The 1,128,384-nt window shown below is 40.3% G+C and overlaps 7 protein-coding genes and 3 long non-coding RNA genes across 28 annotated transcripts; 5 read left to right on the forward strand and 5 right to left on the reverse strand.

The window, feature by feature from the left end:
- Positions 1–24,133: 24,133 nt before the first annotated feature.
- Positions 24,134–34,102, forward strand: LOC132396711 (uncharacterized). Its single transcript, XR_009513084.1, has 3 exons — positions 24,134–24,223; positions 25,959–26,075; positions 28,051–34,102. It is a non-coding gene; the product is annotated as an uncharacterized LOC132396711 (long non-coding RNA).
- Positions 34,103–57,170: 23,068 nt separating this feature from the next.
- On the reverse strand, positions 57,171–199,000 carry sv2ca (synaptic vesicle glycoprotein 2Ca). 6 transcript variants are annotated; one of them, XM_059974517.1, is made up of 12 exons: positions 198,430–199,000; positions 141,065–141,245; positions 136,693–136,844; positions 95,652–95,785; positions 89,159–89,248; positions 84,900–84,966; positions 81,653–81,791; positions 80,416–80,580; positions 79,865–79,998; positions 77,542–77,745; positions 67,273–67,432; positions 57,171–57,419 (listed from the first exon to the last, which is right to left on the reverse strand). In XM_059974517.1, the coding sequence occupies exons 1-12, from the start codon at positions 198,998–199,000 to the stop codon at positions 57,236–57,238; spliced, it is 2,181 nt and encodes a 726-aa protein (XP_059830500.1). In that variant the 3' UTR covers positions 57,171–57,235. The 6 variants fall into 6 exon arrangements, with proteins under 6 accessions (XP_059830500.1, XP_059830504.1, XP_059830503.1 ...); XM_059974521.1 differs by having other exon boundaries at positions 81,653–81,776; positions 84,894–84,966; XM_059974520.1 differs by having other exon boundaries at positions 81,653–81,771; positions 84,886–84,966.
- Positions 84,871–88,363, forward strand: LOC132396712 (uncharacterized). 2 transcript variants are annotated; one of them, XR_009513086.1, is made up of 3 exons: positions 84,871–84,984; positions 87,350–87,488; positions 88,063–88,363. It is a non-coding gene; the product is annotated as an uncharacterized LOC132396712 (long non-coding RNA). The 2 variants fall into 2 exon arrangements; XR_009513085.1 differs by lacking the exon at positions 84,871–84,984 and having other exon boundaries at positions 86,893–87,488.
- A 128,345-nt stretch (positions 199,001–327,345) lies between the features above and the next one.
- On the reverse strand, positions 327,346–396,503 carry LOC132396309 (uncharacterized). Of its 2 annotated transcripts, XR_009512942.1 has the most exons (4): positions 383,610–383,651; positions 342,536–342,646; positions 330,145–330,203; positions 327,346–327,490 (listed from the first exon to the last, which is right to left on the reverse strand). It is a non-coding gene; the product is annotated as an uncharacterized LOC132396309 (long non-coding RNA). The 2 variants fall into 2 exon arrangements; XR_009512943.1 differs by lacking the exons at positions 327,346–327,490; positions 330,145–330,203; positions 342,536–342,646 and adding exons at positions 378,233–378,790; positions 396,301–396,503 and having other exon boundaries at positions 383,610–383,691.
- A 161-nt stretch (positions 396,504–396,664) lies between these two features.
- Positions 396,665–520,354, forward strand: poc5 (POC5 centriolar protein homolog (Chlamydomonas)). 3 transcript variants are annotated; one of them, XM_059974524.1, is made up of 13 exons: positions 396,665–396,980; positions 415,015–415,098; positions 421,351–421,474; positions 425,766–425,870; positions 433,355–433,563; positions 446,534–446,710; positions 449,838–449,942; positions 455,403–455,582; positions 456,299–456,461; positions 486,004–486,125; positions 500,517–500,639; positions 511,778–511,948; positions 518,778–520,354. In XM_059974524.1, the coding sequence occupies exons 2-13, from the start codon at positions 415,015–415,017 to the stop codon at positions 518,901–518,903; spliced, it is 1,689 nt and encodes a 562-aa protein (XP_059830507.1). In that variant the 5' UTR covers positions 396,665–396,980; the 3' UTR covers positions 518,904–520,354. The 3 variants fall into 3 exon arrangements, with proteins under 3 accessions (XP_059830507.1, XP_059830509.1, XP_059830508.1); XM_059974526.1 differs by having other exon boundaries at positions 486,007–486,125; XM_059974525.1 differs by having other exon boundaries at positions 425,769–425,870.
- Positions 520,355–530,258: 9,904 nt separating this feature from the next.
- LOC132396310 (ankyrin repeat and death domain-containing protein 1A-like) lies at positions 530,259–607,766 on the reverse strand. The gene is made up of 15 exons (XM_059973830.1): positions 607,652–607,766; positions 595,908–596,011; positions 590,876–590,974; positions 582,299–582,397; positions 575,650–575,751; positions 573,674–573,772; positions 573,046–573,144; positions 565,211–565,309; positions 562,198–562,296; positions 561,984–562,082; positions 559,898–559,996; positions 558,117–558,212; positions 545,457–545,658; positions 541,618–541,749; positions 530,259–531,062 (listed from the first exon to the last, which is right to left on the reverse strand). Exons 1-15 carry the CDS (start codon positions 607,716–607,718, stop codon positions 531,004–531,006), a joined length of 1,554 nt encoding a protein of 517 aa, XP_059829813.1. The 5' UTR covers positions 607,719–607,766; the 3' UTR covers positions 530,259–531,003.
- A 3,877-nt stretch (positions 607,767–611,643) lies between these two features.
- On the reverse strand, positions 611,644–688,732 carry polk (polymerase (DNA directed) kappa). Of its 5 annotated transcripts, none has more exons than XM_059974527.1 (16): positions 688,595–688,726; positions 679,705–679,901; positions 671,084–671,287; positions 666,251–666,370; positions 660,670–660,822; positions 655,554–655,685; positions 648,762–648,900; positions 644,881–645,156; positions 642,715–642,839; positions 639,952–640,118; positions 635,447–635,479; positions 630,700–630,796; positions 630,356–630,527; positions 628,039–629,154; positions 617,061–617,112; positions 611,644–615,509 (listed from the first exon to the last, which is right to left on the reverse strand). In XM_059974527.1, exons 3-16 carry the CDS (start codon positions 671,228–671,230, stop codon positions 615,425–615,427), a joined length of 2,814 nt encoding a protein of 937 aa, XP_059830510.1. In that variant the 5' UTR covers positions 671,231–671,287; positions 679,705–679,901; positions 688,595–688,726; the 3' UTR covers positions 611,644–615,424. The 5 variants fall into 5 exon arrangements, with proteins under 5 accessions (XP_059830510.1, XP_059830512.1, XP_059830511.1 ...); XM_059974529.1 differs by having other exon boundaries at positions 679,650–679,901; XM_059974528.1 differs by lacking the exon at positions 679,705–679,901 and having other exon boundaries at positions 688,595–688,732.
- A 230-nt stretch (positions 688,733–688,962) lies between these two features.
- On the forward strand, positions 688,963–815,722 carry LOC132396718 (ceramide transfer protein). 6 transcript variants are annotated; one of them, XM_059974533.1, is made up of 19 exons: positions 688,963–689,097; positions 689,805–689,939; positions 729,449–729,565; positions 767,398–767,505; positions 771,145–771,180; positions 775,682–775,820; positions 781,704–781,784; positions 785,904–786,061; positions 786,903–786,995; positions 787,806–787,892; positions 788,781–788,873; positions 790,154–790,228; positions 802,657–802,752; positions 802,911–803,043; positions 805,358–805,428; positions 808,155–808,283; positions 808,518–808,647; positions 811,482–811,617; positions 812,452–815,722. In XM_059974533.1, exons 1-18 carry the CDS (start codon positions 689,005–689,007, stop codon positions 811,607–811,609), a joined length of 1,902 nt encoding a protein of 633 aa, XP_059830516.1. In that variant the 5' UTR covers positions 688,963–689,004; the 3' UTR covers positions 811,610–811,617; positions 812,452–815,722. The 6 variants fall into 6 exon arrangements, with proteins under 6 accessions (XP_059830516.1, XP_059830517.1, XP_059830519.1 ...); XM_059974534.1 differs by having other exon boundaries at positions 808,521–808,647; XM_059974536.1 differs by lacking the exon at positions 790,154–790,228.
- A 52,207-nt stretch (positions 815,723–867,929) lies between these two features.
- hmgcra (3-hydroxy-3-methylglutaryl-CoA reductase a) lies at positions 867,930–911,347 on the reverse strand. Its single transcript, XM_059974532.1, has 20 exons — positions 911,192–911,347; positions 902,643–902,829; positions 900,182–900,293; positions 899,970–900,057; positions 899,480–899,564; positions 898,873–898,978; positions 898,428–898,534; positions 898,105–898,224; positions 889,898–890,058; positions 887,425–887,657; positions 886,233–886,423; positions 885,631–885,825; positions 880,012–880,170; positions 879,724–879,881; positions 878,763–878,868; positions 877,504–877,674; positions 877,223–877,363; positions 876,094–876,252; positions 872,917–873,071; positions 867,930–871,672 (listed from the first exon to the last, which is right to left on the reverse strand). The coding sequence occupies exons 2-20, from the start codon at positions 902,805–902,807 to the stop codon at positions 871,618–871,620; spliced, it is 2,667 nt and encodes an 888-aa protein (XP_059830515.1). The 5' UTR covers positions 902,808–902,829; positions 911,192–911,347; the 3' UTR covers positions 867,930–871,617.
- Positions 911,348–969,158: 57,811 nt separating this feature from the next.
- Positions 969,159–1,107,114, forward strand: LOC132396483 (ankyrin repeat domain-containing protein 31-like). The gene is given in 26 exon segments (XM_059974024.1): positions 969,159–969,301; positions 973,316–973,395; positions 974,602–974,687; positions 982,725–982,771; positions 994,105–994,184; positions 1,008,619–1,008,692; positions 1,017,199–1,017,912; positions 1,022,566–1,023,098; positions 1,025,775–1,025,959; positions 1,028,800–1,028,985; positions 1,041,162–1,041,304; positions 1,043,718–1,043,844; positions 1,049,798–1,049,874; positions 1,059,744–1,061,556; positions 1,063,736–1,063,918; positions 1,068,995–1,069,137; positions 1,073,240–1,073,399; positions 1,074,733–1,074,748; positions 1,074,750–1,074,817; positions 1,075,587–1,075,675; positions 1,075,805–1,075,904; positions 1,087,467–1,087,563; positions 1,092,337–1,093,543; positions 1,098,612–1,098,752; positions 1,103,828–1,103,972; positions 1,106,768–1,107,114. Coding segments are annotated over 26 exon segments (6,747 nt in total). The 5' UTR covers positions 969,159–969,200; the 3' UTR covers positions 1,106,920–1,107,114.
- The last annotated feature ends 21,270 nt before the right edge of the window (positions 1,107,115–1,128,384 follow it).

Here is a 1,128,384-nt window from a genome sequence, read left to right on the forward strand (position 1 = left end):
CATAAGTTTTCAATTGAAAGGGGAAGGATTTAAAGGCGACATGAGGAACACATTTTTCATACCCCTCGTGTCATTGCAGTATTTAAGAAGGCATTTTAGACAAGTAGATGGATATAAATAGTTTAGAGGAATATGGATAAGTGGGAGTCGTCTGCAGGAAGTGCTTAACAATGATCTACAGAGGTGAAAGAGGAGCAAGGAGTCAAATATGCAAGTGGAAATGATGTGAAAAAGGATTCCGCTGGCACCTGAATGAAAATGATGCCCGAAGGATTTGGTTAAACATGCATTTGATATTATTGCTGGTTTTGATCAAAGTTTGATGCATCCCTTGAAGGAGTTTTTTTTAAATAACTAATTCTGTGAAATACTAATAAAACTACATGAAGAAACTATCCAAACTGAACCAAAATATGATAGAAACATTAAAGCACCTGTGATAATATTGGTAAATTATGGAACTGCTTAATTTCTGTGTTCAATAAGTACTGTTCATGCATGTTTTCCCAAATGTGATATGCTGTATATATCTGAAAGTATTCAAAAATCATGTTTAGGTGTTCAGATTGCTGTACATTCAGAGCATGCTACTTTGTAAATTAAAAAAAAATGATACACAAATGCAAATTACATGTAAATCTAATTTTTAATCCACAATTTGACCAGCGTCGTAAGCAGAGGCTGCATGTTCTGCAGCAAGTGACTCACCTCCTGAGTCACCCAACCATTCAACAATCCAAAAGATTCAAGTCAGGTAAGTGAAACACTTACACCTTGCATGGAAGAGTGTTTATCCACTGGAATTTAAGCAGCTCCATATCATTCTGGACAAAGTACCCCACTTGTCTGAACCCATCTATCCACCGAGCACTCACTCTGACAATGGTGTGCAATAGGTGAAGTACACCACATACAAAATTCACTTCAGCAGCTTCTCAGGGATGTTTTGGTAGCACTACCACTTAGAATGATCTCTGTTGTGTGGAGATGGTCCCTGAGAGTGCCAACACTTGCTCCTCCAAATCCCAATCCTCCCTTGGATATCAATATTCTGTCATGTTTTTGTTTTTGTGCTACAGATACTAGCACTCTGACCAGCAACTCTGGGTTCAAGACCAAAATTAAAAGTTCAAGTTCAAAGTAAATGTTATTACCAAAGTACATATATGTCACCTTAGAGAATCCTGAGATTCCTTTACCTGCGGGCATACTCAGAAAATCTATAGAATAGTAACTATAGCAGGATCAATGAAAGATCTACTAAAGTGCAGAAGACAACAAACTCTGCAAATGCAAGTATAAGTAAATAGCAATAAATAATGAGAATGTGAGATAACAAGATAAAGCGTCCATAAAGAGAGATAACTGGTTGTGGGAACATCTCAATGGATCAGCAAGTGAGTGTAGTTCAAGACCCTGATGGCTGTGGGATAGCAACTGTTCTTAAACTGGATGATGTGAGTCCTGAGGCACCTGCACCTTCTACCTGATGTTGGCAACAAGAAGAGAGCATGGCCTAGGCGGTGGGGATCTCCGATGATGAACATGAGGCATAGGACCAGAATTTGGCCAGTCCTCCAATCAAGTCAGCACCACCATTCTATCATGGCTGATTCATTCCCTTGCCTTCTTCCCCAAATCTTTCATGTCATGATTTACCAAAAATATATCAAACTCTGCTTTAAATATATCCAATGGTTTGACCTCCACAGCCATGTGCAGCAATGAATTCCGCAGATTCACTTAACTCTGGCTAAATAAATTCCTTCCCATTCTGTTCTAACTGAACATCCCCTAATCCTGAGGCTGTGCCCTCTGGTCCTAGACACTTCCACGAGAGAAAACATCTTCTCCAGATCCATCTGTCTAGGCCTTTCAAGATTCTGTAGGTTTTAATGAGATCTCCTCTCATTCTTCTAAACTCCGGTGAATGCAAGCCCTGAATCATCAAATGCACCTAATACATTAACCCTTTCATTCCAGTAAACCTCCTCTGGACCCTCTCCAATGCCAGCAAACCTTCTCAGTTAAGTGACTGAAAGCTGCTCACAGTACTCCAAGTGCAGTATGACCAATGCCTTATAAAGTCTCAGCATACCTCCTTGCTTTTATATTCTAGTCCTCTTTAAGTGAATGTTAACACTGCATAGGCCTCTCTTACCACTGACTCAACCTGCAAGGTAACCTTCAGGGAATCCCACACCAAGTCCCTCTGCACCTCCTCGCTGACGATCAACACTGGCGCACCTCAGGTGCGTGTGCTCAGCCCACTGCTGTACTTTCTCTATACCCATGACTGTGTGGCTAGGTATCGCTCAAATGCCATCTATAAATTTGCTGATGACACAACCATTGCCAGTCGAATCTCCAATGGAGATGAGAGGGTATACCAACCTTGCACTCAGCGTCAGAAAGACAAAAGAGCTGATTGTGGACAAGGGAACACAAACTAATCCATAGAGGGATCAGAAGTGGAGAAAGTGAGCAGTTTCAAATTCTTGGGTGTCAAGATCTCTGGGGATCTAATCTTGTCCGAATATATTGATGCTGCTTTAAGAAAGGTAAAACGGTGGCTATATTTCATCAGGAGTTTGAAGAGATTATGTTAGCTACCTAAAACACTTGAAAACTTCTATAATGTACCATGGAGATCATTCTGACAAACTGCATCACTGTCTGGTGAGGGGAGGGGAGTGGGAGGCAACTGCACAGGATCAAAAGAAGCTATGGAAAGTTGTAAAATTAGCCTCCAAGATATCTTCAAGGAATGGTGCCTCAGAAAAGTGCCATCCATTATCAAGGACCCCAACATACAGGACGTGCCCTCTTCCTATTGTTACTATCAGAAAGGAAGTACAGAAGCCTGAAGGCACACACTCAGCAATTCAGCAACAGCTTCTTCCCCTCCGACATATAACTCCTAAATGGCCATTGAACCCATGAACACTATCTCACTTTTTTATATTACTTCTGTTTTTACACTTTTTAAAATCTATTTAATATACATATGCTGTACATACATACTGTGATTGATTTACTTCTTTTGTTTCTTTCTATATTATCATGTATTGCATTGAACTGCTGCTGCTAAATTAACAAATTTCACAAAACATAGGAACGCACAAAACCTACAGCATAATACAGGCCCTTTCGCCCACAATGCTGTGCCAAACATGTACTTATTTTAGAAATTACCTAAGATTACTCATAGCCATCTATTTTTCTAAGCTCCATGTACCTACCCAGGTGTCTCTTAAAAGACCCTATTGTATCTGCCTTCACCAACGTCACTGGCAGCCCATTCCATGCACTCACCATTCTTTGCATAAAAAAACTTACCCCTGACATCTCCTCTGTACCTACTTCCAAGCACCTTAAGCCCTCTCATGCTAGTCATTTCAGCCCTGGGAAAAAGCCTCTGACTATCCACATGATCAATGCCTCTCATCATTTTATACACCTCTATCTGGTCACCTCTCATCCTCCATCGCTCCAAAGAGAAAAGGCCGAGTTCACTCAACCTATTCTCATAAGGCATGCTCCCCAATCCAGACAACATCCTTGTAAATCTCCTCTGCACCCTTTCTATGGTTTCCACATCCTTGTAGTGAGATGACCAGAATTGAGTACAGTACTCCAAGTGGGGTCTGACCAGGGTCCTATATAGCTGTAACATTACCTCTCGGCTCCTGAACTCAATCTCATGATTGATGAAGGTCAATACACTGCACACCTTCTTGACCACACAGTCAACCTGCACAGCAGCTTTGGGTGTCCTATGGACTTGGATCCTTGTGATCCTCCACACTCCCATGAGTGGTACCATTATTTATTTATTTATTTTAAAGAAAGGCCTGGTGTCCCGAGGAGGGGCCGATGGATGGAGACGGGAACCCGGGCCAGCCAAGGAGCTGTTTCTGAGGAGGCGACCAGGCGCGAGAGGGGCCTTTCGGCGGGATTGAGTGGTACCATTAATACTATATTCTGCTATCATACTTGACCTACCAAAATGAATCACCTCACACTCATCTGTGTTGAACTCCATCTGCCACTTCTCTGCCCAGTTTTTCATCCTATTGATGTCCTTCGGTAACCTCTGATGGCCCTCTACACTATCCACAACACACCCAACCTTTGTGTCATTAGCAAATTTTTCAAACCCATCTTTCCACTTCCTCATCTAGGTCATTTATAATAATCACGTAGAGAAGGGGTCCCAGTACTGATCCCTGAGGCATACCACTGGTCACTGACCTCCATGCAGTATATGACCCATCTACAACCACTCTTTGCCTTCTGTAGACAAGCCAGTTCTGGATCCACAAAGCAATGTCCCCTTGGATCCCATGCCTCCTTACTTTCTCAATAAGCCTTGCATGGGGTACCTTATCAAATGCCTTGCTGAAATCCATATACACTACATCTACTGCTCTTCCTTCATCAGTGTGTTTAGTCACATCCTCAATAAGTTAAATCAGGCTTGTAAGGCACAACCTGCCTTTGACAAAGCCATGCTGACTATTTCTAATCATATTATACCCTTCAAATGTTCATGAATCCCTCATCTCAGGATCTTCTCCATCAACTTTCCAACCACTGAAGTAGGACTCACTGGTCTATAATTTCCTGGGCTATCTCTACTCCCTTTCTTGAATAAAGGAACAACATCTGCAACCGTCCAATCCTCCATAACCTCTCCTGTCCCCATTGATGATGCAAACATCATTACCAGAGGCTCAGCAATCTCCTCCCTCGCCTCCCACAGTAGCCGGTGGTATATCTTGTCCAGTCCCCGTGACTTATCTAACTTGATGTGTTCCATAAGCTCCAGCACATGCTGTTTCTTAACGTCTATGTGCTCAAGCTTTTCAGTCTGCTATAAGTCATCCTTACAATTGCCAAGTCCGTTTCCATTGAGAATACTGAAGCAAAGTATTCATTGACTACCTCCGCTATCTCCTCCAGTTCCATACACACTTTTCCACTGTCACACTTGGTAGGTCCTATTCTCTCATTTCCTATCCTCTTGCTTTTCACATACTTGTAGAATGCCTTGGGGTTTTCTTTAATCCTGTTCACCAAGCCTTCTCATGGCCCCTTCTGGCTCTCCTAATTTCATTCTTAAGATCCTTCCTGCTAGCCTTATAATCTTCTAGATCTCAATCATTACCTAGTTTTTTGAACCTTTCGTAAGTTTTCTTTTCTTTTTGACTAGATTTGCAACAGTCTTTGTACACCATGGTTCCTGTACCCTGTCGTCCTTTCCCTGTCTCACTGGAATGTACCTATGCAGAACACCACACAAATATCCCCTGAACATTTGCCGCATTCCTGCCGTATATTTCCCTGAGAACATCTGTTCCCAATTTGTGCTTCCAAATTCCTGCCTGATAGCTTCATATTCCCCTTACTCCAATTAAACTTTTTCTTCACTTATCTGCTCCTATCCATCTCCAATGCTATGGTATAGGATTGTGATCACTGTCTCCAAAATGCTCTCCCACTGAGATCTGACACATGATCAGGTTCATTCCCGAATACCAGATCAAGTACAGCCTCTCCTCTTGCAGGCCGAAACCTAAATTGAATAAATATCAGAAAAAATTTATAAAAATTGTATTGGCAGTAGCCAAAAAAGCTATTGCAGTTACTTGGAAATCAGATTCATACTTAACTATGGACCGTTGGAATAATGAAATATTTAGCTGCAATCCACTTGAAAAAATTACTTGTAACTTAAAAAATGAATACGATATATTTTTGAAAATTTGGCACCCTTATTTACAAAAGATAGGATTAAATATATAGGTCCTTCGAAGATAAAATTATTAGCTATTTGGGGAAAAATATAAAGATATATACTAAAGCTATTTTGAACTCCATGGAGTATGTGGGGATCTTTCAATATCTAGCCAATCTTTCTTTCTTTCTCTTTTTTCCCCTTTTTTCTTTCTTTTTTTTAGATAGGGATGTTAGGGGGAAGGGTTAAGGGGAGGGGGAGGGCTGATATTAATTTTCATTACTCTATTATTCTATTCATTTTATGTAATTCTCTTAAAAATTTAATAAAAAATATATTTAAAAAAATAAACCCCTTGTTCTAGGGAGATGCCAATCAATATCAGGGAATTAAAATCTCCTATCACGACAGCCCTGTTATTATTGCACATGCCAGTGATAATAAACTTGATTCTGATTCTGATCTTTGATTTTTTTGTATTTTCTCCCCACTTAGAAAATAGTCTTTGCCTTTTGGTGGCATTGTGGATACTGAAGTAGGTTTTCAAAGTTTGCAGAGAGATTTAGTCCAGTTAGAAGAGTGGGCTGAACGATGGCAGATGGAGTTTAATGCTGATAAGTGTGAGATGCTACATCTTGGTAGGACTAATCAAAATTGGACATACATGGTAAATGGTAGGGCATTGAAGAATGCAGAAGAACAGAGTGATCTAGGAATAATAGTGCATAGTTCCCTAAAGGTGGAATCTCATGTGGATAGGGTGGTGAAGAAAGCTTTTGGTATGCTGGTCTTTATAAATCAGTGCATTGAGTAAAGGAGTTGGGATGTAATGTTAAAATTGTACAAGTCGTTGGTAAGGCCAAATTTAGAGTATTGTATACAGTTCTAGTCACCGAATTGTAGGAAAGATGTCAACAAAATAGAGTACAGAGAAGATTTACTAGAATGCTACCTGGGTTTCAGCGCCTAAGTTACAGAGAAAGGTTGAACAAGTTAGGTCTTTATTCTTTGGAGCGTAGAAGGTTGAGGGGGGACTTGATAGAGGTATTTAAAATTATGAGGGGGGATAGATAGAGTTGACATGGATAGGCTTTTTCCATTGAGAGTAGGGGAGATTCAAACAAGAGGACATGAGTTGAGAGTTAAGGGGCAAAAGTTTAGGGCTAACACGAGGGGGTACTTCTTTACTCAGAGAGTGGTAGCTGTGTGGAACGAGCTTCCAGCAGAAGTGGTAGAGTCAGGTTCGATATTGTCATTTAAAGTAAAATTGGATAGGTATATGGACAGGAAAAGAATGGAGGGTTATGGACTGAGTGCAGATCGGTGGGACTAGGTGAGAGTAAGCATTCAGCATGGACTAGAAGGGCTGAGATGGCCTCTTTCTGTACTGTAATCGTTATATGGTTCTATTTATTCTTTCTTCTAAATTGCAAGCCCATCCACTTCCCTACACTATATTCCATCCGCCACTTCTTTGACAATTCTCCCAATCTGTCTAAGAACATCTGCAGACTCCCTGTTTCCACAACACTACTGGCCCCTCCACCTATTTTCATATAGTTGGAAACCTGGCCACAAAACTCTCAATTCCATCATCCAAATCCTTGACATATTATGTGAAAAGAGGTGATCCTAACAATGACCCCTGTGGAACACCACTAGTCACCGGCAGTGAGACATTTGGACGGATGAGCTGAATCCTCCCTTCTGTGTTATATGATGTGTAGCAGGAGCATTATAGTTTACTCTCACATCCTGGTCTAACTAGAATCATTATCTGGTTTGGTATCACTGGGCATAAGACATGAAATATCTTGTGGCAGCTGTTCATTGCAATACATGATAATAAAAACTATAAATTACAATAAGAGGAATGTACAATAAAGAAATTAAATATCTAGTGCAAAGAAAAGGGAGGAAAAATACTGAGGTAGTGTTCACAGATTCACTGTACTTTCAGAAATCTGATGGATGGAAAGAAGCTGTTCCTGAAACATAAAGTGCGTGTCTTCAGGCTCCTGTACTTCCTCCTTGATGGTGGCAATGAGAAGAGGGCATATCCTAGGTGAGGCACTGAATGATGGTGTCCTGGATCCTCGGGAGTCTCAGGTCCATGACGGAGCTGGCTGAGTTTCCACCTTACTGCAGCTTTTTCCGATCCTGTGCAGCGGCCCCTCCATACCAAACGGTGATACAACCACTTAGAATGCTCTCCACAATATATCTGTAGAAATTTTGCGAATGATTTTTGTGACATACCGATTCTCCTGAAACTCTTGATGAAGTATAGCTGTTGTCATGCCTTCTTTGTAATCACATCGATATCTTGGTCCCTAGTTAGGTCCTCAGAGATTTTGACACTCAGGAACTTGAAACTGCTCACCCTTTCCACTTCTGATCCCTTGATGAGGACAGCCATGTATTCCCTCGACTTCCCCTCCCTTGGTTTTACTGTTGTTATTGAGTGCAAAGTTGTAGCTGCGACTCCACTCCACTAACTGATCTATCTCGGCCCTGTATGCCTTCTCGTCACCAACTGAAATTCTGCCAATAATAGTTGTGGTCTGCAAACTTGCTGTTGTTTGAGCCACACAGTTGTGGGTGTACAGAGAGTAGAACAGTGGGCTAAGCACACATCCTGAGGTGCAGCACTATTGACTGTCAGCGAGGAAGAGATGTTATTTCCGATCCACACAGACTGTAGTCTCCCGGTGAAGAATTTGGGGATCCAGTTGCAGAGGGAGGTACACATACTCAGGTTCTGGAGCTTGTTGATTAGAACTGAGGGTACGATTGTGTAGAACGCTGAGCCATTTCAATAAACAGCAGCCTGGCTTAGGTATTACTATTGTCCAGGTGATCCAAGGCCGAGTGAAAAGATAGTGTGATTGCATCCACTGTAGACCTATTGTGGCAATAGGCAAATTGCAGCAGGTCCAGGTCCTTGCTTAGGCAGGAGCTGATTCTAGCTATGAACAACATCTCAAAGCATTTCATCACAGTAGATATGAGATCCTACTGATCATGCCAGGTCTTTTAAAGACTCTTACATACATGCAGCTTAGAAAAATAGAGGGTTATGCGCTAGGGAAATTCTAGAGTAGGTTACATGGTTGGCACAGCATTGTGGGCCGAAGGGCCTGTAATGCGCTGTAGATTTTCTTTGTTCTATGTTCTACTGGTACCACTTATGATAGTTGTTGAGGAAGTTCACCCGTCTACTTGGGCACTGATTGTCACCCCTTTGAAGCTGGTTGGAACCTGCGACAGCAGCTGTGCCTGACTGAAAGAGTCCTTCAACACTCCCGCCGGTGGATTGGCACAGGTTTTCAAAGCCCTCCACCAGGGCTTGGCCACCTTGAGAGCATTCACCCTCTCGAAAGATGTTCTGACTGAGTGACAGAGATCGCAGGGCCACCAGATGCTGCAGGGATTTGCACAGGTGTAGTTTTAAAAATTGGGATCTAAGGGAAAAATCTGAGGTCTGTGATAAATTTGCCGATATTATTTATGGCAGTGATGAAAGTGGGTTCCCTTCCATGCCCTTAGGCTAGAGGAAGGATTCCATTTCAATTACTGTTTAATGCTTCACACAGAATTAAGTGGGCGTGTAGCATCAGGAGACAGGATTAGAGTTAGCTATCAGGTTCTTGTGATCAAATATCATATCACTTCTTCCCATTAAGAGCTTATATATGTTATTTTCATGATACAAAAAGAATACTTCCTGTTGGCAATTAGTGTCTCCAGGAGGTTTATAAAAAAAGGAAGAAAGAAGCAATTATAAGAATAATACATAAAAAGGACTGGCATTCAAAGTGAGCAATTAATGATCTATAGCCAGCATGAAGGGGGAAAAAAGCTGCTGCCTTCAGGTATAAATGTGCATCATGTGGTGTGTTAATAATCTCATGAATCATAAAAGCTAATCGTGCCAGGATTGGGTAGAACGTGGAATAAACCAAACAAGTACAATTGAGAGCACAAGGGATTCTGTAGATGCTGGAAATCTTGAGCAAGACACACACACTAAATGCTGGCAGGAGACAGCAAGGTCAGGCAGTAGCTATGGTGGGTAATAAACAGTCCATGTTTTGGGCCTGGACTCTTCATCGGGGCTGGAAAGCAAGGGGGAAAGAAGCCGGCATAAGAAGGTGGGGGTGAGGGTGGAGGAGGACAAGATGGCAAGTGATAGGTGAAACCAGGAGAGGAGGAGGTAAGCGGTTGGGCAAAGGGGAATGAAGTAAGAAGCTGGGAAGGAATCCATCTAACCCCTCCCAGCTTCTTACTTCACCCCCTCCTCCATTTTCCCCTTACCTGGTCTCACCTATCACCTGCCAGCTTGTACTCTCTCCCCACCCCCACTGGCTTCTGCTCCTTCCTTTCCAGTCCCAATGAAGATCTTGACCCAAAATGTAGACTGTTTATTCCCATCCATAGATGCTGCTGGAAGTACAATTGAGAACTCCTTTATGAAACAACCAAGAAAAAGATCATGATTTAATATCAATCACTAAAGTATAATTCTTATTCTAAGACTCATTGCAACCTTTCCTCCTGCATCTAATCTCTTCAAAAAATATTTAGGTCATATGCCAAACATTTTTATCAGAGGTTTCTTTTTATGTAGCCGAGAGGTATCCTGCAGTTGGATAGTGAGTCACAGAACTTTTTAACAATAGCTGCACATTTAATCCTTCCTATGGTTCACCCCTTTGGTTAGAGCACTTATAACTCCTACAGAGAATTATTATTAATAAGATGTAGAACAATACCATAGGAATAAGATACCCAAAAACTGAATCAGCATGTAAAATTGAATCTATGAGTTGCTCTACAGCAAAGATGTGTGCCAAGAAATTTAATTCCTTAGCCTAATTTTTTGATGAATTTCTTGGCCATGAAACCTTGCAGCATTGTAATCTGTGAAGATTTAATCACTTTCTTTTCTTTGAAATAATTAAAGGAAGAGCTATCACCCATTTTGGAAATATTCTAGACCTAAAACTCATCTAAAGCAAACTGTGTTAACTAGACAGGTTTATGAATATTGTGATCACCCTGGTGATACTGACTTCACGTATCAGTCTTAAACCCATTGAGTGACAGTGTTAGTCATCTTGGAAGTGGGAATATTGACTCACCACGTCCGAGGTGACATTTTTTTACCATTGGCACATATCCCGTTGGTCCATACTAGGTCTATATTTTGGGTATTTAAGTGCCCATCTAAATGCCTATTAAATTTTGTATCTGACTCCATCATTCCCTTTGGCAGGAGTTCCAGTTACCAACCATGCTCTGAGTAAAAAATCCCTTCCCTTCAATTCCACTTTAAAGTTCCTTCTTCTGACTTTAAACCTGTGGTCTCTTGCTTTTGATACCCTTAGTATGGTAAAACAATTCTATCCACCCCATCCATGTCTCTTATAATTTTATAAGGGCAGCCCATTAGCATAGTGGTTAGTGCAGGCATGGGCAAACTACGGCCCGCGGGCCATATGCGGCCCGTTAAGCTTTTTAATCCGGCCCGCAGAACTTGATGAAATTATATTAATAAACCTTGTTAACGTTTTTTCCCCGCAATTCTGGCGTTTTCCCAATAGATGACGCACTCTATATACATTGACCTTTGTTGAGGTGCAGCGTATTACTCCACATTTGCGCTTTACTTTGTGACCTTGTGGCGACCCATTTCCTGGCACATCCGAACCGGCTCACAATTAGCCAGCGTTCCGGCTAAGGGAGATAGCCTGCGGGGATTTGCGAGCACAGAGCTCCGCATACTGGTGCGCTCTCACTGTTCTGTCATTGTGCGGGTCGTTGTTGAGTTTTGGCACAGGGGACAATTGAATAAGAAGGAGCAGGACAAGTAGACCCGCATCTCCTACCATTTTTGAAATAAAGACAGTCAGGAGGAGAGTGATGATGATAATACCTTGAAGGATAACTGAATTTTCAGTGCTTTAAAATAATAACTGTTACTATTAAAAAAAGCCGTATTTTATTCATTTAATTTTCAGTGTTTTAAAAGTCATTTCAATAAATAGCTAAATACCATGGGACTTCAAAGACAGATATTTTGTTGTAATGCATTTGTTCATTTTCAATTGAAATTAAAGCACATGTTTTCTACATATCCCATGATATTTTATTTTCTCTTATGAGGTGTATTACCAAAACACTCCGTCCATCTGCTCCTGGTCCGGCCCCCCTGTCAAATTTTAGAACACTTTGTGGCCCTCAAGTCAAAAAGTTTGCCCACCCCTGGGTTAGTGCAATGCTGTTACTGCAACAGGAACCCGGGCTCGATTCAGCCTCTGTCTGTTTGTACGTTCTCCTCACGACCTTGTGAGTTTTCCCTGGGCTCAATTCAGCCTCTGTCTGTAAGGAGTTTGTACGTTCTCCTCACGACCTTGTCAGTTTCCTCCGGGCACTCTGGTTTTCTCCCATATTCCAAAGATGTCTGGGTCGGTCAGTTAATTAGTCACATGTGTGTAATTGGGTAGCGCGGGCTCATTGGGTCAGAATGGCCTATGCTGTAACTCTAAATAAATTTAAAAATATATAATCTATGCATCTATCAAGTCACACCGTGGCCTTTACTCCAGGGATATCAAGCCAACCCTATCAATGTCTCTCCGTAACTAAAATGTCCACTCCAGATAATGTCCCGGTGAATGTCCTCTGCACTCTCTCCAGCATAGCCATATCCTTCCCATAATTATTGACCAGAACTGCACACTACACACCAAGTGCTGTATGACCAGTGTTTTGTAAAGTTGCAACATAACGTTTTATATTCTCTGCCTCAACTATGAAGGCAAGCATGCCATGTGCCTGCTACAAGAGATATACCTTTATCCTATTCCTCTTCCTTCCAACCTTCCCTGGAACTTAAAATTGTTTTCTCTCTTACCCTGTTATGATGAAGTTTGAATTCAATGTCACTGCCTTATCAGATTTATCTAAGAGAAGAAAGAGCTTATTCATTCTCAAGCTCTGACATTAGTTCCCCTCCCTTTTCACCTCACCACATCTGATTTACTTTTCCTGTTATTACATTTTCTTCTTCTGCCACTGCTTTGCCCTATCTTCTCTGAGACCCTTGGTGCTCTGATTCTTGCCTGATGTGTTGCTTGAGAATATCACTTAAGCCTGGGATGAAACTTGGAAGAGATACGTAAGGAAAAATGGGGATCTTAAAGGTCAATTCTCTGGCTGCTTGGGGAAGATATGATAAATGAAGGAACAGCTTTCAGAAAGCAGACGCTGTGATATTCTGTGCAACATTTTATTAATTACTGTTTTTTTTTGTCCACTGGCATTGGCTTATTTTTTATTCCCAAGCCTCCACACTAACCTTTGTTCTCAGGCTTACACCTCTCTGTTTGGACACTCCCTGCATACACATACAACTCTGCAAATCTTTTAATGTTTGCGTTAAAGTGACTCATTTTCTGATGTAGAAACTGCACTGGTCAGAATGGTAAATCTTATAATTTGATTTTTTAAAATTCTGTAAATATAATGCAGTGAAAGCAATGATTATTAGAATGAGAATGCTTAAATCTAATATTAAGGAGAAGTAACGTAGATCATGCAAATAGTAAAGACAAAAACAAAAATCACTGTAACCCTCTACATTTAATTTGAGGTGGGCTAAATGTCCAAAGTTAGTTGAGAAGACCTGGTGAACAGTCACCATGGGTTCAAAACTCACAATAATGATGGAGAAAGGGACGAGCAATTTAGATTTTTTTAACCGAAGGAAGGCTTACTTTTAACAGGATGAGAAGAGAATGGGTGAGGGTAAATTGAACCAAACTAAGACCAAGTAAGAGCTGTAATGAAACAATGAAATTCCTTTCAAGAGCAGTTGAGGTATATTACTAGAAGGGCAAAGAAGAACAACGTTCAGAACTCTATGAATGACTCATAAACTATGATGAATCACAAAAGGGGTTATATGACGCATAGTAGGTGAATAATTCAAGTGTACACAGTAAGCTTCAAGGGCATTGTAAGCTTAAGCAAGTAAATAAATCAAGCAAACAAAGAACAAGGATGCTGAATGTTAGTTAACGTAAAATGGAATCCAGAATCCTTTCACATGACTGTAAATAATATGCAGATAATAAAAAGAGTGTGGCTGACAGCAATTTAAGATAATCTATGCATACATGCAGAGGGCAAGGCCAGAGTACTGTATTTAATGTTTTGTAATATTCTTTACCACAATAAGAGGACACTGTATTATCTTAGTGGAGAATGACTTAGCAGGGATAATGGGTGTGGTGAAAATGACCAAGGAAAAAGCATTAGAAAAGTTGGCTGTGCACAAAGTAGATAAACCACCCAATCCAGATGAAATGCATTGTTGGTTGTGGAAGGACCCAGGGTAAAGGTCCATTATCCTTCCTAGGAGCAGGGGAGGAGATAAAGAACTGGAAATTTCAATATTGGTGTGGCAGGAAATGCCAGGCAACTAAGGGCATGTCCATTTAACCCCGGTGGCAGAGAAATGTTTAGATGTACTGTATTAGTATTCCAACAATGGAAATATAATAAGCGCTTTTTGAAATTTGAGCCAATGGGAGACAGACAGCAAGGAATGGTTAAAGATAAATCACATTTGATAAAGTAATGAAGAAGACTGATGATTGCAATGTAGTAGATACCACCTACATGGGTTTTCAGAGGGTATTTGGCAAGATTCCTTATAAAAGGTAAGCAAACTGATGATAAAGTGTGTAAAATGGTCAAAGGCAAAATTCATTTAAAAATGTCTTAAGAACAGAAGTTAAAGTAATGAAGCTATTGTTTGCCGGGCAAGAGGATTGTATATAATTGCGTTTGCCAGCATCAGTGCTTTTTTAAAGATACGGTAATGGCCTGAATATGAATGCAATTAATCTAAAATTTACAAATGGCATTAAATTCAGATGTATGGTAAACAGTGAAGAGATTATAATAACAATTCTTAGATTTTATAGGACCACATAGAAAATTAAATTATATTTGGTAATCCTGCCAAAATAATCTATATTAATAATTAATTACTTTATATAAATAATCAGTGCTATGAAGTTAGGTTATATACAATGACAGCTCAAATTCCGTAAATAAGATTATTGGAATCACCAAGACATTTTGTTACATTAATGTGACAGATAATCAACTGTCCCAGCATTGCTGGTTCTTGTCCTGGGCCACACTTTTTCTCACACTAGTAGCTGAGGCACAATTTTCCACTCGGAGTCCAGCCCCCAGCATTTCAGCAACTTCCCCAAACTTACTGGCCCACAGAAATGTCACAAAGTCTCAGACATTCACAAACATTAAAAATCATGCAGAGACACACTTCCCTTTTTAAATGTAAAAGTTAATAGATCAAAGTAAAAATACACATAGGTGATGGGACGCAATTAAATAAATCTAAATTAACTTGAAAGCTAATTTCATCTCTTCATTTCTTTGGGTATGCAGTACAGGCACAGGGTTAAACCTGGCACAAACCTGGTAGGAATTCACCAGTAGATCCCAGTGGATCTCAGTGGAAAACCTGCCATGGTGTAATAGAAATAGTGAGAGAGGGAAAAGGCACTGTTTAAGACTTTTCAAAGTGAAAGTTGCAAATCATTGTGAAGAGTACCTTCACTAAATATATAGACAGCAGTTCAAGCGGATGGATCACCATTAGCTGCTCAGGAGCAATTTGAGATGGAAAATCAATCCTGGCATTCCAGTAATAACCACTTAGAGAAGCGTGTTCGAATCTTGCACCCACCTTCCCCACTCCAGATATCGTTCCTGGATACCAGGTGGCAGCTGAGAGCTTGGCAGCATGTAGTTTCCAAAGCTCATCTCTATCCAGTGATACTGCTGTTAAAGCACATTTATATAAAGGCAGTTGGGTTAACAGGAATAAAATTTCCAGCCTCTGTCATGAGTTCTACTCTTCCATCCTCCATCTACCTCCCTACTTCACCAGGGCTGATAAGATATACTCGAGGCTACTGGATAGGCAAAAAAAGGGGAGATGGATTTTGAAATCTTCCCTGGTCAAAGTCGCAGCAGATAACTGGAGGAAGTGAATGTGGTACCTTTATTCAAGAAGGGCAGCAGGGAAAAGCCATTTAGTCAGAGAGGAGGGAGTACAATGATTGTGCTAGCGAATTATCAGAAAAATTTAGAGAGGCAAGATTAATCTGTAAATAGGGAGGTGGAGATTCATCAAATGTAGTCAGGACGGGTTTGTAAAGGGTAGATTCTGTTTGTCTAATTCGATTGAATTACTCAAAACCTTAACATTGATAGTGTTGATGAAGATAGTACAGTTGGTGTGATTTAAATGGACTTCAGTAAAGTCCTTAACAAGGTCTCACATAGGAAACTAGCTCAAAGGAATAAGGGCCCGTCGGACGCAGAACAACTTGCCAAATTGGATCCAGTACCAGCTTAATAATGGAAGTCAGAGGATGATGTTGAATGCTCTTTTGCTATTGGAAGCCTGTGATCTGTAGCATATGCAAGAATTGTTGATGAATCCATTATTCCATGATAGATGGATTTAATTCCAAGAAAATATGAGTGGTTGTGTTTTGGGAGAACTAATAAAGATTAGGAAATACCTAATGACTAGTAGGACCCTAGGAAGTATGGAGACAGGAGCTAAGGTAGATAAAGTGGATACCTGTTTTCATTATGTATGTCATTAGATGTATGAGCATGGGAACACCACCATGTGGAAGTTAATCCCATACTTCCACAACTTCAAAATATATAATTGTTTTTCACCAGCACCAAGTCAAAATCCTAGAATTCTGTCCAAACAGCATTGTTTGTTTACCCAAACCTCAAGGTCTGCTGCAGTTCAAGAAGACAGCTCACCACCTTCTTAAGGGCAAGTAGGGATAAGTAATTAAATGCTAGCTCAGCCTATGAAGTCCACATCCATCCAATGAATAAAGAAAAACAATAATCACTATCAAAGAAAGCCGATAGAAGGCAGATTACTATCTAAATGGAGTCAAGTTAGGAAAAGGGGAAGTACAACAAGATCTAGGTGTTCTTGTACATCAGTCAATGAAAGCAAGCATGCAGGTACAGCAGGCAGTGAAGAAAGCTAATGGCATGCTGGCTTTTATAACAAGAGGAATTGAGTATAGGAGTAAAGAGGTCCTTCTGCAGTTGTACAGGGCCCTGGTGAGACCCCACCTGGAGTATTGTGTTCAGTTTTGGTCTCCAAATTTGAGGAAGGACATTCTTGCTATTGAGGGAGTGCAGCATAGGTTCACAAGGTTAATTCCTGGGATGGCGGGACTGTCATATGTTGAAAGATTGGAGCGACTGGGCTTGTATACACTGGAATTTAGCAGGATGAGAGCGGATCTGATTGAAACATATAAGATTATTAAGGGATTGGACACGCTGGAGGCAGGAAGCATGTTCCCGCTGATGGGTGAGTCCAGAACTAGAGGCCACAGTTTAAAAATAAGGGGTAGGCCATTTAGAACAGAGATGTGGAAAAACTTTTTTGCCCAGAGAGTGGTGGATATGTGGAATGCTCTGCCCCAGAAGGCAGTGGAGGCCAAGTCTCTGGATGCTTTCAAGAGAGAGTTGGATAGAGCTCTTACAGATAGCGGGGTCAAGTGATATGGGGAGAAGGCAGGAACAGGGTACTGATTATGTATGATCAGCCATGATCACAGTGAATGGTGGTGCTGGCTAGAAGGGCCGAATGGCCTACTCCTGCACCTACTGTTTATTCTCTATTGACTATTGTCACTGTTATTTTTAATAAATTACATGCAGAATCTCTCATCAGAATTTCCTTCAGGCTTGACAAGAAGCTCAGAGGCCTTGGTTTTCACCGTCCCCTGTGCATCTGGATCCTGGACTTCCTGTCAGATAGCCAACAGATGGTAAGAGTGGGCTCCCTCATTTCTGCCCCTCTGACTCTCCACACAGGAGCCCCCTACGGCTATGTACTAGGCCTCCTCCTTTACTCACTGTATACCCATGACTTTGTCGCCACCCAATCTGTTAATTAAATTTGCAGATGATACTACATTGATTGGCCTTATCTCAAATAATAATGAAGAACTCATCACCCTGACACAGTGGCGTCAAGAAAACAACCTCTCCCTCAATGGCGCAAGAACAAAGGAGCTGGTTGTGGACTACAGGAAGAATGGAGACAGGCTAACTCCTATTGACATCAACTGATCTGGGATTAAGAGGGTGAACAGGTTTCAGTTCCTTGGCATACACATCACTGAGGATCTCATGTGGTCTGTACATACCGGCTATGTGGTGATAAAAGCACAACAGCACCTCTTTCACCTCAGACAGTTGAGGAAGTTTGGCATGAGCCCCCAGATCCTAAGGACTTTCAACAGGGGCACAATTGAGAGCATCCTGACTGGCTGCATCACTGCCTGTTATGGGAACTGTACTTCCCTCAATCGCAGGACTCTGCAGAGAGTAGTGCGGACAGCCTAGCCCATCTGTAGATGCTATTCAGGACATTTACAGCAACGGGTACATAAAACGGGCCTAAGGATAACTGGGGACCCGAGTCACCCCAACCAGAAACTGTTCCAGCTGGTACCATCTGGGAAACGGTGCCACAGCATAAAAGCCAGGACCAACAGGCTCTGGGACAGCTTCTTCCACCAGGCCATCAGACTGATTAATTTACACTGACACAATTGTATTTCTAAGCTATATTGACTGTTCTGTCATATATCTTGCTGTACAGACTGTTTATTACAAATTACTATAATTTGCATATTGCGCATTCAGACAGAGACGTAACGTAAAGATTTTTACTCCTCATGTATGTGAACGATGTAAGAAGTAAAGTTAATTCAATCTCTGTAGTGCCAGTTGCCCAGTTCCAACAATGATTTTGTTTGTTGTAATATAGAGGTAATTCAGAGTAACATTATACCATACTTAATTTTCTTTTGCATTAGTGTATCCTCATTCTAACATCTTGAGGTCTCAATTTTCAGCTCTGCTTATAAGACTCTAGCTTCTCCTTGACCATTATGAATTCTCTTCGGGATTACCCCTACTCCCTGTTTGCAATCAGAAGCCTGTTGATAAATGTGCATTGTGCACAGGAAATTGGACATTGAAAACATTGCTGCTTCTGCAAATGATAGTGTGCAACGGAGATGACAGAAAGGACAGTCAGGTGATGAGGCATAATCACAGCCAGTGCGATGAGTTACAGGGCAATAGAGGCATGGTGCAGTTAAAACAGAAAGCAACAAATACAGGACTGAAAATGTTATATTTGAATGCACTCAGCATAAGAAATAAAATAGACAATCTTGAAATTCAGCTACAGATTGGCAAGTATGACGTTGTGGCCATCTCTGAAACTTGGCTAAAGGATGGCTGCCATTGGGAGTTGAATGTCCAAGGATATACAGTGTATTGGAAAAATAGGTTAGTAGGCAGAGGGGTTGGTGTAACCCTGTTTATAAGAAATAATTTTAAATCATTAGAAAGGGATGGCATAGGATCGAAAGGTGTAGAGTCTCTGTGGGTTGAGTTAAGAAATGGCAATGGTAAAAGGACCCTAATGGCAGTTGTATACAGGCCTCCAAACAGCAGGGTGGGATGTGGATTACAAATTACACCAGGAGATAGAAAAGGCATGTCAGAAGGGCAATGTCATGATAATCATTGGGGATTTTAACATGAAAGTGGATTGGGAAAACCAGGCCAATACTGGACCTCAAGAGAGAGAATTTGTAGAATCTAAGGGATAGCTTTTTAGAACAGCTTGTTGTTAAGCCCAATAGGGGATTGGTTGTGAGGAATTCGGTGTTGTGCAATGATCCGGAGGTGATAAAAGAGTTTAAGATTAAGGAACCCTTAGGGAACAGTGATCACAATATGATCGAGTTCACTTTGAAATTTGAGAAGGAGAAACTAAATTCCAATGCATCGGTATTTCAGCGGAATAAAGGAAATTACAATGGCATGAAAGGGGAACTGGCCAAGATTGACTGGAAAGGGACACTAGCAGGAAGGACAGCAGGGAAGCAATGACTGGAGTTTCTGCAAAAAGTGAAGGAAGTGCAAGACAGATATATTCCAAATAAGAAGAAATTTTCAAATGGAAGAAGGACACTACTGTGGCTGACAAGTGAAGTCAGAGCCAAAGTAAAAGCAAAAGAGAGGGTATGCAAGGAAGCCAAAGCTAGTGGGAAGATAGAGGATTGGGAAGCTTTTAAAAACTTGCAGAAGGAAACTAAGCAGTTCATTAGGAAGGAAAAGATGAATTATGAAAGGAAGCTGGTGACTAATATCAAAGAAAATAATAAAGGATAAAGAGCATGGAGGGTAGATATAGGACTGATACAAAATGACGCTGGAGATATTGTAATGAGAGATGCAGAGATGGCAGAGGAACTGAATGTGTATTTTGCATCAGTGTTCATAGTGGAAGACATCTGCAGTATACTGGACATTCAAGAGTGTCAGGGAAGTGAAGTTTGTGCATTGAAAATTACAACTGAGAAGTTGCTCAGGAAGCTTAATGGTCTGAGGGTGGATAAATCTCCTGGACCTGATGGAATGCACCCTCAGGTTCTGAAAGAAGTAGCTGGAGAGATTGCAGATGCATTAATAATGATCTTTCACGAATCAATAGATTCTGGCATTGTAGCTGATGACTGGAAAATTGCAAATGTCACTCTGCTGTTTAAGAAGTGGGGAGGCAGCAGAAAAGAAACTATAAACCTGTTAACCTGATTTAGTAGTTGGGAAGTTGTTGAAATCCATTGTTAGGGATAAGATTACAGAGTACCTGGAGGCACATGACAAGATAGGCCAAAGCCAGCATGGTTTCCTGAAAGGAAAATCTTGCCTGACAAACCCTCCGCAAACTTTTGAGGAAACTACAAGCAGGGTCAACAAAGGAGATGCAGTAGACATGGTGCACTTGGATTTTCAGAAGGCCTTTGACAAGGTGCCGCACATGAGGTTGCTTAGCAAGATAAGAGCCCATGGAATTACAGGGGAGTTACGAGCATGTGTGGAGCATTGGCTGATCGGTAGAAAAAAGAGAGTGGGAAGAAAGGGATCCTATTCTGGCTGGCTGCCTGTTTCCAATGGAGTTCCACAGGGGTTAGTGTTGGGACTGCTACTTTTTATAAAGTATGTCAATGATTTGGACTATGGGATTAATGGATTTGTTGCTAAGTTTGCCGATGATACAAAGATAGGTGGAGGAGCGGGTGGTGTTGAGAAAACAGAGAGCCTGCAGAGAGACTTAGTTAGTTTAGAGGAATCGGCCTAAAAAAAAAGCAAAAAAGAGATTTTGGTTGAAGGATTCATTTGTCATTAAACCCATCGTACGTTGTATAAGGAAATGGAGTTTTAATATCGTCCTGCTATGAATTGTTTTTATAGCATCAATGAGTAAATGGAAGCAATCCCAATGTGACCAAGCTTTGCCTACTTACTTCATGTGCCTGATATTGAAATAAAATCAACTTACATCAGCAAAAAAGGCTTCTCATGGTAGGCAAACAAAATAATTCTCATTATTGTAACTGCAAAATTGTAGCTAAAGAGTAATCTAGCACTGAGTCCTTTCATGCTTCACAAATACAATAAGAAATGTTGTTGGGTGATGTGTGCTGTTACGAATGTGCCGCAACTCTGAGGGGCCGAAGGGTACAGAGTCACCCCATCCTTTTTGAGAATTGCAAGATGTCTATTAATTCGGGTCTGGGACCCAGGAAATGAGAGAGAGACATCTAGAATACGCAAGGTTTGGAATGTGTTCTGACCTCAGCAAAACGGAACCGCTGATAACGGCCATTGTCTCTTGGAGACGGAATTGTGTATTGAGTACTGTACTATTCATTGAAGCCCTCAGGGGACAAACAGAGTGGTCTGGTTGAGGGATTGCATCATCCCAACCTGATTGACATCTGAGACCCCGTGAGTGAGGATAAAAGAGGGGTCTGGGGAACACCCCTCAGACGCACCAGGAGAAACGCTAGAAATCCAGTGACAGCGTTTTATAGCAAAAGCCGGTGAGAGCTCATGTGTGTCCTCCCTTGCCTGGGTGGCGAGCTCACCACGGAAGAATGGTTTAGCTAAAGGAGAGGCCACAAGTGAACGGCCACACCAATGGGACTCCGACGGATCGAAATCATAAAAGGAAAATCGGCAAGTTTTTCTCCAAATCTCTCTCTCTCTCCCACCATTGCAACCCAGTGGTCCCCAAAGGCTGCAGCCTGCATGAACTGAGTGAACTTCATATTTCCATCGGACAATACATTATCCCTTAGACAAAGATAGAGCTCATTTCTTATGGATTAATATTATACCCGCACTTTTAGATTTAGTATTGACGATGTATATTATCTGTATATTTGCATTGATATTATTTTTGTGTATTTTTACTAATAAATACTGTTAAAAATTGTATCACCAGACTTCAACAGACCTCTATCTTTGCTGGTAAGTGACCCAGTTACGGGTTTCATAACAACGTGGGGCCTCGTCTCGAGATTTGATACCAAATTGGAGGGCCAGTAAATCGGGCTTTTAAGTCCAAACTTAGATCTGGTTGCACGGGCAACCAGACGGAAAACCAACAAAGATGGACATAGACGAATTTATAGAAAACCCAACTCTGGAGGCACTAGAGGTGGCCACAAAGTCGGACTTGATAAATATTGCGAAAGGACTAAATCTTGCAGAGGTGAGATTGTCGATGAAAAAGTGGGAGGTGCGGATCAGTATTATATTGTGAAGAATGTGTTTTTGGCTGAGGTATTGGAAAATATCCCTGAAAAGGCACCAGCTAGTGGGACGGCTCAGTTAGAGTTCAAATTAAGGTTGGAACATGAAATTAAGTTAAAGCAGCTGGAAGCAGCTGAAAAGGAAAAAGAAAGAACCGAAAAGCAACGGAAGCATGAGCTCCAGCTAAAGGAGTTAGAGGTGAAAAGGGAGAAGGAAAGAGCTGAGAAGCAGAGGGAGCATGAAATTAAGTTAAAACAGCTGGAAGCAGCTGAAAAAGAGAAGAAGAGAGCCGAGAAGGAGAGGGAGTATGAGGAGAAGGAGAAACAGAGGCAACATGACTTGGACATGGAGAAGCTAAGGCAAGAGCGAAGAGCTCAAGGGTCAGACCGAGAGGAGCGGTTTAATGTTAGTAGGGAGTTTAGGTTAGTACCTCCGTTTGAGGAGACGGATGTTGATAGTTATTTCTTGCATTTTGAAAAGGTGGCAGTGAGTCAGAAGTGGCCCAGAGATCAGTGGGTGGCGTTGTTACAAAGTGTGTTAAAAGGGAAAGCACAACGTGCATATGCGGCATTGTCTGTGGACGAGGAGGAGTCTGAGAATTATGAGGAAGTAAAGCAGGCCATTCTTCAGACCTACAAATTGGTACCTGAGGCCTATAGACAAAAGTTCAGAAATTTAAAGAAAGGGTGGAATCAGATGTATGCAGAGTTTGCCTATGAGAAGGGTGTGCTCTTGGATCGTTGGTGTGCAGCAGAAATGGTGGAAGAAGATTTTTGGCGTCTCAGGGAGTTAATTCTGATTGAGGAATTTAAAGGTTGTGTTTCGGATGATACCCGGATGTATTTGAATGAGAAGCCGAATAAGTTCATATCTGAATTTGCTAGGTTCGTTGATGAATATGCCCAAACCCACAAGACAAAGTTTTCCTCAAATAAAAGTTACCAGAAAGACCGTAGGAACGGTAGAGAAACCCCGCTGGCTGAGGCAGAGATCCCGCGGGGAGCTAGCGGTAAAATTAAGGAGGAGGAAAGGCAAGGTGGCAGGGGAGGTCCTGGCTTGACCTGTTTTAATTGTGGAAAGGTGGGTCATATTGCATCTAAGTGCTTTGCTCCAAGGAAGGAGGTAGGAAAAGGGAGAGCAGCAGTCCCTACAGGGTGTATTGTGGTGATCAGTAAATTGACGAGAAAGCCCCAGGTAGACAGAATACAAGAGGAGCCTGAGAAATTTATTTCAGAAGGAACCGTGTCTGTGAAAGAGGGAGGCACATCAGTTCCAGTGTGGATCTGGAGAGACACGGGAGCTGAGCTGTCATTGATTCACAGTACGTTACTAGATTTTGGTCCTGAGACTGGAGAGGTAGCTTTGAAAGGCATAGGAAAAGGGACAGAAGCCGTGCCTTTGCGTAGGATCATTATAAATTGTTAGCTGATATCTGGACCAGTTGAAATAGGGGTGCGATCAGAATTTCCAAGAACTGACGTAGACATCCTTCTGGGTAACGATTTAGCTGGTGGTGACATTTGGTCGGCCATGGAGCTGACGAGCCAGCCTGTAAGTGTTGAGGACCCACCCCTAGATTCCAAGATCTATCCCGCATGCGCGACCACTCGCAGCGTGTCGAGAAAGGCAGCTGAGAAAGAGGCCAGTTTAATTCAGGCTAGTATCATCGGACTTCAACGGACGTCTCCATCTTTGCTGGTAAGTGACCCAGTTACGGGGTTCGTAACAGTACTCAGGAGCGAATTCTGATAACCTGATTACTTGGATGAATCTGCAATAAAACTGAATAATTCCATGTCCTTCATACAATCAACTGAGTAATCTAATGGTAGTCATGGAGATTATAACTTGCTGGCGAGCTTGGGCAGAGAATGAAGCCTCTTGATTTATTATGTCCGTACTAGCTTCCAAGAGAGCAACCACATTCTTTGCTACATAGTTATTTTTGTTCTAACGCTGTAAAGTATTCTCACACACATGCCCTTAAACTTACATTTAATGCTTTTCCAACTTCTCCTAACTTTAATTGACAGCAGCAATGGGTTTGCCCAGTTCATCATAGGTAAAGCCCTCCCAACCGTTGAGCAAATCTACATGAAACACCGTCATAGGAAAGCAGCGTCCATCATCATCACCCAGGCCATCAGGTACAGGGCATAAGAGCCCCTGTATTTGCACCACCAGGTTCAAGAACAGTTACTACTCCTCAACCATCAGGCTCTTGAACAAAAGGGGATAACTGGATAATTTCCCTTAACTTCACTTGCCCCATCATGGAGATGTTCCTGAACCAATGGACTCTCTTTCAAGGACTCCTCATCTCATGTTCTCATTATTTATTGCTATTTATTTATATTTGCTTTTTCACAGTCTTCAACACTCTGGTTGAACACGAGAGTTGTGTGGACTTTCATTAATCCTGTTACACTAGTGGTCACCAACCCATCAATCGCGATCAACTGGTCGATCTTTGAGACTGTTCCAGTAGATCCCGAAAAGTCATGAAAAATAAATACACAAATACTATTGAGAGATTGTTTCCAGGTTGCGGGGTTTTAGTTCCGTTCTTTCTGCCCAGTGCGCGTGTGTGTAGCTCCCCTGCCACGCACTAGTCCCCACCACCGGGCCGCGAGGAAACAATATGAGTCAGCTGCACCTTTCATCATTCCCTGTTATGCCCACTGTTGAACTTGAACCCACGCGAGGTCATTACCAAAGCGCTTCAGGGATCACTGGTTGGCCTTGGGTAACCAGTCGCTTTGTGCGGTCGGTGAGAAGTGCCTTTGCTTCTGACCTGGAGTGCAGACAGATGGGTGACACCTCTAAACCTGTTTAATGCACCGAATGTTCGTGGGGAACCCGGTGCTAAAATATTTGCAGACGATCTAATTCGGGCTCAGGGTTCCGTAAGTAGCAGAGCAGCTACCTCGCTGCGATCTACTGAAACAAACTTTTGTCAGCCGATAGATCCTACAAAGGAGGCAGGCGCCTGCCTGTCGCACCCCTCGCTCGCTCGGTCACTCTCTCCGGACTGCGACCGCCGCGGCCCCGGTACAGGAACAGACGCACCTGGGCAGCGGGCAGGCTGGCGGGAGGCTGTCTAATGAGGCAATGAAGCCCTCAAAACTGCTTCGGTACCTTGAGTCCAAGCACCCCGCACTTAAATACAAACCTGCTGAGTTTTTTTCCAGCGTTAAAAATGTGAGCAAGCGGGAAGCAGGACATCAGGTAAGTGCTGATAGCCACGTAAACTAAATTACAGAATAGACTGGACATAAGGAACCTGCTTCAAGTATCGTTGTATTCCAGTCGTGTTTAAACCCCCCCACCCCCCCATCGGCCGGTCTGCAAGAATATTGTCAATATTAAACCAGTCCGCAGTGCTAAAAAGGGATGGTGACCCCTGGTGCTCATACATTATTTCTACTTCCAGGTTGCGGGGTTTTAATTCAAGTCTTTTCTGCCCCGGTGCACATGCATGTAACTAATCGATTTGGAGTCAATCTTGCCTTTCACTGAGGCTGAGGTAGGGGATCTTGGGCTTCAAAAGGTTGGTGACCACTATGTTACATAGTAGTGACTATTCTATAGATTTGTTGAGAGTGCCCACAAGAAAAGGAATATCATGGTTGCATATGGTGATGTATTTTTACTTTGATATTAGATTTTACTTTGAACTTAGAACTTTGAACAAGTTAACCTACCTGCATGTATTTTGGCCGTAAGATAAAACATAAACTGAGTTTTGCCTTGTATCAACAGGGAAATTGGTTTGCCAATATACAGCTTTCCAGTCAACATCACTGAATTTAAAGTAGGGATTCGGCTTTAATAGAATTATTAAAATGTTCCTTAAGTTTGAAACAGCCAGGGAGGATGGGTAGTGGGGATAAGCTCCCACTACTTATTAAATGCTCCCAATGGTGTGCGTCTCAAGTAGCCCCTGACTACCAAGTCAAGCTCCTGACTTTCGTCTGTGGTTTAGCCCAGCAGAACCATTTCTACTGATTGGAGAAGGGCAAGGGCATGTTACTGGCTCCTTAAAACCAGTCACTTTGGGCAGATGGGACTTGCCAGCTGTGGCTGGCAGCTCATCTAGGAGAGGGAAAAATCTAACCTCAAACCTCCGCTGTCTTGTGGCTCTACCCACTCATAGGAAAGGCAGGCTTCTGAATTAAATTCCCAAGGAAAACTCCAGAGCGGTACTCCCTAAGGCAGTCCTACGTTGAGTTCAGTGCTGGCTGGCATCTTCTGCAATGCCACTGGTGCCAAACTGTATCAGTCTCTGCCGTTCCCATGGATTCATCAGTTGCATGGAGAGGAGACCTACTGCCCTGGCTACAAACCAGACTGCCCTGGCTTGCAAATTGGCTGGATGTAGACCGCTTGGATGTAACATTCATGGTTGACTCCAACCAACAGAGGGGCTCTTCCAACTTTAACATAATCTTCATTTGAAACGTCGGGTCCAAAGTACATCACTGTGCATAGCTAACACATGTTAAAAACTTGCAGAGTCAGCTGATTATCATGACTGATAATTTTGATGCTAACAATGCAACTTGTTCAATGTGGTGCCGCAATAACAACCTCATACTCAGTGTCAATAAAACTAAGGAACTAATCATTGACTTCAGAAAGGGGAAGCTGGGAGACCGCGTTCCAGTTCTTATTTGTGGTTGGAGATGGAGAGGGGTAGCAGCTTCAAATTCCTGGATGGATTGTCCTGGCCCAGCATGTAAATGCAATCATGAAGAGGGCTTAATTGCCTCTACTTTCTTGGAAGCTTAAGGGGAAGCAACATGTCACCAAATTCTGTAACACACTTCTGCAGATGCAGTGTTGGAAGTCTCCTGACTGGCTGTATCATGGCCTGGTCTGGCAATTCCAACATCCTGAATGCAAGAGGATGCAGGGAGTAGTGGACACAGTCTGCTTCTCCCCACAACTGGAACCATCTACATGTGATGCTGCCTCAAGAAGGTACCATCTATCAAAGGTCACCAGCGTCCAGGCCATGCCCTCTCCATAGTGGCCACCATCAGGCAGGCAAATCATAGCTTGAAAGTTCACACCAGCATCTTCAGAACAGCTACTTTCCTATGCCTAAACCTTACCCAACTTGAGCAACAAAACATAAAAGGTCATCTTTGGCACCACCAGGGATTATCATGGATTGTGTCTTTTTGTGCTTTACCTTCTTTCACAAGCTTTTTCTTCACTGTCTTGTGTAATCCATCTTCTACGCATTGCCTGAATCCGCATGTCTGTCAAACTGCTGCAAGCAAGTTTTTCATTCTGCCTGTACCTCACTGTACTTGTGCATTTGTCCATAAGCTTGATTTGACTTGTCTTCATTGTGCATGACTGAACATGTGCAAAGCAACTGAGAGGGGAAAGCCATCACCCAGTGCTGTTGAACTTTCTCATGGATTACTTGCAGGTTAGTCACTGGATCATTACTTAAGACTTCCCTTGAATTAAATACACTTTGAGTTATTTTCTTTCCTTGTTAAACTTTTTAGGAGTCTCCATGAAATGGTCTGGTGGTAATTGAAAGGTTTCTGGAAATTGAGCATGACGAAGAAAAACTGAGGAAATCCAAGGCATGAAGAGGAAGAGGCAGAAGAAACACCTAGACATACCTGTAGGGTCCATACAGTTGGAATGCTGAGATGCACAAAGAGCCCTTTTACATACCTGTCCAGTGTCACAGTGACAGCAGTCTGAAGTTGCATGCCCCCAGTTATCTCTGTCCTTCTGTTGGCTACATGGATTGTTCTTATTCCTAACTTTCTCTTGTAGCAGTCCCATGCTCTTTCTCTGTTAAATTAAATACTACATAAGTGCTGCTTCCAGCACCCATGTGGAACTCATCAATTGTATCACTGTGCTCTCCAATTCACTTGGACAATTTATGGCTCTTCAGTCCCTTGTCTGGCAATTTCTGTCTCCATCTCAGGAGATGAATTGTCCATTGACAATACTATTAACCTGCTGACTCCCACAGCTGTGGGAGTCTCTTCTCACCCAGTATCTCGTAAGGATGCCATCCCTTTCTTGAAGTTTCTCTATCTCCGTAACAACTGCACTCAAAGTGAGGACTTCTATTCCAGGACATTTGAAATGTCCCCCTTTTTCATGAAATGGAGCTGACAGAAGTTCTCACATAGTTCTTCCATTTTCCAGACTCCTACTTTCACCGTGTCTCCCTGTGAGTAGAACGAAAATGGACTTTCCCTACTCCTCGTCTCTGACTCTCCTATTCTCTATTTCTGCCAATTGCAGCAACTATCCAGACCTTTTCTCCCCCACCCCTTTCTATCTTCCAAAGGGATCAGTCTCTCCTAGACATTCTCATCTTCTCAACCCAACTCACCAATCCTTGACCACTGGTACATTTCTTTGTAACGGTTCGCATAAGTCCTCACTTATCACCATCGGTCACCTAAATAACCATTCTAGGTGATACAAAGATTCACATGTGCCTCCTCCAGCTTTCTCTACTGCATTTAGGGCTCCCAATCTGGCCCTCTACATTGATGAGACCCAAGCACAGAATAGATGACCGGTTTACAGGCAATCTACATACTGTCCACAATGAACTCCCAGTTGCATGCCATTTCAAATCCCCTTCCCTTTCCCACTACTGGTCACCAGACTTCTCCCTTGCCAGAGTGAGATATAATGCAAAATAGAAGAATGTCGCCTCATATTCCATCTGAAACTCTACAACTCAATGGCAGGAACACAGCCTTACCTCCTGTGTTTTCTCTCTCTCTCTCTCTCTCCCACCCTCCTGAACAACCACCCATCCTCTCATTTTTATCACCCATCCCTCATCTCTCCCCCCCCAACATCTATTACCCATTTTCAAGCCCTTCCACTCTGCTTCCATCCAACAATCACCCACATGTTTTGGTCCAGATGGAGGGTCTTGTCAGAAAACTTTAACTGCCCATTTTCTTCTACAGATATTACCTGACCTGCTGAATATCTTGTCTGTTGCTCCTGATTCCAGCATCTTCAGTCTCTTGTGTTTCCAGAGTTTTTTCGAAAGCTGGAGAATTCAATATTGTTGGTTCGGTATCATACCAAATATTTCTTAGAAAATATTCCACTGATGTCTATAAGCTTAAGTATTCAGCCAATTTACAAAATCAGTGGTAAAGTCTTGCTATGATAGAATTGAGATGCTAAAATACTCGGGGTTCCTGGCTTATGTAAGAATTCGGTTCCAGAGAATTTTCCATAAAATGAATTTTCTGTAAGTCAGAAATGAACAATTCCCCCAAAGTCATGATATGAAATTTCAACTCAAGTCAAGTCAAACTGAGTTCATTGTAATATGCACAAGTTTTGTTTGCAACAGCATTACAAGCATGTAGAATCAGGCAATACACAGAAAATAAATTATATATTATCCATACATAAATTACACAAAGCAGTAAAAAAGAGACTGTGTAAAACAAGACCTGGATGTAAAACAGCCTCAACAGCCCTTGAGGACATCAGGATTAATAGACCCTTCCAACCCAACAAGCTTGTATTGCCTAATTGCACAGATGTGACTGTTTAACCCACTAACCCATATGTCTTTGGAATGTGGAAGGAAGCTGAAGCACCCAAAGAAAACCCATACAGTCACGGGGAGAATGCACAAACTTCTACAGTCAGTGGCAGAATTAAACCCAGATCGTTGGTGCTGTAATAGCATTCATCTAACTACTTTGGTAGCATGTTTCTACGGGTGATCTCTGCTCCGTTTCCTGGTGAAGAGATTTGACTCTGGTTTCTGAGGACTGAGTCTGGGTGAATTTGTTACATTTTTTATAAATCAGGGTTTTGTAATCTTGCATCAAAACAAAAATTATCATTCAAGAGCTCCCTTCAATCCACATGTAAATCACTTGAACTCGTAGTTGCATTTATTTCTTCCTCATTCAGATTTGTTAAACAATCAGATCACATGATGTAGCAACATGATGCTAGATCACATGATGTAGCAACATGATGTACTTTCGGAAGTGATCCAATGAATTCATATAGGAAAACAACATTACTTGCGTAGCAAGCTGAGAAATACCTTCCTGAAAATTCATCTGCCTTGATTTTTCAGCGTTAAAATTATCTGCATGATCTTTATAAAACTTGTAAGAAAACAATGAAATTGGTGAATGTGTTTTCATAAGCAGCATGGATTACTCATTGAATTCCTCACATATCCCCACTGCTCTATCCTTGATGTTCAGCACTTAAAGAGGCACAACAACACTGTAGCAGCAGCACTCTTACATGTCTTGTTGAAAAGGGATGACAACATGCTGGAATAAAGGGAGGAATGGAAGAGTCCTCCTGCTGGGATAAAAGTGTAGCGAATCTACACAGAGGTGTCGTTGGAGAGCAGTGGGGAACAGTGTAAGATGGAAGCATCTTTCTCGTACATGCACTGCTGGCAGGTTGCTGTCAGGGAGATACCTGTGAGACATGAGTGCCCTCTCTGAATTCTTGCAATGCACATGGAGCATTGAATCCAAATTACATTGCAAACTATAGCTTGCTACCGTAGGACAACTACAGAGTAAAGAAGTAATTCTCAATTGGCCATTCACTCATATCCCTGAGTTCAATTCCATTGCCTTCAACACAGTGGGTGATATCAATCACTGCCAATCCAATCAGCGTGTAATCAATTATACACACAGAGGACCAAGGGCAAATTTAGAGATCTTTTCAATGCATGCCAAAAGAATTTGATAGTATTTTGGATTTTTGTTTAAATTGCTATACATGCCTATAGAATGCTTGTGCCAATCAAGTCATATTCCTCAAAATCCTTTAATTATCTTTACGAAAGTTTTCGTCAATAGGAAGATATTATTTTTTAATTTCCAGTTTTCTTAAGGCTTTAAAATAATTAGTCTCCGTAGAAAATAATTAATGAAATAGGGAGGTGTCAGGGTTAGCATGTTTCAGCTTGTGACAATTTTTTTTTTGCTGCCCTCTGTGAGTCTTTCTTTAATCCTGTCACATTGATTTATTGGGTAACCTGGTTGTCTGATGGCTTTCAGTAAGATAGGTGTGAATTGACCACCCAGTAATCTATAGTTATGAGTTTCAGGAAATTTAAAACCAGAATTGAGGGGAGCCCTTACAGTTTCAGTACCAGAGTAAATAAGAGACCAGAAAGTTTCAACATTGTGTAACATTGATTCAAGAAATACTTGGCAAGAAAATCAAACTAAATAATAGAGTGACAACTTTTTCATCACAGCTACAGAAATGTAGGCTTATCTTGAGATATTTCATTACTGTGCTTGAGTTTTTCATTCCTTCACTCATCCATTTGCCAGACAGAATTGAGATTTTCAAATCACATGGTCTGGATTTTTACCATTTACCATCCATTGTACTTTTCATTACTTCCTCTGCAGAGCTGAGGGAAGCAATCTTCTACAAAACCTGCCCTTTTGTCTTACCTCATAAAGTCACCTTAAGACCATAATAGGAGCAGGAGTGGGACCTGGCTGTACTACCTCAACACCATTTTCCATTCAACAATACTCAGTCCCTCACCATTTAAAACCATTCTGATTTGTGTACCAGTTATATTTGCCATGTTTTATCCACTCAATTTATTCATAATCCTTTTATATCCTCCTCTTCCCTACTCACTCTAATCTAGATTTGGATCTTCAGCAATTTTGAAATATGACAGTTGGTTCCCCTCAAGCCAAGTCATTGACATAAATCTGAATGACCTTGGCCCAAGCACTGACCTCAGACCAAAATCAGAAACATGGATCCAGGACAAAATCCCATACACCATAAACTGTACTTATATACCCTCAGTGGCCAATTTAATAGATGCCTCTGCTCATTAAGGAAAATTATAAATTGTGGCAGCAATTCAATTCGTAAAAATGTGCAGAGTTTCAGTTGTTGTTCAGATCTACCATCAGAATAGGGAAGGAATGGGATCTAAATGACTTTGACTGAGGAATGATTGTTGGTGCCGGATGGGGTGGTTTGAATATCTCAGAAACTACTGATCACCTGGGATTTTCATGCATAACAGTCTCTGGAGTTCACAGAAAATGTTGCAAAAGACAAATCAAAACAAAAATAAATAAAGCAGTTTTGTGGGCAAAAACACTTTGTTAATAAGAGAGGTTAGGGGAGAATGACCAGATTGGTTCAAGCTGACAGGAAGGCGACAATATCACAAACAACCACGTGTTGCAACACTGGTATGCAGAAGAGTATTTCTGAATGCACAACACGTCAGAACTTGAAGTGGATGGGCTACAGCAGCAGAAGACAACGGGCATATATTCAGTGGCCACAGGGTGTAGGTTCAAAGAGTTTGGAACATATGAAGCATAGATGAGCTTTAGAACACATTTGCTATCTGTATTTGGAAAGCAGGTTATGTTGTGAGGGCATTACAATGATCAATGTCAAGGAAACTAGCATGCTGACTAAGCTGTGAGAACACTGACTGTCAGTATAACATTTTGAGAGCTGGTATCCATTTCAGCACTGCTATTTACCTTCACCTCATATACAAAATGCTTAGGTTTCAGTTTTCACCTGAAGGTGAATCCCAGAACGTGAGTGTACTAGAATTACATGTAATAAGATAGATAACTTCTTCAATAATCTATATCATTATTCAGAAACAAATATTGGGAATTGTTTTGAATTATTGCTTATTGTTTGAGCTGTCAGTTTTCAGAGTTGGGGGGATCATATCAACTTTTGTTAGTTTACTTGCTTGTTGTACAAATACCTGACTGGATAATCGTTGTAAAGCATCTCCAGAAATGTTAACCACGCAAAAGCATATTATTGCTTTCAAATACAGTTTAAGCTGACACCAGAGACAGCAGATGATGGAATCTGGAGATAAATTCAAGCTTCAGGAGGAACTCATTGGGTCAGACAGCATGTGTGGAAGGAAATAGACAGTCCACTTATCTCTACGTATGCTGCTTGACCTTCAGTTTAAAAAAAAATTATTCTATTGAGATACAGTTATTGAGATAAAGGCCCTTCCAGGCCTTTAAGTCGCACCACCAAGCAACCTTAGCCCAATCACGGGACAATTTACAATGACCAATTAACCTACTAACCGGTACATCTTTGGCCTGTGGGAGGAAACTGGAGCACCCAGAGGAAACCCGTGCGGTCACAGGGAGAGAACTGCTTGTAGACAGTGGTGGGAAATGATCCCAGGTTGCTGGCATTGTGAACAGTTTTGCTAACCACTACGCTACCATGCTGCCTCCGGCTTTTCATACTGGGAAAAATGGTTTAACTACATAATGCCTGATAGGCCTGATTTTATTCTCACAAATCAATGAATCTGTTGTAAAAAAAAAATCACTCCCTACTTGTACATAGTTCTTTCCTTTTGCTTGTTTTTTTCTTTCCACTCTTTTCTATAAGTGTATACCCCAGATAAATACTTTGTGGAGATTTTGTGATATATATGATTATGTGATGTATATGTACAATGTCTGAAATACATCTTATAGAAATGTTTGTTTGATGAACTTCAATAAAAAAATAAATTACAAAACAAATTTCATCACAAACTCTCTTTCTTGACCACATCCAACCTGCACCCTAGCAACAGTCTTTCGGCTAAGCTAAACCATCCACAACATCTGCATCCTGTTAGAGAGCAGCTCTGGTTGAAATGTCCCAGCCATCAGTAACACTGTTAACTTGTGTCTCTAGCATTCTCTGACCACCTCACATCTGCTAATACTTTGCTGATTATTGAAGAAGTTACTTACCTATCTACCTTACCACATGTGATTAGTGTCCAGTAAGACGGTGGTACGTTCAGTCGCAGCAACCTCTCTGGGTCAAAACAAAGGTGCAATTGTGTATCCTTTACATCTTTTTTATGATCACAAGGCACTCTGAATATTAAGAACATCATGGACTGCAGGTCTACCCCATTAGCAAGTTGTTCGACAGCAGTGAATCTGGACTTGTTGCAAACCGTGTTGCTGCCTGCTCTAGGAATGTGTCAGTCCAAAAAATGGTGCAAATAATGGTCTTGGGCATTTTTCTTGTGATTCCTGTTGGACTTTGGTAATGCAGAACACTGCAAGTTGGGTCATTGGAAAAACCAATGGTGGGGAACTGCGTGGTCTCGGTTTCTGTGCGGACCAGGCCCTCATGCCACAGGGTTGCCTAGTGGAGGCCATGCAGGAGGTGGTGAGGTTGGGAGCAGAGGCACCACTGGAATCCATACAGGGTTGAGGATTAGCCCCTCCTACTCACGCTGCTCTCCAGTGGTTGCTCGGTGAAGGCAAGCTGGATTGTGTTCTTCTGCGACTGCACTAGCACGCGACGCTTGTCCTTGCAGAAATGTGGCTCCAGGACAACATCCTATACACCACCAATCTACAGGCCATGATACAGGGACTTGGGCTATATATATTTTTTAATGTTTTTTTACTATTGAAACTGTATGTGCTGTGAGCTCTGTGTGACTGTTGGTGCTGTGTTTTGTACCTTGGCTGCAGAAGAAAGCTGTTTTGTTTAACTGCTTATATGGTTAAATGGCAATTAAGCTTGAACTTGAAAACTATCATTTTTATCCTTTATCCACAAAACTTTGGTTTCAGTAGTATGCCAGTATTTATTGCCCTAGCCTAAATGACTTTCAGAATTTGGTGGAAAGCTGCTCTGTTTCATGTGGAGAAGAAAATTCTACAGTACAATTAGGATTTTGATCCAGGATGGGTGAAGGAACAACAGTATATCTCCAAATCAGAAAGTTACCCGGCTTGATGTGGCCTTGAAAATGGTGGCAGTGTCATGGACAATACTGATACTTCAAATAGGTATTTACACTGGGGGCAACTTACTGCCTCCAGTTAACTCACCAACCCACATAGCGTGAGGATGTGGGCACAAATGGTGAACTGGAGGGAGTTTCATACAGTCATGCTGTGCAAGATCTATACAGGAGATGAAAAGCTGCCCATCACTCCCTCTCACACCTACTAGGTACTGGCCCTTGCAAACGACTTTGTTTTCTCTCTTTCCTGGATCTAACCAAGGGTTTGCAATCTGAAATAGGGTCAGAGTTATATAGCATCGATATATAATCCATTTCAATCCATTTCACCTACACCAACTATCAGGCACCCAGCTATGCTCATTTTTGATCCTTTCTACATTCCCATTAATTTAAGAACTCAGATTATCTATAGACAAGGTATTGCCTATTGAGCACTGTGAATCACCCCTTCCATCATTTTATTATTGGTGTACTTTATTGCTCGAGGGACACCAGGTAATTCTTTAGATAGATGTTAATACTATGTCTGCACTGGAAAAGGTTAGCTCTGGAGCATTTTTTCAGCACTTTATTTGGAAGATCTCAAAGCCATTGCCCTAACTTTATCCAGTGAGTCATTATGGATATATAAAGGGTCTCCTCTCCTCATTGATCATTGTATTTTCTACCATTATCCCCATCTGTAGATCTTTGATTTGGTTGCTTAACTGGCAACATTATTGTTATCCACTCAGTGGCCACTTTATTAGGTACACCTCTACACCTGCTCGTTAATGCAAATATCTAATCAGCCAGTTATTTGGCTGCAACTCAAAGCATAAAGGCACACAGAGGTTCATTTGTTGTTCAGACTAGACCGGAATGGGGAAGAAATGACTCTGACCGTGGAATGGTTGTTGGTTGCAAACGGGGTGGTTTGAGTATTTCTAACATCTACAGAACAGTGTGAAAAACATCAGTGTCTGGCACTTCTCTGGGCAAAAATGTCTTGTTAATGAGTGAGATCAGAGGAGAATGGCTAGACCAGTTCAAGTTGACAGGAAGGCAACAGTAACTCAAATAACAATGGTGTGCAGAAGAGCATCGTGGAACCCACAACATATTGAACCTTGAAGTGGATGGGCTACAGCAGAAGACCACAGACATACACTCAATGGCTATTTTATTAGGTAAAGTGACAACAGAGTGTATTTCTACACGTGAATTACTTTTTGTCACAGATTTAATGAATGCCCAAGTAATTTTCCTAACTTCTTTCTGTTGGTTTCCTTATCTCCCATTTGATCCCTCGTTTTATCCCTGGTGATTGAACGCCTCAGCTCAGCAATTTAGCAGAGACCCCTTGCTGGTGTTTTTGCAGTCACCAGGCCTGCTGCTCTGCAAGTATTTAACAAGAAGAAACGGAGGATCTGTAATCAGTTTTGCTTTGTGAGTTAGAGTGACGGTGTGCCTCTGCTGGAATTCGGCATTCGCTGACAGAATCACTCAGACCAAATGACGACTGCATCATCGTTCTACAGATGTATGGTGGATAATATTCAGACTGGTTGCATCACAGCCTCCAATGCACAGGGTCATAAGAGGCTGCACGGAGTTGTGGATTGTGCCAGCTCCATCCTCCCCGCAATTGCGGTCCTCTTCAAGAAGGACCCTCTCTATCTGGGACACACCCTCTTGACATTACTGTCATCAGGGACGAGGTTCAGGAGCCTGAAGACCTATGATGCAGATACACCTTCTTCCTCTCCACCACCAGAATTTAAGACAGTCCATGAACCCATGAACATGAACACTATCCCATTATTCCTTTTGGCACTGTTTATTTTTTCAATTATAGTAATTTTACGTCTTTATACTGTACTGCTGCCACAAAACAATAAATTTCACATCATGGCACAGTGTTAATCAACCTGATTTTGATTCTGATTCTCAGTCTTGTTTTTCTGTTTCAAGGCTGCCTGCGGGAAGACGAATCTCAGGGTAGTTTACTGCGTACGTACTTTGATAATAAATGGATTCTGAATCTCTACAACTGTATAATTGGAGTTCCATTCAAGTTATTAATTTTGACCACTGACATTGACAAACAGTTTAAGTTCACTGCCCTTCTGCTATTTACAGCTGTTGCCTTGCAGCCTGTTGCTTGTTTGTCTCTCAGATTCTATTTCCCATTTGTCTACTTGACTGCCAGTTTGCATTCATCAAGCAATGGCAATGACAATCCTCAAGTCAGTTCTTCATTTAGTATATTAAATATTTACAATAGTAATGTAATATTGATACAGTTGTATTTAAATTAATAATTAATAGATAATAACTTTGAAAGTGTGGAGAATGGAACAATTTGGACCATGTGCAGGCAGAAGGGATTAGATGTCATTACTGTGTACAACATCATGGGCTGCAGGGCCTGTTCCTCCACTGTACTCTGCTGCTTTGGGAATATTCATTAGGTAATTAGACATAAACTGTGAAAGTCTATTGGTTGCTGAAGACAGATCTATCACATAAACAGGTGTATTGACAATGGAACATAGTTTTATCATTTTGATTATATACCCTGCTCTTATGGGAACACGTGATCAAGTCTACTTGGCTGCTCTGCTAGAGTCCAAAACTCCAAAACAATTGGTAAAAAGGACAAGAGCAATATGTTTGTTTTCTCAACAATCATTGGGAATCCCCATTTTGCATTCTAAGAAGTAAAACATCAATCCATTCCCTGATGGCTAGTTATTGTGATATGATGTGGCCAAGCTGAAGATCTGTTATGAGGGGAGTATCTGTTTTTCTGGTTCTAAGTAAAGTAATGGCACTTTCCCATGACTGGAAGAAACTGAGATCACTGCAGACCCCTCAACTTATAATAGTTACAATTTGGGAGCTTTTTTAAAGTCGAAAAACTGTGTGAGCCATTGTCTTTTATGAATGATATGAAACTATGTATTTCAGATTAATTGGTATAAGGTCTGTTGTTAAGGAGTGACTTTAAAGAATGAGAGAGTGACCCAACATATTGAAAATTGTTCTTTCATAAGGGAGAACAGCAGGGATTATTTGGGTCAATGAACGTTCCCTTTAATGTTTTTTATAGTTGCGTGGACCATCGATTTACACAGCCTGAACACTGTGACACTTAATTTTTTTTGTAATATGCACATCAAACAAACACAAATCACAACTCACAACACAAATAAGCAATGTGAGGCAGTCAAAGCAACTGGCAAGCACAATGGCAGAAATAAAATATTTTGACCAGATGGTATCGATGTTCAGTGAGCCAGCACTTCATTAACAGTGAACTACTGACTTCCATTCTGTGTTTATTGTTACAATTTTAACAGTGTTGTAACTTGAAACATTGGCAATGTAAAAATGTTGAAGCTCTGAAATGTTTCAAAGTAAAGGTTGTGGATTATATTCATTTACACATAATTAATGACAGGGTATTTCACAATTATATTAACATAGATTTCAAAATATTAACAATATATAAGAGAGAATTCCAGCTGTTAGCCAACAAAGGGCCATGTGTGAGGGAGCATTTTAGTGTGTGGCTATGCACCCGTGCAGCTTAGAGGGAACTGTGGTGCCAGAGGAATTTGAGTAAATTTTATGAATAAGTGACATAGCTTGTCGGGGAATTAATGTCCATGGATGTTATTTTTATGGAATTTCAGAAGAGATTTCATAACTTACCTCAGAAAGGAGCGATGGCTTGAGTTGGACCTTTGGAAGTGAAAGACATGAAGGACTGGGAGTCACCTAACATTCCTTATTTAAAGGGACAGGCAGAAGATCACCCATATCTATTCAACCAATCAGAATGTTAACTATCTCTTCCTTACTCCCATCCATACCCCCCTCCTCACATTCCCCAATACCTTCCAAACCCTCCCCGCTCCAAACTTTAGTGGTTTGCTGGGCAGAAATCTGAGTTAATCTAAATTCTCAAGTAGGAATTTTGTGGTCAATGACTCGACACTTTTGCCACTGGGGATGAAATTGCTGAGACTTATCCTATTTGTGTTATGCTACTTGTGACTTGGAGTTACGGTGCATGGAAACAAGCCATTCAGCCCTGGATCTCCATGCTGGTTCATCAACACCTGTCTGTCTGCATGCTCTCATGTTCAGGCAATTGGCCTTTAGCCTGCTGTGTCTGGCAATTAAAGAGCTCATCTCTGGTACTGCACTCTCTCTGGAACTGCATTCCAAGTAATTACCACTCTCTGGGCAATGAAGATTCCCCTTCAGATCCCCTATAAATCTCTAATGCCTTACCCTAAATCAAATTCCTCTCATTTTAGTCTCCTCTGATAGAGGAGGAAGTTTCTTACAATCTGCTCTCTCTATACTCCCCATAATTTTATATATGTTAATCATGCACTCCCACAGTCTTATCTTTTCCAGGGAAAACCAACTTTAGCCTCACTGGTAACCTTATATCACTGAAACATACCATCCCAAGCAATATCTTGGTGAATCCCCTCTGCACCCTCTCCTTCTCCCTTTATAGTGTATTTCTAATGAAGTCCTTTTAATCCACAAACCTTATTATAAGATGTCCATAGCTATCCTGAAGCCTTTAATATCAATGGTGTCCATCTTAGCACCACAATCTGTCCTCTGAAATTGATATTTACAATTGTTGCATTACCATCAGATGGAACCAGAAGAGTGCTGTTTCTTAAATCATCCCTTTCATAACAGTTTGAGAGATATGTTTTCAGTATTCAATATAATGAAAAGTTCATACCTCTGACGTTCCAATAAATGCAAGTGAATTTACATGCACTGGTGGATATGCAACTTGCCTCGCATTTATCTAGAACTTCTGGGTTTCTAGCAATAAGTCTCAGGTTTTCAATCCAAAAGCACTGACATCATCATCCTGTAAGATGTTATGGCTGCCAAATGGTTGTCCCAGATGTGGTCACCACTGGTAAGTCCATTCTTCAATTTGGCTTGGCTCAACTGCTTTGCATCAGAAGATTCTGCTGCATTATGGCATTGTGATATGTCCTCTAACAGTTTCACATAGCTTTCAGTCTTTTTTTGGTGCCAATGTGATTATACAAAGCATATCAATAATGCTGGTTTCTATACAGACTAGTTGATGACCTATTTTGCCTGTCTGTTAATTGCAGTTAACCACAGTGTCATAAGTCAAATAAATAGTTAATCATTGTTGAATGACATGAACAATGTTGCATGGCACAACACAATACACCTCTGGGAAATAATGTGGATGTGCAATCACGTATTTTTTGCATTCTCAAGAATGATGGAAGGGTTAGAACTGACTAGGTATGTTATCTCTGGGGTTATCATGACTCCCTTGCATTGCACAGATGGCTACTCGGTGTAATTTAGAGTATATTTCTGTTAATATGAGGTCAGTGAAGTAGATTTCATTCTGTTAACAATTATAGGGCTCAGTCTTCACGCCTTATGTAGTAATGGTAGACTTTTACTTAACTGAAGCATTCCTGCTGACTTGTAGTGTATAGCTAGCCAGGAGCATAACAAATTGACCTGATTTGATCACTTGAATATTCATAAATCATCCTTGTAGTTTTAGTCTCGTGATAGAATAGAGGGGAATGCGGAAAATCTCTCCCAGATAAACTTAAAGATTGTGTGCATTGAAGATAATTAGCTTGAAGTAGAATCAAATGTTTTAATTGCCTCTATAAAAGCAGAAGTAGTTTTACAAGACTTGTCAAGGTTGTTTTGTATTTATGAGGAGGAGGGACAGAAACAGAGAATTTGTTCTGGAAATAAGTGCAGAATAGATGCTGTTAGGGGATGAACCACCAGAACAGTGCATTGTCATGAAGTTGGAAAGGGCAGCTATTTATTTTGACATTTTTCCCTAAATAGCAGCACAATATTTATGCAGATCAAATGTAATGATGTGTATAATATCTAGAAAACCTGGGAGAAGGTGCATTAGAAGGTGGCATACTTTAATAAATTGGCAAGTAATGATAAATAGGCTGGCTTGACAATATCACAGATTGGACAGATGGCCCAAGTTTGTATTCCATGAAGGCAATAAACACGTATCATATTTACTGTTTGTAATCGTTCACAGAAATGTAAACCTTTTTCAATATATCTTATGTACACTTGTGAGGTGCATCTTTAAGATACAAAAGACAAGTGAAACTGTTGCCATATTTGCACTTTCCAAAGGCACAATGTCTTCTGAGTCACTGTAAAACAGTTTAATTGCATGGTATATAATCTGATGCTCAGGTTGTCTGTCATTGTGTAATTGCTCCTTACAATTTTCAGCATTCCAAGACTACTTAGCTTCTTGTAAAAGTGAGTATCACTGAAACACAGAACAAGAGTAATCTTCTGGCCTTTTGAGACTAAGAAAAAGAATCTACCATTTATCTTGCATGTTTCATGACTTTTGGGTGTTCCAAAGCACTTTATACTTGATTAAGTATTTTTTGAGGTGTAATCATTGTTTGTGGTTAATTCCACATTCAATTAGACAATGTCCAATCTCTATCAACTGCATTAATCTGGCCACATTTGCCTTGACAATGACCTAACGTAATTCTATTAATTTCAATCGTAAAACATACCCAAAGTCTAAATCATTGCTAATTTTCTATATGCACAAAAAACCAAGCTTCTTGTTTTCCTTTCTAAGTTACCTGAATCTAAAAAAGTCCTTATTTTAAAATTCTTGTACTAGAGGAAGTGTTTTCTCTGTAATTACTCTATCAAATTCTTAATCATTGTGACTACACCCACCCAACTCCAGGGAATACAGTCTAAGTTGCAACCCCTCCTCTTAATTTTGCCTCAAACGCAATAGCATTCCCATGAATTTGCTCTGTTGCTTTTCCAAGACCAACGTAACATTCCTGAGATTTGGTACACAAAACTAAATGTAGTTTTACTAATGGGGTGCAACCAAGCTTAGAACAACAGTACCAGTTTGCTAGGGGCTTCACTCTCAGTATAGCAGATGTGATACATTTTAGTATTCTGTCTCTGCAAGGTAGCTGCATTTAAATGAATGGAACAGCATTTTAAGGCAGATTCTAAAACATTGTTGCTGCTACTAATTGAGCTCATTGCTATTGTCCAGTAATGAACTCTGTGCAAAATTATTTTCTTTTGAATTATAATTGGTTTGAGATAACATTGAATTAGCCTTTGTTGCTCAATTTTTGTTAAAATGGACTAGCCCTTAATGGTTCATCTGCATGTGGGCCTAAATCCTTATCACCTCTCCATATTGTCCATCGTTAAGGAAATGTCCTGTTTGTTTTTCTCACACTTCTGGACTGTGGTTTTACCCATTCATTGGGCTTACCAACTTTTAGGTTATACCTAACATCAATACAACTTACCCTTGAAGTAGTAAGGAAAATGCTGTTATTTTGTGAGGACATTTCTGTTTCTCCAGACTTGAGATGTTGTGCATTTTTCTTTTGTTCTACCATTAGCTTCTGTTACAAAGACTTTCATCTTCCTCAGCCATAAACTCCAGAATTACCTTCATTAATGCTCTTTGCTTATCTCTACTTCTCTCCTATAATCATAGAGTCATAGACTTTTACAGCATGGAAAGGGAACTTTGGCCTATCACATCCATGGCAACATTTCTAACTATCTACACTAATTCCATTTGCCTGATTACTTAGTTATCTGATGCAGACTTTTGACTTGAAATGCTGTCAATTTCCTTTGTCCCCTAAGTGCTGCTTGACCTGCTGAGTTGGCCCAGGAATTTGTTGCTGCAGATTCCAGCATCTGTTGCCCTGTGTCTTTCTGATGGGGCATTTGGCTAGACATCTCTCAAACATTGTAAATGTGTCTGTTTCCAGAACTTCCTTTGGTAAGATATAAACCACTCTTAGGAAAAAAATTGATCCTCAGATCCCTATTAAAACTCCTTCCTCTTACCTGAGGCCACGTCTACTTATTTTTTATGCATCAACCATGGGAATCCTTTAAGACCTGAGACCTCTCTGACCAAAGTTTTAGTGACCCAACTAAATCCTACATCGTCAGTGCATTTCACTTTACTGGAACTGCTGTATAATTGCAAATTCAATTTCCTTTGCTGTTTTACCCTTACTATCAATTACAAAATTAGATTGTATGGTTGCATTCAATTCTATGTGATCTAATATTTACAAATTATCTATTGTGAAAAACATCATTGTGATCTAACGTTTACAAATGATCTATTGTGAAGAAGTACACTTCCCAACCAAAAAACTTGTTAATGATTTTAACTGAGTTGTCAGATCTTTCCTTACCAAGATGATTTTGTCTGATGATAGACTGGAAGACACAGGAACAGAATTAGGCTATTTGACCCATCAAGTCTGTTCCACCATTCAGTCAAGGCTGATCCTTTTTAGACCATAAGACAAAGGAGCAGAAGTCGGCCATTCGGCCCATCGAGTCTGCTCCGTCATTTCATCATGAGCTATTCTAATCTCCCCTTTAGTCCCATTTCCCCGCCTACTCACCACAGCCTTTGATGCCCTGACTACTCAGGTACCTATCAATCTCTGCCTTAAATACACCCAATGACTTGGCCTCCACTGCCGCCCGTGGCAACAAATTCCATAGATTTAACACCCTCTGGCTAAAAAAACTTTTTCGCATCTCCATTCTGAATGGGTGCCCTGCAATCCTCAAGTCATGTCCTCTCGTACTAGACTCCCCCACCATGGGAAACAACTTTGCCACATCCACTCTGTCCATGCCTTTCAACATTCAAAATGTTTCTATGAGGTCCCCCCTCATTCTCTTAAATTCCAAGGAGTACAGTCCAAGAGGGGTCAAACATTCCTCATATGTTAACCCTCTCATTCCCAGAATCATTCTAGTGAATCTTCTCTGAACCTTCTCCAATGTCAGCACATTCTTTCTTAAATAAGGAGCCCAAAACTGCACACAGTATTCCAAGTGAGGTCTTACCAGTGTCTTATAGAGCCTCAACATCACATCCCTGCTCCTATACTCTATTCCTCTAGAAATGAATGCCAACATTGCATTCGCCTTCTTCACCACCGACTCAACCTGGAGGTTAACCTTAAGGGTAGCCTGCACAAGGACTCCCAAGTTCCGTTGCATCTCAGAACTTTGAATTCTCACCTTTTTACCCCTCCTCAACCCCATCCCTTGGCCTTTTCCCCATAACCCTTGATTCTGTGTTCAATCAATCTCTGCCTTAAATACATCCAACAACCTGGCCTCCACAGCTGCAAGTGGTATCAAATTCCTCAAATTCACCACCCTCTGGCTAAAGAAATTTCTCAGTATCTCTGTTTTAAATGGATGCCCCTCTATCCTGAGGCTGTGCCCTCTTGTGCTTGACTCTCCCACGATAGGAAACATCCTTTCCACATCTACTGTCTAGGCCTTTCAACATTTGAAAGTGAGAACACACTCACTGCCATCAAATATTCCTCATATGATAAACCTTTCATTCCCGGAATCATCCTTGTGAAGGCCCCCTAATCTTAAAAAAAAACCATAATAATTATGCGGTTTCTTCTTTCTCTTTCCATAACGGTAGCATTTACACTTTACAGTGCAGGAAAGGTATCATTAATGTAGAGAGGTTTCAAAAACTTTGCTTATTTTATCTGCAATTTTCCATTCATCTTCTGTAATACTAAAATTCCTTCAATTTGCACTATTTATTAGTTACCTTTGCTTAAGCAGTCTCATTGTGGGCATGCTATGTTGGCACAAGAATGAAAGGCTGCCTACAGCACATCCTTAGGTTGTATTGGTTGTTAACACAAATGGCACATTTCACTGTATAGTGTTGTGCAAAAGTCTTAGGCACATATATACAGCTAGTGTGCTTAAGAGTTTTGCACAGTACTATAGCAATTTTATGTATTGCATTGTACTACTGCAAAAAAAAATCCTGACATATGTGAGTGATGATAAACCTGATTCTGATAAGGGTGTGTAATGTGGACTGAGAGTGTGGTGGGGGCAGGGAGAGGGGATTCGTGGTTGGGAAAAGGAGAAGGGAGAGGGGAGGGAGTGGGAAGCACCAGAGAGACATTCTGTAATGATCAGTAAACCAATTGTTTGGAATTAAATAACTTTACCTGGTGTCTCAGTCTCTTCTTTTCTGCCACCATTTCCAACATCCTTTGCGCCTACCAGATTTACAAATATGCCCTCTGCTCCATGTTGACAAATACAGTACAGTGTAAAAGCCCTAGATATCTATCTATCTCTATACCTGCCTAAGACTTGTGCACAGTACAGTACTGTATAATTCAATGCACCTGTGATAAATAAAGTAATCTGAATCTGAGAATAGTATCAGTTGCCTGCTGCCTATTAGATTGAGGATGCAAACAATTTTGTTTTGAAATGGCCTGCTATTGGTCATTTGAGAATTTTACTTTTCTCAAGAGTTGGTCACTACTAAAATAAAAATTGCTTATAGATGAAAAGATGGCTTATATCTTACCTAACTAGAATGCATACAATATAAATTTCAAGTCAAAATATGGATAATTGAAACCAAACATACCTGCCAAAGGTATGATTAAATTTCAATCATGCTCAAATATATTCTGGGGTTGATGTACCTCTTCAATAAATACAAACTTCATACAGTTTATGGCAGTTGTCCTTCTTTAATTTTGAGTTCTAAGTCCAACCCACTTGTCAGATTTAAAGCAAACAGGCGCCTCCAAATCCCATGAGCATCTTTTCAGCTAGAATTGGCAATCAACCTGAAATTCTTTTTAACTGCATTGAGCCATCCAAAAGTCGTACCACTCTGTTTCTTAATCTACCCATTGAAATATTTGCTGTTGGTTTAAATATTGTTGAAAGTTTCACGTTGTCATAGTCCCCTCAAATGTTTTCATCATTTTCGTTCTCTTTGAGGCTTTCTTATAATTTACAGCCTGGCTTTCTAGTTTTACATGCACATGTCAGCCTTTTCATTTGGAAATGTCTTTTACTTAATTCGTTTTCCTGTTTGGTTAACTACACAATTGCACATCAAGGCGGAAAGGTTTGTGGTGAAGTGTACAGCAGTAAAGGCAGATCATTTTCGAAACAGTCATTGGTTCTGTGTATCATGTAGCACTTGTTTAAAAATAATCCTTCTCTCTTTGTTAAAACAAGGATTTGACGTTTTCAAGTCTCAACTGCACTGGAATGCAGGCACAACAATAATCTACCTACATTTGCAGCCAGATACTTCGTGAATGAACAATGAATGCATTCAGATTTTGCAATCTAGTTTGTGCTTTTTAGGAAAGTACCTGTATACTGAGGTGTGCAGTTGGTGCAAGTGCCAGTGAAATTGAAGAAGCAGCCACTCATGCATATTCACGTACAGAAGGTGCTTCAGATAAATAATTAAAATGAAAGAGAAAATACTTGCCAATTGGTGCTTTTATATTTGAATTCCATGTGTTTAATATTAACTTCCTGGCTTTGGGAAATGGACCACTTATGGGTATTCAGAGAAACTCATTACAATTACTCATTACTTCTTCATTCTCATTCTCCCATTCTCAAGCATCACAATTGCTGAACCTAAATGGGTTTCAATGCTGCTGACTGAGAATCTCCCTGCAATATTCACTCTCCTCCTGATGGTTAAAGGTGTAACTACTGCTGTTGAATCCACTAAAACTCCTTGGTTGTCCACGTAGGACCTGACAATAAAATGGTTTGCATGGTTACTTAGAGATGACTGAGTAGACTTCTTTCCCAGACTGGGCCCACTTCAATTATTCTAATAAGTAGGAAGACTGGATGTCGGGTTATCAAGCATTCCTTAAAATAGTACAGATCTTTTTCATTCTGTTTGCCACTTAGTTCAGAACTTCAGATTCAGATTCATTTATTTGTCACGTGTATATCAAACCATACAGCAATCTGCTTCATTTGTGATAACAACCAGCACACCCAGCGTAGCATGCCCACAGTGCTTGCAGAACAATACAGAACACAACAACTGCAAAACAAGACCCTTTCCTCCCTCCCACTCATCTGCCTGGGTTGGTCATTCAGCATCGCTGGTGCTCTCCTGGTAGGGAGTTTGACAATTTCAGAGTCGAGTAAGGTGGTTGGAGAATTGTAGTGGCACTGCAGAAGAGAACCTCAGAAGGGGCTGCCAATATGGTGTTGGGGACAATAAGGTAGGAGTGAAGATGAGGGAGAAATTATCGTGTTAAAGTCCCATCAACTTGGTGTATCAAATCTAGAGTATTAGTTACCGAGGCAGGAGAAACCAATGGTACAAGGGTACTTCTCCTGTCCTGATGAAGGGTCTCAGTCAGAAAAGTTCGTCATTTATTCTCCTACATAGATGCCACCTAACTTGCTGAGTACCTCTGGCACTTTGTATATGTCACTTCAGCATCTGATATTTTTCTCCTCATTTACAGAGTAGAAAATCAGATAATTGCAACGTAACTAGTTGACTCCTGAGCTAGGCACTATTTATGTGTGAATAAAGAGTAATAAACAAACACAAATGAGTTGATCTTGCCCTCTGACACACACTTTCACTGGAAGCTACAAGACGATGATCAGAAATGGAAGCTCAGATCTTTCTTTCCTTCCTCAGAAAGGGGCATTTTGGAGTTCTTACTGTGACATTTTTTTTTTGGTTTATTTTCCCACTGAAGGCACGGTGTATAAGCTTAATGCTCAGCTTGTTTCTTAATGGTAAAATGGATACAAGTTTCTTAGTTTTAAAATTACCTTAGTAGACATATTTACAAAAGTTATTTTCTTTTCTGCACAAATTAGATTTAATTTCTATGAGTCTAATCCTTCCTGTGATCTGTGCCTCAGGAGATTCAGTATGTGTCAGACCATTTCTAGACTGCAGTTCCAAAGGTATTAAGCCAAGCAAGGCTTGAGACTGTCCAGATTCAGCTACTTATAAAATCCTCTAAGGACGTCATTTACAAATTTATACTCAGTGGCCACTTCATGAGGTGCAGCTGTCCAACTGCTCATGTTGCAAATATTTAATCAGCCAATCATGTGACAGCAGCCAACTGCATAGAGGCATGCAGATGTGATCAAGAGGGTATGGCTGTTGTTCAGATCAAACATTAGACTGGGTAAGAAATGTGATCTAAATTACTTTGTGGAATGATTGTTGGTGTCAGATGGAGAGGTTTGAGTATCTCAGAAACTGCCCATCTCCTGGGATTTTCCACACATGACGGTCTCTAAAGTTCACAGAAAATAATGCAAACAATAGAATAAAACATCCACGAGTGGCAGTCTATGGGTGGAAATGCCTTGTTGAAAGGTCAGAGAAGAATGGCCAGACTGGTTCAAGCTCTCCAGAACTCAAACACCACACGTTCCAACACTGGTGTGCAGAAGATGGGCTACAACAGCAGAAGCCCCTGAGGATACACCCAGTGAAACTTCATTATGTATAGGTGGTACCTACTAATGTGGCCAGTGAGTGTATTACTTTAATCTTAAAGAAATATTTGGAGCTGTTCAGTAATTGTTACCTACCAGGGCAGAGATAGCATTTTCATAGACATAATTGAAACTGAAGTGTGGTCTGAAACCTGAAAGGCAAGAGAGAGCCAAAAGGGAAAAATGTTTACCTTAACACAATGGAATAAATTAAAACACATCCTGGGCAGTTTGTTGCTTTTAATGGTAGAGGTCTTATTAATGTTACAATTTAGGGCCGACGAAGGCAGCTTTTTAACATTGCCTTCATATTATTATATCCTCAGATCTTAAATGTCTATTAACTGCTGAACATGATGTAGTTTTACAGCCTTTTAGCGAGCTTTGAACCAAATTATATGTGGCTGTGTGTTTAAGATTTCTTCCACACATCTGGCAATTGCATGCAAGTGCTAACATTCAGTTTACTGCAGAGTGACCTAAGTTTGATGGCAGGATGTACTGCTCAACCACTGAGATCAAAAAGCAAATGTGATGCTGGAAAAATATGATGTGTTTTAAGTAAATAATTAGAAAAAAAATAAAAGCACATAATTAAAAATATTAACCAAGAACAAATTGAAACCAATGTCTTGAATATTATTTACACAAAAAATCAAATTAGCTTAATTTCTGCCCAAACAATCTACTCTCAAGTTTTTCAGTGATGGGTGGTGTTATTGACTCTGCTAGCAAACAACATTTACTTGACAATGGTATATTCATTGTTGTGCAGTTTTTGTTTTGCCTAGACTATTTGGCTCCTGGCCTCATCACAGCCTGGGTCCAAATGAGAACCAAAAATCAGGTTGAGAGTGGTTTTCATCAAAGTGATATTTAATCAAATGTGGCAAGCCTCAACGGGCTGAAGTAAAAATGATGTCAATGGGCATCAAATGGAAAACAATTCACTGCTATGAGTCATACCTTATGCAAAGGCAGATGGATGTTGTTGTTGGAAGTCAATCAATGCAGTCCCAGGGAATCATTGTAGTGTGGTATCTTGAGCTGGTTCATCAAGTGGTTCCAGGATAAGGGCCAAAGTGGATATGTTTATCAATGATCACATTATTTTCAATTTCATTTGGAGCTCCTCAAAAAATGAAGCAATTGCATGCCTACATGCAGCAGGACCGAGGCAACATTAAGCATGGGTTCATAAATGGCAGTTTCATGCCACAAGAGTGTCAGCCAATGAATTCATAACAAGACTTAATTTTAACATTCAAAGGCTAAGTAGAGAATGGAAAGGAGAATCTTCATTGATCAGCAAGTCGGGTGACCCAGCCGCATACGCACAGTGACTGCAAGAGCAGGTCAAAGGTTGGAAGACATCTGGCACGAGGTTCAACCTCCTGACATTCTAAAGCTTTTTCACCATCTACCTGCCGGACTCTTTAGAATGGTTATGAAATACTTCCCACTTGCCTGTATTAGTGCTGCTCCAAATGTCTCTTACAAAGTTTAACACTATCCAGGATAAAATAATTTTCTTAATTGGTACTTTATCGATCACCTAAATCACTGGACAACAGAGGGTGTAGTGTGCACCATTTATGAAGTGCACTACAGTTACCCATTCAGGTTTCTTGAATAGAACCTGCCAAATCTATGGACATCACCACCAATTAGAATAAAAACCCCTGAATATTCCTCTCCTATTTTGAATATATACATTTTGAATGTATGCATTTCAACATTTGACATGTCCTTCTGCACACCATTGGTGTATTGCATGGTTATTTGAGTTACTCTTGACTTCTTGTTAACTTGAACTAGTCTGGTCATTCTCCTCTGACCTCTCTCATTAGTAATGCATTTTCACCCACAGACCGCTGCTCACTGGATTTTATTTTCTGTTTTTCACACCATTCTCTGTAAACTCTAGAGGTTGTTAAAAATCCCAAGAGATCTGCAGCTTCTGAGATACTCAAACCACCTTCTCAGGTACCAACAACCATTCCAAGGTCAGAGTCACTTCAATCACATCTCTTCCCCATTCTAATGTTTGGTCTTGACAGCAAATTAACCTCTTGCTCACATCTGCAAGCTTTTATGCATTGAGTGGCTGCCATATGATTGGCTGATTAGCTATTTGCAGTAACGAGCAGGTGGGCAGATGTACCTAATAGAGTGGCCATCGAGTGTACATTTTGTTCTTATTTATCACTGGATCTAAAACTTGAAACTCCTTTTCAGGCAGCCTAGTGGGAATATTAGCATTGGAAGAACCTCCAGCAATTCAAAATTGTACCTCATCACTGCCTTCTCAAGGGTGATTACAGATGGGCAAAACATGCTGGCCTTGCTACCAGTGCTAAGATCTGAAAAAATTTAAATGTCGATCTTATTTACTTTTTAATACAAATAGACATCTATTACAGAATGTATTCAAAAGCTTGTCCTGAAGATTATAATAATAGGAGACAGCTGTGGAGGCCACGTCATTGGGTATTTTAAAACTGTGATCAATGGGTTCTTGATTAACAAGGGTGTCAAAGGTTATGGGGAGAAGGCAGGAAAATGGAGTTCAGAGGGATAATAAATTGGCCCTGATGGAATAGCAGAGCAAACTCGATGAGCTGAATGAATGGCCTAATTTCGCATTTATGCCTAATGGTACAAGGACCAATGAGAAGAAAGTTTCTAATATTTGGTGTAGCAAAATCATAAAATAATTGAAAACGAAAATAGTTTAAATTTCCCGTAAATACCTTCCTTCCTTTATGATTCTGTTTTCAGGTTATTATACAGCTAATTCACGATGAACAAAAACACTGTTTCAAATCTTTTCTACTTAGAACATTGTTGTTTTTATTTATTTTAATACCATAGAGCAAAAGTGCTCTTCCTTCCATATGGCTCACGTTTAATCGTTTTATTCATGACATCACTGATATTTATTTGGCAATTGTTTTTATACACAGTCCCACATTTTTGAATTTACACTGTACATACAGTCATTCTACATTTGACATGCCCTTTCACAAGTTTTGACACAGCTTATGATATTTATGATTAACACACTGTCGTCCCAGTGTGCTGAAATCCCATTGATTCATTGCAGCGTACAAGCAATGTGCATCTCAGTTTTTGGATAACATTAACAGGGAAAAAAATTAGAATTGTACACAATCAGCTGACACACAATAGCAAGCATATAGAGTTGTTGATTGGGGGTGTTTTTTTTTTCAAAAATTTACTATGGATAGATGTATAGACTTAAATGTCAGGGACATCACCAACATTAAGAACAGGAGAGTCAAATACAGCATTTTTTAAATTGTTATTCATGAGCCCCTTACATCATCTACTTTGTTTCTGTCCTGTCCTGCACCTATTTAAATATAATTTAAGTAGGTTATATTTAAGCTCTTGTTATTCTTCAATATTACATCATGAGAAAGAATACAAAGATTATGCATGTTGGAACCTCATCTATCATCAACCATAAAATAGAACAACATTTGTCAGCTTCAGTCAAGGTTAAACTAAATCATTGCAGAGCAAGGCTATTGCTGGAGGCAATAACCAACTTGATCTCTAAATTACCAGACATTATCTTTGAAAATGATCATAAATTCTTTTCAATATAATCTATTGTACCTATTCTAAAAGACTAAATTTTATGTCATATCACTGTGGCATCATGTCTGTAAACGGGTGTGGAGACAAACTTTTCAATAATGTGAAAAAGCATATATCCTTAGTACTGAAAAAAAAACTTGAATTACATTTTGGAGAACTCCACTTTTGGGAACACTCAAAACAATTCCATTGATAATATATAAAAATATTGGCATATCTTTTTGTTTCATTGCTTCAGCTGTTTCATCCTTAGAGGCACTCCCTCAAATGCTCTGATACACCTAGCAATGGCCTGATAAGACTGATCGTCTATTTTTGCATTCCCCTTCAGGTTTTGGATTCAATTGTACCATCATCAGATGGTGAGGAATAGAAGTTATTTAAAGGGTGGGGATGGATTCTATTTCTTCCAGATTAAATTTCATGGCACAATCTATGTGGTAACTATCAATGGACTATTATCTACTCCTAACAGAGCTTTGTTGATGTGCTTAAATTCAATCTCTCAAAGTACAGGAAACAGAATATATATTATTTTGATAAAACTTTGCCCATTATTACTAAAGTGTCGATAGACACAAAAAGTCATTTCATCAATGTACAAAAGTTGCATCCATTTTATCAGCAAATGCACCCCAGATACCATACAAGCAATTGCATGTAAAGTGACTGTGCTGAACTACTTACATCAAACATTAGATTAGTTTTACAGAGGCATTCTGATTAACAAGTTAAGTTTTTTTTGTTAGAGCTACAGATATGTTTTCTCCATCCTGTTGCATTTGTAGAAAATGTCCTAATAAGACAAATGGGGGTATTGCATGGTTCTATCTATATATACAAGATTTGGCATAGAGCCTGCATAGGCAATACCAAGGACTCCCAAAGGATTTTTCACTTATCTGATTAGATAGTATTTGATTTAAGTTATAAGAATCTAAAGAGGTTACATACAATTTATGAAGAGTTTGCCTAATGGATATTTAGTAGAACATGTATCATGTGTTAGAATCCATAGGAGCCAATAATAGTGTTATGAATTTGTACACTACAATCATTTCATTTTTGATTTATTAGGCTATAGTCATTCTAAAGAGCTTTATCTCTCTGGCCTACTAAATTCTGACGATGGCCCTGGCAGAGATAAAGTTCACAGATGTTGAGAAACATCTACAATGAGTTTTCACATTTACATACTAGATCTACAAACACTTACACATTTTTAAAACACTAAGACACTAGAAAGATACAGACAAAAAACTCCAGTTTTTACACAGAGGCAGGAAAATATAGTACAATGCAGAATAATGCTAATTTTGCAGTAATTGTTAAATTTCTCAGAAGACAGCTCCTTATCCCATAAGACCTTAACCTGGTAATAAAAATGAAGGTTCACATATTTAATGGAAATACAGTATTTAGATTGAACCTTCTGGATGTGGTGGTCAGAATGAGAATCAAATATGCAAATCATAGATGAGAATTCCAAATTTGGATGTTGTGTCATTTCTTGGATCACTCCCATTTTGTCAAACAGCTTTGATCTATTTCGGCTCCTTAAATGGTTAGGCTGGAACTGTGATATAGTTATTAAGAAATTACATCCCAAATACAAAAAATGGAATTCATATACTGCAGAAGTATGTTTACAAGAAAGTGAATCTTTAGCAAAAAGTCTGAATGATGTTCAGATAGAGGAAGAATTAGGGGAAAATGTTTTTTAAAATTCTATTTAGTCTTAAATATATATTTAATAAATGATGGGGAAAATGACAGGAGGTAGTTAGCTTGACAGTGAATTTGCTATAAAAAATTATTGAACTGCAAAGTATTGTCCATGTAGGGAAATGCTTTGCTGATGTGAGTGTATTTTATGACCTGGGAAATTAGCCAATTAATTGCCATGTTTATTTTGTCCACTGGAGGTCAGACTCAAGCAGATGTGTGCCTCAAACTGATCCCCGTTGGTGTTGCTAAACACACTATGAAGTCACATCAATACTTGTATGCATCTTTGCAAATTTGTTCTGCTGAAGTCTCAAAAGGCTCAGCAAAATGTATTTACGTAACTACCGGTCATTTTCCCTTGATTTCCATTTTCAAACGACAGTAGTGAAATGCAGATAAACCCAACATCCATTTCCAATCAAAGCACGAGATGCACATCCAGACCAGGTTAACATATTATGGAGAAGAAGAGCAGAAAGAGAAGAAGTATGCTTTTCATTGGAAGAATCTTTGCAAATTGTCTATGTGGATCCAAGTTAAAGAAACCAAATATTCTGAAAACCAATAATTTTCAAGAATAATGCCCAGTTCTGCGTGGGTAGGAATATTTTGCTGTTGTGTTGCCATATGTTGCTGAATGTTTTCAGTTCTCAGGAACATTTAGTTGCATTCCCCCGCTGAGAGCTATAATCATCAGATTTCTGCTGATAGCTTGCATCAACAATTTTCTGTCAATGATCTTGCAGTTTAAATAAAGGACTGGGTTAATAGGCAGTTCTTGCAACCTCACTGAGATGGAAAAGAGGTGATATTAGATCGGTAGCCTTTCTCAACTCAATCAGATTCCTTTCATGAAAAAGGAGAAAAGGAAAAATCATGTAAACACTCAGCAAGTCATGAAAAATCTGTGGAAGGATTAACAAAAGTTAACATTTCAAATAAAGACCTTTCAATGGAATATTCAAACTTCCACCCAAAATCAAACTTTCAGCCAAAAAGTTAATTGGCCCTGTCAATTAATTTCTCTTTGGAAATGCTTTTTGAGAAGCACCTAGATGTGCTTTTTTTATTCTGTAAAGTGTTCCAATGAAGGGTCTTTGACCTGAAACGTAAACTCTTTCCACACCTGCTTGGCCTACTGAGTGTGTACAATATGACGGTTTTTATTTCAGATTTCCAACACCTGCAGTTTAAAAAAAAATCAGTCACTTAAAAAAGAGAATGCTTGATGGACAAGCTGATATGATAATAGAAATCAGCCTGTTGTATTGTGAGGATAAACAATCAACAATAGGGAAATTTAGTCCTGCCCTGGAAACTGGCGTTGTGTTCAATACAATGGCACGAACAATGTACAGTTAGTGGGTTGGAGTGATCCCCATTTGCTAATTTTGGTAACAAAAAAATCAGACTGCTTTAACTTCGTATTTAATTTTCATAAAGCAATAGTGTGCAAGGAAGAATTTACAGCAATATTGCATCAAAGGAGAAAGTCCAAACCTGACAACCAAGTTCACTGTGGCTAATCGATGATATAATTTGGCAAGTGCAATATTATGATCAGATATTTCTTCATAGCTGCCTCTACAATTTCTGTCATACTTAAAAACCAGGAGAGGAGCACAGGAGTTGCTTTGAGGAAATCCCTAGCCTATTTTTCACTATTCATTACAAAACCAAACTCTGAAGGAATTAAATGTGAGATAAATGTTGGGATCATTGTGAAATTGTAGTAATAGATACGCATTCATATTCAGCTCTGAATTTACAAACTCAGTTGAAATATTTTATATATACTTCAAACTACAAGAGGCACACTGCATATTTTACAAACATGAGGTCAAAGGCCATTTAGGTTTCAAATGACACTCTATAGGGTTTTAGTTGCATAATCAATTCTTTTCAACTGTTCTAATTAATATTTTGATTTTCGAAATTAATTAAGAAAGATACCTAAGGTAATAATACATGAATGTTGTGGTCTGCGTCTGAAACTTGCTTCCATTGGCTTCAATGGAATTAGTTTTCCATTAACCAAAGATAAATTTCTAAATAATTAATTTCATCTAAGAAAAGAATGCACAATAAGATTACTTTGCATACAGAAAGATATGTAAAATGATGTAATTATTTTAATGTCTGTATATTCTTCACTTAAAATTACTTATAGTGCAGTTACAGTTTAAATTTTTCTGGGTTCGCATAATATGGTACTGGCAAATGTACAACAACCATCTTATTCTAATTACTCATAAATCTAAAATAACTTACTTTAATCAAAATGTTTGATGTTCCATATTACTGTTAATAAATATGTTGGATATGGGGAATATGTCATTAGAGCATGGAAATGAAAGTATACTGTACAAGTCAACAGTTTTCATTTCTTTGGGACACTGCTTACAATTGGCAACATGCTCAGTCAAAATCACCACAATACTGAAATCTACAGCCATGAGATGATATGCAGTCTCAAATGATATAACATTAGCAGAAAGGTTTGCAGATGGTGATTGAACTCTGCATTCCCATCTAAAGCCCCTCTATTCCTTTCTAAATAAAACATCGTCCATTGAAAACATAATTAAAAATACAACTTACTGATTTAATGAACATGAAAGGAATGGAATTATTTTACATTATAAGTCTATAAACACCTTTATGAACTATGTGTCCTTGTTTGCCATGAGCATTATCTCATAATTTTACTAAAATGACAGATTTGATAATTTATTGTGACAGAAGACTTTCGATTGGCTTAGTTCGATAAAAAGGAGGATGAATCTGAAAAGTGGTTACATCCCAGCTAAACACCCCCCAAACCCCACTGTCAGACTAATGCAGCTGTTCCTTGTTGGTCCCTCAGCCATTCAAACAATCATGTGCTGCAGCCTTATTGAACACGTAACTTTAAGTAGAAATTAGTTTAGTCTGGAAAGCAAAATTTTAATAGGATGGAATGTCATGGGAAAGCAAAGAGGAAGTACTGGTGTGTAACAGGTTGTTTGTCTAATCAACAGATCTTGTTATCCAAACATTTCACTTGACCACTGCCTTTGGGCACCAAACAAAATCCAGTGGATGGCTTTACCTAATCACATGAGCACCTGGTTCCTTGTGTCAGGGAGCCGGAGTCCCACAAGGCCTCCACAGACTAGCACAGTGGATGCCAACAGAATCGGGATTGATTTGGTTATACCAACCAAGGAACCAAAAATTAAATTTCCAAGTACAGTTGCGGCTTTGCACAGGGCATTCAAGAATCCAAATCCTGTGGCTCTGTTTAAAAGAAATAAAAAGAGTATTATTTTCAATTAAATATATTCACAAGAGCTGAAGCAGAAATTAATTTACTGCAAGTACATATATAGAAGTTGTTCTGGGTCATTCAAAGTTACACTTTTAGTTAAAGGAAAGGTTAAAGTTAAAAAGCCATGGTTAATTTAGTCTCCATAAAGATGACTGTTGATCAAATGATTAGATTTTGGCTGCCGCTATTCAGACAACACTGAGTTCTCCACCTTATCAGGTTTTACATATTACGTGGCACAGAAATAGAGCACGTAGACCAACTGTTCCAGGCTGGTGTGGGCAAATAACATCGTTTCTTTTAATTTTATGGTTTGGTGCATTCTAAGGAGTTAGTGGACAGTGTGACTGGCCACTTTGCCTGACACCAAAAGCAAAAAACCTGGATCATTTTGATGGCTAAGCTTCTCTAAAAATTCAAGTAAAATTGCAGGCCGGTTAATGATGGGAATGTTGGTTGGGTCTATGTGAAGCAGAGGTTCCCAAACTGGCATCCATGCATGGAAGGAGTCTGTGGCATAAAAAAAGTTTGGAAACCCTTGACTTAAAGTAACTCAATCCTCTTAAAGTAATTTAAATCTGTAATAAGTCTAATATTTTCCCATGTTATTTTCTGTGACACTTTTCTTGAAAGACCTCTGCAGTACAGCTGTGAACGCTTTTATGAAGCACAAGAGGATCTGGATATAGAGGGGAAGGATTCTTCATCTGCATTAAGCAATGTACTAATCAACGTGAGATAAATGGAGTGAATTTGAAAAATAATGTGCAACTGCCACTATACTCTGTAGGTAGTAATGTATTTCAATATGAGTAATTTAATACTTCATTTTGACAGCAAAATGGGACTCATGTCTAACAATCTCTTTTACTCATGGTGATGTCTGGTCCATCCATTTCCTGCGACTTTGTACACAACCTTACTCAATGGACAGCATAAGTACTTCCTGCTTAAACTCCAAAGGTTTCTCTTCTAACTAACCAGGCAGCACACTGAGACAACACTCCTCATCAGTCTTGCCTCACAAGAGGCAAATGACATTTAGCTTCTTGTTGGTAACAATTAGAAAACCCTAGCAACTGGTTTCGTGTTTGTCTTACTCCCATACAGGAGAAGGCTACATACCATCCATGCCAGTATCACCAGATCCAAAAACAATTACTTTCCACAAATTGTAAGGTTAATCAACACTTCCACTTACTAACCCACCCCTCCACCATCACTACATTATCATTTCCTGTCAGAGTCACCTTATGTACAAACACTACCGTTGTAAGCATCACTTTATGTGCACAAATCAAAGTAGAGGCTACCTTATGTACTTACATGCATAGTTATTGTTTTTCAATTATTGTGCTCTTTATCTTACTGTGTTTTTCATGCAGCATTGGATCTGGAGTAACAATGACTTTGATTTACTTTACACTTGTGTACTGGAAATGCCACTGAACAATCTTGAATGCTGAATGTTGAGGTCACAACCTTACACATTACCATCTTCCCAGCATGCTGAGACCTTGTTCCTTTACGCCCCACCGCGCATGCCATATAACACATCTGCATAATCCTTTGCAAGAGTGATGACGAATTCCCACATCTTCCTCAGGGCAAGTTGGCTCACAATGAAAGACACGAGTAGAAAGGTGAGATTTCTAGAAAATTCTCTCACAAATGAAAGGGGAAGCCTGGGTTAGGCAGCTGGAGAAACATCAGGGGTTTGGAACCGATGAGGCTGGAGGCCAGTCACAGTTGGGTGTCTCCCTTTCACAAGTACTTTCTCATTTTATGAGAATCAGCATGCAGGTAAGAGCAGTCACTTACAGCTGGAATATTGCATAATCAGGTGCAATCACAGAACCTTCCTGTTATGTGACTAGTGGATTTCTCTTTCGTACTTAGTGGCTTTAGCTGTGGTGTAAAACTGATGGGGGAGGACCACACTTAGTATGAGGTAAGGTTCTAATCACAAGAGTGTTTCCAACTTGATATCAATTAAAGTCAAAGTAAATTTATCATCAAAGCATGTGATGTCACCATGTACTACCTAGAGTTTCATTTTCTTCCAGGCATTTACTGGAAAACAAAGAAATACAATATAATTTATGAAAAACTACAAGTAAACAAAGTCTGACAAATAACCAATGTGCAAAAAAAGATAAATTGTGCAAATTAAAAAAAATAATAATGCCGAGAACATGAATTGTGGAATCCTTGAAAGTGAATCAGTTCAGGTTGTGGTGAGTGAAGTTATCCACTCCAGTTCAGGAGCCTGATGGTTGTAGGGTAATAGCTGAAGCTAGAGGTGTGAGACCTAAGGCTTCTGTACTTCCTTCCCAATGGTAGTAGCGAGAAGAGAGCACGGCCTGGATGGAGGGTGTCCTTGATGATGGATGTTGTTTACTTGTGGCTGCACTCCATGGCAGGAGGGAGGGCTTTGCCTGTGTTGGATTGGGCTATGTCTACAATTTTCTGTAGACTTGACTTGTTGTGATGTGGCTTTTGCCAAAGCCGCAGAAGTGATGAGGCCCCCTGCACTGCTTCATTGAATACAAGACATGGCCAACTGCACCAAAGTTAGTTGAGGAGTTCTTGCTGAGGCAGGCATTCATTCCAGATTCCCAGGGCACAAACATGATGTTTTCTTTCTTCAATCAATATTTCAAACTTCAGTTCTTCGGAGCTGACTTTGACCAAGGACCAGGGCTCTACGATGCCACATTTGGGTATATGCTACCTTGCTCTTCCTCTCAGTCTGCCCACTCACAGGCTCCAACCCCCAGCACCTCTTTATCAAACTGAAGGTTGTAAACTCGAACCAATGTGGGAGATGACAGTCTTATCCATCCACTGCCAGGTCTGGCCTGACAAACAACAGGGCCTGTTTGTGTTTGCCAAATCTGGTCACTAGGCCAGGATTATCTTGGACTGTGAAGCTAACACCTAGCTTCTTTACACCATGACAAAATCTGCTTAAACCCACTGTCACCTTGTCACATTCAGCAAAGATGGAGCTGATGCACCATCAATAACTCTCGGAGACGGGAGGCGAACGATAGGCTTTTATTAGCTGCAAGAGACCACGATTAGCAGCAAGAGACCACCACACAACATCCTGGAGACTGAGGGAGGAGCAGTGCCTCCAATCGCCTTCATACAGGGGTCTGTGGGAGAAGCCACAGGAGCAGTCAGTAGAGGGGCGTGTCCAGACAGGTATATATAGTTCACCATATTCACCCCCCCCCTTTGTTTTAAAAGAGAGTCCCCATGGGGTGAAGTTTCTTACAAGTATATTTACAGGTTAAGTCTATCAGGCGGTCAAATCTGTCGCTGCGATTTACGTAGCACCGGTGGTAATTGCACCGGTGACGGTGGGTGTGCTGGCTCTGGGCTGACTTGAGGTGTCAGCCCATTAGGCATCAGTGATCCCTCATGCGTGTGCGAGGCGCCCGGTATGGGAGTGTCGTGAGGAGTCTGTGCAGGGCTTGATGTGCGCAGTGTCTCGTGGGTATACACCTTGGTGGGTACGGGGTTCATAGTTACCGAGGAGTGTTTGAGGTAGGGGTCTGGTGCCCCTGCGGGCGCCAGGTCACAAACAGAGACCGTGTCCTCCCGCCCATTGGGTAAGATCACATAAGCATACTGGGGGTTCGCATGAAGTAGGTGAACCCTCTCAACCATCGGGGAGTATTTATTTCTCCTCGCATGTTTCCAGAGCAGTGCTGGCCCTGGGGACATCAGCCAAGCTGGGAGGGTGGTCCCAGTGGCAGACTTCCTGGGAAAAGAAAAGAGTCGCTCATGAGGGGTGGCATTGGTGGACGTGCATAACAGGGAGCAGATGGAGTGGAGCGCTTCGGGGAGGACCTGCTAGCGAGAGACCAGCAATCCCTTTGACCTAAGGGCTAAATGTGTGGCCTTCCACACAGTGGCATTCTCCCTCTCCACCTGTCCATTCCCCCAGGGATTATAACTCATGGTCCTACTAGTAGCAATACTCCTAGCCAGCAGGTACTGGCGCAGCTCGTCACTCATAAAGGAGGACCCTCTATCACTGTGGATATAGCAGGGGTATCCGAACAGAATGAAGAGCTGGCGCAGGGCTTTTATGACGGACGTGGCAGTGGTATTGGGGAAGGGGATGGCAAAGGGGAACCGCGAGTACTCGTCGATTATGTTGAGAAAGTAGACGTTGCAGTTGGTGGAGGGAAGGGGGCCCTTAAAGTCGACGCTCAGTCGCTCAAAGGGGCAGGTGGCCTTGATAAGTTGTGCCTTTTTAGGACGGTAGAAGTGCGGTTTGCACTCAGCACAGACTTGGCAGTCCCTGGTCATCATCCTGATGTCCTCAAGGGAGTACGGCAGGTTCCGGGCTTTCACAAAATGTTAAAATCGGGAGACCCCCGGGTGGCAAAGATCTGCATGGAGGGCATATAGCCGGTCGAGCTGCACGCTGGCACACGTTCCCCGGGATAGGGCATCAGGGGGCTCATTGAGCCTTCCAGGCCAGTACAGGATATCATAGTTGTAGGTGGAGAGTTCCATTCTCCACTGCAAAATTTTATCATTTTTGATTTTGCCCCACTGTTTGTTTCCTAAACATGAACACAACGGTGCGCTGGTCGGTCAGCAAGGTGAACCTTTTGCTGGTGAGATAGTGCCTCCAGTGCCTAATAGCTTCCACTATGGCCTGGGCTTCCTTCTCCACTGTGGAGTGCCAAATTTCAGGGCCTTGAAGGGTACGAGAGAAGAATGATACCGGCCTTCCTGCCTGATTGAGGGTAGCAGACAGCGCAAAGTCGGAGGCGTCACTCTCTACTTGGAAGGGAATGGTCTCGTCCACCACATGCATCGTTGCTTTGGCAATGTCCCCTTTAATGCGGCTGAAGGCCGCGCGGGCCTCGGCTGAGAGGGGAAATGCGGTGGACTTGACCAGGGGGTGGGCCTTGTCTGCGTAGTGAGGGACCCATTGGGCGTAATAGGAAAAGAAGCCCAGCACTGTTTGAGGGCTCTGAGGGTGGTGGGAAGAGGGAGTTCCAATAGGGGGCACATATGGTCGGGGTCAGGGCCAATGACCCCGTTCTCCAGGACATACCCAAGGATAGCAAATCGGGTGGTTCCAAACACACACTTGTCCCTGTTATAGGTAAGGTTCAGGGCTTTGGCTGCTTGGAAAAATCGTTGGAGGTTAGTGTCATGATCCTGCCAGTCGTGACCGCAGATGATGATGTTATCCAGATATGGGAATGTGGCCTTCAGTTGGCACTGGTCCACCATCTGGTCCATTTCCCTCTGGAAGACAGAGACACCATTTGTGACACCGAAGGGGACGCGCAGGAAGTGATAGAGACTGCTGCCCGCCTCGAAGGCGGTGTAGGGGCGGTCCTCTGGGCGGATGGGGAGCTGGTGATAAGCGGATTTCAGGTCTATGGTCGAGTACACCTTGTACTGAGCTATCTGATTGACCATAACCTCGATGTGGGGTAGGGGGTATGTGTCAAGCTGCGAGAACCTATTGATGGTCTGGCTATAGTCCACGACCATCCTATTTTTCTGCCCGGTCCGAACAACAACTACCTGGGCCCTCCAAGGACTTGTGCTTGGCTCAATGATCCCCTCCCTGAGCAGCCGCTGCACCTCCGACTGAATGAAGGCCCTGTCCCCTGCGCTGTACCTCCTGCTTTTAGTTGCCACAGGTTTACAGTCGGGGGTCAGGTTGGCAAACAGTGGTGGGGGAGGGATCTTGAGGGTGGAGAGGCTGCAAGTGGTGTCAGTAGCGCAGCTGTCTGCATGGTGCTGGGTGGGATGTGCAGGTCGGTGTGTGTGTGCAGTCAGTAGCAGGGTATATGACAAAGCCCCACAAAACTTAGGATTTCTGACAGTGATTGGTGGGAGGGGCCCGTCATACTCCATTGTCACACTTTACAGGTGGCTCTGGAAGTCGAGCCCCAATAGCACAGGCGCACACAGTTGAGGCATGACTAGTAACGCAAAGTCCCGATATTCTGTGCCCTGCACCACCAATGTCGCTACACAACTCCCCCGGATGTCTGTGGAATGCGACCCAGAAGCCATGGTGACCCTCTGGCTTACTGGCTGTGTCACGAGTCCGCAGCGTTGCACCGTGTCCGGGTGAATTAAACTCTCAGTGCTACCCATGTCAGACAGGCAGCTTGTCCTGTGCCCCTCCACCAGGATGTCCTTCATTGACCTTGCGAGCTGGTGTGGAGCGCTTTGGTCAAGGGTTACGGAGGCCAGAGTTGAATTGCCGTCTTGGTGCCCAGTCAGCACCCGTGGGTCAGAGGCGGGGCGAGGTGGCGCCGACAAAGATGGCCGCCCCCATGCCTCGCACGAGGCAGGCAGGCAAGATGGCGGCGACCAAGATGGCTGCCCCCATGCCTCGCATGCGGCGCTGCTTGATCCCGCTCGTGGTTTAGACTTACAGGCCTTGGCGAAGTGGCCCTTCTTTCCGCAGCTGGAGCAGGTAGCTTTTCGGGCTGGGCAGCGATTTCGGGGGTGCTTTTCGAGTCCGCAGAAGTAACACTACGCGGACTTGCAACTGGCAGCAGCTGTGTTCAATTCACCGGAGGGTTGCGGGGAGTTCACAGACTCGCGAGTGGCAGCAGCTGTGGTCGATTCGCCGCTGGGTGGCGGGGTCTGCAGCGTCCATGGGACCGGTGGGAGATTGCGCGGCTGGACAGCGTCAGTGTTGTGCAGAGCAGCCTCCAGCATGTCGGCCAGCTCGATCGCTGACTGTAAGGTAAGATTGGCTGGCGCACGTACACTGACCTGATCCCCGTAATGAAGGCATCTCGTACCAGGAGCTCCACATGCTGTTCCGCCGTCAGTCCCCTGCAGTTGCAGGCCCTCATGGGTGTCTGTAGGGCCCGGACAAACTCAGCGCTCGACTCTCCGGCCCGCTGCTGCCACGTCGCTAAGCGATGTCTAACGTAGACGGTGTTCACCGGCCTCAGGTACTGTCTTTTGAGGGCGTCCAGTGCCCCTTGGTAGGTCAGCAGGTGCCGGATTAGGGAGTATGCCTGCGGACTGACCCTGGAGAGGAGAACTCTGTGCATGACAGCAGGCTCAGTCACGCGAATCTCTTCCAGGTGTGATTGGAAGCACGCAAGCCAGAGTTCAAAGGCAATAGCTGCTTCGGGAACTTGAGGATCAATATCCAATTTTTCTGGACGTAAAATACTCTCAATGTTTTAAAATTGCAGCTAATAAAATTGATGCACCATCATTAACTCTCGGAGATGGGAGGTGAACGATAGGCTTTTATTAGCTGCAAGAGACCACAATTAGGAGCAAGAGACCACCACACAACATCCTGGAGATTGAGGGAGGAGCAGTGCCTCCAATCGCCTTTATACAGGGGTCTGTGGGAGGAGCCACAGGTGCAGTCAGCAGAGGGACGTGTCCAGACAGGTATATGTAGTTCACCACAGGAGCAAATCAAGAACCTCTTCGTCACTAACAGCATTTGATCAGCTGCCAAGCCTGCTTTGTCCCTTCCCCCTAACAGAGCAGTAAGATTCCTATGGTTCTTCTAGCCCCACCCCAAATCTTTCTCCACTTTCTCCCTTATTCTCCCTCAGGCATTCTTTTCCATGAACCCCTGGCTGGGCTCTATCAATCATATTTCCATTTTACTCCTGACTACCCAATTACTTTCTCAGGCCTCCACATTTTATGGTATTAGTAACTATACTTTCTATTCAGCCATATTCTCCTCCCTTTTAAACCAGACACCATCAGCTCAATAAAAAGATAACAATTGTCCTTTGAATTTCTGAATTTTCTTCCCAACATTTTATTCAAACTCCTTGAATCTCAATCGAATTCATGTCCATCCTACCAGATATCCTTGTCTAAGCCCCTTCATTGAGGATTCCCTCTCCTCCAATAATACCTAAACAGTTTTGATCAAAATTGTTCTGTGGTTTTAATGAAGGTTATTCTTCCTTCTTTATCCTTCTCAACTTGCCAGCAGTTTTGGCACAGTTGACTACTTTAAGCTCTTAAAAGAACTTTACACGTTCATCTCATTGAAAATTCTTGTGTTGTTTTTCAGTTCATAGCCGTCCATTTGTAGTCAGTAAGGCAGAAGCAATATTTTTTCTTCCACCCTATCTCTTTGGAGCTGCTCAATAATTCATCTTCTTTCTCTTCCCATTTTTCATTCACATGCTGCCCCTCTACAACATCCTCTGCACAGAGTCAGTTTTCAGATCTTCTAATGACATCCAGTGACACCAGCTTCAATGACTCCAAACTGGCAGAAGCTTTGTCTAACAAAGGCTTGGGAACAAAGGGTTCCATCTTCTTCAAATATCATGTTGGAACCAGTACCATTGCTTTTTATTGGAAGGTATTCTCCAGCTGTGGGACAACCACTTGGTAATTAAGTTTAATTGGCTGACAAAATATCATGAGAGGAGACTCAATGAAGTAGTATAAATATTGGTTGATCACCCTGGTGCAGATTATATGAACAGATTAAAAGCCAGCAGGATTAAAATAAAAGTGGATGCACCCAAAGTAGTTGCATATTTATAGATTGTACCTCCTTTCTCGTCTACTCTAAGATGCCATTGGGTGAGATTAATGAGTGAAGAACATTCCCACTCCACCCCGGTGGATTTGGAGGAACAGAATCACATCTGTCTGTTGAAGCTATATCTTTGAAAGAGTCATCCATTTAAGAATTACCACAGAATTTGCTTCCATCACAGGTTCAGACAGAGCGTATTATAGATTAATGGGAAACAGCTTGTGGAAAAACTTACAGCTGGTTTTCACAGAGTGAGATTCCATATACAACAATGTGATAATGACCAGGTGGCCTGGTAGCTTAACAGTACAAGTGACCTGAGTTCAATTCCTGCCGCTGTTTGTAAGGAGTCTGTAAGTTCTCCCTGTGACCATGTCAATTTCTTCCGGGTGCTCCGGTTTCCTCCCACAGTCCAAAGACCTACCGGTTGGTAGGTTACTTGGTCACAGTAAATTGTCCCCTAATTAGGCTAGAGTTAAATCAGGAGTTGCTGGGTAGTGCAGCTTGAAGTGTCAGAAGGGTCTACTCTGCACCTTATCTCAATAAATAAAATAAATAAAGAATAAAAAAAAGTAGTGGGAGTTCAGTAATTTGCTTACTCTTCAAAATAGTGGTAAGAGACTTCTAACATTGACAAAAGTGTGGAAGGAGTGTACTTCTCATTCAAAGACAGCTCCTACAACCCCCTGTTCTGCACTCAAGTGACAGCCAACATTTTGTGCACATTACTGCTGTAGGACTTAAATCACAGCCTTCTGAATTGGTTACTGGTTCAGCAATTAGTGGAATATATGCAACACTACCTTTGAATGCACCAGAAGCAAAGGACTTTTATGCAGACCTTTTTTCCTTAGTGATATGGAAGTTAGATATGAAAACAAAGCTGCATTTATGCAGAAAGACGCTTGAAACACCACTGTAATCAAATTAAATCTTGTACCCTGAATGAGCTTTACATTGCGAATGTGATTTTGGTGGACTGATATTAATTCCAGTATGGGGAGTAGCTATTATTTTAACAGCATTTTCTCACAGAAGTATAATGATAAGGCATAATGGTAAAATTAGATTAGCAATCACAATGGTGCTGTTCATTGGGCAATATGATCAAAAGCTTTAGATTTTGTTATTTCCACAAAGTACAGCTGCTTTTCAGGAGGTTCAGGTCACTTAAATGCCAAGGCCCACGATTTGCTAACCCACATCCTATTTTGAAAGATGCTTAATCTCAGGGAATGACATGTTTGCAAAAACAAAATAGGTTGTAAACCCACCTCCGGTCAGTTGGCAGAAGTTCTACAGTGATCACATCGAGAGAGTTCCATGCTGAGATGGTCAGCCCATTGTACAGGCACAGCATTCCAATCATCATGGCTTCACTGGTCCCAAACCACAGGAAAAAGCAGCTGATCCCAGACAAGACCATGGAGCCACCTGCAGAGGTTGATGGATCAATGACAGAAAATGCTGAAATATATAAATCACCATACATAAGGAGCAAAAAACAGAGTAACTTGCAAGGCTGGAAATTATTTTAATGAGAACAATGATAATTCACAAGACATACAAACAAGCTGGATGAACTCAGCAGGTCGGGCAGCATCTGTCGAAATGAGCAGTCAACGTTTCGGACCGAGACCCTTCATCAAGACTGAAGTGGGAGGGGGCAGGGGCCATATAAAGAAGGTGGGGGGAGGGTGGAATGTGCCAGGTGAAAAACCAATCAGAGGAAAGAACAAGGGGTGGGGGAGGGGAAGGGGGGGTCTTGTTTGTACGCCTTGATTTGACCACAGCATCTGCAGTATACTTTGTGTTTATGATCATTCACAATCCCGCCTAAACGTGAGAAAGTAAAACTTCCATCTATGCTACACTTTGCAAGACATCAATGGTCCTAAAATGTATTATAACCAGTGAAGTACTTATTAACTCATATTCACTGTATTTATGTAGGAAACTTGGAACCCAATTAACATACAAATTATGTCCCCCAATTTATGATGATGCATGAAAGATTAATGCTGGCCAGAACACTGGAAGTAACTTCTCCACTCTTTTTCAAAACCTTATCCATTCACTAGGCAGGACAAACAGGCTCCAACCTGAAAGTCAACCAATCAGCAGTGCAGTGTTCCTGGAGTACTGCATTGCAGTGTCAAGATGAATTTGTGACTGTCTCTGGTGAAAGATATGGATGAATAATTTTCTGATAATAGATATGAATTTGCAGCCAACAGTTGAGAACAGGTGAGAAAAAAATACTTATTTAATACTGCAAGCTAATAAGATGTTACTTTAATGAAATACAGCCTAAAATGAGTAAAATATCCACATTATTTTACATCACATCATTTTCCTGCACTTGTGATCTCTAAATTTACTCTTTGCTGATAAGCAACAGTGCACTATTTCCAATGTTTCTGCTACTGTTACCTGAGAGTCTGCATAAGCAGCTTGAGGTATTCCATTTCGATATTCCTACTACCTCATCTAGCTTTTACCGTCTAACCCTGGCATTTTGACTAGAGATTTACAAGGCCCTTATTGTTGGCTTTCCAAAGAGGCACATTGATCATTGCTGAATGTATAGAGCCCAGTAAGTGAAAGTAAAAAGGTGGTTAAGTCCCCAGGGTCTGATGGAATATATGCCAGAATAATGAGCAAAGCAAGTGAGGATATTGTTGGGGCTTTCACAAAGATCTTTGTATTTCACTAACAACAGGCTGGGTCCCAGAGGACTGGAGAGTAGAAAACATTATGCCTTTGTTCAAGAAAGGATACAAGGATAATCTATGTAATTGTAGGCCAGAAAGCCTCACGTCAATGGTAGGGAAGCTACTGAAGAGGTTACTGAGGGATAAGATTTATGTACATTGGCCTGTTTACAGAAAGTCCATAAGACCATAACACATAGAAGCAGTATTAGGCCATTCAGCCCATTGAGTCTGTTCTGCCATTCTATCATGGTTGATCACAGATCTCACTCAACACCATGTACCTGCCTTCTCGCCATATCCTTTGATGCCCTAACCGATCAGGAAATTATCAATTTCTGCCTTAAATATACCCATGCACTTGGCCCCCACCTCAGTTTGTGGCTGAGTATTCCACAAATTCACCTCTCTGGCTAAAAAAATTCCTCCTTACCTCTGTTCTAAAAGGACACCCCTCAATTTTGAGGCTGAGCCCTCGAGTTCTGGATACCACAACCAGACAAAACATCATTGACCCTATCTAGTCCTTTTAACATTCAGTAGGTTTCACTGAGATCCACCTGCATTCTTCTAAATTCCAGTGAGTATAGGCCCAAAGCTGCCAAAAAGCTCCTCATTTGTTAACCCTTTCATTCCCAGAATTATCCTTGTGAACTTCCTCTGGACTCTCTCTAATGACAACACATCCTTTCTGAGATATAGGACCCAATACTGTTGAAAATAGTCTAAGTGTGGCCAGACTAGTGTCTTTTAAAGCCTCAGCATTTTCTCCTTGCTTTTATATTCTATTCCCCTTGAAATAAATGCCACATTGCATTTGTCTTCTTTACCATGGACTCAACCTATAAATTAACCTTCTGTGTGTCTCGCACAAGGATTGCCAAGTCCCTCTGCATCTCCAGTGTTTGAATCTTCTCCTCATTTAGATAATAGTCTGCACTATTGTTCCTTTTATCAAAATGCAGTAATCGTATTGCTTCCTCACCACTACCTACCCCTCCACCTATCTTCGTAGCATCGGGAAACTTTGCCACAAAGCCATCAATTCCATTATCCAAATTATTGACAAACAATGTGAAAATTATGGTCCCTGTACTGACCCCTGAGGAACACCATTTGTCACTGGCAGCCAACTAGAAAAGGCTCCCTTTTTTCCCACTTGCTGCCTCCTACCTGTCAGCTATTCCTCTAACCAAGCCAGTATCTTTGCTGTAATGCCATAGGATTTTATCTTGTTAAGCAGCCTCATGTGTGGCACTTTATCAAATGCCTTCTGAAATCCAAGTAAATAACATCCACTGCCTCTCCTTTGTCCACCCTGCTTGTTACTTCCTCAAAGTACTCGAGCAGATTTGTCAGGCAAGATTCCCCTTGATAAAACCATGCTGACTTTGACTTATTTTATCATTAGTCTCCAAGTACCCCAAAACCTCATCCTTAATAATAGACTCCCAACACTTCTCCAACCACTGAGGTGAGGTTAGACTAACTGGCCTATAATTTTCTTTCTTTTGCCATCCTCCCTTCATAAAGAGTGGAATGACATTTGCAATCTTCCAGTCCTCCAGGACCATGCCAGAATCAAGTGATTCTTGAAAGATCATGACCAATGCATCTGTTATCTCTTCAACAACCTCTCTCAGGACACTGGGATGTAGTCCATCTGGTCCATGTGACTTATCCACCTTAAGACCTTTGAGTTTGCCTAGCACCTTTTCCTTTGTAATGGCAAATACACTCATTCCTGCTCTCTGACATTCATGGACATCTGGCACACTGATAGTCTCTTCCACAGTGAAGATTGATGCAAAGTACTTATTCAGTTCATCTGCCTTTTCTTTGTCCCACCAGCATAATTTTCCAGTTGTCCAATATTAACTCTCAGTTTCCTTTTACTCTTTTTATAACTGAAAAGCTTTTGGTATCCAGCTTTATGTCATTGGCTATTTTGCCCTCATATTTCATCTTTTCCTTTCTTATAGGTTTTTGAGTTGTCTTTTGTTGGATTTTAAATGTTTCCCAATGATCCAACTTCCCACTCACTTTTGCTTCCTTATATGCACTTTCTTGTCTTTTATGCAGTCTTTAACTTCCCTTGTCAGGCACGGTTGCCTACCCTTGCTATTTGAGAACAACTTCCTCTGTGGGACATATCTATCCTACTCCTTGTGAACAATTCCCAGAAACTTCAGCCATCTCTGCTCTGTCGTCATCCCCACCAGTATCCTCCTCCAATCCACTTGAGCAAGCTCCCCTCTCATGCCTCTGTAATTCCCTCAGTAAGTCAGCATGGTTTTGTGTGGGACAGGTCATGCTTTGAGGAACTTGATGAAGATAAGGAAGTGGATGTAATCTACATGGACTTTACTAAGGCTTGTGAAAAGGCTCATCATGGTGAGTGATTCAGAAGATAAATATGTATGAGATCCAGGGTGAACTACAGGTTTAGATTTGGAAATGGTTTATCAATTGAAGACAAAGAGTAGGTGTGGAAGGCTATTATCAGTGGTATTCCATAAGGATCGGTGCTAAGACCTTGTTTATGATGTATGTCCATTAGTCGGATGAAAGTAAAGATCAGCAAAAGAATAAGTTTGCAGATGGTGCCAGGATTGCCGGAGTTGTGGATATTGTAAATTCTGCTTAGCAGAAAGTACAGAATGATATCGATCAGTTACAGATATAGGTGGAGAGGTTAACCCAAGCCTGTGTGAGGTGTGCTCCTTAGAATCAGAATCACTGGTAAATGTTGATTTGCAGCAGCAGTGGAGTGCAATGCATAATAAATTACTGTAAGTTACAATAAGAAATATAAAAGTAAATAAATAGTGCAAAAAGAGAGCAAAATAGTGAGATAGTGTTCACAGTTCAAGGACCATTCAGAAATCTGAAAGTGGAGAGAAAGATGCTGTTCCTAAAAGATTGAGGGTGTGTCCTAAGGATCCTGTACCTCCTCTCTGATGAGTAATGAGAAGAGGGCATGTCCTGGACGGTGAGCATCTTTAAGGATAGGTGTTGGTTTCTTGGGTCCTTGCCATTTTGAAGATATCCTTGATGCTGGGGAGAATTGAGGATGTCAAATGACAAGAGAAAGTATACAGTTAATGGCATTCTCCTTAGCACTGAGGTACAGTGGGATCTGAGGGTCCACATCCATATTTTGCTGAAAGTGGGTACACAAGTGGAATAGGTGGTAAAGGAGGTGTACATACATAATGCTTGCCTTCATTGTTTGGAGAGTAAAGTTTAAGAGTAAGGAAGCCAGACCACACTTGGAGCATTGCATGCAGTACTCTGCAAGCATGCAACACGTGCTGCATCACTGTCTGGTATGTGTGGGAGAGGGTGGGGACTACTGTACAGGATTGAAATAAGCTGCAGTCAGCTCCATCATGGCCACTAGCCTCCTCAGTATCCAGGACATTTCAAGGAGCAGTGCCTCAAAGGCGGCGTCCATCATTAAGGACCTCCATCATCCAGAAAAAGCCCTGTTCGCATTGCAACCATCAGGAAGGAGGTACAGAAGCATGAAGACACACACAATGATTCAGGAACAGCCTTTTTTCCCTCTGCCATCTGATTTCTGAATGGACGTTGAACCCATGAACACAATCTCACTACTTCTTTGTTTCTATATTTTTGCTCTACATATTTAACAAATTACACAATACATGCTGGTGATATTAAACCTGATTTTCCTTCTGAGTTCTGGTCATTCAGTTGTAGGAAAGATGTGGAAATTGTGGAAAGGGTACAGAAGAGCTTTATTAGGATTCTGTCTGGATTAGAGTGCATGTGCAAAAAGGAAAGGCTGGATAAATTTGTTTTGTTCTCCCTAGAGCAGCCTTTCTCAACCTTTTTGCCCTGGAGGAACCCTTGAAATAATTTTCAGGTCTCAGGGAACCCTGTGTAAATATTATTATGCCTATAGCTCACGTAACATCAGTGTGATCAGTAGATTGTAGATATAATAATCTAAAAATAATTGTTAATCCTCCTTTAAGTAGAGAATGAATTTTTAGACAAAATTTCTAGAAAAAAAACCAGGTAGTTAAGCTTCCAGCCTCCAGGTCCGACATATAATTCTCCATTACTTCCGCCACCTCCAACGGGATCCCACTACCAAGCATATCTTTCCCTCTCCCCCCCCCCCCTGCTTTCCACAGGGATCGCGCACTACGCAACTCCCTTGTCCACTCATCCCCCCCATCCCTTCCCACCGATCTCCCTCCGGGCACTTATCCTTGGCAGTGGAACAAGTGCTACACCTGCCCTTACACTTCCTCCCTCACCAACATTCAGGGCCCCAGACAGTCCTTCCAGGTGAGGCGACACTTCACCTGTGAGTCGGCTGGTGTGGTATACTGCGTCCAGTGCTCCCGGTGTGGCCTTTTATATATTGGTGAAACCCGACACAGACGGGGAGACCGTTTCGCTGAACATCTACGCTCGGTCCGCCAGAGAAAGCAGGATCTGCCAGTGGCCACACATTTTAATTCCACGTCCCATTCCCATTCTGATATGTCTATCCATGGCCTCCTCTGCTGTCAAGATGAAGCAACACTCAGGTTGGAGGAACAACACCTTATATACCGGCTGGGTAGCCTCCAACCTGATGGCATGAACATTGACTTCTCTAACTTCCGTAAATGCCCCTCCTCCCCTTCTTACCCCATCCCTGACATATTTAGTTGTTTGGTTTTTTCTCTCTCTCTCTGCCCATCACCCTGCCTGTTCTCCATCTCCCTCTGGTGCTCCACCCCTCCCTTTTTCTTTCTCCTGCTCTGTATCACTTTCGCCAATCACCTTTCCAGCTCTTAGCTTCATCCCAACCCCTCCGGTCTTCTCTTATCATTTTGCATTTCCCCCTCCCTCCACTACTTTCAAATCTCTTAGTATCTCTCCTGTCAGTTAGTCCTGATGAAGGGTCTTGGCCTGAAACGTCAACAGTGCTTCTTCCTACAAATGCTGCCTGGCCTGCTGTGTTCCACCAGCATTTTGTGTGTGTTGTTTGAATTTCCAGCATCTGCAGATTTCCTCGTGTTTGCTCTTTAAATTCACTACTGCGAAGCCTCGACCAGTGATGCCTACACCGAAGAAGTTTAAATCTTCTCTTCGACGGGAGTTCAGTGAAACCCTCTCTCGCTGCTCACATCTATAGTTTCTTCATCCCTTCAACTTTTCGATCACATTTTGACCCAGACCCGCTATTGCAGCCACATATTCTTCCTTGGAACGTGTCTCCGCCGCCAACTGACTGCAGTTGGCTTCAGGATCTGTTTTCGAGCTTCTCAATTTGGACCTTCTGAGGATCCCAGGTGCCCACATTTAATTGACTCTGCCTCCCGTTGAGCTCTGAGGGTGACACTCTCCGCCATGAGAAGGTACCTGGCGTCCCTATCACAATCCCTTCCACGCCTCCGGGACACCTTTCTCTCCGTTTGCAATGGACCTGTCCGTTATTTCATCCTCCGTCAGATCCACGCGTGCAATCGCCGTTTCTTTGACTTTATCACGTCCTGCAAGGATGGCAAGATCTTCCATCTGCAGACCCCAGAGCCTGCTGGCTCCACCACCAGCAGGCATGGACTTCATATCGTGGCCCCGGGCCTGGCCGTCGATCTCGGCTGCCCCAGCAACCCAGGACTCCAGCACCATCACCGCGGGTTCCAACGACCATGGACAGCTTCAAAGCGATTGCGCAACCACCGACTGCGACTCCAACCTTGAACTCCAGGCCGGGTCTTCACATGCTGCGATTGTGTCTCCTGTCTCCCCTTCCCCCACCACCACTCTGCAATCTCCTCTCCCTCAGATCCCATCGTCAGCTCCTGGGCCCTCAGAGGCTCCATCTTCCTCTCACCCCAACCCTTCCCTCTCCACTGACACTACTAGCCTCCCTCCCCCCTCTGATTCCGTCTCTCATCCATGCCGGGTCTTTACCATTCCTTCAACTCTCTGAGGCAGAGCGCTCTGTCCTCATCAAGGGCCTCACCTTTGTCCCCTTTCACCCACACCTCAGCGAGTTCCGCGTACGCCATGATGCTGAACTCTTCTTCCGCTGACTCCATCTCCGAGCTTACTTCTTTGACAAGGACTCTCCTACCCCCACTGATGACCCCTTCTCCCATCTTCAACCCTCCTCCTCTTTATGGACACCCTGCTCTGGTCTTCTGCCTGCTCTGGATCTCTGTATTGTTAATTGCCGACGGGACATCAACCGTCTCGACTTCACCACCGCCTGTTCCAATTCCAACCTCACTCCTTCCAAACACTCTGCTCTCCGCTCCCTCTGTACCAATCCCAACCTCACTATAAAACCTGCTGACAAGCGGGGAGCTGTTGTTATCTGGCCTACTGACCTCCACCTGGCCAAGGCACAGCGACAACTCTCTGATACCTCCTCTTATTTATCCTTTGATCATGTTCCCACTAAGGAGCAACAGGCCAATGTCTCCTATACCATCACCAACATCAGCTCTGGGGATCTCCATCCACTACCACCAACCTCATAGTTCCCACACCCCACACTTCCCGTTTCTACCTCCTACCCAAGATCCACAAATCTGCCTGTCCAGGTAGACCCATTGTCTCAGCTTGCTCCTGCCCCACGGAACTCATTTCTGCATACCTTAACATTGTTTTATCCCCCCTTGTTCAATCTCTTCCCACTTACGTTCGAGACATTTCTCATGGGTATTGTACTCTTCTATGTCCCATGGAAGTGCTGGCAGCTGGCATGATTTCAATCCTCAACTCAAAAATGGGCACATTGTGTAAGTCTTCAGCAGCATGAAAATCCAAATGATGCAGCTGACTGACCCTCCCTGCCTGCTGCTCATGAAATCAGAAGGATGTGTGGTGGGGGCTCTGACACCCGGTGTAAAAGAGAATACGAAGAGCTCCCTGTGAACACTATGATCCAAGTGAGTAGTGAAGGAGATTCGAGGGCTGAATGGTTTACCCCTGGGTCTATTACAGTATCCCAAACAGAGATAAAGTACCAATAGTCAATGAATTGTGGCTATCTCCCATCCATCTGAGTTACATTTCAAATCATATTACTGGCTTTGCTCCATCATGAGAGTCAATACTGTGACATCCAATAAACAGGTTGTTTAACATAATTGATTTTATGATACATGGAAAAGATTGATAGGAAATTATTAAGGATGTTTACTAAGTCTACATTTGTGTTTATATTATGTAGTGTTAACCAACCTAAAAATTTATGTATCCTCAGCAATTTAATGTTGATCTTTTCAATACTCATCATGTATCAGTATGCTCAGAAGGCCCATCTATTACAACATAATGAGACATTCTGATACTTGCCAGATTACTGAAACTACCTGTATCTGAGCAGGATACCAATTGTCCATAACCAGCATGAATGGGAAGAATGCCGACAGGTGATAAGCATGATAACGTAGAAGTATGTTTTTTTTCCTGAAAACTGGTAACTAGGTCATGAGATTATTTCTGATAGAAAATGATAGAGTATTAATAAATTAGCTGTTTATAAAACAGTAATATGAATCAGACGTAAGACTCAGCGTACACTATCATTAGACACATTACATAAGTCAATAACTACTGTCCAACTTTAACTCCATAGTTTTTTCCATGCAAGGAACATTCTTATGTTTCCTTCTGAAATAAATAATCAATTAGCTGATTAATTCAGTGGCAAGTTTTCTCATCATGCTTCATGTCGCATTTATCAGAAGATTGGTGAATTCATCTTTGTGCCGTGCTTCCACCTGGTGGCAAAGCACTTAAAAACCGGCAGTCTTGCTTAGATATCCTGCAGTTCTCAAAAGAATGCAGTTGGGTTATGGGATGATGATACTCTTCCTAATGCAAGTTAAGCAAAATGGTAACATACCGGATTCTAATTATACGGGATGACAAATTTTGAGGAAGTATTGTCAATTCCCTGACAGTGAAGATAATATGCAAAAAAAACCCCAATTCAAATGAATGAATTGTGAAAAGTACATTTATAAATAACACAGGAGTATATTTTGAATTTCTGATCATTCATTTTGGACAAGAAATGTGCACACTGTGCTAAGATGCCATCCCTCTCGATCCACTGCCCTGCAACCTCCCACGTTTTCTGGTAGGCTTGCACTTGGCAAATAAATCATCAACATAGGTCAAGACATAGCTGATAAAATTGCAGTCTCAGCTTACTTGTGCCCTCTGAACAACTCCCAAAGCATAGACTCCCTAGTAATATAAGGAAAACTGTGTCCTATGAAAATCAATGCAGTGCCTCTGCCCCCAGGCTAATAATTCGATGATACTCCCAGACTAATTCATTTGAAATCTCAAGTGTTTTACACACCAGAACCAAGAAAACCCACAAAGTAAGCAAAATATAGCAAAGTAGAACTTTAACAATGTTCTCTCCAACTAATCGACCATATTCTACTGGAATGCATTATGCTGCATGAAACATATATCTCAAAGTCAGAGCCACGAATTAAAATCTTCACCTATTTTGTTCTTGCACATCTTGGAACTAGAAGTTTCATTATTAATTGTTTAACTACGGCCCTGAGTTAACTTGGCTAATTCAGAACGTATTAGAAATCAAACCTGCTGCCTTCCTGTTTAATTTGTTCCATGGCAAATTAAGAACAACAGTCTCTTTCCAAATATCAAGCAGAAGAATTTTAACAAGATGCTTAGCATCAGACCAGAATCAATTCTGTTCTCTATACTACATTAAATGAGGTGGAATGTGATATCAGCAAATGATCACTACCAAGAAGGTTTTAATCTGCAAAGTGTTTGTAAAAAATCAAAGAGAAATTTTACCTAACATTGTCAAGCGTCCAATCCTATCCATGAGCAATGCAGATACAATGTTGCCCGGCAACACTGCTAGTGTTCCTAAGAAGTTGACAAAGTAAATCCAGTAGGCACTGTAGTCTTCATCAAAGTTAATCTGACAACCTTTCTTGTTGTGTAGAAACGTGGTATTGATAAACTGACAGTCAATGAACTTAGACTCTTCAAGATCTGAAGAAAATCAAGAAATGCATATAAATTTATGGTTGGCATTGTTTCAAAGATGAAATTATTAATTAAATAACTTAATGCTTGGTACTTCCACATTATTCCTCATTATCATTATCTGTTTAAACTGCTGCCAAGAAAAATCAAAGAGCATAAGCACAGAAAGGAAGGCTGGAAAGCTATGCGGTTAATTATGAAAATATTTCCTCTCAAACTCCGCAGACGACATGCAGGTTATGTTTCAAAAGGCTGCTTATTGAAGTGAATGGCAGTGTTATATTCCCCTATGGCAGAGGTATGGTGTGAAATAACTGTAAAGCATCCAAACATACAGAATTCCTTTAAAGAAGATGAATGTTAAAGTGGTTTTGTCTTTGTTAAAATAGCACACAGTGTAATATCCTATCTTTGCATCAAAGGATACATTTTAAATTTGGACGTCAAAATCCTCACCTCCCCTCATATCAACACACAAAATGACTCTATTTCCATGCACTTTCATTCCATGCCTTCAGAATAAGTATAATATACTGACAATTTCACATTTGGGCATGGCAGAAGCTACTAATATACTTATGATGTTGAAATCAGGTCTAATTGTATTCAAACTCTTAACTGGAAGTGAAATGTGACTGTTCTGAAACACTTCAGAAGTCCCATCCATTAGAGTCATAGAAAAGTACAGCACAGAAGCAGGCCCTTTGGCCCATCTAGTCCATGCCAAAACCATTTAAACTGCATACTCCCATCGACCTGCACTGGCACCACAGCCCTCCCTACCCCTGCCATTCATGTCACGCTAGCCAAACTTTACTTAAACATTGAAATTGAGCTTGCATACACCACTTGTGCTGGCAGTTCATTCCATACTCTCATAACCATCTGAGTGAAGAAGTTTCCCCTCATGTTCCCTTTAAACTTTTCAGGTTTCACCCTTACTCCATGACCTGTGGCTGTAGTCCCACCCAATCTCAGTGGAAAAAGCCTGCCTGTATTTACCCTATCTATACCCTCATCATTCTTCACTATTTACCCTGGGGCAAGGGCATGGAATAACTTCTCAGACCACCTTATTAGATATAAACCCTTTGCCTGCCACTGATAAATGGGAAAATGGGCTGGAGTTTTCCGGAAGCAGTGTTGCCTTGGTAGCTGTAAATTGGCTGAGTAGAGGCTAAATGCATCCACAAGCATCATGTCAGCCTTGGCACTGAGGGTCCGGGCCTGGACTCATAAATAGGTAACAATGTTCCACTCAGCAATTCTCAGGAATGCTGTGGTTAAGGTTGGACTCTGTGGTGGAATGAGCTGCAGAGATGTTATTTTTCTGGTAGTTTAACATTCCAATGCTTGTTCATGCTTTTACATAATTACCTATAATACATGTCATTGTTCATTGAGTTTTTCAGTGGTTACAGTGGCCTCTGTAATTTTCTGGAAACTTATTGATTTCAGAGCCGGGTGTCACATTGTTTGAATCTGGCTACTTAATTGGTTAACTGTTGTCTGTTGGAATTGCAATGGAATTCCATTCCATTCCGTTTTATTCATTTGTTTTTGTGCGGGAGGAGGAATGTAGGGATTGATGTACCTGTTCCACTTTTGCTAATTTTTTTATGCGGTTGGGGGGACTTGCGGGGGGGGGGGGGGGGTCAATGATTGTGCTGCCTTTCTTTTCTCTCTTGGTTTCATGGCTACCTGGAGAAGAAGCATTTCAGAGTTGTGTACTTTGAACCCTGAACTTGGACTCAGTGGTCTGATATAAGAAGACCAGATCACATTTGTTTGCTCATTTTTCTGCTTTCCCTGCCTGTTCTTTCCTTTAGCTCTCTTTTCCTCTTTGTATCTCACCATGCTTCTCCCTTCATCTTCTTTGTTCTTGTAACACTTAATAAAATTATTGGAAGCAACAAAACTTTTGCCTCACTTTCAACTTCCAAAGTCCGTGTGGATTGCATCAGGATCCAACACTGGCAACATCACTGAAGCATATCTTACACACATTGATGAGTTATCAACTATGACAGCATCAGTGAACATGATTATTGTGCAGTAAATATCAGCCTAAGGACATCAGGATCTGTCTCCTCAGCCACTGCAAATTCATAATTTACTCACTTACCTGTATTATAGAAAAGGGTTTCTGTAAATGTGCAGTTCTTAAAATAAGTAGATAACGATGTCACGTCTTCAAAATAACAGTTCTTAAAGAGGGAATCTTCAAATGTTACTGCTTTAAACTTCATGATGGTGAACCTTTTAAAAAGAATTTTAAAACTTTCATGCTAATGGGGTAAGGTAGTAGTCACGATCTTACAGAATGGCAGAGCAAGTTTACGAAGCATGGGCCATCCTTGCTTAATGAACACTTCTGAAAATAAATCTGGCCCATCCTATTGAGTCTCTCTTTAACATAGTCATTCAAGCTGTCTATCTTCAGAAATCCATAACCCCTGTATCTCCCTCTTTATTGAAGCTGCAATCTCCAAATTACAATTAATAAAATGTTTAAAATATGCACTTAGCAAAAGTGCACTGATCACCATATATCTCCACCTCCTCTTACGTGAGTTAACTAACTGTTGAATCAAAGAGCTGACATTCTCAACTGTTTGCCAAGCACGTGTTTTACCTTTAGCATGCATTGAGATGAACGACCTAACCACTCCTAACCTGTCTCTGATGTATTCTCCATTTGTGTGGATCTGGTTTTCCAGTGTAAAGTTGAACACAAAATCTTCAACTCTTTCTCCATAAAACCTTTTCACCCGGGATGCATACTCATCAGCTTGAAGGTGTTTGATGACATCAGGGAACCAGACAGAGAGGCCATAGTAACTGAAAAGTAACAGAGTGAGCTTAGAAACTTACGTCGCCAGAAAATGCTTCAATAAGAACAGAAGGATGTTGTTCTCACATCAATTGAAGCACGGGAAGCAATTTACTCCAACTCTGCTGTTTATGCAATTAAATCTGTTTAGTAATGCTTGAGAGAAAATAATGGAATGCATGATGTGATAATACACATAATGGATGGTTTCATAATTGATTAATTAACCTACTACTGAGAGTCATTGGTAGGAATAACAGCTTAAAATATGCTAGCACTGGTTCTTTCTACAATTCTATCAATGTTAAGGAAAAGTGCAAATAGCTTTTGATGGGAATATATCCCCTCGTATGCTGCAACTTGAGACAACTCTTCAATCTTTCATCCACTTTGCTCAAAGAGGTGAAAGTGCTAATTGCTGTGGAATAAAGTTACATCAACTTTGACAGCACAGCAGTGCATTTCACATCACTTGGGATGTTCGTTTCTATGTGTCCAGTATGATCATTATCATACTGTTATTAGCATCAATTAAATAGCACGCATCAGTAGGAATACTGACTGACTAGCCCAATAATAACTGGACAAATATGGTATCCCTTATGTTAGTCTACACACATTGAGAATAGGTCTGGACAGAAAGCTTCTTCTCTCTCGTGTGGCATCTTTACTTCCTGAGCAATGTGTGGGGATTTTATTTACACTCTAATTATAAATACTCAATGACTGGGCTACAAAAATGCAACAGGATTATTTCTAGAGATTTGTTTTGTAATAAAATTCAAATGAAAGCAAATTATAGCCAACCCAAACACAAGCTGACCCTGAGGACTTACATTATGTTGGTATTTGACCTAAACCTGTCACATATATTCAGGTTCTGTTGGGCTAAAGTAGCCAGAGTCTTGCTCCTTCCCAGTTGTATACATCAGTCCATCTTGTTGCACCAAAGAGATGTGGTCAGCACATTTCTGGCCATGACACATCTGCTCATAAGGCAAGTAAATTGCGTAATACAGTTGGAAAGTTTACTTTACCGGTAGGTCATGTTCAATTAATTTTGACTACAGGAAGCCTTACCCAAATGACAAGGTTGTCCAAACTACAACAAGCAGAATGGTGTTTCGCTTGACAGGATAGTTAAAACATCTCATAAATGTCAGCCAAATCTGTGAAAATAAAAAAAACAATTTCATAAAACCCCACGGATATTTAATTATAATACCAGCTGCTAATACGGGGAGTTAAAAAACCATCAGTGAGGGCTGCAAGTTCACTGTTCTCAGATATGAAGTGGGAGATGTTACTGCAAATTGCTCCTGAGGTGGGATGATGAAGCAAAGCAGAGGATGGTCTCATTAGCACTAATTAAGTAAATTGCTAGAGTATGCTGTGCCTCCAGGGCACATCACCCATTTGAACAAATAACAGTATCAGCTTCCTACCTAACTGACACCCAAAATCAAGTTCAACATAATGACATTGAAGGGTAACATAATGTGATATTGTACAGTCCGAGCTTTTCTGGTCTTCACTGTGAACCATATTCTTTCTTTTCAATCAAGTTTTCCCAGCAACCTGCAAATAATTCTGAGCCCCCCTCCTCAGAATGCAAAGAGGCTTCAAGATGATTTAGACAGATTTAGCCTACAGACAAATATATGGCCTGGTAGAATGGACGTGTAAAAGATGGTGGGAGAGTCTAGCACCAGAGGGCATGGTCTCAGAAAAGAAGGGCATCCCTCTAGAACAGAGATGAGGAGGAGTTTCATTAGATAGAGGGTGGTGTATATTGGAATTCATGCCACAGACAGCTGTGGAGGCCAAATCTGGGTATATTTCATGTGGGAGTTGATAGATTCTTGATTAGTAAGAGTATCAAATGTTATTGGGAAAAGGCAGGAGAATGGGGAAAATAATTAAATAGTAGAGCAAACTTGATGGGCCAAATGGCCCAATTCTGCTCCTATGTCATGATCTTATAGTATTGCAGGCAGTTTTACTCTACATCCCTGAAGTACCTGACAAAAGAAGTGCAGCAAAGTTTCACCTGTCTGATTTCTGGATGTCAGAATTGCCAGATGAGGAGGGACTGGGTTGACTTGGCCTATATTCATCATGGTTTAGAAGTTAAGAGAAGCTCTCAATGATACATACAAATTTGTCAGAGGTGTTGACAGATTGGATGCAGGGAGAATGTTCTCCCGTGAAGGGAGGAAGATGGGGGTCAGTGTGTCAGGATACAGGATAAGACACTTGGGACAGCCAAGATAGTTCTTTTTCTCCCTCAGGAAAGTGAGACATTGGAATTCTCTACCACAGACAAGATACTGAACAAATTTCTAGATATAGAAGGATTCCGGGGTAAGGGAAGAGATGGGGGATCATAAACAAACATACTGAATGGAAAAAGATGCTCAAAGAGCTGACTGGCCTCTTCCTGTTCCTGTTTTTCTGTTTCAAATCCTTTTGTGGAGTTAGCAGTAGAAAATGTCATATAAATGTAAATATGTCAGTGGCATCCTACCGAGTCAGTCATAAATGAAGCCTGAAAATTAACGAGGTAGGATGATTCATGCTGACATAAATGGTGTGGTGAGGTCTAATTCTACCACTGTCTCTTTTGTATTGTTAAAGCACATCAAGCAAGTGTGGGTTCTCCACATAGTAATTTTAAGATTAGGCTGGAATTTTCAGGATTTAACATAAAACCATTGTCACAAAGAGATCTTGTGTGCTAAATTCAGCCATAATTTTAATCAGTTGCAGTACTTTTATGCTAAACACATTTAATCACAAACCAGAATATTGCCTAACTACAGCAGTTTTTACAATCTATTTACCACAACTCAGTAAAGGGCTTCCAAGATACATGCTATGATCAAGAACCCTTAGTTTTGGATAGCTACTAAAGCCCATCTGAGAGCCGTGGGGAGCACTCTCAATGTCTTCCAGGAAACAAGGGTAAAATTTCCAAGCATAGTCTTCCTTGATGATAAGGTTCCCAAAGTTGAAGAAACATTTTGATCAACTGGCAAGTTGAGTGGAGCAATTTAAACTCAGTAAGTGCAAGGTGATGCATTTTGGGAGATCAGATAAAGGTAGGACATACAGCACTGTGCAAAAGTCTGAGGCACCCTATCTCTCTCTCTCTATATATATATATATCTGTGTGTGTGTGTGTGTGTGTGTGTGTGTGTGTGTGTGTGTGTGTGCATGCCCAAGTCTTTTGGACAATATTGTACAACATGATTGTTAGGGCCTGAGGAAATACAAAGGGAAAAAAGGAACCTTGATGTACAAATTCTTAGATCCCTAAAGGTGGCTGCATTGGTACATAGGTGGCGAAGAAGGTATATGAGATACTGGTCTTCATTAGCTGAAGAATACAATATAAAGGCATGAAGGTCACGGGTCAACCTTATAAAACATTAGTTAGGCCACGGCTAGCATGTGGAGAAAGGACGTGACTGCACTGAAGAAGGTACAGAGGTGATTTACCACCACATTGCCTGGGATGAACATGTTAGTTATGACGAGAGACAGAATAGGGCTGGATTGTATTCCCTGGAGTGAAGGAAACTGAGGGACATAAATAGAAGTATAGAACATTATGAAGGGCTTTGATAAGATCACTAATGATAATTTTTCCCCATCTGGAGAGAACTAAAACTAGAAGGTTTAAATATAAGGCCAGACATAAAAGAGTTTGAGGGGACCTCAGGAACAGAGAGTGGCTGCAACAAAGAAGGCTTTGCCTGAGAATATGGTGGATGCCATATATAAAGATACTCCCATAACTTTCAGTAAAAGAATCTGGATAAATGTTTGTGTCACTGAGACAGACTAGGGGCTGGTAACTGGAAATAGTATGATGGGAAGCTGATGGAAGGCATGGACTGGAGGGTCAGAGAGTCATAGATCACCAAAATAGGGTCTATGAGTCCACATCCCCATCCTGACAAGGGTAGGGTGGTTACACTACATTTTTTGTCTGTGGCATCTCTCCAACTGTATGGAAATAGGATCTTTTGTTCAGTTATAAACTCACAAGATCCCAAATGCTTAAGCCAAATAGAAATCTCTCCCACATTCCTAAACCTCAAGCTCCGATTTTTACCTGTTAGGGTTATCCTTTGCCATTTTGTTGTGTAATTTGTCTACATTCAACACAGATCCCACAAATCACTGGTGAAATGTTTTTCTCTCCCAGTGCACAGTATCAAATATCATCAGAATGAAAGATAATGTTTTATATGAAATCACAGGGCTGTTTTACTTACCCCATACATTTCAGTTTTGATTCGAACAAACCATCTCATATACCAAGTGCCAGTGTCTGTCTGGATCTCTATTAACTCATCAATCAATTTTGGAGTCTTGATTCTATTAACCTGTGGAAACAAATAGAGGTAAGTAAAATCATTTTGCTAGACTACATTCTTTCTAAAGTAGATATATTTTCAACCGTAAATGAAAATTAAAAGCCTGCAGATGCTAGTGAATCTCTCTGAAACAGGAGGGACCTGGCAAGTATCTAATGTTCAATTATTCAAGAAGCAAAAGAGGGATAATCCTGGATAACGTAGGCTTATGAGTTCTCTCATCAGTGGTAGTGAAGCTATTGCACTAGTTCTTTAGGGATGGGATTTATGAACACTTGGAAAATTATGACCTAATTAGGGACAGTCAGCCTGGCAAGTTGTGTTTTACTAGGTTGATTGAGTTTTTTCAGGAGGTGATGAAAGTGATTGATGAAGCTAGAGCTGTGGAAGTTGTCTACATAGATTTTAGGAAGGCATTTTACAAGGTCCCTCATGGCAGACTCATGCAGAAGATTAAGAGGTATGGGATCTATGCTGAATCACTGTTTGGATTCAGAACTGGTTTCCCTTGGATAGTGGTCCAAAGAATCTATTCTGGCTAGAGGTTGTGTTTTGCAGAGATCTGTACTGGGACCTTTGTTATGCGTGATATATATACATGACCTGGATGAAATCGTGAATGGGTGGATTAGTGAGTTCTCAAATCATACCAAGATTGGTGGTGTTGTGGATAGTGTGAACAATTGTCAAAGAAAACAGCGGGATAATAATCATTTGCAGCTATCGGTGGAGAGATGGCAGTGGAAACTAAATGGAGACCTGATTGAAGTATGAGAGGCAGATAGTCAGTATCTTCTACCCACAGTCTAACTCTCCTATACAAGAGGACATACATTTAAACTGAGAGGGAGTAAGCTTAAAAGGGATGTGTCATGCCAAAGGGTCTTGGCCCAAAATGTTGACTGTACTTTTTTCAAGGATGTTGCCTGGCCTGCTGAGTTCCTCTTGCATTTTGTGTGTGTTGCTTAGATTTCAAACATCTGCAGATTTTCTCTTGCTTGTGAAGGGATGTGCAGGGCAGGTTTCTTACATAGAGAGAGGTGGGTGCCTGGAATATGGTGGTAAAGTAGGCAAATACAATAGAGGTGTTTAAGAGGCTCTTAGATAATGCATGAATGTGCAGAGAATGAAGGGACATTGTGTAGGAAGAAAGTATTATCTTAGTTAGACATTTAATTACTACTTTAATTAGTTCCATATTCTATGGAAATGTGAAATAAAAACAGAAAGTGTTGGAAGGGTCTGATGAAGGGTCAGGGAGCTGTTTAGACTCAGAAGCTGCCCAACCTGCTGAGTATTTCCAGCAGTTTCTGTTTTTATTTCATATTTTCACCACCTTTTCTTATTTAATCAGGATGTAACTTTGTCACTGAAGAATCATTTTATTTTCACTTTGGATCAATTCAGAAATCATGATAATTAAAATGAAAGTTGGAAGCAGGATACAGCATGAAGACAGAATGATGCAGTGTACACACGGCCAGTGATCTCAGAGCAAAATTAATTGTCATAGTTTACTTCTCCCTTCAAATTTGTTGGGGCAACATTAATTACAATCCGCATTTTCAGACGGCAAAAAGCCATCATGACCACGATAATAGATGATTGAGAAATACAGTATAAGACTTATAATTATGAAATACAGCTTTTAGAGTATATTACCTGAAATAGCTCAAATGGTCATCATGCATCCCTTGGCATCTGGGGTGTACTTTGTGAGATAACTGAGATATGCCCTGTAATAGGCTCAAGTCCAATATCGCCCACGATCTATTAATGAAATTTGAGGGCCCACTCCTCTGTCATGAGCAGTTGCGTTAAAAGAAAAACATTTCATGCTCCATTTTGAAATGATCCACTCAAACTGACTCCCATTTCACCAAATGAGCCAATGTTACCTTGATAATGGCTTCACCTTCCATTAGGTGCCATGTATGTGAGCATTCCTCTATCTGTAAGAACTGAGTGCACCATGTTGTGAGCACTGAGTACCAGTCACTGTTAGTTGCTTTCAGAAAAGAATGTAGTAATTCTGTCTTTACAACTTGACTTAGTTAGCAGTAAAACCAAAGAAGCCGCAGGTACTTAATCAGTTTCTGCCCTTCACAGCTGGGGCACCCAGCTACTCTCAGATCCGTCATGTGCATACCAAACACCAGTCTTGTGAAACTTCCAGTGATGTACAGCAAGGATAAAATCCAGAAACTTTAAATCAAGGGGATTACACTGGACGGTGAAATAGCCTATAATTAGCTGGGGAAGAGCATCATAAAGCAATTTCCTTTCCCTAGACGGGTTTTTCTTATGTTTTAGCTTTCTACATATTTTGTGATGCTTAAACACAGTGAGAGCAACAGGTCTAATCTATTTTGTTATCCATTCCTGTATTCAGCACAGCAACAGACACAAAATGCTGGAGGAACTCAACAGGTCAGGTAGCACCTATGGAGGAGAATAAAAATTAATGCTTTGGATCAAGACCCTTCATCAAAACTGGAAAAGAAAAAAAAAACAGAAGACAGAATAAAAAGGTGAGGGAGGGTTGAAGGTGATAGGTGAGGGGGGAGGGGGATGATGGAAGAAGCTGGGAGATGATGGGTGGAAGAAGTATCAGGCTGAAGAAGGAGAAGAGAGTTGAACCATGGGAGAAAGGGAAGGAGGAGGGCCACCAGAGGGAGATGATGGACAGGTAAAGAGAAGAAAAGGTGTCAGAAGGAAGCCAGAATGGGGAATGGAAAAAAAATGGAGGAGGGTGGAGAAATTTCTGCAAGTTAGAGAAATTGATATTCATGTCATCAGGTTGGAGGCTTGTATTTCTTTTCAGGCATTTTTAAGAATCAAGTGCATTGGTAGATATGGAGTCACATATACCTGAGATGTGGAAAGGATGACTGGTTTTCCTACCTGAAGAGCAATAATGATCCTAACAATACAGTAATTTCAACAATACCATCACTGTTAACAGTCGATTACTGTACATTTACATTTGTTTTCAATAGTGAGAAACAAGCTCCAGAAGAGAACAATGTTTTCCAATGTAAGGGATTTTTTGAAGACTATCTATCTCAATCCACTCTTATTTATTTTCTATTTGCTACCTTGTAGGGAGATAATGGCTGCAAAAGACCCAGGAAGCAACAGAACATCAACTTGAGCAAAGTGCAAGGAGATCTTGTTTCCAAGATGGGTTTCCCATAAAGGAAATAAAAGACCAACTAGTTGTCCTAAGTTTAATCTCTCAAGTCTCTAAATTGTCAATCCAAGCTCATCCTCTACCCGTGAACACTTCGCCCTCTACCCGTGATGTGAACACTTCACCCTCTCCCTGTGACACATCCCCCTCTATCCGTGAACACTTCATCCTCTACTCGTGAACACTTCGTCCTCTACCCTCTACTCATGAACACTTCACCCTCTACCCGTCGACATTTCACCCTCTACTCATGAACACTTCACCCTCTACCTGTGACACATCCCCCTCTATCCGTGAACACTTCGTCCTCTACTCGTGAACACTTCGTCCTCTACCTGTGACACATCCCCCTCTACCTGTGAACACTTCACCCTCTATCCGTGAACACTTCGTCCTCTACTCGTGAACACTTCGTCCTCTACTCGTGAACACTTCGTCCTCTACCTGTGACACATCCCCCTCTACCTGTGAACACTTCACCCTCTATCCGTGAACACTTCGTCCTCTACTTGTGAACACTTCGTCCTCTACTCGTGAACACTTCGTCCTCTACTCGTGAATACTTCACCCTCTACCTGTGACACATCCCCTCTACCTGTGAACACTTCACCCTCTATCCGTGAACACTTCGTCCTCTATCCGTGAACACTTCGTCCTCTATCCGTGAACACTTCGCCCTCTATCCGTGAACACTTCATCCTCTACTCGTGAATACTTCACCCTCTACCTGTGACACATCCCGCTCTATCTGTGAACACTTCACCCTCTATCCGTGAACACTTTGCCCTCTACTCATGAACACTTCACCCTCTACCAGTCGACATTTCACCCTCTACTCATGAACACTTCACCCTCTACCTGTGACACATCCCCCTCTACCTGTGAACACTTCACCATTCACTTGTGAACCCTTTACTGATGAACACTTCGGCCTTTACCTGTGAAAATTTCATCATTTACTACGACCACTACACCCTTTACTATGAATATTTTATATTTCAAACTTACTGTGAAAACTTTCTCTGGTTGTCCCCGTGCTCTCATATTCGTGTCGTGAATTTGTTTCAGGATCATCCAGGCCTCATCATGTTTTCCCACCTATAAACACAGACAAACCAAATTCACGGCAGGTTATCTATTTCAGAAATAATAGGGTTCTTTGTCGATAAATTTGCTGAATAAATTATTTCTACCAAAATCGGGAGAGCTTAATGAAGTCAGTTTTATTTGCTTATTTATTTAGAGATACAACACAGTCAAAGGCCCTTCTGGTCAATGAGATTCTGCCACCAAATTACACCCATGTGACCAATTAACTTACTAACCCACATGTCTTTGGAACTGGGGAGGAAACCCACATGGTCACAGGGAGAACATACAAATTCCTTGCAGACAGTGGTGGGAATTGAACACGGATTGCGGGTGCTGGAAAGAAATTGTGCTCATCGCTACACTACTGTGCTGTCCACTACTGTACTGTTTTGATCAGTTTAATAAGGTCAGAAGTTTATTCTTCATTCTGATCAAATGGATAAGTGATTGATGGAAGTGCTTTGTGGTCGAAAGATTACTTCTGAGGTTCATAAATCAGGAAGGATCAAGGTTTCTTCTTTTATGTTACTGCTAAGGCTAATAAAATGGTTTCTTTGTTATGTTAAAAATAAAAATACTTTTTTGTTATGTTAACTGCTGAGAAAGTGCTTCTCTCTCGCAGCTTGTTTGGGTTATAATTATTGTTAACGAAAATTGTATTCATTTGCTAACCAATTGGGATAGATGTTATTCTTTCTTGCGTGTCTGTAAGCTTTTGTTTCACGGACTTTGGGGAGAAGGCACGATGGGGATAGAGAGAGGAGACATTATGCTGTAAACTGGACGATGGAATGGACCCCAGGCAGGAGTCCGAGGCCCAGGGGCTTCGGCAAGGAGAGGATACGAGGACAGACTTATGTGGAGCGTCTGGTTGACCACCGTGGTTGGTCCCAGGCAGCGGGTCGAGGAGGTTGGAGGGGATCAAATGGTGGCAAGAAGACTCCATTAATTGAGCTCCAACGGTTGTGCACAAAGTGGTTGAACTTTGATAAATTTGGCGCCTTTTACTTTTTCCTTTTATATTGTATCTCTTTTAATTACATAGTTCCAGTAAGATCTATAAAGTGTAATCATTTAATCACATGTGGTGTACTGTCTGTTATTTGGCGTGTTGGGGACATCACACAGCATCCACACCAGCTGATTACCCAGTTTGGCGGGGCTGAAGGCTGCTCCCCCTAGACGGAAGTGAGCTGAGCGAGCCTGAGGCGACCCAGGGGGCTACAGTTCTATTTCTTCACTCCTTGTCACACTCGCTCACCTCAGCCTGGGCCATTATCCTGAGCCACAGATTCCTGAATCTGATTGTGATTCAGTGATGCATTTCAGAAGCCAGAAAAAGTACTGGAGGAACTCAAGCATTATGTCTACAGGGAAATGGACAGTTGATGTTTTAGGATGACAGTGTGGAGAGACACCAGCTACCAAAAGACCAGGGAGCAAAACAATATCAATTTAAGCCAGGGCTCAGGAGAACCTGGAAAAAAAATCCCTCCACAGATGTTATAGGCGAATTCATCAAACAGATTGCTTTCTGCTGCACATTGCAGCATCTGCCATCTCCTCTGTCTCCATGCACTGTTGAAAGATGTGCATGTTAAATGCCAAAAGCTTTGGACTCAATTATATGTCCAAATTTATTTGCTGCCACACAGAATCAGAACCTAGCATGGCTGTAGAATCTCAGAGTCTTGAGAAAAGTTGGAGTGACAGGACAATGGAGAGAAGAAAACAGAAAATGGTGTATAATTGGTAACTTTTCCATGACTATAACCCTCAGACATTATAGGTTTACATCATAAAATACCAACAGAACTGATGGAAATACTCAGCAAATCTCAAACTGTTAAAAGTTAAAACCCTGAAATGTTATCACTGCTTCTTTCTCCATCAATGTTGCCTGACTTTCCACGTATTTTCAACATATTTTGTTTTAGTCCATAGGACCTTAAGACCAGAGCAGAATTAGGCTATTTGGCCCATCGAGTCTTCTCTATCATTCCATTATGGCTGATTTATTATACCTCTTAATCCCATTCTCCTGCCTTCTCCCCATAACCTTTGACCCCCTGATTAATCATGAACCTGTCACCCCCTGCCTTAAATATACCCATTGATTTGGCCTGCACAGTGGCCTGTGGCAATGAATTCCACAGATTCGCCACCCACCAGCGAAATAAATTTTTCCTCATCTCTGTTCTAAATGGATGTCTCCCTATTCTGAGGCTGTGCCCTCTGGTCCTACACTCCCATACTATAGGAAACATCTAGTCCATGTCCACTTTATCCAAAGCTTTCAATATTCAATAGGGTTCAATGAGATCTCCTCTCATTCTTCTAAACTCCAGTGAGTGCAGGCCAAGAACAATCAAATGCTTCTCATATGATAACCCTTTCATTCCCAGGATCATTCTCATGAACATCCTCTGGACTGTCTCCAATGCCAACAAATCTTCCTCAGGTAAGGGGCCAAAAACTGCTCATAATATTCCAAGTGTGGTCTAACCAATGCCTTATGAAACCTCAGCATTACATCGTTGCTTTTGTATTCTAGTTTTCTCAAAATTAATGCTAATATTTTGAGAATTTGCCCTCCTTACCACTGACCAAACCTGCAAATTAACTGTTGAGGAATCTTGCACAAAGACTCCCAAGTCCCTTTGCGTCTCTTAAGGAATCTATGCTGACTTTGGCCTATTTTATCATGAACTTCCAAGTACCCTGAAACCTCATTCTTAATAATGGATTCCAACATCTTCCCAACCACTGAAGTAAGGCTAAGTGGCCTAAAATTTCCTTTCTTCTTCCTCCCTCCCTCAAAAAATGAAGTGACATTTGTAATTTTGCAGTCCTACAAACCTGTTCCAGAATCCAACGATTCTGGAAAGATCATTACTAATGCCTCCACAAACTCATCAGCTACTTCTTTCAGAATCCTGAGGTGTAGTCCATCTGGTCCAGGTGACCTATCTACCTTCATAGCTTTCAGCTTCTCAAGCACCTTCTCTTTAGTAATAGCAACAACACTCACTTCTGTCCCAACACTTACAAGTTTCTGCTATACTGCTGACATCTTACGCATGGAAGACTAACACAAAATAAGTTTATCCGCCATTTATTTGTCCCCCAATACTACCTCTCCAGCGACATTTTCCAGCAGCCCAGTATCCACTCTCGTCTTTACTCGCCATATATCCGAATATGTTTTTATCCTGAATGCCTGCAAAGACTAGCATTTCAGGTTGTATTCTGTATGTATTCTCTGATAATAAATGGAACCATTTGATATTATTGGCTAGCTTACCTTAACATTTCAGTTTTTCTCTCTTTATGGCTTTTCCAGTTACCTTTTTTTCGGTTATTAAAAGCTTTCAAATCTTCTAACTTCCCACTGATTTTTGCTATATTATATGCCCTCTTTTTTGCTTTTATATTGTCTTTGACTTCCCTTGACAGCCACGGCTGCCTTACCCTCCCTTTAGAATACTCCTTCATCTTTGGGATGTATCTTTCTTTTGCCTTCTGAATTGCTCCCAGAAACTCCAGCCATTGCTATTCTGGCATCATCCCTGCTAGTGTCTCCTTTCAGTCAACTTTGGCCAGCTCATCTCCCTCGCCGCTGAAATTCCCTTTATTCCACTATAGTCCGTAGTTCATAGATAAACTTTAATTATCATTTGACCATACATGAATACCCATGAATACAGCCAAACCAAACAGTGTTACTCTGGGACCAAGGTGAAAAGCACAGTACCAATAGTCACACACAGCACAAAGCACATATAGCATATATATATAAAATAGTAAGCACATGTAAGGTATTAGTAAAATACAGTCACACAAAAAATAGTCCAAACCCCTGAGTCCATGAATGTTGCAGAAATCTGCAGTTGAACACAATACGGCTTGTGTTCTGCTGAGAGAACAGCACACCTCCTTTGCGTACTGATGCCTCTCTGATGCAGGCAACAGTACAACCAGCTCCTTCTGTTTCTCCAGCAATGAAAAACTCACTGATAGGGTACACCTGCAGTACTTTAAGTTCTTAAAGTCTAACAGGGTCTTACGATCATTTAAATATGTTTAAAAAAGACAATAACACCTTTGGTTGACCCCATAGAAGTGGTTGTGATTGAATGTGCTGCCATCTTATTGAAAGTACTGTAATATTGAAGCATCTGATTTTAGCTTCTCCTTCTCAAACCACAGGGTAAATTCTATCATATTATGATCACTGTCTCCTAAGGGTTTCTTTGCCTTTATCTCCCTAATCAAATCTGGGTTATTGCATAACACTGAACCCAGAATTACTGTTCCCCTAGTGGGCTCAATCGCCAGCTGCTCATAGGCATTTCTATAAATTCTTTTTCTTGAGGTCCAACACCAACCTAATTTTCAGAATCTACCTGCACATTGAAATTCCCCATGACTAAGGTAACGTTGCTCTTTTTATATGTCTTTGCTATCTCCCATTTTAAATTTATATCCCACATCCTGGCTAATGTTTGGAGGCCTTTATGTAACTCCCATTAGGTCTTCTTACGGGTGCAGTTTCTCAACTCTACCAACAATGATTCTACATCTTCTTCTCCTATGTCATCACTTTTTAAGTATTTGATTTCATTTTTTATCAACAGAGCCACTCAACCCCTCTGCCTACCTGCATGTCCTTTCAATACAATGTGTATCCTTAGATGTTAAGCACCTGACTATGATCTCCTTTCAGCCATGAGTCAGAGATGCCCACAATACCTACCAATCTCTAACTGTGCTATAAGATCATCTACCTTATTGCATATACTGCATGCATTCAAATGTAATACCTTCAGACCTGTATTCATCACCCTTTTTGATTTTGGCCCCCACTATACTTCAACTCATCTCACTGACTGCAATTTTGCTCTGTCATCTGTCTGTCCTTCCTCACGGTCAAACTACACACTGCATCAACTTGAATAACAACTGCCCCATCCTCAACCCTACCACTCTGGTTCCCATCCTTCAACCAAATTAGTTTACATCCTCCCCAACAGCTCTAGCAAACCTGCCCAAAAGGATATTTGTCCCCCTTGGGTTCAAGTGTAACCCATCCTTTTTGTACAGGTCATATCTTCCCCAGAAAATACCCATTGATCCAGAAATCTGATACCCTGCCCCCTGCACCAATTCCTCAGCGATGCATTCATCTGACAAATCATCCTGTTCTTACCATCTCACTGGTGCATAGCAGAGGCAACAATCCAGAGATTACTACCCTGGAGGTTCTGTTTTTCAGCTTTCCACATAGCTCCTTGCATTCTCTCTTCAGGACCTTCCCCTCTTTTTTCTGCTTATGCCATTGATACCAATATGTTCCACAATTTCTGGCTGTTCACAATATTATTGAGGGAAATGGCCACAGGGGTACTCTACACTGGTTGCCTATTCCCTTTCCCTCTCCTGACAATCATCCAGGTACCTGCCTCTTGACTCCCTCCCTGTAGCTCCTGTCTATCACCTCATTTTCCTGTATGAGCTGAAGGTCATCTTGCTGCAGCTCCATTTCCTTAACACGGTCTCTAAGGGGCTGTCACACCTTTATGCAGATGTACACAGTCATCAGGGAGAGTGGAGATGCAATCTCCCTGTTAACTGTCCATCTCATCTATGCCCCTCATAATTTAAAACATTTCTACAAGGTCATCCCTCATTCTTCTACATTCCAAGGAATAAAGAATTAGCCCAGCCAATCTCTCCCTTAACTCAGGCAATATCCTTATAAATCTTTTCTGCACTCTCTCTAGTTTAACCACATCTTTCCTCCAACAAGATGACCAAGACTGTACACAGTACTCCAAGTGTAGCCTCACCAACGTCTTATGCAACTGCACCACACTCTCCCAACTCCTGTACTCATTTCCCTGACTGATGAAGGCTAGCATGTTAAATGCATTTTTCACCACCCTTGTAATTACTTTCAATGAACTATGCATCAATACTCTCAAGCCTCTCTGTTCCACTATCCCTGCCCCAACCCTACCATTAATAGCACAAGTCCTGCACTGGTTTGACTTTCCAAAATGCAACACTTCACACTAATCTGTAATGAAATGCATTTGCCACTCTTCGGCCAACTTCCCTAACTGATCAAGATGCTGCTGTAATCTATTATAACCCACTACATTATTAACATCAACTCCTCATTATATGTCATCTGGAAACTTACTAATCATGCATTATGCATTTACATTTAAATCATTTATATAAATAACATAGACCCAATACCAGTTCTGGCAGAACACGACTCAACAACAGCCTCCATTCTGAAAAACAACCTTCAACCACCAAGCTCCTCCCAGCCAATTTTCAATCCTGTTTTGAAGATTGTTATTGCAGGCAGAAAGAAGAAGCCCCCTGCCAGGGACCTTACCTCCAGCAGATATCGAGGACTTTCAGGCATGAAGGTAAGTGCCACAACTGAGGAGACACAGGGAAGAGCACAGACAACGACAAACACTCGCCAGCTGTGGAACTGGTATGCAGAACCCATACTGAAACTCCAACCTGTCCAAAAGAGAAGCAAATTCAGAACCAGAATCAAAATCAGATTTAATATCACCAGTATAAGACCATAAGATATAGGAGTGAGTTAGGCCTTCTGACCCATTGAGTGTGCTCCACCATTCAACCATGGTTGATCCTTTCTCCCCTCCTCAAACCCATTCCCCGGCCATCTCCCCAAAACCTTTGATGCACCATCAATAACTCACTCTGAGACGTAAAGGCGAGATATCGGCTTTTATTGACTGGAAGAAGGAACAAGTAGTGAGTGACCACCATACTACATCCTGGAGACTGAGAGGCTGGGCTCAGACCTCAATCGCCTTTATACAGGGGTCTGTGGGAGGAGCCACAGGAGCAGTCAGCAGGGGCGTGTCCAGACAGGTATATGTAGTTCACCACAACCTTTGATACTGATAAGACCGGTATATGTTGTGAGATTTGTTAACTTTACAGCAGCAGTACAATGAAATACATAATTAATAAATATAGAGAAAAAAACTGAGTTGCATTAAGGGTATATGTTTTTATTAGTTAAGCTGAAGTAACTAGTGCAAAAAAACAGAAATAAAAACGTAGTGAGGCAGAGTTCATGGGTTCAATGTCCGTTTAGAAAGTGGATGGCAGCAGGGAAGAAGCTATTCCTGAATTGCTGAGTGTGTGACTTCAGGCTTCTGTACCTCCTTCTTGAAAGTAACACTGTGAAGAGGGTATGTCCTGGGTGGTGGGGATCCTTAATGATGGATATTGCCTTTCTCAGGCACCGCACCTTAATGATGTCCTAGATACTATGGAGGTTGGTACCCATGATGCAGTGGACTAGTTTTACAACTTTCTGCAACTTACTTTGATCTTGTGCTGAAGCCCCCCCAAAACCAGACGGTGATGTAGCCAGTCAGAATCCTCTCCACAGTACATTTGTAGAAGTTTTCAAATATTTTAGTTGTGAAACCAAATCTCCTCAAATTCCCAATGAAATACAATCACTAATGAAATATAATTCATAGAAAATTAAACAATTATTCCAGATGAATTTCAGTTCTCATTTCATCAGTTTTCTTCTGAACTCCCAGCCTTTTTTATGCCATGGTATACCATTAAGCAAGTGGTCTGTGGACCACAGGTTGGGACCCCCTGCTATAAATCTTTTGGAGATGCAATTCATGCAGAAGCTTTTTAACATTTCCATAGCATTATTGAAGAGGCTCTACAACGGGTATCAAAACTGTCAAACACATCACTGGCAACAGCCAACCCACTATCTATATATACAGAACGGTGCTGGAAAAAAGGCCAGCAATATCATGAAGGATCCTACCCACCCTGCTAATGGACTGTTTGTCCCACTCCCTAGGAGAAGGCAATGCAGCATCCATACCAGGACAACCAGAGTCAAAAACAGTTACTTTCCCCAAGAAATAAGGCTGATCAACACCTCCACCATCAGACACTCCTGTGCTTGGCATCACATTACAGACATACAATCTATGTATATAAGTGATCTTATGTATTTAAATGTATTGCATTTTATAATATTGTGTTATTTTGTGCTGCATTGGATCTGGAGCAACAATTATTTTGTTCTCCTTTACACTTGTGTACTGGAAATTACATTAAGCAAACTTAATTTTTGAATCTTGAATAGGCAATATTCAAAACATTGAAGGTCAATCACCTGAGAATTCCTTCTTCATGTCAAATAGCTGTTCAATGCAATGTTCACCATCAAATGCAGCATCATGCAGCTCATACTAAAGGAGACTATAATATATTGTCCAGGTTACAATACACATTAACAAAAATTTGCCAAAGTCTGATCAAGAAAATCAGAATAAACTGACTCATGTCCTCAAGATCTGGTAATTCAACAGATGCAGAAATGTATTATAAAAATAGCTCCATGAGATTTGTAGTAAAAACTGTAAACATTTTTATGCCAGTATTTAAATACATGAAATCCAATTGAGAAAGCCACACACTGAAGGCAGTAAAATAGTAATTCATTTCAAGAGAGACACAAGGTTTGCTCTCTTGACAGATTCTCAATTTGTATATTGAAATTATATATCATCATCAGTAATTCATTTTCCATTGCTTGCAATCCTCCACCTCACCTGAAATCTTCCACATCCATTGCCCATCACCTCCCTCTGGTGCTCCTCCTCCTTCCTCTTCTCCCATGGACCACTCCACTCTCCTATCAGATTCCTTCTTCTTCAGCCTCTTCCCTTTTCCACCAATCACCTCACAGCTTCTCACTTTATCCCCTCCCCCACCCACACACTCACTTTCCCTCTCACTTGGCTTCTCCTATCACCTGCCAGAGTATACTCTTTCCCCTCCCTCGACCTTCTTTCTCTGGGCTCTTCCGCCTTCTTTTCCAGTTCCAACGAAGGGTCTCGGCCCAAAATGTTGACTGTTTATTCCCCTCCATAGGTGTTGCTTCACATGCTAAGTTCATCCAGCATTTTGTATGTTGCTCCACATTGACCAGATCTCTCTCATCTATTGAAATGGTCACATCCTCAAAGAATTTAAACAAACCAACCTAAGATTACTATTGCTTCGTAAATCATGTTGACTGTTCAATCCTATTATTCTCTTCAGATGTTCGGTTATTACATTCTTCAATATAGGTTCTAGGAATTTTCCTACCACTGACAGATTGCTAATCCCTGTCTTTCCTCTCTTTTCTTTCCTGAAATAGCAGAGGCTCACCTACTACTCTTCAGTCTGCAGAAAACAATCTCAGAATCTACAGACAATAACTAGAGCATCCATAATCTCTAAACCTATCTCTAACACCCAGGGGCCAGGAACCTATGGCACGCATGCTGAAGGTGGCACACAGAAAATTTTTTCGGCACTGATCAACCAGCACCACTCCTTAATTCATTAAACCCCACTCATTATAATAAGATACATAATGATGATCTTTTCTGCCAAATGAAGAGTGAATTTTTTTTTTACAACCTGAGAGCAGAGAGATGTTTTCACAGGAAACATTTTACACCAGCTAGGTGCCAGCTGGTGGGAACACATGATATTCATTGATATCTTTTGAATTCCTTGCAGACCTGGTGTATGTTAGTATTGGGACAGCCAACAGTTTACAAAAATGCTATTTAGAAATACCATTTTTCAATTCTTTTAAAAAAAATTACTGCTAATAGCTTTTGAACAAGTTTTCTAAAATGCTTCATTTATTTCCATCTATCCCTGCTGTACTTAATTAATAATAAAACAATGAGAACATGCAAATAAGCACCAGGACTCAGTCTTTTTCCTTAATTATTGTTGCTAATTCATTAATCAATAATAGACTCCTACTATGGTAGGTGAGAGAATTTTTTTAGATGATTATCAGCACTTTGGGCACACACTCTCAAAAAGGTTTGATACCCCTTCTCTAGGAGATACATCCTTGCAATTTACCAGGTTTCAACCTCACTAATTCCTCTAGTATTATTTTTTGAGAAAATTTATTTCTTTCATTTCCCCTTTTTCACCAGACCCTTGATTTTCTAACAGATCCAGCAGGTTTTATGTGAAGACAGTTTTTGAGCAGCGGCCAGTCGGAGATCCGAAGCATGAGAAAACGTAGCTCACTCAGGTTCACCAACTAAATACATAAGGCATTGACTCAATGGCAGTTTGGTGGCCAATCAGCAATGGGGATGGATTGGCAAGAACAAATTAAAATAAGGCAGGGGCAAGCCGAGTGGCCTTCATTGGAGTGGACAGTGTTAGAATGGGGATTTTGAGGCTTTAGCTCCTCTACGCTTCAGCGAGCGGAAGTTTTAGTCAAAAAAAAAGCAAAAAGTTGTTGGTAGATTTTTTTCCAACTGTTTATTTATTGTTTTTTTCCTTCTTTATATCTACTTAGTTAGAACAGTAGGGATGTTAGGCAGGATAGATGAATGCTCGTCTTGTGGGACGTGGGAAGGAAGGGAGACCTAAGGGATTCTACAGATATATTAAAAGGATTGCTAGGGACAAAATTTGTAATCTGGAAGATCAGAATGAATGAATATCAGGAATGCAATGTTGTGTGTTTCACTGAGAATGGTTACTCGAGCAAATCCCAGATTCCAACGCTACTGTCAATGGATTTTGAATGATATGAGCAGACAGAGTTAATCTACAGCGTGGTAAGAGGAAGGGGGGTGGGCTTGCTGTGTTTGTGAACAATGGATGGTGTAATCCCAATAACGTTTCTGTGAATGAGCAAATCTGTAGTCCGGACATCAAACTGCTTGCTGTAAGTTTGTGTTCGTATTGTCTACCATGTGAGTTCAGCCATGCCATATCGCTCGCTGTGCACATTCTGCCTTCTTGACACAGTTCCAATGCTGTGTGTGATATTACACACACCACCATCACGAGATTCCAGAATCAATGCTCCAATGCGCTCATTGCAATATTGGGAGACTTCAATCATGTTCCTCTCTTGCCAAGCCTCCCCATCTTCGATCAGTTTGTCAAGTGTCACACAAAAGAGAACAAAACACTGGACCTCTTCTATGAAGCACACAGCTCCATAGCTTTCCCCCCACTTGGAAGATCAGATCACAACCTGGTTCACTTCATGCCCTAGTATAAGCCCAAAGTACAGCAACAGCTAGTTAACTCCAAGACAGTAAATTAATGATCTCCAGGGGTTATCAAGGCCTTGAAGGGCTGCTGTGAGGTTACTGATTGGAATGTGTTTGTGAACCATGTGGGAAGGACATTAATGGACTTGCTGATTGCTTCACAAGCTAAACCAGCTTCTGTGTGGACACTGTAATACCATCAAGGACTGTTAATTGTTTCCATAACAACAAACCATGGGTCACCAGTGATCTAAAGGTTCTTTTCAACCACAAAAAGAGAGCCGTTAGATCAGAAGACAGGGAAAACTTGAAACATGTGCAGGGGGAGCTAAAGGAGAAGATCAAGGTGGCTAAAGAGGAATACTGAAGAGAACTGGAGAACAAGTTTGGCAGAGTAGCACACAGGAGGTGTGGAGAGGCATGAAGAACATCACTAGCTTCAATCAGCCTAGCTGTAGAGGCTTGGAATGCAGCTGTGACTGGGCTAATGAGTTAAACCAATTCTTCAATAGGCTTGACAATTGCCCTCCTGTTCACACCCCCCTCAGCAAACCAGCCCAGGTGCCAAAGCACCCAACACTCCCTCAGCAACAATGCCTCCCCTCCAGTTCAACACATGGTTGAACAACACAGGCTACCACTGTCTACATCCCCTCCTTGCCCTGCACCTACCATCCACACCTCCACATACCAACTGCTATCGTCACGATCTTCACCTCTCTCCACCCCCACCTTCCATCAACTCCCCAGTCATCATGGACTCACTTTCACTACTGAGCAGATGAGGAGGGCTCTGGGGAAACTCAGCATTGGGACCGGATGGTGTGAACCCCAAGGTCCTGAAGGAGTCTGAGTTCTGCAGTACACTTTCAATCTGACGCTCAGCCTGAAAAGGGTCCCAAGTGTGTGGAAAACATCACGTGTGGTCCCAGTGCCCAAGAAGGGCCAACAAAAAGTCTTGAATGACTACCGTCCAGTGGTCCTAATCTCACACATCGTGGAGAGCCTAGAGAGGCTGGTCCTGGCTTAGCTCCAACCCCTGGTAAGATCAGCCCTTGAACCCCTGCAGTTTGCCGACCAGGGGTACATTGGAGTTGATGATGCTGTCCTCTACCTGCTGAACAGAGCCTACTCCCACTTGGATAAGCAGGCCAACACTGTGAGGATCGTGTTTTTTGATTTCTCAAGTACCTTCAATACCATGGAGCCCTCATTGTTGGGGGAGAAGCTCTGTTAAATGCAGGTTGGCACTTCTGTTGTATTCTGGATAATGGACTGTCTGACGGGCAGATCACAGTATGTGTTGTTTCAGTGCTGTGTGTCAGACATGGCGATAAGCAGCAATGGGGTTCAACAGAGGACTTCATTTTCTCCCTTCCTGTTTACCCTGTATACCTCAGACTGAGTCAATTCTCTGATTACTCAGCAATAGTTGGGTGTATAGAAGGAGCACGGGAGGATGAGTACAGGGCTCTGGTGGAGGATTTTGTCAAATGGTGGAAGCTGAATCATCTGCAGCTCAACATCAGTAAGACAAAGGAGATGGTGAATGACTTCGGGAAGACTAAGCCTGCACTGCTCCCTGTTACTATTGATGGTGATGGTGAGGATGTGGATGTGGTGAGGACCTACAAGTACCTGGGGGTACACCTGGATGACAGACTTGAGTGGAGCACCAACACAGAGGCTGTGTACAAGAAGGGCCAGAGTCGCCTCTACTTCCTGAGGAGACTGAGGTCCTTTGGAGTATGCAGGCCTCTCCTTCACATGTTCTACCAGTATGTTGTCACTGGTACAATCTTCTATGTGGTGGTGTGCCGGAGGCAATGGCATCAACATGGGTGATGCCAACAGGCTCAATAAACTGATTAGAAAGGCTGGCTCTTTTATAGGAGTCAAACTGGGCACACTGGAGGCTGTGGTGGAACAAAGGACCCTATGGAAAATCCTGACATTTCCAGACAATATTACACTTTTAGTAATAGGCTAAAACAACTGTGCTGCTCCAAAGAGTGCTACATGAGGTCATTCTTACCCTTGGCCATTAGGCTATATAATGAGTCAACCTATAGCCAGGGAAGTGATGACCCCCCCCCCCCCCCCGTTAGACTGTTTGAGGTAACTTAATTTAATTCTTTCATACTTTTCTTCTAATATTTGTATATTTGTATATCTGTTAAATTTTAATGTTCCTGTGACACTGTAATTTCCTCTGGGATCAATAAAGTATCTGTTTGTCTATCTAATCCATATGTGGAGCCAAAAGAAATGGAGTAGATCTTCAATGCAGTTTTTGCATCTGTATTTACTCAGGAGATGGTCACAGAGTCTATAGAAGTGAGGCAAAGTAGCATCGACTTCTTGGACCCTGCACAGATTACAGAGGAGGAGGTGTTTGTTGTCTTGAGACAGACTAGGGTGAATAAACCCCAGAGCCTGGCAAGGTGTTTCTTCGGACCCTGTGGAAGGCAAATGCAGAAATTGCAGGGGCCCTAGCTGAGATATTTTAATCAATCTTTGCAACTGGGGAGGTACTGGAGAATTGGATGTTAGCTAATGTTGTTCCACTCTTTAAGAAAGGCACTGAAAATAAACCAGGTAATTAAAGGCTGGTAAGCCTGACCACAGTAGTGCAGATGTTATTGGAAGGCATTATAAGAAACCAGATATATGAGTATTTGGACAGATGTAGACTGATTATGGATAGTCAACATGGTTTTTTGTGTGCAGTCAGGCTTGTCTAACCATTCATGTAGTTTTTCGAAGAAGTCATTGTGAAAGTTGATGACGAGGCAGTGGATGTTTTCTGCATGGACTTTTGCAAGGCATTTGACAAGGTCCTGGTTGGGAGGTTAGTCAAGAAGGTTCAGTTGCTCAGCATTCAAGATAAGGTAGTAAATTAGATTAGAAATTGGATTTGTCAGAAAAAGTCAGTGTGTGGCAGTAGATGGTTGCCATACTGACTGATAGCCAGTGACTAGCGGAGTGTCGCAGGAACTGGTGCTGGGTCCGTTGTTATTTGTCATCTGTATCAACAGCCTGGATGATAATGTGGTTAAATGGACCAGTAAATTTGTGGATGACACCAAGATTGGGGTGTAGTGGACAGCAGGATTGGACTAGTTGGAAAAATGGCTGAAAAATGGCAGATGGAATTTAATGCAGACAAGTGTGAGGTGTTGCCCTTTGGGAGGACCAAACAGGGTAGGTCTTACACAGTGAATGGTAGGGCACTGAAAAGTGTTGTAGAATAAGAAGATCTGGGAATACAGGTCCATAATTCATTGAAAGTGGCTTCATGGGTAGATAGGGTCATAAAGAATGCCTCTGGCACATTAACCTTCATAAATCAACGTATTGAGTACAGGACATGGGATGGTATGTTAAAGTTGTATAAGACATTGGTGAGGCTTAATTTGGAGTATTGTGTCCAGTTTTGGTTACAATTACAGGCAAGATGTAATTAAGGTTGGAAAAGTACAGACAAAAGTTACAAGGATGTTGTCATGACTAGAGGACCGTATAGGCTAGGATTGTATTCCTTGAAACAGAGAAGATTGAGGGAAGATTTGATAGAAGTATCCAAGATTATGATGAGTATAGATAGGGTAAATGCAAACAGACTTTTTCCATTGAAGTTGTGTGGGACTACAACTGGAGGTCATAGGTTGGGGTGAAAGGTGACAAGTTTATGGAAAACATGAGGGGAACCTTCTTCAGTCAGAGAGTCATGAGAATGTGGAAAAAGCTGTCAGTGCAAGTGGTGCATACGAGTTCAATTTCAATATTTAAGAGAGGTTTCGATCAATACGTGGTTGGGAGGGGTATGGAGAGCTATGGTCCCATTGCAGGTTGATGGGAGTAGGCAGTTTAAATGATTTGGCACAGACTAGGGCCTGTTTTTCTGCTGGACTTTTCTATGACTCTAGGTGCTGAATTATTACTTAATTCTTCTACCAGATCCTTATATCACATTATATTGTTCACTGTTTTTGCCTTGAGTTTGAAATTCCATTAACCTTCATGGCAGCTGAGAAGTTTAAGTTAAAGAATATAAAGAGATAAATGCATTTTGGAATGGTTTTGGTAATGGAATAAGAGTCATAGGAAGATACAACATAGAAACAGGCCTTTCAGCCCATCAAGTCTGTGTTGACCATCAACCACACGTTTAAACCATTCTACGTTAATCCTATTTTGTACTCTCTCCACATTTCCATCATCTCCTCCCAGATGTTATCACTCACCTTCACTCCAGTGGCAATTTACAGTAGCCAATTAACCTACCAGCCTGCATATTTCTGGGACATGGGAAGAAACAGGATCACTCATAGGAAACCCATGTGTTCACAGGGAGACAGTGTTAACTCTACCAGAATAGTGTCCAACGTTGGGACAGAACCCTGAATTCTGGCACAATGGCTCTACTAGATGCTCTGCCCTGTCACACAATGGTGACCATGGAACAATTGGACTGATTGAAGAACCCAACTGGAACACTGATGTTGTTCCAAGATGAAGATCATCCACCCTAACACTAAGCAGCTTTGATATAGTTTCCAAAATGCACAGAAATCCCATTGACATTTACCTGCCCTCACACATGGCCTAATAAGTCATTCAACACAAGAGCACTTAAGACCATAAGACCTTAAGGTATAGGAGCAGAAGTAGGCCATTTGGCCCATCGAGTCTGCTCTGCCATTCCATCATAGGCAGATCCAATTTTTCCAGTCATCCCCACTCCCCTGCCTTCTCCCCATACCCTTTGATGCCCTGACCCATCAAGAACCTATCTATCTCTGCCTTAAATGCACCCAATGACTGGCCTCCACAGTTGCTCATGGCAACAAATTTCACAGATTTACCACCCTCTGACTAAAGCAATTTCTCTGCATCTCTGTTCTAAATGGACGTCCTTCAGTCTTGAAGTTGCTCCCTCTTGCCCTAGACTCCCCAACCATGGGAAATAATTTTGCCATACCTAATCTGTTCAGGCCGTTCAACATTTGGAATGGTTCAATCTCCTGAACTCCAGGGAATACAGCCCAGAGCTGCCAGACGTTCCTCATACAGTAAGCCTTTCATTCTTGGAATAAAACTTGAGAATCTTCTCTGAATCCTCTCCAATGCCAGTATATCCTTTCTCAAATAAGAGCCCAAAACTGCACACAATACTCTAAGTGCACTTAGGGATAGACAATAAAGGCTGACTTTACTAACAAACATCTATATTTTCTGAATAAATTAAAAATAAACTTGTAATTCCATTGTAAGTTATGGAAGATGACTTGAATGCTGGAAAAATACAAACTACCCCTCTGCCCTTTTATCGTCCTCTCCCATGCCCTTGCTATAAAGTGTTGAAAATTGGAGTTCCTTGTCTGTGCAGGCTAACTGCTTTCTGCTGATGCGTCAGGTGATAAACAACCTTTAAGTAGGATCTGCATATTCCAAATGTAAGTAAAATGTTAATTTGTTCTGGAATTAAAGTTCCAAATATTGATCTGTAGAGAAAAAAACTGACTCATTAAATACAAGGTCACTCAAAGTTACTCTCTCATTCAACTGCCTGTCAGCCAATTCCGTGCAAGATAGAAATTGCACAAAGAAAGATGGACCACTTTTGCGATCAGCAGGTTGACTATGGAGTCAGCTCCTCTCCATCAGACTGACTGCAAAGCTGATTTATTGCATTACAAACATGCAAACCTGTTGAGTACTGTGCTGCAATTGTGCAATACCAAAGAATTGACAAAATTATCTGGTGTGGATGATGACTGCATCACATTGAGTTCTCCTTGTCTCTGTCCCTGTCTAGCCATGGAAGAGCCTTCCGGAATGAGAAAGCTCCAGCCTTTGTTCATCATCATTGTTACAAGAACAACATCATTTTATGTATAATATATAAAATATGAATTGTACTGTGTACAGTATGTCAATATACATTGTCATTAAAGATCTTGTTGCTTGAAAATGGTATTGTTCCCTTTAGAAATATTTCTTTTCTAACATTTCCCTCAGCCTCATCTTCTCAATAGATTATTCTGGTATACAACACATCTCTGTTAATATCTTAAATGGCTGATCTTCATGACTGGACACCAGGAAACCAAGTGAGCCAGGCAGGAGGTACAGAAGCCTGAAGTCCCACACCACCAAGTTCAGGAATAGTTATTTGCTGCAGTCATCAGGTTTTTGAACCAACCTGCACAACTCTAATCTTACCCCAGCAGAGCTCTATGGCCCACCTCTTGCACTGTCAAGGACTTATCTCCAGTTGTATTTTGCACTAATGCCTCATTTTGCACGATTTTTATCTTCACTGTTTTGTATAAGTTATGTTTCGTGTGTTGACCGAGCATTCATGCCTGCTGCAAGTAATGTTTTCATTGTATCTGTACCTCACCATATAAACATGCATTTGGCTTGAGTGATTGGATCTGAATTCTGTTCTTACATGATGTCATGTGATCACAACCCCAAAGTGGATTTTTCCACTTCCTAATCACAGGAATAGTGACCAACAGTAACATTTCTACTCCTTCCCATTCAGATCATCAAACTAAAATCAATACCAGAGATCACACTTGAGATTTCCTTGGCCTGAAAAGCCAAAATACACTTTTACAAGCATTTTCTGATATAACCCTGAAATTGAATAGGAACTTTATGAGATGTCATACCTCTCATTTTAATTCTTTAAATGAAATTGAGTTAATACAGTCTTACATAAGAACTAGGAGCAGGAGTAGGCCATCTGGCCTATCGAGCCTGTTCTGCCGATCAATAAGATCATGGCTGATATGGCCATAGACTCATCTCCACCTGCCTGCCTTTTCCCCATAACCCTTAATTCCCTTACTATGCAAAATCCTATCCAACCTTGTCTTAAATACTGAGGTAGCCTTCACTGCTTCATTGGGCAGAGAATTCCACAGATTTACCACTCTCTGGGAAAAGCAGTTCCTCCTCATCTCCGTCCTAAAACTACTCTCCCAAATCTTGGGGCTATGTCCCTTAGTTCTAGTTTCACCTACCAGTGGAAACAACTTTCCTGTTTCTATCTTATCTATCCTTCTCATAATTTTCTGTTTCTATAAGATATCCTTTCATTCCTCTGAATTTCAGCGAGTACAGTCCCAGACAATTCAATCTCTCCTCATAGACTAACCCATGAGTGGTTAGTCTATGGAATCAACCTGGTGAACCTCCTCTGCACCGCCTCCAAAGCCAGTATATCCTTCTTCAAATAAGGAGAGCAGAACTGCACACAGTACTCCAGATGCAGCCTCACCTTTAACCTTGTACAGTTGTAGCATAACCTCTCTGTTCTTAACTTCAATCCCTCTAGCAATGAAGGACAACATTCCATTTGCCTTCTTGATGGCCTGCTGCACCTGCAAACCAACCTTTTGTGATTCATGCACAAGCACTCCCAAGTCCCTCTGCATAGCAGCATGCAGCAATCTTTTACCATTTAAATAATAATCTGCTCTTTCATATTTCCTTCCAAAATGGATGACCTCACATTTACCACATTGTACTCCATCTGCCAGACCCTTGCCCACTCACTTTACCTACCTATATCTCTCTGTAGACTCTCCATACCTTCTGTGCAATTTTCTTTTCCACTCAATTTAGTATCATCAGCAAACTTAGATAAACTACACCTTGGTCCTCTCTTGATCATTAATGTATATCGTAAACAGTTGCAGGCTCAGCATCGACCCCTGTGGCACACTGCCCATCACTGATTACCAACCAGAGCAACACCCATGTATCCCAACTCTCTGCATCCTTATCTTATGGATAAGTCTTTTATGTGTCACCTTATTGAATGCCTTCTGGAAATCCAAGTAACAACCAGGTCTTTATTTTCTATTCATTAATTTAATAAGGCAACTGTTACTATAGTGTGATTGTGTAGAGTAAATAACGTCCATCTGTTCCCCTCAATCCACTGTGCTCATAATGTCCTCAAAGGTTGTGAAACCAAAATATTCTTGTCCCCCCCAAATGACTGTTTCAATAGTCCTTCCATGGAGATCAAATTGGACAGGTGTTAAATGATGGGTTAAATCACCTCTTTCTGGTGTAAATTGATTAGTCAGTGCAGTATCACATAATCCATGAAAGACAAATATCAGAGTTGTATTGTATATGCATACTCTGCCAATAAAATTAATCTTTGAACCTTTGCATAAATTAAGATACCAAATGTTGGTACAGAAACACTATAGGTATTGCATGATAAACATATATTTGTTGGTGGTAGAGTTGCATAACATTGAAAGTGCCCTACAAAGGAAGAGTTCCTTAAAGAATTGTATTGCTGCTGGTGAGAATACAACAATGGTTAAAACAATTAATATAAGTTAAGTTAGGTAATAATAAATAAACACTTAACCGCTGGAGACACTCAAATAGCAAGGACTTATTTTTAAGAATGAGTTTATAAAGTTCAATGTTTTAGCTATATTACCAGTCAGCTTTGAGATGTTTCTCCTGCATTGGAAAGCTCTGAAGCAGTTAAAATGCTGCATGGAGCTCTTCACTTCTGTCCTTTTCCTGTCTGATAGCACATTGTAGTATGTACATAGGTACAAGGGAAGAATAATGGTAATAGTAATTCTCCACTTTCCTCTCTCTCTCTCAATAACAGAAAGTACTGCCTTACTGGAAATAATGGAGCCAAGAAGTCAAGAAAATAATATTAAATACACTTTTTTTCCACTGTGAAGGTAATATAAAACAGGAAAATTTGAGGTTTGTAGCTTTCAAAAGAAGAAGCTCCCCAATAGCTCAATGACAGGTGAGACCCGGAGGGTCTGATGTTCAAATCATGAATGTACTGAGTTTCTGGATTCTGTTGGTTTGCTGGAAGGACATTCTAATTGGAATCATAATATTGGATGTAAATCAATCAAACATCCATGCAGTTCTCTGTTTCAATTGCAATCTAATCAATCCTGTCAAGAGTGTGTCACTGATTGAGGCAAGACCAGGTCTGGTTTAATGCCCATCCCTCCTTCAACTTGATGGCCATTCATTATTCACTGCCCTATTCTTCTACAGAAGCCTTTCGGGAGCCCTGCTAAGGGAATGAACACACCTTTTAATAGTATCAACCAAGCTTACAGAAGAGGAGTCGTCAAAATCATAGAAAAAGAGAAAACTAAAGTAGCCTTATGATTCTACTGCCACAATTCAAGCTCTGCTAACATAATTGAGATAATTATGATACCCTATAATTGTTGTTTCACACAAATCAATGAAAGGAGGATAAGATCATCATAAGGAATATAGACACATGAAAACCTGCAGATGCTGGAAATCCAAAGCACCACACACAAAATACTGGAGGAACTCAACAGGCCAGGCAGCATCTATGGTAAAAATAAGCAGCTGACATTTCGGGCTGAGACCCTTCATCAAGAAATAGCGCTTGAATTGAATCACAAGGTTACTTTAGTTTTCTTTTTTCTATCATTTTGACTCTTCCTCTTTTGCAAGCTCAGTTGATAAAGGGTCTTGGCCCGAAACTTCAGCAGGTTACTCTCTTCCATCGAGGCTGCCCTGGCCTACTGAGTTCCTCCAACATTCTGTGAGTGTTCATAAGGAATATAGACCAGTTTTGTTCATAATAACACCGTCTTAATTACTTGCAATCTCCTTACTGACCTCCCTTTCATTATCATCAACAGCTCCACCAAAATTTTGCTGTTCATATCCTATCTTGCTTACGACCTGTTTACTCATCAGCTCTTATTCGCATTGACCTACAATGGTTCTCAGTCCACCAACATCTCAGTTACAGCGGTTTTTTAAGTCTGTTTTCTACTTCTGTAATTTAAGTCATTGGAAAGGGAAAGCAAGAAGGGTAGGTTACCAGCTTATTATCACTCATTTTGTACTAATGCTGCAGACTAATGTATTCCTATTCCTTGCCACAGTTTAAAAGTCAGAAATGGGTCTTGAGTATCCCTCTCTGATGTCATTCAATTCATCAATTTGTGTGAAAGCTTTTCTATAGGCTGAGTAATACACAGATATACGATAAACAGCATTCACACTGTAATTGCTTTTTCACACAAATCAATAAGAGGCAGGAAAAGCGTGTCATAAGAAGTGCAGAGCGGTTTTGTTCATTCATGGTTCTCATTACAATGACTGCTAATGGGCATGTTGTTGATGTAAGGTGATGGAAACACATCTGTCAGCCTCAAGATGGTAATAAAAGCCAGCCCTCGATGGACTTACAGGTCTTGTCAAAGCAACCGGATCCCCCTCCGAAACAAAGACTGCAACACAGGGTTAAATACCACTGTTGCTGTTTGTAAGTGCCGCAGTATATACATACTTGGCTAGTCATTAATCTTCAGTCGAGCCCTGAATTCCTGCATTGTCACAGATTGTTAAAGTCATTGGTTAGTCTGTATCCAGGGAGCAATTTCCATGGACCACTGCGCAGAACAGAACTCGAGCAACCTCAGACAAAGCCCCAGCATTCTGCTCACTCAATATCACCTTTTCACTCTAGTGATTACCCAGAATGACCAAATGAATCATTGTGTCAGAGATGCCTGCAGTACATTGTGCGCAGGTCTGATCGAATACTTCATTAAAAACAGCCCTATGAATTGCAATGTATTTGAAAGTTCCCTGCTCTGAAGGCGTGGTTCTTTCCCATGGGACATGTTTATATCGGCTCTGCTCTAGCTGTTATTCATGTAAGCACTGAATGAAGGCAAATGATTCCAACTGAATAACATCAAGGTAAACCTGACTTTATCCTCATCACACAGTAATCAAGAATGGAAATACCATCTCCATCCTTTTTCTTAAATATGTATGTGAGGATTTCAAGGCTGACCTCATCATCACCACAACCCTGACTGACTCAGGTGTGAAGCAGAATGGGCTGCAAACTTAACACCCACCAGGTGCATGTGAACCACCATTATCTAGGAACCATCAGGCCCAATACAATTATGAATTTTTGAATGCTGTACCATTTAAGGTTACACTAAAAACCTCACAAAAGTAGATAAATTGCCACCAACTCTGCTGTAAGAAAACATGAGAAACAAAACATGAAAAATCTCAAATTAATCTCATCAAAAAGAGAGCTTGTAACAGCTGGGAATATTCAAAACTGCACATGTCTTCCCAAGTTTTCTGAGGTAAATGGGTAATTAAAATCACTTGACCACACTGCCAACAGCACTTTCCATCACTTTGATGCTAATTGAGAGTAGGCTGATGGGTGATAAATAGCTAGATTGAATTTGTTCTGCTTTGTAAACAGGACAGACCCAAGCAATTTCTAATGTTGTCAGGCAGCTGATACTGGTGTAACTGCACTAGAGCAGGCTGGATAAAGGTGCACCTAGGTATGGAGAAATGATCGTCAGTTCTCTAGCTGGGACGTTGTCAGGTCCTGTAGCTCTTGCTGTATCTGATGTTCTCTGTTTTTTGATGAGATTAGGTGGAACGTACAAAAATGCCTGAAAACATGAGCACCAAGCTATCTGCTCATTTGTTTGATGATATCATGTGGAATGTTTCAAAATGGCTGGTGACATGAGCAACAAGCGATCTGCTGAATGAACAGTGGGGTGAGCTACATCTGTGGAAGGAAAGGAAATGTTGATACTTTGGGTGTTTCATTAACTTTCAAAGAAACTATTCCATTTCAACATGAAACATCAATAATTTCTTTTCTCACATAGATGCTGCTCAATCCATTTAGGTCTTTCAGCAGATTGTTGCTCCAGATTCCAGCATGTGCAGTCTCTCATATCTCCTGTGGCTGAAGACATGTTTCTGTGATGGTGGCTGTTCACATGAAATGGTCGGATAGGAGAACTGTGGTCTGAGAGGCTGGTTTCAGAGCCTCTTATCTCTGTTCATTTCATGTTGCTTTTGCTGTCCAGCATGCATGTTGGCTTGGTTGTTACCACATTTTTAGCAATACCTCTTGCTGCTCCTGACATGCCCATCCACATTCATCATTGAACCAAGGTTGAACCCCTGGCTTGATAGCAACAGCAGAGTGAGTGATGTTTTAAGCCATGAAGTGGCAATGTATATTTCAACTGCTTTTGATAGCTTTCAGATAGTCAGAGATGTCCAGTTTTGAGCTGCTAGATCTGTTCTGAGTCTCTCCTATTTAACATTATTGTAGTGCCAAACTGATGCACCATCGATAACTCACTCTGAGACGTAAAGGCGAGATATCGGCTTTTATTGACTGGAAGAAGGAACAAGCAGTGGTTGACCACCATACTACATCCTGGAGACTGAGAGGCCGGGCTCAGACCTCAATCGCCTTTATACAGGGGTCTGTGGGAGGAGCCACAGGAGCAGTCAGCAGGGGCGTGTCCAGACAGGTATATGTAGTTCACCACACAAACAATACAAAGGAGCATGTGTGAAAAGGGAACTTGGTCCTTCCATGGTCATTTCTACAGATATTGTCAAGGTCAGGTAGGATTATCCCTTATTTTAGTTCACTTACTATCAATCACAGACACAATCTGGTAGTCATGTCCAATAAAGATCCTTGAGATGCTTTTAATGCTAGCAAGCCACTCTTGCTGAAGGACAGTGAAGTCTCCCACCCCTTGCTACTTTCAGTACTTCTTCCGCATGGTATTCAAGATAGAGCAGTACTGATTCATGCATTGAGATAAGATGGTGAATAGTGGTCAGGTTGTGGCCGTTTTGTGAGCTGGTGCCAGAAGACACCATTGTATCTGGGGTCAATGTTGAAGAATCACAAAATTACTCTATCTCACTGCTATACACCAGTGTGTCACCCCTCTGGTAGAAGTGGCTATACTCGGGCATTGTGATGGAGGAGTCTGGAGCTGAGATGGAGGCATCTGTGAGATATGATTCTGTGAGAATGATAAGTCAGGCTGCTGATTGACCGAGCTGGGGGTGGTGGGGGACAACTTTCCAAATTCTGACATCCAATCCTGCATGCTCTTTCAAGGTTAACTATGACCCAATTTGATAGGCATAATACAACAGTTAGGATGGCAGATGGCTTCCAATGGTGAAGCTGGTGAATTTTTACTATAATCTGACAGTTTTGCTGGTGACTAACTTGTTTCTATTGACAACAGAGTTTAAATCCTACAAATGCCATGATGAGATCTCAACTCAGATCCCTGGACTCTAAACCCAGGCCTCTTGGATTACTAGCTTTATAATTTAACAATTATAATGTCACAATACATTATACCCACATTAATATTCCTAATGATTTCAAAGATATTGAGACTTCAACCATAATACCTTAAAACAAAAATCAATACATCAAGAATATGTAAAACAGATGAAAGAAAAAATCAATTTTTTTTTGTCCTTAGCAACTATTTACTTTGCTGGTAATCATTGAAGGAGGACTCTGTATGCCGTTATTTGAGACTATTCACCAACTGAATACCTGCTGTTACTTTGTCATTACTGGATTGTTGCTAGTAGATTGAGATTTTCACATTTTGCACATCTAGGAAATGTGAGTCTGCTTTAACTTCCATTGAGAAACATCTGCATTTCCCTGCAAGTTCTGGCCCAATACTTGTAATGGTCTTTGACCAGGTTCTGGCTTTTGGTGTAACATAGCAAAAGAGAAAGTGTAAATGGTTGTATATAACGTGGCACATGCTGCTTTATTTTATCGCATTTCTTCAAATTAATGTCAATATTTAAATTCAAACATTTATAGACCCGAGATGATAAGTTTGTAGGTTCTCCCTGCGAATGTGTAGGTTTTCTCCAGGTGCTCTGGTTTCCTCCCACAGTCCAAGAACATACCAATTGGTAGGTTAATTGGTGATTGTAAATTGACCTATTAGGGACTGCTGGGAGGCATGGGCTCAAAGGCTATTCTGCACTGTACCTCTGGAGTTGTACAAATTAGGGTTTTCAGTGTTAGTAATTACATCTAAAGCAATAGAAAGTTAAGATAGCTGAAGAGTATGTGATAGATCAGGAACACACAATCAACAATAACTTAATGATAAAAATTACTAGTTCATTCACCTCTTAGTGACAATATTTGATTGTAATTTGCTGTTAATATTTTCTATATTAACACATCACTATTTTCCTTTCAGTTTTGTGATCTCAGCTATCACAATATATTTCCAACCTTTGCCACTGGGTTGAACTCTACCCAGACAGAATATGAGATATTGCTCTCCCAGCCTGAGTGTATCCTCATCACGACAATAGTGGAGGAGGTCTCCTCCACCTTCTCATTCTGGCTTTTCCTCCTTTCTCTCCATAAATGTTGCCTGACTTGTTGAGTTCCTCCAGCACTTCCTCTTGACAGGTGAACTAGTTACTGAGGAGGTAATCATTTCATCACCATCATGCTTATAAATAGAAGACTGTTAGTTATGTTGAAGAAATCTTACAATTATGAGATGAAGACCTTCACTACTGTACTTTACTCTGCTTGTTGCATAAGTGTAACTGCAATTACCCCAGACTCTCAATGCTGAAGAAGGAATTAGGATGCATCAATCGAGTGAAGGAAGTTTGGGACAGGATACATTTAATTTTACATTCAGTGGGCACAGAAATATATTTTAGATTGCTTGGCTACTTTACGAATAAATCTTGTATCAAATAGAAAGCTTAAAAGAAATATTGATTACTTGCTTCTCTACAAACATTGAGGCAGTAAGGGAATAACTAGGAAGAATGGACATATTTTGAGTTGAAAGAAACCTTTTGAGAATGTGTTTAAAAGGTAGAGAGAAAGATGCATATTCATCTTAGAAGGAATTCCCAAAAAATAGAATCAAGGCAGCTGAATACTGTCCTTCAAGGCAGCTGAATACTGTTCTACTAAGCCTGAGTAAAAGCAATGTTAATTCATAGAATGCCAAGGGAAGATGTTGAACTGAGAAGATTTTGATTCTAGAGTGGAGCAAAACTACAGGATGTAGATTATTTTACAGCTGAAGACAAGAAACTGAGGTTTTGGAGGTTATCCTGCCTGAGACCGAGTGCAGCTGAGACTTCTTGTTGAGTACAGCAGCATCAGAACATACAGGGAAGACTGGCGGCAGTTCAGAAAGGACAGCATTCAAAGGCATGCAGAAGGGATTCATGGCAGAAGGGCTGGGATAGGAGAGAGGGAGATGCAGCCATGGATTAGGAAAGTTGGGATCCATTTAGGATCCAATGGCTCAGCACTATGGGACTAATCAGTGGATCCAGAAAAGGGGTGGAGAGACAGAAATTGCTAGATGTGATATTGATATAATAGGCAGCATGCCAAGAAAAGGATGGGTAGCTTATTAATGTTTCTATGTATGGGAAGTGAGGGGAAAAGGGTAACAATTAAGAAAGAGAATGTGATCAATTGAGTCAATAGAAATGTTGGCGAGGCAAAAGAGGAACCCTGCATCACAGCTGGATTTGTCATTTTGGAGCAATCCAAAGCTGAAAAACTGAATCATTGGGATTCCAACTGGGAGCTCCTATAGAAGTAGGTTTGAGTAAGTGGGAATGTGTTCAAGGACTTTACCAAGGGAAGCATTGAGCATACAGCATTGTAAAGAAGCTAGAAAAGGAGAGAATGCATCAAGTATATAAGTGTTTAAAACAGGAAAGGAAATGTTTCCTAACAAAGATAAATCTCAAAAAAATTAACAAGATGTGGGAGAAATAAAGGAAGTGTTATTGATTTTATCAAGAACTTCAACAGAAGAAAGTCTGTTTGAGCTGATAAGGACATGGAGTTGATAGAAGATGTGGGCTGGATGCTCATGCGAACAATGGAGAAGGTGGTGAGGAACACGATCAGATTGCCAGAGGACTTGCTCAGTCTAGAGGTTGAAGGAAGAGTCAGTAGTGGGATTTTTATAGTGTGTTGATGCAATTGAGCAGTGGATGAGCTATGCTCCAAGGATACAAAAAAGACCTGTATATTTCAATCTTTTTTAAAAAATTGCACAGATTGAGACATGTATACCTTGGATTTGTCCGTCCTTTCTGACGATAGAATCCTGTAAATATTACAACCACCGTTATGACATGATTTCCTACAAATCAAGTACCATTGGAACAACAGCCAATGAGAACATATTACAGTCATCATCGTTACGACATAGGTAATCATGGTCTCATGACCATGATTGTTCTTGGCACTTTGTTCTGCAGAAGTAGTTTGCCATGGCCTTCTTTTGTGCTGTGTCTTTACAGGAAGCGATAGCTCCAACCATTATTAATACTCTTCAGAGATTGTCTGCCTTGCCTCAGAGGTCTTATAACCAAGCTTTGTGATATGCGCCAGCTGCTCATATGGCTATCCATCGCCTGCTCCCATGTTTCACATGACCCTGATTGGGGTATTTCAGCATAACAGGTCAGTGAGAAAACAAAAATAATAAGTTGAACAAACTTTATTTTACTAAACTCTGCACAAATGATAATTATGGACACAAAAAAGAAAAGCACTTTTGTAGGTCATTGAGGTTTACCATTCCAGCTGATTCCCCATAAAATCTCATTATGTGGATTATCGTCTATAATTGACTTCAGTGCAAGACTGCTTGAGTCAGCAACAATGAGATTTATGCCAACACATTACTGTATGAGCCTTTGATTGGAGGTAGATCTCTCTGACTCAACATCCTCATCCAGTAAGCTGCACGAAGCAATTTAAATTAATCTCTGCACATTGTCCCTGAATTTGCTTCAGTAGTACTGTGGACACGACAGAGCTCTACAACAATACCAATCATACTAATGAAGCTCCTAGCTCAGGACAGAATCAATGATAAGTCTTTGATATCCATTCTTTATAGAGCATAAAAGTTTATTGATCAATAAAACTCAAACTGCTCAAGTGGATTCTCTGAATTAATGGATATTGAGAAACTGGTTTTACTTTTTACCTTATGTTTGTAATACACTTTACACCAAACCCAATACGTTAATTTCATCTGTAGTAGGTACCAACAGTCTACTTTTCATGATAGTCATATACGAACATTTTGAAGAAAGGAATTGAAATGCAACTTTGTCTAGATTTGAGGTGAAACTTCATTAAATCTCCTGGCATACGTCTGTGCTTATTTTGTACTTGTGGAAAAAAAAGATTGTTTTTTTTAAATCATGTATTGTATATCTTAAAATGGTTTATAAAATAAGTATAGATGCCTATCCCTCTGATTAAACACAAACAATGCTTGCAGCAATGTTTCATTTCGATTCAGCTGGGAATAGAGAAACTCAACACCACATTTTTACTAAGACTTTCATTGAAAGTTTGAGCCCTGAAGCCATATTTACCATCCACAGAAAATGAATTGGAAAAATACTGAGAATCATGTTTGCTGATCAATAAGTACAAGGAGCTGAGCCTGTTATTTTTCAAAAGGCACTTTCCCCTTCCTTTTAGCACTACCATTTTAAATCCTTATGGATTTCAATGCCTCTACCTTAGCCAAGTAAAATTCTTCTAATACTGCTTGTTCTCTCTGAGTTTCTCCTGCAGTCCTTAATTTTCTATCAGCACGCAGAAGATATTAACCATTCATGGCTCTAGGTGGCAAGCAGTGGTGGGTTAGAACATAGAACATAGAAAACCTACAGCAAAATACAGGTCCTTCATCCCACAAAGCTGTGCCTTAGAACTATCTAGGCTTACCCATAGCCCTCTATTTTTCTAAGCTCCATGTACCTATCCAGGAGCCTCTTAAAGACTATCATTACCGCCTCCACCACCACCTCCGGCAGCCCATTCCACACTCTCACCACTCTCTGCATAAAAACTTACCCCTGACATCTCCTCTGTGCCTACTTCCAAGCACCTTAAAACTATGCCCTCTTGTGCTAGTCATTTCAGCCCTGGGGAAAAGCCTCTGACTATCCACATGATCAATGCTTCTCATTATCTTGTACCCTCTATCAGGTCACCTATCACCTTCCGTCACTCCAAGGAGAAAAGGCCAAGTTCACTCAACCTATTCTCATAAGGCATGCTCCCCTATCCGGGCAACATCCTTGTAAGTTTCCTCTGCACCCTTTCTGTGGCTTTCACATCCTTCCTGTAGTGAGGTGACCAAAATTGAGCATAGAACTCCAAGTGGGGTCTGACCAGGGTCCTATATAGCTGCAACATGCTGCTCAAGCCAATTGTTTTCCTGTCTTCCTGGTTTATGTCCATGGCTTGTGCCCCTGAAGAGGAAGCAGAAGTATTTATGAGTACAATGGTGCACTTCTGGGACTGGTGGGCATCACAGGGGCTTCAGTACATTTTGGGTAGTGATTACTCTATATTTATTTGAAACTGTAACATTAATGTTACAGACCATAAAACACAGGAGCAGAACTGAGACCATTCAGCCCCTTAAGCCTGCTGCACTATTCAATCATGGCTGATATATTATCCCTTTCAAACCCATTCTCATGTCTTCTCCCCATTACCTTTGAGGCTCTTACCAGTCAAGAATCTATCAATTTCAATGACTTGGCCTCCACAGCTGCCCTGTAGCAATAAGTTCCACAGATTCACCACCTTTGGCTAAAGGAATTCCTCCTCATCTCTGTTCTAAAGGGACATCCTCATATTCTGAGGCTGTGCTCTCTGGTCCTGGTCTGAATCATGGAGCACTGTGACAAGATGATGCTGCTGCATTCAATAAATAATTATCCTTTGGGAGACCAAAAAAGAACACAAGATGTTGCTGGCAAGAGACATCAGAATGCCATGTAAACACAAAGTACACTGCAGATGCTGTGGTCAAATCAAGACATACAAAAATGCTGGATGAACTCAGCAGGTCGAGCAGCATCCGTTGAAAGAAGCAGTCAACGTTTCACGTCGAGACCCTTTGTCAGGACCTTCATTCATCCAGCTTTTTTGTACGTCTTGAGAATGCCATGTGCATTATGACTCCTATTCTTTCAGGATAAACAATATTTCATGAATCATATCACAGAGAGGAATCTTATGAAGCATTAATGTAAAAGAAGTCCATTGGGTCATTAAACTTTATTCTCAATGATGTAAAATTTTCCTTATCATGGACTTTTACTTGTGGAAGCTTTCCAAATTTTTAATGCCATGGAAGACAATATTTCAATATAATTGTCTCATTTCACAACTTGCGTTGTTCACCTTTACTTAATGCTTTGTTATTCTATGGCATATTCTTGCTTCCCGCAGTCCTGTAGTCCAGACAATTATTCAAACGCTCCCAACCCCACCCCAAATGTTGAATGGATTCCTCTTGCACCCATACACCTCAAAGGGATCCAGGGAAGTTAACTTAAAAATGACAGGTAGAATTGGTCACAAATAATGGAACATGCAATAATGCTACATATAAATTATAAAGAACGGAACAGTTGATCTGCTAATAGAGCTGCTGCCTCACAGATTATGTGATCCAGGATAACTTTTGTCCACTGGTGCTGTCTTTGTGGAGTTTGCATACTCTCCCTGTGACAATGTGGGTTTTCTCTAGATTCTTGGTTTCCTCACACATCAGATCATCTGGTCGCTTCGGTTAAATGGGTTAGCAAGATAGATTCAGAACTGGCTCGGTGATAAGACGTAGAGGGTAATGGTTGAAGGTCAATTCTCTAAGTTGAAGCCTGTGGCAAGTAGGTCTCCCAGTGGTCAATGCTGGGACCTGTTATTCAGTATTTAAGTAAGAGTTAAGGATATGAATCTACATGGCATGATTAACAAATTTGCTGATAATACTAAATGTGAGGGTTTGTTGATACTGAGGCAGGTTACAATAAAGAGACCTTGATCAGTTAGGGAGATGGGCAAACAGTCAATGACAAACAGACTTCAACTTAGGTAAGTATGAGGTGATGCATTTTAGACATTAAAACGAGGATAGGACTTATGATGCGAATGGCAAGGTACTGCTGAGTGTTGTGGAACAGAAGGGAGCTAAGAGTTCAAGTGCAAAGTTCACTAAAGCAGCCACGTACAGACAGGCTGGTATTTAGCATTCTGGCCTTCATCAGTCAGGGCATCAAGCTTAAGAGGCATTTGGATAGGTACTATCAGGGAAGGGTTTTTTACTTATTTATTGAGCTATGGCGTGGAATATGTCCTTCCAGCCCTTTGAGCTGTGACACCCACCAATACCTGATTTAATCCAAGCCTAATCACTGGACAACCCTCAATGACCAATTAACCTACCAACCGGTACGTCTTTGGACTGTGGGAGGAACATGAGCATCTGGAGGAAACCTACGCAGACACAGGGAGAACTTACAACCTCCTTACAGACAGCAGTGGGAATTGATCCCGTGTCGTTGGTACTGTAAAGCATTGTGCAACTGGGATTAGCAGGGAGGATACTGTGGGACAAAGGGGCTGTTTCTATCCTGTATATCTCCTCAATTTTATGACACAGCACAAAAATGTTCAGATCGGTGGATTAATTGATCACTATAAATTGAGTTTGGTGGTGGAATCTGACCGATGGACGGGAGCAGATGATGGTCTGGACCAAAGGCCTGTTTGCATGCTGTATGTCTCTGTGACCCAACACACACATGGAATTGTGTCCGATGGCAAAAAATGAAAGAGGAGAGAGAGCATGGTGTGATTAGTGACAATATTTGGTTCACATGAGGGTGTTACTGACAAAACTGATCTAATTTCAGGATATAATCTCTCAGAAGTACTTTGACAACTTGTCTAAACTCCATTTATCTCATTAAAAAGAAGCCTATGCAATCTGATTGGAACTCACTGCAGTCTACATTTGGAGGTGAATTTAAGGAATAGTTCTAAAGGGTAATAGAATTGAATTAATTCTTATTGCAAAAAGACAAATGACATGACATAATCCAGGTGCTGAGTTGATGGAAATGCAATGATAACAATGATGTAAACATAGTTTCAGCCAAGAACACAGAGAATTAGAAAGGCTCAAATTAAACAAATGAGAATTTAGGATGTTGTATCAATTGTCTTGTGTGACAGGCTAGTAATTATACATCAATCAACTCCAGATAAATACCTTGTCAGTCAAGAACTTAATGGTTCTAAGGATGATAAATCAAAGATAATCCAACACTTTGCAGCTGTACTGCTATTGGCATTGGGATTGTCATCTACAGGAAATTCTGAAACAGGGTATGTATGTTGAGTGATTTGATTAATAAATTGAGCATTTGCTTGTCTATCTCCTGATATAGAGACATACTTTTCTTGAAAGCTGTACCTTTTGAATAGCTGTTGGCCTCAAGCAATTAAGTAATGTAGGTGAGCTTGTGTGAGGGAAAATTTAATAGATTTCATTGCAGCGAACAGACTCATCCATCCACCATTTGTTCTCATGGAATTTTTTGACCTTGTTAATAATCTGATAATTCATGTATTTTGACAGAAGCAAGGCATTGATCCAGTGATGTATCATTAGAAAGGCTGTCAAATTGCAGAGGGTATGTGTTCCTCATGTTCTAAGTTAATTCTGATTTATTCTTTCCAACTTACTTTCCACAATACTGCTCATGACAGAAATCTGTTCAAATTCAAATTTCAGGTTTTTGCCAAACAATGTTAACTCCACATTTGCACATTTGCAATACACCATACAAATAGTGCGAAAATAAATTATCAACAGAGCCTGGACAACATCCAGATGGGATTTAACATTGGCCTTATAACTCATATTTTGAACAAAGAAAATTCCATCCAGTTTCCTCTGATATTCGATACATCACAATGACTAAAACTCATACCTTCCAAGCCTTAATTAGATCAACTATTTCAAAACATGGCAATTGTGTGAACAGTGCAGATAAAGTCAGGTAAAGTTTTTATCTGTTAAATAGTGAACTATATTTTTAAAATGTTGGTGGACTGAACCTAGGATGCAGTAACAACTAATCAGAAGAAAGTAATGAAAATATACTATATGTATTGATTAATGCCAAATCTGAATTGGTTAACAAACAGGAATGTGCTCTAACTAACAGATTCTGAGTATCTCTGCATCTAGAATAGATGTTGAGTGAAAATACAGTGCATTGTTTTATCCATATGAGAGTTAATATGGGTCAAATGCTGATCAGTTTAGTTACAGTTGCACATAGAATTTCACAGTAGAAATGCAGCGAGTTTGGGAATTACGTACGAATGCTGAGGTTCTGAAATCACTGACTGAACTCTGCCAGCATTTTCCCAGTTGCATTCCCTGGAGTTAAACTTATGCAGGGAATCTACTTTCAGATTCTGCACCAGATTTGAGCTGGAACAGAATTCATGAATCCATTCATTAGAAGGTAGATTTTATAACTGCATGTGAAAATGATAAGAAGGATTTGTTGCAGCTTTTTAATTTTTTTAAGTAAGGATTTTATATATTTCAAATTTTAAGGTTTTTTAGTTGATTTTATTACTGTTATCAGTCATATTTAACCGTATAACCATATAACAATTACAGCACGGAAACAGGCCATCTCGGCCCTTCTAGTCCATGCCAAATGCTTACTCTCACCTAATCCCACTGACCTGCACTCAGCTCATAACCCTCCATTCCTTTCCTGTCCAGATACCTATCCAATTTTGCTTTAAATGACAATACCAAACCTGTCTCTACCATTTCTACTGGAAGCTCACAGCTACCACTCTCTGAGTAAAGAAATTCCCCCTCATGTTACCCTTAAACTTGTGCCCCCTAAGTCTCAACTCATGTCCTCTTGTTTGAATCTCCCCTTCACTCAATGGAAAAAGCTTATCCATGTCAACTCTTATCTATCCCCCTCATAATTTTAAATACCTCTATCAAGTCCCCCCTCAACCTTCTACATTCCAAAGAATAAAGACCTACCTTGTTCAATCTTTCCCTGTAACTTAGGTGCTGAAACCCAGGTAACATTATAGTAAATCTTCTCTGTACTCTCTCTATTTTGTTGACATCTTTCCTATAATTCGGTGACCAGAACTGTACACAATACTCCAAATTCAGCCTCACCAATGCCTTGTACAATTTTAACATTTCATCCCAACTCCTATACTCAATGCTCTGATTTATAAAGGCCAACATACCAAAAGCTTTCTTCACCACGCTATCCACATGAGATTCCACCTTCAGCGAACTATGCACCATTATTCCTAGATCACTCTGTTCTACTGCATTCTTCAATGCCCTACCATTTACCATGTATGTCCTATTTGGATTAGTTCTACCAAAATGTAGCATCTCACACTTGTCAGCATTAAACTCCATCTGCCATCACTCAGCCCACTCTTCTAACTGGCCTAAATCTCTCTGCAAGCTTTGAAAACCTACTTCATTATCCACAACACCACCTACCTTAGTATCATCTGCATACTTACTATTCCAATTTACCACCCCATCATCCAGATCATTAATGTATATGACAAACAATATTGGACTCAGTACAGATCCAAGGCACGCCACTAGTCACCGGCCTCCACAAACACAAACCTCACAAACAGTTATCCACCACTACTCTCTGGCATCTCCCATCTGTTGAATCCATTTTACTACTTCAATATTAATACCTAACAATTGAACCTTCCTAACTAACCTTCCGTGCGGAACCTTGTCAAAGACCTTACTGAAGTCCACATAGACAACATCCACTGCTTTACCCTTGTCAACTTTCCTCGTAACCTCTTCAAAAAATTCAATAAGATTTGTCAAACATGACCTTCCACGCAAAAATCCATGTTGACTGTTCCTAATCAGACCCTGTCTATCCAATAATTATATATACCAATATACTCTAAGAATACTTTGCATTAATTTACCCACCACTGATGTCAAACTGACAGGCCTATAATTGCTAGGTTTACTCTTAGAACCTTTTTTAAACAATGGAACCAGATGAGCAATACACCAATCCTCTGGCACCATCCCTGTTTCAAATGACATCTGAAATATTTCTGTCAGAGCCCTTTAAGATACTATTTTAAATAGTATTTTCTAGATTTTGAAAGTTTTGGAGCATCAGGGATGATTTCAGTATTATTTTAAAGCTTGATGTCTTTCACAAATGGTAGAACTGAGAAACTGGCTTCATTATCAAGAATTTCACTGGCTGGTGCTCATTTTGGCCTGCCTATCTGATCCGATTATGGTGCATAAGGTGCTGGCACAGCTTAAGGCCTTGTCCACTTAGTGTCTCAGCCAGCACAATTAACTTTCCAGATGTGAACCAGTGCATGTATGTCAGTGGCAACTTGAGTCAGTTGAGCTCACTAAGGGACAATATTTACCAACCTGTTTCCATAGAAATTAGCTGCACTGAAAATGACTTTTCATTTTAAGTTTGATGAGAAGTTTAAGTTATTATTACTTCACATTGTTTATTGCCTATTTCTTGCATGACTTGTTTCAAAGCCACCACATGGGTAGGAACTAGTTGGTGCGAATAAAAAATACGATGCTAGTGTCTCTGATCTATACCATCACCCACAGCGTTTCCTTGAATAATCTATGTGAGCTTTTGAAGAGGAAATATGCCTACACATTAACTCATTTTCCCTGCAATAGATCAGTATTATTATTTTACTGGCCTTCAGCATGTACTCCAGAGTCTTTGATTTGCTGTTACTTCAGCACCAAAGTCTATGGAAGTTATTAAACTTAAATAAGCTTTTATTTACTCTCCACTCCCTTCTTCCCAATGTGACATCTCTATGTGGGGGAGTGAAAGACACTGGAATCATAATGTGATTTAAAATATCAACAGCACCACCTTCTGGAAGGATGTTCAAAAAAAAAACAAACTTCCTTTTCACTTCCTGTGGCACTTGTTAATAATTGGATTGTCACAGATCGGAAAGAACCCAGATTTAATCTCAGAGCTACATTTTCTGATTTTGGCTTTAACGAAGCTGGCAGTTCAAAGCCTCAGCCATCTTGGGCTGATGAAGGAAAGAAATAAACTAGTGTTTGTAGTTTATCCTTTGCCAAACGTTAGGAGTATCAGCGTATCTGGGAAGGAGTGCACTTGCCTGCAACAAGAGCTAATGGGCTACAGGGCTAATGACATAAGACAATAGGACCATTTGGCCCATCAAGTACACCAATGGGAAACTGCTCAACTCATTTTGCCTACATTCCTGTACCTGAGTAGGTGAGCTACAGTATGACAATGACACATGCATTTGGAGGCTAAGTTCCAATTTACCATCAATTCATTCACTGAAGCAAATGAGAGGATGGGATTATGCTCCACTTCCTCTAAACAAATGTCCTCTGTGAGATAGTAGTAACCCACAACAGCAGTGATTTATAACGAGACACCAGAAACTCACTACTATTTGTTGTATCTATTTTTAATGATGAATTTCATCACTGATCTCTTTAAGCAAAGCCAGATACTAATGATAAAATTTGTCATCACCTTTAATGTGTCAATACAGAGTCTAGTTGATTGAGGAAAAGCAAATCTAGCACAAAAGGAATTATCCTCTGGCAGTAGTGATACCTGTTTTCCTTATGCTTCTGGGACTTGAACTACTTGCTGCAGACCTCTCCAACTATCACAAATGTCCACCAAATCCACTAGAAGGATAGATGAATCAATGTCAGTGTCCTCTCCCAGCAGATGAAGCATTTGTGATGGCTCAGCTTCTAGTCCATGAGTAGGAGCATAGGGACTTCCAACATGAGAGATAGAATGAACATACCATCTCACAAGCTACCATCCCACCCATGCCATCAGTCACTACCTGGGACGTCTGCGGTGGAGTCCTTGGGTCCCCATTGGTATCGTCCAACACTAAAACAGGAGTGAAAGTAAGTCACCTTGTTCCTGAGGAATTGCCTCAAAAGAGCTAAGTTTTTTACACAGGCGGGTGCATGGAATGCCCTGCTGTTGGTTGTGGTAAAGGCAGATACCTTAGTGACATTTAAGAAATTCTTAGAAAGGCACATGGATGATAGAAAAATGGAGGGTTATGTAGGAGAGAAGAATTAGATTAATCTTAGAGTAGGTTAAAAGGCAAAATCATAGACCAAAAGGCCTGTAATCTGCTGTAATTTTCTATGTTTCATAAGAGTAGATGAACAAAAGATAGAGAATCCTGAAGATGTGTTGTCTGTCAGCTGCCAAGGTTAAGGACATGTCTTCTCAACTGGAGAGGAACTTGAAGAAGGAGAAAATTATCCAGCTGTTATGAACCATGTGTAGACACTACCAACATAGGTAGGAGAATGAAGGTGATTCTACTGAATGATTATAAACAGCTTGTGTCAAAAGTGAAAATTAGAACAAGTTAGGTAATAATCTCTGAGAAGTAGCAGAGAGTAAATAAGATTAAAGGAGTAAACACATGGCCAAGAGGTTGATGTGGGAGAAATGGGTGCTGATTGATTGGGTACTGACAGTTGATTTGGGAGAAAAGGAAGTTTTAGACAGTATTTTAAACTTATTAAAATTTGAAAAGGTTCAAGTGATAAGAATTTTAACATATCAGAAAGAAATGAGAGAGTAGTGAAGGGTTGAATGGAAATTGAAATGACAGAAAGTATAAGCAAAACTGGAACAGAAATTAGAATCAGATTAACGATTGTAAAAGGTCAAAGCTGAAAGGTTTTTTATCACTACTCAGAACAAACTAGATGAGCTGACAGCACAAATAGAAATAAATGAGATTGTTTTAACAGATGTTACGGGATGGAGGGTGACCAGACTTTGGAATTCAGTATTCATTGGAGATTTATCCTGATCAGGAAGAGTGACTCAATAGCAAAGATGTATGCCCCATGGTTAACAAGGAAAACATTTCCTCAGAAACTACAGCATGCAGACAAAAACTGGTGATAGACCACCCAACTGGTGGAGCCAGCAGAAAAAAAACTAAAGAGCGAGAAAATGAAGATGAGAAAGCCCAGGCAAGTAATGCTAAAGCAAACAGCAAGGAAGGAGATAGTCACAATCAGTGCAAGATACCGGGAAAGTGGGACTGGGGAATTAATGATGGGAAACAAGAAAATAGTAGACAATTTGAAAGAAAACTTTGCATTGTTCTTCATAGTGGAGGATAGTGCAATTATCTCAAGTGTGTAATTACAAATAGAAGGGAAGAACATTCAATGATCCCCATTAGAACTCAAAATATTGAAAACACTGAAGCATCTAAAGACCGACAATGGTCAGGATCTAATTGCCTATATCCCAGAAAGGAGCTGCAGAGAAAGTAGAGCCAAGGCTTTTTCAAAACTCCTTGTTCCAGGATGGTACCAGTGAATTAATCTCCCACAAATGGGAGATTAAACGTAGGAAAGGATAAGCAAATTCACTTAATATCTATTGGGAGGGTGCTAGAGTCTGTAATCAAGGAAGAAATAGCCAGTTATTTAGTGAACACTAATACCATCAAACCAAGTCAACATAATTTTATGAATGGGAAATGCACAGAAGGGTCCAATTCCATAGCTCCCTGGAAGAGATTGCATAGGTTAATAGGACTGGAAGGAAGTCATACTGCATGTTTGTTTTTACTAATCAAAGCATTGATTTTTTATGCTTATAAACTTCTAGTTAGACCACATCTGGAATACAGCATTCAGTTCTGGTTGCTCCATTATAGGAAGGATGGTGAGGCTTTAGAAGTGGGTGCAGAAGAGACTTATCAGATCTGCCGGGAATAAAGGAAATGTGTGATAGGAAAGGTTGAACAAATTTCTTCTCCGGAGTAGGAAAAACTCTTTTCTCTCTTTAGTCTTTTACTGCTGCTCCTACCAGTTGTCTAATCTACCACCAGTTTTTTTTCTTGGGGAGACCCAATGTAAGTTTATAAGATTTAGAGTAGACATCCTGTATCTTTACCATAGGGCTGAAATGTGGAACTACAGGGAATGAGATTAAGGTGAGAAGGGTTAAATTCAAAGGAGATGTACAGGGCAAGATTTTTCTGGAATGATCAGTGTCTGGAATGTGCTGCCAAGGATGGTGGTGGAGGCCAAAATAATGAAGTGTTTAAGAAGCTCTTAGGTAGGCACATGAATGGAGAGGTAAGTATATTGTGTAGGCAAAAGGGATTCGTTTACTTAGGCATTTAATTTGCCACAACTTTGTGAGGCTATGGGCCTGTCCATGTACTTTACTGTTCTATATTCTATAAAATAGTTTTTGCCAAATTTCTAGTGTTCTTTAAGGATACAATAAGCAAAATTGATAAAGGGGAAGCTACAGTGTATTTGGATTTCCAAAAAAATTTTTTGATAATGTGTCACATACTGCATCAGTGTGTGGTATGGAAACTGCAATGCGGCAGCCAGGAGAATAGTTAAAACTGTATCAGCCTAGCCACCTTCAAGAACATATATACAGAAAGGTGCCTATTTATTCCTCTCCATAGATGCTACCTGACCCACTAAGTTTATCCAGAATTTTCTGTGTGTTACTCTGCAGACTCTCTTGTGTTGGTACTTTTTTTGAAAGATTTGGGAAGCTGAGGGCTACAGGAAACTGGCACAGTGGAGGTATGGGGCAGATCAGCCCTGATCATATTGAACTGTAGGGCGGGCTCGGGGGGTTGAGTACTCCTATTTTCTTATCTTCTTATTTTCCCACCTCCATAATGGGTCACAAATGAGGTGAATTCAGTATGTTCGATCTTGTGTAAATTTGTTGCTACACAGGAATTTTCAGAGGGTAAGCAGTTCCACCTGTGGTGAAACATGACAATCACTGATGCTGCTTTAACACAAGTAACATCTGTTAGCCCAGCATGAAGTATAACCTGAACTGGTTCTTGCAATGGAGAAGAATGGTTTCTCAAAGGCCATTTCAAATCCTGGGATCTAATATTTCCTCAGTATTTATTATACAATTTGGCACAGTTTGCTTATTCATCAGCCATTCACACATGGTTAATAAAGCCTTATCAGACACACACAGCGCAGTTGCCTGATATCTCCAGTAACCCATGGACAATCCTGCACCTTCTCCTTATGACTGTGAGGGTTTCTTCCAGGTGCTCTGGTTTCCACTCACAACACAATGAGGTGCAAGTAAGTTAAATAGCTGACGTAAACCGTCCCTTTGTGTACCATACTGGCAGAAAGAGTCAAAGAAAATTAGAGAAAATAAGCTACAGGGGAAAAAATTGGAGAGTCAATGGCTTTAATGTCAGCTGGTGGCATAGTGGCATCAAAGCCGGACTTCAGAGCAAAGGCTCCAGAGTTCAAATCCAGCCGGTTCCCTTGAATGTTCTCCGTGCTGGGTTGAGCGTCGAGCTATCACCTCAGCCTCGTAAAAACAAGGAAGCCTGCTAAAAAAAAACCGCCATCACGACGGTGTCCCGATGACTCCACTCTGAGTTAAGGGCTTTCTTCTTCTTCTTCTTCAATGGCCTTAATGGGATTGTTTCCCTAAGAGCCAAGAAAAAGAATAGCCCCCTTCTGTGTTCTGGCTGCCCACTTTCAAAAAGGGTGCAGAAACTCCATGCTTTCTGCTTTCAATTCTGTCAAATATTACATGAGTTAGATGTTGTTGCCCCAGAGATTAGCTCTGTCTACTATTACATGAGTTAGATGTTGTTGGCCCTACGTGCATTATCTTTCAGTGAATTTTGAAAAACTGTAAAGTCTCCATGAAGTTCTTTGTAGCTCTTTAGTTTTAAAATTAAATTTTAAGATTTTTAATTGTCAGATTCATTCTATGAGTTGTAAACTACAGGGAAGGTCTTCCCTAATACTTCGGTAACCAATTCATTCCAGGTGGGAAAGGTAATTGGATCAAAGCCAACACATGCTTTTTACCTCAGCAAGTTAATGCGCGTGATAAAATCAATGGTTTCCCCAGGATATTCTAAATGGCACTAGAAATCATGCAAAACCTATTAAAACGTTTTCCTCCGCTGAATTGCAAAATTACATGATATGTCAAACTTTGATGCCAAATGCACAAAGGTATAAAAAAAATCCACATTAAGTAAAAGAAAAGTCAGCAGATTATTTGATTACCTTTCCCTGTCAATCTAATGTTAAAGAACATTTTATTGGGAGAGGTCTATACTGTTTATTAATGTGATTATTTCATCTATCCATCTCTATTTTTTTTATTTGGTCTTCACTGCTGAGACCACAGTAAGTTATTAGCTCCATATTTTCAGTTTGACTTGTATTCTGTTACACTGTTTGAGGCAATTTATTATTTATTCTTTCTTACTTCTCTTCTAATATTTATATATTTGTATATCTGTGCACTTGTAATGCTACTGTGACATTGTAATTTCCTTTTGAATCAATAAAGTATCTATCTATCTATCTCTTCAGTTATTATGATGTGACCACCTAGATACCAAGAAGCTTAAATTTCCACATTAAAATGGTGATTCTCCTGGGCTCCAGAAGTAGCACTTGCAATAGCACCATAGCTACACATATTGGTCTCTGTCCTCAGAAAGTATTTTGTTCTATTTCTGAGGTAAAGGAAGTGCCTTGTCCTATGTGGGGAAAATGAATTATAATTGAGCTATTCTCAGTGGAGTGTAGAAAATGAGTGCTGATTTTTATTGAGGAATGTGAGCAATAATTGACATTTTCTGTTTTTGTTCAAGATTTGTAATCAGAAGAACCTCTTGGGGTCAAACACTGTGAAGTTGTGAACACTCTGGTTCAGCATCAAATAGTTGTCCATGGATAATCAATGGATCATTTCCTAGATGCTATTCACTAACTGGATGTTCCAAATCACCAATATAAAGTCTACATACTTCTTTATTCTTGTCAATTCTTTTATTCATACATATCTATAATTTTGAGGTAGGGATGGCCTCTTTGCATAAACAGTGTCGTTTTCCCTGCAGGAGGTACAAATGAAATGTGAAATTTAACACCTACAGTGACCATAGCATGGTTGGGGTTCTGTTTTTGCATAACGATTTTAATTCACCGTCACTATTATCCCAAACAAGAGAATATCTACAGATGCTGGAAATCCAAACAATCAGCCGGAAGAACACTGCAGACCAGACAGCACCTATGGAAAAGAGTACAGTCAATGTTTTGGGCCGAGACCTTCACGCAGGACTGGAGTAAAAAAGATGAGGAGTCAGAGCAAGAAAGCGGGGAGAAGAAAGGAAGGAACACAGGGTGGTAGGTGAAATTCGGAATGGGCGGAGAGGTGAAGTAAAGAGCTGGAAGTTGATTGGTAAAATAAATACAGGGCTGGAGAAGGGGAATCTAATAGGACAGAAGACCATGGAAGAAAGAAAAGGTGGGAGGAGCACCAGAGGGAGGTGATGGGCAGGTAAGAGGATAAGGTGAGAGAGGGGAATGAGAATGGGGAATGGTGAAGGATGGGGGAGTACTATCATTATTATCATCTCATTTTTGATTCTCATTTTGAGTTCAATGTAGTTTTACCAAACAGGTAGAATATGAGTAACACTTCAATACTGACATTTCTGCAAGAGAAGAGTGATATTTGATAAGGTCCAATACATTTTAGATTGTGGTCTGGCTGAGAGCCACCAAATGTCTTCCCTATAGAGACAATCAACTCCAACAACAAATTGTTCTATGGCTTAAAATAGCCATCATCCACTATAGAAGAAGGTGCAGGACCTTTGCAGCTTTGCTCTCCTGGATTTTATATGTACGAGTAGTTTATGAAGCAAAATTACAGACAGAACAGCTATACAACACAGCGTTACAAAGGGGATGATATGATTCTGATTACAGTCCAGCAAAATAGTCTGTAATTCAGACATAAAGTACTACGAGTGCAACAGTGCATGGATAATCAATTATGACACAACTCCTGCTAAATGGAAAAAAGTGCTTTCAAAGAAAATGGATTACATTTCGAATGGAGTACTATCCTTTTACCTCCAGCCATGGTTTCAAATCCACAGTGGGTACAAATAATGAAAGATTCTATTATCTTTTGGTTTTTAAAGGATCCTAAATAAAATGTAATCATTCTGATTCTTGTAACAGAATAAAGGTCCCCTTGTTTCATAACATTGGCAAAGAAAAAAATGCCCTCACATTTAGGAGGCTGTTTACCCTGTCAAGAAGCATGGTTGCAGACAATCTTCAAAGAATGGATCTGGCTGTTCTTGTCTAATAACTTGCTTCTGGTTCCAAAATGAAATCTAATCACTATTGATGTTGTTGCCATACAGCCTTTTATATGAATAGTATCTATCAGAAATGCTGCTCTGACATACAGTGCTCCATTCTGTTGAGTCATCAAGAATACTGTTGATCTTTAATTTTAGCACCTGTCACTTTAATGCTCCAACTTCGACATCTGTGTCTTTGGTCTCTTATAGTGTTCCAACAGAGTCAAATTCAAACTTACTGAGTAGCATCTCATTTTTTTTTTCCACTGAGCACATTAAAGTCCCTTCAGCACTTAATGAATTCAACAATTCCAAATACATTGATTGTATTGAAACTGGTTAGTTCAGATAAATGGTTATCAAACATTGTCTTCTTTTCTCTCTCCATGATGCTGCCTCATTTGCTAAGAACTTCCGACATTCTCTTTTCACATTTCACATTTCCAGCATCTGAAGTGTTCTGTATAACACACTGTTTTATTTCTTCTTTCTCCACTTGTTTTTATCTCCTATTTCAGCTCCTCCAGACTAGAAGAGATTAATAAGCCTTTATCATCCTCTTTGCCAGCGCCACCATTGTTATGTCATTCAATTTCTTTGTATTACTATAGCACAGGCATTCACGTTGTTCTGTTTATCTATCCAAACTCCAGCACCACCACCTTTTCCTAACTCTAACATCAATCCTGAAACATTAACACTGATATGATTAGGGATAGTCAGCATGACTTTGACAAAGGCAGGTCATGCCTTACGAGTCTGATTGAATTTTTTGAGGACGTGACTAAACACATTGATGAAGGTAGATCAGTAGATGTAGCATATATAGATTTCAGCAAGGCATTTGATAAGGTACCCCATGCAAGGTTTATTGAGAAAGTAAGGAGGCATGGGATCGAAGGGGATGTTGCTTTGTGGATCCAGAATTGGCTTGCCCACGAAAGGCAAAGAGTGGTTGTAGACAGGTCGTATTCTGCGTGGAGGTCGGTGACCAGTGGCGTGCCTCAGGGATCTGTTCTGGGACCCCTGCTATTTGTGAATTTTATAAGTGACCTGGATGAGGAAGTGGAGGTAAGTTTGCTGATGACAGAAAGGTTGGAGGTGAGGGCTGTCAGAGTTATAGCGGAACATTGATAGGATGCAAAACTGGGCTGAGAAGTGGCAGATGGAATTCAATCCAGATAAGTGTGAGGTGGTTCATTTTGGTAGGTCAAATGTGATGGCAGAGTATAGTATTAATGGCAAGACTGTTGGCAGTGTGGAGGATCAGAGGGATCTTGGGGTCCGAGTCCATAGGACACTCGAAGTTACTAGGCAGGTTGACTCTATGGTTAAGAAGGCATACGGTACATTGACCTTCATCAATCATGGAATTGAGTTTAGGAGCCAAGAGGTGATGTTGCAGCTACATAGAACCCTGGTCAGACCCCACTTGAAGTACTGTGCTCAGTTCTGGTCACCTCACTACAGGAAGGATGTGAAAACTATAGAAAGGATGCAGAGGAGATTTACAGGGATGTTGATTGGGGAGCATGCCTTATGAGAATAGGTTGAGTGAACTTGGCCTTTTCTTCTTGTAGAAACAGAGGATGAGAGGTGACCTGACAGAAGTGTATAAGAAGATGAGAGGCATTGATCTTGTGGATAATCAAAGGCTTTTTCTCAGGGCTGAAATGGCTAACATGAGACGGCACAGTTTTAAGGTGCTTGGAAGTGGGTACAGAGGAGATAGCAGGGGTAAGTTTCTTACTCAGAGAGTGCTGAGTGTGTGGAATGGGCTGCCAGCAACAGTGGTAGAGGCAGATACAATAGGGTCTTTTAAGAGACTCGTGGATATGTACATAGAGCTTAGAAAAATAGAGGGCTGGGGTAACCCTAGGTAATTTCTAAAGTAAGGACATGTTCAGCACAACTTTGTGGGCTGAAGGGCCTGTATTGTGCTGTAGGTTTTCTATGTTTCTATGTTAAAGGCAACTAGGAAAAGGGCCGGAGATGGTGCAGAATGTAGCGAGAACCTAAAGAGAAATGATCATTTACCTTTAGGTTGTGGAGGCAGAATAATCTGTGGCTTTCAAATGAGAATTAGTTCATTACCTGATTCAATAAAACTGCATGGCCATGGGGAAAGTACAAGTGAGTGGGATTAACTGCAATGGCTTGGTAGTGAGCCAGCATTGACTCAAAGGGCTGAATGGCCTCCTTCAGTACTAATAATTTTGTTTGTAATACTGAAGGAAAGCAGCCTTTTCTCTAATCTGTTGCTCATAATATTTTAATGTCTTTTATAGAGACTTCCTTTTTCAAAGAAAATAAAGTCTAGAACTTGATTTAGATATTTTTAAGCCCAAATTTGAAATCTTAAATTAAACCAAACAACATTCCTAATGATTGGAATATCCAGGGTCAAAATCCAGGGTCAAAATATCTGTGTTTGTGCCTTCAAGAACAATGAATAAACATGAAATGCTGGCAACGCAGTTTAGTTTCCTAAGGAATATCACATATCATATCTCATCAACAATGGAATATTCCCTTTAAATCCAGACCCTTGTCTCTCAAATGCTAACCAATGACTAACATCATAATTACTTTTAACTCATCAGAATCACCTCTAATTGTGTACAGCTTCGTTTCAACAATCTCATGAATTGCTTTCTGAAAGTCAATAGAAAGAACACTCACAGACAACTCCTCCACTTCTCTTACCACACCAGCTCCTTCTCTGTGGCTTGTTCTTATCCTAGTGCTTAGTCAGTCATGCATTTTATGACCGATTCCAGTGACTTTGCCACAACTGATGCTGGGCTGACAATATTGTTGTTACCTGAATTCTTCCTCCACCACTTCTCAAATGATGGTGTAATATTTACAGCTTTTCAATCCAAATGTGCAGTTTGGAAATCTAAAATGCTTTGAAAAAGTATTGAATGGTACATCTGTAATTTCCTGTTCTTTTTCTTTTCATAGCCTTACCTGCAAATTCTGGAAGCTTTTATGACGATGTATTACATCTAGGTTACTTACCTAAAGTTCACTCAGTTCCACTTTTAGTTTCTCAATGCACCGTTAGTATGCTATTTATATCCACTGTGAAAATGGATATAAAGTACATAAAATGCTTCCATTAGTTCCTTATTATACATTAGTCTCACAGTCATCCATCTTTCATAATGCCCCATTCTCTTTCTTGGAACATGTTATGCAAGCTCTTTGCCATTGCTTTCATTTTGTTTTTAACATTTATTAAGCTGCTTGTCCCACTTCCATCCAGGTAGAGGCTATGCAACATCCATGCCAAAACTACTTACTTCTAAGAAACACTTACTTCTCCCAAGCCATCAGGCTGATCAACATTTCCATCCATTAACACACTCCACCACCCCGCATGTCAAATGCAAACATAACAAAGAAGGGAAAGGAGATGACCTGAGTAACTGGTACTCAAGCTATTCATTTTGTCCTCCGACAAAGAATTTCAATCCAATCAGTCTATGTTTATAAGCTAATTTTATGTATATTTGGCCACACTCAACAGTTACTTGTAAATTGTGCTTTATAGGACTGCTTTGATAATTATATGTATTGTGTTTTTATGCTTACTGTGCTTTTTATTGCTGCATCGGATCCGGAGTAACAATCATTGTGTTCTCCTTTACACTCGTATATTGAAGAATCATAACAAACAATCTTGAACTTTGCCTGCTTACTGTGAGTGGTGCACCTCTGTTGTACTGACTCTAATTATTGTCACCAGCAAAGTTGAAGACCATTTTCTTTGGGTAAAGGGCTGTGCCCATTCTCTTAAATACCAATTCCCAACTGAAAAAGAATGATCAGTCATGATATCACTGCAAGGTAAAAGCTGACAGTGTGTCATTGAATTGTCCACATGTCAAATGCGAACATGACTCTGTAACGGAGAAGTACCTGACTAACTGGTACTCAAACTATTCATTGCTTCCTCTGATAAAGAATCTCAAATGCAAATGTAAGTACACTGCTTGTTATAGAGCTGATATTAATGAAAAAGTAATTAAATGCCCTGGTTCCCTGCACCAGTTAGAACCTTCTTTAAAAAAAAGAAGTGCACCCAAGCTCACGGCAATGCCAGAATCCAACCTTCTCAGTTGTGTACATTTCCACACAATTCAGAGTCGATCTTTGCATTCAGCCCAACATTAAATTTCATCCCGTAATCTACAACAGCATGCCAGGTCTTGGCAATTACTATTTAGTTCTCTTACCATAGTGAGGGATGATGGCCCAGGCCATGGCGGACGCGTAGATCCCTCCGATCATCCAGAACATGCAAAGCCAGCTCAAGTGCTCACCCCGCTTCTCCCGGGCCAGCACCTCAGCAAAATAGGAAAACACAATTGGGACTGCTCCTCCAATCCTATGTCCATAAAAGAAAATGCAGGCCACTTATTACCACCCTTAGTACAGAAACCATCTATTCTGGTAAACAAAAAAGCCTTGTTTTCCCATCTTAAGTCCCTAGTTTCTGTAAAACAGAGACTGAAATTACTGCTCAGTCAGGTTGAGTTTCATCCTGACATTGTTTCAAAAGCTTTTGAATGGTTGCATTCATTGATATTTATGATTACCTAATTTATGACAGAATGTTTTCTGAAAAATACTCTTTAAAGTAGTTGAATTTCTTTAAACTGGCACTCATTTAAATTTCTTCCTTTTTTCTGTGATGAAAACACAATTAAATTTTAATATAATTGCACCATTACACCTTTTAAAAACAAAAATTGCAATTTAATGTATTGTTGAATTATGTTGATTATTTGACTTTGGCTGATGTATAAATCTTCTAACTAGCATGACCACAACAGTGACACAGCACTAGAGGAAGAGGTTAAAGCCTTGTAAAGGGTTCGAATGGGTGTACTTGGATAATTTCAGGAATTGTTAATTTGGATAGGAAGCTTGATTTATTTCCACAATTCTAGAAGGAACCTGATGAGTATTTACCGTACAAACAAGAGAAAATTTGCAGATGCTGGAAATCCGAGCTATACACACACTAAATGCTAGAGGATCTCAGCAGGCTGGGCAGCATCTATGGATTAAAATAAAAACAACGTTTCTTGCTGAAACCCTTTGGCATGAGTGGAGAAAAAAAAGCTGAGGAGCAGATGTGAAAGGTAGGGGGAGGGGTAAGAGAAATGCCAGGCAATAGTGAAAATTGGAGGGGGAGGGAAATTGATTGGTGAAAGAGACAGAAGACTTTGGAAGAAAGAGAAATGAGGGTTGTGGGGGGAGGAGCACCAGAGGGAGACGATGGGCGGGCAAGGAGATAACATGAGAGAGGGACAAGGGGATGGGAAATGGTGAAGAGGCAGAGGAGGAGTTACTGTAAGTTTGAGAAATCGATGCTCATGTCATCAGGTTGGAAGCTACCCAAATAGAATATAAGGTGTCGCTTCTCCAACCTAAGTGAGGCTTTATCCCACCTGTTCTGACAGACGGAGCCTAGATGCTTGGCAAAACGGTCTCCCAATCTATGTCGGGTTTCACCGATATACAGGAGACCACACTGAGAGTGCCGAATATAGTATATGGCCCCAATAGACTCACAGATGAAGTGTCACCTCAACTGGAAGGACTGTTTGGGGCCCTGAATGGTAGTGAGGGAGGAGGTGTGGGGTCAGGTGAAGCACTTGTTCTACTTGCAAGGTTATGTGCCAGGAGGGAGATCAGTGGGGAGGGACGAATGGACAAGGGAGTCATGTAGGGAGCGATCCTTGTGGAAAGCAGAAAGTGTGGAGGGAGGGAGAGATGTGCTTGGTGGTGGGATCCAGTTGGAGATGGCGGAGGTTTCAGAGAATTATGTGCTGGATGCGGAGGTTGGTGGGTTGGTAGGTGAGGACAAGAGGAACCCTATCCCTGGTAGCTTGATGAGGGGATGGGGTAAGAGCAAACGTGTGAAATGGAAGAGATGCAGTTGAGGGCAGCGTTGATGGTGGAAGAAGGGAAACCCCTTTCTTTGAAAAAGGAGAACATCTCCTTCATTCTAGATTGAAAAGCCTCATCCTGAGAGCAGATGCAGTGGAGAAGGAGGAATTGAGAGAAGGGGATGGCACTTTTACAAGTAGCAGGGTGAGTCGAGGTATACTCCAGGTAACTGTGAGAGTCCATTGGTTTATAATAGACATTGGTGGATAAGCTGTCTCTGGAGATAGAGACAGTGAGATTGAGAAAGGGAAGGGAAGTGTCAGAAATGGACCAGGTGAATTTGAGGGCAGTTTGGAAGTTGGAGGCAAAGTGGATGAAATCAATGAGTTCAGCACAGGTACAGGAAGCAGTACCATTGATGTAGCATAGCAAAAGTGCAGGGCGGTCAGCAGTATAGGGTTGAAACATAGACCGTTCCACATAGCTGACAAACAGCAAGGCATAGCTGGGTCCCATGCAAATGCCAAGGCTACCCCTTTTGCTTGAAGGAAGTGGGAGAAAGCAAAGGATAAATTATTTAGAGTGAGGACGTTCTGTCAGGCAGAGGAGAGTGGTGGTGAAGGGGAACTGGTTGGGTCTGGTATCCAGAAAGAAACTGAGAGATTTGAGGTCTTCCTGGTGGGGGATGGAGGTGTACAGGGACTGGACATCCATAGAAAAAGCAAGATGGAGGCCAGGGAACTTGAAATCATTGAAAAGATCTAGAGCGTGTGAGGTGTCACGGACGTAGGTAGGCAGGGACAGAACCAGAGGGGATAAAACTGAGTCGAGGTATGCAGATATGAGTTCAGTGGGGCAGGAGCAAGTTGAAACAATGGGTCGACCTGGACAAGCAGGTTTGTGGATTTTGGGTCGGAGGTAGAAACAGGAGGTGCGAGGTGCAGGAACTGTGAGGTTGTTGGCAGTGGATGGAGATCCCCAGACTCAATAGGGTCGGTGATGGTGCGGGAGACAGTGGCCTGGTGTTTCTTAGTGGGGTCCTGTTTGAGGGGTAAGTAAGAGGAGGTGTCTGAGAGTTGGCACTGGGCCGCAGCAAGGTAGACATCAGTTCACCGGACGACTACAGCACCTCCCTTATCCGCTGGTTTGATATTTACTGTAAAAGGAAAGCATTTCCAGAGCTTCGGGGATAAAGGTGAGATTAGCTGGGTCTACTCTTGCATGAAGCCATCATTGGGATAAATGATCATGTTCTGAACTGTAACCTTGGTGATCTGTGGAATGAGACTGAGCATGAATTCAGAACGGCAGTAAAGCCAGAAGTGGGTAAGGGAGGTATTTTTCAGGGCTCATACATTGTGGTCACAATTTGTGTTGAAATTGTTAACTGTGGATAAATCTCTAACTCGGGCTCTAGGGACAGTATTTCTTCACAATCCATTGGTAAGGTACAAGGCATAAAATACAAACTCTCGTCATTGCTTAAACTGATCTCTTTCAATAAGCAATAAATTGCTTCCCCATGTTAGCCACAAGAGATTAACAAATATTTGCAAGGTGAATATGATGTTGTAATCTTTCAAATGTGACAATAATGAGTGTACAGAATCCAATTGCTGGCTAAGACTCCACTAAACACTGCACACAATATTTCTGTAGCTATGAGATGACTCTGTACCATCCATTCCTGGGAAATTTATTTTTTATTGTAAATGGATTCTAAGTGATCATTTAAGTCAATTGCTGACAAACTGGATGGTATCAGATAAAATTATTTTTAAAAAACTTTTAGCGCAATGGGTGGAAGAGGGAGAGAATGTGTGAATAATTGTGAATGAAAAAGTGAGAGAAAGTCTGCACGTGTGTATGACAGTGTGTTTGTGCAAGAGTGTGTGAGTGTGAGATAGGGTGTGTGAGGGTGAGAGAGAATGTGTGTGTGTGAGAGAGTGTGAGAGGGTATGTGTGTGAGTGTGAGAGAGAGTATGTGAGTGAGAGTGTGTGTGAGCATGAGAGAGGGAGTGTGTATGTTTGAGAGAGAATGTGAGTGTGAGAGAGAGCATGTGTGTGAGTGTGAGAAAGGGAGTATGTGTGAGTGTGAGAGAAAGTGCGAGAGAGAATTTCTGAGAGAGAGTAAGTGAGTGAGTGTGTGTGTGTGAGATACTCAGATCCAATGAATGAACAAAAGAATTTTGAAGAGCCTTCCTATCCTACTTTATTCATGTAATGCTATCAATATACAAAAAGCACTCTGAGAAATCATTCCAATTTGAATCATTGTCAAATCATTGGCAATTTGAGCCTGCTCTGTCAATCAACGCCACAATGGCTGAACTTCCATCTTATTCTCCCACCTCCTCATACATTATGATGATTTTTGTGTTGAAGTTCAACCATCTCCTTCATAAGCACATTCATCGAATTGGTTTTACAGCCTCCTGTGGCAGGAAATTGCTCAAGAACACTTTTTATTAAAAACCCATTTGGATTTATCTAAATTCTACATAAATGTATCAGTTGTACCCCTTTTTAAAAGATTTTTGTTAATAAATAGTAAAATTATCAGAGTAAATGCACCAAATAATGATGAACTATGTATTAACAGTTGGTATTGAGTTTCATTTTTTAATCAGATGTTTCCATTCATAAACTAAATACAGTTAAAACTTAACAGCACCTATAGGAAAGTTATAACATGGCAGCTGAACTTACCCAAATCCAGCAAAGAACCGGCAGAAGAGGAAGAGGCCGTAACCCTGGACAAAAGATGACAGAAAGGCGAAGAATCCATTCACGGACATACAGATAATTAGTGCTTGTCGACGGCCCATCTTGTCTGCCAAACCACCCCAGAAAAAGGCGCCTAGCATCATCCCAAGATACACTATGCTGCCTGCAATAAAATGAAGAGGATCTTTATTTAGTCAAGTTTTGCTCGGTGGAGATGTTCATCAAACATAGACAGTATTTTGAACAGCTTCAGAAATCTCTAACAGAACAACATTAACCATTTTCAACTGCGCACAAGAGTGCTGAAGCATAAATCTTTAAGAAATAAAAATCTGCTTACGCTAATCACAGTTTTTATATACAACATGCTAAGTGGTAAGTTTCCTGGAGCTTGAGTCATATTTCCATCATTCAGCCTCCCCTCACCTTGAGAGGAAACATTGTGGAAGAGGAACACACAAAAAAAACTGGAGAAACTCAGCAGACCAGGCAGCATCTACCATCCCCACAGTAACGTGTCTGCCCTTGGCCTCCTGTATTGCCAGATTGAGGCTAAGTGTGTATTATAGAAACAGCACCTCATATTCCACCTGGGTACCCTCCAACATTGAATTTACAATTTTCAGTAACATTCCCTCTCTTTCCCTGTTACCTCTGCCCCTTATCACCCTATCTCTTCCCCACCCCTGCCCTTTCCATTTGCCCATCACCCACGCATACTTCCCACTGGTTCCACTCCCTACCTTCCTCCCTTTATTCCAGTCTCTACCTGTCTTTCCTATCAGTTTCCATAATCTTTACCTCTTTGTAACTTCCACCTATCACCTCCCAGCTTGAGACTGCTGGAGTCGTCTATTGCATCTGGTGATCCCGGTGCGGCCTCCTCTACATCGGTGAGACCCAACGCAGATTGGAGGACCACTTTGTCGAGCACCTACACTCCGTCCGTCACAATAGACGGGACCTCCTGGTTGCCACCCACTTCAACTCTGCCTCTCATTCCCATCTAGATATGTCCATACATGGTCTCCTCTACTGCCATGATGAGGCCAAACTCAGGTTGGAGGAGCAACACCTCATCTACTGTCTGGGTAACCTCCAGCCTGGTGGTATGAACATTGAATTCTCCAATTTCTGGTAATTCCCTCCCCCTACCCCAGGTCCCTCTCTGCCTCTCTCCCCTTTCAACTTTCTGCTTCTTTATCTCTACAGTTCTTTCATGCTTATCCCCTCCCCCTATCTTTCCTCTGATTGGTTTTCCACCTGGTGCCTCTAGGCCCTACCCCCTCCCCTATCTCTGTTACTGAGCTTCGGCCCTCTCTCCCCCCCCCCCCCCCCCATTCCTGATGAAGGGTCTCGGCCTGAAACATTGGCTACTCTTTTCTCACGGATGCTGCCTGACCTGCTGAGTTCTTCCAGCGTTGTGTACGTATTCTTTGATCCACAGCATCTTGTGGTGAACTACATATACCTGTCTGGACACGCCCCCTGCTGACTGCTCCTATGGCTCCTCCCACAGACCCCTGTATAAAGGCGATTGAGGTCTGAGCCTGGCCTCTCAGTCTCCAGGATGTAGTATGGTGGTCAACCACTGCTTGTTCCTTCTTCCAGTCAATAAAAGCCGATATCTCGCCTTTACGTCTCAGAGTGAGTTATTGATGGTACATCACATCTGCAGTTGTATTTTTGTGTTTTGAAATGCCATTCCCACTCTCCCCTCCCCCATTTGTCTAACTGCAGCGTCCTCTCTGATCTGAATCCACCTATCACCTGCCAGCTCTTGCTTCACTCCTTCCCTTACTATTTCATGTGGGAGGACTCCTTTTTATCAGATGAGGGCTCTCGACCTGAAATGTTGCCTGTCCACTTCCCTCTGTAGATTCTGCTGAGCTCCTCCACTTTCTTGTGTGTTGCTCTAGATTCCAGCATCTCTAGTCTCTTGTGCCTCCTATTTACACAGGAGTCTATGTGTGCTTGCATGAATTAGAATCAGGGTTATTATCACTCACTTAACCAACTAACTGTTTTAATTATGGCTATTATTCTATTATGGATTTATTGAGCATATTCACAAGAAAACCAATCTCAGGGCTGTAATGGTGACATATATGTACCTTGATAATAAATTTACTTTGAACTTTGTTTTGTGTCAGCAGTACAGTACAAAAAATAAGTTACTATAAATTACAAAAATAAATAAATACTGCAAATAAAAGCCAACTCAATTAACTAAATAATCTGGAACTTTTAAGAAATTTAGTCTTAATACTGGTGATCACGAAATTGCTAATAAAAACCATTCCAGTTTTTCTAGTGTCCTGAAAGGGAGGAAGTGTACTGGCCAGCCTAAGAACTAGATATTATTCGGGGCCCCCAGAATGTGATTAGCTCTTAGCTACCTTACACAATAGCCTAGAAACCAGGAGGATCACTGTGTACAAACAAAATAAGAATTAAGCCAAAACCTCCTGCCAAATTCTTCTCTTGAATATATATATATTCAAGTGGGTATAGGGGTATCTGTTGCACAGACCGGTCAAGTAACAGCTTGACTTCAGTTTAATCGCAGAGTCGTATCTACAGAATCTGTTCTCCCAGGATACAACCTCTCCCACCAGCAGGACAGACTCACTCAAGATGCTGTGGGGGAAGGGATGGTGCAGGATGAGAGATAAATGGGAAGCTATAGACTTGGGAGTCTTTCACGTTGGCTCCAGACCACGTGAAGTCTCATACAGGCAGGCAAAACATAGCCAAAGAATCGTCTTCCTGAAATGACCTATCATCCTCCCTCACATAATAAATCAGTCATTCTTCAAATGTTCAAAGTAACTGTAGTAGCAAAGTATATTAATGTTATCAAATACTATTTTGAGATTCATCTTCTTACAGACATTTACAGGAAAAAATGATATACAGGTGTTTCCCCCCTCTTTACAAAGCTGGAGCATTCCTATGAAACCTTTCTTAAGCTGAAATGTCATAAAGCGAAGAACCATTAATTTATATGGGAAAAATTTTTGTTAAAGCAAAATCTGCAATAAATGGCAAATTCTTCCCTTCCTGCAAGTAGGAGCCTAAATTCTCACCTTTGACATTCCATTAGGATCATCATGTGCCGATTATCAGTGTCCCGGGTGATACTGTTGATTAGAAACTATACCAGATTATCTAGGTGAATTTTATAGCTACAAGAACATGCCAGTGGTTGGACATCTTGTGACATGTGACTCAGTTTCTGACACCAGCTGCAATGTGTAGCCTGAAGTGCGATGGACTATACTGGGCATGAGAGTGCAGTACCAAAAACCATGAATAAACTCAACATCATGCCTCATAAATCAGCCTGCTTGACTTGCACTCTGTCCAATATCCTAAATGTATTCCCTCCATCACTAGTGTACAGCAGCTGCAATGTATCATTACTTCTCTAGCTTACTCTGAGGACAACTGCCTCCCCCTCCCCACCTCCCTCATATCTGAAACCTTGTTCAGCAAAAAGGAAAAGGAGTGTTGGAATACCACTCTTTGCATGTTCTCCAAAACACCTTGACGTTGGAACATATTGCCATTCCTTCATCATTACGAGGTCAAAACCATGAAGGATTGTTGAAAAGCATGGTGAGAGAGTCATTACCACAAGGACTGCAGCAGTTCCAGCTGGCAGCTAACCCTCACCACCTCCTTAAGGGCAATTTAGGATCAGCATTGATGTCAGTCAATTGCACACCTACATCTCCATCATTTTACCATAGTGTAAGTTACAGGTGTGCAAGTGTGCTGCAATGAGGGAAATGCACTTTTAATTTGCATTTACTGGATGCTACTCATTGGAGCCAACAGCTTGACCCAGGGTCAAGTTGCTCAGATCTCAAGTCACAAAAAAAGAATAGTGACTTTTGCATTGAACTTTTTCTTTCCTTAAATTGACTGTGATACTTACCTAACAATACAGAATTTTGACACTGAAGTTGTTCGTGATGACCCAAAACTTCTCCGGAAATACAAATTCACCTGTTTATTTTTTCTACTTTCCTGACAATCATTGTGAGTTTCAGGGATAATACATTTGTAATATGAATGACCATTCACTATCCAGAGATAAAAGCAGCAAGAAAAGTTCAAAGTTTTCAAAGTTCAAAGTCCAAAGTCGGCTGTGGCTGACGAGGGAAGTAAAGGGCAGTATAAAAATAAAAGAGAAGAAGGATAACATAGCAAAGATGAGTGGGAAACTGGAGGACTGGGAAGCTTTTAAAGAGCAACAGAAGATAACAAAAAAGGCAATATGCCAAGAAAAAATGAGGTACGAAGGTAAACTAGCCAAGAATATAAAGAAGGATAGTAAAAGCTTCTTTAGGTATGTGAATAGCAAAAAAAAGTTAAGACCAAAATTGGGCCATTGAAGACAGAAATGGGTGAATTTATTATGGGGAACAAGGAAATGGCAGATGAGTTGAACAGGTACTTTGGATCTGTCTTCACTAGGGAAGACACAAACAATCTCCCAGATGTAATAGTGGCCAAAGGAACTAGGGTAAAGGATGAACTGAAGGAAATTTATATTAGGCAAGAAACGGTGTTGGATAGACTGTTGAGTCTGAAGGCTGATAAGTCCCCGGGACCTGATGGTCTGCATCTCAGGGTACTTAAAGAGGTGGCTCTAGAAATCGTGGACACATTGGTAATCATTTTCCAATGTTCTATAGATTCAGGAATAGTTCCTGCTGATTAGTGGGTGGCTAATATTGTCCCACTTTTCAAGAAAGGAGGGAGAGAGAAAACAGGGAATTATAGACCAGTTAGCCTGATGTCAGTGGTGGGAAAGATGCTGGAGTCAATTATAAAAGAGGAAATTATGACACATTTGGATAGCAGTAGAAGGATCAGTTCGAGTCAGCATGGATTTATGAAGGGAAAATCATGCCTGACTAATCTTCTGGAGTTTTTTGAGGATGTAACTATGAAAATGGACAAGGGAGAGCCAGTGGATGTAGTGTACCTGGACTTCCAGAAAGCTTTTGAAAAAGTCCCACATAGGAGATTAGTGGGCAAATTAGGGCACATGGTATTGGGGGCAGAGTACTGACATGGATTGAAAATTGGCTGGCTGACAGGAAACAAAGAATAGCGATTAACGGGTCCCTTTTGGAATGGCAGGCTGTGACCAGTGGGGTACAGCAAGGTTCAGTGCTGGGACCGCAGCTGTTTACAATATACATTAATGATTTAGATGAAAGGATTAAAAGTAACATTAGCAAATTTGCCGATGACACAAAGCTGGGTGGCAGTGTGAAATGTCAGGAGGATGTTATGAGAATGCAGGGGGACTTGGACAGGTTGGGTGAGTGGGCAAATGTATGGCAGATGCAGTTTAATGTGGATAAATGTGAGGTTATCCACTTTGGTGGCAAGAACAGGAAGGCAGATTACTATCTAAATGGAGTCAAGTTAGGAAAAGGGGAAGTACAACGAGATCTAGGTGTTTTTGTACATCAGTCAATGAAAGCAAGCATGCAGGTACAGCAGGCAGTGAAGAAAGCTAATGGCATGCTGGCCATTATAACAAGAGGAATTGAGTATAGGAGTAAAGAGGTCCTTCTGCAGCTGTACAGGGCCCTGGTGAAACCCCACCTGGAGTATTGTGTGCAGTTTTGGTCTCCAAATTTGAGGAAAGACATTCTTGCTATTGAGGGAGTGCAGCGTAGGTTCACAAGGTTAATTCCCGGAATGGTGGGACTTTCATATGTTGAAAGATTGGAGCAACTGGGCTTGTATACACTGGAATTTAGGAGGATGAGAGGGGATCTGATTGAAACATATAAGATTATTAAGGGATTGGACATGCTGGAGGCAGGAAGAATGTTCCCGCTGATGGGTGACTCCAGAACTAGAGGCCACAGTTTAAGAATAAGGGGTGGGCCATTTAGAACTGAGATGCGGAAAAACTTTTTCACCCAGAGAGTGGTGGATATGTGGAATGCTCTGCCCCAGAAGGCAGTGGAGGCCAAGTCTCTGGATGCATTCAAGAGAGAGTTAGATAGAGCTCTTATAGATAGCGGGGTCAAGGGATATGGGGAGAGGGCAGGAACAGGGTACTGATTGTGTATGATCAGCCATGGTCACAGTGAATGGCGGTGTTGGCTAGAAGGGATGAATGGCCTACTCCTGCACCTACTGTCTATTGTCTATTGAAAGTAAATTTGTTATCAAAGTACATTTATGTCACCATATACAACTCTGAGATTCATTTTCATGCAGACCAAAAGAGTGCAATAGAGTCAATGAAAAACTGCACACAAAGACTGACAAACAAGCAGTGTGGAAAGGCAGACAAACGGTGCAAGTGCAAATCATAAAGAGAGAAAAAAAGAAAGAGATCGATGGATAAATAAATTCTGAGAGCATGAGTTGTAGAGTCCTTGTCAGAATAGTTAAAATAATGATTGATAATTTTCAGAATAAATGACACCCAATTTAGTTAAAAAAATTATCATAAAACTATAGTGAAACTCAGCAAGCCTTTGAAGATCACACGAAGTGTCTCCCTCACATCTGTCATCTGTGGCTTGGCGGCATTGCGTGAGTCTGATTTGTATTTATTCCAGTGGTTTGAAGCTTTAGCTGACATGATTTACACAGCTTTGGAAATTTGCTGCCCTAGAATTAAGGTAGATTGGAAAGGATGAACTGACTCATCATTTTTCATTTGCTGCCTTCCCTTCCTAAGAAAATAAGCAATAGAAACAGAAGTAGATCTTATGGCCTCTCTAGCCCCAGCTCTGTCATTTAATTGAATCAGAAATTGATAAAGAAAGGCATGATAGAATATCAACGTAGACTGGTATGAAACAAAAACTGACACTAACGGATTTTATCGATAGATAAAAAGGAAAAGACTATCGAAGGCATACATTGAACCATACAGCTTGAAACACATTAATTTTTAAAGAGGAATATAGAAATTAATTATCTGTACTCACAGAAGGCACGTAAAAACTGCCAGATATATTAAAGAATTAAGACTCTTGTCAGTGAGAATTAGAAGCTGAGGGAAATAAGTATTAAAAAAGTACTAGTAAAGCTGGTGAAACAAAGATGATCTACATCCCAGCTTTGAGGAGTTGTGTTGTACATAGTGGAAGCTCTGGTTATTGTCTTCCATGACTCTGCAGAGCCTGGAATTGCATCTGTGAATTAGTGGATAGCAAATTGAGCCATAGAGCACTACAGCATAAAACCAGACCCTTTGGCCCATCAAGTGTGTTCTGAACTGTTATTCTGCCTAGTCCCATTGTCCCACTCCTGGACCATAGCCTTCCATAACTCTCTTATCCATGTATTTACCCAAACTTCTCTTAAATGTTGCAATCAAACCCCCAACCACCACTTCTGCTGGCAGTTTGTTCCACAGTCAAACCACCCTCAGAGTGCAGAGCTCCCCTCAAGTTGCCTTTAAATAGTTCACCCTTCACTCTTAACCTATCATCTCTAGTCCTAGTCCCATTCAGCTTCAGTGGAAAAAGCTTGCTTGCATTTACCCATCAATTCCACTCATAATTTTGTAAACAGCTATCAAACCTCCCCTTATTCTCCTACACTCCAGACAACAAAGTCCTAATCTGTTCAACCTTCCCCTATAAGTCAGGTCTGCAGATCCCAGCAACATCCTTGGAAATTTTCTCTGTACTCCTTCAATCTTATTAATATCTATCCTCTTGGCAGGTGACCAAAACTAGGCACAATACTTCAAATTTGATCTCACCAACGTCTTATATAATGTAAACATAACATTCAGGGTCCTGTACTCAATTCTTTGATTTATGAAGGCCAGTATACCAATAGATCCCTTTGCATCCCGATGTACCTGTGACGCCTCTTTTAAGGAATTAGAGATCTGTTTACCTGGATCCCTTTTTTCTACCTCACTCCTCAATGCCCTACCAGCTGATCACATGTGGTCCACACGTGATTAAATCTGGTCATTTATGAACGGAGCAAGCAGAGACTGTTAGCCTAAAGTTAGTGGATGGAAAATTCTGGAATCCATAGTAAGAGGAGCAACAACAAAACAACTTTCAAAGAATAACAGGAAGAGCAGAGTTAATATGGTTTTATGAAGGGAAAATTATTTTTGATTAACGTGTTAGAATTCTTTCAGTATGTGAGAAGTAGAGCAGATAAGGAGGAATCAGTGGATGCATGGTATTTAGATTTCTGAAAGGCTTTAGATAAGGTCCTGCACAGAAGGTTGCTTAGCAGGGATAGTGCATACAGAAATAGAATGATGTGCAGACATAGATAGGGAATTACTTATTGAACTTATTGCTTGAAGACAATTGGATAGGTATATGGATAGGAAATGTTGAGAGGGCTATGGGCCAAATGTACTCAATGGCACTTACATGGCTGTCTTAGTTGGCATAGACTACTTGGGCCAAAGAATCTATTTCCATGCTGTGATCCTAACAGAAAGCAGGGTGGAAGGATAAACATACCCTTCTCAGGGTGTCATATTGCGTGGGAACTACATAGACTGATCCTTGGGCTTCAGCTGTTCACGATCGATAACAATAATTTAGTTGAAGGGATTTTCAAATTTGCTGACAATTCTAAACAAGGTAGGATTTTGGGTACAGAGGAATTTTATAGAGGCTTCACAGAGATATGAATAGGAGGAGACATTGGTAAGAAAATGGCAGATGGAATATAATGTGAAAAAAATGCGAAGTTATCCTCTTTGGTGCCCATGACAAAAAAAAGTGGAGCATCTATTAAATGGTGAGAGATTGTGGTGTGTTGATGGTCAAATGGAACCAAGTTTTCTTTATACATTCAATGAGACTTAATGTACAGGGCAGTGACAACCAATCTGCTGAAGGAACTCAGCGAGTCAAGCAGCATCTGTGCAGCAAAAGGAACCGGGATTTCAGCTTAACCCTGAATGATATATCACCTTAATATACAGTACTTTCAATGGCCACTTTATTGCTACACCTGTACACCTACTTGTTAATGCAAATATTGAATTAGCCAATCATGTGGCAGCAACTAAACACATAAAAGGATGCAGACATTGTCAAGAGGTTCTGCTGTTGTTCAGAAGAAACATCAGAATGGGGAATAAATGTAACCCGAGCGGCTTTGACCATGGAATGATTGTTGGTGCCAGATGGGGTGGTTTGAGTATCATAGAAACTGCTGATTTACCGGGATTTTCATGCTACGGAGAATGGTGCGATAAAGAAAACACATCCAATGGGTGACAGTTCTGTGGGCGAAAATGCCTTGTTGATGAGAACGGTCGGAGATTGGCCAGACTGGTTCAAGCTGACAGGAAGGTGACAGTAATTCAGATAGTATTACAACAGCATTGTGCAGAAGAGCATCTCTGAATGCACAGCATGTCAAACCTTGAAGTAGATGGGCTACAGCAGCAGTAGACCGTGAACATGAATTCAATGGCCATTTAATTAGGTACAGTGAAGTGGCTGTTGAATGTACATTAATAAGAATCAGGTTTAATATCACTGGCATGAAATTTGTTGTTATGTGGAAGCAGTACATTGCAATACATAATAATAAAAACTATAAATTACAATAAGTTATATATATATATATATATATACAGTGGATTCTGGTAATCGGTCTATTGGTTAATCAAGTCATCTGCTTATTTAGGACAATTCTTAAGAAAATTTCATTAAGAAAATAGCTGGGACTGCCTTTGTTTCTTTGGAACGAACACTATACTACTTAATTGGGACAGCAGACTGTTGCCGAACAGTTTCGAACCAGTCCTTATGAAGGGTTTCGGCCCGAAACATTGACTGCAAGTTTCTAACTAGTATCAGTCACATCCACTTGTGTGGCCATTAGTCACTACACTGTACTTATAGTGAACAGTTTATAAATAACATTGGTTGCATGTGTTTATGTTGGAAAAGCAGTGATTTTTGTCACTGATAGTTAGCGAGGAATAAGCAGTAAGACAAGTCAGAACTATTTTGCTCACTGCAATTTTAAGCATTCAGACTTGGAAATGCCAGAAAAAGCCAGGAGTGAAAATTAGATGATTTGACTACTTCAACAAGATAGGACTACAAAGAAATTGAAGGGATCTACATTCACCTTGAATGTTATGTTTGGTCCCCACCAGCAACTCAGCTCTCACCTTTGGCTCCAAGTAGCTGTTTGCAAGTGAAAGTAGCCACACCCCAGCACACTCTCCAAAGATGGGCTAAGCCAGGTGAGTGTACCCAGCAGGAATTATACCCAGTTCAAGAGGGACATGCCTGTCCTAGCAGGAGAAGTCAGCTCCGGCAGCCTGGCTGGATGAGATCCAAAGGCCAGGAAGGTTGTTCTGCAATGCCACGCAGAGAGAGAAAGGCATGAGAAGGCACAGAAGATGTCATAGTCATCCACTGCCACTAGGGTAGACCCCAGTCGTGATGTCTACTCACACCATGAGACCCAGACTTCCGAGGTCAAGCTATTCCTCTTTAAAAACTCTCCCACACAGGTTTCCTGTCATCACTGGATACGAGGAACAACCACCAGTAATATTGGTAGTGTTCTAATTTGCTCTGTATTTCATTTAAGTAGATACTTTGTTACCCAGTTAATCTGTCTTTTTTATAATTTTTTAACTATTTCCAGGAAACTTTGGTTAATTGGGGCAACCGCTTAATTGGGGCAAAATGCACCAGCCCTGATGTGCCCACATGAACCAGAATCCACTGTATATATAAAATTAAATTAAATAAGTAGTTCAAAAAGAGTGCAAAAAAAAGGAAAAAATAGTGAGGTAGTGTTTATGCATTCATTGTCCATTCAGAAATCTGATGTTCCTGAAACATTGAGAGTGTGTGTTCAGTAAACTGACATGGATGGAGAAATCCTGAAGTTGTTGACCTTTAGGTAACTTGATTTCTATCTACATCAGCCATCAATCTGTGTTATTAATTCAGCAGAGGATATTTCCAGTCTGACCTGCTGGCCATTTATTCCTGCTCTGCAAATCACAAGCCCTGCAATGGTTTGTCTATGTTTTCACTTTCTAAATGCTCCCATTCACTCACTGGCCAGGCAGAAGTTGTTCTGCATTATACTGTTAATGAGTTATATTTTAATTCAAATCATTCCGTATCGATAATTAGGCGGAGTGACGAATAAACAACTCCAGAACATTAGTTTCCCTGCAGGGGCAGAAGAGATGCAAATAATATTTTGCTTTGAGAGTAAATCAAAAAATAACTTTCAGCATGACAGGAGAAACAAAGAGAAAGCATCTGGTTTGCTTTGAAGGTGATGCTGTTGTACATAAACATCACGTCAATAAAGGAAGTTTTGCTTGGAGTCTTTATATGAGATCACAGCATGTCCCTGGTGTATATTTCTAAACAAACTTTTTGTTTGGAGGGAGGCCCCTTCAGGCTGCAGTGATTCCATGACAAGCAGCAACTAGACTGCAGCTGCTGTCATGAATAACGGATTGCACAGGAGAACGAAGACCCGGCCAGGCACAGCTGTAAGCAGTGATAAGGAAAGAGATTGGAGGATATCTCCGAAAGCCAGTGGGAAGACAGAGTATCACGGCAAGCAGAAATGAAAGGCTTTTAACTTCAAGGCATCCTGCTAACACATTTTTTTTTAAACAGTGATTAAACTGAATAAGAAATTTGCAGCCTTTCTTTTTATTCAAATAATGGTTCAGCATTAGACAATTTCCATTTCAGCTTACAGTGTGTGCAGATTTTGTGCATTATATTTCTGAAGCGAGTTTCCAATTGAAAAAATAGCCAGGAGGCAATGGGCTGGGGATAAGATTTCGTCCTACAATCGCCTCCCCACCAATGTCATCATCGAAGAGGACACCATGCTGACAATTGTTGTCCCCAAACTCAGATATGTCAATGGAAAATCAAGAAAAGATGCTTTATCAAGACTACTGCTTGAAATCAGCAACAAGCAACAAAATGTTGCATTGTATTGCCGGTTAGAATGACAGCAACTTGAATAAAATGTCATGATATCAAGCTCATGAGGAACTCCCATCATTTTAACACCCTTCTACTGATTCATATCAGTTGTCTGCTATTCCCCCAATCCTACTTTAAAATTTCTGCAGTCATTGTCCACAATTTTGATCCTTGGTTGGGCTTTAACCTTCACTAGGGTGGGGATCGGTCTGCTTTTCATCCAATCTGGGAAGTCAGGCTACACTTTTAGTACAAGGTTCCTCAGACTCCAAGTCTGAAGAGATTCCTGAACTGGGACACCTTACTGGTAGTGCCTAGGCCATGTCACTGAAGGAAGTCCTGCCTCTGGAAAGCTCTGCTGGGACTAATTATTCCCTGCTCCTGGAATTTCTGTGGCACTGTGCTTTATGAGTCTGAAAACTCAACCCCATCAGATTTAAGCTGCATATATTCTTGAGTAAAATGATGTAAAAAATTATAAATGATCTAGATGAAAGAGACCCTTTACATCCAGTAAGGGGTCAGTGACAGGCAGCACAGATTCAACTTCAAAGATAAAAGAATTAGAGAGAATATGAACAAAATATTTCACTTAATAAACAGTGGGAATCTGGAACTCATGACATGAAAGGCACTGGAGGCAGAAACATTCTTTTTAAAACAACTTTAGGACTAATTAATACTCTATGGACAAAAAGCCAAGGGAAGGTTCAATCCAGTATCCACTTTTGGCTGGCATGGATACAATGGGCCAAGTTTCCTGTTTCTACACCATAAATTTCTTTGATTTCAATGATGCTACAACACTAAATAGGCTGGGAAGACCAGTGTTAATGCCCTGTAAGCAAACAATTTATAGCAGCCTGCTAATATTTTTGTGTAAGACTGAAGTTAAATGGCAGCTATTTGGCCTGGGGAGTTGGTATTATCATATAACTTTGAACACCTGCTGGGTGGATATTACTAAAATTGTGTCTATTCATTCAGATTTGCTGGTGATAAAGTTCAGAGCTTTTGTTTCTACTTTGTTCGGTGTACTTCTGTCAAATTTTGTTTGCTAACAGCCCAGTGAAGCACATTTGGATGTTTGGCTATGTTGAGGTTGCTGTACAGGCTTCTGGTGTTGGCTGGAAACAAACCAGGAAAGGCTGTTTCTCCAGCATCAGAGCTGTGACATTGTGGAAGGGATGCTTCCTGGGTGAACGCCAAGATCATGCTCAGAAATGTATCAAGGCTCCTCCTTTGGCATGCCATTGAAGAAGCCTGGATGGATTTTGCCAGTGGGTGTGTTCACCAACTGTGAAACCTGGCAATGGGTCAATAAATATTTAAATGATCTGAGAAATCATCTGTAGGAGTTGGCCTAAAACCAAGCAAACAAGCAAACGTACTGATGAAGACCTCAAATGTGCATGCATGTACGACTTATTTTAAAACTAATGAGCATAAACAGATATCCCTATCTTTGGCTTATTATTTTCTTCTTATTTTATTGACATAAGCATATGTGAATTAGCATCATTAACAGGAATCACCTCAGTAGTGGGTAGCATGACGCTGTTACAGCTCGGGGCACCAGAGTTCAAAGTTCATTTCTGGCATCCTCTGCACGGAGCTTGTACATCCTCCCCATGACTGTATGGATTTCCTCTGGCTGCTCTGGTTTCATCCCATGGCACAAAGACATACCAGTCAACAGTTTGTAAATTGTCCTGCGTTTAGTCTAGGATTAAATAGGTGGGTTGCTAGGCAAAGTGGCTCGTTGGGCCAGAGGAGCCAGTACTGGTCCATATCTCTCAATAAATACATAATTAAGTGGACATTGTTGCTCCAATAAAATGAAAAGAATAAGCTTTGCTATTGCAGCTGACATACTGTATTCAGATACATCAATATACAGTCTTTGTAGTCTTTCCAAAAGGTGTAAGGTTTAGTGTGATTAGATTGCTATTGAACCTTGCAAGCCAATTTATTACATTTCTCATTTTGTAACTTAAAACTCCCCTGACAATATGAGTGGCAATCAGATTCTCCCTACGTTCTTCATTATTGTTCTTTCTGCTTCTTGAGGTAACTTGCCATTTATTGCAATGCTTCAGCAGTAGTATCAGTTTTCTGAGAACTTGGTTTTATTTATTTTTCTAAGATTAAGATTAGCTTTATTTGTCACATATACATCAAAAGATACAGTGAAATGCATTGTTGGCGTTGAATCCAATCAGCAATGATTGTTGTTGGAAGCCCGCAAGTATCAACAAGGTTACGGTGTCAACATAGCATGCCCACAACTCTGTAATCGAACCATATGTCTTTTGGGATGTGGGAGGAAACGGAAGAAACCCATGTGGACAAGGGAGAATGTACAAACTCCTTACAGACAGAGGTGGAACTGAACTCGGGTTGTTGGAGCTGCAATAGCTTCATGCTAATCGCTGTGCTGCTGTGCTGCCCCTTAGTGTACAAAAGCTTTGCCACTTGTGATATGCAACAAGTTTCCAGAACCTTTATAATTGACACCTTCTTCATAAGCTGTTCCTCAAGACAGAGGGTGACCTGCTTCTTCTCTAGTTTTAAGAGTCCAACGAAGTCAATGTGGGTGCCCAATACATGGATTCAAGCTTCCCACCATTAATAAAAAATTTTCTACCTTGAGCAGTCATGGACCAGAGATTCTCAGGAGTCAATGGGGATGTTGCATTTCTTGAAGGAAGTCTTGAGCAAGTCCTGAATCTTTCCCCTGTCCTCCTGATTACCTGCCTTTAGGCAGAGCTTGGAGTAATCTGTTTTGGGAGTCTGGTTTTGAGTATGTGAACATCGTGACCTGTCTGATGTGCCTGACAGAGCATAACTAGGCCCTCAGTACTGGTGATGATGCCCAATGCTGCCATTTATCTATCCAATGAAACTAAAGTACTGATCTAGGGTATAGCAATACATTGGACAAATATTTAAATAATTAAACCAGAAAGTTCTGAAATCTGAGATACAAGTAGAATTCTGATGAAAACTGACTTGTCTATTTAATCATCAATAAATCTAATATGTTTCTATTTAATTTGTTACATAACATTATAAAAGATACCGCCAATTTAAAATGATGGCCCTGCAGCAAACCTTGACCAGGATTCAAACCATCCACCAGTGGACCTTGCTCAAGGGTTCAAACTGCAAGAGATGACACGGACCATTTATCTCTTTATCTAATGTCCCCAGTGAAATTTCCAACCTTCTCCTAGTTTCTAAAACTATATTATTACATTTCAGTAAATGACTGTTACTGTATTTGGTTACTCCTAACATAGAACCAACAAATTTCATTCATTGGAAGACCCAGTGTACTTGATAGACTTGCAACATGTTTGATACTTGTAAGCAATTCCTTCTACCTCGATCTCCTGTAATGGCTTTTGTTTCAATTAGCTTTCGGGCAGAACTTCTGGTAATGAAACAACACATAGAAGGGTTAGCATGCTTCATTTGAGTATAATATCTAAAGGAAGTCTAATCAATATTTTTATTAGAAAACTTAACAAATTTAAAGTCTGGTGGAGTTTTTTTAATGTTCATTGAATTCCATAAAGCCATCTGCCTCGAGGCAACTAAAACCAGTGGCAGCAGGTTTCTGTCAATGCAGCACAGAACAGTGGATTTCTGTGTGTAACCACCATGTCCCAATGGCAACACTGCTGTCATTATGTGCAATTGAACAAAACCCTTCACTGCTACAACATCTATCATTCCAATCTGTTCAAGGATACAACCCTCCGATTTAGAAATGCAGTCTAATTTTTTAATTTATTGCTTCAGTTATCCATTTGTCAACCAAGAATTAAACAGAATGAGCTACGGTCATGAAAAAAGAAAAAAAAACTCATCTATAAATGACGTTGGGTTGGAATAGTTGGAGATCATCCACTATTCCCTTATTGAGATAAAGCACAGAGTAGGCGACTCAGCAGCCCCCAGTTTAACCCTAACCTAATCATGGGACAATTTACAATGACCAATTCACCTACCAAACGGTACATCTTTGAACTGCGGGGGTAAACAGAAGTACCTGGAAGAAACACATGTGGTCACAGGGGAATGTACAAACTCCCTACAGAGAGTGGTGGGAATGAGAGGATGCATGCAAGGATAGATGAAGGAAAGACTTAAAAATGCGGCAACATCAACGTTCAATCAACGTGGACTCCTGAGATGAAGGGGTTGACATGAAGAAAAGATCACTGGAGTGTAGAAGGCGGCAATCTTATTGAAACATATCAGATTCTGAGAACAGACAGGGTAAATGCAGAGAGGTTGTTTCCCATCATGGGGGAATGGAGAATCTGGGAACCATTCAGAGTAGTGGTCACCCATTTAAATGTGGAGGAATTTCTACCTCAGATCCCAATGAATCTTTGGAATTATCTGCCACAGAGAGCTTTAGTGGCCAAGAGGACAACACAGTACCATCGTGGTTAGCTTAACACTATTACAGCACCAGGAATTACCAATCAGGGTTTGATTCTCACCACTGTCTGTAAGGAGTTTGGATGTTCTGCTGGGACTGCATGGGTTTCCTCTGGGTGCTCAGGTTTCCTCCCCTCTGCAGAGATGTACGGTTATGGTTAGTAAATTGTGGACATGCTATGTTGATGCTGGAAGCAAGGTGACACTGCTGGGATGCCCAGCACAATCCTCACTGAATTGATTTGACACAAATGATGTTTTGATGTACATGTGACAAATAAAGCTAACCTTAAAAATCATTGAACCTACAGTATTCAAGGATGAAAACTTTTCTATAGGGATGTTAGGGGGGAGGGGCTAAGGGGAGGGGGGGGAAGGGTATATATTTTTTTCTTTTTGTAATCATTTGAAAACTCAATAAAAAAAGTTTATAAAAAGGATGAAAATGAGGGATTTTGAACTATCATTGAGTCTAGGATTACAGGGAACAGATTGGAAAGTGGAACTGAGAGCATGACCTTATTGAATGGTGGTGCATGCTCAAGGAGACATGTGGCCTATTCCTGGTCCTATTACTGAAGATCTAAAGCTGGGTTTATCAAATGTCAATCAAATTTCCTTTCTAATGCATTATACAATCATATACCCTGCAGTAAAATGAGGCACAGTACTCCAAAATCACTAATTTTATGCTGTAAAAATAACATGAAATTACACAGATATACACTCTGGCGACTTTATTAGGTACCTCCTGTATAAAGTAGGGACTGAGTATAGGTTCATGATCTTCTGTTGCTGTAATTCATCCACTTCAAGATTCAACATATTGAGCCTTTAGAGGTGCTCTTCTGCACACCCCACTGTTATAACACACAGCTGTCTGAGTTACTGTGGCCTTCTTGTCAGCTTGAACCAGTCTGGCCATTCTTCTCTGACCTCTCTCATTGATAAGGCATTTTCACCCACAGAAATGCTACTCACAGGATTTTCCTTTTGTTTTCACATCACTCTCTGTAAGCTCCAGAAACTATTGCGTGTCAAAATCCCAGGAGATCAGCAGTATCTGAGATAGTCAAATCACCCCGGCTGGAACCAACAATCATTTCATAATGTTCATTAAATCACATTTCTTCCCCAGTCTGATGTTTGGTCTGAACCATTTGACTGTGTCTGCATGCTTTTATACATTGAGTTGCTGTCACATGATTAACTGATGTGATATTTGCATTAAAGGGCAGGTGTACCTATAAAGTGACCACTGCGTGTGTAATGAGAGGCTATTCTTCAACAAATTCAAAAGAAGTTACGGATTTTGGAAGAGCTTTGAACAATTTAGGCATTTGCTCAAGGGGCTCAGCTTGTGCTAGGTTCAACTTAAGCAGATTCAATGAGAAATATAAAAACAAGTCACTTAGCTTTGATTGGTTATCAGTCTTGTATAGTTATTGAAAATTAGTCCATGGTCTGTCAAACAAGATAATGTCTACTGGAGATGGTTATTTTGGGGTGACATTTCAATAGGATTCTCATGATTAATCCTCATAAGGGTATGAGATCAGTTGGCCTTCTTTATTGTAGCCAATATCATTGTCAGTTTCAAGGTGGGGAGTTCATGGTTATCTTTGTTACACCCAGAGGCCTTAACACAAGGATGAACCAAAGCAAATGGGCCTATGAATACAATGAATTCTTGGTGTGAAGGTGTCATTGATCAACCAGGCCGAGCAGCCAACGGTACTATCGTGGAGGGGTGGAGATGCAACCAGAACAAGCATTTGACATTACAGTTCATATGCACTCGCAGAGCAGTTATCAGGAAAATAACATGCCCACTAATTTGACACTGACTTTCACAGAAGAGGATGGCAGATACAGTATGTTATCCTTACAATGATGTAGTAGGACTTATAATCTACAATCACATTTTCCAAGTGGAACAACACAGGGTCATGGTCATGGTCCTTGATGATGGATGTTGCTTTCTTGTGGCAATCCTCCTTGTAGATGTGCTCAATGGTAGGGTGGGGTTCCCCTGTGATGGATTAGCTGTATCCATGACCTTTGTAGCATTTTCCATTCTTGGGCATTGGTTTTTCCATACCAGGCTGCTTTTCCATTTTAGAGCATTGGTGATGCCATTCCTAGCCTATATATGCCTCGCATAATTTTACCATGTCACCTCTCAGCCTTCTTTGCATTAGGAAAGCAGACCTAACCTTTCTAACCTTTCCTATATAACTCAAGTTCTCCAGTCCAGATTGCTTCGTTTTGAATCTTTTCTGCACTCTCGAGCTTAATCGTAACACAATACTGACTGATCAGGCATTAACTCTCTCTCCACAAATACCGCCTGACCTGCTGAGCGTTTCCAGCAAGTCTGCTGAATAATTTAAACTTCAGGTCGTTCATCTTTTGATGGATTTCAGGCAGTGAGTATTGTGCAGGACATCAAAAGCTGTGTTTGTTCATTGAACAATGTCACTATCGGAACAGGCAGCTGGGACCTTTTGTCACCATTTAATTAGGAAAACAAAGATCTCAAACAATACACTGTTCTATAGAGGTAAAGTAATTATCTACATTGAATTGAATTGAATTGCTTTGACTTTATTTTGTGTTCAGGTCCATATTGATCGTATCTTTTGACTGAATGGAAAGAGGAGCATCAAAGTAAGTAAAAGCACTAACAGCTGGCATATAACTCATCTTCGGAAAGATATAATTGATTATATGCATCAGAGGAATATTAAGGTGCGTCTTGGTATTCCCTAAAGAGGCAAAAGGATCATTATGAAAGCACAATAGGAAATTCTGCTGTCTTAGAAACTTTCCATATTCTATCCCAATATATTCAGAAAGTCAGGGCAAACTGTATAAACTATAACTGTTTAAATTTTGCACATGTGTTTAATTTTACAGACCACAATGTAACCAGTCCTGCTGAAGAGACTCGGCCCAAAACGTCCACTGTAATCTTTTCCACAGATGCTGCCTGACCTGCTGAATTCTTCCAGCATTTTGTGCGTGTTGCTTGGATTTCCAGCATCTGCAGACTTTCTCGTTTGTAACTAATCACTGCTTTCTTTATTGCCACACCCAAGGTACCGGCCATAAATTGCCAATGTTGCAAGAATATCAAACTGCTGATTTAAAAGCAGAGCTTAGACAATTTCTGTCTGAGCACTTGCCAGAAATTTCTGCCAGCTCCCACAGCACCTATATAGCAAGTTGCACCACTTGTGAATACAACACAACTAATAGCATTTAATAGGAAGATCCTCCAGTTCAACGATGTCCACAGGCTGTCATGGTGTGTTTTGCCACAACACATAAAGCAGCTGCAATTTCCAAGAGCTGATGGCTGTTTGAACACCAGCTGTCCCTCAGTTGGATCAATATTTCAGAAAATCAATATACATGAGACATGCAGTGAATTCTCCTTCATGAGTTTGGTTCTTCAGGGACAACCCGCAATAAGAATTAGTATGGACCCAAATGTTTATGTTTGTCAGCATTACCACATTATGACATATGCTGAGACCAATATACACACAATGACCATGTTACTAGGTACCTCCTGTACCTAATAAAGTAGCCACTGAGGGCACGTTAATGATCTGCTGCCGTAGCCTTTCCACTCCAAGGTTCAATATGTTGTGTGTTCAGAAATGATTTGAGTTACTGTCACCTTCCTGTCAGTTTGAACCAGTCTGGCTATTCTTCTCTGACCTCTCCATTAACAAGGTTTTTTCGCTCTCAGAACTACTGTTCACTAGATATCTTTTGAACAATTCTCCATAACCTCTAGAGATTGAGGCATGTGAAATTCCCAGGAGATCAGCGGTTTCTGAGATACTTAAACCACTCCATCTGGCACCAACAATCATTCCACTTAGTCACTTAGATCATTTTTCTTACCCATTCTGATATTTGGTCTGAACAGCAACTGATCTTTGACCATTTCTGCATACATTTATGCATTGAGTTGCTGTCACATGATAGGCTGATTATATATTTGCATAATCTAGCAGTGTAGAGGGGTACCTGATAAAGTGGCCACTGAGTGTAGAGACTCCGAGAATTGTCCAGCACAGATGGCAGCTTATGGTCCATTGTTTCAATGCCAGCTTTTCAAAAGGGCTGCTTGATTCATTCCACTCCTTGCTCTTTCCCTAATGCTCAGCTGATCTTTTATACTGAAGAAAATATCAATATTTCTAACATTTACTTCAGGTTTAAATCTCCACACTTGGAAATGCATAGCATAAGATATAGATGTAACACTGCAGCAACACTAAAGATTAGGAATTGCAGGGGGTCATGTGCAGAGGTAAAATGGAAAGAAGGGAGAGGGATCCAGTATGCTTGAATCATGTGCTGATATCATTAAATTAAAAATAAATATCAATGAATGTTATTGCGTAACAAAGGTGTGAAGTACACAAGAGGTATCAATTCCTGTTTATGAGAATCAGAATCAGTCTTACTCCTGACTTATGCAATGTGAAATTTGTCTCACAACTGCAGTACAAGGTGAAAAAGTAGTGACAAAAAATGGAATAATGAGATAGTGTTCATGGGTTTATGGGTTCTGGTATCTGATGGAGAAGGAGAAGAAGCTACTCTTGAATTATTGAGTGTGGGTCTTCACACTCCTGTAGCTCTTCCCCAATGTTACTAATGAAAAGAGGGCATATCCCAGATGGTAAATTTCCTTAATGATGGATACCACCTTCTTGTGGCACCACCTCTTAAAGATGTCCTTGACGGTGAGAGGGGTGTCCCATACACATCTGTACAAAACCCATGTGGCTTCAATGAAATGTAAAGGGAGCCTGGCTGAGCAGGTTCCAGTCTATGGAGTCTACACACTTGATCATGTTCCTGGTTATACCCTAGAGACTAATATGAACTCTTTATGAAGCCTGAAAGGAACTTCAGCCTATGGGATGAATTATGTAAGAACCAGGACTCCTTCAAAGCTCTCCAATGCACTTCAGCAGAAACATGCAGGAAGGGTGCTGAGTCTGTAGGACTTGCAATTTGACAGTTGATCCAATGTTCCAAACATCTCCCAGTTTTCCACGGACATTTATCCTTTGTAGGCCAGATGGTTTAAGTAGTGGGCAATGCTCCATATGTATTTAGTACTGGAGAGCAACAATGAAGTTCTCCCCCATTGGAAACATTTTCATTTTACACACCTATTGTATTGCATTTTTTAAAAGCCTATCACCCCTACTAGGACATAGGCCATCAATAGCAGCTCAATAGAGTCCTCTGTCCTGGACCAGTCTTTCAAGTTCTCCCTGTGTGTAGCCCATCTAGACAAAGATCACTCCTCTCCCAGGAATGAGGTCTTTGGAACTTCTGTTGGTGTTTTTGTAACTATGGGTTTTTACAGGATACAGTTGTTAGTCCCATGCACAACTCTGCTCCTTTTGCAGCCGGGCTTGGGGCTGTCCATGGTGGAGTTATTGCATTTCATTAGTTGGTAATTTATGTAATGTTCCACACAGATTTGACGGACAGCTGCTTTGGATAGAGTCTACTGATGGATTTGACAAGTTGCCATTTAAACTGATGTTGTCAAAAGAATTTGAATTGTTTGTAGTTCACCCAATACAAGCCAAGTAAAGGCAATTACTGACTTCAGACATAATTGAAAGGCTTGCAATGAAACAGCTTCGGCGATCTGAATTGTTTTGACTGGTCACAGCAGGGTGTCATGTGAATTAACACAACTTCGCATGATAGAAAGAGTTCTGTGGTGCTTCAGATAATGTTAGATTATTTGAGACAGTTGAGCACATTGTTCAACCACAATTTAATTATATAAGGACACCCTCAAGAAAAATCATATACAGTATAAAAACAGTTAAATAAAGCTAACATGCCATCACTTATTTCTCAGTTTTTTATGCTCCCATGTTTTTTCCCCAAAATGAAGTTCCCACTTGTTTCAAAAAGGCAACAATTATACCAGTGCCTAAGAAAAATAATGTGAGCTACCCTAATGACTATTGCCCAATAGCACTCATATCAGCAGTGATGAAATGCTTTGAGAGGTTGGTCATGACTAGACTGAACTCCTGCCTCAGCAAGGACCTGGGCCCATTGCAATTTGCCTATCACCACAATAGGTCAACAGCAGACACAATCTCAATAGCTTTCCACATGACTTCAGACCACCTGGACAACACAAGCACCAACCTCAGAATGCTGTTCATCGAATATAACTCAGCATTTAATACAATCATTCCCGCAATCCTTATTGAGAAGTTGCAGAACCTGGGCCTCAGTACCTCCCTCTGCAATTGGATCCTTAACTTCCTAACTGGAAGACCACAATCTGTGTGGATTGGTGATAACATATCCTCCTTGCTGATGATCAACACTGGTGCACCTCAGGGGTGTGTGCTTAGCCCACTGCTCTACTCTCTCTATACCCATGTCTGTGTGGCTAAGCATAACTCAAATACCATCTATAAATTTGTTGATGATACAACCATTGTTGATAGAATCTCAGGTGGTGATGAGAGGGCGTACAGGAGTGAGATATGCCAACTTGTGGAATGATGTTGTAGCAACAACCTGGCACTCAAAGACAGTAAGATGAAAGAGCTGATTGTGGACTTCTGGAAGGGTAAGACGAAGGAACACATATCAATCCTCACAGAGGATCCTCAGAAGTGGAGAGAGTGAACAGTTTCAAGTTCCTGGGTGTCAAGATCTCTGAGGATCTAACCTGGTCCCAACATATCCATGTAGTTATAAAGAAGGCAAGACAGCGGCTATACTCTATTAGGAGTTTGAAGAGGTTGGCTTGTCAACAAATACACTCAAAAACTTCTATAGTTGTACTGTAGGCCACATCACTATCTGGTAAGGAGGGGCACTGCATAGGACCGAAAGAAGCCCCACTAAGTTGTAAATCTAGTCAGCTCCAGCTTAGGTTCTAGCCTACGAAGTACCCAAGACATCTTTAGGGGGCGGTGTCTGAGAAAGGCAGCATCCATTATTAAGGACCTCCAGCACCCAGGGCATGTCCTATTCTCACTGTTACCATCAGGTAGGAGGTAGAGAAGCCCAAAGGCACACACTCAGTGATTCAGGAACAGCTTCTTCCCTTCTGCCATCTGATTCCTAGACGGACATTGTATCTTTGGACACTACGTCACTTTTTTTAATATGCAGCATTTCTGTTTTTGCACGTTTTTAAAAATTATTCAATATACATATACTGTAATTGATTTGCTGGTGGAACACAGCAGGGTCTCGGCCCGCAATGTTGACAGTGCTTCTCCTTATAGAGCTGCCTGGCCTGCTGTGTTCCACCAGCATTTTGCGTGTGTTGTTTGAATTTCCAGCATCTGCAGATTTCCTTGTGTTTGCTCTGTAATTGATTTACTTGTTTATTTATTATTATCATCATTTTATTTATTTATTATTATTTTTCTCTCTGCTAGATTATGTATTGCATTGAACTGCTGTTGCTAAATTAACAAATTTCACAACACGTGCCAGTGATAATAAACCTGATTCTGATTCTGATTCAATGTTCCCAGGAGAATGTGAAAGGAAGAAGATGGGGAAGGAAACCTTTACATCTTGCTTGCAATAATTTCTGATGAAGCATTTGAACTCATTAAGGCTGTAGATTTCTCTCTAAGGTTTATATAGCTTTCAAGTGGGATTGTGTTTCAAAATCTTTGCCATTCTGTAATACACGGACTGCTTGTACTTTTGCACTTTTACTGAGATTGCAATATACACTCAATGGCCACTTTATTAAGTACCTCTACTCGTTAATGCCTATTTCTGATCAGCCAATCATGTGGCAGCAACCAAATGCATAAAAGCTTGCAGACACGGTCACGATGTTCACTTGTTGTTCAGACCAAACATCAGAATGGGGAAGAAATGTGATCAAAGTGACATCGACTGTGAAATGATGGTTGGTGCCAGATGGGATGATTTGAGTATCTCAGGAACTGCTGATCTCCTGAGATTTTCATGCACAACAGTTCCTAGAGTTTATAGAGAAAGATATGAAAAACAAAATAACAAACCAGTGAGTGGCAGTTCTGTAGGTGAAATAGTCTTGTTAATGAGAGAGGTACAAGGAAAATGGCCAGACTGGTTCAAGGCTACAATTACTCAAATAGCTATGTGTTACAATAGTGGTGTACAAAGGACATCTATAAACACACAACAGATCAAACCTTGAAGTGACTGGGCTACAGCAGCAGAAAATCGTGAACATACACTTAGTAGACACTTAATTAGGTACAGGAAGTACCTAAGAAAATGGCCACTGAATGTATTTCCTGACAATGGTTTGTCTTCTCTTTTTTTAAAAAAAACCTGTTTTTTACTATGTTCAAGATGGGAGATTAGTTGGAGTGATTGGTGAGAAATGGGATATATTCTCATCTTTAACAACTGTAATTTGCTTCAAGACTAACAAACCATTGGCCACATTCATTCGGTTCACCTCAAGAAGGTATCCTATAGTAGGCACTGAAAGGCTCCTAATTGCAGCCTCCCAAAGTGATACAATTAATATTGGATAGTGTTAACTATGATGTTTTGCCTATTAATAATTATGTTGACTTACTTAACCCATTTTATCTCATATTAAAGCTGAAATAATGAGTACTCAGTCATATTTATTAAGCCTCAACTTCTGAAGTTAAATGATGAAATACAATTTTTATTGCTTTTCCTCAGATGATTCTAATCCTTGCAGCAGTAATGCATTGGTAGTTTTTCAGTATTTAATGGAACTTGTCATTTTGTTTACGCACAATGCATCCAGGCTATGTGTCTCAGGGGTTAGTGTGAATGAAGAGAGATGTCAGAGATGAATTCCTACATACACAGTTTGGAACTGGGTCTGACTTGTTGCAAACCTTGAAGGTTCTAGGGCATTAGTTCTGAACAAGACTATTTAGAGACTGATTGCCTTCATCAATCATGGAATTGCATTTAGGAGCTGAGAGGTAATGTTGCAGCTATATAGGCCCCTGGTCAGACCCCACTTGGAGTACTGTGCACATTTCTGGTCGCCTCACTGCAGGAAGGATGTGGAAGCCATAGAAAGGGTGCAGAGGGGATTGACAAGGATGTTGCCTGGATTGGGGAGCATGCCTTAAGAGAATAGATTGAGTGAACTCGGCCTTTTCTCTTTGGAGCAACGGAGGATTAGAGGTGACCTGATAGAGGTATATAAGATGATGAGAGGCATTGATCGCGTGGATATTCAGAGGCTTTTTCCCAGGGCTGAAATGGTTGCCACAAGAGGACACAGGTTTAAGGTGCTGGGGAGTAGGTACAGAGGAGATGTCAGGGGTAAGTTTTTACTTAGAGAGTGGTGAGTGCGTGGAATGGGCTCCAGCAACCTTGGTGGAGGCAGGTACGATAGGGTCTTGTAAGAGGCTTTTAGATAGGTACATGGAGCTTAGTAAAATAGAGGGCTATAATAACCCTAGTAATTTCTAAGCTAGAGATATGTTCAGCACAACTTTGTGGGCAGAAGGGCCTGTATTGTGCTGTAGGTTTTCTATGTTTCTATGTCCCAACAACTATACCAGCTAAGATTAGTTTCAGACTCAACCAGCAAGTGGCCACTGGTTTAAATGCAATGAGGCTGTGTGTTTTCAGTCTGCAAAGAATGAGAGATTAATTTTTTCAAATTCTGCTGTTTTTTTTTCATTACGGCATAACAATAAATGCTTAAAGTGAACTATAATAACCCCAGGTAATTTTTCAGAATTGTTAGAAACATAGAAAACCTACAGCGTAATACAGACCCTTTGGCTCACGATGCTGTGCTAAACATATACTCACTTTAGAAATTACCTAGAGTTACCCATAGCCCTCAATTCAGACCAGTTATTCAGAACAGTTGCCATTCCCTCTCCTGGCTACCTTAGGAAAGGGTCACACCATGTGTAGACATGGCTGACTTGCATAACAATCCTACAGCCAGTGGGATTATAAAGATTTGCAGAGATATTATGCAGGTAAATAGGATAGAGCTAATTAGTGCATCTGGAGATTTTAACATGGGAAGCAAAGTGCTTCCTGCCACAACTAAATCAAATATTGTCCTTATGTTATACCTCGTAAACGTAGCTCTTTACAGGGACTATCAGTTGCTATTTCCATCAAAGTCTAAATATGTGCTCAGACAAATCATTGCTTGTAATGGCTTTCTTGTGTCCCACCGCAACCCAAACCAAAACAAGCAGGTTCAAGGGCAGTAGTCAGTCTTGAATGTTAATCATTCATTTATTATGACCTAACAGAGTGATCAGTTTCACCCCAAATGGAAGAGGCGCTGGAAAGTTAAAATTTTAAGAATCCCACTTCTGACCCCAGAATTGCACCTAATCCACCAACCATCAGTTTTAATAAAGGTGGGAGAAGGGGCAAAATAACCAACATGATTCCAAGTGGCAGATTGATCATTTAAGCTCTAGAATGTGACCGCATGCTTCATATTTAACCTATTTACAGCACGGCTGATGAGGGCCTTGGCGAACCATGATGACTGCAGGAAGATGGTTCTTCATGGTAATGCCAAGAGTTTTTAAGGGACAGTATCTCCTGTGTCTCAGAGAGGCAGGAATGGTTCCTCTCAACCTCCCAAGCTTGCTTTCCTGATCTCCATTTAGCACATCCAATCCCATCACAGATCCACAGCACGGCCTGTAGTTGGACATCTAAGGATAAAAGATGACCTGCCACCACACTGTTATCAGATACTTCTCCCTTGGATCTCTCCACTAAACCCAAAGCAATGTTCTGAGGACCTGGTGGCATCTGGAGATCACTCCCCACCAGACAGCAAACCAAGCCTGGCAAGGCATAGAGAACTTCATTTAGGACACTTTCAGCTCTGGCCATCCCTAAATCCTGCTCCATTTTACACAAAGGCCAAGATGACATCATACGTGGACACTTTAAAATAGTATTTTTTCTGTCCATCCTTTGCTTAGTTGCAAGTGATAAATATTTGATTATCAATAGGTTATGCTGCAGAATTTTAGAAACCGGGACATCATCAATAGAAACAACATTTTGAAATATTTCACCTCAATTTAAATCAAAAATAATAAGTATGTTAAATTTATAAACATTACATCTTGCAGATGAAACTTGGCCACACCAAGATGAATTTCTCCTTTGCACTTAACAAGTGGAATCCTTGCTGATAATAGCATTAGCAAATTAATTTGCAAAACGCACACATAGATTCCATGCACAACCTTATTTAAATTTGCAGAGAGGAACTATTCAGAGATACTGATTTCCAAATGCCTTTATTAACTATTTCATCACTTTAGGTGTGCTCATCATGAAAATCTAGAAACCATTTGGATTGGCTGCAAAAGTTCCAGCATTGGCCAAAACATTGCATTTGTGAGTTCAAGAGCCATGAGGTAATGTTACAGTTATATAAGATCTTGGCCAGACCCCACTTGGAGTACTGTGTTCACTTCTGGGCACCTCACTACAGGGAGGATGTGGATACTGAAGAGAGAGTGCAGAGACTTACAAGGATGCTGCCTGGATTGGAGAGCATGCCTTCTGAGAATAGGTTGAGTGAACTTGGCCTTTTCTCCTTGGAGTGACGGAGGATGAGAGCTGACCTGATAGAGGTGTATAAGATGATGAGGGGCATTGATCGTGTGGATAGTCAGAGGCTTTTCCCCAGGGCTGAAATGGCTAGCCTGAGGAGGCATGGTTTTAAGATACTTGGAAATAGGTACTGAGGGGATGTCAGGGGTAGGTTTTCCACACAGAGAGTGGTGGATGCGTGGGATGCACTGCTGGCAGTGGTGGTGGAAGCGGACATAATAGAGTCTTTTAAGAGCCTCTTAGATAGGTACATGGAGCTTAGAAAAATAGAGGGCTATGCACTAAGGAAATTCTAGGCAGTTTCTAGAGTAGGTTACATGGTCGGCACAACATTGTGGGCTGATGGGCCTGTAATGTGCTGTAGATTTCTCTGTTCGATGTTCATGTTCTATGTTCAAAGCTGTGTGTTCCATGAAGGACCGTGCATTAAAATGAGAAAAGCATATTTTAGTGAATAGTTTGCAATTGTCACGTCGCTACCACTTTGACTACTGGGAAGAGTTTCAGAGCTTAAGTACCTCTCCCAAGGCCAAACATGGAAAAAAACTTACCTTGTGGGTGAAATACAGTGAAGGTACGGCCATTCCCTGCATATCAAGGTAATGGTCATCTGCCACATCACAAGTATGTCCAAGCCAGTGAAGGGAGCAGGCTGTTCAAGGCACCAGTGACTGCAGCTTCTAGATAAGGCTGTGATTGCAAAAAATGCTGCATTGTAGGGACAAGTACTGATACATCTTCCATAATGCTCAGAACTGGAAAATGAGGCGGACAACCTATGACATCAATGTTAGAGTCTAGGCCTTTTGATTGAAGTCCAACTGCCAATCCCCTTGTGCACTATAGTTCTGTTCTTTTTTATTATCAGTGACAGTGACAAATTCTGTTTGGAATTGACAGAAGTATGCTGAGCACAAATTGTGATGTCAGTTGACTGATGCTGCACATTGTTGACTAAACCATGGGAATCACTCATGAAGCCTCCAGTTCAATTGTCCAATGGGGATATCAAGGCCATTTTTATGTGCAGTTTACACATGGAAAATGTGCACAAATAGATAAATCACTGGACTGGTGTGGTTTAAACACCAGATGTTTGCTGAACTGCAGCAGCAATGTTTAAATTTCTATCATTGCAGTAAGAATATCTTTGTGGTATGTTTTTGAATTTCAACATACCTGGCACATCTTTCACTATGATCATATGACTCTGCTCAGTACTTTTAGTTTCAAAGCTCACCAATTCAAAACTTAACACTGAAGACAGCTTTTTCCACCACTACCATCAGTTCATTTTTTGTTACTGATATTACCAGTTTCTGAGAGAGAAAAGAGGAATGACCTCCAGCATATTGGCTGAGTTTTCATAACAAATGAGGAAAGATATTACTCATGTTAAAAGATTGCATTAAACTGACAGAAGAAAAGATCTTCCATGAGGAATAAAAAATATAGTAAATGAAAAGAAAACACGTTCTTTCTGTTTTACAGGTGATACCAGATGGGTGTCAGTTTGTTCAACATTGCTATCAAGTGATGCTTGCTTGCCAATAACCCATTCACAAATACCTTGTTTGGATTTTGTCCTGACTTCTCAGCTCCAGGCCTCACCACAGTCTCATTTATTTACTTGTTATTTATTTAGAGATGCAGCGTGGTGACAGCCCCTTCTGGCCCAACGAGCACTCACTGCCCAACTACATCCATGTGACCCATTAACCTGCTACCTGCATGTCTTTGGAATGCTGGAGGTAAATAAAGCACCCAGAAGAAACAGATGTGGTCATGGGGAGAACATGCTAACTCCTAACAGGCAGCAGCGGGCATGACCCCGGCCTTTGGTGCTGTAATAACATTACGATAACTGCTACATTACCATGCTGCCTGCCAAACCGTGAATACCAGAGGTAAGGTGACACCCTACATCGGATACTGAGGCAGTTGGTTGTACATTAAATCAATGAGCAGCAAGAGGAAAACACACCAATGGCTGGAGATACCCTTAACACAAAGGACGATGGTTCGGGGTGGAGATCAGTTGCTCTAACCCAGGACTTTGCTGCAGGACCTACCACTTTCAGTTGTGACAACAAAGATCTACTTTCCATCATAAAGTGACAGGTGGAGATTTTCTGATTGCAGAGTGTTCTAATCCATTAACAATTCCTATACAAATAAAACTGCTTATGCCTGCAAGCATGAAACCAGGCAGATTTCAGGCATAGACTGATACATGGCAAGAAAAGTACATGTCATAGAAGCACCAGAAAATGTCCATCTCCATCAGGCTCCCTACCCCAGACACTCAGTGAATATCAGTGATCATCTCCATCAGGCTCCCTACCCCAGACACTCAGTGAATATCAGTGATCATCTCCATCAGACTCCCTACCCCAGACACTCAGTGAATATCAGTGATCATCTCCATCAGACTCCCTACCCCAGACACTCAGTGAATATCAGTGATCATCTCCATCAGGCTCCCTACCCCAGACACTCAGAATATCAGTGATAATGTCCATCAGGCTCCCTACCCCAGACACAGTGAATATCAGTGATCATCTCCATCAGACTCCCTACCCCAGACACTCAGAATATCAGTGATAATGTCCATCAGGCTCCCTACCCCAGACACTCAGTGAATATCAGTGAGCATCTCCATCAGGCTCCCTACCCCAGACACTCAGAATATCAGTGATCATCTCCATCAGGCTCCCTACCCCAGACACTCAGAATATCAGTGATAATGTCCATCAGGCTCCCTACCCCAGACACTCAGTGAATATCAGTGATCATCTCCATCAGGCTCCCTACCCCAGACACTCAGTGAATATCAGTGATCATCTCCATCAGACTCCCTACCCCAGACACTCAGTGAATATCAGTGATCATCTCCATCAGGCTCCCTACCCCAGACACTCAGTGAATATCAGTGATCATCTCCATCAGACTCCCTACCCCAGACACTCAGTGAATATCAGTGATCATCTCCATCAGACTCCCTACCCCAGACACTCAGTGAATATCAGTGATCATCTCCATCAGACTCCCTACCCCAGACACTCAGTGAATATCAGTGATCATCTCCATCAGACTCCCTACCCCAGACACTCAGTGAATATCAGTGATCATCTCCATCAGACTCCCTACCCCAGACACTCAGTGAATATCAGTGATCATCTCCATCAGACTCCCTACCCCAGACACTCAGTGAATATCAGTGATCATCTCCATCAGACTCCCTACCCCAGACACTCAGTGAATATCAGTGATAATGTCCATCAGGCTCCCTACCCCAGACACTCAGAATATCAGTGATAATGTCCATCAGGCTCCCTACCCCAGACACAGTGAATATCAGTGATCATCTCCATCAGACTCCCTACCCCAGACACTCAGAATATCAGTGATAATGTCCATCAGGCTCCCTACCCCAGACACTCAGTGAATATCAGTGAGCATCTCCATCAGGCTCCCTACCCCAGACACTCAGTGAATATCAGTGATCATCTCCATCAGGCTCCCTACCCCAGACACTCAGAATATCAGTGATAATGTCCATCAGGCTCCCTACCCCAGACACTCAGTGAATATCAGTGATCATCTCCATCAGACTCCCTACCCCAGACACTCAGTGAATATCAGTGATCATCTCCATCAGACTCCCTACCCCAGACACTCAGTGAATATCAGTGATCATCTCCATCAGGCTCCCTACCCCAGACACTCAGTGAATATCAGTGATCATCTCCATCAGACTCCCTACCCCAGACACTCAGTGAATATCAGTGATCATCTCCATCAGACTCCCTACCCCAGACACTCAGTGAATATCAGTGATCATCTCCATCAGACTCCCTACCCCAGACACTCAGTGAATATCAGTGATCATCTCCATCAGACTCCCTACCCCAGACACTCAGTGAATATCAGTGATCATCTCCATCAGACTCCCTACCCCAGACACTCAGTGAATATCAGTGATCATCTCCATCAGACTCCCTACCCCAGACACTCAGTGAATATCAGTGATCATCTCCATCAGACTCCCTACCCCAGACACTCAGTGAATATCAGTGATCATCTCCATCAGACTCCCTACCCCAGACACTCAGTGAATATCAGTGATCATCTCCATCAGACTCCCTACCCCAGACACTCAGTGAATATCAGTGATCATCTCCATCAGGCTCCCTACCCCAGACACTCAGAATATCAGTGATAATGTCCATCAGGCTCCCTACCCCAGACACTCAGTGAATATCAGTGATCATCTCCATCAGACTCCCTACCCCAGACACTCAGTGAATTTCATTCATTTCCCCACCAGCAAGAGAAAGGGGTGACCACTGATCATAAACTCAATTGGAGTGTAGTACTGGGGCTGCATAAGTTGGTTATCCTGCAGCAAGCAATTCATCTCCTGATACACCAAAGCCTTCTGGCCATCTACAAGGCAAAAGTAAGAGCTAAGAATGAATATTCCTCTGATCCACATGAGTGCAGACACAGCAATGCCCAGGAAGCACAATATCAACAAGAGCAAAACTGCGTTAGATTGGATTCTATTCCACTAACACCATCACAGCATGGCTGCTGTGTGTGGCATCAACAAAGGGTACTTCATGTACTCAAAATTCTGAAAAGACGTTCATCGTAGGTAACAAATTGAACAGCAACAAACATGATCTAAAATACCCACCAACCCATCACTTTAGTTTATCAGAACATACAGTACTGTAACATCAAGCATGAAATATTCACTGAAATCCCTCACAATTTTTCTTTACTCCACACTTCCCCTCAGAGCTATACATTACATTCTGACAGGACAACTCTTGTAAACACTGCAGTACACCTTTTACCAAGCTAATATATAATGCGACAGCTCTTATTAATCCTGGTCTGTTTGTGTATTTTCTACTGTAATAGTGCCGACTTTCATTCTTATTTCACTACATTCTATGATCTTCTACATTCCCTTTTGCTGAATTAATCACAGTCCAAATCTACACCTCAGGCACCTCTTACCCTAATGACAAATCTGTCATAAAGCTTTGAATTTCTTGACCCACATGTTGTACAATATTGTTTTCCATCCAATTAACCTCCCACTGATGTCTGGAGTAAGTAACCCTGACTCACAAGGTGTTTCCTTGTGCTTCTTACTTTATACTGATCTCTTCTTTGAAATTAATTAGTTGCTGGTAATACATATTACTTTCAGTAGAAAACAATGGTTAATCCAAGCAACCCATGCAAAATACTGGAGGAACTCAGCGGGCCAAGCAGCATCTATGGAAAAGAGTGCAGTCAACTTTTTGGACCAAGACCCTTCAGCAGGACCTTAATTACATTTTGCACCACCCTTTGCAAATGGGTGTAGACATAAGCATCCACAAACCAAATGTACACATATGAATTCTTTAATCTTTCATTCCTAAATTCTGTGTTGGCAAATTTCAATCTCTGCTTAAGTATGTACTTGAATATCTGAATCATCAATACAGATTATCCTTTGGGTCAAGAGGGAGAGCTATCCCTTGAGTTTAAAATTATTTCCATTGCAGGGGACATTCTTTTCCTAGGATTTCTTAATTCTTACAATTGTGTCATGGCTTTTCTCAAATCTAAGTCTGTCTGCATGTGTTTCTCGATCATACCCTGGTTTCTGAAATTGCGATCTGGGGTGCTGCAGTACCAATTTGCTACTTCTAGTTTGCATGTGTTATAACATCCATAGGTGTTATATTTGTGTATGGTTCCTAAGGTTGTCATAGCTGGGTAGGGGTGGCAATGAGGATAAACTCCCACTACCTATTAAACACTCCTCTAAATAACCTCTGACAACCAAGTCCGGCTCCAGCTTTCATGTGTGTCTTAGTTATTAAGCGCGGTGGAATCATTTATACTGAAAGAGAAGAGGCAAAGATGGATTACTGGTGCATTAAAACCAGTTGCTCTGGACAGATGGGACTCGTCAGCTGTGGTTGACAGCTCATCTAGGAGAGGGAAAACTCTGATCTCAAACCTCCGCTGGCTTGTGGCTCTACCCACTCATGGGAAAGGCTTTGGGAGTAAACACTAAGGAAAAATCTGGAACTGGAATCCCTAAGGCAGTCCATCATCAAGATCAATGTTGACTGGTGCCAAACTGTATCGTTCTCTGCTGCTCTTTTGGATTCATCAGCTGCGTGGAGAGGGGGAGCCTGCTGCATGGGCAACAGCTTGCTCTCCATATAGTACTGCCTGGCTTTTGTATCACCTCAACGAAAACAGCGAGCATGCAACATCCATGGTTGAGTCCGACAATGGAGGGCCTTAAATATCTCTGTATATATAATGCGGTGTGTGCTCTTTGCATTATGATTCCTGTGCAAGTTACATATTATGAAGAAATTTACTGTAGCTTTGTAATCCTTGAAGATATGTGACAGCTTAGGGGTATATTTTTTTCTAGAGGCATATCAAATCATATAACACAGAAACAGGCTTTCTGGTGCATCATGTCTATACTGATCACCAATTACCCATCTACACTAATACCATTTATCAGCATTTGACCTATAGCCTTCTGTGCCGTGGAAATTCAAGTACTCTCCTAGATGCTTACATTTTGAGGGATTACCAACTTGAGGGCAGTATATTAAAGATTCTAACCACCTTGTGGGTAAGAAACTTCCTTTTAAAATCCCCTCTAAACCTCTTTACCCCTACATAAAACTATTCCCTCTGCTTTTGATATCCCTGCTGTCGGGAATAGTTTTCCACTATCTACCCTATCAATGTCCAGACCCTAGCATTCATGGTCTAGGTCCATAGGTGCATCACCTCACACTTATCAGGTTTAAGTTCCATATGCCATTTCTCTCCACATTTTACCAACTGATCAATATCTTTCTGTAAATTAAGTTTCTGCTTTTTGCTAACATCACCACCACCAATCTTTACACCATCTGTAAGCTTATCAATCATACTTGATACATTCAGAGCTAAATCAGTAGTGCATATGACAAACAGGGACTCAGTTTTTATTCCTATAATACACCACTGATCACAAAAGCAGTGGCGTATCTAATGTTTGGCAGGTATGGCACGTGCCCTGGATGCCACTTGAAGCTAAGCAGTTTCTATTAAAGTCGGACAAGCCATCCTTGGATAGTAAAAAAAGAATTTTCTTCAGATGTATGATCTGTCTTTGATTATCATGGGTGAGAAGCACTAGGACGGCTTTATTTCGGAGCATTGTGTAAGAAGACTATGAAACGTTTCTTCATGAAGAGGAAGGAAAGTGGAGCTGAAGGATGGAAGAGACAAAAGTTGGAAGCAGAGGAAGCCAAGAAGTCAAACAAGTTCTTCATGCCCAGAAACAAGCAGTTTGACACGTTCCATGGAGTTGCCTGCACCCGCTACAAGTTTGTTAGAATCCAAAGGTGGATCAAGTACAAATGCATCACAAGCCGAGGAGGAAGTCAAGTCAGATAAATCCAAGTATGACGAGATTAAGACCGAGGTTGCCACAGAAAACGTGGGCATGACAGGAGGGGAAGACAATGGTGGTGGTGGTGATGTTGTGTTTATTGATGAGATTGGACCTGACAATGCTGAATCTAATGAACTGGATGGTGTCAAAGAGCCTCGAACTGTCATACCAGAAGAGATTGAACAGCATGACATTAGACTTCTGAAGTTCGACAAGGATACTGGAAAAACAATTCTACCTGATGCATTGAGAACAGAAATAATAAAGCTGGATTCAAAGTATTTCCAGAACAGTGAGAAGTCTTTCCTACCAACAAATAACTGCTCAATGAACAAAACTTGGTTCAAGAGGAAATTGGAATATGGTCATGGTGAGGAAGAGACTCGCTCATGGCTGGTCTATTCCCCTTCTAAAAAGTCTGCATTTTGTATCTGTTGTCTTCTCTGTTCCCGGTCAGATCATCAATTCTCATTGGAGCAGAAAGTGGATTCAACCAGTGGAAAGCACCTGAAAGGATTAGTGTTCATGAAAATGCCAAAGAATCATCAGGAATGCTTCACACAGTGGAAAGAAATGGAAAGAAATTTAGCTGGAAACAGAGGAGTTATTGACATGGTATTTCAGTCACAGATTGAGAAGGAAAAGCAGAAGTGACGTGATATCTTGACGAGAATTCTTCGCTGCATAAAATTCCTTGCGACTCAGAACCTGGTTTTGTGAGGACACAGGGAGTCACTTCAGCTAGACAACAACTCCAATGTGGGAAATTTCCTTGGCTTACTGAAACTACTGGCCATCTATGACCCTGTCATAAAAGGACACCTCACTCATTTAGAAAGCCATCCTGGATCCACATCTTAGCTTTCACTGGGTGTCCAGAACAAATTCATCCACATGATGGCACCCACTGTTCACCAGAGTTTACTGAGAAGCATTCATAAAGCCAAGTATTATGGTCTCATGTTCAACTTGATTCCTGATCAGGCACACCGTGAGCAGATGTCAGAAGTAGTGAGGTATGTGGAAGTTGATTTTGAGAGGAAATCAGTCCGTGTTAGAGAGTCCTTCCTTGGTTTTATCCAGATAAGCCATAAGGATGCTGAGAGCTTGGTTGAAGATACCTTGAAACAGCTAGAGAAGGACGAATTGGAGATACAAGATTGTCAGTCAAAGTGCTATGACAACACTGCTGTGATGGCTGGACACAGAAGTGGTGTTCATCAAAGAATAAGTGAGAAAAACAACCTGGCAGTGTTTGTGAATTGTGACAATCACCCACTCAACTTGGTGGGTGTACATGCAGCCAAGCAGGATACAATGACGGTCAGGTTTTTTGGAACCATCGAAGCTCTCTACGTGTTTTTCTCTTGTTCAACACAGCGCTGAGAAAAACTCAAAAACACCATGCCTGTGGTTGTTAAGTCGGAGTCTGAAACCAGGTGGAGTGCAAGGACAGAAGCAGTGAAGTCCGTCAACAAGTACCTTAAGGAGATACTTCAAGTTCTCCAGGACATGATAGACAATGAAAACGAGACCAGTGAAACAAGAAGTGACACAAGGCAGCTGTACAACTGCATGTTGAGTTACAATTTTCTGATTTTGCTAGTATTTTGGAACAAAGTACTCATTCGTATTGACCATATTCAAAAGAGGCTGCAGGATCCTAGCATGAACTTCCACGATGCTGCCCTGGATTTGAAAGCCCTCCGAGATAATTTTTATGATGAAAGAGAAGTGTTAGTCAGTGAGTCACTCAAAAAAGGAGTCAGCCTCTGTCAATAATGGAATATTGAAGTTGAAAGATGTCAGAGACGAAAGAAACAAATGACTGATGAGAACTCGAGAGACGCTGGGTTAACAGCTAAGGAAGAAATGGAAAGAGTCATGATGGGAACACTCGACCGTCTTCACAGAGAAATGGACAAAAGGTTCGCTCGTTTGCATGACACTGACACCACGTTTGGGTTATTTCTCGATGTCCAGAGACTGTGTTACGGCACCGACATTAACAACCTAAAGAAGAAGTGCAAAAATTTGGGCGAATTGTACAGCTCTGATGTTGATGGACAGCAGCTATATGAAAACATTTTGGATTGCAGAATGTTGCTATCAAGGTGAGTCAACTTGAAATTATCAAGACCTGAAGAGCTTCTTGAATTTATTGCTCAGTTTGGAGATGAGAGCATCTTCCCCAATCTTCACATTGCTATTCAGATAACACTAACCATTGCAGTTTCCATCGCCAGCTGTGAGAGATCATTCAGCAAGTTAAAACGAATACTTTCGTATTTGAGAGCCTCCACAGGTCAAGGCAGACTCGATGATCTTGCTCTGCTGAGTGTAGAAAGAGAAGAAATTGAAAAAAATGACTTTGATCACATCATAGACCAATTTGCATCAGTGAAAGCAAGGAAGGTGCAGTTACAATTTTCATGTAGTGCCATAATGTTAATTAAAAGATTAATGAGCTTGACTTGTATTTTTGAGCTGATATTATGGTAAAGTTATCTAAAAGATGGGTGTCAGATGTTTGGACAGGGGCGCAATTTCAGTGCTTACCATAGGTGCTATTTTCCATAGATACACCCCTGCACAAAGGCCATCACAAACAAGAGAAATTCTGCAGATGCTGGAAATCCAAAGCAACACACACAATATGATGCAAGAACTCAGCAGGTCAGGCAGCATTTATGGAAAAAAAGAACAGTTGACATTTCAGGCTGACTGAAATGCTTGGGGCATTTCAAGTGTTTCGGATTTTGGATTTTTTCAGATTTTGGAATATATAATGATACAGCTTGGATTCACCATAATTTCTGACTCTGAATTTATGTGCTACTGGTAATCAGTGTTTATCTACTGCCTGTAATGAGTTTGTACGTTCTCCCGTATACATAAGTATTTGAGTTAGCTATGTGATGTATGTATGTGTTCGTGTGTGTGTGTTGTGTACGTTCATGTTTTATATAGTTTGTGTTTTTAATGAGTATTTTTGTACATATGAAGTATGTTGTGTGTACATAGCATCTGAGTTAGTTATGTGATGTGTGTATCTGTGTGTGTGTGTGTGTGTGTGTGTGTGTGTGTGTGTGTGTGTGTGTGTGTGCGTTATGTATATTTTTTGTGCCTTACATAGATTATGTTTCTATAAGAGTATTTTTTGTGCTTATGAAGTATACTGTGTGTATGTAAGCACATGTGTTAGTTATGTGATGTGTGTGTGTAGACTATGTATTATAGGTGCTGCAACAAATCTGCAATATTAATATTTATGTGGTTCAATTATTTTCTTCTTTATATTTTCTACATATTAGAAATGGTTTTCTCAGAAACCTACACGGTGAAAGTATCCGATTTCATGCATCTTTTAAAATTCAAAAATATTGACCCCAGAAAATGTGCAGTCGACAATGTTTAACAATAGTCTTTCTAATAGATTATTCGCAAAATCAATCTTAAGTTTCTTTTATAACTCGAGACTTGCATCATCTTCAGCATAAATAATCCAAAACAGATTTTAATGATGAGATACCATATTTGGCAGGATATCAGCGCAAAATATTACTTGTGTCAGTTCTATTAACAGTGTTAGTGTAGCAGAACCGCAGTCTCCTTGCTGCAGGACCATTGATACTGACATTATAAGGCTAATGCTAATGGCTTTATTCAGTGCATATCATTTAAACTGGGGTCTTCTAGCATTTTACTGTGACTGGCTTTACCAACATTTGATTCCAGTGATTACAATTAAAGCATAATAATTTTCACAGTATTAAATTACATATGGACTGATGCAGTGCTCAGACAGTTCCGCCCATGATATGTTTTTAAGTGCATTGTTCTGTCATGGCTTTACCTTAAAACCTCCTTCTAGGTTCTGCTTCCTACTGATATGCAAAATACCCTCTGCCAATTTGTCTTTCCGTGTATGATTATTTTTATCTTCCTTTGTTAGGATTCTCTGCTCTCCCCTCAGAAAACAATACAAATATTAATGGGGAGGGAGATAGGAGGGGTAAGCAGTGTGAACAAATTCATCCTGTCTTTACTCCATGAGATATGACAAATTTAAGAATATCGATGCACCCCCAGAGTGACACCAGCAGCAGCCACATTTCCTTTACCCCTCATTCACATCCTGCCGAACAAGCACATATCTTCCATTCGATATAAAAAGAACTATCAGTGATTGGCTTTAACTGACCTGAAATATTAACTGCTTCTTTTATTTTTGCCTCACCTACTGTATAACCTAGCATTTCCTTTCTTTTAAAATTTCATATTTCTAGTCTCTATAGGTTTTAACCTTTCAGTGTCCTGTGTCCTTGATGCCAGCATAATGTAATAATTTTGGGGAGCTAATCCCAATGGATCAAAATGAAGTGTGTGGGCAGTATTAGAGACAGAGACCAGAACAAATTTAATCCCAAGTACAAGGAGGCTTGATTCAGACTGGGTGTGGACAAGGTATAGTTGAAAAATTTAAACCTTACCTCACTCCCCCCCCCCCACACACACATACAAATCTGCCTTCTTATAATATTAAAAGGACATACTAGGTTCAGGAATTAATTCAATAGTAAAAAGGCAAAGTATCTCTATGAATGCTGGAAAGCTGTAGTTTTTTGGCAGGGGCACTCAGCAGGTAAAAGGATGCAAAAGACGCCACATCCCTGAGGTAATCATGCGCCAAGAGAAGCCAAACCGTTTCCCACTGGGGACCGGCTCGCTTGTTGTTCCCCTCAATTCCAACCTCTTTGCTCTACATTCTGAGATCCCTGTAAAATCCAAATCCTTAATTCCATGATCTCTTTCAAATTTGGAAGAAGAGTCAACGGACAATCTGCTGTAGGAACTCAGCTGATTTTTTTCGGCTTCAGATTCTCGCAGCAGCTGTGCTTTGTGTCATTGGAAGAAGGGTCTTTATCCTGATATATTAACTTTAACACCCTTTCCACAGAAGACGCCAGACTTTCGGAGTGTTTTCAGAATTCTTTGTTTTTATCATAGTAATTCCATTTCTGGGCTTAAGAATTTATCTCATTCTAAAGGAAGGAACTGAATTTGCAAGCATAAACATTTCATGATGGAAATAATAATCGAAAATTCTGGACTAAAATTTAGTTTCAAATTGTATTATTGTAGATTGAAACGTCAATAGCATCTGGAATAAACAGCTCCTTTCAGAATAGTGATTATAAAATTATTGAAGTATTTTTAAAACTATTAGTTTGTCCCAGAAAATAAAATTCTCAGTCCTACACAAACTGTCCTTTTTCTGACTCTGGACCACAGACAATGTCATTAATTTCCCTCTGAAGGAACTGGGAAGCAGTCAGTCCAAGGACAATTATGACAGGGCAATAAATGCGGGTCTTGCCAACAACACCTACATCCTATTACTTCGGGAAAACAGCAGCACAAGCTCCTTCTCTCTTTCACCAGGAGTGTTTAGGTTAACGACAATCTGCTGAAGGAACTCAGCAAGCTGAGCAGCTTCTGTGGGGAAAAATAAACCTGCCAATGTGCTGGGTGTCCCACTGTAGGATTTTGACCTGAAACATCAACAATTCCTTCACCTCCCCCACATATTCTGTTGAACTCACTGACTCCACCCAGCAGATTATTCGTTGGTCGGGTTCCAGAGTCTGCCATTTCTTGAGTACTGCATCCAGCACTCAGGCCAAAGTAAAGGGGATTTACAAGGACATTAATATCTGTGACAGAACCGATAATGATTTTCAAGAGAATTCCTCTATGCAGAGATGAAAGGTGGTATATTAAGTGGTTAAAATGGCAACTTTCCTGGTCAACGATACATTAACTCTAGCTAGATCACACAGCACATGCAATCAACAATTTAACTCCATTCCATATAGAGAAATAAATTGAGTAAGTTTTTAGAAGATGCTTCCCTCCTCAGAACTTAGCATGGTACACTTTCAAATTTATTTTGTTGGCTATTAACTCAGTTCAAGGTAATCCAAACAAAAATGGTTTTAGCAAGTGGTATCGAGTGTGTTCAAACAGTTGGCACTTAACATTTAGCTCTCTAATCACATTGCTGATAAAATAACGATTATGCACCAAGAGAAGGGGGATGAGAATTGAGGCTTACATCATTCACTTTACATTTGCACTTACAGTGCAGTGCTGTGTTCAACATCGATATAGGTAGGTATGCTATTGCACAGAGCAGAGCAGCTTCTACAACACAGTAGCGTAGTGGTTAGCACATTGCTTTACCTGCGTTCAATTCTTGCCCCTGACTGTAGGGAGTTTGCATGTTCTTCCTGTGACCATGTGTGTAGTGCGTGGCCAAGTGGTTAAGGCAGGGGTGGGCAAACTTTTTGACTTGTGGGCCACAAAGGGTTCTAAAATTTGACAGGGGGGCCGGACCAGGAGCAGATGGACAGAGTGTTTTGGTAATACACCTCATAAGAGAAAATAAAATATCATGGGATATGTAGAAAACATGTGCTTTAATTTCAATTGAAAATGAACAAATACATTACAACAAAATATCTGTCTTTGAAGTCCCATGGTATTTAGCTATTTATTGAAATGACTTTTAAAACACTGAAAATTAAATGAATAAAATACAGCTTTTTTTATAGTAACAGTTATTATTTTAAAGCACTGAAAATTCTGTTATCCTTCAAGATATTATCATCATCACTCTCCTCTTTATTTCAAAAACGGTAGGAGATGCAGGTCTACTTGTCCTGCTCCTTCTTATTCAATTGCCCCCTGTGCCAAAACTCAACAATGACCAGCACAAAGACAGAACAGTGACAGCGCGCCAGTATGCGGAGCGCGTTATTTGATCTGGAGCGCATTTTTTTTTGAGAACGTACGTGCACCTGCGCACTACTCATGTCCATCACTTAACAGAAATGACATGTAACATGTAAGGCTTATTGAAAAAAATATTTTCAAATGCATTTTTTACATAACACAACGAAGAAGCTTATTTTTAATTTCAGTGGGAACAGTGTTGTTGGTCTCCCTTTTTAGCCAGCGCATCAAAGTCTGGATTTAGTTTTGTTGTGGTGATTCTCAGGATGGATCTGAGGTGTTGGTCAGTTAACTTGGATCTGTGGCTGGCTTTGTTGATGTTCATGACGCTGAACGCCTGTTCACACAAATAGGTCGAGCTGAACAAAGAGTAAAGCGCAAATGTGGAGTAATACACTGCACCTCAACAAAGGTCAATGTACATAGAGTGCGTCATCTATTGGGAAAACTCCAGAATTGCGGGGAAAAAATGTCAACAAGATTTATTAAAATAATTTCATCAAGTTCTGCGGGCCGGATTAAAAAGCTTAACAGGCCGCATATGGCCCGCGGGCCGTAGTTTGCCCATGCCTGGGTTAAAGTGTTGGACTAGCGATCTGAAGGTCATGAGTTCAAGCCCCAGCCGAGGAATGGGTACCGTCAAAATGTTGGGGGTTAACATCGCGATCGACTGGTGTCCTATCCGGGGGGGAGGGGGGAGTCTTGTACTATCAATCGCTTCACGCCACGGAAACCGGCATAAGCACTGATGAGCCTATAAGGCTCGAGACGGACTTTAATTTTAAAGTTAAAGTTACCACACGTGACAGTGTGGATTTTCCCCAGGTGCTCCAGTTTTCTTCTACAGTCTAAAGATGTACCAGTTGGTAGGTTAATTGGTCATTGTAAATTATCCCATGATTAGGCTAGGATTAAATTGGGGCTGTATCTCAATAAATAAAAATATACATCTCCTGTGCGTAACTGCAGCTAAGAGGCTGTCCAACTCTGAGACAAATCCACTTAACATGAAAAAACCCAAGGTTCTTGAAAATTTTAAATTTAAAATATTACACTTATATTCTGTGCATTTTACATTTACTTTAGTTTCCATTAATTGATCTTACAAATAATTTAGAAGATTTAGAAGGGGAAAATTCTTTGTATATGTGCAGCTTAATTTCTACCTGCCAATGAGTGGCTGCGAAAAGATCATTGGGAAAGATGTGACCATTTAGCTGCATCATGCAGCTTTTTATGTAATTTCATGCACTGATGCTTTCACAGAAAGCTAAATTATATTAGTCTGCAAGAGGCTAGTTTCTGATTTATTAACTCTGTTTATCTTTGAAATTACGCAGCCACCTCTTAAATGAGGACGACCATAATCTGCAGAACGTGAAGTAAAACATTCACGTATTTCTATATCCTGCAGCTCTCCAGTCAGCTCAAACATACTGAAACCATTGTTTCTTCATTTGAAAGAGAAAGTGCTAGCATATAATTAGATTTGGAACATGAACATACAAGTAAAATAGTCTAAGAATCATTCATAGTGGTATGTAAAAACATATAGCATTACCATAGAGAAGGGTAAGGGTCTATACCTTCATTTTAGGTTTTGTTATTGAACTCCTGGCTTGTTTTGAGAAAGGAAATTGGGAATTAAAATGGAGAATGTGAATTTGATAAAGTGTTCTGCTGAATAATTACCTGGACCTTGAAAGGTTATCATATGAACAATGATCAAGGAATTATGAAACCAAGAAAGGAAACAAGCTTCTTACACAAAGGTTGAAAAAGTACTAGAAGAACAAGATGCCTGTTACGTTTTTGGAGCAACCTTCTATCATCTTACAACCAAGATTTTTGGAATCCTCCACTTCTGGACTCTTGGATATCCCTAACATCATTGCCTACACCATTCCAAGTATCTAATCTTATGAATTGCTGCCCCAGATGTCTTTACCTTCAGTATCTATAGCTCACTCATGGGAATCTACCAACTTGACCAAAGTTTTGGTAGCTTTTTATAGAGTCATAGAGCTATACAGTAAGGAAACCAGACTGTTCCACCCATCCTGTCCATGTCAACAAGCTGCCCAATGGAGCCAGTTCCATTTCCCAAAATTTGACCCATACCTGTTATGTTCTTTAACTCCAAAACATAAATCTAATTGCAAGAAAAAATCAGAGCCATGAATGTAAGTGTAACTTTCGTTTTTGCTTTAAAAGAGGCCCGCCCATGTCACATGAGAGTGTCACGATGTATGTAATTCACTTATTTTCACATATAACCCATAATGAATTATTTAAATGAACATTAATGCTTATCAAATAATATATTTACATTATCCAATTACCACTGAAATACTAAATACACAACAATGCCTTGCTCAACCTTTCATATCCCTCCAAACCTGTCTTAATGACTTATAAATGCTGTGACTATACCCAGCTCCACTAATTCTTCTAGGAGATTATTCCATATGTCCACCTTCCTCTGTGTGAGAAAGCTGCCCCTCAGGATCCAATTAAATCTTTCCCCTCTCACCATGAAATATGTTCTCTGGTTTCACACAAAATGCTGCTCCTCTCCACTGGACGATAGCTGTGATGATTCATCCCATCCGAGCCTCTCATGATTTTGTATACCCCAGCCTCCTGTGCTCCAGGGAAAAAAAAGCCCCAGCCTATCTAACTGAAGCCCTCCAGTCCGGGTAATATTCCTGTGAACATTTCCGTACTCTTTTGAATGACATTGTATTGCTAGGCAACCAGAACTACACACAATGTCCTTTTAACGTCTTGTGGTTGTCAAGTTTTGATGTGGCTCCTCTAAAATGCCTTGGGATATTTTGTTCTGGTAAAAGGTGCATACTTGCAAACTATCTATAGTTCAAGGTCTCCGATATTTCCCCTGGGAAAAGGGAGCTGTAATTCGTAAAAATATATGGACAAAAATGTTCTGCTAACATAAATATTTTCTCATTTATGTCATCCTCCAGGTACTTCTGTTGTTACTACAGTCAATTTCCAGGTAGTAACCAGATCTTTAAATAAGTCTTTAAAGTATTAAATGCATTATTTAACAGCCTTTTTGGAAGTAAGTGTGAGAAATAAGTTATTTTGCCTGACGTATAGGTATTGACATATAGAATAATATTTTATCCAAAAGAGTAACATTTTATCTGTAAAATACAGTAGCAGTTTTCCAAAATAATCCAGCAATAGTTCATGTTATTTGATAACTATGGCAAAGTAATAGGCAAATGTTAAATTTTACTGTCATAAATGGAGTGTACACTGGGGAAAGACTTTCCTTATTCACTCAGTTCTCTAACGCACTAGAATTATCAATGGATCCAATTAGAATCTTCAAGCCACCACGTGAATTCTGAATCTTGCAAAGCAATTCTGTTGTAATGCAGAACCGACCTGTGCAGCCCAGCACATACCTAACAGAATTTGAAGTCAAATGTAAATTTGCACCATGAATGCTTTCTGTAAACATGAACATCACGTTGCAAATTTAAACCTGACTATATTCTTCCAATTAGCTACATGCTAAAGCCAATATTTAGAGTGATTAAGTTAGGATGGAATATTTAGGATCATGGACATTTAGGCTTCCACAATTTCTTCATAAAGATCTCATTTCCTTTGATGAATTCACAATACACACTCCCATTTTCAAAAATTTAGTGTCTCCACACCAAGCTTTTGATAAATCAGTTTATCTGGAATCTCTGTTTACATGATAATGGAGCACATATGCTCCCATTATTGAAACCCCAGGAACTTGATCTGTGAAACAGATACCCACAAATGTACAAAATGCTTATTGTTGAATTTGCACAGCTACAGGAAACCTGTCCTCATAAACTTCCCAGTACTGATTCACTCTAATAAGACATGATGTTGCTGCATCACATGGAGAGAAATGGAGGAATTCTAGGTTCCATTACCAGTTCTGCTTCTTCAAATCTTATTGATGAGCGAGATCCTGCCTTATATTAGAATCTACAAAACTGAACTGATGTTGCTATAACTTTCCAACTCCAAGTTAGTCCTTGGCAAAGTGACCCAAAAATTCTAAATTTATCACCTCACTAAGGTCAGTACTTACTATTGATTACTAAACAATGGCAACTGAGATTTTGGTACGTAGAAAACTCTACACTACATTGTCACTGGCACAGTTCCCATACACAATTTTCCAATAATTTTCTCTGTAGAGATCGGCGAGGTGTTGCCATTAAAGCTTGGCGCAACATTGTGGGCCGAAGGGCCTGTACTGTGTTGTAATGTCTATGTTCTGAATGTCATGTTGCTCACTCAAGCCAGACAGAAAAAAACACACACAATAGCTACAATGGAAGAGAGAAGGGCTTCATGGGAGGTGAGGGGAGCACCGAGCTTATAACATGATGCTGTGATCATATAGGTAAAGAAAGTGAAACAATAGGAGCAGGAGTATGCCATCCAGCCTTCATGTCTGCATCAAAATCATGTCTGATCTTCTTTCCTCAGCATTGTTCTTCAGTACTGTCTCCATGTCCCTTGATTACATTAAACCCCAATCATTTGGGGTTTGAATGAACACAATGATTGAGGCTTTAGAGCCCACTGGCCCCTTGTCAGAAGCATAACCTCCTAAATTCTCTATTCCATTATCCACCCTCAGAGTAAATACTTTTCTCCTTAGCTCAGTCTGAAATTGTCACTTCCTGCACCATGAGCTTTTATCGTTCTCAATAACCGCTGATGTGACTGTGTAATGGAGAGCACTCAGTAAGCTCACTCCTTACACATGCACATTTACACACACACAAACACTGCCTTGTCGTTCTGCTCTGGTTACACCAAATGTAGGCACTTCAATGTCTTCCCCAGTATATTCTCATAATGGGTCCTAAACCCCGCTGATTTATGCTGCCTTTCCCAACATACACAGAGAAGTTTTGATTTCTTTAGTAATGGGTATGTGTAAATGTGTATGTGTTGTTTGTATACAGTATTTAAGGTAGATATTGTTTATTTTGTATGATTGTAACTACATTGTGGGGTGCATCATATTCTAATTCATGTGTACTTAACTTTGGGGGTAATTAGAGATAGCATGTCCTGATTCATTGCACTCAATCTGGAGAGAGATAGAAGCTGCCAGGAGATAACATTGGAAAGTATGGAGCTATTATTGTGTTTTCTAGTAGATATCTTTTTGTAAATATTGGTAGTTTTCTTTTTGCTACTAAAGTGCTAAGCAACTCCAGCCACTTTTTCTTTGGTCTTAACCCATGTATCTAACAATGACTCTTTACGAAACACCCTCTGGAAGTCTAAGTATGCAATCAACCACTTCCCCATATCCACAAGACATTACTTCTTCACAGAACTGCAATGAATTGCTCAAACAAGATTACATTTTCCCAAAATATTTTGACTTTTCCTGATAGCCTTGAATTTTTCTATGTGCCATGTTATGAATCTTTAATATAGCTTCCAGCTTTTTTCTCCAATGGCACATATTAAGCTAACTGGTCCTTAATTTCATGCTTTCTATCTCATTTCCTTTCTGAATAAAAGTATTTTCAATTTAATAGAACCTTCCCTGAATCTAGAGATCTTTTGGAAATTAAAGAATATCTGGAGTTAGGCTGACACACTATTGGATGATGACTGACTTCTCCGTCATTCAAAAAAATGGTCAAATTGGTACATTTTTATGAATTATCAGAAGGTGAGGACATTTGGAACAATGATTCAAAGGCTTAGAACCTTGGCACTTGGAATGGTATCACAAAGATGTTAAGGATATGCATGGGGCCAGGAGTGAAGGAGCCCAGAGATCATGTAGGGGTGGAAGATGACAAAAAGATGCTCAAAAACAGTAAATATCTTTGCTTTTGCTGACTTCTATTTGTCTCACTATTTCTTTTAAGATCTTCTGATGAAGTCCATTAGTACATAAAGGTTTGTCAGCCTTGTAATCCAACCATGTGCTTGCTTCCATTTCCTTAGTGATTATGAATTTCCCAAGTCTTTTCTAATTCCTAATTTACAGCTGTTACTAGTTTCATCTAAAGTAACTGTTGCAAAATACATGTTTGATTCATCTGTCACCTGATTGGTTTCCATCACTAATCCCCCACGTTCATTTTCTGTAGGAATAACTCTCACATTGCTTAATCCTTTTGTTTTCTGAACCCAATGACATCCTTTCAATATTTTTATATCACTGGCTATCTTTACCTCATTTTTCCCTTCCTTATTAATCTTTGTCCTTTGCTACTTTTTATATTCTATTCAGTCATTTGACCTGCCACCTACAGTATCTTTCCACAATTATATGCTTTTCCTTTGATGCTACTTTAAGCTTTATTTGGTTAGCCATGGAAGGTGGTTTTACCTATTAGAACTTTTGTTCCACATCCTGTGTATTTTAAAGGACTGCTTTAATGTCTGTCATTTCATCTCAATGGACCAATCTTTCAATTGAATTTGTGATTTCAATGTATCTAGCTCTGCTTTCAGTCTCTTACTTGCCCTTACTAGAGTTTAGAACCATTGTCTTGAACTATTCTCTCTCTCTCTCTCTCTCTCTCTGTCACACACACACACACACACACACACAGGAAATTTTAGTTCACTGCTATCCAGGAGTATCTACATATTGGGGATATTAGTTAATTCCATCTCATCAAGCAAATTAATATAATGTCGACCGCTCTCTGGTTGACTGAGAACACGCTATCTTAGGTAACTACCCAAAAAATTATAAACTCCTGATTTAGCTTTCTTTTGCCTATCTGATTTTTCCAGTCTAGATGCAGATAAAAATCCCCTCTGAAATATGAGTATGAAAAATACAGTATGTTATTATTGCCACACTTTTCTGACATGTTCCCATTTCTTCCTCATTTGTACTCTTGCTCTAAAGAGTGATTAATGTTAGGAGTCTGTAGGCTACTCCTACAAGTGAATTCCTGTCTTCATTATTTTTCAACTCTGTCCAGGCCATTCCTACAACCTGATTTCCTGAATACAGATAATATCTCTCAACTTTCTAAAGTTAGTGTTAATTATTGCTTGTCCTTTCTCATTGAATGAGAGACATAGAGTTGTACAGAATGGAAGCAGATCCTTCAGTTCAGCCTATGCATGTTAACCAAGGTGTCAACATTAGCAAGTTCCATTTGACCTCATTTGACCCGTATCCCTCTAAAATTCCCATATTCATATGTTTTAAACATTGCAATTGTACCTGTTTCTAACTCTTCTTCTGGCAGCTCAAGAAGTTTATCACTCAGATCTTTCCATTGTCAACTTGAACTGTTTGTTTCTAGTTTTAGATGCTCTGATCCTGGGAAAAAAACTGTAACCATCGACTCTAACAATTCCCTCATAATCACATGAACCTCTATAAGGTCTCATCTTAACTTCTCTTGCTCCAAGGAAACTATCACAACCTATCCAGTCTCTCCTTATAACTCAAATCCTCCAGTCGTTGTGAATCTTTTCTGTGTCCCCTTTAGTTTAATAACTTTCTTTCTGTGGCACACTGACGAGAATTACTGCTTCCTACGTTCCATAGCTCTTCAACATTCACGAACCAATCAATGTACTCCTACAGCCACATCTCTGCAATGGTTGTCATATCCTACTTATTTATTTCTATTAGTGCTCTCAAATCATCTGTTTTATTTGGAGTGCTATATGCATTAAGATAAGAGCTGTCAGATTTGTCCTTTTATTATTTTTAACCTCTAGCCTTATCCATTGATTTAATCTTAGATTTGTACTCTCTATCCTTTCCTGTCACAGCCTGTTTATCATTTCCCATATTAATGCCTTTCTCTCCAGCCTTGTCTCTATTCCTTGATTTACTACATCTTTTGAACTTTGATCCTTTGCTTTCATTACCTTATAACGATCAATCAACTGAGATAAATGGCAGGGGCAAGAGAATTGCTCTGTACTGGAGGGGTGAAGTGGAGAGAGAGATGGCTCAGTGTAGGACCACTGCAGTAAGAGCTGAGTAGCCTTCCCCAACTTTGAGAAACCCCACTCATCACAGCAATGCACAAATAATTTTTATGCCCTCATAAAAACTGTCTGAGTGAGCTGCATGCAGACAATCGAGCAAGCCATTTCAGTAATTGGATCAGCAGTGCATTTTTCAGAGTATAATCAGTGTAGATGGACCAGCACAGAAGTATCCCTCAGAGAGATGATCTAGGATCCTCCATCCAATCAAAGGGCACTGTGTTATTGGTAAAATAGCAATCACTGTAATCAATAACCTCTGGCTTTCCTTTCAGAGTTGGACTTTTGAAATAAGCTGAACAACCTGGCTTTTTTGTGGTGTAAACTGAAGTCTCAGATGTGCAGGACAGTAGTGGCAGGATGCCTACAGGCTGAATCGAGGCGTTGGGGCCCAGGCCTGAGATCAGGGAATGAGCCAACGAGTGGCTAGTGCTGGAGTGGATTTGGAGGCAATTCATTGTGGCAGAACTAAGGCAAGGCAGAATCGAGGTGACAGGGTCCAGGCCTGAGCCTGAGAGTGAGGAAAGACCCGAGGCTTGAACGATTTAAGCATCAGGCTGCATTGGAAAGGTCAGGTACAGGCCAAGTCGAGATGGTGGTGCCTGAATCCAATATCGTATCAAAGCGGCAGAGCCTAGGAGAAAGGAATAACCTGAGGTTTGGCTGATTCAAGCACCAAGCCAGACTGAAAAGGTTTGAGTTTTGGAGCTGGAGGCAAGGAACAGGCTGGTCCAGCTTGCTCCTCCATGAGGTTTACTTGTCCTTGCACTGATCTGGGGGCTGTGGCCTGCAACAAACAGGGTCCTGAATTAGCTACAGTGATGACTGGGTTCATGGTTGTGGACGCACTTTCGAGAATTTCACTTCTGCATAAATTCTTCTTGGGCTTCCAGCCTGGTACAGGTGATGATTTTAACCGACATTTCGATGACAAACTCTGCCACCTTCATCAGGGATGATGTCTGGGCATGTCTAGTCCGATGGTATTTCTTATTGTTGCTCTCTCTCCAGCTCTGGCTGCTGTGCTTGAGTTGTTAGGTCCAGTGGCAAGCAGCACTAGATGGCAAGGTCTCTGCATCTGCTGAGAAAATCTGGGCCGCTCCCTCAGACCAGTGCAAACATGGAATCTCATTCCAGCAGGCCAAAATTTACATGGACCTCATTCATGTTGCTGTTCAGCCACTGGGCTATGAGGAACTGAGGAAGGAGTGGATAGTCTTGTTTCACCTCTCCACCGGATCCAATCCCCTGGGCATTGTTGGCTTCTGAAAATGCCCAGCAGTGTGATCTCATAAGGAGAAAGGCATCATGTGCACTTCCCTAAGCATAGCATTGACCATGAGGAGACTATACTGATCAAACAAAGCCACCTGCACATTGAGGGAATGGGAACCATTTCTGTTACGAAAAAAAAGAGTCTGGGTTCTTCAGGAGCACTTAGTGCAGCCAGTGATTGACCTGATGAAGGGCCAGAGATGTTGATTGCATATTCCCCTCAATCAAAGCTGCCTGAGTTGCTCCAGCATTGTGTGCATGTTGCTCTGGATTTCCAATGTCTGCAGAATCTCCTCTGTTTATGATTGTCTGCACTTGTGACATGCCAGTTACAACAGCAAGTGCCCATGCCCAAGATGCCATATGTACGTCACTAAAACTTTGAGAGATGAAAACATTTCCCTAGAATTCAGGTCCTCTCTGATGCAGAGTGACCAAACTATGAGGGACAAGGCAGAGATCTGCTCTAGCCGCTTAAAAAGACATGGAAGTGAGGACATTGAGAGTAAAGGTGATTTAGACATTCGTGGAAAGATTCCAGCATGATCAAAGATCTTCCCACAATAACGTCTGTGTCAAAGCTTTGTAAAACAGAAACTTACAAATATCTTCTTCTCCAGAGAAGTCCAGCTATGATGTAAAATCTCTGCTGAAACTCTGATACAGAACTTAGACCCAATTTGCCAACAATCATCTCTCCCACAGATGCTGCCTCACCCACTGAGTTCCTCCAGCAGAATGTTTATGGTTCCCGATTCCAGCATCTCCAGTTTCCTGCGTGTCCTCTGCAAGTTGCCTGTCCTTTCTGATCCATGTGTCCTGACCCACTCTGATTGGTCCAATCAGTGAGTGCTGTCAGTTGTGTCTCTACTGTGCTGATGTATTGGGTCTACCGAGGAACACATTATAGGTGCATCTCAGCAACTTATTACTTGGAGAAAATATCCTGTGGTAGTTTCAACGTTTTTTTGTGTGTTCTTTCAAAGGTGCCTGTTTTGCTGCTGCTGTTTTGTTGCTTATCGTGTTCTTGTGGGCATGCAATGTTGGCGCTGGAATATGTGGCAATACTCACTGCCTCTCCCCAGCATATTATTAGGTTGTGTTGGTTGTTACACAAATGTCTCATCTCACTATACTTCTTTTGATGTACCTGTGGTAATTAAAATTAATCTGAATCTGAATAGCCTGCAGTCAGTTCTAAAGCTGCCCAAATGGATTTCCGGATGTTGACAAAGTGCCCCTTTAAAGCAAAAATCCAGAGAAACTGTTCCAAGAGAGGCATGGGTTGTAGCTTTTAGATCCAGTTCATGTTGGGAAAGTGGGAAATGAGTTGCCCAGTGATGACTCCCTCAGTACTCCAATATTTCCTGTCAGTCTACTTGCGTACAGCCTAGCAACACTTTACAGTCAATCTACGCATCTAAGCAATCTGATGTACTTATATTTATTGCATTTTTATTAATAGTATATTCTTTATCTATTGTGTATTTTTTGTGTGCTGCAACAGATCTGGAGTAACAAATCTTTCCTTCTCCTTTACACTTGTGTACTGGAAATGACATTAAACAATCTTGAATCTTGAATTCCCGGCACTGCTAAAAATGTCAAATAACTCAACACGGATTGCAAATGTAGCCTCCTGCTCCAATCTCCCAATCAATATAAAGTCATCTGGAAATGATTGCTTGCATGGTTTTCCCTGGGTGAAAACAACTAATGCAAAATTGTCACCTGGAACAGATGCTATTCTATTCAATTTCTAAACAATGACTTTTAATTAAGTCTCCTGATGGTGTGAAATACTTCACTCAAAAAATATCTTTTAGATCTATTCAATTTCTAGACAATGCCTTTTATTTAAAACTCCTGATGACGTAAAGGACTTTGCTCATAAAATATGTTTTAATCTTTGGGGCATCCTCAAATTTTTGCGGCCATGATGATACTACTGTACTGTAAGCAAGTGCAGTAATCCACCAAGATGCCACAAACTACAAAGAGATTAATAATCAGTGAGGCAGCTTCCGTGTTAACAGAAATGATCCAGAGAATCCTGACACAAATGTTGGAATCCAGAGCAACAGAAAAGTGCCGGAGGAACTCAATGTGCAGGCAGCACCCTTTGAGATAAATGGGACAATTGATGTTCCTGGTTGAGACATTTGATCAAAGATACCACTCTCTTTCAGAGTAAAGGTTTTGTCCTTTATCCTCATTTGTGTATGTAGCCAGTGCCTTTTTCTCAAAAGGCAATGGAAGACTCTCTCTGTGCTTCACTGAATCCCTACCTTAGATTATGCATTCCACAAAAATATCGTTTTCGTAAATGGTTTCCCTAATCCTGTGTTACAATAAATTAGTTTGATGGTATTTCTTGGCCAGGAATACAAATAAGCAACTCTGACAATTTACTTCAATGGCTAGCCCTTATGAGCATCCATGGCTTTGGTGAAAAACAGAGTCTGATTGATAAAGTTTCAGTGTTTGGTCCCTGCACAAGGTCATAAGTGAACATTACCAATAGCCTGTGCTGGTCCAACCATGTCGATGCCATGGCCGAGAAAGCTCATTAATGCTGCTACTTCTGCAAGAGGCTAAAGGAATTTGGCATGTACCCATTAACCCAATTTTTATTGATGCAAACAACAGCTTAGGATGGCAACTGCTGTGCATGTGACCACAAGAAACTGTAGAGAGTTGAGGAGACAGCTGAGCACATCACAAAAACCGGCCTCCCCTCCGTCGATTCTGTCTATATTTGGTAAAGCAGCCAGCATAATCAAAGACCCCATCCTCCTTGGACATTCTCTCTTCCCTCCTATCCCATTAGGCAGAAAATACAAATGTCTGTAATTACATACCAGCAGGTTAAAGGACAGTTTTTATCCCACTGGTATACAGTAAGACTATTGAGTGGTTCCCTGGTATGATAAATGGACTCTTGACCTCACAATCTACCTCATTATGTTCTTGTACCTTATAAGCTGATTCCACTGCACTCTCTCTGCAGCTGTTGCACTTTATTCCACATTCTTTTCATATTTTACTTTGTACTGCCTCAATGTATAATCAATAAAGTATGTCTGTCTGTGGTGTAAGAACCATATGCATGACAAGCTTTTCAACATACCCTTGGTACATGTGACAATAATAAACCAATTCCAATTGCTCTCTGTCAATTTCCTGAGTGAGCGGAACAGTAAGAACTGAGAGTGTACTTGTAGAAAGGAATTAACTAGATTAGCTGTAAGGGACATGAATTAACTTCCATGCACTTAGCTATTAACCCAGAGTACTTTAAGGATTAAAATAGCCTTCAGTTGCGTTAATCAAACTCCCTGGCTCTGTCATGCTCAATTATTCACTCTGGTCCAAATCACCCCTCCCCCCACAATTTAATCAGTATGCACAATTAAAGCAATAATATTAAAAATTAGGTGCATTTAGAAACTTATTTATTGACTTTAAAAGGTTATTAATGATAAATATATACTTTAGGATCATCCCAATCATCAGAATATTTTTCACATGCATTTTAACGTTTATGTAGAGAAAGGCAAAAAACACGATGAATATGGGTACTCCTGTGCGGCAGATAGTAATTTCAGTAACTCCGCTTATTGGATTGTTGGTTTTATTAATGTCACATGCACTGAGGTACAATGGAAGGCTTTTATTTGTATGCCGTGCAGACCAATCATGTCATACATCGGTAGATCAAGGAAGTACAAAGAAAAGAATGCAGAATATAGTGTTATAGCTACAGAGAAAGCGCAGTGCAGATAACCTGTAAAGGAAGCAAATGCTTCGTATTCTTGATACAAGTAATGTCATGTCATTATAGCTATTTGATTTTCATTGAATAGAACTACTGAATGCCAGATACCTGAGACCAAAGCAAATACATTTCCAGGCATTTAACTTCTTCCAAGTACAGTATATTGCTTGGAACAGAGACCAAGAAAATCAATGGAACTACCCCTTGAGCTCACAAGAAGCATAAAGATATAGCTTCATTAAAGTTTTGCTTCTTTCATTAGTAAAAGCCACTGAGCACCCTTGAACATACATACTTGTTAATCCAACTATTGTATTATATTTTTACTTTCATTGATATAATTATATATATTTCACAGCAACACTCGGAATCCTGCATTCTTTATGCCCACAGCCATAATTGTGCAATGTTTACATTTCTCTTTATAAAGGGTGTATATTACTTGCAGAAATACCCATTAGCTAACTAGGGTACTGTAATGCTCTGTGAACATATGAATCTACTGGCCTTCTCCAGTTAACCTGAGGGCACTGAGAGTGAATGTGGAACAGGTGTCAGATATATGCCAGACTGAGTAACAGTGGCAGCTTTCCCTCACTGAAGGACATCAGCGAGCCCTGGACTCTGGCAGCTTTAAGGCTTATTTTATCTAGCATGTCAGCACATTGCCAGATTTAATTAATTTAAATTCGCAAATTACCACAGTTGGACTTGAACTCACAATTTCTAGATTGCTTGACTAATGCCATGGCTACTAGGTTGTCACAACCATTGTAATTGTGCAGCAGCCTAATCTATGATGATCACAGATTACAGATCATGGACGGTTGGATAGGGTGAAAGCTGCAACTGTGAAAACCCAATGCCCAGAAGTAAAAGCATATGATGACATTGGATCCTTTTGCAGATCCAACGAGATCCCAGCATTTATTAATCATTCCAGAGGAACAGCAATGAGAAAAATGATGGGATCCAAAATGAAGTTTTTGTCTAAATTGTACCTTGGCCTGGAACATCATGCACTGGAGACCCTCCTTTGATTTTCCATGGAAAATAGCACTAAACCTCCCACATCGCAAAGAAATTTTAGAGACGAGGGTTCAATTCTACCTTTTGCCACACCACTTCCTGCAGATTGCAGAAATTGTGTTTAGTTCTTCAAAAACCAAGGACACTTCTCTACTACCAACTCTTCTTCCAATCAGTCGCTAAACCCACGAATAGTTCACGAACCTTCAAAGTAGTACAAATGAGCCTCTACCCTACAGTGGATGCTCTTTACTTGGTGCATCAATGTGTGACAATATCCACTTTGGAACATTGAAATTTTTCAATTAGCACATTGAAGACTTAAATTAATTTAAATTAATGAGTACCTGAAAGGCAATGCAATACTTAACCATGATGACATCGACATTCTAAAATTGCTGTCACATTAGCATCTGTTTTAACACATTCTATTGTCACAAACGTAGTCAAAATACAAAATTATTAGATATTTTAAAATGTAACCATATTTTGTTTCCTTTTACCTGTATGCATATCGTTTGACCTCTGATAACATAAGAAGCCATCTATAGAGTTAGACCAGTTTACTATTTTTATCTGCAAAGACGAGAAAATCTGCAGATGCTGGAAATTCAAGCAACACACACAAAATGCTGGTGGAACGCAGCAGGCCAGGCAGCATCTATAAGGAGAAGCACTGTCGACGTTTCGGGCCAAGACCCGTTGCCTGGCCTGCTGTGTTCCACCAGCATTTTGTGTGTGTTGTACTATCTTCATCCCACCTCTTGACCCGTTAACTATTATAAGCAACATATAATTTCATAGTTTTGGAAAATTATTCTTTGATGAGAAGGTTAGCATCCCTGCAAGATGTTAGAATAGAAGAGCTACTCACCCAGCCATCCTGTACTGGAATTTTCCACACACATATCCGTCTCAGCACTTGGCAGGACGAACCCCACCACAAACACCTCCACTCCGTCAGCCATGAGAGACAATCCCAGCACAAGGAACAGTGCCCACTGGAACCTGCCATGTCCGCACTCCTGAATGATCAGCTCATATTGTTGTGCCAGCTCCTCTTCATCAGCTCTCCTCTCAGCATCCAACTCTTCACGGTCTTTGTACTCATCCGAGACAAGTTGTCCGATGGCTACCTGGTTCTCTTTCCTTTGGCCTGTATCTGGGATCCCCTGATACTCCCCTTCATATATCTCATCCTCCTCATCATGGCCTTCAGTGGCATCGCTTGAACCCTCATCCTCTTGTGGTTCTTCGCCATAGGTCCCTCGGCTATAGTTGTAGGCGTCATCGTCTTGAAAATTGGCATAAGCAGTCTTGCTGTAATCATCCTGTGCGTAGTCAGCTCCTACGTTGGCTTTCTTTATTGTTTGTTTCTTAACTTCTTTGGCAATGTCTTTGGCACCCCTCATCAGGGTAGTCCTGTCCCTGTACGCATCATCCATCCTTCCTCCAATATTAAACGCCTTCCTCCAGCAAACAGGCTGAACGTAATGATACAGAAAGTAAGAACAACTGTCCAAACTTGGGGCCTTGAGCTCGGGGTTCTGGCATTCAGTTTTTATCTAACATGCAGAACTTTAGTGAGTGTAGCACTGGCTCTTCAGTGTTCTCAGCTGGTGATGGGGATTTTTTTTCTGTTACATTTCCATTGTCATTGCCATCGTCTAGCACATCAAAAGAATAGAGAAAACAGAATTAGGCATAAATCCATGATATTTAAATTGACTGAATCCAAATGGGGTCTTACAGTGAGCCAAAAAAGTGCAATGATTACACTGGTTTGCTGAACAATAAATAGATATTAATTGAAAAACATGATATTTTATCTGTTTAATGTGCTTTGCTGCTCTACCCCTTTTAGCCATGGTTGAAAATGGTGTACCTGCAGTCAATGAGGTGAGTTGTCAAGAATCCAGGGAAATGACAGCGGCCACAGTCTACTGAATGGATGAAGAGTCTGGTGAGGCAAAAGAAAATGTGAGAAAAACATTCATAACTTTCCAGAAACATTCAACATATTGTAAAATTCACAGTTTTAGTTGTATTTTATAGTCCATCCCCTGTAACGTATTTTGCCACCAAAAAAAAAAAATTCTCAATGAAAATGACACTTGGCAAACTTTCGATTGTGATGGTTAGACTTTGATTTGCTGGCGGTGCAAAATTTAGTTAGACTCCTGACAGAGTGGATCAAATTTAATAGTGATACATTTCCCAATACGAGTGTTTCTACATTCCCCTATGACATAGAAAGGGGCCATTCAGTTCATCGGGTCTATGCCAGCTTGCAGAGCAACCCAGTCTCTTTCATCTCTAATCCTGGCATTGCCTCCTTGATCAGGTATGATTAAAGAACACATCAGGTAGGAATGAAGAAGATAATCTTCTTCCTTGAGGTGTAACCAAGAAGAAGAAAGCCATCTTCATGGGTTGGACTTCACCACTGGGATTGAGCGAGTCTAGTGTCTTTCATTGCTGAATTAGTGAGCCAACAACTTACTCTGACACAAAATCAACACACCACAATCTTCTGTTCCATCTGGAAGTTTCAAATGAGTTCATGGACTTTCAGTTCAACTGTGATGTTTCCACTGGTGTGCAAGGTGAGAACACATAGGTGGGAAAGGATACACTTATTAACAAGGTATAAGAGGCAGATGGGAAAACTAACTCCAGTGGGTGCTTCTATTGACATCATGTTTGGCGCATTGACCCTGTCATAACAAACACCTTGTTTTAAAAGAGGAACAAGTGCATAATGTCATACCAATCACTGATCCAGGCATTGGCACCTGTGAGACCATGTCATCATGGAACCACAAGGAAGCACAATATGCCTATTGTACTTGTCCACAGTAAATTTTCTCCATTTTTTTGGTGCGTGGCAAAATGTAAGCCATGTAATATCAATGGGTCTTCACCAGAACCAGTGTAGGTGTAGACCAGTAGCATAGCAGTTAGCTCATCACTTTACATCACCAACGATCAACAACTGGGATTCAATCCCTACTGCTGCGTGTAAGGATGGCAACACTTGCGGGCTGCCCAGTACAATCCTTGATTTGATGCAAACAATACATTATACGGTATGTTTTGAAGTTTCAATGTGCATGTGACAAATAAAGCTAATCTTTAATCTTGCCCTGTTTCTCTCAATCAACTCTTGACCTCACAATCTACCTTGTTATGACGTTGTACCTTATTGTCTGCCTCCACTGAACATTCTCTGTAACTGGTACAACGTATTCAAATTTTTGTTATTGTTTCACCTTGTACTACCTCAGTACAGAGGGATGCTACGCAAGGCGAGCTTTTCATTGTCCCTCAGTACATGGGACAATAATAAACCAACTTAACAATTTATTTTCCTGCTGCAACATTATACCACAAAGCCAAAACATTTTTCTCAGGCAAGAAGTCCTGATCTTCAGTTCTATTGGGAAACTACTCAACACATGGTAACTATACACCAGAAGCAAAATTATGCCAATCTCACTACAGGAGACTGTAGCACCAGCCAGTGGTTGTGTTTATGACACTTGAAGATTCAGCTCAATAACATCAGCAATTGATACACCAAAGTATACAAGAGAATGGACGTTGCAATCAAACTTTGCAAGGCAAGGACCCTCTTTCAAGCTGCCAGTTGCTCCATCATACTCTCCACTGAAAATAAACTTTCATCTTAAGACTTCAGGAAAAAAGGACCACTGCTCATAGCCCTATAACCATTTGTTGGCAAAAGAAGTGATTAGTGCCAGCACAGCCTTAAAGAAAGGACCTAACACTGAACTCTGACTTCTGGGAAGGTGTGATCTTCGACTTTCTATCTACTGCTGGGTCTTGGTCTACCACTAGCAAACATTTCAAGAAAAATATCACTAATTCCTTTTCTGCAAAATACACCCAATTCACTGAGGATAAATGAACCAACTTCAGTGTCTTCTCCCAGGCCAATATCCCCATCACCAAATACATAGTTACTCCCAGTTGATTACATTGATCACATGTCCAACACCAGACTCCTGCAATAGACATCCTATGATGAACTCCATTGAGGAAGAAGGTTATAAGACAGAAAAAAAAAGAAATTGATGTCCTTGAATAAATTCAACATCCCCATAGAATCTTTGGCTTCTAATCACCCAATGAGGAGCAAGTGCATTCAAGATGATACAGCGACCCCATAAAGGAGCACACAGCCCTGTGTATATAAATGGAGCAGATGACTGCATACTGGCCTCATGCACCACCTCCAGACCCACAAAAGTAGAGTGGAAATAAGGACTTATATGATCCTGAGGGGTTGGCTACGAAGAAGCAGAAAGTGTCATGAGTAAGATTGCAGATAACACAAAAATTGGTGAGGTGGATAGTAAAGGTGGTTACTTAAGGCTGTGGGAAGATAGAGATCATTTGGAGGCCAAGATGGAGCATTGGCAAATAAAATTTAATCCCAACAAGTGTGAGATGTTGAATTTTGTAAAGTCAGATATGGATGGGAGATATAGACTCATAGAATCAGTGTTATGCAGCATTGAAATTGGCCTTTTGACCTAAATCATCCAACTAAACAATTATGTCCACCAAGCTAGTTATATATGCCTCCATTTGACCCAGATTCATCTAGACCCCACATGATACGTAGATGTCATATAAATGACATGACTGGTGTCACACTGGAGGATCAAGTCAAGTCAAGTCACTTTTTATTGTCATTTCGACCATAACTGCTGGTACAGTGCATAGTAAAAAGGAGACAATGTTTTTCAGGACCGCAGTGCTATATGAAACAGTACAAAAACTACACTGAACTACGTAAAAACAAAACAGAAAGAAACTACACTAGACTACAGACCTACCCAGGACTGCATAAAGTGCACAAAATAGTGCAGGTATTACAATAAATAATAAACAAGACAATAGGGCAGTAAGTTGGTGTCAGTCCAGACTCTGGGTATTGAGGAGTCTGATAGCTTGGGGGAAGAAACTGTTACATAATCTGGTCGTGAGAGCCCGAATGCTTCAGTGCCTTTTCCCAGATAGCAGGAAGGAGAAGAGTTTATATGAGAGGTTCATAATGCTTTTTTCTTTGCGGATGCAGCGTGTAGTGTAAATGTCCGTGATGGTGGGAAGAGAGACCCCGGTGATCTTCTCAGCTGACCTCACTATCCGCTGCAGGGTCTTGCGATCTGAGATGGTGCAATTTCCAAACCAGGCAGTGATGCAGCTGCTCAGGATGCTCTCAATACAACCCCTGTAGAATGTGATGAGGATGGGGGGGGGGGGGGGGTGGGAGATGGACCTTCCTCAGCCTTTGCAGAAAGTAGAGATGCTGCTGGACTTTCTTTGCTACGGAGCTGGTGTTGAGGGACCAGATGAGATTCTCCGCCAGGTGAACACCAAGAAATTTGGTGCTCTTAACGATCTCTACCAAGGAGCCGGAGATGTTCAGTGAGGAGTGGTTGCTCCGTGCCCTCCTGAAGTCAATAACCATCTCTTTTGTTTTGTTCACATTCAGAGACAGGTTGTTGGCTCTGCACCAGTCCGTTAGTTGCAGCACCTCCTCTCTGTAAGCTGACTCGTCGTTCTTGCTGATGAGACCCACCACGGTCGTGTCATCAGCGAACTTGATGATGTGGTTCAAGCTGTGTGTTGCAGCACAGTCATGGGTCAGCAGAGTGAACAGCAGAGGACTGAACACACAACCCTGGGGAGCCCCCGTGCTCAGTGTGATGGTGTTGGAGATGCTGCTCCCGATCCAGACTGACTGAGGTCTCCCAGTCAGGAAGTCTAGGATCCAGTTGCCGAGGGAGGTGTTCAGGTCCAGCAGGCTCAGCTTTCCAATCAGTTTCTGAGGGATAATTGTGTTGAATGCTGAACTGAAGTCTATGATCAGCATTCGGACATACTGGATCTGAGAGTATCTACAGTATATTCCAGAAATACTCAATATACACCAGGCAAATTTAGAAACATAGAAAACCTACAGCACAATACAGGCCCTTCAGCCCACAAAGCTGTGCTGAACATATACTTACTTTAGAAATTACCTGGGGTTACCCATAGCCCTCTATTTTTCTAAGTCCCATGTACCTATCCAAGTGCCTCTAAAAAGACCCTACTGTATTTCTTGAAATTTCCTTGGAAAAATAACATTACAGCAAAGCAACAGCTTTAAAAGACCATCTCTGTTTCCAAGAGACACAAAGGAAGATTCTTGCCTGACAAACCAGTCAGAATTTTTTGAGGAAATAACAAGCAGGATAGACAATGGAGAGTCGGGTGGAAGTTGTGTACTTGGATTTTAAGAAGGTATTTGACAAGGTGCCACACATAGAAACATAGAAAACCTACAGCACAATACAAGCCCTTTGGCCCACAAAGTTGTGCCGAACATGTCCCTACCTTAGATTTTCTTTTTGTAATTTATTTTTTTATTGAAGTTCATCAAACAAACATTTCCATAAGATGTATTTCAGACATTGTACATATATATCATATAATCATACATATCACAAAATCTCCACAAAGTATTTATCTGAGGTATACACTTATAGAAAAGAGTGGAAAGAAAAAAACAACCATAAGGAAAGAACTATGTACAAGGAGGGAGTGATCTTTTTTTTTACAACAGATTCATTGGTTTGTGAGAATAAAATCAGGCCTATGAGGCATCATGTAGTTAAGCCATTTTTTCCCAGTATGAATCAAATTGTTCCAGCTTATGATTAACAGATGCTGTTATCTTCTCCATTTTGTAAATGTCCATTGTAATTTCCATCCATGTATTTAAAGTTGGGCTCTCCTGTGATAACCATTTCCTGGTAAGAGTCTTTTTACCAGCCACCAACAGGATCTTCATTAAATATTTATCTCTTTTCAACCATTCTTGAGGTATATATCCAAAATATATGATCTTACTCTCCAAGGGTATTTCACATTTAAAGATGTCTTCTAGGGCATTGTGTATCCCCCTCCAATAGTTTTTGATAACTGTTTGCTGGAGAAATTGTGGAAATCAAAACGCAAATCATTATCATATTTTTTGGGACAGCCCTATATTTTTCTAAGCTCCATGTACCTATCCAAAAGTCTGTTAAAAGACCCTATCTTATCCGTCTCCAACACCATTGCTAGCAGCCCATTCCATGCACTCACCACTCTCTGAATATTAAACTTACCCCTGACATCTCCTCTGTACCTATGCCCCAGCACCTTAAATCTGTGTTCTCTTGTGGAAACCATTTCAGCCCTGGGGAAAAAGCCTCTGACTATCCACATGATCAATGCCTCTCATCATCTTATACACCTCTATCAGGTCACCTCTCATCCTCCGTCGCCTGCTCCCCAATCCAGGCTGTGGTGATATCACATGCAATGATGTGCCAGTGCGTGATTGGGCAGAGCACTGGGCATGTGTGGGATTGCCTGAATGTTCCAGCACGTGGCTGGGTTAAGACATGTTTGTTTATTACTGTAAATAAAAGTTCTCTAATTCTTCCAGAATATGATTCTGCATTGTTAACCCATGGTACGTTTAAACAGAAGTAACATAACACGGGCAACATCCTTGTAAATTTCCTCTGCCCCCTTTCTATGGCTTCCACATCCTGAGGCTGCTTAACAAAATAAGAGCCCATGATATTACAGGAAAGATACTAGCATGGACAGAAGATTGGCTCAATAGTGGGAGGCAAAGAGCTCAAAGAGGCAAAGGTCTCTCTCAGACTGCCAGTGAGCGGTGGTGTTCCACAGGGCTCAGTGTCGTTGGGGCCATTCCTTTTCATGTTATATGTCAATGACGGAAATTGATGGCTTTGTGGTCAGGTTTCAGGATTATATGAAAATAGCTGGAGGGGCAGGTGATGTTGCAAAAGCAGGGAGTCAGCAGAAGGACTTGGACAGATTAGGAGAATGGGCAAAGAAGCGGCAGATAGAATATAGTGTAGGGAAGTGTGCAGTCATGCATTTTGGTTGAAGGAGTAAAGGCATAGATTATTTTCTAAATCGAGAGAAAATTCAAAAAGGATAGGTACAAAGGGACTTGGGAGTCCAAATGCAGGATTCCCTAAAGGTTAACTTGCAGGTTGAGTCATTAGTAAGGAGGGCAAATGCAATGTTAGCACTCATTTTTAGATGATTAGCAGACGACACCATGGTGGTTAGCCTGATCAGAGGGGATGAGGAGACGACCTACAGGGACGAGGTCCAGCACCTGGCCACATGGTGTGCCGACAACAAGCTGACCCTTAACACTCAGAAGACCAAGGAGATCATTGTTGACTTCAGGCATGCTAGGAGCCACACTCATGTCCCAATCTACATCAATGGAGCTGCAGAGGAGCGTGTATCAAGCTTCAAATTCCTTGGTGTCCACATTTCCAATGATCTCACCTCGTCCCTGAACTCCTGCATCCTAATCAAAAAGGCACAACAATGCCTTTATTTCCTGAGGAGCATGAAGAAAGTTCACCTCTGTCCCAGGATACTGACAGACTTTTACCGCTGTACCATTGAGAGCATACTCACCAACTGCATCTCAATGTGGTATGGCAATTGTCCGGTATTGGACCACAAAGCACTCCAACAGGTGGTGAAAACTGCCCAGTGGATCATTGGCACCCAATTGCCCACCATTGAGAACATCTACCATAAATGCTGCCAGGGCAGGGCGAAAAGCATTATCAAGGATGCATCTCACCCTAACCATGTACTTTTTACTCTCCTCCCATCTGGTAGGCACAACAGGAGCCTCCGCTCCCGCACCAGCAGGCACAGGAAGAGCTTCTTCCCTGAGGCTGTGACCCTGCTGAACCTCACATCACAGCGCTAAGCAGTATTGCACCCATATTGTACTGTCTCAGTACTTTTATACTTGTGTGCTTTTGCACTTACTTTTTATTCACAGTTATTTTGTAAATAACACTATTCTTTTGCACTTCTGGTTAGATGCTAATTGCATTTCATTGGCTTTGTATCTCTACTCGGCACAATGACAATAAAGTTGAATCTAATCTAATCTAAATATAGGCAAGGATATAATGCTGAGGCTTTATAAGGCATTGGTCAGATCACACTTGGAAAATTATGAGCAGTGTTGGGATCCTTAACTAAGAAAACATGTGCTGGCATTGGAGAAGGTCCAGATGAAGTTCATGAGAATGATTCCAGGAATAAAAGGGTAAACGTACAAGGAGCATTTGATGGCTCTGGGCCTGTACTTGCTAGAATATATAAGAATGAGAGGGGATCTCATTGAAACCTATCAAACAATGAAAGGCCTAGATAGAGGGGATGTGGAGAGGATGTTTCCTATAGCGGGGGAGTCTAGGACCAGAGAGCGCAGCCTCAGTACAGAGGAACTTCCACGTGGAACAGGTGAGGAGAAATTTCTTTCGCCAGTGGGTAGTGAATCTATGGAATTCATTGTCACAGATGGCTGTGGAGGCCTAGTCATTGGGCAGAGGTTGACAGGTTCTTGATGGGTAAGGGAGTCAAAGGTTACGGGGAAAAGGCAGGAGAATTGGGTTGAGAAGGATAATACATCTGCCATGGTGGAAGGTGATGCAGCTTCAATGGGCTGTGTGACCTAATTCTGCTCTCATGTCTTATGGACAGCTGTAAGAAAGGGAGCTGCATCATGATAACAAAAAAAAATGTTCAATGGATACCTTAAAACTCAAACAGTCCACTGAGAAAATAAACTAGACAAGCCCAATTATTTCTTGTACATGGCCGCTTTTTAGATAATCTGATTCACTTTTACTGACAAAATGTTATTTATCTACCTTGTATTTCTTAACATCATCTGTGGTGTACCAGAAGGAATATAATTAACTATGCTGGACTATATATACAATAGCAACACGTTAGGCAAGCAGGGCAAAATATGTTTAATGTATAACTCTATGGTGTTTAATTTTCAATTCAAGATCTTTATTTATACAATATGATTTGACTTTCTAGGTCCTCTATTGCAGCAGAGTAAATAGCTCCAGGATCAGGTTACCAAAGGAAATTGCAACCATCCCTCAATCATCCAAGGTTGCCTTGCACTGACAAAATACAACTCACACATCAAGTTGATAAAAGAAACCCAAGACAGTTTACCAAATATACTTGTAACTGCTTTTATTGCAATATGAAACATCTCACACAACACAATACAGAAATTGCAGGGAATACTGTGAGCACTATTGGTGAGGGAATAAAAGGCAGAGCACGTCTCAAAGAGCCAATGTTTTGAAAGAACTTGAAGAGGAACAATTGCCCACCACTCCCAACCCCTTTGATGAGAAAATCCTGGAGTACATTTAACAAAAGGAAGTCAGAATTTGCACCTGATACGCACTTTCTTCTCAGAGCCTCCAGAGATCAGCCCATAGAATGAACAGTTTTCCATATTCATTGGACCTGACAGCAGCAGGAGGTGCTTCTTGACCTTCCACAGACAACTAGGTCTAACCATAATTGCGGTTAAAGATTTTTTCATGTCATTTCCAGTATACAAGTTCAAAGGAGAACAAAATAATTGTTACTCTGGATCTAACACAGCGCAAAAACACAATAAAATAAGGACCATAATAATAAAAAAAGACACCAATATAAATACCAAATATAGCTTATATACATAGATTGATTATAGTCAATGTCCATAAAGTGATGCTAAGAACAGGTGCGTCTGTACATCAGGTAACTCTGACAGGAAGTGATAAAATAGTGGTGGGGTGGGTTAGTAGGTGGAGGCGTTGATCAGAATTACTGCTTTGGGAAAATAACTGTTTTTGAGTCTGACAGTCCTGGAGTAAATGTAGCCTCCTCCCTGAGTTAAGTAGGACAAACAATCCATGAGCAGGGTGGGTGGGATCCTTTGTGATGTTGCTGGCCATCTTTCTATATATATGCCCTTGATGGCAAGTAGGCTTGTGCCAGTGATGCATTGGGCATTTTGAGTACCCTTTGTAGAGCCTACCTGTCTGCTGCAGTAGTTTCCATACCATGCAATGATGCAGCATGTTAGGATGCTTTCTACTGCACATCTGTGGGGGACATGAATATTGATGTGTATAGTCCAGCTTGCTTCAAGTAGAGGCATTGGTGAACTCCCTTCATTGTGTAGAATGTGTTCTGGGACAATTACAGATTGTGCAAGATGTACACTCCCAAGAGTTTGAAGCTGCTCACAGTTTGCACTGTGGTGCCCCCGATGTAAAGAGGGGTGTGAGTGACGGGCATTCTCCTGAATTCAACTAAAACTAAATTAGTAAATGCATGTACAAATTCTCCTACCTAAAGTAAACTGAAGTGCAGCATGATATCACAGCAGCTAGTATAATGCTATTACATCACCAGTGATTGTGATTCTAGTTCAATTCTCACTGCTGTCTATAAAAAGTTTGTACTGTATGCTCTCCCCATGGCTGTGTGGGTTTCCTCTGGATGTTCCAGTTTCCTCCCACAGTCCACAGATATACCATTAGGGTTAGGGTTAGTGAGATGTGGACATGCTATGATGGCGACCGAAGTGTGGTAACCCTTGCACAATCCTCACTGATTTGATTTGATGCAAATGACACATTTCACTGTATGTTTCAATGTACATGTAACAAGTAAACCAATCTTTAATATTTTCTTTAACCTTTAAACTATCAATAACTTTCAAGCGATAGCAATTGAAAAGTAAAGAGCTCCAGAAACTGCAATCCAAAATCCTGGAAGCACCAATAGACAGAGAGTGAGAATGAATTACCTTTTATCAGAGGCAACACGAGTAAATCTGCAGATGCTGGAAATAAATAAAAACACAAAATGCTGGCAGAACTCAGCAGGCCAGACAGCATCTATGGGAGGAGGTAGTGACGACGTTTCGGGCTGAAACCCTAAGGTTTCTGCCAGCATTTTGTGTTTTTATTACCTATTATCAGAACTGTTTACAAATGCATCACTCTGGTGATTACTGAAGTATTCATAAGAACATAAGAAATAAGAGCAGGAGTCGACCATCTGGCCAGTCGAGCCTGCTCCACCATTCAATAAGATCATGGACTGATCTCCACCTACCTGCCTATTCCCCATAACCCTTAATTCTCCAACTGTGCAAAAATCTATCCAACCTTGTCTTAAATATATTTACTAACCTAGCCTCCACTGCTTCATTGGGCAGAGAATTCCACAGGTTCACCACTCTCTGGAAAAAGTAGGTCTTCCTCATCTCCCTCCTAAATCTACTCCCTTGAATCTTGAGACAATGTCCCCTAGTTCTAGACTCACCTACCAGTGGAAACAACTTTCCTGCCTCTATCTTCTCTATCCCTTTCATAATTTTATATGTTTCTATAAGACCTCCTCTCATTCTTCATATTGTCCCTTTTGGCAAACCCACATTGCTATTCAAATTACTTACATCCTTTACATTGGGTAAGATTTGAAATAGGTTAATTGGTGCTTGTTAAGGGAGAAACTCCCCCAGCCTCCATGAAAGCAAAAGGACACTGGGTATGATCTAGACTATGTATGCAACCTCATCAATCACAGGGGGATCACCTTAAAAATTGTGAGGGTGGTATCTATAAAAGGTGAGAGTACAGGAAATGTAACTGGTTTTATGTTGCTTGACCAACGGATGTTTAATTCACAGCAGTTGTTGGACAAGATTGTTTCATGTGGTCCTTGAATGTTCATTGGTCAGTAATCTTGCTATGAAATGATAGAGGTATTGTGAACATCTGGCAACGTGAATGAAGCTTGAATTCCACCATAGAATGTGTGTTAATTTCAGGCCAACTACAGAGGAACTACACTGAGTGAGAAAGAAACACAGAGGAAGAGGATTGTTACTTCAATGTTTAAGTCTTCCAGGGATTAAACATTGTTCAATTGCTGCCACAAAGCACTGATAGATACAAAAGTTAGCCTGGCCGCTCCTTGGGTTTTTCACATTCACCTAAATTATCCTATGTGCTTCAACATCACCTATAAATTAGAGATACAAAAGACTGCAGATTCTAGAACCGGGAGCAACAAATAGTTTGCTGGATTAACTCAACAGGTTGAGCAGCATCTGTGGGAGGAAAGGAATTGTTGATGTTTCTGATCAAAACCCTGGACCTGACATTGAGGTTTCCTTTCTTCCTGACCCATTGGGCTCCTTTAGTTCCTTAGTTTGCTGGACCATTCATAAGTTCAAAGTTCAAGCTCAGAGTAAACTAACTATCAAAGTACATATATGTCACCATATGTAACTCTGAGATTCCTTATCTTGAGGGCAATCACAATAAATGCAAGAAACACAACAGAATGAATGAAAGACCACACTCAAGAAGGCAGATAACAACCAATGTGCAAAATAAAACAACAAAGAGTGCAAATACAAAAAAAGGCAAAAATAACAATAAATATCAAGAACATGAGATGATGATTCATAGAAACATAGAAAACCTACAGCACAACACAGGCCCTTCAGCCCACAAAGTTGTGTCGAACATGTCCCTACCTTAGAAATTTCTAGGCATACCTATAGCCCTCTATTTTTCTAAGCTCCATGTACCTACCCAAAAGTCTCTTAAAAGACCCTATCTTATCCGCCCCCACCTCCGTTGCCGGCAGCCCATTCCATGCACTCATCACTCTCTGAGTAAAAAACTTACCCCTGACATCTCCTCTGTACCTACTCAGCAGCACCTTAAACCTGTGTCCTCTTGTGGCAGCCATTTCAGCCCTGGGAAAAAGCTTCTGACTATCCACACAATCAATGTTCTCATCATCTTATATACCTGTATCAGGTCACCTCTCATCCTCTGTCGCTCTAAGGAGAAAAGGCCAAGTTCACTCAACCTATTCTCATAAGTCATGCTCCCCAATCCAGGCAACATCCTTGTAAATCTCCTCCTGCACCCTTTCTATGGCTTCCACATCCTTCCTGGAGTGAGGCAACCAGAACTGAGCACAGTACACCAAGTGGTGTTTGACCAGGGTCCTATATAGCTGCAACATTACCTCTTGGCTCCTAAATTCAATTCCACGATTGATGAAGGCCAATACACCATACGCTTTCTTAACCACAGAGTCAACCTGCGCAGCTGCTTTGAGTGTCCTATGGACTCAGACCCCAAGATCCCTCTGATCCTCCACACAGCCAACAGTCTTACCATTAATGCTATATTCTGCTATCATAGTTGACCTACCAAAATGAACCACTTCACACTTATCTGGGTTGAACTCCATCTGCCACTTCTCAGCCCAGTTTTGCATCCTATCAATGTCCCACTGTAACTTCTGACAGCCCTCCACACTATCCACAACACCCCCAGCCTTTGTGTCATCAGCAAACTTACTAATCCATCCCTCCACTTCCTTATCCAGGTCATTTATAAAAATCACGAGGAGTAAGGGTCCCAGAACAGATCTCTGAGGCACACCACTGGTGACCGACCTCCATGCAGAATATGACCCGTCTACAACCATTCTTTGTCTTCTGTGGGCAAGCCAGTTCTAGATCCACAAAGCAAGGTCCCCTTCGATCCCATGCCTCCTTGCTTTCTCAATAAGCCTTGCATGGGGTACCTAATCAAATGCCTTGCTGAAATCCATATACACTACATCTACTGCTCTTCCTTCATCAATGTGTTGAAAAGGGGACCAGTTCTCTGGGAGCAGTTCAGTGATGGGGCAAGTGAAGTTGAGTGAAGTTATGCCCCTGGTTCAAAAGCCTGAGGGTTGAGAGGTAATAACTGTTCCTGAACCTGCTGGTGTGGGTCCTGAAGCTCCTGTACCTTCTTCCCGATGGCTGCATTGAGAAGAGAGCATGACTTGGATGGTGGGGTGCTTGAAGATGGATGATGCTTTCCTGCAATCGGTGGTGGGGAGGGCTTTACCCTGATGGACTGGGCCATATCCACTACTTTTGATAAGCTTTTTCGTACAAGGACATTGATATTTCTGTAAAGGGGGTTTCTTCTTTTTTCTTTGTTACTGTGTATGTAATCAAAATGGCTTCTTTGTTTTGTTAAAAGCAGGAATGCTTCTTCGTTGCGAGAGAGTTCTGGAAGCTTGTTTGGGTTAAAATTTACTGATGACGAGAATTGGATTCCTTTGTAAACCAATTGGGATTAATGTTGTTCTTTCTTCTGAATCTGTAAGCTATTGTTGGCGGGATTTTGGGCAGATTTGAGAGAGAGGACGCGATGCTGTAAGCTGGGTGAGGAATGGTCCCCAAGCGGGGGTCCGAGGCCAGGAGGTACTCCGAGGAGAGGAGATGAAGCTAGATGTGCTTGGTTGACCACTTCGGATGGTCCTAAGCTGCGAGTCGAGGAGTTTGGAGGGGATCGAATGGTGGCCAGAAGACTTCAGTAATTGAGCTCCAATGGTTGTGCACGAAGTGGTTTGGACTTTGATAAGTTTGGTGCCTTTTCTTTATTTTTTTTTCTTCATATATACTGTATTGTTATTAATCACTTAGTTATAGTGACTTTTATAAATTGTACTCATTTAATCGCATATGGTGTACTGTCTGTTTTTGGGCGAGGCGGGGACATCACACAGCATCCACACCAGCTGATTACCCAGTTTGGCGGGGCCGGAGGCTGCTCCCCCAGATGAGAACGAGCTGAGCCAGCCTGAGGCGATCCAGGGGGTTACATTTCCTTACCAGCTGTGATGCAGCCAGTTAACATACTCTCCACCACAGACCAATAGAAGGACTCCTAAGGAAGTAGAAGTGTTGCCATGCTTATGTACTGGTCCCAGGACAGATCCTTTGAAAAAACCAAGGAATTTAAAATTGCCGAATCTCTCCACCTCTGATTTCCTCTTCCTGAAGACAATAATCATCACTTTCATCTCGCTGACATAGAGTGAGAGGCTGTTGTTGTGGCACCACTCAGCCAGATTTTCGATCCCTCTCCTATCTGCTGATTCGCACCACATTTGATTCGGCTAATGACAGTGGTATCATTGACAAACTTGAATCTGCCATTGGAGCTGTGTTTAGCCTCATAGTCATTAGTATAAAGCGAGCAGAGCAGAGAGCCAAGCACAGTGTTTTGATGCACCTGTGCTGTGGGAGATTGTGGAGTAGACGTTGTTGCCAATCCATATCGATTGAGGTTTGCAAGTGAGGAAATCAAGGATCCAGTTGCACAAGGAGGCAGGACTTGAAGCTTATTGATTAGTTTTGAAGGGGTAGTAGTATTAAATGCCAAGCTGTAGTCAGTGAAGAGCATCCTAATGAATGCACCTTCACTGTCCAAGTGTTCCAAGGTTGAGTGAAGAGCCAATAAAATAACATCTGTTTTTGACCTGTGTGATGATAGGCAAATTGGAGCAGATTCTAGCCACTCCTCAGGCAGGAGTTGATGTGTTACATCACCAACTCTCAAAGCTCTTCATCACAGTGGAGTTAATGGAGTTAATGGCTTTTGAGATTTGCTCTCCTTGAGCATCAGAATCAGAATCAGGTTTATTATCACCGGCATGTGTCGTGAAATTTGTTACCTTAGCTACAGCAGTTCAATGCAATACATAAAATAGAGGAAAATAAATAAATAGATAGATAAATAAATTACAGGATATGTATATTGGAGATTAAAAATCATGCAAAAACAGAAATAATATATATTGAAAAAGAGAGGTAGTGTTCAGTGGTTCAATGTCCATTTAGGAATCGGATAATGACTATGTCTGTGTTGTCCTGCCAGATACTGCTCACCTTCTCCTTCTTTTCCATGGGGTAAATTATAAAAACGTTTTTTGCTGCAAGTAGTGGATGAACTGACTAAGATAGCAAATTCTGCTGATGTTGCTTCAAAGAGCCCAGTTTCCCTTAATGATTTGTTTATGTGCTACAAGTGTGGCTGTCCTGGGCATCATTATCATCTATTCCAAATTGCCCCTGAAGAGACTACCTTGCCAAATAATTTCCAAGGGCAGCTAAGAACTATGTATAGCTATGGATCTGGAGTCACATACTGGTCAGACCAGGTAAACCTGGCAGATGGCCTTCTCTGTAAGACCCTGGCGAACTAGAGTGGTTGACAATATGGTGGTTTCATGTTTATCATTACTTTGACTGGCTTTTTACCCCAGTTTTGTTTAGGTACTTACATTCAAAGATCACCATGTAATTTGAATGTAAGTCTCTTGATCAAAATGTCAGACTTCTGGATATTATTTCAAATACTCAGTCACTTTGTCACAATGTGATACAAGATGGGTAAGGAGGAGTATCTTCGTTGAATGGCAATAGCTATGATAAATCTGCTCAGACTCAAGGTGAGAATGCCCAAGTCCAATAACTTAGTTCCAGAGCAAGCAAAAAAATAAAAGTGCACTTGCTGTATTTCTATCTTCATGAGCCCTCTCCAGATTCAAAGGAAATTTGAAAAGCTGGATCCGGAGCCCATGCTCTGCATGGTTCCACTTAAAATGCAGCAGCGAATAACAAAGGCAGGATAAAATCAATAAAGCAGAAACAGTTGTAGAAAAAGCAAAGTAATTAACCAAATTGTAGATCAGCACAATGCTTTAGGAGCTCAGTAAATCAAGAAGCAATCCTTTCTTTAGAAGACCAATACTATGGGAGAGACGAGGCCAGAAAATTCTCTGAATTCTTCATAGAACAATCTAAAAATATTTGCATTAAATTACAGATGTAATGAGGCTGAATTACCATTAAGTAAAATAAAGTAAAATGATTATCAAAGTACATATTTTTATTGTAGCTTCCTAATGTAAGTAAACATTTCTCGACTCTGCCAATGTGAAATGGCAAACCGTTTGCATGTGCTTCACCAAGGAGACTTCTAAGTAGACTGACTCCTCTCCTGAGCAGTCAAATTCAAAGAAAATCAAGTGGAATATTTGATTGCACAGTCATCTGCTTTTTGTTTTGAAACATAACTTTAGAGATTGGTCATATTGTTCTAGTTTTAGGACTATGGCAAAACTAGCAATACATGATACACCAGGATTTGGGAACACAAGTCAAACCAGATGTGTTGCTGACATAGTGCTAAAATTCAAAAAAGATAAGGCATCTATCGTGTCTGGTCCCAGTTGGATGTCTGGAGCCAGGGGCCACAGTCTAATCATAAGAGGTTAGCCATTCAGAGCAGAGGTATCTTCCCCAGGGATAAGTTGATCTTTCAAATTCTCTCCCACAAGGGTTATGGAGGCTCAGTGGCTGAGATTCATAATTTTTTAGGCATTAATAGAAATAGCAGGAGCTCTGATGGAGATCTTTAATATGTCATTAGAAACGGGGATTGTGCCGGAGGATTGGCGTATTGCTCATGTGGTTCCATTGTTTAAAAAGGGTTCTAGAAGGAAGCCTAGCAATTATAGACCTGTCAGTTTGACATCAGTGGTGGGTAAATTAATGGAAAGTATTCTTAGAGATAGTATTTATAATTATCTGGATAGACGGGATCTGATTAGAAGTAGCCAGCATGGATTTGTGCGTGGAAGGTCATGTTTGACAAACCTTATTGAATTTTTTGAAGAAGTTACGAGGAATGTTGACGAGGGTAAGGCAGTGGATGTAGTCTATATGGACTTCAGCAAAGCCTTTGACAAAGTTCCACATGGAAGGTTAGTTAAGAAGGTTCAGTCATTAGGTATTAATGCTGGAGTAATAAAATGGATTCAACAGTGGCTAGATGGGAGATGCCAGAGAGTAGTGGTGGATAATTGTTTATCGGGATGGAGGCCGGTGACTAGCGGGGTGCCTCAGGGATCTGTTTTGGGCCCAATGTTGTTTGTAATATACATAAATGATCTGGATGATGGGGTGGTAAATTGGATTAGTAAGTATGCCGATGATACTAAGGTAGGAGGTGTTATTGATATCTTTCCTATAATTCGGTGACCAGAACTGCACACAATATTCCAAATTTGGCCTTACCAATGCCTTGTACAACTTTAGCATTACATCCCAACTTCTGTACTCAATGCTTTGATTTATAAAGGCCAGCGTTCCAAAAGCCCTCTTCACCACCCTATCTACATGAGACTCCACTTTCAGGGAACTATGCACAGTTATTCCTAGATCTCTCTGTTCCTCTGCATTCCTCAATGCCCTACCATTTACTCTGTATGTTTTATTTGGATTATTCCTGCCAAAATGTAGAACCTCACACTTCTCAGCATTAAACTCCATCTGCCAACGTTCAGCCCATTCTTCTAACCGGCATAAATCTCCCTGCAAGCTTTGAAAATCCACCTCATTATCCACAACACGAGGGGGTATTTCTTTACTCAAAGAGTGATAGCTGTGTGGAATGAGCTTCCTGTAGAAGTAGTAGAGGCCAGTTCAGTTGTGTCATTTAAGGTAAAATTGGATAGGTATATGGACGGGAAAGGAGTGGAGGGTTATGGGCTGAGTGCGGGTAGGTGGGACTAGGTGAGATTAAGGGTTCGGCACGGACTAGGAGGGCCAAGATGGCCTGTTTCCATGCTGTGATTGTTATATGGTTATATGGTTAAAGGTATCAAGGGATTCGAGAGTGAAAAAAGTAGCACTTAAGTAAAGGATTGTATTAAGATCTTACTAAATGTCAGAACAGCTATGAGGGCTTAATTCAGCTCCTCCTGCTATTATTTCCTCCCTTCTGTTTCTCTTAATATTGAAATCAAGGCCTGATTGAAAATCTTAAATAAATATCCATATTCCAATAGGTTGTTTCTTCAACTGCATTATACATATTCCCAACAATATAACATTGCTCATACACAAAATGCTGGAGGAACTCAGGAGGCCAGGCAGTATCTATGGGAAAAAGTACAGTCAACATTTTGGCCCGAAACTCTTTGGCAGGACTGAAGAAAAAAATGTGCTGAAGGGTAGATTTGAAAGGTGGGGGGAGAGGAGAGAGAAACTCAAGGTGGTAGGTGAGACCTGGAGGGGGAGGGATGAAGTAAAGAGCTGGGAAGTTGATTGGTGAAAGAGACAGAAGGCCATGGAAGAAGGAAAATGTAGGGAGGAGCGCCAGAAGGAGGCAATGGGTGGGTAAGGAAAGGTGAGAGAGAGAGAAAAGGGGATGGGAAATGGTGAAGGAGATGGGGAGGGGCATTACCAGAAGCTTGAGAAATCAATGTTCATGCCATCAGGTTGGAAGCTACCCAAATGGAATATAAGATGTTGTCCCTCCAACCCAAGTGTGGCCTCATCCCGACAGTGGAAGAAGCCATGGATGGACATACCGGAATGGGAATGGGAAATGGAATTAAAATGGATGGCCACTAGGAGATTCCACTTTTTCTGGCAGACGGAGCGTAGGTGCTCGGCAAAGTGGTCTCCCAATCTACGTCAGGTCATACAGTAGATTCTAATTTGATTTTAAAAAAATGAAATGTGTTTTGTTTGGAGTTACAGGTATTTTTGATAAGATTTCTGAGAAACTTGGACTACATGTTCCTGAGTATCATCTTAAGAATAACAAATATAATTTCTGCAATATAATCACAGAACTCTGAATTTATTCAGCATAATTATTAAATATCCTACAAAAATCACAGAACTTTCTCACTGAGATACCCAGCATCACAGAAGCAATTATTTAGTCATTTTGATATAACCCACTTAGTATCAAGAAATGGCTGAGGACATTGGATCCAGCAATGGTTATGGAATTGAACATCTCAGCTGTGATACTGATGCCTGTTCTCTCGTCAAACTGTTCCAGTACAATTAACATTTAAGCATCAATGTGGAAAATCCAATCCAGCTAATTAATGCCTATCTAGTCTACTCTTGATTATGAAAGGGAAGGAAGCTACACTTAACTGACCAATAATCTATCCATCAATACAAAATTTGAGTTTTATTGACTTCATCACAGAGTTGGTCCAAATTAAAAACTAAAGATTAAAGATATTAGAGATGATCTTTATTTGTCATTTGTACATCGATATATAAAGTGAAATGCATTGTTTGTGTCAATGATGAACACAGTCCAAGGATGTGCTGGGGCAGAGTGTCACCCTGCTTCCAGCACCAACATTGCAAAACCCAAATTTATTAATCCTAAAATGACTAATGTGGGAACATGGGAGAAAACCAGAGGACCTAGTGGAAACCTACATGGTCATGGGGAGAATGGTTAGAGACAGTGGTGGGAGTTGAACCTCAATTACTGATGCTGTTTGCCAGCCGGTGATGTAGTGACATCAGCACCGGACCTTGAGGCAAGTTGCCCTGGGTTTGAATCTGGCCAGCTCCTTGCATACTTTCTATCCATGCTAGGTTGAGCATTGAGCTAGCAACTTGGCCTTGTAAAAAACAGATAAATGCTAAAGGAATGGCCAGGTTGCAACTAATGTGCCACAAGGTGCAAGGTGCACAACAACAACTGATGCTATAAAACGTTACTGTGTCACTACACTTCTGGGCCACTACCAAACTGTGGAATACCTGGGTCACTGTTTCTGTGCAAAGTTGTTACTATTTTACCTCAGATTTGCATTGAAGACCAAATGGAGCCTAAGAGCTGAATTCTAGAGCTGAGGTGAGAATACCTACATTTTGCATCAAGGTAGCATTAAAGGAGTGTGGCAACAAGCTACTCTGCTAAACTGGCCACTGAACTTCACTTCAGTGTTTGGGATTATATGCCACTGAAAATATGTTTGTTTGTAGTTGTCAGAGTTAAGTCATCCCAGCCCACAGAACATAACCATAAAGGTTCCTAAGTATATTGTTCTGGGCCCAACCATCTCCAGCTGGTTTATCAATGACCTTCCTTCCCTTATAAGGCCAGGAGTAGAGATGTTTGTTGATAATCACAGAACATTCAATCCCATTTCTATCTCCTCAGCAAATGGACCAGTCCATGTCTGCATGCTACAAGTACCACGTCACCTGCTGGTGAATGGCAAGTACCAATTGCTCCATTGAAATAGCAGGTGATGTCTATCTTCAACAAGGGAGAATATAACTATCCACTAATGGAAATTAAATTGAAATGCAGATGCTGGAAATCCAAACTAAAACCAGAAAATGTTGGGATTGCTCAGCAGGTCGGTGAAAAGTGAAAAGGGCTGTCAGAACTGGAAAGGGAAAATGACCCTCGTTAAGGTCCAGGGACAATGGGCAAGGAGACATCTCTGACACGCTAAACTGAGATGGCCATGGGGGTGTAGATGTTATCAGGGTTATCTGGTCAACTATTTATGAATGGGAGCAGTAGAGTGTGAGCACATGGACTGAAGAACATAGACAGAGAAATGTAGGAGTTGTGAAATGCAAAGCAGAAGAGGAAGACATTCCCCAAGTGTCAGGCTAGGCATGCCTTCATTTTAAAAGAGAGAAAAAAAAAGAAAAAGAAACAAAAATAAGCTGAAATAACAAGCTGTTTTTCTTCCTTAGTTTTTTTTTATTCTCTCTTTTATAGACAACTGCCTGCAGTTTATAATGCTTTTTCTCATCCATTGCTCTGAAATATAATACAGAACATCTTCTGCATTCATTTCATCAGACAGCTATCTGCCTGTACCTTTAGTGTCTTTATATCTCCTAAAAGTTTATATATATTCTCTGCACAGCTCTCCAACACTTGTGTCATCTGCAAATTTAGAAATTGCATCCTGTACACTGAAGGCCAAATCTTTAGTATACATTTAATGGCCATTTTATTAGGCCCCTCCTTTACCTAATAAAGCAATCACTGAGTATATGTTCAAGGTCTTCTGTTGCTGTAGCCTGTCCACTTCAACGTCTGAAGTGTTGTGTGTTCTGAGATGTTCTTCTGCACACCACTGTCGTAAAGCATGGTTATTTGAGTTATTGTTGCGTTCCTGTCACCTTAAGTCAGTCTGAGCATTTTCCTCTGACTGTTCTCTCCAGCAAGGCACTTTTGCCCACAGAACTGCCACTCACTGGATGTTTTTCACACCATTTTCTGTAATCTCTATGGTCTGTGTGTGTGAAAATCCCAGGAGATCAGCAGTTTCTGAGATAGGTACTCAAAACACCCACATGAATGCTACCTTACTATTTCTGCTTTCTTTTTGCACTAGTTTTTTTAATTAAATATATTTGTTGTAATTTTTATTATTTTTATGCATTACTGTTTCAAAATGGATTCAGAATCCTTGGCGAACTCCCCTGTATATTTCCCTCCAGTGAGTAAAATAAACATTCACTTTGGCCGCTGTTTCTCATATTGCAGAAAATGGAGATCTAAAAAAATGTGCTTGCTACAGTTCCTAACATTTTATCAATTCATGATTATAATCAGTTATTTTATGTATAACTAAATACATTTTTATCTCAATATTGAATATTTGCACACCAGGAAGAAGCCTAGTATGTCCATTAACTTCTCCTGCATATTATAGATAAGGCATTCCATCATACACTCTTCATTCTTTTAATTAGTCATATGCACATAACAGAAAATAAGCTTCCATTACACCTCTTATTCGTTTTGGCCAAAAGCAATCTCCTTGTTGCTGTGACTTTTGCTTCATTTGGGTACGGATTTTAAAATCATAAATTGTTAAAGCACCGATGAAGCCAAAGGCCTACACCTACCTGCAGAAAATACGATCCTGTCAGACACATTTTTCAAGCTCTTTGTACATGGCTCTATGATTTATTGCTCTCCCAACAATCTAACTAATTGTCTTTTGAAAGCAACAACTGCGTTTGTTTCCACCAGTATCTCAGGCAACAATTTCCAGACCATAACCAACTAGAAAATGTTTGTCACCATGTTATTTTAAACCTATGTCATCTCATTCTCACTCCTGCCACTGGAATTAGTTCCTTTCTATCCATCTTGTTTGGACACTCTGCAATTTTCAATACCTCTGTGAATGACCTCTCAACCTTCTCAACATTAAGAAGAAAAATGCCAGTTCCTCTGCAACTGTATTGCCTCATCTTCTAATTCATTTTCTTAAATTGGGCTCTTGAGCCCCATCCTTTTCTCAGTACATAGATGTGAAATTAAACAGAGTATATGTGCAAACAGATATATTGAGATATTTACAGTTTTATAGCCATCAATTGGTTCAATTTTGCAGATACTTTCCTTATCCTAATAAACTTTGAGTTCCTTTGTCTTTTTATCTTTATTTTTATATCAACTGTTCAAAATCTAATTCTGAACCATGAAAGATAATGAATACAATAATGATGAAAACCGCTGTAAAGCTAAAGCATCCTAATAGAGCTGGATAATTTTCTGCAATAAAAACTTCTGCATAAATTGTAAAGAGAATAGATTCAGACTAAAATTGAGCAAGAATTTCACAGTCACATAGGAAACTATTGTTGAGCATCAGCAGTGGCAGAAAAACTCAATTAAATACCCAAGGATTCATTGTTGACATCCATTTTTTTTCAGATTTCCATTGATGACCTCAAGCCAGAAAGTCAATGGAATTTGGAGCAAGTCTGATCTGTAAGAACACTGGGGTCTGATAAGACAGTTAAGGACAAACAGAATTTGATGGATAAAATCTATTAATGACAAAAATATGCAAATATATTACCAAGTAAACAAAATGTACTGATGTGCACTGGAATTAAAATGTTACTGATTTACAGAGCTGAAAACTCAACTTTGGCAACTACGCTTCATTAAGCGTTGTAAAATTGGCCATCCAGTCTACTTACTCCTATATAATTCAATCCCTTTGAAGTTAGTTTCTACTCCCAGGCTGTATCATTTCTTAATACCCTACTGCCACCTTGCACACATGTATACCCCGTCTAAATTCCCTGCCACTCACCATTCATCTCTTCAACTTACAGACACACTCTTCTCCTGCACTGGTCCCTTTACATCTTCTATTGCTCCTGTTTCATGTATTAACATGACCGTTTATTTTATTAGAATAGTATCAGTAAAATATACTGTCTTATGTAACGTGCACCCCATACTTTACGTCACCATCTCAATCTTCAGGTCATCCCACTCAGAGACTTGAGCTAACATTATTTTGTAACTCTATGTGCTGGATTGTAATTATATATGCTGTGCTTTACACCTTGCCCCATAAGAACAATGTTTCATTTAGCTGTATACATGTATATGTTTGAAAGACAATCAACTCGAACTTCAATTTTAACTTGAAAATATGTTTCAATATGGCAAATGTAGCAACATCTGGAATTTTGGGAATATCAGAAGTAGAAGAATTCATATCTTACTAACTTGATTAAGTTTTTTTGACAAAGTGATGAGTGTCATTGATGGAGGCAGAGCTGTGATTGTTGTCTACATGGATCATAGTAAGGTGTTTAACAAGGTTCCTCATAGCAGGCTCATCCAGAAGATTAAGATGTATGGAATCCATGGTGAACTGGCCATTTGGCTTCAGAACTGGCTTGCTCATAGAAATCAGAGGGTCCTGGATGAAGGGACTTACTTTAGCTGAAGGTCTGTTATTAGCGGTGTTCCACAGGGATCTGTGCTGGGACCTCTGCTGTTTGTCATGTATATAAATAACCTGGATGAAAATGTAGATGGATGGATTTGTAAGTTTGCAGATGATACGAGGATTGGTGGTGTGGTGGATAACATGGAAGACTGGTAATAATTCAGTGGGATATAGATCATTTGCAGATATAGGCAGAGAAAAGGCAGATGGTGTTTAACCCAGATAAATGTGAAGTGTAGCACCTTGGTAGGTCAAATATAAAGAGACAGTACACTGCTAATGGCCAGGCTCTTAACAGTGTTGATGAGCAGAGGGATTTTGGGGTCCAAGTTAACAGCTCCATGAAAGTGGCTTCACAGCCATTTAGGGTGGTTAAGAAGGCATATGGCATGCTTGACTTTATTTGTCAAAGCATTGAGCTCAAAAGTCAGGAAGTCATGTTGCAGCTTTATAAAACTCTAATTTAGGCCACATCTGGGTTATTGCATTTATTTCTGGTCACCCAATTATAGGAAGGGTGTCAAAACGTTAGAGAGGGTGCAGAAGAGGTTTACCAGGATGAGTGTCTTGATGAAGGGTCTCAGCCCGAAACATCAACAGTCTTTTCCATAGATGCTACCTGGCTTGCTGAGTTCCTGCAGCATTTTGTGCGTGTTGCTCAGATTTCCAGCACCTGCAGATTCTCTCTTGTTTATCTGGATGCCGCCTGGATTAGAGAGCATGTGCTATAATGAGCAGTAGGACGAGCTTGAGTTGTTTTCTCTGGACCGACGGAGGCAGAGAGAAGATTTGATTGAGGTTTATAAGATTATGAGAGGCACAGACAGAGTAGACAGACAGTATCTTTTCCCCAAAGTTGAAACGTCTAATGCCAGAGAGCATTCAGTTAAGGTGAGAGGGGATAATTTCCAAGGAGAAGTGAAGAGCAAGTTTTTTGCACTGAGAGTGGTGGGTGCTTGGAATGCACTGGCTAGGGTGGTGGTAGAGGCAGATACACTAGGGATTTTTAAGAAACATTTGATTGGCTCATGAATGTGAGGAAAATGGAATAATCTGGATATGGTAGAGGAGATTAGTTTAGTTGACCAATGATTCCCAATTTAATTGCTTTGGTATTATTGTGGACCAAAGGACCTGTTCCTGTGCCTTACTGTTCTATTTTAATCCAAGTTATATTCTTTCATGGACATGAGGACCACAAAACTTTTTTTGAAGCTACCTTTGGCCTGTTTGGTCTGTGCTGCTCACAGAAAGCTATGTCTCCTGCATTCAGGAAGATTTGATCCATATGAGATCTCACCAGAACCCCATTTAATGGATAAATGTAATGAAAATAAATGAATGTGGACCTAAAAAACATTGCAGGTGAACTAATTGCTACATTGATTCCTTGAGCTTTGGACTGGGCAGTAGAATCAGAGATGTATAGAACATATTAAATGGTGTAGAAAAGACAAATTTAGGTATAATAGCGAAGTTGTTTGAGTGATACTTAAATATTGCATTGGAGATGAATGTCCTCAGGTGAATGCTTATCTTTATTTAAACTTAGGATCCTTTGTTTTACGTGACCAATTGGATATGCCCTTCACCTGTGTTGAATATAGTCCCGAATAACTCTCTTGTAACAAAGAACCGTTTACAATTCTGGTCACCTTGAAAATGTCATTAAACTGGAAAGGGTACAAAAAAAGATTTATGAGTTTGTTCCTGGGACTGATGGGTTTAAGGTATAAGCAGAAACTGGAAAGACAAGGATTTTTTTTCCCTGGAGGTGAGGAGACTGAGGGGTGACCTTAGAGACATTTAGAAAATCCTAAGGGTACAGATGAAGTCACTATCATTTCCTCAGTATAGAAGAGTCCAAAGCTACGGGGCATGGCAGTCAGAGCTGTCTGGTACAAGGCGTTCCAAAGATTTACAATCTCATAACTACCTTATCAGGTAGATAGGGTAGTTAAGAAAGCTTATGGGGTGTTAGTTTTCATAAGTCGAGGGATAGAGTTTAAGAGACGCGATGTAATGTTGCAGCTCTATAAAACTCTAGTTAGGCCACACTTGAAGTACAATGTCCGGTTCCAGTTGCCTTACTATAGGAAGGATGTGGAAGCATTGGAATGGGTACAGAGGAGATTTATCATGATGCTGCCTGGTTTAGAGAGTATGGATTATGATCAGATATTAAGGGAGCTTGGGCTTTACTCTTTGGAGAGAAGGAGGATGAGAGGAGACATGATAGAGGTGTTCAAGATATTAAGAGGAATAGATAGAGTGGACCATCAGCACCTCTTCCCCAGGGCACCACTGCTTAGTACAAGAGGACATGGCTTTAAGGTAAGGGGAGGGAAGTTCAAGGGGGATATTAGAGGAAGGTTTTTCACTCAGTGGTTGGTGCGTGGAATGCACTGCCTGAGTCGGTGGTGGAGGCAGATACACTAGTGAAGTTTAGGAGACTACTAGACAGGTATATGGAGGAATTTAAGGTATGGGGTTATATGAGAGGCAGGGTTTGAGGGTCGGCACAATACTGTGGGCTGAAGGGCCTGTAATGTGCTGTACTATTCTATGTTCTATGTTCTATTTTAATGCTAAGTAGCTGACCAGTAAGGATGAAACTATATCCTTTGGTTCTAAATTCCCCAACTAGGTACAAACAGCCCCTAGGCATCTCCCTATCAATCCCATTCAAAAGACTATGCTTCAATAAGATTGCTTCTCATTTAGGATTGTGCAGTCATATGCCATGAATATGGTCCCTTCATCCCTCCTCATCCCTGTTGACTTTGTTGTCTAACTGAACTAATCTCATTTGTCTGCAACTAGATTACAGCCTAAAATGAATGTGGGGCAATCTTACTCAATCTCTCCTCATAAATATCCTTTCCAGATCATTTCAGGCATCTGAAGACCAAACTGTGTATCAAACTGAAGGTGTGGTCTCAATAAAAGCCCTCTCTAATTAATTCAAATCTTCCTTGCTCCTAGATTACAGCCCCTTTGACATCTAGGCAAATAAGCTTGCAAACCAACTTAGGGTGTTTTTTGGATATTTTCTTGTTTATATTGGCATCATACACTTCAAAGTCTATACTGAAGTTTTCATCCTATTGCCTGGCAGTGAACTTGGTGATAAGACTAATTTGTCTGTTTTGGAATTCACTGATGATTTAATCGTTGGTCCAGACTAGTTTTGCATCTGCAATGCAAACTGAAGAAACTATCTCTATGAATTTTACAAGTAATTGTAGCTTGGCACTTGTGAGCTGTGCTATTAAATGTATGCTTAATGTTCTTGAACAAGATTCCCCTCTAAGTATTCTAATAATATGATTACCATCATGAAGTAAACAGGTTATTTTGTACAGTAGGGTGCAAATAATCTGATTTCAACACATTCATATGTGCCTAATGATCTCTGACAACTTTTATCATGGTCAAAATATTTATCAGATCATGACTGATTATTTCTGATTCATTAGATTACATATATTCAGTTGATACCTTATTAGGAACACCTGTACACCTGTACACATTAATGCAAATATCTAATCAGCCAATCAAGTAGTAGCAACTCAGTGCATAAGAGCATGCAGAGATGGTCAAGAGATTCAGGTTTTGTTCAGACCAACAGCAGAATAGAGAAGAAGTGACTTTGAGACTGGCATGATTGGTGGAATGCGACGGGATGTTTTTGGTATCTCAGAAGCTGCTGATTATATAGGATTTTCTCTAGAGATTTACAAGGAATAATGTGAGAAAGAAAAACTATGCAGAGAGCAGCAGTTCTGTGGGTGAAAAAGTCTTGTTACTGAGAGGACAGAGGAGAACGGGCAGACAGTTAAAGCTGACAGGAAGTCGACAGTAACTCAGATAGCCTTGCATTACAAAGAGGTGTGCAGAAAAGCATCTCTGAATGCACATGTTGAACCTTGACGCGGATGGGCTACAGAACGTGAACATACACTCAGTGGTCACTTTATTAGGCACAGGAGGTATTGAGCATATATTTAGAATTGTGCTGCAAATATTTTAAAAATGGCATATCCTTTTGCTATTGGTTGTCCGCTTAATGAGCTTTGTAACCAGTGAAATTAATGGCTCAAACTTCAGTGGAAAAGCGAAAAAGATGCCATGAACTGTTCTCCTGCCTTCACAATAGCAGCCTAGATACCAATGTATATCCCACCATGTTAGTAGCCTAAGAACAGGTTAGAGTCATTGACAGGTGTTGCCTTAGCCAAGGATTTTTAGACATTACGGCAAATCATGTAATCACTCAAAGATGATATTGTACTTTGCACTATTGGTCAATATCTGGCATAAATAGAACTTCTAGTTCTGAGTATTTCATTATACATATAATACTATGCCATCTTCAACAATAAACATAGCTTTAAGCTGAGAATGGGAAAGTTTTCATAAGGCATTTTTTTTTGCACAGCCAATGATGACTGCTGGGAATCCACAGCCAGGGTATGTGGTGAACGCAGATACAATGGCAATCTTTAAGAGCCATTTGGACTGCAACATGAACAAGCAGGAAATGGAGGAATATAGATCATGGATGGGCAAGATGGGATTAATTTGGATCAGCATAGACATGGTGAGCCAAAGGATTTGTTCCTGGTCATAAACACAAGAGATTCTGCAGAAGCTGGAAATCCAGAGCAACACATATGAAATGCTGGAAGAACTCAGCAGGTCAGGTAGCATCTATTGAGAGGAATAAACAGTCAATATTTTTGGCTGAGACCCTACATCGGTTCAAAAAAGGAAGAGCGAAGAAGCCAGATAAGAGGGGGAGGAGGGAAGGAGCACAAGCTCGCAAGGGATAGTTGAAACCAGGTCCGGGGGGCTGGGCTACTCTGCTTTACGTTCCATGTTCTGTAGTGTTCACAGTGTACCTGCAGTGTATTTCAGTTTTGGTATTGACACTGCCTTGGATACATTATGTTTTATATTTTCAACATAACTTGTTGACTAATATGAACATGGAAAAGCCTGGTGGAATGGACAGAGAGATGATGTTATCACTAGTAGGAGAGTCTATGATCTGAGGCACCAACCTCAGCATGAAGCGCCTTCCTTCTAAAATTGAGCTGAAGATTTTTTATCGACCAAAGAGTGTTGAAAATTTGTCACCATAAAGGGCTGTGGAAGTCAAGTTATTTGGTGTGTTTAAGACAGAGATCGATGGCTTTTTGATTGGCAAAAGGAGTAAGCATTACTAGAAGAAGGCAGGGGTTGGGAAAAAAATCAACCATGATTAAATGATGGAGCAGACACTGGACTAATGGTCTAATTCTGCTCCTTTTTTTATGATTGTATGGTCTTATGGAGGATCCTCAGCCAGGTTCCCCAGATGTCTAAATGAACACCATCCATCATTCTTCCATAAATCCAGGAAGACTGCCTGAGTCTGGAGCCTGTATTGCTGGCAAGCTGCTTGGTTGGGAAGGGACAGGCAATAGGATGGAAATGTGATGCCTTCTCAACCAGGCTGACACAAAGATTCAGTCCTGATGCATCCCGGAAGTTCAACTCTTTATTCATTTCTATCGATGCTGCCCGACCTGCTGAGTTCCTCCAGCGTTCTGTGTGTGTTACTTGGAAAGGAGTGAGCTGCATTCTTAGCGTCATGGTCACAGGTACAATGCCAATGGGACAAAAGAGACAGAACAAATCATATATTTATATTTTTCTAACCCCGTTTAAAGATTTCCCAATGTAGAGATTGGTATTCAGAAATCGCAGCACTACGACATTCAGGCGCAGCGCCCGATTCACCTGATGGGTCTGGGGACAGAACGGCGGAACCCGTGCATCTATCCTTGTCCAGCGTGCACCCAAGATGCACAGTTCGAGATAGCACATGATGCAAATGTCACACTTCGGAGATGTTTCCTGTGGCCAGTTATTTCATACTAGGCTCCTTTCGACCTTGCTTCTCAGACAACTGGAGTTAATGTGTGTTTGTCCGGTTAGTTGGTTTTGCACAGCGAGTGCATGCGCAATAATTGGGAAGGTCGGCAGGTCGGAAGCTCAAAGTCCTCATCCAGATCCTGAGTATGCCAGAGCGGAACGGCGGAGAGTCACGGTTAAAACAACTCACACGTATATTCCTCACTGCTGAAGATTTCTTGCAGTTATCATTGCTACTTCATTGCAATTATTATATTGATTTTTGTGAATTTGCTGTGCCAGATTAACACCAACCTCCACCCCCCCCCCACAAAAAAAAACATACTACGAAGAAGCTGCATTTTCATTTTAATTTGTAAGGAATTCTGTGAAGCAAGTTAATCTCACACCCCGCGGTCCACGTTTAGCGGGAAAGATAATGGAGTGAAAAGTCTATAGGAGCTAAATATTTTGAAAATAAGGAAATGTTGGTTTTATTTCACAGTCAGCAGAACGGAATTTAAATTATACCAAGTCCTTAAATGAATACTCAGCAGCGTTTCCCTGAGAGATCGCTCTCATCCGACGCACTGCGCAGTGTACCTGTGCAGTAAGGATTTAAATGGGGTCGCGTGTTTAACATCCTGATAAAATGACATTTTGGGAACACTGGTCACCTGGAAATATCTTCTCTGCTGCCATAATTTGTCCGGTGTGTCTGATGCTGGGACTGGACTTCCAGAAAAGATTATATATTTTTTTTAAAACGGAAGCCATTTTGATATATTTTCTTATGAAAAATTGCAACGTAGAAAATAGAAGCAAGAATGGGTCAGAATAAACTTGATCTGTTCTGGACAGTTTACATGTTTAGAAGTGTGGCGAAGATAACTCTCATTGTAAACTGTTTAGCACAGGGAGCAAACAGGAACTTCCATATGCAGCAATCGACGAGATTTCACTTGCAGGGTAATGATTGATAAGAAACCATGCAGAAATATTTGATGTCACCGACCCAGTCAGAAAGTGACAAGATTGTACTTGCCCACTGCCAACCATTTTACCATAGATATCCATTTTACCAACCTTTATTCTCACCTGAATTTAAGTGGTTCCTAAATCAATATACATAAATAGTTAATGAACAATGAATAGAAAAGTTAAATGAATAATGAAGAAAGACATAGAAATGTATATGAACAAGACAATCATTTAGACTATTCTTCCTTTGCAGAGTAAACGTTAGTATTGGCTGGATGAGCTAAATGATCAGTTATTTTTTTATTGAGTAAAGAACGCTGTCTGTTACTTGGTTTATTTCATATGTAACTTATGAAGTTACAAGATAATGAGAAAAAATTAAATTTAATTTGGAATATTCCTGAGAACAAAACAATAACAAAGCATGCTGCTGTTTTCATAGAATCAAAGTGGGTTAATGTTAAATGCAGAAGCAAAGATGTCTTACTGCTGCTGTAGTGGGCTTTGGCAGGATTCCCATCTAAAGTTCTGAGTGCATTTTTGGTCACCTTATGTGAGTTAGGATGTTCTTTCCATGATGAGAATGCAACAAAGGTTTACTAGACTAATTCCTAAAGTGGCAGTACTAATGTTTGAGCAGTGATTAGGTCAATTAAGCCTATATTCATTGACATTTAGAAGAATGAGAAGGGATATCATAGAAGTGATTTTTTTAAGGATGGAATGTAAGGAGGATGCTTTCAATGACTTTGGAGTTTAGGGGTCACAGCCTTACAATACAAGGCGTGCTACTTGGAACAGAGAAGTTTCTTAACCCCAGGGTAATGAACCTATAGAATTCTCTACAACAGAAGGAAGAAGGCTAAGCCAATAAATATAATTAAGAAGGTAAATTCAGTTTAGAATGTTAGAAGTACATTGGGAGAATATAGGGACAAGTTACTGGTAGGTTAACAGCCACATTTATGCTGAAACTTCTACAGATGTACAGTTGAAAGTATCCTGACTGGTTGCATCATTGTCTGGTAGCAATTTGAATGCACAGAATGTAAGAAGCTGTAGAGAGTAGTGGACTCTGCCCACATCACGGGCACATTCCTCCCCACCATTGGTTGTACCTACAGGAAGAGCTGCCTCAAGAAGGCATCATCGAACATCAAAGATCCCCACCATCCAGCCCTTGCCATCTCACAGCTACCATCAGACAGGTGGTACTGAAGCCTGAAGTCTCACACCATCACATTCAAGAACAGTTGCTTCCCTTCACCCATTCAGTTGTTAAATGAACCGGCAAAATACTAATCACTACAGTTCAGCCACACTATGACCGCTTTGATCTCTTGGCACAAAAATTGACATTAGTTTTTTTTGTTCTAATTATTTTCTTTTTTCATAAAAATTGTATATAGTTTATGTATAAATTATATTTTTTATCATGAATGCTGCTTTTATGATGCTATATGCCAGTGGTGGTGCTGCTGCAAATAAGTTTTTCACCTGTGCATACATACTGTACACGTTCCTGTGGATGAGACAATAAACTTGACTTTGACTTTGAATGTTGGACAAGGCCCAATGGGCTAAATGGCCTACTCCTGTCCCTATTTTCTATGTTTATACAGTATGTTTTTAAATAGATTCATTTTACCAGGGACACTGGTATTTTTAAACATTTTTAAATGGATTTGTCACTCTTTATATCTGCTTTCTTTCCAGATCACTACAAGGCCAGACGTCTCCCACAGTATTCTCTCATCCAGGAGCATATTCTTTGCTCCTCCCATTTCTCATCTCATGCTTCACTTCAGCAACATCAGCTTTATAAGAAATGAGAAATAGAAGCAGGAGTTAACTATCCAACATTTCATGCCAACTTTGCTGATCATCAACTGATCCTCTGCCTCCAGCACTATATCACCCTTTGTTTCCTGTAATACTCAGAAGAACATCAACCTCTGTTTCAAATAAATCCAGTGCCTGATCCTCCATAGTCCTCAGTGTTAGAGAATTCCAAAGGTTCAAAACCCCTTTAGGGAAGAAATTTCCCCTTATCTCCTCATTCATAAGCTATGCCTATGGTCAGAGACTCATTAGTTAGAAAGAAATGCTGCTGCATGTAAACAATCACTTTAAGAATTTTTAATGTTTTTAATATATGGGAACAATCTGATCTGTCCCCACACAACAGTAACCATTCGTCGAAATTAACTGAAGATGACAAAGGTCAGCATGCAACAAAGAACATGTTTGAGGGAAATGTTTTGATCAGGAGACAAATGAAATCTGAATTTACCAGAAGTGAAAAGGAACAGACACGGGAGGCAAGAGATCCAAGACAGGAATAGCTGGATCACAAAGTGCTGAAGCCAGTTTTGAATCTGGAAGGCTGTAATGAGCCAAATTGGAAGATGAGACATTGTTTCAATCTGGCAATCCAGGGCTTGAATTCAAATCTGAGGTGTCAAGTTGGGAAACCAAAAACATTATATCTAATGATTTAATAATATGAATAACATAGTTTAATAGATAATGAACTGTTGTAGAAGAAACACCAATTTCCAGTGGATGATGCCTAAAAGACCTATCTAGTCAATTCTATGGGTATCTTTAGTCAAGGCATAAGGCAGAGAGTGCTGGAATCCCTACCCTTCAGGCAGCATCAGTGGAAAGAAAAAACTGGAACAACATTTTAGATCAATAACCTTCCATAACCAGGCATGAAAGGTTATTGACCCAAAATATGAAATCCATTTCTGACTCCACAGTTGCTGCATATTTCTAGCATCTTTTACTTTTATTTCACATTTCCAACATCTACAGTTTATCTACAGTTTGTTTTTAGCCAATAGATGTTAGTGACAGGAAATCCTAAGAATGAAGATTTTCAAAGCAATATTGAACTTTTTTTTAATAAAAGCTGTTTCTACTGTGAATTTTTCCTATTTCCCAAATCTAAAATTTGCCTTTCACTATCTATTACAAGTTCCCAGCCGAGAATTTGAATTGAGCAAGGTAAAGATTTTGGCTGCACTTCCTCCCTATGAGATTTTAGGAATATGTTGAGCCACAAATAATCTCTGTCTCTTCCCTAACGTTAGAAAATACAACTTTTTATTTCTTTCTGTAGTACACCTTTCCCTTATGACACAGCTCAACTCAGTTAAATATCTGCAGTCATGTAAAGACAACACAATACACTTTCCAATACTGTTGTGATTATGCTGGTTTGATGGGACAGGGATATATACACTCAGTGGCCACTTTATTAGGTACACATATACACCTACTCATTAAAGCAAACATCTAATCAGCCAATATGTGACAGCAACTCAATGCATAAAAGCATGCACACATGGACAAGACACTGAGTTGTTCAGACCAAACATCAGAATGGGAAAGAAATGTGATCTAAGCGACTTTGACTATGGAATGATTGTTGGTACCAGGCAATTGACTATGGAATGATTGAGCAACTGCTGACTTCTTGGGATTTCTATGCACAATAATCCCTAGAATTTATGGAGAATGGTGTGTAAACAAAAAACATCCTGTGAGTGGCAGTTCTCCTTGATAATGAGAGAGGTCACAGGAGAATGACCAGACTGGTTCATGCTGACAGGAAGGTGACAGTAACTCAAATAACCACACATTACAACAGGCCCGTGTAGAAGAGCAGCTCAGACCACACAGCAGATCAAACCTTGAAGTGTCTGAGTTGGAGCAGCAGAAGACCATGAGCATACACTCAGTGGCCACTTTATTATGTACAGAAGATACCTAATAAAATGGCCACTGAATATATTTTCAATCAGCTCATTCAACAAACCAACAATTTACATTTGGCATGACCAGTGAAATATCAGTTTAGGGCTAAGTCGACATAAGAGAATAAGAGAATCGTTGAACAACATTCTATCTACTTCCCTGTGAATTAAATACACCGCTGGCTGATGATTAGGCATGGGCAACCCAAAGTCATCCTTTTTTCAGAGACCAAACCACACAGGAAGAAGGGGAAATATGAACCATCAATACTATGCACATCTATGTTCCATGCCTACATGGAAAGTGCTTGTCATCGGCTGATTAAGAGAGTTGTGCTGCAGAGCCTGCCTGCACTCAGCACTGACTCACACTCTGCAACATACTTTGTAGACCTGACACCATTTGGCAAAGTGGAACAGAACCTGCAACTGTACCAGAACAGCATTGTGCAGATGACAGTGCCTTGCAGAAAATAAAGTCCCCCATTAAAACAAAACGGACTAAACTAATGATATTAATTTGATGTTATCTGTGCCTAGGCTCAAATGCCAGAACGTGATACCTGGTGATTTTCTAGGCACATACCAGCTGGCACAGCAGTGGTTAAACATGGAGCACGGTCTGCTCATCATTGTTCATTCAGGAAAGATCCTCTGCCAGAGATGAATGAAGGCTAAAAACAATGACAAATGTACCTTTTCACTCTATGTTTAAAAAATGATCCTGTTGTTTTCTTAACTGTTTACTTTTTTCACTCCACAAACTCTGCTCACTAATGGGGCAGGAATCTGAGGATTCTGAAAACTCAGTAAATTTCTCCCAAAGGTTTGGTCATCTATGCACAATCTCTATGGCAATTTTTCCCTATATTGCTTCCACAGCTTGAAGGTTTTTATTCATGTTGCAATACTGTTCTAAGAGTATCAATGTCCTCATGTATGTCATTGGCTATGCCTCCTATGTGATCCAAGATAAAAAGAATTGCTTACAGGCTATATGACCATAAAACCTTTTACAATTAAGTAGATATTTCACTGATCCAATATCCACAAGGGCATTATGGTGCAGCAAGATTCTGAAATTACAGCCCTCCCATTCTTGCTCAATGCCATTGAGGCCAAGCACAGTGAGACCTGGATCACTGCAGTTTTGGTTAACAGTAATTGACTAACTAATGGCACAAAGGGTGAAATTACTTTTAAATTCTTTCCTACATTTTGGAAGAAAGATATAAACTGCATTGTTACCCTTTTCAAGGTGGAAATTTGTGAAAAACAGTGCGATAGAGGAAATCCTCAGGGTAGAAGCTAACCGTCAGTGGATTGCTTCTGATTTCCATTTAGATATTCAAATATTGTAAAGTACAGTAAATATCTTCAAGCTGTCCTTATTTTAGTACATTTTGAAGGGGGAAGAAAATAGATATGGCCCTATTCTTAATTTGGCTTCACGTTTCCTCTGTGTCATCACCATACAAACTACTACATGGTTGCTCACTGAAGACAAAAGGCTAATCCCATTATAGGCATTCAGTAAATGCCATGCTTGCCTTTGATGCAAATGCGGCCTTTTTAAATCATTTTACCTCTCTGCATCCATACAAATCTAAGAGTATTAAGAATTGTGTATTGTCATAGATATATTAGAGTTCATTATAAATTCAGTGTTATGAATCCTATAGTTAGTCTACATTTACCACACTACTTGCCTTCCTGAAAGAGAAAATAACCTTGCAACTACCCACCATTTGCATGATTGGCATCAGGAATTTGACAGTGTCGTAATACCCGAAATATATTTGACCGACGTCTATTCACAAAGACCTGACGTACTGTAGTTCCTAATCCAGAAATTGTTGGAAATTAACAGTTTAAAAAGGAGACAAAACAGAATGAATGTCAGCAACATCACTGGAAGACATTTTTTCAAAATGGCTTTTTGGAATCTGTGATAATAAAATGAAATTCTTTGATGATAACATAACGTATATACTCAGAACTGGTCCCACATACAACGATAAACAAACACAGCCATGGAAAGTCATAGAAAAATAACATTCTAATCAGATATTCAAAAAACTAGTTGTCTTTTGATTAATAAAAGACACGTCCTTGGGTCACTGTCTTACAAAAAGATTAGAAGGATGATTTGCATTCTAAATTCATCAAAAGACAGAGTGAAACTCTAATTATATGCTTTATTTTCACTTACTTTACGAACAGTTTAGCATCTGTCACAGCAAAAGAATGAGCAAAAAGAAGGCGCAATGTAAATGGTGTTAAAAGCACTGCGGTGAACCTATTGTAATTATGAAGAGAGATAATTAAGCTGACACTCTTTACTCGAACAAAACTTTCACAATTATAAGCTTATTCTGGTATGTGCTCAAATCTGCAGTACTCTCCGAATAGTGGGTCCATCCGGCGAATATTTACGAGGAATATCTTGATGTGGCACAGTTTTAAGAAGATCTCGTGGAATAAATTGAATGATTCTCTGATCAAGAAAATGCGGGCAAACTAAATAAAGGGTAATTGAAGAGTTTGTGACAAAACTATTGTGTTTTCAGGCGATGAATGGCTATCAAAAGATTAGTGGACACGGAGTTAATCATATTATTCTGCCATTCTGCGATGATGTATTCAAACATTTCATTGAGGTCCTAGGGAAAATAAAAACCTGCAAATACGGCTTTAGTTTATCGGGTTAGAAATGAAAGTGTGAGGAGGAGTGGGGAGGAAAGGGAAGTGGTGGTAATACAGGGCACACTTAGAGAGCATAACAAGTAGATGAACACCACAGAAAATTTCACTTGAAAAGATTTATGTTTAAATTAAGGAACCTTGAGATTTCAAAGGCCCATAATGATTAAAAAAAATAAACTGGGTTGTATTGTTTCGAGAGGGAAAATGAAACCACATCTTTTCATTTCTAAAACAGACAATGTTACAAGAAAACAAGAATTATTAAGGATCAACTTTTTTTTTTTTAAAAAAACTTCCCTCCGAGTAAGATTCCGGTACTTTATTTCAACACTGTCAGCCGTAAGAACCCAACAACCTTTATCCCCGCAACAACGTTTAAGGACAATCATTTTTCCACACTAAGCTCCCATCCCCACCCCCGAAACAGGCAAACTCGTCCGGAAGGGTCAGCGAACTAGCGAGTGGCGTCAAGGCAATTGGGAACACTTGGGGAAAACGCGCAGCGGTCTACTTACTTCTGCAAACCGGGTTCACGCTGTCAAATAAGAGCGATTTCAAAAGACAATTTCACCTTCGTTGATAGTATTGGCTTAACGAGTGGTCAAAAGATAAAGTCTACTTTTCTAGAGCGATGTGAAGTTACATTATCAATCATAAAGTCATCCAAAACGCAGGCAGACTTTCGTCATTAGGTTATTTTTGTTGTCCCGATATTCAGCGTCTGCCTGCTCGGTGCTGAAATGACAGCTCCAAGATGACTCAGTCTCTCTGCGGCAGTAACTATCCCTTTTAACACGACTAACCCGAATCTCGACTCAGAAGGACGTGTCTTGAGTACCTAAAACACTGAGAGCGCTGTCCGCTGTTAATTTCACACTGCAATAAGCCCCTTCCGCAGCTCAAAGCTAATTTACCAGCGAGGTGCTTTAAAACAACTGCTGATCACTTGCAATTACGACGTTAATCTGATGTACGTTCGGATCAGAGTTCTCCCGAATAACCACGGTACATTTACCACTTTGTTGATGCCCTTTAACCTTGTCCAAAGTGAATTAACTCCATCGAGAAAGAAAGTTCACAGTTGGCTACTATTTCAATAGGGAGATTCGTACCTATTATATTGCAATGTGAGACATGGATCAATGTAACAAGACTATGTGCAACCTTGGGTACCTTCAGCAAAAGTCCTGGCTTGTCAAATATGTACAAGATCTTCAACAGATAAGGTTTTATATTTTTAAAAGAGAGGGAATAATCTCGGACCGATTTAAACCCCGTAGTTAAAACAGAGGGAACCTCACAACAGCTCTCAGAAACATTGAGAGTCGCCAGTTTTATACCTGCACCCTGCCACTGAACCCCCGTAGTTACAACCAGGCATGTTCAAAGTTCAATTGAAAGTACCCCCAAACTAATGTGGTAAAAGTAATAAAGCAAAGCAATGCGCCGAAACAAACTTAGAAAAAAAACTACCCGAAGGTGTTGCTGTTAACCGAAGCGTTTGAAAGACGGCAGACCGGGCACACTCACCAGTAGAAAGAGCCCGCTGAATAAAGTTAAAATTTGACTCGACATTTAATAACAGCGTTAAAGAAACCTAAACTCAACATTCGGCTAAAGCGCAGTTACCAGGTAACTCCGGCGGATGAGCTGACGGTGTCATCAGAGCGTGGCAAAGAAGGAGCAGGCTCACTTACGCGGGGGAAGCCCAGGGGACACCTTAAGACACAGCAGGCAGCTGGCGTAATTCAGAATCTGGCTGCTTTCCTTTTCCTTGTTTATTTTATCCTTGGTGCCCCACACTAAAATGGCTGCAAGTGAGGTTGCTTCTATCAGCGGGGTGTTTTTTTTTACGTTGCCGCCCTGCCACTGCAGTGCTGGATAAGAGAGAGAGAGAGAGAGAGAGAGAGAGAGAGAGAGAGAGAGAGAGAGAGAGAGAGAGAGAGAGAGAGAGAGAGAGACAGAGAGACAGAGAGACAGAGAGAGAGAGAGAGAGAGACAGACAGAGAGACAGAGAGACAGAGAGAGAGAGAGAGAGAGAGAGAGAGAGAGAGAGAGAGAGAGAGAGAGAGAGACCGAGAGACAGAGAGAGAGAGAGAGAGAGAGAGAGAGAGAGAGAGAGAGAGAGAGAGGCAGAGAGGGAGAGGGAGAGAGAGAGGGCGATCAATAATTATAGCCCAGGGAATGAAGTGGGCAATCCCGCTAATGGAAGAATCCAGCCTCCGGCAAACCGTATGAGTGTAAAGGGGAGGAAAACAGAACACGTAAAAGCAGTAATCTGCATTCAACCACTACCCGTCTCCGCAAAACATCTTAAGACAACTATAAATATTGCATGGTCACACAGCACTGCACTATACACTCACAGTCCAAGACATATGCCAATACCGGAGGCTGACTCATCGACCCCAGTTTAAGAAAGTGCGACTTTTGATGATACCGTACCGCCTAACGTTATAATACGTTGTGATAGTGATGGGATTACATACTGCTGTTGCATTGGAACTGGCATTCACATTCTTGAAGACAGACAGCAGTATAATAGGCAATCATCTTTATTTCTCGCAATCAATTTTAGGGCCATTTATCAAAATAAAGAAAATTTTATTTAAATGCTTGGCTGGCTGCAACATTTTCATGTTTAACTGTGTGTTTCTTTCAGTATATTTTAATTTTTCTCTTTGTCAAATAAAAGATGCATTGCATCCCAAGCATTTGCAAGAAAAGGCTTGCAACCAACCCAAGGAGATTTTCGAGATCTAATCCCATCCCCACTGTTCATATCCCCTGAAACCCCAAGCTTCCTGCGCAACGCGGGTTGAACAGTAATGGGGAAATGGTAGCCAGGAATATAAAATTGATGGTCTTGTTGTGATAGATTGTTAGCCAGCAATTGCTTAGTGGGTAACCATTATCCCAGGGAGAAACCTTTGCCCAGTCAGGAACTAGAAAGAGGAAAATGTTGGCCTCTGGGATAAATAATTTATCAGCAATGATAGTAGATCGGTGGGACAAATTAATATTTGGAGCCAAAATGCACTTGCCAGTGGGACGAATGAACGGACAGCAAGAGGAAACATTACGTAGAGGAAGAAACCAGTGCCTGAATGGAGGGATCTTCGGTCGGTGGGAGGGATCATTTAACCTACCTGCACCACCCTCAACCTATCCCAGCAATGGAACACTACGGGCACCTCTCTGCACTACCGTGGACTCCCCTTCGATGTTGTCTTTACTTGTTTTTGTACTAAGGTCTTGTATTTGCATACTTCTTAAAAAATGAATGGTATAATTTACATTTTATATATTGCCTGTACCTAGGTGCCTGTGATGTTGCTCAAGCAAGATTTTCATTGTACCTCTATCTCACAGTACCTGTGCAGGGTCAAATTCTATTTGACTGGTTGGTGCTGGGTGAGTGGATGGATAGTGTTGGAAGTTTCAGCTATGCAAGTAAGTCATTAACCAGTGATGGGCAATTTTTCCACTAGATATGGGTTCTGTAAAAGAGGATTATTGGAGAGACTGAATGAAAAATTTAGCATGGTGAAGCAAAACTCAAATTATCCAGCAGACAATTGCTTAAAACTGAATGGTCTGGCTTGTGGCTCACTGGATAGTTCAGGATGTGAACTGAAGCTCCAGAGTGCAGGTTGGATTGCATTCTGGAGCTGGGAGTCGGGTGTTGGCAGAGCTATGGTTGGTGTCTGCATGCCTGGACATGGATTGAAATCAGGAACATGTGGGGACAGGAATATGGGTCAGTTTGTGGGGTCCAGAATGTTTTTATGTTTCCCACTTCCTTTAAACTCACTGGAATTATTGAAAAATATTATACCAATGTGTAGCATGTTTACAAAATGTGAAGTCCAAGTGCTTAGATATCAATAGAAATGAAACATCAATTATGGTCAGACATTCAACACCATCATCCCCTCAGTAGTAATTACCAATCTTCAAAACCTAGGCCTCTATACTTCCCTCCACAACTGGATCCTCAGCTTCCTGTCAGAAGACCACAGTCAGTGGGGATAGGTAATGTAGTAGTAGGCCTCCGTTAGTCTTGATAGACCATGGATTTGTGCTTTGGAAAGTTTCCAGGGCGCAAGCCTGGGCAAGGTTTTTTTATGGAAGACCGGCAGTTACCCAAGCTGCAAGCCTCCCCACTCCACACCATCGATGTGGTCCAAGGGAAGGGCATTAGGACCCATACAGCTTAGCACCAGTGTCATTGCAGAGCAATGTGTGATTAAGTACCTTGCTCAAAGACACACACAAACAGCCTCAGCCTAGGCTCTTTCTAGTGACCTTCAGCTCACTAGACAAATGCCTTAACCACTTGGCTCTCAGATGCCAGCTATTAATTTGCCATTGACCCCACTGATGTTTGTAGAATTTCAGATAGTGCTGATGTGGATGAAAGTAATAGTCGGAAGACCAATAATTGATCCCACTTCAGGAAGGGGAATTCAGACGAACACATACCAATCCTCATTGAGGGGTCAGCAGTGGAAAGGGTGAGCAGCTTCATGTTCTTGGGCAGCAACATTTCAGAAGATCACTTCTGAGCTTAATGAAATCACAAAGAAGGCACGCCAGTTGCTCTACTACATCAGAAGTATGAGGAGATTCGATATGTCACCAAAGACTCTTTCAAATTAATATACAGTGCATATAAAAAGTATCCCTTGAAAGTTTTCTTGTTTTATTGTTTTACAACATTGAATCACATTGGATTTAATTTGGCTTTTTTTGAAACTGATCAACAGGAAAAGATTCTTTCGTATCAAAGTGATAATAGATCTCTTCAAAGTGATCCAATTTAATTAAAATATAAAACTAAAAATAACTGATTACATAAGACTTCACCCCCATTAGTATGATGCTGGTGTAGTGAATTACTTTTAGAAGTCACATAATTAGTTAAGGGGTCCTAGCTACATTATAAACCTGTGTGCAGTCAAGGTGATTCAATTGGTTTTAGTAAAAGTGCATCTGTTTCTGGAAGGTCCAACTGATGGTGAGTCAGTGTCCTGGCAAAAGGTACAGCATAAAGACAAAAGAACAGTCCAAGCAACTCCTCAAAAAGGTTATTGAAATGTACAAGTCAGGAGATGGATATATTATTCCTCGGAGTACAGTTGAGTCAATCATCAAGAAATGGAAAGAATATGGCACATCTGTAAATCTGCCTAGAGCAGGCTGTCCTCAAAAACTGAGTGACGGTGCAAGAAGGGACTAGTGAGAGAGGCCACCAAGAGACCTATGACAACTCTGGAGAAGTTAGAAGCTTCAGTGACTAGGATGGGAGAGGCTACACATACAACTGTTGCCCGGGTGCTTCATCAGTGGCAGCTTTATGGAAGAGTGACAAACAGAAAGCCACTGTTGAAAAAAACTCACATGATGTCTCAGCTTGAGTTTGCCAGAAGCTGTGTAGGAGACTCTAAAGTCAGCTGGAAGAAGTTGAAATTTTTGGTCATCAAACTAAACACTATGCTTGGTGTAAGCCAAACACCGCACATCATCAAAAAAGCACCATCCCGAGTGTGAAGCATGGAGGTGGCTGCATCATGTTGTGGGAATGCTTCACTGCAGCAGGCCCTGGAAGGCTTTTGAAGGTAGAGAGTAAAATGACTGCTGCAAAATACAGGTAAATCCTGGAGGGAAATCTGATGTAGTCTGCAAAAGAACTGTGACTTGGGAGAAGATTTGTTTTCCAGCAACACAATGACCCCAAGCATAAAGCCAAAGCTATACAGGAATGGCTTAAAAAGACCAAGGTTAATGTCCTGCAGTGGCCAAGTCTGAGTCCAGACCTCAATCCAATTGAGAATTTGTGGCTTGACTTAAAAAGAGCTGTTCACTCATGATCTCCATGCAATCTGACAGAGCTTGGCCAGTTTTATAAAGAAGAATGGAGAAAAATTGCAGTGTCCAGGTGTGCAAACCTGATAGAGATCCACATAGACTCAAGGCTATAATTGCTGACAAACATGCATCTACTAACTACCGACTTGAAGGGGTTGAATGCTTATGCAATCAATTATTTTGTGTTTTATATTTGTAACTAATTTAGATCAATTTGTAGAGATCTGTTTTTACTTTGACACGAAAGAGTCTTTTTCTGTTGATCAGTGTCAATAAAGCCAAATTAAATCATAGTGATTCAATATTGTACAACAATAAAACATGAAAAGTTCCAAGGGGGGGGGGTGAATATATTTTTTTATATGCACTGTAGATACATGGTAGAGAGCATTTTGATCAGTTGCATCACAATCTAGTATGGAAGCTCCAAAGCACAGGATTGTAAGAGGCTGCAGAGAATTGTAGACTTAACTAGCTCCATCACTGGCACAACCCTTCCCTTCATTGTGGACGTCTTCAAGAGGAAGCCCCTCATGGAGGCGGCACCGACCACCAAGGATCCTCAGCATCCAAACATGCTCTCTTTTTGTTACTACCACAAGGGATGAGGAACAGCAGCTCGAAGACCCACACTCAAAGATTCAAAAATAGTTTCTTCCCCTCTACCATCAGTTTTCTGAATGGTTCTGACCCCATAAACACTACTTCATTGTTCTTTTTCTCTGCTCTATTTATTTAGTTTTTAAAAATGTACAGTTATTTTATGACTTTGCACTGAACTTCTGCCACAAATAACAAATTTCACATCAATTATAGTAAATCTGATTCTGGTTCCTAGTCCAGCACCACAATGGTCTCAGGGCACCCAGATTATTGGAATTTTCCTGAATTTGTATGTCATATTGGGAGGGACATTTCTGATCCTTTGGCTGTTTAATTAGGTAATGTTGCTCTTTTTTCTAAAAAAAAGTCATCTTAGTGGCTGTGGTCTAGAAGGACTACATGTTACTTCTTTACTTACTGCCGTTACACCTGCTGGTGTTTAGTGCAGCAATGAAGATCCTCCACTGGGGAGGTTCAGGGCTTTTTTTGTCACACCAGTAGCTTCCTCTTGGTTTCCATTACCTTCAGCCATGCAAGTCCAGGGTGGAGTCTCAGGAATACTGTTGTGCACAGATGTAGGAGAATTCTTCACTGCTGTTTCTGTAACAGTTTGTTTGACCAGTCAGTATTGTTATCCCTGAGCGGAGCCCCTGAACATAGAGGACCAGTGGACCTCTCTTAGTCTGGCATCTACCCTTTGACCTGTTTGGCATGGGTGATCCTATCAAGAGCCAAAGCATATGGCTCTGAAATCAGCTAGCATAGCTCTCTGGGTCATTGAAGCACACAAGCCTTCAAATCATGACAAGTTTTGATCCTCATAAAGGGGATTACATATTAAGCCACATATAAACCTAATTCTCCCCAGTTCTTGTCTTTTAGTGCCACGTGTAAAGTATTTAACAGCCATTTCAGGAATGGAAAGTAATCAAAGTTTTGATCTTTACCATTAAGTCAGTTGTACATTTTAGTTCCATCTAAGTAGGCATTTATTGGAGAATAGTAGGTGTGTAGCCATTCATCTTGTGGCATGCAAATGTGTGTCCCCTGGGTTTACCAGAATAAATTGCAGCATTTCAAAGACATTTACCATATGCGAGACACTTCTGATGAATGTGATAGACTGTCGTAAAAAGAGTAGTCTTCATTTTTATGACTGATCAGAGAGTGGTTATAACAAGAAGCAAACAGTATTCCTATTAATTGTCTCTTTGTGAAAGATAAAACAAATCTACTTGACAGTAAAATTAAAATGATAAAATTAATTTGTTGGCGATCTCAGCTTTTTTGGTAATTGCAGGTCAATTCCAGGTGGGAAAGTTTGGAAAGCATATAATTCTGATTGGTGACCTCCCTTGAAGTGAGCTGCTAGATATGCACCTTTCATATATGTCATATATTACATTTCTAACACAAGAAAAAGCTTGTTTTGCAAAGACAAATCCACCATGTGTGTCACAATTTGAAGTTGATGCAATAGGGTGAACAATTTTTCAGTGGCCTTGCTAGGCATTGCCTTCTGCTATGAAGCTGTTGAAATAACTGACTATCATCACATGCTGATCCACCATCAGGTGCTCCCATCACTTTTGCTACCGGTTACTATTCTCTGTCATGAAGGCTAGAAGATTTCAAATCTTTTTTATTAACACCCTTAAGTTGATCTTTAGTTTTCCTTTTGACTTGGGTTAACACAGTTATTGTATGATGGGGACCACCTTTCCCCCAGATGCCTGAAGAGTGCTAGGATGTTTGGCATCTTTTCTCCTGGGAAGACTTCTGTCTTAAAAATTGTTTCCTTCTATGAAATGCCAAGAATGTACTTGAGTCATTGAAAACAGAATCTGCTGATGTTCCTTTTCCATGACTACATGTGAACTGCATTTACGTGCAATATGCAAAGAATATAGACCTCCTGAGCTGAATGTTATTATGTGAAGTAGCCAAAGTTGGTGGCTTTTTTTCCATTTTGCATATTAAGCTTTTCATTGAGATAAATGATGTCTGTTGCAATGAATCTAAGTGAGCACAATGATGGTTTGCAGTAGTGTCCTTGAGTTGAACTGAACAATGCCTTGTCCTATTGCTTGACACTTATAATGAGGAAAAACATGGTGCAGGCTTGGGAATGACCACCAGCCACTGAACGGATCAGCATGTGTGGTTATTGGTGGAGAAGTCCCCTGATTAGGACTTGCTGCACTTCCATCTTGGCTTTCAGCATGAGCAGTGACAAGTGTCCATTTGATCATTCATAAAGATAAATTTCATCCACATCCACAGGAAAGATGTTAAAAAGAGTACAGAGAAAGAGATGCTAATCCAAGTGGGGGCCAAAATACAACCCTGATTCACCCTTCGGCTCGAAAATGTGGTGTCATCAACCATTACTGTACTTTATACAATTTCCCCATAAAGGAGACCAGAGTTCACCTCAATGATCAATCAATAAAAATCTTTTCACAGTAAAAGATGAAAATGAATGATTCCTGAGCAGTGGATTACTCCAGGTTGATATCTCTGCATTTGTTGCCCAGTCAGAAAGTTAATTGGAGTGGCTAGTGGGCTGTTTCTCCCCTGTTTGCACCATTGGTCTGCAGTGCCATGTATGTTGTCATGTAATGGATGAATGAAGCTGAAGAGCTTTGGTCAACTCCCATTATCTCCAACATGTGGCAGGCACCCATCCTAATTTCAGTCAGAGGGTCTGGGGGCAGATCCAGAGCACTTCTCTTAGAGGTGATGTAGGAAGATCAGACTGCTATTGATCTTCTGATGAAAAGAGGCACAGCCTATACAGACCATAAAAGCATAAGACAGTGGAGCAGAATTAAGACAACTGGTTCATCGAGTCTGCTCTGCCATTCCATATGGCTGATTGATTTTCCCTCTCTACTCCATTATCCTGCATTCTCCTCATAACCTTTGACATCCTTACTAATCAAGAGCCTATCAACTGCCACTTTAAATACACCCAATGACTTGGCCTCCACAACTTGCATGGCAATGAATTCCAAGAATAAACAATTGGGTGGATAAGCATAAAGAGTGTGTCTGGGCACAGACTCAGTCAGATAGTTGGTGTATACTCTTAAAGATGATTGTACCAAAGTCTACACAGTAAAATTATAAGTGACACAGTCCATAAGCCATTGCTGTTGCTCCCATTCACTCTTGTTTTGTATAATCTATTGGCAACTATATCATACATTAAGTTTAAGGCATAGCCAGATCTTCAACAGAGTAAGAAGAGGTCATGGGCTTACAACAACAGATGAGCTTTTCCATATTTAACAAGGTCGTCTAAAGCACCAACCTTGCCAGGTGCTGTCAGGAAATTGGCAGCCTTTCTAAGTTCATGTTCTGAATGTTGTGCATCGAGTTCATCCAGAACGTTAATCTACATTATTAAAGTATATACTTCCCAGCATACTTACTCACCAAGGCCTTTTTGCCACCTACAGAATGTGGAGAATGTCTGATTAATGTTGCCTCTGGTTTTTTAGCCATTCATCGTATCTCTGTGCCTTCTATTTTCCAACCACGATACCACCATTAACAATTCCTCATATTGACTTTATGCCTCAATTCTCACAGACATGGACAGCCAAAAGACCAAGCTGTGACAAGTACCGGGGAACAGAATTAAAGTTCATAGGATTAATTGTACTGTGAGAGAATCAATACCTTAGTGACAGCAAAGTGGAATGCTTTCTGTACAGACTGGATGGATGCACATGGAGGTGTTAAACAGATGTCAATGGACCTGGGTAGAGTTTCAAAGTCTGAAGATAGTACAACACTAAAAAGTGTAATGTCATCAATATTGGTATAAAGAATGTAAATTCTTTAAATTAAATGGTAGAACTTTGAGACACAAAACTAGAAGAGCCTTGGATTGTGTGTACAATGAAGGTGATCAGGGAAGTAAGGAAGGAAATCAGCACGTAGGATCTTTGACTTTATTAACAGAGGCATGGAGTATGAACACAAGAAAGTTCTGCTGTAAAGGTCAACCCAGAACTGGATCCCTCTGTTCAGTATAAGGAATCTTGCTTTGGGAAGGACCTAAATCTTCATATAGCTAGAGATTTATTGGAGTTGGATGAGAGAGGAAAAATCACAGAGCCATAGATAGGGGTAATAAAGAGGAAATGTTTACAATGGTGTTGTGGTTAGTAACTGAAAGGCACAGAGATTATGGTTAAAGTACCAGAGGCAACATTAAATAACTTTTCTTATGGAGCAGTTGTCTGGAATGCAATGCCTGAAATTTTCAGAAAGGAGCTGATAAATACTCAGAGAAAATGTCTGGAGGACAGTGGGGAAAGAGGTACAATCCAAATTGATAGTTGATAAAAGTACCTATGTGAGTATGATGGGCTGAATAGCCTCCTTCTGTGCTGTGCCATGCTGATACATGGATAATGGATATAGAAACAATGGGAGGCTAAAGGATAAAAGAGCTTGTGAAGATGCCAACCCATTTACCCATGGAGTGTCTAATCAGTTCATGCTAGGTGAACTACTTATGCAAAATGTGCTCCCAGTAGGTAACTTGCTATATAAAAGATAGAAAATGTGGCATTGATGTCAGTTCTTAAGAACCTGCAGTATCTCAGGGTGGTTAATGTGTACTGTGGTGAAATTAAGAAAGCACTTTGGAAATTCAGCAGGAGGCAAGACAAGACCCAGAGATTTTCATATACAGTGAAAATACTGGTGGACCAATTCATTAAAGGGGGTTTGAATTTATTCTTTGACTGGCAGGGGTCAAGGTAAATGGTATTCCATTCTATAACTTACGTATTTGTCTCAAGCTGCAAAAGTCAATGAGATGTGATACAGGATGTTTTCATCACTACACTCTTTAGCTTACATTCAGAAATTTTGTCTGTGACTGTAAGTTCCTTTAGGAATACGGTATGACAGGGAAAATAAGCAAAGGTTATATGGAGTGGAACAAACTGCTGGAAGAGAGAGAAGGGCTCTCAGGAGGAGGCTACAGCCTCCCAAGTGAGAGCATTTGCCCTGACGAGTGTGCTTCAGTAAGAATGGCCTCACCAGCATTTGACCCTTGCTCAAGCCACAGCAGAAATTTCAGATTCAGACAAGGATCATATTACCATTGGCTGTGACAATAAATGTTATGGCTCTCACTGCTTTCAGACTGGAGCTGGACAATCTTGAAACTTCACAGGGCCTGTCATCCATTGTTTCTAGTGACTAGCGGGGTACCGCAAGGCTCGGTGTTGGGATCTCAGTTGTTTACAATATATATTAATGATTTAGACGAGGGAATTAAATGCAGCATCTCCAAGTTTGCGGATGACACAAAGCTGGGCGGCAGTGTTAGCTGTGAGGAGGATGCTAAGAGTATGCAGGGTGACTTGCATAGGTTAGGTGAGTGGGCAAATTCATGGCAGATGCAATTTAATGTGGATAAATGTGAGGTTATCCACTTTGGTGGCAAGAACAGGAAAACAGATTATTATCGGAACGGTGCCGATTAGGAAAAGGGGAGGTGGAACGAGACCTGGGTGTCATTGTACACCAGTCATTGAAAGTGGGCATGCAGGTACAGCAGGCGGAGAAAAAGGCGAATGGTATGTTGGCATTCATAGCAAGAGGAGCAGTTGTACAAGGACTTAGTGAGACCACACCTGGAGTATTGTGTGCAGTTTTGGTCCCCTAATCTGAGGAAAGACATTTTTGCCATAGAGGAAGTACAAAGAAGGTTCACCAGATGTTTCTATGTTTCATTAGAAAAATCAGTGATGCTCTCCATTCACAGGCATTTTATTGTGATCTGGTAAGATTGTTGGCTTCCCCATGGTGCATGGTGCATTTGACTGTGTCCAGCTTGTGGATGGTGTTCCTTAATGTTGGCTTTAGCCCTTTAGCCATTATTAGTGTAGCCTTCTACAAAGTAGTTACCAAACACAATACCATCAAAAATAATCCCTCTTTATTCCCTCTAGCCACATTAATTCAGCTCTTACTTGAACTAAATGAGATCCTTGTTCCTCAGTATCTAGCTGATGTGTACCTGGTGTCACAACTGTATTCATTGGTCTAGAATTTGTTGGTGCAATGAATTAATTTTTTCAAAACTGTTATGATAGGTGGGACTGCAGGAACGGGAAGTCAAGGAAACACTCACCAGCTCTCATCAAGGGATCCACAACGGAAAGGGTGAGCAGTTTCAATTCCTGGGTGTCAACATCTCTGAAGATCGAACCTGGATCCAACATACTATGCAATTACAAAGAAGGAAAGACAGTGTCTATATTTCAATAGGAGTTTGAGATGACTTGGTATATCACCAAAGACATTCGCAGATTTCTACATATGTAGCATGGAGCGCATTCTAACTGGATGCATTAATGTCTGGTCTGGAGGGGCCATTGCAAATGGTTGGAAAAAGCAGCAGAAAGTTAAAAACTCTGCCAGCTCCATAATGGGCATTAGCTTCCTCACCATCGAGGACACTTGCAAAAGGCGATGTCTCAAAAAGGCAGCATCCATCATTATGAACCCCATCAGCAGGGGCAAGCACTTTCCCCATTGCGACAATTAAGGAGGAGGTAGACGAGACTGAAGATACACATGCAACACTTCAGGAACAGTTTCTTCCCTTCCCCATCAGATTTCTGAATGGACAATGAACCCATGAACACTACCTCACTAATTTTTCCCTCTTTTTTTGCATGACTTATTTCATTTAATTTTTATAAATAAATAAATATCACTTATGTAATTTATATCTTTTTATTATATGTATTGCTGTGAAAAACATCAAATTTCAAGTAATATTAAACCTGATTCTGATTCTGAAGTGGGCATTGGTGTAAAGGTTGTAGGAGCACTTGTTCTGTGATGGAACAGTGTTCAGAAGTCCCAGGAAAGCTGATGACTGAGGGGGTCACGATGATCTCATTGACAGTAATCAAATCAGTTTGGCAGGCATTTTGTTGGGAGAGGGGGCAGGTTTAGGGAAGACTGCATGACTGCGTAGACACAGGCAGTCATTTCCTGTGATAAAAGGGAAGGGATTACGAGAGTGAGAGGGGAGTTGGTATAAAGGGGGCCAGCCAGAGTAGGTTTCCTAGATGCATCTTCAGAAGGTCCTTTTGTAATGGTAAGGCAGCTACTTGGCTGCGAAGATCAGTATCGAGTGGGATTGTGTTTACCTGTATCAAGCTTTCATTTAGTTTCTATTGGACAAAACAGGCAGGAGGCATCTTTCTAAATGACTCACCTTCATTTTTCTCTTCCTCGTTCTCGTCATGTCCCTTGTTTTGCTTTCTGTATTTGAAGGGGGTTATGGCTCTGCTCTTACCATTCATTTTATGGTCACAATAATATGCAGGCCAGTGCCTGCATAGTGTCACTGTCACAAACCTTGCAACACTGATGTCCATCCAATGGAAGCATTCTATCAGTAGATGTTACGGTAGGCACCAGACTGCGACATCCTCCAGGGTTTATATGCTCCAATTCTCCAGGATATCGATAGCTGCTCCCTGTAAAGATTCTGGCCTGCTCCGCTAATTGGTGACCATGTTTTGGCTCCAAGGCTTGGATATTTAAGGAGCACCTGAAGTCAGGTTCAGTGCTCAATCGTCTGCTCAACTTCAGTTCAGTCTGCAGTTTCATTCAGGGTTGGCATCTCGTTTGATTTCTAGTATCTTGTCATGAACCCTGTTCTCGCCTCAGTCTCGAAATCATGTCCCTGATACTCCAGCATTTGGGTCCTCAGCATCCCCGCCTCGGCCTCCCTCACAGTAGACCTTTCCTTTACTTCATCCCTGTTCACGTAGCAGCATGGCATTTAATGAAGGTACACTATGTATTTGCTTGTGGATTGTGCTGCAGAATCATGAGCCATGGGCTACTGGCCCTTGTTGCCTCATATTCCATCTTTTATTTGTGGTGGTATTGCAGTCGCTCCTCCTTACTGGCTGATTGGACCATTACAAAATTGAAGCATCATGGCCAAGAAACTGGATTGTACATCACTATGTTTTAGTGAGCTACTCGACGGGGAGCAAAATCCTATTTGAAACCAGAGGTCTTCTTCCAAGAGATAGGAAGAGACTGAGGGCTTTATCTGAGGTTCTGCATATATTGGATGCATGGAGAACATAAAATGTGCTATGGTGCCCAATGAGTGCCACCTAATGTGTCATTTGTGCTCTCGGCCACCTATCAGAAGCATGCTTTGGCAGAGGCTGTGAGAATTAGAAGTTGTGAGACTGTGTGAGAATTTAGCAGAAACCATGAGAATTGGGGTGCCATGGTAGCTTTTGGGCAGCATGGTGTTGTAGTGGTTAGTGAAATACTATTACAGCAACAATGATCTTGGTTCAATTCTAGTCGCTGTCTGTAAGGATTTTGTACATTTCTCCTAAGGCTGTGTGCATTTTCCCAGGTACTCTGGTTTCCTACCACATTCCTCCCATTGGGTTAGTCGGATAATTGGTCACATGGATTATAACTGGATAGCATGGGCACTTGGGCCAGACGGGCCTGTTACTGTGCACTCTCTGAATAAAATTATAAACAAAACGTAATAAATAAATGACCCATTTTTCCATCACAATCAGTTACTAGTGAGATGCCATAGGGATCAGTTCTTAATGGAGTACGAAAACTACATAAAGGTATTTGAGATGGTGAAGTAAGTAGGCTAGATGCTAGCCAATGGAGAAAATGAAGAACAATAAAGAAAACTATTTAAATGGAGTGAGACCACAAAATATTGCAATGCAAAGGAACTGAGGGGTTGGGTTTCTAGTATAAGAAAAAAATGAAAAATGTGGTTACAACTTGTTTGTAGTCAGGCTAATAAAATATTGTTGTTTATTGTGAAGGGTGCAAAGCATAGCGGACAAGTCAGTCCTGGGCTGGAGGTCCTGCTCACTTAAGGAAGGTGAAGTGCCTCCCATAGCCTTTCCTTTCCAGGTGTAGTGACTGCTGCAGGACCATGTTTGACTTGCTATGTAGGAGGTCACTCCTGTTTGGCCTCTGCGATACTACTATGCCCATAGCAATGCCTTCACGTGGCATCCCTCTTCTTATTGACCTTGCTACGCCATGGCATGACTGAGTATCCAGCAGTATATTTGGGCAGGCAGGCTGGGCTCATCAGACTTAGTTGGCAACCATGCTCGGAGAAGGGTAACTCTGATTCCAAACACAGGCAGATGGAACTCGTTAGCTCACCAGGCAATCCGTCTAAGAGAAGGAAAAACACAATACCCAACCTACAGCCTTGTGGTCGCCACAGTGGTTGCAGCTTGCTGTGCTATTGTGAAACGCCCTCTGGCCGAAAGAGTGGAACCAGTCCAGGTGCACCCATCCTCACTATAAACCTACACAGCGCAGGTGGGAAGAGAAAAAGTCCTACAGCAAAGGAGAAGTGGCACCTCTACAGTCACCATTTATCACACCTCCACTCATGAGGACTCTTCTTCCCTCATGATCTTCACAAGCGAAGAACCAGCCATCATCAGTGTATAAAAGTGAACCTTCAATAGAACTTCAGAGGGAATTGATGAGACTGCACCTGGAGTACTGCATACCCAAATGGACTCTAAATTTAAGGAAGAATATGCTTATGTTAGAGAAAATGGAGAGAAGCTCCACTAATTTGATTCAAGAGATGAAGCGGCTGAACATATGAAGAATGGTTGAGATCATTGGAGTACAGATAAGGAAAAGTGATCTCATTCTGATGCAATTAACCTGAAATGATATTTCTCCAAGTGGGAATATCTAGAAAGAGTGAACTCAGTTTTAGAGCAAGGGGCATTTAAGATGAGGTCGAGAAAGAATTTCCTCTCTCTGAGGCTCATGGATCTTCAGAATTCTCTAACCCAAACGACTGTGGACTCAGTGAACTTAACCAAGGTTGAAATTAAGACATTAAGAGCAAGTGGTTGAAAGGTTGGTCAAAGATGTAGGCTCCAAAGAGCATCTTAAAGAGGAAGCCAGGATGTTTGGGGTGGGGGATTCATCAATGGCATTGCCATTGAAGGTCAAGGTAGTGGTTACACTTTCTTTTATTGGAGGTGGCCATGTCCTTGCACTTATTGCTTGCCCATACCTGAATTTCACTGAAGTCCTGCTGTGCATAGCCATGGACAATGAATTTTGCTGAAGAGTTGTAAGTGGAACTGGACATCTTCACTTCTGACCTTTTAATGGAAGGAAACTCTTGGATGAAGAATATAAATATGTTTACCCCTAGGACACTGCTGTGTGTTACTAGTGCAGGAATGTCCATGTAATTGGGATGCTTCACCTCCAACAACCACAACCCTCATCCTTTTTGTGAAGTAGTGTAAGGTCCCTGCTGTATTTCAGCTGGGCATTGTTGTCACTTCCACTGAGAAGAGCTTTCTACAATATTCTTTGGCCATAATTTTATTTCCCCGTGTTTGATTCCTTCAGCTTTCTCTATCCTGATGCCTTGGTGTTCAAACTCTTTAGTCTTTAATTGGTGTAGTCATTTACTTTGCATTGTACCACAGCAGAAGTCTCTACCTGCCAATCTCAACTCTGTTGGAAAATCCTTATAATTGCTACCCAGAAAAAATAGCTAATATTACTTGACAAAAAGAAAAAGTCAGGGTTGTGGAGAAAGAGCTGGCGGCAGGACTAATTGGAGAACTCCAAAAAAAAGTCTGCACAGACATGACAGACCCATTGACCTCCTCCAGTGCTTGTGGTTCTCTGATTTTAATTTAGTTCGTGGATTGCACTTGCAATTCTTCAGCAAATGAAACTGTTCTAGCCCGCAAGCAACAAGCCTGGGATCAGGCTTGTGAGTTATTCTGAATTAAATTATTTTATTCCCTTACATAAGATCACATGCTACAATTAACTTTTAGTACTCTAAGGAAGAAAAAGAAATAACTTGCATTTATTTCATCTTTTTTATAACCCCAGGATATTCCACAGTATTTCACTGTCAATGTAAGAGCTCTGTGTTCTTACAAGGGAGCCAAGGCAATGAAAATTTTGAAATGCAATCTTTCATGAAGCACATTTAGAGCATAAAGAGTAGAAGCAGGAATACACCATTCAATCATCTCATGCCTTGGCATTATCATTTCAGAGGATCTGTTCTAGAACCAGCACTAAGTGCCATTACAAAGAAGGCACAGCAATATCTCCACTTTCTTAAAAGTTTGTGCAGGTTCGGCATGGCAGCTAAACTCTGACAATCATCTGTAGATGCACAGTGGAGAGTATCCTGATGGGTTGCATCACAGCCTGCTATGGAAACGCCATTGTCCAAGAATGGAAAAGCCGACAAGAAGTAATGGATACTGCCCAGTTCTTCACAGAAAAAAACCCTGCATACCATTGAGCACATCTACAAGGAGTGCTGCCACAAGAAAGCAGCAAGGACACCCACCATCCAGTCCATGCTCTCTTCACACTGCTACCATCAGAAAGGAGGTAAAAGACCCTTGGGTCTCACACCACCAGGTTCCAGAACAGTTATTCCCCTTCAGAGTGGATAACCTTATTCACCTCAACACTAAACTGGTTCCACAATTTATGGATTCATAGATGATTTGTCATCTCATTGTCACTTTCATCTCTAACCTTTAACACCTAAAATATTGATCTGTCTTGAGTATACTCAGTTTCTAAACTTCACAGCCCCCTTGGGTGGAGAAATCCAAAATCCTCTCTGTCTACATTGTATTTTCCAATGGTAGCCAGAGTATAATCTACACTAAAATAGTGCATACAAGAATTTATACAAATATTTTATTAATATGCTAATGAAGGGATACTATGGTAATGCAACAAAATATTTTAACTTTGCAGTTTAGTTATCATTAAACAATAACTTTGTTGCTCTAATGATCTCTGTTGTGAGTGATTCAAATTCATATACCCAGAGCACTTTAGGATTTTTGATGGTTTGTGACCCAGGTGAGAAGATATTGCTACAAAGATACTAATTACCACCAGTTCATCTCCATAGCTGGAAGCAAAGCAGAAGAGGGGACTCTAAGCCAAGCTGAACACAACGGAATGAGGCTTGCTGTACCCAGCATCTTGTTAGCAAATATGCAGTTACTGAAGAACAAGATTGCTGTATCGAAGGGAAATGAGAAAATGTTGTTCTGTGTTTTACCGAGACATGGCTTACTCCCAGCATGCCAGATTCGGTGATCAGATCCGAAGTCTTCTCAATACATAGGATGCACCAAACTGCTGATTCAGAGAAGGCTGAAGATGCATGTGTGTGTTTCGTGATAAACACTCTGTGGTGCTCCAATGTGGCAGTTTTGGCAAACTCATGTTTCTCCCAACCTTGAACACCTAACAATCGAATGCCATCTGTGGCATTTTCCAAGGGAATCCTCTTCCGTGATCCTCACTGCAGTTTATGTACCATCAGGGGCTGACGATAATCATTTGCTTGAGATACTGCATGATGCCATCTCCAAACATGAAACAGTCCATTCCAATGCATTTCATCTCATTGACAGGTGTTCCATTCAGACTTGTTTGAAGGAATCTCTGCCCAATTACCATCATCATATCATCTGTAGCATGAGGTCCCAACATAGTAGATCACTGTTATACTAAGCTAAGGAATGCCTGCCACTCCACGCCTAGGCCACATTTTAGGAAATCACTTGCCAGTCCTACTACCTGCATATAGGCAGAGGCTAAAGAACAAAGCTTCAGAGATAAGGACAACAAAAAGGTATTTGCAGGAGGCAGAGGAACAGCTACAGGATTGCTTTGAGTTGGTGGACGGGGCCGTGTTCAAGCACTCATCTGTGGATCTGAATGAATGCACCATGGTTGTCACGAACATTATCAAAACAATTGTAGAAGAGTGTGAACCCACAAAATCATTCAGAGTCTTTCCCAGCCAGAAGCCCTGGATGAACCATGAGATTCTCAATTTGCTGAGGGCCACATCAGAGACATTCAGGTCTGGGAACCAAGAAGGATATAGGAGATCCAGGTATGATCTCCATCTCATGGGCTAAGTAGCAATTCCTGACTAAACTTGAATCATTGAAGGATGCTGAACAGCTGCGGCAGTGTTTGAATGCTATCACCCCTCCTAAAATAAAATTCAAGCACCATAGGCGACAACAGGACTTCAATTCCAGATGAGTTCAATGCCTTCTATGCTCACTTTGACCTTCAAAACATGGAAGAATCATCACATACTCCCACACCCCCCAATGACCCTATGACTTCAGTTTCTAAGCATCATTCAGGAGGGTGAGCCAATGGAAAGCATCCAGCCCAGATGGGGTACCTGGCCAAGTACTAAGGACCTGTGCTGGAGTGTTCAATGAGATCTCTACCTCTGGCTTTGGCAGTCTGATGTACCCACTTACTTTAAGCAGGCATTGATTATACCGGTGCCTAAGAAGAATGTGGTAACCAGCCTCAATGATTATCCATCCAGTAGCACTTACACCAAAGTGATGCAGTGCTTTGAAAGCTTAGTGATGAAAACTCCTGCCTGAGAAGCAAATTGGATTTGCTCCAGTCGGCCTACCGGCACAACAAGTCCACAGCAAATGCCATTTCATTTCTTCTTAATTCAACCCTGGACCATCTGGACAGCAAAGGTGCATACATCAGGATGCTCTCTCTCATCCCCTCAAAACTAATCAATAGCTACAATACCTTGGCCTCAATACCTCTTTGTGCAATTGGATCCTCGATTTCCTCACTTGCAAACCCTAGCCATTTAAGATTGTCAACATCATCTCCTTCACAATCTCCATCAGCACACGTACACCACAAGGCTGTGTGCTTAGCACCCTGCTCTACTTGTCTTACACTTAGGACTGTGTGGCTAAGCACAGCTCCGATGACATAGTCAAGTTTGCTGATAACACCACTGTAGGCTGAATCAAAGGTTGGGACGTATCAGCATATATGATGAAGAATGAAAACCTGGATGAGTGGCGCCACAACAACGACCTCTTACTCAATGTCAGCAAGACCAAAGAGCTGCTAATTGACTTCAGGAGAAGGAAACCAGAGGCCCATAAGCCAGTTCTCTTCAGGTGATCAGAGGCGGAGAGGGTCAGCAACTTTAAATCCCTGTGTTACCATTTCAGAGGATCTGTCCTGGGCCCAGCACTTAACTGCAACTATGAAGAAAGCACAGCAGAACCTCTACCTCATTTGGAGTTTACAATGATTTGGTATGATATCTAAAACTTAGACAAACTTCTAAAGGTGTGTGGTGAAGGGTATATTGACTGAATTCTTCACAGCCTGGTATGGAAACACCAATGCTCTTGAATGGTAAATCACTCAAAAAGTACTGGAAATGGCCCAATGCATCACACATAAAGCCCTCCTCACCACTAAGTACATCTACACAGAGTGCTGTCGCAAGAAAGCAGTCTCCATCATTAGGGACCTCCACCACCCAAGTCATGTTCACTTCTCACTGCTGCCATCAGGAGGAAGGTACAAGGGTCTCAGGACTCACACCACCAGGTTCAGAAACAGTTACTACGCTCCCCCCCCCAGCCATCAGGTTCTGGAACCAAAGGGGATAGCTTAGAATCAAAATCAGAATCAGGTTTATGATCATCAGCATACAGTATGTCATCACATTTGTTAACTTTGTGGCAGCAGTTCAAGGCAATACATAATAATAGAAAAAAAACTGTAAACTACAGTATGAATATATATATTAAATAGTTAAAATAAATAAGCAGTGCAAAAATAGAAATAAAAATGCAGTAAAGTGGTGCTCATTGGTTCAATGTCCTTTCAGAAATTGGATGGCAGAGGGGAAGAAGCTGTTCCTGAATCATTGAGTGTGTGCCTTTAGCTTTCTGTACCTCCTTCGCGATGCTAAAAATGAGAAGAGGGCATGGCCTGTGTGATGGGGGTCCTTAATAATGGACACCGCCTTTTTGAATACCACTCCTTGAAAATGTCCTGGAGATAATACAAAGGCTGGTGCCCATGATGGAGCTGACGAATTTTACAACTCTCTGCAGCGTACTTCAATCCTCTGTAGTAGCCCCACTCTGCCCCCATACCAGATGGTGATGTTGTCAGTTAGAATGTTCTCCATAGTACACAGAAACTTAGAAACATAGAAAACCTACAGCACAATACAGAACCTTCGGCCCACGATCTGTGCCGAACATGTCCCTACCTTAGAAATTAACTAGGCTTACCAATCTGGCCTCTATTTTACTAAGGTCCATGTACCTATCCAGGAGTCACTTAATAGACCCTATCATTTCCACCACCACCACCACCGTTGCCGGCAGCCCCTGCAACACACTCACCACTGTCTGCATAAAAAACTTACCCCTGACATCTCCCTTGTACCTACTTCCAAGCACCTTAACTCTATGCCCTCTCGTGTTAGCCATTTCAACCTTGGGGAAAAACCTCTGACTATCCACACGATCAATGCCTCTCATTACCTTATACACCTCTATCAGGTCACCTCTCATCCTCCGTCACTGCAAGGAGAAAAGGCCGAGTTCACTCAACCTATTCTCATAAGGCACGCTCCCCAATCTGGGCAATATCCTTGTAAATCTCCTCTGTACCCTTTCTATAGTTTCCACATCCTTTCTGTAGTGAGGCAACCAGAACTGAGCACAGTACTCCAAGTGGGGTCTGACTTGGGTCCTATATAGCTGCAACATTACCTCTGGGTTCCTAAATTCAATTCCATAATTGATGAAGGCCAATACACCATACACCTTCTTACCTTCTTAACCACAGAGTCAACCTGCACAGCAGCTTTGAGCGTCCTATGTACTCGGACCCCAAGATCCCTCTGATCCTCCACACTGCCATGAGCCTTACCATTAATACTATATTCTGCCATCATATATGACCTACCAAAATGAACCACCTAACATTTAGAAACATAGAAACATAGAAACATAGAAAACCTACAGCACAATACAGGGCCTTTGGCCTACAATGCTGTGCCGAACATGTACTTACTTTAGAATTTACCAAAGGTTACCCATAGCCCTATATTTTTCTAAACTCCATGTACCTATCCAGGAATCTCTTAAAAGACCTTATTGTATCTGCCTCCACCACCACCATTGCCGGCAGCTTATACCACGCACTCACCATTCTCTGAGTAAAAAACTTACCCCTGACATCTCCTCTGTATTTACTTCCAAGCACCTTAGAACTGTGCCTTCTCGTGTTAGCCGTTTCAGCCCTGAGCAAAAGCCTCTGACTATCTACATGATCAATGCCTCTCATTATCTTGTACACCTCTATCAGGTCACCTCATCCTCTGTTGCTCTAATGTTCACTCAACCTATTCTCATAAGGCACGCTCTCCAATCCAGGCAACATCCTTGTAAATCTCCTCTGCACACCTTTCTATAGTAGAAATTTTCAAGTGTTTTTGGTAACATACCAAATCTCCTCAAGCTCCTAATGAAATATAGCCATTGCCTTTCCTTCTTTGATATCACTGTGTGGCTCACTGTGGCAGGTGGATAGGTCTCTCTGTCTCATGTGGAATCCCTCCCTTTCGATGAAAGTCAGTGATATCGGAGGATGGTATCGTGGTTCTGCATCTATGGATTGGACTATTGTGTTTATGGGCTGTGGACTCTTTTCAGACTTGTGATTTATATATTCTGTGTTTTTTTTATCTCCCCTTCCTGTTCCGTTTTGTTGTGCCAGGGGAAGGTGTTTAGGGGTTGATGTTCTGTTAGTTTTTTGTGCGGGGTTTTGGAGGCTGATGATCGGGTTGCCATTCTTTTTTGTATGTGTGTGTGGGGGGGAGGTTGATGTTCCTCTCTGAAGAACTTTCATGTTCTTTCCTTGTTTGGCTATTTGGAGAATACAAATTTCAGAGTTGATTAGGGACACATACTTCGATAATAACTGAACCTTTGAACCTTTGAGATACTGCTTGTTCTCTCAGACAGATCTCAACGATTCTGTGTGGGTTTCCAATTGGATGCAAAGCAATGCAGGATTAACAGTTACTGTGTTTTACTCAGGGAAAGTTCAATTTTCGGTCATATAATGCTGAAAAGGGTAGCACCATGCATTTGAATATCTCAGCTAAGTGCTTCCAACCTTTGTTATGCCATGGACTCCTACCGTTAACCCCATATTGGGAACCCCGATCTAGACAAACATCAGCTGTTTCTATGGAACATATTTGCCAATTATTTGCTACTTTACAACACTGAATCCAAAATTAATATCTGGAGGAACTCATCAAGCCAGGCAGCATAAACAGGTGTCATTTTGGGCTAAGACCCCTCCCTCATCAAGACTGTTATAAAATAGTTCATAAACCTGAGGTTATGAAAGACTCTGTACAAATGAAATTTGCTCTTTATTTTCTTTTATCTTTATACTCATGCTCTTGTCATTCTACATACGCAGCTAAAAGCCGGCACTATTTAAACCAAGCAAGTAATATTTAGTAGTGATATAACATGGATTCTAATAGCAGTGGATCCGATGAGATGATTGAGACATAGGTTGTGCATCAGAATTGTCTTCTCCCAGGTTTTTGTTTAAAAGAATAACTTACAAAGTAATGGTATTGCTGATGCTTCGGGAGTGGGAAGCAGGGGATGGAGCATCAGACAAAGGAGGCCAGCTGTTATTCTTTCATTTCCCTTTCATCTGCTTCTGTCTAATTTCATCTATTGACTTAGTAATTAACCACTACCAGTCTGAAACACAATGACACTTAATAGCACCTAACAGCTCCATTGCTCATAGACGTGGGCGTACCATTGCTTGTAAGAGGAGTTTCATCTTCACAAAGTGCTTCCTTTACTCAACAGTTCTGATAAAGTTATTATCACTACATGACCCTTTAAAGCTTTCCTGATGAAGATGCCAATATGCAAACACAATAGCTCGATGTATAAACAAGTGTATTACAGAAGGTAAATTTCTTCTATTGTAAGTGGCATTGAACCTGACTCCAGCAAATTTCTACAGCTGTATCATGGAGAGTATTCTATCTGGTTGCATCTCCAACCAGTATGGGGGGACCACTGCACAGGATCAGAAAAAGGATGTACAAACTCAGCCAGCTCCTTCACGGGCACTAGCCTCCCCAACATTGAGAACGTCTTCAAAAGGCGATGCATCAAAAAGGCCACATCCATCACCCAGGACATGCCCTCTTCTCATTACTACCACCAGAGAGGAGGTACAGGAGCCTAAAGATACACGCTGAATGTTTTAGAAACAGTTTCCTGCCCTCTGCCATCAGACTTCTGAACCAAATAATGAACATTGCCTCACTATTTTTTCGCTCTCTTTTTTCAATGGTTATTTTATTTATTTGATATATATAGTATAAATTTCTTATTGTAATTTTTAGTTTTTATTGCTGCGTATTGTAATGTACTACTGCCATAAAACAACAAATTCCACGACATATGTCAGCGATATTAAACCTGATTCTGATTCTGAACACCTGTCTTAACAGATTTGCTAAGTTTCATAAGATCACAAACTGTTCTTCCCCAGAGGGAAGAGTAACTCTGGCAGTTTTCATTTTGTTTAATGGAAACGCACCACTGTGAAACCAAAGAGCACTAAAAACAATGTACAGACAGCCTTGGCACAGAGCATCCTTCTCCCGGTCACTGTCTTATGAAACAACAACTTGGAGGTCAGGATATTTTAAAATTTATAATATTTAGATAGATAAAATTTAACTATCAAAATTAAGCAACTGGACATATGCTTTATTCATTTATAGGATGCAAGCATCATTGGCAAGGCCAGAATTCATTTTTTCAATAACCATTGAGAAGGTAGTGGTAAGCTGCACTCTTAAAACTCTGCAGTCTATCTGTTGAAGATAGTTACGTAGACTTATTAGATAAGAAGTTTTATGATACAAGAAAAGCAATACATTTCCAGGTCAGGGCCAGCAGGACAGTGTAGTGGTTATCACAACCCCTTACAGCACCAGCAACCCCACAGCTGTCTGTAAGGAGTTTGTACGTTCTACCTGTGGCCATGTGGGTTTTTCTCCAGATGCTCCTGTTTCCTCCCAAAGACCAAGGACATACCAGTGGGTCATTGTAAATTGCTCCATGATTAAGCCAGGGTAAAATCGGTGGTTAGCTGGGCGGTGCAGCTCAAAGGGCTGGAAGGGCCTGTTTTGCGCTGTATCTCGATAAACAAATAAACTTGGAAGGTCACTTGGAATGGTGGCATTCCCAAATACTTTGACACTCTTTGTCCTTCAGTATAGTCAAGATTGTTATGATAATGAAGGTGACATTGAAGCAGCCTGACCAGCAGACGTGGAACATTTTACATCCAGCTGTGGTTTAGCATACGGAAAATGTACAAAAATGATCAGAAACATGAGCCAGCACAAACTTACAGTTGTGTACAATTGTGTAAAATGTTTCTAAGTCTGTACTGGCAGTCTTTCAATACACAAAGAAAAAAAAATTAAACCTGAAATGAATAATTCATGTCCTTGAGATTCAAGTTATTACTGCCAACAATGCATTTTTTGTAAACTAAGCCTTCCTTTAGACACACCTACATATTAAAGTGAAGTTGTATGTGATCTCTGATCTACAGTGACCAAAATCAGTGGTTATATCATCTAATTAAGAAAAACTTCAGAGAATGTGAAATAGAATGTCAATTCATTTTTAATTGGGTATCAACTTGGAAAGTGCAGGTATGATAGCTTGGCCAGCTCTTGCTTCAATTCGCAAAGCTTTTATTTTCCAACAAACATGGAAGATAACATCTCAACTCCAGCTCTAGCAGATACATAAATACACACAATTATAATTCTGCTTCTGGATATTGGAAAGAAAACTTCTCCAGTATTGAAGAATCACTTGTTAATTCTAAGTACTGGAATCCATATTATGGAAGTGGATGAAAAGGGGTTTTGATCAGATTTGCATGTTCCAGGCATTTTCCAGAGTTTGACAGTTCTCCTCACTATATTACATAAACATGTATACTCATTTGGAGTCTTAAGCATTCACTAAAATGGAACCATGTCAAATCTGATTCCTTCCTTTAAAGCCAGTACTTTGTTCCTCACAGTGAGAAAACGTCTAAGTAGAGACATTCAGAAATAAATCATAGTTGATTGTGAGGGGAAATTTCATTTTCAGTACAGAGCTTTCTTGACCAGTTGTAATGGCCAGAGAAGCAGAGTAGAATAGCCGGCAGCTTGTTGAAAGTTGTTCTCAGTTAAGAGGTTGATTGTCCAGTTATCTTTTGCAGACATAAAAGGGAAGCAGAGTGGCCATTTTTGGGAGAGGCTGTGTTTGAGGTACAAGTGCTGTGGTTGGGTATAAGTGCTAAGACTTTTGCTCAGGAGGCTTCAGTAAAAGGAGCCAGAGCAGGTAGGTTCAGGCGAGGTTTTCATTAGAATTATTATTCCTCTTTGAGTAGTTGGGATGTCAGTACTGGCAGTGGCATTCTCCTCCAATAGGACATGAGAAATTAGAGAGGCTGCCAGTGTGCCTGATGACTTCACTTGAAGAAAGTACACCCAGTTGCAGCTCCTGACTGACCATGTGAAGGAACTGGAGCTGAATGTACTTAGAATTATCGGAGATGATGAGAGCATCTTAGACAAGTGTTTTAGTCAGGTGGGTACAGCTGCAGATGGTTGGGTGACCACCAGAAGAGGTGAAGTGAAGAGTCAGATAATGCAGGGACCCCTGTGGCCATTTTCCTCAGCACCAAGCATAACCCTTTGGATACTCCTAAGGGGGGGTGACCTGTCAGGGCACAGCACCAGCAGCCAGGTTAGTGGCACTGTAGCCAGCTTGGTGGCTCAGCCAGGCAGGATAAAGTCAGGCAGCACAATAGTGATAGGAGACTTGATAGTTAGGGAGACAAAGAGGAGATTTCAAAGCCATGAAAGAGATACAAGTATAGTTTGTTGGCTGCCAGGATGACAGGATCGAGAACATTTCTCAGCAGCTGTAGAAAACTCTCAAAGGGGAGGGTGAGCAGCCAGAGATTGTACCAATGACAAGCTATCAGACTCCTCGATACCCAGAGCCTGGACTGACACCTTGCCCTATTGTCCTGTTATTATTTATTGTAATGCTTGCACTGTTTTTGTGCACTTTACGCAGTCCTGTGTAGGTCTGTAGTCTAGTGTAGCTTTCTCTGTGTTTTTTTTGTGTAGTTCAGTCTAGTTTTTGTACTGTGTCATGTAACACCATGGTTCTGAAAAACATTGTCTCATTTTTACTATGCACAGTTATGGTCGAAATGACAATAAAAGTGACTTAACTTGACATGAGTAGAAAGGGGGAAGGGGTCCTGTGCAATGAGTATAGGGAATTGAGAAAAAAGCTGGAAAACAGGACTTCAAAGGTAGTCTTCTCTGGATTACTCCCAGTTGCCATGCTAAACAGGATTAGAAACATAGAACTGATGAATGAGTGGCTGAGGAACTGGAGCAGGGGGTAGGTTTCATGTTCTTGGATTATTATAACCTATTCTGGTGTAAAGGTGCTCTGTGCAAGAGGGATAGGTTGTTTTAGGTGCATGCAGGAGGGTTTCTTAAAGCAATATATAGATTGTGCAACAAGAGGAGGGGACCATACTGGATGTGTTTTTTTTAATGCACCTGGCAAATGACTGACCTTACAGTGGAGAAACAGTTAGGAAAGAGTGATCGTAACTCATTATGTTTTAAGATTGCTCTAGATATGGGTAAGTATGGACCTTGCAGAGGATGTTAAATTGGAGCAGGGCAAATTATGAGAGTAATAGGCAGGAACTAGGGAGAGTTAACTGGGAGCAAGTCCACATCTGAGACATGGAGGGTGTTTAAAAATCGACAACACCGAGCTAAGGACAAATATACTCCAGTAAGAAGGGATGACAAGGATGGAAAGGTAAGAGAACCTTGGATGTCAAGGGAAGTGGTGAATTTAGTCAGGAAGCAAAAGGAAGTTAAAATCAAACAGAAACCCAGAAACCTTGATGATCATAAAGAAGCCACAAAATTCTCAAGAAGGGAGTTAGGAGAGCAGGTGATGGGGAAGGGGTGCAAGTCCAGGAAACGTCTTTGCCAAGTAGGATTGAAGAGAATCTCAATGAATTCTACACCCATGAGGAAGAGTATAACCAGGCAACAGGTAGGATCTCTCAGGGATTAAGGAGGGAATATGTCCTTGGAGGCAGTGGATGTGGGTGAGCACCTAAATAAGTACTTGTCAGCTGATAGAGTCAAATACTTTTGAGAGGTCAAAGTGCCTGCCTGCACCTTGATGGGTGTTGATTACTGCTGGACTAAACACTGCCTAATCTGCTCTGTCTTCATCAAGGACATCCATGTTGACAGTGTTGTCACAAGAAAACCAATGCCAAAGCTCTGAATCTTCTCACAAAGTCAGTTGTTTTCAGACAGCACTGTACTGTCAGCCTGTCTACTCCCACCCTCCAAGAGCTACAGAGCATCCATAGCATGTATCTGCCCTGAAGTCCACTATATTTGGCATCTACTAGGACTGCTGGCCTCTCTACCATGAACTAGAGCCAATTTGAAAGTGACCAGGAGATCAAAGAGGTAATCAACCACCCAAGTTTCTAAATTGGAAGATTCTACTTAATTCAGAGCAAGAGGAACAGTTTTACTAGCACCAGAAGGAAGAAGCTGAGCAGAAAATCCAAGAAAGCACAAGAGGCTTGGCAATTCTGAAAGCCGCAACATGCATGGCTTCTTCAGCACTGAAAAAATACTCAGGATCCATGTATCAAGAACTACCGCATGGAAAGGGAAAAATGGGTGATCATCTGGAACAATGGCAGTCCACGTTTGCTGGAAGGAGATTTTGTAGGTGTCCTCAATGATGACTGCTGTGATGTGAGCTGCCTGATTCCCCCCAACAACAAACTCTAGTGAACCATGCAACCGCTCCTGACCAATAAGAGGTCAAAGGTCATTCAACACAAAATAACAAGGCCTCAAGCAGACAGTAGTCAAGCTGAAATCCTAAAACATAATGGTGAAAAGCATCCATCATATTTTCCTAATGATCATCCCCTCTGGGAAGAAGATGTCATATTCATGACCACCCCATGAAAGGAGACCAGTCACACTGGAGTAACGAGAGAGTTTTGTCTGCTGTCTATCACAGGGGAGGTCATCTCCATCGATCTCCTCAACTGTCCCCTGCTAGTGGCTGAAGAGCTTCTCCCAGAAACAGTGGGGCTTCCATCCAACTGGAGGCAGAATTGCAATGATTCTCACCAAGCAGAAACTCTAAGGAAAATGACTGGTCATTACACACAGCTTTGATATTGCCTTTGGAGTCCACATGGGTTTTAACAAGATCCCCTGAGATTAGTTAGTCAAAAGCTCAAAAGGTCATAGAATCCAAGGGTTAAGGACAAATTAAGATGCAAACTTGGTTCAGTGACAGGAAGGAAAATGTAATCACTAGTGTGTGATTTTGATCACTAAACAGACAGTACACAAGTTTGGGGTGGGGAACACAGTATTCAGTCCATTGCTTTTCAGAGTATATATCTATAGGTAATGCAAAAATTAACCATCTGGTTGACAGGGATTGGTATTGGTATTTGTATTGATTTACTATTGTCACATGTATCAAGATACATCATAGAACTTGTTTTGTATGCTGTATATACAGATCAAACTGTGAGACAGTGCATTGAGATTGAAAAAAGTGAAGCAATAACAATGCAAAATAAAAAGTAAAAGCTACCAGAAGTGCAGTGCAGGTAAATGATGAAGGACAAGATCATAATGAGTTTGATTCTGAGGCCGAGCCCATTTTACTGTGCAAGAGGTCTATTGAAGACTCCGATAACAGTGGGATTGAAGCTGTCTTTGAGCCTGGGGGCTGTGCTTTCAAGCTTTTGTATCTTCTGCCAATGGGAGAAGGGAAAAAAGGGAATGTCTAGGGTGGGTGGGGTCTTTGATTATGCTGGCAGCAAGAAGTACAGACATAGAGAAGGGCAGCAACTGCTCCTGAGGAGGAAGGATGCTTTAGAATGCAAAAAGATATAGATAGTCTGAACATTCTTTAGGAAAGCATGAAATGAATTTAAACCCATAGTATGAAGCAATTCATGAAGGAAATGCACAATGAGTAGGAGGATTTGAATCCTGTTGAGGAACAAAGGAACCATGGAGACTATATTGTTAAGTTAATTTAAATTTATGTTAATTTATATTTGTCATGTTCTGAGCTCCTGTTGGAAAAGCTAATTTTCATGTCATATACAGTTTACCTTGTGAATGTATGTCTAAAACAATAAGCCTGAAGTATGTGCACAGGTTCTTTAAGGATGTGAGATACATCATTGAGATAATTAGAAAGGTAAATGGGAAGATTTTGGAGCCCACTTCCCACTTCAATGTCTTACACATAGCTGCAGCAGTTCAGATATCTCAACAAATAATTTGCATCGATACAGCACTTCAGTACAAGAGCCTCAAAATAAAGAACATCCAGCTAAATTAGTCACTAAGCTACATACAGGGATCAAAAGCATGATTAGAGGGTTGGATTTTAAGAAGTACAAGCTGAAATTGTACCTTACTCTATCTCACTTAAAAACTGCAGTATTTTTTTTAACTGAATTTGCATTTGTCGTGTTGCTTTGTTTAAACAAAAGTAAAAGCATTATTGCTCTCCCCTATTAAAGAAACATAATTCAATACATGCTCACGTATGTAGGCTAATACTCACATGATATTATCTTCATTAAAATATTATTGTTCATTTATTGGAGCAAAATCTACAGGACACATTTAGTCTTAACAAGCTGATAAAATTGCATTGCTCAATTCTGCATTATTCAAAAAAAATCAGAACTGGCCAGGAACATGGGGTGATAACATTGTTAGTAAGGCTAGAGTCACTGCCGATCCTGAACTTGACTTTGGGTTAGTGGTGGTTCAAGAAGATGAACCAGGTTGGCCCTACTAGTAAGGTACTCCGAAAAGTGCAGATGGATAGCAAGTTCAAGAATTTACTCTCAATGACAATTTCTAAGCTAGAGTGGTGTGATTTTAAGACAAACTTGCATGTGGTGATGTTCCCCTGTACCTTTTTGTTGGTGGAGTTCATGTGTTGAGTTTGAATTGGTCTTGGTGAATAACTGCAGTAGATTTTTCACACGAGATACACTGCAGCCACAGAGTGATGGAGGGCCAGTGGGTGCTTTAGTGGTGGTGAATGTTTTGGCTGGTGGACGGGTACTAATCATTTGGGTTACTTTTGTCCTGGGTGGTGTCAATCTTCATAAGCAGCACTTCACTGGGCAAGTATGCCATTTCACTTCATCTTACAAATGGTGAAAAGACTTTGGAGTATCAGGTCTTAAGTTATGCCACAGGATATCCAGCCTGTGGCCTCCTGTAGCAATAATATCTGTTGTAGCTGATCCAATTGAGTTTGTGGCAACTACTATTAATGGTGGTGTAATGCCATTCAGTGTCAAGGGTCAATGTCAATGTTGATTCAGTGTCAATGCCGTAAAACATCAAATTTCCAGACATAAAGACAAGAAAGTCTGCTGATGTTGGAAATCCAAAGCAGCACACACAAAATCCTGGAAGTACACGGCAGGTCAGACAGCATCCATACAAATGAATAAGCAGTCGACATTTCGGGTCAAGACCCTTCTTCAGAACCGAGAAGGGAGGGGGAAGACGGCAGAATAAAAAAGGTGGGGGGAGGGGAAGGAGGCTAGCCAGAAGGTGATAGGTGAAACCAGGTGGGTGGGAAAGGTCAAAGGTTAGAGAAGAAAAATCTGATTAGAGAGGAGTGAACCATAAAAGGGAAGCAGGAGGGGACCTACGGAGAAGTGATAGACAGGTAAGAGGAGGTAAAATGTCAGAGTGGAGAACAGAGGAAATGGGTGGGGGGGGAGTTTTTTTTACCCAAAGCTGAAATCAATATTCATGTCATCAGGTTAGAGGCAACCCAGACGGAATATAAGCTATTACTCCTCCACCATGACGGTGGCCTCATCTTGGCACAAGAGGAGGCCAATAGACCAACATGTCAGAATGGAATGGGATTGGAAATTAAAATGTTTGGCCACTGGGGAGTACCCCTTGTAGTGGATGGTGTGAAAGTGCTTGACAAAGTGGTTCCCTAATTTATGATGTGTCTCACCAATGCTTCGGGAGCACCGGACACAATAGATGACCCCAGCATATTCGCAGGTGAAGTGTTGAAGTTCACAATACATGTCAGTGATCATAAACTCAATTCTGATTCTGATTCTGAGTAGATGATTACATTTTCTGTGATCAGAGCACTTGCAGTAGCTCAAAAAACACGCTACCTATAAACCCTTGCCTGAAGGGTTGGGAGTTCCATCATGCAAGCATGTGCTGCATTTTTCTCACCATTCTGTGATCATTAGCGAACATCCACTACTTCTGACCATATGCAAAAAAATTAACGGAAGCAGCGAAAGGAATCCGGGGTGACATCCTGGGGTTAAGATGATCAATCTTCCACAGTGAAGTTGTCATAATTTTATTCTGACGCTTTGTGTTATTAACTGGTTTAGATATATGTTGGCAAAGTTACTGCATCAAAGGAGTGTCTGGACTTGTTTTCTAGGAATTTCTAACAGGCATCTTAGCCCCTGTTAGTTCAGTAATTCTCATGATTTTGTAATTGAAATGGGAATTGGTTTATTGTTGTCACATAAGGTAGAATGAAAAACTTCTCAGTTCATTACTCAGTGCTTCGTAAAACAGCAACAAGGTGCAGAATAACATCTTACAGCCACAGAGGAAGTGCAGGATTATGATGAGGTAGATTGAAGTCAAGGGTCCATCTTATCGTACTAGGGAACCATTTAATTGTCTTATAACACCACACCAGAACTCCTTGAGCCCAGTGGTACGTGTTTTCTGGTTTTTGTATCTTCTGCCTGATGGTGGGGGATGGGGGTGGGGTGGGGGGGGAAGAGATTAGTCCAATTGCTGATTATGCTGTCTGCCTACAGGAGCACTGAGAAGTATAGACAGATTCCATTGAGCAGCAGAGGCTAGTTTCTAACCAAACTATTTTCCAATGCTGTTGCCTTTCCACTATAATAAATCTGGCACAAAGAGACCGAGAGTTGAGAAGAGAGCAGCTGCCTGCACTGCACAGGCAATGGCAAGAATTATCAAGTGCTTTGAATTAGAAACAGCAGTCATAATTAATAGGAAGACTTTATAGCAATAACAGTGCAGCAACATATTGAAATAGCTAAATTACTTAACCAAACGCTAAGTATGAAAAAAGACATTCCAAGCAAACTTCATCCTTAAAAATTGAATGTGTGCCATTGCAGTTTCTCAACTGCTTTGAAATGTACCAAGGAAATTTGTTTCCTAAGTTGTTAGAGGGGAAAATAAATACCACTTTCCTTCCATTGCTGTCTGTCTGCCAGTCGCATATATGTCTCAGGAAATTTTCATTAACGTCAACAACGTTACCACAGGCAGATCAAGGAAACAAGTTGTACTGATGCCTGGGTTGCCGCATTGCCAGCATACTAATAAGACACACTGTTACTCTTGCTTCATTAGGCTGAGCTACCATGTTGCAAAAAAAAATGGAGAAACTGATTTTGTTTGCATTTGGCTTTCAGACTGATTAGTTCAACTCAGTCTGTGCACAAGTAAAGCAGATTTACTGATGAGATGGTCAGGCTGCTGCAAAAACAGCAAGGGACGTGGTGTGACATGCAACTTATTTTCTGACTGGCTTATTCATAGACTCATCTTTTAGGCCTATCACCAGAGCCCGACACCCTCTCACCACACAGAGATCATTTTATAAGCAGGTATCTTACTCCTTTCTGCTCCAGTACAGGATCCAGATCTACCAACGTCAGCGTATTGCGCATGTACAGCTCACTGTACTTGTTCAAAATGATCTGGTATAATTTTTCATAAACCTACAGAATATTCCATTGTGGCTAGAATGAAACTAATATCATTATATTAACAAGTATGTTTCAAAATAAAAATATTCATTTTTCAATATTATTTCTCATCTTTATGCCAAGAGCCAATATGTGAGAGCGCTAGGAAAGAGAAGTAATTCTGTTAAATTTTCTAAATATCTATAAACAGCATGTAATACTAATCCAGTAGCATCTTAGTACTCAGAATTTTCAATGGAAATGTTTAAAACTACACCTTTACACTGTTCACCAGTACAGGCCATCTCGTGTGCAAATTCATGCTATTTGTGACTCCAGGAATTTCAGTGATACAGGAGAGCGTGGTGTTGCTGCAGTTAGTGCTGCTACCTAAAGGCTCCAGGGATCTCGGTTCAGTTCCATTCTCCAGTACTGGTCTATGTGGAGCTTGCAACAGGAGCAACAGTTCCAACCAGAGATCCACATCCCAAAAAAATGTGTTTGTAAAATAATTGACTGCTGTAAAATACCTCCTGGCAGAGACAAATGACAATCGAATCAAAAAGCAGTTGACAGGCATGTGATAGAGAATAAATTGCGGGGTACAGGATAATGGAAGTGGGGTTGTCCGTTTGATACAAACATGGTCCCAATGGCCTGCATGGGCCCCTTCTGTGAGATAATAACTCAGTACATAATGCAACCAACTTGCCCAGTGTTTCCAGGTCTATAAGTTCCATTTCATCAAGTAGTACATTTTTACATATATTTTAAATTGCATTTAAAGTGAAATCCATCTTCCAGTTAGTATGTACTGTATCCACGTTTTGCTTCAAATTTGAATTATAAGTAATTGAAAGATTTGAACTCAAAAGCTATCTCATGATACCTTTGGAAGTACAAAATATTGCAGAACCCATTACCTCTGTCATCCTTCCTCCACCCCCACCCCTAACCAGTCCACCCAAGGTCTCTCTCTCTTTGATCACTTTTTCTAACCTATTCCTAGCCCCCTTGTAACAGAGGCTCAGCAGCCTCCCCCACCATATCGTACATCTAGGTTTCTTCTCCCTTTGCTCGCTTTCACACTCCCTTCCTCACCAGTTTCATCCTCATCATCCCTCCCTCTACTGGTTCCACCTCTCACTGACCAACCACTAACTCACTTCTCCCTCTATACTTCCAGTCCTGATGCAAAATCTCGAGTCAAAATGCTGACCTTCCCTTTCCTTCCACAGGTGCTGCTCACATGTTGAATTGTTCCAGAGTTTATTTCTTTGCTGAAGCATAATATATTCATTCTACAAATACCTTGTATTTAAACTGACAAACATTGGGAAGCAACATTGATTCAAATGGGCCCAGTGGGCTTATAATACAGGTTGAGTGCCTCTTATCTAAAATTACAAAATCCTAAAACCTCTGAATGTTTTTGAGCACTGACAAAATGTCACAAATGGAAGATTCTTCAAGGCGCTGGAAGGTGCCCAGGCAATGCTCAGGTCTCTGCACACACGAGACAGCTCTGAGAAGTAACCTCACATGTGTAATGAACAGAAATTAATGAAAAATAGAAAAACACAGCATGAAGTAAAAAAATTAAGGTCACAATTGTGTATTGAAAGAATGGATTCATTAGCGTTGGAGTGAGCACACGCTGCTTAACAGTATACGGATCATGAAACAAGCAAAGATCCATCACATTGACTGAAAATTGAAGGTAATTATGAATATTCAGCAGGTTGGTTTCACATATTTAAGAAAAGGCACAGCATTAAATTCTTAAATGTTTATGGTGATGAAGTATCTGCTGATCATGAAGCAGCAGAGAAATGCATTGATGAGCTGCCAAGATCGTCGCTGATGAAAACCTAATATGCAGAATGAGTGTGATGAACAAGTGTAAGACAAAGTCTGCTTACTTGTAGCACATAAATTTAGAGTCAGAAATTATATCCAAAATCTGAAAAATTCCAAAATCCGAAACACTTCTGACCCCAAACATTTCAGATAAACGGTACTCAACCTATTTGTCAACATTCCTTTCACTTCAAAAATCTTCTGTCTTTGAAACATGTTTGATGTTGACAAGCATATGATTGTTTTGGCACAGGTTGCAACTTGAATGTTGTAAAAAGTCTGACTTTGGCATTGCGATGGCTATGATGGTATACTTGCAGGGAGCTATAGTTCCTGGAGGAATAGTTCTCAATAGCCCTTCCACTTTTCATTAATATTGGTCTTAAAGCTACTAGATGGGCTGTTCACTAGATGGCAAATGAAAGCCTTCTAACTTCCATTTCTAAAGAGAAAGTAGCCCATAAGTAAATCTGATTCACCAATATGCTTGAGGTCTTCGACAGCCATTGTGAACCAGAGAAGCTGAATTGCATTGATTATAAAGTAACTGCTACTATATCTGAAAAATATGAGAAAATATCAGAGCTCTGTTCTCTCAGTCATTGAATATCAGAAGGGAGCGCAAGCACTGGGCAAGGCACGCCACACCCCTGAGGCAGGGATTCTTGAAGAGGTCAGAATGAGAAGCAGGTTTATTGTCACTGACATTCACTCTGCCCTTTGCAGCAGGCCAGTGCAAGGCAATAATACAAAATTACAACATTAAGTAAATAGCTCAAAAGACAAATTACAAACTGTCCAGAACTGCTGGAGCTACCTATCATCCTTCAGTTGAGTTTTTTTAAGCTGGAAGTAAAAATTCACAGAATGCTATTTCAAACAAGAACAGGGGAGTTATTCCCTTCCTGCTGACAAATATTGATCCCTGAAGTTACTTTTCTAAAACAGATTATCTGGTCAATGCTCATTACTCTCTGTGACAACTTGCAGTATGCTAATTACGTCCTGCATATCCTCCATTATGACAGTCGATGCACTTCTAAAGCACTTTGTTGACATTACATTATTTTATAATAGACCGTCTTCAGAGCCAAACAACGGTGGCAATGCACTGGATACTGAACTTGCATGTTAAGTGGTTCTAATAAACTAACCATTGTAGGTTAACATTTTATCAATCCACCTAAAAATACTTCAAACCCAACAAGCCTGTGTAATGAGAGCTTAAATTCTCCAGGACTTGGACATATTGGATCCCTGCCAAGAACACCAGAGCAGTCTAGTTACGGAATTAGAATTAAGTTTATTATCACTGACATATGTCATGAAATGCGACCTGACGAAGGGTCTCGGCCCGAAACGTCAACTGTACTTCTTCCTATAGATGCTGCCTGGCCTGCTGCATTCCACCAGCATTTTGTGTGTGTTGTTTGAATTTCCAGCATCTGCAGATTTCCTCCTGTTTGTGTCATGAAATGTATTGTTTTAGAGCTGCAGCAGAGTGCAGGACACAAAAATAAATTGCAAAAATAAGTAATACTGTGAAAGACAAATGGTGAGTTAGTGTTCATGAGGTCATGGACCATCAAGAAATCTGACAACCAAGGGAAAGAAGCTGCTCTTAAAACATGGAGTGTGGCTCTTCAGGTTCCTATACCTCTTCCTAGATGGTGGGAACATGGGGTACATCACAGATCGTGAGGGTCTCTAATGATAGATGCTGCCTTCCTGAGGCAGCACCCAGTGGAAAGGGAGGGTTGTGCTCAGGGTGGAACTGGCTAAGTCTGCAAACCTCTGCAGCCTCTTTCATTAGAGACTGAAAACCAGGCTGTGATGCAACCAATCAGAGTGCTCCCCACCATGTGTAGAAATTTGTTAGTGACATACCGCATCTCCTCAAACACCCAATGAAGAAGAGCTGTTGGCATGCCTTCTTCATGACTGCATTAATGTGTTGGGTTTAGGATCGATCCTCTGAGATATTGATGCCCAGGAACTTGAAATTGTTCACCCTTTCCACCACTGACCCCTCAATGTAGACTACTGTGTGTTCTTCCAATTCTCCCTTCTTAAATCTGTTGTTGTGATACCACTCAACCAACTGATCTATCTCACTCCTGTACACCTCTTTGTTGCTAGTTGAGATGCAGCTAACAACAGTAAGTGTCACTGGCAAATGTATCAACAGTATTTGAGTTGTGCCTAGCCAGTCACAAATATACAATTATGTGCAAAAGTCTCAGGTACACGTATATGACTAAGATGTTTGTACAGTACTGTATGTGTCAACATGGAGCAGAGATTGAGGTTGTAAATGTGGTGGGAGCAAAGGATTCTGGGAATGGTGAGGGTGGAGCACCACGATAGGGGTGTGGGACAGGTGGCATAGAAGCATTGCCAGGGACAGAATATGATATGGGTGCAGACAACCCCAGCCCTGAGACACCAGACAAGGTCATTTGATTCCAAACAATTGGCTTATTAATCATTACAGAATGTCTCTCTGATGTTTCCTGCTCCCTCCCCTCTCCCTTCCCCTTTTCCCAACCATCATTTCCCTCCCTCTGCCCTCTTCACACTCTCGGTCCACAACAGAGACCCAGATCTGAATCAGGTGTATCATTACTCACATATGTCATGACATTTTTTTTTTGCGGCAACATGACAGTGCAATACATAAAATTACTAAAGTACTGTGCAGAAGTTGAGGGCACCCTAGCAAATTATATGTGCGTAAGAATTTAGCACAGTACTATAAAATGAGTAGAGCAGTGGGCTGAGCATGCTCCTGAAGTATGCCTGTGTTGGTTGTCAGTGAGGAGGAGATGTTATTAATGATTCCCACTGACTGTGGTCTCACAGTCCATGGAATTTGAGGATCTAGTTGCCCAGGGAGGTACAAAAGCACAGGTTGATTGGTATTGAGGTGATGATGGTGTTGAATGCTGAATTGTAATCAGTAAGTAGAAGCCTGATGTATGTATTCAAGCTGACATCTACATTGGGACAGCTACCAAACTCTGGGACATCTGGAAAGATACATCTGTAAGCACTGACATGAAGATACGCCTTCTCAAGAGTGTTGTTTGGCCAGTAACCCTATATGGCTGTGAAACATGGACTCTAAAAGCAGCTGATGAAAAGAAATTGACAGCATTTGAGAAGTGGATATACAGACGGATCCTCAGGGTATCATACATTGAAAGGAGATCCAACAATATAGAAAAGATTGGCATGAAACCAATACTTCCGGAAAATGTTATCCAAAGGAAACTTCGCTATTTTGGACTCATCTCAAGAACTGATGACACACTGGAGCGCACTGTGCTTGAAGGCAGAGTAGAAGGAAGCCGCTCCCAAGGCAGACGGAGGACAACCTGGATTGACAACATCAAGAAGTGGACCAGCCTCACCGCCAGAGATGCAAGAGGTTTGACTGCTGACAGATCGCAGTGGAAGGAAGTGGTCACCGAGGCTCTGGCAGAGTATGGCACATGATGATGATGATGTATGTATGACACAGACCCTCAATCAAAATGATCTGGAAGCTGTAACTCTGAATTTAAAAAATATACTTATCAAGATCAAATGTAAAAACTAGGAGGTTGTACTGCTCTTTCTCATTTCTCTTATCCCTCCTCCCTTCACCTTTTCTCCTCTGTCTCTCTCCCCTTCTTTCCATCCGTGCTTTATCTTTCCTTTTCTCTTCACTCCCTACCTTCCTTCTGCATTAGGTAAATGGCAGGAAGTGACAATTTTCACAAATGCTACACCCTTGTCCAGGTGCCTGGATTAATTGTTAAAGCCAACATTAATGTAACTTGTAGGTGTGACTTGCTCTTTCTCACCAAAAAGAATCATCCCAGTCATTCCTACCAAGTGGATACTTGTGTAGAAGAGGAGGGAGTTACAGTCAGCTCAGCTTGAACTTACTCAAATTGATTCATGTATATGAGAGAAGTGGTGGGGGGAATGTAATTTGATTCCATGTTTGAGAATATAGTAGAGAAATTCAGAGAGAAAATGGAAAGGTTTTATCCAGGCATGGGCATATCTGGATCTGGTCCAGCCACTGTGCATATCATTAGTGGACTGGAGATATACCATGTGTTTCCTTCACCAGGATTATTTTTGCTGATGGCCTGGATGTCAATATAAAACTGGACTACTGGTCAGCTAAATAAGCAGGTCAAGGTCCTTATGTGGAAAATGCCATTACAGTAAGTTATGCCTCCTGACTGAAGGCAGCAATGGTGACTGGCTGATGAGTGCGTGCTTTGCCTGAATTTCATGGCTCCTTCTCAAGTTGACTTAGACAAAGTTGACTTTGACTTAGCCAAAGAAACTGCATTAACCTGAACCATCTGTGGGATCAGCTACTAAAGACCCCTGTTCCCTTTCTCTGATATTTACCCTCGTAAATAACTGGAGTATTAGAACTAGCCTGTACATGTACGGCCCATATATTGTTTCTTTGGAAACTGCTGGAGACTCAGTCTGATGGTTAGAGTCATTTATTTTTCATAGCACAAAGTTTTGAAAAAGGTAGAGTCTGGGTTATGGATACCTTGAAGAACTCAAAAGCAATGACATTTAAACAGTATTCTGGGGATTGTTAATTAAATATCATTTTTATGGACTAATTGGGCAGCTCTGTCTTGCTGCACAGAGCAGTCACGGTATAATTGTTGGATGAACCTATAAGTTGTAAATCCAACTTTCATCCTCAACTTTGCCAGTTCTGTATACACAAGTTAATCACAGTTAATCTAACTTTGAAAATTTTTAACTATTTCCATTTCTTTCTTATGCCATGACCTTAACCAATAGTTTTGGCAAATGTATTACCACAGTTTTGATGTTTCAATGTACATGTGACAAGTAAAGCTAACCATGAGCAATATTTTAAAGGTACTGAAATTCATCATTCCATGTGACCAGAATGTTGCACAATGGTATATCTTTATGAGGTTAGCAACATATCCTTAGCTATATCTTAATTTTCATCAATGGAAAAAATTAATGCTGATTTCAGTTATTTATACTTTAAGATATGAGTGAAATACACACAGTGGCCAGTTTATTACCTCTTGTACCTAGTAAAGTGGACACAGAGTGTATTTTCATGGTCTTCTGGTGCTGTAGCCCATCACTTCAAGGTTCATACATATTGTATGTTGTGAGATGCTCTTCTGCATGCCACGGTTGAAATGTGTGGTTACTTGAATTACTGTCGCCTAGTAGCCGCCCATTTTAATTCCATTTCCCATTTCCATTCCGATATGTTCATTCATGGCCTCCTCCAGAGTCATGATGAGGCCACACTTAGGTTGGAGAAGCAATACCTTATATTCCGTTTGGGTAGCCTCCAACCTGATGGCATGAACATCGATCTCTCAGACTTCCAGTAATGCCCCCCCTTCAACATTTCCCATTCCCTTTTCCCTCTCTCACCTTATCTCCTTGCCCACCTATCACCTCCCTCTGGTGCTCCTCCCCCTTTTTCTTTTTCCCATGGCCCTCTATTTCTTTCACCAATCAACTTCCCAGCTCTTTACTTCATCCATCCCCCTTCAGGTTTCACCTAGCACCTTGTGTTTCTCTCTCCTCTCCCCCATCTTTTAAATCTAATCTTCAGCTTTTCTTCTCCAGTCCTGCTGAGGGGTTTCGCCCGAAACGTCGACTGTACTTTTTCCACAGATGCTGCCTGACCTGCTGAGTTCCTCCAGCATTTTGTGTGTGTTGTTTGGATTTCTAGCATCTACAGATTTTCTGTTGACTGTCATCTTCCTGTCAGCTTGTATCAATCTGGCCAGTCTCTTCTAACTATTCCCATTTTCACACACAGAATGACCACTCACTGTTTCCTTTTTTTGTTTGTTGTACATGTAACAGACGTGTGCATGAAAATCCTAGAAGATCGGCATTTAATGAGATACTGTAGTGATGTGCTACACACAGCACTGAAATACTGACACGCAGTTGGTAAGTCATTTCGAGACTAGTTTATTCAAACTTCGCGGCACTGGCATTTAATCCCTAGCACCCACCCTCTCCAGAAATGACATCAGAGGTGCATTACCAAAGTCTCCCCCCGCGCGCTGGCTATTTTTGAGCCAGTTCGCCTGCGCAGAAAGTGAGTCACCACATAACCCCCCCCCCCCCCCCCAAGAACCGGCGATACACCCCCCAATGTCCACAGTCTGGATCAGCCTCTGTTTGGGAGGTCTGCCTCTGCGCCGCGGTGCCTGAACCTCGACCGGCGGCGCCAAGTCCATACGGGCTGATTTGAGTCGGTCCACTGTGAAAACCTCCTCTCTCCCCGCAATGTCCAGAACGTACATGGACCCGTTGTTGTTGATCACCTTGAACGGCCCCTTGTACGGCCACTGTAGCAGTGCCTGGTGTCCGCCCCTTCGTACAAACACAAACTTACAGTTCTGCAGGTCTTTGGGTACATGGGTCGGGGTCCGTCCATGCTGTGAAGTCGGTACAGGGGCCAGGTTGCCGAGTCTTTTGCATAGTCTGTCCAGGACTGCTGTGGGTTCTTCCTCTTGCCCCCTTGGGGTTGGTATGAACTCTCCCGGGATGGCCAGGGGTGCGCCGTACAACAACTCGGCCAACGAGGCATGCAGATCCTCTTTGGGCATTGTGCGAATTCCAAGCAGGACCCAGGGAAGCTCGTCCACCCAGTTAGGTCCTCTCAGGCGGGCCATGAGAGCCGACTTCAAGTGATGGTGGAAGCGTTCCACTAGTCCGTTCAACTGTGGGTAGTAGGCAGTAGTGTGGTGTAGCTGCATTCCCAACAGGCTGGCCACAGCCGACCACAGGCTGGAGGTGAACTGGGCGCCTCTGTCGGAGGTAATGTGGGCCGGTACCCTGAAGCGTGCTACCTAGGTTGCAATCAGTGCTCGGGCGCAGGAATCGGCAGATGTGTCGGTGAGCGGGACCGCCTCTGGCCACCTCGTGAACCGGTCTACCATAGTTAGGAGGTACCGCGCTCCTTGGGACACTGGTAGGGGGCCCATGATATCCACATGAATGTGTTCGAACCTCCGGTAGGTGGGTTCAAACTGCCAGTGGCGGGGCTTTAGTGTGCCGCTGCACCTTGGCTGTATGGCACTGCGCGCACGTTCTGGCCCATTCATTGACCTGCTTGCGAAGTCCGTGCCATGCGAACTTGCTGGAGATCAGCCGGACGGTTGTCCTGATAGATGGGTGCGTGTATGGAGTCGAAAACTCGCCGCCTCCAGGCTGCCAGGACGGTAGCCACGTCGCACAGGAGAGTCCTCTCACCTACGAGAAAGACCTGCAGCTGCAAACCCGAGACTGCAGTCCTGTAGCTGGGCATCTCGTTGTCTGCCTGCTGCGCCTCCGCCAGTGCTGCATAGTCCACCCCCAGGGACAGGGCCTGGATAGCTGATCTGGAGTGTGCGTCCGCCACAATGTTATCCTTTCCTGAGACATGCTGGATGTCCGTCGTGTACTCGGAGATGTAGGACAGATGTGGCTGCTGGTGAGCTGACCAGGGATCGGTCACCTTCGTGAACGCGGAGGTCAACGGTTTGTGGTCCATGAACGCGGTGAACGGCCTGCCTTCTAAGAAGTACCTGAAATGCCGGATTGCCAGATACAGTGCCAACAGCTCCCGGTTGAAAGCACTGTACTTGAGTTCGGGTGGTCGTAGGTGCTTGCTGAAGAACGCCAAGGGTTGCCAACGCCCCTCGATGAGCTGCTCCAGCACCCCACCAACTTCTGTGTTGGATGCGTCCACCATGAGGGCGGTCGGAACGTCCGTTCTGGGGTGCACCAGCATCGCGGCATCTGCCAAGGCTTCCTTGGCTTTAACGAAAGCGGCCGCGGCCTCCTCATCCCAAGTAATGTCCTTGCCTTTACCCGACATCAAGGTGTACAAAGGGCGCATGATACGGGCTGCTGAGGGGAGGAAACAGTGGTAGGAGTTCACCATACCAACGAACTCCTGTAGGCCTTTGACAGTGTTGGGCCGAGCAAAGTGGCGGATCGCGTCTACCTTGGCGGGCAGAGGTGTTGCCCCGTCTTTGGTAATCCTGTGGCCCAGGAAGTCGATGGTATCGAGACTGAACTGGCATTTGGCCGGGTTGATCGTGGGGCCGAAATCACTCAGGCGGGAGTAGAGCTGGCGGAGGTGGGACAGATGCTCCTGGCGACTACTGCTGGCTATAGGGATGTCGTCCAAATAGATGAACGCAAAGTCCAGGTCGCGTCCCACCACATTCATTAGCCACTGGAACGTCTGTGCAGCATTCTTCAGGCTGAATGGCATTCGGAGGAACTCGAACAGGCCGATCGGGGTCATGAGTGCCGTTTTGGGGATGTCTTCAGCGTGCACTGGGATTTGATGGTATCCCCGGATGAGGTCTACTTTGGAAAAGATTCTTGCCCCGTGCTGCAAAGTCCTGTATGTGCGGCACGGGGTAGCGGTCTGGAGTTGTAGCCTCGTTCAGCCTGCGGTAGTTGCCGAATGGTCTCCAACCCCCAACTGCTTTGGGCACCATGGGAGGCCCATGGGCTGTTGGACCTCCGTACGATCCGCAATACCTCCATCCTCTTGAACTCCTCCTTCGCCAGGCGGAGCTTTTCCGGGGTGGAGCTTTCGTGCGCAGGAATGGAGGGGTGGTCCATTGGTCAGGATGTGGTGCTGAACCCCGTGTCTGGGCATGGCTGCCATGAACTGTGGTGCCAGAATCGATGGAAAGTCCACCAGGATTCTGGTGAATTCATTGTCCAACAGCGTGATGGAGTCCAGGTGTGAGGCCGGCAACTTGGCTTCACCCAGGGAGAACGTCTAGAAAGTCTCGGCATGTACCAGTCTTTTCCCTTGCAAGTCGACCAGCAGGCTGTGAGCTCGCAAGAAGTCCGCCCCCAGGAGTGGTTGGGCCACTGCGGCCAGTGTGAAGTCCCACGTGAACCGGCTGGCGCCGAACTGCAGCTGCACTGTGCGGGTGCCATAGGTCCATGTCGTGGTGCCATTTGTGGCCCTCAGGGTGGGTCCTGGCTTCCTGTTGCGGGTGTCTTACCCTGTTGGGGGCAAGACACTGATTTCCACTCCGGTGTCGACCAAGAAATGGCGTCCCGACTGTTTGTCCCAGACGTACAAGAGGCTGTCCTGGTGGCCAGCCGCCATAGTCATTAGCGGCAGCTGGCCCTGGCCTGGCTCTTGCAGGGCAGGTGACAAGGGCGGGCTTTTGTGCCCCACCGCTGGTGATAGAAACACCACTGTTCACTGGACTCCTCACTCCTGCCTCTGTGTTGTGTGCACCCCCCTGGCGGGCCTGGTCTGGTCCGCTGTTGGGCGCGTGGCCTGGTAATCTGACCGACGGATGCCATGTTCTCCCTCTTGGCTTTCCACAGCACATCTGCCCGGGCCACCACCTTCCGGGGGTCGCTGAAATCTGCGTCAGCCAGCAGCAGATGTATGTGCTCGGGCAGTTGCTCTAGGAACGCTTACTCGAACATGAGGCAGGGCTTGTGCCCGTCAGCTAGGGCCAGCATCTCATTCATCAATGCTGATGGCAGTGTGCCTCCCAAACCGTCCAGGTGAAGCAGGTGGGCACCCTGCTCACATGCTGTGAGAGGTCAAAGGTCCCAATGAGCAGCGCTTTGAATGCTTCATATTTGCCTTCTTCCTGGTGAAACTGTATGAAATCCACAACCTGGGCGGCCGTCTGCTGGTCAAGGGCGCTCACCATGTAACAGTAATGTGTGGAATCAGAAGATATCTGCCGAATCTGGAACTGGGCTTCTGCTTGGCTAAACCACACGAGTGGTCACAGCGTCCAGAAAGTCGGCAGTTTTAGCGAAACTGCATGAACAGATGAAGAGTCGGTCATCTTTGGTCCAAATCCAGTTTGGACCGTTGGGGTCACCAATGTAGCGATGTGCTACACACAGCGCTGAAATACTGACACGCAGTCAGTAAGTCGTTTCGAGACTAGTTTGTTCAAACTTCGTGGCGTTGGCATTTAATCCCCAGCGCCCGCCCTCTCTGGGCGGAAATGATGTCAGAGGTGCATTACCAAAGTCTCCCCCCGCATGCTGGCTATTTGTGAGCCAATTCACCTGCACAGAAAGTGGATTGCCACAATACTGAAACCACCCTGTCCAGCACCAACAATCATTCCGTGGTCGAAGTCACTTAGCTCACATTTCCTCCCTATTCTGATGTTTGGTCTGAACAACATCTGAACCTCTTAACCATGTCTGCATGAATGAGTTGCTGCTACATGATTAGCTGATAAGATATTTGCATTTACAAACTGTGTACAAGTATACCTCTAAAGTGGCCACTGAGTGTACAGTATATATTAATGTCCTTCCACCCAGTCAGGTATGTCTGAATATTCTCCCCATTCCCAGAACTAGCATTAGCACATAGAACAGAAGACTTCCAAACCTATCTGGCATTTAGTTAGATCATGGCTGATTGGTAACACATTGCCCTTTGCCTGTTTTTGTTCCAAGTCCCTTGATACCAAAACAAGCATCAACTGATCTCAGTCATGAAAATAATAATTGACTTCCATCCTCAGACTTCTGGGACACTGAAGTTCTCACTGCCCTCTAAATGTACAGATACCTTCTGACTTCACTCAACTGAGGTTTAACTTTTATAGCATTCTCTTCTTTCTGATTTCCTAATAAGGGAAATAATTTTCTTCACCTTATTCCATCAATTTCCTTTAATAATTCAAGCACCTTAATAGGATCAGCCCTCAGAGAAGCAAGCAAAAGGTTTCCACTGGAGGTATTTTGGTGTTATTTTTTGGAGGAGTAAAGAAATAAGATTTTTTTCACAAAGCAAACAAAACTGAAAACAACATTTATAGTGGTGTAGTGATCAATGATGCATTTCAGTTCTTTGGATAACTATTACTTGCACAAGTCCTTCAGTGGGATGTTAAAAACAATAGTCTTTCTCTCCAGGGACAATTGAATACCGGCAGTGCCTCAGCAAGTAAAAAGGGAAATGGACTCCCTGACAGTAATCAGTATTGATATCTTAATCCCCATCCCCCAACCCCACACCCCACCCCCACCACCACCACACCTCAGCAGCATTAGCCTGGGCCAATGTCAAAATTCAGGAGCTTCATCTCCAAATGCAATGTGAAGTAGAAAGTTTGGAGTGGTTCAAGGAGACTGAAGGACATGTAGGAATGGGCCATAAATGTTGGTCTTGCAAAAGTGAATAAAACAGAAAATCAAAATCAGTCCAACAAGTAAGCCCCTTCAGCTATTGTACCTCACCAGTGAGGGGTCTCTTCAGACCCAGGAACACGGGAAAGAAAAGCAGCCCGAAAATGAGGAGCAGACTCTTTAAGAAACAGGAACATGGCTGCATCCACCCACACATAATACATAAGTGTGGTGAACTACATACACCTGTCTGGACACGCCCCCTGCTGACTGCTTCTGTGGCTCCTCCCGCAGACGGCTGTATAAAGGCAATTGAGGCCTGAGCCCGGCCTCTCAGTCTCCAGGATGTAGTATGGTGGTCACTCACTGCTTGTTCCTTCCTCCAGTCAATAAAAGCCCATATCTCGCCTTTCCATCTCAGAGTGAGTTACTGATGGTGCATCAATTTTGTTGACTGTAAGTTTTAAAACGTGGAAACCATTTTACGTCTGGAAAGATTGGATTTGGACTCCTCATGACACTCATATACTGGGCATTTCGTACGCGTATATACCAGGGGGCTCGCACATGCGTGAGGGATCACTGACGCCTAGTGGGTAACACCTCCAGTTAGGCCGGAACCAGCACAACCTCCGTCTCAGGTGCAAGCACCACCGGCACCTGTGCAATCACAGCCTGTGCTACGTAGGTCGCAGCGACAGATTCGACCACTTGATAGACTTAACCTGTAAAAAACTTCGCCACATTGGGACTCTTTTTAAAATAAAGGGGGGGGGGTGAATGTGGTGAACTACATATACCTGCCTGGACACGCCCCCTGCTGACTGCTCCTATGGCTCCTCCCACAGACCCCTGTATAAAGGCGATTGTGGACTGAGCCCGGCCTCTGTCTCAGGGATGTAGTATGGTGGTCAACCACTGCTTGTTCCTTCTTCCAGTCAATAGAAGCCGATATCTCGCCTTTACGTCTCAGAGTGAGTTATTGATGGTGCATCAATAAGAGGGCGTGTCCAGACAGGTATACGTAGTTCACTACATTAAGTATACTCCAAATCAACGTAATTGAAATATGATCTGCTCTGGATCAAAGATAAAACGTTCATCTCTACAAAAAACAGAGACACCCTTGAGGCCATGAGTAATGGCTTACATGACCACACTCCTCCACACCACAGAAACTGTACACATGGAACAGGAGATGGAAACTGTATGCATGTATACCCACACATGCATGTAAACTGCATGCATTCTAGGCTTCTTCCTCTTCCTTTCCAGTCCTGATGAAGGGTCTCGGCCCAGACATCCATTGCATAGATGCTGCCTGGCCTGCTGAGTTCCTCCAGCATCTTGTGTGTGTTACTCTGCATGTATAACCAAGTAGGCATGCTACCAAACCACAGAAAGTGTCCTGTATATACAATACCCAGCTGCCTGGACTGGAGAGCATTTCTTATGAGGCTAGACTGAGCAAGCTATGGCTTTTCTCCTTGGACCAAAAGACGATTAAAGGTGACTTGATAGAGATGTACAAGGTGATGTAGTATAGACTGAATGGACAGCCAGAGGCCATTTCCCAGGGTAGTAATGGCTAATATGAAGGGACGTAATTTTAAGGTGATCATTGCAACAGATGAGGGTATTCCAGGGATAAAGTTTTTATACAGAGGGTGGTGGTGCGTAGAATGCTCGACTGCCATGGCGGTACAGGCAGATGCATTAGGGACTTTTTAGAAACTCTTATTAAGGCATATGGATAAAAGAAAAATTGAGGGTTATGTATGAGGGAATGGTTAGATTGATCTTAGAGTAGGTTAAGAGTTCAGCACAACATTGTGGGCTGAAGGGCCTGTACTGTACTGTATTGTAATGTTCTATGTACAAAGAGAAGCTCTGTAACTTGTAGTGTCAGAAGTAGGATCTGAATCTCTTACTCCAACCAAATCATGAATTGGAGTTAAGGGATCTTAAGCTAATGGCCAAAAGTTGCTTTGATGGACAAGAGAAAGTAAGCAGATGCTGGAAATCTGAGCAACATATACAAAATGCTGGAGGAACTCAACAGGCCAGTCAGCATCTATGGAAAAGAGTACAGTCAGCGTTTTGGGCCAAGACCCTTCAGCAGGACTGGAGAAAAATGATGAGGAGTAGATTTCAAAGGCAAGGGGAGGGGACAGAGAAACACAATGAGACAGGTGAAACTGGGAGGGGGAGGGATGACGTAAAGAGTTAGGAAGTTGATTGGTGAAAGAGATACCGGGCTGGAGAAGGGGGAGTCTGATAGAAGTGGACAAAAGGCCATGGAAGAAAGAAAAGCAGGAAGAGCACCAGAGGGAGGCGATGGACAGGCAAGGAGATAAGATGAACGAGGGAAAGGGGGATAGGGAATGGTGAAGGGGGGAGGGGGCATTAATGGAAGTTTGAGAAATCAATGTTCATGCCATCAGGTTGGAGGCTACCCAGATGGAATATTAGGTGTTGTTCCTCCAAACTGAGTGTGGCCTCATTGCATCAGTAGGGGAGGCCATGGATTCACATATTGGAATGGGAATGGGAAGTGGAATTAAAATGGGTGGCCACTGGGAGATCCTGCTTCTTCTGGCAAAGTGTTTCCCCAATCTACTTTGAGTCTCAAGGTATACAAGAAGCCACACCGGGAGCAATGGACACAGTATATGACCCCAACAGACTCATAGGTGCTTTAACGGATCATTATATTCTTCAGGGTTTGCAAGCCAGAGCAAAAACAGGAACTGGATCCTGAGCTGATAAAACTTAAAATTAATTTTGTGCAGGCATCTATCCCAAAGCAATCAGGCTGCTAATCTTCAACTAAGTAATGATCTTTACTTAATTCGTAATGATAAGTAATGATCTTTCAAGAATCACTTGATTCAGGAATGGTTCCAGAAGACTGGAAAATTGCAAATGTCATTCCACTCTTCAAGAGGGAAGAAGGCAGGTGAAAGGAAACTATAGGCCAGTTAGCCCCCTCAGTGGTTGGAAAGAAGTTGGAGATGATTGTTAAGGATGAGGTTTCAGGAAATTCTTTGAGGAAGTAACAAGCAGGATAGACAAAGGAGAATGGGTGGATGTTGCTTACTTGGATTTTCAGAAAGCCTTTGACAAAGTGCTGCACATGATACAGTTTAACAACATAAGTGCCCATGGTATTACAGGAAAGATTCTAGCACGGATAGAGTATTGGCTGATTGCCAGGAGACAAAGAGTGGGAATAAAATGTTCCTTTTCTGATTGGCTGTCAATGACTAGTAGTGTTTCACAGGGGCAATGTTCAGACTGCTTCATTTTATGAATATGAATATGATTACATTATATGTCAATCATTTGGATGACAGAATTGAAGGCACTGTGACCCAATTTGCAGATGGTACAAAGATAGGTGGAGGGGCAGGGAGTTTGCAGAAGGACTTGGATAGATTGGGAGAATGGCAAAGAAGTGGCAAATGGAATACAGTGTCAGGAAGTATATGGACATGCACTTTAGTAGAAGGAATAAAAGCATAGACTATTTTCTAAATGGGAAGAAAATTCAAAACTCTGAGATGCAAGAAGACTTTGGCGTCCTCATGCAGGATTGCCTAAAGATTAACTTGTAGGATGAGTTGATAGTGAGGAAGGCAATTACAATGTTAGCATTCATTTTGAGAGGACTACCATATGAAAGCAAGGATGTAAAGCTGAGGCTCTCACTTAAGAGTAATGTGAGCAGCTTTGGGCCCTTCACCTTAGAAAGGATGTGCTGACATTGGAGAGGGTTTGGAGGAGGTTCACAAGAAAGATTCTGGTAATGAAATGCTTATCATATGAAGAGTGTTTGATGGTTCTAGGCCTTTACTTGCTGGAATTTAAAAAGATGAGGGGGAGATCTCATTGAAACCTATCGAATGTTGAACAAACTTAGATAGAGTGGATGTGAAGAGGATGCTTCCTATGGTGGGGGAGTCTAAGACCAGAGGGCACTGGCTCAGAATAAAGGGACATCCATTTAAAATGGAGCTGAGAAGGAATTTCTTTAGCTGGAGGGTCGTGAATCAGTGGAATTTGTTGCCATGGGTGGCTGTGGAGGCCAGGTCTTTGGGTGTATTTAAGGCAGAAGTTGATAGGGTCGTGATTAGTCAAGGTGTGAAAGGTTACAGGGAGGCAGGAGACTGGGGCTGAGAGGGAAATGGATCAGCCGTATGAAATGGCAGAGCAGAATCGATGGGCAAAAAGGACTCATTCTGCTCCTATGTCTTATAGTTCAGATTTCTGTCTGCCTTTGCATGAGGTTCATTGTAAAGAATGTAAAGAATGGGCACATTTACTATTTACTATATTTGACCATATGCTTCCATCCTGGTGAGCTCTCCTGTGTTTGGAAATGGTGGATGGGAAAAATAGAATGAAAAGATGAAGATTTCAAATATGTACATGAACTTTGTTTCAATACATTTTTTTCCTTTTTTATGGAACAGTGAGGTATTTACAGATAGTTGTCATTCTTTGGAGTAATGATTAATTTCTAACCAATTCCCTAATGTCCTTGGCTTTAATTAACCACAATTTGCCTTTTTGCTGATTAGACTTCCACAGTCAACTAATAGTCACAACTCATAGTAAACTCTTTCCTCCTATCCTTCGAATCAGCAGATCCTTCTTTCCCACAGGGATATCTGTCAAGGCTTCCACTTACTTTGTGAGTTGGTAGTTCTGCTTCTATAAACATATGAGAAGTAGGTTAAAGAGCAAAGTGCTTGAGAAATGATGCGGTTGGCCAGTGCATCTTGAGAAGAAATTGCTTTTGTGCCACTTTGAGTAGGTCTAACATAAGAATCTGACATATTCAAGCAAAGGTGGTAGCACAGAGCTGATACAACTTCAATTTCTCTAATGTATGATCTCTGTTGGGACTTATTACATGTGGCCTGTCACAGAGATGATCATAATGATACTTTCTGGGGGGAAGGTGGCTAATAATGAAACTGGCTTCATGTCTTTCCGCTGTCACTCCAAATCTTCATTAAGTTCGCTAATGACACGACCGCGGTGGGTCTCATTAGCAAGAATGACAAGTCAGCCTACAGAGAGGAGGTGCAGCGGCTAACAAACTGGTGCAGAGCCAACAACTTGTCTCTGAATGTGAACAAAACAAAAGAGATGGTTGTTGACTTCAGGAAGACCACTCCCTGCTGAACATCGACGGCTCCTTGGTAGAGATTGTTAAGAGCACCAAATTTCTTGGAGTTCACCTGGTGGAGAATCTCACCTGGTCCCTCAACACCAGCTCCATAGCAAAGAAAGCACTTTACTTTCTGCGAAGGCCGAGGGAAGTCCATCTCCCATCCTCATGACATTCTACAGGGGTTGTATTGAGAGCATCCTGAGCAGCTGCATCACTGCCTGGTTCAGAAATTGTACCATCTCGGATCGCAAGACCCTGCAGCAGATAGTGAGGTCAGCTGAGAAGATCATCGGGGTCTCTCTTCCCACCATCACAAACATTTACACTACACGCTGCATCCGCAAAGGAAACAGCATAATGAAGGACCCCATGCACCCCTCATACAAACTCTTCTCCCTCCTGCCATCTGGGAAAAGGCACCGAAGCATTCGTGCTCTCACGACCAGACTCTGTAACAGTTTCTTCTCCCAAGTTGTCAGACTCCTCAATACCCAGAGCCTGGACTGACACCAACTTACTGCCCTATTGTCTTGTTTATTATTTATTGTATTGCCTGCACTGTTTTGTGCACTTTATGCAGTCCTGGGTAGGTCTGTAGTATAGTGTAGTTGTTTTTTTTTCCTCTCTGTGTTGTTTTTTACGTAGTTCAGTCTAGTTTTTGTACTGTGTCATGTAACACCATGGTCCTGAAAAACGTTGTCTCATTTTTACTATGTACTGTGCATAGCAGTTATGGTCGAAATGACAATAAAAGTGACTTGACTTAACTTGACTTGAAATGTGAATGGCTAAACATTTGATTTTTGCCTTGATACCCTGGGCAAAAGCAAATATTTTTTCCACAACTCTACAACTTGCTCTTCAAAATACTTTCAGACGTAATAGCTGGGAGATCTTGCAGACTAGTCTTAATCTCTTTACTTTCAAAAACTAGCCTAAAAATACTTTTTCTTAGTGTTATTACCTCCTATGTAACTAAGCTTTCATTCTTAAGTAATGGTTAACTGTTCTTTTTTCTTAGAAAAAAGAAACACAGTGTCAGGTAGGTTTTGTGTATTTAATACTTGAGTAATCTTGTGTATATCAGAACCAGGTTTATTCCACTGGCATGTGACATGAAATTTGTTAATTTAGCAGCAGCAGTTCAATACAATACATAGTCTAGCAGAGAGAGAAAAAATAATAATAAATAAAATAAATTAAAGCATAACAAATAAACAAGTAAATCAATTATGTATATTGAATAGATTTTTAAAAATGTGCAAAAACAGAAATATTGTGTATTAAAAAAAGTGAGGTAGTGTCCAAAGATTCAATGTCCATTTAGGAATTGGATGGCAGAGGGGAAGAAACTGTTCCTGAATTGCTGAGTGTGTGTCTTCAGGCTTCTGTACCTCCTACCTGATAGTAACAATGAGAAAAAGGCATGCCCTGGGTGCTGGACGTCCTTAATAATGGACACTGCCTTTCTGAGACACCACTCCTTGAAGATGTCCTGAGTACTTTGTAGGCTAGTACCTAAGATGGACAACCTTCTGCAACTTCTTTCAGTCCTGTGCAGTAGCCCCTCCATACAGGACAGTGATGCAGCCTGTCAGAATGCTCTCCATGGTACAACTTTAGAATTTTTGAGTGTATTTGTTGACATGCCAAATCTCTTCAAACTCTTTAATAAAGTATAGCCGCTGTCTTGCCTTATTTATGACTACATCAATATGTTGGGACTAGTTACATCCTCAAAGACCTTGACACAAAGCATTCTTGTTCACTATAGTATTTCATTATGGGTTTTATATAAGTGAATTGCATATGTCATCACAATACCACGTGATACGTGCACACCTCATTTGAAGTAAACCTAAGTTAGACCTGCATTCCCAGACTCTCGTGTCTTCCTTTGAATTAGTCGAATGTTTTGAAGTTACAAAACATAACAGCAGGAAATTGAATTCATGAGTGGTCCTTCCCTCTTTACTCTTGGCTCTTTCTTCCCATACAATGTGTACAGTTATAGACCTCATTAGAAAGAAATAAAGGTGTTACTTAAATACACATCTGTAATTCACTGAAGTTCATTTAATCTTTGCATAGCCTTGTAGGAAAGGCATCCTACATTATTTATGAGGATTTAATTTACTTGATCAGTAAATTTGCTTTCTGGTCTGTTTTGCACAATCTATTGACTTACTTATTAGTTAGAATGAAGTGAAATACACCAGGGAAAGGATTTGTTCCAAGTAGAAAGGTTGACTTTTCTGAGAAAACAGGTCATTCACCCCTTATATTTACTCACTATTTTGTTTGTTTTTTCATTATGCTTTAAAAATTTGAAGTAAGCGATTGTTTTCCTGGTTCTGAACTCAAGGAATCGCACAATGTTTATGACAGAGAGCAAGGAATCTGGCTCCATATACTTGAACCAGTCATATAAAATTACCCAACTTAATATCATCAATCAACTCTAAGTCTATGGTCCTGCATATCAGAGCTTTTCAAGAACCCATTTGAATACATTTTTATGAGTAATGTTTCTGTCTCTACCACTCTTTGTGGCAATTATCAGTAGAGCTTTGCGGAATGCAGAGCTGAGGGATTCTGGGAATACAGATCCATAATTCGTTGGAAGTGGCATCACTGTAAATAGGGCCATAAAGAGAGCTTTGAGCACATTGGCCTTGATAACTTAAGATATTAAGTACAGAAGTTGGGAAGTGATGGTGAAGTTGTTGGTGGGGCCCAAGTTAGAGTATTGTGTGCAGTTCTGGTCACCTACCTACAGGAAAGAGATCAATAAGTCCGAAAGAGTGCAGAGAAAATTTACAAGGAGGTTGCTAGGACTTGAGGACCTGAGTTATAGGGAAAAGTTGAATAGTTAGGATTATATTTCCTCCAGCATAGAAGATTGAGGGGAGATTTGATAGAGGTATACAGAATTATGAGGGGCATAGATAGGGTTAATGCAACCAAGCTTCTTCAAATAAGATTGGGTGAGAAATCATGGGTGAAGGGTAAAAGGTGAAATGCTTAAAGGGAACAGGAGGGAAAAATTCACTCAGAGGGCAGTGAGAGTGTGGAACGAGCTGCAAGTGGATATGGGTGTGTGTTTGATTTCGACATGCATAAACAATTTGGATCCTTGCATGGATGGGAGGTGTATGGAAGACAAAGATCGGAGTGCAGGTCGACGGGTCTAAGTAGATTAATAGTTCAGCATGGACTAGATGGGTCAAAGGGCCTGTTTCTGTGCTGTGGTGTACTATGACTATGGGTTCCAAAATCCTCCACTGTCTACCCAAAAAATATTTCCTCACCTCCTCCACACATTAAAAAAATCTATGTACTTCTGTCTTTCCGTCAAAGGAAAGAATTCATTCCTGCTTATTCTGTGTAGGCACTCTATATTTTAATACACCTCAGTTAAGCTTCACTCAGCTGCTTTTGCTCCAAAGAAAACAACACTCACAATTCAATCTTCTCCTATGTTCTTCTAGTGCCATCAACATAATTACAAATGGTTTCTGCAGCCTCTCCAGTGCAATGCAGTACAGTGCACAGGATTCAAGCTGCGGCCACACTAGTGTCATTTCAGTCCTTGCATAAACTCTCTTAACAACACACACAAAATGCTGGTGGAACGCAGCAGGCCAGGCAGCATCTATAGGGAGAAGCGCTGTCGATGTTTCGGGCTGAGACCCTTCGTCAGGACTCTCTTATCTAGGATTCTTTCTTGGCTAATAAGGAAGTATCCCTATGCCTTTATACCTGTCCTTAGTAACACAGGTGGACATATTGCAAGGCCCTTCTATACTTTCTTACATACAATTGCCTTGTTGTACAACTTGAAACCAATCTGCTCTGCTGATAAGATCATTAATTTATTTTTGCAGCAAAGCATTCATGCTTATTGTCAAACACACAGTGAAATTTTGTATTATCTGCAAACTGATCAAACCTGCAACTGGCAACACTTCCTGTACCCAAGTATACTCTTTATTAAGTGCCTCCTGTCCCTAATAAAGTGGCCACTGAGTGTATGCTTATGCTTTTCTAAGATCCAGTATGTTATGAACTCAGAGAATCTCTTCTCACACCATTATTGTAAAGTGTGGTTATTTCACTTACTTTTGCCTGTCAGCTTGAACCAGTCTGGTCATTCTCCTCTGATCTCTCTCATTAACAAAGCATTTTCACCCAGAGATCTGCTACTCACTGGATGTTTTTTGCACCATTGTCTTTAAACTCTGGAGACTGTTGTGCATGAAAATCTGGCATCAACAATCATTCCATAGTCAAAGTCACTTAGGTCACATTTCTTCCCCATTCTGATGTTTGGTCTGAACAACAGACTGAACCTCTGATGATGTCTGCATGCTGTTATACATTAATTTGCTGGCACTGATTAGATATTTGCATTAATAAGCAGGTGTACAGGTATACCTAATATAGTGGCCACTGAGTGTAAAAATTTCACCAGCGTGAGGTGCCCCACTATGTATCCATTTATTAGCAAATTCACTAAACAAGAGTTACACTGCCAGAACAGCAAATCTTTCCCCATTTCACCAAACTCCACCACTCACCAAAGTCCCAGATTTTGTTTCCGGCTGCACCAGTAGCCAATGGAACTGGAAATGGATCTGGCACTATTACCTGGATGTTTTTTCCCCACTTAGCAAAGTTATAATTCCAAGGAGTTAAGTACTGCTCCAGGCTACAACTATTACTAGGCCCTAGCTGGCCACCTAACCAACAGTTCAAGCATTGAGTTAACCACTGACAACTGAAATAAACTACAAGTTAAGGTTAAAGTTAAGTTGACATTAATTGCTCACTTAAAAACTTGACTATGCTCAATTAATTCTCATTTTGGCATCCATGACATAACTTCAGATTTTATCTGTGAAGATCATTGTATATCAAGCAGTAGTAAATCAAAGCAACTGAACTTTCTGTGTTGTCTAGAAGACATTTTACCACTCAACCAAGAGGCTTCTAATCCACAGTGGGTAATTTTGCAGCTTATAAACTCTGTGAGTTGTTTAAAGGTATAGCAATCACACGAGGGTCATTAAGGGTTGCAGAGTAATGAGAGAATCATCAGTCTTATCTTCAAAGATTTCAAAGGTACATTTAATGTAAGAGAAATGTATACAATATACATCCTGAAGTGCTTTTTCTTCGTACCTTCCACGAAAACAGGAGTACCCCCAAAGAAAGATTGACAGTTAAATATTAGAACCCCAAAGTCCCCCCCAAGCTCCCCTCCCTCCCGCACGCAAGTGGCAGCGAGCAACAATCCCCCCTCCCCCCAGTGGCTAAAAAAAAGCATGGGCACCCACCACCGAGCACTCAAGCATGAGCAAAGCAACAGCAAAGACAAGGGCTTGCAGTCCTCCAGAGACTACACGTTCACCCGGAATTCAACATACCACAGGCTCTCTCTCTCCCTGATAAGGGAGAAAGAGATGTCTCCGTTTCATAGCAATAGGGGAGACATAACAAAGAACTCGTTGGTTTATGATGTTAAAAGTCCATTGCGTTGCTTTTTCCGAGCTCTGTGCCCAAAGATCTTGGGTCTCTGGGCACACAGCCATAGATCTGCCAACAACCCCCAACGACACACCGATCTCCTGCCGTGACACAAACCTTCAATCGGCCCGTCTCCAGAGCCACGAGATCTGGGTCCTCCGAAGTCGAACTGAGCTCTCAGCCGAGCCCTTGGCGTTCTGAACCATGGCCAGTTGTGAAACCCCGAGAGCGGGTCCCATTCCCGCAAAGAACCATAATCAGTGTGTAACTCCAGGTCAGGGTCTTCAAAAGAAAACTGAAAGGGAAAAATAGTGATATTAAAGATGGAAATAGAGTTGTTTCCAAAGATGCAAGCACAGGAGTTGCTGTTAGGCACCATTAATCCTCGTAAGCTCCTCTTTGCATGAATGGAGGTGTGAACTGTTGTGGAGACACCAGGGTAAAGATATTAGGAATACATTGTAAATAGATGATAGGTGGTGTTGTACCCCAACCCCTCTGTTCAGGGATGTGTTTTCCAGTTTGACGAAGATAACTTCTTTAATCCCTCTTTCAAACCACCTGTCCTCCCCGCCTAAAGTATGCATATGGAGATGTTTGGACTTCACTGTAGGTACTTACACAGCAAGTCCAGTTGCCTTGATCTACTACTGCTTGATAAACCTCAGATTTTATATTTCTCTATGCCTCTGAACATTAAAACCTACATTTTTGACCAAGATATTGACACTTGTTGAGATATTTCCAAAACTGAAAGTAAAAATGTGACAGATGCTGGAAACTGAAATAAAAATACAATTTCTAGAAATATTCAACAGGCCAGACAGTATCTGTGAAGAGGGAAACAGAAATGATGTTTCAGGTTTCAGAACATATTCGTGCAGTCTACAAAGTGACCCAGGATTTGTAGTGGCTTGTTACTGTAATTCTCCACCCTATTCCCTCTCTTCAGCCTGTTGTACTGTTCCAGCAAAACCCAATGTAAACTATGGAATCAACCCGAGCACCTCGCGTCATCAGAGCGTGCAATACTGAACTCAGCAAATTCAGATAATCAACCTTTCCAGTTTGTATCACTCCTGTTTCCAACTGAAGCACTAACTTTTATTTTCTCTCCATGGAGGTCCATTAGCTAGTCCTATTATTGGATTAGAGGTGGAGAGAGTCAGTAGTTTTAAAATCCTTGGTATCAACACATCAGAGGATCTATGCTGGGACCAACACATAAGTGTCATCACAAAGAAGAGACAACCTCAGCACCTCTACTAAGAAGTTTGCGTAGATTTGGCATGTCAGCAAAACACTGACAAACTTCAGTAGATGAAGAGCACAGAGTATCCTCACTGGTTGTGTCACAGCAATGTTGTGGAACAGGAAAACCTACAGAAAGTGATGGATACAGCCCAATACATCACAGGTGAATCTCTCTCCACCATTGAGTACTTTTACAAGCAGAACTGCCACAAGAAAGCAGCATTCCTCATCAAAGTACCCCACCAACCTGGCCATGTCCTCATCAGGCCAGGAGGTATAGAAACCTTAGGTGCCACACTACCAGATTGGGGAACAGTTGTGCTACAACCATCAGGTTCCAGAACTGTTTTAAAATAACTTCATTCACCATTATTTTGAACGGATTCTTTTTTAAGGACTCTTTACAACTCATGTTCTCGGTATTATTTGCATTTGCACAGATTGTCTTCTTTTGCACGTTGGTTGTTTGTCACTTTTTATTATGTATAATCCTTTTCAAACATATTTTTTACAATCACAAGACCCTGCTGGACATTAAGAGCTTAAAGTATTGCAGGTCTACCTCAGTATTGCTCATTGGCAGAAAATCTGAAGGAGCTGGGCTTGGTGCAGACTGTACTGCTGCCTGCAACAGAAAGGAGTGCAGTGTGCAGTCTAACAGCAAGTGATCATCTCAGTCATTTTTCTTGTGAATGCAAGACCCTGTAGGATATTGGTAACATGGAATGCAGCAAGTCCAATTTACTGTTTTATTGGAGAACAACAGTGCAAATGGCAGGGGAGCTGCATGGCCTCAGAATCAGAATTACAGTCACCAGCATATGTTGTGATATTAAATCTGATTTTGATTCTGATTCTTAAAGTACAGTGTTGTCTGTTTGCAGCCACCCAGGACAGAGGCATCAGAGTCAGTGCACTCCACCAGAGTGCCCTAGGCCTTGTGGTACGGTGTCCATGCTGGAGTCGGTGCTGCCCTCCAGTGTTCGCTCAACAGAAGACGATGTACTGTGCTCAACAGCAGAAGCTGACATTCATGGACTCGGGGACTTTGACTATAATTTGTTTTTATTTTGTGTGTGACTGTATTTTATTGCTATGTTATATGTGGTATGTGTGCCTTGTGCTGTGCATGACTGCTGGTACTGTGTTTTGCATCTTGGCCTCGGAGTAACGCTGTTTCATTTGGCTGTATTCATATATGGTTGAATGTTGTATGTTGCTTAACCTTTTTTTGTCATCTTCATCTTAATATTCATTACCTTCTATTTCCCCATTCACCAGATAGATAACTGGATTAACAAAAAATAAGTTATTTTTAAAAGGTGAGAGATGTTCTTACTTTCTGAAAGTTACAGATGCAGGTGTAGTAAGCGATTAGAGATATATGGTATGCTATCCTTCATTATCAGAAGATTTTGTTAAATACAGGATTAATAAGCTGTAGCATTATAAGACTGTATCCAGAGCTGAATGCATGATTTGGGTATATTTATACAAGAAAGAATAGAGGGCACAAAGAGAATATTCATTAAACTGATTCCAGGATGGAATCAGTTTTACTGTTACTGTTTTTTACTGTTAGACCTTGCCTTATGAGGAGCAAATGGGCAAATTCTAAAGTTCAGAAGAAAGAGAGAAGATCTCATTGAAACAGAAAACTCAGGGTTCAACAGGATAGAAGCACGGAGGATGTTTCAGCTTGTTGAGGAGTCTAGAACCAGGGAACAGAGTCTCAGAATAAAAAGTAAACAGTTTCAGACTGGGATGAGGGTAGATTTCAACAATAGGAGGGTAATGATTACTTGGCATTCTCCATGCAAAGGAATTCTGGAAGGTCAGTCATTGTGTTCATTCAAAACCAACATCAATAGATTGCTGGATATTCAGTGAATCAAAGGATGTAGGACTAAAGGAAGAAAATAGAGTTGATATAAAGACTATTTATGATCGCTGAATGGTGGAGCAGGCTCAAAGAGCTGGAGAGTCTTCTCCTGCTCTTATTCCTTATGCCCTTATGTTTTGTTGAGGGGAAAATATGAGGGCAAATTACTAGTAAATAGGGATGAGAATTGTGCTTATGTTGTAACAGGGAATTGCAGACTAAAGTAGAGACATTGAATGCAGAAGCAATAACACCCATGTTTTAGGAACTTGATACAGGGTGTGCCCATTGTTGTAATATAAAAAAGGATTTACTGTTAGACCTATGGATAATTATTTTATTCTGTAATCAGGACCTAGTCTATTACTTAATTAAGTTTTCTTGTAGCCACTATTCTGTTATCAAAATGTAGTTTTACTGGTAATCTCATCAACGGACAACGAAAAAGCTGTTCCAAATCCATGCTCAGGTCAATCAGCTTTGGCTGGTCGGATGTGCACTAGTTTTTAATTAATCGCCTGTTACCTGAAACACCAAATCAGTTTGGCTTTTCAGTTTGCTTGTACAGTTCCAACAATCTTTCACTTTCAGTGAAACTACACCCATCTGGCATTCAGCCTCCCTTCATCTCCAACCAATCACAGACAATTATTTAGTTCCCTCAACCCTTTTACCCCTTTGCTGCGACTTAAAACATGCTCAAAAGTTTTTAAGTTGTCCCACTTTTTAATGGAAGTCTTGGATGTGAAACAACAAGTGTTTCTCTCTCCACAGATGCTGCCTGACCTGCTAAGTATTTCCAACATTTGTATCGTTTTTCTCATATTTGCAGTTGTAGTCTGAGCACCTTGGGGCATGTTGCCAAATTGTAAACAAGTCATAAAGTGCTACCATTACTTTGCTCAGATCAAATGTTAAAAAATGCCAGGTAGCTAATGATATTCTGATCATATTAATATTCCTGATTTCCGAGTGTTTGATGTTGAAATAAATCTTGATTGTTGTTCTTGGGATAATGATCTGTCTGGGCTTTTGCAGGCAGGCTGATTTACAGGCAGTCTGTTGTCAGAAGACTGTGTCATTGCTAATGCTTAAAGTGAATCACCTTCAAAATTGTTCCAGAATTAGCATTACATCTAATGCACACTTCAGAAGTTCTGTTTTAAGATAGCTTTAAAGGATGCCTTTATTTACAATTCATTTTGGATTCAGTTCAGATATGTTTTCACCTTCATGGATAGTAGGATAAATGGACCTGTATTTTTAAAATCACCACTCAATACTGTGGATATCCATGATTTTGCTTTTAAAATTTCTTTAAGTCTGAGTGCATTATCATTAACCAAAAGAAACTGGGTGACAGGGGTCCACTTTTCAAAGATTCAAAGTACATTTATTATCAAAGAATGTATAAATTATGCTACCTTGAGATTTGACTGCCTACAAGCAGCCACGAACCAAGAAACCCAAAAGAACCCAATGAAAAAAAATAAAGACGGGCACCCAATGTGCAGAGAAAGAAACACAAATCATGCAAGCATTCCCTGGAGTAGGCCCAAAGCCTCATTCTCAGTTCATCATATTAGCAGGACAAATCACTGTGAAGCTCACAAACATGAAGCACAGGAGCCAGGGCAGCGTCACAGTCTCAGCACTGTGGAGAGAGAAGTGAATATCGTGGGAGAGCAAGCAAAATTGGCCTGACTCTTGTCTTTGGGCTGACACCCTGCTCTTCCGGTCTATCTGAGCCGGTGTTTATCTTGTTCCAACAGCAGGACCCGGACCCCACCACAGCAAAATGCTCTGCGCCTACACCATGCACCAAGCCCAAAGCCATTCTTGATCTTTCCAAATCGGCTTGGCACTTAGAGTGATCCAACCTCACATCTGGATTAGTTGGACGGGCATCAAAGCTACTCTGCCTCGACTCCTCTCTCCAAATCACTCACTCCAACTCCATCTGCATTGATTTTGCAATGCACCAGCACCTCGAATCCGCTTCCCCTTCGCTCACCTCTTCATTGTTTCCAGTAATAGTTTACCACACTTTCCTTCAGAAAAGGTGTTATTAATAATGTTTTTAGTCAAATTTCTTGCCTTTTGAACTACCAGTAAACTGTTGCTCATCTTCAGTAGCACCATCTTAAACCGGATTTTAATGTTAAGTTAGCATTGTTCAGTGTCGAAAGCAGCTGAGAACTCGTAAGGTGTGAACATTTTGTTCCCTTGACAGCCAGTTGCAAGAATAACCCAGTCAAAATTGCAAGTTTCACTTCACTGACTGGAATACTGTGGTCTGGTGCTGTTTTGTTACTTGAGTGTTTATAGTCATTAAATATTCTCAGTGTAGTCTTGAATCACCGTGAATTTAATCTACAAACAGCAGAAAAAGAAACAAGAATCCTCATTTACTACTCAGTGCGGTGATTGATAAGGCTTTTCTTGCTAAAGCTTCCCTATTGATTGAGTGTTAAGAGTAAAATACTCTGAATGCTATTTATCTCTGGTGTGATGCCATCAGAAGAGTTGTGACCTGGGTTGAAGGCTATGGCAGTACCTGTTGCAGGAACACTGCAGTTCGGACATCATCTATGGTGGCTGAGGGATCGTCAATGATTTGGGTTAAGACTGTGTATCATCTCTCTGCTGATGCAGTGTCATCAATGCTGCCTGGTTTCAAGCAGATTGCTTTTTGCACCAGATTACAGCATCTACAGTCTCTTGTGAGTTCAATGACTGCCATAAAATTGTCTGGAATGACCATATTCTTGGCCAAATAGCAAAGGGAATTTAACTAATGAGGCTGTTGAAATGGTGAAGGGCATTGTCTTCAGAAACTTTGGCAATATAATTGTGAGTTTGACTTCCAGTATTGTCCTCTGAATTTCATGAACACCTCTCCTAGTGACAAGTCTGAACTTGCACATTCACTCATAGGAGATGCAGTTCTGGAATTGGTAAAGTAGGTACGACAGTATCATTTAAGCAGCACTTGTATGGGTATGGAGGAGCAGATCTTAGAGAGATATGGACAAAGGCATAAAATTGGGACTAGCTGCATGGTCAGCATTGAGTTGTTCAGCCAAAGTGTCTGTATCCACACTATATTGCACAATGATTCAACTCTTGGCTAATTAATAAAGGTGAAGGACATCTTCCAAACTCACCATACAAAGAACCTAGCAAGAGAAATCTATAGCAGTCTGAGTCCCCCCAGGAGAGAATTGAAGCAGATTTGGAGGAAGAAAATCTTGAAATGTCCGGGTGATCTATATGCTACCTTTCACTCCAATATAGGAAAGTGTGTTTTTTGCAGAGGAATGTCACTTAGACAAGGAGTTAGTCATTTGGAAGTATGCCCATGTTTAGGCAAACCAGTAAAATAAATGGAGCAAGGATTCTTTCATTTACAGTACTGTGCTAAGACTTAGGCTCAGATATATAGCAAGGGTGCCTAAGACTTTTACACAGTACTGTAGTAATTTTATGTATTGCACTGTACTGCTGCTGCAAAAAAGACAAACTGTATGACATACGTGAGTAATGGTAATCTTGATTGTGATATGGGTCTCTATTGTGGGCTGAGAGTGGGAAGGAGGCAGGAGAGGAAAATCATGATTGAGAAAAGGGAAAGGGAGAGGGGAGGCAGCAGGAAGTACAGGAGAGACATTCTGTAATGATCAATAAACCAATTGTTTGGAATCAAATTACCTTGCCTGGTGTATCAGGGTTAGGTGTGTCTGCACCTGTGCCAGCCCCTGGCATGCCTTCTCTACCACCTGTCCCATACCCCTTTTTGGCAGTCTACCATTGTCAATCCCAACGTTCTCTGCTCCCACCTGATTTACAAACTCACTCTCCACACCACGTTGTCAAATGCAGTACTGTGCAAAGTTCTTATGTGCCTAAGACTTTTCCACAGTTCTGTATAAACATTGAGAGCAGATTGAGTCATAAGAATGCAAGGGATTAAGGATCTAGTGCAAGAGGTTTTTAACGTGCATTGTGTTCCCTCTTTTGATCCTTTAGTTGTTTGTGGATTACACTGGCAGCAATAACTGAGGTGTTGAGTGACCATCTGTCTTGTGTAACGAGCTATGATTTTGCAGACTTCTTAAATGAAGAATCTCTCTCTCAGGAAGTTCCTTGAGCTCTGGATGGTGATGAGCGCTATTCTCTTCCTAATGCTCCACATGTTCTGCTTCCTTTTTTCACTCAGCTTCTGGTTCTAGATTCTGTCTTTGACTTGCGAGGTTATGCAGCAGTCATGTTGACTGCAGCCAGTGTCATCATACCCTGAGGAAGTGGTACTTTCCAGTATTAAAATCGTCCCTGCATGACTCTTAAATCTGCACCCAGTCTCTGCAGTTGGAGAACACTATGCTGTAAGCAGCTTCAGAGATCGAGAGTAGCACTTGTTCCCTGGTACTGTAGACTGCTTTACTAGAAGGGTGTCATGTGGCCAGAAACATCACAGTTACTGCAGGGCAGTAATCCACAACAAGCTGCACCAGTGAGTGGAAGCCTTTACTGTAAATAATAACCTTCAAATTCTTTGTGGCACACGAATGCAGTTCATGGCTATCTGCAGTCAGGAGCATTGCTGGGAAATCCCTGTCCTCAAATCGCTACCAGCACCTTCCTGAAATCGTCTCTTTGCATATATACTGCTTGGGAGATTCCTATGATGCAATGGTGAGCAGCAAATTGGGAGACGTGGCAGAGAGCCGCTACAATCCAGTGGTAAGCAAGTTGAGGGTCACGGTGACCTTCACCTCAGTGGAAAGAAGAATCCTGATAAGAGAGTGTGGCTGAATGTATTCCCAGTGTCACCCACACGCACATTATTTATTAGAGATCTCCAGACGGAGTGTGGTGCCTCTGAAGATTCCTTGAGTAAGCACTGACGGGCATGACTTTGCTCCCCATCACAAGGTCCTTTACCCACTCTGAGATAGCCATTATGTTGCCTTCAGTTATCATGACCTGCTATGGGTAAAATTAAATTTTACATTACTAGAACTCTCCCCCCCCCCCACCAAAAATGAAGAATTAGTCCCAATCTGTTCCCAGGCATGTATTGTTAGTTCTAAATGATTTTTTGTGGTTATTTTAATAAGGCTACTTAGCTAAGTCATTTCAGAAGGCATGTAAGTGTCAGTCAAACCAGGAGTTCAATCACACCTGGACAAGACCAAGCAGAAGTCTTGGATTTCAATTCCAAAAGATTGTTGTCTTCCATTTTCTCAAACAAATCTGGATGTTATCATCTATATTGTACTGAAGCAGGCGAGTAAACTACCAAGTTTATTAGATCCATGCTCAACATTTGCCCTGATGATATGTCAACTTACTAGTTAACATTGCTGCTCTGCTGGCACAACCACTCCACTGCTCTGTCCAATGCTGACTCCGAAGTTTATTTGGTATAAAGTTCATTAAGAGCACCACCGTTCTGATAGCTGTTCTTGTGCAATGTTGACATCAAAAAGTCAGACAGAGAACAAAAGTTAAGGCAAAATCTCTGGGACAAACATGACACAGTCTTTTAACAGAGGGACAGTAAGGGCTTTAGTCACACATCATTGGCAAGCATAACTTTACAGTTACAGTCACCTTCACCTTCAGCAGCAGATCTGTTTATAGTGGCTTCAAGCCCAGTCATACTTGTGCACTTGACGGCAAGGAACCTTTTGCAAAAGATGGATTGTTCCTTAAGTGAAGGAGATAAATGTGCTTGGTTTGCATGCTCTGGTCCCATTTAAAGTCCACATGGATTTGCACAGCACAGAGATAGGACCTTCGGCCCATCACATCCATGATGATCATTTGGCCCAGATACACTAATTCCATTTGCCTTCATTAAGGCTGTACCCTCCTACCTCTTTCTCCATATCTATCTTAACGCCTCTTACACATACAGGTAGTAATTATATCAGACATTCTCAACAGTCAGCTCAGGAACAAATTTTCTACTGAAAATGAGGAAAGAATTAGAATTCTCAATTGCATACTTCCATCCCCTGAAGCTAATCTATGTAATAAGGACAAGCTCCCTTTTGCTTCCAACCCACTCCCCCCACCACTCCCGACCTAATCCCCTCCACTTTCCATCCCACCTCCTCTGGATTGCTTGCAAATTAATTTACTGGAGCTGCCATTCCATTTCCATGGGTCATAACCAGCTCCTGAAAACTGTTTGATCTTCTATATTTGCTTAGTAAGCATCTATTTAAACAGCAGCAGACTCCTCCCACCAACAGCGTTGCTCTAATACTCACTCCTGCTGTTGTTCTGATCATACGGGCACGTGTGTACAGCTGGAAGAGATTGAAAGCTGTGAATTTCCATTTGCTTCCTTCAAGTGTTATCAAGCATTTGGAAGCTGGTGGCATTCAAAGTTCAAAATAAATTTATAATCAAAGTACATACAGTATATGTCACCATATACAATCCAGAGATTCATTTTTAGAGTAACTACAAAGAAACACAATAGAATCAATGAAAGATCACACCCAACAGGACGACAAACAGCCAATGTGCGAACAACTGTAAACGGTGCAAATAAAAAGAGAAATAAAGAGAATAAAATAATAAAAATAGAAATAATTATAATTAATAATAATAAGATAATAAAAAGAGAAGTAAGTAATAAATATTGAGAGCATAAGATGAAGAATCCTTGAGACTATAGCTTGTGGGACAGTACAGTGATGGAGCGAGTGAATTTGAGTGAAGTTATCCCCTTCGGTTCAAGAGCCTGATGGTTGAGGGATAATAACTGCTGGTGTGGGTCCTGAGGTTCCTGTACCCTCTTACTGATGCAGCAGCGAGAAGAGAGAATGGCCTGGATGATGGCTGTTGCTTTCCTGTGCAGATGTGCTCCATGTTGGGGAGAGCTTTGCGGATGATGGACTGAGCTGTATCCAGTACTTTTGGTAGGCATTTCCATTCAAGGGCCTTGGTGTTTCCACGTCATTATTCAACCAGTCAATATACCCTCCACCTTATATCTATAGAAGTTTGTCAAAGTTTTTGATACCTTCACATATTTTAGACGGTAGAGGTACTGCCGTGCCTCTAACACTGACAAATTTAATGTTACTGATCCTTTCCACCTCTGATCCCCCGATGAGGACTGGCTCATTGACCTCCGCTATCCTCTTCCTGTAATCAATAATCAGTTCCTGGGTCTTGCTGACATTGAGTGAGAGGTTGTTGTCGTGGCACCACTCAGCAAGATTTTCAATCTCCCTCATATATACTAATTCATCACCAGCTTTGATTCGGTCAGTAACTTGTAAGTATGGCATTGGAGCTGTGCTTAGCCACGCAGTCATAAGTGTGAAGTGAGTAGGGCAGGGGGCTAAGCACACAGCCTTGTGGTACACCTGTTCTGATGGAGATTGTGGAGATGTTATTGCCAAACCGAACTGACTAGGGTCTGCAAGTGAGGAAGTCAAGAATCCAGTTGCACAAGAAGGTATTGAGGCCTAGGTCCTGAAGAGCTTATTGTTAGGGAGGCAGATTATGGACTTCATGTTGATTTTGGACTGGTGTCTCAAATGTTAATAATGCACTTGCTTTAGAGTGCCTCTGGTAAGTCTGTAGCATTTAATATACAGCAATAGACTGTCTACAATATGTACTGCAGTTAATCCTAATCTGCACTAAAGGAAGATGCACCAATCAGTGGCCATACTTTGCATGCAGCTCCAATGAGAATCATCAAATATACCTGTTTAGGAGTACTGCATCTGAAATCCGAAGTCACATCAATTGGTAAAAGAGATTGAAAAGATCTATCGATACTCAACATCGACAGATAACAGATGGGAAGCTCATGTCGAGAGTGTGGTTCCCCTATAAGGAATGGAATCGGGATGGCACACTAGACTGCAAGAAACATTGAAACACAGAGGTCTCAGACCCCACTCCCAACTATACTGCTGGTGAATGTACAGCTTCTGGAAAATAACACTGAAGAACTCAGAGCAAGATTGCTGTACTAGAAGGACATCAAGGACTGCAGTGTACTTAGCTTCATGGAAACCTGGATGCTCCCTCACCATTTTTGATGTAGCACCAGTGACCTATGGCTTCACCATTCTGTGGTAAGACAGCACAGCTTAATCTTTAGAGACAGAGGTGATGGATGTTGTGTAATTAATATTTCAATAATATTTGAGTAATCTTGTACATATGTTGTTGATTAAGTATTATTTGTTTGTTTAAATAATGCATTTCGTGTTATATGTAAAAATAAGTGAATTGCAAACACACTACCACATGATACATGTGCACTTTGCTTAAAGTAAGTCGCATTTTGGACTCCTCATTTTTCTTCCAATTAGTTTTATGTTTTGGAGTTACAAAAGAAAACAGTGGAGTATGCTTTATGATTAACTCATGCTGAACAGACATGGAGGTTCTCTCTCAGTCCTGCTCACTCAACCTGGAACATCTAGCGGTCAAATGTCATCCTTTTTATCTGCCGAGGAAGATTTCCACCAGCACCCTGGTATTGGAGGCACCTCAGGCCAACTTCAGGCAGGCACTGGAGGAACTGAGCACCCTAATCAGCAGTCGTGAAACTGCATACCACGATGCCATCCTGATCATTGTGAGAGATTTAACCAAACCAGTTTGAAGAAATCTCTGAACAGCTACCACCAACCTATGGAACCAGAGGAGTCAACACACTTGACCACTGTTACACCACCATCAAGAACACTTACCGTGCTGTCCCATGCTCACACTGTGGAAAGTCCAATCACCTGCCTGTACTTCTACTCCCAGCTTACAGGCAGGGACAAAAGACTACAGCACCTGTGGTGAGAACCAAAAAGGTTTGGTCAAGGGAGGTAGAGAAGCACTTACAGGACTGCTTTGAGTTGGTGGACTGGACAATATGCAGGGATTAACATAGAACATAGAATAGTACAGCACATTACAGGCCCTTCAGCCTACAATGTTGTGCCGACCCTCAAACCTTCCTTATAACCCCCACCTTATTCCTCCATATACCTGTCTAGTAGTCTCTTAAACTTCACTAGTGTATCTGCCTCCACCACTGACTCAGGCAGTGCATTCCACGCACCATCCACTCTCTGAGTGAAAAACCTTCTTCTAATATCCCCCTTGAACTTCCTTCCCCTTACCTTAATGCTACGTCCTCTTGTACTGAGAAGTGGTGCCCTGAGGAATAGGTGCTGGGTGTCCACTCTGTCTATTCCTCTTAATATCTTGTACACCTCTATCATGTCTCCTCTCATCCTCCTTCTCTCCAAAGAGTAAAGCCCTAGCTCTCTTAAACTCTGATCATAATGCATACTCTCTAAACCAGGCAGCATCCTGGTAAATCTCCTCTGTACCCTTTCCAATGCTTCCACATCCTTCCTATAGTGAGGCGACCAGAACTGGACACAGTACTCCAAGTGTGGCCTAACTAGAGTTTTATAGAGCTGCATCATTACATCGTGTCTCTTAAACTCTATCCCTCAACTTATGAAAGCTAATACCCCATAAACTTTCTTAACTACCCTATCACTTGTGAGGCAACTTTCAGGGATCTGTGGACATGTACCCCCAGATCCCTCTGCTCCTCCACACTACCAAGTATCCTGCCATTTAGTTTGTACTCTGCCTTGGAGTTTGTCCTTCCAAAGTGTGCCTCCTCACACTTCTCCAGGTTGAACTCCATCTGCCACTTCAAGCCCACTTCTGCATCCTATCAATGTCTCTCTGCAATCTTCGATAATCCTCTACACTATCTACATCACCACCAACCTTTGTGTCATCTGCAAACTTGCCAACCCACCCTTCTACCCCCAGATCCAGGTCGTTAATAAAAATCACAAAAAGTAGAGGTCCCAGAACAGATCCTCGTGGGACACCACTAGTCACAACCCTCCTATCTGAATGTACTCCCTCCACCATTACCCTCTGACTTCTGCAGGCAAGCCAATTCTGAATCCACCTGGCCAAACTTCCCTGGATCCCATGCCTTCTGACTTTCTGAATAAGCCTACCGTGTGGAACCTTGTCAAATGCCTTACTAAAATCCATGTAGATCACATCCACTGCATTACCCTCATCTATATGGCTGGTCACCTCCTCAATCAGGCTTGTTAGACACAATCTGCCCTTCACAAAGCCATGCTGACTGTCCCTGACCAGACCATGATTCTCTAAATGCTCATAGATCCTACCTCTAAGAATCTTTTCCAACAGCTCTCCCACCACAGACGTAAGGCTCACTGGTCTATAATTACCTGAACTATCCCTACTACCTTTTTTGAACAAGGGGACAATATTCGCCTCCCTCCAATCCTCCGGTACCATTCCCATGGACAACGAGGACATAAAGATCCTAGCCAGAGGCTCAGCAACCTCATCCCTTGCCTCGTGGAGCAGCCTGGGGAATATTCCATCAGGCCCCGGGGACTTACCCGTCCTAATGTATTTTAACAACTCCAACACCTCCTCTCCCTTAATATCAACATGCTCCAGAACATCTTCAAATCTGAATAAATATGCCACAGTTGTCACCAACTTCATCAAGGCGTGTGTGGATGAGTAGTGCCTTCAAAAATACTAATCCAAAAATACTGGACATACTCATATCAAAAGCCATGAATGAACCAGGAGATTCATGGTCGGCTGAGGGCATTGAAGACCACTGATCCAAGCTGTACAAGAAGTCCAGCTACAGCCTATGAATGGCTATTTTAAGAGCAAACAAGCAATTCCAATTGAGGTTAGAGACAGAATCAGATGCACATCAGCAATGGCAGGGGTTGCAGGCCATTATTTCCTACAAAGCAAAACCAAACATCATGCAATGGATGTGATGCTCCAGTCCCAGATCAATGCCTTTTGTGCATGCTTTGAAAGGGAGGATAAAACTATACCCATGTGAACTTTGATAATAAATTTACATTGAACTTACAAAGATCTACGGGTACATTTAGTCTGTTAACGGTGTATAAATGCAAGTTATATTTTATCTCTGCAATGCAGAGGAGATAAATGGTTACAACAGTGTTTGTAATGCCAAGAATAAAGAAACTGGCATTTATATGACATCTTCCGTGACACTGAAAGGACTTCACAGACAAAAATGCAGTCACTGTAACACTGAAAATGTGAAAGCCAATTCCTGATTAAAAACCTCCCTTTAAAGAGCAATGAGTCAAAGGCCAGAACCTGTTTCTTATGTTGAAAGAGGAATATTTCCCAGCCTGCCTTTTAAAACATTTTCTCTTCATCTGCCCTGTCACAACCTTTCACAGTCGAAGTGACCTCTATCAGCTTCATTGCTGAGGCTTCTCCTTTGAGAAAAGATACCAAGCCCATTCAATTTTTCACAAAACAATGAGACTTAATTATCTTTGCCTGATTTAATGTCACAAGGAAAGAGATTATTGTTGAAAGGCTGTGCAGTGTTGTCTCATATAAGGTTTCACTCTCTGAATATTCTTGGATAAATGGGAAAGCTGGGAATAAGAATGTTGAAAATTAATTACAAAATCAAAACAATACACTTGTTAAAATATTACTTGGCATTTAAATTACAGAAAAACACACTCAAGCCAATATTTATGCTGCACATGAACATCTTACCATTGTTAATTCCAAATTTCTTTAATATTTATTATCTATTATTGAATGGAAAATAGAACAGATAAAAATTCAATGCAATTTTCATTTAAATGATACAAATGCACAACCCAAAATGTGCTTAGAGGAGGTGTGATTGCAAACATTGTGCACAATAGTTCCACAATAACAAAGCACATCTGAACAAAGTCAAGTGAACCCGATAGATCTGTTCTGTAGCAATTATCTCCTGTGCTCCCAAGCCATTGAAACAGTGGAAACATTTACTCTGCAATAAAAGAGCTTAAGTTTATTTGCAATGGATGAAGCACACTTGGGAATGCCAAGTGATGCTTAGTTAATGATAATCAAACATTGAAATTTTTTGTGAATGAGTGGAATCTTTTGGCACAAGACCATGTATGTGAACACGAACTAAAGAGTAGATTCTTAAAGAGAAATAATTCTTAAGGACTTCAAAACCCGATGTTTATAAAAGCAGTCAAAGGTTGATACAATTTGCATATCTGTACAGGCTCCCACGTGAGGTGCTGGTATTTGGAGGGAGCTATTGTGCCAGCAAGCGGATCACTGAATAGTAATTTCACTCTGCAGGGCTCATTGTAGGTCGGGTTGCTTGACATGGAACTACATACGCTGCATCATTTCAATGCTTTCAGCTGCTCGTCTGGATGATTTTCCTTTTTAATTGTGAGGGACAAAAGCTACAAAATCTAAAACAACATGCACAAAATGCTGGAGGAACTCAGCAGGTCAATCAGCAGCTATGGAAGTGAATTAACAGTCAATCTTTTAGGCTGAGACCCTCCTTCAGGACTGGAAAGGAAGGGAGAAGACACCAGAATAAAAAACGGTGGGTGGAGGGGAAGGAGGATAGCTAGAAGGTGATAGGTGAAGCTAGGTGGGTAGGAAAGGTAAAGGGCTGTAGATAGGAGAGTGGGCCAGAAGAAAAAACGAAACAGGAGGGGCACTAGGGGGAGGTGAAAGCCAGGTGGGAAGAAGTAAGATGCCAGAGTAGGGAGGGAGGGGGAAAGATTTGTTTTCAGTGGAAGGAGAAATTGATATTCAAACTTCAAAGTAAATTTATTATCAAAGTACATATATGTCACCATATACAGTCTTGTGGGCATACTCAATAAATCGATAGAATAATAGGCTTAACAGAAGCAATGAAGAAACACCAAACTAGAATGTTCAACCAGAGTGCAAAAGCCAACAAACACTGCAAATAGAAAAATTAATAATAATAATAATAATAATAATAATAATAATAATAATAATAATAATAATAATAATAATAATAATAATAATAATAATAATAATAATAATAATAAATAAGCAATTAATATCAAGAACATGAAATGAAGAGTCCCTAAAAGTGAATCCATTGTTCGTGGGAACATTTCAAAGATAGGGCAAGTGGAGTGGAGTTATTCCCTTTGGTTCAAGAGCCTGATGTTTGAGGGTTAATAACTGTTCCTGAACCTGATGGTGTGAGTCCCAAGGGTCCTGTACCTTCTTCCTGATGGCAACAGCAAGAAGAGAGAATGTCCTGGATGGTGGAGGTCCCTGATGATGGGTACTGTTTTCCTTTGACAACATTTCATGTAGATGAACTCAATGGCTGGGAGGACTTTACCTGTGATGGACTGGGCTGTACCCTACTTTTTGTAGGAACTTCCATTCAAGGGCTTATTGTTTCCATACCAGGCTGTGATGTAGCCAGTCAATATACATCTATAGATGTTTGTCAGAATTTTAGATATCATGCCAAATCTCTGCAAACTCCTAAGGAAGTCAATGCTCTGCAGTGCTTTCTTCACTTGAGCGCTGGGCCCAGGACAGATCCTACAAAATAATGACTCCCAGGAATTTAAAGTTGATAACCTCCCCACCTCTGATTCCCTGAGGAAGATTGGCTCTTGGATCTCGGTTTTCCTTCTCCTGAAGTTAATAATCTACTCTTTGGTCTTACTGACATTGAATGAGAGGTTGTTGTTATGGCACCACTCAGCCAGATTTTCAGTCTCCCTCTTATACACTGATTCATCACCATGTTTGATTCAACCTACAACGGTTGTGTCGTCGGCAAACTTGAAAATGGCATTGGTGCTGTGCTTAGCCACACAGTCACAAGTGTAAAGCGAGTACTGCAGGGAGCTAAGTGCATATTCTTGTGGTACACCTACACTGATGGAGATCATGGAGGAGATATTGTTGTCAATCCGAACTGACTGGGGTCTGCAAGTGAGGAAATCCAGGATCCAACTGCACAAGGAGGTTTTGAGGCCAAGGTCTTGGAGCTCATTGATTAGTTTTGAGAGGATGATGGTATTGAATACTGAGCTGCAGTCAATGAAGAACATCCTGATGTATGTGTCTTTGCTGTCCAGATGTTCCAGGGTTGAGTGAAGAGCCAGTGAGTTGGCATCTGCTGTGGACCTGTTGCTTCAATAGGAAAATTGGAGCAGATCTAAGTCGCTTTTCAGGCAGGAGCTGATATGTTACATCACCAGCCTCTGAAAACACTTCATTAATGTGGATGTAAGTGCTACTGGGTGATAGTCATTGAGACAGATCACTCTTCTTGGGCACCAGTTTGCCATCAAGTTGAAGGATACTCAAATGGAATATAAGATGTTGCTTAGTTACAAAAGACAAATTAGTAAACTTAAGTCTTGTTAATCATAGCATTGTCAGCTCTGACAGAGTCAGCGAATGGGCCTAAGTGTGTTAGTGGACCTGTTGCCTATTGTGATCACTCACCCTCCCATAAACTACTCATTTTTGCTGGGGAAAAAAAAACATCAATAACTGTCAGACACATTTAAAAAATATTCCAATGGACATAAATAATTGAAAAAATATGAAGTTGATTAAAAAAGGATTAAGGTACTGATAAATAATTAAAAACATTTAATTAAGATACTACTTCACCAAATCAGCAACTCCAAAGCTTGCCAGCCATCTGAGTGTACAGCTTTATACAACGAGGTGCTCTGTCTAGCATTACTACTCTCTATTCCCTGTGGTTAAGCAGAAGGTCAGAAGCATTGACTTCCTAGCTTTGACAGCTTTTAAGAGCGTTTGAGCAAGCACAGAGTGCTTGGATTGCTGAGGCAGAGAATGCTATGGGCCAAGCACTGGAAATGGCATTAATAAAGATGGGTCCTCCCCACCTTCTCTGCCAATTATTTACCTATTTTCAAGATTCAATTAAAAATAGGTAAATAATCTGCAGGTAATTCTTGAATTGTTTATTCAAGATCGTTTATTGTGATCCTTCAGCACACAAGTGCTATTATAGTTACTCTGGATCTGACATAGCATAAATCACTATATATGTATATATCAATGAAATCCTATAAAAGATAACGTAAGGTGAATCTGAAGATTTACAGCTTACATTATACACCCTTCATATGTCAGGGAATGCAGCCTGCAACAACACAAACATCAAGCATTACCTTTCTCCGAGAAGAATCTTGCTTCGAAGCTTGGTGAGAACATAATGCAGAAGACTTGTTGCACGTCTGATTTCTACTGCTGCTTTTGATTAACTGCCTGCAAAAGAACTCTTTGGTCTTCCGTCTTAATGTCGGAATGTCATCAGGGACACAAATTTTAATACTTGAAGCCTTATAACAATGGAATAAAATAGAAAGATCTGGAAACAAGAGGTCAAACCACACCTGGATATAGTAAAAAAGATCTAATGTTCCAGGCAGATGACCTTTCATCGAAATTAGGAAACATTAGAAGTCAAACTTGCTTTAAATTGCAAAGAACATTTAGATTACCTCACAGTAGAAATTGAACATGATGTTCAATCACAAATTTGTTAGCAGCCAGTTGTAACACTGTGTTCTTGTACAGATTTGACAGGCTCCATCTTTGCTGAGAACCTGTGCCTTTATCTGCTGACACGTAGGGCTGATAGATCCATTGAACAAGGCAAATTTTATACAGAAAATGCACATTCACCTCTTACCTGGCACCTCGGCGAGTGAAAATCTATTCAATATGATCATAATTTAAATAGTTTCCTTACTCATATTTTAGAATCTATGAAAAATGTTTCATGGCTCTGAAGCTGCTAGTTTTTAAAGGTGCTGTGTCTAATGTAAAAGACAGCTCATCTTGATTTCAAGTTTCCTTTCTTTTTAAGCCTGAGGCCAGAAAAGGCATTCAGATATTGTTTTGATGACATTAGTTACAATTTCAAGAACCCTTTTTTTTACAGGATCACACAAAAGCATACAGGACTGATAAGAGACCATAATCACTGACTTTGATGTTAATATGAAGTAGAAAATATAACAGGTAGTTTGTGTTTTGTAAGCTCTGCTCCCACAAACAATATATTATAATAAACTTTAGATGTCTTACTAATGTTGACTGAAGAGTAAATATTGATTTGGAAAATGTCATGAACTATCCTGCTCTTCTTCAATGTAAAAGTCCCACAAAGAGAGCAGGCTGTCCTGAGTTCAACATCTCATCCAAAAGATGGCACATCCAGCAGAACAACTATTACCCAGCACCCACAAATAGCCCAGTTAGATGGCTTAAACCACAAAGGAAGTTAAAGTTTATTATCATGGTGCAGACACACCAGGATATAAATGGCATGAAAATAAGCTTTTCTGGAGCAGTAGCACAGTACATTACAAACATGGCAAAGACACATTTCATAAACTTAAATTAACATGAATTGTACATGACTTACATGACAAAATAAACAGAACTAAACCCAAAGATCACTGCAAGTTAAATGAAATGTAGTCCAAGGTAGAATTAGGGTTCTTCAGCTTGGTTTGAGAACCTGATGGCAGTGGGGAAGAAACTATTGTTGAACATTGAGACCTGGATCTTCATGAAAGAATATATAATGTGAGTTTTCTTACCTTGGGCCCTGGTTCATGCAGGCTTATGGACATTTTGGGATTCCAGCCTATGTCATGAGAACATGAAATCTGGTGCAATTTTTGTTTGTTTGATTCTAGACATGCACTATTTTTATTTCTTTCACAGCACACTATCTGACTTTAGTGTGCTCTTCTGTGATCAATGTTATGCATTTGCAGAAATTGAAATGCATGTTCTGAAAACTGCATAAGTTATAGAAATGTTATTTCATAGTTTGGTAAAACTGTTTCGGTCTTTAGTGTCAGGTGCAACCATGTTTGAAATGACACTGCACTATCCAGGGAAATTCTTCTGTGTAGCTTTTTATAGAAATGCACTATAATTCCATTAAAAGCTGATTTAATCTCTAATGCCTCCTATCCTGCAATTTTACAAATAATCCATTTTCACAGAGAAATTGCAGCAGCCCTTTCTGAAATACAGAAGTTACATAAGCTTGAAGTGACAAGTTTCCTTTTAAAGATTCAGGTGCTTCTTTTAAATTCAGCAACTTGCCTTGTCACTGCACTTGAGATCATCTAATCTGGTCTGGAGCATCAGCACAGCAGACACTGAGCAAGGAAAAGAAAGCTGAGCCATTGTTGTGCTCCTGGTTGCCATGATTGACTGCAGTGGTTGGTTGTGCATTAGATTAAAAAAGCTGAATCAGAAAGCTGGAGAATATAACTGTCTGACATCTGCCCAAGCCGCACGTCATGAACCGGGTCAGCGTCATTTCCGAAATTTGACTGGATGGCAAGGAAGCATTTATATCTGATTGAAGAAAGAAAAATAATTACATTTGAGCATGAGTAATGCTTCAAGCTTGTAACATTCTATCGTGAAGAACACTGGTATAAATTATGCTTGGGGCTGCTGATGTTGTAAAGATTTTAAACCAGTTAACTGTAGACTAATAATTGGCCCTATATTAATCCTCTGGAGGTAAACTGCTTATTTTTCTCAATCATCATTCTGTGAATTCTGATCTTTTTCTGATCAGAAATTTTTAAATTGCAGTCATATCTTCTAAGGACAAACTTATGCTATTTATTCTGGGCATAGCCCCAATAGCAGACATTCAATTTCTTCATTCATTGCCAATGTATACTAAAATTCAGATACACAATAAAACAATTTCAATTCATTGGCAAGGCTGAATGTCTATCAATCTTGAACAATTTTTTCCATCTTGCAGAAAATTACGATGAAGCAGATTGTAAACTCTATTTTTTTGGTTGTTGAAAGAATAAGGTATTCCCTGAGGAAGGAGATAGAGAGGAAATCAATGGAAGTGTGTTCGCCTGAGAACCTCCTTCAAGGGCTTATCTTCCAGCTTCAGTATTATTACTTGTGCTTTCTCCCAAGGATCCTCCTTTACCTCATCGACACGTTGTCCCTCAGTGGCATCATATGAAGATTCAATATGCTGCACACATAATAACAATACCTCCAGCTCTATTCATGGGTATGGCATGTTCATACTTTTAAATGCATATGTTTCCCAAGCTGAATATCCAGTAAAAACAAAGAGAACTAACCTGGATATTAAGCAGACTATTTGCATGGTCTTTTAAAAGTTGTAAATCTCTTAACCACTTCCTACGGCAGCTCATTCCACATTCATACTACCCTCTCTGTAAAAGGGTTTGCCTCTCAAGTTCCTATTAAATCTTTCCCCTCTCATGTTAAACCTGTGCCCTCCAGTTCTTTATCTGAAACCTGGGAAAAAGACTGAGTGCCTTCACCTTATCTATGCCCATCATGATTTCATGTGCCTTTATATGACCAACTCCACTCCAAGAAAAAACCCCTATCCTGTCCAACTGTGTGGCGACGCTATTGGTCACACATTTTTCTTGTGATTACAAGACCCTGTTGGGCATCAATAATGTGGAATACTGGAAGTCCATTCACTGGTTTACTGGTGACATTGACAAAGGGATGGCTGCGTGGCCTCTGTTGAAACATGGGCTGGACCCTCATGCTGCGGGGTTGCCTGTTACGGATGCCCAGGGAAGGACACACTGGAGGCAGTGTAGCTCGGTGGGTGTCTGGGCTGGATTGTGGGCTGACCTCGCCTGACAATGCTGCCCTCTAATCAACGCTCGGTGGAAAATAAGCTGGATTGCGTTTGTCCGCAGCTGCACTAAGATGCAATGAAGAATTGCTGTGGACATGTTCTTGTAGAAACATGGCTCCAGTACAAAATTCCATGCACTGTCAATCTACCTGAATGACACTCAGGGACCTGGGATATATATTTTTTTCTGTTATTCATGTTTTACTGCTGTAATAATTCGATATGCTATTTCTGCCTTGTGCCGTGTGTCAAGTCAAGTCATGTCAACTTTATTGTTATTTAACTATATAATTGTATACCGTCAAACAAGACTTTTTTCCACCCCAGGGTGTAAAGCACAGTAGCACACTATAACTTAGGAGAGTAAGAATTAAACGTACATATGAAATATGCATAGATTAACAAAGTAAAGTGCATGGCATAAGTATTGTATGGTACGGTACAAGTTACATGGTAACTCTTCGAATGCAATGCGGCAGGGAGTTCAGAAGCCTAATGCCCTCAGGGAATAAGCTGTTTCCCATCCTGACCATTCTTGGCTTTATGCATCAGTCTCCCGCCTGATGGTAGAATGTCAAAGAGGATGCTGGATGGATGGATGCAGTTCCTGATAATAATAAGTGACTGTTAGTACTCTGTTTTGTTTGGTTGTATTCATGTGAATGGTCAAATGACAATTAAACTTGAATTAACTTAGTTCCTCAGGCCCTGATGACCTTCTTGTTAACATTTTCTACAATCTTTCCCATCTAATTGCTTATTCCTTAACACTGGCTGACCAAAACAGAACCCAATACTCCATGTGTGGCCTCAGCAGCATTTTGTAAATGCATCATGACTTTCAGTTTGGATATTCAGTGCCCTGACAAATGAAGGGCTGTGTGCCTTCTTCACCACACTATCCCTACTGTGACTTCGCTTTCATAGAACAATGTACTGAATTCCAAGGTCTTCTGTTCTATAACACTCCCAGGGTCCTGTAAAAGTTCTACCATCATTTGCCTTTCCAAAATCTAATACCTTTCAATTATCTGAATCAAACTCCACTTGCCATTGCTCTGCCCACTTACTCAGCTGATTAAGATCCCTTTGTAATTTTTGATAATCTTTGCTGTCCACTCTACCACCTATTTTAGTGTTATCTGTAGATTTACTAACCATGCCTTGTAAATTCTCATCCAAATCATTGGTATAGAAGACATACAACAATGGGTCCAGGCAAATCCCTGAAGCACACCACTAGTCACAGACCTCCAGTCTGAGCAACAACCTTCCACTTTCGCACTCTGCTTCCTATCATCAAGCCAATTGTCTAACTGATTAGCTAGCCCTTCCTAGATTTCATAATATTCTGAAGCAGCCAACCAAATGGAATTTTATCAAAAACCTTACTGATGTCCATTGGCCTGTTCTCATCTCCCTTCTTGGGTATGTCATCTAAAAACTCTTTCAAGTCCATAAAACATGATTTCCCATTCCCAAAGCCATGCTGGTTACACCTAACCATCCCTGTCCATCCAGATGCATGAACCTATTGACCCTAGATTCCTTTCCAATAACCTACCTACTAGAGTGGCTAGACCTACTTAAAGCTGTCAGATTATTTTGCAACTCCTCTTAAATAAAGGCACAACATTTGCTATTCCCCAGTCTAATGACACCTCATTCATGGTTAATGATGATGTAAGTACTTAGCCAGGGCTACCAAGATTTATTCCCCACTGTGTTATTCAATATATCTGGTGAGGTCTTGGAAATTGGTCAATCTTCATACATTTTTAAGAATCCAGAACCTTCTTTATTGGAATGCAGATTAAAACAGATACAGCTTTTCCTGGCACTTCATATTCAGTCAACTGATCTCTGTCTCTCTGATTTCTCCCATATTCCTTTCTTAGATGCTGGTGTAACATGCTATTTTACAATCTGCTGGAATCATTCCAAAATCTAAGAGCTAAACGAGTTGCATCCATTGTAACTATCATCTTATCATTTAGTCTATTCTCTTCTCACCTGCCTATCAACTTCCCTGGGGTCCCTCCTAATTCCCTTTTTCCTATGATCTCCAGCCCTTTACCTTTCCTACTCACCTGACTTCACCTATCACCTTCAAATTATTCTCCTTTCTCTCCCCCACCTTTTTATTCTGTTGTCTTCCCCCTTCTTTTCTAGTCCTGCTGAATGGTCTCGGCCTGAACCATTAACCGTTCATTAATTTCCATAGATGTTGCCTGCACCGCTAAGTTCCTCCAGCATTTTGTGTGTTGCACATGGAGTTAATGTTACTGGAGGATGACTTCACATCAGAACTGGATGGTACCGATACAAGAAGGGAAATCTAGTTAAAATAAATTGTTGAATTTGATATTGAGTCCTAAGGGCTACAACATGCCTAGAGAAAGGATGGAAATATGAAATTAATTCAATAGAGTTTATTATTTCCACCATTTGTGGACAAGGTATAGGCTTTTTCGATCTAGTGATGCATACTAAGCAAGGGTTAGTTTATAATATCAAGCTAAAAGGTCTTCTGGTTCAAGCTAATTAGAAGGACTATGGTAAATTTGAGAATGAACAATTTAAGTCTGAAACTTTAAAACAACTACCTAGGATTTGGATAAAGTGAATAGGGAACTGGATAAAAAGATATTAAATTAGATAAACAAAGGCAGACATTTAAAAGAATTCACAATTTTCAGTGAATGTATATTCCATTGAGAAATAAAGTCTCTGGAGAGAAGTGATTCATCTGTTTTATGAATGGTATGGATTATACTAGATTAAAATGCTTTTGCAATTGTGAAGAACAATATTAAATCTAAAGATTGGAAAAAAATCAGAAACCAGCAAAAATCTAAAAAAGTGAAAATTGAATGGGAGACAACTAAAAATGCATATTAAAACAGACTGCAAGATCTTTTCCATGCGAAGAATGAAACTTTCTCCTGAAACAAAGGTATTGAAAATGAAGGGAAAGAAAGTGGCAGAAATGTTAAGCAAATATTTCATAGCTGTCACCTGAGTGAAAAATATTCAAAAAGCATACAAAAATTAGTGAGTAACCAATGGACAAAACAGAGTGAGGAACATAATGAAGTTCCTAACACTAGAGAAAAACTACCAAGTCAAACCCCATCACAGAGAGGTATACCGATGAGTGAGAAGCTGCATAGGATGGGTATGGACAAATCCACAAACTCCTGGATTACTGACTACATGACAGATGGACACCAGTTTGTATAACTGGGTAGTTCTCTGTCTGAGATGCCACAAGGGACTGTCCTGTCTTGTTTCTGTTCACACCGTACACTGCAGACTTTCAGTATAAATCTGAATTCTGTCACTTGCTGAAGTTCTCTGATGACTCTGTGGTGGTTGGGTGTATCAGAGACTGGCAGCAGTCAGAGTGCAGAGGACTAGTGGACAAGTTTGTGGAGTGGTGCGGGAGGAATCACCTGCTCCTGAATATGACCAAAACCAGGGAGATAGTGATTGATTTTAGGAGGAAGAGGACTGTGACAAGTCCTATATACATTCTGGGAGAACTTGTGGTGGTTCACCTCGACAACCTTGACTGGAAAACCAACACCAAGGCTGTTTACAAGAGGGGGATGAGCAGACTCTGTTTTATAAGGAAGCTGAGATCCTTCAGTGTGTGCAGCAGGATGTTGTAGTTGGTTACCAGACTGTTGGAGATCGTTTACCTGTCTGTTGTAGCAAGTGCAGTCTTCTTTGTAGCTTTACGTTGGGGGAGTGGCTTTGGTGTTGGTGTTGCAAAAAGACTAAATAAACTCATCAAAAAGGCTGGATCTGTCCTTGCCTACAACCCAGACTCTATTGAGTTAGTGGTGGAGAGAAGATCACTAAACAAACTGCTAACCATTAAGGACAATCAGGCACATCCTCTCCGTAACCTACTGAATAAGCAGCGGATCACCCTTTCAAACAGACTCATTCAGCTCCCCTGTCACAAGGATCATTACAGAAACTCTTTCCTACCAAATGCAATAAGCATATACAACAGTTCATCTCTGCACAACAGGAGAACAAACATCATAGTACAATGGTCTCTGTTTTATTACGTCGTACATTATTATTGCACATTAGTGCATGTTGGTAAATTATTATTGTGTATATTATTATTCTGTACTTTATTAGTTAAGTCTGCACACTGCTAAATGTGTTTTTAAATGTTGCTGCTGTAATGAAATAATTTCCCACTTTGATTAATAAAGTACTTATTATTATTATTATTATTATTATAAAGAGCAGGCAAATCACCTTGAGGATGCTAAGATTCTGAATGGAACTTATCATGGTCTTTATCATTAGCTTTGACCAGAAGGCCTTTTAATTTGATATTACAAACGAATCCTTGCTTAATAAGGATCACCAGATCAAAAAAGCCAATAAACCTTATCCACAAATGGTGGAAATAATAAACTCTATTGAACTCATTTTATATTTCCATCCTTTGTCTAGGCACACTCTTGCTCCTTTACTCTTCTCACATGCCTATCACCTCCCCCAAGGTCTCCTCCTTCTTCCCTTTCTCCTATCATCCACTCCTCTCTAGCCCTTTACCTTTCCTACCCACCTGGCTTCACCTATCACCTTCCAGCTATCCTTCTTCCCTCTTCCCTCCCCCCACCTTTTTATTCTATTGTCTTCCCTCTTCCTTTGCTCCTGAAGAAGAGTCTCAGCCCATAATGTCATTTCCACAGGTGCTGCCTGGCCTGCTGAGTTCCTCTGGCATTCTCTGTGTGTTGCTTTGGATTGCCAACATCTGCAGAATTTCTCTTGTTTATGATTAATTCAATATTCCATTCTCCATTGATGCTGACTGATTCAAAGAGCATTTTTTCATTATGAATTTCCAGCAGCTGTTGTCTTCTGCTTCTCACAGTTCTGGCATGTTCTTTTGTTTTTTTATTCGTGTTTCTCTAACTTCTCTCCTTCACCCACAAGCAAAGTGGTTGCTAAAGCATTGTGTCAGCTGGACAGGCCTGCTCTCTTTCCAGTCACAGACATGCCCTCTGCTCTCAGCCTCTCTCCCAAATGTGATTTAAAAGACATTTGTTTTCTCACATTCAACTTCTAATTAAATATCTCTGATCTGAAATGTTAATCCATTTTCTCTCTTATTGACGGTACCTGATCTCTTGAGAATTTCCAGCATTTTATTTTCCTTTGCAAACGTGATTTGCATAGTCAATGTAAAAGTTAAAAATGCCAATAATATTGCTTTATCTTTGTTATAAACCTCACTAATTCTCAGTTGAGTCTGTCCAACAGTCTAACACTGGAGGCCTTTGGTCAACTCTTGCATATAATTATTATCCCTTGCTATAATATAATCTATCAAAGCCAATTCTATTCTCTGATCCTCTCTCACTTCTATTGACATGCCATTCTTTATTCTTGGATTACATCCCTCTTTCCATGCTACCAATCATCCAAAGGTCAAATATTCTGGAATACTCAGTGGCCTGCATTGCTCGTTGTGCAGCCACATCTCTGTAATGATTGTGGAGAGACCCTGCTAAGCCTCTTATTTATCGTGGGCATTTTCCCTCCAAACTACCAGAAGAACCCAGCAACTCTAGCTGTAAGTGGACAGCCTATGATCCGGTCAGGACCCGTCCAGTTGGAGGGTTTCAACCCAAAACATTGAACGTCCATTTCCCTACGTAGACACTGCCTGACCCCCCAACAGTTTGCTTTTTTGCTACTAATGGGAATAGCTTCCCTCTATTGGTAAATACCCTTTCTAAAACAGTCATAATCTTATACACCTTTTAAATCACCTTTCAGCTTTCTTAGTTCCAAGGACATTAGACCCTCTTCTCCAGTGTAAACTTCTAGGTAAAATTCATAATCTCTGGGACCATTCTTATGAAGCTCTGTTTCCTGTTAAGGGCCTAACAGCCATACTGAAGTGTGGTGATCAAAATTAGAGGTAAAGTTTTACTTATGACCTAACCAGTGTTTTTGAAAGGTTCTGTATAACCTCAGTGCTTTAGTTCTTGATGACTAATTTAATGAATCTCAGGATCCTATGTGTTTTATTACTTGCTTCCTCAACATGTTCTGTCCTACCTGACTGAAGTTTCCAACCTCATAATCTCTCTATCATCCAACAGTGGAAAATTCTTCAAATATTCCCCTGCCTCCACTGAAACTAATGTCAATGTCATTATTTAAATTAAGGGATATTGTGGTGACCCACATTTCAGAGCACTCGAACCGGCTCACAAAATGGTGCGCGCCGGCAGGGAGGCCAGCCCCAAAAAGGGCACCAGGCCTTCTTCACCAGCAAGGAGAAAAGCTCACATGTGGGAAAGGACTGTGAATATGTGCCCCCTACAGCATTCCTGCCCGGGAAGGGCAGAAACGGGAAGGCTTAAAAGCGAGGCCCCGAAGTTTGAATAAATCTTTCACACAACTGCAACTCACTATCTGCGTGTCATTATTCCAGCACTGTGTGTAGCACACTGCTACAATATCCCATAGTTGCAACTATTGTCTTTTACTCAGTTATCCTTATGATAGGCTGTAATTTGTTCAAAGGTTCAAAGGTACAATTTAATGTCAGAGAAATGTTTACAATATACATCCTGAAATGCTTTTTCTTCACAACAATCCACAAAAACAGAGGAGTGCCCCAAAGAATGAACAACAGTTAAATGTTAGAACCCCAAAATCCCCCCCGCTCCCCCTCCCGTGTGTAAGCAGCAGCGAGCAACAATCCCCCTCCCCCACTGGCAAAAAAAAGCAAGCATTGGCACCGCCACTGAGCACTCAGCATGAGCAAAGCAATAGCAAAGACACAGACTTGCAGTTACCCCAAAGACTTCATGTTTCACCTAGTATTCGACATACCGCAAGTTCACTCTCTCCCTGATACGGGAGAAAGAGATGTCTCCATTTTCCCAGCAAGCAGAGAGATGTAACAAACAACTCACTGGTTTACAATGTTAAAAGTCCATTACATCGCTTTTTTCGAGTTCTGTACCTGAAGCTCACAAAGATCCCAGATTTTCAGGTACACAGCAGATATTCTGACTCCCCCAACGACACACCAGTCTCAAGTCATGACACCAACCCTCGATCCACCCGTCTCCAGTACCCTGAGATCCTAGGCTTTTGAATTCGAGCTGGACTCTTAGGCCGAGCTTTTGGTGTGCCAAACAATAGCCAGTTATGAAACCCCGAAAGCGGGTCTCATTCCTGCAAAGAACCGTAGTCAGTGTTTAATTCCAGGTCAGGGTCTTCAAAAGAACCCTGAAAAGGAAAAACTGAGATATTAAAGATGGAAATAGAGCTGTTTCTGAAGATGCAAACAAAGGAGTCGCCATTAGCCCGCCAAATACATTTGTGCATATTGACTGAGCAGAGGTTGATAGATAAAAGAGAAAGTGAAACCATCAGAGAAATTGAGTCGCTCCCACGTTTACTGTTTGAATGTTCATGAGCAGCTACTGTAAGTGTCTTCACTGCCTGAAGCTGAATATAAACTCAAACAGGTCAACCCAAAGATGTTTACAACCAGATTACAATTTATTAATAATTAGCTAATTAGATACACTTCTGACAGAGGTTAGCCATAATGAAACAAAGTCAAAGTAATTAACTCTCTAATCAAAAAAAGTTTTAAGAATTCAAGATAATTTTCTGGATGCAATTATTGGATCTGAAATTCCTAAGAGTTTGATGCACAGCCTTTGGAGAAATTATCACCTATCCCAGGCACAAGCTTGGAGGGTCAGTTCAACCTGCCTTACTATTTTTCCTCAACATGTCCAGCATTTTCATCAGGCAGGAATTGACACCCATGCCAATGCCTCAGATAGTTCAATCTTTGTTTCGGTCCTTTCAGGAGATTACTGCCAGACATGAGGAAAATTGAGAGATACTATGCTTAATCACAGATTGGCTAAATAGGACCTCTTTGTATTGCAAAGGACACTTTTTGTGAATCAGAAGAAATGACAGATTGATTCCAGCTGCTGAGTTAGTAGGTGCATAAGTTAGGTTTCAGGACTTCCCTTGCTGGCAGCATTATTCTTCAATGTATCAGAACTGATAGGATGGAAAGTTCAAAGTGCAAATTTCAAAGTAAATTTATTATCGAAGTACATATGTAAACGTACACTACTTTGAGATACATTTTCTTCACACGAGAAAAGGAACACAACAGAATTTTCCCAAAAATTATAACAAAGTCTGACAAACAACAAATGTGCAATAAAAAATAATTCTGAGAACATGCTATAACAAGCCCTTCAAAGTCAGTCTGTAGTTCATAGAATCAGTTCAGAGTAGTGTGATTGAAGTTATCCATGCCAGTTTAGGAGCCTAATAGTTGAACCTGGCATCTAAGGCTTCTGTACCTCTAAACACGAGAAATTCTGTAGGTGCTGGAAATCCAGAGCAACACACACAAAATGCTGGAGGAACTCAGCAGGTCAGGCGGCATTGATGGAAATGAATAAACAATGGACCTCCTGCCCAATGGCAGTAGTGAGAAGAAAGTAGGGCCTGGATGACTGTATTATTTGAAGGTAGATACTGCTTTCTTGAGGCAGTGTTCCATGTAAATATACTCAATGATGGAGAGAGCTTTGCCTACGGTGGACTGGGCTGTATCCATCACTTCTTTTGTAGTCTTTTCCACTCCAGGCAAGTGGTGCTTCCATACCAGGCCATGATGCAGCCAGTTACAATACTCTCCACTGTGCATCTATAAAAAAATTAAATGCTGTTCTGATCTTTAAAGGAAGGCTCTTATCTGCTTTGAATTTATGATTAATTTTGATTGATTATTTACATTTGCACACCCTTGATGTTTGCCAGTGTCTCAGTCACCAGTTGAGTACTATTCCACCAGAGTCCTCCATTGTCATGCTGGGAGAGTTGAATTCGATGTATTGGTTTGTTACAGCTGGCTGCCAGGGAGCTTGAAACTGCTTAACTTCTACAGTTGCGGCACAGTAACGTGGTGCAGCAATTAGCACGACACTTTCCAGCACCTGCTAAACCTGCTAAAAGATGGTGGTTTAATTCAGGCTGCTGAGAGTAAGAAGGTTGTATGTTCTACCCATGACCATGTGGGTTTCCTCCAGGTGCTCTGCTTTCCTCCCACAGTCCAAAGATGTACAGGTTAGGGTTAGTAAGATATAGGCATGCTATGTTGGTGCCGGAATCATAGCAACACTTGTGGGCTCCCCTAGCACATCTGGACTCTGTTGGTCATTGACTCAAAACAACACATTTCATTTTAAGTTTCAATATACAATGTGACAAATGAAACTAATCTTTAGATCCTTAGCTACTTAGAACATAGAAAGCAAAGAAAAACAGTAATGGGAACACATCATTCAGCCCTTCAAGCCTGCTCTGCCACTCAGAACAACTGTCTCATTACCATATTCCCACCCTCCCCTTACTCCTGTTGCTTTTGGTGTCTGAAAATCTATCTATCTCCTCAAATATGCCATAAAAGCTACAAACACTCAGCAAGTCAGGCAGCATCTGTGGAAAGAGTAACAGAGTTAAAGTTTTGGATCCAGAACCCTTCTGATGTATTTCCTGTTTTTATATCTGAAATCATGTTGGATCACTGTCGCACTGACCAAGGAATCATTCTGGCTAACAGTAGCTTAGAGAGCAGGAAATTCCGATGTGGTTCCACTCACTAGATTTTTTATTTTGTTTTTTGCACCATTTTCTGTAAATCTATGGATTGTTGTGCGTGAAGATCCTAGATGATCATCAGTTTCTGAGATACTCAATCCATCCCATCTAGCACAAACAACTATTTCATGGTCAAGGTCATTTTGATCATATTTCTTCTCCATTCTGATGTTTGGTCTGAACAGCAAATGAACCACTTGACCATGTCTGCATGCTTTAATGCATTGAGTTGCTGCCACATGATTAGCTGATTATATACTTGCATTAACAAGTAAATGTATAGGAGGTGTACCTAATGAGGTGGTCACTGAGTGTGTGTGTGTGTGTGTGTGTGTGTGTGTGTGAGTGTGTGTGTATATATACACACTGCGTGCAGCCAATCTCTACCATACAGTATCAATTTTAGTAATACTCACTGAGAAGTAACATTTTCTGTAAATTCCGCTGCTTTTCCTTGATCAAAGTCATGTCAAAATAAAAAGACCCAAAATTCTATGCAAAGAATGGGTAACTACTCTTCTTCTTCAGATGTATGTATTGATTAATTAGTAATGTGAATAAATATCTGGACAGTTTAAAGTGAAATTGAATGGAAGGTTAAATGCTATGCTCCTTGATTCAATTGCCAATATGATTCAAATGATTTATTTTGTGTTTATTTAACTCTTAATAATGGTTCTGCAATAGTGCAATTTCAGCTCATCATATTTCTGGTAAAAGATCTCAATCCATTTGCATCTCGCAGAGAGTGATTTAACCATTAACCTTCATCATGTTGCCTGGACGAATAGTGTTCAACTTGTGTCACGGCAACCCTTGTCATTAAAGTCAGCGCCAAAGCTGTATTAGGATGCTTGGCTTTCCTCCCCTTTGTTTAAATGTGTCTGTGATGATGGAGATTATTTCAAAGTCAATAAGCAAAGCATTCACATAAAGGACACCAGCTGCAAACCAGAGCCTCTAAATAGCCATGATTGGTTCTGATACCTGGTGCAGAAACACTGCGCCATAGCATTTTATAATGCACCTAATTTGTCATCTCATATCAATGCCGCAAGTAAAAGATGAATCATGACAGTTGTACTAATTGCCTTTACTCTCCAGCAAAAACAATAAAGATTACAAAAGGCAGGTTGAATATTTAAGCTTCCAAGGAGCTGTCCCAATGAATCTGCATGGTATTTATCTCAAGTATAATGCTAAAAATGCAACTTATTAACCAGTAAGCAATTTTCTGGGACAAAATTATAATGCTGTAGGCACATCATGCATACCGCTGTACCCCTCAGGCTGACTACGTCTTTTAAATGAAGTAGTTATTCTCATCATCACACATCTCCAACCATGTGAAGCAAAGTATGGAGGTTTGTTGTCGATACACGTACTCCACTCACCTGTCCCGAAGCATTAGACACTCATTTGAGTTTTTCTTCAGTAATTCTCTGAGTCTGAGTTTGTTTATTGCACAGATGTTACTCTGTGTACATTCCAAAGGTTGATGCAGAGCAGCAGATTGACTCCCCTATTTTTCCATCAGCATTCACTGCAGTTCTGCTCTCGCTCGTTCACAGTGCCTCCCAAACTCCCGGCCTCCAACAGCTAGAAAGGAGAAATAATCAGTCCTGTATTATTCAGTCCCATACACCCCCAACAACTGTTATTCTCTGATCCTCCATGAAGCTTCTAGTTTTCTTGAAAATACATGTTCCCATAGGGGATGAATTTTTAGATGTTAGGGACACAAGGCAAATGAGGGAAGATGCTGCTGAGGCAATGGTCAGTCAGAATTTTATTTAATGGTGGACCAGGCACAAGTGCAATTCTTGCTTCAGTTTTTGTTGTTACATTCATATATATATATGCAAGGAACATAAAAAATAGAAATAAAACAAAAATGTAAAGGGAAATACAGCTGAAAATGGTCAGAAAAACAACAATATGGAATGAGAAAGAAGCATGTGAATGACATCCCTAGAGGTCAAATTGGGAAATAAATCATGAAAGGAGAGAAATAGAGTGGGGCATAAACAGAAGATCGGGATCAAGGGAATACTGTTAAAGAATTTTCTTTGTCTTATCTAGAGACAGTTGACATAGGAAATGATATTTTTTAACTCATCACCAGGAATTTACATTATCAGTTTTGTAAATTCTCCCTGTGTTTCATTTTAATTAAGATATTTAAAATCACTTACAATTTTGCACCTTCCTTAATGTATGTTGTATGTTTACATTTCCCTGGCATTGCTTCAGTTGACTGCAGCCATTTCCAGTCATTAATTGCTGTGCTTTGTTACCATCGAGATTGGGTCAGGTACACTTCCATCATCACCTACACGGCTTTATTTTGCCATGCTATCGCTGTGCCTTATTTCATCTGGGAATCTGCTTTAGTATTATTTCAAATGTCTTTTAAACTTATCTCTAATGATTCCTGAGTTAGTCTTAGAAATTGAACTTTTTACTAATTTATTAAAAGTAATTTTAAAAGCAGATCAATGTGCAAAATTAAGGAGATGGAGCTGGGTAATAACAAATATTGCTCGATTTATTACTGCAATATTTTGTTCCATTTGGGAACAGAGGATGCAAAGTGAGAATCTTAATAAAAAAAACAAGTAACATAGTACACCAGAAACATCCATTATCTGAAGTGCTGAAGTCTTAGTTGTGGTGTGATGGTAACGTTGAATACTGAGTCCAAGACATTATCCATCATTCGCTGCCATGAAATATGGAACTACCATTATTTTCACAGCAATTTTTTAAAATGTTGTGTTTGTAGCTTCTAACTTGGTATCAATGAATAAAATTTTGAATGAATAAGCAGAATAACAAAATGCTGGAGGAATTCAGCAGGTCAGGCAGTGTCAATAGAAAGACCAAGATCCTTCATCAAGATGGATGCTGATGTTTACTCTTTTCATTAGATGCTGCCTGAGCTGCTGAGTTCCTCCAGCGTTTTGTATGTGTTACTCTGAAATTCCAGCATCTGCAAAATCTCTTGTGTTTATCATTCAGTAAGCAAATCTATTTGTTTTTCTGGTAGCTTTATATTTTTAAGAAAATATATTAAATGGCTATTGTCTTAAGCCAATAGCCCTAATGTTATCATTTATACTTTAAGTAAAATTATTTAATTCCTAAAGGGAAGCAAAATTTACTTAAGATCACCACACAAAGTAAACTTCCTGTTGAAAGGATTAAGCACATCCCAAAATGTATTGAACAGAATGACTCAAGTGAATGAATCACTTAGAATGAATGCATGTTTCTAATTTATAGAGGCAAGGTAAAGGAAGTGACAAAGACACAAAGTGACAATGACTGGTAAGCAGCTGAAGGATATCTCTCAAGCCGGCAGTGGACCAAAGCTTTCTTCTAATTAAATTTTCCGACTCCATTTATTAATTAATGGTTCTTTCAGATAGCATTTCCCTTTTCAAGGTCAAAACTGTGATTGACAGTGAAACCTAAGCCTGTTTCTGCTGGGTGTATACCTTGCCATTGAAATTTCAACCAAGTGAGCATAGAAATAAATAGGTTTTGGTGCTCTCCTGTGAGGGAGGCAGTGTTTTGCACTCAATCAAAATCCTGAAGTGCTGAAACCATAAGGATCAGCTTCAGCCATTACATTCCCTGGTGAATGATGCCACAGTGATAAAAAAAATAGCATATACATTTTTGTTATTGCTTTTCCACAGGGTTCAGATGTTTTTTAATGAAGTTGCTAGCTTTTCATTAATTGATGTCATTTCATTTACTGGGTCAAAGCATTCATTAGTACAATAGATGCTTTCTTTTACAGATTTCACAAAGGCAGAATTCTTATCCATTACTCTAGCTCTTTGTATTTGCAAGTTAAGAGATATATAATTTTTGTACCATGAAGTGATAATGAAAGGCTCAAATCTAAATCTATTCTCATAAAAAGGAAAAAAAATGTCATATTGTTAGTATTTTTGGGGGGTGGCTTTGCAGAATCCTTCTCTGCCACATTCATGTACAACTTTACAACTTTCAATTACTTTTCTCTCCTCTTTAACAATTGTTTACCATTGTGCCTGCCCAGTATTTCTTAAAATTACTGAAGACAGATAATTGCCTTTTTAACCATAATTATCTCCAGCTGGCAAATACAGCATAATATTTAAAAAATTGTAAAATTGTGGTGTGAACCATCACTGTTAGGAAAATAAATTAGAAATAATTTCATACTCTAATGATATAAAGTGTAAAATAAAAATAATTACTTTTGGCATTTTCTTGAGGCAAGGCCATTTCAGCAAACTTCGCTATCTGCACAGAGGTTCTGAGAAAACACAAGAAGAATTTGGTCAAAGAATCCAAACTTCATTAAAGGATGAAAAAGACAATAAAATCAAATAAATCATCTTTGTCATGCCACAGGAGGCTACTTAGCCCCATTGAGTCAATGACATCTTCTGGAGGAGCCATCCCATTTACCCTATTCGTCCTCTCCTTTTTCCTTGTCACCTTTCAATTTATTGTCCTTTGCATATACCCATCAACTTTCTTTGATTCCCTATGCCACTAACCCACACTAAGTTATTATAGTCAATCAACTTAGAAGGCCATCTTCCAAATGTGAGAGGAAAATAAATCAATGTCATTAAAGCATATGGAGGAAGCCTGACCAGAATTCTGTACACACAAGATCTGAAGACAAGACCAGCTCCTGATGCCTACAGCTGTGATGCAGCAGTATTAACTTCATACCAAATTCTGGACCAAGTATTCACAATAAGTGAAACCCTGAACTCTGCACCAAGGGTACAAACCACAGGCTTCATCCAATGAGTACATTCCAAGAGCTCATGTCCAGAGGAAGATTAATTAATCAAAAGAAATTGATCTATTGCATTAAAGTATGAAAGTGGTCTTTTCTGAGGAATAATCACAAATGAGAGAAGATCTGCAGATGCTGGAAATCCAAGTAACTCTTACAAAATGCTGGAGGAATTCAGCAGGCCAGCCAGCATCTATAGAAAAGAATGCAGTTGGGGTCTCAGCCGGAAACATCAACTGTACTCTTTCCATAGATGCTACCTGGCCTGCTGAGTTCCTCCAGCATTTTGTGTGTGTTTTCTGTGGACTGTCCTTCAATAAAGTGGTATAATTTTAGACTAGGATTTACCTATGTTATGAGCAAACACGTGGAAATCTGCAGATGCTGTTAATTCAAACACACACAAAATGCTGGTGGAACACAGCGGGCCAGGCAGCATCTATAAGGAGAAGCACTGTCGACATTTCAGGCTGAGACCCTTCGTCAGGGCTGTCTCGGCCCAAAACATCGACAGTGCTTCTCCTTATAGATGCTGCCTGGCGTGCTGTGTTCCACCAGCACTTTATATGTGTTGTTTTACCTACGTTATGTTTTTTCCCTAAGAATTTAGCCAAAATAAATTTAATTGGTGCAAAACTTTTAAATATAAATCAGGTTTTGCACAGAACTCAGACTTCCCTGTTTTCCAAGAACAGTTTAAAATAAACATACACACCACAATTGCAGCAAACTAAAATTCCACAATCAGCAATGGACCCAGAACAAATTAATTACCTTCAAATAATTGAACTCATTTGCAACCCTTTTTAGATTAGTTGATTATTTGAACCACATGGTTATAATCAATACACATTGATTGGTTTTATTGAAATTTTATTTAAATTTACCAAGAAATTCACAGCTCTCCCAATCAAATGAGATTGCCCTGTCTTCCACAAGTCATTTTCAATCACTTTAATTAAATTTCCTATCTTTAGCGCATCAAACTACACCAACTTAACACAATATGGAGAAATAATAAAAGAATGCTTTTAATAAATAACATTTTATAATATTACCTTATTACACTGTTTCACATTTTTGCATAAAATGTAATGCAATTGAATTTCAGAAAAAAATCACAGTAAAAGTATTTCTCAAAATGAAGAGCAATGCAACAGAATCAGCTATTGCAGAAAGACTGAGAACACCACTACACATTATTTCATTTGTAACAATTAAGGTTTTATCTGTAGTTCCTAGCCTGGTTTTTAACTATATAATACTACTGGAATGGTACATTTTGCTTCCTAATAATAGATAGCATCCCAGAGTCAAACTGATAGTTTGGAATTTTAGTTTCCAAGCAACGGTAGAATTGCTAAACTACTTATTTATGCAAATTTCTCAGGCCCAGATTTCTAGTCAATGGTGAATCACCCATGCTTGCTCCTGACATAGTTGCACATCCACTGTTGTTTATTGGAATTCTAAGCCACTTCATCCTCAATAACTCAGTCTTGTGTGGTACCAAATCATAAAGACAAGAGATTCAGCAGATGCAGGAAATCCGGAGTAACACACACAAAATACAGGATGAACTCAGCAGATCAAGCAGAAATAGAGTTGATATTTCGGGCCGAGACTTGATGAAGAGTCTCAATCTGAAAAGTTGATTCTTTTTTGTTTTCCACTGTTAGCCAGATGGAATGACAATCAGTGAACAAGAATGGAGGTGGCCATTTTGTGAGACCACCCTTGCAGCTCACAGTTTGTGAACTATTTGAACTGATTTCTTGCTCTGATATAATTTAATCTGAGCAATGGAATGTGGATGCAGGAAGTTTTCTGCTAATGATCTGCTAAATCTGTGACCATTCTCAGACAAGTAGCTATTTATTCTGTAAAGTAGCAGGGTTGCAGGAGGAGCAATTTGTAATTTTGTTATACTCAGTGTCCGGGTCACCTGAAGCAGTCAGAGTTGAAAAAGATAAAAGGCACAAGGCTTGGGGGCAAAGGCCATAGAACAATCCTGGACCAGATCTGATAAGGAGTTGGCCCAGGTCAGTCAGGTGATCTCGAATCAATGAGATTGAAGCACAACATTTGAACTGGTGAGGAAAGAGTACAAAGATGGCAGACTTTGAACACAAAGGAACAACAAATCACCGGAGACTAACCACCATGGATGAGGAGTACCCCACACTGGACATGTGGAGATTAGATCAAGAGTACGACAGACACCGAGGCAGCTTTGACTCCTTTCCCAGGTATTAACTTTTCTATTCTTTTTGACTGTTCCCAGAGGGTCAGGGAAGCTTAGCAGTTATGCACGCAGGTATTTGGATGAGAAAATTCATGTGCTCTTCAGTGAGACAATAAAGAAACTTGGTGGTAAATACAGATTCTCGCTGTGCCTAAATGATCATTATTACTGAGGGGTACTTCTTAAAATAAGACTTAAACTGGAAATAAGAGCAGAAAATACCTTGTGTGTTACAGGTTTAATTCAGCTTAAAAAGAGTACTGTATTTTGTTGCATTTGGAATTAACTGTACTGGGCCATGGTTGGCCTTGCTCCAGAGCCAGTACAGTGGACAAACCTATCAACAGTGATGTTATTGCTTGGCGAACACGGTGATCAGAAACATTTTTTCTCAACAGGTGCAGGTAAGGTAGGCTAACAAAGAAGAAATAGAGGACCCAAATTTCTATTATGCAGGGGGATAGATGGTTTGACATGTGTGGACAAAACCTTAGGTATTCCAGAAGGTACGAAGGTACAGTTCATATGCAATAAAATTCTAGAGGAGATATTATGCAGTTATCCCAGACAGAATAATCATCAGTCAGTTTTTAGATCCAATTACTGAGTAGCCCTCAGGTAATGATTACAGTTCTGTGGAATCACTCTCATTGTGTGGGCAGTGATCTGCACATGAGATATACCACATCAAGCATTTCTTGAAGGTTGCTTCCATCATTATAGAGTGTCCACAGGGGACTGGGGAGAGTAAAATGGGAGAGGAGCTCAAGAATATGGGTATGAGTTTCTATCAGGGCCCAGGCCCCTTCATGGTTTTCCAAACTACTCCCCCAAGTAATACAAAACAGGTAAAATTAGTGTCAGAAGATAATTGGGAATTTATCACTTTGTCATCAGGGTATCAGCACATGCAGATAATTTTTGATCTAACTGACCTTCGGAGACAACTCAGCAGAATTGAGTTTAAGCCTGTCAAAAATTACAGGAAATGAGGACTATTGGAATTAGTGCGAGCAGGCTATGCACCAGGAGTATCAATAGTCAACACCCTAGATATGGCAGAATTAGAAACACAGACACAGTCCCTCCAGCAGAAATGTGAGATATTGAGAAAATTATCAAGATCAGATTGCATGGAAATGGAAATAATTTAACCTACCCTTTGAAATGATTCACATTGTGGGCAAATATCTTGAGAAGGCTTGGATATCCTCAAGTACCCCACCGACACATGCTCTTGTGATGAGTGGTACAGTACAGGTAAAGAGAAGAGTTATCAAAATTCCAACAAGGGAGAGACCCCTGATCTTGCCCAGGAAAAAAAATGCAAAGACAGAAACTTGTGCATTGTGGTTTCAGTAAAGAAGATCGTGTGTTGTCTATTTTGCCCATGAAATATCAGTCTTTCTTACAATATACATTGGTGGGAGAGATATTATATGGCAACAGCTGTAACAAGGGATGGAAACAACGCCCCTTGGAGGGGTCACAATTTCACAACTGGAAATAAGACTTTTCATCTAGTCAGCAAACTTTATCGCAGCTAGAGGTACTCACAGTAGCGAAGGAACACCACACAATCCAACAAATGGAACAAGATCAATGTTTGTGGGAAGATGTTACCAAGTTGCCACTGATTCCTCTCTTGACTGCAGACTGTACATGTGTTGTAGAGGAGGCAAGGGAGATAATCCATCAATGGACTAAACACACTAAAGTAATTAAAACTCAAGCTGGTAAGCAAATGCAATACAGAGTGACTCAGTCTTTTGGAGTAAGTTTTGGAATTGGGACAAAAATGTTCAAATATATCTATGGGTGATAATAGTATGCATTTGTACTCTGTTAATTGCATTGCTTAATGTATATCAAGTTCGAAGGTAGAAGGCTGAAATAATGGAAAAATTAGAGGATGACACTTTTATAAAACAGAAGAGATGATTGCCAGTATAAAGAGCGTGATTCCAGTAAGTAATTATTAGCATTATTTATATTAACTGTTACGCTATTGTGGGGTGGCATGGTGATGTAGTGGTTAGCACAACACTTTACAGTACACACGACATAGGTTCAATACCTGTCACTGCCTGAAAGGAGTTTGTATGTTCTCCCTGTAACCACATGGGTTTCCTCCAGGTGCTCCGGTTTCCTCCCACAATCCAAAGACATACTGGTCGATTAATTGGTCATTGTAAATTGTCCCATGATTAGGCTAGGATTAAATCAGGGGTTGTTGGGTGCATGACTCAAAGGACCGGAAGGGCCTATTCCATGCTGTATCTCAATAAATAAACAATAAATAAATACGTAATGTTAGTGTTGCACATCTACTGGGGACCAATGGCAGTCAACAGAATGAGAGGAGGATATTGATCATAAAATAAATATCTTTGGATCAAGAGGAGGAAGATGTTGGCCAGAAAGAATGACAATCAGTGAATAGGAATGTACATGGCCATTTTGTGAGACTGTCCTTGCAGCCACCATTTTGTGAACGGTTTGAACTGATTTCTTGCTCAGGGTAATTTAATCAGAGCAATGGAATGTGGATGCAAGGAGTTTTCTGTTAATGACCTGCTAAGCTTGAGACCATTCTCATGCTACATCCACACTAGACTGGACAATTTTGAAAACGCTGGTTTAGTGTAAAAACGACAGGCGTCCACACTAGACATTTTTAAAAATATCTCCATCCACATTGAAATGGAGATTTAAGTGAATCTCCTCCTACTGCACATGCGTAGGGCACATCTACTGAAAACAAGTGACGTGTTTGGTGTCGAATCTCGCTGTGAAAGATGGCGCGTGTTTGTTCAGTTACAGACTAGAAAAACTTAAATGACGGGCAGCTGTTGGCTCTCGTGCAGGAGGACTTAAAAGTAATAAAAAACAAATACTGAAGCGTATGGAGGCAACCGACAGGGAGTTCACGGAAGTATGACCCGGCTGATGACGAACATTGAAGAACTGACTAACTCTGTTGCATTAATAAAGCACCTTGTTAAATGTATAAAACATGTCTACATCAGTATTATCTTGTATTTCCATACAATGTTTCATTAGGCTGTTACACATCTATTGTCAGAGAAGTACTTGAATAAATAGAAACCACCTTCATACGAGCAAGGACAGAAAACAGGGCAAAGTGAGTACAGTATACTTATTTATTCAGTAGGTTATGGGTCAAAGTATTTGGTGAATATATTTTGAACTCTTCTGGCTTCAGTCTCATTGCCATTTGTTCTGAAATTGTCAGGTTGCGTTCAAGAAAACAATAAAATGGCGCGCTGCCACCTGACAGCGTTTTCAGATTTCTCCAGTTACCCCGTCCACACTGAACTGCCCAAGCAGTGTTTTAAAAAATACCCATTTTGGAGAGTGTTTCTAAAAATCTCCAGTTTCGGGGGACGAAAATGCTGTTTTAGTGTGGAAGAAGGGTAAAAACAAAGAGAAAAAGCTTTGGTTATGGATTTTTCTGGAGCAGTGTGGACGTAGCCTTAGACAAGTAGCTATTTGTGGTGTAAAGCAGCAGGCTTGCAGGAGGAGAAAACTGCAATGTCTCAGGCAGTCACCTGATTTAACTGGTTTGAACCAGTCAGAATTGAATAGAACATAAGGGACAAGGCTGAGGGCAAAGGCCATAGAACAATGCTGGTTGTAGCTCTGTGGACCAGAGCCAATAAGGAGGTGATCCAGGTCTGTCAGTTGACCTCAAACTAATGAGATTGAAGCAATTTGAACTGGTTAGGAAAGAGTATAAAAATGAGAGGCTTTGAATGCAAAGGAGCGAAGACACTCTGGAAACCAATCATCACACATGTGGATTACGTCTGTTACATGGAGATTAGATCAGGAGCCACAGGAACACATCATTAGTGTAGACTCCTTTCCCGGGTATTACCTTTCCAATTCTTTGACTGTTCACAGAGGGTCAGGGAAATTTAGCAGTTGTGCATGCAGGTATTCGGATGTGAAAATTACGTGCTCTTCAACTGGGGCGATGAAGATACTTGTCCGCAAATACAGATCCTCTCTGTGCCTAAACAATTATTATTAATAAAGAGTAATCCTTGTAACACCACCAATGCTGCTTAACTTGCTGAGTTCCTCCAGCATTTTGTCTGAATTACTCCCACGTGGGACAGAGACTCACAGCACATAGAGTCACACTACTGAGTTTCAGGGCATCAGCTCATGGTGGGAATGGAGTGGAGGGTGCAGAACAACTCCTGCCCATGACACAGCTCAGAAAATTGGACAACCTTTAAAGGCTGGTTTAACTGGCTGTCAAATCTGTCAAAAAAAACTATAATGTTTCTGTCCTTCTCTATTGCCAAGTTGAGGTTAGGTGCAGATTGGAGGAAGATCACCTCATATTCAGTCTTGATAGTTTCCAGCCTGATGGCATGAACACTGGTTTCTCTAACTTCCAAAACCACTCTCCTGTGTTCCCCTTTTTTCTGATATTCCCCCCCAGCCCTCCTCACCCCTTCTTTATCCCTCCTTCACCCTCTTCAGTCCACAGCAAAACTCAGGTCAAAAGCAGAAGGGCCTCCTAACACACCCTGGAAAATCTGTTCAGTGACTTTTTGTCTGCCCAGCAAAGGAACACACAGCTTGAACCACAACATCAAGTTTGCTGATGACATGACCGTGGTGAGTCTCATCAGCAAAAATGACGAGTCAGCTGACAGAGAGGAGGTGCAGCGGCTAACAGGCTGGTGCAGAGCCAACAACCTGTCTCTGAATGTGAACAAAACAAAAGAGATGGTTGTTGGCTTCAAGAGGGCATGGAGCGACCACTCCTCACTGAACATCGACGGCTCCTCGGTAGAGATTGTTAAGAGCACCAAATTTCTTGGTGTTCACCTGACGGAAAATCTCACCCAGTCACTCAACACCAGCTCCGTAGCAAAGAAAGCCCAGCAGCGTCTCTACTTTCTGCAAAGGCTGAGGAAAGTCCATCTCCCACCCCGCATCCTTATCACATTCTACAGGGGTTGTATTGAGAGCATCCTGAGCAGCTGCATCACTGCCTGGTTCAGAAATTGTACCATCTCTGATTGCAAGACCCTGCAGCGATAGTGAGGTCAGCTGAGAAGATCATCAGGGTCTCTCTTCCCGCCATCACGGACATTTACACTACACGCTGCATCCGCAAAGGAAACAGCATTATGAAGGACCCCATGCACCCCTCATACAATCTCTTCTCCCTCCTGCCCTCTGGGAAAAGGCTCCGAAGCATTCGGACTCTCACAACCAGACTATGTAACAGTTTCTTCCCCCAAACTATCAGACTCCTCAATACCCAGAGCCTGGACTGACACCAACTTACTGCCATATTGTCCTGTTTATTATTTATTGTAATGCCTGCACTGTTTTTGTGCACTTTATGCAGTCCTGTGCAGGTCTGTAGTCTAATGTAGCTTTCTCTGTGTTTTTTTTATGTAGTTCAGTCTAGTTTTTGTACTGTGTCATGTAACACCATGGTCCTGAAAAATGTTGTCTCATTTTTACTATGTACTATACCAGCAGTTATGGTCGAAATGACAATAAAAGTGACTTGACTTGACTTGAGAGATAATGAATTTAGAAAGGAACTCCAAAGCTTGCAGATGGGTCCCAAGATGTCTTTTTATCAACAAGGTGATGATATTGGGAATTATCTCCTTGGGTTCAAAAAGATGGTCCAGATATGGCAATAGCCAGAGAAGGAATGGGCCTGCCAGCTAGTGCCACTACTGATGGATAAAGCTCTTGAAGCCACATGGCAATGGATGAAGAGAGGTCCAACAACTATCCTGATCTGAAGGAGGTGCCGTGGGCTAAATTTGAATCTTGCAAGAAACCTATTGCCAAAGCTCTCATTCCAGTACTCTACTCCTGGGGGATTCACCTACTGAGATGTATCATCACCTGAGTACCTCTGCCGCAATGGATTCAACCTGAGCTGAAGTCCAAGGAAGTGACTGGTGAGGCCATTGTTCTGGAGTAGCTGCTGTGGGTTCTTTCTCCGGACACCAAAACACAGGTCTGAGAGCATGAACTAGTGAAGAGACTAACTGTGGGCCAACTTGCCCTGCAGAATCTCAATGCTGACAAGATGGCACCATCATGGTCATTATTCCAAAGCAACAGAGTCTGTAACCCTCCAAGGGACTCTCAGGGTAACTCTGTGGAATTGGAAAGTGGAAGAATCAAGGTCAAAAAACCTCTGGTAGTTTCTTCTTACCTTTATTTGCAACCATTGTCAGGTGCCAGGTCATAAGTCCTCTGCATGTCCTCTTACGGAGCCCAAACTGTCAGGTATATACTGTGTAGTATCAAGAGAGGGAGAATGTGGTGATGATGATAATGATATTGACTGTAATGATTGTGAATATGGGAATGGAAAACAGCAGAATGTTAAGAGAAAGAGCCTATGTTTATAATAGTCAATGTTAATGGAAACCCTGTTAAACTCTTTTAGGTTCTGGTAGCTCTCTGTCATTTATTCATGCCCCTGCCTTTGGTATTATCTACAGTCACCAAACAACTAACCAATCTGTAAATGGTGACTAGAAGTCTGAGCCACCAGCAAAACTTACTATTGAGCTGGGTGACCACAAGTATTTGACAAAAGTAGGGGTTCTGGAGAAAATGCCAGTTGACATCATTCTGGGGAGAGATTTGCCTGGGTTACATGAGTTGCTGAGGAAGGAAACAAGCCAATCACGTCCATCTGTTACTCCAGGAGTAGATATTGCTGTTTCTTATTTTGTCATGACTCATGCTAAACCAAAGCAATGGCCAGGTTATAATCTCTGCCTGACTTGGATGCTGGTCCGTGCAAGGGGGGAACCAAAAGGCCTAGAAAGTCATGCTGGCAATGGCACCGTGGGAAATGTGCTGGTTCTCCTGTCTCTGTAGATTTGTACAGACCCATTGTTGATGACTCTGAAGGGGTGTTGGAGGTCAGGAAGGGCCTGGGAAGGTTGACCTCTCCCATCTCGATGGCTGCCAAACAGTGGAGCTGCAGAAGATATTTGCTGACTTTTCACAGTTGTGCCAGGTGAGACCAGGACTGACAAAGGTCCTAAGACATTCCATTAAGCTCAGACCTACCAGGGTTCAGTACGCCAATACTGTTACAGAGCATTAGAGCAACTTGTGGGGGTACTGAAGGATGAGTTATGGCCCATCCTGGAGCTGGGAATTATCGAGCCTTCAAATAGTGAGTGGAGCATTCATTTCATTACTGACCCACAGAACCACCCTGAGGGGCGATTTCCGGAAGTTGAATGCCTTTTTTTTTAATGCTTATCCTATGCCCTGCATTGATGACCTACTTAAAAACAAGTGGATGTGCAATCTACATTACTACATGAAATATTTGTAAAGGCTACTCATGGGTTCCCAGGGATGACCAATCAAAACCCCTCACTGCCTTCCGCATGTCCCTGGGTCTGTTTCAATTTACATTGATGCCCTTTGGTCTTCATGGTGCACCAGCAACCTTCTAGCAGCTGATGGACTGGGTGCCCCAAGGCTGCAAGGACTTAAGTGTGGCCTATCTAAATGACATGATCATCTACAGTCAGATGTGGTCAAGTACCTGGACCGTCTGCTCAGGGTCTTGGGGAATATTCATGCTACCAGGCTCATCCTCAATCTACAAAAATGTGAGTGAGCAAGAAGGGAAACCAGATATCTTAGCTACCAACTGGGACATTGAGATGTTTGAGCACAGCTGGACAAAGTGGAAGTGATCTGCAACCTCACACCAAGAAGGAAATGAAGTCATTCCTGGGTCTGGTAGGGAGGTATTGGTGGCTCAATCCCTAATTTGCCACTCTGACTATTCTCACTGGGAGGCTTGTAAACAACCCAGTGACGTGGACGAGTGCATGTGAAAATGCTTCTCAAGCCCTTAAAGCTCAGATGTGTTCTTCACCTGTCCTTCAGAGTCCAGACTTTGACAAACAGTTCCTCATCCAGGTGGATGCCTCAGGAGTAGGCTTTGGAGCAGTGTGGCCCAAGGAAAACCTGGAGAAGAGCGACCTGTCCTTCACCTGAGCCAAAAACCTCCCAAGGGAAACCAGGTAAAAGGAGTGTCTGGCCATTGTGGACCCGTGACAGGCTATGGTACTACCTCTTTGGCAGGGAGTTTGACCTCTACACGGATCACAGAGCATTGGCATAGATTGAGACAATGAAGGACTGTAATGTCAGAGTGTAGCTGGAGCTCCTAATCTTCAAAACCTGTGCCCAGCATAAAGCAAGGAATGGAAATGTTACTGCAGACTACTAGCCCCAGCTGCTGAGCATCATCGCCGCAGGGGAGAAGGGTGATCATGTGACAGACAGCACCCGGGAAACGCAAGTATTTATGTGTGAATATGCATGTAAGGAGTGGTAAACACACTCCTTACATAGATATTCACACTCATATATACTCTCTGTCTCACACACAGCCTTGTTATTATGCTCTAGTTGTGCTGAGTGTACACTCTTGAATGTCTTCGCCGGTATATTCTCATGATGGATCCTAAAGCAAGTTGATGTGCTTGGATTGGATTTATCGCGCATTTCCCAACATACTTACTTGCTGCCCTTTACGCTATTGGCGTTAAGGGCAGCAGTGAAGGTCTTCCATCTCTATCTGTTCTTGGCTAAAACTAGTTTTGGTGTTGGTCTTAGCAGTGGTCAAGGCTTCCTTCATGGTGCTAGTAGCTTCCCTTCGGTTTTCACTACTGTCAGCCATGTAATTCCCGAGTGGTGACTTTGGAATTCCTTCACACATAGATATAGAAGGATTCCTCATTGCTCTTTCTGTAACAGCTTTATTTGACCAGTAAGGGCTGTTAGCCCTGAGCTGATCCATCGAACCTGGACCACTCTTAGCCTGGCCTCTACCCTATGATCTGTTTGGCATGGGTGACCCTACCAGAGCCAAAGCATGAATCCTTGTCTCTCTGAGTCATAAGAGGCACACAGCCTCCAAACCACAGTGAGCTTGTGGTCCTCTTGCAGGTTTCCCACCATACACTGTGCATTATTCTATTCCTTTAGTCATGGGGTTGTGTAAATGTGTATATGTTCTTTTAATATGATATTTAAAGTAGATACTTCTGTTTATTTTGTCTTAAGTTAACTTTGTTGGTAATTAAAGATGGTATGTCCTAGTGTTGAACATAAAGGAGCTCATCACCTTCAGAGAGAGAGATTGGAGCTGCCAGGAGTTCACACTGGACAAAAACTGTACAGAGCTCTTATTGTATTTTCTGGTAGATAATTTCTTGCAGTGTTCTTTTTGTTATTTTCGCTCATTTTTGCAGGTTTGACTTTCAATGCACTTAATAAACATCCTTGCACTAAAGTGTCAAGCAACTCCAGCCATCTATTTATTTGTTCATAACCCATGAATCTAACACACACTGTCCCCTCTCACTCACCTGTCTATCACCGGCCTCACCTGACTCCACCTATCACCATCAATTCCTGCTCCAGCCCTTCCCCAATATACTGGCTATTTCTCCCTTTTCTTTCCAGTCTTGATGAAGGGTCTCAACCCAACATGTTGAGGTACATTTCCCTGCAGAAATGCTACCTGACCCGTTGAGCTCCTCCAGGTTTCTGTCTGTTGCTCCAGGTTTCCGCAAACCTCTTGCATCTCCATGTTTCTGAGCATCTCTTTCATCTTGGTACATCCAAGAACTGACTGAAAAAAAATCAAATGATAGAAGCTAAGAATAAATGAACACAAAATACTGGATTACTTTTAACAATTAGAATAATTTATTTTGATTAATTCAGCATGAATATAAATCAGGTAACACCTTGCTCCCTCACAACTGTCAATCTTCATTCAAATGAATGAGGATGTTATTCCTGGGATTGGTTGAACCTGGTGCAAACATGACTAACAGACATCCCTGGATTTTACTGATAGCAATTTGCTGCAACTTGCACTCCACTGTAGATTCTGTGAGTCTAAAATCAGAGTGCAACCCGACAATCTGCTTCGGAGGCCAACGTATATGAAATAAGCTCAGGATTTTGAAATAATTTGAAGCTTGGTGGGACTTAGAGGTGTGCTGGAAATTAAACACAGCAGGTTATCAGCAAAATAAAGACACTAGAAGGTCAGTCAATTAACATGGGTTGTCATTGATAAATACTTCAGGCTAACAATAAAGACTGCTTTAAAATAACTGACTACTCTTAAATATGAACAGATTTGTTTATAGATGATTCTTACTGACATATCCAATCGGAGACCTCACTGATGACTATATAACATTTCTTGTCATTAATCAATGATGATAAAGTTATCATCAATAGTAGTTAACAAATAATCACTATTTATCTTTACAACACATACAAAACGCTGCAGGAACTCAGCAAGTCAAGCAGTATCAATCGAGGAATAAGAGGTCAATGTTTCAGATCAAAACATTGACTGCTTATTCCTCTCCATGTATGCTTCCTGACCTGCTGAGTTCCTCGATCATTTTGTGTGTGTCGCTCTGGATTTCTAGCATCTGCAGAATCTCTTGTGTCAGTGCTTTGCCATTTACCTTTACAGTGTTGTATTTGGTTCAACATAGTTGCCATTGTCAGGTCTGAAATAGATGATAAATGATTTCCTGAAGACTGCTTTCTAAAGATCTAGAAATGTGGCACATAAAAACCCATCACTTATGAGTAAGCATAAAGATGAACAAGAAATTAAAATGATGTGGTTGTTTGCTCAATTCAGCTGGAATAAAATTTATAACCAGACAGAAAGACATTGATAATTGGGGCAAAACACTCAGTTAAATTGTAAAATGTTAAACTGCAGTAGATTAGATACAACTTGATGCTGGCGGACTTCTTTGATGGATATTTTTTCATTGATGGGGAAGCCTATGGAATACCATAGAAAGCTACAGTTTTGTGGTCTCTGAGCTGTTTGAAGCTTAAGAAACATGTCACTTAATTACGTGCTTGACTACATTCTCCTGTAAGTTAAAAGTAAATGAACAGAAATGTAGACTGAAAATAAACTGGGCTCAGCTCAGAGACAGCAGTGAGTGCAATTAATGGGTCATGATCCTGAGGGCATATGCAGATGGGGCTCCCCTCATCGCCAGGTGGAAAGATGAATTATACAGGAAAAACATTGGAAAAATTTTACAGGAGGAGAGAAGGATGGAAGAAACAGCCCCAGATATTCAGTCATGCAATACTATTTCTTTCAGTGACGCACAATTAAAAATTAGGATGAAATGACATATATATACGAGCCATTTTGCGTCATTCTGGGAATTAGAACAGACGTTTCACACTTGCATGCTAATGTGTTTCCAGATCCAGATATGTATCAGCCCTCACACAACATGGTTTTTCAATCATTCTGGGTGGAATTCAGTGGCAATTTTCTGAGGCTCTCCAAATGTTTGCTCACAATTCAGCTAGATTTTCCTTTTCTCTTGCACTCATTCCTTCATTTGCAACTCTCATTCTGCCCCAGAGGACCCTGGAGGCTGCCTGCTCAAAGTTCAAAGTAAATTTATTATCAAAGTACATGTATGTCACCATATGCTACCTTGAGATTCCGTCTTTTTTACAGGCATTTACAGGAAAACAATGAAATACAACAGAATTTATGAAGAAGTATAAATAACAAAGACTGATAAACAAGCAGTGTGTAAAATAAGACAAACAGTGCAAATAATAAACAAGTAAATAAGTAATACTTAGTTGTAGAGTTCTTGAAAGTACTTCTTTATGTTGTGGAGTCAGTTCAGCGTTAAGATGAGGGATGTGACTCACTCTAGTTCAGGAGCCTGATCAAGTTGAAACCTGTTCTCAATCACTACAGTGGCTACTAATGCCATTTCTGAGCTTGCATTGTTAGATGTTGCAGGGTGATTCGCCAACAAATCGCAGCCATTGTAGGAGCTGCCAGTATGGACAGCAACATCAAGGGAGAAGACACTGAAGGGTTTAATTTGAAAGTCATTATTTTCAGAGGGTCCCAAATTCCTATCTCACCAAGATACAGAGTTTGTTTAATTTAAGTCAGTTGTGGAGACCAAGTCCTGATGAATATTTAAGGCAGAGGTTGATAGATTCGTGATTGGTCAGGGCATGAAGGGATGCAGGGGGATGGCAGGAGATCGGGGCTGAGAGGAAAAATGGATCAGCCATGATGAAATGGCACAGTAGTCTCGATAGGCTAAATGGCCTAATTCTACTCCTATATTTTATGGCCTTGTGCTCTTGTCCTGTTATGGATTTATTGAGTATGCCAGCAAGAAAAAGAATCTCAAGTATTTGGTGGCATACATGCACTTTGATAATAAATTTATTTTGAACTTTGAACTTTTTGAACTTTTCATGTTTTTCAATATTAGCCTTCATTTTTAGAACCATGATTGGTATGGTTGTATCTGAAATGCAACTATAAACGTATTGTACTCCCAAGTAGCAAGGGAAATTAGATAAATACTCATCAAACTTGTGGCTGAAAGTGGTTTCTCAATGGTCCTCTAGAATCGAGGAACAGCCATCATTGGCAGGGTTTGGAGGACATTACATCCTACCAAGCAAATTACTAGATGAGCTCAGTTTGAAAGGGAGAATATAACTACAGCTGTGAAGATCCCTCCTGCATTGGTGACCCTGTGATCTCCGTCTCAGAGGCCATCATCAGGTTGTCTTTTGGGAGGGTGAAACTTTGCAAGGCACCAGACCCCGATGGAGTATGTACCTGGTAAGGCTCTGAAAACCTGTGCCAGCCAACTGATGGATGTATTCAAGGACATTTTCAATCTCTCACTGCGACAGGTGGAAGTTCCCACCTGTTTCAAAAGGGCAACAATTACACCAGTGCCTAGGAAGAGTAGTGTGAGCTGCCTGAATGACTATTGTCCAGTAACACTCACATCTAGGGTGATGAAATGCATCAAGAGGTTGGCCACGGCTAGAATCCACTCCTGCCTCAACAGGGGCCTGGACCCACTGCACTTTGCCTTTCATCATGGCTGTGTGGCTAGGCACAGCTCAAATGCCATCTATAAGTTTGCTGATGATATAACTCAGATGGAGACAAGTGGGTGTACAGGAGCAAGATATACCAGCTAATTGAGTGGTGTCTCAGCAACAACCTTGGACTCAACGTCAGTAAGATGAAAGAGCTGATTGTGGACTTCAGGAAGGGTAAGATGAAGGAACACATACCAATCTTCATAGAGGGATCAGAAGTGGAGAAAATGAGCAATTTCAAGTTCCTGGGTGTCAAGATTTCTCAGGATCTAACCTGGTCCCAACATATTAATGCAACTATAAAGAAGGCAAGACAGTGGCTATATTTCATTAGGAGTTTGAGGAGATTCGGTTTGTCACCTAAAACAATCAAACTTCTGCAGATGTGCAATGGAGAGCATTCCGACAGGCTGCAACACTGTTTAGTATGGGGATGGGAGGGGTGCTACTGCGCAGGATCAAAAGAAGCTACACAAAGTAGTAAAATTAGTCAGCTCCATCTTGGTACCAGCTTCCGTAGTGTCCAAGACATCTTCGAGGAGCAGTGCCTCAGAAAGGTGGCATCCATTATTAAGGACCCCCAGCACCCAAGACGTGCCATCTTCTCTTTGTTACTCTTAGGCAGGAGGTACAGAATCCTGAAGACACACACTCAGAGATTCAGGAACACCACCTTTCCCTCTGCCATCTGATTCCTAAATGGACATTGAACCCATGAACACTACTTCACTTTTTTATATTATTTCTGTTTATGCACTATTTCTAATTTAACTATTTAATATACATATATATCTTACTGTAGTTGATTTACTTTTTTTTCTATATTATCACGTATTGCATTGAACTGCTGCCACTAAGTTAATAAACTTCACAACATATGCTGCTGATATTAAAGCTGAATCTGATGTTTGAGTGCTAGACTGTTCCTCAAGGCAAACACCCTGATGATGGAACTGCATTGTAGTGATGCCATCTCAGAAGCTCATGGGCCATTCCTTCTGAGCCGTTAATCATGCTAACTTATTGCTGCAGTAGTCGGGATTTCTGCAAACAGAACATGAGACATCACACACACATTCTTTCACCATGAGTGGGACAACAAGATGAAGCTTCAATTAATTCTGGATTTTGTTTTTAAAATAATGATTTAATATGTATTTAATATATGTAGTAGTTAATATATCACTGTTTGAGCATCTGAGTGTCAGAGGAAGCAGGTGATCACAATACGGTGGGATTGGTGTAGTGAACACTGCCTGGAAAGGTGAGAGCCTGCAAATGACAACATTGTTGAAATACTGGGTCGAGAACTGTCATTTCCATTCATCTGCTGAAGCCATATTTCTGTACGTGCCTGAATTCCTTGAGATACCTTCTTAAGACCATAAGACATAGGAGTAGAATTAGGCCATTCAGCCCATCGAGTCTGCTGATCCCAGATCCCATTCAACTCCATACACCTGCCTTCTTGCCGTCTCTTTTGATATCTTTGGTAGTAAGAAAATACACCTGCCAGGACTTGGGTAACTTTCTAAACCTTGGCAATAAGACTCTCTCCTTTGTTTGATCTCCCCAACTATGGGCGGCAGAGTGGTGTAGCTGACGGAGCTGCTGCTACAGCTTCTGAGACTGTACTAGATCCTGACTTGTGGTGCTATTTGTGTAAAGTTTGAACATTCTCTTTTGATACGAGGGTTTCCTCCCAGTGCTCTGATCTTCTCCACATCTCCCAATGTGCAGATGTGCAGGTTGGTGTACTCTTTGGGCTCTAAACATTGACCTTTGGCTGTAGGTGAGTGGTAGAAACATGGGGTGTTGATGGGAATGAGGTGAGAATGAAATGGGATTAGTGCAGATATGAGATTCATGATCGGAATGGGCTTGAAGGGACAAATTATGTTTCAGTGCTCTATGATTCTGAGACTGAATTATTGGCTCTAAAATCCTAATCATGAACTATTTAATTATGACCTTTTGCCACAATAGGTCTACATGGGTGTGTTCTCATTGGTGCTTCACATAGCCTTGGATCACATGGACAATACTAATATTTACTTCAGGATGCTGTTTGTTGACTACAGCTCAGTATTTAACACAATTATTCCCACAATTCTGATCAAAAGGCTCCAAAACCTGGGTACCTTCCTCTTCAACTGGATCCATAATTTCCTAACTGGAAGACTATTGTCTGTGTGGATTGCAAATAGCATCTCCACTTCGCTGACGATCAACACTGGTGCACCTCAGGGATGTGTGCTTAGCCCACTGCACTACTCCCTCTACACCATTGCTAGGCACAGCTCAAATGCCATCTACAAATTTGCTGACGACACAACTATTGTTGGCAATATTTCAGATGGTGATGAGGACGCGTATAGGAGCAAGATAGATCAGCTGGTTGAGTGGTGCCACAGCAACAACCTTCACTCAACCTCAGTAAGACTGGAGAATTGATTATGGACCAGAAAAAGTAAGATGAGGGAACACAGACTAGTCCTCAGCAAAGGATCACAAGTGGAAAGGGTGAGCGATTTCAGGACCAGGGTGTCAACATCTCTATCCTGGGCCTAACATATCGACTCAGATACAAAGAAGGCACGACAACAGCTATATTTCATAATGAGTTTGAGGAGGTTTGGTATGTCACCAAAGACACTGGCAAATTTCCACAGAGCATTCTAACTGGCTGCATCACCATCTGGTGTGCTGGGAGGTAGGTATTGCACAGGATTGAAATAAACTACGGAAAGTTGTAAACTCAATCAGTTCCATCAAGGACACTGGTCTTCCCAGCATCCAGAACATCTTCAAGGAGTGATGCCTCAGAAAGCTGGCATGGATCATTAAGGGCCCCCATCACCCAGGGCATGCCCTCTTCTCATTGTTACCATTCGGGGGCAGTACAGGAGCCTGAAGGTACACCAACAACAATTCAGGAATAACTTCTTCCCCTCTGCCATCAGATTTCTGAATGGACATTGAACTTATGAACACTACATCACTACTTTTTTATTCTCGTTTTGCACCACTTTTTTAACTTAACTATATATATAAATTAGCCACTTTAATTTACAGTTTTTATTATTCTGTATTGCAATGTACTGCTGCCACATTACAACAAATTTCACGACATATGCCAGTGATAGTAAACCTGATTCTGATGTCATCATAACACAATAAGTACTGTGATCTTGCATTATACTTAATAGTATTTGAAACATTATAACATTTTGAATGTCAAGACTGGTAGATTTATTGCAGCAAACATGCAGCTGAATGCATTCAGCTGCATGGGTAATAAAGTTGTATCCATAATATTCCTTTGAAATTTGAGAAAGGTTCCTGGTCTGAATTTTGCCAATACTGTTAAGTGCACATTATCAGCTCTCCAAATGTAACACCTTTCACACTTCAGATTTCTACAAATTTAGCAGGTGGCTTAACTGTTATTGGTCATTTTATCTATTATCCAAAGTCAGTTATTATTGCAGACTGCAAATTTTCTTCAGCACCATAGTATTATTATATTAAGTTCAAAGTAAATTTATTATCAAAGTACATATATGTCACTATACACAACACTGAGATTTGTTTTCTTGCGGGCATACACAGTAAATCCAAGAACTATAATAGAATCACTGCAAGATCACACCCAATGGGATGGACAAACTATTAAAGTGCAAAAAAACAACAAACTGTGCAATTATAAAAGAAGAAAAAAAAATAATATTAACTTAAGTTTAGTTGTCACTCAACCATGCCTGAATACTCATGAATACAACCAAATGAGACAGTGTTACTCCGGGGCCAAAATGCCAACAGTCACACACAGCACAGAGCACACATAGCACATATAAGACAGCAAGCATGTAACCATATCAGTAAGATACTGACTCCATGAAATCTGCAGTATTAGACTATAATAGACCTTCATCTTCTGTCCAGCGAATATTGGGGGGGGGGGGGGGTAGCAGCACCGACTTTCCAGCCTGGACACCACACCGGCTCTGATCCCTCGGTCCTGGGCTGTAAACAGGGAACACTGTGGTGTAAGGCTTAGTACTCACACATATGAGACAGCAAGCACACAGCAGTAAAATACAGCCACGCAAAAATATATATACTGTATATGTATGAATACATAATCCAGACCCTGACTGCCAAAGAAATCTGCATTTGACCACAACACAGCTTGTCTTCTGCTGAGTGAACACGGGTGGGCCGAGCACTGCAAACAATTCTGGCCTGGATGGTACGTCATGCCACCTTAGGTGAGCACTCCAGCTCTGACAACTATCTCCTGGCGGCTCTAAACGTGACATTGTGGCCTGAGGCCTGGTCCTCGCTATGCTTGAGGCAACGCAGCTCCCCTGCCATTCACCCCTGCCCTCTGCCAACATATCAGTCAATCAAACTTGCAACATTCCACATTGACAATATCCAAAAGAGCTTTGTGATCGCAAGAAAAGCGATCAAGATGGTCACTTGCTATTTGACTGTATTAAGTAAATAAGCAATAAATATCGAGAATGTGAGATGAAGAGAACTTGAAAGTGAGTCCATAGGTTGTGGGAACAGTTCAACAATAGGGCAAGTGAGGTTGAGTGAAGTTATCCCCAATGTTTCAAGAGCCTGATGGTAGACGGGTAATAACTGTTCCTGAATTTGTTGGTGTGCAACCTGAAGCTCTGGCACCTTCTTCCTGATAGTAGCAGTGAGGAGAGAGCAGGACCTGGGTGATGGGGTTCCTTGATGATGGATGCTGCTTTTCTGTGACAGCACTCTATGCAGTAATTTGTGGGGAGAGCTTTACCCTTGATGGACTGGGCCATATCTTCTGCATTTTCTAGGATTTTCCATTCAAAGTTATTGGTGTTTCTATACCTGGCCACGATACAACCAGTCAATATACTGCCTAGCACATATCTATATAAGTTTGTCAAGTTTTAGATGTTATGCCAAATCTTTGCAAACTTCTAAGGAAATAGAGATGCTGTCAAGCTTTCCTTGTGCTGGGTCCAGGACAGGTTCTCTGAAATGATAACACTTATGATTATGATAAATTTAAATTTGCTGACCTTTTCCACTTCTGATCCCCCAATGAATTCAGGCTTTCCTCTTCCTGAAGTCAATAATCAGCTCTCTGGTCTTGCTAACATTGAGTGAGATGTTGTTGTTATTGTGTCACCACTTAGCCAGATTTCCAATCTTCCTCCTATAGACTGACTGTGACTTATGAAGATAATGCTTTTTTCTTTACTGTTGCTGGGTCGAGATCCTGGAACTCCCCAGCCAACAGGACTTATCAGAACTGCAGAGGGAGAACATTGAGGAGGAAGCATTTAGCACTACTGTCTCTCTGCTCCAGGGAGCCAGGTTTGATCCTGACCTCAGATTCTGTCTGTATAGGGTTTGCACTTCGACCCTACAACTGTATATGTTTCCCCAAGGTGCTGCCATTTCCTAATACATCACTGTAGTGTAGATTAATGGAAAACAGGGGAGATGATGGGCGTGTGAGGGACAAGATGCTGCAGGGTGGAATGAGATTCATGGGATAGTTCTGCTGGAAGCTAGCATGGACCTGATAGGGTGAATAGCTTTCTGTGTGTCATAATAAGTATTTAAGAAAATTTGTAGCAGTTCATGGAGGTAGTTCACCATGAAATTCCGAAGGGAAATTAGGGTTGGGAAATAAATGCTGGTCTGGCCAATGATGCCCACATCATGAAAATTAAGAAAATAGAAGGATAACTGCTTGGCAAATGTGGTTGACACATCTCATATGATAAAGAGTCTCAACCCGAAACCTTGACTTTCTGTTTCTCTCCACAGATACTGCCTGACCCACTGAGTTCCTCCATTGCCTTTGTTACTCCCTTGTATCTACAGACCCTTGTGTCTCCATGATTACTGCATCTACAGGAAATAAAGGCACACCTCAACTACCTCTCGTTGTTTATCCTAATAATCTTAATAAAGTGACCAACCTTTCCACTTCAGAAACTAATATTATCAAAAAAAATGTTGCCCCAATGTCTTAACCCTTCATTGTATATTTCTGATCAAACCATTATTTTTTTCTGTACAAATTGATTACTTACAAAACTTGGGTCCAGCAGCTAACAGACAGGAAAGCGTATGGAGCAGCTGTGAGCTGTCAGAGAAATGACTGATCTCCTGTTGCAGAAGGAGATGATCTTGCTGACAGAATTTCTACTGATAGTAAGTTCTCACTAATATTTCTCTTGTGTTACCTAACTACATCCTCTTTGTTTTAATGTCAGCAGTAAGAGTTTGGGCTGCAGTCCCAAAAGAATTGTTGTGCTTCACTCTACCATGACTAGCGGCTCCTTTTTCACTTGAGAATGTCACGAGCAAACTGCTGGAAATTACTTAAAGAGGCTGTGAGCATCCATTTTAAATTCATATCATACTGGTCGGCCAAGCCTCAAGAAACTCAGAAGGACAAAGATGTCAAGCAAGGCTGATTCCATGAGGTACATATCTCATACAGCACTGTTTTTTTGGGTAACTTGCACAAAATGTCTAAGGAACTCAGCAGGTCCGGCAACAGTAGAACAGCAGCATAGTGGTCAGCACAACACTTTACAGTAAAGGTAATCCGGGTTCAATTCCCACCGCTGCCTGTTAGGAGCTTGTATGTTCTCTCCATTACTGCATGTGTTTCCTCCAGGTCCTCTGGTTTCCTCCCACAGTCCAAAGACACACTGGTTGGTAGGTTAATTGGAAATTGGAAATTGTCCCATGATTAGGATAGGATTAATTTTTAATAGGATAGGATAGGATTTTTTTGAAGAAGTTACGAGGAATGTTGACGAGGGTAAGGCAATGGATGTAGTCTATATGGACTTCAGCAAAGCCTTTGACAAAGTTCCACATGGAAGGTTAGTTAAGAAGGTTCAGTCGTTAGGTATTAATGCTGGAGTAATAAAATGGATTCAACAGTGGCTAGATGGGAGATGCCAGAGAGTAGTGGTGGATAATTGTTTATCGGGATGGAGGCCGGTGACTAGCGGGGTGCCTCAGGGATCTGTTTTGGGCCCAATGTTGTTTGTAATATACATAAATGATCTGGATGATGGGGTGGTAAATTGGATTAGTAAGTATGCCGATGATACTAAGGTAGGAGGTGTTGTGGATAATGAGGTGGATTTTCAAAGCTTGCAGGGAGATTTATGCCGGTTAGAAGAATGGGCTGAACGTTGGCAGATGCAGTTTAATGCTGAGAAGTGTGAGGTTCTACATTTTGGCAGGAATAATCCAAATAGAACATACAGGGTAAATGGTAGGGCATTGAGGAATGCAGAGGAACAGAGAGATCTAGGAATAACAGTGCATAGTTCCCTGAAGGTGGAGTCTCATGTAGATAGGGTGGTGAAGAAGGCTTTTGGAACGCTGGCCTTTATAAATCAAAGCATTGAGCACAGAAGTTGGAATGTAATGTTAAAATTGTACAAGGCATTGGTAAGGCCAAATTTAGAATATTGTGTGCAGTTCTGGTCACCGAATTATAGGAAAGATATCAATAAATTAGAGAGAGTGCAGAGACGATTTACTAGGATGTTACCTGGGTTTCAGCAATTAAGTTACAGAGAAAGGTTGAATAAGTTAGGTCTCTATTCATTGGAGCGTAGAAGGTTGAGGGGGGATTTGATCGAGGTATTTAAAATTTTAAGAGGGATAGATAGAGTTGACGTGAATTGGCTGTTTCCATTGAGAGTAGGGGAGATTCAAACGAGAGGACATGATTTGAGAGTTAGGGGGCAGAAGTTTAAGGGAAACACGAGGGGGTATTTCTTTACTCAGAGAGTGATAGCTGTGTGGAATGAACTTCCTGTAGAAGTAGTAGAGGCCAGTTCAGATGTGTCATTTAAGGTAAAATTGGATAGGTATATGGACAGGAAAGGAGTGGAGGGTTATGGGCTGAGTGCAGGTAGGTGGGACTAGGTGAGATTAAGAGTTCGGCACGGACTAGGAGGGCCGAGATGGCCTGTTTCCATGCTGTGATTGTTATATGTTGTATGTTATAAATTGGAGGATTGCTGGATTCAAGGGTCCAGAAGGGTCTACTCTGCACTGTATCTCAATTTAAAAAAAATTTAAAACATTGATGGAAAGGAATAAAGAGCAGATGTTTTGGGCAGGGACCCTTCATCAAGACTGTTTTTTGGGTCTGGGTGAGTGGTTCCTTCAGACCAATCATGGTGAGCCATAACAGGATCCAGACATAATGTAATTCCAATGTGATTAAATGCTTCCCATATTTTTTTAACAGAACTGTGAAACAATAGCTTAAGGTACCATGTCCCTTCTTCATTGATGCTGTGGTGAGAGGCATCAAAATCCCTACCAAGATTCTGTTGTCGAGTCATTGAATCATACAGCACAGAAACAGGGCCTTCTGCCCACCATAACACTTAGGTGTCATGACTGCAACTGATTCCACCATCCACTCTGGAGGAACACTCCAGACTTCAACCACTTTGAGCCAAAAAATCTTTCCCCTCAAATCTTCTACAAAAATAGTCCCCTCACTTTACACCTCTGCCCCCTGGTTTCTGATAGTCTCACCATGATTAATTAGGAATAAAAAGGATGCTGATTCATTCTGTAGTTCACAGCTGCTCTCAGATGAACTGGGGACATTGCATCCCATTAATTATAGACCACAAATTACAATTGACATCAAGGTCTATAACTCTGTATAGTATTCCCCCAGACAACACAGGAGCATAAACTTCTGCTGCATCTTTCCAGGAGGAAAACCCAGTGACCAGTGACTCAGACCTCATTACATCATAGGAGTAAACCACAAATTTAAAAATGGTTCTGGAAATCTGCGTGAGTAAAAGTTAGCCAGCTTGTGTCAAGTAAATGTCATGTGGCTGCTTATAATAATTTTTTAATTCATACATCACTCTGCATTTTCAAGTTCTGAGAAATAACATGCCTTTGCCCTACACGGCAGCTTACACTTCTAAGTTCCTTCGCTGGGTGTCGGAGTTTTGATAGATGGGTTACAAAATCAGAAAATCTCAAACTGACCCAACACAACAGATGCTGCAATATCACAGTCATTGAATACTACAATACAGAAAATGGCCCTTCGGCCACTAGTCCTTGCCAAACTATTATTCTGCCTAGTTTCATCAACCTGCACCCTCCATACCCATCCAATCCATGCACTTACCCAAATTTCTCTTAAATGCTGATATCAAACCCACATCCACTGGCAGCTCATTCCACACTGTTGTTCAGTCCCAGGTTGAGGCTTTTCATAAACTTAATTTGATGTGAGTGGCCTGTGATGCCTTTGGCATAGCTGCATAGTGCCCATCAATATTCATATGGTTGGAGAATCCCACGAAATAGAAGAGTGCTAGAAACACCTCACAAATGTTCTTAATGCAAGAACAGCCTTTACTAGCAACTACTTTTCACAAGGTGAAGCGTCTCTGTACTAGTTCCAATCAGCATCGTCATCATTATGCGCCATGACATATGATTTGGGTGATCATGGTCTTGACCATGATTGTTCTTAGCAAGTTTTTCTGCAGAAGTGGTTTGCTACTGGCTTCTTCTATGCTATGTACTTACAAGACAGGAGACCCCAGTCATTATCAATACTCTTAAGAGACTGCCTCCCTGGCATCAGTGGTGGCCTAACCAAAGCCTGGGATATATACTGGCTGCTCATATGATCATCCACCACCTGCTCACATGGCTTCATGTGACTTGATTGGTGGGGGGCAGCTAAGGAGGTACTACACCTTGCCCAAGGGTGACCTGCGGGCTAGTGGAGGGAAGGAATGTCTTACACGTCCTTTGAAAGAGATGTATCTCCTCCTCACAACCTGATGGGCTCCTGCAACAAGATCAAGATCCAAGACTCAAATTTCAAGGTTCAGATTTATTTATCACATGTTAGCACATGGACTCACAGACATTGGCCTCTCTACAACCCCTGCCCACCCACCCCCTCTCAGCAGCCCCACAGAGACCAGCACCATGGGCCCCAACCTCCGTGCATCAGATCGACAGGTCCCTCTTATTGAGAGCAACCCTAGTTTTCAGTTCAGCATAATGGCAGGCTTGCTTACTATATATCACACTGTATGATATCACCATGGCAAACACTGACAAAGCAGGAGCTGATAAAATTAATTGATATTCACTATTCAACTGTCAGAAGGCAATTAATTTAGGTAATTATTTATTGATGAATGCTGAATCTGTGTATGGTTCTTGTGAGATTACTTCAGGAAATCACAGCTGCACTCAAGTCTAGCTGCATGACCCTGATGCGGGAATCACTCTGCACATGGTCAACATCATTCAAAGCAAATAGGCAGCTACACAGTGGAAATATTTCATGCTCCAATGTGTGAACACCTGTCTTTTCAGCTGTCAGCATTCTGAATGCACCATATTGCAAAACATAAATCAAATGGACCACACAAATATTTGATCAGATCTTTATTGTCAACAGACAGTTCTCTCAGAGTTGTTGGATTTTGGGATATTTTCAGAATCTCAGATCCTACTGACCCTTTAATGGTATTTTATTTCAAGATTACATGCCATATTACTTTAAAGTTTGTCCTACAAGGAGCTGTTTTCATGAGCAAGAAACATTTCTTATCCTCTTTCTCTCATTTTTTTCTATTCATTGTCTTCATCTTCTCTTCCCTTATCATGTTCCCATTGGTCATTCTGAATCTTCCAGAGAATGAGACATTGTTTCCTGAGAACCGAATACTACACCATTGCTAAAAAAGATATTAAGGCCTGAGATTTCTTTTCAATTACTTCTACAATTCAGATACCTATTGAGTCCAAGTGATTGTTCATCATGGTCACCCCTTGGCTTTCAGGGTTCAGCTAGGATGGGCAAATGCACAATTTAAACCTTAACTGAAATCAATGAACCCATCCTCTCGGAGAGAGTCTCTTCAGTCTCCAAGAATAAATATACTAAGTTATTCACCACATGCTACCCTGATAATGAAATCTAATGACTCAGGGTGCACTGGGAATCTTTTTGAATTAAATATTGACCTTTGCCTCCAAAGCAAAGTTTGATTTGTCAGGAGAGGAATGAGAAATATTGTATATGAGCAACTCAATTTATTCTTTCTTCTGCCCGTTACACCTCTGGCGTTTAGGGCCACATTGTTCCATCTCTGCAGTGTTCTGAGCTTCCTTCATTGTGTCAGTAGCTTCTTTCTCAGTTTTCATCACTGTCGGTCATGCAAGTCCTGGGTGGAGACTCAGGAATACCATCTCACTCAGATGTACAAGGATTCTTTATTGCTCTTTAATTATTTTACCAATCAGAATTGTTAGCCGTGAGCTGAACCCCTGGATCCAGAGGACTGGTGGACCACTCTTAGTCTGGCCTCTGTCCTTTGATCTGCTTGGTATGGATGGCCCTACCAAGAACCAAAGCATTGACTCCAGCCAGCATAGCTCTCTGGGTCATTGTGGCATGAAAGCATCCAAACCACAGGAAGGTTCTGGTTCTCATGAAGGAATTCAATTTATAGCTGGGCAATAATTTATAGTACGGCCAAGCGAGTCAAACAAGTACTGTAGTCCCAAAATGGATTTATAACCTTCTTTGCATAGCTAGGTTTTACTTTCAATAATTTACATATATCATAAGGAAAGTCAATTCCAAACTCTTATGCAGCTGCGACTTTACTCCTAATGGGAATTCCCAGCTAAAGGATCAATTATGTGTTATTATAGTCACTCATCCCCCATGGTAACTGATCTTGAGGATCTACAGAGATACCAATATCACAAACCACACGCATGTCAGTAGTTTTCACTGCCCGTGGAGTTACATATAAATGTGACTATTTACGCGGAGCTGAACACAGACCTTTGGACAATGCTGGTTCCTAAATGGCTGCTAGTTTAAGAGCCCAGAACGATTTGAGGAGTTATTTAGTTATCTTATGAAAGAATGCAAATTTTACAGCGTCTGCATCATAGAGGATTAAACTGATCAATGCTGATCGTATTGCTCTTACACTGAAGCAATCAGCTAAGAAAGCTGGTTACCCAGCAACGACTCAACCGCCCACGTACTATGCCTTTTAATTCTATTCATGCCCACCAGTGAAGTGGAGAAAATGACAGGCTGTCAGTGGAGAGAAGATACACACAGAATTATAGTCCTGATGAACTGCAGAGCAATTCCTCCCATTGTGAAAAGGTCTCTTATGTCCCACACACTGGGATTGAGAAAAACAATGATCCTATGTGTAGTCAGGAAAGTGACTAGAGTACATTGTTGACATTCCCTACAACAATGTACTGTAGATGAATCAGAGAAAAAATTACTGATTGATCTTTGAGATACAGTAATCAAACTTTGCTTCACCGGGAGGTTTAGTAAAGTAAAAGTACTTAATTGATCTTTCAGAGTCAGTGAAAGTAAAGGTTGCTTCCTGTATTCCATTAGAAAACACTGTAAAAATAAATTGCTGAGCCAAGTGGCTGTGATTGATATTGATTGAAAAGAAGTATTTTTCTCTCATGCACGTACAACTCAGAATGGAGTATTTGGAAACTGCATGCAGTCTGTCAGGGAGAACAGAACAACCAGGAATCCTACTTTATTTATTCAATATTTCTTGGATTTTTGCATTTTATGGAACCAGCCTTTTATATTTTTGATATCGTTTCTATCAAGATCCTTCAGTCTCCAAGCTTGTTCATTTCTCCTTTTACACGTATATTCCAAAGCAATAAAAATCCTATTCAGTATAGTAAATAGTTCTCCTAGTTTTTTAACCTTTAATTATATAAAGATTTCTGTGAAATAGTATAAATAGTAGATAGATCATGCATTAAATATTCAGGACCAGATTCAGAATCAGGTTTATTATCATGTCGTGAAATTTGTTAACTTAGCAGCAGCAATTCAATGCAATACATAATTTAGAAGAAGAAAAATAATAATAATAAATAAATTACAGTATACATATATTGAATAGTATAAAAATTGTGCAAAAACAGAAATAATAAATATTAACAAAGTGAGGTAGTGTTCACGGGTTCAATGCCCATTTAGGAATCAGATGGCAGGGGGAAGAAGCTGTTACTGAATCACTGAGTGTGAGCCTTCAGACTACTGTACCTCCTACCTGATGGTAACAGAAAAGGGCATGCCCTGGGTGCTGGAGGTCCTTAACAATGGACGTTGCTTTTCTGAGACACCGCTCACTGAAGGTGTCCTGGGTACTTTGTAGGCTAGTACCCAAGATGGAGCTGACTAGATTTACGACCCTCTGCGGCTCCATACCAGACAGTGATGCAGCCTGTCAGAATGCTCTCCATGATACATCTATAGAAGTTTTTGAGTGTATTTGTTGACATAACCAAATTTCCTCAAACTCCTAATGAAGTATAGTCACTGTCTTACCTTCTTTATAACTACATCGATATTTTGGGACCAGGTTAGGTTCTCAGAGATCTTGACACCCAGGAACTTGAAACTGCTCACTCTCTCCGCTTCTGACCCCTCTGTGAGGGTTGGTATGTGTTCCTTCGTCTTACCCTTCCTGAAGTCCACAATCAGCTCTTTCGTCTTACTGATGTTGAGTGCAAGGTTGTTGCTATGACACCACTCCACTAATTGGCATATCTCAATCCTGTACACCCTCTTATCTTCATTTGAGATTCTACCAACAATGGTTGTATCATCAGTAAATTTATAGATGGTATTAGTGCTATGCCTCGTCACACAGTCATGTGTATATAGAGAGTAGAGCAGTGTGCTAAGTACACACTCCTGAAGTGCACCAGTGTTGATCATCAGTGAGGAGGAGATGTTATCACCAATCACACAGATTGTGATCTTCTGGTTAGGAAGTCAAGGATCCAATTGCAGAGGGAGGTACAGACGCCCAGGTTCTGTAACTTCTCAATCAGGAATGTGGGAATGATGGTATTAAATGCTGAGCTATAGTCGATGAACAGCATCCTGACATAGGTGTTTGTGTTGTCCAAGTGATCTAAGGCCTTCTGAAGAGCCATTGAGACTGCATCTGCCACTGACCTATTGTGATGAAAGGCAAAATGCAATGGTCCAGGTCCTTGCTAAGGCAGGATTTCCGTCTTGTCATGACCAGTACTTCTTGCTGCTTGAAGACCACTGGAACAAGATTAATTCTACCCAGCCCAGCCTGCTTCCTCTCTGGGATTAGACAGCTAACCTGTACAAAGATCCAACTCTATTGAATAAACTTAAATATCCTTATATCTAGCAGTATTCCACAGGAATCTGTTCAGGGGCCCCAGCTCTTTGTGATTTTTATAAATGATGAGAATGAAGTTGTAGAAGGGTGGGTTAGTAAATTTGCAGAACACATGATTGGTAATGTTGGGGATTATGTGGGAGGTTGTAGGTTACAACAGGACATTGACATGATGCAGAGAATTGAGAGATGGAGTTCAATCTGGAAAAGTGTGAAGAGATACACTTTGGAAGGTCAACCTTGATGGCAGAGTACAAGGTTAATGGCAAGATTCTTAGCAGTGTGGAGGAACAGAGGGATCTGGAGGTCCACATCTATAGATCCCTTGAAGTTGTCATGCAAGTGAAGAAGGCATATAGCGTGAGTTGAAGAACTGCCAAGTAATATAGCAGAAAACTCTGGTTAGACCATGTGGGGTAATGCATTCCGTTCTTGTTGACTCATTATAGTAAGGATGCAGAGGAGACTTACCATGATGGGATTTGGATGAAAGAGCATGTTTTATGAGGATAGGTTGAACAAGCTAGGGCTTTTTTCTTTGGAGTGAAGGAGAATGAGAAGTGTATAAGATGATAAGAAGCATAAATAGAGTGAACAGCCAGTGCTTTTTTCCCCAGGATGGCAAAGGCTAAAATGAAAGGATATACTTTTTATGGTGATTGGCTTTGTGGCAAAGTTCAGAGATGATAGAAAGATAGGTGTAGCGGTAGGTAGTGCTGAGGAAGCAATGCAATTGCATCAGGACAAATTGGAAGAATGGGCAAAAAAGTGACAGATGGAATACAGTGTTGGGAAATGTATGATAATGTACTTTGGTAAAAGGAACAGTAGTTCAGACCATTATCTAAATAGGGAGAATATTCAACATCAGAGGTGCAAGGGGACTTAGGAATCCTTGTGCAAAACTCCCAAAAAGTTAATTCACAGGTTAAGTCAAGAAGGCAAATGCAACGTTGGCATTCATTTCAAGGGTAATAGAATTTAAAAACAAGGTGATAATACTGGTTATCAGTATTATCAAGGTGATTATAAGACACTAGTCAGGCCACATTTGGAATATTGTCAACAGTTTTGGGCCTCTTATCTCAGAAAGGATGTATTGTCATTGGAGAGAGCCCAGAGGAGGTTTATGAGGATTCTGGCAATGAAGAAGTAAACATATGAGGAGCATTTGGCAGTTTTGGGCCTGTACTCACTGGAATTTAGAAGAAGGTGTGGAGATCTCAATGAAACCTACCGAATTTTGAAAGGACTAGATAAGGTGGATGTGGAGTGGATGTTTCCAGAACTAGAGGGCACAACCTTGAAATTGAAGGGCAACCTTTTAGAACAGAAGAATGAAGGAAATTTTGTAGCCAGAGAGTGGTGAATCTATGGAAGGCTCTGCCATAGTCTGTGGTGGAGGTTAAGTCCATGGGTATATTTAAAGCGAAAGTTGATATTCCTGATTGGTCGGGGCATCAAGGGATATGGTGAGAGGGCAGGTGTATGGGGTTGAATGAGACCCAGGATAAACCATGATGAAGTGGTGAAGAGGACTCAATGGGCTGAATAGCCTAATTCTGCTCCTATGTCTTGTGGTCTTATGGTCTTATTCCCAATCTGATCAGGAGCAAAGTCTGTCAATCAGAGTGTAAACCATTGAAAGAAAACACAGATGCTCTGAAGGTAAAACTACTACACTATTTGTTTTTGCATGTTTCCCAACCAGAACTCCTCTTTCCGCTTGCTAAAAACAGTTCGTGTCAACAGTATGTCTTATGCACAAAGGAGAAGCACACCAAAAATTATAAAGAGATGTTATGAGAGAATAGAGGTAAGCAGTAGTGGGAAAGAAAACTAAACCATCAACACATAGGACTTTCAAAGAGAGGCAAATAGTAATCATTTTATTCATCTGAAAGCCACATTGCCTCCCATTATTGCAGATTACAATAAAGAAGTATAAAATACTGGAAATACTGCGTAGGTCAGGCAACATCTATGGAGAGAAAAACTGAGTGAATGTTTCAGGTGAAGAGTTAACTCTGTTTCTCTCTGCAGATGCTACCTAATCTTACGTGCACCCTTGCATTTTCTGTTTTTGCTTCAGACTTTTTGTTTCTTTTAATAACTTACAGGCTTAAGAGGTTAGTGGAACTGAATTAAGCTGCACCACAAAACAAAACAAATCGTTCTTAATTAAATTGATACCAAAGCTTCATTTTAAGTGAATCAATTGAGTAAAGATCAAATCTTGCTTAAGGGCATTTTGTGCTATAATTAAAATTAGTAAAACAGGCTTTAGTTAGGTGAGGCAATAAAAAGTGGTTGATATTTCTGTAATATATGATAGCATAGCACATGAGTGTGTATGCCCTAGAAAAAATGAATCTGCAGATAAATAGTGGAAAACAAGTAGGTGACAGATAACTTAAAATGAAATTTGCAAGAGTCTTCAGTATAGATGTATGCATGAATGACTCTAAGTAAAATCCTAACTCTAAATTGTGAGTTAGAAGAGAGAGAAAAAATTTCAGAAAGAATTACCATCACTCCACGTTTACTCCCTGAGTAAATGTTGAATGATGGGAACTGACGGATTTCATTCTAGGGTCTTAAATGAAGTGACTAGTGAGATTCTTGAAGTTCTATAAGGAATAATTGCTGCAGGGTAATAAAGTCCCTGTCCCTCTTTTAAAAGTACTAACGTTTTGTGGTTGCATGTGAAATTGTTCTTTGGAATATTTGTATTACACAGATACAAACACATAGATGGGGATTCTTTCAGGAAAGCAGGGGAAAGATGCAATGCAGATAGAATTGAATGTTTCTTAACCATAGGTTTTGACTACCCTAAGGTAAACACATAGTCATATTAAGCCCTCCACGAGCTATTAAGGTGATTCTTCAATTAGGGGTGCTTTTGACTATTTTAAATTCTGAAACTGTTTTCTTTATGTTATAATCTTTATTTTAGGCTTTAGAATGAAGACTAGATATTCACATTGATCAACCCATAAGAGAACTTTTATATTTTAAGGCGCCTTTGCAGACTTTCAAGGATGAGTGTCATTACCATCACACCATCAAAATACTGAATTTAATTTAAAATGAAATGACAAAGATTTCAAAGTCAATCTTGCAAATAAAATCTGTACCCCTTTAATAAATTTGTTTTAACTCATTTTAAGTACATTCAAAATATATTTTTGAGACACATTTTCTTAAGTGTGTCAATATTTTAGTTGGCGAAACAATGAAATACTTCTTTACTCATTAGACTAGTGGTCACCAATCTTTTTAAGCCCAAGATCCCTTACCTCGGCCTTAGTAAAAGGCAAGATCGACTCCAGATCAATTAATTACACACATGCGCACCGGGGCAGAAAAGACCGGAAGTAAAACCCCACAACCCAGAAGTAGAAATAATGTATAAACACCAGGGGTACCCACCCTTTTTTGCACCACGGACCAGTTTAATACTGACAATATTCTTGCAGACTAGCTGACGGGGGGGAGGGGGGTGTTAAACACGATGGGAATACAGCGATACTCAAAGCAGGTTCCTTATGTCCAGTCTATTCTGCAATTTAGTTTTCATGGCTCTCGGCACTTAGCTTCTGTCCCGTGTTACTCACGTTTTTTTCCGCTGAGAAAACTCAACGCATTCGTCTTTAAGTGCAGGGTGCTTGGACTCAGGGTACCGAAGCAGTTCTGAGGGCTTCATTACCTCATTAGACAGTCTCTGGGTCCGAACTCCAGCTTCCCACCCGCCTGCCACCAGGTGCGGTTGGTCGTGGGTCGGGTGAGAGGACTAGGTAAGGGCCGGAGGTCCCTGTGCTGGGGCGGCGGCGGTCGCAGTCCAGAGAGAGCAACCGACCGAGCGAGGAGTGCGACAGTGCGCGCCCGCCCCCCTTGTAGGATCTATTGGCCGACAAAAGTTTGTTTCAGTAGATCGCAGTGAGGTAGCTACTCTGATACTTACGAAACACTGAGTCCGAATTAGGTCGTCTGCGAATATTTTACCACTGGATTCCCCACGAACACTTGGAGTGTTAAACAGGTTTAGAGGTGGTGCTCCAGGCCAGTAACGACAGCACTTCCCGTCAGCCGCCTGTGGCCAAATGGTGATCCCTGGCGTGAGGGTATCACTGCGTTTAGGTGACTGATGACCTCACATGGGTTCAAGTTCAACAGTCAGTGTGACAGGGAATGAGGAAAGGTGCAGCTGACTCATATTGTTTCCTCGCGGCCCGGTGGTTGGGAACCACTGAATTACACTGTGTAGTGCGTGGCTGGGGAGCTACACGCATGCGCACTGAGCAGAAAGAACGGAATGAAAACTCCACAACCCAGAAACAATCTCTCAACAGTATTTGTGTATTTATTTTTCATTTTTTTGGGGATCTACTGGGAAAGTCTCAAAGAGCGACCAGTCGATCGCGATCGACAGGTTGGCGACCACTAGGCTACGTAGTTGGAAATGTCTGACTGTTATTAATTGTTTTTAATAAATAGCACATAATTCTTCCTTTTTAAATTTTATGTTCATTTACTTTCACTCAAGTCAGCAATCCCTGAAAGTGTTTGAGCTGGAATTGGTTAGATTATTTTTGGAAGACTTTAGAATTATCCTGTGTATGATTATATTTGCAGAGATGTTGCTTGGGAATATAATCCTTTGATGACTCTGAACACAATGCTTCACATCCTAATTAAACTATTTTTGGAAAACAGATCTGAGCAAACTGGTTCAAACTGTAGTTTTCAACATTAGATCTTTCAGATTCAAATGACATTTAGTCACAATTCAAGTTGAAGTATTTAGTGTTCAGGCACTCCTTAATCAACTGCACTCTCCTCCTGAGGTGGCCTGCTTTACAGCAACAAGGAGACACCAATGAAGATGGGACTCAGAAAATTAACAGAAGAATTAGACCAGGGTATTCATATTAGTTAAGAGCTGCAGCATGAACTTAGAAGGAGTGCACGTGCAGTGATAATTAATTTGAGTGTTTGTCCTGCTCTCATCAGGGAAGATACTACACAGTATCCATGCTAGGACCACAGCACCAGCTGCCAGGCTGATGAACACCTCCACTTATTAACCCAGCCTTCCCACCACCACGACATATACATCAGCCCCTCAATACCGTTCATCCCTCCGTGCTTTTCCACTTTACACTTAATTCCAGCCTTATACCTACACTGACACAATCACTGTCCTATTGTGTTTCCTGACACAAACTTGTAGTCACCTAGAAGAATTACTCTTCTACGAGTCACTTTGTAGACCATAAAATCATGAGACCATAAAACATAGCAGCAGAGTTAGGACATTAGCCCATTGAGTCTGATCCACCATTCTGTCATAAGGCCATAAGACCATAAGACAAAGGAGCAGAAGTCGGCCATTCGGCCCGTCGAGTCTGCTCCACCATTTCATCATGAGCTGATCCAATCTCCCCTTTAGTCCCATTCCCCTGTCTTCTCACCATTACCTTTGATGCCCTGACTACTCAGATACCTATCAATCTCTGCCTTAAATGCACCCAATGGCTTAGCCTCCACTGCCACCCGTGGCAACAAACTCCGTAGATTCACCACCCTCTGGCTAAAAAAGTTTTTTCACATCTCTGTTCTGAATGGGCGCCCTGCAATCCTCAATTAATGTCCTCTCGTACTAGACTCCCCCACCATGGGAAATAACTTTCCCACATCCACTCTGTCCATGCCTTTCAATATTCAAAATTGAGGTCCCCCCTCATTCTTCTAAACTCCAAGGAGTACAGTCCAAGAGCGGTCAAACATTCCTCATATGTTAACCCTCTCATTCCTGGAATCATTCTAGTGAATCTTCTCTGAACCCTCTCCAATGTCCTTTCTTAAATGAGGAGCCCAAAACTGCACACAGTATTCCAAGTGAGGTCTTACCATTGCCTTATAGAGCCTCAACATCACATCCATGCTCCTATACTCTATTCCTCTAGAAATCAATGCCAACATTAGCCCAGCCCAGCCTAGCCTAGCTGATTTCAAAGTATCATCAGTTGTCCACTTAAAGTTTCGATTGACTTTTAGCACCTCTATTGTGAATAGCAATTGATTATGCAAGCAAAGAATTCAAACATGTACAATTTACCAATAGGTCAATATTCCTAACTGATAAGCCAATTCTGATTAAGAAATCTTCTGTACTGGCTTCAGAACAGTGTGGGTGACATTGGCCACATTGTTCTCCTTGTGCACATGTAAAATAAAGTACGTTTGAGTCATAAGAGTGTATGTGTTCTGGGCCCAGTTACTTTGGTTATTATCAGCAATGATAATACCAGTCTGCTTCTTTTTCAATTGGTAACTATTATATGTCTGTAGAAGCAGGCCCAGGGTATCAAAAGGAATTAAAATTTACCTGTTTTAGTAAAGGGCAAGTATGTATTCTTAATATAATAAGGTATCCATGTCCAGAACCTCATTATACATAATAAGGTGAACATTGCTTCCGGAAGCTCATTATACATCTTTATACCTGATTATTGACGGTCTCTGTTTTGCTTCGAGCTGGAACAGATGCTACATTAAAGGCAGATGGAGATACAGTATTGAGGGTACAGTCATGGTCTTATTAACTACAGGAGTTGGACAAAGAGGCTGAGTGACCGAGTCCTGCTCTTCATTCATACTTTGTATGCTCATATGCATAAAGCATAGATTTTCAATCCATTTAGAGGAAAGATTTTTAAATATTGGCATGCACCCAAAGATTGTACACCCCCAATGTATAAAATAAAATATCAGCTTTTAATTTCATAGATGTTTTACTTTACAGCAACATAGGTAAGGGAGGATGACGGATGGGCACAGATCTGATCACATTTCAGGCCCCCAGGTCACCTTGTGAAACCCATAGAGACTGTTTGTTGCTGCTAGCATATTACTTTTACATATTGTGGTCAGCAACAAAGCAATGTTAAATAAATGCTGATCTGCTATTTGCCCATTTCTAAACACCCAATGGCATAAAAAGTTTTGGCAGAGTATTTGACCATCTACTGTGAAAGACACAAAATCAATTCCTTCGGGGATTCCATTTTTTAAAAAAGTTGAAGTCAAACAAAATCTATAGCTTTCAGTGCCAGGGATGATAAACTATCATCCCGAGTTATTGAAACTCTGAGGCTATTACTGAAGAAGTGAAATCAAAGGAAGAACGTACCAAGCTTTAAAAAATTTCAAAATTAGTAATTATTTTGAAGGCATTGATAAGATAGAGTTATCAAGAAACTGAATGATATCACTAAAGGTACATGGGAAATTGAGAGGAGGGGCAGTTAGTCAAATGTGGTAGATTAGTCATGAATTAAATATATTTTCACATCAACAATCATACTAGAGATAATGGAGAAGGAGAATTGAAAAAGCAATTCTACAGTAGTGAGCTGGCATTCAGGATTACTCAGTAGTCTTGAAAATAATACAAGCAATGAAGATTGGGAGTGAATGTCTGGGTTTCCCCTTAGTGTTGGCCCCATGTTACCTCAAGCTCTTGAGAAACTATCCCAATGTTGTACCAAACACTTTTGTCCCAGAAGCTCACTTTAATGTAGCACTGGAGGTTCATTAAACTGGAGAGTGCCAGTTAGTGAAGCGCCAAATACTGCATCTTCAATATTTTGTTTGAGGACCTCACTTAGCTCCTCATGTAAGGCCTGGTGTTTAGGATTCATGTTCTCCCACATACTCACATTGTCTCACACTCCCTCATATGCTCCGATTGTAGCCTATGTTCACATGTTCATACTCACTCACATGTTCACACTCCCTCACGTGTTCACACACCCCGTGTGCTCACATACCCTCATGTCCTCACAATGCTCATGCGCTAACACTCTCCCATGTGCTCACACTTGTTCACATGTCCACACACTCCCGTGTGCTCACATTCTCTCATGAGCTCATACTCTTTTGTGTGGTCACATGCATTCAATTCCAGGAAATTATAACCACTATTTAGTTCAGTACAGGTTTTGGCAATAATTTATCGGCTTACAAATGTAAGCCCAAACAGGAGAGCCCAACCTTAAATGCAAGGACGGAAATTACAATGGACATTTACAAAATGGAGAAGATAACAGCATCTGTTAATCATAAGTTGGAACAATTTGATTCATACTGGAAAAAATGGTTTAACTACATAACACCTCATAGGCCTGATTTTATTCTCACAAATCAATGAATATGTTGTTAAAAAAAGATCACTCCCTACTTGTACATAGTTTTCTCCTTTTGCTTGTTCTTTCTTTGTTCTTTTCTATAAGTGTGTACCTCAGATAAATATTATGTGGAGATTTGTGGCATATATGACTATATGATATATATGTACAATGTCTGAAATACATCTCATGGAAATGTTTGTTTGATGATGAACTTCAATAAAAAATAAATTACAAAAAAACGTGAGCAATCTGCAGAAAACTAGGAATGAAAATATAAATTATAATGAGTTATACTATTGAAAAACAAAATTGTGTTGGAGCATTTCTTTTATGTACTTTGTTGTAATATGTTTAATGTATTTCTATTATCCTATCTGTCAAAGAACCACTGTTAGCATTGTCCATGGTGCTTTAGAAGTCTTGAGAAATTCTTTCCATAAATTCAAGACTGTGTATTTATCTATAATCTTATGTTTTCTGATGACAATAGCAATAGCATTATTTTATCTAACTCCACATGTCTCCGTACGTAAGAATAATATTAAAATCTTCATCTAATCAGCTCACAGAACAGATTAAGGTACTCTTAATGATTTATAGTATGATGTTTCATTTGCTGCCTCAGAGAGTAACAACTGTACAAGCAACAAGGGAGAAAGTCATTGTGAGTAGATTTTAATGGTTTGTGATTACTGTTCTGGAACAGATTGAACCTCTTTACAGTCCATGGGTACAATATGTGTACAGAATTTAAACAATGAACTGGTAATGGATTTTACTGCAAGCAACACAGATAAAAAGACATATGCTGTCATTTATAATTTGGAAAAAACATAACTCCATGGCTTTTAATAAATAAAATCTCCATGTATTTGAAAGATCAAACAATGTCTGTGAGGCAAAATACAGATAAAATTGTTAATATTTTAAAATGGGAAATAACCCACGAATCTGCCAAACCTATAAAGTTCAATATTCAAACAATTTGATAGTAAGACATTTTACATGAAATTTCATAATGGTTTTATTAGTTAATGTGCACTGTATACCATCTGCATGACATCGTGATAGTGAAGGAGGCTAAAGGTGCAATTATAAATAATTTGGCTAACCTGTTTGAAGATTCACCAACAGCTAGTGTCTGTTATGGAACTAAATTCCACCCACAGAACACCTACTTCTTTTGCATTCTTTGTGGCTGCCACAAAAGAATCGATGTGTTTGTCAAAAGTATTCAGCTCCTAAACTATGCATACAACCAACCCCCAAAGCACTATTCTCTTTATCAGTGGGAAACACTTAGAATGACTCATCATGAATCAGACCCTAATGCTGCAGATGTTGGAACACAGCGTGAGTGCGTGATAGGTGACAGAATTACTCAGTAAAATCTCATTACACTGCTGTAATTTCTATGTTATAGCTGTTAATGAGTTCTGATAGTACTCCCTGAAATCTAATGCTGGCAGCCACAAATAGTAGAATTTGACTTTCTTAAAAGCATGGCTAAAATAGAACTATTAGGAAATTTGCATAACATAGGCCATTGGCTCTAATGTTCATACTTAGAATTCACTGCCAAATCTTTGTGGCAATTACTATTGTAAAACAGTTACACACATTGTCAACAGGTTTGTGAAGTGTTAAAATAAAGATTTTGGTTTTAAGTTCTAGTTAATTTGAGACAATTTACCACAAGTACTGGAAATACTATTTAGGCCAGGTGGAAATAGAACTTCAAAAATTTTAAAAAACATAATTTGAGGGGTTTGAATGATCAAATAGACATTTATTCATTTAATTTTATATCAAAATATTTGAAGTGAAAAAATGCTCAGGCCTTTAATTTATATACATTGTACAATGTTGTACGACAATGCAGATTATACTACTGCAATGGAAAAACCATTATACAGGCAACTCCATGTAATGGAGTATGTTGCATTCCTAGAAAATTGACCATAATATGAAGTTGCATCATCTGCACGCTAAATTGCTTGTTTGTTTTGTTTTAATTCATCATTCTTTTTCACATAAATTCTGTAACAGCAAATTTTATTCTGTATCAAACTTTTTCTTGAGTAGAAACTGCATTCTGTAAGTGAGAATTGGCTGCAGAGTGGAGCTGTCTATAGACCTGTAAACAGTTAACAGCACCAGAATGAGACACTTGGAATGAGTATTTACATTATATAAGGTCAGCTTCAAAGTAAGAACTTTGGAGTTAATATTAGGAAATGGGCAATAATTTGTCAAAATTGCTGTGAAACTATTGGTACATCATTATTAATACATCAGTCCTACAGTGTTCAAGATAGGGAAGATATGTGAAAACTGTAAGTTGTAGCTTCCTCATTACTTTTGAGGAAAAACAACTAATTGATGTCCTTCTGCATCCTACCTGTTTCCACAACACTACTTGCCCCTCCATCAATCTTCGTATCATCTGCAAACTTGGAATAAAGCCATCTTATCCATCATCTAAATCATTTATATACAGCATAAAAAGAAGTGATCCCAACACCGACCCCTGAGGAACATCACTAGTTACTGGCAGCCAACTAGAAGAGGATCCTTTTATTCCCACTTGCTACCTTCTACCAATCTGCCAATGCTCTAACCATGTTAGAAACTTTCCTGGGCTCTTAACTTGGTAAGCAGCCTCATGTGTGTCACCTTGTCAAAGGCCTTCTGAAAGTCCAGCTATACAACATCCACTCATCCTCTTTCTCGATCCTACTTGTGATCTCCTCAAAGATATATTTTTCTGCATTAATTACTTACTGGATCGAAGGATTTAATGAATCTTCTTAGATCATAAATAAAGGCTCACCATTTGACCCAGGTTCTCAGCATGTTTTCAATAATCAATCTTAGTTTCAAGGATGTTCTGACAACCTATCTCCGCGTTTGGGCAGAAAAGAGAATGTCTCTGGCACTTTCATGGGAATTGATAGGACGCGCAGGATTGACATTTTACATTTTGACTGACGTAGTTAACTTACGGTGTGTATATACAGTAAAAAAAAAGGTGGTGACTATAGTTCTTTGGAAGACTTGACGATCACACCACTAGTGAGTCATTCTTCCTGTATTTATGAATAAAAGTATTCTCCAGTTACTTCGAAGTCTGTTTCAATTTATTAGTGACCAACTTTAATTGAAATTCCTTAACAAATTAATTTCCCTAACAGTGCATCAAAATTTCTTTTTGTAAAGGTGACAAATCTCAGCAATTCTCTACACTGGAGGACTGTGGTAGGTATATTCGTTTTACGTATTTAAGGTGGAGGTGGAGCTAGATAAATTGTTGACAGATCAAGGTATTGATATCTTAGGGGAACTGGCTCAGGAGAGATGTTATGCCAGCATGGATTATCTATATTCGTGTTGAATGTAAGTCAGATTTGAGGCTAGGTGGCCAACGTCTGCTTTTATATTCTTTTATTCTTTCGTACCTAATCTGTATCCCAGTAATACCACAGCTAAAGAGTTAAAAATTGTTAGCTCACCAGCTGTAGAATATTTGTTTAGTGTCAAATCCATTACATCAGTAGAAGAATAACAAAGGATGGAGGGAGATGAAGTGGTGAATCCAGCATAAATGCATCAGTGAACAGCAAATTATCTTATTATATTCAGCTGCAATGCCCAAAGCAAGCATTCACTAACTCAATGCATGTTATAAATTAAAGTTAAATTACTCTGTTTAATTGCAACCATGCTTATCAGTAATTGTAAATATCACTGTATGAACCTTGACATACTGATCTTTACTTTTCTTGGCAGAGGTTTGTCATTTAGCTTCATCCAACTGAATATGGAGTGGGGGGGGGGTCAGTTATGTAGGATTAAAATGGCCTTCCCAATAAAGATAACAACCATTATATTGTATGTATATCTAAACCAGGTGCTGAAAATATGAAATAAAACAAAAAATGGTGCTTCTGTCATGGATCGTCTTTGAAAGAGATACCAAGATAAATGATGCTTCACCAGAACTAGGAAATTATAGAGGCCGAATAAGTTTTGAGCATACAAAGAAAAATGGGGAGGGAAAGAAATACCTGGAAACCCCATTGAAAGGGGAGAAAAGAAGTGAGATTAAATGAAAAAGTGGTTAAGCTGTAGGGTAAAACAAGGCAGTAAATGTTCAGCTTGGAGGAGATCTGCAGAATAAGTATCTAAAACTATGAAAACTGAAAATGCTGATTACTTGAAATTGTTCAACTCAATGTTATTTCGTAAAGGCTGTTATAAATTCAGGAGTTGCTCCTTCAGTTCATTTTGAAACAACACTCAGTCTAAAGTCTGCCATGCCATGGTATCTCAAGCACTTATTTAACTTCTTACATGTTGGAATAGTGTAAGAGACCAAAGACAGAGACAGAAGAGTAGGTGTTATGATTGAAGATTAAATTGTCAGGCAATTGGAAATTTAAGTTCAAGCCTGAAGTCTGAGCAGATGCATTCTGCAAAGGATTAATCTCAACTGCTTTTCACAGACTCAGTATAGAAGAGGCTATGTCATGAGCTGCAAGTACAAGTAAATAGCTCATTCCCTTGAAAGAACCTGGACAGTAGAATGAAGGAAGCAGAAAGTGGGTATGGTGGATCACAGCTAGAGATCAGGAGAGTACTGAAATACTTTCTATCCATGCCAGGTGCATATTCAGCTTTAGACTTGGGGAACTGAATGGGGAGGTCAATCATCAAAACACGGGTAGAGTGTTGGTCGCCATAGTGTGACACTGTGATTCAGAGCTTGTGGATACGGCTTGGTCAATGTATAACATGCAGAGTTCTTCTGATATAAGGGTAAAATAACAGTGAATTCAGATGACATAGCACTTGAACAGTACTAGTGAGTACATGTCCACCACTGTAAAACAGTGCAATTTAGAATCTGATTTGGTGATAGGAGGCAAAGGGTGATTCAGGGCTGTTCTTCATTTGGAAGCCTATGACTGGTGGCGAACCATAGAGGTCAGTGCTGGGACCCATGTTGTTTGTTATATACTTTAGCAATCTAGGTGTGACTGTTGGCAGGTGTGATTAATAATTTAATATCATGCCATACATTTAATAATAAATGGAGATTGATATGGTTGTGGATAATGGAGAGGATAGTCTTCAGCTTCAAGATGATATTAGTCCAAAATTCACAAGACATAGGAGCAGAATTAGGCTACTTGGCCCATCGAGATGACTCTGCCATTCAATTATGGCTGACCCATGATATTACTCAGTTGATAAATTGGGCAGAAAAAATGGAAGATGGAATTCAATCTTGAAAAATGTGAAATTGTTTCATCTTGGGTGGACTAATAAGGCTAGGATATGCAAAATAAATGGACTTTTGGAAGTCCTTGGAACCGGAAAGACAGTTAAGAAAGCATACATGATGCTTGCCTTCATTAACAGGGGCATAGAAGAGTAGGGATGCTATGGTACCACAATGAAAATCATTAAATAGAATCATTAAATAGCAAGAGTATTGTGTTCAGTTCTGGTCAACAAACTATAGGAATTGTGATAGCACTGGAAGGGATAGAAAGGGGATTCACTAAAACATTGCCTGGGATAGAGCTTTCTGGTTAGGATGAAAAAAACTTTGCTGTCTGGGTTTGTTTTCATTTGAGCAGAAAATGTCAACAGGTGACTTGTTTGAGTATACAAAACTATGAGGGACATAAATTTGGTAAGTAGTGTGAAACTTTTCCCTCTTACCTGAGGTGGCCTTAACCTGAGGACAAGGGTTAGGACATCTGGGAAAAACTTGATGCAGAATTTTTTTTCAGCAAGAGGACAGCTGAAACCTACGTCTCACTGCCTGAAGGAGTCATAGGGGCAATTACTTTCACAAATTTAATAAGTATTAAGATGAACATTTGAAACACCATAGCATAGAATGCTTCAGGCAGAATGCTGGAAAATGGGATTGAAATACATTCTTGCTTGATAACTGTCCGAAGGACCTATTTCTGTGCTTTATCACTCTGTGATGTGCACAGCAGTGGAGTTCCAGGTCTCTCACCATGAAACACAGGGTACAGTACTGGTGTGGACAAGTCATTCACTGGCAAAACTGCAATTTGGAAGAGCCCCTTTAAATAACAGGAAGTTTCTATGTTACATTCCATGCCCTAGCTTACATCCCCAATCTTATCCTTGTTACAGACAATTGTGTGTTTGTTAATATGAGGAATTCCCATATAAAACTAGCAATATAGGGTAGTTGATCATATGAGTAAGAAGAAACTATATCAAATTTCCCAGATTAGTTTCTGAGAAAAACATATGATCTGCTTGTTTTTAGAAAAAAATAGCTATTTTTGTTTTTTAGAGTGGCCTGGAGTGTTGTCTTCAATGGTACTTCAGAATGTAATAGTGCAATTTTGACATATACACTCTTTTTTGTAAAAATTTAATATGTTTGTTTTCCTTTCTTATATACTATGTATGATTCCTGAAGAGAATTTGATCCATTAAGGCTGTGATGCTTCTAGAATCTTTATAATGGGTCATTTTGTAGTCCTGCATGCATCAAGCTGTACCTATACACCCCATCTAAAACCTGTCTCTCATTGTGGCAACACAGTGTTGACAACCCTACTTATACCCATAATTCTTCATCCATGTAAACATTTTCTCCACCGTCTCTAAGACTTCCAGATCTTTCCTCATTTTTGTGACCAGTGCAGTTAGACAAGTGTTCCATACAAATTCAATGTAATTCTTTGTTTTGTTATCTATCTGGCCCTTATAAATCCAGGATTCCATTTGCATTGATAACTGTTCTGCAGATTCAGATTCACTTACTTATCACATGAACACCAAAACATACAGTGAATGCATCATCTGTGTTAGCAACCAATGCAACAGAAGTATTGTGGGCATGCCGTGTTGGCGCCATACATTCTGGCCACAACGTTCAGCAACAGCAGCTAAATAACAATAGCAAAACAAGCCCCTTTCCTTCTTCCCATCCACCCATCCCACTCATTTGTCATGATGGTGATTGAAGACACCAGAGAGACACTGATTCTGGTTATATAGAAGTCTTCATTCATCACAATAAGCAGACATTCTTCAGGAGATCCTGCCAAAAACTCAAAAGCACATCACATACAAAGGTATCAGTAGGTAATTCAATGCAATTTCAGTAGTTACAATGACATTGTTTACTTCAATATTTTGGGTTTATAATAGTTCCTTTCAATTACATATCTCCAATGGGAGTCATCTCCAAATTCTCAAGCACCCCTCCTGGGATGAACTGATTGACACAGTTATTCTAAAAACGTCTGAAGACAAAGAGCCAGACATCAAACATCAGTGACTCTCTGAGTGCAGAGATCTCCCAACTATTGATAGATCAGCTATTTGATGTGCCAAGTGATAGTATCAGTCTGGTCTCCAAGTTTCCTTGAATTTGTTTACAGTGGTGCAAATTACTTAACCCCATATTTGCCTGGATGGATGCAGGCGAATTAACACAACCCCATTGTCTTAACATTTGACCGATGTATATTGAAATGTCACTTGGTCACCATTTTGCAAACCATAGCTCTTAGTCTGTGGGCCAGCCTGTGCTCCACAGACAGCATTGTTTACTTGTACATATGTGCTTTTAATTTCAATATACAATTTACATTAAGAACAGAATACTGTTTTCTTGTTGGAATTAATATCTGCTATATTCGGATAACCCCAGAATCCTCCCTAACACCACTCATATACACAGACAGTTTTCCAACCTAAGGACAGGCTGCCAGCCTCCACTGGACTTGTAGATATTTGGCTTCCAGCTTCCTCAGTGAATTCGGAATCAGCGTTTTGACTTTGGGCCTCAACTTCTGGGCTTTGACTTTTGAGCTTTGATCTTCTGTATTAACTCCAGGCCTCAAACTCTGAGCTTGTTGACTTGCATACCTGGGGGGGGGGGGGGGTCACTGGCCCTTGTACCTCCTTCCCAATCCTGCTAATCCTCTCTGATCTCTCTGATCTAGGGGTTGGGAGAGGTGGTGGTGGTGAAGAGCACCATCCTTCCTCCTCATTGGTCTTCAATCAAGGTACCTGCTGCCAGCCCTTCAAACTATAAATTTAAAAGATCTAAGTACAAATACATGAAAACCTCTCCATTACAACTTTGTTCCGACTTTTAAAGAACAAATTTTGGAATGACAGTTATAGTATCAATCAGAACCAGGTTTATTACAACAGTCTTATATAATGTTTAGCGGCTGTGAACAAGACAAAGACTTAAAAATCTATAAATTACAGAAATAAAAAGGGAATATTGACGTAGTAAATCATAAACACAAGCAAGTCTGCAGATGCTGGAAATCCAAAGTGTTTGTGTTATAATGAGGTAGTGTTCATGGAATATTCAGAAATATGATGGTGGAAGGGAGGGGAAGAAGCTGTTAGTAAATTATTGAGTGATGGTTTTCAGGCTCCTGTACTACATCTCTGATGGTAGAGATGAGAAGAGGACATGTCTGGAGAGTCAGGGTCTTCCATGATGGATTTTGCTGTCTTGAGGCACCACCTCTTGAAGATGCCCTCGATGGTGGTAGAGTCATGCTCGTGATGGAGCTGGTTGAGTCTATGATCCTATACAGTCTCTTCTTATCCTGTACATTGGAGACTCCATACCGGGCTGTGACTCAACTAACCAGAATGCTCTCTATTGAACATTGAGAAATTTGTAAGAGTCTTTCAAGACCTTCAAAATTCTAATTCTAATAAAATTCTAATAGAGCCACAGGTGGGCTTTCTTCATGATTGTACCAATGTGTTGGGCACAGGATAGATCTTCCAATGTATTGTGACTTTTGCCTATTGACAAAATGGATACAGGACAAATGCATTTCTGAACAGTGATATTTTACACAGTAAGTCATTGGGTTGTCTTTTCATTTGACAAATATTGGCAATGTTACATGAGCTGAATTGAAACTGTATTGTTTAGCCACAGCCAGAAACCACTCATGCTAGTTCAAAGTCTATCATCTTCACATAAGCATAGATGCCTGGCAGTGGCCTCATGATATCTAAATTAATAGATGTATTTTGGACAAGATCCTGTAACTCTCCCAAGAGAGATGAAAGATCCAGTATCCCAAAGCTGGATCTTTACTTCCAGTCAAACACTTCAATGAAACATAAAGTTGGAGATCTAACTGAAAAAAAAATGTTTCCCTGAGGAATGACAGGTGATTACTAAGAGGATATTTTCTTTACTGAGGTTATTTAGGTAGACATAGAAAATTTAATTTTTTGCATATTTTTGCAGGGAATATCATTTTGAAAATAAGCCACCGCTGGGGGAGAAAGTCCAAATGCAGTATTGCAATAGGCATGCAACTGAAAATCACAAACCTTTGCAGTTTTTACCCCAAGGCAATGTTTTATGCAGTTTTAATACACCATTTTGGAACCAAATGAATGTCTAAGCCAATATGTTCTTTTTGTAGGATCTAGCAAATACCAATAAAAATGTCAACTGCACTTAAATTTATATTTCACACTTGTCTATTACCAAGGAACAAAATAAGAAAGGAACAAAATATGTCCAGCTGGCAGAAACTTGTATTTCTTTTTATGACCATAGCAACATGATCTGCAATTTCCATGATACTCGTGAAAAAGGTTCACACTGCTTAAGAACATTACCTAGATAGTATTCATTATATAAAAAAGTAATACTGATTTTTAAAATGTAATTCAGCTTAGGTTTTGTAATAACTGCCATCTATACTGAGATTTATAGCCAAAAAATTTGTATAACTCATCAATTGGCATTCCTTTTGTTATTATTTTATAGCTAAGGTAGCTGTTTATATAATGTTAATATTTCATACAAGAAGCATGAAGAAAATGTCAAAGAAATGTCTTAAGTATTTGCCTGTAAATACATATCAGAGGTAAACCCATCATAGCAAATATAATTCTTGATTTACAGAAAGCATTCCTCAAAATACACTTACTGATCTGAAAGAACTCATGCCCAACATTACTTTTTGACATTGAAGTTAGTGAAGAGAATGGTATTTTTTTCATTTATGGGAATCCACTTAACCCCTTAGGAGAACATCATATTCGACTTGAGTGATCACTCTACTATCATTTAGTACCAATTCATTGCATTTAAGATTGTATTTCTAATTTGGCAAACGTCATTCCCATGAAGACTTCAACTTGTCAAATACAGTATAGAAGTTGAGTACAGACATTAGCATTTGCTCCAAAGTCTTCAGCTCTTCAGTGATTTTCATAAATTGCCAGAAGTTCCAGTTCAAATTTAAGAAGGTCTCAGATGCTCAGTGAACTCTAACATAGGAGAGGAGAATCCTTGAGAAGTACTCTATGCACAATGTCAGTGTTCATTAATCAATAACTAGCTTATCCCCTTTATGTTTCTTCTTCTGTCACTAAAACATCAGAGCAGTATTTCAGTTTTAGTATCTATTAACATATTTCTATTTCTCTCATTATTGATCTCGCCAGTTTTACTTAGATTTCATCAGCAATTCTGTAAGTGTCTCCAATTCTTATGAATTAATAGAAATATAGCAGTTATTTGCTGGCCATTAACAGATTTTCATCAGATACTGTTGCTTGACATCATGCCCTTCTAACCTTTAATGCTCTATGTATCACACAGTATCAGCTAACGAAAGCTTAAATATGTTTAAAATATCCAATATTATTTTGGAGTGCGAGGTCATCCTTGGTGATGGAGATACAAGCAACTGGAAATACTGGAATCTGAAGCAAAAATTAAACTGCTGGAAGAATTCAGTGGGTTAAGAAGCATCTGTGGAAGCAAAGGGATGCTCAACATTTCAGATCAAGACTTTGCATCAGGATGGAGAGTGTAGAGAAAGCAGGCAGTATATAGAAGTGAGGTTGGCGGGAGGAAACAAGGTGGTGAGTAAGAGCTAATAGGTCATAGGTGTAACCATATTGGTGGGGGTTGGTGAGAGTTAGGGAAGGGTGTGATGCACAGATGGAACCATATGGGTGGGTGAGAGGGAGAGTGTTGCAAGAAAGGCCTGGAATTGATAGCTGGAAGAAGCAAACAAGAAGAATAGGTAAATGAAGCTAGGTGAGGGAGGATGGAGACATAATTGAAAGCAGATAACAGAGAGATAATGGGCAGATGAAAACAGGTGAGGGAAAAAACCTGGGTGGACAGGTAGGAATAGTAGAAGGTAGGAAGGCAGCATCTATTTCTAATGATTCTCACCATCTGGGACATAGATTCTTCTCATTATTACCTTCAAGGAGGAGGTACAGGACCTTGAAGACCTTTACTCAATGATTCAGAAATGGCTTCTTCTCTTCCACCATTGGATTTGTGAGTGATCTACAAACCCTTTATTCCTCTTACTGCATGATTTATTCATTTTTGTAGTTTTATAGTTACTTCATGTCTTTGCATGAAACAACAAATTTGATATCATATCAGTCAGTGATAATAAACCTGATTCCAATGAATGGGTTACTCTGAATTGGAAAATTCAATGTTCGTGGCATTGGGTTGTAAGCTAGCTAAGCAGAATATCAGGTGCTGTTCTTCTAGTTTGCACTTAGCCTCATCATGGCAGTAGAGAAAGCCAAGGACAGACAGTTTAGTGTGGGAATGGGAAGGGGAATTGAAGTGACATGCTAGCAGATGCCTAATGATACAATGAGAGTGCCAGGAACACTATTTTGAGGATCTTAGTACTAGGCACATATAATCATCCCAATATATTAAATAATAATGAGTATATTTGATATAAAGAGCACAAAATAGTCCACATCTATTCATTGGAGCAAGGCTATAACAATAAGAATATAATTTTGAACAAGAATCCATTATGGCACATAGCTGGAGAACTACATTTATCTTAGGATGCTACCTAACTGAGGGGTAGTGAAAGAGTGCAAATAATATATCATGAATTTATCTGGCAGATTGTGAATGATGAGGAATTTATCTCATTTGGAATAACTTGAGGAGTCAGTAATTTTTTCTTTCATATTAATGAGAAATTTCCTTAATGTTCTCATTCTACTACTCTTCCTAAGTCAGAAGTGGAGAGATATTCTTGACAGAGTTTCAGTGACAATTGAGATGCAGCCCAAAGGAAGCTTTCTCTTACGTTTTTTTTCAAACTAGGAAGATGTAAATAGGGGCACCCACCAGCACATGAAGTTTTCTCAGTACTACTAAAAATCTAGATTTGGGTGTACATGTACAACTTCTGCAACAACACAATGAGAAACATTCATCAGCAAAACCACTGTGATTAGATTTGCAAGAAGAAAAAGATTAAATATTTAAAGAGTAACCCACAAGGGTGTGTTGCTCTGGATTTCCAGCATCTGCAGAATCTCTTGTGTTAAACATTTAAAGATCAGCTTTATTTGTCATATGTACTTCAGAACATCAAAACATACAGAAGTGAGTTGTTTGCTCCAACAACCAATACATTCTGAGGATGTACTGGGGGTAGCCGACAAATGTCTGGCATGACCATAGCACGACCACAACTTACTAACCCCAACCTGATTGTCTTCAGAATGTGGGAAGAAACCGAATCATCTGGAGGAAACCTATGTGGTCTCAGGGAGAATGTATAAATTCCTTAAAGACAGTGGCCAAACTGAACTTGGGTTGTGAACACTGAAATATTGTTACACTAATCACTACTCTACCGTGTCACCCCAATATAGACTAAGGATTTGGGCAGATGAATACCAGTTGAACAACCATGTAGAGAAGTACCAGGCAAAATAATTCCGTTTGTAATGAAGAATATGAGTAACAGAATCACACAGCATGGAAATAGACCCTTTGGTACACCAAGTAGGTGCTGATAATCAAGCATCTGTTTTCACCAATCACACACTAATCCTTTTTTGTTCTCCCTACTTCACTAATAACCTTCAGACTGGGATTGGATTTGATTTATTATTGTCATATGTACTGAGTTACAGTGAAAAGCTTAACTTGCATGCTGTTCATACAGATCAAATCTTTACAGAGTGCATTGAAGTAGAACAAGGTAAAACAATAAAAGAATGCAGAATAAAGTGTAAGAGTTATGGAGAAAGTGAAATGCAGCTACACAATAAGGTGCAAAATCATAATGAGGTGGATTGAGCTGGGGACCCATTCAGTAGTCTTATAATAGTGGGAGAGAAGCTGTCCTAAGTTCAAAGTAAATTTTATTATCAGAATATAGGTAGATGTCACCACATCCAACTCTGAGATTCATTTTTCTGTGGGCATATTCAGCAAATCTATAGAATAGAAACCATAACAGGATCAATGAAAGATCAAGCAGAGTGCAGAAGACAACAAACTGTGCAAATGCAAATATAAGTAAATAACAATAAATAAAGAGAACATGAAATAACAAGATAAAGAGTCCTTAAAGTGAGATCATTGGTTGTGGGGACATCTCAGTGAATGGGCAAGTCAGTGCAGTTATCCCCCTTTGTTCAAGAGCCTGATGGTTAAAGGGTAGTAACTGTTCTTGATCCTGGTGGTATGAGTCCTGAGGATCCTGTACCTTCTGCCTAATGACAGCAAAGAGAAAAGAGCATGGCCTGGGTGGTGGGTGTCTCTGATAATAGATGCTGCTTTCCTACAACAGTATTTTATGTAGATATGCTCAACAGTTGGGAGGCCTTTACCCATGATATACTGAGCTGAATTCACTACCTCTTGTATAATTTTCCCTTCAAAGGCATTGGTGTTTCCATACCAGGCCAGGATATAGTCAGTCAATACACATCCACTACATACCCATCGAAATTTGTCAAAGTTTCTGCAGACTCCTAAGGAAGCAGAAATGATTCTGTGATTTCTTTGCAATTGCATTTATGTGCTGGGTCCAGGACAAGTCCTCTGAAATAGCAACACCCAGAAATTTAAAGTTCCAGATTCTCTCCAACTCTGATCTTCCAATGAGGAATGGCTGATTGACCTCTGGTTTCCCTCTCTTGGTTTACAGTAAGTTCCTTGGTCTTGCTGACATTGAGTGAGAGGTTGCCTTTATGACAACACTCAGCCTAATTTTTAGTTTCCCTGTTGTATGCTGATTCATCACCACCTCTGATATGGCCCACAACTGAGGTGTCATCAGCAAAGTTGTATGCGGTGTTGAATTTGTGCTTAGCCACACAGACATAAGTATAAAGCAAGTAGAGCAGGGGGCTAAGTGTATAGTTCTGTGATGCACCTTTGCTAATGGAGATTGTGGAGGAGATCTGAACTGACTGGGGTCTACAAGTGAGGAAATCCAGATTCCAGTTGCACTAGGAGATCTTGAGGCCAAGGTCTTGGAACTTATTAACCAGTTTTGAGGGAATGGTGGTATTTAATGCTGAACTGTAATCGATAAAAAGCATCCCAATGTATGCATTTCTGCTAATCAGATGTTCCAGCATTGTGTGAAGAGCCAACAAGAGGGCATTTGCTGTGGACCTGTTGCTCTGGTAGGCAAATTGGAACAGATCCAAGTTGCCTCTCAGGGAGGAGCTGATATGTTTCATAACAGGCTTCTCAAAATAATTAATCACTGTGGATGTAGGTGCAACTACATGTAAATGTAGGTCATAGTCATTGAGGCAGGTCCAAGCGATCTTCTTGGACACCTGTATGATTGAAGCAGGTGGTACCACACACTGAAGTGAGTGATTAAAGATATCAGTGAATGCTTCAGGCCAGTTGGTTAGCATAGGTCTTTAGTGCGTGGCCTGGTACCCCATCTAGTCTGGATATTTTCCTTGGATTCAACCTCCTGAAGGCAGCCTACATATCAGTTTCAGATACTGAGATCAAAGAATGATCAGAAGATGTAGGGGTTCGCAACATTTCCTCCATGTGCTGATGGTCAAAGCAAGCATAGAAGACATTCAGCTCCTAGAAATATAGAAAACCTACAGCACAATACAGGCCCTTTGGCCCACAAAGCTGTGCCGTACATGTCCTTACCTGAGAAAGGACCTAGGGTTACCCATAGCCCTCTATTTTGCCTGAGCTCCATGTACCTGCCCAGGAGTCTCTTAAAAGACCCTATCACATCCATCTCCACCACTGTCACTGCCAGCCCATTCTACACACTCACCACTCACTGCGTAAAAACCTTACCCCTGATATATCCTCTGGAAGCAATGCCCTGCTGTCTCCTTGAGTCTGGTGGGGTATGTTTTCAGGCTTTTGTATCTTCTGCCTGATGGAAGAATGAAGCAGAATAGTTATCATATCAATCCTTTATGCATCCAGGTATGATGTTTTCTATGGTGCATCTATGTTTTCTATGGTAAGGGTCGATGGGACCTGCCAATCACCTATGCACTAGGGGAAAAGTTACAGTGGCAAATTGATCTACCAACATGGATGTGGGAGGAAATTAAAACAGTGGTTAAAACTAATGTAGTAACAGAAAGAATGTGTAAACTCTATGGAGACAACATCACAGGTAATGATTAAATGTAGGTCACTGGAACCATGAAGAAACAGCTCTTCTAGCCTTTGACATAGGATGGACAATTTCATGAACTTGTTTAAAGCATGATAATTCAATGTTAGGTTTTACAAATGGAGGTAACCAATATCAAGAAGGATTAATGAGAAATCAAAACAAGTCACTTGGCCAACTGCATTTGGAAAATCTGTATTCCAATGGAGACCAGTAAATGTAGCTTGCAGAAAATGCTTGGCTAAAAACATGGAGTCGATAATTTTCCAAACACTATTTTAACTAACAGAAAGTGACTCACTGAAGATCAAAATTACCCCAAGACCCCTGATGGCTCCAAGAAAATTATTGCTAAGGAACTCTTCTTATATAGATGGCCAAAGCAGAAAAGGCAAGGAAAGGCAAGTCTATACATATAGCACTTTTCAAACTCAAGGCAGCTCTAAGTGCTTTACATAAAACAAGACATAAAAATCAAACAGCAAATTTCAGACGATATAAAGAGAATGAAATCCACACATAAATATAAAGAAATAGAAGTTACAGTGCAGGAGATTCTAATTGAAAGCTACAGCAAAAAGAAAAGTTTTAAGCCTCGATTTAAAAGAGCTTAAAGTTGGGGCAGACTTCAGATTCTCTGGAAGGTTATTACAGATGTGCGGAGCATAGTAACTAAAGGCTGCTACACCATGTTTAATTTTGACCCTGTGGATGGTAAGCAGACCCACCCCAGATGACTTGAGAGCTCAGGGAGGTTCATAATGCAGCAAGAGATAAGAGGTGTATTTTAGCCCTAGACCATACAGTGCTTTATAAATCAGTAGTAATATTTTAAAGTCAATTACAGGAAGCTAGTGTAGTGATCAGAGAAATGGAGTGATATGTTCTACTTTCTTTATATTAGCGAGGACTCTAGCAGCAGCTGAATGAGCTGCAGCTGTCTGAGAGATTTTTTCAAGGTCTGTGAAAACGCCAGTACAGTCATCAAGCCTACTAAAAATAAATGCATAGACAAGTTTTTCTAGATCCTGCCAAGACATAAGCCCTTTAACTCACACTTTATTTTTAAGATGATATTAGGCTGACTTTGTAATTGTCTTAATGTGGCAGTTAAAATTTAAGTTGGAGTCCATCACAACACCAAAGTTTCTGGCTTGGTTTGTGGACTGTGATGACAGGGATTATTAGTAAGCACAGACTTTTAGTCATTCCTTTTTGGCACCAAAAACAATTATTTCAGTTTTCTCTTTGTGTAACTGAAGGAAATTGTGGTACATCCAATCAGTGATTTGTTCAATACAGCTTTTTAGTGATTGTATGGGACCATAGTCACTTAATGACACTGTTAAATAAATCATCCACTTAATTATGGAAATGTATCTTGTTGCTTACCATGATTTGATCTAGAAGGAGCACATGTATGTTAAACAGAAGAGGCCCTAGTATGGACCCTTGAGGTACTCTACATATCATTTTTGTTTGGTCAGATATATAGCTACCAATCAATACAAAGTAGTCCCTGTCCTGTAAATACGATTTAAACCAATTTAGGACTATCCTGGAAATTTCCATCCAGTTTTCCAGTCTGTCAACATAATCAACTGTGTCAAAAGCAGCACTCTGAGATCCAGTGGAACCAAAACTGAAATTTTACCATCATCATGGTTTAAGTGGATGTAATTTAAAATCTTGACTAGAGCAGTTCAGTGCTATGGTGTTGTTGAAATCCAGACTGGAGAACAATTGTACAATTGCTTAGTGCCAAAAAGCTGTTAAATTGCTGATAAACAACCTTTTCAATGATTTTACTTAATCCTGGTAAGTTTGATAAAGGCCTGTAATTATTATTTACTGAGGCATCTGGGTTGTTCTTTTTTAGAAACGGTGCAATAACTGGGCTTCCCCAATTTCAAGGCTCTGGGGAAATAGCCCAATAGAAAAGAACTGTTGACTATTTGCAAAATATCTGGTGCCATGCAACTAAAAACATTTTTTTAAAGTTGTAGGTAAAATGGCAAGGGAACAGGAGGATGATTTCAGGTGTAACACAATTTCTTCGGGAGTTTTATAGTCAAAAGGTTTGAATTGTGACATCTTAATTAAATTACTTCTAAGTGAATGAAAGGATGACACTGACTTCTAACCTGATACAGAGACACTAACAGCATGTCTAATCTTCTGAATTTTGTCAGTAGAAAAGAACGCAAGGTTATTACATGACTTTGTAGATAGAAGTTCAGGTGCTACTGATGCAGGAGGATGTGTGAGCAGATGGAGCAAATAAGGCATGTGATTTATTTATAATATCAGAGAAGAAGGACTTCTTTAAACGTCTCAGCTCTAAATTATTGTTGCAAGGAGTTTCTTTATAAATGTCATAATGAACCTGGAGTTTTGTCTTCCACCACCTGCATTCAGATTTTGGACACTCTCTTCTTTAGAGTTTAACCAGCAAGGTGATTCTCCCTGGTGCTTTTTCCTTTTCAGAGGCTACTTATACTTCTGTGGGGGGAATTGCATCAATAGCATCTGTAATTTTAGAGTTGAGATGGTCTACAAGATCATTGACAGAGGCCAGAGAGAGGGAAGAAGTGGGAGAAAAGGCCTGTGTGAATAATACCTGGTGTTTCAGTGATATACCATTTTGTAATTACTTCAGTTTGAGTACAAGTGGATAGAGACATAGTAATTTCAAAGAAAACCCAGAAATGCTCAGAAACAGCAACATTGGTCACCACAACCACAGAAGCGTTTAGACCTTTGGAAATGACTAGGTCAAAGGTGTGGCTCTTGCTGTGTGTGGACCCTGTCACATGCAGTGTCAGTCCAGAGTTGACCAGGATGCAGAACATTAGCTCTACTGTCCTTGGGGTTATCACCATGAATATTAAAATCACCAGCAGTGACTACCCAGTCAAAATCAATGCAAACAATAGCCAGCAAAGTCATCAAAAAAGGTTGCACAATATTTTGGTTGTCTCTATATAGTTAAAAATAAAGCGCAACAAGAAGATTTCAACTGAACAGCAAGATACTCAAAAGTTGCAAATATTCCATATGATGTTTGCTTATACTGATAAGAATTATTAAACTGAATGGCTATTCCTCCCTCTCGTTTCTTTATCCTGGTCTCACTTATAAACCTGAAATTAGAAGGGGCTGATGCAATAAGAACTGCTACACTTTTGTTTTGGTCTAGTGAAATCTTTGTTAGACACATAAAATCAAAGCTATGCCTAATAATCACATCATTCATTTCCCAGCCAAAGACCTGACATTTAATAAGGCTAGGTGTAATGTGGTAAAAACATCTGGATTTGCCTTTAGCTGACATGGCACATCTATCAAGCTTTCTAAGTTTACAGTGTGCGCTGAAGGCACTTTGTTAATTCTATTTCTTAACAAAACGGGAATGTTGAAGGTCACGGGAAAAACAGGAAAAGCAACAGATTCCACTCCACTATCAGCTTAGTCACATCACAATCTAAGATAAAACGTAGGATAAAAAAAAAATCAGTAATAAGATCGCAAAGAGATAAATAGTTAAAGGAATCTTGACTGATGTATCCAAAATTGTGGTCATTTGAAAGAAATAGAGTAAAACTATTTCTACTAGCTTGTTAATTAGTAGTTAGGGGCCTAAGTATAATTTTATAACATTTTGATTAGTAGGGTTAGCAGAAAAGACAATTTGTGAACAACAAATTAAAATTAAAGATTAGTTTCATTTGTTAAATGTCATTTAAACATCAGACTATACACTACAAAATCTCACAAGTAGCAAATATGGTAATCATCAGATAATCATTTAAGTTACAAACAAGAGAAAATCTGCGGATGCCAGAAATCCGAACAAAACACACTAAGTGCCGAAGGAACTCAGCAGACAGGACAGCATCTACAGAAAAAACGTACAGTCGACGTTTCGGGCTGAAACCCTTTGGCAGGACTGGAGAAAAAAGCTGAGGAGTAGATTTGAAAGGTAGGTGGAGGGGAGAGAGAAATGCCAGGGAATAGGTGAAACTTGGAGGGCGAGGGTTGAAGCAAAGAACTAGGAAATTGACTGGTGAAAGAGACAGAAGGCCATGGAAGAAAGAAAAAAAAGGTGGGGGGAGGAGTACCAGAGGGAGGTAATGGACGAGCAAGGAGATACTATGAGAGAGGGACAAGGGACATTTAAGTTATGTTTTCTGGATGAAACTTCCTTAATGTTAATTGGCTAAAAAAGTGTTTGAGACAAGATAATGAACTTAATAGTTTCTCAACCTACATGAAATATTTCAAGAATTGAATATTGTCTGGTTATTATAAATACAAAAAGGTAAACACAATTTATTGGATGCATCATTTGCGATACATTGCCATTTAACTTGTGAATTTTATTTTTCGAGATGCAGCATGGTAACAGGCTCTTCTGCCCTAAGGAGCCCATGCTGGCCCAATTACACTCATGTGAATAATTAACCTGTTAAACCATATGTTTTTGTAATGTGGGAGGAAACCAGAGCACCCTGAGGGAACTCAGCGATCACAGAAAGAACTGTCTTTACAAACAGTGGTGGAATTCAATGGGTTGCTGGCACAGTGCTATGCTACTGTGCCACCTCTATGAATGGCTGTGTTCTGGAAAATTCGAATGACAGCATTTTAAGTACTCCCAAAAAATCTGTCCTGTCACATGCTCATGATGAGCTACATGTAAAGCTTGCTGAAACAAAGAAACTGATAGGCACTGTGTTGGTGTCAAGTTTGGTATATCACTCCTTGTGAGATTAACTGGAGTCAGTTAACATGAGTTTAGACAACAGGGTTGTCTGAGTAGCAGCATGCATAGTGAGCAAGGCATGAAATGGATATGAGACATCTTGGGAATCTCCAGAACTACAACTAGACACAGCTAATTTCCCAGTACATGAATAGTAATGGAGTTGCTTTTTAATACAAGCAACATTTTTGAGGTCCCGCTGAAGGACTTAGAACAGAGGAGCAGTCAAGGTATGAGTAGAGGAATGTGATATTACTGCTGGCAAAAGGATAAAATAAATGAAACCCTGGTGGACGTACTTGCACCAAAAACTACTGTGAACTATCACATGAGTACAGAGTACAGACCTGGAAGGTTATTTTCATTCAACCTGTTGACAAAATTCAAGCAACATCGTTTAATATGATGGGATAACATTCCAATCCATACAATGAAACTCACAGACATGCTGTCTGTCGATGGAGTAGCAGTAATTGTGTGCTGCTCTTAATTTTCTCTCTCCCCCCAGCTTAAATTTTGAATTTAAAATTTTTAATTGCTGATTCTTGATGGGAGTACTATGTCTATGTCTACGAGAATACGAGAAGTGGGAAGAATCCGCATGAACCTACTGACAAAGGTAATGGAAAAGGAAAGATGCCGAAAGAAAGATCTGATGAAATGCCAGCATGGGCTGAAGATATCATTCGGACACTGAATTCAATTCAAGATCAGAATAGGGCAATTAAAGATCAACTGGACAAGAATAATAATGAAATGAAGTTATTTCTGGGAAAACTTAAAGATGTGGAAACTCAAGTTACTAAACATGAAGAGGAATTGAAGTTCACTAAGCAAAAATTGTTTGAAACTACAACCTGTTTGGAAAATATCAAATTAAGATTATAGACCTGGAAACTAGGTCTCACTGAAACAATATACGAATCATTGGATTGCAAGAAGGAGCTGAAAATGGAGACTTCATGGTTTACTTCGGTAAGCCCTTTCATACTCTATTTCTGACTATTTTATCACAGCCGCCTGCTGTTGAAAGAGCACATAGCGTCTACTTTGAAATTTAAAGATTCAAGCAGACCAAGATTTATTTTGGTTTGTCTTCATCACTTCAAAATTAAAGATCAAATAATGCAACAGGCAAGAAAACGGAGAGTTTTCAGATTCAACGAGTCTGAGCTCCGTTTTTAAGAAGATTATCCGAAAGAAGTAATGGAACAAAGATCAAGATTCGCTTTGGTAATGAAACAAGCATATGATAAAAAACTATTTCCCTCTTTGAGTTACCCGACAAGAATGAAAGTTTTTCCTCCTAATTCTTCTCCACTCATTTTCTTTGACCCAAATGCCACACTGGATTTTGTTCAGGCTACACCTGACACCATCACTGACGTTATTACCAAATGAACTATCCGAATAACCTGTTACTACTGAATAAACTAACCAAATAAGCTGTTTGATTATCTGTATATTATTCACATTTTGAAAAGAAGATATATGAAGATATATGAAGGCTATTTGGATATTTCATTGACAGATTAATAAAAGAAGATAAGAAAACCATTACATCATTACATCCTATTGGATTTTTTTTGGAAAGAAGATTTACGGTTCAAGTTTGACTGTTTAAATGGCTAATTAGATATTTGACTGAGAAAAGAGGATAAAAGGATTTGTTCCTTTTATCTAATATTTGGTTTGATGTTTCTTTTTGTTGTTTCTTAATTTACTAATTGGTAGTTTTTTTCCTACTAATAGGGTTTCTTGATATATATATCTGGGAGGTTTTAGTTACTTATGATATTACTAATTAATATTTTTGTAAATTTAGTTCGGTTAAATATACTATTAACCTTTTTTTAATCTGTTTTATTATAGCATCCTATAACTAAATTTAAAGTTTTCTTAGAGATTTAAAGTAAACAAGATGGCGCTGGTTTTTCTCTCTAAGAGATTATATTATTTTGTTTTTTTTATTTAATACATGATGGAATGTAAACACTCTCCTTTGTAGAGACATTACTGTCTTTCTCGCAAGGTCATTTTTTTTTTGTAAACAAAAGAGTGGTCCATGGCTTTGTATTCTATCTTAGTTCACTTGCCTTTTTTTCGGGCTTTTGGGAGGGTGGGTGGGTTTAGAGTTAGGAGTTTTTTTCCCCATTGGGTGGTTCCAGAGCATGCATATTTTCTATGTGGTTGTATTCTTCATCACCGCCATCTTTGATAATCCCATATTGGTATGTGTTCTGCACATATAACCATATAACAATTACAGCATGGAAACAGGCCATCTTGGCCCTTCTAGTCCATGCCGAATGCTTACTCACCTAGTCCCACTGACCTGCACTCAGCCCATAACCCTCCATTTCTTTCCTGTCCATATACCTATCCAATTTTACTTTAAATGACAATATTAAACCTAAATGAAAGTGACTTGACTTGAAATTACATGGTTTACCTGTAGATGTTGTGTCAGACAGGGTAAAGTAAATTAGAATAAAATTATAGTATGGAAGTTAAATGGATTAATGTAATAAGTTGGAATGTACGTGGTTGGAATCATCCTATTAAATGAAAAAAGACTTTTAAAATTATTAATTGATTCCAACCTGGTATCATTTTTGCTCAGGAGACGCGTATCAGGGCGGGAGATCAAAATAGGTTTTTTGGATGGTGGAATGAATTGCAGCTCCTTGCTACTTCTCAGAGTAAAACTAAAGGCGTATCTATCTTTATTAAATCTAATATATTTACTCAAGAGGATACTGAATCAGATCCTAATGGTAGATTTTTAATTGTTAAGGGAGTGATTTGTAATAGAAAGGTTGTTTTGGTTCATCTGTACGGTGCTAATTTAGATGATCCTTTTTTTTATAAAATTATTTGCTTTATTGCTGGATTTAAATGAATATTTGTTGATAATGGGTGGGGACTTTAACTGTTGTTTAAATCCTATGATTGACAAGAGCTCAAGTAATCAGTGACTTATAAATCGTTCTGCATCAGTTATTAACTCCTTTTTGACTGATTTTGGGTTGATTGAATTATGGAGGCATTTGCACCCTGATAACAGAGAATATTCCTTTTTTTCACGTATCTATAAAAAATATTCAAGGATTGGTTTTATTATAAGTGATCCCCGTCTTTTGTCTAATGTTAAAAACCGTGAATATGACGCTATTGCTATATCTGATCATGCGCCTTTGAGTTTGTCCTTTGAATTTGATGATGTCATTTTTGCTTGTCTACCATGGCGCATGTCTCAGACTTTATTGCAAAACTCTGATTTTATCAGTTTTATTGAAAGCCAGATAAAAGATTTTTTTCTTTTTAATGATATAGGAGGTATGTCCAAATTAATTATATGGGATACATTCAAAGCATTTTTATGTGGTCAGGTTATTTCTTATTCAGCTAAACTTAAAAAACAGACTAAAGCAGAATTAGACAAAATTTCAAAACAAATTGAAGATTTAGATCATCTCTATGTGACTTCCCCTAATATTGACCTATTTAAAAAAAGGGTGGAACTTCAATCACAATATAACCTATTATTAATTCATCCAATTGAAGGTTATCTACTTAAGTTAAAGAGCCAATTTTATATGTTTGGAGATAAAAATAATAAACTGCTTGCATCTCAATTAAAATTTGCTGGAGCCAAAAGGCAAATTTTGAAAATTCGTAGAAAGGATGGTACTCTGGTTCGGGAATATAAAGGAATTAGTAAGATTTTTCAAGATTTTTATACTGAACTTTATAAATTTCAATGTCCAGGAGATTCTTCCGAAATTAATGCTTTTTTATGAAAGATTGCTTTTCCTAAAATTTCTGCTGAGGATCAAAAAACTCTTGATGCCCAATTTACTGAATCCAAAATTCATAAAGCTATTTATTGAATGCAATCTGGTAAAGCCCCTGGACTTGATGGTTATCCTGCAGAATTTTATAAAAAGTTTGGAAAATTGCTTTCTCCATATATGTTTAACGATTTTTTTGTGAAAAGTGATTTACCCTCTACTTTTTATGAGGCTTCTATTTCTTTAATTCTCAAAAAGGATAAAGATCCTACTGATTGTGCCTCATACAGGCCTATTTCATTATTGAATGTTGATGCTAAGATTCTCTCAAAGATAATGGCCAATCGGTTGAAGAGTATTTTGTGTAAAATCATTTTTAAAGATCAAACAGGCTATATAAAGGGTTGTTATTCTTTTTCAAATGTTCAGAGACTATTTAACATTATATATTCACCCTCTTCTAAAACTCCACAATGCATTGTACCTTTGGATGCTGCAAAAACTTTTGATCGAGTCGAATGGAAATATTTATTTAATGTTTTAAAAAAATTTGATGTTGGTATTAATTTTAATAATTGGATTAAAATTATATATAAAGCTACTGTTGTCACTAATAACCATGGGTCTCCTTTTTTCAGCTATCATGGGGGACAAGACAAGGTTGTCTATTAAGTCCTTTTTTTTTAACTTAATATTAGAACCCTTTGCTATTGCTCTTCATGAAGCCAAGAATATTCATGGGATTTTTGTGAATGAGACCATACACAAGATCTCACTTTATGCTGATGATTTATTGAAGCCTGAAGAATCTATTCCCGCTTTGCTAAAGTTATTTGACAAATTTGGAGATTTTTCAGGATATAAAATAAATTTTAGTAAAAGTGAATTACTTCCTTTAAATGAATCTGTCTCTATATATGATAATATTCCTTTTAAAGTTACGGATTCTTTTAGATATTTAGGTGTCATAATTACTAAAAAATATAAGGATAAAGCCAATTTTCCTCCTTTAGTGGACTCTATGAAGTACTCATTTAGTAGATAGAGCCACTTACATTTTCACTTGTTGGTCATAATCATGTAGTTAAACTGATGACTTTACCAAAATTTTTATATTTATTTCAGAGTATTCCTGTTTTTTGACAAAGTTTTTTTTAAAATCAGATTGATTCTATTATTCTATCTTTTATTTGGGATAATAAAAGACCAAGAATTAGCAAGAGTCATTTACAAAAGTTGAAAAAGGATCTTTGCCTAATCTAAGATTGTATTATTGGGCTGTTAATTTGCAATATATGTCTTTTTGGTTATATTGGGGTGATAGGAATGATCGGCCAATTTGGATAGACTTGGAACTGAGAGCTGTGAAACAGTTTTATTTAACTTCGTTATTAGGATTTGCTCTACCTATACAATTAGCTAAAGTTGCTAATTTAAACCTATATTCTGTGGTTAAGCATTCTTTACAAATTTGGCTCAAGTTCCGCAATTCTTTTAATCTTAAAAAATTTAAACTTTGTAGTATAATTTATTGTAATTACTTTTTTAAGCCTTCCTGGAGCGATCCAATTTTTTCACTTTGGAAAAATAAAGGTATTAATTCTTTTTTTGGATTTATTTAAAGAAGGTAGATTGATGTCTTTTGAACAATTAGTCAATAAATATTCTCTCTCAAAATCAAACTTTTTACAATATCTTCAGGTTAGACATTTTTTACAAAAATATTTAAGTAATTTTCCTTACATATTGGAAGCTGACTTGTTAGATACTATTATGAATATGAACCCTTCGATGAAAGGTTCTATTGGAAGATTCTATTATAATTTATTATTACAATGGGATAAGCATCCTTTACTTAAGATTAAACAGGATTGGGAGATTCAATTTGACTTTTATATGGGTGGATTGGATGCGGATTTTGAAGCTGGTTAACTCTTCTTCGGTCTGAGCTAGTCATTCACTGATTCAATTTAAAATTGTACATTGTTACCATTTGATGAAGGAGAGACTTTCTAAAATATTTCCCAATGTTGACAAGTATTGTGATAGATGTAAAACTGAGATAGCTACACTGACACATATGTTCTGGTCATGTTCTATATTAAAACAGTTTTGGAAGTCAGTCTTTTCGACAATTTCTAAAGCACTCAGAATCAACTTACAACCTAATAAATTGACTGTGCTTTTTGGAATAATTCCTCAAAATATCCATGGTATTTCTGTGTCTGACCAACATGTTATTGCGTTTGTTACATTGATAGCTAGGAGGGCCATCTTGTTGAAATGGAAGGATATATCAGCTCCTATTTTGTCACAATGGTTCTCTCAAGTGATGCTGTCTTAGCTTGGAGAAAATTAGAAGTCGAACCTTTGAACCTTTATTTGATTTTGAGAAGAGATGGGGCTCATTTGTTCATTATTATCATTTCAGTCAACTGATAGATTTCCTCCACGATCAAAGTGTAGATTTTTTTTGATATACCTTTCTTTCTTGTTGACGGTTTGATGTTTATTTTTAGAAGCTTTCTGTATGACGCATGGCTCCGGGGTTGTACCTCTAAGTTTCTTTTTTTTCTCACTTTTCTCGCTTAGTAGGGTTTTTTAATTCACAAAAATGTTAATTTTTAAGGCATTGTAAGTGTTGTTACTTTGACGTACCTGTGTTATTTTTGAATAATAATAAGATTTGAAAAGAAACTCACAGACATTCTACACAAACTACAAGGAGCAGAGTTCAGTTATTCTACTAATGTGTCAGTTCATAGGGACTATCATACTGTTTCGGCAGGGAGTTGTTGACAAAGACAAGTAGTTTCCTAAATTGCTCAGAGGTGTGTGTGTGTGTGTATATGTATATATATATATATATATATAGGGTGAGGTGGGATGTGCTAAAGGACAGCTTCCAGCAATTTCTGTTTTTCTTAAAGATGGCTATCTGATTTTCACTTTCTGGTTTCTAGGGCCCTCCATTGGCCATAGATGACCACGGATGTTGCATCTTAGCTGTCCACGTCATATGCAATAATATGCAAGCCAGGGCAGTACTGTATGGGAAGCAGGCTCAACATCTCCACGCAGCTGATTAATCCATTGGTATTGCAGTGACTGATACAATTGGTACCAGCAGCATTGCAAGAGTCGCTAGTCTTGCTAGTTGAACTCAATGTAGGACTGCCTGAGGGTCTCCAGTTCTGGATTTTCCTTGGGATTTACTCCCAAAGCCTTCTCCATGAGTGGATATAGCCATAAGGCAGTGGAGGTTTGAGCTCAGTTTTCCTTCTCCCAAATGAGTTGCCAACCATGGCTAAACAGCCCCATCTGCCTGAACTGTCCTGTTTATATCAAGAATATTGGCAGTACACTGAAAAGATTCCCAAATTTTTAAACAGTGCCATAGAATCTCTATTTAGAGACTAAACCATGGTTAGGCAGCATCCGTGGAGAGGAAAATGGGGTTAGTCCATCAGTCAATACTTTTCATCTGAACCATCAATTTTCAGAGATGTTAAAATATATAAAAGGGTAATTATTTCTGGGTAGGTGGAGTGAAGCTGATCTAGTGGTGGTGATGATGATGAGGGGAACAGAGGATGCTGAGAAGCCCAAAGGGAAGGCCCATCTTGGGTAGTTCCACAGAGGTAGGTGACAAATGGAGAAGAACATGCAAAAGTGACGATTTGATACTGAGAATAGTGAAAGGGGAGGCCATTCTAAAGAATTATATCTACAAACGACTATCAGAGGAAGGGAGAGTATTGCCAAAAGTCTGAAATAAAACTAAGACAATGAACTAACTACCTGCAGATTCCGTGAAACAGAGTCCAAGTTTGTCGAAACTTCTCCAAATCTGAAAATAGGTGTTGGAATCTGCAGCCCTGAAGCAGGATTTGACCTGAAAAGTCGACACTTTTTCTCCCTGTCTCTCTGCATCCTCCAAATCTCTAATCCCCACGTGACTGAACCCATTCAATCCCTCCAGCTGATAATTTCCTCCTTCAACTCCCACCAGATTTTTCGCGCGTCCGTTAACCATGACAACCACTTGGGTATGGACTCCGTCCAATCAAAACACGGCATGGAACAAGGTTGAGTTTGACTCCCAGACCAATCAGCGACTAAGACTTGGTGGTGACCACCTCCAATAGGCTCGGTGCTCATTGGCGTGCGGATGGTTTGAACGGTTAGGAATAGCAGCTGTGTTTATGGAGGAAAGAGTCGGGCCTGTGTGGGGCTTTCGATGAGATTGGCTTCGGTTCAAGTGTGTCCTAGTTTGGTGTTGGTATTGTACATCTGTATTAAACCTGAAATAACTGAGCGAGTTTACTTCCTCCACTTGTGACTGTATTCTAACTGCACGGAAAGCTCGTTTCCGAGACCGAAGCGACCTGCGGCCGACGGCGCCTGTACCTGTATTGCAGCCGACTACGACCAGAATATCGAACGTCTCTAAGCTGGCAGGGGCATTCTCATCTCCTAAGGTAAATTATGTAACTGTTAAGATAGTTGGATGGTTAGTACAAAATCCATTCTCAGACGCCTTGATTTGGGACTTTGGGGAGTAACAAGATTTAAGACACGGAATGATGCCGTTGTATCCATGCTATCGGTGCTGATGAAAAAGAGTTGCCCATTATAATCTTATTTGCCTTGTATTGTCTTTTCAAATATAGTATGGTTTTCCGCGTCTACTGATTTTCGATCCCCGTTTTCTTTCATTAAATCCTTTCTTTGTGCCCTCTGACCCCTCTCAGTGAAGCATGTCCTTGTTTTCTCTAACTACTGTAGTCTTTTCTCAATATGTATATAATTAGAATATAGCTTGGCTTCCTCTTCTGAAGCAAACAGTCTCGATCTATCTAATTATTTGCTAGTATTTTGCAGTCGTGGTAATACCTGTTATTTTCAGTAAATCATATTTTGATTGTAATAAAGTCACTGAAACTCTGCTCAGTATATAATACACTATATGACCTAACTAGTGTTAGCATGAGAACATAAAGCAGAATTAGGCCATTTAATTCCTTATGCTTAATAAAGTTTTGACTGAACTTTTCCTTCAGTGCCACTTTCCTAGAATAGAACTATATTCCATGATATCTTAATTTGTCAATCACTGCCTGGAATAAATGTATTGACTTGAGCTGTCATAGCCTTGAAGTAGGGAAATCTGAAGATTTGTCACTCCCTGGGTATATAATTTTTTTCTCATGTTGGTCTTGAATGAACTGCTCTGTTTCAGGCCATTCTCAGAAAGATATCCATGCAACTGCTCTGGTGAGTTCTGAGAGTTTTGTCTGATTGTCCGCAGGATTGTTTGTTCTTGAGAATGAAAATCCATTTAAAAAAAAAATCTCTCCTTTTGGAGCAACAAATCCCAACATTACTTAACTCAGTCTTTTAAGCCTTCACTCCTGTAAATATTCCTTAAACTCTTGCACACTATTCTTGCTGTGGTCTCATCAGTGCCCTTATATAACTTAGTACATCAACACAGTAACAGGCCCTTTACATCCCCATACTGTCTGCAAAGAACATGACACTGAATTAAACTAATTTTCCTCTGCCTGCACATGATCCGCATCCTTCTGGTTCTTGCATATTCATGTGTCTCTGTTATAATCTTTCATATGCCACTGTCATGCCTGCTTCCACCCCAGCCCAACCTGGCAGTCTGTTCTAGGCACCCATAACTTAATTTTTTTTAAGAAGAAATCTGTTCCACATATCTTTAAAGTTTTCCCCTTTGCCTTAAGTGCATGTCCTCTAGTATTTGAAATTCCCATCTTCAGGAGAAAGATTCTGACTGTTTTCCCTTGTCTATACCTGTCATTATCTTATTAAGTCTCCTCTTTGCTTGTGATGCTTGGGGGAGGCAGGGGAGGAGTTCAAACCCAAGTTTGTCAAATCTTTCCGTGTTGCTTGTACTTATCCAGGCAGCATCCCAGTGAACCTCTTCTGCACGCTTTCCAAAGCCTCCATGTCTTTCCTGTAAAGGGGCAATCACAATTGCATAAAGTAATTTTCATATTAAAATTTCATTAAAATGTCTTCATTTTCCTACTATCTTCTTGCTGTAAAGACCAGCTGCAAAGAAATGCTGAACACATTTGGCAGACAGAATCAGTGGAAAAGAAAGTTAACCTTTCAGGTTGAAAACATTTAATTTGTCCATCTGTATTTGTGTGCAAGGCAATTAAAAAACATCTTTTACAAATGTTTTAATCCTGTCCCTATTTTTAAGCCCATTAATATACAATACAAAAAAAAAGAGTATGGTCTTTTAGTCGCAAATATGCCTTTACCAGTACCACAGAGCTTTATTCTAACTTTCTGTGGCTTATAAAGGTTTTTTAAAACTTTTTTTTTAAAACCAGTTTGACATATGAGACTTGTCTAAAAGCTTTTTTGGTGCCCTAAAGATTATTGTCAAATGTATGGCCCTCATGAATTTTGTTATCTTCTCCAAAAAAAATTAATATAACCTTACAAGTCTTTAGGCATGTGGACTGTGATATTCCAAATCTTAGAAGTGACTCTAATGTACCTTAGAATTGACTCCAATAATTTACCCAGTACGATAGTTAATATCTGGCATGTAATTCACGATCCAAGAATTAAGGTTGTTTAATGTAATTTCCAGTAGACAAATGAAAAGGAGATCACAATATTTAATGCTCCAGATCCAATGCAGCAAAGAAAAAAATGCATAAGATTAAAAAAACTTATAAAGAAAGACAATACATGTAAAGACATATAATTACTTGTATAGCAACACATACAAAATGCTGGAGGAACTCAGTAGGTCAGGCAGCATCTAGGAAAACAGTACAGTTGACATTTTGGGCCAAAATGTCAACTGTACTCTTCCTCAATGCTGCCTGGCCTACTGTGTTCCTCCAGCATTTTATGTGTGTTGCTTGGAGTTCCAGCAGTTACAAATAGTCTCTTGTTTGAGATTACTTGTATACATTGATTGTGTGTGCATAAAGTGATGCTAGGCGCATGTGTGCCTTTGCAGAAGGTGACTCTGATAGGAAATGATAAAGTCCTGATGGTTGGGGTATTTGTCCACTTTTAAATTGTCCTCTAATCTCAGGCATGACCTTCTATAACCAAGGATGACTGAGAAATTCACACCATGCTTTTTTAAGCAGCCAAGGAGATGTATAATCCTGAACAGCATTGGTATTGTTCTTGCCACTCATTTGTGCAGATAGATGCACAGCATTCACTATGTTTACTGCCACCTCGGTCTCCATACATCTTTTTGTTCCTAATAGATTTTACTCTTTTCTCAGTTATCTTCTCCATCCTCTTGTACTTTAGTCTCTTGAGATTTTCTTTGATTTTACTTGCCAGATTTTGCTTTTATTCTGGCAGAGTTAGACCTTAAGATATAGGAACAGAATTAGGCCATTTGCCCTATCGGGTATGCTCTGCCATTTCATCATGGCTGATCCAATTTTCCTCTCAGCCTCAAGCCTTTGTCCCATATCCTTTCACCCCCGACCAATAAAGAATCTGTCAATCTTTGCCTTAAATATACACAGAGACTTGGCCTCCACAGATGCCAGTGGCAAAGAATTCCACAGATTCACCACTCTGGCTAAATAAATTTCCTCTTATCTCCATTCTAAAAGGACACCCTTCTATTCTGAGGCTGTGTCTTCTGGTCTTCGATTCTCCCATCTTAGGAACCATCCTCTCCACATCCACTCCATCAAGACCTTTCAACATTTAATAGTTTTCAATGAGGTCACCCCTCATTCTAAAGAATTCTAGTGGATACAGGCCTAGAGCCATCAAATGCTCTTCATATGACAAGCCATTCAATCCAGGAATCATCTGGAGTTTGGCTTACCAGGAATCATAAATAGGAAATCTAGAAATTTAAGAGTATTTGTATTGTGAATATTGCAATTGTATGATTAAGGTTGTGGGTAAGTAGATGCTGGATTCTGATCAAAAATGAGTAGTTATAACAACTCGCAATTTATCATTTGACTAAAAATGGGAAATATACAATGGGATTGATGTTTATTTGTCTTGGTGTATGGCTTGTCATTTAAGGTTGTGTGCAGTCTACAATATACTGAAAGCATTATTTGTTGGCACAGTAAACCTCTGTAGGATGTTAACGAAACTGTTGCATATACTGGAAAAAGATCCTTTAATCAAGCCCATTCAAAAAAAATCATAAACTGGTTAGTTCATGATGAGCTACTGCTCTATCATCTCTACCCTCATGAATGTGTGGCAAAACAGCTCAAATGCCATCTATAAATTTGTAGATACCACCACAGTTTTTGGTAGAATCTTAGCTGATGAGGCTTGCTAGAGTAAGATAGATTAGCTGGTTGAATGGTGTCACAACAACAATCTCACAGTCAACATCAGCAAGACCAAGGATTGTAGGTTTCAGGAAAGGGAGGGTGGGAAAACACACAGCAGTTCTCATTGAAAGGTCCATGGTGGAAAGGATGAATAGCTTCAAGTTAATGGATGTTGGCATCTCAGAGGATCTGTCCTAGACACACCACATTGATGCAGTCATGAAGAAGGTATGTCAGTAGCTCTATTTCATTAGAGTTTGATGAGATTCAGTATGTCACTAAAGTACTGACTTATTTGCAAATTTCTATAGATGTACAGTGAAGAGCATTCTGACTTGTTACATCATAGTCTGGCATGGAGATTCCAGTGCAGAAGATTGCAAGAAGCTGTGGCGGGTTATATACTTAGCCAGCTCCATCATGGGTACAATCCTTCCCACAAACATGGACCTCTTCAAGAGCTTGTGTCTTAAGAAGCTGGCATCCATCATTAAGGATACTCACCATCTGGATATGCCCTCTTATTACTGCCATCAGGAAAGAGCCTGAAGGCACAAAATTTGGAAACGTAGAGAGTACAGAACTTAAAAAATGTCTAATCTGTAAATATCTAAAAAAATGAAATCTCGGCAAGTTATATCTGTTGGATAATTGTTCAAAAGACATGAAACAATTATCTAAAAATAAATCAGAAAATCTTAGTAATCCCTTAGTTTTCCAAGCTGAATAAGCTTGATCTATAATGGAAGGGTGAAAAAAACAATTAGATACAATAGGACTATTTAAAACGAATTGAGTCAACCCAAAAAATCTCCGAAATTGAAACCATATACGCAATGTATGTTTAACTATCGGGTTGTCAATTCGTTTCGGCAATTTAGAAAGAGCAAAAGGGAGAGAAGTCCCTAAAATAGAACCCAAAGCATAAGCTGATACCGATTTAGTTTCTAAACTCACCCAACAAGGGCCAAAAGATCCACCCCCATCTTTCAACCAGCATAACAAATATCTAATATTAACTGCCCAATAGTAAAATCTGAAATTAGGTAATGCTAACCCGCCTTCCTTTTTTGTCTTCTGTAAATATGTTTTACCTAACCTGGGATTTTTATACTGCCATATATATGAAGAAATTTTAGAGTCAACATTAGTAAAAAAAGATTTCGGGATAAAAATTGGTATCGCTTGAAAAATAAATAAAATCTTAGGTAAAATAACCATCTTAATAGCATTAATCCTACCTATTAGAGATAGAGACAAAGGTGACCACTTAGTAAACAAACCTTTAATCTGATCAATTAAGGGTAAAAAATTAAATCCAAACAAATCTTTATGGTTCTTTGTGATTTTGATCCCTAAATAAGTAAAAGAGTCATTAACTAATTTAAAGGGTAAATTTCCATAAATTGGGACCCGTTTATTTAATGGAAACAATTCACTTTTATTAAGATTTAACTTATACCCAGAAAACTCACTAAATTGAGCCAATAATGATAAAACTGCTGGAATGGATTTCTCCGGATTAGAAATGAATAGTAATAAATCATCTGCATACAAAGATAACTTATGAATATCTGTCCCACGATTAATACCCAAAATATCCTGTGATTGTCTGATGGCAATTGCCAAAGGTTCTAAGGCAATGTTAAATAGTAATGGACTAAGAGGACATCCCTGTCTAGTGCCCCGAAATAGGCGAAAAAAGGGAGATCTTTGATTATTGGTAACCACTGAGGCTACTGGAGTATGATAAATCAATTTAATCCATGATATAAATATCGGACTAAAATTAAACTTCTCCAACACATTAAATAAGTAAGGCCATTCAACTCTGTCAAATGCTTTCTCCACATCTAATGAAATCACGCATTCTGAAGTATCATGTGAGGGAGTATAAACAATATTCAACAATCTCCTAATGTTAAAAAAAGAATAACGATTTTTAATAAAGCCAGTTTGATCATCTGAAATAATTTTGGGTAATACCTTCTCCAATCTAGATGCCAGTAACTTAGAAAAAATCTTGGAGTCTACATTCAATAAAGATATAGGTCTATAAGAAGCACAATTAGTAGGGTCTTTATCTTTCTTCAATATTAGAGAAATGGAAGCTCTATAAAAAGATTGTGGCAAATTCCCTAATCTAATGGCCTCCTCAAAAACCTTACCTAACCAAGTGGAAAGAGTAGCGGAAAAAAATTTAAAAAATTCAACTGTATAACCATCTGGACCCGGTGCTTTCCCAGAATTCATTGAGGAAATAGCCCCTTTAATTTCTACATCCGTAATAGGAGTATCCAATATCAAAAGATCATCAGCTGATAACCTTGGAAAATTTAATTTCCCCAGAAAATCAGACATGGTATTATAATCTTGAGGAAATTCAGATTGATACAGGGAGGTATAGAAATCTTGAAATGCCTTATTTATCTCATCATGATTAACTGTCAGATTCCCATTCTGCTGACCAATCTTAGTGATTTGACGTTTAACCAGAGCATTCTTCAATTGACTAGCTAACAGTTTACCAGATTTATCACTATGTATATAAAAATCAGATTTAGTTTTCATTAATTGATTTTCAATCGAGGATGTAAGTAATAAACTATGTTCCATTTGAAGTTCAACCCTTTGTTTGTAAAGCTCCTTACTAGGAGCAATCGAATATTTCTTATCAATCTCTTTAATTTTATCAACCAATAAAAGAGTTTCCATCTTGATACGTTTCCTCAAACCAACAGAATAAGAAATAATCTGTCCACGTACATAAGCTTTAAAAGTGTCCCAAAGTGTTCCGCAGGAAATATCATCTGTAGAATTAGTTGAGAAGAAGAAGTCGATCTGCTCCTCCATAAATTTAATAAAGTCAGAGTCTTGCAACAAGGTAGAGTCAAATCGCCATTGTCTAGCATTAAAAGCTGTATCCGTAAATTTCATAGAAAGTAATAACGGAGCATGATCAGAGATAGCTATAATATCATAGTTACAACCGATTACCAATGGAATAAAACAAGAGTCTACAAAAAAATAATCAATTCTTGAATAAGAGTGATAAACATGTGAGAAAAAAGAAAATTTGAATTAGACCCTTTTCAAAAAGGGCTTATTTCAAAACTTTATAATATAATTATGAAGATACGTTCAGAGCCCCTTTATAAGACTAAACAGGATTGGGAAAGAGAGCTTAGTTTTAGTATTTCTAGTGAGAATTGGGATAGAATTCTTCAATTAGTTAATACATCATCGTTATGTGCCAAACATTCACTAATACAATTTAAGGTTGTACATAGGGCCCATATGTCCAAGGATAAATTAGCTCATTTTTACTCTCATATAAGTCCTATTTGTGATAGATGTCATTCTGAAATTGCGTCTTTAACTCACATGTTTTGGTCGTGTTCATTTTTGGAGAAATATTGGAAAGATATTTTTGTTATTATTTCTGCAGTTTTGAATATTGATTTACAACCTCATCCTATTACCGCAATTTTTGGTTTACCAATGTTAGATTCACAGCATTTATCTTCTTCAGCCCGTCGAATGATTGCATTTCTAACTCTGATGGCTAGAAGATCTATATTGTTGAATTGGAAAGAAATTGATCCTCCCACTGTATTTAATTGGTTCTCTCAAGCTATGTTATGTTTAAATTTAGAAAAAATTAGAAGTGGTACTTTTGAGACTTCTATTAAATTTGAAAAGTTATGGAGACCATTTATTCAACATTTTCATATGATGTAATATGACCCTGTGCCAAGTACATTTGATTTCCCAGCTTTTAGCTTATGTATTTTGAGAGGACCGGAAGTGACGGCATTGATGAATACTTATTTTTGTGAGATATTATAAACAGCCCACTTTTTTTTTCCTTCTCTTTTGTTTGTTTTTTTTTCTTTTATATTACTTATTAGTTATAGTTATTAGATTAGATTAGCTAGTTTTGCATTATATAAATTTTTTTTTTGTTTTTTTTTTCTTTCTTTTTTCTGTTTTTTTATATTATACATTATGAAATATTTAGATTTACTATGTCCATACATATATCTTATGGCTTATGTCTTGGTAAACTCATTTATATTGTAACTATTATGTATGTTTTTTTTCATATGTAATGGAGTGTGTATGTTGGTAATTTCTTTATCAATATATCATCTGTATTCTGTCCATTTTACTAATATTAATAAAAAGATTTAGAAAGAAAGGAAAGAGCCTGAAGATACTTAATAATTCAGAGATTACTACTTTCCCTGCTGTTATCATATATTTTTGAATAGTCCATGAACACTACCTCATTATTTCTACTTTTTTTAAGCTCAGTACTTATTTATTTTTGTAACTTTTTTTCTTTTCATTGTACTACTGTCACAAAATTACAAATTTCACATTACTTAAATCAGTGATAATCTGATTTGAAACGACACAGCTTCTTTAGATGTGTGGAAAAACAGGCATTCAAATAGTCAATCTGACAAAATAAGCTATTGCTCTTAACTTTGTGCTTGTGATATGCTTATCAACTCAAGTATGTGACAATGTACAATATTTACTTCTGTCAGGTATTCATGTGAAGTCCTGAAGGTACCAGGAGTTTTCATAAGTACTCTTCCAGCTTCTCTGATGTGGACTCTTGTGCAGTTGTGACATGGTACTGATTTCTGGATACTTTCCTATTGCTTTCCAAATGGTAGCATTGGGAATGTTTTTTGTTGAATATTCATCTTGTAGCCAGGTATCAGATTGGAGTCAATCCCTTGTTCCATGCAATGAACATGTTTGTTTTAAAGGTGAGGTTTTGACAGGTTTCTGTCAACTACTTGAGGGAACAAAAACAAAGAAATAAAATTTTAACGGCTTACCATCTGAGCATCAATGTGGGAGAAAATATACTTGAGTTAAAAGCCTAAGGGTTTTAAGAATTTTCATGTTCAGAAAGTCAGTGCAGTGGATTGGGCTGCAGTTAATCAGGCAGCTGCTTATTTGGGACAACTCTTAAATAACAAAAGTTAATCGAGAAAATGGCCAGGATTCCCTTTGTTTAATTTGGGGGGACACCATGCTGCTTAATTGTGACTGGAGATGTTGCCGAACAGGTTTTTAACTAGCATCAGTCGCATGCACTACACCAGGCATGGGCAAACTACGGCCCGCGGGCCATATGCGGCCCATTAAGCTTTTTAATCCGGCCCGCAGAACTTGATGAAATTATATTAATAAACCTTGTTAACGTTTTCTCCCCACAATTCTGGCGTTTTCCCAATAGATGACACACTCTATATACATTGACCTTTGTTGAGGTGCAGCATATTACTCCACATTTGTGCTTTACTTTGTGACCTTGTGGCGACCCATTTCCTGGCACATCCGAACCGGCTCACAATTAGCCAGCGTTCCGGCTAAGAGAGATAGCCTGCGGGGATTTGCGAGCACAGAGCTCCGCATACTGGCGCGCTCTCCCTGCTTTGTCATTCTGTGGGTCGTTGTTGAGTTTTGGCACAGGGGACAATTGAATAAGAAGGAGCAGGACAAGTAGACCTGCATCTCCTACCATTTTTGAAATAAAGACAGTCAGGAGGAGAGTGATGATGATAATATCTTGAAGGATAACAGAATTTTCAGTGCTTTAAAATAATAACTGTTACTATTAAAAAAAGCTGTATTTTATTCATTTAATTTTCAGTGTTTTAAAAGTCATTTCAATAAATAGCTAAATACCATGGGACTTCAAAGACAGATATTTTGTTGTAATGCATTTGTTCATTTTCAATTGAAATTAAAGCACATGTTTTCTACATATCCCATGATATTTTATTTTCTCTTATGAGGTGTATTACCAAAACACTCCGTCCATCTGCTCCTGGTCTGGCCCCCCTGTCAAATTTTAGAACCCTTTGTGGCCCTCAAGTCAAAAAGTTTGCCCACCCCTGCACTACACTGTGCTTAGTCAGAACAGGTTTTAAACAGCATCAGTAATGTGTGCTTGTGTTCAAAAAGCAGTGAGTTTTGCCAAGAATGAGCAGTAAGGCAATTCAGAACTATATTACTTACTCCGGTTTCAAGCATTGAGGCTGGAGACGTCAAGAATGGACAGGAGTGAAAATGAAACAATTTCACGACTTCAAGTTAGGAACTATGAAGAATTTGAAGGTATTGACAGCCTTCTTGAAAATTATTCAAAGGATTGTGTGAAGGCAGTCCATTCTCTGCACTAGGTGTCTGAGCTGATTTTGTTTATTTTACAATCAATCAAAAGAATGTAGCAGTATATACTGGATGAATTTTTCTATCAATCATTATTAGGAACTAATCCAGTTTTACTGCTCTGTAGTACTATTGATTGTGTTCTAATTTGTTCTATATTTCATTTAAATATATAATTTGTGACTCAGTTAAAAAATAGTTTATCATTTTTAAAAATACCTTTTTACCTGTTTCCAAGAAACTTTGGCTACTTGGGTCAGCTGCTTAATTAGACTAAAATGTACTGGTCCCGATGTGTCCCAATTAACCAGAATCCATTGTATTTCATTATGCTGATAACAAGATTATCCTTCAATATAATGGTATTATATAAAGTCTCCTGAAGATCTGAACTTGTGTTTAGAAATTCAAAATGATTAACTGTCTAGAGCTGTGTTGTCGGACAAGTAATTCCACAAAAAATTTAACCACATTTACTTGGGTTGGGAATAGAACTATTGGCTGCATCAGTTTTTGGCCTGTGGTTAATAATAGATAACAAAACAGATTATCGTATTAGTCTAACTTGAGAGGTTAGAATAATTAATATAATGGATGAGACAACTTTGAAACCATGTCTATAAACTTAACTCTGAGTACTGATCATCATTCAGATTCAGATTCAGTTTATGGTCATTTAGAAACCACAAATGCAATGCAGTTTAAAAAATGAGACAACGTTCCTCCAGAATGATATCACAAAAGCATATGACAAAACAGACTACACTAGAAAATCTACATAACGTTTGTCAATCCCCAATCCAGAGTCCAGAGAGGCTGCTGCGTATTAATATCGCGCTACCATCTTAGCGTGTTCCCCAGAAAGGAGCTCCAAATCCACCAGACAAACAAGACCAAAAACTAAAGCTACAAGACCTGCACAAAACCACAATTACAACATACAGTTACAACAGTGCAAACAATAGCATAATTGATAAAAAAAACTGACTATAGGCACAGTAAAAATAGTCCAAAGATGTTAAAGGACTACAAATTCAAAAGAAATCAGCACACAGTTTCCACAGGTCCCCAGGGTCCCGACAGACTCTCCATCCCACGCCGGCGGCAGAAGGGAATACCCCCACTATGGACTTCCACGGTGCTGCCCGACTCAGTCTCACAGATGCAGCACACAACGAAAGCTCCATCGATCCCAGCCTCGCAGATGCAGCACACAGTGAAGCAACCTGACCTCAGTGGACTCCAAGTCCGTCGAACCTCTGAGGCGATGACCATCCCCTCCGGCACAGCTTCTCCGAGCACCATCCTCTGCTGAGCGTATTAAAATGGCCCTGCCAACGGCAACGCGACCCCGAGGACGGGGGTGGGGGGGGCCTGTTCTTCCTAGCAGAAACAACGAAGAAGGTCTACCTGGAGATTTCCCGATGTTCCTCCGTGCTCCCACGTCTGTTTTCAATCGATTATGATTGCGCACGGCACCCCGCTTCACAAACAACAGATAATCAGCTCTGGAGTGGTCGATGCAAGCTGTGCCGCACTGCCATCTTGGAAATTCAGTTGATGAAGCTGTTAGTGTCTTCAGATCCCCTCTTTTTTTTTGTTATATTAGGTGGTGGAGGAGGTTGTGGGTGTTCGTCTCAAAATATACAGTATTTGGCCCTGTTGGTGTTTCCCCAGCTTTGTTTTTCTACTCTGGTATCTGAATTTGAAGCGAAAGTCAATGCTGCTTTCCTCAGCCACTGACATATCAGATGTTGGTTGTTCAATCTGTAGACCACTGTCCCTGTAGGCAAGAATTTAATGAACTATTGTCTTGTGTCGACCTTGCAATTGTATTTCAAAAATTGACACGAGATTAGCCTTGTAACTGCATAGTAATTCATTATAAACTTTCAGAGGGTGACCTCTTCTTCCACACATTCTTCATTACTTCAACCCCACCCCACCCTCACCTGCTTCATTCCATAATCATAAGAATCAGTTTGTAGCATTGCTATGCTGTTTGTTGCAAGTAATCAAGTTAACTAGTTTTGTGTTACTGAAGGAATGTTCCATTGTTTGATAAAGATTGCAAAGATTTTTGATAGGAAGAGTTCTGCATTTAACAGCATTTTGAAGAAATGAATCATGCACTTCAAGGTGAAGGGAGCAAAGTTTAAAGGGGATGTGCAGGACAGAGTTTTAAACAGAATTGAAGGTACCTGGAAAGGACTGCCAGGAGGGATTGGGAAAGCGGATAAGATTATGGTGTTTGAGGCTTAACTTATGCATATATCTGTAGGGAATGGAGGGATATGGACATTGTGCAGGGTAAAGAGATTAGTTTAATTTCATATCATGTTTGGTACATTGTGGGATGGTGGATCTGTTCCTGTGCTGTATTGTTCTATGTGCTAATGTATTTTTTTTTAAATTACTTCATGAGCTGAGAAGGAAGTTACATCTATATTTCATTACTAGGATATTGGGATCATGGAAACATAGAAAATAGGTGTAGGAGTAAGCCATTCGGCCCTTTGAGCCTGCACTGCTATTCAGTATGATCATGGCTGATCATCCAACTCAGAGCCCTTTATCTGCTTTCTCTCCATACCCTCGATCCCTTTAGCCACAAGGGCCATATCTAACTTCCTCTTAAATATAGCCAATGAACCGGCCTCAACTGTTTCCTGTGGCAGAGAATTCCACAGATTCACCACTCTCTGTGTGAAGAAGTTTTTCCTCATCTCGGTCCTAAAAGGCTTCCCCTTTATCCTTAAACTGTGTCCCCTCGTACTGGACTTCACCAACATCGGAAGCAATCTTCTTGCATCCAGCCTGTCCAATCCCTTTAGAATTTTATACATTTCAATAAGATCCCCCCTCAATCTTCTAAATTCCAGTGAGTACAAGCCTAGTCGATCCAGTCTTTCTTCATATGAAAGTCCTGCCATCACAGGAATCAATCTGGTGAACCTTCTCTGTACTCCCTCTATGGCAAGAATGTCTTTCCTCAGATTAGGGGACCAAAACTGCACACAATACTCAAGGTGCAGTCTCACCAAGGCCTTGTACAACTGCAGTAGACCCTCCCTGCTCCTGTACTCAAATCCTTTTGCTATGAATGCCAACATACCATTTGCCTTTTTCACCGCCTGCTGTACTTGCATGCCCACCTTCAATGACTGGTGTACAATGACACCCAGGTCTAGTTGCACCTCCCCTTTTCCTAATCGGCCACCGTTCAGATAATAATCTGTTTTCCTGTTCTTGCAACCAAAGTGGATAGCCTCACATTTATCCACATTAAATTGCATCTGCCATGAATTTGCCCACTCACCTAACCTATCCAAGTTACCCTGCATCCTCTTAGCATCCTCCTCACAGCTAACACTGCCACACAGCTTCGTGTCATCCGCAAACTTGGAGATGCTGCATTTAATTCCCTCGTCTGAATCATTAATATATATTGTAAACAATTGGGGTCCCAGCACTGAGCCTTGCGGTACCCCACTAGTCACTGCCTGCCATTCTGAAAAGGTATCGTTTACTCCCACTCTTTGCTTCCTGTCTGCCAACCAATTCTCTATCCACATTAATACCATACCCCCAATACTGTGTGCTTTAAGTTTGCACACTAAGCTCCTGTGTGAGACCTAGTCAAAAGCCTTTTGAAGATCTAAATATACCACATCCATGTGTCCTCCCCTATCCACTCTACTAGTTACATCTTCAAAAAATTCTATAAGATGCATCAGACATGATTTTCCTTCCACAAATCCATGTTGACTTTGTCCGATGATTTCACCTCTTTCCAAATGTGCTGTTATCACAACTTTGATAACCGACTCTAGCATTTTCCCCACCAACGATGTCAGACTAACCGGTCTATAATTCCCCGGTTTTTCTCTCCCTTTTTTTAAAAAGTGGGGTTACATTAGCCACCCTCCAATCCTCAGGAACTAATCCAGAATCTAAGGAGTTTTGAAAAATTATGACTGATGCATCCACTATTTCTTGGGCTTCTTCCTTAAGCACTCTGCGATGCAGACCATCTGGCCCTGAGGATTTATCTGCCTTTAATCCCTTCAATTTACCTAACACCACTTCCCTACTTACATGTATTTCCCTCAGTTTCTCCATCTCACTAGACCCTCGGTCCCCTACTATTTCCAGAAGATTATTTATGTCCTCCTTAGTGAAGACAGAACCAAAGTAATTATTCATTTGGTCTGCCATGTCCTTGTTCCCTATGATCAATTCACCTGTTTCTGATTTAAAGGACCTACATTTGTCTTCACCAATCTTTTTCTTTTCACATATCTATAAAAGCTTTTACAGTCAGTTTTTATGTTCCCTGCCAGCTTTCTTTCGTAATCTTTTTTCCCTTTCCTAATTAAGCCCTTTGTCCTCCTCTGCTGGTCTCTGAATTTCTCCCAGTCCTCAGGTGTGCTGCTTTTTTTTTTGCTAGTTTATATGTTTCTTCTTTGGACTTGATACTATCCCTTATTTCCCTTCTCAGCCACGGGTGCACTACCTTCCCTGGTTTATTCTTTTGCCAAACTGGGATGAACAATTGTAGTTCATCCATGTGATCTTTAAATGCTTGCCATTGCATATCCACCACCAGCCCTTTAAGTATCATTTGCCAGTCTACCTTAGCTAATTCACGTCTCATACCTTCAAAGTTACCCTTCTTTAAGTTCAGAACCTTTGTTTCTGAATTAACTATGTCACTCTCCATCTTAATGAAGAATTCCACCATATTATGGTCACTCTTACCCAAGGGGCCTCGCACGACAAGATTCCTAACTAACCCTTCCTCATTGCTCAATAGCCCATCTAGAATGGCCTGCTCTTTAGTTGGTTCCTCGACATGTTGGTTCAGAAAACCATCCTGCATACATTCCAAGAAATCCTCTTCCTCAGCACCCTTACCAATTTGGTTCACCCAATCTATGTGTAGATTGAAGTCACCCATTATAACTACTGTTCCTTTATTGCATGCATTTCTAATTTCCTGTTTAATGCCATCCCCAACCTCACTACTACTGTTAGGTGGCCTGTACGCAACTCCCACCAGCGCTTTCTGCCCCTTAGTGTTATGCAGCGCTACCCATATCGATTCCACATCCTCCAGGCTAATGTCCTTCCTTTCTATTGCTTTACTGTCCTCTCCAACCAGCAGTGCTACCCCACCTCCTTTTCTTTCCTGTCTATCCCTTCTGAATATTGAATATCCCTGGATGTTGAGCTCCCATCCTTGGTCACCCTGGAGCCATGTCTCTGTGATCCCAACTATATCATATTCATTAATAACTATCTGCACATTCAATTCATCCACCTTGTTATGAATGCTCCTGGCATTGACACACAAAGCCTTCAGGTTGGTTTTACAACACTCTTAGCCCTTATACAATTATTTTGAAAAGTGGCCCTTTTTGCTTTTTGCCCTGGATTTGCCTGCCTGCCACTTTTACTTTTCACCTTACTACTTTTTGCTTCTACCCTCTGTCTCTCTGCACTTGTTCCCATCCCATTTATACACGCTTATTAAAATTTACTAAAACCTGTAGCTCTTGCATCTGTATTTTAAGATCAAGAAAAGAGAAATTGCCTTTCAACTCACAAGAGAGCATAGGCTGTCAAATTTTTGCTGTTGATGTTTCTGTAGCAGGCAATTTCTTTTTTACAAGTTTGAGTTGCTAGCTCAGTGTTCAACCCAACACAGATGGAAAGTGTGCACGGCTGGATTTGAACTCTGGACCTTCTGCCTCAAAGTCGAGTGCTGATGCCACCATGCTACCAGCCCGCTTGTTTTAAGATCAGACTTGACCAATATTTCTCAGTCATCCCTTCAACTTCCGTTTAACGTTTTTATAATGCAACTTTCATTCTTTCAATAATTAGTACTCAGTGCTCTTTATTAGGGAACTACACAAACAAAATATTGTATCAGAATAATTGAATGAGTAACTACTGAAATGTGCCTTGATTTGTGGATTGAGCATACTATTGTAAAAAGCAAAACTGATTTTGGTGGGATGTTTTCCACCTAAGGTATTGCTTTAAGATTTTTAAATATATTGATATCACAAGGAAAAAAATAAGTGAATACTTAAATTGATTTAAAACATCAGAATCTGGAGTGTTATCACTAATTAGTATTGTGAAATTTGTTTTGTGGCAGAAGCACATTCCAAACACACACATTTAATATAAGCTACATTAAGGGACAGAAAATTAAACAATGCAAAAAGAAAAGCAAAATATGTGGTAGTATTCACGGATTCATAGTCTATGCAAAGATCTGATAATGGAGATTAAGAAGCTGTTCTTAGAACATTGAGTGTGTGTATCTTTAGGCTCCTAAACCTGATGGTATAGGATGGTAGGAATGAGAAGAGGGCATGTCCTGGATGGTGGGGTACAGAAACCCAGGTTTTGATGTTTGTTGATTAGTATTAAGGGGATGATGATGTTAAATGCTAGGCTGTAAATAATAAACAGTCTGACATGGGTATTGCTGTTGTACAGGTGGTCAAGGCTAAGTTGAAAGCCAGTGAGGTTACATCTGCAGTAGACCTATTGTGGCACAAGTCAAATTGCGGCAGGTCCAGATCTTTGCTCGGGCAAGAGCTATTTCTAGTCATGACTAATTTCTCAAAGTTCTTCATCATAGTAGATGTGAGTGCTAAAGGGCAATTGTTGATGAAGCAGCTCACTCTACTCTTGGGTGCTGTTATGATTTATGCTTTTTTGAAGTAGGTAGAAACCGCTGAATGCAACAATGAGAGATTGAACATTAAAGCTACCTCGAGGAAATCTGCAGATGCTGGAAATTCAAACAACACACACAAAATGCTGGTGGAACACAGCAGGCCAGGCAGCATCTATAAGGAGAAGCACTGTCTACATTTCGGGCTGAGACCCTTCTTCAGGACTGATGACATATGTCCTGATGAAGGGTCTCGACCCGAAACATTGACAGTGCTTCTCCTTATAGATGCTGCCTGGCCTTATGTGTTCCACCAGCATTTTGTGTGTGTTGATTAAAGCTACTTGCTGTTTATACTCCGATGTGATGTTTAAGGAAGTAAAACTGACCAACAAATTTACACTGGGGAAAAGCTTGAGGAAATTTCACTGAGAATGTCAATGAATCTGTGTGCTTGTGTAGTGATACAATGCAGCTCTTTCTCTCAGCAGTGCTCAGCAGGTCTCAGCAGCTCTTAATGGATTCCTTCAATTTAAAGTGTCTGAATTTGAAAACACAAACCCACAGAATTCTTATATTAAATGTGGAAATTGACTGATTGGCTGACAAAGAATAAAATGTCATGACAATTTACTTTGATCTTATTAAATCTGTCTGGTCCCCATTTTGTCAATTTATTTAATAAATTAAATTAAAAGTAAAAATAGGAAATAAACCAGCATGTAACAGGAAATTCTTCTGACAAGGTTTGGCAAATGGTAGGTCTCTTTAAAAATTAATTTTTAGCTGCTTGACTAGATTTTAATCTTGTTACCTTCAATTTCCAGCATCTGATAATGACCCTGCTACATTCATTTACCTTTTTTGTAATTGTCCTTCTGAGGAATATGAGTTATACATTCTTGTAGTATCATGGGTTTTTGTTGTTGGTCCTTTCTCTGCCTTATGGCATATCGGGCAGCAACCTTGACGTTTCTTTAGCAGTTTTATCTGTATTTTTACAAGGCCAAGTTGCCAGCTCAACGCTCAACCCATAATGGATGGAAAGCATGCAAGGAGCTAGCTTGATTCGAACCCAGAACCACTCTCCTCAAAGTCCAGTGCAGATCCACTGCACCATCAACCAGCTTAAATATCATGAGAGTTGATGCTAAACCATGGTTTGTAAGAAATACACATGTAGGTGGCAAAAAGATGGAATGAGTAAATGTTAGTGAAAGACTAACAACTGTTTCCGGATCTGGATTAGTGATTAAAACAATTGATTATTCTCATTTTTTGCAGATGTCCTCCGATGAAGAAAGCACTTTCAGTCCAGTATTGCCTAAAGATTCAGATCGTGGTAGTTCGGTTTCTTCAGAGCTACAGGTAGGGAGAAGCAATTTCCTTTTTAGGTGTTCAATGGAACTTTATAAAGCACTTTGTATATATCAATTTTAAAGAAAGCTCATTAGTATACTTAGCAGTAATACACATATTATAGATGAGTGTGAATCCCTTGCAGGGTAAGTTTTTATTTTGATTGTGGTGTTGTATTTTTCCCACTTGCTCCACAAGTTGGTATTTCTCCAATATTTTGGCTTATCTTCTGGAAATGACATCAACATGGAGGAGGTCTGTTTGCCTTTTTGGTATAGGCAGATCTTCTGGGTTAATTATGGTTTGGTGCTAATGTTATTGATTAGGAGATCTGTCATGAGCATTAATAGCTTTGTGCTGTTGCAGATCGTATACTGTCAGTGCCAAGTTCAAAATGCCTCAACTGAGTCAACTGCATAAAATTTTCACTAATGTGTTCATAAATAATCTTTTTCTGCAGTCTACAAAACAAATCAACAGTATTTTAAAAGAATAGAAAACTGTAGATGCTAAAACCTGAACTAGAGGAAAAATTGGAAATAATCAGTAGATTTAGTAGCATCTGTGATGAGAACTGAAATTTTGTATATTTTTTCCCACTGCAGTTACTGTTGATCTGCAGTACAGTTCTGGCATTTTTGTTTCTACCTCTCAATGCATAGTTTCAAGCAGAGCTGAAATCAACAGTGATAGAATCAAAATTTGCATAATTGGGTGTTCTGGGTATATTTGTCACCAAGAGCATGGTACTTGTAATTAGAAAGGCATATATAATGTAAACTCTGGATGTGTGCTTTAGCACTCTTAAGACATTAAAGTAATTTCTTTAGTCCCTCTGAGATGTTTAAAGACTCCCATGTTTAAGAAGAATTGGGTAAATTAATCCCTGCCTCAGGACTAAACTCCTGGCAGAGATTACCTCTCAACTTCACTGAAAGATTGTGATTGTTTCATCTTAAACATGAGGTTCTGCAAATGCTGGAAATCCAGAGTATCATAATTCATATTATTGGATAAATTGCAGTAAAAATTTAGTTTTATCTAGAGATAATAAAAATGGACACTTCTGACACGTCTTTCATGGCATATTTGTATGCCTTTACAAACCTTTGTCTTTTAAAATTGTTGAAAAAGTGGTTGGAAATAATGTTACATATAACATATAACCATATAACAATCACAGCACGGAAACAGGCCATCTTGGCCCTCCTAGTCCGTGCCGAACACTTAATCTCACCTAGTCCCACCTACCCGCACTCAGCCCATAACCCTCCACTCCTTTCCTGTCCATATACCTATCCAATTTTACCTTAAATGACACAACTGAACTGGCCTCTACTACTTCTACAGGAAGCTCATTCCACACAGCCATCACTCTTTGAGTAAAGAAATACCCCCTCGTGTTTCCCTTAAACTTCTGCCCCCTAACTCTTAAATCATGTCCTCTAGTTTGAATCTCCCCTACTCTCAATGGAAACAGCCTGTTCACGTCAACTCTATCTATCCCTCTCAAAATTTAAAATACCTCGATCAAATCCCCCCTCAACCTTCTACGCTCCAATGAATAGAGACCTAACTTGTTCAAACTTTCTCTGTAACTTAATTGCTGAAACCCAGGTAACATCCTAGTAAATCGTCTCTGCACTCTCTCTAATTTATTGATATCTTTCCTATAATTCGGTGACCAGAACTGCACACAATATTCCAAATTTGGCCTTACCAATGCCTTGTACAACTTCAGCATTACATCCCAACTTCTGTAATCAATGCTTTGATTTATAAAGGCCAGCGTTCCAAAAGCCCTCTTCACCACCCTATCTACATGAGACTCCACTTTCAGGGAACTATGCACAGTTATTCCTAGATCTCTCTGTTCCTCTGCATTCCTCAATGCCCTGCCATTTACTCTGTATGTTCTATTTGGATTATTCCTGCCAAAATGTAGAACCTCACACTTCTCAGCATTAAACTGCATCTGCCAACGTTCAGCCCATTCTTCTAACCGGCATAAATCTCCCTGCAAGCTTTGAAAATCCACCTCATTATCCACAACACCTCCTACCTTAGTATCATCGGCATACTTATTAATCCAATTTACCACCCCATCATCCAGATCATTTATGTATATTACAAACAACATTGGGCCCAAAACAGACCCCTGAGGCACCCCGCTAGTCACCGGCCTCCATCCCGATAAACAATTATCCACCACTACTCTCTGGCATCTCCCATCTAGCCACTGTTGAATCCATTTTATTACTCCAGCATTAATACCTAACGACTGAACCTTCTTAACTAACCTTCCATGTGGAACTTTGTCAAAGGCTTTGCTGAAGTCCATATAGACTACATCCACTGCCTTACCCTCGTCAACATTCCTCGTAACTTCTTCAAAAAATTCAATAAGGTTTGTCAAACATGACCTTCCACGCACAAATCCATGCTGGCTACTTCTAATCAGATCCCGTCTATCCAGATAATTATAAATAGTTGGTTTACATGTTGTAAACCAAACTGGTATCAACTCTATCAATTTTAAATCCAATGGTAAAATCGTAGGTCAAATGAAGATATGCTTCAATTTTAAAATCCGTGGCTTAACTCCACTGTATTGTACTGCATTTCTGTGGGAGAGGTAAAGAAAAGAGTATCCAGGTTTCCTGAAATTCATAACATAATTGTGTAAACATGAGTAGAAATGTTACCAGATGAGTTTGCTTAAGTTTGGTGGGTAGCTGGGAAAGTTGCTTAGTTTTGTTTCAATCAATGATGGAGTAGCTGTTTTCAGGTTCTTTGAATCTTCTACCACATAACGTAGGTTTATTAAAGTTAATCTGGATGTCAGTTTGTATACAATTTTCCTTCTGTTTTTCCCTGCCTGACCATGATATATCGTAAAGCCAGTGTGCTCTTTAGACAGAAACATTTTAAATCATCGTTTTTTAAATGTTACCATGAACCGCTTAAATCAGAATGAGAAAGGCACGCAATGTGTATCGTAGAAGTGAGTTGCAGAAATCTCTTCGCAGCTCATTAAAGTTACTAGGTAACTTTAGAATTCAATACCAGAATTCAGTGTCTGACCAAGTCCTTTGCAAGTGGAAGTTTTATGCCTTATTCTGTACAAATGGGAGTTGAACCAATGATTGTTGCCCACTGCATTTACAGGAATCATTGAATAAATATTTCAAGACATTTAAGATGTGGCTCTGCCTCTAGCTGAGGAAAGGATAGCGTCTATGACTAAGGAATGGCTTTCGGTAGGCAAAGGCTTCAGTCGTATTTAGTTGCAGGAAAACTTGGCTCATCCTTACTGGGTTCCAGGAATGCATTCTATCATATGGATGCAGCAGCATAGCATACATTTTTTGACCAGTTTTTTTTGAGTATTCAGGTAAATTATGAGAGAATTGCACAGGTTCTTGAAGAGGCATGATAATAAAGGTGCGAAAATCTGCAGATGTTGGAAATCCAAGCAACACACAGCAATGCTGGAGGAGCTCAGCAGGCCAGACAGCATCTATAGGGAAAAAGTAAACAGTCAATGTTTCCAATGTTTCAGGCTGAGACCCTTCATCAGGACTGGGAAAAAAAGAGATGAGAAGTTGGAGCAAGAAGATGGAGGGAGGGGTAGGGGAGGAATAAGTACAAGGTGGTAGGGTTAGGTGAAACTGGAAAGGTGGGGGTGGGGTGGTGAAGTAAAGAGCCTGGAAGCTGATTGGTGAAAGAGATATAAGGCTGGAGATGGGGAAAATCTAATAGAGGGTAGAAGACTATGGAAGAAAGGAAAGGGGGAGGTGCAGCAGAGGGAGGTAATAGGCAAGTAGGGAAATGAGGTGAGAGAGGGAAATGGAATGAAGGTCGGGAGGGTGTGCAATTACTGGAAGTTCAAGAAATCAACGGTCATGACCATAAATGTTAGGCAGATAAGACTTGTTACTAAATAGTTAATTAGTTTAAAATTAAAAACTACGAATTGATATACCATAGTTTCCCAATTCTGATGAAAGGTTATTTAAACTGAAACTTTAAATATTTCTCTTTAGATGCTTCCTGACTTGCTAAGTATTTCTATCATTATGCTGTTTATTTCCCATGTACAACAGTTGGTGTGCATAATATAAATTGAGGATTGACAATCTAATTGATGTGGGTAGTGAGAAATGGTAAGCAGTATTTGCCCATTAAATGATGGACATTCTAAATGGGCTGCCTTTCTTGGTTAAAATGTGATGATTTGCCTTACGACTTCTAAACAGTTCAGTAAGTTCAGTAATTTTATGTTGTGATGTCTTAATCATTTATTCAGTTATGGGATGTGAAAAATACTGTAATTTTGGATTTGTTGTCAATTCCTAATTATTTCTATAAATTAAGAAGCTATTTAGAATCGACTTGTGTTGGTGGTCCTGGAGTTTCATATAAAAACAGACAGGAAGGATGTCTTATTTCCTTCCCTGAAGAACATAAGAACCAGATGCACCTTTTTACAAAATTGAACAAATAAACTGCTGGAGGAACTCTGTCTGTCTCAATGAAGGCTCTTAACCCATAATATCAACTGTTTCCCTCCACAGATACTGCCTGTTCATTCAGTTCTCCTGATCAAATTCCATCTGCTAACACTGCCCAATTTTCTATCTGACTTGTTTCCTGCTGTAACTTTAAACATCATCCTGGCTATTCTCAACACTATCAAATTTCATATTTTTCACAAACTTAATACCTCCTAACATATATCACACACACCACTGATCCATGTGGTGCATCAGAAGTCGCAGACTTCCCATCAGGAAAAACATCTTTCCATCACCACCTTCTGCCTCATTTTACTTTCCGAGAGCCAGTTTGTATTGAATTCCATGTTCTTTGACAAAGTCACACTACATCCATATAGACATTATCTATTGTTCTGCCTTCGTCAATCTCTTTGATTACCTCATCACAAAAAAAACCATTAGTGAGACAGGAGTTTCTCTAAAAGCAAGCTGACTATTAATAATTCCCTGTTTCCAAACAAAAATCTGTCCTTTTGAGTTTTCTATAATAATAATGAAAGACTTACTAGCCTGTATTTCCGTGGTTTATCCCTGTTGGCCACCTTAAAGAAATATCATCAGCTGTCCTCCAGTTTTCTGTTACCTCACCTTAGGCTAACCAGCAATCTTCTTTCTTGTCACCCATTGCAACATGGGGTAGATCGGTATTGAGGATTTATCCACCCTTGTGTTCCAAGCAGATAATGTGAAATTAAGAGATGTTGTTGATAGTGAAGAATCTTTTCATAGATTACAAGGGGATTTTGATTAGCTAGGGAAGTGGACCAAGGAGTGGCAAATGGATTTCAATACAGGTAAGTGTGAGGTTATACATTTTGGAAAAGTCAAAGTAGCATAGGGTTTATACTGTGAATGGTAGGACACTAGGGGGCATAGATTTAAGGTGAGAGGGGAAAGATTTAAGAGGAACTTTGGGCAACTTTTTCACTCTGGTGCTAGTCATTATGTGGAATGAGTTGCCAGAGGAGTACAATAGTATTAGTTAAACACTTGCATAAGTACATGGAGGATTAGACGGTTATGGGCCAAATGCAGAAACTTGAACGAGCTGGGTGGCATTGTGGTTGGCATGTACTCACTGAGCCAAAGGGCCTGTATCCATGCTGTATCGTTCTATGACATTTTATCGTTAGATGACTACATCATCTAGAATAGTCCCTACATGATCCAGACTTCCAAAACAATGCTCCTTGGAATCTGCTGTCCTCCACAGCTGTTTTTTTACAGGCAGTGTTTGTTCTATTATCTGTGGCTATTTAATATAGGTTTAAAGCATTCACAAAATAGTAATGTGGAAGGCCAAAATTGATGAGCAGAAATTGCATTTGTGAAGCTTTTTTTAATATGATGTGTTTCTTCCACCACTCCTCCGCCCCCCCCCCCCCCACCTCCCACCCTTGCATTTGATCTGCGTATGTTTTGGCTTGCAAAACGAAGTGCTATAACTGATCAGCTTCTATTAATTATAAATTAATGATCAGCTTTCTATTTTATTAATTACAAATGAATTTGGAAGGCAGGATACTATAAAGGGAATTAAGAAAGTAAATGCTGAGTCTCCCATTTTCAATTGTTGATTTATAGTCTCCTTGGTATTTTGATTTCCTTAATAGTTGGCCCTTCTGAAGGTGAGTCTGTTCTGTCCATATGTAAGAGTTTTGGTTATTGTGAAGTAACAAAATATGTACTTTTACCCTAAAAGGATGAGTATGAAGAGCTCCTACGTTATGCAGTGGTAACTCCAAAGTGGGATTCTAGTGGCCTCAGACAGTCGCATTCCATGACTAAATCTGCAGCAAGTGACAAAGCTTTAAGTGCAGTAGCAGGTGACCAGTTTCAGAATTTTCCACGATCTTCAAAAACTTTCTTGTCCAAACCACTCTTTGAAATTGTGCCAGCAAGTGAATTGTACTATCAGGCAGCAAACATTAATATGTTCAAAGTGTATATAATTAAGAAGCACAGTCAGAAATTTGAGTTTAACGTGTATCTGAACAGTGAATGTTATTTTGTGAACCTTCATTTGAACTGTTAACTTGCATATATGGTAATACTCTTGGTCTCTGAGGATGTGTTAACTGTCTTGCCCCAGAAATAAGAAATTTATAATCAGGCTGACAATCTAAAATTCTTCTTGAAAATGGTTGAAAATGATTACATCTCCTTAATGTGACCTGGCTATGTTTTGTCATTCCTCTTTAATACTGCTACAAACTGGGAAAAGAAAATTACCCCTTGCATTTTTAGAACATAGAAATCTACAGCATATACGCCTTCTTAAAAACACTGTCAACCTGAGCAGCAGCGTTGAATGTCCTCCACACTGCCAAGAGTCTTACCATTAATATTGTATTCTGTCTTCAAATTTGACCTCCAAAATGAACCACTGCATCCTATTGATGTCTCTTTGTACCCTCTGACAACCCTCCAGACTATCCTAACATCCCCAACTTTTATGTTACCAGCTAACTTACTAACCCATCCTTCTACTTCTTCAACCAGGTCATTTATAAAAATCACAAAAAGGATGGGTCCCAGAACCGATCCCTGAAGAGCACCACTGGTCATTGCCCTCCATGCAGAATACAAACCATCTACAACCACCCTTTCCCTTCTGAGGGCAAGCCAATTCTGGATCCACAAAGCAAAATCTCCTTGGATACCATGCCTTACTTTATGAATGAGCCTTGCATGGGGAGCCTTGTCAAATGCCTTACTGAAATCCATGTAGACTACATCCACTGCTCTACCTTCATCAATGTGTTTTGTTACATCCTAAAAGAATTCAGTCAGACTCGTCAGGCACGAGCTGCTCTTGACAAAGCCATGCTGACTATCCCTAATCAGATTATGTCTCTCCAAATGCTCATAAATCCTGCCTCACAAGATCTTCAACAACTTCCCCACCAATGAAAGTAAGACTCACTGGTCTATAGTTTCCTGGGTTATCTCTACTTCCTTTCTTGAACAAGGGACAATATTTGCAAACTTCCAATCTTCTGGTATTTCTCCCATCCCTATTGATGCAAAGATCATTGCCAGAGGCTCAGCAATCTCCTCCCTTGCTTCCCACAGTAGCCTGAGGTATATCTTGTCTGGACCCAGCAATTTATCTAACTTGACGCTTTTCAAGAGTTCCAGCTCATCTTCTTTCTTGTAGTCTATATGGTCAGGAGTTTGTCTGCTGTAAATCTTCCCCACGGTTGTCAAGGTCCTTTTCACTGGTAAATGTTGAAGCAAAGTATTCATTAAGTACCTCCTCTGGCTCTGTGCACATACTTCCACTATTGCACCTGATTGGTCCTATTGTCACTTGGCTCATCCTCTTGCTCGTCACATACCTGTAGAATGCCTTGGGATTTTTCTTAATTCTGCTTGCCAAGGCCTTCTCATGGTATCTTGTAGCTCTCCTAATTTCATTCCTGGCACCCTTGTAATTTTCTAGAGCTCTAACAGCTTTTCTTTCCTTCTTAACTTGATTTGCTTAATCCTTTGTACATGATAGTTCTTTTACCCTACCATCCTCAGTGGAGCACAACTATTCAGAACCCCATGCAAGTGTTCCCTGAGCATTTGCCACATTTCTGCTGTGCATTTCCCTGAGAACATCTCCCAGGTTCTTGCCTAATAGTGCCATATTTCCTAATTAAATGTTTTCCCAAATTGTCTGCTCATATTCCTCTGCAGCACTATGATGAAGGAGATAGAGTTGTGATCCCTACTTCCAAAATGCTCTCCCACTGAGAGATCTGACACATGACCAGGTTCATTTCCCAATACTAGATCAAATACTAGATCTATTTGGCTTATCTACATATTGCATCAGGAAACCTTCCTAAACACACCTTACAAACTCCACCTCACTAAAACCTTGCTCTAAGGAGATGCCAGTCAATACGAAGAATGTTAAAATCACCCATCACAACAACCCTATTGTTATTGCACCATTCCAGAATTTGACCTACTTCTCTGCTCTTCCATGTCTCTGTTACTAATGGGGGGGGGGGTCTATATAACCCCCCCCCCCCGTAGAGTTATTGCCCCCTCCCTTTCTGATTTCCACCCACAGTGACTCAGTAGACAATCCCTCTTAACTTCCTCCTTTTCTGCAGCTGTGATACTATCCCTGATCAGCAGTGCCACTCCCACACCTCTTTTGCCTCCCTCCCTGTCCTTTTTGAAACATCTCAAGCCCAACACACTCAGTAGCCATTCCAGCCCCTGAGACATCCAAGTCTCTGTAATGGCCACAGCGTCATAGTTCCACATATTGATCCACGCTCTGTCCATCTGCCTCGTTTATGATATTCCTAGCATTAAAATGGACACATCTCAAAACATATGGCTGAGTGCATCTTTGCCCTATCATCTACTTATCCTTCCTCACAGACTCCCTACAAGCTGTGTGCCAACCGCCCCATCCTCTGCCACTTTGCTTCATTTCCCACCCCACTGCAAATCTGGTTTAAACCCTTCCCAATAGTATTAGCAAACCTCCCTCCAGGATGTAGGTTCCCTTTCAGTTCAGATGCAACCTGTCCTACTTGTACAGGTCACCCCTTCCCCAGTAAAGGTTCCAATTATCCAAGAATTTGAAACTCTGCCCCCTGCACCATCTCCTCATCTGTGCTATCTTGTTCTGACCTCCCCTAGCTCGTGGGAGTAATCCGATTACCAGCTTGGAGGTCCTCCTCTTCAGCCTCCTTCCCAACTCCCTAAAATTACTGCACAGGACCTCTACCCTTTTTCTGTCTATGTTATTGATGCCAAAATGTACCATGCTCACCCTCCCCTTCAAGTATATTCTGCAACTGCTCAGAGACATCCTGGACCCGAGCCCCCCACAAGGCAACACACTATCCTGATATCTCTCTTGCTGCTGCAGAATCTGCTATTTGTCCCCCTAACTATCGTGTCCCCTATGAGTATTGTTCCACCTGACTTCACCGTACCCCTCTTGAGGCTCAGAGCTGACCATGGGGCTATTGGTCTGGCTGCTGCTGTCTTGCCTAGGTAGGCCACCAACCCCCACCCAGCAGTATCCAAAAGGGTATACCTGTTGCTGTGGAGAATGGCTGCAGGGGGATCCTGCAATGACTTCTTTCTCTCTTTGCATCTCTCATTCATCCTTCTACTCCCGGATTCTGCACTCTGGGTGTAGCCACCTGCTCAAAAGTTTTATCTATCAATTGCTGTGCCTCTTGGATGATTCTTAGTTCATCCAACTCCAACTCCAGCTCCGTAATGCAGTCTTTTAGGAGCTGGAGTTGGCTGCGCTTCCTGCAGGCGTCATCGTCAGGGAGACCATCAGGTTTGGGTTGAACTTGGGAACTTGCATTTCTCCTCTTATTCTGGTTCTAGGAATTATCCAGTTGGTCCCATTTCAAATTTTGAACTTTTATCAGTAGTCATGAATCAAATGATTTTCTCTCCTAATTAAATCCTCTACACATATATATCATATCACAATGATTAGAATTATTCTTGTCTCTCTGGATGTGAATATTTGATAACGAGGCCAGAAATCTCTGTTAATCATTGTTTAGGGTTAATCACTCTTAATGTGCACTTCAAATGCATTTACCTTTTGCTTAAAAATTTTTAAAAACATTTATTGAAAGCAGTGGCAATGTTGTGTGTTGGCCATAATCATGACCAATCACTTCCAATAACTGGAAGTAATTTCACTGTTATTCACAGGTTTTTGATTTTAGGGACAAGTAAGTTAGGGCATGTGCTTATGATGTTGAATATTTAATATTTGATATTTGGTATTATTGATAAGAGATTTCTGCAGCTGCTGGAAATCCAGAGTAACACACACAAAATGCTGGAGGAACTAAGCACATCAGGAAAATAATAAACTGTCAACATTTTGGGCCTGCTGAGTTCCTCCAGCATTTTGTGTGTTGGTATTATTGAATTGTGATTAAAAAGATATGCCCCTGCTTATAACATTTGTAGAGGAATTTTTAAGGCCTAATGTGAAAATACTTTTCTTCATTAAGCTCTGTGTTAAATTTTTAAGTTTAAGCGGTTAAGATCTAATTTTCACCGTAGAGAAAGAACTCTGACAGTGAATATTGTCATTAAGAATTATTTACATTGATATTCCAGCAGGTTTTCCAACAGAACAGGAGAGGCATGAAGGACAATGGGCTGCAGGCATAACATTGGTCCCTGAGAAACCTGATTCGGCACAAAAAGAAAAATCTCTGGAAGGTACATACTCAAACGAAAACTGTGTAGATTTTTGGGAAGGAATACATGGATGGAATGATTTTAATAATACTTTCATGTGCCAGCAGTGACACTTGATGCATTTCCAATAGTACTGCTGATTAGTTCTGATGTAAATACAGGACTGAAATGGCGGGGCACTGCCCTGTTTACTCAGACTTTAAGTTTGTAAGTTATCTGTTTATTACAGCAATTCCTTGAGTGAATTTTATAAATTATAAGTTGGTTATTGAAGCTGTCTGAAAAGGTACTCATTTCTATGCAGTTAAGTAATCCTTAAAAACTTAGAAAATTTGATTGGGTGAACTTCAAAAGATTTAATATACTTGGTTAACAGCAGTAAAGAATTTACTGCACTTAAGAATTTTGTCTTATAATGTGAGTCAAAGAACTGAATTCCAATAGTAAGGAGAAACACCTTTTTTGGGGGAAAAAAAAGCATTTGAAGTCAAAAACATCAAATGTATAGTCAAAAACTCTAGTAAAACTGAGATCAAGCAATTGGCTAGGTTTTTCCAGAAGTCAAAGACCATTAGGGGAAAGCACATCAATGGCTGTAGTCCTAAATGGCACAAAGTAGTGTTGTTGTGGTTATTGGAGGTCAGTAATACCAGCATTAAGACATCACACCACATATTAGAAGCAGTTCTTAAAGCTGAGCATCTTAAGTTACTTCAACATTTACCTTCCTTTCATCATACAAGTAGGCAGTTGACTTTGCCCAACTAGATAGATAGATAGATACTTTATTTATCCCCAAGGGGAAATTCAACATTTTTCCAGAGTCCCATACACTTATTATAGCAAAACTAATTACATACAGTATTTAACTCAGTATAAATATGATATGCATCTAAAATCACCCTCCCAAAAAGCATTAATAAATAGCTTTTTAAAAGTTCTTAAATAGTTTACTAAAGTGCATTAAGTGGTAACTTAAGCTCAGTCCTAACCCCGGCACTTAACATGTCTTGCCCTGGTGGTTGAATTGCACTAAAGGTATTACCACTGTGGTATTTCCCATTGTCAGCATGTTCAGGATACTAAGAACACCTCTGGTTCTCAAATTGTACCAGGCATCTTTTAAAGCTTACAATGGGGAAAAAGTGCATGCAATGGACAAGTGCTCTTGCATAGCTCCATTATTGCCCATTTCCGCAAATCCAATTTATTCTCCACAATATTTCCATTGACTCTTCCAACCCTCTAAGGTCAAATCTTGCCTGCCAGTTACCTGTCAACTGCTATGTAGTGGGGATGAAGAAGGAAATCTAAGCATTCAGAGGCAACCCATGCTTTCACAGGGAGATGTGCAAACTGCACAGATGTCACCAGAAGTCAGGATTCCTAATAGTTGGGGTTGTGAGGCAACAGCCTTGCAGTCTGTGACACGATCACCCCAATTTATTTGAAAAATAATACATGTAATGATGTTATCCAAGTTTGAATGAATGTAGTTCAAAGCATTACAGTGTCAGGTTTAAATGAATTATGTGAAGTATTATAGAAAAAGAACATATTTCTTTTTAAAAAAACTGGATATTAGCAAGCAAACTAGAACATGAGAACATATGAGTAGGAAAGAGAATTGGAAACCATTCAGTTCTCTTTCTGCTCTTCCTTTTAATAAAATGACTAATCTTTTGTTTCCATACAGTTTTTGTTCACTAATTTCATAGAAACATAGAAAACCCACAGCGCAATACAGGCCCTTTGGCCCACAAAGCTGTGCCGAACATGTCCCTACCTTAGAACTACCTAGGCTTACCCATAGCTCTCCATTTTTCTAAGGTCCATGTAACTATCCAGGAGTCTCTTAAGAGACCCTATTGTTTCCGCCTCCACCACCGCTGCCGGCAGCCCATTCCACGCACTCTCCTCTCTCTGCATTTTTTTTTTTAAAAACTTACTCTTGACGTCTCCTCTGTACCTGCTTCCAAGCACCTTAAAAATATGCGCTCTCGTGCTAGCCATTTCAGTCCTGGGGAAAAGCCTCTTGACTGTCCACACGAACAATGCCTCCCATTACCCTGTACACCTCTATCAGGTCACCTCTCATCCTCCGACGCTCCAAGGAGGAAAGGCTGAGTTCACTCAACCTATTCTCATAAGGCAAGCTCCCCAATCCAGGCAACATCCTTGTAAATCTCCTCTGCACCGTTCAATATTCATTGATCCTCTTAATGTTCAAAAATCTATCTATCTGTCTTGAACACACTCAGCAAGTGAGCCTTGTGTATAGAGAATTTCAAAAATGAATTTCCTCTTATCTCCCTTCTGAGTGGAGATACTGAGGACGCCTCATTCTGGCATTTCCCTGTAAGAATTCTGTTTGATCTCATAAGATCAACTCTCTTTATTTTAAACTTGGAAACATGCTGTTTACGCTCATTCTGCTCAAACGGTTCTGAGAGAATAGCCGCACTGTGCCATTACTACTTGCTGTACCTACAATACCCGAGTCCCTCTGAATGTATCACTTTATCAATCTCCCAATTTTGAAAAACAGCATATAAACCTACAGTGCACACCTATAGCATATTCCATTTGCCACTGACCTAGCGTGTGTGCATCTATGCAGCCTCTCCCTGTAGCTTCTTACAAGCTGCATTCCCACCCAGCTTTATCAGCCTAGGTCACCTTGTTGATTCAGTGGTTTAGATTACTAGCACTGTACATGTGTGGCATCACCAGATGTAACCAGTCAGTTCAAAGAAGATAAGTTTATTTCTTTTTCTGTTTGTTAACAAATCCTCAGTCCACATCCGTAGGCTAGCCCAATCCCATTCGCTGTCATTTTGTTTAATTGTTTGTGGTACCTTAGTGAATGACTTGTGAAAAGCTTAATTCACCATATACAGTAGTCTCTTTTATTTGTAATGCTTAACAATGCCATTTCCTTAAGTTTCCAGAAGTTTCCTTACCATTGATGTTAGACTAGCTAGTTAGTAGCTTTTTTCCTCTCTGTACTCAAGAATAAACAGTAGAACACCAGCAGGAGGATGTTGCTTGACTCTTGTATGTCATTCAACATGATTGTGACCATGAGCCTTTCTTCCTCTCTTCTGTGCTAGCTCCTTATAGCCTTCAATTTCATAATTCTTCAAAAATCAATGTACTGCCTCTAAATACCTGCAATGATTTAGCCTCCATGATATTACGAGGTAGGGAGCTACAGAGATTCACAAACCTTTGTAAGAACAACCTCTTGTGCTTCTCAGCTTTGTGATTGCCCCTAATCTTGTAACTCTTTCCCATTGTCAGATTCTCATAATCGTGGAAACATCTTGCCTTTCTGTTATTTACCCTCTTGTTTCAGGCATTCATCTAATTCCTTTCGCTTCGCAGGGTAGGGCAAATCTCTCGTACCAAAAATTTGCCTAGTGAGTCACTTGGGAGACCCTCAAATGCCAGTATACATTTTAAAATAGGTTCAATACTGTGGTCTCATCGGTAGAATTGTATCAATACTTTCCTTTTCCTAAACTCCAACCCGCTTGCAAGTAAAGGTGCCTCCCTTGCCATTTGCTGCGCCTACCCACCTACCTTGTGATTTGTGTACTATAACACCCAGAACCCTCTGGACTTCGTTCATCTCATGTTATCACTGCTACGTGCCAGTGAGGGTAGAAACAGAGTAATTTGGCAGATTAGTGCAAGGCTGAGAACATAAGAATGTAAGAAACAGGAGCAAGAGTAGACCATCTGGCTTGTTGAGTCTGTTCCACCATTCAATAAGATCATAGCTGAATTGACCATGGATTCATCTCCACCTACCTGCCTTTTCTTCATAACCCTTAATTCCCTTACTATGCAAAAATCTATCCAACTTTGTCTTAAATATATTTACTGAGGTAGCCTCCACTGCTTCATTGGGCAGAGAAGCTGGTGCAGGGGCAGGGCTTCAGGTTCTTGGATCATTGGGATCTCTTATGGGGGACGTATAACCTGTTCAAAAGTGACAGTTGCACCTGAACCCGAGGTGAATTAGCATTCTCGCTGGCAGATTTGTTAGAGCTGTTGGGTAGTGTTTTACACCAGTTCTGCCAAGTTAGTTCAAGGGACACAGGACAGATAGTAAAAAAGCAAAGATAGAGTGCAGTCATAGTGTCAGGAAGGGCAGGTAGATGATAGGACATAATTGCAGCCAGCAGGGTGAGTATCAGTGCATTAGGGATGTAGAACCAAAAGGGGTAGCAAATATTGTATTCAAAAGTGTTATATCCCAGTGCACAGAGTACAAGAAATAAGGTGGACTATCTTGTTGCGCTATTACAGATTGTCAGGATAATTGAAGGATGGTTGTAGTTGGGAGCTGCAAGCTGGCACGTTGTATCAGAGGGTTAGGAAGTCAGGCAGAGGGGGTGGCGTGGCTCTGCTGATAAACAATGGCATTAAGTCAGTAGAAAGATGTGACATAGGATTGGAAGATGTTGAATCGTTGTGGGTTGAGTAAAGAAACTGCAAAGGTAAAAGGACCCTGATGGCAGTTATATACAGGCCACCCAATAGCTGGGATGTAGACCAGATTACAATGGGAGATTTCAACATGCAGGTCGATTGGGCAAGTCAGGTTGGAAATGAATCTCAAGTGAGTTTGTTGAATGCCTACAAGATGGCTTTTTAGAGCAGTTTGTTGTTGAGCCTACTAGGGAATCAGCTATACTGGATTGAGTGTTATGTAATGAACCGGAGGTGATGACAGAACTTAAAATAAAAGAACCCTTAGGAGACTATGATCACGATATGGTTGAATTGAACTTCATATTTGATAGGGAGAAAATAAAGTCTGGCATTGCAGTATTTCAGTAGAGTAAAGGAAATTACAGTGGTAGGAGAGAAGAGTTGGCCAAAGTGAATTGGAAGGACTAGTGGTTTTCCACAGGGGTCTGTGTTGGGACTGTTTTTTACGCTTTATATCAATGATTTAGAAGATGGAATAGATGGTTTTGTCGCCAAGTTTGCAGATGATATGGATTGGTAGAGGGGCAGGTAGTGTTGAGGAAATGGGTAAGCTGCAGAAGGACTTAAATTAGGAGAATGGGCAAGAAAATGGCAAATGAAATACAATGTTGCAAAATGCATGGTCATGCGCATTTATTTCTTCTACTAAAGTGCAGGTTATTTTCTGAACAAGGAGAAAATTCAAAACTCTGAGATGCAAAGGGACTTGGGAATCCTTATGCAGAACACCCTAAAGAAAAGAACACACTAAAGGTTAACTTGCAGTTAGAGTTGGTGGTGAGGAAGGCGAAGGCAAATGCAATGTTAGCATTCACTTCAGGAGGTCTAGAATACAAAAATAGGGATATGATGCTGAGGCTTTGTAAGGCCTCAGCTTGAGTATCATGAATAGTTTTGGGCTCTTCATCTGAGAAAAGATGTGCTGGCATTGGAGAGGGTTCAGAGGAGGTTCACAAGGTTGATTCCAGGATTGAAAGGATTATCATATGAGGAACATTTGATAGCTCTGGCTCTGTACTTGTTGGAATTTAGAAGGATGAGGGACAATCTCATTGAAATCTTTCTAATGTTGAAAGACCTAGACAGTAGAAGTGGAAAGGATGTTTCCCATGGTGAAGGACAAGAGGATAGAAGAGTAGGATAGAAGCCTCAGGATTGAAGGGTTTCCATTTAAAAGAGATGTGGAGAAATTTCTTTAGCCCGAGGGTGGTGAATTTGTGTAATTTATTACCACAGGCAGCTGTGGAGGCCAGATTGTTGGTGTATTTAAAGCAGAGCTTGATAGTTTCTTTATTGGACATGGCATCAAAGGGAGTGGGGCTGAGGAGGGCAAAAAAGTGTCAGCCATGATTGAATGGTGGAGCATACTTGAAGGACCAAATGGCCAAATTCTGCTCCAATGTCTTATTGTCTTATATAGTGAGATAGGATTTGCTACCTTCTTGGAATTTTGGAAGCTGTCATCCTGAACACCCATTATATCTGTAGCGATCTCTTCAAAAGTCTTAGCAAGGAATGTAGGCCTAGCGGTAAGTAGTGTAGGTAGTGGTTATTTTTTTGGCTTTCAGTTCCATTAAATTCTCCAAAATTTTTGTTAACACTAGTTTTCAAATTCCCATCCACTTTGGAACATTTTGTTCTCCATTGTTTCTGTGAGGCTTTCTACATCTTTTGTGACTGACGAAGTATTTCTATAAGTTCTTTCTTATTTCCTTATCTCTAATGTAATTTTAACTGCCCCAGTTGTAAAGATCCACATCATCTTTGGCTTAAATTTTGTTTTGCATAATCAGTAATTTAAAAATAAACAAGAGAAAAACTGCAGATGCTAGAAGTCAAAGTAAAACATACAACCTGATGAAGTGTCTTGGCCTGAAATATCAATTGTTTACTCTTTTCCAGAGTTGCTGCCTGGCCTCCATCATTTTGTGAATGGAAAAAATAATTTTTGTTCTTGTGAGATTACTTGTATAATTGAGGGTACTTTTTTTTAGGATGCTGTTTCTTTGCTAAAACTAAGCAGGGTAGTGTTATCTAGAATTGATTCTTTGTTAATTTTAGAAAACTATAGTTGAAGTGTATTTAAGGTTAATTTCTGAAGCTAATATACAAGTCTCAATTTATTGGAAAAGCATGCTTTGCATAGAAAATATAATATTAACATGAATAAGACAACCTGAGGCAAATGGTGCAGGAGAACAGTTGCTTGATTGTCGATGTGTATAAATGTGGGTTGGAGAAGCAAAGTAATGTTTGAGTAGGAGTAAAGAAAAATGAAGCAAGTGTTTTGTGGGCATAACGTTTCTCTGGTCCTTTTAATCATTGGTATTCAGGAAGTAATAATTAACAGTATTCATAATATCATTATTTTGCCTTTTCTCCACTGGTGCTCATGCTGTAAATGCACTACTTGACTAAAGTCATATTGCTTCTTTGTTACCTTTTAAAGATTTGAGAATAATTTTTTTTCCCCAAAAAATATACTTTATTCAGAAATATTACAAAATAAAATGATTACAAAAACCATTCGTTTTGGCAATCTCATGGAGCTTGTTTCACATACAGCAGAATTTGTGTTTTATGATCAGTGTATTATGATGTCACTACTGTGTTTCTTACTAATGTTAAATATAGTGTCTACTATGATGCATTTAACTCCTGTGATGTCAGTGTTTTATAAAATGCAAAACTGACCTAGATTCTCTTATGATAAGGTGAATGAAGTCTAATGGGTTGTAGGGGTGCATTTTTTTTATATTGTAAATTTAGATTATTGGTTCCCAATTTGTCTTGTAAATTGCTTTTTATTTCAGTTAGTAAAATCATGTAACGAGATTGCATATGTTCTGTGGAAGTTTCAATTTTCATAGAGCAATTAAATGAGTGGATCATTTTAAGGGCTTGTGTGGCATTGCTTCATTACTTCATGTATATTTTGCCTCTTACAATTAAGTTTGAATTTTGTAAAAGAGCTTATTGAACACCATGCTCCTATTTTACAGGCCAGGAAGTTTCCCAGAAGATAACTGTTCCATCTGCATCAAATATAGTTTTACCTATAGAAAGGCTTTTTCACTCTGAAAGGACCCCTTCGCATGTGTCAGTTACAAGAACACCTGTGATGTCTCAGTCAGTGCATCATTTGCCTATTCCAGCTGAAAATCTGGATAAGGTAGAAAATATACTCAACATTGCAAGTGACCAACTCAAGGTCAGTAAAGTTGGAGCTGTGTTAATGCAACTATCTTCATTGATTATTTAGCAAAGATTTGACATTGATTGAAATAAGTGTTCAGTACTGACTTAAGTAATGACTGAAGTGGGAGAGAATTGCAAAATGCAAGGAGGCGATTTGGCACATTTGAGTCTGTACCAATTTGATAAGTAAGATCCAGGTAGCTCTCTCCCATATCCTGAAGGTTATTTCCTTTCAGATTCCTCTTGAACATGATAGTTGATTTCTGCCTTAATATCCAAGCAATGCATTTGACTATTTGTTGCAGTTGCGTATTTAAAAAAAAACCCCTCTTGTTTCTGGTTGTTTTTGAGTCACTGTAATTCCACATCTCTGAGCTTTTGACCCACCCCCACCACCATCTATCCATGTGCAAATTGAAAGATTTTCTCTAGCTGCACTGTCTAATCCCCAATGATTTTTAAAAACTTGTGTTAGATGTTCTTGGAGCTTTTATGTTCAAAGAACAACCCAGCTTCTCCAAACGAACCACTTAATTATGTCTTTCATCCCTGGAATCAATAAATTAAATCTCTTCTGCACTTCTCTGCAACCTTCATGCCTTTTTTTAATGTACTGTGACAAAACTTTACATAATACTTGTGAACCAGCGTTTTAAAAAGGTTAATCACTTCATCGCTCTTGTACACTCTGCCTCTATTTATAAAGCCTTTGATCCCATATACATTCTTAATCATTTTCTCAAACTGCCATTTGAAAACTTATTCAGGGACTCTCCTGCTGGTGCTCCTGGCATGAGATTCATTTCGGCTTCGCTCCATTCCTTTTACTTGTATGCCACCCTTATTTACTTTGTTTTATACATACACTAAAGGGTTAATGTTATAGACATATTTTTGGACTTTGACTTTAAGTTACTGGAAATGAATACAAGATCACGAGAAGCTAAAAACAGGAAAGACTGATGCTAATGGGGAAAAAAGATGGTGATTTGAAATCATCTAAGCAATCTCCTTTAACTTTTGAAACAATGTCAAAACTTTTAGAGGATAAGCTAAGTCACAAATTTGCCGTGTTTGAAGGAATTTTAAAGATGGTTGAGGATAATTTTAAATCATTTAAACGTGAATTTGAACTACAACAAGCAAGAATTTCAGAACTTGATGGAAGGAGCTCAGCAGAGAGATCGAAGGATTACAACTTCAGAACAAATTTTGTCTTCGATGTCTGAGCAGTTGGATCGTTATAAATTCAAAGTTACCGACCTTGAAAATTGATCCCGAAGACAGAATCTACGGATAATCGGTCTTCCTGAAGATATTGAGAAGGGTGATCCTATTGTTACGTACCCCGTAACTGGGTCACTTACCAGCAAAGATAGAGAGGTCCGTTGAAGTCTGATGGTACTATTTTTAACAGTATTTATTGATAAAAATACACAAAAATAATATCAATGCAATCATACAGCTAATATATGTCGTCAGTACTAAATCTAAAAGTGCGGGTATAATAATAATCAATAAGAAATAGCTCTATCGTTGTCTAGGGGATAATGTATTGTCCGATGGAAATATAAAAGCCACTTTAGTTCATTCAGGCTGCAGCTTTTGGTTGGGGAGAGATGCGGATGTTTAGAACTTTAGAACGTTTAGAACTTGCCAGTTTTCCTTTTTATGATGTCGATCCTTCGAAATGTCGTTGGTGGTGATCTCTTCTTTAGCTAAGCCATCTTCCATGGTAAGGCCCCAATCCCAGGCAACAGGAAAGGACACACTTGGGCCTTCCACTGCCTTTCGCTATTAAACGCTGTCACGGGATTTCTAGCATTTCTCCTGGTGCGTCTAAAGGGGTGGTTCCCCAGACCCTCTTTTATCCTGACTCACGGGGTCTCAGATGTCAATCAGGTTGGGATGATGCAATCCCTCACCCAACCACCTCTGATCGTTCCCTGAGGGCTTCCATGAAGTACAGTACTCAATACACAATTCCGTCTCCAAGAGACAATGGCCGTTATCCGTTATCCGCGAAGGCCAGGACACATTCCAAACGTCTCTCTCTCATTTCCTGGGTCTCCTGACCTGAATTAATAGCGATCTTGCGATTCTCAAAAAGGAGGGGACTACTTTGTACCCTTCGGCCCCTCAGAGTTGGGGCACAGTCGTAATACTATCAAATTCTTTTCTCAATTTTTATTTGATGAGTTTGGCACAGAAGTTCTGGATGCCCCTCCATTAATCAACAGCGTTCATTGTACTTTACATCCAAAACCCACTGGATCTGAACCAAGACCAGTTAATATTCGTCTCCATTACGTTCATATCAAGGATCGTCTGATACATGCTGCTCGGTGGAAAGGCATGTTTGAATTTCAAAGTTTCAAATTGCGCTTCATCGAAGATTTCAGCCCCGAAGTTTGGAAGGAACGAATGGCTTTTAAGCCATTGATGTCGGAATTCTTTCAAATGGGTCTCAAACCAGCCCTGCTGTTTCCTGTCCAATTAAGAATTGTCCTTTCTGATGATTCTCGTTGTCTGTTTAAGTCATTAAATGAAGCCCAAAAATTTTTCGATGAACAATGTTCTTCAGCTACGGCTTAATTAATGTTATTCCATTTTTTGGTTTTTACTTGTATTTTTAAGCTACTAACTAGCTTACAGATCTGATCCGTTATAATGCGAGCATTCGCACTTTTCGTTCCCAGTGTAGATATTTTTTGTATTTCTAGATTAAGCTTTTCTGCTCCCTTTTTGTGATTCTGCTCTTTTTTATTGTTTGAAATTAACTTAGGAGATGATTTGCTGTTTGATTTCCTTTCTTTGAATGGAGAAGCATTCACCCCCTTTTCTTACAGTGTCATCCTGCAGTGTCATCCTGCTTTCTTCTTTCCAGAAGACCTTATAAGAATATGAATTGGCGCTTGTTTTGCTTTTTTTTTGAAATATTAGTATGATGGTACTCTGCTTTATGATTTAAACTTATAAAATCACTGTAGTTTTTATTTTTATTTTTCTCTTTTTTGATTTATTTTTACACATTTTTTGACTATTGGCTGCCTTCAGGAGAGATGGGGGTATATTTAGTTATAGATTATCTCTTGGCCAATCTCTGGCCTATTTCCGGGTCTTTGTTGGTGGGGGAGATGTTTTTTTTTAGTTTAGATTTTTTCACCTGGGCTAATGTGAAACTACTAAAAGGTCCGTTATGTCTTAACTTCCGGTTCCTCCTTGAATCTTTTTACCTCCTCCGGGTTCATGAGTTTGCAATCTGGTTAACTCTTTACATAACATACGATTGATTCTGATTTGATGGAAAAGGTTATTAATTTTGTTTTTTGGAATACAAACGGTTTAAATCATACAATGAAAGAGAAAAATATATTTATAAAGTATTCCATGGAATGAATTCCCATATTATCTCTGCACAAGAAACTTGTATGAGGAAAGAAGAGGATCAGTGTTTTTTCAGGTTTTGGAAAGGCCAATAATATCATTCTAACTCTCAGGCCAAAGTGAAAGGAGTTTCTATTTTTATAGATTCATCAATATCATTTGTCCACTATGAAACAATTTTGGATCCGAATCGTAGATTCTTGTTAATTACAGGTTTGCTCTGTAACAAAAAACTGGTTATGGTTAATGTTGATGCTCCAAATGTTGATTATCCTGAATTTCTTAAACTCTTATTTACATTCCTTCCTAACTTAAATGGTTATATGTTGATAATGGGTGGAGATTTTAACTGCTATTTAAATCCTTCAATGGATAGGTCTATCTAATCAGGTACTTCCCAATAAATTGGCTACTTCTATCAATTCCTTTATGCTTGATTTTGGAATTTTAGAAATTTGGAAGTTTTTGCATCCAAAGGATAAAGAGTTTTCATTCTTTTCTCAGGTATATCACAATTATTCTAGAATTGACTACTTTTTTATTAATGTTTAATTCCTTCTGTTATTGACTGCAACTACAATTCCATTGCTATTTCTGCCCATGCGCCCTGAAACTTTCTATCAAATTAATGGATACACCTAGTTTTGGTCAATGGTGATTCAATTCCGTTCTACTTCAGGACTCGGACTTTGTTAATTTTATTAAGAAACAGATTGATTTCTTCTTTTAACAAACTTTACGGAAGAAATTTTCTGCTGGATATTATGGGATACTTTTAAAGCATACATCTGTGGGCAAATTATCTCATATTCTGCTGGACTGAAAAAACGAATTAATAAAGAAATCTGTATGTTGGTTGATAAGATCAAAGAAATCAACAAAAAATATTCCATTGCTCCTAGTAAGGAGCTTTATAAAAAGAGGGTCAAACTTCAAATGGAGCATAGCTTAGAACTATAAAACATTACAGCACAGAAACAGGCCTTTTGGCCCTCCTTGGCTGTGCCGAACCATTTTTCTGCCTAGTCCCACTGACCTGCACCCTGCCCATACACCTCTAATCCATGTACCTGTCCAGGTTTTTCTTAAATGTTAAAAGCGAGCCCGCATTTACCACTTCATCTGGCAGCTCATTCCACACTTCCACCACTCCCTGTGTGAAGAAGCCACCCCCCCCCCCCCAATGTTCCCTTTAAACTTTTCCCTTTTCACCCTTAACCCATGTCCTCTGGTTTTTTTTTTCTCCCTAGCCTCAGTGGAAAAAGCCTGTTTGCATTTACTCTATCTATACCCATCATAATTTTATATACCTCTATCAAATCTCCCCTCATTCTTCTACACTCCAGGGAATAAAGTCCTAACCTATTCAATCTTTCTCTGTAACTCAGTTTCTCAAGTCCCAGCAACATCCTTGTAAACCTTCCCTGCACTCTTTCAACCTTATTAGTATCCTTACTGTAATTCGGTGACCAGAGCTACACGCAATACTCCCAAGTTCGGCCTCACCAATGCCTTATACAACCTCACCATAACATTCCAACTCTTATGCTCAATACTTGGATTTATAAAGGCCAATGTACCAAAAGCTCTCTTTACTACCTTATCTACCTGTGATGCCACTTTTAGGGAATTTTGTATCTGTATTCCTAGATCCCTCTGTTCTACTGCACTCCTCAGTGCCCTACCATTTACCTTGTATGTTCTACCTTGGTTTGTCCTTCCAAAATGTAATACCTCACACTTGTCTGTATTAAACTCCATCTGCCATTTTTCAGCCAATTTTTCCAGCTGATCCAGATCCCTCTGCAAGCTTTGAAAACCTTCCTCACTGTCCACTACACCTCCAATCCTTGTATCATCAGCAAATTTGCTGATCCAATCTACCACATTATCATCCAGATCATTGATATAGATGACAAATAACAATGGACCCAGTACTGATCCCTGTGGCACACCGCTATTCACAGGCCTCCACTCAGAAGCAATCCTGCACTACCATTCTCTGGCTTCTCCCATTGAGCCAATGTCTAATCCAATTTACTACCTCACCATGTACACCTAGCAACTGAATCTTCTTAACTAATCTCCCATGCGGAACCTTGTCAAAGGCCTTACTGAAGTCCATGTAGACAACATCCACTGCCTTCCCTTCATCCACTTTCCTGGTAACCTCCTCGAAAAACTCTAATAGATTTGTTAAACATGACCTACCATGCACAAAGCTGTGTTGACTCTCCCTAATAAGTCCCTGTCTATCTAAGTACTTGTAAATCCTATCTCTTAGTATTCCTTCCAATAATTTACCTACTACCGACGTCAAACTTACCAGCCTATAAATTCCTGGATTACTTTTAGAGCTTTTTTTTTAAACAACGGAACACCATGAACTATCCTCCAATCCTCCTGTGCCTCACCTGCAATTTCAACACTAATCTCCTTCAAGGTCCGAGGGAATACCCTGTCAGGTCCTGGGGATTTATCTACTCTGGTTTGCCTCAAGACAGCAAGCACTGCCTCCTCTTCAATCAGTATAGGTTCCTTGACCTCACTACTTGTTTGTCTTACTTCCATTGACTCCATGCCAGTTTCCTCAGTAAATACAGATGCAAAAAAAGCCATTTAGGATCTCCCCCATTTCTTTTGGTTCCATACATAGCTGACCACTCTGATCTTCAAGACGATCAATTTTATCCCTTATTATCCTTTTGCTGTTAACATACCTGCAGAAAGCTTTTTAGATCATCCTTCACCTTGACTGCCAAAGCTACCTCATGTCTTTTAGCCCTCATTTCTTTCTTAAGTATTTTTTGTACTTTCTATACTCGTATCTTATTTGGTCTGTTTCCTATACATGTCATACATCTCTCTCTCTCCTTTATCAGCGTTCCAGTACCCCTGGAGAACCAAGGTTCCTTATTCACTTTGCCTTTAATCCTGACAGGAACATACAAACACTGCACTCTCAAAATTTCTCCTTTGAAGGCCTTCCACTTACCAACGACATCCTCGCCCGAGAACAGCCTGTCCCAATCCACGCTTTTTAGATCCTGACGGAGGGTCTCGGCCTGAAACGTCGACAGTGCTTCTCCCTATAGATGCTGCCTGGCCTGCTGTGTTCCACCAGCATTTTGTGTGTGTTGTTTGAATTTCCAACATCTGTAGATTTTCTCGTGTTTGCTTTTTAGATCCTTTCTCATTTCTTTGAATTTGGCCTTTTTCCAGTTTAGAACCTCAACCCGAGGACCAGATCTATCTTTATCCATGATCAAGTTGAAACTAATGACGTTATGATCACTGGAACCAAAGTGTTCCCCTACACACACCTCCATCACCTGTCCTAACTCATTTCCTAATAGGAGATCTAATATTGCCTCCTGTCTAGTCAGTACCTTTATATATTGATTTAGAAAACTCCTGAACACATTTTACAAACTCTAGACCTTTAACAGGATGGGAGTCCCAATCAATGTGGAAAATTAAAATCCCCTACCATCACAACTTTGTTTCCTGCAGTTGTCTGCTATCTCTCTGCAGATTTGCTCCTCCAATTCTTGCTGACTATTGGGTGGTCTATAATACAACCCCATTAATATGGTCATACCTTTCCTGTTTCTCAGCTCCACCCATATGGCCTCAATATATAAGCCCTCTAATCTGTCCTGCCAAAGCACTGCTGTAACATTTTCCCTGGCTAGCAATGCCACCTCCCCCCACCCTTCATCCCTCTATTTCTATCACGTCTGAAACATTGGAACCCTGGAACATTAAGCTGCCAGTCCTGCCCCTCCTTTAGCCAAATTTCACTAATGGCTACAATGTCATAATTCCACATGTCAATCCACGCCCTCAGATCATCAGTCTTCCCCACAATGCTCCTTACATTGAAATAGACACACCTCAGAAAATTATTACCACCACACACAATCCTTCTATTTGTGACTTTGCATGAAACTTTAACATTTATTTCAGCCCTGCTCCACTATCTACTCTGGCATTCTGGTTCCCATCCCCCTGCAAATCTAGTTTTAAACCCCACCCCCCAACAGCACTAACAAACCTCCCTGCAAGGATATTGGTGCCCTTTAGTTCAGGTGTAACCTGTCTCTCTTGTACAGGTCCCACCTGCCCCAGAAGAAACATAGAAACATAAAAAAAAAGGTGCAGGAGTAGGCCATTTGGCCCTTCGAGCCTGCACCGCCATTCAGTATGATCATGGCTGATCATCCAACTCAGAACCCTGTACCTGCCTTCTCTCCATACCCCTGATACCTGTAGTCACAAGGGCCATATCTGACTTCCTCTTAAATATAGCCAATGAACTGGCCTCAACTGTTTCCTGTGGTAGAGAATTCCACAGATTCCCCACTCTCTGTGTGATGAAGTTTCTCCTCATCTTGGTCCTAAAAGGCTTCCCCTTTATCCTGAAACTGTGACCCCTCGTTCTGGACTTGCCCAACATCGGAAACAATCTTCTTGCATCTAGCCTGTCCAATCTCTTTAGAATTTTATACGTTTCAATAAGATCCCCTCTCAATCTTCTAAATTCCAGTGAGTATAAGCCCAGTCAATCTAGTCTTTCTTCATATGTAAGTCCTGTCATCCCAGGAATCAATCTGGTAAACCTTCTCTGTACTCCCGCTATGGCAAGAATGTCTTTCCTCAGATTAGGGGACCAAAACTGCACACAATACTCCAGGTGTGGTCTCACCAAGGACTTGTACAACTGCATTAGAAGAGGTCCCAATGATTCTGAATCCCTGTCCCCTACACCAGTTCCTCAACCACATATTCATCCTCCAGAGCATCCTATTCTTACCCTCTTTGGGACGTGGCACAGGTAGCAATCCTGAGATTACCACCCTTGAGGTCCTGCTTTTTAACTTCCTACCAAGCTCTCTATACTCACTCTTCAGGACCTCCTCACTCTTTCTTCCTACGTCATTGGTACCGATGTGTACCATGACATCTGGCTGCTCACTCTCCCATTTCAGAATGCAGTGCACGCGATCAGAGACATCCCTGACCCTAGCACCCGGCAGGCAACAAACCATCTGGAAGTCCCGGTTGCAACCACAGAACCACCTGTCTGTACCTCTAACTATCGAGTCACCTATCATTACTGCTCTCCTCTTATCCACCCTCCCTTCTGCACTGCAGAACCAGACGGTGCCAGAGATCCGACTTCCGCAGCTTGTCCCAGGTAAGTCATTTCCCCCCCCCCCACCCAACAGAGATCTTTTCAAGAATTTTATACCTCTTTATAGCAATCAGAATTTCCTGATGACCCCACTATAATGCACAAATTCTTAAGGAAATTGAATATACCAAACTTATCACCCAATGAACTTTTAGTATTAGATCCTCCTATCATGGAACAAGAAATAAAGGATGCTATTTCCTCAATGAATTCAGGTAAAGCACCTGGTCCAGATGGCTACACAGTAGAATTTTTTAAATCCTTCTCTACTGTACTTTCTCCCTGGTTGTGTAGAATTTTTAAGGATGCATTATTTATAGGTAAATTACCACAATCTTTTTACGGTGCTTCTATTTCCCTAATTCTTAAAAAAAAGATGAGGATTCCACTGAATGTGCATCATTTAGGCCCATATCCTTATTGAATGTGAATTCCAAGATTTTTTTCTAAAATATTGGCAACTCACCAATTGGCCTCAAATTATTTGTCGACCAGATTTATTAAAAATCGTTATTCGTTTTTTAATATTAAGAGATTAATGAATATTGTTTATACTCCTTCATCTAGAATTCCAGAATGTGTCATCTCATTGGACGCTGAGAAAGTGTTTGATAGAGTTAAATGGGTATGCTTATTTAGCATGCTTGAGAAATTTAAATTTAGCTCGAAATTTATCTCTTGGATTAAATTGATATATCATACCACTTCGGTACTTAACCAATAATATAAGATCTCCCTTCTTCCAGTTGTTTCGGGGCACTAGGCAAGGTTGCTCTCTTAACCCATTGCTATTTGATATTGCCCTGGAACCTTTAGCTATTGCTATTTGCGATTCACCTATTATACTTGGCATTTCCTGTGGGAATGTGATACACGTTTATGATTATGAAAACAGGTATATCTGATAAAATTAAAAATGAATGGGAGAAGGAACTTCAACTCTCCTTATCTATAGGGTAATGGGGGGGAAAATGTTCAATTAGTTAATTTCTATTTGTGCTAAACATACGTTGACTCAATTTAAAGTGGTTCATGGGGCCCATATGTCTAAAGATAAATTAGGTTGCTTTTATTCTCATACAAGTCCATTCTGTGATAGATGCCATTCTGATGGAACTTCTTTGACTCATGTGTTTTGGTCTTGCCCTTCCTTGGAAAAATATTGGAAAGATATTTTTGATACTGTTTCTATAGTTTTGCGTATTGATCTACAACCTCATCCTATTACCACAATCTTTGATCTACCAATGATGGTCTTACCCTTCTCAGCTTGTCGGATGATTGCATTTGCCACTTTAATCGCTAGAAGATCCATTTTATTGAATTGGAAAGAGATTAACCCTCCGACTATATCTCAAATGGTTTCCCCAAACCGTATCCTGTTTAAACTTAGAAAAAATTAGAAGTGGTACTTTTGATCCCTCAGTTAAATTTGAAGAAACTTGGAGGCCATTTATTGAATATTTTCATAAAATGTTATTTGACCCTTTCTGATTTCTTTGTATTGTTACGTACCCCGTAACTGGGTGTCTTACCAGCAAAGATAGAAGTATCCGTTGGAGTCTGGTACTATTTTCAAAACAGTGTTTATTAGTAAAATATACAAATCAATATCAACAATGCAATTATACAGATAATACACGTTATCAATACTAAACCTAGAAGTGTGGGTATAATAATAATCAATAATAAACAAGCTCTATCGTTGTCTAGGGGATAAGGAATGATCATGGGAAAGTATAAAGTTCAGTTCATGTAGGCTGAGGTAGTTGTTGATTCTTTTGTTGTATCTGTTGGAGGGAGGGAGAGAGAGGGTGAGCAAACAGTGACAGCTACAGTCATTCAAACATTCCTTTATTTTCTTGATCCGTCAATATGTTGTTGTGGCCATTCAGGTATGACCCCTCTGTCCTTTAGCTAGACCGTTCTTCTATGGTGGACTCGTCACCCAGGCAAGGGTGGACACACACAAGCCCCCACCGGCCTGGCTATAAACACTTTGAGTTAAAATCGACTGATCCTTCGTTCAGTCTCTGATGCCCCACACTTTTCTCGTGGGTTCCAACACTTAAGCAGTGCTCACTAGTTTGTCTCTTGGTGTGTCTGAGGGGTGTCTCCCCAGACCTCACTTTTATCCCCACTCATGGGGTCTCAGGTGTCAGTCAGTTTTGAATGGCTTGGCCCATCAAACCAGCCCATTCCGGCTGTCCACTGAGGAATTTTAATGAACAGAATGGTACCAAGTAAACAGCCCTCTCCAAAAGACATAACAGTAAATCAATGGCTCCTCTCCTCTCTCTTATCAGCAGCAGATGTTCCAACTTGTTTTCCTCTTATCTGTGTCTCTCTCTCTCATTCTCTCTCATGAGCAGCGTGCTAACAGTAACAGTTGGTGGTTTTCCCAGGGGAGGGGGACATGGGCAACTCTGTACTCTTCTGCCCATCAGAGTTGTTCATCCTTCGTAACGGTATTAACAAATATAGGTAGAGGAGCAGAGTTGATGGCATTAATTATTGTATCCGATGTGGGGGGAAAATAAAATCAGCCCAGCTTTGTTTAATCTAGTTTACCTTGTTTTTTGATTTTCCAATTTCTTTTTTAATCTTTTTTTATCTTTTTATTTCTTTATATCATCTTTATATTAAGAGCTTGGGGGTCAACTATATTGGTGTTACCTGTAGCTTATATCAATATGTGTTAACTACCAATAATATAATCCTTCTCTCTTTGTACTATTATGACTATGTATACGTGTTTAAAACTTAATAAAAAGATTGAAAAAGCAAGAAAGCTTATACAATCACAGAACAAATATTAACTGAATCTTTGCGAGATTTATCTTCTGGTTTATATTCATTCGTATTCTTTTTACCAAAATTTAACAGTTCATATATCTTGGCATTAATTTTATCTGCCACACATTTTTGCCCCTTCTGCCAGCCTGACAGTCTCCTTAAATTATTACTATCCTCTTCACAGCTCACTACACAGTACAAATGAATTTTCCTCACTGAAACTTGATTTTATCTAACCTTCCAAGAATTTAAAAGCAGGAAGAATATTTTTCCTGTTGTTTGAAACCAAGAGTCAGTCTCAGAAACAGGATTAAGCCATTTGGTACAAAGGGTATTCTATTTTGTATAGAATGTTGTCACCCAGAGGTATTGACTTGTTGAAATTCTCAAGGCATGTCCAGGCAGATGGAGCTCATCAGTGGTGGTTGGCAGCTCATCCAGCAGAAGGAAAACTCTTATCTCAAACCTCCGCTGCCTTGTGGCTATACCCACTCATGGGGAGGCTTCAGAAGTAAACCCAAAGGAACATTCTGGAGCTGGAGTCCTTAAGGCAGTTCAATGCTGACTGGCAACTCCTGTGACATCAATGGAGCAAAACTGTATTGGCCTCTGCTTTTCCTGTGGATTCATGAGCTGCCTGGAGAGGGGAGCCGACTGCATGCTCTACATATGCTCTGGCTTGCATGCTGGCAGTGCTACAACAACAATGTAGATGGCTAGGACACAATATTGATGGTCGATGTCGACCAACAGAGGGCCACATAGAGGCTTTGTTCATTAAGATTCAAAAACCCCATTGATAGTTTGGGCATAATGAAGGTCAAGGTAGAAGATCAGCCATTATCTCAATAAATGATAGAGCAGGCTTGGGAGGCTAGTTGACCTACTTCTAATTATTAATGTTCCTATGCTGTCCTGATTGAAGAGTGATTTCCTTGAAATGCATAAAATTCTTAAAAGACTTGAAAGAATAAATGTGGAATTAACACTTCATTTGGCTGGAGAACCTGTGATCGTAGCCTCAAAATAAAAGGTTCAGTAATGAAAGGAAGAGAAATTTTTAATTGAATCTGTGAAAATTAATTTTCTGTACATCTTCAAAGTGGAATTTGTTGGATATTTATAAAAGCAATCAAGGAATTGGGAGTTGGTGCAGTGATGCTGAGGAGTAAGATCAGCCATGATTGTATTGATTGAAGAAGTAGACACAGGAGTCAGGAAGGCCTTTGTTGCTGCTACTTTGTTTTTAAGATTTTCAAGTGTGTAATTTGCATTTAAATGAGGAAAATATGAAAAAAATGAACAGTTGTATGAAAAGGAGTGCAGAGGGAACAATCAAAACTGGACTTGAACATTTAAAATAGTTGTCCTGCTCCTGTGGGGTAATTAAGCATTTGGGTAATATAGTTACCTTAACTTATTAAACATTACTGTTGATATTATGGCTTAATTACTTTTGTAGGGGAAAAAGTATTTTGTACAAATGAGTTCATAAGAAGGACTTGTTTAATTACGTTTTTTAAAATAAGTGTGAATAGTACACTCTGCTATTGTGTATCTTTGATAAAGTTAAAAAGATAGCTTTCTTTTTTTTTTTTGGAAGGCCAATATTCTTTTTGAAATTCGCCAGTGGAGGCTTTCAGTAATCGAACAACATAAGCAGGAGTTAAAAGAAGAAAAGGAGAAGCATGAAGCTCAAATTGCACAAATGGCCTCCCGGACCCAGAACTTAAACCAGCTAATTCGTACTTATGAGGATTCTGTTCGAAGAAAAGATGAGGTATAGTAACTGGTTTGACAGAAGTATTTAATATAAGATAAACTGGTTTTTAACAGAACTTTTAACATATTGTGAGGATAAAATAAATATGAAATTAAGTCTCAGCATTGTCCAGAGTTTAGAGGTAATGTAACATTGGCTATATTTGCTAAGGAATATGCTTTCATTCCCTTCAGAAAGTTGAATTGTATTTACCTAGATGACTTTGGAGCACTCTCTCATATCTGCAGGTTTTGAATAAGGAATAGCATAACCCAATGTCATTGGAGAGGAACATTAAATGAGCTGCCATCCAGTAATAACGTTTGAATTGCAGCCCAATTCCCAAAATACATGACACAATGACTGAATATTTCAATCTGTTGTGACTTATACCTATAATTGAAAATAATATAGACTCAAATTCGGAGACTTGTCTGTTGATCACTGTTGAAGTCTTGATTTCCAAAGATGTCAATCCATTTCTTCCATACAGCTCCCATTGGTTGCAGCTCTATTTCCCTTCACATGGAGAATTTCTATTTCCCAGCACAAGAGAAAGTCAAGTATTAATGTTTTTCTATAACTTAACTTAATTTTTAAATGTTCTTTTTAAAATTGCAAGGGCCCCGAAATATATCCATTTTTGAGTTTATTTTCCACAACTCATGAGCCTTAAGTCTTCACCAGACTTCATTGGCTATTATAATGGCTCTGTTTGGGCAGTGAGTTGTCTGTTCTGCAATAGTTCCTGCATTGTACAGGAACATCAGAAATGTTAGTGCTTTGCAGAATGGCACAGAAGTAGGAAAATGGCAGTTTGGATTTGGGTGGTAGTGGGAAAATAGAAAATCAGAACCTTTCTTTGTATAACTTCATAGTCAGTGCTGTTGGCACACTATAAAGTTCAAAATAAAGTTATTATCAATGTATATATGTCACTATATACAACACTGAGATCCATTTTCTTGATTAATTCTCAATAAATCTGTAGAATTATAACCATAACAGAATCTATGAAAAACAAGACAAACTGTGCAAATACAAAAAGAAAGAAATGACAATATAATGAGCAATAAATATCAAGAACATGAGATGAAGAGTCCCTGAAAGTGAGTCCATTAGTTGTGATGGGGCAAGTGAAGTTACCCTCTTTAGTTCAAGAGCTTGGTGGTTGAGGGTACTAAATGTTCCTGAACTTGTTGGTGTGAGTCTTGAGTCTTCTGTACCACCTTCCTGATGGCAGCAGTGAGAAGAGAGCATGTCCTGGGTGGTGGGGGTCCCTGGTGATGGATGCTACTTTCCAGTGACAGTGTTACACAATGATCGATTCAATGATGGAGAGGGCTTTACCCGTGATGGACTAGGCCGTATCCACTACTACTTGTAGGTTATTCGTTCATGGGTATTGTTATTTCTATACCAGGCTGTAACACAGCCAGTCAATATACTCCCCACTACACATTTATATAAGTTTGTCAGAGTTTTAAATGCCACGTCGAATCTTCACAAAACCTTAAACTAGAGGTGCTCCAGTGCTTTCTTCAACATTACAATTACATGGTGGGCTTAGGACAGGTCCTCCAAAATAATAACTCCTTCTCATTTTATACTTAGTCCCATTAGTTTTGGACATCCCTACTCCACAGAAAAGATTTTGGCTATATGCTCTTACACGTGCTCCTCAAGATTTTATGAACTTCTATTAAAACCATGCCTCAGCCTCCTGTGCTATAAGGAAATATGTGCCAATCTATCTAGCCACTCCTTGTAACTCACTTTGACAAAAAAATGTTGTTTTGCAAGGTTCACATACAGTTCTTCAGCATCTTGGCTTCTCTTGATACCTCATTCAAATTTGACCAAAACAACTTTGCTTTCAGGCTATAATGATTCTACCTTTTTAAATCTGCTCTCTTCACTTCTAACACCATCTTCAACTTCCAATCAAACAGTCTTCTATTTTACTTATGTTCTTAAAAATTTGAAAAATACTATAACTGGAATCATAATTAATTTCTAGTTTTTACAGTGCTGGTGAGATTGGAAAAGTTACCTTTTAACCACTTGACTTTCTTTTTCTATTTAATATGTAATGTGAACTAGCCATAGGAGTAATGATTTGGGGTAGTGCCTTTGCTCATACTTTTTTTTTCTCTGCTTGAAGTTGTAGTATGTGAAGAAATGTTCAATTTAGAAATGCTGTCTGAGAGGTGCCTTGGTTTCATGAAAATGATGCTTTACTGACTGTTTGAAATGTGTTGAGGGATGTAAGGTGGCTGAACCTGTGCAATTGTGCACAAGTTCAAATCAGATCTATTTTTCAAAGGACCTGCAATGAAGCAAAGTAAAATCTGGATGCATTTTAATTGGTGTTAAATGTATGATCAATGCTAATTAGTAATTACAGATAAACAGTCTTTGGCACTAAAAATAAGGTTTCATTTGTCTTATTTCTATTGATGGATGCTTTTAGTTAAAAAAAAACAAAATTCTCCTCATACCCTGTTTCTCCTTGCAACAAAGACAGAGGTCATTCATGTGCTAACAGTCATTTTATTTCCCCCACGTTTGTAGCTATATTCCGTTATGTTTAACCATGATTCTTCCCCACCCGTAGTACTCTTGTCATTCTTCTACACTGAGGACAACGTGCAGTAACCAATTAACCTACTAACTGCCACATAATTGAGATCTGGCAAGAAACTTACGTAGGAGAACATGAAAGTTGCATGAGTATTACCAGAGGTCGGGACTGAAAGAAGGTTGAAACTGTGTCAACCTTCAACATGGTCGTAACATGGCTCTGCTGATCTATCTATCTATTTTTTATATATATATATATAGAGAGAGAGAGATTTGACAATGCATTCACCAACCCAGTTTAGTTTTTTCTCTAACCTTGTGTTAATCTTCAATCTAGATTATGGGTAAAATATCAAGATTAAAAGGACAAAAGTTAATTACAGATGCAAGTTGTAATCTGATTTTTTTGATTTCAGATCTTTGACTATACAAAGTTGTACTGGAGGTGGGGGGAGTCTAATTGAGAGCGTAGTGATGTTCAATAATGTTTTTGAGCATATTTAATTGTTTCAGAAGCCATCAATAAAATGAGACTGAGTTCCATTTTTTTTTATCTACAAAGGTGATTTCCAACTTGATTCAAGGTCTTAAGAATCTAAAAGAGAAGATTGAATTGATGCGTAGATTTACACAGTGGCGACTTCAACATTCAGAAGCGAAAGCAGAAGTATGTTTGAATGCATGCTAAGAATATACATTAAAGCTAACTGAATGGATATTATTTTGTGATAGTTTTTAGCTTCCCATATTCTACAGAGTACCACATGAAACACATAATCATGCCTCAATTATATTTGAAGAAAAATCTAGAATGGATATATAGATACTTTATTGATCCCAATAAAGCAGAACAGGTTTTACTAAATGAATGTGCAATGGCGTTCTAAGTGATTGACCCTTCTGTAATCGAAAATCAGTAGTCATGGGGAATACGAGAGTTGTGGACAATGATCTTACGAAAATAGTAGAATCATGATTTAGATACTACATGTGCTACCAGTATTTCAACATTCTCCAAACAGTTATTTAGAGAAGAAAGATTCAGACAAGTCAGATTATAGCATTTATAATTAAAGTATCAATTTCTGGTCAGAGCTATTTAATTATGTTCCTTTATTTGCTACACCATCCTGAATGGTATAAACTGATAATACCATGAGACATAAGAGCAGAATGAGGCCAATTGTCCCATCAAGTCTGCTCCGCCATTCAATCATGGCTGATCCCCCTCCTCAGCCCCACTCCCTGTAACCTTTGGTGCCTTGTCCAATCAAGAACTTTTCAAGCCCTGCCTTAAATCCACCTAATGACCTGGCTGCCTGTGGTAATGAATTGCACAAATTCACCACCCTCTGGCGAAGAAATTTCTTTAGCATCTCTTTAAATGGATGCCCCTCTGTCCGGAAGCTGTGCCCTCTTATCCTAGACTCCCCCACAATAGGAAACATCCTTTCCACATCTACTCTGTCTAGATTTTTCGACATTAGAAAGGTTTCAGTGAGAACCCCCTATTCCTTCTAAATTCCGGCGAGTGCAGACTCAGACCTATGAAACGTTCCTCATATGATAACCCTTTCCTTCCCAGAATCATCCTTGTGAACCTCCACTAAACCTTCTCCAATGCCAGCACAGCTTTTCTTAGATGAGGAGCCCAAAACTGTTCATGATACTCAAGCTGAGGCCTCACTAGTGCCTTATAAAGCCTCAGCATCATATCCTTGCTTTTGTATTCCAGACCTCCTGAAGTGAATGCTAACATTGCATTTGCCTTCGTCTTCCTCACCACTGACTTTACCTGTAAATTGGGGGGGGGGGGGGGGGGGGGAGGGTGTTCTTTACAAAGTCTCCCAAGTCCCTTTGCACCTCAGATTTTTGGATTTTCTACCAGTTTAGAAAATAGAATGCACATTTATTTCAACTACGAAAGTGTATGACCATGCATTTTCCAACATAGTATTTCATTTGCCACTTTCTTGCCCATTCTCCTAATCTGCCCAAGTCCTTTGCAGCCTACCTGTTTACTCAACACTACCAGTCTCTCGACCAGTTCCTCCACCAGTTTTCATATCATCTGCAAATTTGGCAACAAAGTCATCTAATCCATCTAAATCATTGATCTACAGCATTAAAAAAAACCAGTCCCAACACTGACCCCTGCAGAACACCACTGGCAGCCAGCCGGAAAAGGTTCCTTTTATTCCCACTCACTGCCTCGTACCAATCAGCCAATGCTCTAACCATGCCAGTAACTTTCCTGTAATACTATGGACTCTCCTACATGTAATCTCAAAGAATTCCAAAAGGTTGGCAAAATTTTCATTTAGTTCATCTGCCATCTTCTTGACCCCCATAATTAATTCTCTGGCCTCATTTTTTAGAGGTCCAATATCCACTGGCCTCCTTTATAATCTTACGTTCCTGAAAAAAATGATTTCCTCTCCACTTTGATATTGTTTGCTAGCTTGCCTTCATATTTCATCATTTCCTTCCTAATAATTCTTTAAGTTGTTTGAAAAGCTTCCCAATCCTATCTTCCCACTAAATTTTGCTTTGTTGTATTTTGCTTTTACATTATCTTGACTTCCCTTGTCAGCCATGGTTGTAGTATTTTGTCATTTGAGTATTTCTTCAATTTTGGAATACATTTGTCCTACACCTTCCTCATTTTTCCCAGAAACTCTCACCATTGCTGCTCTGCTAACATCCCTGCCAGTATCTCCTTCCTATTTACTTTAGCCAACTCCTCTTTCATACCACTGTAATTTCCCTTACCCCACTGAAATACCACTACGTCAGACTTTACTTTCTCTGTATCAGATTGCAATTTGAACTCAATCATACTGTGATCACTGCCTCCTAAGGGTTCTTTTACCTTGGCTCCCTCATCACCTCTGGTTCATTGCAAAACCAAATTGAGTATAGCTGATCCCCTAGTAGGCTCAATGATATCTGTTCTAGAAAGCTATCTTGTAGGCATTCAACAAACTCACTCTCTTGAGATCCATTTCCAACTTGATCTTTCCCAATCGACCTGCATGTTGAAATCTCCCATGACTAAATATCATAACATTGTCCTTTTGACACCCCTTTTCTATTTCCTGTTGTAATCTGTAGCTCCCAGCTACATCCCAGCTACTGTTGGGAGACCTATGCATAACTGCCATCACAATCCTTTTACCCTTGCAGTTCCTTAACTCAACCAACAAGGATTCAACATCTTCTGGTGCTATATCACATCTTTCTGCTGATTTGATGAATTCTTTATCAGCAGATCTATGCCTAACTTTCTATCCCGCTGATACAACGTGTAATCTTGGACATTCAGCTCCCAACTACAACCATCCTTCAGCCACGATTTGGTGATGAGCACAACATCATGCCCGACAATCTGTAATAATGCCACAAGGTCATCCACCTTATTTCTTGTACTTCGTGCATTGAGATATAACACTTTTGAATACTGTATTTGCCACCCTTTTTGATTTTGCATTCCTAATGCACTGATACTCACCCTGCTGACTGCAGATATGTCCTATCATCTTCCTGCCCTTCCTGACAGTCTGACTGCACGCTATCCTTGCTTTTTCACCATCCATCCTATCCTGAGTCCCCTGGTTCTCACCCCTCTGCCAAATTAGTTTAAACCTTCTGTAACTGCCCTAACAGACCTGCTCATGAGAATATTGGTTTCCCTCAAGTTCAGGTGAAACCGGTCACTTCTGAACAGGTCATGCCTCCCCCAGAAGAGATCCCAACTTGACAACTTCCTGTGTTGGGAGCATTGCTCTCTAGGATAACCTGTGCAAAAATTTGTACAGTTGTAATTTGTCATCTGTAGTTGATTTTAATCTACTACTAGAATTTTGATTTCTGTTAGACATGCCTTCATTTTTGTTTGAGAGACACAGTAACATGGATATCTACATTGAACTGTGAAGTGAACATCTATTTCAGACTCTTAAACTGATTAATTCTAAACAAAATGATGACCTTGTGTATAATTTCATGAGAGATGATGAAATTTGAGTGAAATAATATGAATTACACGTGCTATTCATTGTCATGATTTTTCAAATTAATTGAAATCTGCATTTTCAATTAACCCACAACCATACACTAGTCAAAAAGTTTGTTTTTTAAGATCAACACACTTTAATCATAATGGTAGCTAAAGAGGTTTATCAAATTTTGTTAAATTCAAGTTTAGACTACATGCCTAGAATATCTGATGTTGGCCAGGATTAATGACTAGCAACAGACTCAATCAGTAGCTTCCTGCTGATTGTTGCATACTTTCCTATAAAGAGTTAGCCTTAACTGGTTAGAGCTTGATCTTTTCTACTGCTGTCAACTTTTATTTTGAAGAGTTGCTTGTGCCTTTTTTTTGCTGCTCAACTTGCTAGTTAACATCATAGCTAATTACATTAAAGAACTGTTGGAAAACTAATGAGGAAATGCTTTTCATAAATGGTATATGAACCAAATTAAAATGAAATAAAACTCAATTTTTACTTTAATATTCCTTTATTTAGAAATATTTAAGTTAGTTAGGAAATTGAAATCCATGTTTAAGAACATATAAAGGACAAGCAGAGGTAATTCATTTCACCCTGGACTTTGTTCCACTGTTGAAAATAAAAAACATCATGAGTGATCTAACCTGGCTCCAAACTACTTTCTTTCAGCCACCCACCACATGCACTTCCCATTTCTCTCAATTCCCTTGTTCAAGTGTCTGTCTATGAGTATATTTCATGGCTACTTCCAGTTATCTATAGTAGAGATTTCCTAAGAATCAAGATTTTCTGAAAAGTTCCTCCTCTACTCATCTTAAATGTGTGACCCCCCCTTATTCATTCCAAATTGTATACTTGCACATTTTCCTATATAATAAGTTTCTATGCTCCTGTGCATATATATTTGAATATTATTACATAATTCATAGGGTTAACATTATGGCGATCTATTATCTATTTGTACTGGAATGTTTAAAATGTATGATGTCATATAACCAACTAATATTTAAGTGAAATTGACATTAACATTTCAGGGTATATTTTAGAAATTGCCATCTTTGAAGTTCCAGTTTTCATTTGATCAATATACAAATTTCTTTTGCCCCTAATTCATTTTAATGCAAGTGAAAATTTTCGTCTGAAACAAGTGGTGTTGCTCTTGTGTCTGATGTGTTGGTTTGTCATTTTAGTTGTTACTGATGTCCAGACTACATCCCAGGGTGCTGTTAAATAATCACTTTGGGAAAGGGAATTGAGGTTTGTGGCTCTTAATCAAAGCTGAGATAGACCAAAACAAGTTAGCTTTAAGTAGCAGAGAAGGTGGGAGAAGAAAGGGAATATCTGTGACATGGTGAGACCCAAGTGAAGTGTTATAATGTTCAAGTAGTAATAAAGTTCAGATTCTTTTTGTAATATGTTGCTACTTATAAAACTCTCGGACATGCCTAACAAGTGAAAATGGTAATCAGAATCAGGTTTAATATCACTGGCATTTGTCGGGTAATTAACAGGCAGAAATGACCAGCTCCAATAAATATAATAAATGAGTTACCTGAAGTTGGGAGACAATAAGTTGAGCTGCAATATGTTTAGCTTGTCAGTGCTGTTTGTGTAGTCAAGTATAGTATTCTATCATTGATTGTAATATAATTGGAATTTGTTAATTTTGAGTTATTTGAAACCAAATAATCCCACTTAAGCTGATTATTTCTGCTAAGTTAAATTCTGCCTATGCAATGAAAATCAATTTCTGCCTGAGACAATAATACAAATGAAGGGATTAACAATATGCCAACATTTATGTTGCTGAATATAACAATTAGATACTTGCTTTCTTATATTTGAAGAGAAAAAGCACAATAATTTAGGGGGAAAAGTTGAAGGATCAGCCTTGTATAAATAAGGGAAAGCAGGTTGTGATCTGTGGAAGAATTTACTTTGAAATTCAAGGGTTAAATATTTTATGCAGCACTTCAGCTCTATTTCATTCTCTAGATCTGAAATGGCGATGCATCATGCACAACTAACTTTAGTAAAATCAATAGGTAAATATTTGTTTAAATTTTGTAATGGTTAAGGATTTAATATTAATTGTGGATCATCTGTTCAAGGATTATGCCAATATCCTGGCCAACAAGCATTACAATTTCTGTCTGATGAGGAAAGCGTGTACAGCTTGGAAATCGGTATTGCAAACAGAATGGAAAACAAGGGTAGAAAAAGCATGTCAAGCTCGAGCTGAGGAAGTCTGTGTTGAGCTCTCGAGAGACTATGAGAGAAAGCTTGATGCAGTAAGTAACACTTAAAGGTTTTATGCCACAAATGAGCATCAGTAAGTGTTCATTGTGGGGTACATGAATGTGTGGTATGGGATTCACTAACAAAATTGTATAATATATAATATCTTGGACAGGAATTAAATTTCCACATGGATTCTTTATTTTGTATGCCAAGATTTCAGTGTTTTCTTTCGGTTTTCCAACACACCACAGATTTGTTTGCCAAAGTTATGAGGCCAACTGCAAATGATCTACAGAAGTCGGCAGCCTTCAGCTGCTCGTGTCTATTTCAGTAGTCAAAAATATCATGGCTAAATTCTCTTCTCTGCTATTTCCCTGCACTTGCCCAATATAATCTAATTAGTTTCCATGATATCCAAAAATCTGTCTGTCTTGAATGTACTTAGGACTGAGACTTGACCACCTAGTGAAGGGGAAAGTTCAGACTAATTTCCTTGTGGCTGCTTTAAATTGAAAAGGAAAAGTTGAATTGTTAATGTTACATGAATATAAAGCAAACTTCAATTATTTGAAAACTAAAAAACTTCATCCTCTCTTGAGTGGCTAGCAAGACTTTTCCTCCTGTAGACAGAAAGGTGTGGTGTCCTCTTTTACTAAAAGACACATTGTAATTTGACCAATGTGACCCCAAATAACGAAAGTGCAGATATGTATTTTTGTGAAATATTACAGTTCTGTTTTAAGTAATTTCTCCTTTGAAATTATAGTCAAAAGAAGAACTGGAAGGTGCAAGAACAGAGATACGACGATTGTTAGCTGAGAAGGACAAGTATACTGATTCTATGAAGAAAGCATTCATGCGTGGTGTATGTGCTCTGAATTTGGAAGCAATGAGCATGTTTCAGAATGGAAGCAGAAGAGTGGAACATGGTCAGTATTAGCAATGCTCATCGAAAGTAAATTGGAAGATGCTTATTCAATGTTGCATATTTTGGATACAAATAAAGTGAAACTTGTACAAATAATTATTATAAAATTTCAATAATTTAAATCCAATTTTTTTCTTGGGTGTAATATATGAAGTATATGAAAAGCCAGCTGGTGGTGCAGTGACACCAGCGCCGGACTCCGGAGTGTAGGTTCCTGAGCTTGAGTCCAGTCGGGCTGCTCCTGGACATGCTTTCCGTCCGTGCTGGGTTGAGTGTCTAGTTTGCAATTCGGCCTCGTAAGAAAAAAACTGTGCTGTGAGAAGGACGTGGGAGACCACTCACAGAATCTTTCCTCTAAGACGACCACTTTGAAAAAAGTGGTCGCTGAGGCTCTGGCAGAGTATGGCACACAAAAAATAATATGAAATAGTAAGTACTTTTAAAAAATTGAATGCATCTATAAGCACATAACACATACAAAACATGGGTGTTTGGATTTAGTTCTCTGGGCCCAATGGTTATAGGAGTGTTGTTGCCTTTTGTGCACCACATCTGTCGAGTTTGGCACTTTAAAAAGAAGCGAATGTGAGAGAAGAATGAGAAGAAACCTACTGCATAACTGAATGCAATTTTGATTGCAAGGATTGTTGCTTTAAACTTTCAAATATCAGTTGGCTGATCAGCAGTCTGTACCAACAGTATATATTACATGTTGAGAATAATTTTGATTAAGAATTTAAAGTTTTATTTCTGAAATCAGACTTTCTTCAGGTCTGTTTTCAGTTTGGTAGCAATTTTTGGGACGTGGCTTTTTACAGTTAGACAGTTGCGATCTGCACAAAAGGAAGTTGAAGAATGTGGGAAGAGGTCTGGGAAGTGGTGAGGCTGGATATGTATCAACTATGATCTTGTGCCATGTTTGTTATACAGACTTTCAGAACTGTTAAGGAATAGTCCATGTACAAGTTTAAAAACATTTATTTGGAAATTAGAGATGGCCATCTTGGCCCAGATAATTTTGGCAATTAGACTTTGATTCTAGGATTTTTGAGCAATTGCCTTGACTAAGAGGTGACTAGAACTGGCATTCATTGATTGCAGATAGGTTTGGCAAGATTAATAAATCAAAGGTTTCTTTTTTTTTCCTTTTGGACAAGAGGTTTTGCTGTGTGTGGGGGGGGGGGGGGTTGGTCGAGGAAATAATGTAGAACTTTTTGGCCGCAATGAGCAAAGGTAGAAGAAGGGTGCAGAATTTCATGAAAGGAACGCCTCTCCAACTGTTAAGCACAGGGTAGGATCAATCATGCTTTGGGCTTGTGTTGCAGTCAATGGCACGGGGAACATTTCACTGGTAGAGGGAAGAATGAATTCAATTAAATACTAGCAAATTCTGGAAGCAAACATCACACCATCTGTATTTTGGAAAAAAAAGCAAAGCAAGCTGAAGATGAGGAGGTGACCAGGCATATAGATGAGGTTAGTGCAGTGGATGTGATCTACATGGATTTTAGTAAGGCATTTGACAAGGTTCCACACGGTAGGCTTATTCAGAAAGTCGGAAGGCATGGGATCCAGGGAAGTTTGGTCAGGTGGATTCAGAATTGGCTTGCCTGCAGAAGGCAGAGGGTTGTGGTGGAGGGAGTACATTCAGATTGGAGGGTTGTGACTAATGGTGTCCCACAGGAATCTGTTCTTGGACCTCTACTTTTTGTGATTTTTATTAATGACCTGGATGTGGGGATAGAAGAGTGGGTTGGCAAGTTTGCAAACGACACAAAGGTTGGAGGTGTTGTAGATAGTGTAGAGGATTGTCGAAGATTGCAGAGAGACATTGATAGGATGCAGAAGTGGGCTGAGAAGTGGCAGATGGAGTTCAACCAGGAGAAGTGTGAGACGGTACACTTTGGAAGGACAAACTCCAAGGCAGAGTACAAAGTAAATGGCAGGATACTTGGGAGTGTGGAGGAGCAGAGGGATCTGGGGGTACATGTCCACAGATCCCTGAAAGTTGTCTCACAGGTAGATAGGGTAGTTAAGAAAGCTTATGGGGTGTTACCTCTCATAAGTCGAGGGATAGAGTTTAAGAGACGCGATGTAATGATGCAGCTCTATAAAACTCTAGTTAGGCCACACTTGGGAATACTGTGTCCAGTTCTGGTCGCCTCAGTATAGGAAGGATGTGGAAGCATTAGAAAGGGTACAGAGGAGATTTACCAGGATGCTGCCTAGTTTAGAGAGTACGCATTATGATCAGAGATTAAGGGAGCTAGGGCTTTACTCTTTGGAGAGAAGGAGGATGAGAGGAGACATGATAGAGGTATACAAGATATTAAGAGGAATAGACAGAGTGGACAGCCAGCGCCTCTTCCCCAGGGCACCACTGCTCAATACAAGAGGACATGGCTTTAAGGTAAGGGGAGGGAAGTTCAAGGGGGATATTAGAGGAAGGTTTTTCACTCAGTTGTTGGTGCGTGGAATGCACTACCTGAGTCAGTGGTGGAGGCAGATACACTAGTGAAGTTTAAGAGACTACTAGACAGGTATATGGAGGAATTTAAGGTGGGGGGTATATGGGAGGCAGGGTTTGAGGGTCAGCACATTGTGGGCTGAAGGGGCTGTAATGTGCTGTACTATTCTATGTTCTTCTGGGCAGTGTCTTTGCATGCGTCCTGTTTGCAAGAAGCTCACATCCGGGAAGGTGAGCTGAAGTGTTGTGCGAACATCCAAATGCTTCTGCTCGCAAGTTTTCCTCCAAGTTATGCACTGTCCTGGTAGGGAAATATTTTGGCATCCATTATTGCCACTGAGCCACTTTCGATTGCAACACAGTCCCTCAATATCTCACAAAGAAGCATCAACTTGGTAACAGATTACTAGAAGCCATTACTGATGTGAAGGGTCATCAAGGTACTGCTGCATTGATGTACCAAGCCTTGTAACTGTTACGCATAAGATGTCATCCAGAGTTACAGCATGTACTGTTATTAATGGTGAGTGTACTTTTAATGTTTAATTTGGAGCAAAACCAATAGCCTCTCATTTAAGAGTGGGCGAAAATCCCCCAAACAAGAATTGAAAGACTCTTAGCTGGCCACAGAAAGCGCTTACAAGCTGTGATACTTGCCAAAGGGGGTGTTACTAAGTACTGACCATGCAGGGTGCCCAAACTTTTGCTTCGGGCCCTTTTCCTTTACTGTGAAACTATTCACAGTAGCAGAAATTTTGACCAGAGGTGCCCAAACTTTTGCATGCCACTGTACCTCCAAAATATAGGAGTGCAGTTATGCATGGTAATATCTCTCTTTAGTAGAGCATCTTGTCCATTGGACCTCCATGGTGTAAATCTAGGTGAATACTGCTCCAGTCGGTTTAAAGTCCATAAGGCCTGTCTAAAATGCCCATGTTTTCTCACTGCAGATTGGGTTCAATGCCAGCTGCATAAAGTTAGTGCATTGTTCTATAAAGTATTAGTTCTGGGTTATCTTCCATAAGAAAATTTGGAGCTGTATGCTTTAGCTTGTGTAATTTGGGTCTCTTAGCTAGAATAAAGAGGTGAAATAGACCTAAGTATAATAGTGCTAATGATTGGTGAGACAGTTTGCTGTGTAGAGGGTAGAATATTATTGGGCATTTTTGAGAGGGTTGGAAGAAAATTATGATTCATAGGATTACTCTGAGAACTGGCATACACATAGTGAGCCAAATTAAAAATGTATACTTAAAATGATCAGTTTGTTTTTGTCTTCTATAGCTTTAAATCCTGGTGTGTAGTAACTTTGCACTGCATACCTAATTCCTTTAAAGAAATGTTTAAATTGGGCGACCAACCCAGTCTGTATAAGTTTCTCACAAATGTTCTGTGCACCTTGTAGTTCTTAATATTAATCTATCTTGTCTCCCAATATTTGTCTGCCTCAGTCCTACACCGGAAATACATCCTGATTTTGCAGATGTGCATTTGTGCAAATAGCTGCAAATGTGATTGAGCTTTTTGCCAATGAAAAATGAAATAGACTTGGTTTATTCTTGAACTTTTAACTTATAACTTTTAATTTTTCAATAGCAGCAAATCAGTTTGAGAACTTGGTTTTAAGTACTGTAATTGTCAGAAAGAACTAAAGGGGAGATGATGAAAAAATAATTCTTAGTGGAATTCATTACATGATTAAGAAGTACAAATGAATTCCACTTACAAAAAAAAATTGGATGGAAAAGGAACATTTTCCGGACCATGGGGAAGAGTGAAGAGTTGGAATTAATTGGATTGCTCTTTGAAAGGTTGAGAATGGGCAAATTGCTGTATTGTGGCATGATGCTGTGAACGAGTTGTTCCTAGGGATGAGTTCTATATAAATTAACATTAACTGTCAAAGTTGAAAGTAAAATTCAGATATGCAAGATTAATAAGCTTACCAAAACATAATTTCTGCCTTTCTAGTTTCTCAATTGTTCTAATCAGCTGCTTAGATTTAAAAAGTAATTGCTATGATGCAATCAGGAGCACAGCTAAGTGGTTATTCTTTTGGTTATTGGGTGAGATTAAACATACTTTTGTGAAGTATTAATTTTGAGGATTTTTAAGGGATTGTGCAAATGTGATTGAGCTTTTTGCTAATGGGGTTTGTTGATTCAGGTTATCAGCATTTCTTTACTGCACAGAGTAACCAGATTTATAATTTGCTTTAGTTTCCATTACTTCAAATATGATCCATAAATTTAAAAATACAATGTTTTTAAATGCCTAGTAATTATTTGCTGTATGGTCTTTGAAACCAAACCTTGTAAATTTTTTTCTTGTCCCTGAAGGATAATCAAGCTTGACTTCATTCTAGTTATGTGGATTTTAAGGTGATTCATGAGGCCATTGTGGTATCATAGAAACAAACGTGAATGAGTGCAAGTAGGCAACCACCATTTAACAAGATTATGGCTGGTCTGATTGTAACCTCAATTATGCAATCCTTTCTATCCAGTTGTACTCCTTTGCTTATCAGGTGTCTGTAAACTTTGCAGGAAATGGGGCAGTAGGTATTTAACAAAGCAGTTGTATGAGATTTGTGGGAGGTGTTTCACTCTTTCTACCTTCCCAAATGCCCTCAGCATGTATCTGATGAAGAGACTTGAGGTTCTTTGTATCTTCCTGCATAATTTCATTTTCTGAGGTTACAGGCTGGGAATTCTCACAAGTTGGTGAGAATGTTACATTTTAAAGGAGGCTTTAAGGACTTTCTTAATATTTTTATTGGGTCTTGTGAATTCTTGCCTGGACAGCTAGATAATGTAGCCTGCTCGTTGGAGGTGCTGAATGAGTATAGAGCAAGGTTTCTCAACCAAGATTTCATGACAGATTGTTATTGGGGGAAAAAATATATTGTTTTTTGAACTTTGTATAATGCTAGCACTCACAGGCAGTGACCGAGCAGCCTCATTAGAGGTCTCTGCACTCTGTGTGGCGGTGCGCAGTTGGACAGTGTTTATTTGGTTAAATCCATTCTCAGTTTTCGACACGAGATAAGAGAGGCCGTTAAAAATTACATGGAGGGGGAGACAATAGACTGCTGAGGATCTTGAGGTGCATTTTTCAAGCATTGAATGGACTCATCTATTTTTATATTTTATCAACCCTGTGTTAATAAAATCTATTCATTAGATTGTATCGCTGTTGTAACATGCTTAGTGTGCACTTCCCATAATTCTATCACTTAATTACAGACGGACATTCTTAATTGATCCTGAGGGAAATTGGGTTTCGTTACAGTTGCACCAACCAAGAATTGAGTAGAAATATAGCAAAATAAAACCAGAAATAATTAAATGATAATAAGTAAATTATGCCAAGGGAAAATAAGTCCAGGACCAGCCTATTGGCTCAGAGTGTCTGACACTACAAGGGAGGAGTTGTAAAGTTTGATGGCCACAGGCAGGAATGACTTCCTATGACGCTCAGTGTTGCATCTCGGTTGAATGAGTCTCTGGCTCAATGTACTCTCGTGCCTAACCAGTACGTTATCGAGTGGATGGGAGACATTGTCCAAGATGGCATGCAACTCGATCCCTCGGGATCAATAAAGTAAGTCTGTCTGTCTTTTACAGACATGTCTGATGATCTAATGTGGCGAGTTTTGAATTGCAATCTACTAATGCAACAGTGGACACAAAGTCATTCTTTTTAATAGAAGTTACTTATCAATGGGTTTCACATGGACTGATGATCCAAGTTGTTCTATTCCATTGTGCCTAGTCTGTTGCAAACAACTTGCAAATGCAGCAAGGGCTGCAGCAAAATTAAAAAGACACTGCAGTACAAATCACAGGCATATGACATGTAAAAGTGCTGATTATTTAAAATGGCTATTGGAATCTCAAAACAAACAGTAAAGTGTTTGTTAAGAAAACCACAGTTAGTAAATGCCTAAGAAGCAAGCTGTTTAGTAACAGAACTTATTACCCTGAAAAGGAAAATCCACAGTTAGAACCTAATAATGCCAGTGTGTAGAATTATAGTGGGTATAATGCTAGGACAAGATGCAGTACGAGAAATTGAAAAGGTTTCACTCGATGATGGCTGGTTCTTCACTTGCAAAGATCAGGAGGGAAGAAGAGTCCTCAGGAGAGAAGGCACGATTGTTGGTGACTGTAGAGGTCAGTTCTGGATCTGCAGACTCTGGAGAAGTAGGGACATGGGAACAGCTGGGATGTAGGCGCTTGGGTAGTAGGACCCTTCCTGCGTCTCCTTTTCAGCAGTCGCTCTTCTGGATTCCTCAAAATTCCTGGTGGCATCGTGGTCAATGCTCTCCAGTGGTCTCTGTCACAACCCAGCTACTGCCAGTCTTTGATCTTGATATTTGGCTGAGACAGCTACTGCTTAAGTTCGTTTTTATACTGCGATCTCTCTTGCTCTGAGAGAGTTCTCCATAGAGTACCGCCTTGGGTAACCTGGAATTGTCCATGTGACTTCAATGTTTGGAAGTCGAGCCTTCTGTAGGACCTCATTGTTGGAGACACGATCCTGCCAGCTGATACCCATGATAAAGCACAGGCAACGTTGATGGAAGTGCTCAAGCATTGGGATTTGCTTGCAGTACAAGACCCAGACTTTGGAGCTGTAGAATGGTGTTGTGATGACGGTAGCCCTGTCACCTAAATTTTTGTAGACAGGCGCAGCTGGTGGTTCTTCCACACACATTTTTGGAGGTGCCCAAAGCCACTACTAGCTCTGGCAAGTCGATCATTAAAGATCCTTACTACTGTAGCATTGTTGGAGATGATGCTGCCAGGTAGGTGAACTCCTCAAACTCCTCATCAATGGTTGGCTCAATGAGAGATTTTGTTTCTCTATTTAAAAAAAAAGAAAATCCTGACCGTACTGAACACACTGCTTTCTTCACAGAGAGGTGCCAATGTCAAAAACTCTTGGAAATGAAATTTAAAAAGTTCTGGATGATGATACAAAAATGGTTCACTTTATTAAACAGCAACCAGTTCCACTCAAGAATGCTTTTTTTTTTAGAAAAACTGAAAACATAGAGAAGGAGCGCATCAGTTTCCTGCTGCATAGAGAAATCCGGTGGCTTAGCAGAGGAAGAGTTTTCAACAAGGTGTTTGAGCTGAAAGGTGAATTGCAGGAGTATTTTCAAGAAAATAGTAGCCCAGATTTTGCTGAATGTTTTGAAAATGAAGCAGGAACTAGCCTACTTAGCAGGCATTTTTTTATCATATGAGCCAGTTGAACAAGTCTTGGTTAGGCCCTGGAGAAAATGTTTTTGTTTCAAGTGACAAAATTCTTGGATTTAAATGAAAACTGTATCTTTGGAGAAATCATGTTGCAAAAGGAAATCCTGAAATGTTTACACTGCTGCTTGGGCTTGTAAGTGAAGAAGGGATCAGAAACTTTCAAGTCTTATTGAAAACCACCTGAAAGAACTGCGGTACAAAATTGAACAGTATTTTTCCTCCCTTTCAACTCAAGTGTAAGGCTAGATGAAGGACCCTTTCTCTGAATCTACTGCTCAAGCTGAAAACTTGACTTTGAGAGAAGAGGAAGAACTTTGTGTGATGCAATCTGATTGTGCACTCAAGGTGATATTTATTGACCAGTCCCTGGACAAGTTCTGGATTTCTGTGAAAGAAGAGTATCCTGCCATAGGAAAGCAAGGAACATTTTGCTGCAGTTTTCAACTTCTTATATGTGTGAGCAAGCTCTCTTCTTTAACAAGCATCAAAAGCAAGAATAGAGATAGTCTCATTTCATTTGAAGTCCATGTGTGCTTAACTCAAGTTTAACCCACAATTGAGTACTTGTGCAGCAATAAACTAGTTCCACATGCTAAGCCTAATCATGTCACAAAGTAAGAAAATGATATTTCAAAGTCTTGTATGAAATTGTGTCAGGCTATATTTTTGTTCATTTTGCTTTGGGTTAGGATTTTTAGTAACTTTACTATTCAACATAGTCAATAAAATTTCTTGTTGTACATGGTATTAATTAAAATCACTTTACAACTTTTATTTAGATTAAATCTACCGAGCCTACCTTTAGAAAAATGTAATCACATTTTGGCTTAAGCCAGTTATTTAACAGAAATATATTATGTTTGCCTTATGAGTTTTTAAAATTTATGAAAGAGACAAAAAGATTTAATTTCAAGAAAGGAAAGATAAGCTAAGCTTAACTACCTCACTTTTTTTTTCAAGAAAGGTTGGCTAAAAATTCATTCTCCACTCAAAAGAGCATTGACAATTATTTTTGGATTATATCTACAACTTACTGATCATACAAATGTACCATGAGCTGTAGATTTAATAATTTTTACATAAGGTTCTCTGAGACCTGAAAACTATGGGTTCCTCCAGGGTAAAAAGGTTGAGAAAGTTTGGTGTAGAGCTTTAATGGCATATCAGGAGGACATGATAAAGGTGTGACTAATTAGCCAATTGATTTGGAGGTATCACTGTAATATTTGATGCCTTCCGTTGGCCATGTCTCTGAATTATATAGGATTGGAGGAATTGCTGCTGACTCATTGACCGTGGACAGTGAAGCCGACTTTGGTTTGTCATCTTTGCATTTTTTCTTGGTTAACACAAATCTGTGCTGATACATAGGAGGCTGTGATGAATTTCATTATCAATCCTTGGCTTCAGTGAAAGTTGGTTCCCAAAATTGACCTTTCTGGGGTCTCTGCATACCCTTTTATTATGATGTTGAGTGGCAGTCAGTGCCAAATTGGTAAAGGGCCTTTGTTTTTTACAGGAGATCATTCTCATATGTTTAATGAACAATTCAATGATAACTTGAAGATTAGCCTTTGAGTGTGTGTGCAGCTCTCCATTTTGATCTGCAGCTCTGACTGAGGTTGAAGTGATCTTGTTTCTGGAGAGGAAATAACATTAGTTTTCCTTCTGTCTTGTAAATTAGTCATGCTCATTTTTTGTGTTATTGCAGAGAAATTGATGAGAATGTAGGAGCAAAGGCATAACCTTACCTGAACCTTATCTAAATATAGATTAACTGTTTCTCTCCTCACACGTGCTACATACCCTTTGAGTATTTCCAGTACCTTCTGTTTTTACTTCGAATTGTTAGCAGGTGCAAATATTTCATCTTCTCACTTGCTTGACCCAAGACTATATTGGGATTACCTCTGTGATTGATCAACTGGTTAGAATCGTGGCTTGCTTATCATAGAACTGATGTAGAATTTGCTATATTTTAGGAGGATTATGTATGGTGCTCCTCAGTCCACAGAGTTGAAGTACTTTGTAAGGTTGAAGAAAAGTCAGGATAGAATTTAATCTGTTCCATGCATTCCATGTGTTGTTTTACATGGGGAGAATCTGGATTATGACTTGGGAAGTAGTTCTTCAGGTTTTTGAAAGAAATCATTGAAGATTAGCTTTTGCAATGACCTTTCCAATAAGAGAATCTTATTATTACCATTGGATGTCTTTTTTCTTGATAAGATCTGCTGACATATTTCTGTCTTTCTTAATTCAAAAGAATGTGATTTTGTCAGAAATATCTCAGTTGTATATAAAAATTTCAGCAGCAATACTGTGTGCTCCAAAGACCCAATTTTTTATTGGTTCATGAATGCCCTTTTCATTTTGTCATCCTTGGGTAGCAGCACAACTGGACCAAATAATTGAGGAGCTCTTCAAAACACCCCTACAACAGCCTTGCTGTTCTTAATGAAATTATTCCTTTCTTGCTCTCAACAAGGTATGCCCTTGGTATTCAAGACTGGATAATTTTGAAAGTGCAACTTCCAGGAATCTATGAATTTGTTCTTTGTTTTTAAACCTTTGAGGCATGATGATATTACCAATCCAAGATCACCTTGTATTTGAGGATAATGAGCTCCTGACCATTCTCCTTAAACAGGACCTTGTGTTTTATTAACATGAGAATTCGTAAATGCTGGAAATCTTGAAGTGGGGTTTTGTTTCATTGTAGCAGAGTCAAGACTCATACTACTGCTTACTGCTGGAGGTATTTGTGCTGGCCATCCAGATTAAACCAGCTCCCACTTTTCACTATTCCCATTTCTCCCTTTCACTTTATATCCTTACCTGCCCATCACTTCCCTCTGCTGTTCCTTCCCCCTCCCTTTCTTCCATGGTCTTTGACCCTCACCAATAAGGTTCCCCTTTCCCAGCTCTTTACTCCCTCCCCACCCCTGTTTCACCTGTCACCTACCAAGTTGGACTACTTCATCTCCTCCCCTTCCCCACCTTCTTGCTCTAACTTCTCAACTTTTTTACCAGTCCTACTGGCCTACTGCTGTTCTCTGTCTATACACATGACTGTGTGGCTAGGCACAGCTTAACTGCCATCTCTAAATTCACTGATGACACCACTGTTGGCAAAATCTCAGATGGTGACAAGGAGGTAAACAGAAGTTAACTCTAAGTATACTGCAGATGCAGTGGTCAAATCAACATGTACAAAAGCTGGATGAACTCAGCAGGTCGGGCAGCATCCGCTGAAATGAGCAGTCAATGTTTCGGGCCGAGACGCTTCGTCAGGACTTGACAAAGGGTCCCGGCCCGAAACGTTGACTGCTCATTTCAGTGGATGCTGCCCGACCTGCTGAGTTCATCCAGCTTTTAAACCGAAGTCAGATTGATCATTTGGTTGAATGTTGTCACAACAACAGCCTTGCACTCAATGTTTGTAAGACGAAGGAATTGATTGGGGACCTCAGGAAGGGCAAGTCAGGAGAAGTCAAGTTAGGAGAATGGTGCTCATCAAGGGGTCAGTAGTGGAAAGAGCTAAATGTTCTTGGGGGTCAATATCTTAGAGGGTCTATAATGGGCCCAAGATATTGATGGAATCACAAAGTAGGCATGCCAGCATCTCTACTTCACTAGGAGTTTGTGGAGATTTGATATGTTGCCAAAGATGAGCAAATTTCAATGGATGTACCATGGAGAGCTCTGACCACCTGGTGTGGAGGCTGGAATGTAGCAGATCATAAGAGGTTCTCTTATTACGATCTTCAGGGAAGAGTACAGGAGCCTGAAGATGTGTACACAATGCTTGAGGAACATATTAGTAATAATAGATCTGATTCTGATTCTCATTTGTCATCAACTGTCGTGATATACTTTTGGCCTCTTGCTCAGACAATGATGTAGTCTAATAGGTGTCAGTTCTTGGATGTTGGTGTAAAATTGTGTTTTTGAACAAGAATGTTCTCTATGACAGGAGATGTATCAGGAGAACTCCGCTGGAACGGATTTTTCTCTATTTTTTAAAATTACATTTTAAAGAAATGTACATTCTTAACTCTGGTGTTGAAGTCACCCAGGATGTTGTACTTGAGTCCCTCTGGGATGTTAGCCACAGATTTTTTGAAACTTATGCTTATAATTCCTCATCTGTAGCTTTGAGATGAGGAACATGTGGGTTATGTTGTTCTTGTCTACAAGGCATTATGAAACTGCTTTTCTCTTCTTTATTCTACTTGATGAATACAACAAGCATTGCTGTTAACTCACGAAGAGTAGCCACACAGTTAATGTCTTGAGGCTTCAAAATTTTAGTCATAGAAAACTTCAGCATAGAACTAGGCTCCTCAGCCCATCTAGTCCATGCTGAAATATTATTGACCTGCCCCTGAGCCATAGTTCTCCATGCCCTTTCCATTCAGGTACTTAACCAAATTTCTCTTAAATGTTGAAATCAAACCTGTATCTACCACTTCTGCTGGCAGCTCATTCCACCCTCTGAGTGAAGCGGCTCCCCACTCATGTTCATCTTAAACATTTCACCATTCACTGTTAACCCGTGACCTCTAATTCCAGTCTGACCCAACCTCAATGGAAAATGGCTGCTTGCATTTATCCTATCTATACCCCTTATAATTTTATATACATGTATCAAATCTCTCCTTATTCTCCTATAAACCAGAGTAAAGTTTTAGCCTTTCCTTATAAACCTGGTCCTCAAATCCCAGCAACATCCTTGTAAACTTCCTCTGCACTCTTTCAATCTTTTTGATATCTTTCATGTAGGTAGGTGACTAGAATTGCACACAATACTACAAGTTGGGTCTCACCAATGTTTTTTTCAACTTCAACATAACGTTCCAACTCTTGTACTAAAGACTTGGATTTATGAAGGCTGACATGTCAAAAGCTCTCTTTAAGACCCTCTCTAGCTGTGATACCACTTTCAAGGAACCATAGATGTAATTCCCAGATCCTTCTGTTGTACTGCACTTCTTAGTCCCATGCCGTTTCACCACTTAAGTCCTACTCTGGTTTGTCCTCCCAAAGTGCAACACCTCACACTGGTCTGCATTAAATTCCATCTGACATTTTTCCAGCTGGTCCAGATCCCATTGTAAGCATTGATGGCCTTCGTTGCTGTCCACTATGCCCCCAGTCTAGGTGTCATTTGAAAATTTGCTTATCCAGTTTACCACATTATCATCCAGATCATTGATGCAGATGGTAAACAGCAATAGACCCAGTATAGATCCTTGTGGCACTTCACTAGTCACAGGCCTCCAGTCAGAGAGGCCACCATCTACAGCCACTCTCTGGCCAATGCCTAATTAAGTGTATTACCTCATCCTGTATGCCAAGTGCTTGAACCTTCTTGACCAACCTTCCATGCACACCTTCTCAAAGGCCTTGCCAAAGTCCATGTAGACAACATCTACTTTTGCCTTCATCAACTTTCCTGGTAACTTTCTTAAAAAACTTTATAAGTTTGGTTAGACACTACATACATGCACAAAACATTGTTGACTGTCCCTAATCAGTCCGTCTATCCAAATATTGTATATCCAGTCCATTAGAATTACTTCCAGTAACATACCCACTACTGTTGTCAGGCTCACTGGCTGATAATTTCCCAACTTATTCTCAGAGCCTTTTTTAAACAGTGGAACAACATTGCCTATTCTTCAGTCTTCTGGCACCTCACCCATTGCTAACAATATTTTAAATATCTCTGCTAGAGCCCCTGCAATTTCTGCATTGCCCTCCCGCAAATTCTAAAGGAGCATCTTATCAGCATCTTTATCCACCTAATTTGCCATAGCACAGCAAGCAGCTCCTCTGTAATCCATATATTATCCATGATCTCACTGCAATTTTTGCCTAATTTTTGTAGACTCTTGATCTAAAACTGATTTTTTTTTTGCATCTGCATTTATTCGAGAGATGGATACAAAGTTCAAAGGTTCATGTATTATCAATGTATACAGTACAAGTCCTTTGGATTCTCCCTTACTTTGTCAAGCAAATCAGCCTCATGCCTTCTTTTAGCCTTTCTGATTTCCCTCTTAAGTGTTCTCTGGCATTTCTTGTATTTTTCATGAGCCTTATTTGTTCCTTGCTTTACTGTTCTCCATCTACTTCTTAACCACTCAGTTTACAGAAGCAAAGTTATTTCAAGTTAGAAGAGCCTCACCAATGAAATAAGATGATTACACACAACGTTCCTACATAGTAGTTACAAGGTGAAGGAAAGCAACTGGGCCTTTAATAAGGAAGCTCAAGTCACAGCCTTTGTGAGTTGAAGATGACCTGGGACTGGGTTGGTTGTCATTTACTGAATTCCTTGTGAATGTGGAGCTGCACAATGGAAACCTGCATCAAGGAGTGCAGGAGGTGTACCCAGAGAAATCAGCGGCAGCAGAACACTGCATTCACAATGGCCATAGGATTGACTTCGGCACAAAGCTACTGTGCCACACCAATGGTTTTTGGGACCGCCTGGTAAAGGAAGCCTTTGTAATAAAACGAGGAAAAGAATTTTAACAAAGGCAAAGGTCTCACTCCAAGTAAGAACTGGAATTCGATTGTAAACAAGGAGGGAGAGTGCTGGTGAAATGCAGTAGGCCAGGCAGCATCTACAGGAAGAAGCACAGTCGACGTTTTGGGTCAAGACCCTTCGTCAGGACTAACTGAAAGAAAAGATAGAGATAGAAAAGAAAAGGGAGAGTGAAAACCTGATTCGATAAGGACTAGCCAATCAGGAGGGATGGACTATGGGGGTATAAATACCACCGGTCTAGACATTCCCAGGCATCTTCTCTGAAGAAGGTGGCAGTTAGTCATTGAAACGTCTGTTATAATCAATAATTGTACCAGGCTGGAACCCCAAGAGGAGTTTATTCATTATATACGCCAGAAAAGCATTACTTCCTTTTTCAGTAGAAAATTTATTTATAGCTGAGGAATTTTTCATGTTTATAGGTCTTGAATCAGATTTTGGTTGTACCTGTGTTTTGGACTTGTTTTGCTGTTGTGTTTCATGCTTTTATCAAATTTTTTAGTCACTGGGCCTATTTTGAATTTCTTTTTTAACCTTTAGATTATGTTACTGAGTTTTGAATGTATTGGCAGGTTAATGGTGCCTCTATTTGGTTTAAAATGTTCTCAACTTTTCAACCAATTGAATGCCATTGCACTGTTTGCAGACTCTTTTTGCTTTAAGAAGTGATAATTCCTTTCTGATCATTTTTCTTGGAAGGAATCAGTCAAATGGACCACCTGTCCTTTTGATCTTAAGAAATTCTTAGTTAAAGGGAAAAATGCTTTTCCAAATAATCTTCAATTTATGCTTACATTAACTATTTTAGTGCCAACTGCAAATAGGAAAAAAAATGATGCAAGTCTCAGGAATGTTCTTAAAGCAGGTGTTTCCAACTTTTTTTATGCCATGGACTCCAAGGTTTCCATAGTTCCCAGGTTGGGAACCCCACCTTACTTTCAGCTTGGCTTTTCATGGAGTCATAAAATCAAACCACGTGGAAACAAACCATGCCAACCAGTGGACACCCTTCTGATTTAGTCCCCTCTCCCAGCACTAGGTCCATCTGTTTACATGATTTAAGTATATTAAGGGTTCTCAACCTTTTTTATGCCATAGACCTTTACCTTCAAGTTGGGACCCTTGGTCTCAATACTTAAATGTTGTTAGCAACCCAGCTTCAGCCAATCTCAGGCAGTGCATTTGAGATATTTGCCACTCTGGGGGTGAAGCTGCTGCCTCCCTTCAATATTCCCTCTAAATCTCTTTGCTTTTCCTAATTTGATATTCTCTAATTTTATCTACCTCTATGGGGGTGGGGGGGAATGGAGAATTTCCTGCATTCAACCTTATCTAGTCCCTCTTAATTTTATATTCCTTCCATTTTAAAAGTGCTTTGAGGCAGTACAGGTGTCCCACCCTTTACAAAGATAAAGTGTTCCAATAATACCTTTCTTAAGCTGAAATGGCGTAAAGCGAAGAACCATTAATTTATACGGGAAAAATTTTTGTAAAAGCGAAAATCCTCTTTGTAAAAGCAAAGCGGCGTAAAGCGAACATTCGTAAAGAGGGGACAACTGTACTAGGGTAAAAGGTAACAGGATGTTAATGTGTATTGTGTAAAGTGATTTAGTTTCTGTGTACACAGAAGTTTCTCTAACTAAGATGCAAGGCCATAACAAGGTTGGTATGAGGTCGAGTCAGTTTTGCCCTACTAGGAAAACTTTCACTAGCCTGATAATAGTGGGATAGAAGTTGTCCTGTAACCTCCAGTCCAGGATAAGCAGTCATGGCTTCTTTAGTTTTTCCTTATAAATGAAATATTCTTTCGCAGGCAACATCCTGATGAATCTTCTCTGCGCCTTCTCATGCTATCATTTCCTTGCTATTGTGTAAACCCCAGAAATGCACACAAGTCTCCAGTTGAGACCTGACAAAAATTTTATAAAGTTGGAACATAATCTCTCCACTTCTGTATTCAATGCACCAACTAATGAAGGTCAGTGTTCCAAAGGCTGTCCTACCATATTATTTACTAGTATTGCACCTTTGAGTTTTTATAGACTTGTAATTCAAGGCTCCTTTGTTTCTCAATACTCTCAAATCTTACCATTCATAGTACATGTTTTAGCCTCAGTAGTGTTTCAAATATTGTCTAGATCAGGGCTCCCAACCTGGGTCCACACACCCTTGCATAATGGTGTTGCTCTATGGCATAAACTGACTGGGAATCCGTGGTGTAGATGAAACTCCATCTGCCATTTTTTACAACATATTGATAACTTGCTGTGACCCAAGACTTTCCACACTAGCAACAACTCCTTCCAATCTTCATCACCTGTAAACTTATTTACCACGCTCCCCAAATTTGGAGGACTGTTTGTTGTCCATCAGTCTCCTGTAGTGTCCAGTAAAGATAATAAAAATATCAGACAGTGTCCCAAATATCTCTTCCCTTGACTCCCACAGCAGCCTCAGATAACCCCAACTGGTGCTGTGGATCCATTCACCTTTAAGCATGCTAAAGTGTTGCATACTTTCTCTTTGTTTATGGAGACCTTTACTGGTGCATCCCTGTCCTTTTCTGTAAAAGGACACTTTAAAGTGGTCCACCAGTAACTCTTCCTCTTCTTGATGAGTTGCATTATCTAAGGTCACCTCATTGGTTAACAGAGTGCATCAAAAAAAAAAATCTCCTATGCATGTTTCAAAGATGTCAGCTCCTCTGAGATGGTCTTAAGATCACCATCCATAGTGTGCTGCAAATTATTTTTGGCATCTCATTTAAATTTAAAGTACATAATGTGCTTTTCCTTTCTTAACTGCATCTTTAATTATTCTATGCTGAGATATTAAATCTGAAAGTTCTTTAGATTTTGTACTTAAGGTTCTTCTCCTATCACTTGTACTGGGGCATTTTTTTTTACAGAAAATACTTCCCAATTTCAAAAAACAGGGTTAATGCGGCACTATTACAACTTGGGGCATTGGAGTTGAATTCCTTTGTCACCTGTGTGAAGTCTGTACGTCCTCCCCATGGAATGTGTGTGTTTTCTAAGTGTGCTCAGGTTTCCTCTCAGTTCAAAGATGTACAGGTTGGTAGGTTAATTGGTCATTGTAAATTGTCCCATGATTAGGCTAGCATTGAATTGCGTTGCTGAGGCGTTACACCTCAGAGACCCACGAGGGCCTACTCTGTGCTGTATCTCTAAATAAATAAATGTCTACTACACCTGCTTTGTTGCATTAAGCTCAAAATGTAGATAGTCTAGTCTAAAAACTATACAATCATGAAAACATTTGTAGAAATAGATTTTTTTTTTATTTTTGCATACTATATATTCCGTCAGGGAGGAAGTACAGGGCCTGAAGACACATACTCAACATTTTAGGAACACTTCTTCCCCTCTGCCTACAGATTTCTGAAAGCTCTATGAACACTAAGTTGTATAAGACGTGGATGAGGCCAAATTTTGAGTATTGTGTGCAGTTGTGATCATCTACTTGCAAAAAGATACGAATAAGGTTGAAAGAGTTCAGAGAAAATGTTGCTGGGACTTGAGGACCTGAGTTAAAGGAACAGATTGGATAGGCTAGGACTTTTTTCCTCCCGGAGTGCAGCGGAATGAGGGGAGATTTGATTGGGATATACAAACTTAAGAGGCATATAAATAGGGTAAAATCAAGCAGGCTTTCCCCCCCACTGAAGTGGGGTGAGACTAGAATTAGAGGTTATGGATTAAAGGTAAAAGTAGAAATGTTTTGGGCCTCACCAGTGCGTTGTACAACTTCAACATAACATCCCAATTCCTGTACTAATTTGAAGGCAGCTGAGGGATTATAGGCTTAATTTAAGAAATGAGCTTCTCTACTTATAATAAGCATTTAATAATTACAATGATCACATAATCACCTTTTCTCTTGCTAACCACCGTTCTCTTAGACTTTGCTTGAAACAGGTTACAGTTGTTGAAAAGCAATATAACACTTTTGTATTTTGCCATATCATGAGAAATCTGGAATGAATAAGTTATTTCCAGACCCTGCCCACACATGATTGCCATTCACTACTGTGGTACAGTGCTAGCTGGTATGATTCCCATACACTAATCACACTGTGATGCAGTTCCTGTGAATTAGGGTATGGCATTCAATAGGATAAAGTTCAGAATTTGCTCTTTCGAATGATCTGGACCATATTTCTCTAGCCCATAACCCAACCAAGATATGGCTGCTTTCAGGTAGAGAGTTAGGTTTTGCCTGAGCAATGATGTCATAACTGTCTACTTTGTTCGAAGTTGGACTTAAACAATAGTGATTGACTGTAACATTGACTGGTCATTATTCCATATGAAAACGGCAAAAGCAGACTAAATAAAAGAAAAGTGTAGATAGTATAGTGTGGAGTATCTAAAATGCAGATTTTTGTCAGCACCAAGCAGCCAACAGCAGCCCATATGTCTGTTGTGTGAAAAAGTTTTTTTTTAACAAATGAGGCGATTAAACCATTGTTTCCTTGAACATTTAAAGAGAATGCACCCTGAAAGCAAAGAAGAATGTGTCTTATTTTCAGTCACTTTCTGAAAGCTTACAGAAATGGAAAATACTTCAAAACATTGTTTGCCAACATTTCACAACTATACAGTGGTAGTTTGCATGCTCTATCATTTCACTATTCATTGTTAAATCTGGAAAGCGCCATACAATTAGAGGAGAACTGATTCTGCCAGCTGTAAGGGAGGTTCTGAGTATGATTTTGCAGAAGTCACGAGTCTTTGGAAGAAGATGGTGTAAGTGACCAATGCGACCAAGCTCCATTTCTCGCTGATTAAAGCACAGAGGAAGATTGAGGTCATCGAGGCAAGTGCAGAAGACAAGTGAATGTTCAACGCCATCTACCACATCTCGCTCACTGCTCCCAAAGGAAGGTCCATATACTTGAATGGTTCCTCTCTCTTCTTCAATGCTTTCGCAGGATAGCTCGAAATTCAGGGTCTTAGGCAAGGTTTAATTGATGCAGTTTGTGGATTGGACTGTGTGGTTTGCATTATGATGTGTTTCTGGTCACTCCTTTTTCTTTTAACTATTTTGGGCAATTTTGGTCAGGGTGGCCTGCAGATAATGAGCTGAACTGAATATGCCGGGTCTCTTGATTTTGCATTTTATATTCTGCCTTTTCACTTTTCTTTGCCATTTGCAAGTCCATGGGGGTGGGTTGATGTTTTTCTCTTGAATTGGTTTTCTTGGTTTCACAGCAAGACTAATCTCAGAGTTGTATACCACATACATACTTAGTTAATAAATATACTTTGAACTTTGACCAAATAATTGCAGAAGTCACGAGTCTTTGGAAGAAGATGGTGTAAGTGATCAATGCGACCAAGCTCCATTTCTCGCTGATTTCAGCACAGAGGAAGATTGAGATCATCTCAGCAACAACTCTGTTCAAAGATGAATAGATAAAATGTATGAGATGTGGAAGCTTCATTGTCAATTTACTTAGGACAATAGAATTTGCTCTGCAGTTTAATGATTCAACTTTGCCAGGCAACGAATCTTTGCTTCTTGGTTATGTTTGCTTCATAAAACATGAAAGCATGGTTCAAGAGTGTTACTTGCATGAAAGACATATGAAGGGAGAATCAATATTTCGGGTTGTTGAGCAATTGTTTTTTCTTTTCTCTCTCGCGTTCTCTCACGCTCTCTCACATTCCATTCGCTAACATTCTTGTGCAAATGGTGGGACACCATCAATGACAGGACACCACCATGGAGTTGCTACTTTTTTGAAAAAGTTGTACCTAACATACTTGCCATTTATGGTAAGGTTCTGAAAACTTGTGCCAACCATCTGGTGGGAGTATTTTCAAACTCTCACTGTTACGGGCGGAAGTTCCCACTTGCTTAAAAAAGGCAACATTTACTCCAGTCTCTAAGAGATTAGTGCCTTAATGATTATCACCCAATAGCATTCACATCTGCAGTGATGAAATGCTTTGAGAGGTGAGTCATGATGAGACTGAACTCCTGCCTCAGCAAGAACGTGGACCCACTGCAATTTGCCTATCCCTGCAATAGGTTAATAGCTGACACAATCTCAATGATACTCCACACAGCTTTATACCACCTGGACAACGCAAACACCTATGTCAAACACCATTGACTATAGCTCAGCATATAATTCCCACAATGCTGATTGAGAAGTTACAGTACCTGGGCCTCTAACTCCCTCTGCAATTGGATCCTTGACTTCCAAACCGAAAGACCACAATCTATGTGAATTGGTGATAACGTCCTCGCTGACAATCAACACTGGTGCACCTCAAGGATGTGTGCTTAGCCCACTGCTCTGTTCTACTCTATACCCATGACTGTGTGGCTAGGCATAGCTCAAATACCATCTATAAATTTGCTGATGATAGAACCATTGTTGGTAGAATCTCAGTAGGAGACGAGAGGGTGTACAGGAGCAAGGTATGCCAACTAGTGGAGTGGAGTGGTGTCACAGTAAGATGAAAGAATTGTGGACCAGGAAGGGCAAGACAAAGGAATACATACCAATCCTCATAGAGGGATCAGAAGTAGAGAGAGTGAGCAGTTTCAAGTTCCTTGGTCTCAAGATCTGAGGATCAAACATGGTCCCAACATATCAATGCAGTTATAAAGAAGGCAAGACAGCGACTATGCTTCATTAGGAGTTTGAAAATATTTGGAAATACACTCAAAATGTTAACAAATACACTCAAAAACTTCTATAGATGCATCATGGAGAGCATTCTGACAGGCAACATCACTGTCTGGTATGGGAGAAGGTAGTGGCTATTGCACAGGACCGAAAGAAGCTGCAGAGGGTCGTAAATTTAGTCGGCTCCATCTTGGGTCTATACTACAAAGTACCCGGGGATAACTTCAAGGAGGGATGTCTCAGAAAGGCAGCATCCATTATTAAGGACCCCCAGCACCCAGGGCATGCCCTTTTCTCATTGTCACCATTAGGGGAGGTACAGAACCCTGAAGGCACACACTCAACAATTCAGGAACAGCTTCTTCCCAATTCCTAAATGGACATTGAACCTTAAACACTGCCTCAGTTTTTTAACATATATTCTGTTTTTACACTATTTTAAATCTATTCAATATACATGTACTGTAACTGATTTAGTGTCTTCACATGCCAGTGATAATAAACCTGACTCTCATTCTGTGTAATTCACAGACATCTTGTTGCAAAAAAAAACTAACAGATCATTCAATACTGTTATCAGAACAGTAAATAAAATCAAGTTCTATGCTCTCAATTCTCGACTATTTCTAGAACTTCATACTGAGAATGATGAGCTGTTTGAAGACTTGTTAGTACACAGAGAAGTCAGATAGCTCTCAAAAGGGTATTACCTGAGATGCTTTTATGGGCTTTTTTGAAATTTTAAAATTCTTTGAAGATTCAAATGCTTGTTCAGTAATCAACTCAAGAATATTAGGCATGATAGTACTATTTATCAGAATTATTCACAAAGTTTAATGAAATTCATCTTCATTTGAAAGGAAATTATGTAAATCTTATTGAACTCAAATCAGTTATGTCCACATTTCTGTCCAAATTAACCCTTATTTAAGTGCAGCATTGGCCATCACAACCTTTTCCAATTCCCGAACCTTTCTGAGTTGCTAGAGAAATAAAGGATACCAGATGATCTTCAAGTATACTGTGCCCATTTAGGTGGTTTATGCATAAAAACATGTCAGATGGATTTCAGGATCTTCTCTCAATCTGAATTCCAGATTGGGTAATGAATTCATTACCCAAACACTTGAAATGGGGAATTAACAGGAAGGATAGACGAAGAACTGATCTCATCACAAAATGACATTCAGCTGAAGCAGAGGTTCAGAACATCATGTCAAAACTTTTGAGGTGCAGAAAGAAATCACTGAACGCTATCCTGTACTGAGGAAAAGGTCAGGATGTTCTTCATTGTCTTTCCAACATATTTAGTGGAGAGTGGTTTCAGTCCATCACCCAATTTCTTTTAAAAACAACAGAACAAACTGCTAATTACTGAACCTGGGGATCTGAGACTCCTTCTGAGTGACATTCAGCTTGACTGAGAGAAGATGATATCACTGCACCAAGCCCATCATCTCATTGAAAGGTGAAAAAGCAATGAAGTAGTGAATAGTTGGACTACTAATGTATACTCTAAACTTGTTGTTGAAAATTGTTTTTACTGTAATTATGTGAATAAAGACATTTTATTTATACGTTTGAATAGATTTGAATAATTTTTGCAATTATTTAACACTGCTTTGAGTTTGCAGTTCCTATTTATTTCACTGTGCATTTTAAATCAAAATTCTTTACAGTTTTTGTGTAATGGCTGGAACAGGAGAGGGGAATGCTGGGGGATGTGATCTGGGAACCAAGGGGGAAGCAACCCAAAAAGGTTTGGGAACCACTGATCGAGACAACATCCATTGCCTTACCTTCATCAACTTTCCTTGTAACTTCCTCAGGAAAAATCTAAGCCATGTTGAATATTGCTAAGCAGTTCGTGTCTATCCATATACCTGTATGTCAGTCCCTTAGAATATTTTCCAATAACTTGCCTGCTGCTGATTTCAGGCTCACCAGCTTAGTTTCCAGGTTTATACATAGAATTTTTCTTATACAGCAGAACAGCATTACAGCATTAGCTATCCTCCAATCCTCCGGCACCTTACTTGTTGCTAAGAATATTTTAAATGTCTCCAATTGAACACCTTGTCAGGCCCTGGGGATTTATCCATTCTTATTTGCCTCAAGACAACAAGTACCTCCCCTAATCTGTACGCAGTCTGTGAACTCACTGCTGCTTTGCCTCACTTCTATAGACTGTTTCCTGAGTAAATACAGATGCAAAATATCATACGAGGAGGTCTCAAAATGTCTTTTGACTCCATGCATAGACGAGTGCTCTGATATTCAAGAGGATGAATTTTTTCTTTGTTGTCCTTTTGCTCTTAATATCTGTAGAAGCCTTTGGGATTCTCGTTCACCTTGTCTGCAAGAACAGCGTCCTGATTCGTTTCTGTTCTCTTGCACATTTGATACTCCTCAAATACCCCATTTGTTCCTTCTTACCTATACTAGCTATGCAGCTCCTCCTTAACTAAAGCCTCAATACCTCTGAATCCAAGGTTCCTTTTATTCTGACAGGAGCATATGAACTCTATACATTCAATTTCACTTTTGAAGGCTTCCTACTTACCAAGCAAATCTTTGCCTTAAAACAACCTATCCTAATCCACACATGCCAGATTCTTTCTGATTGGCTTTTCTCCAACTTAGAATCTCAACCCAAGGACCAGACCTATTCTTCTCCATAATTATCTTGAATCTTCAGGTATTGTGATCACTAGATACAATCTGTGCCCCTACACAGATGTCTGTCACCTGACCTGAACTTATTGATTGAGGAAACTTTACTGAACATATATGACAAACATTTTCCCACCTAATTCTTTAATACTATGGGAATCCCAATCAATATGTGGAAAATTAAAGTCACTTACGATCATAACCTTATGTTTATAGTAACAATTTGTGAGTTCTCTGCAAATTTGTTCCTTTAAATCTCACTGACTATTGGGTGTTCCATGGTATAAACCCATTAATATGGTTATCCCTGTCTTCCTCTGTCCTATCAATATAGCCTTAGTAGATGAGCTTTCCGGTCTGCCCTGTCTGGGCACATTTTTATCAATTGTTCCACAGGCTATAAATTCTCACTTCCCCACCCCAACAAAATGTATTAGGTACTCATGATCCCTTGGCCTAAAGTTAGTTTCCAAATTCTTAAAACCATCTGGCACTTAGCATTTCATCTAAGCTTTCACAAAGTGTACTTTTTCCACATCTGTTGTTCAATGATTTTCATACATCAGCTTGATGTGTGTTTCTTAATTTCTTCAGATGGCTAATGCTGGATAACTTTGTATAGTTGGTACTCTTTAACTGTTAAGGTTTGACAGTATTAAGGTGTGATTTGTATCCTTTCAAAAAAGTTTTTTGACAGTTTTCTTAATACTGTGTGTCAGCTCTTAATAGCTCCTTTTTACCTCAGTATTACCTTAAGTCTGATACTTTTTACTCCAAAAAGGTCCCTTATTAAATTTTCCCACATGCTGTCATAGTACCGCATGCTAATAATATCCTCTTTTCCTCAGTCATTTTGAACAATGGTAGTTGTCTACTCTAAAGACACTATAGCAGGGATTCCAAACCTTTTTTTATATGCCATGGACCCATACCATTAACTGAAGGGTCAATGGCCCTTAGGTTGGGAGCCCCTGCAGTACAGCCTCTGAACAGAATACGTACTTGGAAGGTTTTTTTTTGCTTCCAGTTGGTCAAAAGTGTGCTGTTGTTTCCAGATCTCTCTTTATACTTTGGAATGGTTCCTTCAATGGATGTGGGATATGGTTGGGAATGGTTTTTTGAGGAATGGTAAATTATTTTCCACTTGGACTCCATTATTCTAAAGAAAAGTTGCATAGCTTCTACCCAGATGTTTTGCCAGTTTGTAATAGATGTAAGTCTATGAACAGTAACTTGTCACATTCATTCTGGTCATGTTGTAAGCTTTATACATACTGGAAAAGTATTTTTCACTGTTTCTCTAAGGCTTATGGGAAGTGGTGGGAACCAGACTCGCTCATAGCCATCCTTGGAGCAACAAGCTCCCTATCTTCAGCTAATACGTATGAAAAAGTGGCTGTATTGTTTGGAATGGTGATTGCTAAGAAGTTAATCCTGCAAATGTGGAAAATGGACTCATTGCCTACATATGATCTGTGGCTGAGAGAACTGGCAAACACTTTACATTCGGAGAGACTGAGACTATGTAATGAGGGGACATCTTTGAAAGGTTATGAGGGCCCTGTACGGGATTTTCTTACTGGGTGAGATCTGGGGTTTTTTGGTGTGGTTCACCTCTGCTGTGTATGTTTACTTTTTGTCTCTATATTTTTTTTCTCTTTTGTTGCTCAATATTTAATTTGATTTTGCTATGGTTGTGGTTTTTGTGGATGTACTGTATTTTTTTCTGTTAGTTTTTTTGTTAATTTTTTTCCAAGTCTGTTCACATAAAACAATAAGATATATACAAAAAAATTACTTCGCACTTAGATTGCATTTTATTTTCAATAAAACTGAATCTTCATTTGTATCTTCATTTGATGGTCAACTGTGACGTATTAAACAACACACACAAAATGCTGGAGGAGCTCAGCAGGCCAGGCAGCACCAATGGTAAAAAAGTACACTCAGCATTTTGGGCCGAAAAGTCGACTGTATATTTTTATCCATAGATGCTGCCTGGCCTGCTGAGTTACTCCAGCATTTTATGTGCGTTGTTCAGATTTTCAGCATCTGCAGATTTTCTCTTGTTTGTGAACCATGACATACTTATTGATGAGTTTCTGTGCTGTTAATGCATACTCAAATACATATTTTCAAGCACAATTCTGTTTGTAGGAAGCTTGATTATTATTTTGTCACTATATTTGGTGTCCAGAATAATACTGACGTGTTATTGGTAAAATGTCCTGCAAACTAAGAGCCTATAGATGAGTGGCATGAAAAAATTTGGGCATCCCTGGTTAAAATTTCTGTTACTGTGAATAGTTAAGTGAGTAGAAGATGAACTGATCTCCGAAAGTCATAAAATTAAAAATGAAACATTCTTTTCAACATTTTAAGTGAGATTAGTGTATTATTTTTGTTCCGTACAATTTTAGAGTGAAAAAAAGGAAAGGAGCACCATGCAAAAGTTTGGGCAGCCCAAGAGATTTGAGCTCTCAGATAACTTTTACTAAAGTCTCAGACTTTAATTAGCTTCTTAGGGCTATGGTTTGTTCACAGTCATCGTTAGGAAAGGACAGGTGATGCAAATTTCAAAGCTTTATAAATAACTTCACTTCTCAAACCTTGTCCCAACAATCAGCAGCTATGGGCTCCTCTAATCAGCTGCCTAGCACTCTGAAAATTAAAATAACTGATGCCCACAAAGCAGGAGAAGGCTATAAGAAGATAACAAAGCATTTTCAGGTAGCTGTTTCCTCAATGCGTAATGTAATTAAGAAACGGCAGTTCAGGAACAGTGGAGGGTCAAGTTGAGGTCTGGAAGACCAAGAAAACTTTCCTAAATTTTCTAGGATTGCTAGAAAGGGAAATCAACCCCCCCCCCCGTTTGACTGCAAAAGACCTTCAGGAAGACTTAGCAGACTCTGGGGTGGTGGTGCACTGTTCTACCGTGCAGCAACACCTGCACAAATAAGACCTTCATTGAAGAGTCATCAAAAGAAAACCTTTCCTGCACCTTCACCACAAAATTCAGCATCAGAAGTTTGCAAAGGAACATCTAAACAAGCCTGATGCATTTTGGAAACGAGTCCAGTGGACTGATGAAGTTAAAATAAAACTTTTTGACTGCAATGAGCAAAGGTATGGTTGGAGAAAAAAGGGTACAGAATTTCATGAAATTAAACCTCTCCAGCTGTTAATCACGGGGAACATTTCACAGGTAGAGGAAAGAATGAATTCAATTAAATACCAGCAAATTCTGGAAGCAAACATCACACTGTCTGTATTAAAAAAAAAGCTGAAGATGTAAAGAGGATGGCTTCTGCAATGGGATAATGATCCTAAACACACCTCAAAATCCACAATGAGCTACCTCAAGAAGCGCAAGCTGAAGGTTTTGCCATGGCCCTCACAGTCCCCTCATCATTGAAAATCTGTGGATAGACCTCAGAAGAGCAGTGCATGCAAGACGGCTCAGGAATCTCACAGAACTAGAAGCCTTTTGCAAGGAAGAATGAGTGAAAATCCTCCAAACAAGAATTGAAAGACTCTTAACTGGCTACAGAAAGCATTTACCTGCTGTGATACTTGCCAAAGGGGGTGTTACTAAATACTGACCATGCAGAGTGCTCAAACTTTTGCTTCAGGCCCTTTTCCTTTTTGTTATTTTGAAACTGTAAAAGATGAAAATAAAAAAGTAATCTTGCATAAAATATTAAAGACATGTCATCTTTAACTTTATGCCTTCTGGAAATCAGGTCGTCTTTTACTTAGCTTTTCACAGTAACAGAAATTTTGACCAGGGGTGCCCAAACTTTTGTATGACACTGTATCTTAAATATGGTAATTCAATTGGTCTTCCTGTGTGAATTTTTGAAGAGCTAATATTTGTTATCATAGATTTCCTTTTTGAGAAGTTGGGTATTCTGCTTATGTAACTTTCCTTCATGTGTTGTGGATGATTTCATGTAAAGTATTCAATTTCTTCAATCATAATCATTCTCTAATTTTTGCAGCATTTTTATGTTCCTGGAATTTTTTTTATTTCTTTTCCTTTTTACATTTCATCATGCAATATTATCAAAGTAGTTTCTGGCACAAATTTAACATAATTATTCCTGGAATAGTTTGAGAAGAAAGATTTCTGCCTATTGGTATATAAATATGCTCAATTTATTTTTTTCATGACAATGTCTTCTACCTGAATTCTTTGCGATGCTAAGCACTGAGTATTCCAACTGATTTTAGTAACTAAGTTTGAGTCTTTATGGAAATGTAAAATCAATGAGAATTAAATTGAAGTGTGTTATAATGAAAAATATTTTTGCGTTACAAAAAAGAAGGCTGTCAGTGATGTATCACGAGCTATTGAGTGGCTGCATCTGCAAAATTGCTAATTGTAGTAGTTTTTGGTACCCTTTGGCTTAATACAAATAAGAGACATGATCTGTGTGACTAAAGCGAAGTACAGGATAGACAGTTCATTTTTGTGTATGTGTGATTCTGTAGCCAACCATAAAGGTAATTCAAGTCAGAGCTGTTTACTACCACTTGAATGGTATGGGAGCTGCAGTTGATGGAAGTCTCGGGAGTGAGACTAGCTCGAGAGCACAGATCGATTTCCATTACCACAACTTAAAATTTTGTACGTACTTGCAAACAATTGTTGTGTTTACTGCACTGTTATTTCTTGATATCAACTGCAATGAAGTGAATTTGCTAAAGATTGATACTATAGACTTTGAGGTCAAAGGCAATGAAAGGTTTCTCAAAGAGCATTACTGGTTGATAATATTTGTGAACAGTGCAAAGTGTGACATGTTTTTGAAAACTCATTCATGATTTATGTCCATTTGAACTTCCGTGCTGAGTGCTGGCATTATTTAAACATTGGGATGCCTAGGGCTTTGCCTCCCATTGCTTAATTTTTCATATACCATTTGTAACAGGAAAAGTCAAGGCTTCAGTGCTTTGGCGTGACTTGTGAGATTCCTAGGTTCTGTTTACAGAGTGCTCTTCCTGTTCATCATGCATGTTGATCTATGCTGATACCTTGATTGCAGGTATGCATGATGTTACTTTTTCTGTTCTGAACTCATTTAGACCAGGATTGGATTTCTGGTTTGTGGGTGATAAAGTATGTCCTGCAGAGGAGGGTGAAATCATTGAGGGCTGATTGATTTTAATTAATTCCATCTGGAAATGAATTGTGGATATTGTTCATCTCAAGGTTTCAGTTTACCTTGTCTCATTATTAAGTAGCCTATTGATCTTTTTTCAGATTCTTTATGAAGTAGTGAATTCTAATATAAAATATCAGAAGAAATTAAACGCCTGTAGAATAAATCTGTCAGTATGAGTAATCTCAGGGGCGTGTGAAAAAGACTGAAGGGGATTCGTGTAAGAGTGGTTGCCAAATTATGTCAATGTCAGTACCTTTTGCCCTGTCATTACAACTCTAGTCATTTGCAGCTTGGGCAATTAACTGTTGACTAGGTAAAGCTTCCTTCTAATGTACAACTGACTAGAAATAGAAACACTTTAGAAAGATGAATTTAATAATAAATGAAGGATTTTGGAGGTGTAACATTACTTTCTCTAAATCATTTTTCAATAAAATAAAACAAAATTGGTTTGGGGAAAATTAGCTAAGTATGGTTTACACGGAAGAAAATTGTTGATTCTGTATCATTATACTGACCAGTGAGAAATTGTATGATTTTTTTTCCCTTGCTTGATTTGGTGAGCAATGAAGCACATAGTTAGCCCTCAACCTTTTGTCATTAGTAACATTTTCCATTTGGTCCAGAGGGTCCCAAAAGCTTTTTAAGGAATCTTATTTAAGTTTAACACCGAATAAACGCTTTGCAGGCTTTTATCTTGTTTTGCACTCACATTGTTCCATTTGTATTTCTTTTTTAAAAACAGCAGAGCCTCTACATGGAAGAGATGACTTTGATTGCTGTCCTTCTGCCTCTGCACCCAAACCATCAGTTTGTCCTGTTCCAACAACCTTGGATCCTTCAATTCCCTTTGACTCTGATCGGATGGTACGTGGTCCTAATATTGTTGACTTTTAGTACATTCTGCTAGTCTACTTCACTATTTAATTTGTGTAAAGCACAATAGTGATGAATGAATAAGGTTAGGGATGCATGAAGCCTGAGATTTAGTTCCCATAGTTTGCAACACCATGGCAGGGGGTTTGTAAAGATAAACTTTACTGTGAAACAGCTGACTGTTCATCTAAATTAGCCAGCAAGAAACTTTTGTGGACAAATTATGATGAGAACAACACTTGGCTTTGCCAGAGATACCTAATCAAACATTGACAGGGTTTATAATGCATTCAGCGTTGTACTGATCAACATGCGAACAATTGCAAATTTCTTCACAGAGGAAAGATGGCAAAATGTCTTATTTCCTTACGGTATAGCAATGATGCTGTAAAGTGTGTGTTTATTGTCCATCCCTATTTTGCTTTTGTTGTTGAGCTGCTTTCTTGAAAACACCAATCTGTGTCAATCTAGGGGAACATTGTCTCATCTTTTAACTGCATTGCATTTGTGGTTTCTAAATGACAATAATCTGAATCTGAAGATACACCGCAGTGCTTTTAAGGAATTCCAAAACAATGAAGGCATGGAAAAAGTTTCCTGATTTAGGATTCTATGACCTAATCCAAATTTGTAGCTGCTCATATTCATGTGCACTGGCTGCTCATCGTTCTAGGGTTTGGATAAGGTGCTGATAAATCCTTGTACCAATGCTAAAATACATAGAGTAAACTGCAGTGCCAGGTGGTGGTTGGAATGAATGATGATGGATTGGATTTCATTCAGAAGGGGTTGTTTTGACATCTATCTCAAGCTGTTTGAGTGCTTTGGAGGTGCATGTTCAAGCAGGTGAGCAATGTTCCATCATGTTCCTGATATATACACTGTAGTATTGTTATTTGCTGCAGAACACATGGTCTCTGGTTTAGTGTAATAGGCAAAGCGTTGATGTGTCTAATCCAATTATTATTCTGGTCAAGACATACACTGCCCTAATGTTACTTCATCGTTGCCTGGTTAAAATCTTGAAATATTATGAATGGCACTTAAGGAATTGCCTTCGGTGAATGGACAGCACCTACGCAAGAAAGTGGATCATCGCCACCTTCAGTCTGGTAATGAGGATTAGATGCAAATTGCTGGACTCGCCAGAAAATGTTTGACTGAATTGTAGTTTAAAATCAAAGTGAAATTTCTTTGTAAGGAATACAGAATTGTCACCAGATTAGTTTTGAGACTGCAAGCTTTGCATCAGAAATGAAGAGAACATAAATATTTTAACAAAAACACGTTACAGAACAAGGAAAGAAAACACAGTGAAGGAATCTTTGAAATGTTGTTTAGAACTTTCACATGCTACATTGTATAATTTGTCAGTAACCATATTCGTGAAAATTGCGGATTTGCATTCTAAAATTATGTAGGATCGGCAGTTCATGATGTATTGCATTGATTTAAACTTTCTTTGTAACCTATAACTCATGCCTATTCAACAGAAATTGGCACATTTTCCTTATATCTTAGACCATAAGACAGGAGCAGAATTAGGCCATTTGACCCATTGAGCCTGCTCCATCATTTGATCATGGCTGATCCTTTTACCTCTAAACCCTATTCCCCTGCCTTTTCCCCACAAGCTATCAAGCCCTGACTAATCAAACTCTACCTTAAATACATCACACTCTGGCTAAAGAAATTCCCCCTCATCTATGTACCAATTAAACATACCTCTATTCTGTGATTGTGCCCTCTGTTACTAGACTCCCCCATGACAGGAAACATTCTCTCCACATCCACTCTGTCTAGGCCTTTAAACATGCAATAGGTTTCAAAGAGATTTCCCCCCCCCCCTCCCCCCACACACACTCATTCTTCTAAATTTCATCAATTACAGACCAGGAACCATCAAACACTCCTCATATGATAAGCTTTTCATTCCCAGAATCATTTGGTTTATATCTATCCTAATTGCTTCCAGAAACTCCAGCTATTGGTGCTCTGCTGTTATCCCTGCTAGTGTCCTCTTCTGGTCAACGTTCGACTTTAGGGTTTCTTAAGCTCCCTGAACAAATCCGGTTCATTACACATCACCCAATCTAGAATAGCTGATCCCCTACTAGGCTCAAGCAGAGGCTGCTCTTAAAAAGCCATCTCATAAGCATTCTACAAATTCTCTGTTGGGATCCAAAGTCAGCACCAACCTGATTTTCCCAATCTGCTTGCATGTTGAAATCCCCCATGAGTATTGAAACATTGGCCTTTTGACATGCATTTTCCATCTTCCATTGTAATTTATAGCCCACATCCAGCTACTGTTTGAAGGCCTGAATGTAACTCCCTTTAGTGTCTTTTTACCCTTGCAGTTCCTTCTGTATTTCTTTCATCTAGAAGAAATATCTTAAATGTTTCTTTCCTCGAGAAGCTTAAGTAATGGCTCTAAGAGATATTTGAAGCTCTAATTCACTTGTATTCAAGGGCTTGTATTCTGAAATTTGTATATCTATAGCTACTGTGCATAAAAATCTAGAGCAGGAGTAGGCCACTGATGCCTCGAACTGCTCTGTGGTTTAATAACATCAAGGAAGAAACTTGATAAACTGAAGAGTTGATTAAACTTCAGATTAAAATTTAATTTAGAACTAGCAGATTGAATGAGGTTGAAATTGCCTTTACTGGAACATTTATCTGCAGCATTGGGCACATGTTGATCCAGCTCCTTGTCCTCTCCTGGGTAATGAAGACAGTGACATTACAGAAGTTCAAGGCATTTATGCCAGACCTTTACATATGTTCTAATATTATTTCCCACAGGTGGGATTTAATTCAAGGTAGTCTATTTTTATTAGCTTGTTTGAGTTTTTTTTGCCATCTTGCAATTTGTCAAGGGCAAAGAGATTGCCTCTAAGAACAGGAACTCCAGACTTAGGAAGACTGAAATAAAAGCAAAGGGACCAGGTCTGATAATTTACTTGATTCATGAAGCATGTATTCTTTTTTTCTCCAAGAATGCCACCTAATTTGCTGAGTAATTTCAGTATTCTTTTTTTGTTTCAAATGTACAGTACTATACAAAAGTCTTGGGCACCCTTGGTTATTTAAATATAAATTTAGGTTTAGATGTTTATTTTTGTCTTCTGCATTGCTATGTCAGTAGAAAAGAGTAAAATTTAGATTTCTAAACATTCATTTTTCAAAAAAATTGAATGTTACAGAGAAATCTTTGTTTCATTAAAGAAAGTAATGTTAATAGACCACTTTTCAAATAAAAATGTGATTACTTTGTAGGTCTATTGTCCAGTGTATGATTAAAGATAGCCAACAGATATTAACGATCAATGACATTGAGTTTAATAAGCTAAACTGATTAACTAAATCAGAAACTGGTATAGAAGGAATCAAACTGGGTGAAGGAGATTCAAACTTGAAGATGACTGTGTGGCAGATGTGACAGTTTAACCTTCAAATCATCAGTTTTTACAGCAACAAGACACAAGGTGCTCATCCTGTATCAGCAAGGTCTCTCCCAAGCAGAAGTTTTACAGCAGATGGGAGTTTCAAGATGTGCTGTTCAAGCTTTCCTTAAGAAGCACAAAGAAAGGGCAAAGTTGAGGGCCAGAAACACAGTATTCAGTCATGGAAATTGAGTACAGCAAACGAGAGATACATCAAACTGGCGTTCCTTCTAAGTCGGAAGAAGTCCAGCACAGCTGTCAGCTCTGAATTCATAGAAAACACTGGAACCGAAGTACATCCCTCCATTGTTCCAAGGAATCTCGTCAGAAGTCGTCTTCGTTGTCAAAAAGCCGTTCCTCCGAAGTTGAAGCAAAACCAAGAGACTCAACTGCACACAGAAACACAATGACTGGGGTGCTGAACAATGACAGCAAATGCTTTGGACTGAGGAGATAAAATTTGAAAACAAGCAGTTTGTGTGTTGAACTGAAGAGTGCTACATGGATGCATATCTGCAGCAAACAGTGAAGCACAATGAAGGTTGCGTGCTGGTTTGGGCTGCATTTCTGCAAATGGAGTTGGTGATGGTGGTAAAATTAATGGAATCCTTAATGCTGAGAAGTACAAGCAGATTATCATCCATCATGCAGTGCTATCAGGGAGGTGTCTAATTGATCCCAACTTCATTCTACAACAGGACAGTGACCACAAGCACACACCAAGGTCATAAAGAACAGGGAGTTTTGCAACAGATGATATGACCTCCACAGAGCCCTGATCTCAACATCATCGAGGTTGTCTGGGATTACCTGGAGAGGCAGAAGCAAGCAAGCAGCCAAAAGTCTGCAGAACTGTGGCAAGTTCTCCAAGACACTTGGAACAACCTTACCAGCTGATTTATTTTTTTCTTATAAAACTGCATGACCTACAGTTGAAGTCAGAAGTTTACATACACCTTAGCCAAATACATTTAAACTCAGTTTTTCACAATTTCTGACATTTAATCCTAGAAAACATTTCCTGTCTTAGGTCAGTTAGGATCGCTATTTTAAGAATGTGAAATGTCAGAATAATGGTAGAGAGAATGATTTATTCCAGTTTTTATTTCTTTCATCACTTCCCCAATGGGTCTGAAGTTTATATACACTTTGTTAGTATTTGGTAGCATTGCCTTTAAATTGTTTAACTTGGGTCAAACATTTTGGGTAGCTTTCCACAAGCTTCACACAATAAGTTGCTGGAATTCTGTTCCAGTCCTCCAGACAGAACTGGTGTAACTGAGTCAGGTTTGTAGGCCTCCTTGCTTGCTCACGCTTTTTCAGTTCTGCCCACAAATTTTCTATCAGATTGTGAAGGCTTTGTGATGGCCTCTCCAATACCTTGACTTTGTTGTTTTTAAGCAATTTTGCCACAATTTTGGAGTTATGCTTGAGGTCATTGTCCATTTGGAAGATTCATTTGAGACTGAGCTTCCTGGCTGATGTCTTGAGAAGTTGCTTCAATATATTCACATAATTTTCCTTCTTCATGATGCCACCTATTTTGTGAAGTGCACCAGTCCCTCCTGCAGGAAAGCATCCCTATGCTTCACGGTTGCAATGGTGTTTTTCAGGTTGCAAGCCTCACCCTTTTTCCTCCAAACATAACGATAGATATTATGGCCAAACAGTTCAATTTTTGTTTCATCAGACCAGAGGACATTTCTCCAAAAAGTTAAATCTTTGTCCCCATGTGCACTTGCAAACTGTAGCCTGGCTTTTTTATGGCATTTTTGGAGCAGTGTCTTCTTCTCTGCTGAGCAGCCTTTTAGGTTATGTCGATATAAGACTTATTTTACTGTGGATATAGATACTTGTCTACCTATTTCCTCCAGCATCTTCACAAGGTCCTTTGCTGTTGTTCTGAGATTGATTTAAACTTTTCACGCCAAAGTATGTTCATCTCTTGGAGACAGAATGCATCTCCTTCCTGAGCTGTATGATGGCTGCGGAGTCCCGTGGTGTTTATTCTTTCGTACTATTGTTTGTACAGATGAATGTGGTACCTTCAGGCATTTGGAAATTGCTCCCACTGATGAACCAGACTTGTGGAGGTCCACACTTTTTTTTCCTGAGGTTTTGGCTGATTTCTTTTGATTTTGTTTGTAAACTTCTGACCCACTGGAATTGTGATATAGTCAATTAAAAGTGAAATAATCTGTCTGTAAACAATTGTTGGAAAAATTACTCGTGTCATGCACAAAGTAGATGTCCTCAACGTCTTGCCAAAACTATAGTTTGCTAATATGAAATCCATGGAGTAGTTAAACAATGAGTTTTAATGACTTCAACCTAAGTGTATGTAAACTTCTGACTTCAACTGTAAGTGAACTGATGGGGTTTTAAAGGCAAAGGGTGGTCACATGAAATATTGATTTAATTTAGTTTTTTACTGTTCACTGCTCTTTATTTTATTATTATCATTACTTTTTGAAGGCATCTTCATTTACAAAATCGTTTTACATGTGCCTGGACTTCTGCACAGTAGCGTATCCTTTGCTTTTTTTGTAGTTTTTTTGTTATTAACTGTTTTAATAAGATAAATGAGACCACATTTTTTTCCAACTTTGAATTAATGGCAAATTCAGTTACAAATTGGTGAAATTCTAAATGGTAATACATCTGTATGTAAAGCAATAAATGCATTTATTAAAAATGTCATTACAGTCTCTACATGTCTTTACAAGGTCATTAAAGACGTCCCTTGCTGTTTTGTTCTCCCTCCAATCTGTAAGGATAATGTAGTTGGTTGGGTAGCATAAATCAAGCAAGTCACAGAGATAAAGTATTTGGACTGAAGGATGTTGGGTGAAGATAATGAGAGTCTTGCGAAGACTGAGTAAGTAATAAAAATGTTTGGCATCTGAAACTAAGAAATGACTGAAATCCAAAGAGACTTGCCAGATTATTTCTGAAACTTTAAGCTTTAAGCAGCACATCCCGATACACAGAAAATCACTGTGTTTTGAGTTTCGTTCATGCCTGAATGTTTATATCCACATGTGTTTTCAGATCATTATCTTTTGCAAAAACACCAGAAGTCATAGTAAAGGGTGAAAGGTGAAACATTTAAGGGGAACATGAGGGGAAACTTCACTTGTGAAGTTTGAGTGTGGAACAAACTGTCAGCATAAATGATGAATGTGAGCTTGATTTCAATGTTCAAGAGAAGTTTGGATACATACATGGATGGCAGGGGTATGGTCCCAGTGCAGGTCAATGGGAGTAGGCAGTTTCAATGGTCAGGCATGGACTAGATAGAGTCATACAAAAGTACAGTGCAGAAACAGATTCTTAGTCCTAAGGGCTGTACCACCTTGCACGTGATTACTCAAAGAACTCCATTTCAGTCTTCTACAATTTCTGTCTTTGCATCTATCATAGTAAGATTTTCCACATCACTGCTTCCCTTTTCCTTTAACTGTGACTTTCTCTCAAGCTCTTCTATTTCCTACACTTCTCAACCTCTTGACCTTTTCTTCCAAAACACATTGCCAGATTATTTTTCTTAATTTCCTCTTCGGTGGGATTCCATGGCCAAAGGCTTCCCCCTCCCTTTCAGCATCTGAAGGGACTTTTGTGGTTCTCCCTTGTATTACCACTAACTACTCTCCTTCCAGTACTTTTTGATGCAGATACAAGCAATGCAACATCTGTCCTCCTTTCATTCCCACCATGAAAAACCAAATAGTTCTTCCATGTTCAGTAATTCACTTATTCTGCTTCCTGTTTCACAATGATTTGCCTTCAACAGTGGAGAAAAAAAGATACCTATTAGGTGACTGCTTTGTAGCACACATTAGTACAGTCATTAAGGCTAACTTGAGCTGCCAGGCACCTGTCACTTTAATTCTACATCCACTCTGACCCTTGTCTTTCAGCCTCCTACATTGTTCTAGGTTTGAAAAATAGCATCTTGTCTTCAGTCTAGGCAGCCCTCAAGACTTAGCTTTAGGAAAGTACAGCTTTTGTCTATCTATTTCCAAATTATTTTTTTCCTCATCTGTCTGACAGTTTTTAATTGTAGCCCGGATAACTTAAGCTGCACCTTATCCCTTTATGTTCTCCATTTCATTCCCCTTCTGCAAACTTATTAGTTCATAAAAAGACTCCTTATGTCATCCATATGAGACTGCTTGACCTACCGAATGCTTCCTGCATTTTGTATTTGATTTTGCTTTCTGGCATTGTGGATCTGCCTCAATTTCTTTGAATGTGCCCATTGGAGCATTGCAAGGCTAAAATAATGCATATGATTAAATCCAAATCGGTACAATAGATTAATTCAATAGAATATCAGGTGCACAAATTATTATAGTTGATATGTATTATAAAGGAAAGGAGAACTATTTATAAGATGTTTGGGATGGAGTACTATCCTTTTCCGAATACCCTTCTGTGATCCTATAGCTGAGGTCATTGCATAAGTGAGAAGCATTGGTTATCCTTGACTTGCCATTTGGGGGGCTTATAGATGTAATAAATTTATTGGATCTTCCAGGTGGAGAACATCTAAACTTGTAGATCAAGCACTGGCCCCAAATGGCTAGTTTTTAGTTGGGGTTCTACAAATCTCTGGATGAAAAGTAATCTTTAAAAAAAGGTTTTCCCAACCTTTCTGATGTTAGCCCAGTGTCGCACTTTTTCCCTCCATCAAGACAATCAAGGAAACTATCCTTCAGAACAGCTGATGTGAGTCCAGTAATCACTTACAATTAATTAATGGAAATCCAGAGAAAGGGTTGTGAAATTAATAAACAAGTGAGAAACACCCAGTAATGTGATTATGATATGAAACCAAGGCTGTGTTTGGTCAAGCTCTTGTGGATGCAACCATTGAGGGTATGAAGGTTATAATACACCTCCAAGTTTATGAAGAACTGCCAGTTGCTCCCAAAACAGGATACAGTGATTTACTAATAATGCTGTACAATCCATCCAACAACATGTAATTAAGGACAATAAAATATTTGCAGATGCTGGAATTAAGGAATTTTGCATTCTATCAAACTTTTTAAGTCTGTTAGTCAGCAAAACTTTAAATATAAGAAAGCACCTGTCTCTGAGTTAACTCAGAGGCTAGTGAAAAACTTATGACCGACAGCTTCAACACATTGTTTCTGTATTTGGAAGATGAGGAAATTCATGATGGCCAAAGTATTTTCAAGAAGTGGAATGGAGCTACTCTGGTAACCATTAAGTATTATGGAGGCATGAGACTGCAGATGCTGGAGTCTGAAGTAATAAGCAAACTACTTGATGAATTTGGCAAGACAGGCATCATCTATATGAAGTGGGGCAGGGAGGACATTCATTTTGGGTTGAGGCTTTACATCTGTGATACTGACATGTAGTCAAGATTATATTCCCTGATATTAAGCTTGTCTTGATCTATCAACTGATATCAACTATATCTGCTGATCTATATCAATGTGACATTTGCAAAATAATGGGGATTTTGATGTCCTAAGAATATCAGAATTGAGAAATATTCTTTTCTGAAGCAAAGGCTGAAGGGTGACTTGACGGCATTCTTTAAGATTAGGAAAGGTTTGAATAGTATCCATGCAGAAATGGTTACCTATGAGTGATTTTAAATCTGGAGTTTCTATTGGATGTGGTAATTTTATTTACATAAAGAATGTACTCCCATAAGGTACAGTTGTTGCGAGCAACCTAAATGCAATTCAAAAGACAAATAGGAGAGAGAATATGCTGATGTATGAAGATAAATGAAAAGAACTTCCTATAGATCATAAATAAAAAGCTAGATAAGTTGAACTAAATTCCCTAATTTATGCTGTAAACTTTGTAATGCAACGTGCATCTCATGTTACCTGTTGTTGATTTTTCTAGTACTTATAGAAATCTGTTTTGTAGATTTTAGCATAATACCCACGATCTAAAGCCAGAGAGCAAGAGCTTGCCCTCATCAGTTAAGAATACAGTGATCAGGCTATATTTTTCAGAAACAAGCAATAGTGCTACAGTTGGTATGACATGTACAAGATCATAATTAATGTAGCCTCAGTAATAGGCCACAACAAGCTGGCATGGTGTAGCCTGAAAACTATTCACTTTCCTATATTTAGTGAAATTGTTGAAAACACTGCACATCCATTCAAGATGCACTTGACAAACTGAACTTCTGGACTACATAATAAAATATCATTATGTATCAAAATAACTTTTTTATTTTGTGGTCTGCTTAAATTGTAGAAAGATGATAAAGTGCAAAACATGGGAATTTGGTAGTCTGGAGCTCTGTAACCATCGCAAATAACCACTGCTTGGTATGTGTTTCTGCACTACATTTTTAAATGCAAGATGCTGGATGTGTGAACCAGCAGCTTTAAGTGCACCACTATGCACCTTTTGATTAAATACCACTCCACTTTGAGACAAAATAATCAGCTAAGGGTAACCTACCTTTTCTATTTGCTGCCTTCAATAATATAATGTTCCCTTTAAAGACTGGTGTAAGCTGGTGGTGGTGGGGGGGGGGGAATGTTGAGAAAAATGTATTAGTACCATTATTATGACATCACACTAGCTGTAGTTACTGGATATACAAAGATAGGTAGGTAATGCATTTCAAAGACAAACCCTGCAGAGATGTAGGGTGAAGTGCTCAATAAGTCAGTGGATGGAACTATCTACTTTGGAAGGGAGAATAAATGAAGTCTGTTCTTTACAGTGTTAGTATAAAGTGGTAACACAAGAGTATAACAAATAGTTATGAAGTTGGAATGGGTTGTTGGCCTTTATTACAAGGGGTACAAAGTATGAAAGTAGGGAGATACAGGTGCAAATGTAGAATCCAAGAGCTTATAATTGCTTGCAGGTCATCAGAACTAATAACCACAGGAGAATTGCAGATGCTTTAATCTCGATCAACCCTCACAATACACTGGGGGAGTTCTGCAAATGTGGCAACATCTATGGAGGGTAACAAACAGTCCATGTTTCCAGCCAAATCCCTTCATCTGGACTGAAAAGGAAGGGGGCAGAAACCAGAATAAAAAAGTGAGTGGAAGGAAAGAAGAACAAGCTATCAGGTATATAGGGGAGACCAGGTGAGGGGGGGGGGCATGTGGCTGATGGAGGAGGGGGCATGAAGTATGCTTGGAAGGGAAGTGGAATAGGTAAACATCTGAATAAGAAGGCATCTAATAGAAGAGGGAAGTGGACCATGGAAGAAAGGGAATGAGGAGGGGCCCCAGAGAGATGTGATGTGGTAGGTGACAGGGAATCTATAATTAGGACTGGAAAAGAGGAGGAGGGGTGAAATCACCAGAGATTAGGAAAGTTGATCTCCATGCCAACAAATTGAAAGCCACCCAGATGGAATGAGATGTTGCTTTTCCAACCTCATCGTCGCAATAGAAGAGACTGTGGATCGATGTATCGGAATGGGAGTAGGTAATCAAGTTGAAATGAGTAGCCACTGGGAAATACTGCTTTTTGCGGTAGGCAGAACGAAGCTGCTCAACAAAGCAATCCCCCCAATCTGCGCCCTCTCTCATCAGTGTACTACAGAGGAGGCCGCATTGGGAGCACCAGATATAATCGATGATCCTGACTCACAGGTGAAATGTAACCTCACCTGGAAGGATTGTTTGGGATCTCAAATAGTGGTGAAGGAGGAGATGTTGTGGCAGATGTAGCATTTGTCCTGCTTGTAGGGTTAAGTACCAGGAAGAGGGGTCAGTGGAGAGGAAAGAGTGGACAAAGGAGTTACATAGAGAGCGATCCCAATGGAAAAGGTGGGAAGTAATCTGGGCTGAGTGGTAGGATCCCACTGGAGATGGCAGAAGTTTAGAATGATGATCTGGATATGGAGGCTCGTGGGGTGTTAAATAAGGACATGTGGAACTGTATCCCTGTTATGATGGCAGGACAATGGGGTGAGGGGCTTATGTACAGGAAATAGTGGAGATGTGGGTGAGGGCAGTACCAATGGTGGTGGAAGGGAGACCCTTCAAAAAAGAAAAAAATGGGACATCTCAGATGTTCTAGAATATAAAGTATCATCTTTATCACCATACTAAAGTGGTATTTTTAAAACTAACGGTAATTTCTTGAGCTGCTCCTTTATACTAAACTTGTAATCCTCCACAACTTGTGTTTTGAAACTTCCCTACCATTTTGGTGTTCCTCAGTATGTTTGAAGGAAGTGACTACGATGATGATGGATGCACCATGAGTCATTTTCCAAAATTATGTTGGTCTAAAATGGTTCCCACAGATTGGAAGGTAGCAAATGGATCCCCACTATTTAAAAAGGGAGGAAGGGGAGGAAAGAAGTGAAGAACATACTGTTGGGCCTGGTTCGAATAGGCACGGAAAAATAGTAATAGGAATGAACAGGATCAACATGGATCTCTGAAAGGGAAATAAATTCCTTTTCAACAGTGGGAGAAATTGTGATTGATATCTGCAATATGTGCTCCGTATTGTGAATTATTTCTCTGTCAGTACAGGTCAAGCACTTAGTGTTCCTAACATTTGTATTTTTTTTAAAAAAGAGGTTGTGTGTTATTTTTTTAAAACAGAATTCCCTCATTTTGCAGTGCACATACAACTGCAAATCCGTTCACATTGTCACCAGAGGTCAGTGTTGCTGTCAGAGAAAATTCTGATGCTCTTTGCAACTTATAATAAAGTCCTAATTAAGTTTTGCATTTCCATGTTGATGATTTTTGGCTACCTGGTATTTTTGCCTCTGCTCTGGACCAGCTGGATGGAGGGAAACAAACCACTGAATTAGGGAAGTATCTTAATTAGTAAAACTAAATTAATTCAAAGTAAATTTATTATCAAATTACGTATATGTGATTATATACTACCCAGAGATTCACTTTCTTGTGGTCATTCACTGTTGATGCAAAGAAAAGCAATATTTTCAATGAAAAACTGTGCAAAACTGACAAATATTCAAAGTGCAAAAGACGACAAACTGAAAATTCAAAAAGAAAAAAAAATAATAAATATATAAGCAATAAATAATATTGAGACCATGAGTTGTAGAGTTCTTGAAAGTAAGTCTAAGAGTTGTGGAATCAGTTCAGTGTTCAGGTGATTGAAGTCATTCAGTCTGGTTCAGGAGTCTGATGTTTGAAGGGTAATTGTTCCTGAACCTGGTGGTGTGGGACCAAAGGCTTCTTCCCAATAGCAGCAAGAAGAGAGTATTACCTAGATGCTGGGAGTCCTTGATGGACGTTGCTTTCTTGTGGCAGTGCTCATATGTGTTCAATGGTGGGAGGGCTTTTCCTTTGACGGACTGGGCTGTATCTACTCTGTTTCGTAGGCTTTTCTGTTCATAGGCATTGGTGTTTCCATTCTAGGCTGTGATAGCAACCAGGCAAAATGCACTCCACTATGCATCTAAAGAAGTTTGATGAAGTTTTAGATGACATGCCTACACTGCACAAGCTTCTAAGAAAGTAAAGATACTGCCTGCTTTCTTTGTAATGGTGCTTATGTCTGAAATGATACCAGAGAATTTCAAGTTACTGACTCTCTCCACCTCAGATCCCGTGATGAGGATTGAGAGTAAAAGATTGTTGTGGCACTATACAGCCAGATTTTCAAACTCCCTCCTATCTTTGTGTTTCTCTCCTCCCTTACTCTATTTAATGTTCCCTACAATTATTCTGTTGAGGTTTTAAATTCTACAACATTGAAAATGCTTGAATTGAAATTACAGGATTATTACCCACCATGTTTTTTTTATTGTGAGTCTAAATAAGGATGCATACAAAGCTGTGAAATATCCCTATCGAAAGTCAGCAGTGCTATTTTATATGAATAGGTGCATATCACCTTGTCTTTCCTCTATTCTTCATACTTGTACATCTTTATCTTCAGTCATAATCAGCATCTCTACAACTACTCTTTCTGAACCTGATCATACCAACCACTGACTATCTGAAAATTCCAAATATTTTACCTGCTTCCCTTAAAATCCACCACAAACTCAGCCCCGATTCTTAATGCCCTTTAGCATGATCACACAGAAATGTGCAGTCTTGTTCTACATAGAGGTTGCTGAACTCTAGTTGTACCCCAACCTCTGCTTTCACCTTTACACAGCCTGTGTTGAGTGTAGAGTCATGACACAGCACATGCTGGAATCTGGGGGGAAAAGCAAACTACTGAGGAACTTGGCAGATCAAGCAGCATTTGTCGAAGCTTTAGGTCTCAACCCAAAAGATGACCTGAGCTTTTGCTTCAGATGTTGAGTTCACCTTTTGAGTTCCTCCAGCAATTTGTATTTTACTTGCATTTGCTTCATTTTGTCAAATATCTTGGTTTTTGTTTACCACACTGTTTCTTCCTCATTTCATGGGTGAAACAATTCAAGCCTTATTTTCACTCCATCCTAAATGCTTTTTGAAAAATAATTTCCTTCTGTCTCAAAGCCTGCCTCAGATAAAAAGGCACCAAAACTTTTTTGAATGTACTTGCACCCAGATTCTGTTTCTATTATAATAAATTGCAGCCCATCCAAAAGGTCTACTGTTCATAGTTCGTGTATTTGTGGGACAGCACCTCATCCTCTGGTACCTCTAAGTTATCACTGTGTTTAAAACCCATAAAAAGCTACACATCTCCTTTCTCCAGGTCTTCCTGTTCCTCTGATTTATGCATTTTCATTAGTTTCCTGCATTATTGGCAGCTATGCTTCGAGCAACCTTGGCTTAATCTGTTGATACTGAAAACCCTCCACATTTGTTTAAGGTAGCTGTGCAGCTGGATAAATAAAAATATTTTTCCACATTGTGAATGAATATTATATAACAATGTGTTTTAATGTTTTTACAGAAAATATTTCTAGCAGCTGAGGTCTTGCACATTACTCTGTTCACCTTCTCACATATTCTGTTCCCAGATCACTTTACATTTTGGTTCGACAAATGTTTCCCAGACAACTTCAGGAGGTGCATCTACTCCACCATTTACTACCACTGTGACAACATCTTCGGCATTAGGATTCCAATCGGCCCAAAAACTGGTAATGATTTAAGCAATACTACGAATTATGCATTATTTTTGATAGCTCTTGCAAAGTAACAAAACCAAATCAGTTGCTTATTTTGTATTCCATTTGATGACTTTCCTGGATTTAATCTCAAATGAACAACTGATTTGCCTCCTGGTTTCCTCCCCTTGCTTCTCGGGTATTTTCTGTCCAATCTTGAGCAAAGTTGTCAACTGAATTCTTTAATGCCAAATACATAATTATTAGAATGTACAAATGCCCAATTAATCTTGCTGATACAGGTTGCTTCCCATCCTGTCTACCTTGCTACATAAAACACCTTTCTAGCCTCTCTTTTGTTTAACTTCCATTTTAAAACATTTCTTCTTGGGCTTCCAGCCAGACACTGGTATCAATTATAAGTGATGTTTCAATAACAACTTTGCCATCTTCAGGGATATTGCCTGGGTATGTCTAGTCCAGTGGTATTTATACCTTCTTATTCTGTCCCACCTGATTGGTTAGTCCTCATCCAATCAGGTTTCCACTCTCCCACGTTGTTTATGATTAAATTCCAGTTCTTACTTGGAGCAAGACCTTCATCTTTGTTAAAATTCTTTTCCTCTGGTTTTATTTCAATAGCTTCCTTTACCAAATGGTTTCAAAAGCCATTAGTACAGCACAGTAGTTTTGTGCCGCAGTCAATCTTATGGCCAGATTTTAAATAAAGTAGGAGAGTGAAAACCTGTTTAGGTGAGGACTAACCAATCAGGTTTCCGCTTTCCCACCTTATTTACAATCAAATTCCAGTTCTTAGAGCAAGACCTTCATCTTAAAGTTCTTCTAGTTTTATTTCAATGACTTCCTTTACTAGATTGACTCAAAAGCCATTGGCACAGCACAGTAGTTTTGTGCTGAAGTCAATCTTGGGGCCATTGTGACTGTACTGTTCTGCTACTGCTAATTTTTTCAGAGCAGTGTATATCGGCCAGATAGGATGCATGGTGGAAATCCGTATCAAAGAGCAGAGGAGGTGTATCTGTTTGAATTACCTGGAGAGATCGGTGGTAGCAGAACATTTTATTTGCATTGGTCAAAGGATTGACTTACGCCAGTGGCTTTTTGGGACCGCTTGGTAAAGGAAGCCATTGAAATAAAACCAGAGTAAAAGCATTTTAACAAAGCCAAAGATCTCACTTGAAGTAAGAACTGGAATTCAATTGTAAACGAGGTGGGAAAGCACAAACCTGATTGGATGGGGACTAACCAAACAGGAAGGATGGGCTACGGGGGTACAAATACCACTGGACTAGACACACCCAGGCATTATCCCTGAAGAAGATAGTAGAATTTGCCTACAAAATTTTGGTTATAATTGATATTTGTACCCGGCTGGAAGCCCAATAAGAATTTATTCATCATATATTCAGGGAGAGCACTGGATCCTTTCTCAGTTAAGCTGTTATTTCACTTCAAGGACTTGTGTAATGCATTCCAATTAGTTAAACATCTCACTGTGGAATTTATTAATTTATTTACAGTCCCTAGTTTGAGATTCTCATACATCCACATACATTATTTCCACATACATCTCAGGGATGGAACATAGTTTTCATTTTCTCTTTACCAAAGAAGTCTCTTTTCTGATGTCTATAATCTCTCCATTCTGATATAATACTTGTAAATTTCTTTTGCAATTTTACTAATGGTTTTTTGATCACTTTTGTTCAAGATGTTTGACATGTCTGCGATACAGTGACCAGGTTTCACAGCCATATACACTTTGTAGAAGTGATGAGACCACAACGGCATTGTAAACCTTCAGTTTAGTGGAGAGGCGAATGTCTTTGTGCCGCAGAACTTTGACCCAGGGCCTTCCAAGAGCCTGGCTTGCTTTCTGGATCCTTGATGTAATTTCTTTATTATTTTCTGCATAATAACATAATGCAGATTTAACATAATTTTACTATTTTGAAAGGTGGGCTTACTTAAAGATAGTTAGGTACAATCTGTCTCATTTTACCTGTCTATTTTTGTTGTAAATGAGGTTTTTGTTTCTTTAAATCAATAAGTAATAACCACAAACTTACAGCTTTGTTAGCTGTAGTACACAAACAAGCCCTTTTGCCCACCATACTCATTCCAGCCTTTTTGTCCACGAACATTAATCCTATTTGCTGCATTAGGTCCATACCCTTCTGTCTTTTTAAGTGCCTGTTTGTATGTCTCTTTACATATAGTGATTGATGTCTGATTTCTCCACTACCTCTGGCAAGTGTAATCCAAATATCAAACATTTTGTGTAATAAAATAAAACCTTCCTCTCAATTTCTCCTTTAATATTAGTTCCTCTCTCCTTAAACCTTTACCCTCTTAATTTACCATGAGGTGGGGTAGGGTATTTTGTCTACCATATCTGTGCCTCTTTCAAAAATACTATCAAATCACTGCAATATCTTCATTCGTATTCAAATCTCTCCTTAAATAGAGCCGTCCAATGCAAGCAATATCTTGGTAATCTCCTCTCTGAAAACATCCTTCCTATTGTATGGCAACCAGGACATCACACAGTACTACAAGTACTGTCTAAATTAGAAATTGTGATGTTGCATTGTGATATCCCAACTTTATATTCATGCCTTGACTAGTCTGCATGTCATAGGACATTTTCCTCCCTGTATTGCCTCTTTCAACCCCAAGGCTCCTCTGCTTCTCAACATTCTTCAGTAGTCTCTCGAAGTCCGAGGAAGACGAATGTGTTGTGCAGTCAACGTCTATGGGCACGCATATGACTTCTGAGGCTGAAGTCCGAAGCGCAGATACGGTTGTAGTTGGGGCAAGGAGCACTGCCTGTTGGGGCAGGAGAGGACGCCTTCCTGTGTCTTTCTTGACTCACCTTGAGGTGCTGCATGGGCCAGTTGGCTTGGAGCTGCCTTGGAGCATAGATTGCGCCACGGATCAATCAGCAACAGTGTGTTCGAGATCACGGGGCTGGAGTTTGGCCCACTTGTTTGACTTGAGGTTGTCATTGTACCTCTTCCTTGGGCGACCTTGGGCATGGTTGCCCTGCTCCAGTTCGTAGAACAACTGTCGCGGCATTCTGGACTCATCCGTGCAGATCACATGGCTGGTCCATCTGAGCTGAGCCTTCAAAACCTTGGCTTCAATGCAAGTGGAATTGGCTCAGTCCAGGACTGTCAGGTTGGAGATACGGTCTTGCCAGCGGATTTACATGATTGATCGCAGAGCACGATTGTGGAATTGTTCAAGATGTTTGACATGTCTGCGATACAGTGACCAGGTTTCACAGCCATATACACTTTGTAGAAGTGATGAGACCACAACGGCATTGTAAACCTTCAGTTTAGTGGAGAGGCGAATGTCTTTGTGCCGCAGAACTTTGACCCAGGGCCTTCCAAGAGCCTGGCTTGCTTTCTGGATCCTTGATGTAATTTCTTTATCAAGGGCACCGTCGCTGGAGATGGTACTCCCCAGGTACTTGAAATTGTCAACATTCTGTAGTTGTGTGTCATCGGTGGTAGTGCATGGCTGTGGCGGGGCACTGTTAGGTGCAGGCTGCAGGAGAACCTCTGTTTTACCGAGGCTGATTGTCAAGCCGAACAATTTAGTTGCGGTGGAGAATCTGCTGACCATTGTTTGTAGGTGGTCCTCTTGGTGCGCCATGAGTGCGCAGTCGTCTGCAAAGAGCGCTTCTATAAACAGCTTTTGGAGGGTCTTTGTATGTGCTGCAAGGCGACGTAGGTCAAAGAGTGACCCGTCCAGGCGGTATTTGATATAAATGCCCAGGTTTAAGTCTTTGACGGCATGCATTAGTACTTGAGTGAAGAAAAGGTTGAAAAGTACTGGTGCAAGCACACAGCCCTGTTTAACGCCGTTGGAGATGTCAAATTTCTTGCTAGGTTCATCAGCTGAGAGAATCTCTCCAGTCATGTTTTCATGGAAGAGGCGTATGAGGTTGATGAACATTGGAAGGCAGCCAAGTTTCCCAAGGATGATCCACAAGGCTTCTCTGTTGAAAGTATCAAACACTTCAGTCAGATCAATGAAGACAAAGTACAAGTTCATGTTCTGCTCCAGGCATTTCTCTTGCATTTGTCTAACAGAAGATCATATCCACAGTACTACGTTTAGGCCAAAAACCGCATTGCGATTCTGGGAGGTTTCCTTTGGCTACTGTTGAAATTAGTCTATTGAGGATGATGCGAGCCAGGATTTTGCCAGCGATGGAAAGTAGGGAGATGCCCCGGTAGTTCCCACAGTCTGTGCGCGGGCCTTTGTTTTTGTAAAGAGTGACTATTGCAGCATCCCGAAGGTCGGGTGGCATTACTTCCTCTTCCCAGATACTGACCAGGACGTCCTGGAATGCTTCGAGTGACTCCTGGTTGAGGGCTTTGAACAGTTCTGCGGGAATGCCATCCTTGCCTGGTGCTTTGCCACAGCTCATCTGTTTGATGGCTGTGCTGACCTCGGTCAGGGAGGGGGGGTTGTCAAGGTGCTCATGGACTGGGCTCTGGGGAATCTGGTCGAGTACTGACTGGTCGACAGTGGAGGGGCGGTTCAGGAGCTGATTGAAGTGTTCCTTCCATCTGGTGTTGATGCCCTTTTTGTTCTTGACAAGCGAGGATCCATCTGCAGAAAGCAGAGGAGCTATGTTTGACTTGGAGGGACCAAAGACAGACTTGATGGCATTGAAAAACTGCTTGGTGTTGTTTGTGTCAGCACAGTGCTGAACCTCATATGCCTTCTTATTCCACCATGTGTCGCACATTATATGGATTTCCCTTTGAGTGAGTGCCTGATAGGACTCGAATCTGTCCTTTGTGCAGGTGGAGTTCGGGTCATCCTGTCATTCTTTGAATGTCGTGTTCTTCTTGGTGAGTAGGTCATCGATGATGGTGCTATTCTCATTGAACCAATCTTGGTGGGTGCGCTTTCTGCGGCCTAGGGTTGATTTTGCCATTTCAGTTATAGCATTTTTGAAGTGGCTTCATTTCTGGATTGAGTTACCTGTGAGTGGCTGGTTTGTTGATAGTTTCTGTTTAAGAATATTTTGAAATTCGCGTAGGCACAGAGGGTGCTGAAGTTTGGAGGTGTTAAAGGATGGCCGTACTACCTTTGGACACTTTTTGTGAGATTGAACGATATGTAGCTTGAGGATGGTGCGGAGGAGTCTGTGGTCCATCCAACACTCAACTCCTCGCATGGCTCGTGTGATGACTACGTCTCAGATGTCACGTTGACGGACAATGACATATTCGATCAGATGCCATTGTTTGGATCTAGGGTGCATCCATGTTGTCTTGAATTTGTTGGCCATTCTGAACACTGTGTTCGTGATAGTGAGGTCATACTCTTCACATTTGCTGAGAAGCAGAGGGCCATTGCTGTTCATCTTCCTGACTCCGTGTCTGCCGAGCACTCCACTCCACTGATCATGCTCTTGGCCGACTCAGGCATTAAAATCTCCCAGCAAGATCAGCTTATCACTGGCCGGCACTGAGCACAGGATGGAGTCAAGGTCTGCGTGAAACTGCTCTATGGTTTCAGTAGGGCTGGTCAGGGTGGGGACATAGGCACTAATAATAGTTGCATGTCGATTTTGGCTGAGGGGCAGACGTAGCTTCATCAATCTTTCGCTGATGCCAACAGGCAGGTCGGGGAGCTGTTTCATTAGGATACTCCTTATGGCGAAGCCCACTCCATGGATCCTGTCTTCGTCCTGCGCTCTTCCTCTCCAGAAGAAGTCGTAGCCGCTGGCAAGCTCAGTGATGGATCCCTCATCTGCAACCCTGGTTTCGCTCAGCGCTGCAATGTCAATGTTGTAGCGAGCAAGTTCTTTACCAATGAGAGCTGTTCTCCTTTCAGGTCTTACAGTGTTTTCCTTATCCATTAAGGTGCAAATATTCCATGCTCCTAGACAGAGAATCTTTTTTCTTTTGATTTTGATTTCGACCACAATGATTTGGTGATCCGTCAGTTGCGGTTAACTGGCCAGATGATCTTGGGCAGGCAATGTTTAGGCCAACTTTTCTAGGCCCCTCCCTGATTACAGGGTAGGCAGTGCTGTCCTAAAAAGGGCTGCCCCGTCACCCTGGATGCTGCCGGACTCCCCTACTGCCCTGGGTTCAGAGGAGAACGACCATCTGTCCAAGGGCCACCGACGTGCAGGTTTGCAACTGCAACCCAGTGGTCACCTCCACCTATTGGTTTGCTGCTCTCCCATCGCCGTAGGTCTTTTGAAAAGAGAAAGAAGATGAAGATGCACAACACAAGGATCTGTGCGTGAAAGATATAGTGAAAAAGCCTTAGCACAGAGACAGTCCCACTCTCTCGGCCTCGGAGGTCAGGATCCACTGGCACGAAGATCGTTACACAAGGTGGCCTCTTTGGGTGCAGGAGTTGCCGGACAATAGATTGATGAAGTCCTCCCTGTTGACCACCTATGGAACTCTGGCTCCAGATTTCTTCTCAGGGTTTACTCCATTAGCCTTTTCCATGATTGGGTGTGGCCGCAAGGCAGCGGAGGTTTTGAAATCAGTTTTCCTTCTCCTAGGTGGGAAGTCGACCAGGACTAACAAGCCCGAAGCATCTGGTTTTGAGGCGCCAGAGACCCGCCTTTGCCCCTTCTCCTGTTGGTAGGAACAGTTCTGCCACGTGAAGGCCAGGAGCTGGGCTTGGTTGACAGAGGCTATTTGAGACGCAAGCCATGTGGAAGCACTTTATAGTTAGTGAGAGCTTATCCTCATTACCACCTCCGGCTATGTCAACCTTGGAACCAACATTCCTTAATGCCTTGCGATTCGCCATGTCCTGACCCTCTTTGATTTCCCATTTCATTACAGCTCTATGCCAACTCAGGGCATTCCCTATGTCAATAGACAATAGGTGCAGAAATAGACCATTCGGCCCCTCGAGTCTGCACCGCCATTCTGAGATCATGGCTGATCATTCACTATCAATACCCAGTCCCTGCCTTGTCCCCATATCCCTTGATTCCCCTATCCATCAGATATCTATCTAGCTCCTTCTTGTTGTGCCATAACCTCATTTTATTCCCTGTAATTTCATGTACTCATCAACTCTCCTGATTCTCCTGCCATCTACCTACACTAGAGGTGGTTTGCAGCAGCCACTTAGCCACCAGTCACCTTTGAGCTGTGGGTGGAAACGGAAGTACTTGCAGGAGACTCTTGCAGTCATAGGCAGAGCATGCAGATTCCACACAAATATCACCTGGATTACTGGAGCTGTGCATCATCAACACTACTTCTGCAGCACTGTTTCTTGCATTTTGAGACCTTCTGTTTATTTTGAGGAGAATCAACTAAGTTTTCTTAGACCACAGAACAGGATTGCACAGTAAAAGGATCTTCAGCTCATGGTGTCCGTGTTGAACATAATGTCAAATTAAACTAACACAAACAAAATGCTGGAGGAACTCAGCAGGGAAAGCAGCATCAATGGAAAAGAGTACAGTCAAGATTACGAGCTGAGACCCTTCACTGTGTCCTAACTAAGCTAACTGCAACATGACTCCTTTACACTTGTACTCAGTGCCCTGACCAACCAAGGCAAGTAGGTCATACACCATCTTTACCACCCCATCTAGTGGTGTGACCGTTCTCGAGGACCTATGGACTTCGACCCCAAAATCCCACTGTACCAATACTGTGAAGGATCCTGCCATTAACAGTATACTTTCCCCTTGAGTTAAACCTCCCAAAGCATAACAGCTCACTTTTGTTTAAATTTTAAACTCCATTTGATATTTCTTTACAAATATCTGTAACTGATCTATGTTATGCTGTAATAACTCTTTATACTGTCCACAATTCCACCAATCTGTGTCATTTGCAAACTAGCTTAAAAAAACCATCTATGTTTTCATCCGAGTCATAAAACCAGAGGGACAGCATTGATTTCTGAGGAAAAACCATTGCTCATGGACTTCCAACCAGAAGAACATAGTTTCACCACCACCCTCTGGGAATCCAGTTCTGAGTACAAAATATCAATTGAACAAGGATCACATGCATGTTAGTCTTCTAGATCAGCCTACCATGACGGACTTTGTCAAATGCCTTAACTAACTAAAATCCACTGCCCTCCCCTCCTCAGTCATCTTCATTGTCTCAAAATGGAACTCAGTTAAGATTATAAAACAGGACCTGGCTGCACAAAGCCATGCTTACTGTCCCTAATGAAGCCACATGCATAATTTCCATCATAGAAGTCCTCTCAAAGCTTCCTTACAACTGTTGTGAGGCTAACTAGCTTACCATTTCCTGAATCATTCCTATTTATTTTTTTGAACGAATGAACAGCTTTGGCTATTCCACAATAAGTCCTCCAGGAAAGAATACAAAAATCATGTGAAGACCCCAGCAATCTCCTCCCTGTCTCTTTTAATAACCCTGGGATATATTCCAGGGCCTCACAGGGACTTTTATCTTGATGCTCTTCAAAAGACATAGCAGCAACATTAGCTTGAACTCAAAATGTCCTAGAACATTAGCATGCCCCACACGTGTCTTGTTATCCTCTGTTCTTCACCTTGATGAATGGTGATGCAAAGTATTCATTTAGTACCTTACTCACATCCTCATTAATAAGTTCCCTCCTGTCGTTAGTGGTTTCACTCTTTACCAGATCATCCCCTCTGTTGCACCAGCAAACAAGGGAAATGGCCTACTGCATATTACATTATCAGTACCCAACAGGGTTTTGCAGTTGCAAGAGAAACATCCAAGACAATCACCCACCATTACACTGCAGGTCACCTCTGCATACCAATTCCAATGCCTTCCTATATCAGGCAGCAACGCAGTCTGCACCAAGTCCAGCTCTTCCGCTAACAAGCAGCTCATTGAAAGTCCAGTTTTGTCTTGAGATTATAAAAAAGAGAAAAACACCTTTGTTAAGCCCATGCAACACTAACATTGCAAGTAAATCAGCTAAGTTTGTCTTGTCTTGTAGGTATAGACAGGTGTAAGTTGCAATGGAATACTCGGACCAGAGATTAATAGCAAAAGGATAGTGAGGGATAAAATTGGTCCCTTAGAGAATCAGAGTGGACAGCTATGTGTGGAGCCAAAAGAGAGAGTGGAGATTTTGAACAATTTCTTTTCATCAGTATTCACTAAGGAGAAGGATATTGAATTGTATAAGGTAAGGGAAACAAGTAGGGTAGTTATGGAAACTATGATGATTAAAGAAGAGGAAGTACTAGAGCTTTTAAAGAATATAAAAATGGATAAGTCTCTGGGTCCTGACAGGATATTCCCTAGGACCTTGAGGTAGAAATAGCAGGGGCTCTGTAGAAATATTTCAAATGCCATTAGAAACAGGGATGGTGCAGGAGGATTGGCGTATTGCTTATGTGGTTCCATTGTTTAAAAAGGGCTCTAAGAGTAAACCTAGCAATTATCGGCCTGTAAGTTTGACGTCAGTGGTGGGTAAATTAATGGAAAGTATTCTTAGAGATGGTATATATCATTATCTGGATAGACAGGGTCAGATTAGGAGCAGTCAACATGGATTTGTGCGTGGAAGGTCATGTTTGACAAATCTTACTGAATTTTTTGACGAGGTTACGAGGAAAGTTGACGAGCGTAAAGCAGTGGATGTTGTCTATATGGACTTCAGTAAGGCCTTTGACAAGGTTCCGCACGGAAGGTTAGTTAGGAAGGTTCATTCGTTAGGTATTAATATTGAAGTAGTAAAATGGATTCAACAGTGGCTGGATGAGAGATGCCAGAGAGTAGTGGTGGATAACTGTTTGTCAGGTTGGAGGCCGGTGACTAGTGGTGTGCCTTGGATCTGTACTGGGTCCAATGTTGTTTGTCATATACATTAATGATCTGGATGATGGGGTGGTAAGTTGGATTAGTAAGTATGCAGATGATATTAAGGTAGGTGGGGTTGTGGATGATGAAGGAGGTTTTCAAAACTTGCAGAGAGATTTAGGCCAGTTAAAAGAGTGGGTTGAAAGATGGCAGATGGAGTTTAATGTTAATAAGTGTGAGGTGCTACATTTCGGTAGGAATAATCAAAATAGGACATACATGGTAAATGGTAGGGCATTGAAGAATGCAGTGGAACAGAGTGATCTAGGAATAATGGTGCATAGTTCCCTGAAGGTGGAATCTCATGTGGATAGGCTGGTGAAGAAAGCTTTTGGTATGCTGGCCTTTATAAATCAGAGCATTGAGTATAGGAGTTGGGATGTAACGTTAAAATTGTACAAGGCATTGGTGAGGCAAATTTGGAGTATTGTGTACAGTTCTGGTCACCAAGTTATAGGAAAGATGTCAACAAATTAGAGAGAGTACAGAGGAGATTTACCAGAATGTTACCTGGGTTTCAGCACCTAAGTTACAGAGAAAGGTTGAACAAGTTAGGTCTTTATTCTTTGGAGCGTAGAAGGTTGAGGGGAGACTTGATAGAGGTATTTAAAATTATGAGGGGGATAGAGTTGTTGTGGATAGTCTTTTTCCATTGAGAGTAGGGGAGTTTCAAACAAGAGGACATGAGTTGAGAGTTAAGGGGCAAAAGTTTCGGGGTAACATGAGGGGGAACTCTTACTCAGAGAGTGGTAGCTATGTGGAGTGAGTTTCCAGTAGAAGTGGTAGAGGCAGGTTCGATTTTGTCATTTAAAAAAAAATTGGACAGGTATATGGACAGGAAAGGAATGGAGGGTTATGGGCTGAGTGCAAGTAGGTGGGACTAGGTGAGAGTAAGCGTTTAGCATGGACTAGAAGGGCCAAGATGGCCTGTTTCCGTGCTGTAATTGTTATATGGTTAAGTGGGTTGATGTGACAGTGTGGGGGGGGGGGGGGTGGTTTCATAATCTATCCAGAGGCCCCTTTGGATCCTAATGAAGACTCTGAAGTATTTATCTTGTACTTGTGTCACATACCCTTTGTTGTTCTTTTTATGAGAATTGGGTTATGAGTGATCACAATTATAAATTGTGGTAGGAGACCTTTCAGTGCAGCATGCTATGTCAGAAGGGTTGTTATTAAAAGAAACTCTCGGCGATCAGGAAAAATTATTTAAAAAGTTCGCATTTTACCAACTTGTTCTTACTCTGAATAGAATAGTGGTGTGATTTAGTTTTTTTAACCTTGACTCTTTTGTTCCATGTTTAGCCTGTGACCAAATGTACCAGCTCTGTACAGCAAAAAGCTGGGAAAACCATAGTGGCACGTCTGACAGGGCAACATGACCCATCCGCAAGAGGGTTTAAAGGTGGATCCAGCCAGGGAGTGTCTCCACCAATGACGACAATCTGTGTGGAAAGGCATCATCCAGTTACACAGGTAATAAAGTAAAATTAACTGCTTTAGATGCTGTGAAATTAGATATCTACTTCAGTCCAGTAGACTTGTACTATATCAATGAAACTTGAAAGCATTTTGTCCAGAAAAATTGATGCAATACCTGTTATTTTAGAGTAATGGAGTGTGTTGTTTTTGAATTTATTGTGTTACGTCCGTGGCCCCCTCCTTTTTGAGAATCGCAAGATCACTAGTAAGTCAGGTCAGGAGACCCAGGAAATGAGAGAAAGACATGCAGAATCCACAAAGAGTTTGGAATGTGTCCTGGCCTCCGAAAGGCGGAACCATTGATAACGGCTATTGTCTCTTGGAGACGGAATTGTGTATTGAATGCTGTACGATTCAGCGAAGCCCCCAGGCAATGAACCGAGGGGGGGTTAGTGGAGGGATTGCATCATCCCAACCTGATTGACATCTGAGACTCTGTGAGTCAGGATAAAAGAGAGTCTGGGGAACAGCCCCTCAGATGCACCAGAAGAAACGCTAGAACTCCTGTAACAGCATAATAGCGAAAGCCGGTGGAAAAGCCCACGTGCGTCCTTTTCCATTTGCCTCGGAATTGGTGGGCCTTCACCATGGAAGCATGGCGTTAGCTAACCACAAAGGGGAAATCAGCCCCCAACGACTCTCAAAGGATTGACATCATAAAAGGAATGGGCAAGTTAAACCTCCGTCTTTCTCTCCAACCAAAAAGCTGCAGCTTGAATGAACTTGAGAGTCTTTTATATTTCCATCGGACAATACATTATCCCCTAGACAACGATAGAGCTATTTCTTATTGATTATTATTATACCCACGCTTTTAGATTTAATATTGACGACATATATTATCTGTATGTTTGCATTAATAATATTTTTGTGTATTTTATCAATAAATACTGTTTAAAAATAGTACCATCAGACTTCAACGAATCTCTCTATCTTTGCTGGTAAGTGACCCAGTTACGGGGTACGTAACAATTGACTGTTGAAATTATTTCTAACGCATTGGGCATCTTCTCAAAGTCCTACATTGGACAGAGCACTAATAGTGTAGGGGATCCACAAGGAGAATAAAAATACTTATATCATTTATGGCACAGAATAATGGCCTATGGTTCTTCAAAAGAAAAGTCCAATGTGTTAGGGATTTTATTCATTAGAGTTATAAAATCATATAGAGGATGATTCAAAGCAGTATGATTGTACAAGCTCTTTGAAATTATATTGTTGCTTCAGCCCTTATCCTCTCTTTTTATCCATAATCTTAGAAGTTCCTCAAACATCTTACATATTTAGCTATTTTTACATAGTCTGTTTGTGTTCTTAATAATGAAACTTTTTCTTCATCTTCAATAGAGCTTTTGTCAGTAATTTTTTTGTTTTTAATCAATGACCTCACTTGGTGGCGCAGACTCAATGGGCCAAATGGCCTGGTTATAGAAAACATAAAACATAGAAAACCTACAGCACATTATAGGCCCTTCAGCCCACAATGTTGTGCCGACCATGTAACCTACTCTAGAAGCTGACTAGAATTTCCCAGCAGCATAGCCCTCTATTTTTCTAAGCTCCCTGTACCTATCTAAGAGTCTCTTAAAGACCCTATTCTATCTGCCTCTACCACCTTCGCTGGCAGTGCATTCCACGCACCCACCAGACTCTTCGTGAAAAAATTACTTCTGATATTTGTATCCAATCGTTGGCTTGTCCTTCATTACGTGCATGTTACATCCATCATCTACTTGGAAACTTACTGTCTCATCCTCAGCTCTATCCTACCGGTTCTATCAACTTACCTCTTGGGACAATCACACTCACACATACACTTGTCCGTTGAGGCAACTGCACTTAAGTGTTCAATACTTATCCATTGAAACAATCACAATCTCACGGAGAACAATTGTCCATTGGCACAATCACATAGACAATTCTTGTCCATGGGACAGTCAGTCTCACAGACAACACTTATCCATTGGGCAATTACACTCACACATACAACACTTGTGCATTGGAGCAATCCCAGACACCAAGTAACACATACAACACCGGTCTATTAAGGCATTTATGGGTAGTCAGACAACACTTGTCTATTGGGAAAGTCACAGTGACACTGACAACACCCGTCCATTGGGACAGTCACATGTGTCCAATGTATGGTCTCATGAGAAAGTTATCTTCTTGCAAACCTCAGTTCCGCAGATGCCACAAAAAGGCATAAGCTGGGTTCATGCAAGTGGCAATAGCAACATCTGATCTGGTGGGGATGCTTTTATTTCGATTCTACTTGGGGATCTCTCCCTTAACTCTGTCTTTTATGTACTGAATACATTGGGGCTGCTTCCTGCACTAGTGTAGAGCTCAAATTTTATTACTTTAGTTGCCAATTTCCACCCTGTTGTCACTCTTATAATGTCCATTTCTAACTCTTTCCTCTGCTTTCTGGGTCTGTCTGGCTCTCTGTCTCCACCTTGAGGGATGTGCTAGTGACATATCAATTATAAGCCTAATTTCTCCTATCTCCATCATATTTGCAATGGTGAGACTATGCATATATCCTAATGTGAACCATGGCTTCCCCTCCATCATAATTAAGAGTATGGAGTTATATTCCTTCTATTTCCTACCGATCCTTCATCTACTCTCCTCTGGGTCAGAGCTAAGTTTTCACTACTAATTCACTGCTAACTTCCATCCTGTCACCATTCGCTATTATTTCTAATACTTTTCTTTTAATCTGTCTCCACTTCGGGAAACACATTTACTACAAACCCACAGATGCCTAGACTACATCTCCCGCCTTGCAAGGATACCATCCCCTCTCAGCTGCTCTCTCACTGCTACATCTGTTTTCAAGGCTTTTTACTCCAGGACATCTGCGATACTGTCCTTCAGGAAATGCCTCTTCCTCCATCCCATGAGGCCTTTGCCTTCATCTTTTCTATTTCTTGCATTTCTGTTCTCAGTTTGCCTCCCCTCAGACTGAACAGGGATATAATTCTGAAGCACAAGAGACCACAGGTACTGGAAAGAAATATTGGGCAGAAGATTCAAAAGCCTAAAAGCACATGCCACCAAGAATGAGAGGGGAAGAGCCTGTAGAAGGAGTGTGTTAGTGATGTGCACATAGAGAATGGAAGAAGGGAAAGAAACCAGCCTGAGGGTAGGAAGAAGTACAGGGTAGATCAAAAAGAGGGGAAGGGGGCAAAGGAGGAGCAATTTACTAGAAGCTGGAAAATTTGTTGTTCATATGTCTGGTTGTAGACAACACCAGGTGTAGTATGAGATGCTGTTTCTCCCGATGTAACACATCATTTTTCAGCATTTCTATCTGGAACAATGTGATCTCACTACTAGTCACATCTTCCTCTCTGTCCCTTTCTGCAGGAACCACTTTCTGTGACCTGTTTCTTTCATCCCTTGTACTTGCCCTTTTCCCTCTGCACCATTAGGAGGTGTAATACCTTGTGTAAGTCTCCTTGCATGCATTAAGGGACACAAGAGCCCATTCAGATGAGGCATATTCACATGTACCTCCAGCAAATTTGTCTGTTGTATTTGGTGCTGTCTATGTGGCTTCCTGTACAGTGAGACCATATTGCAGATTAGGTAACTGTTTTGCTGAGCACCTACACTTTTCTGGAATGGCCACCCTGAACTCTTGGTTGCATGCCATTTAATTTTCCTTTCCTTTCCCACACCAGCCTGTCTATCCTCTGCCTTTTCTCCTTCTCAAGTGAGCCCCAACACAAATTAGAAGAACTGCACATCATGTTCTACCTTGGTGTTCTACAACCCCAATGCATGACATTGGCCTCTGTATTGCTACTATTGGAGAGAAAGTACAAGAGCCTGAACACCTCTGCTATGAGATTTCTGAAGGGTTCATGAACACTGCGTCCTTTTTTGTCTTTTGCACTATTCATTTTTTTTAAAGTTGTAGTAATTTTCATGTCTTGCGCTGACCTGCTGCAAAACAACAGATTTCATGACATATGTCAGTGATAATAAACCTGATTCTGGACATCTGCCCATCACAGTCACGCACCTTCCACCAAGTTCCTTCTCCAACACTGTTCCCATCTACCTCCCTTATTTGTGGTTTTCTCTTTTCATATTCCATCATCTGCGGCCTATTGCTTCACCTATCCTCTTCCAGCTTCTTCTCTTATTCCCTCCCCCACGTGACTATCTGCTCTTGGAACCATCCATCTCTTGTCAGGTCTTGTCCCACTCCTTCACTCCCCCCCTCACACTGGCTATCTCTCCTCTATTGTTCAATCCAGATAAGCTGAAACAGACCACTTCAGCTGTGCTGCGTGACATACTGAGTTCTTCCATCTGCTCGTTTTTTTGCTCCAGACTGCAGCATCTGCAGTCTCTTGTCTCTCATAAGCTTCCCCGATCTTTGCCTTCAGCCTACCAGCCACCAGTTATAAGAAAGCTGTAACTAAAACGAAGCCCCTAAACCAAGAGTGAAGTCTGATTGAACGAAGCGCCGGGCTGAGTTGGAAAGATTGGGTACGGGCTGAAACATGGCGGCAGAGCCCAGGCCCAGAGTGTATCAATGCAATAGGGCCTGGGTCTAAGAGTGAGGAACAACCCAATGCTTGGACAATTTACTTACTTACTTTATTGTCACCAAACAATTGATACTAGAGCGTACAATCATCACTGTGATATTTGTTCCTGCGCTTCGCCAAACCCAGTGATGGATTGAAAAGGCAGGATGTCAACACCAGAGGCGAGGGTCGGGCCTATTCTGCTTGTTATTCTGCGACATTAAATAGCTTCATTGGCTGTATGTGTGAATCCACCTCAGCTAGAAAATAGTGATGAGATGAGGTTTTGAGGTACCCAGGTCTCAATCCAGTTCAGGCAGGTGAGTGTGATTCCATTCCCATAGCAGAGTTTAGATCAGTGATTCCAATATAATATTAGATGGGACTAATATAGGAGAAACAGGAAACAACAAAGGAAAGAGTGAACAGTCTTGACCAGGAATCTACTTGTTGCCTCCATCCTCCAGGCAGAAGAGATTAGTTGGCTATTTGATTACTAATTTAATTGGTTCAGCACAACATTGTGGGCTGAAGGGCCTGTTCTACACTGTACGGTTCTATTTGCTCTGCTCTGTGCTGAACTGAGGTTGAGGCCGTGGCTTGCTCTCGTAGCTCTAGCCTTCATGTCTGTGGGCTACACAATGTTTGCTCGTCTCTGCACTGAACTGAAGCTGTTCCAAGCTTTGTGTCTAAGGACTCACTTTTGATCTAGTGCTATTTGCTTACTTCTATTATTTGCAAATTTGTATTATTTTCTCTCTCAGCACTTTGGGTATTTTGTCTTTTTTTTTAATGGGTTTTGTATTTCTTTGTTTTGTGGCTACCTGTAGGGAGACAATTTCAAAATTGTATAATGTATACTTACTTTGATAATAAATATACTTTGGACTCTGAGGGGCTACCCTATGGAAATGTTTAAAATTAAGGCGTAGGTAAGGTGAATAGTAACAGCCTTCTCCTCAGGATAGGGGAGACCAAAATTAGAGGGTGAGAGGAGCAAGCTTTCTACAGTCAGTATAAGCAATGAGCTGCCAGAAGAAGTGGTTGAGGCAGGTACAATAGTATCATTTAAGAAGCACATGGATATGCTTGGAGGGAAATGGGTCAAACACAGAAACTGCAATTAGCTGGGTGGGCACCATTATTTGCATGGATTTGTTAAGCCGAAGAGCTTGCATCTGTGCTATATTGTTCTTTGACCCTGCTCTATGATTTTTTTTTAGAATCATTTGATTCTAATCTTTCATGTGAAAAGGCCAAATGTATTCTGATGTAATTATTCAAAAACCTACTTCAAATGCTGTTGAAGTGTATAAGTAAATGAAAATTCCTCACCATAGACTATCCTGCTCTTTTTTTCATTAGCCCTTGACCTTGCATGCATAGCAATACATAAGAATATGCAGCATATAATACGGGGCCTCTCAGATCATCATAAAATGATAACAGCCTACAGAATGTTAATCGTTTTTTTCCACTGCATTGAACTGCAGAATTGAGCTCTGCAGGTTCCCTGAAGGACAACTGCAGTCTTTTTGTGACTCAGTGTTAATCTCCTGTTTGAATTAACCTGTAAACTCTGCACATTGAGATTTTATCATTAATTAATTTTTAGATTTTGTTTATTCATAACAGAAATACAACAGTCCCATGGAATAAAAAAACTCAAATAAAAATCAAGGTTGAAAGTTCTCATTTTAATGAATTACAGTGTAATATTATGTGAGCAAACTGATTAATATATTAAAAATGGTGGCACAAATGCTCGTAAATTAAGTTAGTAACATTTCTGAGGCATATTTCTGTTTATGACATCTTTAAAACTGCTTGCTGTTTAACATCTTATGTTTTTGTTAGCTGCCAGCCAAAATAGTTTTCTGATATTTGTATGATCTATTAGCAGCGCAAAATAGAATGATGATAACTTGTAGAAATGTTAACCATAATGTTCAGATGAAGTACCTCATTCAAACATGCGTAAATCTCTAAAGAACCACCAAGAGGGAGGTTGCTCTACATTGATAAATGACTAGCTTCCTCTGTAATTGGAATACTTATGAGATTTTGAAGTGTAATCATGAAAAATTAATTTCAGTACAAGATAAAATCAAGGTTGACAAAACTTTATATCTTGTAGAAAAATGTGAGGTTTTTTATTTTTAAAATTGAAGAATGTATAGCAATCTTATTTTATACCCCCCCTCCCCCACCAAGTCATTGGTCTGAGGACCATGTACTAGAATGCTGTTCACTTATTCTTTATCTTCCAGCAAACCATTGGCCAAGCGACTGCAGCCAAATATCCTCGATCAAGTCAACTCCAGTCAGCCACCGGGGGGAATGCAAAATTGTCCACAGTCAGCTGTGGCATCCAGTCAATAAAGGTTGTAGACTGATTGCCTCACCACTATCCGCAACTACCTGAAATACATACAAGGTACCTCATGGAAACTGATGAAACATGGTTGTGTTGTGTTACAACCGAAGACTGAGGACTTGTAATTGGGAACTACCAGTATTATTCAATTATTAATGAACTAATCCACAGGCACAATTGTAAGTGTGTGATTGCATATTCCCAGTTTAACAAAAAAATGAGGTTTATACAGAGTGGTTCTTAAGCTATGATGGATGAGTGATTTTTAAATGCTGTAAAATTTAATGAATTGACTGGAGAGAACTTAAAAATGACTTGTGTTTTAGCCTATTGGTAACAGATCTTTCTAAGCATGGTTTGTGTGAAGACGCTGTGCATAGAATTTTCATAATGCTGATAATGAGTTTGATTAATTTTCCATAAGAGTGAACTCGGGGATGCGACTGGTTGGAGTACATGGCTTTCTCAACTGTGAGATTTGATTTTGAAAATAAAATCCAATCTTAAAATCCTCATCTTGCTTAAAGAAATGAAACTCTCCATTGGCAATTGGACAAGTACGTGTCCTCTAGTTTATTCTGCTTCTACCATTATTTTACAAATAATTAAAATACAGATTGCTTGGATATTAAGACGCTTTTTATTGTAATATCTTATTTTAACCAAAAAGTAATGCTAAAACAAATACAGTTTTTAACTAATAATTCTCATTTTCTCTTACCTGGTTCCCCTTCTAAACTAATCTATTGTCTAAAAGTCGACCTCTTTTGTTACATGGATGAGCTGTCTCGCTGCTTTTACAATGCGACATTACCACATAAATGGAGTTTATAACAATGCTTTTATGAACACCTGTTTGTATATTATTTTTGAGGCATTGTAGTCATTAATTTTATGGAATAGAGGAAAAGATGGCTAAATATGAGAGGTGTAGCCCAAGTAATTTTTATTTGTCATTGTCCTTGTAAACTGAAATTCACTGAGTATACATTTCCTTGATGCTTTAAGTGGAACAAGTTAGCAGAACAATTGTATACAATCTATATGGTCTGTGTAAGTTGAGAAGAGTGAATTTGAAATTGAGGATTTTGAATTATTAGTTTCCATTTTGTCCTGTGCTGTAAGAAGGTAAAAATGATGGGTTTGCTGTGTTACAGGAGAGGTTTCCATGGCTTGGCCTTAACTGTATTAAGAGTAACAAAATGTTCAGAGCAAAAATTGTTCTGAGCTTGTATTTCAAGACACTTATTATTATCATTTTTTAAATACATAGAAATTTAGCTTATTATTTTCATAATTAAAGTTTTTTGTTAAATATATTTATGACTTAAATTTCAAGTTTTAGTTTATTCCCATTGAACCGTAATGATTTTGAACGATATGAGCACAAAGCTTGACTTTAAAAGAGTAAATGATTTCTGTGTATGTATAGGATTCCTATTTTAAACTTCTATATTAAATTTTCTCCTAACAGTATTACAAAGTGTTCTCAGTTATTTTATTTTTTCTTGGGAATTTTATTGCACAAATGAAGAATATAACAACTGCTAAAAATATTGCATACAGTGTATTTTAACAATTATTGCTGTGTACTTCAGCAGAAACATAGAAACACATAGGAATCAGATCAAATAAGTTTTATCCAACTAGTGAGAATATATAAGTAACTAGTCTCTTAAAACTTATGCTCTATGTTTCATCATCCATACATGGATTAATTACAGGCATGTTGTTGTGATCTGATGGATGCATGGTCAAAATGAGTTCTGGAAAAAGAACACTATAATCAAAAGCAAACTTGTGTATGACTTCAATATATGATGACCAGCATCATAAAAATCTTGGTAGTAGGTTTCGCTGCTAATGTAATGGCTTCTTTGTAATGTTCACTGCTGAGATAACGGTTTCTCTGCAGCAGCAATGTTCGGGTTATGGCGGGAGATAACAGGATGCATGTTAGCCAATAAGAGATTGTTGCTGTGTCTTGTGATTCTGGAAGCAGTTGATTTTGTGGGCTTTTGTCAGAGGTGGGGAGAGAGAAATGAGAGAAGACGTGAATGGAGAGATTTGGTAGACCACCAGACAGGGTGGACTTGGAGCGGGGGGGATCCAGAGCGCCGCTGTGAGGAGACTGATGGTGGAAGGACTACTGAACTGTGTGAGCTGCAACTTTGTGCACAGACTGTTTATTATTAAATCTTTTGATTTGGGCCCTTTTTCTTTTATATTTTGTTTCTCTACCAGCCATATAGTCAAAAGTAAGAGTTATAAAGCTTAATCGTTTAATCACATATTGTGTACTGTTTGTTATATCGGGGTACTGATTTGTAACTGGGAACATATTGCGCAGCCTCCACCCAAACAAGATTTCTTAAGTTTGTCTGGGCAGGGGGTTCATCCCCTATATTAAGCCGCTAGTTGAAGCGAGTGTTACAATTTTGGGGGCTACGTTCGGGATTGATTCCATTGGATGCTGTATGATTACCCTGAGCAATGAACCAGTGGGGCAGATGTTTGTACTCTGGGTGAATTGTTAATTCTACTGTTAAATACTGTTAAAGTTGCAATTTTGAGTGGAGGTCAGATAAAGTGGTGAGCACAGCTCTTGTTTTAATGCTGACCAATGCTGAGGTAGCTGGGGGCAGAGATTTCAAAGACAGGGTTCTATCATTTCTGAGAGTGAGGGGAAAGGTTTGGAATGTCTAATTAGTCCACGTCCCCCAGTGAAGAGTGAGAACTCTGAGATAGTATTCGCCCTTTCTTCTCTGGAGAATAAATGGAAAAATCAGATTCAAAGTCCCAGCTATGGCAGGCTCTGCCTATTCTCTGGAATAGTGCCCACCCCTAAAGGGGAGGAGGAGTATGAGACGTGGGCGGAATGGACCTCTCAGTTGTTAGATGAGTGGCAGTGCTGCGATGATGAAAAGTGACAGATGGGTTGAAAGTTTGAATGGGCGGACTGCTGACGTTGTCAGAACTGTCAGGTTAAATTGTCCCATAGCGACAGCCGTCAGTTATCTGCAAGCACTGGGTAATGCCTTTGGTCCGACTGGAACCCCAAGGGAGTTCCTGGTGGGGTTTCAGAACGTGTGTCAGGAAAAGTGGGAGAAGCTTTCTGCTTATATTTTTTGGCTAGAGAGGAAGCTAAATTGCTTGCAGCGCAGAGGGGTTATTCAGGCGGCTGAGGTGAATCAGTTGAGAATGGACCAGATAGCCAGGGGCGCCCAGACCCAGGACCGGATTGTGTGGGGTCTCTGACAGTCTCATAAGATGTGCCCCCTCCATCTTTTGTTGAGGTACGGGAAGAGGAGAATGTGGCGGAGGTGCGGGAGGACTCAGTCAGCAGGGTACAGTCCTCGGTAGTAGTCCCCTGCAGTGAAGTGACCCCAGGGAGCGGTAGAGGAGATTGTGGCAGAGTTGAGAACGAAGGTGTGTCGGCTGTTATCAGTGGGTGTGACCCCTCCCCCCATATGATGGAGCTGATTGGGGAGGGGGGCGGATTCCCCAAGGGGACGAACAATGCAGAGGGCTGCTGGCAGCAGGAGAGTGAGCCCCCGGGTACCTCAGCAGGGAGAGTCGTTGGGAAAACTTAAAGGGGGTCCCATGAGGGAATGGCCTGGTGTCTCTGGGGGAAACATGTTCCCAGCAAAGTACCAAGGAACTCCCGAAAGCAAAAGACCCTATTCCTGAAGGCTTAGTGGGACCACGCTCCAGTCTGTCACTACGGATAGAGGGTATTTATGCTAAAGCCATACTTGACACCAGGTCTCAGGTCATATTACTGTACAGTTCATTTTACAACCGGTATCTGAAGCATTTACCCTTGAAACCATTCAATGCACTGGAGGTTTGGGGTATCAGTGCTGGTGATTATCCATGCGACGGTTATTTGTCAGTGAAACTGGAGTTCTCGGAGGCCGATGTGGGAGTGTCTGAGGTTCTTGATACATTGGTGCTGGTTTGTCCGGACCCTGTTGAGAAGGGCGGCATTTCAATTTTGGTGTGACCAACACTCCTCTAGTGAGGAGGCTCATGGAGGCCTGCAAGGAGAAGGCGGGTGAGAACTTTTTGGGGACATTATCCGTGCACCCAGTGTTTCGAGCTGCTTTTGATTAAGTGCAGCAGTGGGCCGGATACCAAATTTAAACAAGGGACTATTGAAGCCAATGGTGGTACGGCCCGGGGAAGTAGTGAGAGTGATGGGGACCCCCAAATTTCCCAGAGTGCTTGAGGGTGAAGCCCTCTTAGTGGATGCTCCGGGGGACCACGAGGGGGAGTTGAGATTTCCTGCTGGGCTACTGATGAGGCCCAAATTGCAGAAGCCCTCAGTTGTACAGGCGAGCAGAATGGCAGTGATCGTCAGGAACGCTACTGTTACGACTGTGCCCCAACTCTGATTGGCCGAAGGGTACAAAGTAGCCCCTTCCTTTTTGAGAATCGCAAGATTGCTATTATTTCGGGTCTGGGACCCAGGAAATGAGAGAGACACACGCAGGATCCTCAAGGATTGGAATGTGTCCTGGGCCTCCGAAAGACAAAGCCATGGATAACGGCCATTGTCTCTGGGAGACGGAATTGTGTATTGAGTACTGTCCTATTCATTGAAACCCTCAGGGAATGACCAAGGTGGGCTGGTAGAGGGATGGCACCATCCCAACCTGATTGGCATCTGAGACCCCGTGAGTAAGGATAAAAGAGGGTCTGGGGAACGCCCCCTTTAGACGCACCAGGAGAAACGCTAGAAATCCCGTGACAGCATATAATAGCGACAGCCGGTGGGGCCCACGTGCGTCCTTTCCCATTGCCTGGGATTGGCGGGACTGACCACGGATGAATGGCTTAGCTAAAAGGAAAAGGACACCAACGACATTTCGAAGGATCGACATCATAAAAAAGGAAACTGGCAAGTTCCAAAATCTCTCTCTCTTGACACCAACCAAAGGCTGCAGCCTGAATGAACTAATGTGACTTTTATATTTCCATCGGACAATACATTATCCCCTAGACAACAATAGAGCTATTTCTCATTGATTATTATTATACCCGCGCCTTTTGATCTAGTATTGACGACGTATAGTATCTGTATGTTTGCATTGATATTATTTTTGTGTATTTTTAACCAATAAATACTGTTAAAATAGTACCATCAGGCTTCAACGGACCTCTCTATCTTTGCTGGTAAGTTACCCAGTTACGGGGTACGTAACACTATGAAGAGGGAGGTCACCTTCAAGCAGGGGATGCCCCTGGTGCATTTGTTCCCGGTGACAGTAATGTCTACTGCCCCCGTGAGGCACGTCAGGGAGAAACTATTGGAAAAGGGGGGAAAGCTGACCGCTGACTCACTCAACTTCGGGAACTCCCTGATGCCGCTGGGTTGGAAAAGGAAACTGGTAGAGGAGCTTTTGAAGCTGGAAGGTGTCTCCACTGGCGAGTTTGATGTGGGTTGTTCAAAGAGCACTCATCACACTATCCAGGTGACCAAGGACACCTCATTTAGAGAGAGGTCACGGCGACTGGCCCCTGTAGACGTGGAAGACGTGCGGCAGCATTTGTGTAAGTTGAAAGAAGCTGGGATCATCACTGAGTCCCGAAGCCCCTATGCATCCCTAATAGTAGTGGCCGGGAAGAAGAACAGGAAGGTACGCATATGTGGGGACTAAAGGACTCTGAACAGGCACACCATCCCTGGCCAGTATACGGTCTCAAGGGTCGAAGATGCGCTGGCCTCTCTGAGTGATGTGAAGTGGTTTAGTGTGCTGGATTTGAGGAGTAGATATTACTAGATTCCAAGTGAGAACGACAAAGAGGAGACAGCATTTATATGCCCCCTGGGATTCTTCCAGTTCAGAAGGATGCCCCAGGGCATATCGGGAGCCCCTGCAACCTTCCAGCATGTCATGGAGAAGACGGTGGGGGATATGAACTTGCTTGAGGTGTTGGTGTATTTGGATCCACCTTAGAAGAACATGAAGCGAGGTTACTGAAGGTACTCGGCTGCCTGAAAGCTGAAGGGTTAAAACTTTCCCTGGACAAGTGCCAGTTCTGCAAAATATCTGTGAGCTATGTTGGACACAAAATCTCATGGAATGGAGTAGCTACAGACCCGGCTAAGATAGAAGCGGTGACCACTTAACCAAGGCTCCAGACTGTGAGTGCTCTGTGCTCGTTCCGTTTTGCGGTTATTATTGGAGATTTATGGACTACGCCAAAGTGAGTCACCCCTTGAATCAGCTTCTGTGTGGTTACCCTCCCTTGGGGAAGAAAGGTAGGGGTGAAAAAAGGACAGGAGGGTGGAGAATATCTAAACCCGTCGGAGCCCTTTGGACAGAGGCGGGATGTAAAATGTGAGGCGGCTTTTCAGTCGTTTAAGGAGTTGCTGATCCAGGCTCCAGTGCTGGCTTTTGTGGACCCCCGATTGCTGTATGTGCTGCACACAGATGCCAGCCAAGAGGGTTTGGGGGCGTCCTGTATTAAGATCAGGGCACTGGGTTGAGGCCTGTGGCATTTGTTAGCCAGAGTTTGTCACCCTCCAAGAGAAATCCCATGCACAAGTTGGAATTCCTGGCATTGAAATGGACGGTGGTGGATAAGCTGAGTGACTAGCTTTACGGGGCCAAGTTTGAGATGCTGACGGACAACAACCCCCTAACTTATATCCTGACCTCGGTGAAACTTGATGCCACAGGCCATCAGTGGTTGGCAGCATTGTCTGCCTATGATTTTAGCTTGAAGTACCATCCAGGGAGCCGGAACATTGATGCGAGTGCTTTGTCCCTATGAGTGCATGAGGAATTGGACAGGGACCAGGAGCGGGAGAGCGTTCCTGCCCTGGGGTCAAGGCCATGTATCAGTTTGCCATCACTGTGAAGGTAGAGGAAAAGGAGAGGCAGGATTGAGCAGTGGATCAATTGGGGGCTTCTGATGACGCCATTCCCCAAGTTGACTGAAACCTGACTGTCCAGAACAAGGGGTCACAGTTTAAAGATAAAGGGGAAGCCTTTTAGGACTGAGATGAGGAAAAACTTCTTCACACAGAAAGTGAATCACACACAGTGGTGAATCTGTGGAATTCTCTGCTACAGGAAACAGTTGAGGCCAGTTCATTGGCTATATTTAAGAGGAAGTTAGATAAGGCCCTTGTGGCTAAAGGTATCGGGGGTATGGAGAGAAAGCAGGTACAGGGTTCTGAGTCGGATGATCAGCCATGATCATACTGAACGGCGATGCAGGCTAGAAGGGCTGAATGGCCTACTCCTGCACCTATTTTCTATGTTTCTATGTCCGAAGACAAATCAGCTGCCGGAATTGAGTCCTGGGGAAGTGGCAGCTGCTCAGCGAGATGATCCGGGCACTGGCACTATTTGGTCCATGGTTGAAAAGGGAGACATGGCTCAGGCGGAGAAGACGAAACGTGTCAGTGCCTCCGTGACTGAAAGAATGGCCTCAGTTGGAGTCAAGAACCAGATGTCACCCCTGGACTGACCTTGACATTGCCAGCTGGTTCTGCCCGAGAAGTATTGGGGGATGGCGTTGATGTCACTTCATGATGATTCTGGACATTTAGGGGTGGAAAAGACCCATGGATTGCTCAAAGACTGCTTTTACTGGCCCTGAAGTCAGAGGTTGCAGAATTCTGCAAGTCATGCATTTGCTGCATACGGTGGAAGACACTGCGTACGCGGGCAGCTCCTTTGTCTCACTTGCAGAGTGCAGGGCCCTTGGACCTGGTGTGTATGGATTTCCTGTCCATAGAAAGCCAATGCCAGCAACACGACAAATGGACCACTACACCAGATATGCTCAGATTTTTCCTACCAAGGACCAGAGGGCGACTACGGTGGTATAAGTGTTATGGGAGAAGTATTTTGTTTATTACGGTATTCACAGGTGGATACGTAGTGACCAGGGACGGGAGTTCAAGAGCAGATTCATCCATGAGTTACTGGGCATGCTTGGAGTTGAGAAGTCGAGGACCACACTCTATCACCCGCAGGGCAATCCCCAACCTGAGAGGTTTAATGGGACCTTGCTAGACATGCTTGAGACACTGGAGATCAGCAAAAAGAGCCAGTGGAGTCAACATATTAGGCACTGGTTCACTGTTACAACTGTACACAAAATGAAGCTAATGTGTACTCGCCATATTATTTGATGTTTGGGTGCCAGGTGAGGTTGCCCATTGACCTTTGTTTTGGGACTGACGAGGGTGACACCACCGAAGCCTTATCTGAAGTATGTGTCTGATATGAGGAGAGAGCTGAAAAGGGCTTATGAATTGGCTGGGGTCGCAGCCGCCAAGCAGAATTGAGGAAATAAGAGGAGGTATGATCAGAAAGTGAGGTTCTCCCAACTCCTGCAGGGAGACCGGGTCCTCATAAGGAATTTGGGGCTACCTGGAAAGCACAAGCTGGCTGACCACTGGGTGGCCACACCCTATGTGGTGGAGAGTCAGATGCCAAACCTACCAGTTTTACGGGTGAGGGAATGGGCCTGTCAAGATTCTCCATCAGAACCACCTGTTGCCCCAGGACAAGAGGTTCAGGTAGACCCAGAGCCCAACTTGGAGTCTACACCTAGTAAAAGGACTCTGCAAAAACGTGGGGTGACTGCAGGGCCGACAGCAGGAGAGGCTGGGCCGGGCCTCGCCCATAAGAAGGATACTGATTCAGAGGATGATGATCTGGATGTACGGCACATGTTGCCTTTCACTGATTCCCCATTGATTGAGGAAGAGACTCCTGACCCTTCTCCCACTGAGTCAGGTGAGGTGGAGGGAGCTATCTGTGGGCAGCCTGGGTTACAGCAGGACCCTGAAGGAGAGGAAGCGGGGCCTGGACACAGGACAGAGGGCTTCGAGTTGCAGGGGGACATGAGTGATAGATGGAGGGAGGATTCGCCAAGTAGACCCGAAGTATCCCCAGTAGCGTCTGAGCCCGGAGAGTTACTGGGGAGGTACAGAGGTCTCAGAGAATTAGGAGACCACCGGATAGGTTGTCCTGTGTAGCGCCTGGGGAACAGGGAGTGATCTCTACTGTTCTGGGGAGCTATGCCACTGCCTTTTACACCCAGATTGGGCTTGTGTTTTGCAGGAAGGGTTGGTGAATTATCTCAACGTCATGAGGATATGACTAAATTTGGTGGGAGGAGAGTGTAACATGCTGTAAGGATTTACTGCTAATGTAATGGCTTCTTTGTAATGTTCACTGCTGAGGTAACGGTTTCTCTGCAGCAGCAATGTTCAGGTTATGGCGGGAGATAACAGGATGCATGTTAGCCAATAAGAGATTGTTGCTGTGTCTTGTGATTCTGGATGCAGTTGATTTCATGGGCTTTTGCCGGGGGGGGGGAGATGAAGAGAGAAGACGTGAATGGAGAGATTTGGTAGACCTGCTGGACAGGGTGGTCTTGGAGCGGGGGGTCCAAAGGTCGGTGATGCTCAGAGAAAACCAATGGTGGAAGAAGGACAACTGAACTGAGTGAGCTTGCAACTTTGTGTACAGACTGTTTATTATTGAATCTTATGATTTGGGCCCTTTTATATTTTGTTTCTCTATTAACTATATAATCAAAGTAAGAGTTATAAAGCTTAATTGTTTAATCACTTGTGTACTGTTTGTTATTTTGTTGTACTGATTTGTAACAGGACATATCGTTCAGCCTTCACCCAAACGTGATTTCTTAGGTTTGGCTGGGCAGGGGGGTTATCACCCCCTATATTAAGCTGCTAGGCGAGGCGAGTGTTACATAGGCAATAATAAAATAGCTCAAGTGATTAAATCATGCAGCTAAGTGTCCGAAATGATCTTTGTCTGAAATGTTTACCAGGATGATAATGCTTTGCAAGCACATAGAGGATCTTGGGGTTAATAAACTCAGCTACAAACTTGCATTTTGAATTTCATTTAATATTTCCTATTAGTTTTCTTCCCTCATTCCCATTTTAGCTTTCTAATTTTTTTTTTGCTGCCTTTGGACTACTCTTCTGTATCAGGCTTCCCTTTATACCCTGAGTATTGTGGCCTGATTCCTACCTTAATTCTTGACTCTACCACTGTATTCTTGTATCTTTTGTTTCCAGTCTGTTTCCTTGAGTCTAGAACTTCCATCAGAATCCCACCACCGCCATTTGAAGGGCCCACTCATAGAGCTTATTCCTACTTCCTTGCAGGCAGCTCTGATACTCTTGCATACATATGGTCACTGGGGATTAATTTTACAAGTGCAATACAGTGGACTTTTTGACTGCATCAGTCATCTCCCTCCAGAATTTCTGTTCACTAGTAAAATGGGTCTTTCCACAAATGGCATATAGTAGCATGGTTTGAATGGAAATCTAGATGAAATATGATCAGTATGTTCCTATAATCTACCTATGGAGTGCTATTTTCCACAATTTTTATTGCCCAAATTGTCAATGGCGGTGTGGCTCTTAACCCCAAATTTCTTTTTGATCTGTTATCCTACATTCCTGCTGTGACTTAGAAGTGATCAGATCTTGATCGCTTTCCACTCCTTCTGTTGCTTGGTCATGGAGCACCTGTTTGAAAATGCTTCTTCAGTTGTGGATGTAGTGTCACAAATTGTATCCTGCTTGTTTTAGCCACAATCTGGATCTGTGAGGTTCACAATCTGATTATGATGGGCAGCATATTGGAGGGAAATCTTGACATAGTTGCTGGGATTCCTAAGTTTTCAAATGACAATGGAAAGCCTTGAGAGAAGTTTTTAGTTTTCCAGACTGAGCTTGAACTGAAACCTACGTTCCCCAAGGGTTCTGTGCAGTGGAGCTGGTGGCTTGGGCAAGATGTCCAAACTGATGTGTTAAATTTATTGCAGAAAATAGCATCTTATTCTTATTTTGTAAGAAAGGAACCTGCCCATTTTGATGACAAATTATCTTGCTATTTTGGTTTCAGGTTTCTACTACTTCGCTTCCAGTGTAAGTACTATTCTCTTCAATTATTTTCAATATCGGAAATGGTATTAAGACAGGAAAAAAGGTTGAATATCAATTAAATGCTAATTTATTCATTTAGCATGTAAACATTTGACCATCTTAAATCTGTACAATTAAACATCGACATTGGTGATGATCAATGTCTATTTAAGATCATAACACATGAGTAGAATTAGGCCATTCAGTTCATCAATTCTTCTCTGCCTTCCATCATGGCTGATTTATTATCCTTCTCAATCCCATTCTCCTGCCTTCTCCCCATAACCTTTGAGGCCCTTGCTAATTAAGAACCTATCAGCCTCTGCTTTAAATATATCCAATGACTTTTGCCTCCACAGTCACCTGTGGTAAAGAATTCACAGGTTCCTGACCCTCTGGCTAAAGCCAATCTTTCTTATCACTGTTCTAAAATGTTATTCTTTTGAGGCTGTCCCCTGTGGTTCCCCCGCTAATAAGAAACAGCCTCTCCAAGTTTAGCCTATCTAGGATCTAAGCCTTTCGATATTTGATAGGTTTCAATGAGATTTCTGCTTATTCTTCAAAACTCCAGCGGATACAAGCCCAGAGCTGTCGGACACTCTTCGTATGTTAGCCCTTTCATTCCCAGGATTATTCTCATTATAGTAATGCCAGCTTGTAATAATATCCTCAACTAGACATTGATAAACATTCCTCTTTTTTAAAAAAAGATACCCAGACCTTTTGCAAGAAATGTTAGTGGTATGAACTAGCTCTTTATTGTAATTAATTTCACAAGCAGCTAGTTGATTTTTTTTAAGCTATTAAATTAGTTAAAGCACCTAATCCATCCAGGACACTTGACTACCCCGTGCTCTACCAATGAGCAAGGGCTGTCTATAGTATTGTACTCCAGAAATCCTTTTTCACTGTCTTCTGTTTCACTGAAGCAATACCAGTAAACATTGATAAACATTTTTAAGGAAGAGATTCCTTAAAATGTATAAAATTGTAAAATGTTCTCAGGCTCAGATTTGACAACATTTTCCTGACATTTACTGTAAACAGTCAGTCGATATTTTAATAATTAGCTTTCATTAGTCACGATGATGCAGTGATACCAGAGCTGAATTTTCTTCCTCGAGTTCGTTATTGTAGTAGAATGCCAGGCAGATAGTTCCAGAAAAAGGAAAGCATATCTTTAAGAAACTGTACATTTCTGTGAAGATTGCATGCCATTAATTTCTTTTCTGATCTTTTCTGTTATGGAAACAAAAAAAAAACCAATTTAGTTCTAATGAAGAATAGCATAATTTTAATCAAAAACGATATTTTTGTTTAGTCAATATAATGTACTGTACTAAAAAATATAATGGGCAGAACAGGCATATCTGTAATAATTGTGAGCTTACATTTAAAATTGCACCACATGAGACTGCAAATGCAGCATTTGAGCGGGAGGAAATGTAAACCCAATACTTCAGTTCCTTTGCCAGCTCCACAGATGTGTTCAACCTGCTGAGTTACTCCAGCAGATTGTTGTTTAAAATGGTGTGTTTATTTGCTCCTTTAGCCCAAAATGGAATAGAAACTAGCTGGACTCCAGAAGATAGATTATTGTTTTTATTAACTTGGTGTAATTGAGTGAAAATACCGTGCATAATAAACATAAGGAGCAATGTGTACTATGTGATGTTAGATATCCTTGTCCTTGCTCATCTAAACTTCACTGTAATTGGGAAGGTAAGAGATCGGTTATTCCCAAAGAAGCAGCAGCATTCCAAAGGGAGGATGAAGCAACCATAGCTGATAAAGGAAGTCAAGGACCACATAAAAGCAAAAGAGGGGGCATTCAATATACCAAAAATTGGTAGGAATCTTTAATAACTCAACAGAAAACTAAAAAGCAATAAGAAAAGATGATAAATGGAGGTAAATTATCCAATAATGAGAATACCAAGTGTTGTCAAATGTATAAAGGGTAGGAAATTGACGAGTAGAATCAGACCATGACTGGGGAGGTGGTAATGGGGAACAAAGAAATGGCAGACGAACTGAATAAGTAGTTCACATCAGTCTTCACTGTGGAAGACGTATTAGGAGAATTGGCAAAGATGCGGTAGATTGAACATAGTGAAGTAACATAGAAACATAGAAAACCTACAGCACATTACAGGCCCTTCGGCCCACAAAGTTGTGCCGAACATGTCCCTACCTTAGAAATTTCTAGGCTTACCCATAGCCCTCTATTTTTCTAAGCTCCATGTACCTATCCAAAAATCTTTTAAAAGACCCTATCATATCCGCCTCCATCACCATTGCCGGCAGCCCATTCCACACACTCACCACTCTCTGAGTTAAAAAACTTACCCCTGACATCTCCTCTGTACCTACTCCCCAGCACCTTAAACCTGTGTCCTCTTGCGGCAACCATTTCAGCCCCGAGAAAAAGCCTCTGACTATCCACACGATCAATGCCTCTCATCATCTTAAACATACCTATCGGGTCACCTCTCATCCTCCGTTGCTCCAAGAAGAAACGGCCAAGTTCACCCAACCTGGCATGCTCCCCAATCCAGGCAACATCCTTGTAAATCTCCTCTGCACCCTTTCTATGGCTTCCACATCCTTCCTGTAGTGAGGCGACCAGAACTGAGCACAGTACTCCAAGTGGGGTCTGACCAGGGTCCTGTATAGCTGTAACATTACCTCTCGGCTCCTAAATTCAGTTCCACGATTGATGAAGGCCAATATACCGTACACCTTCTTAACCACAGAGTCAACCTGTACAGCTGCTCTGAGCATCCTAGGGGCTCAGACCCCAAGATCCCTCTTGACCCTCCACACTGCCAAGAGTCTTACCATTAATACTATATTCTGCCATCATGTTTGACCTACCAAAATGAACCACTTCACACTTATCTGGGTTGAACTCCATCTGCCACTTCGCAGCCCAGGTTTGCATCCTATCAATGTCCAGCTGTAACCTCTGACAGCCCTCCACACTATCCACAATACCTCCAACCTTTGTGTCATCAGTAAACTTATTAACCCATCCCTCCACTTACTCATCCAGGTCATTTGTAAAAATCACAAAGAGTAAGGGTCCCAGAACAGATCCCTGAGGCACACCACTGGTGACCGACCTCCATGCAGAATATGACCTGTCTATAACCACTGTTTGCCTTCTGTGGGCAAGCCAGTTCTGGATCCACAAAGCAATGTCCCCTTAGATCCCATGCCTCCTTACTTTCTCAATAAGTGTTGTATGGGGTACCTTATCAAATGCCTTGCTGAAATCCACATACACTACATCTACTGCTCTTCCTTCATCAATGTGTTTAGTCACATCCTCAAAAAAATTCAATCAGGCTCGTAAGGCACAACCTGCCCTTGACAAAGCCATGCTGCCTGTTCCTAATCATATTATACCTTTCCAAATGTTCATAAATCCTGCCTCTGAGGATCTTCTCCATCAACTTACCAACCACTGAAGTAAGACTCACTGGTCTAAAATTTCCTGGGCCATCTCTACTCCCTTTCTTGAATAAAGGAACAACATCCACAACTCTCCAATCCTCCGGAGCCTCTCTTGTCCCCATTAATGATTCAAAGATCATTGCCAGAGGCTCAGCAATCTCCTCCCACAGTAGCCTGGGGTACATCTCATCCAGTCCTGGTGACTTTCCAACTTGATGCTTTCCAAAAGCTCCAGCACATCCTTTTTCTTAACATCTACATGCTCAAACTTTTCAGTCTGCTGTAAGTCTGCACTACAATCACCAAAATCCTTTTCCATAGTGAATACTGAAGTATTCATTAAGTATCCCTGCTATTTCCTCTGGTTCCATACACACTTTCCCACTGTCACACTTGCTCTTCACATACTTGTAGAATGCCTTGGGGTTTTCCTTAATCCTGTCCACCAAGGCCTTCTCATGGCTCCTTCTGGCTCTCCTAATTTCGTTTCTAAGCTCCTTCCTGTTAGCTTTATAATCTTCTAGATCCCTAACATTACCTAAATCTCTGAACCTTTTTTAAGCTTCTTGACTAGATTTATTACAGCCTTTGTACACCACAATTCCTGTACCCCGCCATAACTTCCCTGTCTCATTGGAACATACCTATACAGAACTCCCCACAAATATCCCCTGAACATTTGCCACATTTCTTCCGTACTTTTCCCTGAGAACATCCTAAAAACAGACTACAGGGAGTTAGGAAGTTGAGAAGCAGGACCGCTAAGGTAGTTATCTCGGGATTACTGCCTGTGCCACACAACAGTAAGTACAGTATAGGAATAGGATGAGGTGAAGGATAAATGTGTGACTGAGGGATTGGAGCAGGGAGATGGGATTCAGATTTCTGGATCATTGGGACCTCTTTTGGGGCAGGTGTGACCTGTACAAAAAGGACTGGTTACACTTGAATCCCAGGGGGACCAATATACTGGTGGGGAGCGTTTAAACTACAATTGTTGGGGGAGTGGTGAGAATGAGGGGGACGATATCATTGAATCCTGCCGAATACTGAAAGGCCTAGATAGAGTGGACTTGGAGGCAGTTTCCAATAGTGGAAGAATCTAGGACCAGAGGGCATAGCCTCAGAACAGAAAGACATCCCTTTAGAACAGAGATGAAGAGGAATTTCCTTAACTAGAAGGTAAATTGCAGAATTCATTGCCATAACCAGCTGTGGAGGCCAAGTCATTGGGTGCATTTAAAGCAAAGATTGATAGGCTCTTGCATAGGAAGGGCATCAACAGTTATGGGAAGGAGGAAGGAGAATGGGGTTGAGAGGCATAATAATGCTTGAACGATGGAGTCGGCTCGATTGACCAAAAACTGCTCCTATGTCTAATGGAATAAAGGGGTCCTTTTCTGGCCCGCTGCTGGTAACTAGTGGTGTTCTGTGGGGGTTGGTGTTAGGTACACTACTTTCTACATTATATGTTAATGATGTGGATGATCAAATGGTGGAGCAAACTCAATGGGCTGAATGGCCTAACTCTTTTCCTATATCTTATGATCCACTGCTCATCAGCTTCAACAGTCAATCTGCCAGCAAAATTTCTTTATTCCTGAAAACTAATCATCAATTGTTTTTCAAGCCTTTGCTTTTTTATCCTGAAGTCCTCCAGAAAGGTGGGCTATTAGTATGTTTCTTGACTTCAGTGCATTCAACATTCCACACGGTCTAACAGTTCTTTCACAGTCTCTGTTCAAGCATGTCTCATGATTTTCCTGGTGTTTTCTACATCAGTTTTACATGCTTCTGCTTGTGTTCATTAAATATCATTTGATTTGATAATGAAGGTAACCACAGAAGCTCACTATTGGAATTAACGCATTGTTCTGGATAGAAGATGACTGGCTAATCGGCTGGACGGAAATGGGATCAGTGACTCTATTAACATAAGAACATAAGAAATAGGAGCAGGAGTTAGCCTTCTGACCCTTTGAGCCTGCTCCACCATTCAACAAGATCATGGCTGAATTGTCCATGGACTCATCAACATCTACCTGCCTTTTCCCCATAATCCTTAATTTCTCTAATATGCAAAACTCTATCCAACCTTGTCTCAAATATATTTACCGAGGTAGCCTCACTACTTCATTGGCCAGAGCATTCCATAGATTGACCACTCTCTGGGAAAACCAGTTCCTCCTAATCTCCATCCTAAATTTACTCCCCTGAATCTTGAGACAATTTCTCCTAGTTTTAGTCTCCCCTACCAGTGGAAACAGCTTTTCTGCCTCTATCTTATCTATCCCTTTTATAATTTTATATGTTTCTATAAAATCTCCTCTCATTCTTTTGAATTTCCCTGAGAACATCTGCTCCCAATTTATATTCCCAAGTTCAGTTCCTGCCTAATAACATCATATTTCTCCCTACCGCAATTAAATGTTTTCCCAACTTGTCTGCTCCTATCCCTCTCCAATGCTATGGTAAAGGAGATAGAATTGTGATCACTATCTCCAAAATGCTCTCCCATGGAGAGATCTGACACCTGACCAGGTTCATTTCCCAAAACCAGATCAATTAGAGCCCGTCGTCAAGTTGGCTGATCTACATGATGTGTCAGGAAACCTTCCTGAACACACCTAGTAAACTCCACCCCATCCAAACCCCTTGCCTGAAGGAGATGCCAGTCAGTATTAGGAAAGTTTAAAATCTCCCATCACAACTTGAAATCTCAACTTGCACTTGACTGCACAAATATGAAATGGCCTTTACTTAGAACTTTGCAAAGATTCAACATAACATATAAAACTTTGACAAACTTCTGTAGATGTGTGTTGAATAGTATGTTGACTAGTTGCATCATGGCCTGCTAAGGAAACACCAATGCCCTTGAATGAAAAATCCTACAAAAAAAGTTTTTTTAAAAAGTCATGGAGACAGCTTACTCCATCGTCGGTAAAGCCCTCCCCACCATTGAGCACATCTACACAGATTGCTGTCACAGGAATGCATAAGACATAGCAGCAAAATTAGGCTATTTGGCCCATTGAGTTTGCTCTGCTATTCAATCATGGCTGATCTTATTTTTCTCTTTCTCAACCCCATTCCCTGGCCTTTTCCCCATAACCTTTGCCATGTCCAAGCAATCTCTATCTTAAATACACCTTAAATTCACTACCCTCTGGTTAAAGAAACTTCTCCACATCTCTGTTTTGAATGGACACCTCTGCTATCCTTAGGCGGATGAAGGCCAACACTGTCAACATGCGCAGCAGCTTTGAGTGTCCTATGGACATGGACCCCAAGATCTCGCTGATCCTCCACACTATCAAGATTCTTACCACTATTAGACCATAAAACATAGGAGCAGAATTAGGCCACCTGGCCCATTGAGTCTGTTCTGCCACTCAATCATGGCTGATCCTTTTTTAGAAAAAAATCTCCTCCTCAAGCTCAGTTCCCGGCCTTCTCCCCATAATCCTTGATACCATGTCCAATCAAGAACTTATTAATCTCTGCCTTAAATTCACCCAGTGACCTGGCCTCCACAGCTGCCTGTGGCAACAAATTCACGACCCTTTTGCTAAGGAAATTTTTCCACATCTGTTTTGAAAGGGCGCCCCCTCTATGCTGAGGCTATGCCCTCTTGTCCTAGACTCTCTCACCATGGGAAACATCCTTTCCACATCTACTCTATCTAGGCCTTGCAACATTCAGAAGTTTTCAAGGAGATCCCCCCCATCCTTCTGAATTCTAACAAGTACAGACCCAGAACCATCAAACGTTCCTCGTATGATAACCCTTTCATTCTTGGAATCGTCCTCGTGAACCTCCTCTGGACCCTCTCCAATGCCAGCACATCTCTTCTTAGATAAGGAGGTCAGGCCTCACCAATGCCTTATAAAACCTCAGCATTACATCCCTGCTCTTGTATTCAAGACCTCTTGAAATGAATGCTAACACTGCATTTATCTTCCTCAGCTCCAACTCAGCCTGGAAGTTGACCTTTAGGGTGTTCTGCACAAGGACTCCCAAGTCCCCTTGCATCTCAGATTTTTGGATTTTGTCCCTGTTAAGAAATTAGTCCGCACATTTATTTCTACTACCAAAGTGCATGACCATGCATTTTCCAACATGATAGTCATTTGCCACTTTCTTGCCCATTCTCCTAAGTCCTTCGGCATCCTACCTGTTTCCTCAACACTAACTGCTCCTCCAACAATCTTCATATCATCTGCAAACTTGGCAACAAGGCCATCTATTTCATCATCTAAATCATTTTTATGACTCTATTCACACATTCATGACAATGTAAGAGACTCTTATTCAATCACCTGCTGAGTATTATGCTATTTACTTTGGCAAGACTTGGTTTTATTATAACCACCTCCACAGCTAAGAAATACCTCCATGGTTCCGAATATGTGTAATTATTTGTTTTATTGTTGTTGCCTCCCAACCTGTTGTAATTAATTATGTGTTTAAACAGAGCTTACAATTCATTCCTGAAGCATGACAAGCACATCTGTACAGATCTCAAAAACAGGTTATTGCAGTCTGACTCATGTATATTTATTTCCTTATTTGAGCTTCTCACATTTTTCTTTTGTCTTCTGTAATGTCTTTTTTCACAGTTTAAATGCAATTCAACACATTATCTTTCTCTTCCCAACCTTAACTGAGCTTACTTAACTTCCTTAATTCACACACAAGAAAAGAAACTGCACTTTCTTCTACAGAAGGTTGGCCAGTTCAGTATCTTTACTAATTATGTATTTCTATTATTTTTCTCCTAGGCTTTTCCACATTGGTTTGACTAACCTCTGCACCATGGCCATGACCCTAACTCCAGATCTTCCTTCATCTCCACCTGTTTCATTGATCACTCTTTTGGAGATCACCAAGAAAGTTACCGAGGAAAGAATTCCATAACTCAATTGGAATGAGGTTGCAAGGAGAAAATCAATTCACTTGCATGTTTCATGAAGTGAATAATGCTGACAAAATCCTTTAAAATGTTATCAAATTAAAAACTATTATAACTTTAAGGGTGGAGTCAGGCATTTTAACACCAATGTTATTGTTTAGCTCCAGCAGGTTCCTACCATGCATGTTAAGCATATAACGTCACAGTGACAGAAGGAATGTAAATACCAATTGTAAAGCTGTACAAAAATCTACCGCAGAAAGAACACTTTGTCAGAACTCCTACATTTGAAATATTTCTCATGAGCATAGAGACACTAACCCATGGTTGTAAATATAACTAAGCAATCACAAATGTGGAGGTTATTAGAATACACAGTAGATTGTTTCTCTACCAATCTGGAGAAAAGAAACCTGATAGGAACAAGGAAAGCAAAGTCATAAAAGGGCACGATTACTGAAGCAATAAAAAATAGGCTGAATGAACAGGTTTATTCCCCGTCCCACAGCTTGTTGTGGACAGCAGTGTTTTAATAATTTGAGCCTTATTTTTGGTGCACATTCTCACTTGGGTAAAATTGCTTTAATCGTAGAGAATAGTAGAGCTGTACAGCACAGATACAGACCCTTTGGCCTACTGTGTCCATGCTGACCTTTTAGTCTATCCAAGCTCACTTGACTGCATTAGGTCCCTGTCTTTTTATGCCTATTTAAGGGACTGTCTAAAAGTTTCTTAGATACATTGAAGATATCTGATTCCTCCATTATTTTGGCAGAGTTCCAGACATCAAGCATACTCTGCAAAAATAAACTTCCCCCTCAAATTCCCTTTAAAACTCCTTCCTCTCACCTTAAACCTTTACTCTCTCTTTTTCTCCTTACCATGACAAAAAGATTCTGTAGCCTCACTCAGCCCCTTCATTCCAGAAAAAGCAAAACCACTCTCTTCTATCTCTCCCACTCCTAGTCTTCCACTCTAAGCTACATCCTGGTAAATCTTCTTTCTACCCTTTTCAACATAACCACATTCTTTGTACAGTATGGAGACCAAAGAGCTGACAATACTCCCAACTATAATCTAACTAGTGTCTTGTAAAGTTGTAACTAATGTCCCATTTTTTATATATACATTCTGTGCTCCCAATCTATGAAGGCAAATACGTACATGTGTTTTTCATCACCCTATCCACCTGTGTTGCTACTTTCATGCAATCATGGGCGTGAATCACAAGATTTTCTCAGTTCATCAGCAATCCTTAACATTACAATTCACCATATCTCCTTTTGTTGTTTGACTTCACCTCACATAGTGTGATTAAATTCCATCTGATCCATAACTAGTTGTCGTCTTAGACACTTACACTTCCTTACTTATCCTCAACACTGCCAACTTTAGTGCCATATGCAAATTTACCAATCATATGCTCACATCTGAGAATCCATTACTGATCCATGCATTAAACCATTGGTCTCAGACCTCCAATCAGAAAAGCATCCTTTCACCAATACCCTTTGCCTTCCATCACTGAACCAATTTCAGATTCTATTAACTAGTTAACCTTGAATCTTATGTGCTCTGGATTAGCCTACCATGCAGGAAAATGCCTTACTAAAGTCCAGTTAGTCAGTTTCTATCAACCTACCTTCATCAATGTTTTCAGTTTTCTCTTAAAAACTCAATATTACCCCACACTAGCAACACTAATATCCTTGAACAGCCTCTGTATCCAAATGTATATAAATATGGTCCCTTAGGATTTTCTCCAATAACTTCCTTACCATTGACACAAAGCTCACCAGTTGACTCCTCTTTGCTGCCTGTCTTAAAAGTAAATCATTAGTTGTCCACATGAGGAAGTCTGCAGATGCTGGAAATTCAAGCAACACACACAAAATGCTGGTGGAACACAGCAGGCCAGGCAGCGTCTATAGGAAGAAGCACTGTCGATGTTATGGGCCAAGACCCTTTGTCCGTAACATCCACTGTGCTTCTTTCATTAGTTGTCCTTCAGTCCTCTGGCAGCTCAGCTGTGGCTAACAAAGATGTAAGCATCAGTCTTGATGAAGCGTCTTGGCCCAAGTTGTCAACTGTTTATTCTTTCCCATTGACACTGCCTGACCTGCTGAGTTCTACCAGCATTATGTATGTGTTGCTTGGATTTCCAGCATCTGCAGATTTTCTCTCGTTTGTATGTATCTTTGTCAGGGCCCCCCATCTATCTTCTCCCTTGCTTTCCACAGCAACCTGGGATAGATCTCACTGGGTCCTTGGGATTTATCAACCCTTATGACATCTAACATCTCCTTGATAATGAAGTACTTCAAATTATCCACTTACCCGTCCCTGAACTCATTATTTTACATGCTCTTCTGCTTGGTGAATACAGATGAGAAAGACTCATTTAAGGCCTCATCCACGTTGCATGTACATGCAAGTTGTACATAAAAAGCAGGTGAAAAGAGATCCAGTTTCCAGACACGGGCTCACAAATCCTGATCGCTGATCCTGGAAACTAGTTAAAATTATTCCTGCCAAAATGGTAACAGGGCCTCCCACAATCATATAGACCCATAAAATGTTTTAGTTAGTTTGTATGTGAAGAATGGTCATTATCAGCTTCATATGCATTAGTTAGGGCAGCTTTGTTAGTCTTGTACCTTCTACAACCTAGCTGGCTGCTAGTGGTCAAACTCTCCCTTCCTCCACAGGAAGTCAAGAGTTGGTGAGGTCAGAATCACAGATCCCCTCTACTGCGACTACCTGAGTAATGCATATACTACTTCTAAGCACAGAAGTCTACATGAAGCATTTAGAGCCAAATCCTAAGGTGCTGAAGTACTAACAACAGAAACGTCAAAGTTGCCTTTTTATTTACCATGAAGGGGCATTATATGTCAATCATCTACTTAATCAGACTTTGGGTGGGAGATCCTTAAGTTGCCTTAAGATCCTTTACCACGATTGCATCTTGTGCTAAAATGTAGGCCTACATCTTAAGGTAAGAATGCACAAGGAAGACATCAGCCATCTGTATCAGGAAATCTGACTGTATCAAGCTCCAACCTTCACTTCAATCATACATTTATAGGAGAATATGAGAAAGAACTTTGTTCTTTAAATATTCTCATCTGTTTAGGAATTTACTGAAATTGATTACGCTCCCTGGTTTGAGCTGGGTGTGACACTTGTTCAATGGGTCAATTTATCGTGAATGAATAAATAAGAGTACACTCAACAGAAACATTTTGGCACCTGCAGTAGGAATTTCATTTCAGGTACGAGAAAGGTTATTGTGGTTGCAGTCCACAATCAAAATATTAAAATGATTATGATGCAATCAAACAAAGACATTGTGAGCAACTGTAAAACCCATTCATCATGATATTTTAAAACGTGAAAATGTACTCCCTTTTTACTTACCAGCTAAGTTATTCTGTTCAATATTAACTAGTGCCTCATACAAGGCCTTGACTGGATTTGTGCCAGTTAGAAGAATTCCATGCAGCCAGATGAGTAGCATTCTGTGTCCATGTTCCTTATAACTCTTTGCTCCTGAGGGAAAATAAATGTTTATTAAAAATACTAAACAATGTTTCAATAAGAGCCAGTGTTACAATATAAATCTGAACCACTCAGCCTAGTTACATAAAGATATGACCTTGTGTGATGGAAACATCAGTATATTGATATCGCAATGTGCAATGTGATTTTCACAAGCCACTATAACACTAGTTTACTGATGAAACTAGATGGCAAAATCCAGCAATAAAAAAAATCCTGTAGGCTTTAACTGAAGTAGACAATAGAAACACATTGAAGTCTGCCCTTCAATATGTAACTAACCAATAAACAAATAAATAATACATATTCTGAAGTGTACTTTATAATATGTTGCCTAATTAACCAAGTGCCTTGGTGGGCTAAATTCTTTCATGGGATAGGGACAAAGTGTGAGGAACAGACATTGTGGTGTGCACGTTCCACTTTTCCTGAGAGGTGAAGATAAAGAAGTTGATTTGCTTTCATTACTGCCAGATTTGCCAAAAATCAAAGAACAAAGTTAACATTTTTTGAGTCTGGTGGTTCAGGCATTGACACTACTTAGCCTCATTCTTGAAGGGAGTGGCACAGGCAGTCCATGAGCAAGGTGGGTGAAATCCTTCATGATATTGCTGTCCTTTTCCTGACACCTTTCTGTTTGTATGTGCTTTATGGTGGATTGACTGGTGCCGCTGAGGTGTTGGACAGATTTGACTACCCATTGTAGAGCCTTCTTGTCCTCTGGCATGCAGTTTCCATACTTTGCAGCATGTCCAGATGCTATCTAGCAGTTCACCAGCATCTTTACAAGCACAATGAAGGAAAGTGGCTTTGCTATTGAAAATGGATTTTTCTAAAAACTCCAGTTTGCGGAACAAACTTTACCTGAAAACCTGGGCAAGTGTAAAGTGCATATTAATGATGGAAATTTATGTATAAGAAAAGTATAAACAAACTGCCTTAACACCAGAAGTCCTCAGTCCCACAGAAGGATTTTGACCAAAACATCAACTATCCATTTCCCTCCATAGATGCTAGTGGACTTGCAGAGTTGACAGATGTTATCTACACTCATCTCTGAACATTTGGACAGTAAAAACACCAATGTTAGGCCATTGCTTATTGACTACAGTTCCAGCTCCAGCGCTATAATTCCATGCAAATCTATCTCTATGCTCCTAAATCTGGGACTGAACACCTTCCTTTGCAGCTAGATCCTTGACTTACTCCAATACATGGTCAGACTCTTGATGATACCACTGTAGTGGGCTGTATCTCAGATAACAATGAGTCAGAGTACGGAAAAGGATAGTGTTTAGCAGCATTGTGTCATGACTTTCCTTTAAAATAAAACAAAAGAGCAGGTCAGTAAGGGCAGTGGTGCACCTATCCTGTCTACATCAACTGTGCTAAGCTAGAGAGCTGAGATGTTCCGTTCCTAGGAATGGACATCAGAAGCCTGTCTTGATCCACCCATTGCAGATGCCATGACAAAGAAAGTGTATGGCACCTCTACGTGCTCTGGAGGCTAAAGAAATTTTCTCAAATCCACTTTGATTCTTAATAATTATCATAAATGCACAATAGAAAGCATCCTATTTGGATGCATAATGGCATAGCGTGGGACCTGCTCTGCCTGAGACCACATAAAACTTGCACAGAATTGTGAACACAACTCAGCACATCCCAGAAACTAACCTCCCCTCCATGGATTCTACACTTTTCACTGTCTCAGCAAAGCAGCTAACATAATCAAAGACCCTATCCACATTGAACATTCTCTCATCTCCAACACCTCCCCCACCCCCCGTCAGGCAGAAGATTAAAAACCTGAAAACATGTACCACCATGTCAAGGACAGCTTCTATCCTGCTTTTGTAAGACCACTGAACCATCACCTTGTGCAATAAGATAGATTATTGATCTCACAATCTATTTTGTTAGGGCTTTGCACTTCATTGACTGCCTCAACAGCACCCCCTCTATAACTACAACACTTTGTTATGCATTCCCTCATTGTCTTCACTTATACTACATTTCATTACTGATGTAATGAAATTATCTTTATGGATGGTATGCAAAATTCTATCTTTGTATGTACGATAATAATGAACCAATTTGCCAGCTTGCACAATCATAATCTGCACCATTTAATGGAATGCAAAATTAAATTGCAGCAATCTTATGAACAAAGAACTCCTCACCCAGATACCCATGATTGAATAACCCTGCCCAGATAATGTGAGTGCAAGCAGAAGTAGAGTTAAGGGAAGTGAACTGAGACCAAACTCATTCCTGTCACAGACCAGGCATGGTCTACCCCACCTTCCAAATGTTCCTTAATTGTGAAATAAAATAAAATCACAAACTTCTGTGCAACTTAAATGTGAAATAAACATTCTTTTTAGTAATAAAATGCATTTTTGTTCACTAGATTTATTTTAAGATTAAAAAAGACCATTAAAATGCAACATTGCCTTGTTTCTCTGTCAACTCCAAATTAGAAGAAACTTAAGTTGGTGCCTCAACCAATTTGACACTCCATTTTCCTCTTCAGAGCCACATAATACAGGCTGGTGACAGAAGCCTAACACTGTGTAGGTCCCAAACAGTCAACTTGGGCCAGTGCCCAAGTGCATGCTGGAAGATACTGTTCTCCCAAAGCACATCAGTTGTTAGGTTCTGGGTGCTCACCACCACTGGGAGATCCAGCCCATTATATTACATATAAGTTTAACAGACGGTAAAGCTCTGTCTGCCACAGTTGCCCATGGACAGTTACTATCCAGAGTCACCATTGGTTTGAGGTGAAAGGGATCAGTTGCTTCCATCTGACTAAGTACACAAGTAGACATTGGTAGAGATTCTCAGTTAAGTCTAGGAAGATCAATTTTCATGAAAGTAATAAATAATGAATCTATTTAGTTTAGAACAAAGTGCATCATTGAGAAATTATATTGAAAGCCTATGACAAGAACATAAGAAAAAGGACCAGATATTAACAATTGAGCTTTTAGAGCAAGCACTGTTATTCATCGAGATCATGGCTGATCTACCTCAGCACCATTTTCCTGCATTATCCCCATCTCCTTGATTCCTTTAATGCCCAGAAATCTAGTTTTGAGCCAACTGAGACTCCACACACCTCAAGGGGGAGGGAATTACAAAGGTTCACCAAGTTGAACATATTCGTGCTAAATGTCCTCTCAAACTGTGCCCCATTATCCAAACGTCAGGGACAGTAAACATCTTCCTTCCATCTACCAGTCAAACCCTTTAAGAATTTTGTATGTTTCATTTAAGGGAATGATTGTGCTCTAGAAGACTAGCATGATAAGTTTCATTGTATCACAACTACATGGGAGATGATAAAGTTAACTGCTTTCTGGTACATTGGACAAACACTTTTGAGAATTGGAAGTGCAATCCCTTTTAGTAGTGAAAGATTGAGTCTAAGTGTGATGTCCTATCCTGATCATGTCCATACAGGATTCAGAAACCAAGTATTCTAGGGTAAATGGAGTCCCCTAAAAATATCTGTACTCATGGGCATTTGAATACTAGTAAGGACACATCCCTGCTCACTAGCAGGAATGGAGACAGGAAGTCAAAAAGAAAAGTAATTTTTAGAGATGGCAACTGAGGGTAGAGTGATCAATTATTTAATCTTTAACATTGAAATGTTTCAATCTGAATGTCCAATTTAACACATTTCTCACCCGTCCATTGTTCCTCAATTCCTTTAATTTGTTCTTCTGTGAAGTGCCATTGGTTTGCAAGCCTCTTCCAGTCCTTTGGCTTGAGATCACGGTGTGCCAGGCTCCATAAAGTTGTGCGGAGTTGGCTGGTCTGTGTGGTATGATCGGGTTTGAATGTTAATGGGTAATTGCTTGTTGGAATTGGCAGTCTATCCTGGATGACCTGAAGAATAAGGAAGTGAATCTCCTCAGACTAGTATACAACAGCATCATAGTCTACTCAATAGGATTCTCCCCTCAGTCTTGATTTTCCTGCAGCATGGTATAGCTTTAATGTTCTAGCACCAAATTTGTGAATATACCCTGGCAAGAAAGTACTTGTACCTTTAAATATTAATTCCTACAATCTCAGTACCATTACAGCATAGAGTGTAGTTAACACTAAGAAACAACTGAACATAAATGCAATGAACTATCAGATATAATAGGCCAAAACTGGCACTCAGTGCCAAAGTGACCACATTCTCCTCTCTGAATTAACTACAACCTTGCTTCACATGACCATAACAACGAGAACAAAGCTGGCTGAATGAGGTGCAGTAACTCGGTCTTCTGGAATGTTATGGAATTATATAGGGTAAATGGAGTATGGTGCATAGCAACCAAACCTTGCACACATAAACAGTGAAAGCATCTGTGATAGTCAGCCAAGCTACAGTCCCTGGATTAGGTCTCCTACTGAATACTGGTAACTAAAATCTCTCAGAACATTAAAGATATTCAGAAACAATCAAGTACTATTGCAATTATTAAAACCAATACATTATTTTAACATTTTAAAAAGCAAAATACATTAAAACACCCAAAGACTTTAAAAAAACAGTTCGGACTATTTATACAAGAAAACTCTGCTGGTGTTAGAAATACAAAGTATATCTCTGATAGTTCATTGCAGTTATGCGGGACAAAAATGCCAAAATGTTATGTTTGTTGAGCTGCTTTGCCCAACGACGGGCTGGCTGCTGAAAATATTTAATGCATTTGTTCAGAACTATGACTACCTTTATACCGAGTGGAACAACACCAGAACAGAGCTGCCCATTTTCAGATATCCAAGCCCCTGGAAAATCACAGGGCCAAAGGCAGTCTGCTAACAGCTAGGTTATAGAATGTTTCATAAAGGAAGAAATGTCACAGCAAGGAATTTCGAATCTGGGACCCAATGGAATGTTGAATTTACAAAGATTGTTAACTTAGCAATGCAAGGCTCCTGTTGCTCCTCCTCTGGTTCCCACAGTGTCCATCTAAAATGGCTTTCCCAGGTGGGCTACTGGTTGAATTTTATGTGGAAATTCCCCATTAGCCTCTGGTGGGAGTTTCTCTCATAGCGCATTTGGATCCTGGCCATTAAAAATCAAAGGAACCTAAAACAGCAAACTAAATAAGGAAAAGAAAAGTTTGAAGTGACAAGAGGCCATAATTTGTCATTTGCTGACCTATTGAGGTTGTAGTAAACTAATAAGAGATAAGAAATAGAAGCTTTTATTGAAGAGGTTGTGTGAGTTTCAAAGAATTCATGAAGTATAAATAAAGGACTTCCAGGTATTATTAACTTTCTAAATTTAGCTGAAGTTAGCTACCAGCCAGGTAATCCCTGTAAACAAATACCAAACTGTTAGTAAGTCACTCAATATTTGAACAAGGATTTTATTAACCACAAAGAAAGAATGCTGTGATTCTCAGAGTTCAGTTGAACACATTCGTCAAATCCATAAATTCACATTTCAGTTCATTAAGTACCTGGTGAAAGGCAACTTAAATGATGATGACTATTCTTCACAGATGTTTCCTGCCTGCTGAGAGTTTCTAGCAGACATCTTTATGTGTCCAGCTCCAGACTGGACTGGGTTTTGGAAGATGGTGTACAGGACAAATAATAGACAATTTCACTGCTTGAAGTTTCAGGTCTGTATATTTTCTTTCATATTTAATGAGCTGGGTAAGAATCAGAAAGGACCCAGTTTGCAGGGTTGTGGAGAAAGGAATAGTGACTGGGAATAGCTAACTCTTACACAGAACAGGTACAGTTATCCTCAGGTACAATTGACCTCATCTACTCTAATCATTACATGAATCTTTGATTTAGATGTCACTAGTCAACCTCCCCCCCTAGAATAAAGACACAAGTGTCCCACTTATTTCTTAGAAAGTGCTGCAGATCCCTCTCTGCCTGTTGGTGCAATTGCAAAAAAGTAGGTCTGGCTTATTTATTAGGACAGGACCATTCATTTATTATCAGCACACAAATATCCTGAAAATATTAAAATGTAGCTGTAACTATCTTCTCTCATACTTTTAGATCCTTTTACTTCCCCCTGGGGTGCAGGGAGGGACTCAGTCTTGAAAACTTGGCTCATAATACAGTGGATTCTGGTTAATTTGGCCATCTACTAATCAGAGCAGCTGCTTATTTAGGACAACTTGTAAAGATCAAAAACTAATTGAGGACATTGTCAGAGTTCCCTTTGTTAATTTTGGATGTGACACCGCTTAACTGGGACAGGAAGTTGTTGTCAAACAGTTTCTGACTAGTGTCTGTCACATCCATTTGTGTGGCTGTTAGACACAACACTGTGCTTAAAGCGAACAGGTTCTAAATAGCATCAGTTGTGTGTTTCTGTTCAAAACACAGTGATTTTGCAGTTGGCGAGAATTAAAACAGTAACACAGCTCTTTCTTGGCTCACTGTGGTTTCAAGCATTCAGGCTTCGAGGTGCCAAAAATGGCCAGGAGTGAAAATGAAACAATCTCACTACTTCAACAAGTTTGGAACTATGAAGAATTTGAAGATATCAACAATCATTTTGAATGTTACAATGAAAATGAAGATTTGGAGGATACAATCTGCAGAAGCATTGTACGAAGGCAGCCCATTATCCGCACTAGGTGGCTGCTCATTTTGTTCATTTACAGTCAATCAAGAGAATGTAACAGCCTACCCCGGACGAATTCATCTGTCGATAACTATTAGGAGCTTGTTCAAAGTACATTTATTATCAAGGTAAGTATACTGTGTACGTACAAACTTGAGATTTGATTTAGCAGGATGCCACAAAACAAAGATACGCCTAGAACCCATTTAAAGAAAAACACATGCAACAAGACTACTGAACACCCAATGTGTGAAAAAAGAACAAATCATGCAAATGATTAAAAGAAACAAATAATATTAACCGCAGAGTCCCCGAAAGTGAGTGCTCAGCACTGTGGCGATGGTTGCAGGCCACAAATGCAGAGTCAGTTCAGCGCTGAATTGCCTTTATCAAGTTATGCAAATAGTAAAAATGAAGAAAAGTAAACAAAAACACAAAAAACGTGAACTGCAGAGGCTCTGAATGCAAATTTCCAGCTGCAGGATACAATTCAGCACTGAGGCAAGAGAAGCCCACCCAGAAACCCATTGTCTGCAGAGCGACAGATGCTTCCAAACCAGGTGGCATGGGACCCAAGACTCCTGTACCTTCCTCCTGCCAGCAGTAGCAAAATGAGACCATGAGACTCAGAGAGACTGCACTGAACACCATTTTCCACTCTCATCCTCAATGATTTTAATCTTGCTCGATGCCTTAACCAACACAGACTAATGGGTTTATATTCCACCATTAGTAATCGATTAAGTGTACACCCCCAGCAATGGCCATAGTTACAATGTACACTCTCTGCTCTCATCCACACCAAATCCTCCAGGAGATCGCAGGAGCACCAGATCATTTAGTCAGCTCAGAACTACATTCTTTAAAGGGAAACAACAGGCTGTAATTGATTGCAGTTCAGAAGAAGAAGTATATTTAGAAGAAGAAGAGTAGTAGTTTTGTAAGTTGTCTGTAAGATGTCGCTATTGGTTGCTGGCACCATCTTGCCAGAATATACAGTTTTATAGTACTGTAGCAGGATTTATAGTGTTCTAATTTATTCTGTATTTCATTTAAATACATAATTTGTTACTCAGTTAAATGGTAGCTTGTCTTTCTTACACCTTTTTAACTATTTCCATGAAAATTTGACTAATTGGGGAAAAGCTTAATTAGGCCAAACTGCATCCCAATTAACTGGAATCCGCTGTATCTAGACTTCACAAACAAGAAAATCTGCAGATGCTGGAATACCGAGCAACACACACAAAATGCTGGAGGAACTCAGCAGGTCAGGCAGCATCTGTGAAGAGTAATAAAGAGTCAAAGGTTTGGGCTAAGGGCTTCATATGGACCAGAAATGATGAGGGAGATCAGAGGCAACAAAAAATAGACTAATCACCTTGTCCAAATGGAATATCTCCTAGGGTGCTCAGGGAAGTTATGGTCAAAACCTTCCAAACATCTACAAATTCAGCAGTGATGCCTGAATTCTGGAAAATTGCAAATGCATTCCCTTATTCAAGAAAGTAAACCCACAATCAATAGTCAATTCGCATTCAGCGTTCAGTAAAATTTTAGGAACAATAACATGGTAGCATAGTGGTTAGTGTGACACTATCATAGCTCAGAGAGCTGGAGTTCAGAGTTCAATTCCAGCACCTTCTGTAAGAAGTTTGTACTTCTTTCCCATGACCATGTGGGTTTCCACCCACATACTGGTTAGTAGATTCATTGGTCATTGCGAATTGTCATGTGACTAGGCTAAGGTTAAGTATGTGGGTTGCTGGGCGATGCAGCTTGTTGGGACTGAAGGGTCTATACCGCGTGGTATCTCTAAATAAATAAATAAGCTTAGAATTCCCAGTCACTTGGATAAGTGTGAATTGACTGGAGAGAGCCTCGATGAATTTGTTTGGGAAAATTATGTATTACTCACCTCCGCTGAAATGACACCCAGGGCTGTTAAGCAAATTGTGACTGATGTTGGATTTACAAGGGACATTTTAAAAAGTGTCTCATCATAAGCCCATCACCAAGATGGAAGTCCATGGAATTAACCTCTAGAAACACGAAGAGAAAGCTGACTAATAATAGACAGGAAAGAGAGTGTAGTAGTAAAAGCTAGTCTTTCAGATTGGACGGTAGTACACCATGGACTGAACAAAGCATAGAAGATGGAACAGTACACCTTCAGCCCACGATGCTGTGCCAACCCCTAAACCTACCTTAAAATCAATCTAACCCTTCCTTCCCACATAGCTCTCCATTTTTGTTTCATCCATGTACCTATCAAGTCTTCTGTGTAAGAAACCTATGTCTGATATCCCCCACTATAATTTCTTCCAGCCACCTTCAGGTTATGCCTTTGTAAAATCTCTGGTTGTCCAGTCTATCCATGTCCCTTATTATCTTGTACACCACCCAGGGTCAAATCGCCAGGGCCAGTGCTAGAACCATAGCTTTTATTAAAGTGCATTAACATCTGGAATTGGGTGTAGAGGGCACTATTGATAGAGATCAATTTCAAACAGATAGGGGCAGGTTGGTGGGTTGGCTGAGTAAAGTTAATGCTGAGAACTGTGAAGTGTATCACTTTGTTAGAAAGGTTGAGAAGCCGCAAATTAAACTGAAAGGCATGATCCTAAATGAGGGTTAAGATCAGAGAGCAGCAGTTTGTTGATAGTAGCAGCACAGGCTGGGGAAGTGGTTAAAAAGCACATGGAATATAAATAGAACCATGGAAAATGAAAGAAGGATACCATGACAAACATTAATAAAACATTGGTTCAGCCACAGTTCAAGAACTGGGTCCACCTCAGAGTGCTACACTTCTGCAAAGATGTGAAGATTTCAGAGGTGCAGAGAAGGTCTCCCAAATTGAACTCCAAGGTTGACGGACTTGAGTTATGTGGATAGACTGAAAAAGTTAATGCTTTTCTCCATGGCCACAGGAGTGTGGAGGGAATCAAACAGGCTCCATAGAGCAGATCACAGGAGTGTGGAGGGAGATCACACAGGCTCTATAGAGCAGATCACAGGAGTGTGGAGGGAGATCACACAGTCTCTATAGAGCAGATCACAGGAGTGTGGAGGGAGATCACACAGGCTCTATAGAGCAGATCACAGGAGGGAGATCACACAGGCTCTATAGAGCAGATCACAGGAGTGTGGAGGGAGATCACACAGGCTCCATAGATCAGATCACAGGAGTGTGGAGGGAGATCACACAGGCTCCATAGATCAGATCACAGGAGTGTGGAGGGAATCACACAGGCTCTATAGATCAGATCACAGGAGTGTGGAGGGAATCACACAGGCTCCATAGAGCAGATCACAGGAGTGTGGAGGGAATCACACAGGCCCTATAGAGCAGATCACAGGAGTGTGGAGGGAGATCACACAGGCTCCATAGAGCAGATCACAGGAGTGTGGAGGGAGATCACACAGGCCCTATAGAGCAGATCACAGGAGTATGGAGGGAATCACACAGGCCCTATAGATCAGATCACAGGAGTGTGGAGGGAATCACACAGGCCCTATAGAGCAGATCACAGGAGTGTGGAGGGAGATCACACAGGCTCCATAGACCAGATCACAGGAGTGTGGAGGGAGATCACACAGGCTCTATAGAGCAGATCACAGGAGTGTGGAGGGAATCACACAGGCTCCATAGAGCAGATCACAGGAGTGTGGAGGGAGATCACACAGGCTCCATAGATCAGATCACAGGAGTGTGGAGGGAGATCACACAGGCTCTATAGAGCAGATCACAGGAGTGTGGAGGGAGATCACACAGGCTCCATAGAGCAGATCACAGGAGTATGGAGGGAGATCACACAGGCTTCATAGAGCAGATCAAGGGGAAATGATCCCATTGGTTCAGTGGTCAAGAACTAGTGGCCACAGAATGAAGGAGATTGCCAAAACAACCATAAGCAATAATGAGGAGTCCTCTTTTTGCACAGTAAGTGATCAGGGTCAGAAAGGCACTGCTGACATTGCAGTGCAGACTGATTTAATTACAGTGTTCAAAACAGAGTTGTGAAATATCTGAAAGGAAGGAATTTGCAAGCCCATGGAAAGAGGGTGGGGAAGTATGATTACTCTTAAAATTGGCCTCCTTTAGTGCTCTAATTATTTGTACTCATTAATGTATGCATGCTGAATATTTCCGTATGGGCAAATATCCAAGTGTTTAAACTACAGCTGGAGTAAAAGGAAATGTCTTGTTGGAATTTTGTTGCGTCCACTGGCACTTCTGCTCTTTTATGACCATATCTGTGGCAAATAGCTAGAAATGAGTGAACTTTTGTTGCTACCCTATCATTCAGTTGCTTTCCATTGTTGATACACTGCTCTTACAATCAGTTTACAATCATTTCTGAGGAAAGGAGCCATTATGTAATCTAGGGAGTGCCCGAACAATAAACTTCCAATAGCACACAAGATATTGCTGGTGCTTTCGGTCCGTTGAGCTGCACAGCCCAGCAAGCCTTGCCACCCGCTGATTTAACTCTAACCTAATCAAGGGACAGTGTACAATGACCCTACCACATAGTACGTTTTTGGGGTAGCATTCACATGTTACACAGCAGTACAATAATTTTTCCAGTAAACCTGCTGAGTGTAAAGGGGGACAGAAGTATGCAAGACTGAGTCTGGTCACAAATCGACTTCCGCCCCAACACTTTGTTCCTGGATTCTGACCCATGCCCTAGCTGAACACCCAATCCACATACAGATCCTGGAGCTGGCCACATACCCTGGTCACTCTCAGAGTCAGCCAGATGTCAAACTATCAAGAATTCTAAACAATTTTGGAGTTTTACTGTAATCAATATAGTGATAATAACAGTAGAATTCCAATAAAGAGAGAGAGAGTCATAAATATACAAAGCTATCTTTGAAGTGTATTTGTTTACATTTAAGTACAGTCTGGTCTAAGTTAGTGAATGTCTTTTCTCTATTAACATTGTATAGGTGCTCAGAACTGAAGCTTGCTATTCTTTACTGCCAATTGATGATTTGATTCAAGCACCAGGAGGACCTAATAATGAAATGGAGATTTCAAACTGTCTGTTGTGATAGATTTTGTCCACTTTTGGCATTTTATTATCATACTTCTGGGCTAAAAGTGTTGATTAAATGTAACACATATTTGTTAGTATAGTATAAGGTTATAATACAAACATGTATTATAGTTAGTGCCAGGAGGCAATAGTGGAAACAATGGTGAAGCAGAATTGTTGTTTAAGGCACTTAGCATCTCTTCAGGCAAATGACACTCAAAATTGTGCCCATTTTGATAACAGCTCACCCACCACCACCCAAAACCTGAATTTATCATTAAAATACAATTTCAGCCATGAACTTGTGCAGTCATACATTTTAAAAAATGTATTTGAAGCATAAGTGGCTACAGTTAAATATTAGTTAATCACACAAGATATGAATTTTTAACTGCAGTATCAAAACAGAAACTATGAACACACTACACTTGGGGGATATGTTTAGGTGGTGAAAGTCAGCTGTAGCAAAATATCAGAGAAAGTCAATATGTGCTGAACGCAGTAAAGCTTTAAAACCTTGTTACCCAAAGGATGAAAATCTCAGCACAACTGAGACAAAAGCCAAGCTACTGCAGTGAGACAACGCAGGCACAATCCCAATCTGCCTACACCTTCAGCTCAACGTATTGACATACATCCTGCAGTTGCTGAGACACATAATCCTTTGTGAACTATAAAACTCTGTTAAACCTGATATACTAGTTTGTACAGGTTATTTTTAACCAACTCAAACAAACTGTACCAGTTAATGAAGTTCAAAGTAAATCACCATATATTGTGTTTCATTTTCAGAGAAATACAACACAATCAATGAAAAACTACAAAGACTGACAAATTACCAATGTGCAAAAGAAGATAAACTGTGCAAATAAAAGTAAATTAAAAAGTTAATAGACATGAGTTGTAGAGCCCTTGAGAGTGAGTTGATAGGTTGTGGAATTAGTTCCGTGTTGAGGTGAGTGAAGTTTTCCACACAGGTTCAGGAGCATGATGGTTGGAGGGTAATAACTGCCCCTGAACCTGGAGTTTTTTGGACCTAAAGCTCCTATATGTCCTTCCTGACGGCAACAGCAAGATGAGAGCATGGCCTGGATGGTAGGGGTTCTAATCATGGATGCTGCTTTCTTGTAGGTGTGTTCAGTTGTGGGCAGGTGTTACCTCTGATGGACTAGGCTGTGTTTACCACTATTACTTGGCTCTTCCTTTCATGGGTAATGGTCTTTCCATACCAGGCTGTGATGCAACCTGACCAGGTACCCTCCGCTGTGCATTTATGGAGGTTTGACAAAGTTTGAGTTGGCATGCTGAATTTGCACAAACTCCAAAGGCAGTAGAGATAGGAAACAGTAGAGCCAGTAAGACAGTAAAAGCTGGATTTGGGAAGGTATGGGAGTGGAGAAATAAAGAGATTCACAAAAGCTGGAATGCCCAAAATTGACAAAAACTGACATTGCAATTATTCTTTATGACCTGGCCCTCCGTACCTCCCTCTGCAAATCAATACCAGACTTCCTCATCATTGAGGATAGGTAACAACATCCCCTCCTCGCTGACTGTCAACACTGGTATGCCTGAATGCTGCTTGCTTAGCCCCTGCCCTATTCTCTATACACACGTGACTGTGTGGCTGAGTCATATATAAATTCACTACCGACACCACTGTTGTCGGCTGAGTTCCAGGTGCCCGTGAATCAGCTTACCCAGTGAATCAGCTAGCCCAGTGGTGCCACAACAACCTCTCCCTCAACATCAGCAAAACTAAAGAGTTGATCATTCATTTCCAGAAGGGGAAGGATGGAAAACATTGAGAGATCGGCAGTGGTGAGAGGCAGCAGCTTTAAATTCTTGTGCATGAATATACCAGATGACCTGTCCTGGGCCCAGAACATAGGTGCAAGCATACTGAAAGCACACATGCATGTTAGCTTTCTCGGGAAGTCAAGGAGGTACAGCTTGTCACTGAACACTCTAACAAACTTCTTCAGACATACTGTTGAAGTATCTCTACTGACTGCATTATGGTCTGGTATGGCAAAATGAATGCACAGCTGCAGAGCATAGTAGACTCAACCCAGTACACTGTGGGCACATACCTCCCCACCTTGGTTGTATCTGTAGAAGGCACTGCTTCAAGAAGCCAACAACTATCATGAACGATCCCTACCTTCTTACAGCTACCACCAGGCAGGAGGTGCAAAAACTGTAAGTCCCACACCACCAGAATCAGGAATAGCTATTTCTCTTCAGCCAATAGGTTCCTGAGCCACTGGTACAACGTTAATCACTACAGTTTAGCAATTCACCTGTCACTTCCCTGTGGTGCCCTCCTCCTTTCCCACATGGTCCACTCTCCTCTCCTATCAGATTGCTTCGTTCCAGTGATTGCTGCCTCTTCCACCTATCACCTTCTAGCTTGATGTACTTCCCTCCCCCCACCTTCTTATTCTGGCATCTCCCCCATTCCTTTCTGGTCCTGGTGTAGGGTCTTGGCCTGAAATGTCGGACTATTTACTCATTTCCATAGATGCTGAGCTCCTCCAGCATTTTGTGTGTGTTGCTTGAATCACTTTGATCACTTTGCACTGAAATGGACATTATTTTTAACTCGTTCTAATGGTGTTCTTTCTAGAAAAAAATGTGTACAGTTTATGTTCTCCTTGTGAACACCACTTATATGTGCTGTGCTGGGATGCTACTGGAAGTATGCCTCTTTGCTCATGAGCATACATGTAGTTTTTCATGTAACAGTAAACTCAACTTAGATTTTAACTCTCTTCAATTTCAAATACCATAAAACAATAGCCTAGCATAGAATATCAACTGAATTTAACTGCGATCTAAACACTGCGGGAGGTATTACACTTTTCAATAGATTTTCTACTTCCTCAGAAGGTTATGGAAAAATGGCATGTCCCCATTGACCCTCACTAACTTATGTAGATGCACTGTGGAAAGCATCCTATCCTGGTGCAGATGCATCACAGCCTGGTATGGCAACTGCCTACCCACTCAGCAAGAAGTTGTACAGCTATCGACCCCACTCAGCTCATCACAGAAACTGACCTCCCCTCCACTGAAAGCAGCCAACATAACCAAAAGACTCTTTCATCCCCGATTTTCTTGCTTCTCCACCCTTCCATTGGGCAGAAGATGCAACAGCTTGAAAACACCAGGCACAATGACACCCTGCTGTTATAACACGGTCGAATAGACCTCTTGTAAGATAAAGATGAACTCTTGACTTCATAATCTACCTTATCATGGAACTTGAACCCTATCACCTTCCAGCACTGGATTCTCTCTGTAACTGGAACTGGAACAATACATTCTACATTCTGTTATTATCTTCTCCTTGAACTGCCTTCATATATTTATAGTTTGGAATTGACTTGTTTGAACAGCTTGATAAACAGAGTTTTCCACAGTAACTTCATCCATGTGACAATAATAAACCAATTACATGCTACAGAATAAAGTCACACAGCTCTCTTCTGATATACTCTTATAATAACTTGCCCTGGTTTTAATTTTTGATCCCTAAATAAGCAGTAACTGTGTCTTCGTTTTCATTGCAGCTGATAATCACCTAACAACATCGTTGGCCTTTGAGCGCAGTGGAGACCTGGACTCCAGACATTCTTCATCATCCAACCACATCGCCGGCCTTTGAGCATGCAGTGGGGGCGTAGACGTTAGACGTCCTTCATCACCTGCCCTCATCGTTGGCCTTTGAGTGCAGTGGAGACCTGGACTCCAGATGAATTTACTCACCTGTCCACATAGCTGGCCTTTGAAGGTGGAGCACAAAACAGAGGCCTGACCACTAACTCCTCCGCATTGCTGTCCCTAAACCCTAATCTGACCTGTAACTACCCTCTTGGTCCCAAAAATTGCCCATAAAAACTTTAAAATCAAATCAAATTCAAGTTTAATTATCATTCAACCATACATGGATATAGCCAAGGTGTAAAACATTCAAAATAGTAGGCAAAAATCAATTAGGTCTGAGCCACCATTTCAATGGAGACTGCAGCTCGGCACCATTTTAACCAGGAGCTTTATTCTCCTGAGAAGTAGAGGTGTGCTCTCTTGGCCATAGTGTCAACGTGGTTGGATCAGATCAGGCGATTGATGATGATCACTCCATGGAACTTAAAACTCTCAAGCCTCTCGACCTGCACATAAGCACCATTGACATAAACTGCAGCACGTGCACTGCCTCCGTCCTGAGGTCAATGACCAGCTCTTCGTTTTGCCGATACTGAGAGAAAGGCTGTTGTGTTGCTGTGACACTTTGAAGCACCTATGCATAAAATTCACAACTAAACCATTTGACTGCAATGGCTTTGCACAGAGCTAAATATGGAAAATTGTAGACGGGGTGGGGGGGGGGCACATTATTGTACCAATCAGTCACACCTCTTGGTGCTTTGAAATTGTGAAGGATTTTGAAGACATACAGTATCCACCTGGTGCTATGGAGGATTGCAAAGAAAGACTATGGTAAATTCCTAGGTCAAGAGCTTTAAAGAAAATGTTATTTTTATGCCAGCACGATAAGTAACAAAGTAACATAGCACAACTCATAGTGAAGAGAACAACTCATAGCCAACTGGGAGAAATAGCACAATATTTAGAAAACAAAGTTGGACAAATAAAAATATCATCTTGAGCTTAGCTTCAAAGTAGTAGCTCACCTCCTTCCATGCATAATATCTTTCTGCTTTGATGATCATGTCTGCAATAATGATGTGATTGACTCTTGCTGCCACTCCCAGTGGAGTCTTGCCTTGCTGCAGAATATGAAATTAAAGTAAATAACTTGGATCAGTACATTATATTTTTAGGACTTAGATTATTGGCATCATAACTATTAACACCACAAAAGAAGCAATTGCTGCCTTTTAAAATTAGACAATGGAAAACCAATGTACTGTGTTATCTATTACCATTTCAGATACCTCTTCTCTACAATAGAGGAGGGCTAATTATATATGTGTGTGTGTGTGTGTGCGTGTGTGTGTGCGTGTGTGTGTGTGCGTGTGTGTGTGTGTGTGTGTGTGTGTGTGTGTGTGAGAGTGTGTGTGTGTGTGTGTGTGCGTGTGTGTGTGTGTGTGTGTGTGTGTGTGCGTGTGTGTGTGCATGTGTATGTGTGTGTGTGTGTGTGTGTGTGTGTGTGTGTATGTGTGACAAAATAGTCAGGATTCCCTTCATTTATCTGGATCACTTTGCTGCTTAATTGGGGCAGGAGACTGTTGCTGAGTAGTTTCTTACTAGTATCAGATGTGTGTAATTGTGTGGCTCTCTGACACTACACTGTGCTTACAGTGAACAGATTTTAAATAGCGTCATTTGCATGTGCTTGTGTTCAACAAACAGTGATTAACCTCACTGATAGCTGATGAGAAATAAGCAGCAAGACAATTCAAAACTGTTTTGTTCACTGCAGTTTCAGGCTTAGAGATGCCAGAAAGAGTCAGGAGTGAAAAGGATTTCACTATTTCAACAAGTCTGGCACTATGAAGAATGTGAAGGTATTGACAATTAGCTTGAATGTCACAATGGAAATTAAATTTTGGATCGATAACATTGTATGAAGGAAGTTTATTATCTACACTAGATGTCTGCACTGAATTTTCCTAGGTGGCAGTGTACAGATATACTGGATGAATTCTTCCATCGATAACATTAGGAATTCATATAGAGTTTTATAGCACTGTAGATGTGTCGAGAGTGTTCTAATTTGTTCTTACATGTATTTCATTTAAATACTTAATTTGTTACTCAGTCAATGGTAGCTTGTCTTTTTTAATACCTTTTTAACTACTTCCATAAAGTTTCAGCTAACTAGAGAAGTTGCTCAATTGGGCTGGAAGTATTGGTCCTGATCTGTCTTAATTGACTGGAATCCCAGTTGTTTCTGGCACTTGCAAGCCTCAATGTTTGAAACTGCAATGAGCAAAGCAGCTTTTCACCAATTTTAAAGAGCAAACACGAGGAAATCTGCAGATGCTGGAAATCCAAACAGCAATACACACAAAATGCTGGTGGAACACAGCAGGCCAGCCAGCATCTATAGGGAGAAGCACTGTCGACGTTTTGGCCGAGACCCCTCTCGAACTTACCAAACAATGTCAGTAGGGAAGAATAAAATATTGTATTCACACCACTATTTATAATTAGTTACAAATGAAACAAACGCTCAATGAAGTAACATGTTTGCATCTTAACCTGTGTCCATGTGCACCCTCTATCCATCCTGTTTGAGTGTCCAAACATTGCCTGCATGTTCTCTGTTCTGAGTCAACAAGGATGGTGGTAGAGCATCCACGTTTTACATGTTGCTTAGAACATCTTTCCTTAAAGTCGCCCATGAAGCATGCAACACCTTTCATATTGAACTGCAAACATATTACCCTACTAATATTTCAGTATTGCACATAACCACCCAAAGCCTCACATTGTTCCAGACACGAACCTTGTCCCTTTGTTTCAGATCAGTGTTCGCTTTCAGGAGCAGTTCCACTAAGTCAGCTTTTCCAAGCTCTGCTGCCAGATGCAATGGATTCTGGTTTCTCTGGGGAACAACATAAAATTACTTACACAAAAGGATTTTAAACTATTTCTTTTCGCTCTAAATCGAACTTGCTATTTACTATTTTCTTTTTGCTCTACTGATAATCCACAACACATTCACATGGAACACGACTGTTTCAAAGACTTGGTAACCAGCAGGGGATAGGAGTTGAAGACAATCATTTGTCTATCATGGCCCAGGACGTATAAGACACAGAGTTACAGGGCTCAGAGAGTTAGGTCATTCATCTTAGCACTTCCCCAGGTAGGTCATATTTGTTAACCACGAAAAACTAATGGGAAACTATGGAGTCAGCAAAAAATAGACCCTTTGGCCTGTTTGACCTAACCTGGCCATATTACACAATGTGCCTCTCTGAGCTGGTCCCATTTCCCTGCACTTGGCCCTTGTCCCTCTAAACCTTTCTAATGTATGCACGTGTCCAAGTGTCCTATGAACACCTCTACCATTTCCTCTGGCAGCGCACTCCATATATTCATCACGCTCTGTAAAAAAAAAACTAGCCTGTCAGATCCCCTTTAAATCTTTCTCATCTAACCTGAACCCGTATCTTCTAATTGTAGACTGTTATACCCTTGGTAAAAGACTGTGACTATTTACCATTTCTATGCCTGTCATGATTTTATAAACTTTAATAATGTCATCCCTCAGCCTCCTTCCAGGGAAAACAGCTTGGCTAATCTTCCCATATAACTTAAACCTCCTTCCAGTCACAGCAATGCCTGTGTGAATTTTTTCTGCGCCCTCTCTAGCTTAATTCTATCAGTAGAATGACAATCAGAAATGCACGCAATATTCTAAGAGCTGTCTCACCAATGTCTTGTGCAGTTGTAACATGTTGTCCCCACTCCTGTACTCAGTGTCACAAACAATGAAGTCAAGCATGCCATATGCCTTCTTCAACACCTTACCTAATTGCGTTGCCACTTTAACGGAACTAATTACTCATACACCTAGGTTTCACTGTTCTACAGAATAGCCCTGGCCCCCACCTCTCACTGTGTATATCCTGCTCTGGTTTAGCATCACATCATGACTGATTTTTCATACTGGGTTTTATTTTCTCTGGAGCAAACAGTCATGGTGCTCAAGAAATGGTCTTCACATTGTGTTAGAACATGACTAACGGAATTATCATACACTGAATGGTTTAGTGGTTAGTTTGCATATCCTGAGTTTTTAAGTCCCCTTCCAACTCCCTCATCAAATTTTCATTAAGCCTTCTTCTAATTTTAGACATTTCAATATTTTAAATTTACTGACAAAAGTCAAAAAACCTTTCAACAACTAAAAGCAGAACCACATTGTAGGACTGAACAGACAAAAAAAAAATAGGGGAGGAATTTCTTTCCTCTCGTGCCCACCAACCTTTCCCAGCCTGACATACTAGGTTCAAAACATATCTGGATGTGCACTAGACGGCCTAGCCTGAACACATCAGCGATTAGCCAAAGGTCAAGAATGGGACCTCAGACGTAAGTGCGCCCTCCAGTCAGGCTATGCATCTGTTTCAGAAGTGGGAACCTTTCTCTCTGCTCAAGGTCTAATGCTCACTGGATGCAGGCTCCTATGGCTGCAAGCAGAAAAAGCTGGCAGGAGTTCCCTAGAGTCTGACAGATGTTCCCGATGGCTCTAAAAAAATGCAGCAAATGGATGAAACTTTAAGGAAGCGCATGTCCCTTGGCCCTCCCATCTCACTTGAGTTGAATTAAAATGTTTGCACCATCTTCAAGTATTCCTCATGCCCTTTGCAAGAACAAGTAACCCCCAACACCACCCTCACTTAGCCCCTCCCTGGAATCCAAGATAACACCAAGGAGACAACAGTTCAGCATTAACAATCTTTCCCCTGGAAGTGACAGTTCCACTCCAGTGGCCTTCCTCAAAACCAATGTGCACAAAATCTGATACATGCTCTCATTTGTCTAAATTCAAACAAAAGAACCAAATTAAAAAAGAAGCTCACCTCATCTAAAATGTTAACATCGCACATGGATTCCACAAAGAGCTGGGCAATTGGCATATGTTGATATTTAACAGCTAAGTGCAGAGGTGATTCTTTTCTCTATAAGAAAGCCCATAAATTAGTGTTGGAGGGCTGAATGACTGAATCACAGAGCATCATTGCAGGATTACAACTGTGTGTAAGCAAATGAAGTCGCTCTCCTTTTGATACTTACTTTATTTTGACTATTGCAATCAGCTCCAGCGTCAATAAGCATCGAAGCCAAGGAATGGTCGCCTCTCTCAGCTGCAACATGCAAAGGGCTCGTATTGCTCTGAAAGAAAATTATACACTGTCACATTTCCAAACTACTCAGCCTTAAGACAAGAAACAAAATGTACTTTAAAAATGAACTGGAACTGCAGAGTTAGGCTCCTGCAAACTTCTCATACTCCAACCTGCCTTGTGACAACATTGTGTTGAAATCACAGAAATCTCTTCTCCTCTAGTTTTCTTTAATTCAACTTCTGTTTGCTCGATTTATAATTTATATGCAGCATTTCCCACAACACACACACCAAACTAGAAGAGTACTTAAGTGCAGAGATCACCCAATTATAAACAGGAGCACTGATGTCATGACTTGCTTTCAGACTTTACATAAGACCCTAGTGTTCCAGAACTGATTGCAATAAATTGAAATGACTTTATTACTTACATCCTTCACATATATGAGAAGGAAAAATCTTTACGTTACATCTCCGTCAAAAAGTGCAATGTGCAATTTATAGTAATTTGTAATAAATAGTATGTACAGCAGGACAGTCAATATAGCATAGAAATACAACTGTATCAGTGTGAATTAATTTGTCTGATGGCCTGGTGGAAGAAGCTGTCCCAGAGCCTGTTGGTCCTGGCCTTTATGCTGTGGCACCGTTTCCCAGATGGTAGCAGCTGCAACAGTTTGTGATTAGGGTGACTCGGATCCCCAATGATCCTCACACCATTTTTACACAGCTGCCTCTGTAAATGTCCTGAATCGTGGGAAGTTCATATCCACAGATGTGCTGGGCTGTCTGTACCACTCTCTGCAGAGTCCTGTGATTGAGGGAAGTACAGTTCCCATACCAGGCAGTGATGCAGCCAGTCAGGATACTCTTCATTGTGCCCTGTAGAATGTCCTGAGGATTTGGGGGCCCATACCAAACTTCTTCAACCATCTGAGGTGAAAGAGAGGCTGTTGTGCCTTTTTCACCACACAGCCAGTAAGTACTGACCGCATGAGATCATTGGTAATGTGTAAGCTGAGGAGCTTAAAGCTGTTCACCCTCTCAACCCCAGATCCACTGATGTCAATGGGGGGTTACCCTGTCTCCATTCCTCCTGTAGTCCACAACCAGCTCCTTTGTTTTTGCGACATTGAGGGAGAGGTTGTTTTCTTGACTTCTCTGTAGGCTGCCTCGTTATTATTTGAGATTAGGCCAATCAATGTAGTGTCGTCAGTAAATTTAATTAGCAGGTTGGAGCTGTGAGTGGTGACACAGACATGGGTGTACAGTAGGTAAAGGAGGGGGCTTAATACACAGCCCTGAGGGGCTCCTGTGTTGAGGGTCAGAGGGACAGAGGTGAGGGAGCCCTCTCTTACCACCTGCTGGTGATCTGACAGAAAGTCCGGGATCCAGCTGCACAAGGCAGGGTGAAGTCTGAAGTCTCTGATCTTCTTATCAGGCCTGGAGGGAATTATGGTGTTGAATTATGCTGAACTGTAGTTCAACAACAGCATTCTCACATAAACATCCCTCTTCTCCAGATGTGTAGAGCTGTGGCTATTGCGTCATCTGTCAATCGGTTATGTTGGTAGGAAAATTGTAGGGGGTCCAGTTTGGGTAGTAGCATGCTGACTTGACCAGCCTCTCAAGGCATTTGCTTATTATTGAGGTGAGTGCGACAGGATGCCAGTCTTTCAGACATGTTACCTCAGTCTTTTTAGGTACTGGGACAATGGTGGATGTTTTGAAGTAGGAGGGCACTCTGCATTGGGAGATTAAAAATGTCTGTAAACACACCCATTAGTTGTGCTGCGCACATCCTGAGTACCCGCCCTGGGATGCCGCCCGGTCCCTCAGGCTTGCGACTCAGGAAGCACCTGTGTACTTCAGCCTCAGAGATGACCAGGCTGCAGGTCACTTCAGTGGGTTTCCTCAGGGCTCAGTTTTGGTGACATCGAACCGAGCGTAAAAAAGATTTAGCTCATCTGGGAGAGAGTCAGCGATGTTGGCAGCACCACTGTGCTTAGCTTTGAAGTCTACAATGGTGTGCAGACCTTTCCATAAGCTGTGTGTGTTGTTGGTGAAGAGCTGTGTCTGGATATTGTCCCCATATTGTTGTTTTGCTACTTTGAATACTTTGCGTGGATTGTAGCTGCATTTCTTGAGCTCCTGCTGACTACCGGCAATGTAGCTCTGTGTCACACGCTAAGTGCTGCTCGCACAGTATTACAGCTGACAGTGTTTAAGGGAATAGCTGTATTTCAATAAAATGGAAGTTATCCTTCTCCTAGGTTTTTGAATACAAAGCCAGAAATAAACATAACCAGGTTTGAGCGACTGAATTTAAGACACTCCGGTAATTGCTTTACTTACTGACTTCTCCCAGTCAGCAACTACTTTTCCTCCCCATCCTGGTATTTCCCTCTTCTGCAGAAATCTTCTTTCCTCTCACAAGTGGGTAGATAGCTTTTAGATATTGAGATATCCAAGGGATTAGCTGAATGCAGGAAAATGGTGCCACAATAAAGGATTGATGATGATAAAGTGACAAGGAGAGGACTATGGTCTGCTTGGCTTTTCTTTGCTGTGTGAGGCACTCGTCCAAATGTTCATTTTCTGAAAGTGGATGAGCCTCTTGCAGAGCTGTGACAGGCAATGCAGCCACCCCACTATTCCCAGCATGGGATGGAATATGGTCAGGGTTAGTGATGATATGGGACTGGGTTTGTTTGAGACTATGAGCTACTATGATCTCAAACGTATGCCAATCTAGATATATTAATTAGATACATTGACAGATATATGGAAGAGGCTTGTCTGTGCCACAAGCAGAAGCAAGACTGGGGCAATTCAATCAGTTCTTCCAGCCCTTGAATAGCATCATGGCTGATCCTCTATCTCAACACCATATTCCTGCTTTCTCCCCATACCACAATGAGAAGTATAGCTCTTTACATTTCCTATAAAAGCTCTGTGTACCTTTGGCAAAATATTAGTGTCACTTCCTGCTCCCAGCAGCGATGTTACACATTCATGGTGACCTCCCACTGCAGCCAGGTAGAATGCAGTCTCACCCTCCTGCTCACAAACGAAAAGCACTGGATTATATTGTGAAACACCAATGCATCAGACCAGCAGATATTTACTTAAAAAAAATTACTAGAGATTATCTATTTACTATTTACTAGGGATTATCTAAATAATGGGAGATTATAGTGGAATCTTTCTGGAAAGTTTAAACATTCTTAATCACATCTGGGACAGTACACTTTGTGTCACAATTGACCTTGATGTCGCTGGTTTCAGAAGAACAATCAAAGTTTCTGGTGCTGATCACAATGAATTCTTCATTCAATCAATATGAAGGCAGGTGAGAAAAGGTTAATTTTCAGCTATGGAGGTCCCCTGCTCCCCACTGACAAATAGTCCATTGATGTTAACTTCCCCAAGTTCAAAACTGAAAAATTTCAGATCAGGACCCAGCATGGCCTGGATAGATGGAGACATTGAGAGAAGGTTGTGGCATTAGGAACTGCCAGCAGAAGATCTGAAGGTCCTCTTATAATTAGGGTAAATATGAGGTGTACTTGTAAAGTGACAACCTTAACTTTGCAACATAAATTTCAGATATAAATTCACACACAGGCAAAAACTGATTGGAGAGCACAAACTATTGTGAATGAGGTTGCAGACATCAGAAAGGCATGTCGCTATCTAGACCACCTAGCATCATTTCATATGAACTTGCAAACTCCCAAATAGAACTAGGAGCAAAATTAGGCCATTCAGCCCATTGAGTCTGCTCTGCCATTCCATCATGGCTGATCCTGGATCTCACTCAACCCCATACACCTGCCTTCTTGCCATATCCTTTGATGCCTTGATTGATCAGGAAACTATCAACTTCCGCCTCAAATATACCCATAACTTGGCCTCCACCACACTCTGTGGCAGAGCTTTCCACAGATTCACTTACTCTTCGGCTAAAAAAAAAAAATCCTCCTTACCTCTGTTCTAAAAGGTTATCTCCCAATTTTGAGGCTGTGCCGTCTAGTTCTGAGTATCTCTACCATAGGAAATATCCTCCCCACATCCACCTCATCTAGTCCTTTCAACATTCGGTAGGTTTCAATCAGATCCTCACGCATTCTTCTAATTTTCCAGTGAAGCCCAAAGCTGCCAAATGCTCCTCGTATGTTGACCCTTTCATGCCCAGAATTACCCTCATGAACCTCCTCTGGACTCTCTCCAATGACAACACATCCTCTCTGAGAAATGGGCCCAAAACTTTTGACAATATTCCACTGTGGCCTGACTAGTATCTGATAAAGGCTCAGCATTATCTCCTTGCTTTTATAATCTATTTCCCTTGAAATAAATACCAACATTGCATTTGCTTTTTTTTTAAACCACAGATTTAACCTGTAAATTAACCTTCTGGGAGTCTTGTACGAGGACTCCCAAGTCCCTCTGCACCTCTGAACCTTCTCCCCACTTAGATAATAATCCACCGTGTTGTTCCTCTTACCAAAATGCATTATCATTCATTTCCCAACACTGTATTCCATCTGCCACTTTTTTGCCCATTTTCCCAATTTGTCTAAGTCCTGCTGCAATTGCATTGCTTTCTCAGCACTATCTACCCCTCCACCTGTCTTCGTATCTTCCACAAACTTTGCCACAAAGCCATCAATTCCATTATCTAAATCATTGACAAACATTGTGAAAAGTAGCGGTCCCTATACCGACCCCTAAGAAACCACTAGTCACTGGCAGCCAACTAGAAAAGGCTCCCTTTAGTCCCACAACGCTGCCTCCTGCCTGTCAGCCATTCCTCTAACTATGCCAGTATCTTTCCTGTAACACCATAGGATTTTAACTTGTTAAGTAGCCTTAACGTGAGGGGATTTGATAGATTTCAATGAGATCTCCAGATTTTTCTCCTAAACTCCAGTGGGTACAGGCCCAGAGCCATCAAACAGTTCTGATATGTAACACTTCCATTCCCGGGATCATTCTCATGAGCATCTTCTGGACTCTCTCCAATGCCAGCACAACCTTTCTTAGAAAAGGGGCCCAAAACTGCTCAAAATACTCCAAGTGCAGTCGAACTGAAGCCTTATAAAGCCTGAGCATCACATCCTCGTTTTTGTATTCCTGTCCTCTGAAAATGAATGCTAACATTGAACTTGCCTTCCTTACCATCGACTCAACCTTCAAGTAAACCTTAAGAAATCAGTACAAGGACTCACAAGTCCCTCTGCAATACTGAGTTGTGAATTTTCTCCACATTTACAAAAGTGGTCCATGGCTTTATTCCTTCTGCCAATGTGGATGGCCACACACTTCCCTACACTATATTCCAACTGCCCATTCCCCCAATCTGCCCAAGTCCTTCTGCAGACACCCTGCTTCCTCAATGCTACCTGCCCCTCCACCTATCTTTGTATTGTCCACAAATTTGGCCACAAAGCCATCAATTCCTTCATGTATATCATTAACATGATTATTCATGTTATTCATTATTAACATCATTAACAGGAAAAGAAGCAGTCTCAACAGCAACCCCTGTGGCACACCATTAATCACTGACAGCCAACCAGGAAAGGCCCTCCTTTATTCCAACTCTTTGCCTCCTACCAGTCAACCAATCTTCTATCCATTCACATACCTTTCCAATAATGCCAGCAGCCTCATTTGTGGCACCTTGTCAAAGGTCTTCTGAAAATCCAAATAAATAACATCCATTAACTCTTTTCTGTCTATCCTGTCTGTTATTTCCTGAAAGAATTCCAGCAGATTTGTCAGGCAAGATTTCCCCTTTAGAAAACCGTGCTGACCCTCGCCTATTTTATCATGTGCCTCCAAGTACCCTGAAACCGGATCCTTAATAATCAACTCCAACATCTTTCCAAACACTGAAATCAGGCTAAATGGCCTATAATTTCCTTTCTTCTGCCTCCATTCCTTCTTAAAGAGTGGAGTGACATTTGCAATTTGCCAGTACTCTGGACCAATTTCAGAGTTTAGTGATTATTGAAAGATCATTTCTAATGCCGCTACAACCTCTTTAGTTACCTCTTACAGAACCTTGGAGTGTAGTCCATCTAATCCAGAGGACTTATCTACATTCAGACCTTTCAGCTTCCAAGCACTTTCTCCTTAGTACTAACAACTACACTCAGTTCTGCCCCCTGACACTCTCGCATTTCTAACATTCTGCTAGTGTCTTCCACAGTGAAGGCTGATGCAAATACTTATTAGGTTCCTCCACCATTTCTTTGTCCCCTATTTCTAAATCAACAGTGTAATTTTCCAGTGATCCAATATCCACTGTCATCTCTCGATTACTCATATCTGAAAAAATAACATTTTGTATCCTGTTTTATATTATTGGCTATCTTACCTTCGTATTTCATCATTTCTCTCTTTATGGCTTTTTTAGTTGCCTTCTGTTGGTTTTTAAAAGCTTCCCAATCCTCTACCTTCCCACTGATTTTTTTCTATATTATATGCCCTCTCTTTTGCTTTTATGCTTTCTTTGATTTCCTTTGTCAATATGGTTGTTTCATTCTCCCTTTAGAATACTTTATCTTTGGGATATATCTTTTCCGTGCCCTCTGAATTTCCCAGGAACATCAGGCATTGCTGTTTTGCCGTCATCCCTGCTAGTGTCCCCTTCCAATCAACTGTGGCCAGCTCCTCTCTCATGCCACAGTTAATCCCTTTATTTCATGGTTATACTGATATATCCAGTTTTATCTTCTTCCTCTCAAAATGCACGGTGATCACTGATCATATTATGATCACTGCCTCCTATGGGTTTCTTTAAATTTCCTCATCAAATTTGGGATATTATATAACACCCAGTCCAGAATTATCTTTCCTTATTGTCAACTAAATATTCCTGGATTTAGTTGCTTCAGGTGTGATAGAGTAGGAGGGGCCAGAGGAGGAGGTGTTGCATTGCTTGTCCGAGAAAATCTTATGGCGGTGCTTAGGAAGGATAGATTAGAGAGCTCCTCTAGGGAGGCCATTTGGGTGGAATTGAGGAATGGGAAGGGCATAGTAACACTGATAGGAGTGTATTATAGGCCACCTAATGGGGAGCGTGAGTTGGAAGAGCAAATGTGTAAGGAGATAGCAGATATTTGTAGTAAACACAAGGTGGTGATTGTGGGAGATTTTAATTTTCCACACATAGACTGGGAAGCTCATTCTGTAAAAGGGCTGGATGGTTTAGAGTTTGTGAAATGTGTGCAGGATAGTTTTTTGCAACAATACATAGAAGTACCGACTAGAGATGGGGCAGTGTTGGATCTCCTGTTAGGGAATGCGATAGGTCAGCTGACAGATGTATGTGTTGGGGAGCTCTTCGGGTCCAGTGATCACAATAGCATTAGCTTCAATATAATTATGGAGAAGGACAGGACTGAACCTAGAGTTGAGATTTTTGATTGGAGAAAGGCTAACTTTGAGGAGATGTGAAGGGATTTAGAGAGAGTGGATTGGGTCAAGTTGTTTTATGGGAAGGATGTAATAGAGAAATGGAGGTCATTTAAGGGTGAAATTATGAGGGTACAGAATCTTTATGTTCCTGTTAGGTTGAAAGTAAAGGTTAAAGGTTTGAAAGCACCATGGTTTTCAAGGGATATTAGAAATTTGGTTCGGAAAAAGAGGGATGTCTACAATAGATATAGGCAGCATGGAGTAAAGGAATTGCTTGAGGAATATAAAGAATGTAAAAGGTATCTTAAGAAAGAGATTAGAAAAGCTAAAAGAAGATACGAGGTTGGTTTGGCAAATAAGGTGAAAGTAAATCCGAAAGGTTTCTACAGTTATATTAAAAGCAAGAGGATAGTGAGGGATAAAATTGGCCCCTTAGAGAATCAGAGTGGTCAGCTATGTGTGGACCCGTGGGAGATGGGAGAGATTTTGAACGATTTCTTCTCTTTGGTATTCACTAAGGAGAAGGATATTGAATTGTGACAATTCCTATGACAATTAAAGAGGTGGAAGTACTGGCGCTTTTAAGAAATTTAAAAGTGGATAAATCTCCGGGTCCTGACAGGATTTCCCCAGGACCTTGAGGGAAGTTTGTGTAGAAATAGCAGGGGCTCTGATGGAGATCTTTAAGATGTCATTAGAAACGGGGATTGTGCTGGAGGATTGGTGTATTGCTCATGTGGTTCCATTGTTTAAAAAGGGTTCTAGAAGTAAGCCTAGCAATTATAGACCTGTCAGTTTGACATTAGTGGTGGGTAAATTAATGGAAAGTATTCTTAGAGATAGTATTAATAATTATCTGGATAGACAGGATCTGATTAGGAGTAGCCAGCATGGATTTGTGCGTGGAAGGTCATGTTTGACAAACCTTATTGAATTTTTTGAAGAAGTTACGAGGAATATTGACGAGGGTAAGGCAGTGGATGTAGTCTATCTGGACTTCAGCAAGGCCTTTGACAAAGTTCCACATGGAAGGTTAGTTAAGAAGGTTCAGTCATTAGGTATTAATGCTGGAGTAATAAAATGGATTCAACAGTGGCTGGCTGGGAGATGCCAGAGAGTAGTGGTGGATAATTGTTTATCGGGATGGAGGCCGGTGACTAGCGGGGTGCCTCAGGGATCTGTTTTGAGCCCAATGTTGTTTGTAATATACATAAATGATCTGGATGATGGGGTGGTAAATTGGATTAGTAAGTGTGCCGATGATACTAAGGTAGGAGGTGTTGTGGATAATGAGGTGGATTTTCAAAGCTTGCAGGGAGATTTATGCCGGTTAGAAGAATGGGCTGAACGTTGGCAGATGGAGAAGTGTGAGTTTCTACATTTTGGCAGGAATAATCCAAATAGAACATACAGGGTAAATGGTAGGGCATTGAGGAATGCAGTGGAACAGAGAGATCTAGGAATAACAGTTCATAGTTCCCTGAAGGTGGATCATGTAGATAGGGTGGTGAAGAAGGCTTTTGGAACGCTGGCCTTTATAAATCAAAGCATTGAGTACAGAAGTTGGGATGTAATGTTAAAATTGTACAAGGCATTGGTAAGGCCAAATTTGGAATATTGTGTACAGTTCTGGTCACCGAATTATAGGAAAGATATCAATAAATTAGAGAGAGTGCAGAGACGATTTACTAGGATGTTACCTGGGTTTCAGCACTTAAGTTACAGAGAAAGGTTGAACAAGTTAGGTCTCCATTCATTGGAGCGTAGAAGGTTGAGGGGGGACTTGATCGAGGTATTTAAAATTTTGAGAGGGATAGATAGAGTTGACGTGAATAGGCTGTTTCCATTGAGAGTAGGGGAGATTCAAATGAGAGGACATGATTTGAGAATTAGGGGGCAGAAGTTTAAGGGAAACGCGAGGGGGTATTTCTTTACTCAGAGAGTGATAGCTGTGTGGAATGAGCTTCCTGTAGAAGTAGTAGAGGCCAGTTCAGTTGTGTCATTTAAGGTAAAATTGGATAGGTATATGGACAGGAAAGGAGTGGAGGGTTATGGACTGAGTGCGGGTAGGTGGGACTAGGTGAGATTAAGAGTTCGGCACGGACTAGGAGGGCCGAGATGGCCTGTTTCCGTGCTGTGATTGTTATATGGTTATATGGTTATTGGGCTCAAATACAAGCTGCTCTAAAAAGCTATCTCATGGGTGTTCTACAAATTCCCTCTGTTGAGATCCAGCACCAACAAGATTCTCCCAATCTACCTATATATTGGAATCCCCCTTGATTATTATAATATTGCCCTCTTGACATGCCTTTTCTATTTCCTGTTTTAATTTGTACCCCACATCCTGGCTACTGTTCGGAGACTGTATTTAATTCCCATTAGGGTTTTTTTACCCTTGCAGTTTCTTAATTTTACCGACAAGAATTTTACATCTTCTGATCTTATGTCAGCTCTTTCTAAGAATTTGATTTTATTTTGTTACCAATACAGCCACTCTAGCCCCTCTGCCTACCTGCTAGTCCTTCGAGACAATGTGTACTCTTGGATGTTAAGCTCCCAACTATGATCTTCTTTCAGCCACAGCTTGGAGATATCCATAACATCATACCTGCCGATCTAAGATCATCTACCTTATTCTGTATACAAATACAACACTGTCAGTCCTGTATTGATCAGCCTTTTTGATTTTGGCTCCCAGTTACACTTCACCTCATCCCCGACTGGAAATGTAGCACATTTTCTCAACAAAGAATCCAAGACAAATTCAAAAAATACAGACTAATTGGGCAGGAGATTTAGTGTGGATATGACAAGGATTTTTTTTATTCCAAAGAGTGGTTTGGAATTTGGAATGCATTGCCTGAAAGGTAGAGATTCTAATAACAATTTTAAGAAGTATCCAGGTGAGCATTTGAATTATCAAGACATAGAAGGCTGTGTATCAAATGCTGGGAAATGGGAAGAATATTGCTGGGACATCAGTAGCCTGAAAGGCTATATGACAATGAGGAGGATCTACGTCATGAAGCCCATGGGATTTGCCCACTTTTAGCCTCCTTCCTCAAAGTTACTGTGGCTTTTTATTAAATTAACACACAGGTTTCAAGTAATTTACAGTATGTGCACTAAGTAAGTTAATATTAGCATAGTTCATTGCATCTTTTAAAATCCTTTCAGCTAAAAGTTAAACACAAGCATGGTCAACATTAAAATTACTAGAAATATAAGATGTATCAGAGAAATCCATCATTCATTAAGCCATTTTTCCCTTTGATTGAAAGATATGCAAATAGAGTACAATTTTGCAGATATTTTCCAATGATAGTTTTCAGATAACAACTTAATATCGAATGATAACCTACCTCATTCTCCTCATTTATTAGGTTCCCTTCACTCAGCAGCACTGTTAATACTGTCACATGACCATTCCATGCAGCAAGATGCAAGGGCGTATTACCTTCCTGCACAATGAAATCAAGTAAGATCTCAGACTTTATAATCAGCTCTGTACGATTAGAGTGCTCTGCTATTGATTATTAAGCAAGAATTTGTTAAGTGTGCAAACAGGTTAGTTATTCTAAAAAGCCAATAAAAGATCAAATCTCTTGCTTCTGCACTATAAAATGATGTAATTCAACTCTGTATTTGGAAAAAAATCATCGTAAAAGACCAGGCATAAACACAAATTACTGAGAACTAGCAAATATCAAGTATCTAAAGCAGAACCAGAAATACTGCAAAATTCAGGTCGTCTATTGATCTACTTGTTGTAAACATTCAGGTCTAACATAAGATCAGCATCAGAAATGTTAATCATGTGGTCTGGTTCAGTACTTCCCACATTTTGTCATGATTTAAATGTTTACTTGACAGAAGTCTTTGTTAGCATAATTTGATAGAATTAAAATACATTAAGAAGAATATTGCCCACAAGGCACTAAAGTTGAGGAAGGTTTTGCACAATGAGAATTGCAATTCAGTTGTCATTACCTTATCCTTCTTCTGTGTGTTATAATTAAGCTTCCTTAGAGCCTCAACCATTTCTAGGTGCCCATTTTCAGCTGCCAAGTGATATGGCATTTTGCCTTTCTAAAAATGAAATCAGAACGTGTCAACTCCCCATTCATACAGTGATTCATCAACAAGTTCCCCCACAGCTTTACTGTTCCTTTCTTCAAAGCAAAGATCTGAAATGAAGATCAAACTCAGGGTAGAAATGTCAAATACTTCAGAACATGCATTTAAGGTGAAAGGTAAAGTTTAAAGAGGTGTGTGGCAATTTTTTTTTACACACATGGTATGTTAAGTGCTTGGAATTGGCCATCACGGAGAGCAGTAAAAGCAGCTGTGATAGTGAAGTTTAAGAGGTTTTTATATCAGCTTATGAATATACAGAGAATGGAGGGATATAGATCACGGGCAGGCAGACGAGATTTAGTTTAATTTGGCATAATATTGAGCACAGACTTCATGAACCAAAGAGCCCGTTCTGTGTTTTGTTTTGTGTTTAAATCTGAAGTCATACTTCTATTATATAAAATTTATTCACAAATGCTTGAGTTGGCCCAGTTTAAAAATCATTCAACTTGGTCATGCTGATTCCCGACACCTTCAAATATGCAGAAATGCAAAGGATCAGAATATCCCTTTCCTGCAAAATAACTTGGTGCACAATGAGTTTCCGATCCCTTAAAATGAAAAGTCTTCTTCCATTTCAGAATCACTCCACTCTCATCCTTCCTGTTGGTAGCCCAATATCATTTGAAGTTATGAACATATTTAACTTGCTTAATGGCTGTTTCTCAGTAATACTTCCTTTTTCTTATATGCATTATACCTAACATGATCCTCAATAGATTGTAAATTTAGTGAAAACATGCAGTAAAATAGAAAGTTGTATCGAGAGCATTTGATCACTGAGTTGCACATTACTGGTAAATTAAAGAAAATGAAACAGTCTTTTAAATATTTGATTCACGGCAAATTTCTTGGCAGGGTAAGGCAACGAACAAGTATTTGATCTTTGTAAGAATTTGAAAAGACTGCACCATGTTCATTAAGGAGTTTTACATTCCTCAATTTTGATCAATTAAAAATATTTGCCATTGAAAACAGGAAAAAAATATAGTTCACTGATTTCTAACAGGTTCAATTTATTTATAATTGCCCAATTACTGGACGAGATACTTTACTTAATATTATCCCTTGGGATCTCAGTCTGACTCAAATTTAAGGGGAAAATATTTTTCAATATTGCTGGTGAAGGGTTCCAATCGAAAGTTTAACATAGCTTTCCCTTTCAGAAGGGAAAAAAACAATGTATTTGTTTTCTAAAGGAAGGTATAGAGTAGGTCCTTGTATAACAGGCTCCATACAACCTCTCTCTCTGTTCGATTTTGATGTGCTGGGGATGAAAGAGACTTTGCTGGGTTTCATTTTACACAGTTTCAGGAGAAGGGGTGAGGTCAAACCAATCAGGACAAGCTGCTGTTGCCAATATATGATAGTAAGCTACATGTGAATGAAGGAAATAACATACACAGATTTGGAGAACAATTTCTCATCCCACCCACACAAACACCTCCATATACATATATTCTTGGCACTGGACACAGGTCCCACACAATAGCTTAGCATCCAGTTCAGCAACCAGCAGCTATCTTCTATTCCATAGATGAGTCCCCAAAGGTCAACTACAGCAATTTCTATACCCATTCTGATTGCCATGCTTAGCAGAGGCTGAGGAATATTACTGCTTCATGTAAAGGACCCTAGTTTGAATCACACCCAGGGTGCAGGATAAATAATACTGTAACCACTACAGAGAAGAACCATATATCAAGATCACAAGTTTCTGAGTTAAATCCAACTAATTACATTGTGTTTCCCCTTTCCATGTGCTGATAAGCAAAGCGTAGAAACAATGTGGTAATATAGAACCAAACCTCGAGCGGTGACTCACCTACCTCTGTGGGTTTGTTTAAATCCAGCTGCAGATCATTTACTATATATTCTACAACTTTAGTTTTATTATTCTGGGCAGCACAGTGCAGTGCATTCAATCCTTCCTAAGGACAAAAACACATTCTTTTAGCTTTTCACAATGGAAATTTCCTTTCAATATTTTAAAATCAGTCACAACTGTCACAGTGAGGAACCTCTCTCAGAAAATGTTTAACCTCCTACAGTGTTATAATCTCTAAGCATTTTATTAGCCTTTGAAGTTCTGAACTATACATACACAGCATATGATAAGACCATGAGACACAGGAGAAGAATTAGACCATTCAGCCCATTAAGTTTGCCCTGCCATTCTATCTTGGCTGATTTATTATCCTTCTCAACCCCATTCTCAGGCTTTCTTCCCATAATCTTTGATACCCTGATTAGCCAAGAACCTATCAAACTCTGCTTTAAGTATATTCAATGATTTGGCCTCCTCAGTCATCCATGGCAATGAATTCCCACAGATTCACCACCCTCTGGCTAAAGAAGTTCCTCTACATCTTTGACCTAAATAAACATCCCCTTTTCTGAGGCTGTGACCTCACCCACTACAGGAAACATCCCCTCCACATCCACTCTGTCTAGGCCTTTCATAATTCAATAGATTTCAATATTTAGTCCCTGTTGTTGAAAAGCAACTCCATAGCATGATGCTACCTCCACCATACTTTACAGTAGGGATGGTGTTACCTGCCAATACGCAGTATCAGATGTGAGGCTCTCAGACTGCTTAGTGTTGAGGCCAAAAAGTTCCACCTTAGTCTCATCCGACCACAAGACCTTCTTCCACATCTTTACAGTAACGCTTTGCCAAAAGATATTATTTTTAGTGGCACGTGTGGCTTAAATCTGATACTGTGCATCAGCCAGGTAATACTGTTTCAGTTTTTGAAAGTTTGGTTTTTCATAATTTACTATTTCCTTGTTTTTTGGGATCTACTGTGAAATAAGAGGAGCAGGTGATTCACAAATAAAAATTCTCCATTAATTTGATCAAAGTCCCTTGTTCTAATACTAATTTATTTATGCAAACAAATGGTTGGGGGCTGAAAACTTCAGTAAAGCATTGTATTCTAGTCCTCTTGAAATGAATATTAATATTGTATTTACTTTCCTTATCACTGACTTAACCTGCAAGTTGACCTTTAGGGAATCCTGCTTAAGGACTCCAAAGTCCCTTTCAACCTCTGATTTTTTAATTTTCTCCCAGTTTAGAAATTGTTCTACACCTTAATTCCTTCTGCCAAAGTACATGACCATACACTTCCCTACACTAAATTCCATCTGCCACTTTTTTGCCCATTCTCCCAATCTATCCAGGTCCTTCTGCAGACACCCTGCTTCCTCAACACTACCAGGCCCTCTACCTATCCTTGTATCATCTGCCATTAATTCCATCAACCAAATTGTTGACATGTAACATGAAAAGAAGCAATCCCAATAATGACTCCTGTGGAAAAACATTTGCCACCAGTAACCAACCAGCACAGGCTCAATTTATTCTGACTCTTTGCCTCCTGCCAATCAGCCAGTCTTCTATTCCAGCTAACCAACACATACTGTAGAAAATCAGCAGGGCAGGCAGCATCAATGGAAATGAATGAACATCAACTTTTCGCTCTGAGACCTTTCTTCAGGACTGGAAAAGAAGGGGGAAGACACCAGAATAAAAAGGTGGGAGGAACCAAGGAGGCTAGCTGGATGGTGATAGGTGAAGCCAGGTGGACGGGAAAGGTAAAGGGCTGGGGAGGAAGAAATCTGACAGGAGAGGAGAGTGAGCCATAGGAGAAAAGGAAGGAAGAGGGGACCCAGGGGAAAATGACAGCCAGGTGAGAAGAGGTGAAAGGTCATAATAGGGAATAGAGGAAGGGAGAGAGGGGATTCTATCCATGCTTGTATCTTTCTTGTAATACATGTTTGGTTCGTATCTGTTAGGCAGCATCATGTATGGCACCATGTCAAAGTCCTTCTGAAAATCGAAGTAAAAACATCCACTGAGTCTCCTTTGACTATCCTGCCTGTTATTTCCTCAAAGAATTCCAACAGGTTTGTCAGGCAAGAAAACCATATTGACTTTGGCCTACCTTCTCATGTATCTCCAGGTCACCTGAAATGTCATCCATTGTAATGGACTCCAACATCTCCCAACCACAGAGGTTGGGCTAACTGGCCTATCATTTCATTTCTTCTACCTCCATCCCTTCTTAAAGAGTGCAGTGACATTTGCAAATTTTCATTCCTCTGGAACCGTTCCAGATTCCAGTGATTCTTGATAGATCATTATTAATGCCTCCACAATCTCTTCAGTGACCTCCTTCAGAACAATGGGGTGTACTCCAGGTCTCTTAACTCCTTCTGACATTTCAGTTTCCTAGGCACCTCCTCCTCAGAAATCGCAACTACATTCACTTCTGCCCCCGACACTTGAATTTCTGGTGTACTGCTGGTGTCTACCATAGCAAGGACTGATGAAAAATTCTTATTAAGTTTGACCACCAGTGGTCCAATATCCACTCTCATCTCTCTTTTACTCTTTATATATTTATAACCATAGAACAATTACAGCATGGAAACAGGTCATCTCGGCCCTTCTAGTCCGTGCCGAACGCTTACTCTCACCTAGTCCCACTGGCCCGCACTCCATTCCTATCCTGTCCATATACCTATCCAATTTTACTTTAAATGACAATACCAAACCTGCCTTTACAGTTTCTACTGGAAGCTCATTCCACACAGCTACCATTCCCTGAGTAAAGAAATTCCCCCTCGTGTTACCCTTAAACCTTTGCCCCCTAACTCTCAACTCATGTCTTTTCAAGTTTTTGAAAAAAAACTTCTGGTATCCTCTTTGATATTATTAGCTAGCTGACCTTCATATTTCATCTTTTCTCTCATGTTTTTTAGTTACCTTCTGTTGGTTTTAAAAGCTTCCCAATGCTCTAACTTCCCACTGATTTTTGCTATATTATATGCCCTCTCTTTTAGCTCATGCCCTGTCTTTGACTTTCCTTGTCAGCCACAGTTGTCTCATTCTACTTCTTCTTTGGTGTGTATCTATCATGCGACTTCTGAATTGCCCCCAGAAACTCCAGGTATAGCTGTTCAGTTGTCTTCCTTGCTAGTGTGCCCTTCCAGTCAACTTCAGTTGGCACCTCTCTCATGCCTCTATAATTCCCTTTGTTCCACTGTAACTGACACATTTGACTTTATCTTCTCCCTATCAAACTGCAGGGTGAATCTTGTCATATTATCATCACAAATTCCTCAAGGGTTCCTTTACCTTATGCCCTAATCAAATCTATTTCTTTACCCAACACTCAATCCAGAATAGCTGATCTCCTAGTGGGCTTAACCATGAGCTGCTCTGAAAAGCAGAGGTATTCTACAATAGCTGGTATTGTAGATAGGTACAATACCTGGTATTGTAGGTATTGCAGGTATTGTAGATAGGTACAATACCTGGCATTGTACCAGGTATTGTAGAATACCTGGTAGGCATTCTACAAATTTGCTCTCTTGGCATCCAGAATTAACCTGATGTTCCTAATCTAAATATATATTGAAATCCCCCATGAATATTATATGCCTTTTCTATTTACGCTGAAATTCATATCCCACATCCTGACTACTGCTTGGGGGCATGTATATAACTCCCTTCAGGGTCTTTTTACCCTTTTAGTTTACCCTTCCTTGCTAAGACTCAGAGCTGGCCACATTGCCACTGGCCTAGCAGCTGCAGATGTGCTGTGAGAGTTCATTCTCCACCCCTTTCCCCTCTCCCAGCAGGGGTATGTGTTATGTCTTGTACCCCAAAACATGAAACTACTTCAAAGAAAATCACTGAGTTGGGAGATAACTCATGTACGTTTGTTTTCTCTTTTAGCGATGCATGTATGATTGATGCGGTGTGCCTTTTACGTACTTTTACATGTAACCCATAATGAATTATTTAAACAAAAAATGTTTAATCAACATGTTTACAATATTACTCAAATATTACTGAAATATTAAGTACACAATGGTATACTTGTTGCTGAGGGGAATGGCCACAGGGGAACCCTCCCCTGACTGCTTCCTTCTCCTGGTGGTCACCATCTACTGTCTAAAGTCTGCACTCTGAGTGTGACCACCTCCAAAAAAGACTCATCTATGATGTTCTCAGCCTCTTGGATGGTCCTCAGTGCATCCAGCTCCTGCTCCATTTCCTGGACCTGGTCGGTTAGACTATAGTCTGTAATCAGTCAATGTACACTATAGTCAGTGATATGTCGGTGTGTAAACTATACTCCAAAGATCATTCACTGTGAATCCTCTCCTTAAACATAATAGTTAGGGAGTCAAAACTAAAATCAAGAGAGTTTGAGATTTAACTTTAAGTAAGCACATAAACTGCATAAATCTGGTGAGGTTCAATATAATTGGGGGGGGGGGGGAGCTTAGGACCTAACTGCAACTCCTTTGCTTGCATCTTCAGAAACAGCTCTATTTCTGTCTTTAATATCTCAGTTTTTCCCTTTCAGGGTTCCTCTGAAGACCCTGACCTGGAGTTATACGCTGACTTCGGTTCTTTGTGGGAATGGGACCCGCTCTCGGGGTCTCACGACTGGTCACTATTCGATATACCAAGGACACAGCCTAGAAGACTAGCACACCTTCAGAGTTTCAGGATTTCATGGCTCTAGAGGTGAGCGGACTTGAGGTTGGTGCCTCTGCAGGAAATCGATGTGTCATGGGAGTTAGAAGATCAAAAGCAATGAGCTGGCTGCTGGGCACAGAACTCGGATAAAGTGACACAATGGACTTCTAACATCATACATCAGCGAGTTGTTTGTTATGTCTCCCCTCTCACTGTGAAACAGAGACACCTCTTTTTCCCTGATTAGGGAGAGAGAGAGGCTGTGGTACGTCAAATTACCAGATGAACGAGTAGTCTTTGGGGTAACTGCAAGTCTGTGTCTTTACTGATGCTTGCTGCACACTTGTGCTCGGTGGGGGGTGCCGATGCTTGTTTTGCTGGTGGGAGAGGGGGGGGATTGTTGCTTTGCTGCTGGGTAGTTGGAAGGGGGGCTTTGGGGTTCTAACATTTAACTGTCACTCATTCTTTGGGGCATTATTCTGTTTCCGTGGATGTTTGCAAAGAAGAAGAATTTCAGGACGCATATTGTATACATTTCTCTGACATTAAAAATACCTTTGAAACCTTTAAAATATAATATTGTTCTGAGTCTTACAGCTGGCTTCAATGATTTTATCATTTTCAAGGATGGTGGAATGGAAATTATGCATTAGTGTCACAAATCTTATTTTTAAAAGCTAATTAAGTTCAATTTACACATAAAGCCAAGGTGTAAACCTCAAGTGCGCCTTTACTGTACTCTGCTAATCTCATGGGCAAATCAGCATTGTAATACTGATCCAAACCTGACAGGGTGTCCCAGCTGCTGTGTTCCAGAAAAGTTAAACCAGTCTTGAGAGAATCAATTTTACTTGTGGAGCACCTAGTGGGGATGGTATCCCCCGTGAATTGATATGAAAAATTAGCCATGTGTCTCTCTTCCAGTTGCTTGAATTAACATTAATTTATATCAGGGAAGGACTCAGTTGTGCTGCATTCCATCAGCGGGAACTTTCATCAGCTTCAGCTATGTAAGATAGGAAAGTAAAGAATGCCTGAAGGACCGGGCATGAACAGTTATACCTCCCCAAAAGGCCACTCCTGTGAAATTTTTGGAATGCCATTGAGGGGAAAATTATAAATGAATAACAGCATGAGGTTTTTAAAATTATGTGAAGCATTGATAGGGTAGACTGTCAGAATCTTTTCCCAGGGTAGAAATGTCAAACATCAAAGGACAAGCTTTAGAGGGGGAATTTAAAGGCAATATAAGGGCCAAGTTTTCTATGCAGAGAGTGATACCGGGTTAGTAGTGGAGACAGGCTGTTTTGTGGCATTTAAGAAGCTTTTAGATGAACAAATGAACATGAAAGGGAATGAAGGAACATGGATGATATGCAAGAGGAGAACATTTAGTATAAATTGACATCAAGGTTGGCATAACATTGTGGATCAAATGGCCTGTCAAGTGCTGTATTGATCTATGTTGAATGTTCTATAATCTTTGTACTTATTGTTGCACACTCACAGGTTATATAATATAGTTGTCTAATCAGAATCAGAATCTGGTTTAATTTCACCAGCAAATGTTGTGAAATTTGTTGACTTTGTGGCAATCGTCCAATACAATAATAAAAGTGCAAAAAAACCCCTGTGAATTACAATAAGTATACATATGTTAAATAGTTAATTAAGTAGTACAAAAATAGAAATTAACAAGTAGTGAGGTAGTGTTCATGGGTTCAATGCCCATTCAGAAATTGGATGGAAGAGTGATAAGAAACTGTTCCTGAGTTGTTGAGAGTGTGACTTCGGGTCAAATGGGAATCTATAAGAGAAATTATAGATCTATAATCTATAATTTATGCTTCCCATTTACAGAAGGGATAAGGAAAATAAACCTACACGTTACATGATGGATCATACGTGTGGTATATCATGTAATAGGAGACCACCTGTTGTTCTTTCATGTGATAGAAAGATTCCACACTCACCTCATTTGTGGATTTTCGATCAACGCCCTTTTCTACCAACAGTTTCAAGATATTCAAGTGTCCAAACCAGGCAGCAAGGAGAAAGGCATCCATACCATGCTTCAAAGGAAAATGACAACATTTCTGTTATCAACAAAGATTCCGTTCCACAAACCTCCAATCAGAACACAGTGATTACAAAGAAAATGTAGCTACCATTATGGCCAGGAAGCTACTTGTCCATCATATTTATACTAGCTCTTAATAAAATTACTAATTATTTCCTTTACCTGCTCTTTCACTCTAGCCCCTCGAACATTTCCTTTTAAATTTATTTGTTTTTGTCAGTGACTATTGTACCTGCCACAAATCTACTCTTCCATACATCATATTCCAGATTATAACATGACACATAAAGGGATCCGTCCTCATTTTCCACTACTTCTTATATCAATGCTATTTATATTGCCTGTGAAGTGAAATTCAGGTTAGCTATATGTTCTTTATGATTAGATGCAGGCTATTTTGTTGTCTAAAGAAAGCAAAAGGAAACTATTCATTTTCCAGTACATCACAGAATCCCACAGTAGTTTTAGAGTGAAGGAGACCATCATTTGGTCAGTGTGTAGCAGAAAGCAATCCAGCTAGTCCCAGTCCCCAGCTTTCTCTCCACAGCCCAATATTTAAAGCAGAAGTTGATAGGTTCTTGATTAGTCAGGATATCATAAGTTAAAGGGAGAAGGCAGGAGAATGGTGCTGAGTCAGTACCTCTATCTTTTGGTGTGTTTCCCCCAGCTGTCAGTCTGTGGTTTTGTATATGTGCTCCTGTCCCCGCTTCCACTCTACTCTGGCCTCTGTATTGCTGAGTGCTCAGTCTCTCATCCGCTTCTCATTATTACCTGTATTGCTGCACCCTGTGTCTCATTGTGCTCCACCTATTATTTGCCTCATTGTTTATTGCTCGGTTTATTTCAGTCCTGTGTTTTTGCCTGCCAGATTCTGCCAGTGTATTTTCCTGAGCCTATCTGGCATTTATATCTGAACTCTGTCCATCTGAATATCGACTCTGCCTGTTTCCTGATTCTGGTTTTTGGATTCCTCTGGATGTTTTGATCTCTGCCTGAACTTTGATGCCGACTTTGTTCACACCTCGGGATTTGTTACTCAAGTAATATCACTGTGTGCACAGTACTGGGTCTGCAATTGGATCCCTGTGCCAGCGCCCTGACATGTTGAGAGGGATAATGAATGAGCAGTGATGGAATGAGGAAGCAGACTCAATGAGCCAAATGGCCTAACTGTGCTCCTACGTCTTATGGTCTAATTCTCCCTGCCGCTTGCAAGGAGTTTGTATGTTCTCCCTGTGACCATGTGGGCTTCCTCTGGATGCTTCAGTTTCCAAAGACATACAGTCAGGGTTAATGAGTTGTGGGTATGCTACGTTGGCACCAGAAACATGCCGACACGTGCCCAGCACAACCCTCACTGATTTGATTTTACACAAATTACATTTCGCTGTATGCTTCAGAGTACATATTACAAATAAAGCTCTTTTTTTTCCCATTCCAACACAAACTCTCACTGCCTCATTCTATTTCCCATTACTCAGCCAATTTTCTACCCATCTTAAAGTTGTTTCATTCCTCAGCCTTCAATCTTGGTAACAGGCTTAATAGCAGTTTATGAAATGTCTTTTGCAAGTTAATATATCCAAAAGTACTTCTCTCATTAACTCCGTCACATAATCAAAATCTCTGTCAAGTTAGAAAAGTATAACTTAGTTTTAAAAAATCAACACTGACTCTCTCTACTCAATGCACAGTTGCATAATTGAATGATAATTATGTACCCGTCTTCTCAAGCTCATCAATGATGAATTGTGGTCCTGCATTGATTTCATTGACTTGTTCACACAAATGTTTCTGGATCACTTTAGATTAAAGAATTTTTCGATTAGCAATCACTTGAAATCCAATGGGAATCCTTCCGGTGTGTGAGAAAATTGGGTGTATGGTGGATTATACTTATTAATTTTGGCCCAGATTTTTATCTACAAACAAAAATATGCAAATATGCAAATATGAACTCTGAGTGATAAATTAGGATTTGTAAGATTGCATCAGGCAGGTAATAGTGAATATTCTGCCTATTATACTACTCTCCCAATCTGATTTCTACTGAAGTCAATGAAAATAAAATTAAGGAACATTAATCTATCATTGATTTTACTTTATTACTCAAGTCAAAATTACTCTCTGGAATGTTTTCATTGCTATTTCATCATTTTTGAAAGTCAGATTCATCATGGATTGCATTATGAAAATATATTGTGATGATATTGGGTTTGCTGACCATAAAGTTCTAAACTCAAACACAGACCTTAAGCCCTATCGGATGTAAATAGCCACAAGTACTCTCACTAAAGAGAGATTATACTGTAACTACCTCATTTCCCTGTTTATTCTCCATGGTGAGTTTAGCCATCAAACCCAGTACTTGAGGGGCAGGACACTCTCTCTACCAAGCAGACAATACTTACAGCGAACAAAGTAGTGTAAAACACAGTCCATTTATTTTCAGTGATAAATGTTTAAATCCAAACAATATTCTTAAAACAAAATTAAAGCACAGAGGACTTCTATCTTAAACATTTTTAAATTACAACACACAAGGCATTCTAAAACACAAAGCATTCAAAAATACAAAGGAGTTCCAAAACACAGGTACAATTCCTTTCTTTCTTTTTCAATCTTTTTATTGAATTTCATATATAGAAAAAAACATATTGTGAAATTGAATAGGTTATGGGTACATTAAACTTAGTTAAATTAGTAATAGAATAACAGTATCTTATTAAAATATCAGCAAAAACATAGTACATTAATTAATGTAACCTATATTAATTATACATGAAAAAAACAAGAATAATCATCAAAAGAAAAAAAAATTAAAAAATATATTGGAAAAAGAAACCTAAACTAAACTAACATGGGCAATAATAACAGTTTATATATATATATGATAGTGTCAAAAACTCCAGAACTCCATACCAGAACAAGAATAAAAAGAGAAAAGGTCTGGAAGAGATCAAATTAATTCATATAAAAGTGTCGAATGAACGGTCCCCAAGTTTCTTCAAATTTAATTGATGAATCGAAAATAGTATTAATTTTTTCTAAGCTCAGACAAGAAATAGTTTGAGAGAACCACTGAAACGTGGTAGGAGGGTTTACTTCTTTCCAATTTTGTGATATAGACCTTCTGGCCATTAATGTTACAAAGGCGATCATTCGTCTAATTGAAGGGGAAAACCGGTTACCATCCTCATTTGGTATACCAAAAATTGCAGTAATAAAATGAGGTTGTAAATCAATATTCCATATTGAGGAAATAATAGCAAATATGTCCTTCCAATAGTCATGTAAACTGGGACATGACCAAAACATGTGGGTCAATGAGGCCACATCTAAATGACATCTGTCACATTGAGAGTTAATATGAGAATAGAATCGAGCAAGTTTATCTTTAGACATATGGGCTCTATGTACAACCTTAAATTGTATTAAAGCATGTTTAGCACATATAGAAGAAGAATTAACCATTTGTAAAATTTTTTCCCATTTTTCTGTTGATATATTGTATTGAAGTTCTTTTTCCCATTCTTGTTTAATTCTAGCTGATATCTCTGGTTGTATTTTCATAATCATATTATAAATAAGAGCCACTAATCCCTTCTGACAAGGATTCAAGGTAAAAATCATATCTGAAAAGTCTATCATAGTTGAATTGGGGAAGGATGGTAGAACTTTATGTAAAAAAATTCTAATTTGTAAGTATCTAAAAAAATTAGATTTAGGTAATTTAAATTTGTTGGAAAGTTGGTCAAAAGACATCAAACTACCTTCAAAAAAAAGATCTCGAAAACATATTATACCTTTCCTTTTCCATATGCTAAAAGCTTGATCTGTCAAAGAAAGTTTAAAAAGAAGTTAAGTAAGATAGGGCTATCTAGAACAAAGTTTTTCAGAGTAAAAAACTTACGAAATTGAAACCAAATTCGTAATGTGTGCTTGACAATAGGATTGGGTAACTGTTTATTGAATTTAACAGTTTATTGATTCAACAGTGGCTAGATGGGAGATGCCAGAGAGTAGTGGTGGATAATTGTTTATCGGGATGCAGGCCGGTGACTAGCGGGGTGCCTCAGGGATCTGTTTTGGGCCCAATGTTGTTTGTAATATACATAAATGATCTGGATGATGGGGTGGTAAATTGGATTAGTAAGTATGCCGATGATACTAAGGTAGGAGGTGTTGTGGATAATGAGGTGGATTTTCAAAGCTTGCAGGGAGATTTATGCCGGTTAGAAGAATGGGCTGAACATTGGCAGATGGAGTTTAATGCTGAGAAGTGTGAGGTTCTACATTTTGGCAGGAATAATCCAAATAGAACATACAGAGTAAATGGTAGGGCATTGAGGAATGCAGTGGAACAGAGAGATCTAGGATTAACAGTGCATAGTTCCCTGAAGGTGGAATCTCATGCAGATAGGGTGGTGAAGAAGGCTTTTGGAACGCTGGCCTTTATAAATCAAAGCATTGAGTACAGAAGTTGGGATGTAATGTTAAAATTGTACAAGGCATTGGTAAGGCCAAATTTGGAATATTGTGTACAGTTCTGGTCACCGAATTATAGGAAAGATATCAATAAATTAGAGAGAGTGCAGAGACGATTTACTAGGATGTTACCTGGGTTTCAGCACTTAAGTTACAGAGAAAGGTTGAACAAGTTAGGTCTCTATTCATTGGAGAGTAGAAGGTTGAGGGGGGATTTGATCGAGGTATTTAAAATTTTGAGAGGGATAGAGTTGATGTGAATAGGCTGTTTCCATTGAGTGTAGGGGAGATTCAAACTAGAGGACATGATTTGAGAGTTAGGGGGCAGAAGTTTAAGGGAAACACGAGGGGGTATTTCTTTACTCAAAGAGTGATAGCTGTGTGGAATGAGCTTCCTGTAGAAGTAGTAGAGGCCAGTTCAGTTGTGTCATTTAAGGTAAAATTGGATAGGTATATGGACAGGAAAGGAGTGGAGGGTTATGGGCTGAGTGCGGGTAGGTGGGACTAGGTGAGATTAAGGGTTCGGCACGGACTAGGAGGGCCAAGATGGCCTGTTTCCGTGCTGTGATTGTTATATGGTTAACTAAATCAGTAGGAAGAGAAGAACCAAGAACAGAGAATAGAGAATATCCTTGTGCATCATTGCATTCTAAATTTACCCACTGTGGGCACAATGGTGAATCCAAATCTAATTTCCAATATATTAAATTTCGAATATTATTCGCCCAGTAGTAAAATCTAAAGTTAGGTAAAGCTAAACCACCATCTTTTTTAGATTTTTGTAACTGCCTTTTACTTAACCTGGGGTTTTTATTTTGCCACACAAATGAGGAAATTTTAGAATCAATGTTATCAAAAAAAGATTTAGAAATAAAAATTGGTAAGGCTTGAAATAAATATAAAAGTTTCGGTAAAATCATCATTTTAATAGCATTAATCCGGCTAACTAATGATAAAGGTAAAGGAGACCATCTTGTAGTAAGTTGTTGAATCTGATGAAGCATAGGTAAAAAATTCAATCTGAATAAATCTTTATATTTCTTAGTAATTTTTATACCTAAATAAATAAAGTTATCAGTAACAACTTTAAATGGTATCCTGTCATTCAATAAAGTTTGCGCATTTAAAGGGAATAATTCGCTCTTATCCAAGTTTAGTTTATAACCAGAAAAACTACCAAATTGAGCCAATAAGGATAAAATAGTGGGAATAGACCTGTCAGGATCAGAAATATATAACAACAAGTCATCAGCATAAAGTGATAACTTGTATAACTTCTCATTACGGGTAATACCAAAAATATTAGGGGATTCACGAATAGCAATGGCTAAAGGTTCTGATGCAATATTAAATAATAAAGGACTTAATGGACAACCTTGTATTGTACCACGAGATAATTGAAAAAAAGGGGATCTGTAATTATTTGTAAGAACAGAAGCAACAGGTTTATAATAAATTAATTAATCCATGATATAAAATTAGGACTAAAATTAAAATTTCTCAATGCATTAAATAAGTATGTCCATTCAACTCTATCAAAAGCTTTTTCAACATCTAATGAAATAACACATTCTGGGGTTGTGGGTGAAGAAGTGTAAATTATATTAATCAATTTTCTAACATTAAAAAAGGAATACCAGTTCCTAATAAAACCAGTTTGGACTTCTGAAATAATTTGTGATAGTAACTTTTCTAATCTAATAGCTAAAATTTTTGTAAGAATCTTAGAGTCTACATTTAATAGCGATATAGGGCGATAAGATGCACATAGAGTAGGATCCTTATCTTTTTTAAGAATTAGAGAGATAGTAGCTTCATAAAAAGACTGGGGTAATCTCTTCTTAGTAAATGCATCATTAAAAATTTCACATAACCAAGGGGAAAGCAAAGAAGAAAAAGTTTTAAAGAATTCTATAATATAACTATCAGGACCAGGACTTTCCCTGAGTTCATTGATGAGATAGCCTCTCCTATTTCAGCCATAGAAATAGGAGCATCGAACAAGCTCCGATCTTCATCTGTCAGTTTGGGAATATTCAAATTGTTAAAAAATTTATCCATCATGGACAGATCGCCATCAGATTCTGATTGATATAAAGATTTATAAAAAATCTTGGAAAGTATTATTAATTTCTTTATGATCAGTAGTCAGATTACCGTCTTGTTTACAAATTTTAATAATTTGTCGCTTAGTCGAAATGGCTTTTAATTGGTTAGCTAACAATTTACCAGTTCGATCACTATGAATATAAAATTGAGCCCTAGTCTTAATTAATTGATTCTCAATTGAAGAGGATAATAGTAAACTATGTTCCATTTGAAGCTCAACTCTCTTCTTATAAAGTTCTTTGGTAGGAGTCACGGAATAAATCTTATCAATTTCTTTAATTTTATCCACTAATAAAGCAATATCTAAATATCTTTGTTTTCTTTTACCGACAGAGTAATGCCGACAATTCCGACAATAGTAGTACCGACAATAGTAGTACCGACAATTCCTATAAACTAAGAAGACATGCCAACAACACAGACAAATGAATCATCCATTGCAGAAGCCAAAGCTAGAGGAATGGGCTTTAATTCACCCAGTGCTTCTTTCATGTTTCTAGATGCTCGCTAGTCTACTCCTAATAAGCTTGAATTGCTCTCTACACCTATACTGTTTCTTTGCCACCTGGCTGACTTCATATGTACATGATAGTTCCTCAGACACCTTTTTTACAGAAAAGGTCTAAAAGCTTTTTGGAGACATCGATCTCAGCTCCCCACCATGAACACTGTGGAGCTAACTTACAATATTAATAGATTAGTTATTTGATATGTTAAGTGATATTATCCAACTGGTCTGCAAGCTTTCTTGAACAAAGAAACTTAGCTTGTCTGTTTTGAAACACGTCAAATTGCCTTCCGCTATATCTCTTGAGCGGTAATAAACCAGGTGCAGTGAGCTACATCTTACTTTCCACAGACAGAGCACCTGCTATTTACAGAACTGCTTTTATAGACAGTACTATTGTAGGGGAGGAGCTTAGGAGACTTTATGGCACCTAACCGCAACTCCTTTGCTTGCATCTTTGGAAACAGCTCTATTTCCATCTTTAATATCTTTATTTTTCCCTTTCAGGGTTCTTTTGAAGACCCTGACCTGGAGTTACACGCAGGGTTCAGTTCTTTGTGGGAATGGGACCCACTCTCGGGGTTTCACAACTGGTCGTTGTTCGGCACGCTAAGGGCTCGGCCTAAGAACTTCGCTCGCTTTCAGAGGACTGGGATTTCATGGGGACCAGAGGTTGGTGCCTCTGCAGGCGATCGGTATGTCATTGGAGACTGAAGATCTCTGGCTGTGTGCCCAGAGACCCCAGATCTTTGGGCACAGAGCTCAGAAAAAAAGCAACGCAATGGACTTTTAACATCGTAAACCAGCGAGTAGTTTGTTATGTCGCCCCTCTCGCTGTGAGATGGAGACACCTCTTTCTCCCTTATTAGGGGGCGAGAGAGAGAGAGAGAGCACCTGTGGTGGGGGAGGGGGATTGTTGCTTGCTGCCGCTTAAGTGCGGGAGGGAGAGGAGCTGAGGTGGGGGGACTTTGGGGTTCTAACATTTAACTGTAATTAATTCCTTGGGGACACTACTCTGTTTTTGTGGATGTTTGCGAAGAAAAAGCGTTTCAGGATGTGTATTGTATACACTTCTCTGACAGTAAATGTGCCTTTGAAACCTTAAAACCTTTGAGTACATTGTTTTAACTTCAAACTGATTACTGCTTTCCATTTACATTTGAAGAATTGAAGGCTGACTCCTATTTATGACCAAAACCTAAACAATGTATGTTGGATCAATGTATATTACATCTGCTTATTTTTAGAAGTGGCAGCAGCTGAGTTTAGAACGTGAGCTTAGCAAACATAAGACCCCCTGGGTCAGGGACTGAATATCCATCACAATACAATTTACAATTGTTTGACAGTACGAAGTCCACTAACCTTATCTTTAATATCCACTCTGGCATTGTGGTTCAGAAGAAAGGAAACAGCATTTTCACTCTGGTTGGCAACAGCAAAATGGAGGGCAGTACGATCTGACTGCTCAGGAACAGATGCAAAATTAAAGATAACATATTTAACTTGAGATACTGTTATAATATTCTTACTGCAAAATTCTTAAGTCTGGAGAAGAGTCTTATTTCTTAACAAGTAATGGATAAAAATCAGAGTTAAGTTAATTATCACTGACATATGTTAAATGTGTTGTTTTGTGGCAACTGTGAAGTGCAAACATAAAAATTACTATAAGTTACAAAACTCAGATAGTGCAAACTGGAATAACGAGGTAGCGTTCACAGGTTCATGACCATTTAGAAATCTGGTGGCAGAAGGAAAGAAGGAGATTAATACCTTCTTTAAAAAAATAGTGGTTTATATAAACAAAAATGAGCAGCTGCAAGAAGAACCAGGAAATGAGAAGGAAGAAGAGCAGAAACAACAGGAAAAAGAGGACTAGAAAAAGGACAGTGAGAAACAGCTGGCACAGCAAATATGGAAGTGGTGCAGTAGTTAAGTTACAAAACTGGTAACCCAGAGACCTGATGAAGAAATCCAGAGACCAATATTCATATCATAATATGGCAACTACTGGTTATTACTCACATTCAGACCAGAATTTGGATTTTTTTAAAAATCTAGTCATTAGTAACAACAATCGCAAAACAGCCAGATTATCATCTAGTTATTTATGTTCTTCAGGGAAGGAAATTTCCGATCTTGCTGTGGTCTGGCACACATGTGCACTCAGACCCAACAAAACACTGAGTTACAAACGCCTTCTGTTCAAGAACAATTACCAACCAGATCCGGAAAAGTACATAAGTAAAATAAAATGCCGTATGCACGCTAATGAAAACCACAGCTACTTTTGTTATTTAACACAATAGAATATTTATATAGTGTACATTATAAATTACTGCTGGCAAGATGAATGTTTGTTATGTTCATATGATATCTGATTATCATAGATATTGTACATATAAGTATGTATAAATATAACACTGCAAAAGAGACCCACATCAGTTTGTCCAAGGACATATGTGCGTATTACACCAAGATGTGAAGACCAAAGTGATTGCAATAGTTATGTATGGCCCATGAGTATTATAGCTGAAACTAACCTGCACACATTGATGGCAGACCTGCTCCTAATATAGAGAAGGTAGCCACTGACTAATGTCAGTGTTCAGCTTTCAGTCCACTGACAATAATACTATCACCAGAGGTACGAGCACGGGCACTCCGTTTCAGCCATGTTGGCCTATCATGGGAAGGATGTGACAGTTTGGAGAGGGTGGAGAAGAGATTTACAGAAGGGTGCTGGGTCTGAGGTCATGTGCTGTAGGGAGAGGCTGGGCAAACTATGGTTGATTTCTCTGGTGCATTGGAAGCTGAAGGGAGAACTGACAGATGTTTATTTAAAAAATAGTAATAACCAAGCCATAAACAGGGTAGACAGCCAGAACCTATTCCCCAGGATTGAAATATGCAGTAGTAGAGGGTAAGCATTTAAGGTGAGAGGGGAAGTTCAAAAGAGATGTGCGAGGCAGGTTTTTTTTGACAGTGTGATGGGTCCCTGCAATGCACTGCCAGGACTGGGTATTGAGGCATATATAAAAGAGAGGTTTAAGGGGCTCTTGGATAGGCGTGTGAGTAAGCTGAGAATGGAGGGAAATTGATCATATCCAGGCAGAATGGATTAGTTTAATTAGGTGTTATTAGCCGACTTAGTTTGGCCAGTTCCCCTGCTCTGTGCTGGCTAGGAGTTCATAGTAAAGGAGTCAGTTGCCTGGCCAGAGATCCTGCCCTTTATTGGAAATAAAGACCAGCAGCCAAAATAAGAAGTGAGTCAGGAAACATGGCCAGACAAATTAATGTCCACTGTCTCATGTTGAGTTGTGGCTCAGTACCAGAACTGGTTTAATTCACATGTGGTCAGAGTTACTGAAAACCACAACTGCACCACTATCTACACAAAATGCTTAATATTGTTCCAGATTTCACATCAACACATCCAGCTGCTCAAACACAGCAAGCTTATCATTTGCATTTATTGGGACACTCACAAATACTTCTCCCCTATCCCTGCTTTCGAGCACGCAACACACAGATTTTAGCAGCAAACTAGCAGGTGGACATAGAGACCACACCGATTCAGTCACTTGGAGGAGGGTGTGTTGCAACCGCCAGCAGACCACCATGCAGCAAGCATCCAACAACGTTGGACATTACTGAGAAGAGCATGATTTCATATCATCCAACAATATTTTCTGCCTCACAGATGGTTCAAACTCCTTACATCACCACTTCTCTCACCATCTCCCTGCCTTTCTCACTTCAGATATCCAAGATGCACTATGGGCCAAGCCCCAACATATTCTGGGGATGAAGAACACACCACACTCAGGAGGCATGCTCCCTGAATCGGTGGAAGTAAAGCTGTGAACTATCTCAAATTCCTCTACTGTCCTCTTCTGCTTAAGAGACCTTGCTTTGGCCACTCTCCTCCTGCCAGTACCATAACATGTGGCTGAGGGACCATACTTAGGCTTTCAAGGTCCAGCAACAGTTCGTTCAAGAAGCCTTCAACATGGAGCTTACCGCCAATTGTTGACAACTGGTGAGCTCTCTAGCCATAACATTGGAGGACAGTGTCTTTTAATTATATCAATACTGGCTTAAACAATTAGCTGAGAATTAGTATAGGTAACTTCACGTGTCCATGCCACTTTCATGAGGCATTTTCAAAAATAAATACATTTGTGGAGCCATTTGGACTCCACAAAAAGAGTCCTTTTCTTTAGAAAAGCTACATATGTTAGCCTCATTCCTGCTTCTCCTCAGCTTCATTTTCCACCACAACCCCAGATCTCATCTTGGCCAGATGACCTTGGAGTAATAACTGGTACAGAAGAGGACTGGCTGAGAATGGGATATGCTCATCCTGGGCCTTCTAAGCTAGTATCTGCACAGAGTTTCTCTTGGTGTTGTGAAAACTATTTTCCATTGGCATTCGCCTTAGCTTTTCAGGTTTCTCCTCATGAAGCATCCCTTACGAAAGGTGCCAAGTTACTATGGTAGGATGTAAACCATTTAAATTATAGCTTGGAATCTTTTCTATATAGGAATAATATTTATGATATAATGAAATGACATATTACTCTCAAGGCTTCAAGCTTGATGCTGTCAGGCCCCTTGTGTAATAATAAAAGAGTGCTGTATCATTGGATCAGGGCGCAAACTCCACACAGACAACATTTGAGGTCAGGACTGAACCCGAGATGTGAGGCAGCAAATTATCTTGCTGCACCACCCTAATTCTAAGAAAATTATGCATCTTTTTCACATAAAAAGCAAAAAAAAAAGGAAGTGCATATATCAGAATTTGAAAGGGAAACAGAAAATTCTGGAAAGAATAAGCAGTTCGTGGAATGTTTGTGGTGAAGAAAGTCAATCAGAGCTCTTCTCAGTTCTCCCTTCATTGATGCTACCTGGTCCACTGAGTACTTCCATCAATTTTTGTCTTTATATGTTTTTAAGTTATCTTCCTCTTCAAGTTTATTGGCTCTCCCCCTCAGGGTACCATATTCCAGGTAAATGTATTGTAGGTGATAAGCAGATGGGGAGTGGGTAATGTCTCCAGAAAATGAGGAGAAAGAGATGGAAGAGATTAATAAAGGGGTAGAGATCGAGGGTGGATTGGTACGTGTAGCAAAAAAAGGAGTGGGTTACCTGAAACTGGAAAACTGCAGGTTACCCAAGATGGTCTTCTAATTTGCATTTGACTTCTCCATGGCAATAGCACTATCCCTCAACAACTTCTCTCAATTTCTCTCATGTTTTACATATTAAAGATGTAGCCATAGGCTCTTTCTTTTTGTTGGCAGTGACCCAAGGCTACTCTGGCATTCTTCCCCAGTGCTTCCTCCGCTACATTGCCGCTACTGTCTGCACTTATGTGGAGTTCATCAGTTTTCTCACCTTTGCCAGCAACTTCCACCCAGCCTTTAATTCACTAACACTTTTCCTCCCATTCTGCAGTTCTCGGTACCCCACAACCACCTCGACTACTGTATACCGCTTTTTGTCCTGCCTCTCAGTTTCCCCAGCTCCACCACATCTGCTCTCAAGATGAAGCTTTACACATTAGGAGATCTAACATGTCTTCCTTCTTCAGGAAATGTGGCTTCCAGTCTACTATAGATATTTCCTCCATTCCCCACACATCTGTTATTACCTTTCCTCCCCCCCCCCAACAGAACAGAGATAGAGTTTGTTACATTTTGTAACTTCAAAATCTTTTACTAATTCAAAGGAAGACACAGGAGTCCAAAAATGCAGGTCTAACTTCAAGTTTACTGTAAGGGAGGCATGCATATATCACATGGTGACATATGCAATTCACATATTTATACATAAAACCCATAATAAATTATTCAAACAAACAGAGAATGCTTAATCAACCAGTATACAGTATATACAAGGTTACTCAAAATTATTGGAACATTACATACATGACAGAGTTCTCCTGGTCCTCCCATCTCACCTACTGGCCTCTGCACCCAACACATCATCCTTCACCACATCTGCCCATTACTTCTTTTGCTGAAAATTCCAGCATCTGCACTCTAGTCTGCCTGCACTTTAATTAGATTTTAAACTCCACTGCAAACAGTTTGTAAATTAAGGAATTGTTCACTAATACTATAGGAAATGTGACCTTACAATGTTTAAAATCGCAGATAAATTCTGGTTTCCAGCCTCTGCGGTAATATTGACAACAACTGAGAGACCAGCCACAGGATTGTAAGGAAATAATAAACTCTCTTACTGCTTGTGCGAGATGGGTTTTCCTTAGTCCTCTTATAAAAGATTACTACTTCTATTAAGAATCAAGAGATCATGTTAAAATTAAGGAATAGCAAAGTCACTGCTGAAGAATATTCTATGCAAGACTAGCATCATTACTTACCTCAGTTCTAATGTTAATCTGGACATTTCGGCTTAAGCACTGTTCCAGGGTACTTACTTCACCAGCTTTTGCTGCATTGTGGAATATCTTCTCATCAGGCAACACTGCAATGGAAAAAGAAAAAAAGAAACATTAATAGACAATAGACAATAGGTGCAGAAGTAGACCATTCAGCCCTTCGAGCCTACACCACCATTTTGAGATCATGGCTGATCCTCTACTATCAATACCCGGTTCCTGCCTTGTCCCCATATCCTTAGATTCCCCTATCCATAAGATACCTATCTAGCTCCTTTTTGAAAGCATCCAGACAATTGGCCTCCACTATCTTCTGAGGCAGTGCATTCCAGACACCCACAACTCTCTGGGAGAAGAAGTTTTTCCTTAACTCTGTCCTAAATGACCTACCCCTTATTCTCAAACCATGCCCTCCGGTACTGGACTCTCCCAGCATCTGGAACATATTTCCTGCCTCTATCTTGTCCAATCCCTTAATAATCTCATACGTTTCAATCAGATCCCTTCTCAATCTCCTTAATTCCAGCCTGTACAAGCCCAGTCTCTCTAACCTCTCTGCGTAAGACAGTCCAGACATCCCAGGAATTAACCTCGTGAATCTACGCTGCACTTCCTCTACAGCCAGGATGTCCTTCCTTAACCCTGGAGACCAAAACTGTACACAATACTCCAGGTGTGGTCTCACTAGGGCTCTGTACAAATGCAAGAGGATTTCCTTGCTCTTGTACTCAATTCCCTTTGTAATAAAGGCAAACATTCCATTAGCCTTCTTCACTGCCTGTTGCACTTGCTCATTCACCTTCAGTGACTGATGAACAAGGACTCCTAGATCTCTTTGTATTTCTCCCTTACCTAACTTTACACCGTTCAGATAATAACCTACCTTCCTGTTCTTACTCCCAAAGTGGATAACCTCACACTTATTCACATTAAATGTCATCTGCCAAGTATCTGCCCACTCACCCAGCCTATCCAAGTCACCCTGAATTCTCCTAACATCCTCATCACATGTCACACTGCCACCCAGCTTAGTATCATCAGCAAATTTGCTGATGTTATTCTCAATGCCTTCATCTAAATTGTTGACGTAAATTGTAAACAGCTGTGGTCCCAATACCGAGACCTGTGGCACTCCACTAGTCACCACCTGCCATTCCGAGAAACACCCATTCACCGCTACCCTTTGCTTTCTATCTGCCAACCAGTTTTCTATCCATGTCAATGTCTTCCCCCCGATGCCCTGAGCTTTGATTTTACCCACCAATCTCCTATATGGGACCTTATCAAATGCCTTCTGAAAATCGAGGTACACTACATCCACTGGATCTCCCCCATCTAACTTCCTGGTTACATCCTCGAAAAACTCCAACAGATTAGTCAAGCATGATTTACCCTTGGTAAATCCATGCTGGCTCGGCCCAATCCTATCACTGCTATCTAGATATGCCACTATTTCATCTTTAATAATGGACTCTAGCATCTTCCCCACCACCGATGTCAGGCTGACAGGTCAATAGTTCTCTGTTTTCTCCCTCCCTCCTTACTTAAAAAGTGGGATAACATTAGCCATTCTCCAATCCTCAGGAACTGATCCTGAATCTAAGGAACATTGGAAAATGATTACCAATGCATCTGCAATTTCCAGGGCCACCTCCATTAGTACCCTAGGATGCAGACCATCTGGACCTGGGGATTTGTCAGCCTTCAGTCCCATCAGTCTACTCATCACCGCTTCCTTCCTAATGTCAATCTGTTTCATTTCCTCTGTTATCCTATGTCCTTGGCCCATCCATACATCTGGGAGATTACTTGTGTCTTCCTTAGTGAAAACAGATCTAAAGTACTCATTAAATTCTTCTGCCATTTCTCTGTTTCCCATAACAATTTCACCCAATTCATTCTTCAAGGGCCCAACATTGTTCTTAACTATCTTCTTTCTCTTCACATACCTAAAAAAGCTTTTGCTATCTTCCTTTATATTCCTGGCTAGCTTGCGTTCATACCTCATTTTTTCTCCCCGTATTGCCTTTTCAATTAAGTTCTGTTGTTCCTTAAAAATTTCCCAATCATCTGTCCTCCCACTCACCTTAACTTTGTCATACTTACTTTTTTTTAATGCTATACAATCTCTGACTTTTGTCAACCACTGTAGCCCCTTTCCCCCCTTTGAATCCTTCCTTCTCTGGGGGATGAAATTATTTTGCACCTTGTGCATTATTCCCAAGAATACCTGCCATTGCTGTTCCACTGTCTTTTCTGCTAGGCTATCCGTCCAGTCAACTTTGGCCAGCTCCTCCCTCATGGCTCCATAGTTTCCCCTGTTCAACTGCAACACTGACACCTCCGAGCTGCCCTTATCCTTCTCAGATTGCAGATAAAAACTTATCATATTATGATCACTACCTCCTAATGGCTCCTTTACTGCAAGATCGCTTATCAAATCCTGTTCATTACATAACACTAAATCCAGAATAGTCTCGTCCCTGGTCGGCTCTCGTACAAGCTGTTCCAAGAATGCATCCCGTAGGCACTCTACAAACTCCCTATCCTGTGGTCCAGTACTAACCTGATTCTCCCAGTTCACCTGCATGTTGAAATCCCCCATAACTACTGCAACATTACCTTTGCCACATGCCAATGTTAACTCCCTATTCAACTTGCACCCAATATCCATGCTACTGTTTATCATTAACAGTTATCAGGCAACACGAGTGAATCTGCAGATGCTGGAAATAAATAAAAACACAAAATGCTGCAGAACTCAGCAGGCCAGACAGCATCTACGGGAGGAGGTAGTGACGACCCTGATGAGGGGTTTCGGCTGGAAATGTCGTCACTACCTCCTCCCATAGATGCTGTCTGGCCTGCTGAGTTCTGCCAGCATTTTGTGTTTTTAACAGTTATCAGTATCATTTGTCAAATATTAATTACTAAACACTTATTACCAAGTGTGGCAATATCTGAAAGCAAACATTGCAATAATACCATCTTCCAGATCCAAAGGTACTATGTAATCACTTCTAAAGGGCACTCATTATTGTAATGTAGATGACACAACCAGTGTGTGGTATAACATCACACAAAGAATGAAAGAGAAATCTCTTTGTAACTACTAAACAACTTTTGACATTCTCTGCATTCAAATAACTTATGTCCTTTATACATGATTCCAACCAAATAAAACACACCATATTTGCAAAAGTAATTTCAGTACTTATTTATGTATTCTTGCAATGGTGGCATATTGCATGTAAATTACTTATGAAAGGCTGACTGCTTACAATGCCCATGGAGGAACTGTAGCAAAGGTTTGCTTGACTAGCTTCTGAGATAGCAGGACTGTTGCGTGAGGAGACAAGTAATCTCCGGGAATTATAAATAAGAATGTTGGAATATGAACTGAAAAGCAAGGTCACAGGATAAGCAAAGACAGAAAACCAGGCCCACACGGGTCCAGCGTAAATCAAAGATTAATTATCACAATCCACAGAGAAAACTGGCTTTAGAAGATTAATTGTGAAACTGTATAATTCAAAAGTAACTAATGTAACACAAATATTATAAAGTACTAGAGGCTTTTTGTATCAGCGAAGCATTTTTGAGGTCTCACTTGAAGTGCTTCCTGAAGTACACTATAAACTCAGTCTGTATAAACCAAGTTGTGGCAGAGCTGTAAAAGTTTAAGAAGATTTCTTCAGTGTGCTGTCTTGATCTGACCCGTCATTAAAATGGTCACTGGGTCTGATGGAAAGCAAGATATCGAGTGCAGGTAAAATACACTAAATCTCTCCAATGAGGCGAGAGTGGAGACATTCAGCTGAGAAGTGATCTCATTGAAATGGACAAATTTTGACTGGGAGAATGCTGGGAGGTTCTTTTCTCTGGCTTGGTTTGGTGGGGAGGGAGAGGTCTAGAAGGAATTTCAGAAAATAAGATAGGAGATTTTAAGACTGGGGTGCAGAGTAATTTCAGTGCTCAGAGGGTGTAGGTTTGGAATTTTCCTCGCTAGAAAGCCATGGAGGTCAAGTTGCTGAATGTATTTAAGATGTCGTGATACATGTTGGGACCAATGACATAGGCAGGAAGAGGGATGAGGTCCTGAAGTGTGAGTTTCGGGAACTAGGAAGGTGGGACCTGTACAGATTGGATGGGTTGCATCTGAACTCGAGGGGGAGCAATATCCTTGCTGGTAGGTTTGCTAGCATGTTTCGGGAGGGTTTAAACTAATTTGCAAGGGGGATGGGACCCGGAGCGATAGAGCAGTGGAAGAAGTGCATGGAGTAAAGCCAGATGTAACATATAGAGAGGCTTTGAGGAAAGAGCAGCAGAATAAAGGGTATAAAGGTAGTAAGGTAGAAGGGCTAAAGTGCGTGTACTTCAATGCATGAAGCATCAGGAACAAGGGTGATGAACTGAGAGCTTGGATACATACATGGAATTATGATGTAGTGGCCATTACAGAGACTTGGCTGGCACCAGGGCAAGAATGGATTCTCAATATTCCTGGATTTCAGAGCTTTAAAAGGGATAGAGGGGGGGAGGGGAGGAGGGGTGGCATTACTGGTCAGGGATACTATTACAGCTGCAGAAAGGGTGGGTAATGTAGCAGGATCCTCTTTTGAGTCAGTATGGGTGGAAGTCAGGAACAGGAAGGGAGCAGTTACTCTACTGTGGGTATTCTATAGGCCCCTTGGTAGCAGAAGAGATACCAAGGAGCAGACTGGGAGGCAGATTTTGGAAAGGTGCAAAAATAACAGGGTTGTTATCATGGGTGACTTTAACTTCCCTAATATTGATTGGCACCTGATTAGCTCCAAGGGTTTAGATGGGGCAGAGTTTGTTAAGTTTGTCCAGGATGGATTCCTGTCACAGTATGTTGACAGGCCAACTAGGGGGAATGCCATACTAGATCTAGTATTAGGTAACGAACCAGGTCAGGTCAGGTCAGTGAGTGAGCATCTGGGGACAGTGATCACTGCTCCCTGACCTTCAGCATTATCATGGAAAAGGATAGAATCAGAGAGGACAGTAAGATTTTTAATTGGGGAAGGGCAAATTATGAGGCTATAAGGCTAGAACTTCCGGGTGTGAATTAGGATGATGTTTTTGTAGGGAAATGTACTATGGACATGTGGTCAATGTTTAGGGATCTCTTGCAGGATGTTAGGGATAAATTTGTCCCGGTGAGGAAGATAAAGAATGGTAGGGTGAAGGAACCATGGGTGACAAGTGAAGTGGAAAATCTAGTCAGGTGGAAGAAGGCAGCATACATGAGGTTTAGGAAGCAAGGATCAGATGGATCTATTGAGGAAAATAGGATAGCAAGAAAGGAACTTAAGAAGGGGCTGAGAAGAGCAAGAAGGGGTCATGAGAAGGTCTTGGCGAGTAGGGTAAAGGAAAACCCCAAGACATTCTTCAATTATGTGAAGAACAAAAGGATGACAGGAGTAAAGGTAGGACTGATTCGAGATAAAAGTGGGAAGATGTGCCTGGAGGCTGTGGAAGTGAGCGAGGTCCTCAATGAATACTTCTCTTCGGTATTCACCAATGAGAGGGAACTTGATGACTGTGAGGAAAATATGAGTGAGGTTGATGTTCTGGAACATGTTGATATTAAGGGAAAGGAGGTGTTGGAGTTGTTAAAATACATTAGGATGGATAAGTCCCCGGGGCCTGACGGAATATTCCCCAGGCTGCTTCACGAGGCGCACCTCTGGCTAAGATCTTTATGTCCTCGTTGTCCACAGGAATGGTACCGGAGGATTGGATGGAGGCGAATGTTGTCCCCTTGTTCGAAAAAGGTAGTAGGGATAGTCTGGGTAATTATAGACCAGTGAGCCTTACATCTGTGGTGGGACAGCTGTTAGAAAAGATCCTTAGAGATAGGATCTATGGACATTTAGAGAATCATGGTCTGATCAGGGATAGTCAGCATGGCTTTGTGAAGGGCAGATTGTGTCTAACAAGCCTGATAGAGTTCTTTGAGGAGGTGACCAGGCATATAGATAAGGGTAGTGCAGTGGATGTGATCTACATGGATTTTAGTAAGGCATTTGACAAGGTTCCACATGGAAGGCTTATTCAGAAGGTCAGAAGGAATGGGATCCAGGGAACTTTGGCCAGGTGGATTCAGAATTGGCTTGCCTGCAGAAGGCAGAGGGTTGTGGTGGAGAGAGTACATTCAGATTGGAGGGTTGTGACTAGTGGTGTCCCACAAGGATCTGTTCTGGGACCTCTACTTTTAGTGATTTTTATTAATGACCTGGATGTGGGGGTAGAAATGTGGGTTGGCAAGTTTGCAGACGACACAAAGGTTGGTGGTGTTGTAGATAGCATAGAGGATTGTCGAAGATTGCAGAGAGACATTGATAGGATGCAGAAGTGGGCTGAGCAGTGGCAGATGGAGTTCAACCCAGAGAAGTGTGAGGTGGTACAAACTCCAAGGCAGAGTACAAAGTAAATAGCAGGATACTTGGTAGTGTGGAGGAGCAGAGGGATCTGGGGGTATATGTCCACAGATCCCTGAAAGCTGCCTCACAGGTAGATAGGGTAGTTAAGAAAGCTTATGGGGTGTTAGCTTTCATAAGTCGAGGGATAGAGTTTAAGAGATGCGATGTAATGATGCAGCTCTATAAAACTCTAGTTAGGCCACACTTGGAGTACTGTGTCCAGTTCAGGTCACCTCACTATAGGAAGGATGTGGAAGCATTGGAAAGGGTACAGAGGAGATTTACCAGGATGCTGCCTGGTTTAGAGAGTATGCATTATGATCAGAGATTAAGGGAGCTGGAGCTTTACTCTTTGGAGAGAAGGAGGATGAGAGGAGACATGATAGAGGTGTACAAGATATTAAGAGGAATAGACAGAGTGGACAGCCAGCGCCTCTTCCCCAGGGCACCACTGCTCAGTACAAGAGGACATGGCTTTAAGGTAAAGGGAGGGAAGTTCAATGGGGATATTAGAGGAAGGTTTTTTATGCAGAGAGTGGTTGGTGCATGGAATGCACTGCCTGAGTCAGTGGTGGAGGCAGACAGACTAGTGAAGTTTAAGTAACTACTAGACAAGTATATGGAGGAACTTAAGGTGGGGGATTATATGTGAGGCAGGGTTTGAGGGTCAGCACAACATTGTGGGCTGAAGGGCCTGTAATGTGCTGTACTATTCTATGTCAAATTTCTGGACACTATAGGCATCATGGAGAGCAGGAGTATTGTATTAAGATAGAAGATCAGTTGAAGTTGTGGAATGGCAGAACAGACTTTGTCTTGTCATATGTTTCCATGACGTAAATGAGTAGTGTGCAAGCATTGCTCTGGAAAACAAAGCACATCATACAACAAGATGTTAATGGCTTACAACCATTCTCTTTCCAGCATTGATTTCTTGACTGCATTACTTTGCTAGAACTTTTTTATTTATTTATAAAGACAGACTACTAACCTCACTATTCTAAAATAAGGTATGCACTGGAAGATCATGTGTTTTCTATTTTGTACAGTATGCAAATATTGTAGAAGATAACCACAACCTATTGATTGAACAAGAGAAAATCTGCAGATGCCGGAAATCTGAGCAACACACACAAAATGCTGAAGAACTCAACAGGCCAGGCAGCATTTATGGGAAAAGAGTACAGCTGATGGCCGTTTCCTTTCGGCACCTATCCATGTAGAAAGCCTCTCAGGATTCTCACACCATGTTATTAAAATATGGGGCATATCAGATCAGAGAGTAGATGGTTATATTTTGGCCCAAGGGTCTCCTGTAGCTTCAACATATTTAATGAGCCATTTATCAGTATAGATACATTCAGATGCAACATCTTCTCCAATTCTGAAAAGAAAGAAAATGTAATGATGGAAAATATACAGCACTTGAGAATGAACATAGATTGGGTTTTAGTAATTGCACTGCAATTCTAGAACAAAACTAGGGATTATTGAATGCATGGTGTTCAAAAGACAATACAATGAATGCTTATGTAAATTCTTTATTGCAGGTTTACAAGATTAAGGATGTTGATGATGGAGGTGCCTCAGATTGAAAATTACATGCCACTCTCATTTTTTGTGTCACATTTACTCACCATCTTTAGAACCTGGAAAATATCTAATGGTCATAGCAATGTGAAATTTACAAAGTGAAAAATTGAACGTGAAGAGCAATAAATAACCAGCCAGAAAGCTGGGCTGGAGGTAATCTGCAGAAAAGTGCAGTATGTTGATAATGGAGTTGTGATGACTCAATCACCCTTTAGGTGTTAGCAGGAGCAATTTAAATCACCTTTTCAGTATATTAAATGTTTTTTAACTCAAAAAATAAGGCAGTCCCATCTGAAAGTAAAGCTGTGACCATTTTAGGTACAAGGAAGAGGAACAGAAGCTTTAGGACCCACACCACCAAATTTTCAGGAAGTCACTAACCTACAACCATCAGGTTCCTCAGTGTAGTGTTGATAACTTCACTTACTACAACTCCAAACTGATTCCACAACCTATGGACTCACATTCTATCACTACACGTCTTCATTATTATCTATTTAGATGTTGTCTTTTGCACACTGTTTCTCAGTCTTTGTGTATAGTTTTTCAATGATTTTATTGTATTTCCTTGTTGTGAATATAAATGAATCTCAGGGTAATGTATATTAGTCATACTGTATACATACTTTGATAATACCTTTACTTTGGACTTCAAACTTTCATTTTATTCTGAGTCTGCTGGCATGAAAAACATCGCTATCATTTAAGCTAATGAAACTTAAAAAAAAACCTTGCCTATAAAGGATTTATTTTTCACAAGATTGTAAAACTACTTTCTAAATATATTATGGTTTAGTCACATGGTATTTATGCTCTGGAACTGCTAGCATAATGGCTGATTCATTCAGCTCTTTAAGAGAGGACCATGAGCTCACACCTCTGTGAACAATAGACTTTGTTTACATTAAACTATCCCAAAACTAAATAAGTGTGATTTTAGTGTTACAGAATGCTAGAGGAACTCGGCAAGCCAGACAGTATCTATGGAGAGGAAGAAACAGTTGATGTTTCGGGTCTAAAACCTTCACCAGGAAGTGAAAGTACGAGGGTAGAAGCCCGAATAGGAAGGTGGGGGAATGGGAAGAATGTGATAGGTGAGGCCACGTGAGGGGGAAGGTGGGTGGGTAGGGGCAGTGGATGAATTAAGAAGCTGAGAGGGGATAGGTAAAGGGTTGAAGAAGAATTAATCTAATAGGGGAGCACAGTGGACCTGGGAAGATAGGAAAGGAGAAGGGGAAACCCATTTTGGTTACCCTTTCATCCCTGGTCTTCTCCTCACCTCGCTCTGGTCCCCCACCTCCTTCCCTATTTTTGTCTTCCTATTACATTCCTTCTTCTTCAGCCCTTTACCTCTTCCACCTTCATTTATCCTCCTCCCCTACCCAGCCCCTCACCTGCTTTCATCTATCACCTGCCTGCTTCCACTCCTCCCTCTCCTTTTTCTGGCTTCTGCCCCTTCCTCTGCAATCCTGAGGCAGGGTCTGATCCCAAACATCGACTGTTTATTCCTCTCCATAGATACTACCTGGTCTGCTGAGTTCCTCCAGCAATTTGCTTACGAATTCCAGCATCTGCAGAAACTTTTGTGTTTATGATTTCAGTGTTAACTTGCATGGGTGTCAATTTTTCCAATGTTCTTTCTCCACTGAACATACATGTGTATTTTACACTTACAGGTTATTTATAAACCTGTAAGCGTTATTAAATAAACACACTTCTATAATATTACTAAATTCAGAAGTTTGGTGTGCATACATACATCTGTCCCTAGGAAGAGGAGAACTTTTTTCTTTCCTCCTCCTCTCCCCTCCCCCTTTAGTATCAGATTTATGACTCATAGAAACAGGCACCTCATCCCAACTTGTCCATGCCTATCAAGATTCTCATCTAAGCTTTTTCCATTTGCCTTTGTTGGTCCCATATCACTCTAAACCGTTCCTATCCACGTACTTGTCGAAGTTTCTTAAATTTTGTTAGTGTACCTGTTTCAACCACTTCCTCTGGCAACTTAGTTCCACACACTGATTGTCCTTTGGGTGAAAAAAGTTGCCCATCAGGTCACTATTAAACCTCTGCCTGCTCATCTTAAACCTGTGTATTCTACTTCTTGATTCCCCAACCTCAGGGAAAACTGCATATTCACTCTATCATGGTTTTACACACTTCGGTAAGATCAGCCCTCCTTGGGCCGGCCGGTGGTGCAGTGGCATCAGCAATCGACTCCGAGGCGGATGGTACTGAATTTGAATCCGGCCGGGTCCCAACCTGAGGGAAGTAAAGGCCTGGCAATCTACTTCCGTAACTTACCACAAAAACCCTAGGGGTAACTACACTATCCACAGGCTCGCCATGAACGGCACCCAACAAGACCACCCGTCACCTGAAGTCTCTACCAACTGAACCCCTCTTCATAATTCAGCCCATTCAATGCCGGCAGAATCTCCGCTGTACTCTTTCAAACTTAATGGCATATTTCCTGTTGCAGACAATACTCCAAGTGTAGCCTTACATCCCAACTCGACCGATCAATGCAATCATGATAAAATAAAAAGGCTTCTTCATCATCACGGTCTATCTGAAATACCATTCACTGTGAAAGTCCTATCCTCAGTTGTCTTCCTAAAATGCAACATCCCACCTGGATCTCAATTAAAAATCTTGGTCGTGGGGAAGAAAACCGGGAGTGTGGGTTACCTGTAATTGGAAAATTTAATGTTCATACCACTGGGTTGTAAAACTGCACAAGAAGAATGACCGTTGTCCTTCCAAATTGTGTTTGCCTCTCATAACAATGGAGTCAGGGGATAGCAGACAGGTCATTGAGGGAGTGGCGAGGAGAGTTAAAACGACATGCCACTGAAAGTTCAAGATGGCAGTGGCAGACGGAATGCAGGTGCTCCGCAAAACCAGTTCGCTGATTTACACTTGGTTTTGCCGGTGTAGAGGAAACTATAACATGAGAACCCAATGCAGTAAACCAGTTTGGAAGAAGTGCAGGTGATATGGAGAGATAACAACAAGGTGTTGAAGTGAAGGATCTATGACTCCATGACCTTTGATCAAACGCCATCGAGTTGAATGGCGCACTAGACTCCTACGGTTGTTTTCAATGATTCAAAGCATATTTACAGTATTGTCTGCCGACCTTGGCATAAACTATTCTCAACATAGAGGTGGACAATTGTACTACTGAGGTTCACATCGTCCGCTTTTAAATCTGGATGGACTGTGCCACGTTGTCGCTGTTATTTACTGATGTATTTAGCTAATACAGTACTGTATTCTTATTTGTCTTAACTAATACTTGAACCTCAACTATCATTCAAAGTGGACATTGACAGGTTTGTAGCATAGCCAAACTGACTAAATCCCAAAGTGTACATGGAAGTTGATGATAGGTCCTTGATAAGATATGGAATCAAAAGTTACGGGGAGAAGGTAAGAGGAAGGGACTAAGAGGGGGAAAATCAGCCATGATCGAATGGCAGAGCAGATTCGATGGGCCGAATGGTCCAATTCTGTGTTTTACGGTATTGTGTAGTGTTTTAAAAATCCGAAGATCGGCATAAGTTCCCATGCAAATATTGGCTATGTGGGCTCTTGTTTAGATTGGCTTTTTTCAATGAACCATTCATAGTATGATTGTTCTCCGTATATTCACATTCCCGCTGTATTTGTACTCACAGATCTCCAGCTGGGACTTTTCATCCCTCGAAGAATCCTTCAAAATACTGTTGGTTATTTCTTTCATTCTTCCAGCTCCAGATCGCAGATTTCCAGAACAGTTCTTTTGCTGTGTATGAACTTGAACCCCGTAAGTTATTTTTTCTTAGGAAAAAATCAAGATAATGTTATCTTTCCCAATGGTAGCGTTTAAGCGGGATGAGTTTGGGTCTCGTCTTATTCCATCACCAAAAGAAAAATCCGAGGGAATGTTTCGCGATGCTCGATCGGCCTCGGCAGCCCTAGAACCTGTTGACCCAGGTGAGTTTTGCTTCTGGAAACTGCAGAAGGCGCGGCTGCAGCCGAGCCTGTAAACGTCAGTTTGAGCTTTACCAATAAATGGCTTTATGGGCGTTCCTGGCACACTGGCTTTCCAGACGGCATGTGTAAACTGAAGACCAGATGCTATTATCTGCGGGAAAAAATAAACTGCTGGAGGAACTGATTGGGCCTCTAGGCATCTGTAGAAAGAAATGGACAGTCAACAATTTAGGTCCACATCTTTCATCTGGACTCGCAGAGGAGGAAAGCTTCTTCAAAGTGGGCATTCCATGAAGAAACTTTTGTGGAGTACTAGAATAGAGACCCAAGAGACTGTGAATGCTGGAAACTAGAGCAACAAACTACTGGAAGAATTCAGAGGTCAGGTGGCACCTGTGGAGGGAAATAGGCAGCTGACATTTCATATTGAGAACCTGCTACTGGACTGTTGTGAGAACTACCACCCGCATCTCAAGGGTTTTATGAATTGGATGGTCTTCAGTTATCAATTTATTTATTAATATACCAAGAAGAAGAGTCCCTGCCGTTCCCTCGAACCCCGCCGCCCAGCAATCCCCCAAATACGGGGCAATTTAATGACCAATTAACCCAACAACCAGTAAGTTTTTAGACTGTGTGAGGAAACCAAAGCATACGCAGTCCTTACACAAACTGCTTACAGTGGCAGATTAGAGAAAGTAAGGAGCTCTTAAGTTGATTAGACCACAAGATATAGGAGCAGAATTTACACCATTCACGTCAACTTCATCATTCTATCATGGCTGATATGATCCCGCTCAACCCACTCGTCTGCTTTCTCCCCATAACCTTTGACCCTTTGATTAATCGAGAACTTATTAACCTCCACTTTAAATATATTCAATGATTTGATAAGACCATAAGTTTTAGATTGGTGCATTTTCTTCTCCAAATGCATTTGAAGCTATTATATTTGACCTTTTGACTATCAATGACCAATTAATAAGTAAGCAGTGGAAAAGATACAGAAATGCAAGAAAATAGGAGCAGGATTATACCACTTGGTCTCTCAAGCCAGCCCCACAATTCAATATGATCCTGGCTGATCTCCTGAGGCATCAAGTCCTCTAACAGCTTACCACAGCCCTGAATTCCCAGTCTTTCAATGTTCACTTTGAATACCTGGAATGATAATAAATGCAGCCAAAACTTCACTTTAAAGCATTGCACGGAGCCAAAACAAATTGGGAATACCTGGAACAATCTCTACAATTCGATTAATTATTAGATATAACAGCTGAGCCAAGTACATGCCACCAGATAAAAGTATCCTCACCTCCTACCCTAATGCTCAACAAATTCAGCCCAGCTTAAAATTAAGCATTTGATTTATCCAGTTAAAATTTCATGGATAGACTTGGATCACAAGTTTACCGGTAGAGAAGCCAGGAGACTCTTCCCAATGAAAGTGAACATCTAGGGTGAACAAGCACTGAATTTGGTGTGGTGTCCTCAGATTGTTAGATGTTAGCTTTTGTTGAGTTAGACCATAAGACCAAAACTCACGGGAGCAGAATTAGGTCATTCGTCCCATCGAGTCTGTTCCTCCATTTAATCATGGCTAATTTATTATCCTTCTGAAGCCCACTCTCCTGCCTTCCCTCCATAACCTTTGACACCCCTACAAATCAAGAACATATTAACTTCCATTTTAAATATATCCAATAACTCGACCAAATGAGATAACTTAGCTTAAGTTAGGTTATGTGGGATTTTGCTGGCTACTCATTGATTTTTCTTATGTAAGCATTTATATTGCCTTCATTGTTTTGGACATGGGTTGATGGAAAATTCAGACCAAATTTTAATGGTGATCAATTCATCAGTCATTGGCTCTGTTGTGGCACGTTATACAGATACATTTCTGGAATCAGGCTTGAATGATAACTTAGTCTAATAGGTGCTAGTGCATAGATCACAGCTATTGTTGGATCATCTTCCTCTTGCCTCTGTGATGAAACCAAGTGTTATTTACATGGAGATAGTATTCCAAGTGAGGAGTGGAGTTAGTGTTCCCTAATCTTTCCTTATCATTCAGAGGTCTGCAACCTTTCTAAACCTGACACTTAAGCCAGAAACTGTTGAATGTCATATGAGGTTCCCTCCTCCACTTCACCTATAGCATCCAGAATTTGAGGGTAAACACTGACAAGTACAACATGCTGATGGTGTGAGCAAAAGCAGAAGTTGTGAAATTATCTGAGAGATACTTTACTAGCATATTTTTAACAGCAAAACCCATAAATTAGGAAGCCAGACTGCTCCTCACAGCAAAAAAACCAGGCCCATCAAGTCTATGCTGAATTATTATTCTGCCTGGTCCCATTGATCTAACTTCATAACCCTCCTATCTACGTAGTTATTCAAAATTCTCTTAAACGTTGGAATCAAACCCATATCCATTACTTCTGCTGGCAGCTTGTTCCATCCTTTGAGTGGTGTTCCCCTTAAAATTCAAGATTCAAGCTTGTTTAATGTCATTTCCAGTACACAAATGTAAAAGAGAAGTTGAATATGGTGTTGGAGCTGAACTTAGCCACATATTCTTAAGTGTAAAGCAATTACAGCAGGGGGCTAAGCACACAGCCCCATTGTGCATCTGTGTTGGTGGAGATTGTGGAGATGTTTTTGCCAATCCAAATTGACTGGGGTCTGCAAGTGAGGAAATCCAATGTCCAATTGCACATGGGGGTAGTGAGATCAAGGTCTCAGAGTTTACTGATTAGTTTTGAGAGGATGATGATATTAAATGCTGAGGTGTGAATGATAAAGAGCATTCTGAGGTATGTATCTTTGCTGTCCAGATGTTCCAGGGTTGTGTGAAGTGCCAATGAATTGGCATCTGCTGTGGACCTGATGCTTTGGTAAGTAAAATGAAGTGGATCCAAATTGCCACTCAGACAGGAGTTGATATGTTTCATCACTATCCTCTAAAAACACATCATCACTGTGGATGTAAGTGCAACTGGGCGATAGTCATCGAAGTAGTTCACCATGTTCTTCTTAGACACTGGTGTCAATGAAGCCTGCTTGAAGTGAGAGTTTGATGATATCAGTGAACACACCAGTCAGCCAACACAAGCCTTCAGTACTCAGCCAGGTACTCATTCCGAACTTCATATGGAGGAGTGAAGATGTCTGAAAGATTTATTTCAATGATAGCTCCATCTGACTCTTCCGTTTCACACACGCAATGGCAATCCCTCGAGGTTGAGGATGATGATCTTCATTCTGTTGATCTATTTTTGGGCTCTAAAGTGGCTTATGAGTCCAATCTTGGCTTTGAAAGTTCTTCTGCATCCAGGACAGGTCGTTCCACATGGCAGATTGGGCTTTGGTTGTTGCTGCCTCTCTTTCCATTTTCTTCTAATTCTGCACATCTGTTGGTTTTGAAAGTTGCTGTTCCTTCTCAGATGATGGCTTGCTAGAGTTTCCTGTCCTTGGCATTGGTTTCCCAGTTGTTGATATCGATGTTACATTTCTTCATGTTGGCTTTTCAGATATCTTTGTGTAATGCTTACACGACCGGCAGGTGTATGTCTAGGGGAAAATTCGTCCACCCGCCAAACCGTGCCTCCCATATACATGTATGCTGTGAAATACATGCTAGTACAAACTCACACACACAATATCAAGCTCACACCAGATACGTTTACAGAATACACTTTATAAATCTTACTAGAACTAAGTGATAGTGATTAATAACAATACAATATATATGAAGGGAAAGAAAATTAAGAAAAGGCGCCAAAACTTATCAAAGTTCTGTCAATTAGTGCACATCGTTGGAGCTCAGTCATCAAATCCTCCAACTACTCTTCGCTCTTCTCCGACCTCCGCACCTGGGACCGCCCTTGGTGATCGACCAGCAGTGCCGCACCTATCCACCTTCCTCGCCGTCTTCTTCCCGACTCCCAAAAAGACCATGCAATCCCAGCTCCCAGACTCACAAGAGAAAATAACATCCAACCCAATTGGTTAACAAATGAATACAATACCGTTATCAGCAACTTAAACCCAAACAAGCTTCGAGAGTGCTCTGCAAGAAAAGCACTCTCTCACCAGTTAACATAACAAAGAAGCAGTTTTACTTTTAACGAAGAAGCCATTTTGATTAACATATGCAGTATATTTGAATCTCTTCTGTTGTCTGCATCTTTTATGTTTGCCTTCTTTAAGCTGGAGTAGGAGATTTTTTTCGGCAGACATTCATCTTTCCTCCGAACAACATGACCACTCCATCTTAGTTGGTTTTTGATGACGTAGGCTTCAATGCTTGTTGTTTTTGCTTCATTTAGCACACTGACATTGGTTCTTCTATCTTCCCAGCTGATACTTAAGATGTTTTGAAGACAGCATTGATGGAGCTTTTCAAGTGCCTTCAGATGTTGTATGTTGTCCAGCCTACCACACAGTAGGCTTATTCAGAAAGTCAGAAGTCATGGGATCCAGGGAAGTTTGGTCAGATGGATTCAGAATTGGCTTGCCTGCAGAAAGCAGAGGGTCATGGTGGAGGGAGTACATTCTGAGTGGAGGGTTGTGACTAGTGGTGTCCCACAAGGATTGGTTCTGGGACCTCTACTTTTCGTGATTTTTATTAACAACCTGGATGTGGGGATAGAAAGGTGGGTTGGCAAGTTTGCAGACAACACAAAGGTTGGTGGTGTTGTGGTTAGTGTTGAGGATTGTTGAAGATTGCAGAGAGACATTGATAGGATGCTGAAGTGGGCTGAGAAGTGGCAGATGGAGTTCAAACCAGAGAAGTGTGAGGTGGTACACTTTGGAAAGACAAACTCCAAGGCAGAGTACAAAGTAAATGGCAGGATACTTGGGAGCGTGGAGGAGCAGAGGGATCTGGGGGTACATGTCCACAGATCCCTGAAAGTTGCCTCAAAAGTAGATAGGGTAGTTAAAAAAGCTTATGGAGTGTTAGCTTTCGTAAGTCGAGGGATAGAGTTTCAGAGTTGCGAGGTAATGATGCAGCTCTATAAAACTCTGGTTAAGCCACACTTGGAGTACTGTGTCCAGTTCTGGTCGCTTCACTATAGGATGGATGTGGAAGCATTGGAAAGGGTACAGAGGAGATTTACCAGGATGCTGCCTGGTTTAGAGAGTGTGCATTATGATCAGAGATTAAGGGAGCTAGGGCTTTACTCTCTGGAGAGGAGGAGAATGAGAGGAGACATGATTGAGGTATTCAAGATATTAAGAGGAATAGTGTGGACAGCCAGCGCCTCTTCCCCAGGGCACCACTGCTCAATACAAGAGGACATGGCTTTAAGGAGGAAAGTTTAAGGGGGATATTACAGGAAGGGTTTTTACTCAGAGAGTGGTTGGTGCGTGGAATGCACTGCCTGAGTCAGTGGTGGAGGTAGATACACTAGTGAAATTTAAGAGACTACTAGACAGGTATATGGAGGAATTTAAGGTGGAGGGTTATATGTGGGGCAGGGTTTATGGGTCGGCACAACATTGTGGGCCAAATGGCCTGTACTGTGCTGTATTGTTCTTTGTTCTTTCTGATGCATACAGGAGCATTGGGATTACCACAGCTTTGTACACTAACATTTTGGTGTCTGTTCGGATGTCATGATCATGGAAGACTCTTGTTCAGAGACGTCCAAAAGCTTATTCCAGCACATTTAAGATGATGTTGGATCTCGTCATTAAGGACAACATTGGAGGACAGGTGACTTCCAAGATACGGAAAGTGGTGGGTTCCTTCTGAGGAATTGTTAAACCAAATCTCGTCTGTTCTCTCAGATAGTGGAAATGATCTCATTGCCTTAACAAAGAGGTATCCTTTATGTCCTGATCAATGTTAGTTTCTTAATAAAACCAACAAAACAAAATAGTAGCTGAATATTACATTTCACTTTTGTGGGAGCTTGTGCAAGAATGCACATCAGCTACCAACTTCCTAAATATCATTCATTTTGAAAGTAGTGCTGGAGATAAAGAACATTGGAGGTCAAGCTATTAGAAGCTGTGAAATTTACAATATAAAAGTCAGTCTTTCACATTTGAACATTTAATAACATCTTATATTCACTTTCTCCTCTTGAACAATCTTCAATATATTTATTTTTCTATTTTGCAACAACAGTAATTTTGGTTGCATTGGTACACTGTCTATTTTTGGGGTGATCAGTATTAAACAGAAATAAACTAGCATAGAACCATTTTACAATAATTGTAGAACGCTTTGGTGACACTGCAGCTGGAGTATTTTGTGCAGTTCTGGTGTTCTTACTTATATAAGAATATATTGCCATAGAGGTGGTGCAGTGAATGTACCCCAGAATGGTTTTTTGGATGGAGGGACAATCAGACAGGGAGATTAAGCTACCAAGACCTGTTTTCCCTATAAATGAGAATGGGTAGGGATTACACTGAAACATGCATAACTCTGACAGGGAATGACATGCTTGGTACAGGGAGGCTGTTTTTCTGTCTGACAATGATGTTGGTGAAGGAGGGGCCTAATACTCTGGGTCATTAGCTCAGGAAATGGTGCAAAACATTTGTGACTGAATATACTGAAAGAGATGGAAAGATTTCTGGGAATGTGGTATTGACATAGGGGATCAGACATAATTGTACTGAATGGCAAGGTAGGCACAGGTCAAATAGCCATCTACCACTAATTTGCAATATTTTCTGTTTTGCAAGCTATTCCTCAGCTTATTGAGCTAAATAAAGCATGTAAACTGAGAAAATAAAGCAAGTAACTGGTTTATCAAAAGGCTTCTCCCTCTAACTGCTAATGCTAACAAATAAATGTTTTAGAACACAATGTCACATTATTAGTAAATGTTTCACCAGATGACTAGTTACATTAAAACAGATCCAGAAAAACTTTACATGCAAAAGCAGATATTGCAGATTTTAATGCAAATAATACCTATGAATAAGGTTGGACAGAACCAAATCTCACGTCAACCAAGAAGTACTGCTTCACTGATAGAAATACTTAAAACTTTCATTAAAATAATTCAATGAGTACAGCTTTATATATTTTCATAAATAGCTTATAAAATATTAACAATTAATCATACTAACTAAACATATAGAATTTAAAAATATATTACTCTGAAATAGAGATCTTTTTTACAATCTTTGCATATTACATGATATAAGAGCCCAATTATGCTCTTTATTTCAAATTTGTACTGTTTCTTGTAAATAGCATTTCATAGATTCATTTATTACAATTAAATTCAGTTGATAAAATTAATTATACATTATTGATGAAGGTATGGCCATTTGAAGTATGACTTAACTATGTGATGAACAATTCTTTAGCAACCTAATCAATGTAAAGTTGCTGATCTGTAGAATTTATTAAATACATAAACAAAAGTGCTTGCTTACATTTCCATTACAGGTAATTCAAAGTGAAATAAAATCAGATATTTGTTACATTGCAGCTTTTCATTTAAAGAATCTATCAATTGTGTTTATGGAACTATTGCACTTTGCTTTCTTAGTTATTGGCTGCTGGGCTGTTGATCCAGTCCTGAAAATGAGTAAATATTAAAGAAGTATATTAAAAAAAACAAAGCAGCAAGAGACAACTTGAACAATTTAACTTTGACCAGGATTTCCAAAGAGGGCTGAACAGAATACAATACTGAAATTCTAAGACTGCTTTCCATTTGTTAAGTGTTGGTACGAATATACATATCTATTCTTCAGAATACACTGGAATATGATCTATATTAAAATAATCAGAGCAATTAAATGTTTAAAATTTATTTTGATAATTGCTCGCATTGAGGAAGGTAAAAAAATCATTCATTGATATTGTGAACTTCTTAAGTCTTGTACAGAAAACTACTCTTTAACTTTTGTCAGAGAGAATTGGTGAACATACACTCTATAACTCTTAGTAAACTCCTAAGGTTACTAACATTTTAACTTATGTAAAGCAAAATCAGACATCAGCTGAAAGACATGCAATCTTGAGAACCAGAGAAAACACATTTTATTGTAGCCTGGTGCCACTGACTGGTGATGCAAGGAATCCACAGGAACACAGAAAAAAGATATAAAAGATTACCCCAGTGCTAGTCTGTTAACAGCAAGCAAGTTCATCCTTAATGTTGCCCTATCAGCTCTCATACATTAAAAACACTTTTCATAATAATCTATCTTCTATTGCCTGAAACTAGAAACAAATAATATGCTTTCCTCAAACAAGAGAAAATCTCCAGATGCTGGAAATAAAAGCAATACACACAAAATGCTGTATGATATTTTTTCTTATTTAGCAGATATTACAAAGGATTCCTACTAGATTCTCCTTATCTATTTTTAAAAAGCGATAAACATCCCTTTCTCAAGACCTTGAGGTTGGACAATCACGCAGAAAAAGAAACACCATCAGATTTAACAATAGTTACGCTATCCTAAAATAATGAATACCGTTAAAAATCAGTGAAAAATTTATATTACTCAGAAAGAATAATGACCTTAAGTATTCCAAAGGCAAAACTACAGATGTTGGTACATTATTATATACACAAACATGAGAAAATCACAGATGCTGGAAATCCAAAGTAACACACACAAAACGCCGGAGGCCTATGGAAGGGTCTCGCCTAAAACTTCGACTATTTCCTTTTTTCCATAGGTGCTGTCTGGCTTATATAATGTGCTGAGGTTAGAATTTAGTAAATAATGAATAAAATCTATAAAAATAAATTATAAATATACTGCAGTAAAAGTGCCTCCTCATAGTTCCACAGATCTGAACCTAACACCGGCTGCCATCTGAGTGGAATTTATACATTCTCATTTTGACTATGTGGGTTTTCCCCTCAGATATTCTGCTTTCTGCCCACAAGACAGGCACACGCTGACTGGTAGGTTTTGTGGCTTTTGAAAATTGTCTCCAGAATAGGTGAATTATTAGGAGAATATGAGGCATGTGAGGGGAATTGATGGAATACTAGAGGAAATGAGATAGGCATAGATGGTTATTTAATGGTCACCCCAGACATGAGCCTGTTTCATTTTTATCACAATGCATAAATAGCAATACTACAAAGTAACCTAATTCTCTCACCTTTTTGTTCGAACAAATGAATTTGAAGATCCCTTTCCAATTTCTGATGGACCTAATAATAAAACAAAGGAATACTATTAATTCTCCCCCAAAAGACAATAACTAAAACAAAAGAATTAACTGTCAAGTTCACCAGTCATGTAGCCCTGGACTTTTCTATTTCTTCTAGCAGTGATCAATTTTTCTCTGGGAGATTGGCTTCAAGCTGGTTGCTGAGCCTTCCCAGTTATAAGTAGCTGCTTTGTTGCCATTCAATCCCATGCACAAGATTGAAGACCATGGTGTAATTTACATAACAGTGTCCTGTGAGAACTTAACAAATTCAGAATCACACCATTGCCCACTGCAACTCTCAAATTTTAACATTGTCCTTAACTGTATAACATCATCCAACTCTAGGGAGTCACCAGGCAGATTGTTACAACTTCTGGGAAATGCTAAATTTTCTCCCTCAAGTTTACCATCTCACTTAAGAACATACCCAGAAAGGTGTAAACATTTTGAGAAGTGTATATAAAATGTACAAACTACAATTCTATTCTGCTAATATTTTTCCTACTAGAAATGATTTAGTGTTAAAACTCGCTGTGATGTCAATCCACTCAGCTTCTGTTTAAACATATTACCTTGATGTTACAAATACATATTTTACAGATACAATAGCTTCAGTCTTAGTCAGAAGTTAGTTATTGAGTCACAGAATCTTAGAAAAGTACAGTACAGACACAGGCCCTTCGGTCCATCTAGTCTGTGTCGAACCATTTAAACTGTCTACTCCCACAGACCTACACTGGGACCATAGCCCTCCATACCCCTACTATCCTTGTACCTATCCAAACTTTTCTTGGATGCTCTAATCAAACTCGCATGCAACACTTGTGCCGACAGCTCGTTCCATGCTAACACGACCCTCTGAGTGAAGAAGTTTCCCCTCAAGGTCCCTTTAAATTTTTCACATTTCACCTTTAAACCGTGTTCTCAAGTTGGAGTCCCAGCCAACCTCAATGGAAAAAAGCCTTCTTCCATTTACCCTATCTATACCCCTCATAATTTTGTATACCTTCATCAAATCTCCCCTCTATCTTTTACGTTCCAAGGAATAAAATCCTAAGCTATTCAACCTCATAACTCCTCCAGTTCCAGTACCGTCCTTGTAAATTTTCTTTAAACACTTTCAACCTTACTTATATCTTTCCTGTAACCAAAACTGCACACAGTACTCCAAATTTGGAGGTCAGCAGGAGACGCTCATGGAGTGAGTACTGTTTCAGATTCGCTCCATAACCTTTCCTTTTTTTAACCTATGATCACCCTTATTTAACTTATTTGTACCTACACCAAAAGATTCTTGCTATTTTCTTGGACTTATCTTTAAGGGTATATTGTGAATTTTTGAAGAAATTAGTACAGAAATGGCTCTTAGATCTAAAGGGCGAGAACCTGGGAAGAATTCTAACGGAAATGGAAAGAAAAAACAGACTGACCCTAAGCGTACTGAACTGACTTATGAAACATTATTGGAGGTTTTAAATCAAAAATTTGAAGAACAACGACAAATTTTTAAACAAGATATAAAGGCTTTTCAAGATTATATGGATAAGACGGATTCAGTAGTCAACCAGCAGCAAGTTCTAATCGCAACTCTGCAAGAAGATGCCCGAAAGCGAGACTTGATAATTGAAGAACTGCAGCAGAACTTACTTTCGACGATTAAACAGGTGGAAACACTTAAAGCCAAGAATGTCGACTTTGAGAATCGGTCCAGAAGACAGAACTTACACATACTTGGTCTCCCAGAAGGTATTGAACAAGGGGACCCCACGAAGTACTTTGCTCAACTTTTAAAGGATGTGTTCCCCTCTGTATTCCCAGACAGTCCGCCGTTACTCGATCGTGCTCACAGAATTATGCGTCAATCACCGAGTACTTCAGCTAAACCACCAGTTGTAATTGTCCGTTTTCATTATGTGCTTGTTAAAGAGCAACTTATTCGTGTGGCTCGGCATGTAGGGATGGCCAAATTTCAAGATCACAATTTTCGATTAGTAGAAGATTTTAGTCCAGAAGTAATGAAGGCAAGGCTTCTTTTTAAACCTCTGATGTCTGAATGCTATGAGAAAAATCTAAAACCTGCACTCCTATACCCTGCGAAGCTTAGAATCTCGCCTCCGAATGCACCATGGCGGGTTTTTCTTTCTACATTTGAAGCGAGAAGCTTTCTGAAGGAGAACTTCCCTACTGCTACGGACACTCATCTCTAATAAATGAGTGATTTTGATCGTGCAAGATGATTTTTATTTCCAAAACCAGATTTTGTTTCTGGCTATTGGTGTAGGTTTACTCTATATTTTATACTCTAGTTAAAGTTTTTTTTCGACATACTAATCTTTTTATTTTACTTACTTCAACCACTGTGCTTTATCCTTGGTTATTATTATTAATCCTTCGAAGGTGAATTTTTTTTTATTAAGATGGCGGTTTTTTCTCTAAAATATTTTTGGCTTTTTTTTAATTATTTCGCCTTTTTTTTCTCTCGTCTTCTTCCTATAATGTATCTCTTATCACAGTTTAAATTTTTTTTTGGTTTGTTTGGGTTTTAACCCGATTTATAAGTTACTCGTGATTATATTCTTTTTGTTTATTTTACTACCAATTCTATTAAGAAGTTTGGTTTTAGTATAGTGATTATAATTTTTTTTAGAGTTTGGGTGGATTTTTTTTATATCCTTTATATACGGAGTTGTCTTCTGCTGATATGGGGATAGAGTTAGTTTCATTTTTCCCTTTTCCCAGCCTATCCTTGGCTGAGGTGCTTTTTTTTCTTCCTCTTGAGTGGGGGGGGAAGGGAGGTCTTTTTCTAAATTTTCTAAATTTTATGTTTCTTTTACCAGTTTTTTTCAGTTTCCTGATTTGGGCTGATTTTGAACTACAAATATGTCCGCGATGTCGTCACTTCTGGGTCCCCTCCTTATTTTTGTTCCTCTTCCGGGTGCATGAGTTTATAGTTTGGTTAACCCTTTATATACCAAAGGGTTGATTTTAGAATTATGGCTCAGACCATTAATTTTGTCTCTTGGAATACTAATGGTTTAAACCATCCGATTAAACGGAAAAAGATTTTCAAAGTATTCCAAAGACTTAATGCTCATATTATTTTTGTACAAGAAACTCATGTGAGGGAAGAGGACAATTATCGTTTTTTTAGGTTTTGGAGGGGTCAACAGTATCACTCGAATTCGAATGCCAAAGTAAGGGGAGTTTCAATTTTTATTGACTCCTCTATTGCATTTGTCCAACCTGATATCTTTTCGGATCCGAATGGTAGATTTTTGTTAATTACTGGCTTACTTTTAAACAAAAAGGTTGCTATGGTTAATGTTTATGCTCCAAATGTGGATTGTCCTGATCTTTTAAAGTCCTTATTTACTTCTCTACCTAATCTAAATGAATATAAGTTAATAATGGGTGCTGACTTTAATTGTTGTTTAAACCCTTTGATGGACAAATCTATATCTACTCAGACTTTACCCAATAAGTTGGCCACTTGTATTAACTCTTTTTTGACTGATAATGGAATTTTTGATATTTGGAGATTTCGGCATTCTAAGGACAAAGAGTTTTCTTTTTCTCACATGTTTATCATTCCTACTCGAGAATTGACTTTTTTTTAATTGACTTTTGTTTTATTCCATCGGTAATTGGTTGTAATTATGATATTATAGCCATCTCTGACCATGCTCCATTAAAACTTCCTATTAAATTTACGGATACAGCTTCTAATGCTAGACAATGGCGATTTGATTCTACCTTACTGCAAGATCCGGACTTTATTAAATTTATGAATGAACAGATCGATTTTTTTTTTTCAATTAATTCCACGGATGATATTTCTCGCTGAACACTTTGGGACACTTTTAAAGCATATATACGTGGACAGATTATCTCTTACTCTGTTGGTCTGAGAAAACGCATTAAGAAGGAAACTCTTCCATTGGTTGATAAAATTAAAGAGATTGACAAGAAATATTCGATCACTCCTAGTAAGGAGCTTTATAAACAAAGGGTTCAACTTCAAACGGAACATAGTTTATTACTTACATCTTCGATTGAAAATCAATTAATGAAAACCAGATCTGATTTTTATATACACAGTGATAAATTGGGTAAACTGTTGGCTAGTCAATTGAAGAATGCTTTGGTTAAACGTCAAATTACTAAGATCCGTCAGCAGAATGGGGATCTGACAGTTAACCATGATGAGATAAATAAATCATTTCAAGATTTTTATACCTCCCTGTATCATTCTGAATTCTCTCAAGATCGTAAGACCATGTGTGATTTTCTTGGGAAACTGAATTTTCCAAAATTATCATCAGATGATCTTTTAATATTAGAAACTCCTATTACGGATGCAGAAATTAAAGGGGTTATTTCCTCCATGAATCCTGGGAAAGCACCAGGTCCAGATGGGTATACAGTGGAATTTTTTAAATGTTTTTCCGCTATTCTTTCTCCTTGGTTATGCAGGGTTTTTGAAGAAGCAATTAGACTGGGCAATTTGCCACAATCTTTTTATAGAGTTTCCATTTCTTTAATATTGAAGAAAGATAAAGACCCTACTGAGTGTGCATCCTATAGACCAATATCCTTAATGAATGTAGACTCCAAGATCTTTTCCAAGTCACTGGCATCCAGGCTGGCATCCACCCCAAATTATTTTGGAAGATCAAACCAATTTTATTAAAAATTGCTATTCTTTTTTCAATGTTAGGAGATTATTGAATATTGTTTATACTCCTTCACATAGCACTTCAGAATGTGTTATTTCATTAGATGCGGAGAAAGCATCTGATAGAGTTGAATGGCCATACTTATTTAATGTGCTGGAGAAGTTTAATTTTAGTCCGACATTCATTTCCTGGATTAAACTGATATAGCTTCCAGTAGCCTCGGTGCTTACTAACAATCAAAGATCTCCCTTTTTTCGTTTATTTCGGGGCACTAGACAAGGCTGTCCTCTTAGTCCATTATTATTTGATATTGCCTTAGAACCCTTGGCAATTGCTATCAGAGAATCACAGAATATTCTTGGCATTAATCGTGGGACAGATATACATGTTATCATTATATGCAGATGATTTATTATTATTTATTTCTAATCCTGAGAAATCCATTCCTGCAGTTTTATCATTGCTGGCTCAATTTAGTGTTTTTTCCAGGTATAAATTAAATCTTAATAAGGGTGAATTGTTTCCTTTAAATAGACAGGTTCCAATTTATGGAAATTTACCTTTTAAGTTAGTTAATGACTCTTTTATTTACTTAGGGAATTAAAATCACAAAAAACTATAAAGACTTATTTAAGGTTAATTTTTTACCCTTAATCGATCAGATTAAATGCTTGTTTACTAAGTGGTCACCACTATCTTTATCTCTGATAGGTCGGATTAATAACTTGGGTTATTTTACCCAAGTTTTTATATATATTTCAAGCGGTACCAATTTTTATTCCGAAATCTTTTTTTGCTAATGTTGACTCAAAAATTTCCTCATATATATGGCAGAATAAAAATCCTAGGTTAGGTAAAATATATTTACAGAAGGCAAGGAAGGAAGGTGGATTGGCATTGCCTAATTTTAGATTTTATTATTGGGCAGTTAATATTCGATATTTGATATGTTGGTTAAAGGATTGGGATATATCTTTTAGCCCTCATTGGGTGAACTTGGAAATTAAATCTGTACAAGGATTTGCACTGGGTTCTATTTTAGGAACTTCTCTTCCCTTTGCTCTTTCTAAATTGCCGAAACGAATTGACAACCCGATAGTTAAACATACTTTACGTATATGGTTTCAATTTCAGAAATTTTTTGGGTTGACTCAGTTTGTTCTAAATATTCCTATTGTATCCAATTGTTTTTTTTTATCCTTCTATTATAGACCAAGCTTATTCAGCTTGGAAGACTAAAGGATTACTATGATTTTCCGACTTATTTTTGGATAATTGTTTTATGTCTTTTGAGCAATTATCTAATAAATATAATTTGCCTACATTTCTTTTTTTTAGATATTTACAGATTAGGAATTTCTTAAATACTGTACTTCTTACTTTTCCAAATTTTGTGTCTTCAGGCATTTTGGAGAATTTGTTTGAACTAAGCCCCTTTCAGAAAGGGCTAATATCAAAACTTTACAATATAATTATGAAGATACGTTCAGAGCCCTTTTACAAGACTAAAAATGATTGGGAAAGAGAACTTAACTTTACTATCCCTATTGAGAATTGGGATAAAATTCTTCAATTAGTTAATACATCATCTATATGTGCTAAACATTCACTAATACAGTTTAAAGTTGTGCACAGGGCTCATATGTCCAAGGATAAATTGGCTCATTTTTATTCCTATATAAATCCTATTTGTGATAGATGTCAGTCTGAGTTAGCGTCTTTAACTCATATGTTCTGGTCGTGTCCGCTTTTGGAAAAATATTGGAAAGATATTTTTGATATTATCTCTGCGGTATTGAACATTGATTTACAACCTCATCCTATTACTGCAATTTTTGGTTTACCAATGATGGACTCACTCCATTTATCCTCTTCCGCTTGTCGAATGATTGCATTTCTTACACTAATGGCTAGAAGATCTATTTTGTTGAATTGGAAAGAAATTAATCCTCCTACTGTATTTCATTTTTTTCTCAAACTATGTTATGTCTAAATTTAGAAAAAATTAGAAGTGGTGTATTTGATACTTCTATTAAATTTGAAAAGATATGGAGACCATTTATTCAATATTTTCATATGATGTAATATGACCCTGTTCCAGGCCAATTTGATTTTCCAGTTTTGATTCTATATATGTTGAGAGGATCGGAGTTGACGACATTGATGACATTGTATTTTTGTGAGATATTATAAACAGCCCTTTTTTTTTTCTTTTTCCATTTTTTCTTTTTTTTCTTGTTTTTTTTTCCTTATTAGTTACTAGATTATTAGATTAGTTTATTTGCATATTTTTTTCTCTTTTTTTTCTTTTTTGTTTTTTATTATATATTATGATATACATAGGTTTGCCTTGTATATTTGTATATTGTATCGTTTAAGATTTGGGAATATCCATTTATACTGTAATCATTGCTTAATTATTCTTTCATGTTCAGTTGAATTGTGTATGTTTGTAATCCCATTATCTATGTACCAATTTTATTTTGTTGATATTAATAATAATAATAAAAAGATTGAAAAAGAAAGTACTCCAAATTAGGCCTCACCAACTTCTCATACAACTTCAACATAACATCCCATCTCCTGTACACAATACTTTGATTTATGAAGGCCAATGTGCCAAAAGCTTTCTTTACGACTGTACCTACCCGTGCCACCACTTTTAGTGAATTATGGATTTGTATTCCCAGATCCCTTTGTTCTACAGCACTCCTCAGTGCATTACTGTTCACAATGTAATACCTAACCTAGTTGGTCCTACAAAAGTGCAACAAGTCACACTTGTCTGCATTAAGTTCCATTTTTAACCCATTTTTGCAGCTGGTCCAGGTCCCGCTGCAAGATATGATAGTCTTCCTCACTGTCCACTACACCCCCAATCTTGGTGTCATTCACAAATTTGCTGAATCAGTTAATCACATTATCATCCAGACCATTGATATAGATCATGTATTGTATTGTATTGCTGCTAAGTTAACAAATCTCATGATACATGCTGGTGATAACACACCTGATTGAACGGCAAACAACAATGGACCCGAAACTGATTTCTGTGGCACATCACTAGTCACAGGCCTCCAGTCAGAGAGGCCATTACCTACTACCACTCTCTGGCTCCTCCCACAAAGTCAATGTCTAATCTAATTTACTACCTACCTTGAATGCCGAGTGACTGAACCTTCTTGACCAAGAAGGGACCTTGTCAAATGCTTGCTAAAGTCCACGTAGACAACACCCCAACTCCACTGCCTTGCCCTCATCAACCTTGCTGCTAACTTCCTCAGCATGGAGGATCAGAGGGAGCTTGGGATCTGAGTCCATAAGACACTCAAAGCTGCTGTGTAGGTTGACTCCGTGGTTAAGAAAGCATATGGTGCATTGGCCTTCATCAATCATGGGACTGAGTTTGGGAGCTGAGAGGTAATGTTGCAGCTATACAGGACCCTGGTCAGATCCCACTTGGAGTGCTGTGCTCAGTTCTGATCACCTCACTACAGAAAGGATGTGGAAACCGTAGAAAGGGTGCAGAGGAGATTTACAAGGTTGTTGCCTGGATTGGGGAGCATGCCTTATGAGAATAGGTTGAGTGAATTCGGCCTTTTTTCCTTGGAGCGACGGAGGATGAGAGGTGACCTGATAGAGGTGTATAAGATGATGAGGGGCATTGGTCATGTGGATAGTCAGAGGCTTTTTCCGAGGGCTGAAAAGGCTGGCACAGTTTTAAGGTGCTTGAAAGTAGGTACAGAGGAGCTGTCGGGGTAAGTTTTTTTTAAGCAGTGAGTGCTGAGTGAGTGAAATGGGCTGCCAGCAATGGTGGTGGAGGCAGGTACGATGGGGTCTTTTAAGAGACTCCTGGATAGGTACATGGAGCTCAGAAAAATAGAGGGCTATGGGTAACCCTACATAATTTCTAAGGTAAGGACATGTTCGGCACAGCTTTGTGGGCTGAAGGGCCTGTATTGTGCTGTAGGTTTTCTATGTTCTAAAAACTCTATTAGGTTAGTTAGACACAACCTCCCGTGCACGAAGCCATGCTGACTATTGGTAATCAGTCCGTGTCTATCCAAATACTCATATATCCAGACCCTTAGAATACCTTCCAAAAACATTCTCACTACTAATGTCAGGTTCACCAGCCAATAATTTCTGGGTTTAGCTTTAGAGCCTTTCTTAAGCAGCAGAACAACATTGGCTATCCTCTAATCCTCTGGTACCTCACCTGTCACTAATGATGATATACAGTAAATATCTCTGCTAGGGCCCCTGCAATTTCTCCACTTGCCTGCCACAGGGTCCGAGGAAACACTTTCCAGGCCTTGGGGATTTATCCACCCTAAGTAGCTCAAGACAGCAAAGACCTCCTCCTCTGTAATCTGTACAAGGTCCACTTCTTTGCCTTATTTCTACAGACTCTGTGTCTATATCCTGAGTAAATACAGATGCAAAAATAAGTTAGTTCTTCCCCCATCTCTTTGGGCTCCACGCATGGATTCACATTCTGATCTTCCAGAGAACCAATTTTGTCCATTGCAATCCTATTGTTCTTAAAATATCTGTAGGTTATCCATAGGATTCTTCCTCACCATGTCTGCTGGGGCAACCTGATGCCTTCTTTTAGTTTCTTTCTTAAGTGTTCTCATGCATTTCTTATACTCTTCATGTACCTTACTTGTTCCTACTTTCCTATACCTGCTCTGCAACATCTCCTTTTTTCATAAATAGAGCCTCAATATCTCTTGAAAATCAAGGTTTCCCTAAACCTGTTAACTTTACTTTTTATTCTGACAGACACATACAAACTCTGTACTCTCAAGCTTTCACTTTTGAAGGCCTCTGACTTACTATGTACACCATTGCCAGAAAATAGCCTGTCCCAATCCACACATGCCAGGGCCTTTCTGATACCATCAAAATTGGCCTTTCTCAATTTAGAATCTCAACCCACCGACTAAACCTATCTTTTTCCACATTTACTTTGAAACTAATGGTATTATCATCACTCAATGCAAAATGTTCCCAACACAAACCTGTCAGCTGCCCTGTCTCATTCCCTAATAGCAGGTCAAGTATCACACACCCTCTCATTGGGACTTCTACGTACTCTTTAAGGAAACCTTCCTGAGCACATCTGACAAATTCTATCCCATCTAGTCCTTTTACAGTATGGTGGTCCCAGTCCATATGAGGAAAGTTACAGTCACGTATTTTAACAACCTTACGCTTCTTACCACAGTCTGTGATCTCTCTATGAATTTGTTCCTCAGGTGGTTTGTTATATAGTCTGATTAACATGGTCATATCTTTCTTATCCCTCAATTCCACCCATAATGCCTCACTAGACGAGTTCTCCAGTCCATCCTGATTGAGTACTGTCGTGACATTTTCCCTGACTTGTTATGCCACCCCTCCTCCTTTAATCCCTCCCACTCTGAAACAATATTGAGCTGCAAGTCTGCCCCTCCTGCAACCAAGTCTCAGTAATGACTACAATGCCTTAATTTCATGTATTGATGCATCCCCCGAGCTCATCTGCCTTTCCTTCGATACTTCTTGCATTGAAGTATAGACAGCTCAGCACATTAGCACACCATGCTCAACCTTTTGATTCTTGACTTTATCAACGTCTGTCTCCATAGCCTCTCCATTATCTGTTCTGGGACTCTGGTGCCGATCCCCCGTAACTCTAGTTAACCCACCTCCCATGCAGCACTAGCAAACCTTTCCACTAGGATATTAGTTCCCCTCCAGTTAGGGCGTAGGCCATCTCTTCTGGTACAGGTCCTACCTTCCCCGGAAGAGAGCCCAATGATCCAAAAATCAGACACCCACCCTTCTACACCAACTCCTTATCCACATGTTAAACTGTATGAACTTCCTATTTCTGGCCTCATGAGCATGTGGCACTGTTTGCAATCCTGAGATCACAACTCTGGAGGTCCTGCCTTTAACTTAGCTCCTAACTCTCCATTAATTGTTCTTCATTAAAGCAAATAATAGAATAAAGTTCCCCCACTGCTCTCAAACTTAGGAGACTTAAGAATATTAAAAGTTTCTTGCTCAGCATGCAATCTATTGGCCTTTGTTGTCTGTCAAAGAAATGAGTGGGCCTCTACTCCTTGGTTTGGTTGATTTATAGGAGACCACACATGACAAAATGAATGGGTTTCAAAAGAAATACAATTCCTTTTAAAAGGCCCAAAATTAATACACATTACTGAAACTGATTATGTGGAAATAAGGTTGCTCACCTATTTCCTTTGAAGTGCAGTCATGGGAAAATAGGTGTGTTGATCTTTCAGTAAGCTCTTGTATAACCCCTTGATTTAGGCAGATATCAACATGCCCGTTGAACAATGAAAGATCTGTTGTTTCTTGCCTAACGTTGCAAACTGGACATACCAGACCAGTTGGTTCTGCTGATTCAGAAGACAACCTTCCCTTTAATGACGTAGCATGCTTTACTGCCTGGGCTGACTGTTGCTGAGCACCCAGTTTTGACAGGTTGAGTTGTGCAAACGAAGGGGAATTTAACCTGCTCATATTAGATTTAGTTGAATCGAGCTGAACTGATTCCAGTGTTGAATGAATATCTTTACCAGACATAACTGACAAATTGCAGTGGTCTGAAGATTCTTCTTCTAAAATGCATTTATCTTTAATGAGTGTCAGAGATCTTACTGTGCTGTTAGATGGCTGCATGTGATCTTTAAGACAAGTCTGGTTACCAGATTGTACAATCGGATAGGTAATGTTTTTAACTAATGATTCGCCAGTAAAGCTGTTACTTTCAATCCCTCCGTGCAAATCTACATCCATAATTCTCGGACACATTTCTGAGCAGCTTTCCTGATGCTCTGTTCCTTTTTGTTCATTTGGATCCATTATTTTTTCATTTTTAAAATTAGTATCCAAGATACATGCATCCTTCATGATTGTGCAGCTTGCCTTTGCTTCCCCTACTGTTACACATAGGCAACAATCATTATGGTTCCTCAATTCTTCTGAAGTTGATATACCTAGTCTTTTTAAACATTTTGGGCACTTATCAGTAGCCTTTAATGCTAGAACCAGGCCATCATCCTTGGGCTGCACATCATCCACTGTGCAAGCTGGGGGCGTTATAGTAGATGTGCACTTTTCTTGCTGTTTGACTGCAAGAACCTGGCTATTTTGCTGTCGCTTTTTATTGAAGAAACTTTCTCTTTTGGATGTTTCTGCTAGTTGTATTGGGTTCTTCATGCCTACGCACTCAAGATCAGAACTGCAAATTGAGGTCTCAGATTTTCCAGTTTGGAGAAAATTGATGATGCTTTTCTGTGGAGGTTTTTTCTCATCCTGATGGACAAACCCAGAAATTCGTACACCTTACAGGAGAAACAATAATATATTAATTGAGCAATAGTGACAATTTAATAATACTGAGTGGTTCCCATGAGATTTAGAAAGAAAAATTCAATAGTTAAAAAAGTATGAAAAAGATAACATTCTAATTTCAAATAGCAGTGGAATGAATTAACATACTAGACCAAATATTTGTCAGGAATCCATGCAACAATGTGCAGCAGTCTCCAAACAGACCTCTTCTCCTCAAATAGAATTAAAAGCAAGGAAGCAAATTAGGCTAAGCTAAAGCCTCATTCTATCAACTGGTGAAATACTAATGGCTTGGTATGACCCAAGAAAAATGTGAAAGGGAGATTTCAGACTAACATCAGGAAGCATTTCTTTACACATCGAGTTGTGGACACATGGAACAAACTCCCTAGCTGTGTAGTTGAGAGTAGTACCTTGGAGACTTTCAAACCTAAACTTGATAGTTACTTCAACACACTGTATGAATAGGAATTCATACAGTATGAATGGCAAGCTGTAGGTCTGAATGACCTGTTCTTGTCAAAAACTTTCTAATGTTCTAATGATACAAAATATGCCAAATAAAATTTTTAAAAATTAAAACAAAGGTTGTGATTCTCTTTCAGTAAGATATAAAATCACAATCAACTTTTATAGCTTTATACATAAGAAAGGTAAATATACTCTGTTAATCCTTTCACCTCTCTCAGTAGCTGTCATTATACCAAAATTGTGTAACTTAGCCCTGGTATATTAACAGAAAGCTATTGGCTTGCTTTGTCTTGTTATCTTAAAAATGCTCATTTCATTCTATGATTCTTACTGCTTTCTTAACTGGTAAAGTAGAATAGGTTAAGCTGAATCCTCAAGGTCATTCATTAATGTTCTGTTTTTTTTAAACTTTTAGCAGTGCATTTTCTGTTCTGAATAAAAGTTTCACAGTCTTTCTTCTTTCTGCTGAAGCTAACCACTTTATATTTCAAATAGTTGTCTACTATTTAGATTTTACACAATTGTTATTTGCATTGTGTCCCCTTGTGTTTGCAATGTAGGTAATCTGCAACCAGTTGAATTTACAATTTCCTGATGACAGTCTACTTTTGCCATCTCATCAAAGGGAACAAAAGGGGAGTCTAGTCAAAATTAATGACAAGTGGCTATTGAACTAAAGAAACCTTTATCTGATATTTGGAAACTCCTGTTAAGTGTTACCCATAAGTCTGAGTCTCAGTGGCTGAGGATGTAGGTTCTCAAGCTCAGTCTTCAGTAATTCAGATGCAACAGCATAAATTTCTTCTTCCTTAGAAACTGCCGATGGAACTGTGCAGGCTCTTGTCTTCACTTCAAAGTTTATGTTCTTCAATTTTAGAGTTACAGTCTTCCCCTAAAATTTTAGAAGATTTATTTTACAAAGTCTTAAAAATCCTCTGTATACCGAACACAGTTTCAGGTAACATTCATTATTTTTGTGAAGTACACCATTAAACCTTTAAACTTTACAATGTTAAGAGGAAAAACACTTCAGGAATACTTTGACAAAATGAGAAAAGCTGTACCCTTAGTCCTTCCTTGTGGAGATCTTCCTCAAGATCATGACAAAGTTCACGGCATAAGCTGAACTGCTCCGATGCCTTATTGATTTCATTGAAAGTTCTAGAATTCAAAAATAAATTCTACTTCACACAGGTTCTAAAGTCAGAAAATACACTGTGAAAATAGCCAATAACTTGATGACAGTAAATGCCTGTAAGTCACATAAGTAAGAAAGCATGCTAAAGAGGGAACCCACACTAGTTTCCACTGAGGCTAGTGGGGGATGGTATTCAAACAAGCAAGATGTAAAGAATTTTGTATATTAGAATTATGAATCCTAAGTCATCACATACAAACTTAATTAGGTCCAACATCAAGCAAGCAAACAGTTTGCTTTATGACCTCTGTGTAGTACAATTTATCAGTGATCATTCTTTGAATGAGAACTCACTGAAAAATGAATTCATTGCAATGGAATTGATTTAGAGCACATATTCCCTGTGTGCAGTGGGTGGAATTTGGGGAAATACACTACACTTCCCAAAGGATGATAACATTATGCCATTAGAGGTGGGTATGATCACCTTGATGGAACAAATTCATCATCAGCAGCACCATTCACAAAGAATTCAACTACTGATTCCCTGTGGGACCTCTCAGTGCATTTGGGCTTAACTTACATTTGCAAGATAAAGTTTGCGAAACCTTTATAGTTATCTGTGAGGAAAAAGCGAGCCTGCAGAGAGACCTAGATAGTTTAGGGGAATGGCCAAAGAAGTGGCAAATGAAATACAATGTTGGAAAGTGTATGGTGATGCACTTTGGTGGAAGAAATAAACAGAAAGACTATTACTTAAGTGGGGAGAGAATTCAAAATGCAGAGATGCAAAGGGACTTGGGAGTCCTTGTGCAGGATACTCTAAAGGTTAACCTCTAGGTTGAGTCAGTGGTGAAGAAGGCGAATGCATTATTGGCATTCATTTCTAGAGGCATAGAATATAAGAGCAGGGATGTGATGTTAAGGCACTATAGGGCACTCATGAGACCACACTTGGATTATTGTGTGCAGTTTTGGGCTCCTTATTTTAGAAAGGATAAACTGAAATGGGAGAGGCTTCAGAGAAGATTCACGAGAATGATTCCAGGAATGAAAGGGTTACTGTATGAGTAACGTCTGGCAGCACTTGGGCTGTATTCCCTGGAGTTCAGGAGAATGAGGGGGGGATCTCATAAAAACATTCCAAATGTTAAAAGGCCTGAACAGATTAGATATGGCAAAGGCAACACGAGTGAATCTGCAGATGCTGGAAATAAATAAAAAACACAAAATGCTGGCAGAACTCAGCAGGCCAGACAGCATCTATGGTAGGAGGTAATAACGACGTTTCGGGCCAAAACCCTTCATCCCGAGTTCTGCCAGCATTTTGTGTTTTTTATTAGATATGGCAAAGTTACTTCCCATGGTAGGGGAGTCTAGGACAAGAAGGCACAACTTCAGGATTGAAGGACATCCATTTAGAACAGAGATGCAGAAAAATTACTTTAGTCAGAGGATCGTAAATCTGCGGAATCTGTTGCCACGAGCAACTGTGGAAGCCAAGTCATTGGGTGCATTGAAGGCAGAGATAGACAGGTTCTTGATTAGCCAGGGCATCAAAGGGTATGGGGAGAAGGTAGGGGAGTGGGGATGACTAGAAAAACTGGATCAGCACATGATTGAATGGCAGAGCAGGACTCAATGGGCCGAATGGCCTATATCTTATGGTCTTTTCTGGTTTTCTACATTAATTACTCATAAAATGTGGTCTGATCTACACCTAAGTCACAAAAATAAGCAAACATAATCTGCCGAAACTAATAACACATAAACAATTGTGATTTTCATGTGCTTATGGAACACATTGTTTAATCATTCACAGTCCAGGCTGAAACAGGTGTGTGAACACCTGTATTTAATAACTGGTAGAGCCTCCTTTAGCAGCAATAACTTCCACCAAATATTTCTTGTAGCTGCTGATCAAATCTGTATAATGACAAGAAGGAATTTCAGCCCACTCTTCCATACAAAACTGTTTCAGTTCATCATTTTTCTGGGATACCTTGCATATACAGCCCCTTTCAGGTCACGTAACACCATTTCAATTGGGTTAAGTTCTGGACTCTGACTTGGCCTTCCAAAACACATATTTTCTTCTTTTTAAACTATTCTGTTGTTTACTTACCCTTGTGTTTCAGATCATTGTTGCACCATCCAACTTTTTTTTATCATTAGGTGACGGACTGTTACCCTGACATTCTCCTGTAAAATGTCTTGATACAATTCTGAATTCATTATCCCCTCAATGACTATAAGTTGTCCAGCTCCTGAGGCAGCAAAGCAGCCCCAAACAATGATGCTCCTTCCACCATGCTTCACAGATGGGATGAGGTTTTGGTGTTGGTGTTCAGTGTCCTTTTTCCTCCAAACATAGTGGTGTGCATTTTTGCCAGAAAGTTCAACTTTTGTTTAATCTGTCCACAGATAATTGTCCCTGAAGCATTGTGGAACATCAAAGTGGTCTTCTGCAAACTTGAGACATGAGCAATGTTTTTTTTTTGGAGAGCAATGGTTTGCTCCATTGTGTCCTTCCATGAATATCATTCTTGTTCAGTTTTTTTCTTATAGTGGACAAATGAACAGAGACTTTAGCAAGTTCTAGAGATTTCTGCTGTTACCCTTGGGTTCTTTTTCAACTCCTTCAGCGTTGTACACCCTGCTTTTAGTCTGATCTTTGCAGGATGCCCACTCCTAGGGAGTGTAGCAACAGTACTGAGTTTCCTCCATTTGTAGACAATTTCTTTTACTGTGGACTGATGAACACTCAGGTCTTTAGAAATGCTCTTGTAGCTTTTTCCAGCTTCATGCATCTCTATATTTCTTCACCAAAGGCCCACTGAAAGTTGTTTTGATCAAGGCATGATGTACATGAACAGATCTTTCTTGAGAAGAGCAGGCTCTGTCAGTAACCTGACTTTGGATTTTTTTTTAAAATCACGCAGAGCACCTCAATAACTCACACTTCCAGTCTCATCTCATTGATTAGAACACCTGACTCCAAATAGCTTTAGCAGACGGCATTACCCCATAGGTATACACATGTTTTTGAACCTAGACTGTGATTATTTAAGTGGTGTGTTCAGTATTGATGAGAAGTACAATTGTTTGTGCGTTCTTAGTTTAGGTAGATAGTGTTTGTCTATTAATGTGACTTAGATGAAGATCAGACCACATGAGTAATTAATGCAGAAAACCAGGTAACTGCAAAGGATTCACAAACTTTTGCAACTGTATTCCTACATTTATCATTCACAGTGTTTTACTATAATACAATAACATAAATTTTGTGTGCCTCCACGCATAACTAAATTACATATTAAAATGATATGAATCAAAAAAGGCCAGAAATACATACAGAATTGCCATCAGTTATAATGACCAGCTTCCTCATAAAAATATTATTATATAACACCAGAGAATGTCTAGGCCTGTGACTTAATAAATAAAAACCCCTTAAAATACAATTTATTTTCTTCCATAGATATAATGTATAATATAAAATATATTGTGCTGCTTCTGAATTCCATTGCGGTGAAGATTTATTTATTGTGGTTTAAAAACTGATAAATATGTTGATGGATTCCTATACATAAGTGACACTACTGATGATGACCTTGCACAGAAGCATTTCCTGCTTTCTGCCTCCGCCATTTTGAAGATCTTTGCAGGAATACTCACTAAACAGCTTTAAACTTATCTCTGTCACAAGACTGGTCAAATTATTCAATCAAAAGGCAAAGTCACTCTGAGCAAAAAAAAAAATCCAGTATTGTGACTGATTAACCTTGTGTCTCCTTTTCAACGTCACCTTAATATTTTACCGTTTTGCCGTCTTTCACATCTGTTCACCAGATTTCACTACTGTTGAGAGTCATCAAAAAAAATATAAAATTTCTTCCACTCAAGCACAAGTAAAACCTGAGAGTCCCTAAGACTAAAAGACCACAAGACACAGGAGCAGATTTATGCCATTCGGCCCATCGAATTTCCATTAGCCAACACCACAATCCCTTCTACCTTGCCAATCCAGCTGAAAATAATTGTCCCTGAGATCAGTTGTAAACTTCAAACTGTAACTAATGTCAGTGCTGCCCAATTTCACTGCTTCAGTACAGTCCATTTCACCTCTGCTAAAACTTGTGTATTTATCTCCAAAGTCAATTTCACTGAATGTTTTGCTGGTGTCTCAAGCATCAATCTATCAAGGTCCAAATTATTCAAAACCCTGTCAGTAACATTATGCACTGTCCCTATCTTTGCTCATCTCCTGTGGATCTTCATCTCCCAAAAATCTTTTTATTCATGAATTTCTGTTTACCTTATTTTACCCTAATCCACAATCTCTTCCAGCCCCATAATCCCAGATAGTTTTTTTATGATGATCCTGCATTTTCTGTTCTACCAGTAGTAATGAGGCCTTCAGCCACATTTGCCCTAAACTCTCTACATTTCTTTCTAATTTTCTGCTTTCTACTTCCCATTATATACTTAGAATGACTTTGATCATTTTTCTTTGTTTGTAGCACTGCTCTGTGAAGCATTTTGACCACTACATAAAGACAAGTGTTCATAATTCAGGTTTTCACATAGGCTTTAACAAAGAGCTAAGCAATAGGAATCAGTAAGAGCAAAGCATACAGCCAAATCTGATGTGAATACTGAAGAGGACTCACCTTTCTGTGCTCATACTCTTCCGATCACCATCTCTACAACAATAAAAGTTATTATTGTTACCAATACAATTTTCTTCCAAATATATAAAGCTCACATGTGGAGATATTTTAAGAATGAAGTTTAAATCTCTCTTCAAACTAGGATGATTTTGTATTAATATACATATGCTCTTTTAATTGCAGCAAACATCATTTATGTATTTACATTTGTATTAGTGTTGATACAATCAATGTATATAGATTATGTACTCTGACATAATTGGTGGCTATCTGCAATGGTATATCAGAATAAACTTACAAACAAATAGAATTAAGTTTAAAAGGCATTTGGATAAAATTGCTATATTTCTTCACTATTCTTGGTTGGTGCGGCTGTAATGAAACCCAATTTCCCTTGGGATCAGTAAAGTATGTCTGTCTGTCTGTCTGATAAGTACTTAGATACAAATGGCATAGAGGGATATTGGCCTAAAGCAGGCAAATAGGGTTAGTGTAGATAGACAACACATTTAGCATGGACATGGTGTCCAAAAGAGCCCAAGTCTGTGATGTACGATTCTATGATTAGTCCTTTAGTACTGCATATGATTAGGCAGTGTACAAGACATCCAGTGCCATATATTTGGGTCCTTAATACACTTTCATGTTATAGTTTTGTTATATATGTCATTCACAGGTTTCAGAACAATTAAAAAGATATTTTCTAACACTGCATAATGAACTAAATTACTTCTCTTTTTTTAAGAATGCACACTTTCCATTTAACAACTAAATAAAGAACTGACATTTTGCATTTTGCTAGCGATTTTGCATTGCTTTATGTTTCAAATTTCACAGTTTTCCTTTACAATTTTAGCTTCAGTGCTATATAAATTTTCCACATAATTCAATAACTGCAGAGCTAGATGTATGAAGAGCTTCAGTTAAAAAAAAGGCTCTGGGCAAGCTTCCTTTTTAAAATAAATTAACTCAAGACAGGAATGGAAAGGCAGGTGATGCATTCCAACTGCAGTATTTAGGACCTGATTTAAACCATTTATGACCCATACCCAAAGAAAGTGTATGCAGTTGTATCACCTTCTGCACAAGAATTGAATAGGTGGCTCTCAGCTGGAATACACCAGGAAGGGGAAAAGTTACTTGAATATTTTATTCCATGGAGCAATCACACCCCTTTGACGAAGTACCGCAAAACTCATCAGTCAAGATGGATGCATGTGTGGGAAAGGTAGCTTTTCAGGAGTCTCAGTCCTTTTACTTGTCCAATAGATAATGCAATTTTTGCAGACTATGTGGGTAAGTGCAAAGCCTACAGGAAGAATAAGCAAATTGAACACAGCATCATGGTTCCTAATACATAATATCATTTTCCCTTCTACAACTATTAAACTACTTGGTTGTTTGTTGAGAGATTTGAAGTGACATCAGCAATTCTTTCATTACAGTTAACAAGCCTTCAACCTACTGTGAGAGAAGCTTTAGCAAAAGTCTTCCAGAGAGCAAATGATCGCACCATGACAAAAGCCATCACTGATATCAGTAACACAATTTTTTTTGCCTTTCAGTTCTTTTCAATCACCACTAAACATATGACATAGAATGTAGGACTCTGCTTTAGAGATTTATTGGCGTATAAAATTATGATGTGACCCAGAGCCTAACATGATTCAGCTAGGACAATCCAAACTTAACTCTTGATAATTTTTTCCCATATCTAACCATCACCATAAGTATAACAAACAATATCAGATATGCTATTCATCTAGTTTGGGATGAAACAACTAACAATGATCAAGAACAGGAAGGAAATGGGGTAATTATAAACAAATCATCCCTACCTGGTAAAATATTAATTTATTTGTCCAACAAGTCTGAGAGACACAAGTGGGAACAGGCAGGGAATAGAGGAATACGGACCTTGTGCAGGTAGATGGGATTAGTTCAGATTGTCATTGTGGTCAGTGGAGACATGGGGGCCAAATAGCCTGTTCTTGCACTGTCTGTTGTTTGCTCTATCACATAGTTCACATGAGATATACACCTGACCTCATTATGATCTTGCTCCATATTAAGTCCTCTGAGAATATACCTGACCAATGAGACTGTTACTTCTTTGTATTATAGCTATTCCAAATTATTCCCAAGATAGCATACTACTGTTTATTTGATCCTAAAGCCTGAAAAGTTTCGATATGGCTTTTATTTTTTTTTAAAAATCTATAGCTGACCTGTAAACCATAATTAAAAATAGCTACCTTCCCAACGGAAGGCTCTGAAGTAGTCTTGCTAGATATAAACATCCGCAGATCAGCTCACAATACTGTATACTGACTCAAAAACCTAAGTCATGTCACACCCTAGTTTCAAGTGTACTCCACAATACATTTTAATTTACTTTCTAGGTGGTGTTTTCATTTATTTGAATCAGTCTCATTCTTTGTATTTGCATTTGAAGCAAACCCATGCTGTGTCTTGTTGGATAATTTCCAGATTCCAAGTTAAATTTCCCAATCCACTCCAATCATTTAGACTGAATGTACAAATTCACAGCTAATACAAAAAAAACCCAGCTCAAAAATATCTGCAACTATTTAACCTTTTCCTCTTACTAAATGGCCATAAATTTCATGGAATCCTTGGACAAGATTCAAGATAAAAAGTAAATCTGATCCCCATACTCTCTAGCAACATCCATTTATAATCTATTTTCTCTAAGAATCTGAAATGTTTCAAATAGTTCTTCTTTCATTACCTATTTAAATCATTTCAGGCAGTTTCCACCCACCTTTGTCACTAGTAACATTCTTTAGCAAGGTGGTCCACATATGTAATTCTCTTGATTAACAGTGTAAGATTTTGTCTTCCTCTAACATGTGTCCTCAGTAATCAACCACTTTCACGCGATTCTTATTAAGTCTTAATTCCTCCTGAAATGGCACTTCAGGCTTCACCCTACTGCAGATCGCTCCTTTGTCCTATCCATTGCCGCAACTTAAAACTAACCTATATTCTTACTTTTGCAGTTCTATTAAGGATCCTTAGTTTGAAACTTTCTCTTTTTACAGCTGATGCCTGATCAGAGAGGTTAAGAGAAAACTTAACAAAGGTATTCAAAATGATGAGTAGCTTTAACAGAGAAGTTGGTAGAAACTGATATGCATTTACTGAAAATATGATTGAATCACTGGAATTCTGTCCTTACAAACTGCTATGATTTCTTGCCAGTTTCAAAATCCTTCTTGAGCCTAACTTTTCAAAACACATGAACAAAAAAAAAAATTGCTGGAAGAACCTGATGAGTGAAACAGCAACTGTGAAGATGGTTGACATTTTCAGCCATGACCGTGCATCAGGACAGAAGTTAGCCTGTATAAAGTGGTGAAAGGGAGAGGTGAGACAGAGGTTAGTAAGTGATAACTGGAAGGCAGTTGATTGCAGATAGAGCCAGGTGGGACAAGGGAGGGGGAAGGTAGAGGCTGGAAAGTGATCAATGAAGCTAGATAGGGGAGGGGTGATGGGCAGATGGGACCAGATGGTGGAGGATATAGAGACAACAGGCAAGAGGAGAAGAAACACAGATAGATAGGTGTGTAGGTTACAGCCAACTGTAAATGAGAAAGGTGAACAAAAGGAGGGAGAACCCTGGTGCACCAAAAGAAGTGGGAAAGGAACATAGGGTGCCTGAAATTGGGCAATTCAATATTCATACTATTGAGTTATATACTACCAAAATGGAATATGAAGTTACAAGACAAGTCCTTCTAATTTGCATTTGACCTTGCCTTGACAGCAGACAAGGCAGAGAACAGACAGGGATTAGGACAGGGAACTGAAGTGACATGCAACCAGAAAATCAAGATGGGCATTGTGGATAGAGTGCAAGTGATCTGCAAAATGGTTGCCAAATCTATTCTTGGTCTCACAAATGTAGAGGAAGCCATATCAAGAGCACCAAGTGCAATAGATGAGATTGGAGGGGTTGCACATGAATCACTCCACATAGGCATCCCTTATTTTTAAACATGTAATGATTTATTTATCACATGTATATTGAAACATACAGTGAAATGTGTTATTTGCAACACAGTCCCAGGATCTGGTGAGGGAAGCCTGCAAGGATTAACGTGCTTTCAGTGTCAATGTAGCATGCCTACAACTTACTAACCCTAGGACTGAAGCACCTGGAGAAAACCCATGTGGTCACGGATAGACAGTAAAAATTTCTTCCAGTGATCTTTGAACCCCAATTTTTCAGATCACTGGTGCTGTATAGGATTACACTTACATCTACCATGCTGCCCTTCAAACCTTATCACCTGTCACAACTTCAAATCTTTTCTTGTAGTCACTTTGCAATTTTACTTAGGTGAGATACAATACATTCCAAATGTATCCAACTTGTTGTTCAGGGGAATGACTTGTTAAAGTTCAGTTTAGCTGACTAATTATATTTGTAACAACTCACTATACCACACTACACTAACTTACAGAAGCAACTTATTTACCTTTCAAGGTGTGTCTCACTCAGACCAAGCGAGATCTGTAAAAAATGGTGCCAGGTACTCTCATGGAACAACAAGGATAGCAGGGCCCTCTGCTGGTACAGTTCAGTGCATGTTGTAATTCCTAATGCATTCAGCATTTTTTCTGTTACCTTTCCTATACCAGGTACCTACAGATAAAAGTAGCAAGCAGAACAAATATTTTATCTAAAGGGTAACAATATTCTCCAATACAGTACCTTTAATATGGTAAATCATCTCATCACAAGAGCATCATCAAGCAATATCTGACACAAAGCCATAGGTCAGCAAAACTAAGTTATTACCTTGGTTAGAGAGAAGCATTCTCAGAAGTGTCATAATGGGGAGAGGAGCTGAGAGATGAGAGAAAGAGACAGAGAGGATGAAGGATGGGGGTGGGGGACAGGGACACTCCACTTTTCTCTGGAGAATCTGGACAGTTAAGACAGCTACATTAAACTATTGCTTATTAATTACACGTGGTTAGACCAAGATACAGTATTGGTGATTTCTCTCTGAGGAACTGATATTTGAAAGCTTCAATTCCTAGTAGTGAACATCACCAATATCCTGTCTTGGTCTAACCACATTGATACCACTATCAAGAAAACACGCTAGAATCTCTACTTCCTCAGGAGGATAAAGAAATTTAACACGTCTCCTCTGACCAAATTTGTATTGATGTACTATAGAAAGCATCCTGTCTGAGTGCATTGCAGTTTGGTATGTCAACTGCTCTGCCTGAGATCGCAAGAAACTGCACAGATACGTGGACATAGCTCAGCTCATCTGGGAAAGCAGTCTCCTCTTCACGGACTCTGCTCTTCTCACTACTTCCAAGTAAAGCCACCAGCAAAATTAAATACTTCACTCGGACATTCTCTCTTCTTCTCCTCGTATCAGACTGAAAGCACATATAACCAAGATCAAGGACAGCTTCTATTCAGCTGTTATTAGACTACTGAACGGTCCCCTAGTACAATAATATGGACCACTGACTTCAGAATCCAACTCATCATGGTCTTGCACTTTATGGTTTAGCTGCACCACACTTTTTCTATAACTGTAACACTTTATTCTGCAGCCATCCACTGTTGTAATGAACTGATCTCTATGGCTGATATGGAAAACAGCCTTTCGCTGTCCTTTGTACATGTGGCAATAATAAACCAATTTACCAATTTCTCACTCCACTATTTTTAGCCAGCTTTTCTAGTAGATTTGTCAGCTCAGGTCTTCTCTAACAAATCTTGCAAGCTCACTCCATTTGTTGAAACTTTTCAAGAGAAAAGGTCACGCTTAGCTTTGAGAGAAAAGTTGACATAACTGCAAATATTTAATTTAAATAAAAAATGAACTTAAGGATCAAATTTTAAACATGTGAGAGTAAGTGTTTGGCACGAACTAGAAGGGCTGAGATGACCTGTTTTTGTGCTGTAATTGTTATATGTAAAACCAGATACAAAATTCACAGAAAATGTATGGGGATTAGGAACTAAAAAAAATTTGATCAAAAGTCAACATAAATTCCAACAAGTGGGAGATTAACCTGATATAGACAACAAAGGATAAATATTTTAAGGAATTTTAAGTCATGTAACAAGGTCCCACATGGGAGGTTGGTGAGGAAGGTTCAGCTGTTTCAGTCAAGATGAAGTAGTAAATTGGGTAAATTGGATTAGCCATTGGCTTTGTGGAAAATGCCAGAGAGTGGTAGTAGATGGTTGCCTCTCTAACTGGAAGCTCATGACTAGTGGAGTGCCACAGGGATCGATGCTGGGTCCGTTGTTGTTTGTCATCTGTACCAATGATCTGGATGATAATGTGGTTAACTGGATCAGCAAACTTGCAGATGACACCAAGATTGGGGGTATAGTGGACAGTGATGAAGGCTATCATGGCCTGCAGCAGGACTTGGACCAGCTGGAAAAATGGCAGATAGAATTTAATGAAGTGCAAGGTGTTGCACTCTGGTAGGACTAACCAGGGTAGGTCTTACACAGTGAACAGTAGGGCACTGAGGAGTGTGGTACAGTAAAGGGATCTGGAAACACAGGTTCACAATTCAAAGTGGTGGCACAGATAGAAAAGGTCATAAAGAAAGCTTTGCCACATTGGCCTCCATAAATCAAAAGTACTGAATACAGGAGATGGGATGTTATGTTCAAGTTGCATAAGACCTAATTTAGAATATTGTGTGCATTTTTGATCATCTACCCACAGGAAAGATGTAACTAAGGTTGAAAGAGTGCAGAGAAGATTTACAAGGATGTTGCTAGGACTGGAGGATCAGAGTTATAAGAAAAGACTGAACAGGTTACAACTTTATTCCTTGGAACATAGAAGACTGAGGGAAACTTTGATCAAGGTATACACAATTATGAGAGGTATAGATAGGGTATATGCAAGCAGGTCTTTTTCTATTGAGGGAGGTGGGACTACAACTAGAATTCATGGGTTAAGGGTGAAAGTTTAAATGGTTTCGCACAGACTAGGTGTGCCAAAGAGACTGTTTCTGTGCTGTACTTTTCTATGGCTCAATTCTATTACATGGAATCATCAGTGTCAGAGTGATTTGGTCACCTTGATGGATAAAATAGGAATTCCCCCTAAATTGCCCTGGGTTTTTAACCTGACTTTGTTGCACTATAGTATTAGCGATGGTGTAAGGAGATTAACCACTTCTCAAGTTGATGACTTTGACTGTGTATATGCAGAAACGATAAAATCTCAGCAACAGGTTACCTTTCTAATAGGCAGATTCTTTACGAAGTTCAGCATAGCACCACTGTCTGGTGGAATTTGATACTGACCATTTGGCTTGTTTACTTCACTGCACACTTTGGACAACATCATGTTTGGTGCAATTCCTAGAAAAATCAAGTTAAGCAGTAATGATTTGTTCAGCATCATCTTTTGTCCTTGGCCACTGAGCCAAGTGTACATATAGCAGCACATGTGAGTTGAACTCACTTCCAATAAAATCTGACCAAAATACAGTATACAGGGTGTTCAATGAAATAGACTACACTCTAGTTGACAGCTTGCTCCAGATTAACAGAATTGGGAAATTATTGAACATGTGAGAGAGAATAGACCGATAAGAGCGCTCTGAGAGCTGACAAAGACTGGATCTATGATATTATGAAATCCAACATGTGGCTTTTTTCCCCACTGTTGAAATCCTTTGAAACAAGTTACTTTCTCATTTGTTGACTAACAGTTTGGTGAATTCCTACAGTTGGGAGATGAACCTGATGTTAACCGTGACAGCTTCTACAAAAGCGCTGTATGATCCCCTAGGTGGGTGAAATAGGAATTTCATTGTAACAGTTTTTAAATCTGCTCTTTGCTTCTTTCGGGAGTTATACAGTAAACAATGTTGTACCAAAGAAAGCTGATGAACAGAGGGATGTTTGGGATTCAAGTCCCTTGTTCATTGATGATGGCAACACAGGTATTTAGGGTATGGAGAAAACATTTGATATGCTTGTCTTCATAGGTTGAGGCACAGAACATTATATGGCAACTTTACTAAATCCTGGTTAGGCCAGACTCGAAGTATTGTGTGTAGTTCTGGTCTCCACACTATACAAAGTTGCACAGTAGACAGTGCAGAGGAGATTTACCAGAATCTTGCCGGGCTTGGAGGACTGTAATTATAGGGAAAAATTGAACAGGCTGGACATGTTCAAGAAGGCTGACAGGTGACCTGACAGAAGTACATAAAATTATGATGGCACAGATAGGGTAGATAGTCAGAACGTTTTTTTTCCCATGGTAGGGAAAGACAATTGGACACAGTTTTAAGTTGAAAGGAAGGAATTTTAATGAGAATCTGAAGGGAAAGATTTTTTTAATACAGAGAGTGGTTAACATTTGAATGTGCTGCCATTAAAGGTACTGAAATAAGATGTAATCAATACATAACAGAGGAATTTAGAAATGCACTTGAAAAGACAAGGCACAGAAGGATACAAATCTAATGCAGACAGATGAGATTAATGTAGGTGAGCAAACAGGTTGGCATGAACATAATAGACCAAAAAGGCATATTTCTGTGCTGCATTAGACCATGAAAGATGAATCATATTTGGTATTTTACAGTTTTTACTTGCCTTATTAAATTAAAATCTTGTTTTAGTTTTAAGATGTGGAAAACCTTTAGCCCAAAAGCTTAATTCACAAAATGCCAAAGATTTTGAGAAGAATTAGAATGTAAATTAGCTGTAACTGATCTTCCAGAGACCAGCATGAGTTTTTACAGACCCAGTGGTGATCATGTTCATGAGACATTATCAGGTTATTAATCTTACCGTCAGCAGTGTTTCAGAGGGTACAGTTTGGCTTCTGAGAGCAAGCTTGGGTTCACATCCCACTCCAGGGTCTTGGGTACAAAGCTGCAGCTGACGCTGCCAGTACAGCCCTGTGTAAATGATATTCTATCAGAAGTCAAGGGTAGTACAGTGACACTGTTAGAGGTGCTGCTGTCTTACAGCTCCAGCAACCAGAGTTTAGAGTTTTTCCCTGTAACTGGAGCCCCACATCCCAAAGATATGCAGGCTCATAGATCAGTTGTCCATTATAATTTCCTCCAAGTTTATAGGTGAGCAGTAGAATCTGGGGGGGAGTTGATGATAATGTGGGGAAGGTACAAATAATAGGAGTAGTGTAGTAGGATTTCTGTCAATGTTTGGCATGGATACAATGCCCTAAAGGGCCTGTTACTGCTGTATTTTATTTTATAATCCTACAACGTTATTCTTTGGCTATTATTTCAATGTTAAGTTACTAAATGTTGTGCACTGGCATAATGCTTTATTGTTCACAGCTGTTTTATAAAACTACGCCCATGCCCAATGCTGAAACAGAAAAAAAATAAAGTTAAAGAAATTATAAAGGCACCATTACCGGCACTTGCTGTTAATTTTGTCTTCTGTTCAATTCTGAAGCGCAGTTCTTTAACAGCCTCCTCTGCTGTAATACCAAACACAATCGGCTCTTTCTCCTGCTGGTATGATTCTTTTTCATTGCTTTGCAAACTAGCATCTGTCTGTTGCACTGCACTGTGAACTGGTTCCTGCTGTGACAACATGGGAGGGCTATCCTTGAAAAGTATAGGTGAAATATCTCCCATATCTCCCACATCTTCATTGCATAGCTGTAAACTATCCATGTTTTCTTTTGCTGTATAAATAATTCAATTAAATTGTTAGTGTCAAAACATACAGAAATTGGATTATTTATTAAAATTGCACAGTTCCACTTCTATTAGAAATCTGCTTAGCAAAAATATTTCTTAGAATTTCTATAATTATTTGGTCTGATCTTTTTCTTTCATTCTATATTAAAACACTAGCATTGTTTTTAACATACAATGCAGTATAGACTCTAAATTGATTCCTGGAAGTTGGGGTGCTCCTTTGAGTAGACATTAAATACTGGCTACAAATTGCTGGAGTTTAAAAGAATGAGCAATGATGTTATTGAGAAATACCATATTTTGACTGACTGACAACATGATAAACTATTTCCTCAGACAAGAAAGTCTAGGAAAGGGCGGGGGAGTTGCATAATCTCAGAATAAGGGTTCCGATCTTCAGGACCTCAGGTGAGGAGAAAATTATTTATAAATATTCGATTGTACATATTTGGAATTCACTGCCCTGAGTGAGCTGTGAATGCCATCCTTATATGTATCTGCAGATGTAAATCAACCAATTTTTGGTTCTGAGGATTCTGAGGATAAGAGGTGAAACAAGAGACTGTAGATGCATGAATCTCGGTCAAATCTCAAACTGTTAGAGGAATACATTGTAAGTAAGGCAGTGTCTGTGGAGGGAAACAGATGTTTCATGTCCAGATAAAACAGTTCCAACCCAAAACATCCAGTGTCTATTTCCTTCTAAAGATACTGCCTGACCCACTGATTTCCTCCAGCAGTGAGCTCTTTTTATGCAGTGAAATGTGGAAAGCTGATCAGCCATCATAAAAAGCAGAAAGGGTATATGGGGTGTAATATTTTATGAAATAAAGAAGATTGAGGAAATGGAAATAATGCAATAATTCATTTTTTTAAAATACAAGATAGCTTCTAAATGACACCAAAAGAATGAACTCCAAAATATATGAATAATTTTAGTGACATTACTATTTTTCTTTAAACAATACTCATTATTGAACTTCAGTTAAGAAACTGCATTTTCAAGAGAAAAATGGGAAATAGTCATTTTCTTTCAGTTATTAGACATTACAATGCTAAAATTAAATGCTTCTAATGGCACCTGGATGGAAAAATACAAATTAATATTTCTGTTGTATAACCTTGATCAGTATTTGAGTATTTTGCCTCTGTGGAACTACTGTGTATTTCAAACATTTTCTCATTTTTACATAACCATAGTTTGGTTAGGATTGTATAGGATTTATTGTAGTTATATAACAATGTTTTACATGTATTTGGACATCCAACACAATTAATTAGTTAGCATAAATATCATAACAACATCCTGTTTTGTCAGTAAGTACAAGGGGCTCACAGTGGCATCCCTCAGTGAAGGCACTGGGCACTTGACAGTTCCATAATCTGAGAAAGCTACAATAAAGTTGCCCGCATTACCTAAGCCATAACAACGATGGCCAATACTAGATCGAAAGGTGCCTAATGTTTTCTGTTATGTCCACCAACTGAGTCCTGAGTTGGCAATGGCAGCTGAAATAATGCTGGAGGTAAATCAAAACCATATAGACTTCAAAGATCCCCAAATAAATCTCTTTTCATGTCAATTTCTCAAGGCCAACCAGGTCCAATGTAAGTAAAAAGGAATCATGCCTCATCTCACATCTAGACACACTGCAATCTGCAAGTCTCTATTAAATCTCAAGTAACTTATTCTGTTACTATCAGAATTGGCTGATTCTACAGTAAGAATATCTTTTTATAAAATGAACTCAGTATTTCTCTCTCCATAGACAGTCTAATCTGATGCCTATTTCCAATAGACTTCATTTGGTATCTGTACCCTGCAACAGCTCCAATCTACATTTACAAATTGTTAAATGTCTCTATTTGTTTTCTCTCTTTCTAAATGTCTCGCTTAATTTATTAAGCAAAGAGCCAAATAAAGAGCATATCAAAATATCAATCTAGCCTCACCCTATTGGAGATGTCCCCTCATTCTATCCACCTTTCCCTTCCCCTCTCTGCAACTTGAAACTAACACTTTTTCTCACCTTCCTCTTTTGAAGTTTTAACATAGGAACATAAGAACATAAGAAATAGGAGCAGGGGAATGCCATCTGTCCTTTTGAGCCTGCTCAGCAATTCAGTAAGATCGTGGCTGGCCTGACCATGGTCTCATCTCCACCTACCTGTCTTTTCCCCATAACCCTTAATTCCCCAACTATACAAAAATCTATCCAGCCTTGTCTTAAAAATATTTACTGAGGTAGCCTTCACTGCTTCATTGGGCAGAGAATTTCACATATTCACCACTCTCTGGAAAAAGCAGCTCCTCCTCATCTCCATCCTAAATCTATTCCCCTAAATCTTGAGGCCATGTCTCCTAGTTCTAGACTCACCTACCAGTGGAAACAACTTTCCTGTTCCTATCTTGTCAATCCCTTTCATAATTTTATGTCTCTATAGATCTCCTCTCATTCTTCTGAATTCCAGCGAGAACAGTCCCAGATGACTCAATCTCTCCTCATGGTCTAACCCCGTCATCTCTGCAATCAACCTGGTGAATCTCCTCTGCACTGCCTCCAAAGCCAAAATATCCTTCCTCAAGTAAGGAGACCAGAACTGCACATGGTACTCCAGGTGCAGCCTCACAAGTACCCTGTACAGTTGCATCATAACCTCCCTGTTCTTAAACTCAATCTCTCTAGCAATGAAGGCCAACATTCCATTTGCCTTCTTCATAGCCTGCTGTACCTGGAAACCAACATTTTGTGATTCATGCATAAGCACTCCCAAGGTACTCTGCACAGTAGCATACTGCAATTTTTTACTATTTAAATAATAATCTTCTCTTTCATTTTTCCTTCCAAAGTGGATGACCTTGCATTTACCAACATTGTACTCCATCTGTCAGATTCCTACCCACTCACTTAACCTATCTATATTTCTCTGCAGACTCTCCATATCCTCTGCACAACTCTGTTTCCACAGTTGCTGACTAATCTGTTAAATGTTTCCAGCATTTTCTGTTTTATTTTGGATTTCATGCATCTGCTGTGGTTGTTTTTATTTCCAACCCAGAAGACAAACCAGGTGAAAAGAGACATTAAATTTGGATTCCAATTGAGCACAGCAAGAATAAATAAATTTTGGAATTAAAGTGCATCAGTAATGTATACAACAAAACTATTGGATCTGCATTTAAAACCTGGTGTCCTACACAGCCTAGATGGGTCCACAACAATGTGGTTGACTCATTGGTGACCCAAGAAGTCACTCAATTCAAGGGCAATTATGGATGGGCAATAAATTCTGAATTTGTCAGTAATCCACATATCTATGACTTAAAATATTAGGATTAAAATGAGATAAATCTATTTTATAAAAGGATGCAATTATATTTCAAAGAAAATCCTGATTCTTTTTCATGAGGCTCACCTATGTCAAATGTCTGTTTCCTTCCAGCTCTGGTAAACACAATGTACAAACTGGGCAGAGGTACATCACCCTGATCATTTGCTTGATGAAATTTATCCATATCAAATGTTGTACTGCGTGAGATCTGAATGACTTTTATATGAGGAAGCAAAATTATTAATTTTTGAATTACCTTCTCCATGGCAGTAATATGTCCTTTTGTGTTCTGGCCAATTCTGTCTTTGTTCTAAATGCTCTGTTATATCCAGGTAGGCTTCATCAAGACTTACTGGTAGGAAATTGGGGTCATAGTCTACAATTATCTCTCGTACCTTTGCCAGAGAAGATATAAAAATATTACAAATTTTATAAAGGCACTGATGATCACATAACAATACATCACATTCTTCCATCAAAAAAGGAACAGAGGGTTTGTACTCTGCAATCTATCTGGCCATCAACCATCAGGTAATAACTAAAGAGAAGAAAAGAAATATTTTCACTACAAAAGACTTTCTGTGGCACACATAACCTTCTAAAGAATGCTATGACCTACTTGAGAGGATAGTATCAATTTAAAAACTATAGTTTACCATAAAATCTCCTGTTACTTCAGGGAAAAAAGGGTTTCACAAAACAGGCAGGTAAATACAGAAGTGAGGAACCACGCTGCAATATATAGTGGAAGTCATATTACATAACAATGTAAGATATTACGACTGAAGCCCATAACAAACAGATTATTACAATATATTGTATGTAGCACAGAGAGATCTTACCAGCAGTACAAGATCTGATACCTAGTCCAGAAAAAAATCTACATCATTTCTATTACATATTGTGCTGTTGTCTTTTCTGTTGTGTATTAAAACACTCTTTAATATGTGCTTTTAGTATTAAACATGCTTAGTCTTAACAAAAATGCCTGCTCATTGTCACTATTACATTGTAGTTGATAGAAATGTTCCCTACACTAGACAAATTTATAATGTACATGAATGTAGAGAAAATAATTTCAAGTCCATTTCACATTATAGTAAAATCTGTTGATAAATGCTTTAAATAAAGGAAGATGCTTTAAATAACTTCATTGTAATCGGTGTTATGCAAAGTCTGAAAGCTTTGACTTTTGGATAAGATTATATGGGAAACTAAATTTTGAATAGTTGGCAATTTGCCATTCAAATGTTTCAGCAAGTTTGGGTGAATTACTTATCTGAAAATATTTCAAATGAAAACCTTCCTATGAAAAATTAAGAATACTAATTACAATAGGTTTAAATAACTAAAGTAAACATGATATTAAGTATACCCTAAAAATCCCAAAATTTTGAACAAATAATTTCTGATGAAACAATTTATATTTCTAAAAGCAAATAGTATTTCATAATTTCTCTAATTTTAACTTTTTGACTACTTCATAAGAATGAAATAAAAAGTGATGCAGTAGTGAAAATGGATGCAGCGAGAGGTGCTCACATTTAAGGAAATACTAAAGGAGAGAAGTAGAAAGCCTACGAGAACTCTAGACCAGAGGAGTGAGGAATCTGTAGGTACAAGGCTTAGGGAGACACAAAATTAACTGGACTCAGTAAGGATATTCCAGGAGAAAAATTTTTGAATCTGGTACTGAAGCCCTGAAATATGTATTTATCTTCTTATCTTAAAAAGTTAATTTCTTCCTCATCTATTTCTCCCTTTTTACCATCCATAAGTTTGAAGTAATCAAAAACTCCTGTTTTAACTCACACCAGTTTACATTTAGCGAGTGACACTTGCTGAATTGCTGACTTTATCACAAATCCATATAAATTTTCCAGTATTCATCCCTGCCTATCCCTACAATATCTTCAGGCTTTACAACCTCAGAAGTATCAGCACTTCTTCCATCGAAGAAGATTTCTGATTTTACCTAGAAAATAGGAACTTAAAACAGTACAGCACAGGAACAGGTCCTTCTGTCTATGAAGTCAGTGCCAAGTGTGATACTAAATTAAACTAACCCCTTCTGCCTACACAGATCAATATCCCTCCATTCCCTTCAATAATGCTTCTGGAACACAACTACTTTATTTTAATCAATCTACTATTGACAGTCATTGTCTTTGAGAGTTCAAGGGTGGCACTACGGTGTAACTAGTGGGCCTGCTGCATCAAAGCTCCAGCTACTTGGGTTCAATCATGTTCTCTGGTATAGTGTCTGTGGAATTTGTACTTTCTAATAACCACACATTTTTCACTCACATCCCAAATACGTGTAAGCAGATATGTTAATTGATTGCTACCAATCGCTCCTAGTTTGTAGGTGACTAATAGAAACATGGGAGAAATTAGGTTAGTAATAGCTTAGTTGAATAATTGATAGTTGGTATGGACTCTGTGGGCTGAAAGGCTTTTGTCCTGCTTCATGACTGTAACATTATTGTGAGATTATTGTCCCTTATAGCAGGGGTCACCAACCTTTTTTGCACCGCAGACCGGTTTAATATTGACAATATTCTTGCAGACCGGCTGACTGGGGGGGGGAGGGGGCTAATCATGGTTGGAATATAGGTGATAAGTCAACTATAATTCACTTATAAGTGGCTAATACACTCAATTTTGTTTCTAAAAAGGTTTATCTAACAAATTTAATATTAAACACACAGCGCATATTTTCCTCGCATGAATATAGTGATAAGTCTATTATAAGTCAATAGCATCATAACATTTTAAGTAACGTTTGGATATTAAACACACAGCGTATATATTCCTCATATGAACATGTAAAATTATTGCAACACACCAATATCACTAAATCAGTAGGAGCCCTGGACTTGTTTCCCTGCAACAATATGGTCCCATCGAAGGCTGATGGGAGACAGCGATACTCAAAGGGAGTCCCTTATCCAGTCTATTCCACAATTTAGTCTTTGTTGCATTCATTGCAAAAAAACCCCGCTTTGCAGAAGTATGATGTTGAAAATAGAATCGACATTTTCAGTGCTTTCACGGCTATCTCAGGATATTCAGCCTTGACTTTCATCCAGAATGCCAGCAGAAATGTTAATGTCAAACATACTTTTCAGCTCACCGTCATCTGTAAGCTCGAGGAGTTGATCTTCTTCCCGCGCTGACATGGATGATTCACCAGGAACATTCACAAATGGGTCACGGATCCATTACTTTGCACGTCTTGGGTTATTTGTGGTTGGGAAGTAAATCTCAAATTCTGTCGACAGCGAAGATAGGTGATCGCGCACCAGGATGGTGCAGCCTCAGTCTCTCCCAAAATCCCAGCTAATGTTGGGAACATGTCAAATATGTCCCGGCCAACTCGCCGTCCCCACAGATGCAGTTTGGCTTTGAAAGCAGACACCTTATCTGCAACTTGAAGACAGTTGTCATTCTCCCCTGAAGTGACAAATTGAATTCATTGAGCAGGTAGAAGATGTGACACAGATAAGCAAGTTTTGTTATCCACTCCTTGTCACTGAAATGTGCTGCCAGTGGTGACTTTTTTCCTGAAAGAAATCTCTGTAGCGGCTCTCTTAACTCAAAAACCCTGGCCAGGGCTCTCCCCCTTAATAGCCAGACTTCAGTGTGTAAGAGAAGGCATTTGTGCTCTGCATCCATTTCCTCGTAAAGCTGCTCAAACAGACGTGAGTTAAGGGCTTTTGCTTTGAGGTGATTGATAACTTCAACAACGTCATTCAATACGCTGTTAAGATCAGGTAACATTTTTCGGCTAGCCAGCGTTTCCCTGTGTATGACACAGCGTGTAGACTGGCATTCAGGAGCAACCTCTTTGACTCGGGTAGTGAAACCAGAACAGCCTTCCAGTCATAGCTGCAGCCCTGTCTGTCCATATTCCAACACAGAATGATATGTCAGTTTGCCTGACATGTAGTCATTCAAAGACTTGAATTGTTCTGCCCCAGTTGTGTTGGTTGGCAGCGGCTTTGCACACAACATATCCTCGTGCACATCGTCTTGAAATATATATGTACAATGTCCTGTGTATGTTACTCAAAATTGGTTTTTTTGGTTTGTTAAGAGTAGGAGTGCTTCTTTGTCTGATAAGTGTTTCTCTCGCAGTTGTTTTGCGTTATACTTGTTGATTATGGTAATTGTATTCATTCGTTAACCAATGGGGAATGTTATTTTGTCTTGTGAGGCCGGGAACTTGGGGGAGAGTTTGCGGGCTTTTGGTAGAGAGCCGGGAGGAAGACGCCGAGGAAGGTGGACGTGCGCTGCACTGCTCAGAAGGCCACCGGGCGTGGTCCTAGGTGCGAAGACGTGGAGGTCGGAGGCAAGCGACGAGGGGTCGGATGGTTGATGGTTGAGCTCCAACGATGTGCACTAAACTGACTGAACTTTGATAAGTTGACGCCTTTTTGTTTTTTTTCCCTTGCATATATATTGTATTGCCTAATACTCTGTTAATTTTAGTAAACTCTTTAAAGTGTATTTCATAACGGTATTTGTTGTGGGTTTGATACTGTGGGCGGGCGTGAGGCATAAACTCGATTCTCACAGCACCTGCGTGTACGGGAGGTGGGGTTAGTGTGTGGCTGGATCTCCTTTTCCCCTAGACATATACCAGCCTGTTGGGCAAGTGTTACATATATCGCACATAAACCCGCAATATTGCCTTGTTGTCGACATTGGTAGACTCGTCCACCTGGATGGCCTACCATGGTGACTTGTTAAGCCGTTCCAACAGCTGTGCTTCGATGTCCTCTGCTACGTCATCGATTCTCCTTGAAACTGTGGTAGCTGAAAGAGAAACCTGTTCCATCTTGTTAGCTGCAGCTTCTCCCAACAGGTCACAGCACATGTCCTTGGCAGCAGGCAGAATCAATTCTTCACCAACAGTGAAAGGCTTCTTAGCCTTAGCAATACGGCTAGCCACTAAGTACGATGCTCTCAGAGCAGCAGCATTTGTGGAGATGGTGGCTCTCAGCACTTGCTTCTGTCCCGCTTGCTCACGTTTTTTCCGCTCAAAAATCTCAATGGGTGCTTGGACTCAAGGTGCCGAAGCAGTTTCGAGGGCTTCATTGCCTCATTAGACAGGTTGTCTCCACATATCACATTAAGAGGGCTTGGAGCGTGCGAGTCACTGATCGCATTAAAGCCATATTTTATGTACAACTGGTCGTATTTTCTGTTAAAGGAAAGTTTTCCTTTTTTTTGCAGTCTTGGCCTCAGCTGTCTCTGCATAATCGTCATCGTTCTGCCTTTTATGTCCCCCTACCATCTCTTACAAAGAAACTCTCAAGCAACATTTGTTTTTTACTCATCAAGTAGTTGTAGATAATTGACCGACTGATGACCTCGCATGGGTAATGACCTCGCGTGCGTTCAAGTTCAACAATGGCGTGATAGGGAACGAGGAAAGGTGCAGCTGACTCATATCATTTCATATCGCCAAATCATATCGTTTCCTTGCAGCCCGGTGGTTGGGGACCACCGCATAGAAATGAAAAAAACAAGGCTATGGAAAAATGTAGCGGAAGGGAGCTGGATGGAATACAGGCAGTCCCTGTTTTTTGAACGTTCGCTTTACAACAGCTCGCTGTTACGAAAGACCTACATTAGTCCAAATAACATATAACAATAACCTGTTTTCGCTAACCAGAGGAGTTTCGCTTTTACGAAAAAAAGACACCCGCTTTTTATGTGTGTTTACCCCGAGAAACACTACCATGACCGTGAAGCCTTGTACGGGCAGTTGTGTACGCATGCGTGTACGTGTACTTGCATGTACGTGCCAATTTTTTTTCTCCAAATCGATTTTGGCTTGCTGTTTTCCTGATTTTGATAAGTGAAACTACACTGTACCTACAATATTTCTACTTTATACAGGCTGTGTATTTATCAGATCATTTCTGTTTTTACTAGATGTTAGTGTTATTTTAGGTTTTATGTGTTATTTGGTAGGTTATTCTTTGCGTCTGGGAATGCTCAAAAATTTTTCCCATATAAATTAATGGTAATTGCTTCTTTGCTTTATGACATTTCGGCTTACAAACAGTTTCATAGGAACGCTCTACCTTCGGATAGTGGGGAAAACCTGTATTCTTAAATAGATCTGGTTTGGAATCAATGGAAATTTGATGGGAAACCTTGCTAAAACCCATGTAGACGATATCAAATATCCTACCTTCATTAGTCTTCCTCTAAGGAAATAGACAAACTTATTTTTTCTTCTTGCTCTACAGGACTAAATCCTTCTTCTTCTTCTTAAGCAGTCCTGTAGGGGTTGACAATAATTTTTCTGTGGAATTGGCTGATGAGGCTTATATCTCTGAATATACTCTACTGCCTTTGATACACATGATTTTTTAAAAATGAGCTTGATTACTTGAGTTTTGAATATTTTACCTCGATAGGTGATAGCCTATACTGGTGCACTTAGGTGATGTTGAATTTCATCATACATATCAGTGTTTTATTTTAATATTTGAAAAGTGGTCTGGGTATTCCAGGGTTTCTTTGTGAACCTTTATTGCTGGGGGAGCAGTATTGTGCAGGCAGATCGATGACCTTTGTTTGCAAATATTTAGTCCAAGGACCTGACATATGCTTCAGTAAACAAATCAGTGATACCTTCGAGCTCAGCTTCTAAATGTGCACCACTCAAGTGTCCTGTACTTTCTGCAGATTGATGACCAAAGTGGGAGGTTCTATAGTAGAAGTGGTGAGATTAAACAGTTCCCTATTTACTCCTAATAAATGGTTGAAAATGTGCCTAGAGCTTTGCAACAATTATTTGGATTTAGTACACAAAAAATAAAGCAAGATAGAAAAATATTACAAAGATACTTTACTGGGAATTTTTCATATTTTAGAACTACAATGAAAATATAAGTAAAATATCTTAAATTATGGGAAAATAATACAAGGAAAGCAATGGTAAATTTATAGTAAAGATATAGCAGGCAAATCTAGCAGAAACAGCAATAAACAAAACCATAGAATATTACCAGAAAATTAGACACACCTCTTTGCTTACTGCTCGATACTTATCAAAGTGTGCTGGAACAATAATTAAATTTGGACACAACTTCTTAGCAATAAACCCAGGCATAGCTGCACGTACTCCATATTTCCGAGCATGATAATTTGATGTTGACTAAAAGAATAAAAATTACTGGATTAGATAAACAACTCTCATAACTACAACAGCTATCTACCAAAATTAATAACTATCATAAAACTCTATAAAGCTAAAAGTGTATAGATTTTTAAAATAAACATTATCATTAAATTATTAAACACTTAGAATAGTTGGATACAACACTTTAAAGCATATTTAGAAAGCAATTGAACAGTGTGATGAATAATCATATCCAAATGACTAGAAATATATCTTTGGGTAAATTTAAAATGCAAATCTGCTGTGATACTGCTATTTAAGTAGAATAAGTGTGCAGTGTGCAAAGGCCTACAAACTGGAACAACTCCATAACTACAAGTCTATGGAGGTCTGCATTCTCACATATGCTTCTTGTGAGCAGTACCACTGTCAGGCATAGGAGTTCACAGTAAATTCACAGGTTCAATTCTCTGCTGTTGTCTGTATGAGTTTCTTCTGTGAAAATAGGGAAGCTGTCCGCATAGGCGCTATGGTAGCAAGTGGTTAGTGCAACACTATTACAGCTTGGAGGGTTGGAGTTTGGAGTTCAGTTCCAGTTACACTTGCAAGGAACTTATACGTTCTCCCCGTGACTGCATAGGTTTCTTCCAGATGTTCTGATTTCCTACTAGAGTCCAAAGATGCCATTGGTACGTTAAATGGTCATTATAAATTGTCCTGTGATTAGTGTAGGATTAAATAGGTGGGCTGCTGGGTGGTGTGGCATGTTGGGTCTGAAGGACCTGTTCCATGATTTATCTCTAAATAAATAAGTAAATAAATCTCAGTATTATAACCATGATTATGTTCTACAAAGTTGTGAAGTGAGAGACTGGGGAGGATATTATACTAATACAAGTCTGTTCCCTCTCGCTCAGTCCCGTGTTATAGTTGTCAGCACATGGTAATTTCAAATGCCTCCTTGCCACCTGCATGACCACAGGCACTCTGTACTGCCAAGTATATAGAGCCTCCAGTTTTCCAGCTTAAATATTGTACCTTGGAGTTTTGGCGCCTGCTGAATGCACTACAATGCATCTACAAAGCTACTCGGTTAGCACATTTTTTTCAGAAAATGAATATATGACACAGAGGAAAAGAAGCAGACAGGTCATCAGAGAAATGTCAAACAAATACAGTGGGAGTGAATGCATCTCTGTGGAATGCAACCAGAACCGAGGAAACAATACGTCAGTGCCTCAGCTACACAAGAGGGAGGAGCAAGAATCCAAGTGCAAAAGTATTGAATTTGATAGGGAGGGGAATAGGTGGGGACTGGTGTTTCTGCTAATGTAAATACAAGACCAGGATGGTATGTTGCCTCCTGGGAAATTGGGTTAAAATGTCACAGAATGACTTGAAGACATTCTCAAGGGGAAGTGTAAACAACAGAAGATTGTTATTCACATTGACACTAACAACATAGCTTGAAAACAAAAGGGGATGAGATGCTTTAACATGAATTTAGAGAGCAGACTAAAATGCCATACCTCTCAAGTTACTTCCAGTCCCATGTGCTATCAAATACAGTACTGTATAGGAACTGGTATTTGGATAACAAGGTACGAGTTTGCATAAGGGGATGTACCAAAGGAGGGTTTTAGATTTCTGGATCACCAGTACTGCTTCGGGGGAAGACAGTATGTGTACACACTGTAATCCTGTATATACAGGATGGTGTGCTAGTACTTTTGTGGAAAGTTTAAACTAATTAGATAGAGCATATGTACAGTTGAGGAGAGATCCAAATATAGAAGGAAAATTAATCCACTCTAGTTGACTGAGCATACAGTAACATTGGAGTAACAATGCATATGGGAGTTGTACTAGATTAAATTCATCTACCTTGATGCAAGAAGTCTGACTATTAAGGAAAATTAACCAAGAGCATTGATTAGCACATGAGAATACAAGAAAACTCCAGATGCTGGAATGGGAGCAACACATAAAAATGCTGGAGGAAATCAGTAGATCAGATAGCATAAATGGAAAGAAATAAACAGTTGACATTTTGGGCTGAAACCCTTCATAAGAATGAAAGAGAGGGCAAAACTCAAAATAAAGGGGGTGGGGAAGGGGAAGAGCACAATCTGGAATGTTACAGGTGAGTCCAAGTGAGAGGGGAACGTAGGTAAGTGTGGAAGGCAGTTGAAAGGGATTGATGTGAAAAGCTGAGAGGGGATAGATGGAAGAGGCAAAGGGTTGAAAAGAATGCAATCTGATACAAGAGGGCAGTAGACCATGGAATGAAAAGGAGGAGGTGGAGAAACAGAAGAGGGAAAGTGTAGTGATAGCAGGTTGTGCAGATGGGAGGGAAAGGAGAAGGGGTAATGGGTTAGAAGATTAAGGGAAAAGAAAGTTGGGCAGGGGCAGGTAGGAAAGCAGAGGGGAGTGGTTACTGGAATCCAAGAAATTAATACTGGTGCTGTCAAGTTGAAGGCTACCAAGATGGAATAAGGGGCGCTTCTAGCCTCAATTTGGCAGTAGAGGAAGCCCGAAGCAGACACACCAGTGTGGGAATGGGAGGTAGAATAAAAAAGTTGGCCACCAGGAAGTCCTGGATGTTACAGATGACAGATCGAAGATGCTTCACAAAGTGATCCCTCAATCAGCATCAGGTCTCACCAATGCAGAAGAAGCCACAGAAGGAGCACCAGATGCAATAAATGACATGGAAGGACTGTTTATGGTCCTGAATTGTGGTGAGGGAGGAGGTATAGTTCCAGCTATAACATTTGGGATGGTGAAAGGGATAAGTGCCTGAAAGGAAATCAGAGGGGAGAGACTAGTGGACAAGGGAACAAGAGATTCATGGAGAGAATGATCTCTGCGGAAAGCAGAGGGGGAAGATGTGGTGATGGGGTGTCAGATGCACAAAATGGCAGAGCTGACATTGAAATATTAATTAAGAAGTTCAATTACTGCAGAAATGAGGGAGAACATCCTAGAAGACTTTAAATGAGGCCATATGTTCAGAAACAAAAACAAAGATGAGGGTTGGGCATCACTTTGCTACAGCCTCCCATTAGCCCCAGGAGATTAAGGAGCAGAAATTTAGATAACTCACAAAAATATTTGAGAATAACAGACTATAATAAGAAGTAATTTTAACTTCCCCAATATCAACTGGGATATCTTAGTGTTAAAGGCCTAGACAGAATGGGATTTTTAAAGTGCATCCAGAAGAGCAATTTGACTAGTACATGGTTAGCCTTTCTAGAGAAGGGGCAGTTGCTCTGACTTGTATTCTTTTGCAGAATTCCTCAAATCTGTGACTTTTATCACTTATTAGGATTAAGGTCTAATGAATTGCCTTTGACCTTAAATGTTAACCATGTTTCTCTTTCCAAAGATGCTGCCTAACCTGTTAAGTGTTTCCAACATTTTCTGTTTTTATTTCAGATTTCCAAAACTCATACTCAATCTGCTCTACGTCAGTAAGTCTGTCAACAAGGAGTGAACAAAATATAAAATCAATGATCATGGGTTTAGCTGTACTTGATTTTCCATTGCCACTGATGTATTTTTATTTAACTTCAATCACTTAGTGCACAAAAATATGGTGTAATATAAAGGCAACACTGATAAATCTTAAACTCTAATTCCCTGCATTTATGTGGAGAAACCCAGTATAGCTTCACCAACTAAATTATACAAATATGAAGAATTTTGAATTGTCTTAGGTTTTCCTAGTTTAGCTTTAGAGATAAACAACTGATATGGAGTTACAAAGGACAGCTCAACTCTTGTAATTTTTAAACAAAACAACATGCTATTATGATTCTTCATGGTTTAATTATGGTCTTCATCTAAAATTAGATGAATAATATATATATTATATATATAATATATTATATTATATAATATAGTATATATAATAATATATATTATACATACTAATATATAATAATATATATATATAATATATAATAAAACATATCTGGTCAAACAGCAGCTATAGAGAGAAAAACTGACTTAATGATTCAAGTCACAAACACAAAATGCTGGAGGAACTCAGAAGTCCAGGCAGCATCTTTGGCAGGGACATAGCCCGAAACTTCGACTGTACTTTTTTTCCATAGGTGCTGCCTGGCCTGCTGAGTTCCTCCAGCATTTTGTGTGTGTTGTTCGGATTTCCAGCATCTGCAGATTTTCTCTCGTTAATGATTCAAGTCTATGACATTTCTTGAAAACCTGAAATGTCATGCTTATCAGGTACGCTTACATGCTGGAGTCGGTGCTGTCTAATACTTGCTCAGCAGAAGACAAGCTATATTGTGCTCGACTGCAGGCTGCTGCAACATTTATGGACTCAGGGACAGACTATATATTTTACTGCTGTCTTATACAGTATGCGCAACGTATGACTGTTGGTATTGTGTTTTACACCTTGGTCCCAGAGTATTGGGGCTGTGTTTGGCTGCACTCATGGGTACTCATGCATGTTTGAATGACAATTAAATTTGAACTTGGTGTAATCCAATTCTCTTTGCCTATGTACTCACTGCATATTAATCAAAGTTTATCACAATATTTCATTATCTCTGTGGTGGGAAAAACCTCATCCATGCAATTAAAAACAAAGTGGTAATATACACGGAAGAAGATTTAAAAACAGAATAAAAAGTACATTGGTACAAGAAACAGCATTCTCTGTAACTACAAGAGGTAGTGTAAGTTGACTTTTGTTTCACATAGTACAATAACCACTTTGTCAATTCAATGCAGTAACACAAATACCATTCATTGTTCCAGTTTTGGCAAACTACTAAACTTACAAACTTAATATTAATGTGGATCCATTTAAACTTACCATCCAAATAATACTGCACTGTATATTGATATTGTAAGCTATTAGATATTTTAATACCTTTCATTCAGATATTAAACACATAATCTACATATATAGTTAAAACACAATAATTTGATGCTACTCCAAAATATAGGAATCTAAGCATTATTATTTTATTATTATCCATACCAGCATACTCATTGATCCAACAGCCATGGGTTTGTCTTTCAGTTCGGGGTTATCCTTCATCTCCACAGCAGCGTAAAAAGCATCCATGTCAATATGTACAATTGTGCGACTAAGATCACGGTTCTTCTTTAATTCAATCACAATTCGATCCACCTGGATAATTAGGTGAAGTCAAATATTACATTCATTTTAGACAAAATAATGAAGTTCTTGGTTATGCAATCTAGGCTCTAAATACATATATTTGTACTAAGTTTTTGTTTGTTTGTCATAGCTCCCACACACAGGATTAGAATGGTACCTGCAAAGAGAAACCAATCATGTGAAAAAACCACAGAATTTAGGGTGGTTTTCATTGAAGGACAGAAAACTGGAGACATTAACAGAAGTCAAAATTTTGAAAAAGGTCAGAACATTGAAGAGTACAACACAGGAACAAACCTTCAGCAGACAATGTTTGTGCTAACCAGGGTGCCAACCTAAACTAACCCCATTCACTAGCACTTGGTTTGTATGCTTCTATTCCTAGTTTGTCTAAATGCCTTTTAAATATTGCTATCATATCTGCTTCTACCTTCTCCCTGGCATTTACCACTTCCTGTCAAAAAAAAAGCTTGCCTTGCAAACTTCCTTTGAACTTTCTCCCTCCCACTTTAAACTTATGCCCTTGAGTATTTGATATTTCCACCCTGGAGTGAACACCATCTACCATGCCTACACACACAAAATCCTGAAGGATCTCAGCAGGCTGGATAGCATCTATGGAAAAGAGAAAAGTCGATGTATGGGCTGAGACCCTTCATCAGGACTGAAGAAACAAAAGATGAGGAGTCAGTGCTAGAGGGTGGGGGAAGGGTAGGAAGAAACTCAAGGTGACAGGTGAAACCGGGAGGGGGAAAGGGGTGAAGTAAAGAGCTGGGAAGTTGATTGGTGAAAGAGTTACAGGCTGGAGAAGAGGGTATCTAATGGGAGAGGACAGAAGGCCATGGAAGATAGAAAAAGGGAAAGAGCATCAGAGTGAGGTGATGGGCAGATAAGGAGATGAGTGAGATGGAAAAGGGAGTGAGTAATTGCAAAGGGGGGGGGGGTGCCTTACCGAAAGTTGGAGAAATCGATTTTGATACCATCAGGTTGGAGGTTACCCAGATGGAATATAAGATGTTGTTCCTCCAACCTGAGTATGGTCTCTTCATGACAGTACAGGCCATGGACTGACATGTTGGAAGGGAAATGGGAATGGGAAGTATAATTAAAATGGGTGGCCACTGGGAGATCCTTCGTTTTTTGGAGTGTGGGTGCTTGGTGAAGTGGTCTCCCAATCTAAGTCAGATCTCACCAATATACAGCAGGCCAAACCAGGAGCACCCAACAAACTCACAGGAGAAGTGTTACGTCACTTGAAGGACTGTTTCCGGCCCCTGAATGGTAGTGAGGGAGGAGGTGAAGAGATAGGTGTAGCACTTGTTCCGCTTGCAAGGTTAAGTGCCAGGAGGGAGATCGGAGGGGGTGGGGGGAGAGACAAATTGCACATATCCTTGCATGATCTCCCTCCTGTCCCTTATTCTTGGACATTCATCCCTCCTCACTGATCTCCCTCCTGGATGAACTCACAGCCTTCTGGTACAGCATTCCAAAGATGTACCACCATTTTAGTAATAAACTCTCCTCTTTGTAACCCTAAATAACATGCCCTTTATTTTTAAACTACAGTTCCTCAGATGAGGAAAACATCTTCCCTGCATTCGCCCTGCCGAATCCTGTAAGAAATCTCAATGGTTTTTTTTATGAGAGGATTTGAATGTCCAACAGTGAAAGACTTAGCTAGAATGGGCAAGACGAACAGTTTATAACATATGTCTATCAATCTCCTTTCATGGCAATCCTGACTCTTAAATTGGTATTTCACCAAATGATCAATTTTCAAGCTTCCTCTTAATGCTATTCTACCAGAAAACCTAATATTTCAGTCCCTTTAGATTTCTTATCTGCACAGCATTTTGCAGTGCACAAATATCAGTTTAATTATTTACTATGCATCACCCATTACAAATCTTGAATGCTAATCTTAGGTTTGGTTCTTCTCTGATAAATATTGATAATATTATTTTCTGATGATACTTGAAGCAGTATCCAAGGGACAGTTTCAGAAAACTGTCAACTCTAAGCCACATGCCATAAACAGGGACATAAAAACTTGCTTATGATTCAAATTATTACAGATCACCAATTCATCAAATTCTAGTCAGCAACTGGGGTTTCTACAAATAACTTCTGAAACCCTAAAATAAGGAGGAGGGGAAATGAAAATGTTTCCAAATGCTTTCAAGTTGCTTTATAATAACTTTTGAATGGACAAGGTCTAGACTGATTGAAATATATTTCAGGGCTACATAACTTTCCATTATACACAAATGATTCACGAAGGAAACTAGTTCTCACTAATCATGCCAGACTATCTATCTTGAGCTGGTTCCTCCAGAACATAGAAAAAATGGAATTAGTTTTTTAAAATTAACTTCAAATTTAAAAAAAACAAGCATTCATACTATAATGAACAGTTAAGGATAAAATAATCATAAGAATTTGACACAAGATTTAATCTTTAATCTGACTTTATTCCTCAAGGTTCCAGAATCCAATAATAATAATCAATTAATCATAAGATACAATTTCTATCAAATGCTATTTTAATACCAGAATAAATCAACTTATTTTTCAATTCTTTAACACAACTATTTTAATATATGCTTAAAAAACATGGCAGTCACATAATCCACTGCTGTTGGTCCTTTTCCAAAACAAAATAAACTGTTCATTTATATTTCAGAAAAAAAGTATTGCCAAAGATAAATGAAGACATATTAAAGACCAAACTTGATTATATTTTTGATCCTGCTTAACTTGTGACAATCTGGCAAAAACTCAGATCAAGTTTTAAAAATAATGAAGTCCACTATGAGCTTTGACTAGTTCTTTTACCACAGGGTTTCAAATACTACAATTAATATTGGAATGAAAGAACTGTGTGTTACCATGTGAATGATTTTGGAACATCATGCCCCTTGGATGCTCACTGCAAATTCCTCAAAGTTGAAACACATGATCTACTTCATGCCACGAGGGTATGACTAATCAAAGTTTTCTCGCTCACTTAGTTGGCAAGGAATTCACTATAAAATCTATTTAATCATTTCTTAGAGACACTACCAAGAACTACAGTTCATTTGAAGCCATTATGCATTACTTCAGAAAAATAATGTCATACTTTTCAGAAAAAGGTAACATAATGAGACACCGCATACAGCAGATTGACAGAATACACAAAACCAATCAGGACCAAGAACAATGTAAACAAAAGAAAATCTAATGGAATTGCTGCCGCTATTAAAAGAATTCAGGTGCTCCTACATTATGGACATTTGAGTTAAGGACATTATCCCTCATGGAATTCATAAATATCCCCAGAAATCCAAAATAAGGAAAGTTCACTCATGGAATTTGCATGGGGAAAAATAGGGCATCCGTAAAATTAAATGAATAATCTGGGATTTGAAAAAAAAATCTAGTTTTCATTATGGTGACTGTAGAAACTACTCGGTCATCATAAAAATCTGGTTCACTGATGTGTTCCTTCCACCCTTAATTGTTTTGAACTAAGTGGCTTTCTGCTTGATAAAATGGTGGTCTTGCTGATGAAACTTCGATCACTTGCAAAAAATGAACAAATTTAATTTGATTTTTTAAATTAGGAGCAAGTTTAAAGAAAAGCTTATGCTAACTTTCTTTTACATGTGTACAGGAAATCTGAAATAAGAGCTGAAAACAGAGACCGAGGTAGCGTGCAATAGGTGGAGGGGGCTCTGGAGGATGCAGATTGGGATCAGGGAATACAGACGCACGGGCAAAATCACTGAAGACTAATAGGTGGGGTAATCTATTTTGCCGAGAAAATAGAAAGGCAGATTTTTTTTAAATGATGACAAATTGTTTGGTGTCTAGATACACTTGGATGATAATATCTAGATTCAGCAATCAACTAGAAACGCTATAATGGAAGTGTAAAATATTGCATTTTGGGAAGTCAAGTAGGGGACATATATAAAAAATGGCTGGATTTTCAGGAAAGTTGATGAATAGAGGGGCAATGGAGTTCAAGTCCATAGTTCCCTGAAAATGGCAACAGAGGTAGAGGGGGAGTAAAGAAGGCAAATGGCATGCTTGTCTTCATAGGTCATGACAGAAAATAAAAGTTCGAAGGCTATGCTGCAACTTTACCAAATACTAATTAGGCAAATCTGGAGTATTGTGTGTAGTTCTCATCACCACTCTAAAGGAAAGAAGTTGTGTCAGAGAGAGCGTAATATTCATCAGGATATTGCCTGAATTGGAGGACTTCAGTTCTGGGGTCAGATTGGATACACAAGGTTTGTTTTCTCAGGAACAAAATAAGCTGAGTGGTGACCTGATAAAGGTCTATGAACTTATAAGAGGCATCGATATCATAGTAAGTCCGAATCATTTTCCCTTGGTAGAAATATCAAAAAAAAACAAGAGGATGTAGGTTTAAAGTAAGATGTAAGAGCTTTAGAAGACATTTGAGGGTAAGTTTTACTTTATTACACAGAAAGTAATAAATGCCTGGAACATACTACTGAGCAGGCTGTGATACAACCACTATGTCTAAGAGAGATTTGGTCAGGCACCTGGACAGGTAAGGCAGAGAATGATGCAGACCTAATGGGATGAGTGTAGATGGGTTAAATGGTTATATCAGATGTGGTTGGCCAAAGAGCCGATTCTGTGGTATACAACTCTGTATGTCTTGATCCTGCATATAAGGGTACAGATGAATTCCTCTAATTATGCAGAACTGGAATACAGCTGGCTTCCCTACCTAAGGAATCATATATCTGGGATGGAGGGAATACAGTGAAGGATCTCCAGATTAATTATTTGGAATGGCAGGTGTGTCATTATAGGCAAGATGAAACTGAATATGCCTGTGTTTAAGTTTACAAGAATAGAGTTTCCAATGGAACAGACAAAATTCTTATGAAACTGCAGGATAAAAGCAATGGTAATGTTTTCCCTGGCTGGGGAGTATAGAATTAGGAGTCACATTCTCCAAATAAGAGGCAGTGATGAAATGAATTTCTTCATTAGAGGATGATGAATCTTTGAAATTCACTGCCCAATAGGGCTGTGGATGTTCAGTTGCTCAGTATATTACAAGCAGAGATAGATATTTAAATACCTAAGGAGTCAAGGGATGTGGGGTTAATGCAGAGAGGTGCAGGATCAGCTATGACCCTATTTAAACTGACAAAGGGGCACAAGAGGCCTGCTGATGCTTCTATATTTTTACATTCCAATGTCTGTCATAGGGTAGAGACCGAAAGAGACAGATGGCAGTAATGCTGACAGAGAAAGTTACGAAAGCTTATTAACCATTGCTGATCTGTCAAAAGGAACTATAAATAGAAAGTGTGAATGAGAAAAAAAATGTTGAAAACGTGAAATATAACCACTGGAGATCAGAAGCAAATATGTGCTTATTTCTACTTTCTTCCTTGCCAATTACCTGCTGCTGACGCTTCTTCAGCTGATGCTCTGTAATCTGCACTTTCTGCTGCAACATTTTCTCAATACGTTGATTCACCTGTTGTTCCTTCTTTTGTTCATTTTCATAGAATCTTGATCCCTAGGACCAAAAAGAAATTACAACTAAATTTAGAGTTAAAAAGAAAACAAATATGCTGGCTATCTAATTACTAACAAAACAATTTTAAGGTTTCATTTTTTGACAAAGATAATCAGATTATAATTAATACAAAATTATGTAAGACGAGCTGCTGGTTCTCAAAGACAATGCTCACTCAAGAAAGGTAAGTGAATTTTTCAAATGCTGAAAAACCTCGTAATTATGGAAGAGCAGACAATCAAGAGTCCATGCATTGAAAGTAGTAAAAGCCGACAGATACAAAAAAAAATTTAAAAGTTCTCCCAATGATTGGAATATAAATAAGGGGAATGTTTATGTTTCCAATACTGGAAATACTTTAGTCACCTGAACCCAAAATAAAAATCACAGTGGCAAGCAATCAGCACAGATATGTAACTATATGTCAAATGTCGCTAATTTTACCATAATTCCTCATGAAAGGCATTAGCAAAGAGGAGATAATCAGATTCCATAACAAATTTCAATCTGAAAAATACCACCTTTTTTAAAATTCAGATTTATTTGTTACTTATACATCAAAACATACAATGGAATATGTCAATTTTGTTAAAATCAACACACTTAAGGAAGTGCTAGGGCAGTCCACAAGTGTCACCATACATTCCAGTGTCAACCTAGCATGCCTAGAATGTACACAATGTAAGAGAAAACTAATATAACATAAAATAGAGAGAAGAAAGGGAGGAGTAAATCCAGATAAGTGAAAGTAAAATAGTCAATTGATGATCAACTAGTCTAAATCTGTGATTCCACATAGTGAATTCTTTGTTAGTTAAACTATAGAGGTTAAAAATACCTACTTAATAACCCTAATAAATCCAGAAGTACAGAGAGCATATTATACATGTTATCCATTAAGCACATTACCATATGATACAATTAGCCCATCTTTCCTGATCAATATACATGAATCACATAATAACCCAGGGTTCAAACATTCAGTCCAAGTGAAGCAGTGATTCACTTGCATGCGGTCTAATCCAGTGTACTGCATTTGGGATTCAAAGCATGGGCTCCACTACAATGGAGAAACTAAATGTAGAGTAGATGATCACCTTATGGAACACCTTAAGACCACAAGACATGGGAGCAGAATTCGCCATTCTATCATGGCTGAATTATTATCCGTCTCAACCCTATTCTTCTGCCTTCTACTCATAACCTCTGATGCCCTTACTAATCAAGAACCCATCAACCGCCATTTTAAATATAGCCAATGATTTGGCCCCTACAGTCACCTGTGGCAATGTATTCCACAGGTTCACCATTCTTTGGCTAAAGAAATTCTTCCTCATCTCTGTTCTAAAGGGACTTTGTTCTATTCTAAGGCTGTTCTCTCTGGTCCTAGACTCACCCATAATAGGAAACATCCTCTCTACATCCATTCTTTCTAGGTGTTTTGATGGGTTTAAATGAGGTCCCCTTCATTCTTCTAAACACCAGCAAGTAGAGGCTCAGAGCCAACAAACACTCATACATTAACGTTTTCGTTAGCGGAATTACTGTCATGAAACTTCTCTGGACCCTCTCCAATGCCAGCACATTTTTTCTTTGATAGGAGGGCTAAAGTTGCTCACAATACTCCAAGTATGATCTGACCAATGCCTTATAAAGCCTCAGCATTACATCCTTGCCTTTATATTCTAGTCCTCTTGAAATGAATGCTAATATTGTTGTTACCTTCCTTACCACCAACTCAACCGGCAAGTTAACCTTTCAGGAATCCTGCATGAGGATTCCCAAGTTCCTTTGCACCTTTGATTTTGGAATTTTCTCCATTTAGAAAAGTCTATACCTTTATTCCTTCTACTATAGTGCATGAACATACACTTCCCTACACTATATGTCAGCTGCCACTTCTTTGCCCATTCTCCTAATCTGTCTAAGTCCTTCTGCAAATTCCCTACTTCTTCAACACTACCTAACCCCTCCATCTACCTATCTTCATAACATCCACAAACCTGGCCACAAAGCCACCAATTACGTCATCCAAATCATTTACATATAACGTGAAAAGAAGCGGTCCCAACACTGACCCCTACAGAACACCACTAGTCACTGGGAGCCAATCAGAAAAGGCCCCCTTTATTCCCACTGTTTGCTATCTTCTATCCATGCTAGTATCTTTCCTGTAATACCATGGACTCTGATTTTATTTTGACGCTTCATGGGCAGTACCTTGTCAAAGGCCTTCTGAAAATCAAAGTGAACAACACCCACTGACTCTCCTTTGTCTATCCTGCCTGGTATTTCCTCAAAGAATTCCAACAGATTTGTAGGGCAAGATTTCCCCTTCAGGAAACTATTGCTGACTTTGCACTATTTTAGCTTGTGATTCCAAGTACCCTGAAACTTCATCCTTAATAAAGGACTCAAACACCTTCCCAACGCTGAAGTCAAGCTAACTGGCCTATAATTTCCTGTCTATTGCCTCAAACTCTTCTTAAAGAGTGGAGTGACATTTGCAATTTTCCACTCTTCTGGAACCATTCCATAGTTTAGTGATTCTTGAAAGATCGCTAGTAATGCATCCACAATCTCTTCAGCTACCTCTTTCAGAACCCTGGGGTAAAGTCCATTTGGTCTGGGTAATTTACCCGCCATCAGACCTTTCAGTTTCCCAAGCACCTTTGCCATTGTAATAGCAACTACACTGACTTGTGCCCGTAGACACTCTTGAATTTCTAATGGTGCCATCTACAGTGAAGATTTTCACATTCAGTTAGAAGAGCAGTGGTGATCCAAAAACGTCCCGTTGTGTGTCACTTTAATTCACAATCTTGTTTCTCTTCTGACCTGTCCACCTGCAACCTCCACCTCTGCTTAGTTGAGATTCAACATGAACTTGGAAAAAATCTCATGATCTATATAGTCATGCTGTTTCCTTAAAATGTCTTGTTAACTGCCAGTACTCATGCTGTTCATCACCTCATCTAGCTTAACCTATCCCCATAGTTCCTCACTAGTCCTGCCAGCTCTGCTTTGAAAACAACAAACTCTCCACTGCCCACAGTTCTGAGGCTGGGTCATTGACCCAAAATGTTAACTGGTTTCCCTTTCCACATAAGCAGCTTGACTAAGAACTCTTCCAGCTTTCAGTTGTTGACTCATAATTTCCACAAACCAATCAGATCCCAATGATCAATTTGTAAGTCAGAGGCAATGACACTTTCGTTCAATTTAAAAAGAACATTTTCAGTATTACTTTTCCATTTTTAAAATTATTTTTAGAGTTCTAATAAAACTCTCTGGCTAGGCACGAGGTAAATCTCTTCCTAGTTGGTGTAAAAAGGCAGTATTTTTCCAGAGCAAAACAATGATGAGAGTAAATTGTACTTGTTAGGCCAAAATTCAGGTCTCTGCTAAAATGCAATTGTCATGTGTTGGATTCCAAATATTCTGTTAATCCTCATAGTGAGTATAATTAGATTTTCTTTTACAGAAAAGCATATTTTGTGCAGTAATTCAGGGTGGAAACGCTGATCAATTTATTAATGCAGATGAAAAGAGGGTTTAATTACAAAAACAGTATTTCTAAAGAGTGTCCAAACTGTAAGTAATCAGTTTGATCCAAAATAACACCAGGTCAACCTTGTAAAAGGCAACATTCCTAGGTGTAATTTAGATGAAAAGCACATGTTTTTACATCATAGCAAAAGAGAAGAAAAATAAAATTTGTGATATTATTAAAGGCAATTTAAAAATAAATCACTGTACAGGTGAAGTCAACTTGTTGATCATATAACTCGAGATATCAATGCCCTATAACAAGCAAGTTCCAGTGCTGCTGAATGGATTTCCAAGTATATTTATCAAAACATTTTTTCCAGTGGCTTTGCAAAGTCATATACATGAATAAATTAATATTTTTGAGGTTTGACAATTCAAGAAAAATGTTGGAACGCCTATTTGGGATCATTTGTGAGATAATCATGGATCATCAGAGTGTTTTTCCCAAGACTGAAATGGCTAACACAAGAGGTTCCAGTTTTAAGGTGCTTGGAAGTAGGTACAGAGGAGATGTCAGGGGTAAGTTTTTTATGCAGAGAGTGGTGAATGCGTGGAGTGGGCTGCCAGTAACAATGGTGGAGGCGAATACCATAGTCTTTTAAGAGACTCTTGGATAGGTACATGGAGCTTAGAAAAATAGAGGCTATGGGTAACCCTACATAATTTCTAAAGAAAGTACATGTTCGGCACAGCATCATGGGTCAAAGGGCCTGTATTATGCTGTAAGTTCTCTATGTTTCTATAATACAAGATAGTAAAGCTTTAAATGAGTTGAAACTTGGAGGGCAGAGCTTGGAAGGTCAGCCAGGCATACAAGTTATTAGTGGCAATCAGGATGCATTAAGAACGCAGGCTCACAAGAATCTGGGTCATACAGTGCTTCAGTAGGAAGAATACAGTGGTGAATTACTCATTAGTTCATGCAATGGTTTTATGATTGGGTGTCACATGTGCATTTCTGATAAATATTACCTGCTGAGCCTATTTTAACAACAGCAGGGAAGGAGAAAATCTATTCCATTCATCACTCATAACCTTCCTAGGCAGATACTTAAATCAGTAGGGTTAGATTTAACATCTAAACACAACTTAGCTCACAAATTAGAAAAGCATGAAAAATGGTTAGCTTTGCTTTGGTTGCTAAGATCTGTTTTAACTAACCTTAGAAGCTTCCATTATTATTTTGTTAATTTTTTCTTTATCCAAACCTCCCATTCCAGCTTTGTTATCATTAAGTCCTATTCTGGACAGAATTCCAGCATCATTAGCAGTGGTGCTATCTTCGTTTTCTTTTGCAGTGCGTTCCATGATAGCTTCTGTTTTTCAATTTGTTTGTACCTTGATCTCTTCTTCTATATCCTAGTCCTAAATAAATAACAAGAAACAAAAAAAAAGTCTGATCAATTCTCAAAAAATTAAACAAGTTGACTCATTTTAAAATTGTTGACCAGCTAAGCTCTACCATTCCTGCTTTTGATTCAGAACCCAACATCAGCAGTTCTACTTGTTTTCTACTGTTATGTCGTAGTATTAAGATTTACTATGACAGCATTATTAAGGTCATTCAGTGTAAAAAAAATGTTTGAGGAAGGACTTAATGATTATGCTTTCAGATAGGTATCCACTTTCCTACACTACACTACAATTGAACCTCCATCCACTACAACCCCTGGCAATGCATTTCAGCACGTAAGCATTATATATATATAAAAAAAATTTTTTTGTTCTTTTGTCAAACACATGTCTATTTTAATTCGTGGAGCCTTCACCAGTAAAAAAAATGTTTCTCAGTCTATTCTGCCTACACCTCAATATTCCCCATGGCCCTAACATTCAGTAAGTACTGTATATCAATACTCCTAAAGTGCTTCACCTTGCACTTAGCAGGATTAAATTCTAACTGCCATTACTCTGCCCATCTGGGTGTCAACATCTCTGAAGATCTACCCTGCGCCCAACATATTAATGCAATTACAAAGAAGGGACAGCAGTGGCTATATTTCATTAGGAGTTTGAGGAGACTTGGTATGTCAGCAAATACTCTTGCAAATTTCTAAAGACATACCATGGAGAGAAAGCATTCTAAATGGTTTCAGTACTGTCAGTGGAGGGGTTACTACAGGGTCAGAAAAATGCGGCAGGAAGTTACAAATTCAGCCAGCTCGCTCCATCGTGAGCACTAGCCTTCCCCGCATTGAGGATATCGTCAAAAGGCAGCACCTGTCACCTGGGTGACCCCCCCCCCCCACCCCCCGTTATCTAGGACATGTCCTCTTCTCATTGTTGCCATCAAGGAGGAGGAACAGGAGCTGTGCAAAAGTCTTAGGCATATATATAGCTAGAGCACCCAAGAGTACTCTATTTGGCAATGTGGAGTGGACAGTGAATTTGTAAGTCTGGTGGGAGCAAAGGATGTTGGAAATGGCGAGGGTGGAGCACCACAGGAGAGATGTGGGACAGGTGGCAAAGGAGAACCGTTTCGGGGGTGGCACAAGTGCAGAAACACCCAGCCCTAAGGCACCAGGCAAGGTCATATGATTCTAAAATAAAATTGGTTTATTTATTATTGCAGCATGTCTCTCTGATGTCTCCCGCTGCCCCCCTTCCCCTTTTCCCAACCATGATTCCCCTCTTCTTGTCCCCTTCCCACTCTCAGTCCACAATAGACACTCATATCAGAATCAGATTTATCATCAAACTTTTTTTTTGCAGCAACAGTACTATGCAATACATAAAATTACTACAGTACCGTGCAAAAGTCTTAAGCACTCTAACCATATACAGGCATTCCCTGAATTACGAACGTCAACTTACAAACAACTCGTACTTATGAACAGCCTGCCATAAAGCTTATTTATTATATTAAAAATTTGTCCACTCAAGGAATGAGAACGCCGCCTGCCATTTTAAGTTGAATCACATTGCCGATAACACTGTGTTGAGTGTGCAACTTTGTATTTAGCTTAAATTTTGCTTAGCAAGATTCACCCTGACCCCCCTTTTCCAGTCAGCACTGCCCCTACCTGTCCCATTTAACCTGTCTCAGTGTGGGTGGACTTTAGAATCCAAGGGAGCTCAGGACCCTCCACCTACAGCTGCTGCTGAATCAACAGTGTTTCTGTTCCATTGACGGAAAACGATCACGATTGAAAATAAAGTGGAAATACTAAAGCCATCGGAAAGAGGTGAAACACCATCAGTCATCGGAAAAGGGTTAGCTATAATCGGTCAATGATTGCGACAATTTTAAAGGATAAAGTAAGAATAATGGAACATGTGAAAGGCCCTGCCCCAATGAAAGCTACAATTATTACTAAGCAACACAGTGGTTTAATGATTGAAAGACATGCGTTTCTTATGTGTTTTATATGCATAGAAAGGTAAAGTATATACTCAGACAAATGTTTGACTAACTGACGCTAAATAATACGAGAGAGAGAGAGAGAGAGAGAGAGAGAGAGAGAGAGAGAGAGAGAGAGAGAGAGAGAGAGAGAGAGAGAGAGAGAGTACTTCTTACTGTCATCTAGAGGTTTTTTTTAAATGTATTGCTGCCACAAAACAACATACTTCAGGGCACATGGCAGTGATATTTTAATCCGGATTCTGGTTCTGATTTCCAATTAATCATAATCACCTTCCTACCTTTGACTTCCTTAGTTTCAGCAACAATATACTGAATGCCTAGATCTCTGTTATTATACAACTTTCAGAATTGTGTTTGCTAGCTTATATTGTCACTTGCCAATCAAAATGTAATACTTCACATACTGTATGTTCTGTATTTTTCATTGGTGGTGTTCCTGCATTAAATTTCATCTGTCATGTATCTGGCTTGCCTCCTGCAATTCCATTACAATCCTCATAGTTTAATAAACTTCCATATTTATACTACCTCTTCTCATTCTATCAAAATGTAATACTTCACATTTTATCTTCTGCATTTTTGCTTGGTGTCTTTTCTATAATTCTTATCTCCTATCAGCTTCTCTTTGAAATCTCCAACAATCAGCCAAATTCACTACACCAAGTTTTGTTTTGTCATTTGTAAATTGTGGTTTGCACTCAAAACCCACAATTTTAAAGATGTCACAGCAAGCCAAAACAAACAATCCCAGGCTGGCTTTCACTAACTGTATGTTGTTCTAATCAAAGTCTTGAATGTTCTTCGGACAATCCATTTAAATTGTGCTTTGGGATGTACAGTTTTTTTGAGACTTTGTAGTTGCATAGTTTTGCTGAACAAAGGAGTATTTCAAGATCCAGCTTTATTCTGTCTCCTGACTTCATATCTCATCAGTAGTTATCCGTGAGTGAACACAACAAATTAGCAATGAGGTGCTGTATTATATCGACATGGCAAGTTCAGCAGAAGACTTGTGCACAAGTCTACAACAGCAGCAAATTCAATGGCAGCCCAGCTGAAGTTAATCGAAACTTTGACCAGCAGTGAGTTAGTCATCAGCTGGACCACAGTGAGTCAGTGTCAAAAACTGAACAGAACTCATGTGAGTCAGTTGTACCCATTACCAACTTCCAGTTCGATGTCACTTTGGGAGTTACATTTGAATCATACCTTAAACGTTATAAAGATTTACTCTGGGTCGAGTTCACCAGTAAACTCCGCTTGTAGAAGACATGCACTTTGCTCCGCAAATGGAGTACTGCTGAACATGAGCATTATTTCAACATCATTCTGCTCAAGAACCCATGTGACCTATCATTTAACATTTAACACAACTGTCCAACAGCTAACAAGCATTTTTGGAGGGCAGTCATTTCTGTTCAGTGTTTGCTATCAATGCCTGAAACTCATTAAATATGACACCAATTGACTTCAACACATATGCCAGTGTCATCAATCACAAATGTAAAAAGTTCAAGCTAGGTAACATGACTGAATCACAGTTTAAATGTCCGATTTTTATTTGTAGACTTCAGGCACTTGGCGAAGCAGAGATTTGCAAACGGATCCTGGCCAAACTGGAGCAAGACCCTGATATGACTTTACAAGCTGTCACTCAAGAATGTCAGTGTTTGATCAACCTGAAACATGATTCCAACCTGGTTGAACAGCCCAAACATCAACACTCAGCAGATCTCCAAGTGACCAAACACAGCTTGTTGGAACTGTGGTGCATGGCATTACACAAGAATCTGCCAATACAGTACAAGAAACTTATTTATAGCAAATGCCAACACCATAGTCACAAAGAAGATTTTTGCCATCTTTCAATCACTTCTGGGCAAGAAGGACAAAAGCCATGAAAATCTATGAAGAGTTCAATAGTCACATTCAAATTTGACTTTACCCCCAGGAGATGGTACGTCAACATACTTATCAACAATGAGCTGGTCAAGCTATAACAGCGTCAGACATGACCATAATCTCCAAACGCATGTGCCGGGCACTTGGCTCCCCACCAGTTAAATTAACTTATCATTCTGCCTGCAATGCATCAGGTGGAACCCTCCAGCTGATCGGCGAATTGCACTGCATGTTGAAGCTGAATTGTAACCAATGGTGCGTGTTACCTAACAAACCAGACAAATCCGAATGTTCTTAGCATTGACTGGATGAACAAGCTTGATATCTGGAGACCCCGCTGAATGAGGCCTGTACAAAGAAACTAGTCGTTCAAATCACAGCAGTCGACACAATACTACCATCAGTGAGACCGTGCAACAACAACTGCAACAGCAGCATGCAGCAGTGTTTCATCCTGGTGTATACAGCTAACCATCCACAAAAGTGGGCAACGATTTAATTAGCCTACTGATTTTGAAATCAAGTACACATCAAACCAGTGCGCTCTCCAGACTTATGACTCAGCAGATTGCTGAAAACAAAGACAGTTGTGGCTGCAATTATAGTGGATTCCAAAGTCCACTGGGAAGTATGGGATGCTGCTGAATGTCCTCTGGTCACGGTCCACAAGATCTGAGCAGAAATGGCTGTAGATCTTCTTCTTCAGCACATCAGCAGATACCTCATCAATGGATGGTCAGTTAAGGTGAGGAAGATGTCGTACTCTTTTACCATGTCATACATCACACCCAACTGTGACCTAATATTTGGAGAGAGCGTAGTGACTCCACGAACACTTTGACCAAAGGTATTGAAACCATTCCACTAAGGTCACTCGGGTATCAATTGAATGAAAGCACTGGCAAGAAGCCATATATACTGGCCAGTCATAGATAAAGATTAGGATGCAAGCAGTGAACTCAGTGCTCTATGGCAGCAAAGAATCCAAGTCGAGCAAATCCACAACCTGAAGGAAGGAACATTATGTAAATTTGCCAATGATACAAAAGTAGGTGGAAGGGCATATTGTGATAAGGAGACTGCGATTGTGCAACAGGATATAGGCAGATTGTATAAGTGGGCAAAAGGTTGCCAAATTAAGTTTATGGTGGGAAAGTATGATGTCATGCACTTTAGTAAGTAAAATCAAAAGGCAGATTATTATCTAAACAAAGATCAAGATGTTCCAGTACATGAGTCAAAACAGGTCCAACAAGTAGTTAAGGCAGCAAACACCATTTTGGTCTTCATTACAAAGGGACTGGAGTCTGAAAACAGGGAGGCTTTGTTCAATTGTACATGGTGTTGGTGAGGTCTCATCTGGAATACAGTATATAGTTTTCATCCATTCACTTAAAAGCAATATATAGTAGCACTGGTGAGGCTATAAAGGATAATTCCTGAGATGCGAGATTCTTGTCCTACAAAGAAAGTCAAAATAGTTTGGGCTATGTTCCTTGAAGTTTTTAAGAATGAGTTGTTAAGAATAAGTTTTTAAGAAGCTTATAGAGGAATAAAATACCTTAAGTGGGCTGGACATGATAGATGTTGGGATGTTTTTGCTAGTGGAAGAACCTTGGACTACAGAACATAAACAAGGTAAGGGTCCATTCATTTAAACTAAGTACAAAGAAATCTGATCTTGCAGAGGGCAGTGAGTATCTGGAACTTTCTGCCCCAGTGGGTGATGGAAGCTGAATCATTAGCTGTACTAACAGTGGAGGAGATAAATATTTGATATTTCAAGCATGTAAAATTGACAAAGAAAAATTAAGATCAGAGATCAACCATGATCATATTAGATGGTGAAAAAGGCTTGAAGGGTCTGATAGCTCACTCCTCTTCTATATCCTTGTGCTCCTATATAAAACTGTACAATCCCAATTAAATTATTGCTGACCCCTTACCACTTATCAGTCTTCAATTTACTTTTCAGCAATTAGATTGTGAATGGTCATAATGGGAAGACTTTGGCAATATTGTTAGCTGATATATTTCTATACTTCCTTCTGATATAGGAGACTATTTTGACCCACTGAATCTATACTAAACATCAGAATAACCCAACCTATCATTATTATTTTTGTAACCTATTCTTCCTACATTTCCTATCAACTTCCCCAGAATTCAATACCCACCTACAGCAGGGGCAATCTGCAGGGGCTAATAAACCTTTGTCACATGGGCGGAAATCTGAACACTTGGAGGAAACCTACGTGATAACGGAGAATGTAGATTCCGTAAAGGCAGCACCCATTGTCAGCACGAAACTCTGGTCATGGGAGCTGTGATACAGTAACTTTATTAGCTGTGCCCAATGCACTTTAGTCGGGTGACTCTTGACCATCCAGATGGTACAGGGAAATGAGATTATATTGGTCCAAATTATGCTGGAATGGACTTTGTATAGAATGCAGCACCAGTGTGACATGTTCCCCTGCTGGAAAGAAAGATTTCCCAGACATAGAAACACGGAAAATGCCAAACATATCCTTACCTTAGAACTACCTAGGCTTACCCATAACCCTCTATTTTTCTAAGCTCCACATATCTATCCAGGAGTCTCTTAAAAGACCCTATCGTTTCCACCTCCGCCATCACTACTCTGTACCTATTGCCAAACACCTTAAAACTATGCCCTCTCACTCTAGCCAGTCTGCCCTGGGAAACAGCCTCTGACTATCCACACGATCAATCTTGTACACCTCTATCAGATCACCTCTCATCCTCCGTCGTTCCAAGGAGAAAAGGCCAAGTTCATTCAACCTATTCTCATAAGGTATGCTCCCCAATCCAAGCAGCAGCCTTGTAAATCTCCTCTGCACCCTTTTTATGTCCTTCCTGTAGTGAAACGACCAGAATTGAGCTCAGTACTCCAAGCGGGGTCTGACCAGGGTCCTATATAGCTTGGCTCTTAAACACAATCCCATGAATGATGAAGTGAATGAAAAGTTCAGTTCCTTAACTGAGAAAATTTGAGATTGAGAAAGAGGCAGGAATGATAAGACAAGTAAGTCAGATGAATTAGTCAAATCAGAAACAGAAATAGGAAATGGGGAAACAAAGGCTGTTATATCAAAGAGAAAGAGACAGGAAAATAAGAGAGAAAGCAACATTTCTCAATTTCTGTCTGAAACTTGAAGCTCCTCAATTAAACTAACCTCTTTTAGATTTACTGTACATTCTTCCAAAGTCACTTAATATCTTAGCTGAGACTATTTTATATTGTAAAGTTTCATCTTACTGTTGTAATGAATTTGTTCTTTAATGTAAGCACACAATACTCTAATTACAGTGAGGATGACTTATTTTAACAAGTCCAACCTCAGAGTATCACACCATCTATCATCTTCTGTGGTTTAGTTTATAGAAAAATAATGTGCACATTTTGTTTTAGCATTTTTACTGCACCGAGATCAAATTCAAATTGCATTTAAATATCTGTAAAAGTGCCACAGGAGGTCTTGATGCACGCTGAAATTGTAGTTCATAAGATAAATAATACCATATCTGAGTAAATTTTAACAGTTTCCATGTATATACATCTTAAACATAGCAAAACACTGAGGCACTTCAGAGGAGGATTATCAAACTAAAATTAAAACCATCCTGCATGGGAAATATCAGGGTGTATTTTGAGAACACTTTAAGGTTTAAGGAGAAAATTCCAAATAGTAGGGCCATGGCTACCAATGTTCCAGTTTTTCAATTTGGAAAGAGGTAATAGACAAGAATTATAAGACAACATATAAACGAAGAGTGGTGTTACAGCACATATATTTGAATAAAAAGTGAGAAATCTTATTTTTAAAAAAGTGTTATTTAAATAGAATGAGATGTGAGTCAGCAAGTACAGATGTGAAAAATGAGGGTGGCTTTTTGCCAAGTCAAAGACGAGAAATAGTATTTTGGCAACCTCAAGTTCACATAGGCTGATCAGGACCAGTAGGAGTTGAAGATCCATGAAGGTTTTAGCAACAGATAATCTGAAACACGGAAGAGTGCGACCAACAGCAAAGAAGTGGAAATAAGCCCTCTTAGTGAGGTCGGAATGTAGTCTAAATTACATTGAAAATGTGAATATTTGTGTAAGATTACTTTTTTCCCCCCGGAAAGAGGTTAAATTAACGGATAACGATAGCGATCTTCTCTCCGGGACCATCACTAAAATTCTCTCAACCCAGGCATCACTGGGGCTTCTTAAGGAGCCGAGCCACTGATTTGCAACAAGTGAACCATTTACAGTTTAGCGACAGGACGCAGACTTTGTGAATTACCGCCTAACGCTATGTGAAATACTTCAGCATCAAGTCCCATAACTTGCACAACTTCCGGTGCTGGGAACTGAACGATGCCCTTAAAGAGAAATCCGAGCAAATCCCCCACCATGAAGTTCATGTGGCGAAATAACACCAGCTTTACCAGAAACGTTACCGCGCTCTTGCTAAATGTAGCTTTTTAAAGACACTCATCTCACCACCAGCTGCCACTTTATCATTAGGGCGACCGTGACTGCGTCACTTCCGCACAACCAGGGATCCACATCCGAGTGACGGGTGGGATGTTGCAATCCTTCTGTCTCCGCTCTGAGAATGAAACTTTAATTCCGTTTCGGGAGAGTATTTCACCATTCATTCAGTTTCGTACATGTGCTGCCCCGTTCTGTCATCGCACCTTGACAAATGACATAAGAGATTTTGCAGATGCTGAAAATCTTGAGCAATACACACAAAATGCTGGAGGAAATTGGCAGGCGGCATCTATGGGGGGAACAGACAGTCAACGTTTCGGGCTGAGACTATCAATCAGGATTGGAAAGGAAGAGGGCAGGAACGAGAATTTTAGAAAAAAGGTAGGAGAGGAGCACAAGCTGGCAGGTGGTGGTAAGTCCAGGTGAGAGAGGGGAGGGGAAAATGAAAGGAATAATGTGAGAGGGTGATAGGTGGACGAGGCAAACGGTTGAAGGAGGAATCTTAAAAGAAGGTTGTAGGCATTGGAATAAAGGAGAGAAAGTGGGGAACCATAGGAAGGTAATGGGTCGGTTGTGATGGCATTATTGGGGGGGGGGTCCACTTCATTACACACCTTCACTGCATCTGCTGCAACAGCCAGGATCTACCGATGGCCACCCATTTCAAATGCACTTCCTATTCCCACACTGACATGTCCACTACAGCCTCCACTGCCATGTTGAGACCTGACGAAGACTGGTGGAGCAATTGTATTCCACCTGGTTATCTCTAGTCTGATGACACTAACATTGATTTCTCTAACTTCCCATAACCACTCCAGTCTGTTCCTCCCACCCCCCCCCCACCTTTGTTTCCCTCCTTCCTGTGCCCGACACCCCTTCTCCTTCCTCATCTTCACGACATGACTATCATCTCCCTCTGGTTCCCACCTTTCCTTTATTCCATGATCTACTGTCCTCTCCTTTCAGATTCCTTCTTGAGCCCTTTGCCTCTTCTACCCATCACCTAGCTTCTCACATTCCCTTTCATCCCCATTCACCTACCTTCTCCCCCTTACCTGGACTCGTCTATAACTACCCCTACCTTTTTATTTTGGTTTCTGCCCTCTTCCTTTCCAGTCATGATAAAGATTCTTAGTCAGGGTCACCAATTGTTCATTTTCCTCCAGATGCTGCCTGACCTGCTGAGTTCCTCCTGCATTTTATGTGTGTTTCCACAGTACTGTGTGCATTTCTGACTGCAGCACTTCGAGAAAAAGATATAATCCAATTTGCTAAATTCTGGGATTTGATTAACCCAAGAGAGACCAACTCAGTAAGGATACTTTAATCAAAGTCTCTGCAACATTAACACTGTATTAACCAACTGTCTTTCAATATTCATTTTGTCATTTTGAGTGCATTATCTTCCATATCTTATTTCATAAACAACTCTATTCATCACAACACTCTCAAAATGCTGGAGGAACTCACAAGGCCAGGCAGCATCCATGGAAATGAAGTTAATGAATCGGGCTAAGACCCTTCTTCAATACTGGAAGGGAAGGAGAATTATACAAGAATAAAAAGGTGGGGGGTAGGGGCAGAAGGGTAACTAGAAGGTGATAGATGAAGTTAGGAAAAGTAAAGGGTTGAGAAGAAGGAATCTGATAGGAGATGAGAGTGGACTATAGGAGAAAGGGAAGGAGAAGCGGCACCAGGGGAAAGTGATATGCGGTTGAGAAGAGGTAAGAGACCAGAGTGGGAAATAGAGGAGGGATTTTTTTAACTGGAAGGAGAAATCAATATTTGCACTATCAGGTTGGAGGCTACCCAGACGGAATGTAAGTTGTTGCTCCTCCACCCTGTGGATGGCCTCATCGTGGCACAAGAGCAAAACTTAGACTGACATGTCGGAATGGGAATGGAAATCAGAATTTAAATATTTGTGCACCAGGAAGTTCCGCTTTTGGCAGTTGGAGTGGAGGTGGTTCTAGAAGCGATCCCCCAATTTACAATGGATCTCACCTTAGTAGAAGAGGCTGCATCATGAGCACCTGACACAATAGACCAATGTAGAGATGTCTATACATGATTATGTTTCCTCCAACTCCATGTATTCAAATTTGTATGATTTTTTTTAAACAGCAGTAAACTGACATTCATAACTCCTGTCTTTTCCAAAATGCTTAACCAGCAACTAAAAGTAAGGAATTTTTACTCCCTGTATGCCATGCACAGAATGTACTCATCTTTTCTGAGATTTTCACAAATGAAATATTGTACACATTTGAATTAATTCAGCAACTAACATTCCTTGCTCACGCTATAAATAATATTATCTATGATCTTAAATCCATAAAATGTTAGAAATCGAACATTTTTATTTTTCAGAAAAGGAATGGGCAGATCTAAGAGATGTGTGTGACAGAAGCCTGGAGAGACTGAAAGAGCAAGTGCTGGTGATGCCAGATGAGTGAAGATGATGAAGGTTGTTCATTAAGATGCTCCAATCACAAACAAGACAAAATCTGCTGATGCTGGAAATCCAAGCAACACACACAAAATGCTGGAGGAATTCAGCAGGCCAGATGCTGTCTATCGTTTTGAGCATTTCCAACATCTTCTGATTTTATATCAGATTTCCAGCTTTCTTTAGGTAGCTTTACTTCACTGGATGAGAATACATGTTGGCCAAACAATAGTACTGTTTTTCGTTAAATAGCTCTAAAAGATTATTTAAGTATGCATATATCATCAGATCAATATTTAATACCTCCTCAGGATAATGGTACATTTGTTGCTGTGCTGCTCACAGTTATGTATTCAGTTCTCATTGAAATTGAGACCAATGTTTGATATTTCTGGAATGAGAATTACGATGTGAGGCAGAGGATTTCATAGATTTTGTCTATGATCTCATAGAGATATCATTTTCAGGTGCACAATGAGTTGGACTACAGGGAACACATTTTATACATCCGGAAGGTCCAATACTATGCAAAACAGTTTCCCAATATAATTGGGTCAGATATTAATGATTGAGATGAGGAGATATTTCTTCATTCTAAAAAAAAAGGTGTGAATATTTGGGATTCTTTCCCCCAACTGACAGTGGACACTTGGTAATTGAATATATTTAAAACTATTGGGAAACTAGGGGGAAAAATTTGTTAACATTGTTGGAATTTACATCGGACATAGAATATTAATTATGATCTTATTGAATGTCAGGCAGTCTTCTTCAGAGAACTTTTGTAATGTTGCAAAAGTATTTCCCGACTTTCCTGAACCTTAACTGTTCAAGTAGTTTAACTTCCTTTCTTGCCCCCTTCCCTCCCCTCTCCACCACACCTAGAATTTACATACAAGTAAGATGCTAGTCTGAACTGGAAATTGCTTACAACATGTTTACAGAATGCCACCAGTGACAGGCAGTCTGCAGCGGTCAGAGAAGGCTGCTTTATGTACTCAAATCAGATTAGAGATGGAAGACTGGCCTTTCTTGTTCTTCCTGCTCAGAATAATGTAATTATTTGAAAACTTAAATCTGGTCTTGAGAAAACAGTTCCACTAATTCGATTCATAGTTTTCCATTTATGCAAGTAAAAGCTGGCTTTACTTAATCATTGGAGAAACCCGGTGTCTTGTTCCGGGAGAAGGTGTGCACAACTTGTGGGGTTGCAATTAGTGGTGGTGGGTGTGGAAAACAGCAGCACAGCCACTCTCCTTTAATAATCTTTCCAAAATACATGTGATTATGAACAAGCACACACACATTTACCCTAAAATGTTAAGGACTTGCACAAGTGCTCCTTCAGTAGCTGGAAAACTTAATTACCCATTAATATGCCCCATTCTACTTTAAATCCAAATTGGGAGAAGCATGTAACAAAGACATTGTGCAATGAATTGCAATGCAGAGTTGTGTTTAAACTTACTTAGGAGGATGAAGAAATATGTCTTCATTGTGTCAGCTTCTGTTAAATGAAACTTAAGACTATTGTCTACAATGTTGCAATAGTTAAACATGTGACACAGCTTCATAAGGAAAAATTACCTCACAAAATCTTGTATCTACACTTTTCACATTAATATATCTCATATACTGTATGCAAGTATTTATTATGTGATTCTTTTTATGTAGTGAAAAACAGGGGATTCTAGATTCTTTGCTTCCAATATAAATCTTTTTCTCCAAATTGCTACGGTTCACAATGGCAAATGTTGAATTTTAATTTTTTTAAAGTTTTAAAGTATCCAGGAGATACTAAGTGTTTTACTGTCCAAATCAAGAAATAGAAAAATAGCTGTTTTCAGTGTACTGTATATAATAATCATAAAAGGGATTCATTGTTTAATCTCGTCATGGTAACTTGATACTTTGTATGTATAATCAAGTTTTGGGTCATAAAACTGAATCGGTTCTATTTATACACAGTATGCCAGAACTGTAAAGGGATGACCTAATACATATTTTTCTCTCTGCTAGATTATGTACTGCATTGAACTGCTTCTGCTAAGTTAACTAATTTCATGTCACATGCCAGTAATAATAAACCTGATTCTGATTCTAATAAAAGGTACAGTACAATACAAATGAGAAAATCTGCAGAAGCTGGAAATCCTGAGTAACACACGGGATCAATGGAAAAGAGTAAACAGTCGATGTTTCAAGCCAAGACCCTTCAGGACAGAGAGGGAAGGGGCGAGATGCCCAAATTAAAAGGTGAGGGAGAGGGGAAAGAGCTTGGCTGATAGGTGAAGCCAGCTGAGTGGGAAAGGGCAAGGACTAGAGAAGAAAGAATCTGATAGAACAGGAGAATGGATAATAGAAGGAAGTAGAGTAATAGTTTATACAGGGTCAGACTTTATCCTGACACAAATGCAAATCTAAGCCACACACACTGTAGAGAATTCAGTGTTTACTTGCGATTGAGACACTCACAGATAGAGAGTTACAGACCCATCGACCAGTTTTGGGAATTCTTCATGCTTACCAGGCTCGTAGCCATTATCTACTTGTAGTTCTATTTGGAGCCACATGATTCTGTATTTTATTTATTTATTGAGATGCAGTATGGAGTAGGCCCTTCCGGGCCTTCAAGCCATGCCACCCAGCAACCCTCCATTTAACCCTAGCCTAATCACAGGGCAAGTTATAAACAACAGGTCTTGGAACTGTGGGAAGAAACCCGCACAGTCACAAAGAGAATGTATAAACTCCTTACAGGCAGCAGCAGAAATCGATCCCAGCTACTGGTACCGTAAAGCGTTGTGCTAACCTCTACGCTGGCATGCCGCACAATTTAGAAGGATGGCAACTAGTCATCTTTGTCCATCTATACAGACCTTTTGTACTTGTTGTAGGAGAATTGTGTTCAATGTGTGATCTTGCATTCTGGGCATACAAACATACGATTTGGAAGCAGGAGTAAGCCACCCAGTCTCCTGAGCCAAGCCAAGCTCTTCTCCCTCCTGCCGTCTGGGAAAAGGCTCCGAAGCATTCGGGCTCTTACTACCAGACTCCTCAATCCCCGAAGCCCGGACTGACAGCTTACCCTACTGTCCTGTTTATTATTTATTGTAACGTCTGCACTGTTTTTGTGCACTTTATGCAGTCCAGTGTAGGTCTGTAGTATAGCTTTTTCTGGGGGGTTTTTTATTACGTAGTTCAGTCTAGTTTTTTTGTACTGTGCCATGTAAACCATGGTCCTGAAAAACGTTGTCTCATTTTTACTATGCACTGTACCAGCAGATATAGTCGAAATGACAATAAAAGTTGACTTTTCTTGACTTATGTTGTTATTTATAATCTTTCAACTCAAGTAAATGAAAATCAGGCGTAAGAATTTTTGGTCTCTCAACATTTATTAAATCCCTGGATCATACTTTGTACACCCATTAGTAATTCAGTTCCTGCCCATTATAAATGTCAATAGCCTTAGTACAGACTTCCCTTCCAGCAATTGCACAACTCCCCTCAAAACTCTGGTTTAAATAGATGTATGGTACCTTTCTAAATAGCACTTTCTATAACTTATTTGGTGATTTTTTTTCCCACAACTGTGCATCTATGAACCAGCTTTTTATATTTCTCTTCATTACTGGAGTTACATAAATGCAAACTGTATGTAAATGACAACAAGAAATGGCTGGAGCTGACAGGAAGTTTTATGGAATTTGTAAACAGATGACCTCAATTAACCTAAATTAATGTGGGATTGGAAAACAGTTTGGGGTCAAATAACCAGTTAACCGGTTCAGCATTTGACAGTGACGGAAATGATGGAATCAAAGGCAAAGGTACAAAGTTTTACGCTGATGCCTAGCTAGGAGGAAATGCAAATCCTGTAAAACTGCATGAATGTCAAGCAGATTGACAAAACAAAATGTATATTGCCCCAAAACTGGGTGACAGCACATAAGACTAAATAGAGAATTTAAAAAGCAGGATGGAATGACTGAAAGATTAGTAGGAAAGGGAAAAAAAATCAGATGTATATTGGGTATTAAAACACAGAATGAAGTGCAGGAAAATTATAACTGGAAGGGTAGTGGCGCGAAGAAATTTTTTTGGAGCCCTGGGGTGATAATGACTTCACCCCAGGATCCTAAAAGTGATAGGATAGTTAATGTGTTCAGTTTAGATTTATAGAAGTTTCTATTAGATTGTAAAATATAAAATTTAACCCTATCATTTGAAGAAATCAGGAAATAATAGGGAATGTTGAGATGAACAAAGGTCACACCAATAGATGACTATGCAAATTGTGCTTGTATGCTTGTTAATTCAAGGCCAACCTCAAAGTCATGATCAACCCATTCACTTAAACATATGGAAGCATATGCCTCACACTTAACACCTTCAAAGCAAAGTTCTCCAGCAACCTGCCCTGCTGTATTAAACATTCAATAATAAAGGTCCATGATAAAATCATGGAAAATACTGACTTTTTTCTGTTTCTGGAGATTTCTCTCACTAAAGATACACTTCGCTGAAGAATATTCACCATGTCTAAATGTGTACTAATACTGCATTTGCGAACTACTGCCAAGGAAAAAGGTGCTTGAATATCAAAACCTGAAACCCAGTACAATACTTATGGTCTACCAGGTCTGCCCACTACATCCCGGGTAAAGCCCTTCCAACCATTGAGCACATCTACATGAAGCTTGCTGTAGAAAAGCAGCAACATTCCCTGCTGCCATCAGACAGAAGGTACAAGTGCATCAGAACTCACATTACCAGGTTCACTAAGTTACTACCCCTCAACCATCAGGCTCTTGAACAAAAAGGATAACTACATTCCTTTTCCAGTGTTTCCACAACCAATGTTCTCATTTTAGGACTATCTTATTTCATACTCGTTATTTATTACTATTTATTTATGTTTGCAACTGCATAGTTTGTTGTTCATTGATCCTGTTTACAGCACTGTTATATAGATTTGCTAAGTACGCCCGCAGGGTTATATGAGGTGACATGTATGAACTCTGACAATAAATTTTACTTTGAAATTGTGATTGTGCCCTCCCATATGCTTGTGACACTTGGACTATCTACAGAAGGCCTTTCATGGGACTTGACACATAGCACCAATGCTGTCTTTCAAAATCCTCCAAATCCACTGCCAGATAAGTGGCAGTGTGCTTTCCCACTACAAAGACCATAATTACATAAAGTCAACACCCTTGGCCAAGCCATATCATTCTCACACCTGACACTAGATTCACAAAGCGCATACTCTACTGCTAGTACAGTAGACAGGTTATCAGATGATAAGGATTTGGATGTTCACCCTGGCTTCAGTTGGGGAAAAATGCCATTTTTCCACCAACCAAGTAGGATTCCTGGCCCCTGAATACTTATTTCAGATGATATTGAGAACTTAAGAGTCCATTTAAGGAGCCCAGCATAAATGATGGCTGGTATATGTAACCTCACAAACTACTCATCTGCCTATCCTGTCAGGAATGTCCTCCACTTCTATACGGGGATCGGCAAAGGAATGGTTTTCATGCAGAGGTTAGCTGGATTCAGGAATGTGTTGCCTGAAGATGTAATGAAGTAGACGTTTTCACAACATTTAAGAAGAATCTTGACAAGTACTTGAATCACCAAGGCATAAAAGACTACAGACCAAATGCAAGTAAATGGGATTAGTGTATATACATATGGACATGATGGGCAGAAGGGCTCATTTCGGTGTTGTATAACTCTAAAACCATCTGTACTGCCTGTGCAGATTGATGCTCCTTTCCCCATTTTCCAGTTGGGTGTACTACACTCCTCAGGAGTTAATATTGAGTTGAACAATTTCAAATAAATCTCGACTGGCAATGGCTACCATTGTTTCATTTAGCCTCTGCATCGTTTTGTTCTGAGTGCGTTTTTTGAAAAGTATTTGTTACCTGCACAAAATGAATCAGTGTTCCACATCAGATTATTTATTAGACTGTTCTTTCCAGGTCAGTCCTGTTTCTCAGCTCACTGATGTGGCCTGACCTTTTGAGTGCTCCTTCACTTTTTCTTTCAGACTTCCACCATCTTCAATACTTCAAGTAACCTAGACACCCATTAACAATCCAGGCACCCACTTTCAAATACCAGTGTGACAGCTGTATAATTTTAAATAATTAAATAATCTGGATTTTACAACAAGACTAGTCTTAGTAACGCAGACCTAAAAATAAAACTGCTGTTAAATTCCCTCCCGGCTCATTAGTGTTCTCCAGGGAAGGAACTCTGCCATTCTGACTTACCTTGTGTGGAATTCATATATGTTAATTAAAGAAATAATAAACTACTGTACCAACAAAACAAGGCCTACTTTACTTAGATAGGTAGCATTCAATTTACAGCAGTGCACTGATAATATTACTGCATGGTATGCTGTTCTTCAATTATACTCACAGTCATATATACTATAATGTTGGAGGGAAGTTTTCGGGTTCTTTGTGACTCGGGGGAAACTGCAGGGTTGGAGAGTAGAGACATGGGGGCAATTAATTTAGCTTCATATTTTCCCCTCGTTTGGCGGCTGTTCACGACGCTGACCGGCCGGAGACGCGACGCGACGCCACGCGACGCCTCGAACCTTGGCCCAGAGCGGGGTTCCACGTCACGAGCAGCCAGCGCCCTGCGCGCGCGCGCGCCCGCGCCCGGCCCACCTCACGGGTGATGTCACAAACATGGTGGCGATTTGAGTCCCGGTGCGAGGAGGAACCAGAGCGGCGAGAAAAAGCAGCAGACGCGGCTGCCGTGGCCCGACTCCGCCTGCCCTCTCTCCCTGCCTTGTCCTCGGTTCGCCTGACCCCCTCTCAATGTCGGACAATCAGAGCTGGAATTCTTCCTCCGAAGAGGATCTGGACACCGAGTCGGGGCCGCCTGTTGAGCTGTGCGGGGTATTGAGCAAGGTGAGTCCACCGAACTGCCCGAGGACGGGTCGGTGCTCCCGTCCCTCCTCTCCTGTTGCTCGGGATCTCCTCACGGCTTCCCCGCTTTTCCAGTGCGCCAGGCAGAAGAAGCAGAGCCAAGACCGGAGCAGTCACTCTGGTGCAGACACTATTCCACCTCTGCTTAAATCTTCGACTACCTCAAGCTGTCTCCCCGGTAACGGAGAGGTTCTGACTCTGAGCTCCGAGGCCTGTCAGTTGCTCCCAACAACCATGAGCGAAATGGGAGTCGCTTGTTGGTAGTGATTTCAAACGGCTGTGTAGTAAACTAAAAGTCACTGATGGTGGGCCGAGTTTCTCTTTGATTTTTGTAAATAAACAACAGGTAAAACCCGTTAAATTTTGTTTTCAGTAATAGTTACAACTTGGTCTTTTTGACCGCGAATCACAAGTTTGTGTACCCGTGCTGGCTGATGTACTCCTCGCTTTTAAACTTTCATATGAAGTCGGGTGTGTTCGTGTTCCCGCAACACTGGCAGGAGTGAGTAATGCGCCCATCTCTCCTTGCCGTCTTGAACTAGAGTCCGAATTGTTTTATTTCGGCATATGTTTTCCCGTGGTTTGAGAGTATTCTAGCCAATCGACGTCGAAGAATGATAAAATTCTTGTGATAAGACATCTTTAAATATAAGCCGAATCAAACGTTTTCTTGCATATTATGTTTTCAGTGGACCAACTATATCCATGGCTGGCAGGACCGATGGGTGGTTTTAAAAACCAATACCCTAAGTTACTACAAATCCGAGGATGAAACAGAGTACGGTTGTAGAGGTTCAATCTGTCTGAGCAAGGCTGTCATTACTGTAAGTTTTTTATGGTTTTATTGATGTTAGTGATCTTACACTTTGAGTAATAATTAATACATTTGTTCTATTCACATTTGCCTGGTTAGTTCAGGGTTTAATGTTGTCAATTCAGGTGCATTGTTGAGTGTTAATCATTGAACCCTCTTAATATATTTAAACACTTCCTTTGTGGCTCTACAATCTGATTGGATTGCCTTCCTTCTTTTCTGTCGTGAGCTGTATTGAACTTGAAGAGATGCCCTATTGGCAACTGTAGGCAACCTTTGTCCAAATATTCTGTACTTCAACATTGCACACAGAACGCTTCAGTCCAAATGTCAAATCAGTGTTTGATCAGTTGTAACTTATTAGTTTTGTTCTTGTTTCCAGTCTTCTTTGTTTCTCATTGTTGAAGTACAATTTATTTAGCCCTAGTCATAAACTTAAGGATGTCTGAATGTTTTACTGCCAATTAAATACTTTTGAAATAAGCTTGCTTTGGAATATAAAAAAATCTAAAGTGTTGGAAATGAATTTCTACTCCACTATTAATACTAATATATTTAGTCTTGAAATCAAATGATGGATATGGATATTTATGGTTTTTCAGAAGTTGCTGAAAGATTAAGCAAGACCAGTGTAGTGGATATTAGTTTCTCTCCCTCTCTTTAGGGAATTTCATGCCATTTATTTGGCAGGCCTTGAGTGTAAAGCTGATTAGAATTGCATTCTGGGAGTCATTGCTATTTTTTCATTTTAGTATTGCACTGCAGCATGGCTAATGTGAAGTGATTTTAAAATTTGTAATGATCTTTGGACAATTCAAGGCCTACAATAAATATTAAATGATCTAATGTAAAATATTAGCAGGCATCTTATTATCTATTCAACAGGGTCACTTGTGTTTACATTAGCTTTTGATGAATACTTGAGGAAAGAGGTGGCCACAAAGGATCTTTTCTGAATCTGAGTTTGTGCCCTGGTAGATTTGTTCATTGATGAGTGTTTTGAGTATTAAACTGAGTGGGGAAAACAATACCACCAGTTGTTTGAATTTGGCATTTGCATACATGTTAAAATGCACTTTTTGCAAGTAGTATCTGTTATAACACGAACATGCAACAAGTTCTACAAATAACCACATGATAATCATCAGTTGACAATTTTTAAAGATGTTGGATGTGGGACAAATATTAAAATCTGGTAAAAGCTATTCCTATTAATGGGGTAACTTGTGGCTAGTGGAGAGGGCAGATATGGTGCTAGATTCAGATCACTCAGGAAGGAGATCACCTATGACAGTACCGAGGAAATTCTGTGCAGGGCACAAATGTCAAACTAGGTTTTGCTGATTCTGAAAAGTGATTTCAAATAAACACAGGAGATTCTACGGATGCTGGAAATCTGGAGTAACATAAATTCTGGAGAAACTCTTAGCATGTCAGGCAGCATTTATGGAAACAAATAAAGAGTCAATGTTTCGGGTAGTGACCCTTCATGTCATGATCCTGAGTCCTTCCAGCATTTTGTGTGTTACTAGGGATTTCAACCAACTGTCTTCTGATGTGGTTTCATTACCCATGACTGATGCATTCTTAGGAGTGCTTGCTATACCAGTCTGCTATGTACCAGGTTACATAGTTTTCAAATAAAAGGAGTTTCTCCCTCCTATTTATGACATATGAGCATTTGTTGGCACTCAAGTGATTTGTTCATATGATTATATAGCAAGAGAGCTGAAATGGTGACTGCATTTCAGTCATGGAGAGACTCGATATGCAGTTGTTTCCTTAAGTGATTATTAGTCAAGGATCTGGAATGACAAAATGTTCTCTCCATTTTCATCCTTGCCTGAATGCAAATTTATTTATAACTGGTGTACAAGATGACTTAGTGCATCAAAGTATGTCCTAATAGCGATGGGATGTATTAGTTCTGGCTCAAACTTTGTTCCAATGGATTAAGAGTATGGACTATGTCATTGGTGCATGGTGCATCTGGTTGAATACGTTCCCTGATAAGTCTTTACCATATTTGTTTTGGAAGGTAGATATGTTTATAAGAATAATTAAAATGACAATAAACATTCGTTATGGCATCACTAATTGTATAAATACAATGGTTGTTAAACAGAATACATTCCTGAGGTTCTTAATTCCCATTTTAATCTTTTCCTATCATATATTAACAATGAGATAGATGCATGCAGCTTGGGTGCATATTGGAACATTCTAATGAAATGCACAATTTACATAAAAGGAATTAGATACCTGATTACTAGGTAAGTGTACTGGAATGATCTATCACCCAGAGTGATTTCAGTCATACCTGATCACTTAGTCAAATTCACAAGGCTGTCTTTCTTTTTTTTGTTGGCCCTTAACTCCCTTGAGTGCTAAGTTGGGACTTGGTTGAGGCACTAACAAGGAGTACTGTCTTCCTAATGCCGCTTCCCCCCCCCCCCCCCCCCACGCACCACAATCCTGGCCAAAAGGGTACACAGCGGGGATAAAGTTATGTTGCTGTTAAGAATTTGTATTACTTTTTTTAATGTTCAGAGGCATTTTAAAGTATTACAATTGAAGTAAATAAGAAATTATAAATCAAAATGGGGATTCAGTAAATTATCAACTTTAGTTATCAAGGGAAATTAAAAGAGTTACCTTTTTATCAGAACATGGAAGGTAGAGACTTCTCTTTGGAATGGTTCTTGTTGGTGCATCCGTCCTGCCCCTCCCCCACCACCATTGAACTCTCCACTGAGTTGAGAGGATAAGGGTTAAATCTGAAGCTGGAATATTTTTTTAAGCAGAAAGGCATTAAGGCACAATATTTTGACAGAAATTGTACAGAAACAGAATCCATACTTTTTGATTGGGAGTTGCATTATTTTTGTGGAGGGGTGTGGTTGGAGATTAAACAAATTATCTGGAATTTGAGGCTATATGGTTAGCTCCTTCAGATAAATGATAGTATAGTGGCTCAAATTACCAATAGGAAATGGTGCTTTGACCTGCGTACGATCAGTTATGCTATTGGCTGAATGGGGAGAAGTTTTCAAAGACACCATTGCACAATATTGTGCTCAAAGTATCTTAGTAGAATTTGCTACAATTGTATAATCCAATCATGTTAAATATATCTGACACTGAATATATGAGCTGTTCCTGGTGTGAAAGTCAGATTTAGTGGGATTAAAACTCTAAACTGCTCCAGCATTTAAAGTGTTTTGTACTGTAGTGTATTTCAAATGTTCTTGAGTATTTCTCAAAGGAGAAATAGTGGTACAGGTAAAGACTTCCTGCCTCAAACATTGATTTCTATCTTGTATGTACGTGTTTTTTTTTAAAAAACAACCATGACTTTCCCCATTACTGAGTATTCTGTTCTCGCAATCTGGAACTTTCCATTTCCTGCAGTAGGTTTCCTGAGACTTATTATCTTGATAAATCATTTAATCATTAAGCTCGTATTGTAGCCACATGGACATAAGTTGTGGAAGCAAGAGCAGGTTGTTAGAATTATTCCTTAATATCTAAAGTCTATTATTCTGTTTCAATTACGATTGAGCCTCCACAGCACCCTTGAGAGAATTTCAAAGATTTGCCACCTTCAAGTGAAGGAATTTCTGTTTGCCTATGCTGAATAGCTAAGCCTTTATTTTGAGATTATGACCACTGGCTCCATACACTCTTGATGGGGAAATGTTAAGGGCTTGATAGGGAGAGACATTATTAAAGAATCTGTTGCTTTTAATCACAATCATCTCATTTTCCTAAACTAATTAGGCCTGTACTTTTTAAAAATAATATAATTAGGAACAGAAGGAAGCCCCGTACCATCTTAAGAAAACATGGTTCAGTGTGTTTCATCTCTCGTTGTGTGTCTCCTTTAGTTCGGGTGGTGACACAGTGACATCAGCGCCGGACTCTGGAATGGAGGTTCCCGGGTTCAAATCCAGTCAGGCCATTCCAGAGTACGCTTTCCATCTATGCTGGGTTGAGTGTTGAGCTCGCAACTCGACCTCATAAAATAAAGAAAAATACTGAGAAATGTCTGTATGAGTCTTTCATTCTGCACCTTGTAAGGCATGAGAATGCCCAACACTGGCCTCTCAGGCCTGAGGCAATGTCGTTATCATCATAGTCATGTGTGTCAGACCTGCCATCCTAGCCTTCTACCTGATGACCCACTGCACTCGTTTATATTTGCCTTTGGTCTGTATTCCAAAAGCAATTTCACAAAGAGCCTATATTTTATTTCTTGTTCTTGCAATAAAAGCCAATATGCTGTTTGTCTTCATAATTGCTTGTGTCCTTGAATGTTAATTTTGATAAATGTACACATTCACCCAGTTCCTTCTCAATGCTAACAGCGTTCAAATTCTCAGTACAATGTATTCTGGTTAATTAGGACAAATTGGGACCAATACATTTTAGCTAGTTAAGCGCTTGCCCAATTAGCTGAAGTTTCATGGAAATATTTTTTAAAAAAGACAAACTGAGTAACAAATCATGTATTTAAACAAAATGTAGAACAATTTGGAACACTAATGTCCCTCAATGTCGCAAAAACAAAGGAGCTGGTTGTAGACTACAGGAGGAATGGAGACAGGTTAACCCCTATTGACACCAATGGATCTGGGGTTGAGAGGGTGAACAACTTTAAGTTCTTTGGTATACACATCAAGGTTCTCACGTGGTGTGCCTTTTTCACCTCAGACAGTTGAGGAAGTTTCGTATGGGCCCCCAAATCCTAAGGACTTTCTGTAGGGCCACAATTGAGAGTATCCTAACTGGCTGCATCACTGCCTGGCATGAGAACTGTACTTCCCTCAATCACAGGACTCTGCAAAGAGTGGTACGGACAGCCCAGCACATCTGTAGATGTGAACTTCCCATGATTGAGGGCAATTACAGAGACAGGTGTGTAAAGGGGCCCGAAGGAGCATTGAGGACCCAAGTCACCCCAACCACAAACTTTTGCAGGTGCTACCATCCAGGAAACAGTACCACAGCATAAAAGCCAGGACTATTGGGCTCTGGGACAGCTTGGCATCAGACTGATTATTTCACACTGATACAACTGCATTTCTATGCTATATTGACTGTCCTGTTGTATATACTATTTATTACAAATTACTATAAATTTAGATGGAGATGCAATGTAAAGATTTTTACTAATATATGTGAAGGATCTAAGAAATAAATCAATTCAATTCAATACTACCGATAGCACTACAGTACTGTAAAATTGTATTAGTCTCTAATAGTTATCAATGGTGGAATCTATTCCGTGTACATAATGAACAATATCAGTGCAAACATGTAGAGCAGGTAATGGACTGCCTTCATATAATGCTATTGATAATTGCATCCACTAAATCTTAATTTTAATTACAACATTAATGATTACTTAAATTCTTTGCATTTCCTAGCTTGTTGAAATAGTGAAATCGTTTCATTTTCACTCCTGACCATTTCTAGCATCATCAAGCCTGAATGTTTGAAACCACAGAAAGCAGGACAGTTCTGAATTGTTTTACTGCTTATTTCCGCCAACTAGTGACAAAAATCACTGCTGTTTGAATGCAAACATATGCAACTGAAGCTATTGAAAAACTGTTTAAATATGCAAGTGCGTGCAATTGACACAAGTTAGAACCCGTTCAGCAAAAGTCTGCTACCCCAATTAAGCGGCATATTGTCCCAAATAAACAAAGGGAATCACAGCAATTCTCTTGAATGGTTTTTTGTTCTATAAGAGTTGTCCCAAATAACAGCTACCTTGATTAACTGATTGTCCAATTAACTGGAATCCACTGTATTAAAAACAAAACCATTCTATTTTATTTAAAAATTTTAACCATCAATTTTTTTCGCATTACTTTTCCTCGGCCATTTTCTTGCCAATTCACTTAACCTATCTGTATCTTCCTGATGTCTAAGAATGACTTTGGAATTAGTTTAACTAAAAAAAAGGGATGTTTGAAAGATGTAGAAGTAATTATTAAAAAGTAGATTAGAGTTTGTTCTTCATCTTTAGAATAATTCATTGATTTTATGGGTTTTATTTACAAATCTTTGCTGTATATTTTAAATATCTAAGTTCATTACAATGAATTCAGTGCCCCTCTCTACATGGAGAAATGCAACATACCAAAATGCCATGATACATTTGTCTAACCTTTTAAAATTGTACGTAACAAAACACCTTCCAGGAATGTATCAATTTAAAAAAAGGTGAATAGTCTCTGCTGTTTTAATCCAAGGTTCTTTCAGAAGCCAGGAAAGAGGCACATAACTTGTTCCTTCGTGATTATTTCATTAAGAGTTGATAGAACATGAAAGATAGACTTCTGTCCATTAGTAAAGAGAAAGCTATGATTAAGAATGTGCTGCACTATTCTATTAATAGTTACCTTAAACAAGTAAAAAAAATGTAAGTTATGACAAGATATTAGTACTCATAGTAATTAAGCAAAATTGACAAAAATGTAACTAATGTTAGAATAAACTTCATAATGTTCAGTAATTGTTAACTTGCTTGAAGTCTTCTGGCTACTTAGTGATTTTCTCACTGTAGCCAAGAGGTTACTAGCACATTAACCTTGTTGTTGTCCTTGCTGACAGTATCTTCTGCTTTCAATGCGGAGTTGGTAATTAATAGCACTTGATAAGGGCCTTCCCATCCAGCTCCCAGTGTTTCCTTGTGCAGTTTCTTAATCAGGACCCACTCATGTGGAAATAGGTTGTGTCCTCCTTTTAGTGGGTCTTCCCATGTGGCAGATACCTGTTGAGAAGCAGACTGGACAGCTTGGGTTAATTTCACACAGCCTCCCTGAGATCAAGGTCTGCCAGCAATGACATAGGATCCCCATTACCACCTTGAATAGACTTGATTCAATTTTCTTGTTTGGATTTGCTCTGATGCTACATAAGACCATAGGAAGAGCTGTAGGCCATGGTACGCCTTCCTCATGATACTTATAGTCAATCATTGTTTGGTTCCATTCAATCTGTTCAATTTGTCCTGATGATTCTGGGTGATTGGTATTTTCATTGTCCACCTTCATCACTCGACATAATTCCTGATAAACACTCCCAATGAAATGTGTTCCCTGGTCAGAGTTGGATATAGCATGACAATCTCCATCTAGAAATATAGTCCTGGATAAGAATTCTTGCTGTGTGTATGGCAGTAGCTTTTCTTGCTGGAATAGCTTCCACCCATCTTGAAAACCTGTCCACTATTACCAGTGCATATGAATATTCTTCACACTTTGGTGAAGAAATGCAGTCCACTTGTAAGTGTAAAAATAGATCGAGCTTGGGCAGGAGTATTTAATTGTGGCAGCTTTTTTGCAGCTCTAGGATTCATTTTTTTGATATGTCATGCATCTTTCAAATGTTTGTCGAGCTTGTGCCTTGAACTTCTGATTCCACCACCATCTGCAGAACCAGTTGATCATCTTTCACACTCTAGTGGGGGTTATCAGTCTATGACTCCATCACTGTTTAACTTCCTACCATTGTCCACCCAGAACCACTTTCTGTGAAGAGTGAGCTTGCTTCTTCTGAGTATCTTGTATGTTCATCTGTGATAGTGTTCAACTTAGTTAATATATTACTGCTGTTGGGTCCACTGCACATGTTCTTTTACACCTTTCATTCCTTCCTATGCTGCCTTATTTTTTCAATTTCATCTGTGAATGCATTTCCACGGCTTTCCATTGTAGTCATTTTGGAGTGGTTTTTACATTTTAATATGGCAACTTCTGCCAACGGTTGTGGGGTATCTTTAAGTTCTTGTACTAGTTGGCCATTCTTGATTGGGGTTCCTACAGCTATAAGAAATCCTCTGTCTCCATAAGCTTCCAAAATCATGAACAACTCCAAAAGCGTCTCAAGATTCAGTGCAGATATTAGCTTATCTTTCTTATGCCAATTTGGAGGCTTCAATCAAAGCTTTTAATTCTGCCTGTTGTTTAGAGGTACCATATAAATTTCTCTGTCAATCGTTCAGAAGCCATCAGTCTACAGAATAAGATCTCTGGCAGAGTAATATCTTTGGTGCTGTTGGTCTCCATGTTCTTGAATCAATCAGGTTTAATATTACCTGTATCTGTCATGGAATTTATTACTTTGTGGCAGCAATACAATGCACCACATGATAATAGAGAAAAAAATGAAGTACAGTAAATGTGTATGTAAAATGTATATTATAAAATTAATCTAGTGCAAAAAAGAAATAAAAAAAGAAATTAGTGAGATAGTGTTCATGAGTTTAATGTCCATTCAGAAATCAGATGGCAAAGGTGAAAAAGCTGTTCCTGAATCATTGAGTGTGTCTCTTCAGGCTTCTGTACCTCCTTCCTGATGATAGCAATGAGAAGGGGGCATGTCCTGGGTGATGGGGTTCCTTGATGCTGAACATCACCTTCCTAAGGCCACTTCCCTGAAGATGTCCTGGATACTTCAGAAGGTAGTGCCCTTGGAGCTGACTAATTTTACAACTCTCTGCAGCTTGCACTGATCCTGTGCAGTTGCCCCCACCCACTCCCAAACCGGACGGTGATGCAGACAGTTAGAATGCTGTCCACATCTGTCAATCTTTTTTTTTGGGTGATATACAAAATCTCTTCAAACTCCTATTGAAATATAGCCACTGTCATGTAGCTGCATCGATATGTTGGGTCTTCAGTTAAGACTGCCATCATGTGTTTTCATTTACATACAGACAGACATACTTTATTGATCCCGAGAGAAATTGGGTTTCGTTACAGTCTCACCAAGAATAGAGAAGAGATATAGCAATATAAAACCATAAATAATTAAATAATAGTAAGTTAATCATGCCAAGTGGAAATAAGTCCAGGACCAGCCTATTGGCTCAGGGTGTCTGACACTCCGAGGGAGGAGTTGTAAAGTTTGATCGCCACAGGCAGGAATGACTTCCTATAACACTCAGCGTTAACATCTCGGTGGAATGAATCTCTGGCTGAATGTACTCCTGTGCCTAACCAGTACATTATGGGGTGGATGGGAGTCATTGTCCAAGATGGCATGCAACTTGGACAGCATCCTCTTTTCAGACACCACCGTCAGAGAGTCCAGTTCCACCCCCACAACATCACTGGCCTTACGAATGAATTTGTTGATTCTGTTGGTGTCTGCGACCCTCAGCCTGCTGCCATAGCACACAACAGCAAACATGATAGCACTGGCCACCACAGCCTGGTAGAACATCCTCAGCATCGCCCGGCAGATGTTAAAGGACCTCAGTCTCCTCAGGAAATAGAGACGGCTCTAATAGTTTACCTGTACCAGGGATTCTTAATGTAGGTGCAATACACAATGTCATTTTGAAACACTTTCACTTGTTCTTCATTAAGAATCACAGGGTTGTCTGAGCATTTAGTGTCCTGAAGCCGATCGTTGAATGGTTGATGAATCTGCCACTAGGTTGTCAATACATTGATTAACAATGGATTTATCTTCAGTCCTGAGTCTTCATTTCCTTGATCTTTATTGGAACAAGCTGTGACATTGCTGTTAGTCTTATTGTTTCATCACTGTCGTCCTCACTTAAAAAGTCACTAGGAGCTGCTGTAGAATACATGTCATGTAATTCCTCAGAGTTCAGATGGTGTCATTTAATTGGGAGACAGTCCACCGTAGACTAATTCTTTGGAGTTTGGATAGTGTTGCTGTCTCGGAGATCTGTCTGATGTAGGCTGTAATTCTCTCAGTGGAGTTTCAGAAGTGGGTTTTTCCCAGGGCGAAGCACCAGCAGTAGTAGTGACACTATCAGGACCACTCATTTGAAGTCATGGCTGTGCTTTTCCGTTTTGTTTTAGTTCGTGAGCTCTGCACAGTGCACTTCAATTGAATTATCATGCCATTCTTTCACTTATTACAAGTTTTGCATTTCTTTTGACTGGTAAAAGACTTTACACATTACATTAACTCTAAATTGCTCACGCAGTTGATCAAACTGACCAAGAGGTTATATCCTGATATTCATTTTCTTATGGGAATACTCAATTAATCTATAATAGGATAATAATCATAATAGAATCGATGAGACTGTACCAACTTGGGCATTCAACCAGTGTGCAAAAGACAACAAGCTATGAAAATACAAAAAGAAATAAGTGATAATAATAAGTTGTAAGTATTGAGAGCATGAGAGGAGTCGTCTTGAGAGTTAGTCCAAAGGTCATAGAAACATTTCAATGATGGGGCAAGTGAAGTTAACCCCTTTGGTTCAAGAGCCTGATGGCTGCAGGGTAATAACTGTTTCTGAATCTGGTGGTGTGAGTCCTGAAGCTCCTGATGGCAGCAGTGAGAAGAGGGCATATTCTGGGTGGTGGAGGTGTCTGATGATGGATGCTACTTTCCTGCGACATTGTTTCGTGTAGATGTGCTCAATGGTAAGGAGGGCTTTACCTGCGATGAAAGGTATCCACTACATCTTTTTGTAGTATTTTCCATTCAAGTGTATTGGTGTTTCTATACCAGGCTGTGATGCAGCCTGTCAATTTTCGTGTTGTGATGGAAAATAACTGGTTCTTTGAGTCTGAACAGTAGAGGCCTGGACACACACAGTTTTAATAATAAGGAATTTATTTACAAGGGGTAGTCAGGTCAACACAAGCAACTACAATAAACAGGAAGCAGTGTGGGGACTGGGTACAGTTACACAAACAAAGAACGAGGGAAAAGCACTACAACAGCTATCCCCCTTGGCCTTGGGTAGCTGCGGCTCCCTTACCAGGACAAACAATAGACCTTCCCAAGCATAAATCAATGCACTTACCTCCAATGTGGTGGTCTATAAGAGAGAGCTAGCCAAGGGCAAGTCTCACCTTTTAAAGCATGGGGCTGGGCGAGATAATCCAATTAAGGTGACCAATAATTTAGGTGTGCATTGATTAGTTGGGAGGGACCAAATGTTGATTGGCATGTGGTGTGTCCTCCGACCAGCCAGGTGGCAGTGCATCTGTCGCATGGCCGGTATCTCTGGATACAATATGTTCCACTACGCGTTCATATGTCAAAATTTTAGATATCATGCTGAATCTTCATACATACTTTAATCACTTTGACCACAATCTCAAAATATTAATGGATTGTAACCAAATTGCTCATCCAAGCAAATAGATTGCAACCAAATGAGTTGATCTTACAACCATAGATTGATCCAGCAACCAAGCAGGTTGCAATGCCAATATTTTTCCCAGGTACCAAAGTAGTTCATCATGTGAACATATTAATGTTAATATGTTAATATTTGGTTATTAATTGTAACCAAATAGGTTGCAGCAACGATGTCTTTACAAGGTGCCAATATAGATTGTAACTAAGTAGGCTGCAACCATATATTTTCAGTTGTTTTTCCTTTTAAATAACAATGAAGCATCCTCAATCCTAATTTCCAACTGATATTTGAAACCAGACCTTTTTTCTCTCGTACAACAGAAGAACAAAGGAGGTTTTTGCCCCTTTTGTGTGCACTTAAAAAGTCCACTTATGTCTTCAATTGTTCGAAATTCTAACTTCAGAATATCCTCTGTGGACTACTTCATTTACTGGTATTTTGATCTTTTAATCCAAGGATAAGAGGCAATAACCTTGTTGCTATACAATTGTTTTATTAAGAACAGAGGAAAGCTGACTGTGATAGAGGTCTACAAGTCAAAGGAAAATTTCAATTAAAGAGTAAGATGGCGCCTCTTTTTGTTTCTCTATTTATACCCATAGAGATGATGAAAATTTAATTTGGATTGACTCGTATCTACAAATGAGAAAGTACTCATTTGAAGTACTGCAGAACCAAGTTAACCAATGAGAAAGCACTTAATGCAGAACAAATAAGCTTCAAGAGCTTTCCAAAATTATACTTTGTAAGCCTCTTTGTGTAGAGGCTATACATATTAAATTGTTATATGCATACAAGATCTAAAATACAAGCAGATAATTATTAACTGTAAAGAAAATGCAATTTAAAAAGTCTAATCTAAGAATTAAATGGGTTAATCCAACAGTGGCAATCGGTGAGCATTTTAAGTAAGACTTCAGGATAATAACACCTTTTTCCCCTTTGGTTTTGTGTGTTCTGAGGTAGCTAATGAAGCCAATATCAGAAGTGGTTAATGGGTAGGCAGTTGGGTAGTTTGTGATGTAATCTATCTACATAAAGCTTCAGTGTGCTCTTAAAGTGTAGCCTCAAGGTTCTCAACACCACCCTGATGTGCATACAAGGAGCAGCAAACCTGTTTCAGGAGATTCCCTAGAGTCAGTTGGGAAGGTACATTCGTCAAGAAATCATATATTCTAGGGTATTTTCCTGTCTGGATTAGATTGGAGTACCTGTTTTGGGAAATTGGCAATGGAATGCAAAAAATGTGGTTTGCCCAGTGTATTTGAATAAGTTAGGAGGGTCTTAAACGTTGGGGATATTGACTGAGGAAAGGACGTAGGTGTGGTTTGCTTGTCCTTCCAGTGAATTTGGGGTGCTTTGTGGAGCTGGCTGGTAGCTGGGCCTGAGGACTTATTCTTTACATACCTTTTTTTTTCTCACTTGTGGAAAGCTGTACTGGCATTTTGAAGGTGACAGTGAATATGAGAGCAATCTTTCCAGTCCAGCCTTCATGGATCATAAAGAAGTCTATTCCCAAGGATAATAAAGTCTTGTGAGCAGACATTGTCGTCACTAAAAGAGTTTCAGACACATCCACGGTTCTTAAGAGGAGGATGTTCCAAGGATCTTTGTGCTGTAATCATAATCGTCTTCAAGAAAGGAGACAGGCCCAACTGTGGGGTCTTACAGCCACAGGGAAAGCCATGAAAAGGGTCCTGCTCAGCTGTTTCCTCCCAGAATTGGTTAGATTTGTTTAACTGGGGGCATAGTTGACATGATCTTCACTGCATGACGGCTCCAGGAAAATGCCAAAAATGGCATTGGCTACTAATTTGCCTCAGACTCAGGAGAGACTAAGGAACATCTTCCTCAGATTCAGCTTCTCCATCTTCTATTTACTAGAAATCGGTGTGCAATCTGTGATAATCAAAGGCTCTGTAATAGAAAACTGGTATTAAACAATAATGCCCAATGCTTTCATCAACCTGCTGCAATGTGGTGTCTAACACCCAACAAATATTCTGCAGTGAAGTTAATCTTAAACTAATGGAAGTTTGTAACAAATATATTCCAGAATTTGGTTTCCCAATCTTTCGTAGCTGTAATATTCAGATTCATGTTCACAAACACTCGAGGTAAAGTAATTTATTACAATTGATTACAGCATCACTGGATCAAAAAGGGTAAATAAGTCACTGTTCCTTTCATCATTCCTATTCCAACTGTAGATGGAGGTTTGTATGTGTGAATGCTGAAAAGATTTATCATGCAACACTGTCTCAAGCAATTGTGCAACACATTTGTTTCTGCATATGTAATAGTCACTTGGGAAAGGTATTGTAGGATGACTGCTTTTGAAACTATCCATACAACTGATCTCAACGGTATAAGATGACAGTTTGTAGTTGTGAATTTACTACTTAGAAACTAGCCATTAGGTGTGGAACATTCTGATACTGTGCCACTGTAACCACACAGAGGAAGACAATACATGTACCTGTTAAGCAATCCTTATTGAAGTAGTTTTGTTTCTGACCTGAGCAAAAATTGGTTTATGAACAGTTCTCATCAGCAAAACCTGTGCATAACATGGGGAAGGCCTATAAATTTCTAGGTTAATTACTGATGTTAATTCTATGTTTTAAAATTGCTAAGCCCCTTTTTTTTTTGCTTGAAATAAAATGTTTTTTGTAGTTAATACTGCATCTTTTAAGTTTAGTTATAAGCTATTGTGTGTATCATTCTGGCAACAACACATTCTTCAGAAGTACCTTTATCATTGCATGTTGTTTTGAACTACAGAGTGAATGAAATTCTATTATCGTAGATGGCAATGCAACCGGGTTTTGCAACACCTAGTTTTATAATAGCTTTTAAATCTTGAAGTGCTTGGTGTACGTTGTCCCATTATTATACATCTTAACTTTCTTCCAAAGAACATTTTAAGCACAGTACCACGTTACTATTGTTTCATTCTCACTAAGCATTGAAAACTGGGACTGGATGTCCTAGTTATTGCTACAAACTAACTCCAACCTCAAAATAATTGAGGAGTCGTGACAATCTGAACATGGAACAGAACAGCACAGTACTGGCCTTTCAGCCCTCAATGTTGTGCTGGCCTAAATGGACCTACTCCACAATAAAGCTAATCCTTCTGTCCAGCACAGGCCATGACCCTCCATTTTTCTTATATCCATGTGACTATCTGCAGTGTGTTTTAGAAATGTACCACTCTCTGTGTAAATGTTTTTTAAAAAACTACCTTTTGACATCTCCCCTTTTCTTCCCTCCACTCACCTTAAATGGTTGTCCTCTGATATTGGCCATTGCTGCCCTAGGGAAAAGATGCTGGCTGTCAAACAGGAATTAGCTAAGCATCAAAGGAGGGAAAACATTAGAAGCCATTTAATTCCACTACATCAGGGACATAAAATTCAAGTGAAAGTTAACGTGGTTTTATGAATGTGGAAAACCATTTATTGGAGATTTTTTTTTAAAGCAACATGCTATGGAGAAAGGGGAACTGGTGTTCTTGAATAGCAGAAGGCATCGGTTTGTTGCAGAAAATGAAGGTTCAAAGTGTTTAAGGTTGAATGGTTCTCAAAAAAGATTAGTAGATGTTAATAGGTTATTTTCTGCTTGACCAAATATAACTGGTATGCTGCTGCATTCATTCTTTATATAAAGTAAATGACTTGGAAGAAGGCACAGGTGGTATAGTTGCTAAATTTGCTCTTCACTTAAGGATGTGTAAGATAGTAAATTGGGAAGAGGACATAAGGAGAGAAATGTAGAAGGGTTAAATGAATGGATAGATCTGGTAGTGAAATATAATGTAGGAAAATATAACATTGTCCATTTTGGTAATAAAAGCAAAGGAAGGTTATCAAAATGACAACATTTGCAGAGCCACACACAGCCAGCCAGGCAGCATCTATGGAAAAGAATAAAGTTGATGTTTCGGGAAATGACTGTACTCTTTTCCCTAAATGCTGCCTGGCCTGCTGAGTTCCTTCAGCATTTTGTGTGTGTGTTGCTAAGATTTCCAGCATCTGCAAATCTCAAACAAGAGAAAATCTGCAGAGGTCTGTGATGCAGAGAAATCGTAGTGTTATTAGCGATTTTAAATCATGCAATATATGTAGATGAAGCAACTGGAAAATCTACCATTTGCTGCAAAGAAATAGTCTGTAATATTCAGAATTATGTGATGGTGAGTTCCCATTTAGATCTTGTAGAATATTGATCTCATCAAAAAGAGACTATGATTACTGCTTTTATTAAGTGGAGGTTGACTAGAGGAATAACTAGAAAGAAAATTGAATTGCTAGGTTTGCATCGGTTGCAATTTGGACAAATGTGGGAAATCCTGATCAAAACGTATAAAAAGCTGAAGAATGACAAGATGAATGTGGAGAGATTGGCTGCTCTTGTGCCTGAATACTGAACTAGGAAGAAAATGCTTAAAAATAACAGCTGATTCCAGACCAATAAGGATTTTTTACATGCAGTTCAAAAGATACAGGACCACACCAGGTTGCAAATTCCCAGCTATGGACATCCTGTAGATACAAACAAGCATTTGGGAGATCAGTGAAATGGATTTCTTGTCTGCTGCAGGGCTGTAAGCTGTTCTTTCCACTTCTGTTCCTGCTTCTATGATCCTTTTCCACACATTATTTTTATTCATTTCCAACTTATGAACTATTCAGGTTACAAGCAGTTTTCAAGAATGAAACCCTGGGTCTGCCTGTGTATGTTTATCAAGAGTTTGAAATGCTTCTGTGTATAGATGGAAAAATGGATTTGAGTTTACAGTCCAATTAGCCACAATCATACTGAATAGTGGAAAAGGAGACCAGCCTTGTGGTCTCCTAGAGTTTTAAAATCATATGTTCATATTGGATAAAGTGATAAGCATGAATTTGCAGAACAATTTAAAAATATGTAAATCGTATCTGGCTGATCTTGATTCTGTAAAAAGGCAGAAACTTTCCTTGGTTTGTTTGTGCTGTGGGATGCTAACTTGGGTGGTTAAAAACCAGTATGGGGCAAAAAAAGTCAAGTCTGTCTTTTAATGCAGAATGACATTGTTTCTTTAAAGTGCTTTCTTGAAGTGTATTAATAGAAATTGTAACCAGAATGCTGACTGTCCTATTGTAATAGACAACTTGGACATAAGCATTATCTCTTAGTTTTCTGAAAAGACAATTTTGTATCCACTGAAGTTTCTACACTTAAAGTGAAGCAACATTGCAGATGCTGGTATCTGGAGCAAAATGTTTTAGGTTTCTTTCTAGTACATCTTTTTTACCTCACAAGAGAAAATCTGCAGACGCTGGAAATCTGAGCAACACACAAAATGCTGGAGGAACTCGGGCCAGGCAGCATCTATGGGGGGGAGAAGAAAGTACAGTCGACGTTTCAGGCCGAAACCCTTCGGTAGGACTGGAGAAAAAAAGCTAAGGAGTAGATTTGAAAGGGGGGAGTGGGGTGAGAGAGAGAAACACCAGGCAATAGGTGAAACTTGGAGGGGGAAGGGATGAAGCATAGAGCTAGGAAGTTGATTGGTGAAAGAGACGCAGGCCATGGAAGTAAGAAAAAGGAGAGGAGGGAGGAGCACCAGAAGGAAGTGATGGGCAGGGAAGGAGGTACCATGAGAGAGGGACAAGGGGATGGGAAATAGTAAAGTGGTGGGGGGGGGGGCATTACTGGAAATTTGAGAAATCAATGTTCATGCCTTCAGGTTGGAAGCTACGCAAATGGAATGTAAGGTGTTGTTCCTCCGGTCTAAGTGTAGCCTTGTCCCAACGGTGGAGGAGGACGTGGATGGACATATCGGAATGGGAAGTGGAATTAAAATGTGTGGCCACTTGGAGATTCCACTTGTTCTGGCGGATGGAGCATAGATGCTCGGCGAGGCTGTCTCTCAATCTAAGTCAGATCTCACCGAAATACAAGAGACCACACCATGAGCACCGAACACAGTACAGACTCACAGGTGAAGTGTCGCCTCACCTGGAAGGACTGTTTGAGGCCTTGAATAGTAGTGAGGGAGGAGGTGTAGGGGCAAGTGTAGCACTGTTCCATTTACAAGGATAGGTGCCAGGAGGAAGATCAGTGGGGAGGGATGAATGGACAAAGGAGTCACATAGGGAGCGATCCCTGCTGAAAGTAGGGGGGGGGGGGGGAAGATGTGTTTGGTAGTGGGATCCAGTTGGAGGTAGCAGAACTTGGCCTCATTCAAAATAATTTCTCCTTTGTGTATTCTCCCACTTCCTTCAAACAAAGGGGTAGCCATGGGCACTTGCATGGTTCCCAGCTATGTCTGCCTGTTTGTCAGCTATGTGAAACAGTCTATGTTCCAAGCCTACACTGGTGACTGTCCTGCAATTTTCTTGCGCTACCTCGATGACTGCATTGGTCCTACTTCCTGCACCCATGCTGAACTTGTCGATTTCATCCACCTTGCCTCCAATTTCCACCCTGCCCTCAAATTCAGCTGGTCCATTTCCGACACTTCCTTTCCCTTTCTCGATCTCACTGTCTCCGGAGACAGCTTATCTAATAATGTCTGTCTATTATAAACCAATACTCTCACAGCTACTTGGACTATACGTTGTCCCACCCTGCTACTTGTAAAAATGTCATCCCCTTCTCTCAGTTCCTCCACCTCCATTGCATCTGCTCTCAGGATTCAATTTAGAATGAAGGAGATGTCCTCCTTTCTCAAAGAAAGGGGCTTCCCTTCCTCCACCATCAACACTGCCCTCAACTGAATCTCTACACGTCTCCTTTTAACCTGTCCTCCAGCCACACTACCAGGGATAGGGTTCCTCATCCTCACCTACCAGCCTCCGCGTCCAGCACATAATTCTCCAAAACTTCCGTCACCTCCAACTGGATTCCACCACCAAGCTCGTCTTTCCCTCTCCCCCCCCCCACTCCCCTAACTTTCTGCTTTCCCACAGGGATAGCTTCCTACGTGACTCCCTTGTCCATTCGTCTCTCCCATTGATCTCTCTCTGGCACTTATCCTTGCAAGTGGAACAAGTACTACACCTACCATGCCCCTACACCACCTCCCTCATTACCATTAAGGGACCCAAACAGTCCTTCCAGGTGAGTCTTTTGAGGTCATGTACTGTGTACATGTACATGGCCCAATATGGCCTCCTGTATATCAGTGAGCCCTGATGTAGATTGGGAGACAACCAAACATCTACACTCCATCCGCCAGAACAAGCGGGATTTCCCAGTGGCCACCCACTTTCAATCCACTTCCCATTCCAATATGTCCATCCATGGTCTCCTCCACTGTCGGGATAAGGCCACACTTAGGTTGAAGGAACAGCACCTTGCATTTCATTCGTTTAGCCTCCAACCTGAAGGCAAGGCATGAACATTGATTTCTCAAACTTCAGTAATGCCCCCCCACTTTACCATTTCCCATCCCCTTGTCCCTCTTTCATTGCTTCCCTCTCTTATTCCTCCCTTCCCCCACTTCTTCCACAGCCTTTCACCAACTAACTTCCTAGCTCTTTGCTGCATCCCTCCCGTTCCCAGTTTCACCTATCACCTGGCGTTTCTCTCTCCCCTGCCTCCACCTTTCAAATCCACTCCTCAGCTTTTTTTCTCCAGTCCTGCCGAAGGGTTTCGGCCCAAAACGTTAACTGTACTTTTTTTCTCCCCCATGGATACTGCCTGGCCTGCTGAGTTCCTCCAGCATTTTGTGTGTTGCTCATCTTTTTCACCTGTCTGTTTTTCTACTGGTATTCTAATATATTACAAGTCCATTATACTTCCCTGCTGCTTCATCAATTATTTATTCATTTATTTTGGAAATTTTCTCAAACTTTCTGGTTTATATTAACTTTTAGATTGTAGAATCAATTCAAACTCGATCTTCACTTATTGAATTGTTTTCACCCAAATGCTAAAATTGTCATGTGGTTGGAAGAATGCCATTAGTATTTGGGGTAAATTTTCACTTAGATTATTAACCATTTTTTCTGCACAAATGTTACCCGACTCATGCATTTCTTAGATTTTTTTTTTGTTAATTGCATATAACTTGAAGCAGATTGATTTTTAAGTTTATTGAATTATATGTATGAGCTGTAGTTTATAGAGTAAAAAACCGCCAATAGGTGTAGATAAGAATCAATTGTTCTTGTATTCACAATTTCTGAGTCTGCATAATTAAATTCGTCTCAAATCTAATGAAAAACATTGCCATTTTTTATTTACCTTTGTGTTGATCTCAGAACATTTACTTCCAATCAATAAGTAAATTTATTTTTGCCCATCTTAGTTTAATGACATGTTCTACTAATTAAGTTATACAAATTTTGTGCCACATAGCACAATATGTGCCCATAAACATCATTGGTGAGCTATATTATTCATTACAATCTAAGCTAAAAAGCCTGAAAGTGTTTAATTGGGCTGAATGGCCTAATTTAGCTCTTGTGTCCTATGGCCTTGTAAGCAATTCCCTGAATTTTGCATATATTACAAGAGATAATAATCTAGAGCAGAATTCCAGATATACTTCCCATGAATTTTAATTTCAAAGGAATCAAGTTATTTTAAATGATTTGGTTGGCAGTGAAGATGCTCCGAAACTAAATGCATATTAAAGTATGTGGATCGAGTAACTGGAAGTGCATTTTTGTGGTAGGGTGATATGATGCACTTAGATTGACATTGTAATTTAAAATGGCAAAGATTGGGAGTTTAAAAACTTTGAAAGAACTTGCCAAATCTGTTGCATGGTTTCAGCAACCCTTTTTTACTTCCACTTTCCAGCCTGTTGAATTTTATTTGCTGTGTTACATACCCCGTAACTGGGTGTCGTACCAGCAAAGATAGAAGGGTCCATTGGAGTCTGGTACTATTTTCCAAACAGTGTTTATTAGTAAAATATACAAATCAATATCAACAATGCAAATACGTAGATAATACACGTTAGCAATACTAAACCCAAAAGTGTGGGTATAATAATAATCAATAATAAACAAGCTCTGTCGATGTCTAGGGGATAATGAACTGTCGTATGTGAATATAAAGTTCAGTTCAGTTCATACAGGCTGAGGTGGTTGTTGGTCGATGTGTTATAATTGTTGGAGAGAGAGAGAGCGAACAGTGACAGCCAGTCAAACCTTCCTTTACGTTCTTGATCCGTCAAAGTGTTGTTGTGGCCATTCAGGTATGACCCCTCTGTCCTTTAGCTAGACTGTCCTTCTATGGTGGACTCGTCACCCAGGCAAGGGTGGACACATACACAAGCCCCCACCGGCCTCGCTATAAACACTGAGTTAAAATTGACCGATCCTTCATTCGGTCTCCGATGCCCCACACTTTCTCGTGGGTTCCAACACTTAAGCAGTGCTCACCAGTGTGTCTCTTAGTGCGTCTGAGGGGTGTCTCCCTCGACCTCAGTTTTATCCCTACTCACGGGGTCTCAGGTGTCAATCAGTTTTGAATGGCTTAGCCCATCAAACCAGCCCTCTCCGGAGCCGTAAGTCTTACAGGAGTCATAATATGGTGGAACAACAAGTCTCTTCCTCCCTGTGTTATCTCTCCCTTATCTGAAGCAAATGTTCCAGTCCAAGTATGTTTTTGTTCCATCTCTTTCTCTCTCATTAGCAGCCTGGCAACAGTAACGGTTTGTAATTCTCCCAGGGGAGGGGGACATGGGCAAACTTCCACCCTTCTGCCCATCAGAGCTGTTCATCCTTCATAACAGCTGTAATCTTACTAAGCAGTGGTGACTTAGTAGTTATGGACTGGTAGTGGTTACTTTAAAAGAGTTGAAGTCTTCAAGAAGTAAAGTTAGGTGAGGTTTTTATCAATAAGATAAAGATTTTGCCTCCCTTAATCATTTATTTCCATGGTACTTTGAAGTAGTGTTAGTAAGTGTGTTCTCTTACTACTTCAGAGAACACAATCACTTTGATTTTAAACATATTGCAAAACTCACTTAAAAACAAAACTGTAACGAACTCTTCATGAATCCCCTCAGATTCTACCATTCACCAATAGCCAAAGGTTGATTTATAGTACTACACGTCTGTGGGATTTAGAAGGAAACAAACCCACACAATCACAGGGAGAATGTGCAGACCTCATACAGATACACCAGATGTCAGGACTGAGCGTAAGTCTTGAGTCTTTGAGGCAATAATTCTAATGTCTGTGCAGCTGTCCTGTGTAGGAGTAGAGTTTGGAAATTCCACCATCATTATTTAACTATTATAATGCTCTTCTCTGGATTTTCAGCACTCATTTTGTCAAGTGTTGATCTTTGACCTTGTGATAGCACACTTCTAAATCAAAATATTACGAATCCTGCCCTGTCATTATGGTAATGAGAGCGTTGTATTGCTAAAGTGTTAAATTGATGTGTATTGACTCCTTAAATGGATGTAAGTAAATTTATCTAGATTTGTCATTTATATTATCTTGGCTGTAACTTTCACTAAAAGCTAATTATAGTATGTTTCAATATTATAATAGCCATGTTTTGCTATCGGATTTTTTTCTATCATTTATTTAACTTTTTAGATGTCTTCTGTACCTAATGATTCAAGCATTCTAATTTCTCGTTCCCTTCCAATACTCATAATATTAAAAGATCTGTATCTTTCATAAGATAGGAAATTATGTTCAGATAGAACTATTAATTGTCCATGCTATGTTTGTCAATATGTACTGAGTGAAGCCAGTTATTGCCTACTCATGAGTTTCAGGAAACATTTTACCTCATTTGGAAATTGGGGCCTTAATGCAATTGCACTTTGAGTTTTCTTTTCTCAACTCATGAATAACTGCCTTGTTTAACAAAATGGGAGAATTCCTTCACTCTGTGAATACAGGCAGTCCCTGATTACGTAAGGGTTCTATTCCTGAGAACTCTCCATAAACTTTCTTTTCCCTAGATACTAACAAGTACAGTATAGATATGATTGCCAAGAGGGACTTGGTACAAATTAGGATGTGGAAAGCAAGATTTTGTTTAGGTCAGTCCTAAAGCTATGCTGCATTTTCTTATTTAATGCTCATTTTCCCCAGGTGTATATAACTACTGTCGGTCTGTTCTTTAATGCATTAAAGGACATTACCGATATCAGTGCAGAAGATTTCTACAAGCCCACTGAATAATTCACCCACAAAAGCAGGTCTTCTAAAGAGCTAATTAAATAGGTTTGGGAACTGAAAATTATAATCAGGAATAACATTGCCCATATTGAATAAAATCTATTCATTAGATTGTATCGCTGTTGTAACATGTTTAATGTGCACTTCCCATAATTCTATCACTTAATTAAATATCATCTGGTGTTTATCGTAACATAACCTGCATTGGAACACATACATTTTTCATTCCATTCATTTTTGTACTTTTCTGTAATCTTCATCTTGAAAAATTCTTAAAATACACAGGAGTATTTGCTTGAAGATGAACTTCCTAAGTCAGGTCTTCAGTAACCCATGGAGTTCCTGTATAATAATACTTCAAATGTTGATCTTGTTCAATGTTGCATTTGTTTGATCATAAATTTTCCGTTTAAGTACTCGGTGAGCTTGGAATCTTCCATGGTTTGGCATTTTTACAATAACCATGGTAATGTAAATGATCTCATGGTTTGATGCGATAAAGTACAATGCTGGGCATTTATACAATATTGTAGGGGTTCCCAACATTTTTGATTATGCCATGAACTGATACCATTAAGCAAGGAGTTCATAGACCCCAGGTTAGGAACCACTGCTCTATTGGCTGGTACATTCAACATGTTACTTGTAGTATATTTACAGACCACTATAGTTACACAAAAGCAAGATAAATAGAAGCAGCACACATAGTGCTGGAGGAACTCTGCAGACTAGGCAGCATTTATGGAAAAGAGAAAATAGTCAGTGTTCATCTCAGCTCCGAAACGTTGACTGTTTATTCCTTTCCATAGATGCTGCCAAGGCCTGCTGAGTTCCTCCAGTATTTTGTGTGTGCTGCTTGGATTTCCAGTATCTGCAGATTTTCTCATGTTTATGGGAAAGGCCAATGTTTCTTTTGCCTTTCTAAGTGTTGCCCATACCTACAAGTTAATTATCCTTGCGTGGATCTGAAATTAACTAAATCCTTTTGCAAACCCATTGTGCTCTTTATTTCTATTTGTGCTATTCATTAATTTGACCATCATGAATTCAGTGTGCTTTCAGACAGAGCCTTCATTTTGGCCTTTCACCATTCTTCTTCACTCTTGGCTGTTTCTCTAATCATTGTTACCACTCTGCACTTTTGTCTTTACTTAAATTTCCTAAAATATGCTCAGCTCAACCCAATTTAGATGAAACCAATCTTAGTGAAACTAATTGGCAATATTGGCAATCTGGAATAAAACAATGCTACAAAAATAAATGTGCTGGTCAGATGGTGGAAACAAAGTTATTAAAGATTCATATGAATGATCCTTGGCCATAATTAAAGGGAACGAATCCCTTTGTTCAAAAGAGAGTTGAAGCAGTCTTCCGTTTACTAGTTGGCTTAACACCTGTAGTTGTGAGGGTGGGGGAGAGTTGGGGAGCTTGGAAAAATGTCTGAAGGTAATCTAGGCTGTGATACAGCATTATTTCATGAAATTGGAAATCCTATTTGACCGATTTATTGGTTTCTGAAGAATTAATGTGCTCTGGGTAAAAAGGAACTAATGAATAGTTAGTTTGGATGTCAGATATAGACTATTGCAGGAAATGGCTCATAGTGTATAGGACATATTTTGTGCAGTTAGATTTAGCTAACTAATGGGGAATAGAGTGGGCGTAAATGGGTCATTTCTCATTTGCAGTATGCCATGGTTAGTACTATGGCTTTCTTCATCACTTTTTTAAAAAAAGACCGAAGGGTACATTGGTAAATTAGGTAGAAAAGTGCAGACAGCAAATGGAGGTTACAGAGGGATACAGAAGAAACACAGGATAAACTGGGGGTGCAGCGATCTGGAGTAAAAGATCAACTGTTGAAAGAACTCTGCACATAATGCAGAAACTGTGGAGCTATTTTGATGTCTTGAGAATAGGCCCCACATTAAAATTGAGAGTTCAGTGGGATGATAACCTGTATGGAGCATTGAGAGGGAGGGATGAAAAAGAGACTGCGAGATGATGAATGGAGCCAGATACATCACATCTGCTAGCTCTATTGGGATATCACCATCATCCACAAATTGCCTTTGCTGTCCCTGCCCCCTTCCACTTATTCTTTCTGCAGGAATTACTCCATGATTCCTACTCATGTATTTCCTCAACTTGCCCCTCCCCAACCCTATTACATTCCCCTGCCCAGCAACTCAAAAAGCCCTGCTACATGTCTGTTTTGCTTCTCCCTCACCACCATGCAGTGACCAAAGTAACCTTTGCAGGTGAAGCAGAGATTCATGTGCATCTCCAAACTGGTCAGCTGCATTCAGTTCTAACAATGAGGCTTCCTCTGCATTAGTGAGATCAAGCACAGACTAAGTGAACACGTTGCAGAGTACCTGGACTCTGTCCACAATGGACACCTTGAGTTTTTTTTTGTTCAATGTCATTTGAACTCTACTGGCTATCTTTTTTTCTATACTCTCAGTTCTGATGCAAGGTTTCAACTCAAAACATCAATTATCCCTTTGCCTCAACATACACTGCTTGACCTGCTGAGTTCTTCCAGTAATTTTTCTTTTGCCACAAAGAGATATGTATAACTAAGTGGGCAAAGATCTAAAACTGAATTTGATGCGCAAAGAAGAAATTGTACATTTTAGCAGTTTAAAAAATAAATTGTTTTATCCAAAAATTAAGAGGTTGAATAGTTCTAGCCATGTATGGTGATCTATTTAGGTGACCTAGTACTAGTACAAGTGAAGAAAGATAAAGCAGTATTACTGTTTTTTGAGGAGAATTAATTCCAAAGTAGGAAGATTATATTTCAATGTTATAGGTTACTAATGGACCACACTTGGAATAATATAAACAGTATTAGTCTCATCTAAGAAAAAAAAACGAAGTGCTAGAATTGGTTCAGAAGCTTATAAGCATAATGCCTGAAATACCTGTTTTATGGGGAAAAGTTTGGCGAGTACATTTTGTGTCTTGTCAGAGTATATGTGCAGATATGTTTCCTCTAGTGGGAGAATCGAGAACTATGGGTCAGTGTTTTTTAAAAAAAAATAAGGAAACACCTGCATACTATTTCCTTGGAGGGTGAGGAGTCTTTGGAACTCTTTCCGAAATGGTGGTGGAAACAATCTTTAAATATTTTAAATGGGTTCTTGGTAAGTAAGGAGCGGAAAGTTACTAGGGGTTCAGCAAGAATTGACAGCTGATGTTGTGATTGGATCAGCCAGGATCATTGAATAGCAAAGCAGGTTGCAGATGTGATCGTTATGGGTCCTAATGGTTTCCAGAGACTCTTGAGCATTACTGCAACACACACACACACACACACACACACAATTGTTCAAATCTGCCAACGCCACAATTGACATTCTATGTATGCTGCATTTAAAGGATACTGTGCTAAAAGTACAAAGCTTTAGCAGGGCAATTCGGATTTATTTTGAACTGGTCAGTCTGAAGGACAAATCAAACAGCTGTTTCCTTAATAAACATGCTTTTTAATTCACTCCAGGAAACATTGCTACACACATGCCTTATCAAGACTCTTCTGTGCTAAACATCGGCTAAAACATGCCAATCCTGTCCAACTTCTACATAAAAGTAGATGATTATAGAAACTTCGATTGGATATGAAGGAACTGTCATGCAGCTTAGAATGGCTTTCCTCAATTGCTTATTCATGGGTTTCATTTTACAATTATGTTTCAGATATACTACTTTTTAAGAATCTGTAAAGATCTTGGAAATGACTGATAAATATTTTAAGCAAAGGTTGACTTTGGCGATTCTTTTAGTGGAATTACAATTGCATGGCATGCTACATTTGTTTCTCCTATCTAGATGTATTGTGGACAGTATTTGGTACACGGCAGCATGTCTTCCAACGTTTGATGAAGAACTGCTGGAGAAATGTTCACTAAGTACAGTAATGATACAGAACTAAGTGTATTGCTGAAGTGGAATTTTTATCTTTTTCTCTGGTGTGCTTAAGATTTTGGCAGCAGCTGATCATTCTAATGCAACTCTTTATTTTCAGTAAAGATACGTAAGCCAGAAAATTGAAGCAACTGCTTGTGCTTGTGGTGCATTGTCTTCTAGGGTGAATGAAAAGGTGAGGTCAATAACTGTATAATGGAATAAGTTCATCTCAAGCATAAAACCATAAGACATGGGAGCAGAATTGGGCCATTTAGGCCATCATAGCTGATTTTATTATCTCTCTCAAACCCATTTTCCTGCCTTCTCCCTGCCATTAGTACTAACATGTGTTAGTACTAAGACCACTTAGACCACAAGACCATTAGTACCAAGACCACTTCAAGGAATGGTGACTCAGGAAGATGGTGTCCGTCATTAAGGACCCTCACCATCCAGGACATGCATTCTTTTCATTCTTACTGTCAGGAAGGAGGTACAGGAGTTTCTTTCCCTCAGCCATCCAATTTCTAAATGGACATTAAACCCATGAACACTACCTCATACTTTTTAAAATTAGTTTTTGTGCTACTTTGTGGAATGAGCTTCCTATAGAAGTAGTAGAGGCCAGTTCAGTTGTGTCATTTAAGGTAAAATTGGATAGGTATATGGACAGGAAAGGAGTGGAGGGTTATGGGCTGAGTGCGGGTAGGTGGGACTAGGTGAGATTAAGGGTTCGGCACGGACTAGGAGGGCCAAGATGGCCTGTTTCCGTGCTGTGATTGTTATATGGTTATATGGTTACTTATTTTAACTTAACTATTATACATATATAAATATATAATTACTGTAATTCAGTTTTTTCTATGTTTACCATGTATTGCATTGTACTGCTGCTGCAAAGTTAACATATTTCATTAAATTTGATTCTGATTCTAACCTTTAACACCCTTACTAATCAATAATCTATTAACCACCACCTTAAATATACCCAATAATTTGGCCTCCATAGCCATCTGTGGCAATGAATTCCACCAATTCCCTACCCTCTGGCTAAAGAAATCCTTCTCATCTCTTTAATTCTCTGCCCCCCTCACCTGAAGAACTGGTTTGCAACTTAGAGCGACTTAGCAAACCCTCATTTTGCCATGATAGCATTGATAGTAAGGGTTATCATATTGATCATGCATTAGTACTCTTGTTTATTCTATGAGGGAATTTTGTTTTTGGTATTGGCACAGTTGGATTATCTGGGTAGATGAAATTTGGATCTCGCAGTTTAAAACCTGTGTAGAAGAATCCTGCATCAACAGAATCGTATGCTGTTGTGACCACAGTCGTATGGCTTGAAATGTCCCTCACTCATTGCTAAATCAGGTTCTTCAAGTAGAGTTGAAACATTGGCTGCCATATGGAGTAGCCCGCATGTAAATTTTGTGGGATATTGAGCTAATTCATCCTTCACCAATGCTATCTATTTGTTTAATATTATTTCTTAAATATATTGTAGCTTTATACAATATTTCCAGGGAATAGTTAAGATGATCACAAAGTTTTGTATATGGAACATATTTTGTAAGTAATTAATTTGGTTACTTCAGAGAAAAATGAAATGTTTGCAAAATCAATTTAAATTGCAAATTGATTTGTTTTATAAAGCATGTTAAATATTAAAAGCCAATCCAACTTTTTTAAATTAAAAAATTGAGATCATCTGTACTTTCTGTAATAACTCACTGTAACTTCCAAGATTGCTGGGGTTTTTTTGCAAATTTGCATCCGATGGAAAATTTTGAATATAATATTTTAATTACATTTGTAACTTTGAGTTAAACAAAATAGAAGTAAGATTTGCTTATGTGGTCCCTTGATAAGTCGGGGGCACCTTATGATAAGATCATAAGCCAATTCTGTATTCCTATCTAACACCATCAGTTTGTGGGAGGAACTATCTTAGTCTTAAGTGTACTCAACTTTTCAGATCCACAGATCTGAGAATTATAAATATTTATAATCATCTGCGAGAAGAAACTTCTATCTACTGGATAATTAAGAGGGTGATCCTTACTCTGAGATGTGGCACTTTAGTCCCCAGGGAAACACTTTCTGTACATCTGTCCTGTCAAACTGATCAGAATTTATGCTTCAATGAGATCACCTCACGTTTGTCAAAATTTCAGTGTTTGGCCAATAGAACACAACTTAATAAGGCATCTCCTTTATCCCAGAAATTAAATCAAGTGCATGTTCAGTGCACTGCAAGAAAACAAGTGTATTGTTAAGTAAGGAGTCAAAACGTTCACACAGGCAAGTATGATATCTTGAGTCATATGCCATCATAGAATAGCTCTAATATGTAATATCGACAGCTGAAAACAGTGGTTCCTAACCTTTTTGTGATGTGAACCCCTGCCATTAACTAACGGGTCCATGGACCCCAGGTTGGGAACCCTCGGATAAATTCTGAACAATAGCTTCACTCTTTGAGAGTTTGTTGGAGGTGTGATGCAATTGTGTCACAAGAAAGATTGAGGCAAGTTTGGCAGCAAACCCAAAATATTTCTGATGCATTTTTGTTTGACAATGGTTTCACTGTATGCCAATTGGTAGATGTCACAACCTGCATGGGTAGAGGAAATGCACAATAGCAAAACATCTGAGGACAGCTGAATTTGAGAGCGCATCATACTCTCCCTGTTGGAATCAAAGGCTCTACTGAGGTCAAAGTGGCGCATGTATACTTGTTAATGCTATGTTGTGTATTTTTCTTGTTGTTAAGGTCATGTTCGTCGTGCTCCTTGTATCCCAGTGTTGAGGTCCTGAATCTATGTTATACAGCCAAATTAGCTGTGTGCTGCAAATGAGACATTCAATTCTGAGCTTCCCCACAAGGTGAGATTGCCATGTGGACTGGGAAAATTCAAGGATGTGTTCAAGTTCTTGAAGAAATGCTTCATCCCCACTTATGGAAACCTCTAACCAATGATTTCAAGTAAAGGAGTATTCAGGGTGGTATTGAGAACCTCAGCATATGTTGGGGCACAAAGCGGCTCTGAATTAGCATTGGAAGCATTGCCCGCCCCCATCTGTGCAACAGTCTGTGGTCCTCATATTGGTCTCTGAGCTCTCAACTTTCCTCAGTCCATTTGTGGCAGTATTTCCTTGCTCTTGCAAGTTAAACTTTTGTCTGAAATTCCAGGTGAGAAACAGAAAAATATTGAATATTCAATTATTGCAGCTTAAAGAGCTGCTTTAGCAGTTCAGACCAATGTGCAGTTTCAGAACCAGTCAGTGTATGTTTGCAGTGCTTTGAAAGTTCATCTTGACATTCTAGTTAATATAGTTCTAACAGAAAATCTTGTTCCCTGCTTCTTTGAAATAAAAAAAAAGTTTGTCTAATAAGAGTTACGTGAAGACCTTAAAGAGATATATTAGAAATGAGAAGAAAAGTAGATTCTACTGAAGAGATGACTAAAAAGATATAAATTTTCAGTTTTTGGTCAGTTACTGATTGGACTGCCCATTAATTTCCTTGTGGAAGATGGTAGGATATTACGGTAATTCAGGCCACGTCAATAGAGCAGCGGAAGGAGAGACTGTCAAGTTGAGATTTGTTTGGGAAGGGCAGTGGGATTTAAATACATGTGGAGAGGAGGGACTGAAGTAATGTGTTTTGATGTGCTAATTGAAGTTTAAAGTGGAGAAAGGGAAGCCAGGTTTGAGCGCTGAAATAAATCTGAAGCAATAAATGAGTGTTTGACTGTTGTATGGTAATGCATGACTAGGGAAATGAGGGATGGGGGTTTAAGCTACAAAGATCGTTTATGGACTGAACATGATTGCTTTTTGATGTTTGTAATTGACAAGATCCATTAATGGTTCATCCAGGGTTATGTATAATCTATAAATCAAAGTATTTTAAACAGAGTTAATAGGATGTGTGTTTTGATGCCTAATCATGGCTAACAAAATTGTCACCCTTTGGTTTTTGATAACTATAATATATAATTGAATCAATGTTTCTCTTAAATATTCTATTTGCTGATTCTCCTTTTTTTAGGGGTTATGAGGGTTGATGAAGGATGGCTATTTTGTCTGACTGGAAAATCTAGAACAAGGAATCATTGCGCTGAAATGAGGTGTCAGGCTTCTAGGAGATGAGAAATATCATACTTAGCATTTAACCTTTTGAAGATATCTCACCTTGTGCTTTGATTTAAGCTGATATACCAATTTGTTTGGGCTCGAAGGGGATTGGAGTACAGGGATTAGCATCAGTGCAAGTAATCCGTTTGATTGGCAGAAGGGGTTTGAGCAACTGGGGTATTTGCATTTATTCACTACACCAAGGATTATGGCAGTTTTTTATTTCCTTATTTTGATTGCAACTATTTTATAATGTGAACATGAGAATGATTTACCATTTTTTTTTCTCTCCACCCCACTCCCACTTTTGTTTAGTCCTGCTGGAGTCTCTTCTCAGTAAACATTCCTAGATATGGTAGCAACAGATTGAGGCAAGCACTTGTAATTTTTAAAATGTATAAAGGTGTAAAGTAATACTCATTTTACCACTTTGCGTATACTGGTGATAAAAGCTCAATTTGCATATTTTCACCAGCACAAGGTTTTTCCTTTGTGGTTGATCAGCTGCAGTCTTATCAGCAGTTTCGTCTATCTCGACTAATGGAAATTATTGTTTAACTACTTTAGTCTTGTGATCTGATTTTGCCAATCTATCGATGAGATAAATTTTATGACCTTGACAAGTTTTCATATATTTGGAGTTCATGCTGTGTAGGCTTTTCCTAAGTTTGAAAAGAAATCCTTTCCCCTCAAGACATTTGGTCAAGAAAGTAGATTGGGTCGCTTATTAAACTACCTGGAACAGCAGAGCTGTGCAAGAATGGCCACTTATGATCTGCTAAATTGTACAATGATTTGCTGTGCAATTGCAGAGAGGGTAGCTCTCAAAGCCAAACCTCGATAAGCTCCCATTTCATCAAGCAAGTTGCAATTTTAATAGATTGCTTTGTTGGTGAGGAACTACCTAGAAGATGTGGCTTGAATACTTTTTGAAGCAAGTCATGTTGCCTAACTTGCCTGTGCTGATAGTTACATTCCACATGAATCTATTGATGACCTGTGTACCTCATCTTGGCTTTTGAGCACAATTTCCTTTGTGCACAAACCAGTATCCCTTTAAAAGGTGAAATAAGTATTAGATGGAAGTCGTCATTGCCTAATGTTGGTGCGGTGTAACTTTGTGCCACTTCTCAGCCTGAATGATGTTGTGTGCAAGTGCACATGGTTTCATTAAGTGAAGATTTAGGAATGAAGTTGAAAGTTGCAGTTATCAGAAAACATCCCCTCTACTTGGTCATGATGGTGCAGTTAAAGATAGCTGGCACCGGGGGCATTGCTTTGAGCAACTTTTTTTTTCTTTGTTTTGTCCTGGGGCTGATGTAATTGACCTCTTCTTTCCTGTGAATGAAGATGATTATCACTGATTCACATTCTAATAGTCTACGTTGGCTCTTGTCACGTTCCAATCAATGCCAGTTCCCAATTTTTTCTCCCTCACACCCATCAACTATGTTCTACCACCACACGAGCTAGGGGTAATTTGCCTTAGTCAGTTAACTTGCCAAATGTTGAACTGTGAAAGGAAACTAGAATACCCAGAGAAACCCACATGGCCACCAGAATGTGCAAGCTCCACCCAGATACTGTCTGAGTTGCTGGAGCTCTGTAGCTATAGTACCAATTGTGTGTGATGTTGTGCCGGCCACACTCGACTGGAATTTGCTATTTAGGCTTAGTGAATTTTGGGTTCTCTGCAAACTAATGTCAACCTGAAATTATTAACCTGCTCAATTGAGGAAAAACACCAGAGACACAAAATTACCTCTGAAACGGTTTTTATTCAGAGAGGAGTTCGCAGCTCCACACACTTCGGGCGTAAGATAGCCAACTCCACAAAGGTCATATTTATACCCAAAAGCGGGGCACTACATTTGCAAATATGGTTACCGATTTCGAATTCCTCAATTGATTGGCTATTGCATAGCTAAGCATGCAAAATACTCAGAATTAGCAAAGGTTAAAGCGTAATACCTAGAATTAATACTGACGTACTTCAAAACACTTGAAATAGGTATCCTCAAAATACTTTGCCAAGCACATTCTCTTGTGGTTGTAGGTTCCCTTTTCCTTGTGGTCTCCACGTCTGGCCTGGCACCTTATTTTAGCTACCTCTCCTTACTTCCCCAATGATGTACCTCTCTCTTGTCCTGTCTACATATTTTGCTACAGTTACCCCTCGCCCACCCCCTCTACACGTACCCCTTACCCTTTTCACATTCTCACTACTTTTTCCCAGAAAAGAACACTAGGGTGAGTTTTTAATGAATATTATAGGTTTCTATTTCATAATTTTTTTTTGTTGTGTGAGGTACAAGTTTTCCAAAGCCTTTTTATTATAAGCCTCTAATCAACCTTTTTTGTGCTGACTATTATGGATGCAGAATTCATAACTTTGTTTTTATGAACTGTGGCATATAATTCTGTTAAGAGGGGCTGGCATCAAAAGTAATTAATTGGCTGTGATTTGATTTGACCCAAGGCCATAAATGGCAATACACAGGAAACACAAGAAATTGGAATTTGAAGCGAAAGGTAAACCACTGGAAGAACTCCCCAGGTCAGACAGCAGAGGCACAGGAGCAGCTGATACTTCGAGTCCTGACAGGAGTAAAGGTGTAAAGGGAAAATGGCCAGTTTATAGAAATAACAGGGAGGGGTGAAATGAAGGCTGGTAGGTTATATATGGGGGATGGGAGGGTGTGCAGAGAGCCATGTAGGAGAGAGGTTAAGAAGAGTGAATCCAAATTGAAGAGACCCCAAATAGATGGGGATGTGGCTGATGGAACCAAGTGGGATAGAATTTGGTATTGATGCTGGGCAATGGAAAGGAGGGAGAGACCTTGGATGAATTGATGAACATAGTGGATTATGAGAAATTTGAAAAATTAAACTTCTACTATAAAAAACAGATTTTTAAAAGAATTAATTTGTGTTGAACTCAGATATGGAATATTTATGCCACATTTGAAATTGATATTGAATTCCTAAAATCCTGCATTGCTAATGATTTTACCCTCATTGTAATAGAGCTAATAGGACTTGATGGTACTCTCAATGTTGGCAGTGGGCTTGGAGTGGTGACAAGGAGGGTAGGTACCTCATCGGGGTCATCAGGTGGGCACCCTCCTTCGACATTTCGTAGCTAAGCCCACGATGTATCCATAGGGCTCAACAGTGCTACCTGGTATCCCAGATACAACCCCTCGGTTCCATACTCTCCTGTCTTCATCTTGCAGCCCAGTTGTTGTCTTTACTTTTTAATCCAAATCCAATCACTGCTTTTTTCTGGCAAACAAGAGGAAATCTGGAGATGCTGGAAATTCAAGCAACACACACAAAATGCTGGTGGAACACAGCAGGCCAGGCAGCATCTATAGGGAGAAGCGCTGTCGACGTCTCGGGCCGAAACGTCGACAACGCTTCTCCCTATAGATGCTGCCTGGCCTGCTGCGTTCCACCAGCATTTTGTGTGTGTTACTGCTTTTTTCTGCTGCAATTGACAAGGACTTGATTGCTTGTTGGAGTGAATATCCCCTTACCCCCATCTTCTTCAATGGACTAGTCGTAGATGTAGCCACAAATCCCCTGCATGCCACTTCTACAGGGAAAATCTTGGTCTTCCAGCTGTTCTGGGCAGCTTCAGTTGCCAGTTCAGAGTACTTGGTTTACCCTCATTGGTTTAACATTGTTGGTTAGGTCAGGAATTTTTTGCATTATGTCCATTTAGTAAATAATTTTAAGTGCCACTAAATAAATGTAAGAGTATGGAGCATATTAATGAATTAGTGAAATAAAAGTTGTTTTCAATCCTGTTGCTGAGTTGTGGCATAAAATATTGTCCTGATGTTGTATAATTGAAGCTTGATTTATTGTGACTTTACAGCTGTTAAAACAATTATCTTAACTTGCCTATCCTATTCACTATATAAAGAACTCTAGACTGTCATTTCGCTTCCTCTCTATTTTAGTACTTTTCTGTATTGCTTTCCATCGTTTTTATTTTGCTAAAATTAAAAATGTACTTTAAGGACGCTGGCAAATACCAGAGTGATGTTCTATAGTTGCTAGTAGCTTCAGATATTATCAAGTTGACAGTTATTCATGTGATTTATTGACTTTTTCTGGAAAGTTATTTAAAATTACTGCAATATCATTGTGTGTGTATGTGTGTGTGTGTGAGAGAGAGAAAGAGAGAGAGAGAGATGGTTTTACTGAAAGGTGATCATGAGTGAGTTTTTTTAAAGGAAAAAAAAATCACTTCCAAGTTTTATGCACCGTGACTAGCAATGTAGGTTTTCAGAGCCTTACTGAGATCAGGTAATTAAACACCATCGTGGAAATTAAACCTAGACAAAGCTTGGCATGGAGTAGTTAAGTTTAAAAGTAATTTGGTTTATTAATGTACTGCTAATCCCTGTGTGGAAGAACTGTGAAATGTGGAGTATGTGCATGTATAACACAGTAGCATCACAAGTGTATAATATCTTCCTTGTAGTGAATACTGGGATCATTGCTGAAATGCTTTTCCACCATGAATGCATGTTTGTTTAAACACTGGTGATCAGGAAAGCCAGAAAATGTATGATCTTATTTGAGTTAATTTTAGTTTAACCGTTGGCTTTCTTGGCTTGTATAAAGAAGACTGACGGCTGAAAAACCAATACAGGTTGAATAAAGTTGATGGTTGAACTATGAAAAGCATTAAGCTCCAAAACTGGCAGTATCCCTCATTCAGCCTCATGCAAATCATTCCATTATTATAGTTAAAAATTATGTTTGTACTAGAAGTTCAGTTATTTCTTTTTCATCTTGATGACCAGATTAGAATTTGTTGATATTATGTGGCATGTTCAGAGTGCAAGGTTTTTCAGAAAAAAACAAGTTAAGCTGGTGCTGTTACCATAATTGTGAGTCATTGCACTAATGCATACCCTCTCTAAGGGAGCTACAATTGACATTTTTGTTTGTGGTTGGCAGCTAAATATGTTTTAGTTAATTAGTTATAATACAGTTTGGAAGTTCTAGAATTGTTTTGGTTTCTGATTCAATGTTTTAAACGAGAAAGGAAAATGAAGCATCTAAGTTATCTAATCCCAAAATTTTGCTCTTTTCCCCAGAGAAATGAATTTCTTCCCCTCAAAGTAATTGTACAATTTTTTTTGAAGTTTGTGTTGAATCTGTTTCCTCTAAAGCACATGTAAACAGCAGGTGGAGATTACAATCACTTGCTGTGTAAATATTTTTCATTAGTAGCCTTAGTTCTTTTGCCAATTGTCATAAATCATTATCATTGGAACCAGTTTTCTTATTTTATCAAAATGCAAGGATATTAAACTTTATATTTTCATTTAACATTGACTGGCTCAGAACAAACCCAGCTATTTTAGACTGTCCACATAATCAAGTCCTTAAACCCTAGTAATATTCAGTGTTCTTGGGCTGATTTAAAATAAGCATGCATTCGTTTTCAGACCTCAGATACCACAACTCCAGTGCATGTTTGTTTTGTGCTAACAAGTTTTATGGAATTATCGTTTTCCCTCTGGGGTTTGTGGTAATCCGGCGGTTCATTAATATAACTCTTCAACTTCATGGAAAAAGGACTTTCAAATTTGGCCGTTACTAGAAATGCTACAGTGGCAACAGTGAACAAAGATGGATTTTCAATTAATTTTGGCTTTAAAAGTAGATTGTTGTAATTTTATCGACCTTTTTAGTTAATAAGGGAATCACTGGCAAAGACTGCATTTGTGGATCTTCTCTAATTGTATTAAACAAATTTCACGACTTATGCCAGTGACATTAAATCTGTTTCTGATTCTGAAACAGAGTGGTCTTCTAGATCATTTTACATAGTGGTTAAATGTCATTCGGGTTATTGCAAAGTGCATTGATGCTAGACTGAATACTTCATATTTCTGCCTCTGCAGGGTGTGGTCAATTACATAGTTTTCAATAATAGATCCGACAATTTCATGATCCATGTCACAGCATACTTGCATTTGAGGCCATTGGATTACTAACTGTGAACTCCAGACAGCTGCAGAGGAACAAAGCAGCAAAGCTGCCATGTTGCAATATCACATTTTGTTATAGGCCAATGGCTATGACAATCTCCTTGCAGGTTTCGTAATTGACTTCTATGGCATTGCTAGTGCTGATGTTCAGTGTTTGGCAGATGTTCCGTTTTAGCACTCCAGATGTGCACCATTTTGGGCAAGCTGATTTTTTTGTTGCTTCAGGGAGGAACTGTAACTCTTTAGTTTGCTTTTGGGTTATAATTCTGCATGTTGCTGTCCATTTCCAAGTATTTCAAATATAAATGATTTATGTAAGCTTATTTAACGTTTACTTTTTTTATTTGGAACTAAATTATTAAAAATTTGAGAGCCATTTCATTATTCTCCAACAAAGTGCTATGTTAAAGTAGATTGAATCAATTTTGATCAATTCAGCATTTACAAAACTTCGAACTAACTAAAGTTGGAGGGAAAGCCTGTTGAGTTTTAAATTGTCGTTATTGTTAAAGCAGTTGTCTATTGAACAGCAGGGTCAAAGCAAAAGGAGTTAGCTATGTTAACAGTGAGGTAATCTTTGTTCGTCTTTAAGAACTTCATTTGCTAGATTTTTGTCTAAATATCAAGTACAAATTGTTATATTTTCCTCAATTAAAACAGAGTACAAGTACAGGCTTTTTGACCCACAATGTTGTGCTGAATCAATTAAACAATGACCCCTAATCTCTTCTGCCTACAGTTAGTTCCATATAGAAAGATACTTTATTGATCCCAAAAGAAATTAGTGTCACAATAGCGCAATAAGTGCACAGATGTACAAATATTAGGAGAGAAGTAAGTTACCTCAAACAGTCTAACAGGAGGGGAATCATCACTTCCCTGGCTGTAGGTTGATTCATTATAGTGCCTATTGGCCGAGGGTAAGAATGACCTCATGTAGGGCTCTTTGGAGCAGCGCCATTGTCTTGGTGTATTACTGAAAGTGCTCCTCTGTTCAGCCAAAGTGGCGTGCAGAGGGTGAGAAACATTGTCCAGAATTGCCAGGATTTCCTGTAGGGTCCTTTGTTCTACCACAGCCTCCAGTGTGTCCAGTTTGACTCCCATAACAGAGCCAGCCTTTTTGTTGAGCCTGTTGGCATTACCTGTGTTGATGCCATTGCCCAGCACACCACCGCATTGAAGATTGTACTGGCACCAACAGATAGTAGAACATGTAAAGGAGAAGCTTGCATACTCCAAAGGACCTCCGTATCCTCAAGGAATACAGGCAACACTGGCCCTTCTTGTATGTAGCCTCTGTTGGTGCTTCCCTTTGTCTGTATTCTAGGTACACCCTCAGGTACTTGTATGTCCTCACCATCAATAGTAACAGGGAGCAGTCTTCCTAAAGTCCATCACCATCTCCTTTGTCAAATGGTGCAAGCTGAATCATCTGCAGCTCAACATCAGTAAGATGAAGTCCTCCATCAAGGCCCATCTTTCTTTTTATACACCCAACTTTTGCTGAGTCATATGAATTTCTGCACATGAAATAACTCAGTGCTGTATCTGAAATCCAAGGTATACAGGGTAAACGGGAGGAGAGCTAATACAGTCCCCTATGGGGCCCCAATGCTGCTTAAAGCCATTGTCTCAAACATGTTTCTGAAGCTGCCCGTAATGTGGTCTGCCAGTCAGGTAGTCCCTCCTCCAGGATACAATAGAAGTGCCAACCTGCATTGATCGGAGCTCTACCCCCCCCCCACCCCCCCCCCCCCATCCCGGTGCTTGACAAAGTTTTTTTAAAAATAATCTTTGTAGTGCTGCCCTGCTTATCCAATGGGAGTAGGCTCTGTTCAGCAGGTAAGTGACATATCATCTACTCCAGTGGGCTCCTGGTAAGCAAACTGCAGGAGATCGAGGTCAGAAGTGAGTCAGTACCAGCCTCCCTAGGGTCTTCATGATGTATGAGGTCAGGGCCACTGGATGGTAGTCATTCAAGACTTTCGGTTGGCCCTTCGGTATTGGGACCACACATGAAGTTTTCCACATATACCTCAGTTCTCTGCATATTCATTTGAAATGAATTAGATTTAATAATTTAATAAGTAAAACTTATTGAGCAATTAGATAAAATCACCCCTCTCTTGTAGGATGGCAGGTTTGTATATTAGCTTGAATCAGTCAATGGCAAAAGATCTATTGTCTTGTACCAGTGGGCTTGCATTTAAAATGAGAAGGGCTACGTCCAAAAGGGATGTGTGGGCAAGCATTTTTTTTTAAAGAGAAGTGAATGTCTGAAAGGCACTGACTGGGGTGATGGTGGAGGCAGATACAATAGGGTTTTAAAGAGTCACTTAGCCCATGAATAAGCAAGATCTAGATGGATATGGACAATGTGTAGGCAGGAGGGATTAGTTTAATTGTTTTTATTAATAATGTAATTAGTTTGGCACAACAATGTGGGCTGAAGGGCCTGTTCCTGTAATGTTCTATCACTAGTGACTTTCTATACCAAAACGACTAACTTTGAAAGAATTCTCTCGAGCTCATTATGATCAAGAACCAGTGAAAATCAAAATTTTAATGTAAACAGAATTTCAGCAGAGTGGGATTAGTTTTTCAACACCAATTGATTGAAGTAATGAAAATGGATTGAATTTGATCATGGTTGAAAATTAATTGCAATGTAGACTTGAACTATGTATCTGTTTGTCAGTGAGGCTTTAATCCATGTGAGTTCATGGTCCAATTTTATATGAAAGTTTATTAATTTTTATTTATCTTCATTGCAGTTGTGATCTATTTTAACTTGCTTTTCCCCCAGTTGAATACCTAATAAGCCCTGAACCAAAAATGGTAGCTTCCATACAATCTGTTTCAGATAAAGAATTTAAAATCAGTCCAGGCTTGCAAAGTTTTAAATAAATAGATCAATAAATAACATGATTCTACTCTTAAATGTTGAAGTTTTAGTAGAATGGAATTGAATAATACTGCTGCTTAAAGTCTTCCTGTACATTCTATTCAAAGAAAGGTAAATGGGTTATACTAGGGAAAATGATCTTGTTCCATACAACCCTAATGCCTTTTTTTGTTAATTGTCTGCTGTGAAAATTTGAATGAACCCAGACTAATTATGGTTTGCAAATTTCTCCACAGCCCCATGAGTTTGATGAATGTCGCTTTGATATCAGTGTGAATGATAGTGTCTGGTACCTCCGTGCTCAAGACCCAGACCATAGACAGCAATGGATAGAGGCTATTGAACAACACAAGGTAAAACAAGAATTTTTAATTGTCTGAAATGTTATTTTAAAATTAATTGTGACTGATTTTTCAATCGTACTTAAGTTTTAAATACAGATCGACATTCTATAATCCGGCACATTGGTACCTGAGGATTAGTGATTAGTGAAAATGCCGAATTGTGATCCTTCTGTTGTAAGCAATAGCTAACCGCCTCATCATACCTTTAAAATATCATGTAAGTCAGTACAAGTTAGATAATAATGAAACAGAAATATTAAATGAGTAGCAAGTGAAATTTTAATAAAGTAATATACTGTACAGGCACAAATAAAATAAAGGGTGCAGGTAAATGTACAGGAATTAACTTGTACAGAAAAGTTGAGCACTTCTGCTTCTAAAGTGAGACGTCTAATATACCTTCAGGCAAAGTTACGTGTCTGCAAGTGTGAGGTTGTCAGGATCATCAACATCTTCATCTTGAAAAATGAGTGAAGCATCAGGAACTGGTGCTGAAACTGGCACAACAGTTTCTTCAAAAACAATTTCTTCAACAAACTCTGTTGCTGCTTCTTTATCTGCTGAATATTTTTCACCACACATTGCACAAAACTGTAAGCCATGCCACTGCTTGAACCAACAAAGCCAGCCTTCATTATAGTCACACTCATAATCTAGTCCTAGTTCTTCATTAAGCACTTTTGCTTGTTCCTTCTCCATATCTCCAGATAGTTCAACATCTTCACTTATACGCAGATTAAACCACGTTATCAGCACTTTATCTAGTTCCGAAATTATTACGTCTTTCATTGTTTTTCTTACGCACATGTTTCTTTGAGCTAATATCAGCAAAAAAATGTAGCAGTTTTTCTTTGGCTCTTCATAGTGTACAATATAAAGAAACAATGTTGTAACACTCATACAAGCTTTTCACCGATACACCACTGTCCAGTTTTTTCAAGAGTTCAACCTTATCTTTAATGGATAATGTGTAGTGTTTTCGCTTCACAGCACGAGGTGTATTTCCTTTACTCATTGGGGCCATAATTGTGGCTAAAAAAGAGCAAATGATATTAATAAATGCAGGAAAACAAGCAGGAATCGCCTGTCTGTGCTTACAAGAGTGCACCAACATGTGAACAGATCTAGCGCAACCAAAACAATGCGCAGCAGATTGGTACAGTGGCCCAGGAAATTTGAAATCTGTGCCGGATTATCGAAGGAACCAGATTACAGGTAGTCGGATTAGTGAAGGTGGACTGTGTTTGGTTTCTTGCTCTTAATGCCTCTTGAGAAACATTAACATTTCTCATAATGCTATATGAATTGAACTTTCAATTGAATCATTAAGGACAAGAAACTGGAGAAACCTCCACAATCATAATGTAAGATTTGTTTCTATTTAAATACTAGTTTGTGCCCTTGATAAAGCTGGCTGATGGTGTACTGGCATCTGCACCGGACTTGGAGGCAAGTGGTCCCGGGTTCAAATTCGGCTGGCTCCTTGCAGGGTTGAGTGTCCAGCTAGCAACTTAGCCTTCTAATTAAAAAAAACACACAAAAATGCTAAAGAAATGGCAAGGCTGCCACCCAGCCTTTATTTACCTAAAATTGTCTTTTGATTTGCCAAATGAAAGGTACTATTTGAGGTTATAGTAAAAAGTTTGCTATGAATGAAATAGAAAATAAATTGGGAAGGGGGCGTGTACCATCAAAACTAAATAAATATTTCATTAGTAAATATTGAACATTGGTTTTTGAAATGGTTCGTTTTGAATAAATTAGTTGTCAGTTCCTCCTGCTATCAGTATGTTCTACCTTGTGTTCCAAATGATGGGGCAACTCTTATTTACTATAAATTTAGGAAGTGAGAGTATACAAATTAATGGATATTAAGTTTGAAGTGTTTTTTCAGATGTAAAATGTATCAAACATCAGCCTTAATTGAGGGATTAGCAGTGAAAATAGTGGAGGATTACAAATACCTGGGGATACAAATTGACAATAAACTGGACTGGTCAAAGAACACTGAGGCTGTCTACAAGAAGGGTCAGAGCTGTCTCTACTTCCTGAGTAGACTGAGGTCCTTCAACATCTGCTGGACAATGCTGAGGACGTTCTACGAGTCTATGGTGGCCAGTGCTATCATATTTGCTGTTGTGTGCTGGGGCAGCAGGCTGAGGGTAGCAGACACCAACAGAATCAACAAACTCATTCGTAAGGCCAGTGATGTTGTGGGGGTGGAACTGGACTCTCTAACGGTGGTGTCTGAAAAGAGGATGCTGTCCAAGTTGCATGCTATTTTGGACAATGTCTCCCATCCACTCCATAATGTACTGGTTAGGCACAGGAGTACATTCAGCCAGAGACTCATTCCACCGAGATGCAACACTGAGCGTCATAGGAAGTCATTCCTGCCTGTGGTCATCAAACTTTACAACTCCTCCTTCGGAGTGTCAGACACCCTGAGCCAATAGGCTGGTCCTGGACTTATTTCCACTTGGAATAATTTACTTATTATTATTTATGTTTTTATATTGCTATATTTCTACACTAATCTTGGTTGGTGCGACTGTAACGAAACCCAATTTCCCTCAGGATCAATAAAGTATGTCTGTCTGTAAACTATCAGATGTAATTCAGGAAGGCGATAAGTAGCAGGTGTGACAGTCTCATGGAGACAAGGAAATTTAAATATAGAAGAATAGTGGCTACATTTGAAACACTGAGTGACAGAAGGGTGGTATATATATCAAAAATATTGACTATGCAATAACTTGTAGCAATGAAAAAACAAAAAATAAAAATATCACTATCTAGAACCAAAAATTACAAAAGCAAGAAATTAATGTTGAACTTGGAGGTGTGGTGAAGACTATTTTTAAGGTTGCAGTAGAATTATGCTATGCACATATTTGAGCATAACATGAAGAAATAGTTGTTTTTAAAAAAAAAACTTAAGATCACTGGAATGTTACAAGGGATGAAAGTTAGAATTTATGAAGAGGATTCGGTAAGAGGTGACCCCTGGAGATCTTCATGAGAGCTTATGATGAGGTGAACAGTGATAGATTGTTTCAATTACTTGTGTTATAATGAGAGAGTACAAAGTGGCTCTTATTGCACAGAATTAGAGGTCATTTTCTTTTTGCAATGAAGTTGGTCTCTGAAATTCACTGAAGTAGTGTAATAAAACTGTTACTCAGAAAAGAACTTGGTGTTTTGGGTGAATAGAAATTGGGATTAAATGCGATACATTATAGAAAAACTGTTGTATTGATTTAGTTACTGAATTATTTGTATGTTATCATATTCAGTGTTTTTTCTTGGCTAGGCACCTATTTAGTCTAATAAACTAGCATAGTGTAAACAGCTAAACTTCAGATTTGTAGCCCTTTGCTCTGCATTCTGTCTCAAGTTTAAACTATTCACCAGACACTTAGAAGAAAGCACCACATGTACAGAAGTCTTGTACTTGCCACCATTTGAACTCTAACTGCTGGATATTTTATTCTGAGTTTCTGATATTTGTGACGACCATTTGTGCCTCTTGCATAATTAACAATTCCACACTATTATTACAATAACTTGATCTGCTTTTTCAGTTATAATGGGTGACTTCAATCTACATATAGATTGGGTGAACCAAATTGGTAAGGGTGCTGAGGAAGAGGATTTCTTGGAATGTATGCGGGATGGTTTTCTGAACCAACATGTCGAAGAACCAACTAGAGAGCAGGCCATTCTAGATTGGGTATTGAGCAATGAGGAATGGTTAATTAGCAATCTTGTCGTGCGAGGCCCCTTGGGTAAGCGTGACCATAATATGGTGGAATTCTTCATTAAGATGGAGAGTGACATAGTTAATTCAGAAACAAAGGTTCTGAACTTAAAGAAGGGTAACTTTGAAGGTATGAGACGTGAATTAGCTAAGATAGACTGGCAAATGATACTTCAAGGGTTGACGGTGGATATGCAATGGCAAGCATTTAAAGATCACATGGATGAACGACAATAATTGTTCATCCCAGTTTGACAAAAGAATAAACCAGGGAAGGTAGTGCACCCGTGGCTGACAAGGGAAATTGGGGATAGTATCAAGTCCGAAGAAGAAACATATAAATTAGCCAAAAAAAAAAAGCAGCACACCTGAGGACTGGGAGAAATTCAGAGACCAGCAGAGGAGGACAAAGGGCTTAATTAGGAAATGGAATAAAGATTATGAGAGAAAGCTGGCTAGGAACATAAAAACTGACTGTAAAAACTTTTATAGATACATGAAAAGAAAAAGATTGGTCAAGACAAATGTAGGTCCTTTACAGTCAGAAACAGGTGAATTGATCATAGGGAACAAAGACATGGCAGACCAATTGAATAACTACTTTGGTTCTGTCTTCACTAAGGAGGATATAAATGATCTTCCGGAAATAGTAAGGGACAGAGGTTCTAGTGAGATGGAGGAACTGAGGGAAATACATGTTAGTAGGGAAGTGGTGTTAGGTAAATTGAAGGGATTGAAGGCAGATAAATCCCCAGGGCCAGATGGTCTGCATCCCAGAGTGCTTAAGGAAGTAGCCCAAGAAATAGTGGATGTATTAGTGATAATTTTTCAAAACTCCTTAGATTCTGGATTAGTTTCTGAGGATTGGAGGGTGGCTAATGTAACCCCACTTTTTAAAAAAGGAGGGAGAGAGAAACCAGGGAATTATAGACTGGTTAGTCTGACATCGGTGGTGGGGAAAATGCTCGAGTCGGTTATCAAAGATGTGATAACAGCACATTTGGAAAGAGGTGAAATCATCGGACAAAGCATGGATTTATGAAAGGAAAATCATGTCTGACGACTCTTATAGAATTTTTTGAAGATGTAACTGGTAGAGTGGATAGGGGAGAACCAGTGGATGTGGTATATTTAGATTTTCAAAAGGCTTTTGACAAGGTCCCACACAGGAGATTAGTGTGCAAACTTAAAGCACACAGTATTGGGGGTATTGTATTGATGTGGATAGAGAATTGGTTGGCAGACAGGAAGCAAAGAGTGGGAGTAAACGGGATCTTTTCAGAATGGCAGGCAGTGACTAGTGGGGTACCGCCAGACTCTGCCAGATCCCCAGTTGTTTACAATATATATTAATGATTTAGACGAGGGAATTAAATGCAGCATCTCCAAGTTTGCAGATGACACGAAGCTGGGCGGCGGTGTCAGCTGTGAGGAGGATGCTAAGAGGATGCAGGGTGACTTGGATAGGTTAGGTGAGTGGGCAAATTCATGGCAGATGCAATTTAATGTGGATAAATGTGAGGTTATCCACTTCGGTTGCAAGAACAGGAAAACAGATTATTATCTGAACGGTGGCCAATTAGGAAAAGGGGAGATGCAATGAGACCTGGGTGTCATTGTACACCAGTCATTGAAGGTGGGCATGCAGGTACAGCAGGCGGTGAAAAAGGCAAATGGTATGTTGGCATTCATAGCAAAAGGATTTGAGTACAGGAGCAGGGAGGTTCTACTGCAGTTGTACAAGGCCTTGGTGAGACCACACCTAGAGTATTGTGTGCAGTTTTGGTCCCCTAATCTGAGGAAAGACATTCTTGCCATAGAGGGAGTACAAAGAAGATTCACCAGATTGATTCCTGTGATGGCAGGACTTTCATATGAAGAAAGACTGGATCGACTAGGCTTGTACTCACTGGAATTTAGAAGATTGAGGGGGGATCTTATTGAAACATATAAAATTCTAAAGGGATTGGACAGGCTAAGTGCAGGAAGATTGTTTCCGATGTTAGGGAAGTCCAGAACGAGGGGTCACAGTTTAAGGATAAAGGGGAAGCCTTTTTGGACTGAGATGAGGAGAAACTTCTTCACACAGAGAATGGTGAACCTGTGGAGTTCTCTGCCACAGGAAACAGTTGAGGCCGGTTCATTGGCTATATTTAAGAGGAAGTTAGATACGGCCCTTGTGGCTAAAGGGATCAGGGGGTATGGAGAGAGAGCAGGTACAGGGTTCTAAGTTGGATGAACAGCCATGGTCATACTGAATGGCGGTGCAGGCTCAAAGGGCCAAATGGCCTACTCCTGCACCTATTTTCAATGTTTCTATGTTTCTAATATATCTAATAATCCTATTCCATAAATTAACACATAAAATTCTGGAGGAACACAGCAGGATAGCAGCATCTATGGAAATTGATAAAACAGTCAACATTTTGTGCCCAGACAGTTCTTCGGGATTTATGCCTTTCAGTGTAGGAATGACTTTCCTTTTCCTTCATTTCTTGCACTGACTTTTCAGACCTGTAATGGAAACTGCATTTGAGGGAACTATTGGATCTGGCATTTGTACAAGTCTTACTCTGCATACCATAAAACCATCTGCATACCATCAATTAAATTCTGTATAGAACCTAGAAATCTACAGCACATTACAGGTCCTGAGGAGAGCTAAGGCACCGGTGACCCCTGTTTCCATCCAAGGGATCAGTGAGGACATGTAGGAGGATTACAAATACCTGGGGATACGAATTGGCAATAAACTGGACTGGTCAAAGAACACTGAGGCTGTCTACAAGAAGGGTCAGAGCCATCGCTACTTTCTGAGGAGATGAAGGTCCTTTAACATCTGCTGGATGATGAAGAGGATGTTCTGCGAGTCTGGTGGCCAGTGCTATCATGTTTGCTGTTGTGTGCTGGGGCAGCAGGCTGAGGATAGCAGACACCAACAGAATCAACAAACTCATTCGTAAGGCCAGTGATGTTGTGGGGGTGGAACTGGACTCTTTAATGGTGGTGTCTGAAAAGAGGATGCTGTCCAAGTTGCATGCCATCTTGGACAATGTCTCCCATCCACTTCATAATATACTAGTTAGGCACAGGAGTACATCCAGCCAGAGACTCATTCCACCGAGATGCAACACTGAGCGTCATAGGAAGTCATTCCTGCCTGTGGCCATCAAACTTTACAACTCCTCCTTCGGAGTGTCAGTCACCCTGAGCCAATAGGCTGGTCCTGGACTTACTTCCACTTGGCATAATTTACCTATTATTATTAAATTATTTATGGTTTATATTGCTATATTTCTTCTCTATCCTTGGTTGGTGCGACTGTAACAAAACCCAATTTCCCTCGGGATCAATAAAGTATGTCTATCTGTCCTTCGACCCACAATGTTGTGCTGACCATGTAACTAGAAACTGCCTTGAATTTCCCTACTGTATAGCCCTCCTATATATTTTTTTGAGCTCCAGGTACCTTTCCAAGAGTTTCATAAAAGACCCTGTTGCACCCACCTCTACCACCATTGCTGGCAGTGCATTCCACGCACCCACCACTCTGTGGAAAAACAAATCTCTTGCATCTCCCTTGTACCTACTTACAAGCACCTTAAAACTATGCCCCTTGTGTTAGCCATTTCAGCCCTGGATAAAAGCCTCTGGCTATCCACACAATCAAATGCTTCTCACCCTCTTGTACACCTCTATCAGGTCACCTCTCATTCTCCATCACTCCAAGGAGAAAAGGCCAAGTTCACTCAACCTATTCTCCTAAGGCATGCTCTCTATTCCAGGCAACATCTTTGTAAACGACACACACACAAAATGCTAGTGGAATGCAGCAGGCCAGTCAGCATCTATAGGGAGAAGCCTGACGAAGGGTCTCGGCACGAAACATCGACAGCACTTCTCCTTATAGATGCTGCCTGGCCTGCTGCGTTCCACCAGCATTTTGTGAGTGTTGCTTAAATTTCCAGCGTCTGCAGATTTCCTCGTGTTTGAACATCTTTGTAAATCTCCTATAGTACACTCTCTCTATAGTGTCCACATCCTTCCTGAAGTGCAGTGACCAGAAGTGAACACAGTACTCCAAATAGGGCTAACTAAGGTCTTGTAGCTTTAACGTTACCTCACAACTCTTTAGTCCCACAGTTGAAGGCCATCACACCGTACACCTTCTTAACAACACTGTCAACCTGTGCAGTAGCTTTGAGTGTCCTATGGACACAGGCACCAAGATCTTGCTGATCTCCACACTGCCAAGAGTCTTAACATTAACACTGTATTCTGTCTTCAAATTTGACCTACCAAAATGAACCACTTCACACTTAGTTGGGTTGAACTCCATCTGCCACTTCTCAGTCCAGTTTTGCATCCTATCGATGTCCCGCTGTAACCTCTGACAACTCTCCAGACTATCGCAACACCCCCAACCTTTGTGTGCTCAGCATACTTACTAGCCCACCCTTCCACCCTTCTACTTCCTCATCCAAGTCATTTATAAAGATCACCGGGGGGGGGGTCGCAGAACAGATCCCTGCGGAACGCCACTTGACACTGTACTGTCCTCCATGCAGAATATGAACCATCTACAACCACCCTTAGCCTTCTGCGGGCAAGCCAATTCTGGATCCACAAAGCGGGGTCTCCTTGGATTCCATGCCTCATTACTTTCTAAATGACCCTTGCATGGGAAAACTTATCAACTACCTTACTGAAATCCATATATACTACATCCACTGCTCTACCTTCGTCAATGTGTTTTACATTCTCAAAGAATTCAATGAAGTTCATAAGGCCTAACCTGCCCCTGACAAAGCCATGCTGACTATCCCTAATCAGATTATGTATTTCCAAATGCTAATACATCCTGCCTCTCAGGATCTTATCCAACAACTTGCTCACCACTGAAGTAAGAATCACTGGTCTATAATTTCCTGGGTTATCACTACTCGCTTTCTTGTATAAGGGACAAACTCTTGCAACCTTCCAATCCACTGGTACTTCTCTCATCCCTATTTGATGATGCAAAGAACATTGTCAGAGGCTCAGTAATCCCCTCCCTCACTTCCTATAGTAGCCTGTAATATATCTTGTCCAGTCCCAGCATCTTATCTAACTTAATACCTCTCAAAAACCTCCAGCACATCCTATTTTTTAATGTCTGTACACACAAGCTTTTCAGTCCTCTGTAAGTCATCCCACAATTGCCAAGGTCCTTTTCACTGGTGAATACTGAAGCGAAGTATTCGCTGAGTACCACTGCTACCTCCTCCGACTGCATGCACATTTCCACTATTGCTCCTGATTAGTCCTGTTTTCACATGGCTCATCCCCTTGCTCTTCACATACTTGTAGAATTCCTTTTGGGATTTTTCTTAATCCTGCTAACCAAGGCCTTTGTATGGCCCCTCCTTGCTCTCCTAATTTAATTCTTGAGCTCCTTCCTGGCACCCTTGCAATTTTCTAGAGCTCTAACAGTACCTAGTTTCTTGAACCTTTCAAGAATAGTGACTTTAGTTGCTTATTGTAAAAACATAGAAAACCTACATCACAAAATAGGCCCTTCGGCCCCCAAAGCTGCGCAGAACATGTCCTTACCTTAGAATTTTCCTAGGGTTACCCATAGCCCTCTATTTTTCTGTGCTCCATGTACCTGTCCAGGAGTCTCTTAAAAACCCTATTGTATCCGCCTCCACCACTGTCGCCGGTAGCGCATTCCATGCATTCACCAGTCTCTATCTGGTAAGTTTCTGGTAAGTATTTAAAAAAAACTTACCCCTGACATTTCCCAGCACCCTAAAACTGTGCCCTCTCATGTAGTCATTTCAGCCCTGGGGAAAAAAGCCTCTGACCATCCACACAATTGATGCCTCTCATCAGCTTGTACACCTCTATCAAGTCACCTCTCATCCTCTGTCACTCCAAGGTGAAAAGGCCGAGTTCGCTCGGCCTATTCTCACAAGGCATGCTCCCCAATCCAGGCAACATCCTTGTAAATCTCCTCTGCACCCTTTCTGTGGTTTCCACATCCTTCCGATAGTGAGGCGACCAGAGCTGAGCACAGTACTCCAAGTAGGGTCTGACCAGGGTCCTATATAGTTGCAACATTACCTCTCAGCTTCTAAACTCAATCCCATGACTGATAAAGGCCAATGTACCATATGCTTTCTTAACCACAGAATCAACCTGCACAGCAACTTTGAGTGTCCTATGGACTCAGACCCAAAGATCCTTCTGATCCTCCTCACTACCAAGAGTCTTAACATTTAATACTATATTCTGCCATCATATTTGATCTACCAAAATGAACCTTCTCACACTTATCTGGATTGAACTCCATCTGTCACTTCTCAGCTCAGTTTTGCATCCTATCAATGTCCTGCTGTAACCTCTGACAGCCTTCCACGCTATCTACAACACCTCAGATCTTTGTGTCATCAGCAAATTTACTAACCCATCCCTCCACTCCTTCATCCAGGACATTTATAAAAATTACAAAGAGTAGGGGTCCCAGAACAGATCCCTGAGGCACACCTCTGGTGACCAACCTCAATGCAGAATATGACCCGAAAACAACCACTCTGCCTTCTTTGGGCAAGTCAGTTCTGGATCCACAAAGCAATGTCCCCTGGGATCCCATGCCTCTTTACTTCCTCAATAAGCGTTGCATGGGGTACCTTATCAAATGCCTTGCTGAAATCCATATACAATACATCTATAGCTCTGCCTTCGTCAATGTGTTTAGTCGCATTTTCAAAAAATTAAATCAAGCTCATGAGGCACGACCTTCCTTTGACAAAGCCATGCTGACTATTTCTAATCATATTATGTCTCTCTAAATGTTCATAAATCCTGTCTCTCAGGAACTTCTCCATCAACTTACCAACCACTGAAGTAAGACTCACTGGTCTATAATTTCCTGGACTATCTCTATCTCCTTTTTTTCATATTTTTTATTCAATTTTTAAGATAATTACATAGAATAAATAGTGATAGAATATTATGATATCAGCTCTCCCCCTCCCCTTAACCCTTCCCCCCTTAACATCACTATCTAAAAAATATTTAAAAAAAGAAAGAAAGAAGAAAGAAAGACTGCCTGGATATCGGAAGATCCCCACATGCACCATGGAATTCAAAATAGCTTTACTATATGTATTCTTTCGCCAGATGACCAATAACTTTATCTTTGGAGCACCTATATATTTAATCCTATCTTTTGTAAGTGAGGGCGCCAAATTCTCAGAAATGTCATATTTATTTCTTAAATTATAAGTAATTTTTTTTCAAGTGGAATGCAGCTAAAAATTTCATTATTCCAATGATCCATACTTAAGTATGAATCCGATTTCCAAGTAACTGCAATAGCCTTTTTGGCTACTGCTGATGCAATTTTTATAAATTCTTTATGATATTTGTTCAATTTAGGTTTCTGTTTTATCCCTTCAATATCACCTAGTAAAAATAATACTGGGTTATGTGGAAGTTGTATTCCAATAATTTGTTTCAATAAAATTCTTAAATTTATCCAAAAAGGTTGAATTTTAAAATAAGACCAGGTAGAGTGTAAAAAAAGTACCAATTTCTTGATTGCATCGAAAACATTGATCAGATAAATTTGGGTTTAATCTATTTATTTTTTGTGGTGTAATATATAGTTGATGTAAAAAAATTGTATTGTACTAATCTAAGTCAGACATTTTTTGTATTTGTCATACTATCAAGACATAGTCTTGACCAAAATGTACAAAAAAGCTGGATGAACTCAGCAGATCAGGCAGCATAAGTTGAAAGAAGCAGTCAACATTTCGGGTTGAGACCCTGACAAAGGGTCTCGACCCGAAATGTTGTCTGTTTCTTTCAACGGATGCTGCCTGACCTGCTGAGTTCATCCAGCTTTTTTGTACGTCTTGATTTGACCACAGCATCTGCAGTGTACTTTGTGTTTAATAGTCTTGACCAACTTGTTTCATCAATTTTAATATTAAAATCAGTTTCCCATTTTTGTCTTGACTTGTGAATTCCTTGTTTAAGTGTCTGTTTTTGAATCAAATTATACATGCAAGAAGTAATTTTTTTAATTTTTCCTTTTTGAATTAAAGTTTCTATTTCATTAGGTTTCAGCATTAGCATTACTTGACCAAGTTTATCTCTTAAATAAGCCCTTAATTGAAAATAACAGAAGAGAGTATGATTTGATATGTTATATTTATTCTTTAATTGATCAAATGACATCAATATACTTCCTTCAAAACAATCTCCTATATATCTAATCCCTTTTTGAAACCAGTTATATAAAAGTTGGTTATCCATTGTAAAAGGAATGAGTCTATTTTGAATTAGGGGTCTCTTTGCTAATAAAAGTTTCTTTATCTCATCATCAACATTTGTCTTATTCCATAAATCAATCAAATGTTTTAATATAAGGGAATCTTTCTTTTCCCGTATCCATTTAGATTCCCCTTTATATATAAAATCTTCTGGTATATTTTCTCCTATCTTATCTAACTCTATTCTAATCCATGCCAGTCTATCTTCATCTAAAAAGATGCAATAATTCTAAGTAGATTTGCTTTATAATAATTCTTAAAGTTTGGGAGTTGTAACCCTCCTAGGTCAAATTTCCATGTCAATTTTTCCAACGATATTTTTGACATCTTACCTTTCCAAAGAAACTTCCTCACACATTTATTTAACTCTTGAAAAAACTTTTGCGGCAGTTGTATTGGTAATGTTTGGAATAAATACTGTAATCTAGGAAATATATTCATTTTTACAGCATTGACTCTACCTACTAATGTTATTGGTAACATCATCCATTTATCAAGATATTCTTGAATTTTTTTCAATAATGACAAATAATTTAATATATATAAATTCTTTATATCGATATCAACTCTTATACCTAAATACTTTATACCATTTATCAGCCATCTAAATTGAGTTATTAATCGACATTAACTATAATCTCCTTTAATAAGGGGTAAAATTTCACTTTTATCCCAGTTTATTTAATACCCTGATATTTTCCCATATTCTTCCAATCTAAAAGATAATTTACCCCCTTTCTTGAATAAGGAAACACCGTCCGCAACCTCCAATCCTCCAGAACATCTCCTGTCCCCATTGATGATACAAAGATCATTGTCAGAGGTTCAGCAATCTCCACCCTCACCTCCCACTGTAGCCTGGGGTACATATTGTCCGGTCCCAGTGATTTATCCAACTTTATGCTTTCCAAAAGCTCCAGCACATCCTCTTCCTTAATATGCCCAAGCTTTTTAATCCACTGTAAGTCATCCCTACAATCTCCAAGGTCCTTTTCCATAATGAATACTGAAGCAAAGTATTCATTAAGTACCTCTGCTATGTCTTCCAGTGCCATACACACTTTTCCACTGTCACACCTGATTGGTCCTTCTTATCTCACTACTTATCCTCTTGCTCTTCACATACTTGTAGATTGCCTTGGGGTTTTCTTATCCTGTCCACCAAGGCCTTCTCATGGCCCCTTCTGGCTCTCCGAATTTTTCTCAAGCTCCTTCCTGCCAGCCATTTAATCTTCTAGATCTCTATCATTACTTAGTTATTTGAACATTTTGTAAGCTGTTCTTTTCTTCTTGACTAGATCTGCAACAGCCTTTGTACACCATGGTTCCTGTACCCTACCATCCTTTCCCTGTCTCATTGGAACTTAGCTACTCATTGGAACTCCACGGAAGTATCCCCTGAACATTTGCCACATTTCTTTTGTACATTTCCTTGAAAACATCTGTTCCTAATTTATGCTACCAAGTTCCTGCCTGATAGCCTGATATCTCCCCTTACTGCAATTAAACACTTCCCTAACCTGTCTGTTCCTATCCCTCTCCAATGCTATATGGTAAAGGAGATGGAATTGTGATCACTATCTCCAAAATGCTTTCCTTCTGAAAGATCTAACACCTGACCAGGTTCATTTTCCAATACCAGATCAAGTACAGCCTCTCCTCTTCTAGGCTTATCTACATATTGTGTCAAGAATACAATATGTGGACCCCATCTAAACCCCCTGCTCTAGGGAGATACCAATTGATATTTGGGAAATTAAAATCTCCCAGCATGACAACCCTGTTATTATTACTCCTTTCCAGAATCTGTCTCCCTATCTGCTCCTCGATGTCCCTGTTACTATTGGGTGGTCTACAAAAAAAAACACCCAGTAGATTTAAGGGCTGTTTTGTAACACCTTCAAAGCTGAGACAGAAGTAATAAATTATAGATAATACAGCCAGTTAATCCTGTTTTGAGGCAAGCCCCCACCCCCACCCCCAAGATTAGCTTAGTTAGTACTGCATTGCAAAGTTAGTTGGGTTGATTGTGATGTTATTGTATCAACTTAAATTGATGATAGATGGAATGTCTAGTTTTGCTATTTAGGTTTGTAATTATGCTGATGAAGTTTACCAGCCTATTCAGAGGACAGTTAAGAGTTAATAAAATTTGAGTGCAGAATCATACACGAGCTAGATAAGGATAGTTAATCTCTGTTTCGAAAGGACAATGGTGAAACGGGTAGGCTTTTACTGACAACCCAGTGGCTACGTGGTCACCATATTGATTGTTTTTGTTTTCTTTCACCTCGGTCAAAATCCAGAAATGACTTATCTTAATTTAAAAGTACTTTCATATGAGATTCTGAAATGTAGAACTGCAGATTACTGCCACAATCATGGACGGTTTAGAATGGATACATTTGTAGGCAAAATTAAAGACAAGTTTAAAAGCTTATAATTTTTATGGATCAGAGTATGTAGTTTTCTTTAATTATTAGCATTCAATGTGTTAATAGGTTAACGTCACTAAAGTTGCCTGCATTGTATAATGAATGGTAGAAACCGGGGCAAGGCGGGGGTGTCGATGAGAATGTAGGCCGAATAAGCAAAAATGGGATTAATGTAGATTTGACAAAGTGATATAGATTTAGTATAAATGGGTTATGGGGCATGCAGTGGGCCTCTGAGCTTATGCTGTATTGTGAATTTCACATGTGGTTGATATTATATTTTGGCTTAAGATTAATGTTATATTTTGGCATACATTCCATGTTGTATTTCATTGCATCAACAGTAGGTTCTTAACCATATGGTATCCAGATGCATTTTTAATTATGAATGGGTGATGCAAGACCATAAGCCCAAAGACATAAGAGCAGAATTAGGCTATTCAGCCCATTGAGTCTGTTCCGCCATTTCATCATGGCTGTGCCCAGATCCCACTCAACCCCATACACCTGCCCTCTCACCATATCCCTTGATACCCCGACCAATCAGGATCTATCAACTTCCACTTTGAATGTACCCACTGACTTGGCCTCCGCAGTCTGTGGCAGAGAATTCCACCAATTCACCACTCTTTAGCTGAAAAAAAAACTCCTCTTTCCTTCTGTTCTAAAATGTCTTCCCTCAATTTTGAGGCTGTGCCCTCTGGTACCCCCACCAGAGGAAATATCCTCTCCATATCCACCTTATCTCATCCTTTAAATATTTGGTAGGTTTCAATGAGATCCTCTCTCATTCTTCTGAATTCCAGTCAGTACAGGCCCAAAGCTGCCAAATGCTTCTTGTATGTTAACCCCTTCATTCCTGGAATCATCCCTCTGAACCTCCTCTGGACTCTCTCCAATGACAGCACATCCTTTCCTGAGATAAGGGGCCCAAAGTTGTTGACAATACTCCAAGTGCAACCTGACTGGTGCCTTATAAAGCTTCAGCATTATCTCCTTGTTTTTATATCCTATTCCCCTTGAAATAAATGTCAAAATTGCATTTGCCTCCTTTGCCACAAACTCAACCTGTGAATGAACCTTCTGGGAGTGTTGCACAAGTACTCACCAGTCCGCTTGCACTTCTGATGTTGGAATTTTCTCCCCATTTAGATAAAAATCTGCACTATTGTTCCTTTTACCAAAATGCATTTATCATACATTTCCCAACACTGTAATCAATGTATTGCATTTTGCTTGTGGTAATTGTGAAATTATTGGTTATCCACTTCCCATTAATGTATTTAAAACAATCTGATATAATGTATTTGCAGTCCTTGGGTTGGAAATTACTTGGGTAGAAAAGCTTCGATGGATTGTCAATATATTCACAAGTTCTATAAACAATAGCTTCTGATTGTTGTAATACTCTTGTCTATCCATAATGACGTGCCTGAATGTTGGAAGCTCTTTATCTTTAAAATCTGCATTTTAACATGAGGGTATGTTATGAGGAACTTCAGCGTGCTCTGAAATGGTTGAATTGACTTGCTTCCCTCCAGACTACTTTGCTTGTTAGGTCGAGTTGCTTGTCATGTCCACAGTTGCACAGTGGTTGGGAAACAAGACTTTGTCTTATCCAAGAGGACAGATGCTTCATTGGCTGCGGTGAGATGGGTGTGCAGTGGCAAAGGTGGGGAGACATTGCTGCAGATAGGTGAGACGGCTTGCTTATGAGTTTACTCATGTCAACCTGATGGCAGTCTACATCCCACCTCAGACACTCAATGAGCTATACTCCGTGGTCAACAACCTTGAAGTGACATAACCAGAGAATATTTTCATGATTGCCAGTGTCTTCAACTAGGCAGACCTCATAGTGGTAGTACCCACAATACTACCACAATGTCTCCTGTCCTATCAGGGGCCAATAATAGTTTGGCCTGGATTCTGTGGGCCGAAGGGCTGTTTCTGTACTGAGGTGCACTCTGATTCTGACTCTGCCGAACTACCCCAAATGCAGACTATTTTGATAAATCAGATCACCAGGCTGTGGTCACCCTATCTGCTTGTGAGAGAATCTAGAACAGAAAATCTTACAGAACTGGTCTGAGGAAACAGATGAGATTTTACATGACTGCTTTGAGTCACTGTTCAAACACTCAGCTGCCAGCTTAGATGAATATACCACTGTCGTCACAGACTTAATCAGCAAGTGTGTTAAGTGTGTGCCAAAGCGGTATTTCCAAACTGGAAGCCATAGATGAATTGGGAGATCCACTGTTTTCTGAAGTCTAAATCTGATGTATTTAAAAAGCAAGTGACCCTAAACTTTGAGAAATCAAGATATGACTTCCATAAGTCTATCCAAGGTGCTTAGACAAAGTACCAGTCCAAGGAGTCTCAGTCCAGCTGTGGCAGGGCTTGCGTATTATAATGGGTTACAAAGGAAAAATGGGCAGCATTGCACATCCCTCACAATGAGCTTAAAATATTCTGCATAGAATAGAAGGGAATGAGTACAATACGGCAAAAGTCTTGGTCTTGGCTTGGGTACCTAAGGCTTTTGCAGAGAACTGTACTTGTCAACATGGAACAGAGGGAAAGTTTGTAGATCTGTTGGGAGCAAAGGGTGTTGAAAATGGTGAGGGTGGACTGCCACAGGAGGGGTGTTGGTCTGGTGGCAGAGAACGGCTGCCAGGACTAGAGGAGTGGCGCAGGTTTAGACACACTCCGCTCTAAGACACCAAAGTCACGTGATTCCAAACAATTAGCTTATTGATCATTACAGAATGTCCCTCTGATGCATCCTGCTCCCTGCTCTCTCCCTGCCCCCTTTGCACTCTCAGTCCACAATAGAAACCCGTATCAGAATCGGGTTTATCACATGTCATGAAATTTGTTTTTTTGCAGCAGCAGTACAGTGCAACATATAAAATTACTGGAGTACTGTGCCAAAGTCTTAGCACCTTAGCTATATAACTGTATGTCACCACCCATCCTGATAGTTTGCCATATACCCTGAATCTATAGTCGCTGTCATGGATGTAAGAACAGTATTCCGGAATGTGAATCCATGGAAAACATCGGCCTGGTTGGTGTCTCTGTCTGTGTCCTTGAATAGTGTGTGGTTCAGCAGGGAGGAGTATTTGCAGATATTTTCAACTGCTCCCTGTTTCAGGTTGTAGATGCCTTCTGCTGTATGAAGACTAGTTTCATCCTGGTACGTTAGAAAAACAAGATAACGTGCCTTAATAACTGCTGCTTAATTGCGGTAACATCCACTATCATGAAATGCTTTGGAAAGACTGGTCATGGCACATATCAACTCCAGCTTTACAGAAAACCTCAACCTGCTGCAATTTGCCTACCACTAAAACAGATCTAAGGCAGACAATGGCCATACACTCATCTCCCCACCCATCCACAATCAGCAACTGGAGTATCTGCACAGTAAAGACACCCATGTTTATTGATTGAAATTCTGACTTCCATACTATTATCCCAGGCAAACATCACCAAACACCAAATGCATCCCTCTGCAACTGACTAATAGACCACAATCAGTAAGGATAGGTAAAACCTCTGTCACAACTATTCTAAGCACTGATATATACCATGAGATTGGCCTCAGCCCTTTACTCCCTGTACATTCTTGACTGCATGGCCAGATTCTGTTTGAATGCCAACTAGAAGTTTGCAAATGATACCACCATAGTTGGCGTACAGGCAGGAGATAGAGAGCTTAGTGACATGTCATAGCCACAAGCTTTCACTAGATGTTAATAAAACAAGAGGATGGCACACATGCTGTTGCCTACATAAACTATGTTGAGGTTGAAAGCTTCAGATTCCCAGGAGTAAGCATCAATAGCCTGTCCTGGTCCAATCATGTTGGTGTCACAGCCAAGAAAGCTAACCAATACCTTTACTACTTTACTAAAGAAATTCTGAACATCCTCATCGACTCTTACTAATTTTTATTGAACCTCCATAGAAAGCATTTTATATAGATGCATAATGTCTTGGTATGGCAGCAACTTTGCAAGTGACTTGCAAAAAACTGCAGAAAGTTGTGAACACAGTTTAGCACATCACAGGAACCAGCTTCCTCTCGATGGACTCTGTCTGTACTTGCTGCCACAGTAAAGTAGCCAGCATAATTAGTCTTCCCCTACCCTGGGCATTCTCTCTTCTCTCTCCCATTGAGCATGTACCACCAAGCTCAAGGTCAGTTTCTGTCCCACTTATCAGATTCTTGATTAAGCCCTTGTACAATAAAATGGACTCTTGGTCTTGCAAATTACCTTATGATCTTGAACTTTATTGTTTATTTACACTGCACTTTTTTTGGTAGCTTTATGCTTTATTGTGCATTGTTACTATTTTATCTCATCCTAGCTCAATGCACTGTGTAATGCTTTGATCTGTATAAACAATATGCAAAGCAAGTTTTTCACTATATTTTGGCACATGTGGCAATATTAAACCAAACTCATCAGGTCACTAAACTATTATAAATTTAGTGTGTGCAAAATATCTACTCTGGGGGGGAAATATTACTGTGGATTCTTGGCCTTTATTGTTGCAGAGGAGGTTCTTGCAGCAACTGCTCATCAGATATGAGATAGTGGAAATTTGTGTTAGTGGATTTATGACCAAGGAGTTGGTTGTTGCACAGAATCAATACTGTTGGCTAGATCTTGACTTTTGTCTTGAAGTTACCAAATTAGTTGAGATCGCAATGTTAGAAATGGCACATCATAATTAAGAGAGGAAAAACTATTTCCCGTGAACTATCCTTTTGTGTTTGAACTGGAGAAACAAATATAATATTGATGCAAATGTAAGTTCTAAAATTTCCATCTCACTTTCTAAAATTCTTCAAGAGCTGTCACCTGTCTCTTTCATTGCACTGTCAGATTTCGAAAGCTGATAAACTTAAAACATTCTAAACTGTGTAACACAACTTATCAGGGGTTTATTTCCAGTCACTGACTGTGAGTAACCTTTTGCTATGTCAAGTTTGTATGCAAGTATTGTGCAGTGCCATCTGCAGGTTATGTTGGAAATCAGTTTATTATTGTCACATGTATAACAGATAATGAAAATCCTCTGTTTTAATGATGGATTTGGCTACATTCATAACTCAAATTTCTTGCAGGCTTGGTCAGAGCAGTTGCCATACCATCCAGTTGGGAGGCTTTTTAAATTTCACAAATTTAAAAGAAAATGTTTTTGTCCATGTTCTTGATCAATGATAGAGCAGCTGCTTTGTTACTAAAGCTAGTTGAGCCTCCTCTCTGAGCCGCATTTGCTGCTTGGAATATTTGTACAGTTGGCCCTCCTAATCCGCGGGTTCCGCATCCGCAGATTCAACCAAACGGGAAAACCCGGAAGTTCTCTCTCCAGCACTTGTTGTTTGAGCATGTACAGACTATTTTTTCTTGTCATTTTTCCCTAGACAATACAGAATAACAACTATTTACATAGTATTTACATTTATTAGGTATTATAAGTAATCTAGAGATGATTTATAAGTACAGACAGTCCCCAGGTTACGAATGAGTTCCGTTCCCGAGTCCATCTTTAAGTCAGATTTGAAGTCGGGACAGGTACATCCGGTGTTATGTAGCCTCAGTTAGTAAAACGTTTGTCTTAGTATATAGTACATATTTTACTCTTCTATGCATATAAAACAATTAAGAAACATACGTATTTCAATAATTAAACCACTGCATTGCTTAGTAATAATTGTAGCTTTCATCGAAGCAGGGCCTTTCAAATGTCCATTAAAATTGTTCCAATCGTTGACCGACTGTAGCCTAATGCTTTTCCAATGATGGATGGTGTTTCACCTATTTCCGATTGCTTTATTACTTCCACTTTCATGAGTATTTTTGTATAATGATCATGATTATTTTCGTGAACAGAAACCCTGCAGATTCAGAGTTACGCCAGGTCCTAAAGACCACCGCATTGAGACAGGTTAAATAAGGGACTTGAGCATCTGCGTCTTTTGATATCCGCAGTGGGTCCCGGAATCAATCCCCCCCCCCCCCCCCCCCAGCGGAAAGGAGGGCTGACTGTATATTTAATCTCTGGCTCCATCAATCTTATAGGTTTACCAACAAATCAACATAGATCTGAAAAATACCCTCCTGTTAGCAGCCATATTAGCAAACATTTGCTATCATCAGAATTTAATTTGGTGGTACTTGGGTGGACCTGCAGTCAGCAGCGTATAAAATTATATATAAAGTTGGAGACAACCAATTGTTTAACCTTCTTTAAATATTTAATAAAGCAGACATTAAAAAGGGTCAGGCAAAATGAGCAAGGTTGGGTTAGACTTTTTGAATAACGCCATAGTCTTTTTCATCTCTAATCAATTTGCTGCAGTCTCCAGTGAATACTAGCGTGAAATAGGAAAGGCTGTTGTATACTAACATTATATGTTGCAATCCTTTGAAGAGGTGGGCAGTTGTCTTTCCCTCTGCCTTCTCAAAAGCCCCATTCTTCCTCCCCCATCCAATAATGGAGAGATCTTAAACTTAATACAGATTTTATCCTATATTTGTGAGCTTGGTTGATGCAACTGAATATGCAATCAAATAATTAGCTACTGAACAATTAAATGCATTTTAAGTTTAATAACACACTTTTTTAAGATCAAATGTCCATACAAAATTGTACTGTCAAAGCTAATGAGTATGTTCCTTAATGGATATATTAAGACCATAAGATATTGGAGTAGAATTAGGCCATTTAACCCATCAGGTCTGCTCTGCCATGTCATCATGGCTGATCCAACAATTTTCCTCTCACCCTAATCTCCTGCCTTCTCCCTGTATCCCTTCATGCCCTGACCAGTCAAGAATCTGTCAACCCCTGCCTTAAATATACATAAGACGTTGCCTCCACGACTGCCTGTGGCAAAGAATTATCTGGCTAAAGAAATTCCTCTTCATCTTTAGTCTAAATGGATGCCCCTCTATTCTGATGCAATGTCTTCTAGGTCTAGTAGACAACCTCTCCACATCCACACTATCAAGGCCTTTCACCATTTGATAGGTTTCAATGAGGTCACCCTACATTCTTTTGAATTCGAGTGAATACAGGCCCAAAGCCATCAAATGCTCTTCATATGACAAGCCATTCAATCCAGGAATCATTTTGGTGATCATTTTGTATTAATAAACCTGTATTAATTCAGGTGGGTTATTCTCTTGTTAGGTCATCTATACTGAACTAATTTGTGAAGTAAACTGATAATAAACTAGCTCCAACTAATGTAGTTCCTTATTACATAGGAGGCCATTCAGCTCGTCTGTACTGGCCCTCAAACCAATGCCATCACCCCCCCCCCCACCTATTTCCTGTAACCTATTCTTTCAGAGCCCCATTAACACTCCAGATATTTTTAATCACCTGTCTACATTGGGGGCAATTTAATCTACCAGACATAATGTCTTTGCAATGTGGGAGAAAATTTGAGCACTTTGTATGTACACAGAGATAATATGCAACTCCACATAACAGTGATCAGAATCAAAACTGGGCTGCTTGACTTGAGATACTGCAGTCGTATTATCTTTTATACAACCTTTTATACAACGATTATCTTGTATTTAAGACCCGTAAAAAAAAAATTAAAAATTTTTTAAAAATTATTAGTCAACCACTAAAATATTTGGAAAAATTGGCCTGAAGTTGTCAACATTTTCCAAGTTGTCATTTTCATGATGAATTAAGGGTTTAAGGGCATAGAACATTCCCTAACCACTCTTTATAGGTCTCCTATAGAATATTTTTGTATTATTAGGACCATAACAGCAGTAAGCCATTTAGCCTCATGACTATTGCTTGTTTACACATTTATTTACTAATTTCATGCCTAAATGACATGGTTCTGAGATTGAGATTATGCCTTTTCGGGATTCCCTAACTCACCAGAAAAATAATTCCTCTGTACCTTAATCTATGTCTTTATATATCTTGTTTAATCTTTGGCCTTCTAAATTCAAGAATTTATTAGTATTCACACATTCCATCGCTAATTATTTTCCTTTCACAACATGTCTGTCATTAGCATAGTTTCCAAAAGCCTCTGTGTACTGTTGCAAATACAGCTTTCCCATGCAGCAACAGTTTTTTCAATCTGTGGGGCTTTTGAAAATTGGGATTAAAGTATTGAAGACTTCCCCTCTAATTTGCTTTCAACACAACATCAGAAGAATCATACAAGTGTATGAGGTGCAGAAGCAAAACATTTACAGTTAATTGTTGAACAATGCTCAATCTTCAGAAATCAAAAGGTCAGGTAGCATTGACAACTAATTGTTTTCTTGACCACATTTGTCTGTTTCTCAAATTACCAGTGTTTGAGGATCATCTGTCTTTTTCCATTTTACATACTTTCAAAAAGAAAATGCAGTAGATTCCAGTTAATTAGACCATCAGTTAGTCGAGGCAGCTGCTTATTTGGGACAACTCTTAAAGAACAAAAACTAATCCTTCGTTTATTTGGGACACTATGGACAGGAGAGTGTTGCCAAACAGTTTCTAACTAGATCATTTCTAATTAGATGCAATTGTGCAGCCATTAAACATGACACTGCTTAGTGCAAACTGTTTTCAATAGTGTCAGTTGCATGTGCTTATTCTCCTTTTGGGATAACGGACAACAATTCAAATGTTTTTTGACCATTTTGTTTATTTTGGGTAAAAAAAAATTCAGACCCTTACCAAGATGCAGGAAAGCATTGACTTCAGTATCTGCACTTGGGTGTCTGTGCTAATTTTCTTCATTTACAGTCAATCAAAAGAACACAGCAGCATAAAGTAGATGAATTTCTCTGATAACAATTGGAGTTAATACTATTTTATAATTCTATAGTAGTATTGGTAATATGCTAATTTGTTCTGTATTTCATTTAAATACATAATTTGTTACTCAGATGCATGGTACTTTTATCTTTTTTGTATCTTTTTAACCATTTCCATGAATCTTTGGCTAGTCTAGACAGCCATTTAATTGGGCCGGAATGTTTTGTCCCGATGTGTTCCAATTGAACCTGAATCCACTGTTCTTGTCAAATGCACGAAATTATTTTCATTGCCTTCTGGTTTCTTGAAAAATTGATATCTTAAGTGTGAAAATGGGTGAAGTGTTACTTATTAATTGTCCATAATAGTCTTCAATGCACTTGTCTTAAAGAAGCCGCATTCCTCTTTACCTTATATATTAGTATAGTTGTAAGTGCCTAGAAGTTAAGTTGTTTAGTACAGTGTTCCATGTGTTCAGACATGTGACATCAGGGTCTTGCAGGAACAACTATGATTTTAGTTTTGCTGTCTGTCCCATGAAGAAGCCATTAGACTGTGTATAAATAAATTTTGCATCCCAAATTGAGATGGGGGCGGAAGGGAGACAATTGGACAACTTGAACATAGAAATGTTTTGTTTAGGGTGTAGCATTCTACTTGGAAAGTTTATAATGGCTAAGCAGTGCACAAGTACATCACACCTTTACTAGGATTCTGGTAATTTTAGATGGTTGACCTGGAAACTAAAAAGAGTGTTGTTTCCTGCTTGCTATATAACATATAACCATATAACAATTACAGCATGGAAACAGGCCATCTCGGCCCTTCTAGTCCGTGCTGAATGTACTCTCACCTAGTCCCACCGACCTGCACTCTCCTTTCCTGTCAACATACCTATCCAATTTTATTTTAAATGACAATACTGAACCTGCCTCTACCACTTCTACTGGAAGCTCGTTCCACACAGCTACCACTCTCTGAGAAAGAAGTTCCCCCTCATGTTACCCCTAAACTTTTGCCCCTTAACTCTCAACTCGTGTCCTCTTGTTTTAATCTCCCCTACTCTCAATGGAAAAAGCCTATCCACGTCAACTCTATCTATCCCCTTCATAATCAAGTCCCCCCACAACCTTCTACGCTCCAAAGAATAAAGACCTAACTTGTTCAACTATTATTATTGGAACACATACGTTTCTTATGTGTTTTATATGCATAGAAAGGTAAAATATATACTATATACTAAGACAAACGTTTAACTAACTGACGCTAAATAAGACCGGAAATACTTGTTCCGACTTGTGTGCAAACCTGACTAAAAGATGGACTCAGGAACGGAATTTGTACGTAACCCAGGGACTGCCTGTAACATTCTAGTAAATCTCCTCTGTACTCTCTCTATTTTGTTGACATCTTTCCTAGAATTTGGTGACCAGAACTGTACACAATACTCTAAATTTGGCCTCACCAATGCCTTGTACAATTTTAGCATTACGTCCCAACTCCTATACTCAATGCTTTGATCTATAAAGGCGAGCAAACCAAAAGCTTTCTTCACCACCCTATCCACATGAGATTTCACCTTCAGGGAACTATGCACCATTATTCCTAGATCACTCTGTTCCACTGCATTCTTTAATGCCCTACCGTTTACCATGTATGCTCTATTTTGATTAGTTCTACCAAAATGTAGCACCTCACACTTATCAGCATTAAACTCCATCTTCTAACTGGCCTAAATCTCTCTGCAAGCTTTGAAAACCTTCATTATCCACAACGCCACCTATCTTAGTATCATCTGCATACTTACTAATCCAATTTACCACCTCATCATCCAGATTGTTAATGTATATGACAAACAACATTGGACCCAGTACAGATCCCTGAGGCACACCGTTAGTCACTGGACTCCAACCTGACAAACAGTTATCCACCACTACTCTGTGGCATCTCTCATCTGTTGAATCCATTTTACTACTTCAATATTAATACCTAACAATTGAACCTTCCTAACTAACCTTCCGTGTGGAACCTTGTCAAAGGCCTTACTGAAGTCCATATAGACAACATCCACTGCTTTACCCTCATCAACTTTCCTCGTAACCTCTTCAAAAAATTCAATAAGATTTGTCAAACATGACCTTCCACGCACAAATCCATGTTGACTGTTCCTAATCTGACCCTGTCTATCCAGATAATTACATATACCATCTCTAAGAATACTTTCCATTAATTTACCCACCACTGATGCCAAACTTACAGGCCGATGATTGCTAGGTTTACTCTTAGAACCCTTTTTAAACAATGGATTGAGCAATACGCCAATCCTCCTGCACCATCCCTGTCTCTATTGGTATTTGAAATATTTCTGTTAGAGCCCCTGCTATTTCTGCACTAACTTCTCTCAAGGTCCGAGGGAATATCTTGTCAGGATCCGGAGATTTATCCACTTTTCTATTCTTTAAAAGCGCCAGTACTTCCTCTTCTTTAATTGTCATAGTTTCCATAACTACTCTACTTGTTTCCCTTACCTTACCCAATTCAATATCCTTCTCCTTAGTGAATACCAAAGAAAAGAAACTGTTCAAAATCTCCACTATCTCTTCTGGCTCCGCACATAGCTGTCCACTCTGATTCTCTGAGGGACCAATTTTATCCCTCACTATCCTTTTGCTATTAATATAACTGTAGAAACCCTTTGGATTTATTTTCACCTTACTTGCCAAAGCAACCTCATGTCTTTTTAGCTTTTCTAATTTCTTCCTTGAGATTCTTTTTACCTTCTTTATATTCCTCAAGCACCTCATTTACTCCATGCTGCCTATATTTATTGTAGATCTCCCTCTTTTTCCGAACCAAGTTTCCAATATCCCTTGAAAACCATGGCTCTCTCAAACTTTTAACCTTTCCTTTCAACCTAACAGGAGCATAAAGATTCTGTACCCTCAAAATTTCACCTTTAAATGACCTCTATTTCTCTATTACATCCTTCCCATAAAACAAATTGTCCCAATCCACTCCTTCTAAATCCTTTCGCATCTCCTCAAAGTTAGCCTTTCTCCAATCAAAAATCTCAACCCTGGGTCCAGTCCTATCCTTCTCCATAATTATATTGAAACTAATGGTATCGTGATCACTGGACCCGAAGTGCTCCCCAACACATACCTCCGTCACTTGACCTATCTCATTCCCTAACAGGGGATCCAACACTGCCCCTTCTCTAGTTGGTGCCTCTATGTATTGCTACAAAAAACACTACCCTGCACATATTTTACAAACTCCAAACCATCCAGCCCTTTTACAGATTGGGCTTCCCAGTCTATGTGTGGAAAATTAAAATCTCCCACAATCACAACCTTGTGCTTACTACAAATATCTACTATCTCCCTACAAATTTGCTCCTCCAATTCTTGCTCCCCATTAGGTGGTCTATAATACACCCCTATAAGTGTTACTACACCGTTCCCATTCCTCAATTCCACCCAAGTAGCCTCCCTAGATGAGACCTCTAATCTATCCTGCCAAAGCGCCGCTGTAATATTTTCTCTGACAAGCAATGTAACACCCCCCCTCTTGCCCCTCTGATTCTATCACACCTGAAGCAATGAAATCCAAGAATATTTAGTTGCCAATCACACCCCTCCTGCAACCATGTTTCACTAATAGCTACAACATCATATTTCCAGGTATCAATTCATGCTCTAAGCTCATCTACCTTTCTTACAATGCTCCTAGCATTAAAATAGATACATTTAAGAAACTCTCCACCTCTTGCTCTCTGTTCATCCCTAACAGTGCAAACAACTTTATTTTTTTCTTCCTTCTCCCCTATATCTTCGGTCTGAGCGCTCCCCTTCTCTGTCACCTGCCTATCCTTCCTCACACACTGCCTACTAGCTTTCTCTATTTGTGAACTAACCTTCTCTCTCCTAGTCCCTTCAATTTGATTCCCACCCCCCAATCATTCTAGTTTAAAGTCTCCCCAGTAGCCATAGCAAATCTCCCTGCCAGGATATTGGCCCCCCTAGGATTCAAGTGCAACCCATCCTTTTTGTACAGGTCACACCTGCCCCAAAAGAGGTCCCAGTGATCCAGAAACTTGAATCCCTGCCCCCTGCTCCAATTCCTCAGCCACGCATTTATCCTCCACCTCATTCCATTCCTACTCTCACTGTTGCGTGGCACAGGCAGTAATCCCGAGATTACTACCTTTGCGGTCCTTATTCTCAACTCCCTTCCTAACTCCCTATATTCCCTTCCCTTTTCCTATCTATGTCATCGGTACCTATATGTACCACGACCTCTGGCTCCTCAGCCTCCCACTTCAGGATATCTTGGACGCGATCAGAAACGTCCTGGACCCTGGCACTAGGGAGGCAAACTACCATCCAGGACTTCTGATTGCATCCACAGAATCGCCTATCTGACCCCCTAACTATTGAGTCCCCTATTACTACTGCCTTTCTCTTTCTTTCCCTACCCTTCTGAGCTACAGGGCCTGACTGTGCCAGAGGCACGGCCACTGTTGCTTCCCCCATGTAGGCTGTTTCCCCCCCACCCCCCACCCCCCACCAGTACTCAAACAGGAGTACTTATTGTCAAGGGGTACAGCCACTGGGGTACTCTCTGGTACCTGACTCTTCCCCTTCCTCCTCCTGACCCACTTGGCAGCCTCCCATGCCCCGGTGTGACCACCTGCCTGTAACTCCTCTCTATCAACTCCTCATTCTTCCTGACCAGACGAAGGTCATTGAGCTGCATCTCTAGTTCCCTAATGCAGTCCCTTAGGAGCTGCAGCTCGACACACCTGGCACAGCTGTGGACATCCAGGAGGCTAGGGCACTCCAGGACCTCCCACATCCAACACCAAGAACAACAAGCTACCCTGACACTCATACTTCCCCCTTTCCTCAAATAACACAAAAAACTGAAACCTAAACCTGCCTTGCCTCGCCCGTTCCGCCTAAGCCCGTTGAGCCAAAGCCCTTAAGCCTTCACTCTACTCCTGGCTCACTCCGCTGCCCGCTGTATAAGGCTGTGTTCCTTTTAAATCTTCCACGCTTCACTGCCCGATGTCACACGCCTGCGCCGTCCCGCCTCTCTTAACTGTGATGAGAAGAAAAAATCAAAATGGCTTCTGCTGCACTCCCGCTCCGATTCTCAGCCTTTCTTCTCCAAACTGATAGAACTGTTAGCTAAATCAACATTTTTTCCATGTCATGATGACGTAAGGTACTGAGGATCAGCAACAAGTATGTGAATTTTTGGTGGTGTCATCAGTGAAGGTGGAAACCAAAAAAGTATGAGAGAGTGTACAGTACAGTTTCAGTTGTATTTTAGTTAATTAGATGAGTGAGAGAGCTAAGTTATAGAAACTGTTTATGACCTCTTCATTTGTTGAAGTCTAATAATATTTCAGCAAACTAAACAGATGTGAATTGAAGTTTCAGCAGTTCATTTCAATTGAGTTTCGATCTCTCCTATGGTGAAGCAATGTATTTTCTTGAAATATCTGCACATATCCACTAATTGTGACAACTGATATTATATCTGGCCTGCTTGATGTACTGCTTCCATGAGACAGGTATATCGGGCTTGATTCTTGAAGATTGGATCAGGAATCTTCTAGTTGGCTTTTATCTTTAAAAGTGCGCAAGTCGACAACATTCTTGAATATGGAGTTGTTTGTGTATCAGGTTTTCTTTCAAGTTGTCAGGAGACCAGTGTGGCAGTTGTCATGTTAAAGAAACTCCACATTTCTTAACTGGAATCAATCATACTGATTTTTGTCCAGCTTCCCAGGATGTTAAGTTGCAGCAGTATTATGAAGAATGCAGGTGCCAGCTGTATGCTGCATTTTGCTGTTGTTAGCTACAAATAATCTATGTTGCAACAAAAAGCTGCCTTAATGCATGCTTATATGGGACATCAAAATAAAATTTAAAATTTGCTTGGCAGAAATATTTTGATAAAATGCATATTAAATTAATTCCCATGATGCTTTGCCTTTGTGCTAGTGTGATTATTGACCTATTTTAGATTGATTAGAAGTAAGTGTGGGATGAGGTTTTTGTCTATATTTGAGGCAGTAAAGGAGAGGCTGCAGACCCACGCTCTGTGCTTTGCTGCCAACAGCACTTCACACCAGCGGTGAACTGAATTTGCAGATTGCAGTCTTTTACTTTGAAAAACAAGGAAGCTGTAATGGATCCTGTGGTGGGATATAGCAGACAGCAGCAGCCATCGTTGCAGTGCACCATTAATGTCAGTCTGTGAGAATCATCTGGTATAATTTCTGCATGGATCTCCAGCTCTTGAAAATACACCCTTACTCTTGGCATGGTAACCAGCATCATTAACTTGCAGAGTTTTCTTTTATATGGCATTTGCAGCAGAGCATCACATTTTTGCTTTACTCCTGTTGGAACCAGGAGACTGCTGTTAACCATATCCCTTCATGGAAATTTCAGTTTGTATTCTGTTGCACTGGAATTATTACATGTATGACAGAGAAATGTATTGTTTCTACAGTGTAAGGCTTTGCAGTGAACAGCTAATGATAAGAGCCATCAGTCTTGATTATGGCATGAGCCAGTTCTGCTTTAGTTGCATCTCTTGAAATACCTTTGCATGTCTGTATACTTTCCCTATGCATTTTTCTGATGTAGTTTCTACTACTAATCAAAACTAATCTTAAGCTCTTAGGTATAGTATGTTTGTGTGTTTGTCTTATATGTATAATTAACATCACATTTCCATTAACTACTATGATCAAAGGAAATTGACCCTCAGAAGAAGAAATTCTGTCATGTCTGAATTTGAGCTATTTATTTTGTCCACGGTGTAGTATGCTGCATTAGTCCTGCAGGAAATGAAGTACCAATGATGTGATTCGTGATCTGTGTTTTAGAAGTGTCTTCAGAAAGCAGAGTAAACTACCTTCCAACTTGCTTGCTGAACCTGCTGCTTTGAATATATTCGAGGATAATGGCTGCTGTCCAAACAACACAGCAAATGAAGTTGAATAGTCTGAATTTTTTTTAACTGGCAATGTTATCCCAAAATTCTTCAGTATCGATGTTTAACTTTTACTGCAGTGGAGGTGTTTTGACCTAATCATAAAGTTGCTTGTGAAGTTGCTTATAATTCACTTAGTCGTGAAGAATGAAGTTTCATGTGATATTTCTTTTACCCAGAGCTCTCCCCTTCTTCCTGTCCTATTGTGCCTTCTGAGGAACTGTTATTTCATAGTTTGTGAACCTGCAGATAGATTAAAACAAATATTTTTCTCCATTCTTTTGTGAGATGATTAGAAAGCTTTCTATTTAATCTCTGCTTAAACTGCTAAATTTATTTTAAAAGAAGTTTTGCCATATGTCTTCCTACTTCAAATCTCCACTACACCTACCTGTGGCTGATGTGTTCACACCCAGCAATGCTTCAAGCTAAATGCAAAGCATGCAGTGTTTGATGCCCATGTAGATGAGTGTCATTCAAATTAGAAACCATTCTCCACCCTGTCCCTTAACGCAATCTTCATTATTTTTATAATTAGTAAATACAAGTCTGCAAACAAAGTTGGGGAAAGACCCAGTTTCTTGAAATGGCCCTATGATGTTTGTCCCAGTTACTTGCAACAAAGTCAAGAGGAGTAACATTTTAATTCCTCGCGGCTGGAGACTAAGAATGGCTGGCAGCTCCTACTTGTATTTCCTTACGGCAGCTTCCGGTGTCATACAGGAAATTGTGTTTATCCCAGTCTCAGAACCCATCTATTAGTTCCAATATCCCAGTTAACTAACTGCAACCTATTCTCTATGGCATGCCCACCAGCTACCCCTGTCTTTTAAACTACAATCACACCTTCGCTATGTTTGATTAAACCGGGGCATCCAGAGGAAACCCATGTAATCATGGGAATTACTTGGACTGAATGCACATTAGTAGAGTTATCCATTGCATGAACTGATGAACAACTGATCATCTGTACTGCCATTCCAGAGTTTGAGAATAAAGCTTAAATTTGTAGAAAACTGTTGTATAGCAACAGCATTGTTGCAAGTAAAATTCTAATTTCTATTGAGATGTTTGACATTTGTGTACTTCTAGATAAAATTTAGTTAGAAACCACTGGATGTAATAGGGGACTTGACCAATATCAAACTTTTACTTTTCTTTTTGGGTGTGCTGTTTGCCTGATGTGTTTTCGGGATGGATCACTTAGCATGCACACTCAGTCTGGGTGCCGTTTATATCATATACATTTGTGATCTAGTGGCAGAAGCTAATTATGCAAAGTTGCTCTTTGCAAGACCAGTGAGGCCTGGTTCCTTGTAGCTTAAAGGTGACTCCGGATGCGTTTGAAATGAAGGACATCTGTAACCTGTTTTCCTTCATGTTTTGTGCTCATAGAGCAATTAGAGGAAAGGACTTTGAGACAGTTAATTATGCTACATTTGATCTATGTAGTACCATTGGCTACGAAACCAATAGGATTTTACAGTGGTCTTTGGCATTTTGTGCGTTATACATTTTAAGTTCTCTTTTTTTCAAAGAAAATTCCTGGACCACCGATTTTAGTACATGATAAGGTGTAAACGCATTCGAAATAGGAGCAGGCTAATTAACCCGTTGTGCTTGACCTGTGAATCGGCAAGATCATGGGCGATATTTCACCTCAATACTTTGTTTTGTAACCCAAAGCATAAAACTAATTGGGAAAAAAAAACATGGGACAGGGGATAACTTGTGTGCATTTAGTTTTAGTGAGGCACGCGCATATGTCGTGTTGGCTTAATGATGTATAATATTACTGAAGTATTAAATACATAGCAAGTACCATTTTTCCAAAATGTGCCTAGAATTGCATGATTTTCATCTTGTCCATAAACAACAAGTTGATCTGTTTTGAATGAAATCGATTACCAGATCTCCCAACTATCTTGAGTAATGAATTTTAAAGGTTTGCAACTGAAGAAATTTCTCCTCCTTTCTGTTCTTAAAGGCGTGCATCTTTGAAATTCCTCCCCGCTCCACTTGGTCTGCAGTCCTCTGCCAATGCTCTATTGGCTGTTTTTGATAAACGTGCAAATTGAGTGGGGAAGGGGTGATTACAACTGAAAGTTTATTACAACACCCTGGATAAATTTTTTGCAACTTCTGCCCATTTTTGCCTTTTCTGTTTACCATCCTCTCAATCAGTGCCACAAATTAAATTTTGAGGGAAAGGGGATTTGATGTAGTATGTATCCATTTTAGAGCTCCCATAATATTGTTCCTACAAAACAGCAGAATTAGTTTCCTCTTTCTCTCCACTATTAATAATTGTTCTTAACAGTTTTGTGTGTTTTTAATGCCAGTTATTACAATACTGTGTTGATATGGTTACCATATTGAGTTTTCTTTGTGTATTTTCAGTCTTGAAGACAAAATTCATATAGGGACAGCTATAAAAACAGAACTTGTTTGTTACCCAGTCTATAAATAAAGCTGAAGCACTATAACAGAGTGAACTTATTTCATTGTAGCTAGAAACTGTAGTACTGTGCAAAAGTCTTGCGCATATGTATATAGCTAGGATGCCCAAGACTTTTGCACGGTACTATGATTTTTTTGTATTGCACTGTACTATTGCCACAAAAAAATTTGCATAACATGTGAGTAATAATAAACCTGATTCTGATGTGTGTCTATTGTGAGTGTAGGATGGGGGCAGGGAGAGTGAAATCATGGTTGGGAGGAGGAGGGGAGGGAGCAACAAGCACCAGAGAGACATTCTGTAATGATCAATAAAACAATTGTTTGAAATCAAATGACCTTGCTTAGTGACTCAGAGCTGCACCCAAGCCACCCCACCCCAAGCACTCCTTTTCTGCCACCTGTTCCACACCTCCCACAGCACTTCATGCTTACCATTCCCAACATTCTTTGCTCCCACCAGATTTACAAACTTGCTCTCCACATTGACAAATATAGTACTGTACAAAAGTCTTAGCCATCCTAACTATATACTGTATATGTGCCTAAGACTTTTGCACAGTACTGCATAACAATAAATGAGGGACACAAATTTTAGTTTGGCAAAGAATTAGTGTGGATTTGAAGAAATTGATGATAGAAAAATCCCTTGCCATATCTACAGTGTATCTGGATAACCAAGATCTATGTGTTTAATAGCTAGCGGATATTTACAAAAGATAAGAAATAGGAGCAGGAGTAGGCCATCTAGTCTGTTGAGCCTGCTCCACCATTCAATAAGATCATGGCTGATCTGGCCATGGACTCATCTCTACCTACCTGCTTTTGCCCCATAACCTTTAATTCCCCTTCTATGCAAAAATCTCTCCATCCTTGTCTGAGATATATTTCCAGAGATTCGCCACCCTCTAGGAAAAGCAGTTGCTCCTCATCTCCATCCTAAATTTACTCCCCCATATCTTGAGGCTGCGTCCTAGTTTTAGTCTCACCTATCAGTGGAAGCAACTTTCCTGCCTCTATTTCTATTAAACATGTTTTGCAAAGGTGCGCTGTTACTTTAGTGTTAAAAAGCATCAGAGGTTTTCCATAATTTCCAGAGCACAATTCCCATATTCGAAATTGGTTATTGTGACAACAATGCAAAATCTTGTGGGCAGTGATTGCAAGATGCGAGGTAGTGTCTGTCTAAAGTATTATACTTAACACTACATGAAATGGCACTTTTATGGCACATACAGTTAAGAGAAGCAAACCATGGACCTTGATGAGACATTCCATTATGCATACTTGCATTCCATGAGTTTTGAGGACATTAATATCAGAGGTACAGACAGTATCAGAAAATCGGACTGAAGTCATAAAGAAGGGTACTTCGTCAGAATCAGGAACCAACAGCATTCATATGAATAACAATTGAATGCACCTGCTGTTCTATGTGTTTCCTTTGATCTGACACGTGATATCCATGTTTTAACTGAATGCTAAGCAGCATTCATTTTCCTTGTTTATATGACTATTGAGATTCAGAGTATGTTTTAAAATATTTGCCATTTTGTTCTTTCATTAGTTGCATTTGTAATCACTTGAGGAATAATAGACAATAGGTGCAGAAGTAGACCATTCGGCCCCTCGAGTCTGCACCGCCATTCTGAGATCATGGCTGATCATTCACTATCAATATCCAGTCCCTGCCTTGTCCCCATATCCCTTGATTTCCCAATCCATCAGATATCTGTCTAGCTCCTTCTTGAAAGCATCCAGAGAATTGGCCTCCACCGTCTTCTGAGGCAGTGCATTCCACACCTCCACAACTCTCTGGGAGAAGAAGCTCTTCCTCAACTCTGTTTTAAATAACTGACCTCTTATTCTCAGTCCATGCCCTCTGGTACTGGACTCTCCCAACATCTGGAACATATTTCCTGCCTCAATCCTATCAAATCCTTTAATTATCTTAAACGTTTCAATCAGATCCCCTCTCAATCTCCTCAATTCCAGCGTGTACAAGCCCAATCTCTTCAATCTCTCTGCGTAAGACAGCCCTGCCATCCCAGGAATCAACCTAGTGAATCTACACTGCACTTCCTCAATTGCCAGAATGTCCTTCCTTAAACCTGGAGACCAAAACTGTACACAATATCCCAGGTGTGGTCTCACCAGGGCCCTGTACAAATGCAAAAGGACATCCTTGCTCTTGTACTCAATTCCCCTTGTAACAAAGGCCAACATTCCATTTGCCCTCTTCACTGCCTGTTGCACTTGCTCATTCACCTTCATTGACTGGTGAACTAGGACTCCTAGGTCTCTTTGCATTTCCTCCTTACCTAACTCTACACCGTTCAGACAATACTCTGCCCTCTTGTTCCTGCTTCCAAAGTGGATAACTTCACATTTATTCACATTGAATGACATCTGCCAATTATCTGCCCACTCACCCAGCCTATCCAAGTCTCCCTGTATTCTCCTAACGTCCTCTTCGCATGTCACACTGCCACCCAGTTTAGTATCGTCAGCAAACTTGCTGATATAGTTTTCAATGCCCTCATCTAAATCGTTGACATAAATCGTAAAGAGCTGTGGTCCCAATACAGAGCCCTGTGGCACCCCACTAGTCACCTCCAGCCAGTCCGAGAAACACCCATTCACTGCTACCCTTTGCTTTCTATCTGCCAACCAGTTTTCTATCCATGTTGAAACCCTGCCCCCAATGCCATGAGCTCTGATTTTACTCACCAATCTCCTATGTGGCACCTTATCGAATGCCTTCTGAAAATCTAGGTACACAACATCCACTGGCTTACCCTCTTCTAACATCCTTGTTACACCCTCAAAAAACTCCCAACAGATTAGTCAAGCATGATTTGCCCTTGGTAAATCCATGCTGGCTCGGCCTAATCCTATTTCTGCCATCAAGATGTGCCACTATTTCGTCCTTAATAATGGACTCAAGCATCTTCCCCACGACTGACGTTAGGCTAACAGGGCGATAGTTCTCCATTTTCTCCTTCCCTCCCTTCTTGAAAAGTGGGATAACATTAGCCACTCTCCAATCTTCAGGAACTGATCCTGAATCTAAGGAACATTGGAAAATGATTACCAATGCATCCGCAATTTCCTGAGCCACCTCTTTTAGAACCCTCGGATACAGACCATCTGGATCCGGGGATTTATTAGCCTTCAGTCCTACCAGTCTACTCATCACAGTTTCTTTCCTAATGTCAATCTGTCTCAATTCCTCTGATATCTTATGACCCTGGCCCATCCATACATCTGGGAGATTGTTTGTGTCCTCCCTGGTGAAGACAGATCTAAAGTACGCATTAAATTCTGTTGCCATTTCCCTGTTTCCCATAACAATTTCTCCCAATTCATTCTTCAAGGGGCCAACATTGTTCTTAACTGTCTTCTTTCTCTTCACATAGCTAAAAAAGCTTTTGCTATCCCCTTTTATATTCCTGGCTAGACTGAACTCATACCTGATTTTTTCTCTCTGTATTGCTTTTTTAGTTAAGATCTGCTGTTCCTTAAAACTTTCCCAATCATCTGTATTCCCACTCATCTTAGCCCTGTCATACTTCTTTTTCTTTAATGCTATACAATCTCTGACTTCCTTTGTCAACCACTATGGCCCCTTCCCCCTCTTTGAATCCTTCCTTCTCATTGGAATGAACTGCTTTTGCATCTTTTGTATTATCCCCAAGAATATCTGCCACTGCTGATCCACTGTCTTTCCTGCCAGGGCATCCGCCCATTTAACTTTGGCCAGCTCTTCCCTCATGGCTCCGTAGTCTCCTTTATTTAATTGCAACACTGACACCTCTGATCTGCCCTTATCCCTCTCAAATTGTAGATAAAAACTTATCATGTTATGATCACTACTTCCTAATGGCTCCTTTACTTCAAGATCACTTATCAATTCCTGTTCATTACACATCACCAAGTCCAAAATAGCCTCATTCCTGGTTGGCTCAAGCACAAGCTGTTCCAAAAATACATCCCTTAGACACTCCACAAACTCCCTATCCTGGGGTCCAGCATCTACCTGATTCTCCCAGTTCACCTGCATGTTGAAATCTCCCATAACGACTGCATTAAGCACATGCATTGAGCACATGCCAATGTTAACTCCCTAATCAACTTGTACCCAATATCCACGCTACTGTTTGGGGGCCTGTACACAACACCCATTAGGGTCTTTTTACTCTTACTGTTCCTCAGCTCAATCCACACAGACTCTACTTCCCCTGTTCCCAAGTCTCCTCTTGCTAAGGACTGAATCTCATTCCTCACCAACAGGGCCACCCCACCCCCTCTTCCCATATTTCTGTCTCTACGATAGCACGTATACCCTGGTACACTCAATTCCCAGGACTGATCCCCTTGCAGCCATGTCTCCGTTATCCCAACAATATCGTAGTTCCCCATTTTCATCTGAGCTTCAAGCTCATCTGTCTTATTTCTGACACTACGAGCATTCAAGTATAGAATTCTTAGCCCATTCCTCCTCTCTTTGCTTAAAACACTGTCTACTGTACCTAACCCAGCTCCTTGAACTTCCATCAGGCTAATTGCACCCTGAATTTTGATGATCTTCTCAAGATCACCCAAACCTTCTACACATTTAACCCCATGCTCCTTCTGACCAACCCTCTGGATCTGGATAGTGGCGTAAAGGGGTGTTAGAAATGAAACATCAAAGCATGAGGACGGAGGGTGGAAGGAAAGAGTTTGGATTAGAATTTGAACAAAATGGCATGGGGAAGAGGCAAATTGATGTGGGGAGGGGGAATGTAAAACAGTTTATAATAAACCAGGCAGCATCTATGGAAAGGAGTAAACAGTTGACGAAACGTCAACTGTTTACTCTTTTTCCATTGATGCTGCCAGGCCTCCGGCATTTTGTATGTGTTGCTTGTATTTCCAGCATCTGCAGGTTTTCTCATCATGAAGTTTGAACATTCAGTTACCTCAAACTTTAACAAATGCATAGATTTGAATTGTGAAATGCACATGATACATTCAGTATGTTTTTTTTTAATATAGGCAGAATCTGGCTATGGATCAGAATCAAGTTTACGACGTCATGGTTCCATGCTGTCCCTCACGTCAGCAGCAAGTGGTTATTCTGCTACATCCACCTCATCATTTAAGGTGAGTGTATTATCCTGTTATGCGCACTTGACCTTTCCATCCTACCTCTAGACCTACCATAACAACTTGTTGGATTTTATTCCAATGCATAAAATTCTGGAGATACTTGTTGGGTTTGCGATACAGATTTTGTAGACTGGACAGTATTGATTAACATCACTAAATTTAAGTTCTCACAGATTCACTGAAACTGTACCCTGAGGTGGAAATTCAGAGGTTTATTAGTCAATTTGTGATAAAGTAGCCTAGCCCAAAAGATTAAGTTGGGAAGAGCAAAAGAGGGTGCCATCTGAATTTTTAACATCTGAAGAGGGCTATGACATTAAGATCTTGCTCCTAAAGCTCCACTCTGGGTTTGGCTCTATGTATATCTCATGTACGTGAAATAAGCAAGATAACAGAGTATTGTCATTGTGAGTGGATGGGATTGATGAAAATTAGATTGATTGTAGTTCTGAAGGGAACTGGACAATTGCCCGACTTCACTACTTTTGTTTTAACAATTTGTATCATTGTTTCTTAATCATCCTTTTAATATTTTTCATCTGCACCTGCAAAAGAATCATACAGCACAGAAAAAGGCCCTATGGCCCAACCCATCCATGCTGACCAAGTCACCGAACTGAGCTAGTCCCATATCCCTGTGCCTGGCCCATATTCCTCCTAAACCTTTCCCATTTGTGTACTGGCCAAATGTCTTTTAATTGTACCTGCCTCTACCAGCTCATTTCACATAGAAAACCACCTTCTGTGGTGGGTAAAAGATGCCCGTCTAGTCCCTTTTTGCATCATCATTAACCATAGGACTGGAGGGAAGCAAGTATTGTGCCTTTGTTTACAAAGGGCAGCGAAGAAAATCTTGGGTGCTATAGATCAGCAAAGCTGATATCTCTGGTAGTTAAGTTACTGGTGAGAATTCTGGAAAATAAGCTATACAAGCATCTGGAATCTCTGATTGATAAGAGATAGTCAGCATGGCTTTGATTGGGAGGGCATCTCATAAACTTGATTATTTTTTGATGTGACCAAGAAAGTTGACAAGGGCTGAGCAGCAGAGGTTGTTCATTGGAACTTCAGTCAGGTTTTTGAGATTCCGCATGGTAGACTGTTCGGGAAGGTTAGATTGCATGTGATCCAGGGAGAGCTGGCTAATTGGACGTACAGTTGGCTTGATGCTAGAAAGCAGAGGGTGATATTGGGATGTTGTTTCTTGAATTGGAGGCCCATAATGGTGTGCCTCAGTGCTTGGTACTGGGCCCATTGTTTGCACACTGTATCAATAATTTGTGTAGGATTGTAATGGTTAGTAAGTTTACAAATAACACTAAAATAGATGGTATATAGGACAATAAAAAAGTTTATCAAAAATTACAGGGGAATCTTGATCATTTAAGTAAGTGAGCTGAGGAATGGCAAATGCAGTTTTATTGGGATAAATGTGAAACGTTGCATTTTACGGAGTCAAATTCAAGTAAGACTTTCGCAGTGCATGGCAGGGCCATAGAGAGTGTTACAAAACAGACCTTGGAGTACAAGTACAGCACTGTGCAAAAGTTAGTGCACATTTATATATTTAAAAAAAATTCAGTAAAGTGAGGATGCTTTCAAAAATAATTAAATTTTCTAAGTATCAAAAATGCTATAAAGAGCAGTAAACAGTTTTTTAAAAAAAACACTAAATGAACTCAATATTTGGTGCGACCACTCTTTGTCTTTAAAACTCTTTGATACACTGCTGTGCAGTTTTATAAGAAAATCGACTGGTAGGTTGTTCCAGGCATCTTGGAGAACTTGCCACAGTACTTCTGCAGACTTTGGGATTACCTGGAGAGACAGAAGCAAGTGACACAGCCAGATAGCTTCAATGATGTTGAGATCAGGGCTCTGTGGAGACCATACTACCTGGAAGCCAAATTTTTAAAAAATCTAGGATGATCAAGACTTTGGGACTGTACTGTACATATGTATTGAAAATTGAGTCATAGGTTGACAGGGTGGTGAAGAAGGCTGTACAAGATACTGTGTTCAATTTTGATCATGCAGCTTTCGGAAAGATGTAAATCTTTTCTATACTCTTTCCAGTTTATTACAAGGATATTTTCAAGGCTTGAGGATCTGAGTTGTAGGGAAAAGTTGAATAAATTAGGAACCTATTCTAAGATTGTAAGAGATTGAGAAATTATTTTATAGAGGTGTATAAATTTGCATGGAGTATTGGTAGGATGAACCCCCCCCCCCCCCACCAAAAGGATTGGGGAATCAAGAACTTGAGCCAAAGGTTTAAGGTGAGAGAGTAAACATTTAAGAGGAACTTTGAGAGGCAACTTTTTTTTCCCTCTTGTGTACGGGGAATGAGCTGCCAGAGAGCATAATTGAGTTGGGTACAGTAATGACTGTTGGATAGGTACATGGTTTGGAAAGGTTTAAAGGCCATGGGCAAATGCTGCTAAATTGGACAGGCTTGTATGGGCCATTCCATAAGGGGTCAAGTTCCAGGTCATGACTTCGTTTATTTAGCTAAAGTGTTGTCACTGGACTTGTTTGGCATGTGGAAGCAGGATGTCATTCTGTTGCCGTGGTGGTATAGCAGTTAGCATGACACTGTTAGCACAGGGCACTCCGGTGTTCTGAGCTCAATTCCGGTGCTGCCTATAAAGCATTTGTAAGTTCTCTTGTGACCATGTGGATTTCCTTTGGGTGCTCCAGCTTCCTCCCACAATCCGAAGACAAACTGGTAGATAGGTTAACTGGTCATTGTAAATTGTCCTGTAATTAGGCTAGTGTTAAATAATTGGGTAGCTGAGCAGTGTCGCTCATTGGGCCAGAATGGCCTGTTCTGTGCTGTGTCTATAAATTTAAAAAAAAATTAATTGTGTGTCACTCAAAATTCATGTCAGTAGTGGAGTTCACTGTTCAATGCTTTAACTTGCCATAACTTTTATATATGATAGCTTTCCAGGTTACTGATTCCAATCCATGGAAGGTGTTACATTGTACAAAAGTGTCAATGACGTTTGTATAGAAAGAGGGTGGGAGATAGGTATTCTGAGAATGAAATCAGCCTTGTCTGGTGATGCAAAATTACCCTCAGAAAAATTTTTCAGGCAGGGTATAAAGAAGGCTGTTGCTGTGTTTTCAGCATTTGTGCTACCTCCAAGTTAAACCTCAATTTTTTTTTAAAAAAAAGGCAAGATGAATCCAAACAAATAGAAAGGTAGAGAAAGGTCTGGCTTTTCCATTCCAGCATACATATGTGAAAGTTTCTAGAAGCATAACTGAATTATCCTTGTAAATGATCTTTTTTATATATAAAAAAAACAAAGGGGGGGGGGTGGAATTAAGTGTACTAAGTGACCCAGTGACATCTTGTTCATGAAAAATTTACTCAGGTTTTTGTGCTGTCTCCGATTAACCACTTTGGGCTAACTCCTAGATTATCTGAAAATAGACACTACAGAAGTATTTTACAGATGCCCTATGTTCCAAGTGTGGGTCAAATAATTCCTTTGTAGTGTACTTTTGCATAACCACCATCAGCACAAAAATGCCGACTCTGTTCAGTTCCAAGAGACACTAGTTACTTGTGTAAACGAATGGTTATAGATGAAAAACTATACAGTCCTTCATTTGTTACCACAGACTTCCATTGGGCCAGTCCAAGATCTCAACCTTCAGGTAGGAAAGATTAAAATTTGCACATAAGCAACATGCACCATTGGTTGTCTATAATCTACAACCTAACTTTCAACACTGAGATTTAAGATGTACCTTGTATAATATATCTTTGATCAATTACAAAATAACTATATAATTGGGCTTTAATCGGTTATTTTGGATCAATTCATAAAGCAATCCATTTTGATGAGTAGTGCAAATCTCTGAGCTGGGGGGCAAAATACAGCTATCTTTGAAAGATTCAGGTAATGAAAACTATAACTTGAATGACGACAAGTCAAAAGGTTCACCTACACAAGTCATGCCCATAAATCTGATCCAGAGCCTATTATTACTTGAATTTTCTCTTGGTCTTGGCAATGTAAAAATTCAGTAAAAGGGACCAATGTGACTGACCGGTATCAAATCTATTGTCTATTGTCTAAAATGTAAAAACAGAACAAGCCAGAAACACTCAACAGACCACAGCGCATTTGCCAAATATTTTTTTTTTGTCTCAGATTTCCAGCTTTTTTTTTTGCTTTTGAATCTTTGATCAGGATGCTGTACTATCAACTTGTTACAGTTACTGAGCTTTTCTGTCTCCACAGATGCTGTCTGATCATCTGGGGTTTTCCGGCATTTCCTTTTTCAGGTTTACAGAAACTGTTGTATTAAATTGGTCTAGCATTTTCTTCTGTTTATGCTATCTCCAGAAAGATTAACTACTACTAATCAGACTTCATTCTCTTCTAGCCAATGTGAGTCTGAGATCTATTTTTGCTTGGGCTTCACCTTAACATAGACATTCTTGGTTGTTTTCCTTCAACTACTGTCTCTCCAACTCAAAGTGTGCTTGTGTTTAAACATTTACTAACACTGTTGAAGAGTCAAAGACTTGAAGCATTTGTTCTACTTCCCTATCCACAGACGCTACCTGACCTGCTGAGTGTTTCCTGCATCTTCTGTTTTTATTTCAGACCTGCAGCAAGTGGAGCAACACAGACAAAATGCTGGAGGAACTCAGCAGGCCAGGCAGTATCTATGGAACAAAAGTGCAGTAGAAGTTCCAGGCAGAGACCCTTTGGCAGGACACCCCGAAGCATCGATTGTACTTTTTTCCATAGACACTGCTTGGCCTGTTGAGTCCCTACAGCATTTTGTGTGTTGCTTTGATTTCCTGAATCTACAGGTTTCTTCTTGTTTTTGACAAGTGCAGCAATCTTGCTTTTCACTACCAAGATATTTTGCAATCATTTTATGACAAATGCTCTATAACTTTTTTGAAGACAAGTTAGCATATTGTGGTTGCATTTCAGCCTTCTGATTAAGCAATAAAAGGTGTCTTGTTTGACTTTGAATACGGTGAATGAAATGCTGGGATATTGTGCAATATGTCTAGTGAACATGTTTGTGACCTACTTGAAACTTGGTAGTATTTGCTCCTTGGTGTTCATTGTAATGCATGACAACTTTTGAAGACCCACAAATAACTGGAGATTAATCATTTCCCATCTCAAAATATTTATTTAGCAAAAAAATTATACAGTAAGAAAACCTTACTTTCCCCTGCCGCGGCACAATACACAGTTACCCATCAAGAACACCCGGTTAAAATCTACATGGTCCTTTTAAACTGCATTGCAATATTTGGCAGATCATTCTGAGACTTCAGCAGTTAGGTTCTTGATAATAAGTGTTTCTAAATCTATATACCTCCTCTTACAAATATTAGCAATTTGAATTATCTTCCCTATATAATAATTGCAAACCCAGAGTAACAAATTCACCATAAAAAGTGAGACGGCATTCTACTTTTTTTCAAAAAAAACTTCACTCAACCCCAAAGCAGCATCTGTGCCCAGTAAATCTATAAGGAACACTATTGGAGATTGAGCTGGTTATGAACTGTATGTTATGTTGCAGTAGCCATGTTTGCCAGTACAGAATGTGTTTCCTGTATGGTAATTGCTGTCTGCTTCAGTTTAGAATTAGAATCTGAATCAGGTTTAATACCACTGGTGTATGTCATGAAATTTGTTGTTCTGCAGCAGCAGTGTATTGCAATACACAACAAAAAAACTGTAGATTACAGAAAGTATATACCTGTATAAAAATTAAATTAATTGAGTTAGTGCAAAAAGAGGGGGTTAGAGAAGTGAGGTGGTGTTCATGAATCAACATCCATTCAGAAATCTGATGGTGGAGCGCAGGAAGCTGTTCCTGAAACATTGAGTGTGTCTTCAGGTACCACCAACTTGATGGTAGTAATGAGAAGAGTGCATATTCTGGGTGATGGGGGTCCTTAATGATGGATGCCGCCTTTTTGAGGTATCGCCTTTTGAAGATGTCCTCAGTGCTGGGGAGCCTAGTACTTATGATGGAGCTGGCTGAGTTTACAGTTTTCTGCACCCTCCATACCAGACGGTGATGCAACCTGTCAGAATGATCTTCGCAGCCCATCTGTAGAAATTTGTGTATGTGTCTTTGACGACCAAGTTTCCTCAAACTCCTGATGAAGTATACCTGCTGTCGTGCCTTCTTTGTAATTGCATCAGTATGTTGGACCCAGGATGGATCTTCAGAGATGTTGACTCCCAGGAACTTCAAGTTGCTCACCTTTTCCACTGCTGATCACTCCATGAGAACCGGTGTGTGTTTCCTCAACTTCCCCTTGAAGTCCACAATCAATTCCTTGGTCTTACTGATGTTGAGTGCAAGGTTGTCGTTGCGACACCAGTGAACCAGCTGATCTATCTCACTCCTGTATGCTTCCTTGTCGCCATTTGAAATTCTGGCAATAATAGTTGTGTCATCGGCAGCTGAAAGACTGCATTTGAGCTGTGCCTAGCCATGCATTCGTGAGTGTTTGCTAAGCATGCATCCTTTGTGTGTCAGTGTTGACTGTCAAGAAGTAGGAAATGTTATTTCCGATGTGGTCTCCTGGTGAGGAAGTAAAGGATCCAGTTGCAGAGGGATGTACAGAGGCACAGGCTTAAAAGCTTGTTGATTAGAAATGAGTGTATGATTGTGTTGAACACTGAAGTGGAAGTAGTAAACAGCAGCCTGACATTAGTATTCCATTTGTTCAGGTATCCAACGCCAAGTGGAGAGCTGATGAGATTGTGTCCGCTGTAAACCTATTGTGACAATAGGCAAATTACATTGGGTTCAGGTCCTTGCTTAGATAGGAGTTGATTCTAGCCATGATCAAACTGTCAAGGCACTTCATCACAGCAGACGTGAGTACAACTGGGAAAGTTCCATTTCGGGTGAGCAGGACTGAGGCAGAACTGCCACATCTGTACACCATGATGAGTTCATTATAAAACATACTTCACCTCCTCTGTTTTTAATAGACTGAGCTGCCCTGTCTTTACGGAGAATGGTGAAGCCATTGAGCTGCAGCGCTACATCCAAAATGACAGGGGCAGCCAAGCTTCTGAGAAGCAAAGTATGCAGCAGTCCCTGATGTTCCTCTGGCACTGCAATCTTGCACTGTATTTCCCAGAGACTGTACAGTCACTGGCAGGCTGGTTGGGAATTGGTGGGGTGGTGGGGGGGAGTGGTCTAAAGCCTCTGCATTTCAAATGTACTTATTGATTGGCTAAGGTTCCGCGCTTCCATTTTCTTAAAGGGAACTGCACCTGAGTCTGAAGTCCAGAGTCCGTAGATTTTGAGAATTTTTTTTTAAACATCTTAAAACAATGTTGCTTACTGAAGTACCTATAGCTGTGATTGTGGGTTTCAGCTGTAGTAGTCATAAAAGGGAATATTTGATGATTCCTATTGGAGCTGCAAACAAGAGTTTTCCATAATCAGTGCCATTTTAGCATTAAACTGGTGACTGTCTTCTGAGCTGGTATTGGAGAGAATTCCATAAGTGCCATCTCTGTCTATAGTGCATCTGTAAAGAAGAGCAGAAATGAACTTTATCTTTTTTAGTTATTTATAATAACACGTCCCAGTTGTTGAAAGAAAATCTCAGGCTTAGTTTCATTGCTAAAGTTGAACTGAACTATTTGAAGGTGATAACTTTGAGCAGTAGAATAGAAATGATCATTCTGCATCATACCCCTCAACTTTCCTAGGTAAACTCATCCATGTAGATACAGGGTAACATATTTGCAGTTTTAATAATAATGGGAATGGAGAAAATTAGATTTGAAATATACACTCACAGGTTCTGAATTTTGTTTAACAAGCCTATAATATTTCTATTTTATAGAGTTACCATTGGCTAAATTAATCTTCAAGAATTTTTTTTATCTTGTTTCAGCTTAACATGTGATTTGAAATTAGTGGCTGCTTTCAAAATTTTAATTAAAAGCCCAAGTCTTGAAACAAATTCATACAGCTGATGTTACAATGCCCATTAAATATGCTCATTTGTAGTGTTTGTCACAAAAGGTTTATCTAATTAAGTGGCATGGTTTGCCACTTACTGAAAAGTATCTTACCAAATTTAATTAACAGCATTTTTTTCTAGAAGTTAAAGCTTCCTTTGTGCTTTGAATTTCAGAAAGGCCATAGCCTGCGTGAAAAGCTTGCTGAAATGGAAACCTTCCGTGATATCCTCTGCCGACAGGTTGACACACTACAGAAGTACTTTGATGCTTGTGCAGATGCTGTATCTAAAGATGAACTCCAGAGAGATAAAGGTGCATTCATATTTTCATTCTGAGTTTGAAATCATTTTATTGACAAACATTTTAATTTTAAAATCTAGTTGTGGATTCAAAAGTCTTATTTGCTGGTAATAGGGATACTCATTCAAAGTATTTGTTCTTCAGGTGGAAGTAGACTAGAGCAGTGTGTTTAATTTATTGCCTCTTCCTACTGTTTGGGGCTCCAGATTTTTTTTTTTGGCAATCATGAAATGCTAGAACTTCAAGCCACCGATGCAACAGGAAATCCCAAAAGGATGCATCTTAGTTTCATGATCTCCAAAAGTCCATAAGCCAGGGGAATACATTAGGCCATTTGGCCCATCGAGTCGGTTTTGCCATTTGGTCATAGCTGATTTATTATTCCCCCTCAACCTCATTCTTCTGTCTTCTCCTTGTAACCTTTGACACTATTACTATTCAAGAACCTCTCAACCCCTGTTGTAAGTACACCCAATGGCTCAGTCTTTAGCTTCAGTGGCAATGAATTCCATAAATTCACCACCCTCTGGCTAACAAATTCATCCTTATCTGTTTTAAAGGAATGTCCATTTATTCTGGTCCAAATCCTAGAGTCTCATCTGTAAGGCAAGGCCTTGGCATCAGTTTGAAACAGCTGTGCCTTGTTCCATTCCTTTGTCACTTTCCTCACTGCTTCACTGTTTTTGTGTTGAATTTCTATTTGTTCATTTTGATGAGGTCCAGTATTGTCTTCTCAAATTATGAGTTCCACCAGAAAAATCTGCTGTGAAGCTAGCTAGTTGTATCACTTCTCTCTTTATTAAGGTTTTGTTGGATCCTGCTGTTTAATTGTCTATTTTCTTTGCAGTTTAACAGTTAATTATCTACTCATATTTTAAGTAGCCTCTATGTATCTAACAGTTTAATATGCTTCTAGTGGCTATACAAAGTATAATTCTGGAAGCTTTTTTGCTCTTCATTAAGTGAATGTGTTTTCTTACTGGTTAAATTTTACTGCAGGTATGACCTCCAGTTAGCCCAAATGGTGCATTACAGCAGCACTTTTTTTTGACTAAGTCGACTTAAAATACGCTAACCTACAGAATGCATGCAAAGTTCAGGGTCATATACTCGTATAAAATTTCTCACTCATCAGTCAACAGGCCCTGCTTTCCACAACCCGAGCTGATGCCACCTTTCATGAAAGCCATGACGTGACACCACGATGCATGCGCACGGCCAGTCTCAGCAGCACCTCACGATGCTCACAGAGTCGATTCCACCTTTCAAGGAAGCTGTGACACGACACCATGACACATACGCACGGCCAGTCTCAGCAGCACCTCACGATGCTCACAGAGTCGATTCCACCTTTCATGGAAGCTGTGACACGACACCATGACACATACGCATGGCCAGTCTCAGCAGCACCTCACGATGCACACAGCAGCGACACCAACTGCAGCAAAAGGGCAGGGCTATCGCGTCCATTTAGGAGAGCGCCGACCACATCATCAAGAATAATCAGCATCCTGGAGGCTTTGGTGTTACTGCTTTGTATCTTCTATCAAGCATTAGGGTAAAAAAAAATATGGCCAGCATAATTATGCCACATGGAAAGAGAAGGGGGACATTATGGTCAACAGATGACACCAAATGTTGTCAAGAAGCGGCAAGGAGAGGGAGAGAACAAGAATTGGATAAGGTCAGGGTGCACGACTCCAAGATCAAAGAGTCAGGACAAAAAAGATGAGAGAAGAAGAGACAGAGGAGGGGAAGCGTGCACATCTCCAAAATGACAATAAGCACAAAAGGAGGAGAGAACAAGAATTGGATCAGGCCAGGGCCGCACGAGTCCAGGATCGGAGAGAAAGAACAAATGGTCATGATCCTAAGAATTACTCTCAATTTATCAGAAGGGGAAGATGTCCCTCCTCAGCAGAGCCAGTTCCTGATACAGTCACGCATGCTATGACCATACGTAAGGCACAAGGCCAAACTATGGAGAATGTGTTGATTTATTTGGAGAAACTGGTATTCCGGCATGGTCAGCTGTATGTGGCTTTAAGTCGGGGAAAAAGAAATGAAAACGTTAAGAGTATTCTTGAAGGGTGGCAGATCAACCAGAAATGTTGTCATCAGAAGTGTCCTTCGTTAAATGAGAAGGAGCTATATTTGTCTTGCTACGCATCTCTCTTCTTTAGTAAGTTGAGTTTTTCTTCTTTAATTTCCAAAGCACATCACATCAGACTACACTACCTTTCTCTCAAAGGGTGCCCCAATGGGTCACCTGGTTGTCTATTAGCTATAAATTTGAAAGGAATTTTTTGTATCTTGGTAGTAAAAAAGTAGCTGTTTTATATGAGACATATAAGTAACTTCTCTCTTCTTCAAAAAGTAGATGCTATAAAACTGTGCACCCTGGTGCCCTCCCTATCTTTGTGGGAGATTTCAACCAGGCCAGCTTGAAGTTTTTGAACAACTGCCACCAGCGTATCACCTGTGGAATCAAAGGGACCAACACAATTGACCACCATCAAGTACATTTACCATGCTATCTTATTCCCACACTGTGGAAACTCCGATCACCTAGCTGTACTTCTACTCCTTGTGTGTTAGTTGTGTGTATTGTGTTATAGTTATAGATAGCAACACCAGTAGTGAGGACCAAGAAGGAATGGTCAAGGGAAACTGAAGAATGCTTACAGGACTTCTTTGAGTCGGTAGACTAGACAATACTCGGAGATTCAATTTCAAATCTGAATGAATACTCTATAGTTGTCACTAACTTCATCAAAACTCGTGGGTGAGTGTCTGCCTTCAAGGACATACTGGACATATCCAAACCAAAAGCCATGGATGAACCAGGAAGTTCATTGTCTGCTGAGGGCTGGATCTGTGGCATTCAAATCCAGTGATCCAAAACTATGCAACGTCCAGCTATATCCTATGGAAGGCCATTTTAAGAGTGAGAAAACAATTCCAATTGAGGTTAGAGACCAAATTGGATGTACATCAACTCAAGCAGGGTTTGCTGGCCATTACGTCCTACAGAGTGAAACCTAACATCATGAATGGCTGTGATGCTTCACTCACAGATCAGCATGATGCCTTTTACGCATGCCTTGAAAAGGAGAATAAACCTACATCTGTGTGAATCCCTGCAGCATCTGTCTCAGAGGCCAATGTCAGAATATCTTTCCTGAGGGTGAACTTTTGTAAGGCATCAGAACCTGATGGTGTACCTGGTAGGGTCTGAAAACCATGCTATTCAACTAGCGGTAGTATTCAAAGACACCTTCAATCTCACTGCTGTAGTTGGAGGTTCCCACTTGCTTCAAAAGGGTGACAATCATACCAGTGCCCAAGAAGAGCAAGATGAGCGGCTTTAATGACTGTCACCCAGTGGCACTCACATGTACTGTGATTAAATGCTTTGAGAGGTTGGTCATGGCCAGAATCAGCTCCTGCCTAAGGAGAGACCTGGATCTGCTGCAATTTGCCTATCACCATGATAGTCCTACAGCGTATGCAATGTTATTATTTCTACATTCTGCCTTGGATCACCTGGACAATAGTATTACCTGCATCGGGCTGTTGCTTGTTGATTACAATTCACCGCTCAACACAATCATACCCTTGGTTTTAATCAACAAGCTCTAAATCCAGGGCCTCTACCTCCCTCTGCAACTGGGTCCTTGACTTCCTCATGGGAGACTACAAGACATGGCATTAAATGTCAGTAAGATCAATGAATTGTTTGAGAACTTCAGGAAGGGGAAGTCAAGGAAATACACACCAATCCTCATAGAGGGTCAGAAGTGAAGAGACTCATGTTGGATGTCAACATCTGAGACTCAATCCTGGGCCCAATATGTTGTAATTACAAAGAAGGCACGACAGAGGCTATATTTCACTTGGAGTTTGAGAATGGGTTTGTCACATTTCCTGCAGGTGTACTGTAGAGAGCCTTCCGAGTGGGTGCGTCAACAACTTGTACGGAGGGGCCACTGCACAAGATCGGAAGAAACTGAAAAAAGTTGTAAACTCAGCCATCTCTGTCATGGGCACTAGCTTCCCCATGGGGCATTGGAGGCATCTTCAAAAGGTGATGCCTTAAAAAGGTGGCATCCATTTTTAAAGAACCCCATCACCTAGGTCATGAACTCTTCTCATTCCTACCATCGAGGAGGAGGCTGATGAGCCTGAAAAGACTCTCGGTAATCCAGGAACAGTTTCTTCCCTCCGCCATCAGATTTCTGAATGAACAATGCGATCACTATCTAAGTATTTTATTCCCTCTCTTTGCACTCCTTATTTAATTTATTTTTATATATACTTATTGTAACTTATAGTTTCCATTTTTATATATTGCAATGGACTGCTGCTGCAAAACAACAAATTTGACAACATAAGGCAGTGACATTAAACTTGATTCTGATTAAAACAATTGTGAAGCAACGGGTTTTGTGCCTCTTTCCTGACTTCTAAAAGAATCTTGGATTAAATACCAAAATCCTTCAGTTTCAAATGCCAGATTCCGTCACAAAGATACTGTGCTTCCATTTTGTTAACATTTGTCAGATCTAGTTCCTGTATCAGACTATCATTGCCAAATGTATGTGCTTGCCTCCCCCCTCCCCCCCACCCCCCAACCTTGTCCCCTGACTGTACTATTGTTCTTGGCTTGCTTCCCAAAAACTGGAGTCTCTCCAACTTACTCCTGCTCATATTCCAACATGCATCAAAACTTATTTGTATGTTACCTTGTCATTGTTTCAACTTAGCCCATTTGCAAATTAGATTTTGCACCTTTTTGTCCAAATCCAAGCTTGTGCTTCACATAACTAGCCTATACAACCTTCACTTTCCTCTCACTGCCACTGCCTCTCATTGATCCACTTCTGCCTTTCCACCTGTCTCCATTCTATTTTGTACATTCTCCCCATGAACTGTGTATGTTTCGTCAGTGCTTTGGTTGCCTCCCACTATCCAAAGATTAGCCAACTAGTAAGTGGATTAGTCATTGTAAATTACCCTGTGATTAGGCTTGGGTTAAATAGGAGGGTCGCTGGGCAGCATGGCTCATTAGTCCAGAAGGGTCTATCCTGTGCCATATCTTTAAATAAATAATGGCAATTGAGTCTATCAGTCTAATTGTAGATTATTTTTCCATTGCTGTGTTTGTGTCTGTCCTCCCCACCTCTTAACCTCTATTAATTGCTAACTCTTGTAGGTGCCATTTTAGCATTGCTTATTTTTAACTGTTTATTTTACTTGATTATGCTTTTAGAAAATCTCCTTGGAGTGTTTTATGTTGTGATCTTAATGGCTATACCTTGCATTCTCTGGACCTAGCAAATGGCCCAGAAGCAAAAGGTCGGACTTCCATTTAAGAGTCATAAAGAATAATCAGTCAAAAGCTATCAAAGTTAGTTAATAGATTTTTAATTTTTTTATGAATTTTGCTACAAGATCTTTTTCTACAGAGGGGAGGGAGAATTTTAAATACAGATCTAAAATGCTGGTTCTATTTATTACTTTTCACAGAGAGTGACTGATTCAATAACTCTCTAATTTATAGGGAGAGATAATTTTACAAAATTAAAGACCTTGGGATTGTACTGAACTATTCTTCCATGTTCCTGGTAGTTCTGCTCTGTCTCTTATTGTAACTGCATTGGTACCAGTTGTGATTTCAAAGAAATCCAACTGCAACAATTGTAGCTTCTCCTCAGCACCATTCATAAAACTGTTAACACTGTTAAATAGCCCAGTGTTACTGGAATACATGGAAATAGTATATGTTCCTGGACTTGGAGCAGATATGGCTTAAACTGGTTTTGAAGCTGACTGAGTCGGTTTGCTTCACAAGTTAAGAATAATCTATTAAAAATATTAATTTTACTGTTGCAGTAGTGGAAGACGATGAAGATGCCTTTCCAACCACGCGATCAGATGGTGATTTTATACACAATAATGGCAGCAAAGAGAAATGTATGTATCTTTAAAATTCGTATTTTAACAGTTATATACTTTGATCTTCATTTATTTCTGTAACTGATGTTCTAAGTTATTTTAATTAAAATTTTTTCTTCCTTTGCATTGATCAATTTTCATGTAAGTTTGTTAAACCAGACTATTTCAATCTGGAATAACTTTTTTTTCATGCCACCACATGAATATGTATTGTGCATCATTTACTGCTTAATCCAGGTACAAGGAAAGATGTAATCAATTCAAGTCTCATCCTATATAATAGTCTTTGCTATTTTTATGCATATTTATTTCTTAGATGATGCTGCCTTCCTGCCTAATAGAGCCTTTTAAATCCTTAATCACATTTTGGCTATATTTTCAATTAGTTAATTCTTCCAGACCAGAAGAACTGCACCTTAGGGTTCTGAAAGAAGTAGCGTTAGAGATTGTGGTGGCATTAGAAATGATCTTTCAAAAATCATTGGACTCTGGCATGGTGCCAGAGGGCTGGAAAATTGCAGATGTTACTCCATTCTTTAAGAAAGGAAGAAGGCAACAGAAAGGAAATTAGAGATCAATTAGCCTGACCTCCATGTTGGGACGATGTTAGTCAGTTGTTAAAGATGAGGTGATGGAGTACTTGGTGGCACAGGACAAGATAGTACAAAGTCAGTATGGTTTCATTCAGGGAAAATCCTGCCCGACAAACCTGTTGGAATTCTTTGAGGAGATTACAAGTAGGATTGATAAAGGGGATGTAGTAGATGTTGTATATTGGGACTTTAAGAAGGTCTTTGACAAGGTACTACACATGAGGAATCTTACCAAGTTAAGAGATCATGGTATTACAGGAAAACTACTAGCATGGTTAGAGCATTGGCTGATTGGTAGGAGGCAGCAAGTGGGAATAAAAGGATCCTTTTCTGGTTGGCTGCCAGTGACTAGTGGTGTTCCACAGGGGTTGGTGTTGGGTAACACTTCTTTTTATGCTGTATATAAATGATTTCGATGATGGAATAGATGGCTTTGTTGCCAAGTTTGTAGATAATACAAAGATAGGAAGGACCTAGACAGATAAGCAGTATAGACAAGAAAGTGGCAAATGAAATACAATGTTGGAAAATGCATGGTCATGCATTTTAGTAGCAGAACTATATGTGCAGACGATTTTCTAAACTGAGAAAATCCAGGAATCTGAGATGCAGAGGGACTTGAGAGTCCTTGTGCAGAGTACCCTGAAGGTTAACTTGCAGGTAGAGTCAGTGATGAGGAAGGCAAATGCCATGTGAGCATTCATTTCAAGAGATCTATAATACAAGAGCAAGGCTGTGATGCTGAGGATTATAAGGCACTGGTGAGGCCTCACCTTGAATATTGTGAACAGTTTTGGGCCCCTTATCTTAAAAAAAAGATGTGCTGGCGTTGGAGAGGATCCAGAGGAGCTTCACAAGGATGATTCCAGGAATGAAAGGGTTATCATACGAGGAGCATTTGATGGTTTTGGGTCTGCACTTGCTGGAATTCAGAAGGATGAAGAGGATCTCATGAAACCTTTCGAATGTTGAAAGGTCTAGACAGAGTGGATGTGGAAAGGATCTCTCCCATGATGGAACAAGAGGGCATAACCTCAGTATACACAAAATACACTGCAGATGCTGTGGTCAAATCAACACATACAAAAGCTGGATGAACTCGGTCAGGCAGCACCCGTTGAAATGAGCAGTCAAAGTTTCAGGCCGACCTGCTGAGTTCATCCAGCTTTTGTATAACCTCAGTGTAGAGGTTCGCTCTTTCAAAACAGATGAGGAGAAATTTCTATAGCCAAAGGGTGGTGAATTTGTGGAACTTGTTGCCACATGCAGCTGTGAAGGCCAGGTCATTGGGTGTATTGAAGGCAGAGGTTGATAGGTGCTTGATTGGACATGGCATCAAAGGTTATAGGGAGAACTCTGGGAAATGGGGTTGAGGAGGAGATAGAGAAAAGGATCAGCCGTGATTGAATGGCGGAGCAGACTCAATGGCCCAGATAGCCTAATTCTGCTCCTATGTCTTATGGTCTTATCATATCGTGTAAAGTGTCCTGAGACACTTCATTGTGTTATTTTTTAAAAGTTTAAAACAAAACTCCTAGCCAGTAGTATAGTTGTAAAATTTCACCAGTGAAACTCAATAGATTTTAAGGTAATAGCTCATGTTTTTTTTAAATCTAGCTTATTATCACTATGTAGTGTTATAATATACAGAAGCTATCAAAGTTGCTGGCCAAGTTTCTCTCCACATCTTGTTTTAATGAGCTGTCATTTGCTTATTATTAAGTTGAAGGTTGTTTAGGCTTTTGGGCCCACATCATCTGACCTCGGGAGCATCAGCTTGTTCACTGAAAATTGTTAAACCTAATTCATTGAGGCCATTGCATATGATTTGTAGCGATGAGCATCCATCTAAAACAGCTATCTACTAAGAATATGTATTGTGCATGGAGAAATGTATTTAATTATAAATATACATTGTTGCACATATAGCAAATCAGATGATTTTTTTTCAGATATGGGAATTACTGAAAATTTCTTGCCCTAAGTTCATGTAGTAAGAGCAATAACATTTGGAAATCTAAATTTGTCCTGTACAATACAACCTAAATCATTACAGAACAATGCAGGCATTTCAGCCCACATACAAATTCTGAATCCACTGCTCTACCTTCAATGTATTTTGTCACATCTTCAAAGAATTCAATCAGTCCCATGAAGCATGGCCTGCCCATCACAAAGCTGATTCTCCCTAATCTAGACTATGCTTCTCAAAATGCTCATAAATCCTGTGTCAAAAAATCTTCTCCAATAACTTTCCTACCACTGAAATATGCTTCACTGGGTTATCCCTACTTCACTTCTTGAACAGAAGAATATCATTTGCCACCCTTCAATCATCTCGTACTCTGTAATCTCATCCCTAACAATCGATTCCAATAACTTCCCAACTACTGATGTCAGGCTAACAGGCCTATAGTTTTCTTTCTGTTGCCCCTTACCCTTCTTAAATAGCGGAATAACATTTGCAGTTTTCCAGTCATCTGGTACAATGCCAAAATATATCGATTCTTGAAAGATCATCGTTAACGCCTCCGCAATCTCTCCAGCTACTTCCTTCGAAACCCAAGGGTACATTCCATCAGGTCCAGAAGATTTATCCACCTTCAGACCATTAAGCTTCTTGAGCACCTTCTCAGTCATAATTTTCCCTGCACAAGCTTCACTTCCCTGATACTCTTAAATGTCCGGCCTAAGAAAGAGGATATCTAAGGAGAGGTTAGGTCCATTCAAGGACAAAGAGAATTTGTGCTTGGAAACAGAGCAAGTGGCTAAGGTACTAAATTAGTACTTTGAGTCTGTACTTCTGAGAAAGATCTGGAGAACAGTAAGGGGGGAAATCTTCATTGTCTTCCCAGCAGGCCCCGAGTTCATACGGATAGCGATGGCAGCCCGGGACGGTAGGTTTTGGATACGGCCTGCTGCAGTGTTGGTGATTTCGGCGCAGTCACTGCAGGACACTGCCTCCTAACGGGCCCAGACAATGCAACACACAGGGGTCTTCATTGTAGAAAAAAAAAAGAAAAAAAGAGAACAGTAAGGGAAGGATGGGGCAAGCTAATGTGCTGGGATATTTTGTGATTGAGGTGGTAGTGCTAGGTTTTCTGAAAATCACTAAGGTGGTTAAGTCCTCAGGGCTAGATGGTGCATATCCAAAAATTTTCAAAGGAGCCAGTGAGGAGATTGCCAAGGATTTCAGAGATCTTTGGGTCCTCACTAGCAACAAGCAAGTCCCAAGACGACTGGAGAGCAGCAAATGTTGTGTCCTTGTTCAAGAAAGAAACTAGAGGTAATCCTGGTAACTGTAGACCAGAGAGCCTCTCGTCAGTGGTAGGAAGCTTTTGCAGAAGATACCAAGGGATTGGATTTATGCACATTTGTCCAGCAATGCATACTGGTAGCATGGTAACTTTCAAGTTGATGAGTTCAGTTTTTGACATTTCTTTATTTCTGGGGGGAAAAAAACTCGTACATGTCACCTTAGAGTTAATCTATGGTTAGAAAGTTTAATCACAACTTATCACCTATGAATAATTCTTTTTTGTAGTGTTTCCATGTGTGACACCCAAAGGGATCAATGGAATAGATTTTAAAGGTGAAGCTATCACTTTTAAAGCTACTACAGCTGGAATACTGGCTACTCTTTCTCATTGTATTGAACTAATGGTAAAACGAGAAGACAGCTGGCAGAAGAGAATTGATAAGGTAATACTGTGAATCCATTGTATTGTTATAAAACTGAAATTTCCACATATGCTTGCTTAACACCATTATGACGGAGGTGCCAATAGACATTTTCCATGGTAATGTAGTTTGAGTTATCTTCAGAAAACAAGCCAAGGGTCTTCTGTAGAATTGAGTGGTGGTGGGGGTTGAAGAGGATGGTCTGTTTTGATATGAACTTGGATGATGTAGCAAGGAGCTTCATTTTATTTGAAATATTAAAGAGAAAAGGAGAATTTCATTTCATATATTGGCATCCAAATTGGATTGGAGCCATGATCTGATGAGATAAATCAAATGATAGAAGTTTGGGTAAAGCTAGGGAGGGGAAACTAGGTTGGTTGATGTCTATTAGAGATCTCTAATGATCTCAGCAATTAGAGAAACTTTTTTTTAAACAAAAAGAGCTTTTGCATTATTCCTCAAAGTTCTATATAAAATGCAAAATATCTTGAGAATAAAATTGAAAATACTTGCTAGAGATAACTGGTGATGACCATTATTGAAACATGGCAGGTGGATAAATTACAGAAATGCACGTTACTGCCAAAGGTTAGTGAGAGGATAGCATGACCAAATTTGACTTATCTGCACTGTCATCTCCGTTAATCCTGACCGAGGGGAATTCACTTAACAAAGAAAAGCTTAACTGATTACTTGTTTATAGATACAATTTCAGGATTTTGTATTTTAAATTTTAAAATTAATAGTTAGACCCAGGTAGCAGAAGTGAAATGACCATTGTAGGCCACAGTAGTTTTTCTTCCCCATAACCTCACCTGTTGGATGGAATAATGTGCAACTTTTGATCTTAAACATATAGGAGATTGAAAAGAGACGAAAAGTAGAAGATGCTTACAAGAATGCAATGTCAGAACTTAAGAAAAAATGTCACTTTGGTGGACCTGATTATGAGGTAAGACTCATTGCGTTCAATTTCTCTAAAAAATCATTTTCGCTTGTCTTACAATGTTCGTATTTTGGGTTGGAGAGCAAGGAAATTTTCAAATTTGCAATTCTTGTTATTGATACAGTAGTTTTGCCTAAAATAAATTTCTTTGGATTTTGGGTGCTTAGTTTAAAACCTTTTTGATTTTTTTTTAAATGACTTTAGCTCGGTAAACACAAACTTTGCAGCAAAGTTATGTTCCTTATTTAAACAAATGCTAACCTTCTCCCAATTAACACCAGCATTGAATTATAGACAATGATTATTAGAAATAATTTCACAATCACGTTCTTGCAGCAAGTAAAATGAAAATTGGGGTATGTGCTGCAGTGCCAGAGGCTATTCAGAAATTGTCTTGCTGTGAAATTCATAACATTGTGAAATAATTCCCAGGATAATTCAGATTCTACTCATGAAGTTATGATTTTTCCAAGGTTAGAGGTTCAGCAGTAATAGTATCTGAATTCACTTTTTAGACCTAGCTTAATACCATTGAATGAGGTGTTTTAAAGAAAGTATAGTACTCTGATTCTGTACTACTTACCAAACCAAAGACTGCCATGGCAGATTTTGTATAAACACAATACTGCCTAATGGGAAAATTGTGAATTTCTGTAACAGTGTTTGTATAAACTTCAAACATTGCATTTAGTTTTGGAGAACAGTAATTGCAAACTTCAACCTCAAGTTCTGTGTCATTGTGAAGGAAAGTCTTCTGCATATAGTTATATACTTGCAAGTCACTTTAAAGTTCATTTTGTTTTGTGCAATCCTTAGGAAGGTCCAAACAGTTTGATAAATGAAGAGGAATTCTTTGATGCTGTTGAAGCTGCACTTGACAGACAAGATAAAATTGAAGAACAGGTATTGTTTGCCTTGTAAATAACTTTTTACAATGTATCCCTTTGGCCAATCACCTTTCCGGCTCTCAGCTTCACCCCATCCCCTCCGGTCTTCTCCTATCATTTTGCATTTCCTCCTTCCCCTCCTACTTTCAAATCTGTTAGTATTTTTCCTTTCAGTTAGTCCTGACGAAGGGTCTCGGCCCGAAACATCGACATGCTTCTCCCTATAGATGCTGTCTGGCCTGCTGTATTCCACCAGCATTTTGAGTGTGTTAATGAATTTTTGATGTTGTAACATGCAGAATAATTAAGTGCGAGCCAGTTAAGTGAATTTAAGCTTCAAAAATATGGCTTTAAGTTATTGACAAAATTATTATGCATATCATCTGGGAGGTAATTTTTTTTGTTTGGATTAAAGGATGTTTAACAAACAAAGTGGATTAGAAATAAATTGGGATTTTAGGTCAGAACCCTTGAGTGTAAAAGAATGAGAGATGATCTCACTGAAACAAAATTCTTAGTTTTGACAGGAGGTGCAGCTATGATGTCACTCCTGGCTGAAAAATTTGGAAACGTTTTAAAATAAGGGTTTGGTTATTGGATATTCTGGGCAATTTCTTTAACCAGAGAGTGGTGAATCTTTGGAATTCTTTACCCAACAAGGCTAAGGAGGTTCAGTCATTAATGATTTTCAAGAAAGAGAGAAATAGAACTTTAAATGTTAAGGGAACAGGGTGATACGGAGTTGACGTAGAAAGCACCACTGAAGTGGAAGATCAGTTAAATAGTACAGAAGGTACAAGGGGCAGAATAGCCATGTCTCCTGTGGCTTTATTTTCCTGAACAGAAACAGTTGTCTCTGTATTAATCAATCTTAACCGAGTGTTGTAATCATTTTATTCTTTAGTCCCATACAGAGAAGTCAAGAATTCATTGGTCAGCTGCTGTGCCTTTTGGTGATTCCTTCTCAACAGTTGGTACTCACAGATTTGCCAAACAGGTATTTTGAACATTTTTTCCATTGTTAGACAGGAATTCAGAGGCATAACGGAGCAGAGTATATCTCGATGCCACTGTAATTTATTCTGTTCTATAAAAGTTTGCTAATTGTTTAAACTTTTTTGTCAAAAGCTCAAATTGGAGATGCCACTTGTGATGTCACTGAGACAGCACTGAAGTTCTGCTTGTGATAGTGTTGATTAGTTGCTCCCTTCACTCAAGCAGCATTCTCCCCTTGACTGTGAAATATCAGCATGGGAAGGGGAGAATGAGACACTTAAAAAATTAATTGTCTTTTAAAAAAGTAAGATCTAATGGAAAGCCTGAAATACTTTCCAGTGGTGTTGATAAGAAATAGAATTCAGTAATCTCACAATAGAAATAAATTAGGCATTCATTCTAATCAAGAACATTTTTGTTCAATGGATATGTTAAAAATAAGGCCTAATTTTGTTTTGTCAATTGCTTGATTACCTTCTGGTGTTTAAAATGCCACCAGCGTTAACCATGGTTTTTACTGTAGGCAATAAAATCTTTTTTTTAATTTGTGATTAGTTTTCATGAGCCATTTTTACAAACAGGCAAAAACATTTGAATTGGTGTTTAGGTACTGGATTAAAAAGTGATTCATATGTGACTGCTGCATAGGAACATAGAAAACCTACAGCACAATACAGGCCCTTTGGCCTACAAAGTTGTGCTGAACATGTCTCTACCTTAGAAATTACAAGGCTTGCCCATAGCCATCTGTGGTATATGAAGCTACTTTGGGCCAGCACCACATATAAGTGATGTTTAACTTTACAATTGACAAGCTATTTAGTTTGAGAATAGAGAACTTTAACCTTGTATTTCTACTGCATTTATCTGCAAATATTAAATAATCAGTTTCTTAAATGTGTATCATTTAAAATAAACAAGGTTTTTGTGGATAATACTGGATTACTTAAACAATTGATTTCAGTATCAAGAATTCTGTTCAGAAACGGTGGTTAGTGACCTGTATAACAGTTATACTTGACAATTTTTGAGAATCTGGGCACTAATGGTGACAGTCCAGCAAAACAAATTGATCATAAGCACACACCTGATTATTGCATTTTCTTCAGGCTCTCCGCCGTGGAATACACTGTTTAGTTGCATGACATCATTATGGCTGTTCTTATTTCTTTAAAGCTTATTGGCACTTTATGCACTTTTTTTGTGGTGAAGGTTAATGTTTGACTACTTTATTGTGCCTCTGTTCTGAACTGGGTTTTTCTTTATCTGTCTCTGTGGTAGCCCTTTAGTCGCTCTTCCTCCATGTCTTCCATTGATCTAGTCAGTGCCTCAGATGATCACAGATTCAGCACCCAGGTACTGTATGAACTCGGAGTGGTCCTTCTCTGCAGTTCAATTCTCTTAACTACTTCACCTGGGTTTCCTTCCACTCCTAATAGTGGTTGATGGTGATGTTTGTTGATAATAACTTATTCCCTTGGCTAATTTTGTGTGTCCACTGCAATATAGATTTTTTTGTAGAAATATTTAACTTTTTAAAAACTTTAAACTGCAACTGCTGTAGTAAAGATAATCCCAGTAAAGAAATCATAATAGTATGTCAAATTTTGTACAGTTGAAAATCAAAACTTTTGGAAAGTAATTATCCCTAAAGCAAAAGAACAAACTGAAATGTGTCATAAAATTGTGCGGTTAAGATATATCTCCTATGGAATAGGTTAATCCAAGCATCACTGCTACAATAATGCATAACAGCATGCCATTACCTGAAACCTGCCATTACTAATATACATGTTCTGATGTTTTGTACTCATTTATGCATGATTGCTGATCTATGATGTTGGAAGTGTAACAATTGCATCTAGGTTCACTTAGCAGGTTTACGTTTTTTGTGCAGTTGGCAATTTGCTTCAGCTTCATGCGGGAGAGGGAAATTCAGCTGATCTTAATGTCCTTATGCCTTTTGTCATCTGATATTTATTAGTTTAAAATTAATTGCTCTCCAACTCTGGGGCAGGCCATACTTTTTCAAGATTTGTAGATTTGTATTATAATGTTGAAATTAATTTTTATTTCCAGCTCAATTCCTCCATCATTCCTCTTCCGTACACCGACTCCCTTTTATATTCATGCGACAACTACTTTTGATACTGTTGTGTAATTCTGATCATCGTGTTTAAGTCCCATCAAGGAACTTCAGAATTTTTAAATTTAAGTAATTGAATAAATGCAGAATCTATATTTAAAAGTACAGAAATGAGATTTTCATAACTTGTCCTTCAGTTAAAGGAATAGTCATACAGCATGGAAACAGGCCCTAATTGTCCAACACTACCTTGACTGACCTGTATATGATTAGGCATACACTAATATGGTTAACTTAACTGCCTCTGTACTTGAGGAATGGACAATAAATGCTGGCATTGCCAGTGCTGTTTACCTCCCATCAACAAATAACTATTTTAGACAGCAGTGTTGAATAGTGTAAGAGTCCAATTTTGGTTTTTTTTTATTTGAGGATGAAAATGAATTTGTTTACCCTGCCATGTCCAATGTGACACAATGCCAATGATCTGCAACTTCATCCTACGGTGTTCAATGTAATTTTAAGAAAAATCCCTGTAGGCCTCAATTTGGTGTACATCCTCTAAGAACTGTGCACTGTAGATTTAATTGCTGGCAGTTTGCCAAAAGTGTTGAAATAGATTATTGGGTAGGATGTGGGAAGAGTGAGTAGAGGTGAATGCAGTTGACCGTTTTTGGAATAGTGGCTTAAATGAATCATCTCCATTAACAGTTTAAGGATCTCAGCAAATTAAACATTTTTATAAAAGTGTTATTATAAGTCATCAGTTTTAACCATATATAATTAGCTTTATCTATTGATTCTTAAGCATTCACTCAAGGCCAAGGAAGACGAATGCTTTCACTGAAGAGCATTGGTGTTCAAGGTTCAATGGAATTTGAACTTGCATTGCCTTTAACTACTTATTAATTTTACTGTATTTTATGAAGAGAAAATTCCAGAGGCTCAATCGCTGGCTGCAAACTCTGCATTCAGTTATCCACCCTGTAAATTTAATGTTCTTCAAAGGTCTGCTATCTGCACTATGTTCACTCCCTCCTTGAGTGGTGCATCAATCTTGCTTTCAAATCCACTTGTGCTTCCCTATCCACCCCATTAAAATTCAGTTGATCATGTGCTCAAGTATGTTGTACACTACTGTGAGCATGTTAAGATTCCTGTGAAATCAGTGTTGTAAACTTCAATCCCAAGTCAAATTTGTGTTGACAGTTTCCTCTGCTTCATGCAAATGTTTGCTATTATGAAGAGGAACCATTTACAGCTAAGCAAGTTATCACCAGTAGGATTGCCCTATAATTTATACATTTACAATGCTTATCACTTCAGATGTCTCAAGGATATGTTGAAAAGTATCAAATACTGTGCACTCTTAAAATAAATTTAACTATATGCTTTCTCTATCTTACTCGATGCACTCCTGCCTGAAAACTTGTTCATGCTATAAATGGATAACATTGTATTTTTATATTTTTATATTAACATTGTAGTACATCTGAGTTTGATCCATAATGGTAAGCTACAGGATGCTGCCTGGCCTGCTGAGTTTTTACAGCATTTTGTTTTTATTTACAGCAACTTGAATTTTCTCATCAGTTATAGTTAATATTTTAAAGATGTTCAAGTTCAATATGCTTCAAACCAGTGTAAAAATTTCCATTTTTTTAATCATTCTAACAGTTCAGGAGTTAAATAACATGTATAGCTTTAATTTTTTCCACAAGCTGTATGCTACTATGCAACCATGAAACTTGCTATTTCATTTTTATTCAATTATATCTTGACTTAGATATATAATGCTCAGCAGCTTCAGCAAATAAGTAGTCCATTATTTTTGACTTCGCAAATAATGCAATTGCTAACAACATAGCTTCCTGACAATTTGCTCAATTCTTCCTGCTTCACTTCGCCTTAGTGTATCTGCGAATAGGACAGTCATGCACAATCTTGGAAATTTTAATCCTCCACTAATGACACCACTGCAGGGAGACAATTCATCATTTCCTTTCTCTCAACACCACCCCTCACTTCTGTCACTATTTTTAGCAGCAGCATTGCAGCTTCCTAGTAGAAAATGTGTTTTTTTTTTGAGGATCAGTTCAAACTGATAAATTCCAATTTCTTAAGGTTTGGTAGCATTCTTTCCTTTTGTTAATCTTTACATGTAAAATATCTGTCACTTATTCTAAATACATTTAATTTTCAGTTAAAGATTTAATGATATGCCCAAAGTATATCAGTTAACAGGATCTTGAGCTTAATGTCAGTGCACATTTATAGTGCAGATTATTGGTTGTAGTAATGATGCATTTCAAAAGATCAAGTAAAGAGTAAGCACTATTGCGTTAGATAATTAAGAACAGTTAAAGACTTTTCTTAGCAGTTCTCATCTTAAAACTTCACTACTAACACTCCACTAGAATGTTTGTTTTTGTAAAGCTCCATGTTTCCTCAGACAGTTTGTTGGTGTCTGCATTTTTTCTAGTTGATTTCAGTTTGTAATTTAATTGCATTATAAATCTTGTTCTTACTCGTTGACAGCTTGTCTTTGGTAATCTTGGATAAAACTGCCATAAATGGGATATGTTGCATATATCAAAATGGTACACATAAAAGTTCTTCTCCAAAAGTACAACTTGTTTTACATGTTGGCCTGAAGCAGATTTTAGTAGAAGCAGTTTGAAGTTGTTTAATGTAATATGCAAATGCAGCACCAAACGTCTTGTCAAGTTTGTATTGTTGTAACCTATTATTATACTTTTCATCTTCAAATTTAGAAATCATAATTATAAAATATCAGCAGATCTGCTACAGATATACACATTCTAGAATTGATTTCAGCGCAGGGAAATTGCTCGTATTGTAAATCAAGATTCCGATATGTTCTTTATATTTGACAGTTTTAAAAATTTCAATTTAGTGAACTTGAATTGAATATGTCAAGCTAAAAAGTATTAAGTGTTCAGTGTAAGGTGGATTTGAATTGATGAATTTGCTCCAATAGGACCACTAATTTGAGTGGATTTTAATACTAAATAGACTGCTGGTATGCACTAGCCCTCTAGCTCCATCTAAATCTTGAGACCTAATTTAGGTACGTAATATATTGTGGAATGTGTGAGCCATAAATTGCCAGGGTACAAAGAAATAAATTTATGAAGTTGTGAGCATTTTCACTGGGGTTACCACTAATCAGATTTTCTTTAAAAATCCATACATTTTAGGATATGGTCTTTAGGCAATTGTCACTTTCGATCATTGCCTTTCTTTTTCATCAGACTTTAAGTTCATTATTAACCAGTTAATGATCTGGAGCAACAATATTGACTCTTGATAATGATTGTGCAAAAGCTACTGGATTGTTGTAAAACCTTGTCTGCTTTACTAATGTTTTCTGTAAGACTGGGAATCCTGCCACCCTTTCCCATGAGCTCATATTATTCCCAACTCACCCTGTCTGGTTGATGCTTAAAAATCACTTCTGAAATTGCTTGAGTGATGGGGCAAATAGTAATGGCAATGTGGGTATGACATGTAAACCATGAATGGGAAAATGTTGTGAATTTTCCTATTTGTCAATATAAAATGTGGTTCTTGACAGGAAAACCATGTTAGTGATATTTAAAATACTTAATCACCTCATTACTTTTTAAAGTTTAATCATTAGATAATTGTTCAAATTTTGATGGTTAGCCTCATGTTCTGGCTAACATTCTTTAAATTAGTTCATTTTTCTTTCTGAAAATTTAAGTTTCTTTAAGCATTAAGACAAAATACTTAGTTCCATTTGACAGACAGACATACTGTATTGATCCCGAGGGAAATTTGGTTTCATGACAGCCGCACCAAGGATAATGAAGAAATATAGCAATATAAAACCATAAATAATTAAATAATAAGCTTTTCCATGCCAAGCAGAAATAAGTCCAGGACCAGAATTGGCTCAGGGTGTCTGACACTCCGAGGGAGGAGTTGTAAAGTTTGATGGCCACAGGTAGGAATGACTTCCTGTGACGCTCAGTGTTACATCTCGGTAGAATGAGTCTCTGGCTGAATGTATTCTTATGCCTAACCAGTACATTATGGAGTGGATGGGAGACATTGTCCAAGATGGCATGCAACTTGGACAGCATCCTCTTTTCAGACACCACCGTCAGAGAGTCCAGTTCCACCCCCACAACATCACTGGCCTTACGAATGAGTTTGTTGATTCTGTTGGTGTCTGCTACCCTCTGCCTGCTGCCCCAGCACACAACTGCAAACATGATAGCACTGGCCACCACAGACTCGTAGAGTATCCTCAGCATCGTCCGGCAGATGTTAAAGGACCTCAGTCTCCTCAGGAAATAGAGATGGCTCTGCCCCTTCTTGTAGACAGCCTCAGTGTTCTTTGACCAGTCCAGTTTATTGTCAATTCGTATCCCCAGGTATTTGTAATCCTCCAGCATGTCCACACTGACTTCTTGTATGGAAACAGGGGTGACAGGTGCCTTAGCCCTCCTCAGGTCCACCACCAGCTCCTTAGTCTTTTTCACATTAAGCTGCAGATGATTCTGCTGTGACAAAGTTTCCCACCGTAGCCCTGTACTCAGCCTCATCTCCCTTGCTGATGCATCCAACTATAGCAGAGTCATCAGAAAACTTCTGAAGATGGCAAGACTCTGTGTTGTAGTTGAAGTCCGAGGTGTAGATGATGAAGAGAAAGGGAGACAGGACAGTCCCCTGTGAAGCACCAGTGCTGCTGATGATTTATTGATGACAAAGTTGAGTAAGATTGCAATATTTTTCAGAAAACACTTTAAACTCTGGGAAAGGGTGAGATCCAAAACAAATGAGCCCCAGAAGACATTACACATGACCCTCACTAAGGGTGAAAGAGGTTTTACGTTCCTAGAAAACAGTCCATGTCACGAATTTCTATAATATGAAGCCACTTACTTGTGTGCACATGTCAGGAAATGCAAGTTTTTTTAAAAAAATCTATTTACTTACCACACAAATTCCATGAGAACAAATCTTATTCTGTATCTCAATCTTTTGAGTAGTGATTTGGGCAAGTTCCATTACGCACACACCAACAGATATCTTGATGCCCCAGCTGTAGCAAGCTTGTCTGCATTATTATTTTGCAGATAGTTAGTATTTACACCATTTGGTGGGTTAGAGTACCTAATGACTATTACAGATAATCTCTGGTGCTCAAAATGCTCATAATGCTAATACCAGTGGAATATTTGTTATACAAAATCTACATCCTTGACTAAAGAGTGGTGACAGTCTGGAAATTGGCCAGTTTATATAAATTTTTACCATGTTTTTGCCAAGTGAAATGATGCAGGTTTTTGCAGTTTTAATAATGAACTGTAGTAGATGCTTATACTAAGCTAAATGTATTAACATAATTTTTTTGTTATTGATGAATTAACTTATTAGCAAGGTAAGGATTTTCTCCCAGTTTATTTTTGTTTTCCTCCTTTATATTTGCACAGTTAGAACAGTAGGGATGCAAGGCAGGATAATTGAATGTGCCTCTTGCAGGACGTAGGAAGGCAGGGAGACCTCCAGTGATCCTGAGGTCTACACCTGTGAGCAGCTTCTAACACTCCATGTTCAAGAGTTGGAGCTAGAACTGGATGAACTCTGGATCATTCAGAAGGCTGAGGGGTTAATAGATAGCACATAAATAACAAGGTAGTTGCACCCATGGTGCAGGGCACAAGAGACTGGGTGACAGGAAAGGGGTTAAACAACCTGTGCAGAGTATCCCTGTGGCCATCCCCCTCAACAACCACCTTAGGTACTATTTCAGAGGGATGACCTGGTAAGGGAAAGATGCAGTAGTCAATCTCTGGCACTGAGTCTGTCTCTGTTACCTCAGAAGGGAGGTTGGTGGGGAGAAGAAGCGAGCTGTGATGTTAGGAAAGGAAGTTCTATGGACAAGAACTAGATTCCCAGATTCTCCTGAGTGTATGGTCCAGATAATCTCTGATCAAGTCCTCAGCATTCTTAAGTGGCAGGGTGAGCAGTGAGCAGCCAGAGGTCATGGTCCATGTGGGTACCAATGACATGGGTAGGAAGAGTGACAATGTTCTGCAAAGTGAGTTCAGGGAGTTGGGTGCTAAGTTAAAGGATAGGAGATCTCCAGGGTTGTGATCTCAGGATTGCTACCTGTGCCACGTGCTGTTAATAGGAAGCAAGTGGCACAGGGAATTAGTAGCCAGAAATAGGAAGATCATACAGTTTAACAAATGGTTAAGGAGTTGTTGGCGAGGGAGGGTGTCAGAATTTTGGGTTATTGGGCTCAGTGCAGAAGGTGGGACCTGTACAGAAGAGATGGTTTGCACCTGAAATGGAGAGGGACTGATATCATAGTGAGAAGGTTACTAATGCTGGATGGTGGGGGTGGGGAGAGAGAAGGTGGGAGTGGTTAAAACCAGGGTTGCAGGGTGATGGGAGCCAGAGTGCCAGAACAAATAGTGGAGATATTGTGGAGACATGTTGTTAAGATCTCAGATAAATTCAGGAATCAAAAGGTTGAGTGTGGTGCAAAAATGTTCCAAGTTGCGTATATTTCAATGCATGAAGTATCGTAGGAAAACCAAATGAACTGATGGGCTCGGGGCATGGATCAACACCTGAAATTGTGATATTGTAGCGATGAGTGAGATTTGATTGCAGGAGGGGTTAAAGGGGAGGGGTAGCATTACGAGCCAGGGCAGCGCTCAATCAGGACAGACTGGAGAACTTGTTTAGTGAGGCTTTATGGGTGGAACTGAGGAATAGGAAAGGTATGGCCATGTTAATAGGGCTCTATTATAGACCACACAACAGTCCACAGGATTTAAATTGAATTGACTTTATTTCTTACATCTTTCACATCCATGAGAAGTAAAAATCTTTACATTACGTCTCCATCTAAACGTGCAATCATAGTAATTTATAGTAGAACAGTCAATGTAACATATAAATACACTCAAATCCGTGTGAGTTAATCAATCTGATTGCCTGGTGGAAGAAGCTGTCCCAGAGCCTGTTGGTCCTGGCTTTAATGTTGCGGTACAGTTTCCCGGATGGTAGCAGCTGGAATAGATTGTGGTTGGGGTGACTTGGGTCCCCTGTGATCCTGTTTTCACACCTGTCTTTGTAAATGCCCTGAATCACTTGTAAAAAGATGGCACCTGTTGCAAAAAACATAAGGTTGTTATAGCAGATGACTTTAATTTTCCATATATTGACTGGGACTCCCATACTGTAAGAGAACCAGATGGAACAGTTTCTCAAATGTGTTCTGGAAAGTTTTCTTAGCCAGTGCACAGAAATCCCAATGAATGTGTACGACACTTGGCAACTTAACAAATTGCCCGTCACATGCTGGTGATAATAAACCTGATTCTGATTGATCTATTATTAAGGAATGAGGCAGGGCAGGTGACTGAAGTTTGCGTAGCTGAGCGCTTTGCCATTAGTTTTAAAGTAAATATGGAAGAAGATAGGTCAGGTCCATGGGTTGAGATTCTAACTTAGAGAAGGGGCCAATCTTGATGGTATCAGAAAGCATCTGGCAAGTGCAGACTGTTTTCTGGCAAAGATGTACTTGGAAGTGGAAAGCCTTCAAATGTGAAATTTTGAGTAGAAAGCTGGTATGTGTCTATCAGAATAAAAGGCAAAGATAATGAGTGTAGGGGAACCTTGGTTTTCTGGAGATAATTAGGCTCTAGTTAAGAGAAGAGAAGGAGGGCATAGCAGGTAGAGGCAGGGGAGAGCAAATTAGGTAATTGAGGTGTATAAGAAATGCAGGAGAATACTCCTGAAAGAAATCAGGAAGGATAAAAGAAGGCACCTCATGAGAATAGGTCGTGTGTACTTGGCCTTTATTCCTTATAGCAACAGAGGATGAGAGGTGACCTGATACTGTAGAGGTGTATAAGATGAGGGGCATTGATCGTGTGGATAGCCAGAGGCTTTTTCCCAGGGCTGAAATGGCTGACACGGGTGGGGGGGGGGGGCATAATTTTAAGGTGCTTAGAAATTTGTACCAAGGGGATGTCAGGGGCAAGTTTTTCACAGGGAGTGGTGGGTCCGTGGAAAGCACTGCCAGCAGCAGTGGTGGAAGTGGATACAATAAGGTCTTTTAAGGGAGAGCTACATGGAGCTTAGAAAAATAGATGGCTATGCGCTAAGGAAATCCTAGATAGTCTCTAGAGTAAGTTGCATGGTTGGCACAACATTGTGGGCTGAAGGGACTGTAATGTGCTGTATGTTCTATATGTTCTTAAGACATGAGGTTGCCCTAGCAAGCAAGGCAAAGGAGAATCCTAAGAAATTCTACAGATATATTAAGAGCAAAATAATAGCAAGGGTCAAAATGGGTCCTCTGGAAGATCAGAATGGTATTCTATGTGTGGAACCCAAAGAGATGTGGGAGTTTGTAAATGGATTTTTTTGCACTTGTATTTACTTAGGAGATGGTTACAGAGGCTGTAAAAGTGAGGCAAACAGCATCAAGACATGGACACAAAAAATTAGAAGAGGATGTGCTTGCTGTCTTGATGCAAATTAGGGTGGCTAAATCCCCAGTGCCTGACAAGGTGTTCCCTTGGACCCTGTAGGAGGCAAGTGCAGAAATTACAGGGGCCCTGGCAGAGATATTTAAAACATCCTTGGTACAGGAGAAAAGCTAATGTTCCACTGTTTAAAAAAGGCTGTAAAAATAAACCAGGAAATTACAGGCTGATGAGCCTGGCATCAGTAGTGGGAAATTTATTTGAAGGCATTCTAAAGGACCAGGTATGAGTTTTTGGATGGAAATGGATAGAAAATAGTCAGCATGGCTTTGTGCATAATAGGTCACGTGTAACCAATCTTGTAGAGTTTTTCGAGGAAGTTACCAGGAAAGTCGATGAAGGCAAGGCAACAGATGTTCTTTACATGGACTTGAGCGAGCGTTTGTCATCTCTATCAATGATCTGGATGATATTGTAGTTAAATGGATCATCAAATTCGTGGATGACACTACAATTGGGAGTTTAGTGGACAGAGGGGAAAGCTCTCATGGCTTGAAGCAGGAAAAATGGTTGATTATATTTAATGCAGACAAACGGGAGGTGTTGCACTTCAATAGGGCCAACCAGGGTAGATCTTGCACACTGTGGTAGAACAAAGGGATCTGGCAGTATAGGTCCATAATTCATTGAAAGTGGTGGCACAGGTTGATAGGGTCATAAAGAAAGCATTGGGCTTTTTAAATCAAAGTATTGAGTACAGGAGATGGGATGTTATGAAGTTGTACAAGACATTGATGGGGCCGAACTTGGAGTACTGTGCACAGTTTTGATCTCTTGTGTACAAGAAAGATGGAAATAAAGTTGAAATAGTACAGAGAAAATTTACATGGATGTTGTCGGATCTGGAGTACCTGAGTTATAAGGAAAGATTGGGTAAGTTAGGACTTTATTCCATAGGTGTAGGGAATTGAAGGAAGATGTGATAGAGGTATACAAAATTGGGAGTATAGATGGGGTAAATGCAAGTAGGCTTTTTCCACTGAGGTCATAGATTAAGGGTGAAAGGTGAAAAGTTTAAGGTGAACATGAGGGAAACCTTGGAGGGTCATGAGAGTTTGGAACGAGCTGCTAGCACAAGTGGTGCATGCAAGCTCGATTTCAATGTTTAAGTTTGGATAGGTAATGCTATGGAAGGCTATGATCTGGGTGCAGGTTCATGGGAGTAGGAAGTTTAAGTTGTTTGGCACAGACTAGATGGGCTGAAGGGCCTGTGTGTACTTTTCTATGATTCTATGACTCTAGAAGATAGCAATCCATTGAAAAGTCTCACTAGCCCCTCAAGCAGGGTACGTACTACTGGATTAAAGGTCATTTAATTTAATCTCGACTCTAATGGCAGTGGGCAGTTTCTCCCACTAGAGTGAGACCAAACTTTCTAGTGCAACTACATTTTACATTTTCATAATTGTTTTCATGTAGGAAGAGTTATGTAGTCCTAGAGCAATACAAGCACAGAGATCTTAATTTTTCACAGGATAGTAGGTAATAAGTAAATGTGACAGGGTGGTCGAGTAGCAAATTTATAACAAAATTGTCTTGAGTCCTTTCTGGAGACTTAGAAGAGAAATTTCCATGTGGATTTTAAGAACTGGAGGTTGCATGCAAAAGCATAAATTCTAGTTATTAGAGGTAAATAGGGGTGAGGATTTGAACTGTAGTTGATTGCTAGAGAAAACTAGAGCTTGAGATTAGTAGATATAGTTTGGGCAGGAGAAATCTGAATGTAGCACATACAGGCATTTTGACCTACAATGTCATACCCCTACCATCAATGTACCTATCCAAACTTAAACATTGAAATCAAGCTTGAGTGCACCACTTGTGCTAGCAGCTCGTTCCACGTGCTCATGACCCTCTGAGTAAAGAGGATTTCCTTCATGTTCCCCTCAAACATTTCACCTTTCACCCTTAACCTCTAGTTGTAGTCCCAACTTTTAACCTTGAGCTTTGAACATTGAGGGTATAGTGACTGGTACCTGGATTGAAATTTATGGTAGAACAGCTAGGATTGGAAATAGAGAAAAGTACATTAATGTAGGTGGTATAAATTTTAAGTTTGCAAATGCCACATAGATTGGCAGTGTTGTGGATAGTCTTCAGCACCTGACCAATATTGATTAGCTGGTACAGTGGACAGTGGTGGAGTTAATTCCTGGTGGAGAAGGCTGACGGTGCTGTAAGTGAAAGGGTCTGTTTCTATATGTAATGTGTGATTTGGACGTGTTGGGGTTTAAAGGGGGGGTGGCAATGGTGATGATTCTGTGACTGGGGAGTTTGAAGGATAAAGAGCAAAATAAACTTGGTTGCAATCTTATGATGAGGAGAAGTGGAGGAGGAGAATAATGACTAATTCTGTAGGAATAAAATATTTAGATCAAAGGATTCAAATAGTGAGTGATATGCTATGTTCCTGAACTGAAAAAGAGAAAGTAAACTTTGAAGACTGGGCAACAATTGGGTGTGGTGGTGGCAAAATACTATGTTGAGTAAATACTGAGACTTGAAAAATAATTGAGAGTGAACTGGTGATATGAACAATGCTTTACAAGCCATATTAAACAAATGTACGCTGCTTTATGCTAGAATATTGGATACAAGATTATCCATTTCAAGTAGTTACTTCAGAGAAATATTACACTAGCAACTGATTAGACTTGATATAGAATATTACACTATCGAAGTCTCAATACTAATATTTGGAGCTTTTCATCATTGCATAAGGAGTTGGTCCTTTTTGTGCAGACATCAATTAAATAAGTATGAAAGAGATCAACAATGAACTAAATTATTTTTGCTTTTATTACATTTGTAAACTGGCATTTTAATGGGAAAGTAATTCTGACATAATTTGCCCTTTGAGTAATAGGCATTTGCAGTATGTTACAGACAAAGGAGTAAAAGCAAATGGTATGTACTTAAGACCATTTGTTGAATTTCTGTGTTTGGAAATGGTAGAGAGAAATGAGGAAGCTGAAATTGATGCTGCATAAAAATCAGGCTTGTGACAACCTGCATGTTTATGTTTCTGAAACTTCCTATGACCAAGGACTTGTGTCGGCCTGGTTTCCATCTGATAATTCTATTTCTGCAAGAATATGGTTATTGAAAATTCAGAAAGGTGTTTTATTTTTGGGCAGGTTGAAGAAATGGTGCAAAATCATATGCAGTACTCTCTGCAGGATGTAGGTGGAGATGCCAATTGGCAGTTGGTGGTGGAAGAGGGAGAAATGAAGGTGAGTAATATTTGCATGATCATAATTTAAAATGCATTTGTTTTAAGAGTGGAATAGATTTTGATCTGGGCTAGATCCGGCCATTGTTCTCAACAGATGGACAGTTGAAACAAATAAATAGCAGTGAATGTTATCTGTGCTTGTCCATTTTACCACAGGTATACAGAAGAGAAGTAGAAGAGAATGGGATTGTCTTGGATCCTCTCAAAGCAACACACTCTGTTAAAGGTGTTACAGGTCATGAAGTTTGCCATTATTTCTGGAATGTCGATGTCCGCAATGATTGGGAAAGTAAGAATATTTTATATTATTAATTTTTTTAAAGATGCCTGTATCATTAAGTTTATTGAATAGATCACCATCAGATCATTGGCAGTTTCCACCAGGCAGCTTTACTCATCTAGGATTATTAGCTGTTCAAAATGCTGGAATTTTAAATGTAAACATTTTTACACATTACCTGATCTATGTTTGCTATATTTAATTATCTCTAAATTCATGGACTGTTCATTTCCTCCTTTTATTCCATCTGACCTGTTCACTCACATTCCTCATTGTGGTCTAACAAGTCCCCATTTTCAGCAATTTGAAATGCAAAATATTTAAGCCTAAAATGGCACAGACAAATGTAAATGGACCAGATACATTTAAATCCTCTGCTTCACCAAAGTCTAGCTTTTCCTGCTGATCCCTGATTTTGACCTTTCTAATAGTAGGGCATTATGTAAATACCTTTCATAGTTTTATAAACACCTGAGTTGCTATGGGAAAAAGGATGTGTGTTTGATAGCCAAATGTGGTAGAAAGAATTCCTTGACTGTATTGTTTTTAGTTGAGAGATGATTGTTGGTTCAGGACCAAAGAAGTTCATTGCTCCCCACCACTCCCAAGTGATCCTGATAGAACAAAGAACTTCCAGAGCATTCAGATATGCCCGCTCATCTTGTCTGACAGATAGCATTTCTATTGCCCATGGCACGTTAAAATGTAAAAGACATGTTGAGGTGAGTTTAACAGGTGTCATTCATTCATTAGCATAGCTAACATTATTTAAACTAGCTGGCTAGCTGCTAAAGAGCTACTCGATTGCAGGCATTCCACCTCTCCCGGGAGTCTCCTGCAGATTGATGGTGCTACCTCCCGGAAATGAGTTTTTGCAGGGTGGTATGTCTGTAATAGATGTGGCAATCCCAAATGTTGGTAACATCAGGAAGAAGGAATACGAGAAGCTGGAGAAATACCACGGATTGAAAGACAGAAAGGATGTGGAAGGTTAAATCCAGAATAATCTCAGTGGTGATAGAAGCACTTGGAGCTGTAACTCCTGGACTGGGAGAGTGGCTCCAACAAATCCTGGGAACAACATCTCAGATCCTGCTCTAGAAGAGCGCACTACCAGGAACCTTCATACTCCCAGGCCTCTGGTAGGGGGCCCGAGATTGAGGGGAAAATGCACATACTCACCACCCATCACCTGTAAGTGGAGAGAAAAAAGTATGTATATGTGTTTGTATATATGTTTAATTTTAAAAGGATCATGCACTATGTGATCCTCAAATGATCTTCAACAATGTGCTTTCAAAACAGTTGAAATCAAGTTCTAATTTAACTGTTTAAATGAAGCAAGCCCAATAATTTAACAATTGCATATTTGCTTGTAAAATTGCCAAACTTATTGTTTAATTTTGAATACAAAATCTGTCCATTCTGTGGTTGCAATCCCACAATAAAGCTCAACTTTGCAGAGGTTCCCTGGTATTTACCAAGCTAGGATCCTGCACTTCCTGTGTTAAACTGTGAGCCATTGATTTTGCACGCCTACAGATGTGCAGACAGAAAGGTACATTTCATATGTTTTGTTTCAAGGTTTTTAATTTTTTTTAAAACCTAAAAGGTGCATTTAGCAGATTGCATTCATTTTTAAGTTTAAATCCAACTGGACGTTAAAAACCACATTGCTTTTACAGCCAGGTGTGGGGCTTTGCCAGCAGCCACAGCTTTCGGGGGCAAGTGGGTGGGGGGTGTTTCCATTGTGCTCAGGCCAAGTATCTAAAGACTTAAGCAAGCAAAGCTTGAAAATAGATAACTGCAGCTGACTATGGTATGTCTGGGCCAGCAAGATCTTGCCCATGGGTAACAAGTAGCTTTTGGTCTCTCTTACCCCTGTCAAAACATTTAGTAAGTTCTTTTACTTTTTGCCTCTGTTTCAAGACGTTATAAATAATTTTTCAGGTGGGAAATGCAGGTGGCAAATCAAATAACATTGGATAACTAGATGAAATTAAACTGAGCATGAAATAAAATTAAAGATGCTTGTTTCAATGTAAAACATATTATCAGCCATGATGAGGGCAAAATATTACATTCAATGCAGTATTCTCAATATTTTCCTTTGCTCACAGGTCTGTTCACCAGTCCCTAACATTATGCTTTCCATCTAAATAAGAAAACACTTTATTAAATTGTGCACCTTTATCTAACTTCAGAAGCAGCTATTGAACTCTTGTTACAACCTGTACTATTTAGTCATATCTTGTGCTTCATGTAATATGTGTATCTTCATTTGTGTGAAGTGGTTGGATGATGTGTTAATTTCTATCCACAGCAACAATTGAAAACTTCCATGTAGTAGAAGTTCTATCAGATAATGCAATCATCATCTACCAGACTCACAAGGTACATACTTTTTTTGCTTTTAAACTATTAGTGTTACAGGTAGTGACTGTGGAGAACAAATGTCCTAGATGGTTTAGGTGCAAGTCATTTTAATTCATGGGCTTACATGTTAATGCTTCCAGTAAAGGATATTAACCTTGAGTTCATCCTCAGTGATGAAACTTCAGTTCATGATTGTTAAACATCAACAAGACATCATGGTAGACAAGTCTCCAGGCCCTGATGGGATCTATTCCGGGTTATTGTGAAAGGCAAGCTTTAGTCACGTGCAACGTCTCGGAATAGTGACCAGCAAATGTTGCTCCTTTAGAAAGGGGAATAGGGACTATCCAGCAAACTATATGCAGTTGAGCATTCCATCAGTGGTAGAGAATCCATTGGGGAGGATTCTTGAAATAGGATTTACTTGCATTTAGAAAATCATTAGCTAATTAGGGAGAGTCAACACAGCTTTATGTTGGGGAGATCTCACCTTACAACTGATTGGGATTTTTGAGTAGGCAACAAAATTGATTGAGGGCAGAGTATTGGAAGTTATCTACATGGACTTTCATAAGACATTTGCCAAGATCTTTCATGGTAGCTTGATTCAGATGTGGATCCCATGTGATCCACAGATCCTTGTTAGATACAATTCAGAATTGGCTTGGCCACAGGAGAGAGGGTAGTGGTAGAAGAGTTTTGCTCTGATTGGAGGTCTGCAACTAGTTGTGTTCTGCAGTGATCAAAGGTGCGACCTCTTGTTTGTTATGTGTGCAAGTGTTTTGAATGAAAAACTAGGTTGGCTAATTTGTAAGCTTGCTGATAGTGAGAAAATTTGTCGAAGTATTATAGCAGGATATAGATCATGTGGACAGTCAAATATAAGACGAGTGTATACAGTAAGTGGCAGGATCTTTAAGTGCATTGAGATGTACCCAAGATTCTGCTGTAAGTCCATAGCTCTCTGAACTTGACGACACAAGTACATAGGGTGGTAAAGGAGGAATACAACATTCTTGCCTTAACTAGTTGGAGTGTTGAGATTAGAGGAACAGAAATCATGTTGCAGCTGCATAAAATTTTGGTAGGTTTGATTTGGAGTATTGTATCTAGTTCTGATTGCTCTATTACAGGAAGGATGCTGAAGCTTTGAAGAGGGTCCAGAAAAGCTAATCCAGGTTCAACGTTCATTTTATTGTAAAATTATGGATGTACAATGCAACACTGGTATTTGCCTTCTCAAGATAGCCATGAAATATACATGAAAAAGTAAAAAGAAACAGAACTTGCAGACCCCAGAATCCTCCACCCCTCCCTGCAGAAAAAGAACAGTGATAATAACAATCCCTGACCTCTTTTCCTGTGTGGAAATAAACAGCAACAATAACAATCTGACTCCCCCCCCCCCCCGCAGAAAAAACAGCTACAACAACACTCTCTGACCCCCTCCCACAGGAAAAAAAAAGCCCCATAACAATCTCCAAACCCCTCTGCTGCAGGAAAAAAAACACAACAACAGCAATCCCCAGCTCCTCCGCTGCAGGAAAAGAAAACAAGGCAACAATAGCCCCCAATCCCTCCTTTGTAGAGAAGAAAAGGCAGCGACCAGCCCCCACCCACACACAAAGAACCTACAGATCACCCACCCACCAGTTGGCCGTATGAAAGAAAATGTTGAAATCTGAAGGCAACCAATATAATGTACAGTCCAATCACGTAAATCTCAGAACATCGAACAGTCCTTCCATAGCTGAGATCTCGCAGCTGGTCTGAACGGTGGCCTGTGTTTGGAGTGATCGCGGACCCTCTGGCCTGGTTGGGAGCGATCGCTGACCAGGTCCAAATGCCATCGACCTGGCGGCAGACCCAGCACACTGCCTCCGTTGGGCGCTCGCTGACCGGGGCCAAACGCCTTCACCTCGATGTTTAAATCTTCCTTGCCGCTTAGAGATGGAGTCGTTTATGACCCCGTGTCCTATCTTTGGTTTCTTCCATGAGTCAGCTTGTGTTCTGGGTCCTTTCCGGGTTCTCATCTCTAATCTCCATGAGGAAGCTGTCTGGACACAGCATAGCACTGAGATCCAAACTGTACATCACAGGCACCAACAGTTTCTGCAACACAAACAGTACGAAAACATCAAGCAGAAGGTGTAGAAAACTGAAGTAATTTAAAAGATTTGCTATCTGGAAGGTGTTGCCCAAGGATTTGTTGTTCGCCTGTGCCATCTGACTGAAAGTCGACGATGTTGCCAGGATTAGCGAGTATTAGCTATCAGGTGAAGGTGGACAAAACGTGGGTTCTTCCCACATTGTGTCTGAGGGGCAACCTGATGAAGTATATTAAACTATGATAAATGCAGCTGGTATAGATATTTGGAGGTTTAATTTTTTTGCCAAGGTGGAAATGCCATATTCTAGAGGTCAAATGAGAGTGGATAATTTAAAGGAGATGTGCAGGACAAGTTTTTGTCACAGTGGTTAATGCCTGGGCAGACTGCCTGTGGTGGCATTGGAAGCACTACAATATTGTCATTTAGAAACACACCATCAGCATGCAAGGAATGAAAGGATATGGATGTTGTGTTGGCAGATGGAATAAATTTAATTTGACTTCCTGCTTGCCACGGACATGGTAGGTAGAAGGGCCTGTTCCTGAGAATGTTCTATGTAAATGAATATCAATATCATGATGTGGACTTTATGGTTTGACATGCTGACAGACAGTTTTGTTTTCTTTTGTCCAGAGGGTTTGGCCGGCCTCGCAAAGGGATGTACTTTATTTGTCTGCAATTCGAAAGGTTCCAGATACCAATGAGAATGATCCAGATACGTGGCTTGTTTGTAACTTTTCTGTGGAACATGACAATGCTCCTGTAAGTGGCTGCTTTCATTTTTTTAAAATATTACTGTAGTTGAAAACAATAAAACATGTAAAGGAACTTTGTAGCTTATAATCTGGTTTGAGTGCTAAAATGGATAAATATTCTAATTTACTAACTGTCAGCTTAGTCAGTGAAGTTGTAGCTGAATGTACTACTTAGTTACTTGGTTCCGATTTATGCACATTTGAACTTCAATATGGTTGTGTTTCTACACCTATTTAACAGCAGAATAATAGATGTGTACGTGCCAAAATAAACATTGCCATGATCTGCCAAACACTAGTAAGCCCTCCAGAAGGTAACCAAGCAATCAGTCGAGACAACATTCTGTGCAAGATTACATATGTAGCCAATGGTAAGTTTAATTTCTTTTTAAATCTGAAATTTATAGTTAAATATTCTGTGGGAGCAACTGCTTCTACATTCCAGACTCTGAAGGTGGAAAGTCTCGAAGGGCATTTTGTGTTTCCCTATTAGATCATTTCTCAGCAAGCTAATATGGTCAGTCTGTAATAATATACTTCTAGAGTCATTATATATCATCTTGGCTGTGATGTCCAAAAATTCCATGCACGTAACTCCAGATGAATTTTTAGGAACCCTCAGTCTAACTGCCCATCACATTCTCACTTTTTATTCTAACCTTTTAAAACATTACCTTAGCCACCTTGATTTTTTTTTGTCTGTAAACTAGCTTTTAGTATTGTGTGTATGTAGAAACTATCATGTCATTTACTGACCTTTAAATATGGAAGAGTACTTGAAGAAATACTTTAGTTGGTCCTCCTGGGGTCCAAATACCAGACAGACCTCCTGTTTCCCACACTAGTCTCCAGGTTCCACGTTCTTATTTTCTTGCACATTTTGCATTTTTATTCATTCAGCTTCAGAGTTTCCTGTTTCTTGTAAACAGCAATCATCTGCAGGCTTGATTGTCTAATTCTTGGTTCCTTCATCATGTTCCTGAAGTTGAAAACAATGTAGTGTGTTATTGTCCAGCGCCACTTCTAACAACCCACCAATCAGAGATCATAACACATGGGAGCAGAATTAGGCCATTCAGCCCATCGAGTCTGCTTCATCATTCCATCATGACTGATCCCGGATCCCACTCAACCCCATACATCTGCTTTCTCAGCATATCCTTTGATGCCCTGCTGATCAGGAAATGATCAACTTCCAGCTTAAAAGTACCTGCAGACTTGACCTCCACCACAGTCTGTGGCAGAGCATTCCATAAATTCATTACTCTAACAAACAAAAACTCCTCCTTACCTCTGTTCTAAAAGATTGCCCTTCAATTTTGGGGCTGTGCCCTCTAGTTCTGGTTACCCTCGCCATAGGAAACATGCTCTCCACATCCACCCTATCTAGTCCCTTCAATATCCAGTACGTTTCAATGAGATCCTCCCGCATTCTTCTAAATTCCAGTGATTACAGGCCCAAAACTGCCAAACACTCCTCATATGTTAACCCCTTTATTCCTGGAATCATCCTCGTGAACCCCCTCTAGACTCTCCCTGGAGATATGAGGCCCAAAACCTTTGAAAATACTTCAAGTGCTGCCTGACTAGTATCTTATAAAGGCTCAGCATTATCTCCTTGAAATAAATGCCAACATTGCATTTGCCCCTTTACCACAGAGTCAGCCTGTAAATTAACCTTCTAGGAGTCTTGAACTAAAACTCCTATGACCCTCTACACCACTGATGTTTGAACCCCCCACCCCCACCACTTAGGTAAAAGTCCCCATTATTGGTCCTTTTCCCAAAATACATTATTGGACATTACCAAATACTGTATTCCAAGTGCCACTTTTTTGCCCATTTTTCCAATTTGTCTAAGTCTTGCTGCAATCGTATTGCTTCCTCAGCACTACCTACCCCTCCACCTATCTTCGTATCAATGGCAAACTTTGCCACAAAGCCATCAATTCCATTATCCAAATCATTGACAAATAATGTGACAAATAGCAGTCCCAATACTGACCCCTGAAGAATAGCACTAGTCACTGGCAGCCAACCAGAATAGACCCCTTTTATTCCCACTTGTTGCCCCCTGCCTGCCCGCCATTCCTCTATCCATGCCAGTATTTTTCCTGTAATGCCGTAGGATTTTATCTTGTTAAGTAGCCTTGTGTGGTACCTTATCAAATGCCTTCTGAAAATCCAAATAAATGACATCTACTGCCTCTCCTTTGTCCAACCTGCTTGTTACTTCCTCAAAGAACTGTAACATGTTTGTCATGCAAGATTTCCATTTGCAGAAACCATGCTGACTTTGCCTTATTTTGTCATTAGTCACCAAGTATCCCGAAACCTCACCACAATAATAGACTGCAAGAGTTTCCCAACCACTAGAGTTAGGCTAACTGGCCTATAAATTCCTTTCCCTTCCTCCCTTAAAGGGTAGAGTGACGTGCAATCATCCAGTCCAGCAGGACCATGCCATAAATTAAGTGATATCTTGAAAGATCGTGATCAATGCATCTGTTATCTCTTCAGCAATTTTTCTCAGGACAATCTGGACCAGGTGACTTTTCCACCTTAATACCTTTGGGTTTGCCTTGTATTTTTCCTTTGTAATAGCAATGGCATTCTCTCCTGCTCTCTGGCACTCAGATTTCCAGCACACTGCTAGTGTCTTCCACAGTGAAGACAGATGCAAAATACTCATTAAGTTCACCTGCCATTTTGTTGTTTCCTCCCCCCCCATTACTACCAGCATCTTTTTCCAGTGGTCCAAAATCAACTCTCACCTCTCTTTACTCCTTATATAACTAGAAAGATTTTTGGTATCCTGCTTTATATTAATGGCTAGTTTGCCCTCATATTTCATCTTTTCTCTTACACGCTTCTAGTTGCCTTTTGTTGGAATTAAAAAGTTACCCAATCATCCAACTTCCCACTCACTTTTGTTACCTTATACCCCCTTTCCTTGGCTTTACCTTAACTTCCCTAGATTAATGGCAGTCACTTAATGTTTAAGAGCACCTTGCTACTTGACCAAGGATGCTGTGAAGTTTGAGTCATTCTCCAAAGTTTGCCATCTGCTTTACTGTTAGTTTTGCTCACGAAGAGTATTTTAATGTCTTGTCTCCTCAGTAAATGTGATTGAATGATAATCATATTGGAGAAAACTTCTCATTTGTCCTTCTGCAAGGGTTCAAAATATTATTTCTGTTCTTAGTAAATCCTGGAGGATGGGCACCAGCTTCAGTACTTCGGGCTGTTGCAAAACGTGAATATCCCAAATTCCTCAAACGTTTTACGTCATATGTGCAGGAGAAGACTTCAGGCAAAGACATTCTTTTCTAGTATCCAAGGTACAAAATAGTAATAACCTTTTATTTTATAGATGAATCATTAAAACTGATGCCTAGTGTTTTGTGGATGTATTGTATGTATTTGAAGGCAAATGCTTTGATACCTTGATAGCTGTTTGAGTTTTGAAATTTGAAACTGATATTGCTTATGCAAATGGGGTGATTGGAAATTATTTCAGATACTAACAGAAACTCTCTACATCTTAAAAAATAGTTCTTGATGCTTGTTGCTTCTCCTTGAATTGTGAATAAACCCATATGGTCAAACTTCCAAGAGGGAGAAGTAAATTACTGCTTCAACATCTCCTCTTAAGATTTTATTGTAGTGCTGATTTATGTATAATATATTGTCAATGCACAAATTCAAGGCTCTCAGTCAGGAGGTAAAATTTGTGCTGAAAACTAGTTTCAGTACTAGCCATTTGTAACACCATGGATACAGTCCTAATCGCAGTACATAAATATAGCTGAAGAGATGCATGGTCAATTGCTTTGCATTGAAAGGGAAATAAAATATTGTCTCTATTTACCCAAAAAAAAATCAGAATAATTCTAACTGTTACGTGAAACAACAAACATGTATTGATACTAAGACAAATTGTTGGCAATACTCATCAGATCAGGTTGCACCTGCACCAGGCAATGGAGTTAACATTTCAGGTAGTATTGATACTCTTCTTTACAGGCGGTCTTGAGCTACGTTGCAGAGAATAATCAGAGGAGCATTCTTGTAATGAATTTTAAAATGTTGCAGGAAAAATGCCTTATTTGCATCACTTGTTCATAAACATAGTTGTCTAAATGTGGTCCTTATGTGCTGTCTTCTTTCTTTAGCATTCACCATGGACGTGCTGCTGTTCCAACCATGATGATCAACAAATAGTCACAAAGGTATCTCTGACACTCGGGGATTACGTGACCCCAAACTGGCACGATGGATTTCTGACGAAAGGCCAGTCCCGGTTCTCAGCCTGCACCCAGCTGCTATCGGCTGCTACATTGCATTTGTGGCTGACTGTTCAACACTGTCTGTGCTCTGTTGCATTTTGGTACTTCAGTGTGTAATTCATTTCTATGTACTGCTCATACAGCCGTTTACAATTTGACCCAGCATTTTTTTTTACAGAAGCAATCATACTTTGGATCGAAAACAATAGGTTGATGGCTTTAATTGTTTAAAAAGAATAGCATGCTTGTTAATGTAGGCCTGCATAATCATGGCCAAAGTTTCAACTTTCTTTTTGCAGCAAACAGCCTAATTTTTGTTCTTAAATTTACAAATGTTAACCATCTTTGGGGTCTACAGTGGGATGTATTTTCTTTAAGTCTTACTTGTGTGTGGTTAATCAGCACACTATAATCACTGACCTCATCACATTCTCTTATTGGTCATTTCTAACACCAGTGTCCTGTTTTTCCCCCTTTGAGACTAATCTCTGTAAAACTGGTTCAGGGCTGACTTTGTCCTTTGACCTCTGGCATTTGCCCCTTCTTTCTTACTATCTCCTATGAAGAACAAGTTGTTTTGATGGAGATTTTGAAAAGCTTTATTTCTGTTTTGTTTACAACTTTCTACTACATTTTTTAGTTTGTATATTTGTTACAAATATTTTTGTGTTGTAATTGAAAGTTCTGAATTCTTTAAGATGATGGTATGGGCTGAAAGGGGGATACCAGTACTTGAAACATGTCAAACAGGATTTTTTTCATTTTGAAATAGATTAATGTTCTGGTTATTACCAGTGAAGGCATATCGTTAAAGAATGAATGACTGTTTTAAGCAATATTTGGTGCAAGAAGGATGTATTTTTGTGAGTAAAGTACGCTGGCTAAATATAGTTGATAGACAAAGCCCGTTGCATAAATACTTAATGCACCCATTAGAAAAGTGTACATCTTGCTCTTCAGTAGTGCTGTTGTGCGGAATCAATTCTGAATTGAATTAATTATCTGTTCGGCAGATTCAGCCAGCTGCATTTCAAGGATGGCTAAACATGCTCTTCAAATGTTAATAGCTATTTGCAATAGATGTATCTGAAGAATTTTGGTTCCCTTAAAATTCTATGTAGTGAGACCTTTTTTTCCTTTCACTTGATTTCAAAGCTGTACTTGATGTGTTTGCAACTGCATGCAGCTTTTTGTTCTCATTGCTGGAATATAGAAATATTTGGTCTTGAGTCATGCACATATAAAATTTCCCTCTTATTTTGCAACTTGGATTTTTTTTTATAACATCTAAAGTTTAAATCTACAACAAACTTTTGTATGGTGAACGACTGTTTGTGATCAGCATACAGTGCTTTATTTTTGCAGCATATTACTCAGTACATCGTATCCAAATCAAACAGCTGTAAATGTAAAAGTGCCTAAATTTGAGGATTGGTTATGTAGTCAATAGACTGTCCTAATAGATTCTGAGAGTAGTCTATTCCATGATGGCTACTATGTATTGAGAATTGATCTAGAGCATTTTATTTAATTGAGCCTGAACTTCCAGGCTTTGACTAAAAGCAGTCGAACTGTTTATAAGCAACTTGCTGATCAGTTCCATCATTCAGCAGACATTTATAATCTCTATTTACAAAATAATCATGTAAATAGCTATAAGTCAACAAGAGGAGACGTTTGCTTGACTGAATACAGATGATTCTTTCAATTAGACAAAATAAATCCATCTCTTGCTAGTGTACAATTGAAATAGATTTCCAGATATGGTTCATTTTGCCATTGAGTGAACTTGTAGCTCTTGTTAATCAGGGGCAACATATCATAAAGGGTACTTTGGACTCGTGCTTATTCCAATTCTATTTTAGCTGGCAAAATATATGCTGCTTATTGAAATAATTAAATTATTTCCTACAAAGCACTTCACTCAATACTAATAATAATTTAGGTGCGACTACACAGTTCGCACCAGCTTTTACCATCCCATGCTATGGGCACTCTGGCAAGCTGCTAGCTCATTTGATTGCTTACATTGGCTTCTTTTTTTGCATGTGCAAATTGATCACATAATTTTCAAATCACCATTATTGTTCTTTTGACCTGGAATAACTACCCTACACAATCTTATGCCAAGTTAATATTCCAAATTGTGTATGAAATAAAACTGTAATTGGAAGTATTGGGCTGCCACGTAGTACATGTTTAATGGCCAATATTGTGGAATGGTCTCAGAGCTGTTATTTTAGAATGTTTATTTCAAATAATGGGGTTTACAGTTTGGAAAATACCCTTACACTAGCTAGCTCTGGAACTTCTTTTAAAATATTAATGGGTCGAGCACGAGTGTTGATGAGTTAAATAAATTGGTCGCTGCTGATGAGAGTACCCTTTGTAAACATTTGGCCCATCTTTTACAAAATTAATTTCACCTATTTTTAAACCAGAAATATGGACATTGATGTCAATTGCACAAATGAACCATACACTGGATTTAAAGTAGACAAAGTGTAACAGGTTGCAGAACCTGATGTAGATAAAACCACTGTTCATTTCAGTCATGCATTAGAATCACATGCATTCAATACAGTTGCTCATAGGTCGTCTTGGGAACTTAGGGTTCGGGCAAGAGTACTTTTTGATTGAACATCCCAAATAAAAACAGTTATATACCTGACTAACTTATCAGTGGATCCTTAGCAACAGGTGGTAGGTTTAAAACCTGCAACTTGATTGATTTAAGCTAACTTTTAATAAATTGGGAAGTTTACGTGTATAGAACTTGATATTGTTAGTCGCATTTGCACTAAGTGTGATATAATTTTGAAATTCTGGTATAAAGTGATTACACTAAAGAGACAGGTGTAAAGTATTGAAACTTGGGAATGTAAAACAGCTCATTTGCAGGTTAAAATATGGACTTCTATTTCAAAATATATTGTGTGTAGAACGTGCTGAGAGATTTGTTTTTATGAAAGCTTTATATCCTGATTTAGCTTTGTGTACAATAAAACACTGGTTAATGTCTGTGATACTGAACTGTAAAAGTTTTTTCAATCAGCAATGTGTAAAGATCAGTTTATAAAGTTTAGTTCCTCCATGTTATTACAAATTAAAATCCAGTATTTAAAAAAAGTGAGAAGTATTAAAATATTACAGAAGATCTTGACTGTGTGTTCTTTTAAAATGTCCTATTTAATTGGTGAAATTGTCACAGAGCTTTAATTATATTCAGTGTTTTTCAGTTTTCTTTGATGCTTCCTCATAGGCAAAGACAAAATTATTATTGGATATTGAGAGTCTGTAGCAATTAAGGCATCAAAAGGTATTGCAAACAAGAGGAAATCTGCAGATGCTGGAAATTTGAGCAACACACACAAAAAGCTGGTGGAACGCAGCAGGCCAGGCAGCATCTATAGGAAGAAGCACTGTCGACGTTTCGGGCCAAAACCCTTCGTCAGGACTAACTGAAAGGAAAGATAGTAAAAGATTTGAAAGTAGGAAGGGGAGGGGAAAAAGTGAAATGATAGGAGAAGACCGGAGAGGGAGTGAAGCTAAGAGCTGGAAAGCTGATTGGCAAAAGGGATACAGAGCTGGAGAAGGGAAAGGATCATGGGACGGGAGGGGAGCACCAGAGGGAGATGGAGAACAGGCAGAGTGATGGCAGAAAGAGAGAAAAAAAGAGGGGGGATAAAAACTAAATATATCAGGGATGGGGTAAGAAGGGGAAGAGGGGCATTAACGGAAGTTAGAGAAGTCAATGTTCATGCCATCAGGTTGGAGGCTACCCAGCCGGTATATAAGGTGTTGTTCCTCCAACCTGAGTGGGGCTTCATCTTTACAGTAGAGGAGGCCATGGATAGACATATCAGAATGGGAATGGGATGTGGAATTAAAATGTGTGGCCACTGGGAGATCCTGCTTTCTCTGGCAGACGGTGTAGGTGTTCTGCGTCGGGTCTCATCAATATATAAAAGGCCACACCAGTAGCACCGGATGCAGTATACCACACCAGCCAACTCACAGGTGAAGTATCACCTCACCTGGAAGGACTGTCTGGGGCTCTGAATGGTGGTGAGGGAGGAAGTGTAAGGGCAGGTTTAGCACTTGTTTGGCTTACAAGGGTAAGTGCCAGGAGGGACATCGGTGGGAAGGGATGGGGGGTTGAATGGGCAAGGGAGTCGTGTAGGGAGTGATCCCTGTGAAAAGTAGAATGGGGGGGGGGAAGATGTGCATGGTAGTAGGATCCCGTTGGAGGTGGCGGAAGTTATGGAGAATTATACATTGGACCCGGAGGCTGGTGGGGTGGTAGGTGAGGACAAGGGGAACCCTATCCCAAGTGGGGTGGTGGGTGGAAGGGGTGAGGGCAGATGTGCGGGAAATGGGAAAGATGCATTTGAGAGCAGAGTTAATGGTTGAAGAAAGGAAGCCCCTTTGTTTAAAAAAGGAAGACGACACCTTCGTTCTTGAATGAAAAGCCTCATCCTGAGAGCAGATGAGGTGGAGGAATTGCAAGAAGGGGATAGCATTTTTGCAAGAGACAGGGTGGGAAGAGGAATAGTCCAGGTAGCTGTGAGTCTGTAGGCTTATAGTAGATATCAGTAGATAAGCCGTCTCCAGAGATGGAGACAGAAAGATCAAGAAAGGGGAGGGAGGTGTCAGAAATGGACCAGGTAAATTTGAGGGCAGGGTAAAAGTTGGAGGCAAAGTTAATGAAGTCAACGAGCTCAGCATGCGTGCAGGAGGCAGCGCCAATGCAGTTGTCGATGTAGCGAAGGAAAAGAGGGGGATGGATACTTGTATAGTCTTGGAATATGGATTGTTCCACAAAGCTAAGAAAAAGGCAGGCATAAGTCAGACCCATGCGGGTGCCCATGGCTACACCTTTGGTTTGGAGGAAGTGGGAGGAGCCAAAGGAGAAATTATTGAGAGTAAGAACTAATTCCGCTAGACAGAGGAGAGTGGTGGTAGAGGGGAATTGGTAGGGTCTGGAATCCAAGAAGAAGTAGAGAGCTTTGAAACCTTCCTGGTGGGGGATGGAGGTATATAGGGACTGGACGTCCATTTTGAAAATAAGGTGGTGGGGGCCAGGGAACTTAAAATCATTGAAAAAATTCAAAGTGTGAGAAGTGTCATGAACATAGGAGGGAAGAGATTGAACAAGGGGGGATAAGACAGTGTCAAGGTATGCAGAAATGAGTTCGGTGGGGCAGGAGCAAGCTGAGACAATGGGTCTACCTGGACAAGCAGGTTTGTGGATCTTGGGTAGGAGGTAGAAACGGGAAGTGTGGGGTGTGGGAACTATGAGGTTGGTGGCAGTGGATGGGAGATCCCCAGAGCTGATAAAGTTGGTGATGGTATAGGAGACAGTGGCCTGGTGCTCCTTAGTGGGGTGATGATCAAGGGGTAAAAGGAGTTATCAGAGAGTTGTCGCTGTGCCTCAGCCAGGTAGAGTTCAGTACCCCAGACTACAACAGCTCACCCCTTATCAGCAGGTTTTATAGTGAGGTTGGGATTGGTGCGGAGTGCAGAGTGTTCGGAAGGAGTGAGGTTGGAATTGGAACACGGTGTGGTGAAGTCGAGACGGTTGATGTCCCATTGGCAATTAGCAATAAAGAGATCCAGAGCAGGCAGAAGACCAGAGCGGGGTGTCCATGAAGAGGGGGAGGGTTGAAGATGGGAGAAGGGGTCATCAGTGGGGGTAGGAGAGTCCTTGTCAAAGAAGTAAGCTCGGAGACGGAGCCAGCGGAAGAAGAGTTCAGCATCATGGCGTACGCGGAACTCGCTGAGGTGTGGGTGAAAGGGGACAAAGGTGAGGCCCTTGATGAGGACAGAGCGCACTGCCTCAGAGTGTGGAAGGTCAGAGGGAATGGTAAAGACCCGGCATGGATGAGAGACGGAATCAGAGGGGGGATGGAGGCTGGTAGTGTCAGTGGAGAGGGAAGGGTTGGGGTGAGAGGAAGATGGAGCCTCTGAGGGCCCAGGAGCTGACGATGGGATCTGAGGGAGAGGAGATTGCAGAGTGGTGATGGGGGAAGGGGAGACAGGAGACACAATCGCAGCATGTGAAGACCCGGCCTGGAGTTCAAGGTTGGAGTGGCAGTCGGTGGTTGCGCAATCGCTTTGAAGCTGTCCATGGTCGTTGGAACCCGCGGTGATGGTGCTGGAGTCCTGGGTTGCTGGGGCAGCCGAGATCGACGGCCAGGCCCGGGGCCACGATATGAAGTCCATGCCTGCTGGTGGTGGAGCCAGCAGGCTCTGGGGTCTGCAGATGGAAGATCTTGCCATCCTTGCAGGACGTGATAAAGTCAAAGAAACGGCGATTGCACGCGTGGATCTGACGGAGGATGAAATAACGGACAGGTCCATTGCAAACGGAGAGAAAGGTGTCCCGGAGGCGTGGAAGGGATTGTGATAGGGACGCCAGGTACCTTCTCATGGCGGAGAGTGTCACCCTCAGAGCTCAACGGGAGGCAGAGTCACCTGGGATCCTCAGAAGGTCCAAATTGAGAAGCTCGAAAACAGATCCTGAAGCCAACTGCAGTCAGTTGGCGGCGGAGACACGTTCCAAGGAAGAATATGTGGCTGCAATAGCGGGTCTGGGTCAAAATGTGATCGAAAAGTTGAAGGGATGAAGAAACTATAGATGGGAGCAGCGAGAGAGGGTTTCACTGAACTCCCGTCGAAGAGAAGATTTAAACTCCTTCAGTGTAGGCATCACTGGCAGAGGCTTCGCAGTAGTGAATTTGAAAAGTAAACATGAGGAAATCTGCAGATGTTGGAAATTCAAACAACACACACAAAATGCTGGTGGAACGCAGCAGGCCAGGCAGCATCTATAGGGAGAAGCACTGTCGACGTTTCGGGCCGAGACCCTTCATCAGGACTAACTGAAAGGAAAGATAGTAAGAGATTTGAAAGTAGGAGGGGGAGGGGGAAATGCAAAATGATAGGAGAAGACCGGAGGGGGGGAGGTGAAGCTGAGAGCCGGAAAGGTGATTGGCAAAAGGGATACAGAGCTGGAGAAGGGAAATGATCATGGGACAGGAGGCCGAGGGAAAGAAAGGGGGAGGGGAGCAACAGAGGGAGCTGGAGAACAGGCAGAGTGATGGGCAGAAAGAAAAAAAGGGGAGAAAAGCTGTTACTGTCTCCTATACCATCACCAACCTTATCAACTCTGGGGATCTCCCATCCACTGCCACCAACCTCATAGTTCCCACACCCCACACTTCCCGTTTCTACCTCCTACCCAAGATCCACAAACCTGCCTGTCCAGGTAGACCTATTGTCTCAGCTTGCTCTTGCCCCACCGAACTCATTTCTGCATACCTTGACACTGTCTTATCCCCCCCCCCCCCCCCCCCGTTCAATCCCTTCCCAACTATGTTCGTGACATTTCTCACGCTTTGAATTTTTTCAATGATTTTAAGTTCCCTGGCCCCCACCACCTTATTTTCAAAATGGACGTCCAGTCCCTATGTTCCTCCATCCCCCACCAGGAAGGTCTCAAAGCTCTCGGCTTCTTTTTGTATTCCAGACCTTACCAGTTCCCCTCTACCACCACTCTCCTCCGTCTAGTGGAATTAGTTCTTACTCTCAATAATTTCTCCTTTGGCTCCTCCCACTTCCTCCAAACCAAAGGTGTAGCCATGGGCACCTGCATGGATCCCAGTTATGCCTGCCTTTTTCTTGGCTTTGTGGAACAGTCCATATTCCAAGCCTATACAGGTATCCGTCCCCCTCTTTCCCTTTGCTACATCGACGACTGCATTGGCGCTGCCTCCTGCACGCATGCTGAGCTCGTTGACTTCATTCCTCCAATTTTCACCGTGCCCTCAAAAATACCTGGTCCATTTCTGACACCTCCCTCCCCTTTCTTGATCTTTCTGTCTCCATCTCTGGAGACGGCTTATCTACTGATATCTACTATAAGCCTACAGACTCTCACAGCTACCTGGACTATTCCTCTTCCCACCCTGTCTCATGCAAAAATGCTATCCTCTTCTCACAATTCCTCCGCCTCCACCGCATCTGCTCTCAGGATGAGGCTTTTCATTCCAGGATGAAGGAGATGTCTTCCGTTTTTAAACAAAGGGGCTTCACTTCTTCCACCATCAACTCTGCTCTCAAACGCATCTCTCCCATTTCCTGCACATCTGCCCTCACCCCATCCTCCTGCAACCCCACTCAGGATAGGGTTCCCCTTGTCCTCACCTACCACCCCACCAGCCTCCGGGTCCAACGTATAATTCTCCATAACTTCCGCCACCTCCAACGGGATCCCACTACCAAGCACATCTTCCCCCCCCCCACCCCACCCCACCCCACTTCTGCTTTTCGCAGGGATCGCTCCCTACGCGACTCCCTTGTCCATTTGTCCCCCCCCCCCCCGTCCCTTCCCACCGATCACCTTCCTGGCACTTATCCTTGTAAGCGGAACAAGTGCTACACCTACCCTTACACTTCCTCCCTCACCACCATTCAGGGCCCCAGACAGTCCTTCCAGGTGAGGCAACACTTCACCTGTGAGTCGGCTGGTGTGGTATACTGTGTCCGGTGCTCCCGGTGTGGCCTTTTATATATTGATGAGACCCGACACAGACTGGGAGACCATTTCACTGAACACCTACGCTCGGTCCGCCAGAGAAAGCAGGATCTCCCAATGGCCACACATTTTAATTCCACATCCCATTCCCATTCTGATATGTTTATCCATGGCCTCCTCTACTGTCAAGATGAAGCCACACTCAGGTTGGAGGAACAATACCTTATATACTGGCTGGGTAGCCTCCAACCTGATGGCATGAACATTGACTTCTCTAACTTCTGTTAATGCCCCTCCTCCCCTTCTTACCCCATCCCTGATATATTTAGTTTTTCTCCCCCCTCCTTTTTCCTCTCTTTCTGCCATCACTCTGCCTGTTCTCCATCTCCCTCTAGTGCTCCCCTCCCTCGCTCTTTCTCCCTAGGCCTCCCGTCCCATGATCCTTTCCCTTCTCCAGCTCTGTATCCTTTTTTCCAATCAACTTTCCAGCTCTCAGCTTCACCCAACCCCCTCCGGTCTTCTCCTATCATTTCGCATTTCCCATCCCCCTCCTACTTTCAAATCTCTTGCTATCTTCCCTTTCAGTTAGTCCTGACGAAGGGTCTCGGCCCAAAACATTGACAGGGCTTCTCCCTATAGATGCTGCCTAGCCCGCTGCGTTCCACCAGCAAAAGGTATTGCAAGTGCTTTCCATGAACTGAAGTACTCTGAAATATAGGGGGAAGAGATTGCAGATGCTCACTGCTGGAGAGGAATAAAATCAATGTTACAGATTGAGACATCATCTGGAATGATAGATGAAGGGTCTCAACCCTAAAATGTTGATGCTGCATTTCCCTCCACAGAAGCTGCTGAGTTCCACCAGCACTTTGTTACTTTGTTCTAATATGATTGAAAGAGTGGATAAACACTGAAAGAGTAATGAGATGAATGGTAATTTAATTTGTGAATGCTGCTCAAAGGGCCTAGACTCAGGGAGAGCATCTTTCTCTTTGCTGTCACTTTAAACTGTTGAATGGTCACTTCTATCCTGGTTTCAGACTTTACGGACCTGGATCAGTATTATTCCCAGTATCCCTTTAGGCTTATTTGTATTCAGTGGCCAGCAAATAACTGCCGCCTGGATCTGACTCCAATGAGGCAGCAAGGCCATCCACAACATGGTTTATAGTATGGATTGTGCTTAGTGAAATAATCTATTATATGAAATGATGCCAACAAACTCGGTAATTTCACTGAAATTTCTGTGCAAAAGAGCAATACGGCTCCCATCAATTCATCGCCATCACCTCGGGGGGTCCATCTGCATCGAAGATGTCCTGTTCCCACTCTGGATTTGTGGATGATAAGACCAGTGCGAAATCCACAGATGAGTAAGAATTCTATGAGCTTAGTTTGAGGTTGTCCACTCCTTCAGCTTATGTAAGATTCAACATCTTTCCAACCACAAATTCAAGGTTCTCAATTACAGCCTCATCTTCCATTTGAGGACTAGAGATTTCATTTGGTGTTTTGCAATTTTTTACAAGGCGGTATGACTATATTCTCAGTTCTGTCTACAAGTTGAATTTGTATCTCTTCCAGTGATAAAGAGTTCAGAATAGAGAATAATTTTTTTTGGGAAACAATCAAAAAGAGACCTGTTCAGAGTAATTAACTGGGAATAACACAGACCCCATTGCTGGAGATGTTGGCCTGGGATTAGTTCTTCACCCAGTGAATATGGATGATCATGCAGAGACAACTTTGGTATCTTTCCAGTGTCATGAAGTACCCGCTGTATTGGTCCCATTCTTGGAAACAAGAGGCAGGGGGTGGACTTCCCTCTCACCCTGATTTCTATTTTCTGGCACCCTACAGGGTAGTAGTAAGAGATGAGTAGTAGGACAATCTTTACTTGACTCTTGCATGTCTTGTAGCAGTGATCTAGTGGCACCATCTACAATAGGAAGGGTGTTATGAAATGGAGCATAATAAACTCAACAGCTTCAGCGAGAAGAGGTGGATGTGAAGAAGGCTAAACACCTTGTAGATTAATTTTTTTCTGAGGTGGTCACACCTAGAGTACAGGCTTGAGATAGCCTTTGGGTGACTGCCAGGACAATTAGGGGAGTAAATGGTCATTGCAGGGCTCCTGTGTGGCATTCCCCTCAGCAGAAAGTATACCCCTTTGGGTGCTGCAGTGGGGGATGGTTGTGGGTGAGGGGGTGACCTAGCAGGGCACAGCAACAGCCAGGCCACTGGCACTGTGGCTCACCAGGGAAGGGTAAAGTCAGGCAGAGCAGTAGTGATGGGCGAACAGACAGGAGGTTCTGTGGCTGAGAAAGTGATGCCAGAATGTTGTGTCACCTCCCTGGTTCTAGGGTCAATAATGTTTCAGTGGCAACAATATTCTCAAGGGGGAGGGTGAGCAGCCAGAGGCCATGGTGCACATTGGTGCTAATAACATAAGTAGAAAAGGGGAAGAGGTTGGACCACTCAAGGATAAAAGGGGGTGGGGGGAACATTTGCTTGGATGTAGAGGATATGGGTGAGTTCTGTAATGGGTGCTTTACATCAGTACTTACCAAGCAGAAGGATGTGCAGAGCTCGGAGTCGAGCATATTGATATTCTAGGGCATTTTGAGGTAAAAGAGGAGGTTGTGTAAGGTCTCTTAAAGAGCATTAAGGTGAACAATTGCCCATGGCCTGATGGGATGTAACCCAGCTAATCAAGAGAGGCAAGTGAAGATTTTCCTGGGGCCTTGTCCAGTATCTTTGTACCCTCTCTAGCAAAAGGGGAGGTCCCAAAGGATTGGCAAGTAGCTAATGTCATTCCAATATTCAAGAAAGGAGCCCAGGGTAATCCTGGAAGCGCTAGACCTGAGAGTATCAGATCAGTGTTAGGGAAGTTGCTGCAGAGAATTCGGACGGATAGGATTGATGAGCATTTGGGGGGAAAAAACTGCCTAATTGAGGAGAGCCAGTATGGCTTTGTGCAGGGCAACCTGTCTACCTAACTTCATTGAATTTTTTTGATGAGAATGATGGAAGAGCTATGGGTCTTGTCTACATGGACATGAGTAAGGTGTTTGATGAAGACCCTCATGGGAATCTCATTCAGAAGGTTCAGGCGTCCGCAGTGAATTGGCTGTTTGGATTCAGAACTAGTTTGCCCATAGAAGACAGTGTAATGGTTAAAGAGACTGTTTTAACTGGATGTCTGTGATTAGTGGTGTTCTGCAGGGATCTGTACTGGGATCTCTTTGTGATGTGTATAAATGACCTGGATGAAAATGTATGTCGGTGTGTTAGTAATTTTGTAGATGAATGAAGATTGGTAGTGCTGTGGATAGCGTAGAAGACTGATAAAAAATACAGTGAAGTATAGTTCAGCTGCAGATACGGATGGAAAAATAGTAGAGGAGTTTAACTTAGCTGAATGTGAAGTGCTGCACCTTGGCAAATCAAATTTATAAGAGACAGTACTCTGTTAAGGGCAAGACACCTAACAGTATTGATGAATGGGGCATCTTGGGGTCGGGGTTCATTGCTCCCTTAAAGTGGCTACACAGGTTGCTAGAGTGGTTAAGAAGGCATATGGCATGCTTGCTTTTGTTAATCAAGGCATTGAATTCAAAACCAGGATGTTGCAGCTTTACAAATCACTAGTTAGGCTGCATCTGGAGTATTGCGTACAGATCTGGTGGCCCTGTTATAGGAAGGATGTCGAGGTTTTGGAGAGGGTCAAGAAGTTTACCAGGGTGCTACCTGGATTAGGAAATGTGTTATGACAAAAGGTTGGACAAACTTGCATTCTTTTCTCTGGAGCGGCAGAGGCTGAGGGAAGATCTAACAGATTTATAAGATTGAGAGATATAGATAGACAGACTATCTTTTTCTCAGGGTTGAAATGTCTAATGCCAGACAGCATGCATTTAAGATGAGCGAGGGTAAGTTCAAAGGAAATGAAGGGCAATTTTATTTTCCCAACACACAGCGGTGGCTGCCTGGCAGAGGCAGATACATTGGAGATGTTCGGATAGGCACATTGAACATGAAGGAAATGGAAGAATATGTGTATTGTTTAGGCAGAAGAGATTAGTTGGCCATATGATTACTAATTTAGTTGTTCCAGCACAACATTGTAGGCTGAATTCTCTGTACTGTTCAGTGTCCTAAACTGAAAAGTTAATAGTTAAATCCACTGTAGTACTGGAAATACTCTGCATTCACTAAAATTATCAGCAGAAAATACAAATTATGTATGAGCAATAATTATTTTTTTGTATTGAGCTTTTTAAATGGTGTTATTAATCGTGTGATAAATCTAGTGATCACTGATTTAAGATACCTGTGTTAAGTAAAATGTGAAGTTCTGTTGTCTGCAGTGCAGTCACTTCTGCTGAATGCTTCATTGTTAAAAGAGCCTAGGGTTGAAATGGTGAGATCTGATGTAACACAAGGCGATTGGCTGAAGTAATTCTGCAGAGCAAGTCACCAGTAATCCATTATAGGTGATTTGTTTTGTAATTGTAATGCATCTTTTTAAAAGATCTGTCTTCAGTAAAACAGTAATTATTTGAATACAGCATCTCTAACTTTTTGTTAAGGACAGGAATTAGCTTTTGACTGAGTTTTTATATTTATGGATGTTTTGTCTCTTTAATAAAATGCCACCATTTTTAGTAGCTGGTGCTTGTAGAAGAATTCAGAAAATGTTGCTGGAAATATAATCTGAGTTATGTTTTGACAAAAACACTATGGTTCATTGTTCACCTTAATAATTAATAAATTCCACCATTGACAGCCATGAGCTTTGATGGTAATGTATGCCCTTAACAGTGTGTACCAAGATAACTAAGCTATTTGGTCTGTTATGTTCATGCCAGCACAATATTTTCTGAGTTAACTCATGCAGAAATAGAGGCCAGTCTATTAGATGTGGGCGTGGAACCTGGTGTGGTCTTTTGCTGCTGGAGCCCATCCACTTAAACGGAACGCTACTCCGCACACCACTTGTGGTTATTTGAGTTACTGTCACTTTCCTGTCAGCTTGAACCGGTCTGGCCATGTGCTTGGCCCACAGAACTGTCACTCATTGTTTTTTTTTGTGAATTCTAGAGTCTGTGTCAGGAGTTCAGCAGTTTCTGCAATACACATGCCTGGCACAATCATTCCATAGTCAAAGTAATTCAGATAACACTTCTTCCCCATTCTGGTGTTTGATCTGAACAACTACTGAACCTCTGAGCAACTCTGCATGCTTTTATGCTTTGAGTTGCTGCCACATGATTGGCTGATTAGATATTTGTATTTAATGATCAGGTGTACAGGGATAACTAATAAAATGGCCATTAAATGTTCAAAACATGTTAAGTGAAAATTTGGCTCAACTTATTGAATCCATGGCCTTGATAGGAAAGTCATTTCTTAATATTAAACAGAACAAAAGACAAGCAGGTAAGTAGTATGGGACTTGGGTAAGCAATGGAGTCTCAAAAGATTGTAAATATTTCTGGATACAAAGTCATCAACGGAAGATAGAAAGGGGAAGCAGTGGCACTACTGAATGTGGAGAATCTGCAGTGTTGTAGTAGGATTATTTGGAATGCCCAAGACCTTCCTCGCTTTATGACTTCCTTGTCCCTCCCCACTGATCTCCCTCCTGGCATTTATCCCTGCAAATGAAATGGGTACACCTGCCCCTACATCACCTTCCTCACTGCTGTTCAGCACAACAAGGGTCTGTATTGTACGGTAGGTTTTCTATGTCCCATACTGCCCTTCCAAGTGAGGCAACACTTTACCTGTGAGTCTTTGGGTCATCTACTATATCTAGTGCTCGCAGTGCCAAATCCTTCAACAGGTAAAAGCCAATACAAATTGGGGGACCACTATGTCAACCGCCTTTCTTCCATCCACTATAAAAGGCAGGATTTCCCTGTGGCCACCCATTTCGATTTGATTTCCTTTTCCTACAAGACATAGGACCAGAATTAGACCATGTGGCCCATCAAGTCTGCTCCATCATCACCTTAGCTAATTTATTATCCCTTTCAATGCCATCTTCCTGCCTTCTCCCTGTAACCTATGGCACCTTAGTCACAAAGAATGTAAAACCTCCACTTTAAATATACTGAATGACTTGGCCTCTACAGCTGTCTGTGGCAATGAATTACACAGATTCACCACCCTCCGGCTAAAGAAATTTCTCCTTGTCTCTGTTGTAAAGGGGTATCCTTCTATAGTGAGGCTGTGCCCTCCAGTCCTAGACTTCCCCTTCATTCTTCTAGACAAGTACAGGCCCAGAGCCATCAAGTGTTCCTCGTATGTTAACCCTCTTCATTCCCAGGATCATTCTGAGTTTCCTCTGGATCCTTTCCAAAGCCAGCATCTCCTTTATTAGATAAGGGGCCCAAAACTGCTTTAAACACTCAGGTGCAGACTGACTATTGCCTTATAAAACCTCAGCATAGCATCCTTGCTTTGAAATTCTAGTTCTCTTGAAATGAACATTAACATTGCACTTGTCATCATCACCACCTCTACAATATCATTTTCCAGTGATTCTGGTGTCCACTCTTACCTCCTTTTCTCTTTATAAATCTGAAAAATCTTTGTATCCTCTTTTATATTACTAGCTAGATTACCTTCATATTTCATCTTTTCACATTTTAGCTGCCTTCTATTGGTTTTTAAGTTTCTTAGTTCTCTAGATTCCCACTGATTTTTGCTATATTTGCTGTTTTTAACTTTTATACTGTCGTTGAGTTCCCTTATCAGCCATGGTTGCTTCACACTTCCTTTAAAATACTCCTACTGTAGGTGAATCTATCCTGCACAATCCAAATTGCTCCCAGAAATTCCAGCCATTGCTGCTCTGTCATCATCCCTGCTAGTGTTCTCCTCCAATCAATATGTCGGCCTATGACCTCCTCCTAATGCCAATGATGCCACACTCAGGTTAGAGGAGCAATACCTCATTTTGTCTGGGTAGCCTCCAGCCTGATGGCAGAAACATAGATTTCTCTAAATTCTTCCCCCCTCCATTCTGGCTCCCCTCCTACCCCTTCTATTTTTCCTTTCCCTGCCCATTACCTCCCTCAGGTGCTCTTCTTCCTTTTCTTCCATGTTTCATTGTGTTCTCAGATTCCTCCAGCCCTTTACCACCTCCAACAATCCCCTTCCAGCCTATTTATTTTCCCCCTCCCACACCACAAACCCACCTTCCCCCTTGCCTTGTTTCACACATCACATACCAGCTCGAACTCTTGCCCCTCCCCCTTCCCCACCACACCACTTCATTCTGGCTTCTGCCCCCTTCTTTATCGGTCCTGATAGTCTCAGAGGAAAACATCAAACTTCTATTTCACTCCAGAAGTGCTGCCTGACATGATGAGTTCCTCTGGCATTTTGACTCAATACCTCCAGAGTCTGCAGCATCTCTACTGTTTCTATCAGATATCTATCTTTAAATCAAGGCTGTTGCCATGAGATCTTGCACTTGTCTTTTTACTTGGGGGGGGGGGGGGTGGTGTTAGTAATGTCAAGTTCATGTTCCAGGCAGTTTGTGAGTACCTCCATTGAAATGAGGACTCCCCTTTCCAGAACATTCAAAAGACTTGCATCCTTTACAGTCACCAAGTTACCAAGGAGGACCAGTTCTTCCCCCTATGGGACTCCAGCCAATATTTCTTTCTGCATGATTTTTCTCTGATCTGCTGAGCTTTTATATCAGATATCAAGTTGTTTTATTTTTGTTTCAAAAAGCTTAAGTTGAATAACACATTCTGTTTCAAAGATACCTGCAGGGCGTTGCAAAACTTGTTATGCCTGTCCATATTTGACAATTAAGGTTAAGGTCTCCTCAATTTTCAGAGACAGTTCTGATTTGTACAAAAATATGCAGACAGTAAAATTTCTTAAGGCAAAACAATCAGAGCAACAGTACAATTATCTGTTGATGCGTTGATTGGTATTTTATAAAGCACAACTTAAGTATTTGATGTATGGCCTTAGTTCCTCTCCTCCCACAATGTTTCTGTCTGAAAACTTGAAAACAACACAGTGGAAAACAACTAATTATAGAAATTTCTAACCATTATAGCATTGAAAGCCTTTGATACTCGTCCTCTCCTGCCACGGGCAAAATAAAAGCCAGAACCCCCAGGCAATAATTAAATCAGCATCATACTTCCCACTCTCTCCAATCTCCTCCACTCATTTCCCCCTTCACATTCCATCTGTTTTCAGCCATCACCTTCCCCTTTTGCTCAACTGCACTGCCTTATCGCCTCTGCAGGTTGAGGCAGATAAACCCCCAGTGCCTGACTTAATGCCTCCTCAGACTTTGTGGGAAAACTAGGGAAGAAACTGCAGAAATTCTTGCAGAGGTATTTGCATCAGCTTTAGCTTTAGTTAAGTTCCAGAGGGTTGGAGGATGGCTGATGTTGTACTGTTACTTTTGAAGTGAAAACATGGTTTGGAAAGATTTAAAGAACATGGGGCAACACACACAAAATGCTGGAAGACCAATGGGCCAGGTAGCATTTATGGAAAAGAGAGAACAGATGATGATTTGGGCCTAGACTCTCCATTAGGTCAGGGGGGGTGGGGGGAAGAGAGAATGATGAGAAGTGAGAGTAAGGTGGGGGAGGGAAGGAATAAATACAAGGTAGGTGAAGAGCAAAACTAGGAGAGGGGGAGGGGTGAAATGAAGAGCTGGGGACTCAATTGGAAGAGATAAAGGGCTGGAGAAGAGGGAATCTGATGAGAGGACAGAAGTCCATGGAAGAAAGGGAAAGGGGTGGAGCACCAGAAGGAGGTGATGGGCAGATAAGGAGTTAAGCTGAGAGTGAAGCAAGAGAGGGCATGTTTTTTGACCAGAGTCGTTGATTGGAGTACTGTGCAGATGCATCAGGAAGGTTCTCATGCAGGTCTGACACGATCTTCAATGGGAAACCCAGTATCTATAAAAGATACCACCTAGTGAAGTGGGCATCATAGGAGCAGTCATCGTCAGAGTAGTCTGAGGCAGGGTAGGAAGGCTTTGGCTCAAACAGGGCTTCAGCAAGAATAGGTAGGGTCTAGGTAAGTTTGTTCCTTATTTCTTATTCAACTCTAGAGGGAATAGAGAGTATGTCTACAGAACCAGCGTTCTGGGTGTCACATGTGGGACTTCCAGGAGACTCCCAGCCACATCTACACCAAGTGCATCGAGACACAGCTCTTTGGAGACCATGGTAGGGTATTAGAGCTGCAGCTTGATGACCTTCAGCTTGTTAGGGAAAGTGAGGCAGTGCTAGACAGGAGTTACAGGGAGGTGGTCACCCCAAGGTTACAGGAGACAGATAAATGGGTGACTGTCGGGAGCAGGAAGGGGGAATGCCAGATAGTGGAGAGTAACTCTGTGGCTATCCCCTTCAACTATAATTGCTCCATTTTGAGTACTGGGGGGGTGGAAACAGCCTACCTGGGGCAAGCCTCTGGCACTGTGACTCAGGGTAGGGAACTGAGCAGGGTGGCAGCAGTTATAGGGGACTCTGTAGTCAGGGGGACAGATAGGCGATTTTGTGGATGAAAAACGGAAACACGGATGGTAGTTTGCCTCCCAGGTGCCAGAGTCTGAGATGTTTCTGAATGTTTCCACAATATCCTAGAAAGGGAGGGTGAATAGCCAGAAGTCATTTTACATATTGGACCAACACATAAGGGGAGGAGGTCCTAAAAAAAAAAGAACTGGGAAGTTGGGGAGTTCCTAAATCAGGCAGAAAGAATTAGGGAATTAGGAAGGAAGTGGAGAAGCAGGACCTCGAGAGTAGTAATCTCGGGATTGCTGCCTGTGCCACGCGCCAGTGAGGATAGGAATAAAATAAGGTGGCAGATAAATGAGTGGCTGAAGAATTGGAGCAGGGTCAGGGATTCAGATTTCTGGATCATTGGGACCTATTCTGGGGTAGATGGGACCTGGACAAAGGGACGAGTTGCACTTGAATCTGAGGAGGACCAATATTCTTGTGGGCAATTTACAAGAGCTATTCAGAGTGGTTTAAACTAATATGGCAGGGGGATGGGGATCTGTGTGATAGAGCTGAGGATGACCCAACAGGTTTACAAATAGATGATGGATGTAACATGAATGTAAGGAAGAACACACCAATGATTGGATACAAATGCAGACGGAGCATAGAGTTATATTGTACCAGAGGGAAAAATTCAAAAGGGCAAAAAAATGCAGAACTGCAGGTATTGTATTTAAATGTGCATAGCATTTGAAATAAGGTGGATGAACTCGTGGCACAATTTGAGGTTGGTCAGTATGACATTGAGCACATCACTGAGTATTGGCTAAAAGGAGGCCATAGTTGGGAGTTTAACATCAAAGGATATACTTTGTATCGAAAAGACAGGCAGGAAGGCATACGTGGTGGTGTGGCTCTGTTGGTAAAAGATGGAATTGTATCTTTAGAAAGAGGTGACAGAGGGTCAGTGAATGTTAAATCTTTGTGGGTGGAGTTAAGTAATTGTAAGGGTGAAAATACCATTAAGGGAATCGTATATAAGCCTCCAAATAGAAGCTAAGTTATGAGGCTGAGATTGCAAAGGGAGCTGGAAAAGACTCCAGGATAATGGAGTCTTACTATTATGGGGGACTTCAATATGCAAGGGGTTTGGGAAAATTAGGCTGGTGTTGGATTAAGGGAGTTTGCTGAATGCCTACGAGATGGCTTTTTACGCTTTGTGCTTGAGCCTACTTGGGGAAAGACCATCTTAGATTGAATGTTGTGTAATAACCTAGATCTTATTAAGGAGCTTAATGTAAAGGAACCCTTAGGAGTCAGTGATCATTATATTGAATTCATATTGCAATTTGAGAGGGAGAGGCATAACTCCTGTGTATCTGTATCGCAATGGAATAAAGAGATTACAAAGGTGTGAGAAGAGCTTGCCCAGGTGGATTGGAGGAGGATATTTGTGCCAATGACAGCAGAGCAGAGATGGCAGACGTTTCTATGAGTAGTTTACAAAGAGCAGGATAGATATGTCCCAGAGAGGAAGAAATGGCAGGGTAGGCAGCCAGGACTGACAAAGGAAGTTAAGCACTGCATAAAAGCCAAGGTATACAAGGTAGCAAAAGTGAGTGGGAAGGTGGATGATTGGGAAGCTTTTAAAATCCAATAAAAGGCAACTAAAAAAGCTATAAAACAGGAAAAGATGAAATATGGGGGCAGACTAGCGAATAATATAAAGCAGGATAAAGGTTTATCAGTCATATAAAGAGGAAAAGGGAAGTGAGTTGATATTGGACCACTGGAAAATTATGCTAGTGAGGCAGTAATGGGGGACAAAGAAATAGCAGATGAACTTAATGGGTACTTTGCATCTGTCTTCACTGTGGAAGACAATAGTAATATGCCAGAGGTCCACGAGTGTCAGGGAGCAGGAGTAAGTGCTATTGCAAAGGGAAAAAGTGATAGGCAAACTCAAAGGTCAGAAGGTGTGCAAGTCAATTGAGTTAGATGGACTACTTTCCAGAGTCCTGACAGGTCACTGAAGAAATAACTGATGTGCTGGTCATGATCATTCAAGAATCACTTGATTCTGGCATGGTCTCCAAAGACCGGAAGATTGCAAATGTCACTCTGCCCTTTAAGGGAGGAAGACAAAAGAAAAGTTATAGGATATAATTTAGAATATAAAGAAGTAGAAATTATAGAATATAAAGGAGGATAGTAAAAGCTTCTTTAGGTATGTGAATAGCAAAAAAAAATAGTTAAGACCAAAATTGGGCCATTGAAGACAGAAACGGGTGAACTTATTATGGGGAACAAAGAAATGGCAGACAAGTTGAATAGGTACTTTGCATCTGTCTTCACTAGGGAAGACACAATCTCCCAGATGTAATAGTGGCCAAAGGAACTAGGGTAAAGGATGAACTGAAGGAAATTTATATTAGGCAAGAAACAGTTGAATCTGAAGGCTGATAAGTCCCCGGGACCTGATGGTCTGCATCCCAGGGTACTTAAAGAGGTGGCTCTAGAAATTGTGGATGCATTGGTAATCATTTTCCAATGTTCTATTGATTCAGGAACAGTTCCTGCTGATTGGAGGGTGGCTAATGTTGTCCCACTTTTCAAGAAAGGAGGGAGAGAGAAAACAGGGAATTATAGACCGGTTAGCCTGATGTCAGTGGTGGGAAAGATACTGAGTCAATTATAAAAGAGGAAATTACGATACATTTGGATAGCAGTAGAAGGATCAGTCAGAGTCAGCTTGGATTTATGAAGGGAAAATCATGCTTGACTAATCTTCTGGAGTTTTTTGAGGATGTAACTATGAAAATGGACAAGGGAGAGCCACTGGGTGTAGTGTACCTGGACTTCCAGAAAGCTCTTGATAGCTCCACATAGGAGATTAGTGGGCAAAATTAGGGCACATGGTATTGGGGGCAAAGTACTGACATAGATTGAAAATTGACAGGAAACAAAGAGTAGTGATTAATGGGCCCCTTTTGGAATGGCAGGCTGTGACCAGTGGGGTACCACAAGATTCGGTGCTGGGACCGCAGCTGTTTACAATATACATTAATGATTTAGATGAAGGGATTAAAAGTAACATTAGCAAATTTGCTGATGACACAAAGCTGGGTGGCAGTGTGAAACGTCAGGAGGATGTTATGAGAATGCAGGGCGACTTGGACAGGTTGGGTGAGTGGGCAAATGTATGGCAGATGCAGTTTAATGTGGATAAATGTGAGGTTATCCACTTTGGTGGCAAGAACAGGAAGGCAGATTACTATCTAAATGGAGTCAAGTTAGGAAAAGGGGAAGTACAACGAGATCTAGGTGTTTTTGTACATCAGTCAATGAAAGCAAGCATGCAGGTACAGCAGGCAGTGAAGAAAGCTAATGGCATGCTGGCCTTTATAACAAGAGGAATTGAGTATAGGAGTAAAGAGGTCCTTCTGCAGCTGTACAGGGCCCTGGTGAGACCACACCTGGAGTATTGTGTGCAGTTTTGGTCTCCAAGTTTGAGGAAGGACATTCTTGCTATTGAGGGAGTACAGCGTAGGTTCACAAGGTTAATTCCTGGAATGGCAGGACTGTCATATGTTGAAAGATTGGAGAGACTGGGCTTGTACACAATGGAATTTAGAAGGATGAGAGGGGATCTGATTGAAACATATAAGAATATTAAGGGATTGGACACACTGGAGGCAGGAAGCATGTTCCCGCTGATGGGCAAGTCCAGAACTAGAGGCCACAGTTTAAGAATAAGGGGTAGGCCATTTAGAACAGAGATGCGGAAAATCTTTTTCACCCAGAGAGTGGTGGATATGTGGAATGCTCTGCCCCAGAAGACAGTGGAGGGCAAGTCTCTGGAAGCATTCAAGAGAGAGTTAGATAGAGCTCTTATAGATAGCGGGGTCAAGGGATATGGGGAGAGGGCAGGAACAGGGTATTGATTGTGTATGATCAGCCATGATCACAGTGAATGGTGGTGCTGGCTAGAAAGGCCGAATGGCCTACTCATGCACCTACTGTCTATTGTCTATAGGCCAGTTAGCCTAACCTCAGTGGTTGGGAAAGTGTTGGAGTGTATTATTAAGGATGAGGTTTCAAGGTACTGGGAGACTAATGATAAAATAAGTCAAAGTCAGCATGGTTTCTGTAAAGGGAAATCTTGGCTAACTAATCTGTTAGAGCTCTTTGAGGAAGCAATAAGCAGGGTGGACAAGAGAGAGGCAGTGGATGTCACTTATTTGGATTTTCAGAAGGTGTTTGATAAGGTGCCACACATGAGGCTGCTTAACAAGATGAAATCCTTTGGCATTACAGGAAAGATACTGTCATGGATAGAAGTGGCTGACAGGCAGGAGGCAGTGAGTGGGAATAAAAGGGGCCTTTTTTGGTTGGCAGCCACTGACCAGTGGTGTTCCTCAGGGGCGAGTATTGGGACCACTACTTTTCACAATATTTGTCAGTGATTTAGATAATGGAATTGATGGCTTTGTGGCAAAGTTTGTGCATAATACCAAGATAGTTGGAGGAGTGGATAGTGCTGAGGAAGCAATGCAATTGCAGTTGGACAGACAAATTGGAAATGGGCAAAAAAGTGGCAGATGGAATACAGTGTTGGGAAATGTATGATGCATTTTGGTTAAAAGGAACAGTAGTGCAGATTATTGTCTAAATAGGGAGAAGGTTCAAACATCAAAGGTGCAGAGGGACTTCAGAGTCCTTGTGCAAGTCTTCCAGAAGGTTAATTTACAGGTTCAGTCTGTAGTAAAGAAGGCAAATGCAATGTTGCCATTTATTTCAAGGGGAATAGAATATAAAATCAAGGAGATAATGTGAGCCATTATAAGACACTAGTCAGGCCCCACTTAGATTATTGTCAACAGGTTTGGGCCTCATATCTCAGAAATATTGTGTTGTCATTGGAGAGAGTCCAGGGGAGGTTCACGAGGATGATTCTGGGAATGAAGGGTTCAACATACGAGGAGCATTTGGCAGCTTTGGGCCTGTACTCACTGGAATTTAGAAGAATTCAGGTTGATCTCACTGAAAACTATTGAATGTTGAAAGTTCTAGATGGAGTGGATGGAAGAGGATGTTTCCTATGGTGGGGGTATCCAATTGAGGGGTTGAGAGGTGACGCTTTAGAACATAGGTAAGGATGAATATTTAACCAGCAAGTCTGTGGAATGCTCTGCAACAGACTGTGATGGAGGCCAAGTCCATGTGTATATTTAAGGCAGAAGTTGATCATTTCCTGATCAGTCAGGGCATCAAAGGATATGGCGAGAAGGCAGGTGCATGGGGTTGAGTGGGATCCGGGATCAGCCATGATGGAATGGCAGAGAAAACTTGATGGCCTGAAATGCTTAATTCTCCTCCTATGTCTTATGATCTCATGGAAATGGGAAATAGTGAAGGAGAGGGAGGAGGGGTGGAAATTAAAGGAAGTTCAAGAAATCAATGTTCATACCATTAGGTTGGAGGCTACCCAGACAGAATGAGGTGTTGCTTCTCCAACGGGACGGTAGAAGAAGCCATGGACTGACAAGCCTGAATGGGAATCTGAAGCAGAATTGAAATGGCTGGCCACCAGAAGCCATAAAAAGAGGGATCTTCTTGCTAGGGTGTTCCATGTACCTACCATTCTACTTTTAAAAAAATCCTGATTTTTCTCCCTATACTTCCCTCCAATAACCTTAAAATGGTAAATCTCCTCTGTATCCTCTCCAAAGCTTTCACATCCTTCCTATATTGACTGAACACAATATTCCAAGTTTGGTTTAACCACGTGTTTATGGAGCTGCAGCATTATCTTGTGACTCTTGAAATCAATCATCCAACTAACGAAGGCCAACACTATGCACCTTAACATCCTTACCAACTTGTTTTGCAACTTTGAGGGATCTACAGGTGCATACCCCAAGAACCCTCTGTTCCTCCACACTGCCAGGAAACCTGCCATTAACCCTGTATTTGCCTTCAAGTTCAACTTCCCAAAGTAAATCACTTTATACTTTTCTGTGTTGAACTCTATCTGCCTCTTCTCAGCCCAGCTCTGTATCTTATCAATGTCCTGTTGTAACCCTTGATACCCTTTTACACCATTCAAAATACTACCCGCCTTTGTATAATCTGCAAACTTAATGATGCAACCTTCCACTTCCTTATCCAAGTCACTTACGAAAATTGCACAGAGCAGGGTTCCAGAAAAGATCCCCATGGACCACACTGGTCACCAACCTCCAGGAAAAATGCACTCTATTTACTACCACCCTCTGTTTTCTGTAGACAAGCCAATTCTGAATCCACTGCTCTACCTTCATCGATGTATTTTGTCACATCTTCAAAGAAATCAATCGGGCTCATGAAGCATGACCTGCCCTTCACAAAGCTGATTCTCTCTAATCCAGTCTTTGCTTCTCCAAATGCTCATAAATCCTGTGTCTAAAAATCTACTCCAATAATTTGCACGCCATTGAAATATGCTTCACTGGGTTATCCCTATTCCATTTCTTGAACAAAGGAATAACATTCGCTATGCTTCAAACATCTGATACTACTACTGTTGCCAGTAAAAATAAGGCACAGCAATCTCTTACCTTGCTTCTTCTAGTAACTTGGGATGTGTCTCATCAGGCTCCAGAGGTTTATCCAAAATTTCATGCACATCCTCTTTCTTAACATCAGCATGTTTTAGCATATCAACCTGACTTATATTGTCCTTATAATCATCACAATTTCTCTCACTGGTGAATACTGAAGCAAAGTATCCGTTAAGGACCTCTTCATTCCTTGATTGGTCCTACCCTCACTCTAGTTATCCTCCTGTTCTTCACATACCTGTAGAATGCCTTAGGGATTTATTTAATACTACTTGCTACACACTTCTCATTCCCTGTTCTAGCTCTCATAATTCCATTCCTAAGCTCCTTCCTGGCTACCATATAACCCTCTAGACCCTCTCTGATCTTTGCTTCCAAAACTTTAAGCATTTTTTTCCTCTTGACTAGATGCTCCACATTTGTGGTCAACCATGGCTCCTTTACCCTACCGTCCTTTCCCTGCCTCAGTGGGACAAACCTAGCCAAAACTCCATCCAAGTCCATATTTCCATTGTGCATTTCCCTGAGTACATTTGTTCCCAATTTACACTTCCAAAATCCCCCCTGCCGATTCCTGATTCTCCTTTCCTCGATTACTTTCCCCATACTATTTGTTCATGTAATTTAAGCCAAGTTAGAGTAATATATCCAATTTTTAAATATTTGTCTCCAGATTTTAGTCTGTATTGTGCAGGACTCTCACTTTGCAGATGAGTCTTTTCACCAGTAAACACCTGTTGGTAGAACATTAAAAATTAACAAATTATATAGATTATGGTCCTGAAATTCAGTGGAAGTCAGGAGTTCTAGAAGTTCTATTTAGTGTTGCAAAGAGTTGGAATTGCACCTTTGTATAATTTCTTCAAGAATACATTGTTGAAATATAAGAAAAATTGCAAGTGCTTTATGTAAGTTTGCTGTTGTCTACCTTCCTCAGCATGATGTCAGTCACTGGGTGTTCGATCTGTATTTTCTGAAAACTGGCTGGTTTTGAGAATGGATGTAATACTGATGCGCATCTCTTCTGTTCTTGTGCAGTTACTACACCACAAAACCAGTTGTCAACTTGCTATATTACAGTAGTTAGCAGCCACTGATATAATAGTGCAAAATGGATGAGTGATCTATGATATATAGATGTGATAATTATGCAGTGACAATTCTACAAACTTATTATGAAATACCAAAGTATGAAAACCTTGTACCAAAAATGCAGGACTTTCGTGAGATCACATCTGAAATTGTGACCTCCAGTCAGATGCAAACATGAGAAAATCTGTAGATGCTGGAAATTCAAGCAACACTCACAAAATGCTGGTGAAATGCAGCAGGCCAGGCAGCATCTATAGGAAGAAGTGCAGTCGACATTTCGGGTCGAGATCTTTCGTCAGGACTAACAGAAAAAAGAGATAGTAAGAGATTTGAAAGTGGGAGGGGGAGATCCAAAATGATAGGAGAAGACAGGAGGGGGAGGGATGGAGCCAAGACCTGGTAAGTTGATTGGCAAAGGGGATACAAAGCTAGAGAAGGGAGTATCATAGGATGGATGGCCTTGGAAGGGGGAGGGGAGCACCAGAGGAAGATAGAGAACAGGCAAGGAGTTATTGTGAGAAGGAAAGAGAAAAAAATTAAAAATTAGGGATGGGGTAAGAAGGGGAGGAAGGGCACTAACGGAAGTTAGAGAAATCAATGTTCATGCCATCAGGTTGGAAGCTAACCAGATGGAATACAAGCTGTTGTTCCTCCAACCTGAGTGTGACTTCATCTCGACAATTGAGGAAGCCATGGATTGACCTATCAGAATGGGAATGGGACGTGGAATTAAAATGTGTGGCCACTGGGAGATCCTGTTCCTCTGGTGGACAGAGTATAGATGTTCAGCGAAACAGAGAAAGCAGGAATATCTGAAAGCCTGCAAAGTCCTTCTTTTATACAGGCTTCGCCAATCTGCAAGGAACCTCTTCAAAGTGATCTGCTGCTGATGCTGACTGGGCCTCTGGGAACTTTATAGTGTCATATATTGTCCAATGGTCAATAGAGGTCAATATCACACATCTTCTTGTTAACACCTATTTAACTGCAACATTGAGATGTAGACATACATTAGAGATACCTGTTGTAGATAGCCATTTAGTATTTTGTTTATGACTGCTTTTTTTATTCCTCATATATTTATATAAAATCTTCATTGCATCTGTCAATAGTTTTTAAATGTTTCTTTTCTTTCCCAATTTCCTTTCTAATTTATGCAAGCACCTTTCACACTGCAGTCAGATTTCTGCAGTTTGTTCTCCATTTTTGTCAGAGTCTGTATTTTCCTGGTCATTTGCAGGGGTCTAGTTTTGCTTGACCTGCATTCTGTCTCCTTCTTGAAGACCTCAGATCGTCTTTCTTTTAACTGATGTTAAGAACCAGCTTTTACATATTACAACTACAACCAGCATACCACCTAATCATGCCTACTTTGAGCTCTCCAGTTTATTTGCATTCATGTCTTTCAACTGGTAACCCAAATCTCATGTACAAAAGATGGATGGTTTTGAACTCATTCCTAAACTGTATTAAAGTAAATCTCAGCCCATGTAGAAATAAATGAAAATTGAATAGAAATGCATATACAACTTATTAGAAAAGCTGCCCTCCCAATACACTGTCTCGTGAGTTGGCATTTTTTAAATAATAGATGCAAGAAATAGACCTTGTCGATGGTTTATTTGTTACCCTTCCATTGGGCAGCATGGTAGCATAGCTATTTTGAAAACACAAACATGAGGAATTCTGCAGATGCTGGAAATTCAAGCAACACACACAAAATGCTGGTGGAACGCAGTAGGCCAGGCAGCATCTATAGGGAGAAGCACTGTTGATGTTTCGGGCCAAGACCCTTCATCAGGACTAACTGAAAGGAAAGGTAGTAAGAGATTTGAAAGTAGGAGGAGAGGGGGAAATCTGAAATGATAGAAGACAGGAGGGGGTGGAATGAAGCTAAAAGCTGGAAAGGTGATTGACAAAAGGGATACAGAGCTGGAGAAGGATCATGGGACAGGAGGCCTAGGGAGAAAGAAAGGGAGAGGGGAGTGCCAGAGGGAGATGGAGAACAGGCAAAGAGTGATTGTGACAGGGGCAGAGAAAAAAGGGAATAAATAAGGGATGGGGTAAGAAGGGGAGGAGAGCATTAACAGAAGTTAGAGAAGTCAATGTTCATGCCATCAGATTGGAGGCTACCCAGCCGGTATATAAGGTGTTGTTCCTCCAACCTGAGTGTGGCTTCATCTTGACAGTAGAGGCCATGGATAGACACATCAGAATGGGAATGGGACGTGGAATTAAAATGTGTGGCCGCTGGGAGATCCTGCTTTCTCTGGCTAGGAACAGCACCTGTGATCGTGATAAGGGTTTAATTCCCACCGCTACCTGTAAGGAGTTCGTATGTTCACCCTATAAATGTGTTCCTTTCCTCCGGGTTCTGATTCCCTCTCACATTCCAAAGATGTGCTTTCAGGTGGCAGAAGCATGACGACACCTGCAGGCTGTCCATCTCAAACCTAACTGATTTGATGCAAACTATGCATTTCACTGTACAATTCGATGCACATGCGACAAATAAAGTTTACTTTATAACTGCTTAGTCCTTCTCTTATCATGGAAGCAACTCTCATGATACTGAGCTCAGTCTAAACCAGGTCTTTCCTAATGGTATCATAAAATATCTCTACTTTGCTGACACCAATATTCTGGATCTGGTAACAAATTGGATTTATCAGATCAATAGTGCGGCTGTAATTTCCATTTGCAAGTTCTATCATTGCTTGGCTGATAGGATGCACCAAATATTGACCAAACTAGTGCTGATAATTCTCAGCTGGAGTTCTGTAAAATGAAAAATAAAATCAACAGTCTAAGTTATTTCCACTCAATGCACTACAGAGTACACAATGACAATTGTTTTGTTTCTTTATAAAATATTAACCTTTTTCTTCAAAATCAATGAGCCAATTTTCTATTGTAAATGAATAATGTAATCAGGAAACTAGCTGGAGTTTTTAAACCAAAGGTGCTCTTGCAGTAGAAAGGAATTGGACTAATTTACTAGAACAAATGATTTTGCATGTGTCTGTTTGGATTCGAGAACTGGTATTAATACAAGCACAGACTGGTACTGAGATTTTCATTCTTTGCCTTCATCGCAGGGACAGATTCTGGGACCCCAGAGTTTTCCTTTGAAGCTGCAACCTTTCTTCCACCTTCAGAATTCTGATTTCATTTAGACCTTGTAATTACAAACTACCAGTGGACATTAATAATTTCAATGTTTCTACATCACCTGCGGCTTCCATGCTCTCAGACCTCGACTATACACTGTTCACTTTATCTTCTTAAGATACACTCAGTGGCCGCTTTATTAGGTACACTTGGATACCTGCTCGTTAATGCAAATATCTAGTCAGCAAATCATATGATAGCAACTCAATGCATAAAAGACATGGTCCTGATTCTGAGATGTTGCCTGGCCTGCTGAGTTCCTCCAGCATCTTGTGTTTGTTCTTTCCCCTCTACTGTTAACAAAGCCCTGATCATATCTTATCCATTTCCTGCACCTTCACTCTTACCCTGTCCTCTGGGACAGAACAAGGATAGAGATTCCCCTGCCCTCACCTTCCACCCAATTAGTCTCTACACTTGAGATCATTATCTGCAATTTCCTCCATTTCAAGTAGATTCCATTACCAGTTACATCTTCCCTTCCACTATTTCATAGGGGCGGTTGCCTTCATTACTTCCCGATCCACTCTCTTGTACCCAGGACCTGCAAATGACACACTTGTTCCATCCTTCCCTTCCACCACTCCAGGGAAGAAAATGGTCTTTCCCAGTTATTTCTCCATCCCATTCCCGTTCTGCTCCCTCTCTTACAAGAGGGTCACCACAAGCATGAGTAACAGCTCCTCATCCCTCTTCTGGAACTTTACACCATTTTGCCTTTAATGTTGAATTCTTCCACTTCTGTCCACTTGATATTTCTGTCTGTCAGTCACCCACCTGTGATATTAGCTCAACTTGCTTGTATGCCCCTCAATTTTTTCCTTTTCTTTCCTCTGAGTGGGAGACATCTCCATCCTGACCTGCGAGACATGTCTTCCTTTGCTGTACTTCACAACTCCTGCATTCTTTCAGATACATTCTTTTGTCTATGTTCTCACTCTAACTGCCCCCATTCACTCACTGACCATTCTACCTTACCCTGTCAGAAACATCACTCCTGTCTATGCTTGCTGCAGCTTAATGAGTTTCCTTTATCTCCTTGACACTTCAACCTAAACCATTAATTCAGTGTTTCTTCTCACAGGTATTGCCTGATGTACCAAGCACTTCCAAAGCTTTGGTTTTATTTTATACTTTCACCCAGAAATCCTGACAGCCTCTCAACTCTTCTGAGTGGAGGACCTACCCTTGTCTCTACAAACCACCAAGCCCATGCCAGTAAAATAGTCCTCGCGAAAGAGCAGCTTCTTCAAATCCACTTTCTTGTTGTGTCTGCTTTTTTGGGAGCAAGTTGAATACTTGTTACTGTCCAAATCAGATCCTCTTCCTCATCTCTTTGAGGATAGGTTAGTATTTGTGCTATTTTCTGTTTGATCCTGAGATAGAAGACTACTTTTCACTCTTGGCTCATTTTCACAAGGTTTTGCTCCTAACTTCTCCTTTCCTCATCTTGACCCATCTCTGTCTCTGGGGTTAGGTAGCAAGCCATTCAGGCCATCCCTAGGATATGAATGTGTTCCAGTTCTACAGGTAGATCAATTTTGTTCATAAGTCAGAATATATGCTTATATGTACACAAACTTTAACCACATCTTCACAATACTAAGGTAGATGTAATTAGTTCTAGAGAAGTTACTGAGGTGGAAGTGACGAGTTCTGCTTTGCTTTCAAATTTAACAGAAATTCCTTCTAAAATGTATTTGCAGCATCAAATACCCCCTGCTGACACTACAACAAGAGTTGGTGTATCTTGCTAAGTTAGGGTCTTGTTCATCTAATATTTCCAAACCTTACTAAAGTTTCTGCAAAGCTGCTGCTAATCTAAATCCATTTTCAGGTTTTAGATTTTCAACTTCGCTCTTTGTCCTTTTCTAATGGCTGACTTTCCAGTTCCATGAGGTTCCATGAGCCTTCAACATGACATTCAAACAAGTCAGTGGTATCATCCTCACTAACCTCAAGCTCAAAGACCTACCACTTCCTTCTTCACATCTTTTATTTTCTTGGAAGATCTTTGGAAATTAACAAAGTTTCTTCTGTATGTTGCTCATATTTTTATGCCTTAAGTAATAAAATACAATGTGACCCACTGGTTTGACTGTTCAGTGGTAAGTCCACAATGTTAACATCGGGACAAAAATCATCCAAAAACTGCAGGATACCCAGGGGTTTTGTCAGAATCTACAAAATTCTGAATGGCATGCTCAGGAATGTCCTTTACAATGGCATTGACTGTTGAACAGGAGAAACCCCAAACTTTGTCAATTTTCAGATTGCTTAATTATTAGCCATTTTAATATTCAATGTGATGGTTTTCCTTTTCTTAGACACATTACCATCACATGGTTTTTTTTTTGCTTTGGGAGGAATGGTAAAGGCAAAATTTCTAAAAATTATACAGCACTGTGGAGTGTTTGTAAAGACAATATGGTGCTCTGAAGATGACTGCCATTCACACAAAGGGCTCGAGTCATGTTGTCAGCTGGCATTTTCATTTGGTCAGCATGCAAATGTGACTATTTGTAGGAACACACATATATACATACTGTATATTTAGACTTTTGAATTTATGGGAGCTTGTGCAGGTGTTTTTAAGTCACATATTTGTAACCCAAGAAACAGCCTGTATTCCAATCTTCCATAATTCCCCTGTCTGATCCTTCTCATAGAAATTCCATTCCATTCTTTTTGTTTCCCATCTTCAATCTAAGAGTTCACAAACATCACTTTCAATACCACTGCTTACAAGGTTGTCCTCTATCCTTGGCTAACATCTCTTCGTTGTAACTAAGCTGGGTAAGTTGTAACTAAGCACAAGCTAAGCTTTCAAATACCTGTTTAGCTAACACTGCAATAGAATGAGCAGGCAGAACATGTTGTTATTTTGTTACAGGTTTACCCTTTTAACATGCATACATATACAGATCTTAAGGAAGTAGTTAAAGATTACCGAGAGAATTCCTGCAACGATGTCCAGAACGGGTTAGTGATCTCACTGTGTAGTTAATAGAAAATGATCAGATCCATTGAAGTGCCCACTGGAGTACTGATATTTCAGACCCCTCCTTGAAATCCTGCAATGTCTTTCAAATTTAAACTTTTTCCTGATATTGTCCTTGCATCTTTAAAAGATCCCATTTAATTTTTGCCATTAACCACTCTCACACCACCTAGCTCTTGGGGTTTCTGGACAACTTCCTTTCTAGGATGTCCCATCTGTTTCATACTGGCAAAGATCTCATTCTTGATTACATAGATCAGACTTGATTTGTTTGGTTTTAGCTATCAACATAGCATTTATTGATTGTTTAATTACCTTCTCACTAAACACACACGCTATTCGTCGAACCACCATTGAACTTGCTCGTGGAACAATTCTGCCCAGTTTCTGATATCTCTGTTCTGATGAATGGTTATCAATTTGAACTGCAAACTGTTTTTTCTCCCCACAGATGATGGCCGGCCTGAGAATTTCCAATCTTCCCTCAGATACTGACGTGTATTTATTTGATTTCTTCTGTGCCACCCTCCCCAACAAACGTTAGTGACATATCTCCTTCTGCATAACATTCCCCTTTACATTCTGCGCCATAAACATTGAAACTGGTTTTGCCACCGGTTTGAATTCCCAAAGTATCTGCACACGCACAGTCAAAAATCAGTTAAACTAAATAAGGTTACCAGAAGCAGTAACCAAAAGTATTGCCAAAGATGGTTTTATAGAGCTTGAAGGAGTTGCTGGAGAGATGGAGAGAGAATGGCAGTAATGGAATTGAATAGAATGATAGATTATGTAAAACAAACAGACTGGACAGGTTAAGAATACATCTTCCATTTGAAGACAATATAACAAAGAACATGTGGCCATTATATCCAATAATCCAGATTTGCAGCAAATTGTGGCAATCTATATCAATGTAACATGGAAGATGGGAAATTGAAACGAGATTAAAGGAGCTAACAATGTCATACAGTGGACAACAGTAAGACTACAGAAACAACAAGGGAGAGAAAGCATTCCTATTTGGGAGAAATAATAAAATAATTACATTTACACAAAACTTATCTACAAGGGTTTTGCATACCCAGATACTGCTGTGTACACTATGCAGTGTTGTTAATGTTGCTATCTCAATGCAAACTAAGTATTTTGCTTAAAGAAAATGAATGTGAAAACAGCTCAAAGTAATACTGTAACAGCTAGGAAGGTAAGAAACAAAGTGTGGACTAATCGAGGGCAGGAGGCTGCTGTCTAACGGACATTCTCGTTGTTAATGGGAGACTGGCACTGAATGTGCTTGCAGGTCTGCTTATAGCATAACTGTCAGCGCTTCTGAGCGAGAACATTGATCCTCAGGCAAGCTGAAGAATGTGCCATCTTGTTGGGTCCTTGATGTACTGGCACCACAGCTGAATGCATTGTGCCTCGTATGAGTGTTCATCTTTCCAGCATCTCGCGTACCATCAAAAAGCCACAGAGGCCAGGAAATTCTAAGGACTCATTGTGAAAGTTGAGAGATGGATTGAAAAATATTGCAAGTATTTTAACTCCTCAACGGACTTATTCACATCAACCAACCAAAGACTGTGAAGTTTCTTCACATGTATTTCATGTTCAGTTGCAAAGTGGCCTTCAAACGTATTTATTTAGCAATAGAACGTGGAATAGGCCCTTTGAGTCGTGCCACCCCATCTAATCTGATTAACCCCAACTTAATGACAGGACAACTTACAATGATCAATTAACCTACCCACCTGGTCTTTGGACCGTGGGAGTACCACGGAAAACTCACTGAAACTCACGGAAAAGTCCACAGAAAAGACTTAACAGAGACTCCTTACGGACGGCACCAGAACTGAACTCCAAACTCTGAAATGCCCTGAGCTGCATTAGCATCGCACTAACCATTATGTTACTGTAGTGCCCTCTGCAGATGGAGTCAGTCTCATTCCAAAATTTAAAAATTAAAATAATCCTTCACTTTTTTCTCTGTTGATATACACCCTGTTCCCTATGAATAAGAAAACCTCAGGAGCCCTCTGCTTGGTCATTTTGCCTAAAATCAGAGAGGGAATGCAAATCGAGTAGAAGACCTGAGAATTCAGTCCTGCCAAGACTGTGGGGCTGTCTAGTGTAACTAAGTGCCCCTCATGGTTTAGCTTACCCAGTGGCAGGGTTCAGGGTGTTGCTGGAGATTTACACTAGCCACTTCATTGTCTGGCATAGCAGACAATGCATCTTTACCATCTCAGCAATGAGCCCATTGCAAGTAACTAGAGTAAACCTGAAGGGTTTCGGCCAAAACATCGTCACTACCTCCCCCCGTAGATGCTGTCTGTCCTGCTGAGTTCTGCCAGCATTTTGTGTTTTTATTTATTTCCAGCATCTGCAGATTCACTCGTGTACACCCACTGAGTAGCTCGGAATACAGTGGAGTATTGAACGAGAGATGGAAGCATGGCAGAACAGTTTTGGTGAACTACTACAAGTATAAGAAACAGGGAATTACCACAGAGCCTCTTTGAAAAATGCTTTATATAACACTAATTGATCCAAATGAACAACATGCATCCAAAAGTAACAAGCACATAAGAAACTAGAGGGGACTTAATGCACATATATTAAAAACGATAGTATTTAAAGATATTAACATGAAGCTAATAAAATTAAAGCAAAAATCCTAAACTGTCTGAAAATGAACTTCTGTTATAAAGTACTTACAAGAGTAACAGATGTTGAGTGCCGTTTCATATTCAGCCTATGTGTAAAGAATACCATAAAAAAAATTTTATCCAAGATTAAAGATGTTGTCTCTGATGAATGGTTTGCTTGAGAAAGTTAATAAAAGATGGAAACAGCTGCTGGGGTCCACTCCACCGTTCTGTAACAACATGGTTGCTCTGGTACCTCAAGTCCACTCCCCCACTTGTCTGTTGTCTGGTCATTAATGAGCTAACTTCTAACTGGAAGGCTTGACTCAGCAGTACCTAATAACACAAGTCAAGTCACTTTTATTGTCATTTCAACCATAACTGCTGGTACAGTACAGTAAAAGTGAGACAACTTTTTCAGGACCATGGTGTTACACGACAGTACAAAAACTAGACAACTACGTAAAAAACAGGAAAAAACACACACCACTAGACTACAGACCTACCCAGGACAGCATAAAGTGCACAAAACAGTGCAGGCATTACAATAAACAGGATAATAGGGCAGTGAGGTGTCAGTCCAGGCTCTGGGTATTGAGGAGTCTGATAGCTTGGGGGAAGAAACTGTTACATAGTCTGGTCATGAGAGGCCGAATGCTTCGGTGCCTTTTCCCAGATGGCAGGAGGGAGAAGAGTTTGTATGAGGGGTGCGTGGGGTCCTTCATAATGCTGTTTGCTTTGCAGCTGCAGCGTGTAGTGTAAATGCCCATGATGGCAGGAAGTGAGACCCCGATGATCTTCTCAGCTGACCTCACTATCCACTGCAGGGTCTTGAAATCCGAGATGGTGCAATTTCGGAGCCAGGCAGTGATGCAGCTGCTCAGTATGCTCTCAATACAACTCCGGTAGAATGTGATGAGGATGGGGGGGGGGGGGCGGGGGGGGAGAAGATGGACTTTGCTCAGCCTTCACAGAAAGGAGAGACACTGCTGGGCTTTCTTTGCATGATAACCAGCTCAAGGAAAAGTATTGTTCCGATCCAACAAAGTGCCATCTAGCCACAGGACAGCTAACACCACTTAGCCTCATGTCTGAAGTAACTTCAGAAGCCTTATTTCACTAAGGAGGTTTTAGCTCTCCTAGATCCTTGCTGTATATTCATTCCAGCTTTTTGTGTGAATTATTCATTAGGATATCAATATATCTCTGCAGCTGACAGCTCCACAGGCTCTTATCATTTAGATTTCTTCTGATAAAGTGGACAATTTCCCCATTTTATACTCCACTTGACAGAAATGTTCCCATTCCTTCAAACTCAAATGTGCACCAGTAAGCCCTCACCCCATCTGGAAGAGCCGATCATGTCACAATGTGGGGGGCAATGGTGCTGGAGGACCCAATTGCAGGACTCAAACACATTTTTGAAGGTTAACTAAAATAGAGTTTATTACTCTTTACAAGAACTGTGACAAGGATAGAACCAGGAACTCAAGGAGAGCAAAGAGGAAACAGGAATAGGTATAATGGACAAGGGCTCAGGCCCAGGAGTAGGCTGGGACAGGGTCTGGAGAGCCAGGACTTGGAAAAGACCTTGGACTTGGAAATTTGGAACATGGATCACCACAGCCATTACTTGATACTTTGGACTTGGAACACCAGGGCCATGACTTGATACTCAAACACAGGACATGAAATACTGAGCCGGGACTCCTCCTTCAGACACCAGGCATGGAGCCGGGACTCTAACACCGGGGTCAGGACCTTTTTAGGTTAAAGGGCCAACCACTCTTTAGACAGGACATGGATACGGAGACCACACAACCACAGTCCATTTGAGTAGCGGAAATGGCCTGCCTACTGCGCTGAATAAATGACAACAAAACAATGGATACTACTATCACTGGACCCAAGTTTGTCCCAAGCTGCGGGAGCACTTAACTCACCCTGGCGAGTTAACCTTGCCCGGACCCACTCTGGCAAGGGAAAGCGAATTGCTGGCACTTTCTGCGGGAGGAGTCTTGGCTTGCTCCGGCTAGATGACTTTGGCTAATGCGCCATAACGCTCTTGCCCCGAACGGCTGAAGCCGGGGGCTTATAAACTGCCAGTGCGGTCGAGAGTAAATGACCTTAATAACCAAGCTCGAGGGACACGTGAAACAGGAAATTAAAGGGGAACAAGGAGTCAACAAGGATCATAACACAACCTGGATAAATTTAAAGGGAAACCGATCTGGACCATGACAGATCACTCACACTGTTCATTGTTTCAGATCACTTGTGTTTCTGTCAATGGAGCTACAAAGAGAGTTTGCCCTAATGAAAGGTGGCTGAATCAGCGTGTAGGAGACAGATTGAAAATCTGGCCGAGTGGCGCCACAACAACCTCCTGATGAGGACCCCCCGGTTTCTCACTGTCAGCAACACCAAAGAGCTGGACTCCAGGAGGTCTATGAGCCAGTCCTCAACAGGGTGTGTTATTATGTGTGTACATCGTGGACTCGCGAGCAAGAAGAATGCTTCTAGGGGCTGAAAAGTGCCCTAATTGAAGAGCCCGTGCTGAAGTTTTACTGTGTGATCCAGAACGGTGTACTAGGATCTCGGCTGATTTGTACCTTTACTCCCTTGGAGGAGTACTGCTGCCGCAGCATATGCATCAAGGGTTTAAACAAGTGACGATGGTGAGCGGGTCACACACTCGATGTTAAGCTGAAGCCATTCTGATAATAAAATGCTGTAGCATTTGTTTACCCACACTTGGTCTTTATTAAGAACAAACATAACACAGTGGATCAGAGGCGGAGAGCATAAACAACTTTAAATTCCTTGCTCTTATCATTCCAGAAGAACTGTACTGGCTCCAGCATGCCATTACAAAAAAGACACGGCAGCGCCTCCACTTTCTTGGAAGTTTAAAAGATTCGGCAGGTCATATAAAACTTTGACAAACTCTATAGTTGCACAGTGGAGAGTATACTTGAAATTTGATAGGGAGGGAGTAAAGCCTGATGTAGCAGTATTTCAGTGGAGAAAGGGAAATTACAGTGTATGAGAGAGGAGTTGGCCAAAGTAAGTCGGAAGGAGATGCTGGCAGGGATGTCAGCAGAACAGCAATGGTGTACATTTCTGGGAAAAGTGAGGAAGGTGCAGGAAATGTGTATTTCAAAATGAAGAAATACTAAAATAGTAAAATAATACAGCTGACAAGGGAAGTCAAAGCAATTGTAAAAGCAGAAGAAAGGGCATTCAACGAAGCAAAATTAGTGGAAAGATAGAGGATTGGGAAGTTTTTTAAAACCCTAGAGAGCAACTAAAAATCATTATAAGGGAAAAGATGAAATATCAAATAATAGCAAATAATTTCAGTGGATAGTAAAAGTTTTTTCAAGTACAGTATGTTAGAAATAAAAAAAAATGAGAGTGGATATAGGACCGCTAGAAAATGAGGCAGGAGAAATAATAATGGGGGACAAGGTGATGACTGATGAATTAAATGAGTATTTTGCATCAGTCTTCACTGTAGAAGACACTAGCAGTGTGCCTGATGTTTAGTGTGAGAAGGAAGAGAAGTGGGTGCAGTTACTATTACAAGGGAGAAGGTGCTCAAAAAGCTGAAAGACCTAAAAGTACATAAGACACCCGGACCAGAGGAATTGCACCCAAGGCATATTTTGGATACGCTTATAGAATTTTGCTGAAGCTGCTCTTCTACGGATCTCCGGGGGTGCTATTCCGCTCATTTTTGGGAGCCATTGGACAGGTGTGGATCTTAGGGCCCCTGAGATTATCCTCATAGAAGTATGGAGCTGTGTATTGATGATGTTTGTGTGAACACTTCTCTCCCAGGTGCGTGTGCAATATTCAGCAACTGAGAAACATAGTGCTAGGTAGATTTCATACCACTGACAGGTTAGCACCCCTTTTGGTTCCTGCTATCTTCCTGATCATGGCCATTCTGTCTTTCTTTCTTTTTCAATCTTTTTATTAGTTTTTTTTAAAAAAAATAACATAATATTATATTACATATGTTATGAATACAATAGATTTGAAATTGAGTTGATAACAAGATAACAATATCTTATTAAACTATCAGCGAAAAAGGATCATACAATATCAATCTAATCTATATTGATTATACATGAAAAGATTAAAAATAATCGTCAAAAGAAAAAGAAAAAATGTAAAATATAAGAAAAAATGTATATTTAAAGAAATAATAAAAAACACTAAACTAAACTAACATGGGCAATAATAACAGTTTACAAGTATATGATGGTGTCAAAAAACTCCGGAACTCCATACCTGAACAAGAATAATAAGAGTAAAGGTCTGGAAGAAGTCAAATTAATTCATATGAAAGTGTCGAATGAACGGTCTCCAAGTTTCTTCAAATTTAATTGATGAATCAAAAATAGTACTTCTAATTTTTTCTAAACTTAAGCAAGAAATAGTTTGAGAAAACCATTGAAATGTGGTAGGAGGATTTACTTCTTTCCAATTTTGTAATATAGATCTTCTGGCCATTAATGTTACAAAGGCAATCATTCGTCTAATTGAAGGAGAGAATCGACTATCATCTTCATTTGGAATACCAAAAATTGCAGTGATAAAATGAGGTTGTAAATCAATATTCCAAATTGAGGAAATGGTAGCGAATATGTCCTTCCAATAATTATGTAAAGTAGGACATGACCAAAACATGTGGGTCAATGAAGCCACATCTAACTGACATCTGTCACATTGAGGATTAACATGAGAATAAAACTGAGCAAGCTTATCTTTAGACATATGAGCTCTATGTACAACCTTAAATTGTATTAAAGCATGTTTAGCACATATAGAAGAAGAATTAACCATTTGTAAAAATTTTTCCCATTTTTCCATTGAAATATTGTATTGAAGTTCTTTTTCCCATTCCTGTTTAATTCTACCTGATATCTCTGGTTGTATCTTCATAATCATATTATAAATAAGAGCCACTAATCTCTTCTGACAGGGATTTAAAGTAAAAATCATATCTAAAAAATCTGTCAAAGTTGAATTAGGGAAGGATGGTAAAACTTTATACAAAAAGTTTCTAATTTGTAAGTATCTAAAAAAATTAGATTTAGGTAATTTAAATTTGTTAGAAAGTTGATCAAAAGACATCAAACTACCTTCAGAAAAAAGATCACGAAAACATATTATACCTTTCCTTTTCCATATACTAAAAGCTTGATCTGTTAAAGAGGGTTTAAAGAAAAAATTAAGTAAGATAGGGCTTTCAAGAACGAAGTTTTTTAGAGTAAAAATTTACGAAATTGAAACCAAATTCGTAATGTATGTTTGACAATAGGGTTAGATTTTAATTTTAGTTCTAATTTTATATCATGGATTAAATTAATATATTATAAACCTGTTGCTTCTGTTCTTACGAATAATTATAGATCCTCTTTTTTTCAATTATCTCGTGGTACGAGACAAGGTTGTCCCTTAAGTCCTTTATTATTTAATATTGCATTAGAACCTTTAGCCATTGCTATTCGTGAATCCCCTAATATTTCTGGTATTACCCGTAATGAGAAATTATACAAGTTATCGCTCTATGCTGATGACTTGTTATATATTTCTGATCCTGATAATTCTATTCCCGCTATTCTATCCTTGTTGGCTCAATTTGGTAGTTTTTCTGGTTACAAATTAAATTTGGATAAGAGTGAACTTTTCCCTTTAAATGCACAAACTTTATTGAATGACAGGATACCATTTAAAATTGTTACTGATAATTTTATTTATTTAGGTATAAAAATTACCAAGAAATATAAAGATTTATTCAGATTGAATTTTCTACCTATGCTTCATCAAATTCAACAACTTACTACTAGATGGTCTCCTTTATCCTTATCATTGGTTGGTCGGATCAATGCTGTTAAAATGATGATTTTACCGAAATTTTTAGATTTATTTCAAGCCTTACCAATTTTTATTCCTAAGTTTTTTTTTGATAGCATTGATTCAAAAATTTCCTCATTTGTGTGGCAAAATAAAAACCCCAGATTAAGTAAAAGACAGTTACAGAAATCTAAAAAAGATGGTGGTTTAGCTTTACCCAATTTTAGATTTTACTATTGGGCGAATAATATTCGGAATTTATTATACTGGAAATTAGATTTAGATTTGCCATTGTGCCCACAGTGGGTAAATTTAGAATGTAACGCTACACAAGGATATTCTTTATTTTCTGTTCTTGGCTCTTCTCTCCCTGTTGACTTAGCTAAACTTAATAAACAGATATCTGGCCATTCTGGATTTTATTTTCTTTACAATGTTTCGAAGGTGGACCTTGGATGAGAAAGTTCGATCTAGTGTGACTCCTGAGTACTTTGGGTGTGGATTGTTGGATAGCTGTTCGTATTTAGTTCAATATTAAGTTTAGGTTTTGTTAGTCGGTTGTGCAGATGAAATATGGAAGTTACTGTTTTGTTGACTTTCATATTTAGGTACCATTTTGAGAAACAGTTGGACAGAGAGTTGATATCTTGGATGAGGTTTTTTTCAGTGGATTTAACATCATTCGATTGGAAGGCTATGGCCCAGTCATCAGCTTATCCAGATTTAGCAGATTTGCTTTCAGGGAGGTCACCAAGGTAATGATTGAACGAGATAGGAGCCACAACTGACCCTTGGGGAGACATTATGGAATTCCATAATGCGGGGTGCCACTTCCTAGGTAGGTGAAGAAGGAACGGGTGCCTGTCATTCTGTGGAAGAGATGTAGGATCTTTCTACATGGGATGATTTGGGCTAGTTCTAATTTTAAGCCTTGGTTTCGAATGGTGTCACATGCAGTGGCTAAATTGATAGAAATTGCTCCAGTTTTCTTTTTGAGTTTAAAGCCTGACTCGATGTACAACATGAGTGCAAGAACTTGTTTGCTGGTATTGTGGTGTTGTCTGAAGCCAGCTTGTTCAATTGGTACAAAAGGATCTATCAGCAGTAATATTCTGGATAAAATAAGATGCTCACATTTGCAGAAGAGAGAAATTGACCGGTAAGTTGTGAGAAAGTCTGCAGACTTTCCTGGTTTAGGTATCATGATGACTTTGGCATGTTCCCATCTGGCAGGATATTTTCCTTTTGTTAAGACATCGGTGAAAGCACTACGGTAATTGGCCAGCTGATACTCTCTTCTCCGAGATGTTTCTGCATTTCTGGATAGATACCGCCAGTGCTGGGGCTTTTGCTGATATAGTGCTTTGCAAGGTGGATTTTATTTCGGCTGGATTTTACAAGGTGGATATACTATAACTTCTATAGTTGTACTGTGGAGAGCATTCTGACAGGCTGCATCACTGTCTGGTATGGAGGGGCTACTGTACGGGACTGAATGAAGCTGCAGAAGGTTGTAAACCTAGTCAGCTCCATCTTGTGTACTAGCCTACAAAGTATGCAGGACATCTTCAGGAGCAGTATCTCAGAAAGGCAGTGTCCATTATTAAGGACCCCCAGCACCCAGGACATGTCCTTTTCTCATTGTTACCATCAGGTAGGAGATACAGAAGCCTGAAGACACACACTCAGCGATTCAGGAACAGCTTCTTCCCCTCTGCCATCTGATTCCTAAATGGACAGTGAAACTTTGGGCACTACCTCACTTTTTAAAAAAATATACAGTATTTCTGTTTTTGCACTTTTTAAAATCTATTCAATATACATTATTATTATTGTATTTTATTTTTATTATTTTTTTCTCTGTTAGGTTATGTATTGCATTGAACTGCTGCTGAGTTAACAAATTTCACGTCACGTGCTGGTGATAATAAACCTGATTCTGATGTTATTGGAGATGTAGGTGTGTCATCAACACCTGATGCACCATTGTAAAGTGTTCGGTATTTGTGTCTAATTTGTGTTTCAAATTACTGATTAGGAATGTTCATTCCTCTTTGTCTGATGTGTTTTGCTACTGTGTCTGTGCTGATTGGACCAACACACTGACATCATGTGCAGGCTTGTGTGCTTCCAGTACTCTGTCAGGCAGTGCTGACTCAGGGTCACCCATGTTCGAAGGGCTGTGGACAATATGCCTGACGAGGATTGATCCAACTCTGGCTCCTGGTCCTCCTGGGCCACATTTCATCATGAATCAAGCTAACTTTTCAATTCAACATCAGTAAGACCGAGGTATTGACTGTGGACTTCAGGAAGGGGAAGTTGAGGGAGCATACACCAGTGCTTATTGAGGGATCAGCAGTGGAAAGGGTGAGTAGTTTCAAGTTCCTGAGTGCCACATCTCTGAAGATCTATCCTGGACCCAACATACTGACACAGTTACAAAGAACGGACATCAGGGGCCATATTTCATTAGGTGTTAGACAGTACTTGGTATGTCGCCAAATACTCACAACTTTCTGTCGATGTGTCCTGAGAGCATTTAAACTTGATACATCACCGTCTGGTCTTGAAGGGCACTCACAGGATCAAAAAAATCTACAGAAAGTTACAAACTCGACCAACTCCATCATAGGCACCTGCCTCCACAGCATAAAACCATTAGGCCATAAGATAAATTAGCAGAATTAGGCCATTTAGCCCATCGAGTCTGCTCTGCCATTACATCATGGCTGATCCATTTTCCCTTTCAACGTCAATCTCCCGCCTTCTCTTTGTACCCCTTTATGCCCTGACTAATCAAGAATCTATCAACCTCTGACTTGAATATACCCAATGACTTAGCCTCCACAGCTGCCTGTGGCAATGAATTCCACAGATTTGCTACTCTCTGGTTAAATAAATTCCTCCTCATCTCCATTCCAAAAGGATGTCCCTCTATTTTGAGGCTGCGTCCTCTGGTCTTAGACTCCACCACCATAGGAAACGTCCTCTGCACATCCCCTCTTTTGAGGGATTTCAACATTCGATAGGCTTTACTCAGGTAACCCTTCATCCTTCTGAATTCCAATCAGCCATCAAACACATCAAATAAGCCTTCCAATCTCGGAATCATTTTCATGAACCTCCTTTGAACCCTCTCCAATGTCAGCATGTCCTTTCTTAGATAAGAGGCCCAAAACTGCTCACAATATTCCAAGAGAGGCCTCACCAGTGCTTTATAAAGTCTCAACATTACATTCTTGCTTTTAATCTAGTCCTCTCAAAACGAATACTAACATCGCATTTGCTGTCCTCACCACTGACAGAATCTGCAAATTATCCTTTAGGGAATCCTGCATGAGGACTCCCTAATCCTTTTGCACCTCAGAGTTTTTGAATTTTCTCTCCATTTAGAAAATTCTCTACCCTTTTATTTCTTCTACCAAAGTGCATGACCATACAATTCTCAACACCGTACTCCATCTGCCACTTCTTTGCCCATTTACCTTATCTGTTTAAGTCTTTCTGCAGCTTCACTGCTTCCTCAGCACAACCTGCCCATCTATCTTTGTATAGTCCACAAACTTGGCCACAAAGCCATCAATTCCATCATCCAAATCATTGACATATAACGTAAGAAATCAGTCCCTACACAGACTCCTGTGAAACACCACTAATCACCAGCAGCCAATCAGAAAAAGGCTCCTTTTACTCCCACTCTTTGCCTCCTGCCACTCAGCCAATACTCTAACTATGCTAGTATCTTTCCTGTAATACCAGCGGCTCTCATTAAGCAGCTTCATGTGTGGCACCTTGTCAAAGGGTTCTGAAAATCCAAGTACACAACATCCACTGATTCTCCTTTGCCTAACCTGCTTGTTATTTCTTTAAAGAATTCCAACAGATTTGTCAGGCAAGATTTTTGCTTAAGGAAACCATGCTGACTTTGCCTGTTTTATCACATCCCCCCCAAGAACCCTGAAACCACATCCTTAACAATCAACTCCAACATCTTCCCAACCACTGAGGTCTGACCAACTGGCCTATAATTTCCTTCCTTCTGCCTCTCTCTCTTCTTGAGGAGTGGAGTGACATTTGCCATTTTCCATTCCCCAGGAACCATGCCAGAATCAATTGATTCTTGAAAGATCACTATTAATGCCTCCACAATCTTTTCCAGCCACTGCGTTCAGAACCCTGTCATGTATACTATCTGCTCCAGGCGACTTAATCCACCTTCGGACCTTTCAATTTCTCAAGAACTTCTCCCTAGTAATGGCAACTTCACGCTCTTCTGTCCACTGACACATTTGAACTTCCAGCAAACTGACGGTGTCTTCCACAGTGAAGACTGATGCAAAATACTTATTCAGTTTGTTACGTACCCCGTAACTGGATCACTTACCAGCAAAGATAGAGAAGTCCGTTGAAGTCTGATGGTACTATTTTTAAAAGTATTTATTGATAAAATACATAAAAATAATATCAATGCAAACATACAGATAATATACGTCATCAATACTAAATCTAAAAGCGCGGGTATAATAATAATCAAAAAGAAATAGCTCTATTGTTGTCTGGGGATACCGTATTGTCCAATGGAAATATAAAAGTCACTTTAGTTCATTCAAGCTGTAGGCTGCAGCCTTTGGTTGGAGTCAAGAGAAAGACAGAGGTTTAACTTGCCCATTCCTTTTGTGATGTCAATCCTTTGAGGGTCATTGGGGGACTGATTTCTCCGTTGTTGTTAGCTAAAACCGTTATTCCGTGGCAAGACCTACCGATTCCAAGGCAAATGGAAAGGGACGCACGTGGGCTATTTCCACTGGCTTCGCTATTACGCTGTTACAGGAGTTCTAGCATTTCTTCTGGTGTGTCTGAGGGGCTGTTCCCACAGACCCTCTTTTATCCTGACTCGCAGGGTCTCAGATGTCAATCAGGTTGGGATGATGCAATCCCTCCACCAATCCCACCCCCCCGGTTCATTGCCTGGGGCTTCGATGCATCGTACAGGATTCAATACACAATTCCGTCTCCAAGAGACAATAGCCAGTACCAATGGCCCTGCCTTTCGGTGGCCAGGACACATTCCAAACTCTTTGTGGATTCTGCATGTCTTTCTCTCATTTCCTGGGTCTCCTGAACTGACTTAATAGTGATCTTGCGATTCTCAAAAAGGAGGGGGCTACGTTGAACTCTTCGGCCTCTCAGAGTTGTGGCGCATTCGTAACAAGTTCATCCACCATTTCCTTGTCCCCTATTACTAACTCTCCAGCATGATTTTCCTTTACACTTTGAGTCTGAAGCAAGTTTTGGGTATCGTCTTTAATATTATTGGCTAGCTTATTTTCATATTTCATTTTTTCCTTCTTTATAATTTAGTTGCCTTTTGTTGGCTTTTAAAAATTTCCCAGTCCTCTAACTTCCCACTAGTTTTTGCTCTATTATACACCCTCTTTTATGCTGACTTCTCTTGTCAGCCATTATTTTGTCATCCTGCCTTTAGAATACGTTGTAGCGGTGTGCTACACGCAGCGCTAAAATTACGACACGGAGTCGGTAACTGCAGTCGAAGGAAAAAACTTTATTCGAAATCCTCAGCCTCACTTTTAAGCCTCCCTCAACCTGCCCCCCGTGCCGCAGAGGCTCCAAAGCTCTGTGCTCGCAAACCCCCGTAGGCTATCTAATTGTGAGCCGGTTCGGATGTGCCAGGAAATGGGTCGCCACATAACCCCCCGCCCCCCCCAGAACCGGCGATACACCCCCCAATGTCCACAGTCTGGGCCAGAACCTGCTTGGGTGGTCGGCCTCTGCGCCGAGGTGCCGGAAACTCGGCCGGTTGCGCCAGGTCCACATGGGCCGGTTTGAGGCGGTCCACTGTGAAAACCTCCTCTTTCCCCCCAACGTCCAGCACGAACGTGGACCCGTTGTTCCGTTGCTCCGCGCGACACTGGCAGGGGCCCACGATATCCACATGAATGTGGTCAAAACGCCGGTGGGCGGGATGGAATTGCTGCGGTGGGGCTTTGGTGTGCCGCTGCACCTTGGCCGTCTGGCAGTGCATGCACGTTTTGGCCCATTCACTGACCTGTTTGCGGAGTCCGTGCCAAACAAACCTGCTGGAAACCATCCGGACAGTTGTCCGGATGGAGGGATGCGCCAAGTTATGAATGGAGTCGAAAACACGGCGCCGCCAGGCTGTCGGGACGACGGGACGGGGCTGGCCGGTGGCGACGTCACAGAGTAGGGTCCTCTCACCCGGGCCTACGGGGAGGTCCTGGAGCTGCAAACCGGAGACTGTGGTTCTGTAGCTCAGAATCTCCTCATCTGCCTGCTGTGCCTCTGCCAGTGCCTCAAAGTCTACCCCTTGGGAAAGGGCATGAACGGTAGGGCGAGAGAGCGCATCCGCCACGACATTGTCCTTACCTGAGACGTGCCGGACATCCGTCGTGTATTCAGAGATGTAGGACAGGTGGCGTTGCTGGCGGGACGACCAGGGGTCGGACGCTTTCGTAAACGCAAAGGTAAGCGGTTTGTGGTCCGTGAACGCGGTGAAGGGCCGACCTTCTAGGAAGTACCTGAATTGCCGGATTGCCAGGTAGAGCGCCAACAGTTCCCGGTCGAAAGCACTGTACTTGAGCTCGGGTGGCCGCAGGTGTTTGCTGAAAAACGCCAGGGGTTGCCAGCGACCTGCGATGAGTTGCTCCAGCACCCCACCGACTGCCGTGTTAGATGCGTCCACTGTGAGGGCGGTAGGGCGTCCATTCTGGGATGTACTAGCATTGCGGCGTTCGCCAAAGCTTCCTTCGTTTGAACGAAAGCGGCGGCGGACTCCTCGTCCCAGGTAATGTCCTTGCTCGGACCCGACATCAGGGCGAAAAGGGGGCACATGATCCGGGCAGCTGAAGGGAGGAAGCGGTGGTAGAAATTGACCATACATACGAATTCCTGAAGGCCTTTGATCGTGGTGGGTCGGGGGAAGTGGCGGACCGCATCTACCTTAGCTGGCAGAGGGGTTGCCCCGTCTTTAGTAATCCTGTGGCCCAGGAAGTCAATGGTATCGAGTCCGAACTGGCATTTGGTGGGGTTGATTGTAAGACCGTACTCACTCAGTCGGGCGCAGAGTTGACAGAGGTGGGACAGATGCTCCTGACGACTGCTGCTGGCTATGAGGATGTCGTCCAAATAGATGAACGCGAAGTCCAGGTCCCGTCCCACCGCGTCCATTAACCGCTGGAAAGTCTGTGCGGCATTCTTCAGGCCGAACGGCATGCGGAGGAACTCGAAAAGGCCAAACGGGGTGATGAGAGCCGTTTTGGGGATGTCGTCAGGATGCATCGGGATTTGATGGTACCCTCGGACGAGATCTACCTTGGAGAAGATCCGTGCGCCGTGCAGGTTTGCTGCAAAGTCCTGAATGTGCGGCACAGGGTAGCGGTCCGGTGTGGTAGCCTCGTTCAGCCTGCAGTAGTCGCCACACGGTCTCCAGCCTCCCGTCGCTTTGGGCAACATGTGCAGGGGGGAGGCCCATGGGCTGTTGGACCGCCGGATGATCCCCAATTCCTCCATCCTCTGGAACTCCTCCTTCGCCAGTCGGAGCTTGTGCGGGGGAAGCCGCCGAGTGCGGGCGTGGAGGGGTGGTCCCTGGGTCGGGATGTGGTGCTGTACGCCGTGCCTGGGCATGGCCGCTGTGAACTGCGGTGCCAGAACCGATGGGAACTCCGCCAGGACCCTGGTGAAGTCGTTGTCGGACAGCGTGATGGAGCTGAGGTGAGGGGCTGGCAACTGGGCTGCACCCAGGGAGAACGTCTGAAAGGTCTCGGCGTGTACCAGTCTCTTCCTGGGCAGGTCGACCAGCAGGCTGTGAGCCCGCAAAAAATCCGCACCCAGAAGCGGTTGGGCTACGGCGGCCAGTGTGAAGTCCCACGTGAACTGGCTGGAGCCGAACTGTAGCTGCACCTGATGGGTGCCATAGGTCCTTACTGTGCTGCCATTCATGGCCCACAGGGGGGGACCCGGTGCCCTGCTGCGGGTGTCGTAACTCGTCGGAGGTAAAACGCTGATCTCAGCCCCAGTATCGACCAAAAACCGGCGTCCCGACCTTCTATCCCACACATACAGGAGGCTATCCCGATGGCCAGCCGCCGTAGCCATCAGCGGCGGCTGGCCCTGGCGTTTCCCGGGAAATTGCAGGGCGGGCGACAACGGCGGGCTTCTGCGCCCCACCGCTGGTGGTAGAAGCACCAGTGTTCATTGGGCCGGGGGTTGGCGGGCTCTGCGGCCGGGCCTGGACTGGTTTGCTGCCGGGAGCGTGGCTGGGAGATCTGTGCGATGGACGCCCCGCTCACCTTTTTGGCGTTCCACAGCAAGTCCGCCCGGGCTGCCACCTTCCGGGGGTCACTGAAATCCGCGTCGGACAGCAGCAGGCGTATGTCCTCGGGCAGCTGCTCCAGGAATGCCTGCTCAAACATGAGGCCTGTGTGTCCGTCGGCCAGAGACAACATCTCATTCATTAAAGCCGATGGAGGTCTGTCGCCCAAGCCATCCAGGTGCAGTAAACGGGCAGCCCGCTCGCGCCGTGAGAGTCCGAAAGTCCTGAGGAGCAGGGCTTTGAATTCCGTGTACTTGCCGTCTGCCGGGGGCGACTGTACGAACTCCGTGACCTGGGCCGCTGTGTCCTGGTCGAGGGAGCTCACCACGTAGTAGTAGCGGGTGTCTTCTGAGGTGATCTGGCAAACGTGGAATTGGGCTTCGGCTTGCTGGAACCATAGGTTCGGTCGCTGTGTCCAGAAACCCGGCAGTTTCAATGAAACCGCATGAACAGAGGCGGCGTCGGTCATTTCTGGTCCAAAAATCGTTTGGACCGTCGGGGTCACCAATTGTAGCGGTGTGCTACAGGCAGCACTAAAATTACGACACGGAGTCGGTAACTGCAGTCGAAGGAAAAACTTTATTTGAAATCCTCAGCCTCACTTTTAAGCCTCCCTCAACCTGCCCCCCGTGCCGCAGAGGCTCCAAAGCTCTGTGCTCGCAAACCCCCGTAGGCTATCTAATTGTGAGCCGGTTCGGATGTGCCAGGAAATGGGTCGCCACAATGTCTTCCTCTTTGAGATGTATATATCCTGCACCTTCTGAATTGTTTCTAGAAATTCCAGTCATTGCTGCTCTGCCATCATCCCTACCAATGTTATTTTCCAATCAAGTTTGGCCAACTCCTCTCTCATGCTTCTGTAATTCCCTTTACTCCACTGTAATACGGATACAGCTGACTTTAGCCTCTTCTTCTCAAATTTCGGGGTGAACTCTATCATATTATGATCACTTCTCAGAAGTTTTCCTTTACCCTAAACTCTAATCAGTTCTGGTTCATTGCACAACCCACAATCCAGAATAGCTGATCCCCTAGTAGGCTCATCCATGAACTGCTCTAAAAAGCCAACTCATCAGCATTCTAGAAATTCCCTCTCTTGGGATCCAGCACCAGCCTGATTTTCCCAAAGTACCTGCATATGGAAATCCCCCATGGCCATTGTAACATTGCCCTTTTGGCATCTCTTTTTTTATCTCTTACTGCAATTTGAAGTCCTCATTTTTACTACTGTTTGGGGGTCTGTACACAGCTCCCATCAGGGCCTTTTTACTCTTGCAGTTCCTTATCTCTGTCTACAATGATTCAATACCTTCCAACCCTATGTCACTTCTTTCTAATAATTTGATTTTATTTTTTACCAACAGAGCCATGCCATCCCCTTTGCCTACCTGTCTGTCTTTTCAATACAGTGTGTATCCTTGGACATTAAGCTCCCTGCTATAATCTTCTTTCAGCCACAATTCTGTGATGCCCACATCATACATGCCGATTTGTAACCATGCTACACGTTCATATATCTTATTCCATGTACTGTGCACATTCAAACATTATGCTTTAAGTCCTATATTCTGCTTTTCAATTTTGCTGACTTTTTACATTGCAACTCATCCTGTTGACTGCAATTTTGTCCCATCAACCTCTACTTGCTGGCAGCCTCATTACACACTGCCGCTGTTTGTAAACCAACTGCCTCATCTTTAGCACCATCACTCCAGTTCCCATCCCCTTGCCTAATTAGTTTAAATGCTCTAGCAAACCTGCCCACAAGGATGTTGGTCCCCCTTGGGTTTAGGTGAAACCCATCCCTTTTGTACAGCTCATTCCTCCCTCGGAAGAGATGCCAAAAATCCAGTTATCTGCAACCATGACCCCTTCACCAGTTCCTCAGGCATGCATTCACCGGCCAAATCATCCAATTCTTACCCTCAATGGCACATGGCAGAGACAGCAATTCAGAGATTACTACCCTGGAGGTCCAGTTTTTCACCTTACTACCTACTGTAGCTCACTAAAATCTCTCTTCAGGACCTCCTCACCTTTCCTGTCCATGTCATTGGAGGTAATGACATGGAGGCAAGACTTTTGATTGCTCACCTTCCCCTTTGAGAATGCCAAGAACTCAACCCAAGACAACCCTAACCCTGTCACCTGTTACACTGGGAGAATCAGAATGGTACTGGACCCCAAGAAAGGGAGTTTGTGGAGTGCCTCCGAGATGGATTCTTAGAACAACTTGTACTGAAGCCTACCAGGGAGAAGGCAATTCTAGATTTAGTATTGTGCAATGAACCGGATTTGATCAGGGACCTCAAGGTAAAGGAACCATTAGGAGGTAGTGACCATAATATGATATGTTTTAACCTACAATTTGAGAAGAAGGGAAAATCGGATGTGTCAGTATTACAGTTGAACAAAGGGAACTATGGAGCTATGAGGGAGGAGCTGGCCAAAGTTCAATGGAACAATACCCTAGCAGGGAAGACAGTGGAACAACAATGGCAGGTATTTCTGAGAATAATGCAGAAGGTGCAGGATCGGTTTATTCCAAAGAGGAAGAAAGATCCTAAGGGGAATAAGGGGTGGCTGTGGCTGACGAGGGAAGTAAAGGGCAGTATAAAAATAAAAGAGAAGAAGGATAACATAGCAAAGATGAGCGAGAAACCGGAGGACTGGGAAGCTTTTAAAGAGCAACAGAAGATAGCAAAAAAGGCAATACGCCAAGAAAAAATGAGGTACAAAGATAAACTAGCCAAGAATATAAAGGAGGATAGTAAAAGCTTCTTTAGATATGTGAATAGCAAACAAATAGTTAAGACCAAAATTGGGCCATTGAAGACAGAAACGGGTGAATTTATTATGGGGATCAAGGAAATGGCAGATGAGTTGAACAGGTACTTTGCAACTGTCTTCACTAGGGAAGACACAAACAATCTCCCAGATGTAATAGTGGCCAAAGAACTAGGGTAAAGGACGAACGGAAGGAATTTTATATTAGGCAAGAAACTGTGTTGGATAGACTGTTGCGTCTGAAGGCTGATAAGTCCCTGGGACCTAATGGTCTGCATCCCAGGGTACTTAAAGAGGTGGCTCTAGAAATGATGGACGCATTGGTAATCATTTTCCAATGTTCTATTGATTCAGGAACAGTTCCTGCTGATTGGAGGGTGGCTAATATTGTCCCACTTTTCAAGAAAGGAGGGAGAGAGAAAACAGGGAATTATAGACCGGTTAGCCTTATGTCAGTGGTGGGAAAGATGCTGGAGTCAATTATAAAAGAGGAAATTATGATACATTTGGATAGCAATAGAAGGATCAGTCCGAGTCAGCATGGATTTATGAAGGGAAAATCATGCTTGACTAATCTGGAGTTTTTTGAGGATGTAACTATGAAAATGGACAAGGGAGAGCCAGTGGATGTAGTGTACCTGAACTTCCAGAAAGCTTTTGATAAAGTCCCACATAGGAGATTAGTGGGCAAAATTAGGGCACATGGTATTGGGGGCAAAGTACTGACGTAGATTGAAAATTGACAGGAAACAAAGAGTAGTGATTAATGGGTCCCTTTTGGAATGGCAGGCTGTGACCAGTGGGGTACCACAAGGTTCGGTGCTGGGACCGCAACTGTTTACAATATACATTAATGATTCAGATGAAGGGATTAAAAGTAACATTAGCAAATGTGCTGATGACACAAAGCTGGGTGGCAGTGTGAAATGTCAGGAGGATGTTATGAGAATGCAGGGTGGCTTGGACAGGTTGGGTGAGTGGGCAGATGCATGACAGATGCAGTTTAATGTGGATAAATGTGAGGTTATCCACTTTGGTAGCAAGAACAGGAAAGCAGGTTACTGTCTAAATGGAGTCAAGTTAGGAAAAGGGGAAGTACAATGAGATCTAGGTGTTCTTGTACATCAGTTAATGAAAGCAAGCATGCAGGTACAGCAGGCAGTGAAGAAAGATAATGGCATGCTGGCCATTATAACAAGAGGAATTGAATATAGGTCCTTCTGCAGCTGCCCTGGTGAGACCCCACCTGGAGTATTGTGTGCCGTTTTGGTCTCCAAATTTGAGGAAGGACATTCTTGCTATTGAGGGAGTGCAGCGTAGGTTCACAAGGTTAATTCCTGGAATGGCGGGGCTGTCATATGTTGAAAGATTGGAGCGACTGGGCTTGTATACTCTGGAATTTAGAAGGATGAGAGGGGATCTGATTGAAACATATAAGATTATTAAGGGATTGGACACACTAGAGGCAGGAAGCATGTTCCCGCTGATGGATGAGTCCAGAACTAGAGGCCACAGTTTAAGAATAAGGGGTAGGCCATTTAGAACAGAGATGTGGAAGAACTTTTTCACCCAGAGAGTGGTGGATATGTGGAATGCTCTACCCCAGAAGGCAGTGGAGGCCAAGTCTCTGGATGCATTCAAGAGAGAGTTAGATAGAGCTCTTATAGATAGCGGGGTCAAGGGATATAGGGAAAGGGCAGGAACAGGGTACTGATTGTGTATGATCAGCTATGATCACAGTGAATGGTAGTGCTGGCTAGAAGAGCCGAATGGCCTACTCCAGCACCTACTGTCTATTGTCTACCACACCCAACCAAGGGTAACACACAAGTGGTAATCACCAGAGAACCCACTCCCAATAAGGTTCCACATGGTAGGCTAAGAGAAAATCAAGAGCATGGAATCCAGGAAAATTTACTTGTGTGGATTCAGATTTAGTTTGCTCACAGAAGGTAGAGGATTTTAGTAAGTGGACACATTCTCCCTGGAATTCAGTGACCAGTAGTGTTATGCCGGGATCAATTCTTGGACCCCCTTTCTCTATAGCGATTTTAATAAATGACATAAGAGGAAATAGAAAGTTGGGTTAGTAAGTTACAGATGACAAAAGTTGGTGGTGTTGTGGATAGCATAGGTTGTACTGGATGGAAAGTTAGACTGATAAGAGGCAGATGGAGTTAAGTCTGGAAAAGTGTGAAGTGATGCTTGAGCTTGAAAGCTGAGTACAGGGTTAATGGCAGGATTTTTAGCAGTGTGGATTAACTACGTGACAGTCACACCTTTGTATTTGAATGGAACTCAAACTCACCCTTACGGGCTACAGAGGAGAGTCCAGACAATGACCTCTTTGTCACTAGGTTTCTTATGTTTCAAACCTTTTTATGCCCTCTTCTCTTCCTTTAAAGTCACCAACTATGGCCATAATTCCATCATTAAAGGACAGTCATACGTGTTATCACCCAGGTGAGGGTGGACACACCAATAATTCCCCACTGGTCGCACCTTTTCACACTGCTAGAGCCAATGATCTATTTCCCAAATCGATCCTGCAAAAACCCCACCTTCCTGTGGGTGCAACAAAGCTTGTTCAGCGTCCAAACCCGTGTCTATGTATCAGCAGACCTGGTTTTTATCTCCACATGTTGGACACCAGCTGTCCATCAACCTGCTCCACCCTCTGTAAGAACTTTACAAGCAGGCAAATGTCCTTGTGGAAAGGTAAACAACTTGTAGAGAAACCATAACATCAATCTTCTGAGCATTCATGTCTCTAACAGTATCCAAAAGCCAGTCTCATTCTCCCGCCATTTTAAAGTGATAGTCCACAGAAATTATGAACCCTAGGGATACATAACATGAGTTATGTTCCATCACCCAGTCCCATCCCTTTCACAGAACCCTGATTTCAATTGACACATCAGCAACCCCCCCCCCCATCAATGTCCCTATCCAATTACTCTTCCCAAAATTATTACATACAAGTGGCAGTTTGTGAATAAATTGTAGTCCCATTATCCAGCCTACAGTCTTGGTTGTAAACTGCAACTGAATTATTCGCTTCACTATTATCTGTAATTCCTGTTATTGAATGAAATAGTCTCAGTGACTCTGTAAAATCATATTTGTCATCTTCAATCCTCCCATCACCCAGTAAATGAATAAAGGTGCAGTTCACTCAAGATAGGAATTGTTCACAAAATATTTTTAGGCTACAGTTGTATAGTTCTACTTGCAAAACTATAGGAAGAACACAGTATTCTGGAGAGAGTGCTGAGGAGATTCTCCAATATAGTAATTGAATGGAGCTTCACTTACAAGATTAAGAGGAACAATCCAGGCTCCCTAAAGTGGAGAAGGCAAAAGTCTTGATATAAATGAGATATACAAAATTATGAGAGGTACAGATAAACCTGAACATTTTCTACAGTATTAGTATTCAACTGGCAATCAATATTAAATTATGGGTCATTCAGAAAACAAGGACTTCTTAAAATTAGTCTTTTATTCTCCATAACTAACATACCACTTACCATCCTCCCAGCTTTCAATTGCTATATTTAAAAAATAGCATTCCTTTGTCACTTCTGTTCATTTTTTTTCTTTAATGTATCCTAAATGACATCCTGATTTTCTCTACTTGAAAAACTAATTATGATTATCTTCTCCAGATGATAACTGAATTGGTCTGCAGGATGTGTACTGTATCTCAAGGTAGACTATTGCCAAGCTCGTACTTCAAGTTACAGGACACAAACTTGAAACAAGGGAGTCAATTTAAAAAAAACACACATTATTCATTCACAATTTTATTATTCAGATGCAAAATTGCTAACAAATCATTTACATACTGTACAGAAATATATCACAGACTTCCATTTGATTAATTTCTATGGGCCAAGAAAGGCATCTTCATCCCCAACAACATTGCCACTCTCTCGTGCTCAAAAGCATTGACCTTCGATGATAACTGAATCTACAATTCCTCAAATTAATTAATTATCAGACTACTGTTTTGGTGAGCATGCTGAATTCAATTGCCAAGAGTCTAAACAATTGCAGACCAAATATTTATTTGGGGCATTGGCCCCATCTTAAATTTACTGTCATCACAAATAAGGGAAAATGCTGCAAATTTGGGCGAATTAATTTGGGGAATACAGCAGCTGATGGCCAAATAAAAACAAAAGTTACATAATTTAAGTCATGGCATATAGGCAGAGGATTGCCGGGGAGGGGGGGGGGAAAGAGGGGTAGAAAAACACACTCCCTGTCTGAATTCACAGGCCAAGCAACCTCAATAAGATAGATGAATGGTTGATGTTTCAAGTAGAGACCTGCAACAACAGGGCTGCAGAGAAGACTTAATTTCCCCACGTTTGTCTGTTTGAATGTTTTAAGTTTCTCTTCTACCAGAGCCATGAGCATGGAGAAGCTTGTTGCTTCATGTGTCAGAGGATGACCAATCTTACTACAACTCATGGATAAATAAAGCAACAAAGATATACAGGCAAGCCAGAAGATCTTCAAATTTCTCTAGTTTAACCTTCATCAATGAGTTTTACCTCTATCTTGTGCAATATTTAATGATTATTAGGAGAGAAAGTTAATATGCTATGCACATGGAAACTGAAAATACCTATTTTATAAACAAATGAATATATATGCACTATGAAAATATTTACTTTGATTTGAGCTTTAATAACAGAAGCTGTCATTTCATTAATAAGAAAATGTACAATATAAATACATCACAGTATATTCACGTTAGATCCAATTTCAAGCAAATGATAAACGTTCGAGATTCAATAGACAGTATACAACACTGGTGGTCACCAGAAGCCAGTTACAAATAACATCTATTGTTCAAAGAGCAGTTTTGAGGAAATTAGCCATGAGAGTTGATATTCATTCAGGAGCACTGCTGAAAGAGTGTGAAGTGCATGTGGGGGGGGGGGGGGGGGGGGGGAGGGTTAGATGCATCTTTTCCCACTAAGAAATGAATTTTTGCTTGCATTTCACAGCTAAATCTTTTGTCAGCTGACTTGTGTATTAAGCAGTTCTATAAATATCTGACAAAATAAAGGACAGTCGCTTCAGCAACTGCATTGCAAAAACTTCTGCTGGACAAATGCTAGAAGGAAAGCAGGTGGCTGAGAACTTTACTTACTTGGTTACTGAATAGCTAGCTATTGTTTTTCAAGTAAATATTATATAAATAAAATTAATGTACTTTACACTAAAATTGCATGTCAAAAATGTTAAGTTATTTACGTTTGATTAAGAACCATTTGCTAATGGGTAGAATAATGCACTCTTTAAAAAAAAAGAGATCACTGGTAAGATTATTTGGATGAAAAATAAATCTTCTGTTCTGTACAATGGGTCAATTGTTGCAAAGCTGGCAAGAGAATTAGGTGAACTCAGTGTAGTCTTGAGAGGAAACATAAATGTAAGTGTATCTTGTCTCAGTGCACTAGCGGGACAGTTTGAAAATACCCACCAAGGTTAACAAAAATATGTTGAAATTCTATTGTACCAAGAGGACCATAGTCAAAAGGAACTCGTTCACTGGCTCAGAAACACAGCAGCGCAAGGAAAAAAGTTACATCATGCACAAACCTTAAACCATTTCAGCTTGCTGAATGGAATGTTTTCACTGATCAGTTTCTATAAAATTATGGAGTTGATTATATCCAACTGGGGATGTATACTTAATATTAGTAGGAAAAGGCAACAAGGTGTGTCATATTACGAGAATTGTTATCATTAAACATGATATAGTTCACGTGCAGTGGGACCTATATATACACAGGATCAAAATTTCCTAAAACCATATCCACCAAATTGCATCAAAATTTCTACTTTTTAAGTGAGTTATACAGAAAGCCTCTGTCTCGTGAACAAGTGCTGAAATGGAAAAATTGAAACACTGAGAAAATTAAAGTTTTGCTGTTGTCCTTTATCATTAATCTATACATGAGTATTTAATGTGAAGCCATCACAATAGGATCAACCACACTGTTCAGCCCAGAGTGTGCCAACCATCTATTTACACTGTTACATTAATCCCATTCTCTTTTATTACTAACTTCCCTCAAATTCTACCATTTACTTACATACTAGGGACAAATTTACAGGGCTAATAACCTCCAACACTGCAGGGATCTGGGATGTTGAAGTAAATCCTAGGAGAACATGAAAACTCTGTACAGACTGCACTCAAGATCAGAACTACATCTGGGTCTCTGGCAGTGCAAGGCAGCAACTCCACTAGTTATTCCATTGTGCCTGAACAGTCAGGTCAAAGCTTCAGTTATCAGTTCATACAGATTTATTTTTAATGCATTAAAATGGCAGATTTTGTGCCTGAACTTTGTAGCTTAATTTTGTAGTCTGCTAGCACCGATGCGCTAAAATTATGTAGGAGCTGCAGTTTACAGGTGAGAAGGTGGTAATGGTGGGAGAGTGTTTCTGGTTTTGTTTATATACATGTAAAGTGTCAGTAAATTTGGGGCAGAAGTTGTTGGAATATAATTTTGTCTATTCAGATCAGTCTCTAACATCCATTCAATAAACTAATATGTTAATTCAGTTAACTGGTGGACACTGGATAGAGTTAAAGTGAGATGGAGAAGCTGAAATACATTATTACTGAAAACTTGGCACCTTTTATATATAGTAGTTTTTCAGTTGAAAAGTGCTTTAACTTTTGAGACTGACAGTACATGAAACAATACATTTGATTTTGCCATATGCTACCAATGATGCTCGAAACCAGTAGGCACAGAGTATGTTTGGGATTATATTGTATGATGGGTTAGAATGGATGAAGCTCTGAAAAAAAATAATAATCCTATTTGATTTTCATTTCATCACAACATTCCCTTCTTCTGAATGTATTGCATTAAGCAATGTTGGGCAGTACATCATGAAATTTTTCAAGACTGATTTTGAAAACGTCAAGTACCTGACATTTTATGACAGTTAACCCCACACCAGAACAGAGAGGAATACTGTCTATAACCATGTTACTTCTAATTAAATGTTGTTACTATATTCCTTCCAATAATCTTTTCTTGTAACCCACAAGTCATTTAAGTTTTGAAATAAAGCCTATTTCAAAAATATGAATAACTTAAGTTTCTGAGAAAATTACGCGAAGTCCGAGGAAACTGTCTTAAGACTGTATAAATATGTAGGGATAACAAACGTTCACAAGGTCCATTATTTGCAACTCCTTTCACTGTACATTCACGTGATATTCCTATGCACGACTGTATAGTTTGAGTTTGTACCACCTCTGAACTTTGAGTGTTAATTCACGTCCAATCAATGCTGCTTTTGCCTAGACTGATATGACAACATATCAGCAATCCTGAAAACTGAACTGTCCCCTCACATAGACAAGGGAAAAATCCAAAACAACTTTCGAATATCCAAATGTTTGTCTTTACAGTTAGCCTCCAGGTTGTAATCTTGTAGTGATCAAGCTGCTTTCTTTGTACAGCTGCCAGGGACATCCTGAAGGTTGATCTTCGACCTGCAGAAACCAGATTAATGGATAGCTGTGTGAATAACTTTGCATAATTGTATCAGTTAAAATTGACAAAGCTGATTTTTGCATACCAATAGGTTCAACTTACAGACCAAGATGACAGTGCATCTTGTGTTTATTTGAACCAATTAACAACCTTTATTCCTTGATTCTAAGTGATAGTGTTTCCTTTATGGCCTACTTATTCAAAATTTCAAGTACCTTCTAATTTCTTTTTCAACAAACCATTAAATTTTACGGACAACTCAATAATGAGATATTGAGCTTTAGTATAATTCCGCATCTATTCAAATAGACTCTTCTGGCATTGAATTAGATCATTGCTAGGTATTCAATTTTGTTCAAGCAACCTGGTAACTCCAACAATTACTCTACAGAGATTAACTAAATCAGCAATGATGAGAAATCAAAAGCTTGAGACCTTCAATAAGGTTCCACATGATAGGCTAAGAGAAAGTCAAGAGCATGGAATCCAGGAAAATTTACTTGTGTGGATTCAGATTTAGTTTGCTCACAGAAGGTAGAGGGTTTTAGTAAGTGGACACATTCTCCCTGGAATTCAGTGACCAGTAGTGTTATGCAGGGATCAGTTCTTGGACCCCCTTTCTCTATAGCGATTTTAATAAATGACAGAAGAGGAAATAGAAAATTGGGTTAGTAAGTTACAGATGACAAAGGTTGGTGGTGTTGTGGATAGTGTAGGTTGTCATAGATTACTATGGGACATTGACCAGATGGAAAGTTAGGCTGATAAGAGGCAGATGGAGTTTAGCCTGGAAAGGTGTGAAGTGATTCTCATTGGAAGGTTGAACTTGAAAGCTGAGTAAAAGTTTGAAAAATGGGGGGCCACCCGTACCCATGCAAAATGGCTTCGTGAAAGGGGAATCAGATTTGATCAATTTATTGGAGTCCCATGAAGTAGCTACAAATGTCAGAGTTGAATCATCAAAAATAATTGAGCATTAAAATTTGAAATAACACTAATATGGATAGAAGACTAGCTGGCTAACTTAAACGGGAAATGGCGGAAAAAAAGGTCTTCTGGCTTGCATGTAATAGATGAGGATCAGTGCTGGCACTCAACTTTTCACAGCTGTGTACAAATGACCTGAACAAAGGCATCAAAGGATACATTTGTTAAGTCCCTTTTCAGTACAGGAAGGGATTAAGAGGAATTAAATGATTTTTTGTTTCTACACAAGAATAAAATGTGACAAGAATCAAACTACCTGTTGTGGATCATATGGCTCTTCACCAGATGTCCTGCTGCCAAAGCTGCCATGAGAGAGAGCTCACCCGCCATTACTGTCCCACAAACAATCTCCGCCAATTGACGTGAATTTTCACCAGGTGCCTCCTTGTTTGCACCCTGAACACCAAGCATCTACAAGCAATACAAAAAAAATGTTGGACATATCTGTTTTCCAACTGTTTCCTCACCGCTGGATAGGAGCTGAACACCATCTGTAACTGCAGACTTCCAAGTTTGCATAACTTGATTAGTCATTAATGGATGAGCACATGTCCAAGACTATACACTTGACAGTCTGTATTTGAGTTATTTTAATACCTGCAATCTGTGATACAGAATCACTCCTCCCATCCCAAAACATTGCAATTACTGTATCAAGATACTGCAGAACTTGCTGCAAAAATAGAAGTGTACAAATATAAATGGACTGGAATTCTACTTAAACACATGGGATGTTTAAGTGTGAGGGTAATTCCATACAGCCTGAGTATTACCACAAAACAAACTATACCATAAAATATGGATTTCTAAGCTAAACAATTTGCAGCTTGTCCCATGTTATCAAGAAAACATCATAAGATCACATGCAGTACTCCAGGTGCAGCCTCACCAGTACCCTGTACAGCTGCAGCATAACCTCCCCGTTCTTAAATTCAATCCCTCCAGCAATGAAAGCCAACATTCCATTTGCCTTCTTGATAACCGGCTGCAAACCAACCTTTGATGTGTCATGACCACTAACTTATATCCCTTTGTACAGATTTGTGCCAAAAGTTCCCTTATGTTATTTCGAATACTATGGGCATTCAGATAAAGTGTCCTTACACTCCTTGTGCTTTACAAATCTTTCTCTTTTTTACCTTTTGCTTTTTCTTCATCTTCATTCACACTTTTTAAAAAAAACTTTATCCAAACTTCTTCAATCTATTGAATCCACCCTACTATTGAGTTTAAAGCCCTATCTTCAGCCCTAGTTATGTGATTCACTATGATCCAGGTCCCATCAGAGTTCAGGTGGAGCCTATCCCATTGGTACAGCTCCCTCCTTCCCCAATACTGGTGCCAATTTCCCATGAATTCAAACCCACTTCTCCCACACCAATCCTAGAGCCATGCATTTAACTCTCTAATCTTCTTGACCCTATACCAATTTGCACATGGCCCAGGTGGTAATCCAGAGATTATCTCCTTTTTGGTTCTGCTCTTCAATTTAGTCCCTAGCTACTCAAATTCCTTCAGCAGAACCCCTTTCCCCATTCTACCCATGTTGCCGGTACCCTCATGAACCCACTTGATCTTTCTGTTTCCACTGCAAATTCCTCTGCAGGTCAAATAAGATGTCTCGAACCCTGGCACCAGGCAGGCAACACAATCTTCAGGACGCACCATCCTCATGACAGAGAACTCTTGTCTTTTCCCCCGACTATATGCCCAACTATCACTACATTTCTCTTCTCTCCCCCCTCTTGAATGGCTCCCTGAACTACGGTGCAACAGTTAGGTTGCTTATTCTTCCTACAGCCCCCACTCTCATCCACACAGGAAGCAAGAACCTCAGATTTGTTGAACAAGCTCAAGGACTGAGGCTTCTCCAGCACTCTTGAATCCCACTACCTGCCTCACTCGCAGTCACACCCTCTTGTCCCTGACCACACACCAAATTTGAGGCTGCAAATCTAATGGGTGTTACTACCTCCTGAAACAGGGAATCCAGGTAACTCACCCCCTCTCTGATGTACCACAGTGTTTGAAGCTCAGATTCCAGGTCATCAACTTTGAGCCAGAGTTCCTCGAGCAGCCAACTCTTGCTGCAGATGTGGTCACCAGGAACTACAATGGAGTTTACCTGCTCCCACATCATGCAGATACAGCACATCATCTGACCCTGCATCATCCCTACTTTATTCAATTAGCTGTAATTTAGTGACTTTTCATTCAAACGCTACCAAAGCCTTATCTGCTATTTACCTGTGCCTCCTTGCCAAAGCCTCAAGTTTCTACTCCTACAATGGCCACTCTGCTTTGACCCTGCTTTAATTTTATTTGCTCCTGCTAATGAATCTCGAATAGATTGGTCCACCACTAATAAGCCGAGCCCTGTGAAATGCTCCTTTTTAAAACTCTTCTCCCCGACCTGTGCAAAGCTCTCTTTCTGCAAATCGATAGGTCCGCCACTAATGCATATTAGTGGTCCAAAAATGCATTGTAGTAGTACGTACTGTTGCACAGCATTAGTATAGTTGACTTGTGCAATTTTAAATGATAGATTTAAGTCCATTTCATGATGTGCTTAATAACATAATCATTGATGCTATCACTTGGATCAGATGGTAAACCAAAGCTCTATTTACCTCACTGTGTATATGTCAGTTTTCATGTCACTACTCAAATAGCTGGAAATATTTCCCGTCTTGATCAACAGTTATCCCATGCCACTGACATCCATACAAGTCGGAACAGCAAAATATATAGTCAATTAATAACCCAAGGGACCTCTGGCTATGAGCATCAGTTGCCAAATTTGCCAAAGCACCCATGTCCATGGGCTATTTTTAGAATGTTTAAATATCAATACTACGAATATCAATTTTTATTCCTTAAGAATGTTGCTTTCTCCATTTGCTTCAAATGTACAATTAAATGATGCTTTTGGAATCATCACCATCATCACTATGGTACCTTAGTGCATGACATAGGTGATCATGGTGACCATGATTATTCTTGGCAAATTTTTCCACAAAAATTGTTTGCCATCGTCTTCTTCTGGGCAGTGTCTATAAAAGACTGGTGACCCTAGCAGTTATCAATGTTCTTCAGAGATTGTCTGCTTGGCTTCAGTGGTCATGTAAACAGGACTTGTGATATGCACCAGCTGCTCATACACTCACCCACCACCTGCTCCCATGGCTTCATACAACCCTGATCAGGGGGTGAAGCAGGCGCTACACCTTGTCCAAAGGATTTCCTGCAGGCTAGTGGAGGAAAGGAGCACCTTCCACCTCCTTTGGTACAGATGCATCTTCACCCTGCTACCCAAACTTTTGGAATACTCCTTCCAAAAATCAAGAACCTTCTCTCAGCTTAGTTGATAATGATATTCTTAAGTCAAAAGGATACAATTGTGTAGAAATATTTACCCTATACAAATGCTCACCTGCAGGCAGGTTTGTTGTGGTCGCAAGTTGGTCCCTCCACCAACAGTACCTACTTCTATGGATGGCATAGTGCAACTGATGTACAGATCTTCATTATCAGGGCCAGTTGATTCCATTAATGTAATACAATTTGAACTACCAACATTCTGGGCTGGATCCTGAAGCGTTCATAAGGGAAACAAAATATCAATTTAAATTTGTAGATAATATTGGTATCTGCATCAGCAAAATGATAAGGGCAGGATGAATAGGCTTTAACATCAAGACATTATATTCAAGAATAGCAACATCCTAGCCCTCTCAGATTGCCAGTTCATAGATGTTTGAAGAATCAATTGCGTGACTTAACACATAAGTATTTTGCACTCCTTTATAAGCTATATATAGTGCAGGGCAGTGCAACACAGTGAGTACAATGCAGAATTATGAATCTAATGGTTTTCAAACTTAAGGTTGTTTCAAGCTATCAAAATGTCTTCAAAGGACTAGTCATTAAAAAAAAATGCCTGCATTCATTATAATACCAACCAGAAAGATGGTGGCTTTTGGTGGCAGTTTGAAAATCACCAGAGGAAACAAAAGGGGCAAACCAGATGGCATCCAAGGAAATGATTTTGTCATTGAAGGTAAAACAAAATATGGAAATGTAAGGCTTAGCGGCATGAAAACAAGTGGGCTATTTAGTCACTTCAGCCTGTTCTGCTGCTCCTACATTAGTATGCTGAAATGATTATTACAAGATGGGCTCTGAGCAATGCAGTTCCCCACAAATGAATTATTAAGATAGCAGACTGTACAAAACCACTCCACTCAAGTAATTACTAAATTTATAATAATTTATTACTTGGAAAAAAGGAAAGTAAAATTGGGCTAAGTAACTATGCTATTAGAAGATTCTATGCTGTTTTATAAACCACTTGTACTATTAGAGGCAAGCCAACTCCTCCAAACCGAGAACCTCTACTCTGAAGTATACTTCAAAACAAATAATCCTAATGTGAACACTGAAACCACGGCTTCAATGAATGTTAAGTTTTCAATGAATAATAATTTTAAAATTAAATATGAAAAAGTAGCATACAATTACCAGGAAAAAAAGCCAGTATAAACAAGGATCAATGCACCCACCTGGCCACATGCAATATAAATAGCAGTGACGATATTTGCAGCGTGTGCATTGTAACCACCAAGACTTCCAGCCATGGCTGAGCCTACAAGGTTTTTGTTGATATTGACTTCAATAAGAGAATGTGTTGAGGTTTTCAATACCTAAAGTAAAGAAAACAAACCAAACTGATTTTGAAAATTTCACTTCGGAAATGTGAAATATGTACAAAATTAGTTAAACGAGTGTATAATTAGGATAGTAAAGCTTCTTTAATGGAAAAATACCAACAGATGTGATGTACCTCTTGTACTACTTTAGCTGGAATGACTGCTTCACAGACAACAGATTTGCCCCTTCCTTCAATCCAGTTAATCGCAGCAGGTTTCTTGTCAGTGCAGTAGTTACCACTAACTGCAAGTATCTGCATAAATGGAAACTGTTCCTGCAGTCTGAGAAGAGCCTTTTCTGTGCCCTAAAAAAAAGAAAAAAAAAAATCAGTGAGGAAAGGGATGCAGGGAAAGACACGTTCAAATGTAGGACAGAGGCAAAAGAATTGCTTTACATCCACTTTAATCACAGTAAAGTCTCACAGCTCTAAATGGTTCCTTAAACTTGAATCCAAGATACCACAGAGACAGTAGATAAAGCAGAGCCAATGAAAAACTCCAAAATGGTAGGAAGAAAGAATTGAAAAGGCTGGAAAATTATATGCAAGTTGCCACTTAAAAATAAAATAGCTCAAATACTCAGGTAGGAAATGTTGGTCTCTTAGCTCAAAGATTTTATTAGTTCTTTTATCAGAAACATTAACTGCTTTTCTTCACCTACTGACATTTCTAGCATTTTCTCCCCCCACCCCCCAAACCTCCTATGTTTCCCACAGCCCAAGAATTCTGCTGCTGCAGATGAAGGGTCTTCAACTTATTCTTTTTTATTTATATAAAAGAAACTGACATATCACTGTATTTCTGACCTGGTTTGACTACAGGAACTGGAAGTGGTATTAAATGTGTCTATCCACCTTCAGCTGATGCAGTGCAAAAAGAGACTGAAATGCCTTAACGTAAAGACAAATAAAAACGTTGACATTTGATTGAGCCTCTGTCACCATATTTTCTTACCCAGTGAGAGAGAAACAGAGTCTGATCATCAGTCCCGTTCTCTCATTTTACCTCTGCAGCTTATTCTCTGACATGCCAATCAACTCCTGATTCTCCTGCTACCCTTCTGCACTAGGGGAGATTTACAGAGGCCTATTAACCCGTTAGCCAGCAAATCTTTGTGATATTGAAGGAACCACATTGAGGCATGTGGACAGGGTGGGAAAACTGCAGGTTTCACACCAGCACTAACCGCCACACACTGTGGTGCCAAAAACCAAATGAAGGAGTTAAAGGGGACTAGAAATATAAAACTGCAAGCAATTTTGTGATAAATATCAAGTGATGTTACTCATTTTATCTCATGAAATAGCTCACTGTTTGTATCATTTTCTAGGCAGTACTGTCTTTTCACTCATTTTGTCCCACCTGTCTATAATTACTGGAAACATGTACCCACCTTTGAGATCATGTTCATGCCCATGGCATCTCCAGTCTTGGACTGAAAGCGGATATAAAGGTTACGACCAGCAAGGCCAATCTGCAACTTTTGAAGCCGGGCAAACCTGCATAACAGGACAAGAACAAGTTGTAATTCTTATTTTTTTTTAAATAAAAAAAAGTGAAACATATAAATGTGCAGAGGTTCAAAATACAATAACTATGTTAGCTACTCAATATTTTGTTAAGCAAAAAAACAAGGTGCTGGAGGAACTGGAGGGCCAGGCAGCATCACAGATTCCCAGTCCAGATGAAAGATCTGTCAACTGTCCAGTTCCCTCCACAGATGTTGAATTCTGACCATTTTTTTTACTCTTGATTCCAGCATCTATAGTCTTGTGCCTCTTGTATTGTATTATATTATATATTATCATTTATTTTAACATTTCTCCAATTAGTTCAAAAGTTTTCCACTGAGAAGCTAAGACCACTCAGCTGGATGGGAATAAAGATACACTCATGAATTTGTATGGTGCTTTTCCAGAACCTCTGGATACCCCGAAGTACTTCATAAGTACAATCATGTTGAAATATAGCAGCAGGCTTGCCCACAAGACGCTCAAAACAGCAACGTTTATTATAATTGTCTTTAAGTGATGTTACTTAAAGTGTACACATTAGCTAAAATACCAAAACCACACCAATTGTTAAATGGTGCCTCAGTTAAAATGCATTATCCAAAAACAGCACCACCAGCAGTTCACCATACCTTCACTGAAAGAATGGAGTGACAATCAATGGTGGAAAATGCGATTGTGACACAATGACAGTGCTATCCAGTGTCAAAGCTGTGGGAAAACATGGGGATGGAGAAAATGGAACTAAGTGGGGTGGCTCAGTTTACCATTTCATTGGGACAAAGAAAAAAGCCAGTGGCTGCTTTAAGATATACACTAATTTACAGATATGTAAAATTTTACCTGCTAGTACTATCAAACATCTCCTTTATAATACGGAAACCATCAGAGCTCTCCAACCATAATTTGACAGCTGCAGCCTCGCGCGCAGTAGGAAGTCTCACAACTGGTCCTCTTGTCATTCCATCCGCAATCACACAACTCCACGCTCCACCACCAAGCTACGATTGAGAGAATTTCTTTATAAATATTGAGCTTAAAATCACATTTCAAACTGTAGTATGCAGACACATGGAAGTACTCGACTACACAGTGCTGGTGCAATAAAGCTGACAATTTACATCTACTTACACTTATCGCTCTGCAGCCTCTGTTAGTGCTTGCCACAAGACAACCTTCAGTGGTTGCCAAAGGCACTTGGAATTCCTTCCCATTCAAACAAAGTGGTCCTGCAACTCCCACTGGAATAGGCACATAGCCTATGACATTCTCACAGCAATTTCCTATAACCTGAAAGTTTAATCAATTTAGACATTAAGATAGAATTAAGATTCCAAAAACCATTACAATTATACATCTCAGGTATCATAAACATGACCTGCCAATAGGTTTTCCTTGCGATTTAGTAGACTGAACAGGTTGTTACGTACCCCGTAACTGGATTTACAGACCAGCAGAAATAGAAGAATCCGTTGGAGTCTGGTGGTACTGAAAACTAAAGGCGTTTATTAGTAAACTACACAATACAGTATCAAAGAAAAAAGCAAATATACATATAAAACAGGTTAGCAATAATAAACATAAAAGCATAGGAATAATAATAAGCAATAATAAACAAGCTCTATCAATGTCTAGGGGTAAATGAATTGTCATAAGAGAATATAGAGTTCAGTTCAGTTCGTATGTGCTGAAGTAGTTGTGGTTGTTGTAATTCGTTGGAAAGAGAGACAGCGAGCAAGAGATTGAGTAGCTGCAGCCAGCAAATCTTCTGTTGTATTCTGATTCCATTGTAGTCGTTCGGTTATGACCCCTCCGTTCTCAGCTAGACCATTCTTCTGTGGTGGACTCGTCACTCTGGCATGAGTGGACACACACACAAGTCCCCACCGGCCCTGACGTCACACTGTGAGCTTTGTTGACCGATCTCCTGGTTTGGTCCACAAAGCCCCCACCTTCCTGTAGGTGCACAACCCTCAGTCAGTGTCCACTGGTGTGTCTGAGGGGTGTCTCCCCACACCGATCTATTATCCCTACTGACAGGGTATCAGCCATCCATCAAATCAAGCCACTCCTGCTGTCTCCTTAGGAATGTTAACGAGCAAAGTAACGTCCTTGCAACGAAAGGTAAACAATCCAGGAAGAGCCATAATGCACAAATCACAAAGCAGATCTTAACTAAAAAAGCAATACGGAGAGAAAAAATCAGGTATGAGCTCAGTCTAGCCAGGAATATAAAAGGGGATAGCAAAAGCTTTTTTAGCTATGTGAAGAGAAAGAAGACAGTTAAGAACAATGTTGGCCCCTTGAAGAATGAATTGGGAGAAATTGTTATGGGAAACAGGGAAATGGCAACAGAATTTAATGCATACTTTAGATCTGTCTTCACCAGGGAGGACACAAGCAATCTCCCAGATGTATGGATGGGCCAGGGTCATAAGATATCAGAGGAATTGAGACAGATTGACATTAGGAAAGAAACTGTGATGAGTAGACTGGTAGGACTGAAAGCTAATAAATCCCCAGGTCCAGATGGTCTGCATCCGAGGGCTCTAAAAGAGGTGGCTCAGGAAATTGCGGATGCATTGGTAATCATTTTCCAATGTTCCTTAGATTCAGGATCAGTTCCTGAAGATTGGAGAGTGGCTAATGTTATCCCACTTTTCAAGAAGGGAGGGAAGGAGAAAGCAGAGAACTATCGCCCTGTTAGCCTAACGTCAGTCGTGGGGAAGATGCTTGAGTCCATTATTAAGGACGAAATAGTGGCACATCTTGATGGCAGTAATAGAATTAGGCCGAGCCAGCATGGATTTACCATGGGCAAATCATGCTTGACTAATCTGTTAAGAGTTTTTTGAGGGTGTAACAGGGATGTTAGATGAGGGTAAGCCAGTGGATGTTGTGTACCTAGATTTTCAGAAGGCATTCATTGGTGAGTAAAATCAGAGCTCATGGCATTGGGGGCAGGGTTTCAACATGGATAGAAAACTGGTTGGCAGATAGAAAGCAAAGGGTAGCAGTGAATGGGTGTTTCTCGGACTGGCTGGAGGTGACTAGTGGGGTGCCACAGGGCTCTGTATTGGGACCACAGCTCTTTACGATTTATGTCAACGATTTAGATGAGGGCATTGAAAACTATATCAGCAAGTTTGCTGACGATACTAAACTGGGTGGCAGTGGCATGCGAAGAGGACGTTAGGAGAATACAGGGAGACTTGGATAGGCTGGGTGAGTGGGCAGATAATTGGCAGATGTCATTCAATGTGAATAAATGTGAAGTTATCCACTTTGGAAGCAGGAACAAGAGGGCAGAGTATTGTCTGAACGGTGTAGAGTTAGGTAAGGGAGAAATGCAAGGGAGTTCATCAGTCAATGAAGGTGAATGAGCAAGTGCAACAGGCAGTGAAGAGGGCAAAAGGAATGTTGGCCTTTATTACAAGGGGAATTGAGTACAAGAGCAAGGATGCCCTTTTGCATTTGTACAGGGCCCTGGTGAGACCACACCTAGAATATTGTGTACAGTTTTGGTCTCCAGGTTTGAGGAAGGACATTCTGGCAATCGAGGAAGTGCAGAGTAGATTCACTAGGTTGATTCCTGGGATGGCAGGGCTGTCTTACACAGAGAGATTGGGCTTGTACACACTGGAATTGAGGAGATTGAGAGGGGATCTGATTGAAACGTTTAAGATAATTAAAGGATTTGATAGGATTGAGGCAGGAAATATGTTCCAGATGTTGGGAGAGTCCAGTACCAGAGGGCATGGACTGAGAATAAGAGGTCAGTTATTTAAAACAGAGTTGAGGAAGAGCTTCTTCTCCCAGAGAGTTGTGGAGGTGTGGAATACACTGTCTCAGAAGACGGTGGAGGCCAATTCTCTGGATGCTTTCAAGAAGGAGCTGGATAGATATCTGATGGATAGGGGAATCAAGGGATATGGGGACAAGGCAGGGACTGGGTATTGATAGTGAATGATCAGCCATGATCTCAGAATGGCAGTGCAGACTCGAGGGGCCGAATGGTCTACTTCTGCACCTATTGTCTATTGTCTAAATGTGTGTGTGTGTCTCTCTCTCTCATCTGTAGATGTTCCTGCCTCTGTGCTTCATCTCTCTCCCTCATTAGCAGCATAGCTATAGTAATAGTTCATAGTTCTCAAAGGTGGGGGGGGGGGAATGGTTAACTCTGCACCCCATTTCCATCAGGTCTGTTCAGCACTCATAACAAGGTAAACTGATTGAAATAAATGGAGACTAGATAAAAACGAATACTTCAGCTATGCAGACCTTTCTGAGAGTTAGGAATTAACTCTCCAAAGGTGATAGAAATTTGAAACACATCAATTGGCTACTTGCAAATTTTGAACAAAATCAAAATGGGTTCCATTAATCTAAAACATACTGGCAAAATATTGAACTTGTTCAAACCCATTTGGTTGGGGGGGGGGGGGGGGTAGAAACAGGCTTGGTTATCTACAAGGTGGTCAACTTTATTAATAGTTAAAATATAAGAAAAATGACTCAGATTTATTGGGAGCCCAAATTCTGTCAGTAAAGCAAAACAAAGATATTGAGATAGCACAGATACTAAAGAAACCTAGCACTTATCCAGCATATTGAAGGCAACTGCACAAGTGGCAAAGACAATTAAGTAACCTGTAGAACACTTGGCAGCATTCCAGTACATCTATTCTGCACTCCCTCCAAAGCCTTCACATCTCCCTATAACCAGAACTGAATGCAACATTCCAGATGTGGTCTAACCAGTGTTTTATAAAGCTGCAGCATAACTTCCCAATTCTTAAACCAAACACCTCAAATAATAAAAGACAAGTGCGCCATATGCCTTCTTTACCATCTTATCAACCTGTGCAGCCACTTTCAGGCAGTTATGGACTTCGAGCCCAAGATTCCTTTATATATCAACACTGTTAAGGATCTTGCCATTAACAGTGTACCGGCCCTTTACATTTGCTCTTCCAAAGTGTAACACCTCATATCTGGCTAGATTAAACTCCGTGTGTTATTTCTCTGCCTATACCTGCAACTGATCCTTTGTATCCCGATGTATCCTTTGGTAATCTTCTACTCTATCCACTACATTGCCAATCTTTGTATCATCTGTGAACTTGCTAACCCCCTCTCTCCTCCCCCCCCCCCCCCCCTCCACTCACATTTTCACCAAGTGCAGGTCAGAAACAGCACAGATCTCAGTACAGATCCCTGTGGAACATTACTGCCAGAGCTCCAGCTAGAATAAATCTCGCCAACCATTACCCTGTCCTATATCAAGTCGTCACTTTTATTGTCATTTCGACCATAACTGCTGGAACAGTACGTAGTAAAAGTGAGACAACGTTTTTCCAGGACCACGGTGTTACAGGACACAGTACAAAAACTAGACCAACCTACATTAAAAAAAAACAGAAAAAAAACCCTACACTACAGACCTACCCAGGACTGCATAAAATGCAGAAAACAGTGCAGGCATTACAATAAGTAATAAACAAGACAATAGGGCAGTAAGTTGGTGTCAGTCCAGGCTCTGGGTATTGAGGAGTCTGATAGCTTGGGGGAAGAAACTGTTACATAGTCTGGTTGTGAGAGGCCGAATGCTTTGGTACCTTTTCCCAGACAGCAGGAGGGAGAAGAGTTTGTATGAGGGGTGCGTGGGGTCCTTCATAATGCTGTTTGCTTTGCAGATGCAGCGTGTAGTGTAAATGTCGGTGATGGTGGGAAGACAGAACCCGATGATCTTCTCAGCTGACTTCACTATCCGCTGCAGGGTCTTGCGATACGAGATGGTGCAATTTCCGAAACAGGGAGTGATGCAGTTGCTCAGGATGCTCTCAATACAACCCCTGTAGAATGTGATGAGGATGGGAGCGTGGGAGATGGACTTTCCTCAGCCTTCGCAGAAAGTAGAGACGCTGCTGGGCTTTCTTTGCTATGGAGCTGGTGTTGAGGAACCAGGTGAGTCCCTCACCTGGGCAAGTCAACTCTGAATCCAAATGGCCACTTCACCATGGATTCCATGCATCTCAATCTTCGGAATGGGCCTACTATAAGGAACCTTGTAAAACCATGTATGCAACATTCATAACTCCATCTTTATAAATCATCACCATATCTTAGAAAGACACGGTCATGACTGATACACAAAAAAAAGGCCTAGTTGTGACAAAATGTTTTTGACACAAATCATTAACCACTCTCCTTTCAGTAGATGCTGCGTGAATTGCTGGGTCTATAGCATTAATTGTTTTAAAAACAAAACAAATTTCTTAAAACTTTGTTATCTAGGCACTGATAGGAGATGAAAATTACATGCAAAAGAAAATGCATTCTGTAACATCTCTAAGCACTGGCAGAGAAAAATAAATTACAACTTAAAGTTCCATAATTTAACAGGGTCTAAGTTTGGAAGAAGATCAAACTTTTAGAAATGAGTTATACAAGCGCCTAGCTCCATTCCCATATTTGTTCTGCAGTTGTATGGCTTTCATCAAGGGGAGACAGAAAAATAAAGCGGAACCATAATAAAAATATAGTCATCTCAATTCAGTATGTTCAACATCACCAAGGATTGTTGAAAGTGTTCACAAAAAAAAACCTGCAAGTTAAACTTGGATTTCACTTAGATAGCATTGCATATAAATGTTCAATCTCAGTAACTCTTCATATTTATGAAACACCCATTGAATAAGTCTCATTCATTATGATTACAAACCTTAAATCTTGACAGCTCTAACTTACCAGTGAGTAATCATAGTTCTGGTAGGGAAGACGCTGAAGGGCACTGGGCTCTGGGAGTTTTGGACCAAGTAGTTGGCGACGTATGGATACACCACGCTCTGGAGTTTCCATCATGTTCTCTAGTTTATAAGATGGAATGTGTTTGGCATTCACCAAAAGAATTACCTCAGCATCAGTAAGGTATTTTGCTCCTTGCTGTTAAAAAGCAGGGGGAAAAAAAAACCTCATTTCTTTACATTGTTCAATTTTAAGCACTCTTAAAATTACAATAAATCATTCTGCAGGTAGAGGGGAGAAAGGTAAAGACTAGCATTGAACTAACAAGTTACTGTTAACTATAGAACATAAATTTCAGTCTGGCTAAATGTTTATTTCAAAGCTTTCATCAATTCAGATAATATCCATATCTTTAATTGGCATTAAATTCCAGCAGCTCAGCTGTTAACAACTAGCTTCAACCAAGTTCACATTCAAATTAATTTTAAGCTCACAAACCCACTGCCCTCCTTCTGTCAACTTCCCCTCCCATCCCAATATAATAGAAACCAAAATGGTGGGGGGGGTGGGGGGGGGGGGAAAGAAAGGTTTTGTGGAACTCTTACCTCTGGGTTTTTAAGTATGGACAAGCATTCTTCAATTGGTCTTGGCTCTAACAAATACTCAGCATCTAGCTCCTCTGGTGTTCCCGAAGATGAAGAGCTAGGAGGAGTGAAGTCTCCCAACACAAACTTTGCTTTTGAGATACGATTGTTTGAGTTAGGGATGGAACACTCAATAGGCTTAATGACTTCATCTGTATAAAAAGTATTTTTTTTTAGTACAAGCAAAATTACAATGTCACATGTTCAAAAGGTATTAACAATAATACATAGAACAAAAATATGTAAAACTTGATATTGAAGATAATTTAATTTGCATGCATTTTTGAAACTCTTCTTAGGATCTTAGTTGCTTTAGCCAGGATCAAACTTTAGGGAATAAAGGAGATGGCAAATTCTCCAGGAAGTCTTTGCTAATTAGGAAATGTGTATTAAAAGGATAAGGGTTTAAAAGAGAAAGCTGAGATATGGTAGGGTAGGGATGCAAGACAGCAAAGTATTTTTAAAATTCTATCAGGCAGTCTCCCATTTCTGCTTTTGCCTCTTCCAAGAGAAACTTAAAAATTTTACTAACTATTGGTCAAGAAGCCAGGCTTTATTTTGCATAAGAATTCAATGTTATTGGCAATCAGTATCAGTAGGCTTGTCATTACACTTCAAGTAATGTGTGGTAACAGTCATGTATAGAAAAAGTTAATGGATTTCTTGCTATGCTCCCAATTAATGGTTGTGATCATTTTAAAAGCACAATTCTCACTGTGCTGAAGTTGGTACTGGTGTTAGAAATTATTCATGCGACAGAGAAAAAAAAACACATCCAAGCTGATAGAATTAGTATTATACTATGGTAATAATTAATTAGCCATAGAAGTTATTGTTTTGGATGGTCATAACAATTCAATAAAACTTTGAACAAATAAAATTAACTGGTATGTAATCCATAATTTGATTAATTCAGAGAATAGGACCATAATAATTTCATTATTTAAATTCAATTAGTCAAGCAGAAAATCTGCTAAAGCACTGCCCCTTTCCCATTAAAAAAAACACTATATTCTGCATTCTGTATATTTCCCCCCCTTTGTACTGACATGATGTATTTACATCTGGAATGATCTATCAGGATGTTACACAAGCAAAGCTTTTCACCATTTCTCTCAGCACTTAATATATAGTGCACATATTTAACCTTCACCTGTATTTTCTTTACTGGTTGGTTCCTCATTCACTGGACAGTTTGTCGGTAATCTAGTAGTTTCAATATTATTCCTGCAACAATCAGTATTCTTCATGTGCAAAGACGATGACATAGGATTCTTCAGTGAGAACGTCGACTCAGTCTCTGTCTTCTCAAAGAAAATGTATTTGATAGCAAGGAAGAGTGCTAAGCCAAGGGTGATTACTTGTTCAACATCCATACTGACCATCCTGTGCAATTTAAAAAAAGGTAAATCAAATAAAACTTAATCATACAGAAACGCAGAAAGGCTTCACAAAATCAATTATTTGATATCTATTGCACACTAACGGTTGCCAATCTCGTCAAAATGCTATTCCAATAGAACAGGCTTAGGAAAGAACAGAAGCTGTGGGCACAAGTCAGGTTAAGTGTCAAGCATTTCTTTCTTCATAGAATTTAACAGAGATAATAGCATTAAGAGAACATGAATAGAAGGCAACATATTAGCTCAATGTACCTATCATCTATAAAGCCTTCTGACTACCAAAGGAGAATAATACTGACTAGGCAAAAGAGATGGTGATGCACTTTAGGAAGACTAAGCCTGCACTGCTCCCTGTTACCATTGACAGTGAGGATGTGGATGTGGTGAGGTCCTACAAGTACCTGGGACTGTAGCTGGATGATAGACTTGAGTACAGCAACAACACAGAGGCTGTGTACAAGAAGGGCCTGAGTCACCTCTACTCCTTGAGGAGATTGAGGTCCTTTGGAGTATGCAGGCCTCTCCTTCACACATTCTACCAGTCTGTTGTCACCAGTACAACCTTCTATGCGGTGGTGTACTGGGGCAATGGCATCAACATAGGTCATGACAACAGGCTCAATAAATTGATTAGAAAGGCTGACTCTGTTGTAGGAGTCAAACTGGACAAACTGGAGGCTGCGGTAGAACAAAGGATCCTACGGAAAAACCTATGACAGCAGCGCTGCTCCAAAGAGCACTATACGAAGTCATTCTTAAGGCTAATTGATACTTCTGTGTCGAATCTAGAGCATAACTGCATACCCTAACGTGCAGCTCCCCAAAAATGCAACTATGCATCACAGCGATGCAGACAGCAACAACTATGATTGGTCTGCTTGGTAGCATTGCATTTCCTCCTACGCATTTCCGGTTGCTTCTGAACAATGAACCAGATCGTCAACTCTACCTGCCGACATCCAAAAATATTTGAAATGCATTTCCTCATCCATGTCTCTCAGTGGCTAGACAAGCACAGAAAATTCACCCTCCTTCTGCCTCAATCCGCTCAATGGTCGTACACACCATCTCCTCTGCCGTCTTCTCTCTTTTCTGTGTTGCAGCAATCTCAATAAAAGTAACTCTTGTTCAACGTTTATTAGCTCCAACTTCAACATGATGCGCTCAGTTTTAGTCGCCATTGTTTGAAGTACACAAAGAAACTCACAGTGGCATTGAAACCCTACTGCCAACTAGTGTTTTGGCAGTGAACACACCAACGCACAAGTATAATGCTCACAACGCATAGGTCACTTGTGTAGGCTACAGCGTAGAGCCTACACAGAAGTACAAATCAGCCTTTACCCTGGGCCAATAGGCTCTATACTGAGTTAACCTATAGCCAGGGAAGTGATGACCCCCTCCTATTAGACTGTGAGGCAACTTTTTCTTTAAATTCTTTCTTACTTCTTTAATATTTGTACATCTGTGCACTTGTAATGCTACTGTAACACTAATTTCCTTTGGCATCAATACAGTGTTTATTTATCTATCTACCATTAGTTTTCTCTTATGAGCTTGTGCTCAAACCCTGGAGCTCAGTGTCACAGTTGTCATACAACTTGATGGGCCACGAGGTCTTTCTTCCTCCTTGCTCTAAATAACTAAATATATAAAAGCAAGACAAATCTTGTCTTGTTGTCTTTCTAGCAATCCAAGCTGAAATTCACAATATTCTAAATTAATTTACAATATTTACACTCCTCTCAAGTGCAACTTTAAAATCCCAAGAGCAACATTACAGTGAAATTTAAGATAATTCATTTTCCAACCATAGTTTGGCATCTGGCTCAGCAGGTGATGTTTCTCACACTTCTTTGAAACTCAACAAGTTGACTGAGATATTTATAACTAACATCAAGAAAATAACTTGTTCTTTGATTTTTTTTAAAAAAGCTACAAATAACTCTTTTGAAGGTTTGAAGATTAGTTAATCCAATTGTGCAATTAACATACTCATTTTTAATGTCATTAAATCTACTTTCATACCATTCATTGTTCACCGCACAAGATGACAAGACCATAAGAGATGGGCCTTTCGGCTCATTGAATTTGCTCCGCCATTTTATCATGGCCAATTCATTTTCCTTCTCAATCCATTCTCTTACCTTCTCCCCATAACCTTTCACACCCTGACCAAGCTAGAAAAATTGACAACTGTTTTAAGGTTATGTGTTCAGTTACCTGGAAAGGTAGAACTGCCACAGTGGTACTTCTGGATCAATTCGTCTCGGCATACTTTCATCTAGCCCAGATGTTGACTTGGGCATTTGCAAGGTGCTGTCATCAGAAGCTGGTTCTGCTATCCAACGACTGTGAGCATGAACCAGTACCAATCCTAGTGACTGAACCACAAACAACAAAAATTCAGTAATAATTCATCTTTCACAATTACTGTTGTTCATCTTATTGATCACCAAAATTTCACTACAGCAAATTATTATAAAGGTATTCTAAGGGACAGGATATAAAAGTATTTAGACAGACAAGGCACAATTAGGAGTAGTCTCTGGCTCAGTATGTGGCAGGTCACGTCTAAGTAAGACAATAGAGTTTTGAGGAATTCACAAAGAAGGTTGATGAAGACTGTGGATGTTTGTCTATATGCATTTTAGCAAGGCCTTTGACAAAGTCCTATGTGGGAGGCTACCCCAAACAGTTCAGTCACTTAGCATTTGGGATGGAGTAGCAAATTAAACTGGTCCATTGTCATTTCTCATCTATATTAATGATTTAGGGGATAATATGGTAAACTGGTAAGCAAATTCACAGATGTCACCAAGACCAGGGTATAGTGAAGTAAGGAAGGAAACCAAAGTTACAAGGTTATCTGGACCAATTAGGAAAATGGGCTGAAAAGCAGCAGATAAATGCTAGGGCTTGGAGGTGTGTGATAAACAAAGGGATGTGGGAATACAGATTCACAATTCCTTGAAATTGGCATAACTAGGCAGGGTCATAAAGACAGTTTTTGGCACAATGACCTTCATAACATCCCAACTCCTTATTTATGTTGAAGTTTGTGAGGCCAAATTTGGAGCATTATGTGCAGTTCTGAACATCTATTGGCAGGAAAGATCAAAGTGCTTGGAAAATAATGTTGCTAGATCTTGAGGGTCGAGTAACAGGGAACAATTGAATAGATTAGGAGTTTATTCAATGGAGTGCAGAAGGTGAAGGAAGATCTGAGAGGTATAGCATACAAAATTACAAGGGTATAGATACAGTGAATGCTAGCAGCCTTTATCCACTCAGGTTGGGTGAGACTAGAACTAGAGATTATTGGCTTAAAGTGAAAGATGAAATAAAGTCCAAGGTAAAAGATGAAATATTTAAGTGCAGTCTGAGGGGTAACTTCTTCAGAGGGTGGTGCAAGTGTAGAGTAAGCTGCCAGAGGAAAAGGTAGACTGCAAGATCAATAGCAACATTTAAGAAAATTTGGATAGTTACACGGATGAGAGAGGCAAGGAAGGCAATGGTCCAGGTGCGGGTCAATGAGACTGTGCAGAAGATGAGACCAGAATGGACTAGGTGGGCTGAAGGCCCTGTTTATGTGCTATAGGACTCTTGACTCTATAGCAGCTGTTACTTAGTTTACATAAATTTAAAAAAACGAGTTCCAACTTATGCTATTCCAGATTGACTTAGTTTTACCACGTTCAAAAGTATTCAGGATCAAAGACAGATAACAGGCATCAAGGAGCTACCTTCAGAAGTAGAACTGCAATAATCTAACACAACTGCCTGACTGGGTCTTTAACACATAGAAAGCAAACTCAAATGAAGGATAACCTACTTGATCTTATCCTCAATATCCACCTACTGCAGATGTATCTGTCAACAGGAACATTTGTAGAGGTGACTAAATTAAGACTTGTTTGTTACGCAACAGGCATCCTCTGTCAAGCTATGAGATATTACAATTGTTCAGATGGGACAAATCGGGCAGCTTGAATTAGAGATCCTTGAATTTATGCGCAGCATCAGTAGCAATGTACACCATTTCAACCTGTAACCTTGTGGACCAGCATACAACTTGCTCTCCAAACTTATCCATTAAGCAGTCTACAACAAGTTCAAATTTAGTTATCATTCAACCATATATGAATATAGCCAAATGAAACAGCATTCATCCAGGAAAAGGTGCAAAACACATCAGCAGCACATAGCACAAATAGTACATTTGGTTACAGCTGCAGAAAAGCATACAGTCACAAAAAAAATATAGTTCAAGTGCTTGAGTATCATAACTGTAGAACTGATGGTAAATTGTCCTTGTCCAGCTCATTCTTCCACCAAGCAAACACCAGAGGGCAGCCCTCACGCCAATGCAGATTCCAGTGCGCCCTGCAGTGGCACTCCCACACTGCTTTGGTGTCTCCTCTCCTAGTCAGCTGCTGCCTTGGTCTAGACCTCGCTATAACCGAGGCATGACAGCTTCCCCACTGCCAGTCTTACCAATGACTTGCACTATTCAATGTTACCAATATCCAACAAGGTCTTGCGATCACATGAGATCAAAAGGCTGAAGACTAGCTTCTGTAACAGCAAGGAAGTGCTGGAAAAAGGTCAAGTATTCAAGGCTGAACATAATTAAGTGCTGCATGCGTTTTAGCATCCACATATTGGAGCCCACATCAGGCACTATGTTCAACTGGAAATGCCAAGTGGATAACCCATTTTGGCTTCCATCCAAGTTCCCCACCAAAACCAATACTCAAAGCAATTTGTTTCATTGCACAGGACATTAAACAGTAGCTGAGAGTTCCGAAAAAAAAGAAAAGCTATTCCGAGCAAGAAGCTGTGAATGGAACAGCGAAGGATTTCCAGAGGGAAGGCAGTTTACTGCTCGGGGTCAAAGAGAGGGAAGAATGCGCAGGCGCATGACATCAGCCAGTAGAGCGGGAAAAGTTTAAAAAGACTGCCACATCCAGCAGCCAGCGGAGTGAGTGATAGCAGAGTGATAGAGCTTTGGCAGTAACGAAGCAAGGTAGGTTTACCTGTGTTAATTGCTGAAAGGAAGTACATGTTTAAGGCCGGTTTTCTGTGCTCAGTGTCAGATGTGGGAGGTCCTGGAGTCTCCCAGCCTCCCAGACGGCCATATCTGCACCCAGTGTATTGAGCTGCAGCTCCTAAGGGACCGCGTTAGGGAACTGGAGATGCATCTCGATGACCTTCGTCTGGTCAGGGAGAGTGAGGTGGTGATAGGCAGGTGCTGGCACCGGGACCACAGGAGACAGATAAGTGGGTTATGGTCAGGAGAGGGAAAGGGGAGAGTCAGGTACTAGAGAGTACCCCTGTGGCTGTACCCCTTGACAATAAGTATTCCTGTTTTGAGTACTGTTGGAGGGGACAGAATACCTGGGGGAAGCAACAGTGGCCATACCTCTGGCACAGAGTCCGGCCCTGTGGCTCAGAAGGGTAGGGAAAGGAAGAGGAAGGCAGTAGCAATAGGGGACTCTAGAGTTAGGGGGCAAGACAGGTGATTCTGCAGACACAGGAAAGAAACTCCGTTAGTAGCTTGCCTCCAAGGTGCCAGGGTCCGGGATGTTTTGGATCGCATCCAAGATATCCTGCATTGGGAGGGAGAATCGCCAGAGGTCTTGTTACATATTGGTACCAATGACATAGGTAGGAAAAGGGAAGAGGTCCTGAAAAAAGACCACAGGGAGTTAGGAAGGAAGTTGAGAAGCAGGACCGCAAAGGTAGGAATCTTGGGATTACTGCAACACATGCGACAGTGAGTACAAGAATAGGATGACTTGGAGGATAAATGTGTGGCTGAAGGATTGGAGTAGGGCGCAGAGATTCAGATTTCTGGATCATTGGGACTTCTTTTGGAGTCGGTGTGACCGGTACAAAAAGGACAGGTTGCACTTGAATCCCAATGGGACCAATATCCTAGTGGGGAGGTTTGCTACTGGGGAGAGTTTAAACTAGAATTGCTGGCGGGTGGGAACCGAACTGAAGAGACTGGGGAAGAGGTTGGCTCACAAGTAAAGATTGGAGACAGTGTGTGAGGAAGGATAGGCAGGTGATAACAGAAGGAACACGCTCAGATTGATGGTTTGAGATGTGTCTATTTTAATGCAAGCAGTACTGTGAACAAAGCAGATGAGCTTAGAGTGTGGATCAGTACTCGGAGCTATGATGTCGTGGCCATTATGGAGTCTCGGATGGCCCAGGGACAGGAACGGTTACTTCAAGTGCCAAGTTTTAGATGTTTCACAAAGAACAGGGAGGGAGGCAAAAGTGGGGGCGTGGCACTTCTGATCACATTTAGTGTCATGGCTGCAGAAAACGTGGACGTCACAGAGGGATTGTCTACAGAGTCTCTTTGGGTGGAGGTTAGGAACAGGAAGGGGTCAATAACTCTACTGGGTGTTTTTTAATAGGCCGCCCAATACTAACAGGGAAACAGATCCTGGAAAGGTATAATGAGTTGTCATGATGGGAGATTTTAACTTCTCAAATATCAACTGGCGTCTCCCTAGAGTGAGGGGTTTAGATGGGGTGGAGTTTGTTTGGTGTGCTCAGGAAGGTTTCTTGATACAATGCGTAGATAAGCCTACAAGAGGAGAGACTGACTACTTGATTTGGTATTGGGAAATGAACCTGATCAGGTGTCAGATCTCAGTGGGAGAGCATTCTGGAGATAGTGACATAATTCTACCTCCTTTACAATAGCATTGGAGAGAGATAGGAACAGACAAGTTAGAAAAACATTTAATTGGAGTAAGGGGAATTATGAGGCTATCAGGCAGGAAACTGAAAGTTTAAACTGGAAACAGATGTTCTCAGGGAAAAGTACGGAAGAAATGTGGCAAATGTTCAGGGGATATTTGTGTGGTGTTCTGCATAGGTACATTCCAGTGAGACATGGAAAGGACGTCAGGGTACAGGAACCATGGTGTACCAAGGCCGTAATGAATCTAGAAAAGAAAAAAAAGCTTACAAAAGGTTCAGAGAGCTAGGTAATGTTAGAGATCTAGAAGATTATAAGGCTAACAGGAAGGAGCTTAAGAAGAAAATTAGGAGAGCCAGAAGGGGCCAAGAGAAGGCCTTGGCAGGCAGGATTAAGAAAACCCCCCAAAGGCATTCTACAAGTATGTGAAGAGCAAGAGGATAAGACGTGAAAGAATAGAACTTATCAAGTGTGACAGTGGGAGAGTGTTTATGGAAACAGAGGAAATAGCAGAGGTACTTAATGAATACTTCAGTGGTCACTGTGAAAAAGGATCTTGGTGATTGTAGTGATGACTTGCAGCAGACTGAAAAGCTTGAGCATGCAGATATTAAAAAAAGAGGATGTGCTGGAGCTTTTGAAAGGCATCAAATTGGATAAGCCGCCGGGACCAGATGAGATGTACCCCAGGCTACTGTGGGAGGTGAGGGAGGAGCTTGCTGAGCCTCTGGCAATGATCTTTGCATCATCAATGGGTATGGGAGAAGTTCCAGAGGATTGGAGGGTTGCAGATGTTGTTCCTTTATTCAAGAAAGGGAGTAGTGATAGCCCAGGAAATTATAGACCAGTGAGATTTACTTCAGTGGTTGGTAAGTTGATGGAGAAGATCCTACAGGCAGGATTTATGAACATTTGGAGAGGTATAATATGATTAGGAATCGTCAGCGTGGTTTTGTCAAGGGCAGGTCGTGCCTTAAGAGCCTGATTGAATTTTTTGAGGATGTGACTAAACACATTGATGAAGGAAGAGCAGTAAATGTAGTGTATATGGATTTCAGCAAGGCATTTGATAAGATACCCCATGCAAGGCTTATTGAGAAAGTAAGGAGGCATGGAGTCCAAGGGTACATTGCTTTGTGGATCCAGAACTGGCTTGCCCACAGAAGGCAAACAGTGGTTGTAGACGGGTCATATTCTGCATGGAGTTTGGTGACCAGTGGTGTGCCTCAGGGATCTGTTCTGGGACCCTTACTCTTCGTGATTTTTATAAATGACCTGGATGAGTAAGTGGAGGGATGGGTTAGTAAGTTTGCTGATGACACAAAGGTTGGGGGTGTTGTGGATAGTGTGGAAGGCTGTCAGAGGTTACAGCAGGACATTGATAGGATGCAAACTGGGCTGAGAAGTGGCAGATGGAGTTCAACAAGCTAGGTGTGAAGTGGTTCATTTTGGTAGGTTAAATATTATGGCAGTATCTTGTATTAAATGCAAGACTCTTGGAAGTGTGGAGGATGAGAGAGATCTTGGGGTCCGAATCCACAGGACACTCAAAGCAGCTGTGCAGGTTGACTCTGTGGTTAAGAGGTATATTGGCCTTCATCAATTGTGGAATTGAATTTAGGAGCAGAGAGGTAATGTTGCAACTATATAGGACACTGGTTAGACCCCACTTGGAATACAGTGCTCAGTTCTAGTCGCCGATAAAAAAAAATGTGGAAACCATAGAAAGGGTGCAGAGGAGATTCACAAGGATGTTGCCTGGATTGGGAAGCATGCCTTATGAGAATATGTTGAGTGAACTTGGCCTTTTCTCCTTGAAGCAACGGAGGATGAGAGGTGACCTGATAGAGGTGTATAAGATGATGAGAGACTTTGATCGTTTGGATAGTCAGAGGCTATTTTCCAAGGCTGAAATGGTTGCCACAAGAGGACACAGATTTAAGGAGCTGGGGAGTAGGTACAGAGGAGATGTCAGGGGTCAGTTTGCATGTTTGTTTGTTTTTTTGAAAACAGCAGAGTGGTGAGTGCATGAAATGGGCTGCCAGCAATGGTGGTGGAGGCAGATATGATAGGGTCTTTTAAGAGACTTTTGGATAGGTACATGGAGCTTGGAAAAATGGTGGGCTATCCTAATAATTTCTAAGGTAGGGACATGTTCCACAAAACTTTGTGGGCTGAAGGACCCGTATTGTACTGTAGGTTTTCTATGTTTCTATGTTTCAATCATAATTTTTCAATAATTGGCTGGTAAGTTTAAACTTCATATTTAACTGTGTTTTTAGTCAACCTACATTACTGGCAATGTAAAACAAAAATACCTGATATATTCTGTTTAGAAAAGAAAAAAGCACACAACTCCAATCCAGCTATTTACCAGTGAAGGTCGTGGAAGCTATTGTTAACATTGCCACCAAGGGACAAAACTCTACCTGAAACTCTGCTCACAGATACCCTATTTGGGTGTTATCAAACCCTTAGCCACACATCATATCATGTTTGATCCTAAAATGAATTAGTGAGACAAATACCAAAAGATGGTAAAGCAGTCATGGCATCATTTGGCTGAGTGTGGCATCAAGGGCCATGGTAAAGGCTGGTCATAAGGGGTAAGCTCTCTGATGACTAGATTAATACTTTGTACAACACTACATAGCCCAATTATAATGGCAGAGTTGAGTGCCACTGGAGGTCAATAATATCATCTTCGTAAGTCCTCAAAGCAATGCCCTAGTCCCAGCTACCCTGAGCTGATTAAATAACTTTCATTCTGTTGCCAGTTCAGAAACAGGATGTTTTTACAAACATTTAAATCAATTAAGAAAGCATGATACAGACCAGCATGCAGCAAAGCTTAGATAATACATAACTCTTGGGTTAATCTGTGGCACAAAAGCTATTTATCATTCAAGTGCCTGACAATAACATTTTCTCCAAGTCTAGCAACAAAACTGCAAATTCCACTCAAGTACTTCCGCTACAAAAATCAACATCCAGGCAGTCAATCATTCGATTAGAAATTCAAATGCAAATCGACAGAAACACTGACAAGGTCAAAGCCTGGGTGACTCACCTCCTTTCAGTCCGAATACTTCCACCATTTACACATAATTATTTTCTCTTTCCTGGAAAAGTTCAGCTCCAACAAATTTTTAAGAAATTGCATACCTTCCAGGAAAAGCAGCCCAATTAATCAGCATCCCGTTCACCAAAAATAAACCACATCCGTTGTTTGTACAGCATTTACAAAATGCATTGCAGCCCCTAGCCCACTTCAGCGTTACCACTCAAGCCTAGAATACTGTACATATCAGATGGATAGGAATATCATTTTGTGCAACTTCCCCTCATAACTGCACGTTCCTTATTTGGAAATGCAATATTGTTACATCATTATAACCATGTATACCCTCAAATTTACTCAGCAACACTACAAAAATACCTTCACCAGAAGCAGGTACAGGACAGGATGGGAGCTCTTAAAAAGGTAATTAGATACTGATTACAAGTCATAAATCAAACAATTTTAAAAAAAGCAATAATGTAGTGGCAGAACACCAGAAAATATCCATGACTAGATTGTTAGTTCTTAGGAAATCATCGTGCAATATTCTCAGGAGGCTGACACTGTTTCAACACAAACTTTGGCAAGGCAAATTTATCTGCTAGCCAATTACCATATTTTAACCAGTAAATAATAAGTACTGACCATGATGACTTTCACTCTCTGTGTTACAGGATTCGGTTTGTTATCCTCCTCTTCTTCCAAAACCCGAGCAAAATGTCCAAGCTGCCAGATTGGACGACCTTCACGACTTTCTCGGGAAAGCTAGGAGAAACTTGATATTTAATCATCGTGGTTCTTCGATTTTCAAGAAGCAGAGATCATTTATCATGATTGCATAAACAGTTCACATCTCACAAGCAAGCTAACTTTACACATTTGTCTGAAATAATGCTACTCCAGAAGGAGCTCATTAACAATCATTAAAATCCTGCCAGCACAATTGGAAAATCTTATGTCATTCTTACCTCTAATACCAGGGAGACGCAAGCTGGGAAAAACGTCATGAAGACAAGGTAGTTTGCCAATACTGACATACAGCCAAAGCAACACATGATTTCTAGCTGACGTACACCTAAAAGGAAGAGGTTAAAAGGCATTTACCTATCCTGATGTTCCTGTTAATATCCAATAACTTTTAATGCCAAAACTTTAAAAAATTGGTGTTGAAATGGTATGAAAAAATGTTTTTGTCTTCAACCCTCAATTCCCCCTTAGGAATATTTCAGAGAGATGCCAAGTTGATTACACATTCATAAAATTGCAGTTTCACACCTACACTTGGTCACAAAGTAGAACTTGGTAAGGTTTAATATATTTTAGCACATCCCTCTAAACTTCAAATTTTCAGCAACTTCCAATTAAATCAGTGTGGAAAAACACAAGGACAAGAAAATGAAGTTGGCAACTTACCAGACATAGTACCAACACCTATTACAAGACATTCCACAAGAGCATCAAGAGTGAAGGTAGGACCTAGAATAGCCATTCCACGTGCAATGTTTTCCCTTACTTCATCCTGGAGATCGAAATACATTTAGGAACGTTTATTCCCACAGAAACCCAGATTCTCAAACACTACAAATCTTCAAATTTTGCATTTTGTAGAACCAAAGTATTCTTGCATCAGAATATTATCAAACAGATTACATAATTATTTTGCCCATTGGTGCCAAGTATGGAACATATCAAATTTCATATTGCAATATATAAAAGTTGCTAAAATGACTAGAATTGTGATGCAATTAGGAATGGCAAGTTTGTTTAAATCATTTAATATTATTAATTAGAAAAAAAGCAGCATTTATTCTGGTTTACACATGAAATGAGAAACTCAAGTAAACTACAATATCAATTTTATCCTTAGCACACCTAATTAAATACCAAAATGAGAAGGAATAAAATCACATCATTACTAAAGGAATTGTATTGTTGTAGGCAATGCTCAGACTGCATATATCAAATAATTTTCATCAATCTTTTGTGAAAGATTTGCCAAGTATATATATCAGCACTTTACCTGGCAGTTGGAGCTCAATGCAAACTTGGCCAAAGCACTGGCTTTTGATAGATCAATCAAAAGCAAGAAGAAAGGCAAGGCTTCACTGAAAAAGGAATTTAGGAGTTAGCCTTGGTAGAAATGATCCTGCAAGTTTCAAAGATAAAATTCATAGATACTTTGAACTTGTAGCTTTCTGATTCAGATCTGGAGAATGCTACCAAAAAGCTGAGCTGGAGCCATTTAAGTACAAGAAAGAAAAGTGGTGGAGGCACCATTTTAAGAATGTCTACTATCTTCTTTACCAAAGGAACCCAGATGTTCTTCAGGCTTGCTTTCAAATAATTAACAATGCAATAAAAAGACTTAACTAAACTACACCTTGTCAACCTCAGACTAGCTAAATACATTTACCACATGCATCCAAAACAAAGATAGTTATGAAGGAAGTCTGAATACATATCTAAAATATTCAAGAAAAGCAAAATATATTTATAATAATTGTACTCACTTGAGACCAGTCAATTCTTTATCCAAAAAGTGGATTACAACTGTGCTGAAAACAAAGCTGGAGAAGATGGTGAAGAGACCAGCAATCCCTAAAGAAAGATCAACTTATAAATGCATTTGCAGGGTATAATGATAAAATAGATGCTGCATATGTCACATACAAGTATTAGTTCAGACTCAATGGAAATGTTAAATATTGTACTTGGACCTTACCTAGCATATATTTAGAACCAAGTTGGCGCAGATTCTGGAATTGGAAGTATATATACAAGATTGCAAAACAGCGAGTAATAGTCAGGATTATGATATCACTGCTCAATATCTCCTGAGGAAACAAGAACAATATTTTAATCAGAAAATATTTTTTGGCCCTGAACAGTTGTGAATACAAAAAAAATTGGAAAATAAAACCTTAGTAAGCTCAAGCATTTGTGAAGAGGATTTTATTGTTGGCATTTTATTTGATATTCCTTTATTGGAAGTGTCATTTTCCAATACACAAGGAAATGCTAGTTATCCAAAATTGTTGAAATCCTCTGTTACCACAATTTCTTTACCTCCATCTTATCAGTTGAGTGGGGGTGGACAATTAAGCAACAAATGAAAGGAAGCAGCTTGAACAGATTTCTATCAACAATGGTAGAGCCAAAAGTCCTAAACTCAAGATTCAAACTTTTGCATCCATGTTTAGTCAACACAGTGAATATTCCATCTTAGCTTCTTTCCCATGAGCCCAAGCACAACAGAAGCTAATCTTCTCACTTTCATCCGCAGGATTTGGTTACAGTACTGAGTTCAAGTGACAGGATAATGGATGCTATTTACTTGAATTAACAGAAATCATTTAACAAGGTGCCACACAAAAGGTTGTTAAAGAAGAGCAAATGATAATACAGAAAAGATACTAGCATCAACAGAGAATGGCTGACTGGCAGAAGGCAAAGTGTGGAAATAAAAGTTTTTTCCCCTTCGTTGGCTGCCAATGGTGACAACAATGGTTGTCACCAATGGTGACAAGAAGTAGTTGATGTTCAGCCTGCTATTTTTCACATTGCATGTTAATGCTCTAGCTACAGAACTGAAGGTTTTGTGGCTAAGTTTATGAATGATACAAAGATAGGGCAAGGGGTAGGTAGTGTTGAGGAAGCAGTAAGTGTGCGGACAGAAGTTGGGCAGAATAAGAAAAATGGCCAAAGCAGTGGCAGATGGAATATAGTGTAGTGAAGTGTATAGTCATGCACTTTGGTAAATATTCATTCATTTGCTAATATTCATTTCAAGAAGACCAGAATATTAATGCAAGGATGTAATGCTGAGACTTTAAGGCATTGACCATACTTGGGGTACTGGGAGCAGTTCTGGGCCCCATTTCCAAGAATGGTTGTGCTGACATTGGAGGAAGTTTACAAGAATGATCCCAGGAATGAAAGGATGAACATATGAGGAGCATTTGTTGGCTCTGGGTCTCTACTCATTAGAGTCTAAAAGAATGATAGGAATTTATTTACCCAGAAGGTAATGAATCTGTGGAAATTATTGTTATGGATGGCTCTGGAGGCCAAGTCATTGGGTATATTTAAAGCTGAGGACAATAGGCTCTTGATTAGTCAGGGTGTCAAAAGTTATGGGGAGAAGGCAGGAGAATGGGGATGAGAGGGAAAGTAAATCAGCTACACGTGAATGGCAGGGCAAGCTTGCTGGGACAAATGCTCTAATCCTGCTCCCATTTCTTATGGTCTAACTCAGGATCATCCATACTGCATTTGGTTTCTCCAATGTAAAGCACAAGGACAGAATTCAGTACACAAAAGCAACAATGCAAAGTGAATTACTACATCACCTGGAAAGGGTTTTTGAGTCCCTTGATGGTGATCGAAGTGATAAAACAATGTGTGCACCATTCCATGCAACAGTGAGAAAGGATGTTGATGGGAGTTTGCTGGCAGTGGGGATGGTGGTGGCATCACATTGAAGGTAGCAAAAATCACTTGAATGGGTAGGGTAGTGAGGTAGAATGCACGCAGAAAATAACCTGCCTTTGTTCTGGATGGGAGGAGAGACTACGTGAAGGTGCAGAGAAGAGTCCCATCAGCTTTGTTGAAGAGACAACCGGAGTTGATGAAGAATAAAAAAAATTGGGAATGCTCATGTGAAAGATGCTACCAGCACAATAATTAAAACATAGAGCAAAAGATCTGGAGAATGTTAATTGATTTTATTTCTTTCTAGAACTGCTGCTTAACCTGAAAGCTTGCAGCATTGCTTTTAGTTCAAATTTCCATCATCCAAATGAAAAACTGAATTGAAATAGAACAGAATTAAAAATAGGTTGAAACAAAAAGATTCTGAAATCTATCCCAGTAAAGTTATTCCTTCCACTTGTAAAACTCTTAGTAATACTAAACATGAAGAATTTACATTCATTTTCCTTAAGACTATAAAAAGTAGTTTTTCAGGAAACATGACTGAATTCAAAATCAATTTCATTTGTGAGACTTGAAATTGCATCTAAGAATGATCTCCAAGCTTTAAATCTATTTCAATTGTACATAAAATGTACCCTTGGCAAAAGGGTACAAAAATTTAAAAATTGATCAAAAATAAATCTGACATTAATTTGCTTAAATGAGGCATGGTAAAAATATCCCTTTATTATTTCTAATAGTGTGCTTACCTCTTCAATCTTTGGACATTCAAAATTCCACCCACAAATCTGATTATTACCAGTAAACATATTCATGGACATCATGCAGATAGTGACTGTAACCGTTCCCACAATCACCTCCCAAGGATGAGAGGCTACGAAAAGTCCATGCATGCGAAACAACCTGGACAACATTTTTCCTTTCCTGTACTTTAACCTGTAGAAGTATAATTAGTAAACATAATAACAAGTTAAAAATGTCAGAATTCCAGTAACTGATTATCATAAGGAAATTTGACATAATACTAACAAATATACTGTATTCTTGTTCTTAAGGATAATGAAATCTAATCTTTCCACAGCCCAAAGATAGGCAAGACATTGATTTCCAACCTCTATCTTACTCTGAATTAGTCACCAAGAAAGGAACACAGTTCAAATGGTTAGCTTCTCAACTGGTGAAATATTTTAATCTGCTTAGTGCATGTTCATGTAAACATTAGCACAAAAAGCTATCTTAAACTCACATGTACATTAGCAAATTTCAACATATCATTTGACTTCATAACTTTCGTTTTTGCTGATCTTTAAAGAAAACAAGTTTGTACATAGAACCTGGCAATTTGAGGCAACAAGACAATTCTTCAATTATTTGAAGCATTGTCAAACTTGTCAACATTTTCAGTAATCATTGCTAAAAAAACATTTTAATAATCCGTACACTTTTCCTAACCACTATTGATGGGCACTAAAAAGATTAAAAATAGCTCTGCACCAGAAACCAAAGTACAAAAGTGGAGTGCTACAAACTATTTTATTGACACAGTTGACAATAAATTCACCAGAAAAGGAGGTACTTTATATAATGAAGTCCATTATATATTCTTTTGTTGTTTTATAGTAAAGGTCATAGTGGGGAAAACTATAGGCCTACAGGACAGATGATACAAAATTTAAGCTGGGCTCCCAACCTTTTTTCCCGCCGCAGACAAACACCATAAAGCAAAGTTCAACACATCACAGTTGGAAACCTCCCTTTCCAAGAGTCCTCCCTGGACTCATCTTTTATGATTACTTTCAGAAGTACTTTCTATTATGGATGACACAAGAGTCCTATTATTAAACAATGACTCAATAATCACCAAGCAGTGGTTTGCTGTGCTCTGAGGGGTTTGTACATGTTTGTTTACAGAGTTATCAGAAGAGGACATATGTTTCTAAAAATTTGAGCCTGTGTTTGCCTGCATTATAACCTCCACAGTGTCCCAGTTAGTGGTGCCCTTCTTGATCCCTGTGGATCATGTCTTCATATCACCAGTCTGTAGTTCTCGTTTGGGGGAGCATTGAACAGACAGGGCATAAACAACTGAAACCAAGTTATCAATATTCTCCACCATCCTAATTCTGAATTGTCTTACTGCTAATTTCTCACCAACTATCAGTGACAAAAATAACTGCTTTTTGAACATAAACACATGCATCTGACACCATTTAAAATCTGTTTGCTCTGAGCACTGTTGTGTCTAATGGCCACACAAGAACATGCAATTGATGCTAGTTAGAAACTGATCGGCAAGTCTCCTGTCTCAATTAAACAGCATAATATCTCAAATAAATAAAAGGAACCTCGCCTATTTTCTCGATTAGTTTTAGCTTTAAGAATTGCCCCAAAAAGCATTTACCCTGATTAACCAATGGCCCAATTAACTGGAATTGACTGTACTGTCAATCTATGTACTGTCAGAAACCAGATCAGATTCACTATGTATACAACACAGAGTAGTTTATACTCATGGAGAAGCTGACCACTGTGTGTTAACCCAGTTTTGTCTTTAATGATACCTGCACTTTTTGTTTGTTATCTGTGTAGAGTCTATGCCCCTATTCCTTGTGAATAAGGGGACTTAATAGCATAACTCTGACAAGATTCTCTCCTTACCTTGTCCCATGAGAAGGCGCAGCACGGCAGCAGTGGCCTTTCAGACCTAGTGTTTTCTAATTTAAGTTTGATACACAATTTTTGATTCTGGCACATGGATAACAGAGCGGCTATCTACCATCGCCAGAAACTACTACAGTATAGAGATCGCCCAAAAACAAACCTTCACGAAGATCTGCTGGTTAAATTACGTGACCTCGGCTTGCGGAGGGGAATGGGCCTACAATCCTCGGAGTCGCCTGAAGCTGGAGACGCTGTAAGCAATGTGCAAGGAAGCAGAAGCAAGGCAAGCGGGCAGGGGTCCGTGCCAGGCAAAAAGCAAACCCTAGCCGGCCGGCTCTCCCGTCCATTCTGCTCTCCAATGTCCGCTGCCTGGACAATAAATTGGACTACATCCGACTCCAACGAAATACTCGGCAGGAGTACACAGTCTGTTGTGCGTATGTTTTCACAGAGACATGGCTCACTGATGGAATTTCGGACGCCGCCGTTCAGCTGGACGGGCTCGCCTTGTTTCAAGCAGACAGGGATGCAGCTCTCTCTGGTAAGACTCGCGGTGGTGGCTTGTATGTTTACATCAACACAGAATGGTGTAAGAACTCTGTGCTGGTTTCCATTGTTAGTGGAGTTTGTGGCTGTTAGATGCAGACCATTTTATTTGCCATGGGAATTCACCTCTGTCCTTATATTTGGTGTGTACATTCGCCCCAGTGCTAATGCTAAGGAGGCGCTCTGTGAACTCTATAGGGCTATTAGCAAACTGCAGAATGTACACCCTGCTGGACTGTTTATTGTCGCTGGTGATTTTAACCATGCGAACCTTAAGTCAGTGCTCCCCAAATTCCATCAGTATGTGGACTTCGCAACAAGGGGGGACAATGTGTTGGACCTTGTTTACACAAACATTCCCAGCGTGTACCGAGCAGAGCCCTGCCCCCACGGTCACTCAGACCACAGCTCTGTTATGCTAATCAGACAGACTTTATTGATCCCAAGGGAAATTGGGTTTTGTTACAGTCGCACCAACCAGAAATAGTGTAGAAATATAGCAATATAAAACCATGAATAATAAAATAATAAGTAATGGCCACAGGCAGGAATGACTTCCCATGACACTCAGTGTTACATCTCGGTGGAATGAATCTCTGGCTGAATGTACTCCTGTGCCTAACCAGTACATTATGGAGTGGATGGGAGACATTGCCCAAGATGACATGCAACTTGGACAGCATCCTCTTTTCAGACACCACCGTCAGAGAGTCCAGTTCCACCCCCACAACATCACTGGCCTTACGAATGAGTTTGTTGATTCTGTTGGTGTCTGCTACCCTCTGCCTGCTACCCCAGCACACAACAGCAAACATGATAGCACTGGCCACCACAGACTCGTTAAACATCCTCAGCATCGTCAGGCAGATGTTGAGCGGTCTGTTGGAGACTGAGGTCCTTTATCAGGTGCTCCAGAGCGGTTCAGAAGCAGGTGAAAACCTGGCCAGCAGGAGCCATCTCTACACTTCAAGACTGCTTTGAGCACACTGACTGGCACACGTTCAGGAAGACTGCAACTGATGGCGATTCCACCAACTGAGACGAGTACACAGCATCGGTGACCAGCTACATCAGCAAGTGCATTGATGATGTTACTCTGTCCAAGACCGTCACTATACACGCTAACCAGAAGCCATAGATGACCACAGAGGTGTGTGCACTGCTGAGGACCCGTGACTCCACCTTCAGAGCAGGCAACAAGACATCCCTAACAGCAAGGGCCAAACTGTCTCGGGCCATCAGAGGAGCAAAGCGTGGACACATCCAGCGAATCCACAGCCACTTTCAGGACAGCGGCGACACTCTGCACATGTGGAAGAGCATTCAGGACATCAACTACAGGACAACATCACCTGACTGTGCAGGTGATGCCTCCCTCCCAGATGTGTTGAATAACTTCTACACCCTTTTTCAGGCGGAAAATGACGTGGCAGCAAGGAAGTCCACCCCTCCTATAAATGACCAGGTACTGTGTCTCACCGTGGCTGATGTGAGAAGAACCCTCTGCAGGATCAACCCATGGAAGGCTGCTGGACCAGACAACATTCCTGGTAGAGTGCTCAGAGGGTGTGCAGACCAGCTAGCAGATGTTCTCACAGACATCTTCAACATCTCCCTGAGCAGCACCACCGTTCCAACGTGCTTCAAGGCCGCCATCATCGTCCCTGTGCTGAAGTCTTCAGTGTCTCACCTAAATGACTACCATCCCATTGCACTCACATCCATCATGAAATGTTTCGAGAGGCTCGTCATGAGGCATATCGAGACCCTTGTTGCCCCCCTCACTGGACCCCCTGCACTTTGCGTACTGTCCCAACCACTCAACAGTCGACGCCATTGCCATCACCCTCCACCTGGACAAAAAAAGACACATACGTTTGAATACTGTTCATAGACTTCAGTTCAGCATTCAACACAATCATCCCTCAGAAACTGATTGGAAAGCTGAGCCTACTGGGCCTTAACACCTCCCCCTGCAGCTGGACCCTAGACTTCCTGACTGGGAGACCTCAGTCAGTCTGGATCGGAAGCAGCATCTCCAACACCATCACACTGAGCATGGGGGCCCCCCCAAGGCTGTGTGCTCAGTCCACTGCTGTTCACTCTGCTGACCCACGACTGTGCTGCAACATACACTCGAACCACATCATCAAGTTCGCCGATGACATGACCGTGGTGGGTCTCATCAGCAAAACGAATCAGCTTACAGAGAGGAGATGCAGTGGCTAATGGACTGGTGCAGAGGCAATAACCTGTCTCTGAATGTGAACAAAAGAGATGGTTGTTGACTTCAGGAGGGCACAGAGCGACCACTCCCCACTAAACATCGACGACTCCTTGGTAGAGATCGTTAAGAGCACCAAATTTCTTGGTGTTCACTTAGCGGAGAATCTCACCTGGTTCCTCAACACCAGCTCCATAGCAAAGAAAGCCCAACAGCATCTCTACTTTCTGCGAAGGCTGAGGAAAGTCCATCTCCCGCCCTCCATCCGCATCACATTCTACAGGGGTTATATTGAGAGCATCACTGCCTGGTTCGGAAACTGCACCACCTCAGATCGCAAGACCCTGCAGCGGATAGTGAGGTCAGCTGAGAAGATCATCGGGGTCTCACTTCCTGCCATCATGGGCATTTATGCTACACGCTGCAGCTGCAAAGCAAACAGCATTATGAAGGACCCCACGCACCCCTCATACAAACTCTTCTCCCATCTGGGAAAAGGCACCGAAGCATTCGGCCTCTCATGACCAGACTATGTAACAGTTTCTTCCCCCAAGCTATCAGACTCCTCAATACCCAGAGCCTGGACTGACACCTTACTGCCCTATTGTCTTGTTTATTATTTATTGTAATGTTTGCACTGTTTTGTGCACTTTATGCAGTCCTAGGTAGGTCTGTAGTCGAGTGTAGTTTTTATTCCTGTGCGTTTTTTTATTTACGTAACTCAGTCTAGTTTTTGTACTGTCATAGAACATAGAATAGTACAGCACATTACAGGCCCTTCAGCCCACAATGTTGTGCCAAACCTCAAACCCTGCCTCACATATAACCCCCCACCTTAAATTCCTCCATATACCTGTCTAGTAGTCTCTTAAACTTCACTAGTGTATCTGCCTCCACCACCGACTCAGGCAGTGCATTCCACGCACCAACAACTGAGTGAAAAACCTTCCTCTAATATCCCCCTTGAATTTCCCTCCCCTTACCTTAAAGCCATGTCCTCTTGTACTGAGCAGTGGTGCCCTGGGGAAGAGGTGCTGATGGTCCACTCTATCTATTCCTCTTAATATCTTGAACGCCTCTATCATGTCTCCTCTCATCCTCCTTCTCTCCAAAGAGTAAAGCCCTAGCTCTCTTAAACTCTGATCATAATGCATACTCTCTAAACCAGGCAGCGTCCTGGTAAATCTTTTCTGTACCCTTTCCAATGCTTCCACATCCTTTCTTATAGTGAGGCAACCAGAACTGGACACAGTACTCCAAGTGTGGCCTAAGCAGAGTTTTATACAGCTGCATCATTACATCGCGACTCTTAAACTCTATCCCTCGACTTATGAAAGCTAACACCCCATAAGCTTTCTTAACTACCCTATCCACCTGTGAGGCAACTTTCAGGGATCTGTGGACATGTACCCCCAGATCCCTCTGCTCCTCCACACTACCAAGTATCCTGCCATTTACTTTGTACTCTGCCTTGGAATTCATCCTTCCGAAGTGTAACACCATGTAACATCATGTAACACCATGGTCCTGAAAAAAACGTTGTCTCATTTTCACTGTGTACTGTACCAGCAGTTATGGTCGAAATGACAATAAAAAGTGACTGGACTTGACTTGATTTACCTCTCTGATGTATTTAAACAAACAATAAGCATCTTTTGAAATTCACAATACTGTACCACAAATTATTAACATTTATCAATATGTCAGATCAAACACTACGTATTTTAGCTACTTATACTTTTGTTAAACTGGTTGGCGCGTATGCCATACAAGGATACCAGAGAGAAAAAAAACTGCATGTTTCTGGTCATGACTCAAAGCACAAGAACCCATGTTCTCTCTTGAAAAAGAATATGCAATGAATAAGAATCCATTGATCAGATGTTACCCATGGATATACAACTGCCATAGCCATAGAATCACTGAAAAATACAGCATAGAAACAGACCCTTCAGTCCTTCTCATCCATGCCAAGCCATTTAAACCTACCCCACTGACCTATAGTCATTGAAAAATACAGCATGGACAGGCCTTTCGGCCCATCATGTGAAATAAACTATTCTGAAATTAACAATAAATGAGGTAATACTTTAAGGAAATAGCAGAGCTAACAAGCTATATTTGAATCAAAGCTTAATCATGCTGCAAAAATATGGCAGACAAATACTGCAAGCAATATTTTATTTAAAGATACAGAGCTGTAACAGACCCTTCTAGTTCAATGATGACATGCTGCCCTATTACACCCATGTGACCAATTAACCTACTAAGTCACATGTCTTTGGAATGTTGGAGAAAACTGAAACACCCAGAAGCCCATGCAGTCTTTGAACCCAGATCACTGGCACAGTAATAGCTTTACACTAACCACTCAACTATCATGCCACCTCAAAAACTACTGAAAGGATTTTGTTACAGCAAATCAAATTGCCAGCAGTACCATGAAAACAGGGTGTGAGGCAGAAATAAATTTTGAACTTTTGAATGGAATTAATGATCCTACTCAGTGCACGTCAAGTTCAATAACTAAAATATTACCGAAAACTCCAAAAAACATCTATTAGCAGATAAAATAAATGATGCTTGATTTTTTTTTATAAAACTTGCCAAATTTTATTTTCCAGAGTGGATGGCACAGTAGTGCAGCCAATAGACCTGCCTCAACTCCAGTGACTAGGCTCCAATCCAATGCCATCTTTATGGGAATATGTATTTTTTCTGCGACCATATGGATTTTTCAGGAAGTTCTGGTTCTTCCTACGTCTCAAAGGTGTGCAGGTTGGGGTGGGGGGCATAACTGACCATTGTATATTATACCTAGTGTACAAATGACTGGCAGATTCTGAAGGGGATGACAAGAATGTGGGGTAAATAAAATGGAATTAGTGTCTGATGGTCAGCACCGTCCTGTGAGATCTATAGAAATTATATCTATTGTATATTTTCTTTCCCCTATCTAGCAAATGACAAAAATATAAAAGATACAAATTTTTCCAGTCATAAATTTACACGGGACGCATTTGACAACAGCAGGATATTCTTAATATAGCAAGTTGCATTCTGCTGAATCACATTGAAAACATATATATAAAATTGAGGATTCCGAATCGGAGAACTGTATTGAAGGAAATAGCCCACTACTGTTAATGCAAAACATAAGAATTTAATAATTTCACTTTGTTAATTCCAATTACAAACGGAGTCATTATTCCGTAATGATCGATAAGGCTCGGGAAAATCACAGCAGCTTTCAAATGCAATGCAAGTGTAAATGGCTACCATTTATTTCCCTGAAATGGGATTGTACCAAGAAAGAAAAATAGATTAAAGTATATTGCACAGCTATATCTTTTAGCCAGTTCTGAACGAGAATTTTGTCGAACATACATCAACACTGAATCGCTATATCCAAAATTCAGATATTTTGAAAACATTTAGCTTTACGTGCACTTGCCGCTATTTAAAGGGGCAATGAACATTGTTACCCGTTGGAATTGTGACGATGCAGATGCGGCACGCGATTTCAGGACACGGGTTTGAAGCAAACAGAGATGATATGCAAAAACTAATTACCAGAGGATACAGTGAATGAGTACCATTTTCAAGGCCCAGCGATACCGCAGATCCTTCCCGTTCAGATAGAGAGACAGCTGCAAGGTGGACTTTCTGGGGACGGGTTGCGGATGAGCCTCCACAACCGGGCCCGAGACATTAGAGTGAAGAGACAAGCAGCGACCAAGTACCCAGTACAATTACCAAAGTCTAAGAGGCATCAATTACCTCACAGACGCCGGCTTCCATCACAACCCTAGATAGGCCTGCCTGCCGCGGCGCCTACAAACAAGACAAGAGAGTCGCCTTACTCACCCAGGCTCAGAAGCGAACACTCAGTGAAGAGCCAAGACTCAAATCGGCCGCCGACCAGCTCCCGAGTGCGGTTACGGATCCAGCCGGGAGGCTACGACAAAAGATGGCGAGCACCTATCGTCCGATCCTAACCTCGCCCTGACTGGCTGAAGAAACGGAACGCGGATGTCACGCCTCTCCGGATTGGAAATCACTCGGACAGTCGGGATCTTGCGAGGTCGAAGAACCAATAAGCCCTGAGGTTTAGGTCTACGTCCGTCCTGATTGGTCCAAAGGAAGCAGACGCACGAGAACTTCCGATCTCCGGCAGGGGCATTATATCTTCATATTGAGTTAAGTCACGTTTCTACACTATCTAGGTGTCGGGGGAGGGAACGCCCTTCTTCGAACTCTGTTCGCTGCCAGTAAAGCAGTAATATAAGAACTGCAGCTGCCAAATACTGCATAGAAAGCACCGATAGTGCTCATAAATAGCTGAAAAATTTGAACCATTATGCCCGATGAGCGTCTCCGGGGAAGTCCCAAAGAAATCAACCTGACAAGGGGTTACCATAGAAACATAGAAAACCTACAGCACGATACAGGCCCTTTGGCCCACAAAGCTGTGCCGAACATGTCCCTATCTTAGAACTACCTAGGCTTTACCCACAGCCCTCTATTTTTCTAAGTTCCATTTAGCCATCTGGACGTCACTTAAATGACCCTCTCGTTTCCACCTCCACCGCCGTTGCCGGCAGCCCATTCCACGCACTCACCACTCTTAACCCTTACATCTCCAGGCGAACTTATTATTAAACAAACCACAATTTTGGCAAAGAACCTTTCTGCAGTCGATGTTTTTTTTTCTTCTGTTTTTAAAGTCAATTAACAAAGCAGTGCTTTTAACCTGATCGGTTGCTGCTGAGCCACAGAATATCTCATAATCGATCAAATCCTTCACTGCTGGATTCTCACTGCATACTGCACACGTCGGCTGGTTTTGTCAAGCTTAATGGTGTGAAATCGAGATTCCAAAGCATCAAATACCAACATCTGCTGGCTGTACGATGGTCCTATGCAGTTGCAGGTAATAGTCGTTCCAGACAATATTAGTTGGCAAAGTTAAAAACAGATGGGGTGCTAATCTGGCAGACTACTCCATCCTGGATTTTGAGAGTCAGTGGTGCAGTATTCATTCAGACAAATCAAAAACAGACATCCAAGCCACAGCTCAGCCTAGCTCCTTGATGTCATTTACCAGACTGACTATTTGAAAATACCTCAAAGTAATAAGCAGCCTGCATGCCATCAACTGGACAGACCATCAGTCCTGAGGAAGTACTTGAACCACCAAACCTGACAGGATTAGAGTAGTTCTACAGATTTAAAAAGAAGAGTACACTCACTCACTGGCTTGCTAAGAGAGGAGCATACAGGAAGATGACACAAAGGAGCTTAAGAATTAAATTAGGAAAGCCAGAAGGGGCCATAAGAAGGCCTTGGTGAGCAGAATTAAAGAAAATCCCAGGGCATTCTCCAAGTATGTGAGGAGCAAGAGGATAAGATGTGACAGAATAGGGCCAATCAAGTGTGTATGGAACCAGAGGAGGTAGCGGAGATACTTAATGAATACTTTGCTTCAGTATTTACTACAGAAAAGGACCTTGGCAATTGTAGGGATAACTTGCAGGGGATTGAAAAGTTTGAGCATAAAGACATTAAGAAAGAGAATGTACTGGAACTTTTGGAAAGTATCAAGTGGTATAAGTCTCTGGGACCGGACGGGATCATTTTCCACGCTACTGTGGGAGGCGAGGGATGAGATTGCTGAGCCTCTGGAAATGATCTTTCCATCATCAATAGGGACAGGAGAGGTTCTGGAGGATTGGAGGGTTACAGATGTTATTCCCTTGTTCAAGAAAGGGGGATAGCCCAGGAAATTATAGACCAGTGAGTCTTACCTCAGTGGTTGGTAAGGTGATGGATAAGATCCTGAGAGGCAGGATTTATAAACATTGGGAGAGGCATAATATGATTAGGAATAGTCAGCATGGCTTTGTCAAAGGCAGGTCATGCCTTAAGAGCCTGAGTGAATTTTTTGAGGATGTGGCTAAGTGCATTGATGAAGTTAGAGCAGCAGATATAGTGTATATGGATTTCAGCAAGACATTTGATAAGGTACCCCATGCAAGACTTATTGAGAAAGTAAGGAGGCATGGGATCCGAGGGGACCTTGCTATATGGATCCAGAATTGGCTTGCCCACAGAAGGCAAAAAGTGGTTATAGACGGGTGATATGCTGCATGGAGGATGGTGACCAGTAGTGTCCCTCAGGGATCTCAGACCCCTTCTCTTTGTGATTTTTATAAGTGATCTAGATGAGGAAGTGGCGGGATGGGTTAGTAAATTTGCTGATGACACAAAGTTTGGGGGTGTTGTGGGTAGTGTGGAGGGCTGTCAAGAGGTTACAGCAAGGCAAAACTGGCCTGAGAAGTGGTAGATGGAGTTCAACCCAGATAAGTGTGAGGTGGTTCATTTTGGTATGTCAAATATGATGGGAGAATATAGTATTAAAGGTAAGACACTTGACAGTGTGGAGGATCAGAGGGATCTTGGGGTCTCAGTCCATAGGACACTCAAAGTTGCTACGCAGGTTGACTCTGTGGTTAAGAAGGCATATGGTGCATTGGCCTTCATCAATCATGGGATTGAGTTTAGGAGCTGAGAGGTAATGTTGCAGACCCCACTTGGAGTACTGTACTCGGTTCTGGTTGCCTCACTACAAGAAGGATGTAGAAACCATAGAAAGGGTGCAGAGGAGATTTACAAGGATGTTGCCTGGATTGGGGAGCATGCCTTATGAGAATATGTTGAGTGAACTTGGCCTTTTTTCCTTGGAGCAGCAGAGGAAGAGAGGTGAGCTGCAGGGCTGAAATGGCTAACGTGAGAGGGCACAGTTTTAAGGTGCTTGGAAGTAGGTGCAGAGGAGATGTCAGGGGTAAGTTTATTTACACAGAGAGTGGTGAGTGTGTGAAATGGGCTGTCGGTGACAGTGGTGGAGATGGATACAACAGGCCTTTTAAGAGACTCTTGGATAGGTATATGGAGCTTAGAAAAATAGATGGCTATGGGTAACCCTAGGTAATTTCTAAAATAAGTATATGTTTGGCTCAGCATTGAGGGCTGAAGGCCCTTATTGTGCTGTAGGTTTTCTATGTTTCTATTTCCATCACACTCTGTCTGTTAAAAGGTTAGAAAGGCTTTGAAGAGGCAGGAAGTGAGTCCATTGCTGCAGGATACCCAGGTTGAGCTTCTGATCAGGGGTAACCTCCATATTATTTCCATGCCAGCATAGTAAACTTAATAAAAGATTGTCACATTTAATAGTCATAAAGTACCTTAGCACTTTAATCTACAGATCAAGACATTTTTGTGGGTAAGGAAAAGTTAAAGATGTTAATGCTGGAATTTTCAACAGTAAAATGTCAGAATTACAAAATAGACCGAGGTGTGACTAAAGAGGGGAGAGAATGAGGTGTGTGTGTGCTGAAAATGCTAGAGGAACTCAATAGGTCAGGCAGCATAAATGGAGGAGAATAAACAAAGTTCCAAGTCTATTTCCTGGGAGGCAGCTCACCTGCTCTTCTTGGACATTGATAGAATTGTTACTCTTTTGAAGTAGGTGGGAACTCCATCAATGAAAGATTGAAAATATCTTTGAACACCCCTGCCAGTTGGTTGGCACAGGTTTTCAGAGCTTTAGCAGGTACTCCTTCAGAGTCTGTTGCCATGCATGGATTCACATCTTTCAATTCCTGGCCATAGATCGTAGTATAGACTTGTCTCTAATTTTTAACCTCAAAAATTCAACAATAGAACTTCCTCTTTCTGTACTAGCCACTACATGTCTGATAACTAAAACTGGTGTGTACTTTCCAGAATATGGTTATACGCACATATTGGAAGAAGCAATAGTTAATTATAAATTCCTTTATGCAACAGAAGAGTACTATCTTACTCTACAATAAACCAATTGCTCGAGGGTGTCATAAAGGTACTATATTAACCAGCTGTTTCTATGTATTCATCCTATAGTTATTACTTCCTTTTCAGAAATGTATGAAAGTAGTCAGATTTACCATTGCAGTTTTATCAGAGTTTAACATCAACTGAATGAAGCTGAGCCTCCAATCATTATGTTATGTGAACATGATACAACTAAAATACTGCAAGGCTTTCTGCTCTTGAAATTTTCACTTCTGGGCTTTCATAGATTGCTTTTTATTTGTAGGTTTATCCTTTTTTTTAAAGCCTTTGTGCAATTTGTTGTTGCATTATTATTTCTTTTTAATCAAATTTATACATCAGGGGAGCTGTTCTCTGACTGGCCACTGCTCCTGCTGCATCAGGTATTCTTTTGAAGTACTTCATCTTCAAGGTGTGAGTGGGTGATCAAGTCCAAAAGCAGGCATGTCTTCATTGGAGATCTGCTCTTACACTGTGCTCAAACTCATGGAGTTGGGTTTATTGACAATGTGACAGTTACTTGGATTTGCCAAAGCTTTGCCTATGCATCTGTGATTCACCCAGGAGACAGACTTGGAACTTTGCTGAATCTTCTTGTCAGCCACTGAAACTTTTGGATCAAGCTTCCACTTTGGGTGTATTTTGAAAATTGTGTTGTCCTTCTGGCTTAAAAATTTGGTTTAAATTTCTGCCCAAACTCTTCAAAGATCAAAGTTCATTTATCATCAAAGTGTGTGTGTGTGTGTGTGTGTGTGTGTGTGTGTGTGTGTGTGTGTGAGAGAGAGAGAGAGAGAGAGACCATATACAACCCTGAGATTCATTTTCCAAGAAAAGGGAATAGCTTTTTTTTTACAGCAGACAGGGTGGGAAGAAGTATAGTCAAGATAACTGTGGGAATCAGTATGTTTATAAAAGATGTCAGTCGACAGTTTGTCTTCACAGATGGAAACAGAGAGATTGAGAAAGGGGAGGGAGGTGTCAGAAATGGACCATGTGAAGTTGGAGACAAAGTTGATTTAATTGATGAGCTCAGCATGGGTGCATGAAGCTGTGTCAGTGCAGTCATCAATATAGTGGAGGAAGAGATGTGGAACATTACTAGGGAATGACTTGGGACTGGATTGCTCCATGTAACCAATGCAAAGGCAGGCATTGCTGGGGAACATACGGGTGCCTATGACAACCTGTTGATTATGGAGAAAGTGTGAGGAGCCAAGGAAAACTTGCTGAGGATGAGGACCAGTTCTGCCAGATGGAGGAGGGTGCTAGTGAAGGAGAACTGGTTGGTTGTTTTGTTGTGAAGTGAAGAGTTTTAAGGCCTTCTTGATGGAGGACAGCAATGTCTAGAGACTGGACGTCCATGGTGAAAATGAGGCAGTCAGGGCCAAGGAATTGAAAGTTAGTGAGGAGATTGAGAGGATGCTAAGTGTCACAGATGTAGGTGGAAAGGGACTGAACCGAGGGGATAGAATGGAGTCGAGGTATGAGGACGTGAGTTCAGTGGGGCAGAAGCAGGCAGAGAGAATGCAAACACAAAGTACACTGCAGATGCTGTGGTCAAATCGACACATATAAACAAACTGGATGAATTCAGCAGGTCAGGCAGCATCCATTGAAATGAGCAGACCTTGGCCCGAAATGTTGACTGAGTTCAGCTTGCTTATACAGACAGAATGTACCTACTGGACAGTCAGATTTGTGGATATTGGGTAGGAGGTAGACCTTGTGGAGGAAGGGAACTATGAGTTTGGTAGCAGTGGATGGGAGTTCTCCAGAGTTGATGAGGTCAGTGATAGTGTTGGAGACAGTTTTATAATGGTCTGGAATGGGGACCTCTTCAAGGGGTAGGTATGAGGAGGTGTCTGAGAGTAGCTGCCTGGCCTCAGCAAGGTGGAGTCAGTCTGCCACACTACAAAAACACACGCTTTGTCTGTGGGTTTGATGGTAAGGTTGGGATTGGTGCAGAGAGTGTGGAGGGCAGTGCATTCAGAGGGGTTAAGGGTCAAGGAGCAGAAAGGAGTGCTGAAGTTAAACTGGTTGGTATCTCACAAAGGCTTTAAAATTTGAGATGAAAAGATCCAGAGCAGACAGAGAACCAGAGTGAGGTGTCCAAGAAGAGGAGGAGGGTTGGAGATGGGGGAAGGGGTCATCAGAGCAGGGCGTGGAATTCTTGCCAAAGAGGTGGGCTGCAAGATGAAGACGATGTTACAAGAACTTGGCGTCATGGCAGGCACGGAACTCACTGAGGTACAGGAGGAAAGGGACATAGGTAAGGCCCTTGCTGAGGACAGTATGTTTGGCCTCAGAGAGGAGAAGGTCAGAGGCAATAGTAAAGACATGGCAGGGATTACAGCTGGGATCAGAGGGGGGAAGGAGAGTTGGTGTTGCCAGAGGTTAGGTGACAAATGAGGGTTCAGGGAAGGTGATGAGGCAGTGATGAAAGCCTTGGCCTGGAGGTACTGGTGGCTGAGGTCCAGGCTGAACACAGAGATAGAGGCCTTGCAATTTGCAGTCTGAAGGCATCTGAGATTGTAGGACCAGAGGTGGCAGCGGTAGAACCTGAGGTCTGGATTCAGGAGCTCAGGGTCACTGGAACCGTTGTTGGCAACAATTGTGTCACTGGTCCAGAGACATCCAGGGCTGTCGGAGCCAGGGTTGGAATCAGCGAGATCTGTGGTCTGGGGATGTATGATCGAATTGAGGTCTGTGTGGGTGGCAGTAAAGACTGTGGTCTGGGGCCATCCGGGGCCCCCATATTGGATTTACTCTGCAAGTCTGATAGTACCTATGGGGAGAGAAACAGTATAGACTTTGAGCTGCATTAGTTTTACAGTTTAATAGCTCCAATTTTATGATAAATTAATTGAATAGATTAATTAATCATTTTAGTTATATCTTGGTGATATAAAGTCAGCTTTAAGGGTATCACTTAACAACATCACAATGATTGTTTTAACATAATTTTATTAATCTATCTTTTTAAATTCAGAATTTATGCATGAGGGAACTGACAGGAACTAAAGGATTTGGGGTTCTTGTCCAGAGATCCTTGAACGTAACAAGATGATTAGAAAAGGCAATTAGTAAGGTTTATTTGATATTGTATGTTCAAAGTATAGATCTAGTTGATGCAGACTTTTCCCTATCAATCCAATGGTTTGACCATAGATTGTAGTTAAACATTATTATTTATACACACTATTTATAGTTAGCACATTTTCATTACAGTTTTGTGAGAATAGCAGGGCTATACATAGTTTGCTTGCTAATTAAAGATGATGTATCTTATATGACAGTAGACATTATGTTACAGTTGTATAAGACATTGAGGAGACTGCTCTTGGACTACTGCGTACAGTTTTGGTCATCCTGTTATAGGAAAGAAATGGTTAAACTGGAAAGAGTGCAGAACAAATTTACAAGGTCATTGCTGGGACTAGAAAGTCTTAGTTATAGGGAGAGGTTGGCCAGGCCAGGTTTTTATTCTTTGGAATGTAGAAGAATGAGAGGTGACCTTATAGGAATGCTTAAGATTATAAAAGGCACTAGGTATACACGGACTTGTTGGATTGAAGGGCCTGTAGCCATGCTATATTGGTCTATGACTCTAATATTCTTAAAGCTTTTTTACTGAAGCAGGTTACCATATTTATTTACAAAACAGTTTCATGTAAATTTGCACCTTACAGCAATTGAAAGATTAAAAACTTGATGTTGCATTTTGATCAGAAGACCATAAAGTATAGGAGCAGAATTAAGTCATTCAGCCCATTGAATTTACTCTGCTATTTACTCATGGCTTTTTTTCAATCCCTTTTTCCTATTTTCTCCCTATAATCTTTCACCCTCTTACCAACTAAGGATCTAATAATCTCTGCCTAAAATGACTTGGCCTCTTTAGATTTCTGTGGCAACAAATCCCACAGATTCAACACTCTCTGACTGAAGAAATTCCTTCTTATCTCAATTTTAAAGGGACAAACCTTCATTCAGAGGCTGTACCAACACAAAGGGATCCAATATGACAGTGATGTCATTTCACTTTGAAGTACTGATACTGCACTAGATGTTGGACCTGAAAATCTCTACTGTATTTGATGCCCAAGTTGATAATGTTTTAAAAGTATTTATCGTGCATCTGATAACTTCATTTCATTTCGCAAGATCTTAAATTGCCAGTGTTAACATGGTTTTAAGCACACTCTAACAAGATCATGTTTTTAAAAAGCAAACATGAGGAAATCTGCAGATGCTAGAAATTCAAGCAACACACACAAAATGCTGGTGGAACGCAGCAGGCCAGGCAGCATCTATAGGGAGAAACACTGTTGACGTTTCGGACTGAGACCCATCGTCAGGACTAACTGAAAGGAAAGCTAGTAAGAGATTTGAAAGTAGGAGGGGGAGGGGAAAATGTGAAATGATCGGAGGGGGTGGGGTGAAGCTGAGAGCCAGAAAAGTGATTGGCAAAAGGGATACAGAGGGGCTTCCTTTCTTCCACCATCAACTCTGCTCTCAAACACATCTCTCCCATTTCCCGCACACCTGCCCTCACCCCATCCATCCACCACTCGGAGGCAAAATTAATGAAGTCAATAAGCTCAACATACGTGCAGGTGGCAGTGCCAATGCAGTCGTCAATGTAGCAAAGGGAAAGAGGGGAACGGATACCCATATAGGCTTGGAACATGGACGGTCCACAAAGCCAACAAAAGGATGGAGAGCTTTGAGACCTTCCTGGTGGGGGATGGAGGTATATAGGGACTGGACATCCATGGTGAAAATAAGGCGGTGGGAGCCAGGGAACTTAAAATCATTGAAAAAATTCAAAGCGTGAGAAGTGTCATGAACATAGGTGGAAAGGGATTGAACAAGGGGAGATAAAACAGTGTCAAGGTATGCAGAAATGAGTTTGGTGTGGCAGGAGCAATCTGAGACAATGGGTCTACCTGGACTGGTAGGTTTGTGGATCTTGGGTAGGAGGTAGAAGCGGGAAGTGTGGGGTGTGGGAACTATGAGGTTGGTGGCCACGGGAGATCCCCAGAGTTGATAAGGTTGGTGATGGTATAGGAGACAGTGGCCTGGTGCTCCTTAGTGAGGTGATGATCAAGGGGTAAATAAGAGGAGGTATCAGAGAGTTGTCGCTGTGCCTCAGCCAGGTAGAGGTCAGTACGCCAGACTACAACAGCTCCCCCCTTATCAGCGGGTTTTATAGTGAGGTTGGGATTGGTGCAGAGGGAGCGGAGAGCACAGCATTTAGAAGGAGTGAAGTTGGAATTGGAACATGGTGTGGTGAAGTCGAGATGGTTGATGTCCCATCAGTAATTAGCAATAAAGAGATCCAGAGGAGGCAGAAGACCAGAGTGGGGTGTCCATGAAGAGGAGGAGGGTTGAAGACAGGAGAAGGGGTCATCAGTGGGGGTAGGAGAGTCCTTGTCAAAGAAGTAAGCTCGGAGACGGAGCCAGCGGAAGAAGAGTTCAGCGTCATGGTGTACACGAAACTCGCTGAGGTGTGGGCGAAGGGTGACAAAGCCGAAGCCCTTACTGAGGACAGAGCGCTCTGCCTCAGAGAGTTGAAGGTCAGAGGGAATGGTATAGGCCTGGCACGGATGAGAGATGGGATCAGAGGGGGAGAGAGGCTAGTAGTGTCAGTGGAGAGGGAAGGGTTAGGGTGAGAGGAAGATGGAGCCTCTGAGGTCCCAGGAGCTGACGATGGGATCTGAGGGAGAGGGGTGTCGCAGTCGGTGGTTGCGCAATTGCTTTGAAGCTGTCCATGGTCTTTGGAACACGCATTGATGGTGCTGGATCCCGGGTTTTGAATATGCCCTAGGTTGCTGGGGCAGCCGAGATCGGTGGCTGGGCCCGGGGCCACGATATGAAGTCCATGCTTGCTAGCGATGGAGCCAGCAGGCTCTGGGGTCTGTAGATAGAAGATCTTACGATCCTTGCAGGACGTGATAAAGTAGAAGAAATGGCAATTGCATGCATGGATCCGATGAAGGATGAAATAACAGACAGCTCCATTGCAAACGGAGAAAAAGGTGTCCCAGATCATGTTTTATTTGCTGCATTTACTCTATAATATGGCTATTTCAGCAGCTGCTTGCAACTTCATCTGTTAGACCCAATCAATCACGCACAAAGCCACGTTGACTATCCCTAAGCAGGCCTGTCTATCCAAATAGTTATGTATTTGGTCCCTTGGAATACATTCCAATAGTCTACCCACTACTGATGTTGGGTTCATTGGCCTACAATTTCCCAATTTATTCTAAGAGTCTTTCTTAAACAATGGATACACATCAGCTATCCTCCAGCATCTCACCTGTGGCTAAGGACAATTTAAATTTCTCCGCTCGGACCCCTGCAGTTTCTACACTAGACTCACACAGGCTGAGGAGATTTATCCACCTAATTTGCCCCAAGCACCTCCTCTTCTGTAATCCATATACAGTCCATAACCTCACTGCTGTTTTGCTTATCTTCTATAGACACCGTGTTAGTCTCCTGAGTAAATACATTTAAAATTCCCCCCATCTCATTCAGCTGCATATATAGATGGCCATGCTGATCTTCAAGAAGACCAATTTTGTTCCTTGCTATTCTTTTGCTTTTAACATATTTGCAGACACCAAATATATAGAAAAGTATATTTTATATATTTGTAGAAGGTTCTCCTTCACCCTATCTGCCAGAGAAACCTTGTGTCTTCTTTTAGCCCTCCTAATTTCCCTCTTAAGTGTTCTCTTGCATTTTTATATTCCTCAAATATCAAATTTGTTCTTTGCTGCTTGTACCTGCTATGTACCCCCTTCTTCTTAACCAGGGCTCCAATAGCTCTCGAAAACCAAGGATCCCTAAACCTGTTAGCCTTGCCTGTTATCCTGACAGGAAACAGACAAACACTCCACTCTTAAATTTTCACTTTTGAAGGCCTCCCACTTACCAATCCTACCTTTGCCAGAAAACAAGCTATCCCAATTCACACTTGCCTTTCTCCAATTTTGAACCTCAACTTGAGGACCAGTGTTCTCTCTCTCTCACACACACCTTTGTCACCCATCCTGTCTTGTATTTCTATATATTAAGGAAATTTTCCTGAACACATTTAGCAAACTCTATCCCATCTATCTAATTTACAATGTAGAAGTCCCAGTCAATATATGGGAAGTTAAAATCACCTACAATCACAACCTTATTTTTCTTGCAACTGTTTGCTACCTATCTACAAATTTGCTCTTTTAAATCCTGCTGACTATTGGGTGGTCTACAATATAATCCCATTAACATGGTCATCCTTTTCTTATTCCTCTATTCCACCCACATAGCCTCAGTAGATGAGCCCTCCAGTTTGTCCTGTCTGAGCACTGCAATGATAATTTCCCTGACTAGTCATGATACCCTCCACCTTCAAACACACCTGTTCTATAATGTCTAACACAACAGAACCCCAGAACATTGAGCTGCCAGTCCTGTCCCTCCTGCAACCAAGTCTCACTAATAGCTACAATGTCATAATTCCACATGCTAATTCTTGCTTTAAGCTCATCTGCCTTACCTACAATACTCCTTGTATTGAAGTACTGTATACAGAACTTAGAACATTATTCCCACCATGCTCAACCTCGTGATTCCTGTCTTTGTAGGTAGGCTTAATGATATCTTTCCCCACAACCATTCTACTATCTGCCCTGGTATTCTGGTTCCCATCCTCCTGCAATTCTAGTTTCAACCCTTTTGGGGCAGCATTAGTAAACCTTCCCACAAGGATATTAACCCCACTCCAGTTCAGGCCAAACTGTTCCCTCTGTACAGGTCCAACCTTCCCAGGAAGACAGGCCAATGATCCAAAATCTGAAGCCTTCATTCCTGCACCATCTCTTTGGCCACATGTTAAATTGCATTATCTTCTTTTTTTTTGGCCTCACTAGCACATGATGTAACAATCCTGGGACTAACATCCTGGAGATTGTAGGAGTTTCTGTAACTCCTATCTTCAAGACTTGGCTCTTAATCACTACTTTGTTCTCGTAAACCTCCTGCTCATTAACCATATTAACTAACCCCTTCCTGTCCCTCCTCCTTGGAAATTAATGGTCAGGCTGTCTCTATGGCTAGGTCATTCAAATTGCTGGAGACTACCATTACCAATACATAGAAGTGGGAAAAGCAAGTTATGCTCATCACTAGGAAAGCCCAGCAGCAATTGTTCTTCCTACGCCAGCTTCAGAAACTTAACATCTCAGGATATAGCCTGATGAATTTTTATCCAGCCATCATTGAGAGTGCTGTGACCAGCCCTATCACTGTTTGCTTTCCCACTGCCTCCTCCCTCTTCAAGTCCAGGCTGCAACGAATGGTCCACTCAGCTGAGAAGATCAGTGGTTGTCAGCTACTGACAGTAAGAGACCCATTCATTACGAGAACAAAGGAAAGAGCTGAAACCTTTACTGCTGGCTTCATCTATCCCAGCAGTCACCTATTCACCAAATTGCATTTACAGAGATGCTACAAGTCCACCATCACCAGGACTACACATCTTCTCCTAAGCTTCTTTCCTATAGCTATCCAGGTTCTCAACAAAATTCACTAGGTGTAATACCTTAATTGTCCCTGTATAACATCTGTTAAAAGGTCTTTCCTGCTCTCCTTGTTCTGTTGATAGTTATTGAGTCTTTCACATTTATATAAGTTTGATTATTGTCGTTTCTGCATGCAACCATTCTGCTATTTGTTGATTGCTCATCACTGTTTGTGTTATTGTCTTGTAAATTGTTGGTTGCTAATGTCTGTTATGACACTGTCTTGTGTTTTACATTTGGCACCAAACCACAATCAATTCTGGTCAGTTTCACATACAGGCAATAAAATGATTCTGATTCTTATTCTCATTCTGATACTGGATTCTGAATTACTTGCACCATTCTCTCTTTTGGTGTTTCTGTAACTGCTGTTGAATAGTCTGCAAGCACTTTCAGTTCACCATCTTTAAATTTTATAACGTATCCTTGTTAATATTCCAATATTAGCTATGCTGCTTGTGAAGTAGTCTGAAAACTCCCATGTTCTCAGACTCAGTAAATATGTTTCCATTTTCTGTTGTTGGATTGTTTAATTATTTCTTAAGTTTAATATGCCTCTAGTGGCTATATGAAGTATAATTTTTGTTCCACATTAGGTAAGTGCTTTGTCATTGGTTAACTTGGTATTGCCGTATTCGAATGAAGGAGAAAGCCCTTAACTCCGAGTCTGTTTAGCAGGATTTCCTATTTTTATGAGGCTGAGCTCGACGCTCAAACCAGCATGAATGGAAAGCCGGCTGGATTCGAAATCAGGAGCCTTCGCTCCGAAGTCTGGCGTTGATGCCACTATGCCGGCCTGTATTCAAACGAGCACTTACTAACTGGTTGTCTCTAATCTACAAATTTGAATGGATTTTTTCTTATCCAGGTAGCATAAAATTGCTGTTTATGCTAGGCACCATCTTTAGTTTATCTTTTTCAACTAAGCCACCCTACTGCTCTCTGTTTCAAATTCCCTTTGTTCTATCAACTACTAATAAAATTATGGTGAAGCATCAAGTTCTATGCCTCTTTTCTGACTTCTAAAAGAACCTTGGATTAAGACACCAGAATCCAACTCTACCCTTTCTTGTTGTGATCTCCTCCTAAAATATGTTTGCCTGTGTTTGTTTTGATACAACATTCTGATATATGCCTGCCTCATTTCTTTTCAAATTTCTCTTTTAAATTTAATTAATTTGAGTCTAATATTGTGTCTCTTGCACATCACTAGCTTAACCTGGTGTTAACCTTGTGGTTAGGACTGTATATTTGAGCAAAATGTTTAATCAATCTGCATTGGAATCTAAAGTTTGTTGAGCTATCAATTATATGGCTTTTTAATACTCCTTTAATCTGTTCACAGTTCTATTAGTTGCTTTATTTGATTTTGAGTGATGACTTGGGATCAGAGCACACCAAACTTAGGGAAACAGATAAACCTGTGGTAAACTGTGGACATTATTGGTTTTCCACTGACTTCCATACATTTGATATGTAAATTTATCAAAGTTAAATAATTTTCCCTATTATTTTGGCAATATTCAATATTTTCTACTGAAATAGTATTGCTGGCCATTTCCAGGATTGGGTAATGCATAGATCAGATCTGGAAAAACTCAGCAAGTGAGGTGGCATTTAACATTGGGCACCAGACTTATTCCCACAAACGAGACTCCAGGATGGTATGTTGCCTCCCTGGTGCAAGGGTCAAGGATGTCTCTGAGTGGCTGCAGGACATTCTGGAATGGGAGGGTGAACAGCCAGTGGTCGTGGTGCACATAGGTACCAACGATATAGGTAAAAAACGGGATGAGGTCCTACAAGGTGAATTTAGGGAGTTAGGAGATAAACTAAAAAGTAGGACCACGAAGGTAATAATCTCTGGATTACTACCAGTGCCAAGTGCTAGTCAGAGTAGAAATAGGAGGATATTTCAGATGAATACGTGGCTTGAAAAATGGTGCAAGGGGGAGGGATTCAAATTTCTGGGGCATTGGAACCAGTTCTGGGGGAGGTGAGACTGGTTTAAAAAGGATGGTCTGCACCTGGGCTGGACTGGAACCAATGTCCTAGGGGGAGCGTTTGCTACTGCTGTTCAGGAGGCTTTAAACTAATGTGGCAGGGGGATGGGAACAAGTGCAGAGAAACAGAGGGGTGTAAAATGAGGGTAGAAGCAAAAAGTAGTAAAGTGAAAAGTAAAAGTGGCAGGCAGGCAAATCCAGGGCAAAAAGCAAAAAGGGCCACTTTTCAACATAACTGTATAAGAGCTAAGAGTGTTGTAAAAACAAGCCTGAAGTCTTTGTGTGTCAACACAAGGAGCATTCGTAACAAGGTGGATGAATTGAATGTGCAGATAGTTATTAATGAATATGATATAGTTGGGATCACAGAGACATGGCTCCAGGGTGACCAAGGATGGGAGCTCAACATCCAGGGATATTCAATATTCAGGAGGGATAGACAGGAAAGAAAAGGAGGTGGGGTAGCATTGCTGGTTAGAGAGGAGATTAATGCAATAGAAAGGAAGGACATTAGCCTGGAGGATGTGGAATTGATATAGGTACAGCTGCATAACACTAAGGGGCAGAAAACACTGGTGGGAGTTGTGTACAGGCCACCTAACAGTAGTTGTGAGGTTGGGGATGGCATTAAACAGGAAATTAGAAATGCGTGCAATAAAGAAACAGTAGTTATAGTGGGTGACTTCAATCTATATATAGATTGGGTGAACCAAATTGATAAGGGTGCTGAGGAAGAGGATTTCTTGGAATGTATGGGGGATGGTTTTCTGAACCAACATGTCGAGGAACCAACTAGAGAGCAGGCCATTCTAGATTGGGTATTGAGCAATGAGGAAGGGTTAGTTAGCAATCTTGTCGTGCGAGGCCCCTTGGGTAAGAGTGACCATGATATGGTGGAATTCTTCAATAAGATGGAAAGTGACATAGTTAATTCAGAAACAAAGGTTCTGAACTTAAAGAAGGGTAACTTTGAAGGTATGAGATGTGGATTAACTAAGATAGACTGGCAAATGATACTTCAAGGGTTTACGGTGGATATGCAATGGCAAGCATTTAAAGATCGCATGGATGAACTACAAAAAATGTTCATCCCAGTTTGGCAAAAGAATAAACCAGGGAAGGTAGTGCATCCATGGCTGACAAGGGACATTAGGGATAGTTTCAAGTCCAAAGAAGAAACATATAAATTAGCAAAAAAAAAGCGGCACACCTGAGGACTGGGAGAAATTCAGAGACCAGCAGAGGAGGACAAAGGCCTTAATTAGGAAAGGGAAAAAAGATTATGAGAGAAAGCTTGCAGGGAACATAAAAACGGACTGTAAAAGCTTTTATAGATACGTGAAAAGAAAAAGATTGGTCAAGACAAATGTAGGTCCTTTACAGTCAGAAACAGGTGAATTGATCATAGGGAACAAAGACATGGCAGACCAATTGAATAACTACCTTGGTTGTCTTCACTAAGGAGGACATAAATAATCTTCCTGAAATAGTAAGGGACTGAGGGTGTAGTGAGATGGAGGAACTGAGAGAAATACATGTTAGTAGGGAAGTGGTGTTAGGTAAATCGAAGGGATTAAAGGCAGATAAATCCCCAGGGCCAGATGGTCTGCATCCCAGAGTGCTTAAGGAAGTAGACCAGGAAATAGTGGATGCATTAGTGATAATTTTTCAAAACTCCTTAGATTCTGGATTAGTTCCTGAGGATTGGAGGGTGGCTAATGTAACGCCACTTTTTTAAAAAGGAGGGAGAAAGAAACCAGGGAATTATAGACAGGTTAGTCTGACATTGGTGGTGGGGAAAATGCTAGAGTCGGTTATCAAAGATGTGATAACAGCACATTTGGAAAGAGGTGAAATCATCGGACAAAGTCAGCATGGATTTGTGAAAGGAAAATCATGTCTGACGAATCTTATAGAATTTTTTGAAGATGTAACTAGTAGAGAGGATAGGGGAGAGCCAGTGGATGTGGTATATTTAGATTTTCAAAAGGCTTTTGACAAGGTCCCACACAGGAGATTAGTGTGCAAACTTAAAGCACACAGTATTGGGGGTATGGTATTGATGTGGATAGAGAATTGGTTGGCAGACAGGAAGCAAAGAGTGGGAGTAAACGGGACCTTTTCAGAATGGCAGGCAGTGACTAGTGGGGTACCGCAAGGCTCAGTGCTGGGACCCCAGTTGTTTACAATATATATTAATGATTTAGACGAGGGAATTAAATGCAGCATCTCCAAGTTTGCAGATGACACGAAGCTGGGCGGCGGTGTCAGCTGCGAGGAGGATGCTAAGAGGATGCAGGGTGACTTGGATAGGTTAGGTGAGTGGGCAAATTCATGGCAGATGCAATTTAATGTGGATAAATGTGAGGTTATCCACTTTGGTTGCAAGAACAGGGAAACAGATTATTATCTGAACGGTAGCTGATTAGGAAAAGGGGAGATGCAACAAGACCTGGGTGTCATTGTACACCAGTCATTGAACGGTGGGCATGCAGGTACAGCAGGCGGAGAAAAAAGGCAAATGGTATGTTGGCATTCATAGCAAAATGATTTGAGTACAGGAGCAGGGAGGGTCTACTGCAGTTGTAGAAGGCCTTGGTAAGACCGCACCTAGAATATTGTGTGCAGTTTTGGTCCCCTAATCTGAGGAAATACATTCTTGCCATCGAGGGAGTACAGAGAAGGTTCACCAGATTGATTCCTGGGATGGCAGGACTTTCATATGAAGAAAGACTGGATCAACTAGGCTTATACTCACTGGAATTTAGAAGATTGTGGGGGATCTTATTGAAACGTATAAAATTCTAAAGGGATTGGACAGGCTAGATGCAGGAAGATTGTTTCCGATGTTGGGGAAGTCCAGAACGAGGGATCACAGTTTAAGGATAAAGGGGAAGCCTTTTAGGACCGAGATGAGGAAAAACTTCTTCACACAGAGAGTGGTGAATCTGTGGAATTCTCTGCCACAGGAAACAGTTGAGGCCGGTTCATTGGCTATATTTAAGAGTAGCTTAGATATGGCCCTTGTGGCTAAAGGGATCAGGGGGTATGGAGAGAAAGCAGGTACAGGGTTCTGAGTTGGATGATCAGCCATGATCATACTGAATGGCGGTGCAGGCTCGAAGGGCCGAATTTCTACATTTAGATGTGCTTGACCAGAGTGTTTTCACAAAGGATATCTAAATGAGCTGTTGTCATGTCAGCTGCAGTGGTGAAACATTTACATGCAAACACGAGGAAATCTGCAGATGCTGGAAATTCAAGCAACACACATAAAATGCTGGTGGAACACAGTAGGCCAGGTACCATCTGTAGCGAGAAGCACTGTCAACGTTTTGGGCCGAGACCCTTCGTCAGGACTAACTGAAAGGAAAGATAGTAAGAGATTTGAAAGTAGGAGTGGGAGGGGAAAATGCAAACTGATAGGAGAAGACTGGAGGGGGTGGGGTGAAGCTGAGAGCTGGAAAGGTGATTGGCAAAAGGGATACAGAGCTGGAGAAGGGAAAGGATCATGGGACGGGAGGCCTAGGGAGAAAGAAGGGGGGAGGAGAACACCAGAGGGAGATGGCGAACAGGCAGAGTGATGGGAAGAAAGAGAGAAAAAAAGAAGGGGGAAAAAACTAAATATATCAGGGATTGGGGTAAGAAGGGGAGGAAGGGCATTAATGGAAGTTAGGGAAGTCAATGTTCATGCCATCAGGTGGAGGCTACCCAGCCGGTATATAAGGTGTTGATCCACATTAATGACTCCAAGGAGGAAGGGCCGATACTCCTGAGAGAGCTAGATCATTCGAGATGGTCTTCAAGGGAGTTCAGAATGTGGCGGGTGCTTTCCTGCAGACCGTGGGTTCAGTGTGTGTAAAGAGATACACCCCCGAATACTCCAGTATGAGCTCCAACATTTATGTACACATTGGACTGGTTTAACTGTAATGGGCCCTTTTAATTTTCTTTTCTTTTTCTGTAACTGTTTGTTAAAGTTGAAAATTTGGTACATATACCTTCTTTATAATTTTCTGCTGGTGTACGATCTATTATTTCTTGATGACTGATAACTGTGTATGGGCAGTATTTACATAGCATTCTCTGAAATTGCGGTTTATTTGATCAGAACATCATGACGATCCTGTTTGGTTGAACCCCAAATGATACCAACTCCGTTCATATATTATTTATGAAAGGTGGCCTTCTTACCACTGAAACACATGGCTGTTAGCAGAGATAGCTAATGAGCCAAGACTATATACAAGCCATGGTGAGAGGGTTACACCTGCTAAAAAGCAAAGCTGGCTTTCCCTCAGTCTTTATACCTCTTACAAGTTCTACCATGGCTTCTGCTTCTTGACAACTGGGCATAGAGCAGCTGTTGAAGACTTCCAGGTTTGTCACGCTATGGTCACACTAACAGATACCCATAATGGATCTCAGGCTGAACATGTGGAAGTGCTCCAGCAGTTTGAGGTGCCTTTTGTTTACAGTTCATGTTTCAGGACCATACAGGAGGAGAGTGAGAACAGCCTTGTACGTTAATCTAAGTGAAGATTTGGATATTGTGCTGGCTTAGCACATGTGATCACAGGCAGCCCAGGCTCTGACTAGCCTTGCAAATCCTGGCATTGATTTCTTTATCTAAGGAATCATCTCTGGCAATGACACTGCAGAGGTACTTACATTCCTTTACTACCTCAGTGTTGTGCCTTTGATAGCGATGGAAGGCAGTGCAGCAGCGGATCCCTCTGTTTTGTCTGGGTTGATGGTGAAGACAAACAGATGTGAGGCTTCTACAAGCCTGTCAATAACCAGTTGCAGATCCTTCTCCACGTGGACTAGTAGAGTGTAGTCTTCCACATAGCAATCTTCGAGGTTGACTCTTTTAACTGTTTTAGATTTGGATTTTAGGCATGGCAGATCAAATAATGATCCAACAAATCTGAACAGTAAGTACACACCGTGTTCAAAGTCCATGACCACGTGACTGAGTACACATGTGAAAAAGTGTTTGAACAGCATGGAGAAACAAGAATGAAAATGATATTTCATGAAAACAAAAATTATTTTTGGAGCTTGGAACAGCAGAACTCTGATAGACAATGATAATACTGACAGACCTGAGCAAAGATGGGTCCCCATGGCATGAGATTTATCTTGTTACAACATTGACTTTGCCATGTTGAGCGAGAAGCGACTGGCAGCAAAGGTTCTACTTCTGAGCCTAAGGGTGGTTACACCATCTTTTGGAAAGGTAAACCAGAAAACAAAGATAAAAATTATGAAGTAGGATTAGCCAACAAGCCCTTGCTCCTGTGTCAGCTACCAACACTGTCAACTTGCGTCAATGAATACTAATCACACTTCGCTTTGTGCTCAACCTCTCTCGCCACATCATGTTTACCAGTGCTTATGCAAATACTATGACATGCAGCGATGAAATCACAGAGATCGTTTATGCCAACCTTAGATAAATTATGAAAGCAACACCTCCAACTGATGTTCACCCTGATAGGTGACTTCAATGCCAGGGTAGGCAATGACGCCAACAACTGGAAAGGGATACAAGGACATCACAGTGCTGATAAACTCAACACCAATGGTTTACTGCTGCTCAGTTATGTGCTGAAATGATTTGGTTTTCACTAACACTATCACTTGAGACAAACTGAGAAATACAAAACAACATGGATGCAACCCAGATCCAAGCAATGGGATTTGATTGATTGCATCTTTTGTTGCAGGTGGGGCACTTGTGATTTTAAGATCACTAGATTAATGCATAGAGCAGAGTACTAGAATAATCATCGCTTGGTTAGATCAATCCTCTCCCTGCACATCGTCCAGCTGCACCAAAAGGAATTTGACAACCTCTTGATACTGAGAAGTCACAGCACCATAAACATCAAGGGCAATCTGTAAACAGCCATGCATTGGTGTCCCATAGGCCCCTGAATGGAGGCAAACCACAGAAGTGGGTTCAATACAGGCAAAGTCTGCCTTGGGATCAAAAAAGAGAGCTCATCCAGATTGGATTGACAAAATTGATGAAAATATCATGAGGATACTAGAAGAGAAGCCGAAGGCACTTCTCACATGGCTAAACAGTGCTTCTTCTATACCGAAACGTGATCACTTCAAACATCTTCAGAGGAAAGCACAAACTGCACTATACAGAATGTGAACTGAACGGTAGGAGAGAAAGGCAAAGGAAAAACAGTGCTCCACTGACACCAAAAACTTTAAGATGCTCTTCAATGCCTTCAAATCAATCTATGGGCCACACAAGCCATGCTCCGTATACTTTCTGTCAGTAGATGCCACAGTCCAGCTCAGAGAGAAAAAGAGCATTAACGACAGGTGGAGAGAGCACTTCAGCAATTTGTTCATCAGGATCTTTGCCGTAGACCAGGCTAAACTCCATCAGATCCCCCAGAAATCCACTGCTGACAGCCTCAACCTCCCTCTTACCCATGGTTGAGGTCAAACAAGAGATTGCTCACTTAAATAAAGCCTCTGGGAAGGAAGGAATCTCTGCCAAGATCTTCAAGTCAAAGGGCCCAGCTGCGCTAAGGGTCTTCCATGACATTCTGATGAATACCTGCGAAGATGAAGACATGCCCAATGAATTCAAAGACGCTTTGATTGTACTTCTTTTCAAGAACAAAGACAGCAAAGCTGACTGTGGAACTACTGCGGCATCTTGCTGCTGTCGACTACTGAGAAGATCCTAGCCCATATCATTCTTAACTGCCTAATCACCACCATATGAGAGAAGAACCTGCCTGAGACATGCTGCAAGTTCTGCCCTGGAAGAAGCACCATCGATATGATGTTCACTGGTCGTAAAGCTCAAGAAAAATGTATTGAGCAAAGCCTGGATTTATACATTGTTTTCATATATTTAACCAAGGCCTTTAACCCAGTTAATAGAGAAGCACTCTGAACAGTCTTTTCAAAGTTGGGACGCCCACACAAGTTCGTCAGTCTTACTCACCTCTTCCACAATGGCCTTGTCCTCCCACATGGAACCACAGAGCTGTTCAGTGTCCCAAATGCCATGAAGCAAGGGTGTGTACCTAATGCCTAAGGGAATGATAAAATCTTGATTGCAACAAAAAACAGGAAGTGTATCCTTTGGTTTAGATGCATGAAAAAGAGTAAAGTTTTAATTCAGAATTAAACTGTGTTCAACAAACCCTGTCAATTCCCCAATTGCTTTACACCTATGTCTCTGTGGCCAGCTCCAATGCCATATTCAAGTTTGCTGTGGGATGAATCAAAGGTGGTGACAAATTAGCATATAGGAGGGAGATTGAAAATTTGGCTGAGTGGTGTCATAACAACAATCTCTATTTCAATGTCATTAAGACCATGAAACTGTTTATAGACTTCAGGAGAAGGAAACCAGAGGTCCATGAGCCACTCCTCATTCGAGGATCAAAGTTGAAGAGGGCTAGCAACTTTAAATTCCTGGGTGTTACCATTTCAGAGAACCTGTCCTGGACCTAGCACGTAAGTGCAATTGCAGTGCCTCTACTTTCTTAGGAGTCTGTGGAGATTCGGCATGTCATCTTAAAAATTTGCCAGACTTCTAAAGATGTGTAGTGGAGAGTATATTGACTGGCTGCATCACAGCCTGGTATGGAAACATCAGTGCCCTTGGATAATGCCGCAAAAGTTAGTGGATTTGGCCCAGTACATCATGGGTAAATCCCTCTCAGCCATTGAACACATCTACGTGAAATGCTGACATAGGAAAGCAGCATCTATCATCAGAGATTCCCACCAACTGGGTCATGCTCTCTTCTTGCTGCTATCATCAGGTAGAAGGTACAAGAGCCTCAGGACTCCACACCACCAGGTTCAAAAACAGTTAACTACCCCTCAACCATCAGGCTCTTGGATAAAAGGGTATAACTACACTCACCTTCCCCATCATTGAAGTGTTGCGACAACCAATGATCTCACTCTAAGGACTATTTATCTTGATATTTCACATTCTCATTATTTATTGTTATTTATTTATATTTGCCTTTGCAGAGTTTGTTGTCTTCTGCACTCTGGCTGATCTTTCATTGATCCCGTTATAGTTACTATTCTATAGATTTGCTAAGTATGCCCACAAGAAAATGAATCTCAGGGTTGTAAATGGCAACATATGTACTTTAATAATAAAATTTATTTTGACCTTTGAACTTTGAATAAGAACATTTTGCAAGTAATGAAAAATGAACAAAGGCACAACATACTGGAAAAACTTGGGAATTTAAATAATTAAAGAAATTGTGCAAGTCTTCATGGAAAATTCCCCTCAGTTGTACATTGAGGGCCTTAATGCTGGGGATATTGGCCTCGCTAAGAACATTGATGATAAAATACTTACGCTTGCAAAGTTCAAAGTAAAATTTATTATCAGAGTACATATATGAGGACAGTAAATTTTTTTCTTAACTCCTGTATCTAAAATAGGAGTTACTTCATCAAACAGGAAGTCTTTCAAAATTGCTTTTAAATGGAATTAGATTACCTGCTTATGATTCATTATCAGATACTGCTTTAATTTTGAAATTAGTCAGGAAAGTTGTTGTTCAGAACAGGTAAACAGTTTTCCTGAAAGAAGCTTGTGTCCTTGTGTGCAGGCATTTCAAGGGGACAACATTTGATTATTTTACCATTGCCTGAAACATTGATATATACCAACATCTCCAGATTTTTAATGTCCTTTATATTGGTTTGGAGGAGATTTCATGTATGATAAGATGTTTGGATATGGCTGTGAATATACAAAGAAACAACTACACTATCCATAGGGTTGCCATGAGTTGATGATGACTTGATGGTACTCAACAACATACAAAGAGAATTATGAGATAATCTGCAGATTCTGGAAATTTAAAGAAACAGATACAAAATGCTGGAAGAACTCAGCACATCAGGCAGCATCTATGGAAAAGAGTAAATAGTCAGCATTTTGGGCCAAGACCCTTCATTAGGACTGGAAAAGAAGGTGAGAAGACAGAGTAAGAAGGTGGGGGGAGGGGAAGAAAGGAGTACAAGATGGCAGGTGATAGGTGAAACCCAGAGAAGGGGAGGGGATGATGTAAAGAGCTGGGAAGTTGATTAGTGAAAGAGATAAAGGGCTGTGGAAGGGGGAATCTGATAGGAGAGGACAGAAGACCATGCAAGAAAGGGAATGGGGAACAGCACCAGAGGGTAGTGATGGGGAGTGGGGAGTGGTGAATGGGAGAGGGGTATTATTGGAAGTTGGAGAAATCGGTGTTCATGCCATTGATTGGAGGCTAGCCAGATGGTATATACGGTATTGCTCCTTCAACTTGAATGTGGCCCCATCCTGGCAGTACATGAGGCTATGGATTGACATGTTGGAATAGGAAAAGGAAGTAGAATTGAAAAGAGTGGCCCTGGGAGATCCTGCTTTTTGTGGTGGAAGGAGCAAAAGTTCCCTTCCTCCTTCCCTTTCTTCAATGATCTTTTGTCCTCTCCTAACAAGTTTCCTCTTCTCCAGCCCTTTATCTCTTTCACCAATCAACTTCCCAGCTCTTTACTTCACCCTTTCCCCCTCCCAGTTTCACCTATCACCTACCACCGTGTACTTCTTCCCCCAACCCTCCACCTTTTTACTCTGACTTTTCCCCTTCCTTTCCAGTCCTGAAGAAGGGTCTCTGTCCAAAACATCACCTGTTTACTCTTTTCCATTGATGCTGCCTGACCTGCTGAGTTCCTCCAGCATTTTCTATGTGGTGCAAAGATAATTGGCTATTTGACAAGGGCATATCATGAAATGTTACTCAGGAGAAAGAGAGGGAACTTTAAAAATTTTTTTACACACTGACACTAATTTCACAGGGCTGATTTTGCAACAGTCAAGTTTAAATTGAAACATGTAGGTCGCATTAAGATAGTTTAATGCTCAGGAGAGGTAATACTTTGCATTGATTGCTTAGAGAAGGGATAAATTTAAAAAGGAGTGCCAGAAAATCTAAAATGTACAATTCTTTTCTAAAGAATACAAAGCATACAAACCAAAAGAGGTTAAATCAATATATGATCCATTAAGGGGTGTTAAAGGAGAGGACATTCAAATTGTAAGGTTAATTTCTCACAAAGATTTAGTAATTACTTTAAAATGGCCAGCAATGCAAGTAGTAACTGACTCCCAACTTAGAAAACAAGTAAATATTGATCAGAGCTCTGTATTATAATATTATATTTCTCTTATTTTTATAGCATTCGTTATTATGTGAAAATTGAGAAAATGATTGACATCCTTCTGAAGGCGAAGGAGGATCATGTATGGGATGGATAAGGTTAAAGAGGAACACACTGGAAAAGCAGTCATATTTATTTTTATCATGAGGATATATTTAACTGCATACATTACTAATAGCAGTTAATTGGGAAATTAAAGAAGCAGTCATGTGACCCAAAAATATTTAAACTCCAATATGACTCATTGAGGAATGATAAGGGAGAGGGCATTTAATCAACATGTGTCCTCGTACACAAGGCAGGAAGCTGGAAGTTGCTGGGATCAATAATACAAATTCTTTGTTCCTTTATAAAGACATGTAACAGAGTGATGGGAGCCACTGGATCAGTAATGCTGCCCAGATTTAGGGCACGAATGACAAGCCTTTTGAGAGCATGTGTTCAAATTAGTAATATTCTTCTAAAAAATTCTCTCTCATGCTATGGTAATTTTAAGCAGAGATTACCATTGATGAATGAATAAGTAACAATAATTATGGACCTCTTTTAAGGAAAGTGGACGAGTTCTGTTGCTTATTTACATTTATTTACCAACAAACATATAACAGATGAATTGAAATAAATGAAACGATTCAGAAAACCCTCTTTAAAATTATTAATATTTTTTAAAAGATGATGAAAAATAACAATTTCTAAAAAGTACTGTTATTTTACCTCATATATAAATGTAAGAAATGTGAATGTGAAATTGTTATCTTTTGTACATACAGTTCAGTGCAAAAGTCTTGGGTATATGTAAAAAAAATCTTGCAAAGTGAAGATGCTTTCAAAAACAATTATATTAAAACTTCCTAAATATCAAAAAATTCAGAAGATCAGTAAACAATAAAAAAACTAAATCAAATCAATATTTGATGTGAACACCCTTTGCCTTTAAAACTGCATTAATTCTCTTAGGTACACTGTCATGTGGTTTTATAAGGAAATCTGCTGGCAGATTGTTCCAAACAGCTTTGAGAACTGGCCAGAGTTCTTCTTCAGACTTCGGCTGTCTCACTACTTTTGTCTTTGCAGGTAATCCTAGGCAGCCTCAATGATGTTGATGTTGATCACCTTTTTGCTACATCTTAAACACAGTTCTCTCAGAGTGGATCAATCATAAGCACGTTTATTTCACTTGCAGCAAGGGAAGACTAGCAATACACAAGAGACAGTGATAGCTTTGAATAAACAGACAATACAGTCACTCCCTTAAACACAAGTTCAAGGACAGGGTGCATGCATTCTGTTCATCTGCTTAATCAGTGCATTTTGCATTGTTCCTGTAACACATCTGCTGCTCTGCAGTTTGTCAAGGACTCAGGTTCCTTTGATATTACGTTGCACGAACACTATTAGCAAAGCACCCTGGTACAATGCAGGTTCCATTTTGTTACTACAAGTAAAATACATTTCTGCATTGATATCAGGACTCTGCGGAAGCCATACTATCTGTTGCAGAGCCCCTTGTTCTTCTTTTCATTGAAAATACAGTATTCATAAACGATCAAGGAATAGAAGATAAACACACTTTACTCTCAGTGAGACTTTTGTGGCTATGAGTGAACATCCAGAATTCACTTACAAATGACAGAAGAAAAAATGTATGCAGAGCAAATCCAATGCCAGCTGGCCCAACCATTCACTATCTGAATCCTGAAGTGTTCACTAGGTCTGTGAGGCTGTCAAAACATATCATCCAACACTTTCTCACAACTGTCCAGCTGTCACCAACTGGCTTTGAGAAGTTTCAGATGAAAACATCTTACTGTTCTCTGGTTGTAAAAAAAATTCACTGCTTCATTTGACAGTAAAGATAATCATTATGTATCTCTTTATTATGGGTAGGGTTTAAAGAATTAAGAGCCAGCACTGCACATCACGTGCCAACAATATTTTTGCATGTTACCTTTTGGTCACATATATTGTAGATTCACCATCCTTGTTTTAGGGTTTGCAAATCAACACAACAACTAGAGTGAACTTGCAACTACACAGTTGTGTACATTGGAATTGTTGTCACTCCATTTGTGAAGCTAATGCTGAATGAAAACATTTACCTTAACTGAACATTTTGCTTGGTGTGTTTTTTACTTAACCAGGTACATCAGAGACTGCACTCCACTGTTTTTAGAATTGTTAATCTATAGCACCAGGTGTGGAGATGAGGAAGAATTCCTTCTATCATGAATCTTTGAAATTCTCCACCCAGACAGCTCTGAAGGGAGAGTCACTGAGTATGTGTAGGACTGGGATGACAGCTTTAAACCACAAGATGTCAAAACTGCTAAAATCTTAGAAATGTGATTTTGAGATCAAGACTGGATCAGCCAAGAGTTTACTGAATGGCAGATCAGGTTTGATTGGCCAAATGGACCTACTTCTACTCCGACTTATTTTCTTAAACCACTCCTAAGCAAACCTATATCATTGTCAATTGATGCACAAATATATTTGAGGATCAAAGCAATTTAAAGCAATTGGATAACTCAGTAAGATCTAAGAAGCACTTACCTTTGTGCAATTGAATATTTAGTTATCAGGTATAAACTTGGCAGGAGGATGGGAACTGGAGTGGTAGGGCTGATGGTGGGGCAGTTGGTTTACAAACAGAAGCAATGTGTAGTGAAACTGATAACAAGGACAGGCTGATGATAGGCCAAAATTGCAGTCAATGGTATGAGTTGCAATGTAAAAGGCAGACAAAATTGAAAAGGGTGATGAATATGTGACAGAAGCTGCTATACTGTATTTGAATACATTCAGTATATGGAATAAGGTAGATGAAATTGTAGCACAGTTAGAGTGGTAGGTATGATGTTGTGGGCATCACTGAATTGTGGCTGAAAGAAGATTATAGCTAGGAGCTTATCATCCAAGGATACACATTATGTTAAAAGGTACAGGCAGGTAGGCAGAGGGATAGGGTTGATCTGTTGGTAAAAAAAAGAAATCAAATCCTTACAAAGAAGTGACATAGGATCAGAAAGTGTAGAATTGTTGTGGGAGGACATAAGAAACTGCAAGAATAAAAAGACCTTTATGGAAGTTATTTACAGGCCTCTGAACAATAGCAAAGACATGGACTACAAATTACAAGAGATAGAAAATACATGTCAAAAGAGCAATGTTACAATAGTCATGGGGGAACTCAATACGCAGGCAGATTGGGAAAAATCAGGTTGGTGCTGGGTCCCAACAGAGAATTTGTAGAATGCTTGCAAGATTACTTTTAAGAGCAGATCATAGTTGAGCCTACTAGGGGACCAGCTATTCTGGATTGGGTGTTGTGCAACAATGAACCAGAATTGATTAGAGAGCTTAAGGTAAAGGAACTCAGTTATTATAATATGATAGAATTCATCCTGCAATTTGAAAGCGTTAGAAGCTATAGAAGTTTCAGTATTACAGTGGAGTAATAGGCATGAGAGAGGAGCTGCCAAAGTTGATTGAACGGGACAAGGATGACGGCAGTGTACCAATGACTGAAGTTTCTGGTAGCAATTCAGAAGGTGCAGGAGAGATACATCCCAAAGAAGGATTCTAAAGGCAGGATTACACAACAGTGGCTGACAAGGGAAGACAAAGCCAACATAAAAGCCAAACAGAGGGCATATGATAGAGCAAAAATTAGTGGGAAGTTAGAGGATTGGGAAGCTTTTAAAAACTAACAGAAGGCAACTAAGTCATAAAGAAGGAAAAGATGGAAACAAAGGTAAGCTAGTCAATAATATTAAAGGGGATAACAAAAGTTTCTTCAGATAAATAAAGAGTAAAGGAGAGGCGAGAGGAGGTATCAGGCTGTGGAAAGTGAGGCTGTAGAGATTGGGGAGAGGAAATGGCAGACAAACTGAATAAGTATTTTGCATCAATCTTCACTGTAAAAGAAACTAGCAATATGCCGGAAGTTCAAGAGTATCAGGGAACAGAAGTGAGTGACGTTGCCATTAATAGGAAGGAGGTGCTTGGGAAACAGAAAGGTCTTAAGGTAGATAAGTCACCTGGACCAGATGGACTACCGCCCAGGGTTATGAAAGCGGTAGCTGAGGAGATTGTGGAGGCGTTAGTAATGATCTATCAAGAGTCAATAGATTCTGGCATGGTTCTGGAGGACCGGAAAATTGCAAATGCCACTCCACTCTTCAATAGGGAAAAGAGGTAGAAGGAAGGAAATTAAAAGCCAATTAGTTTCACTTCACTGATTGGGAAAATGTTGGAGTCAATTTTTAAACATGTGGTTTTAAGGTAGTTGGAGGCATATGATAAAATAGGCCACAGTCAGCATGGTTTCCTTAAGGGAAAAATCTTACTTAACAAATCTTTCAGAATTAAACAAATAACCAGCAGGACAGACAAAGGAGAATCGATGGATTTTGTATACTTGGATTTCCAAAAGACCATTCACAAGGTACACTCATGAAGCTGCTTAACAAGTTGAGAGCCCAGGGTATTGCAGGTGTAACCCTCTCAGCAGGGCTTGTATAGAGACTTAGCTCGTTAGCTAACTCTGCTAACAGCCATGTGACTCAGCGGTGAGGCCACCTTTCAGAAATAATATATTATTGGGTTGGTATGATTTGGAGTTCAACCAAACAGGAACGTTGTGATGTTCCAATTAAATAAACTCCAATTTGAGTGAATGCTGTGTAAATACTGCCCGCACACAGTTATCGGTAGCCCAGAAATGACGGATTGTACACCAGCATAAAATTATAAAGAAAGTATATTTACCAACTTTCAACTTTAACAAACTGTTACAGAAAAAAAGAAAGGAAAAATAAAGGGGCCTATTACAGTTAAACCTGTCCAATGTGCACATAATATCTCAGCTCATATGGGAGTAGTGGTGGGTATATCTCTTTACTCACACGCTGGACCCACCACTTTCTGAACTCCCTTTGAAGACCATCTTAAACAAACTGGCTCTCTCAGGAGTATTGGCCCTTCCTCCTTGGAGCCATTCATTTGCACAAAGCACTTCTTGCAATGGGGACTCTCCTTCCAATGGCATTTTGCAGCATCTTCCTTTGTGCCCCGCTCTGTAGCTCCCGCCAAAACATCCGCCCACAGCTTTCTAGAACCTTCTTTCACATCACACAATCCTGACTGGCTGATACACATTCCTAAGTTGAACAACGTTCCTAAGCTGAAGCTAAAACACACCTAGCATGGCACACTGCTTTTATAGAAAACTGCTGATATAAACTACCTCACAGAATAGCAATAGAATCCTAAACAGGGTGTTACCCTTCTCCCCGCAAAAAATAATCATGTCCTCATGACTTCAGAATTTATTAAACCATTACTAATGACACAGTATTCAAATTAATTTTGAGACAAATTATAATTATGAAATTATAATTCATAAAAATGGATTATGAGAGGCATAGATAGGGTGGCTAGCCAGTACCTGTTTCCCAGGGCACGAATAGCAAACACCAGAGGGCATATGTAAAAAGTTAAGGGAGAGAAGTTTAGGGGAGATATCAGAGGTAAGTTTTTTACATAGAGGGTTGTGGGTGCCTGGAATGACTTGCCAGGGATGGTGGTGGCTAAAACATTAGGGGTATTTAAGAGCCTCTTGGACAGGCACATGGATGAAAGAAGGGCAGTGTGGGTTTAGTACTATTTTTTAAGGAATATATGGGTCGGCACAACATCGAAGGCTGAAGGGCCTGTACTGTGCTGTAGTATTCTAGTGTTCTAGTGTGATTTCTGGACCTCCCCAATCATTTGTCAATGGAAGTAACATATCTTACTACAGGGATGAATGCAACACTCTTGTTTCCCCAGTGCATCATATGCCAGCCTATCTGTGGTTTTCTTGTCTCAAGAGACCTTCTTGTCTCATTGTCAGCTTCTTTGGCCTCAGGTACTTCTTGTGACCTTCCCTCTCAATGAGAGGATGCCTCCCCCTGTCTATCACTCATACCTTCCAGCAGTTCATGTCCCTCTGCCCCATTACGGAACTGAACTTCTTTCAGTTTAAGCAGTTACTGCTGAACTTCTTCAACCTCCACTGGAGCTAACTGGTGAGATCTCTCTTGGAAAGGTGAATCTTCTGTCACTCCAATAGTGTGGCAAGTACTCTTGGAGCAACCAATATCAAACGTGTCAATAGAAAAGATATCTTTGCATTCCAACATCTTCTCAATTAATCTCCTTTTCCATTCTTCGGGTATAGGTGAGGCACCACTGTTGAATGACTTTAATGTTAACTTGCTTGATCCAGGAAACTTTCTCTTCTGTTTTTTCTCAAAAAAATAGACAATACTGTCACAGGAAAAAGATGGGCAATTGGCATTCCATGTCTGAGAATAACATCTCTTCCTGGGGTGCTCTTGATAATCACTGTCATCCTGTATGCGAAGATGGCCAAAGATTTCTGCATTTCAGGTCTCACTAGCACTCCTGCAGGTAAGCGTGACTCTTCTTCCTGATCATCAGAAGCATCTACCTGGATGGCTGAAGTGTTGAGCACTCTGGGAAATTTGGGGGTTCCCATCATTCTAGCTGTTCCTCCAGGACGTAACATGACAGGTTTAAACTGGGTGTACCATATAGTTCCTCATTTCTGCTCATCATCCTGTTTGGGAGGAACTTGCACTTTCTCAGAAGCATCTCTGAACACAGGATGAATGGATAAGGTTTTCAAAAAGTTCTCTCCATTTCTCTCCTTGCATGCTCCCACTAGCCTTCTCAAAATGGAAATATTTGTTCCCACAAGAATGGATGCTTCACTTTTTTCAACCAGATCTGTGCAGACCAACACTGGTGTGTCAATAACCTTAGTTACTCCAACATCTGTTTCTGAAAACTTCAGTTTCAACAAGTAACCAATGTGTGGGTGCTCATTAGTATTAAGCCTCCAAATCTCAAGGGTACTGAGTGGTATCAAAGGTAAATCCATCAAATACCAGTTGTAAAAGGATCTATAAAGCAAAGTAACTTGAGAGCCTGTGTCAAGTATGGTTCTGGCATATCACTTTCTATCCATATGGATACACCAGAGCTTGGTTCCACTAAACTTTTATGAAATACCATTTTGCACTTTAGTATTTCTCTTGATATACTGCTTGGAACATATCCTCTCTGAGAAACCAGCCCATTCCCTTACTGAGTCCCTCTGTAGTTTTCAAAGTTCAAAGTGAAATTTATTATCAGAGTACATACATGTCACCACAAACAACCCTGAGATTTTTTTTTCAGCAGGCATATTTGGCAAATCTATAGAACAGTAACTGTAAACATCAGGGACTGTAAATGAACTGTGCAAATGCAGATATAGATAAATAGCAATAAACAGCAAGTATGAAATGATAATACATCAATATAACAGAGTGTAGCTATCCCCTCTTGTTCAAGAGCCTGATGGTTGAGGGGTAGTAACTGTTCTTGAACTTGCTGGTGTGAGGGGTAGTACCTGTTCTTGAGCCTGGTCCTGAGGCTCTTGTACCTTCTATCTGATGGCAGCAGTAAGAAAAGAGCATGGCCTAGTGGTAAGTATCTTTGATGATGGATGTTGCTTTTCTACAGCAACATTTCAAGTAGATGTGCTCAATGGTTGGGAGGCTTTTACCCGTGATGTACTGGGCCAAATCCACTACCTTTTGTGAGTTTTTCCACTCAAAGACATTGATATTCCAATACCACGCCATAACGCAGCCAGTCAGCACGCTTTCCACCACACATCTATAGAGGTTTGCCAAGGTTTTTGATGACACGCCAAACCTCCACAGACTCCTAAGGAAGTAGAGGCACTGTTATGTTTTCTTTGCAATAATATATATTATGCCTCATTTCTTCTGTTTAATCAAGCACTGACTTACTTTTCAAGGATTTTCCTGTACCTCAGTCTCACTTGAAATGTCCATCTTCTCCACAATTGTAACAGAAAATATTGATCGCCTCTCTAGTCAAGAGATTCATTTCAGCAGCATTCTCCATCACGTCCATCGCATTTTGCTCCTCTCTAACTTCTCTAAGTATCTCAGTAAAAGATGGGGGAGGGCGCACCTTCTGAGTCATTTGAGTATGTAGAATAATCATGTCATATGACACACTCCCTTCAAAACTGCTCTATCCTCAAGCAATTTCTCTTAGAGAGCCAAATGCCCCCTTTGTGGCACAAACAATGCAACAATTTCTCTAACCTGAAAAGACAGGTAGGCAGATTCTCTCTTTTCTCCTGGAATGTGTGCCTCAACTTCATCCGAAAATTGGCTGCACTTTCAGCAAAACCAAAAGCATCTTCCAGAGCTTGCGGGTAATTAGCTGACATGGCTAATCATTTTTTTCCCTTTAGAAACTTCACTATAATCAGCCACCAGACCCTTTACTGTTTTTTCATAATTATCTGAGCACTGCCATTCATCCAGTAACTGAGATGTCTGCTCAGCCCAAGCTTCATATTCTTCTTCTCCATTGGGTGTGAGCTTGACTCCAGAGAACACTCCCAGCCTACAATAACTTTCGCTCTCCACAGGTACACTTTGGCATTTATTAACCAGTGATGTAATAGCTGAAACCAGCTCAGGGCCTATTTGACCTTTCACATCAGAGAACTCCTTTTCCCTCACTTTGCAGAAATGAGAACAACTTGTCTTTAAAGTCCTCACCCTCAACTACATGCCCTCCTTCTTTAGTGATATGGACTGGCATTGGCCCCACCTCTCCAGATGCCCCTATCTTATCAGGCAGAGCAATTTTAGTTACGTTACTGGTAGCCTGGGCTAACCAACATCTTTACCAGCTAATTGGTCAAAATACCATTCAATCAGTGTAACTTTTCCCAACACCTTTACAGAACTTTGTACTCTAAGTAGCAGCTCATCATGAATCTTCACATCCTCTCCACTCAGAACACAAGCATACCTTAAAGATCTCCTTTGAATTGCACCAAACCTTAATCCCTATGGCATCCATAATAAAGTACCTTAATTATGGCACACCTCACTTTCTACAAACACTCATTTAAACACTGGGGAATTTGACACACAAATAAACAGTGTAATCAGTCCTCACACAGCATTCCCAGACAAGCACCCCACAAATGTAACCTTCTCACCAGGGCTTGTCAGCTAACTCTGCTAACAGCCACATCACTCAGTGGTGAGAAGGCCATCTTTCATAAGCAATATACATCTAGGGTTGGTATGATTTAGGGTTCAACCAAACAGGAATGCCATTATGTTCCAATTAAGGAAATGTTGATTTGAGTGAGTGCTATGTAAATACTGCCCATACAGAGTATTGATAGTCAGAAATGATGGATCGTACAATGCCTATAAAAAGTAGTTCTCCCCCTCCTCGGAAGTTTTCATGTTTTATTGTTTTACAACGTTGAAACACAGTAGATTTAATTTGGCTTTTTTGGACACTGATCAGCAGAAAACAACTCATGACAAAGTGAAAAGAGATCTCTAGAAAGTGATGTAAATTAATTACAAATATAAAATACAAGATAATTGATTGCACAAGTATTCATCCCCTTTAATATGATACTAAATCATCACTGCTGCAGCCAATTGGCTTTAGAAGTCACATAATTAGTTAAATGGAGATCACCAGTGTACAGTCAAGGTGTTTCAACTGACTGAAGTAAAAGTATACCTATATCTGGAAGGTCTAGCTTTGGACATGTAAGTTGGCTGAGAAGGAACTCAAGGGGGCTGGTCAGAGGGATGGCTGAACAAGCTGGCTGGTGGTTTTGATGTTTGATTGATGGTGGTTTCCCTTACTTTTGGTTGGCTAGTTTGTTTAACTTACATATTTTATTAATTTATTTTCTTCTCCTTTATTCAGTCTAGTACATTGAAAGGGTTAGTTTGTAGCCTATGGCTGCAAAGGGGGGGGGGGTGTTGAGATTGAAGGAGGAGGGAGGGAGGGAGAGGGAGAGACACACACACACACACACACACACACACATTGTGGAATACTCCAGAAGTAAAGGTAACCAAAAGAGAGGTGCATCAAGTGAAAGACCTGATGTAAAAGGGACCACCCTTTTACCCAATAAACAGTGTAATCAGTCCTTAAACAAATTGAGGAAAATGGGTGACTCAGAGGAATTTGTAGTTCTGTATAAAATTAAAGGTCAGAAGGAAGGGGAAGGAGGATTTAGAGCCCTTAATCCTTTGAAAGTAGCATTAGAGAACCAAATAGGTAAAGGATTCCAGGCCAAGATCTTATACAATGGATTGCTGAAAATTTGTTGCAAAGATGTCGACCAATATAACAATGCTAAAAGGGTGAGAAAATTGGTTGTGAAAGTGGAGTATTATTCTGAAAGAAAGGAAGGGAGTTAGGGGGTAGTGTATAGTATTTGGTCTGGCATGACTGAAAAGGAAATTTTGGATGATCTTAAAAGGTGGTAGAGTGATTGAAGCCAAGTGATTAATATTGAGAAAAGGAGGTGATTTGGATTCTCCTGTCCAACTGGCTTTTGCAGGTGACGTTCTTCCAATTAGAGTCTATCTTGGGAGCATGTCTTATCAAGTTAGAGAATATATTAGACCTCCCTTGCGCTGTTATAATTGCCAGAGATTTGGACATGTTGCTAGTTCACGTCAAGATAAAAGAAGATGTGTGAAATGTGGCAAGGATCATGATATTAAAGCATGTACGGCAGCGGCACTGAAATGCGGTAACTGTGGAGGGGACCATGTAGTAGTGATCAGAGGATGTGAGTATCTGCAAAGCAGATTCAGGTTGTTAGTAACCAACAAAAATATATGCTGAGGCAGTAAAGAAAGTTGATACAGAGCAAAGGATAAGTAAAAAAATGATTGGAACAATGGGGAGTCAGCACATTCCGCATTCTCCAACTATTGTTCCTTCAGACATGTTGTTGATGACTAAAGAGTCTTTTTTGGTGTTTGTTGTTGATGTACTGGTCGGGGCTGAAACTGCAACCAAGAGGTCGGATATGATAAAAGTAGTTGTTGGAGCTGCAGAGAGATTCCTTGATATGAAACAGGTTTTACCAGAAAAATTACATGAGTATATGACAGACAAACAATCACTGAATACTTCCCAGTAATTGGCGTCAGAGTATGGGGGAGCTTTATGTGGATGATGAGGCCGATAATTAGTATTTGGATGTTGTTAATATTACAATGGAATGCAAGAAGTTTAATTGCAAATGGTCAAGAATGTAAAAGATACATTGGAATTTTCAAAGATAAGCCTGATTTGATCTGTATACAGGAGACATGGTTAAAGCCTCATTTAGATTTTGTGATCCCTGGATATGATAGTTTGAGAGCTGACAGAATGGGTAAATCTGGCCGAGGGTGTGCAACTTCCATAAAAACAGGACTTCAGTTTAGAAGACTTGATTTTAAATCTAACCTTGAAATTGTGGCTGTGGAGGTGATGCACTATCAATAACTCACTTTGAGACGTAAAGGCAAGATATCGGCTTTTATTGACTGGAAGAAGGAACAAGCAGTGGTTGACCACCATACTACATCCTGGAGACTGAGAGGCCAGGCTCAGACCTCAATCGCCTTTATACAGGGGTCTGTGGGAGGAGCCACAGGAGCAGTCAGCAGGGGGCGTGTCCAGACAGGTATATGTAGTTCACCACATTCACCCCGCCTTTGTTTTTTTTAAAAAAAAAGAGTCCCCATGTGGCGAAGTTTCTTACAAGTATATTTACAGGTTAAGTCTATCAGGTGGTCGAATCTGTCGCTGCGATCTATGTAGCACCGGCTGTGATTGCACAGGTGCTGGTGGTGCTTGCACCAGAGACGGAGGTTGTGCTGGTTCCGGTCTAACTGTAGGTGTCAGCCCACTAGGCGTCAGTGATCACTCATGCGTGTACGAGACGCCCTGTATATGAGTATCGTGAGGAGTCTGTGTAGGGCTTGGTGTGCGCGGTGTCACCTCGGGTACAGGGTTCATAGTTACCGGGGAGTGTTCGGGGTAGTGGTCTGCTGCTCCTGCGTGCGCCAGGTCACGGACGGAGACCGTGTCCTCCCGTCCATCAAGTAAGACCACGTAGGCATACTGGGGGTTCACATGTAGAAGGTGAATCCTCTCGACCAGCTCCTCATGTTTCCGGAGCAGCACTGGCCCCGGGGACGTCAGCCAAATTGGTAGGGTGGTTCCAGTGACAGACTTCCTGGGAAAAGAGAATAGGTGATCGTGAGGGGTGGCATTGGTGGACGTACATAACAGGGAGCGGGATAGAGTGGAGTGCCTCAGGAAGGACCTCCTGCCATCGAGAGACCGGCAACCCTTTTGACTTAAGGGCTAAAAGTGTGGCCTTCCACACTGTGGCATTCTCCCTCTCCACTTGTCCATTTCCCCAGGGATTACAACTCGTGGTCCGACTCGTAGCAATGCCCCTAGCTAGCAGGTACTGGCGCAGCTCGTCACTCATAAAGGAGGACCCTCTATCACTGTGGATATAGCAGGGATATCCGAACAGAGTGAAGAGCTGTCGCAGGGCTTTTATGACGGACGTGATAGTGGTGTCGGGGCAGGGGATGGCAAAGGGGAACCGCGAGTACTTGTCGATAATATTGAGAAAATAGACATTGCGGTCGATGGAGGGAAGGGGGCCCTTAAAATCAACACTCAGTCGCTCAAAAGGGCGGGTGCCTTGACAAGTTGCGCCGTTTCAGGACGGTGGAAGTGCGGTTTGCACTCAGCTCAGATTTGGCAGTCCCTGGTCATCGTCCTGATGTCCTCCAGGGAGTACGGCAGGTTCTGGGCTTTCACGAAATGGTAAAATCGGGTGACCCCCGGATGGCAAAGATGTGCATGAAGGGCGTATAGCTGGTCGAGCTGTGCGCTAGCACACGCTCCCCGGGATAGGGCATCAGGGGGCTCATTGAGTCTGCCAGGCTGGTACAGGATGTCAAATTTGTAGGTAGAGAGTTCTATTCTCCACCGCAAAATTTTATCATTTTTGATTTTGCCCCACTGTTGGTTGCTGAACACGAACGCAACCGAGCGCTGGTCGGTCAGCAAGGTGAACCTTTTGCCGGCGAGATAGTGCCTCCAGTGCCTAATAGCTTCCACTATGGCCTGGGCATCTTTCTCCACCACGGAGTGCCGAATTTCAGAGCCTTGAAGGGAACGAGAAAAGAATGCTATTGGCCTGCCTTTCTGATTGAGGGTAGCAGCAAGCATGAAATCGGAGGCGTCACACTCTACTTGGAAGGGAATGGTCTCGTCCACCACATGCATCGTTGCTTTGGCAATGTTCCCTTTAATGCAGCTGAAGGCCGCGCAGGCCTCAGCAGAGAGGGGAAAAGTGGTAGACTTGACCAGGGGGCGGGCCTTGTCTGCGTAATGGGGGACCCATTGGGTGTAATAGGAAAAAAAACCCAGGCATCGTCTGAGGGCTTTGAGAGTGGTGGGAAGAGGGAGTTCTAACAGGGGGTGCATACGGTCGGGATCAGGGCCAATGACCCCGTTTTCCACGACATACCCAAGGATAGCGAGTCGGGTGGTTCCGAACACACACTTGTCCCTGTTATAAGTAAGGTTCAGGGCTTCGGCCACTTGGAAAAATCATTGGAGGTTGGCGTTGTGATCCGGCCAGTTGCGACTACAGATGGTGATGTTATCCAGATAGGGAAATGTGGCCTTCAGTTGGTACTGGTCCACCATGCGGTCCATTTCCCTCTGGAAGACCGAGACACCATTTGTGACACCAAATGGGATGTGCAGGAAGTGATAGAGCCTGCCGCCCACCTCGAAGACGGCGTAGGGGTGGTCCTCCAGGCGGATGGGGAGCTGGTGATAAGCGGATTTCAGATCTATTGTCGAGTACACCTTGTGCTGAGCTATCTGGTTGACCATATCCGCGATGTGGGGTAGGGGATACACGTCAAGCTGCGTGAACCTATTGATGGTTTGACTATAATCCATGACCATCCTATTTTTCTGCCCGGTCCAAACAACCACCACCTGGGACCGCCAAGGGCTTGTGCTTGGCTCAATGATCCCCTCCCCGAGCAACCACTGCACCTCTGGCTGAATGAAGGCCCTGTCCTCCGCGCTGTACCTCCTGCTTTTAGTTGCCACAGGTTTACAGTCGGGGGTCAGGTTGGCGAACAGCGATGGGGGAGGGATCTTGAGGGTGGAGAGGCTGCAAGTGGTGTTGGTAGCGCAGCTGTCGGCATGGTGCTGGGCGGGTTCAGTGTGTGTGTGTGGTCAGTAGTGGGGTATATGGCAAAGTCCCACCAAACTGAGGATTCCTGACAGTGAGTGGTGGGAGGGGCCCGTCATATGCCATAGTCACACTTTTGAGATGGCTCTGGAAGTCCAGCCCCAATAGCACAGGTGCGCACAGTTGAGGCATGACCAGTAGCGCAAAGTTCCGATATTCTGTGCCCTGCACCACCAATGTCACTACACAACCCACCCAGATGTCTGTGGAATGCGGCCCAGAAGCCAAGGTGACCATCTGACTTACTGGCCATGTCACGAGTCCACAGCGTTGCACTGTGTCCGGGTCAATAAAACTCTCAGTGCTGCCCGTGCCAAACAGGCAGCTAGTCCTGTGCCCCTCCACCAAGATGTCCATCATTGACCTTGCAAGCTGGTGTGGGGCACTTTGGTTGAGGGTTACGGTGGCAAGAGTTGAACTGCCGTCTTGGTGCCTGGTAAACACCGGTGGGTCAGGGGCGGGGCATGTTGACGCTGACAAAGATGGCTGCCCACATCTGGGCATGCAAGATGGTGGCCCCCATGTCTCACACGCAGCGCTGCTTGACCCCGCTCGTGGTTTAGACTTACAGACCTTGGCGAAATGGCCCTTCTTCCCGCAGCTGAAGCAGGTCGCTTCTTGGGCTGGGCAGCATTTTCGGGGGTGCTTTTCGAGTCCGCAGAAGTAACACAGCTCCGGCTTTCGCCTGGCCGCAGCCGTGGTCAGGTTCGGGGAGTTCGTGGAATCACGACTGGCAGCGGTGTTGGTGAATTCGCTCACGGGAACCGGCGGCGGTGGGGTCTGAGGTGTCCATGGAACCGGTGGGGGATCGCGCGGCTGGACAGCGTCAGCATTGTACAGAGCAGCCTCTTGCGTGTCGGCCATCTCGATCGCCGAGCGTAAGGTAAGATCGGCATTTTCCAGCAGCCGCTGGCGCACATACACTGACCTTATTCCTGTAACAAAGGCATCTCGTACTTGCAGCTCCGCATGTTGTTCTGCCGTGAGTGTTTTGCAGTCACAAGTTCGGACGAGTGTCTGTAGGGCTTGGAGAAACTGGGCGCTCGACTCTGCAGGCTGCTGCCGTCGGGTAGCTAAGCGATGTCTTGCGTAGATGGTGTTCACCGGCTGCAGGTACTGTCTTTTGAGGGTGTCCAGTGCCCCTTCGTAGGTCGGCAGGTCCCTGATAAATGAATAAATTTTTGGGGTGACCCTCGAGAGGAGAATTCTGTGCATAACAGCGGGGTCAGTTGCACAAACCTCCTCCAAGTATGAGTGGAAGCATGCAAGCCAGAGTTCAAAGGCAAGAACTGCTTCGGGGTCTTGGGGGTCCAAATCCAATCTTTCCGGACGTAAAACGGTTTCCATGTTTTAAAACATCCAGTCAATAAAATTGATGCACCATCAATAACTCACTCTGAGACGTAAAGGCGAGGTATCTGCTTTTATTGACTGGAAGAAGGAACAAGCAGTGGTTGACCACCATACTACATCCTGGAGACTGAGAGGCCGGGCTCAGACCTCAATCGCCTTTATACAGGGGTCTGTGGGAGGAGCCACAGGAGCAGTCAGCAGGGGGCGTGTCCAGACAGGTATATGTAGTTCACCACATGAGGTTTGGAGCTCTTGTGGTCAAACAACTTTGATTAACTTCTATAATCCATGTAATAAGATGATGTCATCAGATTTTGATGGAATTAGGGATAAGGTAAGATCCCAGTAATCTGGGTTGGAAATTTCAATACCATAATCCTATGTGAGGTAGTGAAAGTAAAGATAGTAATGGAGCGGTGGTAGAGGAGTTTCTAGATAAATACAACATGGTAATTAACAACAGAAGGCCTACAAGATTTAATATTATAAAGAATACTTGTAGTCACTTAGACTTATCAATCATTTCCTCAAACTGAGCCAGGATTGGGGAATGGGATGTTATGGACAGGTACACACTAGGAAGTGATCACTATCCTATATTATGTAGATTTGATAGAAATTTGATAGTAGAAGTTGAGGAGAGGGCTGCTAGGTATAATTTTTCATTGGCCCTTTGGGATGAGTACCAGGAGAAAGCTGTGGATATAACAGAAGAGATTGATAGCGAGGGCTCCATAGACGAGTGGAATGAATCCCTCTGTTCTATAATTCATAAAGTTGCTCAGATGACTATTCCGCTACAGAATGTTCCTAAAGTTCGAGCATTAGTTCTGTGGTGGAATAAAAATTGTGATATAGCAGTAAGAAACAGAAATAGAGCTTACAGGAAATTAAGAAGGTACCCAGTGTCAGATAATGTTATGGAGTATAAAAAGGAAAGAGCAGTAGCATGGAGAGTAATTAAAAATGCAAAGAGGGATAGTTGGAGAAGATTTTGTGGTACCCTGGGTCCTGAGACACCTATAACGCAGCTATGGATGATCATTCACAGAATGTCAGGGATATACAGAAAACCATTTATCCCAGTTTTGCTGGAAGGAGATAATGAAGCTGTAACTGACAAGGAAAAGGCTGATGTGTTTGTAGAGGTGTTCCAAGCGCTACACAGTTCTGGAGAGCCAGGTGATTTGAGAAAGGAAATTATGTTCAAGGAAAGTTGGAAATTAGACAGGAGTTTGGATGATAATAGCACCATAAATTTGTTTTTCTCCCTTCAGGAAATGCAGGAAGCTGTCCAATCAGGTTCAAACACTTCTCCTGGTAGGGATGGACTGTTATGAATTGCTTAAGCATTTAGATGACTTTGTATTAATAGAAATGCTAGCTTTGTTTAATTCAATGAGGAAAGAAGGAAAATTACCAGTAGAATGGAAGCATGCAGTGGTAGTTCCAGTTTTAAAGCCAGGTAAAGGTGTGTCTAGTCCTAGTTCGTATCGGCCTATAGCTTTAATATCAGTGCTTTGTAAAACTATGGAACGAATGGTTACCAACAGACTTGTTTATTTTTTAGAAAATAAGGGCCATTTTGCTGCCTATCAAAATGGTTTTAGAACTGGAAGATAAACAATGGAATCTGTTGCCCTTTTAGATCATTATATTAAAAAAGCATTTCAAAATAGATAAGTAATGGTAAGCGTATTTCTAGATATTGAAAGAGCATATGACTCACTATGGAAGGACGGTTTATTAATTAAACTCTGTAATGCAGGAATTAGAGATATAATGTTTAATTAGATCAAAGATTTTCTTAAGTAAAGGACAATTCAAGTAAGAATAGATGGAACAAGCTCCAAGTCAGTTAAAATAGATAATGGTACCCCTCAAGGATGCATCATTAGTCCAGTTTTTAATGTCATGATAAACAATATCTTTGAGCAGGTAGGGACAGGATTTGGCAAATTGTTGTTTGCAGACGATTGTGCAATCTGGAAAAGAGGAAGAAACATCAAGTATATATTAAAGCAGGTACAAAAGGCTTTAAGATTAGTTGAAAACTGGGCAAATAAACGGGGTTTCAGGATTTCTGCTTCTAAGTCCAAATTTATGATTTTTGGCTTTAGAAGAAAGATTTGATTGTAAATTGTGTCTATATGATTCTCCATTAGAAACAGTCAAGATATTCAAGTTTTTAGGTGGCTGGTTTGATGAAAGACTTACTTGGAGGGTTCATTTAGATAAAACAATTGGAAATTGTGAGAAAGTTTTAAATGTTATGAGAAATATTGCTGGATGTGACTGGGGAGCAGGGTGGAAAACTACATACTTAATATATCTAGCTATGATTAGATCAGTAATTGATTATGGTTGTATTGCTTATGGTTCCGCTGCTACAGCAGTGCTCGGAAAAGTAGACTGTGCAGTCGAAAGTACTTAAGACTCTGCAGTTGAGCTTTCAGAACAACATCAGTCCCTACATAATGTGTGGCGATGGGAGAAGCACCTCTACATTTAAGATGAGTTAAGTTGGGCCTGCAGTATTGGGCAAAACTAAATCGCTTCAATTATAGCTGTCCATCAAAATGTCTTTTGCAGGAGATGTCGGAGCACCAAAGTAAAACTAAAAGATATCCTTTTTTAGATTTGGTTAATATCTGGGCTGTGAAATTGAAACTGATTGAGGAAGACAGAGCTGACCAAATTTGCTTGCCACCTGTTTCAGATGGTGTTTCTGTCTTTGCAACAGAATTATTAGCAATCCTCTGGGACTTATAGTGAATAGAAGACTCTCGACCACGCAGGGTTGTCATCTGTTTGGATTCTGCTGCTGCCTTAGAGGCTATAAAAGGAAATAAATCAAAAGCTTGTCCTGACATAGTTATTGAGATTCTCTTAGCTTTGTTTAGAGTAGGGAAGATGGGTTGTGAAGTCAGATTTACATGAATACCTAGGCATGCTGGGGTGGAGGGAAACCAAAATGTGGATGGCATTGCAAAGTCTTCCTTACAGAGTGGGCAAGTAGGAATTAGAAAACCCTTAGGCAGAGCAGAACTGAGAAGTAAGATTTAAAAAAAGGTATATAGAAGCAATGGCAGGAGGATTGGGAAAATTAATTAAAGGGAAGGCATTTCTTTTCTAGTCACCCACCAGTTAAAAAGGTCTCAGACTGTTATTCTTTAAATCGTAGGTGTCAAACTCAAGGCCCACGGGCCATATATGGCCCGCGAGATCATTTTAGATAGATCTATTATTTTAATTATTAATGGCCCGGCGATATGAAGCCTATGATTGTAAGTTAATACCAATCATAAAAATAATGCTTGCTCAGCAGTCTTCTTCATAAGAAACGGAATTTGTGAAGTGAAACACTTTGTAGTTATAGCAGAGACTGAGACACATGAGAACAGGCTGAAAAAATGGAGGCAAAGAAAGCTGCGTTCGCTCACGCCCGACTGATCCGGCCCGCATGAAGCTGCATTTTGCCCAATCCGGCCCATGACCTAAAATGAGTTTGACACCCCTGCTTTAAATCATAGAGATATTGTGAAATTAACAAGACTTGGGTTGGAGCATTGTGGGCTAAACTATTACTTAAAGATAATAGGAAGACACCCTACTGGACTATGTGACTGTGATAGTCCAGAGGCAGTTCCACATGTTTTGCTGAGTTGTAATCAATATAAAATTGAGAGAAGCATATTGTTCAAGAGGCTGTCTGACTTAAATTTGTTTTTCTGTTAAATCTTTGTTTAGCCACCAAGAGAACCACCATCTGATTGAAACGTTTATTATTCTGTTTCTACGTGCGACTAGTGTATACTCAAGAATGTGAGTTTCTTGAAACTCTGTAACTAGTTATACATCCTGTGGAGGGCAGTAATATGCCTACATGAGTCTAAACTGCTGGAAATGGAGGAGGAAGAAGAAGAAGGTCTAGCTATTGGTGAGTCAATATTCTGGTTAAAAAATGCACCATGCAGACAAAAGAAAGCTCCAAGTAACTCTGCAAAAAAAAAATATATTATTGAAAAGCACAAGTCAGGAGATGGATACAAGAAATTTCCCAAGTCACTGAATATCCCTTGGAGTACAGTTAAGTCAATCATGAGAAAAAGGAAAGAATATGGTACAGTTGTAAATCTGCCTAAAGCAGGCTGTCCTCAAAAACTGTGACCATGAAAGAAGGAGGTCACCAGGAGACCTATGACAACTCTGGAAGAGTTACAAGCTTCAGTGGCTGCAATGGGAGAGACTGTGCATACAACTGTTGCCCGGGTGCTTCACCAGTCGCAACTTTATGGCAGAGTGGCAAAGAGAAAGCCAATGTTGGGGGGAAAAAACTTAAATGAAATGTTGGCTAGAGTTTGCCAGAAGGCATGTGGGAGACTCTGAAGTCAGCTGGAAGAAGGTTCTATGGTCTGCTGAAACCAAAATTGAGCTTTTTGAACATCAGATGAAATGCTATAATTGACATAAGCCAAACCCAACACATCACCAAAAACACACCATCCCTACCATGAAGCATGTTGCTGGCTGCACCATTCTGTGGTGATGCTTCATTACAGCAGGCCTTGAAGACTTGTGAAGGTATGGGGCAAAATGAATGCAGCACAGTACAGGGAAATCTTGGAGAAAAACTTCATGCAGTCTGCAAGAAAACTGCCACTTGGGAGAAGATTTGTTTTCCAGCAAGATAATGACCCGAGGTTTAAAGCCAAAGCTACAAAGGAATGGCTTCAAACAACAAAGTTAATGTCCTGGAGTGGCCAAACAATCCAATTGAGAATTTGTGGCTGGACTTGTAAAGGACTGTTCACTCACAATCCCCATGCAATTTGACAGAACTTGAGCAGTTTTGTAAAGAAGAATGGTGAAATTTTTCAGTGTCTATATGTGCAAAGCTGATATAGAGACCAATCCACCCAGACTGAAGGCTGTATTGCTGCCAAAGGTGCATCTAGTAAATACTGACTTGAAGGGGGTGTGTAAGTATGCAATCAATTATTTTGTGTGTAATAATTAATAAATTTAGACCAATTTGTAGAAATTTGTTTTCACTTTGATATGAAAGAATCTTTTCTGTTGATCACTGTCAAGAAAAGCCAGATTAAATCCATTGCGAATCAATGTTGTAAAACAAAACATGAAAACTTCAGAGGGGAGAGAATACTTTTTATAGGCACTGTACACCTGCATAAAATTATAAAGAAAGTATATTTACCAAATTTTCAACTTTAACAAAGTTACAGGAAAAAAGAAAACTAAAAGGGCCCATTATAGTTAAGTCAGTCCAATGTGCACATAATGTTGCAGCTCATACTAGAATAGTTGGAGGCTTATCTCTTTACTTACGCTGGACCCACGGCCCGTGTGAAAGCACCCGCCACGTTTCGAACTCCTTTCAAAGACCATCTCAAATGAACTGACTCTCTCAAGAGCATTGGTCCTTCCTCCTTGGAGCCATTCATCTGCACAAAGCACTTCTTGTAATGGGATTCTGCAGCATCTCCCCCCTCCCCCCACGCTCTGCAGCTCCAGCCAAAAGATCCCAAATCAGACTACAGTTCTTCAGAAAACGCTTCCTCACAGCTCTCTAGAACCTTCTCTCACATCCTACAATCCTGACTGGCTGGCACACATTCCTAAGTTGAATAACATGGGTCCTTACTTTAGCCAACGCCAAAACACACTGGGCAGCTTGGCACAGTGCTTTCACAGAAAAACAGTATTATTTTCTCTAACTCACAACAGAGCAATATAAATCTTAACCAGAGCATTAACAGTAAAAATACTAGCAGGGATAGAGTTTTGGCTGATTGGCAGGAGGCAAAGAGTGGGAATAAAAGGAGCCTTTCCTGATTGGCTGTGGGTGACTAGTGGTGTTCCACAGGATTCTGTGTTGGGACTGCTTCTTTTTATGTTATATAACAATGATTTGGATGATGAAATCGATGGCTTTGTGGCCAAGTTTGGACTATATGAAGATGGGTCAAAGGGCAGATAGTGTTGAAGAAGCAGAGAGGCTGCAGAAGGACTCAGACAGAGTAGGAGTACAGGCAAAGAGGTGGCAGATGGTATACAATGTTGGGAAATGTACGGTCATACACTATGGTGGAAGAAATAAATGGGCAGAGTATTATTTAGATGGGGAGAGAATTCAAGATGCAAAGGGACTTGGGAGTCCTCGTGCAGGATTCCCTAAAGATTAATTTGCAGGTTGACTTGGTGGTGAGGAAGACAAATGCAATATTAGCATTCAGTTCAAGAGGACTATTATATAAAAGCAAGGATGTAATGTTGAGGCTTTAATAAGGCACTGGTGAAGCTCTTGGAGTATTGTAAACCGTTTTGGGCCCCTTGTCTAAGAAAGGTGTGCATTATATACAGTTCCACTACCCATGCTGCACAAGGTACCTGAAAGCCTCTATCATAAATATCATTGCCATCCCTGATAAAGATGTTCTTTTGGCAATAAAATTGTCAAGTGGTACTTTTTTTTTAAAAGTAGAAGTTGCCACATATTTTTGGCGACCAGGTGAACTGGTTTTCTGGACATGTCAGCACATTTCGAACAGTAGCTGTGAGCGGATGAGGAGCCTCTTGTTTCAGATGATTACATTCGGGACTATCGGTGCATTTGTGGAGAGAGCCGAGGACTGGTTGGAGTATAAGGAAAGGTTGGGACACTTTTTCAGTGCTAATGGAATTACTGCAGAGGCTAAGAAGTGCTCTATACTCCTGAGTTTGTGTGTGTGTGGCAAAGACTTACAAGTTGATAAGGAACTTAGCCATGTGGCGGAAACCGGGAAAAATTCCATATGGTGAACTGGACAAGCTCGCGGGGAACCACCACAATCCGAAACCTTCAGTGACAGTCCAATGGTTCCAGTTTCACAGCCATTTCAGGAAGCCAGGTCAGTCTGTGGCCAATTTTGTGGCCGAGCTTCGGCAGCTGTCAGAGCATTGCGATTTCGGAGCTGTGTTGGATAGATTAGTATGGCTTGTTGGGGGGAAACCCCACCGTTGACTTTCAAGACAGCCCTAGAGATTGCCCAAGGCATGGGGATGACTGCTAATAATGCCAAGGATATCCAGAAAGGACATGCGGGGTCGCAGTTGGCGGCAGTGCACCAAGTCAGGAGGGAGACAGGTAAACAAGCAAAGCGGGTGGAATGTTTTTGGTGTGGAGTGACGCACTATGCAAATTCAAAGATACTGTCTGCCATGCTTGTAGCAAAAAGGGACATTTAGCTAAAGAGTGAAGGAGCTTAAAGTGTAAGGCTAAGCCTGGGCAGGGGAAAGCTCAACAGACTCAGGCAGCCACACATCTAGAAGAAGCAGACGAGGAGGCAGCGTGTGCCTACAACATGTATGGAGTGGAAATGGATGAGGGACCACCTGAATCATATTATGCCATGGTTACTGTCAGGGGAAAGGACATTAAGTTTGAGATTGATTCAGGGGCAACTGCATCGGTCATAAGTGAAGAGACCTACAGGGGTCCAACCTGCCTCCCATCAGACCATCAAAGCTCAAACTCGGGACCTATACGGGGCAGCCCATACCTTATTTAGAGGTGTTATATGTGGATATTTCAGCTAGGGGCCAGAAGGCTGAAGCCAGGCTAGTGATAACTAAGGGCAGTGGGCGCAGTCTGTTGGGCTACAATTGGCTTCACAAAATCCAGCTCAACTGGCATGAAATTAATTATGCACACATGACAGAGGACATTCTGCAGCGGTATAGTGATGTTTTCAGGGACGAACTGGGCACACTGAAGGGCATGACTGTGAAACTCCTTGTCGACCCTGAGGCCACACCACATTTTTTTTTTAAGCCCAGGTCGATGCCCTAGACATGAAAGTCAAAGTCGAGGAGGAGCTGGAATGTTTACAGGGGCTGGGCATCATTGAGCCCGTCCAGTTTTCAAGGTGGGCAGTTCCCATTGTTACAGTTTTGAAGGCAGATAAAATGGTAAGGATATGTGGGGTCTACAAGTTTACGGTGAATCGGGTCTCTAAGCTGGAGGAGTACCCATTGCCATGGATGGATGACCTGTTTGCGATCCTGTCAGGGCATAAGCTGGTCACAAAGCTGGACGTGAGCCATGCCTACCAAGAGCTGCTGCTCGACGAGCGTTCAAAGGAGTATGTCACAATCAATACCCACAAGGGATTATTCAGATACAGTTGCCTGGTGTTTGGAGTGGCGTCTAGCCCCACCATTTTCCAAAGGACAATGGACTCTTTGCTGCAGGGGATTCCGCACGTAGCTGTGTATCTTGATGATATTTTGATCACGGGAGCCATGCAGGGGGAGCATCTGGCTAACTTAGAACAGATGCTGAAGAGGCTCTCAGACGCAGGGCTGTGATTGAAACGCAACAAATGTGTATTCCTGGCACCAAGTGTGACCTACCTGGGACACCAGATCACAGCTGAGGGGCTCTGCCCAGTGGAGGACAAAGTGAGAGCTATCAAGGAGGCCCCAAGCCCCAAGAGCGTCACTGAACTCAGATCATTTTTGGGCATGGTGAATTATTATGGGAAGTTTCTTCTGGACCTCAAAGATTTTGGCCCCACTGTGTCAGCTGCTTCACAATGACACTAAGTGGCGGTGGGGTGAAGAACAGGAGGAAGCTTTCAAGAAAGTGTAAGAACTCCTCCACTCAGCGAAGCTGCTCATTCACTATAACCCAGACAAAGAGATTACCCTTTCATGCGACGCTTCGTCCTATGGAGTCGGGGCAGTTCTCTCACACGTAATGGAGGACCGTTCAGAGAAGCCTATTGGTTTTGCTTCATGTACCCTGACGGCTGCTGAGAAGGGATATTCACAGCTAGACAAAGAATGTCTGGCTGCTGTTTTTGCGGTCAAATGTTTTCATCAGTACCTCTATGGATGTGCACTCACAATTTATATGGACCATAAACCACTGATGAGCCTTTTTAGAGAGACCAGATGCATCCCACCACTAGCCTCAGCCAGGATACAGCATTGGGTTCTCACATTGTCAGCCCACCAGTATACTATCGTGTACAGAGCGGGTGGGGATAATGCAAACGCCGATGCGCTGAGTCGACTCCCTTTACCTGAGATGCCTGTTACTACATGTGTGCCTCCAGAGACTGTGTTTTCATTGACGAGGCTGTCCACGACACCTGTAAAGGCGACCCAGATCAAGCAATGGACAGAGAGGGACTCAGTCCTGTCTCAAGTCAAGACTTTCCTTTTACAAGGTTGGCCCAGAGTCGTGGAAGGAGAGAAACTGAGGCCTTATGCCAAATGCAAGAAGGAACTGAGTCTGCAGAATGGCTGCATTTTCTGGACGGGCGAGGGTCATTGTGCCTCCCCTGGCCATTCACAGATTGTGGAGGAAATTCATGAGACTCATCCAGGGGGTGTCTCAAATGAAAAACCTTGCAAGATCCTATGTCTGGTGGCCAAGAATGGCTCAGGATCTGGAGAACAAGGTAAAATCATGCACACAATGTCAGACCAATCAGAACATGCCACCACCAGCTTCTTTGCACCCATGGGAGTGACCAGTCTACCCCTAGTCTAGGCTATATTTGGACTTTGCTGGCCCCTTTATGGGGCAGATGTTTCTTGTAATGGTAGATGCGCACTCTAAATGGATAGAAGCTCCCATCAGGAGCAACATCACAGCCCCCTCATCCATAGACAAACTCAGGCAAGTGTTTGCAGTCCACGGGTTGCCAGACACTCTCTGGTCACTGATAATGGCCCGACGTTCACCAGTGAGCTGTTCAGGGAGTTCATGCAGAAGACTGGCATTCATCACATTCGGACGGCCCCTTTCCACCCAGTCAAATGGTTTGGCTGAGCGGGCTGTTCAGACAGTGAAGGAAGGCCTGAAGCAGATGACAGGGGACTCTATTAGTACCCAGCTTTCACGTTTCCTGTTTAAATACCACCTCACACCACAGACTACAACTGCACGCACTCCAGCTTAGATGCTGATGGGGTGTAGGCCCAATTCAAGACTGGATCTGCTGCGACCAGACATAAAGGCAAAAGTGGAGAGAAAGCAGGAAAAGCAGGAGGGACATGATCAACAAGCGTGAGAGAGACAGTTAAAACCGGATGACAATGTCTATGTGAGAAACTTCAGCAGTAGCAATAATCAGCAATGGCTACCTGGGGCTATTCTTGAGCAGAGTGGTCTAGTCTCCTATGTTGTTAAGCTGACTGATGGGCGTGCTTTTCCTGCGTCATGATACAGGCTGAGAGGTAGACAGTTTCATGGAGTTTCCAAGGGTGAGACAGACTACTGGGAAAGCATGTCCACCAGTTACTTTGCCAGAGGGAGGGGCACTGGCAGAGGGGTCAGGGTCCCCTGAGGAGGATGGACATTCTCACGTAGACACACAGTCCCCTCTCATGTCCTCAACACCAGATCCACCCAAAACATCCTCACCAGTGGTGCCTGCCGGGTCACCGGGGGTAGTGCATAGATTGCAGCGCCCTTGCAAACTTCCTGACAGACTGAATCTTTGGATAGTTTTTTTGTTGTTAAATTGAATGTTGAATTTGCCATGTTTTTTTAGGTGTTTTGTATTGGTAACCAGTTGCTAATGATACCACTGTTTTTATTTCCCAGCTCTTCTATACTTGGGGAATGTTGGATTTTAAAGGGGGAGAAGTGTTGTAATGTGAGTATTATTAACAGTAAGTTAATACCAATCGGGAAGCTGTTGGTAACAAGATGCTGGTTCCACGATTGGCGGGGTTTTACTCCCAGCATGCTTTGTGTATAGTTCCACCACCCATGCCGCATGAGGTACCCGGAAGCTTCTGTATTGTAAATATCATTTGCCATTCCTGATAAAGGTGTTCTTTTGGCCATAAAATTGTCCAGTGGTCCTTTTTTTTTAAAAGTAGAAGTTACCACAAAAGGAGTTGCTGACATTGGAGAGAGTTCAAAGGAGGTTCAAAAAAATCATTCTGGGGTTGAAAGGCTTACCAAATGAGGAGTGTTTGATGGCTCTGGGCCTGTACTCAGTAGAATTCAGAAGAATGAGGATGGGTCTCAATGAAACCTATTGAGTGTTGAAAGACCTTGATAGAGTGGGCATAGATGTTTCCTATGGTGGGGGAATCTAGGACCAGAGGATACACTTCAGAATAAAGGGATGTCCATTTAGAACACAGATGAAGAGGAATTTTGTTAGCCAGAGAGTGGTGAATCTTTGGAATTCATTGCCACAGGCAGCTGTGGAGGCCAAGTCATTGGATATATTTAATGCAGAGTAGATAGATTCTTGATGTCAGGGTATGATGGGCTATCAGGAAATCAGGGCTGAAAGGGAAATCCATCAGCCATGATGAAATGACAGAGCAGACTTGATGGGCCAAATGGCCTAATTCTTTTCCTATACATTCTGGTCTTTTGTTGCATGCACATTGTTTTACTTGATTTGGGGGTTTCACACAGAGAAACTTTGAGCTCTCTTTAAATGGCAGATAAATCTGAAACGTTGCAGCTCCTTTAACGTATCGATCTATACAAGCAATCTTACTGCAGATCTGATGGCCAGACTCAGGAGAAAGCATTTCCTAAAAATCTCTGCAAAAGAAGAGGACAGAGACTTGAGTAACTGTGTATTTAAAGGATATATCTGTCCCTTAATCATTCGAAGTTTTTTTGACAGTGATTTCTGACTGACTAAGCTTTTCAGGCATTGATTATTTCTCTAATCAAGATGTTATATTGATTGCCACAGTAATGGAGAAAGAGGACTTGAGTACACACACATGCAAAAAGAAATTGTGCATCATTAAATTTGAATCACAGAATGATAACAAAAAGGGCACTGAGACCTCCTAATCATGATAATACTAAGTTCTCCAGCTTGTTTTTTTTTTACGTAGTTCAGTCTAGTTTTTGTAGTGTCAAGTAACACCATGGTCCTGAAAAACGTTGTCTCATTTTCACTATGTACTGAACCAGCAGTTATGGTCAAAATGACAATAAAAGTGACTTGACTTGATTATGTTAGAACATGAACATTTAAAAATGCACTTATCTGTAATAATGATAAACATAATAACTAATAAAGTACACAATATACTGAATAATTTACTAATATGCAATGTACAAAATAATATAACAGACTATTGTATTATGATGTTTTCTGCTGTTGCACAGATGAACTGTTGAATATGCTTATTGCATTTGGTTGGAAAGATTTTCTGTAACGACCCTTGTGACAGCGGAGCCAAATGAGCTGTTCGAAAGGGTAATTCGCTGCTTATTCAATAGGTCATAGAGAGGATGTTCCTGATTGTAATGGTTAGCAGTTTGTTTAGTGACCTCCTCTACACCACTAACTCAATAGAGTCTGGGTTGTAGCCAAGGACGGATCCAGCCTTTTTGATGAGTTTATTTAGTCTTTCTGCATCTCCAGCACCAATGCTGCTCCCTCAGCATAAAGCCGCAAAGACTGCACTTGCAACAATAGACGGTAAGAGATCTCTAGTATCCTGCTGCACCCATTGAAGGATTTCAGCTTCCTTAGAAAAAAAGTCTGTTCATCCCTTCTTGTAAACAGCCATAGTGTTGGTTTTCCAGTCAAGTCTGTTGTTGAGGTGAACACCCAAGTATCTGTACTCCACCACTGCAACAACTCCTCCCAGAATGTATACAGGACTTGTCAGAGTCCTCTTCCTCCTAAAATCAATCACCATCTCCCTGGTTTTGGCCACATTCAGGAGCTGGTGATTCCTCCTGCACCACTCCACAAACTTGTCCACCCTAATCCTCCATACTCTGCCTCCTACTCATTCTGATATACCCAACCACCACAGAGTCAGAGAACTTTTACAAGTGACAAGATTCAGATTTATACTGAAAGTCTGAGGTGTACAGTGTGAACAGAAATGGAGACAGGAAGTTCCTTGTGGCGCTCCAGTGCCTCTCCCCACCATCTCAGACTCAGTCATACAAACTGGGGTCAATCTGTTAGGCACTATCGAGGAGATAGTGGATTTGTATACGTCCATCCTTTGCAGCTTCTCACTCAAAAGTGGCTGGATTGTATTGAAGGCACTGGAGATATATAAAAAAAATGAGGTTCTCACAATGCCAAAAGCATCAGCCAGGTGGGAGTGAGCTCTCTGTAACAAGTAGATAATGGCATCATTCACTTCCACATGAGGTTGGTAGGCAAATTGTAGAGGGTCCAATGCAGAAACTCACCTGTGTTCCAAGGTAAGTCAGGCTAGCTTCTCTAGCATTTTGAGGCTTCAGTTGTCATCAATTGTTACTTGTTTTCTTCACAAATCCCTATTGTAACAGGCTGAAAGCTTGCTGACTGCTTTTTGGCCAAAGTCAGTCAAAGGGGGATGAGTGAGACGTCATACACTCAATGTTTTAGGATCAGCTTCCTCCCCTCTCCTGTCAGATTTCTGAATGGTCCATGAACCCTCAAGCTTTACCTCACTATTTCAAAGTTCAAAGTAATTTTATCATCAAAGTACACACAGAAATCTACAGCACATTACAGGCCCTTTGGCCCCCAACATTGCACCGACCATGTAACCTATTCTAGAAACTACCTTGAATTTCCCTATTGTATAGCCTTCTATTTCTCCGAGTTCCACGTACACCTGTAAGAGTCTCTTAAAAGACCCCATTGTATCTGCCTCTAACCTCGTTGGCAGTGCATTCCACGCACCCACCAATCTGTGTGAAAAATTTACCTCTGACATGCCCTCTTTCTCCCCCCCCCCCCCACCCCCCGGTACCTACTTCCAAGTACCTTAACACTATGCTACCTCATGTTAGCCATTTTAGCCTCGGGAGAAAGCCTCTGGCTATCCACACAATCTATGCCTCTCATCATCCTATACACTTCTATCAGGTCACCTCTAATCCTACGTTGCTCCAAGGAGAAAAAGCCAAGTTCACTCAACCTATTCTCATAAGGCATGCTCTCCAATCCATGCAACATGCTTGTAAATCTCTTCTGCACTCTCTATAGTATCCACATCCTTCCTGTAATGAAATGACCAAAACTGAACATCGTACTCCAAGTGGGGTCTAAGGTCTGAAATATTACTTCATGACTCTTGAACTCAATTCCACAGTTGATGAAGGCCAATATACCATACACCTTTTTAACAACACTGTCAACCTGTGCAGCAGCTTTGAATGTCCTGTAGATGTGGACCCCAATATCTCGCTGATCCTCCACACTACCAGGAGTCTTGCCATTATTATTATATTACATCTTCAAATTTGACCTACCGAAATGAACCACTTCACACTTCTCTGGGTTGAACTTATCTGCTACTTCTCAGCTCAGTTTTGCATCCTATCAATATCGCTCTGGAACCTCTGACAGCCCTCCAGACTATCCACAACACCCACAACTTTTGTGTCATTGGCAAACTTACTTACCCACTCTTCTGCTTCCTCATACAGGTCAGTCATAAAAATCACAAAAAGGAGGGGTTCTAGAACAGATCACTGCAGAACATCACTGGTCACAGTCCTCCATGCAGAATGTGAACCATCCACAACCACTCTTTGCCTTCTATGGGCAAGCCAATTCTAGATCCACAAAGCAAGGTCCCCTTGGATCCCATGCTTCCTTACTTTCTGAAGGAGCCTCATATGGGGAACCTTATCAAATGCCTTACAAAAATCCATATATACTACATCCACTGCTCTGCCTTCAATGTGTTTTGTTACGTCCTCAAAGAATTCAATCAGATTTGTAAGGCCTAACCTGCCCGTGACAAAGCCATGCCTCTCCAAATGCTCATAAATCCTGCCTCTCAGGATCCTCTCCAACAGCTTGCCCACCACTGAAGTAAGACTCACTGGTCTATAATTTCCTGGATTATCGCTACTCCTTTTTTGAACAAGGGAACAACATTTGCAACTATCCAATCCTCTGGTACTACTCCTGTCCCATTTAATGATGCAAAGATCATCGCCAGAGGCCCAGCAGTCTCCTTCCTCACTTCCCACAGTAGCCTGGGGTATATCTCGTCTGGTCCCAGTGACTTGTCTAACTTAACACCTTTCAAAAGCTCTAGCACATCTTTTTTCTTAATGTCTGTACACTCAAGCATTTCAGTCCACTGTAAGTCATCCCCACAATTGCCAAGGTCCTTTTTACTGGTGAATACTGAAGCAAAGTATTAAGTACCTCCGCTACCTCCTCTGGCTCTGTGCATGTTTCCACTCTCACTCCTGATTGGTCCTATTCTCACACGGCTCATCCCCTTGCTCGTCACATACTTTGCTTTGGGGTTTTCTTAATCCTGCTCGCCAAGGCCTTCTCATGGCTCCTTCTGGCTCTAATTTCATTCTTGAGCTCCTACCTGGCATCTTTGTAATTTTCTAGAGCTCTAACAGTACCTAGTTTCTTGAACCTTTCAGAAGCTTTTCTTTTCTTCACAACTAGATTTTTTTTACATCCTTTGTACATTATGGTTCTTTTACCTTACCATCCTTTCCCTACCTCAATGGAACTTATCTATGCAGAACGCCGTGCAAATGCTCCCTGAACATCTGCCACATTTCTGCTGTGCATTTCCCTGAGAACATCTGCTCCCAATTTATGTTCCCAAGTTCCTGCCTAATAGCAGCATACTTCCCCCTACCCCAATTAAATGTTTTCCCAAATTGCCACCTTCTATCCTCTCCAGTGCTATGGTAAATGAGATAGAGTGACCACCACCACCAAAATGCTTTCCCATCAAGAGATTTGACACCTGGCCCGGTTCATTTCCCAAAACCAGATCAAATACAGCCACTCCTCTAGTTGGCTTATCGACATACTGCTTCAGGAAACCTTCCTGAACACACCTAACAAACAACACCCCATCTCCTTGCTCTAAGGAGATGCCAGTCAATATTAGGAAGTTAAAGTCACCTCTCACAACAACCGTATTATTATTGCACCGTTCCGGAATCTGCCTCCCTATCTGCTCCTTGATGCCTCTGTCACTATTGGGGGGGGGGGGAGGTCTATAAAAACACAAAGTAGAATTATTGCCCCCTTTCTGTTTCTGACTTCCACCCACAATGACTCAGTAGAAAATCCCTCCATGACTTCCTCCTTTTCTGCAGCCGTGATTCCATCCCTGATTAGCAGTGCCACACTCCCCCACCTCTTTTGCCTCCCTCCCTGTCCCGAATGATCCCAAATTCATCCAGCTCCAGCCCCTTAATGGGACCTTTCATGAGTTGGAGTTGGCTGTACTTCCCACAGGCGTAATCATCAGGGAGATTATCAGGGTCTGTGAATTACCACATCCTACAGGAGGAGCATTCCACTGCCATATTTGCTGTCCTGCCGGTATCGTACAATGGGGTGTAACCTGTCTTCTAACCTGTTTTTTTTTGGGCTCAGCCTCTTCTTATCAAAGCCTGACACTCCTACTCTCACTGCTGGCCTATTCCCCACAATGGCTGCCCTGTTTGCCCCTTCTGTACTTTTATTTAATTTGTGGTTTCATTCTCCCATTGAATGTCTGAACACCCAGGAAGCTTTCCTTTTATACTAGTTTCTCTGACCTGCGAGTAAACACTTCGAAGTGCTGTGCTCCTGATGCTGATTGGACCTCTGGACATAAATGTCATCACGTATTACCCTGAGATTCACTTTCTTGTAAGCATTCACAGAAAATACACAAAGAAACAGAACAGAATCAATGAAAAGCTGTACACAAAGAAAGACAAACAAACTGCATAAATGGAGAAAGCAAGAAATAATAATAAACAAGTAATAAATATCCAGAACATGAGATGAAGAGTCCTTGAAAATGATCTTATAGGTTGTGGGACAGTTCGGTACTGGGGTGAGTGAAGTTGAATAGTTATCCAAATGGTTCAACAGACTGATTGTTGAAGGGTAATAACTGGCCTTGCACCTGGCGGTGTGGGACTTGAGCTCCTGTATATCCTTGCTGATGGCAGTACAAGAGAGACCATGACCAGGATGGTGGGGGTCCTTGATGATGGATATGGCTTTCCTATGACACTGCTCCTATTAGATGTGCTCAATAATGGGGAAGGCTTTACCCGTGGGTTGTATCCACTTTTTTGTAAGCTATTTTTTGTGTCCATTCATTTCCAATCCACCCAAAACTAAAGACCTTACGAATAAAGTGCTCCCAACCCTCCACTAATGCTGCCATTACTGAATGACTACTTTATGTCCTCGTGTTAACCAACAAACCATTGCTAACTGTAATCTGTGTAGATGTAAAGGTACTTCGCCTATTTCTATCAGTAATGCTGAAATTGAGAATGATTTTATAGCACAACGTCAGCTCAGTGCTCGAGCTGGGGCAGTATTTCCCAACACCCCCTAAAGCGCTTTCATACCTGTCAATGCCCCCCATAAAGCCACTTCAAACAAATCCGATTAAAACAATCAATATACATTGTTTAAATTTTGGAAAACTTGCCAAATCCACCATATTTCTTATGCGCAATCACTACTAACTGATTGGCGGGAATTTACCGGCCAGCCGCGGCCGCCGAGAGAGGGAAACGACGCTGTACAAGCGCGCATGCTCACTGCCGGTCCCGACCCGCTCGGTTGCCGGTGCTGCGGGGGTCGGGGTCGGACTGGGAGATGGCGAGCCGGCCGGTGTCGGATAGCGAAAGCGACGAGACGGTAGTGGAGGGCTCAGTCCAGGAGAGTGAAGACGAGGCGGAGGACCGACACCTGGACAGGTGTGCGAATGATGAGGAAAACGTGGCGCGGTATGGCGTGGTCCTGAGGAAGGGTCTCGGCCCAAAACGTCGACAGCGCTTTTCCCTACCGATGCTGCCTGGTCTGGGGCGCGGTATGCGTGTTAGGCCGCGTGCGATTCGGCTTCGCCCCTCGCCCGCCTTTCCCTTCATCTCTGACAGCCGCTAACCAACAGGAAAGTCTCGCCCATTCCATGCTTGCTATTTCTATTCCGCGGCTGCCTTGGAGTCACCCAGTTTCTCTAAAATATTTGCCTCTCCTTTATGTCTTCATCTTTCATGTATTAGACTTCTGCACTTGCTGAGAGCTAGGATATTGGGCTTCATATTTTGGCCGCCTTCCCTACCGAGACCATCCGTTTTCTAATAACCTTATACAGCATTACAGACTTTGCAACACCCACAATCTCAGCTGGTACGATGGAAATGTACAAGTGTCGACGTTTCGGTGCAACTTCGACTTTGGATTTGCAGAATTTCTCACCATTTGTCTGGCTTTGTGCTAACCGTTACTCTGAATTTCATGTCAGCAATAAATTTAATTGCACCCTGGTATATCTGCCAATAAACTGATCTGAATTTGAGGAAGTGGATTTTGCTCTTAATCCCTGAATTCCAAAGGGGCCATTTGGTCTAGGACACCGTTTTTTCAGGCCTTGTACCTGCTCTCTTGATGTGTACTCCAGTGGGATTTCATGTTCATCTTGCTGATTTTAAATGGAGACACTGAATGCAAAAAAGGATTCCTGTATTGGGGGCCATGTCATACATTTTTCAAGCATAATCCTAATTTTTCAATCATTGAGTTCATTTATTTATATTTAGTTATTGAGATACAGCATGGAAAAGGACCTTTGGGCTGCAGTGCCCAACAACCTGACTTAACCCTAGCCTAATCTCGGAACAACTTGCAATGACCAATTCACATACCAACCAGTACATCTTTGGACTGTGAAAGGAAACCCTGAGCACTCGGAGGAAACTCACATGGTCACAGAGAACATACAAACTCTACAGATAGTGGTGGGAACTGAACCCAGGTCACTTGTACTATAGAGTGTTGTGCTAACCACTACAGCACTATCAGTAAATTTATAGTATTTAAGGGAATTATTGGGGGGGGGGTGGGGTGGTTCCATTGCTTTAATTTTCCACCTTGCTGCTGCTTCTGACTTTGGTCTCCTAAAACTTAATGTCAAGAAATGTCATCTTGTGTTTCTACAAGGCAGTTTCAGCAGAGGATTTCTCAGCATTTTCTATTTGGTTATTAGCTTGCGTAGAGTTGTAGCACAAAATGGAGCCATTAAGCCCATCAGATCTAGAAATTTGAAATCAACTACTCTTAACTGCCCCCTTCCTTATGCTCCCCCATTTCTCATCTGATAGTAAGGAAATTGATGGGGAAGAAGGTCTACCTATGAGTTTTGTATGGGCTGCTGTTTGTGTAATTTGGTGGTTTATACATGGTGAAAGGTGAGATGCTGGCTATTGATTGATTGGAATCATTATATGTAGAGTCAGCAGATACAGCATGGAGGATTTGAGATTAACAGCAGTAATTGTTTCTGCTCCAAAGTGGAAGTGGAAATTGTATTGGACGGAATATGAACTGTTCGCTTCAAAATTAAGTCCAGTAAAGGTGCAGGCAGTTTAGTCCAACTAGTGACAATGATCAGGGTGATGAATAAATTTGTGGTGAGGTGATGCTGATTCTAAGTATATTCTTTGGTTTCCTTATGTTTAATTGGAGAAAGTAATATCTCTGAGAATTGAAATGTTAGCTTAATATGATGCATTATCAAACTAATCCAATATTTATTCTATACGTTATCTGTTTCTATCTGTTGTGTTGCCAAATGCTTTTATAACTATTAACAAAGATGGGGATTTTCTTTGTCTCTTGAGCACTATTATAAAGCAAGATTTCTAAATTAAGATGCTGTAGGTATCAGTAATCTAAAATTTAAAAAATGGAAATACTTAGATGCTAAAGAAATATCTGTGGATAGATACAGGATCAGTGTTTTGGGTCAATCCTGTTTCATCAGAACTGCAAATGTAGGGATTCTTCAGCTGAACTTGGGTAGAAAAATGGAGATTTTTGTAAGATTTCTGGTAAATTGTGATGAGATAGGTTAAATCTAGAGAGATGATTTGTATAGTATTGTATGGTTCATGATTAGTAAGTTTACAGATGACATTAAAATAGGTGGAATGTTGGAGATGAAGAAGATTATCAAAAATTACTGGGAAAGTTAAGTGGGCTGTGGAATGACAAATGGAGCTTAATTGAGATAAATGAAAGGTGTTGCAGTCTGGAAAGTCGAATGCAGGTGGAGCTATCACAGTGAACAGAGGAACCTTGGACTACACATACATGTTTCACTGAAAGAAGTCACAGGTAGTTGGTGAAGGCTTTTGCCATCTGACCTTTATAAATCAGGGCATTCTGTAAAAGCTGGGAGGTTTTGGTGCAGTTGTATAGGATGCTCATGAAGCCACTCTTAGAGTATTGCATTCAGTTTTGGTTGTGCTGTTACAGGAAATATTAAACAAGTAAGTGCAGAAAATATTTGCAAGGATGTTGCCAGGACTCAAAAGATTGAGTTATAGGCAGGCTAGATTCTTATTCCTCAGTGTAGGGGACTAAAGGGTGTAAAATCCATGATGGGCATAGGATGAAAACACTCAGTCTTTGTCATCAGATTTGGGAATCAAGAACTGGAGGGACCTGCGGAATGTATCATTGGAGTGAGCTGCCAGAGGAAGTGGGTTGAGGCATTGCAAAAACAGCTTTTAAACAACAGTTGGGTGGGTACAAGGATTGGAAAGGTCTAGAAGTTATGGGCCAAATGCTGTCAAATGGGACTAGCATGGATAGGGAACTTGGTCAGCATGAAACTGTTGGGCTGAAGACCTGTTTCTCTTCTTGTAGCTCTATGACTGCGATAATGATGCAAATCTACAATAAATAATGTGACAAAGGGATAGAGAATGCTTAATAATTTCTTAGGCACTTTAAGGTTTTTAAAAGAAGCAGAGTAATTCAGGTTGCTTTTTGCTGCAGGGAATTGCTTAGTTCCATCCAGGACTTTACTTATTGCCCGTTACATTGCTGGTGTTCGGGCAGCAGTGAAGATCCTCCATCTCTGTATATGTGGATTCTTCATTGCTGTTTCTGTAACATTATTTTTGACCAGTTGGGCTTGTTAGTCCTGAGCTGAATCCTTGAATCTGGAAGACCTTTGGTCCACCCTTAGTCTAGACTCCACCCTTTGACCTTTTTGGCATGGGTGACCCTATTAAGAGTCAAAGCACAAGGCCCTAACTCCAGCCAAAATAGCTTTCCAGGTCATTAAGACATGCAAGCCGCCAAACCCCATGAGAAAGCTGGGGTTCTCTTGGAGGATTCAGAACTTTGGCAAATACTTATGGAGTCTGTAAGCTGTCATTTGACAACATAATTTCTTAACACTCTCAGATATACCCTTTGTTTTATAGTTAAATATTCACTAAAAGTTTTTATAGAGTAATTGTTCCTTTGACAAATTTGTTAGACCTAACAATTCAGGCTTTCAAAGCAGGTAGCACAATTAGCTCAGTCAGGATCAATTTCCCAATGCTGGAATGTCAAAAAAAGAGGGCATAGATTTTTAAATAAGAGGAGGGAGTTTTAAGGAGAATTTGAAAGGGAAGTTTTTCTTACCGAGAGGATGGATGAGAAATAGAACTACGTAGTTGCCAGTGGAGATGATGAAAACACTTAAGGGACTTTTAAACAGGGATTTGAATAAGCAAGGCATTTAACTGAGGATTTGTGTAGAAATATACTGCTTTGTTGGGACAAAAATGATTGGCATAGGTATGGTATGCTGACATGCAGTTTTCTTCATGTACAATTTGATAGCTATTTAAGAATATAATTTGTATGCTTCTAATTATATTGCATCTTGTCTAATATTTCCCTTACTGTAATTTTATTTTGTTTTCATGTAGGATGCTATTTATTCACAAAAATGCTTTTCAGCTGTACCATTCAAGTGATTTCACTTCAGGGAAAGAAGCCCCATTTGGAGGTAATACGGTTGAGTTTGTATATTTTGATTTGTATATCATCTCTATTTTCTGTTGCGTACCCTGTAACTGGGTCACTTACCAGCAAAGATAGAGAGGGTCCGTTGAAGTCTGATGGTACTATTTTTAACAGTATTTATTGATGAAAATACACAAAATAATATCAATGCAAACATACAGATAATATACGTCATCAATACTAAATCTAAAAGTCCGGGTATAATAATAATCAATAAGAAATAGCTCTATCATTGTCTAGGGGATAATATATTGTCCGATGGAAATATAAAAGTCACTTTTAGTTGGTTCAAGCTACAGCGTTTTGGTTTGAGAGAAAGACGGGTTAAAACTTGCCCAGTCCTTTTATGATGTCAATCCTTCGGGAGTCGTTGGGAGTTGATTTCCCCGTTGTTAGCTAAAAACCGTTCTTCTGTGGTAAAGGCACACCGATTCCGGGGCAAATGGAACCGGATGCACGTGGCCTTCCCACCGGCTTTCGCTATTACGGGATCGCTAGCGTTTCTTCTGGTGCATCTGAGGGGCTGTACCCATAGTCCCTCTTTTATCCTGACTCACAGGGTCTCAGATGTCAATCAGGTTGGGATGATGCAATCCCTCCACCAACTTCCCCCTCGGTTCATTGCCTGGGGGCTTCGATGCATCGTACCAGATTCAATACACAAGTCCGTCTCCAAGAGACAATAGCTGGTATCAATGGCTCCACCTTTTCGGAGGCCAGAACACATTCCAACTCTTTGTGGATTCTGCATGTCTTTCTCTTATTTCCTGGGTCTCCTGAACTGACTTAATAGTGATCTTGCGATTCTCACAAAGGAGGGGGCCACCCCACACCCTTTGGCCCCTCAAAGCTGTGGTACATTCGCAACATTTCTGTGTTTTTTTTTCTGTTCACTTTCCTCCCACAAGAAGGCCTTGCTTTTATGGCCAGATTCACCAGATCAGGAATTCTCTTGTATCTGCTGTGAGCTCATTATATGTGTTAGTGTCAGTGAGCTGATAGCTTTTCTAGAAAGTGTGTATCCTCAGTTTTGATCTATCCTTTGGGGAAATTCAACTTCTTCTGCATACTTCCAATAAAAATACCAAAGCCCTTCACTCTTGTCTTGCAACTGCCCTTTTTGAAACATATTATTTGAAATGTACCACTGCCTGCAAAAGTGAATATTAACCTTTCCTATTTGTTCTAGGAAGTTCATCTCCTGTTATTCAGCTGATACCTAAAACCAAACGTTTTCAATTGCATATGAAAAATCAACAGCAGGTGAAAACTCTGGTATGAGCTGCGATATTGACATAGTCTTGTAGAACAAAGGATAAGTGATAGTAAATATGATTTTGTTTTATTCTGATTTTTAGTAGCTGAAATTAGAGGTAATTGGGAAAGGAATTTGAATTTTTATTTAAAGTTTCACTGGAATTTAAAAGCTCTTGTATATTTTTTTTCTTCTGTACCAATATGAGGATTTGAGAATTTTTTTTGCAATAAGTCATTCAGAATTCCTGAAATTTCTCTCTTGTTATTTCCAGTGTCAATTACACTTGATCTTAATAGTTGAGTCTTGTTTATCACCAATTTGCTGCGCAGGCAGGTCTTTTTTCCTCATGCTTCATAGTAGGTTCAGGCCTAATTGTGGGACTAGCATGATTGGGATTTCTGCCTCTCAGGAAGCTGGATAACAAGATATTAGCTTTTTAACCTACTCCAAGATCAATCTAACCCTTCCTTCCCACATAGCCCTTTTTTTCATCCATTTGTCTATTCAGTAGTTCCTTCAATGTTTAATTCTATTATGTACTACAAAAAATTGTGTGCTATATGGTAGAATTTGTCAAGACTTGATCATTAAGTACTTAGTGCATGAACATGGCATACACATAAGTTCCTTGCTGAGCCTCAGTGCATGTGACCTGCATGAAACTGCATGGAGACACCTTATCGTGAATAGAAACATTCAGTGCATGTTTGCTGTAGCTTGCTTTGGTGCAAGAATTGCTTTTGAATAGTGCCATACATAGAGAAGCAGGCTTCTGTAGTTCATTTGAAAGCTGTTTCTTTGTATGTAGAACATTGAAAACCTACAGCACAATACAGATCCTTCGGCCCACAATGCTGTGTCAAACATGTACTTACTTTAGAAATTACCTAGGGATACCCATAGCCCCCTATTTTTCTAAGCTCCATGTACCTGTCCAGGAGCCTCCTAAAAGACCCTATTGTATCTGCCTACACCACAGTCACCGGCAGCCCATTCCACGCATTCACCACTCTGCGTTTTAAAAAAAAACTTACCCCTGACATCCCCTCTGTGCCTACTTCCAAGCACCTTACATCTGTGCCCCCTCATGTTAGCCATTTCAGTTGAGGGAAAAAGGCTGCCTATCCATATGATCAATGCCTCTCATCATCTTGTACACCTCTGTCAGGTCACCTCTCCTTTGTTGCTCCAAGGAGAAAAGGCCAAGCTCATTCAACCTATTCTCGTAAGGCATGCTCCCCAATCCAGGCAAACCCCCTCTGCACCCTTTCTATAGTTTGCTCATTCTTCCTGCAGTGAGGTGACCAAAACTGAGCACGGTACCCCAAATGGGGTCTGACTGCGGTTCTGTCCAGCTGTAACATTACCTCTCGGCTCTTGAACTTAATCCCACAGTGGATGAAGGCCAATGCACCATATGCCACCTTAACCACACAGTCAACCTGCACAGCAGCTTTAAGTGTCCTATGGACTGAGACCCCAAGATCCCTCTGATCCTCCATACTGCCAAGTGTCTTACCTTTAATACTATATTCTGCCATCATATTTGACCTACCAAAATGAACCACCTCACACTTATCTGGGTTGAACTCCATCTGCCACTTCTCAGCCCAATTTTGCAACCTATCAATGTCTCGCCGTAACCTCTGACAGCCCTCCACACTATCCACAACATCCCAATTTTTGTGTCATCAGCAAGTTTACTAATCCATCCCTCCACTTCCTCATCCAGATCATTTATAAAAATCACGAAGAGAAGAGATCCCAGAACAGATCCCTGTGGCACACTGCTGGTCACCGACCTCTGTGCAGAATATGACCCATCTGCAACTACTATTTGCCTTCTGTGGGCAAGCCAATTCTGGATCCACAAAACAAGGTCCCCTTGGATCCCATGCCTCCTTACTTTCTCAATAAGCCTTGCATGAGTACCTTGTCAAATGCCTTGCTGAAATCCATATACGCTACGTCTACTGCTCTACCTTCATCCTCAAAGTCACATCCACAAAAATTTCAGTCAGGATTGTAAGGCATGACCTGCATGACAAAGCCATGCTGACTGCCCCTCCAAATGTTCATAAATCATGCCTCTCAGGATCTTCTCCATCAACTTAACAATCACTGAAGTAAGATTCACTGGTCTGTAATTTCTTGGGCTACTCCTTTTCTTGAATAAGGGAACCAACATCTTCAGCCCTCCAATCCTCCGGAACCTCTCCCGTCCCCATTGATGATGCAAAGATTGTTGCCAGAGGCTCAGCAATCTCCTCCCTTGCCTCACACAGTAGCCTGGGGTATATCTCATCTGGTCCCTGTGATTTATCCAACTTGATGCTTTCCAAATGCTCTAGCACATCCTCTTTCTAAATGTCTATATACTCAAGCTTTTCAGTCTGCTGCAAGTCATCCTGACATCGCCAGGGTCCTTTTCTGTAGTGAATACTGAAGCAAAGTATTCATTAAGTACCTACACTATCTCCTCCGGTTCCTTACCCACTTTTCCACTTTCACACTTGATTGGTCCTATTCTCTCACTACTTATAGAACATAGAATAGTACAGCACAGTAAAGGCCCTTTGGCCCATAGTGTTGTGCTGATCCTTAAACCCTGCCTCCCATATATACCCCCAGCTTAAATTCCTCCATATACCTGTCTAGTAGTCTCCGCCACAGACTCAGGCAGTTCATTCCACTCACCAACCACTTTCTGAGTAAAAAAACTTTCCTCTAATATCCCCCTTGAACTTCCCATCCCTTACATTAAAGCCATGTCCACTTCTATTGAGCAGTGGTGCCCTGGGGAAGAGGCGCTGGCTGTCCACTCTATCTATTCCTCTTAATATCTTGTATACCTCTATTATGTCTCCTCTCATCCTCCTCCTCTCCAAAGAGTAAAGCCCTAGCTCTCTTAACCTCTGATCATAATGCATACTCTCTAAACCAGGCAGCATCCTGGTAAATCTCCTCTGTACCCTTTGCAATGCTTCCACATCCTTCCTATAGTGAGGCGACCAGAACTGGACACAGTACTCCAAGTATGGCTTAACCAGAGTTTTATAGAGCTACATCATTACCTTGCGACTCTTAAAATGTATCCCACGACTTATGAAAGCTAACACCCCATAAGCCTTCTTAACTACCCTATCAACCTTTGAGGCAACTTTCAGGGATCTGTGGGCATGTACCCCCAAATCCCTCTGCTCCTCCACATTCCCAAGTATCCTGCCATTTACTTTATACTCTGCCTTGCAATTTATCCTTGCAAAGTGTACCACCTCACCCTTCTCCGGGTTGAACTCCATCTGCCACTGCTCAGCCCACTTCTGCATCCTATCAATGTCTGTCTGCGATCTTCAACAATCCTCTGCACTATCCACAACACCACCAACCTTTGTGACATCTGCAAACTTGCCAACCCACTCTTCTACCCCCACATCCAGGACGTTAATAAAAATCAGGAAAAGTAGCCGTCCCAGAACTGATCCTTGTGGGACACCACTAGTCACAACCCTCCAATCCAAATGTACTCCCTCCACCACGACCCTCTACCTTCTGCAGGCAAGCCAATTCTGAATCCTCTTGCTCTTTACATACTTGTAAAATGCCTTGGGGTTTTCCTTAATCCTGCTTGCCAAGGCCTTTTCATTGGCCCCTTCTGGTTCTCCTAATTTCATTCTTAAGCTCCTTCCTGCTAGCCTTATAATCTTCTAGATCTCTATCATTACCTAGTTTTTTGAACCTTTCGTAAGTTTTTTTTCTTTGACTAGATTTTCAACTGTCTTTTGTACACCACGGATCCTGTAACCTACCATCCTTTCCCTGTCTCATTGGAACATACCTATGCAGAACACCACGCAAGTATCATCTGAACATTTGCCACATTTCTGTCGTACATTTTCCTGAGAACATCTGTTCCCAATTTATGCTTCCAAGTTCCTTCCTGATTGCTTCATATTTCCCCTTACTCCAATTAAACACTTTCCTAACCTGTCTGTTCCTATCCATCTCCAATGCTATGGTAAAGGAGATAGAATTGTGATCTCTATCTCCAAAATGCTCTCCTACTGAGAGACCTGACACCTGACCAGGTTCTTTTCCCAATATCAGATCAAGTACAGCTTCTCCTCTTGTAGTCTTATCTACATATTGTGTCAAGAAACCTTACTGAATACACCTAACAAACTCCACCCCATCTAAACCCCTTGCTCTAGGGAGATACCAATCAATATTTGGGAAATTAAAATCTCCCAACATGACAACCCTGTTATTATTGCATCTTTCCAGAATCTGTCTCCCTATCTGCTCCTTGATGTCCCTGTTACTATTGGGTGGTATATAAAAAAACACCCAGTAGAGTTATTGACCGCTTGCTGTTCCTAACTTACACTCACAGAGACTCAGTAGACAATCTCTCCATGACTTCCTCCTTTTCTGTGGCCGTGATACTATCTCTGATCAGCAGTGCCATGCCGTACCCCACTTCTTTTGCTTCCCTCTCTGTCCTTTCTGAAACATCTAAAGCCTGGCACTTGAAGTAGTCATTCCTGCCTCTGAGGCATCCAGGTCTCTGTAATGGCCACAACATCATAGCTCCACGTACTGATCTACGCTCTAAGTTCATCCGCTTTCTTCATGATATTCCTCGCATTAAAGTAGACATATCTTAAACCATCAATCTGAGCATCCCTTCTCTATCACCTGCCTATCCTCCCTCTCTTTCTCTCTTTGTGAGCCAACCACCCCTTCCTCTGTCTCTTCAGTTCAGTTCCCACCCCCCAGCAATTCTGGTTTAAATTCTTCCCAATAGCTTTAGCAAACCTCCCTGCCAGGATATTGGTCCCCCTGGGATTCAAGTGCAACTCGTCATTTTTGTACAGGCCACGCCTGCCTCAAAAGAGGTCCCAATGATCCAGAAATCTGAATTCCCTGCTCCAATCCCTCAGCCAGGCATTTTTCCTCCACCTCACTCCATACTAATACTCACTGTCGCGTGACATAGGCAGTCAAGATCACTCCCTTTTGTGGTCCTGCTTCTCAACTTCCTTCCTAACTCCCTGTAATCTGTTATCAGGACCTCCTCCCTTTTCCTATCTATGTCATTGGTACCAATATGTACCATGACCTGGCTGTTCACCCTCCCATTTCAGGATGTCATGGATGGAATTAGAAACATCCTGGGCTCTGGCAACTGGGACGCAAATTACCATCCGCGTTTCTTTCATGCGTCCACAGAATTGCCTGTCTGACCCCTTAACTATAGAGTTTCCTATCACTGCTGCCATCTTTTTCCTTTCCCTACCCTTTTGAGCCAGAGGCACAGCCACTGTTGCTTCCCCCAGGTAGGTCAAGACCCCCAATAGTACTCAAACAGGAGTACTTATTGTAAAGGGGTGTGGTGAACTACATATACCTGTCTGGACATGCCCCCTGCTGACTGCTCCTGTGGCTGCTCCCACAGACCCCTGTATAAAGGTGATTGAGGCCTGAGCCCGGCCTCTCAGTCTCCAGGATGTGGTATGGTGGTCAACCACTGCTTGTTCCTTCTTCCAGTCAATAAAATTGATGCACCATCAATAACTCACTCTGAGACGTAGAGGTGAGATATTGGCTTTTATTGACTGGAAGAAGGAACAAGCAGTGGTTGACCACCATTCTACATCCTGGAGCCGATATCTCGCCTCTATGTCTCAGAGTGAGTTATTGATGGTGCATCAAGGGGGACAGTCCCAAGGGTACTCTCTAGTATCTGTCAGCTGCCCTTCTTTCTCCTGATTGTTACCCACTTACCTGTCTCTTGAGGCCCAGTGTGACTATTTGCCTATAGCTCCTCTCTATCACCTCCCTTTTCCTGACCAAATGAAAGTCACCAAGCTGAATCTCCATTCCCTAACCCGGCCCCTAAGGAGCTGCACCTCAACGCACATGGCACAGATGTGACTGTTGGGGGGCTGGGAGTCTCCCAGACGTCCCACATCTGACACCCAGTACAGAACACCAGTCTCACAGACGTACTTCCTTTTCCTATCCTTCACAAGTAACTTGCCTCGCCTTGACCTGTTATCTATCCTGCCCTCTCTCCCCCCTCCACCCCCTCCCCCTCTCTCCCCCCCTCCACCCCCCTCCCCCTCTCTCCCCCCCTCCTCAACCAAGCACCCACTCTATAAAGCTGTCTTCTTTCTAAACTCTCCCCATTGGTCTAACTCACTGACATCCATGTGCCGCCTGCACAGTTGTTCCTCAATTGTACTTGAGGGTAGCTACCTTCTTTCATCATCTCACCATGGACTAGTCCCTTTTACCCACATCAGTGTTCACTGGCTTCATCTTCCTAAGCTCCTTTTAGGGACAGTCTAGCCTCCCATACCATCAAGTCCAATCCAATCATGCTGTAACATGATAATAAAAATATCCAAATATCTGGACCTGATTTACACTACCTTACTTCCCCTTTTCTATTTTCTAATTATGATTTATAATTTAAATTTTTATTATATTTACTTCGATTTGTACTCCAGGGAGCACGAAGTGCAGAATCAAATATCGCTGTGATGATTGTACGCTCTAGTATCATTGTTTGGTGACAATAAAGTAAGGTAAAGCAATTAGAATCAATTTCAGTCAGGATGGTGTAGATAATGCATTTTGGCTTCCAGCATCTTCAAAGCAGCTATTATGGTGCTTGATTCAGTCTGCAATATGATGCTGCAATTAATGCTGTTGCCTCAACTCCAGGTACCTGAGTTTGATCCTGACCTTGGGAACTAGTTGTATGGGGTTGCACATTCTCCCTTCTTCATTTCATCAGTTTGTTCCAGTTTCCTCTCGCATCTCAATGATGTGCTGGTAGGATAATTGTTTACCATGTAAGTAATTGACAGAAGAATCAAAGGGCAATGATGGAAGTGGAGGAAATAAATTGTAAGGTTACAGAAAAATAAAAGGAGGATGGCACAGTTGGAATTCCTGTGTTGGGTGTGGGTAATGAGCTGAATCACAGCCTGTTGTATGTTGTAAGTACATTAGAAACAATTAAGACATGACAGACAGTAAATGCTGGAATCTGAAGCGAAAACCAAAGTGCTGGAGCAATTTGGTGGTTGAACTGCACCTGTAGAGACAAAAAGTCAATGTTTCAGGTTGAGACCCTACATTAGGACAGGTGTTCACTACTCAAACTGACAAATGCATGACAGTGACACAGCGAAACCTGACTGAACAAGCATCAGGCAACAAAAAAGGACATTTAAAGATCCAGATACTTTGTGGTTAAAAATACAAGAGCCATTCTAAAATAATAATCTACATGTGTACTTTGGCATATTAAAACAGAATAAAGTATTGTATCCGAATTGAGTTTTTTTGGTGATGCTTCCCCTGTAGCTTGCTTCCTATTTAATATTCAGATTCTCAATGTCAAAGTGTATCACTAGGCACATTGTGGTGATGGATTTTGTGGAAAGAGATGTCCCTTACCTCGCATTCTTTGACAGCAGGTTCTTTCAGTATCTAGGATTTGTAGAACTGTTGCAGTGATAGAGCAGTTCTTTTCAGCTTGTGGGATTTCTCTTGAATCAGAATCAGGCTTATTATCACTGAAATATGTCACAAAAGTTACTATGAGATATAATAAAAGTGCAGAAGAGGAAAGGTGAGGTAGTGTTTACAGGTTCATGCATCATTCAGAAATCTGATGTAAGAAGGGAAGACTATTCTTTAAAATGTTGAGTGTAAGTCTTAAGACTCCCGTGCCGCCTCCTTGATGCCCTCTGCATTCAGGAAAGGAAGTCCAATTGAGTGGGAACTCTGAACCATGATTAACTGTTCATGTATTATAGTATTTTTGTTCAGTCTTATCTAAAAATATAATAAATCAACACTAAAATAGTAGTTATTAATGTAAGATGTAATTTATCACTTCTCACATTTTATTTGCCGCATTATTATATGATCTCCATTCAGAACATTTCAAAGCATTTAGTATTTAAGCATTTTTCACACTAAGAGCTGAAAAAAAAATCATGTTGGTAGCCATTGCGTTTTCTTTCTCTTTGTAGGCTTATGATGATGCAACACAGTTGGGGCAATCACAGAGATTACTGAGGTAGGATTATATGTGATATTTATGTTGTGGCACGGGGAAAAAGTACACACCCAAGACAACAACTACTTTTTTGGGTTTTAATTCCTTTATCTATTTTAGATGTTTAAGTGCCAGAGAAGAATCTTAAAACAAAACGAACGAACTTTACAATCAGATCCAGCTGTTACAATCTCTGTTTAGTGTTCGATCCATACACTGGTGTGTACACCAATTGTGTATGCAGTATAAAAATACAAAGAAAATTGCAAAAAACTGATACAGTACTAATACGGTACTAATACAGTAGTAGCAATTCTGAAAGAACACAATACAAACAACATTAGAATCCCCCCCCCAACCCTGTAACTTATACATTGCAGTGAAAAATGTAAGCGAATACATCTCTCATCTAAGATGTCTACTACTTTTTAGTACACATGTGCTGAACTTCTGAACGGAGACTAAACATTCACGTGACGTGGTTACATGCACAATCAGTCATGATACAATAAAGTTTTTATTGTATACTTTTTATTGATAATGAATAGCATTCAATGGTCACCCGATTACATTTAGTAATCAGATATGTTTCTTCAATGTAGTTATTAGTGATTCTTCGGTATTGTTTACTTTTGAGTCATTGATTACTCTGGTGCTTGATGTCATTAAAGGTCAGTGATGGGTGGCCAGAGGTCATTTTGTTTCAGAAGGTTTCTCTTTGAGTTGCTTCTTATTTGTTTCAACCCATACCCATTCCTTTTCTAGCTGCCATAATTCCTTAATGGCATTGATAGTAGAGAATAATGTGTAACTGTATAACTTGTGATAGCTGTTCTCTCAAACGAAGTTCACTCAAACTTCAAACTTTGACCTGCAATATGCATACAGTGCTTGTGTTTGTGCGTGCATGGAGGCTGAGATCCAAGCTGTTGTTGTCATTCAAACACAAGAGGTTATTCGGCCTTATGCTCAGCATTTGCAAGACAAAATCCTGTACCCGCTGGACTACTTTGTCTCCCAACATGAAAGTTTATGGCAAGATCCTGGAAATAATGGACCACTTCCTATATCTTGGGAGTTGCTTACTTGTGTGAAAGATTGAGGATGAAATTCACTGTTGCTGATTAGAACAGCCCTTGGTCATTTTGATGTAAGCAATATTTGACAATAAAGACCTTCGATCTGACACAAAAGTAGCAGTAACCCTTTCCCTCCTAAAACATGTTTCTGAGACCTACAGCTGATTTCTCAAGTCAGTGGAAAGATATCATCAACATTACTTTGATCCTACCATTAAATATAACTTTATCAACCCCTCCCCCACCCATGCTTTCCCCAGGGATTGCTCTCTCCATGATTTCCTTGTCCATTCATCCCTCCCCACTAGTTTCCCTCCAGGCTCTTATCCCAGCCAGTGGTCAATGTGCTGCACCTGCCCACACACCTCCTCCTTCATCTCCATTCAGGATCCCAAGCAGTCCTTCCAAGTGAGGCAGCACTTCACCTGTGAATTTGCTGGGGTCATCTATTGGATCTGATGCTCATGGTGCTGTCACCTCCCTTAGATTGGTGAGACCTGTTGTAAATCGGGGGAACCACTTCGTCGAGCACCTTTGCTCCATCCACTTAAATGGGGACTTCCCAGTGCCAAACATTAATTCCAATTCCTATTCCTATTCTGCCATGTCGATCCATGGCCATCTCTTGTGCCAAGATGAGGTGGTGGAGCAAGACCTCGAGGTCTCTTGTGCCTCTGGGTGGAGGAGCAAGACCTTGTATTCCGTCCAGATACCCTCCAACCTGATGCCATGAATATTGATTTCTCCTTACTGTGACCAAATTCAGGAGGAGTGGCTCCTCTATTCCTCGCTCTGACCTTTCACTTCTCACCTGCCTATTACGTCTCCTTGGATCCTCTCCTTCCTTTTCTCCTATTGTTCACTCTCCAGCTCATGACCTTTCTCACCCATCTGGCTTCACATATCACCTTCCAGCTAGCTTCTTTCCCTCCTCCCTCCCCACCTGTTTATTCATGCATCTTTTCCCTTTCTCCTCAGTCCTGAAGAAGAGTCTTGGTCTGAAATGTCAAATATTTACTCTTTTTTATCCAGCATTTTGTAGGTTGCATCAATACTGCTTTCATAAAATCTTCAATTCAGTGGAAGGATAAGTTGATAAACACTTAAGTCTTTTCCAAGCTTAAATTACCTTCGCATTGAGGCTCTAGTTACTTCTGGTTTGTTATGCCTGGCACCAGTCATCTCAGAATAAATACTGTACAATATTCTTGTCAGAGGAAAAGATTCAACAAGGTTTTAGGCCTTGAATGTTCAAAGTGGAGAAGGGGAATTTGGGATGATATTTAGAACTTCAAGTCTGTGCAGCAGGAGAACACAGAAATCCTCTGTAAATGGCAGAAGCGATGCACCTCCTCACAAACAACTACTCACCAGCCGCCTTCAGGCATCTCTTGCCTCTTCTGTTTAATTGTCTGTGATTTCTAAAATGCCTACTTCAAAGTCTACATAACCAGTAAAAAAATTAATCCTTTATCCTGTGCAGCTGTTTAAGAGCAATAAAAGTTGATATATTTGAAATCTACTGGTTGTTAATGGAGTAGCAGTGTTTTTATACACTGCTATAGCTGCTATTCAACTTAATTTACTGTTTCCAACTTGTTTTGAAAACTTACTTTTAAACACAATATTGTTTTTCAATGAGGGGTACCAAAGTTACTATAAAAGAAGAGGACCCTCCTATAACTTTGGAATCTATTCTGGAGGCACTTTGGAAACATAAAAATGAACTTCCAGAGGAGTTCCAGTAGAAATTCCAGCAACTCTGCGCTGAATTTAAACGAATGGTAAAATTGGATTCTATTCAAAAAACTTTAAGTGTACACAATAAACGGATAAAAGAGATTGATGACCTGAAAAAGATCTGTGATAAACAGTCAAAGGTTAATGAAAAATTAAGATAGAAGATTATCGACTTAGAAAATAGTAGAAGAAATAATTTACTAATTCTGGGTTTTAAAGAGTTAATGGAAGGCAACCAGCCTTTGGAATTTTTTGCAAACCTTTTGGCTAAGTTACTTTCAAATATTTTAAAATCTCCACCCAAAATAGACTGAACACGTAGATTGCCAGTACCAAGACCTCCTCCAGGAGAATGACCCCATTCAGTGATAATTTGTCTTCACGACTTTCAAAGGATCCTTTAATTCGTGAATCTCATTGGAAAGGTATGATTGATTATGAAGGCCAGAAGATCAGAATTGTGGAGGATTTTTCACCTGAGGTGTTGAATGAATGCTTCAAGTTTTTAAAGGTTATGTTGGAATTGTATAATACAGGTTTTAAATCCTCTCTTCATTACTCCGCTCGTCTTAGAATCATTTTGAAAAATGGCTCTCAGAAATGGTTTTGTTCAACTCAAGAGTTGCAGGACTTTTTAATTTCTGAATCAGTATCAGAAGTTTAACTGTTTCCCTACATAAATCTATGTTGCATCTGCCTGATGAATCCTTTTTTTAAAGAATCAGCAATCTGTTCATTATTTTCTTTTATGAACAATTGTTTTTTTTTACTTTTGGCATACCTTCATATCTAATTTTTTTGTACTTTTATTTCTTGCTTAGAAAATTAAGGATTTAACATCAGTAAGTTTTCATTCCAAGTTAATATGTTCTGAATTTTCTTAGTTTTTAATATTTTACCTATATTTTTACAAGAGGGTTTTTAAAATAAGTTTAATTTTGTTCTGATTTTTGTTGCGTCTTGTTGGAATGCAGACAAAAATTTTTGGAGCTCAGCCAAAAATTGTTGGTAGGGTTAGCTGTTGACTGCTCTTTGGTCGACTTTCTCTCTTTGGGTGGGGTTGGGGGGTGGTTTTCTTTTTTTGTATCAGTTTGGTTCTCTTGGCTTCATTTGTTGCTTGGTTACTTTATTTGCATTGTTTGGATTTAATATACATTCCAGCGGTTTTTATTCTAACCTCTCTTTTAGGTATTATTTAAAATGGATCATACTATTAATTTACTTAGTTTTAATGAGAAAGGATTAAACCATCCTGTGAAACGTAATAAAATATTTAATTATATTAAGAAATTGAATGTCTCGATTTTTTTTACAAGAAACACATGTTCGTAAAGGTGATAGTTTACGTCTTTTCAGCCGTTGGAAGGACCTATTGTTTCATTCCTTCTTTCAGGCTAATGCCAGAGGAGTTTTGATTCTTATACACAATTCAGTTTCTTTCGTTCAACATAATGTAGTGTCTGATACCAATGGGCGTTTTGTTATAGTGTCAGGGAAATTAGATAGTAAATTAATGGTATTTGCTAATTTGTATGCCCTGAATATAGATGATCCAGGTTTTTTTAAATGCTTTTTTTCACTTTAACAGATTTAAGTCTGTATTCTCTGGTTTTAGGAGGAGACTTCAACTGTTGTTTACACCCTGTTTTAGATCTGCCTCCTTTATCCAATCTTTTCTAATGAAATGTGATATTGTTGATACTTGGCACTTTTTGCATCCAACAGATAGATAGTACTGATTTTTTTCTTATGTTCATCATACATATTCCAGGATTGATTATTATTTTGTTGATAGTCTGTTGATTCCATTGGTTCGATCCTGTGAATATAAAGAAATTGCTGTTTCAGATTATGATCCTGTGTTTTTATCTTTAAATCTTCTGGGTATCTCCCGAATAAACAGATTCTGGTGTTTTAATCCAACTCTGTTATCTGATAAGGATTTAAAAATTTTTTGGAGAGATTAATTTTTTTTTGAAGAGAATATGCTAGAAGAGACTTCTAGTTTTACTTTATGAGATGCTTTTAAGGCTTATATTAGAGGACAAATTTTTTCTTTTACCGCAAGTGTTAAGAAAAAAGCTAATGAGAGAATTGAATTAGCCAATCAGTTGAAACAATTAGACCAAAAATATGCTTTGGCTCCAGATCCTGTTTTATATAAAAGATGAGTTGAAATTAAAACTAAATATGATCTGCAATTGAAACTTAATTTTTAAAAGATAAAAGTCAGTTTTATGTTCATGGAGATAAAATGGATAAACTATTGGCTAACCAATTAAAGACCTTTATAGTTAAACACCAAATTAAAGAAATTTGTAAAGCTAATGGTGATAAAACATCTGATCATTTAGAAATAAACAATACTTTTAGAGAATTCTATTCTAAACTTTATAATTCTGATCCTTGTAAAGATAATACTGTAATGAATAATTTCTTAGTTTGATTAAACATTCTTTTGATGTTTAATCCATCAATTAAACTTTCTGATGATAATCGATAATTGCTTGATCAACCCATTTCTTATGAGGAAATTGCCGAAATTATTCACTCCTTGCTCTAGGGGAAGGCTCCAGGTCCCGATGGACTTTCTGGAGAGTTTTATAAGGCTTTTTCCTCTTTGCTTATACCCCACTTATATTCAGTCTTTTCGGACTCTTTTAAATTAGGTAGGTTGCCACAATCTTTTTAATGAAGCCTCTATTTGGCTTATTCTTAAAAAGAATAAGGATCCAACTGAATGTTCTTCTTATGGACCAATTTCCTTACTTAATATTGATTCTAACACTTCATCTAAACTTTTGGTTCATAGGATTGAAAATATTTTGCCATCTATTCTGATGATCAGACTGGATTTATCAAAAATCGATATTCACACTTTAATATTTGTTGTTTATTGAATGTTATTTATTCTCCTAAAGAGATATCGGAATCTGTGATATCCTTAGATGCTGAGAAAGCCTTTGATTGGGTTGAATGGAATTATTTATTTAAAACTTTAGAAAAATTTAACTTTGGGCCCGATTTTATTCAATGGATTATATTACTTTATCAGTCTCCCTCCATTCAGGTTCTTACTAACTCTCAGAATTCTAAACCATTTAAACTTCAACGTGGAACTGGATGTTTGACATCCAGTTCAGCATTCAACACAATCATCCCTCAGAAACTGATTGGAAAGCTGAGCCTACTGGGCCTGAACACCTCCCTCTGCAACTGGATCCTGGACTTCCTGACTGAGAGCCCTCTGTCAGTCTGGATCGGGAGCAAAATCTCCAACACCATCACTCTGAGCACAGGGGCCCCCCAGGGCTGCGTGCTCAGTCCACTGCTGTTCACTCTGCTCACCCATGACTGTGCTGCAACATACACAGTTCGAACCACATCATCAAGTTCGCTGATGACATGACCATGGTGGGTCTCATCAGCAAGAACAATGAGTCAGCTTACAGAGAGGAGGTGCAGCAGCTAAAGGACCGGTGCAGAGCCAACAACCTGTCTCTGAATGTGAACAAAACAAAAGAGGTGCTTGTTGACTTCAAGAGGGCACGGAGCGACCACTCCCCACTGAACATCAACACCTCCTCGGTAGCGATCGTTAAGAGCACCAAATTTCTTGGTGTTCACCTGGTGGAGAATCTCGCCTGGTCCCTCAACACCAGCTCCATAGCAAAGAAAGCCCAGCAGCGTCTCTACTTTCTGAGAAGGCTGAGGAAAGTCCATCTCCCACCCCCCCCCCCCACCCTCATCACATTCTACAGGGGTTGTATTGAGAACATACTGAGCAGCTGCATCACTGCCTGGTTCAGAAATTGCACCATCTCAGATCGCAAGGCCCTGCAGCAGATAGTGAGGTCAGCTGAGAAGATCATCGGGGTCTCTCTTCCCGCCATTATGGACATTTATAATACACGTTGCATCCACAAAGTAAACAGCATTATGAAGGACTCCTCATACAAACTCTTCTCCCTCCTGCCATCCGGGAAAAGGCACTGAAGCATTCAGGCTCTCACGGTTTCTTCCCCCAAGCTATCAGACTCCTCAATACCCAGAGCCTGGACTGACACCTTACTGTCCTATTGTCTTGTTTATTATTTATTGTAATGCCTGCACTGTTTTTGTACACTTTATGCAGTCCTGGGTAGGTCTGTAGTCTAGTGTAGTTCTTTTCTGTGTTGTTTTTTTACGTAATTCTGTCTAGTTTTTGCACTGTCATGTAACACCATATTCCTGAAAAAACATCTCATTTTTACTATTGTTATGAATGTACCACAGCTCTGAGGGGCCGAAGGGTGCGGGGTAGCCCCCTCCTTTTTGAGAATAGCAGGATCGCTATTGATTTGGGTCAGGAGACCCAGGAAATGAGAGACAGACATTTGGAATGTCTTGAACCCCCGGCGATATAAAGCTCCAGGAAACGGCCATTGTCTCTTGGAGACGGAATTGTGTATTAAAATACTGTGCTTCGTGGAAGCCCTCAGGCAAAGTGGGCTGGTTGGTGGAGGGATTGCATCATCCCAACCTGACTGGCATCTGAGACCCTGTGAGTCAGGATAAAGGAGGGTCTGTGGGAACAGCCCCTCAGATGCACCAGAAGAAACGCTAGCGATCCCGTAATAGCAAAAGCCAGTGGGAAGGCCACGTGCGTCCGTTTCCATTTGCCCCGGAATCGGTGTGCCTTGACCACGAAAGAACGGTTTTTAGCTAACAACGGGGAAATCAACTCCCAACGACTCTCAAAGGATTGACATCATAAAAGGACTGGGCAAGTTTTAACCCATCTTTCTCTCAAACCAAAACGCTGCAGCTTGAATGAACTAAAGTGACTTTTATATTTCCATCGGACAATACATTATCCCCTAGACAACGATAACGCTATTCCTTATTGATTATTATTATACCCGGACTTTTAGATTTAGTATTGACAACGTTTATTATCTGTATGTTTGCATTGATATTATTTTGTGTATTTTTACCAATAAATACTGTTAAAAATAGTACCATCAGACTTCAACAGACCTCTCTATCTTTGCTGGTAAGTGACCCAGTTACTGGGTACGTAACACTATGTACTGTACCAGCAGTTATGGTCAAAAAGACAATAAAAGTGACTTGCCTTGACTTTGCTTTTTGATGTTGCTTTCTGGGAATTTTTGTTTGATTTTGATGTTGCTTTCTGGGAATCTAATGATATACTGGTATTTTATGGAAGGGTATTACAAAGTTTCGCTTTATGCTGATGACCTTTTGCTCTACAGTTCTAATGTGGAGTCTTCTTTACCTTCTGTACTTTCTTTTCTCTCCTGCTTTAGTCAGTTTTCAGGATATAAACTTAACTTTCATAAGCGTGAACTTTTTCCTTTGAATAATTTGTTATTAGTTAATAATAACCTTCCTTTTAAAATCGTATCAATTTACTTATTTGGGCGTAACAATTACTAGGAATTATATATTCCTTTTTAAAGAAATTTTTTTTACACTATGTTAAGTTATGTTAAGTCACTCTCAAATTGGTCACCTCTCTCTTTATCGTTGATTGGCCAAATTAATTCTATTAAAATGAATATTTTGCCTAAATTTTTATATTTATTTCAGGTCCTACCTGTTTTTATTCCTAAATCCTTTTTTGATTCTCTGGATTCTATTATATCTTATATATGGAAAAATAAAATTTCTTGATTAAATGAAGTTTATCTTCAAAAAGCTAAAAAGAATGGAGGTTTAGCCTTACCAAATTTTAGGTTTTATTACTGGGCAGTCAACATACAGAATCTTAAGTTTTGGCTATATTATATTAATCGAGAGGACTGTCTGGTCTGTGTTTCTTTAGAAGCTAATTTCCCAATATATTTTCTATCATTTCTCGGATCCTCAATTCCTATATCTTTAAGTAATTTAACTGGTAATTTTGTAGTTAAACACACTTTGAGGATTTGGGTACAATTTAGAAAATATTTTGGTTTCTTGAGTTTTTCACTTTCAAGTCCCATTTTTTCTAACTTTTTTTAATACCATCTATGACTGATGTTTTTATAGAGTGGAATAGATTGGGTATTAAATGTTTTCAGGGTTTGGGTGTTGGAGATAGTTTCTCTTCATTTGAACAACTGTCAGCTAAGTATAGCCTACCCAAAACCCACTTCTCTTGATATTTACAAATTAGAGACTTTATGCGTTCTCAAGTACATACATTCCCTAAAAGTCCAGATAAACATTTACGATACAATTTTTAATTTGAAACCCTTCCATTATGGATCTATATCTAATATTTATGGTATGTTGTTGAGAATGTGAAATATTCCTTTAGACAAAATTAAAAATCTCTGGGAACAAGATTTACAGATTCCAATTTCTGAGGATATTTGGAATGAGGTTTTAAAATCAGTTAATACTTTATTGTTATGTGCCTGTCATTCCCTTCTACAATTTAAGTGGTTCATAGGACCCACATGACTAAAGGTAAGCTACCTCGTATTTATTCTGATATATATCCCTATTGTGATGGATGTAACAATGGAAAAGCTTCACTAATTCATATATTTTGGACTTGTTCAGGTCTTGAAAAATATTGGAAGGAAGTATTCCAAACTGTTTCAGTGCTTTTTAAAGTAAATTTTAAACCTAATCCTTTGACTGCCTTATTTGGTATTGTTGGAGGAAATGTTGTTATTTTGGAGAGACAGGATTTGCACATTTTGGCTTTTATTTCTCTGATAGCCAGGAGGGCATTGTTGCTTAAGTGGAAGGATGCTGCTCTGCCTACTTATTCTCATTGGTTAAATGATGTTATGTCATGTTTAAATTTAGAGAAGATATGCTGTTCAATTTCTGAACCTAGACAAGATTTTTTTTTAACATTGTGGGGACCTTTTTTGAATTATTTTCAAAATCTTTGATTTGCTATTAAGCATTGATGTTGGCTAATAATATGTTTTACTATATAATAAGGATTTTTTCCTTTTTTTAAAAAAAGACAAACAGCTTTTTTTTCTGGTAGTGGGTTTAGATTTCTTTGTATAATAAAATTATCTCTTTTCAATATTATGTTTAAATTTAATTTATATGGATATGGAGTAATGAGACTATATTTGTGATTCCAATATATTGTAATCAATGAATATTATATCCTCTGTATTCTTTTATGTAAGAAATCAATAAAAATATTGAAAGAGAAGGTAGTTTTGAGCTGAAGTGAATATTACAACTTTAAAGAGTCCCATCTTTTTTTTGATCAAATATCACGCAAACTTGAGTTTGCTATGTTTGTCATCTGATAATAACACACTTTCTAAACACTAGACCAGTTTTTTAATATAATGGCAGATTAAATGTCTGTATACTATTAGACAGAAATCTGGCAATGGTTTCAAAGTTCAAAGTAAAATTTTTTATCAGAGTACACACAGATTACCACATACAACCCTGGGATTCTTTTTCCCTGGGCATACTCAGCAAATCTATAGGACAGTAACTGCAAACAGATCAATGAACAACAAACTGCAAATTCAAATATAAATAAATAGCAATAATTAACAAAAGCATGAAATAACAAGATAAAGAGTCCTTAAAGTGAGATCATTGGTTGTGGGAACACCAGAAACAGAATGAGTGTAGTTATCCTCTTTAGTTCAAGAGCCTGATGGTTGAGGGGTAGTACCTGTTATTGAACTTGGTGGTGCAAATCCTGAGGTACGTGTATTTTCCACCTGATAGCAGCAGCGAGAAAAGGGCATAGCTGATGAGGTTCTTTGATGGATGTTGCTTTTCTACAACAATGTTTCATGTCGATGTGCTCAATGCTTCGGAGGGGTTTACCCATGATGTACTGGGCCAAATCTACGAACTTTTGTAGGATTTTCCACTGAAAGGCATTAGTGTTCCCATACCAGGCTGTAATGCAGCCAGTCAGCACACTTTCCACCACATATCTATAGAAGTTTGCCAAGGTTTTTGATGACATACTGAATCTCTGCAGACTCCTAAGGAAGTAGAGGCATTGTCAAGCTTTCTTTACAACTACATTTATGTGAAGGGTCCAGGAGGTTTCCAGTGCAGCAGATTGCTAACTGTATATTTTATATTCTTGTACAGTTGTGGATTCCATTGAAAGGAGAAGATAACTAAATACCCTATATATTTCTTAGCTGCTTACCTTGTCCAGTGATCTTAGTATATCACATTATTTCCTTATGTCCAGTTTTGCAGCCATCGTACTTGAATGCTGCAGGTCCAGAATCTAAAGGGAATAAGCTGACCAATCAATGCATGTAGGTGTATATAGATGCACACCTATTCTACACAATAACTGATGAGTGCAGAATGCCATCAGTCCTACTTCTAACTGTATCTTACATATTAATATCTAACAGCCAGGTAAGGAAGTGTTTGACGATAGGTATATGTGAGCAAGTAGGTTAATTGAATTTCTTTGTATGATGTTAGGATAGATAAGCCAGTTTGGAAATCTCAAATATTAATAAACCTAATAAACCCAATAATGCTTCTTGGTTTAGTAAATACAGCTGTATTTCTTAGATCAGGTGTGACATGTTTGACTGGTGAAGGAACTACCCCCCATGTGACTTATATTGATATTGAACATAACTACTCTCAAGGTATGTAATGGAATTAATTTCATGTACTTGATTGTTAGCATGCTGCACTTTATTAAGTGTCAGCAATGAGTGACTTTTATTGTTGAAGACGTAGTTAAGACAAAAATTGTTTCTCTGAGGTAAAAATTAATCAATATTTTTGCCAGTTATAACTTAACATTTGCCACTCGTATTTGCTGAACACAACTGTCTGCAGTTGCTAGTTGTGATTGCAAGGTGGCACTGTGGAATTTATTTGTGATTCATTCCATAATAATATATATATAAATAGATACTTTATTGATCTCAAATGAAATTACAGTGTCATAGAAGCATTACTGTATACAGTAGATATACAAATACTGGAAGAGAAGTAAGAAAGAATAAGAAAATAAGTACCTCAAACAGGTTAACAGGAGGGGGTTATTGCTTCCCCTGCTATAGGTTGACTTGTTATAGAGCCTAATGGCCGGGTGTAAGAATGACCATACAGCACCCTTTGAAGCAGCACAGTTGGCTTGATCTATTACCAAAAGTGCTCCTCTGTTCAGCCAAGGTGGAATGCAGAAGGTGAAAAACATTTTCCAGAATTGCCAGGATTTTCTGTTGGGTTCTTTGTTCTACCACAGCCTCCAATGTGTCCAGTTTGACTCCTTTAACAGAGCCAGCCTTTCTAATCAATTTATTGAGCCTGTTGGCATCACCCGGTGTTGATGTCATTGCCCCAGCAAACCACCATGTGCATTTATATACTCTGGTAAAATACTCCATGGTACTGTATGTACTGTACTTTTGTAACCATTAAGTATTTTGACAATTATTTTAAAATATAGTGTTTATAGTTATGGAGCAAAATAAGAAAACGAGCTTTTAACAAGAAAAACACAAAATGGAGTGGGGGGGGGTTCATTTGGTCAGGCATCTGTGGAGGGAAGTAGACAGTTGTTGTTTCTGGCAACATTTTCATCTGGACTGCAGAATAGAAGGAGCTGGCCACCCTAAAGAGATGAAGGGAAGGGGTGTAACAAGAGGTAGTAAGCAGTGTGTGGATCCAGGTGAGGAAGGGCCAGAGGCAGATCAGGGGAGTGAATATAGAAATAGCAACAGAAGCTGGGAGGTGATGGGTAGAAGTGACAAAGCTGAAGATGATGGAATCTGACAGGAGAGGAAAAAGTGGCATAGGATCAGGTGAGGGATGTGGGAAGACAGATGGAAACAATGGGAGAAGAATGTGGATGATGGGCAGAGGAGGAGAATGAAACGGTGATGGGAAGCTGGAGTAAGAGACGAGAGAAGAAAAGGACAGGGAGAACAGTTTACGAGAAATCGGAGAATTGAGTGTTCATGCTGTTGAGTGGTAGACCATAACAAGCAGAACATGAGGCGCTCTTTCTCTTGATTGTGTTTCATCACACTCTGGCTGTGGATGAGGCTGAGGACAGATATGTTGGTGTGGAAATGGGATGCAGAATTAAAATGGGTAGCAACTGGGTACTCCAGATAGCCATGGTGGTTGCTCAGCAAAGTTCAACATGTGATATAAATATTACTTTGTAAAACATTTTATTGAGCAATAGATTTATTTAGTAAAGGAACATGATTCAAACTGTACTTCGCTGACAGTGAAACACATTGGCCACCAAATTCTTTAGTATTTTCAGAAGCTCATTATGCTTTGATATAAAGCCAAGGTTCATATTTGTATAAGGATCGCTGGTAAGCTCTGTCCCCTGTAGTTTTCCATCATCACTAGTAAACAAACATTCAGGATGAACAATTTGCCCTGGAATATTCTTCACTATCAGACCCCATTCTAGTATTCCAGGTCCCTGAATACAAAAGATCGAACAGCATGTTGCAACCATACAAGATGTTGTTGAGACCACACTTGCAGTGTTGTGTGCAATTCTGGTTGCCTACCTAGAGGAATGATGTTATTAAGCTAGTAACAGTGCAGAAAAGACCGACAAGGATGTTACCAGGTCTGCAGTGTATGAATTAGAAGGAGAGACTGAATAGCTGAGGTTTTATTTTATCCTTGTTGTGTAGGAAGCTCAGGGATGGCCTTTATAGAGGTATGTTAAATCATTATGGGTGTATTTTAGGGATTCCCAACCTTTTTATGTCATGGATGAATACCCATGGATCCCAGGTTGGGAGCCCTGGTGTAGATAAAGTGAATGGCCACTTTTTTTTTCTTAAGGTAGAAAAGTCTAAAAGTAGGAAGTCGAAGATTGAAAGTGAGACGGGGGGATAGTTTAGAGGACCTGAAGGGCAAACTTTTCCATGTGGAAGATGGTGATTCTGTGGAATAAATTGCCAAAGTAAGTGGTAGAAGTGGGTATAATTATATTTAAAAGACATTTGGACCAGTACATGGATAGGAAATGTTTAGAGGTATATAGGCTAAACCCAAGCAAGTGGAACTAATTCAGATAGGCAAATTTCACGTTACATGCTGGTGGTAATAAACCCGATTCTGATTCTGACGTGATCAGTGTGGACGAGTAGAACCAGAGAGCCTGCTTGCTGTGCTGTATTACTCTGATCTTTCTATTCTGCTTCTCTAGAAGTGACCCCTGGTATTTTTTCAATAGAGACTGTATCTTGCATTGGCACTTAATGATTTTGTTCATATTAATTTTCTTAACTATTTTGTGTTGTTGCAATGTAGAAGTGTACATTGAGGATCCAGTTTTCTACCATTCCATTTAAATCCTTGCATTCCAAAAACTGTGATTCACATATCCCAGCAAATTGCCTGAAAACAGGTGGAGGCAAAAACACTTGCTGAAATTCAAGCACACAGATATGCATTTAGAGACATTAAGTAATGCAATATGGAAACAGGCCTTTTGGCTCAACTCATCCATGCCAATTACGGTGCTAATCAATCTAGACCTATTTGCTTGCATTTGGCTCATCTCTCTCTAAACTCATCCTATCCATGTATTTATCAAAATGTATTTTGAATGTTGTTATGGTACTTTCCTCAACCAGTTTTTCTGACAGCACATTCTAGATACACGCCTCCCTCTGTGTGAAGTGACCCCTATGGTCCTTTTTAAATCTTTCACTTCTCGCCTTAAATCTACATCTTCTAGAATCTAATCCCGCTTCCCGGGGAAAAAGATTGTGCGTTTGCATGTGTGTATGCGTTCACCCTGTCTGTGTCCCTCATGATTGAATACACCTCTAAGGTCATCCCTAAATATTTTATCCTCCAAGTAATATAATCCCATCTTACCCAATGATGTCTTTTCTATAAGTCAAGTCAAGTCAACTTTTATTGTCATTTCGACCATAACTGTTGGTACAGTGCATAGTAAAATTGAGACAACATTTTTCAGGACCATGGTTTACATGACACAGTACAAAAACTAGACTGAACTGCATAATAAAAAAAACACAGAAAAAGCTATACTAGACTACAGACCTACACTGGACTGCATAAAGTGCACAAAAACAGTACCGGCATTACAATAAATAATAAACAGGACAGTTTATTCTAATCTTTTGCTGTCTTCTTCAGTTTCGACAATGTACCCAGTGTTTTGACAACTAGAAATTTTAGAAGTTGTTTTTGATTCCATTGTTCAATATAAATGTAGACTCCAGAAGTTGTGCTCTAATCTTCATAGAATCCAATTTTCATTTTCTGCTTCCTTGTGTTCTTTTTTTTTGTCTCTAAACTGCCATGTATTGACTTAACTATCCATTCAATTTGTCTGACATTTTTATATGCTTGGCCTTGTTAATAACGAAGCACCTTTCTGAAGATTGTTCAGTAATCTGGATATATTTGCTGTATTGCCCCTTTTTATCCTCTTAATATTTCAGAATATGGTGAGGCTGTTCAAATAAAAGGTTTCCTTCTCAAATCTATACTTATAATACAATGAAAAATCTGGTTCTTCATCTTTTGCTTTTTAGCAGTGTATCGTTTTTATTTCAATCACTTAAAATAAACACTAGCTTTAGATAACAAGTAGAACATGTAATTTTGAGATTCCTCTGAAAGCACAATCATCTGGAACTTAATAACTTGGCCACTGTTAGAGCAAGAATCCAGTGAAATCATATGGAAAGGATAAGGAAAATACAGAAGAAACAATGCTTTGAAAGAAAGGGTTGGAAGAATCAAGAGAGCAGCTGTCACCTGAATGCTTGGATAATGGCTGGCTGGATATTCATGAACACCTATCTGAACCAAATGAAGTAGTAGCATTTGGTGGAACCATTTTGGATGAGATGATACCATGTTATACATTGGGTATGTTCTTGTTTTATTATTTTATATCAAGATCAATATGAGTAAAATCCAAACACAAGAAAATCTGCAGATGCTGGAAATTCAAGCAACACACACAAAATGCTGGTGGAATGCAACAGGCCAGGCAGAAGTACAGTCGACATTTCGGGTCAAGATCCTTCTTTAGGACTAATGGAAAAAAGATTTGAAAGAGGAGAGGGAGACCCAAAATGATAGGAGACAGGAGGGGGAGGAATGAAGCTAAGAGCTGGGAAATTAATTGGCAAAAGGGATACAAGGCTAGAGAAGGGGGAGTATCATCGGATGGAAGGCCTTGGAAGAAAGAAAGGGAGAGGAGAACACCAGAGGAAGATGGAGAACAGGCAAGGAGTTATCGTGAGAGGGAAAGAGAGGAAAAAAATAATTAAAATTTAGGGCTGGGGTAAGAAGGAGAGGTGGGGCATTAACAGAAGTTAGAGAAATCAATGTTCATGCCATCAGGTTGGAGGCTACGCAGATGCAATATAAGGTATTGTTCCTCCAACTTGAGTGTGGCTTCATCTTGACAGTAGAGGAGGCCATGGATTGACATATTGGAATGGGAATGGGAAATGGAATTAAAATGGGTGGCCACTGGGAGATCTTGCATCCTCTAGCAGACAGAGAGTAAGTGTTCAGCAAAACAGTCTCCCAGTCTGCGTTGGGTCTCACCAGTATATAGAAGGCCACACCAGGAGTACCAGACACAGTATATTACCCCAGCAGACTCACAGGTGAAGAGTTGCCTCACCTGGAAGGACTGTCTGGGGCTCTGAATGGTGGTGAGGGAGGAAGTGTAAGGGCAGGTGTAGCATTTGTTCTGCTTACAAGGATAAGTGCCAGGAGGGAGATCAGTGGGAAGGGATTGGGCGGGGGAACGAATGGACAAGGGAGTCATGTAGGGAGCGATCCCTGTGGAAAGCAGAAAGTGGGGGGGAGAGGAAGATGTGCTTGGTGGTGGGATCCCATTGGAGATGGCAAACTCCTGTTCTCCGTCTTCCTCTGATGCTCCCCTCCCCCTTTCTTTCTTCCAAGGCCTTCCGTCCTATGATACTCCCCCCTCCTCCAGCCTTGTATTCCTTTTGCCAATCAACTTCCCAGCTCTTAGCTTCATCCCTCCCCCTCCTGTCTTCTATCATTTCGGGTCTCCTCCTCCCCCTCCCACTTTCAAATCTCTTTTTCTTTCTTATTCTTTTTCAATCTTTTTATTAATATCAACATATTGAAAATAACAGATATTGATACAGAATTATTGGGATTACATTGTTAATAGTTAACATACATGAATATATACTCAATTGGTACATGGGAATTAAGTCTCCCAAAATCATACAAAATACAAATATGATGTACACAAAACAAAGAAAATTGGAAAAACAATAAGAAAAAACAAAAAAAAAACAGGATAAAATTATATATATATCCCCCAAAAAGACTGATCTATCCAAAGCTAACTAATAACTAAAAAAAAAGAAAAAGAAACATGGGCTGTTTATAATATCTAAAAAAGAAAAAAGAACCATAAGTGTCAAAAGTGTTGTCAACTCCGATCCTCTCTACATGTATAAAACCAGAAGAAAAAAAAGAAATGGGTTTGGAAAAGGTCAAGTTACATACGAAAATATTGAATAAATGGCTTCCAAATCTTTTCAAATTTAATAGAAGGATCATATATAACACTTCTAATTTTTTCCAAGTTTAAACAGGACATAGTTTGAGAAAACCAATGAAATATGATTGGGGGATTAATCTCTTTCCAATTCAACGAAATAGATCTTTTAGCCATTAATGTCAGAAATGCAATCACTCGACAAGCTGAGGGAATTAAATGAATTGGCCCTATCATTGATCAACCAAAAAATTGCAGTAATAGGATGCGGTTGTAAATCAATACTCAATACCGTTGAAAAAATATCGAAGATATCTTTCCAGTATTTTTTTAAAAGCGGATATGACCAAAACATATGAGCTAGAGAGGCTATTTCAGAATGGCATCTGTCACATATAGGATTTATATGAGAATAATAACAAGCTAATTTATCCTTGGCTATATGGGCCCTGTGCACTACTTTAAACTGTATCAACGAATGTTTGGAACATATAGAGGATGAATTAACTAATTGAAGAATTTTTTCCCATTTTTCAAAAGGTAAAGTAAACTTAAGTTCCCTTTCCCAATCATTCTTAATTTTATAAGATACTTCTGAACGGATTTTCATAATTATATTGCAAACAGTTGCTATTACACCTTTCTGAAAAGGATTTAAATCTAAATTTTTTCCAAAATACCCATAGGATCTAGACTCAGGAAGGTAGGAAGCACAGTGTTTAAAAAGTTTCTAATCTGTAAATATCTAAAAAAGTGGGATCTAGGCAAATTATATTTATTAGATAATTGTTCAAAAGACATGAAGTAATTATCCAAAAATAAATCAGAAAATCATAATGTACCTTTAGTTTTCCAAGCTAAATAGGCTTGGTCCATAATAGAGGGATGAAAGAATAAATTAGATGTAATAGGAATTGCTAGAATAAATTGATTTAGCCCAAAGAATTTTTGAAATTGAAACCATATTCGTAAAGTGTTTTTAACTTTCGGATTATCCATTTTTGCAATTGTTTTTGCAATTTAGAAAAAGCAAAGGGAAGTGAAGTCCCTAAAATAGAACCCAGTGAAAACCCTTGTACAGATTTGGTTTCCAAATTTACCCAGTGAGGACTTGAAGTTATATCCAAGTCCCATAACAAAAATTTCATATATTGGATATTGATTGCCCAATAATAAAATCTAAAATTCGGCAAAGCCAGTCCACCCTTTTTAGACTTCTGTAAGTATCTAACCTGGGATTATTATTCTGCCATATAGATAAAGAAATTTTAGAATCAACATTATCAAAAAAGGATTTCAGAATAAAAATTGGTACTGCTTGAAATATATATAAAAATTTAGTTAAGATAATCATCTTAATAGCATTGATCCGACCCATCAGTGACAGAAACAGTGGTGACTGTTTAGTGAACAAATGTGTAATCTGATCAATTAAAGGTAGGAAATTAGCCTTAAATAAATCCTTATGCTTTTTTTTTGTAATTTTAGCACCTAAATATATAAAGTGATTGGTAACCAATCTAAAAGGTAAACTTCCATAAATTGGAATCTGCATATTTAGGGGAAACAGTTCGCTCTTATTAAGTTTCAGTTTGTAACCGGAAAAATTACTAAACTGAGCCAACAATGATATAACTGCAGGAATGGATTTCTCAGGATTAGAAATGTATGTTAACAAATCGTCTGCATATAATGATAACTTATGTCTCTCCATCTCGCGAGTAATACTAAGAATATTAGGTGATTCTTGAAAAGCAATTGCTAAAGGTTCCAGGGCAATATCAAATAGTAATGGATTAAGAAGCCAACATTGCCTAGTACCCTGAAATAGGGGAAAAGGGGGAGATCTTTGATCATTAGTAAGAACTGAGGCTACTGGGGTGTGAGATATCAATTTAATACAAGATATAAATATTGGACTAAATTAAATTTCTCAAGCACAGTAAATAAATATGGCCATTCAACTTTATCAAATGCTTTCTCAGCATCAAATGAAACGACACACTCTGGAGTATTACGTGAAGGAATATAAACAATATTCATTAATCTCCTGATGTTAAAAGATGAATAACGGTTTTTGATAAATCCAGTTTTGGTCCTCAGAGATATTCAACAGGGATATTGGTCTATAGGATGCGCAATCAGTAGGATCTTTGTCCTTTTTTAAAATTAAAGAGATAGAAGTTCTATAAAATCATTGTGGTAATTTATGCAATCTAATTGCTTCTTCAAAAACCAGACATAACCGAGCAGAAAGAGTAGAAGAAAAAAACTTGAAAAAATCTGCTGTATACCCATCTGGACCAGAATTCATTGAGGAAATGACACCTTTTATTTTTGCATCTGTAATAGGAATTTCTAATGTTAAACGTTCTTCGGGTGATAGTTTCGGAAAATTCAATTTTGCATGGTAAAAAACTCTTGCATGGTATTGGGATTATGAGGGAATTCAGAGTGGTACAGAGAAGTATAAAATTCTTGAAAAGATTTGTTCATCTCATCATGATTAACTGTCAAATCATCATCCTGTTTATGAATCTTGATAATTTGACGTTTAACCGAGGCAGTTTTCAGTTGGTTAGCTAATAATTTGCCCGATTTATCACAGTGTATATAAAATTTACTTCTGGTTTTCATTAATTGATTTTCAATTGAGGATGTAAGTAATAAGCTGTGTTCTATTTGAAGCTCAACTCTTTGTTTATAAAGCTCCTTACTAGGAGCAGTAGAATATTTCTTATCAGTTTCTTTGATCTTATCAACCAATAGGAGAGTTTCATTCTTAAGACGTTTTCTCAAACCAACAGAATAGGAGATAATCTGTCCACGTATATATGCTTTAAAAGTGTCCAAAAGTGTCCCGCGGGAAATTTCTTCCATGGTATTAGTTGAAAAGAAGAAATCAATCTGTTCCTTCACAAATTTAACAAAGTCCGAATCTTGAAGCAGAGTAGAATCAAATAGCCATTGTCTAATACTAGGAGCTGTATCCATTAATTTGATAGAAAGTTTCATTGGAGCATGATTAGAAATGGCTATAATGTCATAATTACAATCAATTACAGATGGTATAAAACGAGAGTCAATAAAAAAAGTAATCAATTCTTGAATAAGAATGATAAACATGTGAGAAGAATGAAAACTCTTTGTCTTTAGGGTGTAGAAATCTCCAAACATCCAAAATTCCAGAGTCAGTCAAAAAAGAGTTGATAAGAGTAGCTGACTTATTTGGTAAAGTCTGAGTAGATATGGATCTATCCATAAAAGGATTTAAACAACAATTGAAATCACCACCTATTATCAAATATATTCATTTAGATTAGGTAGAGGTGTAAATAAAGACTTAAAAAATTCAGGATAGTCCACGTTTGGAGCATAAACATTGACCATAGCCACCTTTTTATTAAAAAGTAACCCAATAATTAACAAAAGTCTACCATTCAGATCCAAAATAATATGCTGAACAAATGTAATTGAGGAGTCTATAAAAATTGAAGCTCCTTTTACTTTGGCATGCAAATTCGAATGATACTGTTGTCCCTTCCAAAACCTAAAAAAATTGAGTGTCCTCTTTCCTCACATGAGTTTCTTGTACAAAAATAAATTGAGCATTCAGGCTTTGGAATACTTTGAAAACTTTTTCTGTTTAATTGGATGGATTAAACCATTTGTATTTCAAGAGACAAAATTGATCATCTGAACCATATTTCCTAGGATCAACCCTTTGATATATAAAGAGTTAGCCATACTGTGAACTCATGAACCCTGAAGAGGAACAAAAATTCAGGGAGGAACTGGATGTGATGACACTGCAGACATTTTGGTAGTTCTAAATTGGCAAAAAATGAAAATACTAATTGAAAGACTCCCCCACCCTCCACCCACGAAGACTCCAGACTAAGTCTGAAGAAGGCCAGAAAAAAGAATAATACTAAATCAACACACATCTCCAGAAGGCAACTCCAAAGAAATATGTTAAAAAAAAGAACCACCCAAAATCCAAAAGAATTGTTAAACACTATACTAAAACAGTTTTCATAATATAGTTCCTAAAAAGAGAGGAGAGAGTAAGCACCGAGACATATAAGTCAGGTAAAACCAAAGCAATTAAAAATAAGGTTACAAAAAAAGGCATTATGGGAAGAAGAAAGCATAAAAAGATAGCGAGATAAAAGAACAAAAGATATTTTAAAGAAAGGAAAACAAACCATCATCTTAATTAAAAGAAAAATGAGAAAAACAGGATATTCATCCAGAACAATAAAAATTCACCATCAAATCATTAATAAGTGTCCAGAAAAAAATTGAAGTTAAAATTAGTAAATTAAAAAAAGGTAAATACATCAGCAAAGAAAAACTTTAATTGAAATATAAAATGAACCTACACTAGTAACCAAAAATGAAAATCTTATAAAGATTAAACTTCATAAGATGATTATAGGCTTTAAAAATATACGAAAGTACTGCAAAAGCCATACATTTATTAGAGCCTAGAGACCGAAGCAGTAGGTTAGTGCTCATCCAAGAAACTTCGAGCTTCACTTGTAGAAAGAAAAATATGACGTGGTCCTTCCAAAGGTGAAATTCTTAGGCACGCAGGATATAATAACACGAGTTTGAGATTTCTCTCATAACATTCCGATATCAGAGATTTAAAAGTGAGCCGTGCCTTCATCACTTCTGGACTATAATCCTCCAAAAGGTGGAAATGGTAATCTTGAAAATTAATCATACCTTGCCAACGAGCAATATGGATAAGATGCTCTTTAACATGAACATTCTGAAATCGGACAATTACAGCTCATTGTTTAGTTGAGGAAATCGGTGTCCAGCGAGTGGAGCAGTGGGCTTGGTCGAATAATCGAGGGTTCTCTGGAAATTCAGAGGGGAATGCATCCTTTAAAAGTTGAGAGAAGAATTTTGAAGGGTCCCCTTTCTGGATATCCTCAGGGAGACCAATTATGCGTAAGTTCTGTCTTCTGGATCGATTTTCAAAATTGATAATCTTGGATTTAAGAGTCTCTAACTGTTTAACCATCAAGGATAATTTTTGTTCCAAATTCTCAATTTTCAAATCCCTCTTCTGAGCATCATCTTGCAGACTTACTATTTTGGTTTGATGCTGTTTAACTCCAAGACCAATCATTTCCAAAGAATTCTGGAATGACTTTAAATCTTCTTTAATACTTTGACGTTGTTCATCAAATTTTTCATTTAAAAGCTCCAACTTCATGTCATAAGTTAATTCAGTTCGTTTAGATTCAGCTTTTTTCTTCTTTGCATTGTCGTCAGAATCTTTCCCATTTTTAGGCCCTTTAGATCTTAAAGCTATTTCTGTGCTCATATCTTCAAAATTCACGGTACAAACTCGAAGATAATTCAAAAGAAGTAATAAAAGTCTTCCAGTGTAGGTAAGAATAGGTTAAATAAGGGTGATCATGGGTTAAAAAAAGTAAAGGTAATGGAGCGAATCCAAAGCTGACCTCACTCCATGAGCATCTGCTGGAGAATTGACTTTCAAATCTCTTACTATCTCTTTTTTCCATTAGTCCTGATGAAGAGTCTCGACCCGAAACGTCAACTGTACTACTTCCTATAGGTGCTGCCTGGCCTGCTGCATTCCACCAGCATTTTGGGTGTGTTGCATGAGTAAAATCCATTTGTTTTCTAAATAACTTCAACTAGAAAACATTTAGCAAAATTAATTGAAGTTGAATGCCAAAACCCATTGTGCCGCTTTATACGTTGGGTGTTTATAAATATTCTGGTTTATTACTTATACTGATTTAAATAGTCATATTGCTGAAATAGATGTCATTTACAGTATTGGTGTATTTTTCCTAAAGGAAGTGTAACAGACTCGACAGATATAAGCTTGGAACTCCTACAATTGAAGAAAGAGAAGCTACAGTTGGAAATACTGAATGCCAAATTATGGAACAAGGTGCTTGAGCTACAAAAAGATGTTTTAAATATTCAGAAATGGAACCTACAAACCCTAAACCCATCATCAGTTCAGACTCCGGTATATCCCTCCCAGTTGTCATTGACAACGTTCCACGTACCTTCCCAAAAGTTGCTGTAATAAATTGAATCAAACTATTTTGAGATTTAAAGTTTAATACATGTGAATATTCAATTGCTTGTAAAATGTCCAACAATGTATAAAAGTAGTTTGTGAAATATTCTTTGTTCAAGTTGAAATTTATTATGTATTTTTGAGACAGCAAGTATTTGTACTTAAGTAGACCAATATTTTTCTTTAAGAAAGTCTCAAATGGTAACTGCAGAAATCAAGAAGGGAAGTCGTGCAAATGAAGCTATGTTTTCATATCATTTTTTATTAAAACAGTTATCATTTGTTTTAGGGATAATATTTTAAAAGAATTTGAGAAATGTGTTTATTTAGACAGAAGTATTACTTTTTGACTGTTAGTGAGGGAAGTAAATGGGTAAAAGATGATTTAATACATTTTCTAATCAAAAAAAATCCAACAACCTTAAACCAGTTTCAGTTACACTTAAGTAAAATGTCCAGAGCTCTCCCTATGTACCTTCATTCCATTTACTTTAATAGAACTGAATTCAAGGAATGGTTGACAATTCCCTTGATATTAATATGGATTGGACTACTACCAGGGAAAGAATTTCTTGGCAAATATGTTTTGTGCTTGAATTTCAATTGATGATAATAGTGGGTCGATATTTGGATGAAAAATAAACATCATCTGACTGCTAGGAATAAATGTGAGATATGATGGTGTTGTTTGGTAAAAATCAGTGATAATTTCTTTTCAGCAGCCATTTTAATGGTGATTGCTGCTGGTATAGCTTTATTAGAACGGGCAGCAAGAGTGAACCTTCAGATTACTGGCTGGGATGAAAAATTAAATGTAGGGAGCTAAATGTTTTAGGGGACTTAGGAATTGTGAATGTTACTGAAATTTATTTCCATCCATCTCTCTGCTTATTAGTCAACAATTCTGATATTAATTGGAATCATTGAGTATTCAACATTGAGATTACATTTGAGATAATGTGGTTAGTTAGTGTAAATATATAACATGGTTTGATAGGATTTTAAGAAACATAGCAAATGTTAAATCTTGACAACCAAAGCTATTGGAAATGCCCTGTAACTTCAGCAATGGCAATTCCAGCATTTTTACTTTCTATTTCAAATTTGAAGCATCTGTATTGCGCTTAAATGTGCATGAAAATATACTCTAATATATTCTATTTCCATCCAACATGTTTTTAAAAAAGGGAGTGCAGTGAACTTAAAACCTATAAACATAGCTTTGTGTGATCTAATTGCAGTAGCTAGTCTGCACCTTATCATGAATAGAAATGGGAGCAATTTTCAATACTGTCTGATATTTTGTGGTTAAATTTGAGTATTGCTTGTGTGGTTTATTATGTCATTCAAAACCATCACTATAAAACCATTAAAGATTCTAACCCAATAAATAAATGTGTGAGCTTGTGTATTCCATATCTAGGCCCAGTTAAGTAATTTTATACAGATTAAAAAGACGTATTGGTGCAGAGAAGATCATTTTTGTTCAGTGAAAGTGAAGTGAAACATGATGGTAGCAGGAATAAGTGACTTCATTTGGCATTTAATTTTAATTTCAACTTTCTACGCTTGTGTACATGTTCTGGAAAGCTTGTTTTACAGTGCATCATCCAATAGCACAGTGAACAAAATAACTTATATCAGGAATTGGTAAACTAATGATAAGAATAAGGTTTTAATGTTTCTATGACCTTAATAGAAGCACTTATTCAAGTTGTGTATATGTGCCTTAATGTTGAAAGATGTGCTGATTGTAACATGTAATTTTGATTTATGAATGTGCAGTTTTAAGAATAAAGTGGTTATTGTAATAATTTAATCTTTCAAATGTTTTGAACATATCAGGCAGTTTGCCTCTGCTTACACTTATGTGATCATAAAACAATATGACTTCATATGTGCACCTCAACAGATAGTGCTCTCCTATTGTGAGCAATAAATCAATATGTCTTTTCATGCCAGTGGAAGAGGAACAGAGTATACTTCCTTGAAATAAACACATACAAATTTATGACCTATTAGACAGTCACTGTGACTAGTGTAAAATTTTGAAAATACTTAAATTAAAATTAAGTTGTGTATCAGAAGGAATGATTGCTAACAAAGTACAAAGAAAGATGACATTCAGCTGCAAGCTATGAACCAATGTGTTTTAAAACTAGATTTCAAATTAATTGAAATATAGTGAATTACAATAGTAAACTAAAACATGAAATATGTATTGAGCTGCCATTTAGATTTGGTTAATCATCTTTCCTGTTGAAAGATGGATTGTGTATCTTTAAGATTCAGAAATACCTGAGAGTAGCACTACATGATAATATTTGCTCTCGATTTGAAGTTTAGATTTGAACTGAACAACCTAATGCATGTTTTTCTGGTTTAATATTAGTGTTTCCCCTCAAGTTTAAGTGTTTTTAATACTCTAGAAGCAATTTCAAGTTTATAATTGTTAATTCATGTTACCGTACAGAAGATTCAGAAGATACAGATGAAACAATGTTGGATACTGAGATGAGTAATGATCTGCCAGCCCAGAGTAGTCAACAGGTAAGTTGTATTTGTTTAGAAGTGGTAAATTATTTTAGATATGCTATATAATTAATGTGTTACCAATTCCTTATGAATCAGAATTTTTTGATAAATCCTGGAGCTGAATGCTTTATTCTCAATTTTAAACTTATATTTTGTTGCTGGTTTTCTCAAGGAGTCCAGTGGTAGAAATAGACCCTGACATATCTACAGAATCATACTGCTCTTAGATCGTGCAGTGATCTGATCTGTTACTATTTTCCTGCATTTGGCCCTATCAATCTAAATCTTTTCTATCTATGTACCTGTCTCAATGTCTTTTGAACAATCCAAATATCGTTGGAGTGGCAGCTAGTGTTGAGGAAGCAGGAAGTCTGCAGAACGACTTGGATAGGTTGAGAGAATGGGCAAAGAAGTGACAGAATACAGTGTAGAGAAATGTATGGTCATACACTTCAGTAGAAGAAATAAAGACCATAAGACATAGGAGCAGAATTAGGCCATTCAGCTCATCAAGTCTGCTCTGCCATTCCATCATGGCTGATCCCAGATAACACTCAACCCCATACTTCTGCCCTCTTGCCATAACCTTTGATGCCCTGAGCAACCAGGAAACTATCAACTTCCGCTTTAAATATGCCCAAGAACTTGGCCTGCACTCCAGTCTGTGGTAGATTCACTACAGTCTGGCTAAAAAAATAAGTTCCTCTTTGCCTCTGTTCTAAAAGGTCACCCCTGAGTTTTGAGGCTGTGCCTTCTAGTTCTGGATACCCCCACGATAGGAAACATCTTCTCCACATCCACCTTATCTAGTCCTTTCAACATTCAGTAGGTTTCAATGAGATCCCTACGAATTCTTTTAAATTCCAGTGAGTACAGGCCCAAAGCTGTCAAATGTGCATATGTTACCCCTTCATTTCCAAAATAATCCTTGTGAACCTCCTCTGGACTCTCTCCAATGACCACATCGTTTCTGAGATGTGGGGCCCAAAACTGTTGATAATACTCCCAGTGCAATCTGACTAGTGTCTTATAAAGCCTCAGTATTATCTCCTTGCTTTCGTATTCTATTCTCCTTAAAATAAATACCAACATAGCATTTGCTGCCTTTGCCACAGGCTCAACCTGTAAATTAACCTTACACATGGACTCCTAAGTCCATTTGCACCTCTGATGTTTGAATTTTCTCCCCATTTAGATAATATTCTGCTTTATTGTTCCTTTTACCAAAATGTATGATCATACATTCCCTAACACTGTATTCCATCTGCCATCTTTTGCCCATTTTTCCAATTTGTCTAAGTCCTGCTGCAATCGCATTGCTTCCTCAGTATTACCTACCCTCTATAACTTCTTAGTTTCATCCACAAACTTTGCCATAGATCCATCAATTCCATTATCCAAATCATTGATAAACAATGTGAAAAGTAATGGTCTCAATACTAATCCCTGAGGAACACCACTAGTCCCTGACAGCCAACCAGAGAAAGCCCCCTTTATTCCCACTTGGTGCATAGCAGGCATAGACTTTTCTAAATGGGGAGAAAATTCAGAAATCAGGGATGCAAGTTGAGTTGGAAGTGATAGAGCATAATTCTCTAAAGGTTAACTTAAAGGTTAAGTCAATGGTAAGAATGGCAAATGCAGTGTTAGCATTCAGTTTGAAAAGACAGGAATATAAAATTAAGAATGTAATGCTGTGGCTATGTAAAATACTGGATCAGACCACATTTGGAGCACTTTGAACTGTTTTATGGCCCATATATAAAGAATGATGTCCTCACATTGGAGAAGACTCAGAGATTTATGAAAATGATGCTGGGGATAAAGTGGTTAATTAATAATGAGCATTTGATGGCTCTGAGATTGTACTGACTGGAGTATAGAAAGAATGAGGGGGCAGCTCATTGAAAAGTACTCAATAATGAAAGTTCTAGATCGGGGTGGCCAACCTGTTACATTCCATGAGTCAGCTTCTTCACACAAGTTGAGATGCGCCATACAACTCTTGTACCCCCATTCAATTCTTGTAAAAATATGTTTATATAGACATATTTAGCATTTTTACATGATATATTGATTTAATATTAAACCAAAATAAACATTACTTACCTTAATGTGACTTTAACAAATATATTTTGTCTTCTTTTGATTTCTTCCTTTTTCTTAATCACATATTATTTCCGTTACTCAGACCCAAGCACTAGCTTCAGTTTCCCTTCTATTTCAGTCTGATGTTGTGTTTTATAGTCTATTAAAATCATGTCTTCTATTATGTGAGAAAGTGTTTGCACAAATAATGCACAACATTTTTCCTGACAGACCCGCTATAAATAAGAACTCATTTTCCCACTGTTCATTGAATTCACACTTACTATCACTTCCTGGTTTTCTTTTGCTCATTTTCTTTTGCACTGTGATGAGTAACTGAATGTAAAAACAAGGCTTAATTTTGGAAAAAGTACAAAATGCAAATGTTCACAAAGGATGAACAAAGCACAACTCTAGCGCAGGAGTGTCAGTTTTAAACTGACTGGCAAAAACCTGCAACGCACCGCTGGTGCAGACACCTGGCACCTCAGGATCAAGCAAGTATCAAATGTGTAGTGAACAGTTATGGAATGACTACAGAACAAAAGTCCTTCTTTCCTAGTTTGACTCATTGAACATTTTTTAAAAATTGAAAATATTAATGTGAAAGAAGATAACATTTGCCAAAAGATGTGCACAAAATAATAAAATAGCTAAAAATAATTGCTAAGTTTTAGATTTCTTCTCAGTAAAACCCATTTCTAACTCTAAGCTACTTGAATTCCTGTTAGAGATTTTTTTTCTACAAATTGGTTTTTGGTTAATACTTTTTGCATGAGTAGGCTTGCTTTTTTATTATTATCTCTGGGTGCAATGTGCCACTTCTAATCATCCAATGCATCACTTTTGGTGCATGTGCCATAGGTTGGCCATCCCTGTTCCGGATATTGGATGTGGGGAGGATGTTTCTAGTGGTGGGAGAGTCTATGACCAGAGGGCATAGCCTCTGAAAAAAATCCCTGTAGAACATAGATGAGAAGGAATTTCTTTAGCCAGAGGTTGGTGAATCTGTGAAATTTGTTACCACAGATGGCTGGGAAGGCCAAAATGTTGGGTATATTTAAAGCAGAGGTTGATGGGTTCTTGATTAGTAAAGGTGTCAAACGTTATAGGAGATGGCAAAAGAACGAGTTTGAGAAGAAATAATAAATCAGCCATGATTAATGGCAGAGCCGACTTGATGGGCTGAATGACCCAATTCACTTTTATGATTCTATAACACTCTCCAGGGCCTGATCATTTAATGTGCAATTCCTGTTCTGGTTTAACTGACCAAAATGTAATACTTAACACTTGTTTAAATTAAATTTTATCTGCTATTATGTGTCCTATTTCCCTAGATCCTATTGTGTTCTTAGATCACTTCCTTCACTGTCCTGCATTGTGGCGTCACAAACTAACTGCATTAACAACATTGCCATCCATATCATTAATATAGATGGCAGGTAACAATGTACCAATCCCTGCTACACACCAGTGGTCACAGATTTCCAGTCTAAATAACAACCCTCCATTACTGCCCTCTGACTCCCTCTGCTAAGCCAATTTTTTTATCTAGTTGGCTAAATTATTCTGGATTTCATGTGATCTAACCTATTCTAGCCTAACACAAGTAACCTTGTCAAAGTCCTTGCTAAAGTCTATTACCCTGCCTTCATTGATCTTCCTGGTCACCTCTTTAGACAAAAAAATTCAAATTTGTGAGACTGTATTTCACAAGTACAAAGCTAATCTAACTGTTCCTCATTAGATCCTGCCCTTCAGAATACTCTCCCGTAACTTTCCCATTACTGATGTTAGTTTCACCTGTCTGCAGTTGCTTTGCTTGTACTTGCAGTACTTCATCCATAGCCAAATATTTAACTAAATTCTGTTTGATTATCTACAATCTTTATTCTGAATATGTTGTACTTAAGGCACTTAGAAATAAAACATGTAAATTTTTGCCATGTTGATTTTCCAAAAGAGCTGTATATGAAAGGAATGAGATTAGAGAAAGACAGCTGTTATTATTTGACAAGTTCACTGATCTTTCATTTTGAATGTAGTTCTGTTGAGAACACGAATACAGAAGGTGGCAGCCTTATATAAATGGAACTTTTAAACGTAATGTATCATTTTAAAAGTTAATCTTGAAGCCTTCTGCTTTTTCCGTACATTAATACCTTGAACAAGAGTGCACTGAGTATTTACTGCATTTAAACTTAGGCATGTCAAAACGTTACCGCCTTTACACAATTCAATGTGGATAATGGAGACATGAGACTGCAAATGGTGGAATGTGGAGTGATAAACAATCTGCCGGAGGAACTCAGTAGATTGGATACCATCTGTGGGAGGAAAGGCATTAGTGGACGTTTCAACTTAAAGGGATGTCCTTCCGCGGCTGTGCCTTCTGGCCCTATACTCTCCCACTAATGGATGCCTCCACTGCATATCCACTCTCTAGGCCTTCCAATATTCAGTACATTTCAATAGGATCTCTCATTATTCTTCTAAACTCCACTCTGTGCAGGCCCACAGCCATCACACGCACTTCATATGTTAACCCTTTTTCCCTAGGACCATTCTCGTAAACCTCTGGACCATCTCCAATGCCAGCACATCTTTTCTTAGATATGGGGCCCAAAAGTACTCACAATACTCCAATGTAATTTGATCAATGCCTTAAAAAGTCATTGTATTACATCCTTCCTTTTATATTCTAGTCCTCTCAAAATAAATGCTAACATTGCATTTGCCTTCCTTACTACTGACTCAATCTGCAAGATAACCTTTAGGGAATTCTGCACTAAGATTCCCAAGAACCTTTGCCCCTCTGATCTCAGAATTTTCTCCCCATTTAGAAACTAGTCGAAGCCTTTATTCCTCCTACCGAAGTGCGTGACTATGCGCTTCCTTATGCTGTATTTTTTTCTGCCACTTCTTCGTCAAATCTACTAATCTATCCAGATTGTTCTGCAAACTCCCTGCTTCCTCATCATTACCTGCCTCTACACCTATTTTTGTTTCATCCACAAACTTGGCCACAAAATCCATCATCCATTCATTAACACATAATGAAAAAAGTAATGGACTCAACACTAACCCCTGTGGAACACCACTAGTCATCAGCAGCCAGCCAGAAAAGGCACCCTTTATTCCCATTCTTTGCCTTTTGCCAGCCAGCTAATCTTTAATCCATGCTAATATATTTCCTGTAATACCAGGGCTCCTGTTTAGCAGCCTCGTGTGGCACCTTGTCAAGTGCCTTCTGAAAATCCAAGTAAACAACATCCACTGACTCTTTTTGTCTATTCTGTCTATTCCTCAAAGACTTTGAGGAAACAAAAACAGATTTGTCAAGCTTGACTTTTCCTTAAGGAAACCACACTAACTTTGGTCTATTTTATTATGTACCTCCAAGTATTCTGAAACCTCTTCATTAACAATGGACTCTAATACTACAGTCTGGATAACTGGCCCATAATTTCATGTCTTTTGCCTCCCTCCCTTCCTAAACAGTGGAGCGAAATTTGCAATTTTTCCTGTTCTCTGGAACCATCTCAGAAGCTGATGATTGTTGAAAGATAACCGCTGAAGCCCCCAGAATCTCTTTAGCTGCCTCTTTCAGAACCCAGGGGTTCAGGTGACTTATCTACCATCAGACTTGTCAGCTCTCCAATCACCTTCTTAGTAACAGCAACTACACTTATTTCTGCCACCTGACACTGTCAACTAATTGACAAAGTGCTTCATTCTTGTATACTTTGCCCATCATGGATTGAATAATGTTGGTGTTCAAAGGATGTGCTTTTACAAAAAATATTTAATGTCTTAGTGAAGTTGCAGCAAGTGATTAGGAGTGCAAATGATATGTCAGTTTTCATAAGAATAAGAAAATCTTATTGCATTTATATTAGGCCTTAGGTGACTGGGAGGCATTCATTTCAAGCTCATCTATAAAGAGAAGTGCACATATATTTAGTTTTTAGTTGCTATAAGGTGTTTGAAGTTGCAAAATAGGGTTAATCTTCAATGTGAGCAACGTGAAGTTGTGAGTGTGTAGGTACAGCAGTCTAGGAAATCAGGTTTGGTATGATAGATGCTTTTCATGAAAGCTGGTTCTCCAAGTGAAGAGTAACTAATTTTTCTGATTGTGGTTGAAAATCTTGTTGACAAACTTGGGGAGTTATGCTACTCACTTGAAAAGTACCACTTAATTTTAAAGGTAGATGGTTTGGCTCTCTCAGGATGGCTAGCATTTTTGTACTGCAAATGTTATTTGCTACTTTTCAGCCCATGCCTGAATGCTTTCATGCCATGGCCTGCTTTATTTTCTGAGTAAATGAGAATGGACTTGAACTCTATGTGATAAACTAGCAAACATTCCAGCTTCTGACATTATGATAAAAAGATCATCAACAAAGTTGCTGCAGATGATTGAAACTAGGTTATTGCCTTGAACATCAAAAATGATGACTTGAGGCTATGATGATTGACTTCAAACAATCATTACATCTTCCTATGTGCAAGATATGACTACAATTGCTGGATTATTTTTTTGTTTTTTTTTTCTTCTTATAGACTTCAATTTTCAATTCAATCTTTTTGATGCTGCTTTTAGTCAAATGTTGCCTCGATGTCTGGGGCAATCACACTCATTTCTCTAGACTTCAGATCTTGTTTCAACATATACTGGGATAATGTCTGGAGTCATGTAGTTTAGATGAAGCCCAAATTGGCGCTCGTATGTGACAATTCTTGATGACATCTTCCATCACTTTGCTAATGATGGAGATTAGAATAATTATCTGAAATAGATTTGTTAGCTTTTTATGAATAGAACATACTTGGCAAAGTTTGCACATTATTTGTTAGATTCCATTAGCTATTATAACTGCTTGTCTAGAGACACTACTAGTTCAGAAGTGTTGGTCTTAACTCATTCATTAGGATTTTCCACTGATGAGGATGGGAATATGCATAGTGCTTCTCCTCCCACTATCTGTTTAGTTATTCATTATAATTCATGACCTGATGTCTTAGGACTGCAAAGTTTTGATTTGATCTGCTGGTTGTGGGATCACTTAGTCACATCTCTCATGTGCTGTTTTTGCTGCTTTCAAGTATGTACTTTAATGTTGCAATTTCATCAGGTTGGCACCTCATTTTTAAATACTTTTGCATTCCACATTGGGCCAATGTTGATTCTGTAGGTTAATGTATTAACAGAGTGTGGAATTTTCCAAGTCATGAATTTATACATCATGTTTGTATAAATTTGTTTGCTGCTGATCATCCTTAGTGCTTTGTGTGTGCCAATTTTGATCTGCCAGATCTTTTTTGAATTTATTCCATTTAACATAATGATAGTGACATACAATACGAAGGAAAGCTTCCTCTATATGAACTCGGAACCTTGTTTCCATAAGGAGCCAGTTATAGCACTATTGTCTCCAGTAGTGCTATAATTGACAGGTACTGCTGCAAACGGTAGATTATGCGACAAAGGTGAAATAATTTTATCCCTCCTGTTGGTTAGCTTATTATATGCTACACAGCCAGTTTTGGTAGTTAATGTGCTTCAGAACTCATTCAACTTGATCAGTGATCGTGCTACTACGCTGCTTCTCTGATGAACATTGACGTTCCCCTTTAGAACATTTCTGATTTCAGTGCTTCTTCCAAGTACTTTTCAACAGGGAGTAATTCAGGAAGAATAATAGGTAGTAATCATAAGAACATTTCCTTCCTTGTACTTGACCGGATGTCATGAGCATTAGGAGTCAGCACTGAGGGCTACTACCTTCCTTCTACTGTATTTTCCTTTTTTGAGGGTCTGACTTTCTAGTAGGCTAGAGTGTGGAGTAGGCCCCAAGTGAAGTTGCCATTTTCAATTTCGAGCATGATCCATCTGGATTAATTTATTGTGCTACCATGGTGGTTATGGTACAACTGAGTAGCTTGGTAGCCCACTTTAGAGGGGTGTTAATAGTGAACTGTATTGCTTTGAGGCCATGAAGAATGAGGGGTGACCTGAAAGAAGTTTATAAAATCATAAAGTCATAGTCGTTTCCCCAGGATATGGAATCCAAAACTGGAGGCCATGGGTACAAGATAAGAGGGGAGAGATTTAAGGCATCTGAGAGGCAACTTCTTTACACAGAGGGTGTTGAGTACTTGGAATGAGCTGCCAGCTGAAGTGATCGGAGTGGGTACAATTGCAACATTTAAGAGGCATTTGGGCAGGTACATTGAGGAGAGGCAGATGGAGGGTCATGGGTTGAATACAGGCAACTGGGTAGAAGGACTAGTTAGGCCAAAGTTGTGTCTGTGCTGCATTACTCTATGACTCTAACTAATTAAAGGCATCACAAGTTCTTCCTTTGAGTTTCTATGCTTTATTTATCTCTGTAATCCATCAAAGTAAGATGTTTATTTTTTTTCTTAGGAAATTTCAGATAATGAAAGTACTCCAGAAATAAATCTGATCACTGGAGCTCTTATTACCTCCTGCATATCGACACAAGAGAGGAGAATAGCATTTGCTGATGAACCGTCTGTAGGAAACCGTGCATCCAATATGCCATCATTATTTTCAAGTCATAATTCCCTTGTGGGATCATTTAATATTTCTAAAGCAGAAACAACCAATGCAACACGAAGTTCACTATCACAAGCTTTACCCCAGGAAGAGATCTCAGCACAAGGGAATCTTGAAAAAAATACAAGCTCCAAATCTACAAGTAATGAAATACTAATAATGGACTTGTTAAGACCTCTAAGCAATGAATCTAGAAGTAGCTCTCTGACAACAATAAATCTGTCACCCCTTATGGATTCTCTCAATGCATTGAGCGATGGTGCAGCAACAACTGAATTGTTAGCAGAAAGACAGGATGCATTGCCTGTAGAATTGTTGGCAGCAATCAACAAAATGCCATTAATGACAACAGTTCTTCCAGTCAATGGGACACTGTCATCAGTTAATGAGAAATTGGCAATTAATTCATCCACTGAGGACAACCTAGAACTCAAAGCATGTATGTTTACACTGCCTGACAATAATAAAGAAATCAATGAAGACCTCACACAAATAACAGATAATGAACCAAACTTCGAATCTTCAAGGGAACTTGAACACCTGCAGGAGAAGAATATTGAGGTTAGAATCCACAGCATTTAGATTTTGTGCCATGATTTTTGATTTACAGTTTTTATATTACATCTTAGTATCTAATCTTCTTCCATCAATATATAGCAAAATGCTTGTCAACCTTCTTCATCACGTAAATTGAATTGACTTTATTGCATCCTTCACATACATGAGTAAAATCTTTACGTTATGTCTCTGTGTAAATGTGCAATCATAGTAATTTATAATAATTTATAACACTCAGTGTAACATAGAATACACTCAAATCAGTGTGAGTTAATCAGTCTGATGGCCTGGTGGAAGAAGCTGTCCCAGATGCTGTTGGTCCTGGCCTTAATGCTGCAGTACCATATCCCGGATGATAGCAGCTGGAATCGATCGTGGTTGGGGTGACTCGGGTCCCCAATGTCTCAAACAAAGCCCAGGTTTGATTCTCCAAATTCTCTAGTGTAGTTAGCCACTTATTAAACTGACAACTATAAGAAAATAGAGTATATGTTTTCCCGAGTGAGAAATATTATCTTAAGTATCTGAATTGGACTGGAGCACTTGTCAGTTCACCTTTTTATCTCTTCTGTTTACCTGTAGGAAATAGGAATTGTAAGCAAATGATTTCTTCTTTTGCTGATTACTTGCTAATATTAACATAGTGATACAAAGACAGACATTGATTTCACTCCAAGTTTGGTACAGATCCCACCAACCAGAAATGAATAGAAAGTGACCGTGTATACCAGCAAAGAAAATCATCAACAACTTCTGTGTTTTCATTGACCCTAGATTCTTGAGCTGAGTGTAATTTCCACTTCAACTTTTTTGTTTCAGGATTTGGATGATAGTTAGACTTGTCCTAGATGCCAATGTATTTATTATACTACCTATGCAGAGTCTTGGCAGGTTCAAAGAGCATCACTAAAATTTGATGTAGGCTTAATAATTCATACTGATGAATCTTATCAATTTTACTGTATTTTCAACTGTAAAATTTGTAAGAGAACAACTAAATTCATGTTCACAAATAATCTTATGGTGTTTAGATCCCACAGCAATTACCAAAAAGAAGCAAACATATTTCTTCACTAAATTAATGGTTGTCAGTATCTTATAAGTACCTTAAGCACTTGAATAATAGTAAATAATCTAACAACAAATACATATGGTACCATCTAGTACATTAGTAGTCTTTGTACAGAGTACAATTTTATCCCCATGTGGAATGGTTTATCTTTAAATGATTGCATTGTTTTAAATTGCTCTGAATGCTGTGAGTCCATCTACCTGCCAAGTGGTCAATACAAAATGGGTGACAATATCAAAGTAAAACTGATTTGTACCATTTTGGAGAAACAATCTCACTGCTCCTTACATTCATGTTTTATAATAGATTGTTGCAGAAATTACTTTTTTGTATTTTATGAAGAATCTTGAATTGGATCTTGCTGGAAAGGTCATAGTAAAATTATCCTTCTTAGTATGCAAATTAAGAGAAACTGAGATGAAAATGTGCAGAACTTGCTGTTTGATTTATTTCCATTGTGTTCCACAAATCATATCTCACACTTTATCTCTCCATTTTTTTAAGGACTTGTTAGATTCCCACATTAGTTGTTGATTAAACTCATCAGAGAAAACTATCGATAACTATGTTCCATTTTAACCTTATAGTACTTCCAAATAATCTGCCTGGCCTGGGAAGTTCACCATTTACATTCGAATTGGGTACTGAGCTATTCTTAGAAACTTTCTAAACGGTAAATTTCAGATTTTACTGGCTGCATTGACCCACCATCTGGACTTGACTCCTGCGTGCATACATTTAAATTGCTCCTCACCATTTGGAACTATGATCAGATCTCTGCAATGAGCAAACCTCAGGTAGTGTACAGATGTCGTGGTGCACTCTCAGTGTTTTGTTAGGAGATACTGTTGGTGGCAAAGTTTTGTTTTCTGTCAAAACCATAGAACATTACAGCACAGAAACAGGCCTCTTGGCCCTTCTTGGCTGTGCCAAACCATTTTTCTGCCTAATTCCACTGACCTGCACCTGGACCATATCTCTCTATACACCTCTCATCCATGTACCTGTCCAAGTTTTTCTTAAATGTTAGCAGTGAGCCCATATTTACTACTTCATCTGGCAGCTCATTCCACACTCCCACCACTCTCTGTGTGAATAAGCCCCCCCCCCCAACAATGTTCCCTTTAAACTTCTCTCAATTCATCCTTAACCCATGTCCTCTGGTCTTTTTTCTCCCCTAGCCTCAGTGGAAAAAGCCTGCTTGCATTCACTCTATCTATACCCATCATAATTTTATATACCTCTATCAAATCTCCGCATTCTTCTACGCTCCAGGGAATAAAGTCCTAACCTATTCAACCTTTCTCTGTAACTCGGTTTCTCAAGGCCCGACAACATCCTTGTAAACTTTCTCTGCACTCTTTCAACCTTATTAATATCCTTCTGTAATTCGGTGACCAAAACTACACACAATACTCCTAATTCGGCCTCACCAATGCCTTATACAACCTCACCATAACATTCCAGCTCTTAATACTTAATACTTTGATTTATAAAGGCCAATGTATCAAAAGCTCTCTTTACGACACCATCTACCTGTGACATCACTTTTAGGGAATTTTATATCTGTATTCCCAGATCCCTCTGTTCTACTACACTTCTCAGTGCCCTACCATTTACCTTGTATGTTCTACCTTGGTTTGTCCTTCCAAAGTGCAATACCTCACATTTGTCTGTATTAAACTCCATCTGCCATTTTTCAGTCCATTTTTCCAGCTGGTCCAAATCCCTCTGCAAGTTTTGAAAACCTTCCTCACTGTCCACTACGCCTCCAATCTTTGTATCATCAGCAAATTTGCTGATCCAATTTACCACATTATCATCCAGATCATTGATATAGATGACAAATAACAATGGACCCAGCACTGATCACTGTGGCATACCACTGGTCACAGGACTCCACTCAGAGAAGCAATCCTCCACTACCACTCTCTGACTTCTTCCATTGAGCCAATGTCTAATCCAATTTACTACCTCAACATGTACACCTAACGACTGAATCTTCCTAACTAACCTCCATGCGGGACCTTGTCAAAGGCCTTACTGAAGTCCATGTAGACAACATCCATTGCCTTCTCTTCATCCATTTTCCTGGTAACCTCAAAAAACTCTAGATTTGTTAAACATGACCTGACACGCACAAAGCTATGATGACTCTCCCTAATAAGTTCCTGTCTATCCGAATACTTTTAGATCCTAAGAGATATGAAAAAACTGAGAAGCTTCTTTACACAATGTAAATATCTTTGATATTTATAGATATTTATGTCAATCTTAATATTGTTAAATAATTTAAAAAGTAATTCTTTTCAAATGAATGAAATACAACCAAACATTTACAATTTAATAAAAATATTACACTCAATTAAAATAACACGAAAGAGACATCCCTTCCCTATTCTCCAGACTAATAATCCCCATTAAAATGAATAAGATCAACTCTATACCAGTTTTAGCAATGTAGTAGATAAGTGCAGTAGCTCTGTCTTTCAGGACATCCTGAATTTAGGAATGTCCTTTGAAATCTGGATAGTCAAACATTATCATTTCTGATTGGTATCACTGAATATAGTGATACCAGACATTAATGATTCTCCCAAAATGCATTTCTTTCCTCTGCTACTCAATCCTGTCTTTTTTTCATTTATCTTTCTACTGTAGATTTGAATTTGTTTTTAGATATTATTATGCTTCTTTCATGGATAATTATGTTGTCCACATGCTCTTAGAGAAATTATACAGATTTTCAAAACCAAAGTACAACAGAATGGTATTAAGGGGTTATCGGCTCGGCTATAGCACAGTAGCAGGCTGTTCTGACCCAATGACCCCACACCGCCCAGTTGCACCCATGTGACCAATTAACCTACTAACCCGTATATCTTTGGAACCTAGGAGGAAACTAGAGCACCCAGAGGAAACTTGCGTGGTCACAGGGAATATATACAAACTCCTTACAAACAGTGCCGGGAATTGAACACGGGTCGCTAGCACTGTAATAGTATTGCGCTAACCACTGCTAACCATGCCGCAGTGACTGAAAATTTTAAAATTAACATTTTAATGTGTTGCTCAATAAGGGTGCAGTTTAGCATAGATAGCAACTCAGATAGACTGAAAAGATAGGGTGTGGGATCGGAGGTGAGAGCCGAGTTTGCCCGCTCTCTGTGATGGTCACTCCTCTCTCCATGGTACTAAGGCTATGACAACTGCCTCACCTGCTGTGCTCCATGCCTGCTAATATGATGAACTGGTAAGAGAGACTTTGGGCCTACTCTGGGCTGCTTCGGAGTTCAGATCTGTGGACTTAATTTGATTCGGAATGTTGTTCACTTCAATTGTTTGCATGATTTGTGTCATTTTCTCTTGCACATCAGGTGTTGGTCTTTTATTTTTCTTTAATTGGTTCTTTCAGGTTTCTTGATTTGTGGCTACCTGTAAGCAAACAAATCTCAAGGTTGTATAATTTATGTATTCCTTGATAATAAATGTACTTTGAATCTTTGAAAACATGAATAACGTACATGGAACAGCTAGCAGAAAGGTATCCTGGGATAAATTTGTTCTTCTTGTTCATCCTACAGTTTTCAAATGACAAGAATAAAGATGAAGCAGATACTTCCAAATTTGAGTTGATGGACAAGTTAACAGAAAGGCAAACTTGTAATGTGTCTAATGTGACTCTGACAACTCCTTCACATCAGGACAATGTAGCTGGTGCTACCAACCTACGAAGATCTTCTAGGAAAAGGGTTGCAACAAATTCTACTTTTCCCTGCTGTGGGTCTTCTGTTTGTGAAAATCACAAATTGCAATTTCACACAAGATCGAAAGATATAAAGAGAAAGGCAGTGATAACTGACCATGAAGAACCTTCGCACAAATTGCTTGAATATACTGGAGAGAAAAAAGTGCCAACTTTGCGAAATACACATATAGTTGTAAAAAATAAATTAGAACATAGAGATCAACAAGGAATGTGCAATAAATTAATACACAATAACAACATTCGGGACTCTAAAATAAATGATACTTTGAGTACTAAGCTGCTTTGCAGTAAATTACAAAGCAGGGAGCTATTTGCTAATTCACAAGAATACGTGAAAATCAGCACCAGGTGAGTTAATTCTATCATGTTACGGTGTTACAAAATTCCAAAAGGTGCCACCATTAAATATCTACCAGGCTTTGGGATAATATTGAACTGCATTTCAGTTTATTGTCATTTAGAAACCACAACTGCAATGTAGTTAAAAAATGAAACAACGTTCCTCCAGAATGATATCACAAAAGCACACGACAAAACAGACTACACCAGAAAATCCAAATAACGTTTGGCAATCCCCAAATCCAGAGTCCGGAGAGGCTGCTGCATATTAATATCGCACTACCATCTTAGTGCATTTCCCCGAAAGGAGCTCCAAATCCACCAGACAAAACAAGACTACCCAGACACACCAAGTCAGACCAACTCTACCATCCAACAAACCAAAAACTAAAGCTATATGACCTACACAAAACACATTGTTACAACAGTGCAAACAATACCATAATTGCTTTAAAAAAACAGACCATGGGCACAGTAAAAATAGCCCAAATATGTTAAAAGACTAAGTTTGAAAGAAACCACCACACAGTTTCCACAAGTCCTCAGGGTCCTGATAGACTTGTCATCCCACACAGGAGGCAGAAGGGAATACCCTCTAAAATGAAATATGGCATAAACCCTGGGGTACCTAGCTTATGACCTGCTGTTATAGCTGTACTATTTATATGGCTGGTGAAGTTGTGTTTCTGGTGAATGGTGAGCTACAAGATGTTGTTAAGGGGTTGAGCAATAGTATGCCGTCGAAGAATGGGTGGTTAGATTCTGTTTTGTTGGAGATGATTGTTGCCTGGAACTACTGTCATCAGAATATAGTTTGCTATTTATCAGCTTATGCTTTGTTGTTTTCTAAGCCTTGCACACAGGGATGAATTGCTTAATTTACCAAGAAGTTGCATATTGAATTATATGTTTGCAACCAGAGTTGATGGAGACAATACCTTTCGAAACTTGATGTCATGCATCCTATTTGAAGGAGATGGCTGTGAAAATAATTGATGCCATCTTACAAAATTCTAAAGAGTCTAGCAAATGTAACCCCTCTATTTAAAAAGAGTGATGAGAGAGAGGAAATGAACAATTATGAACTAATTAGTCTGATTTCAGTATCAGGGAAATTGCTAGAAATCTATAATTGAGGAAGTAATCATAGGGCACCCAGAAAATAATTTTATAATATGTGCTTAAGAAAGAAAAAAATGGGCAAATCAATTGATGTATTTGAATTGTCAAAAGGTACTGAGAGTGCACTGATGGACTGAAGATCAGCTAATGGAAAGAAAATGGAGTAGGTATAAGAAATCACTTTTGGTCTGAGAGTTTGCAACTGGAGGATTTCCACAAGGATGATGTTGAGGTTTTAGCTGTTTCTAATTTATAATCAATGATTTCTTTGATAAGACCATGTGTAATATACAGTATCCAGATTTTCTGATGACACAGCACTAGATGGCAATGTGTGCTGTGATGAAGGTGACGGGTTTGAGTGATATGGACAGTGTAAGTATTGGGGCAAAGATGTAGCGATGATTTTTGGCTTTAGTAGAAAAATTAGAAAAAAGGGGTGGTGAGAAAATGAATGCTGTAAGTATTCAGAGGGCCTGGATATTCCTGCATATGAATCACTCAAAGTTAAACTACAAGTTCAGCAAGCAATTAGGAAAGTTGAGAGCAATGGCATGTTGGTTTTCAATATAACCTGATTTGAGGACAAAAATCTTTCTTTATAGAGAGTTCAGGTGATACTGCATCTGTAATATTGAATATTGTCTTCCTTATCTACACAATGATGTGCATGCAATAGAAGAAAAGATTCACCAGATTGATGTCAGGGTTGATGAGTTTGTCATTTAATGAAAAATTAAGCATCCCAAGTTTGTACTCTCTTGAGTTTACAGGATTGAGAGATGATCGTTTTGAAGTGTTCTAACTTCCTAAGGAAGTCACAAGGATAGATGTAGATTGAAGTTTCTCCTGAGCACAGTGTCAATTCGTCTGGTCTCATGAACTTCCCTATGCTGGAACAAAACATGTTGGGGTACAGATAATCTCTAGATCGATTGTTGGTTCTATAAGGCATTCAACTGAGTGCCCAGAGACAGTTTGTATGTTCTATGTTAACATAGGACATAGAACACTGCAGCACAATACAGGCTCTTCAGCCCACAATGTTGCGCTGACCCTCTAACCTACACTAAGATCAATCTAGCCCTTCCCTTCTGCACAGCCCTCCATTTGTCATAGATATTTTAAGTAGCTGATTCATTATCTTTAAATCAGTCATAATGTCTGCATTTATTATCCTGCACACAGAAAATAAGAGAAATCTGTCTTTGTTTTGTGAATTGATTAATAATAGAAATAAAGTTGAATATGATTTTAAGTATTTAAACATTTCAGTGCTGTTCAATGGTTTATAAATGTCACTGATCTTTAGAAGCATATGGAAACAGTGGAAAAGGACCTAAGTTTGGACAAAATGTCAGAAAGCATTAGAGCATTCTATTGGGTAGATTTGTAGTTCCTGCTTCCTGGAACCTATGGCGACATAAAGGAAGTGTGACAGTGTTTAGGCCATGAGTGATGAACCACAAGGCTAGTTAAACATGATCTGACCCAGTAAAGTTCCTAATATTTCTTTACCACATCTGTTGTAAAAGTGTCATTTCACAGTTTATTTTAATTTAGGTCACATAGAGGAAAAGACAGAGAAAATATAACTGAAGTAGAAACTAAAGGCAAACAAAAAGACATACAGCATAGGACAACATCAGCAATGATAGCACATCAGAGTTCAAGAGCTGAAAAAGGGAGCAACATGAGTTGTCATGATAAGTGCCAGGATGAACCACGAGGGAATACAGCAAAACCTGGTAAGAATATTTAAATAGCATTTATAAATTTGTGTTTCCACATCTCTGCAGAATGTAATAGTGACAAAGCCCTTTATAATCAGATGAATTAACAGTATGGGCATGGCTGAGTTAATGGTGTATTATATTCAATTCCACTGAGATTATTTTGTTATGTTGCTTAAAGCAAAACAATTGCAGTTTAAATAAAACAAGAGTTTCTGGAAGTAGGTCAGACAGCATCTATGGAGAGAAATAGTATTAGTAGTTTCTTGGACTAGTTATATTTCTAGAATTTTCTGTTTCAATTTAGATTACCTGCAGTATTTTGTTTTCGGGCAATTACATTGTAGTAGCTTATTGAGTGTAAACAGATCAGCACCTAATAAATAAAGTAATTCAGAATTAAGAGCAATGGGAGAAACTGTGGTCTGCCTCGCTGTTCTGCATGTCTGTCCCCTGCTTCCGTCTTCCAGATGCATTTATTTACATTGCTTTTCTTTGCTGCTTTCTCCTCCTCATTAAGTGACCGAGAAATGAAATGGTGTATGTGCGTTGCAGACAAGCATTTAAGATCATGTGACATAGGAGCAGAATTAGGCCATTTGATCCATAGAGTCTACTTCACTATTCAATCATCTCTGATTTATTTTCCCCTTACAACCTCATCTTCCTGCCTTGCCTTCTGCCTGTAACTTTTGATGCCCATACTAATGAAGAACCTATCAACCTTCATTTTAAATATTCCCAATGACTTGGCCTCCACAGTCATTTATGGCAATGAATTCACAGATTCACCACCCTATGGCTAAATAAATTCCTCCTTATCTGTATTCTAAAGAGATGTCCTTTTATTCTGAGCTTGTGCCCTTTGGCCCTAGATTCTCCCAGCATTGAAAATATCCTCTCCATATCCATATCTGTGCCATTCAATGAGGCATCCCCTCATTCTTCTGCAAGCGAGTGCAAGCCCAAAACCATCAAATGCTCTTCATATGCTAACCCTTTCATTCCCTGGGTAATTCTTGTAAATCTCCTCTGAACCCTCTCCAGTGCCAGAACATCTTTACGTATAGGGCCCAAAACTGCTCTCAATACTCCAAATATCATCTGACCAATGCCTTATAAAGCCTCAGCATTACATTTTTGCTTTCTATTTCTAGTCCTTGCAAAATGAATGCTGATATTACATTTGCCTTCTTTCCTACCAACTTAACCTGCAAGTTAATCTTTAGTGCATCCAGCACAAGGACTCCCAAGTCCTTTCCAATTTTTCTATTCCTGAATTCACTATCTATTTAGAAAATAATCTACGCCTCTATTCCTTCTACCATTGTGCATGACCATACACTTCCCTACACTGTATTCCATCTGCCACTTCTTTACCCTTCTCCTAATCTGTCAAATTAATTCTGCAGACTCCCTGCTTCCTGAATGCTACCTGCCCCTCAACCTATGATTGTATCATTCACAAACTTGGCCTCAAATTATTCTCAGGAGTTGATAGTGGAATGGAGTAAAGGCTTTCAAAAGGCCAGCAATCCAGCAAGCTGAATCAGAAACTAACCTGAATGGAGATCTGTACCCTTGAAATAGTGGTGGTATTCTTGTGAATTATTAGTGCTGTAATTAGTTTAGTTAGTTACCACTTGTAGAATCCAGTACCAGAACAGATAATTTCATAAAATATTTCTAAAATCATCATCAAGTAAAATTGTGACATTTGCGAAATTTTAAAGTTACATCTTAGATACTTATGTTATCAAATGTGGAAGGCAGCACACTTCCGTTGAGTGATGGTTAAGTCTGCAATGCCTGCCCTAAGGGATACTTTAGAAATGGGTTTGGACAGGGTTCTTGCATAAATCTACTAAAATAGCAGGGACAGGAAATTCATCCATGATCATGAGTGCTAAACACCCATAGTATCAGTCATACATTCTAAAATACCACCAAAATTTGCCTGTGCAAGTTATAGGATTCAGATTTCCAAAATGAATCATACCATGCAGCTGCTTATAATGGGAATTAAGTGCAAAAGATCAATAATGAATTTCTAACCCAGACGAGGATTACATTTTGCAGAGTGCTTTCACAGGCCATTGGTGTACTGCCAGGAATTTGAGAGAGTTGATTTCAAAGTATTGGGGACAATTGATAGAATAATAGAATAAAATATGTCCAGATTCAAGCTTGGATGAGTGAGGAATATGTTTTCTTCCTAAGATCAAAGTGTGAATATCTAGTTTTCTGATACATTTTTCAATTTGGGTATTAGGATGTAATGCTTCCAGGATCTTCCACTATAGAGTGATGTTCTGGGGTTTGTTATGGTCCCATCTCCGCCTGCCTTGCCAAGAAAAGCTACACCCTTACCCGGACTCACTGTAGGGGTACAATCTTGCAATCAAATCACCTGGTTACTTATCCTACAGTGGAGTTACCCCACTATCCAGTATTGTTAGATGTGTAGTTATCTACCGTACTTCTCACAGAAATTGCAGAGTCAGGTTTAAAATTTGGCAGAGCTAATAAGTATCCAGGACAGGCCACCCATTTGCACTTACATGACAATAGTCAAGAATTTGACTCTGGGGGGAGAAAAAACACCAGGAATCTTGGCATTTAAATTTGAATTTGACTTGATCATTGAAAATAAGATACCCTGCTGTTATTACTAGAATGATATATTTAAGGAATTATTATAAAACTGCATCTTTTGTCTCACTGTGAACAAGTTCATACAAAGTTAGTAATTATTCTAAATTAAAACGTTTCAATCCAGTATAGACAAATACTTATTTGACATCTGTATAAAATACAATGGATGCTAGTTCATTTTAACGTATTTCATTTATCAGAAGATGAACCTATCATAACTCGATCTGCTTCCAACATTGCCGCTATATTAAAGTGCCGCAAGACTATGAAAAGAAAAAACATTTATGGAGAGACAAAATTACATGAAGCTGCATTTAATGGCAATGTAAACCTGCTTCATGCCCTTATTCAAGCAGGTGCCAATGTAAATCTGCCTGATTATGCAGGTGAGGAATATATATTTGTAAAAGATTAATACTCCAATCATTGAAAAGTGTAGATATCTTTCAAGCTGAATTTTATTGATCCTTTTAATAACTTCCATCTATGATCTCTACAAAATGCTGGAGGATCTCATCAAGTCAGTCAGTATCTACGGAGGAGGTTAAACAGTCAACATTTCAGGCCGAGATCCCTGATCAGTGCTTGATATGTTGAGTTCCTCTAGCATTTTGTGTGTGTTGCTCAAGATTTCTACTACCTGAAAAGTTTCTTGTATTCATGATTCCTGATTTGTTCAGGATAAAATCAGAAAACTAAAATGTTAGGATGTAGACCCTACCAGCTTGGAAGAGAAGATTAAACAAAAAAATGCAAGTCACTGCACAATTCTGCTAGAGTCAATGTTAATCTGTTGGTTTGTGATGTGTTTATCCTTCCAATGGTTGGGTGTCCTGTTCAAAAGTGATCTTAATGAGTCTGCCTCTGGAGAAACCAAATAATAAATTAGGTTCTGCTTTGTGGAACACCTGTGTTCAGCTGGCAGGACAGCCCTGAGCTACAAACTCAAGTAGCTGGAGGAACTCAGCAGGTCAGGCAGCCTATCATGTGAAATTCTTCAACGCACTCCAAGTCTGACCTATATGTCCGTAGCTTCTATTACAGGATGGGTATCTAAGACTGAGGAACAGTACCCCATCTTCCATCTAAATACATCATAGCCTTTCAGGCCCAATATCAAATTCACAATTTTAGGTAACTTACTTTTTTTGTATTGGAATTTGCCAACCAGATGTAATGTTGACTCAGTTTTTCTTTTTCCAGTAAGACAAGATGGATATTTCCTAATGCTCTGCAATTCATTGTTTTACGTGTTCCCTTGTTTGCGTTTTCTTTCAATAATTGCCTTCATTGGCCAGATGAATATGACCTTGTTAACCCTGATCACAGTCCATCAGAGATATTCCCTTTGTTCTATGTACCCTTCAGCACCCTCTTCGCAACTTAAAACTGATTTATTTTCTCCCTCTGTTCCTCATTCCAGTGTAGGGTCTTTGAAGCAACCTATTTCCACAATGGAATCATAGGAGTCTGCAGATGCTAGAATTTGGAGCAACAAACTTTCTGCTGGAGGAACTCAGTAGGTGTAGCAGAGTTTGTGTAGGGTAGGAATTACTAATGCTTGGGATCAAACCCCTGCACTAGGAGTGAGGGTGGAGTACAGAGAAGCTGGTATTAAGAGGGGATGGAGACTAGTGAGACAGGAGCGCATGATAATTATTGAAATGACTGAGGAGAGGCGAAGGATGACATGCAGGTCCTAAAGTCAAGGAGTCATAGACCAATACAGCACATTACAGGTTCTTTGGCCCAACAAGTTCATTTGACCATGGTGCCTACTTATCTAGTCTGAAGCCATGCCCCATACATGTACTTACCAAAGTGCTTTTTAAATGATACTATTGTACCTGCCCCAACTACTTCATCTTTGTTTGAAAAAGTTGCTCTGCAAGTCCCTTTTAATACTTGCTCCTCTCACCTTAAATCTATGCCCTCACATTTTGGACTCCCCAACCCTGGGGAAAAGACTGATTCCATCCTTTTACCTATAGTATGCCACTCATCATTTTATAAACGGCTATAAGGTCACCTCTCATTTAATTCCACTCAGTTGAATAAAGACCTAGCCTGGCCAACATCTCTCTATAACTCAGGCCCTCTAATCCAGGCAACATCTTTGTAAATTCATTTTGCACACTTTCCAGTTTAATCACATCTCTCTAACAGGCTGACAGAAACTGTACAACAGTACTCCAAGTGTGGCATCACCACTGACTTATACAACTATAGTATAATGTCCCAACACCTGTACTGCCCTGACTAATGAAGGAAATGTGCTAAATGCCTTTTTCACCACCCTGTCTACCTCTGATGCCACCTTCAATTAACTATGCACTTATACTCCCAAGAACCTCTTCTGTTACACTCTCTAGTGTAGAACAAACCATTTAGTCTTTATTTGTACCAATAATTCTTTATGTTGTTACATATGCTTATTCTATTCTTTACTGTTGCATAATTTTTCCTTATTTTACTATATGATGACGTTAAGGACTTCTTTCATAGGATGAGGTGCAGTGTTTTCATTACATTGACTGAGGGATGAAGCTCTGCACTGGATGCAGTTACAATTACTCACCTGTGACCTATATTTCAATATCTTAATGGAAACCTGCTGTAGCTCCACAATGTGGAACCATTCTCTTTATTACTGTCTATCTCTCCTTCATTCTTTCAGTCCAGATGAACAGTCTCGATCCAAAATGTTCATTTCCTTCTGCAAATGTTGCCTGACTCATTGAGCTTCTCTAGTAGCTTTTTTATGTTTCACATTCCATTGCCTGCAGTTTCTTATGTCTCTGTATCTCCACCATCACAATTCACAAAAGTTTTACAATTTAGATTTTTAATATGGTTGTTTCAAAATGGCTCATATAACAATTACTATTGCTATAAATGACTCATTGAACAATTACTAATAACACTTCTATCCCCCATCAAGAAAGCCTTAAAGCTCTCCACTTCTTCCTTAACAACAGATCTGATCAGTTCCCTTCCACCTCCCCCACCCTCCTCTGTTTGGCAGAACTGATCCTCACACTCAAGAATTTTGAAGATACATACGGCCAGATTTGGGAACAGCTTCTTTTCAACAGTGATAAGACTGCTGAACAGATCCTGACCCGGATCTGGGCTGTACCTTCCAAATATCTGGACCTAACTTGCACTACTGTACTTTCCCTTTTCATTTTTATTATATTTACTTCGATTTGTACTTCAGGGAGCTCAAAGTGCAGAAACAAATATCACTGTGATGATTGTACGCTCTAGTATCAATTGTTTGGGGACAATAAAGTATTTGTATTGTATTGCATTTGCTCCTCCCACTCTCCAAACTCAAAACGTAGCCATGGACACCCAAACGAGCCTCAGCAAAGCCTGCCTCCTTGGTTGTGTGGAACAGTCTTCCCCAGTAAAATTCTCCAACTCTTTCTGTGCTACATTGACGCTGATTGTGCACCTATGCTGAGCTTGTCAATTTCATCAGCTTTGCTTCCAACTTCCATCCTGCCCTTAAATTCTCTTGACATCTCTCTCCCCTTTCTCAATCTCTCTCTCCATCTCTGGAGACAACTTGTTTACTGATATCTTTTATAAACCTACCAATTTCTACAACTATCTTGACTACCTCTTCCCACCCTGTCTGCTTTAAAAATACCATTCCCTTTTCTCAGTTCCTTTGTCTACACTGGATTTGTCCCCAGGCTTTTCTTTTCTTTCTTTTTAAATCTTTTTATTAGTTTTAAACAAACATAAATGAAACATGAATACAAAATGTTTGAGAGTACATAATTAATAGTTTAAATAGACATTCAGATATATAATAATAAAAATATATAACCTCTCAAACTCAGAACATTAATGAACAAAGAAGTAAAAAGAGGAAAAAAAGGAAGAAAAACCCCCAAGAAAAGAGAGAAAAAAAAACAAAAAAAAAAACACTAACCAACATGGGCCATTGAATAATATTAAGTACATATACAGTAGTGCCAATAACTCCGAACCTCCATCCAATTAATTAAGGATAATATAAGTAAGGTTTAGGAAAAGACAATTCAACTCATGTGAAAATGTTGAATAAAAGATCTCCAAGTTTCTTCAAATTTAACTGAAGGATCAAAAACCACACTTCTAATTTTTTCTAAACTCAAACAAGAAATAGTTTGAGAAAACCACTGAAATACAGTTGGAGGATTAATTTCTTTCCAATTCAATAAAATAGATCTTCTAGCCATTAGTGTAACAAATGCAATCATTCGTTGAGATGAAGCAGATAAATGATTATTATCTGTCATTGGTAAACCGAAAATTGCAGTAAGAGGATGCGTTTGAAAATTAATATTTAAAACTCTTGAAATAATACTGAAAATATCTTTCCAATAATTTTGTAAACAAGGACAAGACCAGAACATATGAGTCAATGAAGCAACATCAGAATGACATCTATCGCAGGTTGAATTAAGATGAGAATAAAATCGAGCCAGTTTATCCTTAGACATATGAGCTCTATGTACAACCTTAAATTGTATTAGGCCATGTTTAGCACAAATAGAGGACAAATTTACCAATAATAAAAAATTTTTCCATTGCTCAGTAGATATAGAACAATGCAACTCTTCTTGCCATTCCTTCTTAATTTTTTCTGATACATCTAACTGTAAATTCATGATCATCTTAATGATGGCTACTAAACCCTTTTGATAAGGATTGGGCTAAAATTCTATCTGTAATGTCCAATGGACATTCTTTCGAAAAAGACTGTAACTCATTATACAAAAAAATTTCTAACTTGCAAATATCTAAAAAAAAATGGGTTTTAGGTAAGTTATATTTATTAGATAGCTGTTCAAAGGACATAATGTTATCATCCAGAAACAGATCACGAAAACATGTTATACCTTTTGTTTTCCATAAAAGAAAAGCTTGGTCCATAGATGAAGGCCGAAAAAAATAATTAGATATTATAGGACATGATAAAATAAATTTATTCAAACCAAAAAATTTACGAAATTGAAACCAAATTCGTAATGTATATCTGACTATAGGATTAGTTATCTGTTTATTCAATTTGAATAAAGAGAAAGGAAGTGAAGATCCTAAGATTGAAATCAGTGAAAAATCTTGCACAGATTTACAATCCAAATTTACCCATTGTGGGCAAGTAGCTATAGTCCATTCTTGTGTCCAGAATATTAAATACCGTATATTGACTGCCCAATAGTAAAATCTCAAGTTTGGTAAAGCCAGCTGCCCTCCTTCTTAGGCTTCTGTAATTATTTTTTACCCAATCTAAGATTTTTGTTCTGCCACAAGTAAGAAGATATTTTAGAGTCAATAGTATCAAAAAAAGCTTTAGGAATAAAAATTGGTAATGCTTGAAATAAATATAAGAATTTAGGTAGTATCATCATCTTAATAGCAATAACTCTACCAACCAATGACAAAGATAGTGGAGACCACCTAATAGCAAGTTGCTTAATTTGATCAATTAAAGGTAAAAAGTTAACCTTAAATAAATCCTTATGTTTTTTAGTAATTTTAATACCTAGGTAAGTAAAATAATCTGTAACAATTTTATATGGTAAATGTTTATAAATTGGAACTTGCATATTTAATGGAAATAGTTCACTCTTGTTAAAATTCAATTTATAACCAGAAAAATTACTAAATTGAGCAAGCAAAGACGAAATAGCAGGGATAGATCTTTCAGTATCAGATATATATAATAACAAATCATCAGCATATAATGATACTTTATACGTCCTCTCCCCACGGGTAATACCCAGAATATTAGGTGATTCACGAATAGCTATAGCCAACAGTTCTAAAGCAATGTCAAATAGTAAAGGACTTAAAGGGCATCCTTGCCTTGTACCACGAAATAGCTGAAAAAAAGGGGATCTTTGATTATTGGTAAAAACCGAAGCTAAAGGTTTATGGTATATTAATTTAATCCATGATATAAATTTTGAACTAAAATTAAATCATTGCATTGTAGTAAATAAATATGGCCATTCAACTCTATCAAATGCTTTTTCAGCATCTAAAGAGATAACACATTCTGGTATTTTAGATGAAGAAGTATAAGTAATATTAATTTTCTAATGTTAAAAGATGAATAGCGATTTTTAATAAATCCAGTCTGATCTTCAGAAATAATTCGAGGTAATATATTTTCTAATCTAATAGCCAAAATTTTACTGAAAATCTTAAAATCCGTATTTAACAAGGATATAGGCTGATAGGATGCACATTCAGTAGGATATTTATCTTTTGTAAGAATTAAAGAAATAGAAGCTTCATAAAAAGATTGTGGTAATTTACCTACACTTAATGCATCTTTAAAAATTTTACAAAGCCAAGGAGAAAGTATAGAAGAAAAAGATTTAAAAAATTCTATGGGAAAACCATCTGGACCCAAAGCTTTACCAGAATTCATTGAAAAAATAGCCTTTTCTATTTCAGACTCCGTAATAGGTATATCTAAAATTACGTTATCCTCAACAGTTACTTTTGGAATATTCAATTTCCTTAAAAATTCATTTATTATAGAAGAGTCCTTAGTGAATTCTGATTGATAGAAGGAGTTATAAAATCCTTGAAAGGCTCTACTTATCTCTTTGTGGTCGATCGTCAGAGTACCATCTTGTTTACGAATCCTAGTAATCTGTCGTTTATCCGAAACAATTTTCAATTGATTAGCCAATAATTTACCAGACTTATCTCCATGCATATAGAATTGAGTTTTTGATTTAATTAACTGACTTTCAATCGAAGAGGATAATAATAAACTATGTTCCATTTGAAGTTCCACTCTTTCTTTATAAAGTTCTTTACTAGGGGTCATTGAATAAATCTTATCAATTGCTTTGATTTTATCAACTAATGTTAATGTAGAATTAGTTCATTTCCTAACTCCAGCAGAGTATGAAATAATCTGTCCACGAATATATGCTTTAAAAGTATCCCACAAAATTCCACTCGAGATCTCTGCTGTAGAAATTGTTGAGAAAAACAAATCAATTTGTTGTTTAATAAAGTAAACAAAGTCTAAATCCTGCAATAAAATAGGATTAAACCTCCAAAATTTAGCATTGATATATGAATCCATTATTTTAATAGATAACTTAAGAGGTGCAAGATCAGATATGGTAATACCCTCATATTTACAATCAGTAACATCTGTGAGTAAATGGTGATCAATAAAAAAGTAATCAATTCTTGAGTAATTATGATAAACATGGGAAAAGTATGAAAACTCTTCGTCATTAGGGTGTAGAAAACACCAAATTTCACAAATAGCTGAATCAATCATAAAAGAGTTAATAAGAGAAGCCGATTTATTCGGAAGAGTTTGGGTAGGCTTGGAGCTATCCATCACAGGGTTTAAACAACAGTTAAAATCCCCACCCATTATCAGTCTATATTGATTCAGATTAGGAAAGGATGTAAATAAGCATTTAAAAAATTCAGGACAATCAATATTTGGAGCATAAACATTAACTAAAACAATTTTTTGATTAAAAAGTAAACCAGTAATAAGCAAAAATCTGCCTTGTGGATCTGAAATTGTTTCATGATGTATAAAAGAAGTTGATGAGTCTATAAAAATAGAAACACCTCTTAATTTGGCTTGCGAATTTGTGTGATACTGTTGACCCTTCCAAAACCTAAAAAAACGTTGACTATCCACCTTCCTTTCATGAGTCTCCTGCACAAAAATAACATTGGCATTCATTCTATGGAATACTTTGAATATTTTTTCCATTTGATCGGATGATTTAAACCATTAGTATTCCAAGAAACAAAATTAATAATCCTATCCATATTGACAATATTTATTACAGTTAACACATAAATTTAAAAAAAAAAGTGAACTCATGAACCCGGAAGAAGGAAGTGAGTTCAAGGAGAAACAGGAAGTCACGGCACTGCAACCATTTTTGTAGTTTCATAAAGGCCCATGAAATAAAACTATGCAAAAAGCAAGCAAAAAGAGAAAAAAGAAAAAGAAAAATCCCCCTCCCTCCACCCTTGAAACCCAAGGAAAAAAGCCAAAAAGAGGCAAGCAGGCAATCTAATACTAAAATTACCCCCGTGTCTCAGGACAGCAACTCAGACAAAAAAAAAATTGAAAAAAATACGAACAACCCATATTATAAGAAAGGGTTAATATAACAAAAGTTAAAATATAAAATTAGTATTTTATATATATATATAAAACAAAACGGTTAAAAAAATAAATTGATAAAACCCATAAATAAATAATACTAAATTAGTATTTTAAATGAGAGTTTAAAACTTTCAAACTCATCAAAACGGATATGACGTTCCAAGCACTAGAGTCTGGTGGGAAGAAGAAACACCATTTTATTATTATTTTTTAAAAAAATCTTAATATTTAAATGTTAAAAATATAAAAATTATTACATTAGTCAACCCGATAGTGTGTCATTGTTCCAAAAAACTTTGAGCGTCCGCTGGAGATTTAAACAGCCGAACAGTTCCGTCTTCAGAAGTAACTCTCAGATGTGCTGGAAATAACAGCGCTTGCTTGTAGCCTTTCTGGTGAAATTTCGACATAACTGGTCTAAAAGCCATTCTTGCCCTTAAAACTTCAGGGCTATAATCTTCCAAAATACGAAATTTAAATTCTTGAAAGTTAATCATACCCTTTTCCCGAGCCGCCCTAATCAGACGCTCTTTGATATGAGGGTAATGTATCCGGAGAATTACATGCTGTGGTTTATCTGAATCAGAATGATAGCGAGAGACACGGTGTGCACGATCGATTATTGGAGGAGAGTCCAGAACTTCTGAATCGAAGACATCCGTTAGAAGTTTAGAAAAAAAAGCGGTAAGATCACCGCTCTCAAATTTTTCCGGAATCCCAATTAGCTGAAGATTTTGTCTTCGAGAGCGATTTTCAAGATCAGTAATTTTAGATTTATAACGATCCATCTGTTGAGAAGTCGAAGCTTGCTCTTGTTGCAAAGTTTCGATAATATGTTCTTTCTTGCGAGCGGCTTCTTCAAGTACCAAAATACTTGCTTGTTGCTTTTGTAGTTCCAGTGTAAGTGTTTTAAGTTCTCCTTCGAATGATTTTAAACGCTCATCAAACGCAAAAAGCTGTTCGGTTATTTTTCTCTCCAGACCTGCAAATTTATCTTCTTTAAGCTTTACAATAGTTTCTAAAGTTATCGGTTCTTTCATCTGTTTCGATTCTTTTATTTTAGACATTTCAGCAAGTTGAAAATAGATCGAATAGTTAAAAAGAAAAATTCTGTATGTTTAAACCCCTTTAGAATAAGTATAAAAAGATCATTTAAGGGGTGTTTGTAGGTTAAAAAGACGTAAAAGGTTTGGAGCAAAGCCAAAAGTAGTTTACTCCATAAGCGCCATCTTGAGACCTCCTCAGGCTTTTCTTTCTAGAATATCTGAGATGTCCTCCTCCTTCAAAGGACTGTGTTTCTCTTCCTCCACCTTTGATGCTGCTCTCACCTGCATTGCCTCTATTTCCTGAACATCTGCCTTTGGTCCACTTTCCTGCCATCTTAACAGGGATAGAGTTGCTCTTGTCCTCACCTACTACCCTCCCCTATGAACTTCCACATCCAGCACGTTATTCTCCACAACTTAGACCATAAGACACAGGAGCAGAATTGGGCTATTCAGCTCATTGAGTGTGCTTCCCCCATTCCATTATGGCTGATTTAATATCCCTCTCAATCCCATTCTCCTGCCTTCTCCCCATGACCTTTGATGCCCTAACTAATCAAGAATCTATGAACCTCCACTTTAGGTATAGTCGATGGCTTGGTGCCAGTGGCAATGAATTCCACAGATTTACTACCATCTAGCTGAAGAAGTTCCTACTCATTCCTGTTCTAAATGGACACCCGTCTAGTCTGAGGCTGTCCCCTCTGGTTCTAGATTCATCCACTATAGGAAACATCCTCCTCATATCCATTATATCCAGACCTTTCAATATTTAATAGATTTCAATGAGATCCCCTCTCATTCTTCTGAAGACCACAAATACAGACCCAAAGCCTCATATATCAAAAACTCGTCATATATTAACCTTCCAGAACCATTCTTGTGAACCTCCTCTGGACTGTCTCCAATACCAGCAAAGCTTTTCTTAGATAAGGGGCCCAAAACTGCTCACAGTACTCAAAAGCCTCAGTGTACCATCCTTGCTCTTCTGTTCTAGATGAATGCTAACATTGAATTTGCCTTCCTTACCAACTACTCAACCTGCAAGTTAGCCTTTGGGGAATTCAGAATCAGAATCAGATTAATTCTCACTGGCATGTGTCATGAAATTTGTTAACTTAGCAGTAGCAGTATCCAATACAATACATAATATAGAAGAAGAAAATAAATAAATTGATTGATAAATCAATTAAGTGTAAGTATATTGAATAGATTAAAAATCGTGCAAAAACAGAAATACTGTATATTAAAAAAGTGAGGTGGAGTTCACAGATTCAATTTCCATTTAAGAATCAGATGACAAAGGGAAAAAAGCTGTTCCTGAATTGCTGAGTATGTGCCTTCTGTCTTTTGTACCTCCTACCCAATGGTAACAATGAGAAAAAGGCATGCCTTTAGTGCTGGAGGTCCTTAATAATGGATGTTGCCTTTCTGAGATGCCGTTCCTTGAAGATATCCTGGGTACTTTGTAGGCTAGTACCCAACCAAGATGGAGACAACTAAATTTACAACCCTCTGCAGCTTCTTTCAGTCCTGTTCAGTAGCCCCCGCCACCTCCCCCCCATCACCCATGCCAGACGGTGATGCAGCCTGTCAGAGTGCTCTCTACAGTATATCTATAGAAGTTTTTGAGTGTATTTGTTGACATATCAAATCTCTTCAAACTCCTAACAAAGTATAGTCACTGTCTTGCCTTCTTTATAGCTGCATCAATATTCTACACTAGGACTCCCAAGTTCCTTTCTACTTTTGATTTTTGAATTATCTCCCCATTTAAAAAAAATCAATGTCTTTATTCCTTTTATCAAAATGCATGCCCCACGCTTCCCTACACTTTATTCCATCTGCCACTTCTTTGCCAATGCTTCTAGTCTGTGTAAGTCCTTTCTCAGAGTCCATGCTTCCTCAACACTACCTGGCCCTCCACCTATCTTCATATAATTCGTAAGCTTAGCCACAAAGCCATCAATTCCATCATCCAGGTCATTCACATTTAGTATAAAAAGAAACAATCCCAACACCAACAAGTGTGGAACACTACTCGTCACCGGCAGCTAATAATAAAAGATCCTTTATTCCCATTCGTTGTCTCCTGCCAGGCAGCCAATCTTCTATCCATGCTAGTATCTTTCCTGTAATACTATGAATTCTTATCTTGTTACGCAGCCTCATGTGTGGCACCTTGTCAAAAGCCTTCTGAAAATCCAAGGAAGTAACATCCACTGACTTTCCTTTGTCTACCTCGACCATTATTTATTCAAAGAGTTCCAACAGATATGTCAGACAATATGTACCCTTGAGGAAAACTGCCTTCAACCATCTTCAATTGGACCCTACCACCAAACACATCTTTACTTACCTCACCACCCCCCCTCCACTCTGCGCTTTCTGCAGGGCTTGCTCCCTGTGATTCCCTTATCCATTTGTCCCACCCCACTCATCTCCCTCCCTAGCACTTAACCCTACAAGTGGAAGAAGTGCTACGCCTGCCTGCTCACCACCTCCCTCACTTTCTTTCAGGGCAAGATTTCACCTCCCTACCTTTTGGGGTTGTATACTGTATCTGGTGCTCCAGATGCAGCCTCTTCTTCATTGGTGAGACCTGACATACATTGGGGGATCGTTTTGAGAAGCACCTTCATTCTTTCCACAATAAGCATTATTTCTGGTAGCCAGTTATTTTAATTCCAATTCCCAATCCCATTCCAATATGGTTGTCCTTGGCTTCCTGTGCTGTTATGATGAGGACATTCTCAGGTTGGAGGAGAAATACCTCACATTCCATCTGGATAGACTCCACCCTGATGGTATGAAATTCAATTTCTCCAACTTCTGGTAAATTTCCCCCCTCCCCTTCAATTCCCCACTCTGGACTCCTCCTGACCTTTTTTCTTATCCTCACCAGTTTATCACCTCCCCCAGATGTCTCCCCTCCATCCCATTCTCTCCTGGTCCACTCTTCTCTCGTATCAGATTCTTTCTTCTTCAACCCCTTACCTTTTCCACCTGTCATCTCCCAGCTTCTTACTTCATCCTTCCTTCCCCACCCACCCAGCTTCATTTATCACCTTGTAGCACGTACTCCTTTCCCCTCCCCCCAACCTTCTTATTTTGGCACCTTTCCAGTCTGATGAAGGGTTTCAGCCCAATATATTGATAATTTATTAATTTCACTAGTTGCTGTCTGACCTTCTGAGTTTCTCCAGCATTTTGTGTCTGTTGCTCTGGATTTCCAGCATCTGCAGAATCTCTTGTGTTCATGCAACAATTATTGCAATTGTAGTGTTGAGTGAGATTGTTGGCCCTCACTATTAATGTATGAAAATATTTTCCTTTGCTCCAGGCTGGACAGCTCTGCATGAAGCAAGTAACAATGGATTCCATGAAGCTGTGTTGGTGTTGTTATCAGCTGGTGCAGATGTTAACTCAAAGGGGTTGAATGGCATAACTCCTCTGCAGGATGCTGTCAGAAATGGACATTCACAGGTATATTTTAAAGCCTATGTCAATATATCAAAATCTTTTACATCCTCCTAGGACAGATGAGCACTGGAATCTATTCCTGGTAATACAGTGATCTGCTGACTCATTGTCAGTCAGGTCAAATTGACCCTATATCTCTGACAGCTCTAACCCATCAAATATTGCTTCTCATATTGCTGCACAAGTTGTACTATTTAAAATGATTCTTGAGGATAGATCTTCACGTTTAAATATGATGAATTTGATGCCAGCAGAGTAAAATAAAAGCTCACTTTTGCCCAGTTACTGAGTTTTTGATCCACATTCAGTATAAGTAATACAATAAAATAATAAAGCAAACAATGGTTACTCATATTCCCTGGCACTTCTTCATATTTACTGTGAAGGTAAAGTGAATATAACACAAAAACCTTTAATTGACAATGGCCCACACCTTCTGTGATTTATGTAAGTGTACGGTGGGCTGGTGAACGTTTTGTTGATTAGTACATGACGCACAGAAATAGCCTGGCTCTCTTGAAGATCTTTACTCATTGTGCTCAACCATTAAGAAGTACACAAAGGAAAACAGATACAGGTCATGGGATAAGAGATTGAGTGGGGCATGTGGAGAGGATTGGAATCACATTTAGTTGGATTGAGACTTTCAGTGTCAGGCTGAGTCAAAACTGAGCTGCTCAGGGTCAGGTGACACATCAGGTAGAAGATTGGTGGGAGGATTGCCAGGAAATCAGTGGAGGGTTACTAGTGAGAGATGAGTGGAATCTTGAGGATGTACAGTGAAAAGCTTTGTTTTGCACAGTATCATACAAATCATTTCATAACATCAGCAGATTGAAGTAAAACAAGGAAAAAGAAATAACAGAATGAGGATTATAGTGATACACATACAGAGAAAGTACAGTGCAGGTGGAAAACACGATGCAAGGGCCACAATGAAATTATGAGATCAAGAGTTCAACTTTATTGTACATACAAAAGACCTACTCAATAGAGTAATGGAATAGAAGACATGACACCTGGCCACTAGGCTCTTCACCTCCTTCATGTAATTTATCTTGATGTTATTTGAGATCTGGCCAGTCCACTGCAAACTTGTAGATGGAGCTATAGCCAAATCTGGCCACAGTCTTGAGTGTATAGAGAGTAAAACTGGAAGCTGTGGTCACTGCCTAACAGGGCAACAATGTTGATAATTTTGGTCGAAGTGTCCTTAATGATTGTAGTGTGGTGAAGAAGTCGAGGATTCAGTTACAAAGGGAGCTGCTGAGTTCTAGTCTGGGATTTCAGAGATGAGCATTTTGAAATTTTGGTATTGAGGGCAGATCTATAATCAAAAGATTGGTGGTGGTATTTGTGCTGTGATTGTAGGATTGCTTTGATCTTGATTCATTCAGGAGATTAGTAATGGTGAAGATGGGGGATTAAAATCAACCTTGGTTTAGACAGGAGATCAGTTGAAATGGAGGTGTCAGGCAAGGGAATTTGAAATGGGTGGTTGGGCAAGAGAAAACAATGAAGGCTCAAAGGAGAACTGCTAGGGTGTCCATATAGATTTTTTTTAAAGATGCAGTTAACTGAGGTGGCCTATCAGATTTGGACACAACTGCTCAGGGGTTGCTCAGCCAAAGTCTATTACTAACAATGAAATGGGTCTCATGAACCATAAGTAGATAGAAATCCAAGATCATTTGGCAGGGACAGAAATTAACATTACCTTTGTATAAATATTAGCATGGTCATGCTTTTGATAAATCCTGTGTTTCATGGTTCTACACTTCTAATTCACCCTGAATTTTATTATTGTTGAGGATATGTTCATTCTACCTTACTTAAGAAAAAGGTTTATAAAAATTATTTTTGCATGACCTATCTTCACAACAATACAGCTGACATCCAATTTTAACTGTAAAATATTGATAAAGTGGCGAATGAACACCAATGAAAATATTTTTCTATTTGCTTTCTTACTCCCTTTTCACCCAATAATACCATAATTGTTGGTTTTGTATCTAACCCAATAAGAAACCTGTAACAAATAGTAGGATAGTGTCCATAGGTTCAATGTCCATTCAGAAAATCTAATAGCAGAGAGGAAGGAGCTATTCCTGAATCGTTGATTGTGTGCCTTTGGGCTCCTGTACCTCCTCCCTGATGGTAGATATGAGAAGAGGGCCTGTCCTGAGTGACGAGGGTCTTTAATGATGGATGCTGCCTTTATGAGGCGTCGCTCTTTGAAGGTGTCCTGGGTGATAGGGAGGCTAGTGCCCATAATGGAGCCCTCTGAGTTTACAGTTTTCTGCAGCTTATTTCGATCCTGTGCATTGGCCTTCCCATACCAGATGGTAAGCATTATTTCTTTGTTTCCTGTCCATAAATTAAGTTCTTAAATCTTTTTATTATGTATTGCCCACAGGTAGTGAAATTATTGTTGCAACATGGAGCTGATCCTTTTGAAAAGAATGATCATGGCATCTGTGCATTAGATGAAGCTTTGGATAACCACATGAAGCAATTAATGAAAAGCTATCAACAAAGAAAAGGTATGAACGTATTCTACTTTTCATTGATCATGCCTGATTGTGTACAGTATGCTGCATTTCAATTTTCAGACTTGCTGCCATACGTCGAAGAGGCAATGGTTTCTGCAGGAGACACAGTCAGATTTGACAGTAATTGTGACAAGACTTTTAGAAGAGGTCTACACTTAGAACCTCCTTTACAAATCACCATCTTGTTCCCCCTGTCTTAGTGTTACTTTGACTTTGGGAATACATTTCATGCATATCTGAAAATATATCAGAGGTTTTTACTTTTGTTTTGAGACAAAATTGGTGACTTAGAAGAAAATTATTCAGCCCAACATGTCCATGCCAGACAATGAAAAAGCGGCTTGGCCCTATCACTTACAACCACTTGGAGCATAGACACAAAGCTTGCTGCAACAAGCAGGCATTTTTAAATTTCCTGACTCTACCATCCTTTCAGGCAGTGAATTCCAGATGCCTACCATCCAGGGTGATTTTTTTTTCCCCTCATCTCCCTTTTAATACATTTACTAATTATTTTAAAACAATAAATACTGGTTGTGGGTTCCTTTGCTAAGAAAAAAAATTACTCCTTTTGTCTCTCTTGTCCATACTGCACCAACCGCCGCCACTGGGCTATAACTGTGCAGGAGCAGTGTGTGGTTAAATGCCTTGCTCAAAAGGACACTCATGCAACCTCAGCTGAGGCTCAAACTAATGACCTTCAGAACGCCAGCCCAAAGCCTTAATCACTTGGCCACACACCTATTTCTGCCAAGGTCCTGCATTATTTTATGCATCTCAATGTTCTCCCCTCTTCCACAGAAAGCAATCCCAGCCTCCCCAATCATTCAACGGTTGTTTTCAATTGAAGGAAGAGGCTGAGAGTGGAAGACTGAAGCATCGTTGAGGGAAGATCGTTTTTCTTTTGTTTAACTGATCAGGGAAAAGAGGCTAGACTGCGCAGGCGTGTGACGTAGCGCGCCAAGGTTTAAAAGGGAGAGGAAAAGCTTTCAACGGTCTTTTTCAATCGAAGCAAGAGGCTGAGAGTGGAAGACTGAAGCATCGCTGAGGGAAGGTGGTTTTTCTTTTGTTTAACTAATCGGGGAAAAGAGGCTAGACTGCGCAGGCGCGTGACGTAGCATTGTGTGTGGTGGTAATAATCTTCTGAGGTGTGTATATTTCAATGCGAGGAGTATTGTGGGAAAGGCAGATGAGCTGAGGGCCTGGATTGACACGTGGAATTATGACATCATAGCCATTACTAAAACTTGGCTACAGGAGGGGCAGGACTGGCAGCTCAATGTTCCAGGGTTCTGACGTTTCAGATGTGATAGAGGCAGAGGGATGAAGGGGGGGGGGGTGGCTTTGCTAGTCAGGGAAAATATTAGAGCAGTGCTTTGGCAGGACAGATTAGAGTGCTTGTCTGCTGAGGCCATATGTGTGGAGCTGAGAAACAGGAAAGGTATGACCACATTAATAGGGTTGTATTATAGACCACCCAATAATCAGCGAGAATTGGAGGAGCAAATCTGCAGAGAGTGATGCACCATCAATAACTCATTCTGAGACGTAAAGGCGAGATATTGGCTTTTATTGACTGGAAGAAGGAACAAGCAGTGAGTGACCACCATTCTACATCCTGGAGACTGAGAGGCCGGGCTCAGGCCTTGATCGCCTTTATACCGGGGTATGTGGGAGGAGCCACAGGAGCAGTCAGCAGGGGGCGTGTCCAGACAGGTATATGTAGTTCACCACAGAGAGATTACAGACAACTGCAAGAGACAGAAAGTTATGATTGTAGGGGGTTTTAATTTTCCCACACAATGATTGGGACTCCCGTCCTGTTAAAGGTCTAGATGGGTTAGAATTTGTGAAATGTGTTCAGGAAAGTTTTCTAAATCAATATATAGATATACCAACTAGGGAGGATGCAATATTAGATCTCCTGTTAGGAAATGAGTTAGGGCAGGTGACAGAAGTATGTGTAGGTTTGGTTCCAGTTATCATAACATCATTAGTTTCAACTTGATCATGAATAAAGATAGATCTGATCCTCGGGTTGAAGTACTAAACTGGAAAAAGGTCAAATTTGAAGAAATGAGAAAGGATCTAAAAAGCATAGATTGTTCTCTGGCAAGGATGTAATTGGTAAGTGGGAGGCCTTCAAAGGAGAAATTTTGAGAGTGCAGAGTTTGTATATTCCTGGCAGGGTTAAAGGCAAAACGAATAAGAATAAGGAACTTTGGTTCTCAAGGGATATTGGAACTCTGATAAAGAAGAAGAGAGATGTATAAAATGTATAGGTAACAGGGAGGAAATAAGATGCTTGAGGAGTATAAAAAGAGTAAGAAAATACTTAAGGAAGAAATCAGGAAAGCTAAAAGAAGACATGAAGTTGCTTTGGCAGTCAGGGTGAAGGATAATCCTAAGAGCTTCTACAGATATGTTAAGAACAAAAGAATAGTAAAAGATAAAATTAGTCCTCTTGAAGATCAGAGTGGTTGGCTATGTATAGAACCAAAAGAAATGGGAGAGATATTAAATGGTTTTTTTTGCATCTTTATTTACTAAAGAAACTGGAATAGAGTCTATGGAAACAAGGCAAACAAGTAGTGAGATCATGGAACTTATAGGGATTAAAGAGGAGGAGGTGCTTGCTGTCTTGAGACAAATCAGAGTAGATAAATCCCCAGGACCTAATAGGGTATTCCCTCAGATCTTGAAGGAGATTAATGTTGAAATTGCAGGGGCCCTGGCAGAAATATTTAAATGTCAATATCCAGGGGTCAGGTGCCAGAGGATAGCTCATGTAGTTCCACTGTTTAAAAATGGCTCAAAAAGTAAGCCTGGAAATTATAGGCCAGTAAGTTTGACATCGGTAGTAGGTAAATTATTGGAAGAAATACTAAGAGATAGGATCTACAAGTATTTGGATAGACAGGGACTTATTAGAAAAAGTCAGCATGGCTTTGTGCATGGTAGGTCAAGCTATTAGAGTTTTTTGAGGAAGTTACCAGGAAAGTGGATGAAGAGAAGGCAGTGGATGTTGTATACATGGACTTTGGTAAGGACTTTGACAAGGTCCCACATGGGAGGTTAGTTAGGAAGGCTCAGTCGCTAGTGTTACGAACCCCATAACTGGGTTACTTACCAGCAAAGATAGAGATGCCTGTTGAAGTGTGATGTTACTATTTTTAACAGTATTTATTAGCAAAAATACACAAAAATAGTACCAATGCAAATATACAGATAATGTACGTCATCAGTACTAAACCTAAAAGTGCGGGTATAATAATAATCAATAAGAAATAAGCTCTATTGTTTTCTAGGGGATAATGATGGAAATATAAAGTTCGCTGCAATTCACACAAGCTGCCATCATTTGGTTGTCGCTGTGTTGCAATTGTTGGAGAGAGAGAGAGAGATAGATAGATAGAATGGGAACAGTTACCGCTACGGGTTTTTCCAAACTTCCTTTATGATTTCAGTCTGTCAGTGTCTCGTTGGTGTGGCCGTTCAAGTATGACCTCTCCTTTAGCTAAACCGTTCTTCCGTGATGAGCCCGCCACCCAGGCAAGGGAGGACACACACGAGCTCTCACTGGCTTTTGCTATAAAACGCTGTCCCTGGATCTCTAGCATTTCTCCTGGTGCATCTAAAGGGGTGTTCCCCAGACCCCTCTTTTATCCTCACTCACGGGGTCTCAGATGTCAGTCAGGTTGGAATGATGCAATCCCTCAACCAGACCTCTCTGGTTGTCCCCTGAGGGGTTTCAATGAATAGTACAGTACTCAATACACAATTCCTTCTCCAAGAGACAATAGCAGTAGTCAGTGGTTCCGTTCCACTTATGTCAGGAGACATTCCAAACCTTGTGTATTCTGCGTCTGTCTTTCTCATTTCCTGGGTCCCAGACCTGAAATAATAGCGATCTTGCGATTCTCAAAAAGGAGGGGGCAACTTTGTACCCTTCGGCCCCTCAGAGTTGCTCCACCTTCGTAACACTAGGTATACATGGAGAGGTAGTAAATTGGATTAGACATTGGCTCAATGGAAGAAGCCAGAGAGTGGTAGTGGAGGATTGCTACTCTGAGTGGAAGCCTGTGACTAGTGGTGTGCCACAGGGATCAGTGCTGGGTCCATTGTTATTTGTCATCTATATCAATGATCTGGATGATAATGTGGTAAATTGGATCAGCAAGTTTGCTGATGATACAAAGATTGGAGGTGTAGTGGACAGTGAGGAAGATTTTCAAAGCTTGCAGAGGGATTTGGACCAGTTGGAGGAATGGGCTGAAAAATGGCAGATGGAGTTTAATGCGGACAAGTGTGAGGTATTGCACTTTGGAAGGTCAAACCAAGGTAGAACATACAAGGTAAATGGTAGGGCACTGAGGAGTGCAGTAGAACAGAGCGATCTGGGAGTACAGATACATCTTTCCCTAAAAGTGGCGTCACAGGTGGATAGGGTCGTAAAGAGAACTTTTGGTACATTGGCCTTTTTAAATCAAAGTATTGAGTATAAGAGTTTGAATGTAATGGTGAGGTTGTATAAGACATTGGTGAGACCGAATTTGGAGTATTGTGTGCAGTTTTGGTCACCTAATTACAGGAAGGATATTAATAAGGTTGAAAGAGTGCAGAGAAGGTTTACAAGGATGTTACTGGGGCTTGAGAAACTGAGTTACAGAGAAAGGTTGAATAGGTTAGGACTTTATTCCTTGCAGCGTAGGAGAATGAGAGGTGATTTGATAGAGGTGTATAAAATTATGATGGGTATAGATAGAGTGAATGCAAGCAGGCTTTTTCCACTGAGGCTAGGGGAGAAAAAAACCAGAGGTCATGGGTTAAGGGTGAAGGGGATAAGTTTAAAGGGAACATTGGGGGGGGGGGGCTTCTTCATGCAGAGAGTGGTGGGAGTGTGGAATGTGCTGCCAGATAAAGTGGTGAATGCGGGCTCACTTTTGACATTTAAGAAAAACTTGGACAGGTATATGGGTGAGAGGGGTTTGGAGGGATATGGCCCAGGTGCAGGTCAGTGGGACTAGGCAGAAAAATGCTTTGGCACAGCCAAGAAGGGCCAAAAGGCCTGTTCTACAGTTTTAATTTTCTGGTCATGGCAACATCCTTGTAAGTCTCATTTTTTTTTACAAAGTTGTGATCAAAACTGTGCACAACACTCAAAATATGATTTATGTAGCATTAGATGCAGTTTTAGCATAAACTCCCTATACATATATCCAACCTCATAGTCTATAATGGATGTTCTAACCACTTCAGCTATCACTCCACCTATCTTTAACTACCTGTGGACACACACTCTGTTCTCCCACAGTTCTCAATATCCTCCCATCTCCCCAAATACATAACCTTTGCCACTTTATTACCCAACTAACCAGATAATCTATGTCTCCTAAAGTCAAAAGCTATCCCCTTCCTTCTAACTGCACAGTCAGTTTTTGCACAATCTTCCAGTATCTTTACAAGCTATGGATCGTGAATGAGCTTTATTTTTACAGACATCCATGAGTTGATTTGTCTGTAAGTCACAAAATCACTTGATATGATAACCATACCTCCACAATGTTGTAATGAGTGGAATTAAAAGTACATAATATTGCTAAGAAAAGAACAATTGCTAAAAGTAGAAAGAAATAGGAAACTAGTTCTGTCATTTGTAGGAACAAACATATGTACAGCACCTTTGGAATTTTGAATTTAATATTATGGGAGCTTGTTTGGGAGTGTCAGTGAGTCAGATATTCGTAACCAGGAACAACATACATTATCCTTCCTGAAGTTAATTATAAGTTAATGATATAAATAGTAATAAACAAGGAACTGAACCTTATTGATCCTCATTGATAACACTGGATCCACATTATGGATCTGCCTTATAAACTCATTTATGTCTCAAAATTGTCATGCTGGATTTATATTTCTAATTAAGAATAATTATAATTAGGTGCAGTCAAAGTTGGAGGAAACCGACAGCATACAAGAAACAGGGATTTAAAAAGTACAGTGGCCAGTAAGATTGAGGTAAGTGTCAATTACATATGCAAATATTTAGTTTGGGGGGAAAGATTGTATTTGTTCATCATATTCCTATCTTAACCTTCCTATTCCATAGAACTATCCCTTCAGTGAATTACGTTCATAGTATGCTATTTATAAAGTCTGTGTTAAGAATAACCCTCTGAAAATTAGCCATATTATTTATACATTGATAACTATGAAGAGCTAGAAGTGAAGAAGACTACAACTATCCATTTGAACATGTAGAAACACGCTGGAGGAGCTCAGCAAGTCAGGCAGCATTCATTGAAACGAGCAGTCAACATTTCGGGCCAAGACCCTTCGCCAGGACTGAAGAAGGAGGGGGCAGGGCCCTTATAAAGAAGGTGCCTGGTGAAAAACCAATCAGAGGAAAGATCAAAGGGTGGGGGAGGGGATGGGCAGGAAAGTTGAAGAAGGAATGTAAGGGGAAAGCACTATGGGTAGTAGAAGGCAAAATCATGAGAGGGGTGATAGGCAGCTAGAAGAGGAGGCAGAGTGAAAGTGGGATGGGGGAAGGGAGAGGGAGGGAATTACTGGAAGCTGGAGAATTCAATGTTCATACCAAGGGGCTGGAGACTACCCAGACGGTATATAAGGTGTTGCTCCTCCAACCTGAGTTTGGCCTCATTATGGCAGTAGAGGAGGCCATGTATGGACATATCCAAATGGGAATGTGAAGCAGAGTTGAAGTGGGTGGCAACCAGGAGATCCTGTCTGTTGTAGCGGACGGAGTGGAGGTGCTCGACGAAGCGGTCCCCCAGTCTGTGTCAGGTCACGCTGATGTAGAGGAGGCCGCACCGGGAGCACCAGATGCAATAGGTTACCCCAATAGACTCACAAGTGAAGTGTAGCCTCACCTGGAAGGACTGTTTGGGGCCCTGAATGGTGGTAAGAGAGGAGGTGTAGGGACAGGTGAAGCACTTATGCTTGCAGGGATAAGTATCAGGTGGGAAATCTGTGGGGAGGGACGTATGGACCAGGCAGTCATGGAGGGAATGATACCTGCGAAAAGTTGAGAGGGGTAGAGAGGGAAAGATGTGCTTAGTGGTGGGGTCCTGTCGAAGGTGGCAGAAGTTGCGGAGGATAATATGCTGGATCCAGAGATCCATATTTGCCTCTTCGTGGGTTATGTGGAACAGTCTTTGCTCCAAATCTATACTGGTACTGCTCCCCAACTTTTCCTTCGCTACATTAACGACTGCATTGGTGCTGCTTCCTGCACCCATGCTGAGCTCGTCAATTTCACTGACTTTGCCTCTAACTTTCACTCAGCCCTCAAATTCATTTGGTCCATCTTGGACACTTCTCTCCCCTTTCTCTATCTTTCAGTCTCCATCTCTGGAGACAGACTGTCTACTGAAATCTTCTATAAACCCACTGACTCTCATAACTACCTCGACTATACCTCTTCTCACCCTGCCAAATGTAAAAATGCTATTCCCTATTCCCAGTTCCTCCATCTCCGCCGCATCTGCTCCCAGGATGAGGCTTTCCATTCCAGGACATCTCAAATGTCCTCTTTCTTTAAGAATCGTGGTTTCCCTTCTGCCGTCATCAACGATGCCCTCACCTGCAACTCCTCCATTTCCTGCACTTTGGCCCTCACCCCATCCTCCCGTCACCACAACAGGAACCATGTTCCCCTTGTCCTCACCTACCACCCCACCAGCCTCCAGATCCAGCATATTATCCTCCGCAACCTTCAACAGGACCCCACCAGTAAGCACATCTTTCCCTCTCTACCCCTTGGCCTCCTCTACATCGGCAAGACCTGACGCAGATTGGGGGACCTCTTCTTCGAGCACCTCCGCTCCGTCCGCCACAACAGACAGGATCTCCCGGTTGCCATTCACTTCAACTCTGCTTCACGTTTCCATTTGTGGCCTCCTCTACTGCCATGATGAGGCCAAACTCAGGTTGCAGGAGCAACACCTCTTATACCGTCTGGGTAGTCTCCTGCCCCTTGGTATGAACGTCGAATTCTCCAGCTTCTGGTAATTCCCTCCCTCTCCCTTCCCCCATCCCACTTTCACTCTGCCTCCTCTTCTAGCTGCCTATCACCTCCCTCATGATTCTGCCTTCTTCTACTACCCATAGTATTTTCCCTACATTCCTTCAAAATTTACTGCCTATCCCCTCCCTGCTTCCCCTCCCCCACCCTTTGATCTTTCCTCTGATTGGTTTTTCACCTGGCACCTTTTTTATAGGGCCCTGCCCCCTCCTTCTTCAGTCCTGATAAAGGGTCTCGGCCCGAAATGTTGACTGCTCGTTTCAATGGATGCTGCCCGACCTGCTGAGTTTCTCCAGCTTGTTTGTACGTGTTGATTTGACCACAGCATCTGCAGTTGTCTTTGTGTTAACTATCTATTTGAGTAATCCACTCCTGCTTTCATTTCCTACATTCCTATGTTCCCTTCTGTTTTGAGTCAGCAGAATGAATCAGCTTTTGTACAGCTAGTTCCAGTGAATCCACCATACCATCTGTTCAAGGCAGCTAAAACAATAAGTATATTCTTAATAACTTTAAGCTTCAGTCAACATCATGACATATGGTTTTTAAGTAAATTGTTTAGAAAGTATGGACTACTCAGCACTTCAAGTGTCTTCCACTATTTAATACAATTGCACCTGTTCCTATTGAAAAGTTCTGCATTCCTGTATGTTTGCAGTTGATTTTTGCCCTTCTGACATATTATGACTAACTACCTACCGCTGCCTTGAGATCATTCGGGCTCTTGCTTCCACTGCTGTTTGAGAAAAAGAACTCCAAATATCCCAGGCTCTGCAAAAGAAAAAATTGCCTTGCTATGTGTGATCTTTTATTTTTAAAAGAATTTCTTTTAAGTTCTAGATCCCCCCTCAAAAGGAAATATCCTCTCCATATACACTATGTCAGTATTTTATATGTTTCAATTATTTTTTTTCGACTTTGTAAACTTTTTTTTGAATGTTTTCTTTGAACTCCTTCCATTCCTTTAAAGAAGGAGACCTGAATGACAACCTGTTATTCTGTTAGCTTTCCTAATTACTTCCTGCACTGATATACGAGCATTTTGTGAATCATGTGTCAGGATACCCAGATTCCTCTCCATCTTGGAGCTCTGCAACCTCTCACCATTTAGAAAAATATTATATCTTTTCAGTTTTATTTCATAATGGATAACTACATTTTCCCACATTGTAGTCCTGTTGCCAGAATTTTGTCTATTCATTTAATCTATCTTTGTAGTCTTCATGTACAGGGCTTTATGAAAAGTAATTAGGCCCCACAATTTTTTTTCACCTTTTACTGTTTCATTTTCTAAATGTAGAATACAGTCGGCCCTCCTTATCCGCGATTTCCGCATCTGCAAATTCAACCAACTGCAAATGGCGAAAACCCGGAAGTGCTCTTCCAGCACTTGTTGTTCGAGCATGTACAGACTTTTTTTTCTTGTCATTATTCCCTTAACAATGCAGTATAACAACTATTTTACATAGCATTTACATTGTATTAGGTATTATAAGTAATCTAGAGATGATTTAAAGTATACGGGAGGATGTGCGTGGGTTATCGTGGATCAGGATAGTTAGATAGATAGATACTTTATTCATCCCCAAGGGGAAATTCAACATTTTTCCAGTGTCCCATGCACTTATTGTAGCAAAACTAATTATATACAGTATTTAACTCAGTATAAATATGATATGCATCTAAAATCACCCTCCCAAAAAGCATTAATAAATAGCTTTTAAAAAGTTCTTAAATAGTTTACTAAAGTGCATTGAGTGGTAACTTAAGCTCAGTCCTAACCCCGGCACTTTAACATGTCTTGCCCCTTGTAGTTGAATTGTAGAGCCGAATGGCGTTGGGGAATAATGATCTCTTCATCCTGTCTGAGGAACATTGCATTGACAGCAACCTGCAGCTGAAGCTGCTTCTCTGTCTCTGGATGGTGCTGTGCAGAGGATGTTCAGTTTTCCATGATTGACCGTAGCCTACTCAGCGCCCTCCGCTCTGCCACCGATGCCATACTCTCCAGTTCTGTGCCCACGACAGAGCCCGCCTTCCTTATCAGCTTATTAAGACGTGAGGCGTCCCTCTTCTTAATGCTGCCTCCCCAGCACGCCACCATAAAGAAGAGGGCGCTCTCCACAACTGACCGATAGAACATCTTCAGCATCTCACTACAAACATTGAATGACGTCAGCCTTCTGAGGAAGTACAGTCGACTCTGTGCTTTCCTGCACAGGGCATCTGTGTTGGCAGTCCAGAAAAAATCAGAATAAAAAAAAAATCAAAAAAATCAGAAGTTCTCTTACTAAGTAAGTCGGAACAGCTACATCTGGTATTATTAAGCGTCAGTTAGTCAAACGTTTGTCTTAGTATATAGTATATATTTTACCTTTCTATGCATATAAAACACTTAAGAACATATGTTCCAGCACTGCGCTTGGGAACCGTTCCCGAGTGTGAGCCAGCGACAGACCGCTTTTGAGTGCGCTCTCCATCTGTGGCAGGTTGATGTGGAGGATCAAAAGCTCAAAACCACAAAACCCAATAATTAAACCACTGCGTTGCTTAGTAATAATTGTAGCTTTCATCGGGGCAGGGCCTTTCTCACTTTATCCTTTAAAACTGTTCCAATCGTTGACCAACTGTAGCCTAACGCTTTTCCAATGACCGATGAAAGTCAATGACTCTTCATTGACTTTTCCAATGAAGAGGAAAAGTTTCACCTCTTTCCGAACGCTTTATTATTTACACTTTATTTTCAATCATGATCATGATTATTTTCGTGAACAGAAACACTATGCGTTCAGAGCTCTGGCGCTGAGTCCTAATATCCACCGCACTGAGACTGGTTAAATAAGGTCTGTGGTTCCGCTGGGTCCTAAGATCCACCACATTGAGACAGGTTAAATAAGGGACTTGAGCATCTGTGAATTTTGGTATCCGCGAGGGGCCCTGGAACCAATCCCTCGTAGATACGGAGGACCAACTGTATAGTTAAGTAGGAATTTTTGAGCTAATCTACAAAACATTGTACATCTTGTCAAATCAAAAGAAAAATTTCAAAACCTGTCAATAATTTTCTTAAAATTAAAAACCAAAATTTTTAATTTTTAATTTCATCCCTTTGTATTCCTACACTAACTTTCTTCAGGTGCATATTACCTCACCAACTCACTTAATTTGTTCATTTGGAAAATTGGAGGATCACCTATTTCAATTTATTCATAAGAATAAATACCCATCCTCTGTAAGGTGCAACAATATGGTAGATTTTCAACAGACTATACCAAAGTGAAGACCAAAAAGCATTCAAGACAAGTTAGGCAACTTGTTAGGGAGAAGCACAAATCTGGGGAAGAGTACAAAACCATTTGAAAGGCACTGAACATACCTCAGAGCTCAGTGCAGTCTATTATGAAAAAGTGGAACAAATATGAAACCTCAGCCACACTGCATGGTCAAACAGCTCCTCTAAACTTAGTCACCAGAGAAGAATGTCATTTGTAAGAGAAGCTACTGAGACACCGTCAGTCACTCTGAGTGAGCTGCAGAAGTCAGTGGCTACAACTAGAGATGAAGTATGTATTTATGGAAGAGTGGCAAAGAAGAAGCCTTTTGCTTTAAAAAAAAGCATATCCTTGCCTGAAAAGACTTTGAAAAGCGTCACTTAGAAGATACAGTAAAGATGTGGAAGAAGGTCTTCTATCAGATGAGACTAAAGTGGAACCTTTTGGCCTCAGCACTGAGCAATACATGTGCATACATCAGCCAGCTAACCTCATCCCTACTGTAAAGTATGGTGGAGGTAACATCATGCTATGGTGACGCCTTTCATCTGCAGGAATTGGAAATCTGATCAGGATAGATAGGAAGATGGATGCTGCTAAATACAGAGAGATCCTGGATATAAACATGTTTGCCTGTGCCAAAAAGCTTAGTGGGGAGGAAGTTCATCTTTCAGCAGGGCAACATCCCAAAGCACACTGCCAGAACAACCACGGAGTGGCTTCAAATGAAGAAAATTGATGCCCTTGGAAGGCCCAGTCAGAGTCCTGACCCCAACCCAATCGAACATCTCTGGCAAGATCTCAAGATTGCTGTCCAGCACTACTCCACAACTAACCTGGCACAGCTTGAGCAATTTTGAATGAAGGAATAGGCCAGGGGTCAGCAACCTTTACCACTGAAAGAGCCATTTGGACCCGTCTCCCACAGAAAAGAAAACACTGGGAGCCACAAAACCCGTTTGACATTTAAAATGAAATAACACTGCATACAACGTTTTTTTTTGCCTTTATGCTATGTATAAACAAACTATAATGTGTTGCATTTATGAAATTGATGAACTCCTGCAGAGAAAACTAAATTACATTTCTGCATGCAACAAAAACATTTTGAACTCCGAAAAAAAGACGTTGGGTTGAAGTTTACTTTTAAGTAAAATAATCAATGTCTATTTGAGTCCTTCTTGTATTTATGAAAAACGCCGAACTTAAATTGTCCGCCAGCAGCAAACCAAAAATAACGTCAGCCAGCTGTCAACCTGAAAAATAAAAGGACTATTTCACTGAACAATGAAATATTCATTGATAATATATGTAAAATAATAGGCAATTAAAATATTTATCATACTTGGTTAATGGGATTTCTGCTCCTGGACCTCAGCGCACAGCGTCTGCACATCAGGGCTGTATGACGTCACCTTCATCTTTACACAGGATCGCAAGCTGTCATCTGTGAGGCGTGCGCGATGTTTGTTTATAATAAAGTTCATGTTGGAGAACACCTGCTCACACACATATGTGGATCCAAAGATCGACAGGACTCCAAGCACATACTTTTTAATGTTTACATAAATGTCGGGGATAGCATTCCATGTTTCGAACACAAGTTTGTCTGGTTTAGGGAGGTTTTCAATATCACTCCATTTGTGATTCTGAGCAAGAACGGCCTTCTGACGGGCAACATCTTCAAGGTCTGCTGTCAAGCATCTAAACTTGGACACCCATATGTCTTTGTCGGCTATGTCGGCCAGTTCCACCTCAAGATCAGGTTGACTCACACCTGCCAATGCAGTTGTATTCAGTAGGGATGGATCGATGTTTAGGGGAGTGACCGGGAAGGATAATCTGTTTTTTACCTCTCTGAACTCACAGAAGCGTTTCCCAAATGATGTTTGCATTGCGATGATTGCAGAATGTAAATACTCCGAATTTATCATGTTGTGACCTTGTTTGAACTCTCTCAAATTGGGGAAGTGAGACAATGTGCTTTTCTGTAAATCTCTGGCAGGCACTGTCAACTTGCGCTGGAATGCCAAAACATCCTCCAACATGTGCAGGGCTGTGCGTCCTTTCCCCTGAAGAGCTGTGTTCAGCGTGTTCAGGTGCGCTATCATGTCTACCATGAAGTGTTGCTTTTGCAGGCATTCTGGCTGTTCCAGCTCAGGAAAGGTGAGACCTTTGCTGCCCAGGAAGGTTTTCACTTCTTCCAGACACGCGACAAAGCGTTTCAGCACCTCCCCTCTGGACAGCCACCGGACTTTGTTGTGCAGCAGGAGATCAGAATATGCGCTTTCCAGCTCGTCCAGTAACAAACAGAACTGACGGTGATTTAAACATTTTGCCATTATTTTATTGACAATCTGAATGACAACATCCATTACTTCTGTGCATTCCGGAGGAAATGTTTGAGTGCACAGTGCCTCTTGGTGCAAGATGCAGTGAAAAGTCAGCAGCTTTCTGTCCAGCGACTTCTGCAGTAAAGCCACAAATCCCTTGTGCACTCCTGTCATACTTGGTGCCCCATCAGTAGCTACTGACACCAGGTGGGTGGTCTTTATTACTTTGGTTCTTAAACAATTCAAGACAGCCTCACAGATGTCCTCCCCCCGTGTTTGGCCTTTTAGAGGTATCAACTCGATCATTTCTTCCTGTGGCCCGGCAGAGTTTACATACCGGCAGAACAGCGCTATATGTTCAATATCACCTTTGTCTTTAGACTCATTACAGGCAATCGAGTAGGCCACAGCTGAATTGATGTCTTTAATTTACTGTCTTCTGATGTCTTCTGCCATTTTTATGGTTCTGTCTTTGCAGAGAAGGGCATATCCCTGATTTTCTGCACAATTTCAATCTTGTTTTTAAAGTCCGTGAATAGATGTTCTGAAATCTTAATGAAAGATTCTTTTATATATTCACCATCTGTAAACTGCTTCCCGTGCCTGACTATTTCCTGAGTGGCAACAAAACTAGCATATGTCGTTGATTTTCCAGACATCATCCAGATCTTGAAATGATTTTTGCTCAGATCAACCTTCCGCATCAGTTCCGAAACGGCATTTTTTCTCTCATCTCCATCCGGATATTTTTGAGCAAAGGCTGCGTGTTTATTCTGGAAATGTCTTGCGACTTTTGACTTTTTGTTGTTTGCTAGTTTCTCATTGCATATTAAGCATACCGGTAAACCAGTCTCGTCAGCAGTGAAAGCAAATGAATCTGCCCACGTATCATTAAACGTTCTGTTTTCTTCAGTCACTTTTCTTTTTTTAGAATTCTCCATAGTTAGCCTACCTTGGATCGAAAAATTAAAGAAATCAAGCACTGGCGGGTGTCAGGCAATGGCCGTGGTGACGTATATTAATAGTGACAAAAAACACGTTTTATTTAGATTGTACAAGATCACCATAATCTTCAAATTTAGAATTACATTTCAAAAACTAACAAACTAACATAAAATACATTTTAATTAAATACTCATCATTTATTTTCCAAAGCCATAGGGAGCCGCAGCACAGAGATGAAAGAGCCGCGGGTTGCTGACCCCTGGAATAGGCAAATCTTGCTCCATTACATTGTGTAAAGCTCAAAGAGACTTGTCCAAAAAGACAAGTGGGTATGAGAGGTAGTTCAACTAAGTACTGAGCAAAGGGGATGAATACATTTGAACTACTGACATTACAGTTCTTGAATTTTTTGTTTTTCATGCTTTACAATTTTCTCTGCTTTTTGGGTTCTGCTGTGAAAAAGGAGCATGTAATTCAAAAATAATTCTCAGTTAAAGTGATTATAATGAGGTGCTGTATCCTTTTCTATATTTCAGTATGACATAGTAAGAAGTCATTCTGTTCTATTGAGTCAATTCTGATTTACATAACAATCCCACTTACAACTAATTGTGTCCTGTAACCTATACTCCAATCCACTTTCCCAAGATTGTACCATCCAGATGTGCACAAGGTACAATTTACAGTGGTTACTCAACCAAGCTCTTATAATTTACTTTCCTACCAATTTTTTCTTCAATGACAAATTTAGCAACCAAAGCTTGGATGATTTATATAAATGTTAAAAATTGAGGCCCTAATGCCCACACCATCACTAAAATTACAGAAGACATGCCATTACTGGCACTTAATAATCTGCAAACTGTTGCTCAGTTTTGGTTTTTTGCAGGACCCCTGCCCCAGGTCCATTCACCATATTGTGGTGGAGACTAAAGGTCTTCTCAGTGTTATGGGTCATAGGTACTGCCTATCAAAGGCTGAAGAGAAGAATTGAGATATCAGTAGAGATGGTGGAGGCACACAGCTGAAATTTGAAACATTTACTTTATTAGGTACTAGTATAGAAGACAAGTTGAGGGCAGTGTAGATCCTCTTGAGGATAAACACCTTTTTTTGAAACTGAACTTAGCATAACTTTATGAAAGCTAGAGAATTACATTATAATCTTGATTTTAAATGGGCCAGGATAGATGAAGAAACCATTTAAATTGCAAGATACTGCCCTGTTTTTTAGTTTCACCATTGCTTAGGATTAGCTATGGTTACTTACTGATTTGTATATAACTCTAGGTTTGCAGGAATTCTACTATGAGCAGCCGGAATCCTGATACAGTGCCATCTCTTAAAAGAAAAACAGAAAGCACGCTTCAAGTAAAAAACAATGTTCAGCCCAACAAAAAGAATCAAGGCCCAGGGACTTCCTGCAATATGAATCAAAATAAAACAAAGCAGCATGATGTGGAGCAGCCTTTGGGAAGACCTGTAACTCGTTACATGGTGAAATTGCAGAACCAGTTTGCTACTTATTCTGAACAGAAAATCACACAATCTAATAATTTAGAAATTCAGACTAAATCTACCTCTGTATCTGTAAATGAAGTTGAGATGAAACTCACCAGTTATAATGAACATGTAGCTACTGGTAGTACATCTGAAGCTCAAACGTCGCTGAGGCGTTCTGCAAGGATCAGAAATTCAACTGGATTTGAAGTCCAAGCAGAGGAAAATTCAACTACATCCAAACAACCCAGTATTGAAAATTCATCCAAACAATCCAATAGAGAAAATTCACAGCAACATCCATTAGTACTTAAACCCTGTGGTGCTGTGAACAAAAATAAAAGTATTGCTGATCTCAAGTGGCGTGAAAGCAATACAACTCACACAGGAAGTCAAGTAACTTTTCCAGAAGTTGAATTGACTGATACATTTTACACCATAAACATGTTAAAAGATGTAAGTAACAAATCTAATACCACTAATGCAAGTGGAAGATTACTCACAAAAGAATTGCTGAGTGCACGCAACACTGATGAACAACCTGCACAATTGATAAAATATTCAAAAGTTCAGGTCAGCAAAGAAATTCTGAGTAAAGTTACCCCTTGTAATTTAAATATGGAAATATCTCAGAAAAATGAATATGAAAGAGCAGGAGGACACTGTATTCATGAAAGCATTACCAACAATACAACATCCCTAAAAAAGAGGAGCTCTCACTTGCCTGACCAAGATGACTCCACAAAAATCAATAAATTTATTGAGTACATTCCAATCACTACGGCTGAACTCACCGTAATGGATGATACATTACCAAAAGTTGAAATTAAGCAGCACGAGCATACTAAGAACAAGACTCTAGAAGACAATCCTGATAGTAATATGATACTTCCTGATGTTTCAGAATTTAGATGTAATATCCCTATGATTTATGAACATGAATCTGGACAGGATCTACTTGAACCTGTAACCTCAGAACACATTTCTTTACAGCAAAAAATCAACTCCACAACTTCCCATTATGAAAGAGTTGATAATTTAATCACAGAATATAAAACCTGTAATAATGTCACCACAACTCCAGACCACAGTGAAGCTGTAATATTAGAGTTCATAAGCCAGGAAGAACATTCTAGAGATTTGATGACAACAAATGATCAATATAACAATAAGCCATCTACTTGTGATATGGTCTCAGACTGCAAGTTTAATGCTGCAACTGCAGTGTTACATTTAGAGTACCAAACCGATGAATCTAATGCCAATTTGTCTGAACTCTGTACCAGTAATTTAAATGATGCAAAGCATTTGGCCAGGGCAACTAACATGGCAACAGCTGAAGAAGTAAATGCAAATGAAGGTGGAGAAAATATCAATAATACATTTGCAAAATACCAATTCAGAGAACCAGCACAAGAGACAAATAAAAGTGGACCTGAGTATGTATTAGCCGAGACAGATAGCAGTGATGACAAAAGAAATAATGCATTGCACCATTCAGATAGAACAAGCAATGTACACACTCCAGAAGTAAGTACACGCGCAAAAAATAAAAACAAGGGAAGAAAGAGATCCTGCAAGCTGTGCACCACAGAATCTTCAGGTATTCACTAAAGAAATAAAACCAGTTGCTTTAGATTTTGAAGTTACTGTTTAATTTCACACTAAACTTATGCTTTCCCAAATTGTAATATGCAGGAAACCTCCCCTACTTGCTCTCAATGATCCTTCACTAATTAGAGTTTATCCTGGTTAAATGTCACTTTCAGCCTGTCCCACTTGATTGTCACAAACCTGATGTCCTCAAGTACAACTTTGGACAATCATCTCAGCAGATGGGCGAAATCCTATCAACTTCACAATTCTTCATTCTGAAAAAATGTGTAAAATCTAGCCTCAATTTGTTTATTTCTATTTCTCACCTCCCATTTGTATCTCACTGAACACCAAGGTTCATTCTGATTCTTATATTTTTGCTTCCCTAAAGATTGTTTTCATTAATCCAAATTTTCTTTTCACTTCTTAAAACATGCCTGAATTTTGAGTTAATATTTCAGATAGACTACCCTTTTCTTACCTCCTTAGTTTGATCTATTATTGTTTTAGCTCCTTGGTTGAACAAATTAGCCCCATTCCCTTAAAAAAAAGGGAGCAGTATGGTAACATAGTGGTTAGCACAGCACAGTACAGTTCAGGTGACATAGGTTTAATTCCCATTATTGCCTGTAAGGAGTTTATGCTACATTCACCCGAGTCCACTTAGGTTTCCTCTGGTGCTCTAGTTCCCTCCCACAGTCCAAAGATTACCAGTTGGTAGGTTAATTGGTCATTGGAAATTGTCCTGTGATTAGGATAATATTAAATCGGGGGTTGTTGGCCGTTGTGCTCAAAGGGCCAGAAGGGCCTACTCCTCGTATCTCAACAAAATAAAAATGATCTATGTAGGCCGAGCAAAATTAAATTCTAACTCAAGAATATACAAGTGCACTCACCCCATCTTCTCACTGCCATAGTGATAGAGTTCCTCTTGTCCTTGCCTACCACCCCATCAGGCTCTGCATCTAACATATTCTCTGCAACTTCTGCCATCTCCAAAGGGATCCCATCACCAAACATATATTTACCCCCCCCCTTCTCTGCAGGGATCACTCCCATTGTGGTTCCCTTGTCTATTCATCCTTCCCCTCTAATCTCCCAGCACTTATCCCTGCAAGTGGGCAAAGTGCTACACTTGCCCATTCACCATTTCCCTCACCTCCATTCAGGGCCATAAATATTCCTTTCAGACAAGGTGACACTTCACCTGCAAATCTGCTTGGGTCGTCTCTTGTGTCTAGTGCTCCTGATGCAGTCTCCTCTACATTGGTGAGTCCTGTCATAAATTGTGGGACTGCTTTGTCGAGCACCTCTGCTCCAACCACCAAAAGCAGAACTTCCCGGAGGCCAAACGTTTTAAGTCCTATTCCCATTCCTTTTCTGACATATTGATCCTTGGCCACCTCTTGTGCCATGATGAGTACACCCTCATGGTGGAGGGGCAACACCTCAAATTCCACCTGGGTATATTCCAACTTGATGGTGTGAATATTAATTTCCCCTCTCCTCTTCTTCTGTTCTACACTCTTAACTCTTTTCACCTATATACTATCCCCGTTATATGCGTCTTCATACAATGCGTTTTCACAGTTGTGCGTTGAACCTATTTCTACCAACTTCTTAAATGCGTCCAAAACTCTCAGTTATGCATGCATGTCTGGTAGAGTCTGTGAGGCTGTTGGGCAAGCAGTATTGTGTGGGACGACATGCACCACTTTCCCGCCAAAACAAGCCACGCGCGCACGCCTCAGTCTCACTCAGTATTTACAACCTTCCTATGGGTCCCTTCCTCCTTTCCTTTCTCTTAATGGTCCATTCTCTTCTATCAGATTCCTTCCACTTCAGCCCTTTAACTTTTCTATCCACCTGGCTTCAGTTTTAACCTTACAGTTATCCTACCTTCCCCTCACCCTGCCTTTTTATTCCGGTGTCTTCCTCCTTTGCTTCCAGTTCTGAGGAAGGGTCTTGGCCCAAAACATTGACTGTTTATTCATTTCCATAGATGCTTCCTGTCTTGCTGAATTCCTCCAGCATTTTGTGTGTGTAGCTTTGCATTTCCTGTATCTGCAGAATTTCTTATTTTTGTGATATACAACTGCAGTAGAAATTTCTTCTTCAGGATAAAACTTGTGATTATGGGAAGAAATTTTAAAGTTATGACAAGTGTTATTTTTTCATTGAAACAGGTGTATCAGTGCCTGGCATTGTCATGCCAAAATCTTGTTTGACAACTCCAAAATTACATGCTTTAAACAAGAGAAATGGTAAAGGAGAGACTCGTCTACACCATGCTGTAATAAAGAGAGACATATCTTCAGTAAGATCTCTAATTGCAGCTGGAATTGATGTAAACATGAAAGACAATGCAGGTTTGTACATTTGAAAGCAACATGTTTTATTCACAAAAGTACAGCACAGAAACAGGCCCTTCAGCCAGTCCAGTCTGTGCCTGTACCATCAATGTACCTATTCAGGTTTCTCTTAAATGTTGAAATTGATCTCACATGCATCACTTGACCTGGCAGTTTGTTCCACTCTCACACGACCCTCAGAGTGAAGAAGTTTTTCCTGGTGTTCCCCTTAAACTTTTCACCTTTCATCCTTAAGCCATGACCTTTGGTTGCAGTCCCACCTAACCTCGGTGGAAAAAGCATACCTGCATTTACCCTCTCTATACCCCTCATAATTTTGTAAACCTCTATCAAATCTCCTCTCAATCTTCTACATTCCAGGTGCTAACCTGTTTGATCTTTCATAGCACAATACAGACCCATTGGCCCACAATGTTGTGCCGAACATGTACTTACTTCAGAAATTACCCATAGCCCTCTATTTTTCTAAGCTCCATGTACCTATCCAGGAATCACTTAAAAGACCCTATCGTATCTGCCTCCACCACCGTCTCTGGTAGACCATTCTACACACTCACCACTCTCTATGTAAAAGACATCTCTCTATACCTATTTCCAAGCACCTTAAAACAATGCCCTCTCATGTTAGCCATTTCAGCCCTGGGAAAAAGCCTCTGACTATATACACGGATCAATACCTCTCATCATCTTATACACCTCTATCAGGTCACCTCTCATCCTCCGTCGCTCCAAGGAGAAAAAACCAAGTTCACTCAACCTATTCTCCTAAGGCATGCTCCCCAATCCTGACAACAACCTTGTAAATCTCCTCTGCACCCTTTCTATAGTTTCCACATCCTACCTGTAGTGAGGTGACCAGAACTGAGCACTGTACTCCAAATGGGGTCTGTCCAGGGTTCTATACAGCTATAACATTAACTCTTGATTCTTGAACTCAATCCCATGATTGACGAAGGCCAATGCACCACCTGCTTTCTTAACCACACAATCAACCTGCACAGAAACTTTGAGTGTCCTGTGGTCTCAGACCCCAAGATCCCTCTGATCCTCCACACTGCCAAGAGTCTTACCATTAATACTATATTTTGCCATCATAATTGACCTACCAAAATGAATCACCTCACACTTATCTGAGTTGAACTCCATCTGCCACTTCTCAACACAGTTTTACATCCTATTGATGTCCTGCTGTAACCTCTGACAGCCTTCCACACTATCCACAACACTCCCAACCTTTGTATCATCAGCAAATTTACTAACCCATCCCTCCACTTCCTCATCCAGGTCATTTATAAAAATCACAAAGAGAAGGGGTCCAGAACAGATCCCTGAGACACACCACTGGTCACTGACTTCCATGCAGAATATGACCCATCTACAACTGCTCTTTGCCTTCTCTGGGCAAGAAAATTCTGGATCCACAAAGCAAGATCCCCTTGGATCCCACGCCTTCTTACTTTCTCAACAAGCCTTGCATGGGGTACCTTATCAATATCCACAAAAAATTCAATCAGGCTCGTAAGGCACGATCTGCCTTTGATAAAGCCATGCTGACTATTCCTAATCATATTATGCCTCTCCCAGTGTTCATAAATCCTGCCTCTCAGGATCTTCTCCATCAATTTACCAACCATGAGGTAAGACTCACTGGTTTATAATTTCCTGGGCTACCTCTACACCCTTTCTTGAACAAGGGAACAACATCTGCAACCCTCCAATCCTTCAGAGCCTCTCCCGTCACCATTGATGATGCAAAAATTATAGCCAGAAGCTCAGCAATCTCCTCCCTCACTTCCCACAGTAGCCTGCAGTATATCTCTTCCAGTCCCAGTGACCTATCCAACTTGATGCTTTCCAAAAGCTCCAGGACATCCTCTGTCATAATGCCTATATGTTCAAGCTTTTCAGTCCACTGTAATTCATCCCTGCAATTGCAATGGTTCTTTTCCATAGTGAATACTGAAGCAAAGTATTCATTAAGTACCTCTGCTATCTCCTGTGGTTCCATCCACACTTTTCCACTGATATACCTGATTGGTCCTATCTCCTCATGTCTTATCCTCTCGCCCTTCACATATTTGTAGAATGCCTTGGGGTTTTCCTTACTCCTGCTTGCCAAGGCCTTCTCGTGGCCCCTTCTGGCTCTCCTAATTTCATTCTTAAGCTCCTTCCTGCTAGCCTTATAATTTTTTAGATCTCTATCATTACCTAATTTTTTGAACCTTTTGTAAGCTTTTCTTAACTAGATTTTCAACAGCCTTTGTACACCATGGTTCCCTTTCCCTGTTTCCCTGTCTCACACCTCCTGAACATTTGCCACATTTCTACTGTAAAACTGTTCCCAATTTACACTTCCAAGTTCCTGCCTGATAGTTTCAAATTTCCCGAGTCTAATTAAACATTTTCCTTACTTGTCTGTTCCTATTCCTCTCCAATGCTATGGTAAAGGAGATAGAATCAAGATCTATCATGACCCACTGTAGAATAAAAAACTATTGCAGTTGACATTGATCAAAAACATACATCGTCATTCTACGTCTTTGGTACCTTTGTCATTTTAAACAGGATCTTTATTTCTATTCTTGAAAGATTCCCTTTCCTTACATAACTCATAAGCTTAAAAGATGGCTTCTCATAGTAGAAGATGGCGGAGGTGGAGGAATTGTGAGAAGGGGATAGCATTTTTGCAAGAGACAGGGTGGGAAGAGGAATAGTCCAGGTAGCTGTGAGAGTCTGTAGGCTTATAGTAGATATCAGTAGATAAGCTGTCTCCAGAGATACAGACAGAAAGATCAAGAAAGGGGAGGGAGGTGTCGGAAATGGACCAGGTAAACTTGAGGACGGTGAAAGTTGGAGGCAATGTTAATGAAGTCAACAAGCTCAACATGCGTGCAGTAGGCAGTGCCAATGCAGTTGTTGATGTAGCGAAGGAAAAGAGGGGGACGGATACCTGTATAGGCTTGGAACATGGACTGTTCCACAAAGCCAACAAAAAGGCAGGCATAACTGGGACCCTTGTGGGTGCCCATGGCTACACCTTTGGTTTGGAGGAAGTGGGAGGAGCCAAAGGAGAAATTATTGAGAGTAAGAACTAATTCCGCTAGACAGAGGAGAGTGGTGGTAGAGGGGAATTGGTTAGGTCTGGAATCAAAAAAGAAGCAGAGAGCTTTGAGACCTTCCTGGTGGAGCGTGGAGGTATATAGGTACTGGACGTCCATGGTGAAAATAAGGCGGAGGGGGCCAGGGAACTTAAAATCATTGAAAAAATTCAAAGCGAGAGAAGTATCATGAACATAAGTGAGAAGGGATTGAACACGGGGGGATAAAACAGTGTCAAGGTATGCAGAAATGAGCTTGGTGTGGCAGGAGCAAGCTGAGACAATGGGTCTATGGGTCTAACTGGACAAGCAGGTTTGTGGATCTTGGGTAGGAGGTAGAAATGGGAAGTGTGGGATGTGGGAACTATGAGGCTGGTGGCAGTGGATGGGAGATCCCCAGAGCTGATAAGGTTGGTGGTATAGGAGACAGTGGCCTGGTGCTCCTTAGTGGGGTCATGATCAAGGGGTGTGGTGAACTACGTGTGCCTGTCTGGACACGCCCCCTGCTGACTGCTCCTGTGGCTCCTCCCACAGACCCCTGTATAAAGGCGATCAGAGCCTGGGCCCGGCCCCTCAGTCTCCAGGATGTAGTATGGTGGTCACTCACTGCTGGTTCCTTCTTCCAGTCAATAAAAGCCGATATCTCGCCTTTACGTCTCAGAGTGAGTTATTGATGGTGCATCAAGGGGTAAGTAAGAGGAGGTATCAGAGAGTTGTCGCTGTGCCTCGGCCAGGTAGAGGTCAGTACGCCAGATAACAACAGCTCCCCCCTTATCAGCGGGTCTTATGTTGTGTTCCACCAGCATTTTGAAGTGGACAAGTAATCTGCTTTCAGAAGTCCACAGCCACCAGCACTCGAATGCAATTGCGTTGAGTGATACCATTTCAAAAAGCAATAAATATTGTCAGAAAATCCCCACATTTCAGCTAGGCTTTGGATTTTCTGCCTGCATTTGGCAGTCAAAGGCCATAAAAGAACAGATGATGCCATTGACTGTCTGCTGACAATGAAAGAACTGGATGCAGAGCTGACCCTCGAGGAGCTCAGCAAGGTCATTGGCAGCTTGGCCTCAAGGAAGGCACCAGGCAACGATGGGATTCTCCTAGACCCGATCAAGTACTGCCTGACTACCCTACTGCACCCACAGCATGAAGTCCTCTCTCAATGCTGGCAGGAAGGAACTGCATCAACAGGGTATGAGGAATGCCAAGATCATTGCCCCTAAAAAACAAAGGTGAGAAAGCAACTGTAGGTGCATTTCACTCTTTAGTGTTGTCGGCAAAGTCTTCGTGGTCCACCTACAGAGGTTGGCTGAACGTGTCTAGGCAGAGTCACAGAGTAGTACCCAAGCTGGAAGGTCAATTGTGGACATGATTTTCTGTCTCTGCCAACTCCAGGAGAAGTGCACAGAACAAAAGAAGCCTGTCTACATTGCATTCATTGATCTCACCATGGCACCCTGAAATAACACCAAGTCAGGCGAGGAAAAATTCCTGAAGACTGTAAAAAGACAAGTGGGCCTATTAGAAAGAAATGCTGCAGCTCCAGCAGAGCTGAGATCACTTACAGATGTGACCTTTGCAACAGAGATTCCTTCTTCTACATTGGTCCCAACAGCCACAGATAGTGCTTCACCAACAATGTATACAGCTCGGATGCAACATCTATGATTGACCTCGACCAGTGGAGAACCACTGATATCAGATGCCCGCAGGTCCTGTACAAATTAGATTTCCTCTGTTAAATGCAACAGTGTCTTATGCCAAAAGGTAAAGGTTAGCATAAGCCTGAATAACTACCATGATCAAATCCTGTGTAATTCAGAGTGTTTGTCCTGTTGCAGGCTCCCTTGTAAATATAACATACAAAGTAATACAGTACCTGCGATAGGAAAGCATAGTCCACATTCAAATTATTGAAATAAGAACAGATAACTTGAGTGATAGTTTGTATATTCTGCAATTATCTATCAAGGTTGGACAGCACTTCATGAAGCTTCTTGCAGAGGTTTAACTAAGATTATACAAGAATTACTGACAGCAGGTGCTGATGTCAACTGTGGAGGAATGGATGGGCTATCGCCATTGCAAGATGCTGTGAGCGGCTCTCATTACGAGGTATGTGTGTAGCATCAGAAGTTTAATTTTTTTAGAAAATAATTTTAAATAACGAGTGTTATGCTGAATCCATACTGCTTTTAAATACCCCTCCCTTTCCACAGTCTGCCCTCACGCTTGTGAAACAAGTAGCATAAAATTAACATTTTCAAGTGAACAAGCAACTGTGGAAATCAGCCTACGTGATAACTGATGACTGAGATATTGTGTGTTTCATCCAATTAAGACTCAATAACATGCTTGAAGGAATTCCCTTCCCTGTAAATTCCAGTGGTGTAAATGGCATAGCAATAAAATATTAACATATCAATAAAAATTATGGATTTATTTAAATAGGGAATATAGAGTAAAATTACATTAACTAGGTAAACCAAAAAAGGTAGGAACTTGGTTGTTTATGCAAAAAAAGGTAAGAACACATTGGATCAAATGTGTTTTTGTTGTACTGTAATAAATCCAAGAGCCCTGAAGTCATCTGAAATTTAGGATTTAAGCATTGTTTGTAGTTTATTTGAATGATAAAGCTTCTGCATTTATCACAGAATTTCTAAATCAAGTATATTGAACCACTGTCCTCACAGTATAAAGTTAAGTCTTGTTTTATTCACTTTCGGCCAATTACTAAAATGCCCAATTTGGAAAAGTCAGGTACAGACCGGAAAGTGGCGGCGGGACCAATGCGGCAGGGCCCGGGTCCCAGTGCGGGTCACAACCTGGTATTTGGACAATTCAAACATCAGCCCAGATGGACTGAAAAAGGCAGGGTGTTGGGACTTTAGGCGAGGGTGGGGCTGTTCACTGCTTCGCAACACTTACTCTGCTCTTTGCAAGCCGAGAGGCTGAGGCGATGGCCTGCCACAGGCTTCATGTCTGTGAGCATCACTATGATTTGCCTGTTGTGTGAGGCTGAGGCTATGGGCTTGCTCTGGCTGCTCCAGGCAGCTGGCCAATGTTGGGGCTGTGGACTCACTTTAGTTCTGAATGCTGTTGCTTGCTTCTATTGTTTGCATGCTTTTTGTTCTTTTCTCTCTCTGCACTTTGGGTATTGGTCTTTTAATTTAATTGGGTTCATTGGGGTTTATTGTTTTATGGCTGTCTTTAAGCAGACAATTGGCTCTGGGTCTGTACTACTGGAATTCAGAAGGGTGAAGGGGGATCTCATTGAAACCTTTCGAATGTTGAAAGGCCTAGACAGAGTAGATGTGGAAAGGATGTTTCCCATGGTGGTAGAGTCTAGGACAAGGGCACAGCCTCGGGATAGAGGGGCACCCTTTCAAAACAGAGATGTGGAGAAATTTCTTTTGCCAAAGAGTGGTGAATTTGTGGAATTTGTTGCCACATGGGGCTGTGGAGTCCTGGTCGTTGGGTGTATTTAAGGCAGAGATTGGTAGGTTCTTGATTGGACATGGCATCAAAGGTTATGGGGAGAAGACTGGGAACTGAGGTTGAGGAAGGAAAAAACAGGGTAAGCCGTGATTGAATGGCAGAGCAGACTCGATGGGCCAGATGGCCTAATTCTGCTCCAATGTCTTATGGAATCTCAAGGTTGTATAATGTCTACGTACCTAATAATAAATGTACTTTGAACTTTGAGAGTGTATGGAGCAAGCTGTGATTGAGGATGTTGAGAATTTGGTTGTGAGTGTGGGCGAGACATTAAAAGTGTTTTTGGAGCCAAGGATTTATTTCCTTGCCTGGCATCTGTAGGGGCAGCTAAAAAAAACTTTCACTCCAGTTTGATGTTGTACCTCTAATTACTCCCCAGTAAACAATTTTTTATGTGCATTTAATTATTTCAGTAACTTATGAAAAATACTATTTTTTGAAGGAGATTAGCATGCATTAGTCATTCTGGAGACTAGGCTATAAGCAGCATCTCCAACACCATCGCACTGAGCACAGGGGCCCCCAGGGCTGTGTGCTCAGTCCACTGCTGTTCACTCTGCTGACCCATGACTGTGCTGCAACACACAGCTCGAACCACATCATCAAGTTCGCTGATGACACGACTGTGGTGGGTCTCATCAGCAAGAACGACGAGTCAGTTTACAGAGAGGAGGTGCAGTGGCTAACAGACTGGTGCAGAGCCAACAACCTGTCTCTGAATGTGAACAAAACAAAAGAGATGGTTGTCGACTTCAGGAAGGCATGGAGTGACCACTCCCCACTGAACATCGACAGCGCCTCGGTAGAGATTGTTAAGAGCACCAAATTTCTTGGTGTTCACCTGGCGGAGGATCTCACCTGGTCCCTCAACACCAGCTCCATTGCAAAGAAAGCCCAGCAGCGTCTCTACTTTCTGCGAAAGCTGAGGAAAGTCCATCTGCCACCCCCCCACCTACCCTCATGGCATTCTACAAGGGTTGTACTGAGAGTATCCTGAGCCGCTGCATCACTGCCTGGTTCAGAAATTACACCATCTCGGATTGCAAGACCCTGCAGTGGATAGTGAGGTCAGCTGAGAAGATCATCGGGGTCTCTCTTCCTGCCATTACAGACATTTACACTATACACTGCATCCGCAAAGCAAGCAGCATTATGAAGGACCCCACACACCCCTCATACAAACTCTTCTCACTCCTGCCGTCTGGGAAAAGGCACCGAAGCATTCTGGCTCTCACAACCAGACTATGTAACAGTTTCTTCCCCCAAGCTATCAGACTCCTCGATACCCAGAGCCTGGACTGACACCAACTTACTGCCCTATTGTCTTGTTTATTATTTATTGTAATACCTGCACTGTTTTGTGCACTTTATGCAGTCCTGGGTAGCTCTGTAGTCTAGTGTACTTTTCTGTGTTGTTTTTTTTTACTGTGTCATGTAACACCATGGTCCTGAAGAACATTGTCTCATTTTTACTATGTACTGTACCAGCAGTTATGGTCGAAATGACAATAAAAAGTGATGACTTGACTTGATGCTTGGGCTGAATTTGATTAAGTTGATAGCAAAGACAATGACAGCCTGTGAAGTTGATAGTAAGGACAAGGACAAAAGGAAGGAGGAATGGTAGACTCTACTGTAGCAATTTAAAGAAGATAATATTTAACAGTGAACTTGAATAGTACAAAATTCAGACACAAATATACAATCTAACATTTTTAAAATTTAAAAGTGCTACAATTTTATTGCTACAAGGGTTTAGGCACGGTGTTAGTTATGAGATAGGAGTAAATAGCTCATTTTCTACATAATATGTACATAATAGGCTATGCTTCTATGCCTTCTCATGGGCTAACATTTCCTGTTAGAAATGAACTAATGTTTCTCTATTGGCCAGTATTATGCCAATGTTAGCATATAGTCCAAAGTCATCCCAATACAAAATGGAATGATCCTGCAGATCAGCAGGGTCTTGATTGATGTCATACTTGTGGGCCAGAATAATTGCGAGGCATGAAAGAGAAGGAAAACCAGCTCTGAGGTTTAGATTTAGACAACTTCAATTCTGTCAAAGGCTTCTAATATATCTGAATTTCTAACATTTGAAAATATTCAAAAGCTACTAAAAATCATTGAAAAAATAAAAGTCTTTACAATTGTTAAGTTCTTATATAAAATAGAAACACATAAATATTTTTAAATAATTAAGCATTTAAGTAAAGTGAATTTGAAATTAGAATTTACCTAATAGTACTCTTTGTGTGTTTATTGAGGTTTATAAGAATGAGAGATGATATTGAAATGTAAGTATTCCCACTCACTTTTAATTTGTGAAGCTCAGAAGAAATATTGTTTTTGTACTGTGTGAAATGTAAAAATTGTGAAATAAAAAGATGTTTATTTGGAGGCAAATCCAATACTGTACACCAGAAAATCCAGTAGTTTGGCATTACCAGTGTACCAAGGGTTCCTGATTAACGGAGTTTTACTGATGCAATGAGGATTGAAGAAATACATAATAACCTGTTAGATAAGGATATATTAAGAATATATACACGTTGTAATATATTTACACAAATACTATACAGTGAAATAAAGATCAGGAGCTCAGATCATAACTTTATACTTTCAAAAATGAGATGTGGTTCTGAGTGGAAAAAGTGGAGATTCATCCCAAATTGTTAGCTAAAAAAATTATCAAATTTGTATATCTTTCTAGGCTGTGAAACTACTACTTCAGAATGGAGCTGATCCCATGCAGAAGAGTGAAAATGGGAAGAATGCTTTTGATGAAATTGTAGATGATAAGATTAAGCATCTACTTGAGACCTACCATAATAGTGAAGTGACTAATTGTGAAGAGCCACAGCCAGTCACAGGTTGGTACTCTATCAGTTTAAGAAGATTCAATGGAGAGTATGAAGTGTTCTTGATGCAGAATTTTCTCTTAGTGAATTGTGAATTCTTGATGAAAAGACAACTAACAGGCAAGGTTCTAATGTTGACTTCAGGCCTGATGCAGAGCTTGGCTGGTGTCTGAAATGCAGAAGACCGATTATGCCCAGTGGAGTAAGACATATCATTAGCATAAGGTTTCGGTATGTTCTCTTCTGGCAGCTAGTCAATAAGGATGTTGAAAAATCAGTCTAGGAACTCAGATTTCAAGGGAAGTCATTTTGGTGAAGTGCTATGGAACTAAATATTGGAATTCAAAACTATGAGGCATAAATGGTTAGTGCAATGCTGTTAGAGCTCAGGGGTCGGAGCTTTGAGTTCGGTTCTGATGACGTCTGTAAGTTGCACATCCTTCTCGAGGGCACATGGATTTCCTCTGGGTGCTCCAATTTCCTCCCACAGTGCAAAGACTTACTGGTTGGTAGGTTAGTTGATCATGATAAATTGTCCTATGATTAGGCCTCCAAGAGGACCACAATCTTGTCGTGGTTTGGCAGCTTGCATGTCCCAATGACCCAGAGAGCTATGCTGTCTAGAGTTGGAGCCTTATGCTTTGGTTTTTGGTAGGGTCACCCATGCCAAACAGGTCAAAAGGTAGAGATCAGACTAAGAGTGGTCCACCAGTCCTTCAGGTTCAGGGGTTCAACTCTTGGCGAACAGCCCTGACAGGTCAAGCAAAACTGTTAAGGAAACAGCAACGAAGAATCCTCTACATCTGTGTGTGATAGTATGACCAAAGAAAAGGTGGCGCTATACCATACAGGCAGAAATGAGGACCCTGAACCACACCTGGGCACAATAGAGAAGATAGCCAAGAAAAGAGATGGAGGACGTTCATTGTTGCCCTAATTGTCAGCAGCTTAACGAGCAGAAAGTAAATAGGTCGATTGCCGGGCAGTGTGGCTTATTGGACTGAAAGGGTCTGTTCTGTGGTGTATTTCTAAAGAAAGAATGGAATCCATAGAGAGGACGTGTATTGGGCAGGTAATGTCTTCTCTTTCAAAGGGGCAATACTCGTTGGCCACAACCTGGAAGTTCATAGAAGGTTGCATCACATCTAGTTGCAGAGAATGACTTAGAAGCAGCAAGGATAGGCTGGGTTCGGTGATGGGTGATGCCTCCTGCATGGTTTTTCACTACAGTGTACTGAAATCTCAGAGTTGCATTTTCTCTATATTGAACGTGCAAGTATTTCCAGTGCTTAACCATCTGTTTCTGGTAATTCTTCATCTTAAAACCCAATATCTTCCCGTTCAGATCAACAGTCTGTAGAACGCACAGAATGAGAAGCAGACCAAGGGCACTGATGAAAATTTGCATGCATCATTTAATGTTCCTTTTGGTACTGTTATATATTAAAAGAAGAGACTGAGACCGTACTTGCAGACTCATTTCCTGGGAAGGGCTCCAGTCCATCTTGCCTTTTAGGAGCTGAAAGATAAACATGTAGATCTCTGAAATAAATTGGTGCTATCTAATCTGAGAACTTGTCACCTGTGAACCTGAGTTAATGTCTATCCTGTTGGAAGTTTTATCATTTGCAAACCCAGATTTGTCATTTGCTTGATCAATTTGTGACCAATTCGCTGAATTGGAAAGATCTGTAGGGATAAATGTTTAGTGCACTGAACACTGAATTCCTATCGCTGGGACACGTTATCTACTTCTAAGATAAGTTTACTTCTAATGTTCCTTTCTGTGCAATGTGGCTCATCTGGCAGCAACTTTACTGTTTCTATAGAGTTTATTTTATGAGACCAAGTTGCTAGCTCAATTCTCAACCCAGCGCAGATGGAAAGTATGCAAGGACTTGGCCAGATTCAAACCCAGGACAACTCACCTTGAAGTCTAGTGCAGATGCCACTACACCACCGGCCAGCTAGTCTCTAAGATAATATAACTCTGTACTAAATTCTTAGTGAAGCTGAGGTGAAGCATCTTTACCTGTAATTTTTTACTTGAATTTCTGTTTGTATATATTTACAAAACTGCTGCATTGTGAAAGTAATGCAACAGAATGAAATGAGATAGAATACTGCTGTAAAGAAGACAAAGACACTTGATTGACATGGTTATTTTTGATACATCTGTGAATGTTATGTATTTTATAGGTCCTCCACATGATGAATGTGTATCTTATGATGTTGAGCAAACAGCACCAACTTTGCAAACTAATAAAGACTTAGAAAGTCCAGAGTTTGTAAGTGTCACAGAAAACAAATATTTTAGAAATTGGAAATGTGTTACTCAATTCAATGACATAATTCAAGTCAATTCAAGTCATATGTAGTTTAAATATTATTGAATAAAACAACATTTGTCTTTTCAGAATATTTCAGAACATGAATCAATTACAATAATGCTGAAAGAAATAGAAACAAAGCAAGAAAAGATAACTAAGTTTGAACTCAAGGAGCCTGAAAATGCAGGTAAGCAGATTATAGAGTCTGTAACACTGAGGTGAACAAAGAATGTGAAAAGGTTCCATATGATTGAGGATTGAGTAATCAAAAATTTATAACAGATGAGGAGGGATACTGAGTTAAGGTTACCAATAAATTGAGTTTCAATTTGGTTCGGGTAACTAGTGCTGTGTAAGGGTCAGAAAATATAACAAAAATTTTTTGAGATGAATGCAGTAAGCTGCAGAGTCCAAGAAATCAAGGAAGGATTTGGAAGATGCAGATGTTGATAATGGTGGGGGAAAGAGAATACATTTCATGGAGGATTTTAAAAGAGAATTAGAGGTCACAGGAAAAGAAAATGCCAGAGTGGAAAGCAATGCACAATGATAATTAAGCCCATGACTTTGCTGCATGATAGTTAGTGATGGAGGGGTTCAGACAAGCTTTTACCCTACATCTTTTGGGATTCCCTGACTCTGGCCTTTGGTCCCCAATGCTCTTTGCTTTCCCACTGTTGGAAGAAACAACAGCTATTGCTGCCCTGCTTTCCCCTTCCAAAACCACACATTTCTCCCTTTACTCTATCAAGCCTTTTCAAAACTCTTCAATCACACTTCCATCCTGTTTTCTAAATTTTCTTACAATGTAAATCAGTACAGAGAAGTATAGTTCCACAGAGTACCATTGTACGAAGTATGGAACTTGGAATTTTGAGCGTCTCAATGTGATGCAGTGAGAGAAGAGGTGTTATCTCTAATGCTTATAACAGATAGCTAACAGGAAAGCATATCCTATGTATCAAAATAAGCACACATGCAGCAAGTGTCATCGGCTGAAGGAATTTGAGCAGTTTCGATTTGTGACAGGAAGTAAAGGGTAATGGCCAATAGATTCTTTTGTTTTCACAGAGCACAGTACATAGTCTTGTACTTTTGTAGTATTTTAATTTGGAGTTAAATGTAGGGGATATGACAAACAAATCTGCACCTGATGTAAAATTAGCTGTGTAGTTCAAAGCTTTCAAATGCAGCATGACAAAGATGATCTGGTCAATTGGGCAGCAAAGCAGTAAATGGAATTTAATCCAGAACAGTTTAAGGTGCAACAAGAAAAGGGAACATGCAAAAAATGTAATGGTGTTATGTGATGAGAAGAATGTCAGACTACTAGTTATTGACTACAGTTCTGCCCTCAAGCAAACTCATCTTCGAGTTTCTGGACCTGGTACTCAACACCTCACTTTGCAACTATATACTTGACTTCCCGACCAGCAAGGTGTAATCTGTAAAGGCAGGCAGCAAAAACTCCGCCACAATCCTCAACTTTGGTGCCCACAAGGCTGAATCTTTAGCCCCTTATTTTTTTTGCTTCAAGCTCACAACAGTGTGGACAGATTTTACTCTTGAGTCCCTCCATCTACAAGTTTGTTGATCTCACCACCATAGCGGGCCAAATCTCAAATAGAATGATTTGGAGAATAGGAAGGAAACAACCTGGTGACATGGTATTATGACAACAACCTTTACCTCAGTGTGAGGATATTTTTTTAAAAAAGCTGATCACTGACTTCAGGAAACAGAGGGGCAGACATGCCTCTGTTTGCATCAATAGTGCTAATGTATAGATGGTAGCAAGCTTCAAAGTCCAGGCATAAATATCACCAATAACTTGTGCTACTCCTTCCGCACCCAAGAAAGTACACTAGTGTCACTACTTCCCCAGAAGGCTATGGAAATTAAATTTTTATAATGCACCTTAGAATGCATTCTGTCCTGATGCATCACAGCTTTGTATGGCAACTGCTCAAGTAAGAAACTGCAGAGTCTTGTGAGTACTGTCATAAGAAAATAAGAAATAGGAGCAGGAGTAGGTTCAACATTTGAGCCTCAAATTTTTAGTCAAGTGGTTTTGAGCATCAGAGAATCAGGATGGTGGGGTTTCAGCTGTTGGGAGATCAGGGTCAGGGGATGATTCAGCGATTATAGACAGAGTGACAAGTTTAGGATTGTGTCATAAAATAGGGATACGGAGATCAGAGCCTCCATCAAGATGGAGAATCAGAGGAGAATCAGATTCTAATGAGAGGAGAATCAGGGAGTCCGGGATAGGGGCCCGTAAGCAAATGCCAGGACTGTTCAGATTAGAAGAATTGAGGCCAGACATTGTGGTCAGGGTGATGGGTGATACAAGGACAGCAAGGAATAGGAAGTCAGAGCTGGGAGTTGGGTTGGGGGCAAGTGATTGGTTGGTGATATTTGGAAACTATGTGACATATTGGGGAGGGTTGATTAGCAACATGAATGATAGAAGCTAAAGAATTATCCCAGTGTGACAAGTGCTGATCTTGCCCACATCCAGTTCAGGTATATAACTCTGGAAAATATCCACTTTTTGTTGTGCAACTCCTAAGAAATTAGTACTATTCCATTGAATCTCTGGGCACTTGTGCTTCTGATAAAATCTAAACCTCATGTCTTCTGAGCATTATGAATGGAGACTGTGTAGCTCCCAAGCATCTGATCCAATTGACTTCATTGAAACTGGTGTTAATATGAATAGTTTTACCTTTTACCTGCACCTTAACCAGCAACAATTGACTGAGAGGCTTATAAGTTTACCATGGTTTCAAAAGTCCAGTGATTAACAATAAAATTGTTCTGTGACTCCCTGGTCCACACGTCCCTCACCACGGATCTCCCACCTGGCACTTATCCCTGCAAGTTTAAGTGCTACACCTGTCCCTACACCTCCTCTCTTACCACCATTCAGGGCCCAAAACAGTCCTTCCAGGTGAGGCAACACTTCACTTGTGAGTCTGTTGGGATCATCTATTGCACCCGGTGCTCCCGGTGCAGCCTCCTCTACATCAACGAGACCCAACGCAGATTGGGGGACTGCTTCTTCGAGCACCTCCACTCCATCCGCTACAACAGACAGGATCTCCCGGTTGCCACCCACTTCAACTCTGCTTCACATTTCCATTTGAATATGTCCATACATGGCCTCCTCTACTGCCATGATGAGGCAAAACTCAGGTTGGAGGAGCAACACCTCATATACCGTCTGGGTAGTCTCCAGCCCCTTGGCATGAACACTGAATTCTCCAACTTCCAGTAATTCCCTTCTTCTCCCTTCCCCATCCCAGTTTCACTCTGCCTTCCCCTCCAGCTGCTTATCACCTCTCTCATGATTCTGCCGCCTTCTACTACACAGTGCTTTCACCTTACATTCCTTCTTCACCTTTCCGGCCTATCCCCTCCCTGCTTCCCCTCCCCCACCCCTTGACCTTTCCTCTGATTGGTTTTTAACCTGACACCCACTAGCCTTTTCCTTCCCACCCTCCCCCCACCTTCTTTATAGGGCCCCTACCCCCGACTTCTTCAGTCCTGACGAAGGGTCTCGGCCTGAAACATTGACTGTTCATTTCCATGGATGCTGCCTGACCTGCTGAGTTCCTCCAGCTTGTTTGTATGTGTTGCTTTGACCACAGCATCTGCAGTGTACTTTGTGTTAACAATATTAACTTTTGTGGTCAGTAAAATGAATGAACATGTTAATTGTTCAACTGAATTTTATGTAGCTAAAGAAGAATGTAAATTCTGTCCCATTGATTGAGGCAATTAGTTGTAATTTAAACTCACCTTGATTTTGGATAAAATCATTTCCAAACAAAGAGAATGTTATAGCCTGGGGAAAAGTGCACACTCAGGACAACAACTACTTTTTCGAGTTTTAATTCCTTTATCTGTTCTAGATGTTTAAGTGCCAGAAGAGGGTCTTAAAACAAAATGAACAACTTTAAAATCAGGCCCCGCCGTTACAATCTCCATTTAACCTTCGATCCACACACTTGTGTCTCAACCAATTGCGTATGCAGTATAAAAATACAAAGAAAATCGCACAAAACTAATACAGTACTAATAACGGTACTAATATGGTAGTGGCAATTCTGAAGGAACACAATACAAACAACATTAGAATCCCGCCCAACCCTGTATCTTATACATAGCAGCGAAAAATGTAAGCGAATACATTTCATCTAAGACGTCTACTACTTTTAAGTACACATGTGCTGAACCCCCTAACGGAGACTGAACATTCACGTTACACAGTTACATGCACAATCAGTCATGATACAATAAAGTTAGACAAAAGGTACACTTCGGCACAACTTTTACAAGCTATTGCCTGGTAGTTAAATTACAGGAAGATTGACCTACTTGGCCGGTGATGAACATTGCAAGCCACACTATCTAGCGCCGAGTTCTTTATTCATGAAAATCTAAAACATCCATATGTAAAACGTGTCAAATTACCGATATTCTCGAGTTGCCAACAAGTATAAACAAATTCACATGGATATTGTAAATTACTGCTCACTTTTCCTCACCATGCCTAGTACTTCTGGGGGAACTTGATTCCAATGCCCCAACAGCTTCGACAGCAGAAATCAAAATGGTCTCCCCACTATCCCATGTGTGCGTAATGATGTCACCATCTCCACTTTAAGGCACAGACACCTATTCTAGCATTACTCAGATGAATGCCCAAGTACACTTTTAACGATACTGAATAGCATTCGTTGGTCACCCGGTTACATTCTCCCTTGCATTCAAGTAATTGTCCTCGATTACTCGCTCACTACCAAGGTACTTTTAACTTCTTTAACTGCTTCTCTAAAGGGAACTGAACTAAGACTAACCAGTGTCTCAGACACTGCTGCCGGACATATGGAGGCCTCAGCAAGAACTGACCTTGGTTCGCGATATGGGTTAGGGTGCTGTCCAGCATTTACTCATTTACTCCTGCAGGGTGCTGCCCAAGGAGTTCTCCCAACCTCCGCCCCTGCATTACTAGTCGTTGGCTCCCCAGTCTCAGTCCCAGAAGGTGTCTCGTTTTCAGAATATATGCTGTATAGGCTGGGGTCAAGGCTCTGTACACCCTGTTCTGACATATCTTCTACTACTATCACACCATTTTCTGAATCCTCAGAATCTGATTCCTGCCCCAGGGGTGAGCTGGCCTGAGTTACTGGAGTTTGTAGTCTATTTTAGGAAGCTGGAGCGGGATGGTTCTCACAGGGCCTGATGACTACTCTGTTTACCCTCTTGCTAGGCCCACCCTCCATCGGTTCCACAGTGTGTGTGTTGCCTTATACCTCTACCACCCTGTAGATGGTTGGGTTTCTAAGCATCTTGGATCTTATTACAGCCTAATGGTATGTTCCTCAGGTAAACCAGCACATTCACATCAACGTTGGGACAGTAAACTTTGTCCTCCTGCCAGGCAATGCGTTCTGCTGCCTTCTGTTCAGAGTATTCTTTTGCACTGGCATGCACATCCCTCAATTGGCCCTGGTGTACAGCTAGCGTTGGAGTGTTCCCTTGCATCCGACCACTCACATCACTAGTACCAGCTTCCCAAGCTTGAATCCGCTTAACCCTACAGCTGTTAAGACCAGCAGTAACCAGTGCCGGATCAAGAGCAGTGCCGCGATTGATCAAACTACAGATCACCACAGCATCTTCTGAGACAGGTTCAGGCTCCCCTGCAAATGGCTGCCTAGAAAGTGCATCAGCCACGGTACTGCTCCGACCCGGATGATACTGGACATCCAAGTCGAACCCTGACAGCTGAGAGATTCATCTCTGCTCCACTGCGCCCAACTTGGCAGTTTTCAAGTGGGATAGGGGGTTACTGTCAGTGATTACAGACCAAGCAGGAATGTGCTCAGTATCTTTTCCCAATATTCAGACTACTGTTGTTTTTCCAGTAGTGTGCATCTGTGTTTCCTGGCAAACATCTCTCCCATCAGAATCCAGCTTCCCTTCTTGGGCAGTGTCTAACTCTGCATAGAAAAGTTGCCTACACTGACTGATAATGTTCATGCCTACAATACATGGGATAGGTGGCTCGGTGCCACCAGGATCCCTGACTACTAGAAAGCCACAATTTGGTATCTTCATGCCCATTGCTTCAACCTCTAGCTCTAGATACCCAAGGTAAGGAATATCAAGACCGTTTGCAGCTGTCAGCCTAAGCCAGCCAGCAGTGGACAACATGTCCTCGTCCTCTCCATTCAAGTGTTCTTGAAAGTACTGCTCAGTCAGGGTGCTTACTTGACTATCTGTGTCCAACAGACAATGGACAAGGACCCCTGATATTTCAAGCTCAGCAACTGGACATATTCCTATGGCGCATTGCAGCAACTGGTCACGGGATGGCAGTACATCTTGCGTATCTATGAGGTTCCACCAAATTGCCCGACTCCCAACTTCTTGAGGGCAGGAGGATGCAAACTCCACTTCCCTTGCACCCTGCTTCTGTGGGCAATCCTCGGCCAAATGCCCTCCCACATGACAATTGAAATATATCAGTTGCCCATCTTCTGTGAACCTAGGCTGTAAATTATGTCTGCTGCGAGTAGCATGTGTAAAATCCCTCTGTAGAGTGAGATCTTCCACTGCTTGAGTCAATTCACAAAGGGCTTTGCCCTGCTCTGCAACTACTTTAAGGACGTCTTCTAGTGTGACAGACTCAGATTCCCGAGCTTTAACAATCGTGCACTGTGCCTGGCTACTGCTACACTTTGACTTTCCAGACTTTGTATTTCCCAGGGGCTCTTCTGTGAGTCACAGACGATCCTCCTCTCGCACTTCTATCATTGAGGACTCAGTGGTTCAGCACGAATCTGTGGAGCTCCCTTCTGAGGGAAGGAACCCTGATCCCCTCTATAAATTGATTTCTTAGTACCACCCTCTGATTGGTAGCGGCATCAGGAGAGTGCTTCAGTATCAAATTAAGTGCTTGGGCTAGAGCATGCGAAAACTCCCTTACATCTTCACCCTTAAGCTGTTTGCGACTGTAGAAGCTATGCCACCCCTGGGCTGCGCTACGCTTGTCTCTAAACGCTTCCCTGAGATAGGTGAACAAGTCATCAGCCCTGTCTGCCCCAGCAACACTGTGTATATGTGTTTCCTCTAAGGCTGCACCACTGAGCAGGGACATGACAAAGTCATACTGATCCTGGTCAGACTGATTTCTACTATGAAGTGCACGTTGTACTTCTTCAATAAAGTCATCAACAGACCTCCCATCTTTCTCAACATTCCCCGTAAATGGAACAATGTGTCTTTCCCTTGGGACATATACATAGGACCTTTTGCTTAATGTATCCATGGCTACCATGACCTCATCATACCTCCTATGCAATTCCCTAATCCGCTCATTCAAATCAACTTCAACTGGTTTGTCCCCTGAGCGTGACATAGTGAAAGCTCAAGTCTTTAAAGTTTTCACAAGCCTGCAAAAGGAGTTGCTGCCATCCTTTGCTGAAAACACGGTTGCTTCACGGCCCATCGTTCCTGGATCCATGTCACCGCTCTGCGTGCTGATGTCAGTGACTGATGTCCCGAGGCTCCACTGCATGTCCACAAGGCAACTGGCGCTCTCTCCTTCCACCCAATGGGAACACGGTCCTGTCTTCACCAGTATTGTATTAGATATTGTAGATTATACTGCATACAACAATCAGAGAACCTCTAAACTGGCTTGGAATTAACCCCACTCCTGGTACCAAATGGTGTAGCCCGGGGAAAAGTACACACTCAGGACAACTTAAAGGCACAGACACCTATTCTAGCATTACTCGGATGAATGCCTAAGTACACTTTTAATGATACTGAATAGCATTCGATGGTCACCCGGTTACATTAAGAAATTTTGTGGGTTGCAAACTTCTGTGGCACCATTATTGCAGTGGAAATACACAGGGCTGGAATGGCCACCAGTTGCTTTAACCTGCCAGTGACTTGTATCTCATTTCTGGAGAAATTACCATTTACAAAATGGAGTTATGTGCCAATACCTATGACTGTAATTTTATGATTTCAAAGTTCAAAGAAAATATTGAAGTAACAATATATTAACATATGTAGTACTGTGCAAAAGTCTATACATATTGATAGCTAGGGTGCCAAATACTTTTGTACTGTACTATAATAATTTTATGTATTGCACTGTACTACACCCACAAAAAAAAAACAATATTTCATGACACATAGGAGCAATGATAAACTTGATTCTGACATGGGTTTCTACTGTGGACTGAGTGGGAAAGTGGAAGGGAGAGGGGAGGGAGCAGGAAGCACCAGAGACACATTCAGTAATGATCAATAAACCAATTGTTTAGAATCAAATGACCTTGCCTAGTGTCTCAGAGCTGGATGTGTCAGTACCTGCACCACCCCTGGTACTCTTTCTCTGCCCCCTGTCCCAAACCCCCTCCTGTGGCACTCCACACTTGTCATTTATAACATCTTTTGCTCCCGCCAGATTTATAAACTTGCTCTCTGTTCCACTTTGACAAATACATTACTGTTCCAAAGTCTTGGGGGGGGGGGGGGTGTGTGTGTGTGTGTGTGTGTGTGTGTGTGTGTGTGTGTGTGTACGTACATACATATACTTTATTTTAGGAATGTGAAATGTCAGAATAATAGTAGAGAGAATGATTTATTTCAGCTTTTATTTCTTTCATCACTTTCCCAGTGGGTCAGACGTTTACATACACTTTGTTAGTATTTGGTAGCATTGCCTTTAAATTGTTTAACTTGGGTCAAATGTTTTGGGTAGCCTTCCACAAGCTTCTCACAATAAGTTAATGGAATTTTGTTCCATTCTTCCAGTCAGAACTGGTGTAACTGATTCAGGTTTGTAGGCCTCCTTGCTCACAGAGAGCATCTCTGAATGAAGAAGACGTCAAACCTTGAAGTAGATGGGCTACAATAGCAGGAAAGGATGAACGTACACTTTTGTAATAAATTATGGTTGTTAACACCAGGATTTCATAAGCCTTTTAACAAGTCACTATGGTTAGCCATTATCCATATTGCAACCAATTGTTTACAAATCAAACCTCAGGAATTTCCCCAAGGCCAGAACTTTATTCAGAATTATTATTTAAATAGTAATGCCAATGGCAATCAGCATGGAGATGAAAGCAAACAAATTTTATGCCTAATATTTGACAAACACAATCATTTTATTTTATGATAAAGCCTTCTCACACCTGACCTGAGTTTTATTAGAGCTCCCTGACATCACATTCTGTCAAGCACTGCCTTATTTTTCAAAGTACATGTTGCCATCACCACACCTCCAAAATTCAAATCTCTTGTCTGTATTTTAACCAAGGATTTTATAAAGTCTGGAACAAAGTGGCTTTTCACAAAATAATATTTATTTTTTATTTGGAGATGCAGCGTGGAAAAGGCCCTTCCAGCCCAATGAGCTATACCACCCAACAACCCAGCTATTTAACAGCAGCCATCATAGGACAATTTACAATAACTAATTAACCTACAAACCTATATGTTTTTGAGTTGTGGGAAGAAACTGGAGCACACAGAGGAAACCTGCACAGTCATAGGAGAATGTATAAATTCCTTCCAAAGAGCGTCAAAATTGAACTCTGAACTCCAACGCCCTGAGCTGTATTAGCAGTATGCTAATTGCTACACTATTGTGGCAATTTTAAATAAATTGTAAACATACAGAATTTGGTCAAAAGCAAACCCACAGAAAATGCCACAAAATTCTTTCAAGAAACCTGAATATGCAGTCAGTATTAAATATAAGAGTTCAATACCAGCAGTGGCAAAGATATTGTTTCAAGCAACTGCATAGTGAGTCAAGCACAGATACAGTAATAAACATAACAAGTGGTTCTAGTAGTTAATTATGAATTTTTAACAATTAATGAAGATGTCACACAAAAAGTACGGCTAATCTCGGTATATAAGTGGTCAGTTATAGAATAGTCTTCTTCAAACACTGGGCATCAAAAGTCAATCATTATAGCTTTAGGAGATTGCTGCACCCTCTTATGAAGTTAGGATTGGGTTTGTTTGTTTACATTAATTTGCACTATTTACAAGTATCTCCACAGGCAATAGTGAAGGATATTACATATGCAGTAAGGCATAGAAAACATTTAGATTGGGGCAAGTAATATTTATGCAAGTGTCAAATAGTGAGCCGAGCCATCTCATCTCACGAATCTAAACCATCTTCTAACATTTTAGCCTCCTAATATTTGTTTTTTAAATAGACACTTAACCAACCAAGTCAAATAAACTGGTAATTTATGTTTGGTAAAGTTTGTCGATATGGAGTTGCACGCATAAATGTAATGGGTCATAATGGCTCCTGTGGGGCGCCATAATTTGTGCAAAAAGAGATGGCTTCTTTTTGCCTATCTCCCAACACCCCACTGGCATCAATCCAGTAGCTGATCTGCACTGTGAAGCAGCCCACAAATAGCAATTAGGTCAAAGTTAGTTTAAACCTAGACCAAGTCCACAAAGCACCCTATAGCCTTCTAAATAATGTTATCTGTGTTTCTGGTTATTCCTCTTTTATTGATATTTTGCTTGATTTTGATTGGGGCAGACTGTAGTCAATGAATCACTGTGCTAAATTGAACCGAACTGACCTTACTGGAAATTCCTAGACTGCTTCGAGGACTCTGCAGTTTAATGTATAATATTCTGTGTTTTATTCGCTTGTTTTTACCATCTACACTTTATTTTCTTTTTTTGCATGTTGGGTGTTTGATGTTTTCTGTGAATGGGTTCCATGGTGTTTCTTTGTTTTGTGCCTGTCTGTGGGAAGATGAATCTCAGGGTTGTATACTGAGTACATACTTTGATAATAAATATATTCTGAATCTTGGAGTTTGAACACCTTGTGCTGATGATCAGAGACAGCTAGAAACTGTTGAAAAAACATCTAGGTAACTTAAAGAAATTTAAAATAAATGTTAAAATAATAAATGTAAAAAATACATTCAAATTATTTGCAACCCATGTAAGTCAATTAACTTCACCATCCCTAGACAAGCAAATATTTGCTGCACTCCCTCTAAAGCAAGTATATCATATGCAGAACATTGCTCCAGCTGTGGTCTCTGCAAGATCCTAAAGAATTGTCGTAAGGTTCTTTCACTTTTATACTCAAAATACTCTTGTGTTAAAAACAATCAACCCATTTTGCTTCTTAATCACCTGCTGCACCTACATGTTGGCATCTGAATAGTCTAAACAATACTCCCATTGCAAGACAGAATGTGCTGGATGGTAGCATCTTGAAGAAAATACTAGTGACACTTCATGATGGGTTATTATATAAATTCTGCTACTGATCTTTCGTTCTATTGTTCCTTGTACTCCTCTGCTGCACTACAGATCATTTGAGGTAATGACTGCAGTAGAGATATGTGTAAGAGAGAAGCCCTTGGCATGGGGGGGGGGGGGGAATGGAATCATTGGGTATGGAAGCATATTACAGGACAAATCATCAATGTAGTTTCTGCTTTTTTATATGCTTGTAAATATTTTCTGTTTATATTGGTTATTAAATTTTGTTGCTATAGGAATATGGAAAGCTCATATATCAAAAAATCAAAATGCTAACAAATCTATAAACTTTTTTATGGATTTCCTATAATATTGTTAGTAAATAACAGAATAGATAAATATCACCAAACTGTATTCTGACATTATAAATATCATCTGTTTGTTCTAATAGCTCAATTTGAACTGGAATTGACACAGATTCGGACTGTGTTAAATGAAATACTTACCAAACATAAAGCAGAAAAGGAAGATCTTGTCAAAAAATTCAGGTGAGTGTCAAATGTAGAACAGTACAGCACAGGTACAGGCCCTTCAGCATGCAATCTCTGTGTTGAGCATGATGCCAATTTATCCCATCTGCCTGCACATAGTCTACATCATTCCACCCCCTGCCTGTTCATGTGCCTGCCCAAATGCTATCATATATGCTTCCCTGGCAGCATGTTCCAGGCACCTACTTTGTTTATATAAAATCTGTGTGGCACGTTTCCTTTAAATTTTCCCTCTCTCACTTGAAAGCTATGCCCTGAAGTATTTGATATTTGTACTTCGGATATGTGAGATTTCCATATTCCCATTGCAATCTGCAAGTTAACCTTGAGGGAATCCTGAACTAGAACTTCCAAGTCCCTTTGCAACTCTAATTTCAGAATTTTCTCCCTATTTAGTAAATACTCTGCACCTTTATTCTTCCTACCAAAGTGCATAACCTCACACTTCCCTTTGCTTTATTCCACCTGTTACTTCTTTGTTCACTTTCCCAACCTCTTCAAGTCCATCTGCAGATTCCACCCATCTTGGTATCATCTGCCATTTTCTGTATAGGTTCCCCTTACATCTAACCTGCCTGAGGTGGAACACCACACATTTGTCCAAAATAAGTTCCATCTGCCATTTTTCCACCCATATTTGCAACTGATATATATGTTGTGTCCTTTGACAACCTTCCTCACTATCCACATTTCCACTGATTTTAGTGCATCTGCAGACTTACTAAACAATTTCATTAACAACAGGTCCCCGTATTGATGTTTATAGAGCATCAATTTCATAGGACTTTAGTCAGAATAATAACCCTCCACCACTACCCTCTCTATTTTGCCAATTCTGATTCCAAACTATCTGCCTTGTCAAATACTTATCCAAGAGGACAAGTCCTGCCACTCTCCTACCCTCAGCAATCATCATTGACACCTCAAAAATTTTAATGAATTTTTTATGGCAACACCTTACCCACATAAACCCATGCTATCATAACAAGTCCATGCTTTTCTAGTTATAAGTAAATCCAATTTCTAACAACCTTCTCCAATAAATTCCCTGATGTAAGGCTCACAGGCGTATAATTTTGTGTTTTTTCTCCCATTATTTTTCTTAAAGTAATAGTGTTGGCCATTTTCCAGTCTTCTGGGACTTTGTGTTAGCAAAAGGGGAAGCAAAGATTTTAATACAAGAGAGTCTACAGATGCAAGAAATCCAGAGCAACATGCACAAAATGCTGGAGGAATTGGATAGGCGCCTGGGACTATACTCTCTGGAGTTCAGAAGAATGAGAGGGAATCTTATAGAAACATACAAAATTTTGAAGGGAATAGGTAAGATAGAAGTAGGAAAGTTGTTTCCATTGGTAGGTGAGACTAGAGCTAAGGGACGTTGCCTCAAGATTCAGGAGAGAAGATTTAGGATGGAGATAAGGAGAAACTGCTTTTCCCAGAGAGTGGTGAATCTGTGGAATTCTCTGCTCAGGGAAGTTGAGGCTTCCTCACTAAATATATTTAAGAAACAGATAGGTTTTTACATAGTAAGGGAATTAAAGGTTATGGAGAAAAGGCAGGTAGATGGAGCTGAGTTTACGGACAGATCAGCCATGATCTTATTGAATGGCGGGGCAGTCACGATGGGCTGGATGGCCTACTCCTGCTCCCATTTTTTATGTTCTTATGGGAGAAAGGGATGAAGGATGGACAGCAGGGGGAGGTGATAGGCAGGCAACAAGAAGAGGTCAGAGCACACAGCCAACAGCAAGCCCACTGCTTCCAATCTTCCTTGTTATGCCACGATGCATAAGTCAGCAGCGCCGGCACCAACTTTGAATCCACTCACCTATAGAGCCATGAAGATCTGGCACCCTGAAGGTGTGCTAGTCTTCTAGGCTATGTCTTCGGCATATCAAAAGGCAGCCAATCGTGAGGCCCTGAGGGCGGTTCTTTCTCGCAAAGACTCCAGTCAGAGTGTATAAAGCAACCCAATGGAATTGGCAATGTAGTGCAGAAAGAGTTGGGGAGCATTACCAGGGAATGCTTGGAACATGAACTGTTCTACATAATTAATGAAAAGGCAGGCACAGCTGAGGCCCATACAGGTGATCATGGCTATGTGTTTGGAGAAAGTAGGAGGAGAAATTGTTGAGGGTGAGGACCCAGACAGAGGAAGGTGGTGGTGAAGGGGAACTGGTTGGGTATTTTGTTGAGAAAGAAGCAGAGGGCTTTAAGGCCTTCTTGAAAGGGGATAGAAGGGTATAGGGACTGAACATTCATGGTGAAAATGAAGCAGTCAGATCTTCATCCAGTTTTCAGCACTTTCATCTCTTGCCTCTCTCAGTAATCTGGAATAGACAGATCCTGGGGTCTCAGCCACCCTTAACACCCTTCAAAAGACCCAGCATCTCCTTCTTAATATCAACATGCCAAGAACACTATCCTGCCCCTCCTTGATCTCACTAACCCTCAGATCCTTCTCCTTAGTGAAATTCAAGGTGAAGTATTCATTTCATACCTTGCCCACTTCCACTGGCTCCAGACAAAATTCCCTCCTTTGTCCTTGAGTGATCCCACCCTCTCCTTAGCTGCCCTCTTGGTTTTAATACTCATATAAAATGCCCTGGGTTTCTCCTAAATCTTACTCACCAAGGACATTCCCCTTTACTCTTTTTGATTTCCTATTTAATTTATTTCAAGCTTCCTTTATATTCCTTAAGGACCCTGTCTGATTTCAGCTTCCTAAGCTTTACATATGCTTTCTTTTCGTTTTTGAGTAATGTTACAACATTTCACATCATCCATCACCCTGAACCTTGCCATCGCTGTCTCTGAACTTCCCTCTGCAACTGCATTCTTGACTTCCTCAGTGGAAGACCACAGACAGTATAGATTAACCTCACTTCAAGAGTGCGTGCTTAGTCCACTACTCTACTCTCTACACTCATGACTGTGTGGTAAGGCACAGCTCAAACACCATCTATAAACTTGCTGATGACTACTGTTGTTGGGAAAATCTCAGATGGTGACAAGGAGACTTACAGGAGTCAACAAGATTGACTGGTCAAGTGAACTCAATGTCAGCAAGACTAAGGAATTAATTGTAGACTTCAGGAAGAGGAAGTAAGGAGAACACACACCAGTTCTCATTGAGGAGTCAGTGGTGTGAAAAGGACAATGGTTTGGAATTCCTGGGCATAAATATTTCAGAAGATCAATCCTGGGCCTACCTTATTGATGAAATCATGACTAAGGCATACCAGCAGCTATTCTTCTTTAGGAGTTTGAGGTAATTTGGTATGTCACCAAAGACTAGCACATTTCTGTAAATGTACTGTGGAGGACTTTCCAACTGAAGGTACCAATGCATAGGATTGTAAGAGGCTTCAGAAGGTTGTAGTCCTAGTCAACTTCATCATAGGCACAAGCCTCCCCAACACTGAGGACATCTTCTACAGGCAGTGCCTCAAGAAGGCAGCATCCACCATTAATGACCCCTACCATCTGGAATATGCCCTCTTGTCATTTCTACCATCAGGGAGAAAGTACAGGAGCCTTAAGAGCCACACTCAGCGTGTTAGAACAGCTTATTCCCCTCTGCCATCAGATTTCTGTATGGTCCATGAACACTACTTTGCTGTTTCTCTTTTGCAGTATTTATTTATTTATTTATTTATTTATTCATTCATTTGATTATAACTTTCAGTAATTTGTCATGCTAGCACTGTGCTGGTGCCACAAAATAACAAATTTCGTGACTTGCAACAGTGACAATAGATCTGATTCTTTCCCAGAACATACGTATTGGTGCCAAGTTCTAACCAGTTGACCTTTAAATAAATCTGACAAATTACATGTACCCAAAACAGTTGATTACAGTCTACTTTCCCTCGACCAGGGGTTCCCAGTCTTATTTTATACCATAGGCCAATACCATTAAGCAAGGGATCCATGGACTCCAGGTTGGGAAACCCTTCTCGAGACCCTGCCTAATAATTTTGTAATTTATCTTCCCACAATTTAGAACTTTCTCCTGAAATCCAATCTGATTCTTACCCACAATTATCTGAAAACTTGTGAAGTTATGGACGCTGTTCCCAAAATGCTCCCCACTGAATTTCTTCTGATCATCCTGCTAGTTTTATTTCCCAATACAAGATCTAGTATGGCCTCCTCCCTGTTTGGACTTGACATATTGTTTCATGACACTGTCCCATCTTAGTCTCTGGCACTAATAATAGAACATAAAATACTAAAGGTGTAATGGTAGGTTATACAAGAGGTGTCTGCTTTCCACAATGGAACTAAAATCAGCAAGTCTTATCAATCTGCAATATGGTTCCACAGGTCAATAAAAATGCCAAGGGTTTTTCTCTTGTATCACATCAATGCTAATCAGCCATTACAGTATTTCAAAGCATAGAAATAGACCACTTGGCTCATTTCTGTATTGTTACTACCATTTTACTAATATTTCGGATGATTCTTCAGTGCTCCAATTGTCCCACTACTGTTCTTCTTACCAAAGGTTATGTGTTATTAGCATTAAATTGCTGATATCTATTTACTGAAGTTCTTTGAGCTTGATAGATAATGACATCTGTATCGGGTTGGGGTTAACTAAGTTTAATTCTTAAAAAGAAATAGAAGTAACAATTACTAAGTAATAATGTAACAATAGTAAATGGAATTTAAGTATGAGCACCTTTAGGTTTTTCTGCCAATTGCGAACAATTATATGCCATAGTAATAAATGCTAAAAAATTATTACTGTTTATTTTACAGAGTCTCTCCAGGTTCATTCAGACAGGGCACACTACAGAAACAAGTAACTGCACTCGCCTCTCGACAGAGGAGATTTCTAAATCTGTTACAGAAGCAGAAAACATTAAATCAGAAATTGCAAGAATACAAACTAAAACAGCAGCAGTTGCAGCAAAATAACTTAGTAATTCTAACTAATAGTTCAACATGCACTACTGAGAGCAGAGTCAGGACAGATACACTCTGTAAAGAAATGCAGCTTTCGAATCAGTATAAAGGATTCAGTACTACTTGTGCTACTGAACGTACTGGACAAATATACAATACCCATCCACCTCAAAACTCAGAATGCACACAAGAACATAATGTTCTCAGTCGAGAGGAGATAGATATTTCTGCTAATCAGGAGACAAATAGAACCTCTGCTATTAAGGAACATGGTATGGAATGTGGCATTGGAAATATTGCTACAACTAATCTTGATATTACAAATAGGAATAACACTGTCAGTATAGTAAGTTCTATATCTGACTCAAGTCACAGAGAGTCTAATTCTTTAGAGTCACACTCTCTAGAAACATCACATCTTCAGGCTGAAACATTAAATTCAAGCCAAGCTGGTGATATGGATTCAACATTTTTCTGTAGCTCTGGCCAGAATATTCCTTTGAAAGCATCACAATCAATCAATAATCTGGAAAGTAACTTGGAAAGTAATTGTGGAAATATACTGCCAAATACTGAAAAGTCTATAGACACAAGCACAATGCAAGCAACTTGTAACACGCAAAGCTGCTTGTTTGTATTACCTGCCACTCACCCTGCAGAAAAGTTGATGCCAGTGAATTCAATGCAAAGTCAAACTATTGGCCAGCTCAAATTATTGAAATCCAACAACCAGTTTACTATCATGCCCAACAGCTCACAGTGTGGTAGGAATCAACAGCAGATCTCACCGCTCAACACTGCTGAGTCAGGTGCAAAAGACCAAAATATTAAAAAGATAAATGCTGTTCAACAAGACTACCAGAACACATCGGAGTTAAATGCCTGGAACAATGAAGATAGCAGCTTGGTGAATGCTTCTAATCTCTCTGGGAAGCAGCATAATTCAAAATTTCTACCAGTAGATAGTGGAACTGGACAAAGAAGACTACTCAACTTAATAGATCTAATCAAACAAGGATTGATTCAGCCAGGAGAAGACACACTTGATCTCAAACTACAGGTGAACCATCAAAAAGAATCATTATCAGGGATATGTTTTCAGTATAATGGGCATTTTCCTTGGTTTAATTTCCTAATTACTGGAATGGTATGATTTATTAATTGGAAAAATTCCAATTGTCTTACATAAAATGCCTGATATGTATCTGTACACAGGGTCATAATGGATGTATGCTGCCATGCATTCTTTTTATATACCATTGTGATTGCAGAGAAGGTCATTTAACCCATAAAGTCCTTGCCAGTTCCAATCAGGGGATCCATTTAGTCCAGTTGCCCTTAGCTTTATTCCCAGTAGTGCTGTAATATACTTTGTCGCATGAACCTCCCAACCTCTCCAATTAAGACATTTAACACCATTTCATGGAGAGGCAATTTACAGTAGAGTCATAGACCACTTACAGCACAGAAACATAATCCATGTCACACTGTATTTTGCTTAGTCCTATCAACCCACACCTGGACCATAGTCGTCCTATCCGTATATTTATCCAAGCTACTCTTAAATGCTGCAGTTGAACTTGCATCTGTCAATTCCACAGGCAGATTGTTCCATGTGTGCACCCATCCTTTGAGTGACAGATTTCCCCCCTCAAGTTCTTGAAAATTGCACCTTTCAGCCTCAGACCACATCTCTCTCTGTATGTAAATATAGGCCAAATAACCTATCTGCACTTCTCTAGTATGTAGGAGGAAGGAGCAAGCTCAGTACCCAAAGTCAAAATGGAACCTGGGTCCCTGGAGCTGTGAGGTAGCAACAATAACTGCTGTACTAACAAGCTTGGAGAAGCAAATAAAATGCGATTCAGAGATCAGTATATCAGTTCTATAGTATAACTTTTTGCACAAAATATTATTAAATAACTACATAGTTTTTATTGACAGTCACTTTCCCATCCTAAATTTAAGCAAGTTATTTGCATTATTTTCTGCCATATATCCTGAAACTGACAATTCAGCAAGTGAGATCAATATAAGTTGCTTCAATTGATCCTACCACTGATAGAATCTTTGCAAAACTGAACACAGCCTGAGTAAGATGAGGAAAAAGGCTCTCTACCCTGTCCCTAAAACATCTCAAATTAGAATATAAATGATCAGCATTATTTGGAAACAAACAAAAAATTCTGAAGCTGCTGGAAATCTGGAGGAACACACACAGATATTGCTGGAACCCAGCGGGTCTGGCTGCTTCTATGGAGAGTGTTACGTACCCGTAACAGTTTAAATGAACCTGTGGCAATAGACCACACCTGGAGTCTGGTTTTGATGTTAAAACCACTATCTTAATATAGCAACTTAAACAGGAATAATCAAAAGTTAACAGTGTTTTGAGTATACATATGTAACCTATTGAGCTCGGGGGCACCAGGCTTAAAATCTTGAGATGGTAAGGTATGAAAGTTCAGTTCATTCACAGATTAAATGATGTGAGAGAGATATTTGTAATCCAACTTGAATGTCGAGAGAAGGTATTTATGTTGTATTCCACAGATTCCACGGTGGTAAAGCAGGATAATAATCACCATAGGTTTTATCGGTTGTAGTTCCAAATCCACTTATGAATTATCACCAATGGTAGCTTATCACAGGGGTACCGTCTTCAAAGGGAATTACCACCCAGGCAAGGGTTAACACATAGGTAGATTCCACAAGGTTGCTCCAATCACACAGTGTGATAACCACTTATCGATGTGCTGGGTCCATGCTCAACTCACCCTTGTGGGCACTTGAAAGTTCCAACCAGTGACCCCTTAGTCACTGGCTTCCTTCCATTGCCCGACTCCAACTGCGACTGACTGTGTGTGAGTGAGTGTCCTTGCTTAAATCAAAACAAACTGCAGAGTCAAATAGTTCCGCCCCTCTCTCTTTCTCTTAGAATCAAACAGGAGCCAGGAAAGCCGGCGGCTGATGTCACTGAGGCATGCACTCTCTTAAAAATGACAGTCCACAGTAAGATAAGCCTAGGGGTTCATCACAAGAGGAATAAACTGTTTCAGGTTGAGACCTTTCATCAAGACTGGAAAGGAAGGGGAAGGAAACCAGAATAAGAATATGGGGGAGGGGGAGGAGTATAAGCTGTCAGGTGGTGGCTGAAACCAGGTGAGGGGTAAAGAGGAACATGGGTGGGGGATGAGTATGAAGTAAGAAGCTGAGAGGTGATAGGTAAAAAGAGGTAAGGGGCTGATGAAGAAGGAATCTGATAAAAGAAGACAAGATCAAGGCAGAAAGGGAAGGGGGAGGGGCACCAGAGGGAGATGACGGGCAGGTGAGGACAAGGGTTAAAAGAAGAACCAGAATGGGGAATGGAAAAAAGACAAAGGGGAGGGGGAGAAATTACTGAAAGTTATGGAAGTCAATATTCATGCCATCAGGTTGGAGGTGTTGCTCCTCCAATTTGAGGGTGGCCTCATTGTGACCATAAAGGAGGCCATGGACCAAGAATTCAGAATGGGAATAGGAAGTAGAATTAAAATGGGTGGCTACTGGCATAAAACTTCTTCAGAGTCCCTTCTGTGAAAATTCTCATGTTCTCTACTCTACTTGACTACTTTCACATCTGAGTTCTTCATTTGAGGTTACACATTGCCTACATTCTGAGAGATACAAATCATTCTGCCCAGAGTCATTATGAACATTTTTTTTGCCAGATATTTTAAAAATATGGTGCAACCCCTATTTACCAGCCAAATTAAACTGTTTCTTTGTATTTGGTTTATCAAAACCTCTCATAATGTTTGTTAATTGTTAAATGTCCATTTAATTTATGTTCATAAAGAAAAACATATTTGCATATTTTTCCTGTACTGGACATTATTATGTGTCTCATGAGCCTCTTTGCTATGACAGGAATGTTGACAAAAGAAGGCATTTAAAATTGCAGTTAAGAGGAGAGTAGCCTTCGAGGACACAGCCACTTAACTGGATTGACAGCTGATTAGGAGAGTGGGAGATTGGAAGAGAGAAGTGAAGGGTAGTGAAAGAAAGATGGGAAAGAAAATGGAGGATTGTGTGTTGTTTATGGCAGAAGGGGAAAGAGCTGGCTAGATAAATGCAAGAGAGGCAGCTGCTGAGGAATGAGAGAAATGAGGGCCCATGAGAACTGGAGAAGAAAAAGCGGTTTAAGAAGAATTACGAGAATAAGAAACGTTTTCCGTGTTTCATTTACTGTAGTGGGTAATATGAAAATATATTATGTACATTATGTTCCTTTTTATTTTATTATCAGATTTAATTCATTATAACACCAATTTATCATTTTAGATACATGCATTGCCATATTTTAAGTAGTTAAATGTTTTTGAACAAACTTCCTGAGTTCCTAACACCTTCAGATTTTTTTACATTGAAACTTACAGAACATGGTATTTCAAATTAGGAGTTTTTAACTCAATATAGAACTTTTTTTTCCAAAACACAACCTCTTCCTAAACCAAGCAGCACCTGAAAATCAAAGTGTGATGTAAGATTCCAAAAGATTTAGCGTATTTTGCTTCTTTTTATAATCAAGGCCCTATTTACAAAATCAAGGTGTCTGTATTTAAAGTGCTAGATGTGGGATGTGCAGATACATATAGACTGCTTGGCAGCTAACAAATAAGAAAAGTAAGAAAGGCTGCAAAAAATATCATGGCCCAGTATTTGTTGATGAAGAACCACCAATCACAGTAGCTGTTTGGATTCTTCAATGTACTGGACTTTGAATCTGTCAAGCCGAGTTTCCTGGTAGGGAGGTTTCTGGATCAGTTGTTGAGACTCTGCATGGCACTTCATATGACAAAATCAGAATATTTGGTTGGTCACATACTAAATAACTAAGAAAGTCTTTGACAGGCCGTAAAGCCACAGCCTCAACTTTCCTGTCTATTGAGCTTCATCAATCTTTTAGAACCCTTGAATGTTCTTGACATACAGAAACATCCAAAATCTGTTGAAGTTAAAATAATGCTTAAAATTTAAAGGTGAATAAAAAGAATGAGAAATTATGCATTTAATTAACATATTGGCTGAATAGAATCCATCAGGAAGTTCTGAACTTTCATGTTTGAAAGTACATGCACAGAAGCCCAGGACTTATTTAGAATATTCGTCCATAAGGGTCATCCTGATATCTTTACATAGCATATGAAAGTGAGGGTATTTTCAATGTTTAAAACTATCTAATTGATTTGAAGGAATAAATCATGTTTTTAGCTTACTGTTTTTCAGGATGGAGTTTCAAAATAAATTTATGGTAATGATATGGCTTTGTAGTTGAGAATCAAACTGCAATCCAGGACCTTCAAAGGGTATATATTAATATGGCCTTGAAAAGAAGGGAGGCTGGGCTGTACTGGGGAGGATGCTTTTCTCAGGACCCAATTTTAATAAATGTGGTTGATAGACATACCCATTATCAGACATTGGTAAAAATGGCCCAACATCAATCTTTGTGCAGCTGACAAGTTTAGTATTAGTGTTAATCAAATTTGGTGTGGAGAAATGAAAACTGTTTGTGATCTTATTGGATCAATCTTACTGACATAATTTTGTTGGTATCAGATTGAATCACTGACCCCACAGAAGACCCAACTTAACAACTCGGTTGCTTCAGTTTGTCTTGGCATGTTCAGAGGTTTCTGAAATTTCATCCAAGCTGCTCTGCTCTTGAAACCTCCTTAATTATTGTCCCTCCCTAATGCTGGATGCTTACCATCCACCAGTCTGTGTTTTCCTAATGTCCTCTACCATCCTTCCCACTGTTTACAACATTGCTGGTGTATATTAATCACATTACTCTGATTCCCACTGCCAAGTCCACCTCATTATGTACATAAAAAACAGTCATTCTAATGCCTTGAGACTCCCTGAAAAATGGCAATCAGAAAAACACCAGTTTATCTTTCGCCAGAAGAGTGAAATGCATTCCATATGCATTATTTGGCTACCTTTATGCATGTTTATATAAGCACTCTATGTATATTCTACATTTATGAGCAGTAAATTTATAGTATATCAGAAAATTTATGGTATATTTGCCTCTGTTAGAAAGGGAAGATAATGTGTTAGCATTGGTTTCTTGCCCTTAGGGAGTTTGTCATAAAGCTGAACTCCAAGCTTCTGGTATGATTAGAGGTAAAGATGGAACGATATACCGTAGTCCTGTGCATTGGATTAAAGAACTTCTGGGAGACAAAATACCAGTCAGCCGGAAATTTGCATGGAATAAGGTACTGGTTTAGCGACAATAAAAAAAAACTAACTGCAGTCATTTACTGAGCTGTATTTACAGTACATGTCCTCATGATTGAAAATGCTCCAAGCTTCTACTGCTCTTTGTATTTGATGTGTTTTCTAACTTCACTGTGAAATGAAATGCATCTAATCCTTAGAATTTAATCTGCCAGTTTTAGACTCCTCAGTAAATGTAAATAGTTTATTGTCTATTCTTAGCTCTTCAAATTTCAGAGAATGCAATCCTGTTTTGGGCAGCCTTTGACCTTAATCTAACTCTTGGCATCCAACTATGATTCTGATAACTGGCAGACAAATAATACTGGAAGTATGATCTAACCAAGGCTTTTTATATCTGCAGTATAACTTCTGTTTCCTTTTTTTCTGAAATCTTATGGATGTAAATGATGGGATTTTATTATCCATTTTGATTAGTTTGTGTGCGTGACCATTAAATTTTACTGATATATATGTTTGGAAATCAAAAATTTATTTGCGAGCAACACACACAAACTGCTGGTGGAACACAGCAGACCAGGCAGCATCTATAGGGGAGAAGCACTGTTGACGTTTCAGGCCGAGACTTTTCAGCTAGTCCTGACGAAGGGTCTCAGCCCGAAACATCAACAGTGCTTCTCCCTATAGGTGCTGCCTGGCCTGCTGTGTTCCACCAGCATTTTGTGTGTGTTGCTTGAATTTCCAGCATCTGCAGATTTCCTCATGTTTGATGGATTTATGAGGATGCATAGCATCATATCAGGCTATTTGGCCTAACCTACTTGAGCCATATTTCCTCATTTAGTGTTAGTGTCCCCAAGAGAGACAGTGGAAATGATTTGAGTGTGTGCTCAAAGCCTCCTTGAAGAAATGCAACATTTCTACTGATCCCTGGGAATCTCTGTCCCATGACTGCTCAAATTGGACAGTAAAACTCTGAGTCAGTATTTTTCAAAACTCTTATACTCCACTGAATATATTGATCATAAAGAAAGTATCGCTTAATTTAATTTAAATGATTAAATAGAATCATAAAACAAAGGGAAGTGTTAAGCTGTTTGGCCCAGCGAATCTGCTCTGACATTTCATTATTGCTGAACCGTTTCTCTTTCCTGCCTTCTCCCCATATCCCCTGTGCCTTGACTGATCGAACCTATCAACCTCTGCCTTACCTAATTACCTGGCCTCCATAGCCGCCTGTGGCAACAAATTCCACAGATTCACTACCCTCTGGCTAAAGAAATGCCTCCTCATCACCGTTCTAAATGGACATCCCTCTATTCTGAGGCTGTGCCCTCTGGCCCTACTCCTCATTATAGGCACAGCCATTCTACCTCCACTCTAACTAGGCCATTCAACATTGGATAGATTTTAATGAAATCCCCCTTACCTTTCTAAATTCCAGCAAGTAAAGGCCCAGAGCCATCAATTGCTCCTCATACCATAAGCCTTTCATTCCTGTAATCTTTCTCGTGAATTTCCTCTGAACCCTCTCCAATGTCAGCACATCTTTTCTTAAATAAAGGGCCCAAAACTGCTCAGAATATGGCAAGATGGCATCAGCAACCAATGCAACTAATGGCAACGTCCTGCAGACAACTCAGGGAGTTACTGCTACTTCTTTTAAATATACTTCTACTAATCTGTGTGTGACTGGAGCCTGTAATTTACACTTTAATTATGTGGTTTTGGGCTGACTTAGTGATATGGTGCTTTTGCTGTCTCCGAGGGAATTTGATGCGGTTGAGAGTGAGGTTGAGAACAGAGACTGCGGCCTAACAACAGAGTGCAAACCCATGATAGGCTCCATTACTTGGCGGTCTTACCAAGCAAGATATATATCGAGGATGAGATCAGAAGGCTAGCGGATATTCAGCGCCATATGCCTGAGTTTCACTGTACTCCCTCTTCCTTTTGTTCGCTGCTGATGGAGGAAGGTGCAGGAGTCTTGGGCAAGGTTAAATCAATGTGGCTCAAGGAATGGACTTGGTTTTAGAGGACTCTGAAGTTCGTGTTACACGTATTTCTGGTTCTGGTTATTTTTTAATTGCTATTTTGCGCAATTTTGATTGGGGGTACTTTGACACAGACTGACTGTAGCCTGCAGTCAACGAATGACACAGCGCTAAATTAAACTGAACTGAACTAAACTGAACATTCCTAGACGGTTTCAAGGAATCTGCAGTTTGATGTTTAATATTCTGTGTGTTATTCACTCATTTTTTGACGTTTGTGTAATTTGTTTTTTTTTGCAGTTTGGGTGTTTGGTGTTTTCTTTGAATGGGTTCCATGGTGTTTCTTTGTTTTGTGGCAGCCTCTGGGAAAACAAATCCCAGGGTTGTATACTGCATGCGTATTTTTATAATAAATGTACTTTGAATTTCTGAAGTGAGACCGCACCAATGCATTATAAAGCCTCAGCATTACATCCTTGCTTTTATACTCCAGTCCTCTTGAAATGAATGCTAACATTGCATTTGCCTTCCTCACCACTGACTCAACCTGCAAATTAACCTTTAGGCCAGGCTGATGACTCACTTTGCACCTCAGATTTTTTAATTTTTCCCTCGTTTAGAAAATAGTCTATGTTTTTATTCCTTCTTGACACTGTACTCCATTTTTCATTTCTTTGCCCATTCTCCTAATATTCTTAAGTCCTCCTGCAGCCTCCCTGCTTCCTGAACACTGCCTTCCCCTTCCCATATCTGTGTATCATCCACAGACTTGGCCACAAAGCCATGAATTCCATTATTGATATAATTGATACACAACATAAAAAGAAGCTGCCCCAACACTGACTCCTGCAGAACATCATTAGTCACTGACAGCCAGTCAAAAAAAGGCTTTCTTTATTCCCACTCTCTGCTCCTGCCAATCAGCCAATGTTCTATTCATGCTGGTATCTTCTTATAATGCCATGAGCTCTTATCTTGTTTAGAAGCGTCACATGCAGCATTTTGTCAAAGGCCTTCTGAAAATCCAAGTGCCCAGCATCCACCGATTCTTTTTCATCTATCCTGCTTATTATTTCCTGAAAGAATTTTAACTGATTTGTCAGGCAAGATTTTTCCTTATCACGAGCCTCCAAATACCCCAAAACTATATTCTTAACAATTGACTCTAACATCTTTCCAACCACTGAGGTCAGGCTAACTAGCCTTTAATTTCCTTTACTCAGCCTCTCTCCCTTCTTGAAGAATGGAGTGAGGTTTGTAATTTTCCATTCCTCTGAAACCGTTCCAGAATCTAGTGATTCTTGAAAGATCTTTGCTAATGCCTCAACAATCTTTTCAGCTACCTCTTTCAGAACCCTGGGATATAGTCCATCTGGTCCAGGTGACTTACCTAACTTCAGAACTTAAAGGTTCCCAAACACCTTCTCCCTAGTGCAACTGCACTCACTTCTGCCCCCTAAGACTCTTGAACTTTCAACATATTGCTAGTGTCTTTCACAGTGAGGACTGATGCAAAATACATAGTCAGCTCATCGCCATTTTCTTCTCCCCTAATACTACCTTTCCAGCAGCATTTTCCAGTGGTCCAATATCTATTCTCACCTCTCTTTTTATATATTTGAAAAAAATGTTTGGTATTCTTTTTAATATTGTTCACTAGCTTAGCTTCATATTTCATTTTTTCCCCTCCCTTGTTTTTTGCTTGCCTTCTGTTGGTTTTTAAAAGTTCCCTAATCCTCTAACTTCCCACTTATTTTTGCTTTATCATATACTTTCTTATTTGTTTTTATGTTGGCTTTGACTTCCCTTGTCAGCCAAGGTTGCATCTTCCTGCTTTCCCTTCCCCCCCCCCCCCCCCCCCCGCTTCTGCTTTCCGCTGGGATCGCTCCCTACGCGACTCCCTTATCCATTCGTGTCCCCCCCATCCCTTCCCACCAATCTCCCTCCTGGCACTTACACTTGTAAGCGGAACAAGTGCTACACCTGCCCTCACACTTCCCCCCCCCCCCACCCTCACCATTCAGGGCTCCAGACAGTCCTTCCAGGTGAGGCTACACCTCACCTGTGAGTTGGCTGGTGTGGTATACTGTGTCCGGTGCTCCCGGTGTGGCCTTTAATATATTGATGAGACCCGAGGCAGACTGGGAGACCATTTCGCTGAACACCTACGCTCTGTTCGCTTTTGACATGCCTTTTCTATATCCCATAGTAATAGGTAGCCCACATTCTGGCTACTGTTCAGAGGCCTATATATAACTTCCATCAGGGTCTTTTTTGACACTTGCAGTTTCTTAACTCTACTCACAAGGATTCTACATTGTCTGATCTTATATCTTTATAAGGTTTTGAGTTCTTTTTTTTTATCAACAGAGCCACACCATCCCCTCTGCCTACCTACCTGTCCTTTTAATAAAATGTGTATACTTTGGATGTTATGTTTCTAATTTTAATCTTCTTTCAGCCATGACTCAGTGATGCCCGCAACCTCATACCTGCCAGTCTCTAACAGATCATCAACTTTATTCCATATACTGTGTGCGTTCAAACATAACACCTTCAGTCCTGTATCCATCACCCTTTTTGATTTTGTCTGTCTCTCCCCCCTCCCCCTTTAAGTTGCAACTCATCCCACTGACTGCAATTTTGCCTTGGTGTCTGCCTGTCCTTCCTAACAGTCTCACTACGCACTGCCTCTGCTTGTAAACCAATAGCCCTATCACTTCAGTTCCCAGCTCCCTGTCAAATTAGTTTAATTCTCTCCAATAGCAAACCTGCCTGCAAGGATATTGGTCCTTATCCCTTTTGTACAGGTTATACCTTCACCAGAGGAGATCCCAATGATCCAGAAATCTGATACCCTGCCATCTGTACCAAATTCTAAGCCACACGTTTATCCTATCTGTACCCTCACTGGCTCACAAGTAATATTCTAACCACTAAAGTTTATGAAAAGATAAATACTACTGATGTGATGTGGACGGCATCTTTCACATGAGCATTTAACATTAATAAAAAATAGTCTAACCAAATGCTCCACATGATGATTAGAAAAGCTATTGCTGAAATAGAAGCACTTTCATTTTAAAGTGCTGTATTGAACTGACATGTTTCTCTTTTAGGTTATGTATAAAGGGAAAGAACTTCTGAAATACAGCTCCATGATTACAACATCTACCACTCCAGAGATTCAGTCAATTTCAGACCCTATCATATTAACAGATAAGACACCATCTTCCTTAACTGAACAACAGAGAATGTGTACAGGTTTGTTAATATGACTGGTACATCAGCTAGTAATTATTATTCTATACCTGTTATTTTAGTTTATTTTTAAGTTAATAAACTCCAACTAAACTGTTTTATACAAAAGTTGTGTGTTTTCCTCTCTTCTATCCTGAAAGGTATGTCTGAGCTTCCAGTTGGCTGTTAGTTTAATTCTCCATCCCACTCCTGTTCTCACCTTTTTATGGTCAGAGGCCTACACCATTTGACAAGGTTGTGGTGAACTACGTACACCTGTCTGGACACGCCCCCTGCTGACTGCTCCTGTGGCTCCTCCCACAGACCCCTGTATAAAGGCGATCAAGGCCTGAGCCCGGCCTCTCAGTCTCCAGGATGTAGTATGGTGGTCACTCACTGCTTGTTCCTTCTTCCAGTCAATAAAAGCCGATATCTCGCCTTCACGTCTCAGAGTGAGTTATTGATGATGCATCAAAGGTCCACTCTAAATTCATCTTCAAAATAAGCACAAAATGAAGTAAGGAATAAGAACAAAAGCAGACTATATAGGTCCCTCAAGACAGCTGTACCAGTCAACAAAATCATGGCTGATCTTTGCTTCAAGCGCTATCTTCCTGCTCTATCCCCTGATTTTTTCAACAACCAGAAATCTACCACTCTTCATTTCAACTGATATAAGTGACTGGACATCACTCTAGCTTAGAAAATTCCACAAAGTCATTCTCTGAAGTAAATTCTTCCTTTTCAGTCCTACTCCTTATTTTTAGACTGATGGCACATTACAGACTTTGGAACTCGCAACAAGTTCAATTTTATAGATAAACAGCTTTTAATGTTCAGAGCGTCTGCCTGAAACATCTCCATCCTGACCAAGGGTCTTGGCCTGAAACATCGACAGCACTTCTCCCTAAAGATGCTGCCTGACCTGCTGCGTTCCACCAGCATTTTGTGTGTTTTGCTTGAATTTCCAGCATCTGCAGATTTCCTCGTGCTTGCCTGAAACAGGCGTTGGGAACCGCATCCCTATGGTTTGCGTCCTTGGCATTTAACATTAATTTGATAGCATGGTAACAACATTGAAGACCATACTATTACCATTTGAGAGAGTAGCTAAATAGAACAGGTATATTTAGCACTTTATTAATCATTTGCCAACTTATTTATCAAATAATTCTACATTTTGTCAATCAGTGGAGTGCATCCTGACTGGTTGCATCACAGCCTGGTTTGGAAAAACCAAAGACCAAGAACGGAACAGGCTACAGAAAATGGTGGATACAGCCTAGCCCATCACATGCAAAGCTCTCCCACCGCTGAGTACTTGGAAGTGGGAGTGCTGCCACAAGAAAACAGCTCCCATCATCATAGATCCCCACCATCCAGGCCACCAGGTTCAGGAACAGTAATTAGCTACAACTATCAGGCCCCTGAACCAGCATGGATAACTTCAATCACAACCACTCAGAACCTACTCTACAACCTACAGACTCACTTTTAAGGACACTTTCATGCTCTTAGTATTGGTTTTTATTTGCATAGTTTGTATTCTTTTACATATCTGTTGCTTGTCAGTGTTTGTTTATGTATAGTTCTTTGTAACATGATTTTCTTTTTTTCTTATGAATGCCTGTAAAAAATAATCTCAAGGTAATACAGGATTAATGGTCAGTTACTTAAGAGTGTGGATGAACAAAGGAACCATGGGGTTCAAATCCATACATCCCTCAAGGTCACTGTACAGGTTGATAAGGTAGTTAAGAAGGCCTATGGGATAGACAATAGACAATAGGTGCAGAAGTAGACCATTCGGCCCCTCGAGTCTGCACAGCCATTCTGAGATCATGGCTGATCATTCATTATCAATACCCAGTCCCTGCCTTGTCCCCATATCCCTTGATTCCCCTATCCATCAGATATCTACCTAGCTCCTTCTTGAAAGCATCCAGAGAATTGGTCTCCACCGTCTTCCGAGGCAGTGCATTCCACACCTCCACAACTCTCTGGGAGAAGAAGTTTTTCCTCAACTCCGTTTTAAATAACTGACCTCTTATTCTCAATCCATGCCCTCTGGTACTGGATGCTAGGCTTCATTAACAGGGGGATTGAGTTCAAGAGTAGAGAGGTCATGTTGCAACTCTACAAATCTCTGGTGAGACTGCACTCAAGAGTATTGTGTTCAATTCTAGTCACCTCATTATAGGAAGGATGTGGAAGCTATGGGGAGGGTGCAGAGGAGATTTACCAGGATGTTGCCTGGTTTGGAGAACAAGTCACATGAAGCAAGGTTAGCAGAGCTGGGACTTTTCTCTTTGGAGTGTAGAAGAATGAGAGGGGACTTGATAGAGGTCTACAAGATTACGACAGGCGTAGATAGGGTGGATAGTCAGTACCTGTTTCCCAGGGCACCAATAGCAAACACCAGAGGGCATAAGTACAAAATTAAGGGAGGGAAGTTTAGGGGAGACATCAGGGGTAAGTTTTTTACACAGAGGGCTGAGTGCCTGGAATGACTTGCCAGGGATGGTGGTGGTGGAGGCTAAAACATTAGGGGTATTTAAGAGCCTCTTGTACAGGCACATGGATGAAAGAAAAAATGGAGGGTTATGGGGTAGTGTGGGTTTAGTACTTTTTTTTAAGGATTATATGGGTCAGCACAACATGGAGGGCTGAAGGGCCTGTTCTATGCTGTAGTGTTCTATGGTAGTTTATAGTAATGTATGTGATAATAAATTTACTTTGTGTGATGAACTTTAGTCTGCATGTACAGCCATACACTTTTGTACAATATGTAATTGCTTTTTTGATATACCTAGTTACAGGTACCTTTTCACATATTCAGGAAAAGAGATCCAGCTGCAGCTTCTTGCAGCTTAATGAGATTCTACTTGTAAGAGACGAAGAATTCCTGCCATGTCACATAATGAATCAGCATTGGAATTTCTATGCAGAGTCTGATGAGTGGAATTTCTAAGCTTACTCTTAAGACAAAAATAAACACACAGAAGTAAAGCTGAAACAAAATCTCCATTTTGCTAAAATTGTGTTTAATTAATTACCAAATGACAGAGAAAAAATGTTTCTCAGCATTTTTAGTATTCTTTCATTGTTGACTTCTCTAGCATCAACTATAGCTGAAATTGATATTTTGGGTTAAAAACATGTGAGATTTGCCCATGTTTTGTGAAGTTATTGTCCAGCATTATTTTTCATAAATTGCCATTGTTGGTGAAAGCAGTAAAAATACTACTGTATAAAAATGTACTATATAAAGTATGATAAAAAAAAGGACTATAAAAGTTGTGAGCATTTTCTGGATAAACACTGGCATCTTAGCTTTAAGTGAAAGGTTATTAGTTAAACTGAAAGTGTTTGATTTCATTTCTCAAATGTCTATTGAGCAGTCTCATAATATGAAAGATTTCATAATAGGATGTGGTGCTAATTCTACGGTATTGTATTTCACCTTAAGAATTTTCTATTCAGACTTTATAATTTGCTTTAACAAAGAGATTTGGTTATTATTTCATACTTCTGTTAAAATTATTGAATTGTTGTTATCTTACTACAGTGTTGGAAGAATAAATCAGATGTTGAACGATTTGTGAAGAAGTTGTGATTCTCTGAAACTTCACACTTTTATTTCTTATTTTACATGATCACACTGACATCAAAGGGCAAAGTGCATTGTGGTTTTTTAGGTGGTAACTATAATAAAGTAGTTATTGTTTAGTACAGAAGCACTATGTAAAAGAATATCTGACTTAAGACATATTTTAGCAACAATGAGTAAAATTGACAACAACAATATGACTTTATATGGTATGTCACTAAAAAATTTAAAAGCCTGGTGAGATAAAATTTCTGGTTTTCCCAAAGATACTAAATTAAGAGAAAATTTTTGAGAGACATATCTAGAGAGGAAATTCTTCAGTTTATGATGTATAGTTGAAAAATTTCTGGTCCCACGACAAAGGATTCTGGATGCACACAAAAGGCAATATTGGAGGAATGCCAAGTTCTTTGTAGGCTATTGACCTTTTCTAATTATTCACTGAACATGGAGATCACAGTCAAAGCCAGCATTTATTGCCCATTGCTAAATACTCCTGAGAAATTATGGTAAACTTTTAAACTGTTTTAGGTTTTTCTGGAGAAGATGTTCTCGGTGTTAAGATGAGAATTACAGAATTTTAAACCTGTGAAGATGAAAGAACAGAAATTTATTTTCAGATCAAATAATGTGTGCCTAGTGTGGGATGGTTTTTCTTTGCACTTCATTTCTGTGCTCTTCTCAAGGTGAAGGGGATGGTGCCACAGAACAATCAGTATATTGTTTTACTGTATCTTGCAGATGGTTGGCACTGAACCTTAAACACTGGTGATGGCGGGAATGAAATTTTAAGATAGTGATCATGGCGGCAATTAGGCAGGTTATTTTGATGTGGATGATGCTGAATATTATTTGAGACTAAAGTTCACCATCTACAAGATGTATTGAAATAATTTACTGAGATCTACGATTATTTCCATCCATTGCACATGCAAGCTCTTCCCACTGTAAAAAAAAGCCCAACTCTCTCTTTCTCAAAATGAGATAGTACTTCAATTCTGTTCAAGCTGTGTTACAACAAAAAAAACTTTTCTGTCCTTTCAGAATCGAATATCACAATTTTAACAGCTCATGAATCCCAGTGTTCTTCTGTAAGTTTCTATCTCTTCACTTTTTGCTTTCTCCTACCAATGTCACCTTTTTGAGCAACAAATGCTTAGGGAATCTGCTAAGTCCATCGACAAGAAATTGTTTTTCAACATGTAATTGTATTTCAGCAATTACTGTTGAGGAACCCAGCAGATTCCCAAAAAGTGATAAACACCAGAGATTCTACAGTTGCTAGAAATCAGAACATCTAACAATGATACCTGAAAGCAACAGAAAGAGAAAATCCATGTCAAGAGTTCACTGAATATTTGTGAACTGGTCTCAGTGTGGTTGCCAGCAGAGTACCAATCTTTGGAAAATACTATAAGTGAAGCAAGTCCAGTTTACAGAATGACCTTAATAAAAGTAAATAACTCATGAGTATATAGAATTTTCCATGATATTATTGCCCGTAAGAAGGTTAAAATAACAAATTCAGCCAGTCAACTTCTTAGAAGATGCAGCCCTTTACAATCCATGTGAAGGGACTTAACTTGTCCTAATGTTTTTCTGATCTCTTTGAGAAGGCTTACTGAGGTAAGGATGGAAGTTTTTTTTTCTTCTCTAGATGAGTTATGTCAAAACTGAACTGAAAAATCTCAACCACAGACATTCACCCACCGATAACACAAATGCTAAAGAAGATAAGAGGAGCAGCAGGCCATTTTGCCTGTCAATCCAGCTCCACCATTAATTATCATCATGGCTGATCTCTGCTGGTTTCATCTTCCGTGCCTCTTCCCCTTAATGTTCCAATGTCTCCAACTTTCAAATACTTACCTATCTCGGCCTTAAATGTATTTAATATAATGGCCCCATTACCCTCAGGCATAATATTCTGGAGTTACATCATACTCTGAGAGAAGCAATTGAGGTGCATAGATATTTATTAATAACCATGTCCCCTTGCGCTTGACTTTCCTACATATGGAAACATCTCACCATACCCTGTTAAGGCCTCTCGGGATCTTATATTTTGAATAAGGCTATTCTATTCTTCAATGATATCCTGTGGGGATTCTGATTGTTGAAAGTTGCTTCCGTTTTGATTGTTTAGAGGATGCAGTTGCTTTGCCCATTGGATAGATGTATGGTGTCCAGTTGCAAATATCCTGGGTATATAAAATAGCATGTGCAGGAGGCTTGCTCTCTTCTTCCGTTGTTTAAGACATGACCATTGGGAAGGTATTCTCTTTGTGCACTTTAACGAATGCATGTATTTTGAGAAATCAGCATTGTAGCGCCTTTAACTTGGGGAACATGAGTTTTTACTGTCTGTAAATATTACTATACCTTTTCACAGAGAGTGCTTTCTGTATCACTTGCTAGACACACAAACCTGATTGAACAGTGCAAATGACTACAAATTCAAACTGTTTAACCTTTCTTGATAGCACTGCCCTTTCATCCTATAAATTAGTCTAGTAAATCTTATTTGGACTGCCTCCAATAATCCTCATTTTAGGTGGGTGACCAAGACTATGTGCAGGTACTTTCAAGCCTTCCTGGAGTTTTTGAATGTAAAACTTTCTAACCAAGCACACCCAATTGCAAATTATGTGTGATCCTATACTTTTACAGTATAAGATGTCCTTGGCCACAGTCTCAATCAGCAGCCCCTGTGGTTTCTGCAGCCTATTCTGCCTTTGGCAGTGTCAGTTATGGCAATTCCTGTCCCTTGATTAGCGATTAAATGCCCAGTTCTGCTGCAGACACTTCAAAATTAGTTTTAGCTTAGCCCTAAAGTAATCAGACTGATACTGTAATGTGGTACCAAGAAAGTGTTTGTCAGTACCTCCAGTTGAACTCTGTCTTTGTGTTTCCCCCAGCCATCAGTCTGTGGTTTTGTATTGCCATGTGCTCCTGTCTCCGCTCCAGCTCTACACCAACCCCTGTATTAATGAGTATGCCATCTCTTATCTGTTTCTCATTATTGCTGCCACCTGTGTCTCATTGTGCTCCGCCTATCATCTGCCTCTGTTTATTGTTCAGTGTATTTCAGTCCTGTGTTTTCACCTGTTTGTTGCCAGATTATGCCAGTGAGTTTTCCTGAGCCTTTTCAGTGTTTGTATCTGAACTCTGTCTGTCTGAATATCGACTCTACCTATATCCTGATTGTTTTTTGGATTTCTCTGGAATTTTTGATCCCTGCTTGAACATTGACACCGACCTTGTTGCCCCCTGGATTTCCTACTCAGTAAATATCACAGTACGCACAGTACTTGCTCTGCGATTGGGTCCTTGCTTCAGCGTCCTGACAGTATTATATGTTTGCTCATACTGCCTTTCTGATTAGATAATAAAACAAAGTTAAATATTTTATTAAATTGCTAGACAAAGTTTGATAGCCTGTTAATAATGTGTATCTTCATCACCCTAGGTGCAGTTTAGCAGGATTATGATACCACACCTATTCAATAAATAGAAATACCTCCATGTCTTACACAATGGAATACAATCCAGGCAAATGTGAAGTATTGGACTTTGAGAGATCAACTAAAAAGACAGTACACTGTTAATGGCAGGACCTTTACACTGTTAGTGGCAGATCTTTTACAGTGCTAATAACAAGACCTTTATTCGCAGTGTTGTAGAGGGATCTGTCCGTAATTTTGCGGAAGTGGCTGCATAGGTTGGCAGGGTGGTAAAGTAGGCATATAACATGCTTACCTCTATTAGTTTAGGCAATGAGTTCAAGAGTCAAGAAGGTATGTTGTAACTTTCAAAATTTATAGTTAGGCTGCATCTGGAGTATTGTATTTAGCTCTGGTTGCCCATCATAGGAAGGATGTGGAGGCTTTGGAGAGGGTGGAAAAAAAGATTTACCAGATGCTACCTGGATAAGAGGGCATGTGCTATAAGGAGAGGTTGTACAAACTAGGGGTATTTTCTCTGAAGCAGCAGAGACAGAGATGAGACTAAGTAGAAGTCTATAAGATTGTGAGAAGCATAGATAAACAGCCACTCCCAGGGTTGAAACCTATGATAATAGAGTGCATGCATTTAAGGTGAGAGAGGATATTCAGAGAAAGTAGAGTGGTGGGTCTCTGGAATGCAGTCACAGGTGGTAATGGAGTAAAAAATACAGTAAGAAATATTTAAGGGACTGCTAGATAGGCAAATGAATATGCTGAGAATGGAGAGATATGGACATTGTGTAGGTAGAAGGGATCCATTTAGATAGGTGTTAAAGCTTTTGGCACATTGGCCTTCATAAATCAAAATAGTAAGTACAGGGGATGGGATATTATGTTGAAGTTGTATAAATAATTAATGATGCTTATTTTGGAGCATCATGTGCTATTTTGGTCACCTTCCTACAGGAAAGATGTAAATCAGGTTGAAAGAGTACAAAGAAAATTTACAAGGACATTGCCAGGTCTGAAGGATCTGAAGAAATATTGAATAGATTTGGTCTTTAGTCCTTGAAATTTAGAAGATTGAGAGGAGATTTGATAGAGGTATATAAAATTATGAGGGGTATAGATATGGAAAATGCAAGCAGGCTTTTTCCACTGAGGTTGGGTGGGACTACAACTGGAGGTCATGGGTTAAGGGTGAAAGGTGAAAAATTTAAGGGGAACATGAGGGGAAATGTTTTCACTCAAAGGGCTGTGAGAGTGTGGAACAAGCTGCCAGCACAAGTGGTACATGCAAACTCAATATCAACATTTAAGAGAAGTTTGGATAGGTACATGGATGGTAGAGGTAGGGGTATTGAGAGCTATGGTCACAGTGGAGTTTGATGGGAGTAGGCACAAATGGGCCAAATGGCCTGTTTCTGTGCTGTACTTTTCTATGACCCTAATCTGGCACTATACAACATCAGTGTTGCAGGCTAAACCCAAGATAACATCTTTCTGGAGATATACAATTCAGATTAAATAGAAAAAGCGGATGTACAAATCTTATATGAAATCTTAAAAATACAGTATGCATAAGAACATGGCTTTGGGGAAAGGAGACTGCTGGGGCTTTGAGATCTTTGTATCTTCTTTAGTGACAGACAATTCCCCGTGGAAAAGAGGATAGCTCATATTGCTCCTTTGTTTAAGAAGAACAAAAGGGACAAACAAGGAAATTACGTCAAAGGTAGGAAACTATTTTGAGAAAATTCTTAGGAATGGGACTTGCATGCAGCTGGCAAATCTTGAACTCATTGGGGATAGTCACCATTGGCTTTGTGTGAAGGAGGTAATATCAGACAAATTCAATCAAGATATTTGAGGAAGTGTTGAAGATTGATAAGGGTAGGGCTGTGGATATTGTCTACATGGACTTCAGTAAAACATCCAGCAAAGTTACTCAGGGTAGTCTGACCTAGAAGATTAAGGCACTTGGGATCCACAGAGACTTGGTAGACTGGATTCAAAATTGGCGATGTCATAGAAGATAGAGGATAATGGTAAATATAAGAGATTCTGAAGATGCAGGAAATCCAAAGTAATAAATACAAAATGCTGGAGGAACTCCACAAGTCAGGCAGCATCTATGGGAATTAATAAACAAGCAAAGTTTCAGGCCAAGACCCTTATTCAGGACTAGAAAGAAGAGGGGAAGATGCCAAAATAATAAGGTTGGGGTGGGGAAGTGAGAATGAGGACAAGCTAAAAGCTACTAAATCAGGTTAGATGGGTGGGAGTAGGGGAAGTAGTAAGAAACTGGGAAGTGATAGGTGGAAAAGGTAAAGGGCTGGAAAAGAAGGAATCTGATAGGAAATAAGAGTGGAACATGGGAAAAAGGGAAAGAGGATACGGGGGTGGCACCTCATCTTGAATGCTGAGCAACTGAACCTTCTTGGCTAACCTTCATGCAGGACCTTGTCAAATGCCTTGTTAAAGTCCATGTGGACTACACCCACTATCTTGCTTTCATACGCTTCCACTGCTAGAGTGCTGGTAATTTCTGCACTTGCCTCCCAAAGGGTCCCAAGGAATCATCTTGTCAGTCCCTGGGCATTTATCCACACAGATTTCCTTAGGTCAGCAAACACCTCTCCTCCTGTGTAATCTGTATAGGGTCCATAAAGTTGGTGCTGCTTTGCCTCACTTCTATAGACTCTGCATCTGTCGCCTGATTAATTATAATTGCAAAAAATTCATTTAAGATCTCCCCCATCAAGAATAGCACACTCTGTTGTTGAGATTTGTCAAAGGCCTTCTGAAAATTCAAGTAAACAACATCCATTGACTCTCCTTTGTCTATTTTGCTTGTTATTTCCTCAAATAATTTAATTACTTTTTCAATATTTTTATTGATTACTTGCATAGATGAATACAGATACATTATGATATTACGAAAACAGAAACAAAGTTGAAATGCCCCATATCTGTATGTAGTAAATTAAACGTAATATTGAAATGGTATATTTTATTCTAATCTAAAACAAAATCAAAACCCCATAACAAAAAAAAAGAAAAAGAGAAAAAAAATAGCTGTTTGGTTAAAAGAAAAGAAAAAAAAATCCTGAACATAGTCGTAAATTCAAACATATAATAGCCATCATCATTGCTGAACAAGTCAAAGATTATGAAAGTAGTTCCAAAAAGATCCCCGTAATGTGAAAAAATCTTGTCTAGGTACAGAAATAGAACACCTAATCTTCTCTAGATTTAAACATGACATAACATCAATCAACCAATGGGCATGAGCAGGCGGAGCGGCATCTTTCCATTTAAGCAACAAAACTCTTCTGGCTAAAAGAGAAATAAAAGCCAAAATATGCAAATCACTCGGCTTAAGAATACAATCATTTTCTCCAACAATGCCAAACAAGGCAGTCAGAGGGTTGGGTTTAAAGTTTACTTTAAAAAGCTCCGAGAAAGTTTGAAATACTTCTTTCCAAAATTTATCAAGCTGTGGACAGGACCAAAACATATGAATTAGAGAGGCCTCTTCGACATTACACCTATTACAGTATGGAGAAAAATCTGAGTAAAAACGAGAGAGCTTATCTTTAGTCATATAAACTTTATGAACCACTTCAAATTGTAAAAGAGAGTGACACACACATAGTGAAGAGGTGTGAACAAGTTTAAAAATTTCTTTCCAAGTATCCTCATCAATTGAAATCTGTAGGTCTTGTTCCCAGATGCAAATGTAAAAAATTCATTTAAGATCTCCCCCATCAAGAATAGCACGCTTTGTTGTTGAGATTTGTCAAAGGCCTTCTGAAAACCCAGGTAAACAGCATCCATTGACTCTCCTTTGTCTATCTTTCTTGTTATTTCCTCAAAGAATTTCAATACATCTGTCAGGCAAGACTTCCCCTTAGGGAGACCATATTGACTTCAACCTATTTTATCATGTGCTTCCAAGTACGCCAAAACCTCATCTTTAATAATAGTCTCCAACATCTTCCCAAACACTGAAATCAAGCTAACTGACCTATAATTTACTTCCTTCTGTTTCCCTGCATTCTGAAAGTGTGGAGTGACATCTGCAATTTTCCAGTCCTCTGGAACTGAATCTAATGATTCCTGTAAGGTAATTATTAATTCCTCAACAACCTTTTCAGCTACTTCAGAATGCTGGGGTGCAATCCATCTGGTCCAGGTGACCTACCTACCTTTAAACCTTTCAGCTTCCCAAACATCATCTTTATATTTACGGTTACAGATCTTGCAACCCGCCTGGGTCATAAGCGTGCTGTACAGATGAGAGCTGCAACAGTGGCTTCCATCTCTCATGGTTGTGGGTGAATGTCTGGGTTGTGGCAAAGCTCTCTCCAGTCCATTCTGCAATGTTGTCCACCCATTTCTTCCTCTGTCTGCTCCTTTTTCTTTTCCCCTGCACCATTCCTTGAAGAATGGTCTTTGAGACTCCACTTGATCTGTTTATGTAGCCCTACTATCTCAGTTTCCTCTTTATTGTGGACAGTAGGACTTTGTTGTGTTTCATGTGCTGAGCGATGGTTCTTCGTACTTCATCGTTTGAGACATGGTCTGTATAAGAGATGCCAAGGCACCTTCTGAAGCATCTCATTTCTATTGCCTGGATCTTCTTTTGCAGTTCTTCCTGTCAAAGTCCATGATTCGCATGCATGCAAGAAGATGGAGAGCACAAGTGGATGCAGGAGTTTCAACATGGATGTGAGAGTGATGTTATTTTCTCTCCAGATTGGTTTTAGTTTAGCCAGCATTACTGTTGCTTGGACTGTCCTTGCAAGGACTTCAGGCTTTGATCCTTCTTGGTTAATGATGACACCAAGATACTTGAACCATTTGACAGTGTCTCGTTCTTGTCCACTGATAGATTTTTGTTGTGATTGGCTCCTTGCTGCTTCTCATCAGCTTGGTTTTCTCTGCGCTGATCTCCATGCCATATTGTACAAATACTTCACAAGACAGGCCAATTCATTCTCACTTCCTGCCAGTCCATCAACATCATGGACAAGCCTGAGGTTGGTTGTGAACAGTGGAGATCCTGGAAATATGTGACACTAGAAGAGATATGAAGAGAACTAAGAACACAACAACAGGATCTGTAGAATACAGAGATCAGCAACATGATCAAAGCCAAGGAAGATTGGATTGAGAGACAGTGTACAAAGATAGAAGATAGACCGAATAAGAACCACAGCAGGTGAGCATTTCAAATTATGAAGGACCTCACTAAACAGAGACAGTCATGAGTTAGCTCTATTCAAAACAAAGAAGGTAACTGTCTTACAGAACATGAAGACAGTCTCAACAGATGGACTGAGTATTGTTCAGACCTTTACAACCATCAGACCCAAGGAGACCCCAGCGTACTCACAAGCCAGGACACGTCAAACGACAGTGACTTTCTAATTCTGCGGGAAGAAGGAAAAGCAGCAATATGATCACTGAAGAATGGGAAATCTGCAGGAATAGACAACATCCTGGCTAAGCTGATAGAACATGAAGGAGAGACAGTGAGAGACATCCTCACCAACATCTGCAACAAAATCTGGCCAATACCATGGACAAAGTCATTGTCACTCTCCCCAGGAAAGGCAACCTACAGCACCACCAGAATTATAGAACCATAAGTTATAAGAACCACACAGAATGGGCAGACTGTTATTTAGATGGGGAGAGAATTCAAAATGCAGAGATGCAAAGGGACTTGAGAGTCCTTGTTCAAGATACCCTAAAGATTAGCCTCCACATTGAGTTGGTTATGAAGAAGGCAAATGCAATGTTGGCACTCATTTCTAGAGGTATAGAATATAAGATGTTGAGGCTCTATTAGGTACTCATGAGACCACCCTCAGCATATTGTGTGCAGTTGTAGGCTTCTTATTTTAGAAAGGATATACTGAAATTGGAGAGGGTTCGGAGAAGATTCACGAGAATTATTCCAGGAATGAAAAGATTATCATATGAGGAACATCTGGCAGCTCTTTGGCTAAATTCCTTGGAGTTCCAGAGAACGAGGGGGGATCTCATAGTAACATTCTGAATGTTAAAAGGTGTGAGTAGATTAGATATGGCAAAGTTATTTCCCATGGTAGGGGATTCTAAGACAAGAGGACACAACTTCAGGATTGAAGAACGTCCTTTTAGAACAGAGATGCAGAGAAATTACTTTAGTCAGAGGGTGGTAAATCTGTGGAATTTGTTGCCACAAGTGGCTGTGGAGGCCAAGTCATTGGGTGTATTTAAGGCAGAGATAGATAGGCTCTTGATTAGCCAGGGTATCAAAGGGTATAGGGTGAAAGCAGGAGAGTGGAGATGACTGGAAGAATTGGATCAGCCCATGATTGAATGGCAGAGCAGACTTGATGGGCTGAATGGCCTAATTCTGCTCCTATATCTTACGGTCTTATGGTCTTATAAGTCTTATCAGCCATGCAAGCAGAGTGATGTTGAAGTCATCTTGAACAGACTGAAACCACAGGCAGAAGAAATAATCACCGAAGAGCAGGCTGGATTCAGACGTGCAGTAAGTACAATAGAACAGAGATTCAGCCTCTGAGTACCGTGCGCTGTGTACAACCATATCAACATGACATCTTCTGCGTGTTCAAGGAGGCATTCGATAAAGTGTGGCATGATACACTCTGGGCCACAATGAGGAGATACAACATAAGCCAGAAGCTGCTTCAAACCACCAGCAGCTCCACACCAAAGCTAGCAGTGTGGTACTTGTTCAGAGCACCATTGGAGAGTGGTTCCACACATCAGTGGGGTCTAACAAGACCGTCTCCTTTCAGCCACACTGCTCAAGCTTTTCCTGGAGCAAATAATGGCAGATGCCTTGGAAGACCATATCGGCACTATCAGTATCAGAGGACCAATCATAAGCAACCTCTCCATAGTAATAGCAACTGAACTCACTTCTGTCCCCTGACAATCCCGAAATTCTGGCATACTGCTAGTGTCTTCCACAGTGAAGACTGGCGCAAAATACTTATTAAGTTCATCTGCCATTTTTTTCCCTCATTATTACCTCTGCAGCGGGTTTGATATCCACTCTCGCCTCTCTTTTACTCTTTATATATCTGAAAAAAACTTTTTGTATCCTCTTATATATTATTGGCTAGCTTGCATTCATATTTCATCTTTTCTCTTCTTATGGATTTTTAATTGCCATCTTTTGGTTTTTAAACGTTTCCCAGATCTCGGACATCCTGCTATTTTTTTGCTATATTCTATACCTTTTCTTTTGCTTTACAACTGCCTTTGACTTCCCTTGTCAGTCATGGTTACATCATTCTCCCTTTAGAATACTTTTTTGTGATATATCTATCCTGTACTCTCCGAATTGCTCCCAGAAACTCCAGCCATTGTTGTTTTTCATCATCCCTGCTAGTGACTGCTTCCAGTCAAACTTCGGCCAGCTCCTCTCTCATGCCTCTGTAATCCCCTTTACTCCACTTACTTTATCTTCTCCCACTAAAGCTCTCTAATCAAATCTGATTCATTGCACAACAGCCAGTCCAGGATTGCCTCTTCCCTAGTGACAGAACCACAAGCTGCTTTAAAAAGCCATCTTGTAGGCATTCTACAGATTCCATCACTTGGGAGCCAGCACCAGCTGGATTTTCCCAATCTAACTGCATATTAAAATCCCCCATGACTATCATAGCATTGCCCTTTCGACATGCCCTTCTATCTCCCGTTGTAATTTGTAGCCCATATGCTATCTACTGTTTGGAGGCCTGTATATAACTCCCATCAGGGCCTTTTTACCCTTGCAATTTCCTAACACTACCTGCAAAAATTCTTCATCTTCTGATCCAATGTCACCTTTTTCTAAGACTTTGATTTCATTTTTACCAACAGTCATTCCATCCCCTTTGCCTACCTGCCTGTCCATTCAATAATAAGAATTGAAAATACACGTGGACTAAGGTGTTAACAGTCCTGTGCTATCATCAGTTGATCTGCCACCTGTCCTCAGGAGTTTTGGCCCGCATATGATCAAGACTCCCTCGAGGTGGTGGGCCAGCAGTGCTAAAGCACCACCTCCCACTGATGAGCTTAACAACTTGGCATCTGCCTCTATCAGAGTTATTGGTCACTTCCATCCAACAGATAGTCTACTCTTCAGGTATCTATGCAACTACTGAAGAGTTTACAAAAGATGGATACACTGTCCGACTATCTGGCCCCTCAGGACGTACTTGGTCCACACCCATGATGATCCTGCCCTGCTGGTTGATTTGATCTCTCTTCTAGTAAAGCCAAGGTCACTCAGCCACTTCTGGAAAGTGAACGCAATAAAGCCACGGCACCCTACTTTGAATGGATAGCATGAGACCTTCCACCCTCTGACTCTGCACTCTGATCTTAATTCTGCATACTTGGTTAACTTGCGCTCATGGGCTTCATCGATGTTGTCTTCCCAGGGGACTATGAGTTCACCAATAACCACTTCTCTACTGGTGTCAGACCAGACGATTATATCTGGACGCAATGTGGTGAAAACTATTTGCTCCGGGAAACTGCCTTTCCCATCCAGGTCGGCCTTGACACACCAATCATTGGCTGAAGAAAGTGTGCTTCATCGTGGGCCTGCGCTGTAGACTCTTGACTTGGAGCCTTCTTTCACAAATGATATGCGATAATGTGATAACATAATGTGTATCCTTGAATGTTAAGCTCCCAACTATGATCTTCTTTCAGCCGTAGTTCATAGCGTTACAGCTGCCAGTATCTATCTGCACTCCAAGATCATCCACCTTATTCTGTATACAGCATGCATTCAAATACAACACCTTCAGTCCTGTGTTCATCACCCTTTCCTATTTTGCCCCCTTGTTACAATTCAACCCGTCCCACTGACTGCAGTTTTGCCCTGTCATCCGCCTGTCCTTCCACACAATATCACTACACCCTGCATCCACTTGTATATCCATTCACTTGGATGCTTTGGAGAGGGTGCAAAAGAGTTGACCAGGTTTTTGCCTGGATTAGAGATTGAACAAACTTGGATTGTTTTCTCTGAATCACGGGAGGCTTATCGAAGCATGCCTAATTACAGTAGACAGAGTCTTTTCTTCCCCTAGCTTTGAAAACAGGAAATTTTAAAAGAGATTTACGCAATTCTTTTACACAGAGATTGATTGGTATGTGGTGGAATCAGATACGATAACAACATGTAGTCAGCATTTAGATGTGCATGTAAACAGACTGGGGATGGAGAGATATGCAGATGCTATGTGCAGACAGTTAAGGTTTTTTTATTTGGCATCAGGGTTGGCAGAGACATCATGGGTGAAGGGCCTAATTCTTTGTTGTACTGTTCTATGCTTTGTGTTCTAATCCACAAAAGCAGAACGTGCTGACACACAGGCAATTGTCTACAAAATAAACATGTTCATAAAAGCAGACTAAACTTGAAACTTCTGCTGTTTACTGTTTTAAACTTGATCTTTTTTAACTTCTCCTCTCATTGTAAAGTAAAGGTAAACAGTTGAATGTGTCTGTACGAACCTGGTTACAGTGTCACTTCCTGTCACATTCAAGACAAACATTAATGAAAGTAGTACAGTGGATTATGGTTAATTGGGTCATCAGTTAATTGGTCCAGCCACTTATTTGGGACAACTCTTAAAGGGCAAATCGGAAATAGCCAGGATTCCCTTCACTTGTTTGAACTATGCTGCTTAACTGGGGCAGGAGAAGCTCAGTTACATACGCTTGTGTGCCATTAGACAATCCACCATGCTTAGAGCAAATAATTGCATCAGTTGTGCATGCTTGTGAAGTGTTATCCATTTGGTCTGATGGATGCTGATTCAAAAAGTAATTGTTTTTGATCATTTTGGATTTTTAAAATCTTGACTTTAAAAATTTTTGAGACCTTGGCCACGATAAGATTTGACACTAGCTGAAGCAAGTTACCCAACCGGACAAACTAAAAACTATCTACCTAACATCACTCATTGTCAGCTGCAGGAATAACTGTAGCACCAAAATCTACAATTGCACACTTGATACATCAGCAAGATAAGCTGCAAGAAGAATGTGCACTACGTGAGGGACAACAAGAAACATCCCAAAAATAAAAGTGTGAAGGTAGGGATCCAGATGTTGAACAGCCCCTCAATCGATGGTTTTCCATTGTAACTGGACAAGGTGCATGTCAGTAGACCAATGTTTAAAAAACAAGTCAGATGAGCTGGTTAGGAAGCTGGGTCATGAAAATTTTAAAGCAACGGAAGGTGGGTGTCTCAATGGGAATGTAGGCACTACATTAAATACAAGAGAGCACGTGATGAGAAAGTTAGTGCTGAAACTGGGCAAAAACATGGAAACCTGCAAAACTCCAGAACTTGCTTCAAGAATTTTGTGCAGACAATATCCACATTGCCGATGAAGCAGGCCTGTCTTATTGCGCCATGTCGGACGGTTGTCTTTGCTACAAACATGCACCACCATCCGTTTCAAAGAAAGCAATGGTCGCATAAATGTGTTGTGTTGTTCAAATATGCAGATAAAAAGAAACTGTTGGTTATTTGGAAAAGTATTAAATCTTGATGCTTTAAGGGGCTAAGAATGGATAGTTTACCAATTGAGTACACTCGATGGATTCCTCCAGTATTAACCATTACAATAGACAGTTTGATAGTACTGTAGTAGTATTGGTAATGTTCTAATTTGTTTTGTATTTCATTTAAGTATATAATTTGTTACTCAGTTAAATGGTAATTAGTCTTTTTTATACCTTTTTAACTACTCCTATGCCATTCATATAATTTGGGCGACTACTTAATTGGGCCAATTCATACTGGTCCCAATGGGTCCCAATGTGTCTCAATTAACCAGAATCCACTGTATTTAAAATTATACCTTTTATTTTTAGTTTTATCAAATCTTGCTGTATTTATAAGAAACCTGATCTGCTTACAGAACCACTTCACAAAAATGGAATTAAGGAAAACCCCAAGGCATCCTGTATGTACATGAAGAACAGGAGGATGACTAGACTGAGGGTATGACTAATCAGGGATAAAAGAAGAAACGTGTGCCTGGAGTTGGAGGTGGTAAGGGAGGTCCTTAATGGATACTTTGCTTAAGTATTCACCAGTTCGAGAGACCATAGTGAGTGTGAGGTTGGTGTAGAACATGTCGACATTAAGAAAGGGGAAGTGGTTACATTAATGGCTAGAAGATCTATTTTATTGAGTTGGAAAGAAATTAATCCTCCAACTATATCTCAATGGTTTTCTCAAACTATCTCTTGTTTGAGCTTAGAAAAAATTAGAAGCGTTGTTTTTGATCCTTCAGTTAAATTTGAAGAAACTTGGAGACCATTTATTCAACATTTTCAAATGAGTTTAAATTGTCTTTTCCTAAACCTTACTTTTATTATCCTTAATTATTTGGATGGAGGTTCGGAGTTATTGGCACTACTGTATGTATTTAACATTATGCAACGGCCCATGTTGGTTAGTGTTTTTTTTTCTTCTCTTTTTTTGGTTTTTTTTTTCTTTTTGTTTCTTTTGTTCATAAGTACTATGAGTTTGGGAGGCTATATATATTTATTATTATATATTTGAATGTTTACTTAAACTATCAATTATGTACTCTCAAACACTTTGTATTCATGTTTCGTTTATGTTTGTTTAAAAATTAATAAAAAGACTTTTTAAAAAAAAGAAAGGGGAAGTGTTAGAACATTTGAACAACATTAGGAGAGATAATTCCCTCACCCGATGAAATGTTCCCATGAAGTGAGAATGTATTTACTGTTCCATTAGTGATGAACTTTGCATCCTCACTGACCACGGGAGTGTATCAGAAAACTGGAAGATGACAAATGTTATTTAAGGAAGCCAGTTATGGTAATCCTGCCAATTCCATCTTTCACATGTCCATTTCTGAACTATTCCTTGATCTCTCTGTCCCAATACTGGAAGACAAGCTGGCCGAAAACAAGCCCACAGACTCCCACAGCTATCTTGACTATACATCCTCTCCCCCTGCTTCCTGTAAGGTCTCTATTCCATTTACCCAGATTCTTCATCTTTATTACATTGATGATTGGACATTCCACACAGGTGCCATTGAAATGCTTTTTTTTTCATTCTGATACAAGACTCCTTCACCATAGTGAACAGAACCTTGGATCCTATTCATCTATTCCCTGCACCTCTACTCTCACAAGCTCCCCTCTGGAACAGGATAAGGAAGGAGTTCCCTAGGCCTTATCTTCCATCCCATCAGCCCCTGTACTCACCCAAGCTTCCTTCACAATCATCCTTTGTAAGTCGTGTCTTCTCCAACAAGGACTCTGAATACTCTCCCTGTCAGGAGTATGCATGTTCGTTTTGTGACTGTAGCTTTACCTGTGAGAGAATCAAGAACTATGGATCACAGTTTAAAAATAAGGATATATCTATTTAAGAAAAAGGTGGGATGATTTTTTTTATCTTCAGAAAGTTACGAGCTGTCAATTTTGATGGCAGAAGCTACCATAAAAACTTTATCAGAGGGATTGTGCAATGATGGAAAATATTTGACTGGATGTATAGATAATCAGTGTTATCTACCTCACTGCAATCCTGCTGGTGTTATCTGTACACACACCAACAGCTTCCTTATTGGCTTAACTTGAGGTGATCTTCCAAATGTCCTCATATACATATATTCGTAAGGTTTCCTCTATGCATCTTCATTCAAGGCAATAGGTATCCATTTACCATTGACGTTTATTGTAATGTGGCAAAGAGTTTCCTTGGTCATCAGACCAGCCAATTTTGCAGAAGACAGACATTCTCATATCAACAGGCTCCAGGCCAATCATGAACCAAGGTTATGGCATCTGAATATGAAAAAAAAATTGCTGAGAAAGGATATCCACTTTATGATTCAAGGTTTCCACATTGTGTCTCCTCCCCACCCCACCTTATTTTTGTGCACAGATGCTTCATAATAATTTCAAGTATTTTATCAGGCATTGTCCATTGGTACATTGTAAAATTACTGGAATAAAGGTCTAAGTCTCTGGTATTATGATTGCCAGACAAGAATTCAGGTCTGGACAACTGAAATTCAGTTAATTGAATACCATGGAATAAAGAAGAGCATCCATGATGATGTTCATGGAACTAATGGACTGTCATCTGTTAACAATCAAATGCCATCTGATTCATCAAGGTCCTTTATACTGTATATGACTGCAGATCCACAGCAATGTGGTTTCACACTTAACTCTTGAATGGCCAAGCATGCTCTTTAAGAGTAATCAAGAATTGGTAACAAATGTTGAATGATTCCAACATCCAGCGAAAGCAAAAGATGAATGGGTGATGCCAGCTACCTGGGCTTAGCTTTGCCTGCATAACAAGAGCAGAGAGCCATTGATAGGAGAACGCCAAGACCATAGGCAATTGCTGCTGGGAATGGTACATTGTCCAAGTATGAGAGGTCCTGCAAAGGAGCTTGTTGAGCATTTTACAATCTGGAAGATATTATCAGCAAGCCCAGTGATTTGAAATGGATTATATCTGGTCAGGCATGAGAAACGTGCTCCAAGAAGTGTTTCTAAGGAATGGCTGCCAAAGAAATGCCCACCAACATCAAAAGCTTTTATTTGTACTTACAATGATTGCTCATGCAGTAACTTTTAAGGGGAGATGTGGCAACAAGAGGCCATTGCTAAAGTACAGAACATCTGCAGCTACCGAAGGGAGGTGGCCCATCAGATTAGCATTTCAGCTGTGGTTTAATTGGTCTCACTAGTAATATATACTAGTAATTAGAGATCACTAGTGATCTCTAAATGTCTGATCAATAGGTTCGTTGCTGACACTATAAAGCAGTACAAAGATCAGAAAAGACAAACTGTGGCCTTGTCTGCTCCTTTAAGTGATACAGGTGATCCTGTAGCTCAATTTAGAAGGAGACCTTTGAACCCATCACCTCTTTTTGCTTCCCTTTTTACTTCCCTATCTCCCATGGTCCACTGTCATCTCATATCAGATTCCTCCTTCTTCAGCCCTTTACATCTTCCACCTATTCCTTCCCAACTTCTTACTTCATAGCCCCCTCCCCATCCACCCAACTTCCTTTCACCTGCTTTCACCCCTCACCTGCCAGCATGTACACCTTCCCCTCACCCCAACTTTTTTATTTTGGCTTTTTCCTTCATCCTTTCCAGCCATGCTGGAGGTTCTTGGTTCTGGTTATTCCCCTCCATAGATGCTGCCTAACCTGCTGAGATCGTCCAGCACTTTGTGTGTGTTGACCTTTTGAGCTTTTGCTCACATTTGACCAATATTTAATCCTCAATCAATCTTTCCAAACAAGATCATCAATGTGTAACTGTGATCCAATGGGGATCTATGTTTCTGACATTAGAGCAGGTTAGAACGTGAAAGGCTCTATATAAATGCAAGTCTTCTTTTATTGGCTTGGTAAGATTTTAAATAGTCTATTGTCCAAGAAGTGTAACATGAGCACAAACATCCTCGGGGCTAGGTTAATATGAACGTTTTGGAAGAGTTGATTTTATTTACAGCCTAAAAAATCTTATTTATGTTTCTGAAAAGCTTTTCAACAGCAAAGTGAAAATTGGCAAATCAAATTCACTATCATTCTGAATTATTTATGTCACAATGTTGAATTTGCCACACCATTGTATATGTGAAATAGCTCATTCTCTTCTGTAAAAGGTGCTTTGACCTGCTCAGGAACATGCTGCCCTATTTTTTGAATTACAATTCTCTGGAATGGCATCAAGTTGAAAAGCATAGTTTTGATTCAAGTGTAACTTTAGTAGATATAATTACTTATCAGCATTTGTTGAGTGGAGTTCTTGAATTCTGGGAATTCATGTAACATGATTGCATTGCTTTGTCAGTTACTTATTCATATTACCAAACACCCTCAGAGCTCTTGCTACCAGAACAGCAGAACATAACAAAATTATATTACTGTTACAGTAATTTTTGGGTTTATGACTTACACATTTAGCAATTGACTTTGACTACCTGTCTCCAGATCTGAGTATGTATTGTGGATTTAATTTGGAGTGCAGCTCTGAACAATGAGTTCCTTAAAGCAGTGAATCCCAGACTAGACAATGCTGATTAAAACTCACTTGGATGTCTGTGGTATGGATGTGGATCAGAAGGTGTGGCGGGTCGTGTGTAGTTTCAAAGAAAGCATTGTCCATACATTATAAATATGGATTCTCCTTTGATGTTTGGCACATAAAATATCAAGGCCCACTTTGGGCCAGCCAGGTCTTTTGATCAAGAGTGTCACCATATGATGCCTGCTGTACCTTGTTTTGTCGAATAAAGAAGCTGCTTTATATCTACCTGTAATTTTTTCCAGTGACTTCATTCTCGCAACATCATATTGAACAATTGAAAACCCATTGGCAATGGTCTTCACTACAGTATGAAACTCAATACCCTGAGAAATGTTGGATTACTTCCTGTATCCTGGATAAACACTAGATCCTGCGTTTCCTATTACTATTATCATTATTCACCTTCTGACTCATCTCGGAAAACCAAATCCACAAGACAAATTGTAATCCCTTGTGACTGTCTCTGACTGTTGTTCACACCTTCTAATAAGCCTCACCTGCCATGAACTTCTGGCCTGCATTAACCCTGTATCCATCTACACCTTTGATATCCAAATGTGTTTTAAATATTGCAATTGTAACTACTCCAAAACCATCTCTGGGTCTGGCCACTTGTTCCAAATAACCGCACCTTCTATGTGAAAACCTTGTCTCTCCAATCTCTTTTAAATGCCTCCCCTCCTATTTTAAACCTATAGTCTTGTTGGATCCTGATGCTTTTCTGATCCAAAGGTTCTTTGACGTTAAGAATCAGGCATAAAACTTTTTGCTTATGGTTACTTTATTAAATACAAAGAAGAATAAGAATAAACATTGAAAGAACAAAGAAAAGACTAGAGTAAAAAGTAGTCATGGTCTTCTCATACTTCGACTAGGGATAACAACATTCCATTAGTTAACTTATAAAGTAGCCTGATTCATGTGGCATGATGCCTGCTACTGAAAACTAAGAACTTTCTAGAATAATACAAAAGCAACTGTGTTATGTTTTGTAACTTCAAAACACAAACTAATTCAAAGGAAGACATGGGAGTCTGAAAAAATGCGTTTTACTTCACTTAGAGCGAGGGGCATACATATCACATGGTAGTGTGATGCAGTATGCAATTAATGTATTTTACATCTAACTGGTAATTAACTAATTAAATAAACAAGAATGCTTAATCAAATAAATATACCACACTCCTCCCTACTTAGATATAAACTCCAATTTATTAGAGAATGCATCTAACTATATACAGTATACTATATACTACAACTACTATATACAGACGTCCACAGAAGAGTAACTTTTTAAAATTGTCCCATTCAGCCCTGAAGATTTAATCACTGTCGTGGATTTCTTACTCTTGTGGGATAACGTCTATCCTGACAATGAGATTCACTCTGACCGGCAAATGAGACTTGAGTCTGACGACCAATCTCAGGTTCTGGGGTCTCCTCCATGATGGTTGCAGGAGCTGACTCTGAGACTGCACAAAGTGGCTCTGACAGCTCTGGATGCCTTTTTTTTCCTTTTCTCTCTCAATCTATTTCTTTTTCTTTCTCATGTTCCTTTTCTCTTTCACACCTTTCTCTTTCCATTCACATTCTTTTTCTCCATCTCTTCCTTCCTTTTCCTTCGAGTTGTGCATCTTGATCTTGGGAAGGTGCATTTAGTTCACTGGAGTATTCCTCTTATTAATTATTCTTTTGGTCCCTTTACGATCTGATCTCTTCTCTTGGTTTCCATATCCACAACGTCATCTGATGAATCCTCTATTTTCATACCTCCGCTGACTCCTTTCCTTTTGTCCTTCCATTCATCCAGCTGGACTTTAGTTTTTGTATCTACTTTTACAAGCAGCTTTTTGTCTCCCACTTGACATTCATGCAATAACCTTAATGCACAAGGAGTAGATTCTAGTTTTTTGTACTTTAAAAAACCAAATGCTTACGACTTTCCTAAAGCTCCCTGAATTCATTTCAAGCTAAAAACCAAGCCACATTTTGCAAGGAACTGCCTGATTAACATATCAGCGGCTTTCTCAGAGCAGCATGGTCCTTCCTCAATCTAGAGGCACAGAGGCTGGCACCAACGCTTGCTTGTCCTCTGTGGGGCAACTGCTCATGATGTTCGGCATGGAGACAGTTGTGCATCATCCAGTAGTATCTTTCTTAATCCACTTCCTGATGACTTCTTTGTAAGATCTGTGACTTGCAAGTAGTGGACGGATCGCC

This window comes from Hypanus sabinus, chromosome 7, assembly GCF_030144855.1.
Source record: "Hypanus sabinus isolate sHypSab1 chromosome 7, sHypSab1.hap1, whole genome shotgun sequence".
Lineage (NCBI taxonomy): Eukaryota > Metazoa > Chordata > Chondrichthyes > Myliobatiformes > Dasyatidae > Hypanus > Hypanus sabinus.

Coding starts and splice junctions, on each gene's coding strand:
- polk (XM_059974528.1), bottom strand. CDS start 671,230: ATGGAACGCACTGCAAAAGAAAACGAAGATAGCACCACTGCTAATGAT. Junction 655,686..660,669: donor TTGGATCAATGAGTATGCTG/GTATGGATAATA, acceptor TTATTCTTTTAG/TCAACATCAAATTATCATGC. Junction 642,840..644,880: donor AAAATTAACAGCAAGTGCCG/GTAATGGTGCCT, acceptor TGATTTTTCTAG/GAATTGCACCAAACATGATG.
- LOC132396310 (XM_059973830.1), bottom strand. CDS start 607,718: ATGAAAGAAATAACCAACAGTATTTTGAAGGATTCTTCGAGGGATGAA. Junction 590,975..595,907: donor AGATTAACATTAGAACTGAG/GTAAGTAATGAT, acceptor GTTCCTGAGCAG/TCAGATCGTACTGCCCTCCA. Junction 573,773..575,649: donor ATTTAAACAAACCCACAGAG/GTAGGTGAGTCA, acceptor TTTCATTTTTAG/AAAGGCAAAATGCCATATCA.
- poc5 (XM_059974524.1), top strand. CDS start 415,015: ATGTCCTCCGATGAAGAAAGCACTTTCAGTCCAGTATTGCCTAAAGAT. Junction 455,583..456,298: donor ATGAGAGAAAGCTTGATGCA/GTAAGTAACACT, acceptor TTGAAATTATAG/TCAAAAGAAGAACTGGAAGG. Junction 456,462..486,003: donor AAGCAGAAGAGTGGAACATG/GTCAGTATTAGC, acceptor TTTTAAAAACAG/CAGAGCCTCTACATGGAAGA.
- hmgcra (XM_059974532.1), bottom strand. CDS start 902,807: ATGTTGTCCAGGTTGTTTCGCATGCATGGACTTTTCGTAGCCTCTCAT. Junction 880,171..885,630: donor AGAACTATGATTACTCACTG/GTAAGTTAGAGC, acceptor TTAAACTTTCAG/GTTATAGGAAATTGCTGTGA. Junction 873,072..876,093: donor CACAACAAACCTGCCTGCAG/GTGAGCATTTGT, acceptor TATTGCTTGTAG/ATGCTTGGTGTTCAGGGTGC.
- LOC132396718 (XM_059974533.1), top strand. CDS start 689,005: ATGTCGGACAATCAGAGCTGGAATTCTTCCTCCGAAGAGGATCTGGAC. Junction 775,821..781,703: donor TGAACTCCAGAGAGATAAAG/GTGCATTCATAT, acceptor TTACTGTTGCAG/TAGTGGAAGACGATGAAGAT. Junction 786,996..787,805: donor TTGGTGGACCTGATTATGAG/GTAAGACTCATT, acceptor TGCAATCCTTAG/GAAGGTCCAAACAGTTTGAT.
- sv2ca (XM_059974517.1), bottom strand. CDS start 199,000: ATGGATGATGCGTACAGGGACAGGACTACCCTGATGAGGGGTGCCAAA. Junction 89,249..95,651: donor GTCCTCGATATCTGCTGGAG/GTAAGGTCCCTG, acceptor CTGTGTTTATAG/GTGGGAAAACATGATGAGGC. Junction 57,420..67,272: donor CTTCTGCCAACTGACCGGAG/GTGGGTTTACAA, acceptor TCTTTTAAACAG/AGCCACAGGATTTGGATTCT.